We start from the raw sequence: 989,856 nt of genomic DNA, 5'->3' as shown, positions 1-989,856 counted from the left end.
TATATGTGTTAGCATACGGTATCTGTCTTTCTCTTTCTGACTTACTTCACTCTGTAGGACAGACTCTAGGTCCATCCACCTCATTACAAATAGCTCAATTAGGGGTTAGACAGGAATAAAGACACAGACCTACTAGAGAATGGACTTGAGGATATGGGGAGGGGGAAGGGTAAGCTGTGACAAAGCGAGAGAGTGGCATGGACATATATACACTACCAAACGTAAAATAGATAGCTAGTGGGAAGCAGTCACATAGCACAGGGAGATCAGCTCAGTGCTTTGTGACCACCTAGAGGGGTGGGATAGGGAGGGTGGGAGGGAGGGAGACGCAAGAGGGAAGAGATATGGGAACATATGTATATATATAACTGATTCACTTTGTTATAAAGCAGAAACTAACACACCATTGTAAAGCAATTATACTCCAATAAAGATGTAAAAAAAAAATAATAAGAGCTGCTTCGAGAAGGAAAAGAATGATTACACTCACAAGGTGATTTCACTGGGGCCTCACTGCCTGCTGTGGGGTAGCTTCTGCTGTATTTCAGAGCCCAGGAAACAGAACTGGGGAGGGTAAACGATCTTCAGAGGCCATTCAGCTCCTGTCGGCAGACTTGAATGTGTTCTCTGTTCATCATCTCACCCTAGTCTCGGACTAAGTGGGTACAGCTTTCTGAATAATTAAGGCAAAACTAGGTATTGCTAATGAATTTTGTGTCATATAGGATCATTGCCAGGTTTCCCTCAATGCCATGTGTAGGCTGCCCCATACCCTGATGCTAAAAATGTACTTTAGGGAGGAGGGAAGGGAGACAGAAAAGAAGGAGGGGAGGATAGAGCAGTGGAGGGAGGCGGGGCAGCCAGCTGTGAGGCCGACCTGCATTGATGAGCATCAGTGCAGCTCTTTGAGGAAACACTTTCAGATTTTCACCACTGAGTATGATGTCAACTGTGGGTTTGTCATATGTGGCTTTTATTATGTTGAGGTATGTTTCCTTTCATGTCCACCTTCTGGGGAGTTTTTATCATAAATGAATGTTGAATTTTATCAAAAGCTTTTTCTGTATCTATTGAGATGATCATATGGCTTTTATTCTTTAGTTTGTTAATGTGGTGTATCACATTGATTGATGTGCGAATATTGAAAAATCATTGCATCCCTAGGATAAATGCCACTTGATCGTGGTGTCTGATCCTTTTAATGTATTGGGTTTGTTTGCTGGGATTTTGTTGAGGATTTTGGCATCTATGTTCATCAGCGATATTGGCCTGTAGCTCCCAGCAAACAGAAGTCCAGGACCAGATGGCTTCACAGGTGAATTCTACTACACATTTAGAGAAGAGCTAACACCTATCCTTCTGAAACTATTCCCAAAAATTGCAGAGGAAGGAACACTTCCGAACTCATTCTCTGAGGCCAGCATCACCCTGATACCAAGACCAGACAAAGATATCACAAAAAAAGAAAATTACAGCGCAGTACTTTGAAACAAACGTCTACTCGACTCCGTTCAGGATGCCTTTCTCGTACGTATTGGTAACTACCCCCCAGCTCAATGCTGCCCTTGAGTTCTATTCCAGTTAAATACCCGGCACCCACCCAGCTGCAAGTGAAACCAGGGAGCTCCCTGCTGGCCTCCCTCTGCCCACTGCCCGCCCAACACGCGTGCGTTTCCATCAGTTGCCAAGTCCTCGTGCTGCATTCCAAGTATCTCCAGACTTTGTCCGCTTCCCCTTGCCCCCGCCTGCCACGACTCCAGACTGCACCCACCAATTCAGTCACAAAAACTGAGTCAGGCGTGGATGCCCTGCAATCCACCCTGGACAGCAGATCAGGTTCACCCGAAACTGGCACCAGCTCTGCTGAATCCTCTTCAGCAGCTCCCTGTGCCCAGCGGGCATCATTCAACCTGCCCAGCACGTCCCAAGAGGACCTGCACACCAAGGCCCTGCTGATCCTAAGGGCCCTTCGCCTCTAGCTCCCCAGCCCCCGCACATGCCCCAGGCTTCCAGCCTCGAGCCTCCGTCTGAGTCCTGCTCTTCCTTTGCATGTGCCCCCCGCCCCCCGCCCTCCCCAGCAAGATGGCTCCTCTGCAAGGCCCTCACCTCTCTCTGACCTGCAGCTGTCAGGGCTCCTGATGCAGCCGCAGAGGCCAGGCTGGCACAGCGACCCTGGCCGTGGATGAGGCCGCATCTCGGTGATTTCCCCCGTGCCCACTCCCTCCCCTCCCTTCCCCTCCGCAGTGTGAGCCCCCTCCTCAGTAAATGTCCTGCATGCAGCCGGGTCTATCAGGGAATCCTACCTGGCCAGAGGCTGAGGTCAGCAGCGGGTGTGAACCAGAAGCGAGGCGTAGTCCAGTCACCCTGGGATGCCAGTGTGCAGGGTTCTCTGCCCTCCCCCGCCAGGCCGCAAGCCTTCCTCGGAGGCTGTAGGCGGAGCAACAGGAGGGAAATTAGAATGTGCACCTGTCTTCCTGCCATTATGCAGCTCCTGCCCACAGGACTCCCTATCCTCACCTGTGCTCGTTCACCTTCAGGTGTATTCACTTATCTTGTATTTTCTTTTCTTTTAATTTTTAAAAATTTTTATTTATTTATTATTTTTGGCTGTGTTGGGTCTTCGTTTCTGTGCGAGGGCTTTCTCCAGTTGTGGTGGGCGGGGGTCACCCTTCATCACGGTGCGCGGGCCTCTCACTGTCGCGGCCTCTCTTGTTGCGGAGCACAGGCTCCAGACGCGCAGGCTCAGTAGTTGTGGCTCACGGGCCTAGTTGCTTCGCGGCATGTGGGATCCTCCCAGACCAGGGTTCGAACCCGTGTCCCCTGCATTGGCAGGCAGACTCTCAACCATTGCGCCACCAGGGAAGCCCCTATCTTGTATTTTCTGTGTTTGGATGTTTTCACATCCGGGGTTTGGCTGACCCAGCTGGGACTGCCCCTCCCAGGGCAGCCGGGTCCTAGAGATAGTAAATAACTCACCCGTGAGCGCACCCTTCCAACGCAAACGATCCAACCCAGAGCCCAGCCCCCGCCGGCTCCTCCATGGGGCTCCCTCACTCCGGGCCACTGTCCCCCTGCTCTCGTCACCCAGGGCAGGAACCAGACAACCAGGGACGGGCCCTGTGCCCCAGAGCCCGCTGGAATGATCCAAACCGGCCGATCTTAAGCCTGCCCGCCCTGCTCATCCTTGAGGGGTGAGCAGATGTCTGACTGTGCCCGTTAGACCAGCAAGCCAATGACCCACATGGGGCAGCTGTCCCAGAGAGGAACGTGGCCTTAGGAGACACAGTTCCTGAAGGGCTCACAGCTAAAGGCTATCTGCCCGCAGCACTGCTGGCAGCTGGAGAGACAAGTTCCTCCCTGAAGGGGCATCTGGGTGGCCCACAGCACTCATCACGGCCCCATTCCCCCTCCTCTCAGATGACTCTTCCATCAGTAATCCTCCATTATTAAAACGTCCCCTTGTTCATTTTATTTTGCTAAATCTTATCTGCATTCACTGCATACCTTTAACATATCAGTTTGCCATTTGCTGATATCACAGGGTACGTTAATTGCAATAAAGGAGAACAGTACGGTTGAGTGCACAAAGAGTTAAATAATTAGGCTACTGATGGGTTGTTTTTCCGTGTTCACCTTTTATTTATTTAACATCTTTATTGGAGTATAATTGCTTTACAATGGTGTGTTACTTTCTGCTGTATAACAAAGTGAATCAGCTGTATGTATACATATATCCCCATATCCCTCCCTCTTCCGTCTCCCACCCTCCCTCCCTCCCTATCCCACCCCTCTAGGTGGTCACAAAGCACTGAGCTGATCTCCCCATGAGATGCGGCTGCTTCCCACTAGCTATCTATTTTACATTTGGTAGTGTATGTATGTCAATGCCACTCTCTCACTTCGTCCCAGTTTACCCTTCCTCCTCCCCGTGTCCTCAAGTGCATTCTCTACATCTGTGTCTTTATTCCTGTCCTGCGCCTAGGTTCATCAGAACCATTTTTTTTTCTTTTTTAGATTCCATATATATGTGTCAGCATGTGGTATTTGTTTTTCTCTCTCTGACTTACTTCTCTCTGTACGACAAACTGTAGGTCCATCCACCTCACTACAAATAACTCAGTTGTGTTTCTTTTTATGGCTGAGTAATATTCCATTGTGTATATGTGCTACGTCTTCCTTATATTGACGGTTTAAATGCCTGATATTATAAATACTCAGTGGATTATTTCATGATTGTTGGAGAGAGTTTTAGTAATTTGGGGGACCTTGGGCTTTTCGAATGGGCTGGGAATGCATTATGATATTACACCACTTAAAATAATGGAGTATAGTTTCCTATTAGCTAAAATGTTGCTCTCTGACCCATTTTAAGGAGCAGCTTAGGTTGGTTTCTCACTCAGCAATCCAGCATGTAGAGCTGTAATTTGTTCTTCAAACTGTTGCACGATATTCTGTAACATGGATTATAAAATTTATTCAGCTCCTCTCTATTGATGAAAATTGTTTGTTTCCATTTCCCCCCGTTAAAAACAATCCTTTAACATCCTTGAATTGTTTCCCTTTTTTCTCCATTACAATGTTGTCGGAATCCTTCATTTTCCCTGCCTTGAACCATGCTGCCACAAACAGCCTTGGACACAACTTTCACGCACTGCTGATCTGACTTGTGTAGGATAGATTCCCCAAAGTGAGGTTGCTTGTTCAAAGGACAAGCATTTTAAATTTTAATAGCTATTGTAAGGTTAATTCCTGTAAAGTTTGCAGCAATTGAACTGTTTCACACGGTATGTAAACACCTGCTTTCCCACATTCCGCCAGCATTGGAGGTTATTGCCCTCTTAATCATCTGTTAATCTAATTGATGAAGAACAGTATCTCATGATCAATTTAATTTGCCTTTCTTTGGCGGCTTGTGAGTCTGAGCAGCTTTTCCTAAGCTCGATCGGCAATTTTGATTTCCTCCTCTGTGAATTGTCTGTTTCTGTGTTTTTGGATTACTTTTCCCTAGAGTCTCGGTTTCCTCATCCATAAAATGGGGGAATGATAGTACCTACCTCTTGGGAGTCATGGAGATTTACTGAGTCAATGCACATGAGGAGCTTGGTGAGGTACCTTGCAACAGAGGAAGTGCTCTTATTATCACTGCATGGTGGGCACCAAGCCTGGGTGGCTGTTTCATCGCTGTTCTGCTCTCCACCTGGTGGGTGGGGCCAGGTTAGGATGAAAGTACATTCGTGGACCAGTGGAAGACAGGAGCCCGCAGCACTGGGACCTAGAATAGCAGCCCAGGCTGGAGAATTGAAATGGGGAGCAACATTGGTGGGAAGTTTTGGGGTCAAGAAAAATGGGGCTGATCCTGAGCAGTAGCCATGGGGAAGAGTGTGCGTGGAGCACCCACCACAGTCCGAGGACTTTGCCTCAACAGCATCCCCGCGAGATGGGACCAACTGTTTATCCCCATCCTGAGGCTCAGAGGCGCTAAGTGATTTGCCCAAGGTCACACAGCATATGAACAGCAGGGCAGCAACCTAAACTCAAGATTGTCTGGCCCCTGACCCCTGAACTCTCCGTTGTCCTGGCTTAAGAGATTGAACTGACTGGTTTCCAAGCAACCCTGCTCTTAGGTGAGGGACGCCGACCACCTGGGTCTGGCCATAACACCCCTATGGTTGCCTTCTCTTGCTTTCTTGGCTAGAATTTTAGGAAGAAAATCGAAAGCTCCCAAAATCGTTGTGCAACTTCTGCATTTCTATATCAAGCAGGCGATGCCTTTGTTACCACACTAATTGGAGCAGAAATTAACCGAAATGCTGAGTTTTAGTGGAGTGATTCTGCTGCAGGTGTCAGTGATTAGAGAAGAATGAGTCATTTGATGTTTGTAGACACAGCCTTCTCAACTTTCTGTTCAAAAATAAACTTTGTGGGCATATTGTTCTGAACGGCTCCTGTTAATGCGTGTGTCTATCTGATGCTGTAATTCAGTATAAATATTTAAAATAAATCAATAATGTTGTCCTCCAGTGGCAGTACACAAATGAAATTTTCAGAAATGAAGGGAGAATGAAATATTTTTCAGTGAGGAAGGCAACACCTGCAAGACAGCAGTACAGAAATTACCGTCTTCTTACTCTTTCTTATTTTCTTTCTCTCTTTCTTTTGGTTTCTTGGGGGTATAAATAATTCATCTCCAATATCCTGTCCTGAGCAGGGGCTGAGCAAATAAAATAAAGAGAATGCCAGTGGGGGTCTGCAGACTTTGGAAATGGCAGAAGAAATTCCAGTTAGACTAGACGTTCACTGGTAAGTCCAGGATGTCACGGATTGGCACAGCCCGGGTTCTGAGATGGGAGGAGAAGAAAAGGAAACTGACATAGACATTGAGGTGCCCTAAAAAGAGAAATCTGCCCCTTTATCAAACCAAGTTAGTTGGCCGGCAACTCTGAGATATGAGAGCATCTGTGTTTTCAGCAGGTGGAAACGGAGCCTGGAAAGGATTTTCCCTCATGAGCAGTAGTCCTGTGCATTTGCTAGGGTGATGTGTGTGCATGTGTATGTGCAGGTGGGGTGTGTGCATTTGCAGGCTTAGAATCAGTGTCTTCATCAAACATAACCCAACAAGGCACACCCCTCACCATGGGCATCTGGGTCCAGGTTTCTCACTCTTGACCATGAATGGTGCCTGGCCCTTCCTACCACCTGGCTGGGTTCTAGAACATTCTTTGCTTATAGCTGCTCTGTGAACCATGCCTCTGCACATGGGCAGACCGTGAATTGACCAGGTGGGATGCTACAGCCTGCGGCAAGATGAGGGGATCCCATCCTTCCCCAACCCTGTCAACCCTGATGGCTCTTGTGCTAGAAGCTGCCAGAAGCATAGGGGGAGTTGGTCCAACGGATCCCCTTCAACAATTCAGCATCCTTAAGGATAACTAGCACAATGGATCAAAACACATGGAATATGTTTAAATCCATGAATCCATGATTCCTAAAGAAAAACATCCCCCACTAACCACCTTTGGAGGATGCTAGTGTACCAACTCATTATTTTTAAAATTGACCCATGAAGCAGGAAAAAAATCAAGCATTTATCCTGCCTCTCCTTAGCAACGATACCTCAGGCCAGGTGGCCAAATGGTGGATGAGAGGAGGGTCCTCACTACAGAAGTATTCCAGCAAATTAATGAAGAGGAAGGTAGAATTCAGATATGACCATTTTGCAGCCTCGAATGAATTAATGGATCTAAGCAATGACCATTAAAGTCCATGAACACTCCCCCACGCCCCCCAAAGAGACACAAACCAAGGATTCTGTGCCCCAATTGAAGAGCATGGCACTACATAATGAAATATTCTTGCCCCAAACCAAAACCCGAATCTAATCAACCCTCTAGACCCAGCTACCAATTTACATAAAAAAACAGAGGACAGAGGGGCTCCTTAAATGACACCATGGAGATGCAGTCATCAAAACCTAGACTATGGGGCTTCCCTGGGGGCGCAGTGGTTGAGAGTCCACCTGCCGATGCAGGGGACACGGGTTCGTGCCCCGGTCCAGGAGGATCCCACATGCCACGTGAGCGGCTGGGCCTGTGGGCCATGGCCGCTGAGCCTGCGCGTCCGGAGGCTGTGCTCCGCAACGAGAGAGGCCACAACAGTGAGAGGCCCGCGTACAGCAAAAAAAAAAAAAATCTAGACTATGGCAAAGTCTATAGGACAGATGACTCATTTGCATTAAATAAATTAAATAATTATTTAACTAAATAATTGCATGGAAAAGGAGAGGCATATATTGGAAGAGACATAGGAGAACGATCAACCAATCACAATGGATGGGCCTTATTTAGATACTAATTTACATTTTAAAACAATAAAAGAAAAAGTATCTCAAACAATTAGAGGACTGATTATTGGCCGGATTTTTGAGGATATTAAGGAATTATTGTGAGTATTTTTAGCTGTGATAATAGTATTGTGTGTACTTTTTTTTTCCCTTTTTTTTGCGGTACGCGGGCCTCTCATTGTTGTGGCCTTTCCCGTTGCGGAGCACAGGCTCCGGACGCGCAGGCTCAGCAGCCATGGCCCACGGGCCCAGCCGCTCCGCGGCATGTGGGATCTTCCCGGACCGGGGCACGAACCCGTGTCCCCTGCATTGGCAGGAGGACTCTCAACCACTGCGCCACCAGGGAAGCCCTTGTGTTTACATTTTTTAAAGATGCATACTGAAATATTTACCGATTAAATGACAGAATGCCTGGGACTGGCCTCAAAAAATTCAGGGCCCACCGGGAATGGGTTGAAGAGTGGGTGGAACAGGATCAGCCGTGAGCTGGAAATTGTTGAAACTGGGTGAGGGGTTCACAGGGCTTCAGCAAGTGTTCTCTGTACCTTTGTGGATGTTTCACATTTTCCATAATGAAAAGTCTGTCTCTTTGGAAGGTAGTCATTGCTGTCATCCAGGACTCCCCCAGGAGGCAGTTAAGCACAGTGGTTGGAACATAGGTCTTGGCTTCAGAAAGACTGAAGTGTACCCATCTATAAAATGGGTTGGTAACAGACCCTCTCTCACATAACTGTCGGGAAGATTCTGCAAGATAATGTCTGTCTGTGCTTGGTGTAGGGATCAATACATGATTGCTATATGATCTCTGGATTATTTCACTCCAAAGAGTCCTGTGAAGTTGATCTATTAGGACAGATGTGATGTCTTCCAGCAGCTGGAACAGGCGAGGTGGTGGGTGGAGACAGAGCAGGAAGAAAGCTGCTCAGACTGAACAGAAGGAAGAGAAAAACCGTCCTGTTAGTAGAAGAACTGTACTTCTTTTCTGGAAACACACACAGGCAGGTGTGTTCAACGGATCCCACTAACCGGGAGAAGAGAGAGGAGGGATTTCTGCGGTTTGAGATCATTCTGGTCCTCTGGATGATACTGAGCAGCGCTGAGTGGAACTAGAGCTTCAGTGTCTTCTAAAGCAGGGATAGGTCAAGGACCAGATGTTTAAGGATTCGTGACAACTACTCGGTGCTATGCTTGGGGCATGAAAGCAGCCCTAGGCCATGAATAAAGGAATGGGTGTGGCCGTGTTCTGATAAAACATTGTTCACCGAAAACAGTCAGGGACTGCATTTGATTTGAGGGCTGTGGTTTGACCAGCCCTGTTCTCCTGTCCAATTGCTGCCCAGCAGGCCTTTGTGACCATGAAGTGTTCTTTCTCTTCTGTCCAATATGGTAACCGCTCCTTGGAGATGGAGACCCGGACTCTGGTCCTAACCACACTTCCCAGGCTGTGGGACTTTGGGAAAGTCACTGGACCTTATTTGTGTCTTGTTTCTATTGGTACAATGGGGCCCTTCACCCTAAGCTCCTGTTACCGGCCTCTCCCATTCGCCCCTAGGGTTGCCCAGAAGTTCGCAGGAGACAAGGTAAGTAAAGGCCCTTTGAAAACTTCAAAGCGCCCAGGAATCTAAGGATGTTTTGCATCCATTTATCTCACCCAAGGTAGAAAAGGGAAACGTTGGATATGAAAGGCTGGAGAGGAGCTGGGTGATTCATCACCTCATTGAAACCCTCCCAGGTTAAATCTCTTTTTCAGAGAATTTCCTGGGGAGAATTCAGGGCTGTGTTCCAGCTAACAAATTCATTCTTTTGCTTTGACTCTGAACCAAATTCTGGGACAGCATCAAAGCCAGTCCCCCAGGAGCTGGCCTGGGAACCATCTGGGCCCCTTGCCCTCCAAGCCGTCCCCAACTTCAGCTCTGCAGATGGTGCTGTTTCCCCCCTCTCCCTGGCAGACACCCCTGTACCCCGCCGTGCTCCCCGCAGCTGAGCCTGGCTCGGCTAGCGTGGAAGCCTTGCTCATTAAATCAGGGAAGGGAAGCAAGTCCCTTGCCTCATTCTTTAGCCTGGAGGAGGGTGGAGGGGATGGGGGGTGGAGGGGCCCAGAGCAGAGAGGCTGTACCTCCTGTCCTGAACTGGGTCCCTTTAGAAAGAAGAGAGTCAGAGGGAGGGGGAGATGAACTGGGAGTGGTGAAAACATCCCTAAACTAAACAGGACAGTAAAACCTCAGCAAGCCCCTCAGGCTGACTCTCCCAGTCAATGGTCAGGCCTGAGGAGTATTCTTAAGAAGCAGGCTTTTATTTCCATTTTTCTAAGAGGTGGGTCAAAAAGGATCTTGCTGTGATTGATGTCATAGAGTGTTCTGCCTATGTTTTCCTCTAAGAGTTTGATAGTGTCTGGCTTTACATTTAGGTCTTTAATCCATTTTGAGTTTATTTTTGTGTATGGTGTTAGGGAGTGTTCTCATTTCATTCTTTTACATGTAGCTGTCCAGTTTTCCCAGCACCACTTATTGAAGAGGCTGTCTTTTCTCCATTGTATATTCTTGCCTCCTTTATCAAAGATAAGGTGATCATATGTGCGTGGGTTTATCTCTGGGCTTTCTACCCTGTTCCATTGATCTATATTTCTGTTTTTGTGCCAGTACCATAGTGTCTTGATTACTGTAGCTTTGTAGTATAGTCTGAAGTCCAGGAGCCTGATTCCTCCAGCTCCGTTTTTCTTTCTCAAGATCTCTTTGGCTATTTGGGGTCTTTTGTGTTTCCATGGAAGCAACCTAAGTGTCCATTGACAGATGAATGGTTAAGGAAGATGCGGCACATATATACAATGTAATATTACTCAGCCATAAAAAGGAATGAAATTGAGTTATTTGTAGTGAGGTGGATGGACCTAGAGTCTGTCATACAGAGAGAAATAAGTCAGAAAGAGAAAAACAAATACTGTATGCTAACACATATATATGGAATCTAAAAAAAAAAAAAAAAAAGGTCATGAAGAACCTAAGGGCAAGATGGGAATAAAGACACAGACCTACTAGAGAATGGACTTGAGGACACGGGGAGGGGGAAGGGTAAGCTGGGACAAAGTGAGAGAGTGGTAGTGTATATATGGACATGTATACACTACCAAATGTAAAATAGATAGCTAGTGGGAAGCAGTCACATAGCACAGGGAGATCAGCTCAGTGCTTTGTGACCAGCTAGAAGGGTGGGATAGGGCGGGTGGGAGGGAGGGAGATGCAAGAGGCAAGAGATATGGGGATATATGTATATGTATAACTGATTCACTTTCTTATAAAGCAGAAACTAACACACCATTGTAAAGCAATTATACTCCAATAAAAACGTTAAAAAAAAAAAAGAAGCAGGCTGCTTCCCAACAGCTATCTATTTTACATTTACTAGTGGGAAGCTGCTGCATAGCACTGAGAGATCAGCTCAGTGCTTTGTGACCACCTAGAGGGGTAGGATAGGGAGGGAGACGAAAGAGGGAGGGGATATGGAAACATATGATTACATATAGCTGATTCACTTTGTTATACAGCAGAAACTAACACAACATTGTAAAGCAATTATACGCCAATAAAGATGTTAAAAAAAAAAAAAAAGCAGGCTGTGATTCTTCTTTCGAGATGAGGCTGGTTCTGAGGGGAAAGGGGACCTGTTAAATGGAAGTAGCTAACCCCATGGGGACCAACCTGTGCCGTTTATACTCGGTCAAGTTCAGTGATGGGGATATTTCATGTTTTAAAAGAAAGGAAGCTCTGCATTCCAGCAGGCTGCTCCGCCCCCCTGATGTCATTAAACGTGAAGGAATTGGGACACTTAAAGGGGCCGAATGAGGGACGTGGTCACAGATGCTGGTCTGGAAAGGCTTGGCTAGAAGCCAAGAACCTAATTCAGGTCTAGGCTAGCTTCTAGAGATGATGTGATTAACAAGAGGGGATTAAACTCACCCTGTGGGCAAAGGAATTCTGTCGGATGCCCTGCAGGGAGAGGACTTGGAAATAATGTTGGAGGGATGGGGGGAGCCCCCCGCAAGGGTTTGGGGCTTCTGCGCGAGGACCTTTCTGGATTTTTCCTTCCCTTCTTGCCAAGAGGAAGCCGGGATCACCCAGGGGACGGGTCCAGCTCTGACCTCCTTCTTGGGAGCTGCCAGTTCGGGGGGGTCGCTGGTGGGCATCTACGAGACTGGGCCCATCTCCATAGCCGGCTGCCCGGCTTCCTGCTTCAGAAGCCGAACCTGCCACCGTTGGCTCCAAGACATAGCTGTGGCCAGCGGGCTGTAACAACAGTTCAGACAGGAGAGCAGCTCGGCTTAGAAATGCACCGTGAGCAGGCCACCTGCCACCCGGAGAGGCAGTGGGTGGCCACGGGGTTTCCCGGGTCAGCTGCCAGAGGGAACGGCTCCACGTCCCACTTTCTAGAACTTTCCTGAAGCAGCTGGGGCGGCTGCTGTTATTGCCGCCAGCCTCTTTTTCATTTGAGGTCCATTTATTTCCAGAAGAGTAAGAATGTTTGTGGGTCACGTTTCTCATTTCACAAAGGTTTTTGTTTTTGTTTTTTTGTGGCCACACCGTGCAGCTTGCCGGATTAGTTCTCCAACCAGGGATGGAACCCGGACCCTTGGGAGTGAAAGGGCAGAGTCCTAACTACTGGACCGCCAGGGAATTCCCCACAAAGTTTATTTTTTAAAATTATTTTTAGATATCACAATAAACTGCATTTATACTTTGCCATGTCTATTTCCTTGAAGTAAAACACTAAAGGATTTTAGTTTATGTTTTTTAATTTAAAAAAAAAAATTTTTATTCAAGTGTAGTTGATTTACAATGCTGAGCCAGTCTGCTGTGCAGCAAAGTGACTCAGTTACACACCTAGAGATGTTTTTTTCAGATTCTTTTCCATTAGGGTTTATCCCAGGATATTGAATATAGTTCCCTGTGCTCTACAGTTAGTTTAATTTAAATTGGCTAATTACAAAAAGAAAAATACTTACCCCACTGCCTGATGTCCCTAGAGTAGTGAAAGTCATGGCCACAGAAAGTAGAATATACATCCCCAGGGGCTGGAGGAGGGGGTGGGGAGTTTGTGTTAAATGGGTGCAGAGTTTCGGTTTGGGAAGATGACAAAGCTCTGAAGATGATGTTGGTGATGGTTGTACAACAATGTGTATTAATACCGCTGAACTGTACCCTCAAAATGGTTAAAATGGTAAAGTCTATGCCACGTGTTTTGAGTTTTACTGCGAGGAAATAGGCACGGTGAAACACAAACGCACGTATTACAATCTTTAAGGGATAATAAAAGTCTCACGGGGGGTTGTGAGAATTAAATGGGTTAGTATATAAAGACCCTAGAATAGTGCCCAGGACTGAGCTGTCCTCAGGAAATGTTGGCTATTATTATCCTGTCTTTGTTATTGAAATAATTAAGGGGTCTGATGGTTGTCCTAATACAGCTCCCAGTTGTACTTCTCATAGAGCCCAGCAGAGGGCGATAACTCAAGCTCGTCACAGGCTGGGGCAGGGGGAGTGGTATCCGCACGTGATCAAGGGGCCATTTGGTTTCCTCTTGTGTTCTCAGTGCTCTTGGTTTCTCTTCTGGGGTCACCATCTCCTCCCAGAGCTGTGGGGTACACCCTGCAAGAAGCCCAGCTCAAAACGCAGCTCTTTCTTTTCCATGTGCAAGGGAGGCTGTCTTCGTCCGTTCAAGCTGCTGTAATAAAATACCTTGGACTGGGAGGCTTAGAAAGAACAGACGTTTACTTCTCATAGTTCTGGAGGCTGGGAAGCCTGAGATCAAGGGGCCAGCAGATTCAGTGTCTGGTGAGGGCCCTCGTCCTGGTTCATCTTCTCTCTGTGTCCTCACGTGGTGGCAGGGTCGAGGGAGCTCTCCAGAGTCCCTTTTATAAGGGCACCGATCCCATTATGGGGCTCCACCCTCCCGATCTAATCCCCTCCCCAAAGGCACCATAGCACATGAATTGCGGGGGAATACAGACTTATTTGATCCATACAGAGACCATGTCCATGTTCGGGTCCTTGCTTTCTGGACTGTTCCTTCATACTCCATAGACCTGGAGATTTCTTCCCTCCTGCCGTCCAGGTTGGAGCGCCTCAGAGAAGTGCTTCTCAAGCTGTGCCCACAGGGGGGCTGAAGACCTGGGTAAGATGACTGACTCAGTGGGCGTGGGTTTCTGCTGGTCCTTGGAACACCCCTCCAAGTAGCAAGTTCAAGACTCTGAGAACGCCATTGGCAACGGCCCCAGGGAATCGAGTGGCCTGGTGGAGAAAAGACTAAAGCGAGATCTCCCTCCAGACACTCTCCACAGGGCTGGTGGGGACATGTTCAGCCTTGCTACAGCTCTGGTCAGCGGAGAGACCTCACTGGCCATGGCAGCCGCATGGCTCTTTTTATGGAGAAAGTGGAGCTGGTAACCAAGGAGGATGGGGTTTAGCTGTCAGCAGTTGGGGAGCAATTAGGAGCTCGCCTCGGATCCCACTGGAATTCATTGCCTGGGGCATCAATAAAGCCCCAGGGAGCACCCGGGGCAGTAGAAAGTTCCAGATGCACCTCACAAAGACCCTTCTGCATCTCCTTCCGTGGAATGTTTTCCCTCCTAACAAGGAAGAAATAACGACTTGCCCTGTCTCTGCCCAGCCCAAGAATCTAACCAGAACTTTCTTAGGCACACTCCCAGGGCGAGTTCTTATTTTCTGTGGGGAGGGGGAGGCCTGTGTGCTCAAGCCAAGTTCTGCGTGGGCCACACCCCCAGTCCTGTCTCTCAGCCTGTCCCTCCCTGGCCAGAGCGAAATGGTGGATTTACTATGGCAGGTGATCACCACGGTGGAGGGTTTGTCTCCCTACCCTTCCTGCACCTCTCAGCATACTCTCCATTGGCTCTTCTAAGAAATCTCTGGAATTCACCGAGACCAGAGTCTGGTCACCGGCTCTGTCTGCCCCAGAGCAGAAATCCTGCTTCCCTAACATGCAGGGGAGCTGGCTGGAAAGCTGCCATGGTGCAGTCAGATATTCCACCCCTGCCCAGAGCGAAGGGTTAAACTCCCCAGGTAGTGAGCGAAATCAAAGACCTGCAGGCTCTCATTATCTCCTAAGGCAGAGAGCAGGGTCACAGCTGTCACCGCCGCTTTACATGCAGTCCTGTATCATTGTGTTTCCTGAACGCTGGCATGGGTGTGCTCTTCCTTCCCCGTATCTGTAACTTGACAGTATAATAGCCGTTTGGTACCAGAAGTTTCCTTAAATGTTTTGCATACTCTCTCCTATGTGCTGCCTCAAAGGAGTTTCATAATTACTGTGTTTAATGGGAAACGCTTCCCCTCTTTTAATCCCCTCCTGCAGAAAACGTGGTGGAGGCGCCAGCATGCCTGGGGCTTGTCTGCATCTTGGCAAGGCGGCCCCGTGACTTGTTTATTTATGACAGGAATGCGCGTGGAGCCACCCGAAGAGAGAATCCACGTGACCTGAGTGGGCAGGACACATGGGTGGGTTCCTGGCTCTCCGAGACCACCCCTCGCTCTGCCTCCTCCAGCCTCCTCTCTCTGGTTGGCACCCGGAGCTCCACCCTGCGCAGGATGGGCTGGGGTGACAGAGAAAGCCATGGGAGGGTGGGGACTGACCATGGGGACCCCAAGAAGGCACGTCAGGCCCCTCCCTTCTGGACAAACCCTGAGTGATACCAGGGCACCTGGGCTGGCGCTCCCGGGCTCAGGACACCAGGAGGGTCTGAGAAGCCCTCTGATCCCGACGTCCTCAGGCCACAGCCGGGGGAGTATCCCTTTGGCCTCACTTTGTTCTGCTGGCTGCCGCGAGGCCAGGGGTGAGCAGGGCAGCTGGGGGATCTGGAGGGAGGGGCTGGCCGTGCCAGGAAGAATTGCCCTGAAAACCTGCCCCTGGAGATTTGCTCAAACGTGCAGTGAGCCCTGAAATCCCACAAAACACCCGTGACACACGGAGACGGCAGCCTCCAGGAGAGAAGCCCTGAGGCTTGCTGTAGGCTCCGGCTATGCGTGGCCTGCCCCGCCTGCCCCGCCCCGGCTGGCCCCAGGACTGGGACACTCCTTGGGTCAGAAGCCCCTGCATTAAGACCTAGAATCTCCCCAAACAGCCCCGCAGTTAGCTGCCTAGCGCTGAGGTTGGGTCTGGGTTGTAAATCCAGTTGTCACACTAAGCAGCTGTGTGACCTTTGCATAAGCTTCGAAATCTCTCCCAGTCCTCATGTCCCCAACAAGAGATGCTGAGGTCCTCACCCCGATCCCTGTGACTGTGACCTTGTCGGCGGATGAGGTCCTTGCAGAGGCAGCCAAGTTGAGATGATGAGGTCATTGGGGCGGGCCCTGATCCAATAGGACGGGTGTCCTTATAAGAGGGGAAATTTGGACTCAGAGACACACAAAGAGGGAAGAGGATGTGAAGACGGATGTGGGGGACACAGTGTGAAGACTGGCCTGAGGCCACCACAAACCAAAGGACATCTGGGGCTTCCTGAAGCCGGAAAAGGCAAGGAAGGGGTTCTCTGCAGGTTTTGGGGCGAGCAGGGCCCTGCAGACCCCTGGACTTCGGCCTTCTGGTCTCCAGAGCTGTGAGGACATCAACGTTGTTCTAAGCCACCGAGACTGTGGTACCTTGTGACGGCGGCCAGAGGACTGGATCCGTTATGGCTAAGGAGGTGATAATACCGACTCCGGGGTTGTCGTGGGATCGTGTGAGACTCTGGAAGACACTTAGCAAGCTGCTGGCCGGCGGGGAGGGCTCAGAACTGGCAGCGTCTGTTCCCTGGGAGCCCAGGGGCCTTTCCCCCAACCTGCTGAATATGAACTTGACCTTGGAGTTGCACTCCTTCAGTTTTATTTCATGATATTTTATTTTGCTGGCTGGGAGTGAGAGAAGAGCAGGCAACTCAGAGACCCTGAACGTAAAAGTACGTCAACTTTGAAACGCAGTTTAGGTCGTTGACCCAGGAGCCCTGGACTCCTCGCTCCATCTTGCTCTCACTCCGTCTCTGCCCCTCTCTCTGCCTCCGTCTGTCTGTCTGTCTCTACATGTGCGCACACACACACACACACACACACACACACACAGAGGCATGCACACACACAGGGGTGTCTCTCTGGGCGAGAACCTGGCTACCCGCCAGAGCCCCTAAGAAAAGGCAGAGGGGCAGGACCGGGCGCGCGCGGATCTGGCTCCTTTTCTACCTCTTACCAGGGCAGGAGAGGCGTGCAGATGCCTTTGTAAATGAACAGTCCACTCTCTTTCTGTCGCTTTCCCTGCGTCTCTCTTCCTTCCCTCACCCCATCCACCTTCCCGTCCTAACGGTCCGGACTCCCATGTACCGCCTGCAGCCAACTAATTAAATGTTTCAAAGCGTTCTTATCCATAGTTAAGTGAAGATAAAATTTTAATGATTTAATTATCAAGCTCAAGGAAAACAAAATCATAATGAAGAAAGGCGTTTGCAACTGTCCTGGGCTTTGAGCGTTTCTTATGATGCTGCATTTGAGTTGCAGCAGGCTGCGGCCTGAAACGTTCCTGGCCACTCTGGCCTGACGCAGAGACCCCCGCTCGTCCCCCTGACAAGGAAGGCTGTTGAGAGCAGGGCTGGCTCTCATCTGTGTCAAAGGGGCCCCCAGGAGTGCTGGGGAGAGGGTGCCCTGGAGAGGAGAGACAAGCAGCCTTGCTGGGCCCATTAACGTTTTCCAAAGGACACTCTGGAAACCGGTGCATTTTCTCGTGCCCTTATGACTTTTTCCCATTTTCCTTTCGGTGTACTGCTTTGTTATTTTCACCGAGGGACTGATTGGCTTCCAGCCACGTTAATGTTCCAAGTTCGCTGAAAAACACCTCTCGTAGTTTGGGGATGGGGGTTGAACAGGAAAACGAATTGCCTTGTTTGAAAACGTTTGATGCTTCCTCTCTGGAGGCTCCCATATTTTAATGTGGAATATGTTTTTTAATGCCAAGAAGCCAGCAACGAGAGCCTGCCTCCTAGAAGGGTCTTCCTCCAGGAGGTGCTACCCTGTCCTGCCCACCCCGATGTCCCCCAGGGCACCCTTTATGCCCGCTTTCCCACCTCCCATGCAGACTCCACCGATTCCCCGAATGGCCTTGTAGTGGCCATTCAGCAGAAAACATCACATCCTGAAAAGCCAGTGGATGTGTCTCCCTGGCCTCCTCTGGCAGAGGGAATGGCGGTGTGTGTGCTCAGCTGCTTTGAGAATTGGCTCTGGAAGTGGATCCCTGGTGCCCACTCCCGGCACTGACTAGATATAGGACCACAGGCATCCTCCCCGCAGCGGACGATGCCTGCACGCACGGGGGCTCACGTTCCACCTGCTCTGAGCTGACGTCCCCGTGTCCACATCGTACGCATGATGGTGGCAGGCACCCAAGTGCTTCCTGGAATTCTGTGTTTAGCACAGGTCTTTATACACAGGAGGTTCTACTAAAAAGTCGCTGTCAGTACATCCTCCCCTTTTGAACCTCTATTCTTCTTCTCTGGTCTCACCATTTTTATTAATCATTTCCTTTATTTTCTGTTCTGATGCTTTGACATCTTGGGGTCTTGCTGACTCTGGAGGGACCGTTCCTCCAGGTCTGGCTGATTCCTAAAGATAACAAACAACACACCCGTGAGCACAACCTTCCAATGCAAACTAGCCAAACCAGAGCCCTCACCCCACCCCCTCCTCCATGGGGCTCCCACACTCTGGGCCACTGCCCACCTGCCCTCATCACGCAGGGCAGGTACCAGACAACCAGGGGTGGGCCCTGTGGCCCGGAGCCCGCTGGAATGATCCAAAGTAGCCAGTCCTCAGCCTGCCCACCCTGCCTTGTCCAGTCCTTCCGCAGAAACCACAGTGAGGTCTCCGGTCCACGCTGCCCCTCCCTCTGCCTCCTGGAAGAGCCTGGTGCTTCCCTGCGTGGCCCTGCCTGGCATAAGCCTCCTCTTTCTGGGGATACGTGAGTATAAAATCTTCCCCTTTCATGACGGTCATTTCCATGTCTGCGTGTTTCAAGTGCCTTTGAATCCTTCTTAGGTTCCTTTGTACATAAGTACAAAGGATTAAGGATCCCATTGTACATAAGTACTACAACTTCTTTATCCATTTTTCTCTTTCCTGGGATATTTAAGGTGTAACCAAGTCGAGGTTCTTGTAAACAGAGCAGCGCTAAACTTTGGGGTGCCTGTGTCCTGTCGATTTTTGGTTTTCCCAAGATATACGCCCATGAGTGAAAGTGCTGTGTGCTCTGTAGCTCTGTTTTTTAGATGTTTTAGGAAACACCATACACTTCTCCATACTTTGTGGAGAAATCCTTCTCATACTTTGTGGAGCCCAGCCCTGAAGAGCGGTCCTGGGATTTGCAGAAGAGCTACAAGTATCCAGATCCACTCTGCACTCTTCTTCCTGTCACCCTCAGCCTAGGAGGCTGATCCATGCAGATGATGTCAGTGGACTAACCTGTCTTTGGCTTCCCGTTGGGGATTCTGAGGGACAGAAGAGGGTAAGGCTGGTGCGTCAATCTCCCCAGCTGCCTGCTGTGTGGTTGCCTTGGGCCAGTTGAGCTCCTCAACTGAAGCTATAAGTCACCTGGCGGTGGCTCTGTACGTGACTCTCTCCACCTTGGTCCTTGTCGTCAGCTCCTCTCTGCCCCTTTCGGCCTGGACGTGGCGGCAACTCCAGTGTTACTAGCCCTGGGATACTTCATTTCCCCTGTGGTTTCCCAGGAGACTTCTCATCTCTTTCCTTAAGCCTGCCTTGAGTCTTCTTTTTTTTTTTTGCGGTACGCGGGCCTCCCACTGTTGTGGCCTCTCCCGTTGCGGAGCACAGGCTCCGGACGCGCAGGCTCAGTGGCCATGGCTCACGGGCCTAGCCGCCCCGCGGCATGTGGGATCTTCCCGGACCGGGGCACGAACCCGTGTCCCCTGCATCGGCAGGCGGACTCTCAGCCATTGCGCCACCAGGGAAGCCCCTTGAGTCTTCTTAACTGAGTGTGCCATCTTTGCTGTGAGGGTCCTGATGGAGACATTCCTTTTCCTTGAGTTACCCTGTGTGAGTCCCTGTTCCTTGCACCCAAACTGTGTGACTTTGGGGTTCAACAGACAGATGTGTGTCTGCCTCTGAGGCCTCACACTCTGAAACAACACTGGCGAAATCTGGGATCTTTCCAGGGGCCATTGGTTCTGTTGTGTCTGCTGCACCTCCCCACACGGCCCATTCCTTCCTTTCGGAGAGGAGGACCCAGGGATGAGTTATGTCTGCCAAAAGCCTTGTCCCGTCATTAATATGTTAACAAATGCTGTCAAATAACAGTTGCAGCCGACGGAATTTGCTGTTGGCAGAGATCGCCTGCTGCCAGACAAGGCTGCATCTGTTCCACTAGAGCCCGGCTTCTTCTGCCAGGAGATCTGGCACCGGAGGTCACCGAGCCCGCTGCGGGGCTCCCCTACCCCATCGGCGGCGACACTATCTCGTGGATGAATCATGCGCGCGCAGAGTGTTTCTAAACGCCTTCCTGCAAAGAAGGCAGCAGAGATTCCAGGGAGAAGGTGAGCACCTGCCCAGCGCTAGGAGGCCGGGAGAGATGGGGAGAGGAAACCAAGTGCAGGGAGAGGAGGGCCCGGGGCAGGACCAGCCGGCTGCGTGGGTGCCAAAGCTGCTGCAGACCTGAGCGAGATCCAAACGTGGAAACATCAATACACGGGAAACAGGCGGACTGGAGAATCCATGGTGGGGCCAAAGGGCCTTAGGGAGTCGATATTAGCAGACAAGATGCAGGACAGCAACTGGTGTGGGAGGCGTGGAGCTGCAGATGGGCTAAACTGTGCGGAATGGGGAGGACCGAGCAGTTCACGGCAGGGAGTGGGTCAATGAGCTGTTGTTATAAAATTATGGCATAACAAAAACACCCCCGAGCTCAGTGGCCTAAAACCATCATTATTCATGCTCATGGGGCCGAGGGTCAGCTGAGGATTGGATGACCCAGACTGGGCTTGGCGAGGCTGGCTCTGATCCACAGGTCTCTCATTTTCCTCTGGAGACAGCAGGCTGGCCAGGCCTGTCCTCTCATGACGCTGGCAGAGGGATAAAAGGACAAACGCAAACGTGCAAACACTCGAGGCCCAGGCTGGGAGCTGGCTGGGAAGGAAGCCTCATACACTCGTTCTATTGGGCAAAGCAGGTCCCACAGGTGGGCCCAGGGACAGGGTGTGGGGAAATATTCTCCCCCGCTTTGATGCAAGGAACTTCAGAGTCCCACAGTGAGGGGCAGGGATACAGTGAGGGGCCGGTGGTGGGTGAGTGGCAGAGGGGCAGGCATGAAATAGGACTTGGGGGCTCCCCACCAGAGCGTGGAGCTGCCTGGTCAGCTCCGGCCCTCGGCTCCCTTCCTTCCTCACCCTCTCTTTCTTTTTCCAGTCACCGGATTGCCAATCCTCTGAGAGTAGGACTCAGTGATTTCCTCCGTCCGACCGGGTCTGCACTGGGCCGCCACCAGCCAGCGGTTCAGATGGTCTGCAGGTATTTACTATGACCCTTCTAGTGTCAGGTCCTGTGGAATGAGAAGACAATTTCTCATTCCTTTATTCACTCAAACATTTGGAATTCCATACGTTTATAACTGGTCGAAGGAAGAGATGCCTGGAAGACAATTTTTTAATTATTTTAAAATTTGAACAGCAATTTTTAGCTAATCTGATGGTGAACTTTCCTCAGTGTCTGAAAAGGACTCTGATTTTAAAAACAAAACAAAACACTCTCAGTGTCTTTGGACATTAGGAGAAGGGGGATGTGAATCCAATTTCAAATTTAAACCTTCAGAGTTTTCCAGAAGAGGTTTTTAAAGCTTCTGCGATTTCAGCGAACTCACCCATTACTCTCAGGGTCTCCACGTGAAATATCTTGCCCCCAACGTGCATTTTCCCAGAAAGCGTGGTTTCCTTTTCAGGGTCCTCTCTGTCATGCCTCTCTGAATTTGCAGTTGTATTCCAAGAACCAGAATGGCTCGAATCAGATGGGCCTTTACTTCCAGACCTCACAAGTCCAGAAGCCAGGAGGTGAAAACAGTCTCTTTGCCCAGGTCCACACTGCGTTCAACACAGTTTTGCCAGAACCCCAATGTTACCCGCAAAATGTAACTCAAGCAACCCCCCATGCCCCACAAGGCTCTGTTCAGTATAGGGTCATGTTGGCAGAAACAAGCCATCAAATAACACTAATTACAAATAATTCCAATATTGGTTCATGTTTCTCTTGAAATATTAAAGGAAATAAAATTGTAAGCAGTAATAGCCTTCTTTAAAAAAAAAAAAAAAAACCTTAAGAAAATCAATAAACAACTTCCCTGATGGGAAACTCTGGCAGATTGAATTCCTCACCTTGGTACATTTATCAGGCACTGGTTGTGAGCCTTGATTGCGTTTGGTGTTTGAGAGGAACCTTGAACCCCCAGTGATACATTCTGCGGTAGGAGGACTTTTCTCTCTGGTCGTCTCTCTGGAGCCGGCAACGTGTTCAGGGCGTGACCCCCTGTTTTCTGAGCAGCGTTTGGAAGATTTTCACATGGCTTCCAGCCCCATGCCGTTCCGGGTGGGAGACTGCCTGGGAGAAGTAAGTCAATAAATCAAGAAATGTGCACAAGGTTTGCATTTGCTCCATGTAAGCTGACGTGTGCTGGGGAGCCCACCCCGCTGCTCCATCACAAAGGCGAGTCTTTAAACATCATTAATGGAGTCAAACACTTAGGATCCTCGTTAGGAGACAGGATAATTGGATGGAGTGGATGGCGGATTTTCCCAAATTCCCTCAGTCCATTACATATTTCTTCGATCGGACGCGGGGTTCTCTACATCTCTGTCAGAGCCCTGGGGAGGCTCTCATTTTTCCTGCTTTTATACTCCCCAAGTCACAGCCATCTTCCTGGATTAGCATTAGGATGGGGGAGGATTCCCACAACCCTGCCCCTCACTTTCCCTCGACGTGGAGGTGGTGGCAAGGCTGAGGGACACAGGCTCGTCACCAGGGCGCTGGTCCTAGAGAAAATCTTTGTCCCGTTGACAGAAAATGGAAAGAGGGCTAGCAGAACTGCCGAGAGGGCCAGAGGCACCCTCTGTGTCCCTGGGGGTCACCAGTCCGCTTCCGGAACATTCATCTTGCTGACAGACTGCAGGTGGGGATTACCTGTTGCCTGAGGCTGTGCTCCAGGCACTAAGCGCTTTCAGATTTTTTCCCTTCAAAGCTCAGCTGAAGGGAAGAGGGAGTCTGAACAGTGCACTTCCTCTCCGGAGGCAGAGTTCAAGGCTTTCCCTGGACGGGAGCATCCTTCCCTGAGTACAGAGAAGAAGCCTCCCTTCGCCCCGTCACACATAAGGGGGCCCCAGCTAGACCTTGGCCTCCGTGGACCATTTTGCATTGACAGATGCAAAGGCAAACAAAAGTTGGGTAGTGGCTTTTGAACATCTAAGGGGCCTTTCCAAGCATAACTTTGACTACATGTCATTTTTACTTTGCAGAACTCTAGAATTTAAGCTCCAATTAAATGTGACTCCACTGGACCAGGCATCAGTATTGGCGAACCTCCCCAGGCGGTCCCAGATTTGGGAGATGTGTGGGGACACCTCAGGACAGCACTCCCCATCCCCCCATTCCTCCCAATGCTCTACCCAACCCCGCCCATGAACGAGCTTCGGGAGGCCTCTGCTAGAGGCAGACAGAGGACTTCAGGTGTCAATGGCGCTGAAGAGGCAGCCAGTAGGGTTAGGTGGAGCGACTGACTTGTTGGGATTTCCACCACTGACTTGACTCTTTGCCATAAAAATTGCTGGGGGTCTCTCGCAGTGTCAAAGACGGAAACATTCCATCATACCTCTGTTGCAGGTTGTCCTCCCAAAAGGTACGTTGAAGTCTTAACCCCTGGTACCTGTGGATGAGACCTTATTTGGAAATAGGGTCTTTGCAGATGTAATCAGTTTATGACACGGTCACACTGGATTAGAGTGGGCTTTAATCCATCAACTGGTGTTTGTAGAAGACAAGGGAAATTTGGACACATGACCCATAGGAGAGAGAGGTCATGTGAAGACAGAAGCAGAGATTGGGGCGATGCATCTGCAAGCTACGGCCTGTTAGAAATGCCAGCAGCCATCAGAAACTAGGAAAGAGATATGGAACAATTCTCCCTGGGCTTCCAGAAGGAACCAATCCTGCAGACACTTTGAATCAGGACTTCTGACCCCCAGAAATGTGAAAGAATGCATTTCTACGGTTTTAAGCCCCAGCTTACAGTCATTTTTTTTCAGCAGCCCCAGGAAACTGATACAACTTCCATCTGGGGAATGATGGCTCTCATACCCTGGGGGTTGTGGCATAGATACAAGCTCTTGGGAAGGCGATTTGGGGAGACCTATCCAAATGCCTAAAGCCCTTACTTCCTGACCCAGCTTTTCCTCTCCTAGGAATTTATCCCACAGATGTATTCACACAGGTACCAGAGCATTTGTACAGCATATTCTTTCCAACATTGTAGAAATTAGCCAAAAATGGAAAACAACCCAAGTCAATAGGAGTCTGCTTGACTAAATTATGGTACTTTCACTCTATGAAAAAGAATGTGCAAAATGAAATGAAAAAGAATGAGGAAGTTCTTCTTTTTAAAAAATTTATTTATTTATTTATTCATTTTTGGCTGCACTGGGTCTTCGTTGCTGTGTGCAGGCTTTCTCTAGTTGCGGTGAGCGGGGGCTACTCTTCGTTGCGGTGCGTGGACTTCTCTTGTGGTGGCTTCTCTTGTTGTGGAGCATGGGCTCCAGCTGTTGCGGCTCGCGGGCTCTAGAGCACAGGCTCAGTAGTTGTGGTGCGTGGCCTTAGTTGCTCTGTGGCATGTGGGATCTTCCTGGACCAGGGCTTGAACCCGTGTCCCCTGCGTTGGCAGGCAGATTCTTAACCACTGCGCCATCAGGGAAGCCCATGAATGAGGAAGTTCTTTAAGTGCCAAATTGGAACAGTATCCAAGTCGTATTGTTAAGTGAAAAAAATCAAGGTGCCACAGGAAGTATAATTCACTGTCCATTTTGGAATTAAAGGGATTACATATATGCATGTGTGGATAAAAAGCATTTCAAGGCAGAGTTACAGGTATGGCTCTCTCTTCTGGAAGGACACGTGAGCACTGGTAACAATCTCTGCCTCTGGGGAGGTGGAATGGGTATCAGGAAGGGTGACGACTGACCTCTCCCTGAACCGCGCCCCCCCGCCTTGTACTGATGAAATCTTTCCTTTCTGTGAGTAGTACTTAATTTTTTTAAACTAACTTTTTTTTTTTTAAGTTCTTGTACTCTCTGGTTGGTAATATTATTCTTGGTTCGTGAGCTGATTTTCAATTTGCACAATTTGAAGATGAATTTGGTGATTGTTAAGTGAAAAAGAAAAAACTATTTCTTGCAAGTTGCTAGCCGCAGGGGTTGGGGGGAGGGTTTAGGGTGCTTTAGGGGGACAGTCCACAGAGAGAACACCACGCAAGTCATCCTACTTGTGAGACCTTCCCTGTTTAGCTTGACGACTCTCCGTGCAGCTCAACTGGTGTTCCAGACACAGCCTCGTGTGGGGTTACTTCAGATGCTCTGACACCACACCCTGTCTTGGCTCGAACAAGGAAACATAAGGGCAAGGAGTGTTGATTTCACTCCTGCCCCCCCCACCCCACCCCCACCAAGAGCTGAAGGGCATCTTTACTTTCAAAGCTTTGCATGTCTGCATTTCTGTAATCTCAGCTCATGCTGGTTACTACTGAGGAGGGGAGGGCTGCCAGACTGTCCCCATTTGACAGATGGGAAAACTGAGGCAGGGCAATTTAAGTGGTGTGTCCACATCACAGAGTGAGGGCATCTACCCGGGTCCCCTGACTATGACTTTGTGCTTTCTCTACGGGGTCCAAAGTGGAATTGGAAAATCAAAGACTGATTTTCCAGCAAGAACTCATTGAGTTCGAAATTTTTTTTTTAATGTTGCTTTACCCTGTTACAGAATATTCTCCACACGGCCGGCACTGAGGAGGTCAGGTCATGTTGCTGCTTTGCTCTGAACCCCCTCCCCCAAAGGTTCCTCGTCGCCAGGACTGAAAGCCAAGTCCTCCCATGCTCTGCAGGTACACACGACCTGTCCCCCATAAGTTGGTCTGACCTCATCTGTCTTCTCTGAACTTGACTTGCCCATGTGTCCACCTCTCCTGCCAACTGCCCTCCCTGCTGTTCCTTGACATGCACCTGTGCTCTGCACCTGCGCTCCTGGTCTCTGCAACGCTGAGTGGCTTGTTCCATTTAGGTGTCGCTTCATATGGAGGCCCATATGACCACTTTCATTAAATTTGCAAACCCACCCTGCCCTCCCCGCTCCCCTCCCCTGCTTCCTTTTACTTCAGGGCAGTTTCCTTCTAATATTCGATGTAATGAACTTACTCTTTTGTGTGTTTCTCTTCCTCTGTTATGGACTAGGTTGTGTCCCCCTTAAAATTTATGTTGAAGCCCCAACCCCCAATGTGACTGTATCTGGAGATGGGGCCTTTCAGGGGGTAATTAAGGTTGAATGAGGTCGTAAGGGTGGGGCCCTGATCCAATAGGACCGGTGGCCTTATAAGAAGAGGAAGAGACGCCAAATCTCTCTCTTTCCTTGCCCAGAGGAAAGGGCACCCAGAGGACACAGCAAGAAGGTAGCCACTGGGCACCCAGAGGACACAGCAAGAAGGTAGCCATCTGCAAGCCAGGAAGAGAGGCTACATCAGAAACCAACCCTGATGCCACCTTGATCTTGCACTCCCAGCCTTGAGAACTGTGAGAAATAAATGTTTGTCGTTTAAGCCGCCAGTCTGTGGTCTCTTGTTATGGCAGCCGGAGCCGACCAATATGTCACTAATAATGCCCATTACCCCGTAAGAATGTCAGCTCCGTGAAGACAGGAGTTTGGATCTCCTGTCTCTTTTGTATGAATAACTCCTACATGGGTGCTTAATAGATATTTCTCTTTGAGGACATAAGTGAGTTTGTTTCTGGCTCTTACAGGGAAAGTAGGGATAGGTCTTGGGGCTTCTGAGTGTGTCTGGTCACCATGGGTACAGTGAGTCCACACCTGGTTGGTGACAATCACTGCTTTTCCCAATTCCTTCCTGAACAGTGTTCAAGGTCTGGCTTGTGACCCCACATCTGTTGCCATGAATCTGTCTCCCTGCTTCCACCCGTGGGCAGTGGCTGAGTCTCTGGCTAATTCAGATTCTCTAGCTCTGTGTCACCAGATGTACCAGTTACTTTTTTAGCGTTTCGAAGGTGAAAACTGCCGAGGGCTGCCAGTTACAGAACTGGTGGGTGCCCGTTCCCCGGATTCCAGCAGCCCCACTGTGGGCTCCAGTATGTCCAGATGCAAACCCTGGGGATGCCCCCTCTGAGCTGGGAACCCGCCACATCACGTGAAGTTGAGACAGCAAAGATACGCAGGTCACCCCCTGCCTGACCCTGGACTGCACACACCTTTTATTTTCTCTGTCTGGCGCCAAACCCTGAGACACATGCCATATGTCCACTAATTTCCGAAGATTCTAGGATTCTAGACACCTGGGCATAGGGAGGTGTGATCATCGCCAACACATGGAGCCTGTGTGCCAGGAGGCTCCATGATCCTTCACGGCCACATCACACAGACACATATGGTGTTGGAGGTGTCATCATTCTAGACACATAGCATATGTCCTTGGAGCAGACAACGCGCTGAATTAATTCTAAACACTGGTCGTAAGTTTCTTGCTGAAACGCTCCCTCACTGTATAAATAGCTTTCGCCTTCCACATTTCCTACCGCGGGCTCTCTGGAAGCCCAGATATGCAATTCTGGCTTTATTTTTATAGCGCTGAGCGTTCTTCAAAATAGCCCCATCTCCATAAAGGGAAATTGGAAAAAAAGAGATTAAATGCTAAGCAAAGGGGCATTTGCTGGTTCTAACTTGGAGTCCTTGCCTCCTGCTTCAGCACCTCGGCCCCTGAAGGATGCTCTTCCAAACCTTCTAAGGAAGGACATCTATGTCCTGATTCTTTCCTTCTCGTCTCCAGGAGAGGCTGCATCCTCCCTGAAGCCTGGAGTCTGGCCCAAGTCCTGCCTCCTGCTTCTCTTCTTTTTTTTTTTTTTTTTTCTTTTTGCGGTATGCGGGCCTCTCACTGTTGTGGCCTCTCCCGTTGCGGAGCACAGGCTCCGGATGCGCAGGCCCAGCGGCCATGGCTCACGGGCCCAGCCGCTCCGCGGCATATGGGATCCTCCCAGACCGGGGCACGAACCCGTATCCCCTGCATCGGCAGGCGGACTCTCAACCACTGCGCCACCAGGGAGGCCCCCTGCTTCTCTTCTGAGTTGAAGGTTTGCTCCACGTTTATGTTGACCCATGGGTGACATCAGGACCTCCTCCCTCAACTTGAGGTGTACTGGATTTGGGACCAGAACAAAACTAGAGTCCTGACCAGAGGATGCCAAAGTAAGATGGAAAATGACTTTCTGGGTGTGTGTGTTTGGGGAAGGCTCGGGGGATGATGGCAGAGGAGCACGGCCCCTGGTCTCAGCCCGGGTCTCCCCTCCCCTCTCCTCACCTCCTGTTCCAGCCTCGCCTTCCCCAGGACCCTGGCCGGTCCGTATGGTTGTCTTATGGGTATTAAAAAAGTGTACCCCTCTGGGTGCACACAACTCTGTGGGTGCTCAGCTTAGCAAGTGGACAATGCCCTTGGAAAAGGAAAAGTCTGCCCTTCCCCTGAGCAGATGCAGCTTCGTGCATGAACACAGAGCTCACTGAATGGAGGACCGCGTGGATTTCAGCTCCCACTTGCCCTCTCATCTGGGCGACTTTGTACAGTGCACAGCCTGCACGACAGTGCCAGCTGACCCAGGAAACATGTTCCTGGAAACACATTCCCTTCCCCTTAGTCTAGAGGAGACACTTCCTGTTTGCTCTGGCCTTTGTGACAGATTCTATTCCGCCCCCCCAAAAAATGGCAGCAACAATATCTCCCATTTCACATGATCTTACAATGACAGTTCTTTCATCAAGAGGTGGAGTCTATGTTCCATCACCTTGAATCTGGGAGAGTGTATGACCACGGCAGAGGTGATGCTATGTGACTTCTGGGGCTAGGTTGACAAAGGTGATAAAGCTCCCTCTTGGTTCTCTTGGGAGGCTGTCTCTTGGGACCCAGTTGCCATGCTATGGGGAAGCCCAACTAGCCCATGTAGAGAGACCACAGAGAGGTCCTGGGTCAGTGTCCCAGCTGACAGGACAGCAAGGTCCCAGCCGACAACCAGCACTGACGGCGAGACATGTGAGTGAAGACACCCCCAGATGATCCCGAACCCAGCCATAGAGCCCAGCCTTCACGTATCCCCAGGTGAGGTCTCAGACACGGTGGAGCGGAGATGACCCATGGATCTGTGAACACAATGAAATGATTCTTTTCTGCCACTAAGTTGGGTGTTTTTTTTAATTACACAGCAGTGGTAGCTGGACAGCCTTCAAAACTCAACTCTCGGGCTTCCCTGGTGGCGCAGTGGTTGAGAGTCCGCCTGCCGATGCAGGGGACGCGGGTTCGTGCCCCTATCCCGGAAGATCCCACATGCCGCGGAGCGGCTGGGCCCGCGAGCCATGGCCGCGGAGCCTGTGTTTCCGGAGCCTGTGCTCCGCAACGGGAGAGGCCACAGCAGTGAGAGGCCCGCGTACAGCAAAAAAAAAAAAAAAAAAAAAAAAAACCTCAACTCTCTGCTCCCTCCCTCAAGAAGCCCTCCAGGATGCCTAGGCTGGGTCAAATCATCCTTCTTCTGTGCCCCCTCCCCCTTGGCCCAGGCTCCTTGATCACTGCCCTTACACTGTGCATTAATCCTCACAGCGACTCCTCACAGCCAGGTCTCACTAGCCCCATTTTACAGATGAGGAAGCTGAAGCTTGGAAGGTTAGGGGACATTGTCCAGGTCCATAGTTGCTAAACGTCACGGTCGGGTCTTACAGCTGGAGGGGCTGTGAAAAATGTGGAAATACATAAAATAAAACACAGGAGATTACCCGGTACCAGGCTCTGGACCTTCTGACTTGTACCTGTGGAACTCTTGGTTAAGGACCCCGGACAGAGGTGAATGAAGCCCACAGCACCCCCTGAATTCAACACCCTTCCCACAAGGTCAGATGTCCCCTAGAGCTGTCAGGGGCCTCCAAAAGCAAACCTGACAGTGAGAAGGTGGATTTCCAGCCACGAGGCAGCCAACCAGGAACGTGGCTCAGACACGTGGCCGCGGTGGCTGCAGCCTTTGGATCTGGGGCAGCTGGCTATAGGCTGAGGCCAGAGCTCCATGGGAGACACCAGGTAGGAAGAAATGGGGGGTGGGGGAGTGACTGACGTTTGCTCAGGTGGAGGCCTGGGGGCTGCAGACAACGACTCTGTTTTCAGGCTCCTTAGGGGCCCAGGCTGAGAAATTGGAGGCACTGGCCTTGCTTTGGTGGCCTCGGAGCTGCTGCAGTTTCCTCACTGGCAGGGAAACGCCCGCATCTGTGAAATGGGGTCAGGCGTTGGAGGAGTAGGGGGCAGGCAGAACCAGCCCTCTTACAATGAAACCCTTTCTTTCCATAACACAACCCTTTTATATATTGATTTTGAACATCATGAATGTCTTGCATTTTAAAGAAATCACACAATGCAGCAATACACTGTAAAAAATGTTTTTCAACCAGAACATAGAATGAGAAGTTAAAGTTTCTTCTCATTCCCAGCTCTCCACGTCCTCTCTACAGAGGAACCATTGTTAACCCTGTAGCCTATTCCTTTATAGCCTTTTCTCTATGAATTTGCGTATGTATACACACACATATGTATACATGTTCAGCTACAAGGTTTGACCTAAATGCAACTATATTATTTGCATTATTCTGTGACTTGATTTTCACTGGAATTTTAAAATTGATTGTCTCGGAGGTTTTTCCATGCTTGCACAATTTGGGGAGAAACTCATTCTTTCTACAGCTGCATAGTTTTCCACAGTGTGACTGCGTCATGATTTATTTAACCAAGGTCTTGGAAGCCATTGGACGGTTTCCTGTTTTTTTTCCTATTACCATTGCTCCAGACCATCTGCTTCTTTCTCCTTACTTCTTTGTGTATTTGTGCTAGTGTTCCTACAAAACAGGTTGGCTTGGCATCGTGAGATTAAAGCGTAGGTGCATTTAAATTTTTAGTGATACTGAGCAAAAGGAACTCTTCTCAATACTCTGTAATGGCTTATATGGGAAAATAATCTAAAACAAAGAGTGGATATATGTTTATGTATAACTGGTTGGCTTTGCTGTACACCTGAAACTAACACAACGTTGTAAATCAATTATACTCCAATAAAATATTTTTAACATCTTTATTGGAGTGTAATTGCTTTACAATGGTGTGTTAGTTTCTGCTGTATAACAAAGTGAATCAGCTATACATATACATATATCCCCATATCTCTTCCCTCTTGCGTCTCCCTCCCACCCTCCCTATCCCACCCCTCTAGGTGGACACAAAGCACCGAGCTGATCTCTCTGTGCTATGCGGCTGCTTCCCACTAGCTATCTATTCAATAAAATTAAAAAATATATATTTTAGTGACACTGAATTGCCCTCCCCAAACGCTGTTCTAGGGGCCACTTCCTCCAATTGTGTATAAGAGCTCCTACACTACAGCATCACCAATGTTACCAATTATCAATCTTTTTACTCTTTACCAATCTAAAGGGCACAAACTATTGATATATCAGTTATTGCAATTTGCATTTCCTGATGTAACTACTTAGGCCGAGCATATTTTCATATGTTTATTGGCCAATCATACCTCATCTATAAAAGTGCCTGTTTCTATCTGTAGTAATCAGGGTGTTTGGGGAGCAAGGAACAGAAAACCATGACTCAACTGGCTTGGATGATAAGGAATTTATCTTCTTATATTAAAAGAGCTAGAGATGAGAGAATGTAAAATGGCGCAGGTGCTTTGGAAAACAGTATGTCTGCTCCTCAAAAAAATAAACAGAGAATCACTATATGCCGCAGCAACTCCATTTCGGGGTTTATACCCAGAAGAACTGAAGCAAGGGTTTAAAGAGATCTTCGTTCACCCACGTTCATAGCAGCATTATTCCCCGCGGCAAAAATGTGGAAACAACTTGCGTGTCCATCGATGGATGAGTGGGTAAACACGATGGGGTCCATCCATGCAATGGGATGTTATTAAACCTTAAAAAGGAAGGGAGGGACTTCCCTGGTGGTGCAGTGGTAAAGAAGCCACCTTGTGGTGCAGGGGACATGGGTTCGATCCCTGGTCAGGGAACTAAGATCCTGCACGCTGTGGGACAACTAAGCCCGTGCACCACAACTGCAGAGCCCACGCGCCCTGGAGCCTGTGCACCACAACTAGAGAAGAGAAAACCCGCACGCCACAACTAGAGAGAAGCCGGCATGCCGCAACAAAAGATCCCACGTGCTGCAACTAAGACCTGAAGTAGCCAAATAAATAAATAAATGAGCACATAAAACAAATAATTAAAAAAAGAAACAGAAGAGAATTCTGACACGTGATACAACACGGATGAACCTGGAAGGCGTTAAGTGACGTATGCCAGTTGTAAAGGGACGAATACTGTATGATGTCACACGAGGTCCTTGGAGGGGTCAGATTCACAGAGACAGAAAGTTGGGGAGGGGGAGGGGTGGGGCGGGGGGATAGGGAGTTAGTGTGTGATGGGGGCACAGTTTCCGTTTGGGAAGATGAACAAGTGCTGGAGATGATGGTGAGTGTTGATTGCACATCAATGTGAGTGTGCTTACTGCCACTGAACTAAACACGTAAAAATGATACACGTCATTACTACAGTACATTTTATGTTACATGCATTTACCACAGTTAAAAATAATTTTTTAAGTAAAAAAAAGTGCAGACTAAAAGTAGCTCCCAGACTGGTGAACTCAGCAGTCCAGTGATATCAGGGCTCTTTCCATTTTTCTGCTCTGACATCCTCAGAGAAATCCTCATCTTTAGCCATTTCCTCTCCGAGTCCAGGATCTCCACAGCCTCTTCAGGATTTACATCTTCACGACAGTGACTGCAAGCAGGTTGAGGAAGACCTTTCCTGGAAGCCCCCTCCCGTCCTCCCCACGGTGCCCAGCAGATGGGGCAGGTGACATCAACTGCCCTTTGCTCCTGTCTGTGGGTCACAGGCAAGGAGCCTAACCCAATGCGACTGGCCATGATGAACCCCGATTCCAGGGCACTGGGGATGGGCCCCGCCCCAAGCACATGTCCACGTGCAGGTGGTGACCTGAGCACACCTGGGGTCCTGGGACAGGGACACAGGGGTGGCTGTCCCAGCAGGCAACCAGCACTCCTTGCAACAATGCTCATTGTCCATTTTTCTACTGGGTCATTTGTCTTTTTTGTTTTTGATTGGTAGGAGCTCTTTATATATTATCAAAAGTAATCCTTTTTGTGTGATGGGTGTTAGCAATATCTTTCCTAGTCTGTTGTTTTTCTTTGAGTGGATTGTATATATGTAAGGCCAGAACTCAGCTGGAAGTATTATATGTTTGTTTCTCCCCAAATCTTGACTTCATTAATGTTACAGATGCTTTTCTCTTGCTGAAAATCAAAGTTGGAGGTAGCTGAGGTCTTGAGGTCCTCATTATTGGCTTCCAGGCTTTAGATGTTTCCAACCAGAGCTGAGCTGAGTCATTTGGGGGCTGCAAGTAGCCTGGCACTCCTGTGTCACCTGCTGATGCAGGAGGACAGTACAGTGACAGAGCCATTGCAGCCACACGAGGGGGGCAACACTGGAGAAGAAACTGCCCTGTTGGCCACCGTCGTCATCCCAGGGGTTCTCCTAGAAGTGAGGGGCCCTTTCCTTCCATCCTGGGGGCACAGGTGGCTGAGCCCTGTCCTGCACCTGCCCCGGGGCAGTGTCTCCTGCCTGAGCCCAAACACAGGACCTGGTGGGGGAGTAAGCCCTTGGCCCCTCCTTGTGTTGCCGGCTTATTGGCCACAAACAAACCAATTAAATGGAGGCTATTAAAGAACTTTAACTGAAAAAGAGAAAAAGCAGGTGCAGCTGAGATTGTGTTTCTGTATGGGGTCCATGTGGAAGGTTCCACTGATGAGGTCACTAGAGGGCAAAGCCAACCCCCAGGGGGCTGGTCACAAATACACAGACATATCTCAGACCACAGGCGACCAGGAGCCACGCAGACCTGTGGCTGGCACGATGGCACGGAGAGCCGTGCCTGACCATGGCCGAGAGAACTGCCCTCCCCCATCCCGGCCTCCTGGCCTCCGCGTGCCCCGGGGAGGTGGAGGGACGGACTTTAAGTGCATGAAGAATGAAGGGGATGCTTTGCTGTCTCACTGGTCTCACTCGACTTGTTTAGAGCCCAGGGGAAGGAGGGGCTGTTATTTAACAGGTATTCCCTTGCAACCCCAGGACCCTGTCTCCTGGTCTCTGTGGACACAGGGACTGGAGTGACAACAACTCCTGCGTATGGTGTGAGCTCTGTGCTCCAGGTGCTGTTCTCCGTGCTTTGCAGGTTAATGACCCTCTGAGGTTAGAATTACCGTTGCCCCCATTTTACAGATGGGGAAACCGAGGCACGGGAGGCCAAGTAACCACAAACAACGCTGCTGCTTTCTCCCCAAGCCCCAGCTCTCTCCTCCTATTCGTGGAAGGCAGAAGGCCTTTTGCCGAAACCCAAGTGGGGTCTTCCACGTCCCGGCCCCCCTGCAGCTGGCGGCTCATCTTCCTTACCAGTTTTCTGGATCAAGGATGTCGACAGCCAAGCTGTAGAATGGAAGGTCATGAGAGAGGGTCTGTGGGAAGAAAAGAGAAGCGGTCGTGTGATACCGAGGAGGAAAGGTCCTCTCCCGAGGCTGGGGGGCGACACACAGCCTCCGCCCACAGGGGTTCACAGAGCAAAGGTGAGGCCAGGTCTAACGTGGGGTGGGGAGGGGGCACACCTGGAGGTGTGCAGTGTCAAAGACGGAAACATTCCATCATACCTCTGTTGCAGGTTGTCCTCCCAAAAGGTACGTTGAAGTCTTAACCCCTGGTACCTGTGGATGAGACCTTATTTGGAAATAGGGTCTTTGCAGATGTAATCAGTTTATGACACGGTCACACTGGATTAGAGTGGGCTTTAATTCATCAGCTGGTGTTCGTAGAAGACAAGGGAAATTTGGACACATGACCCATAGGAGAGAGAGGTCGTGTGAAGACAGAAGCAGAGATTGGGGCGATGCACCTACAAGCTACGGCCTGTTAGAAATGCCAGCAGCCACCAGAAACTAGGAAAGAGATATGGAACAATTCTCCCTGGGCTTCCAGAAGGAACCAATCCCGCAGACACCTTGAATCCGGACTTCTGACCCCCAGAAATGTGAGAGAATGCATTTCTATGGTCTTAAGCCACAGCTTAAGCACAAGCACATGAAACAAGCACGTGACTCTCCGATTCCTTGTCCGGGGTCCCCTGCTCTTTGCTCACACTGTTTCCTCTCACAGTGGTCTAGTGGCTCTCGAACCACAGGTGTGTCAACGTATTACCTTGAAGGTGTTTGCAGTACACCAGGCTGGGGACAAAGTGCTTCACCTGCAGCCCATCAGCTATACTTCCATCCGGGACACCCACAAACACCCTGAAATTGTGGGCGGAACCACAGTGCACGTGCCTGCCTGAGGGTATGTGCGTCTTTCTGCAGAAAGAATGTGCGGCTTTCACCAGCCTCCGGATCGCATCCTCCGTGAGGTTAAAGCCATTGCTCTCCGTTAATGGCCATCTCGAAAGGGGGCGATAGGTCTGCAGTGAGATGCCTTAGTCTCAAGATCCCAGAGCTGCAGGCTGGGCCTGTCTGTGTGGGACTGCGGCAGGAGAAGAGGCCCTGGCTCAAAATCACCCGCTCAAATCCTGTGTGAATCCAGGCTGGTTTCCTGCCCCTTCTGAATCTTGCACCCTCATGTGTAAACATGAGAACCTCCTTCCATTTCTGAAGACTAAATACAATCATGCACTTAGAGCCTCTGCCCGGGTCTGAACCGCATGTCCGGTTCCTCTCCTGCCTCCAGAAAGGCTCTCGCTTCTCGCCAGCCTCCTCCACCACCCGGTGTATCACCTCTGTGTCTCCCAGGGCAGGAGAAGGGAGGGGTGAAGCCTGCATCATTTTACAACCTCTGGGCAGCTGTAGTTAATATTTGGGAGAGAAGGAAGCTGGAATTATCATCTCATGCAGGTCTGTGCTTTCAAGTATTCCCAATGCCTCTCTTCTCTGCTGACCGCTCCCCAGTCATGAATGTTCCAGAGTCTGACCATGGTCAGGTTGCTTAATGCAACCACTTAAAGCAAACGTCTGGAGGAAACTAGCTTACGGGTCCCAGAGACACCACATCCGGAGGATATTAACAAGACAGGGTGGTGACAGACACACATTTCCTCTTTGCCACATCCCAGCCTAAGCCAGCCATCCCCAAATGGCCCCCATCTGCTTCTGGCCCATGGAGGTGAGAGCGGGTGAGCTCTCTGGGCCTCGGCCCGTTAATCTCACTCACGGCCCTAATGCCGGAGCACGTTTATGGCCCAATCAGTCCTTTGCCCTATCTCCTTGCAGTCTCTGCTTTTTTAACGTTCAGCTTCCATATTTTCTGGTGACAAACTAGGTCATATCCATGGCAAAGGGTACTCCACAATCACATCGTGTCATCGTCATTAAACGAAACACATACTGACCTCAGATTGCTGATTCATTCCTTAATTTGGAGGGGAAGATCAAGACCAGAAGTGCAGAGAGTAACAGCCCCCCACCCCCAGGTTTCCCAGCCACACCCCCTGCACCCAAGTGGCACCATGTGTGTGACTGGCTCTGGCCAATGGGTGGTGAGCAGAGGTGGCCTGTGCCACTTCCGGGCAGGAGTAGCTAAGAGCTGGCGTGCGATGTTCCTGCTCTCTTTTCCTTGCCACAGGATGTGGGGACCCTGTGACATGGTGAAGCGGTGGAGCTGTATTGGGAGCACCCCGGAAGGCTGAGTCACTGAATGGAAGACTGTTCTAAAATGTCCTGCACTGATAGAAAATTCGAGGTACGGGAAGGTCAGCAGATCAGGAGATGACGGCCTTGGAAAGATCGTTTGTCACTCACAGTTCTCAAGAGGAGGAAGCACGTGGTGCCGGGCAGGGCCTCACGGGGAAGCACCAGGGTGGGTCAGGTGTCAGAGGGAGGGGCAGTGTGGACCAGAGACCTCACTGCAGTTTCTGTGGAAGGAGTGGACAAGGCAGAGTGGTCAGGCTGAGGACTGGCTAGTCTGGATCATTCCAGCAGGCTGTGGGGCACAGGGTCCATCCCTGGTTGTCTGGTACCTGCCCTGGGTGATGAGGGCAGGTGGACAGGGGCCCGGAGTGTGGGAGCCTCATGGAGGAGCTGGGGTGGGGGGGGCTGGGCTCTGGGTTGGTTAGTTTGCATTGGAAAGGTGTGCTCACAGGTGAGTTGTTTACTATTTCTAGGAACTAGATAACCTTGGAAGGGACAGTCCCTCGAGAGTCAGCAAGGCCCCAGATATAACAGCATCAGAACAGAAAATAAAGGACACGGTTAATACAAAGACAACTCACATTGGGCTTTGTGGGAGGGAATTAACCTGCATTATGTTAAGCCATGGAGATCTGAGGTTGATTTACCACATCAGCGCACTGTTTTAGGAACAAAAGGAAAAGCACGGAGCGTGGTTGTGGAGCTGAGTCTCAGTGCCAGTGTGACATCTGTGAAGTTTGTTCATTCACTCACTGACTCATTCGTATATGTAGCCAATGGTCATTGCACACCAGCTGAGTGTCAGGCCCAGGGCTGGGTCTGGACTCACAGACGTCAAACTGTAGCCCTGCTCTCAGTGGAACTCTCAGCCTTATGAGAAAGTGAGACACACGGAAGGATAGGGTGATAGAGGGTGAAGACTGCCAGGCAGAGGCTGGGTCCACAGTGAGTAAACAGAGGAGGGAGTGATGACTCAGGTGGAGGAATCAGGGAGGGCTTCTCAGAGGAAGTGATGTTTGCGTCGGGTCTTGATGGAGTTACGTGAGAGCTCCCCTGCAGAGACAATGGGCAAGGATGTTCTAAGTGGTCTAGGAAAGGCATAGATAAAGGCACATCCAGGCTTTGCAAAGAGTTCAGTGGTGCAAAAAATAAAACCCCAGTTAAAAAATGGGCAAAGAACCTGAATAGATATTTTTCCAGAGAAGACCTACACATGGCCAAGAGGTATGTGAAAAGATGCTCAGCATCGCTAACCATTACGGAAATGCAAATCAAAACCACAATGAGATATCACTTCACACCTGTTAGGATGACTATTATCAAAAAGACAAGAAATAACAGGGTTGGCAAGGATGTGGCAAAAAGGGAATCCTTGTATTCTGTTGATAAGAATGTAAACTGGTACAGTCATTATGGAAAACACTATGGAGGTCCCTCAAAAAATTCAAAATAGGGCTTCCCTGGTGGCGCAGTGGTTGAGAGTCCGTCTGCTGATGCAGGGGACACGGGTTCATGCCCCAGGAAGATCCCACATACCGCGGGGCAGCTGGGCCCGTGAGCCATGGCCGCTGAGCCTGCACGTCTGGAGCCTGTGCTCCACAACGGGAGAGGCCACAGCAGTGAGAGGCCCGCATACTGCAAAAAAAAAAAAAAAAAAAAAAAAAAATTCAAAATAGAACTACCATATGATCCAGCAATCCCACTTCTGGGTATACACACCAAAAGGAAATGAAATTAGTATCTTGAAGAGATATCTGCACTCCCATGTTCGTTGCAGCATTATTCACACCTTGGCCAAGATATGGAAATACCCTAAGTGTCCACTGACAGATAAATGTATAAAGAAAGTGTGGACTGAGAGTTAGCCTTTAAAAAGAAGGAAATCTTGCCTTTTGCAACAACAGGAGGAACATGGAGGACACCGTGCTGAGTGAAATAAACCAGACAGAGAAAGACAATTACTGCAGGGTCTCACTTACTTATATGTAGAATCTGAAAAAGTCAAACTCAGAGAACCAGAGGGTAGAACAGTGGTTACCACGGGAAATGGGAGAAGTTGGTCGAAGGGTACAAACTTCCAGAAATAAGCTGAGTAGGTTCTGGGGCTCTAATGTACAGCATGGTCTGTATAGTTAAGAATACTTGAAAGTTGCTAAGAGAATAGATTTTAAGTGTTCTCACCACACCACACACAAAATGGTAACTGTGTAAGGTGACGGATGCATTAACTTGATTGTGGTAATCAGTTCACATTGTATATATATGTCAAATCATTGCATTATACACCTTTAACAATCACATTGTACAGCCTAAATATTTAACAGTTTTGGGTGTGTGTGTCATTATACATTGAAAAGCTCGGAAAAGAAGAGTTCCATGAGGTTGGAACAGAAAAGCACCAGGACTATGGTCAAACACATGGCTGGAAGTCTAGGTGGGTTGACATCTGAGATGGCTCTGAGAGCAGGGACAGGGCTTTGGGCTTCCAGCTGCAGGTTCTGAGAGCCTGGGGCCATGGACAGACCAGGAGGTGACATGATGAGATTAGCAGTCTCAGCCCTTTCTTCTTACATCCCTCCTCCAGGGGCCCCTGCCATCAGATTTTCAGTGTTTGTCCAGCCCCTCCTGTTACAGCAGGGGGAAAAAAAAATCCCTTAAACTCCTCTGCCCTAAGGCAGGGAAAGTAAATACTCTCTTCCCTTCTTACACCCATGGCAGACATAACTAATCAATCGACATTCTTTGCATGAGAGGCCAGATAGAGCCTCAGAGGCTTTCTCAACACAGTACTTGCTTCAGGCAAGTACTACCCATGGGTGGTAGATTGGCCTGACAGATTGGCATGCATGTCAAATTGTGTGTCATTTAAGAGATGAAGGGCATGGTATCCTCTTTCTACAAGTATTTTCATTTGGAAAAAAAGAACTGGCCTAGGGAGGGCAACGTTTAATCAGAGGAATAAATCTCTCATGGTAGAATTTTAGTCAGCAGAAGTTTGGGAAAGAGAAGGAATGTCTACATGATTCCATCACATCAGACTTGCCTCTCCCACTCAGAGCTGTGTCCTGTGTGGAAGCCGAGGATGTGCTTTTTGTTTTCTCACTTTCCTGCCTCCATTGTCACCAAAAACATTCCTTTTGTTTGTTTTCCTGGCCATGGTGAACACCACAGGGCAGCCAGCACACGTTTCCATGGTAAGCTCCTCCCACGTTGTCTCCCTTTGTGTCCCCACAATGCCCATGATCTGCAAAGCAAACAATAGACTCTCAACAAACATTTATTGATTGGGTCTAAACTGCAATTTTGTCTACCGCCCTCAGGGAAGCCGAGTGGAAACGAAATTCACCCCCATACCGTGCTGAGATGCATTGATTACCAAGAAACCAACGTATGACAGCCCAGCCTGCAAGATCGTGGTTTTCAAAAGCCACACGACTCAGGACTCAGGAGGCCCCTCGGTCACTCGGGGACTCACACACTGGTTCAGCTGCTCCCCAGCGGGAGCCCCGAGAACAGTAATGGGTCATTTTCCCTGCTCAGCGTCCGGTGACCTGACCCCATACAGAGAACGCTCTCAATCAACACTTGTGAATGAATGAGACTGTCCTTAGCACAGCGAGGAATGAGGTGGGGTTCCCACCTCCCACCCTCCTTCCCAGTCAGCAGGCGAGGCAGGGACAGTGCAGCGGGGGAGGGGGGGCACCTGGAAGGGCAGCGGGGAGGGGTGGTGGGGAGAAGGAGACATGATGAGTTCAGATGTGAGCTCCGTGAACTTGACTCGTGGGACCTACTTGGGGAGCTCAGGGTTTGTGGGAACAGACATCGCTATCCTGGGAGCAATAGGGGACCCGCAGGGGTGGAGGCTAGCCGGGGAAAGAGTGTAAGGAGAGAGAAGGGAGGAAGCCCCGTCTGTTTCTGCGGCAGAGGAGGAAGCAGAGCTGGGGGGAGAGTCGGGGAAGGGACCGCAGGAGGGGAGGAGAACAGGGAGAGGAAAGCAAGGCTTCCAAGGGTGCCTTCGTCATAGAGCAGCAAGGAGGGGAGATGCCCACGGGGTGTGGATGCCAAGTGTGGACGGTGTGGCCGGCCCCGTCCAGCTGGTCCTCCCAGGCCAGCCTTCGCAGGGCTGTGCTTTGCACAGTTAAAATTGCTGAATTTCCACAGAGAGCAAGCGCCCGGAGAACCGAAGACTTTCTTCCACTGACGACCTCTTTCTTGGGGTTGTCCAAGGACCACCCCCTTCCACGTCCCACCCCCCAGCCCTGGGTCAAACCCTCGTGGTGTAATTTTATCAGAGCCTCTGGCGCCATCACAAACCCGGGCCAGCATGTGTGATTTCGGCTCATGCCTTCTCTCCACCCTGCGAGACCAGGTCAGAGGCCCCGCATGTTTTCACCAACCCAGGGTGGGGAGGTGGATCCTGGACATGTTAACTCACAGGCACGGGCCCAGCTGTAGCTGATCCGACAGGCTGGCTGGCGGTGCCTCCGGGTGATGGGACTGGGGGCAGAGAAGGAGCCCAGGACTCTTCAGCATGCAGAGACGCGGCTGAGGGCATGGGAGCCTTGACACTGGGCATCTTGGACCAAAAGTTGCTGAATGTTTCCATCCTTTGTGCTGAGAGCGGGCAAGCAGCCTTCTGCTGGGGACCTGCTTCTCGTGCTGTCAACGTGGACGGGAACCCGCTCATGGGGGGTTCTGTCTTCCTAGCCCTGCAGGGAGATCTGGGAAATGACACACAGCACCTGCCTCGGATGGTCCTGGGCATGGAGTGAGCGGCTGGGGTACTTGTACCCCGATGTGGGTGTAAAAATATCCCTGGGGGGATATTGATTCCCAGGTAACCCTGGGAATTCGCTGCCATTTTCCAACAACTATCCAACAGCGATGAGGTTCTGGCCTTTGGAAATCAGGCTGCTGTGCTTGGGACAGATGAGGGAGGTCCAAGGGCTGCTGGAGGTCAGAGAGCGACCCCAAAGCATTGCAAGGGGTCCAGGACAGCTGGGGGTTGAGAGTGGGAAGATTCTGGTAGGAGGCGGGAGAGGCCAGCAAGGGCCAGACCGCGGTGTTTGTTGCAGGCTGGGTGCAGAGCTTTGTCCTGTCTGCCTTGGGAGCCGCGGAGGGTGCAAAGGTGGCCTGTTTGAAAGCTCATTTCAGGCCATGATGGGGAAGGTATGGAGGGAGTGTGGAGAGTTTGCAGTTCCCTGGGGGAACTCTGTAGCCCGTTCCCACCCACCCCACCCGCTGGACTCTGGGCTCCAGTTCTGAGCCTGGTGTTACCTTGTGTGACATCCACCTTCTGACCCCGGGGATGAGGGGGTTTTGATTGTTTGCAAAACTGTATGCACCTTTCTTTGCAATGTGACTTTCAGGCTCCTCCCATCGAAGGGGGAAATCCATTTCCCCACCCCCTGAATCCTCCGGGACTTGCGTTGACCAGTAGAATTTGGTGGACACGTGCTGACTCTAAACCTGGGCCCCTGAGGTCTTGCATGCTTCTGCTCTCAGGGCTCTGCAGCCTCCTGTGTGAACAGGCCAGGGCTAGCCCGCTGGATGATGAGAGACGTCACCACCTGTATTTGTTATCACGTGCTGCATGACAAATGGCCCCCAAACTAAGCAAGACAACACGCATTTATGATCTCGCAGTTTCTGTGGATGGGGAATCAAGGCTCGGCTGAGCTGGGTCCTTTGGCTTGGAGTCTTGTACAGCTGCACTCAAGGAGTCAGGGAAGCGAAAGTCACCACGAAGTTCACCTGGGGCAGAAGCCGCTGCCAGCTTGGCTAACACTTAATGGTAGATTCAGTTCCTCTTGGGCTGTTGGCCAGAGCCAGGCCCCAGATTCTGGCCACATAACTTTGCCATAGGGTGGTTTCACAGCATGGCAGCTGGCTTTGTCAGAAGGAGAAAGTGAGAGAAAGTGAGAAAAAGAGAGAGAGGTCAAGATGGCAGTCAGACTTTTATAACCTCATCTCAGAAGTGACATCCATCACTTTTTTTTGTTTTGTTTTTTTTGTGGTACGCGGGCCTCTCACTGTTGTGGCCTTTCCCGTTGCGGAGACGCGCAGGCTCAGTGGCCATGGTTCACAGGCCCAGCCGCTCCGCGGCACATGGGATCTTCCCGGACCGGGGCATGAACCCGTGTCCCCTGCATCGGCAGGCGGACTCCCAACCACTGCGCCACCAGGGAAGCCTGACATCCATCACTTTTGCTGTAATCTAGTCATTAGAAGTGAGTCAGTGGGTCAAGCCCATTCTTTTTTTTTTTTTTTTTAATTATTTATTTATTTATTTATTTATTTATTTATTTATTTAGGCTGTGTTGGGTCTTCTTTTCTGTGCGTGGGCTTTCTCTAGTTGCAGCGAGCGGGGGTCACTCTTCATCGCGGTGCACCGGCCTCTCACTGTCGCGGCCTCTCTTGCTGTGGAGCACAAGCTCCAGACATGCAGGCTCAGTAGTTGTGGCTCACGGGCCTAGTTACTCCGTGGCACGTGGGATCTTCCCAGACCAGGGCTCAAACCCGTGTCCCCTGCATTGGCAGGCAGATTCTCAACCACTGTGCCACCAGGGAAGCCCCAAGCCCATTCTTATACTTGTTGAGAACTGCCTCTTCCATGAAGCTTCCTTGGACCTCCTGCCTTGGGGACCTCCCTTTGTCTGACCCCATTGCATTTGGAGCCTGTGCTACCACTTGGCATTTCTCACATCCCTCCAGGAAGAGCTGATCTTGTGTTTGGCATGGCCCGGTCTCGGTGGCTCCCTCTGTTTCCCATGAGATCTTCCTTACCAACCAGTCCAGCTCCTCCTTCCCCGTGAAAGACGCTGGAACACAAGTTCTGGACGTTGTTCCAACTCTGTGTCCACTGGCTCACCCAGATTCATATCTTCCATTTAGCAAGAACATCAGGAATGAGGTAACTTTGGGTTCCTTCTGTGTATTACGCAGGTGTGACATTTTAAAAAAACTTTATTTTGAGGTCATAGTAAATATGCAGATCGTTGTAAGAAACAAGCAGAAGGATCCTGTATACCCTTCACTTACTTTCCCCTAATGATACCAACTTGCATGACTATATTACAATATCCCAACAGGAAATTGACATTGGTATGATCCACCAACACTGTTGTGCTTTGCCAGTTTCACAGGCTCTCATGTGGGTGTGTATATGTGTGTATTCAGCTCCATGTGATTTTATAACGTGTGGATTTTGTGACCACTACCAGCCACAGTAGACACAGTTCCATCAAAAGGATCTCTCATGGGACTTCCCTGGAGGTCCAGTGGTTAGGACTCTGCGTTCTCACTCCTGAGGGCCCAGGTTCAATCCCTGGTCAGGGAACGTAAGACGTCACAAGCCACACAGTGCAGCCAAAAAGAAAAAATCTCTTGTGCTGCCTTTTTACAGCCAGAGCTACCTCTCCTTCCCCCCTCCCCTGGAAGTCCCTGGCAACCACTAATCTGTTCTGCACCTCTAATTTTATCATTTCAAGAGGGTTATAAAAATGGAATCGTAAGCTATGTAATCTCTTGAGATTTGGCTTTTATCACTCAGCACAATTCTCTTGAGATCCATCCAAGTTATCGTATGTATCAGTAGATTGTTCTTTTTTTAAAATTGCTGAGTAGTATTTCATGGTATAGAGGTATTGCCATTTGTTTAATCATCCACCCTTTGAAGGGCACTGGGTTTTTTTTTTTCCAATTTGGAGCTATTATGAATAAGCCGCTATGACCATTCCTGGATAGATTTTAGTGTGAACATAAGTTTTAATTTCTCTGGGATAAATGCCCAGGAGTACAATATCTGGGTTGAATGATAAGCACGTGTTTAGTTTTATAAGAAACTGCCATACTCTTTTCCAGAATGATTGTACTGTTTTACATTCCCACTGGCATTGTGTGAGTGCTTCATCTTCTCCACATCCTCACCAGCACTTCATCTTATCACTACTTTTCATTCGAACCATCTGATAGGCATGTAGTGGTAGGTCATTGTGGCTTTAATTGCATTTCCCTACTGGCTAATGATGGTGAGCATTTTTTCTGTTCTTATCTGCCTTCTGTGTATCCTCTTCAGTGAAATGTTTGTCCATGCCTTTTGCCAATTTTCTGATTGGATTGTTCATTTCCTGTGAAGTTTGAGAGATGTTTTTATACTCTAGATATGAGTCCTTTGTCAGATACGTGATTTGTAAATATTCCTGCCCCCCGCCCCCATCCAGAGCTTGCCTTTTCACCCTCTTAACAGAGTCTTTCACAGAGCAAAGTTTTTAATTTTGATGAACTCCAATGAACCAATTTTTCCTTCTATTAAATGTGTTTCCGGGGCTTCCCTGGTGGTGCAGTGGTTAAGAATCTGCCTGCCAATGCAGGGGACACAGGTGCGATCCCTGGTCTGGGAAGATCCCACATGCCGTGGAGCAACTAAGCCTGCGTGCCACAACTACTGAGCCCACGTGCCACAACTGCTGAGCCCACGTGCCTAGAGCCCGTGCTCCACAACAAGAGAAGCCACCACAATGAGAAGCCCACGCACTGCAACAAAGAGTAGCCCCCGCTGGCCGCAACTAGAGAAAGCCTGAACACAGCAACAAAGACCCAATGCAGCCAAAAATAAATAAAAATTACACAAAAAAAGCTTTTAAAAAATGTGTTTCCAATAAACTCTTTATCTAGCCGTGCATCGCAAAGATTTTCTCCTATTTCTTTTCCTAAGAATTGTATACAGTTGACCCTTGGATAACACAGGTTGGAACTGCGTGGGTCCACTTACAAGCAGAGTTTTTCAATGGTAAAAACTACAGGACTACACGTCCTTAGCTGGTTGACTCCTCGGATGACAAAACCACAGATGGGGAGGAAACTCCTATACAAAGGGCTGTCTGTAAGTGGATATACTATACATGGATTTTTAAACACATGGAAGGCTGGTGCCCCTAACTCCCCGCATTGTTCAAGGGTCAACTGTAATTGTATTTTTACATTTAAGTCTGTGGCCCATTTTGAGTTAATTTTTGTATAAAGTGTGAGGTTTAGATAGAGGTTCATTTTGTTGTTGTTATTTATGGGTGTCCAGTTGCTCCTGTACTGTTTGCTGAATGAGCTGTCTTTTCTTCCATTGGATTGCTTTTCCTCTTTTTTCTAAAATCAGTTGGGCATTTGTGTGAGTCTATTTCTGGGTTCTCTATTCTGTTCCACTGACATATGAGTCTAATCCCTCTGGCATAACTACACTGTTTTGATTACTGTAACCATATAGTAAGCCTCAATATTAGAGAAATTTCTCCCAATTTAATCTTTTTCAAGAACATTTTTAGCTATTGATATTTGAAGTCCTGTGCTTTTCCATAGAGAGTTTAGATAAGCTTATCTATAAAAGAAAATCTTGCTGGGACATTAATAGTACTTGCATTAAACCTTTAGATCAGTTTGGGGAGAATTGGCATCTTTATTATGTGGAATCTTCCAATCCATGGATGTGGTATATTTCTCCATTTATTTAGGTCTTTTTCTATTTATTTTATTAGTATTTTGTAACGGTCAAGATACAGATCCCAGGGCCTCCCTGGTGGCGCAGTGGTTGGGAGTCCGCCTGCCGATGCAGGGGATACGGGTTCGTGCCCCGGTCTGGGGGGATCCCATATGCCGCGGAGCGGCTGGGCCCGTGAGCCGTGGCCGCTGGGCCTGCGCGTCCGGAGCCTGTGCTCCGCAACGGGAGAGGCCACAACAGTGAGAGGCCCGCATACCGCAAAAAGAAAAAAAAAAAAAAAAAAAAAAAAAAAAAAAAGATACAGATCCTGTACATGTTTTGTCAAGATACAGATCATGTACATGTTTTGTCAGTCAAGATACAGATCCTGTATCTTGTACAGGTAATGGTCAAGATACAGATCCTGTACATGTTTTGTCAGTTTATACCTCAATATTTCATTTTCTTTGAAGCAATTGTAAATGTTTTCAGTTTCACTTTTCGCAGGTTCATTGTTAGTACATTGAAATGTGATCAATTTTTGTGAGTTGATCTTTCATTGTGCAACATTGCTGAACTCCCTTATTAGTTCCATGAGTTTTTTGATAGACTCCTTAGAATTTTCTATAAGGGCAATCATGCCTTTTGTAAATGGTGACAGTTTTATTTCTTCTCTTCCAAGCTATATATCTATTTCCTTTTCTTGCCTTATTGTACTGGCTAGAACTTCCAGTACTAAGCTGAATAAGTGGTGAGAGAAGATATCCTTCTTTTGTTTCCAACCTCAGGGGGAAAGCATTGAGTATTTCAGCATTGAATATGATGTTAGTTGAAAGCTTTTGGTGGATGCTCTTTATCAAGTTGCAGAAGTTCCCTCTAGTCCTAGTTTTCCAAGAGCTTTTATAATGAATGAGTGTTGGATTTCGCCAAATGTGGTGGGTTTTTTTGCATAAATTGTTAAGATCATATGATTTTTCTTCCTTAGCTTGTCAGTATGGTAGATTACATTGATTTTTTAATATATTGAATGAAACTTGCATCCCTAGAATAAAATTCCATTTCATTATGGTGTAAAATTCTTTTTTCTATATTACTGAATTCAATTTGCTAAAATTTTTGTTGAGGATTTTTGAATCTAAATTCATGAGAGATACAGACTTGTGTTTTTCTTTCTTTTAACTCTCTTTATCTGGTTTTGGTGTCAGGGCAATATTAGCCTCATAAAATGAGCTGAAAGCGTTACTTTCTCTTCTATTTTCTGGGAGAGATTGTGTGAAATTATTGGTTGCTGTAGGGATTACACTATATATAAACAACTTTTTGCAGTCTAGTAGTATTGATGCTTTACCATTTGAGTAAAATGTAACCTTACTTCCACTTAGGTCCCTTTAACCTCCTCATTAAAAAAAATTATATATATATATATGTATAATATGTATATATATATATATATACTCATATATATATAATTGCCTTAAGTATATTCTCTGCATACATGAATATCACTTCAGATGTTATAATTATGCTTCAATTATCAAATATAATTTAAGATACTCATGAGAAGTATAGTCATTATATTTATCCCTATTTCTATACATTCCAAAGTTCTTTTTTTTATCCTTTCTGAAGTTCCAAGCTTTCTTGAAACAAATGAAAAAAATAGAAATTCTCAGTAAAGAAACAGAAGTTATATTTTAAAAAGCTTCTGTTTAGACCACTTCTTTTAATCTTTAAGGATATGTTTGCCAACAATAAATTCTCTTGGTTTGCCTTCATTTGAGAATGTCTCTCTTTCCCTTCATTTCTGAAAGATATTTTTATCAAATATAGAATTTGCAGTTGATAGTTCTTTTTCACAGCACTTGGAAAATGTTGAACCACTTCTTTTTGGCCTCCATAGTTTCAGATGAGAAATCTGCTATCATTCCCATATGATGTTTCCCAAATAAGTAATGTGTTGTTTCTGAATGCTTTCAATATTTTTTCTTTCTCTTAATTGGGACCCAGAAGATATAAACGTTAATTCTTTTCTTTCTGTCTCAAGGTCCCTGAAAGTATTTTCTTTTTTTTTTTTCCCAGCTTATTTTTCTGTCTGTTATTGAGATTGGGAAATTCTATTGCTCTACCCTCAAGTTTGCTAATTCTATCCTTTGTCATTGCCACTCTACTGAGCCCATCCTGTGAGGTTTTGGGTTTTTTTCCTGGTCATTGTATTTTTCAGTTTTTAAATTTCCATTTGGTTCTTTTTAATAACTTCTATTTCATTACTGAGAGTTTCTATTTTATTTGTTACAAAATAATTCATAATTGCTTGTGGAAGCATTTTTACCATGGCTGCTTTTAAATTCTTGACCATTCCAAGCTCTGATTCATCCATCTCTGTATGACGCCTGCTGACTGTCTTTTTTCACCCAAGTTGTGATTTTCCTGGTTCTTGATACGAGGGGTGATTTTTCCATCCTATCCTGGACATTGGGAGTGTTATATTACGAGACCCTGGATCCTATTCCAGTTTTCTTTTTGAGCAGGCGGTCTCCCTGTTGAGATGTATTGGGTTGGCCAAAAAGTTCATTCGGATTTTTCCATAAGATGTTATGGATGAGGGCTGGACGGGTTGCATGATCACTTCCCACTGAGCCCCTGACACCATCCTAGCAGAAGTGAATGCCGACTCTACCTCACTGCAGCTGCATAGGCAGCAGTTAGCTTTCCCCTCGGCTCAGCTGACACCTTTCCAGTGAAAGTGGAGAAACACCTTGCACCACCTTATTGTCTCTGAGCCCCCGGCTAAGCTCCCCTGACACAGGGAGAGGTGGAGCTCTAAATCCTACAACATCATTAATCATTAGAGAAATGCAAATCAAAACTACAATGAGATATCATCTCACACCAGTCAGAATGGCCATCATCAAGAAATTTAGAAACAATAAATGCTGGAGAGGGTGTGGAGAAAAGGGAACACTCTTGCACTGCTGGTGGGAATGTGAATTGGTACAGCCACTATGGAGAACAGTATGGAGGTTCCTTAAAAAACTAAAAATAGAACTACCATATGATCCAGCAATCCCACTACTAGGCATATACCCTGAGAAAACCATAATTCAAAAAGAGACATGTACCAAAATGTTCATTGCAGCTCTACTCACAATAGCCCGGAGCTGGAAACAACCTAAGTGTCCATCATCGGATGAATGGATAAAGAAGATGTGGCACATATATACAATGGAATATTGCTCAGCCATAAAAAGAAACGAAACTGAGCTATTTGTAATGAGGTGGATAGACCTAGAGTCTGTCATACAGAGTGAAGTAAGTCAGAAAGAGAAAGACAAATACCGTATGCTAACACATATATATGGAATTTAAAAAAAAATGTCATGAAGAACCTAGGGGTAAAACGGGAATAAAGACACAGACCTACTTGAGAATGGACCTGAGGATATGGGGAGGGGGAAGGGTAAGCTGTGACAAAGCGAAAGAGAGGCATGGACGTGTATACACTACCAAACGTAAGGTAGATAGATAGTGGGAAGCAGCCGCAGAGCACAGGGAGATCAGCTCGGTGCTTTGTGACTGCCTGGAGGGGTGGGATGGGGAGGGTGGGAGGGAGGGAGATGCATGAGGGAAGGGATGTGGGAACAGATGTCTATGTATGACTGATTCACTTTGTTATAAAGCAGAAACTAAAAAAAAAAAAATCCTACTGCTTTGTTGTTGCAGGGTAGGGGGCAGAAGCGCCCTGCTGACACCGGGGAAGGGGAAGGGGAACTCTGTCTTTTGCTTCTTTGTTCTTTCATGTCTAGGGATTTTCAGTTGTGAGGAGGAGGACCTGGGAGGAATGGGGATATGCCATCTCATCCAGAGCTGGACGTTCAGGTGTGACATGACCCTTCTATTCTGTTTCTTTATGTGTAAAATGGGTGTAATCATACCTACTCTGCCTGTACTGCGGAACTGTTTTGAGAATTAACGAAGATGTTCAAGTGTATGAAAGTACACTGGTGAATCTGATGCTAGCAGAGAATGTTATTATAATGATTGTTATTTCTGAATCTAGGTTCTGGTAAGATGTAGCTTGAGAAGAGACAGGTTACACAGTAGGGCTTCCTCCATCTCCATATTTCAGTTTAATGTTGGTGAGAGCAAACTTGACAGCCAGAAGTCAGCCTTCTCTTGCCTATTTCCCTGTTTCTTTTGAGTCTGCGTCGACCTTTGTCTTGACGATCAATAACCCTGGAAGAAGCTAGAGGAAAAGTGAAGATTAGGGGTGTGGCAAGGAGAGAGCAGCAAAGTAGCTTAAAGAGCCTAATAAACCAGGGTAGCCGCACGTAGTAAGGACCGTGGCTGGGACAAGGGCCGTGTCTGTAGCACTGTTACCAGGAAAACAGTCACAAAAAGGAAATAACGCCGGACCTGGGAGGGAAGAAACAAGTCATGAAGGGAACCCAGAGTGGGTAGGGATGGCCATTCAGGATGGCCAGGAATGGCCCTGCCCCACTTAGGGACATGGGACAGGGGTGGGAATGGCCGCAATATTATCAACCAGGATGGCCTGGGTCTCGTGTGTCCTTGGTCCCCATTCCAGGCAGGCGAAGAGTTGTGGACCTCCTGTGTGTGAGTCTCAGCTCTGCTACCTTGTGTCTGTGTGATTTGGGGTATGTTCCTTAACCTCTCTGAGCCTCAGTTTCTCCCTCCATCAGTTGAAGTTGGCAAAGGTGCCAACTCCACCAGGTTCTGTGAGGGTCAAATGTGAGGGAGAGTATGAGTCATCCAACCTGCCCGTAATAGGGAACCGACGTATGAGGTAGTTCCCTTCTTGGCTCCAGGCCCAGGAGTTTTGGCCTCAGTCTAGGCTGGGCTCTAGCTCTTGGAGGCAGCTCTTCAAGAGCTTACTTGCTCCGCCATTGTTTCTTCCATGGGTGGCCCAGATTTCAGAAGGGCAAGCCAAGGTCACCCTTCCCTAATCTCCTCTCCAAAATTCTCTTTGTTCCAGCCTCCTGGTTCCTCTTCCTCCCCTCTCCTGGTGGGTCTCCACTGACCTCACTCTGTGGGGGGCTCTGGAGGCCCTGTCCCTGGGGCTGCACCTGGGGAAGGGGCTTTCCTAGACCAGAGTGGGTGCCAGAGCAAACCAAGGGCCAATTTCATCTCCCACACTCTGCCTTTAGTCTAAGGGAAGCTGGGTTTAATGAAGCTCAAGATCCCTCACTAAACTGTAAGCTCAGAAGATGGGGGCCACGTGTGCCCTGTGCGTGGTTAATACCCCTACCTGGTGCTGCATTGGAGCCAGCTCCTACCAGCTTGGGAGAGCCAACTGTTACATTTTAAGGAATATTGTAAGCTGACATTATTAAAAATTAGATTACAAAAACAAATTATGCTGCAAAGATAATGAATACTCAAAACTCATCACTTTCTAATGATTGTACGATTACCTCTGCTCTTGAGGTCGTTCGCGTCTATTTATCTGTAGAGGGCACACACCGTGTGGTGGTGTGCTGTGTGACATCATGTTGGCATGGTGGCCACAGTGGGGGTATTTACACTGCAGGAATCAGCAAACACCACAAATCAGAGCTTGATTTACTGTTTGGTTGATTGTCTAGATTAAGACAGGTGGAGAAAAGGTTAATGTTGTAGATTAAATTATGAACGTATGTATGTCATGTTAAATTGTAAATAGCACAAAGAATTAAAGACATGTTCTTCCAATATTTGGTAACTGTTATTGGACTCAGCAAAGAAGTCGCTCAGGTCATTGGTGAAGAAGTAAAGTTCTAGTATGTGCCTTTGTTGTCTTACTTTCGTCTTAACACAAACGAAGATACTGACACCAATCATGATGGAAGTCCTCCCCTGGTGCCAGTTGTTAAACACTTACCAGCACACCACTGTGCCCCATGCCTACAACAGTACCTCGCTGAAAGGGCACACTCAATAAATACTTTTTGGGTGACTGGAATCAATGAACACCAGCAGCAAAGGACGTGGGGGGCCGTCTCACCCCTTCTGCAGTCGTGGCCCTGCATGTTTGGGATGCTGTGTCCCTCCCCATCCTTGCTCTCTGCCTCCTTTGCTCGCATTCAACTGTACCCTGTCCCGGGGTTTCTCCAGCTGTAATGTGCACACAAATCACCCGGGGGTCTTGTGAACATGCAGGTTCCGACCCAATGGGCCTTTGGCAGGGACCAAGCTCTGCGTTTCGGACAAGGTCACAGGTGATGCCAATGCTGGTCACGACCTCTGCACCTTAAAAACTTCCCCAGAAACACTGCATTTATTAAGTCATAATCCATCTGTTTTCCTATATTTTATTTATCAAAGACCTCCGTAACTGTCAAGCAGAACTTCTTATCAGCAGGAACTGACAAGTGGACAAGTGTTACCTCCCGGGCCGATTATAAATCGTGGGAAGCCGGGGAGCCCTGGCGTTTTAATTAGCTGGGACATTCTTACCAGCAGTCAGTCCTGAACATGGCATTTCCCATTGTTTGTGAACCCCTAATTGGGAATCTCTGATTTGGTCCCTGCAGGGCCACTCCTTCACACAGGCTCATCCGCGTTATTTCACTCTGGCGGCTGCCTTTATATTATTCAACAGACATACCGCTGCCACCATCAGAGTGAGCGGGACCTCCTCCACATCTGGGCACGGTGTAGCATCCTGAGCTGCTGAAACTAAAAAAAGAAAAAAGGGGCTTCTGTTTGCTGCTGCAGCACCAGAGAAAAAGAAAAACAGAATTTTTTTTTTTTTTTACATGAAACAAATAATTACTCCAGACCAAGAAAGCCAGTGGACAGATTTCCTCTTGTTTGAGCTCGAGGTGAAACTGCGGAATTTTGCAGGGGGAGGTCTGTTCCTTGCGAAGTCACTTTCAGTTACTCTTAATGCACCATGTAAAAGAGAAAAGGATGAAACAAGTGGTGTCCTGGGAAAGTGGAGAAACGAACAAATTAAGCAACTGGGGGTTGAGTTCATGCTGCTTCCAAAGAATAGTCGGTTTTCTGTTGATAAGAGGCCTGATGGCTTTCTTGAAGCCTCCTCCTGGAGGTGGAGTGGAAATACCCATCATCACTGGCCCGCCTGGGCCCCTTTGAAGAGAAACGCCTCCTGCTGCCTGGGGCATGGCTGTCTGAGCATCTGTGGTTTTCATCAGGTGACCTCACCTGGCTTAGCAGGTGGCACTAGAGGTGAGGACTTGACTGCAGGCAGCCAATCCAGAGGGTAACCAGCAATCTGCCAGGTCGTGTAAGTGGATGACAGACCAGAGGGATGCTGACAGCTGGCGGCTCCTCTGAGGAGACGGGGCGGGGGGTGGGGGGTGGGGGCGGGAGGGATCCTCTGTTTCTTAAAGATTGAGAAAGCCGTCAGGGGCAGAGAAAGACCTAAGCCTTCTAGAAAACCACGGCTCGCAAGGTCCCACGCAAAGGTTTTCCCCTCTGTCCAATAAGAAACAAATCCAGATTTTGTAAGGCGAGGCTTAATTTGGCAGGGTTATTGTGAGCAGGAAGGTGGGGTTCAGGGACCCTTGCTGTCTGGGGAACGCTCTGACCATAGATCTGTGAGTGTTGAAAGGTTAGGCACAGAGTTTTTCTTTTACAGAAAAGACTAAACAAGGCTAGGTAGAGTGGGTGTGGGGAAGTCGTCTGAATGGGAGTGGGAGGGAGAGGATGGAGCGGCAGATCAGAGAACGTCCTACCCCAAGGACAGCCTGTTCTCAGGAGGAGCTGTCGGGCCCGCTCACCTGCAGGTGGGCCAGGGTTCAGGGACCTGAGGAAGGAGAGACGCTTAACCCAGGTTCTGTTAACAGGGGTTTGTTCTGGTTGATCAGTGGGATGAGAAATCCAGCAAACCATTTATGAAGCAAAAGATGGGAATTTGTCGGGGGAGGGTCTGAGTCTGGCCTTGTGTTTGGCAAATAAGGCAGCAGGATCCTTGAGTCTTATCCAAGTCATATTGGGGGAGGGTGTTTCTTTTCAGTAAGCTGTTTCCGGAACACGAGAGGGCGGGGAATTTCTTAATCATGTTGTTTTCCCAGAGCACAGGCTCAGATAAAATTCAACATTTCCACCCGCAGGGGTTACCTCAAACACTTCATGGCTTATGGACACTTTAGAATACTGTCACCTTTGCCTAAAGCCACATGATGGTCCTCTGGGCCTACCCCTTCTAGAACCTTCCCTCCTACCCTGTCCCCCCAAACAAGCTGGTCCCTCAAACTGTGGAAGAGTTTGGCAGTAGGAAGCAAGGGCTGAGCAGAGAGGCTGCCCTGGAGTTTGCGGGAGGATCCTCCTGAAGCCCGTCCATCCCGAACCCCATCTCAGGCCCTGTCGTAAGGAGGGGACCCTCGGTCTCTGCCCCTCTCCTACCCTCCTTCATCCTAATCTCTCACCAGCTCTTTCCCCAACAGCAGACTCTGACCCTCCCTGCCAGGTTCTGTTGCAAACCTGAAAGTTTCTCGATTGTGCAGACCTGCCTGTAAAAATATTGCCAGGACCTGGGTTGCCACAGAATGGTGGAGAGTTCAATAAAACTAATATTCATTGTTATCATTATTATGATAAATAATATAACTCCTGGAAGTCCCATGGGCGTGACTATGTGCCAGGCGCTGCCGGAAGCACTTTACATGTGTGAATTGATTCATCAGATCCAAGCAACAGCCCTACAGAGGTAGGTAGTCTTGTTATTCCCATTTTACAGAGCAGGAGACTGAGGCACAGGGAGGTTGTTACTGAGCTAGGGTTTCAACCCAGGCAGCCTGACCCCACGGTGGGCCTTTCACCACCACCCTCCACCATGCTCAGGGCTCCAAGGCAGCACCATCTTGTTTTCCATAAATGATTATTTTCCTCTTGGCAGCTGGAGTGAAAGGATTACCTATTGTGAAGTTAGGGCTGTGTTTGCTGCTGAGGCAAGTGGGCGGGTCTGTTCCCTAAAGCTGGCTGATGACAGAAGTGTCTGGTTACCCAGTGCACTCTTTCTAGACCAGAGTTGGGAACTTGGGTGCTTCTCCTTTCAAGAGGCTCTCAGATAGAGTTAAATGAACTTGAGATTCCACTAAGATAGCTATTGTGTAAGGAAACTGGGCAGTCTGGCTGAACAGGTTTTGGTTTTGTTTTGTTTTGTTTAAAAGAAGTACCTATTTTATGTTTTTAAACATCTTTATTGGAGTATAATTGCTTTACAATGGTGTGTTAGTTTCTGCTGTATAGCAAAGTGAATCAGCTATACATATACATGTATCCCCATGTCCTCTCCCTCTTGCATCTCCCTCCCTCCCACCCTCCCTATCCCACCCCTCTAGGTAGTCACAAAGCACTGAGCTGATCTCCCTGTGCTATGCAGCTGCTTCCCACTAGCTATCTGGTTTACATTTGGTAGTGTATATATGTCCATGCTACTCTCCCACTTCGTCCCAGCTTACCCTTCCCCCTCCCCGTGTCCTCAAGTGCATTCTCTACGTCTGCGTCTTTATTCCTGTCCTGCCACTAGGTTCTTCAGAACGATTTTTTTTTTTAGATTCCATATATATATGTGTTAGCATACTATTTTAAAATAAGATGAGTATCAGTCTGGTGACCCTCTCTCTGCAGGCGATTCACCACTCTCCTAAACCTGCCTAGGAGGCGGTGTCACTGTGGCTGCTGCCTGCAGTGCCATGATTTGGGATTCACCCTGGAGATGAGCAGGGCCAGCGTGAGGACAGTAATCATAAAGGCAGTGTCTACATACTGATGATTGAGTCCTACTATGTGCTGGGCACTGGGTTAAACCCTCAACATACACTGTATCTAATTTTTACAATAACCCTGGCGATGTATTATGATTAAAAGCCTTGCATTGGAGTCGCCCCAAAATTGGTTTAAATCTCTGCTCTACCACTTAATAAGCTGTGGCCTTTGTAGGTTACGATCCCCACTGTGAATTTCAGTTTCCTCATCTAAAGGTGGGCATCCTGATAGAATCTGCCTAACAGGGCTCTTGTGAGAATTAATAAAATCATGCATATAAATAAATCATGCATATAAAGTAATGACTAAATAAATAAACATTATTTTTTAAGTGGGCATAGCTATCCTCACTGGGCACAAGAGGACACCAAAGTTCAGAGAAGGGACATGACATGTTCCCAAATCGCAAAGCTAGTCGGTGGTGGAGATGAAATGGGCAGATCTGGATCCGAATTCTGGCCGCAGTAAGCAATTCACAAGTGGGAGAGTACTGATGGTAATGGTGAGTCTTATTATTATGACAAGCTGGTGGCTTGGGGTCCCCGGAACCTGAGCTGACACCCCACTGTGACTAACCACCTGGGAGAGTGAGACTTATGGCTGATGGTAACAACCACCACTGATGAGCTGATGCGGATGGGGCTTGCAAGGTGATTATTAAAAACAATTTCCTCTCACGCCTTGTTTGTTCTCTTTGTGTGCCAGTGAACCAGAGGGTAGGCTAAAACTCACCTGACCCCTCAGAGATGATGATGCCCTCCCAGCCTGAAATTTAAAAACCCAGGACACGTACTCAGGGATACACGTCAGGAATCCATTAGGTCTTCCAGAGATGTTGTGGGACCACTTATAATGGATAATAACAATAATAATCACAACAATGACAGAGAGGCAGTGTGTGCACTGGTTACAAGTATAGACTGGGAGAGTCGGCTCCAGTCCTGGATTCAAAACCTGGCTCCATCATTGGCTAGCTGTGCAACTTTGAGCAAGTTCCCTAACCTCTCTGAGCCTCAGTTTCCCCATCCATAAATGGGGACAATAAAAAGTAACTACCACTCAGAGTTGGGGTGAGGATGGAATGACTTACTGCTTGTTAAGTGCCCAGTACATAACAAAGCCCACGATAAAGTTTAGCCATTATTTGGAAAGACAGGTTCTTCTCGGCTCCCAGGGAGGCTGAGGTCATATTTGTGTGTGGGGGGTGGGCTGATTCTGAGGCACTGTGTTCGTGTTGTCTTACCTTCGAGCACAGCATGGTGGCAACTTTGGCCTCACGCCCGATCTCTCAGGAGGAAGTAAATAAACGAAGACCTGGCAGGTCCCACAGACAACCAGCCAAATCCACCACCCCTGCCCCTGCTCTCCCCTGCTTACCTGCCCCCAACACACATTTGACCCTTCTCTTCAGTGTGTCTGAATTCTACTGCATCCTGGGGAGAAAGCCAAGTTCTTAGTTGTGACATTGGCCTCTTTTCCCTTTTGTTAAAAAAAAAATGGTGAGAAATCTTCCCTTCTTGCATTCCTGCACCGTCTCCTCTTTCTCGCCCTCAATTTCTTAGGAATGAAATCACCCAAGATATAAATAAAATGTTCTAAATAAATCTCTGCTCTACTGCAGCATAAGACATATCTGCGTATGTATGTGACTGTCAGCCAAGATAAATTAACCTCCAATGGAAGTCATTTTCACGTAATTAATTATTCCTATATCAGCTGAAAGAGACAGGTGCACCACTGGCCTGCTTTGCCTGGACTTCTCAATGAACTTTTAAAGAAAGTTACACTTAAACATGCTAAATGACTGGTATGCAGCTATGGCTTTTGTTCTGATACTGTTTCTTGACTTGGAAACTTCACTTCTCAATTACTGCAAATGAAAAACAGAAGAACTGACATCAGAGGCATTTTAAATTAATTAATTAATTAATTTTATTTATTTATTTTTGGTTGCGTTGGGTCTTCGTTGCCACGCACATGCTTTCTCTAGTTGCGGTGAGCGGGGACTACTCTTCGTTGTGGCACGCAGGCTTCTCATTGTGGTGGCTTCTCTTGTTGCAGAGCATGGGTTCTAGGCATGCGGGCTTCAGTAGTTGTGACGTGGGCTCAGTAGTTGTGGCTCGCAGGCTCTAGAGCACAGGCTCAGTAGTTGTGGCGCATGGGCTTAGTTGCTCCGTGGCATGTGGGATCTTCCCGGGCGAGGGCTTGAACCCGTGTCCCCTGCATTGGCAGGAGAATTCTCAACCACTGCGCCACCAGGGAAGCCCAGGAGGCATTTTTGACGTACAGGATGTGCTAAATTAAGCAGCAGGAATGCAGTATCTTCCATCAGCTGATGTTTTCCTTCTCCAGCTTAAGAAAGGGGTTTCAGTTGTTTGGGGTTTTACAGCAAAACAGCTTGTGATGTGGTTAAGTCTGTTATTAGCAGAAGTTCTCTTGGTGTCTTGGTGGTCAAAGCCCTGGCATATTAAGATATCTGGATAAGCCGGGAAAATAGCAGGATGAATGAGAAGATGATCAGGTGACTTTGCAACTTCTAGAATGAAAGTGTCCAAATAAGGACTATTAGGGAGTTGGTATCTCTAGTGGAGTGTCTTAGGGCTTTTTTCTTAGCCTTTTTCTGAAACCATTCAAGGCTGGTCAAAGAGGGACATGTTGGGCTTCCCTGGTGGCGCAGTGGTTGGGAGTCCGCCTGCCGATGCAGGGGACACGGGTTTGTGCCCTGGTCCGGGAAGATCCCACATGCCGTGGAGCGGCTGGGCCCGTGAGCCATGGCCGCTGAGCCTGCGCGTCCGGAGCCTGTGCTCCGCAACGGGAGAGGCCACAACAGTGAGAGGCCCGTGTACCGCAAAAAAAAAAAAAAAAAAAAAGAGGGACGTGTTATGAAGCAGGACAGAATCGGACCAATCAACCTCAACAGACTGGAATGATGGGCCTATTGAACAAAGTGTTGTTTTCCAGAATAAATAAAATTCTGTGCTGGGGGTAAGAAAAATAAAAGCAACTACGGGGTACAAAAAATTAACTTAACAGCCACCTTGTGATCTTAACCCTTCTGAGTCATTTGGTTTGAAGTGTGCCTCTTGTTTATAAGCAGCATATGACCCTATTTTAAATCCAATCTGATATTTAAAATGTGAGTGTAACCTGATCACATTTATCGTGATTGCTGATACATCAGGATTTAAGTCTCATCTTATTGTGTATTGTTTCTATTTACCTTGTTTCTGCCCCTCCCTTTCCTTTCTGCTCTGGATTGATAAGCTTTCTTTATGTTCTTTTGTTTCTTTCACTGTGATGGACATGATAGCTTATATTTCTGTTCTAAGTTACTCACAAAAATTTCTAACACAATTACTTTGTGTATTTGTCTCAAAAGCCTAAAGGTATACAGTGTCTCTGTTCTTCCCTCAAGCCAGAAAAGGGCTTTAGCAAATTCAGCCTCTTCCCTCCCATTTTCCATGTTACTGCTCTATAGAAGTTCATATCTATCTTTTGTAAACACAAAAATATATTTTCTTAGAGTCAATAGTTAACAAGACTTGTCAAATTACTTAATGATGTTTTTGTTTGCTCTTGTTTCCTGTGTCCAACTCCTTCATCAGAATGTAATTTTCTTTCTTCTGAAGTATATCCTTTAGTAGCTTTCTTATGGGAGGGTGGGGCCATCTGTGGAAATAAACTCTTTTAATCATTTTGGTTTGTGAAAATATCTTTATTTTGCCCTCAGGCTTGAATGATAGCTTATCCGGGTATATTCTAGATTGACATGTTTTTTTCTCAGCAGTTTTATGTTTCTTGGTATCTGATGTTGCTGATGAGATGTCTTCCTAACTGTGTTTGCTTTGTGGGCAATAAATATCCTCTCCCTGGCAGCTATGAATCTTTTTCTGTTTATCCTTAATACTCTGCAGTTTCACTAAAATTGTCTGTGTGAATTAGTTTGTATTTATCCTTCTCAGCATGAGATGTGAAATTTCTAATTAAAGATCCAATATCTTTCTGCAAAAATAAACTTGAGCAAATGGAAAGATATTTCTTATTCTTGTACAGGATGGCTCAAAATTATGATGTCAATTCTTCATAAAAATACCAAGTATTGTTTTGTTTTCTGCAGCTAGACAAGTTGATTTGAATGTTCAAATAGAAAGATAAACATGCAAAAAATAGGAAAACCACAAAAAGGGCAATAAAGGCTAACTACTCTTCCAGATATTAAAACATTATACAGCCTCTATAACTAAGAATGTAGTGTTGGTGCATAAACAGGAAGAAAGATCAGTAGGAAATCTGGAAATAGACCCAAGAACATATGAATATTTATTATGTGATAAATGTGGTATCTCAGATCACTGGGGATAGGAAAGACTTCTTTTTTTTTTTTTTTGAAGTATAGTTGCTGTACAATATTTTATAAGTTACAGGTGTACAATGTAGTGATTCATAATTTTTAAAGGTTATACTCCACTTATAGTTATTATAAAATATTGAATATATTCCCTGTGCTATACAATATATCCTTGCAGCTTATTTTATACTTAAGCTTTATAGTTTGTACTGTTTATTCCCCTACCTTAATATTGTCCCTTCTCCTTTCCCTCTTCCCACTGGTAACCACTAATTTATTCTCTAGATCTATGAGTCTGCTTGTTTTTTGTTATATTCACTAGTTTGTTGTATTTTTTAGATTTCACATATAAGTGATATCATACAGTATTTTTCTTTCTCAAGACAGACTTTTAAATAAATGGTTTTGTGTTAGGTATTTGGACATAAAATCAAAATTTAATCCATTCCTCATACCATAAACTAGAATACATTCAAAATGGATTAGAAATCTAATGTAAATAATGAAACCACACAAATGTTTTTTTTTAAATTATGGATGAATTCCTTTACAACCCAGCTGTGGAGAAACCCTTTCTAACTATGATGAAAAAATCTAGATGTAATAAATAAAAAGACTGGTACATTTGATTGCATGAAAAATAAACTTTTTATGGTTAAAAAATCAATGTAAGCCAAGTAAAAAACAAACAACAAAGAGAAACCAGGGAACAGGAGTATAACCTGTATAACAGATAAAGGGCTAATATTCCTAATATATAAAAAAAGCTTTTTTAAAGGGAGGGGTGAAAGACCACAAACTTGACTGAAAAATGAGCAAAAGACATAACCACATACTTCATAAAAATCAATACACAACTAGCCCTTTTAGACATATGAAAAGGTATTCAACTTTACCCTCAATAAGAGAAATAGAAATTAAAACTACACTGAGAAATGGTACTGAGGTACCATTTCTTACCTTTCATTTTAACAAATATTCAAGAACAACTGAACAACACTCTATGGGAAGATGCAGTGGGGTGCAAAATAACTAAACCCTCCAGAAAGGAATTGGACTATATTCAACCAAATACCAAGCATCTACTCTTTGACCCACCAATCCTACTTCTAGGAATTCACCCTGAAGACACATCTCCACAAATATGAAATGACATATGATTTAAAGCCAGTTATGGCAGCCTTGTTTCTAATATTGGGGACAACCTAATTACCCATCCATAGGAGACCGATTGAATAAATTAGGCTACATCCATGCGATAGATTATTAGGCAGCTGGAAAAAACAATGAGGAAAATCCCCAAGAACTGATAGAGTGATTTCCAGAATATGTTGTTATGTAAAAAAAGCAAAGTGCAAAAGAGTGTTACATACAATATGCTTAGCTTTGTATGTATGTATGTATTTGATTTTTTTTTCCTGTAAAACAACACAGGAAATATAAACCAGAAATTAATGAAAGCAGTTACTTAAAGGGTTTAGGGGACTGGGATAGGAACTGAGACTTCTCTGAGTATAACTTTTTACAGTTGGGTTATGTAGCTACCATATTTATAGTTGTCTTCTATTCACAACCCTTCTTCAGTACCTCTTTCTTTTTTTTGCTTTTTCTTTTCTTCTTCTTTTTTTTGGTCTTTGTTTCTTTTTCTGCCTTCGCTGGCTTGAATTAAGCATTTTATGTGATTCAATTTACTCTCCTCTATTTGTATGTCAATTATATTTCTTTTAAGAAATGTTTTAGGGCTTCCCTGGTGGCGCAGTGGTTGAGAGTCCGCCTGCCGATGCAGGGGACACGGGTTCATGCCTCAGTCTGGGAGGATCCCGCATGCCGTGGAGCGGCTGGGCCCGTGAGCCATGGCCACTGAGCCTGTGCGTCCGGAGCCTGTGCTCTGCAACGGGAGAGGCCACAGCAGTGAGAGGCCCGCATACCGCAAAAAAAAAAAAAAAGAAGAAGTGTTTCAGTGGTTTCAATATATATTTACAACTAGTCCAAGTCCACTTTCAAATAACAGTACATTGCTTCCTTATAACAAAGTATTCCCAATTTCTGTTATAACGTTGGTGACATGCATGTCACTTATCTATTAGATATAATCACCCAGTACATTGTTACTATTATTATCTTGAACAGTTACCTATCAGATCAATTAAGAATAAAAAAATAAAATATTTTAAAATTTTATCTTCATTTATTCCTTCTCTACTGTTCTTTCCTTCTTTATGCAGATCTGAGTTTCTGCTCTACATCATTTCCTTTCTCTCTGAAGAATTTCTTTTTAGCATTTTTTTACAAGGCAGGTCTACTGGCAATGAGTTCCTCAGTTTTTGTTTGTTTGAGAAAGTATTTCTTCTTAACCTTTGAAGGATAACTTTGCTAGATACAATTTCTAGGCTGGAAGTCTTTTTTTTTTTTTTTTTTCCTTTCAACACATTAAACATTCCACTACACTCTCTTTTTGCTTGCGTGGTTTGTGAAGAGAACTCTGATGTAAATTCTCATTCTTGCTCCTCTGTAGGTAAGGTGCTTTCTTCCTCTGTCATCTTTCAAGATTTTTCTCTTTGTCTTTGATTTTCTGCAATTTGAATGTGATTTGCTTAGGTGTAGACGTTATCCTCCTTGGTGTTTTCCTAATTGTAGTTTGGTGTATATCATTAATTTTGAAAAATTCTCAGTCATTATTACTTTAAATATTCCTTTTTTTTTTTTTCTATTTCTTTTTCTGTTATTCCCATTACACAAATGTTGTACCTTTTGTAATCATTCCACAGCTCTTGGGTATTCTGTTCCTCATTTCCCCTCATTCTTCTTTCTCTTTGCATTTCAGTTTGGGAAGTGTCTATTGACATTTTTCAAGCTCAATGGTTCTTTCCTCAACCATGTTCAGTCTACTGATTTGCCCATCAAAAGCGTCCTTCATTTCTGTTACAGTTTTTTTTTTATAGCATTTCCTTTTGATTCATTATTAGCATTTTCATCTCTCTGCTTACATTACGCATTTTTATTACATGTTATCCACTTTTCCCATTAGATCCCTTAGCATATTTATCATAGTTATTTTAAATCCCCAGCCTGATAATTTCAACATCTGTGTCATACCTGAGTTTGATTCTGGCTCTTGTTTTGTCTCTTCAGACTGTGTATTTTCCTTGCCTTTTTTCATGCCTATAATTTTTGTTGAAAGTCAGACATGGTGTATCAGGCCATAAGAACAGAAGTGAGTAGGCTTTTATTATGAGTTTTCTGTTTACTGGCTGGAGATTAGGCTGTGTTAATGCTTGCTGCAGCTTCAGTGTCAGAGGCTTCAATGTCCTCTAGTGTCATTGTTTTTTTCTCCCTGTTGTCTCTGGGTTCCCCTGGAAACTTCTTTTTAAATAAAGTCTGTGTCTTGCAGATTTCTCTGTTGTAATTCCCTATGATTATGCTGGAGCCCTATTGAGGTGGTGGTGAGGTATGGGGGAGGGGAGATATTCTATCATCTTATATTAAATCTCAGGGCTTTTTCAGTTTGTGTTTTGGTTGTTTTTGTTTTTTAGTGGACCTGAGTCCCTGAGCTATGACCTTCTCAGAGTTTCTCAGCCTTTTTTCCCTCAACTTCTGTGAGATAGGGAGGCTAGAATGGGATCCAGTTGTCTAACTGCCCTTCCCTTAGATCGGAGAAGGCTCTGGAAGTTTCCGTTGAGAGCAGGTCTGTGTTGCTGAGAACTGAATGTTCTCAGTGTATTTCAAAGTGGTTACTTTCTGCTTCCTCCTGAAGCATGGGGGCATTTTTCTCCTTTCTTCACTGGGAGAACCTGTTGAGTCTCTTGGAGATAAAACTGTGAAATTGGGGGCCTCCCAAAACTGGGCCTCCAGGAGTTTAAATTCTCCAGTGACTTCTGTTCTCCACAAGCTATGATTCTCTGTATTCACCCATCTCTCCAAATTTCAAGGCAAAGGTTTGCCCTATGACCTCAGTTCTATGAGGGATCTAAGAAGAGTTGTTGATTTTCAGTTTGTTCAGCTTTTTTTCTTCTTGGGAGGATGGGAGCTGAAGGTTGGAAATCAGATTCCTATTTTCTTTTTCTTGCTTTCTTTTCACCATTTTTTTCTAATGCCATTTCTATTTATTTCCAGTGCCTTTGATGAATACATCTCTTTTTATAGATTTGTTAGTTGTTGCTCTAGGTATTACATTAGGGTCTTTGCGAAACATTTAACAGTCTACTGGTGTCCATATTTTAGCAGATTGAGCAAAATGTAAAAATCTTACTTCTTTTTCATGTCCCTTTACCCTCCCCTATTTATTGTATAATTACCATTGAGAATCACATCAGATGGCGTTATAATTTGTGCTTTAACCATCAAACATAATTTACAGACTTCAAGAAGAAAAGTCTATTGTGTTCTTTCTTCTTTCCCTGTGTTCCAAGATTCCTTCTTTTATCATTTCCTTTCTGTTTATAAAGCTTCACTTAGCTATTCCTTTAGCATATTTCTACTGGTGACAAATTCTCTGAGCTTCTATTCATTCCAAAAAGTCTTGGTTTTTCCTCCATTCCTGAAGGAATTTTCACTGTATATAGAATTCTGGACCGGCAGTTCTTTTAGTTCGGCACTTGAAAAATGTTGTGCCACCTCCTTCTGGCCTCTGTGGTTTCTGATGGGAAATCCACTGTTGTATGAATTGTTTTTCCCCTTTAAATAAAGTCTCATTTCTCTCTGCTTTCAAGATTTTTTTCTTTTTCTGTTTTCTTTTTCAACCAAAGGGTTTTCATAAATTTGATTGTGATATGGGTTTCTTTTAGTGTATCCTGTTTAGGGTTTACTCAGCTTCTTGAATCTGTAAATTTGTCTTTTGCCAAACTTAGGAACTTTTTAGCCATTGTTTCTTTGAAGACTTTTTCAGTCCCACTCATTTCCTCCTCTTCTTCTGAACTCTGAGAACATGAATATTAGATATTTTGTTCTAGTGCTGCAGATTCCTGAGGCTCTGTTCTTGTTTTTTTTTTTTTTTTTTTGGTGTATTTTCTCTCTGTTGTTCAGACGGGGTCATTTTTATTATTCTTTCTTCACGTTCACTATTGTTGTTTCCTCTCCATTCTGCTGTTAAGCCCATCCATTGAGATTTTTATTTTGGTTGTTGTATTTTTCAGTCTTAAAATTTTTATTTTATTTAAAAAATATTTTCTATTTCTGTGCTGAGACTTTCTATACTTTCATTTGTTTCAGGTGTGTTCTAATTGTTCCCTGAAGCATTTTATGTTGAGTGCTTTAAAACCTTTGTCAGATAATTCTAACATCTGCATCATCTCTGTGTTGGCATCTGTCTTAGTTTTCTAGGACTGCCATAACAAATTACTTTAAACTGGGTGACTTAAAGCAACAATACTTATTCTCTCCCAGTTCTGATGGCTAGAAGTCTCAGATCAAGATGTCAGCAGGGTTGGTTCCTTCTGGAGGTTTGAGGGAGAGTCTGCTCCAGGCCTCCCTCCCAGCTCCTGGTGGCTGCCACCGTGCTTGTCATTCCCTGGCTTGTCAATGCACCATTCCAATCTCTGCCTCTGGCTTTCTTTTGGTCTATCTATCTGTGTCATTGTTCCTATAAGAATAGGAGAGGAATCACCTAAATCCATGGTGATTTCATCTTGACCTCCTTAATTGATGACACCTGCAAAGACCCTGTTTCCAGATAAGGTCACATTCTGAGGTTCCAGGTGGGCATGGACTTTAGGGGGATGCCCTTCAACACAATACAGCATCTGCTGATTCACTTTCCTCATTCAAGCTGAGTTTTGTTGGTTCTTCATATGGTTAGTAATATATGATTGAAGTGACGTTTTGAGTATTTGTTATGAGATTCTGGATTTTATTTGAACCTTCTATTTTAACATTTTTTTCTACACTTCCTCAGCTGAAGGGGATCCTCCCCTTGTTACTTCCAGGTGTTGGAGTTGGGGGAGGGGATGCAGGTTCCCCACTTGGTCTCCAGGGACATCAGAGAGAGCCATGCTGCTCGTTAGTGCTGAGTGGAGGGGTGGCTTCAGGCTCCCTACCAGCCACCACTGATACCACCCTGGCTGGTGGGCACATGGGTACTTCCTTACTCCTTTCTACATGGTGTCCACTGTCATCATGTGAAGGTTGCCTTGTTTCCACTGGACAATGCTGAGTGGTTTGATTCTCCACTTGGCTCTTCAGACACACTACAGCAAGGAGGTGGATGGGCATGTTATCCTACCAGGCATGGGTGGAAGTCTAGCCCACCCCCCAACCCTCGCCGTGGTGTCCACTGACACCGTTGGGTGGGGCCTCATACCCATTCAGTGGGGATGAAAAGTTCTGACTTTCACTCAGCCTTTGCTGGTGGGAGTGTAGGTGGGGTCACAGTATTTTCTGTGATGTTTGCCTGCAGTAGAGTAGCTATTGTCTAAAAGTTTCGTCTTTCTAGGCCGGTGCTTTCTTGGTTCATTAGCTAGAGAAAGCAGGCTTTCCTGGAGACTTTCTTTTTTGACTGTGCCTCTTGGTATTACCAAATTGCTAGCTTTTCTGATGGGATGTATGAGGGATAAATGAGGCAAAAGGAAACAAAAGAACTCAGTTCTGTCTCATTTCTTCTTTCCTAGGAACACTGACATCTTCTCTGCACCTCTCAACATCTTTTTGTGTTTGTTTTATGTATGATCTCCAGGGTTTTTAGGAAAAAGTACATGAATTCCATCTTTCTGTGAGTGGAAGTTCTTATTTCCAGGATTTTTAATTTTTAAAGTCTTGCTTTTTTGTCCATTCTTACCTGCTTTGTTTTTGTTTGTTATCTTGGTCTTGTTCAAGAGGTATTGTTCCTCCTTTCATCTTTGAGAATTGTAATCATACTTATTTCAAAACCATTTCGGATTACCCTAATGTTTTCATTTCCTTGGGATTGATGAATTTGTTGGTCATCTCATATAACAGCGGTCCCCAACTTTTTGGCACCAGGGACCTGTTGCGTGGAAGAAAATTTTTCCATGGGCTTGGGGTGGGGATGGTTTTGGGATGATTCAAGTGCATTACATTTATTGTGCACTTTATTTCTATTATTATTACATTGCAATATATAATGAAATAATTATACAATTCACAATACTGCCGACAGGAGGTAGAGCTCAGGTGGGAATGCGGGGAACGGGGAGCAGCTGTACATACAGATGAAGCTTCGTTCGCTCACCGCTCACACCCTGCTGTGCAGCCCGGTTCCTAACAGGCCACGGACTGGTACCTGTCCAGTGCCCAGGGTTGGGGAACCCTGTTGTAAAAGATGTGCTTTGGAATTTTAGTTTGAAAACTCATCTTGAATAGAAGTTCTGCGTGTAAATGGGTACATTTCCCCTCCCTGGGATCACCCCACTGTGACCAGCAGTTTTGCAGGGGCCTCCACCAAGCCCACTGGGTTTCTGAGTAACAAGGGGGCTTATATTGGGGGCTTGGGGTTTTTGTCCCACAGGGACATTGACAAGGTGTGATTTGACATAAGTTCTGCAGGTGCCTTTGCTGATTCCTGCCACCTCAGACAATCACCCTGGGCTACAGTTGCAATGTTTTAGCCTCTGTTCATGGGTGGAAGAGTCCTCCCCAGACTGGACCCCATCCTGGGATAGGTGGAAAAAATTTGCTGTTTTCTTTACCTTGCAGGATTTAGCTCCCAAAAAATCTATGTGTTTTTCAAAGGAAGTTAAGTCTTAAAACATATGTTTACACTTTATTCATTATTTCTGTGATTTTGGAGATGGAAGGGGGAAGCGTTGTGTGAACTCATGTTGCCATTTTTATGGGAGGTAACCTCCTCTCCCCACCTACAGCTTTGAAAAAGCAGCTCGGCTTCATGGAGCATGGATTGCCTTGATGTTTCAGTTGCTATCTTAATTAGCTTGTAGTCAGGCATTGGCTTAATAACTATATTAAGCCTGAATAATGATAACAATCCTTTTAAAAGATTATTGACTGATACTTTACCTTTTTCAATCAAAAACCTTAAATTGCAAAATGACATATTTCAGGCATGTATCAACTTGGGTAACAAAAGTAAAGAGGCTACATAGAACCTTTGAACATCACTGAAGTTCCTGCTCTGGTGCACAGTTATAGTATTTTTGTAAAATTACAAAGAAAGTAAGAGGATGTGATATTTCTCTCTGAAAGGCACCTTCTTTTTCCAGCACATCCTCAGGTCTGTAATCCCCAAAGCCGGGCAGGGTTTCTGCTTCCTGGTCTTCCTGTCTGCTCACCTTCAGTCCAGGTGATCAGCCGTAATGCGTTTGAACAAAAATAGGAATTTTGCCCACCCCCAATCCACTTTATTTTCTGTCCCCCATCACCACTCCAATTTGGCCATAATTGCACTGTTCCCATAACAACAGCCAAATAACTGGAGCTTTGTGGAGGGCTTATAACAGGGTTGTACACAAAGCTGCTGGCAATGCCGTGCAGACCCTGCATATCAGCAACTCACAAAAGAGACAGCTATTGGGGCGAAGGCTTCTTGGCAGCTCCAAAGCCAACTAGCAGCTGATACTGCTGCTGCATTTCTGAATGGAGGCCCAGCACCCCATCTTTCTCCTACATTCCTCACATGCACAAAGCCATTCCCTTGTGGCCTGGCCTGCCTGGGACAGTTAAAAATGCACACACAGAGAGAAACACACAACAAAAACTCCTCTGTATATATTTCACCAAACTGCAGCAAAGATCAAAGAATCACATTCTCCCTGAGGTCTCAGGGCTGTGCTTCAGATAATGTGGTAGCAGACACCAGTGCCCAGAATCAAAACACCTTTATGTGCCTCTCTCTACAGATAGATGGAGACACACACACCCACACCGACACCCACTCCCCCCCCACACACACAGCTTTCCTTTTTGCTGAGCCACTGTGTGATTTCAGGGAGCAAATTTGTCAATCAAGGTAGAAGAGCTGCCTGAATAGGAACTTTCTTGTCATGGCCTGCAGGTACATAAAGCTAGGTGAGCTGTGTCTCTACCATCAGCTATCTCGCTCTCTCAGTAATAAACGAGACGACCACTGCTGGTAAACTGGGAGCAGAATCCCACATTGTCTGAACTTAGGGCTGCGACTTTGTAAATTGACAGCTCCCGTACCCTTGCTGGCGTGCTGCTGACACGTGAATTGGCTTCATCAAGATCTGGGGTGCAGGGGAGCAGCAAGAAGTTGTGAGTCCTGTTCATTTCAACTGCAGACTCTCAGGGTTTGGTTATAATGACGATGACACACCAGGAGCTGCAGGGGTAAAAGCCATTGGAGGGAAATTAAACAGACCCCGGGGTCTCCCTCTTACAGAACAAGACTGTGACTGATGGCCTCTGGTGTCCCTGGGAGCTGGGGTGGGCAGGGCCGGGACAGAACCTGACACCTGGCAGCAAGGTGGGCTCTGAGAGCTTCAGGCCTCAGGTTGGAACCTTCAGGGGGGGGATTTCAAATGCAGCACTTTAGATGAAAATGAAGTCTGTAACCTGACCAGGGGCAATGCCAATCTTTTCCATTCGCAGGAACTATCTTACTTTTTAAGCAAGTTCTTGTGTTTTGCTAATGATCCAATCGATCCCATGTGCATCGAAATAGGCTCGGATGTTTGATCACAGATCAGCAGCGTTGGCATCACCTGGAGCTCGTGAGAAATGCAGACGCCCTGGTCCCACCCCAGCTGTCCTGACTCCGCACCTGCCTTTTGACAAGGTGCCCAGGTGGTTCACTGCACATCAGGGTTTGGGAAGCACTATTCTGGGTTCATCCTTGGCAAGTCCTTTCCGATGCTCTTGCATTTGCATTTCCTTGGGAGGCATACATTTGTTCATTGTCTTTTTTTTTTTTTTTTTTTTTTTTGCGGTACGCGGGCCTCTCACTGTTGTGGCCTCTCCCGTTGCGGAGCACAGGCTCCGGGTGCGCAGGCTCAGCGGCCACGGCTCACGGGCCCAGCCACTCCGTGGCATGTGGGATCTTCCTGGACCGGGGCACGAACCCGTGTCCCCTGCATCGGCAGGCGGACTCTCAACCACTGCACCACCAGGGAAGCCCTGTTCATTGTCTTTTATAAAATGTATTTTGGAATTGCAGTTGAAAGCTTATCTTGAATAAGTGTGTGCACACACACATGTGTGTATGTGCATGTGTGAGCATCCTATGTGCATGCATATGTGTGTGTTTCTTTTTCTCTTGAGGTCCTGGTGACCTCAGCTGAGAACACAAGGTTCACAATCCACTCTGCTTGAGTGTGACCCCTGAATGCAGAACTGAGAAGGTACGTGGCCCTGGACAAATGGCCTTATCTCTTTGAGCCTCAGTTTGCTTAGCTATTCAGTGGGGAGGATGGTACCAAACTCACCCATTTGTTGTGAGGATGAAAATAATGTCTGTGAGGTCCCTATCCTAGTGCCTTACATGTTGAGAGTTTTTTTTTTTTTTTTTTTTTTTTCTGCGGTATGTGGGCCTCTCACTGTTGTGGCCTCTCCCGTTGCGGAGCACAGGCTCCGGATGCGCAGGCTCAGCGGCCATGGCTCACGGGCCCAGCCGCTCCGCGGCATATGGGATCCTCCCGGACCGGGGCACGAACCCGTATCCCCTGCATCGGCAGGCGGACTCTCAACCACTGCGCCACCAGGGAGGCCCTACATGTTGAGAGTTTAATCAATGGTCATTCATTGTTACTGTCTTCAGTTTTTACTGAGGTGGAGTGTGAGATAGTGAAGTGGACAAAGCTTCAGAGTAGAGCCCTGTGAATGTTTACACATGTTCACACCTATGTAACCACCGCCCTGATCAAGTGTTGAATGTTGCCAGCCCACCAGAAAGCTCTCTTATGTCACTGTTATTTAAGAGAAATGAAAGATGCAGTCTTTGTCCTCAGGTAGCTTTAAAATTCCTCTGGGACAAGAAATCTGAAATACCTGAAATTGTTAGTGAGCAATCATTAGTTAATGTCTGCGAAATACTGTTTTGGGCTGGTGTCTTGGTCCATTCGGACTGCTAAAACAAAGTTACCGTGGACTGGGCAACTTAAATAACAAATGTTTATTTCTGTCATGGAGACTGCAAAGTCCAAGGTCAAGGTGCTGGCAGATTCGGTGTCTGGTGAGGACCCAATTCCTGGGTCACAGACGGCTGTCTTCTCCCTGTGTCCTCACATGGTGGAAGGGGTGAGGGAGCTCTGGGGTCTTTTTTATAAGGGCACTGATCCCATTCATGAGGGCTCCACCCCCATGACCTCATCACCTCCCAAATGCTCCACCTTTTCACACCATTGCCTTGGCAGGTGGTATTTCAACATATGAACTTTGGAGTGACATAAACATTCAGTTCATTGCAGCTGGGGGTTTTTAATGATGGAAATGGGGATTATGAGAAGCTAGAATTCAGGAAGCTTCGAGGAAGGCTATACGGGGTGAGAAGCTGAACTCTCTCCCTGTCAAGGTGAGGCAGGAATTCTTCCCCTTCTCAGATGAAGGCCCTGAGTGTTAAGTTAGGAAAAGAAGTGAGATTAGATTTTTTCATCTTCCAGTCCTTGGGCATCCTTCTTCTCTGATTTAGGTCTAGATAGTCATTAAGCATGGAGGATGGCTCAGAATTTCAGGCTTGCTTCTCAGGAGTCCTTTGTAGGATCATCATGAATTTGAGAGGTAGGTAGTTTCACAAATGAGTTCAGGGAAGGCTTCCTGGAGGGGGTGACACTGACTTGCTTCTTGAAGGATGAGGTAGCAAAAGGAGACATGGGAACAGAAACAGTCTTGGTTCCTACAGAGCAGATCCATCATGCCCAACCCTGGTGAAAACCTTGATTTTGATCTCTATGTGTTTACGAGCAATGGGATGCAATACATTTAAACAGTCTGAAACCCTGGATCGCCCTTAGATAGGTGTTGAGTATTGTGGGTTTGGTAAGCCCTCAGCGCTGTGTGCTGAGAAGACAACATGCCAGCCCGCTCTGCATTGCCAACTCCTGACAAAGAGATGATGGCTCTGCTGATGGAACAGTTAGTCCAACTCACTCATGCCTCTGGCAGTGTCACTGCTCCTAAGTTGGACCAGCCAGACCTACACACTAAGGACAGGGACATCTGTTTGAAGGCAAGAGAGGAACTGCCTCTTCCCTTAAGCTTCTCCGAGCCAACCAAGACTGCTGGTTTACTGACAGGGCACAGACTGAGGAAACGGAGGTCCATTATTTAATGAATGGAATGCCACCAATGCAGACTTGTTCGACTCCATTCCACACATACTTGGTGAGCATCTACCTTGTGGTGGGCGGTGTGTCAGGCGGGAATGTCAAAGAGAAGATCTCTGCCCTCACAGATTTTTCCAATATTCTTGCTGTAAGAGGCTACCTTGCCAGTGGTTCAGTCACCCTCTGGCTTGTAACACAAGTATTTATTGAGCACCAGCTGCGTTCCAGGCATTGCACTGGGGTGTACTGCCAAAGCAAAGAGAGGCTGAGTGACTTATTTAAAGGAGTGTGAGATGCAAAGCCCAAATCTCCCAGAACTTTTAAATAATTAATTAATTAATTTTTGGCTGCACTGTGTCTTCGTTGCTGTGCGCGGGCTCTCTCTAGTTGTGGTGAGTGGGGGGCTACTCTTCATTGTGGTGTGTGGGCTTCTCATTGCAGTGGCTTCTCTTGTTGTGGAGCATGGGATCTAGGCTCGTGGGCTTCAGTAGTTGTGGCACGTGGGCTCAGTATTTGTGGCACATGGGCTTCAGTAGTTGTGGCACGCGGGCTCAGTAATTGTGGTTCGTGGACTCTAGAATGCAGGCTCAGTAATTGTGGCACGTGGGCTTAGTTGCCCCGCGGCATGTGGAATCTTCCTGGACCAGGGCTCGAACCCGTGTCCCCTACATTGGCAGGTAGATTCTTAACCACTGCGCCACCAGGGAATTCTACCCCAGAACTTTTTTTAAGGGCAAAGATAGTAAATGTTGTGGATTTTGCGACTACTCAACTGGGTTGTTTTGGCATGAAAGCCACCACACACAGTATATAAATTAATGAGCATGGCTGTGTTCCAGTGAAACATTATTTACAAAAACAGGCATCAGCCTGCATTTTGCTTCTGGCTATAGTTTGCCAACACCTGATTCAAAAAGATCATACCTGCAATACCTAGAACATACAGAATCAGAAGGAACCAGATAAGTCTTCAACTCCCTATAGTAATTGTCTCTAAGTTGACATATGATCCAACGATCCCACTCCTGGGCATATATCTGGACAAAACTATATTTCAAAAAGATACATGCACCCCTATGTTCATAGCAGCACTGTTTACAATAGCCAAGACATGGAGACAATCTAAATGTCCATCAACAGATGAGTGGATAAAGAGGATGTGGTGTATATGTGTATGCAATGGAATACTACTCGGCCATAAAAAAGAATGAAATATGCCGTTTGCAGCAACATGGATGGACCTAGAGATTATCATACTATGTGAAGTATGTTAGAAAGAGAAAGATAAATATCATATGATGTCACTTATGCGTGGAATCTAAAATGTAACACAAATGAACTTATCTACGAAATAGAAACAGATTCATGGACATGGAGAACAGACTTATGGTTGCCAAGGAGGAAGGGGGTGGGGGAGGGAGGGCTTGGGAGTTTTGGATTAGTAGATGCAAACTATTATATATAGGATGGATAAACAACAAGGTCCTACTGTACAGCACAAGAAACTATATTCAATATCCTGTAATAAACCATAATGGATTCAGTTTTATATATATATACAGATATATATATATATATATATATATATATATATATATATATATAGCAGAAATTAGCACAACATGGCAAATCAACTATACTTCAAAAAAATAAATTTTAAAAAATTGTCTCTAAGACATCTCTAAGAAATAATTGGCCAGCTTCTGCTCAGGCATGGGGAGTGCAGAGTGTATTCCACGTGAAGCAGCCCATCTCATGTTTGGATAGTTCTAGTCGTTAGAAAGTCTCTACTGAGTATAATTTGTACCTGAATATAGAGAAACTCTAGTATCTCTGTTCCACGTCTATCCCAACAGAGTTTGCTTAATGAAAACTTGGAAGTAATCTAAATGACCATCAGTACAAGAATGGATAAATAAATTGTAGAATATGCATATAATGGAATATCATAAGCAGTTAATAAGTAGATCCATGCTTATCAGAATGAATAGATCTCATAAAACAAATATTTCAGAATGATGTGAAATATATGATGCCATTTGAACAAAACTGTAAGATACACAAAGCAATACCTACATTATTTATGATTGCACATATATGTAGAAAAATATGAAATCAAGAATCTAATGTATTTATACCAAATTTTTGATGGTGGCTGCCTCCAGAGTGGGGAGGGAAATAATGGACCAGTAAAGGAAGTAAAGCTAACTTTATTTTCACTTGTAATGCTTTCTTTCTTTATTAAAATTTTGAAGAAAATGATAAAAATACAGCTAAGAATGGATTGCTGCTTAATCTCTGTGATCAGCTAAGTACACAGGGATTATAAAAATATTCAGATTCTCCTATTTAGTTGATAAAAATATTCTTTCTTCAAGGGTTGTTTTTAGGAGTGCATCACAATTTAAAGTAATTTTTTACATGCTTAAAGTAGTTGAGTGTTAATATATATAACAAGTCTTTCAGTGGAGGTATGAATACAGCAAGGGGACTGAGATATGAGTCTATGACTGTTTCGAACCTAAAATGCAGTATATCACAGCCATTACTTTGTTCCAATTTTAAACCCTCAAACCAACTTCACAACCTGAAAGAGGTAAGTGGGACCGTTCCTGGTGAACATAAGGTTCATTCCTTCCTTCATTCAAGAAATGTTTATTGAGCAGCTCCTCTGGGCTGCCCCTCCCCAGGCTCGGGGCCCATGTTGGTGACATTCCTGTTACCAATATGGAGCTTCCCATTTAGGGTGGTGGATGCTTACTGACCAAACAGTCCCACCAGAAAATGTGAAAGTACACGCACAGCAAACAAAGTAAAGGAGCTGCTCTATGATTCTACAGTGGGAGCGTTGAGCTTACCCAGAGCAACATGAACTGAGAGTTACCTGTTCAAAGAGAGAAGGAAAGGGCATTTTGGTTGGAGGTCAGCATGTGGGTCGAGGAAAGATAGCAAGAACGAAAAACTGAAAAGATTGGTTTGGAGCAAAAGGAGAAGCTGATGAGAGATGAATCTAGAGAGGTAGGCTGGGCCTTGTGCGCTGTGATAAATAACTTGGTTCTCATCTTGAGAGTGCCAGGAAGTCACTGGAGAGTTATAAGTGGGCTCTGGAATATGATCAGATTTTGAAATGATCACTCTGCAGTGGAACAGCTGAACTGGAAGGAGTCAGGGTGGGTGTGGCTAGAACAGTCAGAGGCTACTGTGGGTAACATGAGGGTAGGTTGGACAAATGTGGTGGAGGTGATGGTGGTGATGGAGGTGATGGTGGTGATGGTGATGGTGGTGATGGTGGTGGTGGAGGTGATGGAGATGATGGTGGTAGAGGTGATGTGGTGGAACTGGTGGAGGTGATGGTGGAGGTGATGGTGGCGGTGGTAGAGGTGATGGTGATGGAGATGGTGGTGGTGGAGGTGGTGGAGGTGATGGTGGTGGTGGAGGTGGTGGAGGTGATGGTGGTGGTGGAGCTGGTGGAGGTGATGGTGGTGGAGGTGGTGGAGGTGATGGTGGTGGTGGTGGAGGTGATGGTGATCATGGTGATGGTGGTGGTGGTGGTGGTGGAGGTGGTGGAGGTGGTGGTTTTGATGGTGATGGTGGTGGTGGTGACAGTGTTTGTGCTGGTGGAGATGGAGAAAAATGGAAATGTGCACAATATTTAGAAGGTAAATTGAACAAGATTTAGTGATTCTTGGAAATCACTTAGAAATGGAGAATGAGAAACACGAACAAATCAAATGTATTTTGTAAAAAGTCTGGTAACGACCTTAAGTTGCTCTTAGTTTAGCTGAACATGCATCTTTGTTAACCTGCTTTTCATAGTGCAGTGTGACAATGTGCCTCAAACAGTAACATTCAGTCTCCAGAACAGCCACCACCTTGCACGTGTTCTTGATTGCCACGGGTGGTTAAAGATGGCTGCACATTCTTTGACAATCTTTTCATCGAGAGATGGGGTCTCTTTCCCTTCCCCTGAGATCCAGGCTGGCCTTTGACTGTTCTGACGAACAATTTATGGGAGAAGTGAAGTGCATAACTTCCTCCTGCAGCATCTCGCCCCTGAAAAGGAGTCAAGACTCCGGTGATTGATGCTCCATCCAATGGCCTGGTCCCTGAGGGTGCCATGATGCCTTGTCTAGTCACTGAGCGTATTTAAATTACTCAACGTGAGCAATCCTCCCCATGGAAGAGATTAAATCCCAACGAACAGAAAGATACATGAGAAGAAAGGGGCAAGCATCTGTCAACAGTGCTGTTCCTCATCAACCCTCAGCTCATTAGAACGATGCCTCTTAAGTGACTGTTCAGATTGTGAAAGCATGTGCAATTTTAGGACTGCACAAAGTGGGTAAAATAAGTTGATGATTTCATGTGGTAACTCTTAAAAAGTCTGAAGAGTTCAGTTATGTTATTTTTGTTAACATTTTCATTGTAAAATGGCATTTCTTCCCAGGATAAAAGCTCATTGAAATGATCCCTTCCTAGGAGCATATGTGCAAAGTTTACACTCTGCTAATTTTATATCTGATTAAAACTTAAATGCATGAAGACATCCTTTGGAATAATTAAAGACACTTCAGTAGAGGCATAGAAATGGGTCCGACTACATCCGAAGTCAGCAGAGATGGAGCCAGGGAAATCAGTATGGCATTATGTCATTTTACAGTAACTTAGAAGAAAGCAGAATTTGGCTTTCAAAGGATATACTTTTTCATTTGCGGTAAAATAAGGTGCACTCTCCATTCAGAATAAGTGCCCCATTTGTGTATAGTTAATGTATGAAGTACAATTCATCTTCAGGTTGTTGAGAGAAAGCAATCACTTAAGGGGCACTGCTGTTCCCTGGGAAGGGAGCCTCCAAGACAGTTTTGATCCACTGATGAGAGCTGTCTAATACGCTCCCCGAGGTACAGCCTCCCTAAATCTATTAGACTTTTACAGTCTTCCAGGATGTGCAGTCTGGAGATGTTCCATCACACTGTATTAACTTGACAATGTAATGTACTGCTCTCTTTCTATTTTCATAGGAAGTACTAGGTTTGACCTTGAAACTCTTAACCACACTTTATAATCCTCAGCCCATCCTGGCATAGAGGGCCCCCTAAGAAACCTGCCCTGGCAAGGTTTGAGTGTGTAAAACTTTGGATTTGAAGGACTGAAATAGGGGAGGTATTGGAAAGCAGGGGTCCTGGTAGCTTTGTCTGGATGGACAGGGGCAAGTGAAGTGGGGAATCGAGTCACAGGTAACCTAACAGCTACGGTTGACTGAGCTCTCACGGTGTGCCAGACCCTCACTTCACAGGATTATCCTATTTACTCCTCATGAAGTTGACATTATTTTTGTTATACGGATGAGGAAACTGAGGCTCAGTTAAGTAACTTACCCAAGGACACCCAGCTACTAACTGGCAGAGCCTGGATTCAAACTCAGGTCTTTTTTTTTTTTTTTTCTCATGGAAAGACATTTTATTTTAAATACAGCAGTGTGTACATGTCAATCCCAAACTCCCAATCTATTCCTCCCCCCAACTCTTTACCCCGGTTAAGCTCATTCTCTAAATCTGTGAAACTCAGGTCTTTTTGACTCAAAAGCTGGGGATCGTAAGCATGATGCTGTAAAGGCTCATGCTGGAATAGAATCTCTGCTTTTGAGGAAAGTAAGGTGGCTTGGGCTGTGCTTGTCCACCGAGCGCCTTTGTGTATCATCCCTTAACCTTTCCTTAGCTTGTCCAAAGCCAATGGCTGAGCATTTCCTTCCTGGTTCTTCCGTAGGAAGACAGAGTCCTTCCCTGGGGGCTGAGGACAGTGTGCCAGGTTTTATTTCCTGCGCTGCGGATACCTTTATGTCTCCAGAGCAAGAAATTAAAAGGGGTTGAAATGGTACCTCCATGCAAACCTCCAGGATGCTGAGCCCATTCAGGGCCATCGTTTTGCTTCCCAAGACCAATCGGTCCAACTCAAACCCCAGGGGACACCTGAAAGTGCCTGACTCTGCAGAGAACAGTGCCTTTGGATGGCTGAACTGAGATCCCAGAGACCACGTCAGAGGTGAACCGTCAGCAGCCCGTGGTGGATGTAGTCTTCGGCTGACAGGAGTATTGCCTAGGCTCATGGTTGGTGCTCCCAAGTTGCTTCCTTCTGCAAGCCATAAAGGCTTTTAATTATTGAAGAATGATTCCTTTGTCTGGCCAATTGATCAGCCTCTGGCAAGAAGAAAGGATCAACCAGCTATGAATACTACCTGATTACTAATAAGAACTACTTAAATGACCCCAGTGCTGAGGAATGTTCTTGGTTGAGCACCAGCCAATGCAGTGGTGGGTTGGATGACCCCAGGTGAAGACAGCTACTGCTTTCCCTGGTGACAGCCCTAAGTGAGTATGGAAGGCAGAGGCTCCCCAAAGGGCCATGCAGGGCTGGGAAGCAGACAAAGATGGCTTCCAGTGGGTCCCCAAGTGGCCCCTCCCCATCTCAGGAGCAAGCTCACTCCCTCCAGGCAACAAGGGTAACCCTGAAGCCCTTACTCACCCCAAGGACCAGGCCCTGGCATTCTACAGGCGTCCACGGCAGGGACTTGGAGCCAGGATGCCTGGGCTCAAATCACATGATAAACAGCCCAAATGCCCAGCAATGGATGAATGGACAAACTAATTGTGGTATATCCACACAACAGAAAAGTATTCATCACAAAAAGGAATGAAGTTCTGGTACATGCTACCGCGTGGGTGAACCTCAAAAACTTTATGCTAAGTGAAAGATGCCAGATGCAAAAAGTCATGTATTGTATATGTCCATTTATATGAAATGTGTAGACTAGGGAAATCCATAGAGACAGAAAGCAGACTGGTGTTACCAGGGGCAGGGGGTGGGGGCAATGAGGAATAACTGCTTGGTGGGTATGGGGTTTCCTTTTGGGGTGACGAAAATGTTCAGGCACTAGATAGAAGTGAGGGTTGCACAACGGCTGTAATGTCCTAAAGGCCACTGAGTTGCTCACTTTAAAGTGGTTATTTTGTGTTATATGACTTTTAGTCCAAAAAGGAAAAAAGCAAAACAAATCAGATCATAACAATCCATTAAACAGGCTGGGGAAATGTTTTGTCTCCCAGCAACAGCCAGTAAGACACCTTGGTTCAGGTTCAAAACAGGGCTGGGTTCTAGGGAGGCCATTGCATCCCCGGTCAAAGTTCAGACAGCTGACCTTACGTCTGCTCCGTATTATATGGACTATGTTTTTTCCTATACCTATGTACCTATGATAAAGTTTAATTTATAAATTAGGCACCGTAAGAGAATATCCAAATTGCCAGCATTGCTACTCTGGCGCTTTGGGACGATTATTAAGTAAAATGAGGGTGACTTGAACACAAGCACTGTGATGCCGTGACGGTAGATCTGATGACAGAGACGGCTACTAAGTGACTAACAGCAGGATACGCCGGACAAAGAGATGATTCACGTCCCAGGTGGAACTGAGCAGGACGGCGAGAGATTTCATCATGCCACAGAGAACAGGACGCAAATGAAAACTTAGGAATCGTTTATTTCTGGAATTTAACATTTGGTATTTTTGGATCGTAGTTGACCGTGCAGTTGAAGCCAAGGAAAGCGAAACCAAGGAGAAGAGAGGACAGCTGGGTGGCAGTATGGTGTGGTAACCACTGTACATAAGTTCCGGTCGGGGACGCTCAGGAGCCCAGAGAAGAGGCCCCTGAGCCTCTCGCCCAGGTGAAGGGGTGGGTCAGTCAGGGAAGGCCTCCTCCCTGGGCCTGAGCGGGCAGTAGGGCTTGAGGAGGAGAGTCATGGGAGAAGTCGGCTGCTTGGGGCAGAGAGGACTGTGTGAGAAAAGACCTTAAGTGGCGTGGCCTCTGCAGGGAAGTTATCAGCCGTTCGGTTTTGCTGGAAATGCAGTGTGAATGGGATAAAGAAAAAAACTGTCAGCATCGCTGTTTGCAATCTTCAGACCTCCCTCCCCACTGGGCTTTGCTGTGCTAACCTGGCAAGGAGTAGAGAGGACAGGGTAGGACTCCAGGCCTGGCCACGCTCTTCCCTGGAGAAAGGAGAGCAGGTGCATCGTAGGGGGAGGAGAATAAGGGGGTGACATTTGAGAATTAATGAGGGAGAAAAGGAAATGGGGTGAGCGGCTCCCATAAGGATGAGGGCTTGAGGTGAGAGGTAGGGAAAGTGGTTTTGTTTTGTTTTGTTGGGTTTTTTTTGCGGTACGCGGGCCTCTCACTGTTGTGGCCTCTCCCGTTGTGGAGCACAGGCTCTAGACACGCAGGCTCAGCGGCCATGGCTCACGGGCCCAGCCGCTCCGCGGCATGTGGGATCCTCCCGGACCGGGATCACGAACCCGTGTCCCCTGCATCGGCAGGCGGACTCTCAACCACTGCGCCACCAGGGAAGCCCGGAAAGTGGGTTTGTAGGCTATTCCTCCTTGTGTTAAGACCGTCCATAAGATATCGCCAGTACAGACTGTCATTAGAGTTCTGTGCTTTGGGGAAGTTGGACTTTCTGTTGGTTGTGCTGCTGGCTGTTGGAGCTTAGTCTCCCTTAAGGCAGGAAAAAGAAGGCTGGATTTGCCTTGGGTTACAGTGAGGTATAAGGTAGGGGATGGAGATGAGGTGGATGGATAGAGGGTCACACCATGACCCTCTTGGGTCATCTCTTGGGTCTTTATCCCGGTGGCAGAGAGGGACTTTTGGGTCTTGGACCAATTATTTATTTCCCCTAAAGCCGTTACTTCTTCTATAAAATGGAGATCTTAGTGATACCTGTCCTAGAGTTTTGTTTTGGGTACTATACAAGACCACACGTAAGAATAGACCTAACAAATTTCCTGGTACAGAGTAGGCTCTCAATGAATGCTTATTGAATCTGGACCTTTATCTGCCCTATGTCCTATTCATCTAAGACCAACCCTCTCTCTAGAGCTGATCCAAATCTTTGATCACGGTATCCACAGGGTGTGAGTAACGTGGTAATATCGTGTTTCATAGCAGCCTTTGCTCCTTGATCCAAAGGAGGGAGCAAACTGGACATTTTCGTGGGCAGAGGAGAAATACACACATGGCCTATTTCATTCCAAGGCTCTGATCCTTGAGCTGGCTCTTTATGAGATCAAGGGCCTGAAACGAGGAACAAAAGGCCCAAGGGACAGAGATTAAATAAAAGAATAGCAAACATGTACTGCATGTTCACATGTCTCTGTGCAGTATCTCCCTTAATTTTTGCCATAGCCCTATGACGTAGATATTAGTTTCAGCTTCTCTTTACTGATAAAGAAGCAGCCCAGAGAGGTAAAGTAATTTGCCCAAGGCCACACAGCCAAGGAAGCAGCAGGTCCAAGACTTGCTGAGTCCAGACTGTTTGCCATCAGTCTGAGCTCTTGAATCATCTCTCTCAGGAAAGCCAGGAAGGCTCTTTGCAAATCCTGGTGGAGGAGCGAATATCCAAAAGTACATAAAGCACAGTCATAATCTGACCTTGAAGGGCCTGATGATGAGATTCTATAGCATTACCATTAAAAAAAAGAGGTATTTATATGTTCATCCTCACCCTCATAGGCCATTCTGTTCAGATGAATTAACTGTGCTCAGCAATGCAGAGAGGCAGGGAGCAGCCCCAAATCAGAGGCCATTTCTCTTGCAGTATCAGTCTTGGAGGGGTTTCCTGCAGCCAAATAACTTCGAGTGTGACCACTGCAAAGTGCAAACAGGATTAAAAGGAAAACATCTGTGTTTTGCAAGGCTGCTCTAACTCAGGACAAACAAGCTGTGTATATACCCAAATGCTCAGTGACTTTTGCTGAGGAGAGGGTTGATGACCGTCTGGGCTGGGCGTTGATTAGAAGAGATGCAGATAATGCACTGGCATCCTCATGCCTGAGTCCTTTGGGTGGCCCAGGGCATGTAGACATATGTTCAATTCCATAATGTCAGAGGAACTTGGAGACCATTTTTTTTTTTTTTTTTTTTGGTTAAAGTCAGTGAGTCCTTATTACATTTCCCTCCTAGGATGAAGTCTTTGGGGTTGTATAAATACTCCAAATATGTACTACTATTTTATTAATGAGCCTCGGATCCCACACAGGGCTCTGAACTTCAAACAAAACTAGCCAGGATTTGATCTTCAAAAGAGGAGAGAGGTCCTTATTAAGAGGCTTACATGCTTCAAGCTATGTGTTGGGTTCAAAAAAGTCTAATTTTTGTGGGGGAAAAGAAAACTTAATTACCAGTGAATGAAGCAACTCTCAGAACATATGGTTTTCCGTTTTGCCAAGATTCAAATCCAATTTGTCACTTTATTATTATCATTGTTGTTAATCTTTACTTGAAAGATGTGTTAAGCCACTCAGTAAATCCCTTTCTCGAGGACGCAGAAGCTGGAGAGTCTCTGGAAGGCAGGGCCTAATGGCGGGCTGCAGATCAAAACAACATTTTGGTCATATATCAACATTAAAGGGTGACTGTCAAGTATGTCCCAGGATGGCTTTTTTCCCTCCTAACAAAGAAACAGCCGCTCTCCTTTGTTTGGAAAACCTACTTTGATGCCTCAAAAACCAATTCGCTCTTCTGATTCTGATTTTGTTCTTTTCCTTTGGCAGCTGTGTCCTGCCTGCATCTGCACCACTATTTGGAAGGGGTGTTTTCCTCTGTTTATACTCCCATGTTTCAGAGAAGACGTCATGGCTGAAGGAGACGCAGTTTGAGAAAAGGCCTGTTTGGCGAGCCAAGGAACACGTGTTTTTAAAATCTCGCTAACACATTAGCTTTGGCGTCTTTAAAACTCATTTTTCTCCTCTTTTTGTCTTTCTCCAACATGGCTGTCCGTGAACTGTGTGGTCTTAAGAGTGACCGGGGCAGAGATGGGCACTGGAGCCTTGCCACCGGCTGGTAGAGGGTGTCTGTTACAAGATTACTGCCCTCCGATTTAAAGGGGGTGTTTTGAGTGGGACGGGGTGCCGCCTGTGCCTATAGAAACCTCCTGCAGTGGGGACTCTACATGTGTGAGACCGGATGTTTGAGAATTGTTTCGCCAGAGCGTGGCAAAACACAGCAGCCTACTTGGGTGTGGTGAGCAGGGTTTTAGGGCCGATGAACGGACTAAAGGCTTTATGAATGACCCTCTTACACTGTTGACACACAGGTGACCCCTGCCTCCTCAAATGGTGCAGACCAGGCGTCTTTTCCGAGTCCTAATAGTTCCTTCTATTTTATAAATGGCCAAATCGAAGTGCATTTAGTGCTCTTAGGGGGCTGTCTTTTTTTTTTTTTTTTTTTCTTTTTGCGGTATGCGGGCCTCTCACTGTTGTGGCCTCTCCCGTTGCGGAGCACAGGCTCCGGACGCGCAGGCCCAGCGGCCATGGCTCACGGGCCCAGCCGCTCCGCGGCATATGGGTTCCTCCCAGACCGGGGCACGAACCCGTATCCCCTGCATCGGCAGGCGGACTCTCAACTACTGCGCCACCAGGGAGGCCCAGGGGGCTGTCTTTAAATGCCTCCTGTACCATGGCCTCAAAGGCCCCTACCTCCTTCCTAAATGGGCCTTTCTGCAAAATCCTAGTGCACTTGGCTGCACTGTCCTCACTGACACCACAGCAGTAGTTGCTGAATATTTTATTAGTTGCTGTGCCAGTCCGTGCAGTCTGCATCTGGATGTCATCTTTCCTGGTGTGACACCCTTTTCCTTTAAAGGAGCCACCAGTGATGATGCATTGTAGTCCATTTAGAAAAGAGGACTCAGCTGGGCTCCCAGCTAAGCTGGAGAACATTCTCCTTTCTGTGAATAGATCTTTGAAAGTTTGTGCAGATTTGGTAAAAGGGAACACTCTCTTTCGAAGGAGGGTTTTGCTTTCATGAAAGCTCCTGTCTACCCCCAGTTCCCTTGCAGCTAACCCCAGAGAAGAAATTTCAAAAAGAAAATGTGAACCCAGGGGATTCCAAAGATTGCCTTTCAAAAGGCACTGATTTCTAAGACTACTGTCCTTAGGCTCTTGTTTTAGAACTAGGGTGAGTTCATTTATTCCTTAAACAAATGTTTATTTAGTTACTACTGTGTCAGGTGCTAAGCAAGGCACTGGGACTCAGCCCTGAAGACGAAGACACCCACGTTGCTGTCAGAGAACAGAGGGCCCAGTGAAGGATTCATTCATTCACTCATTCACTCATTGCACACTGTTTATTGAGTGCCTACTATGTGCCTGGCATTGCTCTAGAGACTAGGATACACAGTGGTGGACAAAATAAACAAAAATCATTCTGGTGTGAGATAGACATTTTTCAAATAATCACACAATGTGTATAATTATAAAATGTAATGAACACAATAAAGAAAATTTCTTTAAAATGCCTTCCCTGGGATTCTATACCCAGCTAAACTACTATCCAGCAGTCAAGGCTAAACAGAGACATTTTCAGACATACAACAAATAAGAGAGTTTATTATCAGCAGATTCTCAATACCAGAGGAAGCAAACAAAGAAGAAAGGCATGAAAAATGAGAAACAGTACAAAAATTCATGAAATACATTGGAAAATGCAATGAACTACTGCTTTTTTTAAAATGCTATTTTTTTTGTTTTAACAGAGAAAAATTAATAAATTTTTAATGAAAATAAGTGAAATAGAAAACTGGGATCAAGGAGAAAGTATTGTTTTTAAGCTGTCTTTTTAATCAAACAAAATTGACAAGCCTCTAGCAAGATTTAAAAGTGGATCAAAAAGGTATAAATAAACAATAGGTACAGAAAGGGGTAAACAAACACAGATACAGTTGAGATTTTTTTTTAATCAGGAGGATACAATGAATAACTTATGTCAACAAATTTGAAAACTGAAATGAACTGAATCATTTTCTAGAAAAATATAGTCTACCAAAATTGATTCAAGAAGGTTTAAATACACCAAAACTATTAAAGAAATGGAATCGACAATCAAGAATACTCCCACAAACCATACCCCAGACACCGTACACAGGCAAAAGGCCTGGATTCTGTTTTACAGGTGAGTTCTAACAAAACTTCAAAGAAGAGAGAGCCCTCATCTCATAAAAGCTATTACAGAGGCTAGGAAAAGAAGGTAAGCTACTGAAACAATTTTATAAACTTAGTGTAATCATGATAGGCAAACCAGATCCTCACGATGCCACAAACAAAGAAGGTTCAAGCACTTTTGTTCTACCAGCCAGTGCCCTGTGTTATCCTGTAAAGGGAGGTGTCAGTTACCTGGCGTGTACAAAGAGTCAGAAAAAAAAGGTGGGTTATCATTGGTTGTTGCTCACGCTAAACATGTGTTAGAGTGAGAATTGTGTTCACTGCAGAAAGACTGGGATTTCTCAGACGAGATGTAGGCAGGACCATTGCAGAAGCTGGAATTACAAAGATGAGGTCTACCATGTCCATTCTTGTTCATGTAAATGCAATTGCTAATAATATCACATTAAAAATGAGAGACCTGGGGCTTCCCTGGTGGTGCAGTGGTTGAGAGTCCGCCTGCCGATGCAGGGGACACGGGTTTGTGCCCCGGTCCGGGAAGATCCCACATGCCGCAGAGCGGCTGGGCCCGTGAGCCATGGCCACTGAGCCTGCGCGTCCGGAGCCTGTGTTCCGCAACGGGAGAGGCCACAACAGTGAGGCCCGCGTAATGCAAAAAAAAAAAAAAAAAAAAAAGTTAAATTGTGAATACACAGCATTTAAGCTATCGTTCCCCATACAATTCTGTATTTTGATGTTTTTCATTTTATAGGAACTAGAAGGAGAGAGAAATTATATAAAGGCATAACTAATGAGGTGTAACTAACATACAGTGAATTAACCCATCTCAAGTTTACAGCTTGATAAATCTTTACAAGGTAAATACATCCAGAGCACCGCATAGAGTCCAGCACTGCAGAAGGTCCTCCCAATGATAGACCACCTCAAAGAATAACCACTGTTGTCATTTCCATCACCATCAGTAAACTGTGTTTGATTTTTTACGTTTGTATCAAGGAATCATGCAGAATCCTACAGGATATTCTCTTTAATGGCTGACTTCATTTTCTCAGCGTTATCTGTGGGGTTCATCCCGAGGCGCTGTTCTCTAAAATTCCTCGGTGCTGATCCAATCAGAAGGCAGGGGCTCCGTGTTAACGTGAGGAAGAACCCCACTGTTCACTTCCTGGGCCCTGCAAAGCAGCAGGAGGTAGATCTAAGTTTGGGGTGGTTTTCAGAATCCTTCTGTACCTGTGGCTGTTGAGGGAGCTGGTGTCCTGCCAAAGGCTGTAGGTGGATTTGACCATGGCTCCCAAACCCCCTCCCGGCCCTCCGTTTCCTGTTCCCCTTGCCTGATGTCTGCTTTAAATAAGGTAACAACCAAGTGTCAGGGACTGAGGGAGAGGCTTGGGAGAGCTTCCCATCTCAGCCTTCAGACAGCTCACCAGGGATGTAAAAATAATTAAAGCTGCAAACGGAGATGTAGATGTTATTTTTAGACATATGTCCAAGGTTTGCCTCTCTTCAGTGCCCCAATCAGATCCCTCGCTCGCAGACAGAGTTGTTTTTTTTTTTTTTTTTTTTTTTGCGGTACGCGGGCCTCTCACTGCTGTGGCCTCTCCCGTTGCAGACCACAGGCTCCGGACGCGCAGGCTCAGCGGCCATGGCTCACAGGCCTAGCCACTCCACAGCATGTGGGATCTTCCCGGACCGGGGCACGAACCCGCGTCCCCTGCATCGGCAGGCGGACTCCCAACCACTGCGCCACCAGGGAAGCCCGCAGACAGAGTTTTTAAACGTTAACCCTTCATGTCATTTTTGTCAAAAATGTTAACTTACACAACAGAACTCGGAGGTATATTATTTTAAAAGGGAGAGGCTTCAGATGCATGCTGGTGGGGTCTCGCAGCTGGACTGGAAGGATGCAGCACTTTGAAGTTTCCTGACATGTGGTCTGTTTCCTGGTGTTGTATGTTGGCTGGCTGTGCTCCATCTACCTGCTTCCAGGTGTGCAAGGACCATCCAGATGCTCCCACTGACTGTTCAGTTCATTGGAATCTGTCATGGAAATTAATGGACTGATGGAAGTCTCTGCTTAAGACTAGAAAAATAATGGAGGTTGGTGTGAAACACACGTGTACACACATACACACACACGCATGCACACACTACACAAAGCCCAGCAGAATTCTACTTCTATTTTAAAGGAGTCATTTTTCACTTCCATATTATCACTTTGCTCTGTCTGCAGCAGTGAGGTTAATCAGAGTTATCTACACTCCGTGTGGTTTTCCTTGGAAGATGGATCGCCACGACGACAGTCTGAATTTGATCACCAGACCCGTCACCTACATGTTTAGACCCCATTCCTAACTTACCTAAAGAATCTATACCATAATGGTTTTGTTTTTGCACCAAACAAGAGCATGGCACTGATTATCTAGGTAAAACAGGGCATCTTAAAGCTCAGAAAACTCTCCCGGTGAGGACAAAATTAAGAGCCTCATCTGTGAGTGGGAAATGCAGAACTGTGATGTGGACCAGGAGAAAAAGGGCAACATTTGTTGCCTTGGTGAAGCCGATTTGCTACCTGTACAAGGGCGATATTGAGCTTATTTCAACAAAGCAAAAATGTGGTAGGGTTCATTCCCCATTCGGTTTAACCCAAACTGGATGGTGTCTATTTGCTTGTTATTCCTCTTCGACTCGAGGGACAGGAAGGAACCACGACTCTGGAGGAAGGAAAGATGGAGGATCAGCAAGGCGCTGCTGCGATGCCAGCTGAATTATGGAGAGTCTGTCCAGAAAAGCGGGGAGTTGGCGTACTTGAGGATTCAGCCAAGGAGAACAGTGGAAACCAATAAATTATTTTGGCTGCTGAGAATAAAAATCTGTTGGTGGAAAAGGCACAGCACAGAGTGACTGGGAAGGAAGGAAAAGAGTGTCGAGTTAGATTTCACTTTGGTGCCAGCACTTATAAAGTTGTAGGAGATAGCTGGCGCGGTGGCTGTGCACGAATCCTCGTCGGCAGTTCCCTGGGGCCGCCCGATGCAGTCCAGCTTTTGTCTTTGCCACCTGGAGTTCAGAGAGAAAAGCTCCTTGTTAAAACTTGAGCCACTTGTACATTTATCACATCTCGGATCTTCTGGTTTGTGCCCGCACCAGGGATTAACAAACAACAAAATGCCATTAAAAGCTAAAAAAAAAATTTCTTTTTAAACCGTCGGAGGGATGCAGGCACCTTTGCAGAGTTCCCTCTGAAGGAAGTCCATGGACTTCCAATCTTGTTAAAACCACTACTAATTAATACTGTCTCACTTCCAGCTGAAAGCAAAACAATTTACAATTAAGTCAGGCAGCCTAGGCATAATCACTCTAACACCTTCTGTGTATGTTTTGAAACGTGCTCTCACATTTCGTGATCCGTTTATTTTACAAGATGGGTAAACAGCAGACAATTATGGCGATAATATGGCTGAGGTGTTTGGTTTTTATCTCTTTGCAGTAAATTGTGGTTTTTCGAGCCTTCACAGTAATGGGTTCCAGACCTCTCTCAATTTCTTTCTATCATCTGACAATAAATATGCATTTGTTAAAAAAAAAAGAATGTTAGTTTATTATAATCACATCACCTATTCAAATAGCAATACAATTAAAATTTCTTGGTAGGCACGACTGAATTAAATTAATTATACTAACAAAGATATTCTATGGTATAGGCCTCTGAAAATAGAATATTAAGCATATTAACTCTGTTGTGTATCCTGTTGCTCTGCATAGATAGGAAGTGCTATCTGAACAACTGAGCAGGCAGTTTTTGTTTTTTTTTTTGCGGTACGCAGGCCTCTCACTGTTGTGGCCTCTCCAGTTGCGGAGCACGGGCTCCGGACGCGCAGGCTCAGCGGCCATGGCTCAGGGGCCCAGCCGCTCCGCAGCATGTGGGATATTCCCGGGCCGGGGCACGAACCCGTGTCCCCTGCATCGGCAGGCGGACTCTCAACCACTGCGCCACCAGGGAAGCCCTGAGCAGGCAGTTTTGTTTCTGAAAGATGCTATCAAAGGACACAAGGATTTAATTTCAGATATTTTATTAGAAGGCAGTGGTTCCACATGTGATTCTCGGCACAGGATCGGGGCTGACAGGCTTCAGAGATTCCCAAGCAGTTGGAATGAACATTAAAAATCAAAGCCAGGGCGATGGGAAGAATTGGACCACGGAGAGCTTCCTAGCATCTTAGACCTGTTGTCTTTATTGCTCCTTCCCTCTGAAATGTCCTTAGTCTACCTTTGCCAGAGGCATCCTCAGACTTTAGAAAAAGGAGCCTGGCAGGGCTGTTTGCAGAGGCCCAAAAGGAATTAAGATTGGAAGGTGAAAGCCCTATTACGATAACCTCCCTCACAGACCTCTAAACACTTGACAGTAATATCCTCATGCCTTTTGCCCGTTGGCTCTCTCCTGGGAGTGGTCTCAAAACGTTCTTGAAAAAACGTGTTTCAAGAAAATAGTCAATCTGTTAGTGTGATTTAGAGATTACTTCCCGAATTCTCCCCTCTGTACAGCGCATCGGGAAACTATGGTGATGTCACAGTGAGCCTTCCTCCACTGTGACACGAGTGGTCTCCCATTACTCAGGTTACAGAAATGCAGAACTAAACTGCCATTTGGGGAGAGTAAAACGAAATACTCCTCTATTTCCTACATCCTGTATTTTGAATGCACTGAACATGGCCACAGCCAAAGCCATCCTTTAAGACCCTCTGACATTTGAAAGTAAGAAATCTGGGGTTTAGCTTTATTCTAAAGCCTGTCTCCCCTGTCCACCAACAGGACTCTAAATTTTACAAAGTGTCTTTTTAAATATTAGCTCAATTGTTTGTGACCAAGATCCTTAGCAGTTGGCAGTGGTGGTGGAGGGTGGGTGGGAGGTATGCTGGGCTTGATTTATTTTTTTCCATTGTAACAGGAATTGAAGCAAAGGGAGATCTAATCAGTTCGCTTTGTAGAACTGTCTCTGCCCATCTCTCGCCCTCTACATGAACTTCAAATCTGTGTCCAGCTCCTCAGACTCTCATCATATTTTATTTGGGTGTTAGTCTTTATGGCTAATGAACTTTCCACAGCAGTTCTGAGGGCCCCCTCAGAATGCCAGGAGTTGACCCCTTCTGCGGCTCCGGGGATCGCCCGTTCTGAAATGTGATCTCCAATCGTTAGCACTGATAGGGGAGCAGATTCACGCTGCAAAGCTAGTACAGCTGTTTTGTGACTCATGGGAATATCATATTTAGCATGTTTTCCCCAGTGAAATGTATTTATTTAGATGACACATAATACTGTTGAAAAGCCCAGGCTGCTTTGCTCTTATACTCAGCCTTATGGAAGAGAATGGAGGAGTGAAAAAGGCAGAAGGAGCTCATTTGGGAGAGCCAGCTGGCTGGAGAGTCCTCTCGGGCCATTCATGCAATGAGCTCACACTGGAAATCTAAACAACAGGGAACTCGACACTGGGTACTGAACTCCAGGGCACAAGCTAGAGGAAGTAGTTTTGTAGCCAGCTCATCCTAAGCATTTGCGGCTCACAAATATTGCCACTGGGCCTGGGAGATCGCTGATCGCACACAAGCATTCTGGAGAGAAAAACACAGTCATCTACCACTTGAGTTGATAGGGCATTTTGAGGAGTGATAGCCGCATTATGGCCTTTTCCTCTCTGTAGGTCATCCTCTGGAAGGTAACACGGCTGTTAGCACTGGAACAAGCCAGATGGCCCACTCAGCAGATAGCAGGCTCCCCCCTTGACCCATTCCCCCAGTTCAGCTGTTCCCAGCCTTGGCATGACTGTGCTGGAGCTCAGAACGTCCCACAAACATAGGGAATGTGGGGGAAATGAGGAAATGAAATTAACGTGTAAGTGACGGGCAACCTTCCCATGCTGTTTTCAAGGTTCCTCTTGGTGATGTCTGAAGCATGGTGACTTTTCCAAAGCAGTCCAAGACCTCCCATTTTAGTAAGAGTATCTATCACCTTGAACGTGCTCACATTCCATCTCACCTCCTTCCTTCCTGCTCACCTGCAGAGAGTCTTGAGATCTTCCTGTTTTCCTGCCATCAATTTCCAGCCCTTGTCCTTTTATCTGCTAACCCTGAGCTTTCTCTGCCGTACACCCTACCCACTTCCTGCAGGCCTTGCAAAAGAATATTAAACACAACTGGGGCCGCACTGGTCTCCCGGAGTCTTGCTCTTTACACCTCCCTGTGGAGAAAAGCCTCTGTCCCTTTAATATTGGCATTTGTTCCCTACTCTCTATCACTCCCTGACTGTGTCAGTATAGCCCCCATCTCAACTGGTCAGTGACTCAATTATTTCAAAAGGTCTTTAGTGAATAAAATTCCTTGACGTCTTGAAAGTTTATGTAGGTGTTTTTCGAACCTTTGTAGCAGCACGATCCTTAATTACCCTACTGTTGTGCCACCACTGGACATCTAGAAGGGTGTGAGTGTATTGATCAAGACCAGAAAAGGCACTCAGTCAATGGGTAGCTGATTAACAAGCCCAGGGGGAACGGTGCAACACAGAAAACAGCCCTTTCCTGCCTGGGTCACCTTTCAGTCTTTGCAGAATTGGCCTCAGATATAGGCTATAGGGGAGCCTCTCTTTTTCATAGGTCACCCTCCATCTTCCCTTTTCAACTCACTCCCCAGTCCAGAGTCCTGATCTCCAGCTTCTGGCTCCTTGCACAGTCCAAGTCAGGGAATATCTGTTCTATCCTGTAGGGCAAAAAAAAGCATCACAGTTTTCTGTGGGTGTAGTGATGATGGTGGTTTTAATGAGGAAGATGATGATGATAATGAAGATCATGATGAATATGATGGTGATGGTGATGATGGTGGTGGTGACAGTGATGATGGAGATGATGATGCTTGTGATAATGAAGATAACGATGGTGACGATGATGATGACAATGATGGTGGTGGTGGTGGAGATGATGTTGATGCTGATGCTGATGTGATGATGGCATCAGTAGCTAAGAATGCAAGGCACTATTCTTAGCAGTTTACATTTATTAACTCGTTCAACCCTCAGGACAACCGTATGAGCCAAGTATTTTTTATGATCGATCCCATTTTACAGGTGAGGAAACTGAGGCACAGAGTTGTTAAGTAACTTACTTGAGGTGACAACAGCCAGTAACGGCAGAGCTAGGATTTAGACCTAGGCAGTCTGCTCCAGAGCTCCTGCTTTCAGCCACTGCACTAAAGGTACAGATGCTCCAGACTTTGGGGTGGTAAGTCTAGAAGCAAATGAACTTGTATTAGTATTATGTCAAGCTATCATTAATTATGTTAAATGACCCCACAAAGAGTGAGGATGGGACGTGAGGAGAGGGGACAGAGAATCCCGCTATGCCACACATTTTCTCAGAAAGAACCTTAGGTAGAAAATAAATACAAGCAGAGCTGTTTGGGAAGGACAGGTAAGGAGGCCTGGAGTCTTGTTAAAGACCTTCCCAAAGACCCTCCAAAGTGGCTCTGAAGGCTTTGCCCCCAGATATACTAGGCGCTGTAGAACTCAGATGAAAAATCCTTTGGTTCCAGGTGTAGTCAATATACTGGCCACTGCTTATTACCTACCTGCTACCTGCCAGGTACTTTTTAAAAAATGCAACATGTCTTGCAGCACAAATTCAATTCTACGGAAGTTGCAGTAAATTTTCTTTGGATGTTTAAGAAGTCAATTTAAATCCTCCACGCTGCTTTTGGAGTGAGGTGTGATTATCCCCATGTTATAGGTAAGGAAAGTGAGGCTCAGTGCAAGCAGCCCGAGTTCACCTTGTCTAAATTGGTGGCAGAGCTGGGGTTGGAGCCAGGACGGCGTGACTCAGAAAACGTACTCTTCCCCGGCTAAGTGGGCTGCTGGCTGTACGTCGCCCCATGGAAACGAGAGCCTTCGGCTCTCTTTGCGCATGCGCCAACTCACCCCCCGTGGCCTCGGAGGTCTGCAGCACAGCCCTCAGCTGTGATTTCTCTGGGCAACACCTGGGTGGCTGCTCTTGCTCCCATACCCCGTTCATTCCTTCCCCTGTGGGTTATTTCCGAGTCCACAGGCTTCTCTCCTTTATTCCAGTCGCCCCCAGCTTGGTCCAGATGGAGTCTGAGGGCTGACTCCTCTGTGCAGTAAGTCCCCGGGCCCTGCCGTGGCGCCCTTACGGCCGGGGTCACATCTGCGAGCTCACAGCCTCTCCAGCTCAGCGGACCCCCACTCCTGCCAACCAACCACCGCAGTTTCATCCATGAGCTGTTGCAGCTCTCTCAGGTGGATGCCATCTGCTTGCAGTAATTGATCTGCCCTTACTTCTCTCCCATCTGGCTTAGAACATCCTGGTATTGACCGCGGTTTGGTCTAGCACCTGTCTGCTGTAGAAGCCATTCCAATAGCCTCTGTAGACCAAGGCTGGAAGTCCATTCAACCTGTTAGCTATTTCCTTTTCATCCTTTCCCCTGTCGAGAACATCTATTAGTCATTCCATCATTTTCGGAAACGAAGCAAGCAACGGGGTTGGTGGTTTGCGCCGCCCTCCTAGCAGGGTGCTGACCTTGTCTGTGATCAGGAAGTTGTGTTGCCTAGTGACTGGGAGTATCAACTACGGAGTCATACTGACCGGGGCTGAAGCCCTGGTCCCATCATTTCCCATCTGGGGAGCTTGCCTGGCAAGTACCACTTCTCTCCCTTTAGGGAGCTACTCCTCCACACTCCATCACAGTGGCTGTGCTGGGGTCGCCAATCACAATACACAATCTCCTTGGCTGCAGTGAGTGGTCCAGGGTCAACCAGAATCCTTCCCTGAAGTTTTCTAAGTAGAGCCTGTTGAGGAGGCCATTTCTACACATATAATCCAGAGCTGCTAAGGTCCTTCTCTCATTTCTCCTGTAGGGGTCTGTTTGAAGCAGGTGAGTGTGCTGCCAACAAGCTCAGAGAATGAGAATCAAGAGATGGGGAGGAATTGGGAAACAGGGAGTGAGTAGGCGAGTCTGGCCCCCCAGAGCTCAGTTTCTGAGGCCTCCAGAGCCGGCAGCGTCACCTGCCTTCAGTTACATGAGTCAATGTGTCCTTCTTTCCCTCTTTTTTTTTTTTTTTTTTTTGCCATACGCGGGCCTCTCACTGTTGTGGCCTCTCCCGTTGCGGAGCACAGGCTCTGGACGTGCAGGCCCAGCAGCCATGGCTCACGGGCCCAGCCGCTCTGCGGCATGTGGGATCTTCCTGGACCGGGGCTCGAACCCACGTCCCCTGCATCGGCAGGTGGACTCTCAACCACTGCGCCACCAGGGAAGCCCCCTTCTTTCCCTCTTGAGCTGGTATGTGTTGGGGTCCTGCTGATTGCAACCAATGTGTCCAGATTAATCCAGCTCCCAAATTAGTTTCCTACTGAGTCTCTAGAAGTCTTTCCTCTTTAGTATCATTAAAAGGCCACTTTTCATGGGACTGGTATGAGAGTCTATTGCAAACGACACAACAAAATCCTGGAGGCCCAACTGTGTCTGGCTATGCCTCAGTGGATTCTCTACTTCCACTTGGGCAAGCTTTTCCTTCTCTTTCTTCTTTCTCTTTCAGTGATCCAAACTACTTACAAAGCACTTTCATACCTTATGCCTCCTTAAAGGCTGTCAGCCACTTTTTGAGATAGAAATCTACTCATTAGGTCCACAAACCTACTACGCCCAGTTGTTGTTCTTGGCACTGGGAATACACAGGTGGATAAGACAAAGCCCTCACCTTCATGAACTTCCATTCCAGTGGGAGAGACAAACAAGTGAATAAATACACAGTATGATTTCAGGTGGCAGTAAGTCCTATGAAGACAAAATAGATCAAGTCAGAGAGCGACTGGGGGCTTGGATGCCATTTTAGACAAGGTGTTCCTAGGTGATTGTAGAAGCCCTTTCTGAAGAGTTGACATTAAACCAAAGACACGAATGAACTCAGGGAGCAAGCCACTGGGAAGAGGATTCCAGGGCTGTGTACAGCATGTCCATCGACCCTGAAGCAGGAATGAGTTTCCTAATAATCTAAGAAAGCAAGGCCAATGGTGTGAAAGTGGGGGGCAAGTCTGGGCGTTTATTAGCCCATATAGTACCTTCATGTTAATTAGGAAAAGGCATCCTCTTTTGGGTAGCCTAGCGCCAGCCATCATTGTGTAGGACACAACCTGGACAACTGTACCTGGCAGTCATGAAGAAAGTCTTAGGAGATGAGGTCACAGAGAAACAGGAACCAGATCATGTAGGATATCTCGATACACTGAATTTTACTCCAAGTCCGCACTACTCGAGAAATAAAACATGAGCCACATATGTAATTCAAAACTTTCCCATAATCACATTAAAAAAACAAAAAAGAAACAGGTGAAGTCACTTTAATAACATTTTATTTAACCAATCATACAGAATATTAACCTTTCAACATGCAATCCATATTAAAAAATAATGAGATATTTGAAGTTCTTTTTTCATACTATTTTAAAAAATCCAGCATACGTTTTACACCTATATTTGCACGTCTCAACTTAGGTGCTGAATTTTTATCATAAATACTTGATCAGTGTTTAGATTTCATATGCTTACAGTGAGAAAGTAGATGCACATACCCAGGTTGTCCCAAACACGCTGAAAAGGTTTTCTAATAACTGAATTGGGCATCAGTTTTTAAGCTTAAATTAATTAGATTAAATTAAAAATTGACTTTCTCAGTTGCATGAACCACACTTCACGTGCTCAACAGCCGCCTGTGGCTAGTGGCTGCCATACTGAACAAGGCAGGTCTAAGTGCTCTGGGAACCACTGTAGGCTGGACAACAGGCAGGGACATGAACTTCCTGGCCTTTAAGAAGGATCTTTCTGGAAGCTATGTGAAGAACAGACTTGTAAAGGGCCTAGAATGGAAACTGGGAGACCAGCTGTAACCGTCCAGGTGGGGGATAAGGGAGCCTTGCTCGAAGGTGGTAAGGCGGTGGTGAGAGTGAGCAGGTTTGGAATACATTCCGAAGGTTGGGCTCATAGACATCACAGGGAGAGATGGAGAATGACTGCAGGGCAGACTTTCTGGGATATTGATGAAGCTCAGCCTTCAGGAGCCCTCACTTGTGTGGCCTTCTCTCCAAGGCTCGGGTTTTGTGCTGTGTGTGGTATTTGTCAACTTTTTCAAATGTGCTAATTTGTGATGATTTTTTTTCTCATTCTAAATAAATATTCACCTTTGTTCCTGATTTTATTAATAATCTTTTTTTTTCTTATTCCAGATTGAATAAGCTTCAAATCCATTAAGACCTGGATCAGCCTCCGCTCTAGGATGTACTAGCCCATTTTGAAAATGAGCAAACTACGCCTTGAAGAGGTAAAAGTGACTTGACTAAAGCAAATTGGTCAGCTCTGATTGCATGTTTTCCTGTAATGAGGCACTTTTCCTCCAGTAAGTTGACTTAAGACAATGCTCTGGATTTATAGAGTTATTCATTCTTTTTAATGCTCCCTTCATGTTTTCTGAAAGACCACTTTTGACCGTATGATCTGTATCATCTTTCTGAAAGGAGCAGGTAAGTAGGCAAGCTAATTCTTGGGTATGTGCTCCCCCCACTTTCCCTCAGACGATGAATTTGGTCTATGAGTAGGAAGTGGTCTAACCTGGTGGCTAAAATGGGATTTGCACTCAGATGCCAGGTGTTTGAACCCTGACTCCACTGCTACCTCACTGTGTGACCCTGGGCAAATCACTGTCCCTCTCTGAGCCTCATGATGGTAAAACACGGATGGTGGCGCCTACTGTACAGGGCAGTTATGAGGGTTAAATGATATGCTCCATGTAAAACAGTAGCCATTTGCCTTACAGGCAGCGTACTCAGTAGTTAATTGCTGCTCTTATTATTACTGGTTTTATTAGTCTATTTTTTGGTGCCTTTCCTCCATGGCTTCCTGGTCCAGTCACTGTAATCAAGGCCAGGGTCCTAACCCACCTGTGCCAGAAAAGAGCCAGTCAGCCGGTCATCCCTTATAAAAACTTGATCTTTGCCCCACCTCAACCAAGTGGTCAAACTTTGCGTCACCAGCGGTGGGACAGCTTGATGTTGTGTGCCCTGATGAGATGCACTGAGACACCCCCTATATCATCTATGTTCTCTCAGAGCGTTGAACCTGAATGTCATCATGAGGAAACAATCAGCAAATCCAGAAAGTTCTAAAGGACAACCGGCTCGAACTTTTCCAAACAGTTTATGTCATGAGAAACAAACAAAAAGAGGTGGGGGACTATTCTAAATTGAAAGAGTCTGGAGACACAGAAGAACCACATACCATAGGCTAACCCTGATTGGTCCAGGTTCAGGTGAAACAAAACGAAACAAAACAGCTACAAGAAAACATTCAGGGAACAAACGGGGAAATGCACTAGGTAACTGAATTAATGTTAGTTCTTATAGGTGTGAATTGGGATCAGGGCTATTACCAGTAAAACATGGACAGGAATACCTCCTGTACAGGGTGGTGGAGAGGATTAAATGAGATACTCCATGTAAAAAAAATAGGAGAATGTCTTTATTTTTAAGAGACGCATGCTGAAGTAATTGGTGGGGGGCTGGGTGATAGAAATGGTTGCTCAAGGAGAGAGACAGAGATGAGATGGGGAGGGAGAGAGAGAGAGAGAGAGAGAGAGAGAGAGAAGGAGGGAGGACAAGGGAGAGAGAGTGAACACAGATAAATCTAGCAGAAAGCTACATGGGTGTTCATCGTACTAGTTTTTCAACTTTGCTGTAAATTTGAATTTTTTTCCAAAACAGTAAAGCCGCTGACCTTCAAAGCCATTGACCTTTACTTTCTGTTCAATAAGATACTTGGCCTGCCTATGCAGGGCAATGGAAGGTTTCCATCAATACCAGGTCTAAACTGGCTTCTTTGCTAATACTGTTAATGTTGGTCTCTAATCTTGGTCGTCCCCATCCAGGGCATGGCTGTGTGTGGGTGGTGAGTGTCCCAAAGCGTTATCACGTGAGATGGAGTTTCCACTCACTGGGATTCCCTAGCACACCCTTTTCCAGGTGAGTCCAGGGGCCCCGCTGCTATCTGCGTCATCCTTCTCCAAGCAGCTTTTCTACTCCCATCTGCTGTCTCTCTCCTTCTTGTATCATTTTTGGCCTGGAAGCCCATCTCATCAATTGTTTCCCTGCCACCGCGTCTCCGAGATGCCAGCTACATTAAGATCTCCATTTTCTGCCAAGGATCCATATGAGCTGTCTTGTTATTTAGGCTCCTGGCATTGGGATATATAATCTGGCTTTGTTTATTTGGCTGCTCTCTGCCTATATAACGTCTCATTCGATGGGTCAGCTTCTGTCTATTCCATTTATTCTTTTTAAGAAGGTTACAAGGCTTTCCTCCTGGCCTCTATAACAGAAGCCTCATCAATCTTTATCACTTTCTGGCTTCCTCCCATTTTATTTTAAGTTTGGAAAATCCAGTAAAGGAAATGGTGGACATTTTAAAACTCCTGTAATAGAACCTGTATTAGTTGGCTGTGATACCAGGAGAATCATTTGTATTATAATTAATTGTTTCTCTGTACGTATCCTACTCTAAGCTCTAAGTTCCTTGAGGCCAGGGGCTGTGTCTTATTCCCTAACCCCAACCCTCAAATTGTGTCTGGTACATAGTAGGAACTCAACAAATGTCTGTTGAATAAAAGAAACATTCCTATAGCTATAATCATAACCCCTTCTTAATTGGACAGTCATTCAGAAGGAACAAGCCATTTTCCCTTAGACATCAAAAGGCTAACAATTCAGAAAGACCTCTCTGCCTTTTAAGTCTTCAACGCCATCGTTAAGCAAAGGGAGTGTTTGCAGGGGATTTTTCTGGGCTCAGGGCCTGGGAAAGAAGAGTGAAGGATTCAATACAACGTATATTTATTGACCTGCTACTGCCCAAGGCCTCTGCTTTCATTCAATAAACGCTATTGGGAGCCAGTGTTCCAGGAACGCATGAGGACCAATGAAAAAAAGATGAAGAGCCATTGACTGCCCTTAAGGAGCTCCCAGTATCTTAGGGAAGGAGGACTGAAGTACACAAGTGCTAATCAGACAAGACAAAGAGAAATAAGTGCCACGAGAAGAAAGATGAAAACATGACCCAGAGTCCTGCTTCTGAAATGATCTCAAAATCTCTCAGGATAAGAAATCGGCAAAACAGTAAGAACAACAATATTGGTGGTGGTTGTAATTACAGAGCATTGTGACAAGATGTAGATTCTCATCTACCATGAAGCGTGAAACAATTCCTCATTTCGTAGAGGAGGAAACCAAGGCTCACGGAGGGGCAGTGACCTGGCCCAGATCTCCCAACCAGGGGGTGGCCAAGCTTGGACCTCTGCCACTGCTTTTCCTCATTTATCTCTGAGGAATTGGTGTGAGGTGCTGGTTCACAGTAGACTCACCTCTTTCTCCCAAAGTCTGACTCAGTTGGCCTGGGGTCACTGTGTTTCAAAAGCTCCCTGGGTGATACTAATGAGAACCATTGTGTATTAATCATATATTTTATTCTGTCTTTTTGATGCTTTGCTATCTTGGGAACTTGCAGACCCTGGAGGGACTGCTCTCCCAAGGTTAACCAATTCCTGGCGATGGTAAACAACTCCCCATGTGAGCGTGCCCTTCATGTGCAAACCAGCCAACCCAGAGCCCACCCCCCACCCCCTCCTCCATGGGGCTTCCCCCCTCTGGGCCACTGTCCCCCTGCCCTCATCACCCAGGGCAGGTACCAGACAACCAGGGATTGGCCCTGTGCCCCTGAGCCCGCTGGAATGACCCAAACCAGCCAATCCTAAGCCTGCCCACCCTGCCACACCTGTTTCTTTCCTAGACAATAACGATAAAGGCCTTTGCTACGTTTTCCCCTTCTCCCTCTGCCTCCTGAGCGGCTCTGGTGCTTCCCTGTGCTCCCCCACCCCCCCCTTGGCGTTGGCGTGCCCCTTCTCTTGGGAACTGTGAGTATAAAAAACTGTCTCTCCAATAGCAGTTGTCTCTGGATCTGTTAGCCTTGCCATACCTAAATAGTAGAAACATCTTCTATATTTTAAGAACGGTGATATAAGGAATGGAACCACTAAGGGCTTTGCAGATCCCCAGGAGTTGGGGATCACCCCATTGAGAGGTCTCTTCTTCCTCTTTCCCCCAAACAGAGTGGCTTCCCTATTATCTAGTTTACAGAGTAATCTTTTCAAACATCATTCAGGTCATGGCTCTCTCTGGGTCAAAACACTGCCACGACTCCCCAGAGCCGCAGTTGTTATGGCCCCCTTGCCCTGTGGACCAGCTGACCTGGCCTTGGCACACTCTCTTCCACCAAACTGGCCTCTTTGCTGCTCCTGGAACCCTCCAGGCAGGCTCCCTCTTTAGAGCAGTTCCTTCTGCCTGGAACACTTTTCCCCAGATAATCCCCACAGCTAAGCCCTCCCTCCCTGCGGTCTTTGCTGAAATGCCATCTTCAGGGGGGGATACCCTGTCTTCTCTGTTCTACCTTTTTTCCCCCATCACACGTATTACCCTTGAATATACGATGTAATTGATTATGCTTCCTGCTTTGCCTCTCATCTCCTCCCCTCCCTATACCCTTCTGCGTGTCAGCCCCGCAGACCAGAACTTTGCTGGCTTCCTTGATATATTCCAAGGACTCAGGAAAGGGCATGGCACAGAGAAGGCACTAAAGTGATTATTTGTTGAATGAACACATTTCCACCTAAGATTTTGTTGCACAAACTTCCTTAGTTAAAAGAGTTGGCAAATGACTTGCTTAGATCTCTTTGACCATCTTCAGACTGAGAACCCCCTGGATCTGCAGGGCAGGGGTAAAGGGTAGTTGTTAAAATGTCAAGGTAGGGGGCGGTCTTCTAGCCAGGACTTTGAGGACGGCCAAGAGAATGTCTCTTCTGCTCTGGGCAAGATGGTGTCTCAGTTATAAATAATAATAATCTTCGAACACCAACCAGAGGAAATGAAAGATCCTGGGGGAAAAACGTCATTATTTTGATGTAGGAAATCGAGCTGATGACATCTCGATTAGGGAGTAAATGAGTAGAAGAGGGTACACATGGAAATAATATTTTAGATTTTCAAAGAGCCCTTGACAAGGTTCTGCACCAACATCTATTTTTAAACCTTTAGTTAGTGTAGGATGGGGTGGGCAGTGCAGGATGAGAAAGTGACTTAGAGACAGGGAGGAAAGAACAGTAATGAAGAGGCAGCTCTGGCAGGAGCAGTGTCAACTGCTGGGACCCCGGTGAGGAGCCCTGGAAAGGGTCCCTTGTGAAGTTTTTGCAAACGACCTGGAAGAAGACGTGCCCAGTGAAGTCAGCTCTCGGCACGTGACCTTGGACCTTCCTGGGTGGTAGAAAGTCAGGCCAATGGAGTTGAACGGCGGGAGGTCTTCAGGGCTGAGTGCGTGGGCAGGGAAGTGGCAAATGAGCTTCAGTGGGGCAAACCCTGGTCATGCATCCAGGGAAAAGTAACGTGGAGCTGTCAGCCAGGGCCCAGGGAAAGGTCCGGGCAGATATGTGCACTATTTCTGGAACACATCAGACAAGACACAAACAGAACACTGGATCTTCCCAGGAAGGGCGTCAGGTCGTTCAAGGACATAGTTCGTTATCCCACTGCTTCATGAAAGCTCTCATTTCCCGCCACCTTTGCTGGAGGTTCCTTTTTCTTTTTCTTTTTTTTTGCGGTACGCGGGCCTCTCACTGTTGTGGCCTCTCTCATTGCAGAGCACAGGCTCCGGACACGCAGGTTCAGCGGCCATGGCTCACGGGCCCAGCCGCTCCGCGGCATGTGGGATCTTCCTGGACCGGGGCACGAACCCGCGTCCCCTGCATCGGCAGGCGGACTCTCAACCACTGTGCCACCAGGGAAGCCCTGGGGGTTCCTTTTAACTTTCCTTGTCCCTCTTCCATAACTCCGTGCTTTGGAACATTGTGTTGCCCTCCGCACAGAGTATAACACCATCTTGTGAGTTCCTGGTACCCCTGTAATCCTGACGCAGATGCCTTGAGACCTCCCCCGACTATGGGTCCCCCTGTCACTGCTTAGAGTTAATCCTGCCTTCTCTGTGTTCATTCCATTCTCTGCTCAGACCCCTGTTGAAAGTGTGTAAAGATGATCTGCTGAACGCTGGCCTCTTGCAAGGTGAGCTCCTTAAAAGTGAGAAATGTTTTATATAGTAGGTGCTCAGTGACTATGGGGTGCACAAAAGGACCTATGCTGTGTATCTCAAGACAGACACGTGGAATGGGAGACGTCCCAAGTCAGCCGCTCTGACCCTTGGGTGGGAGGGGCCACAGTAGGGAGGCAGGTCTCTTCAGCCTGGAAAGATGACGGCAAAAGTGGACACCAGTAACACGTCAAAATCCTTGAAAAGTATAGAGAAGATGAACAGGGCCCTGCTCACCACATCACAGAATACTGGAAAGGGGAGGCAACCCTTGATGTTTAAGAAAATCTTAAAAAATTTTTTTCACATAAAAGAAAGCTGCCTTAAATCTTTCTGGCTAACGAAGCATCCTATTTTTAAAAAATCAACTTTGTTTTGGTAAAATTTGCACACAATTAAATACACCCATTGTGATGACACAGTTCAGTGAGTTTTGACAAATGTATACAACCATGTAACCTATCTGCTTTCTATCACTGTAGACTAGCTTGCCTGTTCTAGAACCTCATATGTATATTTTAGTGTCTAGCTTCTTTCCCCCAGCTGTGTGTTTTTGGGATTCATCCCTGCTGTTGCCTGTATCAGTAGCTGCACCTTTTCCATCGCTGTATAGTATTTCATTGTGGGGCTATGGTACAGTTTGTTTATCCATTTAGGGATTGAGGACATTTGAATTGCTTCTAGTTTGGGTCTATTTTGCACAAAACTGCCGTAAACATTTGTGTCCAAGTCTTTTTGTGGATAAGACACAGCGTTCATAAGTAAAATAAAAGAGACAGAATCCCACAGTTGGGAGGGAAAGTTGTTAGGAATCAACTCTTGCTGGATCCAACCCTCTGCCTGCCGCTTTTCCTTCTCTCTCACATTCCTGAAATCCAGCTGCTTGGTCTTCACTTGCTCCACTGACAGGGAGCTCACTACCTCTCAAGGCAGCTTATTCAGTGTGGGAAGAGCTCGAATTGCTAGAAAGTCCTCCTTTAACTGAATTTCGACTCACCATTGGATAGCGCCCCCCCCCCCAACGGGTGCTGACATTAAGTCCAATAACTTGTCCACACAGTCAGATATTTAAAAACAGCCACCAGATCCACGTCAAGTCCTCCCCATTTTAGTCTACATGTCCCTCGTTTCTGCCAACATTTTCAATGGAGATTTATGGCTCTAGCTTGCGGCCATCCCTCTTCAGCTGCATCACCAAGAAATGAACACATTGCGGCAGCCGTGGCCAGGCTGACCCAGCTCTGGCCAGCTTGTCCTGCTCTCTGCACACCACACTGACCCCACATTAGCCCAGGACCACCACCACATGTTGCACACCTCCCCCATAGTGCTCACAGGCACCCAGAGAACAGCCTGCGGCCACGTGTTGCTGTTAAACCATGTCCCCCCCGTCCTCTCCAGTGGGGAGCAGATTTATGGAAACGATACACTTGAAACTACAAATAGCTTTGAAAATGATTCGGAAAACTTCATGGCTGAGAGACTCATAATGGCTTATTATGGCAAACTGGGATGTTCTGTTGCACATTTCATGCTTTTCCAGCTGACAACAGGATAAATAACTGCTGGACTAGATGGTTTCTGAGGCCCCTTCCAGCTCTCAAATTCTGTGATTCTTGGTCCTCCCAGCAAACGTTCTTCGGTGCCACTGTTGGCCCCAGAATGAAGCCGACTGGGCCAGGAAGCTGACTCAGTTGTAATAGTTTTTGAAAGGAAAAGAAGGGAGAGGAAAGAGAAAAGATACAGAGGTAGGAAAAAGCAGCATTACTAAAAATTCCAAACATCTCCCAGTGTGAGCTGGACAAGTGCTGTCCGCCCCTCATGTGGGAGGAGAGAGCTGCGGGTACCATCTCCACATTAAAACACAACTTGTTTTCGTTTACTTATTACTTATTATAAAGAGAAATGTATTCAGTCTAGAATTCCTAGAATTTTTTTTTTTTTTTTTTTTGCGGTATGCGGGCCTCTCACTGTTGTGGCCTCTCCCGTTGCGGAGCACAGGCTCCGGACGCGCAGGCTCAGCAGCCATGGCTCACGGGCCCAGCCGCTCCACGGCATGTGGGATCTTCCTGGGCCGGGGCACGAACCCGTGTCCCCTGCATCGGCAGGCAGACTCTCAACCACCGCGCCACCAGGGAAGCCCAATTCCTAGAATTTTTAATGAAAAAGTCACCTATAATCCTATACAGGAATGACCACCATTAATATTTGGGGGCATTTTCTTCCAATCATTTTTTAGTATTTATCTGTCTTTACAGCCAGCCAGCCAGCCATCCAAAGTATACCTGTGTTTCCCACATTTAAAAAAAAAAAAAAAGAAAGAAAAATGACATAATCAATTTCCCCCACTTATCCTGACCATTTTCCCATGTCATTAAATATTCTTTGAAAATATAGATCTAACAATTTCACAGTATCCCACGAAGTAGATAAGCCATAATGTATAATAATTTCTACTTTCAGACATTTAGGGTGCTTCTGATTTTTTTTTCCTATTACAAACAATGCCAAGATAAGCATTCTTTGTGCATGAATCTCAGCATTTTCAATTATTTTAAAGACACATTTACTGGAATGTAATCTTGGGCCAAAGAATATGAACTCTCTCAAGGATTTTCATATACATGTATCACCAAAGTACTTTCCATAATCTCTATGCAACCCTGCAATCATGCACCTCCTTCATTTAATCACTTTTCAGAATTATGGAGTTGATCAGCTCTGAGCTTCACTTCCTAACTGAATAGAACACAGGAGAGTGAAAGGTAAAAACACATAATAAATGTCCCATTTGGGGCTGAGATGTCGAGGAGCACAGGTGGGCAATGATGTCCCTGAAGCAAGACTGTGCCCGTAACCATGATACCTAGTCATTCACTGTATCAGTTTGCTAGCACTGCCATAACAAAACACCAGGTTGGGTGGCTTAGACAACAGAATTTAATCTTCTCACAGTTCTGGAGGCCAGAAGTCCAAGATCATGGTGTTGGCAGGCTCCTTCCGAAGCCTCTCTCCTTGGCTTGCAAACGGCTGCCCACTTGCTACCTCTTCACATGGTCTTCCTTCTGTGTGTGCATGCCAGGTTTCTCTTTGTGTGTCCAAATTTCCATCTTATAAGGACACCAGTCAGACTGGAATAGGGCCTGCCCTAATGACCTCATTTTAACTTAATTACCTCTTTAAGAGCCTTATTCTCAAGTATGGTCACATTCTAAGGTACTGGATGTTAGGGCTTCATGTATGAATTTTGGGGGGACACATAATGCCTAGTAGTAGAAGGAATGGTTGATGTGGAGGGTTGTGTATTTCTAATCTGAAGCACGGCTTTCTAAGGCAGGACTTCTGGCCCTGCAAGGTACCTGTTTTCCAAGTATCTCCCAGAGTCCTCAGGGATTATCTCTGGCAGACTGTATTGTCCAAAATGGCTGCAACAGTATTTCCCATCTTGCCTGCTCTTCTGCAATGTGACTTTCCCCCCCGCCACCGCCATCAAGAGGGAGCGTCAGAGGGAAGAGATATGGGAACAGATGTATATGTATAACTGATTAACTTTGTTATAAAGCAGAAACTAACACACCATTGTAAAGAAATTATACTCCAATAAAGATGTTAAAAAAAAAAAAAAGAAGAGGGAGCATCTAATTCCCCCTCCTCTTGAATCTGGACTGGGCTTAGTGAATCTCAACCAATAGACTGCAAGGAAAGTGATGCTGCATGCCTTCCAAGGCTAGGTCATAAGAGGTCATGCAGCTTCCAGATACGTGCTCTCAGATGCTCCCTCTTGGAACCCAGCTGCCATGCTGTGAGGAAGCCCAAGTCCTATGGAGGAGCCACATGTATGCAGTTTGGTTAACAGTCCCAACCGAGCACAGCCTGCACGTAATCCCGACTCAGGTACCGGACATTGAGTGAAGAAGCTCCAGATGATTCCAGTCCCCAGCCATTTCCCGGCTGTACCCTGATTAACTTCCTCACCCTCAGAACCTGTGAGCAAAGTGATTTTTTTATACCACGTTTTGGGACAATGACACTGAAGCCAAAAGAGGGACTGTGACATATTCGAAGTTATTCCACTGGTAAATGATGGAACTCGACTAAAATCCAGCCTTCACAATTTTTAGTCCAGAGCTCCTTCCACTATTTACACTTTAACAAATGTTTATTGTTTACGTGAACCACACACATCTTGGGGCACCAGGGAGAGAAAACAGTGACACTTGCATATAGCTCCCGAGTGCAGAACAAGACCAGCAGATGGACATCACAGAAAGGCTGATTACAATTCAGTGCAAGTGAGACTAGTAACCAGAGCTTTCTCCAAATGGAATGATCCTGTGGGTTGACAGAGAGGCACTGAGTCCCTTGGGCAGACGACTGGACTTAATATGTGTTAAGGTCAGTTCCAACTCTCCCATTCAGCTCTGAGATTCCATCACTTCCATGCCTTGTTCCCAGAGGGATTTAAGAGCTTTCTTTTATTTGACTTAAAACTTCCTCTTTTAAACAAGACACCCTTTAAGGTCCCCTCTAATCAGTTTTCATGATGCTGTCTGTACAGTATTTGTCCTGCCTGCCCCCAAAGCAGGAGACAGTATCAGGACATAGGTTCAAACCCCAGATCTACCACTCATGGCTGGGTACCCCAGGCAAATGATTTAAGTTTACTTGGCCTCAGTAAAGTGCAGAAACACATTTCCTATCACACAGGGATTGTTGTGAGGATTAAATATAGTGCTTATGTGAAAACCAGGTGGAAAGATGTCTATTGAATCTGTTGCTAAAGTCTCTCCCTTTCTCCAAAGTAAATATCTCAAAATTCCTACACTCTATACTCTCAAAGTCAGCCAATTCCCCTCCTCTTTCCATCCCTAAAATAACTAGGTCCCCTGTTTAAGAGAGTGGTGAGAGAGAGAAGATAACAACTGTATCTTCCTTAACTTTCTCCAACTGCTCACCAAGTAGGCTGTGCCCACTGCCCCCGTCCCCAGCCTCCCTTTACAGTGGACTGGATGGCCCTTCCCTGTATAAGATCAAGCCTTCACTTGCCAGGACATTCCCAGGGGCCTTCAGGACCCTGGGCTATTGATTACCACTCCCTCCTCCTGGGTCTCCCTTTCTACAGAAAAGAAACTTCCCGCAAGCCCAAACCTTCTTGCCGCCTTCTGCCCGCACCTTCGCACTAAACCCGCTGAAAATGTCACGTCCCTCCCCCACTCACTCCTCTACCACCTGGGGCTGGCACGGGCTCCCAATGAAACTGCTGTCACCGGTCTGGGCGAACATCCTTGTCACTAAATCCAGGGATCACTGTTCAGTCCTGAGCTTCTGGACACTCGGTCGTCTTTGCCATTGTTGATTCCATGAAGTCACCCGTCTCCCCGTCACTCGGACACCACCATCTTCTCCTGCCTTTCCCCCTACCTCTGTTCCCTCCTTCTCAGTTTTGCCCCCCAAATCCACGTGTCTAGTGATCATATCTGTGTGAAGATGTCCCACAGACATCTCATATCTAACAGATTCAAAATTGAATCAGGTGCTCCTCCCACCTTCATCCCTGCAATTCTGTTCCTCCACCTGTGTTTGTCACTCTCTTAAGAAGCAAAAGGCTGTTTTTCTAGCTGCCCAAGCCAGAAAACAGGTGTCATCCTTGACACCTCCCTTTCTCACGTACGGATCCTACCTTCTAAATAGTTCCTTGATCTGCCTCTTCTCTCCCATTCCACCTGTCACTGTCACTTCCTATTTCAATTGCTCCAACTGTCTCCTGGCAGGTCTCCTGGCTTCCAATCTTGCCCCACTCCAATCCAACCCACCGCCTGAATGATATTTCTAAAAATGTATCTGATTATGTAGTTGCCTGTTACAAACCTTCAGTAGATGCTCGTTGTTCTCATGCTGAAGTTCACGCTCTGGGCTTCTGCACGTGGCGCTCCCTCTGCCTGGAACGCCCTTCCTTCTTCTCCTCGCTGTTGATTCAATTCCCACTTATCCTTCAGGTCTACATTTAGACTTGACTTCCCTTGGAAAACTTTCCCTGATTCTCCAAGGTGGTGAGATCTTCTTTTCTCAGCTGTTCCCTTAAGTGCTTTCGCTTATCATACAATTACTGTAATTGTTTGTTTCTCTCTTGCCTAGCACTGGGGCTGGCACAAATCAGGAATTTAATAAATACTCGTTGAGAAGTAAGAATGGATGGAATTACTTTCCAATGGGTCTCCAACTTGAGCATGCACCAGAATCACCTGGAGAGCTTGTGAAAACACAGCCTGCTGGGCTCACCCCCAGAGATTCTGACTGGAGTTTGATCCTGTAGGCTGGGTGGGATGATGCCCCAGAATTTGCATTTCCAACCAGCTGATGATAATGATGCTGGTTTGGGACCACACATTAAGAACTTCTGCTTCATACAATTTAAAGCAGTCTGAAAGGTGAAGGACAATTACTCTTAAAGAAGGCTGGTAGAAGTTTTTGGAGCCTTGGTAAATTTCTGGTACCTCTCTTCTTTGCTGCTTTCTTAATAGGAGCATTTCATGAGAGAGTTTAGTCTCTGAACAGATTCTCAGGAAACTGGGTAGGTTCTAAGGTAACCAAAGCACACTCCCTGTAGGGATCAAAGGCAGCACCTGGTGGTTTGTTAATGGGTTGCTAGGCAACGGAACAAAGGTGAGGGTGAGGGTAGGATAAGCAGGTGGTGGAGATTTTCCAGTGATACTAAGACATTCAGAGAGTGTCCATCAGAAGACCACGGAAACCAGAAGTAAGGAATCCCCTTGATCTTTGCCTGGATTTGCACGTGGATGGGCACGGTATCCCCGTGTGGAGAAGTTCGTGCTGTATGTTACAGCCTCTAATAGGATCGGGGAATATTTTTCTCAGAAGAGCCACTGAGAACCCATGAGGGACATTTCTTAATGAATGATAGGAAAGAAATGACCTGGGCTCATCACCATCTGCTTTTAAAAAATAAGCTCTTTATTTATTATGAAGTATATATTCACATTTGAAAAATGTTAAAGTAGAGAAAATCATATAATTCCATAACCCCTAAAGGAAACTTATTAAAGTTTGGCATTCATCCTTTCAGAAAAAAATTAAATGAACATAAAAGGGATTATTCTATTTATACTTGTTCTATAACTTTATAAGAGAACACTTAACTGAATATTGTGGACATTTCTATACTGATATTTTTCTTCGTTTTTTTTAACAGTCACGTGGGATTTTATTGTGTGGATGAACCGTATTGTACTTAACCTTCCTGGATGGGGATTAGGTTGCTTCCCAGTTTTGCTATTACTAGCAATGCTGCAATGGACAACCTTAAACACACATTTGTGCATTTGTGCGGTGGAATGTCTAGACCAAAGACAATTCTTATTTAAAGTTTAGCCTCAGATTGCAGGTTTCTCACCAGAAAGGCTGTTTAATTTATATTTCCACCCATAACACGAGTACCCATTTTCACATACCTTCACCAACACTTGCTGTTATCAGTCCTTTAACATTTTTATAAGCCCGATTACTTTAATTTTTCATTTCTTTGGGCACTCTTCAAACATTGATTTTCACTTTGTATTTCTCCCAGACTTGCCTGTTCATGTGCTTTGCCCGTCTTTATATTACGAATTGTTCATCAATTTTTCATACTGACTTACAAAAGCCATTTGTATAGAGTTTGTTGCTTGTTTCCCTTGACTTTTTTTTTTCACGGTGCCATGAGTGTTTTTTCGTTTTTAATTTGTATACAGTTGAGGCTATTAATGTTCTAGGAAGATGCATATTTTCCTTTTAAAATAAAAAGTAAAATTATAATTCCATCTTTAAAAAAAGCTTCCCTTGTATTTCATGGCCCATTATGGGCAAAAGAAGAAGGAAGAGAAAGGACAGAGGAAGCAAAGAAGGAATATAGGGAGGAAGATAAAGAGAGCTGTATTCACCATGTTTATTAAATTCCCAAGAGACAGGGGGTGATTCTCAAACTTTAATTTACATATGAATCACTTGGAGATCTTGTTAAACTGTAGATTCTGATGCAGTAGGTCCAGGAAGGGACTGAGATTTTTGCATTTCTCACCAGCTCCCAGGTGAGGCTGATGGACCATGGACCACACCTGGAGGAGCTTTTATTTATGAAGAGTGGAAAACATCAGTCGTCTCAGTGAATAGTCCTAACTCCACTTAAATTATCATTTGTTTTGAAAACCCCTTCTCTAAGCAAGCAGGGAAAACCCTAACTTCTTGTTCTGGAAAATAGTAAACCACCATAGCTCATTTTTGAAAGAAAAATAACTCTGCTTTCATGGAGTAACATGCCTCCACTTCATGGTCCTTTAAAATACTTATACGGCTAAAGATTTTTAAACACGTATAAAATGTTCACTTCTTGAGACCTTCTCGTTGGGCTGGATAGAATTAAACTGAGAAATTAATTGGCCCTTTTGGGCAGAAATATTCCAGCTCTGTGCTGGCTACCTCCTCTCCCCAGCATTATAAAGGGGTTTCTCTGTATTATTTTTCTGAGAAAGAATACCTACAGTCTACACATACTCCTTAAGACAGTAACCTAATGGGTCATGTAAGAGGCAACACCATCTGGTGTGGAAGAAGTCTTAGAATTGGACTCAGGAGAGCTGGATTCCTGCTCTGGCTTTATCACAGCTACTTTGCATCTATTAAACTTGCCTGGCTTGGTTCCTTCAACTGTAAAATGAGACACCATTAGAGCCTCACTTACCCAGGATGATATTGGAGTAAAAAATTTCCCAGAGGTTTCTCCAGACCTTTTGGAGTAACGGTGATGTCAATGCTTCTGTGACAACCTACAGCATACTGGCTTGGCTTTCCAATTTCCAAGCAAGTTTCCATAAAGTTTTCTCTGAACTGCAAAATCAATCCCAGCAAAAGAGGCTCTGGGCATTTTTTGAGTGTCCCGATGTCAAGAAGTTGCCTGAGCCATATTAATACCTATGCTGTGAGGGTATATGGGCATGGGTTGCCATTTGCAAGGAAAGTAATGGGTTTATGTTTCTAGATGAAAAGAAAAGGTTAAATGTGGACTGGACTCAACTGGTGGGCATAGCAAGGGTGGTTTGCTTCATAACAGGTGGTATGAGGAAAGGGAAACTAGCATTTATTGAGCGTGAATTACCTCACTCCTTTGCAACTACCCTGTGAAATGGGAATTATTCCTAACTTTTTACAGGAACATAGAGCCAGCAATTTGTCCAGATTTCACAACTAGAAAGAGTGGAGCTAAGATGTCAAAACCCTCATCCGCTCCACTGGTGCCTCACCCCCATCTCTGACCAAAGCAGAGGTGCTCAGCAGTGAAGCCACTTCACCTCTTTTGTCCTGTTTCCCCTACTGCACATGGGACAGCCCCTTTCACACAGCAGGGGTGGGGTGGGGATGAGTGTGATGCCACCGCACAGGGCTGGCCCACAGGAGGGTTCAACACACGGTAGGCGTGGCTCATTTCCCCCTCTAGACTCTCATATAACCCTGCGAGTTAGAAGAGGCCAAGGGCTGCTGCCGTGGAAACTGCAAGAAGACCCCTCCCCCCACCCCCCTCGTCCACGTGTCCTTAGGACACCCCTGGCCCACAGGGCTCTGCTGTGCTGTTGGAGTTGGTGCAATACGGTCCCAGAAAACACGCTGGCTTTGGGTTGCATGTCACTTCCGGCCCTCCTGGCATGGTGTGGGAAGCAGGCAGAGGGCAGGCCCTGGGGTCAGATCCAGTTCAGAATCCACCTCCTCCAACTGGCTGCTGTCCTCCGTCCTCAGTTTCCCCATCTTTCCTTTATAGGGTCATTGTTCAGACTTAGCAGAGGTTGGGTAGCGCACAGTAGGTGCTTGGAAGCAGGAGCTAGCTTCCACTCAGGAACTTCGGGCCACAGTGACCCGCTGTCCGCTCTCCCGCCTGGGGCAATAAACGAAGTAACAGCGGACCGGCACCCAGTGCTTCCTGGGGAGGCAGCGCCGAGCTAGGCGCACGCCCTAACCCGCTGCCATCACCACTTAGTGATCTCACTCAGTTATCACACGCCCCAGGGTCAGACTGTGTGTCACCTTCCAGGCCCTCCTCCCACAAAAATGCTGGCTTCCCAGCCTCCAGAGCTCTTAGTTCACCCCATAAACTCCGCTAATGCTTACCACATGCTGCTGAGCTCCGGCGACCGCGCCCACTGCCCTTCGCGGGGGCCCCAGGCCCTGCGCCAGGAGACTCCTCCCACCGGGAGATCCTCCCCCTAGGAGACACTCCCCCTTAGGGGACCCTTCTTCTAGAAGACCCTCCCCCTAGGGGACTCTTCCCCTAGGAGACCCTTCCCCTAGGGGACCCCCCCAGGAGACCCTCCCTCTATGAGACCTTCCCCCTAGGGGACCGACCCACCCCACGGTATGAAGCGGCCGGAGCTGTGCTCCCCGCAGGCCACCCATGACCTTGGACGCCCCTACAAAGCCTGCGTCCCCTCCTCTCAACAGGCTGCGGATCTGCACCCACAGGTGCCTTTTGTTGTTGGGAATTGAAAACCCGATCAGGCGTGTTTCTCGTTTGCAATCCCCGCAACTTGGCGCATAACCACGCGAACACGGAGCCTGCCGGTGGGAGGGGCGGCCCCCGCGGGCGGCGGGGAGGGTGGGCCAGGGCGCCGGGAGGGGCGCGCCCAGTGGTCCCCGCCCGCAGCATGCCGTCCGCCGGGCCCTCGGCCGCACGTGCGAGCCCACCAGCGCGCCGGCACTGCTGGGCGGGGCGAGGCCGGAGCCGCCCCAGCGGGAGCCGCTAGGGGATCGCGTGCCGAGCCGGCGCCGGCCTGCAGTGCCCACCGCGCGTCCCTAGGGGGCGCAACCGGCGCGGGAAGCCGCCCGAGTCGAGGCCGGGGCCCGGCGCTAAATTCCAGGCGGGCGGGCGCGGCGAGTTTGAAAACAGTCGAGGGCGTGGGGGCGGGACGTGGGGGGGGCCCGCTAGCCACCTCCCCTCGGCCAATCAGCGGCGGCGGCGGGCGCGGGCGGGCGGCGCGTGCGGCCGGGCTGTGAATGGGGCGCGGCGGCGGCGGGCGAGCGGCGGCGCGCGGGCGGGAGGGTGCACTTTCTCCTCCGCGCGCGGCGGGGGCGGCGGCGTCTCCTCAGCGCCCGCCCGACCCTTCTTGAGACGCGGCACGGCCAGGGCGCTCCGGCCGCGGGGGCGGCGTGACAGGTTGTCATCTCCCCGCTGACAACTTCTCTCCCGTCGCTCCCCTCAGCGCCCGGCGCCCCTCGTATTTGGCCGCCCGGCCGGGAGGCCACCGCCCGCCGTCCCGCTCACGGGGCCCGAGGCCGGGGCCGGGGGCGGCGGCTCCTCGGCATGGCCGGGGGTGTACGGCTGGCGGCCGGCGGCGGCGCGGCGGGCTCCGGGCGGCTGCGGGGGTCCCTGCCTAGCCCCGAGCGGCGGCGGCTGCGGTCCCGGGGAGCCCGCGCGGCGCCCGGGAGCCCCGGCGAGGACGAGGGGGAGCGCGCCGGGAGGCCAGCGACAAAGTTGAGCGCGGGCCGGCGGCGCGGGTGGTGGGCGCTCGCGGCGCTGCAGCTGCACTTGCTCCGGGCTCTGGCTCAAGGTAGGCGCGGGCCGGGGAGCGGGGCGGACGGGGGCCGGGAGCTGGGCGGACGCGGGCCGGGGAGCGGGGCGGACGGGGGCCGGGAGCTGGGCGGACGCGGGCCGGGGAGCGGGGCGGACGGGGACCGGGAGCGGGGCGGACGCGGGCCGGGGAGCGGGGCGGACGCGGGGAGGCGCGCCCGCGTGCCGCTCGCGCCGCTCGCTGGACCTGAGCGGAGCCGGGCGCCGAGCCTCCGAGTTGGGAGCCCGCCGTTCCTCTGCGGGCTCAGTGGCTGACTCTCGTCGGGTTCCAGGTGCCGGGCACCTGGAGCCGCTGTCCCAGACCTCGCATCTCTCCGGTCCGGTGCCTGACCCCAGGGGGAGCCCGGCAGTTGCTAGAGCAGAACTTTGGGTGCCCGCGGCCTCTCCCCTAGGCTTTGCCCCCCGCCCCCCTGTGGTTTCTGTTGCGTCGGTGCTGGTTTCTGAGTGGGTGCTGCCCCTCTGCCGGTGCCAAATGGCCGTTTGAAAAGGGAGGTGGCATCTCTCCCGAGCCTAGCTGTCCCCCAAATCTGGGTTCTTTTAACGACCCGGCACGTACCCCCTGCCTCTGAGCATACCTCCTCGCTGAAGTTTGCTTGTCTGGAAAGAAAAAAGGTGAAAGCAAGGGGCGAAAAGGTGGAAGTAGCTAGCTCCACGCGTCCTTTTGGTGCGGTCTTTTAAGATGCGTGTACCTGCGTGGGCAGCTTCAGGGGAATTGGCTTTGGTGGTCCTTAGTGTTGTGGGACATGGAATGAGACAGGTGGACGGCAGATGGGAGCCCTAAACTGAAATTAGCCGTGTTCAGTGTCCAGGGAAGGTGATGTGTGTGTAGCGACGGATAATGATTTAAATGGAATCACATCTTAAAGGTCTGAGCTCAAAACTGTCATCGATAGTTTAACAGATAACTCATCCTTCTTTTGTTAGTGTTAACCTAATCGATGTGCACTGAGGTCCTTCCCGCCCTCTCCCTAAGCGCCCGCTTTCATGTTTTGATACATGGAAACAAATTGCCATATTTCTGGTTAATTTAACTTTCCTCCATTACTTGGAAAATTTTCGTTTCGCTTATTTGTGCTTTTTTGCTTAATGACAGACTTTGGTAGAAAAGCATTAAGTCGTTTTGTAAAATGGGATCTGTAGATTGCCAGAGAAGCCAGGTTCAAATGAAGAAATCTAAATCACTTAGGGATGACCTTTAAGATAGAAAAGGGTGTTTATTAAGTTTTCCTGTTTTGTTTTTTTCTAAAACAGTGACTTGCACTTTGCAGTAAGCCCTGTACATTTATACATCTAAAGATTAGTGCACAAATTCAAATGGTGGGGAAAAAATCTGGCTTTGTTTTGAAGTATATTATGCAGATTTCAACTTTTTATCAGTTTGAAGGCTGTCTGGCTTGTTGCTTTCTACAATTGTAGTGTTAATGAAAATTAATTTTAAAAAAGTACTAAGGCAACAAACTTTGTTAGGCAGGAGTATTTTATTCTTTGTTACCAGTATAAAACATGGGTACCTATTTTACATTTACATGGTTTAAAGAGTGAACAGATCTTTTAGTGTAAAATTTCAAATAGGTTGTAACATTCTAAATTCATTGACAGGTTTCTGTTCTCTGTGAAATGTGTCATATATCCATCATTTTTTATATTATATTGAAAATTCATATTACAGGGGAGATGTCACCATTTGACAAAAGCTCATGTATCTTGAAAACTCCGGTGCTGCTATAGAGATTTCTGATGGGACGATGAGTTGGTCATATGCATGGGGAAGTATTCTCTTGAATCTTATTAGATAAAATGTAACATTCTAAATGGAATACCTACCACTTGGTTGGAACTGGTCATAAGTATTATATTACTATGTAGCTAGGTGAAGCAATTCCTAATTTCTCTTTAAGTGTTTCCTTCTAATGGCGTTTCATGTGGCTAGGCTTGGTCATGATATCTTGAGAGAAAATAAGTGCAATATTAACCAGTAAAAGCTACGTAGAGTTACATAGCCCAAGTTATAAGCAGAGTGCGTGATTGACCATTAGTGAAACAGGTTCACGTCTTCCCAATGTAACTTTAATAGTCCTGGGTTTCTTTTTACAAGGTAATAGGAATTTGAATTATATACTCTGCTTATTAGTGTGTTTGTAACTTTTCTAGATTGCTTTCTAATTGTGAAAGGCAGGTGGCAACGCATGCTTTCGGTATGTTGTCCACTAGGATCCAGACGTGAGTGTTGTAGAAGGTGCCTTTTGAGGCGAAGGATGGCAGCGTTGCAAGTGTCGTGTGTGAGACCTGTGGTGCCTTAGCTTTACTGCTGGACCTTTACAGGTGTATTGATTCTGGTCATGTTCAGTACAGCCTCGTGTTAAGGTTGTATTCATCAGGTGCAGAGGGGTGGGAACGCTCTCAGTTACTGCTTGGGGTGGTTCATAGTTCTTAGTTTCTCCTTTGGAGTTATTTCTAGCCACTTGGAACCATGGTTCTGCAACTTTGGTGTGTATCAGAATTACCTGGGGAATTGGGGGAACCTGTAGAGGGCCAGGTCCTTTTGTTCTTCAGTGAGCCACATGGAAGAAATGAGCTTGCTTCCAGGTGATTCTGATACACACCAGAGTTTGAGAACCACTGACTTGGATTGCCTGGATTTTCCTCATTCCCTTCACCTGCTGATTTCCTGGACCCTCTCTTTCCCAGTGTTTCTCAAACGTATTTGCACATTCGAATCACCTGGGAGCTCTAAACAATACCGAAGCTTGGATCTCATTCCCAGAATTGGTTTTAATTGACCTGCGGTTTGACCTGGGCATCAGGAGATTTAAAAACTCCTCAGGTGGTTCCAGTGTTCAGCCAAGTTTGAGAACCATTGCTGTAATCCGTTTTACGTAAGATCACATGACTTGGTTTTTCTTTTAACCTTGTTTCTGGCTGGTCTTGTGGTTCTATAGTGTGTGTACCTCCCCCCCCTGCCCCCAATTCCAGTGAGCTTTCTGCACTTCAAGCTGATTTTCACTTGTTCCATGTTCATGATCTCAAACTTTGAAATTTCTTCCAGACTTAATTAGCTTTTCAGTCGCTCATTCTATTTATTCCTACTGACATTGTTGAGCTCCTGCTTTGTGCTAGTCTGGGGTTTGCATCAGCATCACCAGGGCAATTTAAAAATACACTCATCTGGGCTCTGCTTCCAACCTGGAGGTCTTTGGAGGGAGAATTTGTGCATTTAAAAACTCCACATGTGATTCTTGTATCTTGGTGTTACACTTTTATCCTTGTTGGCCAATCCCATAATCTCACCCAATTCTCTGTCATCTTTAGCCTGACTTGCTGTGACCTGGACTCCTACCTGGATCCCTCTTCTTGGGCCGATCTCAGCCTTGAGTAAGGTCTACTAATTAGGCTTCTCTGCCACTGGTTTGCTGGAGAAATCTCAAAACAGTGCTAATTGGGTTCAGTACAAATCTAGCTTCCTTTTGGGCCCTCGTTGCTTCCCATTCTCCCTGAAGTGGTTTGTTTCCCCTGTTCCTCTTACCCCTAGACCCCCTTCTCCTCACATCTTTGTAATTTGAGTTTCAAGTGGAACTTGAGTTCCAGGCTGGCAGCTTCACTAGAGAGTCTTCATAGAGAGTACTACACTTAGTAAGTGTTCAGGTACTTACTGATTAAAGTTTATTAGATCACTGCCTGTTTAACAGATGGCAGCTGGCTGCTTGGTTGGTAACCGTCTTGTAAATCTGACAATAAGCGATTATCACCCTCTCTGCAGTCTTATGTATGGCCACCTGTACCTCACCTTTACTGAGCCCTTATTACGTGCCACACACTAAGTGCGTTACAGGTAGGCTCATTTACTCGTCACAACAACCCCTGAGAGGCAAGTAGCATTTTTTACTCATTTTACCTGTGAGGAAACTGAGGTACTGAACTGTTAACTAATTCGCTTGAGGCCTCAGGACTAGTGGTGGAAGCAGACTGGAAAGCAGGCTGACTAATCCACAGTTTATGCTCATAACCAGTGGGCTGCAGTGTCTCCCATGCAGCCTGTGGCTTTATATGGGGAGGGAGAGCAATCTGATCAATACCAGGGGGAAGATGGCAGCTGATGTTTTCCAACTGCTGTATTGAGTTACATGACCTCAAGGTTTGGGTCACCTAATTTACTGTTACCGTAAAACAATAAAAATTACGTTAAACAATTTGGAAAATACAGAAGAATATGCACAGCCCCCTGCATATAACTATCCCTCTCCCATTAGAAAATCACTTGTCCTTTTGGTTTTTCTTTTTGAAGAATTTTTTTTTTCTCATAATGTAAATGTCAAATTGCAACTGAGAATGTGGTTGTGGCAGTCAGTTGGCAGATTTGAAGTCCCCAGAATTGACCACTAGGAGCATACTAACCACTTCTTTGAAGAGCACTTGGAAAGTTCTTTTATCCTCACTCAAGTACATGCATAAGTCCTCTAAATGGAAATAGAGAGGTGGGGTTTGTAAGGTACTGATCTTTTGTTAACATGCATTTTATCTAACGAGAGTTAAGTTTAGCTCTATATTGGGATTATATCTAGCTAGGAAGTTTCCTTTGTCGTCAAATATTGGAGTAAAACAAAGTCACTCTGAAAAGTTAAGCCAGGTGATGGAGTGGAATCAAACAAGATATTGTAGTTAAATTCTACCTCCCAGTTGCCTTTATATTCTATCCTTTCTTAAGAGTCCTTGTATTGTTTTTGTTGGGAGACTCAGGCCCTTCCTCCAGGTGTCCCTGAGGTCAGAGACCATAATGTCTGTTGACTGAATCTAGAGGATGGAGCAGACGCAGAGTGAAAACTCAGAAGCTGGATTTTGCCTAGGTCATGACTTAAATTTCTCTAAGAAGTAAAAACAGCAGTTTTAAGAGTACACCGTTTAAGTCCAAATCAATGAAAGTTGAGTAAAACTGAGGGTGGGGAATGAAAATCAGGTTGAAGGTTATAGTATAAAGAGGAGTTAAAGTAGAATTATCTTTAAAAAAAAAAAAAAAGTAAAGGTGTCGATATAAGTTTTATGATCTGGTTAATACAGTAAGCGATGGTACATTTTTACCTAATGTAACTGAGCATTTTAATACGTGTAGTCTCTTTCATTCTAATTAGTAATTTGACTTCATCAGTTCTTTAAGGCATTTTCTTAAAATTTCTCAGTTTGTAAATCTCTTAATAAAACATTATAAATATTTGTACCTATGATCCCAAGAGAGAACATATTTTGTCATCTGGGACTACAGTGATAGCACCTCGTGCCATCCTTTTGGAGTAACGCATAGAAATTAGTCTTATGTTTTTTAATGATTCCCTGAACTACCAAAGTCTGTCATAGTTTGATAGATACCTACCTGCCAGTTATTGATCCCATACCTGAGACCTGTTCTGGAGAAATACATTATTATTAGTCTTACAGCTTCATTATGTTAACACTATTCTTACCATATCCAAATACAAAAATTAAAAATGTAGGGGAGCACTGCTTCAGGAACTCTTGTTTCTCTGTTTGCTCTTCTAGTATTTAGGTGGTATGGCTTCTGGCAGGCAGCTTCTAAAGCCAGAGACTCACTGCCTTAGCCTGGCTCCAGGCGTCCCGTCCCCAGGGTCTCCTGTAGGTGTTCTGGGAATGAGAATGTTTACAAAGCTTTTCTAGAAACAGGGATGAGGTGAATGAAAGAGGCATTGGGATAAGTGTTACTAGACCTGGTTTCGATTTTATTCTGTAACTAACTTGCAATATAAGCAGGTCTGTTAGCTTCTGAGTTGATTTTTCTCAACTGTAAAAGTTGGGGGTTAGACTAGATCTTCAAAATCATTCTGCTCTGATTCTTTGATCTGTATTTTGTCATATCCTTTCTGCCCTTCACCAAACTCTCTGTGTCTTCTGTCTGGTGATTCTATAACTCCATATGTCTCGGCTCTTAGAACCTGATTCTCTTCATTTTACTTTTACCGTGATATTTACAATGTTGAAAACAACGAAGATGCAGTATAACATTTCTCCTTAGGGGCTGCCATCTTACACATGATATATTTACTCTAGCCTGAAAGTGGTTCATGCTCAAAATGTTAGGTTCTGTAAAATGAATTAGTGCCGTAATTTATCAGTGTAAGCCTGAAGTTTGGGGAATAAATTTCTTTAAAATGCAAGATGCTTATTTATTTAAACGGCTGGAAGGGAAAGGGCAAGGCTAATTGAAATCTAGGAGGTACTTAATGCAATAAGAAATTTTAGAAGATATGAAATCGTGATATGAGAATGTTTATGTTTACTGGACAGTGACCAGTAATCGAAGAGATTAGTAGGTGGTGTTCTCTTGATGTTTCTGGACGCAACCTAATGTTATGTTGGTTAATTGTCTTCATTAGGGACTTTCAGTAAATCAGAAGGTCCTCAAAATTAACAGAGTAATTACTTTTCACTTTTACAGGCTTAGCTGCCACTCTGTTGATACACAGACAATGTCTAGTGAAGGTAACAGCTATCAATTAAATGATCCAATTTCTTGATAACAAATATGTCAGCCAGGTAAATCTATTAATTTACTGATTTTTGGAGATGAGCTTGTTGAACATGAGCTAAGACTGTAGTTTCTGCAGTGTTTTGGGGTTTGGTGTTTGTGTGTGCATGTGTGTGTTTAACTTTGGAGATGTGGAGTTTAGAGAATTGGACTCCTGGGCCCATATTATTACATAGATAAATTTAGCCTTTGGTGCAATGTTTTGTTGCCTTTTCTCCCTTTCAGAACTCTACTCTGTATTCTAGACGTGATTCTTTATTGTGAGAGTTTTGGAAGCTCTCAAATATGTAAGCTTGATTTTTATGAAGATGAATGATCTCTCCAAGAAAAAGAATACAGGGAGGTAACTAGAGAATGACTGTGGCAACTGGAAGAGGAGTATGGCTGCTCAGAGTGCTGTTAGTTGCCTTTATTAAGAATTTTACCAGGGCTTCCCTGGTGGCGCAGTGGTTGAGAGTCCGCCTGACGATGCAGGGGACACGGGTTCGTGCCCCGGTCCGGGAAGATCCCACATGCCACGGAGCAGCTGGGCCCGTGAGCCATGGCCGCTGAGCCTGTGCGTCCGGAGCCTGTGCTCCGCAACGGGAGAGGCCACAACAGTGAGAGGCCCGCATACCGCAAAAAAAAAAAATAATAAATAAAATAAAATAAAAAGAATTTTACCAAACCAAGCAGGCTAGTACGGAAGAAGTTAGATTTGGGGTAAGGAGGGATATCATAGCTTATATCACATAGGTATAACCTATTCATATGTAGATAAGGATGATTATATCCACAGGTGTCTGTGGGTTTTTCTCTTAAGTGTGATCCTTAATTTTGTGTGTGTATTTATGGTTTCGTGAAAGAGGGACTATTTTCAAAGCGAAGGTCAGTTCTTTCTTGCCTTCCCCGTAGGTGTTAAATGTGATGTAAAAAGAATAGGAGGTTTTAATTTTGTGGACTGAGCCCTTCTGTACAATGAGTGTCAGTGTTGATTTAATACATGAACCACCAGATGGCAACAGAAAAAGTATTTATATAGGATGTAATCCCTAGTTTCCATAGCTATTTTTTTCCCCTGTCCATGGTACACTGCTTTTCAGCACTTCATGCAATGTATAAAATTCTTGTCTATGAGCAAGGTGAGTTTGTAATACCTTACAATGGAAATCACAACCAGGAAATAGAGTAGTGGTAAAGTATTACTAGAAAAAGACATTTTATTTACATGAGTGCATGTATAAACTGTTCCCAGAGGGAGTGGGTTTCCAAGGATGCAACTTTATGATTTATGTTATCGTACAGTCATGCTTTTACTACTAATTTTTAATTCAGCATTTAGCTCTACAGTAAGCTGTGATGATTTGCAGAACATAAAACATGGCTCTTACCCTCCAGCATTTTATGTAACACCTTTAAAAGGAGGAGATACATGAGTTTACAAACATTGAACATATTTATATATTTTCTGGCCAAAGGTATTTTTACTTTATGTGGAATTTGTTTTACTTTTGCCGTGTAGGTATGTCCCTTTTTTCTAAGTGTGTCTTCTTGGCTCTTCTAAGGTGTTTCCCCCCCCTCCCTTTGCTAAGACTCTCTTGGTTGCAAACTAGAAATTTAGTCTGAATGACGTTTTTTAAAAAAAAGATTTTATTAGAGGCATCTTGGGGTATCAGTGTAACAAGAAGAATACTTTGAAACTTGGCAGGTGTAGGATTCAGCTCCATCTCAGGGATAACTAGAGCCAAGTATTTGAAACCTCTCAGGTGCTGTCCTCTTTGTCATCATCTCTGCTTCTGTTCCTGTGTTGGGGTCCTTCTTGACTCTCACTGAAATTGCCTTTCTCTTTGTGACTAAAATGGGGCTATTGCCAGTCTTTACATTTCTATTGCTTCAAATCCTGAAATAAAGATTGACTTAAAGCTTTGGTTGTGAAATTTGTGAAATGGTCAGGTTTGCATTTTAAAAGCATTATCTTGAGAAGAAAAGAACACTTTGGTTGCAAAATTGAGAAGGGGTTGGTAGAAACCAGAATAACTGTAGACAAGTTAAACTGTGATATCTGTTGAGAGAAAGTAGTAGCTTGAGCCAGGGTGGTAGGGTTGGAGGTGGAGAGAGGAGGGCGGATGGGTAGGGAGAGAGACGGGAAAAGATGGACAGGACTTGGCAGTAGGTTGGATGTGGAGGGTGAGTGAGAATATGTCACGGGTGGTATCCAGGCTTCTGACTTGCATGACTGGTTGATTAGGGGAGTCATCCACTGAGGTTAGACCACCTCAGTTTGGGCAGCAAGATCATGATTTTGGTTTTGAATGTATTAATGTGAGGTACCTTTGAGGCATCCAGGGAGACCTGTCAAGAAGATGTTTGGCTATATGAGGTTTGCAACCTGGGCTTTTGGTATAAATACTTGTGGAGATAGTGTAGCATGTTTAAGAGGATGAGCTTGGCATAAAATAAAACTGAGTCATAAAAGCTAGCTGTGCTTCCTTGGGTGGGCTACTTAATCTTCTTTAGGCATTATTTCTCATCCCTGAAGTATAATTGTACAATTTTACCTTCTTAATAATTGTACCTACTTCATATAGCTATTCTGAGGATCAGTTGATACGATCACAGATAAGGTATGTAGCACCTTACCAAGTACATAGTATGTATCTTAGTAAGTGTTAGGTGGTGGTATCGTTGTTTACACTTTTGTGAACAGGAATCATGCCTCATTCATTTTGTCTTTTCTCATAGTACTAGGTACTAATAAGCCACTAGGACAGAATGGGGAGTGTGAACAGTTGATGTGTAGTCATGTTAATGTGGCATTGACTTACTGGATAAATTGAAGGAGGAAGAGATTGGATTGATGAGAGTGAATTTGATATGAGGACCAAGGAAAGGCCCTTGGATTTGTTGATAAGGTGGTAAATGTTGATCCTTTTTAGTATAATTTCACTAGAGTTGTAGGACTATAAAGCAGATTGAAGTTGATTAGAGAATTAATGGTTAGTGAGAAAATGGAGTCACCAGGCATTTTTCTCATGCTGTTAAAATTCTCAAGAAAAGAACGATGAAGGCATTTGAAGTGTGTAGTGACAAAATGATCTTGAAATATCTCGGGAATATTTTAAAAACAATTTAAAAACTGTTCTCGAGACTGAAAAAAATATGGGCTGTTGTCATCTGGCAAAATTGTGAGTAATCATCACGATTCTCTGAAGTGATCATTTCACAATTTCCTATTCTGCAACTCCTGGAGCCTTCTAGTGACACTGCTGCCAGAACTGTTAGAGAGGCCTTCCACTCCCACCCTGCTGCAGACGCATTGAAACTGCGGACAAAATAGAACAAGGAAAAGCAAAAGCATTCCTGAGCCTGATAAACCAGGAAAGCCCAGGTACCACAGGTGAAAAGAGAATTCAAAGCGAGGCTGTAATTGGGAACTCAAGGCCTGTGGTGGTTTCAGATCTGGGTATAGGCCCCAAGGACATGGACCTGAGGGTCTCATGAAGAAACAGGAGACGTGGTCTTAGGTCTGTGTAAAGAAGGAAGGTGGAGTTGCTGTCCTCCTGTACAAAATCTTGAAGCTGTCCCGTCTGTGAAAAGAAGACTAGAAAAGCCTTGCCCACTGGTCTGAGGGAGTGCAGAGAAACGTGCTATCCTCCTGGGGCTGTGCATAATTAGGAATAAGAAAAGAGAAAAGGTGTACCTCACACTGGCGGTAGGTTAAAATTTAACACTTCTTACAGTGCAACTAACCCTCAAGCTAAGAAATTAGCACAAAATCTGGTCCAGAGCTATGGGAGCCAGTGGAGCCCTCAGACGTAAGTGTACACCTGTCCTGCAGAGCAGATGAGTCTGGGGACTCTAATAGAAGAAACAGCTCATGCTAAGGGTGAACTTGCAATAAAACATTGCAGCCACATGAGGAAATGAATCACTATGGAGGAGCTTTGGCAGATGTTGTAAATAGGAGAAAGGTGCTCCTGGGACATAGGACAGAAGTCACTTGGTTAAAATTACTAGAGATAAAAGGGGTAAGACTGCAATGAAAAAACATCACAGGTTGTAAAAAGAACACATGGATTTGGAAAGGAACCAAATAGAATTTCTAGAAACCTCAAGTAACCTCAATGGACAGGTTAAACAGCTGAGTGGATATAAATGAAGAGAAAACTATTGATCTTTGAGGAGTTCTGAGGAAATTGCTTATGATTCAGTACTGAGAGATAGAGGTGGAAAATGAGTGGATAAGACCCATGAACTTTAGTGTGAGAAAGTTCACCGTTACCGATTTCTGTGAGCTTCCTGAAAGAGGAAATAGAGTGGGAGAGATACTCTCCAAATGGTTGACAGTTTTCCATAATAAACGCAAGGCTTGAGTTCTTAGGTCCAAGAAGCACAGTGAACCCAAGCAGGATAAATAAAAACAAATCCACACCCAGACACATTGTACATGAAACATTGGAAACAAGACAGAAGCAACCTGCAGAAAGTCATTGTCTAAATATCTGGAAGACATTTTGTTGGTAGCAGAAGATGATAGAATAATATCTACAAAATGCTTTGGGGGAGAAACAAACATCAGCCTGGCATTCTGTATCCATATGAAGTAATATTCAAGAGTAAAAGTGAAATGAAAGCTTTGTCGATAAAGACAAAGTTGATCACTTGTAGACTTTTGCTGAAGGAACTACTAAAAGATTTCAGGACGAAAGAAATTGAAAGTCGAAGGAAGGAGTGAAATACAAATAGTGAAGTGCTGACAGAGGGTTCAGAACCTAGGAGATCAGCTTAAACAGAATCCTAGTAGGGCTACAAGTAGGCAGGCCACGTTAGAGTCTGGGGATTCGGCTTAGCACTTGGGAACGCAAAGATGAAGGATTCAGGTAAAAGAAACTGAGCAATAGGAGTGAGGAATTCATTGTCTAGATAATAACAAGATTCCTGCAGGTAGAACCAAATATCAAGACCTTCATGTTTAGCCAGCACATTCCAAAGTGACCTCCTTTACATTCCGAATTGGGCTCTTAGCTGTGGAAAAAATAGGACTTGGATCTTAGCTATCAGAGATTCAGTGCACAAGGGTAAAATAAGCTACGTTTAACAACATTTGAGGGAAAGCATACATATTGAGGGAGGACAGTGGTTAAGATACGAAAAAGCTCAACGGATGAGGATAAATGGCAGATGAGAATGTAGACGTTTGCCGTTTTGTGTCAACTTGATATGATTGGCTAGTTGTTTTTGACCAACTCCTGGACTTTGGAAATTACTTAAATCTAGTATCACAGTAGTATAGTTAGACAACGGTCATCTGCATCTCTAAGTTTGCTGTTCTCTGTAGGATCAAAGGTGTGAAATATAAGTTGTGGTATGCTTCTATTTAGATGGATACTTTGTAGCGATTTAAAATCTACAGTTTAGCATTTTATTACCTGAAAATACAGCTTAAGAGGGTTTTTTAAAACTACAGTTCTTTGCATTAAAACTTGCTCTTTCTTGGGTAAATAAACTGAATTTCATCATAGATACTATTGACAATAAAAAACATTAAAAAAAACCCCACAAACAGCCAAACCCCATTTGCCCTGTGACTTCTCCCAAATCAACTATTGAGGAAACACTGGGAGTCTTAACCTGCTCTGACTCCCATTCCCCCCTTTTAGGGGACAAGTTGGTTTGGTTGGAGTCCTCTGCCCTGCGTGTAAGAGTTAGCAGCAGGTGACACTGACCAAAGTGGTGAGGATCTGAATTTTTCTGACATCTTTTCTAGTGGCTGATGTAGCACATGAGAAAACTACTGTACTATGCTGGTATTAAAAAGATGTTGTAGAAGTGGATCTAATTGACATGGAAGGCTGTTCAGAATATATTAGATGAAAAATGAGGTTATAGCATGGTTTGTACAGTATAATAGTCTCTTTATTGAGTGCTTCTCATGCATCAGGCACTGGGCTAGGGTCTTTGTATGCAGTATCTTATGATCTTGTGACAACCCTATTTTATAGATGAGGAAATTGTGGTACAGAGAGTTGAAGGTCACCTACTTAGTAAGTGGTGCAGCTGGGCTTTCAGTGCAGTGCTGGCTGACTCTAGAGCCCCTGCTCTTGGTCCATACACTGTGCTGCCCATTGTGTGTGACATGAGCACATGTGGTGGGAAGTTTCTGACATAGGGTCATCCGTATATAGGTCAATAGAAAAGGGTCTGGGAGGCGATGCGCCAGGATATTGATAGCAGCTGTTTCTTGGTGACTTTTTTTCCTTTTCTCTAATTTCTGATTTTCTGTAATGGGCTTAGATTGCTTTTGAAAAGTGTAATAGATTAAAAAAGTAATGGGGATATAATTTTAAGTCAGAAATGGATAAGAGATTACTGTTTTATAATATATGCAGCAAGTATGGTTGAAGGAATAGACCAGCCTGCTTAAAGCGCTTATCTCTGTGTTACGGGAAATTTTTTTTTTCTGAAAGTTCTAGGTTTCAAACAACAAGCATTTATAACTTTTAAAAAATTGTGAAAGCAATTGTTATTTACCATAATGTGATATTAGTGGATTTTAGGAGGAATATGGTATTTAAGTAGTTTAGTGGTTCAGGCTGAGATTGCAGTAATGGGGACTTGAGATTTCGGTGTTTTTTTTTCTGTTTGAGGAAACTTAAATTACTGTTTTGGGCCTTATTTTGTTCATCTACTTGAAAAAGGCATGTAGTATCTAAAATACAGGCTCATTGTAAGAACAGAAACTCCTTTGAAAGATGGGTTGATAAACACATTCGTACCATCGATTTTTAGTTAGTGCTGTTTAATCTTTGTTTTATGATTCTGGTGTCACATTCTCCCAATAACAACTCTGATATCAAATAAATTTGATAACTTCAAGTTTTAATGATAATATGTACAAAAATTTTGAAGCATGTAGTTTATAAATGAAAATTAGTGATTTTAAATTTGTGTTTTACATAAATTATGAATTATTAATAAATTTATATTAAATATGATGTAAATGCAAATTAGGAGAGTATTATGTATGAATGAATGCAATAGTGTACAAAAGATGCCATCTTCTAAGAATGACCCTGGCACACAGCAGGGTGCCATTTCTCTGCTGTGTCATCTCTTGGCTTGTTTTCGTGGAATTCTACAAATCCTGCAGCCTCAGAGCTTCTCTGGTTCTTGCCGATCCCGAAGTGTGGATGGTCAGCTTTTCCTCAAGTCTGTTTCCCAGTATGTCTCCCTTTTGCTTAAGCTAGCCAGACTCGCTTTTTCTTCGAGCAAACAATATCCAAACCTTTTAAAATGGGAGGGCTTAATAAGCACTGCCAATAATTTTGAATTGTATTATAAATAAAAAAAATTGTAGAAGTTCCAAAAGTAAATATTTCAAGACAAGCAAAGAAACATATATTGATTCTGAATGGGAGTATTATTCTTTGAATTACAACAAAGGGGATTGGTCTCTGCATGTTTTGATCTTGTTTTCATCTTACCACTTTCCAGGCTGATTGGGAAGTGAGCATGCCTTTCCCTTACCTTGCTGAAGGTGCTTATGTGCCTTTATCTTGGCTTCATTCTCTGGCTGTGCTTCCCTGGGCCCGTCAGGAGTGGGCTTGCCTCTGCCTAGTCCCGTCTCTCTTGACTTACTGTTTCTGAGTGGCCGTTGTTCTTCCCTTCCTCACCACGGTTTCCTACCAACAGTCTCTCCTCCCATGTTCACCAGCATTTCTTTCTATGGGTGGCAACATGTGTGGTCCACATTTAGGATGTGAGCAGTGTTAATAGGTACCCTTTCCTTGTGGAAACATCTAGAAAAGATGCTTTATTAAAATAGATGTGCCTTTGTAGTTCTTAAGCCTCTTTATTTTATTTAGCTTTGGTAAGCAGGGAGGCTTAAGGTATCCTTTCATGACAGGATTTTCGTCTACAGTTATATTTTATTATGTAGCGCTTACTCTCTATGAAAAAATACATGAGTGGGTTGAAAAGTTGTATCATACCACAGTATATGTATGAAAGGGATCTACTTTCCTGATCCTCATTCCCCTGGTCCTTTCTACTTGAGGTCATCCCTGTTCGCTGTTTTGAGTATTCTTTCAGTGATATGTGTAATGCAACCATATACATATATCCTTTAGCTTTATACAGATGGTAGCATACTGTTACATACTTGGGAGACTGCCCTCAGCATAGTTCTTTTTTCACTTCACAATGTATCTTAGATATCATTTTGTATTGGCAAATACAGATATATCTCATTTTTAAATACGTACATAGAAAATGTGCTTTTAAGCCATTGGCTGTGGTGTATTGGCATTATAACATGATGGTGTCTTGAGTCTTAGAGCTGGGTTCAAATCGTGGCTCTGCCATTTATAAGCTGTGTGACCTTGGGCAAGTTACAGAACCTGTCTGTTTCAGTTGCTCATTTATAAAATGAATAGTTAATATCTCTTCACAAGGTTTTTGTAAGGATTAGAAGAGATAATGTATGTAAAACATTTAGCCCAGTGTCTTGCTTAATAAATCATAGCTGCTATTAGGTTCATGAATTTATCAGATCAAATGAACCCCTGATGTGTTTCTCCTTCCTTAGCTAAAATAAAATACACAGAAGGCATTACATGTTTCTTGACCTCATAACTTACCTTGGTTGTCCTTTTCTTCCAGTCTATTGTTTATAGTCTCTCCTTCTTCCCTCCTCACCCTCTCCCCAATAAATAATATTCTTTTACTTTTGAGGTTTCTTGGCTCATTGATGACTTTACTGACCGATCATATCCTCCTGCCGTTGCATTGGGTACCATCAGTTATGGTTTAGTATCAACCTCAACAGAGAAGAAATATTTCTGTTGATGATACTCTGGAATGAATTGAATATTGGCAATCAAATTTAGTCAAGTCACTAGACAGGATGATTCTTTTTGTGGTTGGGATTTCAGCTGGGGTAGAAATGAGATTTGGATACAGATGGCATTTGGCAGAGAGTATTAAGTGTGGGCCCAAGATGCCACAGGAGCACTTCAACTGTGGGCCTGTCTGGAAGCGGCCCTAGGAGGCTGGTCCACGGGGCTAATTATGAGGGGGCGTGTGTGTGCATGGGTGGGGGGGTGCAGTGACACATTGTTCATTAAAAACTGTCAGGATAAGTCAGAGGTGGTGGGTCCTCATGGGGAATAGTACGCAGGGTGTGGTGTGTTTAAAAAAAATAAAAAAATTTGGTGTGCAGAAACTAGGTGAGCTATCTTACTGAGCTGTTTTAATGTTCTGCTTCAGGGTATAAGCAGTCTAGCTGTGGGAAGCCCCACCGTTTCCCACAGGGTAGGTGTGAGTCTCACTTGATGCGGTCTGCCAAGCTGTGATGCTTGGAGGACTCAGGATTGGTGCACCCGGGAATTCTGGAACCCCTGGAAAGGGGGTTGAGCATCTGGAAGAGCATCTGGGGCCTTAGCTGGCTAGTTAAAGGTATTAGTTCATGTCGGTGTGATTTCATCTATACCTACTGGCTGGTGTGGCCTAAGCAAGCTGGCTTATTACATTTGAGAGGTTTCTTTTATCCTCTCTTCAAGTTTGTGTTTTCTGGCTTCTTGGCCTTGATAGGTTTTCACTACTTGGATGATACATATGTGTGCTGTTTGATCACCTTAATGTTTTCGTCCCTACTGAGTTTCTATCATATGCTGTGGTGACGAGTAAGGATCTGTTACCTACTCCCAAGGTATCTGGTGATGGTCTGCATGTCCTTGGTCTGTGTATTGCCAACTCAGCCTTTCTGCCGTAGAACTGTAATCACTGAAGGAAATATATAGAAATGTGGCACATGAGAATACGTTTGAGATGTTCCGTTCAAGGAGTTCGTTTTTGTTACTGTTTCTTTGTATTGAAAATCTGATTTCCTCCATTTGTCTAGATATGTCCCGTTCTTAGAAGTCCTTTTTTCTTTTCATTTACTTTTCTGAAAATTTGAACGTTTAAAGAGATGACGGCTCAACTCTGCACCAGCGTTTCCTGAGAAAGTGAGGAAATGAATCCCACCTCAGACTCGCTCAGAAGTGGTGGAGGGTGTGCTGTGGCAGAGCCACAACTCTTCTGCTTTTTGAGGCAGTTCCTCCGGGTTCATTTTCCCTGCTGCCCCATTCTGTTCTGAGGTGTGGGCTTAAGAAGTGCCAGAAGGTTCTGCTTCATACAGTTTCCCCTCTCTCCCTCCTCACCCCTCATAGTTGCACGTGTACACTGGAAGAGTTAGTGTTCTAGCTCCAGACATCTTTGCCTTCCTTTGCAGTTGGAAGTTTTCTTCTATCCCACCTTCTTACTTTACAGGCAGTACCTTGGACTCTATAGAGAAAGCTACAAGTAAAATCGAAGATAGGTATTTTTGGTACACAGAATAAGAACTCATGTTCCTGTAGGTTGCTGCTTAGCACTCAGTGTCAGAATTCCTTCTTTAGAAAAACTGGCCTTGTTTTTCTGTTTTTTTTTTGGCCACGCGGTGCAGCATGAGGGATCTTAGCTCCCCGACTGGGGATCGACATTATGCCCCCTGCTTGGGAGCATGGAGTCTTAACCACTGGACCACCAGGGAAGTCCCAAACTGGCCTTGTGTAATATTGATTTTTTTTTGGGGGGGGGTCTCGGTTGGTGTATGAACACCCTAAAGATAGAGGAAGCCTTTTGACTAATTTTTGTTCTTTACAAATAAGTCATCAGAAATCTAACTGAATCTGTGGTGCCAGTCTATGGTCTTTGTAAATTTTTATCAAATGTTTTACATATTTTAAGCAATTTCTGTTTAAATAATAATTACAGCCATCCCAGAATAAGTCCTTCTTGAGGTACAGAATTTCTTCAACTACTTATCTTTGTTAAGAGAGGAAATAAGACCTTTCATGTATCTTTTGATGCTTATAGAATAAGACCAAACTTTATATATAGTACTGAACTTGACAGAATATGTTTAAAATAATTTTGATCTCAGAAGTTAGAAAAATCAGTTAGTACCTTGGTACTGAAGGAATAGTGTGGCTTAAAAATATCAGCTAAGGCTAAGCAGTCTTACTTTTTTTTTTTTTTTTTTTTTTTTTTGCGGTACGCGGGCCTCTCACTGTTGTGGCCTCTCCCGTTGCGGAGCACAGGCTCCGGACGTGCAGGCTCAGCGGCCATGGCTCACGGGCCCAGCCGCTCCGTGGCATGTGGGATGTTCCTGGACGGGGGCACGAACCCGTGTTCCCTTCATCGGCAGGCGGGCTCTCAACCACTGCGCCACCAGGGAAGCCCTAAGCAGTCTTCCTTTAAACCTTGTACTTGATAAAAATTGAACGTAGCCTATAGACTTTGACAGAGAAGATCACAAAGTTCTTGAAGTTTCTCTGTTTTTCTTCTGAAATGTAACTTTTGCTAACGTAACATAGGGTATAGGGATATCTTGCTGTGCTAAAATGTTCAGATATATCAGAGCATGTCTACTGAAGGCTCTTGAAAACTATTAAGTATTTATTGTACATAAAAAATCTTTTATGAAATTCAAAAATCTTAAAAAACAATCTGGAAGAAAGATGATACTACAGAATTTTTTGACAGATTGCTTAGAAGCCTCAAAATCAAAGTCAAAATGAATTAGAAAATCATCTTTGATTTTCCTGGGTCATTTAATTTGTGTTGATTTCTTTGTCACATGTAAGCTTTCTTACAGTGCAGTTCTAATGATGGGGTCCTGGGTGGTTAGGCTGCAGGCAGTGAGCTTTGGCCTGTTCTGCTACCCCTGGCTCTGGAGGCTCAGCGCAGGAATGTGAATCGATCGGGTGAGGATATCATGAACCTGTTGTTAAGAAGAACTCAAAAAAGCCATTTTTTAAAAAGTATTATAAAGATCTATGGTATCTGAAGAAGTTTATGCAAAAAAATACTCTTCATGTTGTGACAAAAGTTATTTTTTAAACCTTAGATTTAATAAAACGAACATGGAGTTGTTTTTGAGTACTTTGTGAGCAGGATTCAAAGGTCAAACCGTGTAGGAGTGTATATAGAGAGGTCTTGCTTATACTCTTGCTCTCCAGCCTGTTTGCCACCTCCCCCTGTCACAGGAAACCATATTAGCTTCTTTCTTTTAAAGATAATTTTTAAAATTGAGGTAAAATTTACATAACATAAAATTAGCTATTTAAAAGTGAACAATTCAGTGGCATTTAGTACATTCACAGTGTTGGGCAGTCACCACCTCTACCTAGTTCTGAAACATTTTCATCACCCCTAAAGGAAACCCATACCCATTAGCAGTAGCAAACCCCTGGGCCCCCCAGCTGTCCCCTCCCCATTAATCTGCATTCTATCTATATGCATTTACCTATTCTGGGTGTTTCATGTAAATGGAGTCATACAATATGATAACTTTTACATATGGCTTATTTCTCTTAACAGTGTTTTCAGGGTACTTCATTTCTTTTTATGGCTAAATAGTAATCTGTTGTATGTATGTGCCATAATTTGTTTATCCATTCTTCCATTGATGGACATTTGCATCGTTTCCACCTTTTGGCCATTGTGAATAATGTAGCTATGAAAATGTATGTACATGTGTTTGAGTACTTTCATTTCTTTTGGGTATATTCCTAGGAGTGGAATTGTTGGATCATGTGATAATCCTATGTTTAACTTCTTGAATATTTGCCAAATTGTTTTCCAGAGTGGCTGAACCATTTTACATTCTCACCAGCAATGTGTGAGTTTTCCCACATCCTTGCCAATCCTTATTCTTTCTTTTCTTTGTTCCTTTCCCTCTTTGAAGGGTCAACTAAGATGCATTCTCCTTGATGAAATCTTCCCTAATTTACCTAATTTAGAATAGTACCCCAACTTTCATAGCATTTTTGGCAACTTCCTATAGTACCCATAAGTTCCATCCATCTAGTATTGTAGTTATTGTACACATAAATTCATATTGTATTATGTAGACTCCTTGAGATTGGAGAGTGTATCTTTCAGAACTTTGAACTTACATCATGCTGAATCAGTTGTAGCTGAGCATTTTGAGTGAATTAATATGTAAGGTTTTATGCTGTTTCCTCTCCTTCCTTCTTAACTGCATAAGTGTAGATGTTCCCCAGGGTTTCATCTTTGGCTTTTTCTTCCTTTTCGCCTTATCTACTCTTTGTCAGCTGTCATTCCTAAACAAATGACTTCACCTGTATCTTCCCATTCCAGCCTCTGATCTGAGCTTTGAGTTTGATTCATCCCACCAGAACCTCAAATACAGTAATCCTTCAAGCCAGAGTTGACATCACATTATCTAGCACCATATCTGACCTGTATATAGTAAGCATTTGTAGTTTTGGAATAAATGCATAACTGAACACATTTTTTTTTCATCTTTTCCTGACTTCCTTTTAAAAAGTGTTACTCAGACCTTGCTTTGCCTATCTATAAACAAAATAAAAGTGAAAGAGAAATAACAACTGATACCACAGAGATACAAAAAATCATAAGAGGATACTATGAGCAGTTATATGGCAACAAATTGGACGACCTAGAAGAAATGGACAAATTTCCAGACACAACCTTACAAGACTGAATCAGAAAGAAACAGACAGTCTGAACAGACTGATTACTAGCAGTATTAATGAATTTGTAGTTAAAAAAACTCCCAGCAAACAGAAGTCCAGGATTGGATAGCTTCACAAGGGAATTCTACCAGACATAAGAAGAAGAGCTAATATCTGTCCTTCTCAAACTGTTCCAAAAAATTGAAGAGGCTGGAACATTCGCAGGTTAATCCTATGAGGCCACCATACCATGATACCAAAACCAGGCAAAGACACTATGAAAAAGAAAATTATAGGCCAATATCTCTGAATATAGATGCAAAAATCCTCAAAATGTTAGGAAACAATTCAACAATATAGAAAAAGGATCATACACCATGATCAAGTGGGATTTATTCCACAGTTGGAAGGATGGTTCAGTATTCACAAATCAATCAATGTTATACACCACATTAACAAAATAAAGGATAAAAATCACATGATCATCTTGATAGATGCAGAAAAGCATTTGACAAAATTCAACATCCATTTAAGATTAAAAACTCTCATTGAATTTGGTATTGAGGGAGCATAATCAACATAGTAAAGGCCACTTATGACAAAACCACAGCCAACGTCATTCACATTTTCAGTGCTGAAAAGCTGAAAATTTTTCCTCTAAAATGGGGAATAAGGCAAGGATGCCTACTCTTGCCACTTCTGTTTAACATAATATTGGAATTCACAGCCACAACAATCAGACAAGAAAAAGAAATAAAAGGCATCCAAATTGGAAGGGAAGAGTGAAAATTGTCGCTCTTTGCAGGTGACATACTCTATGTGAAAAAACCATAAAGTTTCCACCAAAAAGCTATTAGAACTAATAAATTAGGTAAAGTTGCAGGATATAAAACTAATATACAGAAATCTGTTGCTTTTTATATGCACTAATAATGAACTATCAGAGGAAACAAAATGATCCCATTTAAGATTGCATTAAAAAAGAATAAAATACCCAGGGATAAACTTAACCAAGGAGGTGAAAGACCTATATTCTGAAAACTATAAAACATTGAAGGAAATTAAAGATGATACAAAGAAATGGAAAGATATTCTTGGATTGGAAGAATTAATATCTACACTACCCAAAGCAATCTGCGGATTTAATGCAATCCCTATAAAATATGACATTTTTCACAGAACTAGAACAAATAATCCTAAAAATCATGTGGACCCATAGAAGACCCCAAATAGCCAAAGCAGTCTTGAGAAAAACAACAAAGCTGGAGGTATTGGTATCATGCTTCCTGACGCCAAACTATACTGCAAAGCTACAGTAATCAAAACAGCATGGTACTGGCACAAAAACATGTAGATCAATGGAACAGAATAGAGAACCCAGAAATAAATCCACGCACTTATGGTCAATTAATCTATGACAGAGGAGGCAAGATGATACAATGGAGAAAAGACAGTCCCTTCAGTAAGTGGTGCTGGGAAAACTGTACAACTACATGTGAAAGAATGAGATCGGAATGTTTCCTCACGCCATATACAAAAATAACACCACTGTTTCTACATGGAAATATGTCATATACATCCCCTGTTTTTCTACTGCCTCAGCCTGAATGTGGACTCCACCTACTGTCTGGGCTATTATAATGACTAAGAACTTTTTTAGTAAATACCTTGGGGATTACTTTTTAGTCTTCGAAACTTTATTCGGCTCTCCAAAGCTGACCAAGTTGAGCCTAGCGTTAAAAGCTCTTCACCTGCCTCTAGATGTCACTAAACACCTTTCCAGCCTGTTCTCTTATTCTTCTGTAACCTAGTCTGTGTTTCAGCCAGTATTTTCTGTGTTTTGGTGTCATCGTCATCTGCTGAGTCACCTCAGCTAGAAACCTGAGACTCATCTTCAATCTACCTCTTCCTTCCTGACCCTTCCCCTGCCATATCCAGTTAGTTTTGAAATCCTGAGGGTTATACTTCTCTAAATATTTCTAAAATCTTTTATCATTCTTACTGAATTTTCTGCACAATTCTTGGTCAAATCCATCCTCTACATAGCTTCCAAAACATGAATCTCACCATGAGTTTCTGCTTACAGTGGCTCTTACTGAGGCATTTGGAGATCATAATCTGAGCCTTGTTTTCCTCTGCTGTGTAATCTCTTCCTGGGTTTCGTTTGGCACTCTCAGAGTACTAAATTGCCAGTAGTTCCACTCCTTTGGTCCCTTCTCCCCAACACACTGTGTTGTTTTTACCTCCTTGCCTTTATTTTGCAAGTCCCTTTAGCCCTGAATGCTGTCCCCTAAGCCCCCTCTCTCACCCCACCTTTGGCCAGGCAAACTTCAGCTTATTCCTTGAGTCTCAGCTCAGGTATCACGGCCTCCTTGTAGCCTTTTGGATTTCTGTGTCCTCCACACAAAGAATCGTCTTGATTTCCACAGTATCCTGTGCATCTCCCTATCTTTGTACCTTCCTCATTATAGTTTATTATGTCAGTCTCTTTCACTAGTCTGAGAACCTCAAAAGATATGATTGTTTTATTTTATTCATTGTTATATTCCTTGCACCTGGCACAGTGCCCAGTGTATAATAGGAACTTGATAGATACCTGTTGAATGAATGAATACGTTGTGTAATTTTTCCTTTATCACCATTTATGCCTGCGCTTATTGAATTTCCAGAGCTTGCTATAAAAGATAAGAAAAAATATGGTTAACATGGGCCAGCATTTGGGTGGCTCATCTTATAGTTGGAGATTCTAGAGGAAAACCCACTTCCAAGTTCATTCATCTGTTGATCAGGTTCAGGTCCTTGCATTTGTAGGACTGAGGTCCCTTTTCCATGTTGGCTGGGGCCACTGTGCTTCTAGAGGCCTGCCTTCTCACAGAGCCCCTCCATCTTCAAACCAGTAACAGCACCGCACATCCTTCTAATGCTCTGAAAATCTTTGACTACTGTTTTTAGCCAGAGAAGCTCTCTGCTTTTAAGGGCTCATGTGCCCAGATCACTGCCTCCTTGCAGGGATAGTCTCCCTGTCTGAAGGTTTAAATGTGCCATATGTCACAATATTCACAGGTTCCAGAGATGGGGGTGGGAGATTTTTGCAATTCTGCCTCCTGCAATGCTCAAAGTTTTGTGATGTTTTGACAGGTTGGATAAAAGTTCTGCTTTAGCCAGTAAAATACATCTTTTCCTGCCTTTTAACTTGAGGGTTTATATGACCTGTTTCCATTTCTTCAAGCCCTTGGTCTCATATTGCTGCATAAGGATTTTAATCATGTGATGTATCTCATAATGTGGAAATAAGCTGGAGAGAAGTGAGTTTAAATGAACTGTTGGTCCCCATAATGAAATTTAGTATGTATTGTTCTGGGGAAGTGTGATTCATGTTTCTCTCCTTTCTCCAATTGCAATTTTAGGTTCAGATTGTTTTTGTTGCCTGTCTTCTCTTTTATCTTAGCATTTGAAATCATTGAGGAGATTGTTTTGATTATAAGCATAATATTGATTATAAGCATAACATGGTTTTTCTAAAGTAAGCTTCTTATTGAAATAGACATACAGAAAGGTACACAGATAATAAATATATCACTTGATAAATTTTCACGGATGGAACACATGTAATTAATACCCAAATCAAAGCATTAGAACATGTATCAGTATTCCAATAAGCCTGACTATCCTATGGCCCCTTGGAAAGCAGTGTTTTATTTGCCTGTTAATTTGATGAGCTTTTTGTCTATTTAATCCTTTAAAAAAACTTATTAAAGAAACAGGTATAAAAGATAATCCTTAAACTGTTTGGAGCGTGGAATATGAGTAGTTAGGAGGTAGCTCTTGTAAGTTTGTTTGCTACGGAGGATGGGACTTAGTGACCAAAGGTGATGTGGGGCTAGGTTCCTTATCTTCTCAGTAATAGGAAATAAACTCTCATTGTATAACTAACTTTTAGTTATAAAAATGGGCTTTGCACTCAAAGCAGTAGTAGGTTCTTTTGCTGCTAAAATAGAAACTGGAAAACTGTTCTTTAGGAAAGTCAACATAATGGGGTCAATTTGAAGTGGTGGTTGGTTTTATATTTTATTTTTAAGACCAGAGATTTTAGTTTTTCTCTTCTATAATTTTGTTAAACCTGTGCCCAGAAAATAGTAAAGGGTAAGATTACAGAATTTATACGTTTGAAAGTTCTTAGGGGCCAGCGTTCAAAAGGAAGTCCTTTTTCCATTCTTAATTTTTCTATTTTAATATACGGCAAGTTTTCCATGTTGAACTTTTCTTTTTTAAGAGAACAAGCTTTAGGAAGCTGTATTCAAGGCCCCATATGATGTGGTAGACTTTGCTAATGGGATACCTATTCATTTGTGTCCTTAGACACCATTACCAAAAGAATGATCACCATTACCAGAAGAATCCTGGACCCTTTGGGAAGGACATCTTCTTAAACTTCTCTACATATCCACAGTTGGGTGATGCTTGAGTCTTACGGGTACATCTTAAAACACAGATTCTGATGTAGTATTCTTACATAGAAATTTGATAACTTAAAGCAGTAGACCATATCATACATACTGATACTTGAGGGTTCATGATCTGAGCATCAATAGCCTATTTTTCTAATTACATATATTATAGCATTCCCAGTCTTATGTATAATATCGTAACCTTTGTATGTATCATCTTAACCTATTACTCTGTATTTCTCTAACCTCATGAATTATTGCATATATCTATACATAAGTAACTTTACTTATTTTCATTAATATTCAAAGAATACTAACTTTAAAAGGAGAAGAATATGGATACATTTTAAAATGTGAATTTCAACATTACATTTAAAACTCTTTATTAAAATCATACGAAGAAGCTCGTTTTATGTAATCCTGGTTCCCAGGGACCAAAATGATTTTTATTGTAGATGATAGAATGTGAAAGTAATTATTTCTATCACAAAACCGTCTTAAGATATTAAAGTGCATATCAACAAAATAAACCAGCTTCTCGTAAAGTTATTAATATTGCTAAATAATATAGTTTTATATATCTTTGAAAGTGTACTAGAACCATTGCTGAGTAAAGTCTTACACATTTTTTTAAACAACTACATGAATATTCTTCAGACTGCTTGAATTTCTGATGTTTTGTTCAACTAATTTTTCATGAGCAGGAAGATCTTAGAGATGGTGGTTATAATAAAAGTGGCAGGCTTTTAGAAATCATGATTAGATTGCATGAGTCAAGTATATCCTCTTTGAGAGACCTAGGGAAGGCCACCTCACTTGATTGTATCCGTACACATTCTCATTGTGAGAGAGAGCCAACCAAAGAAAAAGTTACATACTTAGGCATTTATATATGTTGTTAAACGTCTCTTAATATAATTCCAATATGGTGATTAGTTTTTCCCTCCCAGTGGCTTAGGATTTGAGAAAATATTACTCGTTCATTGAAAAATGTAGAGTGTAGAAAACTATAAAGAAAGTAAAAACTAAACTGGGAAAGAAATGGGTGGTGATTGGTTCAGGATGGTGGAGAAGAAGGACATGTACTCACTCCCTCTTGCAAGAGCACCGGAATCACAACTAAGTGCTGAACAATCAACAGTCATCGACAGAAAGACACTGGAACTCACCAAAAAAGATACCCCACATCCAAAGACAAAGGAGAAGCCACAATGACACTGTAGGAGGGGCACAATCGCAATAAAATCAATTCCCAAAACTGCTGGGTGGGTGACTCACAAACTGGAGGACACTTAGACCACAGAAATCCACCCACTGGAGTGAAGGTTCTGAGTCCCACATCAGGCTTCCCAGCCTGGGGGTCTGGCAATGGGAGGAGGAATTCCTAGAGAATCAGACTTTGAAGGCTAGTGGGGTTTGATTGCAGGACTTCGACAGGACTGAGGGAAACAGAGACTCCACTCGTAGAGGGCACACACAAAGTAGTGTGCACATCGGGACCTAAGGGAAGGAGCAGTGACCCCATAAGGGTCTGAACCAGACCTACCTGCTAGTGTTGGAGGGTCTCCTGCAGAGGCGGGGGATGGCTGTGGCTCACCGTGAGGACAAGGACATTGGCAGCAGAAGTTCTGGGAAGTACTCCTTGGCATGAGCCCTCCTAGAGTCTGCCATTAGCCCCACCAAAGAGCTGGGTAGGCTCCAGTGCTGGGTTGCCTCAGGCCAAACAACCAACAGGGAGGGAACCCAGCCCCACCCATCAGCAGTCAAGTGGATTAAAGTTTTACTGAGCTCTGCCCACCAGAGCAACAGCCAGCTTTACCCACCATCAGTCCCTCCCATCAGGAAACTTGCACAAGCCTCTTAGATGGCCTTATCCACCAGAGGGCAGACAGCAGAAGCAAGAAGAACAACCATCCTGCAGCCTGTGGAACAAAAACCACATTTACAGAAAGAGAGACAAGACGAAAAGGCAGAGGGCTGTGTACCAGATGAAGGAACAAGATAAAACCCCAGAAAAACAACTAAATGAAGTGGAGATAGGAAACCTTTCAGAAAAAGAATTCAGAATAATGATAGTGAAGATGATCCAGGACCTCAGAAAGAGAATGGACGCAAAGATTGAGAAGATGCAAGAAATGTTTAACAAAGACCTAGAAGAATTAAAGAACAAACAGAGATGAACAATACAATAACTGAAATGAAAACTACACTAGAAGGAATCAATAGCAGAATAACTGAGGTAGAAGAAGAGATAAGTGACTTGGAAGACAGAATGGTGGAATTCACTGCTGTGGAACAGAATAAAGAAAAAAAAATGAAAAGAAATGAAGACAGCCTAAGAGACCTCTGGGACAACATGAAATGCACATTCGCATTATAGGGGTCCCAGAAGGAGAAGAGAGAGAGAAAGGACCCAAGAAAATATTTGAAGAGATTATAGTCAAAAACTTCCCTAACATGGGAAAGGAAATAGCCACCCAAGTCCAGGAAGTGCAGAGAGTCCCAGGCAGGAGAAACCCAAGGAGAAACACACCGAGACACATAGTAATCAAATTGGCAAAAATTAAAGACAAAGAAAAATTATTGAAAGCAGCAAGGGAGAAACGACAAATAACATATAAGGGAACTCCCATAAGGTTAACAGCTGATTTCTCAGCAGAAACTCTACAAGCCAGAAGGGAGGGAATGACATATTTAAAGTGATGAAAGGGAAGAACCTACAACCAAGATTACTGTACCCAGCAGGGATATCATTCAGATTCGACAGAGAAATCAAAAGCTTTACAGACAAGCAAAAGCTAAGAGAATTTAGCACCACCAAACCAGCTCTACAACAAATGCTAAAGGAACTTCTCTAAGTGGGAAACACGAGAAGAAAAGGAACTACAAAAACAAACACATAACAATTAAGAAAATGGTAATAGGAACATACATATTGATAATTACCTTAAACATGAATGGATTAAATGCTCCAACCAAAAGACACAGGCTCACTGAATGGATACAAAAATAAGACCCATATATATGCTCTCTACAAGAGACCCACTTCAGACCTAGGGACACATACAGACTGAAAGTGAGGGGACGGAAAAAGATATTCCATGCAAATGGAAGTCAAAAGAAAGCTGGAGTAGCAATACTCATATCAGATAAACTAGACTTTAAAATAAAGAATGTTACAAGAGACAAGGTAGGACACTACATAATGATCAAGGGATCAATCCAAGAAGAAGATATAACAATTATAAATATATATGTACCCAACATAGGGGCACCTTAATACATAAGGCAACTGCTAACAGCTATAAAAGAGGAAATTGACAGTAACACAATAATAGTGGGGAACTTTAACACCTCACTTACGCTGATGGACAGATCATCCAGACAGAAAATAAGGAAACACAATCTTTAAATGACAGAATAGACCAGATAGATTTAATTGATATTTATAGGCCATTCCATCCCAAAACAGCAGATTATACTTTCTTCTCAAGTGTGCATGGAACATTCTCCAGGATAGATCACATCCTGGGTCAGAAATCATGCCTCAGTAAATTTAAGAAAATTGAAATCATATCAAGCATCTTTTCTGACCACAATGCTATGAGATTAGAAATGAATTACAGGGGAAAAAAACGTAAAAAACACAAACACATGGAGGCTAAACAATACGTTACTAAATAACCAAGAGATAACTGAAGAAATCAAAGAGGAAATAAAAAAATACCTAGAGACAAATTACAATGAAAGCACAATGATCCAAAACCTATGGGATGCAGCAAAAGCAGTTCTAAGAGGGAAGTTTATAGCAATACAAGCCTACCTCAAGAAAGAAGAAAAATCTCAAACAATCTAACCTTACACCTAAAGGCACTAGAGAAAGAAGAACAAACAAAACCCAAAGTTAGCAGAAGGAAAGAAATCATAAAGATCAGAGCAGAAATAAATGAAATAGAAACAAACAAAACAGTAGCAAAGATGAATAAAACTAAAAGCTGGTTCTTTGAGAAGATAAACAAAATTGATAAACCATTAGCCAGACTCATCAAGAAAAAGAGGGAGAGGACTCAATAAAATTAGAAATGAAAAAGAAAAAGTTACAGCAGAAATGCAAAGCATCCTACTACAAGAAACTCTATGCCAATAAAATGGACAACCTAGAAGAAATGGTCAAATTCTTAGGTATAACCTTCCAAGACTGAACCAGGAAGAAATAGAAAACATGAACAGACCAATCACAAGTAATGAAATTGAAAGTATGATTAAAAATCTTCCAACAAACAAAAGTCCAGGACCAGATGGCTTCACAGGAGAGTTGTATCATACATTTAGAGAAGAGCTAACACCCATCCTTCTCAAAGTCTTCCAGAAAATTGCAGAGGAAGGAACACTCCCAAACTCATTCTGAGGCCACCATCACCCTGATACCAAAACCAGACAAAAACACTACAAAAAAAGAAAATTACAGACCAATATCACTGATGAATATAGATGTAAAAATCCTCAACAAAATACTAGCAAACAGAATCCAACAGCACATGAAAAAGATCATACACCAGGATGAAGTGGGATTTATCCCAGGGATGCAAGGATTCTTCAGGATATGCAAATCAATCAGTGTGATACACCATATTAACAAATGGAAGAAGAAAAACCATGTGATCATCTCAATAGATGCAGAAAAAGCTTTTGAGAAAGTTCAACACCCATTTATGATAAAAGCTCTCCAGAAAGTGGGCATAGAGAGAACCTACTTCAACATAATAAAGGCCATAAGGGACAAACCCACAGCAAACATCATTCTCAATGGTAAAAAACTGAAAGCATTTCCTCTAAGATCAGGAACAAGACAAGGATGTCCATTCTCGCCACTACTATTCAACATAGTTTTGGAAGTCCTAGCCACAGCAATCAGAGAAGGAAAAAAAGGAATACAAATTGGAAAAGAAAAAATAAAGCTCACTGTTTGCAGATGACGTGATATACATAGAGAATCCTAAAGATACCACCAGAAAACCACTAGAGCTAATCAATGAATTTGGTAAAGTTGCAGGATACAAAATTAATGCACAGAAATCTCTTGCATTCCTATACACTAATGATGAAAAATCTGAAAGAGAAATTAAGGAAACACTTCCATTTACCTTTGCAACAACAAGAATAAAATACCTAGGAATAAACCTACCTAGGGAGACAAAAGACCTGTATGCAAGAAACTATAAGACACTGATGAAAGAAATTAAAGGTGATACAAACAGATGGAGAGATATAGCATGTTCTTGGATTGGAAGAATCAATATTGTGAAAATGACTCTACTACCCAAAGCAATCTACAGATTCAGTGCAATCCCTATCGAATTACCAATGGCATTTTTTTACAGAACTGGAACCAAAAGTCTTAAAATTTGTATGGAAACACAAAAGACCCCAAATAGCCAAAGCGGTCTTGAGGGAAAACAACAGAGCTGGTAGAATCAGACTCCCTGACTTCAGACTATACTACAAAGCTACAGTAATCAAGACAATATGGTACTGGGACAAAAACAGAAATATAGATCAATGGAACAGGATAGAAAGCCCAGAGATAAACCCACACACCTGTGGTCAACTAATTTATGACAAAGGAGGCAAGGAAATATAATGGAGAAAAGACAGTCTCTTCAATAAGTGGTGCTGGGAAAACTGGACAGCTACATGTAAAAGAATGAAATTAGAACACTCCCTAACTCGAAACACAGAAATAAACTCAAAATGGATTTGAGACCTAAATGTAAGACTGGACACTATAAAACTCTTAGAGGAAAACGTAGGAAGAACACTCTTTGACATAAATCACAGCAGGATCTTTTTTGATCCACCTCCTAGAGTAATGGAAATAAAAACAAGAACAAATGGGACCTAATGAAACTTAAAAGCTTTTGCACAGCAAAGGAAACCATAAGCGAGATGAAAAGACAACTCTCAGAATGGGAGAAAATATTTGCAAATGAATCAACGGACAAAGGATTAATCTCCAAAATATATAAAGAGCTCATGCAGCTCAAGATTAAAAAAACAAACAACCCAGTCAAAAAATGGGCAGAAGACCTGAATAGACATTTCTCCAAAGAAGACATACAGATGGCCAAGAAGCATATGAAAAGCTGCTTAACATCACTAATTATTAGAGAAATGCAAATCAAAACTACAGTGAGGTATCATCTCATACCAGTTAGAATGGGCATCATCAGAAAATCTACAAACAACAAATGCTGCAGAGGGTGTGGAGAAAAGGGAACCCTCTTGTACTGTTGGTGGGAATGTAAATTGATACAGCCACTATGGAGAGCTGTATTGAGGTTCCTTAAAAAACTAAAAATAGAATTACCATATGACCCAGCAATCCCACTACTGGGCATATACCCAGAGAAAACCTTAATTCAAAAAGACACATGCACCCCGATGTTCATTGCAGCACTATTTACAATAGCCAGGTCATGGAAGCAACCTAAATGCCCATTGACAGACGAATGGGTAACGAAGATGTAGTACATATATGCAATGGAATATTACTCAGCCATAGAAAGGAACGTAATTGGGTCATTTGTAGAGATGTGGATGGATCTAGAGACTGTCATACAGAGTGAAGTAAATCAGAAAGAGAAAAACGAGTATCATATATGACCACATATATGTGGAACCTAGAAAATGGTACAGATGAACTGGTTTGCAGGGCAGAAATAGAGACACAGATGTAGAGAACAAACGTATGGACACCAAGGGGGGAAGTGGCAAGGGGGGGGATGAACTGGGAGATTGGGAGTGACATGTATACACTATTATGTATAAAATGGATAACTAATAAGAACCTGCTTATAAAAAAATAAAATTATAACATTAAAAAAAATAAACTGGGAAAGAAATGAATGTAAACATCAACAGAAATCTTCCTCTGCACAGATAACCGTTGTTAGCATTTTGATGATCTGGTTTCTAGAAATCTCTCTGTACTTCCATTCATATGTAAAAGTATACATATCCCCAATGAAGTGGGTTCAAGTTGTGTCCTTTTTTGTTACCTTTCACCCATCAATCTATTTTCAAATCTGTAAATATAGACATGCAACCGTTATTTTCAGTGGATGGGTGCATACTCTTCCAGTGTGAGTCAGATTTTCCTTAACTCTCCGAGTGATAGACATTGAAGTTGTTACAGTTCTTCATTTTAAATCATGATGTGATGAATATGGTTAGGTATTCATCTCTTCCTACTTGTCTGATAATCACCTTACTTAGGGTAAATACCTTGGAGTAGGTTTGCTGTGTCCCAGAGTATTTCCATTTTGTTCCCTATCACCTGGTTGCTCTTGAAAAAGGTAGTGTTAATTTATACGTCACTAAGTGAAGTCCTCATTTCCACATCTTCTCACCAACACTGCTTTGTGGTCTTTTTTAATTATTACAAATCAGAAAGAGGCAAACTGACGGCTTCTTCTTTTACACTTTTTCTTTCTTTTTTTATTGCTTTAACTTTTTATCATGAAAATTGTAAGCATGTGCAACATTAGAATATGCACCCATCATCCAGTTTTTTCACCTAGTGATTTCAGCTCATGGCTAATCTTGTTTTGTCTGCATCTCACCTGTTTCCCTTCTGTCCATTTGAAGCAAGTTCCAGACATTATCATTTAATCTGTATCAAATTATTATATAGCACCTCATTTTTATTTACATTTCTCTATTACTGAGAATAAGTATCCTTTTATATACATATTGGGTACAAAGTGTTTATACATTTTAATTTAGTAGTGAATTAGTTGATCATCTCTCTGATTTTATACCAATTGCATTAGTGTGATTTAGCACTTAGGTTTAATAATCTTAAGATGTTAGATGTAATGATAATACTCAGTTCCAGGAAAGTAATAGATTTTGTGCTGGTCAGATAACACCAGCATTTGGTCCTGGGCATGACATTTTCAGAAGGATATTGACAAATGTGTATATCTACAAGAGAGTGATCAGTGTGGGAAAATTAGGGAATAGTGTCACACAGAGGATGGTTGAAGGAGCCTGGTGGGGATCTTTAGTTTGGAGAAGGCAAAACTGAAGAAAGAGGGCGATGAATGGGGGCAAGATGTGTCACGTGGAGGATTTCAGGGAGATAAAGAGGAAGAAGCTGCTAATTAAGTAGCAATAAATTATATCTCCTCTCTGGGTCTCATACTTGGATTTTACTGATTTTGTTTATATACAGCTGATGAAAGCAAGTGATTAGTTATGTGATGCAAATGATGCTTTTGTGTTTCCAGGAAAACCTGAGATGATCTTTGTCAGGTTTTACTCCACACACCCATCTCTCCAAAAAAGGATTTAACTTTGAGATTTAAAGTGATTTTTGCCATACAAGAAAATACACTTGAGTAGAAAAAAGTAATTTTCCAGCTAGAAAACTGCCCAGTATAGGCCCAGAATCTAATATCTATCACTTCAGAATAAAAGTTCTAAAATAATTTTTATAACTCATTGGAGGCAAAACTTTACCTGCACAGATGTGTCTTTCTTTACCCCACTTGGTGTGAACATTCATACATTTCTTTGCAGAAATAGTAATGTGTTAGAGTATATTGTGCTTTGCCATACCCTAGTAGGTGTTATGTAGTGCTGTATTATTACTGTTCTAAAACCCAAAGAAGTCTGAATTCTCAAACACTTTTGGCCCAAAGAGTTTTTGTACGTAATATATAATGGTTGTTTTTCTCATATATTGAATGATATACTGTGTATTTTGATACCTGATCACTATGCATATATAAAAAGAGGATAATAGTTTCCCCCATTTATCCCTTTGGAGGCTGTGAAAATAAGGTTAAGATGTAGAGAAAACATTCAGAATAGGATTACCTAAAAATAACATGTTATAAATATAGTATTGTTCTGTACATGTTTAACATTCCTTCTGAAAATGGGAAGAATAAATTTGAAATGTGTAGTTGAAATATTACAGGTGTTGAGCAAAGAGATATCTTCTAGAGGCAAATGACATATTTCAAAATTTTCACTTCATCTTCTTTGATTAGTGCATTATAATGTTATTTTGAATTGTTTGAAATGAAGTAATGTATCATAAAACAGAAACAGGCCTATTTTAAGGTCTACATTTATGAGCTCTTTGAATTTGCTTTTAGGCATATATATTGAAGTTACTTGTAAATGATGATGATGATTTCATTTTAGATCATGCTAACATCCTAGTTCAAGTAATCTAGCTTGCTTGTATTGTAAGCCACACCCCAAATGTCACACAGAAAGGCAGTATGGTTTAAAAATTTATTTATAAAAACAACAGCTCACTTGTTTGAAAAACAATCAAACAGCCAAAAAACGTATTACGTAAAAAAATATCTCCTTACCCTAATCTTTCTACCCAAAGGTAACTGCTACTAAAATATTTTGTGTATTTTTAGCCTCGAAAATCTTTCTACCCAAAGGTAACTGCTACTAAAATATTTTGTGTATTTTTAGCCTCGAAAATCTTTATTCATGTTAGTATATATGTGTATTTTTAAAAAAATGATACAAATAGGATTATATATTCTCTATACTGACCATCGCTTTTTCACATGTCTTTTAAGATCTTTCTATAAGTGCACACACTGACCTTGTAGTCACTGTGTAGTATCCCTGTATATCATAACTTCTATGACCAGTCCTTGAGGGACCTTTAGGTTGTTTCTTTTTTGTTATTAGACATGATCATGCACTGGCTATATGTGTAGTTCAACATATTTTTTTTGCAAGAAAATCCAAAAAGTTGACTCCTACCATGGAAATGCTAGATATGTACATTTAAACATACTGATAGTGTTGAATTACCCAAACAAAAGGTCTCACCGATGTATCTTCTTATTGTGTTCATGAATGCTATTTATCCCCTCTAGCTGCTGCTAGGTATTATTTATGTAGGTATGTTTTACTTTTTTCATTTAAATTAATTCATATTTTGTTAATGCCAATTTGAAAAAATTTACGTTATGAGCCATGTTGCAGACAGTGGTTTGTACTCATGTAGGTTCTCAGCTCCCATGCCTTTGGACTACCTTCTTGAGGCACTCTTACGACATTGGGGAGAAACAGATTCTTTGTCCTCTCTTCGTTTTGAGCTCCTTGTTCATATACTTCTAAAATTAAATAGCTTTTTTGAGATATAATTCACATACCACATAATCCACTCATTCATAGTGTAAAATTCAGCAGCTTTTAGTATATTCAGAGTTGTGCAACCAATCAACAATCTTAGAACATTTTCATCACCCTTAAAAGAAACCTCACACTTCTTAGCTATAATCCCTTCATCCTTTGAGTCCTGGGGTGGGGGTGGGGTTAATTATTTTAACCCCAATCTCATCTAATTAGCAGTTAGATTAGCCACTAATCTACTTTCTGTCTCTAGATTTGCCTATTCTGGATATTTAATATAAAAGGAGTCATGCAGTATGTGTTTGGCCTTTTGTGTTTGGCTTCTTTCATTTAGCATCATATTTTCAAGGTTCATGTACCTTGTAACATGTTATCAGTACTTTATTCTTTTTTATAGCTGAATAGTATTCCATTGTATGGATATGCCACATTTTATTTATCCATTCATCAGTTGGTGGACAAATACTTGGATTGTTTTTAGCTTTTGGTGGTTATGAATAATGCTGCCATACTTTTGTATGGCTGTGTTTTTGTTTCTGTTGGGTATATACCTAGAAGTAGAATTGCTGGGTCATATGACTCTGAGGAACTGCCAGACTGTTTCCAAAGAGGCTGCATCATTTTATATTCCCACCAACAGTGTATGAGGGTACTACTCCAAATCTTTGCTAATACTTGTTATTCTCCATTAAGAAAAATTAAATTATAGCCATCCTAGTAAGTGGGAAGTGGTATCTCATTGTGGTTTTGACTTGTGTTTCCTTGATTGCTAATAAGGTTGAGCATCTTTTCATGTGCTTATTGGCCATTTACATATCTTTAGAGGAATGTGTTTTCAGATTCTTTGCACATTTTAAAATTATTTAGTTTTGAATTGTAATGTTTCTTTTTTTTTTCTGTTTTTTTTTTTTTCTTTTGTGTGTGTGGTACGCGGGCCTCTCACTGTTGTGGCCTCTCCCGTTGCAGAGCACAGGCTCCGGACACGCAGGCTCAGCGGCCATGGCTCACGGGCCCAGCCGCTCCGCGGCATGCGGGATCCTCCCAGACCAGGGCACGAACCCGTGTCCCCTGCATCGGCAGGCGGACTCCCAACCACTGCGCCACCAGGGAAGCCCAATGTTTCTTAACTAGTATATGATTTCAAAATATTTTTTCCCATTCTTTGGGTTTGTTTTCACTTTCTTTTTTTAAACATAAATTTATTTATTTTTGGCTGTGTTGGGTCTTTGTTGCTGTGCACGGGCTTTCTTTAGTTGCAGAGAGTGGGGACTACTCTTTGTTGTGGTGCGCGGGCTTCTCTTGTTGCGGAGCACAGGCTCTAGGCGTGCAGGCTTCAGTAGTTGTGTCACGTGGGCTCAGTAGCTGTGGTTTGTGGGCTCTAGAGTACAGGCTCAGTAGCTGTGGCACATGGGCTTATTTGCTCCGCGCCATGTGGGATCTTCCCGGACCAGAGCTTGAACCCGAGTCCCCTGCATTGGCAGGTGGATTTTTAACCACTGCACCACCAGGGAAGTCCTCTTTTCACTTTCTTGATGGTGTTCTTTGAAGCACAAAAGTTTTACATTTTGCTGTACAATTTCTTTTTCTTTTGTTGCATATGCTTTTGGTGTCATATGTCAACATACATTTTTAGATGATGAATTTGATTGATGAAACACCTTTCCTTTGGATACTGGTGCAACATGTTATCTCAAACATTCCTTGAACATCTCAGGTGCAGGCTATTTTAAGGCGGCATCAACTAAGTTGACTAAAATATTTTACTTGGCAGTATTTTAAAGGCATTTTCATAAGAAAATTAATCTAGGTTTTATAATATATGACCTTGCAATGTAGTTCCGTATATTTATGGTAAAACACTTGTTGTTACTTACTTTATAGGTACTAAAAAATAATCTATTTTCAGCTTAAGAATGTGGCTTTCTCGTGCCTTATTTTGATTAGCAGTAAGCCTCTTTTTTAAGCTAAGAATATGGTGGTTAATGTATTGCAGATTAAAAACCACTTTATCCAAACTATTATGTTTAAAGTTAATATCTCTAACTTTTTTGAGTAACACTAATTGATACTGAAATCGTTTGAGATTTTAAGCTGTTATTTTTGGTCATCCACAGAAAGTTAAATTTTTTTTTCTCTATTGTAGCTTTAAATCTCTTTTCTTCTGGATAATTAAGGGCATGGCTTACTGATAAGTATGACTAAAGTTGTACAAATTAATGCTAGCAGGGTTCCATCCTTTAATGTCAGTGCTGTAAATTGTTCTCACATTCTTCCTGTTATTCTGGCGTATATAAATTATTATTTTGTGGGTGTAAAGGGATATGGGTCAGTAGGATTCAAGAAGTTGAAAATTGCCCTCCTTCACACTTCTAATAAGTAATAACTCTTTTAGAGTGAAGTTAGAGTAATTATAAAGGAATGATAATGGCATCGTTACCTATTTGGAAAAACAAATGTTATAATAAATGTAAATGGCTTACCATTTATTTTAGAAATAATATATTTCTAGGCCCTAGAAAGACTCTGCATTTCATAATTAAAGTTAGTAGAAGCTGGAACAGATTCTGGGAATGTCATAATATGCTGTAGAGACAGTAATACTTTTAAAGATTCTGACATTTAGCCAATAAGTTTTTTGTATTTCCAAATAACTCCCCCTCCTCTAAATAGGTAAGAAGTATTTTCGGTAAATCTGTGAAGCTTTTTTGTGGTACTCATTATATCATTGAAGGTGCCTAGATAATAATAACATTTTAAGTTAAACAGATAATTTAGCTTACCACTTTGACATTACCACTGATTAGAACTGAAGGCTAAATTGAGGCTGGGGCTGGTTTTCATTGTCCAGAAAAGGCTCTTATATTTCTCCTTGTCAGTATGTCATAATCTTTTACAAGAAGAAAAGAAGAGGCTGCTACTTCAGGCAGTGTATTTGACTGTGTCATTCTCAGGGGTGGGCTGTCTGTGAATGAGTTCAGATCTCTTGCTTAAGAAATTGGGAGCCTTGGTTCTGTTGCTCTGAGGGTGGCTGATTCCTAATGAAGGTCAAAATGCACTGAGCCGATGGGGCCAGTTACTGGCAGAATCATGATGCTCAGAAACTACTTGTGGGACGTCTGGAATTTCTTACTTTTTAAATCTCTCCTGTTATGCAAATCCCTAACCCAACATAAACTCATGTTATCCGCTCTTGTGGCCACATTGCTCAGCACTTTGGGGTGAATTAGTACAACTTTGAAGACTGTGTTGGTCAGGGTTCAGTTGTAGAAAATAGAATCTAATTCTTTCTACTTTAAACAGAAAGGGATTTATTACAGGGAATTAAATGTCTTTCTGAATTGTTAGTAAGAAGACTGGAGTAGCTTTGAGTGAGTCGATCTACAGTATTCTCCGTAGGTGTGTGGTTTCTAACCATAGCTGGCTCTTCAAAATTGCTGTACTGTCCTTTCACTTGTCCTTGATTGGGTGATTCTTCTGTTCCTTAAAGTGGCAATCCCTACTCTACTTCAGTCTGGTCCCTTTTAATCTTAGCAGATACTACAGCCCAGGCATGAAAGAAAAAGAAGCTGTGGTGTGAACTCGACTTAATCATTCTTATACCTTCTTTCCTGTCCCTTTCAAGTTACTGTGAGTAGCTTGCAGTACTTAAGGAACGTAGGAAAAAGGAAGCAAGAGTCAGCAAAGTTCTAGTGACACAGAGACTCTTGGAATTGGGGTCCAGGAAGTGAGAAGAGTAAGTATGAGGAGGAAAATAAAAACATTCTAGAGACTCCAAAAACAGCCTCTCAGGAGCATTTGATACCATCAGATTACTCTTTGCTTCTTGAAAACCTGTCTTCAGAGTCTAGGACATTCCACTCTCCTGTCTCACTGACTGAAACCATTTCTCTTCCCTTTGTTGAATCCTCTCCTTGCCTCAGGGCTCCGTCCTTTCTTTCTTTTCTTCTCTCTTTGTGGGTAATCACCTGCCTAATTTGTCTGTAGCCTCAATCTTCCCCAGAGCTCTAGATTTATATTTTCAGTGGCCTACACCGATCTCCTCTTAGACATTTAATAGGCTTCTCAAATCAGTCTAAAACCAAACTTTTTTTCCTCCTCCAGCTCTGCCCTTTTACCCAGTGTCCTCTGTCTTAGTAAATGACATTATAATTTACCCAGTAACTCAGGCCCAGAACCTTGGCATTATCCTTCGTCTTCTCTTTCACATTCAGTCCATTAACAAATTCGGTTGGCTCTACCTTCAAACTGAATCCTGAAACTGACCACTTGTTTTTTTTTTAAAATTAATTCATTAATTAAGTTTTGGTTGCGTTGGGTCTTTGTTGCTGTGCACAGGCTTTCTCTAGTTGTGGCAAGCGGGGGCTACTCTTCGTTGCGGTGCGCAGGCTTCTCATTGTGGTGGCTTCTCTTGTTGTAGAGCACGGGCTCTAGGTGCATGGGCTTCAGTAGTTGTGACACGCAGGCTCAGTAGTTGTGGCTCATGGGCTCTAGAACACAGGCTCAGTACTTGTGGCACATGGGCTTAGTTGCTCTGCAGCATGTGGGATCTTCCCAGACCAGGGATCGAACCTGTGTCCCGTGCATTGGCAGGCGGATTCTTAACCACTGCACCACCAGGGAAGTCCCTGGCCACTTGTAATTGACCCTACTATTGAAACTTTCAAATATACAATACAGTATTATTAAATATAGTCACCATGCCGTACATTACAACTCCAGGACTTTTGACTGGCATTTTGTATCTTTTGACCACCCTCATGCCTTTCATCTACTCCTTATTCTCATAGATGTGTTTTTTTTGTGTGTGTGTGAGATTCCATATACAGTATTTGTCCTTCTCTGACTTATTTCACTTGGGCATAATGCCCTCAAGGTCCATCCATGCTGTCGCGAACGGCAGGATTTCCTTTTTTTAATGGCTGAGTAGTATTGTATATATACCACATTTTCTTTATCCATTCATCCATTGATGAACACTTAGGTTGTTTCCATGTCTTGGCTATTGTAAATAATGCTGCAGTGAACATGGGTGTGCAGATATCTTTTTGAGTTATTGTTTTCATTTCCTTCAGGTAAATATCCAGAAGTGGAATTTGTGGATCATATGATGGTTCTATTTTTAATTTATTGAGGAACCTCCATACTCCTTTCCATAGTGGCTGCACCAATTTACATTCTTGCCAGTAGTGCACAGGGATTCCCCTTTTTCCACATCCTACCAACATTTATTTCTTATCTTTTTGATAATAGCCATTCTAATAGGTGTGAGGTTATATCACATTGTGGTTTTATTTGCATTTCCCTAATGATAAGTGATGTTGAGCACCTTTTTCACGTACCTGTTGGCTGTCTGGTCGTCTTCTTTGGATATGTCTATTCAAGACTTTTGCCTGTTTTTCAATCTAATTGTTTGGTGTTTTTGTTGTTGAGTTAAATGAGTTCTTTATATATTTTGGATATTAACCCCTTGTCAGATACATGGTTTGCAGATATTTTCTACCATTCCATAGGTTGCCTTTTCATTTTGTTGATGGTTTCCTTTTCTGTGCAAAAGCTTTTTGGTTTGATGATATCCCACTTATTCATTTTTGCTTCTGTTGCCTTTGCTTTTGGTGTCAAATTTAAAAAGCCATCATTAAGACCAATGTCAAGGAGCTTACCACCTATGTTTTCTAGGAGATTTACAATTTTAGGTCTTATGTTTAAGTCTTTAATCCATTTTGAGTTGATTTTTGTGTATGATGTAAGATAGTGGTCCAGTTTTATTCTTTTGCATATGGCTGTCTAGTTTTCCCAATATCATTTGTTGAAGAGACTGTCTTTTCCCCATTGTGTATTCTTGGCTCCTTTGTCGTAAACTAATTGTCCATATATGTGCAGGTTTACATCTGGGCTTTCTATTGTGTTCCATAGATCTATGTGTCTGTTTTGCCAGTACCATACTGTTGTGATTACTGTAGCTTTGGAATATAGTTTGAAATCAGGATTCATGATGCCTCCAGCTTTGTTGTTCTTTCTCAAGATTGCTTTGGTTATTTGGGTTCTTTTGTAGTTCTGTACAACATTTAGGATTATTCTATTTCAGTGAAAAATGCCACTGGAATTTGGGTAGGGGTTTTGTTGAATCTGTAGATTGCTTGGGTATTATGGACAGTTTAACAATATCCTTCCAGTCCATAAGCATGGAATACCTTTCTGTTTATTGGTGTCTTCAGTTTCTTTCATTGATATCTTAGAATTTTCAGCATACATGGCTTTTACTTCCTTGGTTAAATGTATTCGTAGGTATTTTATTTTTTTGATGCAATTGTAGATGGGATTGCTTTTTTTTTTTTTTTTTTTGCGGTATGCGGGCCTCTCACTGTTGCGGCCTCTCTCGTTGCGGAGCACAGGCTCGGGACGCGCAGGCTCAGCGGCCATGGCTCACGGGCCCAGCCTCTCCGCAGCATGTGGGATCTTCCCGGACCGGGGCACGAACCCGTGTCCCCTGCATCGGCAGGTGGACTCTCAACCACTGTGCCACCAGGGAAGCCCGATGGGATTGCTTTTTAATTTCTCTTTGTGATACTGTAGTTGATTAGTATATAGAAATGGGACAGAATTTTAATATTTTTGTACCCTGTGACTTTACTGAATTTATTAGTTCTAACAGTTTTTGGTGGAATCTTTAGGATTTTCTATATATAATGTCATCTGCAAATAGAGAGTTTTATTTCTCCCTTTCTGATTTGGATGCTTTTTATTTTCCTTGCCTCATTGCTCCAGCTGGGACTTCCAATACTATAGTGAATGAAGGAGGTGAGAGTAGGCACTTGTCTCATTCTCCATCTCAGAGGAAAAAACTTTCAGCTTTTCACTGTTGAGTATACTGTTAGCTGTGGGCAAGTAATATATGGCTTTTATTATGTTTCCTATATACCCAGCTTGAGAGTTTTTATAAGTGGATGCTAAATTTTGTCACATGCTTTTTCTGCATCTATTAGGTGATCATGTGGTTTTTATCCTTGATTTTGTTAATGTGATGAATCACATTGATTTGCAGATGTTGAACCGTCTTTGCATCCCTGGAATAAACTCCACTTGATCGTGCTTTTAATGTATTGTCGAATTTGGTTTGGTAATATTTTGTTTAGTATTTTTACATCTATGCTCATTAGGGATATTGTATAATTTTTTTGTAGTGTCCTTGTCTGATTTTCGAACTGTATTAGGGTAATGCTGGCCTCATAAAATGAATTTGGAAGTGTTCCCGCTTCTTCTGTTTTTTGGAAGAGTTTGAGAAGGATCGGTGCTCTCCTTCAAATAGTAGAAATCTCCAGTGAAGCCATCTGGTCCTGGACTTTTGTTTGTTGGGAGATTTTTGGATTACTGACCCAATTAGCTTTTGAAACCTCAATCAGAATTTAAAAATTAATAATATTAAAATTTGTGGAAGTTCTGCATTTCGAGAGATGGAGCCCGAGGTCACCTTTGAGGACAAAATGCTGCTTTGGGAAATTCACTTAAGTAGGTCTTCTGGTTACGTAGAAGAACCCAAGATCTTATACTGGAATGTGGAGCCAAACTGTTTCACATAGTAAAAGCTAAGGGCTTTCCTCCCAATTGCCCCACTGGAAGAAGTGTTGCCCTTCTAGATTGTTTTCTGTAGGTCTTTAGGGATGTCAGAGTACTGTATTTCTGGAAGATAAACATTCTTAGAGGTTTGGTAAGACTGGGCTTCCCATAACAAGTGGAATGTGGACTCTGAGCAATTGCGTGTCCATGGCAATATTCTGGTCTTTCAGTAGGAGTAGAAGAATTAAAAACATGCATCATATAAGAACAGCAATATTATTGACGTAAGAGACTGTCATAAAAGAAAGAAACCTAAGAATAGTGAGTACTGGTAAAGAACAACCAAGCCATACTAAGTAAGGCTAGTTATATCTTTGTTAGGGATCAGATATGGCAAAAATATTAAAGGAGAACATTGATAAGAACATCAGAATCAGTAAAAAGAAGAAAGCTGGTGAGACCATACATGGAAAGAATTAGGGGTGAAGCTGAGAGAAATCTTTGTTCTTCTTTACTGAAGAAGCTGGAGAAAGTTTCACTTTAGATACTGAAGTCTACAGTTAAATTTTTTACTTGCTACTCCCTGAAAGACTGTCTTCTCATTCTGTTCATTTGCTTGTGCCATTGCTTCTGCTCTCTTTTTGTTATCTCCATCATCTAGATGTTAGCCTGTTTTTTTTTTTAAGTTTTACTTGTCCTTATAGCCCCACTCACTCCAAGAATTCCTCTCCAGTTGCACAAAACAAAACTGCTTTTTTATGTTCTTGCTTTTCTTATAGCTGTTTTGTAGTACTCTGATGACATTTGAAGTAAGTCGTCTGATATTCTGTAGTTTATGGAGCAATCACTTTTTAGGTTAAAGAGTGTATTTAATGTGACATTAGTCGTGTTTATTTTGTCTTGAGTATATAGTATATACAGTGAGATTTAAATTGCTGGAGACTTAATGCTGATGTGCTGTTACCATGAGACAGTGACAAGGAGGAATATTGCTGGAAGACAGACTGTGATAGGTTAGAACCCCCAAATGAGGAAGCTGTGAGAGAGAATGGGAAGATAATGGTGCCACCTGGAGACCTGGCGATTCTTCCTAAAGCCAGTGTTCTCACTTTGTCTCTCCCAAAAGTACCTGATGAAACAGGAGCAAGATAACTTTTTCTTTTATCTGCTCTCTGGTGACTATAGTTAAGTCTAGCCATTGGGCCCAGATACTGTGTCCAAGGCGATTTTCTATCCAAAAGACATAGATATTTCCAACCTCCCTTTAGTTTCATTTCTGCCAAATTTTTGAGGGCCAGGGGCCAATTCACTAGAACAGTATTTCCCTGTAGCTTGTTTTTTTAATTGTATTCTGAATTTAGCTTATATTCCTAAATGGCTTTTCAGGGTTTTTTCTCCCCATACTCTCAGAGGAAGTGATGTTTTTCTGAACCTCCTGGGTACCATTTTAGTAAGTTAAGAATTCAGTTCACTGAATGATACGACCTGAAAGAGTTAATACAAGTTTCTTAAGTACCATAGTAATTCCCAGGGAACAATTTATGCATTAGAGTGTAGCTTAGTATCTAGCCAGTTACACACACACTATGGAATTTTTTCCCCATTTTGGAAAGTAGATTTAAGTCCTTGAAAACAAGTGGAGATTGAGCTTAAATCTAGGAATCCTGCTTCATAAATAGCTAAACGTGTAATGTTTCAGTGAGAGAAGGGGTATATTATAATAATAAAGATGAAGCAAGTTCATATTCTAGCTCAGCACTGTACTTCTGTGAGACTTTGGTAGATTAACCTGTCTACTTTTTTCTCACCTTTAAAGTGAGGGTTGATGCTGTGTCAGGGAGAGCATAGGGCAGTTGTTAAGCACTTAGGTTTTAGTATATAACCCAGGTGCACTGAGTTCAGTTCCTGGCTTTACTACTTGATAACTGTGTGACCTTAGGCAAATTAATCTCCAGCTCAGCCTTTTTCACTCATGAACTGGAATAATACTAGTATCTAACTCATAGAGTTGGTATGAAGATTAACAACTCGGTAAATGTGAGCTGTTGTTTTTATGATTCATCATCATGACTTGGTAAGTGATAAAAAGTGCCCAGTACTGTGCCTGGGACATGGTGGCAAACACTGAATAGAGGGTAGCTTTTGCTGTTAGTGTTATTGGTTGCAGAAGGTTCATCTGCAGAGTTCCAGTCTTAAGGTACAGATGGAGTGAGCCACTCACGGAACAGAACGTTCTGATGCTCTCTCATGTTGTTAGCCTCTGTCCTATCTCTGGAATGCACTTCTCACAGTTTTGTGCACGTCACTGTCGAGTTTGTGGCTGGCTTGCTCTTCCACCTCCTTTTGGCCCCCTAGGCAGAAGTAACTTGAACGTGAACTTTAGTTTTGGCATTTTCTTCATTTCCCTTCTGTATCCTTGTGCCTCCACTACTTCTGCTACCTCTTTCCTCAGTCTTCAGCTGCCCTGTGGTTGCAGTTAAAAAAAAAAAAAAGATCCCGTATGTACGTGTATGACTGACTTCATGGGGGCTGTGGTTCTGGGATAAGGGTGTGGGCTCACCCTTATTAGACTGTGGCTCATTATCACTTAAGGGGAAAATCATTCTTGGAGTTGCTCATCTGAAAAAGAGGCTAGCTTCCCAGACGGGAGGGTGGCACAGGGGCTGGAGAGCAGGGCGGTAGGAAGAACTCTGGGTTTCTATAGGTTGAAACTCTGCTTGACTCTTGCACCTGAGTGTGACTGACCAAGGTGTCCAGGAGGGAGCTGTCCTGGTGTGTGTCTGGGAGGGACCAGCTATGTGGAGGCAGATAGAGGACTAAGAAGTGAGGAATATGGGCACATAGCCTATGAAGGCTTACCTGCCCTCTGGGGTCTTAGAGAGCACCCTGCTGGTAGAGCGAAGGAATTTACTTCTTGAGCATTGCCGGGCTGCTGATAAAGTAGCAGGAGGAGGATGAAGTTGGGCTTTTTGTCCTTAAAGTCTCATGTTTATGCCATCGTTTTATGTAGCACAGCAATGTAAGTTCATGATGTTGGTGCTGTCTGGGTGAGTTGCCCCAATAACAGTAAGTTTGGTTTGCGAGGAGTAAACTATTTTGAGTCAACCAGTATATAACGGATCAAAGGGGAGAGTGAGAGACCCCCCAGCCTGACAAATAACGTGATCTAAAAGTAGTAACAGGATGAGTACGCCGTAAAGGGGAAAATGGGCATTCAGTGGTGAACACTAAGCCTAGAAACTAAAAGTTGTCAGCATGTGTGTAGTTTTCTTAATGTCCAAATTTTTGATAATTCTGTATTCCAGAGATCTCCAGTATTTTTGAAAATTTTCCTTTCCCTAGAGGCTAGTGATCATCTAAATGGGATTAGGAAGTAAGTCTCTGAGCTAAAAGGGGAAAAGATCATTCCTGCTGGTGGCAGGAGAGTGTACCTTGACCAAGAAATCTGTGGATTTACCAGAAACAGGGTATTTACATGAAGGTTTTAGTTCACAGGCCGTGGTCCCTGTTTTCATTTACTTAGAGCTCTGGAGACCAGCTGAGCCTATAGTGTGACTGTGGGCTGGACATTGAAGGAAATTTGAGGCTCAGACAGGTGGAAGTAGATTATTTCTAGTTCCATATTTAAACGATGGTAGCAGAGGCACCTGTAGGCCTTCAGAGATGCACGAGTTTGGGATTTAACCATCCCTTCCCATGTCCATTTCTGAGGATAAGAGAGAAGAGGCATTTCAGATTATTGCTGATTGTTGGTGATCTGGAGAAACTCCCCCATCCCCCCTTTTCTTTTTAGAAAGAAAAAGAGTAGCATGAAAAGATTCAGGCATTCACTACTTCTTAAAAGGAAATGAGTTCTGGCCTATGTTTTGAAAGAGTAAGGATCTGAAGTAGGACAGACACCAGGTTGGAGAACTAATTTGTCATGTCATGGATGCAGGAACACACTATACATGGAAATAGCTTGTTGAAATAGGATTTGCCTTGAAGAACAAGGCATAGAAGGGTAGGTTAAATGTCAGGTGGATACATGTGTTTTTCCGGTGATTATATCCCATTGGCTCATTAGTTTTTTGTTTTTTAAAAAATTTCCACATTATCCCAATTTACAGTTTCTTTTCCAGAGGCAGTTTCTCTAATTTGGATCCTGTTATTGTTACCTTTTTTGAGTAGAGGCTGGATATCTAAGTGATGCAGATGATGGCATGGAAGAACTCAAGACCATGAAGTAGATTACAGTTGACCCTTGAACAACCCTGGTTTGAACAGTGTGGGTCCACTTATATGCAGATATTTTTCACTAAATACATACTACAGTACAACACAACCTGTGGTTGGTTGAATCACAGATGCAGAACCACATAGAGGGCCAACTGGACTGTAAAGTTAAATGCACATTTTCAGTGGTTTGGGGTTGGTGCCCCTAATCCCTGCATTGTTTAGGGGTCAGCTGTATGTCCTCTTTTACTCTTCTTAAGGTGCCTGGCTTAATCTTGGATTGGGGCTTACACATTTTAGTGAATATCTTTCATTTGGGGGTCGTTTTGAACATTGCTGGCATTTAGAATAAAAGCTGATATAAACTTAGACCACATTTGTATTTATAAAATGTACTGAACATGACTCCCAATTTTTGAAATAACCATAATTAAAAAAAATTAAAGCACAAATTGAGAGAAGTTAAATTTTACTACTACTTGGAATTAACAGCTTAACCCATATTCTGTTTCTACTCCATAAAATTCAAAACGTATGCAGCTCTAACTAGTTGTGCCCTTTGTGTAGTTTCCTTAATGGTTCACCCAAGAATTGGCTATAGTCCATTTCTGAATGCCCAGTGGGGCTGCCCACCACTCCCAGACCTATTGCAAATATTATCACTCTGTCATGAATAGAAACCACAATAACTAGGTTAGCATACACAGACCATGTGATTCGTAGTTACAGGGGCCATGTTTGTCATTGTTGGGTGAAGGACCATTCACAGTGGACTCCATACAAATGATGAATGGAAGCATCAGTCTAATGTGCTTGAGCAGATCCTGTGTCAGCCTCTGTGCAGAGTGCTTTTCATAGGGTGGAAAGGGCATCGGGTGCCTTGTGTAGTCCTCACAGTGGTCCCATGAGGCTGAAGATAGGGAACCAGCCCACAGCGAGGTTGACCAGTTGCCCAAGTAACACATTTTGTGGTAGAATTGGGTTCTGAATCAACATTTTAGACCACCGTCCATTTCACCAAGGTTCAGATTTTTTTTTAAGACAAAAAACCAGAGCTGTGAACAAATCGGGACAGTATGACTTCATATTATGTCTTATGTTTATGCCTGCATAAATGAATATAAGGAAGAGGTCTTTTAAAACAATGTTTTTCACTGGTAATTATCATTTTAGAAATTAATTTTCTGGGGAAAATGTTGGTAAAAGCAGCATCATAAAAGTTAAATTTAACAGTCCTCACATTTCATTTGCAGGAACATTTTTTGTATCATTTAATGCGTTAAAAGCTCCTGAAAAGAATTAACTCAAATGATCAATCTCTATTTTTTCATGCATATCAAAACCACACATTTATTAAATCACATACAGTTAATTACATTTCATTGGCTTTCACATTGGCTTTGGAAGTCTGGCTAGACTGTTGAGCTCTGCTAGCTAAGGCATTAACCCTTGCCCTTATGAAAAACATATCCTGAAGGATAAGGGCAAAATATTATTGACTATATTGTGCTTAAATATCTCAAAATGAAATAGAATGAAGCAAAGTTAAATGAAGAAACTGTTGGACTTAACTATATTTAGTTGACTGCATTAAGGAATTCTCTCTGCTGTGTAACTGCAGATGCTTAAAATAATTAACCAAGCAGCACTTAATGTATGTGATAGTGGTTTACTTTCTTGTATCTATTGGGAAGTTCTCATTATATGATTATAACTAAGTTTCAGTTAGTTTATTTCCTCATTTTCTCTGATTTAAATTGGAAGGGACCTATCTGGCCAAATCTAGTCCTTTATCAGTCATGTTATATGATAAATCCATTGATGTATTTTATTAAGATAAAAGGTTTTTAAAAATACTAAGGTAACTGAAGATTTCAGAATATCTCATATCTAAAATTTGATTTTGAATCTTCTCTGAAGTTAGGGCTAAAAACCTTTGTTAAAATATAAATGAGTCATTCATGTCAATAATGGAGTTATTTTTTAATTTAATTTTATTCTTAATTTTCATTGAGGTATAATTGGTTTACAATGTTTTGTTAGTTTCAGGTGTACAGTAAAGTGAATCTGTTATACATATACATTACTATATATAAAATAGATAACTAAGAAAGACCTACTGTATAGCACGGGAAACTCCACCCAATACTCTGTCCTATATGGGAAAAGAATCTCAAAAAAGAGTGGATATATGGATATGGAGTTATTTTTAAAATATAGACATCCGTTGGTGAAAATGTACTCTGCCATTTGCAAATTTAAATCTTAAAATTTCCACTGTGTTTCCAGTCAGCTTTCTCTTCCATTCTCTACATCAACTTTACCCCATCCTTCTCAGTCCCCTGGTGTCTCCCTCCTCACAGGTGTCCTTCATAGAAGATATAGAAGCCATTAGTGGAAACACCCTTGACTTCCTACCCATCTGTCCACATGTTTATAGTTTTAGGCATGCATCCTTACCATCTGTATCTTAAGGGCTTCTGGTCCTAATTTCAGAAACTATCCCCTGAATTCATCTATCATGCCCAAATTCGTTATCCGTGAAATCTGCTGTTGTATGCCTTCCATATTCTTACCTACAGGTCTTGAGAGGACAGGACATAGACCTTTGCAGCACATCCCAGAGTCCTCCCTCTAGAGTGAAGTTGATCCAGTAATTAATTCCCTTTATGTCTGGTTCTTCAAAGTTAGGAAATCACACAACAGTTCCAACATTCAGGGCACTTCTCCATCTTACCTTCCCCCACTCCCTTACCATGAGGGCTGCAGTGTATGAGTAGGACACCTCATAGCTCTTACAAGCTATAGTTGCTGACAAGTAACACTGTTGTAAAAGGGGGGTTTCATGGCCTTGTAGTGTATGAACTCCCATGACATCTTCATTAGCTTTTACAAACTATTCTCTTAGTTTGTGAGACTCTCGGTAGGGATTCATATTAAATATATCTATAGCCATAGTTCTTGAAGGCATCTGCCCTTCCCCAGCCATCTGGTACCGCTTAAATTTTTTAACCTTTATTTTGTGTGAAATACAGCACATAAAATAGTGCATAAAGCTGATGTGTACAGTTCATCCAACTGTAAAATAAACACCTGTGTAGTCACCACTGAGATCAAGAAGTAGGACATTGCCAGCTCCTGGAAACACTCACATTTGTTACCTCTCTTGAACGATTAAGGCAGGTATCCCATGAGTTCCATCCATAAGTTCCTACATTGTAATTCATGCAAGTTAGGAGGCTGCAGTTTACTTAGAGTATCTAAGATTCACTAATTCACTGTCTTCACCAATCTTTGGATTTTAGTTTTCCTTTTTCCAATGTTTAGTTTTCTGTATGTATTTTGAAGATTATTTTCTTTGACCAAGAAAGTATTTGTAGAGTTATGTTTTCTGTAATTGTTAACAGTGTAGTATAACTAAATGGAACTTCATTTTCTACAAACCTCATCTTATTCTGAGATTGTTTCCTGATGATAATTCTAGAGATTCATGCTATTCTTTTATACATGATATGTCTTTGTCTTTTGAACATTTCTGAGCTTATCAGAAAAATACCTGCTTGATCATGTTAATCTCTTTAAGTATCTCTTCCATTTCTTTGTCCTTGAAATCATGTGTTTGTAGTCAGAATGTAGTCTCTCTTTGAGAGACTCGGGACACTCTTGTAGTTGATGTACATGTGGATACTCATGGTCTTAGAAAATGTGATGTTTTTAAGTTTTTTTCTCTTGCTTCACCTCTTTATCGGGCTCTTTCCTCTTTCTGTTTTTTCCCTGCCTCCACCTCTGTCCACTTTTCTCTCCTACCTCTTTCTTCCTCTTACTTGAACATGATACAGAAACCAGAAAACACAGAACCAAGTTTTAAAATATAATGGCACAGGTGCTAAGGTGACATAGGTGTCACATAGCTATGACCTGAGGGTCTGAAGAGAAAGCAAACAGATACTAATGAGTTAAGTGTTAGCATGTTGAGGATGGTCTGAGAGGTGCACATATTATTATCTGACGACTGGGCAGATCTTCTGTGATGACAGTACCTTCTTAAAAACAAAAAAGATGAGCTGAACTTTCTCTGCTGCTGTATTTATGATTTGTAATTAAGTGTATTTTTTTCCTCTTTCACACTGTTGTAGTTATGGACAGATGTACTTCTCAATTATATTTGCTTTAAAAAAAACTATAGTAACACAGAATGTAGCTTAATAAAACTTTAAATCATTAGTGATGTTCATAGATTGATGTGTAAGCTGTACCTATTCATTTCTGGTGCTAGAAATGGTGATCTTTGACAGTGTGTTTCATTAGTAAGTTGTTTTAATGAGGGAGGACATTTGGAGCAGTTAGCTAATCTATCATTAAAATGTTCTTTCAGGCTTACGGCATAAGCTAAGGTATGACTCATAAAAAATTTTTCTATAAAAGCAATCTCAAAATGTTGTCTGGAAATACTGTGCAGCTAGAATTTTCTGTAGGTTTGAAGGTTTTAGTAGCTCTGAGCACTGATATTGATTTTGAAAATTAAACCAATTGGCAGTCCTCCCTGGAGGACTTGATTTCTGAGACCTTTATATATGCTTGCACTACAGTAAATAAGAATGCATCCTAGATGGAGCCAAAATGTGGTGGGTTTTAAGCATTTAATAAAATCATTAAACATTTTAACTATTTAATTTCTCTTTGCAATTGCAAGTAAGGATTAAATAGTGATCGTTATAGATAGGAATCTGGTACAACATTTCTAAGGCATGGTTTGGGACATTAGTGTAGCTTTTCCCCCAAAACATCTAAATTAGAGCCCTGGTTTTCAGACTGCTCCTCAGAACTCCGGGAGTTATGGGAGTTCCCTCAGGCATCAATTTGGGGGTAAGGGACGTATGTAGCGGTGAGGCGAAGACGCTGTTCCTCCCCACTTTCCATCCAGCTCTGCTTTTCTCTCTGTTTGCCCTTTGGACAAAAATAAAATGTAAGATTTAACTTAAAGAAAGGCTTACTTTTGTAAAGATGAAAAGTTGAAAAATTTGGGACAGTGGGCTATGGCAACTATAGTTTTCTATCTGTAATGGTTTTCCTTCTGTCTTGTTTTTTTGCACCCCCCCTTTTTTCCACACTGTGTGCAAATGCCTAAACATAGTTCTTTGGTGGAAGGTGTTAGTTACTGTCCCCCTCGCCTCGGCCCCCTCTTCCTCCCATAGAGCTCTACAGCATCATCTTGGAGACACAGCGTTAGTTCAGGGATGGGCACGTGATCACCTAGGTCGACTGGCATATCCTGTTGGGTACTTTTCTGCAGGACCAGCAAGGCAAGACTGCCTTTTCTTTCTGGATTGCTGCTTGTGTGTGGGCTGCCTAGAGGCTGCCTCCTTGGCTCTGTGGGAGAGCTGCTCTGAGGAGTGCAGCGCTTGGAGGGAGCCAAGCCCAGGGACTCAAGCCCTGATGACACTCTAGGGATCTGGGTCCCTTACAGGTAAAAGCCTTCCACTCCAGGGCTACTTACTTGCATTATGGGTACATTCCCTTTTTTGTTCAAGCTATGCGATTTTTTTCCACTTAGAATTGAGAACTATGAACAATACTACCTTAAGGAAGATGGAGAACTAGGAATGGTACTGTCAGGTTGTTGTTGTTTTATTGAAGTGTGGTTGATTTACAAGGTTGTGTTAGTTTTAGGTGTACAGCAAAGTGATTCAGTTATACATATATCTATTTTTCATATTCTTTTCCCTTATAGATTATTACAAAATACTGAGTATAGTTTCCTGTGCTATACAGTAGGTCCTTGTTGGTTATCTACTTTATATTTAGTAGTGTGTATATGTTAATCCCAAACTCCTAATTTATCCCACTTCCCCCTTCCCCTTTGGTAACCAGAAGTTTGTTTGCTATATCTGTGGGTCTACTTCTGTTTTGTATATAAGTTCGTTTGTATCTTTTTTTTAGATTCCACATATAAGTGATATCATATGACATTTGTCTTTCTCTGTAGGGCTTACTTCACTTAGTATGATAATCTCTAGATCCATCCGTGTTGCTGCAGATGGCATTATTTCATTGTTTTTTTTTAACAGGCCATTGTTATTAAAAGAATCATAGTCTAGGCTTTTAGGTTTTAATTTTTAAGTTTATCATTATATATATATTTTTAAATTTTATTTATTTATTTATTTATTTATTTATTTATTTATTTATTTATTTATTTATTTATTTATTTATTTATGGCTGGGTTGGGTCTTTGTTTCTGTGCGAGGGCTTTCTCTAGTTGCGGTGAGCGGGGGCTACTCTTCGTCGCAGTGCGCGGGCCTCTCACTGAGCTCCAGACGTGCAGGCTCAGTCATTGTGGCTCATGGGCCTAGTTGCTCCACAGCATGTGGGATCTTCCCAGATCAGGGCTCGAACCCGTGTCCCCTGCATTGGCAGGCAGATTCTCAACCACTGCGCCACCAGGGAAGCCCTATCACTATATTTTTTTTGCTCGTAATGAGTGACTTTACCTCTGGCTAGGAATGCATTTAAATAAAACAGTTTGGATACCTTCTCAGCACAAGATTACTGTGTGGTCCCTTAGTGCTGACATTCTACTCCAGAGGGTCTGGGGGCTCCCTGTTTGGAATACCGTGAGAACCCTAGAGAAGAGGCACCAGTTCCACAGCAGTTCCTGCTGTCACTCTTCAGTTTATGAACCTCACTTTCAGGAGTTGAGCAATTTCAAGACAGTATCTTTAGGCTTCATGGAACCCTTTGGGGGATACTGTTCTTCAGGGCATTCTGGAGGTTACTGTACAAAGGAATAATACTCAGTAATTAAGCCCTGGAGATAGGAATTTATACTGCAGCCATGATTCTTTGGGTCTTAGGGCAAATTGAGGAAGGCTCTTTGGCTGAATGAATCTTGAGGCTTCCGCTTTGCCTCTGGAGTTACTGTCCTCATTTAGAGCAATAGATACTTTCATAAAGATATTTTATAAGCAAGATGTTACCACACTTTCTCCATTTTACTTCTTGCTCTGCCATTCTGCTGTCATCTTTGCAGGCCACATAACATCAGGGGCTGGAGGAGAGGTGTTCCTTCCTCTTTCATGGCCTTCTTAGAATGAAGCACCCTTTAACAGTCCCACCACTTCTGTTAGTTTGTTTCTTCGGTTTTAGAATGTAAACTTCAAGAGGACAGGGGACCAGTTAGTTTTGTTCACGATAACGTTCTTCACTAGACCCAGTGGAGTGCCCGGCACAGCAGGTGCTCATTATACAATCTGTTGAATAAATGAATGAAGCTCCTCCATTACCTAAATTTCAGTGGCTGGTGGGGCTGATTCTCATCAGACCAGTGCAGAAAACATCAGGTATTTTAAAGCAGTTAGACCTTAGAGGAACAGTGTCATGCAAATGTGTAGCTCCGGGTAACCTACTCAGATGCCAGGCCCATAATGTTAGTGAATGAAGGGGGAGTGTGTTCCGGGGGCAAAACAGATTTTACTCTCAATTCTTTATCAATATTAGGTCTCCTTAGGGTTACTGACATTCTTCAATGGGAATAACTGCTGAAGATTCCTGTTGAAACATAAACTTTTCTTTGCTATGTGTTTTAGAACATGTCAAGAGTATGTGACAAGTTAGTGTTGGGTTGATTGTCCCAAGTTTTGTAACCCTGGCCCAGTGCTCCCTCCGCGCCCCCAGTCACCTAGGCTGCTCGTTCCTGGAGCAGTGGGAGGAGAAGCTGCCAGGTTAGCTACATGAGAAGCCCCCGAGGAAGGGAAGTCTGTCCTCTGCTGTGAAGTTGTGAGCCCACTGGGAGGAGTTTTACTTTGGGGGATTTCCATACTGGAAATGGTTCTGCCTGTGTGTTACTCCATGTACTTACACGGAGTAGCAATTCAGCACATTCGAATAGTAAGGCCTGCGGTGGTTGCCACTTATAGCATATATACTGAAGAAACAAAATGATGAGTTGGCAATCATATCTGCCATCTTCTCGCTTTGGTTGAATTTTAAAGTGACAAACGTTAAGAAATTTAATAGGATCAAAAGGTAATCTTAAACATATAACAAAGTCTTAGAAAAAATGTGTGGCCAGGTATCTCTGATACTGTCATTATTTCCATAATTACTTAATTAAAAAACCTTTATTGAAACTAGTGCTAATTTTCTGGATGTTTGTGGTAAGAATATTGGTATTTCTCTTGTTGTACCTCTGTGTTACTTATTCTTTGAGTCCATTTTATGTCCCACCTACTAGTAGGTTCTCTTCTCATTTTTTCTACTTCAATGTCCAGGTCTGGTCTTTTCTGCATTTCCATGTATCTCTTCCTTCCTCAGGTTACTTCTCTCACATCTTCATTTCCTCATCTTCTCTGTTTATCTTTTGCTTTTGATTCACTCCATTTAAATCTACAGTTTGACTATCTCTCATTTATTTATTTTTTAAATTATTCATGAGTGTCAGTAGGAGGTTTCAAATAGGCTAAGAGCCAGCTATGCTTCCTGACCACCTACGCTGTGGTTGCTTCCTTCTTAGAATTAACTGTTGGCTAGAATTCTCCTTTGGTCATGCAAAGTATATAGGCCTTTACTTAATATTTATTAGAGGAAAGATATGTAGCTGGGCAGGTTTCTAATCTCAATCAATTAAAAATAACTAGTGAATTTTTCAGGGTGATTATTTAAAGTGCTATACTGATAATAGATACTGAAACTAAGCCATATGCACAACCTGGCATTAGATCTATACCTTGGAGCAGATTAATTTTTCAATGACAGGCCTCATTTTCTGTACATTGAGTTATGACTTGGTACCACGCTTTATTGCAAAACTCTCAGACCTAAAGGATTTAAAGTTTATTATTGCAATTCTAGAGCAGGATAGAAAGGAAAGAAAAATAATTTTCCTGAGTGAAAGGACCTAGTTCTCACAATAGCATTTTGATCTGAGGACTATACTGTGATAAATAACTCTCATTGTAGAACCTGGATGAAATTAACCTTGAGAGAACTTATATACCCCTGAGGCATTAGGTGTCTGATTATGACTTTGTATAATCTGTTTTCACACAGTGTAGTACATAAATATGTGTGTGAGCTGAGTGTAAATGCAACCTTCCTTTACCTTTTTTATTTTTTTTGACTCTATGGTGACTCCTTTTAGAGAGGATTTATCTAACACCGCTTGAATCTTCTCTTTTTGTCATTGTGGTAATCTTATTTAAGTAGGATTTTAATGACTGTGTTTGAACATAAATATACAGCAGTAGAAAATTTATACACCACCAAATTCATAATCGTTCTTGGATTTATTTTATCTAAAGAAATGCCATTTTTAATATTTTCTGGTATCTTCACAAACGCCATTAGAATACTAAGGTTTAAAAAATTAAGTATAATTACTTTTTTCTTTTCAGACTATTGAAGGAATACACAAGATTTAAAATTCATTAATTTTTAGAAAATAAAAAATTTGCATTTATTTTTTAAACTAACACTCTGCAGTGTAAATTATAGTGTTGAAATATATAATTAAGAAAAACGGTACTTATTAACAATTACATGCATATACAACTGGTTTTTCTCCCTGGGAGACTTTTTTTTTTTTTAACTTTGCATTTTATATTGGAGTACAGTTGATTAACAATGTTGTGTTAGTTTCAGGTGTACAGCACAGTGATTCAGTTATACATATAAATGTATCTATTCTTTTTCAAATTCTTTTCCCATTTAGGTTGTTACAGAATATTGAGCAGAGTTCGCTGTGCTATACTGTAGGTCCTTGTTGGTTATCCATTTTAAATATAGCAGTATGTACATGTCAATCCCAGACTCCCTAACTATCCCTCCCCCAACCTCCCACCCTTTCCCGCTGGTAAGCATAAGTTCATTCTCTAAGTCTGTGAGTCTTTTTCTGTTTTGTAAATAAGTTCATTTGTATCATTTTTTTTAGATTCCGCATAAAAGCAATATCATATGATATTTGTCTTTGTCTGACTTACTTCACTCAGTATGGCAGTCTCTAGGTCCATCCATGTTGCTGCAAATGACATTATTTTATTCTTTTTTATGGCTGAATAATATTCCATTGTATATATATACCACATCTTCTTTATCCATTCCTCTGTCAACAGACATTTAGTTTGCTTCCGTGTCTTGGCTATTGTAAGCAGTGCTGCAGTGAACATTAGGGTACATGTATCCTTTCAGACCATGTTTTTCTCCAGACATATGCCCAGGAGTGGGATTGCTGGGTCATATGGTAGCTCCATTTTTAGTTTTTTGAGGAACCTCCGTACTGTTCTCCGTAGTGGCTGTACCAATTTACATTCCCACCAACAGTGTAGGAGGGGTCCCTTCCCTCCATACCTCTCCAGCATGGAAGACATTTTCATGTACTGTCTAAAAGGTACTTTAGGGGATTGTTTATAGTTTATACGTTTCTTTTACAGTTTTCTATGCTTGTTTTACTAGACTTCTAAGAAAAACTTGGGTAATTTTAGGAAATTTTAGGAAATAAACATTTGTGTCTCATTTATTTACTTTTTTATTTTGAGGTAATTATAGATTTGTGTGTTGTTCTAAGATACTGTATAAGGGAGATCCTCTGCCCCTTTTACCAGGTTTCCCTCAATTGTAGCATCTTGACAACTATAGAACAATATCATATCCAAAATATTGACATTGATACAGAACATTTTCATCACAAGGATCCCTCTTGTTACCCTTTTATAGCCACACCCATTTTCCTCCTGCTGACCTCAGTACTACCCCTGGCAACCACTAATTTGTTCATTTCCATAATTTTATTTCAAGAACTATAGAAATGGAATAATACACTATGTAACTTTCGGGATTGCCTTTTTTCACTCAGCATAATTCTCTGGATATTCATCCAGATATCACCAATTCATTTCTTTTTAGAAATGAGTAGATTGTTTTCTAGACAATGGTGGTAGTAGAAATGTCTCTTGATTTTAAGGACCTTTGAAGACTTTAAATATTTCATTTATTTTCAGTTTGGATATATTCTGTTTTCATCTTGTTCTTTTCCAAGACCTAGACCCAGCCTTCTCTCCAAGAAGCCCTGGTTTCTTTTAGGGGAGAATGATATTTAGAAACCAAGATCTGGGCTCTATTGTGACAGGTGGCCATTGCTTCAAAATAGCTAGAAAAACAGTGGTCAGAGCTAGGAAATGAAAATAATTATGAGTTCACATTGATATTTCAAAGTCAAATTTAACAGCAGATGGTTTTTAACTTCTTAGCTCCTTTCACTTTATATTTCTGTCCTTTTTCTCTTACATTGAAGATGATTGTTCCTTAATAATAAGTTATTTGCTTTCTCCTACAATATACATAAAACATTTTAAAATTACAGTACCAATATTATTAAGAATAAAACTACTGAATAAAGTTCAAGATTTTTTGCAGGTGTTTTTTTAAGGTTGGAGTCCTTTCAATGTATACTACCAAGGATGTACAGAGAGAGTACTGAGTTGAAAATTTTCTTCAAACAATTCTGTGTGTAGATATTTTACCAATTTGATATAAATGTTGGTTTATTTAATTCCATTTCTTTACATATTGTGTTTTGAGTTAATTCTGTATATATATATCTATATGTATACATATATACACAAGTACGTAGATGTATATGTATTTGTATATATGTATGTATAGATATATACACACGTATATATCATTACATTAAGTTCAAAAGTCAAAATTAAATAAAAAGCTATCTTTAGAGATGGCTCACTTCCATCTCTAACCCCTGCACTCATTCCCAGTGTCTCCTCCATTTTTATTAATTTTTGTTATAAAAATAAGGAAGTACATATTTTCTTATACAAAAGGTAGTATTGTATACTCTCTGTTCTCCATCTTTTTTAAAATTTCACAATATATCCTGCAGATTACTCCATAATAGTACATAAAGATATTCCTTACTCCTTTTTATGGCAGCATAAGTACTGGATAATTTTGCATGTGTAATTTTATTAGATATTGTAGGATTCCCCTTTATGGGGATTTTATTTTGTACTTTTATCAACAGTGTTTACCATTTTCAGTTACTTCTCAACCTTGCCAGGAGAGAAGGTTTTTGCCAGGTAGGTGAGAAGTAGTGTTTCAGTGTAGTTTTACTTTACATTTCTCTTATGAGTATAATTGAGCATTTAAAAAATATTTAAGAGCTTTCTTTTCTGTAAACTGTTGGTTCATCTGTTTTGCCTATTTGTCTATCAGATTTTTGATACCTATTGCTTCTGTTTTTGAAGAAAAAGAAAGATTCTCTTTTTGGGAGATGAATTGTGACTCTTGTATTCTGGTTTTCCATTTGTTTTAGGATGGTTTTTTTTAAGGTTTATTATTTATTTATTTTATTTATTTCGGCTGCGTCGGGTCTTAGTTGCGGCATGTGGGGTCTTTGAGGCATGTGGGATCTTTCGTTGCAGTGTGCGGCATTGCGGTGCATGGGCTTTTCTCTAGTTATGGCGTGCGGGATTTCTCTTCTCTAGTTGTGGCACGTAGGCTCCAGGGCACGTGGGCTTTGTAGTTGTGGCGCGTGGGTTCCAGAGCACGTGGGCTCTGTAGTTTGCGGCACGCAGCCTCTCTGGTTGAGGCCCGCAAGCTCAGTAGTTGTGGCATGTGGACTTAGTTGCCCCACGGCACGTGGGATCTTAGTTCCCTGACCAGGGATCGAACCCGTGTCCCCTGCATTGCAAGGCGGATTCTTTACCACTGGACCACCAGGGAAGTCCCATGTGTAAGTTTTGAAAAATATCTTTTTTAAAGTTGTAATTTCATGTGCTCTAGATCTTTATGTGTATATTCTACATAGATGGGATAGAGAAGTTACAAATTTCATGTCTGCATTCTCTAGCTGCTCACCTTTTGGGGGTATATTTCAAACCACCTTGTCAATAACAGTGCATTATTCCAGCTCCTTTGTTGATTAATCTCACCATATACCAGAAAACCACAGAAAGCCTCTACTGGCTTTTTTGTATCATAAACTTGTCATTTGTGAAACAGTTGCCTAGTGATGTTAATTCTTTTTGTGGAATGACATTCATGCCCTTTTCCCCCTCTATATTTGTTATACATTTCCATAGTCTTGTTCCTTGCATCTCTTGCCTAAAACAGGGGTTTACAATACCTTTCTGCAAAGGGCCAGAAGTAAGTATTTTAGGCTTTGCAGACTATATAGTCTTGGTCACAATTACTCAAATTACTCAAATTTGTTTTTGTTATGTAAAGGTAACCTTAGACAATATGTAAATGAATGTCATGGCTGTGTCCTAGCAAATTTTTATTTGCAAAAACAGGTGACGGTGGAGGGAGAGGGAGAAGAGTGGGCAGATTTGGCCCATGGATTACGTTCTGCTGACCCCTGCTCTAGGCCATTATAATTAAACTCCCCTTCAACGTGTTTAACTGCTCACTTCCTTGCCATCATTTTGAGTACGTGAAAAAGCTATTAAAAAACTTAACTATAAAATCAGATAGTAGAGTCATCAACCTCCAGGGAATTTGGTGTAGTGTTTGGATGATGATGGTGATAAGATTTTATTTATTTTTGATACACTATTATTATAGCACAAATATGCAGAAAAAATTTTAAAGAAAATCAGAATAACTAGAATATGCTTTAATTCCTATTTATTGGACGCTAATGTTGCTGACAATGCTCCCTTTGAGGATGAACTTTGTAGAAAGACAAACAGTGATACCATCACACTGTCAGACCTCTCTGTAGAAGTGATAATTCTAAGAGGAAATGATCTGCATCAGGAAGGAGTCCTGTCACATTACTGCCAGTGTTATTGTCCTCAACTAAAAGTAAACTTAATAGTAATGGCTTCTATGAGTAAAAAAAAAACCTGAAACAGATAAAATACATAAAACTTAGTTAACTATTGAGTCAGTTGTGTAAGTCCTGATCATTTCTAGGTATTACAAAGAAGAAAGTGTTCCCAAGCCTCTCCTTTCCTGAAAGAGTGTCTTGTGTACCTGCTATTGACAAAGATATTTGTCCTTTTGTTAGGCTAGTGTTTAAATGAACATTTAAAACCACCTATTTCCCAACTCACTTCTGTGGGAAACATTTATTCAGTTCCAAATCTTATCAGAGGGATTGCAAATCCAGTGTCTCTTACTACCAAGTTTCCATCCAGTTTTCATGGTGTTGCAGAAGGGCGGTCAGTAATAGGGTATTAGGGGATTGAGCGAAATTGACAATTTGAGAATTAAAAGCAGTATGTCAGGGTTTGGATCATGGATGGGATGGTAGAGTTGAAGGGATAAAGCAGTAAGGACAGTAGGAGAGAAGACCCACTGGAAACTCTCTAGGACTTTGACAGCCTGTTATTTGAACCCAAAGCATGTGGCATTTGGACCTTGCCATCCCAATCTTCCCTTCTATTCATTTCCACTCCTAGAAGTGAAAAGGAGCCTGGTATGACCTGGCATCTCCTCTATATCATAACACCCTGATTTAAACTTCTTCGTGTTTTTATGAGAACCAAATGAGACAGTTAATGCAAAGCACTTAGAACAGTACTTGACATGTAGTAAGAGCTGAATAAAAGTTAGCTATTACATGTAAAATTTGAATAAATAATAAATAATATAAATAATATAAATGTTGCCCCTTGTTTTCTCTATTTTATATATAAAAGTCAAGAAGTCTGTAATTCTATGAAATCGTGTTGTCCCACATTTTTATACGTCATTGCCCTACCTCCTGCCTCCTTTAATAATGTAAATAGTTTGATTGAAGCACACTGATGCTCATTTATTTATGTATTGTCTACATCTGCTTTCACTCTACAGTGGCAGAGTTGAACAGATGAGACAGAGGTTATGTGGTTTGCAAAACAAAAATTATTTACTATCTGTGCGTTATAGGAAAAGCTTGCCAACGCCTGATACACAGGGTATTCTGATCCAAAGTAAAAGTAAATAGAAAGAACTCAATTATAGAACAGCTTTCTGAAACCAGCGTTTAGTCTTCGTTTCTCTTAATCCCATATTGAAACAAATGGTGTTGTATAAAAGAGGATAGCCCAAAGTAAGATGTTTATTCAGGTTTTCATTTATGTTGCTATCAAAGAGCTGGTCTTGAGTCACTGTACATTATTGAAACATTACCAACTGCAGTGAACTATGTGAATTAATTTAAATGCTTGCAGTTCCTTTTCTTTCATAATAGATGAAAACCTGAACCTATGAAATTTGTGGTACATCTCTTTCCACTTACTAAGAATAAAGACTTACGTTTCTGCTGTGCAATGGTTTGCTTTCATAAGAATTAGTATTTCAAGGCAGCTCTGAGCCTCATCAGCTCCCAGTACCAACTCAGACAATTAAACATGGTGGGGAGTCAGTGGTATCACCTTCATCCACAGGAGGCAGCATGTTGCTACCCATTGAGAAGGACTTTTAAAACCAAACTGTGTTTCAAAATGTGTCATTACTATTACCTGAATCACTTAGATTCAAGCCATAATAAAGAGTACAAACATAGGCCTAAGATAATATTTGAATTTAGATGACTTTTTTTTTTTTTTTTTTTTTTTTTTTTGCGGTATGCGGGCCTCTCACTGTTGTGACCTCTCCCGTTGCAGAGCACAGGCTCCGGACGCGCAGGCTCAGCGGCCATGGCTCACGGGCCCAGCCGCTCTGCGGCATGTGGGATCTTCCCGGACCAGGGCACGAACCCGTGTCCCCTGCATCGGCAGGCGGACCCTCAACCACTGCGCCACCAGGGAAGCCCTAGATCCGACTTTAAATTGAAATGTGTATATGGCTTTAGAGAGTATGGTTTTGATAGTGTGATCGTTAATTTCTCAAAAGTGAATCTGCTTCTTGAATATGTGGGTTTTCAGAGCAGTCTCCTTACTGGCAGGGGAGTATCAGACAAGTGGTGTTTTTCAGACAGCAAGGCAGATGGCTCTTTTTCTTCAGTACAGGGTGTGCCAACCAAAGGAGACAGCTACACGAATGTTAACCCCCGAGGGAGTGAGAAAACAGTTGCTGTCAGTTGTTCTTTATAAGTCTGTAGCTTGACTTCAGAATGATGTGGGAAAAGAAATCTTTTAAGAAAAGTATGCATTAGATGCACAAGTCCAGCCTGTAATCTCAGTTCTCACTAAAACAGTGGAAGATGATGTAATGTAAAAAGGAAACAACTCTTAGGTCTGACGTTTCTGAGATAATGTGGTGGCACACTACTTGAGCCTGATAGGTCGCTTCCCAACTCCTGTTAAAACATACATGCAGGTGACAAATACGGGCAATTGCACTATAAAGCAAATGCCATATACTAAGATCTGGGTAGAAGCTTCCTAAATATGGTTGGTGGGATGGATTGAGACTAGTTAAGGATTATATAGCACTTGTTCTGCTTCTGAACTAGAATAGGGCATATGGCCCCACCCAACATAGGACACAGTTTAAAGGTTGATTTGCACAGCATGCCTAACTTCAGGAAGCATGTGGGTTACGCTGAGTGGCAAAAGTTTGCCATTGGTAGACTTCTGTTTTTTTTTTTTTTTTTTTGCTTAAAAAAGAGAAATTTATTTTCTCACAGTTCTAGAGCCTAGAAGTTTAAGATCAAGGTGTTGGCAGGGCAGGTGGCTGTTTCCTCCCTGTGCCTTCACACGATCTTCCCTCCGTATGTCTGTGTCCTCATTTCCTTTGCTTACAGGGACACCAACCATACTGGATTGAGGCCCATCTGAGTGACCTTATTTAACCTTAGTCACCTCTTTTTTTTTTTTTAACATCTTTATTGGAGTATAATTGCTTTACAATGGTGTGTTAGTTTCTGCTTTATAACAAAGTGAATCAGCTATACATATACATATGTCCCCATATCTCTTCATTCTTGTGTCTCCCGCCCTCCCACCCTCCTTATCCCACCCCACTAGGTGGTCACAAAGCATGGAGCTGATCTCCCTGTGCTATGCGGCTGCTTCCCACTAGCTATCTATTTTACGTTTGGTAGTGTATATATGTCCATGCCACTCTCTCACTTTGTCCCAGCTTACCCTTCCGCCTTCCCGTGTCCTCAAATCCATTCTCTAGTAGGTCTGTGTCTTTATTCCCGTCTTGCCCCTAGGTTCTTCATGACCATTTTTTTTTTTAGATTCCATATATGTGTGTTAGCATATGGTATTTGTTTTTCTCTTTCTGACTTACTTCACTCTGTATGACACACTCTAGGTCCATCCACCTCACTACAAATAACTCAGTTTTCTTTCTTTTTTATGGCTGAGTAATATTCCATTTTATATATGGGCCACATCTTCTTTATCCATTCATCTGTCGATGGACACTTAGGTTGCTTCCATGTCCTGGCTATTGTAAATAGAGTTGCAATGAACATTTTGGTACATGACTCTTTTTGAATTATGGTTTTCTCTGGGTATATGCCCAGTAGTGGGTTTGCTGGGTCATATGGTAGTTCTATTTTTAGTTTTTTAAGGAACCTTCATACTGTTCTCCATAGTGGCTATATCAATTCACATTCCCACCAACAGTGCAAGAGGGTTCCCTTTTCTCCACACCCTCTCCAGCATTTATTGTTTCTAGATTTTTTGATGATGGCCATTCTGACCAGTGTGAGATGATATCTCATTGTAGTTTTGATTTGCATTTCTCTAATGATTAATGATGTTGAGCATTCTTTCATGTGTCTGTTGACAATCTGTATATCTTCTTTGGAGAAATGTCTATTTAGGTCTTCTGCCCATTTATGGATTGGATTGTTTGTTTTTTTGATATTGAGCTGCATGAGCTGCTTGTAAACTTTGGAGATTAATCCTTTGTCAGTTGCTTCATTTGCAAATATTTTCTCCCATTCTGAGGGTTGTCTTTTTGTCTTGTTTATGGTTTCCTTTGCTGTGCAAAAGCTTTAAGTTTCATTAGGTTCCATTTGTTTATTTTTGTTTTTATTTCTATTTCTCTAGGATGTGGGTCAAGAAGGATCTTGCTGTGATTTATGTCATAAATAAATCTAAGGGTTTAGATTTTTTCTAAACTGTTTTCCTCAAAGAGTTTGATAGTGTCTCGCCTCTGTTTTCCTCTAAGAGTTTGATAGTGTCTCGCCTTACATTTAGGTCTCTAATCCATTTTGAGTTTATTTTTGTGTATGGTGTTAAGGAGTGTTCTAATTTCATTCTTTTACATGTAGCTGTCCAGTTTTCCCAGCACCACTTATTGAAGAGGCTGTCTTTTCTCCATTGTGTATTCTTGCTTCCTTTATCAAAGATGAGGTGACTATATGTGAGTGGGTTTATCTCTGGGCTTTCTATCCTGTTCCATTGACCTATATTTCTGTTTTTGTGCCAGTACCATACTGTCTTGATTACTGTAGCTTTGTAGTATAGTCTGAAGTCCAGGAGCCTGATTCCTCCAGCTCCGTTTTTCTTTCTCAAGATTGCTTTGGCTATTCGGGGTCTTTTGTGTTTCCATACAAATTGTGAAATTTTTTGTTCTAGTTCTGTGAAAAATGCCATTGGTAGTTTGATAGGGATTGCATTGAATCTGTAGATTGCTTTGGGTAGTAGAGTCATTTTCACAATGTTGATTCTTCCAATCCAAGAACATGGTATATCTCTCCATCTATTTGTATCATCTTTAATTTCTTTCATCAGTGTCTTATAATTTTCTGCATACAGGTCTTTTGTCTCCTTCGGTAAGTTTATTCCTAGGTATTTTATTCTTTTTGTTGCAATGGTAAATGGGAGTGTTTTCTTAATTTCACTTTCAGATTTTTCATCATTGGTGTATAGGAATGCAAGAGATTTCTGTGCATTAATTTTGTATCCTGCTACTTCATTGGTAGACTTTTGAGCCAGTCAATCAGTGTCCTTAACCTGCCCCCTTTCCCCATCTCCACTGGTTCATTTCCGTTCGTTTTCCTCTGAAAGGTAACTCCCAATGTGAAACCCAGTAGTGGGAGCTAGAGGGAGATGGCTAAGGGTGCCCTACACCATTGAATGCATGTCACTTAAAGAAAAGCTTTTTAAGTAGAAAAAGCCGTGGGTGCCCATGTGTTTCATGTATTATGTACAGTGCATGTGACAGCTGACAGGAGTACCTGTCAGAGCAGGAAGAGTTTCTCTCTCCACATGCTCACATTAGAAGGAATGTCTGTCACACATCAGCAGTTGAGCTGAGAGTAGAACGCATCTCATTTCAATCTGAGTTTCATTCTGAGAGGGAGAACCTGCCAACATTTAGTGGACACTGAGGAGACTGAAGACAAGTTACCTTGTCTGCAAAAACGTTAAATTTAAATAGCCCTCTCCTCTACAAAACTACATATAAGGAAGATGTCTATCATGGAGATTTGAAAAGATTTTCGAAAATAAGGGAAATGAAATAATGACTTTGAAGACACAGTGTGTCTCTCCAAAAATGATTGCATGTAAGAAACATATTTAGTATAAATTTACAACAAATTTAGTGTAAGTCTCCTGGGATCTTAAAATCATGGCCTCGGGCAAAAAGGAAACCAGAGAGCCCTAAGGAGGAACAGGATGAGTTGAAAGCAGAAGTGTCAAAGCTGGTTGAAATAAAAGAATGCACGAAAACCAGAATTGCAATAAAATTTAAAATTAAGGCAATCAAAAGAATACTTGATATGCCAAAACAAGGAAGTGTATCATGGATGACAAGCTTGAGAACAGAATGCAGAGAAGAAAAGGATAAAGGTATGTAAATATGAAAAGTAGATATGAAGGACAGATAACACCTCTTCAACCGAAGAGGTGTTCCATAGCAGGAAACTAAAGCAGTAGGCAGGGAATTCATGAGTGAACTTTCCCATGCCCGAGAGAGTGTGAGTAGAGATCAAAAGGGTGTCCTGAGAACCAGCCAACAGTAATGACTAAAGGTTCTTACTTAGGCCTATTCTGCCAAACTATTTGAACTTTAAGGATAAAGCAAACCCAGGAAGAAAGCAGGTTACCTACAAAGGAATATACTAAGTCTGTGGCTCAGTAATTGTGTTCAGCTGAGTTTATATATATATATAAAATCTTGTTTGTAAATGACTGTTTTCAGATGTAAAACAACAGCATTCATGTTGCATCCCTTAAAGAGCTGCTTAGATACATATTTCATCCGTGGGGGAGACGACTGTTGGGTTTTAGCTTATTTCTCTGACTTTGAAAGGAGAGCATGGAGTTGTATAGCTTCCTGACCTTTTGGGAAGTTGGAATATATTTATGTGTTGTGTCCTTTGATTGGAGGTTAGCAGTACAGGCTGTCAGACTATTCTAGCTCAACTGGAAACCCACCAACCAAACACAAAACCAAAAACAATCCAACTATATTTCCTTTATAAAAGCTATGTGTCAAAGGCTTTGAGTCATAGCCTATGTGTCAAAGGCTATGGCTAAAAGGCTTTAAGGAAAGAAATTAGTAAATGTGAACAAAGAGAATAGAAGTTCTCTTACCCTAAGACAAAGCATTAAAATGGGACAAAAGTAATCATGAAGATGAAAAGTACAAGCCAGAATAAAGTAATGACATTAATTTTTATGGGATAAATTACATCACAATAAACATTTATCACTGGCAATGCAAAGGAAAGCAAAGAGTGATGAGACACTAATGTTTCTTTTTGACAGATCATTAGACAAGAAGTCAGGACGATAGAAGGCATGAATATTGTAAGGGTGATCTAAGATACATGTTGAGAGCTTTACCCTGAAAATAGAGATGATTCCTTCTTTTCCCAGGGCCCCAGGGAATTCTTTTTCTAGATCATAAAACCTAAACTTCCAACAAACTGAGTATAATAGAAAATGCATTCTCTAACCACAGTGAAATTTCAAAAATGTTGTACATGAAAATTTAAAACAAAAAGTGCCGATTTCCCCTCCCCCCCCAGTTCAAGCCATCTCTTAAATAACTCTTGATTGGGTCAAAGAGAATAGCAAAATTAAGATAAAAAAAAATCTAGAAAAAAGTATAATGGAAAGTGCATATTAACACTGAGATTTAGTCAAAGCAGTACATAGAGGAAAATTAATGTCCTTAAATAGTGACATTTCGTAGCAAGAGGGAATAAAAAGCATTTCAGCACAGACATAAAAGAAAAAGAAGTTATTAAAAAATATGCACTAGAAAACAGACAATTGATAAATTTATGTTAGTTCTTTGGGAAAAATGCTCCAGTATATAGGCAAGACTTTAGGTAACCTAATTGAGACAGAACAAAATATGGAAAAGGGCAAAAATACATATATCATGACTGTGTTCATAAATTTGAAGCCCAAATGAAATGGATGCTTTTCTAGTAAAGTGTAAATTACCCAAATTGACTGAAGTAGAGGAGAAGAGCCATAAGGATAACAATATTAATAGCAGTAAGTGAGGGCTGTTGGAGAGCTAGCCCCACGCACTCCCAACACAGAAATCTATACCCAAATAGTTCCACTGGTGAATTCTTCCAAACAGATCATACCTACGGTACATAAATTGTTCCTAAACATAAAAAGATGGGAAACTTCTTTTTAAACCTCTTTACTGCCCTATTGGTTGCCTTTTCAACGTCTGTTTGTCCTTGCCACCCCTCTAAAAAGTTTTCTGATTTTTGTCAGGGATCCATTCCATCTTCAGCTCCATGGGGTGGTCTGTGATTAGTCTAAGAACCAATTGATGGGAAAGTAATTGTCCCAGTGCCATTTGTTATAAAGATTGTTCAGTGGGAAAGAAATAGGCTTTTCAACAAGAGGGACGATTGGATATCCACATGCAAAAAGATGAATCCAGAGCTGTGCCTTACACCATACACAAAAGTTAACTCAAAATGTATCACAGACCTAAATGTAAGAGCTCAAATGACAAAACTCTTAGAAGAATACGTAGCTAAGAAAGCATTTGCCTAATCCTATGTCATGAAAAGCACAAGAGATTAAAAAAAAATGGATAAATTGAACTCCATTGAAATTGAAAACTTTTGTGCTTTAAAACACACCCAGTTACATCTTACTACCATTTTGCAACTGAGGTTTTTTTATTTTTCTGCTGGAAATTTTTTAAAATTTAAAAATTTTATATAATTTTTAAAGATTACTTTCCATTTACAGTTATTAAAAAATATTGGCTATATTTCCTGTGTTATACAATACATTCTTGAGCCTCTTACACCCTATGGTTTGTACCTCCCACCCCCCACCCCTGTATTGCCCCTCCCCCTTCTAACTGGTAACCACTAGTTTGTTTTCTGTATCTGTGAGTGAGTCTGTTTTGTTATATTCACTAGTTTTATTTTTTTTAGATTCCACATATAGGGGGCTTCCCTGGTGGCGCAGTGGTTGAGAGTCCGTCTGCCGATGCAGGGGACACGGGTTCGTGCCCCGATCCGGGAGGATCCCACATGCCGCGGAGCGGCTGGACCTGTGAGCCATGGCCACTGAGCCTGCGCGTCTGGAGCCTGGGCTCCGCAACGGGAGAGGCCACAGGAGTGAGAGGCCCGCGTACCTTAAAAAAAAAAAAAAAAAAAATAGATTCCACATATACGTGATATACTGTATTTGTCTTTCTCTGTCTGCCTTACTTTACTTAGCATAATGCCCTCCAAGTCTGTCCATGTTTCTGCAAATGGCAAAATTTCATTTTTTTAAATGGCTGAGTAGTATTCCATTGTGTGTGTGTGTGTGTATAATCACATCTTTATCCATTCATATATTGATGCAAACTTAGGTTGCTTCCATATCTTGGCAGTTGTAAATAATGCTGCTGTGAACATTGGGGTGCATGTATCTTTTTGAATTATACACCCATACACCCAGGAGTGGAATTGCTGGGTCATATGGTAGTTCTATTTTTAGTTTTTGGAGACATCTCCATACTGTTCTCCAAGAATCTGAGTTCTTGAGAACATCATTTGGCTCCTGAACAAAAGAACCCTAAAACTAGCTCTGCCTCTGCAGTGATCATTATAGGAGATGGTCAGCTTACTTTTTGTGAAAGTTTGAGTTGGAGTTTTTGTTACTTGCAGCTGAATACATCCTAAGTGATAAACAGTGAAATGAAATAAACTAACCTCCAAAGATAGCAAATGATGTAGGATAGTATACGTTGTAGGCTGTATTGGCAGAACTGCAAATGTATTAAAGTGATGGATTTTATTTCAAAATACAGAATTACCTAAATTCTAACATTCTGGAAGTATCCTTTTATGTTTTGGTTACATTCCCAATTTAAAAATTCTATAATAAGAAAACACACGAAAAATAAAATTGCAGGATTTTGATGATGAAAATTAAATTTTAGAAAGTAGAATTCAACAGTTAATTTAAAAAATATAAGTGGAATTTATTATTTGGTATTAAGAATATAATTGAAGTTATGAATAAATCAATGGAGGAAAACCATATGGTCTAAATAGATATTGTGAAGTTATTTGATAATTTCACATTTATTCCTTATTTTAAAAAGGAAAATCTTTAGTAATAGGAAAAGAAGGATTGAAGGGTGCTTTCTGATCTTAACATTGTTAAAGATGTCTCAAAGTAATAGTTTAACATCACTTATTATAGTGGAAATTCTAGAAACACTTATTTAAAAAACCCAAATAAGGGTGTTATCAATTCCAGTAAAAAATGTTTCCTTTTGGAAGTGTGACATAATGTTATTTGACACTGAAAAATAAGTGGTAAATGACAGGAGGAAGCAAAATTATTGTAATTTTGAAGATATGATTAGGAAAAAAGAAAACTGACAAACTATTAGAAGCACTTTACTAAGATGCTTATTTACAAATTAAGTGTGTAAATTTCAGTAACTTTCTTTTACACCAACAATAACCATTTAGAATAAATAACAGAGAAAACCCCATTCACAATCACAAACCCCCAAACTTGAAATACACTTGATAAGAATTGTATATGAGTTATGTGAAGGAAACCATAAAACTTTTTAAAGGGACAAAAAGACTTGAAAAAAAAGTCACACCTTGTTTTCACATGAGAATAGCCAACTTCGTAAAATGTCAGTTTTACCTTGGTCTGTAAATTCAGTGTAATCCCAATTCAAATTGTAGTAGAATTTTCTTTTTTAAACTTGATGTTATGATACCCATGGAAATTGGAATGATGGAAGTCTTTAGATTCATGGTCACTTATTGATAGCTAGAGGCTGGATGATTGGGGGAGGTTATCTGAGTCTGGTATCAAGAATCCACTATTGCTTTAAGTGGTTCACTCTTTAGGAGCAAGGCCACCTCTTAACTGGTCTTAAATTCTCTACTTGGGACTTGTTAACTCTCTGGAAGGTGTATGACCTTTTCCCCCCTAGTTGTGTACAGGACAGATTGTCATCAGCTACTGTGGCTACCCAAAAGATTTTTTTCCACAATTGACTTTCTACCTTCATCCTACTCTCTTTGGGGAGTTTAGCTGCCTTACTTTAATGTCTTAGCCAATCATAGCCCTGGCACCACTACAGTCTAACTCTTTCTCTGAAAGTTGAGGCAGTTTGCTTCAAAATATTACCTGAGGCAATATATGATCTTCCTCTTGCCTACTTCCTTGGCCACTATACTTCTCAGGTCACCCCATTCTCTCTACACTATAGCTTTACTGGCCTTTTTTTTCAGTGCTTGGAACAAGTCAAGTTCTCTCCTCATCCCAGGCCCTTTACTTATGGTGTTCCCTCTCTCTGGACCAATTCCTGACCATTCTCCTCTCCCTGTCTCCCCACTCCCCACCCACACATTTGGTCAACTCTAATTCACCCTTCAGGTCTCTGATTAGTTAACTCTTCAGAGAGACTTCTCCTGACCTTTTAAAATTGATTAGGTCCTGTTGTTATGCTCACTCTTTCGGTCCCTGAGCTTTTCTTTCATAGCACTTAACAGTTAATCATGTGTTTATTTTGTTTATAGTCTGTCACGCTCATCAGAGGACAGAGACTACGTCTGCTTAGTTCACCATTGTAGGTCCAGCACCTAGATGGTACCTGCCACGTAGTAGACATTCAGTACATATTTGGTGAATGAATAAGTGTACAATAACTTAAAACATGTTTCATGAGTAGCATAACATGTTTAATGATGCTATATAGGCATTTTACTTACACAGCTTCTACAACCACTCAACACTATTTATCACAGAGACCAATCTGTCTCTCATGTCTAATAAAGTAAATTGGAAGTTCATTTTCAAGAATAGATATTTGTGAGTTGTTGAAAAAAATTTTAGAAAATGAACAGTAATGAGGGCAGACTTGCCTTTACATGTAATAAAATTATGATAAGGCTGTGATTATTAAATCACTGCAATATTGGCCCAGGAAGAGACAGAAAAATGAAATAAAGTCTAGAAGTAAACCCAAGTATATATGGAGTTTTAGTATAGGTCCAACATATTTCATTTTAAATTAGTGGAAAACTGAAAGGTGGTAACCAGCTTGTAAGATGGCCCCCAGTGATCCTTGTCGCCTAGTATTGTCATCCTTCTTAGACCCTCTGACATTGGATAGGGCTGACCTACGTAACCTAAAGAACATTATGAAAGTGACAGTGTGTGACTTCCAAGGTTAGGTCATAAAAGACATTGCAACTTCTGTCTTGTGTTCCCTTGGATCATTTGCTCTGGGGGAAGCCAACTACCATGTCATGAGAACACTCAAGCAATGCTATGGAGAGGATCATGTGGAGAGGAGCTGAGACCTTGGTCAACAGCCACCATCAGCTTGCCAGCCATATGCGTGGGCTCTCTTGGAAGTGCATCCCACTGCCCCAGTCAAGCCTTTAGATGACTGCAGATCTGGGTGACATCTTGCCCGCAACGTCATGAGGATCACCAAACCAGAACCACAGAGCTAAGCTGCTCCTGAATGCCTGATCTAAAGAAGCTGTGTGAGATAATGTTTATTGTTGTTTTAAGCCAGTAAGTACTGGGGTAATTTGTTATACAGCAATAGGTAACTGATCAGATGGATTCTTAAATAAATGGTGTTGGAATAACAAGTCAGCCAGCCAGTATTTGGGGAAAAAGATGAGTTGGATTCTTACTATATTTTTTTTATCAAGAAAATTCCAAGTGAATCAAAGATTTCATTGTAAAAAAATGGAACTATTAATGTATTTAGGAGAAAATAAAGCTGAATATTTTTATACTCCTGGGGCAGAAAAACATTTCCTAATTATGAATATGAAGTTTCCAAACCATAAGGTAAAATTCAGAACTTTTTTTTTTTATGACAAAGAAACCTTATAAGCAAGGGTTAAAGGTAAACTATGAATTAGGGAAACATGTTAGCAACCTGTGTTACGAAAGTTTTTATCTCTTAAATATTGACAGCTCTTGAAAATCAGCAATAAGAAGATTCTCTCTGTAGATGGGTTGGCCAATAACATGCATGAGCAATTCACAAAGTAGGAATACTAATTCATGCATGAGTAGTAGTTATCTGAGAAATATAATTAAGAACAATGAACAATCACATTTTACCTATCAGATTGGTAGAGATTAAAAAGATTGAGATTGAAAAGATTCCTTTATCTGCAGGAAGGTTAGAAAATGTGGGTGGGAATATAGATTTGTCTGACTTTCTTGGAGGGCAGCCTGACGTGTCTCAAAATGGAAATACAAAACTTTTCTACTTGCATGAGTTTATCCTCAGATACAGAAGGATGTATATATTATGAAATCCCCAAGCCTGATTTTTGGCCTCGTCACATTTCCTTCTGCCTTTGTCTCTGTCTTCCACCTCTATGAATTCTGTTTCCCGTTCAGAAATTCCTGTTGAGCCCTCCTGTATCTCCTATCTGCTTCTCAACATTATGCTCTTATTTCTCAAATGTTTCTTCTCTATATTAGTAATTTCCTTAACTTTTAACTTCCATGTTGCCAACTCCTTCTTCTTCCATGTCTATTGTAACATTCAACCCTGCTTTGAAAATTTTATTTTGGCAATTAGTTTTAACTTCCAAAAATACTTTATCGTCCTTGATAAATTCTTTTCTCTAGGAGTCTGTTCTATGATGGGTCCAATAGTTCTTGAATGTCTCTGAGGATGCCACTTAGAAACTTTTTAAAGTTCTCTTCAGATTTCTTGATGATGGCTGTTTGTTCCAGAGTTAGTTGTGTGTGTTCATCTTGCCCCTTTCTTCCCATGCTATTAGACTATCTCCAAGGCCTGGTGCTTCTTGGCTAACTACTTGTACTTGTGAGTGAAGGACTAGGTGAACTGGTGCTGGAGCTGCTCCAGGTTTCCTCTTCAGGTGAACAGGTCTGTTTTCCTTTGAGTGGGAGGGTTACTGCATCCTGGTCCACATGGAGTGGGGACTGTGCTGCTTGGCATGCTTCCCTGTTGGGTGCCGTGTGGGTGGGGAACCAGGCAGCAAGCTGGGTCCCCTCCAGGTTGTCACTGTAGGAAGGGCTTCACTGTGTCATGGGGTGTGTCGGTGTTTATGTTATGAGGCAGTGCTGCTGCTCTCCCTCCCCACTTTTCCTCACCGCCAGTCCCTGTCTTTTCCAGAGGTTCAGAGTTTTCTTTCTCTGTTCTTCTCTCTTACATTGTAACATCCACGCTTGGAGCTCTCCGCAGGTAAACCATCTACTTTGAGTTTCTTTTTCACTGCCACACGGAGGGCAGGGGGTTATGGGTGGGGTGCTTACGAGTCCAGCTATTCTCAAGTCTCCTTTTTAATCAACTTATTTGTCGAGCTACGCTTGCTTTTCTGTACGTGTTGACTCTGAGCTGGAAACTTCTCTTGGATACTTGGGGAATCCTCTAGTCTTCTGTTTGGGGCCACAATGAACACTGCTCTGTCTTCCGGGAGTCCCTCATATTTTTGGTCCTGCAATTTTTCTGATTTCCAGGCATCCTATAAAATATTTAATCTGATGGCACCATTTTTTGTGTCCAGGATTCTTTCATTTTAAAAACAAAAGTCTTTTCTGTCAGTGCATGAGGCCTTGGGTGGGAGGGGAAGTAGACACTTTTGCTCAGATGCCCTGGTTTTTGGTTTTTTTATGGGTGTGTTATCTCCTTGAAGTTGTCTAAATGTGATTATTTAAAACCTTTTTCTGCTTACTGTATTAACGGTTTAGTGAGGGGTTAGGAGTGTGCACGTATGCCTCTTACACATGAGGAGACACTGAAGTCACGGTTAGGATTCAGACCAGGCTGGCTGACTTCAAGGCCCATCCTTGTAACTGCTTCACTGTCTCTTCTGGGTGTTCGTTAGGTGCCTCTTTTTCTTGCTATTTGATTACCTCAAACATCCGGTGTTGCTTGTATTTCTGTTCACATCTCTAGGTAAGGATCTATTACGGAGTGTATTTCTTCACCTCAAGTGAGAATTCCCCCTCCCACTGGCCAGCGTAGGTTCGGTGTCGGAGCTTGACTTCAGATGGCTTTTCCGGGGCAGGTAGGGGCCTGTTCGGGGGCAGGGGTTCACTTCACTGTCCTGCTGGGCGAGGCCGCTCTGCTCCATTGGGTCCGGCCCTGTGTGCGCCTGGCTGTCTTCCCTGTTAGAAAGCTGTGCTCGTGCCCACCCCCCCTTCCCTGGAGCACACGTCAGAGCTCAGCAGTCGGAGTAGGGGCACTAACTCAGCACTCCCACCCTCTCGTTAATTACTTGGCCACTTGTCTGTGGCCAGCTCCCTCTCCTAGCCTGTGCTGTACTGATAATGGGATTATTCTGAGCTTCTCCTGGGGAAACTTGTCAGCTGTCACAGGTTCCTTGTATTCCCTTGGATTTGCCATTGTGCTACCATCAATCTTAGTTTTTCCAGAAGTTCACTCATCTATTCCACAAATGTTTATCGTGGAGGGCAGTGTGCTGAGCATTAGAAAATAAAGGTGAACAAAGAGAGAAACAGCGCATCATGATGGAGTTTCTACATAGTCATGCGGGGAACATAGGCATTAAACAACCACCTCACAGAAAAGGTCATGTTCTGTGATGAAAAGTTGCATTGTGCTTTGGGGACATATGGAAGGGCTACTTAGTGGAAGAGGGGTTGTCATGGAATTCTACCTGGAGTAAGTGACCGTTGACCTGAGCAATGGGAGGAGGAAGAAGGACTAGGAGATGAAGAGTGAGGCCATGTGGAGGGGACAGGAGGGGAAGGAGACCTTACAGATGAAGGGGAGCATGGGCTGCTGGGTACTTACTGTTGCTGCGGGTTCGTTTTCATTATATATTTATTCTCCCGTTTCATGGAGTTTGGGAGGGAGAAAAAGCTAGATCAACTGTCTTGATCGAACCAAGAAGCCTCAAAGAATAATAACCTGGGAAAAATGTATGATATAAGCAATAAATGAAAAAGCATAAAAAACTTACATATCATATGTGTTATGCCATATATATATATATATAAGTATGAAGGCACTATACCAGTACCAAAAATGTTATCCTTGGGAGGTGGGATGGCATGATTTGATGACCTTTTTTATACTTCTATTTGATTTTCAAATTTTCTATGAGTGTGGATTGCTTTTATAATCAGAAAAAAATTTTCTTAAAAGAAACTAATGTTTAACTTACGGTTTGGCTTATAATGATATGTAAAAAAATAATGCAGTTTGTGAATAGGTCAAGGGAACATCAACTGCAGTGTCATGAAGATGTTAAGAAGGGATGACTGAGAGTGGTAGGAGGGTGATCACCTGGTGGGTGTGGTGTTCTCTAAGCCTGAGGAGAGGCAGGAAGACAGTTTATATTGCCCTGTGTGCTGGTGAGTCCAGTATGCCAGGAACTGAGGCAGGGACTTGAGGTTTGGCAAAAGGAAGCCGTCGGTGGCCTTGGAGAAAGCAGTTTCAGTGGTGGCGGTGGGCTATGGAGTGAAGAGGGGTTAAGTAGTGACAGTGAAAGTAAATGACACTCAAAGGGTTGTAAGTGAAATGGAGGGGCAGGGAAGGGAGAGGAGTGATTGGAGGGAGACGTGCGTTCGAGAAGTGATGTGATCCTAGAGCATGGTTAAAGGTCAAAGATATTTAGAAATATTTTCCATGGAAGAATTATATTTCTCAAGGGACATGGAAGGTGTTGAGATCCAGAGCCCAGGGGGAAGGGTAAGCTTTGAAGGAAGGAAAGGTATATGGACACAGAGGGACTTTCATAGTTTGGTGGCAGGGATATGCGAGAGAACCTTCTGATGGCTTCTGTCTTCTCTAGGAAATGAGAAAAGACGTTATCCTCCGTGTTAGGAGAGAGACGGCAGACGTGGAGACTGAGGAGGATGGACAAGACCATTGATAAATGCTGTAGAGAATTTGGGAGAGTGAACTGTGGGTAGGTGGGTTGCATGAAGAGCCCAGTCATGGTTAGGGAACGTGAATGAAATTGAGTTCAGCAGCACCAAGCTGTGGAGTGCCGTTATCTTACAGGGAAAGGATTTTTAGAAATTTAGCTGACGTTTCTGACTGATACCTACAAGCACTTTAGAGGTATAGAACCATAAATTTGTACAAAAAGCTGTTAGAACATGTTTAATAGTTTTCTTTGTCTCTAAGACAAGTAATTTTTTTTTTTTTTTTTTTTTTTTGCTGTATGCGGGCCTCTCACTGTTGTGGCCTCTCCCGTTGCGGAGCACAGGCTCCGGACGCGCAGGCCCAACGGCCATGGCTCACGGGCCCAACCGCTCCGCGGCATGTGGGATCTTCCCAGACCGGGGCACGAACCCGTGTCCCCTGCATCTGCAGGCGGACTCTCAACCACTGCGCCACCAGGGAAGCCCACAAGTAATTTTTAATAATAATAACTAACATTTATTGAGGGCTCTACTCTGTCCCACATGAAAAGGTAAGCACGTTACCTGCATGATTCATGCAAACTTCGCAAGAAAAACCTAGGAAGCTGGTATATTATTGTCGCCATTTAAAAGATGACAAAACCTAGGCTCAGGTAATTAAATAACATGTCCTAGATCACAAGGCTAGTTAGTAACAACAGGGTTTGACCTGCGTCTCATTGACTCCAGAGTGGTGTTATTAACTAGTATTGTGTGGATTGAACCACATTGCCTGTTTTGTAGGTTAAAAAATGACAGAAGATTGGCAATTTTATGGTTCAACCCAGTACTCAGTACTTACTCAAATAATTGCCAAGGTCACTGGACTGCTTTGTTCCAGGCGTTGCCCTAAGTATTTTAATTGTCATAGTCTGTAACATTCTGAATTATTTATAATCTTAATTATCCTGATTTTTAAAATTATCATATTAGTGCTAATTTTTGAATAACATCCTTAGTTTTACTTTTGTTTTTTTGGTCACGCCACACGGCTTGTGGGATCTCAGTTACCAGACCAGGGATTGAAGCTGGGCCGCAGCAGTGAAAACACCAAATCCTGACCATTGGACTACCAGGGAACTCCCCAGTTTGTTTTACTTTAAATGAGTACATTTTGATAGTGATGTTACGTAAATGGTATTTTGTGGTGTTGGGGATCTGCTGGGAATATTGGCAAAAATATAGAAGAAAACAAACATTACAAGTTTAATTTCTCACAACATAAAAACTGACTAAATTGGAATAGGTGTAAGCCTGCTTATTTAGTGTTCATTTCTATTGTTTATTATCTATATCCATAATTTATCTATTGTATATGAATGCATATAAAATCATTATAAGCCAAACCACAGAATAAATGTCAGTTTAAGACTTTTTTTATTATAAAAGCAATCCATACTCATATAAAAGTTAAAAATCAAATATAAAAATTATATATAATAAAATACATATAAATTATATATAATCAGATATTATATATATATAAAAGTCAAATAATTATATATTTGTATTCTCCACAACATCTGATTCAGTGAGTGGCAGTCACTCAAATGTGGATTAGTTTTTAATTCAGTAGGTTTCCGACTTACTACGTATTTGTTGACTGATCAACCTGATTCTTTATGAAGCTTGTTTTGGGTAAAGGGAAGAAATTCCTTCCCAACTTCTCACTTCGTCTCCAATTTGCAAACACCAACAGGTACCAAAGATACTAATTAAAAGTAAATCACCCACTCTCTCATACTAATAAAATATTAGTTCTTAAATTGTATTGTTATACTTCAGTTAAAAATTCCAATTTAAAATTATGAGCTTAGAAATTGGATGAGTACTTTTTTCAAATTAAAGTCTTAGTTAAAAGGATAAAAAGTTATGCTTGTGGCAGTGTTTGGTTTACCAAGCTAGTGGAGGATATTCGACCTCTTTTATCTGCTTCCATACATAATCAGTTAGATTGCATGCATATCGAAGCACTTTAGGATACTAATTTTCCTCCATGTTGGGGACCTGATCTTAAACTGTATAGTCTTAGTATTTTCATATAACTTTTAGTTCAGGTACAAGAATTTTTAAAAGATGGCATGGGAATTAATTATGTGACTGAGAAAAATAATTTCTCCCAAGTTAATTGCACAAATTACTGTAGCCATAAAAGGTTAATGATTGTCAAATATCTTTGATGCATGGAACCTATTAAGTGCCATATCATTTGAATAAGTAGCTAGACTAGTCCTTCTTGGGCAAATGGTCTTAGTCAAAGGACAACAGTACATAGTGCTTTTTTTTATGTTTTAGAGAAACATTTTTTAAACTCTTCAGGTAGAGAACTTAAGTCAACCTTATGAGCCACAATAGATTCTTATATTTCAAATTAAGACAGTTTACATTTCAAAAGGTAATTATGATCATTTATTATCCACACTGTACTTCATAGAACTGCTAAGTTATTACTTGATGTTTATAAATAAATTTATTTTATGCAGACTCAGCATAGGCCTTAAAGAATTAGATAGAATAAATACACAATTATTACGGTGGATATCTGAAGTGAAACTTCTTTTACAGCTATTTATAGAAGAAAACTTTAATATTATATGGTTAATATTTTAATTTTATTTTAAAATGCCAAACTTCATTATGTGTTCCTTAATCTTTGCCTTTTAATCTTTCCTTTTAATGTATACGTTTTAGTGTTTTGCAGTCATTAGCCAGTTCCAAAGGAGTTAACTGGAATGTATTTTTATTTTCAATAGCAATATATCCTAAAGGACAGTCTGAAGAATACTAATTCCTTTAAGAGATGCTTTTCTGGAAATGATTCCATGCTTCAGTAACTTTGGGAAAGACTGCATACTATATCCTCTCCTTAGAAAGGTCACAAAGTACATTAACATATTGAAATATCTGAGAAAATCTAGAGTAAATAAATAAATAAAATTAGCACTGTCGAATTCAGTGTTTCCTAAACTTGATGACAGAACCTTCTTTTGTAAAAAAAAAAAAAAAAAAAAATTGAAGTATAGTTGATTTACAATGTTGTTAGTTTCAGGTATACAGTAAAGTGATTCAGTTATACATATATATATATATATTCTTTTTCAGATTCTTTTCCCTTATAAGTTTGTTTTCTATGTCTGCGGGTCTATTTCTGTTTTGTATATAAGTTCATTTGTATCTTTTTTTTAGATTCCACATATAAGTGATATCATGTGATATTTGTCTTACTACACTTAGTATAATAATCTCTAAGTCCATCCATGTTGCTGCAAATGGCATTATTTCATTTTTTATGGCTGAGTATTATTCCATTGTATATATGTACCACGTCTTTATCCATCATCTCTTGATGGATACTTAGGTTTATAAATAAAGATAGAATTTTTAGTAGTATGCATGATACTCATATATTTGTATATCATATAAATATAATGTAATATTTATGGAATATAAATATATAATTAAAGGAAATTTATCATATTCAACAAATATTATTGAATACATACTATGTGTCAGGCACCATGCTGGAGTAGAGAATGATAAAGAGAAGGTAACTTGCCCAAGTGGAGTTTACGTTCCAGTGGAGAAAGCAGATAATCAACAAGTAAACCAATGAGTAAATAAAATCAGTAGAAGGTGTGATACCTCCTGGGAGAGCAATAGCAGCATGCTGTGATAGAGAATCACTGCTGTGGTCGAGATGGGTCAACTTTTAGATAGAGCAGTGTGGAAAGGCCTCTCAGAGGAAGTAGCATGTCAACTAAAAGCTAACAGAGGGACAGGAAGGAGCCAACTCTAGGAGAAATGAGGGCAGAGGTAGAGGATCAGGGGAGAAGAGCTAGGTGAGTGTGGAAGGTTGAATAATGGCTCCCAAAGGTATCCAGGTCCTCACCCCTGGAACTTGTGAATATGTGATTAAGTTGAGGATCTTGAAATGGGGAGATCATCCTGGATTATCTGGGTGGGCCCCAAGTATAGTGTCCTTATAAGAGGCAGATTTGACTTCAAAATAGAAAAAGGCCACGTGACAGAAGCAGAGGGAAGTAGAATCAGAGAGAGAAGATGGTACACCTCTAGCTTTGAAGATGAGTAAAGGGGCGGGAAGCCAAAGAATACAGATCTAGAAGCTGGAAAAGGCAGGGAAATGGATCCTCCCCAAGAGGCTCCAGAGAGAGTGAGGCTCTGGCTGACTTTTGCCCTTTTAAAAAAAATTTATTTATTTAATTATTTTATTTTTTATTTTTTGGCTGTGTTGGGTCTTCGTTGCGGTGTGCAGGCTTCTCATTGCAGTGGCTTCTCGTTGCGGAGCACAGGCTCTAGGCGCGAGGGCTTCAGTAGTTGTGGCACGCAGGCTCAGTATTTGTGGCGCATGGGCTTAGTTGCTCCGTGGCGTGTGGGATCTTCCTGGACCAGGGCTCGAACCTGTGTCCCCTGCATTGGCAGGCAGATTCTTAACCACTGTGCCACCACGGAAGCCCGAGTTTTGCCCTTTTGTCCTCATATTTTGGACTTCTGGCTTCCAGGACTGTTAAGAGAGTAAATTGCTGTTGTTTTAAGCCATCAGTTTGTGATAGTTTTCCACTACTGCTATAACAAATTAATACAGATTTGGGTACCTGGAGGAGGGGTGCTGCTGTAACATATACTTAAAAATGTAAAAGTGACTTTGGAAATGGTCAGTGGCTAGAGGATTGAATTTTAATGTGCATGAATGAAGAAACCTAGGTTTCCTTGAACAGGCTGTTGGTAGAAATATGGATGTTCAAGGCTCTGCTGCTGAGTGCACAGAAGGAAGTGAGAAGCTTGTTCTTGGAAACTGGGGGAGGCAGATTCTGGTTATACAGTGGCAGAAAGCTTAGCTGAATTATGTCCTGCAGTTTTATGGAAAGCAGAACTTGTGATGAACTTGAATACCTAGCTAAGGACATTTCCAAGCAAAGTGTTGAAAGTGCTGTTTGGTTTTTTCTTGCTGCTTATGGTAAAAATACGAGAAGAAATTCTGCCTGTGGACTGCAGCTTCAATGCATGCCTTAGAGTTCCAGCCTGCCCTTTCTGACAGCCTGCCCTAACGACCACACTTTGAATAGCAAGGTTGTGGAGAGCCATGTTTGTTTATTTAGAGTGTCAAACGTGTTAGAGTGTCAACACGAGTTTGAATTTGCTCATCTGTTTTCAAAATGTTTACCACTGACAATAACTTAACTGATCTAATTACAGTGATCTAAGCCAGTATATAAAAACTATGCCTTCTCGTATTTTGAAAAGCTTTTTGGCGTCTCTCCTGTACTAGCTTGAATAGCGCTCCTCCCCCCACCCCCCAATTCATGTTTACCCTGGAACCTGTGAATGTGACCTTATTTGGAAATAGGGTCTTTGCAGATATAATGAGGTTGAGATGAGGTCATGCAGGATTAGGTGGGCCCCAGTCTAGTGACACTCCCTTACACAGTGAGGGGAATTTGGACCCCAGGGACACACAGGGAGAATACCACATGAAGACAGAAGCAGAGATAGAAGTTACGCTGTCACAAGCCAGGGGACACCAAGGATTGTTGACAGCCACCAGGATCTAGGAGAGAGGCATGGAGCAGATTCTTCTTCTGAGCCCCCAAGAAGGAACTGACCCTGCCAACAGTCTTAATCTTGGACTTCTGGTGTCCGGAACTGTGAGAGAATAAATTTCTGTTGTTTTAAGCCATCCAGTTTGTGGTATTTTGTTATGGCAGCTCTAGGGAACAAATTCATCTTCTAACAAGTAAAAATTAGATAAGAGACTCTAGCAAATTAATTAAAAAACGCAATAGAAAATGCTACTCTTCCACAGAGCCAGTGCCTACGATGGCTGTTTTCCAAATTTGGAATTCTGGAGGTTTAAGTTAGCTATGATAGCTCCTTGGGTACTTCTTAAACCTTTTGTGCCAGGTGAGATTTAGAATGGAGTGGAAAGACCTTGAACACAAAATCAAACTTAATATCAAACTGAGAAGGGACAAGAAAGAGCTAGAAGGAAGGTTGCATAAAGTGGCACCATGTCTTTTGCAATTTGTTTCTTGCAATTTTTGCCCTGGGCTGGCCAGGGAAATAACAGACTCTACGGAAGTCAGCTCTTAAAAATGTCTTTCCTGTCATTCTTTTCCTCTGTCCTGTCAACCCCCGCATGACCTTTATTCCTTGTGCAGGACTTAGAAATGCACTTTGAATATAAGCAGTTTGCTTATAGCAATGTTGGAACTAAAAGGATGCCTCATTTTGTGGAATAGAGTTGTCCCTTGAAATTCTGCTTTAAAGTACATTCTATGAAGTGAAGCTATGTTTTCTTCTTTTTAGTTTTTCTATTGTAGAGTAAAAGATTTCTTCCCACAAGGAAATAATTGTACCCAATATGTATTAAAAAATATTTAAAAGTAGATATGTATCCAATAAACAAACAATAGAAATATTTTGTAAAGAATATTCTATATTCAAGATAGCATAATATATATATTACCTAAGGCTAAATTAAAAAGAAAACATGCAAAGCCTTCACAAAGACATAAAAGGAGACATCAGTAAATGCACTGATGTACCATATTCACCATGGAAAGTATCAATATTACAGAGATGGCAGTTGTCCCCACATTAACCCATAAATTCAGTTCTAATCGATAACTGAGCAGTTACAACATTTTTCATAGCAGACATTTTCAAACTTCACAGAAGAGAACAGTATAGTGAACCCCCGTGTACCTATCATCTAGCTTTGATAGTTACCAGCATTTTGGCAATATTGTTATAATTGCAGGAATTTGAGGGTAAGAGTGTGTTTTGTTTTCCTGGAGAATTTTAAAGCAGGACTAGAAATCATCATGCCATTTTGCCTGTAATTACTTCAGTTTTCTTTTTTTTTTTTTTTTTTTTTTTTTTGCGGTATGTGGGCCTCTCATTGTTGTGGTCTCTCCCGTTGCGAAGCACAGGCTCCGGACGCGCAGGCTCAGCAGCCATGGCTCACGGGCCCAGCCGCTCCGCAGCATGTGGGATCTTCCCGGACTGGGGCACGAACCCGTGTCCCCTGCATCGGCAGGCGGACTCTCAACCACTGCGCCACCAGGGAAGCCCTACTTCAGTTTTCATCACGAAGTACTTATTTTTTTAAAAACATACTACTATTCCATTATCATACCAAAAGAAATGAATAGTAACTCCTTAATATTAATTTTCCATCCACATTCAGACATCTCAGGTTGTATCCAAAGATGGCTTTTTCCACTTGGCTTATTTGAATTAGCATGTAAACAAAAGTCCTTACATTGTATTCGATTATGTCCTTTAAGCCTCTTTGGTTGTATAATGGCTTCCCACCTTTTATTTCCTGCAGTTTATCTGTTGTGTGTGCCTTTGTGTGTGGGGTCGTGGGGATGTGTTTGGCGGGTGTGCGTGTTCCAGTGGTATGTGCCTAATCCTTCTCTTAAAAACCTTCCACCTGAGGTTTTATAGTCCGCTGATGATTACTGCCTAGAACCATGATTTCCTCAGGGGTTGAAAAACAGTGCATTTCTAATGATATCATTCTTTATGCTTTTATTAGCTAGAATTCTTCCCTCATCAGCTATATAGTTACCCTGAAATAGTTATACTAGAAGGGCAGGTAAATGCTTGATTTTTTTCCTTTATCAATTTTCAGAGTAATAAGCTGATGCCTGCTTGGTTATCTGCTGCTGCGTAACAAATTACCCCAAAACTCAAGGGGCATAAAACAACAACTGTTTTATTAAACATTGTTATTTGATAGGTCAGGTATTTTGGAGGGCTTGGCTGGCAGTACTGTTATATGTGGAAGAAGGTGGATGGGCTGATCTGGAGGGTCCAAGACTGATTCACTCACGTGTCTGGCACCTTGGAGGAGGGGATAGTTAGAGGGGTAGGCTCACCTGGGACTACTTATCAGAGAGCCTAAACATGTCCCCTTAGGCATGATGGTCCCAGGGTAGTGTTGGGCTTTTTCCATGGTAGCTCAGCGTTCCCAGAGGGAATGTTCCAAGAGTCCCCTGTGTAAGCTGCAAAGCTTCTTATGTTTTAGCCTTGAAGTCTCAGAATTTTACTTCTATTGCATTCTCTCAGTCAAGTAAGTCACTGAGGCCGGTCTGGATTTAAGGGGAGGAGCAGGAAAGAATTTGCAGCCATCTTAATCTACCATAATACTCTAGCAAATTCTTCTGGTGACCAGTGATTTTAAAAAATCTAATAAGATTATTGATTCATGAATTTTTATGTACTTGGTGTTTATTCCATGTCACTCATTAGTTTTTACTGACACTCAAATTGTCACATTTTTGGCTAGTTGGGCCCCTTTAAGTTGGATCTTGTGATCCAACTTTTTGCAAGACTCAATTAGTTTTTTAAAAAATTATCTTATGGTTTAAAAAACATATAAAATATAAAATTTGACATCTTAACCATTTTTAAGTGTGTAATTCAGTGGCATTAATTTATATTCACAATGTTGTGCAACCATCACCACTATCTATTTCCAAACCTTTCTCATCACTCCAAACAAAAACTCTATAGCCAGTAAGCACTAACTCACCATTCCCTCCTCCTTCTACTTCTGGCAATCTCTTATCTATTTCCCGTCTCTGTGAATTTGCCTATTCTAGATATTTCACGTAAGTGGAATCATACAGTATTTGTCCTTTTGCGATTGGACATAGCATAATGTTTTCAAGGTTCATCCATATCGTAGCATATGTCAAAATTTTGTTCCTTCTTTGGCTGAATAATATTCCATTGAATGGATATACCACATTCTGTGTATTCATTCATCTGTTGGTGGATAATTGGGTTGTTATCGCCTTTTGACTATTGTGAATAATTCTGTGAATGAATATTGGTGTACAAATATGAGTTTGTTTCCAGTTCTTTTGAGTATACACCTAGAAGTGAAATTGCTCAGTCATATTGTAATTTTATGTTTAGTTTTATGAAGAACTGCCAAAACTGTTCTCCACAGTGGCTGCACCATGGTAGTACACTCCTACTAGCAATTTCTCCACATCCTCTCCGCTTGTTAATTTTCTTCGTTTTGTTTTAAACTATAGCCATTCTAATAGGTGAAGTGATATCTCATTGTGATTTTTGACTTGCAGTTCCCTAATGACTAATGATATTGAGTATCATTTCATGTGCTTATCAGCCATTTGCATATCTTCTTTGGAGAAAAGTCTATTCAAGTCCTTTGCCCATTTTTAAATTAGGTTGTTTGTTATCTTGTTTAGGAGTTGTTTAGATATTGTGGATATTAAACCCTAATCAGATAGTGTATTTGCAAATATTTTCTTCCATTCTGTAGGCGTTTTTTTCGGTTTCTTGATAATATCTTTTGAAGCACAAATTTAAAAAATTTTGATCAAGTCCAGTTTTTTCTTTTGTTGTTTGCGCTTTTGGTGTCATTTCTAAGAATCCATTGTCAAATCTAAGGTCATGAGGATTTACCCTTATGTTTTCTTCTAAGAGTTTTATGGTTTTAGCTCCTATACAGTATTTAGGTTGTTGATCCATTTGAGTTAATTTTTGTACGTTATGTGAGAGAGAGGTCTAACTTCATTCTTCTGCATGTGGACATCCATTTGTGCCAGCACCATTCGTTGGAGAGAGAGTTCTTTTCCCATTGAATAGGATGTGGAAACCTTGTCAAAACTAACTTGGCTGTGGAGATATGGATTTATTTCTGGACTCTCAATTCTATCCCATTGGTCTATATGTCTGTTCTCATGCCAGTACCACACTGTTTTAATTGTTGTGATGTAGTAAGTTTTTTTTTTTTTTTTTTTTTTGCGGTACGTGGGCCTCTCACTGTTGTGGCCTCTCCCGTTGCAGAGCACAGGCTCTGGACGCGCAGGCTCAGCGGCCATGGCTCACAGGCCCAGCCGCTCTGCGGCATGTGGGATCTTCCCGGACCAGGGCACGAACCCGTGTCCCCTGCATCGGCAGGCGGACTCTCAACCACTGTGCCACCAGGGAAGCCCTGTAGTAAGTTTTAAAATTAGGAGTGTGAGTCCTCCAATTTAGTTCTTCTTTTTCAAGATTGTTTTGCTATTTTGGGCCCCTTGCAATTCCTTATGAATTTGAGGATTGACTTTTCCATTTCTATAAAAGACTCCTGGCATTTAATAGAGATTGCATTGACTCTGCAGATCACTTCAGGTAGTCTTGATATCTTAACAATATTAAGCTTTTTGATCCATGAATATGAAATGTCTTTCCTGTTATTTAAGTCTTCTTTAATTTATTTCAGCAATATTTTATAGTTTTTAGTGTACAGTTCTTGCACTTTCTTGATGAAACTTTTTCCTAGGTATTTTATTCTTTTAGATGTTAATGTAAATGGAATTGGTTTCTTTCTTTCTTTTCTTTTTTTTTTTTTTTTTTTTTTGCAGTACACGGGCCTCTCACTGTTGTGGCCTCTCCCGTTGCGGAGCACAGGCTCCGGACACGCAGGCTCATCGGCCATGGCTCAGGGGCCTAGCCGCTCCGCGGCATGTGGGATCTTCCCGGACCGGGGCATGAACCCATGTCCCCTGCATCAGCAGGCGGACTCTCAACCACTGCGCCACCAGGGAAGCCCCTGGAATTGGTTTCTTAATTTCCTTTTCAGATAGGTTATTGCAGATGTATAGGAATGTAACTGATTTTTTCATGTTGATTTTGTACTCTACAACTTCCCCGAATTAATTTATTAAGTTCCAGTAACTTTCTTATGGATTCTTTGGGATTTTCTGTATACAGGATCATGTCATCTTTGAGTAGAGATAGTTTACTTCTTCCTTTCCAATTTGGATCCCTTTTTTCTTGTCTAAGTGCCCTGGCTAGAACTTCCAGTACCATGTTGAATAACTGTGGTGAGAGTGGGTATCCTTTTCTTATTCCTGATCTTATGTGGAAAGCCTTCAGTCTTTCACCATTGGGAATGATGTTAGCTGTGGGTTTTTTATAAATGCCCTTCATTATTTTGAGGAGGTTTCCTTCTATTCCTACCTTTTAAAGTATTTTTATCATAAAAAGATATTGAATTTTGTCAAATGCCTTTTCTTGTCAATTGTGATGATCATGTGGTTTTATTCCCTTGTTCTGTTAACATGGTGTTACATTGATTTTCCTACATTGAAGCACCCTTGCATTCCTGGATAAATCCAATTTGATCATGGTGTGTAATCTTAATATGCTGTTGGGTTCGGTTTGCTAGTGTTCATTTTGAGACCCCCATTAGTTTTTGGTAGTTTTGTGGGTTGCTGGAATAATAAGTGTCTTAGTCTCATGTACATTTCATCACCTCACTGTGGAATCAAGCATTTTGGAAAGTAGCCCTTGTTCTCTTTAGTGGAAACAATATTTAGAAACCACAGTTTGGATTATTGCTTTTTGGTGTTTACAGTGGTTAGAGCTAGGAAATACAAATACACACATACCTATCTCTGAGGTCATATATACACAGATACGTATTTGTAGTAATATGATAAGCATATATTTATTTTAAGGTGAAAAACTTATGCTTCTAAGTCAAATGCAAGAGTACTAGCTCTTCTTTGACTTTATATTGGAAAGTCTGAAACTACTCATTTGATTTATCCTATGATATAACTATGATAGTTAAAAACTGATGATACCACAGTATTTCTATTTACAAAAAGACTATAGAATGCTATTTGATATTTCTTTGCAGTTCTCTTCCTCCCCACACCTGCTCCTTCTCCTCCATCCCCTCCCATCCCCCCCTCCCCCCGCCCCACCACTGCCTTAGGCTGTATCCCTCTGGAGAAATGTGTGGTCAACATTCAGCATTTTTTTTGGCCGCATCACACTGCTTGCAATCGCGCTGCTTGCAGGATCTCAGTTCCTTGACCAGGGATTGAACCTGGGCCACGGAACTAAAAGTGCCGCATCCTAGGCGCTAGACCACCAGGGAACTCCCCAAATTCAGCATTTTAAAGTAACTTGAAGGAATTATTTTCTCTGTGTGGGTATGCCACCAACCTGATGTGCAGTTTAGTTCATTTTCTATTTGGTGACTGCCTTTTGCTTGTTTTTGTTTAATTTTGTTTTTAAGTTACATAATAGGATTACATGGTTTCAGTGTCAACGTTGTAAAACAAGACATATCCAAAGAGATCAGCCCATGTTCCCTTCCTGTTTGTATTATTTTTACTTTCTCATCTAAGTTGTTGCATTTGTTGGCCTAAAGTTGTTCATGGTATTTCTTCATAATTCTTTTAGTTTCTGAAGAGTCAGAGGTAATCTTTCATTCCTGATTTTTGTGGTCTGTATTTTCTCTCATTTTTCTTGCTAAGGGTTTGTATACTTAAGGGTTTGTCAATTTTATTGATATTTTTAAAGAATTTACCCTTGGTTCTTTAAATTTATCTAGAACATTTATTTTTCTGTTTTATAGTTCTTTAATTTCCACTCTCATCTTTATTATTTCCTTCTTTATGATTGCCTTCAATGTGTTTTCCTTTTTTTTCCTCTACATTTTGAAGGGAAGTGCTTAGATTATTGATTTGAGGTCATCTTGTTTACTAATAGAGGCATTTAACACTATAAAGTTTCCCTTAAGTCTTGCATTAGCTGTGTCCCATGCATTTTGACCTGATATGTTTTTATTTCTGCTGATATCAAAATCCTTGCTAATTACCATTGTAATTTTTTCTTTGACCTATTGTTATTTAGAAATGTGTTGTTTAATTTCCAAATATTTTTGGATTTTTCTAAATTTTCTTTTATTGTTTATATCTAATTTAACTCCATTATGGTTGGTGAATATACTTTGTATAATTTCAATCCTTTTAAATTTATAAATGCTCTTTTTTAATTGGCCTAGCATATGGCTTATCTTGGAGAATGTACTATGTGTACTTGAGAAGAATGTCTCCTTTTTTTGTTGTCGAGTGGAGTGTGCTGTAGATGTTTGTTAAAGTAAGTTGGTTGATAGTGTTTTTCAAGTCTTCCATTTCCTTGTTGATCTTTCTGCTTGTTTCTATCCATTGTTGAAAGTGGAGTATTGACATGTTCCACTATTATTGTTGAATTGTCTATTTCTCTCTTTAGTTTTGTCAGTTTTAGTTTTGTGTATTTGGGGGCTCTGTTATTAGGTTCATAAACATTTATAATTGTTACCTTTCCTTCTGAATTGACCCTTTTATTACAAAATTTCCCTTTTTTTTTCTAGTAGCATTTTTGTCTTGAAGTCTGTTTTGTCTGATATTAGTATAGCTCTACTTTGCTTACTGTTAGTGTGATTCATCGTTATCCTTTTGTTTTTGACTTACTTGTGTCGTTCAATCTGAGTCTCTTTTGATAGCATATAGTTGAGTCATTTTTTCAAAAAATCCATAGTTAATCTGTTTTTTGATTTTAGTGTTTAATTCATTTACATTTATTATAATTACTGATAAGATAAATGTCTACCATTTTATTTGTTTTCTACATGTCATCTTTTTGGTTCATCCATTACTCTCTCATGCCTTTTGTGTTAGGTAGATTTTTTTTCTCCCATATATATGTTATTTTCTTAGTTGTTATCTTGGGGATTACAATAAACATCTTAATTTAAAACAATCCAGTTCATATTAATCCTCACATAATTTCAGTAGTATAGAATCTTGCTCTAATATAGCTCTAACCCTTTTCCCCACCTTTATGCTATTTTTATTTTACAAATTACATCTTTATACATTGTAAGCCCATTAAAGTCTTTATAATTGTTGTTTATACAGTTGCCTTTCAAATCAAATAGAAGAAAGTCGTTACACCTTCTATCCCCCCAAAATATAATGATTGTCTTTTATATTTACCTTTGTAGTTTCCTTTACTGGTGTTCTTTACTTGGATTTGAGATTTCATTTAGTTTCATCAACGAAACTGCCATTCCTCCCCTCCTGCCGTATGGGTGAATTTTAATAGCAAGTGAAGCAATAAGTCCATGAATATTACATATATCATGTACCCATTTTATAAACTTAGAAACAACTAAAAGAACATAAATGCACATAATATACATAATATACACACACACATATATATATATGTATATAAAATATTTTCGTCACCCAGAAATACATGAGTAGTTCCAGATAGTGGTCTCCTAAGGTGGAGGCAGGCCTAGGAATGGGATGGGGGTACATAGGAATATGTATGTTATAAATAAGGGCCAGTTTTATTTTGGAGTAATGGGTTCATGGGGTTTTATTACATTATTAAAAACATGTACACAGACAAAAAATTTTATGGTTGTGGTTACTTTCACACTAACATATGAGATGGGGAATCTATCAATATTATGTAATGGAGTTTTATGAAACAGTTTGACCTCAGCTTTCAAAGCCATTTTTATGACCAGAGGAATTACTTAGGGAGGATATCTCTGCCCAGTCCCACATGGGGCTGCCTCAGCTTGCCCAGACTCCATTATCAGGACAAGATGGGGTAACGATGAAAGAAGTGATGGCCATACTGCTGCTTTGAGACAAATGGTTGTCTCACACTGCCCCTCCCTAGGTCCCTGCCACCATCTGCAATCTCACAGCCCTCATCTCCATAATGTGCTCTGAGGGGTTTAATAAATATACAGGAGCTGTCAGCAAGAGTCCAATAAATATACAGGAAATTCTGCCCTCATTAAATCCATATTTAAAGCATGATGTTCTCCAGTTGCTCAAGCATTCAAGAGATTTTTTAGAATAATCAAGTGGAGATTTTGGGAGAATACCCAGAACTGCCATCAAGATGACTTGAGCATAATATCATGCAGACAGGATCAGAAGGGAAAGGAAACTAAGAAAATGAAAATTTAAACAGTTGTAGTTTTTCTATTTTAAAGAATGACTTTTTAAAATAGAAGTGTCAACACAGAGTGTTGATAATGGGAGTACCACCGCTGGGTAATTGATATGACTGGAAACCTTTTTAGAGAGGCAGTATTGGTAGAGTCAGATGGTACTCCCAGACCTTTTTATGTGGGATGCATAGAAAATGGCAATTTTTATGGTTTGTTGGGAAAAATAGCAAGGCTGCTCATGGCCACAGTACCTTGAGCCAGCCACAGTTCACTGGTTGTGAAGACCCAACTTTGATTTCTGGATTTACTTCTTATACTTTGGACAGTTACATTACTCCTCTGAGCCTTAGTTTACCTATCTGAACTATGGGAATAGTTCTGCCAATTTGTAATGATTTTGTATCTACTAGTTTTAGAATATAAAAATTACCCCTTAGTTTCTCAAATACTTAAAATATAAAATAACGTTTGAATATTGACCAAAATCAGAGCAAATGGCATTTGTACAAATGCATAGCCATTCAATTTTTATTTATCTGGATTTGAAAACCAGTACATGACATTTGCTAGGAATTGATATTGATGCCCTCATATATTTGCGTGGCTGTCTTTACCGCTTTTGTCAATTAGGAGGTATGAACACCTGCTGTACATGTACCTTGTACCAGCTATTGTGGGAGATATAAAGAAGCAGAAAACTGGGTCCTACCCTCATGGACCTCAGTCTGACTCATGATCTGTTGCTTTTAGGTGAATCATAAATGACAAAGTTGTATCATTTACAGAAAATAATATTCAGAAAATAAATGTAAAAAGACCTTAAAGAAGGGAAAGCTCCATGTGGCTTAGTGTCTTGCACTCAGTAGGATATGCAGGGGATATGTGTAAGGTCTAACGGAGATTCTTCGGAAGGGGTTTAATGAGGACTGAAGAACTGAGTGATCAGATACGAAGGATGGCGAAGTCTGCCTCTTCAGAGAGTTTTTATTGTGTCTTCTCAAGACATTTACTTGGAAGCACAATATTCATTTCTGAAGAGACAAAGACTAAGTTTTAGGAAAGAAATTTCTCCTAGATACTATTATAAAGTTTGAGTATTTCTGTTACGATTTTATTACTTCCCATCTGTGGTAGATGTTTTATTGAAATCATTTGGATGTTATCAAGCTGTGACAATGATGCTTTAAAGGTCATACGTGAAACACAATTAAATTTTCCAAGTGAAATAATATGCATTGTGAAAGGCAAATAATTTGAAGTAGTTTTTTTCTTTTTTTATATGGGCCATTTTATGATGACATTTTGAGGTGTTTAAATAGATCACTATGTTGTTTTCTTCTTGATTGCAGTTTTCCCTTCACTGTTTGTGTAGCTTAAAAATAGAAACCAGTGTGTTTAAGTTTCAACATTATTGAGTCTTATAGTTAATATGAACTATTCTAAATTCAACACTAGATTCTATCATAACTCTGGAAACTTACTAAAATTATTTTGTTCTTATGTAAATGTGATGGCTTCTGATTGATAGAGATTTAATTATGTACACTTTGGTTTATTATAAATTAGGTAAACCAACATTTCTGTATCTCTGTCATTAGCTTCCTCATTAGGAGATCCCTAAGATTCCCTCTGTGTAAAATTTTGTGATTTTATTTTACCTTACTTTTTTCCCCATAATAGTAATGAATGATTGTTTCTTTGAAATGTTTGGAAATTAATACTGGAAAATTTTTAGTTATTATTGCCTACTGTAGGTTATTTTAATATTATGACTATTTGACAGTGTTTTCTGTTTGATTTGTGGTGCTGACTCCTACATGCCACTGGAAAAAAGGTATTTTGGTTCTAATATAAAGAGCAATTATTTAGGTAGCAGCAAAATGACTTAGGTAAACAAAAATTTCTTTGTACTTATGAGCAAAATGACAGATGACACCTGTCTGAGTAAAGTGTGAAAAGAGCACAGGTATATTAAAACAGGGAGACTCAATATTATATCAGTGTTTTGATGTACAATAGCCCAGTGGTTATTATCTGTTACAATAGTCTGATCCTGTTGTGTGTTTCCTTGTGGAATGCTCACTGGTGTGCTCTTTCTGAGAGGGAGGAGTCCTGCACATCTGTGTGGGTGCTGGAGTCGTATATTTCAAGTTGAATTAGGGCGGGGGGTGTGTGTGTGTGTGTGTGTGTGTGTGTCTGTATCCACCTGTTTATCTCAGGTCATACAGAATTGATAGTATTGCTGTTAACAGGGTCTGTTGACGTTCCTTTGTTTATCTAAACAACTGATCAGGTGTGGCATCATGTTAGGGATCCAGTAATATGCAGTGGAAAAGGAGTCTGACGTGCCTTTGTTTATCTAAACAACTGATCAGGCTCCTCTTAGGTGTGGCATTCGTTTAGGGATCCAGTAATATGCAGTGGAAAAGGAGTTTGGAATCATTACAATTATTAAATACTTCTGAACTGGTTTTGAAAGCTGCTCTGGGCTGAAAGCCAGTTCATTCTTGTCAGTGTTTTTACATGACTGAGTTCAGTTACTTCAGAGCTAGAACAGTTGCAGCCTTGGTAAATGGTTTAATTCTGCCTGGTGGTACAGTGTAGGATCCTTTTAAATGCTGCTGTAATTGGTGTTGAAATGATGTGTTTTGACTGGGCAAGAATGGAAGAGCTATTTTGGAGTATTTTCAAAGGTAGAAATTTAAAATAAAGTAACTTGTTAATTTAGTGTTCTGTAACGTATATAATAAGATTGAGGTTTCACTGTTTATCTTAAGTAAATGAAAATATTCAAATGAGCCTTTTATATAAGAGGAATTGCCTATATGTGAAAGACTGAGCAAAAACAGTTGGATTTAAAAAGTTGAGCTAGTTGATAAAAGGCTTGGGTTCTGATCGTGGCCTACCTATAAGCAACCTTTATGACTTTGGGGAGTTTTAATATCCTTGTTGTTAAAGAGGATCTGTTCCAACTCTCTCATTTGTAAAACTTTCCTTAGTCCTGGAATTTCTTTTTGAAAGAAATAAGTGGGGTATTAGTGGCTGTATGAGTATATTCTGCTATCATGGGAGCTTGAAGTTTGAGGGAGAGTGTACAGTAAATGGGAGTAAAACTTGGACATGCCACATCCAGAGGACCCAGAGCCTTATTGCTAGACCAGGCTATACAGACTTTACACCATAAGTGCACAAATTAGAAACAAGTAGCCAGTGGGCTGACCACTGGTTTTAATGCTTCTCCTGAACATTGTGTATCAAAACAGCCTTACAGGTGTATACCCTCTCCATTCCCCACGCTTTTTACCTTTTCTTAGTCTCATACTAGACTGTTGTACCTGCCTTTTGCCTTTGAAATTTCTTGAGTTTATCCCATGTTGGGGTAATATGTAGACATAGAAGGGTTTTGAGAGGAGAGTGACATCATCAGATATGCTTATAAGAAAGCTTACTTTAGCGAAACAGTGCAAGGTTGATAGAGTAGACTCAAGGGTAGTGGCTGGGTAGCTAACCCTGTAAGAAAGTTAATAGCAGTATTTTTTATTTTGTTTCATTACTGTTTTCCTCAGAATAGTTTTGAATGTTACAATTTTTAAACAAAATTTAGAACAACTTAATCCAAAATTTTTTTGCTCTCATTTAAAAGCTGATGCATTGAAATATGAACTCAGTCAATTACCATCTCACTGTGCTTATCTTGGCATAGAACTTGGATGTGTGTATTACACTGGACTCTTGTCTTAAATCTCTATTAGATATAGATATATGTATAGATATATCTATATAGATATATCTGTGGGAAAGCTTTTTTGATAGCCCAGACAATATAAATAACCCTAGATTTGTACTTAAGTACCAAACGTGTTTCTCTCTCTCTGTGCTGCTTGTGTCTGAGGAGAACTTGCTAGGTTATTTTTTCCTCTCCTACTGCACTCACTGCCTTGGTGTATTATTGTCAAGTCAAGATCAGATACTCTGGAGTCAGACAGACCTTGTTCAAATCTTACCTCTCTTTCTTCCTTGGGCCAGTTCATTAATGTGCCTAAGTTTTGGTTTCTTACTTGATTTGGTTTCTTACTTGATAGATCGTTTTGTGGACATCGTAATAACATTCAGCTTTACCATCCGGCCTAGGGTACTAAACAAAGATATAAGCCAATCTCCTAGTGTTTGGATGTGTTTCATAAGGAGGGATATTTAAGGGAAAGTCATCAAAGACTTTTTGAATGATTGAGAAACCACACACAACATCCACATATAAACACACACACAGAAACATAAGGAGATTTATGTGTGCATGAATACAAACATTGATATAAACACAAAAAGAATTTAGAAAGTTAATGAATGGAGGAGTTTCCATTTTGTAGAATAAGAGCAAACAGTACATTTGTAATGTAATACTAACACAGAAAAGCAGAAAATACCCTCTTCTAATTTTACCTCTTTGTGGGCAAGATTGAGTAAACTGCAGAGCTGGTGAGGCACAGAGAACTGGTTGCCAACAGGATCAAGAATCCTAGAGAAAAGGGCAGAGATTATCCTTTCACCTGAAATTGCTCTCTCTCTCTCCATATGGGTAGAGAAAAACAAAAACAAAACACACAATGAACAGAGACAGGGCATACTGTCTGCACGAATGACGCTCAGGGTGAAAGAAGTCCTCACAAGCTGGCTTTTGTTTCTCCCTTAGTTTATGACCTACTCAAAATTCACTGGGCTTCCTGGAACTTCATATTAAAATTTTCGTAGATCACAGAAGGAATTTTCAAACAGCATAATCTTTGCTGATAGCCATTACCAAACACTTGTTCTTTCAATGACTGATTGAAAACAAAGCTTCTTTGAGCCCTCTTGCATGGTGCCAGTCTTCACAGATTTTTGCATCCTGCTAAGTGGTATTTTTTTGTGACCAGTGCCATGGTTGATTGGCCTCAGCAACCTGCTTAAATATCTGTGATTAAAAGATGCGAATGAAAGAACGGATAAATGGAGGAAAAAATAAACATAGCGACAGTATGTTTACATACAGAAATAAGTTTATCCCAGTGTGTGTCAGTCTCCTTTAATAAAGGAGATTTATTTTCAGGAAACCAGCTTTATGTGAGTGACATATATCATAATAATTTGTTTACCTATATTATAGAATTTCAAGCTGGATATAAACTGAAAATGAAGATTCTTCATTTAGCAAACATTTCTCGGGTGTTTATATGTCAGGCACTGTTCTAGCATTGGGTATACAGGGATCTGTAAGAATTGGTCCTTCCCTTCAAGGAGCTCCTACTTTTGTGGCATAATTGTAACAAATCCTACAACTAGTCCTTATTGAGTGACTACCATGGGCCAGACATGGTACCAGGCTCTGGAGAAAGAGGCAGACATAGTTGTGTTCTCAGCCAACACTATCAATGTTCTGAGAAAGGTAGAGGCAAGGGGATGGGAAGCTCATCAGAACCTACAAAGAATCAGCTGAAGGCCAGTGTGCTGTGATGACTTGGAGAATGCTGTAGTTCATGTTTTGGCTCAAATAAATTCACTTTATGACCAGAATGTTACTTTTCTTCTATTTAATGATTACTTATCAATCCTCAGTCTTTAATTATGAGCATTGGCTTTATTGATTTTTTAAAAATATTTACACTCTGGTTATTATTTCTAAAGGAATTTATGAACAGATTCCATACAGCATGCCATTTGACAAATTACTGAAAAAATAATATTTAAATAATATATTTGAGTATCTCATTAATCTTGTTATTCAAGGAGGTGTTAGCTAATTACTCTTTGTTTCCTATATGCTGAATTGATCATTCTTTTTAATTACCTGTTTATATAAGCTTATTGATTTGACCTGTACTTGAATTAACTGCTTACATTTAACATGTTGGACAGACAGTACTATGGATTGCTCTATTTATGAATTGTAAGTTGTTTTATTTTAATATGCATTTCTAAATTCTGCTTTTAGAACTTTATTTGCTTTTGCATACTCAACTATACTTACTAACATTTGATAATAGTAATGCATTATAGAACAGCAGTGCCACTTATTTACCAAGGCTTTACAATATTTATTTTGCAGTTTCGAGTTTTGAAATAATTAAGCAGTGCTGATGTACAGTTCCCATTGCATTTCCAAGACCTAGCTAGTTAATTAGCTTAAGTGATTCTGTCAGCCCTAGTGGCAGTTGGAGGCACATAGTGCTGGCTTGTCAGGCTGCTAAAATGGAACTTGTAAGAATGGAATTACCGTGGTTAGCTCCATTCCCTCCCTACCCTTGAGAGATGAGTTGGCTTTCCTTTTCACGATATAAAAACAGAACCAGATAATGTAAACGGACACCTTTGCTCATGATTAACATAACGTGGGCCTTTTCATTCAATGGGGGTTGGTAGTTTTCCAGTTCTTTGCCTGTGGCTGAGGTTTCACCAAACCTCATGTCCTTCATCCCACCTTTCCCGTATGATGGTCTCTTTTAAGATTTTATTTTGTGTTTGTTTTGGATGCGTTCAAGGCCCTTTGGATAATACTTATGGTTACTCTGAGAGCATGAGTGTTATAATAATATTCAAGGTTATAATCTGATCACATATTTGCCCTGTGTGTGCCGTCGGGTTGCCTGTACAGTCGGGTAGGTGGTCTTGTTCTGCTGCTTCTCCTGCCGCGTTGCCTTTCAGACATCCTTTGTGGGTGGGGTTTGAGGTGTTGCCGCTTCCTGTTTTCATCAAACTTTATATAAATTATGGAATTCCACAGCATACATTTAGTACAGTTTGATCGGCTTCAGAATCTAGCACTTTGGCAGGACAGAGGTGAAGGAAGTAGAAATGGAGGGAAGAGGAGGGGTGCAAGTAGGGAGGAGCCCAGACTGGCGCTGGACCGAGACAGAGCGGGACAGCAGAGCGTCAGGGCGACTGTGACTTGAGCCCGGCAGCTGCCGACTGAGAGGCATGGACAGGAGAAGCAGGCTTTATGTGGGGCTGGGCAGCGAGGAGGGGAATGGAATGTGGAGTTTGATTCTTGATATTCTTAGGTTTATGTTGGTGAGACACTGTGTGGAAGTCCCCTAGCAGAGTTTAAGTGAAGGAAGGTATATGTTTGCTGGGATGTGTGTTTGAGAGTCACAGCCTGAAGGTAATCATAATAGCAGCCCCCGTTTATTGAATGTTTGTTAGCTACTGTGATAAGGGCTATATGAACACGCTCTCTGAGCCTAAATTTTCTCATCTGTAAAAGGGGTACAATAGCATTCTTGTGAGATTTAAATGAGTTAATATGTGTAAAGTGCTTAACATATCTAGCACATAATAACTAATATTTAAATGCTAGTTATCAAAAAATATGCTAGTTATCATCATCATCACAATTTAATCCATCATTTGTTTGGAAAGGTATTTTTATATAGTTGACCCTTGAACAATGCGGGGGTTAGGGGAGCTGAACCCCTGCTCAGTCAAAAATCTGCGTATAACTTTTGACACCTCCCCCAAATTAACTACTGACAGCCCACTACTGACGGGAAGGCTTACCAATAACATAAACAGTCAATTAACATATTTTGTGTACGTATTAACATTGTATTCTTACAATAAAGTAAGCTAGAGAAAAGAAAATGTTTTAAGAAAATCATAAGAGGAAATATATTTACAGTACATATATGTACTTACCAAAAAAAAAAATCTGTGTATAAGTGTACCCATGCAGCTCAAACCCATGTTTAAGGGTCAGCTGTACAAATTGTATAGAAGAGGGATCTGTGGCTCAATCAACTTAACTACTTAATTGCTCTGCTAGAGGTCACATAATTAGTAAGTGGTAGAAGAATTTGAACCCAGGTCAAACCGTATTCCTAACTTCGCTTGTCTCTCTCCTTCCTTTGTGAAAATAAACTCTTCAACAGAGGCTGTATGGTGTAGAGAAAAGATAGAGGACAAAATCCCTAATGCACAGAAAGTTGTTTTAAGTATTTAACGGGCAGTGCCCTTCCAAAACACTATAAGGAGAGCTTTTTAATAACAGTTATTGTAAGAGAGAAAATCTTACAGAAAGATGCAAATGAAGCTTGGCATTTGAGAACTGCTGGGGAAGAATGGAAGGGGAAAAGGGAGACGATCATGTAGGAAGGACAAAGCAAAGTCAGAGAGAACGAGAGAGTAGAGAAAGGTCATGTCGTTTCTGCATTTAGGGACAAGAGAGCTTAAAAAGTACCTGTTGGTTGACATTGTCAAGTGCTGCATGGAGGTCAAGGAGAATGAGACCTGAGAAAAGGCAGTCTGAATCACTCTTTGGTGTTAACAGGTTAAATTTATTTCCCTTTGAGCTATAAACAATTGACTAAAAATACAGTGATAAGAAACAAATATAGGATCCAATGATGTAGATGAGTCAGCTAAAATTTGGAGTTAGATTTATTCTTTTGACCGCCCCTTTCCAGTTCATAAGTTTTATCAATAGAATATTCTAGTAGCACGCATTGTCTGACATGTGTCAGCTTAATTAGAGATCTAGTTGGAAAACTCAGCTATCTCCTGCATCTCTGATGCTTCTCCACAAATCTGAAATGCAGTAGATACACTGCTGTGAAATGATGAACGTTGTGCTAATGGTAACCTGGAGAAGCTCCCTTTTAATGCAGTGATTTCTCTTATTCATACTAATTCTTCCCATTTTTTCTTAATTCTTTGTGTCTGCTTTCTCCACAATCAAAAAATTGTGAGATGACTTGACCATGTTTTGAGAGCAACAGGCTATGAACTGTGCAGTCTGACTTGTCTAACATCTATGAGGGATTGATGGGGCTGGAGCTTTGCTCACCATGTATGAACCCATTGCCTAGAATAGTGCCCAGAACATAGTAGGTCCTTAATCAATGTAATTTAAATAAGGCATGAATGAACTCTCCTTGGAGCTTCATAGTCACAAAATTTACAAAAAAATTTATGACACAATATAATGATGTACATAATTGGTGTGCTTCAAAATTAACCAAAAATAGAAAACAGACTATGTAATTTGCCAGTAAGTGTAATTTCTTTTAATATAATAAAATCAGGCTTTTCTGCAGTTGAGATTGTGCCTGTGTGTGGGTGGTATGTGGGAGGGTTATGGAGCCAAGCTCAGGACCCTGGGCAGGGCAGGGATTGTAGACCCCCAGCCTGACGGAGCTCCCATTTATGCCAACATCACCGCTGTCTAATTCCATAAGATTTGCATTACCTCAGAAAGAAATCCCATACTGATTAGAAATTACTCTCCATTTTCCCTCCACCTCCCTCATCCAGTCCCTGGGAACTACAAGTGTTCTTCCTGTCTTTATGAATTTGCCTATTCTGGATATTTCATATAAATGGAATCATACAATGTGTGGCATTTTGTGACTGGCTTTTTTCACTTAACGTAATATTTTCAAGTTTCATCAATGTTGCAACATCTTTCACTACTTTCTCTCATTTTCATTGCTGAATAATATTCCATTGTATGGCTATACCATTCCACATTTTATTTATTCATCAGTTGATGGACATTTGGGTTGTTCCTACTTTTTGGACATTATAAATAATACTGCTGTAAATATTCGTGTACCTGTTTTTGTGTGAACGTATGTTTTCACTTCTCTTGGTTATGTATCTAGGAGTGGAATTGCTGGGTCATATGGTAACCTGTGTTTAACTTTTTGAGGTTATGTAGAACTTTACAAAGTGCTTTGTATCCTTTATTTATCACAGTGACTGAGAAGGGAAACTGAAGATCTGAAAGATCAGGTGGGCTAGAGAAAAGCTTGCATGTGTCACAAAAATATATTTAAAATGAGGTTCATTGATGTATTGGTTACTTTAGGGTGGAACTGAAACCTAAATATTGGTCAAGAAGGGTAAATAAAATGTGTGCTATTCACAAAGTAGAAGACTGTTGCAGATAGGTTTGTGTGTATAGCGTTTATCTACATAGCAGAAAAAGAATATATACACACATACAGCTCAACAGGAATAGATTTAAAACCATAGAAGAACATAATGCCCAGTGAAAAAATGAGTTGCAGAATGATAGAGACAGTATAACATCATTTACGCAAGGTAAGAAGACCATAAAGAAATACTATACATTGTTACCCACATGCAAAAGTATAAAAATAGGTGTGGAGGACATTCATCAGTCTATGTAGCGGTTGCTTTGTGTCCCTACTTCTGAGCTTTAAAGTTCCTGCCATTACTCCTTCCTGTGTATTTAACAAATTATTTCCATTACAAGACTGTCAGTTTCTTTAGAAGAGCGGTCATATTTTCTTCACTGTTTTATTTCCATGGTCTAGCACAGTGTGCCTAGCACATGGGCATAAAAACATAGTTTTGAATGGCTAAGCAAATGAACGTGAGGCCACTTAAATTATTTTGGGAAGAAGGTGGGGCAAGACATTAAATTCGCCATTCTCCCTTTCTGCTTATTGTCTCTTCTTTACCTTCACATTCCCCTAGTGTTATAAAATGAGGCCTGCAATTACAAGAGTGGTTCTTTGTGACATGACATGCTAATAAAGCAGATGGTGTGTGCAAATAAGCAGGATTAAAGATATCTTTGCTGCAAAAGTCATTGCTGTCTCCTTTAAAGTATGGAGTATTTTATGATATCTCAGTAGATTTTATCTTCCTTGTCAAGGTAATGATTATGTATCCTATAAATCTTGATGGCTTTGTTGTATCAAGTGTCAGATTACACAGCTTAGTCAGGTAGTTGTAGAAAGAAAGATGTCTGTGATCAGACTTGGATGTAGTATTACTAATATTTTTGCCTTTCAGGAATATGTTGGTTTCACTTCTTTGTGTTTATATGGAGGAAGACAACTCTGCTTCCACTTAGGGTCTGTGCCTCCTTCCTCTCTATTATCTTCTCCCCACGGGAAAAAGAAGGACACGTTGTAAAGTTGGGAGCTTGACAACAATATGGGTGAAGGTGCTGGTCTCCATGTCTCTGTTCTGACTCTGTTTCTCCGAGTGCTTCATGGTGGTAAAGATGTTCACTTCTCCCTGCCTGCTTCACGGTCCTGAAAGCAGAGCAAGGGGGACGGCCCCTGTGAGGCCTAGCCTGACCTGCACATGTCTGGTCCTGTCTCAGCCTTCCCTGGGTGAGTAAACCAGTTAAGGCTCTCTCTGTGAATAGGGGGCCTCATTTTGACCTTAGGCTCAAGCTACATTCTCCAGCACGGTTTACCAGAAGCTCTGAGGGTATTGCAGGTAGCTGACGCTCATGCTTTGATCCCCATCTGTCTATTTGTGGTTATGCTCAGTTGTTTAGAACCAGGAAAGGTGGTAGAAGTGAGCCACATGTTTCCTATGTATAACCCCCCCCCCGCCCCCGTAATGATGATAGTCTTGATTTTCTCCATCCTTTACAATCGTTGAAACTTTTTTCTTTATGTCTCACAGAACCTTCAGCCAGCATCTTGGCATTATAGGAATTTACTCAGCTTTTTAGAAGCGGTTTGGCCATCTGAACCCATAAAAGCACTTAAAATCCTAAGGGAGCCTGACAGAGCCCATTGTTGATGGTTGCTTTTATAGGTGGTGAGACCTTTTATTTTTACTTGTGAAAATACCAAAACAGTCTGTCTTCGTTCAGACAAATACCTACTTAGCACAGGAATATTTTACTTAAAAAATGTAGCTTTTGTATTTAATTAAATCTAAGATGCCACTGATTAAAAAAATGTGCACTGTTTTATGTCTCACTAAAAAAGATGCTGCCAGCTAACGGTATGATGCCGCTTGGTATAAGATGCTCCCCCCACTCCACAGTTACTACAGTACGAAAGAAAAGAGGGGTATGGGATAAATGATTTAAAAATGAGTGACTCTTCATTTGCAGAATAGTAGGGGCAGGTTGGTGTGAAGAAACATTGAATGGTGAACTGAATGTCTGGAGACTGAGATTCTAGTTTTGGCTACAGGAGAAAATGTATATAATTTTACTTTTAAAAGGATAGAGCTCATAGAGTTTGCAACAAGTCTGGCCTCTCCCTACCTCCCCACCATCTTCTCGTGACACTTAGTTTGACCTTCTTTTAGTTTTTCAGGCTCACCAACCTTCTTCAGCCTGTGTCCTTTGCATATGCTGTTTTCTCTGCCTAAACCCTTTCTTGCTCCTTCCTCTGGTCAAGTCCTACTAACTCTTGAAGCTTGCCCTTAAATATTACCTTTTCTGACCCTCCAGGCTAGGTTTTCCTGCTTTCATATACTAAGGCAAATATACTGAGTATATGTACTAACTGCCCCTGGTATTTCTTGTTTAGTCACATTTGTCACAATTGTAATAAAATATCTATGCAGTTATTTTCTTGTTGCCTTTCTGCCTTTCATGATAGTCTTGCTCATGCTGTATCCCCCATGTGTTTTCAGTGCCTGGCACACATTCCTGTGCCTAACAGAGATACCTGGAGTGAATAAAATGGCAGTGTCCAACAGTGAGATATACTGCTGAGGATGGCAAGTCAAAGTCTGAAAGGTGTCCATTGGGTTTGGCAAGTAGAGGTCACTAGATATTTTAGAAGACATAGTCTTAGTAGAATGGGGGGGGCGGTGGACAGAAGCAAGATTGCAGAATGTTAAAAAGAAAAGCAAGACTATTCACTATAAAACACTGGAACACTTGCAAATAATTTCTCTACTGATAGCACCTTTTCTAATTCAGTAAACACTGTCAGAATCCTCCAAATTATAATAAGATAAAAAATAAATCCCAAGACATCCTACTATGATTTCTCTTCTCAATGGATAATGGATAGAATGGAATATTCACTTCAGTACAGATGATCACAGGCAGGCAGTTCAGAGCTCCCTGCTCCAGAAGAGCAAAGAGTAACCCATATGTTTCTCATCCCCTCTGCTTCTCACAGAGGCAAAAGTACAGTCATTTTTTTTTTCAGTACCACTGGCATTAAACAATATGTACTCTTTCATTGCTGTGCTCAGTAGAACTTGAAACCGAACCTTAGAAGACCAACTCTTCACATAAGCATGAAGTAATCTGAAAATCCTTATATGATGGACGTGGCCTTGTGAAGACATTTATTGTGAAGATCTTCCAGACTGTATTGTGGAGGGTGCTGTGGACAGATCCCTGGGCAATGCTGTGCATAGTCTTGGTGTGTTCTACTTCTGAAAAGTAATAAGAGTAACAAATACATGCAACACTTTGGGCGAGTCACCTGTTCTAAGCACTTGACATGTATTTACTCATTTAATCTTCACAACAAATCCTATGAGGAAGCTGCCCTTATTCCTTTTTTTTTCTTTTATCCGTCAGCTCAGAGAGCTTCAGTAGCTTGCCCAAGAGGGCAGAATTGGCATTTGAACCCAGGCATTCTGGCTTCCGAATCCACGTTCTCCCCTATTGTAACGTGCCTCTGAGGGCACTGATTATGAAGTCAGGACCTAGGGTTGACGGCCCTTCCCTTTTCTGCCTCCGTCCTGCCCTCTTGCTGAGCACACGTTCCTTCTTCACTTCTAGTCTGAGTGTCTAGAGAAACAGCAACGCAAAGGCTTCCACGCTTTCCCACCAGGGCAGTCGCTGTTTTGGAACGTATCAGGCTCCCCGGACACCGTCACTGACTCTGTATGATTCTTTTGCAGTAGGAGCTTCATTGTGGATTCCGTCGATTTTTGAATGCTGGTCACGAATCCTAGTCAACCTTCACACTGCTGATCATATGGGAAAATATGTTCCTAGTTCTGTTCCTAGTTTTACATGTACACTTTCGGAACATAATCTGTTTTGAAGTTGATAACTACCTGGGTATGCATTAAGTACAGAAGTTCCCAGTGTTCAAGAAATGTACTACGCTATTAAAAAAGAATTAACAGCTTTCTCTAAAGAACAGAACTAAGCTCAGTGCGGTCTGGTATTAATCCCTGCCTAGAAGTTCCACAATGAAAAGGGCAAAATGTGGAAAAGCAAAGATAAATAAATAAAATTGGAAAATATGCAAAGCTGTTAGAGATGTGCCAGTGACTCAGAAGTAGATAATACAAAGAAATGCATCCAACCCCTGGGCTGTGAACGTGCCACCAAAGCATTGGGTGTTTGAAGTATTTCAGACCTCTTTGTCAGTGGCAAACTGTAGAGCCTTCCACAGTTATTGCAAAGAAAAACAATGCCCTAGAGTGAAAACAAAACAGAATGCTATTTAATATTCAATTTGGTATTCTTTACATTTAAAAGTGTTAGTGGTAATATTTTAGCTGGATTAACAGTATTGTCAGATTAGTGTTAAAATTTTCTCATTATTTTTTTGGCTTGGTGAATTTGAAAGTATTGTTTAACCTAAGAGATTTTTAAAGGTTAGATGAAATAGCATTTATTTTGCACAGTTTGATGGATTGCCAGCAGCAGGGAAGGCTTTACAGCTCAGATGTTTTCAACACCCTTCTGATCCTCTTTTTGCGTTTTTCCTTTCTCATTAATTTTTCTTTCAGAGCAGTGACCATATTTTACTTTGTGTAGAAGAGATGCTTAAGTAGTTAGGTGTTAATGAACTTCTGTGCACTTTATGTCTGTGTGTCTGCTTTATCATAGCTCTTAATAGCCTTGCTAATGTTTTGGGGAGGGATGGGAGAGGTTTTGCTTAATTTTGTGATACACTTTGTCTTTTACAGAGTTTGGTATATGGCTCAACAATAAGTAGGATTATAATAAATTACTGTTTTAGGGAATCTGAATGTTATCTCATTGTATTTGTTTTAATATAAAGAGAATCTTTATGGAAGAATTTACCACATCTCAGGAACAATTATTTTTTAAGCATAATACTTGGATTGCTTTACTGCATTGTTGCTTAAGTGGTAGTCCAAAGGAGAAAGAATAAAACCTTTTACCAATGATTTTTTTTTTATAAGAAATTTCCTTCTCTGTACTCCCACCTTTAGTTGTTACAATGTTAAATTTACTGTTTGTCACTAAGTAATTGTGATGTTCACAATTACTAAAGCTATTAAAATTGCATTTTCATATTTGCTACTTTATGATAGAAAACATTTTGACCTAAATATTTTACGAATACTTAAAAATTTCATATTATGATTTTAGTTTAGAAGTGTAAAGTTTTAATTTTTAGTACTGAGCTACCATATGTAAATTGATTATATTGTGAAATGAAATCAATGGAGAATTGACATCTTCTACTCTACATGAATGTCCAAAACTAAAGAACACCTCTAGGCAATGAGGTGTAGCTTTCCATGTCTACACCTCATTTAAATGTCACCTTTAAGTTAGGGGAAGGGAGTTGTCTTTTGGTATAACATCCATTGTCAAGTTGTGAGAACCTGCTCTCAACCTTAAATAATAGAACTGCTCCAGGAGCTGCATCTTTCCTTTCTGATTTCTGGGTACTTGAGACTATTTTGGAAAGTAGGCAAAGTTTTTCTTAAGATAAGTTGACTGAATTGATAAGTTAAGATCCCTAGGGTAGTGGAGCTTCTCCTGTAGAATCTAAGTACTACTTCCTTGCCTCCCTAGAGCTTCCCTAGTTTTTTTATGACTAGCCTGAAATAAAAACTAGATAGCTTAGGTCTTAGTATACAATGTAGATCTAAACTTCAGGAATAACATTTAAGCTGAAACCTGATAACTAAGTTTTTAATGAAATTTTCAATGTGCTAAATCTACAAGAGACTGATATGAAAAATAATCTGAGCATGGAAGAGAACTCTTGGAGATGTAAAGCATGGTTGCTGATTAGAGGAATTAAATAGACTGCATGGTGCTCAAAATCAAATAGTAAATCAGAAGACATAATGCCTGATTAACAATGGTAGCAGAAATATAATGGGATATATGTATATATCTATATTAAGATTTCTGAATTTCAAAACAGAAAATTCTACAAGTATCTAATCAGTATAAAACATGTTAACGTCAAGGGGAAGGACAGTCAGACAGACCCAAGGATTCTATACCCAGGCAAACTACTATTATTTAAGTGGTTAAAGGATCAATATTGGCAGACATGCTGTCGTTTTAACTATGAATCCTTTCAGAAAAAATTAAGAAAATATTGAAGGCAGTGGCAAAATCAAGGGTGAAAAATGCACACACCATTGTAGAAAAGAAACAGTGGCTTGTATGCAAAGAATTGAACTTGATTTGAATCTAAATAATTATTAATAGGTTGTGAAGCTAAGTGGATTCATTGCATGGAAAACTGTAGAACATAGCCAGTTTTATTTTCTTAATAACACTGGAGTTCTTTTACAAAAGTCAAATTATTCCTTTCTATAGCTCTGAGTTCACATGCATTTCTAATTAATTGACTGAAAAATCTACTCTGGCAAAACCTGGGACCAAGGGGTTGAAAGATGGGGGTAAAATGGGGATATTTCGAATGTGGGAAAGGAAATGATACAAATACGATAGACTGTGAGTTCCAGGGAAAAATACCAGAAACGATCTGATTTTCAAAAGTAATCATAAAAATAGATAGCATTTATTAAGTGTTGCAGGGTCTTGTTTTAAGTCTTCATTTTGTTATCTCATTTTACCCTGCATATTATCAGGGATATTAATGGACAGGCCAATCTTATATACCTGCTAAAGTGTGAAAAGCATTCATTAATATTATAGACACCTTAATTTTATAGTCTTTTTTTTTTTTTTTTTTTACTATTTCCCCTTTAATTTTTTTCAATTAATTAATTCTATTGGAAAAAATACACCATCTTAGTCATTTTTAAGTACACAGTTCAGCAGTGTTAGCTGTATTTACATTGTTGTGAAACAGATCTCCAGAATTTTTTCATCTTGGCGGAACTAAAATTCTGTACCCATCAAACAACAGTTCTTCTGCTCCCTCCCCCCAGCCCCTGGTAAGCACATTTTACTTTTATTTCTATGAATTTGACTACTTTAGATACCACATATAAGTGTAATCATGGAATCATACAGTATTTGTCCTTTTGTGACTCAATTCTTTCTCTTTTTTCAAACTGTCAAGAGCTAATCATAATCAATAAGGAATTGAAGGAAACTATTGTAGATGCAGCATGTAAAGAGAAAATAAATTGGTTGGTGAGAGCTGTCATCCTTTCCATGAGAAAATTTAAGCACAGACGATGCCAATAATTTACATTTTTTATTATGGCACTATGGTTGGCTTGGTTTACATCAGATGGAGTAAACTTTTTATTGAGGAACCAGGAGACCCGAGTTTTCTGCCTTAGGTTAAAAAGACTTTTTTGGGGGGCAATGAGAACATAAAAACAGTAAATTCCGGAATGAGAAGTCAATCGATAAAGACCCTGAATTGTGTTTTAATCATGGAGTCAATTGCTTTCTATACTTTTTTGCTTTTATTTTCCATACAGAGAACCCCCAATACAAGGGAAATGTATTTCTAGGTGGTATTGTATTATAGAACTCAGTAATTTGAATTGAATTTACTTTTGCTTTTGTTATCTGAATGGATTAGGAAAATTCCTTTCGAGCAACCAGGGACCAGATGATCAGACACCATGTCATCTTCTTTGCTATGAAAATTATAATTCAACCTTGTGAAATTTTTCTAATGTTATATTTTCTGTAAATAATATAGAGAGTAAAAGTAAGTAAAACCATTACTCTGTTTTTCTCCCTACACATTCTGAACAATAAGCAACTGGTTCTTGGCAAATACATATTAATTTAATTTTAAGGATGTTATTTTATAGTTCATTTTGATCAAAGGTGTAAAAAGATTCATTATTTTACACTCAAATGTGCTAACCGAGGTAACTTGCTGTAGATATTTGGTATCTTTTCATAAATACCTATGTTTAGATAAGTCTTCTCTCTCTCTGGAATCATGTCCTTAAACATTTAAACCTAGACCACCCTCAAGTATAAGGGATTTATGAACCATGTGGGATATTTCAGGAAATCTTTTCACACTGATGAAAACAGGAGACTAGTATTATTGTGGAAAGGAAAAAAATGGGAGATTTATGAGTATATGTTTCATTTATGCATCAAAATTAAATTTTTATTTTTGCTGATAGTCTGATAAGCAGTTTAGTTAACCTAAGAATTTCCCTTCAAAATTAATCAAACCTAAAATATTTAAGATGAACAGCAAAATATTTTTCATTGTTTGAAATGGCCATGGCTGATTAAAACTATTTCTAGCTAAATCAACTGTATATTAATTATTTAATATAGTTATTACATCCTCTATATGGAAAAAGTATCAAAACCTTGAGGTCTTTGATTTTCCATTCTTGTCAGTTGTAAAATTGTCAGCTTTTTGCAAGTGGTAGAAGAGTTGTAGGAACTACAGAACTAAGAATTACCTTTTCTTTTTACACATAAGCTGCTGCTCGACAGCTGGGTGACCTCGGGGAGGCTGGCCTGTGTTATCTTCGTGTGGCAATGATGTACACTTTTATAGAGAGCAAATTTATGGCCCTTATCTGTGGAAGACATTTATGAATGACTGGTGTAAATCAAGAATTGAATGACTATTTTTCTCTTTGAGCATAAATCTATGGTTTGGAGATTGATTTCTGAGTAACTTTTTTGTAACCCATTTGAATTACCATTTTCAACCAATTTTCTATATTTTGGCATAAACTGAATAACTAAAATATAACTTAATACCAGTGACAGATCTGTGTGTGTTTTTTTTTTCTGTTAGGTATGTTTTCTCATATAACTCAATAAATAATCTCAGTTAATAGTGTAGAAAACAAATTTATAATATGTAGCGGGAATCCCATGCATGGGATTGACCAAAGCAACCATATCCACCGTTTAGGTGGGAGAGGGAAAATGAAATATATGTTTAATTTTAAAGGTACTTAGGATAAGATGTGCCATTAATTAGGGAAAATAAGTAGAAAGAGAAAGTCATTTCTGGGACATTTGCAGAGTAAATAACTTCTATTGAAAGTCCTAGAAAAGTGTAAAAAAATGTTAGCCCACGATCTTTTGAACACACTTTCCCAAGAGGCTTTCCTTCAGGAAGATGAGTCTTTCTAAAAACAAGATGGGAGACGCAGGAGCTCAGATGGAAGGGAAGGCTAGAAATCAGGTGGGTTAAAAAACAGTTTCATGAACACTATTGTCCTCACAAAAAATTTTGATCTGTAGATGGTAACCTGCAGATGGAGGGATTACAAACTTTGTGAAATTATATTACTTTCTTCTCAGATAAATGCCCCTTCCTTTATCTTCCTCTTGTTCGATGCAGTTGTATGACTTAAACAGTTAACAGCATGGAAGAAATGGTTGGTCAGGAGATAAGCAGTTGATCTTGGCTGTTTTAAAGGGAACTTTCACTACAGTAAGAAGAGAGGGACAGTGCTAGTCACACAGTGGGTGCTTAATAAGTATTTGATGAAGGACAGAAGGAAGAGAAGCAGCCTGGTGGGAGGGATGACACCAAGAGAGGGCTGTAAGTGCAGTGACGGGGCCCTGGATGAAAAGAGGGTGACCCACGGGATGAGTAGGTTGAGGATATGTTCGGATTGGCTCTGGAGTTGGACAGCCTGACCCCAGTTGCAGCAACATCACTTATTACCTGTGTGACCCTAGGGAAGTTACCTTCTCCATGCCTCATTTTCCTTTCTCTAAATAATGGTAATAAGAGAACTTACCTCCTAAATTTGTTAGGAGGATTGACTGAGTTAATATGTAGTTGTAAAGCCCCTAGGATAGTACCTGGCACATGGCATTCAACAAAGGGCAGCAAGTATTACCTTGGTTAGACATATGCAGCCATCCTCAACTCCTGTCTCTAGTCAGTCATCACCTTTGGTCAGTTCTACATTTAAATATATCCTAAAGATGGGTTCTCCATCCAAGGGCCATAGTCTTAGAGACTCTCAATCTCTCATATTAATTCAGTTACTTTTTTTCGTGAAAATTTCCTAAAATCCATCCTGCTCAATACGACCAGTTAAATGCAGATCTTGCCCTAACAATCCCCTCAGCCCTTTCAGTGGTCCCTTGTCATACTTAAGGAATTTATAATTAATCTTTAGCATGCAGGATTCTTCAGAATCTGCTTTGTTTGCCTTTCCAACCTCATCTCCCAGCAGATACTTTATGAACGTCGTATGATTTAACTTTTCTACAACCTTCCAAAGGCTGTGCAGGCACCCTCACTCTGCAGGGCAGTGCAGGACTGTAACAGCAGCAGTGCAAGCTGGACCCATGCAGAGCAACCGTAATAACCAATGGGAGTGTATATATGTCCATTATACACTACCAAACGTAAAACAGATAGCTAGTGGGAAGCAGCCGCATAGCACAGGGAGGTCAGCTCCGTGCTTTGTGTCCACCTAGAGGGGTGGGGGGGGTGGGAGGGAGACGCAAGAGGGAGGGGATATGGGGATATATGTATAGCTGATTCACTTTGTTATACAGCAGAAACTAACACAACACTGTAAAGCAATTATACTCCAATAAAGACGTTAAAAAAAAATAACCAATGGGAAAACTTACAGTGGTTTCAGGACCTTTAAAACTTTTTGTTAAAGCACTGAAAACTCTTACTCTCTGTTATAAATGTGTAGGGAAGTGAAAAATATAGTAAAACGAACATTGATTTGGTACAATGTAATGTAAAACATTAGAAACATTGAGAAATAAAAACTTATCAAGAGCAGTGTGAACAGTTTCTCCCTGCTTCATGTTGTTGTGTGACCTATGGAGTACCTTTTCTGTGCCTTGGTGAATTGTCAATACTCCTTTCTAAGTTTGGATCAGCTTCCAATATTTTATCCTTTGTGCTTTCGTGGTTGTGAAGTATCTCCTGGAGTTCCTCCAACCTGAAGTTTTTCACTGGTATTACTTCCTCCTGGGCATCTTCATCCTTTTGCTTGTTTACCTTGATAAGTTGCCTCCCCAACTCCCTGTGGCTGCACATCCAGAATCTTTCAAACAGCAGTGGTGCCAATACTTCCATGGTCAACAGCCTCTCTATAACCCCCATTTACGCTAGATTTAAATTTCACTTCCAGCTTTACCACTGTGTGTTTCTTTGCTGCATTTTCATCTTTGTTTTGGCCAATACCCTCGTTGGGTTACCAGTTTATGTAAGATGTCCTGTGCGTTTATCATTGGGAGACAAGGAGGCCAAACAGCGACGCGCTTTGCTATCTGTGCGTGAACGAACAGATGCACGGTGACCAATCACTGACAGGCTTTGAAAGAAGTGACCTAATTGGTCGTGGATCATGATACACGTCTGTTACTTGCTTAGCGATTTGTGGACTGAAGAGCTAGTGCAGAAGTTTGTGCTTTGTGTAATTATTCATGGTTAACATGGTATGGTAACTGACATTTGAACCCTGTTATTAAGGAAATGGTGTTATTTGACTAAAATGTGGTAACTGAAATGTATGCATCTTAGAACCGTGCAAAGCAAGGGCTGTCTGTATGTTATCATCATTCTGCAAGCAAAGAAACTGAGTTTTGGAAAGACTAGGTAACTGCCTAAGGTCACATAGCTAAGAAGTGTCAGAAACCCATTAACAAAACTTTTTAATGTCTCTGGATTTTAATGCTATAAGGATGCACAACCTGTCTATTGATGTTTCTGTCGACATACTGATGGAGCTTGAATTACTAATGGATTGTCTTCAAAATCTCATCTGCACATCTAATCAGGCCTGCAGCCCTCTAGGAACTCTGTCCCTGCTTAGCTGGGCTGACCATGTAATGTTTCCAGGGCTTGCCTGAAAAATGAAGTATTGTACAGTGATTGTGCAAAGCTTCTGCAAAGCTAGTGACACACTTGACCTTGCATGAGATTGTTTCTTGGAATGAATCAAGAGTCCTTAGTCTTAGAATGAAGGAGAGACCAGCCTAGAACAAGTGAAACATCCCTGAGAAGGAAAGGAGCATCCCGTAATTGAGTGGAGAAAAGTAGGCTAAATGGTTAGCAGTTGAGATCCCTGGTTAGGTTGGGAGATAAGCAGAGTGGGTAGGGATGTTAAGTGACTGACCTCACCTTCAGCTTCTGGGATTCAGGGATGGCTTCAGCATAGTCTCTTCTTCATTCATTGGCCAGCTGGTAGTAGGAGTCCACACTGAGTAGTTAAATCTGCGTGAGTCCGATTCTGAGATACAGTCCAGCTTCTAAAACTGAGGAGGTCCCGTTTGGAGCATTTAAAATTATTCAGGGTAGAAGAGAACTATGGTACAGAGATGGACTAAAAGGATTAATACTAGGCCTGGAAAGATGAAGGCTGAGAAAAAATTTGATTAAAGAAAAAAAGTGACATTATTTAGTGCCTCTAAAATGCCAGGTCTTGTGCATGGCTTTTACTTATTAATTACATAATTATAAAAATCTTGTCAGCAGGCATTGCAGAGATAAGGAAGCTGAGACTCAAAAAAGTTAAGTAACTTAAGCACTAGGGCTAGTAAGTGGTAAAGCTGAGGTTTTCTTTTTAAACCCAGACCCATTTTAATATATCACATAGTTCTTAAGTAAAAGATACCAGACTAAAACATTATTAAAAGTAAGTAAGACATTTAGGGAGTATATGTCTCATCTTTGATCTTTTAATTTTTTTAAACATCTTTATTAGAGTATAATTGCTTTACATTGTTGTGTTTCTGCTGTATAACAAAGTGAGTCATTTATATATGTACATATATCCCCATGTCCCCTTCCTCTTGCAGCTCCCTCCCACCCTCCCTATCCCACCCTTCTAGGTGGTCACAAAGCACTGAGCTGATCTCCCCATGAGATGCAGCTGCTTCCCACTAGCTAGCTATTTTGCATTTGGTAGTGTATTTATGTCAATGCCACTCTCTCACTTCGTCCCAGCTTACCCTTTCCCCTCACCGTGTCCTCAAGTCCCTTCTCTATGTCTGCATCTTTATTCCTGTCCTGCCCCTAGGTTCATCAGAACCATTTTTTTTTAAGATTCCATATATATGTGTTTCATCTTTGATCTTGAACGAAGCCTGTTGTAGGGACCTCAGAATTCATGTTTCTGTAGAAATAATTTTTTTAAATTGTGATTTGTTACATGGGCCATACTGCAAAAACCTACTTTATATGCATATCTCTATGTTTCTATGTCTCACTATATGTATTTCTTTAAATAAAGCTTTCTGTACTACTTAAAATACATATAATTATTATATAAAACAATATGTTTTTGAGGTACAACTTAGGAACCCTGGGAACTCCGCTGCTCACCCGGAGGGCAGCCCTTCCTGTCAGCAGCACTGTTGAGGAATAGGGGCACTGGTAAGTTGTCAGATGTTTACATCTTGCAGGAGTGGCAGCTGTCTTCATCTCTGTGTTCATAAGAGAAGCAGCATTTCCAGTGAATCCCTTCTCAGGTATTCTGAATTTGAGAATAAACGGCACTTAATTGATACATTCTATGTTCCCTTTTTCTTATCATGGGTGTATTCTTAATAAATTGTTTTTGTGTATTGGGACTTGTCTTAATTAGTAATTAAAGTTCTTTCGATAGCAAGTGACAAAAACAGACTCTAGCCTACTAAAGAAGGCACTAATTCTAAGGCTTCAGTGGGTATGTTGACATTTGGAATCACAAGGTCCCCAAGGACCAGGGACTGGAACTCAGGCACAGAGGAGCTTCTCTCTTCGTCTGGCCCTGCTCTGTCTCTCCCTTTGCCTCTCTGGCTTTAAGGTCACTTGAAGCAGCCTTTCCTTTGCTTGTTGACTTCCTTCTCTCTCCATTCACTGGCTTGCTAAAGGCCTCTGAGCACACGGTCCTACATGATTGCCTCCCTGCTCATGGATTCATATCTCCTCAGTTTCAGTGATGAGTAGATTCTAACCAGTCTCTGAGACCTGATTCCAGAATCCCAAAGACAGAGTGACTTTGATTGGCCCACCCTAAGTTAGGTATCCATCGCTAGATAGGTATCCATGTGATGCCCGTGGTCTGGGGGGCCGGAGTCCTGCCCTCCCCAGGTGCTGCTGTGGCTCGGTCCTCTACTGGAATACGAGCAGAGGGCGACTGGGGGGTGCCTGATATGGTGTGTTACTCATTAGTTGTGTTTGGCTTTTTTGCTTCTGGCTTTCTGTATTTTACTACTTCTAAACTAAGGAAACAATTATCACCACACATTCTGCATTTTCAAATTAAAATTCACATCCAAAGTATGCCCAGTCATAAAGGGCTCCCAAAGAACTGTGATAGAGGAAGGACCAGGAGCAGACTTATTCCGAAAACTAGGGGAGATACTTTAAAGCAAACTTGTCTATTTTACTTAATCAGAAGCCTACTAGCCTGCTGATTGTTTAGATGAGTAATCTGAAGACACATACAGTGGTTTGGTCTGTGAGTAGGACTATGCCTTTTAGTCACATTCTTTACTGCTTCATTACAATGAAAAATACCAAAGGTGAATGCCAAATCACCTTTTCAGTATTGTACTTGCAAAGGCAGTCCATGAAGTGGTTGATGGAAAAATCAAACTTTTATGGTAATCTTTTATTGTAATCTATTTTCAGTTCAGTCAGAGAAGCACCATGGCCCAGTGGACTAAGGGGAGGATGGGGAATTTGGAACTCTGAGATATAATCTGTTTTGCAACTGACTAGCTTTGTGACCTTGAAAAAAAAGCACATTAACCTCTGTCTATTTCCTCATATGTAAAATGGGATCTACCTGATAGAATAGATCAGAATATAGGTACATTCTGATTTGAGCAAACTGAATAATAAGAAAGATTTTATAAAAATCAGAAGTGACTTTTTTTCATATCAGAAGACTGTGGTTTATAAAAAGATTCTCCTTAGAATTCATTTAAGATCCAGCCTTTTCTCAGTCTTTTAAATTATGATTAACTGACAGAAGTTAAGTTTATATATATGAGTTTAAAAAAAAACACCCATTGGATAGAGTGAGAAAAAAAATTCTGGTAGGGTTATGATAAAAACTCAGTAAATCCATGTGAAATGCTTCAAAAAAATGTTTTGCAGGCAGCAGTAAACAAAGAATATTCTCATAGCTTAGATTTCAGGGTGAATTTTTTTCAGTATGAGAATGACATTAGTGCCAGTTCTGCCATGTTTTTGCTAACTGGTTGACATGGGCATCATCGTATTGGTCTTGGCATTATGATGCTGGTGCTGAGTCGACATTCACACTGGCACCATGCCATCTTGCTCTAGTCAGGAATGGCTGTAGGCAGTTTCAGTTTATCTGCTGCTACGAGAATTTTGATGTAGCAGGGCTGGAGGTTTGATTTGTACTGTGGCAGTCTTATGCCTGCTTGTGAATTTATTCTCCAGAGGGCAAAGTATCCTAAAAGGTAACATGTAAAACAAGCTCAAAGGATTAAAGAAGTAGGAAGAAATAAATAATAGATTGTTATATATTTATGTTGAATTTACATAACAGTCTTAGTTATTTAGAAGTATATTTTGTAAAAACTTAGTTTGTAGTATCACAAAAGCTTGTATATACTTATTTAAAAGTATATTTTGCCGGGTTTCACACAGAGAAACTCCTGAAGTTGAGAGATTCAGTGGCTAGAGACACAGTGTCTGAATCTTATTAAGAACCCAGGTTTGTTACCTTCCCAGTCCAGACTGCACCCTGAACTGCCTGTCATAGAAGGGTGTTGGAGGATTGGTTTGTGAAGCAGAATGATGTTTGCGTTTGAGTTGCTTTGGAAGGAGTCCCCTCCCCATAGGGTAACAAAATTTGCTTATAACTCCCAAATAAAATTGTTTCCTCCAGCTAAAAGAGACTCTCCCAAACCAGTCTGAAGGTGAATACTGTGCTGCCGCCTTTTCCAGAAAGAATTTCATGGCTGAGCCTCACTGTTGTATGGATTCATAGCATGTTATTGCTAATGTGTAAATATTCATTTACAGGAAATAGTGACTAGAATCTTGGAGTTCTTTTATACTGTTGTTGAGATTTCTGAGTTAAAACTAGTTTTCCATTAATTTTAGAGGAAGGTTTTCCGCAAAGTTTCATCTTGGTTGCAAAACATACCCCCAGAGGTTCCAGTCGACATAACTCACGCTGACGAGTTGATTCCAAGCGTGACAGTACAGTGTTCAGCACGTCCAAGTGAAACCAGGTGGAGGCCAGAGAACACGTCTGCTTTTGCCGAAATTATCTGGTTAACTGCTTCGATTCTCAGTTTCAGCTGGCATCAGATGAATGTTAAACCAGAGATAAATTTTGTAGCCTTTTGAGATACTACAGATGTTTTACCATTGCAGTTATTGGTTCATAGTCACACTTCAAAAGGTGCGTGCCAGTTGATGTTTGGTTTAGTCATTTTAATACTTGGGAGGAAGGGTTAGTTGGATTAGAGTTCTGTTATTTCTTTTCTCTTGAGAAAGGTGAGGTAGGTTCTCAGATTATTGTATTTGATTAATAAACTCCCCTCTCCCAAGAATCCCATCACCATCTCTGTCTCTGTTTCTATTTCTGCCTTCATTTTTATTTTTTTAATTTATTTTTATTTTATTTAATGTTTAAAATTTTTGGCTGCATTGGGTCTTCAATGTTGCATGTGGCCTTTCTCTAGTTGTGGCAAGCGGGGGCTATTCTTTGTTGTGGTGCGTGGACTTCTCATTGCAGTGGCTTCTCTTGTTGCAGAGCATGGGCTCTAGGTGCGTGGGCTTCAGTAGTTGCGGCATGTGAGCTCAGTAATTGTGGTTCATGGGCTCTAGAGCGCAGGCTCAGTAGTTGTGGCACACGGACTTAGTTGCTCTGCGGCATGTGAGATCTTCTTGGACCAGGGCTCGAACCCGTGTCCCCTGCATTAGCAGGCGGATTCTTAACCACTGCACCAGCACGGAAGTCCCAAATATGGAAAGACTTTGAATTGCATCCAAAAAATAAGACAGATAGATGGAAGGATAGAAGAACATGTAGATGAATAGAGACGTGTTAAAGCCAATATAGTAAAATATCAATTGTGGAATTTAGGTAGGGATGCCCTCTGTCTTCATTTTTATCTTCATCACTTTTTATCTCTTTTTCCCTATTTCTTTTCCCTTTTCTTTAGGTGTATATTAAACAGAAAAAAAAAATTTCTGGCACAATGGCTGAGCGAATTGCAACATTAAAGATTGCTTGGCCAAGAAACTATTACTTTTTGTATGAAAGCCTTTAGGGACCAACCAGCCTTTAGAAATCTTTTTGCCGTTCCAGCTCAACTGACCCAGAAAAATTTTAAGAGCAATAGTCAGTGCTTAGCAGAAAAAAAGAGATACTATTGTAAATTTGAAGAACTCTCATCTTTAACACGGCTTTTAGGTATCACAAGTTGACAACCTTATAGATTACATGCATGCTCCAGTTGACTTCAAAAATTTGTTTTATGGCTTCCCTGGTGGCGCAGTGGTTGAGAGTCTGCCTGCTGATGCAGGGGATGCGGGTTCGTGCCCCGGTCCGCGAAGATCCCACATGCCGCGGAGAGGCTGGGCCCGTGAGCCATGGCTGCTGAGCCTGCGTGTCCGGAGCCTGTGCTCCGCAACGGGAGAGACCACAACAGTGAGAGGCTCATGTACCGCAAAAAAAAAAAAAAAAAAAAAAAATTATGTTTTAAACACAGTTTTACATCAAAGTTTTCTGTGTACTTAGTGATTTATTAATAAGTTTAACTTTTGTTAAATAGGTTACTTTACATATAAATACTACAGCGCATTAAGGAAGAGTTAAGAATTGTTACTCCACATATCTGACAATTTAAAGTGGTGTTTCTTTTAAGCAGTCAATTGAAGGAAGTTCAATAAAGGAGTAATAACAGAAAAGAAGCAAAAACCATAGATGTGGTTCCATCTTATAATTTGTTTTTGCTGGTAATTTTGGCCTATTTTGTGATGGACTTTTTTTTTTCTCTTTGGAGACCTAGAGTTAGAAACTATGCATGCTGTGCTACTCACCTTACTGGGAGAGAACCAGCATGATGGAGAGAAGATTAGGAAATCACGTTTTCAAAGACTCATTTAATGAAGATTAGTATGTTAATTTGATTTTTCTTTTATCAAGGATCTGTAAGAGAATTTGCACTTTGTTCCCCTTGATTTTGGTGTATGAGGTGGAATTTTTACTCAACTCCTCTTTTTGTTAATTTTGTTGAGGGATGAGTGGCCTGGCTGTGCCACCTTGCACTTACCTTGAGGAAGTTTGCTTAGCCATGAGTGCCACCCAGTTCTCTTGGAGAGGATGGTGTGCCGTAAATAGAGCTACCATTTATTGAAGATCACGTGTTTCCCCATTTTAATTCTTACAACAACAAAAGTATTTCCATTTCATAGATGTCGAGTAGCTTATCCAAGGTCATTTTCCCAGTCAAGTGACCAAGCTGGGATTCCATCCTAAGTCAGCTGACCCAACACAGATGGTCCTCCCCATGAGGTGTGACTTGTTACCATCACCAACCCAAACTGACTGCTTTGGGGTTCTGAATTGCAACACCTTCTGGGCGGTAGTGCTGGCAGCAGAGTAGATGGGAATCAAGCACATCCTGGTGGAGCCTCCCGTTGCTTCCATGTTGACCCTCAGCAGACTCAGTTACAGGTTAGAATTGACCCATTTCATAGCACTGATTATTTTATGTTCTCTTGTTTCATAGCTGATTTTTCTGGAGTAAAGATGATGGGCTAAAATTATAGATCAATTTTTGAAGACTTTTCCTAAATATTAAGTCTCCACTTGGATCCCACTAATAAGATATGAAGTTGTATCCCAAAGAATAAAATACCAAATTATATAATTCTTACTCTGATCAGTTAATTGCAATCTATTTGGCTTCATGTGAATTAAAGATTTCTAACTTATAATCAGTTTATTTTTGTGATTCTTAATATTTTTACAAAAGTCTCTGTATTATTATCGACATAAATATTTTGTTTTTCTCACTATTTTATGGAAGACAATGACTGGGAGAAAACCAAAACAGATTACATTAAGAATCTTTTCCAGTTTGAGTTCCAATTCCACGTATTTGACACTTAGTAAGGGGGATACTATTCAAAGAGGGACTAAAGGGTAACTGATCTCTGTGCTATTCTACATGCTCCCAACCCTCACCCTTGTCTGTCTTCTGTAGGTGTTTTCTGACTAGTTCTCTGTTTCTCTGTTTGTTCCCTCCCCTCCTTAACCTCCCCTCTCTCTGTATTCGTTCTCTACGGACCTCATCCTTTCTCATGGATTTATGGTGATTACTCCCAAACTTAGATTTCTAGGCTGTCTCCCCTATATTTACAAGTTAACCACAACATTGTATAGAGAAACTGACAGAGTTTTTTCTCCACTAGAAATATGGAAAAAGGACTGTTGCTCTTGGCTAAATGTTAGCTTTGGAAATTAGGTCTGAATTTTGTTTCAGGTCGTAAATGAGCTTAGCACCATGTGGCTTGCACACTAAGTTATTTTAAAGAGTTAGTCCGGAAGGAATTATAGATGGCGGAGTAGAAGGACGTGTTCTCATTCCCTCTTATGAGAGCACTGGAATCACAACGAACTGCTGAAGAGTCATCGACAGGAAGACACTGGAACTCACCAAAAAAGACACCCCACATCCAAAGACAAAGGAGAAGCCACAATGAAATGGTAGGAGGGGTGCCATCACAATAAAATCAAATCCCATAACTGCTGGGTGGGTGACTCACAGACTGGAGACAACTTATACCACAGAAGTCCACCCACTGGAGTGAAGGTTCTGAGCCCCACGTCAGGCTTCCCAACTTGGGGGTCCGGCAACGGGAGGAGGAATTCCTAGAGAATCAGACTTCGAAGGCTAGCGGGGTTTGATTACAGGACTTCGACAGGACTGAGGGAAACAGAGACTCCACTCTTGGAGGGCACACACAAAGTAGTGTGTGCATCGGGACCCAGGGGAAGGAGCAGTGACCCCAGGGGAGACTGAACCAGACCTACCTACTAGTGTTGGAGGGTCTCCTGCAGAGGCGGGGGGTGGCTGTGTCTCACTGTGAGGACAAGGACACTGGCAACAGAAGTTCTGGGAAGTACTCCTTGGCGTGAGCCCTCCCAGACTCTGCCATTAGCACCACCAAAGAGCCCGGGTAGGCTCCAGTGTTGGGTTGCCTCAGGCCAAACAACCAACAGGGAGGAAACCCAGCCCCACCCATCAGCAGACAAGCAAGTTAAAGTTTAACTGAGCTCTGCCCACCAGAGCAACAGCCAGCTCAGCCCACCACCAGTCCCTCCCATCAGGAAACTTCCACAAACCTCTTGGATGGCCTCATCCACCAGAGGGCAGACAGCAGAAACAAGAAGAACAACAATCCTGCAGCCTGTGAAACAAAAAGCAAATTCACAGAAAGAGAGACAAGATGAAAAGGCAGAGGGCTATGTACCCGATGAAGGAACAAGATAAAACCCCAGAAAAACAACTAAATGAAGTGGAGATAGGAAACCTTTCAGAAAAAGAATTCAGAATAATGATAGTGAAGATAATCTAGGACCTCAGAAAAAGAATGGAGGCAAAGATAGAGAAGATGCAAGAAATGTTTAACAAAGACCTAGAAGAATTAAAGAACAAACAAACAGATGAACAATACAATAACTGAAGTGAAAACTACACTAGAAGGAATCAATAGAATAACTGAGGTAGAAGAGTGGATAAGTGACCTGGAAGACTGAATGGTGGAATTCACTGCTGCAGAACAGAATAAAGAAAAAAGAATGAAAAGAAATGAAGACAGCCTAAGAGACCTCTGGGACAACATTAAATGCAACAACATTCGCATTATAGGGAGAAGAGAGAAGAGAAGAGAAGGGGAAGAGAGATAGAGAAAGGACCTGAGAAAATATTTGAAGAGATTATAGTTGAAAACTTCCCTAACATGGGAGAGGAAATAGCCACCCAAGTCCAGGAAGTGCAGAGAGTCCTAGACAGGAGAAACACAAGGAGAAACACACCGAGACACATAGTAATCAAATTGGCAAAAATTAAAGACAAAGAAAAATTATTGAAAGCAGCAAGGGAAGAATGACAAATATCATATAAGGGAACTCCCATAAGGTTAAGAGCTGATTTCTCAGCAGAAACTCTACAAGCCAGAAAAGAGGGCATGACATATTTAAAGTGATGAAAGGGAAGAACCTACAACCAAGATTACTCTAAGATTACCCAGCAAGGATCTCATTCAGCTTTGATGGAGAAATCAAAAGCTTTACAGACAAGCAAAAGCTAAGAGAATTCACCACCAAACCAGCTCTACAACAAATGCTAAAGGAACCTCTCCAAGTGGGAAAGACAAGAGAAGAAAAGGACCTACAAAAACAAATACATAACAATTAAGAAAATGGTCATAAGAACATACATATCAATAATTACCTTAAATGTGAATGGATTAAATACTCCAACCAAAAGACACAGGCTCGCTGAATGGATACAAAAACAAGACCCATATATATGCTGTCTACAAGAGACCCACTTTAGACTAGGGACACATTCAGACTGAAAGTGAGGGGATGGAAAATATTCCATGCAAATGGAAATCAAAAGAAAGCTGGAGTAGCAATACTCATATCAGATAAAATAGACTGTAAAATAAAGAATGTTACAAGAGACAAGGAAGGACACTACATAATGATCAAGGGATCAATCCAAGAAGAAGATATAACAATTATAAATATATATGCACCCAACATAGGAGCACCACAATGCATAAGGCAACTGCTAACAGCTATAAAAGGGGAAATTGACAGTAACACAATAATAATGGGGGACTTTAACACCTCACTTACACCGATGGACAGATCATCCAGACAGAAAATTACTAAGGAAACTCAAGCTTTAAATGACACAATAGACCAGATAGATTTAATTGATATTTATAGGACATTCCATCCCAAAACAGCAAATTACACTTTCTTCTCAAGTGCGCATGGAATATTCTCATGGATAGATCACGTCCTGGGTCAGAAATCATGCCTCAGTAAATTTAAGAAAATTGAAATCATATCAAGAATCTTTTCTGACCACAATGCTGTGAGAGTAGAAATCAATTACAGCGCAAACAACGTAAAAAACACAAATACATGGAGGCTAAACGATACGTTACTAAATAACCAAGAGGTCACTGAAGAAATCAAAGAGGAAGTCACAGAATACCTAGAGACAAATGACAACGAAAACACAATGATCCAAAACCTGTGGGATGCAGCAGAAGCAGTTCTAAGAGGGAAGTTTATAGCAATACAAGCCTACCTCAAGAAAGAAGAAAAATCTCAAACAATCTAACCTTACACCTAAAGGCACTAGAGAAAGAAGAACAAACAAAACCCAAAGTTAGCAGAAGGAAAGAAATCATAAAGATCAGAGCAGAAATAAATGAAATAGAAACAAAGAAAACAGTAGCAAAGATGAATAAAACTAAAAGCTGGTTGTTTGAGAAGATAAACAAAATTGATAAAGCATTAGCTAAACTCACCAGGAAAAACAGGGAGAGGACTCAAATCAATAAAATTAGAAATGGAAAAGGAGAAGTTATAACAGGGCAGAAATACAAAGCATCGTAAGAGACTACTACAAGCAACTCTATGCCAATAAAATGGACAACCTGGAAGAAATGGACAAATTCTTAGAAAGGTATAACCTTCCAAGACTGGACCGGGAGAAATAGAAAATATGAACAGACCAATCACAAGTAATGAAATTGAAACTGTGATTAACAATCTTCCAACAAACAAAAGTCCAGGACCAGACGGCCTCACAGGTGAATTCTATCAAACATTTAGAGAAGAGCTAACACCCATCCTTCTCAAAGTCTTCCAAAAAATTGCAGAGGAAGGAACACTCCCAAACTCATTCTATGAGGCCACCATCACCCTGATACCAAAACCAGACAAAGATACTACAAAAAAAGAAAATTACAGACCAATATCACTGATGAATATAGATGTAAAAATCCTCAACAAAATACTAGCAAACAGAATCCAACAACACATTAAAAGGATCATACACCATGATCAAGTGAGATTTATTCCAGGGATGCAAGGATTCTTCAGTATATGCAAATCAAGCAATGTGATACACCATATTAACAAACTGAAGAAGAAAAACCATAGGATCATCTCAGTAGATGCAGAAAAAGCCTTTGACAAAATTCAACACCGATTTATGATAAAAACTCTCCAGAAAGTGGGCATAGAGGGAACCTACCTCAACATAATAAAGGCCATAAGGGACAAACCCACAGCAAACATCATTCTCAATGGTGAAAAACTGAAAACATTTCCTCTAAGATCAGGAACAAGACAAGGATGTCCACTCTCACCACTATTGTTCAGCATAGTTTTGGAAGTCCTAGCCACGGCAATCAGAGAAGAAAAAGAAATAAAAGGTATAGAAATTGGAAAAGAAAAAATAAAACTGTCCCTGCAGATGACATGATAGTGTACATAGAGACTCCTCAGGATGCCACCTGAAAACCACTAGCGCTCATCAATGAATTCGGTAAAGTACCAGGATAGAAAATTAATGCACCGAAATCTCTTGCATTCCTATACACGAATGTTGAAAAATCTGAAAGAGAAATTAAGGAAACACTCCCATTTACCATTGCAACAACAAGAATAAAATACCTAGGAATAAACCTACCTAGGGAGACAAAAGACCTGTATGCAGAAAACTGTAAGACACTGATGAAAGAAATTAAAGATGATACCGACAGATGGAGACATATACCATGTTCTTGGATTGGAAGAATCAACGTTGTGAAAATGACTGTACTACCCATAGCAATCTACAGATTCAGTGCAATCCCTATCAAATTACTCATGTCATTTTTTACAGAACTAGAACAAAAATTCTTAAAATTTGTATGGAGGCACAGAAGACCCCAAATAGCCAAAGCAGTCTTAGGGGAAAACAACGGAGCTGGAGGATTCAGACTCCCTGACTTCAGACTATACTACAAAGCTACAGTAATCAAGACAATATGGTACTGGCACAAAAACAGAAATGTAGATCAGTGGAACAGGAGAGAAAGCCCAGAGATCAACCCACGCACCTATGGTCACGTAATCTATGATAGAGGATGCAAGGATATACAATGGAGAAAAGACAGTCTCTTCAATAAGTCCTGCTGGGAAAACTGGACAGCTACATGTAAAAGAATGAAATTAGGGCTTCCCTGGTGGCGACTGGTTGAGAATCTGCCTGCTAATGCAGAGGACACGGGTTTGAGCCCTGGTCTGGGAAGGTCCCACATGCCACGGAGCAACTAGACCCGTGAGCCACAACTACTGAGCCTGTGGGTCTGAAGCCTGTGCTCCACAACAGGAGAGGCCACAACAGTGAGAGGCCCGTGCACTGTGATGAAGAGTGGCCCCAGGTTGCCACACCTAGAGAAAGCCCTCATACAGAAATGAAGACCCAACACAGCCAAAAATAAATAAATAAATAAATAAATAAATAAATAAAAGTACCCTTAATTAAAAAAAAAAAAGAATGAAATTAGAAAACTCCCTACGTCCAAACACAAAAATAAACTGAAAATGGATTAGAGACCTAAATTTAAGACAGGACACTATAAAACTCTTAGAGGAAAACACAGGAAGAACACTCCTTGACGTAAATCACAGCAATATCTTTTTTGATCCACCTCCTAGAGTAATGGAAATAAAAAAATAAACAAGTGGGACCTAATGAACCTTCAGAGCTTTTGCAAAGCAAACTACAAACAAGACGAGAAGACAAACTCTCAGAATGGGAGAAAATATTTGCAAACAAATCAAGGGACAATGTATTAATCTCCAAAATATATAAACAGCTCATGCAGCTCAATATTAAAATAACAAACAACCCAATCCAAAAATGAGCAGAAGACCTGAATAGACATTTCTCCAAAGAAGACATACAGATGGCCAAGAAGCACATGAAAATCTGATCAACATCACTAATTATTAGAGAAATGCAAATCAAAACTACAGTGAGGTATCACCTCACACCAGTTAGAATGGGGATCATCAGAAAATCTACAAACAACAAATGCTGGAGAGGGTGTGGAGAAAAGAGAACCCTCTTGTACTGTTGGTTGGAATGTAAATTAATACAGCCACTATGGAGAACATTATGGAGGTTCCTTAAAAAACTAAAAATAGAATTACCATGTGATCCAGCAATCCCACTACTGGGCATATGCCCAGAGAAAACCATAATTCAAAAAGACACATGTACCCCAGTGTTCACTGCAGCACTATTTACAACAGCCAGGTCATGGAAGCAACCTAAATGCCCATTGACAGATGAATGGGTAATGATGTGGTACATGTATACAATGGAATTTTACTCAGCCATAAAAAGGAATGAAATTGGGTCATTTGTAGAGGCATGGATGAATCTAAAGTCTGTCATATAGAGTGAAGTAAGTCAGAAAGAGAAAAATATCATATATTAACGCATATATGTGGAACCTAGAAAAATGGTAGAGATGAACCAGTTTGCAGGGCAGAAATTGAGACACAGATGTAGAGAACAAACGTATGGACACCAAGGGGGGGAAGCGGCAGGGGGCGTGGTGGTGTGATGAATTGGGAGATTGGGATTGACATATATACACTAATATGTATAAAATGGATAACTAATAAGAACCTGCTGTATAAAAAAATAAAATTCAGAAAAGAAAAATAAAGTAAAAATAGAGTTAGTCCCATAATGGTTCCAAGTGATTACATCATTTTATTTTCTGTATAATATGGATTTTAATTGTAACACTGTTGAGCACTGAGGACACTTTGCATTCACTCACGTAAAGTGGTTTGATGAGTTGAAGTGAGGTGACATTTGATGGATTCAGTGGAAGTTTAGATCAATTTGCATGTCAGTTGTATTTTATGGCTGACTTTAGAAAACTTTTTTAGACAGGATTTCTTGGTAAGTTAAAGGATTTAGGGGGATGATTATGAAATAATTGATTTAAAAGTATGCAATATTAGCTTTCACTGAACTTAAGCTTGTATGAGTTCAATTTAAAACCTAATTCAGTACTTTTAAGGTTTTATATTTCCCTGAACTTCTTTTGAAGTATTAATTTTGTCATGCTTGTCATTCTAATCTAATGATGATTTAATGTTTGCAAACCTGAATAAATTTGTATGCAAGGAGTTCTGTGGTTTTAATCAATGAAGATTAAAATTTGGCAACTGAGATGATAAAAAATGGAAAATTTTAAATAGAAAATGAAAATAATGATTATACCTTAGAAATTATTTTATTAATATTCTTGTCTGTGACCCACATAATACCTTTCTCTTCTTTTTATTGAGTAACATTTAGAAGGTGATTGAACCTTAAAAGAAGTAATTACTTCTAAATTGTGAAGAATATTTAAATTAGAACAGAATCTTTGTGCTCACATTCTTCCCCCTTTCCCTGAAAACTATAATCTAGAGTTGCAAATAATAACCAGGAAAATGCTAGACTACTTTTAAAAAGTTATCTAACCGCCCCCCCCAACCCAGGAACCTGCACAGACAATAAAATGTTCTCTAAGGAAAGTATATCTTTACTTCATTATTACTTATTGATAAAAAAATGTAGAGCTTAGAATGTCTATTAGATCAGTTACATGAAAAAGTCCTGGGTTAGATATCCAAGGGGCAGCAGCCCCTCTTCCAGGAGAATCCAGGAAGAGAATCCCCTCTTCCCCAGTAATCCAGGAGAGCCCAGTCTGGTTTAACATTGCTTTTCTTTCTCAAAGATCTCATCACGCTAAAAGACAATTAATACAATCCTTAAAAATGCATACAAGACATTTTATTGTAGTCCTTCACCTTTATTGCTCAGTGCCCTTCATGGGTGAAAGGAGATATTCCAATGCAAAAAACAGATCTAAAAGCCTAACTGAATAATAAGTAATAAATGATTCTTTTAAAAAAAACTTCTAACATTGTTATTTCTCAGAATTGAGAGGTGGCTTTTGAGGTGGAATAAAAGATGAATGTGATATTTTCAAGGCTAAAATTTGACTTTTTATAAAGGATGATTTAGCATAAAAACACAAATGTTTAATAGCATATGAAAAGTAAAACTTAAAAAAATATGGAAATTTATGAAACCTGAAGTTCCCTATCAGATGTCAGCAGTTAAAATTAGATATGATTAAGTCAAAAAGAGACATGTACCACAGTGTTCATTGCAGCACTGTTTACAATAGCCAGGACATGGAAGCAACCTAAATGCCCATCGATAGAAGAAGATGGAATATTACCCAGATGGACTATTACAGTGGAATATTACTCAGCCATAAAAAGAAATGAAATTGAGTTATTTGTAGAGAGGTGGATGGAGCTAGAATCTGTCATACGGAGTGAAGTAAGTCAGAAAGAGAAAAACAAATGTCATACGCTAACACGTATATATGGAATCTAAAAAAAAAAAAATGGTACTGATGAACCTAGCGGCAGGGCAGGAATAAAGACTTGAGGACCCAGGTGGGGAGGGGGAAGCTGGGGTAAAGTAAGAGTAGCATCAACATATATACACTATCGAATGTAAAATAGACAGCTAGTGGGAAGCAGCAACATAGCACAGGGAGATCAGCTCCGTGCTTTGCGATGACCTAGAGACGTGGGATAGGGAGAGTGGGAGGGAGGCTCAAGAGGGAGGGGGGATATGGGGATATATATATATGCATATAGCTGATTCACTTTGTTGTACAGCAGAAACTAACACAGTATTGTGAAGCAATTATGCTCCAATAAAGGTCTGTTCTTTTAAAAATGTAAGAATTGGCTATGGTTAAGCAGAACCAAAAATTATTCATGTAGGTTTGAGAAGCTGAATAGAAGCTTCATCTTTGTAGTGCGGGAAGTTAGTAGTGAAGAAACCACATAGCTGACACCCCTGGAAGAGGTAATGTGTTGACAGTTGAGAACGCCCCCTACAAGGGTGCAAGAGACTTGACAGATTTCTTTATTGTCTCATATGATCTTCCCAATCCTGACATATGGTTAGGGCAGGTGGGATTATTCTACATTTTACAGATGAAGAAATAGACTTAGAATAACTTTTATCCAAGGCTACATGGTCAACATTTGCAACGAACCTTCCTTCCCTCCAGATCTTTTGAAACCCTCCTCTTCCCCACAGTGCTTTTAAGGTGCTGCATTGTATGGTCTTTTGATTCCTTTGATTTTATGCATCATTAACACTAAGCCACAAATTTGCTACTGAGATCTATATGGCATTGTTATTTCATTTTCTCAATGAATAATCACTTCTGCCTAAAACATGTAACGAGGGTTATCATTTTATAGTTATCTGTCTTCCAGCTAAATTGGATGCCTTCATTTAAAGACAGAAGATAGAATGTGCCACGTATTCTGAATAGTTTCTCTTTCTTTAGTCTTAGCATATTCCAGACCCTCAGGTTTCTATATGAAAGAAGCCTCGTAAATGTGTGTGTTTCCTGTTGTTGTTGAGTGTGTCCTTGCTGCCTGTGCCATCTGTACAATGTGGTCAGCTACAGAGACAGCGCCAGCCTCATGAAACGTCTGCTGGGAAGGCTGCTAGCCCATATGTTGGTTTAGTGTCGTGATCAAGAGTCTGGCTCTGGAGCAGGCTGTGTCTGGGTTCCACTCCTAGCCTGTCATTTGGTTGGTGTGGGTCCTCTCATCTTCACTGCCAACACTCATCTTGGATTCTTTATTTCTCCCTCAAATTCTTAATCTTCCTCTCCAAAGAATCTTCTCCTCTCCCCTCAGACAGCCATCATATCCCCGTTCTGAAAAGTTTATTCTTCACTAATTCCCTCATTGGCAGCAGTCCTATTTCCCCTTTGCAGTAATTGTTGAGCCTTTTGAATGTGTAGTTCATGGTAGTTTTCAGTTGAGCCTCAACTGGTTACATACAATATACTGAACCCATTTTTTCAAAAGGTAAATAACGTTATTTAAATTTACCCTGAGTAAACATTCCATCCAAAACATATGTCACTTTCTTGCTTAAAAAACGATACAACTAATGTTTCTGCAGCGATGATTATACGTGAGGAACGTGCAAGCTCCGGATCCAGCTTTCCACTGGAGACCACTGTTACCCTCCTTACAAACCTGTGGAGAAAGTCATGAATAATATCAGATTGTTTGGGGGTGTAGTCAGTCTTCCCCAGGACTGACTCAGTGGACAGAAATCAGTTATGTGCCAAGATACGTAAGTGAAATCCAAAATTCCACATGCCAATACTCATACTGAATCTGTACAGGAATGCTACTGTGAGTCAATGTGGCCAGGAATGTCCTGTGTTGGCTTAGTTAATACTTTCCAGTGGGGTAAAAAAAATGTTTATCCTACTTTTTAATTTGTTTCTTAATGATCTGATACACTTTTGTATCAGAATGGCCAGCGCAGCTCTAACTACACACGTGAAGACCTCCTTCCCTACCAGAAGACTCTTTTCTTGTGCCAGAAGCATCTGAGGTGGATCAGAATGGGCCATTGATTAAAATAACTCCCAAACCTATAGTGTACATTTTTTAAAGTTACAGCTCTATTGAGGTGTAATTGACATACAGCAATCAAAATATTTAAAGTATACAATTTGGTAAGTTTTGATGTGTATACATCATGAAATCATCACCACAATCAAGGTGGTGAACATATATATCCCTCCCCTCAAGTTTCATGGAGCTGAGTTGTAATCCCTTGAGCAGGTTCTTCGCACATTCCCCCATCATCAATCACTGATCTGCTTTTAGTCACTGTAGTTCGCATTTTGTAGACTTTTATTTAAAATGAAAGCATGTGGTATGTCTTCTTTTTGTCTAGCCTGATTATTTTGAGATTCATCTCTCTTGTGTGTATCCGCTGTTCATTGTTCATTTTTATTGCTGTGTAAATATTACGTTGTGTGGGTATACCACAATTTGTTTATCGGTTCATCTGTTGATGGATATTTGGACTATTTCCAGGTCTGAGGTATTACAAATAAAGCTGGTATGAACATTTTTGTATAAGTGTTTATTTGGACTTAGGTTTACATTTTTCTTGGGCAAAACATAGGAATGGGTGGTGGGATCATATGATAAGTATACTTTTTAAGGACACAGTTTCCAAAGTCTAGATTCTTCACATCCATGCCAACACTTTATATGAGCAGTCTTTTTAATTTTAGCAATTACAATAAATGTGTAGAGGTATCTCGTTATGGTCAGAGTTTGAATTTCCCTTAATGACTAGTGATTTTGAGCATCTTTTCATGTGCTTGTTTGCCATACATATATCTTCTTTGGTGAAGTATCTTTTCAGATCCTTTGTCCAGCTGAAATTGGGTTGTTTTCTTTGTTGAATTTTGGAAGTTCTTTATTTATTTTGAAAGCAAGTATATCAGGTATGTACTTTGCAGAAATTCTTTTCCAGCCTGCACCTTTTCATGTTCTTAATGTCTTTTGAGGAGTAGAAGTTTTTAATTTTGATGTGGTCCAGTTTTCCAGTTTGTCCTTTATAGATTGTGCTTTTGGTATCATATCTAAGAAACCTTTGTCTAACCCAAGATCACAGATATTTTCTCCTAAATTTTATTTTAGGATTTTTTTAGTTTTCGGCTTATGATCCATTTTGAATTAATTTTTGTATACAGTGTTAGGGATCGATCTCCCTCCCTCCCTCCCTTCTTTCCGTCCTTCCATGGCTATCTTCTCGTTCCAGCACCATTTGTTGAAAAGGCTCTCTTTTTCTCCACTGAATTGCCTTTGTACTTTCTGAAAACCATTTGTCCATGTGTGTATGGGTTTATTTTGGGACTCCCTATTTTGTTCCATTGATCTATTTGTCTCTCTGTATACCAGTACTACAGTGTTTTGTTTACAGTAGTTTTATAATAATTCTTGAAGTTAGGTAGCGTTAGCGTTCTGGCTTTGTTCCTTTGTACTCCTTTTCCAGAGTTGTGTTTGGCTATTCCATATGAATTTTAGAGCCAGCTTGTCATTTTCTACCTAAAGTTCTGCTAGGATTTTGATTGAGATTACATTGAATTTATAAATCAGTTTGGGGAGGATTGACATCTTAACAAACATTGAGTCTTTCAAACAATGAACAGGGTCTCTGGATCTCTGAAATTTAAAACAGGCATAAGTTTAAAATGTAAAAGACTCAGGATCACTGATCAGGAGACAAAGCAAAGGGATAACTCGGGTGCCTCATAGTTAGATTAAACAGGACATTGGGAAGTGGTCTTTTTTCACCTTAGTTTTGTTCAGATATAATTGACATATAGCATTGTATAAGTTTAAGGTGCATAGTATAATGACTTGACTTACATCATGAAATGATTACCACAATAAATTTAGTGAACATCTATCATTGTGTATAGATACAAAATTTAAATAATAGAAAAATATATTTTTTTCCTTTTGATGAGAACTCTTAGGATTTACTCTTAACAACTTTCATATGTAACATACAGTAGTGTTAATTATATTTATCATATTGTACATTATATCCTTGATACTTATTTATCTTATAACTGGAAGTTCATACCTTTTGACCACCTTCATCCAATTCCTCCTCCCCACCGGCTTCTGGTAACCACAGATCTGATCTCTTTTTCTGTGAATTTGTTTGTTTGTTTTTTGAAGTATAATTGACCTACCTCACTATGTTATTTCCTGGTACATAACACAGTGATTTGACATTTCTGTACATTTCAAAATGATCACCATGATTAGTTACCACCTATCACTATACAGAGATATTACATAATTGACTGTGTTCCCCACACTGTGCATTTCATACCCATGACTCTTTATTTTATAACTGGAAGTTTGTACTTTTTAATCTCCCTCTCCTCTGGCAGCCACCTGTTTGTTCTCTGTAACTGTGACTCTTTCTGTTTTGTTATGTTTGTTCATTTGTTTTATTTTTTTAGATTTCACATGTAAAGTGAAATCATATAGTATTAGTCTTTCTCTGTTTTATTTCACTTAGCATAATGACCTCTAGATCCATCCGTGTTGTCGCAAATGACAAAATTTTGTTCTTTTTTTATGGCTGAGTAATATTCCATTCTTTGTCCTTTCATCTATTGATGGGCACTTAGGTTGCTTCCATATAATGCTGCAGTGAACACGAGGGTGCAGATATCTTTTCAAATTAGTGTTTTCATTTTCTTTGGATAAATGCCAGGAATGGAATTGCTGGATCACATGGTAGTTCTGATTTTAATTTTTTGAGGAATCGACATGCTGTTGTCCGTAGTGGCTGCACCAATTTACGTTCATTTATATTTACGTTCCCATCAGCAGTGCATGAGGGTGTCCTTTTTCCACGTCCTCACCAACACTTGCTATTTGTTGTCTTTCTGATAATAGCTGCTCTGACAGGTGTGATGTGATACCTCATTGTGGTTTTGATTTATATGGGAATTGGTCTTTTTGCTTGATTTGCTTGACCAATTCTCCACAGAATTTTCATTTAATATGAAAATGTCTAAATATTTGATGTCTTACTCAGTAGAAACCTCAAGCCCTCCACAAGCATCCTTGTCCCACACATGCCAGTCAACCATAAACAGGTACACTCAACTAGCCTGCTGATACCACACCAGATGGTGAGCATTTTGGGTGAGATCAAGAGGGATTTAAGCCAGAGATCCAAGAACATTCACATCCTCAAATCCTTGATCAGCTACCTCTCTTGGGAATTTCCTGCAGGAAAGGCAAAGGAATACATGCAACAAAGATTAAGCCATTATTAATAAGAGCAACATAATTCTGGTTATGGGAGAAGGAGGTCAGATACCACAAGTACTTAGATAACCGTGCCTTTTATAGAATATAGCTTTTCATATTGGGGCTTCACATTTTTCTGAAGGAGTGTTGATTATAGTGTGAGGCTAAGCTGTGCCTCAGGTAGTGGGATTGTTTATCACCACCATAACGGGTACCCACAGTCCTGCTTAGTCAGTTATATAAAGATAAATGGAATGGTGACTGGTCATTGCACATTAACCACAAGCTCTTCAAGGACAAGCCAGAACCTGTTTGTCGTTGAATATGTGCCTCTGCTGTCCTCTTGCATGTAGAATACATCTTTTCGAACTAGGGTGGTGTTGTGGTTGAGGGCATGAAGCTAGCTTGCCTGGGTTCAAATCACCATTCTGCCTTTGCGCACTGGGGAGGCAGTTTCTCTGTGCCTCTTTTCTTTAAAGGATACAGAAAATTGTGAACATAGAATGGAGAGTTTAAAAGTGAATATTTGGGTTTAGTGTGCTCGGTACATTTTGTGTTTTTAGCAGAATCTATTTTTTCAACTTTTAATCTTTCATTTTGTACGTTCTTGTTGCCACCGACTCCCTGTGAAAATGTGAACTGCGTGTTCTGTGAACGGCTTTTGCTTTACTTTCTGTAAATTACTTGTTCTGCTCACCCTGTCTCACCTGTCATGTTCCCTCTTACTTTCTTGATCTTTTCACCTCCGTCAGCCTTCTCTTTCACTTCAAAACTAATTTCTTCCAGGAACCCTGCCCTCCCGCACCACAAATGACTTATAGATTAGAGTCTATGCTATTACTTACATAGCCACACAAACAACTGATCCATATCCAACCTGTAAAGATAAAAAGCCAAATGCTTTTTTCTACTCCAAAGCAAAGAGAAAAGTTTTAGGGTTCTATCCTTAACATGTAACATAGAGTTCAAAATATTTTTTTGTCCTATATAGTAATGCTGAGAGTACTTAATAAACATTGACAAAAAATTAACCATGTGGTAGATAGTTTTCTGCCGATTAATAATTTATTTAGCTGCAGAATGAACTGTCAGTTTAAGAGCTAACAGTATTATTTCTGACAGTTTTAATATAGGAATAAGACAAAATACTAAACAGAGATAAGAGTAGCTTGAAAACCCTTGATGTCAAGTATGTTAAATTTGAAATAGTTGAAGGCTAAAATCCAAATTCAGAAGTAATTAACCAAAATAGTCGACAGATAATCAGCCATGCTAATAAAATTTGTATACCCTGAAAATTTTCCAGCTTGTAATTAACTGCACAGATGATGTGATCTGATTTTGTCACTAACTGCTTATTAATGAAGGAGATAGCGACTAGTTACAAAATCCGTAGTGGTAGATGAATACCAAGTTTAAATATTTCCCATACAGCTGGCATAAATAAGAGCCTTGATACTAGTTTGATTTGTGCTTACTTTCTTCCTCTGTGATTGTCAAGGGGAAAACTGAATTTGTTAAATTCAGCTTTGAGTGACCTTGAAGATAGTAAATCTGTTTCTGTTTTTTGCTCAGCAAGCGTAATGACCTTTATTTTTAGATTCTTTGTTATAAATTTAGTGTCGTCAGGCTAGGGATATCACCATTGGAAGTTTAAAAGAAAGTGCAAACAGATAAAGTCAAGTTCAGTTAAAGCTAAGCAGAACATGATCTGCCAATATGACTTGAAGACCTGAATGCAGAATGCTATTAACATAAATAGTTTAATAACAAAAGAGCATTATTCATTATCTTCATATAATGTGGCATTTACTTTTAACACAGAAGAGAAATACTATTCGGATGGTGAGTGAAATTCTAAGCATGAACAAAAGGCTGTATTAGGTGTTTCACTTCAGGGCACGTACTCGCTAGCCATCATGAGCCCTTGCTTTGGGTGTCATTCATCTCTTCTATCAACCAGTGCTTATTGAGAGCTCACTGTATGCCAGGCACTAAACTAAGTGCTGGGGATACAGTAGTGAGCCAGAGGGTTCCGTATCTCTAAGCAGCTAATACTCTAGAGGGAGGTAGGCAAATAGTCACTCCAAAGATGCTAACTGTGGTGGGTGTTGTGAAGGGCTGGGACATTTTATTGTCATTGCTGCTGGAGGTCAAGAAAGGGTTTCTTGAGGATGGGCTGCTTAAATTGCAATCTGAAGTGGACCAGGTGAAAGTGTGCAGGAGAGGGAACAGCTCACGTGGAGTCCTGTGGCGGGAGAGAACAGCCAATGCACTTAGTATCTGAGGCACTTATTTGAGGCACTTAGAGAAGACCGGTGAAGCTCGGAGCAGAGAGCAGGTCAGGTACAGATGGTTCTGGGGAGTTAGCTAAGACCCTCAGCTTGCAGGGCCCAGAAAGCCAATTTCAGGAGATGTGTCTTTATGCTATAAGAAGAACAAAGGGAATCCATTGGAAGGGTTAAGGAAAGGAGGGAACATGATCAAATTTCAGTTTTGATAAAAATCTCTATGGCTGCAATTGGAAAACGGATTGAAATGCGCTGAAGTAGATGTGGACTAGAGCAGTTAGGAAGCAATTACAGTTGTTTGGGCAGTAAGCATGGAAGCCTGACAAGAAGCAAAAAGATTCAGGAGACACCGTTGTGCAGCCTTCCCATCCGTGTCCTCTGTCTCTCTAATAGGCTGCTGTAGCGCTCTCCCCTCTGCAGACATCTTTACCCGGCAGTGCTATTCTCCTACGAAGTTTTCCCCTGGAAAGGACAACTTAGTCTAGTTCTGTCCTGATTTATACGATGGAGATGATTGCTATCTCCTGGGCCCAGGCCCCAGCTCTTTGCTTTTCTCCTTGGGTGGGCTCTCTCTGTCTCTGCAGTAGAGGAGTCCTCCAGTATTTATGCTTGTCTGCCAGCGAGTTTTGCCTGTTTGACAATCTCCACGTGGATGTCTCCCTGACCTCTCCAGCTTCACATGTGCTTAGTGCCCCTTTGGTTTTCCTTTTCCCAAACTGGTTTCTCTACCTCCTCCTCACCTTTTCTCTCTTACCCATTTTTGTATCCCTGTGTTTAGGGTAATACATATTCGTTGAATGAGTCGCTGAATTCAACATATAATTCCAGCAGTAGGTAGTTCTAAGAAGAGGGAAGGCTCTTTCCTTACTCCATCCAAGAATAAGAAAACCCCATTCATTTTACAAGAAAACTGTACTTTTTCGAAGTTCTTTTAAAAGTGCGCCACTCAGAACTGGGCACACTCTTACTGTCCCCTGCTAGTTCTCCTTGGATGATCCCACTTCCACGCTCCCCTCCCTAGCTGTGTATATTTCTATTCTGCAGTCAGTTGTTAGATTGCTATTCTTGATTGATATTCCATTTTTGATAGGCCAATATCGAGCTTGATTGGGGGGAGGTGCCTTATGTAAAGCAATGATCCCCACTTGCACAGATGACTCATTGAGGGGAGGCTGGAACTTGTTACTGCTGAATGGTGATGAAAGTCTTTGTCTTCTCTGAGACCACCCCAGAGGGATGGGAGGAACGGTACCATGGTACAGGGCAAGAGTGGCAATCTAGGCAGCCCACTTGGCTTCTGCTTACAGGAATGTGGTTTGTGGGTTTTTTTTTCCTGAGGTATTTTGCTGGAGTAGACTGGTTATTGTCTAAAGGTTTTCTGTCTTGTTAGGTTGTGTCCTTCCTTGTGCTTTGGTTATTAGAGCTAAGATTTTCTTGGAGACTTTTTTGTCTACTCCCATTGGTTTTTCTAGGTTACCATCTTCAGCGTCTGATCTGGGATGAGGAGAAAAGAAGACCAAAAGAATATACTGCTGTGTCATTCTTTGGGTCCTGGGGTCCCTAGCCAGTCTTACTTGTTCTTTCCACCTTTCTGAGGCTTTTATGATTGTTTTCTATATTAGGTTCAGAGTTTTTAGCTGCACTTAGCAGGAGGAATAGGGAAAAGTATGTGTACTCCATCTTGGTTTGGAGCTGGAAGTCAGAAAGCTTTCCCTAATGATTATATTTCTTTTAAATAAAGTTTGCACATTAAATCAGAATATACTCTTAGGGTAAAGGAATGTTCAGCCAGTTTAACTTATACATGTGTTATGCATATTTGTGTGTATTTTGTTTTGTTTTTGGAATTTTTAATAGCCTTGGTATAAATCTGAAATTTTGCTAACAATCACAGTATCAGTTACTATAATTCATGGTGCACCTGCTATGTGCTTGGCATGCTGTGTGCTATCTCTAATCTTCTCTAGACCTCCATGCATTAGATTGTATTATCTCTGTTTTGTGCATGAAGAGCTGAGGCTCATGGAAGTAGATTAACTTAGCCGAGGTCACAAAATGAAGAAATGGTTGCATTAGGTACGGACCAAAGTTTGTCTAATTCTAAAATATTTGCCCATTGCCTTTATCATACAGTTGCAGAAAACCGGATTAAAATCTTAGAGTCAGCAAAATTTCCACTAGCCTTCCTACCCCTCGAAATTAAAATTACTTTCTCAGTGCTTTGTTTGGCTTACAATTAAAGTAGGATTTTAAAAGGAGTAAAAAAGAGAGTATGAGTCAGAACAACCAACTTTCAGAAACTTTATCAAGTTAAATACTTTGGATCCATTCAACTCTATCAAGTCTCTGCTTTTAATTTTCTCTAGTAGATTCTTGACATTGTATTGTAAAACAGCATTTGTAGAACAAGTTAACGATAACTTTAAGCAATACCTGTTTTCAAACAAGATTAAACTGTATTTGAAGTCAATCCTTGAGGAATAAATAATATTAAATCAGTGGCACTGTGTAGGATTAGGTTAATATCCCAGGGTATTGTTTTAGCTACAAGTACAATATTTTTGGATGTTAAACTCTACCGTCAACTGCATTTGCTTATGAGATTATTGCTTTACCATGAATTTATTCTCTTCAAATTCTTTTTCAGACTTTCAAAAAGTCTTTATGTGGCTCATCTTTTTCGAGACCATGTAATCAATAGAACAGCTTTCAAGAAAAAAGTTGAGAAAAAGATGAATTTCTTGAAGGGACAGTTAATGAAGTGATGTGAAATATGAATAAATCTGGTGTGCTGGGTTTTAGGTCCCTTCTTTGTGCAAGTGACAGGTTACAGAGCTCTGAACTTGAAATCTTATTTAAATCTCAGAGGATGGAGATAGACTCAATCTCATTTTAAAAGTGTTCTCAGCAGGTTTGTAATTCACTATTAGTTATATCTGTTTTAATATATTAAATATTATACATTAAACTACATTAGAGGAAACAATTTTTATATTTAATATTTTCTTTAATTACAAGAGTAAAATAATTGTAACACTTGAAGCGATTAACATATAATGAAGGAAAAGTTACTTTTCCCCAGCAGCCTCCTCTTCATCCTCTCTCCCTCTCCCCAACTAATGTTAACATTGGAGGGTTTATCTTTCCATATCTTTCTCCACATTCAAGTACACACACACACATACTTACTTTCATATACCCATATACATTTCAAATGTATTAGACTTCATTAATAGTAATATGTGATCCATAAATGGGATCATTCTCTATACATGAGTCTTCAAATTGCCTTTTTCCTCTCCTTCTTCCAGGACAATAGATATACATCAAAGTTATTTAAAATTAACTACAGTATATAGTGTCTGTAGTATGGATGGTCAGTTTATGCAGTCATTCCCTATTGTTGGACATTTCAGTAGTTTCCTGTGAGATTTTCATTTTTGCTTTAAGGGACATATTCTGACTGTTGGTCACGTTGAACATCTTCATTTTTTATTGGCCACTTTAGTTTGGTCTTCTGTGAATTTCCTCTTTATGTTATTTGCCTATTTTTACATTGAGTTGTCTTTTTCTTTTCAGTTTGTGGAAGTGCTTTCTGTATCAGGTATTAACTCTTTGATCATTTATTTTGGAAGTATTTTTTACCAGTCTATAAATTTTTGAAGTGGTTTGTTATTATTTTGCTATAGAATAAATACAAAAAATATGTCATCACAGTTATCTATCTGTATTGTGGAGAGTTTCCTGTCTTCCCTAGTTCTACAGATATGCTCCTAAATTCTCCTAGTCTGAACGTTACTGACTTATTTTTTTGGTATGGAAATCTTTAAGTCATCTGGAATGTACTTTTCTAAAAAAAATAATTAATTTATTTTTGGCTGCGTTGGGTCTTTGTTGCTGCGTGCAGGCTTTCTCTAGTTGTGGTGAGTGGGGGCTACTCTTGTTGCGGTGCATGGGCTTCTCATTGCAGTGGCTTCTCTTGTTGTGGAGCACAGGCTCTAGGCACACAAGCTTCAGTAGTTGTGGCTTGTGGGCTCTAGAGCACAGGCTCAGTAGCTGTGGCGCAGGGGCTTAGTTGCTCTGCGGCACGTGGGGTCTTCCCGGGCCAGGGCTCGAACCCATGTGCCCTGCATTGGCAGGCGGATTCTTAACCACTGTGCCACCAGGGAAGTCCTGGAATTTACTTTTATGTATGGTGAGATACAAGGGCCAACCTTTGCCTTTTTCTTGATAGCTTTAGCCATTTATTATGCTGATGGCTTTTACTAAATAAACCATCCTTTCCGCCTCTAAATTTAAATGCCATCAGTATTCTTTTAAAACACTTAAATGATTACATTTCTTCTCCAGCTTAACCCATTTTCAGAAAGGTAATGACTTTTTAAAAGCAGGATTTAGTAAATTGGAAAGGTTATTTCTCTGTGCTCAAATGTCAAATGCTACCTGATAACTCTTTATTGTTGCTGACTAAAATTGCAAGCACAAGAAGGATTACTGTTGTGAACAAATCCACTAATCAGGATGTAACTTAACAATTTTAAGACCCTGGGTAACAAAGGGAAAATTTGAGATATTCATTCAGTGCCTCTACAAAAGCAGTAACATATAAGCACTGTAAAGAAAATAATTTATTAAATAATTTATGTTTTCTTTTCACACATACACAGAGAAGTTAGGTTCACAGAAGCCGTTCTCTTCCTTCATGGCGTAAGCTACGTAGGGATGGCTCTCCAAGAAAGACGGTTGCGGTTTGGGCTCGGGGCACCTCAAAGCTGCTCCTCCAGAGGGTTCTGAAGGCAAACCCTCTACCCCCAGTTCTATTTGGGCTCATCTTTTAAGTGTGCCCTGCACAGAGAGGTCAAATCCGGGCATCTGTTACTTTCATTCACGGTGGAAGTAAGTCCTTGGGCTTGGTGCTACAGCATCATGCTTTCTAAACTCTTCCTGCTGAGGAATGCTGATTGGATTTATCCACCATCCTACAAGGAATGAAAGGGAGGCAAAGGTGGCTTCAGTATCTCTAACCAGGAGGCAGAAGCACGAATCATATCAATTACAGATTTGGGAAGATTTGGTTACATAGTACATTATTGTGATGAGAGATCATCTGTAACTAGAAAGAGGCTACTGAAGTCTGTGCAGAACACGTTACTGAACAGCTGAGCTCTCTGACAGTAAGGACCTCAGTAAATAGAATACACCATATTCCTAGGATGGAACAGTACGTAAGTATTAAATATTATATTTTTGATGAATATTTATAGTTGATAAATTTCTCACAATATTATGTTCCATGATAAATTAGTATCTACAGTAGATATCCAGCATTTAAGCTCAAAAGATACCAAGTAGCAAAGAGACTTGTGGGACTAATTTGTTCATTTTCATTTACTAAATAAAACTGACTGAAATGGAATAGTCAGAAAGGTAAGAAAATACGAAGAGAGCAGTTCTGTGGAAGCCAAAGGAGGAGAAAGTTTTCCAAGGGAAGCAGTAGTTAGTGTGGTCGGCTGGCGCAGAGAGTTCACGCCCGCTCCGTCCTGAAAGGCGTCTGTTGGATTTGGCAACAAAGAGGTTATCCGTGGTGCAGGCCAGACCGGGCTCCTGAAGTGGCACTGAAAGATGGTGGCTTAAAGGGACGGAATAGAAGATGGGAGATGAAGTGGAGACAAATATACTAGTGTTTTATTTCAGTAGGTTGGCTATAAGAAAAGTAGACAATGCAATAGCTAGAAGGAGATGATGTAGGGCTGAGGGAGGGGTGTGTGTGTGTGAGAGAGAGAGAGAGAGTGAGAGAGAGAGAGAGAAAGAAGAACAAGACTTGAGCAATGTCCTAAGTTTCGGGAATAGAGAGTGAAAATAAAGGAGATGACGGAGGTGACTCACCCAAGGTCCCTAAAGAGATGAGGGAGCCTGGAGCTCTATTAAAAAGTAGGGGCCCCTTTCCCACTGTGTCTGGAGAGACGGATGAGAAGATGAGCATGTGAGGTGCAGGCAAGTTTGAGTCAGAGGCGAAGTAGGCAGGAGGAAGAGTGAGGACAGCTGCGTTTTCCTTTGTGAATTGAGAGAGGCCATCTGAGGACAGAGAGAGCAGAGATGGAGGGCTTGGGGACTCCGGGTCGGGGAGGGGAGCTGCCCAGCAAACGTGCCTCAGCACAAGATCCGGCTCCTCAGTCCTGCTGACGTATTGACGTGGAATCGGAATTAAGTAGATTTAATTTAATTTCCTTTATCTTTCACTGCATAAGATGTTTGATACTGAGAATTTATGTTTAATGTAGGACTGAGTAATTTACTGAAATTTAAGCTAAAGTAAATATTTGATGAACAAAACACATAAAATTAAATAGTTCCATCAGAGTTCAGGAACTCTGCTCTACCTGATTACTTTCCATTTTCCAATATTAGCAGTTTTTCTCTCTAACTATTAACCAACTGTATATGGCCAGTCAAACCAGTGCGGTAGGGAAGAAACTTGGGGCAGTATATGAAGACATTGCTTTGGGCAGTTGCCAAGAAAATGGGCCCCAAGTAGGGGTGTTAACACAGTGTATAGGTGTCTCTGCTTATGAGCTGTGAATAATATTGATTTTTTGTATATAGTAAAAATAATTTGTTCAAAACTCATTAACGTTAGTAAACTGGTGTCTTAGAACCAGGAACAGAGGACTAAACTTTTTATTGAGTTAAATTGTGTAAATTTGTCAAGGGTCATTGAAATGGACTCACATGATTAAAATTAAGTTACAGACATTTCTGTATCTTATCTGTTTAACATATTTGGGGCCTTTGTCAGGTCAGCTTTCTTTAGAACAGGTAGAATGTCATCTAAGCTCTTCAGAATAAGTAGTTACTTTCCTAAGGATTCTAGAATGATGTTGCCATCTCAGATTCTTAGATGCTGGCTGTACATTGCTTTTGCTAGGCATCTGGTTTCTTTCTGCCACTCTCTAGAAGCAGGTGATTGATACTAGAAACTGGCAGGTTGGGAGTTATCTACCTACGTATCAATAACATGGATTTATTAATTCATTTTGAATCATAGGGAAATTCATACAGTAAACATCCCTGGAATAAAGTTAACCTTGTGATTGTTGTATCAAAAGTAAAAAGCAAGAAAGTTACTTGGAAAATGCATTAATAACAAAATAAAACATTTACTACTAAAATGTCACATTAAGAAAACTTAATTTTGTGTATATTTGCTTCAATACTTAGAGCTCATAATGCTGTCTTGCAAATATTAAAATAATGAAAATATTTGCCAACCTGCTGTGTTATGTTAGAGAAACACTTCCTACAGTATTGTCCTATTTATGGTGACATTTAGAATTCAAAGGAATACATGTAGTTATGTGAATTATCCTTCTTGTGGGAATTTCCCTTTCTTCATCCATCACCCTGTTAGAACTTCCCATTGTTTACTTTTTCCAAAAGTCTTGTAAGGTTTTTGATGAATCAGATTTCTGTTGCTATTCCTGCTGAGATATCCCTTTCTTCTCTCCCTGTTTTTGTTTTCTGGCTCTTTCTGTTTTTGTTTTTTCCCAACACAGAGCACGTTCCATTGTGAAGCCCTTATTGATGACAGTTGCCCCATTCCACCTCATTCAACCATGAGAAAACTACATTCGACTGTTACTTTTAATACCACCACTCCCTTTGTCCCAACATTGCTTCCTCAGCTCCATCCTGACCCCATGATGGACCTGACCCTGCGTCACTGCCCCTCTGTCCACATCCTACTACTGGTGTCTGGAACTGTGGCAGAGCTTAGACCCAGTGTACTCTGCCCACTTCTTCCAAACTTGCTGAAGCCCCTATATCAGTGCCTGAGTAGGGTGAGTGCCTTGGCGCTGTGGGAGTCCTCTTTCCTAGTACTTAGGACAGTGGCTCTGAAACTTGACTGTGCATGAGATTTGCTGGCATGTAAAGAATGCAGACCCCTGTTCCCCACAGCCAGAGATCCTGATTCAGTAGCTGTGATAGGCTGAAAAATGTCCCTCCCCCAAGATATCCCACCTCAAATCCCCAGAATCTGTGAATTTTACCTTATTTGGAAAATGGGTTTTTGCCAATGTGAATAAATTCAGGATCTAGAGATGAGGAGATCACTCTGGATTATGTAGGTGGGCCCTAAATGCCATCACAGGTACTAACTAATAAGAGAGAAATACAGAGAAGACAGAAGAGGGGGGCAGTGTGACCAGGCGGAGGTTAGAATGATGCTATATCACGTGTAAAGGGCTGAGAGCCACCAGAAGCTGGAAAGGGCAAGGAGCAAAATTTCCCTTAGCGCCTGCAGAAGGAGGGCAGCCCAGCCAACACTGTGATTTCAGACTTCTGGCCTCCAGAAATCTAAAAGGGTGCATTTCTGTTGTCTTAAGTGCCCAGTTTGCGGTATTTGTTATGGCAGCCACAGGAACTGATACGATAGCTTTGGGTAGAGCCCAGGAATATGCATTTTCAATCAAAGATCTGGGTAATTTCAATGCAGGTGTTCATCTCACTACACTTGACACATGTTGGCTTAGGAAGGGCCATCGGCTTGCGTTCTTTGACCTTCAGCCAGTGTAAGATGATGCCTTGCATCTCAGGTGGACATTGGGACTCTGGTATTTCTTAATAGAGCTGAGAGACAGTGGTGTACTCTACAGTTCTAGAACTGTAACTCAGGTATTTTGGATTAACTTATTTTGGATTAGTCTAGATCTATAAAGTAAGTTCATTCATTATTCAATTTTGCTACAAAGCATGGCTGTGAGATAGAGGAAGAAAGGGAAAATTTAAGAATTTTAGGTTATATGGCTTTTTTATGTTGAGAACTTTGTCATTTTCATTAAAATGCTAACTTTTTCATTATAATTTACTTCTATTTGTAGTAATTAACAACTGCTTTCTTATTTCTTTTTTTTTTTTTTTGCGGTATGTGGGCCTCTCACTGCTGTGGCCTCTCCCGTTGCGGAGCACAGGCTCCGGACGCGCAGGCCCAGCGGCCATGGCTCACGGACCCAGCCGCTCCGCGGCATATGGGATCCTCCCGGACCGGGGCACGAACCCGTATCCCCTGCATCGGCAGGCGGACTCTCAACCACTGCGCCACCAGGGAGGCCCTTATTTCTTATATAAACCTGGAGCCAAGGTTGGTTGGTTGTCAATTTATTTAGACATGTTTTTCTGCAAAACTTTTAAAGCAGTGTGCAATAAAAATATGTGAATACGATATGCATAAGAGAAAACCAAGTCCCAAGATAAAATTGATATAGCCAGATCATAAAAATCAACTCACTTTCTAGAGTTTCATCTTTATCATGCTTTTTAATGTGACATTTTATTGTTTTTTCTTTTAATTTTCCCTTTAAAAATGAACTTTTATTGGTATTAATAAATGTATTTAGATTTTTTCAAGTTTCCCCAGATTTACTTGTCATTTGTGGTGTGTGTGTGTGCGTGCACGCACATGCGCACATTCTATGCAGTTTTATCACAGATGTAGTTTTGTGTTTCTGTAGTCAAGATACAGAGTCATTCTGTTACTACAAGGGTCCCTTGTGCTTTCATAACCATCCCCTCCCCAATCCCTAATCCACGGCAATGATGAATTTGTTTTCCATTTCTATAAGTTGTCATTTCAAAAATGTTATAGTATGTAACCTTTTAGGATTTTCTTTTTCAGTCAACATAATTTTCTTGGAAGTCATCTAAGTTGTTGTGTTTATCAATAGTTCATTCCTTTTTATTGCTGAGGAGTATCCCATGATATTGATCTGCTATGGTATTTTTAACCATTTGCCTGTTGGAGGACATCTGGGTTATTTCTAGTTTTGGGCTATTGCCAGTAAAGCTACTGTGAACATTTATGTGCAGGTTTTTGTGTGAACATAATTTTTCATTTCTCTGGGGCAATGCCCAAATGTGCGGTTGCTGTGTTGTATAGTAATTGCATTTTTAGTTTTATAAGACACTATCAAACTATTTTCCAGAGTGGCTGTGCCATTTTAGTATTCCACCAGCAATGTATGAATGGCAGTTTCTCTGCACTCTTGCCAGTACTTAGTATAATCATTTTTTAAATTTAGACATTCTGGTAAGTATGTAGTAATATCTTATTGTGATTTCCCAGTGCTCTAGTGGTTATTGATGTTGAACATCTTTTGATGTCTGTTCATGTTGTTTGCCCATTTTATGATCGGGTTGGCTTTTTTTCTTGTTGAGGTTTTTTTTTTTTGTTTTTTTGGCCCCACCGTTCAGCTTGCAGGACCTTAGTTCCCTGACCAGGGATTGAACCTGCGCCCTCAGCAGTGAAAGCACAGAGCCCTAATCACTGTGCTGCTAGGGAATTCCCTACTGTTGAGTTTTGATAGTTCTTTATATATTCAGACACTTGTTCTTTATTGGATATGTGGGTTTGCAAATATTTTCTCCCAGTCTGTAGTTTTTTTCATCCTCTTAACAGGGTCTTTACAGAGCAAAAGATTTAGATTGTGATGAAGTCCAATTTACCAGTTTTTCCTGTATGGATTTATGTGTTTTTAGAGTCAAGTCTAAGAACTATTTTGTTACCATTAGTTCTGGAAGATTTTTCCCTTATGTTTTCTAAAACTTACAGAGTTTTAAGCTTTATACTTACATCTGTGATCCATTTTGAGTTAATTTTAGCATAAGATGTGACATTTTAGGTTGAGGTTCTTCTTCTTCTTCTTTTTTTTTTAAACCCATGGTTGCCCAGTTGTTCCGGCTCTATGTATTGAAAAGACTGTTCATTCTTTCATGAGTTGTTTTTGCATCTTTGTCAAAAGTAAGTTGGGCATAGTTATGTGTATATATTTCTGGGTTCTCTGTTTTGTTCCATGGATCTGTGTATCTGTCCTGCTGCCAATATCACACAGTTTTGATTAATGTAGTATTATAGTAGGGCTTCATATTGGGTAATGTGATTCCTTTCCGTTTGTTCTTCTCTGTCAAGATTGTTGTAGTTCTTCGCCTTTTCATGTAACTTTTTGAATAATCTTGTCTATGTCTGCAGTGTCTGTCTGTGCTGGGATTGTGATAGAAGTCGTGTTAGACCAGTAGATCAGTTTGGGGGACATGACTGACCTTCTTCAAGAAAAGGTGTATTGGTCATGACTTCGTTCCGTCTTCCGTTGTCTCAGGACGGTTTTATTTTTCTTCATCCCTCAAGGCTACTGTTGTTGGTGTAGAAGGTGTGGTTGGCAGGTGTTTTCTAAGTGCATTCACTTCCTTCTGGCCTTCATGGTTTCTGCCGAGAAGTCTGTCATTCGAGTTGTTATCCCTCTGTAGGTAAGGAGTTATTTCTCTGTCACTGATTTCAGTAATTTTTAAGTTTTCATTAATTTGCCTTGATACGGATTTTCTGGCATTTATCCTTTTTGGGATTCATTCAGCTTCTTGAATCTGTAGGTTTTAGGTTTTTTTGGCTAAATTTGGGAAATAGTCATTATTTCTTCATATACTCTTTCTGCCCCACTAGCTTTCACCTCTCCTTCTGGGATTCCAGTGATACAAAGTTTGTATCTTTTGTTATTTCACTACAGGTCCTGCGTCTCTGTCATATTTTTCCCCTGGTGTATTTTTTTCTCTCTTATTCTGATTGTTAAATTGAACTGTTTTATTTTCAAGTTCACCAGTTCTATCCTGTGATCTACACTGTCCTATTAAGCACTTGCAGCAAGTTTCTTTTTTCATTTCTATTATTGTATTTTTCAATTCTGTAAATTTTGTTTGGTTTCTTTTTTATAACTTCTATTTTATTTATTTATTTATTTTTTGTGGTACGCGGGCCTCTCATTGTTGTGGCCTCTCCCGTTGCGGAGCACAGACTCCGGACGCGCAGGCCCATCGGCCATGGCTCACGGGCCCAGCCGCTCCGTGGCATGTGGGATCTTCCCGGACCGGGGCACGAACCCATGTCCCCTGCATTGGCAGGTGGACTCTCAACCACTGTGCCACCAGGAAAGCCCTATTTTATTTTTTGCTGAGATTATCTTTTCTTTTTTAAAAAATTTGTTCCAGGAGAATTTGTAATTGCTTATTGATGCATCTTTATGACAGCTACTTAAAAGCTCTTGTTAGGTAATTCTAACAAGTGCATCTTGGTGTTGGCATCAGTCAATAGTCTTTTCTCATTCAAGTTGTGATTTTTCTGGCGTTTGGTGTGATGTATGATTTTTAATTGTGTCTTAAACATCTTGGCTATCATGTTGGGAGACTCTTGGTCTTGCTTAAACCTTTTATTTTAGCCAACAGTCACCTTGTTTAGGTTCAGCATTCAGATTCTAATTTATTTTTTTTAGTGGTTCCAGTGACACCTTAATTTTTAGAGCCTTGGTCTTGCTGTTTTGATCTGTTTTGTTCTTCTGGTGCCTGTAGGACTTGCACTGGTTCCTGCTGGTGCCTACTGAGGGTACAGAAGGTGTTTCCCCAGTCTGGGCTGTATGGTTGCTTTGGGGACAGAGAAACTGTTTTCCTATGTTAAAGCAAGATATAAAAGTTAAAACTTGCAATGTCTTTTCCTTCTGTCAATTACTTTTTTTAAGAAAAGTTATGTTTTTTAAGACAACATTTAAAATATGATAATAAGTATTTGCTTAATACCTGCTTCATAGTACATTTTTAACGTTCATTGTATGTGTACATATGCGTATATTTATATACACATATAAAGTATTCTGGCTGAAATATATTTCAATTTTATGACATTTCTCAGTTCAAGTTTTTAATAGCAGATTTTTACAAGATAAGTCTTGACTTTATATTGTACATTAAATTAGTCCTTCTCTGGAGGAAATATACATTTATATGATTTTCCTTTAGTATTTGACCCTGAACTATAGTATCTGTTGAGTATTTTAAAAACAATATACTTTGTGTGGCCAAGGCTAACATATTACTAACTGAAGGCACACTTAGAGGAAGACTTCGGAAAGGAAGCACACAGACTCCTGCAGAAACTGAGTCAGAAAATTTGAGTGTGGTGGAGACAACTCTGTAAGCGAGGCTGCAAGTAGGGAGCTCCCCACAGCAAACTGGAATTGGGCCTCCAGTTCACTGTGGTTAGTGCAGTTCTAAGGATGGACTCTGTAGAGGACTTTTTGATTTGTGATATGGTTCGGCTTCTGAGATGAAGCAGAGGCCCTCATGTCCAGTTTGTCACTTGTGACAATGGGTGGCATTCTCTAGAGATTATCATAATTTTTTCCAACATTTTTGTAACACACATGCAAATTCATCTATGAATAAAACTATTTAAACCAAAAATGAAAATTAGGAGACATAGATACATAAAACATAATGAGTAACCTCAGCATAATTTGAGATCTCAGCAATTGAAGACTAAGTTTGAGAGGAGATATTTCTAGTAGAGATACTCTGGTGTCCCTGACCATTGTTTTTCCTGTCATAGGGATTACTATGAACACTTTCCTTTCTTCTTTGAATGGCTTTTCATCGCTCTACTTGCTGAAGTTTGTATAATGTTAGGTTATTGGTGGAATCAAGCCCCCCCCCATATACTGAGAACACACTCTTCCTGTTTAACCATTTAATGGAGGATGGGAAAGACCCACAAAGGGAGGTGGACCCATTTTTTCTTATCATTCACTTATCTGACCATTCAGGCACAGGACTTGGAAGGTCTGGAAGGAGTGCCTGGTGAGCTAGCTTAGAGCACTGTGTTGGTGGTTACTGAAGCATTTTATATCCTACGACGGAGCATTTCAGGGAGTCAACACTGAGTTAACCACAGGTCTAAATACCCAACAAACCATAGGGACATGTTGAGGAGAATTTTGTGTTAACCACACCTGAGACATGTGTTCACATGGACCAAGTCCTTCCTGAATAAAAGTTGTTGCAGTAATTTTCCATCACTCTTTTTTTCTTGGACTGATAGTAAAGCATAGACATGGATCCCTTTGAATGAATTCCATCTTCAGGAGGTGTGGTGGCTTTTCTCTCCCCAAAAGGACAACTATGTTAGAAGGTGAGGTTTTGCTACTGGCTATGCCTTGACTCCTGCCTCATAGAACGGGACTGTTGGACAAATTGGCAGTCATGATTTAACACATGAAAACTCATGGGAAACTAACTTTTGTTTAGTTCTTGGGATACGGAGAGAGCCTGAGGGTCCTCAGGCGGATTCTTAGCTTTATATGCCAGTTCTGAGAGCTGTGTTCTGCAGGGTATGAAACAGACAATGAGATGTTCCATCATGAATGCTGCTTCCCAGAAGAGGGAATAATAGGAAGCACGGCAATATCACGTTACACTTTCTCTCTGATAGTGGATAAATTCTGGGTGCTCACCCGGAGAACAAAGTAAATGTTTTTCTTTCACAGACAGTATTCTTATCTAGCTAGTGTCCTAACCTCAAGAATTCAGTTGGGTTGTGTCTTGTCAGTTGGATTCTTTAGCCTGGGCCATGAGCTCAGCCTTGCACTGTTTCTGGCAGGTTTACCCATCTTCATCCACGCTTATCTCAGAATGAGTATATCTGTTTTTTGAGCCATGTTCCATATACACAGTTCATAAGAAATTGCTTGTCATTCTTGCTTATTACATAAAATAATAACTGGCTCCTTTTCTATTGTAGCATTTGTAGTAATGGCAGAACTATCCAAATGATTATGATAATCTGTCAAGAGGATTACACAAAGTATTCCCCCACCCCCATTCTCCATAGCAGAGTTGAATTGAACAACATAAAGGGAATTTTCATAGCTTAGGATTTTGACTAATGGTTTACTGTGTGTTTAAATTGATGTGAAATGACTGGAGGCGTTGAGTTTTTTAAGTTAGAAATACTTACGAATCATCCATGGTAAACATTATGTACCATTAGTGTCTTTAATTCCTTTGACAAATATGCTGGTAAAAATCTGTCTCTTTCTCTCTCTCTCTCCATATATATGTCTGTGTGTGTGTGTGTATATATATATAGTCAACTATGTGAAAACAACAATACATGTAGTTAGTAAGGAAAGGCACAAAATGTTGATAAATGTGTTTATACCTGGATGGTAGAATTTAGGCTACTTTTCACTTCTTTATACTTTGATCTATGCTTCATGGAGACCATGTGTTATTTTTAGTGAAATCAGTAAAAAAAAAATTTTCAATAAGCACGTATTACTTTGACGGTAGAAAAATACTTTAAAAAATTGCCAATAATTGAAAACAGTAAAATTTGAATATTGAGCAACATTTGAATTGCATTCCCTTTAAAAGGAGATTTTTTTTTTTTTTTGCGGTACGAGGGCCTCTCACTGCTGTGGCCTCTCCCGTTGCGGAGCACAGGCTCTGGACACGCAGGCTCAGCGGCCATGGCTCACGGACCCAGCTGCTCCTTGGCATATGGGATCTTCCCGGACTGGGGCACGAACCCGTGCCCCCTGCATCGGCAGGTGGACTCTCAACCACTGCGCCATCAGGGAAGCCCCAAAGGAGAATATTTTTACTCATGAATTTAAGCACCATATTCACAGGCATTTAAGAATTGTTGCCCACTGTACTTTTGGTATACATAAAAACTATACCTGGTAAAACAACAATCTTATTGGTGTTTGGAGAGATGGGCTAGATGTTCCTTTCCTTGAGTGAGTTTATTTGCTTTTAGGTAATTCTTTATTATAGTAAGTTTTTAAAAAATTGTTATCTTTACTAAAATACAATGGAAATCATAGTGCATGTTTTGTAGCTATCGAAGAACAAAGATCAAAGTTTGCTGAAACCTTTAAGAATTTGTCTTATAACCAGTTTCCTTATTAGTGATTTTTTCTACGTTTTTTGGATTTGTAAATAGAGGTAGGATTAAAGATACACCTAATTTTATAGTAAAATTAATTGGACAGTATTTAATTAAAACTTATTCTCCAAATGAAAACTTAGTTACTTTTCCTTAGTATTAGATTTTGTTTATTAGCTTATGCACTGGAACAGTGCTTGGAAAAATCTGAAAATACATCACAGGTTTATTAGAGATCTTGCTTTTGCATAATTTTTAGGCTTCCTGGCTTTCTAACTGTTATACATAGATGACATTATCATTACTGTTACTGTACTTGTTGAGGATTTTAAGCAGTTCTTTGCCTCAGACGTTTATAATGATGTATATCCAAGAAATGAATAATTATCTTAATATTTTAGAATGGAAAAAATAAAGCATAGAGAATCAGTTGTTCAAGTTGTGAAAAAGTTCAGATAAATGTTCAACATTTCTTTATTCTTACCTCATGTGACATTCATGTTGTCCAAGAGAAGAATGTTTTCCTTTCCTACTAGTGAAGTATGATTTTCTCATGCCCAGTGATGTGTTTTCTGGAAGGATATAAACAGAAATTAGATTATGGAATTTTGGGGGCTGTTTACACAATTTGGGCTTCTCTCTAATTAGGTGAAGTTATGAAATAGTGAGTAACAATATGTTGTCAGGTTTAAAGACTGATTTTTCTGATTATGTGATTATGTATAGGCTGATTTTAAATTTGGAATTTTGTGTCAATTAAGTGATTCCATGAGAAATTCTTTAGAAATTAAGACTTTCAGTAAATAGCATCAGGTTGTGCATACTGCTTTAGTATTTTTAAATATTTATGAAGACCTTGTCTACTTAATTGTGACTAGTTTTCCAGGTATTTCTAGGTTGGTTTTCCAAGGGAAGTTCTGTGTGTGTGTGTGTGTGTGTGTGTGTGAATGCCATGCTTTTCCTTATCCATTGACATTTCTGAATAGCTTGTATTCTCTATTTAATGCCTAATTGTTTAAGGATTCTCTGAGCAGTTTGCTTAAAGTCTGTTTTTCCCCCATAGCCATTGACAGCAAAACACATCTGCCTGTGTGAGGCCCCTTTGATCTTCAGAGAGCTTTATCTAAAGGAATATTAAAAAGAAGTCTGTCAGGCATTTTCCCAAGGAAATTGAAAGTGCTTCCTAAGATTTCAGATCAGGTGAAGCTTCATCTTCTGAATTAAGACCTAGGAAAATAACTGTGCTGATCAATGGTTTAATCATTGGTTAGAAATTTCAGAGATTTGTTTGACTTGGTATGAGAATATTTTAAATTTCACCTCAGGCACAAAATTCATGCAATAATATTGACGGCCAGAAGCAACTTCTTTTCATTAATTTTACCATATTTAACACTACTCATGTCCATGGGGAAGAGACTAGCAAGGTTGCGTTTGTTTTCAGCTTTGTCGGGGCCTGGTGTCTTTGGAAGAATTTGCAACTGGGCTTTTCTGAATCTCGTTGATAATTTTCAAAAATGTGTATGCCAGCCCCGCTCCCTCCCTTTAAACAAATATATGTAGAGTGCTTATTTTGTGCCAGACTCTGGGTTTGTACTATTTACCAGGAGCAAACCCAACAGCTATAGGATCTAATAGGCAATGGGCTTCAGAGAGAGTCGAAGTACTGTCCTCAAAACACTGTGTACGACTGTTTAAAGATCTCTTGATGGTCCTCAGTTTTAATAAAGAAATATAAAGTCTGTAATCAAACTAAATTTAATTTCTGACTTACTGTTAATTTAGCCTTTTAAAAAGTTAGAGCTAGGGACAGCTAATGAGCTGTTAATTTATAATATAAAACATGTCCGTAAAAAGAAGTCTGCTTTGAGGCTCTCATTCAGTCAGTAATAAAACCTTGGGGAGGAAGCTATAACTGTGTATAATGGAAACTTTTTATCGAGTTTAGGATTGTGGAAGGAGAGGAAACAATATGAAAGTCTAACGAACGGTTACAGTCTGATTTCTGAAATGAATGGCTGAAAGGACATGGAAAATAAGGGACTGACAGGAGAAACAAGCTTTCCAAATTTCTTTTCAGAAATTCCAGGCTTTTTATGAACTTTTGAGAAAATGGCTTAGCCTTATGTTCTTCCATTTTGAGCTGCTTGGAAGAAAGTGTCATATAAATGCAAATTTCCACTATAATAATTTGTTCACCTTGTATTATGTGCCTAAAGAGTTAGGAGAGTCCAGAAGCTGTTTAATATACAAAGCATTGCCTATAAAATATTCCTTTATCACATAAATAGTTTGCTGTATTTGATAAGCAACTACCTCTGCTTCCTTCTCCTCATTTACACCCCAGGTTAGTCTCTGAGTTGACCAAAAAGAACCTGTCAACATCTGGCAACTATTATATCTGTTTGAGGACTATTGGTATATGGGACTTTAGTTGCTATTAGTTGATAACATTTTGATGTCCTTCATTTCATTAATTAGTTTAGGAAAACAATATGGATTTCATATTCAAGTGAATGCTAATTACTTGAGTCATGAGAAGACTGAGAGAGGTCCAAGTGTCCTATTAGTTCCTTTGAGTCCAAAAACTTCTCATAATTGGTTTGGCAAGAAGAGTGAGATTAGTTGCTAATGAGGAGACAAGTATGTAATTTTAGCATGATATAAAGCTGTGATTGTAAGTGGTATTAGGAATCTAGATTATTTTTATTAGACCTTGTTTCTCTCTACAAATCATTATCATCTCCTGATATTGTAAATTGGGTTATTTCACACTGTTATTTTTATTTTTTATTTTTTTTCCCGGTACGCGGGCCTCTCACTGTTGTGGCCTCTCCCGTTGCGGAGCACAGGCTCCGGATGCACAGGCTCAGCAGCCATGGCCCACGGGCCCAGCCGCTCCGTGGCATGTGGGATCTTCCCAGACCGGGGCATGAACCCGCATCCCCTGCATCGGCAGGCGGACTCTCAACCACTGCGCCACCAGGGAAGCCCCACTGTTATTTTTAATATGTGTTAATCCTCAAACTATAGGCACTTAAAACCTTGCTAATTAAGGAGTCATTATTAAAGTTAGCAATATGAGCAGTCAATTTAGATTCTCCAACTAATTCAGATGAAATTCAATTTTACATATTTACACTTTGTTTTCAATTTGCCTGAAATGTTTGAAGTAAGTCAAGAATAAGAAATGTTGTCAACTTACTTACATAGACCAATTTAGTTTGTGTTCAAGTGAAGGACTGGTAACATTGCTAAGAATCAGATAAAATACTACTTTTACTAACCAAGAACAAAATGAGTGTTGTGTGGTTTTACTTTTTATAGTCCCTTTGGCTTTCTGTTTTTTAATATAAAACTTCCTGATTATATTATACTAGTTTGAAACACTCTGGGACTTTAAACTTCAATTATAACATAAAATGTCTCTGAAACAAACATGAAGTGTTTTGCATTTGATTTGTGAAAAGGGCTTTTTTTCCTCTTCAAAAATATCAAGTTCTTCAAATTATTCATAACCACAATCACTTTTACTTGAAGCATGTGTTGTAGTCTTGAGCATTTTTTCAGTTTTTCACTTTTGTAATCTTTCTATCCTTCTTTTGTATTTCGGCTTGTGTAAAAGTAGTTACAGTGAACGTGAGTGCTTGCTTATCCTTTATCCATGTCTCCTTCTCTACTGTGTTTTGAGTTAGTAAATTCATACTTCCCTCCACTACTTTTTGTTGGCTAAAAGGATTGTAAAAATATTTGCATCTCTTGTTTTTTAGATATACACAGAATTCCATTTTTTTAGCTATTATGTTTTCACAATTTTGAGACACCTTTTGCTGAGGGAGAAGGATTGTAAAGAACAGTTGAGTTTCTACATGTTACACATTTTGCATAAATTTTGCTGAGTGTCTGGCATATGCCCAGAGTGTTACTAGGTACTGTGAAGGACGTGAGAGGAATTAATCATCTTTCTTGCCTGAAGAGCTTCTTATTATGTAGTTAGAGGGACAAGGCTAATAAGTTAGAAAACAATACGAGCTAAAGATAATATATAAGTATGTTTTGCATGAACAAATAAATAAGATTATTTTTATATCTTAGCAGGATAATTGTAATTGATAATGACTAGTTCTTTATTTAGTTAAAATTGGCTACTTTACCATCACAGGGCCTTGAAATGAACAGGATACTACCATTTGAAGTTTAAAGAAAATGAATCACTATCTTATTGAAGTGAAGTTTCTGGAGAACCAGAAAGCTTTGAAAACTTAGAACTTTAGCTTAAATTACTCAATTTACATTTGAAGAAATTAAGACCAGTGACTTACCTAAGTTGCACAGCTACCTACTAGTAGTGTCAGCACTAGAACATGGGGTAACATATGAGTTTGAGTTGTTGGCCATACTTAGGGAAGAAACTCTCATAAGCATTACTGATGTAGTAAATGAAAGGTCATTATATTTGACCCTTTCCCTCCCTCCTCCTTTTCTTCTCCTTCTTCCTCTTACTACTGTTCTTTCTCCATCATTATCAACATCAGTGTCATTATGCCTTCTATTTGAATGGCTCCTTAGGGTTTAAAAAATATTGTTTTTTGCGGTACGCGGGCCTCTCACTGCCGTGGCCCCTCCCGCCGCGGAACACAGGCTCCAGACGCGCAGGCTCAGCGGCCATGGCTCACAGGCCCAGCCGCTCCGCGCCATGTGGGATCTTCCCGGACCGGGGCACGAACCCATGTCTCCTGCATCGACAGGCGGACTCTCAACCACTGCGCCACAAGGGAAGCCCCTAAAAAATATTTTTATATATACCAGTTTACCTGAGCATAACAGAAACCTGTGAGGTACGTCAAGATTGACTGATCGAAGGTGAGAAAACACACCTGCAAATCAGTGAAATAATTTGCTGAAGCAAGTGAAACAAGACCTCAAACTCAAATGTCCTTCTGCAAGCCTTTCCCACTGCTTCTCAGAAAGCTGGTTCCATCCCAAATCCTTTCCCAAACCAGGGAATCATTTAGAACATGTGGAAAATGAGAAGTGAAATTGTGATTAAATGCTTATTGTAATTACTTGGCTTGTGCCTTTTAAATATGCTTTATAAATTTACTTCTTTAATAATCCTTGTAGATTTGCGTGTATGTACTATTAGTAGTTAGATAGTATAAACAAAAGTCTAGGCTGGTTTGAAGAATAGCTTTTTGGAGTTTTTAAACCTGAGGGACCATGTATCTCTAGATGGGACTCTTGCATGAAGTGGGATGTTTGCAGTCCTAAATGACTAGAAAAGCCTTTTGAATTCAACTGTGTGCTTCCATGTACTTATTGATTACTACATTTTCCCTCTAGGTTCAGCTGCTAATATATCTTCAATTATTGCTTTTTTTTTTTCATTTTATCTTTCTAGTTACCTTCATTCTACTTCCAGCTTCTTCTTCCTAAACCCTAGCTCCTAAAATAAGGTGCTAACTTATAAATGTTTAGGAGTGTGATAGAAACTAGGTGATCATATTTGACCATTGTATTGTCTTCATTTATTTTTCTTAGGCTATTTTTCCAAATTCATTTATGTTCTTATCTAGGACAGCCATGAAGGGTATTGGAAGGATCTGGTCTTTCAAGTCAGACTGGTTTGGGTTGAAAGATTCTCTCCACCACTTGCTAGCCATGTCATGTAGTCACAGGGTCCCTTGAATGTGGGGTAGGGAGGCAAGAGGAGAGGTCAGAGTGGTGTGGCGTGGGAAACACTCCATCAGCTTTGCTGGCTTTGAAGATGGAAGCAGACATGAGTCAAAGGAGGCAGGCAGCCTCTAGAAACTTGAAAAGGCAAGGAAATGTCTTCTTCCTACAGCCTCCAGGAAGGATGCAGCTCTCCTGATTGTAGCCCAGTGAGACTTGCATCAGGCTTCTGGTTAGTATTTCCCCGGTGTATCTTTTTTCTTTATCTTTCTACATTTCACTTGTAGAAATGCTTGTGCTTGTGTTTTGTGTCTCTTGTAGGCATTATGTATGTGGATTTTGAATTTTTTACCTAGTTAGACAATATTTGTTTTTAGTTGGAGAACTCAACAATTATACTTACTATGATTACTGATACATTTGGAACCATTTTTACCACTGTATTTCTATCATTTTATTTTGTCCCCATTTTGATTTAAAAACCTTCTCCTTTGCATATTTTTCTCCATGACTTAAGATTTAATAAATTATATTTATTAAACATGTATTAAACATATTATTACGTGTATAAACATATAAAGGTTTAACATGCGTATTTAAAGTCTAAAAACTTTGCCCTAACAATCCAAGGACCTCTAAATGACCTCTTAATAATGGTCATTTCTTTTCCACATTCTTATTTTCCAGTATATTTAGTTCTGTCTCTTCTTTCTTGATCCCAAATGCAGTAGCCTTATTGTTATTTTATATGGTAATATGTGTTTGGGATTAACCCCATGTTTACTCTTGCCTGTGGCCAGCTTTTCATCTTGCGTTCTCAGACCATCCTTCTGGGTTTGCTTTCTTTTTCAAGTATATATCATTCAGAAGTTCCTTTTCACATTGTTTGGTTTTGTTTGCCTGAAAAAATATTTTTATTTTTGCATTGCATTTGAAAGATAGTTTTATTTGCTATAGAATTCTAGGTTAACAGTTATTTTCTTTCTGCTTCAAAAGTTCTCTTTTCAGCTATATCTAATTGGCTGTTAATTCTATTTATTTTTAGAAGGTGTATTTTTTACTTTGTAAAATACACTTGTTCATATTTTCATTGTCTCTTGGTGCTTTCCTGTGACTTTAATTGCCTATTATTTTTCAAAACATATTGACTTTGTTTTCTATATCTCAATGTTATGTGTATCTTAAGTTTTTTAATGAGTCTCATCACGTTTGCTCTTTCTATTGACCCTCACTATGATGCTTTCTTTTCTTATATGTTATCATTTTTATTATGAGCTCATGTGTATGGAGATTTTAATTGTAAAAATTCTGTGAGGGTTGTGTCACAGGGAGACTTTCTCTAGAGGCAGTTATGTTTTCTCTTTCTTTGGAACAGCTACCAAGATGGGACTACTTCACATTAATTTCTCTATTTGGAGTGCTTTGGACTGTACAGATAGGGTAAAATTAAATTTCAGTCATTCATTAAGGTCAATTTGTGATTAGAATTCAGACTTTTTTCCCCTCCTTTATCCAGAATTAAGACCAAAAAATGATAAGCTTTTTTTAATCTTTTCACAGTAAATGTAGGGACCTTTAATGGCTCTGTCTTTATTTTAGTTTCCCACCTTATATAGGCCCGAGGTCTTGTCCTTGTTTTTTGTGCAGTAATTGAAAACAGAAGCTCTAGTTTCTGGGACCACCAATTTAAGCTCCTTGGGGTCTGTGCTCCATCTTTATGTTTCATATTTATTTGTTCTATCCTTTGAAAAGGAGTTCCCTCTCTTCTTTGCAAGCTAAGCTATGCACATAAAAGGAGTTCTAAATATTCATCTTTCTTTGTGTATTTTATTGCAACAAAAACCTTTTGAGGGGTCTAGATTAGTTTATTTTCTATTTTTTATAATATACACATTTTTAGAATGTGAACATTTATGAACAGTGTTTGCTACTTTTTGAATGTGTTATTTAAAAAAATATATAAACAATATACTATGTTCTTAAATGCTATTTTACTAATCATATTAGATTTATCCATGTAAATACATATAGTATATACCTTTTTTTTTTTTTTTTTTTTTTTTTTTTTTTTGCGGTACGCGGGCCTCTCACTGTTGTGGCCTCTCCTGTTGCGGAGCACAGGCTCCGGACGCGCAGGCTTAGCGGCCATGGCTCACGGGCCCAGCCACTCCGTGGCATGTGGGATCCTTCCGGACCGGGGCACGAACCTGTGTCCCCTGCATCGGCAGGCGGAATCTCAAGCACTGCGCCACCAGGGAAGCCCTATACCTTTTAACTGCTACATGAAATTCTGTCTTATGGATAAACAGTGATGTGTTAGTGTTAGTTGTCCATTCCCTATTAATAAGCATTTGGGTTGTTTTCACTTTTTTGCTGTTATAAACAAAAATATTCTCATGCATTTATTTCTTTGTGCATATTTGGGAGAGTTTCTCTAAGGTATGTAATTAAAAGTGGAAATGAAATCAGTTTAGTTGGTAAGGTGAGCCATTCCATATTTCACCTGATTTGGTCTCTTCATCAAGTCTGTCATGAAAAAATATGTTGGTGACTACTTGAGATTAAAATGAGATTAGCTCACATGTAAGAGTGAGCTAATGACTGAATGCATTCTGTTGCCTTTGAGTGGATCCTGATTTGAACTAATCAGCTGTAAAAGTAATTTTTTTTAAGCCTCTGTAGAAATTTGAATATGGACAGAGGGTAAGATGAAATTAAGGGATTATTGTTAATTTTGTTAGCTGTGACAATAGTGTGATTATGTAGGAAAATATTTTTTAAAATGCGTGCTGGAGTATGCATGAGGCTATGTTATGATTTCTAGTATTTACTCGAAAATAATTCAACAAGATATTGATAAGACAAGTATACCAAAATGTTCATATTAAACCTGGGTGGTGGGTATATAGATATTCATTAGACTGTTTTTTTAAATACTTTATATTTGAAACTTTCACAATAGGTAAACAATCGAACAAACAAAAGCAAATTATTTTTCGTTCTGTATTAGGGGTTGACAAACATAGCCATACTCATTTATGTGTGGTTGTGGCGGCTTTTGTGCTACATGGGTTGAGTTGAGTTCAGCACACCTCAGAGATACGGCAGGTTCAGTTCCAGACCACGGCAATGAAGCGAATATTGCATTAAAGCGAGTCACATGAAATTTTTTGGGTTCCCAGTGCTTGGAATAGTTGTTTACACTATCATCTATTAAGTGTGCAGTGATACTGTGTCTAAAAAATGTACATACCTTGATTAAAAATATTTTTTAACAAATGCTAATCATCTGAGCCTTCGGAGAGTCGTTATCTTTTTGCTGGTTGAAGGTCTTGCCTCAGTGTTGTTGGCTGCTGATTAATAAGGGTGGTGGTTGCTAAAGTTTGGGGCGGCTGTGGCAATTTCTTAAAATAAGACCATAATGAAATTTGCTGCATCAATTGACTCTTCCTTTCACAAACGATTTCTCTGTAGTGTACAATGCTGTTTGATAGCATTTTATCCACAGAACTTCTTCCAAAATTTGAGTCAATCCTCAAGTCCTGCCACTCCTTTGTCAGCTAAATTTATGTACTATTCTAAATCCTTTGCTGTCATTTCAACAATCTTCACAGCATCTTCACTAGGAGTAGATTCCATCTCAGGAAACCACTTTCTTTGCTCATCCATAAGAAGCAACTTCTCATCCTTCAAGTTTTATCATGAGATCACAGCAATTCAGTCACATCTTCAGATTCCACTTCTAAATCTAATTCTCTTGCTGTTTCTGCCAGATCTGCAGTTACTTCCTCCAATGAAGTCTTGAACCTCTCAAAGTTATTCATGAGGATCGGAATCGACTTCTTCTGAACTCCTGTTAATATTGATTATTTGACCTCTTCCCGTGAATCACAGATGTTCTTAGTGATATCTAGAATGGTGAATCCTTTCCAGAAGGTTTTTTTTTTTCCTTCCGGTATGCGGGCCTCACTGTTGTGGCCTCTCCCGTTGCAGAGCACAGGCTCTGGACGCGCAGGCTCAGCGGCCATGGCTCATGGGCCCAGCCGCTCCGCGGCACATGGGATCCTCCCAGACCGGGGCACGAACCCATGTCCCCTGCATCGGCAGGCGGACTCTCAACCATTGCGCCACCAGGGAAGCCCTCCAGAAGGTTTTTGATTGACTTTGCCCAGATCCATGAAAGAATCACTATCTGTGGCAGCTATAGCTTATGAAATATATTTCTTAAATAGTAAAATTAGTTGAAATTACTCCTTGATCTGTGGGCTGCAGAATACATGTTGTGTTAGCAGGCATGAAACCACATTAATCTCATTGTCCATCTTCATCAGAGCTCTTGGGTGATCAGGAGCATTGTCAGTGAGCTGTAATGTTTTGAAGGGAATCCTTTTTTTCCAAGCAGTAGAGCTCAACAATGGACTTAAAATATTTAGTAAACCATGTTGTAAACAGATGCGCTGTCATCTAGGCTTTGTTGTTGCATTAACAGAGCACAAGCAGAATAGATTTAGCATAATTCTGAAAAGCCCTAGGATTTTTGGAATGGTAAATGAGCACTGGCTTCCACTTAAAGTCACCAGCTGCTAACAAGAGGGTCTGCCTGTCCTTTGAAGCTTTGAAGCCAGATATTGACTTCTCCTTTCTTGCCAAGAAAGTCCTGGATGGCATCTTCTTCAAATGTAAGGCTGTTTCATCTGCATTGAAAATCTGTTGTTTAGTGCGGCCACCTTCATGCATTATCTTTTCTGGATCTTCTGGATTACCTGCCGCAGCTTCTACGTCAGCACCTGCTGCTTCACCTTGCACTTGAATGTTATGGAGACGGCTTCTTTCCTTAAACCTCATGAACGAACGTCTGTTAGCTTCAGTCTTTTCTTCTGCATCTGCCTCATCTCTCTCAGCCTTTATAGAATTGAACAGAGTTGAGGCCTCATTCACTGGAGTAGCACTTTTAATTTTCTTCAAGAACTTATAGTTTGAGCTCACAACTTGGCTAACTGAGGCCTAGCTTTTGGCTTATCTCAGTGTTTGACATGCCTTCCTCACTAAGCTTAATCACTTCTAGGTTTTAATTTAAGATGAGAGAGGTGCCACTCTTCCTTTCACTTGAACTCTTAGAGGCCATTGTAGTGTTATTAATTGGCCTAATTTCAATATTGTTGTGTCTCAAAATAGGGAGGCTCGAAGAGAGGGAGAGGGACGGGGAAATGGCTGGTCACTGGAGCAGTCGGAACACAATGGGCATTTATAGATGAAGTTTACTGTCTTATATGGGCATGGTTTGTGGCACCCCAGAAGAATTACAGTAGTAACATCAAAGATCACTAATCACAGATCACCCTAACAAATATAATAATGATGAAAATGTTTGAAATATTGTGAGAATTACCAAAATGTGACACAGAGACACAAAGTGGGCAAATGCTGTTGGAAAATGGTGTAGATAGACCTGCTTGACTCAGGGTTGCCATGGAGATTCAATTGTAAAAAATACAGTATCTGTGAAGCGCAATAAAGTGAAGAGCAATAACATGAGAAATGCCAGTAGTTTCAACTGAGGCCATTTGTCCTGTACATCCTAAAATGTTTACTATCTGACCTTTTACAGAAGAAATTTGCAGACCTCTGCTCTATATATTTACCCTAATATATTTTTCTTTGTAGCCCTTAACTCTCTGCCCTTCCCGCTCCCCTTAACATTTAATTCTTTATTACTTGGCTCTGGTCACTGTAATATAAGCTTCAAAACAGACTTTATGTTTTCACCAAAATAATACCAGGTGTATATAGGAGCTCAATAAATATTTTGTTGAATAATGAATGAATTAGCAACGTGTGAGGGTTCAGTGTTCCCACATCCTTGTTAGCACCTAATATTAGGAGACATAAATTTTGCCAATCAGGTGGGTGCGGTGGTATCGTGTTGTTGTTTTTATTTGCATATCTCTTGCACCTGGTGAGATGATGCATCTTGTTCTGTGTTCTCTGTTTATTGACGATGTACACTTTATCTTGTGTGAATTGCTTGCTAATCCTTTACCTGTTTTTCTATTTGCTGCCTTCAGTAATGCTTTGAATCCTGGGTTGAAGCTGCTTGCCTCCAGAGAGGATTTGTACTTGCTTTTTCCTGGGGGCACAGCTACCTGAAGGGTACATTTAAAAATTGTTAGCTTAAGGTTGCTTTGGACTTCCTGGTAGTGTAGTGGGAATTTGGACCTCAGACCTGCATGAGGCCCCCTGGTGGTTAGAAATTCTCGGGGAAGAGCTTTCCCTTCTAAACCAGTAAGTCAGACCTGTCCTTGCCTTTTTCTTCTATACAGGGGTTTATTCCTCATTCACCTTTACACTGTGGGTGAAGGACTTTGTGATTCCAGCTTTATTCAAAGGTCTCTTTTGAGCTTCCCACCTTGTAGAGCCCATAGGCTTTATTGCTTACCTCTGATGCCCCATGCAGTCCTCAAATCAGAGGCTTCCGGCCACCAGAGTTCAGAGACATGGTGAAATCTCACTGCCGTCCTAGAGTACAGCTTTCACTTTTTTCCCCCTGACAATTTCTTACCCTCTTGCCTGATCAGAGATACATTTTGCAATACCTTTTAAAAAATATTTCATCTGACATTTTTAAATTGCTGTCAGTAGGTACATAGTTTAGGGCATCTGATCTGTCATAACACTGTAAAATAAAACCTGTCTCTTTTTTACATTTTATTGCTGTAGTTTTACAATATGTCTGGTAGAATATGTTCTTTCACTTTACTATTGTGTGGCTCATCATTTTTATGGGTGTTTTGACATCCTTTTTATGCCTTAATTATTAATCCTTTCAAGTTCTGACTGCCAAATCTGTTGCTTTTTTTTGTCACACAAAAATTTTAATTTTGATGTCATTAATAAGTTTTTCTCTTATGTGTTTTGAGATTTTGTCTTTTTAAAGAGGGAATTCTTACCCTGGGTTATAAAATATTTATTTTCCTGTACCTTCTATTAATATTTATATAGTTTATTTTGAATATATTGATCTTCAGTTTGTCTATAATTTTTCTGTGTGACTGATATGAGGTAGGCTTTAACCATTATTCCCCCCAAAGATTAGCTGATTTGATTAACTGATCCTTTCTCAGTGTATCAGTCAGGGTCCTGGCAGAAAACAGATTGGTCAAGTAAACAGGGATAGTTTTTGAAGAGTTTAATAAAAAGACTTTCACAAACGTGTGGCAGTTGAGGGAAACCGAAAGGAATTCTGCCGTACTCTGGGGCAAGTAACAACTGCTTTTTCCACCTTAGGCCTTTAGGGATGAGGTCAGTGGAAGTGGAAAATAGATGTTGAGAGGGTGAGTGGAGAGGGCCACCTGATAGGAGCTGTGACATTTTGCCGAGGGATGTAGTGAGCTTTGTGGCAACCCTGTGGAAAGGGAGCTGATGTGTATGTGTGTGTGGCGGGGCGGGGGGGCGCAGTTGGGGCTCAGGGGCCAGAATAAATATCTTGACCTAATTATTTACCCTTATTCCCCATTGGGTGAAACCAACTGGAAGTCATAGGAGCCCACTAATGTAGTCCAAACAGGCCAGCATCTTGCACACAGAGGAGGTTGCAGAAGGGCGCATCTACAGAGGTATGTGGAAGACGTTAGCGTGTCCGATGATTGGAAATTTTACCTTTTAAAATTCTCAACCTCCATAAACTATGTGGCACTGTACCAGGATAATATGGTGGTTACTGTAGTCGGACATGCTGGATTTGAATCCCAGTCTGCCAAGCATTAGTTGTGGGACCTTAGACAACTTACTTAACCTCTCTGAGTCTTAGTTTCCTCAGCTATAAAGTGGGAATAATAAAAATATACCTACTTACAAGGATTGTTGTAGGAATTAAATGAGCTAATCTATGCAATAAATTTAGAACCATGTCTGGCACTTAATAAGTGCCAAGTAAATGTTAGCTATGATGATGATGACGACGATGGCAACAATGATGACATTCATGATTTCAAGGCTTTTTAATTCTCTTAATTGCTTTCTCTCTTCCTGTATTACTGTCACACTCTTTAATTAAATACAGTGCTATTTTGTTTATTTCATATAGCTCAAATGCTTTCACTGTTCTTTCTAAAAATTTTCTTCCATATTTTTAAATTTAATGTAAGTTTTAGGATTAACTTGTCAAGTTCCTGAAAAATCATGTTTGAATTTTGAGAGATAGGGATTACATTTATCAATGAATTTGTTAAAAAGTGACATTTTTATAATATTGAGTCTCACCATTTCTTGAACAGAGTGTGTCTTTTCATTTATTCAGGCTTCGTTTATGTCCTTTAGTAAAGTTTTACAGTTGTCTTCATAAAGATCTTGCACATTTCTTTTAGTTTTCTACCTACTTTAGTGTTTATGTTGCTTTTTTCTATTAAGATTCTTTTTTTTTTTTTTTTTTTTTTTTTTTTGCGGTATGCGGGCCTCTCACTGTTGTGGCCTCTCCTGTTGCGGAGCACAGGCTCCGGATGCGCAGGCCCAGCGGCCATGGCTCACGAGCCCAGCCGCTCCGCGGCATATGGGATCCTCCCAGACCGGGGCACGAACCCGTATCCCCTGCATCGGCAGGCGGACTCTCAACCACTGCGCCACCAGGGAGGCCCCTCTATTAGATTCTTAAACTGGCTGTTTCAGAGGTGGAAGAAAGCTGTTGATTTCTGTGTTGACCTTGTATGTGGTACACTTGCCAAAATTTCTTATTTTTCTATTGCGTCTGATTTTCTAGGTGAATAATCATACTGTTTATGAATTATGATAATCTTATCTTTCCTTTTCCAATATTTATAGTTCTAAATTTTTGTTTCTTATTACAATACCCCAATCAGGTATTGAGATGTGGAATATTAGCAGGTAGAACCCAGCTCCTTGGTTTACTTTTCCTTTAATGGATGCTTCTAATATTTTACCATTACATATAAAATTTTCTCTAAATTTCTGGTATATACCCTTTTTCTGATTTGCTAAGCATTTTTGTTAGGAATTAGAGTTGAATATCATCAAATGATATTGCAGCGTCTATTTGATAATTATATGATTTTTCCCCCTTTAATACATTACTAGAGTAAATTCATTGGGGCTCTTTATTTCTTTTCCTTTTTTTAATATTATCAAAACATATTTATATACCTTGGAGAAATGCCACATGGTCACAACACTTGTCTAACTTTTATACTTTAAGATAATAATACTTTATTTTAAAAATGTTACAAATATGTTAGGTAGCTCTTTAAAAAAATCTTTTTCTTTGTCCTAAGACATTTTATATAACATGGGAACTATCTGTTCCTTGAAGATTTGGAAAACTCTTCCAAAAACCATCTGAGCTTGGTGCCTTCAAGGAACTCTTGGTTTAGTTTTCCAATTCAACTCTTTCCCATATTCATCTATTTTTATCTTTCGTCTTTATTTTGCTTGTTTCTCTTTGCTTTCCAATATCCCTAATTGAATGATTACTTTGTTTTCTACTTCCCCTCCCCCTAGTTTTATGCTATGTCTTTTTTACTGATATCAATCGGGTTATATTTCTTTTTTTCCCCATCTTTTCTTTCTCTTTGTGGTATGCAGTATTCTTGAATTATTTTCTAAAGTTTTTATAATTGCATCTTTAGCTTCTCGTTTGTTTGAGAAATGATTTAGTATTTGAGGAGAATTAAAAATTTTTCTTTTCCTTATTTAGCTATTTTTGTTTTACATTTTTGTCATGAATTTCAGTTTTTATTACATTGTCTTCAGAGAATGTGATCTCTGTAATTTATGTGCTTTTGAACTGAGGCTTAGTTTGTGACATAATAATCAAGTTTTATAAGTGTTCTATGATCACAAAATGATTTTTGAAGTCTATCACGATGATCATCAGTTAGGGTGCTTTCAGCTACAGGTAATGGAAAACCAGCTGAAAATGGCTTAAGCAGAAAGGAAATTTATTATCTACGTTGGGGTCCCTAACCCCTGGGCCACAGACTGGTACCAGTCCGTGGCCTGATAGGAACTGGCTGCACAGCAGGAGGTGAGCAGCGGGCGAGTGAGAGAAGCTTCATCTGTATTTACAGCCGCTCCCCATCACTTGCATTACTGCCTGAGCTCCGCCTCCTGTCAGAGCAGTGGCGGCATTATATTCTTATAGTAGCACGAACCCTATTGTGAACTGCACATGGAGGGATCTAGGTTCGTGCTCCTTGTGAGAATCTAATGCCTGATGACCTGAGGTGGAGCTGAGGCGGTGATGGTGATGCTGGCGCTGGGGAGGGGCCTCAAGTACAGATGATCATTAGCAGAGAGGTCTGACTGCCCAGAGACTATATAAATCAGTTGCTTGCAAACTCATATCAAAACCCTATCAGTGAGTGGCAAGTGACAGTTAAGCTGCATCTGCAGGCTTTATAGTGGCAAATGAGTTGATGTACTCCAGTTGTATAGCTGCATCGGGTGCAGGCTTTTAGTCAGAATCCGAAACTTATTTTAGTCCACGAGTGGCCCACCCATTATTTTAATTACTACCTCCATCCGTGTGCCCCTTTCCCACACTGCACACTTGTCTCAGTCACAGTTTTGGTAAGCCCACAAGCTAACCCTAGACAAAATGAGTAAAAAGCAAACATCGCTGGAGAGCTTCTTTGAAAAGGGGGAAAGACCCAGTGATGAGGCAGCAGAAGACTCTACGATGCCAACGAGGAGAAAGCTGCATTTAGAAGAAGACACCAAGCGTCCTACTTAAACCACGGGTTCACCGCAACAGGTGATTCACATTCTCCAAGCCCGCTTTGTGTAACATGTGGCGACCAGCTATCCAACAAAGCCAGGAGACCTTCAAAACAGCTTCGCCACATGGAGACCAAGCACTCTGCATCAAAAGACAAGCCCTTGGAGTGTTTCAAAAGAAGGAAACATGAACATGAAGAACAGAAGCAGTTATTGAGGGCCACCACTTCATCAAGTGCGTCTACGCTGAGAGCATCGTTCTCAGTGGCTAACCGCATTGCTAAAGCTAAGAAGCCCTTTACTGTTGGTGAAGCATTGATCCTGCCTGCTGCTAAGGACATTGGTCGTGAACTTTTAGGAGAGGCTGCAGTTCAAAAGGTGGCACGTGTTCCTCTTTCGGCAGCACCATAACTAGACGGTTTGACGAAATAGCAGAGGATATTGAGGCACAATTGTTAGGATTAATGAGTCACCATGGTACGCAATCCAGGTTGGTGAGTCTGCAGATGTTGACAACAAAGCAGCAATGCTTGTTTTTGTGTGATATATTTTTCAGGAGGATGTGCATGAGGATATGTTATGTGCACTTTTGTTGCCAACCAACACCACAGTGGCAGAACTACTCAAGCCTTTGAATGATACATATCAGAAGAAATGAATTGGTCATTCGTGTTGGTGTATGCATGACGCAGCGGCTGCCACGTCTGGACGGCTTTCTGGTTTCACTACTCGGGTCAAAGAGGTGGCTTCTGAATGTGAATCTACGCACTGTGTCATCCATAGAGAAATGCTGGCTAGCCGAAAAATGTCACCTGAACTTAATATTTTGCAGGATGTGATTAAAATTATCAACTGCATTAAAGTACATGCCCTTAACTCACGTCTGCTCACGCAGCTCTGTGAGGAGATGGACGCAGGGCACACACGTCTTCTCTTATACACAGAAGTGAGATGGCTTTCCAAAGGGAGATCACTGGCCAGAGGTTTTGAGTTACGACAGCCACTCCAGAGATTTCTTTTAGGAAAACAGTCACAGCACATTTCAGTGACACAGAATGGGTCACAAAAAACGTGCTTCCTTGTGTGACACATTCCACCGGCTCAACGAACTCAGTCTGTCTCCTCAGGGGAGAACGACAACTGTGTTCAAGTCGGCAGATAAAGTGGCTGCGTTCAAAGCCAAACTGGAAACTGGGATTATGGCGACAACGAGTGACCACTGGGATTTTTGACATGTTTCAAACATTAGCAGAGATTTTGAAAGAGACTGAACCAGGGCTTTCTTTCTCCCAGCTGGCGCATGATCACTTATCTCAGCTTTCAAAAGAGTTTGAGCATTGCTTCCCAACCACAAAAGACCCCCGATCTGGGAAGGAATGGATCTGCGACCCATTTGTGAATAAGCCACGTAAATCAACTTTGTCCGTGCTACAAGAGGATCAACTGCTTGAGATCGCAAATGATGGTGGCCTTAAAAGTATGTCTGAGACAACTTCAAACCTCCATACATTCTGATTAAAGTGAAGGCAGAATATCCTGAGATTGCCACAAAAAGCACTGAAAACCCTGCTTCCATTTCTGCAGTGACAGCAACCAAAACGAGATCACGGAGTAGACTGGACATAGCAACACACTTCCGGTGTCACTGTCTCCCATCACCCCCAGATAGGACCAGCTAGTTGCAGGAAAATAAGCTCAGGGCTCTCACTGATTCTGCATGATGGTGAGTCGTATAAGTATTTCATTATATATCACCATGTAATAATAATAGAAATAAAGTGCACAATAAATGTAATGTGCTTGAATCATCATCCTGAAACCATCCCCCCCTGCGCCCAGTCCGTGGAAAAATTGTCTTCCACAAAACCGGTCCCTGGTGCTGAAAAGGTTGGGGACCGCTGATCTATATAATAAGAAGCCCTGAAGTAGGGTAATGCTAGGGCTTGTTAACTGCGGGCTTCAATAGCATCATCAAAAACCCAAGTTCTTTCCATTTTTCCATTCTCCCCTTCTCAGCTTAGGTTTATCCTCTTAGGCTGGTTCTCCCCATGGTTTCAGGATGGCTCTCACAGATAACGACCAGATAAAGAATAAATGTTCTCATTTCAGTGCCAGTGGTGTGTGGGTGGGTGGGGGGAAGGCCTTCCCAGAAGCTTCCTATAGCTCCAGCAAGCTCTTTGAACGACCGGAATTGTGTTACAGGCCCATTCCTAAAGCAGTCATCGGGAAAAAGACCACCATGGGTAGTAAGTGCAATAATAATTTGCTGCTTGAGGGTAAGTCCGGGTTGGGGGCACAAAAGGACAGCTGCCTTTTCCAAAGAACCTGAGCCAGAGTGAACAAAATCAGGGTTCCACAAATAAGTTTAAAGGCTGGTGTGGCAGGGAGTGCAGGGATGGTGATTGGGTGGGAAACCAGTATTATTGTCTACACAGTACAATACTTTTTATCAGCCATAAGATTGCACAAACAATCCATACACTTCATTTGGAATATTTTTTTCAGGTGTAACTTAAGCATCTTTTTGGCTATAAATAATTGAGTTTATCCTGGAAAGTTCGGTGTGATTTTTTTCTTTCTTTCTTTTTTTTTTCTGTAAGTGGGCCTCTCACTTTTGTGGCCTCTCCTGTTGTGGAGCACAGGCTCCGGACGCGCAGGCTCAGCGGCCATGGCTCACGGGCCCAGCTGCTCCGCGGCACGTGGGATCCTCCCGGACCGGGGCATGAACCCACGTCCCCTGCATCAGCAGGCGGACTCTCAACCACTGCGCCACCAGGGAAGCCCGATTTTTTTCTTTAATAAGTAATTGCTGCCCCCCAAAAATGATTACTATAAAATTCTCTTTCTATTACTATGAGTATGTCAGATATATATATATATATATATATATATATTTTTTTTTTTTTTTGCTATTTTGTTTATAATTCAGAATCTTAGGATTTTGAGCAGACATTGTATATCTTCTTTATTGTTCATCCAGCAGTGAGCACTGGATTTCCAGAAACTCATTATTAGTTATAGATAATAATAAAAGGTACATATCTGGAGATGGATTGAAATGTAACTCAAGATGTGATTAGCTACCTAGTTTGTTATTATTAAAATGTTATTTTTTCCTGCATATTTGTAATCCAGGGAAAGCTTCTAATATGAAAAATAAAGTAGATTTATTTTAAGGCAACATAAAAAATAATTGGTTTAACAACATTGTGTGAATACAGATGAGATAGTCCTATTAAAATTTGGTCACAAAGTGTATATGGTAATGCAGCAAGATTCATGCCAAATAATTACTAGTTCAACTTTGTTGTAAAATGCTGAATTGATGTGAAGTTGTAGTGTCACTAAATGAGGCCTGTCATAAAGAAGTGATGTTGCCAATTACACAAAGTAGTCAAAGGCTAATATATTTGAATAACTAATTGTCCGGATGAGCTTTTTTACCCCCCTTGTGCTTACTGTTCGTTTGTGTATTTTCAGTTTTGTTGAGAGAATACAAAAAGTGATATATTGTCACTTGCCTTCAAGCTGGAATTATTTCTCTTGATGTTTAGATGTAGGTACCAATTAAGTAAAAAGAAATCCGTCTTTAGTAAAAATTATTACAGCTAGTATAGGTATCCTGTAACTGTTTAATCTTGTAACTGCTAGGTTCTTTGCTTTACTTTGCATCCAGGTAATTTAATATGAATGATGGATTATTATATTCTTTTTATTGGAAATAGGCATACTTTAAGTTAATAGTCCTTATCACTGATACCGATTAGGGAAAGAGAAATGAATTCCCAGGATTTATATTTCATAATAGCTCTTTCAGGATTGCTTTGTTACTCTTGGGGAAGGTGTATGAAATTTGGCCTAGGAATCATATCTGGCATAGAATAAATTTATGTATTATTTCAATTGAGTATCTGTGATTGCCAGTCATGCATGTGTTCTGTACATCATTTTATAGGTTGCTATTCCTTTTCTTCTTATATTTCTTTAGAGATCTTATTTTGTGTTAAGAATTTACCATGTAGAAAGCTAGGACTTCCCGTCACCTCCATTTAACTCTCTGTCAGGAATACAGTTCAGTGTGAACACATGCATGAAGCCCTACCTGCTCAGACACTCAACTCCGTGGAATGGCTGGTGAGGGGAGAACACTGCCTGAGCCCACATCCCTGACTCGGGGGTTCTGTGAGCACTCCTTCTTCAAACAGCTTCAGGATATTGCAGGAACCCTCGTTCCCTACAATTTGGGGGCAGTCTCCCAGATTTTTGCAAGGCACGGGGCTTGCTTTAGGCTTTGATGAAGTGCATTCTCCCTCACTTCTTGGGGCATTCTTGGAACTTCAGGAGAAGACTAGGTGCCTAGTGGATTCCCCCTGTCCCTCACTCCCACAGGCAAATTTTCTTCTCTTTGGCATTTACTCCTGTATAGCATTCATCCTGGGGCCACAAATTGCAAATGTGAGAATAGCCACCATCACCAGGTTGATCAGCTTCTCCACACCTTGTGCTCTATGCACTCTTGCTCTCAGCCTCACATTACCGCACTTTATAGATTGCAGGACAGAAAGGACGAGGGTCTTGTTTGGATTGCCTCATAGAAGTTCAAGCATGTGCTCATGGAACTTCATTTTACAGGCATATGTAGCCTTAAGTGAGCAGGACGTCTGCCCAGTTGCTAAGGGGCCCACATTGGCTTCTGTTCATGTTGACACCGTACGATGCGACTGTGTCATGGTGGGTCAGTATATCTTCACATCCTAATAGCACAATATGGAGTGCTGTATGTAGATCCCTGTCAGAGCCTCTGGGGTGGAACCCAGGCCATCAGTATTTTGAAAGTGTCCGGATGATTTCAGTATGCAGCCACATATGAAAACTACTGGTTTAGAGCTTTGAATAATGCAGTTGTTGCAGTTTTAGGGTAGATGTTACTGAAAAATATTGAGTTGTCTATAAAATGAATTAAAGGTTAAAGCATTTATTTTTTTCCCCCATTCATAAACCATTGTGATAGCAGTCTTCTGCAGAATTACCTAATTTTGCCTGATGAGATTTACTGAGAAAAAGAAATAAGCATATAGCTGTATCTCTCCTGAAGTCTTTTTGCAGCAGCTAATTAAGGCAATAATTAGTAATAGTTAGGCATTCTTAGCTGAGGTAGAACTTTAGATATTGTCTCATTGTTCTACTGAAAGTTACCTGAGTGTTATGGCTTTTTAAATGAATCAGAGCAATAAATCCAACATTGTTTGCAAGCCAACTACTATATGCCAACAATTACGTAATCAAAGTATAAAGTAGCCATTTGAAGAGTTCTTACTCTTGAACAGAATTTAAATTTAAGAATTAGAAATAGTAATTAGCATAGATAAAAGTATCTTATTGACCACCACTTAGTTGATGCAGTGAATACAGGTCCTCTTATGAAACATATAGGCATTTAAAGTCCTCTATCCATATGGAACACATTACCTTTTGTTCCATTTTACATTGACTCCCTGTTGGTTTCTGGATACAACTCAAGGTGTTGATTTCATTTTGAAATGAATTGAAAATGATTTCATTTTCAAATGAAAATGATTTCATTTTCAAATGAATTGTGATTTGGACATTTGGCGGAATAAAACTTAAATTTTCTCTAATAGACTTAAATTTTCTAATAGACTTAAATTTTCTCTAATAGATGCTTTTTAGGAACTTAAGACATGAGGAAACTATAATAGCTGCTTATTTAAATCCTGAGCATTTCCAAAAGTCTTTTCTGTTCATCTCAGACTTTCTTCCCTGCGAAAATTTATTATATGTGAGGGCAGATTTATGAGTTAAAGGGTAATGTCTCTGATTAGAAAGCTTGTGTCTGACAGGTGTCTGTGAAGTTGGGTGATCTTACCAAAGGAATGGGTGGCCAGCAGGCGTGCCTTGGGCAGTTCTTCATCAGTGTTCCTCTCCCTCCTCCTCAACACAGCAAACTTCATCCTGTATCTCAACAGTTCACATTTAACAAGCGCCCTGTTGCTCTCTGGTTGACTGATGTTCTGTTTGTTATGTAACATCCTGACATCCTATTAAGACTGTAATTATAAAACAAAGTCCCAACTCATTGACAGAAAGATGCAGCTGTTTAGCCTGCTCTTCTTGATTGAACATAGAACTTAATTCAGCCTTTAGTTGCCTAATGACTAAAATTTTTATATTTTAGATGAGCCAGGAAAACACTGGGAATTTAATGGGATTCAAATATGCATGTACTGTGTTCCAAGAGAAGATTTAAATATGTGTCTACCTACCTACCTAATATCTATTTATCCATCCTTGACATCACTTGAGAGCTAAAACTGAGTTTTTAGTCTTCAAGTCTAGAGCTCTATTCATTCAGTTATTGTAATAATCGTACTTTAATGATGCTTATGGATTTTGTTCTCAAAAAAAATTAAAAATATTTCTTGGGTAGTGTGCTGTTCTCACTACAGAATATTGTTTCCTTTATTTCTGATTTATACATATTTACAAGGAAGTGCCCACAGAGATAAAATAGTCATAATTAATCAAGAAATTTGATTTTCTTGGGATAATGCTTTTATTTAACTAAAGACAAGAAGGGATTATAGGAAGAATTTTATGAATCTCATCTTCATGAGTCAGGGCTTTTGCATTGTTAGGGCTTTTCAGTTTGTTTCTCTCTTGCAAGATTAAGAGAATTATTCTTGTGTTAGCTCACAAATCCTGCATTTGATCATCCTTTCTCACTTGTGACATAGCCTCTGACTTATGGAACATTGGATTTCCTATAGTAGATCAGTCTGAATCTGTCTGTACACGGAATGACCAGATTGAATTGGCACCAAAGTTCCATTACAAATCCTTCATCCAGCCTTCTAGTTTGCATTGGAAGTATCAATTCAAGCTTCTGTATTATCCTTAGTTGAGTTTTGAAAAGTTAGATTTTTTACTAAATTTTAATCCCATTATTTAGAATTCAGATATATTTCAAGGACCTAGGAGAAAGCAAATAAACACCTCCTTCTCACTTCAACATTCAAAATAGCTATTATAAAATCTTTCTGTCGGGCTTCCCTGTTGGCTCAATGGTTGAGAGTCCGCCTGCCGATGCAGGGGACGGGGGTTCGTGCCCCGGTCCGGGAAGGGCCCGTGAGCCATGGCCACTGGGCCTGTGCGTCCGGAGCCTGTGCTCCGCAACAGGGGAGGCCACAGCGGTGAGAGGCCCGCGTATTGCAAAAAAAAAACAAAAAACTTTTTTCCTTATTGCATAAGGAAGACTTTTATGCTTTTTTATCTTGAATCAGTATACTTACCTTATATACGATTTTAACGAGCTTTGCTATATCTTATTCTATTATAGTCCAGATTAAAGATAGGAATTTGGAGGGAGGTTATAAGTAGTGCAAGATGGAGCAGTGAGAAAGGATGGGGGAATCATGTCTGGAAGAGAGGGAAGGAGTTATAATAGTCCGCGGATATTGAGGGTGGTGCTAAATAACTCCGAGCCAATAATAACTTATAGGGATATCATAACATTATGTTATAGTAAGAATATTAGTGTTAGAAATTATAAATTTATGGAAAAGGGTTAAGTTTTCTGTACTTTATTAAAGAAGACAATATATTGGGAAGGCCACCAAAGTCATCAAAATTTTAACCAATGTTTAAAATGATAAGAGCAAATGTTTGTACAGTTCACCTGTTTGGATTACCTCATTCACTGATTATGCTGCATAATTCAGAGGTTACTCCATATACTTTATTTGGGAAACATTTATCATATGCAGGAAGTGATGTGGGGATTTCTCCTCTCACCAGGTGCCCACTCCTTGGTCCTGTGGTTTCATGTGTGTGTCTCTCTCTCCATCTGCAACCCAACCTCTTGCTTGAGTTCCAGACCATTGTTTCTTACAGGTTAATGTTTAGCGATGTTTCTCTCTGGTGAGAACCTGAAACCTTAATGTCACTCGAACACATTTGTGTAAAAAGAGATAGAGAATAATAGTCGTATGTATGGGGAGAATACCAAGGGCCAGTGGGATAGAAGAACTCAGCATCACCTCGGGTGGAAAACTTGGGGACTGATCCAGGCGTATCTTTTGGAAATAGTTTTTTCCTGTTGAACCATATGAATTTTATCCTTCCTTGTTAAGTGTAGGAATTAACCCATAAATTCTGGATGGTGAGGCAGGCTTACTAGCTTTGGTACTGTGCACTACCTAGTAGAAGTTGGACTGATGGCTGTGAGTGTCAGCTTTCACCTATTCATAAATGATGTTTTAAAATACAGAACTTGCTCTGCTGTCTCTATTTATGAACTCTTTGGGCGGGAAAAAGGACTTCCCCAGATTTGAAATTTGTAATAAAGGCACTTAAAACAAAGAACAGAAACTTCTTCTCTCTGTCTTCCTGGAGCGCTACTACTCAGGGGTGTTTCCTGATTGGTTAATGGGGACACCACCATCGGGCTCTCAAATTTGAAGCTTTAGGGCCTCTCAATGCTTTTCTTACTATCCACAGCCTGTTGATCACAACATTATGTTTTCCTCAGAACCATCATCTTAGTGAGACCCCTTTCCCCCTTTCTCTTGCCTTAGTTCAGGCCAACAGCTGGAACATGTAACAGTTGTAAATGTTTTCCCTTTGTTTCGGCTTTCCACAGTGTTGACGTAACTATTCCCTTTAAAATGATAGTGATGATGTCACGCTTCCCACAGAGACCCCCCCCTAACCACTCTGTCCTCTGGCTCCTGCATCCCTTTCACTCTGGCTCCCTCCACTGCCTTCTCCCGCCGTGCAGCACCAGCACCTTGGTCTCCCCGGTGGGCTGTGTCCTACCACAAACCTGTGCCTTGGCACGTTCTGTTCTCAGGGCCTGGAGGCTCTCTTACAATACTGAAGCCAAGGAAATAACAGACCACTGTCTCTTGAGTTAACATCTTCTTCTAGTGTGGATCTATTAAGCTATACTTCTCAAAATTTCAATTCATACATTCCAAGAAAGTTTTCTACACAATTAGAACATATTTATCATATTTTCTCAGTGGACCGTTGCTGTGGAGATCAAATAGGATCTCAACTGTAAAATAAAGTTATTGATAAACTTTTTCCAAGGAATAGAGACAGTGTAACATAGTGGTTAAGAGCTTGGACTCTGGAGTCGCACGGCTTGGTTTTGAATTCCTGCTCTAGCACAGAGTAAGTAGCTGCATGACTTCAACCTGTGTTAGACCTGCTTCCTCATCACTAAAGTGGGGGTGATATGGTACATATCTCACAGGGCTGCTGCAGGAACAAACAAGTTAGCATTTCTGGAGCTTCAAGGATAATGTCTGGTATGCAGTCATGTGCTGTATATTTTAGCTGCTGTTGTTACTGTTTTCATGGTTGTAGCTGTGTTCGTAATTCCCACAGTTTATTTATGGGAATTCCAAATAAAGCTGTTCTTTTTTCAGAACGACGCTTATACATACATACTTTTTAAAAGTTTCTATAACTTGTCAGACTATCAAGTCCTATTTTTTTTAAGCAATGATTAAGATTTTTTTTAAGTCCTATTTTTAACATTATATTTTCAGCATTATAGAAGGAAGCTGTCTTACCTACTTTATCTTGTTTTGCTTCCTAATTATAATATATACGGAAAATAATACTGTTTTACATTAATGAATGAGTTAATTGGATATAGGTTGCATGGTGAAGGTGAAAATTTAAAATAGTGAGGATTCAGGTCAAGTATAATACATTGGTTTATGCTCAATAAATTTCAAAACAGTGAATTTTCACATGTTGAATTTCTGTTTTGTGAAGAATATCTGTGCTTCAAATATTTTGCTTTTCAATTCCGTTTCATCTGTTACATTCTGAGAGCATAAAGAGTGGACCGCTGGTTAATTCATTTAGTGTAGTGAAGGTATACAAATCCAAGCTCTACAGGCTGGAAGATAAAAATCCTTTTACCTCTCACAGTTAGGTTAGTAGTGCTTGACCAGATTCCTCTTCAGAGGTCACCTGATCTAATTGTGGGTGTGAAGCAGCCAAGCAATCTGAGTCCCCGTATTCGTATTTCTGTCCCTTTATGTTCTCAGCATGGAATAATTAAATAATTATTGGTGTTGGTCATGACATTTTTCCAGTGAAAAATGTCCACAACAAATATGTGAGAGTTGAAATCATTCTAGATAAGAATGTTTATTAACAGACAAGACAGTGCTTATTCTTAAGGCTTTATTTTAATCTATGACTTAAAAGAGGGATCCTGAGTAACGCTCCTGTTGTAAGCACGTTACCTCTACATGAGTGCAGTGGTTACTCTTTTATTTTTTAGATTGTTTTGCCCCGAAGACAGACATCCCCAGGGTGGAAATTGTGAAATAGAAACAAACACAAGGGGACTGGGGCTATAGATCTGTGTGAAAAAATATAATATTTGTGGGAAATGTCAAGCTACCTACTCTTCTTTGCATTTTATTTTTTGATAGATGATGTTTAACACTCTTTTTGTAACTCTCTGCTATAGACATCATTGCACCTTTATTATGAAAGTGCAGTAGCTTTCCGGTCATTGCTATTCCAGAGTGAGTTTCTGAAGCAGCAGGAGTAAGATGATTTTGCAAATTGCAATATAATAATACTATATATGATCTTGTCTCAACCTGTAACACACATCCTCACAGAAATAATGTTTAATTATGGTAATATCCTTCCTGATATCAGACATGGTGTGGCGCCTGTTAAGATTATATTGTTTGTAGTAAGATGGAGTAGAAAGTGGCTTAAAAATGAAGGAATAAAATCACATCCCTTGATAAACCCCGTAGATACTATTTAGGCTGTGGGGAGCTTTTGATTTTGTTTCCGTTCTTTGCTCCCAAAATAAAAATGCAAACAATAATTTGACAGACAAACACTGTCACACGCTGTAACCTCATCTCATCCCCTCACTGCACATCTTAATCCCTGATGGACTTTTTGCAGATATATGGGCTGTGAGGTTTTCGAGTTTCTGGATGTGACACTTTTTCCAAAGTCTCCCAGTGACAGATGCAGTGACCTTATCATGCAGACAGCTCTATCCAGTTTGACAGTCCAGCCATCTGGTTTATATCGATCATAATTGATTTAAAGGAACCAGCTCTCTGAAAGTTGGTCATTTGAAACCCTGAGGCTAAACTGGCCTACATTTAATTTGAAGTTTTGAGTCATTATTCTTGAAACTTGTTTTGAACTGATTTGTAAAATTAAGCCTTGTTTCTTGTCTGTGTGAGGTTTGGGGGTGAAAATACTTGTGGCCGGCCTTGAAAAACATCAGCTTTTGTGAATAATAGTTTATACTCTGCAGACTGTATATGAATGTGCACTTATAGTTTGAATTTATGTCTCTTTTTAGATTTTGCAAGAGCTGATGAAAACATACGTGGAGTTTGGTGTTAGGATCGGCTTCCTTATTTACCAGCTTTCTAGATTTAAGCTCATTACTTAACCTCCCTGAGTCTCTTTAGTCTAGAACGTGGGGTGATGATAGTACCTATTTCATTGCATCGTTGGGAGAATTAAGTGAAGTAATATGTCGTGTGCTTAACGTACTGCATAGCTCAGTGTGAGGAAAACATTTACTTTCCTGCTGATTACCACTACTGATTACTCCTTCCTTTCTTGAACTTCTCTCCTGTGTTGCTTCCGAAATCTTCCTCTTACCTTGTTTTCCTCAAGTATCACTGACACAGTGGCTCAGTCTTTTACCTGCCTCTTCATCTGTCTGCCTGTTCCGTACTGGAATTTCTCCTGTACGCATTATCTTGTTTACACGCTCTTGATAACCTGAGCCACAGCCAAGACCTCAGCGGTCACTTGTTTGTGCGCTGACAGCTTCCACATGGTTATCTCCAACCCAGACCTTTCTTTTGGGCTCCTCTGAAGGGCACTTCTTATCCTGCTTCCAGGGCATATCAGGGGACCCAGTGGCCATAAGGGCAGGTAGAGATCAATTTGGGAATGAATACCATTGATCTGGAGCCAACTCTTATTGGTTAATTAAGAATATGTGGAAATCCAAAGTTTAATTAAAATGCAGATGTTTTGTACTTTGTTTTTTAAAATCTGATGTTGCGTGTCACACCATAAAATAAGTAAATTTTAGTGAAGTGTTCCATTTCTACAGTTCCTGGTTACGATGATGCCTCTGCAATTATTTTGGAAAACTTGGTTTTCTGAATTGCTGAAATTGTACCCAGTGCAGCACTAAATTGGTTCTTTAAGATGGACATCTTTTCAAATTTATCTTAGGTCTTGATTTAATTCAACAGTCATATATACAACATTAACTTGGATAAATGCCTTGTCAAGCTACCTACTCTTTTTTACATTTTGGTTTTTATTTTTTTGATAGATATTTATCACTCTTTTTGTAACTCTCTGCTACAGACATCATTGCACCTTTATATGAAAGTGCTATAGCCTTCCAGTCATTGTAGCTTTTCAGTCATTTTAATAAAGCACTAACTTGCTTTGTTAAAATGGGGTTTATTAACCAATTATTCTTTAATGTCTTAGCCTTTTTTTCCATTTTTACTTTCTTTTTTTTAAAATTGTGAGACATATACTATATGGGGAAGCATATGTAAAATGTGTATTATAGTTTAAAGAGTAATAGTAAAATGAACACCTAAGTAATCAACTTCCAAGTTAAGCAAATAACATTATCAGTGTCTTAGAAGCCCCCTGTGGACTCATTCCCTGTTTTTTCCCTTTCCCTCACACCCAAAAGTAAACCCAAGGTGTTTCCTTGCTCTTCTTTACAGGTTAACCACCATATTGTTATTTTGCATAAAACAATTTATTGTTGTTTTGAAAAATTGAGTAACTTTTGTACATCCAGCTGCGTAAGGGAAAGGCAATGTTGCCATTGTGGTCTCCATAATTAGAGAAACTGAACTGAGTCTCTGGGTCATAGCTGCGCTTCACTTTTCCTGGGAGTTTACAGAGCCCCTTCTGGGGAAGTTAATGCTCAAAGTCATGAACAAGTTCTGGGAAACATAAGGTTTACCATAATCAGAAAAATTGGCAGGGCTGATGTGCGAGTCATGTGTCAGATGCCTGGCAGAAATATGGTAAGAGGGGATGCGTGCTTCTCTATTTTCTGTTTCTAAGTTCACTGTGGCCACCACAGCTCTCCAGAGTAGATGAAAGTAGCCATCATAGGGTGAAAAGAAAGTCCTCAGTGGATAAAGGCTTCAAGGTGGAATTGGGAGTTGGTGGGAAATTGAGTAGGAACTTCATTAACATGTGGTTAGGATGAGCCAAAGTACAGATAAGAGTCTGGGTCTGGCTCACCTGGGCATTTTGTATTAAGGTTGAAAAGGTGGTTAAAAAAAGGGGGGGTGGGGAGGGAGTGGGGTTTGTGGTGATAGCCCTCAGCATGTCTATTGCATTAGTCACATTGCTGAAATTGCATTAGGTCTCTGTATTTGTCTCACAGTTCTGATCCAGTGATCATTCTTCACTGTGTTTTGATGATTCCATTTACTTCTTCTCTATGCTAGATCTTGTGCTTCCTGAATCCCACATTTTCCTCTTCTTTAGATTACTTTCTTTTGGTGGAACATATCCTCCAGTATTTTTTGAGATAAACCTGCATGGGAGATGACTTTTTTGAGATCTTATATATCTAAAAACATCACACTTCTACCCTCATTCTTAGATCGAAGGATAGAGAATTCTCAGTTGGAAATAATTTTTGTCAGTAACATGAAAGTGTTGCTCCATTGTCTTCCCGCTTCCAGTGTTACTGTTGAGAAGTTAAAAGCCATTCGGTTTCTTAATTCTTTTCATGTGATCCTGTGGTTTTTCTTAGGCTATTTGTAAGAACTTCTCTTTTCCCCCAGTGAATTGAGATTTCACAATGATATACCTAGGTGGAATCAGTTCTGAGTTTTCTTGAAAATTTTCATTAATGATTTTCTCTCCATTTTTTTTCTTTCCTGTTATTTCTTTCTGGGATTCCTGTTATTTGGATGCTGCACCTCCTGGACTGGCCCTCTATTTCTTTTCTTTTCTTTAATTTTGCATTTCTTTGACTTTTTGCTCTACTTTCTGGGAGATTTCTTTAACTTCATTCTCCAACTCTTCCTTTTTTCCTGCTATCATGCTGTTAATTTTTTTTTTTTTTTTTTTTGCGCTACGCGGGCCTCTCACTGTTGTGGCCTCTCCCGTTGCGGAACACAGGCTCTGGACACGCAGGCTCAGCAGCCATGGCTCACGGGCCCAGCCACTCCGCGGCAAGCGGGGCCTTCCCGGACCGGGGCACGAACCCCTATCCTCTGCATTGGCAGGCGGACTCTCAACCACTGAGTCACCAGGGAAGCCCCATGCTGTTACCCCATGCTGTTAATTTTTAAGAGTTCTTTTTTTGTTCTTTTCCTTTTTATAGCATCCTGTTCTTATTGGCTAGATGTAATTTTTTTTCATATCTCTGAGAACTTTAATAATAGGTTTTTTTTTTTTTTTTTTTTTTTGCGGTATGCGGGCCTCTCACTGTTGTGGCCTCTTCCGTTGCGGAGCACAGGCTCCGGAAGTGCAGGCTCAGCGGCCATGGCTCACGGGCCCAGCCACTCCGCGGCATGTGGGATATTCCCGGACCAGGGCACGAACCCGTGTCCCCTGCATCGGCAGGAAGACTCTCAACCACTGCGCCACCAGGGAAGCCCCTTAATGATAGATTTTTAAAGACGTTTTCTTCTTTCTCCATAGCCTTTACTTTCCAAAAGTTGCTTTTCTTTTTTAATGATTGTTTTGATTTCTAACTTCTCTGTTGAAGTCTTTCCTTAGATGACTATTAATCCTATATGTGTGTTTATAATGCCAAATAGCAGGCTAAAAAAGTTGATTGAAAGTGCTAAGCATGTGGGTGGGACATTTTAACTTGAAGTTTCATTGCAGGGTGATCTACTTGAGCTCTTTTTGGGTCACCTTTGACATTAGTATCTTTAGAGAATTCCTGTTGGACTGATTAGATTCCCTAGAGAAGATTACTTCAATCACTTGCTTGGATTTTAGCTGTTGTCATTTTTTCTTCCTTTCCCTTTCTCTAATTTGCTGTTTGCAATTTTCTGTAAGCTAGGGAGTCAGGGGGAAGAACCTGATTAGGATTGTTTGAAATTATAACAATTAAATCTTGAGTGACAGCCTAAGGGACTGGCCTGTGCATAAAATGCTTTAAATGTGTGGATTTTTTGGCATCTATTTTGGTGACCTAGAAACATGTTTTTGTTTATTTTGTGTTCTTGGATGTATTCTGGAAACATGATGTATTCATGTAACAGAATTCTAAGTAGATGAAGTATTAATGCAAATTGTTCTGGAGTAATTTGTTTTTTCTTAACCATTTCAATTGATCCAGTATGTGTACTTTTCTAGCTGATTATAAAATGATTTATTTATTAATTTGTTCTCTAATCTTCCTAGTTACTGAAGTAAATTCTACTGATCCATAATTATCATAATCTTCCTTTTATTTTTGTTGAAGTAGAACAGTCATTTGACTTTTTGCAATTATAAACTGTCTACAAGTTCTCAAAAGTAATGGGAGACTGTGTTTGAGAAGGACTTCTTACTTTTGATGTTCTCCAAGGTTCATATTATGATTTCCTTTTGATTTACAGACATTTGGAAATTTCAGTTATTCTGTAACCGTTTTAACTTATCCTTATTCTTGCTTGTTGTTTTGCCCTCCCAGGCCAGAGATGTTTTTTCTTTATAACTTCATATGTTTTTATATAGTTGGATTTATAGTGATAGAAAAACCTTTAGTAAAAATTCCATTTATGCATAAGCTCATTGTCATTTGGTTACTATGAATTAACCAATTAATGTTAAAATTATGGTTTAGTCACTGCCATTAAAACAAAACTATGAAATGAAAATTCAGGTGTACAGAAGGATCATTAATTGGAGATTCCTGCTTCAGAATTTTAACATTCATTGTTTTAATAAATTTTTTAAACAAAATGTTTCATAAGATGATTTATTTTAATAGTATCTTTAATACATTTAAATCCTGATTATATATACAAAATTTGGATTCACATGCATTTTCAGGACAGCATATGTTGCATGAGCATACACCTATATTTTTTGACAAATGAAAGGGCTTTTTAATAGAAATCAGCTCCAGCTTCTGATTTTCTGAGAGGCCTTGAACAAATTGTTTATTTGTTCTATAACACACTTTTCTAGGCTATAAAGCTAAGATGAAGATGTTAATCCTGATTCTACCAAATCATTGTAGTATTGTAGGGATTAATGAACTAATGTCTGTGAAATATTTTGTTCTTCTTAGAATTGGAATTACCTACATAGATGATACTATCATTAATATTATGTATTATGTTCAGTACAGTGGACTAGATAATTGTATCATCCAATGTTTTGGATTCCTTTTCATTAAAATTACATGGAGATAGTGGCATGGTTGCTGCAATCTTGTCCTCTGCAAATGGCAAGTGAATATTAACATAAAATATTTAAATTATACATAATTACAAGTTTCTGAAGAATTTATCAGCTCTAGGGAAAAACAGGGAGTAAGAAAATGTTAATTAAGATTCAGGAATTACAGCAATTGTATTTGGAAAAATTGGATTATTTGGCCTATGGTATTCATAATATTTGAGTACATTCATTTTCAGCCAGTGATGATTGAATCTTGTCAAACAGAGTATACAGCAGTGAATAATCCACAAATGAAGTTAAGAAAACAATTACATTTATGATAGCAATAAAGAGTGAAGTACTTAAGAATAAATATAAAGAAGCGCAAGACTAGTACACTGAAAATTATAAAGCATTGTTAAAAAGCAATTAAAGAACATCTAAATAAATGGAAAGGCATGATATGTTTATAGATCAGAAGACTTAATATTATTAAAGTGACATTATTTCCCAAATTGATCTACAGATTAAACACATTCATATCAAAATTCCAGCTGAATCTTTCTGTCAGTGTTGCAGAATTCACAGGCTGATCCTAAAACCACATAGAAATACAGGGGATCCAGAATAACCAAATAATATTGAAAAAAAACATTTGGAGGATTTGCACTTCCCAGTTTCAAACACTGCAAAGCTACAGTGATCAAGACAGTGTGGGATTGGCATAAAGAAAGACATGTAGATCAATGGAATAGAATTGAAAGTCCAGAAATAAACCTTTACACTTATAGTCAATTGACTTAAAAAATAAATTTAATTATTTGTTTGTTTATTTATTTTATTTTTGGCTGCGTTGGATCTTCGTTGCTGTGTGTGAGCTTTCTCTAGTTGCGGCGAGCAGGGGCTACTCTTCATTGCAATGTGCAGGCATCTCATTGTGGTGGCTTCTCTTGTTGCAGAGCATGGGCTCTAGGCACACAGGCTTCAGTAGCTGTGGCTAAAAGACTCTAGAGCACAGGCTCACTAGTTGCGGCGCACGGGCTTAGTTGCTCCGCGGCATGTGGGATCTTCCCAGGTCAGGGCTTGAACCTGTGTCTCCTGCATTGGCAGGCGGATTCTTAACCACTGCGCCACCAGGGAAGCCCTAGTCAATTGATTTTTAGCCAAAGTTCTAAGACAATTAAATGGAGGAAAAAATAGTCTTTTCAGGAAATTGTGCTGAGACAGCTGTATACACATGGGTAAAGAATGTTCAGATCCCTACCTCACACCTGTACAAAAAATAATTCAAAGTTTTTCTTATAGTTATAAAACTCTTAGAAGAAAACATAGGAGTAAATCTTGAGACCTTGGGTTAGGCAGTAGTTTCTGAAAGCACAGGAAACAAAAGAAAAACAATCTCTCATGCGTTGCTTGTGGGAATGTCACTTTGGAAAACAGCTCGGCAGTGTTTCAAAATGTCAAAGATACAACTACCGTATAACCCAGCAATTGTACTCCTAGATGTGTACCCAAGAAAAATGAAAGTATACATCCTTTCAAAAATCTGTGCACAGATGTTCCTAGCAGCATTATTCATAATGGCTCGAAAGTGGAATCAATCCTAATGTCCATCAACTGATGAATTGGTAAATAAAATGTGGTATATCCATACCCTTGAATATTACCCAGCAGTAAAAAGGAATGAAATACTGGTACATTCTATAACATGGAAGAACCTTGAAAACATTATACTAAGTGTAGAAGATAGACACAAAGACCACATATTGTTTGATTCCGTCTATATAAAAGGTCCAGAACAGGCAAATCTATATATAGAGAAAGATACTAGTTGCCTGGGGGTGGGAGTGAGGTGGGGAATGGGAATTAATTGTTAATAGAATTGAAGTTTCTTTTGAGGTGATGAAATATCCTAAAATTGCATTGTGATAGTGATACAACTCAGAGAATTTACTAAAATCCATTAAACTGTATCCTTTAAACAGCTAAAATTTATGGTATATGACATATCTCAATAGTCCTTTCTTAAAACCCAGCTATTTCGTAGTTGTCAGTAAAATGATGTAAAACAGAAGTTTTGGGGCTGTGCTTCATGGGCCATTTTTGTTTCACAGAGATGTATTTGGGGTTGCCATGGGTGATAGGGAAGATAAGTGACAGTGACCTCAGGTGCCCCCAGGCCTTCTTCCAACTTCTAACAAAGTCCCTCTTTTATTCATTACATAGGTTGTAGTTCCACATATGATTTTGTTTGGAAAATGTATTGTACTGCTTTAAAAAATAAATTAATGGGGAGTAGATATTTACGGCATGAACCACCATTTATAAGAATTTGATTTATTTGTTCAACTAGTATTAAATTGAGCACCTCTTTTATGCCTCACTTAATAAGTAAATAACTAAACAAGTAAAATATATAACATTTCAAGGGGTGATACACCTTTAGATGTTTAATTTGGCTCTTTTTCTATATGGTAAGACCTTTGACCATTAGAATAATTTTCTTTAAAAAGCACAGGTTATATGTAGTTGAAAAAAATAAAGTAGAAATTTTCCTTTTTGCTTACCTTCCTTTGGTTTCAGAATTTGAAAGTATTGCCTGTTCTCTTTTGCCTTATTAACTAACACTCTTTCATTTTTACTGGTTAATCTAGGGTTTACAGTACACATATTTAATTTATTGTCTATCTTTAAATATCATATCCCTTCATGTAAAAGATAATAAACCAAAGCAGTATACTTTTATTCCCCCTTCCTGCCCTTTATGCTATTACCATCACATATTTTTTACATATGTATAAGCTCTGCAATTATTTTTGATTTTTGATTTTAACTCTGTTTAAAGAAATTAAAAGAATAAGAAAAATTCAATTTAAATTTATCCATATTTACCATTTACAGTGCTTTTTATTCCTTTTTGTAGTTCTAAGCTTTTATTTTATAACATTTTTCTTTTATCTGAAGAACTTCTTTTAGCTTTTCTTGCAGTTCTTTTGAAATCAAATTATCTCAACATTTTTTTGGTTCTATTTTTTTTTTTTTTTTTTTTTTTCCCGGTACACAGGCCTCTCACTGTTGTGGCCTCTCCCGTTGTGGAGCGCAGGCTCAGCGGCCATGGCTCATGGGCCCAGCCGCTCCACGGCATGTGGGATCTTCCCGGACCGGGACACGAACCCGTGTCCCCTGAATCGGCAGGCGGACTCTCAACCACTGAGCCACCAGGGAAGCCCTTTGGTTCCATTTTTGAATGACATTTTCATTGGATTTAGAATCCCAAGGTCATGGTTTTATTTATTTATTTATTTTTCTGAAAGAGAAGGATTTTCTTCCGTTGTCTCTGACTTGTGTTGTCTCTTATGAAAAGTCAGTAATATCTCTTATCTGTTTTCTCTTTTTTTCTTCTGGCTGCTTTGTAAGAGTTCGTCTGTCACTAGTTTTCAGAAATATAATTATTAATGCCTTGGTGTGTTTTCTTGGTTTTTATTCTGTTCAGGGTTTATAGGCATTTTGGATATGTGGATTTATGTTTTTAATTTCCCAAATTTAAATACTTCACCTTCCTCCAGGACTCCAATGACAGGTAGAGCATACTGATTGATTACTGTGACTATGTCTTTCATTCAGGCTCTTTTTCTCCCCATGCTTCAGTCTGTACAGTTTTTAATGCCCTGTCTTCAAATCTACTGTTCTTTTCTTCTCCTAGGTTTATGTGCTTTTAAGCACATTCAGTCACTTTTTCATTTTAGGTGTTGTATTTTTCTACTCTTTTCCCCTATATTTTCATATAAATTAATTATGTTTGTTTTCCTTTAAATCCTCATTTGAAGTCCTTGCCTATTAATTTCATCATCTCTGTCATTGCTGCATCTGTTTATACTGTTTGATTTTTCTTCTGGTTAACTACATTTTCATTTAAAAGCATTTATTTATTTCTGGTGGCAAGCTAAATTACACGTGTGTCAACTTGACCTCTTCAAGTCTGGCTTCCCAGTTTTGATTGGTGGGTGAACAGTGGTCTGTACTATAGCAGTGTTTTAGCCCTAATTCTAATTCATGGTCTTCAGAGGTCTCTACTTAATGCCTCTGGTGTTTAGGGAGGTTCCAGTGGGACTCCGATGTCGTCCGACCCTGTGTACGCTCCAGTGGTGTCCAGCTTACTCCTCCCCAGTTTTTGTTTTTTGCCTTGTCTCTTCTAACCTCGCCCTACACATGCACAGTTGAGTATTCAGACATGGAGTCAAGGGGATTGTATGCAGATTTCTGGACTTCTTTCTCTGTAAATCTCCTCTTTTTAGCGTTCTGCTCCACAGACTCCTCTGATTTCTGTCTCCTCAGCTGACAAGACCAGATTCTTTGGCTCCCATCCCCCATAACATAGTCCAATAAATGTCTCCAGGCAGAAACCTAAGGTGCCTGACTATAGGGCTCACTTCATTTGTTTCCTTTTTCTGGGGCATCATAGTCTGTGACAGAAAACAGTAATTTCTCATATTTTTTTCGTTTTCTAGTTTTTTTTTACTCCAGGAAGATTGGTCCAATGCTAGTTATTGTGAAATGTTTAGCAGTCCCTTTATTATTATTATTTAACTTGCTAATATCTTGTCACCTTGATTAATGCAGAGACTTTCTCCTGTCTTTCTTGTATCATTGAGTCTGGAACAAAGCCTAATACATAGTAAGTGCTTAATAAATATTTGCTGAATGTTCTATTGAATAGATGATCTCTCCCTTTCTCCTGTATGTTCTATTTCTCCTACAGAGCTGATGTCCTCCAGTTAGCATTTAGATATGCTTTAATCTCTCCTTGTCTTAAACAGCCATATCTGGACCTGCTGTCACGTAATTCTCAACCTATTTCATTCTTGTATTCACCTAGTGGTTCTCCTGCAGTAGCATTTCGCAGGGTTACTCATGGCTCCCCTATTGCTTAAATGAGCAGACTGTCTCAATACTAATCTCACTTAATTTCTGGTGGCATTTGACACTTCTTGAAATTCTTTCTTCCCTTTTTTTTGATATCATAACTTCCTACTTTTCTTCTTCCCTTTAAGGCTATCCCTATCTTGTCTGATTTACTTTTTTTTTTTTTTTTTTTTTGGCGGTATGTGGGCCTCTCACTGTTGAGGCCTCTCCCGTTGCAGAGCACAGGCTCCAGACGCACAGGCTCAGCGGCCATGGCTCACGGGCCCAGCCGCTCCGCGGCATGTGGGATCTTCCCGGACCGGGGCACGAACCCACGTCCCCTGCATCGGCAGGCGGACTCTCAACCACTGCGCCACCAGGGAAGCCCTGATTTACTTTTATCAGGCATAAAATTCTGGTGATTACTGGAATATTGTCCATGGTCTTTGTCTTTTCTAATTCTGCACACTCCTCCTTAGCAATGTCACATAGTTCCGTAACTTGAATTATCATCCATAAGCTGGTGTTCTCCAAATATTTTTTTTCTGGCCATACTTTTTTCTGAGCTTAACTGGCTGTTGCCTTCCCTGTCCATCAGACTTTCAAACTTAGTATACCCCAAATTGAACTAAACATTGCTCTTGCCCCTCTGACATTATCATTCTTGAGATTGCAACTTCGATATCTAATTCCAAGAATCCTTTCTTGATTCTCCGAAGCATTCTATACTTTTTCTGTCTTAACACATAGAGCTTTTGTATGGGAATTGCCTTGTATTGCATTGGCCTTTCCCCAGACTTGTTTGTTTCCCAAATTATGTTGTAAGTAAGAACTGATTCTATAAGTAGGTACTTAGTATATATCCGGTGAACAAAGGAAGAAATAAGATTTATAGGAAGTGATTATTTCTTTTATTGAATGTGGCATGTGGTTTATTCTTTTGCTCTTAAAGAGTAAACACATCTAAAATGTTTTAGTAAATCGAATGTTCTAGTAATAACTGTAGCAGTGATGGCAGTCATAGCAGGCCAGGAGCAGTGATGAACTCAAAATTTTATGGTAGCCTAAGGAATGAGGTCTGTGTGTATGTGTGTACATTGTGTTTGTGTGCATGCTTGTGAGATAATGTGCACACATACATACACAATCCACCCTAAAGGAGCAGTCAGTATGTTAAGTAAGATTAAGTCATATTAAGTAATGGAATTGTGCCCAATGACTTAACCCCCAAGGTATCAGCACTGGCACATACGCTTGGGGTTGGATTCTCAGGCTTTCCTAATTGTGCTGTATTTCTAATATTAGTGATGGGAGCTTCTCAGGCTGACCCTGGAGCCAGAGCTACTTGGGTTTGAATCCCAGCTCAGCCAAGATGTGACCTGAGGCATTTCTTCACCTTTTTGTGGTTAGTTTCCTCACATGTAAAAATGGGAGTGATGATTTGTAAAGTGCTTAAGGGTGTCTGGCACATAATCATTGCTGTTTAAGGGTTTATTAAATAAATGCTTAAAACCACAGTGTTAGGGGTTCTTCTGTCATCTCTGTCTTAGAGACCCAAAGCTCTGGGCCAGTCAGCCGAGTGTTCCACGGGTTCCTCCAGGAGCAGAGGTGATCTGCCTCCAGTCCTTTTCCCCACATCATGCCTGCTTCTTCACTCACCACGCGGCCCTCCATCGAACAGTGCGGGCAGCCTCCCATAGCAGCCGTCACACAGGGCATGTGTCCTCTACCGTTGGCCCTGGGAAAAGGAACAGGATGGGTAGAGAGAGCCCCCAGTACAACTGGGGAGCGAGCTTGTGGAGTCTAAATCGTAGAGAGTAGAATGAGTTAGATCGACGCAGGCTGCGTGTGAGCATCAGGACCTCCAGCACTGGTCAGAGCTCCCAGGTGGCCCCAGGTGCAGGCATGGTTGAGAAGAGCCACTGATGTAGGCTGCGGGGGGCTCAGTTACAGCTTGTGCCTCCAGGGTTTTCAGGAGACAGCCTTATCAGAAGTAGATCTCACAGTGTTTTTGCAGTGTTTGGACCTGGGGATTTTTTTTTTTTTAAACTGCAGCTTGAATTCAACTTTGCAGACCACTAGGTGCTGTTAGTCACGAGGTGAGAGAAGCGCAGTGTGTGAGGTGGAGAGGAAGCCAGTGTATCAAGGAGTGTAACATTTCACAAGGAAGCAGGGCCTGAATGCTCAAAGTGTAATCGATTTGCACAGAAGACTCTGTTACACCATAGGTGTCACGGGTCATGTCTTGGCTGCTTGAAGTTTTCACTTCACCTGTGTTTGCTGACAATGCAGTGCTTGGATTTTTATGTCCTGTGACAGTATGGAAACTGGGTACTGATATTCTGATGTTTTGCTTAAAAAGAATTAACATGGTAGATGGAGGATTAAGTGAAAAACGGAATGATTTCCACGCTCATTTGTATGAGTAATTGAGATTTGGGGTAAACATAATTTTGTGACTATTTTTTTCCCCAGTTAGCATCACAATAAAAGCTTCTTTTCCTGTGTTGTTGAAAATGCATCATGTCATTGTAAGAGCTGTGTGATTGTAATGAGATTTAATATTCACCTCTTCTTAGAAATCTTGGTTATCTTCACCTTTTAAAAATTATAAATAGCATTGCCATTAAAATCGTTGTGCATAAAAAACTTTCCTGTATTTTGGATTATTTTCTTAGAGTACATTCCCAGAAATTAAGTAACTGGTTTGAAGAATAGAAACATTATTGAGGGTCTACATACACATTATGAGGTTGCTTTTCAATAATTATACTAATAAAAATGATAGCAGTTAACATTGAGCCCTTTTATTCCTAGTCTTTCTGATGTTTTATCTCATTAAATCCTCTTAAACACCCTGTGGGGGGGTGCCTGTGATAACCCTGTTTTATCCCTGGGGAAACTGGAGCTCAAAAAGATGGCAGAAGCAGAGCCAGGATTCACACCCAGGTGGTCTTTCTCCTCCAGAGCCCTTGCTTTTGCATCCTCTTAGCTGTACTGCTTTGCATGGCAAGAAAACACTGCACTGGTTTTCAACCCTAGATTGCTAATATTATAAAGTTTCTGTTTTTAAAATCTCAGTAATTTTATAGCTGAGACATGGCTTCTTGTTTTGGTGTACTTTGAAAAGTTAATGGAAAATTATTCAAATATGTATTATCCATTTGTATTTCTTGTTTCGTTCCTTGTCTTTTCATGTCCTTAAATTGTTATTAACTTGCTATGAAATTAACCGATCTATATTGTGTCATATTTGTTACAAATATTTTGTCTAGGTTTGTGATTTGCTTTTGGATTTTAAATTGACTTTTCAAATTTTCAGTTTTAAAAAATATGGTCTGAGTAGATAAACTTGTTTCTTTTATGGTTTCTTCTATTTCTTTGAAACATCATCCAGAAAGCTAATAAATATTTACATCTAAATTTTCCCTTAATTCTGGGAGTTTGTTTGGAATTGTGTTAATCTTATAAATCAATTTGGGACTGACATTTAAAAAATAGTCTCCCTATACATAGCAAATCTCTTTATTTAAATCTTTGTCATGTTTAATGTCTCTTAATGAGGGCTTAAGACTCATGTGACTGAAACATGAAATTATGGTGTACAATATAAAGAAAATAGTATTTTAGAAATAAGGAAAGAGCAGAAGGACAAGATAGGTTTCAGAGCAAATGTTTATAGACTTACTGTCTGGAGTTTTTTGCCAAGTGTAATTTTTTTTTTCTGCAAGAGATTTACAATTGACATTTCTGCATTTTATAAATTGAATATGGTGTGTAATCTTCTGTTGTTTCTTGGACATGTTTTTACGTGTTAGTGTGTATTTTCTGCTAATGCAACAAGGAAACGAATACGTGGTTAAAACTCACAAATATATTTGTAGAAAATTTACATTTCAGGTAGATTACCTTTGGTTGCTTTCAATAGACAATCCATGTGGCTTAAACAAGAGAGAGGTTAATTTTCTCTTACACTGTGAGAGGTAGGTAGTCCAGGGCTGGTGTGGTGGGTCCGCAGTCGTTAGCACTCAGGCTCCATGTGACTCACCACTCTGCCACGAATAGCATGTCGTTGTCATAGATGGATGCTCTCATCCAGCTCTCATGCATTTCTGCTTGCAGGAAGGAAAAGAGCCAAGGAAAACAGAGCAAATGGTATCGGCTCAGCTTTCTGTGAAGGAGGTGTCTGGAAATTGCTGTACAGTACTTGCACTCTTTCTCACTGGCTACATGTTAGGCCTGTGGAACAAGATACGGTGTTTTGTGCCCAGCTGAAATTCAGGAGCCTGTTGTTACTAAAGAGGAATGGAAGAATGGATATTGGGCTAGATAAGTAGCCATCTCTGTTCCACCTGATTTACATTTCTCTTCTTACATACATACAAAGAAGCATTTATTTCATGTGTAATAAGAGCAAAGGAAACATTTCTAATCCTAATAAGAAAAATAATCCCTTAGGCCATTTTCACCAGTAAATGTAAAGATTCAGGATGAGACATTATCAGGCTTGGAAGGTACCTTTAACACTGTTGTGCCCTTGACATCTCTGTATATGTGGGGGTTCACGGGGGCAAGTGAGAGAAGGGGCACACTGGACTGGCCAGGAGGAGACTGGAACTAGAGGTGTAGCACCTTCTCGTTCTGCTGTGTTATTGAATGATCTTGGGAGGTTGAGCACCTCTTGGACTAGAGCTGACTCTTAACTCTTGGGACTATCCTGAGAAATAGTCCCATAGGAGGAAAGACTTATATATTTTAGGAAAAGAAGGAAATTTACTATTTTTTTGTTGTGTCTAAATTTAATTCAGAAGGAGAGGTACCCCTAATCAGCAAAATTCTGGAGGGCAAAAATTGCATCCTTATGAATTACTTAGCACAGGTCCATGTGCATAAGGCCCAAATTACCAATTACTTTAAATTACAAATGCATTATTAAGAAATCCCAATAGTACAGTCTCAAAGCTATAAATCACAGTATTCTGATCAATTTTTAAAGATTGAAACAAAACTAATGAAAAATAGTCTTCACTAAGTATAAGAGACTTAGCTGAAAATTTTCATTTTTGACCTTTGGAAATATTCATGTAGTGTAATTAGAAGGGCTTTCTGCACATGTAATTATTTCATTACTCATTGTTATTTTATACCTGTAATTCATTAGATGAGAACTAAAGTATTAAGTCTTCAGTGATAAAAGTTGGAAAAATGTAAGAAAATCTTAGAACTCTCCTTTGTTCTTACCCTTTTCTTTAAAAAAATATTTATTTATTATTTATTTTTGGCTGCGTCAGGTCTTAGTTGTGGCACACAGGATCTTTCATTGCAGCACACAGGCTTCTCTCTAGTTGTGGTGTGTGGGCCCCAGAGCGTGCGGGCTCAGTAGTTGTGGCGCAAGGGCCTACTTGCCCTGCGTCATGTGGGATCTTAGTTCCCTGACCAGGGATCAAACCCGTGTCCCCTGCCCTGGAAGGTGGATTCCCAACCGCTGGACCACCAGAGAAGTCCCTGTTCTTACCCTTTAACTCAAAAAGATATATTCTTGTTTTTTGGTCCACTTTCAAAATAGGTATGTGTGTGTATAATGCTTAAGATATATATACAAACTCTCTAACACCTATATGATATATTTATGCACCTATATACTAAAGTTATATAGCTTATACATATTATATATGTACATATTATGTATACTGTAAATTATTTATATATATAATGTTTATACATACATGAACCTATAAATAATCTCTCTGTCTCTCTCTCTCACACACACACACACACACACACACACACACACACACAATCTACCTATGTCAAACCATCCTACTGGATGATTCCATATTCTTTTAACCAAAAACTGACTTTTATATGTTGGAATTATTTGCCACAGGCTAATAATTGAAAGTACATTAAGAAATTTTAAAGTATTTTACTTATAAAAGCTATTTTATATTTTAAGAAATACTTGAAGACATCTTTGTCAAACCTTTAATGAAAACATCCTCCTGATTTCTGAATGAAGTATTTTTTAGAGCTTCCCTGACCTCTTAAGGAATTCATTTTTTAGTGTACCAGTAACAATACTTTTGCAAAGTGTTCTAAACATATATTAATTAGGGTGTAATGGCCTTTCAAGTGAATTATTGTGGGTTTGTATAAAGGATAATTTGGGAAAGTTCATGGAAGACTTTTGTGAAAAAACTCTGGTTATCTTCTGACAGTTAACAATTTGAAATATATCCAGTATTATATATTTTTACTTTAAAAGAAATGGATACAAAAATCATTCAAAGAAAAGTGCTTACTTTCTTAAGAATTCATTAGTTGTAACGGACTTCATTACCCATAATTTGGGGACATGAAGAAGTAGTCACCTAAGGAGCTGTGAAATGCTGTGTTGGGTCAGATCAGCCTGCTAGTAGCTCTCTCTGATGTTGAGAACCAGACGCTGTTTTTTGGTATGTTTGCCAAAAACACACATGGGTTATGTCATCTCAGAGGATTAGGGTTATAAGCAAACAGCCCTGATATTTCTCTGTGACTTCTATTGTATACATCATTCATAAATGTATGAAAACTCTTATTGAGCCTACTTACATTTTTAGTCTGAACCATTTCTGGAAGAAACTTATTCCTAAGCAATTGCTTCTGAAAGAATATCAGCAGTTGCTCTGGTGGTCAGGAAATTACGACTTTTAGGTTTATGAGAGTGCCCTGTAATTCAAGCATCTTTACATAAAAACTTCAATTATGCCCAATTTACTCTTCCGTTTTGTAGAGCAGTAACGTGTTTAGTCTATCTTTATGTGGGTCTCTTCCGCCCCCTTTATTATTTGAGCTTACTTTTGTTTTATTTCCTACGTCTCCTCTTGAATTGTACCCATGCAAATTCAGTACAGTGTCAGAGACAGAAATGCATCATGGTTCCACAGAAGAGGAAGTCAAGTAATGTTCTGTGTCTCAGATACTCTTCCTGATGATACTCGTCACTTGTACATGCTTCCTGCGGGAACTTACTGAGCCCTTTTCATTATAGGAAGTGCCCAGGACAACTTAGGCAGCCACGAATATGTCACCCTCCATGATTCCTAGCTCAGAGCCTGTCATCTCTGGAGTAGATTGTTATTATCTGGACTGTTTTACCTGCAAGTTGTCCATGTTGATACCCACCACTCTTCTGATAAAGCTGTCAGCTTTTTTATGTTGCATGATCTATTCGCCTGGAACTTTACTACCACCCAGTGCTTTCTCGTCCTAGCTCATCTAGAGAATTTCTTGTGCATTTCTTCTCCTAGGTCATCATTAAATAAGACCACTTTTCTAGCACCTGACACTACAGTTGAGATTGCTCTTTCCAGAAAACAAATTTCTTGTTATTGCGCTACCTCTACCCAGTGACTAAATATTTTTTCTTAATCTAGTGGGTAATTCATTTTGTATTTTGTTAGTCTGTTTTAGTGCCCTCACTCTTTTTGGTGCAGAAGCCTACCAGGGTATTTAAAGAGCCAAATTAAAGTTATAGTTTTAGGGCTTCGCTTTGTCAAAGCATAATTAATCTTTCAAAGTGTTTTAGTGAGGTATTTAGAGTATTGTTTTTGCCTAGAAGATGGGCTGAGATTATATAGTTTACCCAATGTTGATATGAGACAAGAGAATATATTTCTTTAGGTGAATAATTTATTTCATACCATCCTTTCTGGGAAAAAATTAGTAATGCATATTAAGAATTCTTAAAGTGTGAGCCTGTCTACCCAATAATTATACTTCTTGGAATTTATTGTAGGAAATAATAACAATGAGAGCTAACATCTCTCTACCACTTGCCGTGTTTTAGATGCTGTTTTAGAGCATTTTACATATATTAACTTATCTAACTCACCATAACCCTAGGAGGTAGGAACTGTAGTCATATCCATTGTTTAGATTAAAAAATTGAGGTACAGGGCTTCCCTGGTGGCGCAGTGGTTGAGAGTCCGCCTGCCGATGCAGGGGACACGGGTTCGTGCCCCGGTCTGGGAAGATCCCACATGCCGCGGAGCAGCTGGGCCCGTGAGCCATGTCCGCTGAGCCTGCGCGTCCGGAGCCTGTGCTCCGCCACGGGAGAGGCCACAACAGTGAGAGGCCCACGTACCGCAAAAAAAAAAAAAAAAAAGAAAAAAAAAATTGAGGTACAGAAAGTTAAGTAACTTGTCCGGTATCACTTAGCTAGTGAATGGTGAAGCCACTGTTTTATTTTGCCTCTATTACTCTCAGAGGTGTGCATTAAAGTATGTGTAGAAGATGAAAAAATTTGAATCCACTTGTATTTCCACAAATAGAGGTTATTATTGAATAAAAGAATCATACAATAGATTTCTATGAGGAGATTAAAAATTCAAGTTGTGGAAAATGCCTTCCGTAATGGTAAACCTTAAAGTATGATACTAGTTTTATAAAAAGGGTATTAATACACATAAATCTGAATAAAGATATTGTATAAATAAACTGGGAAATCATCTAACAGAATATTAATAATACTGACTACCTCTAGATATTGGGATTATTGATGATTTTATTTGTGCATGTAGTTTTTCTGTTTCCTAAGTTTTTTCCATTGAGCACGTTATTCTGCATTTGGAGAAAAAAAGGTTAATTAAAATTAAAAAGGTTTTTATTAGATTAAAAGTTACTACCTTTGATTATATTTTTGCTATTGTGCCAGTTAACTTGATACTTAGCATTTTTATTTAGTTACCAGACTCCTCTCTAGAGCCCTCCTGTGGGGGCTATGTTCACACTCTACCTGCATTTGACACAGTGACCTTGTAAGTTACGTGGTCAGGATTTGACCACCAAGTTCATAGTTTCACTGTCTGTTCCTCTAGGGCTTCTAGATAAATGCTTTGTGGTTCCATTGATTTATCTATATCTATATCCAGTTTGCGTGTTAAGAACATCAGGTGCAGTTATCTGTTTACTCCATTGAGCCTTTGGATGGTTAGTATAGCATTTATAATAACAAAGCTGTGTGAACAATCTCTCTGCAGGCTATTTAACTTTGCTGTGTTTTGTGTTACAGACTGTACTCCTCATCCTGTCAGAGAAAAGGGTTTTGCCTTTTCTTTGAAACATTTTGCCTCAATGTTTAGAAATTTTGTATAAACTTCTCACTTTATTTCAAAAGCAATTGCAGCAAATAGCCTTATCATATACTATAGTTCTAATATATTTGACCAGATTATTTTAAAACCCAGTTTGACTATGGGGATCTCTCCAAGTTTTCCTTAATAAAAGCTGAAATGTTGTCTGCTCTTTACTTTTATCTCTGTTCACCTGGGCATGTTTATCTTTAACCAACTTACCAGCATTTAGCTTCTGTTTGGATAGCTTGTCTGAATTTGCATTTTGGCCTGTGTTTGACCTTGCGCTGCCATATTTGTTTGACCTTGTGCTGCCATATTTGTGAGCAGATTAGTTTCTTATTGCTACCATAATAAATTACCACACATTTAACAACTTGAAGCAATGCTCATTTATTATTTCACAGTTGTGTAGATCAGAAGTCTGAGTACATCATGGTTCGACTTATTCTTCTGCTTAGAGTCTCACAAGGTCAAAATCAAGGTGTCAGCAGAGCTATGTTTTTTTCTGGATGCTCTGAGGATGAATCTGCTTCCAAGCTCATTCAGGTGTTCCCTGAAATCAATTCCTTGCAGTTGTAGGACCGAAGACCCCGTTTCCTTGCTGGCTGTCAGCCAGGGGCTGATCTCTGCTCCGAGAGAGGCCACCCACATTCCTTCTCTTGTTTTCCATGTGCCTCTCTCCAGGGACAGCAGCTTGAATCTCCTTCAAGGGAATGTTCTACTTCCCTTCTGCTACACCTCTCTGCTTTAGGAGCTCATGTGATTAGATTGGGCCCATCCTGATTATAATCCAGGATAATCTTCCCATTAGACCTGTAGAGTCCCTTTCGCCTTGTATAGTAACATAAAGGTTCTAGGGATTTAGGGCGTGAACGTGCTTTGCGGGCTGATCTGTTTTCCACAGTGAGCCTGTTTGTTTTCATGGCTGTAAACACGTTCCTTCTGTGTGTTAACCACAGTAGTGAGCACCCAGAAGATAAGAGATGGAGTCCTAACACCCGAGTTGGTAAAAACTAGTTGAGGATTGTGATCAACACTTATACTGGTGTTTTAGGATTTTAAAGGAAAGTAAATTCAGTGAAGATGGAAATAAGAAGGCTTTGTAGAGGAGGAAGCCTCTGAGTGAGCCTTTAAGACTGTTTGAATGTTCACACCCTAAGGACTGTGGAGTTGTAGAAGACAGGAAGAACTTGATCAACTTCAACAGATATGATGTCGGATTGGACATGGTATATTTATGCGACAGCAAAGAGGCTCCATTGACTACATTAGAAATAGTAGTAAATAATATGTACAAATTGTATAAAGTTTGGAGAGTCATGCAGTGGAATTTAGGTATGATTTCTTGAAATGGGAAGCCACTTTGCTTTGAGCGAGAGAGTAGTATAAGGAAATGAGTTTCCAAAAGATTATTCCGGCAGCAAAATATGCAGGATGGACTTGATGGTGGAGGAGGTGGAGTTCAGACAAGTAGGGCACAGGGTCTGGACCATCGTCATCAAGCACCTCGCTTACTGAGCACAGGCTTGAATACTGACATCGTAAGACTTGTTATGATTTTAAAGCTTTAAGAGGCAACTTCATTAACTCCTTCACTAACGATGCTATCTTTTGGTTTCACTGTATACAGTAAATCTCCCTATGGCGGCTTTGATGTCAGTCAGTTAGAGTGATAAACTTTTCTCCTGTGTCAGACTTTTAGTGCTTCACATACTTTTCTGAAAATAGTCTTCAGAACGCATTTGGGATAGGAAGAATTGCTTTTTCTCTTTGAATATGAAGAGGTGAAATTCAGAAATCTGAGGTTACTTTATCAAGATCATTCAGCATGTCAGTGTCATAAGTAGAAGTAGAATTCTGGGCTTTAATTCTGATCCAGTGCCCTATCCTGGCAGCTGTTCTTGGAGATAAGTTGAGAGAATCTTCAGATACGCAGTTTGAACTAAACTGAATAATTTTCCTGCTAAATAAATATATGTATTTTGTTACTGGTTTTTAAGCAGATATCTTAGATGAGGCATATGATAAATACTTAGGAGCTGGTTGGATGCAGAGACTTATCATCTTGTTGCTTCAGGGCTTATTATGGGGCCTGGCTCATAGAAGGAGCCCTGAGATGCTTATTAAATTAATGATTGATAATTGGGGTCACCTCGGCTCACCTTTGAAAAGCTTCTTATTTCTTTTCTTCCACATTTCCAGAGGCCTGAAGGCCACTTGACACCCTGGCCAGATCCAAACCCTGAGTACTCGATGCATGGGCTCCAGCTTTGAGGCTCACAGCACCCTTTGAAAAACATAATCTTGTTTTAAAATAATTTCCATGTTGATCCTTTTGGTGGGAAGGGAATTCACAAGTATTCACATCAGAGAGTATGACTAGCCTTTTCTAAGGCGATCTCATTAGTTTGTTAAATTCAAACTAGCATTTTAGACATGACTTCAGTAAAGGTTACAGGCACTCTTTGGGTCTAAAATTTCATTTCAGAGTAAGAGGTCCCTAAGGGCTAGTTTGACTTATTTAATTATACCGTATAGGACTTGGGTAATAGTTTTATAAAAACCCTCTTCAAGGCAAATTTGTAATTTAATACAGTGTGGTAAATTGGTATGCCTTTAACATTTGTATCGTGAGACAGGTGACGTAGGTCGGGATTAAATAAAGGGGAAAAATTTAGGTATCACATTTGAATTAGAAATGACAATATTTGTATATTCTTGAGAAAACTTGGAGTGAAATCTCCTGAAAAACACTAAATGCAATTGACCTGAATGCTGTAATTGTTAAAGAGCCACCAAAATTTGCAAAAGTGTTTGTAAATCATAAATGAAACAGCTTATTTTCTTCTCTGTTAACAAACAGTTACTACTGTGCTTGGCCCTGGGTCCTAGAGATGTAGTCTGTGGTGTCCCAAGGCTTCCAGTCTAGTGGGGAATGAGACACAGACTCAGGCATACGTTTCCAAGGGAGTTCACTGTGGGTGCAGAGCGAGCATGCAGTAAGTACTCAGTACGTAGTAGGGTATCACGAAGTATTGGATTAGTGAATGAAGGTGCCCCTTCTTCTAAACGTGTCTGCCTGGTGAATGGCTACTAAGCTTTTGAGGTTTAGCTAAGACCCATAAGTGTCCTGTAGAGGGTCTTTTTTGACTCTTTACCACCTTTATGCAGTGTGCGCTTCTGTCACAGAGTTTATGATACCCCAACAGGTATAGCCACCAGAATGAGTGCAGCATGGGGAGCCCTGAGGGGCCCAGCCTCCCAGAGCAGGAGGAAAACTTCTGTCAGAAAATCAGAATCATCAAATATTAAATAAGCTGTGACCGTTGTTAACAACCAGTCAGACTTCTGATTTGCAGCAATGTGAAAACGTTTTCTTTCCATCAAGCCAGAAAAAACAAACGAAAATTAGAATCCTTGAGCTCACACAGGAGTCCCTCTGCTCCAGGGACAGCACATCCGCCTCCCCACCCTTCTCCCTCACCCCGCCATGTGCTGTGCTTTAGCAAGTGCTCAGTAAATGTTCAGGAATATTGTGGGGGGAAGGCATTCCAGCTCGAAGGAAACTTTTTATTGTGCTTATTGTTTTTATCAAAAATGATTGGATTTCTTAGTTTTCATTTCCTTTCTTGTATTCTGTTGCAGAAGTCTACTTCCGTTTCACTAGCTTTGTCTGATGGTAGGCATGTGAATTTCTGGAACAAAGCTCATTTACATGCACCACTCGGAGTCATACCATTGTGTTGTGTCCTCTTGCTTAGGAAACATGTACTTCTTTCTCCTTTTTTCCGGTTTATGGCCTCCAGATTTTCTGTCACCTATAGTTCACTTACCTATATAAAGTGAATTCATTCATTTATTCAGTAGATATTTATCGGAAAACTGCTGTGAGCCAGGAACTACTGTAGGTACTGGGGATAAAGCTATTCTAGAATTCAGATGTAGTGCCTGCCCTTACAGATGTTACAGTCCAATAGAGAAAACAGATAATTAAACTAGTAATTAAAGTGTAATGAGATGGGAACTGTCTTAGGGGAGTACTGAGGGGTCTGGGAAAAGAGATTATAATGTTATAATAGAAACTCTTTGATACCGGAAATCTCTCTGAAAAATGGTTAGTAGAATCTATATGCCAAAGACAGGATTGTTGATCTCTTAAGAAAAATCTTTAGAAAGCAGTCACTAGGAAGTAGTAAACCTATCAATATCAGTTAAAAGAAAAATTTAAAATTTCCAAATCGCGGTATATTATGGGTATATGCTGTCAAGAGAAAATTGAATAATTTGATGTAAGGGGAAAAAAAAGATGGACTGCAAGTATTAATATTTCTGTGTATATTTAAAGGAAGAAATATTATCTGGTAGGTAATCAGGCGTATGTTGTAAAGGCGCCCCGTATAGTGGTGCTTCTCAAACTATCTGTGGTGAAAGAGCAGTTTTTTCTTTTTTAAGAAGTTCTCATCCACTGCAGACTAGTGAATGGCCTTTCTGCACATGAGTAGGATGTAGCTCACACCACATGGAGCCCAAACGATGTGTACCTTGATCACATTCATCGACAAATCACAGCAAAGTCAAGTTGCCTCAAAGTTTAAGCGCTTGCTCTTTCTGTCCTGACAGTGTGCAGACTGGCAGTGCTGGATCACGTTTGAGCAGCAATTCTACAGTGTGACTGGGTGATTAATTTTGCCTGTATTCTGCTAGATAATTCAAGTCTCTTTGTTGTAATGTTATCATCACCAAGCAGTCTTGTGGTTGTATGTTTGGTTTTCTGCTTAACTTAGTGGCAAAATATTACTGTGATTGTGGGTCCAGACCCTGCTGTTGGCTAACGACTTGGTGTCTATGCAAACCTGTCTCCTTTGGGTCTGGACTCTCACCCCTGGCCTGCGAGTCCATCACTGGGATTAGAATCCTGTAGTTCGTGGCCTGAGTCAGCACATCAGCTTTGTGAACAGTATTGATTGATTCATTCATTCAGTAAATATTGCCTGAGAAGATGACATTTGAGCAAAGGCCTGCAGGAAGGAAGGGAGTGAACTAACTGGCTATGTGAGGGAGAGGCTTTCCAGAAGGAAGGAACAGCAAAAGTAATTGCTACGAGATACGAGAGATGAGGTCAGGGGCACCGGCTTGTGCACGATCCTACAGGGCTTTCTGGAGTATTTTAAAGACTTTGGCTTTTATTTGCAGTGAGTTGGCAAACCATTGGAGAACTCTGAGTAAAGGTAGAAATGACAAGATTCTACTTACATTTTAACGAAGTTACTCTGGTTGCTGTGTTGAGAACAGTTGAAGGGGGCAAGAATGGAAGCAGGGGGATCAATTGGGAGGTGATTTAAATGATCAAACAAAGGTAATGAGATAAGTGCACGAAGTGGTAGCAGGAGAGACGGTGGGGAGTGTAGGATTTTTGTATATATTTTAAAGGTTGTGCCAGCAGGGTTTGCTGACAGACTGGATATGGAGAGTGTGTGAGTGTGTGTGCGTGTGTGTGTGTGTGTGTGTCTATGCCCACACATGCATGCGTATATGTGCCCATAAAAGAAAGGAAAAACAGAAAATAGAGCCAAGGATGACCTCAAAGTCTTTGACCTGAGAAATTATGTTTCTGTCCACTGAGATGGGGTCACTGAGATCAGCAGGTTGGAGGATGAATTTCAGGAGCTTAGTTTTAGGCATGTTCACTTTGAGACCCCAACTAGATGTCCACGTGGAGCTGTCGGATGGGCAGCTGGATGTACAGACCTGGAGTTGTGCTCCGGAGAGGTCCAGGTTAGAAATAAAACTGGAGGTCATCAGTGTCACTAAAGGCCTGAAAGTCACGGGGTTGGATGAGGTCACTGAGGGGGAAAGTGTAAATGGAAAAGAGAAGAGGTTGTTTGAACTAAACACTGAGTTCTCCAACATTTAGAGATCTAGGCAATAAAGAGGAAACAAGCAGAGCAGCAGGAGGAGACCAGGGACCATGGCGTCCTGGAAGCTGAGGGAAGAAAGGAGGTCGGCCGTGCCAGCTGCTGCTGCTGAGTCCAGCAAGAGGACACTGACACTTGAACACTGGGTTCAGCCACTTGGATGTTATTGGAGACCCTTAGAAGAACAGTTTTGATGAAGTGACACTGATGAAAACCTAACTGGATATTGAGGAGAACCTAACTCTCTCTCCAGAGAGTCACTGGGAGAAAAGAAATGGGAGAAAGTGAAGATGGAGTTTGTTGTAAAGGAGAGGAGAGAAAAGAGGAGAGAAAAGTTAGTGACAGGGAGAGACAGCGCAGGACGGCTGGAATTAGGTCCTTATTGGTCTTAGATGGGAGGAGTATGGCCAATAGTAATAGGTGACAGGGCAGAATACACAGGTACAGAGACAGGTGGGAGAGTAGATGAGGTGGTGATGGTGATGTAGAGCTCTTCTGATCGGAGAAGCAGGAGCAAACTGAAAATGAGGAAGGAGGAGGTGACATGGGAGGCTTGGGGGAAGGCGTATGAAATTGTCATGTAGGGGATTGGGAGAGGGAACGGACCAGGCAGTGGGACTGCCAGACTGCAAGAAGGGCCCCGCTTGAGGTTTGCAATCTTGAGTTTAAAGGGAGCCCAGTCAATATGATTGTGTGTCTTTGTCCAAACACAGTCAATTAATTGCCTGGGAGTAGAAGTGGAGTTCACACGTGCAGGAGAGTGGACTGCTTCTGTAGCGATGGTGGGCCTCTCGCCATGGATTCAGGCCATGAGGAGGGGGTTCTGGGTACAGCGGGTCACTTTCTGCCTCCTGCCCTTTCTTTATCTAGTGAGTTTATATCAGGCAGTTTGTTCACTTGTACTTGGGGAAATGCCTTTTCGCTCCTAATTTTGTTTAGACCCCACGTCTCCCTTTTCTTATCTTCTAGAAGGTTGATGGCACAGTACATTCACTGTGAGTGTGGCTGGTTAGTAAGAGAGCAGAACCACCTCAGTAGTGTCCCCCGCGCCCCAACCTGGAAAATGCTTTTGTAGCTGTTATGTGTACAATATACTTCTGATTGCAAAAGCCTCTATCCTTGTACTGGGTCAGGGTTAATTCCTGTCACCTCTGTTTCTCTTAGAGGAACGTTTCTGATGAAGGGATGGCTTGTGGACAGGTGATATCAACATGGAAGCCATATTTACAGTTGGTCTTCCAAATGGCTTTCCCCACATGCCCTGTTATTTTCTGTCTCAGTTGCTTTGTAGATTTCTTCTGCCTGAAATTCCCTAACTCCCTATTCCCTGACCAATAAAAAACTATCACATTTAAAGTAATAACTTGTCGTATGTAATTTTGTTCACTTAAATAAAATTCAGATTTTACCCAGGACTTAAGTTGGGGTTGGGATAGAGATTAATGAGATAATATATCCCTGCTATCAAAGAATTCACATTTTGGCCTTTATAGGACTTGTTATTTTTACCATCCAATTTTCCATTGTAGGATTTACCATGGATTTTTATTATGGTACCTATTTCACTGTAAATTGGCAGTATTTTTCATACATTGGAGAAAATTTTTAAAGTCAGTGTTTTCCCCTATGATTTTGGTATAACTTTTATTTAATAATCATTGTTTTTAGATTAAAATTTCTCAGCCACCTTTTTATATTATATATTTTCCTTATATGTTGTCATGTGAGTGTATGTATTCCATATATATGTATATATATATGGAATTATTTTCATTGTCTGCAGATCGTTCTTAGGTTGAATTTTTCTTTTTAGCTGTTACACTTTCCTCTATCACTTTGCTTGGGAATGCTGGATGAAATGGTTACTTTCCTTTCTCTTTTTCACTATCATGATTGGTTCCCGCAGTCCCACTTATTTTCGTCAAGTTCTCCTTCATGCCATCAATCTGCCTCACTTCTGCACTGGTTCAGTTTCTTTTCCTTTTTTCACTGCCACGCAGAGCTATGGATGGTCTTTATTTGCTTGATTTTCATTCTTGATGCATATACAAACCACTGGAGTGTGCAGTTTTGAATCCTATGTATGTCTTCCAGATCTAACTTTATATTATTATGGAGATATTTGTCATTTGGGCAGCTCTGAAAGGCTTTTTCCTTGAGACTCTCTCTACTTACCTTTACTAGTGTTCACATGGCAGGTTGTCAGTTAAATTGCTGTAAACCTGTCTTCAGTTTCAGTATTCTATAATTACGTCAATTCTAGTATGAATGGCACATCTCTGGTTTGGTGGTCTGGTCCTGATGTTGCTAGTGGTTAGTGTCACTAACCCTGTTATTTTCCCATTTATAGTGAATCCACATCTTCAGATGATTCTATTTCTCTTTTGTAAACGTTTGTTATACGTACATTTCTGTTAATGTGTCAGTTTAGCAAATATTTATTAAACGCCCACCACGTATTAGGCACGTAAGTAATGGGGATACCAGGATGCGTAGGATGCCCTTGTAAGAATTACACCCTCACGTAGGAGGCAGACAATAAGCAAGTGAATACAAACCTTATGGAGCAACAGGTAGTGTTAAGTGCTTCAAAGAAAACAGAGCAGGGTGCAGGGGTGGAGCTGAAGACATTTGGTGTGGTCAGGGAAGGCCTCTTGAGAAAGGTGACGTTCCAGCCGAGTCCTGACCAATATGATGGAATGAGGGCAGCTTAGAGAAGGGAGCAGCACATGGAAAGGCCCTGAGCAGAACTAGCTGAGTGTCCTAGGGAAGTGGGTGGTAGTAGCTGGGGTGAACGGTTGGAGCTGAGGTTGGAGATGCAGCGGGGGGTGATCCAGAGGCTTTAAGAGGCATAGTAGAGAGTTTGGACTCTAAGTGGAGGCTCTGTCCTCCTGAGCAATGGAGGATGTTTTTGTAGGGAAGGGTGGTGAGCTTGCATTTGTTAAAAACAGCAACAACAACAACAAAACGCCTGAAACAAAAAACAAGAACCCTCACCTACATAAGCACAGTATAACCATGTGAATCAGGAAGTCAGTGTTAATATAACACTGTCAGTCCTGTCCACAGAACCTATTCACATTTCACCAGCCATCCTGCCATCTCTTTCTGCTTCCTGCTCCAGTATCCATGTTACCTTTAGTTGCTGTGTCTCCTGTCTTTCAGTCTTTATTGGTTTTTAAGTCTTTTCCCATCTTCGTGATGTTGACATTTCTAAAGAGTTTAGGTTTATCATTCTCCAGGATGTCCCTCAAGCTGAGTCTGTCCGGTGTTTCCTCATATCCAGCCCAGGGCTGGAATTTTGGCGGAAATATCACCTAATTGATACTCTTCTCTTTTCAGTACTGCTCATCAGGAGGCACGTGATGTCACCATATCCCACGACTGCCAATGTTTGCCTCCATCACTGGGTCACCAGTTTTCCCTTTGTAATTTAAGTATTTTGTCGGGAGATAAGCCAAGACTACACCAATATTCTGTTTCTCATCAAACCTCCCCCACCAACGTTAGCATCCATTGATGACTCCCACCTCAATCAGTCACCACTACAGTGGTTGCCAAATGGTGATTTTTTTTTTTTACTTCATTATTCCTTCCTCATTTATTAACAGGCATTCTGCTGTAAGGAAGAACTTTCCTTCTCTCCCATTTATTTATATGTTTATTTGTATCTATTACCATCATTATTTATTTTGATGCTCAAATTGCCCAAGATTTGGACAGTGAGAACCCCTTCAGGCTGGGTCCTATAGCTTTTGGACATGCCCCAATCATTCTGAGTACTTTCTTGCTTTCTGACACAAATACATTTTCCAGGATCATCTTATGTTTATGCTGGAATCAAGTATTCCTTCAAGGAGCCGTGGTTTTCTTTTAGTGGAAGATGGAATTTAGAAAATAAAACCTAAGCACTTGGTGTACTCATTGCATTTAGGAATCTAGACTTCTAGAAATTATGGCTGGAAATAATTTCAGGATTTATCATTGCAAAGATGGCATTTAAAGTGAGATTGAGCCAGCTTGGTTTTGTGTTTTTCACGAACCATGTTCAGCTGTTTGTGTGCAGGTGAGGTGGGGGTAGAGCATTTGGTTTAATTGATATTGGGGGTTTCCAGCTGTCTGGGATACAGGGCGAGAGGACAGGGAAGTTAGGGGTGCTTATAAGGGCATGATTATAGTGACGGACAGTGGGATCTAAACTGTGTAGGGCTGAGGTAGGAAATGAACAGAGGAATGACCAGTAAAGATGTTCTAGAGGTCAATGGCTTGAAGGTCTTGATGGAGGTCAGTAGTTTGGCAGTGTGTGAGCAGGACTGCCTAATTGCACAGCCCCAGTTGTACTGCAGGAAAGAGCTCTCAGGGGCCCTGATAATGAGAAAGTGAGCCTGGGACATAGCAGGATACTTGAGGTTGAGATTTTGTCAAGGTCTCTAGAGTATACTCATGCAAGGAGGCGATCAGGTCGGGATGGAGGAAAAGTTCTTCAGATATGATGACAGCAAAGAAATGGGCGGTGAGTGTGAAGGATGGATCATCTGTGTGCACGTTGAATGATGACAGAGACTGTGACAGTAGGAAGAAGACAGCTCCTCAGTGCTAACGTTTCATCATCGAGAGGAAGGGGTGGCCAGGAGGTAAGGTCAGAGAAGGAGATGTGATGACAGGAGCAGAGTTGGGGAGGTTGAAGATGCCGTGTCGCTTGCTGGCTTTGAAGATGAAGGAAGGGGCCCCCAGCCAGGAGCACAAGAGGCCTCTAGGAGCTGGAAAGGCAAGGAAATAGATGGACTGCAGCCCTGCCGACAATGTGATCTTAGCCCAATGAAACCCTTTTTGAACTTCTAACATCCATAATGGTGAGATAATAAATTTGTGTTGTTTTAAGCCACTGATTTTTGTGGCAATTTGTTAAAACAGGAATGGGAAAATAATACAAAGGATTTAAGGCTAATTCTTTAAATTTGCTGAAAGTTTGAGTGAGGAAAAAATTCTGTAACCAGCCATGGCATATTGTCTTCAGGGCAATGGCATATGGGGTGTGGAGAAAAAAAACGGCTGCCACCTCCAAGGGGCTTCTGGGGGCAGCCTGGTTTCAGTTAAAGGAAGAGGTGATGGGGCTATTCCGAGAAGAAATTGAGGGTGTCGAGGCATGGCAGAGGGCATAGTGGTAGAGGGTATGGAGGGCAGGGCAGGTAGAATTCGAATACGTTTACTGCATGGAGAGGGCTACGTGGGGTTAAGAACTTGCATAATGTCAGATAACTAGAGTGCTTGAAGTTCTTTTGTGGGCGGAAGTTGACAGCGAAATAAGCAAACCACCCAAACTAGTAATTTAGGGCATCATGGGATTGCTCCACAGAAATGTAGGTAATCAGTGCTTAATCTGACCCCTGTGCTGGGATTGGTCTGTCGGGCAGTGCATGGTGGTGTGAGCACCTCCTCAAGGCCTAGGGCAGCAGCAAGCCCTCCTCCAGCAGTGCCAGTGCTTCATTTGCTCTGACCTGGGGTCTTCACCTTACAGACCTGGCAGGCATTTCAGCCGTTAGAGATGCACGAAGGTACGTTTCCTACTCACAGCCATTCAGCTACTCTGTTACACCACCAAAATAGAAAATAAAAGTTACTAATTCTATAGCAATTATCTTTATTTTTTCCCCTAAGTTTAAAAGAAACCTTATAGAGATTATAGTAATGTATGAAGAAGAAAAGAGTGATTCACTCAAATAATCAGCATTCCATTTTGGTATACTTCCTTACTTTTTATTTGTAGTTTTACATAGTTGAAATCATGCTATATATATAACTGTATGTCCTGCTTTTTAAACATAATTCACCTCATAGCTATTTTACCTTCTTTTAAACGTTATTTATACGCAGCTGTTTAATGTCAAGACATAGTATTCCATCATATAAATGTCATAATTCAACATTATATAGTTTGAGTTTTAACTTTTCACTATGTGATGAACACTTTTATGGGTAGAATTCTATACCTAAGAGTATTCCTTGGCATAGAGTTCTGAGAATGTAATAACTAGAAGAAAGAGTAAGAACTTTTAAAGACTTAAAAAGTATTATTAAATTATATTCCCAAACCTAGCATCAGTTTATGCTCTCACTAGTGATTTGTATGTAAGTACCAATTATATCAGCTCAAAATGGCAATGAGTTTATTTGCATGCATTTGAAAATAATAGTACAATAAACCATAGTCTTTTTTTTAAGATTTATTTTTTTAAATTTATTTATTTTGGCTGCACCGGGTCTTAGTTGCGGCATGTGGACTCTTAGTTGCAGCATGCATGTGAGATCTAGTTCCCTGACCAGGGATCGAACCTGGGCCCCCTGCATTGGGAACGTGGAGTCCTACCTGCTGGACCACCAGGGAAGTCCCTAAAAATAATAACACAATAAACCATAGTCTTAGAATGACCATTTTGACTTGCCTAAGAGCAAGGATCAGATCTTTCTGTTTAAAAACATTTTCTATAGTATCCCTTACAGATAGATGTTCATCACCCTCCTGCTTAAACACTTCCAATGAAATTTCATGGATTTTGTTTCTTTTAAGGCTAAATGCTTATTAAAATTTTAGGCCTTTTCAAGTTACTAAGAGGAAATTTGTCTTTTACCATATTATTAACCTATATTGTAGCTTATAGAAGATATCTACTAATGACTAGTTCTTAGAATGACTGTGAACCATGAGAGAAATAAGAAAACCAAGTCAGAAAGAATAAAGAAGGGATAGATAAAACATGAGTGAATCTTTAAGTTCTACAAAGGAAAATAAATGGATAGAATGAACAGTAGAGGGAAATAGTATTTCTGTTGTTTATTTGTGATATCATTGACAGTGTGTTACCTGTTTTCAAATAGACAGGTATATAAGGTCAATCATCTATTTCAAAATTACCTTGAATATGAAGTTAGCATATGTGCATGAATGAGAAATAAAAATGTAAACTATGGTAGCTAAATTCATACATGGAATATTAGGATTCATTTACTTCATGAGGAGTACTAGTGAGTCTGTGAAATTACATCTATGAACAAATTTGTGTGATAACTTAATTTCTGAAAGAATTATTTAGCTTGCCTTATTATTTCTCTATGTATAAAAACATAGACAACTATCCAGAAGGTCGAATCTAAATATTATTAAAATTTGTTTCTCAATGAAACACTTTATTGTACAGTTGATCATCTCTGCTGGAAATATATGGCTGGTATTTGGAATTATGCCGTTAGAGTGTTTTACCAAGATAGCTCTGCTTCATGTACCAGTGAATGAATGATGCATTTACGAGTCTAACAAGATTGGACTAATGTGAACTCTACTCTGAATATTGGATCCACTCCTGATTGTCAGACCAAAGTGCTTACCCTCAAACTACATGGTTTTCAGTTGATATTAAATGTGGATCGTTTGATAAGCCCACGTTTTTACTTGAATAATTCAAGGGCACATTTTGGAGTGATCTTAATCCATTCCCTATTTTAGTGCTTTGTGTAAGACCTTTATTTACCTTTAATTTTGTATTCAAATGTTCATGATTATTTTGACTTCAGTTACTTAACGGTAGTGAGAAATGTGATGGAGATTTAGTCTTTATTTGAATAATGGGTATTTGGGAAGGCTAAATTGAGGATAAATTTAACTTTTATTTTCTTAAAATTAAAAAGAAGTGAATTTACCAGCTATTTGAGCATTAATCTGTCTTTTGAATTTTTTTCATAGAGACTCAAATTTTCCTAGCCATGTTCTGAGTCTAGCCAAAAGGGAATGTAGGTTAGTTAAAACATACTTACTGTGTAAGTAATTAAATTTGTCATTATCTGAGTATGTCTCAGTCAAATATAAGTGATTTTAATATATTTAAAATTATTTGGATCTTCCATACTGTTTTATCCCTGTTAGTGTAGATAATTAAATTAATTGCATTCTTTTGATTCTTCCATTTGTACTGGGTATTGACATTTGTTAGAAGTGATACATGGCAGAGTTTACTCTTGAAAAAGGAATGATTTTGGCTTACTACTTACAATGCTTATCTGAACAATGCAAAGTGTTACACATTAATATTTTAAACATATAAGGAATTCACAGGAAATACTCTGCAGTTCAGGTAATATAAGCTGTCTAGAAATTAAGTAGGCTTTTGTTTTAACTTGATTCATTTATTTGTACTAAAGTAGCACATTCAGTAGCACCCCATTTATCTGGTCATTTTCCAGAATAAGGTGGAATTTTCCAGGTAGCTGATCATAAATTAGTTTTCCAGGTAACTGAATCTTACACCTTCAAGGACTAAAATCTTTTAAATTTAACCATTTTTGATGGAAATCATCATAAAATTTATTATACACTTTCTACCTTCTTCCTTTCTTATGTTTTCTTAGTCAGAGAATACTCAGTGTAATTCAATCTTTTTTCTAATGACTCAGGACCAGTATTTTATTTAATTTACTTATTTATTATTATCTTAAAAATCTTTATTGTAGTATACTTGCTTTACAATGGTGTATAAGTTTTTGCTTTATAACAAAGTGAATCAGCTATACATATACATATGTCCTCATATCTCTTCCCTCTTGTGTCTCCCTCCCTCCCGCCCTCCCTATCCCACCCCTCTAGGTGGTCACAAAGCACCGAGCTGATCTCCCTGTGCTATGTGGCTGCTTCCCACTAGCTATCAGTTTTACACTTGGTACTGTATATATGTCCATGCCACTCTCTCACTTTGTCCCAGCTTACCCTTCCCCCTCCCCGTGTCCTCAAATCCATTTTCTAGTAGGTCTGTGTCTTTATTCCTGTCTTGCCCCTAGGTTCTTCACAACCTTTTTTTTTTTGGATTCCATATATATATGTGTGTGTTAGCATATGGTATTTGTTTTTCTCTTTCTGACTTACTTCACTCTGTATGACAGACTCTAGGTCCATCCACCTCACTATAAATAACTCAATTTCGTTTCTTTTCTATGGCTGAGTAATATTCCATTGTATATATGTGCCACATCTTCTTTATCCATTGATCTGTCGATGGACACTTAGGTTGCTTCCATGTCCTGACTGTTGTAAATAGTGCTGCAATGAACATTGTGGTACATGACTCTTTTTGAATTATGGTTTTCTCAGGGTATATGCCCAGTAGTGGGATTGCTGGGTCTTATGGTAGTTCTATTTTCAGTTTTTTTTTTTTTTTTTTTGCCGTACGAGGGCCTCTCACTGTTGTGGCCTCTCCCGTTGTGGAGCACAGGCTCCGGATGCGCAGGCTCAGTGGCCATGGCTCATGGGCCCAGCTGCTCAGCGGCATGTGGGATCTTCCCGGACCGGGGCACGAACCCGTGTTCCCTGCATCGGCAGGCGGACTCTCAACCACTGCGCCACCAGGGAATCCCCTATTTTTAGTTTTTTAAGGAACCTCCATACTGTTCTCCATAGTGGCTGTATCAATTCACATTCCCACCAACAGTGCTAGAGGGTTCTCTTTTCTCCACACCATCTCCAGCATTTATCGTTTGTAGATTTTTTGAGGATGGCCATTCTGACTGGTGTGAGATGAGATATCATTGTAGTTTTAATTTGCATTTCTCTAATGATTAATGATGTTGAGCATTCTTTCATGTGTCTGTTGGCAATCTGTATATCTTCTTTGGAGAAATGTCTATTTAGGTCTTCTGCCCATTTAGGATTGGGTTGTTTGTTTTTTTGATATTGAGCTGCATGAGCTGCTTGTAAATTTTGGAGATTAATCCTTTGTCAGTTGCTTCATTTGCAAATATTTTCTTGCATTCTGAGGGCTGTCTTTTCATCTTGTTTATGGTTTCCTTTGCTGTGCAAAAGCTTTTAAGTTTCATAAGGTCTCATTTGTTTATTTTTGTTTTTATTTCCATTTCTCTAGGAGGTGGGTCAAAAAGGATCTTGCTGTGATTTATGTCATAGAGTGTTCTGCCTATGTTTTACTCTAAGAGTTTTATAGTGCCTGGCCTTACATTTCAGTCTTTAATCCATTTTGAGTTTATTTTTGTATAAAATAAAAATAAAGTGTTCTAAGTTCATTCTTTTCCATGTAGCTGTCCAGTTTTCCCAGCACCACTTATTGAAGAGGCTGTCTTTTCTCCATTGTATATTCTTGCCTCCTTTATCAAAAATAAGGTGACCATATGTGTGTGGGTTTACCTCTGGGCTTTCTATCCTGTTCCATTGATCTATATTTCTGTTTTTGTGCCAGTACCATACTGTCTTGATTACTGTAGCTTTGTCGTATAGTGTGAAGTCAGGGAGCTTGATTCCTGCAGCTCCGTTCTTCTTTCTCAAGATTGCTTTGGCTATTCGGGGTCTTTTGTGTTTCCATACAAATTGTGAAATTTTTTGTTCTAGTTCTGTGGAAAATGCCATTGGTAGTTTGATAGGGATTGCATTGAATCTGTAGATTGCTTTGGGTAGTATAGTCATTTTCACAATGTTGATTCTTCCAATCCAAGAACATAGTATATCTCTCCATCTATTTGTATCATCTTTAATTTCTTTCCTTAGTGTCTTACAGTTTTCTGCATACAGGTCTTTTGTCTCCTTAGGTAGGTTTATTCCTACCTAAGTAGGTATTTTATTCTTTTTGTTGCAATGGTAAATGGGAATGTTTCCTGAATTTCACTTTCAGATTTTTCATCATTGGTGTATAGGAATGCAAGAGATTTCTGTGCATTAATTTTGTATCCTTCTACTTTACCAAATTCATTGATTAGCTCTAGTAGTTTTCTGGTGGCATCTTTAGGATTCTCTATGTATAGTATCATGTCATCTGCAGACAGTTTCAGCTTTACTTCTTCTTTTCCAATTTGGATTCCTTTTATTTCTTTTTCTTCTCTGATTGCTGTGGCTAAAACTTCCAAAACTACGTTGAATAATAGTGGTGAGAGTGGGCAACCTTGTCTTGTTCCTGATCTTAGTGGAAATGGTTTCAGTTTTTCACCATTGAGGACGATGTTGGCGGTGAGTTTGTCATATATGGACATTATTATGTTGAGGTAAGTTCCCTCTGTGCCTACTTTCTGGAGGGTTTTTATCATAAATAGGTGTTGAATTTTGTCAAAAGATTTTCCTGCATCTATTGAGATGATCATATGTTTTTTCTCCTTCAATTTGTTAATATGGTTTATCACATTGATTGATTTGCATATATTGAAGGATCTTTGCATTCCTAGGATAAACCCCACTTGATCATGGTGTATGATCCTTTTAATATGCTGTTCGATTCTGTTTGCTAGTATTTTGTTGAGGATTTTTGCATCTGTGTTCATCAGTGATATTGGCCTGTAGCTTTCTTTCTTTGAGGACCACTATTTTAAAGAAATGAGGTTGTCGAGTGTTACGCCTACTTTTAAGTGTTTTCTTCTTGGTTAGATTATTAACAAGCTGCCATTTCCTCTGCTCTTGTATCACATCTAATAACTTTTCTTTTTCTCTTCGTGGTTTTGCTTTTTGTTCTCCACAGCTTGTGAAACCAAAGTTTTTAGGCATTACTGTTGATGGTAAATCAGAATCCAGGAGGATCAGGGTGGGGACCTCAGCTGGTTGGGCATTCACACTTCCGCAGCGCTTCTGGACATTGAGCTCTGTCCTGAAAGATTGATTACTGAGAGGTCACTGACTCATGGTATGTTAGGTCCTACCTGGTACCTTCACCTTCCCTTAGAGGTGAGTAAACTGTGCCCTAAGTGAGTATCCTGGGAATCACCCCAGCTTACATACACTAAATAGTAACAGAAACCTGGGTTTAAGTCTCAGACTCTTGTCTCCAAACTCAGTGCTTATCTGCTGTAACTACGACCTTAACTCTAGGTAATTAAGAGCATTGTCATCAGTCTTGATAAATAAAAAAGCCTGTGTTCTTTCTTGAAGGGACTCATATTACTTACCCTCTTATATACACTAGAAACCAGAGGATCATCCTAGACTTTTCTGCACTCTGCATTCCAAGAGTTACTGAAACCTTGTGTGGTTTAAATCTCACTGGAGTCTTCCTACCTCTCCATCTCTGTTACATAGGCCCGGTCCATGCATTGTCATCTTTTGTCTTTTTTCTCTCTTTGTTCTGCACCCTGCTTCTGGAGCCATTGTCCTCAAAAGCACCATCCATTCAGCCAGTATAAACAATCAATAAACAGAGAAAATGTGGGAGAAGGAGGGAGATGGAGAGACTATGAACAGACATAGGCTGAGGGTACCTGGAGGGCAGAGAATGAGTTCCAACGGGTAGAAAAATAGAAATACACCAATACAGGTAGAAAGTAATTGAAATGTGTATGTAGAGGTGTGAGAGGTAGTGATTCGTGTGTCCCAGCCAACCGGAACTTTGTGGTAAATATGGGGTAGGACACCATGAAAACCCCGGATGCATAGTGGCACGTAACATTGACCTCTTGCTTATCAAATACAGTACTTAGAGATTAAAGTTACTGCTGCTCAGGCTCTGATTGGAATCCCATTTCCAGTACAGGGTAATGTTAAATAAAAAGTGTAGACAGGGCTGAAGAATGTGAGCTCTAGTAACTATATTGAAAAGTAGAATAAGAACACCCATTCATAAAAACTTAAGGAAACAGAATTACTGTGACTTGAAAAGGAAATGTTAAGGGGTGACTTATAGGTGACTTAAATATATAAACTTTATTATTCTGAAGGTGATGCCAAAATAAATTCTATATATTCCCCAGACAGTAAGGGATTATGGTATAAGCAGTGTTTTGAATTTAAATATTTTTATTTTTATTGGCCTAACATGTACTATATAAAACCAATTAGTGCTGTAAGTCTGTAATGAAAACTAATGGTATCAGGTACTCTGTTTATCCTGAAAATGTGGAAGTTCATGTTCTGGGAATTTTTTTTACTTTTGGTATTATTTCTTGGATAGTTTCTCTCTTTGTCTTTTATTTCTTTTTGTAAGTCTTGGTAGTTTCCTGTTGGACTTGCTGGGATAACTATCCTATTTTCATCTGTTTTTTTTTTTCCTATTGTAAAGCTCTTCGGTTCCACACCCCCACTCTGCCCCATTTCATAGTAGTTTTTTCTTAGCTATCTGAGGATACTCATTGTTTCCTTTTGCTTTCTTCATTGCTTCTGCTGCTACTTGCGTCCTTTTTTACATTTGTTTCTCTTGGTCTCTGTCCTTCGTGTTGGAGGCTTTCCTCAGATGCCTGTTGGTCATAAATTCCTTGCACATGGATGGGACCCAAATGCTTTTTTATAAGGTGATCTGTCTTACCTCAGTGGAGTTCTCCAGGTGTCAGTGTACAGAGTTCTCTTAAATAAAGTTCTCCACATTTAACTAGCAAACCTAGAAAGCTATTTGAATTAAGAATAAGAAGAACTGGGCTTCCCTGGTGGCACAGTGGTTGAGAGTCTGCCTGCCGATGCAGGGGACATGGGTTCGTGCCCTGGTCCGGGAAGATCCCACATGCCACGGAGCAGCTGGGCCCGTGAGCCATGGCCGCTGAGCCTGCGCGTGCGGAGCCTGTGCTCCACAACGGGCTAGGCCACAGCAGTGAGAGGCCCGCGTACCGGGAAAAAAAAAAAGAAAGAAAAACTTAAATTCTAGGTATATTAGATATTGCACTGAATTATTATGGAAGGCTTTATAACTTCTGAAAGCTTATTGTTTTGGTTTTTAAATATTAATGTTATCTGTTTGCAGTGTGTTTAGTGTGGGAGATTTTGTTGGGGGAATCAGGAGCAGGGTCCTTGTCTTTTTGTGGGTGAGGAGGGTGTTGTTTGCAGGAACATTACAATTCTACTTCCCCAAAGTTCACTGTAATTCAGTAGTAAATTGGGTTTACACTAACAAATTACAACACACACTTCTTCTGGTAGAATTGCTAGCCACTTACGTGGTTCAGAACTCCTCCTAAGTGATACTTTATTACTATGATCCTTAATTAGGATAAGATAATGTTTTTTTTCATTCTTAAATACTTAGTTGTTGAGAAATTATTTCATGTAAAAATAATTTAAATATTTTAAACCACTGTAAAAAAAATAGGCAGATATCAGTGTTTTCATAGAAAGAGCAGTGATAGATATTTTCTCAAAATCATTTTACTAATAGTTTCTAAGGGTCTTGCAAAGTGAGAAAAAAATGCATTTAGCCTTACAGTTTAAATTAATAAAATGCACCAGTTTATTTCAGAACTATCAAAGCTAATAAAATATAAAAGCTTGCACATTAATTTTCATTAGTATGAGTGGGTTTAAGTATGGGTAGTTCTTTTATTACGTTAAAACAAACTATGGTAGGCTATAAAGAGTCCCTTTGCTTATCTCTTGGTTTAATTTAAAAGTAAAACATATATTATTCTAATTATATGCATTAGTGTTGAATGTTACATTCATAAATTCATGACTCTCATTCTTAATTTTAAGAACATTTGATTACTTTATACCCTATGGCTACAGTATGGAAAGAAACCTGGTCTGGGAACCAAGAGAACTGTTCTCCAAGTTCAGTTTGACTACTTATTTAGCTGTGTGACCTTATGCAAGTTACTTAACTTCTCTGCTTTAAAGTTTTCTCAGTTGTGAAATGAGAGCCCTTGGGTTTCCTCTATTTGTAATACTCCCTTATTATATGACAAATTATGTCATTATAGGTCTTCCTAATTAAATTAATGTATAATCAACTAATGCAAACAACATATTTTTATATACATACGCACACACGTACATATATATGTATGTATGTGTATTGTGGTGAAAAATTCGGACATTATCAAAGTCTGTAAAACAAAAGTGAAAGTGTGCTCCCACCCCCACTCAAAACAAAACAGATTAAAAGTCTACAGTGGGGCTTCCCTGGTGGCGCAGTGGTTGAGAGCCCGCCTGCCGATGCAGGGGACACGGATTCGTGCCCCGGTCCGGGAAGATCCCACATGCCGCGGAGTGGCTGGGCCCGTGAGCCATGGCTGCTGAGCCTGCACGTCTGGAGCCTGTGCTCTGCAATGGGAGAGGCCACAACAGTGAGAGGCCCACGTACCGCAAAAAAAAAAAAAAAAAAAGCCTACAGTGACAGAGCTAATAATTGCTAACACGCTCTGTACATTACTGCAGAAATGTTTCATGTGTTTGTCAGTGTATATACATATAAATCATAATACAGGTACTATTTAGTACCTTACTTTTTTCCCCATTGTATCTTGGGAATGATCTTATGTAAACATATTCCTGTACATATTTATTTTTTATCACTATCTGGTAGCTATAATTTATAATTTAATAAGAAATTTAATTTTTAATTCTTTACCTTTTTTCTTAAATCTTAATTTTCCCCCTGCAAGTTTGAATTGTAATAATAGAATAATTTTTAAAAACCTGTATATAGAAAAATGTCTGGAGATAGGAACCAAGATGGTGGAGTACAAGGACATGCTCTCACTACCTCTTGCGAGAACACCAGAATCACAACTAGCTGGTGGACAATCATCGACAGGAAGACACTGGAACTCACCAAAAAATGTACCCCACATCCAAAGACAAAGGAGAAGCCACAGTGAGATGGTAGGACGGGCGCAATCACAGTAACATCAAATCCCGTAACTGCTGGGTGGGTGACTCACAGACTGGAGACAACTTATACCACAGAAGTCCACCCACTGGAGTGAAGGTTCTGAGCCCCACGTCAGGCTTCCCAACTTGGGGGTCCGGCAACGGGAGGAGGAATTCCTAGAGAATCAGACTTCGAAGGCTAGCGGGGTTTGATTACAGGACTTCGACAGGACTGAGGGAAACAGAGACTCCACTCTTGGAGGGCACACACAAAGTAGTGTGTGCATCGGGACCCAGGGGAAGGAGCAGTGACCCCAGGGGAGACTGAACCAGACCTACCTGCTAGTGTTGGAGGGTCTCCTGCAGAGGCGGGACGTGGCTGTGGCTCACTGTGGGGACAGGGACACTGGCAGCAGAAGTTATGGGAAGTACTCCTTGGCCTGAGCCCTCCCAGAGTCCGCCATTAGCCCAACCAAGGAGCCCAGGTAGGCACCAGTGTTGGGTTGCCTCAGGCCAAACAACCGACAGGGAGGAAACCCAGCCCCACCCATCAGCAGACAAGTGGATTAAAGTTTTACTGAGCTTTGCCCACCAGAGCAACAGCCAGCTCTATGCACCACCAGTCCCTCCCATCAGGAAACTTGCATAAGCCTCTTAGATACCCTCATCCACCAGAGGGCAGACAGCAGAAGCAAGAAGAACTACAGTCCTGCAGCCTGTGGGGGGGGCGGGGGGTGGAAACCCCACACATTCACAGAAACAGAGACAAGATGAAAAGGCAGAGGGCTATGTACCAGATGAAGGAACAAGAGAAAACCCGAGAAAAACAACTGAATGAAGTGGAGATAGGAAACCTTCCAGAAAAAGAATTCAGAATAACGATAGGGAAGATGATCCAGGACCTCGGAAAAAGAATGGAGGCAAAGATTGAGAAGATGCAAGAAATGTTTAACAAAGACCTAGAAGAATTAAAGAACAAACAAACAGAGATGAACAATACAATAACTGAAATGAAAACTACACTAGAAGGAATCAATAGCAGAATAACTGAGGTAGAAGAGTGGATAAGTGACCTGGAAGACTGAATGGTGGAATTCACTGCTGCAGAACAGAATAAAGAAAAAAGAATGAAAAGAAATGAAGACAGCCTAAGAGACCTCTGGGACAACATTAAATGCAACAACATTTGCATTATAGGGGCCCTAGAAGGAGAAGAGAGAGAGAAAGGAGCAGAGAAAATATTTGAAGAAATTATTGTGGAAAAGTTCCCTAACATGGGAAAGGAAATAACCACCCAAGTCCAGGAAGTGCAGAGAGTCCCATACTGGATAAACCCAAGGAGAAACACGCTGAGACACATAATAATCAAATTGGCCAAAATTAAAGAAAAATTATTGAAAGCAGTAAGGGAAAAATGACAAATAACATGAAAAATGACAAATAACATACAAGGGAACACCCATAAGGTTAACAGCTGATTTCTCAGCAGAAACTCTACAAGCCAGAAGGGAGTAGCATGGTATACTTAAAGTGATGAAAGCGAAGAACCTACAACCAAGATTACTGTACCCGGCAAGGATCTCATTCAGATTTGATGGAGAAAACAAAAGCTTTATAGACAAGCAAAAGCTAAGAGAATTCACCACCAAACCAGCTCTACAAAAAATGCTAAAGGAACTTCTCTAAGTGGGAAACACAAGAGAAGAAAAAGACCTACAAAAACAAACCCAAAACAATTAAGAAAATGGTCATAGGAACATACCTGTCGATAATTACCTTAAATGTGAATGTATTAAATGCTCCAACCAAAAGATACAGGCTCGCTGAATGATTACAAAAACAATACCCATATATATGCTGTGTACAAGAGGCCCACTTCAGACCTAGGGACACATTCAGACTGAAAGTGAGGGGTTGGAAAAACATATTCCATGCAAATGGAAATCAAAAGAAAGCTGGAGTAGCAGTACTCATATCGGATAAAATAGACTTTAAAATAAAGAATGATACAAGAGACAAGGAAAGACACTACATAATGATCAAGGGATCAATCCAAGAAGAAGATATAATAATTATAAATATATATGCACCCAACATAGGAGCACCTCAATACACAAGGCAACTGCTAACAGCTATAAAAGGGGAAATCGACAGTAACACAATAATAGTGGGGGACTTTTGACACCTCACTTACACCAATGGACAGATCATCCAAAATGAAAATAAAAAAGGAAACAGAAGCTTTAAATGACACAATAGACCAGATAGATTTAATTGATATTTATAAAACATTCCATCCCAAAACAGCAGATTACACTTTCTTCTCAAGTGCGCATGGAACATTCTCCAGGATAGATCACATCTTGGGTCACAAATCAAGCCTCATTAAATTTAAGAAAATTGAAATCATATCAAGGATCTTTTCTGACCACAACGCTATGAGATTAGAAATGAATTACAGGGGAAAAAAAACATAAAAAACACAAATACATGGAAGCTAAACAATACATTACTAAATAACCAAGAAATCACTGAAGAAATCAAAGAGGAAATCAAAAAATACCTAGAGACAAATGACAATCAAACCACGATGATCCAAAACCTGTGGAATGCAGCAAAAGCAGTTCTAAGAGGGAAGTTTATAGCCATACAAGCCTAGCTCAAGAAACAAGAAAAATCTCAATCTAACTTTACACCTAAGGGAACTAGAGAAAGAAGAAACAAAACCCAAAGTTAGCAGAAGGAAAGAAGTCATAAAGATCAGAGCAGAAATAAATGAAATAGAAACAAAAGAAAGCAGTAGCGAAGATGAATAAAACTAAAAGCTGGTTCTTAGAGAAGATAAACAAAATTGATAAACCGTTAGCTAGACTCATCAAGAAAAAGAGGGAGAGGACTCAAATCAATAAAATGAGAAATGAAAAAGGAGAAGTTACAACAGACGCCACAGAAATACAAAGCATCCTAAGAGACTACTAGAAGCAACTCTATGCCAATAAAATGGACAACCTGGAAGAAATGGACAAATTCTTAGAAAGGTATAACCTTCCAAGACTGAACCAGGAAGAAATAGAAAATATGAACAGACCAATCACAAGTAATGAAATTGAAACTGTAATTAAAATCGTCCAACAGCGGCTTCCCTGGTGGCGCAGTGGTTGAGGGTCTGCCTGCCACTGTGGGGGACACGGGTTCGTGCCCCGGTCCGGAGGATCCCGCATGCCATGGAGCGGCTGGGCCCATGGGACATGGTCGCTGGGCCTGCGCGTCTGGAGCCTGTGCTCCGCGGCGGGAGAGGCCACAGTGGTGATTGGCCCGCATACCACACACACACACACAAAATCTTCCAACAAACAAAAGTCCAGGAGCAGATGGCTTCACAGGTGAATTCTATCAAACATTTAGAGATGAGCTAACACCCATCCTTCTCAAAGTCTTCCAAAAAATTGCAGAGGAAGAAACACTCCCAAAATCATTCTGAGGCCACCATCACCCTGATACCAAAACCAGACAGATACTACAAAAAAAGAAAATTACAGACCAATATCACTGATGAATATAGATGCAAAAATCCTCATCAAAATACTAGCCAACAGAATGCAGCAACACATTAAAAGGATCATACACCATGATCAAGTGGGATTTATCCTAGGAATGCAAGGATTCTTCAATATATGCAAATCAATCAATGTGATACACCATATTAATAAATTGAAGAGTAAAAACCATATGATCATCTCAATAGATGCAGAAAAAGCTTTTGACAAAATTCAACACCCTTTTATGATAAAAACTCTCCAGAAAGTGGGCATAGAGGGAACCTACCTCAACATAATAAAAGCCATATAGGACAAAACCACAGCAAACATCATTCTCAATGGTGAAAAACTGAAAGCATTTCCTCTAAGATCAGGAACAAGACAAGGATGTCCACTCTCACCACTCTTATTCAACTTAGTTTTTGAAGTCCTAGCCATGGCAATCAGAGAAGAGAAAGAAAGAAAATGAATACAAATTGGGAAAGAAGAAGTAAAACTGTCACTGTCTGCAGATGACATGACACTATACATAGAGAATCCTAAAGATGCCACCAGAAGACTACTAGAGCTAATCAATGAATTTAGTAAAGTACCAGGATACAAAATTAATGCACAGAATCTCTTGCATTCCTATACACTAATGATGAAAAATCTGAAAGAGAAATTCAGGAAACACTCCCATTTACCATTGCAACAAAAAGAATAAAAAAGCTGAGAATAAACCTATCTAGGGAGACAGAAAACCTGTATGCAGAAAACTATAAGACACTGATGAAAGAAATTAAAGATGATACAAACAGGTGGAGAGATATACCATTTTCTTGGATTGGAAGAATCAACATTGTGAAAAAGACTATACTACCCAAAGCAACCTACAGATTCAATGCAATCCCTATCAAATTACCAATGGCATTTTTTTTTACAGAAGTAGAATAAAAAGTATTAAAATTTGTATGGATTCACAAAAGACTCCGAATAGCCAAAGCAGTCTTGAGGGAAAAAGACGGAGAGGGAGGGATCAGACTCCCTGACTTCAGACTATACTACAAAGCTACAGTAATCAAGACAATATGGTACTGGCACAAAAACAGAAACATAGATCAATGGAACAAGATAGAAAGCCCAGAGATAAACCCACGCACCTATGGTTAACTAATGTATGACAAAGGAGGCAAGGATATACAGTGGAGAAAAGACAGTCTCTTCAATAAGTGGTCCTGGGAAAACTGGATAGCTATGTGTGAAAGAATGATATTAGATCACTCCCTAACGCCATACACAAAAATAAACTCAAAATGGATTAGAGACCTAAATGTAAGACCAGACACTATAAAACTCTTAGAGGAAAACATAGGCAGGACACTCTTTGACATAAATCACAGCAAGATCTTTTTTGATCCACCTCCTAGAGTAATCGAAATAAAAACAAAAATAAACAAATGGGACCTAATGAAACTTAAAAGCTTTTTCACAGCAAAGGAAACCACAAACAAGACGAAAAGAGAACCCTCACAAAGGGAGAAAATATTTCCAAATGAATCAACAGACAAAGGAGTATTCTCCAAAATATATAAACAGCTCATACAGCTCAATATTAAAAAAACAACCGAATCCAAAAATGGGCATAATACCTAAATAGACATTTCTCCAAAAAAGACATATCGATGACCAAGAAGCACATCAAAAGCTGCTCAACATGACTAATTATTAGAGAAATGCAAATCAAAAGTACAATGAGATATCACCTCACACCAGTTAGAATGGGCATCAACAGAAAATCTACAAACAAAAATGCTGGAGAGGGTGTGGAGAAAAGGGAACTCTCTTGCCCTTTTGTTGGGAATGTAAATTGATACAGCCACTGTGGAAAACAGTATGGCGGTTCCTTAAAAAACTAAAAGTAGAGCCACCATATGACCCAGCAATCCCACTACTGGTCATATGCGCACAGAAAACCATATTTCAAAAAGACACATGCACCCCAATGTTCATTGCAGCACTATTTACAATAGCCAGGTCATGGAAGCAACCTAAATGCCCATTGACAGACAAATGGATAGAGAAGTTGTGGTACATATATACAATGGAATATTAGCCACAAAAAGGAACGAAATTGGGTCATTTGTTGAGACGTGGATGGATCTAGAGACTGTCATACAGAGTGAAGTAAGTCAGAAAGAGAAAAACAAATATCATATATTAACGCATACATGTGGAACCTAGAAAAATGGTACAGATGAACCGGTTTGCAGGGCAGAAATTGAGGCACAGATGTAGAGAATAAACGTATGGACACCAAGTGGGGAAAGCAGCGGGTGGGGGTGGAGGTGGTGGTGTGATGAATTGGGTGATTGGGATTGATATGTGTACACTGATGTATATAGAAGTGATGACTAATAAAAAAGAAAAGGAAAGTAAATAAAGCAGATGTTAACAATGCTTATGTTGGGTGCTAAATTTGAAGTAATTTTTTCCTTTATGCTTTTCTGTATATTTCATATTTGTAACAATTGACATTTTATTGGGGGAAAAATCTATTTTAATAAAAAGTACCATGCTATTATGAAGTATTTATCAATCATTAGTTGTTTAATTGAATTGTAAAACCATATTCTCTATTGACTATCAAATAGCACCTCATTAGAATATTTTATTGTCATTCTTCCTATTCTTTTTATTTTTTAATTGAAGTATAACTTACATGTAATAAAATGCAGAGATTTTAACTGTACATTTTGATGAGTTTTTTACCCACTACACTTAAAATATAAATCATTCCAACAATCCCATAAAACTCCCTTGAATCCCATTAAAATCAACCCCTCTCCTCCATCCAGGCAATCACCAGTCTGGCATCTATTACTATGGATTAGGTTTTTTCTGTTTTGAGCATCATTTGAATGAAATCCCACTCTCTGTACTTTTTTGTGTCTGACTATTCTGTTATACATCATATCTTTATGTGTCTTCATCACTATTTTAAAACACCTATTCTTTTTCTCAGTGTTCAAGTAACTAGGCTAAACTTGCAGAGCTAGGAAGTGCTGGAACCAGGGCTTGGTCTCAGGTTTGTGTGACCCCAGAGCTCTTTTCTCTGACCCTATGCTTGTGACTTTCCTAGGCTTGTGATAGGAAATAAAGTTGGAGAGGAGGATGGTGTCAAATTGTAAAGTACCTTGAATGTCATGCTAAGGAATGTGCATTTTATTCCTTCTAATGAGCTGTCCACTACAATACCATGATGCTTTGAGGTTGTGAAGTACAACAAACTACCTTCATTTTATATATATAAATATTTATATATTATATATATGTATTTATATATATATTTTATATATATATATATATATATATATATATATATATATATATATATATATATATATATATATATAAATTCCAGTCTTCCTTCAGTAAGGATTCATCAAGTCACTACTGTTCTAAGTAGCTTGCTGACCCCAAGCCCTGGCTTTGGGGTGATCTGGTGACCTGTTGAGTCAGGGAACTTGATTTTAGATGTTGGCATTTTTGTTTCCCCGTTGAGCAGATTAGTTTCTCCAGGGAAGATTCTATTTGTCGCCTGCCTAGAGGGTGATAGCCTGGCTGCAGCATTCAGGAAGGTGAGTTGGGGCATATATGCATAAAATCAGATTATCTCCCTGATTTCAGGAAGGTACTCGGCTATGTCTGTTCCAGAGTCTGAGTCCATGTACCCTTGTGTTACCCTCTCCAGAGAATAAACCTCCAGTGCTTGCCCAGAATGGCAGAGGGTGGCACCTGATTATGCATAGTGGGAAGGAGCATCGAGATACTGGTTGTTTTTAACTACATTTCATGTAATCTTCCTTGCCTAGCTCCTTTTCACTCCTTTATGGGGTAGCTCAGGCTACCCAAAATCCTTTGGGGATTTTGCATTATAGATCATCATCTCTGCTGTTAGTTTCCCTTTTGCCAGTTTTGGATTCAGGCTTCTTGCATCATCTGTAGCATTTCCCACTGCTGTAACATTTTCCAGCTGTCCAAATTTTGTGTTCTCTCCTGTGTTCCCTTTACTTTTAGAAGAAAATCCTTTTACTGTCATTTCATGAAGTTTTAGAAGAGAGTTAACTATGTACTTTCAATCGGCCATCTTTACCTTGGAAGTCCCTTTAAAAAAAATCAGTCTAGGAACAGATCTTTTTTCATTAATTTTTTTTTTTTTTTTTTGGTGGTACGCTGGCCTCTCACTGTTGTGGCCTCTCCCATTGTGGAGCACAGGCTCTGGATGCACAGGCTCAGCGGCCATGGCTCACGGGCCCAGCCGCTCCACGGCATGTGGGATCTTCCCGGACCAGGGCACGAACCCGCGTCCCCTGCATCGGCAGGCGGACTCTCAACCACTGCGCCACCAGGGAAGCCGATTTCATTAATTTTTAAATTAATGTTTCCTTCTGTTAATTCTGAGGCAGGTTCAGAAATATTGAATTTTTGTTTTTTCCAAAAATCAATGTAATTTGGACTCCAAGCACCTTCCTGTTGCCCTGTCAGCAAGTTATCTTTCTTCATTCTTAAGGTACATGCCCCCTTACCTGGAAAGGAAGATGGTGTTGGACTGTGAAATACTTTGGATGGCGTGCTAAAGAATTTCTGCTTTATTCCTTTTACGTGGGAATCAGCTAAGTCCCCATGGTCCCCTCATATCTGCCAGCCCAGCTACTTCTGTGCTAGGCTGAGGACACAGGAATTTAAGACACTTCTCACCCCAGAATGTGATGAACTTGGAGGAGGGCAAAAAGGCTCATTTGAGCCTGATCGAGAGGAAGTTACTGTGGTGGCTGGATAATGTTTTAAGGAACAGAAGAGGGGGGAACAAAGAGAGGCCCAGAGTGCATTATCCTGCTGGCATGATTTTATCGTTGTAGGAACCAAGAGACGGAAGGGATTCCTCTAGAGGTGTTTTTTGCTGGATTCTTTTTCCTGTTTCTGTCCTGTCTCCCAAATTGGTATCATCTCCCTCTGCCTTTTCAGCCTGGTCGCTAACTGGTGTGTCTCAGCTTGTAAGAAATGGCTCTGGGTTTGTTGTTTGTGAGTTGAATACTCCCCACCACCATTAGGGGGACAAGAAGACCCAAGGGAGAGGTTTTTCAGTAGGTCCTTTCTCTTTGTTCAAGCCACCTACTTCCCAGGTTGGTAAGCATCTTTCCACAAGTTAGGGCCTGTGTGGGAAGGGGCCGCTAGGGCATCCTGTTACTTATACTTACCAAGAAGTTGGAGCTTGGCTATGAAGACCTTATCCAGTTGGTGTTTCATCTTTAGAAATTGCTTCCAAGACTTGATATATACATGATTTAAAACATTATTTGAGTGTTTGTATGGAATTTTAATGGGAAAGTGAAAGGAATTTTGGGCCTTTGCCCTTGCCACCTGTAATGCTCAGAAGAGGGCTTCTTGGGGGAGCTTTAGGCTGGACAAGCTGAGTTTGTGCTGGCTTTGGAGCATCCACGTGAGAGGTCCCTGGGGTCTAGAGACTGTGGGCTGGAGCTCAGCAGAGACTGATTTACTTGCCTGGCTCCCTACCTTGGACTGCAGGCTCATTTAGAGCAGGACCACATCTCATTTGTTGTTGAACTCCTGACAACTGGCATAGTTCATGGCATGTAATAGGTGCTCAATAAATTATTGTAGACTGATTAAATGAGGAAGTTACCATCACGGTGATCATCCACACCAAGATGAATCCTAGGAACGCACTCAGTTACAAAGAATTATTGCAGACGTCTCCATCACAGGACTCATCAGCTCTGTGCACACAGTGTCCAGACGAATGAGTGCAGAGCGGCCACTCTAGGATGATCAGCTGCAGCTACAGCTCAGCTCAGTGTCTGTCGGTAGGCAGTGGCCGGCTGGAGAGCACACACTTTATCTGATGGGGGCAGTTGCTGCTCAGCTGTAGCCAGTAGATATGATGACAAACCTCCCAATTTTTCAGAAGGCAACATGAACTATTCTGATTTTTAAATTTAAATTTGTAGTATTTTGAGGAACAAATAAAACACACATATAGGTCAGATTTGGTCTGTAGGCTCTCACACTGCGCTCTCCAGAAAGCCAAACAAGAGGGCAAGGTGCCAGGAACCCGGAAGGGGCAAGTGGAAGGAAAGGAATTCCCAGCAAGCTTGAGAAAGGGCAATTAAAGAGCTGGAGGAGAGCAGTGAACTTGAATCTTAAGAGGGGAAGAGTCTCAAGAAATCTGGGCAAGGCTGATGGATATCTGCAATGATATATGCTATGGAGAAGTCAAGTAATTAGAGAACACAGTGAATCATTCATGAATGCAGGGAGAATGCATATTAATATTATGCAGCTACTTTTGGTCTGCATAAATATGGTCCAGACTGTGACTTAAGTATCAGTTTGACCAAAGTTGTTTTTAAAGTGATTTCCTTAAAGCTTTAACAAAAAATGAGTCCAAGTTCGTATAAATTGACATTTTGAAAACCATTATTCATGTATCCATAATATAATACTTTAATGGAGTATTTAAAATACTTCAAGCAATTTACATGAAACTGTCAAAGGAATCATTCTTTTTATATCTTCACCATGATAGTATGGGCCTTTGTCTTGTCTGTCTGGGTAAAGTTATGACAGTAGATCCTATTCCAGGAGGTTTTATTTTATTGGAGGGAAAAGCCCAGTTAAAATCTCAGTGTTAATTTTCTGTCATGTTATCTACCAAAGAACAGATTTCCAGTGTCTCTCAAATATTTGACACAGTCATTTCCATTTGTTGAACTTCATCAATGTTCTTCAAGTGATATATGCATTTTAAATCAAAATTGAACAAGGTACATCCTTGAATATAACAAGGTGTATCCTGTCTAAGGTATTGGACTAATAGAAGATGTTTTCATTTTTATTTGTTGAAATAGAAAGTTTATAATTAATTATAAATTACTCTAATGAGTGCTTTGTGCAAGTTGGAAATTGTCTCACGGAACAAACAAAACCCGTTTACTGAGTTCCCTCCGTGTACTCCCATATGCTCAAAGCCATGCAGGTTGATTTGTTATCATAATGCTAAAGAGGGTGTAGTCTAAGCCACACACTGATCATTCTCTGTACTTCCTTACCTCCATGTCTTTTTCTGATGTGTTGCCCTCTGCCTGGAATGTTCCATCCATTTCCAGTCTCCTGTCCTAATCTTTTTTGTGAATTCCTACTTATGCAGCAGGGACAGTTTAAAATGTCAGTTACTCTAGAGCTATCCTTAATGCCTCCTTATCATTATTCCCATAACACTTTGTGTAAACTATTTCTGCATCTAGGCATGTATCTGACATGGGGGTGCTTTTCAACAAATGATTGCTGACTTGGATTGAATCCATTTATTAAGACAGGTATCACTCCAGTGCATGACTCAGGCAAATAAACCATTAACCCAATGTGTTATTAAATATTTAGCTTAACAGTGTGATGAACTAAATGATCTCACGTATTATTATTATGTAATTCAAACAAAGGAACAAAAATAAGACTTTTCAAGGGAAGAAGGGCTAGGTATGTGTTTAAGCTTTCATAAACTAATTAACTCAAAAATCCGGCACTATTTTATTTTAAGATGGTTCACATTGATTTAAACATTTAATTGTTGGTTAAGAAGTCAGTGACAAAGCAAACTCTAGAATTTTCATTCAGAATGATAGAGATTTCTCTAATAATCTGCAGTATATTTCTTTTATGTCATCCCTTGAAATTACATAGTTTAGATATGCCACAAGTAAACTCATCATTCAGAGATCTAATGATTGTGAAGGTCTCACATAAGACAACTTGGAACATTATTTTTCTCCCAATACCAGTGTTGGAAAGGTGATCTAATATAGCTAAATGATCCTTTTTAACCTCTGCTTTATGTAAAGATCATGAACACAACTCGTTTCATAGAGACCTGTATAGCCAGCATGGCCCTAGCTCCCATGCTCCAGGGCAGAGCACTGGGTCTATAAGAGAGAAGGATCCGTGTATAGGGGCTGTGCTGGGAAACATCTTGGTTTACCCAGCCTGGCGTATATATAGTAGGTTAGCATTTAATAAGTGTTTATGCAGTGTTGCTTGATTAAAATGGCATTGATATGGTAGTCAGTAAAAATATTTGAAATAGTTAAGGTTTTAAAGTAAAAGATATTTTAATTTATGAAGACACCTTGCAGTAGCTATTGGCAATGTGAAATTGTTCCTCTTTAAACCTCTCTTAGAAATGACATGGTAGGCTTAGTTTTATTCTTTGTTTACGAGGAGTACCTTCAGAGAAGGCAGAGAGCTCTGAAAGGGGCCTTTTTTAAGAGTAAATGGAGAAATGAGAAAAAACATCAAGGACAAAGGAAAATTTCTAAGAAGGAGAGTAAAAATGGATTTACCCTGGCTTCAGAAGCTTCCCCAAAGGGAGGAGCAAGGAAAAAGGGGGGCAGACCGTGCTGAGGGCATCCTTCATTCCCTCTGTTGCTTGTTTTGTCCCCTGATGCTGAGAGCCTCTCTGGGGGAGATTAACCTTCATGATAAGTTTGCTGCTGTTGCTCTCATCCCCCCATGCTGGGCAAGCTTAGACGTAGTTCCTACCTGTGTTTCAAAGTTCTCTGCCAAAGCATGTATGTCTCCAAGCTAACTGAGCTTATGCTTCATTTTTATTTTATTTTTTTTAAATTGACAGACTGTTTCTACCACTAGCAAGAAAAAAGTTGAGATATCACCATAGAGGAATTGTCATTGAGATGGCATTTGTGATAAGATTTGACCTTTTGAAGAAATAGATCCCATTTCCCTTGGCCTCCTGTTCTACCCTGAGTGTTTAATTTGATCATTATCTGTTGTGATTGTGAGGGTAAAGCCACAAGGCCAGACTCCAACCCTGTAGGCGCAGCCATTTTACTGACGAGATGAGCTCTCCAGTCTGAAAGAAGTCTGGGCAGAATGGGCCCCAGGCGGGTCAGGTGAGAGGCTACTGCACTTGACTAATGCGCTTTCCAGGGGCCACTTCTAATAGTAATAAAGATGACACATAGTCACATAAAGGCAGGTCTGGAAACATATAAGATGGTCATTTGCTTCTCAGAAAAAGGTTTGGAATGGCATTCAGTATGTTTCTGTGTTATGCATGTTTATAGACACGGGCAGGAATTATAGACTTCATTGTTATAATGTGTTTTAAGTTCTATTGATATTTATTTATATGGTTTGAATTTCATTTTTGGCTCATTCTGTATAAGAGGATGATTTTTTTCAGAACATTTAATAAATATTAGCATCTGTATTTCCTCAAAATATTCAATTATTAGTTACCTGATAATAAAAACACCAATAGCAATCTGAGTTTTATAAACTTTTAGTTTTTATCATTAAGATGGGCTTGATTTTATTTTTGAAAAATGATCATTTTTGAATGAAATAATGCCATTTGCAGCAACATGGATGGACCTAGACATACTGAGTGAAGTTAAGTCAGACAGAGAAAGAGAAGTATCGTATGATATCATTTATATTCGGAATCTAAAAAAAATGGATACAGATGAACTTATTTACAAAACAGAAACAGACTCACAGGCTTAGAGAATGAACTTATGGTTACAGGGCGGGTCGGGGGGGAGCATGTGTGTGGGTGGGAGGGATAGTTAAGGAGTTGGGGATTGACATGTACACGCTGCTATATTTAAAATGGATAACCAACAAGGACCTACTGTATATAGCACAGGAAACTCTGCTCAATATTCTGTAACAACCTAAATGGAAAAGAATTGGAAAAACAATAGATACATGTATATGTATAACTGAACCACTTTGCTGTACACCTGAAACTAACACAACATTGTTAATCAACTATACTCCAGTATAAAATAAAAAGTTAAAATCGTTGTTTGCTCATAGATTGTTACTACTAGCCATGTGTGCTGCTGTTCAACTTGTTTAATTCCTTCCTCAACCATAACAATTGTATGGTTTTTATATTTGAATTATTTTCCTCATAAATTGTGTTATCCTTGGCTAAAGGCTTTTCTCTTTAGTAAATGCTTTTGACTATCTGGCCTTTATAGCATCAGTTTCATTTTTAAATGCCTACGGAGATATGCTTGACTGCTTATAAATTTTCTAGTGTAGTTCTGTAAGAATTCTTCACTTTCCAAGGACCATATGTATCCATCTTGGTTCCCAACAGTTTGACTGCCAGAATAATTTAAAAGACATTTTTCCTTTGCAACTTAATTTAGAGTGGAGTGCATTTTGTCAGCAAAGGCAGTGCAGGAGGTGGCGTGGATCAAGCAGCACTGGACCTCGAGCCGCCTCAAAGGCAGGGTGGGGTGTCCAGAGAATGTTGCACTGGGAGTCTGGCTTTTTAAATTTCAGTTTATTTCATGCTTAGGCTACCCATCCAGTGTGGGTAGGCTGGGGAACTACTGCTCAGCACAGTCCTAGGCTGGTGGAGGAGCCACCCTCTCAAATGCCGATACCTGCCGGAATGGCAAGGCGGTGTGGCCCGTGTATGTGTATACAGCTTACTGGGTCCTAAGCATCTGCCGGGAAGTGAGCCTCCTGACTTCTGCTTGCATTTCATTGGCTGAAGCAAAGTGCCATACCCAATTCAGGGGGCAGGGAAGTGCAGACCCACCAGGGCCTGGGAGAATGGGGAATGTTTGCTGGGCAGCAGGATTAAAACCCCACTTTACAGAGGCGAACTTCCAACCAAAGCCAACTTTAGGAGAAAATTTTGATAGGCAACAGATCTTTGCTCAAGACATTTCCACATCGTACAGAATGAGGATGATGGCTGGTGAAAATGGCATTAGACAGGAAGCAGAGACGTGTCATGGGATTGATGAAGGGTTAGAAAAATAGTTGTGGTGCACCAAGTAAACAGAATGCCGAAAGGGGCTAGTGTTAACAATCAACTTTAGGCCAACGTGACATTGCACATTTGGGGGAAAAAAGATGAATATGGAGTTGTTTCCAGAAAGATAGGGTTGTAGGCTTCTTCATAGCTGTTTGCTTCAAGAACTCTCATCATCCTTTACTCCTCATCCTACATGGCTTAATTCAAATATCAGTTATTTATTTGCATGTATTTTTCCCCACTGAAATATGAATTCCTCAGGGACAAGGGGCCATTTTTGTATACTGTGTTCCTAGCACATGGTTTACAGGCACTGCGAAATTATTGAATGAATGAATTAGAACCATCTGGCAACCGTCTCCCACGGTGCCAGGTACCTGCAATCCCTTTTGGCTGGCTCAGCATTTCACACACCTACACTGGGGTTGCCGCTGGTGGGAGCGGCTAGGGCAGGGTGGCATTTCTGAGCATTCTGGCCTCTGCTCTCTTCATCTTGGTGGGGCCAGTGCAAGTAGGAGGGGTAATAAAGTAGTAGTTGGAGAGCTGAAAAGTGAAAGGGAAAAAGTAAATTTGTACCTAATACATAATTTTTGTTTTGTTTTTGTTTCCTACTTTTGAGTGTATCAAAATATATTAAAAGGAGGAAAACCTAAATTAATATGATCTAGTCATTTAAAGACTATAACTTGCAGTATTCTTGCTTCACATTCTTTTATTATTACAAAATTACTAAACATAATTAGACATGTAATTTAACTGTTAATCCTTGTGATATAGAACAGCATTTCTCCAACTTGAGTGCATCAGGGTCACCTGAAGGGCTTGCTAGTACCCAGATTGCAGAGCGCCAACTCCCAGAGTTTCTGGTCCAGTTAGTCTGGGCAGTGGCCTGAGAATATGTAGTTCCCAGGAGGTGCTGAGACTGCTGCTCTGGGGACCACAAGTTGATAAGCAATGATGTTGAGGAAAATGGAGTAAAAAAATGTATGCACTTGAGTCTCTGTGATGCTACTTAACAAATGTTTGGCTTTGTGTAAGTTACTCAGCCCCTCTATTTCTGTTTCCTTCTTGTGGAAAATGAAGGTCATAATTGACCTCACAGAGGGTCAGATAAGATTGTATAACAGAACCTTTTTTTTTTTTTTTTTAAAGTAAGGCTCTGTGAAAATACCACCTTAGAATGTCCTATATATTATGAACCATAGACATTTAATTTGCAGTCAAATGTATACAGGGCACACTGTGCAAGGCAGTAGAGTGTAGGACATAGAAAAAGAGAACAGCAAAAGTGTGAGCTATCCCAAATGCTCAGTAAGTGCAGTGGCTGTTAAGAATTCAGAGAAAGAGAGGTTGCAGTGGGCTGTTGCGGGTGACCTTTGCCCATAGTTTGCTGTGCAAAGACCATCATTTCACAGGAAAACACTGGGTGTTCTTTGCTGTAGAACTGTCTTATCGCAGAGGTAATGCCCTGAAACCTAGAAATCTGTAATGTTGGCACATTTTCAGTGAAGTTTATCCTTTCCAAGGACTCAATCTCAGGTTACCTACTTCTTAGAGTTTGGTGAAATTAAGAGTATAAAATTATTTGTTTTGCCAGCATTTAAAACTCATCTCAGTAAGATAGTTGTAAATATAAATATCAGAAAGATATATAATGTCATTTTCTTAGCCCGTTCAGGCTGCTGTAACAAAATACTGTGGACTGGGTGGCTTATAAACAACAGACATTTATTTCTCACAGTTCTGAGGCTGACAAGTCCAAGATCAAGGCAGTGGCAGATTCGGTGTCTGGTGAGGGACCCAGTTCTGGTTCATGGGTAGCCACCCTTTTGCCGCCGTGACTGCACATGATGGAGGGTACAAGGGAGTTCTCTGATGTCTCTTTTATAAGGGCACTAAACCTCCACCCTTGTGACCTGTAACCTCCTAAAGCCCCCACCTCCTAATACTGTCACACTGAGGCTTAGATTGCAACGGGTGAATTTTGGGGGGATGCACACATTTAGTCTATAGCAGTCTACCGAAACTTTAGATTTAGCCAAATGGGGTGGGTGAGGAAAACCCCTGAAAATCTCAGTTTAAAAAATGTAGCTCATAATAGTTGATCAGCACTAGCATTTTTCTTTTATGATGTGTGACCTTGTCCATTCTTAGAGTTTTAGATATTTTTATTATGGTTTAACTCTAATTTTAAAAATTATACTTAATAGTAGGTTTAGAAATTAATATTGAATGCAGAATATTAACGTATTTACTTTAAGTGGTTTAATAGCCTGATATTTAAGTTTAAAGTGATAATTTATCATTAATTATATTGATTTGAATAGAAAATATGGACTAATTTTATAGGTCAGAGCAATTTATCTGGTAAATGAAAATTATTTTTGACAATAAAATTGAGATTTTAAAACTTATTTTGGGCAAAGACAGTATCTGAGCAGTAGATTGAGCTCTAGACAGTGAAGCGTAACTATATATGCTGGCTACCATTATGATTAATATGATTATATAAAAGCTTGACTGCAATTGTAATAGATTTTATTATGTATTTTTCAAACAGTGGATACCAAAAGGCCAGTTACTACCATATGGGTTCTGTTTAGATTCTTGGCATTAAAAGGGGGATCCTCATACCTGAAAAAGATTGGGAATCCCTGACCCAGTCCATGATACTATTCTGGCCCTTCATCTTGACTTGCTGTTTGGATCACCTTGTAACATATGTTTCTTACATATTTCTTAGCCTTTTGACTAGAACTATATCTTCTCTAAAGGAAGCAATGATGGAAAACCAAGAATATTAACTTAGGATGTGAGGATACTTCAATACTTTCTTAAGACTCAGATACACCTCAGCCTCAGATGATGGCTTTTTGCTTCCCTCCTTTCCCTCTGCCTGGCTGTCTCCCCTCAGAACCTTTTCTGATCATGTCAACCCACATATTCTTGTTGAAGAACGTATTAGATAGTGTGACCAATTTTTGCCGCTGTCCTCTTTCCTTTTATTCTTTTAAAGACAACTTTTACTTCTAAAGTACCAATAGAATAGATCCAAGAATTTGCCCCCCACATTCTTAAAACATTTCACTGTGGGGCAACTATAAACCATGTACTATGTACTATGAATTTCTCACAATTAAATCAGTATGAGTTAACATTGAAATAGATCTGTAGAATAGATTAGAGGTCCAAGTATATATAAAGATCTGATATATGATAAAGCTGTAAAAATCAGTTCAGAAAATATGGTTTATTTAATAAATGTAATTGACACAACTGACCATACTTCCAGAAGAAAATAATTTTAGACATCCTTCTCTACTATGTGCAAAAATAAATTTCAGTTACATTATTATTCTAAACATTCCAGATATAGAAGTTGTAGAGGCAGGATTTGAACCCAGGTCTGTCTCATGCTTGTGTGCTACATCTTTAATATTGACAGATGTTGTCCTGTTATATTCCCTGAAGGAGAGACAGGGGAGAGAAATGTTTTCTGTTGCTCATCATTTGTTTTTATAAATAATGCTTATAAATTGTCTAAATTGATAAGTGGATCCATGATTATTTTCTTAAAACCATTTCCTAGGTGTGAAATAGTTCAGTCAAAGGATACTCAGATTTTTGAAGGCTTTTGAAATGAATTTCCAAATTGCTCTTCAGAAAGGCCATGCCAATTTAATGATTTGACTCTTGTGTTGTATTCAATATCTTACTATTTTTCTATTCCTAGACCATCATTTGTTATAGAGATGTACTTTTCCCCCATCTTCTTTTTATATTGGCAAGTTTTTAATTAACTTAGGGCTTCCTGTGAAATCCGGAGTTAATATTCTTTTATCCTTTTTATCATCTATTGCAGAGTGACATATCAATAAGGTCAGGAAGAAAATATCACTTCTTTGACCCCAAATATCTTCTCTAGCATTAATCAGAGACCTCTGTTATGATTCAGTCACATAGAACAGCAGTAGTAGGTTTACTTTGCATAGTATCAATATATAAACGGTGTGGTGGCCAGAAGTCCCTCCTCCTCACACTATCTGTGAATTACATCCCTGGTAGAGCTTGCTGCTACACTATTTCTGTCACTCTCCATTATCTATTCAGTGGAAGTGCAGTATATTTCCGAACTGTATAAAAACATGTGCTGTATTAAGACTTACTCCTATGTTTAGTTATCTTTCATGCATACACTTCTTTTTCATGGAATCTAGAACTTACAGAGTTAATTCTGAAGGCCATGAAGTGTGATTGCTATGAGTTCTGGTCTTCCTGTGTGGATGCATTCTCTTTGTGGAAGCCACCACAGGGTTGATACAGTATTATTTATTTTTCTTCCATATACTTTTTGTACAAAGTAAGGACATCTCACCAATTATTTGATGACATAAGAATTCCTTGTGTGTTGCCATTTTACTTAAAAATTTTAAATAATATATTGTGCTAAATATTATCCCTTGTGCTGAAGGAAAATAAAGTTCTTTTCAGAGCAGGGAGTTTTATGTCTTACAGTATTCAGTGTGAAATAGGATGGAGATGTGTCATGAATCACAGTGCATACCAGGCTGAATTTAGAGCGTTTGTGTCCTGTGATCAGAGTTACCGGGTCTCCATGCAGGTAGGAGGGGGTTTTGGTTTTGGTTTTACTTTTTAGCACAGACTTAGACGGTTATACTATAAATAAGGTGAAAATTATAGGAATTGTTTAAATTGACCCTACAGAGTAACACTGACATCTTTCTGTAAATGGCTTTACTAATGCACATAAAGGCACTTCTCTTTACTCTTGCCCTTCTTTTTACTGCAAATCATTTAATATGTAAGCGGAGATCTGAATCATGGCTCATTTTTCTTTGCATAGTCCAGTTCTTTCCTCAAGCCAAATTTAGCCAGAAAGGAAAAAAATCCTATTTTGGTGCATGCAACACTGAAATAAAACAATGCAGCTTCATTTACAGTCTCCTTAAATCTGCATCTAAAAACATATATTTAGATATATGAAGTATATATGTTTATTAAACATCAGCACAATGATATTGATATTTTTAAAGTCAAGGTGAATTTTTAGCATACATTCATATGTATATATCAATATATTTATGTATTTTATATATCTCAACATATATGTATATCTTAGTATATCTGCATATATATTGAGATAACACAAATAACATGATTTATCAAGGGGGTTACAAATTTTAGGTATCTTGTGATGTTTAAATAAACTCACAGTATTTCAGTGCCTGGAATTTTTTTAACCTTTACATTTTAGTGATTTGCACTTTCTTCCCTTTTCTCAAGTACTCTTCAGATGAATTAATACACTCAAAATCAAAGTATTATGGCAAAGTGAAAATGATGGGTATTGCACACATTACCAGGGATTAGATCAGAGTAGTCCTGACGACCACTTAAAGCGTCTCATCTCCCCTCTACCTTTAAGACCTCCCCTTAGTTATTATCATTATTCCTTCTCTGGTTTTATTGGAATAGTATAAATTGGAATATGTCTTTGCCTATCATATATTAGTTCGGTTTTTCTCCATCCTTAACACTTGATGCATGACTCCTAAAAGTGGACTTTTAGGACATGTAGAAAACAAGTCAGGAATTTTCTTGCGCTGATTATATCCACTTGACAGATGTACTCTGAAACTTTCTTGTAGTCATTAAAATATGAAGTAAAATTTGAAACGCTTTGTGTGATATATTAGTGCTGTGACAAAAATATAGTTTAAGAAGGAAAATATTTCTCATAAGAACTCTCATCATATTCCTTCTATCTTCATGTTTTGGTATTTCTAGGAAATGTTTTCCTCTATTAAAGATAAGTACTTATAATTTTTTTGCAGTACTGCTCTGGAGCCTAGTTGAAATGCACATATTAGCTTATTTTAAACCTTCCTTTATCATTTGTGATTGTTAAAAGAAGGAAAGGTTAAAATGTGTAAGTGTTGGGTAAACTCAACCAACTTTTGATACTATTTTTTAGCAGGATAGCAGGATAGAACAACCTATTTAAGGGCTTCACCTACTTTTAAATCATGCACACTAAATTTTCTTTTTTTTATTTGTTTACAAATCTTTTTCCTTTTTATTCTTTTGCGTTTTATTAATGTTTATTGTAATGGTAGTTTGCCAGGAGTAGATGTTTTTAGGGGGTACAACCCAGTCAAAAAAAAACCCACATCTGTGTTTATAATGCAATATTTATGAACATAGGTCATATTACTTTAATATATCAGTACCTGATGGGTATGTGAATTATTTAAAATGAGCATCTGTGTACTATTTTATGGTATTTGAAATAAAATGAATTTTTAATGTTCCTATGTAATAAGATCTGCCAAGATTATTCCGGTAAAAGTTTTCAAATACATATGGGGAGTCAGCTGCAGTGCTTCTCCCTCACTTTGTAGCAAGTGTAAAGTTGGACTCAACCTTCAGTGATGTTTTCCTGCTTTAAAATGGGCTAATTACGTATATATTGATACACTATTATGTTAATAATTTTTGAGTCAGTTAAACTTCAAGCTTGCTTTGCCTGCCTTTTCAGTTTTTTTTTTTTCCTGGAATTAAAGCTATCCAAAAATAAAAACAGAAATATCAGTTTAGCTGATCTCACTTTGCCCCTGAATTTAGTAGTTTTATATAACAGACAACCTTAAAGGTTTTCTTAAAGAAAATTTTTCTCAAGGGAATTATTTAGACCTAGAAATGCTGATTTATGTTATCAATCTTTAAAAAACTCTTACTGTGATTGAGAGCATTAAGTGCTGGTTTCACCGAGGTTTCAGTTTGGCACAGCTCCTAAATGGACCCTCTGTTTACTGAAGTCATGGTCCCAAGCCCTCAGCTGATGTCTCTTGAAGGAACGCTCACTGAGCAACTCCATCCTCCAGAGCCTGCTAGCTTTTTACCTACCTATGCTCCCCATACATCAAGGCTGACGTAGTCCGAAAGGAAGGCAGAATTTGCACCTATGTTAGTTTGTGGTACCTATTTTTACTTTGGAAGAAATGATTTTCATTTGGGTGGATCACACTGTAGAGAGCTCCTTGCAGTGAAGTGGATGCCGAGCAATGTTTCTGAGCTGGACTAGCCGCAGAGAAGGATCTTACCTTACTCATGGCTGTGAATCATGTTAAGCCATTTATCTTAGCTGTCATGCAGTTTGCTAATTAAGTCATTCTAGGGGTTAAGGGAAGTGAAAGACTTTGAAATAATCATCACATTCTCAGAACAAAGCAGCAGCGGTTAGTGCTCTTGCCCAATCATTTTATTCTGATGTCTCATAAACCCAGAAATGAAAGATAAGTTTGGATCTTATTGTTGTATTCATCATCTTCCTCACTTTATCTGAAGAATGTGCAGAAGATATTTAAATAAGAAGTGATAAAGTATAGATTTAGGTTAGTTATTTTAAAATTTTTATCATCAAATGAAAACCTATTAATTGTGGAACACTTAGAAAATACAGAGAAATATAAAAGAAGGAAATTTAAAAATACCCATGATCCTACCATCTAGAGGTATAATTATTTAATGGATTTCATTCTGGCCCTTTCTATTCATATCTTTTCACAAAGTTTAATTATTGCTTTATATTTTGTGACATTTTCTGAATGCTTATTTCATAGAAGGCGGTGAGCTGAGAGCTTTATGTGTGTTATTAATGTTCACCACAGACTATGAGACAGTTAGTTTTTAGGAATGAATCTGAGACTTAGAGAGATTTTACTCAATATCAAAAAATTAGAAATTTGAGATTCCCTGTCTGTACAAGATGGCGTAGATCTGTTTCTCCCTCCTCCTCCCCACTAAGTACAACTATAAACCTTAGAACTAGTGTACGAGGCCAAAAAGGAGAGCTCTGAAAGGTGGTAAGAAGCAGGCCAGCTGGTTTGGGACCTCTGGAACAGAGGAACCGTGTACTGGTAGGACCTATTATTCATACATTCCCCAGCCAACACAAGAGCCGGCGAGGCCTGGCGTCTTCTGACTCCCCACACTAGCAGCATAAGCAGCTCCAGTAGGCCCTTTCCTTCCCTGGATCAAACAGGAGCAAGCCTGGCATCAACAGCAAGCGGGATCAGTAGAAGCCCCTCCAACAATTATTGGCCAGGGTATGCACTCTCCTTCCCTGACGGGGCTGAGAGGTACCTGGGCATTTAGTAGTTCCTGCTACAGGGGTCCTGCCACAACAAATGGCCCAGCCAAGTAGCTCCTTTGTCACTATGGGTCTGATACTACCCTCCCCTGTCCAGAGACACAAGGTAGCCAGGACACAGGTAAGGGGGATTCTGCCACAGTAAGTGCTAGGCCTGGGAAGCCTCTTCCAGCCTGTAGGCATTCTCCCTCTTCCACTGAGAAACAGCAGGCAGCCATACTTGGGGAAACCCCTTCCATCCTCTCAGCACCACTGGGAGCCTCACTGGCACCAGATAAATGAAGCAGACCAAAAGAACACTGCAAAGCCTCTGAAAATTAGACTGTCATTGAAGCCACAGCCCATAAAGATAGACCATGACCTGTATGCTGAACCTAGACAGGGTGACTGCCTAGAGAGAAGATCAGTAAGGGTATAGAAAGGCTGGACAACACAATCAGCCAATGACCTGATTGGCATTTCTAGAACATGCCACCCAACAGTGACAGAATGCAGACTTCTCAAGAGTTCACAGGACATTTGCCAGGATGGGAGACATCCCATGTCTTAGAGCAGACCTCAGCACCTTTAAAACAATTGAACTCATGCAGAGTGTGCTCTCTGACCACAGTGGAGTAAAACAAGGACTCAGTAGCAGAAAGACAACAGGAAGACCTCCAGGCAGGTGAAAATGAGACAGCACACTTCTAAGCAATATGTGGATCAAAGACATCTTAGAGGAAATGATAATATGTAGAATTGAATGGAAATGAAAACAAACATATCAAACTACGTAGGATGCAGCTAATGCAGTTCTGAGAGGGAAATGTATAGCACTAAATTTTACATCAAAAATGAAGAAGGGTCTCAAATCAGTAACCTAAGTTCCTACCTCAAGATATTAGAAAAAGAAGAGGAAAAAAACCCCCAAAGCCAGCAGAAAGAAGGAACATTAAAGAGCAGAAGTCAATGAAATTGAAAATAGGAAAATAATAGAGAAAATCAGTAAAGCAAGAAGGTGGTTCTTTGTTAAAAAAAAATAAAATTGATAAACCATTAGCAGGACTGAGAAAGAAAAAACGACACAAATCACTGGTATCAGAAATGAAATGGGATAACACTACAGATCCTGAAGCCATTAAAAGATGTAAAGGACAACTTTATGCTCATACATTTGCCAACTGAGAAGAAATGGACCAATTTGTCAAAAACTACAAACTACCAAAACTCAATCAAGATGAAGTAGATAATTTGAAGAGTTTTATAACCATTAAGGAAATGTGATGCAGGGTAGTGGTTGTGGTTACAAAAGGGCAACACCAGGGATCTGTGTGGTGATGGAAATATTCAGTATATTGGCTGTAGTGATGGACACACGAACCTACACATGTGCTGAAATTGTAGAATTACACACACACACAAACACACACACACACACAAGAACAGGTTAAATGGGAAATCTGAGAAAGAGCAGTGCATTATATCCATGTCAAATCCTGGTCCCAATATTCTATAGTTTTGGAAAATATTACTGTTGCAGAAAACTGAATGAAAGGTACTAAAAATCTCTATAATTTCTTACAAATGTGTGTGAATGTATAATTATCTCAATATAATTTTCAATTGAAAGAAAAGCTAAGAACTTGTTACTTTGAGTTGACCCCTGGCAGTGTAATTCCAGAACGTGTGTTCCCAGTGACACATTTACACTGCCATGTGATTTGAGACATTGCATTACTAGAAGTTTTATGCAATCACATGGATTCATACTATGTGTCAATTTAAAAACGTGTGTGTATATGTATAGATGTATATATGTATTTGCATATATATCTTTACTAGCAATGGTTAACACTAGATAATGTAGTTGTTTTTTTTTTTTCTATCACATAGTTTGAAAATTCCATTCAGTATTGGCAGCTGTGATCACCAAAGACTCTTTAAGTTCTAAGTGGCATAAATTTGACATGACCTGTTAGGCAGAACCAATTGAAATTGCCAATATGGTTGTCAAATTAGACAATTTTGATTTACAGAAATGGCAGTTTCATATGGTTCAAAGAAATTGCCGGAGCACAGGGGATTTCTTGGAAGGATCTTGTAGTAGGTAATAGGATCACAAGAACTGTGGAGGGGATGAGAGAGCTCTGGGGGTCTCTGAGACTGGAACCTGGGACACAATCTCTTTCCCCATTTCTTATCTTTTCTTCTTAGATATTGGGTTCTACTGCAGATGAGCCTTCTCTGTACTGCCTGCAGTGGGATCCTTGGTAGCCTCTAGGGTCTTATCCTAGCAGTCCTTCAGTCAGAAGGAAAGGGAACCTCCCTCTTCGAGGATTTCTTTGAAAAGATCCCAGGGAAGATTGAGATTAGCCTTGTTTGGGGCACATTCCCAACCTTCTCCAATCACTGGGGAAGGGGCAGTGATTGGCAAAGCAGCATGGGCAGCGTGGACCAGGAGATAGAGATTGTTGCTGTATGAAGGGGGTGGGAGAGGGGAGGGCACTTGAGGGGCAGCCCAGACATGACCACTGGGAACCAGGAGCTGCTGCGGTCCATGGCGGTAGTTATCAGGGCAAGATATCTAAATGATAGTAAAATCGTGACTGTAAAAATAATTTTAAAAATATGCTTAATTGTAATAGCTTTTGGGTTCAGTAGACACTTCCCCTTCTGTTAATGACAAACCAATCTATATTAGGGATTATCAAATATATATATATATATTTTTTTCTTTTATTTTGCGGTACGCGGGCCTCTCACTGTTGTGGCCTCTCCCGTTGCGGAGCACAGGCTCCGGACGCGCAGGCTCAGCGGCCATGGCTCACGGGCCCAGCCGCTCCGCGGCACGTGGGATCCTCCCGGACCGGGGCACGAACCCGCGTCCCCTGCATCGGCAGGCGGACCCTTCCCTGGTGGCGCAGTGGTTGAGAGTCCGCCTGCCGATGCAGGGGACACGGGGTTCGTGCCCCGGTCCGGGAAGATCCCACGTGCCGCGGAGCGGCTGGGCCCGTGAGCCATGGCCGCTGAGCCTGCGCGTCCGGAGCCTGTGCTCCGCAACGGGAGAGGCCACAACAGTGAGAGGCCCGCGTACCGCAAAATAAAAGAAAAAATATATATATATATATTTTAAAGTAGCATTTAAACAAGGAATATTGGTATGTTTTTAATGTGCATTTTTATTAGGCAAATGTATATTCCACTCTAAATTCATATAATCACTTCTTCCTACTGTACTTGAAGTCACATATCTAAGGTTGTTTGAAAGCAGGCTTTTGCCTAATGGGTATGAGAAGCAACAGCTGAATGTTTTAAATTTTCCTGTTACATACAGGATGTATGTTTTTGAAAACTTAAGAATGAAAATAGAAAGCATGCCCTCTCCAACTGAAGGTGTTTTCTTTGAAGCTTTCAGTCTGTAATTGAGATGCTGAACCTAACTATGATATATAAATAGTTATTTTTAGTAATATTACAAAAGTCAAATGTGTACTTGGAAACAAAACCCCAAACAGTACAGAATACTGACTCTTGCACGGATACGTTACTATTATGAAGTCTGACTTCATAACTCATCAGCACAGGAAGCATCAGTTTGAACAAATGCTGTTGTCTCCTTTGTAAAATGGTAGTGGACAGTCTTCTTGTCCACTCTGTTACCCAGTATGGCTTACATGAAGACCCATGTGAACCCCGCTTCAGTCCATTTCCAGGAAAAATATTTTCTCTGCCAGTGAATTTTTGTGTGTCTTTTGCCAGAAAACGAAAAGATACATGCTTTAAGTTTTTCTTTAGTGCCAGGACACTTAGGGGGCCAATTTAGTGCCCAGATGTAGTAATCGGCATCCTCAGATGTAAGCCATTCATTTGTACTCCATTCTGATTCATTCCTAGGTGTCTTGCAATAGCTTTTACTTTATCTGTCTGAAGCTCTGTTTTAAAAGAAGTGTCGATTCAATTTACCTGCATATCTGTTTACAATTTCTAAAGTATTTTCACAATCATAAATATTTGAACCTCCAAAATAACCCTGCATAGTTTAAATAGAGATGACACTGTGTTTTCCTTTAAAAACTCACCAGAACAAAAACAAGCACAGATGAACTTAGTATCAACGTAGACTATAGACTTCACAAGGGCAGGGACTCTCGCCTTCGCTGCTGTATCCCTAGTTCCCAGTATAGAGCTTGACACTCAATAAATGTTTCAAGATGATTGATGTTGAATAAACTTAAAAACGACTGGGCTCCTCAGAACTTGAAAGAACACAGAAAAACCTGTATTGGCAGAAGAGAGAAATGCACAGCCCCAGGAGACCAGAACATAGCTCAAAACAACCTGTCACAAGTACATTTCTTTGAAGTCTGGTGTTTTATCTTAAAAACTCATACACATTTAAAATTCTACTTCATATTTGGAATGTTTGCTCTATTGCAAAAATTATTTTAAATGTTATCTATCATAAAATAATATCATGCTTCTGGAAAATGCACTGTGTGTGTCCGAATACCCCTAACTAATACATCTCTGTTGCTTTTGAGAAATACAGATGTCCAATTAATTACATTCTGTTTGAGCACTATCTGTATGCAGATGACATTCAAATGCATGTCTTTTGTCTTTACCCTCAGTTCATCTTAGTTAATGGCAACTGTCTTTCCAGTTCATTGGACAAAAAAATTGTTGAGTCATCCATGACTTGCTTCTGTCTCTCACCGTCTACATCCAGTCTATTTGGAATTACTTTTATCTCTGCCTTGAGACTATATTCTGAATTAGATCACTTGTAACCACCCCTACTACTACCGTCATCTGACACCATTATCTCTTAAATTAATTGAACAAGGAATCCATTAGACTGAAGTGACTCTAATGCTGGTGGCCTTTGTAAGCAAACCAAAAGCTAAGCTTGTAAATGCCTCAAGGTTACAAAATCAAAACACTAAGGACAGCTGATCACAAACAACCAGCTTGGCTTTACTGTAGCCAATCAAATGATTTCCTTTGTTTCCGCACTTTCTCTATATAAGTTTTTACCCTGGCTCCTTTGGGGTGGCGTGCTTCTAACCACTTCCTGTTTGGGCTGCCTGATTCAAATTGATTTTTGCTCAGATAAACTCTTAACATTTTAAATATTGTCTCAGTTTGTCTTAGCATCTCTCACCTGGGTTTGTGCAGGAGCCTTGTAACTGGTCTTGCCATGTCTACCCCCCAGCGCCCCGCCCGCCTTTCTGCCCAGTGTCCATATGGGAACCACGTGACCCTATAAACACACAGGTCAGGTCATGGCCACACTTGACACAGCACTCTCCGGTGGCCGCCCCCTGTCTGGAGTGACCCTGCACACCCCTCTGTAACCTACATCCTACAGCCTCCCATCCTCCTGGCTCTCTGCCTAAGCCAGTCTGGCCTCCTTGCTGTTCCTCCAGCATGCCTGAGTTGGTGCTTCTTCAAGGCTTTGCAGTTGCTTTCCCTCTGCCGGACCAGCTCTCCCCCAGATATCCAGATGGCTGGCTCCTACTCTTCAGTTAGCTCTATACTCAAAAGTCACATTTGCAGTGAGGTCATCCCATCCATCCTATCTAAAATTTCACACCTACCACCAAGCATATCCCCCTTTCCCACTTTATTTTTTTATACTTATCATATCAGCATACTATATATATTTTACACGTTGAAGGTACTTATTATCTCCTCTTCCCTCTGCTTCCCTCCCCTGCAAAATACAGTCCTGGACTGTGAACTTGGTGAGGGTAGGATAAGATGGTACCTGCTACATAGAACAGGCATGCCAGGAAATCTTCATTTAATCCTGATCTGTCTCCAGAGTTAGCAGAATGCCCCCTTTTAACTCTCTGTCACTCATTTCTTGAGTCAGATCCCTAACACTCACCCTCAAAGTCTAAAGCCTACATCATGTCTTTAGGATATTAGGCCAGCTTTGTGTCAGAAATACTTCCGAGCCAGCTGTCTAATTGTGCTTGCTGCTTTCTAAAGGCGTCAGGGACAGAGCTTCTAGTGGAGGAAAGGAAGATGCTGTCTCCTTTCTGGTCGCTTCTTTAGTCCCACATGCACATCCCAGTGCGGTTCTATATGTTAGAAACAGTAAGCGCGGTTGTGGAAGTTGGAAGTCCCCGAGAGGATAAACGTTCTCCTGATGACTTGTTTCCTAAAGAGACTTGCTCATCAGGATGTGTATGTGTTTTCCTAAATGGTAGTTATTGGTCAGACATAATGTCCAGCACATAGTAAGTGCTCAGTAAATCATTTATCAATCAAGATAGGGCCCCTAAATGTGAATTTGATGATTTTAGTTTGTCCCTATACAGCTTACATGTGGTCTTCACGTATTTACATTCTGAAGCTCCAGGAGATATTATCAGAGGCCAGGCTACAAAGAGCATGTTTCCTTCCAGAATGCACTGTTTCTAACAAGCAAACTAAATAGGTTTTTCTGAATATGGATATAAATAAGATTCATTGTAGGGCTGGCCTTGCACTGGGAACTTATTTTTATAAGGAACCTGTAAGTTATGAATATTTCTCTTTTCAAAGTTTTCTTCTTAAATTCACATTTGCTTTCATTTTCTTGTTAAAATGGATTGAGAAAGATTAATTTTAACAAAAAATGCTAGTGGGGGGAAATACAGAGAAAATATGCAGTCATAATAAATATTTTAGGTCTCTGTCTTTTACCAACCGACGGCTACATTTACGTAGTTGATCTAGGACAGAATGCAATGCCATATCTCTACAATATGCCGCCTCAGAGCCAGCGTTCACCTGGGGAATATAATTTTATGTTTGGGAAACTGCATAGTGCCCGAGTGAAAAATGATTCCAAGTGCGAGGCAGATCCTATCGCCCAGGATTTCAGACCATCATGTAAAGTTTCCAAAAATAACTTGCCATTATCAGCTTTGACCGTTACCTTTAAAATAACATTTTTTCTTTGTTCAAGTAAAATACGCTTATCGTAGAAAATACTTTGGCATAATCTTCTTTAGGTTTGACATCCAAGAAGCGGTGTATGGGCTTTTAGTGCCAGCCAAAGGGTAAAGTAGCATAGACTACCGACTTCCTCTTCCCACGGTAGCTTCTGAGAAAGCACAGAAACTCGGGGAAATCCCGGTGCTGAGAACTAACAACAGAACATGAGGACCCCCTCGCGGAGACTGAAGGCTGCTTGAACTTTTGTGTAGCTGGGTAGCCTGTGACTGCAGCCTGTGCGGGAGGCAGCCGGAGGTGTCATGGAGGAAAGCTTTCTTAGCTATTCTTTCTAACTGTGGTAAAATATACATAACATAACATTTTAACTGTTTTTCAGTGTATGGTTCAGTGGCATTAAGTACATTCACGGTAAGTTTTGCTTTCACCTTTCCCACTGCCTTGAATTATATTTTCAGCCAAATTGTCATGCAAATATGAGGGCATAATAAGTACCTTCAGCTGTACAAGGCCTTATAAAACTTTCCATATGAAGGCCCACATTGAAATATTTTGGGAGAAGTATCTAAATATGTGGGGTAAGAAACACATGAGCAGCTCCAAGAGATAAGGGAAGTGAGGAGGAATCAGATGCCCTGGGAGAGTTTATTGAAGCTGTAAATGACAAAAAATAATATAATTTAATAGTGAGTTGGATATGCTTTGTTGAAGGAAGGACAGTCCTCGGACTCAGGGAGTACAGTGCCTCACAAGCAGGGGAGCATCGTTCCTGAGGGGTACAGGGTAAGAACGAGGTTTTTTGGAGTGTTAGAAGCAGCAAAACAGAAACAGGACAGTGGCTAGGGAGCTGGAGAGTTCCTGGTAAGGCTAGCAGGCCCTGTTTTCTAGGGTCAGGTGAGCTATAGCCAAACTGAGTTGGAGGATTGTGCTTGATGTGTTAGGTTCATTGACAGGTGTTTCCTGTAAGTGCAGGCTGATTTACGTTTTGATTTGTGATGTGGGCTGGACCAAAGTGAAGGACCAAACTAAACAGAGAGAGAAACAGGCACAGTAACCCAGGACTAAACTTCTAGACATTATCTGCATTATTTGGTTGAGAGGAAACCAAAGGGACTTGACGGTAGGGTGAATATGGATCTTGAGAGCAGCCACGTGCACATACAGAAAAGAGAAGGTGCAGCTTGTGAACCAGCAGCAGGAGACTTGACTTCCCTAATCAGAGATGGGAAAGGGGGCTGGGCTGGGGGAAGAAGACAGAAAGAAAGTACAGTAAGTGGGAAACGTGAAAAAGTGACCAGAGTCTAACGTGACATTAATCACAGTATATGTTACTGGCTTATTCATTATAAAGAGAAATCCTTAGGCTGAATAGAAAAACAAGATGCAAAAATGAGTTATCTACAAGAAATATACTTCAAAAAAAAGGCAGAGAAAGGTTGAAAATGAAAGGATAGAAAAGAGGTATACTGCACAAATACGATCCAAGAGAAAGTAGCGGTAACTTAAAATAAATATAAGGGAGAAAGGAATGTTATATACTGGTAAAAGGAGCATGGGAACGTCAAGACTACAAGAAGGTATAATCATCAAAAACATAGGTATCTAACAATACAGTCTGAAAATATACCAAGCAGAAATTGACAACTGCTGAGAGAGAGAGAGAAAATCAACAATTGTATTTGAAGATTTTTAACACACTGCTGTCAGAAACTTAAATCCTGAAGTTAAAAAATAAGCAGACGTGGAGAAGTCCTGAACAACACAATTAATAGGCTTGAGCTATTAGAAGTATGCCTAAGACTGTATACCTAACAGAGAAATGTGATTGTTTTGGGGGGGGGGCTCATGTGGAATGGGTATATATTATGCTATAAAGGAAGCTCAATAATTTCCAAGAATGGAAGTGATACAAATTAGGTTCCCTGAATATGTGCAATGTAATAAGAAATTACTCACAAAATGATAGCCCTCCCCCCAATAAAAAACCCCTTATGATTACAAATTAAATAGCATATTTCTAAATAACCCTTGGGTTAAAAAAGAAATAAAAATGAAATTACGGTATATTAGAATTGAAAGGTAGTGAAAACATTAAATGTCAGAATTGTGGGCTATAGTTCAAGCCGTGCTTAAAGGGATTTTATAGTCTGAAATACCTTTATCAGTAAACAAGAATGGTTAAAAAATAAGTGAGCCAAGCATTCAACTCAAAAGTTGGTATATATAAAAAAAAAAAAAAACAAAGTTCAGGGAAACTAGAAGGAAGGAAATAAAGTACCGAAGGCAATAAAATACAGAACAATGATAATAATAAATGATAGAGAAGGTTAAGAAAATCCAAAAATGGATCTTTGAACGATGGACCTCTAAGAGACTAAACATGAAGAAAATAAAATGCAAACAGGAGATAGGCTATAGACCAAAGACATTTTCAGATGAAAAAAGTATTGGAACAAATATATGCTAATAAATTTGGAGGGGGGAAATTAAATTAAATTAATAAAATTTCAGAAAAAATATAAAAGGTCAAAGTTGTCATGAGAAGAAATAGAGAACATGGTTTGACCAAGGTATGATTAAACCAGGCAAGGAAATAGTCGTCAAAGGCCTCTTCTCCCAAAATCTCTAGGGGAAATTTTATAGGTGATTTCTGTTCAACTTTTAAGAAACAGTCCATTTTTCTCAGTTGTCCCAGAAGTTAGAAGGTAAAGAAAAAAATGCTCAGCTCATTTTATGAAGCTACTGTAATCATTATCAGAAAATCTATGAATGTAATACTGCACATTTAAAAGAATGGAGGAAAATAATATTAGTGCATCAAAAACATTTGATAAATTTCAACACCTATTTATGATTTTAAAAACACACATGCACGTAACAAATTAGTAACGAAAGGGAACTTCTTTAAGGTTACATACCAAAAACTGTACCAAAGATTGCACTTAATGGAGAAATACTAGATACGTTCCCTCTGATACTGGGAACAGGACAAGTATACTGCTGTAAGTTACAGTTTAGTGTAGGAAATAATGTGTCCTTCCAGGTTGTCAAGTGGAAGGAGAGGTAGTATTCTGGGTCAGATACTTAAAAAGTTGCTGGAAGCACTCGGAGGAGCAGGTTTGGGGGAAGGAGTTCAAGATCACATCACTGCATTTACACTCAAAGGACAGAGGACAGGAAGGTGCTGCTGCTACCACTGCTGCCATTGTCATTACATTTGCTCTTGTGCGAGTGTGGGGAATGGGTTGAGGAGGGAATCTGTACATAAATCAGCCCATACATAGAAACGGTGGTTACATGATACTCCCTTCATGAATGTGGTACAATTTGTGAAAGCTGCCCCTTACTGTTAGGTATTTAGATTGTCTTAGGGTTTTAAAAAAGCACTGTAATGAACATCGCTGCAAATATTTATTTGGTCACATTTGAGGTTATCTACTTAGAAGGAACAGTGCTCTGGCATTTACTAACTGTAACCTCAGCCAAGATATTTCTCCCCTTTGCCTTACTTTCTTCATGGGTTATTGTGAGACCTGTAACAGGATTAGAAGAGTGTCTGACACAGAATAAATGCTTGGTAGCTTATTACCATGGCGTTATTCCTAGAAGCAGAAGCACTGGGTTAATTGGTGTTAACTTTTTTTTTTTAAGACTCATCATTCATTTGTTCATTCAATAAATATTTATTAAGTGCCCACAATATGTCTTGGTACTTAGACAAAAGTGGAACTAAATTACCACAGTAACAACAAAAATAAATAAATAAAACATAGCCTATATTACATGGTAATAAGTGTCACAGATGACGATAAAGCTGTGGTTAGTTTTCATGGTACTCTGATTCAAGTGTGCGCCGCACTTGGGTCATCTACTCATCACTTCGTCCTTCATTTTGTCATTCCACAAGTGCCAGCAAGAGATGGTAACCCCCTGAGGTTTTCCTCTTATTCATCATTGTTTCCTAGTCAAGGTGGGGGTTAAAATGCTTGGCCACCTGCCAGCTGTATCACATCCTCCATGGTTCTCAAGAGGGTAAGAGATTTGCTGTTTGAACCCGTGTCATAAGTGGCAGCATATGGGCCATTTATTTACTATGTTAATCCTTGTTAGTCAGTGACTTTAGACAGCTCTGATAGAGCATTCCTAATTTCTGGCTTCTTTCCAGAAGGAAGTGCATTCCTTCGTGGTGCTTCCATAACTCTTTGTACCTCTGTTAAAGCGATAATCACCATCCTTCTTTGTATGTAGTGCACGTATTTTTTTCCCTCCCTAGATTTCAGATTCTCCTGGTCGGGGACTATGGTGGCTCGTCACTGAATCCCTCAAGTGGTTAACATTCAAGGAGTTTTTGTTGAATTGAATCTTTTTTGTTTGTTTGTTTTTTAAAGGACTCTTTATTTTTATTTATTTTTTATTTTTTAGTAATTTATTTATTTATTTTTGCTGTGTTGGGTCTTCGTTTCTGTGCGAGGGCTTTCTCTAGTTGTGGCAAGCGGGGGCCACTCTTCATCGCGGTGCGCGGGCCTTTCACTATCGCGGCCTCTCTTGTTGCGGAGCACAGGCTCCAGACGCGCAGGCTCAGTAATTGTGGCTCACGGGCCCAGCTGCTCCGTGGCATGTGGGATCCTCCCAGACCAGGGCTCGAACCCGTGTCCCCTGCATTAGCAGGCAGACTCTCAACCACTGCGCCACCAGGGAAGCCCTGTTGAATTGAATCTTGACCTTCCTCCTTGGTATCCTTTGGACTTCTTTCTGGTAAATATTCAGCCTGTCCCCCAAGGTTATTCATTGCCACATTCAGAAATGATTTGCACCGACAATTTATAATAAAGAGCAGACCCTTGGCATGATTTATGACTCCACTTCTGGTGACATATAGATGTGGCCTTTGGCAGGCTCCCTGATATGAAATGATTTTTTCCTAAATTAACCTCGTCTTGCAGTATCTTTGATGCGTACTGTTGGTCACCAGGTCCCTTCAAACACCATATTCCAACAGGTTTTGCTCCTACATAGGAGCATATATCCATTTTATGCTGTTAATAAAATAGAAAATATTTTCCCAAAGAAATTATAGACAGGGCTTCCCTGGTGGCGCAGTGGTTAAAAATCGGCCTGCCAATGCAGGGGACATGGGTTAGAGCCCTGGTGCGGGAAGAACCCACATGCTGCGGAGCAACTAAGCCCGTGTGCCACAACTACTGAGCCTGCACTCTAGAGCCTGCGAGCCACAACTACTGAGCCCACGTGCCGCAGCTACTGAAACTCATGCGCCTAGAGCCTGTGCTCCGCAGCAAGAGAGGCCGCAACAGTTAGAGGCCGGTGCACTGCTATGAAGAGTGGCTCCCGCTCGCCGCAACTGTAGAGAGCTCTCGCACAGAAACAACCCAACACAGCCAAAACTAATAAATAAATAAATTTATAAAAAAAAGAAAGAGACATTATAGACAAATTGATTTCTTATCTTTTTTCACTAGACCGACATTTAGTTAACTTCTCTACTTTATCACTGAATATTTTAGATGGCGTAGTGTTTTCCAGTACACATTACTGTTGGCAGTTCTGTAGACCTTAATTTTCTTACTGGAAAAATTAATGTTGTTGTTGTTTTTGTTTTTTTGTGTTTTTTTGTGTGGTACACGGGCCTCTCACTGTTGTGGCCTCTCCCGTTGCGGAGCACAGGCTCCGGACGCGCAGGCTCAGCGGCCATGACTCACGGGCCCGGCCGCTCCGCAGCACGTGGGATCTTCCCAGACCGGCGCACAAACCCGTGTCCCCTGCATCGGCAGGCGGACTCTCAACCACTGCGCCACCAGGGAAGCCCTAATGTTTGTATTTTTTATACTTATTTACTCATTTAAAATTTATATCTTGCTTAGTTCTAAAATGCATTTAAAGTTGGTGAAAAGGATACAGAGAGTACAAAAACAAATGTATCAGAAGTGAAGAAAAACAAGGAAAAAGAAAAGTTAGACCCTCAAACTAGAGCCAGATGTGAGGCTGATAGAAGCACGCAGAGCCTGGGTTGTTCGCCATGACTGTGCCTGATTTTAGTGATATGCTGTGTTGCAGCCAACAGGCAAAGGGAATCCTAGCCAGTTGCCTGGTTCCCAAGGCTCATCACATAAAGCAAGCTCTTTGTTTCAAAGAAGCACAGATATTCAGGATGCTAGGACCAGAGGCTATGTTTCTTGAGAAGTTGGAAGTGGAGGACAGTGGGGCTTAATGAGCAGCGTCTCAGTGGCATCCTTATAAAGCCCTGTGAAGAGTCCCAAGGGCATCCAGTGCAGCCTCTTTCCACGTGGGCAGTGAGGTCCCCCTGACACGGGAGCCAGGATGAGGAGTGAAGGCTCTTCACTGGATGGTCTCTCAGGCCCGGCAGTTCTCAGAGATCCTCTGCTAGAGAGGCCAGGGTGCCTGTGCAGCCAGGAATCATTGGCTTCTTTTGCACTTAGGCAAGGAACTTTTCACTCTGTCAGCATGCGTTACAAAGCTGTTCTTTTCGGAGGAACAGTTTTCCCTTAGACCTGTTAGGGTCTGTTCTGTTCTTTGTGCCATACAGTTGGCTCTTGGTTTACTGTTGTAGTGGGAACTGTGTCCCCTTGTGCGTCTTACGTGCGATATACCCCCATCTTCCTTTGAGGCTGCCTCCTTGGGGCTCAGAGCCCTCCTCTGCCTTTGGCCTTAGGACTGTTATGTTCTTATCACTGTTTTCTTCACAATTCTAAATCGTGGACAACAGCTCCATCATTTGAGAGAGGTGGGGGCAGAAACCACTGGCTCTTCATCTTCTGTGTAGCACTAGCATCCAGTTGGTTTGGGAGAAGCCTTAGGCTGCTTCATCCCTGTTTTGTTTTGGTTTTCCCCCAGTATCACTTAATTAATGGTTCCGTTTCCCCAGACTACTCTCTGCCTCTCACTGGATGGCGAGGATTCCCATTTAACCCATCGCTCCTGTGAGGATCTGTCCAATTCTCTCTTATGTGGGGATAGTTCTTGTTTTCTAATGATGGTTTTATTTATAAAGACACGGTCATTAACTTATGTCACAGATGGCAGTGGCCTGGCCGTATCCTGCAGCATGGCATGCCGTGGCATGTGAGAGCAGTGTGATTTACTGCATCAGTGGGTCCCTAAAGGCATTTAAAGCTTTGCTCCACAAAATGCTGTATTTTAACTCAAACTAATGTTCTTTATTTTGTCCAGTGATTTTTGTTAATACATAAATGCTTAGAATTCATTATAATCATAGTTTGCTTGCTTTTCTTTCATGCTTCTTTAATCTATGGTGATTTATGTGTTTACCATCTGTAGTATGAATTTCTCTGTCAGAATATGTACTGAGATATTTGTACTTACAGTACACTCATTTGTTTTACATTCCCCAGGGAGCTAATATATTTTTCTCAAATATATTTATTTAATGAAATTAGGATCTTCCCATTGAAATGCTTATTTTTAAAATTCCAGTTAAGTATTTGATGTTATGCAACTTAATTTAGAGTTGGATTATTGAAGTTGATTATTTACTTAAAAGTAATTTCTGGAGTATCTATATCTCTCTGTCTCTCTCTATATATAGATATATAAACTTATTTTAGATATTTTATATTACTGGTCTACAAAATATTGGTTTTGATGGTATTGTTCTTATTCTAGGCTATCTTTGTTGTTAATGAGGTAGCTTTTTTTTTTTTTTTTTTTTTTTTTTTTTTTTGCGGTAGGCGGGCCTCTCACTGTTGTGGCCTCCCCCCTTGCGGAGCACAGGCTCCGGACACGCAGGCTCAGCAGCCATGGCTCACGGGCCTAGCCGCTCTGCGGCATGTGGGATCTTCCCAGACCGGGGCACGAACCCGTGTCCCCTGCATCGGCAGGCGGACTCTCAACCACTGCGCCACCAGGGAAGCCCCCTGAGGTAGCTTTTTGTTTTAGAGTTTGTTATAAGGGAATTCCCAAATTCACATCTTTTAAAAAGTATTAGCTCATTAAGACCCCTTTTTAAAATCAGCTTTGAGGAGTGTACGGAGCTCACTGAATACAGCATTCTTGGTAGTTAGAGAAGAGGGCCAAATTTTTAGCTTGGACAAGCAATTCCAGCATGAGTTATGAGGAAGTGTAAATTGACCTATTAATGTTGAGTTAAATCCGCTGTCTGTGTTTTTTAAAGCTAATCGGGGGCCTCCCTGGTGGCGCAGTGGTTGAGAGTCCGCCTGCCGATGCAGGGGATACGGGTTCGTGCCCCGGTCCGGGAGGATCCCATATGCCGCGGAGCGGCTGGGCCCGTGAGCCATGGCCGCTGAGCCTGCGCATCCGGAGCCTGTGCTCCGCAAGGGGAGAGGCCACAACAGTGAGAGGCCCGCGTACCGCAAAATAAAATAAAAAAAAAAAAAAAAAAAAAAAAAGCTAATCGGTAAACCTCTACCTACCCCTTAAAAAGTCATCATTCTCTCTTCTCATCCTATTATTCCCTCCTCTTACCCAAGTTACTCCCTTGCTATTCTATTAGGAAAATTTTCAAAATCTACTTGTTGAACATCTAAGTACATAGGATTTACTGGCTAACTACCAATGCCTAACCATCAAAGAAAGGGCACTTGACCCATTAAATTAAACCTTTAGATCAGCAAGAAGTGACTAATTTTTTTTAATTCAATTCAACAACCATTTACTAGGTACTTACTATGTTCAAAATACTGTGGATAATAAGAGGACTAATAAGTCAGTAGTTTCTAGTTTCAAGTAACCTTCATTCTTGCTTTTTTCTATTCCTTTGCTGGAACTTGTTGACCTAAAATAATAAAACAGCCACTTATTTTTACCAGCAAAATGGGTTCATTCAGGAACAGCAAAGAATTGCAATCAAGGACATGTGATCTCTGGGGAAGCACAGGCAATTCCAGAGACAAAGGAGAGGAACAGTCTTTTGTAGAGGAGAAGGGGGAGTCGGGAGGGGCTGTTACAAACAAAAAGGCCATTGGAGGAAACTGGGAATTTTCATTGGCTGAGTTGTGACAGTCTCTCATTGGCTGGGCTGTTGCTGAGCAGGGAGAAATGCTTCCTTCCTCTTGCTGAGTGGTAAAGTAATAACCTTCTTCCTGTTGGAGATGCAAATGTATGTCTCTTCCTGTTGTTTCTACAATTGATGTCGAGTAGTAGGGTGTGGCAGCTCTCCCTTACGGTCTCCTGACTCCAATTTAAATGGAGTTTCTGTTAATTAAGTTGTTTAATGGTATTTCATGTATTTTTGTTTTGTTTTGTTTTTTGCGGTACGCGGGCCTCTCACTGTTGTGGCCTCTCCCGTTGCGGAGCACAGGCTCCGGGCGCTCAGGCTCAGTGGCCATGGCTCACGGACCCAGGGCATGTGGGATCCTCCCGGACCGGGGCACGAACCCGTGTCCCCTGCATAGGCAGGCGGACTTTCAACCACTGCGCCACCAAGGAAGCCCTCATGTATTTTTGTAAAGAAGTTTTTTTAATGACAATCCTCGGCAAAAATGCCTCATTGGAGAGGATGTGGAGCTTATTTGGGATTAGGATCCCCTAGATCCTCAGAGGGCAAGACTATGGGCATAGTGGGTGGGCATCAAGACCTGGGCTTGGTGTAGACATCAGGTCTGACCGGACTGGAGTAATGTCTCCATATGCTGTATAAGGTGCATGGACCACTGAATGAGCATAGGAGAGACAGCTGGAATGTGCCAGAAAGAGCACAGATTAAATGAGACACACATATAAAACGGCCTAGCACATTGCCTCACAGCTCAATAAATGGTGGCTTCTATTATTATTCTGTTATTTTTTTTTATTCTGATGAATATGCTTCAGTGAAGATAGACAGCCATTCATTAATGGCTGCTTATGGAGTGCCTGTTATGTGATAGGCACGGTACCAGGTAAAGAGCATTTCACTGCGAACTACACAGACCAGCTCATTGCCCCCATGGAACTTGTAGTTCTGTGGGGGATTCAGACGAGTGCACGGGCTAAACAGCATGTGTGATGGTGGCAAAATACACAGTGCCATTTGGAATGTGTTCTCCTGAAGAGGGGGTACAGGAAGCATTCCCATTGGAAGGGGTGTTTCAGCTGGAAGGTGGGTAGCAGTTGGTGAGAGGAGGAGGTGAGGGGAGCGCCGTTCCAGCAGAGGCAGCATCCGGCGTGACCACCCCGAAGTGAGGGAGAGTGCAGGGCACCCCCGGAACTCGTGTGCAGCCCAGGCCAGGGGCCAGGTGGGCCCTGCGCGGGCAGTGCCTCTAGCTTGCTCTGAAGGAGTCTGCACTTTATCCCAGAGCAGTGGGGGAGCTGTAGATTAAATATTGCTGCGATCTGACAAAATACTTAGAAAAACTTCTCTGGCCTCAAGGTGGAGAACGGTTTGGGCTGATGGAGGAGCTGCTGCAGAACCAGAGGCAGCGGCAGAACTGGGGCTGGCACTGGGCCCGGGGCTGACACTGAGCAGCTGTGACCAGGAGGGGCAGAAGAATGCAGAGTGCCCCACAGAGGTGTGGGCAGCGGGCAGAGTCAAGGCTCAGAGGAGGCTGACCAGAGGGCCCTTCTCGGGGGGCCGGTCTTGGGCTTCTGTAGACTCCTCAGCAGTGAGAAATGGGGTGGATCTGTTAGCTCGAGGGCCCAGGGAAGAACTGGCATTAGGGAGCCAATGTCACTGGGCAACAGTAGATCAGCTGTCCCCTGAGGAACGGGAGCGGTTGCCGTGCCCAGCCCGGAAGAGGTGCAGTCACGGTGCGTCTCTCAGTCCCACCCTGCACCTGGCGAATGAGCGCTTCCTCCAGAGCCAGCCTTTGAATGGGAAGGACAATAATCAAATGCTCCTCTCCCCGGGGCATGGTGCGTTATCACGATTAGCTTAGGGCCAAAGCTAAACCCAAAGACCAAAGGCTTTCTGGGAACGCAGCTGCCTGTGGTGGCTGCGGCCACGAGCACTGTGAACTCTGCTCTTCCTTTTCTCTAAGGCAGCCGGGCACCCTTCAGGCCCCTACAGTTCTTCCCATTTGCCACTCCTGTTCCAGTGCTCATTAAGAAGAAAAAGAGAGACAGAAGAAGAAAGAAAGGACAGGAGAAGAAACCTGAATGTGGGACCAGGTCAAACCTAGACGCTGTGTTTTTTTATCTTTTTTTTTTTTTTTTCCTGACGGCTTCATCAAGTCTACATGCATTTATTGACTATTTACTAAAGACAGGCTGTATTTTAGGTGCCATTCTTTGCGGAGTCCGTGTTCTGAAGATAGGGTGTGTTGCAGGATTCCTAATAGTTTACTTTGAAGAGTGGACAGACTTGGCTTCACAGTGAGGGCTCAGCTGTCCTTCCAAAGCAGACTCTGTAGTCCCTGAATTGACCTGGTTTGTGAATTTCTGCCGTGAACTGTTGCCAGAACCTGGGTTTAAGGAACCGGTGGGGCTAGTGTGCTGTTGCTGAGAGTAGATGAACCTGGGAAGGTTCCCGGCCTCCTCCCCACGGCCTTGACCCTCACCAGCGCTGGCTTCAGGGTCCTACCATTTGCAAAGCGCGACCTCCATTCCCCTCCATACCATCTCCCTCCACGCACACATTCCAGGCAGCTAAAGCAGCTTATAAAGTAGTTAGTGCAACACAGCACTGCCTGGTTTCATGAAAATCAGAAGGAAGACATTTCACTTAAAGTTACGAAGCAAACCAATTACTCAACCAAATAAAGGAATAAAGAAGGAACATGTGACAAAAGGTGAAAGAAAGCTGGAAAGAAAGTCTTCTGAGATGAATAAGTTAGAGTTCTAGGACTGAGAAAAGAAGCAGTTATCAGGCTCACAGATTAATAATGTGAAAGGCACTTTCTCTGGATTAGAGAAAACGTCTGAGTGTGAGCTGTCCTGTTGGAGCCACTTTATCTCCAAGTGCAGGAGAGTCATTTTCTGAGTTGCTCCTTCCAGCCCCCTCCAGGTTGTTTGAATTATCACTGCTTTACACTCATGAGGAGCCCAAAGAACGCCCCCTTTGCCTCTCAGAAGACAAATCCTTAAGTTTGAGTTGACATTTGTCTTAGCTCTAGCTCCATGACACAATACCATAGATTGGGAGGCTTAAACAACAAATTTCTCACAGTCTTGGAGGCTCGAAATCCAAGATCAATTTTCTGGCCAGTATGGTTCCCAGGGAGAGTTCTCTTCCTGGCTTGCAGACGGTCACCTTCTTGCTGTGTCCTCACATGGTGGGGAAATAGAGAGAGTGGAGAAAGCACAGGCGCTCAGCTGTCTCCCATGAGGACTCCACTCTCACGACTTACCCTAATCGTAATTACCTCCCAGAGGCCTCATCTCCAAACGCCATTGCATTGGGGGTTAGGGCTTCAACATACGAATTTTGGGGGGACAGAAACATTTAGTCCATAGCAGCGTCTCATTTAATATGTTTATTTAAGCTGAAAGAATACATTTATACATTTTCTGGAGAAAAAAACCCCACATAGGCTATAAACAGTGGTTTCAGCTGGCTTTTGATATTTCAAGATCAAGAAAAATCTAGAGATAAACAATAAAATTCCATTAAGTAGGAGCTTCAAAGGGACCGTCTTAGTAAAGGCAGTAACTGTTTAGAGAAAATTTGGGGGATCAGCTTATTAATAGCATTCAAACCCATCAAGCTTTCTTTGTTCTTTAAAGTTAAGGGAATGAATTAAAAACAAACTTCCCAGTCTATCATGTATCATTGAAACCCAAAACACAATAGCATTGTCTTGTTACAAACCAGGAGGCTGTAAATCTATTATTTATTTTTTATTAAAGGTGCAAGCTCCAGAGGTAGGCCTGTGAATAGCCAAGAGAAATAGGAGATGAAGCCTTTCATCTCTGCTCAGTTGTACCCCATGTGACCCAGGTCAGCAGTGATTCAGTGTTCCTGCTTCTCTTATGAATGTGTTTGTTTACCTGGACTATGTTCAAAGGTACAGAAAAAAGAAAGGGAAAAATGAGGAAAATCACAAATCTGACTTTACATTTCAGAAGAGAGTTAAAATTGTAATTAGAGACAGGTACCCTACCATTTCCAACTCTCAACAAAATTTTTTATCAAACCAGTTGTGCTTTGGATCGCTCACGGATCATTATGAACAATGTAGAATGGTAATGCTGTGCTATTCAGACTTCTCTTTTATGTCTATCACCCCCAAGTAGGTAGGTCTCTTGGGGTCACCACTGTTTACAGAGTAGGTAGTGTCCTGCCCCAGGTGAAGGCTTCTGAAATTACACCAGACACCTGGGGTCTGACTCTGAACTAGCTGGGGGCATCTGGAGCAGGTAGGCAGCATGTTGCCTGGTTAGAGAAAGCCTGCATCTTCCTTGGGGGACCAGTGAGCAAGCACAGAAAACATCGAGCAGAGAATCCCAACTGGGCAGCCGGGTGGCAGTGGTGACAACGGGAGATCCCTGGTGTCTTAATATGGTGGCCTTTGAGGGAACTGATCCAGTTAATGGATTCCATGCCCTCAGCTATCCAGCAAATAACTTCTTTACTTGGATACTAGTGTTGCACTATAGTAAAGCAGTCAGTATCTTTTAACTTGCTAGAAAAGAGCAAGCCATAATCAATTCTACCAGTTTTCTCCAGTGTAGGAGACATTACTTACACCTTTGTGAATTAGGCACGGTCATGTATGTGGCTGTGTTTTGTCTGCTTTAAGCCCATGTGAACAAACTAAAAACAGTGTTTCTTTATTGCCCTGGAAACTAGAGCTTCTACATTTTGTTCCTGATGCTTCCTTGATTCAGGTGGAAGGTGTGTGCTTAAATTATATACATAGTATCTGCAAAGCTGAAGTCAGCTGCTGTTTGTTGGGACTGTCTAAACCTGCCTCTGGGGAAGGGCACATTAATTTCCCAGCTAGCTGGTGGGCATCTGAGCAGACAGTAGACTTGCTGTGCATCTGTTTGCACGTACCCGCTGCGGACAGACGTCCTCGTCTTTCCTTGGTGCCTTTGTACCACCTCCTGACTTGAGTCCTCGTGTCCAGTCCACCTCAGAGACGGGGCCGCATGTCAGTGCCCCTGGAGACTGGCCTTGTGGGACGGTTTCACCCGCCCCTGAGCCCGTTCCACACCGAGTCCAGAGGCTCCTGCGTCTGGAATCCTAGATCCCCTGCAACGCCCACAGACCGGCTTGGCACTTCCTTTCCTTACGCTTCTCTACAAATCATCGTCTAGTCCTAGTAACAATCACGGCAGTAATAACAGAGCTCCAAGGCTGGTGCTGTTACTTGCACATTTTACAGACAAGGAGGAGGAGGCTGGGAGAGAAGGGTGCCCAGCCCAGGGTCCCCAACCAGCAGGTCCTGGTGTCAACCTGAGCCAGGCCGTCTGACTGCAGAGCTCTTCGCTGAGGCACGGCGCAGTCCCTCGGGCCCCTGGGAGTTGGTGTGCGGGGTCGGGTCCTTCACGCTCTCCCAGCTCTAACGCTGCAGCCACGCCCGCCTCACGTGTAACCTTCTGTGCACCAGGTCCTCTTGAAGGTTTCCGTCCCTCTGCGTAACCCCCATGGAAGTCTTTCATTTTCCTGCTATTTACTGATCTCTCTCTGTGTCAGACCCCGTGCTAAGAGCTTTCCATGTCTGTTGAGTTAAATTGAAGTAAACTGAGCATTTCATTCCGCAGCAGCAAGGAAAGCATTCCTATTTTACTAATGAGGGACCGGGCCCACATTAAATTTTCATTTGGTTGTATCGTCCCACAACCATGTTACAAGCTTCTTGAGGGCAGAGTCGATAATTTCCTCATTTTCCGTGTTCCCAGGCGACCCCTAATATGTCCATACAACAAAGAGGCTTGCAGTGAGTGCCTTGATTAATTCAGTTTAAAGGAAATCTCAGGCTATAGAGAAATGATCAGGGTAAGAAAGAACAGGAGAAGTGGTCAGATGGATCCTTTCGATTCACCTTATACCGACGAGGGAGGTGGTGAGGTTCCTTTCTTTTCCTTCCCCTCCCTTTTTCTTGATTTCATCTTTTTTTTTTTTTTCCCCTGTAGTTTGCATTATTTTCCCCTAAAAGGGAGGCTTTATGAAAGTAACATCAAGGCTAGTCCTTCCGTTCTGGTCCTTGTTCTGATCGTGCAGTAAAGGAAGCAGTGTTCCTTCCGTCTCTGGTAGGCCTTTGGCCGTGCCCAGCCCAGCCCTCCCTCCCATTTTTCCAGCGTCCTCTTTCTCATTTAGCTCTGTGGCCTGAGCATGGCAAGGACTTTATTATCCAGGACCTCCGCCGCGCTGGGGAGGAAGACACACGTGGCAGGTCGTGGCAGGTAATAAGGGACTTACACAGGTAGTGGGTGTGCATTCAGGAATCCAGGAGCCTGAGGGAGACTGTACTCTCGAGGTCCCGCTTCTGTTACTCAGGCCTGAGGAGGGCGAGGGGGTGGGAGTGGGGGATCAAAAGCATTTTGATAAAGAAACTCAAATTGGAGACTCTGGACAAATGGGTGTAAACGGTCTCCAAGCCTCTGGTTGTTTCTTCCATTTAGTCCCTGACCATAGCCATGTGGGCCGTACATCAGCATGACTTTGTTTATAGCTCTCAGTCTAATGAGGATTATCACTTATGCCTGCGGGTATGTAAATCTGGCAGTTCTTGCTCTAAAATAACATTCTCTGTCTTTTGGGGAGTAAACTGCTTTCTCAGTAAACAAGTTTTCAGTTTATTATGTTACCATTTAGAAACTTTCCTCTTCTTGCTCCAAATTGCTCTTAAAGGTGACTGATTCATAAAGGATATTTTATTTACCTTGAAATAAGATTCTGTTTAGAGCAGTTTTAAAACACAAGGAGAGTCAGCAGTCCCTTGCTAGAAGGATGCGAGGAGCTTAAAACACTGGAATCCACATCTGTATTTGTCTTTGAGAGGTTGTTTCTATCCAGTTTATGACACTTATTTCTGACTCATTCACTGAGTCGCTCGCTATTATGTGCAAGACTCTCCACTTGGGGGTCTCCTTAAGATACAGAAATGAATAACATACAACCATTCTCTGGCCCTTGAACCTCTACACTTTGAAAGGGGAAATAAAACAAGTACTAAAATGAGAGGCAGAGAGTCCTAAGTGCCCTCTGAGAGGTCTGGTGTGCAGAGGAAGGCACAGGTGGGAAGACCACATATACCTGTAAGATCAGAGGAAATGGCACAGAGAAGGTGGCATCTGGACAGCAGATTTATTCAGTAGTAGATAGAAGGTGGGGCAGGCATTGCCGGTGGAGGGGCTGTTAAGGACAGAGGAAAGCACGGGGCCCGTGGAGCCCTGGGAAGTCTAGTCTGGTTGGAGTGAAGGTTAGATGCCAGCAGTCTAGTAAGGAATAGGCTGGAACCCTGGTTTGGGGTCAGGTACCAGCCATCCTTCACCATCCCGGGAGGAACCAAATGGCGGTCTGAAGTGGTTGATGGTGGAGAAGTTTCTAAATTTTATAGAGCAAGAAAAGTAAACTGAGTTGAATAATTTTTCCAAAGGATGTTTTTTGAATGTAGTTTGGAGTGTTCTGAGGAAAAAAAGGTCTGTGCTTTAATTAAGTTTGGGAAATAAGCAGGTCTTTATTACAAGATTGCTTAGTGCCTTCAATATGCTTTGTGACTTTCTGGATGGAGGATGTATTTTGTGCCATTTCCAGTGTCTTGGACCATAAACCTGTGTGGGACACAAGCCAGGAGCACCTTGTTGGTTTCCCTTGGCTGCCTCCTTCTGTCTTCTGCCAGGAACTCCCTGCCCCAGCCCCGCCTGGCCCTCTGTCTGGGCTGCATTCTGATTCAGTTGCCCCTCCACTCCTGGCCTTGGGTAAGATGTTTCATGACAGTGTTCCTGATGGGGCAACCAAGGGGTGGGGGTGATGCAACCTGGACTTTCTGGGGGAGTTAGCTTCCCAAGAGGTTAATCTTGATCAATAGGCGTTGGGAGGGGGCTGGGCTGGTGGAGTTCCTGTCCTTTGTCTCTTCACAATCTGTTCCATGGTATGCTTCTCCTGAGAACTTTTCAGAGAAGCCACACATGCCTGGACATGTCTGCCAAGTGAGCTGATGTGTCTTTGAGTCTGTGCCATCACAGCCTCTGGGGCGACCCAGTACTTACATCTCTCCTTGCCTCAGATCTCTGTTTCTCTACGTCCTCTGACCTAGCTTGCACTTTGCAAATAAAATGTCAGCACTTAATCCTTGCCTCAGGCTCTGCTTTCTGGAGGACCTGGGCAAAGGCAGAATCCTGTTTGTGTTGCGCATTCGAGACCGGTGTTTCACAGGGCTCACTTTGGGAAACAGTGTGATGGCTGCTTGGGCTGGGCTGGGGCACTAAGCACCAAGGATGACCAGCCTCACAGTAGTCTAGACCAACAGAGCACAAGAAGGAGAGTGGAGGAGAGGATATGCCCAGCAGGTAGTTGATGAGGTAACTCAGAACTGGGACTAGAGGAGCCAGAGGAAAGGACTTGGGGGAGGTCTCTCAGAGACGATTAATAAAAAGATGGTGGTATAGACTGCATATGGGGGTGGGGTAAGCAGAAAAAGGTGAGAGGTGGGACTGTCTTGGCATGGAAAGGGAGAGGATGAGACGCTCTTGAGAGAGGGAGGATGACCGCAGAAGCAGGAGTGGGGTGTGGAGCCCCTGAGAACACTGAAGAGCACGTGTCCTGACGACGGAGGGGACCAGGACCTTGGACTCCGGGTGTCACACAGTGGTGGAATCATGGTTCCCGGCGGGTGCAGTGGGTGCTGCCAGGGGTGGCATTAAGACTGGAATTTGGGTAGTGGAGGGGAGGAGGATGGCAGCTAGAAGGTACATCTGGGTTGAGGAAAGGGAAGATAGATGAAACGGGGGAAAAAGCAAACTAAAAGCAAAACAGATTATAGCCACTTTTGCCTCTAAAGATGTGGTATAATTTTCATCATTGGAGAAATCTATTTTTCTGTACCCTTAGAGACTGTTGGCTCAGGGATTAGAGGGAAAACTGACATTGCAGGGCCTCTGCCATTTCCTTGTTGCTAAAGGAAACAGAGTTTGTGGCTCTTTGTTTTAGAAGAAACAAGAATGAACTTTTGGATATGCACATTGGGCTCCACAACTGATTGGGTGGAAGAGAGCTATATTGCTGTGCTAAAGAAAGTGGGGGGAATTGACTTTGGGGGCGGGACTGGCCTGGAAGAGAGGCCTGAGTGAAATGGAAGCAGAGTCAGTGGGGGGGGGGGTGAAGAGGCACTGCTCTGTTGCCCTAACCTTCAGGGACGTGTGCCGTGCGCAGAACACCTCGGGCCAGTGTCTCGGGCAGGATGGAGCAGGGAGAGGAAGAATTTAAGTCAGACGGAGAAAAAAGGGCTACTTTCTACTGGTCAGCGTGGATCAGCAGAAGAGCCCAGATGGGGGCCAGCAGCTGTGCGCGGGAGCAAGTGTGCCCAGCTGACGTGGCCTTGAGAGCCTGTCTCTTAGAGATTATAAGCAAAATTGAGGAGGGATTTGGACTTCCCACAGTACGTGGGAGAGGACAGCAGAGGCACTTTGATTACAGTGTCCGAGGACAGAGTGACCTTAGCTGTCATGTGGATGTCATGGGGGATTCTTACCATTTGTGTAGGCAGCGGGGAAGCACTCAGTGGAGGTGGCAGAGAGGGGACATGGGCTGGACAAGCTGCTGGACAGTCAGTGTGATAAGGGTTCCACAGGAGATTTGTTTTCTTAAAGCAGTGAGGGTCCAAGTAGGGTTAGCTGGCCTTGTGGCGAAGCAGTGGCATAACTGCTGGGTGTAGTAGAAGAAAGTAGAGGAGGAGGAGAGGGTGGGGGGCCCAGTGCAGAGGTTTGGGGATTGGCGTGCTGGGCATGGGCTGACGTTCCAACAGGGGGGGATTCTTGGGTGTGTGAACTCATGTTGAAAGGGCTGGTTATGGGTCCAGATACAATGGCTAATCCCTAACACACGCCCTGCTCGTGGACCTAGGTAAGAGGAATGATTGAGAATTTAGCAGTCAGACTGATGCCAAACTTAGAGAAGAAGGGAGGGAGCAGAGGAAGGAGGTGACAAGGAATGGGTGTCGGAGGGGCTTTAGAGGGCTTGAGACTTTCAGCAGTTGCTGCTCGTATTAGAGCTCTTCAGAGAAACAGAAACAATGGGATATAACAAGAGGAGAGAGAGAGAGAGACGTGAATACGCAGGCTGAGAAGTCCCACAGTGCGCCATCTGCAGGCTGGAGCCCCAGGAAAGCTGGTGGTAGTTTGAAAGCCTGAGGGCCGATGGTGTCGATTCCAGTGAGTCTTAAGGCCTGAGAACTAGGAGTGCCGAGGACAGACGATCAGTGTCCTGGCTCAGCAGTCTGGCAGAGGGAGGGTGAATCCAACCTTCCTCTTCCTTTTTGTTCTATTCAGGCCCTCCATGGATTGGATGATCTCCACCCACAGCAAGAAAGGCCATCTTTACTCAGTCTACCGTTTCAAATGCTCATCTCTTCCCAAAAGACCCTCACAGACACACCCAGAAATAATGTTTAACCACTTATCTGGGCATCCTTTGGCCCAGTCAAGTTGACACATGAAATTAACCGTCACATTCCTCCATGACCTTCCTTGGATAGTGACCTAGCTTTCCATGTGTGCACGTCAGATCTCCACAGTCCAGTTATGAGTGAGCTCCTCCAGAGCAGGGTCCCTGTCTTCTCCTCTATGTTCTCTGTAGCTGACACAGTGCTTTCCATGTACTAAATATTCAATAAAAATGTGTTGGGTGGTTCATTGATCCAATAAACTTATGTCTATGCCAATGTAGAATTGCTCTTAAAAAGCTGTGGGTAAATCAATTCTTTGTAAATTGAATCTTATTTCAAATGTACAAGGGATCTTCAGCATTTAAAGGAAGCTTAAGTCAATTTTTAGGAATCCAGGCGTCCTTTACTCTGTTATTCTCATTTTACAGATAAGGAAGCTGATTTGCAGAGAAATTAAGTGACTTGTCTCAATCTGATTTGCTGGCCAAATATAAGGTTCCTTCAAGCAAAGTATACCTGTTATTTAGGTAAAGAGAGACTTGGTGAAAAGTCCAACTATGGGATTTATAGCATTAGATTAATAACATCATATTTCCAGCAGTATTTATCTTTAGTCTGCAGATACTTAGTAGATTTGTTTAAGGTGAAACATTATTTCAGTAATACACTAATGAGTGAAATCTACATCGAACAGTTTTGTATTTTATGGCAGGTTAATTAGAAAAAAAAAAAAACCCACTGGAAAAGCTTCTAGCCAAGAAACTTCACTTATAAAAGGCCCCTGACTCAAAGCACTGAGTTTTTCTTTGGTGACTTGTGTGAGGAGGTGGACGTGCTGGGCAGGTGCATGGCCTGGGTCATGAGCGTGTGTTCCTGGGTTCTCTGTTGAGGTGATGAAAGTCCTTGCAGCCATTACTTCATGCTAAGTGTGAGAAAGATGTTGAAAAAGGTTTAGTGAAACCTTTTGGACACCTCACTGATTGAATTATTCACTTAAAATTGATCAGGTTTTATCAACATCTGTGTTGCGTTGATTTAGTTTCTTCTTGCTGTGTTCTAGAATAAAGCAATTTATTGGATGAGAGAAACTTGAGAAGAAAGCAAAGCTACTTTGGATCGCTCTTTTGGATGATCCAAACCAAAGAAATGAAGGAATCAAAGCCTGCATTTGATTTGCTCTCCTTTCTCTTCATGGTCATTTTCCCATGGCTTCTGCTTGTCAAAAATGATTTTGAAATTGTCACTTAACTACAAAAGAAGCTTCCTCTTCATTTGGGGTTTTAGTTTCCTGACATGGAACAGTGAATCAGATGTGAAGGACAGGAGTTACTTTGTACTGATATTCGATAACAGTTGTTGTGCAGATATCAGCTCACTTAATTCTCACAGGTCTGCGGCGTGGACGTTGTTAGCCCCGTTTTGCAGATCCCGAGACTCAGGGATGAACAGACTTGCTCACCCAGTTAGCGTGGCCCTTGGACATCAGTGCCTGGACTCTTCTTGGTCATTAACACTGTCTCCACAGCCAGAATGTCTTCTTCCAGTTTTTACATATATTATTAGTGTCAGCTGCTTTGACCACTGTTTTTGGAAGACAATGCAATATTATTTGCATCAAAATCTCTTGAATAATTGTACTATTTGAGCAATACAAAAAGTATGGATAAATGGAATCTTTTGATTCTCCACACTCAGTCTTTGCGCTCATCACAGTCTCCACTTAACCAGAATTGTATGCTTCTGGAGCTAGTTATATGGTGCTATGCCAGGATATACACAAAAGTGATAGGGAGTAGAAATTTTGTTTTCATGTTGGCATAAATATGTTATGGGATGGAGGGTAAATAAACTATGCATGGGTTTATGAAGTTGAAGACGAAAGATGACATGTAGAGCTCGTAGCAGGTAGCTTCAGGCTCTGCTCCCAGAACTTGGAGGGAACTTGTTCAGCTTCTTCACCTGTTATGGGTACTCCGGAGTAAAACTTGAACTTCAGTGGATTTGAAGTAGAAACAAATCCTGTTTCTTGAATTCTGAATTCTGGTTGGTTTGAAGTAAAAAAAAAAAAAAAGGATCGATTTAGACTTTTTTACCTCCTTCCCTGTTTCTGTTTCCTTGGCCTTTCTTTTGAATAAAGATTTATTATTTTTAAATTATATAACAAATTTAATGAAATTTAATGAAACAGATTTAATGAAAGTGAATTGATAATTGAAAATATTTTGTTTAGCTTCTAAAAAATGAATATTAATAAGTTTGAAATCACTGAATCACAGTGATTTCTTGCTTTGAGCAACAGAGTTCTATTAATTAAAATTGAAAGTCTAAACATATTTTGGGGAAGACTGCTCGTGTCAAATAATGGTGTATGATATCCTTCACTTCCTTTAAACTGTTCTCAGCCTCAGCTGCACGATGAAATCACAAGGGAAGCTTTGAAAATGCTGATGCCTGGGCCCCACTCCCAGGCATTCAGATTTAATTGGTCTGGGGTGTGGCCTGGGTATCAGCATTCTTTAAAACTCCCCGGGAGATTCTAATGTACTTCCAAAGTTGAGAACCATGGTTGTATTATAATCATTCTTTAATCACATTTGGGTTTTTTTTTTTTTTTTTTTTTTTTGCGGTATGCAGGCCTCTCACTGTTGTGGCCTCTCCCATTGCAGAGCACAGACTCCGGACACGCAGGCTCAGCGGCCATGGCTCACGGGCCCAGCCGCTCTGCGGCATGTGGGATCTTCCCGGACCGGGGCACGAACCTGTGTCCCCTGCATCGGCAGGCTGACTCTCAACCACTGCGCCACCAGGGAAGCCCTGGTTATTTTTTTAAAGTTAGAGCTCTGTATTTTAACATTTTGACTTTAGAGTACAGTTCTGAGGAAGGCAGCTCAGACCAACTTACAGGCAATTAAAAGTCTTGACCTTTATCCTTAAGGTTTTTATATTTTAGATGGCAATTACCATAAAGATTACCCATTTCCTTTTGCAGCGTCATAATACTGAGTGCCAGGACCTAAGTTTTGGAAACCTCCCAATAGACCCTTTTTAAACTGTTCTGAACCTGCCGGGTATGGCAGAACCTGGCTGTTAATTCAGTGCTTTCATCTGATTGACATGGGGGATCACTGACCACCTAGGGGAAGCCTTACCATTATTAATTCCTTTCTGGACATCCTTTATGTGTTTGCCCAGAGGCCTTGGCATTGGGCACATTGTGAAAGTCATAAAATTAAAGAAGTATTGTGCACTGGCTGCTTGTACTGACATTCAGAAAAACAAGTCACAGTAATGGCTGGGGCTTCCTCCGTTGAAAGAACATGCACTAAATGCCTTTGGGTGTATATTTCTTGGTAGAATTTGCAGTGGGCCTACTGTGCGCTGATGGATAAAAAAGGGTGCATGTTCATTATGAGGCCACAGCACTGGAAGCTATTTGTAATCTGTGCACCCATTTGTGTGTGTGTGTGTGTGTGTGTGTCCGCGCGCAGGAGCACATGGGCAGGCTGGGATGTACATATATTGCTGTTTTTTTTTTAATTTGAAACATGAAGCTCAGTTTTTATTTTTATTTTATTTTATTTATTTATTTATTTTATTTGTTTCTGCTCAGTTTTTAAATGTTTGCAAAATTTGTGGAAAGGGAGAGAAACCTTTAAATGAGTGATTCTCAAACTTTTGTAGGCATATCAGGATCAGATTTAGTATCAGATTTGGGGTTCCTAAGTTTGAGAGGCAATGATTTAAATGAATTTCCCCCCAAAGCTATTTTTCTTAGATGCCCTGGCACAGATTACAAGCAAGTCTATTGATGGTTTCATACAGAAACAAATGAGTGTATTTTTACCATTTGCGGAAATTATAGTTTTGAAACCGGGGAGACCTGTGTATCACTATCTGCTCTATTTTTGGAAGTAAGGGAGGAAGTATTTCAACCTGATTACTGCCTGTGGAGTGAGGAACTTAGTATTTGACTGACCACCTGCTGATACTTTATTTCCTTAGAGCTCCTCAAGTCATTATAAGAATCACCCAACAGTTTGAAATCAAAATGATGTCTCACTATAAAATGTCAGCTACCTGTTGTAGAAAGATTACATGCCATTTTAAAGATAACTGCCATCCCCCCTCCCCTCCCCCTTACATGCAAACGTTTGAGAAAAACAGAATCCTTGCAAAATGAGGAGGAGCATCAAGGTTCAAGCGTTGCAAATCTGAGAAACTGCCTTCTATTTTAAGGCTTTTAATAGTCCATATAATTATAACTCCACTTACTGTCCTTTTCTTTCTCTCTACCTCTTGGTCATTCTTGCACCATTTTCATGATGCTGTTTGTATGTTGCTGCTGATGAATTCTGCCCAGGGAAGGTTATTTATTTTTTCCTAAGCTGGATTTTTTTCCCTCTGTTTACTTATCTTGGTATTCTGTTTCCTTTCTGAACTGCTACCAGACATTCCTTTCCATGCCGTTGTGTAATGCACAGCAGGCTTGTGGAGCTTGGGGACTCCTGCTGTGGAAGCCCTGTTTAGGTAAATGTCACTGCTTTAGACAAAGAAGAACTTGGCTAAATCGCACCTCTAGAAACAGCTTAGATTGCCACCATTTAGCTGTTTTATCTGGCAGTTTGAAAGCATCTGCTTACTGTGTACTTTGAAACACTAGCTGGTTTGGCACGGGGTTTTTAACTCCTTGCTTATCAATATCCTTGGGGTGAAGGTGAAAAGTAGCCAGTGGGGGGTGAGCAATCTAGAGTCTGTTCCCTCCTGCCCACCTTCCGTCCACAGGCAGTTGGGGAGTTGAGACAGGCACCTAGGGAGAGAGAACTCACCTGTAAAACATTGTTGGAAAGCAGTGTTGCAGCTGGAACTTTGTGAGGCTGCGGTAGAGAGTCCTACCTCGGTCTTACTGTTGGGGAGGGTAGTTTAGTTGATTCAGCATCTGGGACAGCAGGCTAGGGTCTAGGTACTATTTTGAGAAGTCTTACTCATCTTAAGGCTTATTTCTTGACGTTAAGAACATGCTTGTGTAGTAATGCTTTTTTCTCAGCACCTCAGGGCTTTTGAAATGGGCATTTGCCTTCAGTTATTTCTACCTGACAGCCGTTGCCCCTGGGCCTCCCTGTTGAGTGTAGAGGACCCGGGGACAGGGTAGACGTCTCCACCAGGCCATGCCTCCCTTCTTTTGCCCTTCAGGTCTGGGAATGGCATGTGCTCCCCGTGGGCAGTGGCCATGGGTCTGCTGCCCCTTTCCTTGAATCTTGCTTTGTTTACTCAGGGACCTTGGAGGCTCTGAAAGTACTCAGCTCATTTTTTCATAATTCTACTTGTTTAGAACATGATTATTTTGAAGAAAACTTTGAAGACACCTTCTCATAATGGTTTTCCTTCTTATTCTCAGATTGAATCCATCAGCCTTGCCCAAGATCTTTTTGCAAAGAAGTCCCCCTGTCTACAGGGGAGATCCTTCTGGTTTTCAAGAATGTATGTCCAAACTTAAGCCAACTGTCCTTCCGTCCTTCTCTTGTTGTCCTCTCCTGTGTCCCCTCCAGTTTCCCTCCCCTTCCTTCTGTGCACTGACCACTGCTGACACCCACAGACAGAAACTGGCTCTTTTTAGGAGACTGTAAGGCAGAGTGGGTGAGAGCACACACTTTGCATGAAGTTCCCTGGGCACAAGCCCTGCCTCTGCCACTTCCCAGCTGTGTACCTTGGGCACATCCTTGCCCCTTCTGTGCCTCAGTTTCCTCATCTGTAAAGCAGTGAAAATAATAGTACTTAACATGCTTAGCACAAATAGCTATTATTATTATTTCCTAAACATGCTACTTTAACAGCTTCGTTGAGATAATTTAAGGCCATAAAATCCACCTGTTTGAAGTGTAAATTCAAAGTTTTTAATGTTTACAGAGTTGTCCAACCATCACCGTACACTAATTTTTGAACCTCCGAAATAAACCTTGTACCTATGAGTGCACTCTTGTCATCCTCTTCCCTCTCCCTGCTCTGCTTATCTGTCCCCAGGTAACCACTAATCTACTTTGTCTGTAAAGATTTGCCTTATTCTGGACATTCATATTAATGCAGTCGTAGACCATACGATTCTTTGTGACCAGTCACTCTCACTTAGCTCATGTTTCTAAGGTTCACCCATTGTTGCAGCGTGTATCATATATTTTTCTTTCTACTGCTGAATAATATTACATTGTTTATCCATCCACATATTGTTTGTCCATCCATTGCTTGGTAGACATTTGTGTTGTTTCCACCTTTTGGCTGTTATGACTAACACTGCTATGAATGTTCACGTGCAAGTTTTCGTGTGGACATGTGTTTTTATTTCTCTTGGACGTGTACCTAGGAGTGGAATTACTGGGTCACATGATAATTCTGTGTTTATTGCTTTGAGGAGTTGATAGACTGTTTCCACTTTATATTCCCACCAGCAGTGTATGAGTTCCAGTTTCTCTATATCCTTACCAACACTTATTATTATTTGTCTTTTTGATAATAGCCATTATAGGGGGTGGTTTGGGATAGGTTATCTCATTATGATTTTGATTTTCATTTTCCTAATGACTGATGATGTTGAGATTTTTATGTGCCTGTTAGCTTAAACACATTGACTGTAACAAAACTGTGCTTACTGCTTTAGAGATAATACAGATATAAGAAATACCAGTTCCTGCTTTAATAAAGTTTGCAACCGTGGCGAGAGAGGATAGTTTTTAAGACACGCGTACTTAAAGAATCATACCTGGATCTCATTAACATTAAGAAAATGTCAGCTCTAGATAATACAAAGTCGTCATTAATGTTTAGAGTTTAATCATTTCCTAATACGTTTATGTATAGAGAGATCATTTTGTTTGGTTTCATCTGTACTTGCATTTGTGTTTTAATTTTAAAAATTGGTGTTTAGTAACTTGGAAAATGCCTTTTTTGCTACCACAGTGAGTTCCAATTTGTTCTCAGCAACTCTTAGAAGATTGGAGTCAGATGCAGCCAGTTTTCTCCCAATTTTTTTTTTCATCTTGCCTGAATGATGTAAGTTTTCAATCAACTACATAATAGTGGTTTTTCTGTAGTATAGGTGTGTTAATGTAATTTGGCTTGTAGGAAATTATAAATATATGTTTTTCTATATCTCAATTTACCCTATCCATTGAATGCTCCCTGCAGGGAATATTTAGCTATGGCACTGATTATCTTTTACTGCTTTTGTATAAATCTTACCTTTACATAGCTTCATCTTGGGTAAGGGGGATATTTGTCTGTATATTGTAGGGATTTTGAAACAGGAACATGAACCACTCCCCTTGATATAAAACTTGCCAACACTAATGTTGATATTTAATTATGCAATTGTATTTCCATTCACTTGTAGTTTACGTTCTGAAACAGGGGCAGTAGGCCAGCAGTGTGGTGGTGGAATTAATTAGGGACAGAGGCGTTTGCCCTTGACTCTACCACTTAACTATCAATGTGATCTTGAATGAGTTACTGAATCACTTTCTGTCTCAGTTCCTCACCTGTCTAACGGGCATAAAAAATATGACCTATCTGTTGGGGTTGTCGTGGGAATACCTGAGATATTATTTATTAAAACATGTCTTCCTTGGTATGCAGTAAATACTCAGTAATTGGTAGGTAGTAGTCCTAGTAGTACAAATAGAACTATAATCTTGTTGACTCATCCATCTGACTGGGAGACAAGATACACCTGAAGAGTTAAATGGCAATAGAATCAGAAGTTCAGTAACACATTGGCAATCTCATTAGCATAATAGTAGAGGAGAGTGTGTCTTAAAGTGCCAGTGACCATGCAGGTAGACGCCAGTCATTGATCTAAAGCAGCTGGAGACCGTGACTGACAAAGGAGTGTCTCTGTTTCTGAGACAATGGGCACATGTATGCCTTAAGGACTTTTGGTTGAGGTAAAATTTGTAAACTGTGAAATTCACAGATATTAAATGTACAATTCAGTGAGTTTTGACAAATGTGTAAACGCATGCACCTACCACCTCGGTCTGGACATGGAACATTTCTCTCACTCCATCAAATTTCTTCATGTCCATTCCAGTCAATCTCTATCCCTGCAGGCAACCATTTTTCTGCTTTCTTTTCACATAGATTAGGTTTGCCTGTGTTAAATTTCGTATAAAGGGAATCACATAATATGGGCAGAGTTTCTTTCACCCAGCATAATGTCTGCGAAACTCCTCCACGGCGTTGAGTTTATCAGTTTGTTCATTTTTATTGATGTCATCTCTGTTGTTTTCAGTTTAGGGTATTAGAATTAATGCCATTGTGACTATTCATGTGAAGTTATTTGCGTGGACATTTGCTTTCTTTTCTCTCAAAAAAATACCTAGGCCTGGAATTTCTGGGTCATTGAGTAGGAGTTTAGTTTTATAAGAAATTGCCAGATGTTATTCTCAGGTGGCTGTACTATTTTTACACCCTTACCAGTGATGGAGGAGGAGGGTTGCAGTTGCAATACATATTTGAGCACATTCAGTGTCGTCTGTCTTTTTCAGTTTAGCCATTATAGTCCCTACTGTCAGATGATATTAGCACTTTCCTGTGTGCTTGTTAGCTATTGGCATTTCTTCCTTTGTGAAGTGCATGTTCAAGTCTTTTGCTCATTTTATTTGTTTTCTTTGTCTTATCATTGAGTAGTAGGCATTCTTTCTATAATCTGACTTCAAATCTTTTCAAGATACATGTAACCAGAATATTTTCTCCCACTTTGTGGCTTTCATATTCATTATCTTAACAGTGCATTTGTTTTAATGAAACTTTTTGAGATAATTTCATTATTTTGTTGATTAGGAAACTCAGGCGTAGGAGGTTGAGTTACCCAAGCTCACAGAGCTGGTCAGGGTAGAGCCGGGGTTTGAGCCTGGGCAGTCTGGCTCCTGAGCCCTTGCTCTAAGCTGCTATGATGTACGAGTACTTCTCTTTGAGAAACCTTTATGGTTTGTAACTTTGCTGAAGTCAGTAGGCCTTAACTATTTGAATTTAGATATTCTTAAGAAGTTCTTTTCCCATGTAATTTTCCTGGTCTAGAATTAAACCTTCACCATTTAGGTATCTTCTGAGTTCCAGGTTTTTTTTTTTCACAACTCACACACACACACTGTATTTTATTTTTACAAGAGATAAATAAACTGACACCAAGCATTATAAATGGATGACCACAACAAAAGCAACAATGATTGTAATTACCAAACACGAAACACACTCATACTATACACGAAACACACTCATACTATACACGAAACACACTCACACTATGTCATAATATTGACATTCAGTCCAGGAATCCTCCACTGTAACAGCTCCTTTACTTTGCAGTGAAAATTGATTTGTATATTTTTTGCCTCTGAGTCCTTGTGGGTTTTTTTTTTTTTATTCAAACGGTCGCAAAAATTATAATCATCCTCATCAGTTCACTCAGTCCCATGTAATTACTTTTTTTTTTCATCTTGATCTTTTGTTAGCACTTTTATGAATTCATCAGTTTTCCATTAGAGTTCTGAAAATGCTTATTCATTCAGTTCAGCAGTATAGTCAGTTACCAGAAGCCTGTACTTGTCAGATGAGTCCCAGTTTTTATGTCAGTACACATGTGACAGAAACTCAGCAGTCTGCATTAATCAGGGAAAGATAAATCTCATCTGAGTTTCTTTGCTTTTACCTTTTGGCCTTTTATTTAACCTGAGTTGGAGTTTCAGGATTATTTGAAAGAATATTTGAGAGAAATATTGTACCATATTCAAGAAAAATGTTGGTTACTTCTGATAACTCTTCTCCTTATTTTGGTTGGTCATACTTTTTAACGGCAAACCATAGAAATGACGATTCATTGTGATTGTACTTTGAAATAAAATATTGGAGAGCTGCAAGCTTATTGCAGTTTAGAGAAATAGGGGAATTGGTTTTATTCCACTGCCTCTTATTATTAATTTATATGCTGAAATAGATTAGCACAGTGCAGGATCAGACCAGTACATAAATACAACCATTTATGTTTCTACCATCAGCATCAGTGTAGATTAATCTCACTGAAAGCTTGAATGATTTCTTAGGGGAAAATATTGGAAGGGTAGTTTTACCCCATGAGTTCCCTTAAATATGCTGTTAATTCACATTGATTTTAGAGAAAACAGAGATAATCAGTTTGACTTCCCCCTGACTAAATGCATTGGCAAGCTGTTCCCAGTACTGCTGAGTGGAAATCTTAGGGACCCCTCCTGCTTTCCTCTTTTCACACACACAGATCCAAGTACCAAGAGAGCACTGCAGACCAGCTACTTTCCCACACTCTCTAGATGAACTTTTGAATAGAAAATGATGGCTTTACCATGAGATCTAGGAATATGCGGTGCATGGTTTGATCTTTATTCTGCCTCTGCTTACGGTGCCCCCCAGAGGGCAGTGGGACAGACACTTGAAGAGGGATGAACAGTAAGTCTTTTCCTTCCTCTTACAGGGTACTCAGGTGTCCTGTCCCCTGGCTTCCCAAACTCTGTCTCTAAGCAAGCTTAGCAGTCGCTGCCACTCCACCAGGCCATTCCTCATCCTCAGAGGCCTCTCCAGGCACGCGAGGACGGTCCTGCAGCCCTGCTCACCTTTCACAGCTGGGCCCAGGCACAAACAAACAAATGACTCATAAAAGTTTCCTTCTTAGTTGGGATGGAGGAGTGCATTTATCTAAAACAATTCTCATCTGTCATGAGGGATGCGACCGTTCCTTACCGAGCCTTCGGAAACCTTTGGAAGCCACGGTGTAGCTGCAGCAGCACGGAGATGCACCTGAGCCCTCGTGGTTCCGAACGGCCTTGGGGCCTCAGCCCCTGTGAAGCCCGAGGCCGTCAGGTTCCCTTCTGTCCTGGCTGATATGCGGACGCCCAGCCGGGGAGGTCCGCGGCCCTGAACCTCGTCAAGGGCAACGGCTTCCCGCCTCTGTGCTCTCACCTCCAGTATTGCCCTTGCCCCGCTGACTAGCCTCTTGCTTCCTGGGCTGTGACCCCTCAGGACAGGGACGAGCTGTATCCCCAGAGCAGCCAGGAGACGCTCAGCAAGTGCCTGAGGGATGATGATGAGCCTGGGTGACGTGGGGCAGGAGCCACGGTGGGCCTCAGCCTTGTGTCTCCTCTTCCGTGCGAAGCTCCGCCAGCTGGGAAGGGGCGGGGGCCTGGCTGTTTGTTGGTCAGAGACGCTGCAGCGCAGAGTGGAAACCTGGCTCACAGCCCCGCCCCCAGTCCTGCCCCATCGGAAGTGCTTAAGAGACAGTGAGAACTGGAGAGCACCCTGTCCCTGTGCCTCGTGGTCGTCATGGTAGGTTGTGATGTTTGAAATCAGATCCGTATATATTTGTTTAATTGTAGCTACCTTTGGCCCTGAAATTTCCGATTCTCATTCATTTTACAAGGCAGTAGTAGAAATATATAAAGTGACATACGGAGAAGTTGGCTAACTTTTTTAGCCCTAGAATGTGATGGTACATCCTACTATATTTGAAAGCCTATCACTGGAAAATATTTACAGATATTTCTGATAAACTAGAAGAATGAAGCTTGAGAAGTAGCTGGGATGATAGAGCCACCGTCTCTGCCTCTTCCTCCTTTGTCTCCTCCTTTCCTTCATTTCAGCTTAACCACCGAAGGGTTTACATTAGGTGCTCACAGGAAGTGCAGGTTGAAACAGCTTGTCCTAAAGCACGTAGAGGACTTTGTCCTGAGACTGTTACCTTCTAGAATCATCCTTCTGCACTGTAGTGAGACCTTTCCATATTTGCATATTTAACTATAAGAGAACATATCTAATCATACATTTGAATTTTACCTCAGAAATACATTTACAATGCACAACCGTTGTTTTAAAAAGATTAATACTACTACTATGAAAAAAGCACAACATACTGTGAGATTAAATTCCTGGCTTTGATGGGTGTACATTATGACCTGCCGGCAGCTGAAATTTGAATGACTGTATTTACCCGAAAGGAACTTCTACCCATATTTTTCAGAATAGCTGTTCACAAATGATGCATTATGCCCTGTGCTTTTGTTTTTCACTGGGGTTTGAAAAATAAAACTTTCTGCTAGTGGTAAATTCATAAGCTTGGGGCATGAAAATGTTTGAATTTGATATAAAAGAAGCTTTGAAGGGAAGATGAGTGGTTCAAACCAAAAGATTAGTTGCCCTGAGAAATTCAGCCGTCAAGAAAGCAGAGTTCAGTAGTGCAGGGCCTTCCTCCAGCCGATTGCAGCCCACACGCTGTGACTCCTAACCCTTCCCGCTGGGCTCTCACCTGGCTGACGGCGCTGATGATGATTGCTTAATAAAGTTTATTGTCACCAGAACATGTGGGGCTGCTCTGCTTTAGACACCCCCTTGTTTGTGGTAGGTTGATTCCTCTACTACGTGGAAGTGATTGTTATTATTTCTTTACTCGTTATCCCTTTAAAATGGAGGAGAAGAGGGAAGTTGCGGAACAGATTACAGTTACTGACTGTCGTGGCTGAAGGTCTCTCATTGGCAGCATCGCAAGAATCGCTTGAAGTTTGACTTTCCTGGCACCTACTAGTTGATTCCTGTCCATATACTGCCATGAAGGAGTATCTGGTAATAAATCCTCCATATTCCACGGGGAGCAGATAGTTAAAACCCATGGCAAGGCCACTCTTCCTCCTGGTAGGAAAGCCTGGAACCCCAGGACGTGGCTCTGCTTCAGAGCATCTCATCCTCTGGCTTCCCCATGGAAATGACTTCTAGTGTGGCACATGGGTCATGGTTCCTTTCTGGTTGAGCAGAAGACTATCTTCCTATTGGACCGGTAAAGTTAAATACATTTACACTATATCTGAAAACCTTAAAAATCCATTTAGGGAAGTGACTTATACATCATTAAATTATGATGCTGTCTTGAGAGAACATTAAGTCCATTCCTCTCCTTTGGATGGACCTTAAATCTGTATTATCCAGACAGACGAGACTCTTCCTTTCATAAATGATTTATGTTCTGTTTAATTGTATGTGAAAATGGAAATTTCACAGTTTTTCTTAGTAATTCATTCAGGGTTCCATGAATGTTCATTGTAAGAATACAGAAGCATACCTAATCTCTGCTCATTTTTCCTATTAGTTATTATTTGGGAAAAACACACACACACACACACCTCAAAGAGCATCAGGTGGACCACTGACTTGTCCCCAGGTCAGAGTCTCATCATCTTATCTCAGAGGTACCTCAATCATTTTTGTCTTTATGGATCTTTTCAAACTCTTTTCTGTTCCATTTAACATATATAAAGATCACATGCTTTTGTAGGGGTCTGTGCAGACCTGAATGCTATTCCTTCTGTTTCTCTTTCTCTCCCCAGAGCTTTTATGTTTTGTTACCTTTAAGCGCTCTTAATTTCATGATCTACTCTGTATATTTCAGTGGTAAGTACTTCTGGGGTCAGAGAGCTAACTGTGTTATTCTGCACGTCGGCTAATCTATGCTAAAATACTTGTGGCGGTAATTTTAACTTAGACCCTTAGCATTCCAGAACATTGACATATAATTAACATCAGAGTCAGTGCCAACCGTAATTCTACACTATCGCAATGTATTTGCTTGCCAGCCCTATGAAACTACTCTTTTTTTTTTTTTTTTTTTTTCTTTTTGCGGTACACGGGCCTCTCACTGCTGTGGCCTATCCCATTGCGGAGCACAGGCTCCGGACGTGCAGGCTCAGCGGCCATGGCTCACGGGCCCAGCTGCTCTGCAGTGTGTGGGATCCTCCCGGACCGGGGCACGAACCTGCGTCCCCTGCATCGGCAGGCGGACTCTCAACCACTGCGCCACCAGGGAAGCCCGAAACTACTCTTTTTTGAAAGTATTTTTTCCTACTAGATCACAATACCCAGCATAATTTGTACATGGTGTAGGCATGTTTAGTAAACTATGAATTCTAGGAAAAATTGAATTCTTATGGTATTATTTACATTCAGAACCATCATGTATTAAATCGGTGATGCTCTGTCAACTGTAAAACCAAATTCAAATTCTTAAGCATCTATCTTGAAGCCTTTTTCTTTCAAAAAGATCTGTTTTTTTAATGACTCCCTCTTGTAGCACACTGGAACCATATGAAGGCATTTCTTTTTCTGTTGTTGAATACAGTGCAAATGGCAGGGCATTAATAAAGCCAGTAGCTCAGTCAATCCCAAGGTATCAAAGCCATATACATCACAGTTCAGCTTTATTAGACTGCTTGGGTCATGAGAGTGTATGATTTTAGCACATAGCAAAAAGGGAAATTGGACACACAGTTGACAATCAAAACCTAAGAATTCACTTGAATTGTAACTTAGAGTAGGTGATGTGTGACAGAAGCAGGTGGGACTTTTGGGGTAGGACGGGGGTGACTACTTCCTGCCTTTGCGTTAGGGTTAGGGTCACAGCACCTGACACTTTACCGTTTCTATTCCTGTGCCAGACTTAGACTATAACCTCTAAAGGGACAGAAACTGTGTCTCATTCTTGTTGTATTCCCCATGCTGATTACAGAATCAAGGTGTGTTTCTTGAATGGAAAGTTGTGCATGTCAGAGATCTAAGAATCCTTCTTCAACCTCTCAGTCCTTTACCCCCATATTCAGTCCATCGTTAAGTCTTTTTTGCCCCCTAGATCTTGTCTTAGAGCCATCCGTTTCTCTCTGTCTCCACCACCACAGTCACTACTCTTACCTTGACCCAACCCACTGTCACCTATCAGAGCATTTTCTTGGGTGACTGCAGTGACCTCCTAACTGGTCTATTCCCACTACTCTGGCCCCTCTTAATTCCTTCTCCATGTTGCAGCCAAAATGAGCGTTTAACTACATAGCCCCTTCAAAGCCTTTCTGCCGTCCTTTTATAATAATAGCTAATCATCATCATAATTATACTGACAGTACTTTTGACCAAGGCCTAGAAATAGGGTGGTCATATAATTTATCATTCACATGAGAAGAACGCTTTTGAATGTGAAGTGGGCACCATTGAAAATCACACAGCGATGATGTAGAAAGAAGACTTGTGCTTGCCTTGCCTGCGAGGCCCTGCTTCCAGTCATTCTCTCTGAACCTACAGAACTGCTTGTGTTTCAGTCTTTTGTGCTTTCCAAGGTTATTCGCCATGTTTGCTACCACCACAGGGCCTTTGCACATGGTATTGTTGGAGTATTGACAACTACTGATCTTTTAGCTCTCAGCTCCTGCCCGGCATCTCACTGAGGTGGTTAAATCTCCTTATTATAGGCTCTTACTACACTCACAGGTACAAGTTAACATTTATTTATTTGGATAAATACTAGTAAGAGACTGGTAACATTGTATTACCAATATACCAATTATGGAATACAGTGATCAGCACAATGGCAAAATAAACTCTATATTTAAATTCTATATATTCAGTACAGAAGAAACCAGCTATACGTACAATTTAATGTAAAAACAGTCTCAATTTTGGCACTGTTAATATGCTATTTGATGATTAATTTGAAAAATACAGTAAAAATAAATCCAGTTTAGTAATTCTACAAATTTATCAAAAATTTGAAGTTAAGATAAGGATTCTCTTATTTATTCATTCTTTCATTCATTCATTCTGTGCTGGGTCTTAGTTGAGACACACGGGATCTTCGTTGCCTCATGCGGGATCTAGTTCCCTGACTAGGGATCAAACCCGGGCCCCCCCTGCATTGGGAGCGCGAAGTCTTAACAACTGGACCACCAGGGAAGTCCCATTAAGATAGGGATTCTTGAGAAGAAAATTTCTCTATTGAGAAACCTGTGACATTTAGAGTCATAATATATAGGATATCTGGATTCTGGAACAGGTTATCTGGGGTTTAAATCATGATTGTACCACATACTGTCTGGGTGGCCTTGAACAAGTTAGTTTCCCTATGCCTCTACCCATTTGTAAAATGGGTATAATAATGGCATCTATTTTGTAGGGCTTTCATGAAAATTAAATCAAGTAATACATATAAAGCACTTGGAACAGTTTCCGGCATAGTAGATACTCAGTGAACACTAGCTATTACTGTTAATTTTGTTATTATTATATTTATTCATTGAACGAATATTTATTCAGTATCTACTTTGTTCCTGGCATTGGTTTAGAAATTCAGAAGTGATTGAGATCGTGCATGGGAATCCGCTGGATATAAGTCACGGTTTGTTAGGGCGTGTTGGTGGGAGGAACTTGGTGAACCTGAAGGGTGGGAATGCATCAGCTTTTTGCAGGGAGCTGGGGAGCAGCGCCCGGGGTTGGGGAGGAGCACAGGCAAGGCCCCGCCCCCCGCCCCCCACCCCAACCAAGGAGAAAGGGCTTAGCCTGGCTTAAAGTGAAAAGCAGAGTGTGCTGGAGTGTTCATTCCTGAGTCGAGAGGGTAGGAGGCCTGAAGGATAGACACGCCGGATTATGTGGGTGTGCCCTGGGGACTTTATTAGAAAAATGATAGAGCTAGAACTGGAAATAAGTCTCCTATGTTCATATACTTTTTAAAACTTAAGGAAGCATCACACAAAAATTGCACAAGTCAGATACAGAATGATTTTCTATGAATTTTCACAAAGTGAATTGCCCCATTTAACCATAGTGAGAAATGGATCTTGATGTGCTCTCCCCGAGCTGCCCTGTTACACACCCGCCACCATCCCCATCCCCCAGAGGTAACAACGCTCACCCTGACTGACCTCTAACACCACAGACTAGTTTTGCCTGGTTTTGAACCTTTCTGAACTTTTGCATGGAAGCATATGCTGTAATTTTTTCCTGTCTGGCTTCTCTCACTACACATACGTCTCCATCCATGGTGTTGTGTGTTGTGTGTAGCAATAGTTGGTTCGTTCCTGTTGCTGCAAGCTGTTCCACTGTATGAATACACACGTGTTTCCAGTGTGATAGCCCCCTGGATGTCACCGAAAGAGCCAGTGTGTGTGTGTGAGATGAAAGCTGGTTTGTGATTCCTGTCATTTATGTATATGTGTTAATCTTGCTTATCCTAGTTACCTTTTTTTTTATTAATAACTAAGTGAAGGTTATATTTTTCTTTTAGAGCCAAGGTATATACCCTTGATTGTTACTTTGAGAATATAATGCCTAGTTAAAACCAAGGCTTGCATCAGCAGAGATTGCCCAGTATGCGATAAGTAAGTGTTAATCACAAATGGAAATAACTTGGATGAACTTGTCAGGTGCTTTCACATGGTGCTGTCATAGAGCATTCAGCCTTTTGAAATATTGTCTAGGGTATTGCAGGTTTCTAGGAGGTCAAGGATAATTTGCTACTTAATTGGGCCAAATAGCCATGATTTCTACTTTTTAAAATTACGTCTGTTTAAATAAGTGATTGATAAATTGGATGAATGACATTTTCACGTGTACTTCATTCAGTTTTTTTCCTTTCTTTCTCTTTTTCCTTTAATATTTCAGATGACGTTGTGCCATATTTTAAAACAGAGCCGGGCCTTCCGCAGATTCACCTGGAAGGGAACCGTCTCGTTCTCACTTGCCTTGCTGAAGGGAGCTGGCCCTTGGAATTCAAGTGGATGCACAATGACAGTGAGCTCACCACCTACACCAGCGAATATAAGTAATTGATTGCTTGAAAATAAGATTCTATTTCAGATTGATGTGTCTAGAATATTTGCCTATTGGCCATAATAGCGCAAGCAGGGGGAAATATTGGATTTAATTTGTAATACATTAAGGATTATAGGCATAGATTTGAACGTATAATCAGAATGTGATTTACTATTCTGATACAGGTTGTATTCACACTTAGGAAGTCTGTCCTTATATTTGTGAAAGTAAGCCCGGTAGTGAGATCACCAGACCAAAGGAGCTATAGTTACAGAGGAATGCAAGTAACAGCTTTAGCCTGATAGGTTTGACTTCTTGTGGCAGCTGTCCCACCCACCACTATTGTTCCTGTCTGAGGAGCGTAAATGCTTAAACAGATACCTTTAGGTCATAGCTTCTGGAGCTCTGATTAGTCAACAAATACCTTCCTGGCTAACTTTCAGAGTTGGGGTGGGCAAAAATGGAACTATGGGAGGATGGGCATGAGTACAGCATCTACACTGAGCAGCAAAAACGAATATTTATTGAACACCTGCCATGTGCTAGGTATTGGGGGCTGAGTACAGAGGACGGAGACGGGGGAAACTGGAGATCAGGTTACGTCTCAGGTGCAGCTGCACCCAGGAAGCGTCTGGATCGGCTTCCCAGCCTTACCTCGCATGCTTGATGGTTTTCTAGTTTTGTGTCTTTTTACCTCCTGTTCTACATGAGGATTATGCTGGATGCTCCAGTTCTGAGTGTGATGGAGAATTAGCAACTGCCTAAACCAGTCCCAGAGGCCCACAGATCAGCAGAAATCAGCAGTACCATGCTCTTACTTAAATGAAATAAGAAAGAGAATTGGCTGTCTAGAGATATTTTATTTTTATTTATTTATTTAAACATAATCTTCACTCGATTTATTTTTGGCTGCATGGCATGTGGGATCTTAGTTCCCCAACCAGGGATCGAACCCATGCCCCCTGCAGTGGAAGGGCAAAGTCTTAACCACTGGACCTCCAGGGAAGTCTCTAGAGGTATTTTATATAGAGTAATGATCTTCTCAGCATGGGGCATAGCCCACCATGCACTCTTTACCTCAGAAGTTATAATATGGTGGTCCATGAACCACATTCAGCCTGCCTGGAACATGCTGTGGGTATTTTAAAAATCAGTTTAAAAATATATGTGGATATATGCACAGTAGATATTTCTTAATTGATTGTCAGAATTTAACATCTGGAAGATTTCACATAAAAATCTGCTTTTCAGTCCCTCTTGAACAGTCAGCAGGTATGGCTTCCTGGGTTTGCAACCCCACACAGAAGCTGGCCCTGGCAGTGCTGCCCTGGGATACAGGCATGGATACCCAGTTCTCAGCACTCTTTGGTCCCCACCTTGTGCCCTACTTGCTTTGCCCAGTCCCATTATCCACCTGCCCTGTTTAGACAGAGGAGTTTGTATCCTCCTCTTTCATCATTAGGCCTGTACTGTCAGAGGATCTGCTGTTGTGAGAACAATTTATAATAATAGTTAAGAGCTTGTTGAAATCAAACAGACCTAGGTTTGAATCTCAGCTCACCACCAATTAGTGTTAGCAGTATGACGTCGGACAAGAAGCCTGTTAGCCCCACTTTCAGTATCTGCAAAATGGGGGTGATCAAACCTCATTTGTGGTGGTGTGAGCATTAAAAGGCTCTAATGTATGTAGAACAACATATTTTCTGGCCCACCAGCAATCAGTTAATAAATTCTGTTAAATTATATTTTATCATAATATGACATGGGGCTTGGTTTGTTAGAAGGGGTATTAGAAAGCAAAAAAAAAAAGTGGGCTTAGAAATAAGAACCATTACGAGCAATGGGCTTTGATGGCAGATGACTTGAGTTCAAATACTTCTATTCAACTTATTATCTGTTTGACTTTGGACAAGTTATCTAACCAGTTTGATCTTACTTTTCCCATCTGTAAAATGGGTATAATAAAACCCACCGTAGAGGGTTCTCATAAAAATTAAATGATACCATGTTTCGTATGCCCCAGGAAGAAGGAAGTGAGGTTTCAAAAGAATCCATATTGTTTTTCCTCATAAAAAGAAGTAGTGATGTGGGTGATCTATAACAGTGGTCTTAAAACTGGGGTAGGGCCTCCCTGGTGGCGCAGTGGTTGAGAGTCCGCCTGCCGATGCAGGGGATACGGGTTCGTGCCCCGGTCTGGGAGGATCCCATATGCAGCGGAGCGGCTGGGCCCGTGAGCCATGGCCGCTGGGCCTGCGCGTCCGGAGCCTGTGCTCCGCAACGGGAGAGGCCACAACAGTGAGAGGCCCGCATACCGCAAAAAGAAAAAAAAAACAAAAAACAACTGGGGTATATGCCATGGATAGTGGCAAAGGAATAGTTTTCTAGATCTTCAGTTTCCACATGCATGTTTTCTGAAATTGAGCTACCTGAGAACATGCCTCTGTGTTGGCACCTGCCAGTTCTCTTTTCACACCTGCTTTGCGTTATTTCTTCCACTTCACAAAAGAAGGACACACCTTTCCCAGTGAGTCTCCTGTGAAACCACACCTTCAGGGTGCAAGACAAGCACAGTTTAAAATATTGGGCTTGAAGAAGCCTCTTTTAAACATCCCATAGAACAGCTCCTTGCCTTCACTCTATATGTACTACTTTTAAGGCCAGAGTATGACACTAGAAATGGGATCTTTTGACCAATCTTGGGGTTTTCTTAATTCAGATGTATAGGTGGTCAGCAAGAGCTGTACCATTTTTTTGTGAACAACCTTCCCTTTTCCCTTCTCCAGCCATCATCAAAGTATATATTGTGCCTCAAGGAACGTTTATGAGAACAAAGCAGAGAAACATCTGCAAGAAATACCGCAGGCAAGGCACCTTGTTTTATCCAGGCTGCAAACTTAGTGTAACGCTCTGTGGTGTACACACTTACACATAATAGAATTAGAATTTTCAAGATGTGTTAGAAATAAAAAGCCCTTTGAGAAATACTCTTCTCTGAAACACACTTGTCTTCGTTTCACCTACCCAGAAGTGAAAAGAGCTCGGGGAGGCTTCAGTGATAGATCTCAGCGAGGAGGGGGTGAAAAGTTCTGTTTATTTTCATCAGATCAATGTGCCCTCCTGATGTAGAAGGACCATGCACTACAGGAAAGTTTGTGCTTTATATTTTCTCATTCATTTGGAAGACACTTTCATTAACTTTTGCAAAAAGATATCATTTGATATTCTAAATCCATATTCATTTTTATTACTTCATTGTGTTTTGCTTGCTGGTACACATCAGCCTCTTCTCTACTTGTTTATGTCTTCGTGTACTCATTAGATTTAAATTAACTGTATGCAAATATGTGGTCAATACCTTCTTTTCTTTTTGTAGTAAATTTCTATCCAGTTCTGTTCATTCTACTAGTAAATAACTTTCCATTCAATAAAATGTGAAGTAATTGAATGAACAGCCACTTTCAAGAGACCTATCTCCTTTCTAAGTTTTTAATGTTTAATAATTATTTTTCAAAATTTGTAATACATTGATGTTGCTTTCATTAGCTCTGTGGTAATAATCATTACAATCCACAAGTAATCCAGATGAAATTCTTTTTGTGCTTAGACTATTTTGACAAAAGGAAATTCTTTTTAAATTACCATTTATTTGTATATTTTTATTTCAGAGAAGTATGTTGGGTAATAAATAATAAGTATCTTTCAGGCATAGAAAAATGTTACATTAGAATAAAATTCTGTGGGATAAATGGATTTAATACTCAAGTTCAAAGAGTAAAAAGAAACAGTATGAAAGCTCTGTCAGTTAATTTTTAAGAAATAGCAAGTGTGGATATCAAAATCATTATATTAACTTCCATTGGATACATTTAAAACAGTGTGTGACCGTTTTATTTTAAAATGCCAAAACATATACTATGCCATTATTGTATATGCAACTATTTAAACTTCTATATGATAGAACAGTTTTGGTGTCAACTTAAAAATATGCGGGGAGGGCTTCCCTGATGGCGGAGTAAAAAAAAAAAAAAATTGAGGCCATTGAGCTCTTTTTTGCATTGCTTTTTTTTTTTTTTTTTTTTGTGGTACACAGGCCTCTTACTGCTGTGGTCTCTCCCGTTGCGGAGCACAGGCTCTGGACGCACAGGCTCAGCAGCCATGGCTCACGGGCCCAGCCGCTCCGTGGCATGTGTGATCTTCCCGGACCGGGGCGTGAACCCATGTCCCCTGCATTGGGAGGCAGACTCTCAACCACTGCGCCACCAGGGAAGCCCTGCATTGCTCTTTGCACCAGCTAATTTACCTGTTAACCTGACACACCCTGGATAATCCTCAAGAAGAGAAAGCATTGTTGCTTGATTGAAGCAGGATTGAGAAGGTGGTTCATTATATATTGAAGCAGGATTGAGAAGGTGGTTCATTATATATTGAAGCAGGATTGAGAAGGTGGTTCATTATATATGCACCATTAAAACAGGGTAGATGCTTCACTACCATTTCACCAGAAACTCGTTAAGAAGATATTGGTTATTCTGAAGCAAAAACGGTTTAGGTTAGACGTGATAAATTATATTCTGTTCACTGAGGGCTTCAGACACTGAGATGGGTTATTAAGGATCCATTGTATTTTGTCATCATTTTTTTCAAGATATAAAACCTGTCTAAAAATCTTCTGCTATTTTTTCAAATTACTCTTTCATCTGCTTCCTTCCGGTAATCACCTTCAGCTGTCATATGTTAACCTTCACGAGGCTGCTGTAAGTCTCAAATTGGAAAACATACTCTATAAAAACAGTAGCTGTTTTCTAACTCCACCCTTTGGTGTCAGTTATGAAAGTGCTAACCCTAAAAAAAACAAATATTTAATATAAATTCAGCTTTTCCATCTTTGACTAAAAGTAACATTTTCTTTGCTGCTTGTGTTATAAACTACACAATGAATTTTAGTAAGTTTCAAATGTTATATAGTTCATATTGATGCTTATATCCATGTTTAGACACAGGTGGCTACACTGGGAAAATGAGAGTAGTTCAGTAATTAAACAAAGTTGCTTAAGTGTCACAGGCAGATTTGTATCCATTTTTTCCCCCCCAGAAAATAGTTACTGCAAATTATTTTTTCTACTTTGGGATAAAAAATATTTTGTAACTATATTCAAAATATATATATATATGCCCAAAATTTCTAGTGCTAGGCACAATACTCATTCCAGCAGGAGGAATAATTGGATGCTCTAAACTGCAGAAAATCTTATAGTCTCCTTACATGATCTGCCTCTGGTTCAATTTCTGTTACAGTATAAACAGTTGAAATTTGATGGATATTTATCTTTTTATTTCAGTAAAAAAATAGGAATGGTTAAGGGAAAATTTACTTTTTCTTATGTCCTATAAAAGGATGAAAATTCTACAATATCAGGAAAGTTTATTAAATACCTGAGAATAACCTTTATAAGAAATGAGTAGAACATGAAGAAAAGTAGAAAACCCCACTGAGAGAGTTGAAGGAGAATTCTAGATAGGTAATCTAAACAACCATAACACTGGAGAAAGTATATGGAATAATTGTTTTCAAGGTACTGGACATCAGGCAACCGAAGGTGTAATGGCTGAGAGATGGAAAACCACCAAGGTGAGCCCTGTGATTGCTCGGCTTACTGCCCTGAGAGAATTTCCAGGCTGTGGCACAGAGAGGGAGAACACGGGTGAAACCTGGAGGGATCCCTGCGGTGAAGGGAGCTGAGGGTTCAGAGAGATCAAGGCAGAGTACTGGAGGGGAGAGAGCTGTGTAGAGTGAACTCTGGAGATCCTCAGAGGTTCTTTGTCTAGTATTTAGCAGATTATTCACCAGCACATTCAAGTAAGGAGACTGCCCAAGACCAGGGGCCAGGGACCCAAAAAGTGGAGGCAGTAGTTCCCCAGGTTCACCCAGCGTGGGGTTCAGCGCCTCTTCTCAGCAGCCAGACTGAAAAACCTTGTAATCCACGGGGTTATTGGATACGGTACACAGAAGTGTCCTGGGTCTCTAGTGGGGGTTACTAACCCCGGACTGAATACAGCTCTGGTCCTGCCTAAGAAATCTTAAAAGCAAGACCAGAAAGGATCAGACCATTTCCAGGTATCTTTGCGGCACTGGAAAAGAAAGCTCAGGAATATTTATAGGAATACAAAAATGTCCAGCACCAAAATTTACAATGTCTAGAATCCAATCAGAGATTATCAGGCATGTAAAGAAGGAAAGCGTGACCCAAAATGAGAAAAAGCAATCAATTGAAAGCAAACCAAAGCTGACACAGATGTTAGAATGAGCAGAGGAGTGCGTAGAAACGTCATAACTGTACTCCATGTGATCAGGTGAAACCTATAATGTCTGAGATGAAAAACACATTGGATGGGACTAGCAGCAAATTAGACATTGCAGAAGAAAATATTAGTAAACTTTAAAATATAGCAATATAACTCTTCAAAATGAAAGGTGGATAGGAAAAAAAAGAAATCAAACACAATGAAAAGACCATTAGTGAATTACAGGACAACGTCAAATGGCCTAATATATGTATAACTGGAATCCCAAAGGAGGCAGGGGTGGAAAAGTATTTGAATAAATAATACTGAAAAATTTGTACATTTGATGAGAACTACAAACTCATCAATGCAAGAAGTTCAACAACAGATCCCAATAATGGAGTTACTAGCCAGTGCAATAAGAAAAAGAAATAAAAAGCATGTAGATTGTAAGAGAAGATGTAAAAATGTATTTTATTGAGGGTTACATGATTGCAGAAAATGTGATATTATCTTTAAAAAGCTGCTAAAATTTATGTGTTTAGCAGTGTTACAGGATACAAGATGAGCATACAAAAATCCATTATATTTCTATATACTAGGAAAGAATCTGCAATTTATTAAAATTTATAATTTGTATTAAAAATATCTTATAAATATATTTTTTAAATATCTTCAAAAATCTTAGAGATAAATCTGACATGGAATTTGCAACATTTTTACACTAAAAACTATAAAGCGTTGCCTAAGGAAATAAAAGAAGACCTAAATAAATGGACAGATATTCCATGTTCATTTGTCTGAAAATTCAGTATTAACTGCCATGTCAAACTTTCCCAGATTGATCCCTTGGCCATATCCTTTAGGCTTGAGACCCTGAGACATAACTTCATCACTAAGCCATGAGTTAGACTCCTATACCTGTTTTTTTATTTTGTTTTGTTTTGAATCTGCTGAGTCCCCTACTCATCAGGAAAGGTCCGTTTAATTGAGAACCCTTTTCTTAAGTGAAACGTAACCAGTTGGTTTCTTCATGAACCAGCCAAACTGAGTGCGACTCCCACCTACAGCTTCCCACAAAGGGCTGAGTTCCCCAGATTGTTGAGCTTCAGTTTTCCTAACCTTGTTCACAGTCATTCTTTTCTCCTGGTTCACTCTTCATTGGTCCTGTCCTCTGGGAGCTGCCCAGCTCACAACAACAACAACAGATTGTATTTTGGTTCAAATGAACTAGTCTTGCCCATTTTGACTAAGTATTGGGTTGGCCAAAAAGTGCCTTCAGTTTTTAAGTAAAAATAAAAGACACATTTTTCATTTTCACCAAGAACTTTATTGAACAACGTATTCACACATTTGTTCCACTACCTTCTGTCATTTTTCAGGAAACTTCATAATTCCATCTTCCCAAAACTTTCTATCTTTTTGAGCAAAGAACTGTTCCAGGTGCTTTTATGGTCTTCCAGGGAATTGAAATTTTTTCCATTAAGATAATTTTGTAATAGACCTAAATAAATGGAAATCCAAAGGTGCAACGTCTGCTGAATATGGCAGATGAATCAGAACTTCCCAGCCAAGCTTTGACAGTTTTTGCCTGGTCATCAAAGAAACAAGCAGTCTTGCATTACCCTGACAGAAGATTATGCGTTTTCTGTTGACTGATTCTGGACGCTTTTCGTCAAGCGCAGCTTTCAGTTGGTCTAATTGGGATCAGTACTTGTTGGAATTAATCGTTTGGTTTTCCGGAAGGAGCTCGTAATAGAGGACTCCCTTCCAATGCCACCATACATACAACATCACCTTCTTCGAATGAAGACCGGCCTTTGGTGTGGTTGGTGGTGGTTCATTTTGCTTGCCCCACGATCTCTTCCATTCTACAGTATCGTACGGTATCTACTTTTCATCGCTCGTCACAATTTGTTTTAAAAATGGAATGTTTTCATTACATTTAAGTAGAGAATCGCATGTGGAAATACAGTCAAGAAGGGTTTTTTTCACTTAACTTATGTGGAACCCAAACGTCAAAGCGATTAACATAACCAAACTGGTGCAAATGATTTTCAATGCTTGATTTGGATATTTTGAGTATGTCGGCTGTCTCCTACATGGTATAGCGTTGATTGTTCTCAATTAATGTCTCAATTTGATTGCTATCAACTTCATCTGGTCTACCCGACCGTGGAGCATCTTCCAGCGAGAAATCTCCAGCACAAAACTTCGCAAACCACTTTTGACATGTTCAATCAGTCACAGCACTTTCTGCATACACTGCACAAATCTTTTTTTTTGCATTTCAGTTGCACTTTTACCTTTCTTGAAGTAATAAAGCATAATATGACAAAAATGTTGCTTTTTTCTTCTATCTTCAATATTAAAATGGCTACACAAAAATTCACCAATTTTGATGTCTTTTTTTTAAGTGCACGCTGATAAGACAGCTGTCACATACAATCTAACAAAATTGTTTCAAATGAAGTTAAAGACAACTAAGTGCTACTAGAGCCATCTTACAGAAAAAACCAAGTGAACCTTTTCGCCAACCCAACCCAGTAGAACCCCTTCTAGTCCCAAGCTGCTTAAGGCTTGGGGTAACTTTCTTATTTCTTAGTGCCCAAGATGTGAATGGTTGGGCACTTGGTGTAAAGTTTTCAACCTAATTTTGGCCTTTCTCCTATATCACATGGTTATATTTAGGAGCCCTGGAATTAACAAATGAATTTTTCATTCCTAAGGCATCAAGTCCTTTTGTCTATTTGTTTATAAGGAAGGGGAAGATAAACTTTGGCAGGTAGAAGTGGGTGGACTATTCTCATCTCATTCCTAGTCAAAGTATCTGACATTGATTTCCAAGGCTTAAAGTGGTATGAGTCTGTGCTATCTTTTTTGATTTTGATCTCTCATATTAAGATGGTGTGTCCCAATGCTTATCTCTCTTCCACAAAGTTGTGTATCATTCGTATTTGTTTCTGATTTTAATTGACCATCTTTTCAACTCCATGTGGTCATAGCAGGTATGATTGTTTCCGGAGAATTTCTGAAGCAGAGTAGCATTGAACTTTTAAAAGTTCTTATTGGCGATGACTTGGATTTGAAGAAGTGATTCCATTTGGCTTATTCATGTCAGGATCATCGTGGGTTCTAAGTGGAGAACTTTAGCCAGAGTGACCAAACAAGTCTGTAACATGATGGTTGACAAGTACTTCCGTGAGAGAAGTGAAAGCTTTTTCATTTACGTTTCTAATTCACTTGCGCTAATATTGCAACACTTAATAGCTTAGGTCTTCTTTCCATTGTGTTTTGGTGTGGATCATTTTGACTGTGTAGAAACTAACATTTCCCCTCGTATTTTAGCCCTTCGTATAACGGTTCTAGATTTTTTTTTTTTAATATCTCTAGAGAACCTGGCAATATAAAGAATTAAAGTAAACAGAGATGAATAAAGGACTTTTAGCTCTAAAAAAAGCTCTGTCTTTCACGAGTTTCTGAAACTCCATTCTTACTGACTTGAGAGACCATTTTCTCCTAATGACAGACTAGTTCTGGTCATGTGTCCATGTCTCTACCAAACTGTGAATTTCTCCTTTACTGTCCCTGGTTTGATAATAGAAGGTAGGAATGGAGGAAGAGTGAGTGATCCCAAAACATTGTTACTGTTAGAGAAAATCACATAAACCACAATCCCAGAAGGTTCTTAGTAACTTTTCAATGTTAACTCTAGAAATTTTGAATTGGTGTTTATAAGTGAATATAAAATTTAAATGTAGTTATTCCTGGTATGTGAATACTCATCATCCACTTGATCCCTGGAGGGCTTACAGTCCCCAGATTTATCTTCCCAGACAGATTCCATACATGCTTACTTAGCCCATCCCCAGCAGGGACCTGATTATTGCCTCTTTCAACTTAATGCAGAATTTTAAGTAAATGAAATAGAGATTAAAGAACTTTTGCGAGTATAATGTTCCCATCGGCTAACTTCCATCTTTATTATGCTGTTTACTTTAACTTCATACTGATTACTGTAACTCTTTGGAAAGGATTCAAAACATAGCCCTCAATTTGCTTAACGTCTAAGACCTATTAGTGAGCTGGACACACCTTTCAAAATTTTGTGTCCATCTCTTTGTTAACAAGTTTCAGTCTGGATTTTTCATTTCACTCTTTGCTTGTAGCAAAAGCCAGATATGGACTCATTCCACTTTTGACTGTTGCTCTATTTTAAATGTTCATATAGGAAATTTATAAAAATAAAATTGAAAATACAATTATTTGTAATCTTGTTGCCAAAAATAGAATGGAATTAGTTCCAAGAAGGATATAAATGGCTTAGTTTTGTATATTTTTTTTCTTAAACCTTTTTTCACTTTAAAGATAATGGGCTTTGGGCCAAGATATGAAAGTTCATTATAGAACTTGGTTGTTTATTTTCATGCAGAATAGATACTTTCATACCAGATACTTTCATACCAGAATAGATATTTTCATACTTCAATTTAAAAAAAAATTAAAGCTGTGGGGAATAGTCTTGTCTGGAGTGGCATAAAATGAATATAGAACCCCCCCAGAAAGAAAAAAACCTTATATCTAATTTTAATGGGTATGAAAATTCTTTCTCATGGATTGAGTTATGTCCACTGACCTTAGAGGGAGAAGTATGAGTTTTCTCTTCTGTATCAAAGACGTTGTTTCGTTATTCTGAACTGTGATAGGTCTCTGTAGACCTGTGTGCTTAGAGCATTTAACTCTTGTTGGGAAGAACTGCTCAACAGTAACTGTTCCAAAGCAGATAGTATTTTGTCAGACATTTTCTAAAATTTTAGTGGCTCATGGCAGGAATACTCCTTATAAAAGATTAATTAGTCTCAGTTTTGGAGGGACTATTTACCACTTAATGATTCTTAGTGGTTAGCTGGGAAGCCATGATTTTTTTAAAAGAGATGATTCAGTGAGGCATTATTTAGGTTTTTCTGTGACCATGGTGAGTACCTAGTAACTTCAGAAGCCTTTTCAACCAAAATTATTTTGGCTACATTCTGGGGAGTTCTAGGACAAGCCAAACAAACCCTCTCTCGTTGAAACAAAAAAGGAAGTTGTCACCTGGCTATTGCGTTGCTCTTACCGTCACTGGGCTGACTGGACATTGGGCAGGAACAGAGGGGGGCGGGCCCTTCAGAGCCGAGCTGCCCCAAGAGCCAGTCCCACAGGGTCCTGCTGCTGGTACTGCTGGACGCTGGTTGCCACTGCTTGAGCCGCTGCCCCTATGGGCACTGGACACTTGCACCGTTCCCCTGATCCGGGGCTCCATTGCGCCCCACCGCCGCTGCTGCTGCTGGACAGATTCTCCTTTAGCCCTGCTCCCATGTGTCGCCAGCCCCAGATCTGAAAGCCCAGAGCATGTGTGTGCAGTGGTCCTGTGGTATCTCATTCTTGTGCCCTGCTGATGTAGGGGTCCGCCTCCACCAGGACTCAGGGTGGAGAATCCTCCAAATATAAGAACATGGTGCAGACCCTAGGCACACAAAAAATGTCAGATATCTTCTCTAGGCGGGGCTAGTCAAGCAATTGTGCACGGACGGAAATGGACCTAAAACTGCTTCTTAGAGATATTCTAGAGCTGCTCTTGTTGCCCCTTCCGAGTGGCAGTTTGGAATTGTGGTATTCTCCTGCGTAGCAGAAATGAGCGTTTAGACCCTTGGGTTTGTTGTGATCTTGTGTTTGATTTTCTTTAATTTGCTCTTCCTGATAATGAACTAGCTCCGGAAAAGGCTCTGTTAGTCTAGTAGATTCTGCCTTGAAACAGTGAATACAAACATTCCCAGCTGTGCTTATTTGAAGTAGGAGCAGGCATTTTCTATATTTTAGTGGCATATGGTGCTAGGATTTTATCATACTTTCGTATAAGGAGCCAGGAAACTTTCTCTGCTTAAAAATGCATGTTTATAAACAATAGGCTTACACTGAATATTCCCATCTGTTGGGTAAACATAATTTGTGTAGGAATTCCTGTAATAGGTGGAGTACTTCGCCACTTTTTTGTATATTTTTTCCCTGGTGAGACATTAGACTAAAGAGACAGTACAAAACAGCATATGCCTAATATTCAGTTTTGTATCTGTTTCTCCCAGTTGTTTGAAAGCAGTGCTGTTTTTGTGCATTAGTACACAGGATTGCTATAGAAATTTATAAGAACATAAAATCTATTCAGGATACTGCAAAAAAGGAAAAATGAAATGAATGACAATCATATAAATGTGGTTAGCTTGCAATGATGAAACTGCTCTTGTAGTTTTTCAAATATGTACTCCAATAACTTGTGGAATTTCTTTTCCAAAAACTTTTATTGACTTTGTTTTAACCTAATCTCAAAACTCCTCCTAATTATAATCATAGTGTATAATCAACGCTGCTCATCCTTCTAGTCTTGATTTGTAATTTAAATAAACGGCATTGACTCTTTGTGTTCAGTTTGGTGTTGTTCTGATTGTCTTCACTAATTAATTTTTTGTTTGAGATAAACCATTCCTCAGAATAGAATAAAAATTTGAAGACTGAGATTCAGCAGTATTTTTTCATAAAATATTTTATTAATCTTGCTTGTAAGATCTCAAGATGGTTATTAGAGGGTAAACACACTCTGATTAATATTTGCTTAATACTGAATTACCTGTATTGTCCAAATGTTTCATTCACTTAAAAAGTATGCCTATCAGTTCCTTTTTCCAGTTGACTAGTTGGACATACTTGAATAAAAAGATGAGCAATTAGTTGAATATAAGTGACTTTAAGGTATGTGTAAGAGCTGAGCAAATAAAGCATACCATACTTGGTGCCTTTTACCTGATTTTTTTTTTTTTTTTTAGGTTTCTCTGATTATACTTTGAAAGAGGAAATATTTTTAAATTGAAGATAACTATTATCAGAACATGTTTTTAGAAAGGATAGCATCACTGTGTTTTCTCTTTTTTTGGAAAGTAGGCTCCTATTTGATTGGGTTTTAGCTCTCTTATTCTTTCTTAGGATAGGCACCCTCCCATGTGTGAAAATCAAGCCTTATTCTTGATTTTTGGTGAATATGGCTTAGAAACCAATTAAATGAACTCTTCTAGGTAGCATGAAAGGTTTGAGCTCCGGAGCTGCAGAGCTCACATGAAGTGGTCCTGGGTTGTACCTCCTGCTTGGTCGTGGATTTAAAAATATCCTGAATTATAAAACTAACCATAAACCTAAACCAGGGCTTTTATGGAAACTGTATCTTCTAGCTACTTTGTCCCCCCTATAAAATTTACTGACGTTTTTAGAAAGGCATTGATTTGAGGGATGGTTACTTATAGTCGCAGGAATGGAAAATACCAATGAAATAACCTCCCAGTCAATCAAAAAAGTTTTAAAAGTTACTGTCAAGCCATATGTGAAGTAAGGAAAGTGTGTAAATGGTGTTGGGAGATGTCTGCTCGCTGTGGGGACTGGAGAGGGGAGTTGTGTCCTGATGTCACTGCTTGCTTTGCCTGAATGACACCTGTGTCTCATCCTGCATTGTTTGAACTTTGATGCAGAATGACACAACACATTATGTTAAGACCATTGCCAGTTCTAGAAATAATTTTTAGAAATTCTGAGAGATAGAATTATAAAAAAAATTGAAAGGTCTGGTTTACTTGTAATGATTTTTAGCTATTTAACAGTTCTTATTAATTCAAGCAGTTTTGAGTGATATCTATTGATACTATGTGATGGCACAGGGGTACAGTGGTGAACAAGACAGTTCCAGAACCTAGCTTCATATGATATTTATAGCCTAGCTGGAGAGACAAATAGCAATTAAATAATCTCACAAATAAATTGCAGTTGCAGTAAGTGTGTAGGTCAGGGAAGGCTTGCATAGATATTAGTTTATCAAAAATTAAATATTTTTGGTACTAGATTCCAAAATATACTAGATGAGATGCCAAGGCTGGCTGCCTAGGTACAGAACCATTAACACTGCTTTTTGGTGTTTGGCAGGTATGTTATTCCATCTTTACAGAGGCTGGATGCTGGGTTTTACCGCTGTGTGGTTCGAAACAGAATGGGAGCCCTCTTGCAAAGAAGATCAGAAGTTCAAGTCGCATGTATGTGAACACTGAAAAGATCTACAAATGTTAAATAACAAAACACTAATCAAAATCACTTTAACCGTGGTGGGAGTCGAGTTTCTATCTTGGGTTCTATTTGGAATAGTATAATTTCTAAAATCGGTTGAGAGAAGTAAATAGCTAATGCAGCTGGTCTGACGATGATCTGGGGCTAATGAGGTAAATGCCACTGTTTTCAATTCAATAGATGAGGCTCTGCTGAGGATTTAAAAAATGAGCAAGATGCCTTCTGTTTTATGAGTTAGCTGCTCTTAGCTTTTATCATATCCAGGTTCAGCTATTTTTTAAATAAAAGATTAAACCCAATTAGTTAAAATTTTATCAATTCATATTCAGTTCTTTCCAGTGATTTGTTTAGAAATCCTTCAGCTGCACAACAAAAAGTATGTGGATAGCATGTATTAATGCTGTAGTGAATTAATTAATTCTCTACTGGGCAGGCCATTTTGGAGAATGAAACCTTTAAAAGTAACTGGAGGGGATATCAGAATGCAGGGGCCTTGAATTTTGGTGTAGTCTTTAGGAGACTGTGGAGAGGGAAGTTGGCTGATGCAAAACATTTAATACTTTCCTAGTCCAAAATCTGTGATGGGTAGGGTCCATCTAAAATGGCCTGTAGGCTTTATAATGTTTTGAATTTACTACCAAAATGTCTCTTCATTTAAAAGAAAGCAAGAAGTGTTAAGACATTTTAAATTACATATAAATATGTTATAATAGATTTAGGGAACTCTAAAAAGCCCCTAAATTGGGATGTGTGAACCAATGATGACAATATTTTCTCATATGTCATTTTGACCCCAGTTAAGGCTTGTGGTTTTCAGTGTTACTGTATAACTTAAAATAATTTCTAGTTTTTCTACTTTTCTACAGTAATTACTAGTGACTGGGTGAGGTGCTGTTGCTATACATGTTTACTTATAGTTTTAATTACTAGGGAGGCTTACATTTTTCTGGTGAAGTCACTCACCTAAACCTGTCTGCATAATAATTCAGAACTTTTATTCAGTTAAATAATTGAAAACATAATTCATAAATAAAAAATTAAGGTTAATACCCAAAACATATTTGAATAAGCTTAGAATTTATTATATTTAATAAATTGTTTAATATAATATCCTTGTTTCTATCCTTTACCTCTAGCGCTAGATTTTGTCTCTTTTCTCCTTGTCTTTGATAACAAATTTCACTTTACTTTAAAATAACTGTGCATATTTTCCTAATCTGTTTCATTTGTTTCATCTTCTCCTAGACTATTAAACACTGCTTGTAACATAGTCAATAATTTCTTCTGAATCACAAATCTGTTGATAATAGAGATCTTTTATGGACTGTTCCAAATTTATATGCGTTCAGACAAAAATATAGTATATGTGCCGTATCAGTGTGTGTATACATATATCTGTAGCTAATCATAATATGGAAATTTTAAAAAACTTTCAAATGGTACTGATTTAAAAATTGGCCACATATACCCACATTCTAAAGGCTGGGTTTTTTTTCCTGTGATCTCATTTTTTAAATGTTGTAAACCAGTAGCACAAAGACTGGAACAAAACCTACCTGCCCCCAATTAAGTCAGTAGTATGGGGTTTGGAGAACCCTCTAAAACTGAATCAGGGGTTAAATATTTCTCCCAAAAGATCTTTTAGGGAGCATTCACCCCAGAAACAAAGAAAAGGAGAAACTGAGCAGGACAGCAGCAGGTGCCTGGGTAGAACCAGCTGGAGAGATCTGGGAGCCGGGGGATGTCTGAAATCATTTTATTATCATTTCTGGGAAAATGCTTCATGTGGCATGAGGATGCTTTTCCACAATTTATTTCAATATTAAAATTGGTTGCAAACATTTCATTGTATTGTTGCAGCGACACAAAGACCATGAAGTTCTGCTGATTCACGCACTTCATGGGTACTTTGGAGGCACGTGGCTTTGCCTTATGCTCCACTTTACCACCTAGTCTGCACTCATCAGCATTACTGCTCGCCTCTGGTCTTCCTGCTTAATTATAGCAACACTGGTGACTTTGCAATAAAATATAGTTATTTCCATCTTTGACCTCCTGCTCCCTCAAAAAAGAATTTTCTGAAACTTAAAAGGTCTGATTTTTCTTTGCAGATATGGGAAATTTCATGGATACAGATCAGAGAAAAATGGTCTCTCAAGGACATGCAGCCATACTCAACTTACTGCCCATCACCAGCTGCCCCAGCCCTCAAGTGACCTGGTTCAGAGAAGGGCACAAGATTATTCCAAGCAACAGAATGTAAGTCGTTCCAAACTTTAAAGTTTAAAATACATCTCATGACACTTGTTGGTACCATTTACATATTAAGTGTACCAATTAAACTTTGAAAAGACTAACCTGGTCTAGTAGACCTACCTCAGTCCTTAATAAACAGCTATTTTAAGGCTGGCTTGGAAATTTTTAAGCAGTTTAAGAAAATTGTCATGTAATATTAGTCTTTAATATGCCGCATAGCCTAACTAAAGCACCTTTACATACTCTTTATGGTATTTTTTTTTTCCTTTTGGAATGCACTTTTTGAGATGTCATTTTCATCCTGAGCTGTGTTTAGCTCCAAGTACTAATTTAATGAGCGCTCGTATTTACCGATAGAGCTGTGGGGTTTTCTCCCTCTTTTACTGAGCCATGTTTGATGCTACTTTCTCTGATGATAAAATAGTAATTGCTGCTTATTTCTCTTTGTCCTTTTATCCTACTATGACAGTTTTATTTCCTTTTGTCTAATTAGTGGTTCACCCATCTATTGCAGAGTAGTTGCTTTGTGATTAGTTAAGCATTATTTCAAGGTGTTCTTGCCTATTTCACATTTAAGATATTTATCTAATGCCAAACAGTTTCTGCATTTGGAGCTTTAAGTGATTAAAAAGAACATTTGGTATATATTTTATAAGTGGGCATTTTGCAATGTAATTTAAAGATAACATACTGAATATAAAGGCTTTGAGGATGGACATTTCTGAAAGAACTGTGAAATGCTATAAGCTTGGGCTAAACGTCAAATATTTATGCCATCAGTTGGTTGCACTCAGACAAAAAAAAAATTGTGAGAAGAAAATGCGCTCTTTTTCCCCCAGAAGGGATATGTGAAGGCAATTTGCTGAACAGTTTTCAAATGTGCTTTCTCCCCATCTGAGCATCCATGCAGTCCCTTCTCTAAGTCCAGTATCCCTGCTCGTCCACTTGGGCATCAGAACTCTGCTTGAGCCTACACAATTCTTAAGCTTATTTAGCAAATGTTTCTATTTTGGTTATTGGAAACAGGAAAAATATTGAAATACGTAAAATCTATATTTTAAGATTCTAGTAAAAATATAAATTACCTTGGAAAGATGGGATAACTTCTATCCTTTTTCTTTATTTTATTAAAAGTTGCTTATGTATCCACCTTTATATTCATTCCAACTATAACAAATGCCTCTGGAGATGGGGTGAAGCAAAGACAAGGATCAATTTCTCATTCTCTTAGAAGACTGTTAGGCTGGAAAAAAAAAGGCCGCTGAGAGAGATTCTTGTGAAATATTCTGGAAGGTCCTAGTGTTGAACACAGTGTGGCTGGGCAAAGGTGGGATGAGTGCTGGGGAAGAGCTGGTACAGGGAGGGGTGCGTAGGTTGGATTAGGCTTCCTCTCAAACACTGGAGCTTCTAACTAATGTCAACGGTGGAAGGATTATTTTAACTCCGTAGCAAACAACTACAGAGGAATTCATTTGTTAACCTATGGTCTAGCTATGTTCGTGAGACAACATTTACTCAAGAAGTATAAAAGGATACAGAATGAAATAACTCTTAATTTTATAAGCTTGTTTTTTTTTAACTTGCAAGTTCTTGCTAAAGACTGTTTAATTCCTGGTGAGCTAATAAGGCAAAGACGCTAGTAGGGCTTTAACTTAGTGTCATAGCAAACAAATGGTCTGCTTACAACCATGAAGCTATTGATGAATCTCCAATCTCAGTGGAATAATATGCCTGTATAGCTTTTTTTAAGAGATGAGATGAGGCTGATTATGGATATTTACACTTCTCAAGGCCCTTTAGTTTCATATTTTCCACCTTATCACCACCCCTGTATTTATTTAAGTACCCGCTGTGCAAGATACCATAAATCAGCAGTTGCACGGTTTTCTCCACAAGTTTATGCATCATTCAAAGATGTATTACTTTACACATCTAATAACATTCAGCTTGGACATCAGATGGAAGGGCACATATACATTGCCTCTGCCCAGACGGTTGGCAGACAGAACTCAGATGGCATTAGATCTGTTCTGTGCCACCAGGTATCATTTCAAAATGGAACGTCTGGCTCAAAGTGTTTCACACCTGTCGAAACAGGTCAAGCCTCTCCTCCTGCTTTTAGCCTGGTTATCTGAGGTCAGCTCCCTAACACAGGGGAGAGATGTACCTTTGTCATGGGGAGGGAGAACCTCATCTTGCCACCCCACCCCTGTATTTTTTAATATTATCTCATGACCTTAAAACTGTGAGCTTTAGGCTTTTTTTTTTTCATTTTCAAGGGAAACAGTAAGTTTAATGTTCCTCAACTTGAAAAATTAGTTGAATAGTCTATTAAATTTTAACAGCAGCTATTATTTATTGAGTACTACTTTAAACATATCTTCTGTAATCCTCACATTTGCCTTCTGAGGCAGGTATAATTAGCTATCAGAACCGAAGATTGGAGATGTTAAATGACCCACCCAAGGGCACACAGCTGACAAATGGCAGAGCTGGGACTCAAACCCAGGTCTGTCTGGCTCTAAATCTCATGTTCTCTTCTGCATCAGGCTAATTCTTCTTTTCACTTTATTTTGCTGAACCTTCTTCGTGCTTTTGATTTATTTTCTTCTTACACTGATCTCAACTTTTTTTCTCTTTTTTTAGAACACCAGGTTTCGATTTGAAATGCTGTAGGTTAACCTAGGTTTGCCGTGAGCCACAGACTCGCACAAATGCACACACCCTCCTCAACAGTGAGCATCCCTGCCTGTGCATTGTTTATCCTTTCTGTGTTAGGTCTGTTGGTCCCTATCTTCAGAAATTTTTGACAAAGAGAAGGCAAATGTGGCCTTCCAATTAAGGCATAGACTTTATTAAATTCGGAGGTCTAGTGGGAGATGGAGACAGAAATTATCTCCATATAGGGATCATCGGGTACCTTAGCGCGGGGTGGACGGCAACAGGAGACATAGGGGTGGTGACCAGGTGCAGAATCCGGCACCGTGTCAGGGGCAGAGCCTCCTTGTCCTTCGGCTACATATTGTTGAATGAAGAATAGACTGTGTAGGAAAAATAGCGGAAATTCATCATCATTTCCAGAAGAGTAGTGGGACCTGGTGGTGGTACCTGAGCTGCTTCACATTCATATGAGAAAGGCTGAATGAAAAACTAACAAAGTTCTGACTGCAATTTGGGCATTGTTTTTCGTTCATTCCCCAAGTCCTTGTGCAGGGCATACTCTGAATAGATAGCAGTAAACAAAAGGAAGATCCTGTCCTCAGGGAGCCTGCACCCAACTGGAAGGAGACAGATGCCAACCGGATGAGTGTATGATATGCCAGCTGATGATACGTAGTGAGGAGGAAACAGAGCAGGATGACAGAGCAGGGGTGCAGGATGGGTGGTGGACATTGTAGACATGAAATCAGAGAACGCCTCTCGGGTACTAAACTGTGAGCAGAGCCCTGAGTGAATCCAGGGAGTGAGGCATGGGGGTGTATTGGTGAGAAGAGCACGTGTGAAAGCTCTGAGGGAGGACCGTGCCGGGGTGTTTGAGCAGCAGCAGGGAGGCCAGTGGGGCTGGTGTGGGGCCAGGGAGAGGGCTGGAGATGAGGTGATCAGGGCCCTGGGGCCAGATTCCAGGACCAGATTACTTAGCCATAGTGAGGAGTTGGGCGTTTGCTCTGAGGATCTGAGCAGAGGAGTGATGCAGTCTCTCTTAGGGTTCTTCTATTAAGATTTATGTTGAGAACAGGGACTTCCCTGGTGGCGCAGTGGTTGAGAGTCCGCCTGCCAATGCAAGGGACACAGGTCCGATCCCTGGTCTGGGAAGATCCCACATGCCACGGAGCAGCTGAGCCCGTGCGCCACAACTACTGAGCCCACGAGCCACAACTACTGGAACCCACATACCTAGATCCCACGCTCCGCCACAAGAGAAGCCACCACAATGAGAAGCCCACACACCACAACAAAGAGTAGCCCCCGCTCGCTGCAACTAGAGAAAGCCCGCATGCAGCAACAGACGCAACACAGCCAGAAATAAATAAATAAATTTATTTTTTTAAAAAAAGAGAGAATTGTGTTAAGAACAGGCTGTAGGGTGACAGAATCAGAAGCCAGGAGGCCTGTGAGGGGTTTCTGCAGTAATTCAGGTGGCTCGGATCAGGGTGGTGAGAAGTGTCAGATGCTGATACAGTTTGAAAGTAGAAACAATGGGATTTCCCATTGGACTGGATGTGGGGTATGAGAGGAGAGAAGCCACGGGTAACTCTTAAGAATTTTGGCCTCAGCAACTGGTAGGAAGGAATTACCATTTTCTGAAATGGGGAGATGATTTGGGGTGAAACAGTGCTGTGTCTGTGTGTGGGGGTTGGTGGTGGTGTCTGAAATTCGTGTCGGACATGTTAAGTGTCCTGTGCTAGTAGGTGGCCGGGGGGTCCAGTCGTTAGATAGTTGTATATATCAGACTCAAGGTGAGCAAAGAGATCTTGGTTAAACTTGGGGGTTGTTGCTGTGTTGAGATTTATAGGTCTTTAAAGCTGTGTATGGACTACATGAGCCAGTTAGTGAAGCCCAAAGAGTTCCATCGTTTCACTTAAGATGCCCTTAGCTGCAAGTTACAGAGGATGGCTCTGGCTAAGCAAAAAGAAAATATGTTGGAGTATTTAGAGAACTACAGAACCAAAACACCAGAAGGAGAGGACAGGGTGGTAACCAGGGCTGCTCCCGAGGCCCAAGGAGCAGGGAGCAAGGCGGCACTTTCATGGCCTCCCAAGGATATCCAGGTCCTAATGCCTGGAACAGTTGAATTTGTTAGGTAACATGGCAAAGCAGGTGAAGGTAGCAGACTCCATAGGGAACTAATAAGTTGGGGAGGTGGGACAAAGGCCAGGTGGGACAGTCTCAGGCCAGGAGCAGTTAAGCTGAGGGTCTATACCCATGACCTGCACATGCCAGGCTCGGCAGCTCTTTCTCTCAACATCTCACCTTGAGTCTTTAGCTAGTGAGAGTCATGAACCTCGTACTGTAAGTGTAGGTCCTGTCTCCGCAAGTGGTTTTCACCTTCCCTGGGTATTGACCATCTAAAACGTCTTTGTTTTTATAACTCTGTCTGGCCTGCTGTTATGCAGAGCAGAAATGCAATATTGGAAAGTCTGAATCAATGAATGAAGAAATGTGAAGAAAAATCATGTAAACATCCTCACCAAAAAAGGGAAAAAAATGGCACAACAAACCTCAGGAGAAAATGGTGCTGATGAAGGAGAAATGTATCTTGGGAAAGCAAACAGTATTTTGAAAGAATTGGGAATAAGTTATACTCAGAATTATGAATTGGTAATTATAGGGTTTTTTTATCTGAGAAGATGAAAAAAGTGCATGTTTATTTTTCTGATTTACTGAATCCGAACAGTTAGTTTGCTGTCTTTGGGTATCAAAGATGATTATAGCCTTGTCTTACAAATACAGTCTAATTTGATAATAAAATTGTTCTGTGTTATTTCAGTTTAGATATATGTTCTTTGTTTCCTTATATTTCTCAAAATATGAAATGTGAATGTTGATGTCATGCGGTATTTCTCTGACCCTCCGGGAGGTAATTTATGTCGGCAGTTATCAGATTAGGACGCAGAAACTTGTCCTGTGCAATTCCATTCTTTTGCTTAATTGCAGGTTCTTGTGCTCAAACTGCATCCTGTAGCCTACCTGACAGGAATGTTTAAGCACAAGTGTACTGGCATGTGTTTTCCTAGGAATGCGTGGTTTATAGATTAAATATTTCAAACCTCCAGTCAGCTTTGTGAGACGACTTGCCAGGAATGATCTGAATTGTGAAGTATGGGCAGCAAACAGCATCCCAGGTGACTTAGAAACGGTCTGACTCATGATTGTCCATGCTTAAATACTTGAACATCCATTAACCTATTACCATTTCAATTGCTGCAAGAAAGATTTGTTTAAATTAGCACTTGTATTGGAAGTCACACAACTTAATGCTTGAATGAAGTAGATCTGGTTGTAATAACATTTTTACAGTTAACTGGGTTTTCAAAATAATATGCTTTTAAAATTTTTATATTATGTTTTGTAGGCATTTTGTGAATGTTTATAGAGTATGTCTATACATGTGAATTGAGCCATATTTGGTATAAGTAAAAAAGACTAGGAGATAACGGGCTCCAGACCTGCTTCCACCATTAATTCTGACCTTGGGAAACTTACTTACTCTCCTTTGCCTCCATTTTCTCATGTCAAAAATGAGGAAGGTGACATGAAAGACCTCGGAGGTCCTTTCTGGTGTTCACACCAGCGGTGCTCATGGGAGGAGGGTGCTCAGGGCCAGGCCTGCCTCTCCCTCCCCCTCTTTCCTCCTCCCTGCACTCAGTAGATACTTACTGAGCACTTGTTTTGTGCCAGGCACTGTTGTAGCTGCTCGGGACAGGAAGGGGCATGAGGACATTGAAGCGTCAGCCTTCACTGAGTTATGGTCCATTGTGGAAACAGGTTAATAACCAGGGTTCTTTGGGGGATGATGAAATCTATGAGGGAAATGGAGGGCGGGAGAGGAGAGAACTGAACGGGAGGGGAGGGAGGTGTCAAGGATGCCTCTCTATGCAGGTGACATTTTAAGGTGACACTTTATTGAGTTGTCATTTACATACAACACAGTGTACAGATTTTAAACACACAGTTTGATGAATTTTAACAAATGTGCACACAGGTGTAATCACCATCCTAAGCAAGTTCCCGAGGGCAGTTCTTACCCCTGGTCCCTGCCCCCGCCCCACCTGCTCATCTCATTCTATTACCATAGGTTAGTTTGCTTATGCTAGAATTGCTTATAAATAGAATCATGGCATATGAACTCTTTTGTTTCTGCCTTCTTTCATTCGACATAATTTCTGTGATATTCTCGAGGTGGTATTAATAATGATTATTACTAAATATTTTTTGAGTACCAGGCACTGTTTTAAGTGTTTTCTCTATAATGATTCATTGACTCCTCACAGCAGCCCATGGCTTGTACTGTTATTATCGTCACTTTGCTGAAAGGAGCAACAACAGAGGGAGGCCAGCAGCTGGTTAGTGTTAGAGCCTTTGATTCTTGACCCCACACTTTCTTTGCCTCTGTGCTGCACTGCTCTCTCGGGCTCACGTCTGAAAGATCTAGCCATGCACACATCTAGAGGACGAATATTCTGAACACTGGGGCCACATACATGCAAATGCAAATACAAAGCCTGTTGTATTTGCTAAACTGTTGTCTGGCGCTTAGGGCCTCGTGAACAGCGGGCAAAGAGAGTGGAAAGAGATCCTGGAGGTGCCAGAATCTGGAAAGAAATCTGAGTTTTATTCCATATACAGTGGGACGTCTTTGGAAGAGTTGTGGTTTTATTTTTTGGAACATTTTTTGAAATTGTGCTAAAATATGTGTAACATGAAATTTACCATCTTCACTATTTTTCACTGTAAATTCAGTGGCATTAAATATGTTCACGTTGTTGCACAGCCGTCACCACCACCAGTCTTTGGAGCTCTTTCATCTTGAGAAACTGCAGCTCTGTCCCCATTAAAGGATAACTCTCCACTCCCCACTCCCCCCGCTCTTGGCACTCACCCTTCTACTTTCTGTCTCTCTGAATTTGACTCCAGTGGGTCCCTCATGTAAGTGAAATCATACAGTATTTGTTGTTTCCTCATTTTTAATTAAACTTATTTTGAGCTAATTGTAGATTCACATACAGTTGTTAAGAAGTAATACAGGGAGGGCTTCCCTGGTGGCGCAGTGGTTGAGAGTCCGCTTGCCGATGCAGGGGATGCGGGTTCGTGCCCCGGTCCGGGAAGATCCCACATGCCGCAGAGCAGCTGGGCCCGTGAGCCATGGCCGCTGAGCCTGCGCGTCCGGAGGCTGTACTCCTCGACGGGAGAGGCCACAACAGTGAGAGGCTGGTGTACCACAAAAAAAAAAAAAAAAGAATACAGGGAGATCCCATATGCCCTTTAAACAGTTCCCCTACCTGGTGAGGTCTTGTAGAGCTGTAGTATAGCATCACAGTCAGGTGAGAACTCGTAGAGCTGTGGTGCAGCATCGCAGCCAGGTGAGACCTCGTAGAGCTGTGGTAGAGCGTCACAGCCAGGTGAGACCTCGTAGAGCTGTGGTACAGCATCACAGCCAGGTGAGACGTTACAGAGCTGTGGTGCAGCACCATAGCCAGGATATTGATGTTGATACACTCAAAACACAGAACAGTCCCATCACCACAGGACCCTTCACGTTGCCTGTTTATACCAGCAGCTACTTTCCCCCAGCCTTTGTCCCCACCCTAAATCCTAGCAATCATGAATCTGTTCTCCATTTCTATAATTTTATCATTTAGAGAATGTTTTATAAATGGAATTGTGCAGTCTGTAACCTTTTAGGATTGGCGTTTTTCATTCAGCATAATTCTCTGTTTAGTTCAGGTTACTGCATGTGTGAGTGCTGGGTTCCTTTTTATTGTGTAGTTTTCCATGGTGTGGACATACCACAGCTTGTGTAACCCTTCACCAGGTGAAGGACATTTGGGCTGTGTACAGTTTTTCACCCTTAGGAATAAAGCTGCTGTAAATATTCTTGTACATGTTTTGTGTGAACATGTCTTCATTTCTCTGGGATAAATGCCCAGAAGTGCAGTGACTGGTTATATGGTATTTGCATGTTTAGTTTTTTTAAGAAAATGCCAAACTATTTCCAGAGTTACTGTACCATTTTATAATCCCACCAATGATGTACAAATGATCCAGTTTCTTTGCTTCCTCACTAGCATTCAATGTTGTCACTATTTTTTTTATTTTAGCCATCTCGATGGATATTTAATTACAACTCATTGTGTTTTTAATTTGCATTTCCCTAATGGCTAATGATGTCAAACATCTTTTAATGTGCTGATTTTAAAAAGAACCAAGGGCTTCCCTGATGGCACAGTGGTTGAGAATCTGCCTGCTAATGCAGGGGACACGGGTTCAGACTGAGAATTTACATTTCTGAGAACTTGCTGGAAGATCTACTAAGAATGGGCTTGAGGAAAAGGAATATTGAACCTAGGAGGAAATAGAATGTTAGAAATGTTGGTCTTCATTTTATTATTTTTTTCTAGTTAGGAAATGTTTGGTGATTGCAATTTTAATACATTTAAATAACAGAGAAGAAAGTAAAGACAGCAAGATGAGAACTCTGGGAATTTTTATCGAGAACGGCTGCAGAGAAATGGTGCGGATCCGTGAGGTCAGGGGGTTGGGTTTTTTCCTTAACGTGGGAAATAACAGAGAATACTCATATGCTAATGGAAATTCTCTCCTACAGAAGGAGAGTGTGAGGATGCAGTAGAGTGTGAGTGAGGGGCAGAGCCCTGGAGAAGGTAGAGGCTGGGTGGCACGGGCACCCGCGTCACCAGCACGTGCACGAGGGCCCCAGTGTGGTGTGGTGCACAGGATTCACCACTCTGTATGACAGCCCATCAAGGGACAGCCTTTGATAGAGTCAAGGGCAGCTTCCACTACAGGACAGGGCCTGATATGGGTTTGGACGTGTGTTGTCTGGCAGACATGCTTGTGGAAAACTGAGGGTTTTCTTGTGGATTTTTATTTCCTCTGTGAATATTGGGATGAGGTTATAAGTTTAGAGTGAAGTGTGACACAAGAAGAGAGGTGAAGGTATTCAGTAATTATCTGGAGAGTCAAAAGCAAATTGAGCAACACGCTAGACTTAGGGGACCATTTGAGTACAGTGGCACCTTTGCGGTCTGTGATCATGGATTGTCGCAGTAAAGTTGTAGAGAAGGCAGCTCTACAAAGAAGGATGAAGTGCAGCCTGTCATGTGGGACCAAGAAACAAGCACGTGGAGGGTTTGCAAATGGGAGGTGGCTCTTGGTTGTCTGGGAGTCGTGTAAGGGAGGAGGTGATGGGTGGTCCAATTCAGCAGAGTCAGGAGACTGCAGCCTGTGAAGTGGAAGGATACCTGAGTGGGGGACTGAGCGGAAGTGGGTGCTCTGGGCACCTCAGAGCCTCCTATCCTCACCGTGACCTCTCCAGCCAGTCCCTTCCATTGGAAGGGATCAGGTGATGCAGTCCAGGAGGGTGGTCAAGTTAAATTCTCAGGGGGTAGACTTTGGCCCTTGGTGAGTCAGGATGGGTGTATGCAGGTGAGGGGTGCGGACCAGCAGATAGACTTCTCCCAGTTGGACTCCTGAGGGACACAGCTTCATGCAGCTTCTTGGAAGTCCTCCTGAGGGTCAAGCACAGCTACACAGCTGGAGTCAGTGGGATCAAGCCCTCCTTGGTCTGTGCTCTCTCCTCCTGTCCCTCCTTCCTGCTTACCTGTGATGACGCACACATCAGGAAGGGCTCTGTTCCCCAGAAGAACTGGGCTTAGACATGGGGCATTTGAGGGCTAGACTTCAGAATGGAATTTCTGTAGGGGCTGGCAAGGTTTAGGGGGTGACCGTGAGCACGGGGCTGAGACGATGTGGAGGAAATGTGAGAGTGGACGGAGACGTGGATGCTGAGCCGTGCAGGGTGACGGCAGGAGAAGGAGCTGGGGGCAATGGAAAGCCAGGAGCCTCCTTCCTCAGTCAGTGGGCGGAGGAAGGGGACACCTCGGGAATAAACAGTGCTGTAGCTGGGTCACCTGGGCTTCAGAGGAGCTGGGGTTTGCAAGGAGGAAGAGAAGACATGGTTAGCGCCTGCTGGTGGCACGGAGGGGGCTTGCTCTGGGTAGACCAGCACAACGAAGACCTCCCTGGACTGCTCCTCTGGGTGTTTGGCTCCAACATCTGCAGCTTGGAATCCTACCACTGTAGACTTGAGTGTCTGTGTCCCCTCAAATTCCTGTGTTGAAACCTGATCCTCACTGTGGTGGTGTTAGGATGTGGGTCCTTTGGGAGGTGCTTAGGTCGTGACGGTGGAGCCCCACACTGGGATGAGAGACCCCAGAGAGCTCGCCCCGTCCACCACGCGAGGACACAGCAAGAAGGCGGCCGTCTGTGAACCGGGAAGTGGGTTCTCACCAGCCCCTTGATCTTGGACTTCCCAGCCTCTAGAACTGTGAGAAATAATGTTTTTGCTTATGAATGACTTAATCTGTGGTATTTTGTTATAGTGGCCTGAATGGACTAAGACGCCCACCCAGGGGCATCTCTCTGTCCTGGGGGCAGGTCACGTAACCTCACAGCGCCTCTGCTTCCTTTAGGAGCGGGAGAATGGTCTCTTCCTCCTGGAGTTGTCAGGAGATTTAACCAGAGATAATGGAGTGCGAAGTAATTTACCACCTCATGTTCAAGGATGCGAAGACAGTACATGCTACATGTCACCCGCATGACACTGCCTGTAGTGATCATGTCCTGATGCTCGCTTCAGAAAGTCCTGTATAGACGTGGCTGAGCGCATGGCTGTACCTGGAGGTGTCTTCCGGGAGTTAGAGCCAGCTGGGAAGGAGGGACCCAGGGGAAGAGAACGTGCTGGAGCCCTGGGGCACAGCACCTCTGCCTTAGCTCCTGTACATGCTCCATGGGCTCTCCCAAGTGCTGATTTCTAAAGCCTAGAAAGTTCTTTTTGTTGTGGTCGTTCTAACCACACCAGGAGGAGTCCCATCCTCTGAGCTGATATTATCCTGGAGACTAGTATTAATGTCCACAGAAGCAGGTGAAAGGTTGGAGGCACTGCGTCTCTTTGTTGAATGGCATACAGAGTGCTGACCCAGGCTCCAGCTCATTGTGCTTTATCCTGGAGCCTCACCCTGCATAGTGAGAGGAGGGCTAAGGTCGTTGTGAGAATTTCACATTTTCTTTCAGGTTGTTAGTCATTGTGACACTGTTGTATGAAGGGTTACCTTATAAACAGTAGGAGACCAGGTTATAGGCTACACCTGGCAGCAGCCGGGTATTTAAGTGTGAGGCCTGCATCATGATGCAATGCAGATGGACGTAATGAAGGTCACTGGGCATGTGCAGGCAGCTGACCCTGCACCTGCTGCTTTGGGAGTCAGGGTCCGTCACAACCAGAGGACCATTCCCGTGCACAGGGAATAGCCTGAGGGATGGGCGAGGGCATCTTACAATTACTTGGTTCCGTTTGAGTTGGCAATGTGGTGTTTAACTCTAATGACAAGAGTTTAATATTCTACGTACCGATTTTTCATTTGAAAATAAAATACCACTTCATTTTACATGAGCAGATCTAGTGACAATAATGAATTTCTTTACAAATATTAGCCTATTATACATCTTAGGTCAGTTGCACATAATTGCATCTCACCAACTCTACATAATACTTTATTTAAAACTAGGATAATGAAAATAGTTTCTTTTTAATAAACTTATTTATTTTATTTATTTATTTTTGGCTGCGTTGGGTCCCTGCTGCTGTGCGCGGGCTTTCTCTAGTTGTGGTGAGTGGGGGCCACTCTTGGCTGCAGCGCGCAGGCTTCCCACTGCGGTGGCCTCTCGTTGTGGAGCACAGGCTCCACGTGTGCGGGCTTCAGTAGTTGTGACTAGCAGGCTCCAGAGCGCAGGCTTAGTAGCTGCGGCACATGGGCCCAGCTGCTCCGTGGCACGTGGGATCCTCCCCGACCAGGGCTGGAACCCGCACTGGCAGGCGGACTCTCAACCACTGTGCCACCAGGGAAGCCTGAAAATACAGTTTTAATGAACAGTAAATGCTGAAGTTGCCAAGCCTAGAATGTGTTAGTTCGAATCATACCTCACTCTTTTTTAGCTCTTACATCTGTATCTACATTATGTTTTGAAATGGCAACAATCATGAGCAAGAGGCATTTTTTTTTGAATTTTATTTTTTTTATACAGCAGGTTCTTATTAGTTATCTATTTTATACATATCAGTGTATATATGTCAACCCCAATCTCCCAGTTCATCCCACCCCCCCACCCCACCACTTTCCCCCCTTGGTGTCCAAACATTTGTTCTCTCCATCTGTGTCTCTATTTCTGCCTTGCAAACTGGTTCGTCTGTACCATTTTTCTAGATTCCACATATATGCGTTAATATATGATATGTGTTTTTCTCTTTCTGACTTACTTCACTCTGTATGACAGTCTCTAGATCCATCCACGTCTCTACAAATGACCCAATTTCATTCACTTTTATGGCTGAGTAATATTCCATTGTATATATGTACCGCATCTTCTTTATCCATTTGTCTGTCGATGGGCATTAAGGTTGCTTCCATGACCTGGCTACTGTAAATAGTGCTGCAATGAACATTGGGGTGCATGTGTCTTTTTGAATTAAGGTTTCCTCTGGGTATATGCCCAGTAGTGGGATTGCTGGGTCATTTGGTAATTCTATTTTTAGTTTTTTAAGGAACCTCCATAATGTTCTCCATAGTGGCTGAATCAGTTTACATTCGCACCAACACTGCAAGAGGGTTCCCTTTTCTCCACACCCTCTCCAGCATTTGTTGTTTGTAGATTTTCTGAGGATGCCCATTCTAACTGGTGTGAGGTGATACTTCACTGTAGGTTTTTTTTTTTTTTATCAATTATTTATTTATTTTTGACTGTATTGGGTCTTCGTCGCTGTGCGTGGGCTTTTCTCTAGTTGTGGAGAGTGGGGTCTACTCTTTGTTGTGGTGAGCGGTCTTCTCATTGCAGTGGCTTCTCTTGTGAAGCACGGGCTTTAGGCACGTGGGCTCCAGTAGTTGTGGCTCGCAGGCTCTAGAGAGCAGGCTCAGTTAGTTGTGGCACATGTGCTTAGTTGCTCCGCGGCATGTGGAATCTTCCCAGACCAGGGCTTGGACCGGTGTCCCCTGCATTGGCAGGCGGATTCTTAACCACTGTACCACCAGGGAAGTCCCTCACTGTAGTTTTGATTTGCATTTCTCAATAATTAGTGATGTTGAGCAGCTTTTCATGTGCTTCTTGGCCATCTGTATGTCTTCTTTGGAGAAATGTCTATTTAGGTCTTCTGCCCAGTTTTTGATTGGATTTTTTTTTTAATATTGAGCTGCATGAGCTGTTTATATATTTTGGAGATTAATCTTTTGTCCGTTGATTCATTTGCAAATATTTTCTCCCATTCTGAGGGTTATCTTTTCATCTTGTTTGTAGTTTCCTTTGCTGTGCAAAAGCTTTGAAGTTTCATTAGGTCCCATTTGTTTATTTTTGTTTTTATTTCTGTTACTCTAAGAGGTAGGTCTAAAAAGATCTTGCTGTGATTTATGTCAAAGAGTGTTCTTCCTATGTTTTCCTCTAAGAGTTTTATAGTGTGCAGGAGGCATTTTAAAATATGTTTATTAGTGTGTACTACTAAATAATATGCTTCCTTATGGCTGTCATATATCTGTCTATCCCCCTTGCATATATAGTTGGTTGTTTACTACTAATTATAATCTGTAGAAGCAGATTGAGGTTTTCTTTGTCTTTTTTTCTCCCAGTTTTATTGAGATATAATTGACATATAACACTATCATTTTAAGATGCGCAACATCATGATTTGATATATATACATATATATATACTACAAGAAGTTTAGCGAATATTCCTCACAACACAGTTAAAGTGTTTTTCTTGTGATGAGAACTTTTAGGATCTGTCTTAACAACTTTCAAATATACAATATAGTACTGTTGACTGTAGTCCCCATGCTGTACATCACACGCTTGGGACTTATTTGTCTTATAACTGGAAGTTCATACCTTTGGACCACCTTCACCCCTTGCCTGCCACCGCCCCACTCTGGTAACCAACGGAATGCTAGCAAACAGAATCTAACCATACCTTTGCCCATTTTGTATTGGATTATTTCTTTGTTTTTGAAGGCCCAGAAACTTAGCACAGTGCTTGGCCATACTTACTTAATGTTTATTGGATGAATGGATAAGTATTTCTTGGATGAATAAATAAATAGTAGTACTTGGCTAATTCTGGGGAGATGGTGTGGGACTGAAGGTCTCAGTCCCAGCTTTGTCCCTTAGTAGCTGTGTGACCCTGGGCAAGTCTTTTTTGACTATTGCCAACAAAGATGATGTAATGGGATATCTCAAACGGAAATAAGGGTACCTACCCCACCACACTCTTGGAATTATTATGGGGAGCATTTATTTGATGGATAGAATTACAGATGTGAAGACACTTTCTAACCTGTAAAGTACATGTAATGTAGTGGTGTTATTATCATCCCCTCTTCTGCTCGTTATCCTAAGTATATAAATGAACATGCATTAGTATTCAAAGGCAACTAACTAATCACCTCATTGGAACTATGGATTTTTTAGTTTTTTTTTTAAATATAAATTTATTTATTTATTTATGTATTTTTGGCTGCGTTGGGTCTTCCTTGCTATGTGCAGGCTTTCTCTAGTTGTGGTGAGCGGGGGCTACTCTTCATTGTGGTGCGCGGGCTTCTCATTGCAGTGGCTTCTCTTGTTGTGGAGCATGGGCTCTAGGCGCACAGTCTTCAGTAGCTGTGGCACGCCGGCTTCAGTAGTTGTGGCTCGCGGGCTCTAGAGCACAGGCTCAGTAGTTGTGGCACACGGGCTTAATTGCTCCACGGCATGTGGGATCTTCCTGGACCAGGGCTCGAACCCGTGTCCCCTGCATTGGCAGGAGGATTCTTAACCACTGCGCTACCAGCAGTGACTTTTCAGTCCTTGGTTAGCGGTACCTGCAGTACTAGAATACAAGGAGATGTGCCCCTCCCGTCTCCCCTTCCGTCCTTCCTCAGTTAAAATGTCCTTGGGAAATTGAAGCCAGTCTTAATGTTGGCTGGGTAATTAGGGAGGCATTTCTACCTGTGCATCTAATGTATAGTTTATTACACAGTCAAATATAAGTGACTTTTATTAGCTTCTCTTTTAGATTAGGAATATCAGTGTTACTCTTCCTAAATACAGGTCATTTATTCATTCACTTATCTGTCCACTGAACAAGTACCGAATTGCACTGGTGTCATCCATGGAAGCTACTCCTGAAGCACCAAATTCCCTGTGAAGGAAATATGCTCTGGGCTCTGGCCAAGGGGTACCGCCGGAGTGAGTCAAGAAGACTTTGTAACACTGTCCCATTCGTAACCTAGAAGCAGGGCCTGGCCTGTAAGGGCAGCTTGTGGTGATGCTCCAGGATGTGCGTCGCCTGCACACCCATGGAGAGCCAGCCATCACGGTGTGACTCACCTTTCACTTGCACCTGGGGACTCTGTGTCCCGGCAAGCCTGCTCCCATCTGGTTTTATCCCTGGGTCTTCAGGCAGAAATATTGCATACCACTGTGAAGTTCTCCCGCACAAAGAAGGAGGGGAAAGGAACCCCAGGAAGGAAGGGATGTTCTTAGAGCTCAGAGGAAGTCGCAGGACGTGTGTCCCACTCCAGGGCCTTCGTGCACCTCAGGCCTGGGGCCGTAAGGAGCTGAGAACTGGAGAGATCAAGGCAGTGGGGGCAAGGAGAGGGTCAGAGGTCACATAGATGGGCAGTAGCCCACTGGTACCGTTGGCAGCCTGTGTCCACTGGGTGCCCTCTTTGTGGGAGGAGAGGCAGCATTGCCGGAGATCCTGTGTATGGAAGTGGTCGAGGAGCATAAGTAGAAGCAGGGGCGGTCCTGTGGGGGTGTGAGGTGTGTGAGGGGCAGGATGGGCTTTGGAAAGCACTCTGGGTTTAAGCAAGAAGAGCTGACTTTGAGAACCAGCTGTACTCTTTGATCATTTTCTGATCCTGGGCAGGCCTAACTTAACGTTTGGGGGACTCAGCTTTTTCACACATAGAATGGGGTAAAGCCAATCCTGTGAATGTCTGACGTGAAAACGTTTTGCACCCCCATTTGTTGGCTGGGGTTCTGCCGGGAAGTGGAGGGAGCTGGCTGTCCTTGGGGATGCAGGTCTGCGGGGCAGGGTAGGTGAAGTACAGCCAGTGCGGATGCTGCAGAGGGTCCTGCGTAGCTCTTTTCTTTCTGCAAGACTGCTCTAAATCTTCATGGCATCCAGTAAAGAAAGCAGAGGAAGTCTTATCACACCAATTTTGTGGATGACTGCATGGGGGAAGAAAGTGGCTACGTGATTTAAGGTCAAATCTACTTTAGTGATGGAGCCAAGGATAGAGTTGAGCACCTGACTGATGCCTTTCTGGTTATTTTCGTGAATGTTGATAGCAGAGTTGATCTCAGCTTGTCCAGAAGGGCAGGGGTTTGCAAAGGGGCCCGCAGTTGGCATTTGCCACCCGTTCTTTGACTCCACGATGCCACATGTAGCCAGGTGTCCTAGGGCAAGTCTCTGACTTCTTTGAGGCTCCCTTTGTTCTTCTGGAAAATACAAGTGATGATATAGCAGCCTGCCCACCTCACAGGACTTTTATTTTTGTGTGTGATATTCAAATATGGTAACAGATATGATAGCCTTTTGTGAATTACAAAGTGTCATGTCTGTGTAATGTGGAATCATTTTCTTATGAGGGCTCATTCTTCGCTGTCATCAGATCTGACCAAAGCCTAGTTAGATCTAATTGCTGGAGTATTTGCATCCAGATGACAGTCCCTAAAGTCAAGGTCATCATTCATCCATTCAGTCTGTCCACCAGTCAGCACTGTGCTAGGATCTGGGGATAAAAAGATCAGTACGATGATTCTGGCTCAAAAGGGCTCACACTCTAGTGAATGGATTGTAGCATTTGATTGTAGTTCATCCTGTATAGTCTTTAAAAAAAAAAAAAGCTGTATTGAGATGTAATTCACTTATCATTAATTCTTTTTAAAGAATATCTTTCGAGACTTCCCTGGCGGTCCAGTGGTTAAAACTCCACGCCTCCCTTTCAGGGGGTGTGGGTTCGATCCCTGGTCAGGGAACTAAGATTCTGTGTGCTGCGCAGCGCGGCCAAAAGGTAAAAATTAGAAAAAAGTTGTTTTAAAAGAAAGAATATATCTTCTGAACTGTATAATCAGTGGTCTTTAGGGTATAGTCGACCCTCCGGACACCTGCTTCCTCTGTATCCATAGTCAACTGACCACGGACTCCGTGTAGTACTGTAGTGTTTACTATTGAATAATATCCACGTATAGGTGGACCTGCACAATTCAGACCTGTGTTGTTCAAGGGTCAACTGTATTCACAGAGTTGGGCAATCATCACCACTGACAGAATATTTCTATCACCCTGAAAGAAAGCCCCATACCCAGTAGCTGTCGCACACCGTCCCCCGTCCCCCCAGACCCTGGCAGCCACTCATCTACTTTCTGTCTCTATGCATTTGTCTGTTCTGGACGTTTCATATAAAAGGAATCATATACTCTGTGGCTTGTTGACACCTGACACCATGTATAGTCTTTACTCAGTTGTTTCTTTTCTTTTTTTTCCCCTTTTTTCTTTTTTGATGTTTCACTGATAATCATTAAATATTTCATTGAATCTTCTTTTTTACTTTCACTGATCATCATTAAATGTTTCTTTTTTTTTTACAATTTTATTGGAATATAATTGCTTCACAATGGTGTGTTAGTTTCTGCTTTATAACAAAGTGAATCAGTTATACATATACATATGTTCCCATATCCTTTCCCTCTTGCATCTCCCTCCCTCCCACCCCTCCAGGCGGTCACAAAGCACCGATCTGATCTCCCTGTGCTATGCGGCTGCTTCCCACTAGCTATCTATTTTACGTTTGGTAGTGTATGTATGTCCACGCATTGGATCTTTTTTTTTTCCGTAGCTTTCTTGAGCTAAGTTCTATGTGGGTAAAGAAAAGACATTTCTTCATTTCTTTAAGAAATATTTACCAGATGCTTCCTTTGTGTCAGACACTCTAGCAGGTTATGATGCCACCTGGGTCCCTATTTTCACAGAATTTACAGTCTGATAAGGGTAAACAGATGCAAAATGGGCAAACGAACAAACACATCAAGAGAATCAACCCTATCCAAGGATATAACATTGAGACGAAAATTTGAAGAGAGAGAAGGAGCCAGTGACATGAAGAAATGGGGCTGGATGTTCTGGGTGCAGCATTGGCAAAGAAGCTGAAGTGAGAAAGAGCGTGGTGGTCTAAGATCTGAAAGGAATCCATCCGCGTGGTGACAGTGGGTGGAATACCCCAGATGACATCAGGGCCCCAGTCATGTGGCTATGGAAAAGGGTTTGGGTTTTATTCTAAGTGCAGTGGAGGGACATGGAGGGTGTCATGATCTGATTTGCTTTAAGAAAAATCTGTCTGCTTTGTGAAGACTTGATGGTAACAGTGGAAATGGAATCCTTAGGAAGTTTTTGCAAACATCTTATTTTGCAAATGAGGTACTGGTAGCTTGGATTAAGACAGGGCAGAGGAAATGGAGAAAGTGGACAAATTAGAGCTATCAGTCAAAAGTATAATCAACAGTTATATTCAACAGTGTGAATAAGTCATAACAGAATAAGGATTAAAAAAGTAGAATCAATAGGGCTTACAGATGAATTGGGTATGCAGTGGAGTCAGGCTTTTTGTTTCTGATTTGAGCCTTGGGTATATATTTACTGAAATAATGACAACTGGATAAGAATGCTTTTGGGTCATGATAAGTTTGAGAGAGATGCTTATGAAGAATCAGCATAGAAAGATCAACTTTTAGATCAACAATTGGATGTACACAAGTGTGGAGCTCAAAGGAAAGATCTAAGCTTGAGATACAAAATTGGGCATCGTCAGCATACAGGTGGTATTTAAAACCATGAAAAGGGTGAGCTCTTCTGGGGAGAGAGACACTAGACGGGAAAGAAGAGAAGCCAGCTCTGAGAACATTATTTCTCAACATTTAGAGAAATGAAATGCCTACAGAAAGAGAGCAGGAGGGGAAGAGGCAACCAGCAGTGTCTGATGTCATGGAATCACCAAGAAAAGAACAGTTTACCTGAATCCAGCCCACACATAGTCTGAGTCAAGAGAACTTGAATTCCAGGACAAACAAAATAAGGAGTGGGAGAGGAGGAGGGGAAGAGGAGATCACAGGAGAAGTTCTAGCAAAGCAGAGGAGGAGAAAAGGCAGTGTGCGGCAGAAAAGGGAATAGCAGAGAAAGAGGGAAAAGCCTATCATTTTATAGCTTTCATCACCTTTCGGGTAAAACCCGCACACAATGGACTCAGTTCTGCAGCCTGGTTGGGAAGAGGTCCAGTTTTCCTCTCTGCCGTAGCCATAAATTAGAAGGCCCTCTGGAAAAAATGTGTTGTGGACAGATTAGAAAGTTTGGGATCAAAACAACCATAACAGCCTAGTTGATGCTTCACCCAGGATGATTTTTCTTGGTGTTTTAGTGCTCGGTCTTATCATCGCTGACGGAATTGTACTGTTTTGCCTTGGAAGGTTGTAAATGGGGAGTAATCCTTAGAACTGATTTATCTTTGAAAGCATGAATCTCCTTCAGTCTAGACGTGCCCGTTCATTATTAGGCAAGATAAAGTATTATATCCAGGAGATAAATTATGTCCTTTGGTTATATGTACAATGTGTATACTTTATTTTCGTAGTCAGAGTCTATAGTTTAATGCATGAAACAATTTTGTGTATTACCTATGCTGCGTACTCTTGGGTATTTAGAAATTGCCTATGTGAAGTCTACCCATTTTAACACATGCCTTTCATTCAGTAAAGTCATTGGGAAATCATTATTGCCTACTCTGAGGGTCTAGATCACTATTTACCAGTGCTCCGTGGAGCTTAGTATTCTTTCTGAAACCTGTGTCACGCCAAGTACTTTACACAACTAAGTTACTATCAGTAGTCTTATTAACTTTTTCTTATTTTAAAACTAGATATATATGGAGAAATCATAGTCTGTTTTGAAGCTGTTGTGTATGGGTTAATATTATTGAATTAAATTTTAGTTAAATTTAAGAATTTGGTCTGTGGAAATGGATGTAAAACAGTACTTGTGTTAATTAAAGTTGTAGAGGAAGGAGGAATTGGCAACCTGCCGATGGCTTATCTCTGGTCTTTAGTTGTGAGTGGAGCGTCTAGCTGTTTAGTGCCTGGCTTTCATCTCACACACTCTATATGAATTTAAATAAATTGTAAATGCCCCAGATAAGTTTTAGTCATTTCTTTGATCTAATGATGAAGTAAGGAATTGTGGCAATGATGGAAAATTTGAAAAGCATCTAATGATTAAAAATTTTAAAAAATACTGCTTCTAAATATTTAGTGGAAAATGTCCTTAGCATTTTCTGTTATCTTCCTATTCTTCTTACCATGGTTAGGAAGGATAATAGCTACAGCTTGAAAAGAAGCAACACAAAATGGTGGCTAAGAATATGAACTCTGAAATCACATGGCCTGAGTTCAAACCCTGCTTCTGCCATTTAATGGTATGTGACCTTGGGCGCATACTCAGCTTCTCTGTGACTCAGTTTCCTCTTCTGTGTGGCTGGAATAACAACAACCCCTGCCTCACAGGACTGTGCAGGCACCTGTCCATTTAGAGGGCTTGGACCAGCTCCTGGATCATGTAAGAGCATCATAACTGTTAGTGGTTCTTATTTCTCTCATTATTATTACTTAGTTGAGGGTTTCAAATAGAGGAGGAGGCAATGGTTGTGTTATTCTCTTGGTGTTAATTCCCTTCAAGTAAATCCTGCAAAGCAAAATTGCATTTTGTATTTCTGATTACTTTCATCCCATCTAGAGGTGTGAAAATCATTTCCTTAATCCTTCATGTGAACAAATGTCCAAGTTCTCAATAGCAATAGGTAAGATGGAACTGATGAAGCAGTAGTGAGGTAGATCCTGTGGGGTTAGCTGTAACGAAGTAGTGCAGGTTTTAGGGGTGTGATCCGATGTATCACAGTATCTCCACGAAGATATCCTCTTCGGTTACAGGAAATAGCCCCGGAACGTTTCGCAGGGTGAGACTTGGAGCAAGGGACACATCTCTTCCTAGTCCCCTTGCCATGCCTTGCAGCTTAGACCTGAAAGGAGCAAAGCCGTCACTGCAGACAGCTCTCTAAGACTCCATTTGTCCTTAGAAAGACCCTATTTTAGCATGGCAGTGGTGCTGCCAGGAGGTACACATCTCCCGGGCCCTGAGAACAGGGGTGCTGATGTGGACGCTTGAGGTCAGGAGCCTGCAGGCTCAGGGTCGGGGCTGGCACATTCGTGGAGAGACAGCAGAGAGGCAGCCAATGTTTAGGGTCTTGTGTCTTCCAGGTGTGTCTCACAGGTGTAAAGGAATACATGCCTGCGTCCACACACACATGCATTCTCACACACGCATATCTAGAGAGACATGCATGTCTAAAATAAATATATAACATGTATAAACATATCTGTGCATGGTGGTCGAGATATACATATGTGTATAACATACACCTTATATATAACAGACAGCTAGTACTATGCATATTTGATTTCATTTTGGACTTTGAAGGAATGCATAATTAGATTATTTTAAGTTAGTATTAATTAATATACTCAGACTAAATGTAGTTGAGTCAAATGTTTCCATATTTTTAAATCTATTACAGTGGTAAAAAGATTTGACTTGTCCATATTTGAACTGAGTAAGACTGTGATACTGACATTTAGAGTAAGATTTGTAATGATAGAAAAACATCCTAGAGCAGAGAAATGAACATCCATGTTTCTGTCCTCGAATGGGGTGATTTTAGGGGGATTATACGTGCATTATAACTTTCATTATACAAAATGAAAGTTTATTTCCTGCATAGTATTTTTTTCTCTTTTGAGTGTTTAAATAAAACATTTAGGGAAGTTGAATTTACGCTTGTAACATCTCTACTTGATTTGGGGCTTGTTCTCATGGTTTCGTTTGTTTATTTTCTGTGATGTTCTCTTCTTAGAGGTTTATGCTGGAATTGAGGGATTTATACAACAAAACACTGGGTAAGTTGAGAAAATAAACATATTCTTGAGACCACATGTCTGGCGGAAGGGTGTGTGTGTGACATGTAGGGTAACCAGCTCATGCTGGTTTGCCCAGGTCTGTTCTGGTTTTAGCACCGAGAGTCCACAGGTCCCCGGGCAAACTAAGATGGTTGGCCACCCGACCTGTTGTTTGTGGCTACTGTGGTTATAAAATTTGCCATATTATAATTATGTGCTTTCCCTACTAGTGCCAAAGGCTCCACATCTATAAAGAAGCATGGACAGTAGAAAAAGAAATCTAACGCTAGCTAACTATCCTGTAAATGCTAAGCAAGGCTTATTTTCCTGAACGGAACTTGCTTTGAAATATGCTTTGAAAATAAATTAAAGATCATTGTCACCATGGGAAGAAGTTGATATGCTTCCACAGTATGCTAGGCATTGTCAATTTGAGAAAAATGAACCATAATATACTCCCTGACCCCAGCATCTCATTTTGGTCTCACAGAATGACTAAATGACTACTCATACCTTTCTGCAAGCATTTTGGTTTACTTCCCCCTTTAACAACATCAGTGCTTACAGAAGCGTACCTGTCAAAATTAGCTTAGTGAGCATTTCCCAGTTTCCACAGGGAGACATTTTTCCTTCTTCTTGGTGGAATGCTTGTCAAAAACACACGTGCCTTGAAGGGGATGTAAACTGCAAGGCGAGTAGGAGGGGTGCCAGCCAACTGCGTCACTGGGATGCCCTGAGTCATGGCAGTTGTTATAATGAGAAATGCCAGGCTGTTAACTGCTCCCACAACTCAGGGCAACTCCAGCTAAAATGCAGTCGTGTTGTGAGAAAGTGTAATGAGAAAATCTAATATGTGTACTCTTTTCTCCTAGGCACATTTCATTCTGGTCATCTTAACGCCTTTGCTGTTGTGCTCATAAATTTGAAAATTAGAAATAGTATAATCTAACTTCTGGTGTGCTTAAATCTCTTTCTAGGGAAACTTCCTTTTTTTTTTTTTTTTTTTTTTGCTCTCTTGAGGAAGTAGATGAAGTCTGCAAGAGTTCTAACAACTTGGCATCTTGCTCATGGCTCTCAGACAAAGGAACACTGCCTCCAAGAAATACAAAGTGTTACCTTCGTATCTTCATGTTTGAAAAATAGCAGTGATTTTCAAGGGCAGTTTATCATTTTCAGGAACAATAGATATGAGCCATATCAACAGTGGAATGATTAAGACCTTTGTAACTTTGAGTAGATTCTTCTGACTAACTTGGAGATCTTTGAATTTACATGAAAATAGAGAAGTAAATTAATGATATACATCTCTGAGAAAGAATGGACTTTTCTCTCTGATGGCTGTTGTTCTTCTCAAGCCTGTGAGAGCTTGTGGTTGGGCCCTTCCTCTGTGCACTAGATTCCAGGTATGAGTTCTCTATAGTTTCCCAACACGAGCCTGTGTGCATGGACACCCTTTCCGTGCATCCACAACAGGCTCCAGCGTCTCTTCCTCCTTATAATGATACCTCGACCCCCTTTTCACCACACTTTATGACTGATGGATGGCCTGACCTTTGGGAATGCTTGAGCAATTTCTGCAAAGCTCTCTTTACCATGAGGGATAACTCACCTGAATTTGAACGTCAACTAAAACAGTGAATAATTCTGCTTTTATTTCTGTTCCAATCCCTGCTACCTTAAATCAAGCTAGGCTGAAATTCTTTGAGGACAGGGACTGATTTTTCTTCACCTTTGCACCTCTTGCATGCAGCACAGTTCACCACACATACTCGAGAAATATTTGTTGGTTGAATGAATGAATGGAGCTTGTCTTGTGGTTGGAATCCCAGAGTTAACAAATTGTCCTTCTCCCTCCCTTGACATAATGCAGCAGCAAAAGGCAGCAGGAAGTAGTGTTTGAGGTTGTCCCAGGATGTGCAGTGTGGCCCATGGAGAAGTGGCCCTTCCCTGACGCTCACACCTCAGCAGTCTGCAGTCTGTTTAGTGCACCCCAGAGTCAGAGAGAAAAGTGGTAAACGGTTTATTAACATTTGAAATATTGAGTATTATTTGTGTTGTTTTTATCCTCCCTCTATTAACAGGCTTGGGATTGATTTTTAGTGATAAAGGCAGTTTCTCAGTTGGTTTCATTAATGAAAGGGCAGAGGAAGTTAGAACACTCTGTGCCGTCTCCCGGGATTCCTCACTCACCTCTCCCTTCGAATCCAAGGTGTCAAAAAGTTCTCCTCCTCCATGGCCCCTGCCTTCCTTCAGGCCATCGGACTGTGCTGCTTAGGTCCCTGCACCAACTCTGACCCATGTCCAGGTCTCCAGCTTTGTCCTCCCCAGCTCAGTCTCTACCCTGGAGGGTGGACACCCTCTGCAGGTCACACACTGCCCCTGCCCCCCACTCCCCGCTTGAGTGGTTTCCCACAGTCTTCAGGATGACGTCTGAGCCGGGGTCCTCCTGGCAGGCGCTGCCTGCCTCGACCTCCTCCTGCCTCTCCCTTTCCCTCAACAAGATGCCACCTGGAAAGCTTGCCCCACCTGCGCTGGGCCCTCTTCGTCACAGGACCCTTGCACATGCTATCCCACTGCTTAGAATGCCCTTCCCCTGACTGGCTTTTGCTTTGGGCTTTAGATTTCATCTTTCTCTGAGAACACCTCCCCAGCCACTTTCCTCAGCCCAGCTGCCCACTGAGACCAGGTGCAGTGAGGTCTGTGTGGTCCCGTGTCTCCTATGTTTACTTCGTGGTCGGTCCTGTCAGCTCTAAGCTGTGATGGCCTGTTTGTTGGTTTCTCTCTGCACTGTGAGTGCCTTGAGGATGGACACCATGTATCAGTCACTTGTGTATCCCTGGCCCTAAAGCAGCACCTGGTGCATAGCAAGCAGTTGGATTTGTTTGAGTGAATTGGTTGATTTATGACTAATATTAATTTTCTTTTCATACTTATCTGTCTGTTAAAGTATATTTGTGGAGATAAAAAGATCAAAGAGTGACAGTGTAGTTTAACAATGTCAGTGGGAAGGAAAGTTGGCTTATTCTTTCCTGTCTCAGGTCTTGTAGGATGAAATGACGGATAGATGCTCACATTTACTTTTATCTGGTGGTACTGGCCGACGTAATCACATCACTCTCTTTTTGAACTTGGAATTGAACTTTTCTCTTTAAGGACTTGTGCTTTGTTACTTTGGGTGCTCTTATAGTTTGGGAAATTGTGTGGTAAGGATTTGTTCTTTCCATTAAGTGCTCTTAGAAGAAAAATAAATGATAGGAGAGACCTTCAAGATGGTGGAGGAGTAAGACGTGGGGATCACCTTCCTCCCCACAAATACATCAGAAATACATCTACATGTGGAACAACCCCTAGAGAACACCTACTGAATGCTGGCAGAAGACCTTAGACTTCCCAAAAGGCAAGAAACTCCCCACGTACCTGGATAGGGCAAAAGAAAAAAGGAAAAACAGTGACAAAAGAATAGGGACGGGACCTGCACCTCTGGGAGGGAGCTGTGACGGAGGAAAGGTTTCCACACACTAGGAAGCTCCTACACTGGCCGAGACGGGGGTGACGGGGGAAGCTTCGGAGCCACGGAGGAGAGCACAGCAACGGGTGCGGAGGGCAAAGCGGAGAGATTCCCTCACAGAGGATCGGTGCCAACCCGCACTCACCAGCCCAAGAGGCTTGTCTGCTCACCGGCCGGGGCGGGTGGGGTCTGGGAGCTGAGGCTCGGGCTTCGGAGGTCAGATCCCAGGGAGAGGACTGGGGTTGGCTGAATGAACACGGCCTGAAGGGGGCTAGTGTGCCACAGTTAGCCAGTAGGGAGTCCGGGGAAAAGTCTGGAACTGCCTAAGAGGCAAGAGACCATTGTTTCGGGGTGCACGAGGAGAAGGGGGTTCAGAGCACCACCTAAACGAGCTCCAGAGACAGGCGTGAGCCACAGCTATCAGCGCGGACCCCAGAGACGGGCATGAGACGCTAAGGCTGCTGCTGCCGCCACCAAGAAGCCTGTGTGCGAGCGCAGGTCACTCTCCACACCTCCCCTCCCGGGAGCCTGTGCAGCCCGCCACTGCCAGGGTCCTGTGATCCAGGGACAACTTCCCCGGGAGAATACATGGCACACCTCAGGCTGGTGCAACGTCATGCTGGCCTCTGCCGCTGCAGGCTCGCCCCACATCCGTGCCCCTCCCTCCCCCCGGCCCGTGTGAGCCAGAGCCGCCTAATCAGCTGCTGATTTAACCCCCTCCTGTCTGGGTTGGGGAACAGATGCCCTCTGGTGACCTACACGCAGAGGCGGGGCCAAACCCAAAGCTGAACCCCAGGAGCTGTGCAAACAAAGAGGAGAAAGGGAAATCTCTCCCAGCAGCCTCAGGAACAGTGGATTAAATCTCCACAATCAACTTGACATACCCTGCATCTGTAGAATACCTGAACAGACAGTGAATCATCCCAAATTGAGGCAGTGGACTTTGGGAGCAACTGTAGACGTGGGGTTTGCTTTCTGCATCTAATTTGTTTCTGGTTTTATGTTTCTCTTAGTTTAGTGTTTAGAGCTTATTATCATTGGTAGATTTCTTTATTGATTTGGTTGCTCTCTTCTTTATATATATATATATATATATATTCCTTTTTCTCTTTTTGTGAGTGTGTATGTATATGCTTCTTTGTGTGATTTTGTCTGTATAGCTTTGCTTTTGCCATTTGTCCTAGAGTTCTGTCTGCCCGTTTTGTTTTTATTAGTATAGTTTTTAGTGCTTATTATCATTGGTGGATTTTTTTGGTTTCGTTAGTTTCTTCTTTCTTACTTTTTTTTCTTTTTTTAAAATTACTTTTAGATTTTTTAAATTTTTAATAATTTTTTTAATTTAATTTTTTCTTTTTTTTTTTCGTTCTTTCTTTTTTTCTCCCTTTTCTTCTGAGCTGTGTGGCTGACAGGGTCTTCATGCTCTGGCCAGGTGTCAGGCCTGTGCCTCTGCGGTGGGAAAGCCAAGTTCAGGACATTGGTCCACGAGAGACCTCCTGGCTCCACGTAATATCAAACAGCGAAAGCTCTCCCAGAGATCTCCATCTCAATGCTAAGACCCAGCTCCACTCAATGACCAGCAAGCTACAGTGCTGGACACCCTATGCCAAACAACTAGCAAGACAGGAACACAACCCCACCCATTAGCAGAGAGGCTGCCTAAAATCATAATAAGGTCACAGACACTCCAGAACACCACCGGATGCGGTCCTGCCCACCAGAAAGACAAGACCCAGCCTCATCCACCAGAACACAGGCACCCGTCCCCTTCACCAGGGAGCCTACACAACCCACTGAACCAACCTTAGCCCCTGGGGGCAGACAGCAAAAACAACGGGAACTACGAACCTGCAGCCTGTGAAAAGGAGACCCCAAACACAGTAAGTTAAGCAAAATGAGAAGACAGGTAAACACAGAGCAGATGAAAGAGCAAGGTAAAAACCCACCAGACCAAACAAATGAAGAGGAAATAGGCAGTCTACCTGAAAAAGAATTCAGAGTAACAATAGTAAAGATGATCCAAAATCTTGGAAATAGAGTGGAGAAAGTACAAGAAACGTTTAAAAAGGCCCTAGAAGAACTAAAGAGCAAACAAACAATGATGAACAACACAATAGATGGAATTAAAAATTCTCTAGAAGGAATCAATAGCAGAATAACTGAGGCAGAAGAATGGGTATGTGACCTGGAAGATAAAATAGTGGAAATAACTACTGCAGAGCAGAATAAAGAAAAAAGAATGAAAAGAATTGAGGACAGTCTCAGAGACCTCCGGGACAACATGAAACACACCAATATTTGAATTATAGGGGTACCAGAAAAAGAAGAGAAAAAGAAAGGAACTGAGAAAATATGTGAAGAGATTATAGTTGAAAACGTCCCTAATATGGGAAAGGAAATAGTCAATCAAGTCCAGGAAGCACAGAGAGTCCCATACAGGATAAATCCAAGGAGAAACGTGCCCAGACACATATTAATCAAACTATCAAAAATTAAATACAAAGAAAAAATATTAGAAACAGCAAGGGAAAAACAACAAACAACATACAAGTGTATCCCCATAAGGTTAACAGCTGATCTTTCAGCAGAAACTCTGCAAGCCAGAATGGAGTCACAGGACATACTTAAAGTGATTAAAGGGAAAACCTACAACCAAGATTACCCAGCAAGGATCTCACTCAGGTTCGACAATGCAGAAAAAGCTTTTAACAAAGTTCAGCACCCATTTATGATAAAAAAAAAAAAACCCTCCAGAAAGTAGGCACAGAGGGAACTTACCTCAACATAATAAAGGCCAATATGACAAAACCACAGCCAACATCGTTCTCAGTGGTAAAAAACTGAAACCATTTCCTCTAACATCAAGAGCAAGACAAGGTTGCCCACTCTCACCACTGTTATTCAACATAGTTTTGGGAGATTTAGCCACAGCAGTCGAGAAGAAAAAGAAATAAAAGGAATACAAATTGGAAAAGAAGAAGTAAAACTGCCACTGTTTGCAGATGACATGATACTATACATAGAGAATCCTAAAGATGCCACCAGAAAACTACTAGAGCTAATCAATGAATTAGGTAAAGTACCAGGATACAAAATTAATGCATAGAAATCTCTTGCATTCCTATACACTAATCATGAAAAAATCTGTAAGAGAAATTAAGGAAACACTCCCATTTATCACTGCAACAAAAAGAATAAAATACCTAGGAATAAACCTACCTAAGGAGACAAAAGACCTGTATGCAGAATACTGTAAGACACTGATGAAAGAAATTAAAGATGATTCAAACAGATGGAGAGATATACCATGTTCTTGGATTGGAAGAATCAACATTGTGAAAATGACTATACTACCCAAAGCAATCTACAGATTCAGTGCAATCCCTATCAAACTACCAATGGCATTTTTCACAGAATTAGAACAAAACACTTCACAATTTTTATGGAAACACAAAACACCCCGAACAGCCAAAGCAATCATGAGAAAGAAAAACGGAGCTGGGGGCATCAGGCTCCGTAACTTCAGACTATACTACAAAGCTACAGTAATCAAGGCAATATGGTACTAGCACAAAAACAGAAATATAGATCAATGGAACAGCATAAAAAGCCCAGAGATAACCCCACTCACATATGGTCACCTTATCTTTGGTAAAGGAGGCAAGAATATACAATGGAGACAGCCTCTTCAGTAAGTGGTGCTGGGAAAACTGGACAGCTACATGTAAAACAATGAAATTAGAACACTCCCTAACACCATACACAAAAATAAATTCACAATTGATTAAAGACCTAAATGTAAGGCCAGACACTGTAAAACTCTTAGAGGAAAACATAGGAAGAACACTCTATGATGTAACTCACTGCAAGATCCTTTTTGACCCACCTCCTAGAGAAATGGAAATAAAAACAAAAATAAACAAATGGGACCTAGTGAAAATTAAAAACTTTTGCACACATAGGAAAAACACAAGATGAAAAGACAACCCTCAGAATGGGAGAAAATATTTGCAAATGAAGCAACTGACAAAGGATTAATCTCCAAAATTTACAAGCAGCTCATGCAGCTCAATATCAAAGAAAACAAACAACCCAATCCAAAAATGGGCAGAAGACCTAAATAGACATTTCTCCAAAGAAGACATACAGATGGCCAAGAAGCACATGAAAAGCTGCTCAACATCACTAATCATTAGAGAAATGCAAATCAAAACTACAATGAGGTATCACCTCACACCAGTCAGAATGGCCATCATCAAAAAATCTACAAATAATAAATACTGGAGAGGGTGTGGAGAAAAGGGAACCCTCCTGCACTGTTGGTGGGAGTGTAAATTGATACAGCCACTATGGAGAACAGTATGGAGGTTCCTTAAAAAACTAAAAATAGAACTACCATACCACCCAGCCATCCCACTACTTGGCATAGACCCCGAGAAAGCCATAATTCAAAAAGAGTGATGTACCACAGTGTTCATTGCAGCTCTGTTTACAACAGCCAGCACATGGAAGCAACCTAAGTGTCCATCGACAGATGAATGGATAAAGAAGATGTAGCACATATATACAATGGAATATAACTCAGCCATAAAAAGAAACGAAATTGAACTATTTGTAGTGAGGTGGATGGACCTAGAGTCTGTCATACAGAGTGAAGTAAGTCAGAAAGAGAAAAGCAAATACCGTATGCTAACACATATATATGGAATCCAAAAAAAAAAAAGGTTCTAATGAACCTAGGGGCTGGACAGGCATAAAGATGCAGATGTAGAGAACGGACTTGAGGACACAGGGAGGGGGAAGGGTAAGCTGTGACAAAGTGAGAGAGTGGCATACACTACCAAATGTAAAATAGATAGATAGTGGGAAGCAGCAACATAGCACAGGGAGATCAGGTTGGTGCTTTGTGACCACCTAGAGGGGTGGGATAGGGAAGGTGGGAGGGAGACACAAGAGGGAGGAGATATGGGGGTATATGTATACATACAGCTGATATGACTTTGTTATACAGCAGAAACTAACACACCATTGTAAAGCAATTACGCTCCAATAAAGATGTTTAAAAGAATGATAAAAGAAAACAAATCTCAATGAATTATGACACATGCAATTTCTTGTGCTTATCTGTATACCCTGCCAACTTATTCTGACCTCACCATGGGTAAATTCTCATTTGAGAAATGTATACCCATGAAGTTTATATAGTTGTTCAAATGTAATTTTATTATAACTATATTATTATTAAAAATGCATCCTTGGGACTCTGCAGCTTCTATTTGTTCCATTATTAAAATGATAACATTTATTTCTTTTTCATGTAAGTAATATGTAGAACAACATTTTGACCTATAATCTTTTAAAGTTAGTTTTTGAAAAATTGGGCCTAAATGAAAATCTATCAATAGCTGACTCACAAGAATTGGTAATTCTGGTTACACAGAGAGAGGCAAATGGAAATGTCACTGACAGTGTAGCAGTCACATACCCTGCATTATCTTTGGGGGGTTCCATGTAAGTAAAAGAAGTTTAAGGTTTAATGTTCCAACAAGCTTTAATGCATTACTCTCATTATTGCTTTTTCAGTTTAGATATAAAGGCACATTGCACTGAGATGTTAACAATCAACATATGTAAAGTGTCACTTATCTGCTTAATTTTATATAAACTAATTTATTTTGGAAAACCATCCCTGTGGAATTATGATAAACACAATACAGCAATATTAAGAGAAAAAATTAAACATGCTTACTTTCTAGTGGAACTCCCATATCTACATCTTTGTTTTTCCTTCAACGTTTCTAAATATCAACAAGTATTTTACAAAATAAATCACTGTCATCTTGAACTTGTTACTTTGAAATCTACCTTCTTCCACAGCCCAGCTATACTATTAATGTCCCTCTTCAACTGATGCCACCATATTTAATTATGAAATATACAGAAATGTGAAGTACATAAATCGTAAATGTACAGAATAAAACATTATAAAGCAAACACCCTTGTGCCCACCTCTCATTCCAACATTTAACACAACCTGAACCCTCCCGGAGTGGGCCCCCTTCCAATTCATTTCCCCTCCATTCCTCCCCCGGAAGACTTGACCTTTATGGTAATACTTTCTTGTTGTTCTTAGTTGTACTGCTTATATCTTTTCCTGCTTTGGGAGTTTTTTATACAAGTGGAATCAAACAGAATATATTATTTTGTGTCTTGCTTCTTGAATTCAACGTTATGTATTTTTTAATTCAGAATTGATTTAATGGTTATTGCAAGGTCTTCCTTAAAACATTATCAGCATTATCGCCATTGCTTGCTTTTTTCTCTTTTTTTTCTTATTAGTCATCTATTTTATCCACATCAGTGTATGCATGTCAATCCCAATCTCCCAATTCATCACACCACCACCCCCACCCACCCCGCCACTTTCCCCCCTTGGTGTCCATACGTTTGTTCTCTACATCTGTGTCTCTATTTCTCCCCTGCACACTGGTTCATCTGTACCATTTTCTAGGTTCCACATCTATGCGTTAATATATGATACTTGTTTTTCTCTTTCTGACTTACTTCACTCTGTATGACAGTCTCTTAGATGCATCCACGTCTCTACAAATGACCCAATTTCATTCCTTTTTATGGCTGATTAATATTCCATTGTATATATGTACCACATCTTCTTTATCCATTTGTCTGTCGATAGGCATTTAGGTTCCTTCCATGTCCTGGCTATTGTAAATAGTGCTGCAGTGAACATTGGGGTACATGTGTCTTTTTGAATTAAGGTTTTCTCTGGGTATATGTCCAGTAGTGGGATTGCTGGGTCATATGGTAATTCTATTTTTAGTTTTTTAATGAACTTCCATACTGTTCCCCATAGTGGCTGTATCAGTTTACATTCGCACCAACACTGCAAGAGGGTTCCCTTTTCTCCACACCCTCTCCAGCATTTGTTGTTTGTAGATTTTCTGAGATGCCCATTCTAACTGGTGTGAGGTGATACCTCATTGTAGTTTTGATTTGCATTTCTCTAATAATTAGTGATGTTGAGCAGTTTTTAATGTGCTTCTTGGCCATCTGTATGTCTTCTTTGGAGAAATGTCTATTTAGGTCTTCTGCCCATTTTTGGATTGGGTTGTTTGGTTTTTTGATACTGAGCTGCATGAGCTGTTTATATATTTTGGAGATTAATCGTTTGTCCGTTGATTCGTTGGCAAATATTTTCTCCCATTCTGAGGGTTGTCTTTTCGTCTTGTTTGTAGTTTCCTTTGCTTTGCAAAAGCTTTTAAGTTTCATTAGGTCCCATTCATTTATTTTCGTTTTTATTTCCATTACTCTAGGAGGTGGAACAAAAAAGATCTTGATGTGATTTATGTCAAAGAGTGTTCTTCCTGTGTTTTCCTCTAAGAGTTTTATAGTGTCCAGTCTTACATTTAGGTCTCTATTCCATTTTGAGTTTATTTTTGTGTATGGTGTTAGGGAGTGTTCTAATTTCATTGTTTTACATTTAGCTGTCCAGTTTTCCCAGCACCCCTTAGTGAAGAGACTGTCTTTTCTCCATTGTATATCCTTGCCTCCTTTGTCATAGATTAGTTGACCATAGGTGTGTGGATTTATCTCTGGGCTTTCTATCCTGTTCCATTTCTATATCTCTGTTTTTGTGCCAGTACCATATTCTCTTGATTACTGTAGCTTTGTAGTATAGTCTGAAGTCAGGGAGTCTGATTCCTCCTGCTCTGTTTTTTTCCCTCAAGACTGCTTTGGCTATTCGAGGTCTTTTGTGTCTCCATACAAATTTTAAGATGTTTTGTTCTAGTTCTGTAAAAAATGCCATTGGTAATTTGATAGGGATTGCACTGAATCTGTAGATTGCTTTGGGTAGTATAGTCATTTTCACAATGTTGATTCTTCCAATCCAAGAACATGGTATATCTCTCCATCTGTCTGTATCATCTTTAATTTCTTTCATCAGTGTCTTACAGTTTTCTGCATACAGGTCTTTTGTCTCCTTCGGTAGGTTTATTCCTAGTTTTTTTATTCTTTTTGTTGCAGTGGTAAGTGGGAGTGTTTCCTTAATTTCTCTTACAGATTTTTCATCATTAGTGTATAGGAATGCAAGAGATTTCTGTGCATTAATATTGTATCCTGCAACTTTACCAAATTCATTGATTAGCCCTAGTAGGTTTCTGGTGGCATCTTTAGGATTCTCTATGTATAGTATCATGTCATCTGCAAACAGTGACAGTTTTACTTCTTCTTTTCCAATTTGTATTCCTTTTATTTCTTTTTCTTCTCTGATTTCTGTGGCTAGGATTTCCAAAACTATGTTGAATAATAGTGGTGAGTGTGGACATCCTTGTCTTGTTCCTGATCTTAGAGGAAATGCTTTCAGTTTTTCACCTTTGAGAATGATGTTTGCTGTCTTTTTGTTGTATACGGTCTTTATTATGTTGAGGTAGGTTCCCTCTCTGCCCACTTTCTGGAGAGTTTTTATCATAAATGGGTGTTGAAATTTGTTGAAAGCTTTTTCTGCATCTATTGAGATGATCCTATGGTTTTTATTCTTCTATTTGTTACTATGGTGTATCACATTGATTGATTTGCGTATATTGAAGAACCCTTGCATTCCTAGGATAAATCCCACGTGATCATGGTGTATGATCCTTTTAATGTGTTGTTGGATTCTGTTTGCTAGTATTTTGTTGAGGATTTTTGCATCTATATTCATCAGTGATATTGGTCTGTAATTTTCTTTTTTTGTAGTATCTTTGTCTGGTTTTTGTATCAGGGTGATGGTGGCCTCATAGAATGAGTTTGGGAGTATTCCTTTCTCTGCAATTTTTTGGACGAGTTTGAGAAGGATGGATGTTAGCTCTTCTCTAAGTGTTTGATAGAATTCACCTGTGAAGCCATCTGGTCCTGAACTTTTGTTTGTTGGAAGATTTTTAATCACAGTTTCAATTTCATTACTTGTGATTGGTCTGTTCATATTTTCCATTTCTTCGTGGTTCAGTCTTGGAATGTTATACCTTTCTAAGAATTTGTCCATTTTTTCCAGGTTGTCCATTTTACTGGCATAAGAGTTGCTTCTAGTAGTCTCTAAGGTTGCTTTGTATTTCTGGGGTGTCTGTTGTAATTTCCCCTTTTTCATTTCTAATTTTATTGACTTAAGTCATCTCCCTCTTTTTCTTGATGAGTCTGGCTAATGGTTTATCAATTTTGTTTATCTTCTCAAAGAACCAGCTTTTAGTTTTATTGATCTTTGCTATTGTTTTCTTTGTTTCTATTTCATTTATTTCTGCTCTGATCTTTATGATTTCTTTCCTTTTACTAACTTTGGGTTTTGCTTGTTATTCTTTCTCTAGTTCCTTTAGGTGTAAGGTTAGATTGTTTATTTGAGATTTTTCCTGTTTCTTGAGGTTGGCTTATATAGCTATAAACTTCCCTCTTAGAACTGCTTTTGCTGCATTCCACAGGTTTTGGATCATCATGTTTTCATTGTCATTTGTCTCTAGGTATTTTTTGATATCCTCTTTGATTTCTTCAGTGATCTCTTGGTTATTTAGTAACGTATTGTTTAGCCTCCATGTGTTTGTGTTTTTTATGTTTTTTCCCTGTAATTAATTTCTAGTCTCACAATGTTGTGGTCAGAAAAGTTGCTTGATATGATTTCAATTTTCTTAAATTTACTGAGTCTTGTTTTGTGACCCAAGATGTGATCTATCCTGGAGAATGTGCCGTGCGCACTTGAGAGGAAAGTGTAATCTGCTGTTTTTGGATGGAATGTCCTATAAATATCAATTAAATCTATCTGGTCCATTGTGTCATTTAAAGCTTCCATTTCCTTAGTAATTTTGTTTGATCTGTCCATTGGTGTAAGTGAGGTGTTAAACTCCCCCACTATTATTGTGTTTCTGTCGATTTCCCCTTTTATAGCTGTTAGCAGTTGCCATATGTATTGAAATGCTCCTATATTGGGAGCATATCTATTTATAATTGTTATATCTTCTTCTTGGATTGATCCCTTCATCATTATGTAGTGTCCTTCCTTGTCTCCTGTAACATTCTTTATTTTAAAGTCTTTTTTTTTTTTTTTTTTTTTTTGCGGTACGTGGGCCTCTCACTGCTGTGGCCTCTCCCGTTGCAGAGCACAGGCTCTGGACGCGCAGGCTCAGCAGCCGGGGCTCAAGGGCCCAGCGCTCTGTGGCATGTGGGTTCCTCCCAGACTGGGGCAGGAACCCGTGTCCCCTGCATCGGCAGGCGGACTCTCAACCACTGAGCCACCAGGGAAGACCCTTAAAGTCTATTTTATCTGATATGTGTATTGCTACTCCAGCGTTCTTTTGATTTCCATTTGCATGGAATATCTTTTTCCATCCCCTCACTTTCATTCTGAATGTGTCCCTAGGTCTGAAGTGGGTCTCTTGTGGACAGCATATATATGGGTCTTGTTTCTGTATCCATTCAGCGAACCTGTGTCTTTTGGTTGGAGCATTTAATCTATTGACGTTTAAGGTAATTATCGATATGTATGTTCCTATGACCATTTTCTTAATTGTTTTGGGTTTGCTTTTGTAGGTCCTTTTCTTCTCTTGTGTTTCCCACTTAGACACCTTCCTTTAGCATTTGTTGTAGAGCTGGTTTGGTGGTGCTGAATTCTCTTAGCTTTTGCTTGTCTGTAAAGCTTTTGATTTCTCCATCAAATCTGAATGAGATCCTTGCCCGGTATAGTAATCTTGGTTTTAGGTTCTTCCCTTTCATCACTTTAAATATGTCATGCCACTCCCTTATGGCTTGTAGAGTTACTGCTGAGAAATCAGCTGTTAACCTTATGGGAGTTCCCTTATATGTTATTTGTCATTTTTCCCTTGCTGCTTTCAATAATTTTTCTTTGTCTTTAATTTTTACCAATTTGATTAATATGTGTCTCGGCATGTTTCTCCTTGGGTTTATCCTATATGGGACTCTCTGTGCTTCCTGGACTTGGGTGGCTATTTCCTTTCCCATGTTAGGGAAGTTTTCGACTATAATCTCTTCAAATATTTTCTCGGGTCCTTTCTGTCTCTCTTCTCCTTCTGGGTCCCCTATAATTTGAATGTTGTTGTGTCTAATGTTGTCCCAGAGGTCTCTTAGTCTGTCTTCATTTGTTTTCATTCTTTTTTCTTTATTCTGCTCCGCAGTAGTGAATTCCACCATTCAGTCTTCCAGGTCACTTATCCATTCTTCTGCCTCAGTTATTCTGCTATTGATTTCTAGTGTATTTTTCATTTCAATTATTGTATTGTTCATCTCTGTTTGTTTTTTAATTCTTCTAAGTCTTTGTTAAACATTCTTGCATCTTCTCAGTCTTTGCCTCCATTCTTTTTTGCAAGGTCCTGGATCATCTTCACTATCATTATTCTGAATTCTTTTTTGGAAGGTTGCCTATCTCCACTTCGTTTGGTTGTTTTCCTGGGGTTTTCTTTTGTTCCTTCAACTGGTACATAGCCCTCTGGCTTTTTATCTTGTCTGTCTTTCTGGGAATGTGGTTTTTGTTCCACAGGCTTGCAGGACTGTAGTTCTTCTTGCTTCTGCTGTCTGCTCTCTGGTGGATGAGACTATCTAAAGCCCCAGTTGTTATCCTTTTCCTTATTGTGGACTCCTAATGTGTAAAATATGATGTTCTCCCTTTTTTCTCAATATATATGAGAAAAATATGTAGTCTATATGAATGTGATTATAGCTAATAGAAAAAAAGTTACTTTTATTTAAAATAAACTTGTCCTTCTCCAGGTGTTTAGCCAATCAAAAACCCTTTTTTGTTGCTGTTGTCCTTCAGAAAAAAAATATTCCTTGAGGAAACAGTGTTATGGAAAATCTAAAGCATTTTCACTGATATTTCTAATGAAATTAAGTAGAAATTATGAACAGAAAATAAAATCCATAGTGGAAAATCTTGAAACTATTTTATAAGGTTTTTTCTTTTAAGTTAATTAGGTCTCACAGTATGTCTGTGAGGTTGTTAAACTTTTTGTTTGCTTGACTTCTTGCTTGTTATTTGTATTTAATAATATGAGGAAATCAGCTGATCATAACTGCTCCCTTTCCAACTCATAAAGGCATACATAGCAATTGCTTAGAGCTAAAACCTGGAAGACCCTGAAAACTGAGAAATAGCTACCCTGAAGTCACTTTGGCTTCTGGGAGGATTTAACAATGCTTTAGGCCCTACGGTCACCTGAGAGCTTCAAGGGTTTTCTTGGTAACTCTGAGGAATGGTGGGTCATGGTTCAGTGACTTTTTTTCTGACCTGTAGGATTGAGGGGCAGGGAGAATTATAAAGAGGGGGTCTGTCTGTGAATGCTGGCCAGAATGGAAGCATCCCCCAAGTGGTTTCCACACCAGTCCTGTTTCCGTAGTGCTGGGCTATCATGAACACGTACCCTGCATTATTCTGTCATAACAAAGTAGTTCGTCTTCTCCACCCAACCCTCAAAACCTCGAAATATCCTTCTATTTCTTGGCCTTATTGGAGATAGGCCAACATGAAAAACTACATCTAAACTTATCCTTCTACAGAGAACTCTTGAGGAGAAAAACTGAGGTATCATCAAAAGAGATAGGATATACAGATGAAGAAGAGAGATGAACTGGAAACCAGTGCCTAGATAAGTCCAGAAGTAATCCCATTTATAGGCTCTAGAGCTGCCTCAAAGGAGGAGATGATGTGGAGAAGAGAGAAAGATTGAGAAAGCTCTAAGTGTGTAGAGAGTGTACTTGTGTCCAAACAGGCCCCATCCTGAGGCCCTGCCTTTGAGTGTGTGCAGTGGGTGGGGGTAAGAGCTCTATTCCACCTCTTGAAACAGTTGAACGTATTTTCTAGGGGCATCTTTCAACATCCCTTTGAAGGATTCCAAATAATTTCCTCTTATTCCTCTTATTTGCTTTTTTTCCTATCATTTTTAAAGGCTAAATATGTTTTTTTTTTCCCTTCTTTTGGCCCTGGGACTGCTTTTACTGATAGTAATAAATGCTTAATGTACTAAGATAGTTTTTTCTAGCATTTGACCACTTTGAAAGGTACTTGTTTCTACATTTTAATGATACACCAAGCTTTTCAGAAAATGAGTTCCAAAGGGAATCGTTATCTGAGAGTTATCTGCAAAACTCTCATCCTATGGACAGAATATTGACTACACTTGATAGAATGGATGTGTGATACTAGAATGAAGCATTGCAGTAACAGATCTTGCGGGAGCAGTTCATGATCAACAGGATCACTCATTAGATGGACGTAGCTGAGAGCTAGACAGTATCGGTAGAGAAAGAAAGATGAAATGAAAGCATTCATTTTCTGAAGGAAGCCTTAGCCTTCTCCCTGGTGTCATGTGCTGTGTCATGTGGCTCTTCTATTCAGGATGCTCTCTTTGCCTAGTTGTTCATCAGCTTATAGGAAAGTGTGAAACTCCTAATAATTTATAACCAAATATTTAAACATGTCAAAACAAAAATACTGGCATACCACTGTCCTGCCGGCATGTTACCACACCTGAGTTGATTCACATCATTTGTGAGATGCCTTGGGATAGTCTTACTCTTTTATCTCTGTCTCATGTGATTTTGAATATTATGTTTTCCTAATGCATTAAGGTAGTTTTGTCTTACTGTGAGAAGACAAGGAATCTGTCGTCAACACGGAGCTTCTCTTCAGGCCCACATTCTCTACTGCCGGCGTAGTCACTGCTTTACATCATGGACGCTAGTTTTCACTCCAAGGAGGAAAACATAAATGTTGGTTTCATTTGGAAATATCCTAAAACTGGGGTCTAAGTACCTCTTCTCAAATATTGATATCATTAACAATAAAATGATTATAAATTATTGTTAGAAACAAGAACAAAGCAAGTTTTATCTCATTAAAACTCACAGTAGAAATGTTATAAAGAATAAGGGATTATTTCAAGGAGGTTTTTTAATAGGTAACAATTCGGAGATTTGTTTGGTCGTGGAATTTTTAAGTACTGTTGAAGGTTTGAAATCCATTAAGGCACAGAAGAGAGAATGAGAAAATATCTCTGGATAGCACAGACTGATCATATGTTGATTGGAACACTGTCAGTGTACATATGGGATTTGTGAATCAAGAGATATATCATCAAAAGTAAGGGATAGACAGCATCAGAAGTTCACTACAATGATGAAGGGATAGTGGGAAATAAAGTTGGATAACATGAGATTCAAAATCAGGGATGGAGGCAGTTGGAGAAGAAGGAGGTGGAGTGGACTGGATGTGGCAGTGAGAAGCTAGGAGGACACCTGCTCCAGCTCCAAGCCCAGTGGTGGGAGAGGTCTGCGGGGTCTAGAGAGAGCTGCAAGGGTCAGAGTGCCAACAGGGGAGAACCAGGTTTCCAGTGGAGCAAGATGAAGAAAGAAATATTCAGGGAAGAGGTTGACAATACAGGGACTTTCGCTGAGGCTGGGCTGTGATTCTCAAAGGCACAGTAGGAGTGGTTAAGGAGTTTGGGATTCCTGAGGGATGCAGTGAAGCAGGAGATGTTCAGAGATGTCTGGGGATTTGAGTACAAGAGATGAGAGATGAATTGAGATTCTGGGACTTTACCTGTGAACAGGAATAAAGACAGTGATGTGCTGTTAAATGTTTAGTTAAGTGGCTCTTTCAGGAAAAGTCTTCGTTTGTGGCATTTGAATTTCCATGTTGTAAATACGCCCATCAAAGCAGGTTTCAGCTACCAACACTGGCATCATTTTATAAGAATTTGGACAGAAAAGCACAAAATTGGTTCCTGTGAGTCAACAGGCACCAACTTTGGCCCACACTGGGTAAAGGGCATGCTAGAATTAATCCTGGTGGACAAGGCAGGTAATCGGGCAAGACTGTGAAAGTACAGGGAGCATTTGGTATTCCCTCTTGACTACTGTGGGTAGATGCACAGTGACCTCAGTGTTCTTAGTTCGTGGGCCATAGAAAAACAGGCTTGGGCTGGATTTGACCCACAGGCTATAATTTGCCAGTCACTGCTATAGACTTTATCATGCCTATGAAACAACTCCAGTTGGAAATCTAATACATAACTCACATTCAATTGAATTGGATAAGTGATTAATATCCAGAATATATATTTTAAAAAATTCCTACAACTCAGAAGTGGGTAAAGGATTTGAATAGATATTTCCCCCAAGAAGATATACAGATGGCCAATAAGCACACAAAAAGATGCTCAACGTCATTAGGCATTAGGGAAGTACAAATCAAAACCACAGTGACATACCACTTCACACCCATTGGGATGGCTATCATTTAAAAACAAAAATTGATGAGGATGTGGAGAAATCGGAGCCCTGTGTATTGCTGGTGAGAATGTAAAATGGTGCAGCTGCTGTAGAAAACAGTTTGGTGGTTCCTCAAAATGTTAAACATAGAATTACCATGTTATCCAGCAGTTCTCCTCCTGGGTATATACCCAAAAGAATTGAAAATAGATACCTTATTTACACACACACGTTCATGGCAGCATTATTCACAGTAGCCAAAAGGTGGAAACAACCCAAGTGTTTATCAGCAGATAAATAAGCAACAAACTGTGATGTATCCATACACTGGAGTACTATTCAACCATAAAAGGAATAAGATTTTGAAAAATGCTACTACATCAGTGAACTTTGAAAACATGCTAAGTAAAAAAAGCTGAACACGAATATTGTATGATTCCACTTATATCAGGTATTCAGAATAGGCACATTCATGGAGACAGAAAGTAAAGTAGAATTTATCAGGGGTTAGAGGGAGGAGGGAATCGAGAGTTATTGTTTAATGAGTTCAGAGTTGCTGTTTGGGATGATAAAAAATAGCGGTGATGGTTGTATAACTTTGTGAATGTATTTAATGCTGTTAAACTGTAAACTTAAAAATGGTTCAAATGATAAATTTTAAGTTATATATATATATAATGTAAATATATGTATATATAACCACAATTTTAAAGAAAATTTAGTGGAGGAAGAATAATCTTTTCAACAAATGGTGCTTTTGACCAATTGGACATCTATAGGCAAAAAAAAAAAATTTAACCTGAACCTCACACCAAAACAACAACAAAACCCCAAAACCAGAAACACAAAGCTAAAAGCATACCATAGACTTAACTGTCAAGTAGGAGAAAATCTTCAGGGCCTAGGGAGTAGTGAAGAATTCTTAGACGTGGCACCAAAAGCATGAGTCATAGATGAAAAAAAAATCAATAAATTGGGTTTCATGAAAACTGAAAACTTTGCAGTGTGAATGATGCTGTGAAGAGGATGAAAAGATAATCTACAGACGGGGAGAAAATATTGTAAATCACATCTTCTGAAGGATTTGTATCTGGAATATATAAAGAATTTTCAAAACAACAGTTAAAAAATCCCATTACAAAATGAACAAAGGAAATGAATACACATTTCACCAGAGGATATACAGATGTCAAATAAGCATATAAAAATATTTTCAACATCATTAGCCATCAGGAAAATGCTAATTCAAACCACAGTGAGATTTCATTATACACCTATCAGAACAGCTAAAATTAAAAGTAGTGACAATGGGAAATGCTGTCAAGATGTGAAGTTGAATTGCTTATACATTGCTGGGAGGTGTGCAGACTGGCACAGGCACTCGGCAAACATAAACTTATCAGAGGACCCAGTGATCATTGGTACTTCTTGGCACTTACTCCAGAGAAATGAAGTCCTATGTTCAAGCAAAAATGTGTACACAAACATTAATTGCAGCTTGATTTGTAATAGCCAAATTTTAGACATTTCTTTGAAATCAGCCAAAAATTAGAAACAAAACCTGTTGTTCTTCAGGGGGTGAATGATTAAACCAACTGTGGTACATCCATAACCGTGGAATATAACTCAGCAATGAAAAGAAATGAGCTATTTATACAGGCAGCAACTTGAGTGGATCTCAAGGACATTTATGCTGATAGAAAAGTATCCAGAGTCTCAGAAGGTTCTATACTGTATGACTTCATTTATATAACATTCTCCAAATGGCACAGTTATGGAGATGGGGAAAAGGCTAGTGGTTCTGGAGTTAGACATCCAGGAGAGTTTGGGAGGGCAGAGGACAGGAGAGAGAGGGATGTGCATACAGAGGGTTAGCCCAGGGACCTTTGTGGTGACAGAACAGTTCTGTGTCTTGACTGTGGTGGTTACACAAATGATGTACACGTGCTAAACTTGCATGAGACCCGGGAAATCTAAATAAGTTCTGGAAATTGTACCAATGGCTATTTTGGTTTTGAAATTGTGCTATAGTTATATAAGATTTTTTTGCATCTTCCTATGAATCTATTATTACTTAAAATCTATGACTGGCTTTAAAACATAGTTGTGAAGCTTAATAAATTATTACAAAGTAAATGTTTGCAGAAACAATGTTAATAAATAAAATATTGCAGCGCCTGAGAAGCCTAGGCTTTTGCCCTTTCCCAGTCCTACCCCTTCTCTTCCCTTAAAGGTAACAGCTGTCCTGCCTCATAAGTATATTAACCAGTTCGTAATGCTTTATAATTTATAGTAATTAATATAGTTACTAATAAGTGTGCCCCCTAAGTGCTATAATTTAGGTTTTAGACTTTATATAAATGAAATCTTATTGTATATATCCTTATTGTGTCTGACCTCTTTCACTCAACACTTTATGATATTCATGCTTGTTCTAAAAAGTAAACATTCATTTTCATTACCTTTTAATTTTCCATTGTGTGCACAGGCAGTGTGTTTATCCGTTCTAGTGTTAATAGACTTTTGAGTTTTTTCCTGATTAGACTGTTACAAACCATCCTTATACATGTTCCCTGCTATACTTGAACACGTTTCTGTTAGTCTTTGCCTAGGGATGGAATTGCTGAGTCACGTTCATGTAGGCATGTTCTCAAATTCACGAAGAAATGCCTGTTTTTCAAAATGTTTCTATCTAGTCCAGTTTTTCCTTTAATGACTTTTAACATAGTTTACTTATTTATAACGTCTAGGTATGACTTTCATCATTAGAATATAAGCTCTCAAGATACTGCTTTATGGGACTTCCCTGGCAGTCCAGTGCTTAAGACTCTGCGCTTTCAATGTAGGGGATGCAGGTTCAATTCCTGGTCAGGGAATTAAGATCCCACATGGCACACAGCCCCCCAAAAAATAGATACTGTTTTGTTTTGCTTTTTTTAGTTTGTATCCCCAGTATCTGTATCGGAGCCGGAGACATGGCAGGCACAGCAAACATAGCAGATTGTTGAATGAATAAATGGAATTCATGGGCGTTACATCCCAAAGACAGCTTTTCTTCTCTGATTAACCCTCCCTTCACTTGAAAAAGATTAAAGTAGAGGTCCACAGTGTTTTTCTGAACCCCTTGAGACCAGATGTATTTTGGAATTCAGAGTTTAAATTTTTTCCTTTTGTAAAAATGTAATACAGTTTATACGCTGTATATTACCTAATACCCCAAGTAGGCGCTGGGAGCATTGCATAAGCAAACGTGCTAATGTCTCTGCAGTGAAACTGGGACAGACTAAATGGAATAAGAACAGACTCTAAATAGACTTACAGCGGTTAAAGTAATCGTTTGATTAGTCGTAGAATCTTAAAGGACCTGTCAGAGCACTTGAAGATTACGATGTTAAAAATTATACAACAAAATGTATGAAACTGTTTTACCTTTCACTACAACTCTGTGAGATGATAGGCCACATAGATAAGATTATACTCACCTCCCAGATGAGGTAATTGAGTCACTAGAAAAGAAGGATCTTACCCCAGGGTCTGCTAAGCAGCACAGCTGAAACACAAACTTGTCTTCTGAGTCTAATACTGTTTCAACAATGCCACAGCTGCTTCTCATGAAAGTGGCAGCTTTTGTGATTTGTAAATTAACATTTCCAGAGGGGAAAAAGCTTCTTCATCATGAAGCTGTCATAAATCGTGCACAGTTGTACTGAGATTTGGAACAGAACTAATGGCAGTGCTCCCACCGAGGCCCAAGTGCGCACTGGACGGTCAGGGCCGGCATTCGTTTGTCTGCTGCAGTGAGCGCACTGACCCTGTGCTCCCCAGGATGCTTGCCTGCCTGTGCTCCCTCTTCCCTCTGTAGAGGATTATTTTCCCGCATCAGCTCCACAGTGCCGCCCAGTACACTCCAGCCTACTCTCCCCTCTCAGAATAGAGGAGGATCTGAAATCAGCCATCCAGAATTTATAAATTTAATGGCAAATTTTGCTGGGAGTGATTTTCAGGCAAGGCATTGCCTGGTAAGGCATTGACACTGAGTGAGCTGAGTGACTGAATGAGTGGAGATTTCAGTCTTCTCGTGGATTGTGTGGATTGTGTTTGTCTACTCCAGTAGCAGGGAAGCTGCGTCATTGCGAGGCTTTTCGTGATTTTGTTTTCTGATGCTTTTCTAATACCTGTAACAGGACCCAGAACATGCTCTGCACTTGCTAAATATCTACTTATAAGTAAATGATTATTGACCCCTTTCATTTTTAATAGCTATATGCCTTTGAGCTCTGTTAAAAAACAATTTCAGGCCAGAAGCAGATAGGAGGATTTTTGTGGAGAGTCAGTAGATTTGGGCACGCCCTGTGGGAGCACTTGTCATAAATTATCATGATTTTTGTGTAATCTGTCCATTAAGATTTAGGTAGCTTCATGAGGACAGAAAACTCATCTGTGCCTGGCCCATAGTAGCAATTCAGAAAGTATTCATTGACTTCAGGTTCTGCCAAGATGGAGTAGCTCCACTGCTCCCAGGGCCTTCCCTTACAACTGAAATTCCCTGGACATGACACAACAAAAAAGCATAGGATGTCTCTGAAATGTGGAAAGAAGAGGTAGCCTTCTTGGGGACTTGGCACTCAAGGGTCAAGGTGTTGGTAAGTTCCCTGAGTTTCCTCACTGCCCCCCATGTATCCTGGACAAGGAGCTGCAGAAAAAAGATGGTTCCTTCTAGCCAGAGCACTGGGAAAAGTCTCCACAAGGGTTATCCTTGTAACTCTCTCCTACTCTAGCCACACAGGCATATGAACAATGTCCCCCTCCCCCACCGGCCCCCACTCGTGAGAACGTTGACCTTTCACCCCAACCCCTGCTCCACCCAAATAGGCAGGTGCTCTTTTCCACCCACTGGGTGGTGGTGGCAGGACTGAGCAGAGAGTTGATCCTCCATCCTCTGCCCAGAAGAAAGAGGGGGTGCTCTGATTTCCCCCACCAAGGTGCTGTTAGTGGGCTGGAACAGAGCGGAGCATCCCCTTAACTCAGCAGCCAGGAGACCCTAGGGAGCTGGTGAAGGGGGGGACCAGTCATACGCAACACTCGTTTCATCTGGGCCCAGTGGGAGGGGAGCTTCAGGCCACCCTGCAGAAACAAAGCAGTCAGCCTCGCCTCCCCCTTCCTGGTGGCTGTGGGGCCCACCATGGAGCTGATCTTCACTCTCACTCAGGAAATGAGGTAGTGGGAGCTGGTGCCCCACCTTTGCCAGAGTAGTGTTGGAGGGGCCAGTACAAAGCTGAACATACACAAGTGGTCCTTATGCTACATACCAACCATGGAACTGCCTGCTAAAAAGATTACATATGCTGCAAAGTCTTATGTACTATCCAAAATGTCTAGGACATAATTTAAGAGGGCTTATACTAAGAACCAGGAAAATCACAACTTGAGTGAGAACAGCCAGTCAAGAGACACTAATCCAGAGATAAATCAGATGCTAGTATTATCTGAAAAAGATTTTAAAGGAGCCAATCATAAAAGTAATTTAACAAGTAGCTACTAACTCTCCTCAGATAAATGGAAAAAATAGAAAAGTAGAAAAGTTCAGCAAATAAGTTGAAGTAACAGAAAAGAAAATGGAAATTAAAGAACTGAGAAACATGATAACCAAAATACATAACTCACTGGATGGACTCAGTGGCAGAGATGACAGAATTGAATCAGTGAACTTGAGAACGTCAAGAATTTGCCCAATCTGAGCAACAGAGAAAAAATAGAATGGAATAAAAAAGAACAGACCCGGGGCTTCCCTGGTGGCGCAGTGGTTGAGAGCCCGCCTGCCGATGCAGGGGACACGGGTTCGTGCCCCAGTCCGGGAAGATCCCACATGCCGCGGAGCGGCTGGGCCCGTGAGCCATGGCCGTTGAGCCTGCGCGTCCAGAGCCTGTGCTCCGCAACGGGCGAGGCCACAACAGTGTGAGGCCCACATACTGCAAAAAAAAAAAAAAAAAAAAAAAAAAGAACAGACCCATAGGGACCTGTAAACAATGATAAGAGCTAGTATTTGTATCATCAAGGCTCAGAAGGAGAGGAGAATGAAAGTGGGGCTGAAAAGTATTTGAAGGTGTAATGTCTGAAAACATCCCAAATTGGGCAAAAAAACATAAACCTATGAATTCAAGAAGCTGAGGAAACTCCAAATCACATAAATGTAAAAACAATCACACCCAGCCACATCATAATTAAACTTCTGAACACTAAAGAAAAAGGAAAAGTCTTGAAAGAATCAAAAATGACCCATTACTTATAGGGGAACATAAATTCTAATGACAGCAGTCGTCTGAAACCATGGGGCATAGAAGGAATTGGCATAACATTTTTAAGTACTGAAAGAAAAGCACTGTCAAAAGCAAATTTTATATCTGGTGAAAACATCCGTCAGGAAGAAAGGGAAATCAAGACATACTCAAGTGAAGGAAAACTAAGATAATTTGTTGCTAGCAAAAGAACAGCTAAAGGAAATTCTCTAAACAGAATATGATAACAGAAAGAAAGCTTAGAACTCCAGAAAGGAAAGAAGAACGTTGGAATGCATACGAAGAGAGGTGAATGTTACAGACTAGTCTACCTCTCTTAAATTTCTTAAATCATATTTGATGGTTGAAGCAAACACTATAACACCATCTAAAATAGTGTTCAGTATATATAGGGGAAATAATTAAAACAATTCCTTTTTAAATGTGGAGAAGGTAAAGGGATCTAAATGGAAGTAAGGTTTCTAAACTTCACTCAGAGTGGTAAGTCTTCTATATACACATAGTACCTACATCGACCTCTATGAAAACTACACAAGATACTGAAAAACACTAGAAATAAATCATTTAAGAAATGTTTAAATAACCCATAGAGAGATAAGAAAAGTGAAAACAGCGTGAAAATCAGAGGAACCAAACAGAAAAATAAAATGGCAAATTTAAGCCGTAACATCAATAATTAAATGTAAATGCTCTAAGAGGTAGATCTGTAGAGGGAATAATAAAAGCATGATCCAACTATTTGCTGTCTACAAGAAACTCACTTCAAATGCAATGACATGGGTGGGCTGAAAGTAAAAGAATAGAAAACCATATATGATGGAACCATTAATTAAAAAAAAATTAGGAGTGTCTGTATTAATACCAAACAAAACAGTTATGTTAGGTTACAAGGACTACTGCAAGAAAGTACCACAAACTGGGTGGCTTGAAACAACAGAAGGTTATTTTCTTATAATACGGAGACTAAAAGCCTGAAATGAAAGTGTTGGCATGTCCATGCTTTCTCTGAAAATTGTAGGGGAATCTTTCCTTGCTTCTTCCTAACTTCGAGAGGTTTTTCTGGTATTCCTTGGCATTCCTTGCCTTGCAGCCACATAACTTGAATTTGCCTTTGTCCTCACATAACATTCTTCCATTTGTCAGTGTATTCATATGGTTATCTTCTTATAAGAACACCAGTCATATTGGAATCATACCCTACTCCGGTGTGACCTCATCTCAACTAATTACATCTTCAGTGACCCTATTTCCAGATAAGGTTGCATTCTGAGGCACTGGGAGTTAGGACTTCATTATATGTGTGGGGAGGGGTTGGTGGTGGGAGGCAGTTAACCCATAAGAGTAGTCTTCAGAGTAAAGAAAATTACTAGAGAAAGAAAGGGACATTACATAATGACGAAAGATAAATCCACCAGGAATGAATAATTTTTAATGTGTATGCACCAAACAACAGAGCCTCAACATACATGAGGCAAAAACTGATAGAGTTGAGAGGAGAAATAGACAATCCACCATTATAGTTGTGAATTTAATCCAATCTCAGTAATTGATAGAACAAACTAGACAGAAAATCAGCAATGATACAGAATAACTAAACAACACAACCCACAGAACTTAGTTAAGACAGAAACAGAATAAACATTCTTCTCAAGCACACATGGAACATTCACAAAGATAGACATTATCTTGGACCGTTAAAACAAACCTCACCAAATTAAAAAAATTGAAATCATACAGAAATCTTCTTTGACCATAATGGAATCAAAGTAAAAATCAGTTAACAGAAAGATAACAGGAAAACCCCCAAACACTTGGAAATTAAACAACACACTTCTAAATAATCTTTGGGTCAAAAAAGGAAAACTCAGAGGAAGTTAAAATATACAGAAGTGAATGAAAATAAAATACAGCATATCAGAATTTGGGGGATGCAGCTAAATCAGGGCTGAGAGGAAAATTTGTAGCATAAAATGCTTACATTAGAAAAAAAAGTCTCAATCAAGCCAAACTCCCACCTCAAGAAAGTAAAAACAAGAAACTAGAAAAAAAAGCAAAATAAATCCAAAGGAAACAGAAGGAAGGGAATAATAAAGAGCAAAAAACAGTGAAATTGAAAACAGAAATATGAGGAAAAAGTCGATATTAAAGATGTTTTTCAATAGATTGTACTCCATTTAAAGTTATTATAAAATATTGGCTGTATTCTCTGTTTTGTACATTCCATGCTGTATCTTACTTATTTCATATACAGTAAGAAAAAAGCCAACTTTTAGAATCTTGATACCATTCAGGAGTCTTTGATTAAAGAAAAATAGCTTAGCCACTATGCAGCACAAAACACGCCAAAATGTAAGCCTACTAATATAGGGTCTAAATGCCAATTTCAAGTTACTATAAATTCTAACAGAAAATAAATTCACAGCTTTTACTCCTGAAAAAAAGAAAACACTTAAAGAAGATTAATAAAATTGACAAACCTGTAGGAAGACTGACAACAAAGAAAGAAAAGGTACAAATCACCAACGTCAGAAATGAAAAATCTGGAAAAATCATAATGATAATAAGGAATAATAAGTTTGCACATATACATTTGATTACTGAAACGAAATGCACCTATTCCTCAAAAGGAAAAAAACCATCAAAACTGAATCAAGATGAAATAGATAACCTGAATAGCCCAATAACCATTAAGGAAATTAAATTTGCAATTAAAAAGTATCTGAATGCAAACTATTATTTATAGAATGGAGAAACAACAAGGTCCTACTGTATAGCCCAAAGAACTATGTTTAATATCCTGTGATAAACCATAATGGAAACGAATTTAAAGAGAATGTATCTATATATATCAATATGTATAACTGAATCACTTTGCTGTACAGCAGAAATTAACACAACATTGTAAATCAACTATACTTCAATTTAAAAAGTTTCTGAAAAAGAAATTCCCATGCAATCTCTAATGTCGTTGCATTTTAGGTGAGTTTTATTAGAGAATTTAACCAAACTTAAAGAATTAACACCAGTTTTACATAGTCTCTTCCAAAGAAATGAAGAGGACACTTCCCAATTCATTTTATGAGGATAGTATTACTTTGATACCCAAACCAAATAAAGACAACATTAAAAAAAACACTGTACACCAATATCTCTCATAAACTTAGTCATAAAAATTCTTCACTAAAATATTAGCAAATTAATTCCAGCAGTGTATAGAAAATTATCATGACTAGGATTTATTCCAAGTATCAACATTTGAAAATCAATCTATGTAATCCATCTTATCAATAGGCTAAAGAAGAAAAATGTATCAATATATGCAGAAAGAACGTTTGACAGAATTCAACACCTATCTATTCTTGGTAAAAACTCTCAGCAAACTAGGAATAGAGGGTGTTGGCCTGCATTTGCCCAGCTTTGAAACCGAGGAAAGAGCCCAGGGTCAGTAACAGATGCATCAATGGTTTAATAGATGGGGAAGCTTACAGGCCTGAAGCACGGTCCTGGAACAACATCCCACCATGTGAGGCGGACTGTGGGCAGGACAGTTATAGGGGAATTGAAATCAGGTGGGCTCATTAGTTACCAGGGAAACCAGCAGAGGGGCACACCCCCTCACCGCCCCTTTAAGAACAGTCACCCGCTGAGCCTGGGGCAAGTACTAGGAAGGTCAGTCAGGTGAGCAGGCGCAGGTGAAGCAGGCCCTGGTCCGTCAGGGGATGTACAGAGAGCGAGAGAACAGCCATCTTGAGTGGCCTGACCATATGCTCCACCCCTACACACCCTGCAGGACCCTTACAATTTTGGTCCACCCATCTTCCATGATATCCCTGGGGTCAGGTATGTAGGGGGCACTGCAACCAGATACTACAAATACAATAGAGACAGGCCAAAAACCCAGAGCAAACCAAGAACCACTCCCATGGGGAGGGGTGGCCCCTGCCTCTAAAAGGAACATTCTGTTGGCCTAGCCAGGGGTCAGCAGTCACGGTACAGGCCTGCCACCCCATGTTATGTTGAGTGCCATTAGGGGTGAACCCATTAGGTCTTTCCAAACAAAACACAGTTCATCCCAGTAGTTGGACTTGTGTGTCCAGAAGCCAGCCTATTCTACTCCACACAGCATAGCCCAGCGGGGCTCAGGGGCAGTCAGTGGTATAGTTAACGTTTCCTGATGGGGTCCTTCTGACCTGTTGGCTTATGGGACAGGAAGATGGTGAGTCTTTTTCCCCTATGGTCAGTAGTCCCCACATAGTCACTGTAGCCCAGCCAATTTTTCATGAAAGTCCAGAGGAAGACAACAATGGCATCTCGCTGGGGACCCAGCAATTAGACTCATTTCACAGAGAGGCCAGTGTTGCTGCTCAGTCCTCACATAGGTTTCCTCCCTCAGGCTAGGGATGGAATGTAAGACACCTAACAGGCACAACACAGGGGGGATCATGACAGCCAAGCAAAATACAAGCAGAGACTGCAATCAGAGATAATACCACACCGACCTGTGGCTTTTATCCTGATCTGCAATACAGTTCAGAAAACTCAAGTTTTCAGTAATACAAGAACATATCCAAAATCACGTCTACAGTGGCCACCTAGTTGTACCTTGGATGTCTGAACCACAGCTACACCATTTTGACTTTCAAATGCATTCCCTTCCTCAGTGGACAAAGCAGATGTGCAATGCACGTCTGAAAGACCATAAAACAGGCTGCTCTGGTCAGTAAAATTTAAGGTAAACCATAGATAAGCCAGAATGACTTCCCCATAGCTCAATCCATGCAGATGGTTCCATCATTTCCCCTTCTGATGGCAAATATTTCAGTAGAAAGCACTGATGATCAAAATGTCCATCCCTCAGTGCTGGGGTGCTGGCTCCTCCTGAAATGACACAGCCTTACAACCCAGATTGGGACTTGAACCCAAGGTCTTTTAATTGAGATCACACACCTGGTCTCAGGACTTAAGACCAGGACTTAATGAAGCTCAGGTTCTTTATGTCCCGTAGCAGAAAGAATTCAGTGAGAGAAAAGGTGATATGTAAGAAGTGGGTTTATTTAGAGAGAAACACACTGCACAAACAGAGTGTGGGTCATCTGAGAAGGCGAGAGGCTCTGAAATATGGGGTGGTTAGTTTTTATGGGCTGGGTAATTTCATAGGCTAATGAGTGGGAGGATTATTCCAACTATTTTAGGGAAGGCGTGGGGATTTCCAGGAATTGGGCCACGCCCACTTTTTCACCTTTTATGGTTGGCCTGGGAACTGCCATGGTGCTGGTGGGTGTACTATTTATTTATTTATTTAAACATCTTTATTGGAGTATAATTGCTTTACAATGGTGTGTTAGTTTCTGCTTTATAACAAAGTGAATCAGATATACATATATATATATCCCCATATCTCCTCCCCCTCTTGTGTCTCCCTCACACCCTCCCTATCCCACCCCTCTAGGTGGTCACAAAGCACAGAGCTGATCTCCCTGTGCTATGCGGCTGCTTCCCACTAGCTATCTATTTTGGTAGTATATATAAATCCATGCTACATCTGCATCTTTATTCCTGTCCTGCCCCAGGTTCTTCATAACCTTTTTTTTCACTTTAGATTCCATATATATGTGTTAGCATATGGTATTTGTTTTTCCCTTTCTCATTTACTTTACTCTGTATGACAGACTCTAGGTCCATCCACCTCACTACAAATAACTCAATTTCATTTCTTTTTATGGCGGAGTAATATTGTTGTATGTGTGTGCCACATCTTCTTTATCCATTCATCTGTTGATGGACACTTAGATTGCTTCCATGTTCTGGCTGTTGTAAATAGAGCTGCAATGAACATTGTGGTACATGACTCTTTTTTTCTTTTTTTTTTTTTTTTGCGGTACACGGGCCTCTCACTGTTATGGCCTCTCCAGTTGCAGAGCACAGGCTCCAGACACGCAGGCTCAGTGGCCATGGCTCACGGGCCCAGCCGCTCCGCGGCATGTTGGATCTTCCCGGACCGGGGCACGAACCCGTGTCCCCTGCATCAGCAGGCGCACTCTCAACCACTGCGCCACCAGGGAAGCCCTACATGACTCTGAATTATGGTTTTCTCAGGGTATATGCCCAGTAGTGGGATTGCTGGGTCATATGATAGTTCTATTTTTAGTTTTTTAAGGAACCTCCATACTGTTCTCCATAGTGGCTGTATCAATTCACATTCCCATCAACAGTGCAGGAGGGTTCCCTTTTCTCCACACCCTCTCCAGCATTTATTATTTGTAGATTTTTTGATGGTGGCCATTCTGACTGGTATGAGGTGATACCTCATTGTAGTTTTGATTTGCATTTATCTAATGATTAGTGATGCTGAGCATTCTTTCATGTGTTTGTTAGCAGTCTGTATATCTTCTTTGGAGAAATGTATATTTAGGTCTTCTGCCCATTTTTGGATTGGGTTGTTTGTTTTTTTGATATTGAGCTGCATGAGCTGCTTGTAAATTTTGAAGATGAGTCCTTTGTCAGTTGCTTCATTTGCAAATATTTTCTCCCATTCTGAGGGTTTCTTTTCGTCTTGTTTATGGTTTCCTTTGCTGTGCAAAAGCTTTTAAGTTTCATTAGGTCCCATTTGTTTATTTTTATTTTTATTTCCATTTCTCTAGGAGGTGGGTCAAAAAGGATCTTGCTGTGATTTATGTCATAGAGTGTTCTTCCTATGTTTTCCTCTAAGAGTTTTATAGTGTCTCGCCTTACATTTAGGTCTTTAATCCATTCTGAATTTACTTTTGTTTATGGTGTTAAGGAGTGTTCTAATTTCATTCTTTTACATGTAGCTGTCCAGTTTTCCCAGCACCACTTACTGAAGAGGCTATCTTTTCTCCATTGTATATTCTTGCCTCCTTTATCAAAAATAAGTTGCCCATGTGTGCATGGGTTTATCTCTGGGCTTTCTATCCTGTTCCATTGATCTGTGTTTCTCTTTTTGTGCCAGTACCATACTGTCTTGATTACTGTAGCTTTGTAGTATAGTCTGAAGTCCAGGAGCCTGATGCCTCCAGCTGCATTTTTCTTTCTCAAGATTGCTTTGGCTATTTGGGATCTTTTGTGTTTCCATACAATTGTGAAATTTTTTGTTCTACTTCTGTGTAAAATGCCATTGGTAGTTTGATAGAGATTGCACTGAATCTGTAGATTGCTTTGGGTAGTATAGTCATTTTCACAATGTTGATTCTTCCAATCCAAGAACATGGTATATCCCTCCATCTGTTTGTATCATCTTTAATTTCTTTCATCAGTGTCTTACAGTTTTCTGCATACAGGTCTTTTGTCTCCCTAGGTAGGTTTATTCCTAGTTTTTTTATTCTTTTTGTTGCAGTGGTAAGTGGGAGTGTTTCCTTAATTTCTCATTCAAATTTTTCATCATCAGTGTATAGGAATGCCAGAGATTTCTGTGCATTAATTTTGTATCCTGCTACTTTACCAAATTCATTGATTAGCTGTAGTAGTTTTCTGGTAGCATCTTTAGGATTCTCAATGTATAGTATCATGTCATCTGCAAATAGTGACAGCTTTACTTCTTCTTTTCCAATTTAGATTCCTTTTATTTCTTTTTGTTCTCTGATTGCTGTGGCTAAAACTTCCAAAACTATGTTGAATAAGAGTGGTGAGAGTGGGCAACCTTGTCTTGTTCTTGATCTTAGTGGAAATGGTTTCAGTTGTTCACCATTGAGATCGATGTTGGCTGTGGCTTTGTCATGTATGGCCTTTATTATGTTGAGGTAAGTTCCCTCTGTCCCTACTTCCTGGAGGGTTTTCATCATAAATGGATGTTGAATTTTGTCAAAAGCTTTTTCTGCATCTATTGAGATGATCGTGTGGTTTTTCTCCTTCAATATGTTAATATATTGTATCACATTGATTGATTTGCATATATTGAAGAATCCTTGCATTCCTGGGATAAATCCTACTTAATCATGGTGTATGATCCTTTTAATGTGTTGTTGGATTCTGTTTCCTAGTGTTTTGTTGAGGATTCTGGCATCTATGTTCAGCAGTGATATTGGCCTGTAGTTTTATTTTTTGGGGACATCTTCGTCTGGTTTTGGTATCATGGTGATGGTGGCCTCTTAGAATGAGTTTGGGAGTGTTCCTTCCTCTGCTATAATTTGGAAGAGTTTGAGAAGGTTAGGTGTTAGCTCTTCTCTAAATGTTTGATAGAATTCGCCTCGGAAGCCATCTGGTCCTAGGCTTTTGTTTGTTGGAAGATTCTTAATCACAGTTTCAGTTTCAGTGCTTGTGATTGGTCTGTTTATATTTTCTGTTTCTTCCTGGTTCAGTCTCAGAAGGTTGTGCTTTCCTAAGAATTTGTCCAGTTTTTCCAGGTTGTCCATTTTATTGGCATATAGTTGCTTGTAGTAATCTCTCATGATCCTTTGTATTTCTGCAGTGTCAGTTGTTACTTCTCTTTTTTCATTTCCAATTCTATTGATTTGAGTCTTCTCCCTTCTTTTCTTGATGAGTCGAGCTAATGGTTTATCAATTTTATCTTCTCAGAGAACCAGCTTTTAGTTTTATTGATATTTGCTATTGTTTCCTTCATTTCTTTTTCCTTTATTTCTGATCTGATCTTTGTGATTTCTTTCCTTCTGCTAACTTTGGGGTTTTTTTGTTCTTCTTTCTCTAATTGCTTTATGTGTAAGGTTAAGTTGTTTATTTGAGATGTTTCCTGTTTCTTGAGGTAGGCTTGTATTGCTATAAACTTCCCTCTTAGAATTGCTTTTGCTGCATCCCACAGGTTTTGCTTCGTCGTGATTTCATCGTCATTTTTTTCTAGGTTTTTTTGATTTCCTCTTTGATTTCTTCAGTGATCTCTTGGTTATTAAGTAGTGTGTTGTTTAGCTTCCATGTGTTTGTATTTTTTACAGATTTTTTCCTGTAATTGGTATCTAGTCTCATAGTGTTGGGGTCGGATAGATACTTGATACGATTTCAATTTTCTTAAATTTACCAAGGCTTGATTTGTGACCTAAGATATGATCTGTCCTGGAGAATGTTCCATGAGCACTTGAGAAATATGTGTATTCTGTTGTTTTTGAATGGAATGTCCTATAAATTTCAATTAAGTCTATCTTGTTTAATGTATCATTTAAAGCTTGTGTTTACTTATTTATTTTCATTTTGGATGATCTTTCCATTGGTGAAAGTGGGGTGTTAAAGTCCCCTACTATGATTGTGTTACTTGTTATTTCCCCTTTTATGCCTGTTAACATTGCCTTCTGTATTGAGGTGTTCCTATGTTGGGTGCATAAATATTTACAATTGTTATATCTTCTTGGATTCATCCCTTGATCATTATGTAGTGTCCTTCTTTGTCTCTTGTAATAGTCTTTATTTTAAAGTCTCTTTTGTCTGATATAAGAATTGCTACTCCAGCTTTCTTTTGATTTCCATTTGCATGGAATATCTTTTTCCATCCCCTCACTTTTAGTCTGTATGTGTCCCTAGGTCTGAAGTGTGTCTCTTATAGACAGCATATATATGGGTCTTGTTTTTGTATCCATTCAGCCAGTCTGTGTCTTTTGGTGGGAGCATTTAATCCATTTACATTTAAGGTAATTATCGATATGTATGTCCCTATTACCATTTTCTTATTTGTGTTGGGTTTGTTATTGTAGGTCTTTTCCTTCTCTTGTGTTTCCTGCCTAGAGTAGTTCCTTTAGCATTTGTTATAAAGCTGCTTTGATGGTGCCAAATTCTCTTAGCTTTTGCTTGTCTGTAAAGGTTTTAATTTCTCTGTTGAATCTGAATGAGATCCTTGCTGGGTAGGGTAATCTTGCTTGTAGGTTTTTCCCTTTCATCACTGTAAATATGTCCTGCCACTCCCTTCTGGCTTGCAGAGTTTCTGCTGAAAGATCAGCTGTTAACCTTATGGGGATTCTCTTGTATGTTATTTGTTGTTTTTCCTTTGCTGCTTTTAATATTTTTTCTTTCTATTTAATTTTTGATAGTTTGATTAGTATGTGTCTAGGCATGTTTCTCCTTGGATTTATCCTGTATGGGACTCTCTGTGCTTCCTGGACTTGATTGTCTATTTCCTTTCCCATATTAGGGAAGTTTTCAACTATAATCTCTTCAAATATTTTCTCAGTCCCTTTCTTTTTCTCTTCTTCTTCTGGGACCCCTATAATTCGAATGTTCATGCATTTAAGGTTGTCCCAGAGGTCTCTGAGACTGTCCTCAATTCTTTTCATTCTTTTTTCTTTATTCTGCTCTGTAGCAGTTATTTCCACTATTTTATTTTCCAGGTCACTTATCTGTTCTTCTGCCTCAGTTATTCTGCTATTGGTTCCTTCTAGAGAATTTTTAATTTCATTTATTGTGTTGTTCATCGTTTGTTTGCTCTTTAGTTCTTCTATGTCCTTGTTAAACGTTTCTTGTATTTTCTCCATTCTATTTCCAAGATTTTGGATCAGCTTTACTATCATGACTCTGAATTCTTTTCCAGGAAGACTGCCTATTTCCTCTTCATTTGTTTGGTCTGGTGGGTTTTTATCTTGCTCCTTCATCTGCTGTATGTTTCTCTGTCTTCTCATTTTGGTTACCTTACTGTGTTTGGGGTCTCCTTTTCAGAAGCTGCAGGTTCGTAGTTCTCGTTGTTTTTGGTGTCTGCCCCCAGAGGCTAAGGTTGGTTCAGTGGGCTGTGTTGGCTTCCTGGTGGAGGGGACTGGTGCCTGTGTTCTGGTGGATGAGGCTGGATCTTGTCTTTCTGGTGGGCAGGACCACGTCCGGTGGTGTGTTTTGGGGTGTCTGTGACCTTATTATGATTTTAGGTAGCCTCTCTGCTAATGGGTGGGGTTGTGTTCCTGTCTTGCTAGTTGTTTGGCATGGGGCATCCAGCACTGCAGCTTGCTGGTCGTTGAGTGGAGCTGGGTCTTAGTGTTGAGATGGAGATATCTGGGAGAGCTTTTGCTGTTTGATATTACGTGGAATCAGGAGGTCTCTGGTGGACCAACGTCCTAAACTCTGCTCTCCCACCTCAGAGGCACAGGCCTGACACCCGGCTGGAGCACCAAGACCCTGCCAGCCACACAGCCAGTGAACAGTTTCTTCTGGCCTCACTCTTTCATCACACTCTCCTCTGTGCTCTTGAACTTGGGTGTGTCATTTAGATGCTAATGCATTACAGTGAGCATATAATGAGGCTCAAGGTCTGCTGGAAGTGGAATCTTCCGCTATCCTGGACCTAGTTGGTTCTAGGCAGTTTATGTCTGTCCTCAAGGGCTGTGTCATTCTTTTAGAGGTTGTGCCCTGCCCCCTTCCCTCCTGTTTTACTACCACAGGTTCAGACCTTGTCCCTCGGTTGCTAGGCCTTCTTTACATTCACCTCGTCATTCACGTTGGGAGAAAACTAATCAGACCTCATGAACAGGCTCAGGGTATGTTAATGGGGAAACACTTTATAGGCTATACATTTTATCACTTATACCCAATTGTCACACAAGCATTGTACATGTACTTTTAGCAGCAGACTTAAAGCAAGCAGTGTCACCCTTCATGAGTAGTTATACTCTGTGACAATTTCACTAGATGATTTTCTTTCCATCCAGAGCATCAGGGCCGAAGTATGGCTAACATAATAACTTCCATAAATACAGACCTGAAGAACTACAATTTAACATCCACTGAAACATAATATTGTTCTCTCTAAAATTACCTGCGTCTCCACCAAATCACCAAATCAAGACTAATTTGTTTGCAAAACAAGTCTGGTAATTGACCATATAGGCTCCTCCAAACTGGCTGTGGTGGAACTCCTCCGAAGGGGTGTCACACTGAATTCCCAGTAGGCCTCTCAAGGCCAGGAACGCCATGCAAAAGGCCTGCTATCAGGCTCCACCTCAGTGGACTTCCCTCTTCTAGAGGTCCCCAAAGTATCGAGATTCCTGCACAAGACAGGAGACAGTTTTTCCCATTCACCTGCTAAGGCTGCTCAGAACCCAAGTCTCTAATTTCTGGAGGGACCAGTCAGCGAGAGAAGAAAAATGCTTCAGTTCTACCCACAGGTGTAGTTTACCAAATTGCTGTAAGTCATAACTAACTTGAAGGGAAGGGCTTCCCTGTGTCTGGAAAACACAGATCAAAACCAGTAACTGGGCTTCCCTGGTGGCGCAGTGGTTGAGCGTCCGCCTGCCGATGCAGGGGACACGGGTTCGTGCCCCGGTCTGGGAGGATCCCACAGGCCGCGGAGCGGCTGGACCCGTGAGCCATGGCCGCTGAGCCTGCGCGTCCGGAGCCTGTGCTCCGCAACGGGAGAGACCACAACAGTGAGAGGCCCGCGTACCGCAAAAAAAACCAAAAAAAACAGTAACATTCCAGACAAAACCCATAAACATTATAACCATATTCATCAGTTCACTCAGTAGCCAATCCTTTTGTTAACTTTTTGTGAAGCCATCAGGTTTTCCATTAGGATTCTTTCATTGTTTTTACCCATTTGGGCAGTATGATCTGAAATTTATCAGAGGCCTGTACTTGTCACAAAGTGCGTCCTACGAATCATCTTGAAGATGAAGCACTTTTGCAAAAGCATCAGAGTAAAACAAAAACTGTCTATAAATGACAAAAGCCTTAAAAAGTCACAGTTAAACACCTGATCACAATGTAATTGATAAAGAAACTTGGCTACAAGAATAATGACTGATTATAATCTTAACCCTTGAAAACAATCTCTGGCAAAAACCAGGAAGCAAGTAACTGTGCATTTCCTGATTGAAAACTTAATGCTTTAGTCTTCCTCTCTTAAGCAGGAAAAGGTAGATTAATTTAGACCCACCCAGCAATTAATGTTCCAATATTTTATCCTGTTTGAAATGGCCCATGAATTCTCTTCTTTTGTTACCGAGTCTAAGCTCGTACTGCTCGCCACACGATAGGCCAATAATTGAGAGACGAGTTGTTGGGACAAGGAAAAATGACTTTATTCAGAAGCCGGCAAACCAAGAAGACAGTGGGCTTCTGCCCCAAAGACCCATCTTGCCTGAGTTAGAATTCAGGCTCCTTTTATACTAAAAGGGGAGGGAGTAAAGTCAAACACTTCCTGGTTCCCATCAGCCTCGGAGGGGATGTGTTAATTTCTTCCTCCCTGCAGTTATTCACAGGTGGTCCTCATCAGGATGTTTCCTGTGAGCTAAACAAAGGTATTTTAGCTTAATGCTCATTATGTGGGAAGCAGGGTTCCTAGAGAGGGGCCATTAAGTATCATTTAAGCGTACAGGCAACATCCCTTTAGTGATTAACTTGTAGTAGAACACAAAATGTTCTTCCCTATCACACTTTCAACTTTAGTTTCAAGTTACCAAAATCTGGAGAGACTATTTTAGATAGAGATTCCCAAAACATAATTATTTCTATAGAGTTTACCTAAAAGCTCTTTTTTCTCCTTTATTCTTAGAGATCACATAAGCTTAAAGTTCCAGACAGACCAGGTAGATCGTTTATATCTCAGAGGCACAAGAGAAATACCATTCCTTCTAGAAAGCTAGCTTAACCAATTACAAAGGCTCCTTTGATACAGTAGCAGAGCCATTAGGGACCACTGTTCTCCAGACCTCTTGGCAGCCCCCATTCATCAAGGACAGTCACCACAGGGCCCCACATACTAGTGGACGGCCACCCTGGGATTACCCCTGCAGCTAGTGGACGGGCCCCTGAAACTTTCCATTCCCCATCCTGTGTTTCCTGACATCTCTGTGCTCATGGGATTTTCCTCAGTCTCCTGGCTGCTCCACCAATTGTTGGGCTGCACCCCACAGGCCTACAAGGCTTGCGCTTGCCCAGCTTTAAAACCAAAGAAAGAGCCTGGAGTCAGTATCAGATACATCAGTGGTTTAATGGATGGGAGAGCTTTCCTGTCTGAAGCAAGGTCCTCGAGTGACACCTCACTGTGTGCCGCGGACAGCACAGAGCGGCAGTCTTCGCTCCACGGGGGAGGGGAAGGGGCAATTACCGGTTATAGGGGAATTGATGTCAGGTGGGCTCGTTAGTTACCAGGGAAACCAGCAGAGGGGCACGGCCCCTCACCGCCCCTTTAAGAACAGTCACCAGCTGGGCCTGGGGCAAGTACTAGGAAGGTCAGTCAGGTGAGCAGGTGCAGGTGAAGCAGGCCCTGGTCGGGCAGGGGATGGACCAAGAGTGAGAGAACAGCCATCTTGAGTGGCCTGACCATACAGAGGGGAACTTGTAATTTCCTCAAACTGAAAAAAAAACTCAGACCTTCTCCTATCACTATTCCATGCATTGCTGGTGGGAATGTAAAATGGTATGACCACTATGGGAATAGTCTGGTAGTTTTTAAAACATCTAAATATGCAATTACATACAACCCATCCAACGTACTCTTGGGCTGTTTTATAAGATTCAAAGATTCAATTCATGGCAGGACACAACACACTGACCCTGGGATAGGTGAAAAGCAGAACTCTTTGTTACTTCCAGGTCCAAAGGAGAAGGCCACACAGGGTGTTGTAGCCTAGGACAGGGTTAGCAGCAAGGGGGAGCTTGAATACGGCAGCTAGGTTTCTTGCCCTCCTTGTGGATTGGTTAATTTGAACAATTTCAGTGAGCTCTAGGGTCTAGGGACCATCCCTGATGGCTGGTCTTGGGGCAGTTAGGGCTAGTGCAGGGTGGTCTGGCTTGTGAGAGCCCCACTAGAGAGGTGATGGGATGTGGACTTACCACTGCTCAAGGAATGGGAACTGACTGGCCTTTAGCCAGGGCCTCAAAACTAGGTCAAGACAGCATATTTTTAAAAAGAAAACTCTTTCATATGGACGTTTTTTTCCATAGAAATGAAAAATTATTTTCACATAAAAATCAGTACATGAATGTTCATAAACAACAAAAATTGAAAAAAGTCCCAGGACTGGTTGATGAATAATGAAGCTGTTGGTACATCCACAACGTGGAATAGTATGCATCAGTAAAAAGAAAGAAACTATTGATATGTGCAGCAACGTGAATGAATCTTCAGGGAATGAAGGTGAGAAAAAGAGTCACTCCTAGGAGGTCACATTTATATGAACGTTATGGAAACGACAAAATTACAGGAATGGAGAAGAGATTAGAGGTTGCGAGGGGTCAGAGAAGTAGGGAAGGGAAAGAGGTGGCTGTGATTATAAAAGGCCAACACAAGGGATGATGGGGCGATGGAAATGCTCTGTACCTGGATGGTGAGGTTGGACTGTAGCTTTGCAAGCTGTCGCCACTGGGGGAAGTTGGGTAAGAGATGCCCGGGTTTTCTCTGTATTATTTCTTACAATTGCATGGGTATCTACTATTATCTCAATATGAAGAGGTTGATTTAGGACACTATTTATTGGATGAATAAAGGAAGGAATGCTCATGGAACATACCTCAAGGTATGTGTTGAATTTAATTTGTATGAAGTGTCTTGCTTCGAGGCATCAGAAATCCACAGGAAGGAATTCTGCCTTCTAGATGACTCTCCCCTTAGCGACAAAAAGGGGCTTTCTACAGCTTCTCGAGGTGTATGGAAAAAAGGAAAAAATAGTAATTAAGGTTTCTAGTTTCAAATGCTCTACAGAGACCACCTCTTCTTTCCGTGAACTGGGTCAGCACATTCGTAAGCAGATTAAAAGCTCCTAAGAGCTTAGAGTAAGGGAATGAGAGGAGAGCTGTGGCACCTTCAGAGATTGTTAGAAAAGATCTTACTTCCAAAGGTTAGAAGATTGCCAAAAGGAAACTGCTCTGAAAACTGTTCTTTTGTTTTGTTTTGTTTTTTTCTGTACGCGGGCCTCTCACTGCTGTGGCCTCTCCCGTTGCGTAGCACAGGCTCAGTGGCCATGGGTCACGGGCCCAGCCGCTCCACGGCATGTGGGATCTTCCCGGACCGGGGCACGAACCCGCGTCCCCTGCATCGGCAGGCGGACTCTCAACCAGTGCGCCACCAGGGAAGCCCTGGAAACTGTTTTGTAACTGCCTTCAGGGCAGCCCGTGTATTAAGAGCTTTAAGACAATCGATGCTTAGTGACGCCATGATGCGGCCACTTTCTAACTCCTTCCTCAGTGCTGTATGCACAAAACTAGTCGTATTATTTCTGCTTCAAAACAGCTGAGGCTTTCTAAATGTTTCTTCGGAGCGTTACAAACCTTTCTAAAACCCTGGAGAGCCGTGCAGCTCACAGGAGGCCGCAGTCAGTTCAGCCTGGTGGTTTGAGGATCAGACCTGGATTCTCATTCTGGCCCCAGTTTCTGGCTGCGTGACCTTTGGCAAATTGGTTGATCTTTGGGCTTCAGTTCTTACATGCAGAATGAGAACTGAGCAGTGAGAGTTGTACCCTTATTGAAGGGGCCTTTGAAGGATAATTGAGGTACTTAAAGCAGTTCTCACTGCTCTGCAGATGTGAGCTTTGCTGCTGCTATTGTTAGTTATTAGAAGCAGGAGCAGCAGTGATGGTGCAAAGGAATGCAGAGACAGCTTTCTTCTGTGCTTCTAACTAGTAGTGTGACTTCTAGAAAGTCACTTAACTTCGCAGACCTTGGCTTCCTCTTCATTTATAGAACCTTTGCACAGCAGAGTAGATAATATGCAAAGTATCTTCCAGTTTTCACCTTCTTGGATTCTAAGGTGAACTTGTTGGAGATAAAATGATAAAAACAACATAGTGGTTTAAAAAACCCACAACATAGTGGTTGAAAGCACCGACTGTGGAATCTTCTAGGCCTTAGATTTGAGACTTCTCTGTGTTCTGTATGTGCACTGCTCATGGCCAGACATCGGCTTTCCTAACGGGACTGTGATCTTGTTCGAGACAGTGGTGCTGTGTGCTTCCCACCCCGACCTGAATCATGATTGCTCTATGACAGGTCAGCGGACTGCAGCCAACCAGGGGCAAATCTCTGTCCCTCCCCCCACCCCACCCCAGCCTGTTTTGTGTTTCTGTAAATATGGTTTCATTGGAATATAGTCACCTATTCATTTGTGTATTGTCTGTGGTCGTTTTCCAGCTGTATGGGCAGGCTTGGGTAGTCATGACAGAGACCACATGGCCTGCAAGCCCTCAGCTGTTTACTCTCTGGTGCTTTGCAGAAAATGTTTGCCAGCCTCTCCTCTAAGAAAGCGATGGTACTTGCAGCCCTCGGTTTCCTAGCTTCGCTTGCAACTATAGAAGGATGGAAGGGCAGAATGCCTTACAGACTTCGCTGAGCTGCTGGCCGAGTCCCGGACCCTCTTCCCTTTAAAACGTTTTTACAGTTGTTGTTCCTGCTTGTGACTCACTGCTATCCAATATCATGGGCTTTTACTATTTGTGAAACTTCGGACAAATTACGTAACTTCTCCAGGCCTCAAATTTCTTATATGTTTCTCACACTTAATAACAACAAAGATTAAACTAGATAATAAGTATAAAGCTCTTGCTCAGTTCTTTCCATCAAATAAGCAAATAATTGGAAGTTATTATTTTTATTTCTGATAATTTTAAAGACTTTGAGTCTGTGTCTACACAGGCACATATTTGCCAAATTAAATACCTTTTGTAAAAACCATGTTTTATCTAGAAATGTTTTGACAGCCAGAACATGTGTTTCTATTGCAAACAAAAATATTTCCAGTTTAAAAAAACTTGTTTTGATCATCTGTGTGGAAATGAATGTTTTGTAATATTTGAGTTAAGCTACAAAATATTTTTGCCAAATGCTTTTGCAAATATATTTGCCCATTTCTTAGAATATTGCCTTGGAGAAGCAGCCAGTGGCAATTACGCTCTTAGATGAGATTTACAGTTTATAACCTACAGCAGATCTAACCTTTTGAAAAAAGTAGGGAATGGCAGCTGGACAGCTTGGTTACTGTCAATGCAGTGGTTGGCGTTCTCGCCACGGCTCCAGCATTATCCCCAGTGCTACCTGGATGGACTTCCAGTGATGAGTGCCGCGAATCCAGAATTAAATGATGTGTTATACTTATGTCTCAAGCATCATACAATATAGATCTGTTTATTGTAACTATAATTTTTTGAGGGCTGTGAGTAAATAACTTTTTTTTTTTTTGGCCACAATTATAGTAATTCACTTGAGGCTTACTGTTCCTGTTCAATGATAGTGGCAAACGTTTATTCTTTTATAATTCTCACATTGTGTCTCTTCCAGATTTTGCATGTAGTAAATGAAAAAGTAAGCCCACTGGATAGCCTATGCTTTTTGCTGGCATTTAGGATAAAGAGAAATCCAAAAAATCGTGCATCGAGCAGTTCTGCCAGTATTGGATTATGAGATCATTGTGTGACTTCTACAGATAAATCACCAAGCAAACGTCACACAGTCAACCTTGTTTAGAAAGTAGGAAAGCACTTCTTCGTTCTAAGATTCCACGTTAGTTTTAACCCCATAGAACGTTGTACCAACATTTTATCAAGTTGATTATGCTTTCCACCGCAAGGTCAAGATAAACTTTACATTAATACAAGCCACATGACTTGTCTTTGAGTTCCAAGAAAATTTAATTTAAAAGTAATACTTTGCATTTATATAACACCTTTCCTAATGTGTAGTCTCGAAACACTTCAGGAAAAAAAACACACTAATATTTTAGCCTGGATTTACAGGCAATTCCCTGGGCTAATGTTTCCTTACAAGACTCTGTGTGACCCACCAGAAATACTCAAATACAGTGGTTTGTCTTTGTCAGATGATTTTGTTCTTCAAGGAAGATTATTTGGAAGAAAATTTCTTCAACTTCTGTTAGAAAAATACTTCTCTCATTTTCTTATCATTTAGCAGGAAGCTGACCAGTTTCTCTCAGACAATTACACCAATGTTTCATACCTTAGAATTACCTTTCAGCACGAATAACTTCAAATGTATTTGAAAACCAATTAGAAATTTCTGAATTTCAGACTTGCGAGGGACAAAAAAAACGGCTTGAATTTTCTTAAGGTTTATGATTATCACAAAGCAGAGTAGAAATGCCATGGAAGCAGAATGTCTTCGGACGTGAAGAGGTCAGGCTACTCCTTGGAATGGAAATGAATCGCAGGCTTAGTTTCGCACTGGAATGGACAGCTTACCCCACTTGGCCGTGGGAACCCACAAATAGCAGCTTCGTAGAACTGCCACATGTTGGAGATGGCTCAGGAAATAGCCTACCCTCTTCTCTTTTCAGGAACCTATGTAAGAAGGCAGTAGTATTCACAATAAAAAGTAGAAGATAGATGTTCTCTGATGGTATGATATTTTAAGAAGAAGTAAAAAGATTATTATCTGACATGATCCATGGGAACTGATCTTATTGATTTTCCTATTTTGACCTTGGTCATCCAACACTGACCTAGATGCATATCTATTACTGTCAGGTGTGCTTTCAGTGGTGTTCAGAACGTGTCAGGGAAGAAAAAAAATAGGGGCTTGTAGTATTTGTTCTTGCCCTAACTAAGCAGTAAATCTTGTTTGTATGCTTACTCATTTCCTCAACATGTGTTCGGCATATGTTATAAGGCAGGTAACATGCTGTGCGGCGGCGACGTCCTTGAGAAGTTGATGGTTAGAGGGGCGCCTTGTCTGCCAGATTCACCGTGACCTGGCTTTCCCTTCCTCCCTTTTCTTCCTTTCGTTCATTCATCAATATTTTTTTCAGTTCCTTCAATGTGCCAGGCCTTCAGACTACAGCTGTTGAGCACCACGGCTGTGGGTCCTACTCTAACTTAACTGCTAATTCAGTGGGGAGACAGACGTTAAATGAATAATTGTATAAAGAACTTTCGTTGCAATTGTAATTCCTGTTCAGAGACCCCAAATAATTTCTGATTTCCTTTTTTTTCTTAAAAAATTATTTCTGATTCTAAAACTTTATAGACAACTTAGAAAATATAAGACTCTATCAAGAAAAAATAACCTAAAATAACCCACCAACCCTAACAAAAGAACAAAATAACTGTTCTTAACATTTTGATGTATTTCCTTCCCCTTATTTCTTCTCTTTGTGTGTGTGTGTTCGCATGCATATGTGCCCACATGTGTGTGCATTTGGGATCACACTATATGCTCAGTTTTGCTATTTGCTTTAAATGATCATTAAGTAGTGAGAATTTCTCATATTATTAAATACTCTTAAAAATATATTTTAGTTTTGCTGAATAATTTTTTATTTTATTTGTGTACCCTAATTATTTAACTATTTTTCTTTGGATACATTTTGATGATGTCCACTCGATTTTTGTGTTATTTTAACTGATGTGATGATGAAAGTGTAAATCCTTGTCTCATTTCTTGTTGCTATAGCCTAGAATAGAATCTAGAATTGGAATTACTGGGTCAAAGGGTATATTTTTGTAATGCAACATATACATATCACATCATCTGTGAAGCATTATAAAAATATTATGCCTTTGGACACAATTTATATAATATATAATGTGAAGCACACTCCTATTTTCTAGAATTGTATCAATTTACACACCCCATCAAGGAGTAAGTATCTAGTTTACATGTCCTTGGCATTGAGTATTTTGCAGATTTTAATTATATGTCAATTTGATGGACAGAAGTAGTATCCTAATATTTTACTTTAGCATTTCCAGTTATTTGTCATCCTGTTGTATTTCATGTGTTTATGTGTGATTTCCCAATTTTCTATTATTTTAGTCTTTTTTATTAAATACATGAACATATTCTAGATAAATAAAATTATTATAGATGGCATTATATATTACATTAATATGACAATATATTTCCTACATAGTATATTAATATATATTGTTTCTTAAGGATATTGGCCATTTATTATTTTCTGCTAATAACAAAATACCCCACACTGATTTGTAATGCTACTTATAGATCATGCATTTATGCATGCATCAGAATCTGTTTCTTCATCTGTGTTCTTTTATGACCCTGTCTCCCTTTTACTAATTTCCTTTTTCTGCATAAGAAAATGTCTTAATATTTATTATTGCAAGTTACTTCAATTACTCAATTTTTTTGTATCATAGCGTTGCCTCTTAATTCTTCTGATCAGTTTCAGAATCACAATGGAATGTTCGAAAACTTTTCTGAAAGATTTTGGTTAGAATTACATCAAAAATATAAGTTAAATTTGGGAAGAACTGACATCTTTACAGCATTACATCTTCTCCTCCAGAAATATTGTCTATCTCTCAACTAATTTCTATTGTCCTTTATATCTTCCAGTGATGTTTGGTAAAATTTTTTTTTCCCGGGTGCCACACTTTTTAATTTTGCAGGCAATTTTGTATATATTTTTATTGTTAACTGTTTGTTTTTATTTCTTTCCTGACTATAATTGTTATGTTTCTCTCTTAGAGACCATCTTTTTTTTTTTTTAACATCTTTATTGGAGTATATTTGCTTTACAGTGTTGTGTTAGTTTCTGCTGTATAACAAAGTGAATCAGCTGTATGTATACATATATCCCCATGTCCCCTCCCTCTTGTGTCTCCCTCCCACCCTCCCTATCCCACCCCTCTAGGTGGTCACAAAGCACCGAGCTGATCTCCCTGTGCTGTGCGGCTGCTTCCCACTAGCTATCTATTTTACATTTGGTAGTGTATATATGTTCATGCCACTCTCTCACTTTGTCCCCGCTTACCCTTCCCCCTCCCCGTATCCTCAAGTCCATTCTCTAGACCATCTTGAAGTAAGTTGTTCAAGAACGGAACATCCTCTAGATTCTGGCACTGGCCTGTACTTTTCACCAGCCTGATCTTCACTCCCCCCTCCCCATAGACCCCAGCTGGGCAGCTGAACTGGACAAACGCCTGGTTTCTGTGAACATCGCTCTTCCCTTCCCTTCCCTTCCCTGTCTGTACCTCCTCCTGGTTCCTTCAGTGACCTGCCCGCCCCCATGTGTGCCTGTCAACACTCTGTTCATCCCCCACTGCTGGGCTCCCAGGCCGGCCCTCTTGCTTGTCCCGCCTGCACACGATTACTGCTTCCTCTAGGCCTTCATAGCATTTTGTTCATACCTCTTTGGAGAGTATCTTTCGTATCTGTGTTTGATGATTTATGTGTATACCTATCCTTTCCCAACAGTGTGACAGCGTGGAAGGCTCTGTGACAGTGCACACATCATTTAAATACCCCTTTGCTTCCGTTTCCCGACTTACATGGGAAGAGTAAATTATGTCCTGCCGACCTCACAGGATTGTGTGGAAGCACTTTGCTGTCTGGAAAATGCAAACTCAGGAGTTGATAACCATGCCAGTCATTTCCCCTCCTAGATTGGGAGGTTCCTGAGGCAAAGCCTGTCTTTCACACCAGTATTCCTGGGCAAGTGTAGTTTAGCATGACGCTGTCCTCCTGTAGACACTCTCAGTTAGACTGACTCAGCGGGTGGCCAACCTTGGCAAATGGGGGATAGCACCTAGGTTCTAGCGGACTTCGGAGTGTGCATAGAAGCTGCCTGGTAAGCAAATTTGAAATTGCAACTAAAGACCTGGGGATTTCTGGTTATCACTGGCTGTTACATTGGTCCAGAAAGGATGTGTGTATATTGATGAGAGTAGTTGCAAAGGGAAAATATGAATTTGGAAAAGTACGCGATTCTTTAGATGCTCTAAAGCACTCTCAGGAAAATAATACTTAGTTCTCAGTGTGTTTGGCGTCCTGGGAAAGTTTTTTAAAATACAGATTTCTAATCCACATCTCTTGAGATTCTGCTTCTATACGTCGGGCCCAGGAGCCTACATTTTTACAAACATCCTTGTAAGTCACATCATCAGGCAAACTTGTGAAACCGTGTGCTAGGAAGAACAAGAGGATTCTTGGTAGTGATACTCAGACCTTGCGGAAAATCGTTTCTTCTATGAAACAAAAAGTTAAACACATGTACAAACGCAAGCACATACCCTAGAAAAATAGGCATGTCAGTGCTCTGGTGTATCTCCATGGGTTTTCTTATTGATCCACCACATTCTGAAATACTTTTAGTATATAAATGCCTTGTTCAAGAAAGCAGATACAGAGGTGGCTCACTGGGAACTGTCCATATTAGAGACAAAGGGTTGTTATGTTAACGCAACTTTTCTGTATAACTCACACTTTATTGATTGCTAAAATATTTATCAGCACATGGTCTTAGAGTTCTTATAAGGCAGCTCTCTTAGAAGGCAGTATGGTCTATATTAGCTTCTTCACACAGCAAATTAAACAGGTATTTCCCTCCAAGAACTTGAATACTAAACATAATTGCGGGAGGATAGGAAGTTGATTGTCTTTATAACAGGATTTAATTATTGCTTTTCATGATTTTTAAAATTATACAAAACACACACTCGTTGTAACAGATAAGTACAGAAGAGATTGAGCAAACAGAAAAAATCACCCATAACTTTATTTTATAGAAAATTACAAGCATTTGTCATGTTTCTACTTTCTTTTATGTATGTTTTTCATTATCGAGATCCTACTTGGTAAGTTGTTTTATAAACTTAGATTATATCATAGATGTTTTCCTTTATCAAAAACCTTGTAAAAATCATTTTAATGGTGGTATAATAGTTTGTCCTACTTGGATGTGAGGCACCATACTTGGATGTGAATATTCCTAGAAAATCAAAAACACAAAACATGGAGAAATGCATTGCCAATGCATTAAGTGTTTCAAATAAATAATTTAGTTAATGAGATTTATATCATGTATACATTTTCCTTGTAAAATGTATTTATTAATCTGTGTAGTATAAAGCCCTGAAAGAGAAGCAAATATGAGGTAGTAGCCGGTCTGTGCTGTGGGGAGCCCTGAAGAGGACGGGATTAGCCCCCAGGAGACACCAGGGAATTGCTTTCTCTTGGTTCGCAGTGACAGCCCAGTTATCAAAGCTGATGGACAATTTCCTCCATTTACATTATTTTGCTTTTTGCAGCCTTTGGGGCTGTTATGACTTTCAGCTTCCTGACATGCCTCTTTTGCCTTCCTCAACGCTATTCTTTCCTATTTCTTCCTTTGACCGTTCCTCTTAGCTACTTTTTCACCTTGTTGCTAAAACGCTGGTGTTCCTGTGCATTCTCTATTTGACCCTCTGTTTTTCCATTCTAAACAATCTCCCTGGGTGGTTTCTTCTCACTCCTGTGTTGGTAACTGCCTCTGAAGAATGATGGCCCTCCATCCTGCATCCCATCCTCCTCTCTCTGCCTTGAGACTCACTTAACACCTGCCATTCGCTGTGGTCCTGGCTCAAGTCCACACTCTCCTGTATGACTTTGTCCCTTCTCTTCTCAGGTCTGTGTGACCATCTATTGGTGATGAAAATCTCTTTTCTATTTCTACATGCTTCTCCTTTTCTTTACCCAAGACTTGATGATGGCGTTCTCTCTTCCTTTGAATCATCTTCCATATTTAGGGTTATTCAAAAAGCAAAGATGATTACATTTAATGTAATCATTGTCTAAATTTCTAATCCTTTGTAGGTGCTAACTTCTAAAATAACATTAAGAAAATTAATTAAAGAATGAAAGAAATAATATATTTGAATATTTTCTAATTTATTGATTCTCTAATTATTGTATTAAATAGTATATTGAATTTAGAGACTAAAATATAATTATAGGAAAGTGATTAATTGTAAAGGGAGAGCATTTCATTGCTTCTTATTCCCTAGGGTTTCCAGCACTAGTAGCTAGGAGACCTCTAATATTTACCATTGTAATTTCTTAAAGTAAACGGAAGTAATGTGGTATGTGTGATAAATTCATTTCATATAGAATAGCAGTGCTGCGTGAACCTTCAGTTTGAAAATCAAAGACCTTGAAAGGGATATACACTCTCAGGTTCTTGTGAGGGAACCTTTTGTTTTCTAGATTTTCCTTCTCTAGCTGTTTTGACCAGTTCTTATAATAAAACTAGATGGAGTGAATGAAGGGAATTTAAACCTTTTCTTGCTAGGTTTTTTCTTTTACCTTTGGTAAATAACAATAATGATTCTGTGCAGGGCTCTGGTTTTTAAACTGCTTGTCTGCTAATTATAAGGAAAGCCAAGATACTGAAATTTGTGTAGTGCTAATTACTCATTCCTTTCTCTTCCGCTGTAATTTACAGTGTGTCTTTAGGATGTCAGTTGCTGATTTGGAGCTTCCACCTCTGCTTTTTTTCTCAGCAATTAGGTTTCATCTTCAACTAATGGAATTGAGTGATGTTTGGCTGACATGGAGACTCTCTCTTCAGCTCTGCTTCATTAAAAGTTGACATGAGACATTTAAAAAGGTTTTCTGTTTTTTGTTCCTAAGGCCATGTGTATTAACATAACTTTAATGCTCCCTTTTTTTCTTAAATTATTATTTTCTTCCTACTCTTTGCCCCGTACAGTTTTTGACTGTCCACATCTCCAAGTCATTATCTTTTGCCATAAAGCAAAACAGACGAGGGCCTTGTTTCCACTTCTGAGGTTGGTGTACAGTTCATAATTTATCCGTTTCTTCTTCCCACTTCACCCCTGTGGTAGGTTTTTCTGTTGTTGTTCTTTCGGCATTTCTATGTGCTCATGATCCTTGAATCTTATTTTGCTGATCATCAGTCTGTGGAAGGGAAAGAAAGACTGTTAAAAGAGTCTTCTCAACTCATGCTTCTGGAAGGAGGGAATAGATGTACTTTTCCCTATTTTTCCTGCTAAGTACAGCTAAAAATCTGAACTTTTTATATGAAAAACATAAGAAGAGCCTGAAAGGTGGAAAGCAGAAGGCAGATTGCCTAGGAACCTTGGGACCCAATGAATGGCAGTGCTGGGTCCCTGAGCTTTCTACTTGCTTCATAAATGTTGGACTGGATGCTGGAGAAGGTGGAAACCCAGATTCCAGTGGGCACAGAGAAAAGAGTCCTCAAGAAACCCTACCCTTTCTAGGCAAAGGACCACAAGAGGGATAGCCTCACAGGACAGAACACCTTTAACCAGTCTCCATCCAAATGCCACGGGAAACACTGTGGCCATCCTCACAAACTCCACCAGCAAAGCCAGTGGGGAGCCTGGACTTCCAGCCTCGCCAGACTGTCACAGGTGGCTCCACTCCCCTACCCCTGACCAGAGTGGTGAGAAAGAAGGCTGAGTGTGTAGCCAAGGCTTACATGCCCTCTAAGCAGTCATGAGCTCCCTGCTTGGTTTCAGGGGAGACCTCCTGGAGATCCTGGGCTTGTATTTGCACCTGGGGCTGTTGAGGTGCCCTTCTGTCTCCTCACTAGGGCCTAGTGGAGAGTCAGGACTGTTCACTCCCACCAGTGGTAACAGGGCCCCCTCCCCGACAGAGTCAGTGCAGGCTCTGTAAGGCGCAGCAAGAGACTCACTCCACCTCTCAGCCAGGGAGGTGTCAGCAGAGGCCCATGGGGAGCCTGAACTCCCACCCCAACCTAGCAGCAGCGAGCAGCCCTCCACTCCAACTCCGGGCATCCCTAGAGGCCGAGTGGGAATCCTGGACTTCTCTCCACAGCTGGCGCCAATGGAGGGCAGTGCTGCCCTTCTTCTGCGGGAGCAGGGTTGGAAGAGGCCTCCTTAAATAGAGCTGCTTAACATCCAGAGTCTCCTAGCATGACACTCAATGTCCAGGTTTCAACTGCAAGTCATTTGTCATAACAGGAGCCAAGAATACCTCAACTTGAACGAGAAGAGACAACACACGCTAACAACAACATAACACGGACGTTAGAAACTGACTAACGTTTTAAAGCAACAGTCACAAAAATGCTTCAGTGAACAATTATGAACACACTGGAAACAAATAGGGGAAAAAGAACATAAATCTCAGCAAAGAAATGGAAGAGATAAAGCAATACCAAATTGAGATTTTTAGAACTGAAAAATATAATAGCTGAAATAAAAAGTCTCAATGGATGGGCTTAACAGCATAATGAAGACAGAGAAAAGAATCCATGAACCTGAAGACAGAACAACAGACATTACTTCGTCTGAACAATAGAGGAAATAGATGGAAACAAAACCAAAACCAGAGCCTCAGAGACTTCTGGGACTACATCAAAGTATCTCACAACTGTGTCGTCAGAATCCCAGAAGTGGAAAAGGAAGAAGGCTGGGGTTGGGAAAAATCTCAGATTTGGCAAAACCCGCAAACCCACAGTTCCAGAGGCTGAGTGCATCCCAAGCAGCGTGAATCTGAAGACATGCCTACTAAGAAACGCAACTGCCCAGCTGTTGGAACTAAAGACAAAGGAAAAATCTTAAAAGCAGCCAGGCAGAATACACCTTACTTACAAGGGGAAAGCAATTCTCGTCCAGCACCGTGAAGACCACAAGAAGGTTTCTGAACATTTTTCATGTGCTGAAAGAAAAGAACTGTCAACCACTAATTCTATATCTGGCGAAACTGTCTTTCAGGGATGAAGGGGAAGTTAAGACATTCTTAGCTGAAGGAAAACCATGAGCCTGTGTTGTTATAATACCTACTCTTAAAGAATGGCTATAGGGAGCAGTTCAAAACCCAGAAGTGATAAAGAAAAAAGAAAGAAAGAAAAAAAAGACGAGAGGACTCTTGGAACATCAGGAAGAAAGAACAACAGGAAGAACAAAAATATGGATAAATAACATAGATTTTTCTTCTCCTTATGAGTTTTCTCAATTTTGTTTGATGGTTGAAGTAGAAAGTATAACACTGTAAAATGTTATTCACAGTGAATGTGGAGGAAATATTTAAGATGACTGTATCGTACACGGGGAAGGGATTTAAAGGAGGTGAGATTTCTATACTTCACTCAGACCGTAAAATGTTGGCACTAGCACACCATGATAAATTTATATAGATAAAATGTAATGACTAAAAAGCTATGCAGAGGGGTACACTCAAAACACTAGATACAGCAGAGTAGAATTGCAAAAAAAAAGAAAAATTCAAATGACAATCAGGAAGGAAGGCAGAAAAAGAAATCACAGAAATTAAAGAAACAAACAGAGAAAACAAATAGCAAATAAAAAATAAATAGTAGACTTAAGCCCTCAAATCGTATTTACAGGTAAATGGCTTAAATACACCGGGAATGGCTTAAATACACCAGGAAAAAGACAGAGATTGGTAGAGTAGATAAAAAATCATGACCCAACTATATGCTGTTTATAAAAAATTAACTTCAAAATAATGATATAGGTACACTGAAAGTAAATGTAAAGTAAAAGAGTAAAAGATATGCCATGCAAACATAAATCAAAAGAATTCAGAACTTGCTATATTAATATCAGATAAAATAGACTTCAGAGCAAAGAAAATTACTAGAGACACAGAGGAACATAATGAAGAAGGGTCTGTCTACCAGGAAGACATGGCAATCCTAAAGGATTGAGGTTTTTTCTCTGGGACGAATGCTCAGGAGTGCAATTGCTAAGTCTTCTCATCAGTGTATGTTTAATTTTTTTAAGAATCTGCCAAACTATTTTCCAGGGTGGCTGGACCCTTTAACCTTGCCACCTGCAATATATGAGCAACCCAGCTTCTCCAGATCCTTGCCAGCATTTGGTTAGGGGCACTACTTTTTATTTTAGCAGTTCTCTTAGCTCCTTAGTGATATTTCAGCATGGTTTTAATTTGCATTGCTCTCAAGGCTAGTGGTGCCGGATACCTTTTCATGTGCTTATTTTCCATCTGCACACCCTCTTTCATAAAACATCTCCTCTTGTTTTTTGCCCATTTTATAATTCAATTTTTTATTGTGGAGACTTAGGAGAATTCTCTATGTATTCTAGAGAATATTGGCTTTCAAGTATTTTATTACAGTCCATAGCTTGTCTTTTCATTCCCTGAACAGGCTCTTTGGCAGAGCAAAAGTTTTAAAAATTTAAGAATTCCAATTTATTGATTTTTATGGACTGTGCCTTTGGTGTCATGCCTAGGAACTCTTCAGCAAATCCTAAACCCCGGAGATTTCCTTGTATGTTCTCTTCCGAAAGTTTAATAGTTTTAACATTTAATCCAGCACATTTTGAGTGAATTTTTGTAAAAGGAGTAGGGTTTAGGTCAAGGCTTATTTTTTTTCCTCTGGATGTTTAATCCCTTCAGCACCATTTGTTGAAAAGACTATTCTTCCTCCACTGAATTGCTTTTGTGCCTATGTCAAAAATCAGTTGGCTGTACCTGTGTCGGTCTCTGTTCCACTGATCTATGTGTCTTTCCCTGTGCCAATACCACAGAGTTTTTATTACTTTAGCTATGTAATAAGAATTCAGATTGGGTGGAGTGATTCCTCCGATTTTATCCTTCTTTTTTCAAACTTGTTTCAGCTTCTTTGCTTTTCCACATAAGTCTTAGAATAATCTTTTCTAAACTTAAAAAAATTTTTTTCTTAGGATTTTGATAGGAATTGCATTAAACTTATACATCAATTTGAAGAAAATTGACTTCTTTCAATCCATGGAACATATATTTAAATCTTTGATTTCCCTATTATATTTTGTAGCTTTCTGCATCAGGCCCTGAACGTGTTTTGAATATTTCTTTTTTTAAAGTAATTATAAAAAGTATTGTATTTTTAAATTTTAATTTCTATATGTTCATCACAAATGCAGTTGATATCCACATGTTGATCTTCTATCCTGTGACCTTGCTAAATTTACTTATTCTATGAGCTTTTTCAAAAATAGATTCCTTGAGGTTTTCCAGGTAGATCACCATGCCACCTACAAACAGGAATGGTTACTTTCTTCCTTTCCTATCTGTATTCCTATTATTCCTCTTCTGCATTATTGAGCTTGCTAGAAACTCAACTACCATGTTGAAGCAGAGTGGTGAGAGTGGACATCCCCGCCTTGTTGCCAAGCCTACAGGAGAGCATTTGGTACATCACCAGGAAGTATGATGTCAGCTGTAGGGTTTCTGTATGCGCTATTTACCAAGTTGAGGAAGTTCCGTTCATAGTTTAGTAATAGTTTTGGTCAGGAATGGCTATAGAGTTTTGCCAGTTAATTTTCCTGCATTTGTTATTGGCTTCCCAAGTGGTTTGCTTTAGTTGTTGTCTCATGTTATAGTTTTGTTCTTTTTGTTTATTCATTTGCATCAACAAATGGTTTCCTGTTCTTTAGAGTAAATTCTTTGTCATGAAATTGGTCTTTTGCAAAACTTAGCTGCTTTGCAGGGTGAACTAAACTTCTAATATCAAAGGAGAATTTACAAAGGATAGAAACTCCAGGCTCTCTCCTCTTGATGTTTGCCATCAAGGACCTTAGTGATGAGCTCCATCTCAAGCTCAAGGGAGCAAAGCATGTGCCAGATGCCCCAAGACTTAAACATTCTCCTTAGCTTTGTATTTTCTTTATCTTTTGATACATTGTTTTAAAATCTTTTGATATATTGAGTATAGAGAAAGAGATTTTATTAAAACTCTTTAAACATTTCTTATTAAACTTTTGATATTGCCTATAATGCCTTTTACATTTTAAATTCTTTCAGGACAGGTAGAGAAGTGATATTTCTCTAATTTTTCAGTGGCAGATTCTGTGATACTTATAGCCAGTAATATGCTGCAATTAGTTGTTCCAGTGTTCCACGTGTATACATTTTGCTTTCCCACCTGGCTTTCTTATAGAGGGGTCATATGAAGTACCTCTGCATCCTTCAGAATGACTAGCTTGATGCGAGGTTGTCACATACTGGACACACAGTTAATAACTTGTTTATTCACTGGTTATTCAATTATGCCATGCTGTTTTAATGAGGCAGGAACAAATCTATTGCCCAAATCTGATTGTTTTTTATTAAAGTTCTCATGTTAGAATTATTAAGGGCAGAGATCTGATTGGAGTTGTTTCTAATTTTCATATATGAACAAGCTGTTAGGGAAAGTCGTTCTCTTCTGTCTTAGTGCTTCACAGTGTACTTTTTCTTAAACAGAGTCTTTATATACTTACTGTTTTTTCTCACCTCTTAAAACAGAGCAGTAGCATCTAAGGCAAATATTGTGAGAGTGCTTACACACCCCAATTTAACTACAGCTGTGTCACTGCTTGAACTAAAGGGGCTCCCAGGTGATTAGGAAAGCAACAGAGAGGCTAATGTTTCCACAGTCTTAGCAGCCAACCCCCATCTACCTTTTAGAAAATGTCCCAGTAATGTTTGCACACTTGATTATTTCTATTTTCAAATTACCGTATACTGTTACATAACACAGTGAATACTGCATCATTAATAAGTACCTGGTTGAAATCTTTATTACTGTGGCTTCATGTAGTAATACAGACGTTTTCCTCTAAAATATAAAGTGCATTTGAAAGCTATGCTTTTGCATTTATGTCAGTTTCAAACTTTAAATTTTATTTCCAGGGAACTCTCAGGAAGTGCTTTCGTGAATTCATGACCTATAATTTGATAGCAATTAATATTATTGTTCAGAAGGTAGAATAGCTTTATGTTGAGAAGTCTGAATTATGTAATTTAAGAAAGTTGATATACCTTCTTTTTTATCACAAGAAACAGTATGATTTGAATTTTTAAAACAACACAGAGATATTTCTATATATCTTTGCAGATTTACTTTTTTTCTTTGAAGTGAGAATAGTCTCCATTAATTTAGGAGACCGTGCTATCCATCATCTTTGCTATTAAGGACTCACTTATTCTGTCATTAAATATTTATTGAGTACTGGACTTACACTCCAGGGATACATCAGAGAGGAGACAAATAAGGTCCCTGACCTTGTAAAGTTTACATGGGAGAGACAGGGAGTTAACAAGTAAGCAAATGAATAAACAAGATAATTCTAGATAGCTATAAATTATATGAAGGGAATTGAGTGATTTATGTACTAGGGGTGGTGGGTAACTTTGGTGGGTGGTCAGGGAAGTCTGCTGTAAGAAGTTGACATTTGCACTGATTCCTAAAGTATAAGAATGAGCCAGCAAATACCTGTGGTTAGAGCGTTTCTGGCTGTGGAGATGGCGGGCTCAGAGAGCCCGAAACGGAAAAGCTGGGTGCATTGAAGAAGCAGGAGGAAAATGCGCATGGTGGGAAGAGTCTCAGGATGAGGATGGAGGGTTCAGCAGGGACCAGATCCTGCAGGGCTCTTTAGACCATTTCCGTCCTTGGGAATTTTATTCTGAGCACAGAGGGACACCTTTGAACTCCTCTGAGCAGGGTGCGACCTGGTCTTCTGTACATTTGTATGGAAGCCAAGACCAGGGAGAGGAGACCTGCCATGGCTGGTCCTCTAGGAAAGTTCTCCTGGGCTGTTGTCTTGTGTGAGTCTGTCTAAAGTTCAGTTCCCTCATTTGTAAATGAGAGTAAAGGTAGTATCTGTGTAATAAGGTTATCGTAAGCGTTCTGTCAGAAAATGTATGTGAAAATCTTACAGTTAAACAATGTCAGTGCTCAGTAATATGGTAACAATTGTTATAACGCATCATTATAAAGATGAGTAAGACATTTCACTGCCTTTGTGAAGCACACGGCAGTGGGCACACAAACAGACATGTAGAGTACAGTAGTTCCATTGTTGGAAATACATATCCAGGGCATGCCTGGACACAAAGGACAGACGTTTATCCTGGGGGAAAATTCAGAAAAGACTACATAAAATTGTTGTCTAAACATGACTAACTATATGGTGACTGGCTCTGTGATTTGGCCCAGCTGCCTTACGACTTCTCCCCCATGGACCTTCCCTGGTGCCATTGGATTCCCTCCTTTGGGTTGGAGCACTCTTTCCCAAAAGCTCCTGTGAAGGTGCAAACGCACACCCTTGACTACCCGTTAGTCCTGAGCCTGTCTTAAGGGGATGGAACCAACCAAGTGGACACCATGTAGCTGGGGTGAAAGGACGCCACAGCACAGGCTGTGTTCCCTGGGACGGTGGCAGGGGTCCGAGTCTAGAGGAGGAGGAGCTCTTGGACTGCCAGAGGGTGCAGGGAACCCTCCAGCAGTCTTGGGAGAGGTGAGTGCCTCACCGAGATAAACACCTACTTTCAAAGCCGAGTCTGGCTGGGCGACAGACTGATGGTGAAGACGTTGTCTTCCTCTGTTAGGTTAAGAAAGATCGTGATCTTCTTACTTCAGAATCCTCTGGGAACTGAGGTTCTGTGTAAAGTACAATTGGGGGTGTTTATCTCTCCACGCCTAGAGAAATCCAGTTCCTCAATAACAAGGGTTTCCAAAGAGTTTGAAGTAAGAAAGGACCTGGGTGGGGGATAGATGGACTGTCACACATCTTCTCATTGCTTCCCCTCAGGAGTTGCTTCATTCATTGCTCTCGTCATCTTAGATATCTCCTATTGGTTTCTTCCCAACGCAGTCTCCTACTATTGAATTGGGCCTCGTCTAGACTTTGGTATTTGTAACAAAAAGGGCAAAAAAGCATCTTTTCAAACATATGTCAACTCCATTAGAATAAGATCCCATGAGTCATCAGAATCTTTCAGCAGCTTTCTGTCCCACTATTTGGTCATTGATCATGGAATCTGAACTAGAGCTTTCATCTGGAGAACATACTAGCTTTGAAAGCAAAGCCAATCAACAATTTAATTATTGTGTAATTTGTTAATGCTAAGGTATTATAGTCACAACCTGTCACTTGTCGACGAGTCATATATCTAGTAACCTTTGTGATTAAGAACTAAACTGAGACCTAGGAATCAGCAAAGCAGGCTTTACACAGCCAAAATAGACATAATGTTAATTCATGGCTGGATTTAAAGGAGAGAGCTCCTCAGAGCCTAATTCAAAGGCTGCTTCATTCATCTCAGTCCACAAACATGTTTGAAATAGATTAGAAACTGTGAGAGGCAGGCGTACAGGCAGCAGCAAAGAGAGAGCCAGCAGCCTAGCAGCCATGGAGGAGGCAGAGGAATGCAAACTGTGGAACCAGAATCACAGCGCCAGCCATGTGAAGCCAGGTCATGAAGGTGTAAAGAGCCCTGCCAACCCGGTGCGTCAGGGATAGCTCTGGACTCGGATTCAGGAGGGCTTTAAAAACCCACGAGCTACAGATAGCACAGGACCCAGAGGCAGAGGCCTTGACTGTGCCATCTGTGAACAGACAGTTGCTTAAAGTCTCTGAGCTGCAGTTTCCTCACTGTGAAATATGAAGGATAATAGTTATCGTTCTTAGGATTAAATGAAATAATATGTGTGAAAAGGGCTTTGGCACTACAAAAGTACAATGTGAAGTTTAGCTTTTTCAAGTCCTTTTTCTTTTGATTAGCTATTTAATTATTGACTAGTCATTCAACCTCCCTGAGACTCAGTTTCCTCTTAAATTGAGAAAATAATTATACTTTACTTGCCCATTTCATACGAGTAAAATAATGTCCGTAAAGTGCTTTGCGTTCTGTAAGCCTTATAGAATTACAGAATTTTGCAATGCTTTGCAGTCTTATGTAAGTGGCTGATATTGTCATTACTACATTACAGAACAATATACAAATTGTGAAAATGGTCCTGAGGCCTCAAGAAAAGGTTAAATGTCATTCAGTATGCTTTATTTAAGAAGGAAAAGAACTACTGTATAATTAATTCCAGAAAATTTTCTCTAAAATGTGACTCTAAAACAAGTTACTATGCTTGAAGCATTGAGCATCAAATGTCTGGGAAATTTGCTTTTGTAGGATATCTCATTTCCCAGTTATGCTAGAATGAGTTGTTTTGTGTATGTCTCAAATACGGAGAGGTTCTAATTAAGTGCAAATTACAATGAAATTAATAAATGACACCAAATTTTTAGACTTTAAATGGGCTTTGAGAGAATGCAGTGCAGGCTTAGATTGATTATAATTCTAATCTTTTAAGTTTTGAATCAATATTATGTAGCATTAAAAGTCAATTAAATAAAAAATAAAGGAAGAATCAAGTAGAGAACACTCATCTCTCAGTTAGTTCAGCCTCTCAAATGATGACTTAAAAATCTGTTAAATGCTAAGATCGTAATTGCCCTTATTGTTCACTGTATACCAAAATAATTGCATGTATAATTAGCATCCATTAAAGAGAGATATTAAACTACCCTAATCACAAATATACTAGATTGTCATAAATTGTTCAAATAAATTGTAAACTTAAGGTTTTATTTCACTTTTTGCAGATGAACTGCAGACTATAAGTGAATTAATGACATAACTACTTATCAGAAATTTTGTTAAAAACTATTTTATCCAGCATTTTCTTTCTTTTTTTTAATTAAAAAATACTTAATTGCTGAAAAATGCTACCCATCCTCTGAGCCTTCAGCGAGTCATAGTAGTAACATCAAAGATCACTGATCGGGCTTCCCTGGTGGTGCAGTGCTTGAGAGTCCACCGGCCGATGCAGGGGACACGGGTTCGTGCCCCGGTCTGGGAAAATCCCACATGCCGCGGAGTGGCTGGGCCCATGAGCCATGGCCGCTGAGCCTGCGTGTCTGGACCGTGAGCCATGGCCGCTGAGCCTGCGCGTCCAGAGCTTGTGCTCCGCAACGGGAGAGGCCACAACAGTGAGAGGCCCGCGTACCGCAAAAAAAAAAAAAGAGATCACAGATCACCATGACAAATATGATAATGAAAAAGTTTAAAATATTGCAGAAATTACCAAAACGTGACATAGAGACTCAAAGTGGGCAAGTGCTGTTGGAAAAATGGCACCGATAGACTTGGTCAACACAGGGTTTCCACAGACCTGCAATATGTAAAAAAAACACAGTATCTGCAAAGTGCAATAAAAAGAGGTCTGCCTCTTATTCATTGTACCACTATTGACACCCCCAAATCAGCTGAATAGTCATTCATCCTGATTCCTCAGAAAGTCCGCTGTGGAGTATAAGTACATTGAGGGCAGAGACTAATTCCTGAGGTTTGAAACTCACAGAGAAATTGCTCCATAATCGTTTGCTAATTTATTTAAAGATATTATGTCCCACCCATGGCTTTGCTACTGAGTTCTCACAGGTGTCCTGATTAAAGTCAGCCTTGAGGCACTGAAGTCACACGCTTGAGGCCCTCCAGTTTCATTTGTTTGTTTATGGTGTCATGGTCAAGTGCTTGGTCTCAAGCTGTCTGGAGCCTGTTGCTACAAGAAGGAGGAGGGGACTCAGGCTGACTCCACTGTCCAGCCTACTTGTACTAAGGGAAATATTTAAAGAGCTACCCCTCTACTATTTATGTTATCTTGGTTTGGATCATTCAAACTGTAGCAAGCAAGCCCAGAATGTAACACTTGGAAGTTTGTAAATGGAAAAAGTGGTGACCCAGCATTTTCTGATCCATTCCCAGCATTCTGATTTTCTGGTCCTGCAAGATAGACCAGGTAGGTGCTTCCCTCCCTGCATGGCACCAGCCAAGATTGAGCAAGAACCTCACCAGTACCTGACGGCCCAGAGAAACTCTCTCAGTCCAGAGGGCCAGGCATCCCTCACCTCATACCCAGTGACACAGGGAGGCCTACCTAGGGAAGTGCCTTCTGTCCCCACAGGGTTATAGAGCAAGAGCCCCAGCATACCCTACAGAACAAAGGAGACCAGAATAGTTATGAAAAATAAATTGTCATTAGAACCACAGCGCACAAAATAGGCTACATCCTATACATGAAATTTATCAGACAACTGCCTGCTAAAATGAAGGATTTAAATAGGGTTAGGAGCCTCAACATAATATCCAAAATGTCCAGGATACAACTGAAAATCACTTGCCATACCTAGAACCAGGAAAATCACAACCTGAATGAGAAAATCAACTGGGACAACATTACAATGAATCAGGTGTTGGAATTACCTGACAAGGACTTTACAGCAGCCAGTATAAAAGTGTTTCAACAGAACATTCTTATTTCTGTTTAAATGAATGAAGAAATAGAAAATCTCAGCAAAGAAGAAGAAATTTAAAAAAATATATCAAGTGGAAATTAGCCAATTGAAACACACAATAACTGAAACAAGAAGCTAGGTGGACGAGCTCAGTAGTAGAGTGGAGGTGATGAGGTTGGAACCACTGAATGTGAGAACAAATCAACAGAATTTACTCACTTTGAACAATAAAGAAAAAATGTACTTAAAGGAAAAAAAGAGAACAGAGCCTCAGGGACCTGTGAGACTATAACCAAAGATCTAACATTCATGTCATTGGAATGCCCAGGAGGAGAGGGGAAAGAGAAGAGGGCTGAAAAGGCATTCAAAGAAATAATGGCTGAAAAATTCCCAGATTAGGAAACAAACAAACAGCAACAGCAACAACAACAAAAAAAACCAAACCTGGAGATTCAAGAAGCTGAGTGAATCCCAAATAAGATAAAGAAACCTATTCAAAGATACATCATACTTAAACTTATAAAAAGTAAAGAAAAGTGAAAACTCTTCAAACTAAAAAAAAAGAAAAAAAAAGAACTGTCAGCTGCTAATTCTGTATCTATATCTGGCAAAAATATCATTCAGGAATGAAGGGGAAAACTTAGAGTAAGGGGAACTGAGAGAATGTGTTGCTACAACACCTACACTTGGAGAATAACCAAAGGAGCCCCTCCGAACAGAAAGAAAGTGATCAGAGAAGAAGGTTCAGAACTACAGAAAGGAAAGAAGAACAAAGAACTGGAAAATGAAAGTAACTAAAATAGACTATCCTTCTCAATGAATTTCTTAAATAATATTTGAAATTTGAAGGAAAAAAAACCTGTAAAACCATCTGAAGTGGTGCTAGATATGTGTAGAGGGAATACTTAAGACAATTATATTTAAAACATGGGGAAGGGAAAGGGGAATCTCAGGACATCACTTGCAGGAGTAGAATATTGATATTGTGGTAAGTTATAAATGTATATTGTAACATTAGAGCAACCACTAAGAAAACTATACAAAACGAGTCTCTAAAAAGCACCATAACTAAATCAACGTGGAATCCTGAAAACCTTCAAGTAACCCACAAGAAGGCAATAAAAGAGAACAGAAGAACAAGAAACAGAATCAATTAAAAGAGTCTAAATACACCCATTAAAAGAGAGAGAGATTGGTGGAGTGGATTTAAAAAACCTACAAAACTCGCTTCAAACATAATGACATATATAGGTTGAAAGTAGAAGGACAAAAAGTTACATCATACAAGCATTAATTTTTTAAAAAGCAGGACTGACTACATTAATATCAGATAAAGTAGACTTCAGAGCTAAGATAACTACAAGGGGGAAAAATGGCCATTACTTAATGATAAAAGGATTATTCCATTGAGAAGACATAGAAATCCTAAATGTATATGCTCCAAAAAACAGAACTTCAAAATACATGACACAAAAACCTATTGACCTGAGACAAATTCACCGTTATATCTGGGGGCTCTCACCAACTGACAGTACCAATTGATAGCAAGGATTTAGAAGAACTGAACAATACCATCAACCAGTAAGAGCTAATTGACATTTATAGAACAACTTTACCCAACACACATTGTTTTAAAGCATCCATGGGACAGTATCCAAAATAGAATATGTTCTGGGTCATAAACCAAACCTTATTACAAATTTGAAAGAATTGAAATCATACGAAGTATATTCTGTGAACATAATGGAATCAAATTAGAAATTAATGAGAAAGAAAACAGGAAAATCTCTAAATATGTGAATTTACAACCTCTACATAATCCATGTATCAAAGAAAAGATCTTAAAGGAAATAAAAGAAATGCATAGGACTGAATGAAAATGAAAATAAATAAACACCACAATTTGTAGTATGCTAAGGCTGTGCTGAGAGGAAAATTTATAGCATTATGTTTCTACTAGAAAAGAGGAAAGATCTCAAATCAATAATTAAGAACCTTAGGGACCTAGAGAAAGAAGAAAAAAGACACAAAACTCTAATATTAGGAGTGAAACAGGAGATATTGCTACAGAACCTGCAGCTCGTAAAAGAATGTTAAGGAAATACTACAGGCAACTTTGTGCTCACAAATTTGAGAACTTAGATTAACTGGACCGAATTCTCAAAAACTACAAAGTACCAAAACTCAACCTTTGTGAAATAAATAAATGTAGCTGTTCTATAGCTATTAGAGAAATGTAATTTAAAATTAAACCCTCCCCCTCAATCTCCTAGCCTAGATGATCTTATTAAAGAAATTTACCAAATATTTAAAGAAGAATTAAAACCAATTTTACACAATCTCATCCAGTAAACAGATGAGTAGGAAACACTTCTCAGTTTGTTTTATGAGGCCAGTAAAAGAGCACAAAACAGACACTATTGACCAATATATCTAATGAATATAGATGTAAAAATCCTGAACACAACACTGGCAAATTGAATCTTGCAAAGTATGAAAAGAATTATACACCATCACCAAGTGGATTTTATTACAGTTATGCAAGGCTTGTTCAGTATTTGAAAATCAATCCATGTAACCCACCATATCAACAAGCTGAAGAAAAAATCTTTGGAGCATAACCATTGACACAGAGAAAGCATTTGAAAAAAATCCAACACTCGTCCATGATAAAAATCCTCAGCAACCTTGTTATAGGGAGTAACTTCTTCAGTTTCATTAACAGCATGTACAAAAACCTACAGTTAACACTGAACTTAATGGTGAAAGACTCACTGCTCTCCCCTTAAAGTAGGGAGCACAGCTAGCATGTCTGCTCTCCCACTTGTATTTAACATTGTATCTAGTAGTATGATAAGGCAAGAAAAAGGGTATAACAGCTGGAAAGGAAAAATAAAACTGTTCTTATTTTCAGGCATCATTGTCTTCATAGGAAATCTAAAGAAATTCACCAAAAAGTCCTAGATTAGTGATTCCAGTAAGATTGCAGGATACAAAATCAACACACGAGTCAATCACTTTTCTACATAGTAACAAGCATGTGGAAACCAGAATTAAAAACACAATGTTACTTACAATTGCTCCAAAGAAAATGAAATACTTAGGTATAAATCAAACATGAGGTATATGCTGGAAATTAGAAAAGGCTGAGAAATGAAATAAATCAAAAAAATACCTCTCCTCCAATTGAGAGACTTACTTGTTCATGGATTAGAAAATTCAGTGTAGTAAAGATGTTAGTTCTCGGGCTTCCCTGGTGGCACAGTGGTTGAGAGTCCGCCTGCCGATGCAGGGGACACGGGTTCGTGCCCCGGTCCGCGAAGATCCCACATGCCACGGAGCGGCTGGGTCCGTGAGCCATGGCCGCTGAGCCTGCACGTCCAGAGCCTGTGCTCCGCAACGGGAGAGGCCACAGCAGTGAGAGGCCTGCGTACCGCCAAAAAAAAAAAAAAAAAAAAAAAAAAAAAAAAATGTTCTCTTCAAATTAATCTATTGGGTTAACACAATTCCCATTAAAAAACTAACAATTTTTTGTAGACATAGACAATCTCATTATAAAATTTGTATGGGGCTTCCCTGGTGGCGCAGTGGTTGAGAGTCCGCCTGCCGATGCAGGGGACACGGGTTCGTGCCCCTATCCCGGAAGATCCCACATGCCGCGCAGCGGCTGGGCCCGCGAGCCATGGCCGCGGAGCCTGTGTGTCTGGAGCCTGTGCTCCGCAACGGGAGAGGCCACAGCAGTGAGAGGCCCGCGTACAGCAAAAAAAAAAAAAAAAAAAAAAAAAAAAAAAAAAAATTTGTATGGCATGGCAAAGGACCTAGAATAACTAAAACAATTGTGGGGGGAAAAAAAGGATAAAGTGGAAGGAATCACTCTATGCAGTGTGGTCTTACTATATAGTGACAGTGATCATGATGGGGTGGCATTGGTGGAGGGACAGACACATAGATCAGTGGGAAGAAACAGAGAACCCAGAAATAGACCCACACCAATATGTCCACCTGATTTTTGACAAAGGACCAAAGTGATTCAATGAAGGAAATATGGACTTTACAGTAACTGTAGTGAGAATAATTAAACATCCATAAGCAAAAAAACCCACCACCAACAACAACCTTGACCTAAATCTTTTACTTTATTTTAGAAAGTCAATTTGGAATGTATCACAGATTTAAATGTAAAATGTAAAACTTTAAAACTGTTAGAAAAAAGTCATCAGAGAATACCTTTGGAACCTAATACTAGGAGAAGAGTTCTTTTTTTTTTTTTTTTTTTGCCGTGCCACATGCCATGTGGGATTTTAGTTCCCTGACCAGGGATCAAACCTGTGCCCCCTGCATTGGAGGTGTGAAGTCTTAATCACTGGACCACCAGGGAAGTCCCAGGAGAAGAGTTCTTAAACTTGATGATACCAAAAGTGTGATCCACAAAAGAAAAAAAGAAAGATGAATTAGACCTCATCACAATTAAAAACTTTTACAAATAACCATGTTAAGAGTATGAAAAGACAGATTACAGAGATGGAGAAAATATTTGCAAACCACATATCTGACAAATGACTAGAATATATCTAGAATATACTAGGATATATAGAATAAATAAACTACTCTCGGAACTTGACATTTTAAAAAAATGCTATTAGAAAATGTGCAAGAGACATGCATGGACATTTTACCAAAGAGGACGTCAGATGGCAAACAAGCACATGCAAAGATATTCAGTACCACTAGCCATAAGGGAAATGCAAGTTAACTCCACAATGAGATATTCCTACAAACCTGTCAGAATGGCTAAAATAAAAAATGGTGATAACATCCAATGCTGGTGAAGATGCAGAGAAACTGGATCACTCATTCATTTTGCTGGTGGGAATGTGAACTCGTCTAGTCACTCTGGAAAATAGGTTGGGAGTTTCTTCTAAAACTGAAAATACACTTACTATGTGACGTACCAATTGCACTCTCGGGCATATCCCAGAGAAATGACAGCTATGTTCACACAAAAGCCTATATATGGGTGCTCATAGTTGCTTTATTTGTAATAGCCCCAAACTAGAAACAACCCAAATGTCCTGCAATATGTGAATGGTTAAAAAAAAAACTGTGCTACCATAGAATACTGCTCAGTAATAAAAAGCGATGGACCATTGATACATACCACTTGGACGGACTTCTAGAGGATTATGACTAGTGAAAAGAGCCAGTCTCTAATGGACACGTACTGTAGAATTCCCATTTAGAGAACATTCTTTTTTTTTTTTTTTTTTTTGCCACACCATGCAGCATGTGGGATCTTGGTTCCCCGACCAGGGACTGAACTTGCGCCCCCTGCAGTGGAAGTGCAAAATCTTAACTACTGGACTGCCAGGGAGGTCCCTAGATAACAGTCTTGAAAGGACACAGTTGTAGAATTGGAGATGAGATTATTGCTTACCAGGAGTTAGGGAGTGGGGCAGGGAGCAAAGGGATGGGTTTGGGTGCACAGAAGTGGCTGGAGGGAGTTAGGTGATGGTGGAACAGTTTCACATCTTGGCTGTGATGGTAGTTACACAAAGCTGCTCATGTGATAAAATTGCAAAGTGTGTTTACACACACAAACAAATGAGTGCATACCATACTGGTAAAATCTGAATAAGCTCTGTGGATTGTACCGTGTCAGTTTCCTGATTTTGATGTTGTGCTGTGGTTATGCTGAAGATGCCAGCATTGGGAGAGGCTGGGTGAAGGATGCACAACTTCTGTGAATCTATAATTATTTCAGAATCAAAGTTTTTAAAAATTTAATTAAAAATACAATTAGAATGTGCAAAAACCAAATAATGATCAAGCTTTCAAAGCATAAGCTTCTAAATTTTGGAAAGAGGGTCTTACAGTGATTTGGTAACACTTCTAGTGGTATTCCCTTAAGATGCAAACGATTCTCAGTTGTCTGTTCTGCTCTAACATCTGCCACAAAGGGTGTCTGGTATTTCCAGAGGAAGATGGGACATGGTTTGGGGTGCATTGTGTTCTACCTGAGGGGAAGAATGGGAGGAGAAATAGACCATAAGGAGAGAGAATCCAGAGCTGGAAGCTACTAGAAACGTATTCTGCTTCGTTTTACTAGGACTTAAGGACAGGTAGCACAGTAACATCATGAACTGTCTGCCGTCCTTTAAACTCTCCCTTCTGTGTCAATTATCTGTGGATTTTCTCATCATTCTTAGCAATAAATCTTGCTAAGAGGATTTACACAAAAAGAACCTCTGGCTGGTAGACTTCCTGGAAGAAGAGGAGGCCTGGGGACCACATCCTATGCCATCACCACCCTTAGAGTGACAGGGACCCCAAGAACAGAGAAGGTAGCTGAGCTGAAGAAACAAAGCAGTCTCTGTCCCCTGCAAGTCAGCCACAGGAAAGGGGCTCCCTGGGGAGTCAGCCCAGAGCAGAGAAGCACATACAAAGCTTTTAATACAAGGGCCACCTGGCTGTCCAGCTCACTGCAGGGGACAGCACCCGGGGTGGGCACACAGGAGCAGTCGGCCTGTGCATTCCTCCAGTCCTTTATCTCCGTCCACGTGCTCTGTCAGAATCGGGAACTCCTTATGGGCACACTGTGTACACTCCACAGCACACCACACCCTTCTGGACACACAGGAGGTGCTTATAAATAAAGGGCCGAAGTGTGTTCAAGAACACCCCACCCCAAGAGGCCCAGACACATACATTGTGATAGCAAGTACCCCTCACCCCTGGTTCAGGATCCTCGGAGACGGGGACTGAGCTATGGTAGGTCAGCACACACCCCTGCCTGTTCTTTGGGCCATGCCCGGCGCTGGAGCAGAGTGGGCTTCTGACCTACAGGGCCACACACACGTCCCCTCCTGGACTTTTCCCTTCCACTCTCAGGAGATACTTCCCAAGGTAGAGTGGAAAATCAGCCTAAGTACTTAGTATGGGTAAACTCCTTTCACCTTGAAATTGCATTACAAATTTTAAACTTCACATGACTCTGTGGGAAAAGAAAGAAGTAACATGTAATATTCAATTTCACACTTGGGAAACAAACAGTGAGGTTAAGTAACTTTTGCAAGGCCAGGTAGCATATCTGTGTTAGGAAGGAATTTGTGACTATATAATTCCGTTCTTAGACCTTTCTCAAGTAAAAAGCTTCCATACTCAAGATTTAGCTTTGTCCCTCTTGAGTAATAAATTAAGAATTCAAAATGAGAGTAAATAAGACCAAATAAATATGTTGCCTCTGTGTACCAAGATGTAGACGTAAATTCAGATGATTACTATAGAACTCAGAGAGCGCTTTCCTAAAATATTAGAATAACGGTTTTTACATCTTAAAGACAAGCTTTTGAAAAATGTATTTGTTGAAAAAAGGAAACTTCTAGGTGCTGCTACATGTCTTCATGATTTAACAAATAGGGAAGTTGAAAGAGGTTACGTCTTCAGTTTTCTTTATTCACACGTTAGTAACAAAGTTAGGAAAATCAGTGAGAGAATTTTTTTCTGGTTTTTGACCTAATGATAAAACGTTTCACTGTAAAACCTGAATTTCAAACATAGACGCTTTTCATGAATGAAATTTGAAGAATTGGAAGAAGACAATTCATGCATTTAGAAAGAAAAACGTGGCAAACTAAGTAATTGTCATCCTACTGCGCCATCTGCTTATTATGTCTGAGCAATATTTAGTTGTTGTGTGTTGAGGGGTGAGATTAAGAGAAAACTTTTTTTTTTTTTTGCTGTACATGGGCCTCTCACTGTTGTGGCCTCTCCTGTTGCAGAGCACAGGCTCCGGATGCGCAGGCTCAGCGACCATGGCTCACGGGCCCAGCCGTTCCGCGGCATGTGGGATCTTCCCGGACCGGGGCACGAACCCGTGTCCCCTGCATTGGCAGGCGGACTCTCAACCACTGCGCCACCAGGGAAGCCCAAGAGAAAACTTTTTTATTGAAGTATAGTTGATTTACAATATTGCATTAGTTTCCAGTGTAAAGCAAAGTGAATGTTATATATATATATATAAATATATATTAAATGTTTTCAGATGATTTTCCATTATAGGTTATTACAAGATATTGAATATTGTTCCCTCTGTTACATAGTAAATCCTTGTTGTTTATCTATTTTATATATAGTAGTGTATAGCTGTTAATCCCATACTCCTAACCAACCGTAAGTTTGTTTGCTATGTCTGTGAGTCTGTTTCTGTTTTGTAAATCAATTCATTGGTATTATTTTTTAGGTTCCACATATAAGAGATGTCCTACAATAGTTATCTTTTCTTTCTGACTTACTTCACTTGGTATGATAATCTCTAGGTCCATCCATGTTGCTGCAAATGGCATTATTTCATTCTTTTTTATGGCTGAATAATATTCCACTGTGTATTACATCTTCTTTATTCATCTGTCGATGGACACTTAGGTTGCTGCCATGTCTCGGCTATTATAAATCGTGCTGCTGTGAATGTTGGGGTACATGGATCTTTTTGAATTAGAGTTTTCATCCTTTCTGGATATATGCCCAGGAGTGGGAAGCCTGGATCATACGGTAGCTCTATTTTTAGCTTTTTAAGGAACCTCCGTACTGTTTTCCGTAGTGGCTGCACCAATTTACATTCCTACCAGCAGTGCAGGAGGGTTCCCTTTTCTCCACACCCTCTCCAGCATTTTTATCTGTAGGCTTTTCTATGATGGCCATTTGGTTTTGATTTGCATTAAGGGAAAACTCTTTATGTGGTTGTGTTTATACCTTCTGAAGGTCCTAATAGTGCACTGTGTAAGACGAAGCTAGGGTAACAGACTCAAACACAACAGAAGTGGTTTTCATTCCCAGAAGAGCCCAGGACGGGTGCTCCTGAGCTCCTGATCCTGGAATTGCTGTCTTCCTTTGGGAATTCAGAGACACAGGCTTTCGCTTTCCTGTCATCCTGCCGTCCACCACTGCTCTGCGTCTGGTTGGAAGGAAGAAACAGCAAGGAGGATACACACCTCGCCAGCCAGAGCCTGGCCTGGAAGTAGCACACGTCACTCCTAACGGTGTTCCCCTGAGGGAGCTTGGGGCCAGGCCACACCTGCAGAGGGGGGGGAGTATAGTTCTGGCTGGGGGCTGCTTCCCAGGCATAGCTGTGCATTTTAGAGACAGAAAGTGCATTTTGGTGGACAGTCCACCCAACTGCTGGAAGCTTTCTTTCTTCAGCTGTATTGGCTTAGACGTCCCTCCTTAGCCACATTCCGTTTCCAGATATTTGGGCCTCCACAGGTACTTTTAAGAGAAGGATAGTTCTAGAGAGTTGAATCCGTTTTCACTTGATACAGGAATTAATTTTTCTGACTAGGATTTAGTCAAGCAAGAAAAATTTCTGAGCATTCTGAAAACTACAAGAAAGTCTACCCTCAGTCTGACTAGAGAGGTGAACGAATGCAGGGTTTAAGGAAGAGAGTCTTTCGGGCATTACTTCTAGGAATTTCGCAAACTGAGATTCAAGGTGTGTATGCCTGGGCCTTGAACAAGAAGGAACTGGCTATCTCAAGTCTCAAGGCCTTATTATATGAGGGAGGGCTGGGGAAGGTCCATAAATGTACTTTCTGTTAAGTAACTCTCTGTTCTTTTCTCCTTGAAATCCAAAGATGACTTAGGTTTTGACAAATTCTGTGTTTAAAAAAAAAAAAAAAGTTTCCTAATCACAATTACAGAAGGTGTAATAAAAGATCCCCTTAAGAGAATATTCGTACTGTCATTAAAATTACTGTTATTTCAGAAACTTTAGCTCATCCTTGCTATTCTTTTGCTATCTACTTTATAATATAAACCATACGTAGAGAGACAGGAGCCCCAAGAAAGGAGAGGATAGCCACACCAAAGAAATAATCCAAAGCAGTCTCTGTCCCCGGGGACTCAGCCATCTGCAGTCAAACTTCACACTTGCCCAAAGCCAAGACCATTAGAGAGAAGAAAATTGCCCGTGCCACTGTGAGAGCATACTGTCTTCTCCTCCTCTGCAAGCATGGTCATGAATGACATCTGATTTTTTTTTTTTTTTTTTGCGGTACGTGGTCTCTCACCGTTGTGGCCTCTCCCTCTCCCGTTGCGGAGCACAGGCTCCGGACGCGCAGGCTCAGCGGACATGGCTCACGGGCCCAGCCACTCCGCGGCATGTGGGATCTTCCCGGACCGGGGCACGAACCCGTGTCCCCTGCATCGGCAGGCAGACTCTCAGCCACTGCGCCACCAGGGAAGCCCGACATCTGATTTGAAACCACAATTTACTACTGTAATAAAGTTTCTAAGATTACTGCAGCTGGAATTCAATTGTATTGAGCAGTCAATTGATTCTGGGCTAAAACATGCTTACATTACAAAATAATGGCTGGTTTGAGAAAAATAAGGTTGTATGCAGGCACCGGTATCTCAGAGCAAGAGGGACACTATTAAAATTCTTTAGGGGAAAATAAATTGCAGATTTGCTAAGTATACTTGAAGTCACATCACCCTCCGTTTGCCTGATGCTCGGTCCTCCCAGAATCCCAATGAGATGAGGGGAGCAGGAATTCCCACTTCATAGAGAAAGAGTCTCCAGATCGGAGAAGTCTTTGCCAAAGAGCGTTTTAGCCTAGTGCTAGAACCCAGTTTGTAAGCATCTTCACACTACTCCCGGCAGAATATGATAGCCGCTGTGTTGACAGATACTTCCTTTTTACAGAGTGGATTTAGAGGCGTGCTTACTAAAAGCCATCACCTCTGAGCAGACTGAAGAGCAAAGTTAGTGCTTTTGGATATTAAGATAGATGATACCTGCAAACAGTGAAATCGGGAGCAGTAACTCAACTGTAGATATTTCTCACTTATAGGAAATTAATTTTTTGTAGCCTTAATGGCGAGTTTTGAGGCCCAACTGTCATCCCTTTTACGTGTTTTCCTTTAAGGGAGTAAATGAATTCTTTGTCTTAGTAGGAGCTTTCTAAAATATTTGATTTGCGATTTGGTTTTATCCATTGCAATGCACTTGTTTCTGAATTTACTCTTTGTCATTGAATCTGCTCCAAGATTACAAATCAATTTTTTTTAACTCTAAACCTTTAATGCTTCAGAAACTTTAAAATGTGGATAGTGGGGCACGTCAAACTCTGGGTTCTCTCACATAGTCAGGAGCTGGGGGAAATCACAGCTCACGACGGCAGATTTCAGCAATGACCGCAGAGCCAGCTGACCTTCTGGTTTCCACTTTTCTAGTAAATTTTCGACTACCAGCTCAATTCTTCCCTTTACTCAGTCCACTGTGTAGTCTGTAGGGGTGTAAATCCCACCAGAAGGTTTTTGCTCACCCACTTTGCTAGATATATTGGAAAGAAACAGCATTTATACATGCTAACCAAACTATAATTGCCTGTCTCCATGATAAACAGATCATGTATAACGTAGGTCTCTGAGCAATGCTCTGGAGAATGTACCTTTCAGTCTTTACAGGCATGACATGCTTGTGACAAGAAAGCAAGCTTGCGTTAGAGAGACAACAATGCTTCCCTCTATTAAAGGGAATTAATTTTTAAAATTTCACTTGCATCATAAGTAGGCATTGGAGAGTTTCCCTCGCTGACTGTTTACATGGCAAACAGAGGAGCAAGTTACTTTTAGTTTTAAAAGCAACCTTGTTGCCGTATTGATTTGATCAGAGTTCTGTTTGTTTGTGTCTGCTGATCTCATGTGTAATCAGAATCCCTAAGTAGGAAATGGTTTCATTCCATTGCTCTCTATTCTGGAAAGAAAGTGTGGTGTTGGATTTACCACTGATGTTTGCCAGGCCCCATCCTCACCAGGCCTCACCCTCGCCAGGCACCGCCCTCACCAGGCCCCATCCTCACCAGGCACCATATCTAGGGTACACGCTATCAACATGATCTGTCACTGTTGATATTGACCTGTTCACCTGGCTGAGGTGTGTTTTCCGGTTTCTCCACTGGAAAGTTAGTCTTTTCTCCCCTTTCCATACTACTTCTATTTTAACTCTGCCTGTATCTCAAAGACTGCCTCAGGATTCACCTCCTTCTAGATATCTTCCCTTGAATCTGACCAGTCTTGTGGATTATTAGACCACAGGCTTACTATTTGAGACAAGACTTACTTGTCGAGAACTGCAGTAGGAAGGCAGGTGAGAAGTGCTCACCACCTCTTAGCCGAGCGACCCAACTACAATTCCATAATATATCAGAATTAGAGTTTGTCTTTTATACATGGGTAAAACCTCAGAACTCCTCTGAGAATGGCTTTGTGGTCAGCAGTGGAGAAGGGTCTGGTGACCCTGAGGTGAGGGGCGAGGAAACCACATAGTCACGAGTTAACAAACTCCAATGGGTGTTTCTAAGAGTGAAAATACATACTTGAGAGGAAGACAGTGTTTCCAGAAAAATATCCTGGATCTGTCACTTTGCTGGGATTTTAGCCTGCCTTTGCCAGCTGGCAGGATACATGAAAGTAGCTCTGTCTGCCATAAAGTTTGACTTGCCTGGAATCCCTCTCCTCACAGCTCTGAGCTTTTAATTATTCTTAACCTCTGGTGTCCACTCTTATTTTATCTGAAAAATTTCCCCTCTATTCACTTTCAGTCAGAGACCATGTAGTTTATGTCTTCTGTAACCTCCAAGCTTTAGCACAGAGCTGAGCCCTCACGTATATGTTCCGAAAGCTCTCTCTTCTCTTTCCACCACGTGTCATGTTATATTATCCTTAGTTCTGCCTGTGCATGAAGGACTGAGTATTCTTGATCCCTTGAACCAGCAAAACAGGCATTCTAAACAGAAACAAACATCCTTATAGCTCGTAGAAGAAATTCAGTATAAAACAACCACAAGTTCCCATTGAAATGAATACATTCAGTAATTAGTGTCAGAAAGATACAAAGAAAATTTTGATTTAAAAATGATGAAGGAAAATGACTTGAGGGAGAATATAGGGTGCCACTGGACCTCTTGACCTCAGCCTTTGGGGTTAGCTGCTGACAGCATGGATCCCACTTGACAACTCAGTTTAGCCTCTGTTGGCATCACTCTCCTTGCCTGGGTGATGTTTGTACTTATTTTAACATGACATCACACTACTTTGGGTATTAATGAAAGTTTGGTTGTAAGGTCCAATGAAATTAAGTGTTTTTTATCTTAGTAAATCATTTACTATTTTGTTTTCAATTTTGAAGCAAAATTAACGTTTATATATTCAGGTATAAAATTGTTCATTGACCCAAATGAAAATAGACTTTCACAAAGGAATGGTTTAATGGGTTGACATTGGAAGTGTTCACTCTAGCACTGCCTTCAGATGCTCACAATAGCCTTGATTAGTGGCTCCAGGGTTGGGGGAGGAGTGTGTCCCTTGGGAGACACTTGACAATGTCTGGGGACATTTATTTATGGTTGTCACAACTGGGTGGAAGGGTGCTGCTGATATGTTGTGGGTGAAGCCAGGGATGATGCTAAACACCTGGCAATGCACAGGTGCCCCCACTCCCCCAGCAAAGAGCTGTCTTACCCACAGCGTCATCAGTGCCAGGGTGAGAAACTCACATGACTGACTGTGCCGTCTCCAGTTCTTGTCTGGGGCACGCCTCCCTAGGCCCTGAGACATACTGTGTGTTTTGGTTTGGTCCGAAAGGTGTTAAATAACCCCAGAGAACATCGGTGACCCTAGGTCCACCTAAGAATGTGCCTTCTAGAATGTTCTAGAATGACTTCTAGAACAGTGGTTTCCACTCAGCCTGTTTAAATATGAAGACCTTTTTTAATGACCAGAGCTTTCAAGGAGTCTCACATAATTGTCAACCCATTATTATTTAGTAATGGAGAAAATGTATCATAATGCTAGCACACACATCCACTCACAAAGTGGCTCTAGGTTAGTGAGATATTTACAGTAACTTCTGTCTTGGCAACACGACATTTGAAAAACAATTGTACCTGTGTGTCTGTGTGAGACCCATTATTTGTTCAGTCTCCAGCTAGTGCTTGGGTGCATATGGATTTGATGGCCCCTGGAAGGAAACCTTTGTCCTCATAGGGGGAAAATGGCCCACAACCTGGGCCATTAATGAGTATTCCTTTGAGACAGAGACGACTTGGAGCATCCTTACATTTGGAGCTGAACAAATGGTTAGTCTAGGACAGAGGAGGAGTGCCTTAGCCCCACATACAGTGACCGCTCATCATGTCTGGTAATGATGGGGGGCGCTCTGCCGTACTTTTCATGCCTTATCACCTATCATTAAAGGACTCTGACAGCTGAGGCACCAGGCTGCTTTCTCTAGCCCCAGTGAGGGTAGGAGCCCTGGGATGAAGCCAATGGATAGAAGAGACTGTTGCCAAGACATTGAATCTTCTGGGACTGTCTGTGTCCACTTTTTCAAAGAGCAGATTGTGAAATGACGGGAGGGTAGAACCTGGAGTTAACAGAGCTGTGAAGGAGACGATTCTAAGAAGGCAGTGAGAGGACTGGTGCCAGTGGGAAGAGCTCCTCCAAGGAGTAGGTGTGCTGGCAGCAGGCCTGAGGGGATGAAGTGACAAGTGTCCTTTTGCTCTGGGAAGGAAGCCAAAGACATGCAAGAGTTGTAGCTTGGGTTCCAGATCTTAGATCACCTTTTCTTACTCACACAATTAAGGTCCACATTCGTTCCAGGAGACTAGCTAAAGCAAACAGATCAAGAGGCGGCCAGTTGGAAGAGCCTCAGATGTAGTAAGAGGGTGGAGGGGAGGAAGAGGACGTATAATTGGCTGTTTTGGCAGCTGTACCGTACCAAACTCTGGCCTTGAAGATTTTGCTTTGTCTCCCAAACTAGAGGTCTTTTCATGGCTGCCATCGGTCTTTGAAATACAGCATCAGGCTTAAGGTCTTAGATGAACCTCAGGACAGGTTTTATTTTGATGATTTTGGTTCTCAGTTCATATTCTCTACATTACCATCATGTAGTGTGTCAGTTAGCTATTGCTGTGTAACAAACCACCTCCAGACTTAGCGGTTTCAAAGAGTAACTTTTTATTATTTCTCACAAGTCTGTGGATTGGCTAGGTGGTTCTGCCGATCTGGGCTCCCTTATGCATCCATGGTCGCGGATGGGGGATGACTGAGAGCGGCTGGTCAGGGGTGGCCTCAGACGGGGGCCTCATTTCTCTCCCACATGTCACCAGCATCCTTCTGTAAAGCTCAAGGGGCACATTTTCCTAGCAGTGTGTCCAGGAGAGAAAGAAATTCACAAGTGCTTTTTCAAGCTGCTGCTTGTATTATGTTTCCTATGGAACCACTGTCAAGCAGGTCACACAGCCAAGCTCAGAGTCAATGTGGGAGGACGTTACTCCAGAAAGTGGTTACAGGCAGGTGGATATGGGACTAGTGATGCCATCCGTCTACCCGAACTGGTGACATACAAGTAAGTCAGTTGATAGGTACCAGGTGTCAGAATGACTTTTCTCCTGCATATTCTTTTATGTTTGGTATTGCTGCTTTGGAGCTAAACATGTCATGTATTTTAATCTATTTTGTGGTTGAGATCCACCTCGGCAGGCATCTTGACTAGGCGGTTTAAGTAGATAATTTTTCTATCTCTGAGTCATTCTGTCAGCTACACGATGATGATAGAAACCCCGAGAATACAAATACCACTCTAACAGGGCATGTTCAGAGGAACTAAATAAAAGAAGTGTGTAGATTTAAGAAGAAACAGAATGGAATCCCCATAGAGAAGAACTTCCTGGTAATTTTATTTTTAAGATGAAATGATGAAGGAAGAAGTGTTTGTTAGCTGTGACTACATAAAGCTCCAGCTGGCCTTCTCTTTTTTTTTGGAGTAGGTGGTGCAGTATAGTGACGTACGGCACTCCAGCCATGTGTGAGTTTTGTCAGTAGGGCATGTAGCTGCTGGATTTCGAATTGTTATGATCAAATGAATATAGGAATATTTATAAACATATATGAATAATAAGAGTACATTTTTGCACTTTGTCAGGAGAGAGCTGCCATATTATTTGGAGCTTATTTAGATTGAGTAAAGTGGAACTTTCTAAACTTCCAAGAAAAGATAGGGAAGATTTTTCTAAAACTTTGTACACTAAGTTTTGACTTTATACAGTTTGTATTTACAGCACTGCCATCAGTCTTGTCTCAAGCTTAACTATTTCTATTCATATATTTCCTTTTGTTCAGTGCTCATAATTATACTTTTGTTTTCTTTTTGGCAACACATTTCTCTGCTTGCTCCATGTGACACATTCAGAGAGTCTAAGTGGCGAACACTAATTAATCTTTGCAATGTGTCTTGTTATTTGATTAATTGAGGCACAGAGTGTCTAGGAACACCCTCAGTGACATGGAATCTAGTGGCAGACGGGATGGGAAACCTTCAATTCAGGCTCCATAGCTGCTGCAATAAGCATAAGGCAGTGCTCATGAGGCAGTTCAAAGTTTACATTTTACTGGAACGTAGATGTGGGAATTAGTGTATCTCCACGTGATATTCACCTTTTCTTAAAATGTCCTTCCTTACTTGCATGGGGAATGAGTTTATCTCCATTGGAAGTTTTCCTAGAGTCTAGGGAGGCAACCAGTTTCTAGCAAGTAATCTCAGGGGCTCCAGGCTTGCATTTTGGCCATTTGTCTGCACATTGGCAAGTGAATCCATCCCTTGAGCTCTGTGTTTTTTCCCCAATTAATAAAACAGACATTAGGCAGTTCAGTGATAAGCATAAAAGAGTTTGACAGATATCTTGAAAAGGGGGCTTATATGACTAGGAACAGCTCTCTATGTAATGTGTTGGGTCTTTAAGGGATATGCTAATTTATCACCTTGTGTCTTTCAGTAGGCCACTTGAATCAAATTCAGTTTCCAAGAAGATACTTCCCTTGAAGAACTTTAACAGGTTGAAAATAGTTACTACCTTGGGAAGACATCTAACTGTGTGCAGTTAGACAGCCATTGTAAATTATAGTATTTCATTCAGGAGAGGCTATCTTATGAGTTATTTTTCATGATTGATACATAGAAACTACAAGTAATAGAAGCACCCTCTTTGCTTTGATTCAATTCACTGGGTCTTCCCTCCAGAGCTGGAGGGTCTCAGTTTCCCTGCTCTGGTGGTCAGGGCGCTGAGCGGTGAGTGACTGCGATGGCAGGCCTTCCTGGGTGCCTTCTCTAGCTCCTCCCCCTTTAATTTGCTTAAGACCTGTGCTCACCTCTACCTGAGTTCCGAAAGCTGCGTCTGTCTCCTGTGCCTCTCAGCCCCTAGTACAGCGACTGGCAGTGAGGTGACCCGTCCATACGGTACTTGGACGGGAAGGAACAAAGGAAGACACAGTGGGGACTGGAGGTGACTTCGCTCTGAGGCATTTCAGAGGCCTGTCATGTCCCTAGCCTTCCCTGTGAGAGGTTTGTTCCATCCCGATTCTCACAACCTGTAGTGACTGTTCTCAGGACAGACGTCTCTCAAATCTGAATGCACATGGGAATCACCCAGGGCACTTGTTCTGGAGCCCCAGCCCTGAGCTGCTGACTCAGGATCTCCAAGGAGTAGCCCCCCAAATTTTCTTTTCTAAAGGTTCCAAGACGTTTCCAATAAAACTGCCCTGAGAATCCATGCCGGGAACTGTTGGTCCAGACCTGCTACCAGCCTTGGGTGTGCCCTTACTGAAAGCTCCTTCCTCTTGCCCAGGTTCCCAGTAAGATGAAGGTTCCTACAACCCATTTCATCTTCTTCGTGGAAAGTAACTGGAATTAAGGGGCAGTAGCTCCCTTCATTACCTATAGTATCGTGCTGATATTTAGCTATAGTTGTTTTTAAATTCAGTTGTATCATTGGACAATCTACTGCTCCTAGAGCAGAGGCCTTAATGCTTAACTGGTGCCCTGTAATCAACAGAGGGAGGATACCCACGTTCTGTGACCTGTGCAAGAATGACATAAACCTTGGCGTAACTGGATCAAAGGAATGTGAAGGTTCTCTCCACACAAATCAGCATAAGGAAATGCATCTATCCACATTAACCACAGGTCATGAAATCTGTATTCAGACTTTGACTCACCTATAGATGACGTTAAAGATGATAACTCGAATAGACATACATTTTAGAATTTGTCTATAAGCAAGCTTCTCCTTAAGTATTAAGTCAGTAATTCGGTAAGAGGGCTAAATATTTCACCTAAAGATATTATCTGAGATTAGTTACCATTTGCAGCTTAAATAATGTTTCCCTTCCAAAACTTGATCAAATGAAATAGCCATTAATTAAACACTACTTCGTTTCCAGTTGGAGGAAGTGAATGTAAATAGCAAAGGCTGGAGGCCAAAGTGTTTTTGAGTTGTATGGGGTATTTGTTATGAGTGAGGCTGAGGTATATAGAAGCCACTTATCTCCTACTGCATAGTTTTTTAGTTGAACAGCCTCTCTCTTAAAAACAAATTATAATATCTTTGGGATCAGCCTTATTTGGGGGGACAGTATTTCCCATGCCCCGTATTCTTTGTTTTCTGAGTTCAGCACGTAGCAAGCTCTTGCCAGAATTATGAAGTAAGCCGTGTGTCTTTAGTGACTGTGTCCCTCATTCTCCTTTTTGTGTGCATGCTGGCTAGGGCTCTGGTAGTTGCATGACACACTCTCAAGCTGGTTTAAGCCCAATGGAGACTTTATAATTAGACTCTTGAGTTATCTTTGGAGTCATAGGGCAGGAGTCCAGCCGGGACTCAGGAGGGCTTGGGATCAGAAACCTCTAGATTTTTCTCTCTTTTCTCTTTGCATCTCTTTATAAATTTGCTTCATTCATTGCTTTCAGTTAGTATCGGCTTTTGTTTCTTTTTCATTTATTTTTAAAATTGTGGTAAAAACCACATAACATAAAATTTACCATCTTAACCATTTTCAAGTGTATAGTTCACATTGTTGTGTATCCAGTCCCCACAACTGTTTTGTCTTGCAAAACTGGAACTCAGTACCTGTTAAACAACTACCTGTTTCCCCGTCCCGTCAGCCCCTGGCACCCACCATTGTACTTTCTGTCTCTAAGAATGTGATGCACTAGGTGCCTCATGTAAGTGGAATCCTACAGTATTTGTCTTTCTGTGACTGGCTTATTTCACTTGGCATATGATATTCTAAAGTTTCATCCATGTAATAGCATGTGTCGTAGTTTCCTTCCTTTTTAAGGATGAATAATATCCCGTTGTTTGCATATACTACTTTTTGTTTATCTATTCGTCAGTCAGTGGATACTTGGGTTGCTTCCACCTTTGGGCTACTGTGAATAATGCTGCTATGGACATGAATGTACAAATATTTCTTCAAGACCTTGCTTTCAGTTTTGGGGGGATATATACCCATATGTTTGGGTCATATGATAATTCAATTTTTAATTTTTGAGGAATTGCCATACTGTTTTCCATAATGGCCACACCATTTTACATTCCCATCAACAGTGTATGTACAGGGTTCCAATTTCTTCACATCACCACAACACTTGATATTTTCTCTTTTTTTGATAGCAGCCATTCTCCTGGGTGTGAAGTGATCTCATTGTGGTTTTGATTTGCATTTCCCTAATGATTAGTGATGCTGAGCATCTTTTCATATGTTGTTGGCCATTTGTGTATCTTCTTTGGAGAAATGTCTGTTCAAATCCTTTGCCCATTTTTAAATTGGGTTATTTGATTTTTTGTTGTTGTTGAGTTCTTTATATATTTTAAATATTAACCCCTTATCAAATATAGATTTGAAAATATTTTTCCCATTCTGTGGGTTGCCTTTTAACCCTATTCGTTGTGTCCTTTGTGCACAGAAATTTTTAATTTTGATGTAGGCCAATTTATCTATTTTCACTATTTTTGCCTGTGCTTCTTGTGTCATATACAAGAAATAATTACTAAATCCAATTTCATGAAGCATTTCTTTTAAGAGTTTTACAGTTTTAGGTCTTACAATTAGGTCTTAGATCCATTTTGAGTTAATTTTTTTATGTGATACAAGGTAAGGGTCCAACTTCATTCTTTTGCATGTGGATATCTGGTTTTCCCAACATGATTTGTTGAAAAGACTGTTCTTTCCCTATTGAATGGTCTTGGCACCCTTATCAAAAATCATTTGATTACAAATGCAAGGATTTATTTCTGGGCCCTCTCTTATATTCCATTGGTATATATATGTCTGTCTTTATGCCAGTACCAAACTGTTTTGATTATTACAGTTTTGTAATAGATTTTGAAATCAGGAAGTGTGAGACCTCCAACTTTGTTCTTTCTTTTCAAGATTGTTTTTACTATTTGGGGGTGCAGTGAGATTCCATCTGCATTTTAGGATGGATTTTTCTATTTCTGCAGAAACAACATGGGGAATTTTATAGTGATTGCAGTAAATCTGTAGATCACTTTGGGTAGTATTGACATTGTAATAATAAGTCCTCCAATCCATGAACATGGAATATCTTTCCATTTATTTGTGTATTCTTTAATTTCTTTTAGCAGTATTTTGTAGTTTTCAGTGAAGAAGTCTTTCACCTCCTTGGTTAAGTTTACTCCTAAGTATTTTATTCTTTTTTGATTCTATTTTAAATGGAATTGTTTTCTTAATTTCCTTTTCAGATTGTTCATTGTTAGTATATAGAAATGCAACAGATTTTTGTGTGTTGATTTTCTTTGCAGCCTTGCTGGATTTGTTTATTAGTCCTAACAGTTTTATTTTTGGAATCTTTCAGGTTTTCTACTTATAAGATTATGTTTGCAAATAGAGATCATTTTACTTCTTCTTTTTCTATTTGGATGCCTTCTCTTTCTTTTTCTTACCTGATTGCTCTGGCTAGGACTTCCAATACTGTGTTGACTAGAAGTGGCTAATGTGGGCATCCTTGTTCTGTTGCTGATCATAGAGGAGAAGCTTTCAGCCTATCACCGTTAAGCATGATGTTAGCTGTAGGCTTTTCATATATGGTCTTTATTATGTTAGGACAGCTTCCTTCCATTCCTACTTTGTTGAGTGTTTTCATCATGACTTTTAACACAGAGTGAGCTCTGAGTCAGGTCAAATAAAGGCAAATACTAAGAATGAAGCTTTTCAAGGGAGCTCCTTGACAGACCAAATAATAACAATCCTGTTTTATCCCACTTAGTGGCTTCAAGGCGACTTGGTTTTCATGGCTACTGTAGTTGCAAGGTTGTTCAAGAATCCTGTGGAATCGAGCAGAGAGATATGGGAATAGGCCAAGTTAAAACACCCAAAGTTTTCTGTTCTTAACAAGAGTCATCTGTTTTTCTTTAATAAACTTAACTCCTTGGATTGTTGCAAGCCTCTGACTAATTCCCAGAGTTCTGAAAAAGTTGACATTGCAGTTTTTGCCAATGTTCTCAATTGATTTTATGGAGGAGTTGAATTTCTGAGGTTTCTACTCTGCCATTCCAGAGGTGCTTCTCTCCTCAGGCAATATCCTGTGGTTCAGTTAGATGTGGACACGGGGAGAGGCCCCTTTGTGTAGAAAAGCTGTCAGGGACCGACCTTGTGGTTCGTGTGCCTGTGCTGCTCCGCAGACCTCCCAGAGTGGAACGAGGCTTATGGAAGAACACTGGCTGCTTCGGCCACATCTCCGTGAGCACCCACCCTAACCTGCCACCTCCTACATGTCACGTGGGTGTCCTAGGTACTTGCTGAGCTGCTGACAGAGTTTCTGGGACAGTCCTCCCCCACCAGCCATGGGACTGTCTGCAGGGTTTTAAGTTTATCCAGTCAGAGTCTTAGAGCAACCAGAACTCTAGGAAGACCCTGTCAGCCCACCTGCATCACTGGAGCTCTGAAAGGCGCGACAGAAGTGTGCAGCTCCTGGGAGGCTCTCCCTCTTCCCCTGCTTTCCTGCAGTGGTATGTGTGGGCGTAGTACACCCCACTGGCAGTGCCTTATGTGTGTGGAGCTTATTTTAGCTGTCCTAATCAGGAAATGATTCAAACAACTGTTTTTTTTTTTTAACTACTCTCTATTTCATCTGTGTTATTCTTGAATATTGGATTTATATTAAATAGTAGTTTGCCCTTATTAACTTTAATATTACAGATTTGTGCCTTTTGAACTCAGCATGCAGATTCATGCAAATTACATGAAGCTTTTAAGCTAGGAGTCCTAACATTTACATTTATAATCCCATTTATCCAGGACTTCCCTGGTGGTCCAGTGGCAAAGACTCTGCACTCCCAATGCAGGGGCCCTGGCTTCCATCCCTGGTCAGGGAACTAGATCACACATACCTCAACTAAGAGTTCGCATGCCACAACTATGCCACAATGAAGATCCCATGGGCTGCAACAGACCCGGCACAGCCAAAAAACTATCCCATTTACACCATGTCACTATATTACTAACTCACCAAAGAAAGAGATGAACTATGGGGACTGACATGCTTGATTATTTTAATTTTACTACTGTGTAAACCAGAAAACATACAGTAAATGACTTTCCAAAGGCATATGTATATAGAGCTCTTGACTTGGAGAACCAACCAATATCCAGGCCCAGTACCCCATCCATTTTCTTGAGCTGTAGTTTGTATACCTATACTTGAGTGTATATGCACGTGTGCTGTATTTATAGTGATTTAAGGATTTGTGCTTTAAATAGAAGGGACAGAACACGAATGTGGGGGCAGTTTTTTTTTTTTTTTTTTTTTTGCTGTACGCGGGCCTCTCACTGGTGTGGCCTCTCCCGTTGCAGAGCACAGGCTCCAGACGCGCAGGCTCAGCAGCCATGGCTCACGGGCCCAGCCACTCGCGGCATTTGGGATCTTCCCGGACCGGGGCACGAACCCGTGTCCCCTGCATCGGCAGGCAGACTCTCAACCACTGCGCCACCAGGGAAGCCCTTGGGGGCAGTTTTCATTATGTTTTCATGTATCTGGTTCCATTAAGTCTCTGGCCCTGCCTTCTTTCCCTTTCCTTCCTCTTCTTTCCTTCTCAATCTCTTCTGTATTTGTCAAAGTTCATGACATAAAAGATCAATGCCCTTTTGATCAGAGTTCACAGGGATTGGTTAATGGGAAGAGATCCCTGGAGAAATAGTCCAGAAAAAAATTTGTTGCAAACAAACAAAAAAATACCAGCACACTGTATGTATTAAACTGAGATTGGTTTTCTACAGGATGATTTGTCTTCATCAACATTAGTAATTTGTATTGAGCTTTGGTATGACATGACTTTTACTTATTGGAAGGCATAGATTTGATTGTACAGGATCAGACTGATCCCACATCAGTGCACATGGCTTGTTGTCAGGAAAGGCTCTATTCAAGAATAAGAAAAGTCCTGGGTGCCTTGAATAGGAGAGGAGTACTTAGACACACAGATGGGGAAAATCTCAATATAAGGGTGAGGGGGGAGCTCCTGTGAGGGATAGTTTCAAAGCGGTCCTTTGTTAAGTCTATGCCTGGAGGTGACAGCGGGTACATTTGGAGCTGCAGGCTGTCTGGCCTTCTGGGTGAGCTTTGACTCAGCCTCCGTGGCCGGGCACACCTGACTGATGGGGACCCCGCCCGGGGCTCTCTGAACTCTGAACACACAGCCTGCCCTCCCTGCCACAGTCCCTCCCCCTTTTCCCTTTTGTCGCCTTCTGTTTACAGAGCTGGAATTATCAGAGCAATTAGAGTTGACCTTTTAATTTATTTAATTAACGGAGAGGGGCCAGGCAGCCCCAGAGAAGGCAGAAGCCTTTTTAAAACACCCACAACCCCCAGTCTTGCTTTATTTTACTAGGACGGATGTGCTGGGATACAAAATACCCTAATAACCTCAAAATAACCTCAACTATAAACAGCTAAAATAGTTAACATTTAAGAAACAATTACCATGCACCAGGAATGTGCTTAGTGCTTGATATGTACTAGCCATTGTAATTAGATGGAGGAGGAGAAGGAAGAGCAGATACCTCACCGTCGTGTGTCATACAAAGAGATGAAGACAATGGCACGATAAGGAAACCGTCCTGCTTGGATATTATTGTATGCGGTGCAATGCCTGGAACTATAGTAGCCATAACTTAGGCACCATCTGTAGCCATGAGTGGATGATAGATGCGTCTCCCAAGCGGTTACGTTGTTCAGCAACAGCACCAACCCTGGAATCAGTTCCTCCATATTTATTCTTCTGTGTGATTAGTAAAACAATGACAATAAAACTATTCATTAAGCACCTTTCTTCAAATATTCTGTAACTTGCATCCAAAAATCATCCTACTGGATGTCTTGAATCATTGCCGTCTCTTACCTTGTTTATTGCAACAGCCTCCTAATTGGTTGCTGCCTCAGGGTCCTTCCTACTGTTTGTCTGCTTTGAGTGCTGTTCCAAGATTTTTCCATAGCTCAGTCCCTCACGTAATTCAGTTGTTTTCTCAAATGTCATCTCCTCAGAAAGTTCCTCCTTATCCAGAATAGGTCCCTCTCATTTCTCTAATTGCTGCTAAACCCCTTACCTTACCCTGCTTTGATTTTCTTTGTACACTTGTCACTGCGTGTCCTTATGTTTGTCTCCAGTGTCTGCTCTATTAGAATGTAAGTCTCATTTGGGCATGAGCTTCACCTGCCAAACATTTAATAGGCATTCAGTACATCTGCTAAATGAACTAGTAGTGTAAATACAATGAAGAGTCAGTTTGTTTTTGGTGGTTGTATTTTCTCTTCATGAAGGCTAAATCCTCTTGTGTGCTTCCATAGCAATCAGTGACAAGGAAGTAGTATCAGGTGTCACGTTAAGTAATAAGCCTTCTTATGATTGTTAGCTTTACTGTTGTCTTAAAAGCAAAAATGTTTATAAATCATTGATTCTCCTCTTTGCTCTGAAGTTTCCTGCCATTGCTAAATATAACCTTGGGAATTTTTTTTATCCAGTGTATAAATTATATCAGATTAACTTAGATGAAGATCCTGTGGTATCTTGACGTCTCTCAGTTCTGTGTCTCTGTTTTGTTGGAATATTACTCTTTAGGTACATAAATAATATGTATCTTAAACCAAAGTTATGCTATCAGTAAAATCCTAAAGCATTACTGTTAATGTCCAGAATATGATGAAGATATCTGCTTTTGCCACTACTCTTTACTTTAAAATAGTCATAGACTCACAAGAAATTGCAAAAATAATAGAGTCCAGCTTCTCCCATGGTGACACCTTGTATAACTGTAGTAAAATATCAAGACCAAGAAACTGACGTTCATGCAATACTGTAAACTAGGCTACAAACTTTATTCAGTTTTCACCAGTTTTAACATGCCCTCTTTGTTTTCAAATTTCTAGCCAATGTAATTAGACCTGATAAATAGTAATAACACTATTGGAAAAGAAAAAAACATATCATTGTTTGGAAATGATATATTTTTCTTTTCAGAAAAATCCAAAGTAAATGGTTGAAAACTATTAATTTGGAAGCTGTTAGGCTGTGGTGATTAAGAACATATACTCTGCAGCCCCGCTGTGTTTGGATCTCAGCTCCACTGCAAACTAGCTGTCACCCTTTTAGCAAACTACTTAACCTTTCTGTAAAGGTTCTCTTCATCCGTAGAATAGGAATATTCTAGTAGCTACCTCACTGAATTGTTGTGAGGATTAAAGAAAATAATATATGTAAAGCATTTAGAACTATACTCAACATATAATAGGTTAAATTATATGAAATAGCTGTTTCTGTAGATCAGAATGGCTAGGTATTGGCAACGTCACATAGTTTGACCTAAAAGTAATGTATAAATGTTTTCTCTTATTAGTGTTATTACCACCATTAAGAGAAGTCAGTAAGGGCAACTAGTCAAAAATTAGATATTAAAAAAATCAGGGGCTTCCCTGGTGGCGCAGTGGTTGAGAGTCCGCCTGCCAATGCAGGGGACACAGGTTCGTGCCCCAGCCCGGGAGGATCCCATATGCCATGGAGCGGCTGGGCCCGTGAGCCATGGCCGCTGGGCCTGCGCGTCCAGAACCTGTGCTCCGCAATGGGAGAGGCCACAGCAGTGAGAGGCCTGCGTACCGCAAAAAAAAAAGAAAAAAAAAATCACAGGATATCAACTTCTAACATCACAGTGTGAAGAGCTCCACTGACCCTCTCCCCAGTGAAACTGATAAAATTATTATTATTTTTTAAATGTAGTTTCTAGAAATGGTCATAAGGGCAAGGGACAAATGTAGAAACATCTATTCAAGAAAATCTACAAAAACTCTGTAAGAAAGGTGAGAGTCTGTGGAATTTGAATCAAGATTGCTCCTTCCTCCTCCCTCCCAGCTTAACAAGGTAGAGACTCCGTTTGAGACCCCTCAGCCTAGAACAGGGCTCCTTATGTCTCTACCTCCCCGGTGAAGGGCTTTCTTCCTGTGAGAGAGCATCAGCGTTTCTCATCCTGCCTCAACTACCTGTTGCTGAGTCTCAGCTCCAGCAACTACAGTAGAGAGGTGGAGGCTCCCTTCTTCCACCATCCTCCACTTGTGGATGGGACGCTCTACCTTGGATTCAGCACATGAAGAATACTGGGGTCCTGACCACCTTTGCTTCAACTCATGAGGCAGTGGTTCCAGGCCAAGAGAGGCAAGCTGAGAGGACCTCAGGCTTCTGCCCTGCCCCCCACCCCACAGCACAGAGCTCAGCTCCTAGAGGAGCAGGTGGGGTGTGACACTCAGAGAAACTTGCCTTTGTCCCCACCCACAGCTCCAGAGCCCTGGCTCAAAGATTTTTGCCTGGGCGGGGGAGGGGGGGGTCCTCCTGAGGTTAGAACAAGTATCAGACACTGGCCTCAAAAACCATTCCTTCAAAGGAGGCAGATTTGATTGCACTCACTTGTAGAACAACTTATGCCTCAGAACATTATTGAAAACAATAGAGCAGTTAGTTGGCAGTCCGTGGAGTTTAACAGCTGGACGTGTTCAGGGAAAGAAAGGAAGAGAGCTCTACCAAAACCACTGTCACCCCTGGTGACTGTGAACATATCCAAAGAGCAACACTGGAGGCTTAACATTCTGGAGGAGAAATACACTTCACTAAAATAATCCAGCCAGTCAATAAACAAATAAACAAGCAAATAACAGCTAGAAGCTCCATAGTTGGGGGAACCAATACCCAGAGTTGTTACAATATATGTCCAGTTTCCAGAAGAAAATTATGAGGCATGAAAAGAAACAGGAAAGTATGAGCCAAACACTGGAGGTGGGTGTGTGTGTGTGGGGGGGGGAAGCAGGCAACAGAAACGGCTTCTGAGAGTGACCAGATGTCAGATGTATCAGGAAGAGTCTCAAAGTAGCTATAAGGAATATATTCACAGAACTAATGGAAACCGTGATTAAATGAGTAAAGGAAAGCATGATGAAAATGTTGCGTAGAGAATGTCAACAAACAGACGTTATAGACAGAACCAAATGGAAACTCTGAAGTTAAAGAGTGTAATAATTTACATTTAAAAACTTACTAGAGAAACTCAACAGTAGATCTGAACTGGCAGGAGAAGGAATAAGCAAACTTGAAAATCTATTGATAGGGTTGTACAAGCTGAAGAACAGAGAGAATAAAGAAAGAAAATGAAGAGAGCTGAGAAATGTCGGACACAATGAAACACACCAACATATGCATGATGGTAATACCAGAGAGAAGGAGAGAGGGAGATAGGGGCAGAAAAAGTATTTGAGGAAACAGTGGCTGAGAACACCCCAAATTTATTGAGAAACAGTAACCTATCCAGCCAGCATGCTCAGTGAACTCAAAGTAGGATAATTGCAAAGAAACCCATTATATCTTTATAAACAGATACATCATAGTAAAAATGCTGAAAGACAAAGACCGGGAGAAAATCTTGAAAGCAGCCAGAAAGAAAAATGGCTCATTACTTGCCAGGAAACCCAGATAAGATGAGCAATTGACTTCTCAACAGAAACAGTAGAGGCCAGAAAGCAGTGAGATCACATGTTCACACTGCTCAGAGGAAAACACAAAAACCAACCCTGCCAACCAAGAATCCTGTGTCCCACGAAACTGGCTCTCAAACATGCAGGCGAGGTAAAGACTTTCCCAGGTAAGAACTGAGAGAATGTGTCACTAGTGGATCCTCACGAGAAACACCGAAGGAGATTCCTCCAGCCCAAAGCAAAGCAAATGACTAGGTGAGTTGAATCCACATGAAAAAGCAAAGAACACTGGTAAAGATCCATCAGAGAAGTAAGGTCACAGGGCAAACCTCAATCCCAGAAGTTGGAGAGACAGGTGAATACAGAGAATCATAGCTGAGATCAGCCTCCTAAAACAGAAGCCACTGACCCACTAATTCACAGGAACATTTAAATCGTAATTCTGATGAATTGCCGGAGGCTAAGTGTAGACTACCTGAGACTTAAAACTCCTGGATGCCCAGTCTTGGGAGGACTCCCACAATTTTGTGAGTTTTATCTCCTGGAACCCCACAAGATTCTTACTGTAAAAAGGCGGGGGGGTGGGGGTGGGATCCTTCTTGTCCTAGGCAGGGAAAAGGAAAGTAACCATTTTGAAAAATATACCCAGAGCATTCTTCATACAAAGGCCAGCCCTCCCTGGGAAACTAACTCACCAGAGGCTTATCTGACCTGAGAGCAGGGCAGCTGGCCAGCTTTAGCCCCATCTAGCCTTCCTGTCTCATCTAAGGGAAGGAAAATTGGCCAAGATGTGCTTCTGAAGGTCTCTTCATAATCAAATTTAACTGATTAAATCTGTTTTTTAGGCCCACTAAAAAACTGAGATTTAATCATAAGATTATAGAATGTTTTCCCTCCCAAACACCTTACCACCAGGTCAATAGGGCTCCAGTATAATAATAGTGGATGGCAACTGATAGGGCTTCAGGACACAGACTCTATTTAAGGAGGAGTTCTTAGGGAAACCCAGAGAAAACAGGGGAGGAAGATAAACCAACAACAAGGGAACTGAAGTTTCTGGCACCTGCAGCTACAGCAAACATTAAACACAGCCCAGCTTTTGGCCAAACTAACATAAAACCTCACACTAAATGCCTACTTACATCAGTTTCTATTACCCCATACATCATGCCTGGTTCTCAAAAAAAAAAAAAAAAAATTACAAGGCACAGCAACAGACCAGAAAAATCAGGGTCAGAATGTGAATCAGGAATGACACAGATTCTGGAATTATCAGATAGGGAATTTAAAGTAACTATGATTGATATATTAAGGGCTCTAATGAAAAAAAAGACAACTTGCAACAGCAGATGGATAATATAAGCAGAGAGATAGAAACTCCAAGAAAGAATCAAAGGGAATAACAGGAAAAAAAAATTCTTAAAAAAAAAAAAAGTGTCTTTGATGGGCTCATTAGTAGTCTGGACATGGACAAAGAATAAATCAGTGAGCTTGAAAATACGTCAATAGAAACTTTCCAGACTGAAACGTCAGGAGAAAAAACAATGAAAAAGGTGGAACAGAATATTCAAGAACTATGGGACAATTACAAAAGATGTAAATATGCATAATAAGTATATGAGAAGGAGAAGAAAGAAAAGAAGAAATATTTGAAGTAATAACAGCTGAGAATTCTCCAAAATTAACTACAAACACCACACTAATCATCCAGGAAACTCTTAGAACACCAGTGAGGATAAATTATAGAAATCTGTTAGTAGGCAAATCATATTCAAACTGCAGAAAACCCAAAGACAGGGAGAAAATCTTGGAAAAAAGAAAGAGTAGGGAAAACACCATGCTTAGCAGGAAACTAGAATAAGAAATACATCAGATTTCTTGCTGAAAATCATGCAAGCAAGGAGAGAGTGGAGTGAAATATTTAAAGCATTAAATAAAAAACCCCACCAACCTAGAATTTTGTATCCAGTAAAAATTACCCTTGAAACCTGAAGGAGAACAAGTGAAGGAGAAAGACTTTCTCAGCCAAAAACTGAAGAATTTGTTGCCAGTAGACCTGCCTGGCAAGAAGTGTTAAAGGAAGCTCTTCAAAGAGAAGGAAAATGATACAGGTCAGAAACTCTGACCCACATAAGGAAAGGAAGAGCATTATAGATGCTCTGACCCACATAAGGGAAGGAAGAGCATTATAGAGGGGACAAAGTAACATGAAATACTTTACTTTTTGTACTCATAATGTAAAAAATCAGTATCTTAGAATAGTTACTGTGTAATTCCATTTTTACAAAGTTCAAAATATAGGCAACCTAAATTATGGTGTGTGGAGATGAACACATAGGTGGTAAATGTTCACTGTGGTGTGAAGACAGGTGATGACCCCAGGGGCCACCAGGCAGGAAAGTTTCCAAGGCCTCTGTATTTTGATCTGGGTGATAGTTTATATGAGTGTTTGTTTTTGTTCCATATATATGTGTATTAGTTCACAATATAAAAACTCTTTTAGATTGTTTTCTACATTTTCCTATATAATCAGCAGTAACCATATAGAAAACATCATGAAAAGAAATTCTCAAAACAACCTAATATTTGGAACAAATATAACAAGAAGTGTAGAAGACCTTGATGAGACAAACTAAAACTTTACAAACAAATATAAATAATACCTTGACCATGTGATCAGTCATACCTTCCTCCTGAATGGGAAAACTTGACATTGTGAGAACATCATTTCTCTCTAACTTGATTCACAGGTTAACTTAATGCAATTTCAGTCACATTCCTGGAAGATACATGTGGAATGTTGACAAAATAATACTCAAGTCCTAAAGATGATAAATAAACTAGAAACAGTAAGAAAGAAGTTGGAAGTAAAGTAATCACTGGTGTTCAGAGAGGGCGATGTAGGGGGACAAGCGCCTTCACTGGAGGGTTTCACCTGGACCCGGTGTGGGCGCCTGTGTGTGTGTGGGGGGGGGGGACCGTGAATGGGAAGCTTTCCCTGGGGAAGTGGTGGAGCCTAAACGAGTCCACAGTAAGCGTCCGGGAGAAGAGGAGGGGGAGTGGCGTGTGTGAAGGCCAGCAGAACTGGCGCCAGGGAACATGAGGATGAAACAGAGACACAGGAGAGGAGCTTGTGGTGACGCTGGTAAGGTAGGAAGGGAAACAGCCTGCCACACCTGTCAGGCAGTTTGAGGTTTGAACCAGGAAAGTGATACGAAAATAATGTTTCCAAAGAAGACAGTGATACAATATTAAATTATATAATTTATGATACAATATTAGTATGTCATAATTATGTTGTATATCATGACTATATGATTATACTGTGTATCATTATTACTTATGCAATCATTAATATTAAATAATATAATTTTAATGACATAATGATACAATATTTAATGATATGAAATTATAAAAACGGGGGCACAAAACAGCATGTACACAGTTTAACCTTAATTTTGAAAAAGAAAAACTGTATGTTTTTCTGTATGTATACATGCAGAAGCTGAGAAATTACTCCAAATTGTTACTCCAGTGGTTTTCTGGGTGGTAGGATGAAGGGTGCTTTTCATATTCTCCTTTATTTTCTAAATTCTCTAAAATGAATAGGTGTTACCATTTACTTAGGAAAAATATGTATTATTTCAGAAAAATAGATTCAGTTTTATCTTGGAACACTTAAATGAATATCTATATATATTAAAATGGGCTTATGACATGACATGGGAAATACCCATTAAATGGGATGGAGTCAGGCTAATGCTGGCTTTGTCCCTTGGAGATCTTCAGTGTACACTTTTCCTCTAAGGACCCTTAAGCTTCAGTGTTTTTTATTAAAACATAGTATTCAAACATAGGGATTTGGGGGAGAAACTGAAACCAGCTAGCCTTGGGCAATTGCTTCCAAAATTCTAATACATGTTCAGTTTCTTCATGCTTCATGTATTGAGCTGTAAAAATTCTGGTTTTCTTACCATAGGGTATCGTAGGGTGAATTAAATCTCATCCCTGTTTTATTTGACTGGGAGCAAAAACAAATCTTAAAAATTCAAAAGTACTTGATGCAACCATATAATGACTTTATATAAACTTAGAATCTCAGCTACTATATGCTTTTATTTTCAGTATTATCCACAGTACCGCAATTGTTTGGGTATATATGATTTGTCATATCTAGACATTTTTTTCTGTTCTATAGAAATTCATTAATAATAATAATATTCTGGTTTAAAATAAGTTTCAGTATAGCAGGGAACAAAAAAATCAAGCCACAGATAGATGGAAACATACCAGTAATGAGAATATTTTAGCAGATCCTATTTTCACTGTTTCTGAGAATCTAATCAGATGGTCTGATAGATGAATGCATTAAAGAAGGTTAAGGGGAACACCACCTCTTAAACTGAAATAGGAAAAGAAATAAAACTCCTTTCCCCTTTCCATGCTTGCTCATAGCTAAACCCTGGTTCCGGCAGAGAAAAAGTACCTTGTATCCTGCTTTCCTCCTTGCTGGACCAGGAGCTGGGGATAAGGTTCCTGTTTGGCTTATGCAATGGGCGGAGTTCCAGTCTCCCATTTCCCTCCCATTTCCCTCCCGGTGGTGGTAACGTACCCTACTGCTCCCAAGGCTGTGAAATAACAACAGTACAGATTACTTTGGAACAAGTCAGTACTACAAAGGAGAAACAAAACTGAAAACAAAACCCCACCTCTCCCAATTGTACACCAGTGTACAATGGTTTGACTTTCATTCATGTTAGCATCCAGGCATTTTTCACACTTTTTAGTTCAAAGCTCACGCAGGTTTACAGACCATGGTAATGTGTGTTTAGGGACCAAGACGTGATTTATTTGCCTACCACAAAATTGACTAAGTTATTGAACAAAATTGGCAAAAATGTCTTACTCTCAAAATACATGGTGATTTTTTTTTTTTGGTGGTACGCGGGCCTCTCACTGCTGTGGCCTCTGCCGCCGCGGAGCACAGGCTCCGGACGCGCAGGCTCAGCGGCCACGGCCCACGGGCCCAGCCGCTCTGCGGCATGCGGGACCCTCCCGGACCAGGGCACGAACCCGCGTCCCCTGCAACGGCAGGCGGACTCCCAACCACTGCGCCACCAGGGAAGCCCTACATGGTGATTTTGACTGCTTCAAGTAAACATCACTTAAGAGTATCAGTTTATCATTGCCAAGGGGGACCAGAGATTTAATAAGATCTTACAGCCATCTCTAAAAGGAGGTGCTTGATTCCAGTGATTAGATAGACAACAATGAATGAGAAAGAGGTGTGAATTGTGTCGCAGAACAGCGAAAAGTAAGACGAACCTCTTAACTTTGACATCTACCATCATGTCAAATGGACACGTCTAAAAATATTTGAATCTATAATTTATATGCAAAATGCTGTCTACAAATAAACACTAGTGAAATAAAAGATACTCCATAGAGTCATGTCATGTGGGACACAGGATTTCCGTTTTTCCCGTCTATTCACACCTTTCTCTTCTGTACTTGTTTCTGCTTCAATTGCGGGAAGACGCCTGACTGTGGTGCTGACGGCACAGCAGAGGAGGCGCATGTCAAGGCCGCCCTGCTTTGTGTCGTAATCTCATGTACCTGCATGTGCAGAGCCTTTCGCTTCTGAGAAGTTGCTTTTTCCTTCCAGAGCAGGCCTGCCACCCACGGCACTACCTGAGGATCCACCTTGCAGCTGTGGTTCCAGAGGAAGGCTGGGGGACCCTCGCTGTCTTGGTCCATAGCCCTCCCTCTGGCCCCCGTGTGGCTACCAGCCTGAGGGCTTGGCTTCTGATATTATGGGACATTTAGGCTCTCACTAACGTGGAACTTAAATTTCAGCAAGTGGTTTTCATGCGCACTTCAGTCTTCTGAAGGTCTGATAGTTCTCAAGCTATCGAATAAGAGGGCTATAAAACTAGGATGATGCCCCTTTTTACTTCCTGTCCCATAAACCTTGAAGTCAGCACCTGCATTCGTAATTCATCACTACTGCACATTCACTCAGCCCAAGACGCTGCATGTAGCAAACAAAGCGTGAGAGTAGGGCCAGAGATGCCAGCTACAAGAAGGGGGCCATGGGGGAGGGGGTTGTGGTCAAGTCCCTGAAAGCCTGGGTGCTGTTCAGTCATTAATTGTCCAGGTGGACTATTTCCAAAGGACTGAGCCTCAGTCAGTGATGGTTCTCTGACAGCCATACAGACTTCCTCTTGAAAAGTCCTTTTTCTCCCAAGAAATTGCTCAGCATTTCCTTGCTGGCAGTGCTAAGCTCTGATCAGACGCAGCTGACAGGAGCTGGGAAGGGGCCGAGACAGGACGTTGACCGTGGCCCCTGAAGCGGCCTTTCCCAGTGCTGGGCTTGGGTTCTGGACAGCTCTCCTCCTAAGTTTCCTCTGAGGACCGCTGTCTCCTGAAAGCCCTGGGAAAATTGTTTTCTGCTTCCATTTCCTTTCCTGGTTCAGCTGCTAAATCTGTGTGGTTATGTCTAATTTTTAAAAACATCACTAACGATGGTCTAGAGACTAAAGATGGTGTTTCATGTGAGGCATATTTCCAATGAGCAGAGAACGAAATGAGCTCTCTACCAGTGGAAACAGTATTTCTTTTGCCTTCTATGATTTACATTTCAAAACAACATTTGGGAGAAAGTTAACTCATAAACACTTTCTAAGTCTCTGCCTACATGATATATCACAATTTTTGTTTTCATCTTGCCCAATCTGATGGTTGAGGCTGAAATGGACTCTGTTAACTTGTCTTCCATATGCTCTTATTCACTGTTATTAAGGACTGTAATCTATGTGCTGAATTTTTTAGATCAATTATTTTAATCTTAATGCATGTTTAGGACTTCAAAGACCCTTTTCTTTTGATTTTCATTCATTTAAATAGTTTCCTGAACATCACAGCTTCCGTGCCTTCACTTTGATATATAATTACTATTCTGCAAGACCTCCCAGTACTTTTAATGTCATTTGACCTCAGGATTTTAATAGAATTAAATGCAAACAAGATGAGAAAACAAGGGTCATGGAGAAACTTTGTTACTGAGCATTCAAAGAAGTTTTAAATTCTTGGTCAAAGTGTGAGTCTGTGTTTAAGAAATCAAAAACATGCTGGGAGATGCCTTCAGGAACACCTATAGAAATTGTTTTGATTTTAGAATTCTAGCATGCATTTATATCATCTGGGACTGTAGTCATCCCTCAGTGTCCACAGTGGATGGGTTCCAGAACCCCTTCCCCAACCTACCCCTGACTGCACAGATACCAAAATCCAAGGATGCTCAAGCCCCTTATATAAAATGGTGTAATATATGCACATAACTTACACTAATCCTCGCTTATGCTTTAAATCATCTCTAGATCACTTATAATACTTAATACAATGTAAATGCTATGTAAATAGTTGCCAGTGTGTGGCAAATTCAAGTTTTGCTTTTTAGAACTTTATGAAATGTTTTTCTTCTGAATATTTTTGGTCCACAGTTGGTTGAATCTGTGGGTGCGGAATCAGCAGATATGAAGGGCTGACTGTATGGTATACTCTTTTCCTCTCATCCCCAATTCTTAAAACTCTGTGAAGCCATTTCTTTCCTTGCATCTTTATTATTATGAATCATGAGACCCATCTCCCAAGGTCAGAACCTTATTGAGAAACAATGTACGAAAAATTCAGATTTGTAACTTGTACATAAGTCGTGAGTCTGTTATCTTTGTTGGAAGTCCCAACAATTTTTTTCTATCTAGTTCTTGTTATTATCGCAGCTTTAAATTCTGGCTTTCCCTAATTGCTCTCTCCCCCAGTCTAAAAGGGTAGTGGTTCTGTAACCAAATAAAAGGAGAGGCACTGAACTCCCAAGGAGTCTTTGAATTCTGTGACTTTCCGATCAATAAGATGTCAGGGGTGATGATCAAAAATGGAAAAAATTAGGGCTTCCCTGGTGGCGCAGCGATTGAGAGTCCGCCTGCCGATGCAGGGGATACGGGTTCATGCCCCGGTCCGCGAAGATCCCACATGCCGTGGAGCGGCTGGGCCCGTGAGCCATGGCCGCTGAGCCTGTGCGTCCGGAGCCTGTGCTCCGCAGCGGGAGAGGCCACAACAGTGAGAGGCCCGCGTACCGCAAAAAAAAAAAAAAAAAAAGAATGGAAAAAATTAGAGGGTGTGGGGCAGTATGTCCAGATATGGTAATTTATAAACTAGTTATGATATCAAGCTTATGAATTACTGTATCTAGAAATATTAGAATTTCAATATTAATTTCATAGTAATTTCTTTACTATTTTTATAATCTGAATTTATGAAAATGAAAAAATCCAAACTCTCTGTCATCTTGTGAACTTGGTCTCTGAATTCTCCTTAGAAACTTTGACTGTTCAAATCATGTTTCATTATAGTAAATCATCATCATCAATAAAAAGGGAAAAAAAATCACCATCAGTATTAGAGAAACAAGGAATGCAGAGTCAGAGTTGGTGGCACTTAAATAAGTATCTTTATTGCAAGAGAGAAAGCAGGAATGAACCTGGCCAGGTTGCAGTGACCCAAGGCAGGAATGTTCTTGCAGGTTATTGCAGTTGACTCTGGAAAGCCGGGGCATTAAGCATGAGCAGCCATCCTGTAGACCTGTTTATCACAGGGAAAGTCTGAGAAGCCTGACTGCACGCAGTTTTCTCATTAATGAGATGCATGAGGTGACACTCATAAGTTGGTGAAGTGGCATTTGGGGGCTGAACAGGCTGTGATCTGCAAATAAAACATTTAAAAAGGCATGTTTTGAAGTAGCTAGAACTGGGCCCTTTGGTACTTATTATCCGTTTTGTTTTTCTTTTTACTATATTTAATAAAATATGTTGATGAGAATTCAGTATCACCTATAAAATAAAATGTTGAAGGAAAGTAAAATGCAAAACAATGAATGATTTGATGAGGAAGATCTTTCTAAAAGAGACTTGATATTTCTAGGCACTGCTCTTGGCTTTCCTCTTCAGACTTCTGTCCAAACCATAAGCATAAATGACTAGGCCACATGGAAATGGTTGTAAAAGTTGTTTTAAGTTAGCCGGTCACTCCAAGAGTCTTGGATGTTATGCTGGCTAATGAAGTTGGCCCTTGGAGAGTTTTTATTCAACCAACCTGAAGTTCTTTTTCTGAGAAATTCATATTACTTTTTAATACAATTGTCTTGGTTCGTACCCCAGGATTTATTTAAGTTATAATGGAATATTGCATTTTTAAGAAAGTTTCTTAGTTTATTAATTCCTTCATCAAATTTTGCTTGGTGTTGTTCTGTCAGAATAATTTAATTTTACACCATCTAATTTAGCCTATATAACATTTCTCCTGAAATTCAAATAGCTTGGCAAGCTGTTACAGGTAGTAAGAAAGAAAACCCTTTTATAGGAAGCATTAAAATGTTAAATTGTGGAGTGCAATCATTTTATCAGTCCTTGGAAGCATTCCATTACTAATTCTACTGTATCCTTAAAAGAAAAGTTATCTTTTACTAAAAGAGCCAGTCTTTTCTTAGTTTGCCCTCTTCCCCTGCATTCCCTAACACCCCTCCTTCCTTCCTGTCTCCTCCTATCCCAGGAAGTTCTTCCAGGATTGCTGACTGGAGTAACAGCAGGACCTGGTTTCTGAATAACCAAGAAAAAAGAAAAGAAAAAAAAAATCCCTTGTCAGTGGTAACAATACTCAGTGAATAATTCAGACATGATGAAAGAAAGTCTCATTCGACAAGATTGTACCTGTTTCACTGAACAGCTAGTGTGCAGTAAGGATGGCGTTCGCTAGGGGAATACAAGGAGTTCCGAAGTGGTTTGGTGACTCTGAAAGAGCCTCGAAGCCCAGGGAGCCTTCAGCAGCTTCCCTTCTGCTGTTCATTTGTTCCGCACAGAGCTTCTTACCCTACTGATTACATAGCACTTGGGCAATGTTTTATCTAGTGTCTGATAAGGCTTTGTTTTATAAAGTAGGTTTGCTTCTGTGGAAATAAACGAAAAGCAAAGGAGAGCAAACAGAGGCTATGGATTCGGAGCTCGCTCTAGAGAGGGAGCCTTGCTTTTGGCAGAGACTCAAAGGCAGGCCCAGGAGTGGGAGAACTTCACAGGGAAAGAAGAGAGGGCTTCCGGTGGGCCCTGATTGAGGCCATTGCCCAAGCAAGCTGAAGCAGTTCACGAGCCTGGTCCTGCGCTGGGAAGGGTGTGGGAGCCGTCGGTGACCAAGTCTCAGCCTCTCCAGGCCGATGGCGCAGAGGATGAGCGTGGCTTGTCTCCCCAGGCTTCTCATGTGGGTGGGAGCTCTGTTGTCGTCCATGGTCTCTCTGTGTATTCAGTCTCTCATTTTGTACTGAGGGATTTATCTAGCCATGTGTGAACTGAATATAGTTAAGTGGGAAATTTTAAATTGAGAAGGCTATTGGGATATTTTTTAAATTTACTTTTTAATTTGTATATAGTAAAATTCACTCTTTTTGAAGGACATAGAATCTGATCACCAACACCACAATCAAGATACAGAACGTCACCTCCCAGCGTCCTTGTGCCTTCGCTTTGCGGCCAGCCCCTTCCCTCACCCCTTGACCCCAAGCAACCACTCATCTATCTTCTGACCCTATGGTTTTGCCTTTTCCAAAATGTCATATGAATGGATATACACAGTATGGAGCTTTTTGATCTGGCTTTTTTCACATATCGTAAAGTGTATGACACATTCATATTGTTTTATGTGTATCAGTTGTTTATTCTCTTTAAAAAAAAATCTAAACTTTAGGCTTTATCCGCATTCCACCAGCTTTTGCTGATATCCTTTTCCCCACTCCAAATCCCATCCAGGGTCCCACATTGCATTTAGTCGTCATGTCTTCTCAGTCTCCTCCAATCTGTGATAACTTCTTGGTCTTTCCTTATTTTCTTGACCTTGGCACTTTTGAAGAGTACTGGTCCAAAGTTTTGTGGAATGTTCCTCCACGTTATGTTTGTTTCCTTGTGATTAGCCTGGGGTTGTGGATTTGGAGGAAAACCACAAGAGATGAAGTGCCCCTTCTGTGACATCATATCTGGGGCTACATGATATCAACATGCCTTATTCCTGATGATGGGGACCTTGATCACTTGGTGCAGGTGGTGCTTGACAAGTTTCTCCAAGGTACAGTTCCTAGCTTTTTTTCCTTCACTCTACTCCTGAAAGGTTTTTTCACATACTAACCAAATACGTGATGTTTTTCCACACCAGTCCTCCAATTCTCTGACACCAAAACGGTGTCCAGCAGTTCAGTTCGGGGAGCCGAGCTTCCGTGTCCTCTCTGGGTGCACCGCCTCCCAGCACTTGCACGTGTTCACCAACCTGGAAGATCTACAAAACCCTCAGTTTAGGGTTTTATGCATGTTTCATAACACAAGCACGATTGAGTAAATCCTTGGTCATCAGTGATTAACTCAATCCCCAAACCCCTTCCCTCCCCAGAGACTGGGGGAATGGAACTGAACGTTGCAAGTTTCGGATCAAGGCTTGGTCTCTTTGCAACCAGCCCCCATCTCTGAAGCTCTATAGGAGGCCACCAACAATCCCATCTTTAGAACAAAAGACACTCCTACCATCCTTATCACTCAGGAAATCCCAAGTGTTTCAGGAACTCTTTTGCCAGGACCCCAGACAGAGACCAGATGTGTATTTGCTATTGGATTCCGGTTCCTTAGAAGTAAGCCAGTCACTCTGTACAGCCCACACTCGGGAGGGGAATTAAACTCCACCTCCTGAGCGAAGAGTATCAAATAATGTGTGGGCTTGTGTTAAAACCACCACAGTAATCCGTTGATATTCTGGGGGAGATACTTTGAAGCCACACAAATACCTGTTTCTCCTTAAATTTTTTCACCAGGGTATCTTGCTTGTAGCAGTTATTGTGCTGAAGTTCTGTTTCCTTCATTCCTTCTACATTTATTATTTGGAATTCTTCTGTAACAAAGATTTGTCCCTTCTCCCCATGTTTGTTTGTTTGTTTTTTTCTGGTTATATGCCATCTTTTTTTTAAAATATCTTTATTGGAGTATAATTGCTTTACAATGTTGTGTTAGTTTCTGCTGTACAACAAAGTGAATCAGCTATACGTATACATATATCCCCATATCCCCTCCCTCTTGAGCCTCCCTCCCACCCTCCCTGTCCCACCCCTCTAGGTGGTCACAAAGCACCGAGCTGATCTCCCTGTGCTATGCGGCTGCTTCCCACTAGCTATCTATTTTACATTTGGTAGTGTGTATATGTCGGTACTATTATCCAGTCATTTATTATATCATTATGGACATGGGTGTTTATGTCATTTCTTGGGTTATAATCTATTTTTAATTTGTAGCTTAGGTTGTTCCAACTTTGGCCTTGGGAGCTTTTTCAGGTTGGCTTCTGTGTATTGCTTTAATTTTTTTGCTTAGCACTTCCTTCCTCCCTGGCACCATGAGATACTCCAGGCTCATTTTGTATACTACCTGCACTGGCCCCAGAATCAGCCATTTCTTAAAAGATCCCTGGTTTCTTTTATTGGAAATGGGATTAGAAAGATCTGGGTACTGGGTATGCTTGTTGCTGCTAGATTGTCACACTTCTAGGCCTCTCAGTGGACAGAGCTAGGAAATCAACACAAATATTCTAACCCATATATACACCAAGTCTATATTCCTGTATCTGTCTGTCTGTATACATTCTAAAACAAGCATGGGGCTTCCCTGGTGGCACAGTGGTTAAGAATCCGCCTGCTAATGCAGGGGACATGGGTTCGAGCCCTGGTCCGGGAAGATCCCACATGCCATGGAGCAACTAGAGTGCCTGCGCTCTAGAGCCTGTGTGCCACAACTACTGAACCCGTGCACCTAGAGCCCGTGCTCCGCAACAAGAGAAGCCACCGCAATGAGAAGCCCGTGCACCACAACAAAGAGTAGCCCCTGCTCACCACAACTAGAGAAAGCCCACTTGCAGCAAAGAAAACCTAATGCTGCCAAAAATTAATTAATTAATTAATTAATTTTTTTTTAAAAACCCAGTAATTCTAAAAAAATAATAATAATAAAATAAGTATGAGTTCACGCAGGCATCTCTGACCGTAATCCAGGACTGTGGGTTCATGCAATTTTCTTCCATTCCTTATTTGTAATCTCTCTCTTTCTCTAACAGTGAGAAACCTAACTTCCATTACCTACAGTTTACTTACTTATTTAACCCCAGTGTATACGTATGCTAGTTTCAGAATTAACTCATGTCCCTGTGAGAAACAAATTCACCAACTGAGCACCGTTGATGTATGGCTCCCTTACCTTTAGCCTTGAAATAACAGTCAAAACACTGTTTTCCGGGCCTCCCTGGTGGCGCAGTGGTTAAGAGCCCGCCTGCCAATGCAGGGGACACGGGTTCGTGCCCCAGTCCAGGAAGATCCCACATGTCACGGAGTGGCTGGGTCCGTGAGCCATGGCTGCTGAGCCTGCGCATCCGGAGCCTGTGCTCCGCAACAGGAGAGGCCACAACAGTGAGAGGCCCGCGTACCACAAAAAAAAAAAAAAAAAAACACTGTTTTCCAAGGCTAGTTAGGGTGCCTTCTTTTTCCTCACGCCCTTCAGTGAGGTTACGTCACACATTTGTACTTCATTCATCAGTCATTCATTTATCACAGTCTGAACCCTGTGCTGGGATCTTCCAGTATCCTGGCTGATTTTTTTTTTTTTTTTTTTTTTTTTTTTTGGCTGCGTTGGGTCTTTGTTGCTGTGCACGGGCTTTCTCTAGTCACAGAGAGCAGGGGCTACTCTTTGTTGCAGTGCACGGGCTTCTCATTGCAGTGGCTTCTCTTTGTTGCAGGCTCTAGACACGCAGGCTTCAGTAGTTGTGGCACGTGGGCTCAGTGGTTGTGGCTTGCGGGCTCTAGAGCACAGGCTCAGTAGTTGTGGCACATGGGCTTAGTTGCTCCACAGCATGTGGGATCTTCCTGGACCAGGGCTCGAACCCGTGTCCCCTGCATTGGCAGGTAGGTGGATTCTCAACCACTTCCCCACCAGGGAAGTCCCCAGATTTTTGTTTGTTTCTTTTTGGTTTGCAAACGGTGAGCCTTTCTGTGGGAGCCACAGAAGCACAGAGCAGTGTATCCACCACCGTAGTACCTACAGCACAGGTCCCCGTGTGATCCCTTTGTGCTCAACCCTTCCCTCCAACCCCTGGCAACCACTAGAGCTCTTTCTGACCCCACAGTTTTGCCATTTTCAGTATGTCATGTAAATGGGATCTTTAGGTCTTGCCTAGCAAAATGCATTTAAAATTTATTCATGCTGTTACGTGAATCAACAGTTCATTCCTTTTAATGCTGAGGCATCTTCCATTGTCTGAATGTATCACAATTTGTTTATCCATTCAACTGTTGAAGGACGTTTTGGTTGTTGGGGTGATTATGAATAAAGCTGATATATACATTGTCTATATACATATATATATATATACCTAATCTTTTGTAAATATACATTTTCAGTTCCCTTGGGTAGATACCTAGGAGTAGGTCAGCTATTACATGTTTAATTTTTATGTAAGTGTTTGCAAAATGTTTGTTTACCTAGAACATAGAGTGAACAGCACCTTTCCTTTGTGAGCATTTTGATTGCCCAATTATATATGGCTTTTTAAAGTTGACTGATTTTTCCCCCCTTAATTTCTTAGAAAAATTCAGTATCTATTCTATTGATCAAGTACATTTTTCTTTCGGTCCATACTTAGTGATCTATTTAATTATGTGGTGGCACCTCTTCTAAACAAACAAATTCACGTGTCATTTCATCTTTTCTTGCTTAAAAAAAATAGGCCTAGTCTTTGTACAGGGTTGATGGGGAAGAACAAAAAAAAGACAAAGAGAGACAGGAGGCGGCAAAGGCCGAAGGGCATCTAGGATGCTGGGGAGAGTGGGGGGAACTCAGGAAGCCTCGGGAGTGTTGGCGACACCAGCCTGATCGCGGTACAAACACACAGTACTGCAGGGGCCAGGTGACACTTGGAAGTGGAGACAAAAAAGTCATGAAGTTACACGCCACTGGAACACCGAGGTTGGATAACCTGAAAATTGATTAAAAAATCACAAGAGTAATATTTAAGAACAAATATGAAGTTTTTGTATTTGCTTTGATTTTTAAATAGCAGAATGTGGAGCTTTTCACTTCTGGCTCAGTGGTTTAAATCCAGCCCTAGGCAGGAATAAGCAAATATTGTTTCCATATGACAAGTCTTTAGCTACTATTTGAAATGCTTTCTTTGTAGTGAAACTATAGTCACAAAACATCAGCACAGGACTGTGTATCTGAATATATCTTTGTGGGGTTGTGTTATTTTTAACCACAACTTGGCCATGAATTGTTTAAAGAAATTGAAAATATTTTTGCATTGAATAGTTTAGGAATGAACACATAATAGTCTGCTAATTCTGTTTCGGGGAATATGTTTCTGCTGTTAAAATATAAAATGTTCCTCAAACAATCCTTTAATCACCTTAGATATGTGGCTTCTAGTGGATGTGGGACTGCCTTCTACGGGATGTTTGTGGGGCATTTCTGGTCCCAAGGATGGCAGCCAGTCCCAGAGAGGGAAGGGGCCAGGCAAGACTGCCTGCGGTGCTCGGGGTGGCCCAGCATGAGGAAGAATGGCTCTGTGCCCGCACGTGTCTTTCCCACGCCTCCCTGGATGTTTACATGGGTTTAAAAAAAAAAAAAAAAGGGCTTCTCTGGTGGCGCAGTGGCTGAGAGTCCGCCTGCCGATGCAGGGGACACGGGTTCATGCCCCGGTCCGGGAAGATCCCACATGCCGCAGAGCAGCTAGGCCCGTGAGCCATGGCCGCTGAGCCTGCGCATCCGGAGCCTGTGCTCTGCAACGGGAGAGGCCACAACGGTGAGAGGCCCGCGTACCACAAAAAAAAAAAAAAAAAAAAAAAAAAAAAAAAGAACATTATGATCTGAGCCTAGTACTCCATTTTTTAAATAAACACGTAGTATTTTTGCAGGGTTTTAACGTACACTGAAATTTTCCACAAATGCAATTACTGAGTAAATTGAGAGGAAATAGTACTTTGTTTTGTTGGGAACTTTACCAAGAGCTGTTCACCATTTCGGCAATGCCCTCATGGTATCTGAGCTGCTCGTAGGGCACGCCTGTATCAGTCTTCACTTGTAGCCACGGCATGCGAATATATAACAGAGGGAATTGGGGATTCATTGCAAGAGACTTAGAACCAAATGTTTTTTAATTAGTAGAGGAACATTAAATGTGAAGCTATCACACTTTAATAATACAAGTTTTTTTAAATGTCATTTATTGTCATCCTCTCTATATTCTTTATTTTTGTAATGTGACCCTATGAAATATAATATAAAATTACATATTTAATTATTGATTTGGAGGGTTGCCTGCTGCCTTTTAGTCTTATTCTGATCCTAGCCCCAGTGTTCTACAACCTGTGTTACAGCCTCTTGGTTCTTTCCCTCTTAAGTTTCAGAGACCGGGTCTATCACTTGGCATGTGATGGCGATCTGAGATACAAGGTGTATTTCCGGGATCCTTTGTCAGTACCCTGTCCCCTGTCGAGGTAGCACGTTATTTTGATACAACATTTAAAAATAACCCTCAGGGCTTCCCTGGTGGCGCAGTGGTTGAGAGTCCGCCTGCCGATGCAGGAGACACAGGTTCGTGCCCGGGTCTGGGAAGATCCCACATGCCGCGGAGCAGCTGGGCCCGTGAGCCATGGCCGCTGAGCCTGCACGTCTGGAGCCTGTGCTCCGCAATGGGAGAGGCCACAACAGTGAGAGGCCGGTGTACCGCAAAAAAAAAAAACCCAAATAAAAATAACCCTCATTATTCCTAAGAATATCATATATTTTTTTCTTCACTTTAATCATGTATAATTTGCCTTGAAACTTTCTTTCAATAAATATTATTTCCTCTTTCTCTTATCATTTACCAGTAAGCCATCTGTTACTATTTAGCCTAAGTTGTGTAATAGTTTAAATTTTTTATTGAGGTATAACTTATATATAGTAAAGTACCCAGTTCTTAAATATACAACTCAATGAATTTTTCCAACATTTTATTATGAACATTTTCAAACGTAGAAAATATAAAAAGTGAACAAACACCCTGTTACCCACCGCTAGTTTCTACAGTTAATGTCTTGCTGTATTTGCTTCATCGTGTGTCTCTCCATTGACCCATCCCTCTCTTTTCCCACCAGTCCATCTTATTGCTTGATGCTTTACAAAGTAAGTTGCACACATCAGTGCACTTACCCCTAAACACTTCACCGTGTATATCATTAAGTAGACTTCAATATTCCTTTACTTTCTTTATGTAAAACTTGCATACAATGAACTACATAAATTGTAAGTGTACCACGTGATTCCTTTTTACAAATGCATATGTCTTTGTGCAAGCCCGGACACGACGGAAAATCACCATCACCCTGAACAGTTCCCTGGTGACCCTCCCCAGTCAAACCTGACCTCCACCCTTAGAGGAAACCACTCTTCTGGGTTTTTTTTTGTGACATAGATTAGTTTAACCCTGGTCTAGGATTCATGGGTGACCTTGGAAACCTTCAAGGGGGACCATGGGGCCAAAACTATTTTTGTAAAACTACATAGGTCTTATTTGCCCTTTTCCATTTCATTCTCTTAGGAGTCTGCTGGGATTTTTCCAGTTATACATTAACTTTTTGCATTGTAGTGTTACTGCTGCTCGGTTTCATATTTCAGTGAGGATGATGAGCTAGGAAGGAAAGAATAAATACTTTAAAACATGTTTTAAGGCAGTGTTATTCTCAATCCTACTGGACAAAATCACCCTCCCCCTTTTTTTTTCTTTTAAACATCTTTACTAGAGTATAATTGCTTTACAATTGTGTGTTAGTTTCTGCTTTATAACAAAGTGAATCAGTTATACATATACATATGTCCCCATATCTCTTCCCTCTTGCATCTCCCTCCCTCCCACCCTCCCTATCGCGCCCCTCTAGGTGGTCACAAAGCACCGAGCTGATCTCCCTGTGCTATGCGACTGCTTCCCACTAGCTATCTATTTTATGTTTCGTAGTGTGTATATGTCCATGCCACTCTCTCACTTCGTCCCAGCTTACCCTTGCCCCTCCCCGTATCCTCAAGTCCATTCTCTAGTAGGTCTGTGTCTTTATTCCCGTCTCGCCCCTAGGTTCTTCATGACCTTTTTTTTTTTTTTTTTTAGATTCCATATATATGTGTTAGCATACGGAATTTTTTTTCTCTTTCTGACTTACTTCACTCTGTATGACCGACTCTAGTTCCATCCATCTCACTACAAATAACTCAGTTTCATTTCTTTTTATGGCTGAATAATATTCCACTGTATATATGTGCCACATCTTCTTTATCCATTCATCAGTTGATGGCCACTTAGGTTGCTTCCATGTCCTGGCTATTGTAAATAGAGCTGCAACGAACATTTTGGTACATGACTCTTTTTGAATTATGGTTTTCTCAGGGTATATGCCTAGTAGTGGGATTGCTGGGTCATATGGTAGTTCTATTTTTAGTTTTTGAAGGAACCTCCATACTGTTCTCTATAGTGGCTGTATCAATTTACATTCTACCCTCCCCTTTTATTACAACAAATATTTAATCATGCCCCCTTACTCTTCTGCAATGAAATTCATAGATTAAAAAACCAGCCTACACATATAATTTCAGAAAATCAATATAATGCCCTAGTGCTGCTATAAAGGAGAAATAAAAGAAAGTAATTCATAATGAATATGTATTTTAATATGAAAATTGAATGTAGAAGTGGCTATTTAGAGTCCAGCTGTCTTCTATTAAGTCAGATATTAAAGAGATTTTCAAAGATATGAAAACTGCCATTCTTTTGACTTTTTTTTGTTTTTGGAAAATACTATTTTTCATAAAATATGTTATATATGTTAATATGTAAGGCTTGCTATTATCATTTTTAATGAATTAATGAATATTTTAAGTGTCTTGGTTTAAAATTTAATATGAGAAATAGAACTTGCTATAATCAACATAAATCAAGAGCTTTTGGGGCTTCTCAATAATTATAGTTTTAAGATTGTATGAGGTTACTGAGACTAAAATCCTTGAGAGCCACAGGTTTAGCCTGTACTAGAACTTCATATAAGTGGAATCATACAGAAGGTGTATTTTTTTGTCTAAGGTTTATTTTACTCAAAATAATGGTTTTGAGATTCATCCATGTTGTTTGGTTTAGCGGTAGTTTGTTCCTTTTTATTGATAAATAATAGTCCATCATATGAGTATACCACAGTCAGTGAGTTTTTTAATATATATGTACCCGTCTGGATGGGGATACAAAATATTTCCATCATTACTGCCCCGCTAAAGGTAACTGTGATTCCGACATCTACAAATCTTATGTAAACAGTCCGTTAAGAGTACCCACTTTTATGCCCAGCTGCTTTCACACAACATTATGCCTGTGAGAGTCTACTGTGTCGTGTGATAGCAATTTGTTCTTTTTCTTCACTTCTAGCACCAGTTCTTGTTCTGGTGTCCACTTACACCTCTACTCTTCCATTTTCCTATATCGTCTGTGGAATGGCTTTTAAGCCTGTATTTCCACATCCAGACGTGTTGATTAATAAGAAGGTACAGGCATCTAACAACTTGATTATGCCTCCAGTGTAGTCAGGCTTAAGCATCTACGTATTGAAATGCATGTCTTTATAAACTGTTTTCTTTATTTCTCCTCTATATCGTGGATTTTTTGAAATTGTAAAGTGTGGTTATTTTATCTATGAATTTCACTTCAGAAGAGTGAAGTGGGCATTATCAAATATTTGTTGTTTAAAAGGGGCTTAGATCCCAAGGGGTTGAGAATACTTCTTGGCTCATGTTTTAAAGTCTTTATTTTCTTCTTAGCTCATCATTCTTGCTAAAATATAGAACCTAGTAGCAATAATGTTACAATGCAAAGAATTAATCATTTGTTTCATAAGAACATGTTTTTATTAAGTGTATCATTTACTAAAAAATGACATTTTTCCAAGAGATGACATTTCTGGCCAGTTGGCCAAGATTTGCAGTGATGGATAGAAACATCATGTTTAAGGATTGCGATCCTGAATTCTATGCAAGATTCTAATATTGATTTATAGAGGGCATTATTCCTGTTGTATATAATTATATTTATCTCCTTGGTATCTGATTTGCATTGGTTAATGTAAAATAAGCAAACTAGCTATTCATTTTTTTCTCAGTCTGAACATTTTCTAAATTCATGCCTCAGGAAGATCTTTTATTCCAAGAAAATAACCCAGCCACCATGAATTGCAGAGTGTATTATCTTATTTTTCACCTTGGGAAGTAGGTAGAATGGTAGCTACAGGTGAAGTCTCTGCTGAAGTCAGACTACCTTGATTTTAATCCTGGCTCTACTAGACAAGTCATTTCTCTGTCTGCCTCAGTTTTCTTATCCATTAAATGGGATAAATTATACCTACTTCGTAGCAATTTTACCTACTTAATAGGGTTATTGTAATTATTAAATGGAATAATAGAATGTGAAACATTTAGAATACTGTTTGACTTTTAGCAGTGATCAATAAAAAATAACTTTTGGTTATTATTAGTTTTTATTATGAATACTAATAAATGGTGAAATTAGGAATTGTGCTCCTCTAATGAATATTTTGGAGTTAGTTTTCTCAGTAGACAACAAATATAGATTAACCGGTTATGTGTAGACACTTGGGAATTAAAGATATGAATGAGGGATGATTGCTCCTCAGAGCAAGCTCATGCCACTGCCTTCACAATAACATACCCAAAGGTGGTTGTATCTAACGCTGCAGAAGACCACTAGCCATATGAGGGGGCACCTTGGGTTCCAGTTGCTGTTTGGATTTGGATTCCAGGATCCTATTACTAGTCTAAGTAGGAAAACCCAGAGCAGTGCAGGGATAGAAAGGAAGTAGAAACAGTGTGTATCCTTTTTGGGAAAGTCTGGATAGGATGGAATAAAGAGGTCCTTTCTTAAGGATGGGAGAAGAGGGGCCTGGACTGCACAGGCTGGCGGGATGGCTTGGGGAGACGATGTGGAGAGGAGGTTGGGGGGCTTGCCGGTGGACTCAGGGGACCAGTCGTAGCTGCAGATGGACACCTGGGTTTTCCGAGCCTGGCTTCGAGAAGCTGACCTGGGGTCTGGGTGGCAAAGGTTTAAGATTATTGCTGAGAATGAGAACAGCCCGGAAAGTTGTTTGAAAGAAAGTGCCGGGTGGTGCTGAGAGTCCTGGGATGGGAGACTGACGAGGGTGAGAATGAAGGCTTTTTCTCTTTTTTATTTTTCATGATTTTATTGCAATTACTTGTTTTAACACAAAATGAAATCCATACTTGCTAGCAGGTACTTAGTGCTTACTGTATGCAGACTCAGTTCTGGTCTACATACTTTACACGTACCAACTCATCTCAACGCCTGGCCAGCCAGAGAGGCAGGTAACGTCCGTCACTTGACTGAGATACGAGGTGACAGACCCAAGGCAACATGGGCACGAGGAGGAGCTAGGATCTGACCCGGGCACACTGAGCGCCGGCTTTCTGTTCTTAACTGTGCTGTGTTGCCTCATAAAATGAAACAAAACAAGGAAACAGACTTCAGAATTGTCTAGAGGCAACAAAACATAGAGCAAAAGGCAAAGTTATAGTTTTCCTCCTTTCAGGTCATTGATTGTCATGAATGACTTCTTACCAAACAAAGGAGAGGTGGTTTTTTTTTTTATTTTTTTTTGCTGTACGTGGGCCTCTCACTGTTGTGGCCTCTCCCGTGGCGGAGCACAGGCTCCGGACGCGCAGGCTCAGCGGCCATGGCTCACGGGCCCAGCCACTCTGCGGCATGTGGGATCTTCCCGGACCGGGGCACGAACCCGTGTCCCCTGCATGGGCAGGCGGACTCTCAACCACTGCGCCACCAGGGAAGCCCAGGAGAGGTGATTTTATTGAACACTTATTTTGAGCCAGTTACTAGTTTAAGTCGTTTGTGTTGCTTGCCCCCTTTTAATCCTCACAACCCTAAAAGGTGGGTATTCTGTGCCTAACTTGCCTGAGGTCACACAGCAAGGAAGAGCAGAAGGCCTGGAGCCATCTCAAGCTCTGGATGGCCATTCGGACTGTCACTGATGTCCCATTTATTCTTCGGGTTGGTTGTCAGTTTAACAACCGGCTTTTTAACTGCATTTACTGTTCTCTTTAAAACAGCTGTGAATGTAGTAGAAGCAAAAATTCCTCTCCTCTATCAGCTGTGTTTCAACTGGAAAACTGTAGCTTTGAAGGATTTGTAGCAGTACAGATTTACTCTACAGAAAGCAGAGGGTAGAGGCCCCTGAATTCAGGAGGACATTGTACTGGGCAAAGACAGTCGATTTAGCATGCTGATGATGTATTTCACTGTCACTCCTGAACCTTAAATTTCAAGGAAATAAATAAAAATCAATAACTTCGAAGACAGCATTTCATCAACTAGCAAGTCTTTATTATTAGACTCTCAGCACTTCTTGGCCCAGCAGCAGTTTTTGCGGCTGAGTCTAATAATTTGATTAGATCATGCAGGCATGTGCCATACATTTGGAATGTCTAGAGTTGCTTCTTGAAAGATCCAGTGCTACTGGAATTCTGGAGTGAATTATACACCTATTCTCACATGCTGACAGAGGTTTTCACACGATGCATTGCCTAGAGCCTAAAGCCCTAGCACACAGCTGTAGGAGTACCGAGAAATCGACTAGAAACAGTCACCAGTGCCTGCTCATCCCTTGCAGTCTGTTCTTCCCTCTTCTCTTCTACCGGCTCCATGACCCAAATTGTCCTTGTCTGCTTTTTCCACTCAGTTTTCCCTTCCCCCTCCCTTGGATCCTGTTTAGCTGGCAGAACTGCTGTGGGAATACAGGACAGAAGGAAGCCCTTTGTCAGGGGCCATACGTTCCTCATGGGTTTGTTATGTCATGACCACAACTTGTGTGTATGCTGAGTAACACCTGCAAAATGGTTACAGTAATATCGCTTTCTCTTGGTGCCCTAATGTGGTTTCCATTGAATTTTGAACAGTCCAGCTTTTTAAATGAAACTTTTTATTTTGAAATAATGGTAGTTTCACATGCACTTGTAAGAAATAATACAGGGAAATGCCATGTACCATTGACTCAGCTCCCACAGTGGTGAGATCTTGCAGAAGTGCACTGCAGTATCGCATCTAGGTTACTGACACTGATTAAAACAACACAACATCTCCCCCGTCTTGTTCAGATTTCCCGGTTTACTTGTTGTACTCATCCTGTGCGTGTGTCTGTGTCTTTAGACCCATGTAATTTTATCACGTGTAGGTTCATGTATCTCTACCACAGTCAGGATACAGAGTAGTCCCATCACCACGAGGGACCGTCCTGTTGCCCTTCTGTAGCTGCACTCACCTGCAGTGACTCTTACCGCATCACCCCGACCTCCACCCCCTTGACAACCACTAACCTGTTCTCCGTTTCTATGATTACGCCATTTCAAAAGGTTATATAAATAGAATCATACAGTATATAACCTTCAGATACTAGTTTTGAGATTGGACCTCAGCATAATTCCCTTGAACTCCATCCTAGCTGTTGTGTGTATCCATGGTTCACTCATTTTTATGGCTAAGTAATGTTCCATGGTATGGATGTACCGCAGTAAGTTTAATCATTCACCCACTGAAGGACATCTGGGTTATCTACAGCTATTGGCTATTACGAATAAAGCTGCTGTGAACATTTGTGTACAGGTTTTTGTGTGAATGCAAGCTTTCATTTCTCAGAGATAAATATCTGAGTACAATTGCTGCATTGTATGATAGCTTATGTTTAGTTTTACAAGAAATTGCCAAACTGCTTTACAGAATGGTTGTACTATTTCACTTTCCAACCAGCAGTGTATGAGTGATCCATTTCTCTGCATCCTCATCAGCATTTGGTGGTGTCACTATTTTTTATTTTAGCCATCCTAGGTCTGTAGTGATATCTCATTGTGGTTTTAACTTGCATTTCCCTGGTGGCTAATGATGTTGAACATATTTTCACCTGCTTATTTGCCATCTATATATTCCCTTCAAATATCTCTTCACAGCATTTGCCCATCTCCTAACTGAATTTTTGTTGTTGAGTTTTGAGACCTTTTATATATTCTAGGTACTAGTCCTTTGTTGGATATGTGGGTTGCAAATATTTTCTCCCAGTCTGTGTCTTGTCTTTTCAACCTCCTAACAAGCTTTTTTGCAGACAAAGGTTTTAAATTCTGATGAGTTCTCGTTTATCAGTTTTTCCTTTTATGAATCTTGCTATCAGAATCAAGTCTAAAAATGCTTTTTTGTTTTAATTCTAGTTTTTTTTTTTTCTTTTTCTTTGTGGTACGCGGGCCTCTCACTGTTGTAGCCTCTCCCGTTGCGGAGCACAGGCTCCGGACGCGCAGGCTCAGAGGCCATGGCTTACGGGCCCAGCCACTCTGCGGCACGTGGGATCCTCCTGGACCGGGGCACGAACATGTGTCCCCTGCATCGGCAGGCGGAGTCTCAACCACTGAGCCACCAGGGAAGCCCTAATTCTAGTTTTGAGGTGGGTTTTATTTTTTTGGCTGCACCTCAGCTTGCGGGATCTTGGTTCCCCAACTAGGGATTGAACCCAGGGCTCTGGCAGTGAAAGTACTGAGTCCTAACCACTGGACTGCCAGGGAATTCCCAAGTCTAAAAACTCTTCAACAAGCCCTAGGTCCCAAAGAATTTTTCCTGTATCTTTTTCTAATAGTTTTGTAGTTTTACATTTTATATTTAAGTCCATGATCATTTGAGTTAATTGCATCTAGATGTGAGGATTAGGTCAAGGTTGATTTTCTTTTTCCCTATGAATGTCCAGTTCTTAAAAACACTGTCCTTCCTCTATTCAGCTTTTGTGCCTTTGTCAAAAATCAGTTGTTCATATTTCTATATTTCTGGGTTCTCTTTTCTGTTTCATTCATCTGTGTGTCTGTCCATCTGCCAGTACCATATTGTCTTGATTACTGTAGCTTTATGGTAAGTCTTAACATACGGTAAATGATTTCTCTTATTTCAATGTTCTTTTTCAAAATTGGTTTAGCTATCCTAGTGCCATTGCCTTTCCATATAAATTTTATAATAATCTTGTCTGTGTATAGAAAGAATTTTGCTGGGATTTTGATAGGAGTTGCACTAACCCTATAGACCTGTTTGAGAGAACTGACATCTTTACTATGTTGAATCTTGCAGTCCTTGAACAGTATGTCTCTCCATCTCTTTAGGTCGTGTCTGATTTCTTTCATCAACATTTTGTAATTTCAGCATACAGAGTCTATATATGCTAAGTTTTTAGTTACTTATTTCATTTTGTTTGGAGTAAGTGTAAATGGTATTATGCTTTTTAATTGTCATTCCCGCATGTTTGTTAGTACGTGGAAATAAATTTTATTTATTTATGTTTTTGCATGTGTTTATCTTGTTTTTTTTAATTTTATTTTTGGATGCTTTGGGTCTTCATTGCGTGCAGGCTTTCTCTAGTTGTGGTGAGCAGGGGCTACTCTTCCTTGCGGTGCACGGGCTTCTCATTGTGGTGGCTTCTCGTTGTGGAGCACGGGCTCTAGACGTGCGGGCTTCAATAGTTGCAGCACGTGGGCTCAGTAGTTGTGGCGCATGGGCTTAGTTGCTCTGAGGCGTGTGGAATCTTCCCGGACCAGGGATCAAACCTGTGTCCCCTGCATTGGCAGGCGGACACTGCCCCACCAGGGAAGTCCCTGCATGTGTTTATCTTGTATTCTGTGACTTTACTCAACTCATTTATTGGTTCCAGGAGGTTTTTCTTTGTAGATTCCTTATGATTGTCTACATAGTCAATCATATCACCTGAAAATAGGACCGATTTTACTTCTTCCTTTCCAGTTTTTCCTTATTCTTTCCTTATGTGGTGGTTGGAATAGCCAGTACTATCTTGAATAAGAGTGGTGAGAGCAGATATCCTTGCCTTGTTCTGAACTTAGGGATAAAACGTTGGCTTCCATGCTTAACTCTGATGTTAGATGTAGGTTTGTTGTAAATATTCCTTATGAAGTTGAGCTAATTGCACTCTATGCTAACTCAGAGTTTTTGTCATGAACATTAGACTTTGTCAAATGCTTCTTCTGTATCAGTTGATATGATTGTATGATTTTTCTTCTTCAGCCTGTTTATATGATGGATTACATGGAATGATTTTCAAATGTTGAACCAGCTTTGCATACCTGGTATAAATCCTACTTGGTCATAGTGTATATAATTCTTTTTATCCATTGTTGGGCTCAATTTGCTAATATTTTATTGAGGATTTGTACATCTAAGTTTATGAGAGATATTTATCTGTAGTTTACGTGTTTGTGCCATCTTTGGTTTGGTATCAGGGTAATCTGACCTCATAAATTTAGTTTGGAAGTGTTCCCTTCTCTTCTCTCTTGATGAGATTACATAAAATTGGTGTTAATTACTCTTTAAGTGTTTGGTAAAATTCTCCAGCGAAATCACCTCATCTGGGAGCTTTCTATTTGGGAGCATTTTTTTTTATTTTTCAAATTTGATTTCTTTAATGATAGGACTATTCAGGTTATCTGTTTCATCTTGGTTGCATTTTGGCTGTTTGTAATTCAAAGAATTGGGCCATTTCATTTGCATTGTCAAATTTATGACACTGACAATTTTCAGAGGCTCTTTAATGCCATTTAGGCGTGCTCTGTTTATCTGGTGCCGTTGGGTTTCCCTCCAGTCCTCTGTTGCTCTTGAAGGGGGCAGAAGTTCCCACAGGCAGAAGTGCCTGGTGCCTCCAGGGAGGGAGGGCATCCTCAGGCTTGAGGGGAAGGACAGAGCTTCTGGTACTGGGCTCTTATTTTGGCTGGATCCCCCTGCCTGTGGGGAAGTAGAAAGCACGTCCCAGGTTAGTGACACCTGGCTGCCTAGTGACGTCTCAGGCCTGCAGAAACAGGCTTCCCGGCCCGGGCACTTGTAGAGAGATCCCCTTTGCCATGGCTGCGTGGCATCTCTTGGTGAGGAGAGGAGTCTCAGGCCAGTGGGGAAAGAAAACCCTTCTTCTGGCTGCTTATGTGTAGCGGACCCTGGATCGATGAGCCCCCTTGTCTGTGCTGCCAGGCTCACGTCTTGTTCAGTTCAGGTGAGGAAGGAGCCTGCCTTGACTCTCCTGCTGCTGTGCTGGGCCTGAGTCCTTCCTTCTGTCGGTTGGGGGTGGTCATGAATACCCGGTGCCATCTTCCTCCAGTTCTGGGGTCCCTGACCCATTTGCCTGTTCACAGTAATCAGTTATTATTGCTCATGGGTCTCTGGGTCAGCTGGGTGCTTTTCCTGGTCTTGGGTGGGCTCAGCCATGTGTTTGTGATCAGCTAAGTGTCTGTTGAGCCAAACGGGGCTCTCACATTTGTGGATCAGCTTTCTCTGGGCTGACCAAGGACGGCCTCAGCTTGGACCACCGTGCTCTCCTCCATGTGGTCTCTGACCCATCAGCAGGCCAGCCGGGGCTTGTCTGTGTGTCACTTGCAATGTACCAGGAGAATGGGGAAGGGCACAGGGCCCCTGGGACCTCGGCTTGGAGCTGGTATGCCATCCCTTCCGTCAAAGCAAGACATCTGTGGCATTTCTCTTTGCTTCATAGGATGGATTTGGTTTTTGAGCAAACCCAGCTTAAGCCAGCCCCCTTGGAAAGCAATATGCTTTAACTTCTCAGAAATGTGTATCTTTGCCAGATTATTTCTTGACATTTTTCTGCATTTTCCAAGTTTCCTAAGAAAAGTGTGTATTGTTTTTATAATCTAAAAACAATTATAAAATTTGGAGGGTTTTTTCAGGATGTATGATCTTCTTCTGAACTCTACCCTTTGTCTACATTTTCTAAATTAGTTTGTGGTATTAGTCTTCAGGTGACTCTGATTCTCAGAGTCTGGCAAACCATGATGGGACTCCTAGATGAGATTGTTAATTACCAAACTCATGCTTTCTTCTCTGAGGGACGCCTTTACCTCCGTGGTCCATCCTCTCTGGAGGGTCCCCTGGTTGAGGACTCGCGGAGGCTGGGTGCCCAGGTGCTGGTGGGCAGCAGGGTCAGCCCCTCCAGGAGCCCTGTGCATTCTCTTCCACTGCCATTCCCGGAGAAAATCACCTTCACCAATCTTCAGTTGCAGTTGTTTTGGAATCACCTGGGGTTTTGCTCTGCATGTGCTGGTTTTCAGTAAATACAGGTCAAATAAGAGGTTTGGAAATAGTTCAAGGCGTTTGTTTTCATGAGCTTCCCGTGGTCTCTCTTCACTGCTTTTGCCTTTTTCAGGCCGTCCTGATTTCTGTCAGCTTGAACCTTGTGCCGTTGCCATCTGGTAGGTCAGAGCGGTTCAGCCCTGGCGACGGCGCTCGGCTCAGCACCCTGCGTCGCTGTGGTCTGCTCAGCGGCCAGGTGGGCTGCCTTCCTGTCTGCAGAGCAGGCGGCCTGAGGGTCTTCCATCCGAGACATGCACACGTTTGTCCTGCTCGTTCAGGCCGATGTTTTTAAAGTAATTTTCAGCCTTCCGTAACATTTTTACTCTCTTCATGTTTTTCCTGTTTAATTCTCGTGCTCAGCCATTACCACCTGTTTAAATGTTATAATCTTTTCGTTAATGCCTCTGACTCTTCCTCTCCTACAACTTAATTGCTCGTGACCAGTATGTGCACCAGTTCACTAAGGGAGTCCCTGTTTGATGTCCTACTCAAGTGTGATCTACTTCCCACCCTGTGTCCTCCACAGCGCCCTTCATTCAGCACCTGCCGTGCCCTGGGCTGAGTGCCAGGCCCTCGGGTCATGGGTATGATGGTGGATCCCATAGAATGTGTGTTCAGTAAATGTTTGCTGGGTGAATACATAGGAGAGAGAGACTGAGGGAGTGAATGGTATTAGCTTTGCTGGAGCTTCCCGTCTTCAGGAGACAGAGCTTCAGTGTGCGGAGGACGGTCGTGGATGTATGTGTTGAGGGGCTTTGGGAAAACCAGGGACACTTTTGTTTTTCATACGTGCTGTGTCCACATTCTGCTTCCCAACTGCATCCTGAAAAGATATTCTGTCAGGTTTGTGAGCAGGCAGTTCAGGGCCTGTATCACTACCACCGGAGCAAACGGTGCCGGTTTCTACACTTCATCCGACGTGTCTCGCTCCGTGTAATGAACCTGGCCAGGCCCATCGCTGTGTAACATGTCTCTGCTGGGTGCTCTGATCACCCATCTCGCAGAGGTGTTGCAAGGCTTAAATGGGAATAATATGTGACTGTATATAAACCACTATGCAAGCAGCATGGATCTTTTTTTTTAAGATGTTGGGGGGGCTTCCCTGGTGGCGCAGTGGTTGAGAGTCCGCCTGCCAATGCGGGAGACACGGGTTCGTGCCCCGGTCCGGGGGGATCCCACATGCCGCGGAGCGGCTGGGCCCGTGAGCCATGGCCGCTGAGCCTGCGCGTCTGGAGCCTGTGCTCCGCAACGGGAGAGGCCACAACAGTGAGAGGCCTGCGTACCGCAAAAAAAAAAAAAAAAAAAAAAGATGTTGGGGGTAGGAGTTTATTAATTAATTTATTTATTTTTGCTGTGTTGGGTCTTTGTTTCTGTGCGAGGCCTTTCTCTAGTTGTGGCAAGCCGGGGCCACTCTTCATCGCGGCGCGCGGGCCTCTCACTATCACGGCCTCTCTTGTTGCGGAGCACAGGCTCCAGATGCACAGGCTCAGTAGTTGTGGCTCACGGGCCTAGTTGCTCCGCGGTATGTGGGATCCTCCCAGACCAGGGCTCGAACCCGTGTCCCCTGCATTAGCAGGCAGATTCTCAACCACTGCGCCACCAGGGAAGCCCCAGCAGCATGGATTTTAAACATGCAGTCACCATGTACCATAGTTAATAATCATTGCAAAATATGTGAACGGCCCACAGTAAATTACCTGAGAAACAATCACTAGAAAAGGAGATATTTTGCTAAGATTTTTTTCTAGAAGAATTAAAGCAGAGACCTAAATAATGTACCAGTAAGATGGTTTCCTGGACAAGGATGAATCTGGAAAGGACATATGACAGAAATTGACCTTGATCTTGTTACAGAGACTTAAGGATGTCACGCAGTAACCTTTCCTAATCTGCTATATAGTGAAACTTCTCGAAGTCTCCATGGTAACATGCAGAGAACTGTAGCACATAGAGCAGTGTATACCTGCAGGAACTCTGATCCAGCAAGAGGTCTGCATCCTTCCCCACATCCCACTGGCTGTTTCACCTCTGTGCTTTCCCAGTGCCTCAGCCACCTGCTTCTTCATCGCTAATCATGATGATCTTTTCCTCCAAAATCTACTTCATAACTCACCCTTTCTGCTTTTACTCTCTACCCGCCTCAGCACTTACATGGGAGGAGATGAAGCTGTCTCTGTAAGGGGGCAAACTCTGCGTTATGATAAAGACACTCGAGACATAAAGTGAATGTTTTAACTGCAGACCTGAACGAAACACGAGTTTGATCTTCAAGTGACTTTCGTCCCACCCTTTATATTCAGATGGCCGTGCACTAATTTGCCCTCATTCGTATGCTGCTTAATAGATATCCCTAAGCCTTTTTACAAATAGTCTAATGTTTGAATAAGACGTTATGGCTGTCAAAGTGTTTACTCATATAATCCGACTCGTTCCTCACCTTGTGAGGTAGTCAAGGCAGGTAGCAAGATTGTCATTTTACAGGCGAGGAAACATCCTCTGATGTGATATTTAGCCTGAGCTCAGAGTGGACTTTCTGAGATTTTTGATTGACCACCAGCTTGCAGCTCTTCATGCCATATTACAAAGTACATTTACATGTTATTTTGCACTAATTATCTTAATCTTAGGGACTTTGCAGAAAGTTGTTCTAAAAGCATTGTGGCAATTATGAAAGGAGCTGTGGTCTCCTGCCCAGTTCCCACCCCAGTTCTAAGCATTAATCCTATAGCACCAGCTTCCTGTAGAGAAAGAAACAGCAGGGGATGGCAGACATTGTTATTTGGTAGCTGACATTTCCTAACATGATTTGACTTTACAATAAGTAGCTTGAAGTCTTTCTTGATTATTCTCTCATCTACCTTTAGGCAAAAGAGATGTTTTTGATCTGTGCATATAGAAATCAACTGGTGCCATGCATTTTCCGTGCCATTATGACTGCCATCTTGGTAACAACCAGTGGTGTATAATATAAAAGTCTTTCTACTTTTAAGCAAATTTTGTTTTCCCTATTAAGAACAAAGGTTAATAAGAAGCTGGAATTTCCTGTACTAACATTAGTCCATATTTTTATAGAATTTGCCTAAAGAAAATCATGAAAAAACAAGGTGATAATATATTTTAGAACAAGCCCTCATGACTTAGATTTTTTAAATAATGCCTTGTTAAGTGTTTTGGACTTTGGACAAAAAGTCTCCTTGAGAAACTCCATTTCCCATTGCATCATGGTTCTTTACATGGCTGGGCTGCAGTTCACATTTTTATATATGAAAAATATGGTCAGAGAATGTTTTTGTTTCATCTAACAGTTATTTCTACACATGAGCAGATGACCCGCCTGCGTCTGTATTTATGCTCTGACGCTGTGAGTGTGTGTTTTGTATTTCATCATAGTCAAGTACATCACGTGTTTTTAGCTGGTTGAAGTGTATTTAGTGCAACCATGAATCTAGCATGATCCATAAACTAAAATACATTTCATCTTAACAGAATAGACTTGGCAGAATGGCTGACTTTAAACGTAAGCTTAAGCAAAATGATGAGTTCATAATCATTTAATGTGAACTGAATAAGGTTGAAGGGCCCTGTGGGGTCCATTACTTCAAAGTGCTTCTATGATTACACATTACAGACTGCCTTCCTGGTAAAGCACTGTTCAGGTGGGAGGCAAGCTGCTTTCAAACTAAAGAATCTGTTAGTTTTCTAGGTTTAACATCCTTGACACTTGATAGGATTTGGAATTCCAGTGTAGCTGCAGCTTTTATTGCAGACACTTAATTGAGTGCCTCAGAGCAAAATGAAATTAACAAAGACAGTATTAAATTATGGATGTTCCTTTTTTATCTTTTGGCCAACAGTTGTGCCCAGTTTCTTTTCTAATTATATTATTTCAAATTGCTTGATATAAAAAATAAACACACTATCTTTAAGACTACATATATACCATCTGGTCCAAGAAACTCTGAATAGGATGAGTATGGAGTTGAAGTTGCCCAGGCTGCCTCTCCCAAGCCTCAGAAAGGAGTCCCCTTAGGGCTGGTGTAGTTTAATAATGGCCTGCAGTAAATCCCCATTCCTGAGTGGGCAAGGACAGGCAGATCCATCTTCTGTGTCTGTGTCTCAGCTACCAGAGCTACAAATGATCCTAAAGACAGATGGGAAGCACTGAGCAGTAGTTGGTGTTTGTTGGTGAAGTCATGCTCTTTTTTGTGTGGCAAAAACAAGCATCCTGTACATTTTAGAGTCATGGACAGAGTTAGCCGAATCAGACCTGATTTTTTTTTAAACGTCTGTGAGTGAAAAATAGTTTTTGAATTTGGTCTTGATACTGCATCTCTTTCTTTGAAATGCCATTTAAGATGAAAGGAATCTTCTAGCTGAAACAGAATCTGGGCGAACAGTATATAGTTAAGAAGCTGAGGCCAGTCTGCTTAGAAACCAGAAAACAAAATGCGGGAAAACATTGCAAATGAGATTATTTTTTTAACAGACTGTTGATGTAAATTCTTCATAAAGTAGTGTCTCCTGGAGGGAAAAGGGAGAAGAAAACAGAACACATATGGGAAATCACCCAGTAAGTACAGGCATTTAATTTGAAAAATACAATTGCCCATGGTTGTAAATGCCCTTCCAAGCTCTAAGTCTGAAGAGTGTAAGGAGAGAGGAGACGGTCTGTTAAACATTTCCCAGAGCGTTGCAAATTCAGTCGCTGCTGTCCACAGTTGTTGTGTCTTCACCGTGTTAGTCACATCACAACCCTGTTCAGAGTGCCCTTATCTTATTTCCCCGCGCAAAATTGTGAGATAAATACGTATTGAGTAACTAAGGTGTATGTTTCAGATACACACAGTTTTAGAGAATTGCTTACTTGTAATAGGTCATGGGTCTTGTCATCTGTGTCAGAGGGTACAGTCGTGGTCATGTATGTTATACGCGAATGTGATCTCTTTCAGAACAGGACAAGCTGGCACCACAGTGGAGCAGAGAAGGCAGATTGCTCTCCTTAAGCACCTCTCGTTTTTGTCTTGTTTCTCTTCCTTTGAGTTCTGTCTGTCTGTTGGCTTCTGTCTCTCTCCTTCCTTCCTTCCCGCCTCCTAGTAAACAGCATTCATGCGCTGGACGGAGCATCTCCAGCTGACTTAAGCACGGTCCTCTTTTACAACTGCCATCATTATGCATAATCAATAATTGTTGCTGTCGACTTGCTGCAGGTTAGACAGGCTTTTCCCGTGAGTGCTCTAGTGCTCAGATAGAGGAAGAGACCACTGAAATAGGCCACCTCTTCCACAGCCACCACTTTGGAGTCTTTCTCCTCTTTCCCACCTAAAAACATACCAGATAATTTTGGATTCAGGGTCTTAAATTCTGGCCTAGTGACAGTCATGTATGTGAAACACAAAAGAAGGAGAAAGGGTTCTATAAGCCTGTCCATATGAAAGAATGCAAATAGAAATGCAAAGGATACCATCAGATGTCTTCCAAGGGGCAAAGCTATTTCCATGTCACGTTTTGGGGTCCATGACCACCTATTTGCCCTGATAACAATGAATTTTATACAATAAATACTTATACCGGTCTTTATCTCTCTTACGTAGTGAATGTCTGCTTGCATTAGGGGTGGAAGGACAGAAGAGGGAAGTTTAATGGTGCCTGAGTGCTTCACAGTTTGCTTTTCCTTAAAAACAAATTTTGTTTTGAACACACGCGAGTCCTGCTGCCCTACGACTAGTACCCTGCAACTCCTGTGGCTCTTTTTTCTCTCCTCCACCCCAACAAACATGCTAGTTCATTACAGGTAACATCGCTGGAACTTCACGTCAACTTATTTAAAAAATAACAAAGAAGGTAGAAGAAACGGCACAAACCTGGTTCTCTTCCGTTGCTCAAACCGAATTGGTTGATGCTGTTTCCCTTACACTTTAGTGGTGCTTGACATAAACATTGCTTTTGTTTGCAGTTTGCAAATAAGAAATGCGACTTCTCTTGACAATATATTCATTATCATTAAAATTCTTTCATCCCAGGAAAGACTTATTATCGAAATCATTTTTTTTAAAATCCCATAAGGAGGGCTTCCCTGGTGGCGCAGCGGTTGGGAATCCGCCTGCCATTGCAGGGGACACGGGTTCGAGCCCTGGTGCAGGAAGATCCCTCATGCTGCGGAGCACCAAAGCCCGTGTGCCACAGCTACTGAGACTAGCGCTAGAGCCTGTGAGCCACAACTACTGAGCCTGAGTGCCGCAACTACTGAAGCCCGTGCACCTAGAGCCTGTGCTCTGCAACAAGAGAAGCCACTGCAATGAGAAGCCCGTGCACCGCAATGAAGAGTAGCCCCCACTCGCTGCAACTGGAGAAAAGCCCGTGTGCAGCAACAAAGACCCAAGGCAGCCAAAAATAAAAATAAATAAAATAAATAAATTTTTAAAAAATCCCATAAGGAAAACTTTTCTGCCATAGAGTATAGTCCTTAATCTTTGTTTTTCTTTTGCCCACTTAATTTTTTCTAAATATATTCATCTAAATTCTCATTAACTAGGGAAAACACAAAGATAATAGTTATTTCAGTTGCAGAAGTGAAATATTTATTTCATTTGTAGAAAGCAAAGGTGACAAAGCATGGGGCTTCCCTGGTGGCGCAGTGGTTGAGAGTCCGCCTGCCGATGCAGGGGACACGGGTTCGTGCCCTGGTCCGGGAAGATCCCACATGACGCGGAGCAACTAGGCCCATGAGCCATGGCCGCTGAGCCTGCGCGTCCAGAGCCTGTGCTCCGCAACGGGAGAGGCCACAACAGTGAGAGGCCTGCGTACCGCAAAAAAAAAAAGTGACAAAGCACAACAAAAAAGTAAAAATTATCACATTGAAGACGGACCTTGTGCTCCTCCTGCTCTTTCACTGGTTTGAAGAGCATCTTCTAACGCTAGAGATGAACTGTGTAAGAAGAAAGAAATACCTGTAGAAACTAGTTTTAAAACATTTGTTTTTATAAGGCATTGTTGCAAAATCTCTTCTAGTTCCCTCAATTTCTGTATCTCAGGGATTCCCAAAGTACCTTTGTAGAAATAGTAAGAATCATTCCTCTAGATGATGACTCCTTTTTTTTTTTTTAAGCTGGCCCAATCCACAGGTGTTCTTTTTTTAAATGTAACATTGCAGCTCACCATAATACAGTTCACTCAGAGGTGCACTCTTAAAACCCCTGTGTATTTGACCCACTGGCAGAAATGTAACATATCTGCTCTCTCTGCTGTCCCTTGTACATTTAGTAGCTTTGTGAACCACTGCATCAAAGCATTCCTAAACAGAAGAGGTCATTTCATGGGGGCCTGCCTACACCTCGGGAGCACTGGAGTTCTTTCTGCCATCAGTGTCAGAGGCAGATGGCACAGGGCCTGCTCTCAGCAAGTCTGCAGACGCAGGAGCGGAACGTGTGCTGTTGCTCACAGAGCCATCGGGAGAAATGCAGGGCGGCTCTGTGCCGAGCTGGGGGATGACTCCCCGAGTAATGCTGAGGAATTGGCCCACTCTTAGGAGCAGGGTCCCTGGTACAAGCAGGAGGGCGGGAGGTGAGCAGTCTCAAAGCTCCACCACCAGTGCTGGCCCCATGACCACACTCCCTCTGCGGGGAGCAGAAGCAGGAAGCCACCTGTGTGACTGTTGGCTTCCGGATAGAGCATCACTCGTGCTATCACAGGCAGCGACGTACCCTGCCACTTGGCACTTGGGAAGTAGAGGACGTGGTCACCGGGACCCCTGTGATCACTGCTGCCCACACACCAGACACCCCCGTGTCTGTGCTTGACAGGAGAAATGGCAGACACGTGGACCCTCAGCTCTCCCTCCCCTGCCTCAACAGTGCGTGCAGTCAATGTGTGAAACCCCACGTGGGGTCTGCAGACATGGCCTTGAGCTTTCTAGCTTCTGCCGTCCGGGATGTCCTACCACGAGGGGGATGGGTGGAGGTGAGCAAGCCATGCTGTGGTGCCAGCCACCGTATCTGCATTTGCATGCAGTTTGCTGCTGCAGGCAAATGTGTCATATTTTGTAATGTTTTCTTTTTTAAATTAATTATTTATTATTTTTTTGGCTGCATTGGGTCTTCGTTGCTGCACGCGGGCTTTCTCTAGTTGCGGTGAGCGGGGGCTACTCTTCGTTGTGGTGCGTCGGCTTCTCAATGCGGTGGCCTCTCTCGTTGCAGAGCACAGGCTCTAGACGCGCGGGCCTCAGTAGTTGTGGCACGCGGGCTCCGTAGTTGTGGCTCACAGGCTGTAGAGCGCAGGCTCAGTAGTTGTGGAGCACGGGCTCTAGGTGTGCGGGCCTCAGTAGTTGTGGCACGAGGGCTCAGTAGTTGTGGCGCACGGGCTTAGTTGCTCCGCGGCATGTGGGATCTTCCCAGACCAGGGCTTGAACCCATGTCCCCTGCATTGGCAGGCGGATTCTTAACCACTGCACCACCAGGGAAGTCCCTGTAATGTTTTCTATTAGAATTCTGCATGCTGCACTGTTCTAATGTCATTATTTCTATACCTTTAGATCAATTATATGGCGTATCAAACAGTCCTCCCCAAGGGCCCCTCAGGAAGCATCGCTTTATAAGGACATGGCATCTCCCAGTGTGAGGTGAGGAGTTGGAACTCAGGCCTGAATCCTTAGGCTGCTTGGGTCTCCTGGTCTATCCTTGGCACAGGCCTGGGCTCCGGCGGGCTTTGGAGGTAGAGTGGAGCTATTGCCAGGGCTTCCTCTCTGCGCTCTGAACATGGCTTGTCACCGGTTGCCTGCGTACCACAAGGTCTTCTCTGAGGGGGACAGAGCCTGGCCATTCACTAGACGTGATAATACTGTTCTGTAGGGGCAGATCCTGAAGGAATGACAGTGATCGACCCTTGAGAAGTCTATTGACTGCGGAGGCTAAGTCTGCTTCTGGCTGCTTTTACTAGTTTACATACGTGCGAATAAGTGTTATTAGGAAATCCCTTTCAAAACTAATCATTTTAATAGTACTTTTTGTGTTGGGTATTTTAGAAGTGTTGATGAAGCCATTTGTATGTACTTTCTGAATTAAAAAGGAAAGTGATGATGGATTGAAAAAATGTACCATCTAGTTTCTGGTTTTACATGGAACACTAACTTTACACCTTTATCTCTCCTCTTCCTCTTGAAAGCCCAAGAAAATGTCAGTGAGAGAATAAGACAGTATAAACTACAAAGGAAGGAGTGGGAGAGACGGCAGTGTTCTGTAGATGTGGGGGCTGCAAAGACCTTTGCAGGATAGAAAGCGTTTGGAGGAGCTGGAGCTGGATTAGCAGAACTGACGCAGTTACGACAGACTGAGACCATTTTGTCCACACACGCTGTAAAGACTACAGGACAGGTCTTGTGGATGCCAGGAGGTGCAGGACAGAAGTGGCAGAATTGGTGGAAAGTTCACAAGTAGGCTTTTTGCTTATTTTCCCATCACTGCCCACCCCCACTCCGCAGGACCAGTTGTTTTTTCAGGGGGAGGTTGACCTAGAGAGAGACCCGCACATGGGGATACTAGGTGTAGCAGAGGGTGGGTGAGAGGGGACGGAGTGACAGTCTGCATGCTGAATGCTGGACCCACTGCCCATTTTCTGCCCTGTGCCCCCAAATACCAGCAACCAGTCATTTACATCACAGTCTAGAAGCTGGGGGTGGGAGGGTGGTTGTCTCTGAAGAAGCTAAATGAACTCAGGGGAAAGACTTTCAGATATTGATATTTGTCAGTCAGGAAAATAGAAGTCATGCCAGGTATTTCAGCAGAGGGGATTTAACATGTGGTATTGATTGTTACATAGGTGTTGCAAGGCTGAAAGCAGAAAGGTGGTAAGCCAGAGCTGGCAACTGTAGGAGCAGCTGCCACTGCTAGGGCTGGGGGGACACAAAGGACAAGGCTGAGACCATGGAACCCAGGAGCCGCAAAGACCACCCCTCAGAGCCGGCTTGGAGGGCTGAGGGGGAGGTGCCACCTGGCGGCTGCTGGGGGCTTGGACCTGCCCTGAGCGTGCGAAGAAGCTGGAGGCTGGAGCAAAGTCTGCTGCTCGGCACACGGCCACAACCAACAGCCCGGTATCCTGGCACAGGGTAGGACAGTGGCTTTGGAGCTCGGTGCATGGCCCATGCAGAAGCAAAGGTCAGGTGACGAGCCTCAAAGACTTGAAAGTGATTGCGTCTGGGAGTGGGGCTGGGGAGATAGGCAAGGGTGGCACAGGGACTGCTGGTGCCTTTGTAGAGAAATTTAAGCACAGTAGACGCCCCTCAGCAGTGGCTTCACTTTGCTCAGTTTCAGTTAACCTGTGGTCAGTTGTGGTCTGAAAATATTAAGTGGAAAATTCTGGAAATAAATAATTCATAAGTTTTAACTTGAGTGTTCTTGTGAGTAGTGTGCTGAGATCTTGTGCTGTCCTCCTCTGTCCCACCTGAGACACGAATCGTTCTTTTGTCCAGCAATATCCCAACCAATAGTCAGTCACTTAGTAGCCGTCTTCATTATCAGATCAACTGTCATGGTGTCGCAGTGCTTGTGTTCAAGTCACCCTTAGTTTATTTAATAATCGCCCCAAAGTGCAAGAGTAGTGATGCTGGCAATTTGGATTTCTCCTGCTGTGCCTAATTTATAAATTAAACTTTATCATAGGTACATATGTATAGGAAAAAACATAGTATATGTAGGGCTTTGTACTGTCCACAGTTTCAGGCATCACTGGGGGTCTTGGAACATATCTCCCACGGATAAGGGAGGACCACTGTGTGGGTGTGTTAGCTTGAGCTTTCACAGTCATCAAAAGAGCTTTGATTCTGGAGTCCCCCTGCTTAGGTTTCAATCACAGTTCCACTCTCACCAGCTGTGTGACCTTGGACAAGTTACTTAACCTTTCTGTGCCTCAGTCTCTAATAACAGTGCCTAGGTCCCAGGGTGTTAGAAGGATTATTTAGTAGTTGTAAATGGTAAAGTTGAACAGTGTCTGGCCTACAGTAAACATTAGATAAGTGCTTGTTAAACAAAACCACCTGGACTGCGGCTTATACCATTCATGGCTGAGCTGGTGAGCAAAACCAGAGTTTAGTTGAGTAGGAACATAGTGCTGTGAGATCAAGCCAGCTGGTGGCACTACAGCTGGTGAAACAGGAGCCCAGAAGCAGATTCAACCCCTGGGCACTGGCTGGAATGATTTAGATGCCAGAGCTTCAGATATTATAAGGAAACTGTTGCAGAAACCATGTCACGTGGACCAAGTCATGGTATAGACATGAGGAAAGTCTGACGTGGTGGCAACTGGTTGTTCTAAAGCTTCCCCAAGCCCATTGGTCATGAGTCCAAAGCAGTGCAATGTTCCAGATCCTACTAGCTAGTGGGAAAAGGCTGCTGGTACGATTCCTGCCTGGTCTTCATTCCTTCAGGACCCAATCCGAGGCTGAGTGGGATGATGCCAGGAGCTCTCCTGGGTGGGAAGGGAGCCTGGGGAAGGGGTGGCTGACACCAAGTGCCCTCTCCGATGCAGGAAGCCTCCAATTCTCTATCTCTGAAAGGGGGATCGATTTTGAAATAGACCTTAATCAAGGGTGATCAGCCCGGGATGTGCTCTAGGGATGCAATTCAATCTGGGATCCTTTGGCCAAATATGGAACAAAGCTTCCAGATACCTGGCATTGCTTGGAAACTTGCATGGACCCTAAAACAGGGTCCAGACCATCCTGGACACCCACTTCCACATCCCTAGTGGCCAGATCCTGACGGGCAGCAGCCTGTGAGTGTGGGAGTCCTGCTCCTCTTAGCCACAGAGCACCTGAGTACGGGCCTGTGTATGTGTTTATTCCTCCCCTTTTTGCTTTCTTTTTTCCTTTCTTCTTCAGTCATTTCTAGTGAACACTGAAGAATTAACTTTTAAATTTTCCTAAGATGTATGTTCTTGAATGTATGCAGTGTATCTTATATATCTTTATATTCACTGTTCCCCTGCCAAGCAGGCCCCGCAAAGAGCTGACCCTTGTAAGCTGACAAATAAATGAATCACACACACCAGGCCTTTTATGCTCTCTCTTTCCCGCTGCTTCACTGAACGTGTTTCATCAGGGACCTGAATATCTCTTCTCTCTCTCCCACCCATCCACCATTCATTCATCCACCCACTTAGCCATTCATGCATCAGCTTATTCATCCATCCATCCATCCATCCATCCATCCATCCACCCATCCATCCATCCTCTGTGGGTCGCTATACATCTCACTCCAAGCTCGTTTACTTAACATCAGGGCCACCGCTGGCTCCTGCTTAGGATCTGATTCTCTGTAACTTCTAGTACACATACCAGCCTAGCTTTTAACATAGAAAGCTTAATAAATGCATTTATTGTAGCTTTGACACAATGAAATGTTAACATTGTAATAACTCAAGGCTTTTATACATGGGAGGGAAAAAGATTCATTTCACAGGGATACATAGAATTGGGAGGGTGATAATGGGAAGAAAAAAAAAAAAGGTCAAAGGATTCCAGAATCCTCCAAATGGGACGATGATAAAATTAGCACCATTAAGAAGAGTGATGTGCTGTTATGAAAAGTTATCTACCCCAGTGTCCCTTTTAAACAAATTATAGTAACATGTAAGGGTTATAAATTCAAAGTTTTGGTCTGTTTCTATAAAAGACAAATAATACATTTCTAAATTTGAAGGCAACCCCTCCACTATTATAAAATCCTATAAATGATTCATTTACTTAGCTTTAAACCATGTCTTCTTGTATTCCTCTGAAAAGACATGATGATTATTAATAATGAAGCTACACATAGGATGTATCTTCTAATCGACAGAAAAGCTGTGTATTTGAAGATCTTCATGCCCCACAAAGAAAAGCCTGCCCAGTGATTGACGTGACTAACCCTGAATATTCCGCACAGTGGTGGTCACGTCAGATCGGGGAAGGCTCCTGGGCCTCGGGTAGTCTTCCGGTCTCTTTCTCCGTGCAGACTTTCAGCAGAGCCTCCAGCCTCCGTCTGCCCTTTCCAGCTTTTGCATCCTTGTCAGTCAATTCTATGGCTACTGTCAGCAGCTAAGCAATCTTGTTCTTTCTTTAAGTTTGGGAAGCCATAAATTGCACCTTTTCTAACCTTCCACTCCTCTGCCACTTAGCTATTGGAAGTGAGATTTAAAGACTAAATGGGGTGTCAGCATTCAGAATACTGATTCTTTAATGGCTGTGCAGTGGGGTTATTCTGGAATCACAGGAAGGGAATGTGCTGAGCCTGGGCGGGGCTTGGGGAGTAGGGAGCAGCATTTTTGCACAATTGCAGTCACCTTGGAAAAGGTAGCTGGATCTGCCTGAGCCTGATGAGGGTCCATCCCCGTCTCTTTAAAGGGGGATCTGGGAACAGAGTCCTCCTTGCCTTCTCTCTGGAGAGTCCTAAAATCCTCTATTTCCGAAGCCCTCTTGCTCTGAGGGTGTTCCCCCAATCCCATTGTTTGGGAGTGGCGTCCCCCGACTTAGCACAAGCCAAATTTGTCTTATTTTTAATAAACACGCTATCTTTATAAAATTACTCTAATATGTTCTTTGAGTTCATTTGACATCTCATAATTTTTACCTCCTTTTTAAAAAAAAGTATAGGGACTTCCCTTGTGGTGCAGTGGTTAAGAATCCGCCTGCCAATGCAAGGGACACGTGTTTGAGCCCTTGTCCAGGAAGATCTCACATGCCGCAGAGCAACTAAGCCCGTGTGCCACAACTGCTGAGCCTGCGCTCTAGAGCCCGCGAGCCACAACTACCGAGCCCGCGTGCTGCAGCTACTGAAGTAATTGTCGTTACTAGTACACCATTAAGAGTGAACTCTGCCGGGGAGCCTGCTAGAAACTTTCCGCCTGTTCCCTCTTTCACTCGCTGCGCCTGTCCTGTAAGGAAGGCATCTTTCTTCCTCTTCTCCCATGGGGGATGGAGCCGCCGTTAGGTCAGGGAGCTTGTCCAAGGTTAGCGGCATAGCTGACTGACCCCAGAATCCGTCAACCATGCCGTACCGTCCTGGCACACGAGATGGGATTTATTAGCCGGGACTTGGCTAGCTCAGTCCTGCGTCGTCCTTCAATGGGACGATGTCCTCTGGCTGTGATTTCTTTTTTTTTTTTCTGGACAGGAGTGCTGGATATGGTCATCTTGTAAATTGATGCCACCTCGCATGCCAAGCCAAGCAAGACTTGGCTCTCAGCGTACTGCTGGTACCTCCTGTGGTGCTGCCGGAAGGGGTCAATTCTTATAGATTATTTTGTGAGTTTATGACAGAGAGGGGAATAGAAACAAATATAAAGTGCACAGAACTCCTTCAGAAATGGGACCTGAGAGGAGTGCTGGGGTCTGTAAAGCGCAAACGGAGGAGGGTTGACTGCACTCGGGACATTTTTCTTTTGTGCCTCACCATATTTGGTTGTTAAATGTCTGTCTCTCAGCTGGTATTCTCTCCCTTCATGAAAAGTTAAATTACATTAAATTGAAAAGTGACACTGATGTGTTACAACCCATCCTGTTAGATTGAGAGCTGAGATCTAACCTCACATGTGCCCTTTCTGAAGCATCCACTCTAGAAAGTAGTCGGTGTTCTCCCCATATTATATAGGATAAAGTCATAAGAATGGGTATGTACGCATTTGTATTCTTCCTTGAGTCAGGTAGTAAAATCGGTGAAATTGGCTGATTATACTCAGAATCACATCAGTGAGAACAATAAATCTAACTTTAGCTCTCATAAAATGTGTTTCTGGGAAGGTGATGATTTATGATCAGCTGTACACAGACATCACGAGAGCTAAGAAATAGAAGTCATAACCTTTGGCTTTAAAAATCATGGACTGTTCTGTGAGCTCAACCAGCCTGCTCTGGAAACCAGCAAGATGGAGCCCTACAGTTGTGTGCAGCCTTTTTCTTTGCCTCTCTCGATTTTCTTAGAGGTGTAAGTTCTGCTTCTAGTGTTTTGGAGAGGAAATTTAAAAAAGAAAAAAAGAAAAGATAAAAGGGATAGAACATAGTTCTGTAAGATGAAAGGGAGACTTGAGTTTGTCCAGGCTACTAGAGGGAAGACTAATGCGGTCTTGACTGGTGAGTGGACAGGATGCCTGAAGAGTTTCTACCAGCGCCCACAGGTGGCCGGGTAAAAACGGAAGAGGCTTAAGTAGAGAGGGAGAGGCTTCCTTGACTGTGAAAAGGGATTTCTTAAACAAGAAGGTAACAGAACGTAGAAGTGGGTCTCAGAGGGAGGCTTGGAGGCTATTTTCCTTTTGCATGTTGTTGTCCTTCCCTGGAAGCAGAGCTCCCTTTTAAAGACCGCTGCACCTTTATGCCTCCTGTCCTGTGTAGTGCAGGTTCCCTTCATCCTTGACACCCAGCACAGAGGTCTCCTGTCAACCCTGCCTGCTGTAAGTATCCAGGGTGCAACCACTTCTCACTGCCTCCCCGTGACCACTGTGGTCCAAGTGCTTGGGTTACTCTCTGCACCTCTGGCTTTGATAAAAACAGCATTCATTGCTTTTGTTTGTTTTCCTTTGGCTATTGATAATGCTGAGCTTTTTTCAAATGTGCATTATTCAGTTTTAATTCTTAAATGAATTTTATGGGTTTTTTTTTACATTTTTGCCAGTTTGCCTTTCAGTTTTCTTGTTTTTTAGGTAAACTAAAATTATAAACATTATGTAGTCGTTTATTAATCTTTGTTTATTAACCTTTGTTATTTATTACATAGTTTTCACATTTAGGAAAGCACATTTACATTTAGCAATTAGATGTATACTGACCTAAATTTTATTTTTGTTTTATAATGTTTACTTCTTAAGATTTCTTTAAACATATATTCACATTTACTGTCATTTTAAATATGTGTAAATGTGATCATATACATCTTTTTTTTTTTTTTTTTTGTGGTACGCGGGCCTCTCACTGTTGTGGCCTCTCCCTCTCCCGTTGCAGAGCACAGGCTCCGGACACGCAGGCTCAGCGGCCATGCCGCGGACCCAGCCGCTTCGCGGCATGTGGGATCTTCCCGGACTGGGGCACGAACCCATGTCCCCTGCATCAGCAGGCAAACTCTCAACCACTGCGCCACCAGGGAAGCCCATATACATCTTTTTTTAAAGTTCCTCTTTTCAACTTTTTCCTTTTTGCTTCCTTCTTCTCTTCTCCTTTTTAACTTTTCATCCAACCCATGTTAATAGCCTAATATGTATCTTTCTTATTCTTTTTTGTATAGTCATGTGGCTCCATGTAGACAGGTACAGACAAACACACACACACAGTTTTTATTGCCACCATTTGTAAAAACTGGATCACACTTTATATGCTTTTCTATATCACTTTTCATATTCAACGATACCTACACAAAACCATTGAACTCAACTTCTTGGCTCTAATTCATTCTTTTAAGCAGTTGTGTGATATCCTATGTGTGTTTGTCATAATTTATAGTCTTTTCCATTGGAGAATCTCATTGGAATTTTATATTGCTGTGTGGCATGCAGTACCGATCTGATTTTTTTTTTTTCTGACAGGCTAGCCAATATTTCCCTGATGTTCTGTTGAATTATCCCTTCCTGTCCTATGATTTATAGCTCTCCTTTTATTTCATATTAATCATATATATTCCATGGTCTGTCTTGAGGCTCTCTGTTCCGTACAGATGTCAAGTTCTTGTTGTGGTTTTTGTTCAATTTCTTTTTAAAACACTTTGTATTTAGGAATAACTTTAGAGTTATGTAAGAGTGTGCCAGGGTTCCCGTCACTCAGCTTCCCCAAATGTTAACATCTCGTATGACCACAGTACATTTATCAAAACTGAGAAATTAATATTGCTTCAGTGCTATTTACTAAGCTAGAGGCTTTATTCACATTTTCCCAGCTTTTCTCCTAATGCCCTTCCTCTGCTCCAGGATCCCACGTTTCATGTACCTGTCACATCTCCTTAGTCTCCTGTGACCTCTGACAATTTCTCAGTCTTTCCTTGTGTTTCATGAGCTCTACACTCTTGAGGAGCACTGGTTACTTGTTTTGTAAAGTGCCCCGAAATTTGGGCTTGTCTGATGTTTTCTCATGATTAGGTTGGGGTTATAGACTGGGGGGAAATATCCCAGGGAGGTGAACTGCTCCTCATCCTATCAGGGCCTTGTAATGTCAGCATCAGTCACGAGGTGGCATTAGTCTTGGTCAGGTGGTTAAGGTGGTGTCAGCGGGTTTGTCCACTGGGAAGTGAGGATTTTTCCTTTTCCTTGTTCTGTTCTTAGAGGCCAATTACAGCCTAGCCCACACCCAGGGGAAGAGTAAGCTTCACCTACTGAAGAGAAGAGAATCAAAGGATTTGTGGACATAAGTTAAAGCCACCACAAAAAAATTGATAAGTACTTTGGGTAGACACTTTGAGGTTTTACACACACCCTGTTTCTTCTTAAGGTTTTGCTCACTAATTTTAGCTCTTTTCCATTTTCAGAAGGTTCAATTGGGGTGTTCTTTAGACTTTTGTTAAACTTTACAACTAAACCTGGAAAGAAATGTTATCTTTAGGACCCAGTAATTCTCATACGTGGAAATGTGGCATTCCTTTCTGTTTTCCTAATCACTGTATTCTCTTGAGACTTTTTCTGGCTTCTCCATGCTAAAGGCATATGAATATGTTAGATACCATTTATTCTGAAATTGACAGATATGGACCCTAAACTTCTCTCTACCCTTGCCTGAGTTTACATGTTCTTCAAAATGGAAAATTTGGAATTCTTTGCTTTTGGTATTTGTTTTAAAATTTACTAAGTTACTATAACCTGGATGCTTGGTTCATTTTTTTTTTTTTCCCCCAGTTAATTCTACACTTTCTTCCTTTTCTAGGTTAGGTTTGGTTTCTTGTCTGGATGTGATGGAACAATATACCTTTCCAGAACTATGTAACTATTTAGGTCCCTGCACAGGATTCATTGTAACCTTCAAATATATACAATAAAACCCAGATGTTTCTTGTTGAGCACCCCGTCCCCAACCTTTCAGTTGATCAGGCCTTCTACTTTATAGCCTAGTGGACTCTATTAGAAAGCTTCTAGCCTGTGTGTCTAATCTTAGAAGGGAATGAAGCAATTCTATTTTCTTATTACTTTAAATCTCTTCGTATTTGGATAATGACGTGTGTGTGTGTGTGTGTGTGTGTGTGTGTGTGTGTGTATAAAATTCATCGAGGACAATTTCTAGCTGTATCGAAGTGCTGTTCACTATACTTGTAGTTTTCTTCACATCCCAAATGACCTAAAAAGTACAACAGCATTCAATTTTTCATGTGTATCTTTCCTACATACACGATCACCCTATTCCTGCATCAAAACAGAAGAGCCCTTTGCACCATTTGAGTTATCTTACAGACCTGCACAGGTGTGTCAGAAGCCTGGCTATACCAGCAGGCCAGCCTGGTTCGCTCTTGGTTCGGCACAGTTGTTACTGTCAGAATTCTTGGTCCTCGTTGAGCTAACGCCCTTTAACTTTCTTTTTGTATCAACTGACCGCTTTGTTTGTAACTAACTGAAATGTCCCGAAGTCAGATATTTTGCACAATGAAGTCTAGTTTTTAGCAAATTCCTTTTATTTTACTACTGCATCCCAAAGCACAGTGAAACTGGCCATACCAAGCTGACCGTTTTTGAGCAAAGGAAGACAGAGATGCAGAAGATAATATAAGACACATTACTATTTCACTTATGAGGCATTATTATGTAATTAGCTATTTCATCTAACAGGTTATTTTTTATAGCTTGAAGTAATATTTTATCACCATAACCTTTTTTGTTTGTTTTTTGCTTTTTACATTGTGGTAGCTTTAATGAAGACTTTTCTAAAACGTCTCTACTTTTATTTTAGAGAATAGGGTGTATAATTTATTCTCTTCTCAGTATCACTGCAAACTTATAATTAAAAGCATAAACTCCTGTTCCCTGATCCTTAGCGTCCACTGAGTTGTTTCATCCTTCTTTGTAAAATTCCCTGACTGGCCTCAGCTCTGCATTTGAGTTCTTGGAGCTACATTTATATAGCTTATTTATTCCCACTGTGCATTGTCAGTGTGTCCTCCGTATCCCCGTCTCCTTCCTCCTCAACCCTGAGGCTCTGGTCACCAAGCTTGACCAAAGGAGGAAGAAGGAGCTCTGAGCAATAAACTGCAGCCCCTCCCATTGATAAGCTTTGCTGAGTGAGGAAGGTCTGCAAAGTTCCAGACGACATGGCTTCTCCCATCGCGTCTCCTTCCCTGTCTCCTTGCTGTGTCTGCTCCCGCCTTCATGGCTTCCTTTGCCGGTGGTAACACAACACACCTGTCCCCTCCCAGGGCCTTTGCACGCGGTGCCCCTGTCTGTATCCTCTTGATCTATGTCTTTTCATCTGTCAGTACCACACTGTTCCGATAACTGTGTTATATGGTAAATCTTAACATCAGGTAGAGTGATCCTTCATACTTTTTCGAAATTGTTTTAACCATTCTAATTTCTTTACCTTCCATATTAATTTTTAAAATATCTTTCCTACATCCACGAAAAATATTTCTGGGATTTTGATAGCAATCATGTTAAATCTATAGACCTGTTTGGAGAACACTAAAATCTTTACTTTGTTGAGTTTTCCAGTCTATGAACTCAGTATGTCTTTTCATTTATTTAGAGTTTTGTTTTCTTTCTTCAGTGTTTTTGTAGTTTTTCACATAGGAATCCTGTTTTCTATTTTCACCTGAGTATTTCTGGTGAGCCATTATAAATGGTATTGTATTTTTAATTTTGATTTTTGCATGCTTGTTGCTGCTATATAGAAATACAGTTGGTTTTTGTATACCTATCTTGTATCCTGAAACCTTTGCAGAACTCATTAGCTCCATGAGTTGTTTGGGGGTTTGTTTTTGGTAGATTTCTGGGTATTTTCTATGGAGACTATGCTATCTGGAGGTTGAGACAGTTTATTTCTTTTTTTCTGATTTGTATGACGTCTTATTGATGCCAAATTGTACCCTTTCAGGGCAGTGGGAGCTTCTTCAGGTTGATTCCTGAGTCCTTTTGATATGACCTTGTCTTTGATTGTTTCCTCCCTATGTGATACCAGATGTTCAAGGCTCATCTTGTACATTTCCTGCCCCAGATCCATAATTAATCATTTCTTCAAAAGGCCCTGGTTCCTTTTTGTGGAAACAGCATTTAGAGACCACAGTCTGGTGTTAGGGTTGGAGCCAGCACTTTAAGCCATTGTGGTAGACGCCTGACCTCACAGCCCCTACTGGAGTGTGGAGACCGATGAACCCCCCTGATACGCTCTGACCTGTCAGAACACTTTCCAGTAAGGACTCAATAGTTGTTTGTCACATGATTAAATGAATGAATGAGTGAATGAATGAACATGTGAATGAGACCGATCTTGTGCTATCCCTGCTTGATGGCAGAGCAAACACATGTAACACAGCCCATCCAACACAGAACTATTATCAGAGCAATTGAAATCGCTACCAGCCTCTCCAAGAATTACAAAATTCAGACGAACCGCAGTCGTCACGTCACATCCTCTCCTCGTAGCCAGCCTGGCCTCTGCGCCCCTCCCCTTCCTCTCTGGGTCGGTTCTGGATTTCAGTTTCTCTTCTCAGTGTGAGTCCCCGAGGCCCTCCTCCTTCCTAGATCTCTGGTGTTACCCCAGACTCCTCACTAGGGCCCTAAAGTAAAGGAACAGGAAGATTATAAATGCTTTTGATTAAAAATCTTCTCTTTTATACTTATCACAAATAAATGAATAAATGCCGCCAAGAGTCTGTCAGAGGAAGCTCTGAATCAGTTTTGCCATAAATTTGAATTTGTGTCATATGGGGAAGTACATTGTTGAATATTTATAGTGTCAGGCCCTATGCTTAGCACATATACATACCTTCCACTGATTTTTTTCAGGACACACAACTCTGTGAGCTAGGTAGGGAATCTCTCATTTCAGAGGTGAAGAAACTGGAGCCCAGAAAACTGAAGTTTTTCAGGAGTATTAGTTTTCCATTATTGCTATAATATATTACCACAAACATAGTGACTTAACACAGATTTGCTATCTTACCGTTCTGGCTGGGTGTCAGAAGTCCGAAATTGGTCTCACTAGGCTAAAATCAAGGTGTCAGTAGGGCTGTGTTTTCTGGAAGGTGCGGGGAGAACCTGTTTCCTGGCCTTTTGCAGCCTCCTGGGGCACCTGCACCCCTTGGCTCGGGCCCCTCCTCCACGCCCGGCCAGCACCTTCAGACGTCTCCCTGGTTCTGACTCCTTCCACTTTTAAGAGCCCTTGTGATTCCTTGGACCCAGCCAGCTAGTCCACGATCATCTCTCCATATCAAGACCCTTAACTTCATTGCATCTGCAAAGCCCCTTTGCCGTGCGAGGTAATGTGTTCACAGGTTCTGGGGGTTAGGACGTGGCCATCTTTGGGGGCCACTGTTCTGCCGACCCAAAGAACGTTCATCCACCAAATACGTGGTAAGGGTTAGGCTGCGTGTTCGCCCCTTCTTAACTCTCCTCCCAGCAAAGGTGGCCTCTCCTTCAGGAAATCTCAAAGGTCTTTACCTTTGTGTCACTCGGGTAAGGGATGGCCCGGGTCTTTTATTCTGTTCAAAACCTGGTGCCTGGTTCACTTGAATCGCTCTGAGCTGGGGTGCTTGTGACACACCTGGGAGGCCTGTTGAGCAGCGTGGCCGGGGCCGAGAGCAAATGCACTGCCACCTACGGAACACAGTGCGGCGCTCTGCAGAGACAGAGGATGCAATTACGCTTCATGCTACTGTGTTACGTTGGTCATGGAAATGAACTGCATGGTCAGGAACAGCAGCAAGAAGTGGGGGCCGCTGGGGAAAGCGGCTGTTGCCTTTTTTCTATTTTTATCCAGTTTCCTCGTTTTATTTCCGTTGGGGTGTCTAGGCGCTGTGAGTGATAACTATCTAGAGAGGCACACTGCCTGTGTCTCACAGGTGAATGTCACGTCGTGGTTAGTAATGCTTCCAGTACCCTTAGACTTTCCCAAAATGGCCCTCTTAAATTAGTTATGGCTTTATTTTGGGCATATCGTCATTTACCCAGGCAAGTCTGAAGTCACCTGCTCATTTTCTCATTGTAGACACATCCTAATGCCCCCAAACACAGGGTAATATAAGCTTTTCAAGGGAAAGTCCAAAGTTGGTAGTTCCTGAGAAAAAAAATATTCCCTCTCTCCAAGGGAGAAACCATTTTCACTCACTGTCATGAGCCAGCCCCAGTCTCCTCTGCCTGACCCTCGTTCCCAGGACCAACAGCCAGGACCTGGTGGAGACAGGAACCTCTGCAGCGGTAACCAAGAGGGCTTGGCTTTGGGGTTCTGCCAGTGGGGGAGAGGGGGCCCGGACCTTTGGCTCGCACACCTCAGAGGCGCGGGGCTCCCCACGGGGGTCTGGCGCGTCGTGGAGCCGCTGTCCTCCTGACAGATGTGGGCACGTGGATCTCCTGACACCCAGGCCCACGGCGCCACTCCTTCACCGCGTCTCGGCTCCCACCACCACCGCCACGTGCCAGGCGCCCTCTTAGCCACCCTGGGGCCAGACGTGAGTCCTAGAGGAGTGGCGGGGAGACAGAGAGAGAAAGGGGCCCGGATGCAGTGCTGAGCAGCCCATGGCGCAGTTTGTCCTGAGGACGGTTCCCGCCTCCTGGTGTGGGCGGGGGAGGGCGTAGACTAGGTGGTGTAGACTGGCCCGCAGAGAACACACCAGGTCTGGGCAGGGTGGAGGGGACTGGATGGGAGTCTTGATCCATCCCTTCCTTTGGGAAAGTTCTTTCACCTCTAAGAGCCTCAGTTTCCGTCCGTATAATGGGAATAATAACCATTTTGGAGTTTGAGGTGTGTGCCAGGTGTGGTTCTCGTCGCTTTTTATACGTTATGTCACTTGTTTCTCACACCAACACTAGGAAGTGGGTCCCTTTGTTCTGCCCGTCAGCAGAGGGGGCATGAGAACTATGCCACCCGCAGGCGGGCAGCTTGCTCGGTGCCCCCAGGGAATGTCGGAGGAAGCCCCGCCCTGCACCCACACCCTGTCTCTTCACCCCTGGCTGCTGGGAGGACCCAGGCAGACAGTCCTGCAGGGGCTCAGCACCACACCGGGCGCCCAGAAGCTGGCTCTTATCATCCCAGAGGAGGAGATTCAAAGGGAACTTCCGGCTCCTTCCAGGAGCTGCAGGCACCCACGGAGAGGGATGAATGGGGGAGCGGCTCGAGGGTCAGTCCTCGGGGAGATTGTCCCGGACTAACAGGCTCACCCCTGGACGCGGAGAAAACTGGCAGAACCCTGAAAATACCAACGTCCGTCTCCCAGCTGCGGCTAGTGGCGCAGCTGGTTCTCTGTCCAGCGCCTTTGGACTCACTCTGGCCCCAGGGCCCCAGCTGGCCTGCGAAGGGGGTGGCGCTTCTCCCTGGAAGGGGTGTCTGTCTCATATTGACAAGGGATGTGGTGACCCTTCCGGAGAGTTCGGTTTAGGGGCCCAGGGTTTTAATTTCCAACCTTGCTTATAAATTAGTTTCCCATTTCCCTGTGTGTGTCAGAGCCTGTGCATAACCACAGGTGGCTCGTGGGCCCCTGAGAAGGCAGAGAACCAACAGACATTCTGCTTACACACAAGGGCCATGCCCATAGTCGTTTCCAGAAGGAAAAGAAGTTACAAGAAAATTGTGTTGCTTCTAGATTAACTTTCCCCTTCACTGTCCGGGGAGTCATGTCCTTGAGCGTGAAGATCTCTCCCTGGAGTCTGGGGAGCAGCACCTCTGGGATCCCTGTCGCTGAAGATCCACTTCAGCCCCTGAGGCCCTGCCCTGGTCAGCTCCGTGCTCCCAGCTCTGCGGGCACAGCTCTGTCCCTTAATAATCAAAATGAGATGAACAAAGAGGAGAGCCCCTTTGTAATAAGTTGTTTTCTTTAAAAAGGAGCTAGTACTGTGACCGACTTGAAAGGTGGGTGGAGGCCTTTAGAAAAGCCTGTGCCCCACTAGTGACTGTCCGGGATCCCTCGGCCATTGTGGGCTCTTGAAGGAGGGCCCCTCTTTCATGGCAGCTACTCCGTGCGCTTGCTCCTGCCGTGCAGACGTGGTCCTGCACAGAGGACGCCACGCTGAGACGGGGTCAATTGCTCCGCCCACTGAGTGCCTTACTCTGAAGAAAGTGGGATACAGAGAGGAACTGACTTGTCTGGAAGCTTAAATCGCCAGCCTCAGGCTCTCCCGGACCCCACCCTACACAGGAACGGCTGGCTCCACCCCCCTCTCCCCACCCTGCCTTGGGAATGACCCAACTCACCAAGGCGCAGGAAGGTCACTACACACCCTGCAGAACCCTTCGCTGGACCCTTGTACCACTGGGTTGGCCGCCACCCTGGTCTTGGTGCTCTTTTACTTTGGGGGAAAGTCTTACTTGGCCGTGGAAATACTCATTAATTTTTGGATGAATTCAGTATTGTTTTTATTTGATCACTATATAATGTGAACTTACTTCAGCTTTGCCCTCTGTTTTCAGAGGATCTCGGGTGGAGGGACTCGTGGAGAGCCCACCTCCAGAGAGGCTCTCACTGGCACCCATGTATTTTTAGATGCCTTTCTGCCATCTCTTTAAATGGCTTTTAGTTTGAGTGGATGTTACATTCTGTTCAGAGTGTAAAAATGGGGTTTAGGTCACTCTTTGGACCTAAAGACCTGAAAACACACGTTCCACCCATTTTATTAATTTAAGTCTCGTTTCTTGTTCTTTTTTAAAATTTTTGTTTGTTTGTTTTAGCAGAGGAAAAAAGCTTGGCTGGAAATTTTTATGCCTCAACCTCAGCGCTGTTGAAACCGTCCTGTTTCACTTCATCCTTTGGTATATGACCACACCAGAAGTTTGGCATGGCCGTTTCCTTGTGCCGTATGCTGACAATTAGTTAAATAGCAAAAGGCCCCTGAGTATAAATTGACTAAAGAATAAATTGACTAAAATGCTTTCAAAAACTAGCTAGAAATTTTAGAAACTGCTATAAATAAATACATTTCTGCTGGGCACGAGTCCCTGATGAAATAAACCCTTCACCAGTTATATTGAGCTGCCCTGTGATTTCTGCATTTCTTTTCCATCCCTCACATTGTTCGGTATCTTTTCTAAAGGAAAGAGGTCGATTCTATTTGTGACACATCAATATGTGTTGAGAAGATGCCAGGGATTTTCCAGCATTAAAGTCTTGTAAAGTGGATTTTGCCATTTGTGTGTTAGATGGGGGGACGTATCTGAAAATGAGTTTTTCCTGGGCTTCTTTGCTAAATCATTACACTTTGGCTCCCTGAGCAGATGACTTGTAGGTAGTAGCAGCATCAGATCATTTATGACTTTAATCTGATAATTCAGTCACCTGGCTGTGTGTGTGTGTGTGCAGAGGTCTGTCAACTAAAACTCTGGAATATATTTGCTGTTTAGCCCCCAAAGAGGACAGTTGTCTACATTCCTTATTTTATTGCTTGTTTGTATGCACCACACCTGGGAGCCAGATTCAGATCCAGCACACACGGAATGAATGGCTGTGTGTTGGCCTCAAGTATTTCATGGCCTGATTTGTGCTTTCTTCCTGGTGTAAGTACTGTTATCCTTCTTTCACAGATGAAAAAACCAAGTAAGGAGCCTCAGAGAACAGACTCAGGGCCAGATCTGGTTCCAGGCCCTGCTCCATCCAGGTCGCGTTTGTCTGAACATTTTAAGGGCCTCTCTGTTTAAACACCGAGCACCAGGATAACTCCATCCCCAGCTTGTCTGTGGTGTTACTTCCTATCAGCTGTAATCACCTTGTTCTGGTAGAAAAAGGAGGTGTATTCTCTGTGGATCACGTTAGATCCTACCTTGAAGGCAGGCCCTGCTCTGCGCCAGGCTCCAGGAGCTGGGTGTGGAGAAGATGAATGAACTCTGAGCTCTGGCTCCTGCCTGCTTTTATTCAGAGACAGACAATGTCACTCAGGTGGGGCGTCCCTCTTTGCTTCTTTGTGGCCCACTGTGGTTTCCTCTCTGCCGCTGTCGGCCGTGCTGACTGGGACACACTTCCAGGCCCGGGCCCTTAGAGAGCAGTTGGGGAAGCCCCAGACCAGGCCCACAGGTTGGGAGAGAGTTGGATGTGCTGCCTTCAGGGGAAGTGCTGCCTCAAAGGAGCCCTTGGCCAGAGCCTCAGGTGGGAGCGGGCGCGTGCGGGTAGAAGGGACCACAGAAGGGTACGTGTATCTCCTCCCGAGTCGCCTCTTGAGCAGCCCTCCGTTCCTGAACAATCACACCTGCTCTTGGTTAGAGATCCGGCTCTGGGCTAGAGATCCGGCTCTGTCTTTCTGATTTCACATTTTACTTTCAGGAGGCTGTCACTGGCACGTCAGTGTGGTCAGGCCTGCACATTTCGTGACCTGTTTGGCTTCTCCCCTCCTCCCCTAAAATTCTGTAAAACACATAGACTAGTTGCACACGTTCGGGACCTCACGCAGCTGTCACTTGTCTTCTCATGCCTTCGGGGATCTTCCTCCTGTGGAGCGAGCCCCTTGGTCCAGTGACCATATCTCCCCGCTGCCTTCCCTGGACGGTGTTATACACGTAGCGGGCGCTCCGTGCACGTTTATTAAAAGGTTCTGTTAGTCCTCTCCTTGCCTGGGTTCTGGCACCAAAATGTAGTTGCAAGCTCAGAAAGAGAGCAAATATGTGAATATGAATACCTGGATGTTTTCACCTTTTCATTCCTTCAACACCTATTTATTGATTACATACTATTTGTCAGGCTCTGTGCTGAAATACTGGGGTCAGTTGTGTATAAGGCAGAACACGTGTGCATCTGAATACTTTTGAAATCCAGATGATTTTAAGGGAGTTACCATTTTAGAAACTCCACCCTACAACTTACCCCCATTTGTATCTGTTATTGGGAGTTAACCATCAATATAGAAGAGTTAGACTGAAGGTTAATTTACGTAAATTTAATTGTATGTTTCCATATACTTGCCATTATGAAATTAACTGTACCTGCCATAGCACAGGATCCCTGAAGGGACTGAAAGGAGGGAAGTGTTTCACAATCATGGACAGTGGCAGTTGCAGAGCTGGTGAGGGTTTGAACGGCCTCTTCCTATCTCTAGCATCTTCCCTCTCTGGTCACCATTGGTTTCTCTCCTACCACACGAGGGCCTTACTGCACAACCATAGCTCTCAAATTTAACAGCGCCTTTCTCCGCAAGCCTGCAGTGCTGGGTGCACTAGCGCTAAGTTGAAATCCCATTTACTTCTTCTCATCTATCCAGGGTGTTCCTGTGTTCTACGAATGAACACAGCTCAACTCATCACTTCTCTTGGTTTGAAATTTTGAGAAATAGGTTTCCCAAATTCTTCTTCACTTGCTTTTAAAATGTTCTTCTTGGACTTCCCTGGTGGCGCAGTGGTTCAATCCACCTGCCAAAGCAGGGCACATGGGTTCGAGCCCTGGTCCAGGAAGATCTCACATGCCACGGAGCAGCTAAGCCCGTGCGCCACAACTACTGAGCCTGCGCTCTAGAGCCCACATGCCACAACTACTTAAGCCTGCGTGCCTAGAGCCCGTGCTCCACAACAAGAGAAGCCACTGCAATGAGAAGCCTGCGCACTGCGACAAAGAGTAGCCCCTGCTCGCCACAACTAGAGAAAGCCCACGTGCAGCAATGAAGACCCAATGCAGCCAAAAATAAATAAATAAATAGCTAGATAAATAAAATGTTCTTCTTGCACCCAGAACAAATGGTCAGCCACAAGTGTTTACTTCTTGACTAAGTAAACATGTCATTCCAGTTCCTTAACATTTATTGAGTATCCAGAGACTCATTATGGCCAAAACTACTGGGAAGCAATTTTAGATCTTGTAATTACACAAGTAAGGGAAGTTCATCAATTTTGAGGTTGTCTGCTTTGATCTTGCTATTCAGCTGTGAGACCTGAGATCCTGATTATCCTCAGAACACTAAACCTTAGAAACAACCCATTAAAAAGTTGTTTAATTAAAATGGGGAATATTTTAAATGTTTTGTTTTTATTTTTAAGGGCTTAAAAACTAATGTTCTGCCTTTTTCTGCACTCTGATTTTTTTAAAGATGTAATCGAATGACAATTCAAACTAATCAAATGCTGCTTTAACATTAGTAATAGTAAAACCACGGACCCAAATTACACTTTTTTATTTTATGGGCAAAATTCTTCTTTTACTGAACCCTTTAGTGAATTTTCATCATAATGTATGTATCAATGTTTGTATTACCGTCCTGCTGTGTGTTAAAAGTGTCACAGATCAGGACTTCCCTGGTGGCGCAGTGGTTGAGAATCCGCCTGCCAATGGTGGGCACACGAGCTCGAGCCCTGGTCTGGGAAGATCCCACATGCCGCGGAGCAACTAAGCTCATGCGCCACAACTACTGAGCCTGCACTCTAGAGCCCGCGAGCCACAACTAGTGAGCCTGTGAGCCACAGCTACTGAAGCCCGTGCTCCTAGAGCCCGTGCTCTGCAACAAGAGAAACCACCGCAATGAGAAGCCCATGCACCGAAACGAAGAGTAGCCCCCACTCGCGGCAACTAGAGAAAGCCCGCGCAGCAGCTAAGACCCAACACAGCCAAAAATAAATAAATAAATAAAAACTTTTTTTTTAAGTGTCAAAGATTAAATACCAAAGACACTTTAATTTTTTATGAAAGCAAAAGGACGGGTTACATTGAAAGTTTTGATGTACATCATGGAAAGTTTGGGTGGTGCCCCCTGGAACTCTTCCCTTTGGGCCCAAAACTGCTCTTAAGGGAAAGTTATTGTTTCCTGTTACTTCTCATGGTTTGTAAATATATCACATCTAAGCGCCATGGAACATGGGCAGTGTGTACCTGGTTTCAGGTTGTATTCCCTGCACTCAAGTCAGGTCTGGGGATGCAGATAGTTGCTAAATAGTGAATACAGTTGTTTGGTCCTGTCCCCGTGGCAATCCAAGGGAACATATACCCTGACTTTCCCTTCGTCATCTTGAGCAGGCACACCCTGGGCTGTTTTCATCAACCGTAAATCTGGTGCTTCAAGAATTAATATGTCAGTGTCACAGCTCTGAAAGCAGATGCTCTGTATGGCACGGGGAATGCCTCGTCTCCTCAGTGTTGGCTAGTGTTGGGGGAAGCACGCTTGACTATATCCCAGCTGGGTGCCCACTCCCCTCCCCCCAGCCCCGTACACCAAATGCATAAGCTTTGGGGGTGGAAGCCCAGCTCCTAGGGGTCTTTTCCCCCAGAGGTGTTTTTGATTAATGTTGATGGTCAAAGACCCCCAGTAGCTCCTAGGAGGTTTCATCTTTTCTGAAACGGAGAGTTCTTATTTTGACCACTGCCTCAAGAAAGTGCTGGGAGAATCAAGTGTTAACCCAAAGCACTTAGAGAATGTCGATTCAAACAAGTCTTCTTCTTTGGAACTGCAGTGTTTCCTTGGTCAGGAATCCCCACTATTAAGGGCCACACAAAACCCCCCCTGTGCTCACATTCCGTAGCTGGTATCCCTCTAACTTCCTCTTTATGGATCCAGCATTCTGATTTCCTGAGCTGCAGCACATTTCACCCATACTGGACTAAGTGCTTTCGTTTTTTTTTCTTATTTTCTTTATTATTATTCCATGGAATTAGAAGTTAGAATTATAAGATTTCATTTTGAAATGTAGAATTAAGATGGGAAATACTAAGGAAATAATTTTACATAAAACCATACATACAGTTATTTTAATAAAGTTAAAAGAAAATCTCTGACTTAATACTGTAATTTTCCTATAAAATCAGTGTAAGTTTTAAATTAGTACTTTGGAATTACATTATAGCAAAAGCCACGTAGTTCATAAATACAGACAAATTATTGAACTTTGCTACCATAATTACTTAGCATACCCTTGCATTCAATTTGAAAATTTTTCGTTGGATAACTAAAGTGATATTTCTTATGGAAAAATTGGAAAAATATTTTAAAAAACAGAAATTGAAAGAATATAACTTGGAATCTTTCTACTCAGAGCTGGCCACTGTAAACATTTCATGTATACATATAGATAGACTGATATATGGGATTTTTTTTCTATGCACAGAGCATACACGTTTTAGGTTTTCTTGGGTTTTTTTTTTTACCCTAAATTGTTGCTGTTGTGTATGCTGTTTTGAATCTGTATCAGGATGTATTTCACTTCTAGTAACAGAAGCCCTAACTTAACAAGTTTAAGCACTAGTAAAGACCATTACCTCGTGAAATGAGAAGTCCAGAGACAAGAAGGCCTGCAGGACAGTTTACTGATCCCACCAGGTTCTTTCTTTTTTCTTTTGCGTTACACGGGCCTCTCACTGCTGTGGTCTCTCCCGTTGCGGAGCACAGGCTCCAGACGCGCAGACTCAGCAGCCATGGCTCATGGGCCCAGCTGCTCCATGGCATGTGGGATCCTCCCGGACCGGGGAACGAACCCGTGTCCCCTGCATCGGCAGGTGGACTCTCAACCACTGTGCCACCAGGGAAGCCCCCACCAGGTTCTCAAGGTCAAGGACCTGGGTGCTTTCCATTCTCTTTGTCCTGCCACTAACATTGTCAGCTTCATGTTAAGGTTGTTCCCCTCACAGCCATAAAATTGTCACCTTGAACATCTGGGGCAATGTGCTTCCTCATTCACATCTAGTGGAGGGAGAAGAAGCCTGAGCCCCAGCCGTGGGATGGAGATTCTGGCCATTGATCTGATGAACTAACTTAGGTGTGGCCACCCCACACCAATGACAGTCCCCAGGTGTATGCTGTAGGCTGACTGGCTTAAGCCTTGTTTCCTCTCTTAGTCACTAGCAGGAGGGATTGGATAACCTTGACCCCCAGGTGGGGTCAGTTCTCACACCGCAGTGCTGCTGTCAAAGGTTGGGATGTGGAGTGGACGTTGGAAGTCAGCCCCAACGTAGTAACCTAAAGTTATCACTGAATGTTTTATGAACAAATAGAAGGGTCGTCTTAAAGGATCTCTTAGCTTACTTCTCATCATTACATGCAGGCTGTGGTCTAATTTGTCCTGATTCTCAAAATTCTGTCCTTCCTCCTCCTTTTGTTTACACACTGCCTTCCCTCAGGGTTGTAAAGGTGGCCACCAGCAGCCCACAGGGCAGCATGTGTCCTGACTGGCCCCAAGCACAGTCCTTCCTGTTGGTCTGACTGGGCAACTTGGGTCCCATGGCAGTTCCTCACTGTCTTGAACATGCTGGGGTAGCAAACTTCCTGGGGTGCTGACTTCCTCACATCACGTGGCTGCCTGGGGAAGGCATGAGCACCACAGCAAAGTCAGGGTCTCTTGGGAAAGAAGACTAAGAGCACGGGTGCTTGGTACCTACTTCATTGTCTTTAAAAATTGTTCTTCTTCTTAAGCATTATAACAATCACCAGAATTTTGAATTTGATGGATGTTTTTAGATATTTTAGTTTTCATTAAGAAAATCTGTTTCTTTTGTAGAAATGCCCTGCTCAGAAAGAGATGGATAGGAAAGAAGAATAAAGTCTTCTGGGGAATTGATCCTCATTAATCTAATGTCCCCTAAAGTTTGGGCATTTTTGTGGTGTTCTTTTTGGCAATAGATAGGTTTTTCTTCATGACTTTTGAATTTATGACTGAAATTTAAAAGAAAAAATGAGCTTAAATCTATAAATTATAACAGATGTAAACTTTAATATTTCTATTCTTTATGTACTTTTTAATTTTCAATACCCTTGAAACAACGTCATAAATAATACAGAGAATTAATGGACTTTTTGGAGAATAATTCTGAGGAATAATAGGCATATTTGAAATTAGTATGGCAAAAATCAGATGTTAAAGAAAAAAGTTATGATATATTCAGTTTTTAAATTGTACTATTAAATGTGTAACTTCATGTGTAATAAACATTCATATTTAATTTTATGTGCCAACGTAACATATACTAAAATAAAATGGAACAATTTCTATGGTTCTATAAAGGAATCTATAAAGGAATCATAAATAATTATAGTAAAGCTTTTTTGAAATATTTTTATGGGACTAAAAATTGAATACTTCTTAATAGGGAAATTTCCTTAAATGAGAAATGAGGTAAATTAGTCGTAGAGACCTCAAAATGTAATATATCCTGAGGGAACCCTGAATAAGCAGTAACTTCTTAAGATAATCTTACACAGGAAGAAAAAGTTTTATTATGCTAAAATTTCTCATGAGAATTTATTTATTTTGCATGTTTTTTTAACATCTTTATTGGAGTATAAATGCTTTACAATGTTGTGTTATTTTCTGCTGTATAACAAAGTTAATCAGCTATATGCATACGCATGTCCCCATATCCCCTCCCTCTTCCATCTCCCTCCCACCCTCCTTATCCCACACCTCCAGGTGGTCACAAGCACTGAGCTAATCTCCCTGTGCTATACAGGTGCTTCCCACTAGCTATCTATTTTACATTTGGTAGTGTATATATGTCAATGCCACTCTCTCACTTCATCCCAGTTAACCCTTCCCCCTCTCCATGTCCTCAAGTTCATTCTCTATGTCTGTGTCTTTATTCCTGTCCTGCCCTTAGGTTCATCGGAACCATTTTTTTCTTTTTTTTAGATTCCATATATATGTGTTAGTATACAGTATTTGTTTTTCTCTTTGTGACTTACTTCACTCAGTATGACAGACTCTGGGTCCATCCACCTCACTACAAATAACTCAATTTCGTTTCTTTTTAGGGGCTGAGTAATATTCCATTGTATATATGTGCCACATCTTCTTTATCCATTTCATCTGTCGATGGACACTTAGGTTGCTTCCATGTCCTGGCTATTGTAAATAGTGTTGCAGTGAACATTGTGGTACATGACTCTTTTTGAATTATGGTTTTCTCACGGTATATGCCCAGTAGTGGGATTGCTGCGTCATATGGTAGTTCTATTTGTGTTTTAAGGAACCTCCATACTGTTCTCCATAGTGGCTGTATCAATTTACATTCCCACCAACAGGGCAAGAGGGTTCCCTTTTCTCCATATCCTCTCCAGCATTTATCATCTGTAGATTTTTTGATGATGGTCATTCTGACTGGTGTGCGGTGATACCTCATTGTAGTTTTGATTTGCATTTCTGTAATGATTTGTGATATTGAGCATCTTTTCATGTGTTTGTTGGCCATCTGTATATCTTCTTTGGAGAAATGTCAGTTTAGGTCTTCCACCCATTTTTGGATTGGGTTGTCTGTTTTTTTGATATTGAGTTGTATGGGCTGCTTCTATATTTTGGAGATTAATCCTTTGTCACTTGCTTCGTTTGCAAATATTTTCTCCCATTCTGAGGGTTGTCCTTTCGTCTTTTTTATGGTTTCCTTTGTTGTGCAAAAGCTTTTAAGTTTCATTAGGTCCCATTTGTTTATTTTTGTTTTTATTTCCATTTCTCTAGGAGGTGAGTCAAGAGGATCTTGCTGTGATTTATGTCATAGAGTGTTCTGCCTATGATTTCCTCTAGGAGTTTTATAGTCTCTGGCCTTACATTTCGGTCCTTCATCCATTTTGAGTGTATTTTTGTGTATGATGGTAGGAAGTGATCTAATATCATTCTTTTACATGTAGCTGTCCAGTTTTCCCAACACCACTTATTGAAGAAGGTGTCTTTTCTCCATTGTATACTCTTGACTCCTTTATCAAAAATAAGGTGACAATATGTGCATGGGTTTATCTCTGGGCTTTCTATCCAGTTCCATTGATCTACATTTCAGTTTTTGTGCCAGTACCATACTGTCTTGATTACTGTAGCTTTGTAGTATAGTCTGAAGTCAGGGAGCCTGATTCCTCCAGCTCTGTTTTTCTTTCTCAAGATTACTTTGGCTATTCAGGGTCTTTTGTGTTTCCATACAAATTGTGATTTTTTTGTTCTAGTTCTGTGAAAAATGCCATTGGTAATTTGATAGGGATTGCATTGAATCTGTAGGTTGCTTTGGGTAGCATAGTCATTTTCACAGTGTTGATTCTTCCAATCCAAGAACATGGTATATCTCTCCATCTGTCTGTATCATCTTTAATTCCTTTCATCAGTGTCTTATAGTTTTCTGCATACAGGTCTTTTGTCTCCTTCGGTAGGTTCATCCCTAGGTATTTTATTCTTTTTGTTGCAATGGTAAATGGGAGTGTTTCCTTAATTTCTCTTTCAAATTTATCATCATTAGCTTATAGGAATGCAAGAGATTTCTGTGCATTAATTTTGTATCCTGCTACTCTACCAAATTCATTGATTAGCTCTAGTAGTTTTCTGGTGGCATCTTTAGGATTCTCTATGTATAGTATCATGTCATCTGCAAACAGTGACAGTTTTACTTCTTCTTTTCTGATTTGGATTCCTTTTATTTCTTTTTCATCTCTGATTGCTGTGGCTAAAACTTCCAAAATTATGTTGAATAATAGGGGAGAGAGTGGGCAAGCTTGCCTTGTTCCTGATCTTTGAGGAAATGCTTTCAGTTTTTCACCATTGAGAATGATGTTGGCTGTGGGTTTGTCATATATGGCCTTTATTATGTTGAGGTAGGTTCCCTCCATGCCTACTTTCTGGAGAGTTTTTATCATAAATGGGTGTTGAATTTTTTCAAAAGCTTTTTCTCCATCTATTGAGATGATCATATGGTTTTTATCCTTCGATTTGTTAATATGGTGTATCACATTGATTGATTTGCGTATATTGAAGAATCCTTGCATTTCTGGGATAAATCCCACTTGATCCTTTTAATGTGCTGTTGGATTCTGTTTGCTAGTATTTTGTTGAGGATTTTTGCATCTATGTTCATCAGAGATATTGGCCTATAATTTCTTTTTTTATGACATCTTTGTCTGGTTTTGGTATCAGGGTGATGGCCTCGTAGAATGAGTTTGGCAGTGTTCCTCCCTCTGCTATATTTTGGAAGAGTTTGACAAGGATAAGTGTTAGCTCTTCTCTAAATGTTTGGTAGAATTCACCTGTGAAGCCATCTGGTCCTGGACTTTTGTTTGTTGGAAGATTTTTAATTACAGTTTCAACTTCAGCGCTTGTGATTGGTCTGTTTATATTTTCTATTTCTTCCTGGTTCAGTCTCAGAAGGTTGTGCTTTTCTAAGAATTTGTCTATTCTACTGGTATATAGTTGCTTGTAGTATTCTCTCCTTTGTATTTCTTCAGTGTCAGTTGTTACTTCTCCTTTTTCATTTCTAATTCTGTTGCTTTGAGCCTTCTCCCTTTTTTTTTTCTGGAATAATTGAGGGTTTTTTTTTAATTTTTTTTAATTTTTTTAATTTTTTATTTTTTTGCTTTATAACAAATTTAATCAGTTATACATATACATATGTTCCCATATCCCCTCCCTTTTGCGTCTCCCTCCCACCCTCCCTATCCCACCCCTCCAGGCTGTCACAAAGCACCGAGCTGATCTCCCTGTGCTATGTGGCTGCTTCCCGCTAGCTATCTACCTTACGTTTGGTAGTGTATATATGTCCATGCCACTCTTTCACTTTGTCACAGCTTACCCTCCCCCCTCCCCATATCCTCAAGTCCATTCTCTAGTAGGTCTGTGTCTTTATTCCTGTCTTACCCCTAGGTTCTTCATGACATTTTCTTTTCTTAAATTCCATATATATGTGTCAGCATACAGTATTTGTCTTTCTCTTTCTGACTTACTTCACTCTGTATGACAGGCTCTAGGTCCATCCACCTCATTAAAAATAGCTCAATTTCGTTTCTTTTTATGGCTGAGTAATATTCCATTGTATATATGTGCCACATCTTCTTTACCCATTCATCCGATGATGGACACTTAGGTTGTTTCCATCTCCGGGCTATTGTAAATAGGGCTGCTATGAACATTTTGGTACATGTCTCTTTTTGAATTATGGTTTTCTCAGGGTATATGTCCAGTAGTGGGATTGCTGGGTCATATGGTAGTTCTATTTGTAGTTTTTTAAGGAACCTCTATACCGTTCTCCATAGTGGCTGTACCAATTCACATTCCCACCAGCAGTGCAAGAGTGTTCCCTTTTTTCCACACCCTCTCCAGCATTTATTGTTTCTAGATTTTTTGATGATGGCCATTCTGACTGGTGTGAGATGATATCTCATTGTAGTTTTGATTTGCATTTCTCTAATGAGTAAAGATGTTGAGCATCCTTTCATGTGTTTGTTGGCAGTCTGTATATCTTCTGTGGAGAAATGTCTATTTAGGTCTTCTGCCCATTTTTGGATTGGGTTGTTTGTTTTTTTGTTATTGAGCTGCATGAGCTGCTTATAAATTTTGGAGATTAATCCTTTGTCAGTTGCTTCATTTGCAAATATTTTCTCCCATTCTGAGGGTTGTCTTTTGGTCTTGTTTATGGTCTCCTTTGCTGTGCAAAAGCTTTTAAGTTTCATTAGGTGCCATGTGTTTATTTTTGTCTTTATTTCCATTTCTCTAGGAGGTGGGTCAAAAAGGATCTTGCTGTGATTTATGTCATAGAGTGTTCTGCCTATGTTTTACTCTAAGAGTTTTATAGTGCCTGGCCTTACATTTCAGTCTTTAATCCATTTTGAGTTTATTTTTGTATAAAATAAAAATAAAGTGTTCTAATTTCATTGTTTTACATGTAGCTGTCCAGTTTTCCCAGCACCACTTATTGAAGAGACTGTCCTTTCTCCACTGTACATTCCTGCCTCCTTTATCAAAGATAAGGTGACCATATGTCCGTGGGTTTATCTCTGGGCTTTCTATCCTGTTCCATTGATCTATCTTTCTGTTTTTGTGCCAGTACCATATTGTCTTGATTACTGTAGCTTTGTAGTATAGTCTGAAGTCAGGGAGCCTGATTCCTCCAGCTCCATTTTTCGTTCTCAAGATTGCTTTGGCTATTCGGGGTCTTTTGTGTTTCCATACAAATTGTGTAATTTTTTGTTCTAGTTCTGTGAAAAATGCCACTGGTAGTTTGATAGGGATTGCATTGAATCTGTAGATTGCTTTGGGTAGTAGAGTCATTTTCACAATGTTGGTTCTTCCAATCCAAGAACATGGTACATCTCTCCATCTATTTGTATCATCTTTAATTCCTTTCATCAGTGTCTTATAATTTTCTGCATACAGGTCTTTTGTCTCCTTAGGTAGGTTTATTCCTAGATATTTTATTCTTTTTGTTGCAGTGGTAAATGGGAGTGTTTCCTTGATTTCACTTTCAGATTTTTCATCATTAGTATATAGGAATGCCAGAGATTTCTGTGCATTAATTTTGTATCCTGCAACTTTACCAAATTCATTGATTAGCTCTAGTAGTTTTCTGATAGCATCTTTAGGATTCTCTGTGTATAGTATCATGTCATCTGCAAACAGTGACAGCTTTACTTCTTCTTTTCTGAATTGGATTCCTTTTATTTCCTTTTCTTCTCTGATTGCTGTGGCTAAAACTTCCAAAACTAGGTTGAATAAGAGTGGTGAGAGTGGGCAACCTTGTCTTGTTCCTGATCTTAGTGGAAATGCTTTCAGTTTTTCACCATTGAGGACGATGCTGGCTGTGGGTTTGTCATATATGGCCTTTATTATGTTGAGGAAAGTTCCCTCTATGCCTACTTTCTGCAGGGTTTTTATCATAAATGGGTGTTGAATTTTGTCGAAAGCTTTCTCTGCATCTATTGAGATGATCATATGGTTTTTCTCCTTCAATTTGTCAATATGATGTATCACGTTGATTGATTTGCGTATATTGAAGAATCCTTGCATTCCTGGAATAAACCCCACTTGATCATGGTGTATGATCCTTTTAATGTGCTGTTGGATTCTGTTTGCTAGTATTTTGTTGAGGATTTTTGCATCTATGTTCATCAGTGATATTGGCCTGTAGTTTTCTTTCTTTGTGACATCCTTGTCTGGTTTTGGTATCAAGGTGATGGTGGCCTCGTAGAATGAGTTTGGGAGTTTTCCTCCCTCTGCTATATTTTGGAAGAGTTTGAGAAGGATAGGTGTTAGCTCTTCTCTAAATGCTTGATAGAATTCGCCTTTGAAGCCATCTGGTCCTGGGCTTTTGTTTGTTGGAAGATTTTTTATCACAGTTTCAATTTCAGTGCTTGTGATTGGTCTGTTCATATTTTCTATTTCTCCCTGATTCAGTCTTGGCAGGTTGTGTATTTCTAAGAATTTGTCCGTTTCTTCCAGGTTGTCCATTTTATGGGCATAGAGTTGCTTGTAGTAATCTCTCATGATCTTTTGTATTTCTGCAGTGTCAGTTGTCACTTCTCCTTTTTCATTTCTAATTCTATTGATTTGAGACTTCTCCCTTTTTTTCTTGATGAGTCTGGCTAATGGTTTATCAATTTTGTTTATCTTCTCAAAGAACCAGCTTTTAGTTTTATTGATCTTTGCTATCATTTCCCTCATTTGTTTTTCATTTATTTCTGATCTGATCTTTATGATTTCTTTCCTTCTGCTAACTTTGGGGGCTTTTCGTTCTTCTTTCTCTAATTGCTTTAGGTGCAAGGTCAGGTTGTTTATTCGAGATGTTTCCTGTTTCTTAAGGTGGGATTGTATTGCTATAAACTTCCCTCTTAGAACTGCTTTTGCTGCATCCCATAGGTTTTGGGTCATCGTGTCTCCATTGTCATTTGTTTCTAGGTATTTTTTAATTTCCTCTTTGATTTCTTCAGTGATCACTTCATTATTGAGTAGTGTATTGTTTAGCCTCCATGTGTTTGTATTTTTTACAGATCTTTTCCTGTAATTGATGTCTAGTCTCATAGCATTGTGGTCGGAAAAGATACTTGATACAATTTCAATTTTCTTAAATTTACCAAGGCTTGATTTGTGACCCAAGATATGATGTATCCTGGAGAATGTTCCATGAGCTCATGAGAAGAAAGTGTATTCTGTTGTTTTTGGATGGAATGTCCTATAAATAGCAATTAAGTCCATCTTGTTTAATGTATCATTTAAAGCTTGTGTTTCCTTATTTATTTTCATTTTGGATGATCTGTCCGTTGGTGAAAGTGGGGTGTTAAAGTCCCCTACTATGATTGTGTTACTGTCGATTTCTCCTTTTATGGCTGTTAGTATCTACCTTATGTATTGAGGTGCTCCTATGTTGGGTGCATAAATATTTACAATTGTTATATCTTCTTCTTGGATTGATCCCTTGATCATTATGTAGTGTCCTTCTTTGTCTCTTCTAGTAGTCTTTATTTTAAAGTCTATTTTGTCTGATATGAGAATTGCTACTCCAGCTTTCTTTTGGTTTCCATTTGCATGGAATATCTTTTTCCATCCCCTTACTTTCAGTCTGTATGTGTCTCTAGGTCTGAAGTGGGTCTCTTGTAGACAGCATATATATGGGTCTTGTTTTTGTATCCATTCAGCCAATCTGTGTCGTTTGGTGGGAGCATTTAGTCCATTTACATTTAAGGTAATTATTGATATGTATGTTCCTATTCCCATTTTCTTAATTGCTTTGGGTTCGTTATTGTAGGTCTTTTCCTTCTGTTGTGTTGCTTGCCTAGAGAAGTTTCTTTAGCATTTGTTGTAAAGCTGGTTTGGTGGTGCTGAACTCTCTCAGCTTTTGCTTGTCTGTAAACATTTTAATTTCTTCATCAAATCTGAATGAGATCCTTGCTGGGTAGAGTAATCTTGGTTGCAGGTTTTTCTCCTTCATCACTTTAATTATGTCCTGCCACTCCCTTCTGGCTTGTAGAGTTTCTGCTGAGAGATCAGCTGTTATCCTGATGGGGATTCCCTTGTGTGTTATTTGTTGTTTTTGCCTTGCTGCTTTTAATATGATTTCTTTGTGTTTAATTTTTGACAGTTTGATTAATACGTGTCTTGGCGTATTTATCCTTGGATTTATTCTGTATGGGACTCTCTCTGCCTCCTGGACTTGATTAACTATTTCCTTTCCCATATTAGGGAAGTTTTCAACTATAATCTCTTCAAATATTTTCTCAGTCCCTTTCTTTTTCTCTTCTTCTTCTGGAACCCCTATAATTCGAATGTTGGTGCGTTTAATGTTGTCCCAGAGGTCTCTGAGACTGTCCTCAGTTCTTTTCATTCTTTTTTCTTTCTTCTGCTCTGCGGTAGTTATTTCCACTATTTTATCTTCCACGTCACTTATCCATTCTTCTGCCTCAGTTATTCTGCTATTGATCCCATCTAGAGTATTTTTCATTTCACTTATTGTGTTTTTAATCATTGCTTGATTCATCTTTAGTTCTTCTAGGTCCTTGTTAACTGTTTCTTGCATTTTGTCTATTCTATTTCCAAGATTTTGGATCATCTTTACTATCATTATTCTGAATTCTTTTTCAGGTAGACTGCCTATTTCCTCTTCATTTGTTAGGTCTGGTGGGTTTTTATCTTGCTCCTTCTCCTGCTGTGTGTTTTTCTGTCTTCTCATTTTGCTTATCTTACTGTGTTTGGGGTCTCCTTTTTGCAGGCTGCAGGTTCATAGTTCCCGTTGTTTTTGGTGTCTGTCCCCAGTAGCTAAGGTTGGTTCAGTGGGTTGTGTAGGCTTCCTGGTGGAAGGGACTAGTGCCTGTGTTCTGGTGGATGAGGCCGGATCTTGTCTTTCTGGTGGGCAGGTCCACGTCTGGTGGTGTGTTTTGGGGTGTCTGTGGACTTTTTATGATTTTAGGCAGCCTCTCTGCTAATGGGTGGCGTTGTGTTCCTGTCTTGCTAGTTGTTTGGCATAGGGTGTCCAGCACTGTAGCTTGCTGGTCGTTGAGTGAAGCTGGGTGCTGGTGTTGAGATGGAGATCTCTGGAAGATTTTCACCGTTTGATATTATGTGGAGCTGGGAGGTCTCTTGTGGACCAGTGTCCTGAAGTTGGTTCTCCCACCTCAGAGGCACAGCACCGACTCCTGGCTCCTCAATTTGAGATGATTTGCTGTCTATTCATGTATTCCACATATGCAGGGTACATCAAGTTGATTGTGGAGCTTTAATCCGCTGCTTCTGAGGCTGCTGGGAGAGATTTCCCTTTCTCTTCTTTGTTCCCACAGCTCCTGGGTCTCATCTTTGGATTTGGCCCCGCCTCTCCGTGTAGGTCGCCGGAGGGCGTCTGTTCTTCACTCAGACAGGACAGGGTTAAAGGAGCAGCCGCTTCGGGGACTCTGGCTCACTCAGGCCGTGGGGGAGGGAGAGGCACGGAGTGCGGGGCGAGCCTGCAGCGGCAGAGGCCGGCGTGACGTTGCACCAGCCCGAGGCGCGCCGTGCGTTCTCCCAGGGAAGCCGCCCCTGGATCCCGGGACCCCGGCAGTGGCGGGCTGCACAGGCTCCCGGAAGGGCGGTGTGGACAGTGACCTGCGCTCGCACACAGGCTTCTTGGCGGCGGCAGCAGCAGCCCCAGCGTCCCACGCCCGTCACTGGGCTCCACGCTTTCAGTCGTGACTCGCGCCCGTCTGTGGAGCCCCTTTAAGCAGCGCTCTTAATCCCCTCTCCTCGCGCACCAGGAAACCAAGAGGGAAGAAAAAGTCTCTTGCCTCTTCGGCAGCTCCAGAGTTTTCCCGGACTCTCTCCCGGCTAGCTGTGGCACATTAGCCCCCTTCAGGCTGAGTTCTCGCCGCCAGCCCCAGTCCCCTCCCTGCGCTCTGACCGAAGCCCGAGCCTCAGCTTCCAGCGCCGCCCGCCCCGGCGGGTGAGCAGACAAGCCTCTGGGGCTGGTGAGTGCCGCTCAGCACCGATCCTCTGTGCGGGAATCTCTCCACTTTGCCCTACCCAGGTATGTGGGGAGTTTCTTGCCTTTTGGGAGGTCTGGGGTCTTCTGCCAGCGTTCAGTAGGTGTTCTGTAGGAGTTGTTCCACGTGTAGCTGTATTTCTGGTGTATCCGTGGGGAGGAAGGTGATCTCCGCGTCTTACTCTTCCGCCATCTTCCCTTTTTTTCTTGATGAGTCTTGCTAAAGGTTTATCAATTTTCTTTACCTTCTCAAAGAACAAGCTTTTAGTTTTATTGATCTTTGCTATCATTTCCTTCATTTCTTTTTCGTTTCTTTCTGATCTGATCTTTATGATTTCTTTCCTTTTGCTAACTTCGGGTTTTTTTTTGTTGTTCTCTCTCTAATTGCTTTAGGTGTTAGGTTAGGTTGTTTATTTGAGATTTTTCTTGTTTCTTGAGGTAGGATTATATTGCTATAAACTTCCCTCTTAGAACTGCTTTTGCTGCATCCCATAGGTTTTGGATCGTTGTGTTTTCATTGTCATTTGTTTCTAGGTAGTTTTTGATTTCCTCTTTGATTTCTTCAGTGATCTCTTGGTTATTTAGTAGTGTATTGTTTAGCCTCCATGTGTTTGTATTTTTTACAGATTTTTTCCTGTAATTGATATCTAGTCTCATAGCATTGTGGTCGGAAAAGATACTTGATACGATTTCAATTTTCTTAAATTTACCATGGCTTGATTTGTGACCCAGGATATGGTCTATCCTGGACAGTGTTCCATGAGCATTTGAGAAGAAAGTGTATTCTATTGTTTTTGGATGGAATGTCCTAAAAATATCAATTAAGTCCATCTTCTTTAATGTGTCATTTAAAGCTTGTGTTTCCTTATTTATTTTCATTTTGGATGATCTGTCCACTGGTGGATGTGGGCTATTAAATTCCCTGACTATCATTGTGTTACTGTTGATTTCCCCTTTTATGGCTGTTAGCATTTGCCTTATGTATTGAGGTGCTCCTATGTTGGGTGCATAAATATTTACAATTGTTATATCTTTTTCTTGGACAGTTGTTATATCTTCTTCTTGGATTGATCCCTTGATCATTATGTAGTGTCCTTCTTTGTCTCTTGTAATAGTCTTTATTTTAAAGTCTATTTTGCCTGATATGAGAATTGCTTCTCCAGCTCTTTTGATTTCCATTTGCATGGAATATCTTTTTCCCTCCCCTCACTTTCAGTCTGTATGTGTCCCTAGGTCTGAAGTGGGTCTCTTGTAGACAGCATATGTACAGGTCTTGTTTTTGTATCCATTCAGCCAGTCTATGTCTTTTGGTTGGAGTATTTAATCCATTTACTTTTAAGGTAATTATCAGTATGTCGGTTCCTGTTACCATTTTCTTATTTGTATTGGGTTTGTTATTGTAGGTTTTTTCCTTCTCTTGTGTTTCCTTCCTTTAGCATTTGTTGTAAAGCTGGTTTGGTGGTGCTGAATTCTCTTAATTTTTGCTTATCTATAAAGGTTTTAATTTGTCGATCAATGTGAATGACATCCTTGCTGGGTCGAGTAAAATCTTGCTTGTAGGTTTTTCCCTTTCCTCACTTTAAATATGCCCTGCCACTCCCTTCTGGCTTGCAGAGTTTCTGCTGAAAAATCAGCTGTTAACCTTATGTTATTTGTTGTCTTTCCCTTGCTGCTTTTAATATTTTTTCTTTGTATTTAATTTTTGATAGTTTGATTAATATGTGTCTGGGCACGTTTCTCCTTGGATTTATCCTGTATGGTACTCTCTGTGCTTCCTGGACTTGATTGACTGTTTCCTTTCCCGTGTTAGGGAAGTTTTTGACTCTAATCTCTTCAAATATTTTCTCAGACCCTTTCTTTTTATCTTCTTCTTCTGGGACTCCTATAATTTGAATGTTGGTGTGTTTAATGTCCCAGAGGGTCTGAGGCTGTCCTCAGTTCTCTTCATTCTTTTTTCTTTATACTGCTCCCTGGCAGTTATTTCCTCCATTTTTATCTTCCAGCTCACTTATCCATTTTTCTGCCTCAGTTATTCTATTACTGATTCCTTCTAGAGTATTTTTAATTTCAGTAATTGTATTGTTCATCACTGTTTGTTTGCTCTTTAGTTCTTCTAGATCCTTGCTAAATGTTTCTTGTATTTTCTCCATTCTGTTTCCAAGATTTTGGATCATCTTTACTATCATTACTCTGAATTCTTTTTCAGTTAGGTTGCCTATTTCATCTTCATTTATTTGGTCTTGTAGGTTTTTACCTTGCCCCTTCATCTGTAACATATTTTTTTTGTTGTTTCATTTTTTGTGTGTGTGATGGATGGTGCTATATTCCTGTCTTACTGGTTGTTTGGCCTGAGACGTCCAGCAGTGGAGTTTGCAGGCAGTTGGATAGAGCTGGATCTTGGTGCTGAGAGGAGGACCTCTGGGCAGCCTCACTCTGATTGATATTCCCTCGGGTCTGAGGTTCTCTTTTAGTCCAGCAGTTTGGACTTGGAGCTCCCACTACTGGAGCTCAGGCCCGACCTCTGACCTGGGAACCAAGATCTCACAAGCATGTGGCAGGCAAAGTAATGGTCCCCCAAAGACACGGACATCCAGATCCCTGGAACCACCTGGCTGGTGCGTGGCGATGGGGACCCAGTGCTGCCGGAGGGGCAGAGTGGCGGACTGGTGTCCTCAGGGTCAGAGCTGAGCCATCTCTGCCGCCCGCACCGCCCAGTGCTCCAGGGACTCCACCTGGGCTTGACAGGCGTCTGCGCCCTGGATTCACGTCCGAGGTCACGGATTTACATCAGTGACCCCAGTTTTACGTCTGAGGCCCTGAATTTACATCTGAGGCCCCGGTTTTACATCCTGCATGTTTTTTTGTTGTTGTTGTTACTAGAATAGAGATCTTAGTTTAGCTGACTCTAGAAGGGCTATGACTATCTAGCATTAAAAATGAACAAACAAAACTATTCATCTGTAGAGTGACGCAGTTGTGCGAGTCCAGGGTCCCAGGAGTTTCCTAGTGTTTTGAGCATGAGAGTGTAGGCTAAATGACATTTTGGTGCTCAGAATGTCTTTGACCCTCAAAGTGCACTTCACCAGCCAAGGAAAAGATCACTTACCTTTGTTGTTTTTGTTTTTGTTTTTTAGCAGGTTCTACCCCACAACCTCCTTAACTAGTAAAAAGTATATAGAACTATAACATGAGCAAAGGATACTGGGGCACCCATTTACTGAAAGATTATTTGGATTTATGGAATTTGTGTCTTTGTTGTTTTTCTTCTTCTTCTTCTTCTTTTTTTTTTTTTTTTGTGTGTGTGGTATGTGGGCCTCTCACTGTTGTGGCCTCTCCCGTTGCGGAGCACAGGCTCCGGACGCACAGGCCCAGCGGCCATGGCTCACGGGCCCAGCCGCTCCGCGGCATGTGGGATCTTCCCAGACCGGGGCACGAACCCGTCTCCCCTGCATCGGCAGGCGGACTCCCAACCACTGCGCCACCAGGGAAGCCCCTTCTTCTTCTTTTAAATAAGTAAGGGTGAGAGTCTGTGTATGGTATCGTTGGCAGAGCACCAGTCTACATGTGAGAAGACCTAGTCCTCCCTCTGGTATTGTTACCTTGCTGTTTTACCTTGGAAAAACAACTTAACCTCTCTGATCCTCTGTTTTCTCATTTCTTAAGAGAAGGAGGGTGGACCAAATGTGTCTCAGAGATTCCTTTTCACAGTAGAATTGGAATATATGGGAAGGGTTCAGGGATGATCTCCTAGACTGTTGGTCTGCACCTGAGGGTGTGGGGAGATAGCAGAGGTGGAGAATATGCAGCCCTGGGTTTAGTAATTATGGGGAAATTGAGTTGAAGGGGTCAGTACTATGCCCACTAACAACTTTTCTTCTACCCGTTAGTCTATAAATAGATGTACAAAGTCTCTAATGAGGCTCCCTGGGAGTGGAGAAATCACAATAAATTTTGTCACCCCGGGTCCAGAGTTTGGTGGTCCAGTGTGATCACAGAGCCCTGCCGCAAAGAAAAAGGCCAGCTCTTCCAGAGTTTGTTCTAACCTGTCTTGTTACGAATTCCCAGAGGAACCTTTGAGTTGCAACAAACTCTGGATGTGTGTGTTCCAAAAGGCCGTCTTCTGCACAACCAGGGTAGGTACAGACACGGCGCCTGGGGCTCCCAGGCCCCTGGCAGAAGCCAGCGCAGCATTGGACCTCAGCTGGCTCAGCCACCACATCATCCCTCAGGTTGGCCTGGGGATTTGTTTTTGTCCTTCCAGATCTTTTTTTAACCTTTAAAACAACAACAACAACAACAGTAACAACTCTGGACATTCCCTTATGGTCGGCCTGGTAAATTAATCTGTCTTACAAATACGAAGCTCCATGGACCGGCCTTGACACTGTCTCTTCTCTTCCCTGACGCAGAGCCATCACGCTGGAGAACCAGCTGGTGATCCTGGCAGCGACGGCCAGCGACGCAGGGGCTTACTACGTGCAGGCCGTCAACGAGAGGAACGGGGAGAACAAGACCAGCCCGCTCATTCACCTGAGCATAGCAAGTGAGTGCCAAAATCCCACATGGTCATTGTGAAAGCAGTAAATTCTGGATTTAATTAATAACCACTGTCTCATGGGGCATTTTGCAATAAATCTTACCTCTCTGGGTTAGTGGTTATGGTTCAGTATTGATCCAATGTCTATAGTTGCTTTCTTTGAACTGATAGGCAGAAAATGTGAATCAGACCGGTAATTCTAAATACAGGATCTTATTTGTTTGGGGGAATTTAAAATAACATTTTTGCTTTTGTACTCTGTTAATGTGTATGGTTTTTAACAACAACAAAACAACTTTTGGCTTATAAGGAGTTGTATCCATGAAACTTGAGACTAGATTAGGCCACAGGTTATGTTCTTTTACTTTAATTTAAAAACTTTGAGAAAATATATATACAAAGTTGTGTTAAAATTAGGAGTATATCTTAAGAGTAACTAAAAGCCCGGATCATGAAGAAAATACACACACATCACAGTTAAATGTTCAGTTAATTTAAGGATGTTTTGCTTTGAGGCAACTTAGTTTAAATATTTGGCCTTTGAAAGAAGGCTCCAGAAATTCTTCTAGGAAAAGTTGATTGCCGGAGAAGGGGGAAATGACCAGGAGCAAGAACTCAGAGCTAAAAGAGAGCAAAAGGTGCATCTCAGAGATGCCACCAGATGTCTGCAGCGTGAAGCTTCATGGTATGAAGTGCGGTGATTATGCTGTTGAGAAAATACAGTTGGGAAATGGTCATGGTAGATTTCAAAATATTATGATCATGGCATACAAGAGTGAGTTAAGTGGATTTGTCTGTATAGTGGTAGATGTCATGTTTTTAAAAACCACCTTGAAAGAATGGCTTTCCCCTTCGGGTAGTTTGAAAAGTTTTGTTTCATATGCAGGACAGACCATAGTGTTTGCTTCCCCTGGTCCTTGAGGGATACAGTTGCTTTAGGCCTAACAGAGTTTACCGGGTGAACAGCACCACAGTCAGCAGACGGTGGGCATTAATTGCGTCTGCTCCCACATGCCCTGCACCTGCCCGGCAAGCCCTCCTAGGTGGCCACCACCCTGCCACCAGCTCCTAATTTCTAGGAATTGAGCCCTCAGCTCCAGACCACAGGCGGTGCAGATCTGGCCATCACCGGGGCCTTTGCAGTGCTTTGGAGAGTTGTGTCCATTGATTAGGGCTCACAAAGTCCAGTGCGTGTTGTACTACTATTTAAAGGACCCTATGAATCAAGAATCATAGTAGAAAAAGAATGTGATTTATGGAGATTTTTCAGTATTAATAATAAAATATGGAAATTCTGTTATTAAATATATTGTGATAATTTTAATGACTTCCAACTTTTATAATTAGAGCCGTTTATTCTGTTTAGCAAATCTGATTCAGCACTCAATTGTAATATACATGCCAGGATAATAATAGGTCAAATTGGTGGAATTCTGAGTCAGAAACACAAAAATTGACCTTAGTCTATTAGAAGAGGGGGAAAAAAATTCCACAAATATTCTGGTTAACTTGATGCTAACATCACGAAGGTATGAAATAGTCTGCACCTAGTAGTTTCCTACATGCCTACTCTACAAAGCCAGTAGAAAATAAAACGAATACAGTGAATTTGTAAGTTGCCGTACTAACGCCATACCATGCGTTAGATAATTGGAATATGTAAATTTTTAAATAATTTGAGTGTCTAACCAAGAAGTATATTGGAAGCAGCTCATAAATATTATAATTAACTGCCTTGCATTTCGTTCCCTTGTGTAGTTTTATCTTTTCATTGGCACTGGGTAAAATGTGTAGAAGGTGAGACATAAAGGAGCTGATGGTATGGATGGACTTATTTTAAATCTTAGGAGAAAACCTGCATTCTGTCTCCGTCTGTGTTCTTTGCTTTTTATGGGGACCAGGTAAAATGTGACAAGTAAGGAGGTTGAGGAAACGGCCTTATTTTAATTCTTGGATGAACCTCACTGTTGATGTGTTAGATTTACCTAAAATTTAAAGGGCACCCGATCATGCATTTTCTCACTAAAATTCTATTTTGAAAACCTCTAAAGATCAGAAATCTTGATAAATCTGCAGAAAACCCCAGAATTGATTGTTTATTTATTTTAAATAGTCTCTTTTTTTAAATTTTATTTATTTATTTTTGGCTGCATCGTGTCTTCGTTGCTGTACGTGGGCTTTCTCTAGTTGCGGCGAGCGGGGGCTGCTCTTTGTTGCGGTGCGCGGGCTTCTCATTGCGGTGGCTTCTCTTGTTGTGGAGCATGGGCTCTAGGCATGTGGGCTCAGTAGTTGTGGTGCATGGGCTTAGTTGCTCCGCGACATGTGGGACCTTCCCGGACCAGGGATCAAACCCTGGCAGGCGGTTTCTTAACCACTGCGCCACCAGGGAAGTCCCTGTTTATTTATTTTCATTTTTATTTACTTATGTTTTAATCTTTTCGGCCATGCTACTCGGTTTGTGGGATGTTAGTTCCTCCACCAGGGATTGTTTAAATTTGCTCCTTTCTGGACTACAACAAATGCTGTAAGGGGGGAAACTGCAGTTCAGGACTTCCCTGCCAGCACCGTGTGTGAGGCTGTGAAATACGGAGGGTGCACGACCCCACCAGATTTATTATGAAATTAGATACTCTCAAGACCTATTCATGCAGGTAGTAAGATGCAGTGTGTTCTGCAGACTTAGACGTTTTTTTTTCCTAATGTAGGCTTTGTAAAAACACCAAACAAGATTGATGAAAAATTTTAAAAACTTGCCAGCCAGCAATTCTGAAGAATCTAAAGATATTACAGCCAATTATCATTTAACGATGATAAATTTTCCCTTGGCATCAGGAGAATAAAGTAGGGAACATTTCTGTAGTGAATACGATCAAGGTGGTAGGGTACTGGAAATTAAATTCCTGGTGGATTTAACTGTAATTAATTTAAAAGTGCAAAGTGCTGTGCGGCCCACCTCTTGTTTGCAGTGGTCATAATAAACTGTTCCTCCTGCAGGGACAGCCTAGTGTCGAGGTGGAGTAGCACCCAGGGCCAGCCTTGCCTCGAAACATCAAAATGCGTGATGCGCTATCCCCCAGCTGGCAGGAGGAGATGACACATATTTCCCCAAACAACTGTGTATTTGAGAGTTCAAAACCTCACCACCTTTTCAGTTGCTGAATATTCTGGCTGCACTTGAAGCTTATGGGAAGCAAAAGATAAAGACAGTTGAGATAAAAATAAATAATTTTTTTAAAAGCATGACAATTAGAAGTGAAATGCAGCCCCATCACGGTACCGCCTGATGTTTTGTGCATTATTATCCCTTAACCACCCCCCCCTGCCCTTTTATATGGTTAAGAGGGTAAGTTACAGCATGTCCTGCACAGGTATTTCCTGTCGGGAAGGAGAGGACTTCTCTGAACTATCCATTCTCCTGCTACCAGTGAAAGCTTGCCACCATCTCAGGGGTGGATTCACTTTGAAGTTTTAATGTGACGTGAAGCCAGCAGATGTTAAGGCCACAGGTGGGACTGCTGAAGCACCCTGCATGAATTTTTCATCGCTGGCTCCCGTGGCTCAGCTGCACACCAGAAAAAGAATGGGCTGAACTCACCTGAGAGTACACATTTCCCTTCTGAGGTCAAACTCGGGCAAGCTTTATACACCTGTCAACCTGTTTTTGGTTTTCACTTTCAAGATTTTACATTGAGTTAACTTGTGTGGATCAGGTCTTCCGAACTGAATTGATACGTAAATGAGAGTTTCTTTTTGAAGATGAGAAGAATTCTGTACAGTGATTAACTAATTATTGTTTAAATGCCATTGTACATACCTTAGACACATCATCAGCTCTGACCCAGTCTTCGGAATGTCCAGCGTGATGAGATTCTCTGCTGGAGATGAAGCTTAAATTAGAAAAGAAATGACTGCCTCTCTCCTTCCTGCATTTTTCGCCTCTCTCATTTTAATGTCTGCTCCTCAGACAACATTTGCAGATGCGGTATCATTTCAACTGATCCTCCTTCAGGCTGGCAGACCCTTGCTTTCAATTCTGACGACCACTTAACATTCTTTTGTCCTCTATAATTCTAATTTAACTGCAGACCTCATGTAGGGTTTGTAGTTGAAAGTGAATTCCTGAGAATAATGTCTAGGATCAGTCATCCAAGAGGACTGCCCTGTAAAACATGGCTTTTGTGTGCCCGGATAAAATTCTGTCTTATTTTCTTCATGCTTCTAACATTATAGGGAGAGAAGGGCCAGGCATCAGCCTTTCAGTTGTTCTTTGACATGAAGTGGATGACCAAAGCTGTAGGAACGGTTTACAATGATATTAAAGAACAGTCCTGAGGCAGTGTCTGTATTCTAAAGGGTCGATTTCAGATCCAGCTATGGCTTTATAGGGTAAATGGTACTTTACTGCCAGAATTTTCAGAAACATAAACAGGAAGTGTACTTTACAGTAGAATGATGAGTTTAATCGTTTAGCATGTATTGACCTGCTAAGTAGGGTATGTAATGAAGCATAAGACATGCTCTGCCCAGACCTCCCTGAGCTGGTTATGGAAGGAGCTAAGTCTAGGCTGTGGTCTCTGAAGCCTTTTTATAGGCACACCACCAGTAAGGAAGCCTTGACATTCACCCCTGGTCTGTGCATACTAAGCTGTTTATAAAGTTTGAGCGTTTAGCTATCATACAAAAAGGTGAAACACTGAAAGGTGAAATGAACGGTATCTTGTTAATCATGAAAGTTTCATTCCATCTTTAGTTCATGTCTCACAGCACAATATACAGTTTGTGGTCTTCCTGATAGTTAGTTCTCTGGACAAGTTCTTCCAACATCTGATTACAGAGGACCGTTTGTCCTGGAACGTGGCTGATGAAGAGCACTGGTGTCCATGTTGCCATTTGTGTCTGTGTCGCTCATTTGTGCTAGACTTGTGAGTAACTCACATCTGTGATTTCTTCCCAGGTGTACTTTTGTATCCAGTTATCTACCCTGTGAGAGTTAGTTTAGTTAAAACTAAGTACACAAATACGTAAATCCACCTACCGGGCAAACAGATGTAGGAAGGCATCCTATGCACCTTGAAAATGAGAATTTTTAGATGTCGCTTGGGGCAGCTTGCATGCACAGTGTGACGGAGCCATCCCACTGAGAGACCCCATCTGCACGCTAGCATTAGGGATTTGTTTTCTTCTTATGGTTTCAGTTCAAAGACAGAAATGAAAATGCCAGTCCTAATAGTTTGTTTCCGAGCCCAGTGTATGTGTAAGTGGTGGTGAATGAGGTTTAGAAGAAGAGTACAGCTGGGAATTCTCAACCAGACTTGAGAAAAAAAGGACAAAGTGATTAAAAAATAACGAGGCCCTAACTCTCTTCCCACCTCCACAAGACAAAACTGGGTTATTTTTGTTATCTACTCACGTTCTTTCCATGGAATTCCCATCTCTCCTCATCGCAGTCTGTCTTTCTTTTCCCCTCTGTGACTTATTTCAGCCTGATTTCACCCTTGGTAAATCTTAGGGCATTGGGTTAAACCATGAATTGTAATTTGCCCTCAACTTTTTTTTTTTTTTTTTTTTTTGCTGTACGCGGGCCTCTCACTGTTGTGGCCTCTCCCGTTGCGGAGCACAGGCTCCGGACGCGCAGGCTCAGCGGCCATGGCTCACGGGCCCAGCCGCTCCGCGGCATGTGGGATCCTCCCGAACCAGGGCACGAACCCATGTCCCCTGCATCAGCAGGCAGACCCTCAACCACTGTGCCACCAGGGAAGCCCTGCCCTCAACTTCTGAACACATTTGAGATGCCCAACATCCTCACTCTCCCAAAGCAACACTCTTCAGATCGGGCTATGAGTACCTCTCAGGGTGCACACAGGTCTCCAAGAGGGTGAGCAGGCATGTATAATTCTCAGGACATCTGTTTCCAGGTGATTTCTTATACACTTTCTAAACTCAGATCATCCTGGGAATTCCCTGGCGGTCCAGCGGTTAGGACTTGACACTGTCACTGCCAAGGTCCAGGTTCAATCCCTGGTTGGGGAACTAAGATCCTGCAAGCTGCAGCGAGGCCAAAAATAATAATAATAAATTAAACATTAAAAAATTTTTTAAATTAAAATCAGATCATCCTGAGGATGCCTTATGTCAGGGGGCTCTTCACTTATGGGCACGTGTCACATCCATTCCGAATCTTTGCTACGAACTTCCAGGTGCCAAACAAAGGGATAATTCTAAATATCAGTGTCAGAACTGGGAAGGTGAAGTGCTCTAGTAACTGGGAAATAAATCATTTTATAAATCGGGAGTTTTCAATTCCCTGCTGTCTACAAACTGAGACAACACCCAAATGCATTGTCAGCTGACATTTTATTACAAATAATTTCTGGTGATTGATTGCTACGTGATAGAAAGTCCCCTTGCTCTTAGGAGAAGAAGACATTTCCAGCCCACCTGCAGTTTGGAGCCACTGACTAACTCCACTCAGTGTGGAGTAGAAGGGAGTGTGTCACTTCCAGGCCATGTGTTTAAGAGCCAGCAAGTCACCTTCATGCTCTGCCTTCCCCCTGGGGCCCACAATGGCCGGGCCACACATGGAGATGGTAGAGCCGCCAGGTAGAAGCTGCCCAGAGGCTGAATTAGTGCATGGAAAGAACAGCCCTGGAGAATCACCCCGGCTGAAGGGGACTCGATATAAGTGGGAAATAAAACTTGGTGTGCTAAGCACTGAGATTTCAGGGTTTATTTGTTATTGGAACAAAAGGTAGTCTATCCTAACTAATAAATTACCCTGTGACTTTTGGTATACTCAGAGGTGTTTAAACAATTGGGAGATATTTCTATAACAAAATTCCCTCCATTCTCATCTACTTTTTTCTATGGGCAAAATTTCCCAGCAGTTATTTCTACAAAAAAGAAAAGTAGGATTAGAATTAGGGTAAACTTTGCATCCATCTCATGGAGAGATGCATTTCCAGTGATTTTTTTTCTTTTATATATAATATTCATCAAAATTTGTTATACATGTATTTATCTTTTACAGACTGCAAATAATAATTGTAGCAATAACTCAATCCAAGAGGGTTTATTTTTTTTTAACCCCAGAGTCATATGCTTGCTGGGAATTTTAATTTATATACATATTTTTTTCAGAGGCTATGATAGGGTGATCAATAAAATACTTTGAATCCTTAAATATAGTAAATTAAGATAAAATTCTGTGGAAGGAGTAGAATGGAAATACCAGTTCAGGAAGAAAAATAGAAATGATGTAAACTTTCTGATATTAAAAATTAGTGCTTGTTCATGTATTGTTTAAATGGGTGATGCTGTGTATGACATCCTTAGACCTACTCTATCAAATATTTAGGTTCCTTTGGATACATATAAAGGTGTGCTGCAATAGTTCATATTACTAAAATATACTAGAATATTAAAATATTAAAATACACTGGAAATTATATTCTTTGCAGTTCTTCAAATCTGTGCTGAAAACCTTTAGAGGTCAACTTGAACTGTGGTAGTGACAGTTTTAGGTGATACAAGACCAAAGCTGTTCTAAGCTATATCAGATTTGATGAGAATTTACAAATAAGCTGTTAAGTGATTCCCCAAGGGTATAGGTAGAGGAAGGGCACTGGTGCTCCGTGAGCTGCTGACAGGCGTTCATGTGCACCTTCCTTCCATATTAGCCCTGTGTCTTAATGACCAACCTGTTTCAAAGCTGAGGGCACCAAGGCCCTAAGTTAGGTTAGTGATGGAAATCACAAGAATAGTAAATGGGGAGTTGAGAATTCAAGTCAAGGTTTATTTGACTCCCAATGCCCCTCGTTTCTCCTGGAAGGAGGCTGGGCATGCCCTTGGTGCCAACATGTGTACAGATGAGAGAAGCCCAAGGAAAAGACCAAACTCGGGAAAAGTAGCCATCCTCCGAGTCAGCCCTCCTTTTGCACTGGAGATTCTCCATCAAGAGCTCTTACACACCCGACCTCAGAGGAGCTTGGCTGTGTTATAAAAAGCGAGAACTTCTGTTTTGATGCCAGAACTCAACTTTAATAATTTCTCCAAACCACCTCTCCTCCTGCCCCTTTGTTAACTATACCAATTTAAATGATTATATTTCAGATATTTAAACACAGGACTCTTTTAATTGTGGCAGTTTTAGAACTGTAAATAGAAGTAACCCTAATGACTTTTACCCTTGGCTCTGGATCCAGTCTTCAGCCACATCCTGAATTTAGGTGACTGAGAATTTAAGATCATTTCACTCTAGGCTCATAATATGGAAGCATAACATTTCAAAACTTATATGGAGAGTGACTCAGCATCTTAACTTACTCATGCAGTCAGTATCTTCCTAGCTCTGATCACTTTGGATATTACATTCACTGAAGTACTTTGTCTGATTTCTCTGACACTATAATTGATATGGAAAGATAAGAAACTTTTAGAGGGCACAGACAAAGGGGACAGAAAACTGAATTTTCCTTACAATCATTTTATGAACTTTAACATCTATTTGTTATACATCTTATTTGGGGAAACCTCAAGCAAAGTAATGGTTATCGGCTGAGATGAGACCACAGAACTAGTTGTTAGTTGTAAGTACAATCTTCTCAGTCATTGAACACAAACGAGGCACACTTCCCAGTACTCCTTCCTTTTATGAATGAGTTCAATATTTTGACTCTGTTAATTCAGAAACATCTGGTTAGCTTCTCTTCCTTAAGAGTTTTTGAGGTTTTCAAACTCCAGCTTGTAGATTATTTATATTGCAGAATTGTTTTCAATTTTTCAAATCATGTTGAAAGTCCTTAATCTGGTTGCTGCTTTGTGTATGCAGCCTAACATTTGATCACCTTCTGATAACAGCTCAGATCTACCTTTACCACTTAGTCATAATGTTTTATTACTGATCACAATAAACGATGTTCTTTTGGCTCTTATAGAAGGCAATTACAGCAAGTAAGTAAAATTGTAGATCTTTGCACGGTTGCTGAGAATATTAAATCAAGCCTTAAGAAAATTGGGTAAAGTATTGTTAGAGTGAAAGGCCACTTAGCTCCTGTGAAGACCGTTACCAGATCCACAGTGCTGGATTCCCCACTTTTCCAAGAACACTTTGATTCTGAGATGTAGAGGGGTGGGATAGGGAGGGTGGGAAGGAGACACAAGAGGGAAGAGATATGGTGATATATGTATATGTATAGCCGATTCACTTTGTTATAAAGCAGAAACTAACACACCATTGTAAAGCAATTATACTCCAATAAAGATGTTTAAAAAAAGATGGAATTTATATCAGATATAATAGAAGCCAGGAATTTATCTTAAGATGTAGACTCTTTCTGTGTTCCGATTACTGAGTTCTTAGCAATGGTCTCTGCCTGTGAGTCTCTGTTATTTCAGGTAATTATTCTGCTTATACCCTCTTACCTTTTATGATCTTCAGAAATATCCTCCTTGGCACAAAATCAGTTCCCACACTCAGAGCCTAGTGTAGCTCTATATGTGGCAAAGCAGGTCATCAGAGAGTGTAAGAAATGTGACTTCTGATTGTCAGTGTAACTTGCTGTTGGCCCAGGAATATCTGGCAAGTGTAGCTTCTTAAGGTGGATTCTGAGGACTATTATTTTGCATAGTTTTATAAAATCATAAAAAAAAGTGAGCTGGGGATTTTCTGGTTCACCTTAGTTATAGACATGAATGACCCTCTGGCGAGTCTGAAGGCTGCACTGTGTGATTTTCCGAGGGAACAAGATATAAGCAAAAACCCAGAAGTACAAAAACTCTAGTGAAAGACTTGAAACAATGACTGTTTTTTCATTTTGGTCCCCAACTTGGACTTCGGAGTAGGAGTTAGAACTTGAAAGGAAATGTCAGTGGTGGCAACGCATTCAGCTGACCCCGTGGAGTGGGTTGTTTGTTTGCCTGTTTTACTGATAATGGAGTTTGTTGAGCTGCATCCCATCTGGCATTAAGTGTCCCACTCTATGCTTCTGCTTTCACTTTCCTTGAAAGACTGTTGCACACGCTAGTATATCTCCCTGTCAGTGTGTCAGTCCATGGCTATATTAATTCCGACAGGGCTGCATCACACAAAGATTTGGTCTCATTTGGGAAGGTTTCCAGCCCAAACGTGCTCCAGAATTCAGCCTTCTGCCTTTCCATTCCTTAAGACTCGTCAGAATGATTTATGTATAAAAACCATCCAAAGAGGGTGACCTTTGGTTATTAGCTCATTCAGGAGAGTTTCCGGGGTTTCACATGTCTCTGGTCTACTCAGGAAGACCAAACCGAATAGAGAAAATGGCCTCAGAAAAAAATTATGCAAAAATATTACTATCATAAAGAAATATAAAATGAATAGGAAATATTCAGAACCTTTCGTTTCTTTGTTCATTTGAGTTACAACAGTTAAAAAAATGAGGACAGAAAGCATGTTCTTGATGAAAATCAAGGCAACAGTTCTGCTTCCTTGAACTCTGTACTGGCCTTGAGATTAGCTGGATTGTATCCACCTCTGAAGTCTGCACCTGAAGGACTGGATATGAAACCATTGTGCCTCCACTGGCTTCTGTGTTAATTGGTTGGTACCATTACCATGTGGGCATGGTGGTCATTAAGTATTTTGAATATCACCCTAGCCTGGAAGAACACTCAAGGATGCATAGAAAAGTAGCCTTATCATCATTATGGGAACAGCTTGCATACTTTGCTGTTCTGGAGTCACCCCTACACCATTTCTGTGTTCATCCCTGTACATCTGGGGAAAAGCAGTCAGAAGTGCTGCAGGGTCGTTTCCTTTGACTTTTAGGGTCTTCCTGTCTCATTTTTGTTCCAAAATGTATAACCCCCCCCATTTAAAAAAATTCAGATATCCTTTCTGGTATTTTGTTCAGAAACACTGAGCACCTCATATCTACCAGGCATTATGCTTGACACTGAGGAAACTAAATGAATAAGACACATGGTGCTTGCCTTTCCTGAGCTTGCTTTTTCTTGAGGAGAGGCAGATCCATGAACAAATGACAAGAATACAGTGTGTTAAATGCCAGATGAAACGGACTTCGGTAGAAAATCTGGAAGCACAGGCAAGGGAGCAATTAATTTTGCTTCCGAGGTCAGAGGAGCATTGTTAGCAGAATTTTCACCTTCCCTTTCATGTATGGAGAGATACAGCACCAGTGAGATAATTAAGAAGAGGAGACTTGGGGTAGGACGGTGCTCGGTGTGACCGAGGACCACTGTAACTTCTGTCCTGTTGTCTGGTCCCCTGGTCTCCACTTTGAGTGTCGCCCAGCAAGTCGGCGTCTCCTACAACCTCATCGCTTTATGTGTACTGTCTTATCTCCACCAGAACGGAAGTTCCATGAGGCCAGGGATTTTTGTCTGTTTTCTTTCCCACGCAGCTAGAAGAATACATGAAAAGTACTAGGGACTCCGTAAAGACTCATTCAGTGAATGAGTGAAGCCATTAGGAACCAAATGCATTGCTTTTTTCCCTGTCTTCATTCTTTAGTCTGTGCAATGGACCACTATTTGCACTCTCCTTTTCTTGATCTCTCCCCGTCTTAGGCTTCTCAGGTACCTTCTCACTGACTGTGTTCTTGTTCCCCCTCCAGCTCCTTTTCTTTGGGTGTTTCTAGCTCTTTTTCGTTCTCCTTACCCCCACGTGAGAGGACCTCCATTGTCTAGTCCTTGGGTGCAGTGTTGTATTTGTTTTTCTGCTGTTTACTTCTCCTTGGAGGACTCATTGATTCTGTGACTTTAAGTATCACCTTTGGTCAAATGTCCTCTCCAGACATTTCTCAGTGTTCAGTCCTTGCTCAGTGGAAAGTTGGATGAATCATTTTAAGTCCACTATGGCTCTGAAATCCTGATTATCTTCTAATTTTTTAACTTCTTTGCCTGATTTAGTAAAGATGCCCTAAAATGGAAGCCTTGCCCCTGTGCATCTCTTCAATTATTGACTTTTTTCTGTTTAGTGACTTTGTTTGGTTCACTGGTCTCCGGCTTCCCTCTGTGTCTGTCTCTCCCTCATCCAAGAGATTATGCAGCTCCTGGTGACAGGGAACAGGGCTTGCCCGTCTGACCCAGTGATCGGGACATCAGGCCCTGAGAACAGAATCTGTGGTGTTGCTGGGCATTTTCACTTGGAAATTAAATTAGCCTGTGTCCTTGTACTCCCTACCCCAAGGCAGGTTCTTCTTCTCAATTCCATACAAAGTTATGCCACTGCCTTTCTGTGTTCCCAGCTCTCACCTATCCCAAAACATGTACTAAGTCCCGGATTCTTCCAGAATGTTCATCCATCCATCATCCATTATTTCCTTCACTCAACATATACTTATTGAGTACTTGGTAAGTGCCAGCACTATGCTGGGCATTGAGAATATACTGATGGTCAAGGCAGACTGGTTTCTGCCATCAGAGCCTACTTCGGTGGGAGGAGAAGACAAGCAACCACTTTTAATATGGGGAAGTTGGGGAATGGATGTTTTCCCACACATCCTGAGTTTCTGCCACTTCCATTTCTAATCCTTTGCCTGCTATAAAAATAGGGTTGGTAAAGATAAAGTTAATATATGCAAAATGTGTGTTGAAACAACACTTTTTTAAAAAAATAACTATTTATTTATTTATTTTTGGCTGCATTGGGTCTTCGTTGCTGCATGCAGGCTTTTTCTAGTTGCAGTGAGTGGGGGGGTTACTCTTCGTTGGGGTGCACGGGCTTCTCATTGTGGTGGCTTCTCTTGTTGCAGAGCACAGGCTCCAGTAGTTGCAGGATGCGGGCTCAGTAGTTGTGGCTCGCGGGCTCTAGAGTGCAGGCTCAGTAGTTGTGGCGCTCGGGCTTAGCTGCTCCGCGGCATGTGGGATCCTCCCATGGGCTCGAACCTGTGTCCCCTGCATTGGCAGGCAGATTCTTAACTACTGCACCACCAGGGAAGTCCCTGAAGCAACACTTTCTTGAGAAGTGTTCACAATGGTTCTTATTTATATGACTATTAGTGTGGGCTTTTATAGAGAAAATATGCAACATTTTCAAGAGATGGATTATGTCAGAAATAAATACAACAAGTCAGTGGAATTATAGCCTTCAAGCCATAGGCGTCATTATTCTCATGAGTGGGGCCCTTCTGTGGGCAAAACTGACTGAGCCGTGTGAAATAATGCAGCGCTCGTGTTCTGCAAGCCCCGTATGTCAGACGGTAATTTAAAAAACGAGTTGCTTTACAAATGGACTATTAAAATAAGTTCTTCATCTCTAAGCCATTCAATATGTGGTTTGTAGAAATTGATTTCCTCACAACTTATGTATAAGTTATATACATAACTTATATATGTATACATAAAGTAACTTAGATATATAAGTTAAGACTCTTGTATTAGCTCGGGCTGCCATAGCAAGATACCACAGACAAGGCAGCTTAAATAACTTTTATTTTCTCATAGTTCTGGAGACTGGAACTCCAAGAGCCAGGTGCCAGAGGGTTGCTTTCTGGTGAGACCGCTCTCCCTGCTTGCAGAGGGCCATGTTCTCTGTGTCCTCTGGGCACCCATGGGGAGGGGGGAAAGGGAGGAGGGTAGAGAGAGCGAGGGATGGAGAGATGGCTGGCGTCTTTTCCTTCTCTAATAAGGAGACCAGTCCTATCAATTGGGACCCAACCTTATTACCTCATTGTACCTTAATTACCTCCTTAGAGGCTCTGTCTACAAATCCAGTCACAAGGGGGTTAGGGCTTCCACATATGGATTTTAGGGGGACACAGTTCAGTCCATAACAACTCCCCATTCCTTCTTCCTCCTGTGGCTTTTTTCCTAGGGTATTACTCTAGATCAGAAGTCCAAACTAGCCATTTGTGGGATATGTTCACTCCTTGACTGTGTTGCCTTTAGCCTGCACAATACCTTAAAAATACATGAGCTGGTATTTAAAAGTGGAGAGAAACTTTTCTGGCTTCAAAAACTATTTGACGAATTGGCCACCTCCCCAGTTTGGACAGTTTGTTTAGTTGAGCTCATCCTCCTGAGGCAGAGGCTGTAGTCTGCCTGTGGAGCACACTGATCTTTGTTTTGGGAAAACGTTCATTGTGGAATGTTAAATTATTGCAGATTTAGAGCTATGTGAGGGGCAGGTGTTTTAGAGGAGAGATTAAGGTTCTTTGTTCTTGAGGTAACTTGGGTGTTTGTGTTGACAGCCCTCTTCTTTGGAGAGGAATGTTTCTGAATCTTATGTTGGTTCTTTCACATTAGCTACTGAGCTGGGAGCATTTGCACTGTGACCTATGAGCCAGTAGGAGTTTCTGTGATGATGGGGATCTTCTCTGTTTGAACTGTACAGTGTGGTGGCCAGTACCTGCATGGGGCTGTTGAGAACTTGAAATGTGACTAGTGCGATCGAGAAAGTGGATTTTTAATTTTATTAATTTCAATTTATTTTAATTTTAGTACCCCTGTGTCCAGAGGCTACCATATTAAACAGGACAGTTCTGTACGAATGCCTGACACTCTGCGTACAAAAAGAACTCCCGTTGAAACTACCCACATGACCCATCTTTGATCTCTGCGTGCTCCTGGACTTGTCTAGAAGTGGTGAGGGCTGGTCATGACCAGTAAGACTTTGACTCCAGGCCCCCTTGTTCGTATGAGCGGGATACATACCTAAGGTTCAGTTACCGAAAGTCTGTGGCTGTGCAGCAGTTCGTAGGGGGAGAATTTCCTTTAGCAAATGTAATTGGTCAGTCATTCCTTTGGGGCAGCTGCACTGCACATCTCCAGGGTCTATAATAATCTATAGTAATTGGTGCCCGAAAGACGTGGTCAGTGCGAGGCCTGCGTGGTTTACACGGCAAATGCTAATGACCATTCCACAGTGATTTATAGAATATCTCTTATGCACCAAGCCTTGTGCTAGGCAATGGACAGTTAGGGAAGCCAAGGATGAGAGGGTCATCTCATTAAATAAATGATTAAAACAAGCATGTGAGCCATGATAGAGAGAAGCACAGGTCACTATGGAAACCCCAGGGTGGGGCACCCAGCCACGTCTGGGGGAACTGGGAAGGTTTTTCCTGAGGGTCTGATGCTGAACTGAGACCTACATGTTGAATAAGACTTAGATGGCTGAAGAGTTAGGGAGGAGGCCGCCCTGAGGTGGGGAACAGCAGTGCCTAGAGTCAACAGACGCTGCTCTATCCACGGACTGAATATACCAACTTCCAAGACAAGAACAAGGCTCTGCCCTAGCAGAGGCCCAGATAGGACTGTTCAGGAAACATGAACAACCTTTTAGAAACCAGGAGATTCCATGTAAACACTGAAGAGCTGGTGGCACAGGACGCACGTCCCCCTCAGGACAACGGTGAGCTGAAGCTAAGTAGCTGTTGCTCACGCCCTGTGTGCCTTACTCATCTGGCCAGTGTCCCAACTGTCCTGGACTGTGGCCCCAACAAGGACACCAGCAGGCGCCATTTATTGTAGTGTTTGCCCTGTTCTCTTTCTTATAGCAGAGAAACCTTTCGCTATGCCCAGTCTCTACCAAAAAGAAGTGAATGAAAGGTAGACAGAGAAGTTGAAGAGCATCTCCCACTGCTCGGTGAAGTCGTTTTTGCTGCCTGGCTGCCTGGTCCCTGCAGGCATTCGTCTGGGCAAAGCCATGTCCCCTCTGCTCACCACTAGCAGATGGGGTTAATCTAGATCCGGGATCTTCAGATCAGGGTTCAGTTACTTCAGTTACCCTCAGAGATGGATGCTTTTCCGGGAATCAGTTTCTACCCCCAAACTCACACATGTGCTGTCTCCTAGACGGATCTGCCTGAGAGCGTCAGCAGTAGAGGGGCAGACCCTTCACCTTCCTTTCTCAATTGCTTTCCTCCCACGGAGCAAAAGGAAAGCACCCCTCCCCCCAAATGCTAATAGCCTTTGTTGGGTGCATTGCTGTGGACTATCAAGCCCTCCGCCCGCCAGACAAAGGATCCTTTCAAACACTGGGGTCAGTGCTGAGAAAGTGGATGACTTTAATAACTGGGTAAGAAATCCTCTTGCAAGTCAGGCGGCTTACAATTCGTAACTTTCAACAAAATGGAAGGAGGACCTAATCAAGTTGTCAGCCAGTAGATCATTAAAAATAATGTTTGATGATAAATTACTATGTGACTTTGGGCATAGCCATAGGAATAATGTCAAAGAAGTGACTGACATTGTTACGAAAAAAACTTCCATTCCCATCTACTTATTTATGAAAATAAGTTTTCTCCGTGCATACATTTATAAAAACAAAAAATAGAAATAAAATTGATGCTGAACAGTTTCTCATTTTAGCTAGAAGTAATATTCATCCATGAATACATGAACTAATTAAAAAGAGAACAGTCTCATTCATCTCACTGAGATGCATTTCAGTAGAATTTTACTTTTTATATTCAATATTTTTCAAAATTTGTAATGATGTATATTGGCCTGATTATTAAGTATTAATAATAATTAGAATGGATAACCAACTCAGAAATTTTTTTAACACTTAGAGTTTTAGGATAACAGGAATTTGAAAAAAATGAAATAGCTATCCTTTCTTATGTAGAGAAGTGTGGTACAGTGATAAAAGACTTTCAAACATAATACATATTACAGTGAAAAACAATTCTGCCATGGATTGAAGGATGTAAAATTTCTAGGTATTAAAAGGAGATTTTTAAATGAATGACGGTAGGTATCATTTCACAGTAGAATCTAGGTCTCTTTAGATTCATTGAAAATAGTGATCTGAAGTTTTGTTTGAAATACACTAGGGGCTTCCCTGGTGGCGCAGTGGTTGAGAGGCCGCCTGCCGATGCAGGGGACACGGGTTCGTGCCCTGGTCTGGGAAGATCCCACGTGCCGCGGAGCAGCTGGGCCTGTGGGCCATGGCTGCTGAGCCTGCGCGTACGGAGCCTGTGCTCTGCAACAGGAGCGGCCACAACAGTGAGCGGCCACAACAGTGAGAGGCCCGTGTACCGCAAAAATAAAATAAAATAAAATACACTAGAGGGCTTCCCTGCTGGCGCAGTGGTTAAGAATCCACCTGCCAATGCAGGGGACACAGGTTCGAGCCCTGGTCTAGGAAGATCCCACATGCCGCAGAGCAACTAAGCCCGTGAGCCACAACTACTGAGCCTGCGCTCTAGAGCCGTGAGCCACAACTACTGAACCCACACACCTAGAGCCCCTGCTGTGCAACAAGAGAAGCCACCGCAATAAGAAGCCCACGCACCACAACGAAGAGTAGCCCCTGCTCGCTGCAATTAGAGAAAAGCCAGTGCACAGCAACGCAGCCAGAAATAAATAAATAAATTTATAAAATACACTAGAAATTAGATTTACCTATTTAAAAATGTAAACTTAAAATATGTGAAGGGGATATGGTTTTTCAAAATTCTTTTATGGTTGATATGGGCAAAAATATATAAAACCCATGTTTAGCGAAAGTGGTAATGAGAGGTCTTTGCTTAGTTTGGAAATGAAAGTTGAAACAGGGAAGGGGGTGGCAGAGGGGTGGAGATGAGGACCCCTGGCTGCCCTACTAAGGGTGCCTGGACAGTGGGAAAACGGGAGATACACTGGCAGAGGGCAAGTAGCATGGAACTCGGAAAAGTGCTGGGCCAATATACTTACCATAATCATAGGAAAAGTAACAACGTAGAATGAAAATATTTTAAGTATATTTTAAGTCTGTGACACTGTTTCTTAACCCTAGATGCCTAGGAAAATAACAACGTAGAATGAAAATATTTTAAGTATATTTTAAGTCTGTGACACTGTTTCTTAACCCTAGATGCCCATGAAAATCACCCAGGCTGGTTCAGGACTCTTTTTTAAAGCACCAGATGATGTTACCATGTAGCCACGGCTGCAGATGATTGGGCCAGACTTGAAGTGTGGTCCTTGGTCCAGTAATGGTCACATCATCTTGGGAGCTTGTTAGAAATGCAAAATTTTGAGCTCCATCTCATTGCTACTTTATCAAATTCTGCATCTTAACAAGATACTTAGGTGATTCAGATGCACAGTACAGTTTGAGAAAACCAAGATTTCTAACAAGTTCCCAGTTGCTGCTGCTGGTTGAACAGCAGAGTTAGAGAATAGCGCTCTTCAGAGGCTCTAGAGCAAAGCCGCTCAAAGTATGGTCTGCAGTCCAGCAGCTTCGGCATCACCTGGGCACCCGTTAGACGTTCAGAGCCTCAGAGTCTTAATGCTGACCTACTGAGCGGAGTCTCGGAATATGGAGTCCATGAGCCTGTGGTTCGGCCAGCTCCCCAGGTGATTCTGATACTAAATTGGCGAAGGACTTCCCTAGAGAGAACCCACATGGACCTTGGTGGCTGTGAGCCTCCAGTTTACTCAGGGGGCCAGCTGGGAGTTTGTGCAGCTTAATGAGAGACCTGCTGCTGAAACTGGGATCACAAGCTTCACCTGTGATCACAAGCCCATGGGCACCTGTGCTGCCATGGGCCCTGAGTGTATGTGTTATATATAACAAGCAGGGAAAGTCACCTAAACACTTTGAGGAAGGTCTCGGTTACCCCACCAGACCAGCAACCCAGTCCAGCTGACGTGCTGGCCAAGGGAGAGGAATGCACCCCTGTCTTCCTCACTCTGTGTCATTGGAATCGACCCCCCGACAGCCCCTAACCCTGGCTCAGACGGGGTGTCTGAGTCTACGTGGCAAAGAGAACGTGGTGTCACCACAGGTACAGCCAAGAGATTACTGCGGAATTTGTGGAGACCCAGCTCAGAAGAGCGTGTGTCAGCAAGGGGAGGAAGGTGGCCCAGCTCGCATGCCTATGGGGTGAAGATGCGCTGAGCACATGCATGAACTCCTCATCAGTAACTGGGGACTTCGGAAAGCAGGGGTCCAACCGGGAGCAGCCTGTGGGACTTGACAGGGGAGGAACTGTCAGCCAGTGCAGCCGGGCCGTCCCGGATCTTGACTTCTGGGACGCTGGGCTTAGCGTGGGGCCTGGTGCCAACCCAAGAGGGAGAACTGGACCACTTTCCTGCGCTTTTCTGTTGACTTACATTTACTTCAGAATTCTGCACAGCGTGGGCTCACCTTGCTTTTTGTTCTGGACCAAGTTGAATTCTCTGGCTTCCAATTGTCTTCTTTATGACTACAGATGGGATGTGATTTATTCACGTTGCCTCTAGCTATTTTTTTAAAAAAGGAGCTTTTATTGTGGAGAAGAAATTGTTGAAATTCTGCAAAATAGAACTTGGCTCTTTCTTCTCCAAATTAACTAAAATCAACCTGTTTTCAATTGGTGATATTCCTTCATTAGTTTTAATTCATTTCTCAGCACATCTGATTTTTTTATTCATAATGCTTTTGATGAAAATTAATTAGTTTCTTTTAGAACTGAAACAATATTATCACAGGCACTCAGACACTGTTATACCAAAAAGGCCTTATTATAAAGCTGGCCTCCGGCCTGAGGACGTGAGTCTGTTTCATGGAGGACGCACCTCGCGATGAAGCTGTGCGGGCTTTTTGGCTTTTTGGCTGCTGAGCATCTGGGCCTCAGTTTTTCCATCTGTAAAATGAGGAGGAGTTTCAACCAGGTGAACTCTAAACTTTTGTTTTATGAGCCCAACAAAACTCAGTGAACTTCATTATAGAATAGATATGGGAGGAATATATATACAAAGGTTTATGTAAGTATTATGCTGATTAAACATTTTCTTAGTTCTATGTTTCTTAGTTCTTAGTTTCTATGTAGAATACCAATCAAAATTCTAACTAGTACCGCCCTAGGGAAAGGGGGAACTCCTCAAACAGCGGGGGAGGAGATGGGGGGGAGGAGGGGACCCCGTCAGGTGTCAGGTCCTGGACCTGGGGAGCCTCGCACGTGCTGACCCGGCTCTCGGGACACTGAAGCTTGGCTTGTCTTTTGCAACAGAATACCGTGAAACCAAATTTCACCAAACCAAAGAAAAATCCACTTCTTTAACTATAATTCCAACAGTGAAGAATATGGAGGGAACCACTCTTGAAAGACCACTTAATGCCAACAGCAGCTCCACAGCATGAGTCCCACACATAGGACATTGCTGTCCGTCTAAAGCCTTAGAGACAAAAGCCAAACCTACTTACCTACCATATTTCTGATTTGGTCTGATTAAACAAGAGCCTTACTTTGTGTAAAATATACAATTGTGTATTCAAAGTCTATTAAGAGTAAAACCTCCTGAATGAATCCAGTTATTACTCAACACATCAGTGTGCTTCTTTCCTCTCAAGAAAAGGGCTTTGAACATAACACTTTCTGAGCCAGAAGATGTGTTTCAGCAGAACATCCGCTGTCACACAAGATGCAGAGAGTGAATACCTGGGCTTAGCGGCCTGGCTCAGGGATGCAGAGCAGCTGCCCGTGCAGCGTCAGAGGAGGGAAGTCCGAGAGCCGGGGGATGGCAAGAGAGATAAGATAGCCCATCAAGTTCTCGTGGATGTGCCCAGCTGGGGACAGTGCAGGGGGAGCTGGGGGGCAAAGCTACTTCAGGCTGGAGGGTGCACGAGAGTGAAGACATCACCTGAGACTGTAAGTTGTTGGCCAGACCCTTCAAAGGAACGGAGGGAAGCTCGAGCTCTGGAGCTGGTCAGATGGCCTGAAATTTGGTTGTGCGGAAAACAGGTCACAGACTTGCCCGACAGGAAACTAGTTCTTGACTCAGTGTCCCCTAGGCAACGGGCCTCCCTTCAGCACTCAGAGGCCATGCCCTCCATGCACAATTTTTTCTTTTTAAATTTTTTTACAAGTGCAGACTAGTCAATTAAAAAATTCCATTTGCAGTGAATATTTATTTAACACTGAACAGGCTGCTTGCTGTACGAGTCCCAAAATAATAAAAGTAAAATAACATATTTGAGTGAATAGGTAAAATTACTGGCTAGGTTTAGAAGGTGACCAGATCATCAGTATGAACAAACGGAAATTGTGGTTTCTGGAATAAGTTCAGTGGAAATGATATTTTATTTGACGTGCTCCCCTATATACAACTTTACAAAAATCCAATTTAATAATTTTAGACCATATTCCCAATTACTTGAAGAAGGTTGTGTTTGCATTTCTTGATAACACGTATGTATTTCTGTTTGAAGTAAATGACAGTAACTTGCACATAGCAGGAGGGAAGCAAGCCCCAAAAATTTTAACAGTAGGTTTAGATTGCTGATAAATGACACTTCTTATTTCCATGAACTGAATAATAAAAGGGCTCATGGGGAACACACACCCAGCCACATGTGTGTGCGTGCGTGCACACACACAGAGGAAACGAAACATGCACTGGCACAGCCCTTAGGGTGTGCAGTTAATATACTGTTTAAAGGGACCTCAATAAAGATTTCCTATCAATTATGTTTATTGCATAAAGTAAGTAGAGTATAAGGTGTGAATTCTAAATGTGCTCAGGGAATTCTGCCCTCTGATTTTAAAAAGAGAAGGACATTTGTTTAAGGAATTTGATTACCTACTGATAGGTCATTTCGGAAGGTTACATAACATATTCATCTCGGATCACGGCTGATGTTGTCAGCGAACCGCTCTCCCCAAGCGCCAGCTCCCTGCGTGCCTCACTCTCTGCACACTCCTGACTCTTTGAGGGAAAGGAAGCCAGCTACCACTCTATAAATTCCCTCCAGATCGGTGTATGTAGACTTGCTCTTAGCTTGCCTCCCTCCTGTTCAGAAGGGTCTGCCTGCTTCTGTTCAAGCCTGAAATTCCCCCGCTTCCCGGGGCCCCCAAGCCACGGAGGCTTGGCCCTATTTTCTCCTTTTTCCCCCTCGGGGGCCTCTCATGTCTACTGCTGCTATCACGCCCCGATCAGCTCTCCTGGATGGGACTCTGCAGAGGCTTTTGCTACTCTTCCTATGGAAAGAAGTTTAGAAAGCTGGGTACCTCCTTGCATACTTTTTTTTAAAGGCAATAAAACTTTCATAAGTGTAAACAGTTTCAAGAAATATCTATTATAAATACTGACATTTAAAGATAGAATTGTTACATCATTCTTCTGAATGGATCCACTTGATTATATAAATACCATAGTGATTTAATATTGTCATCTGTTTCAAAAGTATGTGAAAAATACTTTCTTTGCTATTTGGAGGTAGTGCTGGTACGTTTTGGAATTCTGCTCCCCTGCCCCTCCCTGCCACCACACACACACAGAATTTTATCCTAACGTAATGTTCTTTTATGCTTCAAGAGTTTTCATGATTACCCTGTCATACTTCCCTGAAACATAGATACATATGGTCATCCATACATGTGCACATGTGTGTACACACATGCACACAAACACGCATGCACACATCTATAAATCGCACTTGAAACTTTTATTTCCAGTGACTGTAAACTTTGTTAAAAAACTAATTCTGTATTGAATTATTATTGTGGTTGGATTATTGGATTATGACTATTATGATTATTTAATTGGAAACACATCTCTTAATGAGATGGATTCAGGGGCATTTATGTTTTGGTGCCCTGATGAAATGAACTTAAACTGTGTTTTCCTTTTGACACCAAAAGGGTTTTATCCAGCGTGGAAGGTCCTTAAGATTCAGCGTGGTGAGAGGTATGCTGTTCTTGTTTAAAGAAGGAGAAGGAGGATTGTGAAAGGGAAGGCGGGGCAGGGAGACCTGGAGCTTGGGAGACGTGTCAGGAAGACAGTGCTAGGGAAGAGTGTACGTGGAAATTGAGGGTCTGGAAATTGATCCCTTACACTGTGCGTGCTCAGAGCAGCCCTCCTTTGGTACCCCTTCCCCAGCACACAGGTAGCCCCCTCAGGTCTGCTGCAGGGGTCTCCTCTGCAGTCGCTGGCAGGTACCTGAGCCACCGTGTCCCCCCCAGGGGACTTTCAGTAATGACAGTAGAGTCCTCCTGCTAAAACGTGCCACTCCCCTTCAGAACTTAAAATCCTCACTGCTTGGCCTCCTATTTCAGACATGTCACACCTGCCCCAGCCTATGTGCAGAGCTTCAGTTTTCCACCCCGACTTCTCCCCCCCCGCCCCCCCCCCGCTGTCCTAATCCGAACAAGCCCCCTGGCCAGGGGGGCCCCACTCCCCTTACTTCTGCCTCTCCGTCTGCAGGGTGGTTTTCGGAAGCCGTATCGGGTCCCCGGGGCTTTGGGTGCCTCTGCCCTGGTGCCTGGCTCACGCTGTCGGTGCTTCCGCCTCACCGGAAGAGGTTTAGAGCCCCTTCCAGGTAGCACCTCCCTCTGACCCTGTATCCTCAGGTTGAGCGCAATGCCCGGTACGGAGCTGGGAGTGGAACCCAGACTTTCAGATGCTGAGAAATTAAACTTCTTGGATATTTGTAGGAAATTGGCTTATTAGTCTTTAGAAAGATCATTTTTGAGGAAAATTTGTTTTGTTTAGTTTGATATTCATTTATTGAGAGTAAATTTTGACTTCAGAAAATATCACAAGAAAATATGAATTTGGAAGATCTTTTGAGTCTTAGGCTGACTGGTGAATTTCAGTTTAAAGCAGGATGCAGAATTCATTTTGAAGGACGATTCTGACAGGGCGGCACATTTTGATAATAGATAGGAATGTTCTGATAGCGGCCATTACCTATATTACAACTCACAGCCCTTTGGGTAGCGGGATCATTTGTTTCTTTCCTTTTCTTGTTATTGTACCGATCTACGTAACTTTCAAATATCATAAATAAATCTTTTTTTAAAAGATTTATTTTAAAAATAGGGAGTATATAATAGAAAAGCCGACAGACTTTAGCTATGAATGCAGCACTTGGCACCATGGTGACATATTAGCTTTAGTAGAGGGAGAATTCAGACATGTGGAACGATAATGTGTATTTAATTCACCAGTTGACAAGGGCCTGGAGGCAGAGTAGAATTTCTGGGATGTTGTCTAGCAGGTCAAAATATGGAGGCATGTCTTTCCACATATGTATGTTGCTGTCCTGTGACAAAAGCCAGTTAGGAGAGGTGGCACTCGCACAGTGAGGAGTGCCAGCCTGGGCACGGGCCGCCCGCCTTGGACTCTGGCTGCACCGAGGGCTGGGGCGGCCCCAAGCCAGCCCCTGAGTCTCCCCCTGCTCTAAAGGAAGCAGCAATGACACCTACCTCGCAGGAACCTTTTAAGTCTTAAATAAATACATGTGAAGTATGTATAAGAGAGTGCCTGGCATGTTGTAAGGTGATACTTATTTTAATTGTTATGGTTATTTAATTATTATTGCCTTATTTTTTAATTTTTTATAAATTTATTTATTTATTTTTGGCTGCGTTGGGTCTTTGTTGCTGCGCGCGGGCTTTCTCTAGTTGCGGTGAGCGGGGGTTACTCTTCGTTGCGGTACGCAGGCTTCTCATTGCGGTGGCTTCTCTTGTTGCGGAGCACGGGCTCTAGGCACGCGGGCTTCAGTAGTTGTGGCGCGCGGGCTCAGTAGCTGTGGCTCACGGGCTCTAGAGCGCAGGCTCAGTAGTTGTGGCACACGGCCTTTGTTGCTCCACAACATGTGGGATCATCCCGGACCAGGGTTCGAACCCGTGTGCCCTGCGTTGACAGGCAGATTCTTAACCACTGTGCCACCAGAGAAGTCCCTATTGACTTATTTAATAATTAAGTAAAGTGACACTTATTATATTATTGTCTCAATTGATTATCACATATTTTTATTATTAATAAGAACAAGACATCTTTTTTAATTTCTAAAAAGTGTCTGAGTTCTTGACCAAATCTGATGGACTAACTGAAAAAAATCCCACATGTGCATGATTATAATTCAAAATTATACATCTTAGAAATTTCACTTGTTAGAGTGAAAATTATCATTTTGTTAAAATGCATTTAAAGCTTGTTAAAAGCAGACAAAGATACTATCTACCACAAATAATAAGCTTTTAGGAGACAATGTCTCTCTTGAAGACATGGTATCGTCTTTTTTTTTAATTGAATTATTTGGTGATATTAACATTTTAATGAAGGAATTATCCTATTTTCATATTTCTTAAGAAATTGATATTTAATTTCTGCTTCATGTTAATAATAAGTATTTAACATATTTTAAATCTCAGTTAAAACTAACTTATACTTCATATTTCCATAAAGATAGAAGCATAATATGCTTCATTGTGTTATGTGTTTATATTCTTTCTTTGTCACCAGCATTCCCTTTAATGGACTGTAGTTTGAAAATACTAATCCCTAGAGCATAATAATTTAGATAAGTAATATCTTTGATGTAAGAACTTGCTAATCATACAGGTGTCATGAGGATGTGTGTTTTAAAAAATGAGCCTCATTTACTAGGTAAGCTTTGCTGGCATTAGGCACTTGGTACAGGTGATTTATGGGAAAGTCTCAGAGTGATTGCCCACAGCCCAGCAGTAAACCCTCCTCACAAGGAGCCACTGTGAACACAGAGGATGTGCCCTTTGGAGAAAGACTGGACATTGAAGCAAAATGGCTAAATGGCTTTGGACACCCCCTGGAGGAAGAAAAATAGATTTAAAGTATGATTGTTAAAGAATGAGACCTATAAATGAGGTAGCACATTCTCATATCCCTGACAGATTTTGACAAATAAGAGAAATATGTGTTTCTCATAGGAAGTATGTGTTTGAAGTGTGTTTTAAACCATTTAATGCTGCCAGTGTGTTGAGAGGTTGCTTGTGGGGTTGAAGGTGAGTTAATCTGAGTGAACGAAATGAGAAGGAAGGGTTGGATCAGAGTCTGCCTTTTTATAGACAAAGTAGAGGACAGGCCCCACTGCTGGTCCCCAGGCCTCATGTTCATGATGAACTGTGTGCAAGGGTGTGGGTCTACTCTTGTTTGTTCTGGGGATCGTTAAGTCATTTTGAACTTTTGATTACGAAGATGGTTCTAGCTAGTGTCCTGTGGAAGCTTAGAAAGCTGACCAGCCCCGAGGGCTGGATGGTATCAAGTCTTTGAAGGCCAGTGCGTGTGTTTGGAAGATGTGGTTGTCGTGCTGTCATCAGCCATCCCATTTGGAAACACATCCATTTTATGAGTCTGGCAAAATGTGAGAGAGGTGCTCTTTGTTTAAAAAATACATCTCTTGAAATTTACTTTAAAACATGCTATTTAAGGAAAGAAAAACATTCATTTTCTTAGTCTTTAAATACCATGTGCCTTTGTCATAGAAGTCACCCACCCCCAGAGGGTCAGCCCTTGTGAAGGCAGAATGTTCACTTATGGTTGTACTGATTGGCTCTATATCCCTACATAGCAGCCTGGATGAGGGCGTGTTTCCATTTGGATAGTGCCCAATGTGTATGTTGATTTTGCTGATTGGAAAGATGGAAGGCAATCTCTTCTTCAGACTAATCTTGGAAACAGTTTGCAGTTCTGAGTGTAGATTCTGGAGTTTGCTCATTTATTTAACAATTCTGGATGGCATTTATGAAGTGTCAGCTGTTGAGGATATAGCAATAAATATGACTGTCCTTCAGGACCTCACCATGTAGTCTGTCTTATGTTTTACAATCCTTAGATTTTTTTTAATCAACTGAATTTAAATATTGAAAACTATGCTATAAAATTTTTGTAATTAGATTTTGAATATGTGCATGTGTATGTATGCATTCCTTTTTTAAAAAAATAGAGCTTAACAGTTTCTTAATTTGAGAATATGGAATAGGGATTATAACTCTGAGGAGTAAAGTACTTGAGGATGATATAGTAAATCTCACTTTCTTAGAAAACTTGCTGGAGCCAAATATGATACGTGATACAGGATATGCTGGGAGCAGGGGTTCAAATCTCAACTCTGTTCCTTCCTCATCTTGTGACTGTGGGAAGATTACCTTCAGACTCCTGCTAAGCTAGGAGGAAAGGCAAGAATTCTCTCCAAAGGTTATCTAGATAAGCATCCCGGTCAGCAGCAGACTCATTCCGTTCTCTCACTGCAGTGAACAGATACAGCCTATATTCTAGCATGAATTCTCAAATACTAGGATGAGCACACCACCAAGAGATGCCTCATCTGTAAAATGTGAATAAACACAACAGTGTATACCTTACAGAGGGTTTGTGCAACTTAAATCAGATAATATAAAAAGAGCTCCTAGAACATGGCAGACACTCAATAAATGTTAATTATTTCTCCTTCTTCTCTCCTTACCCACATCCTCAGTATGTACTTATTACCCGTATCTGTTATTAGCTGCTAGAGATGATCTGATTATTATAGGGAACATAGCGACCATATTCCATAATGCTGACAAGAGGATCTTTCCATGAGAATGGAATGCAAATTCAAGAAATATTTTGCTCATGAAATTTTATAAAGAGTGACACAACTGTATGTGAGGGCCTGTATTTATTAGAATACATAAAAGTGACAATTTGGATTTATTCTACAATATTTTCTTCTGAAAATATAAGAAGAATATTTGAGGGGTTTCAGGTCAAATGGAAGACTAAGATTCTGCTATAGCCTCTTCCTCTCACTGTAAGTAATAGAAACAAGAAAAGAGATGGATAGATGATAGACAGATGGATGATAGATAGATAAATGCATGATAAATAGATAGGTAATAGATAAATAAATAGGTAGACAACACAGAAAAGAGGAGAAGGGATATATTATGAGGAATTCCTAAAGAGGAAGAGCAACCAAGAGTGGGTTGACAGGAAACTTAAAGAAGGTGGGAGCAGCGCTAAAGGTGGGTGAGGCTGAGAGCAAGGCACCCAGGTGCAAACGGAGGGTGACGAATTGATCTCTAACAGCTCCATCTATGGTATTCATGTGGTACTTCCTCACCCCTCCTCTGCTGTGGCTGCAGACATAGTTGCCTACAGGTGAGAGCTATGAGTAATGGGATTCGAATGAAAGAGAGAGGTCAGTCCTCTAGAAAGCCAGGAGGAAAGGCAAGAACTCACTCCCAGAAGATTATCTAGACAAGCATCCTGGTTAGCAGCACTTGCCTCCCTCCTCTCACTGCAGTAAGTAGGTGCTACTGTGGAATCTCAAATACAAAGATGAGCACAACACCAAGAGTCACTAGACAGCCAGGAAACACCATGAAAGACGCCAGACTTAACAAAGGATATTTATGCAAGGAAACATTGAAGAGAACAAGTGAAAAAGAAGATAAATGTATTACTTTAGGAAAGATACAAGAAAACTTTCATCAGTAAAACACTAGAGATCCTGGAAAGTAAAGATAGACTGCTGAAATAAAAATTCAGTAGACTGAAGAAAAAAGTGAACACAACTGGAAAACAAGTTTAAGGACCTTCCTAGAATATATCAAAAACAAACTATAAGATATTGGGCAGGGTGTGGGAGTTACTGGTTATAGAAGATAGAGCCAGCATTTATTCAATAAAAGGAGTCTTATAATAAGATAATTTGGTGTAGTTATGTGTAAAGAAATCTTAGGGAACTTTCATAACTGTAGAAAGACAAAGGAGTCATTGGGTGCCAATAAAAACAGAAACAAACAGACAAACCTCCCAACACAATGCCTAAAGTATCCCATAAAGAAAAATAGAATACTTCTAGTCAAGGTTCTGAGGGAAAATAACTTTGACTGTAGAACTCTATACTGTCTTTTAACTGTCAAAATAAAAAGACATTGCAAACATTCAAGGTCTCAGAAATTCCCCACCTACACAGACTATGAAAGAATTAATAAAGGATATACTCCAGCAGGAAGAAAACTATATATAAATGAAGTAATAAAGAATAAAGAATTTCCCAAATCTTAAGTCTAAATAATGTTTATTGTTGATACTATCAACATAGAACTAAGATTCTAAGAGTTATCAACACTGAGAGGTATTGGGAATTTGGGCCCCAGAAGTGAGATGGAGTAGGGGAGAAATAAAGAAAAAGTATAATAATTCTTTAATCTTGTTCATGAGAAGGAGATTCTTACTGATTTAGTCTAGATATAAGGAAAAAGTAAGTTTAAGTAAATGTTAAAATTTTAAGGACAGTCACTAGAAGAATAGAAATTGAATGCATAGCTTTTCCAGGAGAAAAAAATACTGGAATCAGTTGGATCAATCCAAGAAAGGACAGAAAAGAGAATTTTTTTTAAAAAAACAAGCAACTAAGAATCATGGCAAAATAAATATGTAAAATATCAAGATTAGTCCAAAGATTAGTAATCTCAGTCAATGTGACTAATTTAAACCCACCTGTTATAAAAGACAGAGCCTTTCAGATTGGGTTTTGAAAAAACAGTTAAATTATATGCTACTTACAGGAACTATTTTCTCAAAGAATCTTAAGAAGCGTAAGATAAAAAATATAAAAACATATCAGACAAATGTTAACCATAGTTAGGTTTAGCAATATTAATTAGAATATATGAGATATTAGATAAATTAGAATTCAAGGCAAATTGTATTATAAAGGACAAAGGGGAATATTTCATGTTGAAAAGGGAAGCATCTACCCAGACATTATGACAATCACAGTTAATATACCATCACCAAGTAGTGATGTAAGAATATAAAAATGTAAAGAAGGTTTAGAATTATACTATGAAAAAAATTTGGCTCCCATTTACTGTAAAAAGTATTCTTAGCCAACTGGGAATAGAAAAAGAAAATATTTTTAAATGATTGATATGCAGATTTAAACTTTCTTAATGATCAAAATTACTAAAACCAGAGTTCTTTCTTTAATCAGAAAAATAAAATAAAATGTGTCTAACAAAAATCTACTAGAAACAACCTACTGGTATATTATGAGAAACTTTGGGTTTAAAGTCTGGATCTGGACAAGGATGCCCACTGTTACATTATATCAATACTAAGGGCACAGTAAATGAAATAAGACCAGAGAGAGAGAGAGAGAGAGAGAGAGAGAGAGAGAGAGAGAGAGAGAGAAATGAATGGAGGGAGAAAAGAGTTATAGATATTGGAAAGAGGTCAAAGTATCATTTCAGGCAATGTAATTGCTTACACAGAAAATCTGAGGTAATCAATTGACTATTAGGATTTATAGGAGAGTTCTGAAAGATGGCTGGATACAAGATCAACATAGAAAAAATTGTTTTTCCTCTTCATTGGGAGTAACTACGTAGAAAAATATCATAGAAATGTAATAAAAATTAACATATACCATTCGCTATAGCAAGCTAAACTTTTAAATATTTTGAATAAACCCAATAAAAGATACACAAGAATCTGTAGAACTTTACTGAAGATTCTAAAAATAGGAACAAATGGAGTTATGTACCATGTTCATGGATGGAAAGACTCAATTATGTGACGATATCAACTGTCCTCAAATTTATAAATTCAGTACAATCATGAAACATATCAAGTTGATTTTAGGATTAATATGTAAGCCTTCAATGAGGAAATGACTTAATAAATCTTAGTATATTCATACTGTGGAATGCAATGGATCAGTTAAGGATAATGAGGTAGATTTGTGCATATGAGTATAGCCAGACCCCCAAAACATATTTCTGTGTGGGGAAAAAGAAAGTTTCAGAACAATACATATAGTATGATACCACTTCATTAGAAAACACAAAACAATACTTTATACATTTTATTAGTACACGAATATATAGCTAATTCCATTGAAAAACATACAAAAAAGAATCACATTGAGCTGTTTATTAACCATGGCTTTCTCAGGAGAGGGAGGATCGGGACAGAACGTAGAAAAATGTCCTAAGGTTCGTTTCACCCACTTTCAGAGTCTGATGTTTGCTTTATATATAAAACCCAGAGGGGTTAGTTGTGCTTAATTGGAGGAACAAGGAAAATTGTGTCTATGCCATCTTCTGGAAATGGAAGTTCAAAACACAAGTTTTTTGAGGACTAAAAAGGAAAATTTTCCCCTGGAGTCTCGAAGCATATCATAAAGATAAAGTAATAAATTTTCAATATTGGAGCAGGAATGAACAAATGTACTATTTTTAGTTATCTAGTGTAACAACTACCCCCAAATTTACTTGCTAAATACAACCATTTTCTCCCTCTCCCTCTCCCTCTCCCTCTCCCTCTCCCTCTCTCTCTCTCTCTCTCTCTCTTGCTCATGATTTTGTGGGTCATGAACTGGGGGAGGACTCAGCTAGAGGATTTATCTCTGGCCCACCCATGGTCAGCTAGGTCCTGGGCTAGAAGTCTCCTTCCAAGGTGGCTTTTCCTCGTGATGACTCATTCTCCACGACCTTTTCCTATGGTATCTTCAGGGTAGTGGCACTCTTATGTGGTGAAATCCACTAATCAGTTAGGTTACTTTGGACTTCAGGGAGCAGAAAAATCTCAACTCAAACTGGCTTTTAACAGTTAGGTGATTTATTATCACATGTGAAGTCCAAAGGCAGAGCAGTGCCGGGTGTGGCCCATGATGTCATCAGGGCCCCAGATTCCTCCTGCCTTTCTCAGCATCCTCAGCATCACCTTCATCCCACATCTGGTTTTCCTTGAAGTTGCAAGGTGACTGCTGGTGGCAGTTTGGGCTTTGTGCTTCCTTGTTACATTATCAGGAGAGAAAGAGAGTCACACCATGAAAATTCCTTCCCTTTCGTCTCATTCAGTCAACTGCAATTACAGCCGCCAGGGGAGAGCTCATTGGCTTGGACCGATTTCCAGGGGTCGAATCAGCATTGATGAGTCAACCACAGTGTCCATGACACGTCTTACACTGTACTTACCAAAATTCCAAATTGACCAAACACATAAAGGTAAAATATAAAACTGTTAAAGCCTTAGGAAATGTTGGCGTAGGGAAGGCCTTTATAAGAGCCAAAAACTTAAAGCAATAAGAGAACAGATAAAATATTTTATTGCATCAAAATTTAAAATCTCTGTGTAACAAAGGGCCCTATAAACAAAGTTAAGAGACAGACTGGAAGAAAATGTTTGCAACATAGTTAATTTTCAGAGGCCTAATATTCTAGAGGTAAAATCAATATTAAAAAAAAAGGCAACTCAGTGGAAAGAATGGACGAAGCACATGACAAGGCAGCTGGGAGAAAATGAATACACATTGCCAGTAAACTTAGGAAAACAGGGGCAAGCTCACTTTTAATTCAGGAAATCCAAATGAAAACAGAATATAAATTTTCACTCATCAAATTGCCGAACGTTTGAAAAATTTGATAGGATCCAGTGCTGAGCAGGGTGTAGTGTAATGGAATTTTACAAATGCTGTTAACTAATGTATAAGTTAATATAGCCATTTTGGAGAGGAGGTCGCTGATATCTGTTAAAATGACTAAGCCCCTGCTCTGTAACCCTTCTTTTCACTGCTCTGAGAGATAACTTGCTCGTGATCACGAGGAAGTACACAGGAGGGTGTTTGTACTGGTGTAAACTGGAAACAGTCCTGACGGGCTGGTTAAGCACCCTCTCTGTGTCCAGTGAATAAAGGTCAAGGCAGCGCCCTGCATAAGGATCAAGAAAGAATACTGGTTAAATGCCTTTCCACCAGCTACTTAAGTCATTTTTTTGTTTGTTTGTTTAAATGGGATCCACTCATTGTTTTCTCTGATGTCTTTGTAAAATCGGAGCGTCTCCTCCTGTACGTCGCGTTGCGCCGGTGCTTACAGGGCGGTAGTAATACCACACGGGCATTTTGGGGTTTGGGGAGTGCTTGTGTGCTTCAAACTGAAGAGTTTTAGTTGGTGCCCTGCTGCTTGGGTGCCACCAAAAGAAATGGAATGAGTGATTTGAACACCAATGGGAGAAAGCAAGACTCACTTCCATCCCATGGAGAGCTTGAATGTCTTCACCAGAAGGGCTGTCTCTGTTAACTTGGTGCTCGGTCAAAACCTTATTTGGGGCTAACGCTTTTTTATAAGATGCCTTCATGTGCCTGAAGTAATTCACAGAGATTGATTTGTAAAACATTCTGAATCAATTAAGGCTTTAATCAGCAAAGAAGCAAGCTTCACGTGGCTTGTGGACTAATTTTACCCTCTCCCATCAAAGTGAACCTAAGCTGGAAAAAGAAAACAATTATGAGGGTGCAATTATCTGTCCTGATTACTGAAATTAGAAGAGTTTGTGTTTATCCGTCCCAGTGTAAAGGTGGGTATCTTCTGTGGAAAACAATCCCAGCAGCTGCTGGGGTACAGGAGCCTCACTGTGGTTACAGACGCTCCTTTATGCAGACCTACTGGGAGTGAGGATTGACTTGGCATCCAGGAGACTCAAACTCTCAGCTTTATTTAGTCACTCAGCACAACACAAAGGCTCCTGGGTATTGCTTTGTATAAACATGTTTGAGAGCAAGTTTCCAAAAACTCCTTGCCAATGGCGGTGGCAGTTTCCTACACAGACATCTCATTTGAATGACTACATCTGCAGATCTATCTGCTTATGCAATGATTAGGAAATTGGTTTCCTTTATTTAGACAAGCGCTCAGCTGTCGTCTGTGTATTAGAATCACATGGGGAGCTTTGGAAAGTCCCAGAACCCACCCAGACCTACTCCATCAGAATGTGAGGGGAGGACGCCAGGCATAGGCACTTCTTGAAGCTCCCCAGGTAATTCCAGTCTGCAGCCAAGATAGAGAACCCCTGACTGAGACAGCGTTCGCAGAGGGTAGTGCAGTCTCAGTCTGTGTCGCTATGATATAGCGGCCGTGTCTTTTTAGAATAGAATAATTTTTGACAATTCTTTTCAGTAAAGGATATGTGTTAAATATATAACTAAAGGGAACTTCTGTGACTTTATCAGACTTCTTTCCCCCATATTTACGAATGAGAGATTCCTTTCTCAGATACTTCCTAATTCTCGATTTGGAAAATGTGGTCACCTGAATTATTTGTTAGGTAAAGCTTGGATAATCAGTGACTTTCATTTAGTCTCTTCCTTGTATTTACCAGAAATGTCATCCTTCTTCTGACAAAACTAGGGTTTGAGATACTGGTGGCTCCTTTGGGGCATCTGCTCTTGGCTCCGTACTCCAGAGCTCCTTGGGAGTGGGGCAGGGGAGTGCTGGTGAGAACACCCAGCCAGTTCGTTGTCATTCTCAACCATTCACCTCTGTCTCAAACTGGAATGTTCCCCTTGGCAGTGTGACCCAGACACCTTAGGAGGAGTGCAGGGAGTAGACACTATGGCTCCTGCTCGTGTGCACGGTGCCTTGTCTCTCACATCAGTGCACTTATCAGACAACTTCCTCTGAGAGAAGTTCTCGTGGAAACTTTTCCCAACATTTCCATCGATGTCTTAGTGCCCCTTTCGGCACCCCATGGCCAGCAGGTCCTTTTGTTAAAAATTGTGATAAAGTATGCATAACAAAGTTTACCATTTTAACCAGTTTTCAGTGTGCAGTTAGTGGCATTGGGTATATTCATATTGTTGTGCAACCATCACCACTATCCATTTCCAGAGCTTTCCCATCTTCCCAAACTGAAACTTTGTACCCATTACACACTAACTCCTGTTATTCCCTCCACCCATAACTTCTATTCCACTTTCTGTCTCTATGAATTGGGTTACTTCAGGTACCTCATCTATGTGGAATTATACCACATTTGTCCTTTTGTGCTAGACTTCCTTCGCTTAGCATAATGTTTTCAAGCTTCATCCATGTTGTAGCAGGTGTCAGAATTTCCTTCCTTTTCAAGGCTGATTAATATTCCAGTGTATGGATGGACCACATTTTGTTTATCCATTCATCCGTCAATGGACGCTCGGATTGTTTTCATCTTTTGGTTACTGTGAATAATGCTGCTATTAACATGGATGTGCAAATATCTGCTCAAGTCTCTGCTTTCAGTCCTTTTGGTCATATACCAAGGAATGGAATTTCTGAATCATATGATACTTCTATGTTTAACTTTTCGAGGAATGCCACCTTGTCCTCCACAGTGGCTGCACCATATCACATTCCCAACAGCAATGCCCAAAGGATCCAGTTTCTCCACATCCTTGCCAACACTTATTTTCTGTTTTGTTTTTGATCCCAGTAGACATTCTGATGGGTGTGAAGCAGTTGGCTGGCCCATTTTTAGTACAACTGTGTCTGGAATGGGCTTACTTCTAATATTTTCACACACAAAAATGATATTCTTTTTAGGTAAAATTTGGGGAGGGGCTCCAATAGCTCTGTATAGAGATAGGCAACAATTCTCCATTTGCACCCTTAAACTCAACCGAACTTTCTGTGATACCTGCAGCCTCCAGGGCCTACCCCTTTTTCTGGGTTCTACAGTATTCACTTTTTAAAGGTATCTGTTTAAACAGGCACTCGAGTTGTAACTTGCCATCAATTCCTTTCTTCTAAGAATTTGTTGTATCGCCTCTTCTGTTTGCCTTGTACTTAGAGAGCAATAATTTTTTTTTTTTTTTTCTGTACGCGGGCCTCTCACTGTTGTGGCCTCTCCCGTTGAGGAGCACAGGCTCCAGACGCGCAGGCCCAGCATACAAGGCTCGCGGGCCCAGCCGCTCTGCGGCATGTGGGATCTTCCCGGACCGGGGCACGAACCCGTGTCCCCTGCATCGGCAGGCGGACTCTCAACCACTGCGCCACCAGGGAAGCCCAGAGGGAGCAATCATTTTTAAAAAATCTTTTACTGTCATTTTAGAAGCATTTGGGGAGGGAGAGAGAGTAAATATACACTAACGTCTGTTACGGTTTGAGGAGCCCAATAAACAATAACCCCCTTTCCTGCCTGAGTTCTCAACCTATGGAGTCAGACAAAAGTGGAAGGCAGACAGGAGGTGAAAGTCGTATCTTTATGACAAGTAAAGCAGATTTTGGAGGTGTGGCTGGGATCTGCAGGAGAGTGGGTTTGCTAACACCAAGACCAGAGTGGAATTTAGCCACTCAGTCCTGGGCGGCCCTGGGCAGCACACGTGCAGCTCCAGGAGGAGCAGGGAGGAGCGGGGCAGGCACACCTCTGTGGGCTGGGCAGCCTGCCTAGGAGAGAGGAAGCGGGGGGCTGAGCCGAGCACACCCCGTCTATGTGTTTTCCCCAAATCCACTAATTAGTAAGTCACGCGTCTCCCCGGCGAGGGAAAGTATGACAGGGCAGAAAGAGACAGAGGAAGAGATGAGGAGTGGACGTCTCTCTACACACAAGGAAGCGGAAGTGAGCAAGAAGCCTTTTCCCCAGAAGGAACCCTCCAAATTTAGCAGTCTCCTTTGCTCCTACTTGAACTTCATCTCCTGCTGCTGGGGTTGCTAGCGTTTTCCAGACATTTATTCAGCTTTCCATCATTCTAACCCCTTCCCCTAGACATCAGACAGGAATAGAAAGAATATACCCTGGCCGCTGGTCTTGGGGAGTGAAGTATGTCCAAGGAGATGAGATTTACAGGAAGCCATGTTGGAGCCACTGTGAAGCGGGCAGAGAGAGAGGAGGGGAGGAAAAAGAGGGGTGAAAGTGGGGTTTGGGTAGACAGAGCCTCCTACAAAGGGAGTCTGGAATTAGCCTTAAGAGAGTGAGTTTGACAGAGAGAGAGAATGGGGAAGGGCAGTTCATCCTTCTCCCTGTGAAGGGAGGCTGGAAGGTGGTAGTCGTGTGACCACAGGCTCCGAAATGTTTCTTACATGTGATGTGCCATTTACCAGACTTCTGTCTGCATGAAGAAATGATGGAACAGCCCCCAGCTGGAAGCCAGGTGACCAGTCACCTCAGTTCTCAACACGTCGGTTTTATGGGTTTTCTCCTGTGTAGCCCACATACAACCCAAGATCTCGACCAGTAATGTCTTTCCAGAAAGTATTTTGAGGTTCACAGAGAGAGGAAGCCTTTGCAGTCATAAGTCAGCAGGCTTTAAATATGCATTTGGAAAAACAGAGAAGAGCTGAAAACACGGCACTATATACGCCTGAAAGGAGATTTGTTACCTGCCTGAAAGGAAAGGGGACCACAGTAACAGAGCAGAAGGCAAAGGGAAAAGAACATCGTGATTACACTTTGTTAGTTGAGTCAGATGGTTTACAGTGGATGACGCAGAGCCCTTTTGATTATTGGGAAGCTGACTGCCCTCATCTAGTGAAGCCACATCAGAGCCTCTGCTGGGTCTCAAACCACTTCGAAAGGCTGATTCACTCATATATTCATTAATTCAGCAAATATCGACTGGGCCTCTCTCTCTCTCTCTCTCTCTCTCTCTCTCTCTCTCTCTCTCTCTTTCTCTCTCTCTCTCTGCCTAGACCTGTTCCAGGCTCTGGGAGTTCAGTGGTCACCCTGCTCTGATGAGCCCCATTCCGAGGGGAAGACAGACAGCAAACAGGTGCCTCTCTGCAGCCCTTCCAGAGGCGGATGTGTGCTTTGAATGACGAAAGGGGCACAGAACAGGCACAAAAGGTTTAGGAAGGAAGCGATTCGTTAGGTTTAGGAGAAGGAGGCCAGAGTAGCTGGAGCGTCCCCATCAAGGGGGCGTGTAGTGTGAGACGGTGAACGCTGCGGACCAGCTCTCCGAAACAGTGCACACGCTCACACAACGGTTCACACGATCCCAGGGAGGTTATGGACGCCCCACACCTCCCACCCAGAATCCATGGACCACAGATTAGTGCAGGAGAGAGACTGGGGGTGTGCAGAAACCAGGCTGGTTAGAGTGAAGAAGCTACCGTCCCCTGCATGGGAACCACATGATGCGCTTTAAGGGCAGTGACGATGGAGAAACAGTGTGAGAGAAAGGATCAGGACCCACCGTGAAGGACTCAGTTTCCCAGCTGAAGAGTTGGGATTTGACCCCATTGGTCATGGGAGCTGGGTTGCCAAGAGAGTGAACGACCTTGAGTCCACAGCACTCAGCTCAGTGGCCAGTGTGGTGGTGAGCCTGTGGGTTCCTCTGCCCTCCTGGCGAATTAACAAGGAGCAGTGGGAGATGGTAGACCTGGCTGTTGTTAGTGGGTTTTCATCCCTGGCACTGATGGAAATGTCCTGCTTCTCCAAGTGATGACATGAGAACTAAGGGAAATTAAGGTTCAACCAAACACAGAAAAAGCATGTTTGGTGATTTTATTGTGTTGGATTAAGATGAAATAAGAATTGGGCTTCCCTGGTGGCGTATTGGTTGAGAGTCCGCCTGCCGATGCAGGGGACACGGGTTCGTGTCCCGATCCGGAAAGATCCCACATGCCGTGGAGCGGCTGGGCCCGTGAGCCATGGCTGCTGAGCCTGCGCGTCCGGAGCCTGTGCTCCGCAACGGGAGAGGCCACAACAGTGAGAGGCCCGTGTACCGCAAAAAAAAAAAAAAAAAGATGAAATAAGAATTGGTCTTGGTCGATCAGTCTGAGGAGATGAGCTCAAACTGGCTGAAGGAAAAAAAAAGGGCCTTTAACACAGGAGAGAAAAAAAATGAACTCTTTATTGAAAGCATATTTTCCCCAATCACGTTAAGAAATTAGACTTTGATTTTTTTGGTGTGAAGATATATGAAAACGTAGGTCCTTTTGATTAAAACATGTTAAAGAAAACCCTTCAAATACACTTTTGGATCTCTAGGTTATTTTCCAGCTTTGAGATAGTGGGGTCTTTATAATCAGAATTTTCTTCGGAAATAACGGTGTGTTTTATTTCTAGCTATCATCCGTTGGCTGTTCATGGTTTTCCACTGCACTGTGTGTCCTCTTTTGTGTTTGTTTTTCTTTCATGGAAGAGATAAATGCTTTCTGGCAGACCATTACTTATCCTTTGTATCTTCCTAGAGATGATTGGAGTTCACAGATTATATAAAATGTTTCATAAAAACCCTATTTCATAACTCGAGAGTCATTTTGGTTTGAATGTTTAGCAGAATGTTAATTCTGGCATATCTAGCTTCCATGATGAAGGATTGCAACTCTGTGGTGTGTGAAGTTTAGAAGAAATGCCCAAACTGATAAGTCATAGGTCAGCCTTATAAATCGGAAGGAAATATAATCAAGTAACCTGGCAATTACCCACTAGGAATGTTATCGTTTATTGTTTATTAATGAACAATAAACAAACCCGTCACCAATCATTGATTCTGAAAAAAATACACTGCTTGGTTTATTTCAGTGACTGGTCTCATCTGAGCAAGGGGATTTGTCTCAGGGAAGCGCTGTGGTTATTAAATACCATCAAGAAGGCCCTTGATATAATGAGATTAAAATTGTACAGGGGAACTAGACTTTATTAATAAAGAAATAGGAAAAGAAAGCCACCTTATCAAAGTTGGCTTTACAGACTGGGTGACATCTGGTTAATAAATGTGCTCCTTTTGTGGAAAACACAGTTTGCATTACTATTAGAGGAAATAAAACATGTGGAGGTCTTCACAACCAGGTGACGTAATATATGCTCTGCTACGCAGGTCAAACCCTGTTCTCTCCTCTATACTTTCCTTCCACAAAAATTCACCAGTATTTTAATACTGCATTCTACCATGATAAACCGCCTAGACTTCCATTCTAATTTTAGAATTAGCATGAAAATAAATCTATACTCTTGTTTATTCTGTTTCTTTAGAAACTAAGGGCACCTCTAAGGGTACGTAAGTTACATGTAGTATAGCATATACCTTTTTCTCCATAACAGAAGTTAAATTGCAAACATTTCTGTTAATGTATGTTCAAGGGCTACTATTTATAAAAAAAGGTATCCTTTTAGCCTTCAGAGTGAGAAACATCTACATTGCTTGCTTTTGTTGCCTAACATCCTGAGATGAATAAATGATGTGTACAGTATCATTGCTCTGTTCAAGAAAATGTAAATTACTGTATTAACGTTGTCGAAAGCCAGTCATACAGAAGGGAAATATGAGGTTGATTGACGTTTCTCGTTGGGGAAAGACAAAGCTAACTCTGGTGGTTCTTATAGGGGATTCTGATTGGCTGCAGAGCGTTGTCAGTTGAAGATTTCTTTAAAAAACATAAGTGGGAACTCACACGGTGTGCCTTTTGGCACAGCTGTGTTTTTCATTTGTCTAAGATTTCCACCGGTAGCAGAGCCCAGAGGGAAGTGGGGCGGCGGGAAGCCAGCGTCGGCTCTGAGCTTTTCAAAGCCCCACCTCCTCTCCTGGAGAACTCCTTCGTGCACGCTCCGCGCTCCACAGGCCAGGTGCGTTTTCCTTGCCGATGAGAATATGTAGGCGCGTTGCTTTTGACTCTTTGAAATTGAAGATTCTGAGACCTCACCAGGAGGAGGACATGGGCTGTCTCGGGCAGCCACCTGGGCCTGGGAGTGCCATGCTGCCCAGCAGAAAGGAGAAGGGCTCCCATGGACAGTTCAGATCAGAAGCTAACATAGTGCATCGCATGCAACCTTTAACCAATCATACGTGGATTCCTTTGGTCCCACAGGGTAGAAGAAGAAAATGCTGCTGAAGTAATTTTATTTGAAAGAAATGCCGTCTGATATTTATCATTCCCTGAGTATTACAACTTAAGTGTCTCATGGATTTATTCTGGATCATCCATCTGAGTGTAATGTGAAAGGTTCAGTGTAAATGGAGTACATACTGTCGTTGTGTCATTAGAAGTAAAAATGATCAAAATAATAGAGGGCATTTAAAAATGCATTATTCTTTAATACAGAGCCTTTGTCGGCACTCAGAAAAGTTTATGTAAAGCTGTATAATGCTTTGCTTTGAAGATTCCATAAAGATATTACAATCTAGAGGCCAGAGTTTCTATGAGTTTTTGATATGTTAAACTTAACTCTCTTATTCTATAAATTTATTCTAATATATCAATTAATTGCCACTTCTCATTTTTACAGCTCTTTGCCCCGTTTAAGCTAAGGCAGCTGACCTTATGTGCCAGTCTTTGGGGGAAGTTGACAGCTATCAGGAATAAAATAAGTGCTCAGTGAGGGTGTAACTGTTACACTGAACAAGTTGGACATAGAAGGATGCAATAGCTTTTAAATAAATGTCTTTAATTCTTGTCTCTCACTGTCATTTCAAGACATTCTCCTTAGACCAGTCTTTCCCTGATGCCTTGGGGGAAATCTCCAGCAGGTGCTGTTACCTTTTTTTAAAAGAAAGTAAACTTCTAATTTTAAATAATGTTAGATTTATAGAAGAATTACATAGTACAGAAAGTTTTGTATACATTTCATCTAGCTTCCCATAACATTAACATTTTTTGTGACCATAATACATTTATCAAGACTAAGAAATTAACATTAGTACAGTACCATTAACTAACCTACAGAGTTTATTCAGGTTTCACCTGTTTTCCCACTTAGGTCCTTTTTCTGCTGCAGTATCCACTCCAGGCTGTCATGTTGCATTTAGTTGTTATGTCTCCTTATTCTCCAATCTGTAAAAGTTTCTCATTCTTTCCTTGTTTTTCACGACCTTGACATTTTGGAAGGGTCACGTATTTTGAAGAGATTATTTGGTATTGAATTGAATCTATAGGTCAAACTTGAGAGAATTTGACATCTTCACCACATTGATCTTCCATGAATATGGTGTACTTCTCCATTTATCTAGGTCTTCTTTGATTTCCTTCATCAGTGTTTTATAGCTTTTAGCATACAGATCCTGCACAAATTTTGTTAGATTTATACCTGTGTATTTCTTTTCTTTTTTGTTTGTTTTTGGTACTAGGATAAATGGTTCTTTTTTTCCCACAAATTCCCATTGTTTATTGTTGATATACAGGCATACAATCGACTTTCATAAATTGATCTGGTACCTTGTCATCTTGTGAAACTCACTTATTCTAGGAGCTTTTTCATAAATTCTTTTAAGAGTTTCCGCATAGACAAGTCATCTCATTTGTAAATAGAGACAGTTTTTTCTCCTTCTCTTCAATCTGTATTATGTCCTTTTCTTGCCTTCTTGTATAGGCTAGGATTGAATAGGCTGTTGAATAGGAGTGGTGGAGAAGACATCCCTTCCTTATTCCTGACCTTAAATGTCCTCAGTCTTTCTCTGTTAAGTATGATGCTAGCTGTAGGTTTTTTGTGGATATCCTATGTTTGGTTAATGAAACTTTCCGTTTTTTTTTTTTTTTAACATTTGTTGAGAGTTTTATCATGAATGAATGTTGAATTTTATTAAATTCTTTTTTTCTGCATCTATTGAGATGTTCATATGGTTTTTCTTATCTAATCTGTTAATAAGATGAATTACATTGATTGTTTTTTTCCAACATTGAACCCACCTTCCAATCCTGGGATACACTCCACTTGGTAATGATGTATGTTTCTTTTGTACACTTTTTATATTCTGGTATTCTAGTTTTTAATATTTTGTTGAGAATATATACATCTATATTCATGAAGGGTATTCATCTGTAGTTTTCTTTGCTTGTAATGTGTTTATCTAGCTTTGGTACTGGGGTAATGCTGGCCTCATAAAATGAGTTGAGAAGTATTCCCTTCTCTTCTGTTTTCTGTAGAGTTGGTGTGTTTGGAAGATTTCACCACTGATACTATACTACTTTCATTTTATTTTTATTTTAGTTTATTTTTTATTTTTTTTGCGGTACGCGGGCCTCTCACTGTTGTGGCCTCTCCCGTAGTGGAGCACAGGTTCCGGATGCGCAGGCTCAGCAGCCATGGCTCACGGGCCTGGCCGCTCCACGGCATGTGGGATCTTCCCAGACCGGGGCACGAACCCGTGTCCCCTGCATCGGCAGGCGGACTCTCAACCACTGCACCACCAGGGAAGCCCTCATTTTATTTTTAAATGTTTCCACTACAAATATAATTTTGTTAATACATATATGACTTTTTTGATGAATTAATACTTTTGTCATCATAAAATGTCCACCTTTATTTGTGATAATATGCCGTGCCATGTTTTTGAAGTACACTTTGTTTTAAGTTTTAAGTGAAATTAATATGATAAGCATTAAAAAAAATAGATATATGACTATTCAGGTTATGTTTTTCTTCTTGAGTGAGCTTTGGTAACTTGTTTCTTTCAAGGAGTTAGTCCTTGTCATCTGAGTTATCAAATTTATTGGTGTAGAATTGTTTGTGGTATTTCTTTATTATCTTTTTAGTATATATGGTATCAGTAGTAATGTTCCCTCTCTCTTTTCAGTATTTGTAATTTGTGTCTTCTCTCTTTTCTCAATCATCCTGCCTAGATGTTTATTACTTTTTTAATATATTTTTTTAAAAAAACAACTTTTGGTTTCATTGACTCTGTACATCTTTTCTGAAAACTCTTATCATGACTGCTATAGAGTTTATAATATACATTTTAAAATAATTTGAATCTACCTTCCAATAGTGTTATACTGTTTCATGTATAGTATAAAGGTCTTTTGACAGTATATTTCCAATTCTTCTCTCTCATCTCTTTTACTATTATCATCATAATATTACTTTTAAATATGCTACAAAACACAATACATTCTTGCCATTACAGCTTTAAACAGTCAGTAGTCTTTTACATAATTTAAAAATAAGAAAAGTATTTTAGGACTTCCCTGGTGACTCAGTGGTTAAGAATCCACCTGCCAATTCAGCGGACACAGGTTCGAGCCCTGGTCCAGGAAGATCCCACATGCCGCAGAGCAGCTAAGCCCATGAGCCACAACTACTGAGCCTGCGCTCTAGAGCCCTCAGGTCACAACTACTGAGCCTGTGAGCCACAACTACTAAAGCCCGCACGCCTAGAGCCAGTGTTCCACAACGAGAGAAGCCACCGCAATGAGAAGCCCATGCACCGCAACGAAGAGTAGCCCCCGCTCGCTGCAACTAGAGAAAGCCCACGGGCAGCAATGAAGACCCAACACAGCCAAAAATATTTAATTAATTAATTTTAAAGAAAGAAAAGTATTTTAATTTACCTTCATTTGTTTCTTTGTATGTATTCAAGTTCCAGAGAACTGAAGCTGCAGGGCAAACAACTAACTCCAAATCTAGACAGAGACAGGCATCTCCAGGGAGAAACAGTACCTGAGCATTGCATTGCTTACCTGGGACAGATGCCACTGGACAGGACTGAAGCCCACAGGAAGATTCAGCTGCAAGTTGTAATAAATTGTCTAAGGTCAAGTGTGGCCTGGTGTGACTGTGCAGCCCTAAGGGCCACAGGCGTGCAGGCGCTCATAGCCTAGTGCAGAGTTTCCTCCAGAGCCCTACAGGGTGCTCACAGGGAAGGTGGACGGGAGTCTTAAGGAAGCCCCCCGGCGGGGGGAGAAGAACAGCAGCCGCTGCTGAAGCTCTGCCCAGACCCATCTGTCCTATTCCCTCAAGAACAAAACCCCTCACCTGCAGGGGGAAGGACAGCATAACCACAGCCCTTAGGTACTGGTGGAAACCTGCAGCAGCCGGAAGAGGCAAAGGGCGGTCACCATCAATGCTGCCCGTACCCATCTCCTCTGATCCCCCTAAAAAACAAAAGCCTTACTATTCATGTGACAGAGGAACAAAACTGTAGCAGGAGAACACTGTGGAACCTAGTCGGGTGGGGGGTTCTGCCTGTGGGGGAGAGACAGAAACACATGCCGGGCCAGCATGGCACATGGGGAGGAACAGGACCACCTGTTAGGGCCACAACCCTGAGCCCCAGGTTCACGGGGCCCTGCAGCTTCAGTTCTCTGGCAGTTTCAAGAAAAGTCATTAGTTTGCACTTTGTCCAGCATTTTTCTTGTTCTAATCGTGGAGGTGACGCTCTTTACGTGTAGCAGCTGACACCAGAGTTGTACTCTATCCACTTTCTACCATTTACCTTCCAAGTCACTCTCAGAAAAATAAACACTCCTTCACTCCCTTTAATACCCCAGATAATCCCAGATCAGAAATTACACTGACAGAACACACAGGAAATGCTCTGGAAGCTCTTCGTTCACCCTGCTCTTTTCAGAGCTTGTGTGGAACAGGCAGCCTGCAGTGGGAAAGGGGTTCGTGGCTGGCTTCTCCTGTTTCCCCACTTCTGTTTCTCCTCTCTCTGTCTCCCAGCTAGCTCAACCCTCCCCGTCTGCGGACTTGCGGACAGAGGAAGGAAAGATTGACTAGAGGTTGGGTTGGGGAAGGGATATAAAGAGGATGCAGGAAAGTTCTTATTTGACTAGTACTTTCTTGAACGTGCATAGGTGTTTAAAAGCGAAGTTCTCCCGTGAGAGCCCTTGTGAATCCTGAGACCAATTCATGTTGGGAATCTTCAGCTACAGATCCCTTAATATGGAAGAATGCACCTCCTCCAGCCTGCAGGTCCTTGTGTTCCCTTCCTTAGCCCCTAGGTACTAGGTGCTACCTTCTTTCACTTTCCAGGCAGTTCTCCTGGGCAAGGTCCAAGGCGATGCCAAACTGGCTCATACACGATCCATGGGAAACTTCCACACTGCCGTGAGTGGGAGGGTAGTTACATTCCCAGGGGCAGCTCTTATACTGTAGGCACTTTCTCCAGTCCTTTTGCCTGGTCTGGTGTGAGTTGGACACCAGCTTGTTGTTTACCCTCAAATTGCCAGGGACACATAACCAAACTCTGCCAGGGGTCTGCTGCAGCCCCAGTCTCTTGACTTGAGGTGAACTGGGATAAAGGTTAGATTCCCAGCATTCTGATAACTTTCTCCAAAAATTTTTTCTAATCTCCAGCTTTTTTGGTGCTACTTTCCCCAGTCTCCTTTAGGTTGCAAATTTGCAGAACAGGTTTCTGCAGCTGAAAGTTTCAGAACAGATTTTTTACATCCAATGTTGCAGGTCTGGTTTTGAGATATTACACTGTGGGATATGGAAGGAATCATTACTTAAATTTCTTGGTGCCTCAATAGAACTAAGACAGGAAGAATCCAATATTATCATCCTCTTATCATCACTTATTCTATTTAAGAGAATGGATGCTTTTAGTAACTGGTTGCAGGACATTACTTTTTCTCTGGATGTTATTTTTACAATTTTAAAATGTGAAATAGATGACTCATAACATCCTAAGATACTTCAAGTTTAAGATACTAAAGATTACATTTCGGATTTCAGAACTCAAAATACAATGCTATAGTAGATCTTCAGTGGCCAAAGGAAAGATTTTTTTTAAAGGGACACGGATACTTACTTTCTTTTGACATGGTGGCACTTCTAATCAAGATAAGTGACCATGCTTCCACGTGAAGTAGCTAAGGTGGGATATAGATACTGAGCTGCATTCACCAAACCTTAGCATTTTAATACTTTACTCTGTGTCCCCAAAACAATTTTGGGAGTTGAAATATATCTTAATATTAACAGGGATTGGTAAAAATAAATTATACATTGTTCTTTCTGCAAAACAAAGACTTATTGGATAAGGTAAATAACCTCTCTGTCTTCCCATTGGTCTTATGTATAAATTTTAATTCTTAGATTGAGAGGTAGCATGTTCATAGATGAAACGGCACAGTTCAAAGATCCAGCTTCAGAATTAGAGAGAACTAGATTCAAATTCCAGCCAGGAACAGATCCTAACCAATCAGAATGAATTCTGACTAATCAGAATGGTCACCTGACCTATCAGAGAGCCCCTAACCCTTAGGCTATTGTGGCCTCAAGCCGCTGGGCATCATGCCTTCTCTACTGTCCCTGCACTCAGCCTCTCTGAGCCTTCCTTGGTTTCTTCCAGATGTGGGGACAATAATCTCTGTCTGGCAGAGCTGTTACGAGGATTACCTGAGGGGCAGTGGCTCCCTGCACACAGTAGGCCCTCAGCAGAAGGTAGCTATTATGACATTGTTAGATGTCAGATATCTCAAAGAGATAAAGAGCACATGCTCCTCAGCTGCCTCCTGCTTCTGTGTGCCTGCCCTGAGTCCATGTCATTGGGGGGGTGGTTAATCTATTAGAGATGGGAACTATATCTGATGAACACTTCTCTCTGTTTTCCAGTTAGGAATCTTTAGGTGATTTTCCCATTTTAATTATGACTATGAAAGTATGAAAAAATGAGAGAATACAGAAAAAGTAAGAAAAAGAAATGTAAAATGACCTGTATGCTATCGTAGAGAATTAACCACTGTCAACTTTGGAGGTATATCCTTCCAAATTTTTTTTGAAAATATACCAATAGGTACAGGAATGGTATTATATGAAATACAATGTTTTATAATCTCCTTTTCACTTAATGCTATATCATAGACATGTTTCCATGTCAGTATATAACATCATCATAGAATGTCATTATATGGATTTCCCAAATGTCCATCAGTGGACATTTAGCTTACTTCCAGTGAACTGCAGTGATCTCCCTTATATGTATGTCTTTTCATACATATATGGTTATTTTCTTAGAAAACAGTTTTAGAAGTGGATTTGCTGGACAGAAGGAAAGCATATTTTAAATGCGACATATTATCAAATTCACTTGGAAAGGCTGTTGTAAGTTACACTCCCATTAGAGCATATGTAGCATTCAGATCTCCACATTTGAGAGTTTTAGAATAAAATGAAATATTTCTATATTCTTTGATAAGTGAGAGCATTTTCTTCACATTTTCTCCCTAAAATCAAATAGTATATTTAAAAAAATTTTTTTCATATTAAAAATTTTTAAAAATTCACTTATCTAAAAAATAAAAGCTTTTAACTGCAAACCAAATCCTCTGGTCATAGTGACTATTAAACTGTACTCATCACAATCATAGTGGAGCCTTAAATTCCATCTTGGAGAAGCATCTCTCTTTAGAGATGAGCAAAGTGAGACCTGAAGTCAGGGGGTTGGAGAGTGGCCTAAATCCTCTTAGTCACTTCCTGTCACCTGCCTCCTCATCTTGGAAGAGTCATCATTTCTACTCCTAGATGAAATATTATTTTTCTCTTAACCTCAGGGCTGCCCTGTGACATTTAAGTTGTTTTAATAGAAGAGTATAACATGCATACAGAAAAGTATAAAAATCTCAGCTGAATGAATTATTACAGAGTAAACACATCTGTGTAATCACCACCCAGGTCAAGAACAAAAGAATTTTTTATTAACATTTTCTAATACAGGTGACCATAATGAAAAATGTGTAATTGTCCTGCATATTCCTTAAACTGTGACCTCTACATCAGACAGTCAATAATTTCTCTTCGAGAGAATGTACCCAATTGGTCTCCCCTCCTCTATGCTTCTCTGGGGGTGATTAATTCTCAATATTCTGTGTGTAGTAACTTGCCTGGTTTTTAGATTATTCACAGCACTGAAAAAGCTGTCAATATTCTTACTCTTTGACAGTGAAACCAGACCACGAAATTGTAAGGGCAAAACACAGCAGAATGCAAAAGCATGTAATTGAAGGTACATTTGCTGTACATGCTGGCCAGAAACCAGATATGAACCGTTTAGCACAAGTTATTATTTGGATAAAGGTGGAGGTACAATAAGGAATTGTGCACTTTGCATCAGGGAACGTGGCAGGGAATTAGAAGTGCCTGTGAGATTATATGGTGCAGCAGCCAGCAACACAGGCCTGGGAGCTCAGCCGTTTGCCTGCAGCCGCAGTGCTCGTTGGATGCAGAGGCCATAGCCTGCCTCCTGGACCAGGTGCCAGGCTGTGCCTCACAACTGGAGCGGAGAAGATTCGAAGTCGGCCTCACCTCCCAGCCCCTCCAGCCTCCCTTCACCCTTCCCTGCCTGTTCAGGATGGACACCCGCTTTAATCTTGTTGTTCAGTCTGTAGCTTTTGCATTATGTTTCTTTTTTGTGGTGAATGTACCCTTTTCTCTTTTTTCCTGCACGAACACCACCTTGCCTGCACTGCTTCCCCTGCCTGTAGAAAAGTTACAGCCTGGTCTGTAGCGGAACAGTGCTCTGATTCAAGTGATTAAAACTATGTACAGCCTGCATAATTAACCTTTGCGCGGCTGTCACCGAGAGCCGATGCACAGAGCTGATACTGTATCTGTCTGTGGCAGCCGGCGTATGCCACATGACCATTTTTTTTTTTTCCTGCAGAATTTTAATCACTTGAGATAAAGAGCCAGGAGAGAGAGATCGAGGCTGTATTAATCCTCTCAATGGCTTTATAATTTCCCTTCTATTCTGCTGCTGGTAATCAAGAAAAATAATGCCGCCTTAATCCTAGATGCCAAGGTCAATCATCTCCGTGCCCTTTGAGAGCAACGATGTCATTATGAAAAGATTTTAATAAACGTAATTCTCACCGTGCTTCGCAGAGAGAAGGGTGTGTTCTGCGACCCCAGGATGGTGAGGTGGGCCTTCATTTCTGGCAAAAGTAATTGCTAAATGTTAGCCCTATTAGAAATGAATGCCTAATAGCTGGTCAGGGCTGCAGCCCGGCCACACGCAGCAGCGGGCGAGTGAAGAACTCGGGGGTGAGTGGCACCGGCTGCTAGGCGAGGAGGGCCTGACCGGGTGATGCGCAGTCGGGCCGCGCTGGCCGCGGGCGCAGGGCAGCAGGGACACGGCCCTGCGTGCACTCTGCCACCTCCCCGGGCGGCTGCCAAGATCGAAATACAAGTGCAGCGACGCGCAGGTGTGTGGTGACATCTTAACACAATGCCCTGTTGTTCTTGTTAAGAACATGCAGACAGGTGAAAATCAAAAATCCTTTCAGCTCAAAAGCACCTGAGCTAAATTCGCAGACGGCTGCTTGCTGCTCCTTGCACCCAAGCCCCCTCTTATTTGGTTTTCCCCAAACCCCGACCCCTCGGTCGAGGCGACATGAAGGGAGCTGACACAGCCTTGACAGGAAGTCACACCGCAGGCAGCTGACCGCAAGGCCAGCGCGAGGGCTTCAGCTCCGGCCGCAGGGCCGGGTGGCCTTAGGAAGTCTCCGCAGGGGCGGGTCATTTATCCTGCTGAGAAAAGGCGGAGGGGAGGCCCGAGCGCAGACTTCAGACTCGCAGGAGGCTCCTGGGAGGGGATCGGAAAGACATGAGTAACTGGCTGCCACTCAGCCTCAAGAATAAAAGAGAGACGCCAGGATCCCAGTGTGGCTCGCGGAGGTTCTGAAGGGAGGCATCACCAGCGCGGTTAATCTACGCAGCTTTTCAACGTGTCTCTGCAAACGTTAGCTTCACCTTCTCCTGAGAGGTCGCTGTGCAGTTTCCCTCCACGTTAGGGGTGGGCCGTGGACCCAGGCGGCGCAGGGGGGCAGTAGAAGACCCTTCCCGGGGTGCCGCAGGCAGGTTGACCGGCCAGCGTTAACCAAGAAGCACCGTCTGTCAGCGCTCTCGTCTTCTCTCCTTCGTAATCTGACCCCAAACTCTGAGTCTGTCCTTCTGGAATTTGTGCTCGGACTCCGTAAGCCTCGCGTTTAGGGTTTATGGTCACCTGGCCTGGCCTGGGGTGATGCTTCCATTCGCCCCATCTGTGAGACAGAGAGCCAGCTTGGACTGTAAGTAGCGTTGCAGGGGCACCTCCTGCCTACTTACCCGAACAGACTCTTCTTAAGGGCTTCGGCGCCACTGATGTCACTATTACCGCTGAACTTTCTCTTTTTATTGAAGTGGCCTCGGCAGGGCCTCTTTTTGGAACCACTTTGTTAGCAATTCATTTGAGCCGTTAAAATGAATGAAACTAATTTAAAGGAAAATATTCTATAATTTAGACTTTCTCTGCATCCTCTGAGTTACTGTACTGTATTGATGCAGAGAACAATTTAGTCATGCATACCTAAGAGATGCTTCCGGCTTTTGTTCTCTTCAAGTGTAATTTCGGTAATGCAGCTTTTGCCCCATTTCCATAGGTCAGTGCAAGTGCTGCCTGGAGGAGCCACACAGATGTGACCCTCATCTGAGCTAGTGGTGTGACTGATGGAGCCCAGGGGCTTTTCTGCAGGGTGCTGCAGAGCCCAGGGGTCCTGGGAAGGCGCCAAGAGGCCCCCAGGCATAAAGCAGATTTCCTGGGTGGCATCGGGCAGGGCTTCGGGCATGTCCAGCACACACACTTCGTCCGGCATGGCCCCCGTGTTCCTCTGTTTTCTACGTTGAAGTTCCTCCTAAGATTTTGTTAGGAAGAAAAAAAAAATGTTTCTTAAAAGTTTAAGAGGGTTTCCCTGGTGGCGCAGTGGTTGAGAGTCCGCCTGCCATTGCAGGGGACGTGGATTCGAGCCCCGGTCCGGGAAGATCCCACATGCCGCGGAGCGGCTGGGCCCGTGAGCCCTGGCCGCTGAACCTGCGCGTCCGGAGCCTGTGCTCCGCAACGGGAGAGGCCACAGCAGTGAGAGGCCCGCGTACGGCAAAAAAAAAAAAAAAAGTTTCAGAGCATGCGCAGCCCTGTTTGTATAGTCCTTCGCTGTGTCTCAAAGGAGTTTATAAAGGACACGGTGGTCTCCTTCCTGAGAGCCGTGAGGAAGGGGCGTATCCAAAGGACACAGGTCTCTGGGCACGCTCCCATAGGTTGATCCGTGTGTGTGTGTCTGTGTGTGTCTGTGTGTGTCTGTGTGTGTCTGTGTGTGATGGGGCGGGGGGGGAGGGTGTGTGAAGCTCTGCTGTCCGAGGCTGTCTCATTGCAAAAGTGAGTTTCAGAAGTTCACCCTGAAGGCTAGCCAGGGCTCCTGGGGGCCAGTGGAGGACGTTGAGGACCCCAGGTTATGAAGGCCTTTCATCTCTCTGCTGGGAAATGTAGACCTTACCACGAAGACAGAGCCAGACGCCTGAGAGTTATTCCCCAGGCCCCATTCTCATTGTCAGCCCGCTAGTAGTCACTCTGCCTAGTGACTCAAGGCGCTGGGTCTAGAACGTGGCCCCTCCTCTCTGCTCCAGACGCCCTGAACCTAATCTCCTCAGGATGTGAGCTGCTCGTCCTTCTACTGTCCCGGCCCCTTCCCTCTCCTCAAGCTCCACGTGGCCTCAAGAATCCTACTTTTAAAATAGATGCAATCAAGTCACCACCCTTAAAAATAATATTGCCAGATACTGTCCAAGCCTCTTAACCAGGTGTGCAAAGCTCTTCCCAAGGTACACCGTCTTCTTCTGAGGGCTTCCTTTGTTGACAGCTTTTGCTGGCCGTGCGTCTTTTATATCCCACCAGGCTGAGGCTCCCTGAGGGCCTCTTGCATTTGAATCCCTTGTGCCACACGCATAAAAGGTGTTCAGTATGTTTGAAGGGGATTCACCGGTACTTTGTTGTTGCTGCTGTTTCCAGGCGTTCCTGCGTACTGGCCTCTGACTTAGGGACCTGGGCCCTTTTTAACTCTCACGAGAACCCTGAGCAGTGGAGCAGCTATAACTCCGTCTCTTAGGTGAGGAAACATCAGTGCCTGCCTGGCTTTATCGTTACCTAACATCCTTTCATCGAGCCATTTGGGAGCACCGTGTGCCAGGCCCCTGCTGGGGACACAGGAGGCTCACAGGCTGGCGGGGGACAGAAGGAGAAGCTCTGAGGCAGAGGAAGTACAGGGCACGTGGGGCAGGCGGGATGCTCCCCACTTCATGTGAAGCAAGATGCTTAGTCTCCAAAAGTAAGTGCACCTGTGCTGTGGCTCCTTCAGACTTGCAGGGGAAAAGGCGACCCCACCCCAAGTAGGTCAGTACAGATGGGGTGGAGGCTTCCGTACTCATGAGCAGGCTGGGGCTCGAGGCCTGGGTTTGGGTAGGTGAGAGCTTGTCCCCTCTCCTTGACATTGGCCCCTGTTACTCCAGGTGGGAAAATCAGAAAGGGCAGGAAGGAAGGTGCTCTCCTTGACCTCCTGCTCCCCCAGGCTTCTCTGACAGCAACCCCGGGGGGCCCTGGGGGTGGTGGGAGGGGCGGGTCAGGTATACCTGAACCTGACGTACCTGAGCCTGAACCTGCCCGCAGGTGAGACGGCTGCAGCTGGCCGGAGTGCAGTGCGTGTGCAGCACAGGGAGAACTGGAGATGCAAATGACCGGCAGGTCCTCAGGGCTGGCCGCTTCCTGAGTTAACACATGCAAACCGGCCGGTGCCCTCCGGGCTGGTCCCCCAGTGCAGTTAACTGGGGCCGACAACACCGGTGTGGGGTTGGAACTTATGACACGTCCTCGCATTTTGTAGAGAATGCAGTGCAGACCTCTGATGGTTGTCCCTTCACGCTGGGTGTTTCTTATTCATAAGCTTTCTGTGCATGTGTCACATACTGAGAACCTGCGACGGCTTTTATATCAAGTCAGTGCGTGCCTCGCACCCTGGCCATTCGTTTTGGCAACCACTCCCAGCCCTCCGTGGAGCTGGGGCATTTTTGTGTGCCTGTTTTCTCTCCTAAGTTGGTAAATCCTATAGCGTGTATTATCCTATCTTCCAATAAACAGGATGGATGCTGCTTAATTATTTAGTTGCTGCTGGCCTACTTCATTCCCCATCATTCCACAGTGCCGACCTTCATTGGTTGTACAGTTTCATTGGAGCCTTTCCTCTCTCTTATTTCCTCCCAGAGTTCATAGTAAATAACGATGACAGTGATAAATGCTAGCATCTAGTAAGCACTTTCTGGAGACAGGACACAGGACTGTGCGTTTTGTGTGTTGTTTTATTTTGAATTCTCCCTCTTATACCCTAAGCTGAGTTCTGAGTTTTGAATGTCCCAGAGGCATCCCCTGAGACAAGGATTTCAATGCAAGTGGTTTATCCAAGAGGCAGGCCTAGGACAGGGGTGACGTGTGACACAGCTAAGGGAAGGCAGCCCGGCAGAGGCTTATTATCAGGCACAGTAGCAGGTAGTGCCGTAGACGAGCAGAGCTTAATCCCTCTGGGGGACTCTGGAGTCAGTGCAAAACATGTACAGGGGAGAGGGAGGGGGCCGAGGTGTGTATACGACTGGTGATTGTCGGTTTGACAGCGGTGCACAGGGGGAGCGAATTCTCTGGCACGTCTGTCCACTGTGGGTGAAGGCAGAGCAGGCTCCAGGCCCCAGAGAAAGCTGTCAGGGAGGGATACAGACACTGGCCTTGGGAGGTTGCCAGTGGGCACTGCCGCGGGGGGCGGAGGGGATGGATGCAGACAGGGATCCACAGCATCTGCTGCAGGAGGCCGTCATGTCACTTTCATTTGACAGATACAGTGAGTCCCCTACACACAATCGTTCAAGTTGCGAACTTTCAAACGTGCGCACGTGCGTTCCATCAACGGCAGGCGTGAGTGACATTGCAGCTGGCCCTCCGTCTCCCGTTGCTGACGACCCTTCAGCTCTACCATCTCCCACCTCCTCTCCCCGCTCCAGTCAGTAACCCTTCTCTCCTGTTCCCTCGATGCCAGCCCCTGTGTGCCAGCTGTTGTGCTGCACTGCTGTACTTGTCAAGGTACTGTACTGTAAGATTAAAAATGTTTACTTTTTGTGTATGTTTTTTATGTATTATTTGTGTGAGAAATATTATAAGCCTATTACAGTACAGTACTGTGTAGCCGATTTTCTTAGTTGGGTACCTAGGCTAACTTTGTTGGACTTAGGAACAAACCGGACTTAACGAACGCGCTCTTGGAACGGAACTCGTTCGTACGTACGAGACTTACTGTAATAAAACTGAGTCTTAATGGCCTAAGTGACTTGCTTTAGGTGACACTTGTCGGTCGTTCATGTTCTTTTCTCTGTGGAAACTCCCCCTTCCTTCCTGCCAACCAAGGACTTAACTAGCAGTTCAGCTCGACAGTGGCTTCATGGGTTTGGTGCCTCCTCCATCTGGGTTGGGGGTCTTCTCCACCTGACTGTGACCCAAAAGTTGGCTCTTGAGATGCCGAGCCTGCTTGCTTCAGTGAAGGAGTATATCTCACCTACTCTGAAGAGAAACGGCTGAGGCTGGGGAAATACTTCTGTTGGAGTGATGTGTTTTTAATTTAAACTTCGAGTAGTAAGTAGGCTAGGTTCCACCGCTGTCACAAACAACCTCGTGGTCTCAGTGGTTTGACAACCACACTGGTTTGTTGCTCACCCACACAGAGTCCACTGAGGGTCCGTGTGGTGACTCGGGGAACTGGGCAGTGTTGATCCCGTGGCTCCCCTGCCCCAAGCTCATCGGGCCTTCGCAGGTCACAGAAATGAATGGATGCTCCCCCTGGGCCTCTCACTGATTCAGCCCTGAAATGAAGATGTCCCTTCTAGTTCCACTGTATTCACCACATCTTGTCACGTGGCCCAACTAATTACAAGAAGGCTGGGAAGTGCAGTCTTCCGAGTGCCCAGGAAGGGCAGGGGAGGGACTGCTGGGCCTTAGTGAACCCCAGAAACCCAGAAACGTCTTCCCCAGTAAGAGAAGTACCATTAATTAAGCAGTCGTGATCAAGGCCCGCCTAGGGCCTTTCCTGGGGATTTCTGGAAGGCTGGAAGAATTTTGCCTTGGGTTGTGTCAGTTGCTCATTAATTCCTCAGAAATGCCCAGAGACAAGGTTGCTATTGCTCGTAAGATATATTTGTTTGGTTATTTAACAAATCAAAAAAAGCATGTTGTTATTTAAAAATTCAAAAGAGCATGTTGTCATTTCCCTGGTCCTGATGGTTCTTTAAGCAAATGTGTGTTCTTCATTTTATACATTGTATTAGTTGTAACATCTTTTTCTCTCCTATCCCTCCAAGTTATGCTTGGAAATAAATCTTCTTGGCATGAAATTTCATCGTGGGGTAGTAATCAACAGTTGTTCTCACAGCTGTTTTGAAACCTAAACAACTACAAAATGCATTTTTTTAAAAAAATTTTATTGGAATATAGTTGATTTACGATGTTGTGTTAGTTTCAGGTATACAGCAAAGTGAATCCATTATACATATACATGTATCCACTCTTTTTTAGATTCTTTTCCCATATAGGCCATTACAGAGTACTGAGTAGAGTTCCCTGTGCTCTACAGTAGGTCCTTGCTGATTATCTGTTTTATATATAGTAGTGTGTATATGTCCGTTCCAATCTCCCAATTTATCCCCCTGCCCCCCCCCGCCCCTGGTAACCATAAGTTTGTTTTCTACATCTGTGACTCTACTTCTGTTTTCTGCGGACATGCACAGATTCTGTCTGCTGAGGGAGGAAACCGTATTTTTACAGCTGTTCCCAGGCTGTCCTCACTCAGGGATTTGTTGTGAAAACAGTGGAAATAATTCCTTGCTCTGAGTGAGAAGGACTCCTCACACGGTCCGATGCTGTTTCCATACGTGTGCCCCATCCTACGGCCTGGTCTCTGGCCCCTGAGAGCAGGACAGGACAGGAACCACACCCCACCCTGGAGGGCTTGTGCTATTACTTGCCCTGCTGTAGAGTGGATTTCCAAAGGCTTTTGAGAACCCAAAGAGAAAAAGTATCCAATAAATCAATGGTAATGCATTAACAGACTGCTACTGAATTCATTGTTCACAGAATGTAATTCCTTGATAATAGCATTTTGTACAGTATATCATCACAAAACAATGGTAATATCACCACAGTGGAAATGACTCTGATAAATTATACACAAATAGGATCTTAGAATTCTAGTGTAGATCTAATTTGGGGTCATCAGGATTTGTGGAGCAGTAGACTTCATTTTTGCATTGTACAGAGGCAAAAAAAATCTTGCGCATATTTTGAGAAGCCAGTATTTTCCAATAGGTATTGGTGCAGAATTGGCAAGGTTTTCATATCTTTTGAATCATTCTCTTCGTATTCTATATGATAAGCTATGTTCACTTTAGTTCTTTCATTTTATCTAAAAATGAATCTGTGAGCACTTCTGATAATTGCAAGCATTTTAAAAGGAACGATGAAATTTGATTTTTTTAAGTGGCGATATGGGAATAGCATAATCTTGTTGCTCTTAATTTTTTAATGAGATGCATCGATACTACTTCAAGGATCCTGACAAAATTGTCCATAGCACGTTGTCCTCTAGGACCTGGAAATTCAAAAACCCACTAAAGTGATGTCTAATCAATGCCTCCAGGATCCTTGAGGATAGAAAATATGTCATTGAATTTTTGCATACTTCCTAATACTAAGACAGGTGCCTTATGTCGAAAAGCACTTGCATTGTGAAGATGGCAGTGAGACCCTGTAGGGACGTGATGCTCCCATCCTGCCACCTGGCACCCAGGAACCCGACTCTCCCAGGACACGGGATAGCCTGGGTGACACAAAGACAGAGGGAGGGCTGGGTTCCTCTACATAAGGCGCTGTAGCTGCTTTAGAACTCACCGTGGCCGTGTCCAAAGGTGGCAGGTCCTACAGCAGTGCCAGTGACATCCTCACCAGACCATTCCCATTAGAAGGTGTTGACTGTATGCTGTCTTAGCGATACCTGAGCTCCTGTTTGTCTGTCTTCTAAGACTGCCTGGCCAGCCTCTTATTGGTTTTGTGAACTCCTGAGAACCTTCCTGGGAACCTCCCGCCCCTTGCTTTACATAAGTTAGCCTGAGTTAGTTTCTGTCGTTTATAACCAAGAACTCCCGAGTGACTGAGCAGTCAGTGTTGGTTTGACATTTCCTAAGTGCTCAAAGCAGAAAGAAAGTTGGGAAATGGTCTGATCTCTCATTTTAAGATGACTCCCAGACATAGTCCTTGCTCAGAGTTCTGTAGAGAGTTGGCAGCTGGAGCTGGCGCTGGCATCCTCTTCTTTTCACTCGTGGAAGTTCTAATTAGGAAGAAGACTCGTTCTGGAGACCTGTACTGTTTAGTATGGCAGCCACCAGCCACGTGTGGCTGTTGAGTACTTAAAATGTGGCTCATATAAGTTGTGACATGCTGTACCAAAATGCTGTCGGGTTTTGAAGGCTTAGTATCAAAAACAGGAGACTATCTCAAGTGTACATTTTTGTATTGATCACATTTTGAATGATTATATTTTAGACATACTGGATTAGATAAAATATATTTTTAAACTTCTTACCATTTAATTTTTCGCTGTGGCTGCCAGTAAAACTAAAGATCCATGCGTGAGTTGGAGTATATTTCTCTTGAACAAAGCTGCTGAATACAACCATGAGGGAAGATGACACGTGATTCTCTGGGGGTAGCCTTGGGTCTGTGGTTATTACGCTTGAATACTAGTCAGTTGTTGCTGTGGTAACTAATGTTGCACCAAGTTCAGGGGCTTACAGCAGCACACACTTGTTTCTCGCTGCGGTCTCCCAGTCCGCTGGGGCTTGGCCGGGCTGGGCCAGGCTCGGCACCTCTAACCCAGGCTACACGTGCTCCTGACTTGGGACCCAGGCTCTGGTGGAGCAGCCACTCGCTGGGGCACGTTCTCCACACTGTAGAAGCTCCAGCGCGGGAGCAGAAACACCCAGTGAAGCCTCTGCTCGGAACTGGTATATGCCGTCACTTCTCTCATGTTCCCTCGGTCAAAGCAGCTCGCGTGCCCGAGTCCGCAGTAAACGTGGCAGGGCTGTGTACCTGCCTGCTGGAAAAACACAGCCAGAGCGGGGAGATCACGAGCGGTTGTGAGCGTGTGATGTGCAGTGCCACATTCCGCCCTGTCGGTCACACGTGTTCACTCTCCCCCGACGTGAAAGACTACCACACGTTTAGGGCGTCAGGCTGTCAAGGTCCACACTGTGTCCAGTCAGCCCGTCCTGATGTGGAGTCTCGTGAACCAAACGGCAGGTCCACTGCTTCCCCAGTGGTGGAGCAGAGACCGCCACTTTGGAAAGAGGAAGGGCAGGAGACTCACAACAGCCCACGCCAGTCCTGACATCCTGCTGGGCAAATACTTCAGACCCGAGGCGAGGGTTCGGGGGTTCCTTGATTGGGAGAACGCCCCAGTCTGCCGTTTGCATGACTCTGGATCACCCTCTGGAAGTTACACTCTTCTCTCATCCTCCCCGGCTCCCTCTGAGGAAGGCACTAGAAGAAATGCCCTCCCCGATGGCAAGCAGATTTCTTAACTTGTCTCCTACCCATAGGAAAGATGGAAGCTGAGGATCATTTTAGATGGCAAATGGTCACAGTCTGTTTTCATTCAGGTTCAAAGTGTGTTTGGCGCTTCGTGAAACCATTGTTTGTTTTTCATCTTTGATCCCAGGTCCTCTCTCTACGCTCAGTCACAAGTACTTTGAGCTTTTGGTGCTTCCAAGAGACCAAATTCCGGGTCTTTCTCCCAGGGCCATTTTGTACAACTGAGAAGATTCCAGTGGGGGATTTCGATAAAGGGAGTTAACAGTCATACATTTGATTTAGTCTTTACCAGGAGGCTGGGCCTTAATGGCCAACCTTGATTTGGTGAGAAGTATAATAGTTCCATTTGCAAATCCTTCAAGTCCTGGAATTTTTGGATTTTCTATATTCCCTTTCAGTTGCAAAGCAGTGGGTTGTTTTCTTTTGTTTTTGTTTTGGGGTGGGGGGCTTCCTTCCCTGCATAGGTTGTAAAAGTATCCTGTAACAATCAATTCACACTGGTAACATTCTGAAAACAAGTTTAGTAGGTGCATTTTTTACCTTCTGAGTTATCACAGGTGATATTTGTTGCCAGATGTTTCAGTGCTGCATACCTTGGGTTGCCATTATTCCAACTTCCTGCAGCAGTTTTCTGGCACCCTATCACCTAGACCCAAAACCAATGCCACCTATTTCAGCTTTCTGTCATGGCAGCCCCTCCTTCTGTGCACCGGTTTCCGCATTAGTCAGCTTTTGCTGCAGTAACTAACAGCCCCCAAATCTCTGTGGCATCCAACAACCAACATTTATTTTTCACTTAAGAATCCTGCAAGTCAGCTGCAGCTCTGCTGAGCCTGGCCTAAGGTACGCTTATAAGTGGTGGTGTTGCAACTCCCCACAGGGTTCTCCCCACATGCTTCCCATGTCTTCTCATGCCAAGACCAGAGCGGAATGAGCAGCTGCCATCTGGGCTGAGCTCTTCTCCTGGTGGAGGGCAGGACCTCCAGGGGGAAGTGGAAACCCACACTACCTCGTAAAGCCTCTGCTGGGACCTGGCACACTGTCACCTTCTCCCGCAGGTGACGTGGGAAGTTCAAAGTTAATGGGGCGGGATGTACCCTTCCCCTTCTGGGAAGTCATGAGAAGGGCAGCGGGGAGGCAAAAAATGTGGAACAAGTACCACTGTGTCTCACAGGTACAGACTCCATACGGAAACCCAAGAGTGGATCAGCAAGGACAGCTGTGTTGCATTTTTATAGCGGGAGCAGCGTAGGCCTGAGATAAACCTCCGGGGCCTCCGACTCAGGTGGTCCTCCGGCCGTGCACCCGGCTCCAGGCCGCAGAGAGAACCCTGTGGGGAGTCGTGACACCACCACTTACAAGCGTACCTCAGGCCAGAGGCTTTTCCTCTGTGAATCTCAAGTTCCTCTTCACTGGGGACAAAGGTTATAGCTACCTTTGGATTAGATGACGCCTCGAGTTGCTTTCAAGGATGATGCTTTGGTTCTCTGCCGAACCACTCCATCTGGCAGCAGTTATTGCATTAGGAGGAGTCTGGGCTGCGGTGGGAAGAACACAGGCTTAGGAATCAGGCTGAGTTGAGTTTTAACCCCATTCTGCCATCGACCAGATGTGGAACACCGGCTATCTTAAACTCCCGGGGTTGATTTCCTTGTCTGTGTAATGAAGATAATAGCACCCAACTCATGGGGCGTTGTTAGGTTTATTTCAGGTAATTCCTATTGTGAGAAAATTCTTCGTTATATGGAGTCAAAGTCTGACGCCCTCACCTGTGAACTTTGGCCCCAGTTCTCCCTCTGTCAGGGGGCAGCGAGGCAGTTGGAAGCTCAGGTGCCGGGCTCCCTGGGTCTGAGTCCAGCTCTGCCAGCTCCTCGGCAGCGTGGCTTTGGGAAGGATGCTGAGCACCTCTGTGCCTCAGTACACTCATCTCTACGTGAGCCACTTGTCGCATCTGCTCACAGCCTAACCGTGAGAATAGACGAGCTAACGGGTGCAGTGCTAGCGGCTATTGTTGCTATTGCTGTTATTGCTTCTAAAGGCAGCTCTGCAGGTACCTGAACCCAGTTTTCATGCCTTCTGTGCCCTCCCGCATTTCTCCAGGCTAAACCACTCGGTCCCCTTGAGCACCCTGTAGGTGTCAAATTGTCTGCACGCCTCACCAGTCTAGCTCTCCTCTTGGGAATCAGCTTCAGCGGCCGTTGTTACGGGGTGAAGGGACGGCAAGTGCAGTCAGAGTTGGAGTCAGTGTCCACAGGGCCGGTGGCACCCCAGGTGTCTCTAGACATGTCCTCGGACACGCAGAGTCCGTCCCGTGGCGTCCTGGCCGCCTCACTCAGCTTGGGCCTTGCCCCGACCTCTCCCGAAGGTGGTGACTTAATGCTTATCTGACCCTGTCTCCAGGACCACCCACTTGCCGCTTGAAATTTTTTGCCTGACTTAGATTTTCCTAGGCCAGTACTAAGGATTTTACAGGTTTGCCTTTGACAGGCCTTCTAATCCTAGCATCATAACCATTTATTTATTCTTTGCTTTAGGGTTCATTTCTTATTCTCCAGCATTCTACTTTAATGGTCTGGAATAGTTACCTTGCTGAGTGGATCTCTGAAAGTGTTAATTTAATCAAACAGCGGGAAAAAGGGTAACAATTTCCTGAATTTCCTGGTCTTTTCAAGTAGAGAATAAGAGGGGAAATATATTATTTTTGTGAAATGTATGAAATGGTCACTTATTCTTCACTTATATTTAAAGTGGAGATTGATCCTCTAGCATTTATGCCGATACCATCAAGTCAACTAAGACTTCTTAAAAAATTCCTATCTTCAGATATCAAGCACACCATATTAGCATTTGGAGTGAAGATAGAATACCCACAGGATTTGAATAAAACTCAGTTGTCTTATAGGAAGCACAGTCTACCCTAGGAATAAAGGGTTTACCTGAGAGAGGGTCGTAAGGGCAAATATTCTCTGGGTCGCACCACTGAAGAGGTGAAATCATGGCACACACCCTGCGTTTCCTTTCCGCACCTCTCTTAGCTTGACTGCAGTGACAGCTGGTTTCTCAGTAGCCAGGCATTGTGGTGATGTTTAAGATTCGGGAATAAGGGACTTCCCTGGTGGCACAGTGGTTAAGAGTCCACCTGCCGATGCAGGGGACATGGGTTTGAGCCCTGGTCCAGGAAGATCCCACATGCCACGGAGCAACTGAGTCCGTGCGCCACAACTACTGAGCCTGCAAGCCACAACTACTGAAGCCCGCATGCCTAGTGCCTGTGCTCCGCAACAAGAGAGGCCACTGAGGTGAGAGGCCCACGCACCGCACCAAAGAGTGGCCCCCACTCGACACAACTAGAGAAGGTCCGCATGCAGCAACAAAGACCCAGTGCAACCAAAAATAAATAAATAAATAAAAAAAAATTAAAAAAAAAAAAAGATTCGGGAATAAATTCACTAGAAGACAGGGGAACTTTCTTAAGCAATGTCTCCTGAGATTCCTCTCTAGATAGGGCCAGGCATGTTTTAAGTACTTAAGCTGGGAACTTTCCACGCTTTCCACCATTGGAGTTGGACCAGTTTGGGAAAATATGCACCATAAATAATCTTCAGAACATTTTAATATACTGCCGATAGTATTAAAAGTCAAAGCTTTCATAAAACTTAGTTTACTTCTCCCTGTAACTTAAATCTGGAGCAGTTTAAAAACATTCATGGCTCCTGCTAAATTACGGAGTCCGCTTTAGCCTTCTGGGGCTGGGGGCTGCCCAGCCTGGGCCTGGAAGCTTGCTGGCTCCGGCCCCTGAAGCTCTGTGCTCCACACTGGACTCACACCTCCTCACAGCCCCGGCAGAGCCAGTGGCTCCCGGCCCCGCCCCTCACCACTTCCCGCTGCTGACCTTCGTGTTCTCTGTTTCTGAACTTGCAGGAAGTGGATTCTTAGGTCACTGATTTGAGACCTTTCTTCTTCTGTAGCGTAAACGCTTGATGCTGTGAATAGCTCTCTAAGCACTGATTTAGGTGCCTCCCAGATTTTTGATATGTTGGGTTTTCATTTTCATTCATGACAAAATATTTTCTAATAGCCTTTGTAATTTCTCCTTTGACCTGTGGGTTATTTATGTGTGTTGTTAAATTCCCACTGTTTGGAGATTGTCCAGATTATCTTTCTGTAACTGATTGCTGATTTAATTCTGTTGTGGTCAGAGAACGTACTTTGCATGATTTCAGTCCCTTTAAATTTATTGACATTTGTTTTATGGCCCACGATATTTTGGCAAATGTTCTGTGTGCACTTGAAAAGACTTTATGTTTTGCTGTTGTTGTGTGGAACGTTCTATAAATATCAATTAGGTCAAGTAGGTTATAATTTTGCTGAAGTCTTCTGTATCTTTACTGCTTCTCTAACTTTTCTTTCAAAGAAATTGTTTTAAATGAGAAACAAAGGTCTTTTATATCTACTCACATTCTTACTGTCTGGGGGGCTCTTTATTCTCTTGTGTACATCCAGCTTTCCGTCTGGCATCCTTTTCCTTCTCCCTCAGGCATTGCTTTAACCTTTCTGGTGGAGCTGGTCTCCTGGTGATAAAGTCTGTCCAATGCCGGCTGTCATGGAGCACAAACTCTTTCCGGCCTTGCTGGGCTCCTGGGGGTGTACTGCCTACTCCTCCCCCCGCCCCCGCCTGGCCTGGATGGTCCCCTTACCTGGACCACAGGTGCACAGGCCAGCACTCAGCAGAGCCGGGAGGGGGCTCCCCTTCAGGTCTCTGGCCCTTGTGTCTGTGCTCTTACCTCCTCTCTGGGGTTCGGGCCCGCAAACTCTAGCCTCCTTGCCTCCCCAAAGTCTGCAGTCTGTCTTGTCAACTCAGGAGACCCAAAGGGATGTGTTTGGGTCCTTCGCCCTCGGGTGGACACTCTGGAGGCGCTGAGCTGGGGCAGCCGCACACCGTCTCTCCCAGGGATCAGTGCTCTTTGCTGCCTGTGGGCCAACATCTGAAAATCACTGTTTCATACATTTCATTTGGTTTTCTAGCTGTCTAAGGTGAGGAAATAAATTTGATTCCTCTCAGTCCTTTACAGCTGAAAGCAAAAGTCCTTTCCATCTACTTTTTCAATAAAAGAATTTTAATTGTGGTAAAATACACATGACATAAAATTTATCATCTTAACCATTTTAAGTGTACAGTTCAGTAGTGTTAGCTACATTCACACTGCTGTGCAGCTATCACCAGCATCATCTCCAGAACTTTTCCATCTTCGAAAATTGAAACTCTGTTCCCATTAAACACTAACTCCCCGTCCCCCTTCCCCAGCCCCTGGCACCCACCCTTCTACTTTCTGTCTCTATGAATTCGATAACCTCTAGATCCCTCAGATAAGTAGACTCATATAATATGTGTCTGACTCATTTTGCTCAGCATAATGTCCTGAAGGTTCATCCCTGTTGTAGCAGGTGTTAGACTTACCTTCCTTTTAAAGGCTAAATTCCATTGTATGGATGGACCACATTTTGTTGATTTACTAATCTGTCAATAAACAATTGGGTTGCCTCCACCTGTTGGCCATTGTGGATAATGCTGCTATTCTCTAGGGACGTGTAATATGCCACAAGCTTGTTAAAACTCTTAGAGTATTGATAGCCATCTCACCAGATTGTCCAGTTTATTTTTACAGGTGCATGAGTGTGTATATTTTTTATATAAAATTCTCATGGGAAAAAGAAGAGATAAATGGATATGGTTCATTAGCCAACTTTGATCAAGTTCCCTTTCCTTGCCATTTTCAGTTTCTTTTTTCTTTCCTTGCCATTTTCTCTTTATCACCTTCTCCCCTTTCTCCCTCCTTTTTCTCTTTTTCTTTTTCCCTCGTTCTTGGTTTTTCCTTTCCTCTTCTGCTCTTCTTAGCCCATCTCTTTCCCCTCTCTTCCTTCGGTGGAGGTGTGGCTACATGAAGCCACTTTGTGTGCAGAGACTAGTCAACACAGTTGACAGGCCGACGTGCTAACAGGAAGCAGCTCACATTCCAGGAGGGAACAGGGGGCATGAGCATCAGTGACTGCAGCCTGAAATGAAAAGAAGTGCAGATGTAGCAGTTCAGTTATTCAGTGAGGGAGGTTATTTTTGGCTTTCGATGATCCAGGAAGGCTTCACTGAAGTACTGATAGTTGACTTGAGTCCTAAGAAGTGGGCGCAGTCGGGCTTACCGATGATGGCAAAGCTGTTCTAGGTTGAAGAAATGATGTGAGCGAAAGCTAAAAACCTTCTGCCTTCCCGTACAATGTTCTTGTCATTATGTCTTTCGGTTCTCTTATCCCAAGAATTCTTTTCAGCTAATAACTTTTTAAATTTCACAGCAATATATGGAAAATTATATATGTATGTGATAATTTAAAGTGGACAATGAAAATTAAGTTGTTTCTTCTTCATGCACTTTGCCCATTTTTTGAATGGTTTTAGATGTTGTGCATTGCAAATATTTGTTCAATTTTATCATTTGTCTTTTGCTTTTTACATCCTATTGTTCTTAAGAAAATAATTGCTCCTGAAACAAAAGAGCAGCCTCGCAGTGATTCTGACTAATGATAAGTCATCTGAATTAGTAAAAAGTTAGAATGACTAATTCAGAGTTCTGGTTTTATTATTTTGAAGGCATTTTGTCACCCTTGGTTGTCAAACTAAGTCTTAGCAATTAGAGCTCCTTGGGAACATGTTTTAATAAATAGATAGTAATTTTATCACAGCGAACATCTTTCGTTTGTAAGTGCAAAGAGGTTATTCCCCACGTCTTGTTTATATTGTTGATTTGCTGAGAAAAAGTTTTATCTTTAAACAAATATCGATTTTTTAACCCAATCCCTGCTAAATGAGTTAGCATCAATTCTGAATGAACGGTTTTCCAATAATATAGTGAGATAAAACAGCCCGTATGTACCTCATTTTATTATTATATCAGTATAGTTCTAGCTTTCTTTTTGATTTCAACTTTAATCATGAGAAATTTATTAAAATCTATTTCCTGCAATCCTCCCAGATTTACTGTCAATGTCAAGTGGGACAGTGTGTGAAAATTGTCTCGGAAAACAAAGACACTTACCTCCTTGGTCTGGTGTTGAGAGACCTCCAAACTAGCCTTGATTTTTTTTTTTTTTTTTTTTTGCGGTACGTGGGCCTCTCACTGCTGTGGCCTCTCCCGTTGCGGAGCACAGGCTCCGGACACGCAGGCTCAGCGGCCATGGCTCACGGTCCCAGCCGCTCAGCGCCATGTGGGATCTTCCCAGACTGGGGCACGAACCCGTGTCCCCTGCGTCGGCAGGCGGACTCTCAACCACTGCGCCACCAGGGAAGCCCTAGCCTTGATTTAACAGCTCACCTCAGTTCCCCTGCAGTGATGTTCTGCTTTAAAACTTTCACAGGGCTGTTCCCATGGCACATTTGTCCATGCCCTCCTCTGTTTAAGGTTCTCTCATATCTCCCCATCACCTACAGCTTAACATCTTTTTAAGAACAGAGCTCTGAAGTCAAAAAGACCTGTGTGCAAATCCTATGCCAACCCAAGTACTATGTGACTTACAGGAATGCTCATCTTCTCGAAGCATCAGTTTCCTTGTCTGTAAAATGGGAGTAACTGAGGTTCCCATAGAGGATCGTTGGGGAGACTGAATGAGAATGCAGGTGAAGCCCTCGGCTCATCTGGTCCAGATGTGGTGTCACTGCCTCCACACTCCCCGCCACCTCCCTCCCTCACAGGCCAATCAGCAACATCCTCCCCTCTGCACCAGCACTTCCGTCACGCTCAGCCGCGCCATGGTCCAAATGCCCGGCTCTGTTGCATCTTTGTGTTTTTGCCACCCTGTTTCTCTGTCCTGGACACCCTTGTCTTCAATGTCAGTGTTTTCAGGCGGCAGTGCAGGCTGACACTGCTGCAGGGGGAGCTCCCTGACCCCGAGCGCCCCTGCCCCCAGGCTTTGTGCACTTCTCAGCTGCAGGGGTTGTCGTAGCAAGGCGCAGTTCTTCCCTTGACTTTTGCTTCCCTCACTCACACGGTGCCTCACTATATAAATTGTTATGTATTCGCATGGATTCTTTTATTAAAAAATTAACTGTAAATGTCACTCTCCCCTGCACCCCTTCCTCTCTTTGCTGAGGGAACCATTAACTTGAACTTGGTGTTACTCGTTCTAATCCGTGTTTTCCTCTTTTCGTACACGTTTACTTGCCCCCAGATTCTGTAGCATATAGAATGTTTGTATTTGTAACTTTACGTGAAGATTTCCATTTTGTAGTGGTCACCCTCAAATATCTAACACGCATAGCTGACCTAACGGAGGTCAGACAGCATGTTCTGAACAGAACGGGACCGACCTCCGTACCGGCCAGCTTCTCCACGCCTCACGGCTGCGTGGCCTCCTGTAAGGGTGCTGTCTTATGCTTAATCCCCAGTTAGTTACAATAAGGACACAAAATCCCTTTTCCCCGTTAGTGCTTATTTAGGTTGCTCATCATTTCTTCTGCCACCCCCCTCCTCCTGGGTTTGGTAGCCTCCTTACACAGGTACTGTCTTCGGAAGTCATTTTCTACTGAAAGTCTGAAAATATCTTTATTTCACTTCACTCTTTGGTTCTCCCACTTTTATGTTGGAAAATTGTAACCTGCAGAAATGTTAGATGATAAAATGTGTATCTTACACCCTTCACCTAGATTTACAGATTCTTAGTGTTTTCCACGTATGCTTTCTCTCTCATACACACACACACACACACACACACACACTTACTTTAGACTAAAGCGTCTGAAAATTGGTCGCGCTATTCCCCTGACGTACTCCGACACCTATCAGCTGTAAGTAGGAGCATTCTCCTCCGTAATCACAGTAGAAATATCGCTCTTTAAATTTTAACATTGATTTAGCACTATTATCTAGTATATAGTTCATATCCAAATGCCCCTTATTATAACAATAAAGAACTTCATAGCTTTTTTCTGTGCTGGCATCCAATTAATGATCATTCATCGCATTAGTTCTCATGTCCTCCTCATCTCCTTATCCTTAATCTAAGAGTTCCTGGCCTTCTGTTCCACTTAACGTTGACATTTTTGAAAACTCCAGACTAGCTGTTTTGTAGAATGTTCTTCAGTCTTGAGTTTATCTGATTGTTTTATCTTTATTAGATTCAGGTTAAACATTTTGGTGCTATTATGCCCTTCTCAGTGCACCACATCAGAGGCCACTGGATGTCTGTTTGTCTCATTATTGATGATTTTTGATTAAGGGATTATTTGGTTAAATGGAGGCCAACAGATTTTTCCACATGTAAAGATGCGGTTTTTTTCCTTTGTAATTAGTTAAAACTCTGTTTGGCAATACGTTGAAACTATGTGACGATTCTGTTTCCCAATGGTTTTAACATTTATTGATGCCTCTTGCTTCAGTCAAATGCTAGTGATTTTTAAAACATCTACCATTCCATGTTTTTAAAGTTAGCATTCTTCTGTAAAGAACTGCTTTTCCTTCTCCATACCTCCGCCCTTTAAAAAATTTTTAGAACGGACTCATGTGCTCTCTGTATTAATTCAACTTGTTATCATATAATCCTTCAGTTATTCATTCTGATGCTCAAATTGTTTCACATTTGGCTGGCGAGGGTCCATTCAAAGTGTGTCCTATGTCCTTTCAACATGTTCTCATCTGATTTTGAGAATTTCTCACCTTCTGGCCCAACAAGGTGCTCACCTTGTATTTTCCCTGCCCACGGCCCTGGAATCAGCCAAGGTTCCAAGAGGCCATGGTTCCTTTAAGTAGAGTACGGTGTTTAGAAACCAAGATCTGGGAACTACGTGTGCTCATTACTACTGAGGTATTATTGCTTTTAAGTTCTTTTAGTGGACAGAGCAAGGAGATATATAAGATATATATAATAAGATAATATAAGATATATAATAATATGACATTATATAAGATATATATATATCTTCTTCCTCTATCCACTGAAAAAATATATTTATATTTTTATATATTATATATATGTTATATATAAAATCATGCACTTATACTGGCACTTCTGAATTTCAGTTTAGTACTGATTTCACAGGGTTCTTTCTCCCCTCCCTGCATTACATATTTGTATCTCCCTTATTCCACATCCACAGTGAGAACACTGATTTCCAACAAAATTAATATATTTATTTATTTTCTCAATTCCGTAATTCACACTAAATTGTTTGCAATTGCTATACTAATACCACTACCTACTTTAAAGTCATTAAGTACAATTCAGGATTTCTTTCTAGGTTTGTGTGTGTGTGTGTGTGTGTGCATAAAAGATATCCCACTGAGGAGGGAGGGATAAACTGGGAGATAGGGATCGACATATACACACTACTGTATATAAAATAGATAACTAATAAGAGCCTGCTGCACAGCACAGGGAACTCTAGTCAATACTCTGTAGTGGCCTACATGGGAAAAGAATCTAAAAAAAAATAGAGTGAATATATGTATATGTATAACTGATTCATTTTGCTCTACATCTGAAACTAGCACAACATTATAAATCAACCACACTCCAATAAAAATTTTAAAAAAATCCCATTGAGAGTTACAATCAGTTACTGGGTTCCAAACTTTCTTGGATTAATTCTTTTTTTTTCTTATGCATATGATAATTATCTGTTTGATGTAGAGTTAGGTTGATTAGTTTCTGTCTGAATCAACTGTAGGAAAATTTCTTATCTCTGTTGATTTAGTAATATATTTTTGGATATGTAAATCATTAGCATAGTTCAAAAGTTAAAACTCCATGAAAAAATACACTCCGAGAAGCCCAATCCTGTTTCCTATCTCTACATCATACTCCATTCTCAGCCATGCCCCATAAACAGCCATTTTTCTAAGTTTCTGTTATATCCTTTCTGTGTTTCTTTTTGCAATAACAAGCATGTACCACAGAATAGGAGAAACTATTTGCAAGTCATATATCTGGTAAAGTCTGTTGTCCAGAATAGGTAAAGAAGTCTTACAATTCAACAATAAAAATACAAATAACCTAATTTTAAAAGGGACAAAGTGTTTGTTTTTTTGTTTATATCAAACTATAATTGACCTGCAATGGTGTTAGCTCCAGGGGCACAACATAGTGATTCGATATTTCTATATGTTACCAAGTAATCACCACCATAAGCCTGGTTACTGTCCATCACCATCCAAAGTTCTTACAATGTTATTGACTAGATTCCCCACGCTGGACAGTTCATCCCCATGACACATTTATTTCGTAACTGGAAGTTTGTTCCTCTTAATCTCCCTCACCTATTTCACTCATGCCCCAAGCCCCTCCCTTCTGGCAACCACCTGTTTGTCCTCTGTACCTGTGAGTTTGTTTCTGTTTGGTTTGTTTTATTTTTGTACTTTCATGTCTGAGTGAAATCGTATGGTATTTGTCGTTCTCTGTCTGACTGATTTCACTCAACGTGATACCCTCTGAGTGTGTGGCGAATGGCAGGATTTCACCGCTTTTATGACTAATATTCCATTTTGCATGAATACCACGTCTTCTTTATCCGTTTGTCTGTTAGTGGACGCTTAGGTTGCTCTTACATCTTGGCTATTGTAAATAGTGTTGCAGTGGACATACGTGTACATATATAGTTTCAAATTCGTGGCTTTGTGTCTTCAGAAAAATACCCAGAAGTGGAACTGCAGGATCGTGGTAGTTGTATTTTTAATGTTTTGAGGAACCTCCACACCAGTTTCCACAGAGGCTGTACCACTTTCTGTTCCCACCAATAATGCACGACAGATCCCTTGTCTCCACACCCTCTACAACAATTATTATTTGTTGTCTTTTTGGTAATAGCTGTTCTGACACGTGTGAGGTGATACCTCATGGTGGGTTTTATTTTGCATTTCCCTGATGACTAGGGATGTTGAGCGTCTTTTCATGTGTCTGTTGGCCATCTGTATATCTTCTTTGGAGAAATGTCTATTCAGGCCCTCTGCCCATTTTTAAATTGGGTTATTTGTTATTTTGAAGTTGCATCCTCTGAGTCCTTTGCATATTTTGAATATTAACCCCTTATCAGATATATAGTTTGCGTACACCTTCTCCTATTCGGTAGGTGGCCTTTTCGTTTTATTGATAGTTTTCTTCGCTGTACAAAAGCTTTCTAGTAGTTTGATGTAGTCCCATTTGTTTATTTTTGCTTTTGTTTCCCTTGCCTGAGGAGATATATGCAAAATAATATTGCTAAGACCAATGCTGAAGAGCTTACTGCCTATGTCTTCTTCTAGGAGTTTTGCGGTTTCTGGGATTAGGTAGTATTCATTGTTGCAGAACCTTGTGATAATAAAAACCACTCAATTTTGCACTTTAAAACGGTGACTTTTATGGTATACGAATTATATCAATAAAAATCTAAACATGTTTTTATATATTAATGAGCACCTTGCTTTGTTTTCAGTTAATATCCTGGAAATCAATTCATAAAAACCTTCACCATTCCTTTTTTACAGCAGCTACAAATTCATTGTACCATAGTTTATTCTACAGTCTCCTGTATATTGACATTTAAATTATTTTCATTATTTTTCTATCATAAGTAATGCCACAATGAATATTTGTGCATATGTTTGGGTATCGTTGGGGGTGATTTTCCCTTCAGTCTTGAATGAAGTCTGGATGTGTCTAAAGTTCTAGGTTGATAGTTTATTTTCTTTCAACCCCTTGATGCTATTATTCCATTTTCTTTAGCCACCTTATTTTTCCGATAAGGAATCTCCTGCCAGTTCAATTATTCTTTTGTGGGTAATCTTTCTCTATGGTTGTTTTAAAGATTTTTCCCGTCGCCTTTGCTGTCTGCAGTTTCACTAGGTAGTTTATTTCCTCCTGCTTAAGATACACTACGTTTCATAAGTCTGAAGAATCACGTCTTTTATCAGTTCCAAAATTCTTAGGGTTTTTTTTCATGGACAATGTTTTTCTTTTTCTTATTGTAGTCTCTCTTTCTAGAACTCCTATTGAAACATATATTGAAACTTCTTCTTTTACCTTACTTCCTCTTAAGCCTCATTTTCATAGTTTCTATCTCTTATATCTTTGCTATATTCTGGGAAATTTTCTTGATCTCTCTTCCATTTGATTATTTTCACTTTAGCTCTGTCTTACTGATATTTATCCTCACCTCTGAATTTTTAATTTCAATGACAATATTTTTCATTTGGAGAAGTTCTATTTGCTACTTTTTAAATCTGCCTTTTCTTTTCATAATATTTTATTATTTTGTTAGAATTTCCATTTTTTCTTTTATGTTTAATAATTTGAAACTTTCTTATTTTATAGGCTCTCTCAAATTACTCTCTTGCCTCACATTCAGGGGTTTTAAAGCTTATTTTTGAATATACTGACTCTTCCTACTGGTGGCTATATTTTGTGTGTGTGAGCGCTCATCTTCATTAATACTTAATTCTCCTATTCATGAATTGTAGAAGTGTTATTATGGAATGTTTTTGCATTGTGTGTGTCATTGTCCCACTGGTTTCATTGTTCTGGAAATGGTTTAAATTAATTTTTCAGATTAAGGAGTCCTACAAAACACAAGTAACATTTCGTTGTCTTTTTGATATTTCTTATTTTCTGGCATATACTAATTGTCTTCCTTTTTTCTATCAGGCTTAGCTCTGCATTTTAAATTTCTTTCTTATATTTCACCTAGAACTTTATGTGCTTATAGCAGGAATGGGTCCATAATAGCTCATTCTGCCAGGTAGCTAAAATCAGAAATCTTTAAATAGGTATTTTTTAATTTTTATTTTATATTGGAGCATAGTCTATTAACAATGTTGTGTTAGTTTCAGGTGTACAGCACAGTGATTCAGTTATACGTATACATGTACTGTTCTTTTTCAAATTCTTTTCCCATTTAGATTATTACAAATACTGAGCAGAGTTCCCTGTGCTCTAGAGTAGGACCTTGTTTGTTATCTATTTTAAATACAGCAGCGTGTGCACGTCAATCCCCAACTCCCAAGGTATCCCTCTCCCCCACCCTTCCCCCCAGTAACCGTAACTTCAGTTCTCTAAGTCTGTGAGTCTGTTTCTGTTTTGTAAATAAGTTCATTTGTATCATTTTATTTTTAAGATTACGCATATAAGCGACATCATATGATATTTGTCTTTCTCTGTCTGACATACTTCACTTAGTATGATAATCTCCATGTCCATCCATGTTGCTGCAAATGGCATTATTTCATCCTTTTTTATGGCTGAGTTGTATTCCATCGCATATATGTACCACATCTTCCTTATCCATTCATCTGTTGATGGACATTTAGGTTGCTTCCATGACTTGGCTATTGTAAACAGTGCTGCAGTGCACATTGTGTGCATGTATCCTTTGAAACCATGTTTTTCTCTGGATGTATGCCCAGGAGTGGGATTGCTGGATCTTTAAAATAGATCTTTAAAAAAATAGATCTTTAAAGAAAACTTTAAATAGATTTTTTATTGTAGTAAAATATGTATAACATAAAACTTGCTATTTTAACCATTTTTAAGTGTACAATTCAGTGGCATTAATTATATTCACAATGTTGTCCAGCCATCACCAGTATCTATTTCCAAAATATTTTCATCACCCCAGACAGGCACTTTATACTTATTAAGCATTAACTCCCCATTCCCTCCTCCCCTACCACTCCTGGTAACCTCTAATCTACCTTCTATCTCAATGAATGTGCATATTTTAGATATTTCATCAAAGTGGAATCATACAACATTTGTCATTTTGTATCTGGCTTATTTCACTTAGCATAATGTTTTCAAGGTTCATCCACATTGTAGCATATATCAGAACTTCATTCCTTTTCTTGGCTGAATACTATTCTTGAATGAACGTCCCACACCTTGTTTATTCATCCACCTGTCAATGTGCTTTTGGGTTGTTTCCACCTTTCTGCTGTTGTGAATAGTGCTACAGTGAACACTCACTGTACGTTTTAGTCCCTGTTTTCGATCCTTTGGGGTATACACCTAGGAGTGGAAATGCTGCATCATATGGTAATTTTATGTTTTTTAAATATATTCTTAGCAAAATAAAATAAATCACAAAAGATGTAGCACTCAAACAGCAGAGATAGTGAGGGTCTTCTGTCAAGTTTCCTCTGTCTAGGTGAACATTTATGATATTCAGAGTTAAGACCAATACTTTTTAGCTCTGGAATTGCCCAGTTATTGTTACATATTACCACGTGCATCCAATGTGATTTTCTATGGAACTACAATAATTTGATTGAGCAAGTGCTTGTGTACATACTGCTCTTTTTTTATTCTTATTTCAGGAGGGGTGGTTTGTTTGTTTAGGGCTTGGGGTGATGCTGAATTAGTGCTATATTCATTCCTGCTTCACAGTTATCCCCTGGCCTTTCTCATCACTTCTCTGCTGCTTAGCTTTCCTTTACTTAAACACGTATTGAGTGTCTACAATACACTCGATTCTGTGATATCAGTGAGTTAAGACGTGGGTCCTAGTGAGTGAAACAGAGACAGAGAGAGAAGATGATAGTGCAGTGTGGTGAAGGCTGTGATAGAAGAAGCATGGAATGTCCGTAGAACTGGATTTCTAGCCCAGATGGTGCCTGCTGTGTGTCTAACACAGTCCACACATGGGACTGCAGAACACAAACACTCATTTGGGTTCCAGAGAGTGACAGAGAATTCACTGCCCAGGTCCATGTGGAAATAAGGAAGGCAGGGTTTGAGGGGAGTCACCCAATCCAGGTGAAGATCTTCTTGGTCTAGTTCCCCACCGTGACCTCGTGCCCAGGTGACAGTGGCAGATCCCTTCCTAGACTGCTGGCCAGATGCCCACCCACGGCCCGGTCAGCTGTGAGCAGAAAGGGTGGGTCACATGGAAACGACATCATGACTTTAGGGGAATGACCCCTAAAGTGTGTGGTGGATGTGTCAGGGTGTTCTGACCCTTAGTCCGTCTGCTACAACTGGCCATTAGCAATCCCTTCCTTCCTTTTTTTCTTTTCTTTTTTTTTGCGGTACGCGGGCCTCTCACTGTTGTGGCCTCTCCCGTTGCGGAGCACAGGCTCCGAACGCGCAGGCTGAGCGGCCATGGCTCACGGGCCCAGCCGCTCCGCGGCATGTGGGATCTTCCCGGACCGGGGCACGAACCCGTGTCCCCTGCATCAGCAGGCGGACTCTCAACCACTGCGCCACCAGGGAAGCCCCCTTCCTTCCTTCAAGTACCCTGGCGTCTGGCCATCTCAGCTGCTTATCACCCCTAAGCTTATAGTGATGGTTGTCTTCTTCCTCCAAATCACTTTTAATATATTTTTGATGTCAAAGAGGAAATCATGCTCTTTTGTAAGAGGATACATAGTTGTGTTTTACCCGTGTCTTCCCTGGTCTCTAGAGCAGGGGTAAGGAAAAGGCAGCATTCTTTGGAGGATTCAGGAGGAAAAGAAATCATTTTTTGGGTGCCTTTGAATAAAGAAGGAATAAGCCATATTTGAAAGGCACGGGTTGGAGTCCCCTGCATCTGTAGGTGCTCTCTCCACCAACATAGGTAATCTTGGGGTTCTAGGATGGTCCGTCAGGAGGTGAAAGTGAGGCCACATCTAGATGGTCTTTCTCTACTCAGGTGGACAGGGGGGCGGGAAGGAGATTAGGAAGGTGGCCCCTTTGATGGTGCCTCTTGGCCCATTTTCCTCCTGGTTCCCCTGAAGGTTGTTTATTCCTGGAACTGGCTTTACAACTGAATAGGGAATTTCTTTGCACAGGTAATGGACGGGTCCAGGGGCAGACTGTCCTCAGACACAGCTGTACCTGCGTGCTTGACTTCCTCGGACTGGGTTTCTTTCCACGTGTGCCTCTGCTGTCCTCCAGTTTGGCTGCATTCTCAAGCTCTCAGGTGGTGACCCGACGGCCACCAGAAACTCTAGTCCTAACTCCGGCCTTGGCCCTGGGCCAGCACCCCATCTACTCTGTGGGTGGTGCTGTGGACGGGTGTTCGGAGCAGCTGGCGGAGAGGGCATGGGCTTGGATCCTCCTGTGTGGCCCCTCCTGAGGGTGGCGTGGCCACTGACAGCACTGACTGACCCTTAATACTTTAGTGTGTCCCTAGCCCTCCCAGAGGTGATAAGCCTGGGCAACGCCTGGAGGGCGGGGACCATCTGCGTGGTCCCCACAGTGCCTGGTGCAGTGTCTTCCAGGCATCAAGTGTGTGCAGATGGATTTGTTCTATATGCGCTCTGCAGTATGAGCTTTCAAACAAATACACACTTTCTAAGTACAAATATTTTAAAATTTCCTACAGAGAAGCTCAGTGATTAAAGAATCCTCTCTTAATTCACATGATCTTTGGCTTTATCTTTTTGTTTACATCACTTGCTTGAAGTCAGGTCCCTCTTAATACATAAATCAGCCTCTTTTGGATAAACGTTAAATGCAACAGGCTTGAAACACAGCCTTGAACACATAAGTGAGCAGTAAGGATCATTCTGCATCGACCCCCCGGGGGAAGTGAATCTCTTATAGGAGAAGAAATAGAGGCCGAGGGTGAGGTTCATGTAAAATGTATAAAAATAATAAAAGCGCCCATGGATTGAAAGGCTGTCTGAAGGGACCGCTGACTCTTTGGTGACGCCGACGTGGAAGCATTGTGTTTCCTTGCAGGGAAAACAATGACACAGTGTACGACGCTTCCCCCCTTGCCGCATCAGCAGACAGCGCGTTATTTTACGGTGGAATGTGCAGAGCTGGTCCCTCTGTTCTCACCACAGCTCACAGAGCCTCAGCCAGAGACGATCGGAGCATTTCAAAGAGAGACGAGACAAAAGCAGATTATTCTGCTGTGCTGCCACGTTGCCGCAGCACAATCCTCTGTTCAAAATTGTCTCTTGTGAGGCACATTTTAAAAGCCGTACTCTGTCTATAAAGGCTCTCTGTGTTAGAGAATTCGTATGTGTAGGAAAAATAGCTGCATGTTGTGGAGTATTGCCTCAAGAGGCCAGATTCTTCTGGCCAGGGAATCTGTTACCTTAGCGTTCTCAAAGGTGCCTGAGCTTTCCCAGGTCACGAAAAAGTATTAACTGGCTGCACTGTTCTGTCACACTGGTGCTACCATCCTGGTCTGAAGCCTCCCTGGGCCACTATGAAGGTCTGCCCCAACGGTGTTTTCTGCACACACACACACACACACACACACACACACACACACCTCTTCCTGCATTCAGGGTATATGGTCACCATTGGAATATAAGAAGATTTAGGGCTCAGGAATTCTGAGCAAAGTCTCAATAAAGCAGAAACAGCTTCTTTTTTAATTCTAGTTTTCGGTTTCAGGGCTCAAGAAACTCAGTTTCATGGGCCTCCTAAGGAATCCATAGTTTTGTAGGAGTTCCCTTCTAGGTAGAGATCACAGCAATATTTTCCTTGACTGGGTCTCAGATCAGCTGCCCCAGGCACTGCCTTCCCAGCCCAAACTCGGGGGATGACTGGGAACCCCAGAAGTAGTGGGGGCCCCTGTGTCTCCCATCTCCACATCATGCTGTCTGGGAACACTCGGGAAGCATCTGTGGGTTACTCAAGTTAGTCTGTAGGAAAGGACATTGGATACCAGTTCTACCGAAAGCCTTCCTTTTGTAGCTGGCCCAATCTATCCTCTAATAATTTTCCACATACGTGGTTTCTCACACCATTTTTCTCATGAATACATCCGTACCACTTACAGTGTTATGTTCTACTTCTTTTCAGATTGATCTGTTGGCATAGAATTATTCTTCTATCCATTATTCTTACAACATCCAGTGCAATCATCATTAGCCCATTAGTTCATAACTATTACTATCAGTGCTAATATAATGACTGTTAACTAAATATGAATAATTCAAGCTATCACTAATATAATTACTGTTGTTAACTATATTCCATCTCACGTGATCTGTCTTTGGTGCCTCACCTCCCTCTACCCCCTTTTACCTTCTCCCTGCCTTGCCTGACAAACCAGACAACCTAGGGTTCCTAGCACATCCTGAGATTCAGCCTTCCCTCCCCGGGACATAATGATGTGTGTCAGTGACCAGTGGACAGTTAGTTCGTCCGCAGAGAGGCAAGACCTCGGGTGAACGGCTGGTTGTGCGGCCCGTAGGTGTGCACCGGTGCTGCCCTTGCCTTCACGTCGAATTTTGTCTTTGCTGAGGCCAGGGGGCCCACCTGGGTGCAGGTCAAGAAGCAGAGGCAGGTCACGTGCCCGGCCCTCCGCACCCATCCAGTGAGGACGGAACTGAGGGCAGCTGGAGGGGGCGGGCAGAGGCGCTTGGGTGGCTTTCTCCCTCTCGCTGGTGAACTGAGGCAGTTAGCGGAGGGCACTGATCACGTCAAGGCGTTGACCATCCCCGTGTGTTTCTCGCCCACGGAGTCAGCCTCTGAGCACAGCATCGGCTTTCAGAGCACTTAAAGTCCTGAGTGATCACCTGACGGCGGGCGTGCTGTCCCGTTGGGCCTTGTGGGGTGGCTGGGGGCTGCTGACTTGACGGAACCTACAGTCTAGTCGAGGACCTCCTGGGGTAATTCACTGGGACCCACTGCACGTCAGAGACTGCACGAGACCCGGGCTGCGCACACGCCTCACATCCCAGACGCAGACTGGAGCTCAGAGGGGCCTCAGTCCCCCCGGGAAGAGACCAAGCAGAACCACAGTTAGACAGGTGGTCAGCACTACTGACCCCTAGAGTAAGCCCCGGGGGCTCTGAGGTCACAGGGGGGCCCCTAGTTAGCCTGAGGGGGTGCCAGTTCTGAGGAAGCTTTACCGAGGAGAGGACAATTTGCTGAGCCTTTCAGGATGAAAAGGAAGCAGTGGGGAGGACCAGGTGAAAGGACAGTGCTGGCAGGGAGCCGCCTGCAGAGGAGGGAAGACACCCCGGGAATGGCAGTCACGCCGCCGAGGCTGGCGGCCAGTTTGTGTTCAGGGAGGCGATGGAATATGGGCCTGGGGCTCAATATGGGAAGACCGTGCTGTGCATACTGAGACTTTTGGACTTTACTCCGTGGGTCATGGTAACACATTCAGGGCTTCAGACCTGTGAGTGTCTTAGGACGACGCTGGCTGCAGCACTTGGGCAAACTGGAAGAAGGCTTTTGCAGTATGTCGGATGAGATAACACAAGGGCTTGAACTACGAGTGGCAAAGAGGGTAGAGGGAAGGGATCATACTTGTGAGTTTGGGGGAGAATGTAGAGTCAGCAGGATTTATCACACACTAATTTATGGGGCTAAAGAGAGGGAAGTGTCTTGTATGCCTTTCTAGCTTGACTTCTCATTATTATTGATGTGTTATGGTGATCTGTGATCAGTGATTCTTGATGGTACTATTGTAATTGCTTTGGGGGCACCACGAACCACACCCACACGAGACAACAAACTTAGCTGATAAACGCTGTGTGTGTTCTGACTGTTCCACTGACCGGCTGTTCCCCCATCTCTCTCCCTCTCCTCGGGTTTCCCTGTTCCCCGAGACACAACAGCATTGAAATTAGGCCACTTAGTAATGCTACAGACACTTCTAAGAGTTCAAGTGAAAGGAAGAGTGGCACCTCTGTCACTTTAAATCAAAAGCTAGAAGTGATTAAGCTCAGGGAGGAAGGCATGTCAAACACTGAGACAGGCCAAAAGCTAGGCCTCTTGCACCTCTTGCTTTAATTTTAAAGTCAATTCAAAGTGCTACTCCAGTGAACACACAAATGGTAAGGAAGCAGAACAGCCTTACTGCTGATATGGAGAAAGATTCAGTGGTCTGGACAGAAGATCAAACCAGCCACGACATTCCCTTAATGCCAAAGCCAAATCCAGAGGAAGGCCCTAACTCTTCAATTCTCTAAAGGCTGAGAGAGGTAAGGAAGCTGCAGAAGAAAAGTTTGAAGACAGTAGATATTGGTTTAACGGCGTTTAAGGAAAGAAGCCATGTCCATAACATTAAAGTACAAGGTGAAGCAGCAAGTGCTGACATAGAAGCTGCAGCAAGTTATCCAGAAGATCCAGGTAAGATAATTCATGAAGGTGGCCACAGTAAACAACAGATTTTCAATGTAGATGAAACAGCCTTACACTGGAAGTAGATGCCATCTAGGACTTTCAGAGCAAGAGAGGTAAAGTCATTGCCTGGCTTCAAAGCTTAAAAGGACAGGCTGACTCCCTTGTTAGGGGCTAAAGCAGCTGGTGACTTTAAGTTGAAGACAATTACCATCCAAAAGTCCTAGGGCCCTTAAGAATTATAATTAATCTACTCTGCACGTGCTCTATAAGTGGAAGAACAAAGCTTGGTTGATAGCACATCTGTTTACAGTGTGACGTGCTGAATATCTCAAGCCCACTGTTGAGACCTACTGCTCAGAAAAAAAGAATCCTTTCAAAATATTACTGCTCAGACAATGCACCTGGTCACCCAAGAGCTCTGATGGAGATGGGCCCCAAGATTAATGTTTTCATGCCAGTTTCATGCACAACATCCATTCTGCAGTCCATGGCTCAAGGAGTAATTTCAAATTTCAAGTCTTATTATTTAAGAAATACATTTCATAAGGCTGTAGCCACCGTAGATAGTGATTCCTCTGATGGATCTGGGCAGAGTCAATTGAACACCTTCTGGAAAGGAATCACCATTCTAGATTCCATTAAGAACATTCCTGATTCATGGGACGATGTCAAGATATCAACAGTAACAGGAGTTTAGAAGAAGTTGACACCAACCCTCACGGATGACGTTGAGAGGCTCGAGATTACAGTGGAGGAAATAACTGCAGATGTAGTGGAAACAGCAAGAGAACAGGAATTAGAAGTGGAGCCTGAAGATGGGACTGAATTGCTGTAATCTCATGACAAAACTTGCACGGATAAGGAGGTGTTCCTTATGGATGAGCAAAGAAAGTGGTTTCTTGAGCTGGAATCTACTCCTAGTGAAGATGCTGTGAAGATTGTTGCAGTGAAACAAAGGATTTAGAATAGTACACAATCTTAGTTGATAAAGGAGCAACAGGGTTTGAGAGGATGGACTCCAATTTTGAAAGAAGTTCTGCTCTGAGTAAAATGCTGTCAAACAGCACTGCAGGCTGCAGAGAAATCCTTCGTGAAAGGAAATCAATCAGTGCGGCAAACTTCTTAGCTGTCTCATTTTGAGATCGCCACCCACCTGCAGAGTCACCACCCTGATCAGTCAGCAGCCATCCACATCGAGGCAGGACCTTCCACCGGCAAAAAGATTGCAACTTGCTGATGCCTCAGATGATGATTAGCATTTTTAAGCAATAAAGTATTTTCTTATTAAGGTATTACATTGTTTTTAAGACATAATGCTATTGCACATGTAATAGACTGCAGCATAGCGTAAACATAACTATGTTTCATATGCTCTGGGAAACCAGAAGATTCATGTGACTTGCTTTATTGTGATATTCCCTTTATAGTGGTGGTCTGGAACCAAACCAGCAATATCTCCAAGGTCTGCCCGTATATGTTTCATACAAATAAAAAAATAGACATTTTTAGGGAATCTAGATCGTACTGTATGTACTATTTTGTACACTTGTTCACTTAATATCTTATTACTTATACAATATTAGCTATCTACCTTATCATTTTAAATAGCTGCCTAGTGTTCTTTTTTTAAGGAAGCATCATGATTCATCAACCTAATTCTCAATCGTTGGACATTTAGATTGTTTCCAGATTTTCACCATTATAGACAGAATGATGAATAGCCTTTTAGCTACATCGATGTGAATATCAAAATTACTTCTTCCCACTAAATTCCTAGAAGTGGAGCTGTTATTTTAAGGGTGTTCTAGTATAGTAGAGCTTTTTAATCGCAAGAAACGGATACCCATAAAAACCTGCTGGCTGCAGTGTCAAAATGGGGTTCCTATGAACAAAAGGAATGAGGGAATCTCATGGAGCTCAAGAGCAAGATACCTGCAGGCCTCTTAAGAGACTGGAAGTACAGGCTCCCTGGATCCAAAGCACTGTCCAGCCCCTCAGGAGCCGGCGGCCTCACGTGTGCTCCTCTCTGCCTCTTGGCTGCCCCCTCTGCTTCACCAGCCTGCTTTGCTTTACTTCTTCTGCCACCAGCCTCAGTGTTACATCACGACCACTCAGATTCAGTGGCTGACAGTCGTCTCTGTTTCTTTGCTAAAATTCCTGAGAAGGTAAGTCTGATCGCCAGATTCCTACCCGTTATAGTCCTGGCCTGTTAACTTTGGGCAGCCTTGGGTTGGGGGCTTGAGGGTGGGGTTTCAGTCAGTCTTGTGCTGGTGAGTGCTGACTGTAGACGTACATGTAGCCTGAGATATGCCAGGGTGGGAGTCATTGGCGAATACTGCAGACCGGGGCCGGCTGCTAAATGTTTATCCAAAAACCACTGGGTGTGACGTGGAATAAAACTGTCAGCTTCCTTGAGGAGGGTATGGCCCGTGATTGACACCTTTAGGATATTTGCGATACAATTTAACTCCATTAAAACTCTGTCGGTGTCACTTCATCCTCTTCTGCCATTTAATGTTGTGGAGAAGAAGTCTGGCGGATTTTGGGTTTCGTTTTTGTTTCCTTTGCGTTGATGCCTTGCTTTATCTATCTTGACTCTTGTAAGTTTTATTTCTCCATGAAGCTCCAGCATTCTACTGGGACATGATTGTAGTGGCTCTCTCTTTCCTGGTACTCCGGAAGCCCTTTTTTTTTTTTTTATGAAGATGCAGATCTTCTGTGTTCATGTCAGGGAATTTTTTCATATTGTTAATGTGAGTAACATTTTTCTTTCACTGACTCTAATTCTCCCATCTGGAATCCCTATTGTGCTTATGGTGGATCCCTTGGATCCGTCTTCCATTTTGCTTTTCTTCTCCTCATAGCTTGTTTAATCTATCTTCTCTGAATTCTAGGAAGAACTCTCAAACCCAGCCAAATTCACTGATTTGATTTTATGCACTATTTTGATCTGTTCTTCTGGGCTTCTATTGCATTTTTAATTGTGGCAATTGTATTCTCATCTAAAAACAATCTTTCCTGATCTCAGATTATTCCATTTTCAAATTTATAGTATATTATTGACTCTTCTTAATGAGTTTTTTGTTCGATTCAGATTTTCTGACTCATCTGAATCAGTGTGATTCAGAAATTTCCTGAAGTGTCCGTTTCATAAAGGAGATGCTCCTCCACATGCTTTAAATGAAGACTCTGCTCATTCTGACCTTGGCCACACTTACACGGTTCCCCAGGGGGTGAGGTGGGAGTCCCTTTGACTTTTCTTCTGCAGATGGGAATTCAGATCAGTAAGCCTTTGCCCCCTCAGGGCTCATTCATACCACCTTGCAAAAACTCTCCCGTGGATGGAAGCAATCCTGATTTTCAGTATTGATACAGTTATTTCCCTATTTTGTTCCTTTGGAAATTTCTATAGGGATTTAAGAAGCACAAAATGGGTGAGTTCAAATCACCTAGGGGCAGGAGTTGGATGTTTTTTAATGGCAGCATTCAGGGTGACCCAAGGGCGTGTAACCACAGAGACTCACAGGACCCGGGAAGCTGCCGTATCCGCCAGGTGGTCAGTGAGGCCGGCCTTTGCGGCAGTGAGCCATGCTGGTGGCGGGGAGAAGTTGAGCTCCCACGTGTTTCTGAGCAGCAGTGGCTCACCTTGATAGCAGTGGCCTGTGAGAAGTGTGAGAGAGGACGGAGCTGAGGACGGCCGCGTGTGCTGGAAAGTGCAGTTTGCCTCCTGGATGATTTCGTGGACGACATTCAGTTGTACTTGGCTTGGACAGAATGATGCTCTGCATATGGGAGCGGAAAAAGGAGGCCCTTCCTGACCAGGGCTGCCGTAGCTGGGACAGCAGGATAGGCATCCGCTGGGCGTGGTGACAGGGGTGCGGCCTCCCCGGCCAGTGGTGCATCCCGGGCCACCCTGGCCACGCGCACAGTCGCTGTCGGACAGCAAGCGGGACGCAAGCGGGACGCAGGCCGATGCCGGCGCATCCCTCTCAGTTCTATTACGTTCAGCCTCTTGCTGATGAGAACGGCGCTCGGAACATTTCTCCAGGGGCGCTGACAGATGACCGCGGAGGGGCGGCCCCTTTCCTCAGGCGCGTGGTCCCTCCACTCTGTGGGTCAGTTTGCAGTGTCCCACCAGCCGTCCCGCAGGGAGCTGCGGCGTGTTAATTTTCAGGTTTACCAAGCGGCACTAAAGATAATAATGAACTTCCTCACCCATCGCCCTCCTCCTGTCTGTCATAACTCTTCCCGCTCAAAGCGTTTGTTTTCTTGTTGCCGTGTTTGTGACAGTTTAGGGTGAAGGGGCCACAGCCTTCACCGTAAACAGCCCCCTCGTCTGGGACCTCAGGTCCTGGACCCTCAGTCCTCGTTACGGCTGTTGTCGTTTCCCCGCTGGTCTTGTGGGGACGGGAGCTGGAGTCTGTCACTCGCTCCACGACCTGCCAGATCCTGCCCTCCAGACTGACCCTCGAGGTCTGGTCTGTCAGCCGCCTTCCCCTTCTCCCTGTCCCGCTGTAGCTCGGAGGCCACCCGCTCTTCCTGAGCGTTTGATGGCGCAAAGCGGAGCAGCCCAGTGTCGCGGCGCAGGGCTGGGGCCTTCAGACCCAGGTGAGAACGGGAGGCGCCACCCCCTTGCCGTGGGGACGGTGACGTCACTGCAGCAGAGGACTGAGCCCTCGAGGTCGGGTCACCCTCTCTTAACGCGGCCGGCACTAGACGTGAGGAAGAGCACCGCGGGGACTCTGGGCTGGGAGCCCTGCCCCGCTCTGCTGGGCGGGAGGGCGGCCAGTGATGCTACAGCGCCCCAAGGCTCGGCGTGTCCCCTGCGCGGAAGCCACCGCAGTCCAACTCCGGTCGCCGAGGCGGCGGTGCTGGTCGGGGCGGAGCGGAGGGCGCCTCCCTGCGCCCGCGGGTCCCACCCCGCAGACCTCGGAAGGGCCGGCCCGCGCACCTTGCAGGGACTCTTCGGGCACGAGGACCTCACTTCTGTCTTCAGCCGAGGGAAGGTGTCCTGAGGGTCGCCGCTGTCTCGGAATAGAAGGTGACCGGGCGGAGCGCCTGCTGGGAAAGGCCGCGCGTGCCTCCCCGTCTGCTGAGGGGCCCCCGTGCGCGGACACGTCACCTGCACTCCCTGTCGTCCGGGCCGTCATCGCGCCACCTCTTCCCACTCATGATGTGGAAATTCTCCTTTAGGAGTTGTGTTTTCAGCAGTCCTTTGTGTTTCCGCGGTTTTAGAGGTCTGTGCGGTAGTAAGCGGTACAAACATTTTACTCCTTTCTGCGTCCTAAAGTACAGGGGCCCGAGACGAGCCCGTGACGAGTATTTGGAGCTTCTGCAGGGGGAGTGGATCAGCTCTACCCGTGCACAGTCACGGCGTCTTTTCTAATCCTCCAAACCCCGAATAAGCGCCTCTTTAAACACGCACGGATGGAGGTCACAGGAGCGTGAGTTACAGCAGGAAGAACACTGGCCGTGGTGCTGAGCAGACCCGTAGATGGTGCTCATTCCTCGCCACGAGAGGACCCTTAGCCTCTCGTAGGAGCCCTCGGAGGCAGGAGAACGAGGTTGATGTGAACAGCGACTGGGTGATGTATGAATAGACACGTAGCCTAAGGCCTGGTGAAGAGTAGGTGCTCCACAAATGGTGCTCTGGGGTTGGTTCCAGGGAAATGGCACTAAATTGTTTTGACTTCAGACTCACCCCTTAGAGCACAGGCTGTCACATACAAGCCATGTGTCTCAGGGGCAGTGAGGCGTGGTGGTCAGGGACACGGGCTGGGGAGTCACACAGATCTGGGTTCACCTTCCGTCCCAGCCACCTCCTAACTCGGTGACTAGGCCAACTTGCTTGACTTCTCCCCTTATGTCAAGCAGGAACAATAATCCTTTCAGGATTGATCCGTTTAGGGAGCAGTAGGCAGAAGCCACATTTCCCACAGGACATGTGGGGACCTGAACTTAAATAAAGGTCAGTCTCGATAGCCCGGTCATTCCTAGGACTTAAGCGGGGTCCTCAGTCCTGGGCTTCAGGCCTCAGACAGACTCCTGATCCGTCCTCCGATGGCTTTCCACCTGCGTGAGGGGCAGGTAGGGGCTGACCCCATTTTGTTCCTCAGATTTCATAGTTTGGATTTGGGAGGCTCAGAAATTGAGGTCTTAATGAACCAGGTCTGACTAAACATTATATGGAAAAGGTGATAAACATGTTGGTATTTGAGAATCTTTTAAAAAATGTATGATGTTCTAAAGCAATCACATGACTTAGCGGAAAAAACCTTTTTTTAATCCAGTAAATGTTGGGTTCTTTAGTTTTTCTCCTGCTTTGTAGTGAGGTATTTTGAGGCACTCGCTTTATTGAGCACCTACCGCGTGCTAGCCGCTGTTATAAGCACCTACATGTGTTCTTTCACTTAGTCCTCACAGCAGTGCAGCCCCATTTCTCCTGTAGTAAGAGGAAGCTGGAGGGGAACAAGCTTGCCAGGGTCAGAGAGTGGGCAGCAAAGCCGGAACAAACCACAAGGCCCTTGGAGGCCAAGTGTGAGCTCTTTCCGTGACACCGTCATTCAGCGGGCGTGTGGTGTACCAGGGCTCAGGATGGAGCTCAGCCACTGGCTGGCGCAGGAAGTGCCCCATCTGCGCCGTCTTCTGCTCTTCTGTCCAACGTGCCCCTCTGGACGTGCCTTAGGTCACTGTAGAGAGATCTGCTCGGCAGTAAAACAATACCCTCTGATTTCATAAGTAGATGGGATTTTGAGGTGTATTTCTTTGCAGGAATCTAGCTCCATTTAACGTCTTTAGATGGTGGAAGTTGTGGTTGGGACTGAGGCTCTTACCTGAGTTAACAAATGACTGTTCCTCCCCTCAGAACTCCAGCAATGACCCTTCTAAACGGACACGTGCTCTGTGTGTCCTCGATTGCTGACAGCAGCTGCTGTGAGTCCTGAGGAGAAGCGTATTTAGTGACAAGAGCCAGCCTAGTGTTGCAGCAGAGGGAAAAAATAGGAAATTGATGAATTATCTTTCTATTTGCACCTTCAGAAATAGGTTAATTGTTTCAGTGACTGGCTCTTCTTGATTAGGAAGCATAAATAGCCAATTAATGATGTAACTTCAAAAAAGGTAAAGGAAAATTAATAGAATTCTCAGCTAACATAAATTATAGTCATTATCTACTGTATCCAGAGCCATTAGGGCTGCTAGGCTAGTTGATTAAACTGCAAGTGGATGTTTTGGTTGAATTCTCTAGATAGTTGAATAGATCCTTTCTTTACTTTTTCAGTATAGAATTCCGTGTAGTGAGCTAATACTATTACTTAGTTTAAGATACCTCAGTTCTACGACTTAATTAAAAACCTTTCACAAGTTAATTTTATCAATATATGCACACTTTATCTACATGTGCAAATATTATTTGATTATGATGAGTAAACTTTTTTTTAGTAAAGAAAAGAAACTGCTCAAAAGTGGCAAAGAACAGTTCAGGTCCAAAAATATAAAGCTGCAAGACAGTTTTCTGTGCCTTTGGTTCTACCCAGCAGCAGAAGTAGACACACTTTCTTTGGAAAGACCAGTAATACGGAGAATGAGGGCAGCAGCAACCGCAGTGATAGAAACGCAGGAACTAACACTGAAAACACCCGCAGTCCGTACCTGGGACTGGATCCCATGCTTCACATGCCCTTTCATCTTCACATTTACAGCAACCTTTGAGGCAGGAGGTATTGTTCCACTTTACAGGTGAGGCAACTAGGACTTGGAGACGGCCGGGAATGTGTCCACGTTGGCACAGCTGAGTGGGAAGCTGAGAGTTAGACTCAGGTGGGCTGTCCCCACCTCCCCCCGCGTGCCCTCTCAGCCACTGGGCCAGACTGCCGTGTGGAGGATGACTTCTTTTTTTTAAGTAATAATAAGTTGCATTTATTTATTTGTTTGTTTGTTTGTTTATTTATTGATTGATTGCTGCGCTGGGTGTTCGTTGCTGTGCGCAGGCTTTAGTTTCGGCGAGCGGGGGCTACTCTTTGTTACAGTGCATGTGCTTCTCATTGCGGTGGCTTCTCTGTTGTGGAGCACGGGCTCTAGGCGCACAGACTTGAGTAGTTGTGGCATGTGGGCTCGGTAGTTGTGGTGCACTGGCTTAGTTGTTCCGCGGCATGTGGGATCTTCCCGGGCCAGAGCTCGAACCTGTGTCCCCTGCATTGGCAGATGGATCCTTAACCACTGCACCACCAGGGAAGCCCTGACTTCTTTTAAGAAGATAAAATTTGCCTTGCTGGACCCAATTCTCTGTCCCGTCTGATGCTCTTTCTCAGTGTCATCAGGAGACATTAGCTATAGCTGTCCTTTCCAGTGTCAGCTCTGGACATACAGGAGTCTTCCTCAAAAGAGTCTAAGCTGCCTTAAAAGTTTATTATGGGCGAGGAACCACTGTGTTTATCTTCACTCTTGGTCAAACTATGATCTGGGCAGAGTTGGCCTCTATTTGCCCTCTTATTTGTCCTTAAAGTCTAGACTTTCCACTGAATTCTGTCACTCGTTACTGAGACTTGATTTCGCCGTCCCTGTTGATATTGTACACAGGCTTCAGGGTTTTATGGCTGGTGACCATCTGCCCAGCCTGCCTCTGCCAGATTGAACGCAGTGCCCTTCACAGACCAGACAACCCCGCCTGTGCCATCGCCCTGGCTGTTTTGTGTGTCCTTCTCAAACCTTCCTACCCTTCTTTTCTGGAGACCAGCAACCAGAAGAGCATTCCAGATGTGTGCCTTAACCTATAAGGAACATACAAGCAGTGCCATGTTTCCCACACTCCCAGGGATGTTTTGAAGGTTAATCTCAGGATTCTGTTGGCATTTTTAGACAAGGCAGCAGAACTGGTCTTCTAAATTCCTTTGAACAAAATGTTTATTGAAGTGTCACCTTGTGTAATGTGTTCTGTAAGGGTCTTATGGATTTGGAAGAAGGGGTCAGAGTGATTAGGGAAAATTTCAGAGGTGGGGGGATTTGACCTGGCCCTTGAAGGATTCTGTGGAACTAGATGGCCTATGAGGTCATTCGTAGATCAGTTGGGAGGGGTGGAGGGGTGGATACGGGCCAGGAGCAAAGCAGCAGACATGGGCCAGGTGCGAGGAAACCAGCATGACCAGAGTTGAGGAGGGATGTTGGGGAGAAGTGGAGAATACAGTCGGATTATTTTGGGGGGATGGATTAGAGGGGTTCTTGGAAGCCAAGTGAATCCGTCAGGGTAGACAGAGGAACACTGCAATAAAGACAACCTGAAGGTCTCAGGGGCCTAAACAGCACAGTTTATTTCTCACTCACGTTGCATGTGCAGCAGAGGTTCTGTGTGGGAGGGGGGTCTGCTCACTGTACAGTGCTGAGACCTGGGCCGTCAGGTGTGTCACTGTTCTAAGACGTGGCGTGTCCACAGGTTCACTGCAGGGGCACAGGGGGTCACACAGAGGCACTTGAGTGCATCTACTTGGAAATGACGTAGATCCCTTCCACTCACATTTCATGGGCCAAAACCAGTCATCGATACATGGCTAACTGGTACCTACACCTAACTCATTGGGAAAAGAGAAGGATCCTCCCCTTATATCTAGAAGCAGCAGAGAGCTCAACATATTGTGAACCGTGATGATGTCTCCCACCCAAGGTAGGGGTGTGCAGACGCAAGGTGGCAGGTCCTGGAGCAGTTATCAGGGTCTGCGTGTGACGAGCCTGGGTTCTAGGAAGATTGGCCTGAGTTCAGCATTTGAAATGACCACTCTGGCTACAGGATTTCTCGGCCTTCTCTCTATGGACTTTTATCTCTGCTACTTGTGTGTGACCACACCTGGGACCTCCTCATTGGGGTTAGGATGGGGTAGGAGTTAAGAGCACAGATTCTAGTCATAAAGCCCTGGGTGTATATCCAGCTCTGTGCTGTGACATTGGGCAGGAAAGCTACCTTGTGAGTCTGTTTCCTTATCTGTCAAAATGTGAACAATAGAAATATACATGATATTGGACACAGTGAGTAGCACAGTGAGTCTGACCCACACTAAGCAGTTAATAAATGTGCTGTAATCCTTATAATCTCTGAAAATGTTCTGCCTTTGGGATCTTTAATTCTGTTCCTGGTCATCCTTCCCTTCCACTTTTCCTGCCCTTTGTCCTTGTTACTTCATCAATACCTAGCTCATCTCTCCTGCCCAATTTGTTAGCCCTCTCCTAGCATCTTTTCCTTCCTCCACACCACGGTGTCCACATTCTAATCATTCCCTTGTCCTATCAGTCCTCTCTTGACCTTCCAGCATACCCAGATTGCCGAGGCTCAGCCCACCTTCCACCTGCTTCCTCCTCTGCAGGACTGAAGTTCCACCAGACTGGTAGCTTCTAGAATCTCTGGAGATGCCAGTGCTGCACAGAAATCCTCGGACTCGCCCCAAGTTTCCTCCTGCCTCTTTTCCCCTGGTAGTTGTCCCAGACCTTGCATCCTTCCACCCCCAGCAGGACTACTTCCTGCTGAGTCAGGTTCATGAAGACAGAGTATTTTTATGTGTTTTCTTTTATGTAATTGATAAACATGTGAAAATAATCCTAACTGAAGAGTAAGATCACCTAGCACAGAGCGTCTCAAATTGAATGAGCTTACACATCACTCAGAGAGTTTAACATTTAGGTCCTGATTCAGTAGGCCCAGGGTATGGCCCAAGACTGCCCCTCTAACCAGCTCCCAGAAGAGGTCTGTACTGCAGGTCCCAGCTCCACTCTGAGGAGCAATGAGTTGGTTGATATGTATTGAAAACTCACCATGTGCTGAAAAGCATGATCTTTTCCTTCTAACTAGTGAGAGCTCTGCTGCCAGAGCATAGGCAGCAGGACAGGCTTCACCTGGGAGCTGAGTGATGTGGAATCTAGCTCTACCCAGACGTGCTGCTTATAGAATCTGCTTTTGAACAGGCTCCCCAGATGACTTGTGTGCATATGAAGGTTTGAGAAGCACCAATTTAGAAGATATAAATAAAAAGGTCTTAAGAATATTTGTAAAACTGTATGTGGTTTTTTGGTGTTTTGGAAACTGAAAATATTGATGTCAAATTAAGCGAATTAGTGAGTGGGTTGAGATGAACTAATCAGAAAAGACACTCTGAGGAAAATAAATTCTGTACCAGGTTTAGAAGAAGAAAAGTATGTTTATAAATATATTTGATTTGTATTTTTATCATCATTTAGAAGGTCTTATCTATAGCCAATTCTTAGAAAAGCCTAGTTGTGAAAGAAAAATGATTCCTGCATGTGTCTTACTGAATTATTTTTATTTTTATTCCATTATTTATCTTTATGTAAATAACAGCAAATATGCATGCATAGTCTTATTTCTTCCTTCTCTCCTACCCCAAAAGGAACATGTCATATTTGCTGTTCAGTACTTTGCTTTTTCATTTATCAGTACATCTTAGAGGTCTTTCCATATCAGTCTATAAAGAGCTTCCTCAGCATTTTTTACTGCTGGGTAGCATCCCACAGTGTGGATGTACCACATTAACATTTTGCTTTTCCAAACGATATTTAAAAGGCCTTTCAGAACAATAACCAACACTTATAAGTGGGAGCATAATTACTAACCCTATGTTAAATGTCTACATCTTTCTAAAAACGGATTCCTTCTAGGTAACCACCACATGTTTCAACTGGGGTTATTTTAGGCTAATGTGTCTTTCCCAAGCAGTACTTAATTTTCAAAACAAAGAAATAAAGGGAGCGTTTGTCATCGGAGAGACTTTTTTTTTTGCGGTACGCGGGCCTCTCACTGCTGTGGCCTCTCCCATTGTGGAGCACAGGCTCCGGACGCGCAGGCTCAACGGCCATGGCTCACGGGCCCAGCCGCTCCGCGGCATGTGGGATCTTCCCGGATCGGGGCACGAACCCGTGTCCCCTGCATCGGCAGGAGGACTCCCAACCACTGCGCCACCAGGGAAGCCCTGTCATCTGAGAGACTTTTAAAGGACTCAACCAAAGGCAGCTCCCACTTTGGGAGGGAGTCATTTGGGGGCAGATTCTTGCCTCTATCCAGGCGTGTGGGGTGGATTCTGAGTTCCTTAAGCCCCCCTCTGCCTTCCTCGGTGAGCTCCACCCCACGTCTGTGTGCTGATTGATCCCATGCTGGTTAAAGAGAGCACTGTCCTAGCTCCAGTTCCACTCTGTCTCCTCCTCTGTGCACGCTTGTGGGGGCATTTCACTGCCAGTAAATGAGTAGCTCCATGGACTGAACAGACACTAAGGTAGATTTTTAAAGAACTAGATGGATCCTCTCATTGGAAGCTTTGGGAGAGGTTTGGTGGAAGTGCCTGTTGTTCAAAGATTTGCCACAATCACTTTTGGATTTCCTACAAATTCTCTATAAATCTGTTATTCATGCTGTCACGCAGAAAGCTGAGTGCCCACACGCTGCTGTAAAACTACACCAGGTTTTGCTAAGTGTGTGAAACACGCTTCGTGCTCATTTGTTTGAGTTGATAGTTTGCACGGCCCGGATCTGCTGAGTAACATCAACCGTCCACGGTTAAATAGGCCCACAGTGACCACAGTGACCACAGTGACCACAGTGACCACAGTGACCACAGTGACCAGCTTCTTTCTTCATATATTTGAACAATCACATAGATGGGATTAGGAGCTTATTTTTTATTCACCTGCCTTCCAGGTTATGAGAACAGACGTCTTGTGTTTCTACCAGCAGCACACTCCCTTCTCACAACACCTGCAATAACTAATTTTAAGTATATATCTTAACGGGATCTTAGCTGTGTTTTGTAGGCTTAATTCTTTATATACACAGCTTCTGCTCTTTATATACTCTCCCTCTTTCTGTCATCAACCTTAGATTTATTGTTGGTGTTGATTTTAGACCAAAATATAAATGAGATTGTGTTGACATTTAAAAAAAAAAAAAAACTTGCTTCCTAGCAGATTGAGTAGGGGAGCAGTTGGTTTAAATAGATCCTTGGATCATATCAGAAAACGTCTTGTTCTCGCTGAGGACTCTATTCTTGCACTGTGGGACTGACTTTTTTTTTTTTTTTTGCGGTACGCGGGCCTCTCACTGCTGTGGCCTCTCCCGTTGTGGAGCACAGGCTCCGGACAGGCAGGCTCAGCGGCCATGGCTCACGGGCCCAGCCGCTCCGCGGCATGTGGGATCTTCCCGGACCGGGGCACAAACCCGCGTCCCCTGCATCAGCAGGCGGACTCTCAACCACTGCGCCACCACGGAAGCCCGGACTGACTTTATTCATTGAATAAATGACAGACAGGAAAAGAAATATTTTCTTCTCTTAAGATTTCCTGATTTGTTTGTACCTCTGTTGTGACACGCAAGGGTAATTCTGATACAGCAACGCTAACAAAAACAAAAGAGATAGGAAAACAGAAGGGGAAATTCCTCCACAGTTATGAGCTCTCATCCGTCACTATCAAAGCCTCCCTGTGCCCCGGCTCATTCTGTGGTCTTGTTTGCTGTGCTCCCCATCAAGGGCAATGACCCACCTAATTTCCAGAGATACGGGAGAGAGAGCGCACGCACGAGCAGGAGAGAGAGGGAGACAGAGTTAGACCAGGGAACAAGCCAAGACCCCGACTCCTGTCTCACCTGTGCGCTCAGATTGTGTGTGGCGCTGCACTCTAGCTGCACGTCCCTAGCCTGGTTATTTATTCTTCTTGGGGCCAGCGCTCTCCACTCAGAATGATGAATCTCCAAATAGGCCGAGCCCAGAACCTGCGCTGGTGCATTGGGAGCAGTCAGGCCCACCATGTTGGTAGAGATACAGCCCTGCCTGGCCCACCTAGAGATGAGCTGGGGTAAAGTCCTCACTCCATCCCCCAGAGAGAAATGCTCCGTGATCCTAATGTTAGGAAACAGAATACAGTTCTATTCCTAGAATTAGCTTGAAATGAATATGGCTGGTGAGCACGGTTATCCATCAGGTTGTTTACTTACCGTTTATTGGTTTGGAACACGTAGTGCTCTCAGTTGCTCTGTGCTGCTCAGGGTACCTGCAAGATTTCCTGCCTCAGAGTTTGCTCTCTTCTAAGAGGAAATAAATAAGAAATTGATTACCTAAAAACACAGCAGAGGAAGTGTTCATCAATATATTTGTATGAACATTTGCATTTAAGGTGGGAATACAGAAGAAAATACCACACGATCGATAAAATATTTCTTCAGTTCTGGGTATAACCACCTTTCGGCATTTCAGTTTTATGAAACACTAAATATGTAAGTGAGAGGTTTTATTGGTCTTGGATTTCTCATTTGAGAGGCTCTGGTTTTATTTAGGATATCAGTCTTACATGAAAAAATAAAAAGAAGGTCATCTGTCGGTCTGTGGGGTGCCCCTTCTGGGAAGGAGCTGAAACATTGAGAAACCTGTTTCTCAAAATATTGGCTCCTCAGCTCTTTGTGTTTTCACATGGCTGGGGGAGCTGTAAAATACAAAGCTTTCAATTTTATGTTGTTCCAGTCAAACAAAGTCTTCCAAAAGTAACAGCCGTGGGAGTGTTCACCTGCGGTATGGCTTCCCAAGCAGGCATCTTTATAACTAGACCATGAATTTACCTTGAGCTTCAATTGCCATAATTTCTAGTCTGTGAATTGAACAATGGTATCTGTAGCAAGGAAAATAACTTCAGTTTAGTCCGGTTTTCTAAAGATCTTTATTGTATTTTAAGGAGGGGGGCACAACTGTGGTTTTCCTGATATATTCTGCTTAACATACAGTGACCCCCTTTCTTATTTATCTCCTTTTTTTCTTTCTCTCATGTGCTCACAGCATTTGTTAAGATAATTTTCTGTTTTCTCCAGGGACTCGGGATTGCATTTCTTTGTTCTTGGTTTTCTCTATGAGACACTTTTCTAGGTACAGATTCTGCTTGTGATTAATGCTATGTAAAGGCAATCTGATTTTCAGCAGGATTTGAGCCTGACAGAGGGTCATAAACATGTCTCAGGAGCAGGGCTGTGCTACTCTCCAGAAACTTACATGCAAAACTCTTGTCTTGGGAAGAGATTTGATTATTTTAGGAACAGATACTGATGTCTACTTGGAAACTGTAAAATTAGATTTATTCGATTTGGCAAGCATCTGTTAGGCACTGACTGTTTTCCAGAGGCTCTGAAGACTAAGAATCACACACCCTAAGGAGATTACAGTGGATGGGGCAGATATGCGCTTGTACAGGTGCCCTCATCTGAAGGAGACCAGGGTTTGTCTCACTTTCCCCCAGAAGCAGAGCGTATGAGTTCAGTGAAAATGTGGGTGCAGGCGTTTATTTAGAGGTGATCCCAGGAAGTACGGGCAAAGGAGTGGGCAACGGAGACAGAGGAGGGAAAGACACCAGTGCACGTGCATCAGTGAGTCAGCCCAGCCCCTCAGTGAACATCTGGCCTGGGTCCCCCAGGAGCCTCAGGGAGACTGGATAGAAGCCACTGTAGTGTCGCTAACTGAGGGAAAAAGTGCAAGGATTTATTCATCAGCTCCCATGCTTTATTCCTTGAGAACGACTTCCAGGGACATTAACGTCCAGACATGCAGGCTTATGTCTCCACCTCACCCTTGTAGGCCAATCATACCCCTGGCCAGAGAATGACCTCAGATAGGAACTGGCAGGTGTTTTCAGAAAGTTGTGGGTTTGTAAGTAAGCGGCAAGTGACAGAGACTGTGAGCAGGGCATGGGCAACACCAGTTCTGGAGCGATACTAACCAGGAGTGAAAAGTGCACTGCGTGCCTTACACCGCATACCCCAGGTCCAGGGTCAGAGTGGGTCAAAGGACCTACAGCTAAGACCTAGAACTGTCAAACTCCTTGAAGAAGACGTAGGGGGGAAAGCTTGATGACATTGGATTTGTCAGTGATTTGTTAGATATGACACCAAAATCACAGGCAAAGAAAAAATAGATGAATTGGACTTCATCAAAATTAAACACTTTTGCGCATCAAAGGACACTATCAACAGAGTGAAAAGGCAACCCATGGAATAGGGGGAAGTACTTGTAAATCCTACACCTGATAAGGGATGAATGTTCAGAAAATATAAAGAACTCCTGCAACTCAACAACCAAGCAAACAACCTGATTTAAAAACTGAGCAAAGGACTGGAATAGATGTTTCTCCGAAGATGATATGCAAATGGCTAATTAAGCACCTGGGAAAATGCTGTACTTCACTAATCAGTAGGGAAATCAAATCAAATGATACACCACTCCCACCCATTAGCACAGCTAGTTGGGAGAAAATCTAAACAAAGAGAAAACAACAAGTGTTGGTGAGGATGTGGAGAAATTGGAACTCTTTTTTGCCTTGCTGGTGGGAATGTATAATTGCACAGCCGTTGTGGAAAATGGTATGATGTGTCCTTAAAAACTTAAACGCAGGGGCTTCCCTGGTGGCGCAGTGGTTGAGAGTCCGCCTGCCGATGCAGGGGACACGGGTTTGTACCCCAGTCCGGGAAGATCCCACATGCCGCGGAGAGGCTGGGCCCGTGAGCCATGGCTGCTGAGCCTGCGCGTCCAGAGCCTGTGCTCCGCAACGGGAGAGGCCACAACAGTGAGAGGCCCGCGTACCGCAAAAAAATAAAAAACTTAAACACAGAATTACCATATGATTCAGCAGTTCTACTTCTGGATATATACCCAAAAGAACTGAAAACAGAGACTTGAACAGATACTCACACACCCATGGTCATAACAGCATTATTCACAACAGCCAAAAGGCGGAAGCAACAACCTAAGTGTCTATCAGCAAATGAATGGATAAACGAAATGTGGTCTGTCCATACAATGGACCGTTATTCAGCCTTAAAAAAGAATGAAATTCTGATGCATGTTACCACATATGTGAACCTTGAAGGCATTATGCTCCATGAAATAAGCCAGTCATGAAAGAACAAGTACTGTATGGTTCCATTTACGTGAGGTACCTGGAGTCAAACTCACAGAGACAGAAAGCAGGAGAGGGGGAGGGGGTGGGGAGAAAGGAATGAGGAGCAGGTGTCTAATGGGGACAGTCTCAGTTTGGGGAGATGAATTCTGGAAAGGGATACTGGTGATGGTTGCACAACTGTGTAAATTGATGCCACAGTACTGTGCACTTAAAAATGGTTAAACTGGTAAATTTCATGTTATTAAAATGCATGCAGCAGGTACCGAGAGGGAAGGGCACTTTCACTGAGGGCCTGGGAAGCCTTCCTGGAGGAGGCGGCATGCTCCCTGGCCCCGATGGATGGGTGGACTTCAGCAGCCTGCAGTGCAGGCGGGGTGTAGGAATGGGGAAAGTTGTTGCAGGCGGAGGCGCTCAGGCCAGAGGAGGGCGGCTGGGATGTTTCAGAGAGCGCCTGCCACGCGGCAGGTGAAGCACAGGAACCCAGGCCCTTCTCTCCGTGTTCAATCAACAGATACTTACTGGATACCTGCTGTGCACGAGGCACTGTTTTAGGCCTCGAGAGAACGGCTAAAACAGAACAGACGGAAGTGCCTGTGCTCCTGGTCTTCTTCCTGTGGAGAGAGACAGACACAAACCAAACAAGCATAGTAAGTGGAGGGTCCAGTGGAGCTCGGAGCGAGGGGAAGGGCACGGCTGGGAGGGGTGGGCTCGCCATTGTCAGAGGGGCCCCCAGCCTGCGGAGGCAGAGGCCCCCGTCAGTGTGGCTCCGGTCCTCCAAATGACGGCTTTATGGTCACTAAAGAAACCAGATGTGGTTTTGATTTCTCTGCTCGAGGTTGCTCAAGGCAGTGGTGTTCTTCCTGCAGATCTACCAACCTCTAAATCCTTTGTGTCTCATGGGAACTTTGAGAAAACCATTTTCCTTGGACCTCCTCCAGCTGCGGATGGAAGGGACCAAGGCTTCAGAGGCCCCTGCCAAGGGGTCCTGCAGTGCCCCATTGTCCTTGCTAATAGCCTCAGAAGGGCATCAGTTGCCCCGGTGGGCTTGGGCTCCACGCCCAGGTTGGCATGTTTGGCAAAGTTATTTAAGGGCATTTCTCGCTGAAGCTAAAAGTGATCTGCTATTGTGCCTAGGTACCTTCTCAATGATTTCAGTAAGCTATTTGGAAAATTGACCTAATTTCCTGAAGAATACCCTCTTACTTCTCTATCCCACCCAAACTACATATGGTCCCAGTGTCTCTGTTGGTTTTGGTTCTTTTGCATTAAACGGTAGGTTATGCATTTATATGCTTAAATGGAAAGCTGTTGTCTCTGTATATTTGGATCACTCCAGGGTCCAACCATGCAGTTCCTAAATCCACACTCCTGTTCTGTGTTTTACCAATAAATAAATAAACGAATAAGCCTGCTGCAGAGTTGCCTTTTATCACCTTCATTTTTCTCTGCCGATGAAAATACCTTCTTTGTAACATTCCGTTGATTTCCAAATGTGCAAGTTTTCAAACATGTGATAAATGAGAAGAAAAGAAACTGCTGGATTGTTTGTCAAGCTGTCACATTATTTTATTTATCCTCTCTTGTCAATAGAAAAGTCCAGAAGTGTATTGAGATAAAAATGGAAGTACACGGAAAGATAAAATTGTAAATGGGGTACACGGCTGTATTCCCTCCCATTTTTCTTTCCCTCCCACTGTTGTACGGTAAACAAGAAGCGAGTCGGCCGGTGCAGACTCTCCTGGGAGGGCAGCGGGGCTTCTGTGACTGGGCTCTTCCAGTGGCACTGCCCGGCGCCTTCGCGGCTGTGAGCGGGTTCTCGCTAACGAGCGATTGAGGACACAGCCTTTAGAAGGACAGGAGAGTCTTCTTCGGCAGCTCCACACACAAGGGATTACTAACGCAGAAAAATTTACACGCCTGCTTCACCTGTTCAGGAGCTGGGTGGGCAGAAACCAAAAAGTGAGTTTGGGGAAAGTGAAAGGTGGGAGGAACTTTCTATTTAGTGAACAAGATTTTTCCAATCAGGAGAAATTTCATGCTGTTTATTTCAGTTTTCACAATAAAGTACGTCTTAAAATCGCCCAGGTTCTGCCTTGAGAAACTCACCGCTTGGAGTCTGAGGGAATGACCTGGTTTGCCTGTTGCCTATACACCCTTAACTGTAGCACATGTTAACAACAACAATAATAATAATAATTTCTATGAGTTCTTGGAGATTATATATATAATATATAAACACACACACACACACACACACACATATATCTCCTAGTCTCTAAAAACGTATGTGCCCTGGAGGGTTCAGCTCTACAGGATGTGAGCTATCAAGACGCCAGCTCCCATGGTGGCAAGCGACACACCTGTTGAGATGCTTTTGCAGGCAGGAGAGCACTTAATCCCTTTGCCAGGCCGTTTTAATAATGCCGAGAAAGATGACAGACTCCGAAGGGTTGCAAAAGCAACTGATGAGTGGAAAAGCCACTTGAGCCCGACCACCACCCCCCGCCCCGCCCCCCGCACGAAAGCCGGGCTCCCAGGTGCGCACTCGCCCTCCTTGCGCCACGTGCTCGGTGGAGAGCGGTGCCGCTGGGCCGAGCCGAAAGGATGTTCTTGCTGCCTCTTCCAGCTGCGGCGAGAGTCGCCCGTCCAACAGCTGAGCGGAAAGCGCTTCTGGGGACCCGGCCCAGCCGCCGCAGACGAGACGAAGGGCCTTGTTTTAGGAATCTGTGGCAAAGAAAAAGAAGATGATGTGCCCCAGTTTACAAGCACAGGAGAGAATTTTAATAAATGGGTGTCTGGAAAGCTGAGAGAAATCTTGAACATATCTGGACCACCCCTGAAGGAAGGCAAAACCCAAAGCTTTTATGGTCTGCATGAGGACTTCTCCCGCATGGTGGTGGTTGGCCTCGGCAAAAAGACGGCCAGAGTTGACGAACAGGAAAACTGGCACGAAGGCAAAGAAAACATCAGAGCCGCTGTTGCAGCGGGGTGCAGACAGGTTCAGGACCCAGAGATCCCGTCCGTGGAGGTGGACCCCTGCGGAGATGCCCATGCGCAAGGCGTGGTGCTTGGGCTCTATGAGTATGACGATCTGAAGCAGAAAAAGAAGGTGGCCGTGTCAGTGAAGCTCCATGGAAGTGGGTATCAGGAGGCCTGGCAAAGGGGAGTCCTCTTTGCTTCTGGGCAGGACCTGGCGTGCCACTTGATGGAGACGCCCACCAATGAGAGGACACCAACCAGATTTTCCGGAATTACTGAGAAGAATCTCAACAATGCTAGTAGTAAAACAGACGTCCACATCAGACCCAAGCCTTGGATTGAGGAGCAGGAAATGGGATCACTCCTCCGTGTGGCCAAAGGGTCCGAAGAGCCTCCAGTCTTCCTGGAAATTCACTACAAAGGCAGCCGCAATGCAAGTGAACCTCCCTTGGTGTTTGTTGGGAAGGAGATTATCACCTTTGACAGTGGTGGCATCTCCATCAAGTTTGCTGCAGACATGGGCCTCATGAGGGCCGACATGGGAGGAGCCGCCACTATCTGTTCAGCCATCGTGTCTGCTGCCGAGCTCGACCTGCCCCATCAGCATTGTAGGTTTGGCCTCTCTTTGTGAAAACATGCCCAGCGGGAAGGCCAGCAAGCCTGGGGATGTTGTTAGAGCCAAGAACGGGAAGGCCGTACCGGTGTATAACACTGATGCCGAGGGGAGACTCATCCTGGCCCATGTACTCCGCTCCGCGCACACTTTTAACCCAAAGGTCATCATCAGTGCCGCCACCCTGACAGGTGCCATGGATGCAGCTTTGGGGTCCGGTGCCACTGGGGTCTTTACCAATTCTTCCTGGCTGTGGAACAAACTATTTGAGGCCAGCATTGAAACGGGAGACCGTGTCTGGAGGATGCCTCTCTTTGAACGTTACACAACACAGATTGTAGGTTGCCAGCTTACTGATGTTAATAACATTGGAAAATACAGATCTGCAGGGGCATGCACGGCTGCAGCATTTCGGAAAGAAGCTGTGACTATCCTAAGTGGGTGCATTTAGACATAGCAGGCGTGATGACCAACAAAGATGAGGTTCCTTATCTGTGCAAAGGCATGGCTGGGAGGCCCACGAGGGCCCTGATTGAGTGCCTGCTTCGGTTCAGTCAAGACAGTGCTTAGTTCAGATGCTCTAAAACTTTCATTCTGTCTTAAACGGGCAGTAGAGCTTCAGAATACTTTTGAATGAATAGATAAAAACCTTTTAAGGGAAACAAAGGACGGTATTTAAAAACACAGAACAAAATGAAATTTGTATGCCTTCATTTGTTTTTCATTTTATGCAGAGATTTATAAAGGTAAAGCTAATATCTTGCTTGGCAAAGATTTTTAAGATATTCTATCTTAAATGAATAATGATGATTTTTTTTAAAAGCTACCTAATCGGGCCTCCCTGGTGGCGCAGTGGTTGAGAGTCCGCCTGCCGATGCAGGGGATACGGGTTCGTGCCCCGGTCTGGGAGGATCCCACATGCCGCGGAGCGGCTGGGCCCGTGAGCCATGGCCGCTGGGCCTGCGCGTCTAGAGCCTGTGCTCCGCAACGGGAGAGGCCACAGCAGTGAGAGGCCCACATACCGCAAAAAGAAAAAAAAAAAAAAAAAAAAAAAGCTACCTAATCACTTTTCAGAGTATTTGCTTGTAATTGAGGAGCAAAATTGTATTTCAGATTTGTGATGCCGGGAATAATGAACAAACTAAAAGTCGCTATGCGGTTGTCAGAAACGATGAATCTAACTTTTTGTGCTCCCTGGTGTGGCTCTGATATTTACTTATATATTATTATGAACCTGGTGATGCTATAATATAACTTGTCTCTTTTGGCTGTGTTATATGAACTAAGTAATTAAGTTGGGTCTCAATGTTAATAATCACTTTGGGGCACTCAGTGATGAGTTTGAGTAGGTGAGGCGGTGCCATTATCCCCACGTTACAGATGAGGAAAATGAGGCACATTTTGAGGTTAGTAACATGCCAACGATGTCACCACGCTAATAAGTGGGAGAGCAGAAAGCAGTAGAGCTTTCTTCTTCTTTTTTTTTTAAATTTATTTATTTTTAAAAAAAAGAAAGAAAAGAAAAGCCACTTGATTTTCTTTAAGTAAAATGTCTTGGAGCCGTTTTCACCCATCCCCCAAAAGGGCACGAATGTACCTTGCTGTGCATGGAACAAGGTCAAGAATCATCAGAGACTGACCAATTAAATTGTGTTTTTTATTGCCAGAAAGCGGTTGAGAATGGCCCTAGGCAGCCTGTTTGCAGAAGCTGAGCTACAGAACTGAACAAAAGAGTGGCTCGAGCTCTGCAGTGTCTATTAGTGTGCTCCGTGGCACAGTGAAACGCTTCTTGGGGAAGGTCAGGATTTTTACTTATATGTAGCTCCGCCTTCCTTAGTAATTGTCCTAGGAGGGAAGCTCAAAGATTCATCTTCAAAAACTGAGCAGAAGCAGCCTTGATTGTCCGCGTGAGAACTCCCGTTCATTTGGAAGGAACAGCCTCCCTTTCCTTACTGTCATCACGTCTTTCTCCTCCTTCTTCTACTGCCCCGACCGCCAGTTAACCCGTCCATGTGCACTTCCTGCGGCTGCCCTTTAAGACTCAGCCGCCTGGGGGCCCCTCCAAGTCCTGTCTTCCGTGCTCATCCCCGAGCTCCCGTGCCGCCGACCGGCCAGTGCCCCTGCCCACGTGGACACCCCCAGGCCTCCTTGTCCGCCAGCTTCACACGCCCACATCATCACCCCAACCCGTTCTTGCTCCTGAGCTTTCACTCTTACGAGCTGCTCCGCCATCCACCCAAACCACTCGAGCCAGAAGCCGGGAGAGCTTCCGTGCACACACCCAGCTGCCGTCGGCCCCTCTTCTTCCCCGACGCCCGCCACAGCCCCGCACGGTCTCCGTCACCACTTTCCTCCTCAAGGGCCTTCAGTGGCTCTCCATTCCCTACTGGATAAAGTCCAAACGTGATAGCGTGGCCCCCCTCCCCTGACAGCCTCCTCTGGGGTCACCCCCAGGCCCCAGTTTCCCCTCAGCCTTCAAGAACCACTTGACAGTTTTCCAAACAAGCCAACTCGGTTTCCACTTTCTTTTTTTTCCTGTTCCTGGAATGCCTTTCCTTCCCTTCTCTGCCTGGTGAATACTGTCCATCTTCCAAGGGCCGGGCTCAAGCCCTTCCTAGTTCCCCTGGAAGAATCAGTCTCGCAGCGCTCCCTACCCTGCACCCTGCCGCGTCCCTCCCCTCGGCCCTCCTGACCCCACCACCAGCTGCTTGTTCTTCTGACGTGACTCTCTTCCTCTGCTAAACCCAGACCTCCTTGACGTCGCTGACCTCTGACCCTGTGCCGTTAGCTCTTGTATTCCCCACGCTCGCGCGGTGCCTGGAAATAAGAGGTACTTTTGCTACGGTGGTTATCATCCTGCAGCGATAAAGAGCTGATGATAATAACCAGCCGTGCGCTGTTTGGACACGACTTAATTCTTCCTTCAACAAGCGCGCACAGAAGGGCTCTTACAGCCCAGGCACTTTGCTTCGTGCAAAGATGAATAACACACCCGCTCCTCCTTATTCCAGAAGGTGGACAGATCTCCCTGCAAATCGGGACACTGCAGTGAGGTGAGAGCTGGCCCCAAAGGTGCCAGAGGAGCCCGGCACCCGGGGCCCTGGCTCTAGACGGGTCACTTCTTGCTCCGCCCAGATAGCCAGTTGCCTGCATTTTAAAGCACGTCTGTAATTGTTATGTCATCTGGTCAACGCAACCAATAAATATTTTCATTATTGGATGTCAAAGAAAGCTTTCAAAAAACACCGAGGAACCTGTAGCTCAGCACTCAGAGCTTTCCTAAGGCCTTTTACTCCCGTGTGTGTTCTCAACCTTATTTTTCTCTTTTGTTCCTACAAGTTTTAGACCACTTGTTTTGGAGCAGTAAGATTTGGAGGTTTCGAAAGGTCCTGGAGGCCCCATTAGCTGCTGCTTCTGGACGGGACCCTCTTTTGACCTAGGTGAGAACCCTGTAGATCTGGACCCACCAGGAACTGGAGAGCCGAGGTTCTTTGGAGTCTTGGGGGCCGTAGCCTTTGTCGTCGCCCCATCTTTCCCGGAACGGGATCGCCTCTGGTTGAATACGTGTGCCCGTGTGGCTGGCTCGTCTTGCACGTTTGTGTGTCTCTGGGCAGATGTGCCTCAGCATCTGCCGGTGGAGGTGGCCTTTGAACTCGTTATTTTCTGGGTGGCCAGGGCGACACCCGGCTCCGCGCCGGTTTGGCCGCGAAGATCCCCTGAGGCGCGTGGCCGGTAGCGCTCGCCTAGGAAGCAGGACGGGCAAGATGACGGTTCTGACAGAGGAAGCCCAAGCAAGGGATTTACTTTCTCAGATGTTCTGGAAAATTCCACTTTCAGGGCATAGGCTCTTTTTTTGAAAGAAAGGGGCTGTGTTTTGAATGAGCTGGGGAGACCTTCCTGAGGAGGCGTGTGGGGACGTGTGGGCCCCAAGCCTGCAGGCGGGCTCGCTCCTCCCAGGCCGCGAGCAGGGCTGCGGGCCTTCCCTCGAGGTCCAGCTCCCCGCAGCCTCACATCCAGGGCGCACAGGCCTTCAGAGCGTCTGCGGGGAGGCCGTCCTGGCAGAGACGGGAAACCCTGGGGCAGGGCAGGGACCGAGGGCCTCGGTCTCCCCTTCACCGTGGTGCCACGGCCTCGAGTTCCGAAGCACGTCCTGTGTGCCACACGCTGTCGGATGTGCATCGTGTACACATACAAACACACGTCGAAAGTGAGAGTGTCAAATGTATACTCCTGTTTTGTTTTTTTTGTTTTTTTTGTTTTTTTTTTTTGCGGTATGCGGGCCTCTCACTGTTGTGGCCTCTCCCGTTGCGGAGCACAGGCTCCGGATGCGCAGGCTCAGCGGCCACGGCTCACGGGCCCAGCCGCTCCGCGGCATATGGGATCCTCCCAGACCAGGGCACGAACCCGTGTCCCCTGCATCGGCAGGCGGACTCTCAACCACTGCGCCACCAGGGAGGCCCTATACTCCTGTTTTTAATGGCCCCGTGAAACGGGCATCATTTTACAAATCAGGAAGGTAAGGCTCGGAGAAGCTGCGTAACTTGCTTCCCACTGGGAGCCCCAGGGTATCTCCACTGGATTCTAAATTCAGTTCTCTTCCTCCCAACCCCCAGGCTCCTGCCGTCACTTGGCTGAGCTCCTTTGCCCACCTCTGTCTCCAGAGTTTGACTCTCTGACTCTGCACCCAGATGTCCGCGGGGCTGGTTCCTTCCTTCCAGGTCTCGGTCACCACCTCCCGCCTCTCCCTGTGCTCCTGACCCTGGGTCCATGTGACTTGCCCTTTATACGCTTCTCGCCCACCACAGGCACTGTCTTGATTGCAGGGAAGCAGGCTGTGTGCCATTCATCCTGCTTTATCTGCAGTAATTCCACAGCTTAGCAGTTCTGGTAGACTTTGAACTTTTTTTTTTTTTTTTCTGTCTGAGAGATTTGATATTCTTTAAATGTACTTCTTAATTAAATGCAACCTGGACAGCTCCTCTCTACTCAGCCTCTCCAGTGATTAAGGGGTTCATGTGGGGGAAACTGACTAGGAGTAGACCCCATTTCCCTCTGCAGGGAGCCTTTCTTCCCATAACTACAAAGCATTCGCCTTTCTGCCTTTGAAGCTACCTAGCACCCACTGTTGCTGACCTCGGCAGAAATCCTCTTTTGCTTCGATGTCTGCACCTCCCAACCACCTAAACCAACCTGGGAAATGCTCAGTTGAAAACGCTACAGTAAAGTCTCAATTAAGGAAATGCTCGGGGGAAGGAGTGTTCTAGTTAATTTAATTTTTGGTTAACTGAGCACAACCAAAGTTTTCATTAGGAGGAAACATCATTATATAAAAGAAAGATTATGAACTTTGGATGAAGACATTCCTCTATTTAAAACCCATTCTCTACCATGTTTAGTCATGTGACTTTGGGGCTCAGTTTTCTCATCCATAAAAGGGGGATGCTAATAGCTATCTTAATAGCTTGTTGTTAGATTAAATTGGGCAACAGTTGTAAATGTAAACGCATAACAGAATGTTGAGCAGCTGTGTGGGAACTTGGTGAAGTACGGTTTCCCTCCAGCTTCCCATTTTGTTTTCGTTCTTAGAAATAATTCTTAATACATTGGCATATGGTATTTTAAAAATGTTTTTTAATGCGGAACCCTGAAGGAGAGGGTAATTTTCCTGGTGGTGGTAGTAGTGGCTCATTATTGTAGAATATTTATGAAAAATTAACCAATCATTGAGTATTTGTTGAGTGCTTATTATATCTTAGACACCGTGAGAGTACCAGAAATGAAGAGGTCGTTTTATTCTTTTAAAAATGCCCAGATAGTCTTCTTTGCATTTTTCTTCTAAAAATTGAACGTGGGGAAAAAATTGGTAGAAAAGTCAGCTTGGCAGGTTAAAAATGCACATCCTTGACCTCCTCTCACTTAAAAAAGAAGTAAAAACCCACTAAAATGCAGTACAGGAAGAAGAGACTGAGGTCCACAGGACAAGAGGCGCTGTTAGTGACTGAGATGAAACAAGGGTCTGGATGGAGGCATGATGACCATGGGGGTGGGCGGAGGAGGTCTCGTCTTGGGGAGCGGACTTGGCCACCGTGGGACTAGTTATGACCCAGGGCTAGAGCCGGGGTGGTTAATGGTTTGCGTCTGGGACAGTCTGCTTCCTACCTCCCACTGTAGAGTACTCGGCAGCTAAGGCGAGTAGACAGAGAGACAGACAGACAGGTAAGGACCCCCTCCCCCCACCCCGTCTGAGAATGAATGGCCCCAGAGGAAAGAGCTCTGCACTCTGGGGTTCAGGGTCCCTTCGGGACACCACTGAGCTTCCCGCCTGATTGAAGCAAAGTTGCCCACTGACAAGTTAAAAGTCACATTTGGGGGAGGGGGCGGGTTGTCAGATTTCATTTTAAGCCTCTCTTTGCTGTTCTTTTTAATCCACGTGCTCATACGAATTTGACTGAAATTTAAAAAAAAATTTTTTTTAATGAAGAAAGCGTGCCAGCATCGTGTGCTACAGCCAGCACTGTCCTTGCTACCGAGAGACGTGGATTCCGGGAGCTTACGTAAAAGTTCACTGAAATGTTAAGTGTCGGTAGAAAACGCACAGACTCCTCAACCACAAGACCTTGCTTTGATCTTCCTGTTGTCGTTTCCATAACTCAAGGTCACTTTGCCGGCATGTGTGTACCTTGCGTGTATGTTAGAAATGCACGTTTTAGGAACCGTCACATTTTATCTGCATCTCTCAGACCTACTTCTCCAAGTGTCACGTGTGACTCACGCATCACCAGAAAGAACAACGTAGTCGGGTTTGAGGGCAGGCTGACATTTACCAGCCCCGAGTCGAGCTGCGCGCTCCACTTGTCCTGTCGACCCGCCATGGGTGAGGGTCCTTGAAATCATGTAATTGGTCTGGGCCACGAGAGCAATACAGACAGAAGTTGCTGTTCCGTGTGAATCACAATTACAAACGACTTCCTCTTTCCTGGGGGCGGCTGGAATCACAGCGGAGCAGCACGTGCATCCTCCCGTTCGCTCGTCCCCGGGGCCGTGAACTCGGGCCTGGCGCTGACCTGTCTGTCGCGTGCGGGTCTCTCGGGGTCAGCGCGCAGGCGAGGCTGAGCCGCCCGCCTGGGGGTCTGGCCTCCGGGCGGCGACGAGTGCTGAGCTCGAGCTTCCTCTCCGGCGCCAGGCGGAGCGCTGATTCATGCCAAATTAGCACCTTGCTCGGCGACCTCTGCGCGCCCCGCTGCCTTCCTTCACTTCACATGACTGTTTGCAAATATTAGCAGCTCAGGTCATTTCTCCTCATCAGCGACTTTCACAGATGACAGGCAGGCCTTCAGCCTTTGTCACGAACGTGTCTGTGCTCCGGCATCCTCGGAGGTCTGATAACCAGCCTCACGATGCCCAGTCGCACAAGCCGAGGGTGTCGGGGGTTGGGAAGGTCCCCGGGAGGCCCTGCCGGGCGTGGGGAGGGGAAGGCTGCCCAGCGCTTACCAGGAGCCCCGAGGGCCTGAAACGGCCTCGCAGTAACTAGTCGATACATAGGGTTAAAAAATTGATTTGTTGACTCTGCCCGCCTCAAGCTTTTTTTTTTTTTTAATTCACATGAACCTTTAATTCCAGAATCTCATACTGCTTAGGCAGTGAAAGCCGGACTCAGAGCTGTGGGACATTGACTAGAGGCCAGTCCTCTTTTCTCCCTCTGTTCTCTCTCGATGCTCTGACCGCATTGCCAGCAGCTGGAACCTTCCACGGTTCTCCTCAGCTGCTCGCACTGGTGGCGGGTCTCTGCAGCATGAGGTCCTCCAGGAAGCATTGGGCATTTGCTGTGATGTCAATTTATTTTTATTTCCAGCCTCTTCCATCTCCACCCTTTATTGAAAGACCTGTTCTCGAAATGTGTGATCAGTCTTCATTTTCCCTAAATAAATAGTAGTAATGTGCATGTAGTTTAATTTTGATATTACTTGTATTTGAGAGAAAAGTGGCAAAACATCTCGTGTTTTTTTTTCTCCCTTGTCACCAGAGGTATGAGCTAAATTATTTATAGTTTGATACTCACACAACAGAGATGGAGTCGGAATATTTACTTTTCAGAGAGAAGGGATTAAACATGCACGCACAGAACCGAGCGCTTGGTTCATGGGATGTCTTTGCTCCAGGACAGTGTTCGGGCCCAAGTCAGAGAGCAGCCGCTTTCCAAACACACGTGTGCCCAGCAGAGGGCCTGATGCATGAAATATTTATAGAAGTGAACGGATTTGAAAATAGTGGGTAGACCAGGTAACTCAATCAGCAAAGTCTAAAATTGATAAATAAAGTCAGCAACCATTTTGGAAAATGCACGACAGTCTGAAGCCCTTTATGGGCACGACGTGTGGAGAGTCAGCAGGAGGTCTCTGACCCCGTGGTTCCTGGGCGAGACACGTGCTTACGGACCAGGACCACACCGCGGGCCCCTCGAGGGCTGGGGTCGGGTCCCGAGGTGCTGAGCGTCCTGTCGGAGCAGCTTGACAAGACTCTCGTGTCACGTTCCAATCCTCACCCCTTCTGTACTTGAGAAAGTTCCATGGGCTTCTGCTTTCTCTGCCACAGGAGACGTTGGCACGCCTGAAGCCGTGGCCCCCGTCATCGTGATCCCCCCGAGCAACAGAAGCGTGGTGGCCGGGTCCAGTGAGACTACCTTGGAATGCATAGCCAATGCCAGGTGAGTGCCAGTCCCCCACACGGGGAGTAACAACCCATGACAACACCTCCTGCGTGTGGCTGGCTCTCCCAGCAATGGTGGTCTTGTTCATCCAGCTGGGCTCTGGGCACAGTGCGTATGGGAAGATAGGACGTGGGTGTGCTGACCTTACCCGGGCCTTGTTCTGCAGTATTTACATGGAATGTAATATTTATATTGGAAAGCAGCGCTTTTCACTTTAGCTCTGGGTCGTGGTAGAGGGTCTCTTCTTAGATTCTGGCTGAGGAGCAGAGACAAGCTTTGCTCTCCTTCGGGTGCAAAGGGAAGAGTTAATTCTCTTCTCCTCTGTCGTCATAGGTGTTCTCAGCCCCATCAGTGGTCGCTCCAGAATGGGGTCCCCGTGATCACGCCTCCCATGCAGCGCGTCCCCTAGCAGTATTTGTTTTAAACATTCTTTTCCTGAGCAAATGGAATCATTAGCACTTACGGTCCATTGCTGCTGCAATTAGCTATCCTTGCTCAATAGCCCTTGAGCAGACTGTGTCGCTGACGTGTGCCTTAAGGGAGTAGGGTAATATCTGGATTGAGTTTTAAATGTCCACTGTTCAACCCACCATACCTCCTGGTAGAATGATTATTATTGCCATCTACATGATCCACACTTATTGTCACTAAAGCCCTTCATTCTCCCAGGCCCGTCGAGGAGCTGAGTGTGACCTGGAAGAGAAACGGGGTGAGGGTCACCCGTGGGCTCCACAGCTTCGGGAGACGCCTCACCATCAGCACGCCGACCTCCTCGGACATCGGGGAGTACGCCTGCGAGGCAGCGCTGCCAGGGAGCGCTTTCGAGCCCGCCAGAGCCAAAGCCTTCCTTTCTATCATAGGTAAGACTCAGACTGGGAAGCGGTGGCATCGGTATCCTCGCAGAGTGGTGGCACACCCCAGGCCACGGGAACAACGTAGCTAACACCTGTGTTCCACCGACTGTTTTTAACTCAGCACATGGAAGTGAAGTTGAGTTTATCTCCCAGATTCAGCCTATTCTTCTTTCCCAAGAATATCAATGCGTTAAGTCCAAAGAGCTCATGTTCTGAATACTCCCAAGAAACGTCCTTCTGAAAACTTCCAATCGTAAAGCTTGGGAAATGGAGTGTCGAAATCCTTGGCATGTTTATCACCTCCCTGTGCTGGCCTTGCTGCCATGAGGCTTTTCTATAACTCTTATTTGGCCATTATGATCAATGTTCAGAGATTAATCTATGACCATTATTTTTTATTTTTTGACCCAGAAGAAAGTCAGAAAGTCTTGGGTGTTACCTTTTGTTAAATTAGAAAGTGAGAACAGAGAGGCTTCCTAGAATCATGTGTTATTCGTAAACCAGGGAGAAGGGAGACAAAATTAGGCACATTTGAGCTGCTCTAAATGCTGGGAAACCCCGATGTTTAGGAAGGTGCATTGTACACAGACTAAGGGAATCCTCAGTCTATTTTCAGATTATGATAAGATTACATTAAATTGTGAGGCAAAGCCCTTTATTTCTCTCATCTCTTCAGCTCCTATAATATGTTTAGGCCTCTGCAGCGGCTGTGGTCACTGTCGCAGTGACCCGTCTAGTGGCCACTGCTGATAAGAGGTGCCTTCGGGGTCCACTCCAGGTGGGAGAATCTCTGCGTCTCTCCTCTCAATCTAAACAAGGCAGATGGAGAACAGGAAGGATCACGTAAGCAGAAAGCCCTTTGAGGGCAATCGCCCCTCACGTAACGTATTTTGCAGTTTGCCACTTTGCAAACTAAGGGAAAATAAAAGCTTGTGTTTTCATAAAAAATTAGCAAGAGTGTGAAGAAATGCTGCATAAAAGGCAGTTTGCCTTGAGTGTGTCACATTCCTTTAAATCATTAGGAAATGGCTCTGTGGCCTGAAAATGACTGCCAAACTCACGTGATGCAAACCTGTCAGCCCCTCTGAAAGATTTGCACGAATTTTAAAAGCGTCAGAGAAGGCAGGTTTTGAGTCACAAATCATTGCTGATTCTCCAGTAGGGATCTGAGCTGGTTCTCTGCTCCCTTCCTCATCCACGCTTTAAAGATGTCAACACCCCATCCCCACTCCCAGCGAGGACCTTTCTGTCGGGGGTGATCTACAGCTACATGAGCACAGTGCATTATAGATTGAACCCAAATTAAAATTGTAAACGTGTAAATCTCCAGCAGACAGGACTATATCGTGTTAAAACATTTCAAGGTAATTTAAGCAAGAGAAGAAATTTATCTCCCTGTAAACCAGAATGTTTGTTTCCATTATAATTCCCTTTTTAAAATATTTAAGGGCTTCCCTGGTAGCACAGTGGTTAAGAATACAGCTGCCAATGCAGGGGACACGGGTTCAAGCCCTGGGCTGGGAAGATCCCACGTGCCGCGGAGCAACTAAGCCCGTGTGCCACAGCTACTGAGCCTGTGCTCTAGAGCCCGTGAGCCACAACTACTGAGCCCGCGTGCCACAACTACTGAAGCCTGCACGCCTAGAGCCCATGCTCTGCAAGGCACCACAATGAGAAGGCCTGTGCACCACAACGAAGAGTAGACGCTGCTCGCCTCAACTAGAGAAAAGCCCACGTGCAGCAACGAAGACCCGACGCAGCCAAAAATAAATAAATAAATTTATTGAAAAAAATAATTTTTAAATCTGTCACGTGAACTTGGGTTTTGCACTTCCATCTGGATTCCAGAGCAGATTGTTGCTGTATTCTCCTGAGTTGCCATCTCTCCGTGTTCTGGCTTTTACAAGTATACGGACACACTCGTGTACCTTTAAGACGTTCATTTAAATCCGCTTTATTCATAAGGATTTGCTGTGACAGGTAGGATTTTGTGGTTGAATCATCCTGGGAAAGCCCTCAAGAGCCTCTGTCAGTTCAGAGTGATTTGGGAGATTATAGCCCCGCGCCCAGCGATCGCGGAGGGAGGGATCCCCAGGAAACCCTGGTCCCGGTTCCATGGCCCTGTCACTGCTGCAACGGCGAACTATCGAGATGAACGTGCAGATGAAAGAAAGCAGACCCAGACTGGGTTCCACTTACTCCTGTTTCTTACTGATGAGACAAGACAGGCTGTTCAGCCCACCTGTTAACTCCTCTGCTGCGTTGCTTAATTTCTGAGGTTTAAACGGGAACTCGGGTCTGACTGCAGACGGCGTTGCACACGCGACTCTCCACCCAGTGGGGCAAGCGGCCTCCTGGGCTTGGCGGTCCACGGTCCCCTCCACCTGCCCTGCGGGGAGTCTGTGGCTGTTGCTTCACCGCTCGTTTCCTTACCTGCCCACACACTGCACACCCCACGTGATGAGACAGACGCCTCAGGGCCCATCTCCTGACTGCGTTCTCTGGCCACTGGAGCCAGGGCTGCCCCTGGGTGAGGCCAGGGCACCCGCCATGGGGCAGGTTGGAAGTGCTGGCACCCACACCCCCCGGCGTGCGTTAGTCCAGCACCACAGGGACCGGAGGATCATCAGCCAAGCTTCCTCACCCCTGAGGTGGGGGTGTAATTTGGAGGCTGTGGTCTTCACTGGCCTCCAGAGTTTCCCAGCGGGGTAAGCTCAGTCACCTACAGGGGGCGCTGCCTTGGTAACGGGCTCGTTTTCAGCTGGCCTCCCGCCCGCCTGCTGGTGTTCCCATGACCTCCCAAATAAACCACTGGCAGGGAACCCTGTCTCAGGTCTGCTTCTTAGGGAGGCCCACCCAAGACTTGGACCGGCGCCCTTCAGACCCCTGAGCACCTGTGCTTAGGATGAATGGCCTTTCCCGCCCGGGTCCCACCTTACCTGCCTTGTGGATCTGCGTGTCCCTCAGGACTCCCTCAGTCGTCACCACTTGCCTCTGTGACCTCTCAGACTCTTCACCAGGCAGAGAGTGACGCTGTCCCAGCTGTTGTCCTACAGAGAGTGGACACTCTAGAGGGTCACTGATGCTCCATGCGTGATGGAACAGGCTCTGGAGACGGGACTGGGCCCAGGTTCTCACTGCACCACTGGCTGGCCTCTGTGGGCCTCAGCGTCCACGTCTGTGAAATGTGGACACTGCAGAAGATGATTCCGGCTCGTATTGTGAGGATCATATGAAGTAACGGGCACGGAAGGACTGAAATGGCCGCTTTGGGAGCTGTTGGTAGGACTCCGCAGTGACACACGTCACCCTTAGTGCTTTACCTACAGCGGTGACATGACACATCTTCCACGCTTGCAGCCTCTGAAGTCAGCATGTGTCTCACAACCCACGGAAGCATTTCTTCTTTCTTGGTGTAAACAAAAACGATGATGCCTCTTACCAACGCTGCAACGTCTCAACCTCAGTGAAACACGACGGGTCCATCTCCCGTCCAGACTGACGGATCTGGTCCCACACACAGCACGGCCATGCATACGCGTGTCCTGCCCGAGGCGCGATGCCTCCTTCGCCCCCCGCTCAGAAACTCGGGTGGGTGGGTATGACAGTTGTGCAGAGCTTTCTCTGTATACCTCAAGTCTATTCTGATTTTTTATACATATATCATGCAGAAACTCCAATATCTGAACTACTATTAAAATAACAAGTTACCTATAACACCTCTCTGCTGACAGCAGCGCCGCAACTGAGAAGTTGTTCTCCTAGAGCTGAGACTGAGCATCCTTCCTTCCTTCCTTGTTCTCTTCCTTCCTTCCCTCCACTCGACGCAGAGGTCTTTACCGAGTCAGCCCCCCCGATGCTGTGCTGGTCCCGGCGTCCAGGGTCTTATGCGGAAGGCAGTCCCTTCACGCGGCAGTTAAGGTTCCCCACAGTGAGTGCTTAGACCCGCAGCAAGGCGGGGGGGCGTCAGGGGGCTCCCCTGGGATTGGCAGGAGAGGGGCTTTCACAGCAGTTCGGGCCAGAAGAGAATGTTGCAGGGAGCACAGTCCTCTCCTCATGGAGATTTACAGGGCACCTGCCTGGTAACTCGCTCACATCGGTTTAAGAAAAGCCTAAGACGTCTGTTTTTATAGTTGTCACAGACGACCCATAGTAGAAGCACCCAAGTTCATTATCGGCATCCGATCACCAACTGTAGGACTTATCCGTATGGCATCTTATCACTGATTAAAGCTCAGAAAAGAGCTATTACAGAACTGTTCCTTAAAGAAAAGGAAAAGTCGTGTGAGACAAACCTCAAACGATGCTGGGGTGATGTGCTCCTGGATGCAGCATCGGCAGCTCCTGGTGCCCCGAGATGAGCAGGAATTCTGTCTGGGGAGCAGGGTGTGAGCTCTTCCATGCGCCGTCCAACTCCAGGCTCCCCCGCCGTCCTCTGCTTCTCCACTCACCCACCTGTCATTCACCAGTGCAGAGTGTGTGCCAGGCACCCAGCGGGAGCACCAGCCTGGGCGGCATGAAGACGAGTTGGATGCATCTCCGCCCCTGAAGGAGTCTCAGGGTCCTAAAGTCTGTGGGCGTCTCCTCTCTCTCTTCTCCAGTGGGCGGTTTCTAAGTGTCTTCTCAGAAATGATGGTAGGTGTTAAAACACAGAGATGACTAAGACACGCTCTTCCCTGAAGCAGCCTCCAGCGTGGTGGGCCCATCACACAGATGTGAGTCATCGGTCCCAAGGGGTACGTGGGTGGGGCAGACCCAGCCCAAGGAGGGCAGGGAGCCTCTGCAGGAGAAGGAACACGAGGACTGGCCTTGAAGATCGGTCTGAATTTGCCAACGAGGCAACTTGAGAAAGGCTAGTCCACGGGGAGGAGCCAGGACCAGTGACGGCCTTTGTGTTGCTCTTGTGAGAAAGGACCACAAGCTCGACAGCTTAAGATAATACAGATGTGTCACCTCACGCTTCCCGGCCTCCCAAGGCTGCAACCAAGGCTGTGGCTAGGCTGGGTTCTTCTCCCGAGGCCCTGGGAGGATCCACTTCCCGGCTCACCCAGGGGCTGCAGAACTCAGTTCATGCGGTTGTGGGGCTGGGCCTGTCTCCTTTCTGGCTGTTGGTGGGTCTTTCTCAGGTTCTGGAGGCAACCGGCGTCCCTGGCTATGGCCACCTTCGTCTCCAGAGCCAGCAGCAGGCCGGGTCCTCACACCACGGATCTCTGACCTCCCCTCCTGCCGTCGCTACCGCTGCCAGCTGGAGAAGATTCTCTGCTTTTAGGGGTCCCTGTGATGAGACTGGGCCCGCCCAGCTGCTCTGAAATCATCTCCCTGTTTTTAGATCGATGGCCTCAGTCACGTCAGCAGAGTCCCCCCTGCCGCGTAGCGTAGCATGTTCACAGGTACCGGCGATTGGGGGTGGACATGTCCTGGGGGCATTCTGCCCACCCCAGTGGACAAAGGCACGCAAGCGTGGCCGACGGTGGCGAGTCAAGGGCACACCACGGGCTCTGCCGCTTCCCGAGACGGTCGCTCTGGGAGAAGGGCAGACGGCAGAGAGGGCATCTCCGGGCTGTGCCGTGAGCCGGGGTCGGGGGTGGATGGTGCAGGAGCCAGAGCCCAGCATCAAGGGCAGGAGAGCCTGAGGGATCCTAATTTGGGGGCTGCCTGGGAGGTACCCCTGCCTCAAGCTCTGAGGTCGGGGGACTGGAGGCTTGCTGTGCTGACTGGAGGAGCTGCCCGTGGCCCCCGGGGGATGTGGAGGACAGCCTGCATGGCTGGCCTGTTCTTAACATGCCAGTGTCACACGGGATGAGAACGTTTTCCTGACGGCTTCATATTGTTTCAAAAGAGGTGAAAGTGTTCGTTTCAGTCCCCGGTTTTATTGGCTGCAGTTGCGATGAATCTTTAAAAGTCTAGTGTGCGCCTGCATTGGCAGGGTACCCTTTCCAGACAGAGGTGTTGCTGATTAGCTAAGATGTACACTTGCCCTTTGAAGATTAAGTGGTTGAAAAGTCCGCGGCGGGGCTGACTCGTTCAGAGCAGGTTTTCCCCACCAGTCACCTCAGTCTTCCTTGGCTGATCCGCCCGGTCCTTTCCCGCACTGTTCTCCTTATAGACAAGTATACGCGGAGGTAGCTGAGGGCGCAGCTGAGCTGGGCTGGGATGCGGGGTCAGCAGGGAGAGAGGTGGTAACGTGCGGACGTGGGAGAGATGACGTTACCGTCGGAAGCCGCGTGGGTCTGTGAGGGCTTCGGCAGCCCCACGGCTGTGCTGAGCGCTCAGCACCTGGAAAACTTTCCGGAAAAGGCAGGAGAATCAGTAAATGAGTGAGCAGACCTGGCCTCCCTGGCCGCTGAAACTTGCCTGGGTGTCGGCTGCGGAGGAGACGGCCAGCGCTCGTCCAGCTCTGGCAGGCCGCCCGGCGGGACGCGCCCAGGGAGCCCGGCGGCTCTGAGCTCAGGGCCACAGAGGCTACGGAGCCGTGAGCCTGTGCCGGGCGCCCCGGGGAACTGGCCGGGCGGGGACGACAGCGCTAGCAGAGGAGTCGTCCCGAGCAGGCCCGGGGGTCCCTAAGGCACCTGCAGCCCCAGAGCCAGGCCTTCAGTCAGCTCGGTCCAGCCTCAGGTCACCATGTGAGGAGGGCCCATTGTCTCTGACCCTGGGAGCTTCCCCCCCAACACTTGGGGAAGACCTGGGCGCTGCAGGGCGAGGGACAGCAGCACCGGGACGTCGGCCAGGGTTCCAGACAGCATCCGTAATCAGTGCCTCGGGAATTGTCTGGTCCTGTAGACGTTGAGCATCTATAGGTATGGATTCTTCCCGCCAAAGTGTGACTCCTCTTGGAAGAATCTCGAGGGAAGTATGCTGAGTGGAAAAAGCCAGTTGCAAAGGTTGCATACGGCATCATTCCATTTATATAACGTTCTTGAAAGGACAGAATTACAGAGATGGAGAGCAGATGCGTGGTTGCCAGAGGTTCAGGATGGGACCTTGGGGTGGGCATGGTTACAGAGGGCAGCGTGGAGGACCCTGGTGGTGGTGGGCCCGCTCTGCATCTTGACCGTGGTGTGGATGCACAGACCTGCACTGAGTCCTACACACGAGTACAACCAAGACTGGGGGGCGGGGAACGTTGAATACAATAGGCTACGTGTTTCACTGTCAGTATCTTGGTTGGACTATAGTTTCTGCAAGATGTCCCCGCTGAGGGGACACGAGGGATCTTTATTATTTATTACAAATACGTGGGACTCTCCAATGATCTCAAAATAAAATGTTTAAGAAAGGAAAACTGTAATCCGTCATAGCAGATGTTGCTGTTTTAACTTAGTTCTTTTCCTTTCCCCTCACACCCCTTTAACCAGACCACAGGGGTAGATATCAACTTCAGCATTTGCTGATGAAAATGGGGCGTGACCTGCACACCAGGGCCTTGGCAGGGTGCAGCTGCTGTGCAGTTAGAGCATAAGCAGCGCTGTTGTCGTTGCTATGGATGAAGGAGACACGGCTGAATGTGCATGCAGGAGTGTGCACGCGTGAGTGTGCACGCAGGAGTGTGCCGTGAAGACCAGCTTGAAAAAGAGACATGGGGTCTCTGCAGTATTTCTTGAGGCCTGGGCTCTACACACACACAACCAAGTGGAGAATCTGCCTCCGTCTAATGAATTTGCAGCCATGGCCTCAGCCAGATTGGTTCCTTCAGCAGATTGTTTCTGCTTGAGCGACGCAGGTAATTGCAGGATTGATACCTGACTGCTTCCAGGGAGGAACCTTCAGCCTCGTCTCCTTAATCATCTCCTTGAAATGCTAAGTTTTCATTTCTCTTTTTCGTCTTTTAGGTCCCACCCTGTTTTAAAGATATAGTCAATACAAGAGGCAGGCCAAGCTATAGTATCCACATTCAACACAATTACAGTGGAAATAAGCCACTCTGGAAGACAGCGCCCAGAAATTATCACACAGAAAGTGAATCCAATGGCCCTTTGTTATCATGATAATGAAATCACTACTACCTTAATAGTCCTCGAACTTGGCCGTGCCACCGTTGAATTCCTGATGAATAAACTGAGAAAAATATTGCAGTTTAGTCTCCAAGGAAATTCATTGTTTAATACAACCACTGCTTTTTTTGCTGTTGAACAGGCGGGTGAGCAGGGAGTCTGGAGATATGCAGGTGGCTGGGTTTCCTTTGCTACTGAAGATGAATGAGAGGCCCATTTTCTTTCTTCTCTCAGCTATTATTTTGCATTCCACTGAAGTATTAAATCTATATTTTGGAGAAGAAGAACTGCTAAGACTTTAAAAAATATGTTAATAGGCTGCCCTGTTCCCTGAAACAGGCCGGGTGCCTGTCTGTGGTGCTTTATTTGACGTGCTTCATGAGTTGTTGTTTAGTTTAGATACTGAAGCAAACTAGACTATAAAATACTGGGCTGTGAATATACACCTTTATGAACCTCACGGGATAGCCCTTCTAAAATGTGAATTAAGATATTCCATTATTCAAGCCCATAAACTGAAAAGTAGCCATTGTCCTGAGTAGTAATTTGCTTTCCAGAACCTTAGACTATAAATTGCCTTTGGCCTCTGCACACCGAATTCTGAGTCTGTGTGCACGATGGTAACTAATGAAGTTTTCAAAAATAGTTTTTAAAAGGAGCTCAAACTCTTGTAGGCTGTAAGGGTCTTCTGAAATATACCTGTTTGGCTTACGGGCTGTTTTGGTTTTTTCTTGTTTAAAGAGCCACCGTATTTTACTGCGGAACCTGAGAGTCGGATTTTAGTGGAAGTAGAAGAAACCGTGGACATCGTGTGTGGAGCCATGGGTGAGTGCGGGAGCCATGGGTGAGTGCGGGAGCCACAGGGCAAGCAGCGACGTGGTGGAGGAACAGAAACGGCGTCTCCAGGGCAGAGCCGTCCTCTGGACAGCGACAGGTGGACTGTGATGATTAGAAACGGGGCCGTTGGCGTAGAGTAGAACTCAGTTGCTGGGCATGTAACCTGCAAAGCAGGGACAATAATATTTACCCAAGGGAACAGCAAGGAAGCCTTAACCCTGTCCGTCCCAACAGAGAGAGATGAAGTCCTGTCCCCTTGACTCCCTTCAGAGGCTCTGATTCTGCAAGAACGTGACCACTAAGACTTGGGGCAGGAAGTTCATTCTCATCCGTGGGGTGAGCGGGACTGGTGACCACGCACACTCGAGAGAAGAGAGATTGTTTCAACTTCTTGGATAGGAAATCTTCTATTTTTCCACCCTTTCAGCTTTGAGTCGACTTTTCCTTTGTTACTCAGGGAATTCTACCTGTCGTCCCGAGCCTTGACCCCCCTCGTTGTCCCCTGTTCCCATGTCGTGTCCAACATGCAAGTAGTCACACTAAACGCACCGACAGAGACAGGCTCTCTGCGACAATTTCATAAACAAAACTTCACGAGTCCTCTGGAGATCGTCCAGTAAGGAAAAGGCCCCTTAATGTTAACACCTGTTCATCTTAAGGGTGGGGTTTTTCTTCTAAGAGCTTGGCGGGTGAGGATTCCTAACAATTCTGTGAATCTTCAGGACAGCTGCGTAAGAGGGAGATCCTTACGTCCCTCTATACATGGGAAAACACCCCTTAAGAAGCAAAGCTAAGTAACGCACTCAAGGTGCAGTCAGGACAATGAAGGAGACATCTTCAGCTCCGCCCGCGGTCCGGCGCCGGGGCCTTTCTCACTGAGCCCTGGACAGGCAGCCTGCCTCGGGCCACGTGTTGATGGAGACGGGATCCAAACCCACAGGCACCAGCTCCAAAGCCAGTGCTTAGGCCTGGACCCTGAGAGCCAAGGCCCTGGGACTCGGAACAGATACCACCGATCTGCAGGTCACTTTCCATTTCTGGGAAGGAGTGGGAGTGCCGCTCAGGACAGTGCAGAGGGTCAGCGTAGAGAGGGGCGCCCGGCCAAGAGGCCTGTCCCCTCCCCCCATCCACTGAGCCTCTGCCACAGCTGCCCCCACCCAGAAGAGTCATTTCCTCAGTGGTTCTGGTTCCCAGTCCCGCCAGCCCCCAGGGTGCAGCCTCCATCCCTGCCCTGCTTCTCTTCGCTGCTGGGGCTCAGGGCGGGAGGAGACGGGAATGAGAAGAGTCCTGTGAATTCCAAGTGAAAATCTTTGCCCTATTGTGGCTGCATTGTTCTCTCGTCTCTGTGAACACCAGCTTTTTAAGGCCAACAACTCTGTGAACGTGAAGCTACAAAATATTTAGAGTGCTTATATTTTAGAAACGAGAATCTACAATACTGTGGGGATAAGATTTCTGTTTATGACATTAAATTGCCCCAAAATAGAAATACTCCTAGTTCCCCTATATACTAACAATTATTTTTCAATAAATGACAGCGTTAGGCTCTCCTCTTGACAAGAGGTTGCTTTTCTGGCATGATATCTACAGAGTAAACTGCTTGTTAAGTACACGCTTATAAATATACACTGAACGGGTCTTTCAGCCTTGCATTGCCATCATATAATTGACTTCTTTCTTTTGATAATGCAACTGTAGCAGCATGCGAAGTGGTTATTCTTTATGAAAGCTACATCATGTAATTGCTATTATGAGATTTTACATAGATTGCTATGCTTTTACCTTGTTATGGTTTTTTTTTAATTTCCTGATTTAATGAAAAGTGACAGGCAACATAATTTAGGCAAAGAACAGAATCTGAGAATACATTCTCTTGAAATATTCCACGACATTAACTTTACTTATTAAAGAAGACATACCTACATAGCATCTTAAGTCAAGGGATTTGGGTGTGCCTTTCAGCATGAATCACATCAAGATATTTTATTTAAATTCATTTTCTATTTAGGGAAACTGAGGCACAGCGCCATCTGAGATCTAGAAATAAGCCCAGGCGTTCTGCACTTCCCACAGGGCCACAGCAAACACACTGTGCCCCCCAGAGCCCAGAGCCCAGAGCTCTTGTCTTGAGTGCCATGGTCTTGTTCCCTGGATGGGCCCTCTTGTCTACCCTCCCTGGGTAACCTGACCCTGCTCAGGTTTAGGAGGAAGGAGAACGGAAGCAGTCTTCCCTCAGCTGGCTCCCCAAGGCTCCCAGAAAAGCCACCAAGAGGAGGAGCCCAGTGTGTCCCATGCAGCGAGGCCACCAGGACATAGTGCATCATCGCCTGGTTACCTGCACTGACCACACCCATTTGGGGGACGAGCAACAGAGGTCCTCGTGCTCCTGGGCTGAGGACAGTCCCTTCATTGGCAACCTGGGTTCGGCCCCAGTGACCTTGTCCGCCGCATACGCCCCATCCGACCCCAGCCTCAGCCTCCTTCCAGGTGGCGAGACCGTGAGCAACTCCAGTCTCACGGCCTGGAGGCCTAGGTCTGCCCTGTAACATCATCAGGATGAGGAGGGGCACCCAGGAGGGGCAGCTGGGCACTGAGCCTCAGCGTGACCCTAGCCCTCTTGGTCGAAGCCTTGGCCGTGATCTCGGCTCACTCCGCTCTTGGGTACGGGGTCGGGGGCACCCTGCACCCTCCTCCCCATCTGCTGCACCCGCGCTGGTCTCGGGGGCCAAGGTGACTTTTCCTGCAGCCACAGCTTGGACCTCTCGTGTCTCCCCAGCCTGAACCAGCTGCATCTCCTGTGCTTATTCCTTTACCTAACCAGTCGCTGCCCCAGCACCGCGCGCTAGCGGGTGGTCAGCGATATCCCACTCCTTAGACGGAGCTGTTGCCAAGGCGGTGCGCATTAGCACTGCCCTTAGTTGTGATGATGAGCGGCGCTATCCGCTGAGCGCGCACCATGGGCCGGGCCCCAGGAGCCGCCTTTGAGGTCGCTGTGACCCTTGTTCCCTGCAGGGACAAGGTGGGGTTCAGTGCCCTGCTGAATGGCACAGTCTCCGCCCTGGTGACCCTTCCCTGAGCCCGAGCGGCAGAGGCAGAGACCTTCCTCCCAACCCTGCCTGAGGTCAGTCACAGCCAGAACCGTCTGGACAAGAGCACAGGCCGTGGGAAGAGCCGGAAGGGTCTGCAGCTGCCCCACACCGCTCCCGTCGGGCCTCTCCCTCCCCGTCTTCACCTACGATGAGAAAAATGACGCCTCACAGGGTGCTTGGAGCGACGACTAGATGAGAAAACGCCCGTTGAAATACTGCCGTTTAGTCCTCACGTAAGGAATTCTCGAAGCTTAATGATTTTTGTTGCACTTCTGCGCAGGGGCCCCTCTCCCCACCCTCCGGTGGTTCAAGGACGCGGTCTCCATCAACGAGCTCCAGAACCCTCGATACCAAGTGCTGTCAGGTGGAGGCCTGCGTGTCCAGAAGCTGCGTCCGGAGGACTCAGGAATCTTCCAGTGCTTCGCCAGTAACGAGGGCGGGGAGGTCCAGACCTACACCTACCTGGACGTCACCAGTGAGTACTACCCCCCGCAGAGCCGGCCTTCCCAGTCCTTGCCCCATGGACATGTCAGGAAACGCTAGTGTCTGTTCAGCCCGAGCACCCCTGTCCCGGGCGCTCTCCCTGGCCCTCTGGAGCCTTGATCTTCCCAGCACTTTAACACACTGCTTTGTTGAGACATAGGAACAAACTCCCCATTTTTCTGGACAAAACTGGAAAGACTGTTAAGTGAACAGCTCATCCCTAGTCTTTTTCTTTGGATCTTTTTTCCATTTTTTATATTCATTCTCTATTTTAGTTTTATTGAACAATTGTAGTTCTTGTGTGACTTTTTTTTATTGTCCCAGTAACAGAAATACTTTGGCACTCTGAAAAACAAAGTAAAGGTAAAGGTTTTTATTATATTTGTGGGTTTTCTCTTGAATTGCCCATAGTCGTAATGTTGTTCTTCTAAAACGAAGTAGAATTTAGTGACTAGGGAACTCTACCTTTCACGTCTGCCCTTTTGGAAGCAAAATGCTGAGAGCCATTGGAGAAAGCAAACTGGTCAGCGTGGGCATGGCCCGTGGCTCTCGTCAGCCAGAAGTAGGAAGGGACCGACGCAATCCTGAAATATTCACGCGTATGTTTTGGTAAACTAGGGGTCATTTCCTCCAGTCTTGGCCGGGGGTCAAATTTCCCCTCCGTTGTGGAGCATAGGAAACCAGTATCACTTCAAGCAGCAGAAATAATACAGGGGACTTAAGCCAGAAACTGAGTTTTGATCAATTAGAATTATTTAAGTCTGTTAGGAATAGTGGGCCAGGATGTTGTAGGGCACAGATGGGCAAGCTTTTTCTGTAAAAAACCAGATGGTGCCTGTTTTCGCCTTTGAAGGACTTGGTTTCTGTTGCTACCCCTCACCTTGCTGTCGTAGCCTGCAGGCAGCACAGACGATCCTGAGCAAACGTGGCTATTCCACAGAACTCCATTTACGAAAGCAGGGACAGGCTGGATTTGGCCCAGGCTGGTGGTTTGCAGACCCTGCTCTCGGGGGAGACCCAGGGCAGATCACCTGATTTCTCTCAGCCTCAGTTTTCTTTTCAAAATGGAACCAACCCAGCCCAGTTCACAGGGTTCTTAGGAGGATCGGTTTGGAAATTTAAATGAAAGTGCTACTTAACCTGGTTACCATGACAACTGGAGAGTGAACAAATAAATGCGTGTAATGATAATGCTGCCTATCTGTTCTGTAAGTACAGGGTTTGGCAAAATGGATTTTTTTTTAATTAAAGTACTTTTAATGAAAGAAAAATAGTGTGTAAAACAATCAATATTTATTCGTTCACTTAACAGACGTTTCTTGAGCCTCTGTGTCAGTTACTCGGGCCCGTGAGGCTCGGGGACAGAGCTAGGAGGATGCTGTGAAGAAGAGGCTCTCGTGCTTCCAGGACGGAGGGTCCTGGGGGAGGGGAGAGGTGGCAGAGGGCGGTGGGGGCCCACAGGGGACGACCAGGTGAGGCCCACAGCGGCCAGAGAGGCTCCGCGCAAGGGCGGGCGCAGCGGGGCGGCTTCTCTGCGATGAGAGGGCTCTTACTGCAGCTGAGGCCTGCGGGTGGGGAGGAGGCTGCCCTGCAGAGCCTTGGAGAGCTGCGTGCCACGGTGGAGGTGCCCGAAAGATGCGTGGAGGGACAGGCCGGCCCAGGTGTGTGCGGGCACACAGGGGTCGAGCGGGGCCTTCACGGCTCTGAGGTGGGCACTGGCCGGGCGTCGTCTGAAGCTTTCAGAGGGCCTCTGCACCTGGTGGGGGGGGGCAATGAGGGGACGAGCAGAAGAGACCAGTCGGGGGGCCCCCACATCGTCCAGGGGTTCGCAGCAGAGGTGGACGCCCAGCGGGGAGGCAGGGCAGAGGCGGGCGGCTGCCCTGGGGTCCACTGGGCCTGCCCGCTTCTGCCCCGGGGGCATTGGCCCAGGCACCCCAGGGACCCCTACACAGGATTTGGGCGATGCAGGTCACGGCTGGGACTCGGGGGTTCTGGCTTAACCTTTCGCAAAGTAGTTCGGAGTCAGCAGAGTCCTGCCTGAAGCCGGCCCGAGCTGCCGCTGTCTTCCTGGGTCTGACTCAGGGCCGCTGGAAGCCGGAGGCCCGGGCGGTCCCCCGTGAACAGGAAGACCCAATGCTCCCCCCAGGAATTCTTCTCTGAAGCCCTTGGAATCTGGTTATTTTAACTTTCAGAACGGATCCTAGGAAGTGTCGAAGTGTCATCTTCAGGACGATGTAGGATATTCAGACACTAGCTTTTTCCTTTTTCTTTACATAATGAAAGCAGCTTGTTTGATTTATCTAAATAAACATCTCTCTTCTCTTTAACGTTGGTCGAAAACAGTTCTTCCTGCTTTTCCCCACTTGTGTGTCCATCACGTCAGGAGACCGTATTTCTCTTTAGGCTGTAAACAAAGATAGGTGATTCCTGGGAGACGGGTAGTGGAGGGTAGTAGTCTTCCTGAAAGGTCTTCATTTTTTAGCGCTCAGTTATCTCTGTGATTAGTTCTGTAAAAGCCCAGGTGGATGACTCCACCCGGCTGGCTTGAGCGTTTCCGAGGGACGACGCGCTGAGTATTTCACTGTTCACCTCCTCTTCCTAGATGTCGCCCCAGCCTTCACCCAGCTTCCGGCAGACACCACGGTTACTGACGGGACGACAGCCGTCCTGAGCTGCGAGGTGTCCGGGGCTCCCAGGCCGGCCATCGCGTGGAGGAGAGGTAGGCGCTCGCACATGCTGCAGGGCGTGGCCGACGCAGGAACTGAGCCCGGCGGCCCCGCGTCGTGTTGGCCATTCTCGCTCATTCGTTCGGTAAAGAGTAAAAAACCATTGACTGAGCACCCACCAGGGGCCGATGCTAGGGGCACGGGGAGGGTCAGACGAGCAAGACCCCGTAAGCTCTGTGCAGCTCACAGCCTAGAAGGGGAAGCACGTTTCTGTACACCGTGCGAAGGCCGCTTTCCTCCGTCAAGCCCTTCACCGGGTGCCCCGGGCCTGACGGGCTCTGGATTTCAGCTGCAGCTTCCCCTTTGTGACTGAAGGAGCGCTTCCTTGGTAATATTCACAGTTAAGACTACATCCGCCTTCATTTCTGAGAAACTGCTCCAGCACAGGGTCGCTCGCATCCTCCGCAGTTTGACGTGTGGCTCTTAATCCGCAGTTTCAGTTCCTGTGGAGAGTGGTGTCACATCTTGGGCCCTCTGCAGCTGCCCTGCAGCCCTGTCTACACATTCAGCACACCTGCCACTAAACAAACAGCACACATAGTCTGTCCTTAAGAAACCGCGGCTGAGTTGGGTTCATCCTCACAGGTTAACGGGTCATGCTTAGTGGACTGTATCTGGGCAAAACTTCAAAACTTACATCTTTGTTCACTCCCAGAAAACCACTCGGTGGCTTCCCAACTCTCAAAGGTATGACTCGTGCACGGGGGCCATGGCTTAGGAAGATCCGGGAAGCTACAGATTAATCAGAAAAAAGGGTTCTTTCATTTTCTATATTTTCTTTTTGTCTTTCCTGATTTAGAATGTAATAATGGCTTTAGAGAGAAATTTTTCAAATGCATACACATATAAAGGAAACTCAGAATCAGTCACCCAAAGGAAACAATCACATACATGGATCATAATTTGTCTAACCACATCTCTCAATATTGGACGATTAGATGTTCTTGGTTTCTGTTATTCTAATTAACGCTAAAGCAAACTGCTTTGGTTACTTTTGTGCATAAAGTTTCCACTTTCTTCTGATTATTTCCTCACATTATTTTCCTGGGTGCGGCCAGAGCATTACCTTCTGTCGAACGTGGCAGTTCTCACGTTGCTATTTCGTCTGTCGTCCTCAGGAAACCACATTCTGGCCAGCGGCTCTGTGCGGACTCCCAGGTTCATGCTCCTTGAGTCTGGGGGTCTGCAGATCACCCCTGTCTTAATCCAGGATGCTGGCAACTACACCTGCTGTGCCGCCAACTCCGAGGGCTCCCTGAACGCGTCTGCCACGCTCACCGTGTGGAGTAAGGACCACAGCCCCTGTGGAGCTTTCTGTTAACAATGGTTTAATCAGTGAGTCATCTGCGCCCGGGGATGTCAATATATGCCCTTGGACTCGCTAATCCAGTCAAAGGAGAATCATTATTTTTACAACTAATTTGGAGAACTCTGTTGAGTAATTAATTTTTCAGCTTCTAAAAGAATAATTAGAAAATGTATTCAAAGATTTAATGGGGACGTTTCAGGAGAGATAAGAGATTAACTTTTTAACCTCAGTACAGTAGGGATATTACCCCCCAAAACTAGCTCAAATAAAAAAAAAACTGATGGGTTGGCTAATCTTATAAGCATCACATAAGAAAAGTGGACCAAGAATGAAAATCCCAGAGAAAGCATTTTTTCTGTACTATCATTATAGCCAACTAAAACATTCCTCATATATTAAATATGGATGTTTCCTGTATGTTAGGAGTGAACTGAAGGATCTTTGTGGTTCCTCCAGCTTTTGTTTCTCTTTATTTTATCTATAACACGGGTTTCTGAAATGCAGAGTAAATTGTCTTCCAGAACATAAGGATTGGGTTACCAAGTATTTAGCTTCACTGGCTGATAAACTTTTCTCTCTCTGCTTCATCCATATCTATATTACTAAAAAATTATTGTTCAAAAAAGCAAGAGACAGTCAGTGCTCACTAACACATTTTTGTAAAGCCATCTATATGAGGAGAGAAATTTTTAACTTGCCTGAGTGAATATTTTGTTAAAATACCATCCTTGAGGAAAAACTAAATTGTTGTGCTTTATTTCACATCTGCTTAGCGTTTCCTATGATATAGTTGGTGTCCGCTTTGATACATGACCCTTTCTCGTTTATTAGGTGTTCTAAAAATATCACAAGTTTTAAAGGAATGAATCCAAATCCTCCCAATATTGTTAGCACTGAAAAAGAGGTTTTGTTCCATTTGGTGGTCTATTCTATCAACCACATCTGATTCATCCAGTGTCCCCAAAAATTAACCATAAATTTAAAAGCTTGTGGAAAACTGATGTCTGCATCTCTGTAGGTCATTCACCGGAAAATTTTGTGGATCTGCTGAGATTCAAAATTATAATAGCACTAGGCTGGTTGGTGCAGTGCTGTGTGGCCTGCAGGGGTCTTCCCAGGCATCAGCTACTCTGTTCTGTCCCAGCGTGAGTGGTAGCAGCACCCCCTTTCATAGACAAGAAAACTAATAAGCTCAGAGGCGTTTCTCTGGATGCCCCCCTGGTAAGCCGTCAGGCTGGGCCCTGAACCCAGTCTCATGGCTCCAAGTTCCGTCTCCTTTCCTGCTGCCAGAGCAGCGCCCTCCCGAGAGGTGTGCAGCATGGGGACACACACCACAGGGCCGTCTCCAGGGCCTTGGCTCTGGTAGCTGTGGAGTGTCGGGCGGCCGCAGGGCTGGACGACCTTGCAGGCCTGCACGTGGCACCAGGCCCCGCTGCTTACTGGCCCCGTGGCATCAGGCAAGACTCTCTACTTCCTGATCACTGGGAAGAGCATTATCACAACTCTCACAAGACTGTTGTGAGGATCAAGTAAAACAGCATAAATGAAAGCACTTTGCAAAGTCATGACGTGCTGTGTAGACAGTAGAAATTACCAGAATGTTGATAATCTTGGGAAAGAATCCAGGGTGTAGAACCTGGTAACCGTCTGCATACGATCTTCCTTCTTGTTTCCTTCCGGAGTGTCTGAGGTCCGGGGGTGACCTGAGACGGGCTGGGGGAGGCCTGTCTCCCTTAGCTTGGAGGCAGACAGGCTTGCTTTCAATTCCCTGAATGTTTCTGGGTGCTTCCATGTGCACTGGTTTTGCCGGGCTAAGAGAAAACTAGGAGGTTTTGATGTCAGATGACCAATCCGTCACCCCCGAGGGAGGAAACGCTCAGGCACGTAATCTTGTCTGAGTCGCAACTTGTGTCTTTCCAGATCGAACGTCCATCGTGAACCCTCCGGAGGACCGCGTGGTGATTAAGGGGACCACGGCCACACTGCACTGTGGGACCACCCACGACCCCCGCACTTCTCTCCGGTCAGCTCGGTCAATTACAACGTTTGGGGCTCATTAGTATTCTGGGAGCTGGGGAACTGAAGTAGAGATGAAAAGGGAGAATTTCAGGAACTTTGATTCCAGCCACAGATCCCTGATTATAGCATCTTACAGTTCTGGGCTCCATCATTAATCACACAAATCCCATTTTCCACTCCAGCCTTATGTATTATTTACAGTGAGCTATGTTCCACTTCATGACTTCAATACAGCTTTTCATGATTTTTCTGCCAAGGTTAATACACTATCTGTAAAACGTACTTGTCAGAGGCTGATACTTAATGAGAGAAAAATCCAGAGGGATCGAATGGGATTTCAGCAGTGTTTGTGCTGGGGCTGTGCTGGCCTCGAGGGGTTTTCTCTACTCCAAGGATGGCTCCACTGTGTAATGGGGAGAGGGAATTCCGCATGGAAGAAAGGCATCCGTGGTTGTCTAACACACTTAGAGGAAACTGCGGGGAACCAGGCGACCCAGAGAACGTGAAGGTCCACGAAGTGGGTGGTGACACCTGTCTTTGTTTGACTCAGACAGGGACGGTCATGATGAAGAACGTGACAGCCCAGGTAGACACGGCGGCAGCAGACACAGCTGGCTGTCGGTGGCGAGCTTCTTCCCAAAGGGCTGCCACTTTCAGAATAGTTTTTAATTTTCAGAACCAGCCTTGAAAATGAATCTAGAAAGAAAGATGCAGTCATCCCAGTATTTTCACTCTGGCCTTAGCCCCAAAGGCATGCAGTTAGCCAAATGTAGAATCAAGATGCCCTCCTTCTTTCTGGAACATTTCACGCTGAGCAGAGGGAGGTGGCCGGATTCGGAGACTAAGCTGTTTCCTCACTCTTCTTGGGCAGGTGTTTGACAAATCGTGAATTTCCACATCTCTACCTGTCTCTCTGGAGTTTCCCCAGAGCTCAGAAACCAAGTTTGCTTTCGTTACAAGAATGTTGAATGCAAAACAAAGAAACGAAAGCCAACAAGTTAGAGATTACCTGGAGAATTCTAGGATTCTAGGAAAGAATTCATTGGTTTCTAAAGGACTTGGGAGTGTCACCGAACAAAGGACAAATGAGCCAGTTTTCTGCTACCCTAAGGGCACACCAGAAACCCCCCTCAGATCTTTGTGGTTTTTTTGTAGCTTCTTTAGTGTGATTAGACAGACAGAATCGGAGCTTCCTTCCTGAGAAGGAATTAGGCTGCTCACTCTGGGGCACCCCTTGTCCTGGGTTCCTTTACCCCAAGGAGCACCTGGCCCTAAGGGACACTGGCCGCCGAATGCTGCTCCCCAAGTGAGCGGCTGATTCACTTCCTTCTGGTGGAGACAATCCTGCTCTGTCTGGGGGTCATGGCAGAGGAGCAGTCTGTGCTCTGTGTGCATTGAGCCTTTAAAGAACTGGGTGCGTTCTGGACATCCAATCCAGTACTTTGGAAAGGAAAGCCAGCACTTTGATCTCATCCAGCCATGACTAGTGAGGGGCTGGACAGGCTCTTAGTGGAGTCTACATTTGAAAAGAAAAATGTGCTAAAATGTCATAAAGAATTAAAAGAGAAAGAAGTGTAGTTTTAAGGACAGTCTGCCAGAATGGTTGGATTTTCTAAAAAACATTTTTATTTATATTATATTAAATTATATTATTTATTTATGGTTGCACCAGGTCTTAGTTGCAGCACGTGTGCTCCTTAGTTGCGGCCGGCAGGCTCCTTAGTTGTGGCATGCGAACTCTTAGTTGCGGCATGTGGGATCTAGTTCCCTGATCAGGGATCGAACTCACATCCCCTGCATTGGAAGACGGATTCTTAACCACTCTGTGACCAGGGAAGTCCCCAGCATGGTTGGATTTTAAGAAAACGTGTACGGGGACACCCTGGGGACCTTGCCCCCTGCCCAGGCTACACTCTTGTACCCCAGGGACCTTCCTGCAGGAGCAGGAGGTACAGTTGCAGTGGTGACACGGGTGGTCAGGAGCCCTCAGACTCCCCGTCCTGAACCCAAAAACAGACGAATGTCTGCACTTGTCTTTTGTTTGTTTGTTTGTTTTTGTGGTACGTGGGCCTCTCACTGTTGTGGCCTCTCACGTTGTGGAGCACAGGCTCTGGACGTGCAGGCTCAGTGGACATGGCTCACGGGCCCAGCCGCTCCGCGGCATGTGGGATCCTCCCGGACCAGGGCACGAACCCGTGTCCCCTGCATCGGCAGGCAGACTCTCAACCTCTGCACCACCAGGGAAGCCCCTGCACTTGTCTTTTTGTCCTGTTTTAACTTCAGCATCTATCTTTGTATTGTGACCAAGACATCTGGTCACTTTCCTTTTTTTTTTTAAGATATAATTCACATAGTGTTAAATATCACCCTTTTAAGAGCACAGTTCGGCGGTTTTTACTGTACTCACAAGGTCATCGGTTGCTTGCTTTTTTTTTTTTAATAAATTTATTTATTTATGGCTGTGTTGGGTCTTCGTTGCTGTGCGTGGGCTTTCTCTAGTTGTGGCGAGCAGGGGCTACTCTTCCTTGCGGTGCGCGGGCTTCTCATTGCGGTGGCTTCTCTTGTTGCAGAGCACGGGCTCTACGTGCACAGGCTTCAGTAGTTGTGGCACACGGGCTCAGTAGTCATGGCGCACGGGCTTAGTAGTTGCTCCGCGGCATGTGGGATCTTCCCGGAATAGGGCTCGAACCCGTGTTGCCTGCATTGGCAGGCGGATTCTTAACCACTGCACCACCAGGGAAGCCCCAGTTGCTTGCTTTTTAACAGACAGGGAAGGATCAGCAACCGGGGTCCTAACTCAGGACTCTCTGCTTGACCCACAGCTACGTGTGGAAGAAGGACAACGTGACCATCACCCCATCTGGCAGCTCCAGGATTGTGGTGGAGAAGGACGGGTCCCTCCTCATTAGCCAGACGTGGTCGGGCGACATTGGAGACTACACCTGTGGCGTCATCTCTGAGGGCGGGAACGACTCCAGGACAGCCCGCCTGGAGGTGATGTGAGTATCGAGGCTGCTCCGTGTTCACAGGGTCAACCCTCCCCCACGTGACCGTTGCGTAACACGCATGATGGGTCGCGAGCCAGCAGTCAGAGGCCACCGCCTTGGGCCTCAGGCGCGTACACTTACAGGGTTGGGTTGTTTGGTGACCTTAAAATGAGAATGTGTTCAGCCTCGGTTTAGATGGTTTAATTATTAGGTTTCCTCCTCATTGATCCCTTTTATCACCTTCTCCACGTTGAGCCCATATCGTTGTAGACTGTTTCCCACACCATGTGTAAGTAACAGCAGGTCCACTTTTCCAAGTGATGCCCGTCAGAACTTCCGATCAGTGTCGGGTTGGCCCAGTTCCCAGGAAAGCCAGCGGCCTCTCTGTGGGCAAACACGCACTTCCTGTTATGTCCGCTGAACTCCTGGGAGTAGCGAGCAGCCGCTGAACTCCTGGGAGTAGCAAGCAGCCGCCCGTTCCCTCTCCCTGGGCCTTCCTTGGGGTGGGGGCCATGGGAGCCCTGGTTGCATCTGTGCTCCGAGCTCATCCTCCCACAGCTCCCTCTCCTCACGGGCAGGAAGCTGAAAAGCCTGCTGACCCAGTGTGTTTTTCCGACATGTATTTATCTGCTTTTTAAAAATGTTGCCCCCCCCAAAATGTTCCCCCAGCCCATATGCACAGGAGTAAAACTCGAAACTAGAGAAGCAGGGCAGGGCTGGCCGGGCAGCAGCCCGCTCTGGTCGACAGGGGCACGCTGGCCATCAGGAAAGGCCTTTGAGAGGATGGAGAGGTCTTTCTCACTGGGCTCTGCCCACTGCGATCCAGGAAGGCTTCTAGAGGCAAAAATCATTCCCTGAAATAGGCTGCGGACATTCTGAGTACAGGGGCGTGTCTCATTTGCCTTTGAATCCCCAGGCCCTGGCCGAGGGAATTAAAAAGGAAAAAGAAAAACGCTTGCTCGGTGCTGCACCCAGGGCCCCCATGTTTGTTGCACACATACCTGAACAAGCAGCTCTCCGCCAGCCCGTGCATGGGATTTGAAGGGTTAATGACGGGCAGCTGCTAGTCCAGAAAGGCCGGCAGTTGGATCTGCGGAACCTGGGAGAGCGCCGTTCTACCTCCAGGATGGCCTCTCCCCAGGATGACCTTGTTCTCCGCAGAGGTTAGTCACCTGTCGTGATCTAAGGTCACCCAGTTGCCTTTCAGCCCTAGAGGACCAGTGGGGGTCTCCCCAGCCTGCCTCTCGCCACTGGACCCGCTGACCCTGGGCTCTTCCTGCCCTCCTGGGCCCCCGGGCCCCCATCCAGGGCACCTCAGCCTCTGCCGCTTCCACGGCTTGGCCTGGCTCTTCTCTCACCTCGCCCTGAAGGGTGCGCCCCTCCTCTGGGAATCAGCGCGGGATCCCCTCCTGCCCCCGGGATGCAGGCTGTGTCTCCCGGGCTTCCCAGCACCCGCTCCGCCCTCGTCAGCACCGGTCACGCGGGCGACTTCTTCCCTCTTGAAGTAGAAGGGTGGCACAGCTCTGCATTTTGAGTGCCTGGCAGTGTCTGGCATACCTTAGGCGTTCAATAAATACACGTTGGTGGGTTGAATGAATGTGTGTTTGTTGCAGGCCCCCGGCGACCCTCCCGGACATCCCACTCACACCCCTCACCTTCCCTTAGATGCTCACGTGCCCTGGGCTCCCCCCACCGTTGAGAGCTGGATGGCCAACCCTTGCTCAGCTCTGATCGGCCGCCTTTTCTCCTCCATCCATAGCTCACGTGGGGATCTTTTTAAAAATTGCTGATGATGTTGGCATCCATGACCAGTGAATTCACATAATGCTCTGTGCTATTCACAATTTCTAACTACCTTTGAGAACTCTTAGATCATCCATCATTGGTGCCACATAAATAAGTGTTAGCATTTCATAAAGACTCTGTCAGCAAAAGCCAAATTGTGTGCTTCCAATATAGTGAACCCTTTCTCTTCTGCACAATGTTTATGTTCTACTGATTTGCACATCTCCCCTACTATTTGCTTATTTGATTTCCTCTAAGTAAAATACATTTTTCAGCAAATGTTGCTGCATCTATAAAGTAATAGGCTTTGTGTCATGGTAAAACACCTCATCTCTAAATATAGAAATACTTGCAGATTCGTGATTCAAACCACTTTAGGTACAACTGGTTACAGAGCTGATTTGGAAGACAGCGGTTCCTTGTGAATTGTTGGTGTAATAAACAGTCCACTCTTCCGAATTGGAATGAATGGGGAAGGTTGTAGGTTAGAGCACAGTGTATCTTTACATCCGATGAGGTCTTAACTCTGAGACATCAGTGTTGACGAGAGCAATAGCGACCATCACAGCTCAGGATTGTAGGGTCTTCTGCGCTTCTCGGAGAACTTACACACCCAGCCCAGTGACATTTCCCTGACTCACTCAGATGACAACAACAAAAAATCTCCCATTGCAAGAGTGACTGAGAGGTACTTATGGCTAAAAGAGTCCTTCCGAAGAGCCTGAAAGCCTGCTTCCCCAGCCTCCCCACTTGAGTTAAAAGCTACTTTGTTAAATGTAGAAATTAGGAGCGTTGCAGGTGGGCTTTTCAGAAACAGGCCGCTTGCTGGCAGCTCTCCTGTTGGTTTGCTCGGTAGTTGGTGCTGTGCCAGCCAGGGGCGGGGGGGGCACCATGCGGGCGAAAGCCACAGTCCCCGCAGGGTCACCGGCTCTCCGGAGTGATGCTGGCCTGGAGACCCCTCCCCAGTTCTCACTGACTCTGTGACTTTGGGCAGGTCACCTCACACCTCAGTCTCAGTTTTCTCACCTGTAAACTGGGCACGTTGCCATTTACCTTAAAGGGTGGCGGTGAGGTTTGGGTGGACCGCTGTTTGTAAATCCTGGCTGGGAGCCTAGCTTAGGGCAGACACTCCATCAGTCACAGCTCTTACCGTTCCTCACCATCTTATAAAAAATGTTCCTCTTTTCATCCGCGGCACCCTCTCCCCATCACCCAGGGCCAGGAAGTTTCTCTCTTTCATCCTCTGACACACTAGGTGTGTCTGTCTGCTGCGGAGCCAGCCCTCTGTGCATGGAACGGCGCCAGGTGCATAGCAGGTGCCCCATCAGTGTCTGAGGAAGCCCTGCTCCACTTACCAGGTTGAAATGGGTTTGGGATTTGGTACCGCCGAGGAGGACTAATTTCTGAGGGGTCTGCCTCATCCCCTCCCTGAGAGGAGAGGCGTCTGCAATTCCAGAGGGTCTCCTTATGCGTCTGGTAAATTAACAACACACGGTCATCATTAACGCCGGTCACCAGTTGTGTTAGCTGTGTCTCTCCTGCTAGTTTGCTAGGGCCTTACAGGAAGGAACTGGTTCTGAGGTGACTCCGGACCCCCAAAGCTTCTTGCTGTGAGGGACCAGGCGCGAAGGCTTTTTGGATTGATTGTTAATCATTTAAAGACTCAATCAGCATTGCATCTTTCCTTCTGAGATCAGAGACTAATTCTTCTGAGCCTGGAGTACAGAGAAAACCCTGATTTACTGAGCGACTGGAAGACTTGGACCCAGAGGCAGTGGGAGGGGTTTCTTTCAATAAAACCACTTCCAACAAAGCCATAATAAGGAGCAAACAATTTAATACCATCTCTTGAGAGTTATCAGGGCCCCGTCGCCTTCATCCTCAGAGTGAAGTCAGAGAAGAAAAGGTGTCATTTGTGCGTTAGAGGGACAGCGCTTTTACGTAGGAAATATTTACCCAATCCTCTCCCACCAGAGCAGCTCCCCACGGCCACCACTGTCCCAACTGCCTTCTCTCGAGCCTCTCCCCAAGCCGTTCCTCTCAAACACACCTCGCTTCATCGCCGTCCCCTACAGCCCAGGTTTTGTTGTTGTTAATTTCTGATATTATGGTGGTGTCATTTTCCTGATGGTGATTTCTCTTTAAATCACCAAGTGACAGCACTGGCCTCGTCGCCCTTGTCCCTGTTGTTCTCAGAGCCTTTCAGCTGTCGCCCTGTCTGAAAATCACTGTCTGTGAGTCACTGGCTGATCATTTATCTCCTTTCAGACTTGGCGGAGACGGTGCCAGGACACAGTCTCCCGCTATTAGATGAGCTTCTCTGAGATGGATTCAGAATATATTAAAGCCTCATTTATCGGCTATTGATGGGTTAGTCAAGTATCTCACAAAGCTTAATTTTCCAGATAACCGAAACATCATTTAAAGAAATAGTGTACGTTTCCAATGCATATTAAAAAGTTCTTTGCATTGTGAAACAGGTAATATTGGACACGAGGTACGCTAGAGGGAATTTCCATGGAGGAGAGAGGCTGGAACTAGGGGGAAAAAAAATCTAAATTTCCTTCCAACTCTGAGTCCTGTGATGTCTGTAAAGAACACACTCTGCGTGGGCCATCCTCCAGGGGCGACCGTGGACTCTTTTGGGGCAGCAGTGGACGAGGGCTCGTTATTTCTAGCTGCATCACGGACAGCAATGTCCTTGGGCACCACTGGGCTTTAGATCTCGGTTCCTGTTCTAAACGTCTCAAGGCCACTTTGCCTTTTACGTTCCTAAGTCTCGGCAATCTTTTTAACAGTCTTTCCTCACCCTCCACACCGAGCTCAGGGCTGCCATTGTTGCTGTTCAGTGTGCCTACTTCTGGCGTGCCCTGTGGCATTCTCCTTGGTGGCTTTTCAGTGCTAGGAGGGGGGACATCAGAAACCACTCTTCCCAGACTCACACCCTGGGTGAGCATCAGGCTCTGAGGGCTGGACAGAGGGACTTGCCTAAGCTGGCTCCAGGGACTCCTGAGCTCAGGCCTGGACGGGAGGCTGCTGTGGAGTCACCTGTAGATGTGGAGCAGTGAGCAGCCCACCGTCTGCAACGCTCTCCAGCCCCAAGGAAAGAGCCGTCCGCTCACCTGTCGGGTCGGCCGTTGCTAAGTGAGTGTGCCCTCAGGTAGGCCGAGAAGCGTGATCTGAAATCGAGGGTGGACCCTGGGTTTTCCTGGCTGTGGAAATTTGACCACTGGATCTCGCGGAGCCCCAGGACAGAGATGTGGGCAGAGGTGCAGAGATGCGCTGGTTGCTCCGGGCCGCAGGGTGACGCTCTTCCTGCCCAGGAGGAGGCGGTCCCTCCCGCCCGCCTCCCGTCCAGCCCATCCATCCTCAAGGACAGGAAGGCCGCTCTGCAAGGCCTGTCCCGAGCCAGCTACCCGCCCCACCTGTGGCTGCCGTGTGTCCCGCGGACCCCAGCTGCGCCAGCCATGGCCACCTGTCTCCTCTACCCTCTCACCAGCTCCTGTTCGTGGTCTGTCCTCCTGACTGTTGCAGAGCCCATGATCTGACATTTCGTCTCCAGGACACTTCCTGAGGAGCCGCCCTTGGCGTCCCAGCTCCAGGCCCAGAAAGTCAGTGTCACACAGATAAGCCGGAAGTTTCTAACCCAGGCATCGCCTACCTGCCTTCCTCCATGACCCAGTGCAGGCCCTGCGCTCCCAGCGGTGGCCCCAGAACTCCCCCTGGTCTTACCTGGGCTCTAACCTCCTCCGCGAGGTGGTCCCACTGCAGGCCGGCTCTGCGTGCAGCCCGGCTGGTCCCAAGCCGCCCTGTGGCACTCACTCTCGGCTGCCCCGTGCTGTCCCGCCGGGCACGGGCCTTGCACTCCTGGCTGTGAGCTCCAGGAGGCCAGGGCTGTGGCCCCCACCCCGAGTCCCCGCCCCGCAGCGGGCTGGGGGAGGGCTGTTTGCTCCACCGTCCTCCCCCGTGTGGGTCAGTGTGTCCACTCTCCCCACGCTGCACAGCGTGAGGCTCCGGGCCTGGCGTCGCTGATGCAGGAGTGCGGAGAGGAAAAGAGGCCGCATAGAGGAGGGAGCAGGTCCTCCATCGAACACGCGCCGTGGGCCCCGCGCCTGTCAGGCTTCACCATATTTCTTCAACTGAAAAAGCTACGGACTGCAGAGGGAGTCAAGGGGTAGACGTGATTCGTTCTGCTCAAAAGTTAGTCGAGGGCAAGAGGGAGGCCCAGGAAGTCTTCACAAAGGAGAGACTGAGCGTCGGAGCTCTGGAGGCTGAGCTGGATTTTCCGGCACAGGTGGGAACGGCCTGGCTCAGGGAGCTGCGAGTCGTTGGTGATGGCCTTGGTCACGGCTGGGCAGTTCCACGCACCCGGTGTGGGGACGGAGCTCATGAGCGTGGAGGGGGAGCTGCAGAGGGTGCAGGGGTGTGGTGTGACCCCAACAGTGCCGAGGGTTCCAAGCGGCCCGAGTACGACGGCTCTGGGAAGGCTGGTGGGTGGGCAGAGCAGAGGGTCTGGCGCATGGGCCTTTCTGAGGTCCAGCAGGTAGGACTCAGTGACTCATGAGATGCCTGTGTGCCGGGTGGACAGTGGATGGAGTAGAGATCCTGGAGCGTAACCACCGACGGGAAGGAGGGACGGGCAGAGAAGATCACTGGTTCTGGCAGGAGGAAAGATTCGTGACTGACTGCTAACCCGGAGGCAGCCCTCTGGAGTGTTTTAGTGGAATCTCTTCCTGGAGGCTGTAAGGGGCCACTCAGGACCCCCCAGCGTCTCGTCCGCATCACGCAGGTCTTTTCAGGCTCGTGGGTTCTGCATCTGCTTCCAAGGCCTCAGCTCACCTGCACGTCTCTCCTCCTGACTTAGAAGTGAGACTGTGGTGGCCCTCAGGGGGCCTCTTTGAGCACGGCCAGTGACCACACGTAGAAAACGGCCCGGACCCCAACCACCCTTGTCAGCCTGCTAAGTTAACCTTCCTCATGTCAGAAAATCTTCCATTTCAGGGCAAGTCCTTACAGCGCAGTTCTGGCACTGAGTGCCTGGAGTTAGCAGAGACCCTACAGGTGAAGGGCACTGTCCCCAGCAAGACTGCCCTCGCTCCAGCGCCAGCCGCTCGCTCCAGGGCTCACAGGCCCCCGTGCTCCTGACAGACTCACTCCCCTGTCAGCGCAGTAACTCCCTAGAGCAACCACCAGAGCTCAGCTAAATGCTTATTTAGTATCTCAGTTTTATCATAAAGAGTAAAAATCAGAACCAGACAAATGAGGAGATGCACAGGGCATGGAATGGGAGGGTCCCAAGCACAAAGCTCGTGTCCTCAGGACACATCACCCTCCCGGTACATACATGTCTGATCACCGACCAGGACACTCAGCTGAGCTTGGTGTCCAGTTCTTATGGGGTTTTATTACGTGGTCATGACTGAATCCTTGACCACGTGATTGAACTCCTTCTCCAGCGCCCACCCCTCCACTTCCCGGGGAATCAGAAGGTCAGGCTGATGTCACTGTCTCAGAGCCCCAGCCCTCTGATACATGGTTGGTCTCTCCAGCGCGTATACCCCCTTCCTGGAACTATGCACGGGCCCCCCAACGAGCGACCTTTAGCACAAACTCAGGTGTGGCCTGAGGGGCCCACCATGATTAGCAAAGACACTCCTGTCACTCAGGAAATTCCAACGGTTTACTTCCATCCCGGGACAAAGAACAAACTTGTCTTATTTGGAAATATTTATCCAAGTTTATTCTTAGTTTGTTTTCAGGTGGGACTGCTTCAACAACTTTGGTTTGGTTTGTTTCAGAACAAACCAATTCCAACAGGAAATGGGGAGAAGTAGAAAAGATGTTTTCATCCTGGCATTTTCTTCATATTGGCCTTTATTGGAAATCCAAGGGAGGTTCCATTATTGGAGAACTCAGACAGAAATAACAGCTCAGGACTTCCCTGGTGGCACAGTGGTTAAGAATCTGCCTGCCAATGCAGGGGTCACAGGTTCGAGCCCTGGTCCGGGATGATCCCACATGCTGCAGAGCAATAAGCCCGTGTGCCACAACTACTGAGCCTGCATGCTACAGCTACTGAAGCCTGTGCCTAGAAGCCCATGTTCCGCAACAAGAGAAGCCACCACAATGAGAAGCTGGCACACCACAATGAAGAGTAGCCCCCGCTCGCCGCAATTAGAGGAAGCCTGCACACAGCAATGAAGACCCAACACAGCCAAATAAATAAATAAATAAATAAATAAATAAATAAATAAATATTTTTAAAAAGTAAATACAGTAAACTGATTTTTTTTAAAAAGCCACTAAAAAAAAAGTTCCTTTTCTGATTTAAAGCTTAATTCACAAAGAGAAAACAAGACAGCATTTCAAGCTCAAGTTTATTCTTTATTGTACTGATATATGATTTAAAGTTGCAGTTTGGCTGAATGGATACAAAAACAAGACCCATATATATGCTGCGTACAAGAGACCCACTTCAGACCTAGGGACACATACAGACTGAAAGTGGGGATGGAAAAATATATTCCATGCAAATGGAAATCAAAAGAAAGCTGGAGTAGTAATTCTCATATCAGGGCAAAATAGACTTTAAAATAAGGACTATTACAAGAGACAAAGGACACTGCACAATAATCAAGTGATCAAGAAGAAGATATAACAATTGTAAATATTTATGTACCAAAATAGGAGCACCTCAATACATGAGGCAAATGCTAACAGCCATAAAAGGGGAAATCGACAGTAACACAATAATAGTAGGGGACTTTAACACCCTACTTTCACCAATGGACAGATCAACCAAAATGAAAATAAATAAGGAAACACAAGCTTTAAATGACACGTTAAACAAGATGGAGTTAATTGATATTTATAGGACATTCCATCCAAAAACAACAGAATACACTTTCTTCTCAAGAGCTCATGGAACATTCTCCAGGATACATCATATCTTGGGTCACAAATCAAGCCATGGTAAATTTAAGAAAACTGAAATTGTATCAAGTATCTTTTCCAACCATGACGCTATGAGACTAGATATCAATTACAGGAAAAAAACTGTAAAAAATACAAACACATGGAGGCTAAACAATACGCTACTAAATAATCAAAAGATCACTGAAGAAATCAAAGAGGAAACCAAAAAATACCTAGAAACAAATGACAATGAAAACACGATGGCCCAAAACCTATGGGATGCAGCAAAAGCAGTTCTAAGGGGGAAGTTTATAGCAATACAATCCTACCTCAAGAAACAAGAAAAATCTCAAACAAACAACCTAACCTTACACCTAAAGCCGTTAGAGAAAGAACAACAAAAAAACCCCAAAGTTAGCAGAAGGAAAGAAATCATAAAGATCAGATAAGAAATAAACGAAAAAGAAATGAAGGAAACGATAGCAAAGAACAATAAAACTAAAAGCTTGTTCTTTGAGAAGATAAACAAAATTGATAAACCTTTAGGCAGATCATCAAGAAAAACGGAGAAGACTCAAATCAACAGAATTAGAAATGAAAAAGGAGAAGTAAAAACTGACACTGAAGAAATACAAAGGAGAGAATACTACAAGCAACTATATGCCAATAAAATGGACAACCTGGAAGAAATGGACAAATTCTTAGAAAAGCACAACCTTCCGAGACTGAACCAGGAAGAAATAGAAAATATAAACAGACCAATCACAAGTGCTGAAATTGAAACTGTAATTAAAAATCTTCCAACAAACCAAAGCCCAGGACCAGATGGCTTCACAGGCAAATTCTATCAAACATTTAGAGAAGAGCTAACACCTATCCTTCTCAAACTCTTCCAAAATATAGCAGAGGGAGGAATACTGCCAAACTCATACTACAAGGCCACCATCACCCTGATTCCAAAACCAGACAAAGATGTCACAAAAAAAACAAAACTGCAGGCCAATATCACTGATGAACATAGAAGCAAAAATCCTCAACAAAATACTAGCAAACAGAATCCAGCAACACATTAAAAGGATCATACACCATGATCAAGTGGGGTTTATTCCAGGAATGCAAGGATTCTTCAATATACGCAAATCAATCAATGTGATGCACCATATTAACAAATCGAAGGATAAAAACCATGTGATCATCTCAATAGATGCAGAAAAAGCTTTCAACAAAATTCAACACCCATTTATGATAAAAACTCTCCAGAAAGTAGGCATAGAGGGAACTTACTTCAACATAATAAAGGCCATATATGACAAAACCACAGCCAACATTGTTCTCAATTGTGAAAAACTGAAAGCACTTCCACTAAGATCAGGAACAAGACAAGGTTGCCCACTCTCACCACTATTATTCAACATAGTTTTGGAAGTGTTAGCCACAACAATCAGAGATGAAAAAGAAATAAAAGGAATCCAAATTGGGAAAGAAGAAGTAAAGCTGTCACTGTCTGCAGATGACAAGATACTATACATAGAGAATCCTAAAGATGCCACCAGAAAACTACTAGAGCTAATCAATGAATTTGGTAAAGTAGCAGGATACAAAACTAATGCACAGAAATCTCTTGCATTCCTACACACTAATGACGAAAAATCTGAAAGAGAATTTAAGGAAACACTCCCATATACCATTGCAACTAAAAGAATAAAATACCTAGCAATAAACCTACCTAAGGAGACAATAGACCGGTATGCAGAAAACTTTATGACACTGATGAAAGAAATTAAAGATGATACAAACAGATGGAGAGATATATCAATGTCTTGGATTGAAAGAATCAACACTATGAAAATGACTATACTACCCAAAGCAATCTACAGATTCATTTCAGTCCCTATCAAACTACCAATGGCATTTTACACAGAACTAGAACAAACAATTTCACAATTTGTATGGAGACACAAAAGGCCCTGAATAGCCAAAGCAATCTTGAGAAAGAAAAATGGAGCTGGAGGAAATCAGGCTCCCAGACTTCAGACTCTACTACAAAGCTACAGTAATCAAGACAGTATATTACTGGCACAAAAACAGACATATAGATCAATGGAAGGGGATAGAAAGCCCAGAGATAAACCCATGCACATATGGTCACCTTATCTTTGATAAAGGAGGCAAGAATATACAATTGAGAAAAGACACCCTCTTCAATAAGTGGTGCTGGGAAAACTGGACAACTACATTTAAAAGAATGAAATTAGAACACTCCCTAACATGATACTGAAAAATAAAACTCAAAATGGATTAAAGACCTAAATGTAAGGCCAGACACTATAAAACTCTTAGAGGAAAACATAGGCAGGACACTCTATGACATAAATCACAGCAAGATCCTTTTTAACCCACCTCCTAGAGAAATGGAAATAAAAGCAAAAATAAACAAATGGGACCTAATGAAACTTAAAAGCTTTTGCACAGCAAAGGAAACCATAAACAAGACGAAAGGACAACCCTCAGAATGGGAGAAAATATTTGCAAACGAAGCAAGTGACAAAGGATTAATCTCCAAATTTTACAAGCAGCTCATGCAGCTCAATATCAAAAAAACAACCAACCCAATCCAAAAATGGGCAGAAGACCTAAATTGACATTTCTCCAAAGAAGATACACAGGTGGCCAACAAACACATGAAAGGATACTCAACATCACTAATCATTAGAGAAATGCAAATCAAAACTACAGTGAGGTATCACCGCACTCCAGTCAGAATGGCCATTATCAAAAAATGTACAGATGATAAATGCTGGAGAGGATGTGGAGAAAAGGGAACCCTCTTGCACTGTTGGTGAGAATGTAAATTGACACAGCCACTATGGAGAACAGTATGGAGGTTCCTTAAAACACTAAAAATAGAGCTACCATATGACCCAGCAATCCCACTATTGGGCATATACCCAGAGAAAACCATAATTCAGAAAGAGTCATGTACCACAATGTTCATTGCAGCACTATTTACAATAGCCAGGACATGGAAGCAACCTAAGTGTCCATCGACAGATGAATGGATAAAGAAGATGTGGCACATATATACAATGGAATATTACTCAGCCATAAAAAGGAACGAAATTGAGTTGTTTATAGTGAGGTGGATGGACCTAGAGTCTGTCCTACAGAGTGAAGTAAGTCAGAAAGAGAAAAACAAATACCGTATGCTAACACATATATATGGAATCTTAAAAAAAATGGTTCTGAAGAACCTAGGGACAGGACAGGAATAAAGATGTAGAGAATGCACTTGAGGATATGGGGAGGGGGAAGGGTAAGCTGGGACAAAGCTAGAGAGTGGCGTGGACATATATACACTACCAAATGTAAAACAGATAGCTAGTGGGAAGCAGCCACATGGCACAGGGAGATCAACTTGGTGCTTTGTGACCACCTAGAGGGGTGGGATAGGGAGGGTGGGAGGGAGACGCAAGAGGGAGGGGATATGGGGATACATGTATACATATAGCTGATTCACTTTGTTATACAACAGACACTAACACAACACTGTAAAGCAATTATATTCCAATAAAGATGTTAAATAAATAAAGTCGCAGTCTATGTTAGAAATATTAGTTTGTTTATAAATGGTGTGGTGGGTTAGAGCTGTGTTTCTTAGGTAGCTGCAGGCATATAACATCTTAATAAATTTCAAAGTGTAAAGAGTACATTTTTTTTTTTTTTTTTTTTTTTTTTTTGTTACGCGGGCCTCTCACTGTTGTGGCCTCTCCCCTTGCGGAGCACAGGCTCCGGACGCACAGGCTCAGCGGCCATGGCTCACGGGCCCAGCCGCTCCGCGGCATGTGGGATCTTCCCGGACCGGGGCACGAACCCGTGTCCCCTGCATCGGCAGGCGGACTCTCAACCACTGCGCCACCAGGGAAGCCCAAGAGTACATTTTTTAAATTAAAAAATCAAGGATAATTATGGCTTTTTGTGCTGACCTATGTGGGTTAGCAATAATTGATGTCTAAGAGAGACCAGAAGCTAGTTAGTGGGTGAAGCGGGTGATATCCGGCCTCCCCTTTCCCAGCACTCCTTGTAGGAGAAGAAGCCATTCTTAATGGCTACAGAACAGGGTCCTGCTCCCGGAGCATGAGATGTAAAGGTTAAATATGGGCCGGGCAGCTCATGATTGCAAGGTGGCTGACCGGTCGGTGGTGGAAACCATGCAGTTGGATTTTGACGCTTGGTCACCAGTAAATCCCAGTGAAGACCCTTTCTGTTAGTCACTTCTTTCCAGAATTTATTTGCTTTGTGTTTCCATTTTATAGCCTTGCTGATGCCTTGTTTACTATTTCCATGGGGTTCCAGTTAGTGTTTTTACCACGTTTCCCTTCCAGCGCTTTTCCCAAACCTCCATTATCCAACAGAAGACAGAACAACAATATAACCTCGCAAGCTCAGTAATGAGGCTGCTCCGTTATCCAAGAATACATATGGGCATTTTGGCTGGTAACTCCAAGTGGCTGGTGTCGGAAACTTCCACAGTAAATTATATTTCCCAGGCCTTTTCCTGTTCTATGGCTTGCTGCCTTCCCACTAACAGCCTCTAGCCGTAAAAACAAACTGTTGACCAAGTTTTCTCAATTAAATAGTCTACTGTATAAAATCGGCGCTCCCCACTGGATTTAAGTGAGAGTCATTAGTTGTTTAATCCCTACCAGAGGGATTAAATCAAATTATGTTTGGAAAATAAAACACATTGTGAATGCTGAAGGGTTTTCTGGGGGCGGGGAGTAGTTAGTATTTGTGCTCGGTGCGTGTTTGATGTTCTCCATTTTCAAAACATTGCACACAAGGACCAGGCAACGTAAGAACCATGAGGCTGACCCACAATTCTGACGTGCGTTTTCTTTTCTTTTCTTTTTTTCATTCTTTTGTATCCAAGTGAACTGCCTCATTCACCCCAGAACCTCCTGGCCAGCCTGAATTCTTCCCACAGCCATTCGGTGATGCTGTCCTGGGTCCGACCCTTTGATGGAAACAGCCCTGTTCTTTATTACATCGTGGAGCTGTCTGAAAACAGTAAGTAACAAAGCAACATTGTCGCCGTGGACAATAATCGGATTTCTCCCTGTGCTCTCAGTGTCCTTAACCTTTACTTCTGGCTCAGACCCAGAACAGCTAGTAGTAAAACGTTACGATGCTTTACGGAGTTTCCAGTGAAAACCACAGCTCGGGCTTTGGGAAAATTAAAGGGCGGCGTGGGAACCCAGGCGGGCAGCGGGCGGAGTGGCTCGAGGGCCTCCTGTGGGAGCCTGGGTTTGGGCCGAGGCCCCAGATGGCTGTGCCCACGGGGCCGCCCTGAGCAAGGGTACCCGGTTCAGCATGGGACGAACTTGCAAATGCATGAACAGTGCCTCCGCCTGGGGCTGGTCTGAGGGTCAGCAGCAGCGATAGTTCACCTGTGTTGGCGGTTTGGGCGCAGACGCCACGCTAAGGGCTCAGTGGGTCCTCTCCCTCCTCACCTTCCTCGGCCTCTCGGCAGCGGTCAGCACCGTCCTTCAGCAGACAGTCTCCTCCTCCATTGGACTCCCCTCCAGCCCCACTGGCCACCTCTCCTCCTCCCTTCTGCTGGCCTCTCGTCTCCGCTGTCCCAGAACCTCTTCCTAGGACATCTTGGGCATCCCTGTGATTTCCAGTGGCGTCTTTTCCTGATCTTTGACCTCCAGGACCACAGATGGAGCCCCCATAAGCAGTTGGCATCTCTGATCTTGTTGTCTCACAGATGCCTCCAACTTAGGTTCTTCAAACTATGTCTTTCTTTTGACATTTTAACCCTAACTGTTCCCGCCTCATCACTGCAGTCATTCTAATCTCAGTGTCGGCCCCCTTGGTGCCTCCTGTATCACTCAAGCCAGAAGCCCAGAAATAGCCCTGGGTTTCTTTTTCCTCTCTCCCGACCCCACGCCCACCCCAGTGCATCAGCAGCCCTGCCCGTCTGTGTTCTAGAACGTAGCAGGGAACTGCTCTCCTCTCTCTGTCTCTCCAGGGCATGGTTCCCTCTCACCAGGACAAGCGCCACAGCCTCTAACTGGTCCCCTCCTTCCACGTTCGTTCTCTTGCAAACCGTTCTCACACAGGCCGAAGCATCGACCTTCCAAAATATGACTGGACTATATCCTCCCTCCCCTGTACGAACTCAGCAGGGCCTGGAGCAGAACCCACCCCTCCTCAGCCCCCGGGCAGCCTCCCAGGCCACTGCTTTTTGCTCTGTTCCACCCACCATGTTTCACGATGTCTCCCTAAGGGCCAGGCTTCCCCTGTCCTGGCCCCTTTCCTGGGTGCTCCACACACGAGCTCCGTGGAACTGCTTACTGCCGAAGCTGGCTTCCTGCCTTTGTCACCCCACTGTTACTCCATCCAGGCTCCTTCCTGGGGCCTCCCCCAGGGAGGAGCTGGCCGGACCATAGGTCGCTGGGCTCTTGTGATGGTCAGCTTCCCTGGGCTGGCAGCTGGTCTCGTCGTGACGTTATTATAAGCAGGTCTCTGTTTCAGGACAGCTGGGAGTGGTGTTCTCCCAGTGTCCCCCCAGCCCAAGCGGGCTGTCCTGCTGAGACCCCACAGGCACTTGGCCCTGCTCACTCCCTCAGGCAGGACAGCCTACGCTTCTGCCACAGCTCTTCCCAGGCTCACTCGACCTGTGCACTCTCCCACTGGTTACTGACTGACCTCACGTGTTTCTCCTAATTATCTTCTGTTCTTCCGCCTCCTCTCACGTGATGGAGCCCCCTTCTGATCATCACATGCTCGGACCACAGCAGGCTCTGTCATTCAGTGACGTGCGGAGTGTAAACCCCTGGCCCAAGGGCGCAGGTAGCAGTAGGTGAGGAGGGGACTCAGCCCAGCCGTCAGCCTCTGCAGCCTGTGCTCTTCCTGATGGCCAGGCCACTGCAGAGAAGTTTTGGGGGACAGAACCCTCCCTCTTGTGCTTTAGCAGCGCCTTTGTGGTGAAAGTGGACCCAGGATGGCACTTTGGTGTCAGTCTCTGCAGGGATTAAAGGAAGCCGCTCTGTGGTCCTGCCTTTATTTGAATTGGGCTCCCCCAACCCCTTCAGTATTCTACTTCCATGTCCTGCCTTTCTAAATGTTCACCCTTGACTACAATAGCTTCGGTTCCAAGCATATCCTAGACTGAGGTGCCCGGGGCCCAGGCCCTTGCTCCCTCTCCATGGTCCTCTGCGTGGCCCGATCTGGTCTCTTTCCTCAAGGAGAGGGTAGGGTGTGAATGGAAATCAGCCAACACCCATCTTAGTTTTAGTTCAACAGCTCTGATCAAAGAGGGGAGGGTCAGGCAGTATTTATTGGTGTAACTTTTCTGGGCGGTTAAGGTTTTCCCGAGGGTGTCAGGGCCACGTGGCCTGTAAGCAGAACGGGACCTGACAGTGATCTGTACGGAGAGAACTGTCAGAAGCAGGCTGTCCATCAGGGCCCTGGCAGAGGTGACCCCCGCTGGGTGTCACCTCCTTGAGATCAGGAACGTGTTTTACTTATCTGTCTTTGTGCCCTTCAGAGGCGCTCACCAGATGAACTGGGTCAGTCCCTGGCAGAGTCCCCAGTGATGGGCCCAAGTTATAGTCACAGACCATCTGCCAAAAGGGAAGTGCTCTATGGCACTCGGCATTGTTTCAAAATGCCACACCAACTATTTTCTTAACAACTTGCATGATCGGCTGGTTCTTTGTCAGACATCCTGCCTAAATAAGAAGCAGGTCTTACGTGCAATCATTTATTCCATCCATCCATCCGTCCATCCATCCATCCATCCATCCGTCCATCCATCCGTCCATTCAGCACCCAGTCCTGATTGGGCGTCTGCTCTGCACCAGGCACTCTGCTGGGTGCTGGGGCACAGAGCTGAAATGGTCAGTCTCAACCCACCAACAACAGGGACCTGGTCAGACAGGTCAACACATCCTGCCACGTACGGCGCTCCCACTGAGGTACGTCCCGAGTTCAGTAGGGGGCGGCATGTGGAGGCCCCAGCTGGGAGGTGGACAGCGCCCTCAGAGGGGCAGGCGTGCCAGGAGACCGGGGCCAGCAGGCGACAAGGGGCAGCGTCAGCAAAGGCCCCAGGGCATAAGCCTCGAGGCGTTTAGAAACAGCTGGCTTTCAAGGTGACGCCAATGTGGGGAACCAGGCCAGGATGCTGAGAAAGTGACCGAGGGTGTCATTAGTCCCTCCTCAGCCTCTGGCTCTCCCACTGGACCCTCCTGGAGCGGGCTGACGCCCAGATGCTTCTCCTTCAGAGGAAAAGTAGTGTAGAAGAATCCGGAGTACTCTGCACTATTGTTATGGTCGCACCAAGTAGGATTATTACACAAAGACTCTAAAGTGGATAAGATGCTTATCTCCTGGCTGAGGCTGATTTCAGTTGTATAACACATGTCTGCGGCCTTGGCTGAATCACTTCGTGTTGTCATCAGTGGATTAGCCGCAGGTCTTCCTGATGTGCGGACAGCAAGACCATCACTGTCTTCTGGGCCAATGATCTGGTTTTTGTTTTTATTAGGAACCAGTGCCCTTGAAGCAGCTGAACATGCTGGCTGATTATGGTCAGAAAAAACAGCTTAGCTGCAAGTACACTAAAATGGAGATGGTATTTGGGCTACACTCAGTGGTGTGCAAGCAAGTGGACAGTTCTAAATAGCTCCATCCGACAGCCCACTCATCCAGCTACTCAGGGTGTTCGCTGCGGCCAGCGCCTCCTGGCGGGCTGAGTAGGATGCCCTTCTCCTGGAAACCGTGGCTCCTGCAGGGACCAAACTGGAGGGGTTTGGTGGCGGAGGCAGGCGCTTTGTAACACCTGCCCTCACAACATGCCAGCCGTTACGAAAGGGCTTCTTTAGAGCTTTTATGGAGCAGGACTCTGGAGCTTGTGCCGAGTGCTTGTCCGTGCGCTGGACTGGAGCTGAAGCCCTTCATGGAGAGTACGGGCCCCCTGCAGGCGTCCTGTAGTTCCTCTCTGTGGAGCCGGTAGTTCTCTGGTCCCAGGCGTCTCTGTGGGAGGCCAGGGGCTGGAGAGGGCAGCATTGTCCCAAGGCCTGGCCCGAGGTACAAGCCTGCTGGGCTGAGAGCAGGGGTCAGGCCCAGTGGTGGCCAGAGGAGCCTTGGGGCATCCCTGTGTTAAGAGAGTGCAGGGATTCTTGATGTCTCCATAGCAGGGAGCCTGTAAACAGGCTGAAAACTCTGTTGCATAGCAAAAGGATTTGGCCCATTCTCTAAAATATTTGTTGAGTCTAATTAAGAATAATCTTTCTTTAAGATTATTATGATCACAAGGGGGAGATGGCCAGAAAAAACTTGTGATGGACTCTGAAGTGGACCCAAAAGCAGGTCACTGGGTGTCTCATCCAGCAGCCTTCAGGGTTACCTGATGCTTTGGGGGCCTGCACTTTTCATTGTTTTTGAGCTATTTTTACAACTCTAGATTATAGAAAACTTGTAGTGCTACAAATAATTCTTGTCCATAGAAATGCAAATGAATTGTGTCCTGGTTATAAGTGGTTACTGCAGTACTTAGTTATTGCTCTGTAGCTATTGGTCAGTTTTGCATCTATTTGTAAATTCATTTTAGCATTCCTCATTGTCGGTATTTCGGTATATGTGTGTGTGTTGTCCAAATTCTCTTTTGATACATTGTAACATCTTACTGGTTCCCTCATTAATTAACGACAACTAAAATCTTTGACACATGCTCCTTTTATATTTGGATGAGAACCATGATTTTCCCTTTTTAAAAATGTATCCTTTAACACGAGTGCATTGGCATCCTATAGTGTTAGAAACGCACAGACTCATCTAAGGCAGCATGTGCCACAAGCTTCCATGATAACTTCCATGACGTTTGGGGAAGGCCATCTCTGTATCTCAGACTAATTCTCAAACCGAGCCCTTCCCTGTTTTCATGAGTTTAACTAAGGCATTTTACTGCTAAAATAGAATAAGCTTGGTCTTTGACCACTTAGAAAATGTAAGTCTTTTCCCCATTAATTTATTTAAATCTTAGCACGTGACTCCTGTTAAGTCACTGCAGGTAACAAGCATACTTACATGAAAATTTCAGAATATTTCATCTTGTTTAGTTCTACTGTTTTTAACAGGTATGAGTGTTCATAGCTTTATACCTTATAATATTTAAATTTGATTAAAATATTAAAAATACCTTTGTAATTTGTTATTAAAATTATATATGCTCATTAATAAAAAATTTAGAAATTACTTACAGCACAAAGAAGAAACATAATCCCTATGATCCCATGTGTGTGGAAAGCACCCCGCCCGCCGTGCGCTTGGTCCCTCTGCGGCCACATCCTCCAGGACTTGGCTCCACCACTGAACCCCTCGGCCCTCCGTCTTCAAGCTCCCCCTGTCTCCTGGCTCCTTCTGCCTCAGAGGAGAATCGTCTCCACCCCTCATGCCATCTGCTCCCCTCTGCCCAAGCCGTAGCATCATTTCCACGGGACAGACCCAGCGAGCACTTTTCGGCCCCTCCTCCCCGACCTCTCTGCATCCCGTGCTCTCTTCACCTCCACTTACAGCTCAGCTCCCTGGGCTTGACTTCCATCTCCCTCCTCATTCTTACGTCTCAGTCTTTTGTCTCTTGGACCATTTTCTCTGACTCATCCGACTTCATTTCCAGTCCTGCCCTTACAGTGTTGGTGTCCCTTGGTTTTCCTTGCTCAGGACACTGGTCTTCTCTCCCCACGTTTCCCCCAGTGATCCCTTCCCCGAGGGTCACCTCCCACCACGGGCTGCAGCTCCCCATCATGTGCTTCCAGCCCAGACCTCAGATTCATGTAGACGTCCCCACCTAGACGTCCCCAGGTTCACCAAACTCAGACTGTCAAAGGAGACCTCATCACCCTCCCCCAAAGTTTTCCAGGTTAGAAACAGAGACGTCATTCCTGTCTCCTCCCCACTCCCCGCCCCCCTCAAGGACATCACTATGTCCCTTTGGGTTGGTTTTACCTCGTAAGTGTCTTGTCTCATCCACTGCCCCTCCGCATTTCAGCAGCCCTGTCCCTGACTGGCTCTGCCCCGCCGTACAATCCCCCCAATCTGGCCTCCTCAGACCCTCCGCCCAGGAGTCCCCACGTTCCCTGCGTGTCTGCGGAGCGCACACCCCGCTTGAAGCCCTGCAGAGGCCCCCAGAGCAGGCGTCGCATCCGGGCTGGGCAGGGAGCCTCGGGTTCCCCCAAGCGTGCTTGTGCTTCTAGCAGCCCTGAGACTAGTCCCAGGCCACCTTCTAACCAGATTGCCAGCCCTAATTCCTTCTTGTATAGAAACGCTTATTGCTTAGAGAGTAGATTCCAGGCTTATTTGCACATAAATAGCGCCATTGATCACCTGACCCCCGCCTGCCTCTCCAGATTTATCTCCAGCCACTCACTGCTGTGCTTTTCATGCTTCAGCATCAGGGCTCTGCTCGAAGCTCCCTGAGCGCACCCAACGGCGCCACTGCACCTTTGCTCAGCTCCCCAGTCCTGCCCTTCCGTCTTCCGCCAGCTCCTTTGTAGCACCTCCTCTGGGAACTGTCCTCTCCGGGAAGTGCTGTCCCCAGACTCCTGCCCCCACATGCAGGGCAGCCGTGCTGATTTGCCCAGCAGGCAAAGTCGGCCCTTAGAGAATCAGCACAGGCAGGAAACCAAAACTAAGCAAAATATCTGGAAGGAAACTCTTTAATAATTTTTTCCTACTCCAAGTTTGCAAAGATATTTCCCTGTGTTTTCATTGAGAAGATTCACGGCTCTGAGCCTTGAGTTCAGGTCTTACAGTTATTTCACTTTCATTCTTTGATTTCTGGTCGTGCTGAACACATTTTCCAAGTTGGTTGCTTTTCGTGCTTCCCCTGCTATCATCTGTCAGTTTCCTTTTCCCTATTTTTCTACCAAGGCCTTAGGGATTTTCCTGTCATTTGTGGCAAGAATTTTTTCAATTTGTTTTTTTACCCTTAATTTTTGTGTATTACTTTTTGACATACAGAAGGGTTTATTATGTAGTAAATCTACTGATGTTTTCCTTTATGATTTCTTTCATCACTTTTATGTTTGGATATTTCAACACTATCAAGCATAACATATATTTTTATAAGTTTTCATCTTGTTTGTAAAGCTTTAAGGTTTAATACATTTAACTCTTTAATTCATCTGGAATTTAGATGTAAGTAATCTGACATGTGACCTTTTATTTCTTCCAAATGACCCCATTATTTTCGGCATGACTTATCAAATAATCCATTTATTTATGAAGTGCCTTTTTCGTATATTAAGGGGACCTGTTTATGTAAAAGTCTGTGGAGTTTGTTTGGACCCATTGATTCATCACCTGATTATCTGCCAGTTCTATAATATTTTGATTGCTTTAGTCCCAAAATATGTTTAATAACTGATAAAGCATTCCCCTCATCTTTGCAGAATTTTTGTTAGTTCTCGTCACCTGTTTAGTCTTCCAGAAAAAAATTGGAATTATTTTGTCAAATTTTGAAAATCATCACATTGACTTTTTAATCATGTTAAACCTATGATAAGTTTTATGAGAACTGACTTCTTGGTGATTCTGTCTTCCCATCCAGAAAAATAATATGCTTCTCCATTTCTTCAGCTATTTTTTTATATTGCTTAGTGAAGTTTGCAGGTTTATACCCATAGGTTCTATACTTTATTTGTTACAGTTGCCCTAAGATTTTGTCTTATTTCTACTGTAAATAGGACTTTCTTTCCATTTCATCTTCTAAAGAGTTATTCATTGTTGAAACATAGGAAAGCTATTGATGTTTAGGTATTTGTTTATTATTATTATAAATATTTTTCAGTTGATCCTTTTAGTTTTCAAGGTAGACAATCATATCTTCTCCAAATAGTAAAAATGTTTTGTTTCCTTTTGCTTTTGTTTTTTAAAAATTATTTATGTTAATCCTCTTATTTATGTACTTTTTTGGGCTGTGTTGGGTCTTCGTTGCTGTGCGTGGGCTTTCTCTAGTTGCAGCAAGGGGGGGCTACTTTTCATTGCAGTGTGAGGGCTTCTCATTGCGGTGGCTTCTCTTGTTGCGGAGCACGGGCTCTAGTCGTGAGGGCTTCAGTAGTTGTGGTGTGTGGGCTCAGTAGTTGTGGCTCGTGGGTTCTAGAGCACAGGCTCAGTAGTTGTGGCGCACAGGCTTTGTTGCTTCATGGCATGTGGGATCTTCCTGGACCAGGGCTTGAACCCGTGTCCCCTACATTGGCAGGCAGATTCTTAACCACTGCCCCACGAGGGAAGCCCTCCTTTTGCTTTTATATCTTACTGGGTCAATTAGAATAATTTTAAAAAGTAAAGGTAATTGGCATAGTCGTTGTTTATCTGATCTCAGTGGGATGTCTATGAGGATTTTACTGTTATGTATGATATTGATATTTTTGTTGTTTATTGAGTTTTGACAAATACATATACAGCACACAGCTCATACCTTAAACAAGATACAAAACATTTTCAACATTTCAGAAAGTTCCCTGTGTCCCTTTCCAGTCTTCCTCCTTCAAAGGCAAGCACTCTTCCGACTTCCATTTGAACTTCATATAAATGAACGCGATACTGATTTGAAACAGCCGTTTCTCATCCTATAATACGTTCCTCCCATTCCTGGTTCTTAGGGTTTTTTAAAATGTATGTAGGGATGTTTCTTCTTTCTAAGCAAGTTTGTTTTTTTTTTTAAATTCCATTTAGCAATACCCTACAATTTATGCAGGAGAATTCGCTATATGAATCCCCTGTAGGCTCGCAGCTCTGCCATGAACTCCCAAGGTCCTGCCTCTGGACAGGTTTCGAGCTGACTCTGAGGGACCTGGTCATCAATATGAGGTTCCCGAGCCTCAGACTTGAAATCAATGTCTTTTTCCTTAACTTGGAAAGAAACACTGTCTTCCATAAGTTAATACCTTTCTTCGTCTTTTCCAAAGCTGTGCGAGAACTGTCAGGTTGGAAGGACGTTCCTACATCCTCTGAACCTTCGCTGCCTCTGACACGTGGAGAAGTCCACACAGCAGGCAGCACTGCTGTCAAGAGGCTGCTGGTTCTCCCGGGCGACTTAGCGGCTTCCTTTTTTTTTATTTTATTTTTTATTAGTTTCTGCTTTATAACAAAGTGAATCAGTTATACATATACCTCTGTTCCCATATCCCTTCCCTCTTGCGTCTCCCTCCCTTTTGAAACCCCACATCCAGAGTGTTGCTTTGTTCCCTTAGTCAACAGGGAACCCAAAGCTAAACCGAGTGCTTAGCTGAGCTTCCTAAGTCCCCCAGGTGTTAGAACATCTCTCTGGCTTCTTCTCCTTAGTGATTTTGGATTTGTTTAATTTTCATTTCATCATCCAGTTTCATGCATATTTCACTTTAGAAGGTCTTTAACAGCAGGAGGTCTCTCTTTCTGTCTCTACACACACACACACACACACACTCACGCAGGACAGAATGATGCCAGGCTGAGGGGCGAGCCGCAGAGGGCCGTGCAGCGCCACTGAGCAGCCCCACGTGGAAGCAGAGCCTGGCAGCTTGCCCCGCGGAGCTGGGCCGGCGGTGCTGTGCCGGCAGCTCTCGTCCTGGCGGCAGAGGGCAGGGGCCCAGGGCCCGGGGCGGGAAGGGCCCTTATTCTGAACTGGTGAGTGAATTTCCGGGAAGAGGGGGCCGAGGATGGCCGGGAAGCCGGGCGCGGGAACGGGAAGCGCCCTGCAAGGTCGTGGTCCGGGCGCTTGCTGAGTCTGAGATGGTGTTTGGGGGTTCAGGTAGCGACGGGCCAGGGCAGTTTGTCTTTCCTGGAGCGTGGAACATTCTGGTGCCGATACCTTTCTCGAGCAGGGCTTCTTGTGTCACCTGCTGGCCCATGACTGGCTTTTGGAGAAGGTTCTCGGAGACCCCGACGGCTGCGCCCCCGGGCGTCCTCGGGGAGGTGAGGAGACGCCCCTTCATGGCGAGACCGTGTGGCTCTGCTTGCTGTCCTGCCGCCTGCCCGCCAGCCCCTTCCCGTGAGCATGGGACACCCTCTCCCGCCTCGCTGTTAGCGGCTCCAGAGCTGACGCTGGGCTCTGCGCTGCTTTGCTTGCCTGAGTGGCACAGAGACTTTGTTCTGTACGCTTCAGATCGTTTTCATCCGTCTGTGACACACATCTCACACGGGTACTTGCTAAAAGCCTTGGAGTGTGAGAAGTGGTTTCGGTCTTCGCGCACTTTTCTGTGGGTTTTTGCATGTTGAGCCTCACGTTAAAAGCACTTGCTCCCATTTTAAAATCCATCCAGGAAGACAGCGCGTGTCACAGTCGTTCCCTGTCGCGTTGCTGTGTCGTAGGCCCAGAGAGGGGCTGAGGCGGGGTGGGGGTTGGGGTCCTGCCCCCTTGGCTCCCTGCCCTCGGGCAAGATGAGGAGGTGGGCAGGGCAGCCGAGGGGCCGCACGGCCCCTGTGGGTCCTTGCCTTCCCAAGCCCGTCCCCCAGAGGGACGCGGCTTCCTGCGCGGGGACGCCCGGTGCAGAGCAGGGTGGCCCGGCCGCGTGTCTTCCCCGAGGCCGGCTCAGCTGCTTCCACGAGGTCGCCGGCCAGCCGAGGTCGGACCTGTCCCCAGCCCACCGTGTGGGGCTCCCTGCCACCAAGACTTGTCTCCTGCCCCAGTTGCCCTCCGCTTCTGCATTTGTCCACTGCCCATGTCCAACCTCTGTGGCCAGTGTCTCCTCTGATGCAAACGGCTTCTCCAGTTCAGAGACCACACTCTTCCCAGTACTGTGTCGCCCCGTGAGCCCACGCCTGGGGCACATTTGGTGTCTTAACAACAGCTCAGGAGGCCCAGTCCCTTGGATGTGAACAGCCGAAGGTCTCAAAGCCTATTCTTGGCATCACTCTGGCCATAGTTCTTAGCAGAGAATTTCATTTAGTTCCTTAAATGCTCAACTGTTTTGTTCTTAACTCCTAAGGCAAAACTTGGTACATTGTAACTCTGACCCCACAGACTTTTATTGCTTCTCTAAAGACAGATGCAGCAGAGAAAGCCTTCCCCAAGTGAAAGATGTGCAACTATTTTAGCCTGTGCTCTTTGGGCTTTTGTCTTAGGCAGAAAGTACCCATCCACTTCTCCCGCTCTTTCTCCTGGTCCAGTGACGACGTCTGACTAGTCTGAGTCTCTCACCCCATCCATCCTTAGGGGAGTGGCCTGGCCCTCCTGTGACCTCATACTTATCCCCCGTGATTCCATGAGTAGCTCTGGGTCACAACATCCTTTCAAAATTGTGTTTCGATTCGCTCGTTTTAGGTATGTTTAATGCCTCGACAGAATCATGGAAGACCTCATGGTCTTCTCTCAAGATTACGGTCCATTCTAAAAATGTTATTTCTGCCAGCTCAAGCTTGCAATTCTCAAGTGTCCCTACAAATTATATTCCTTTCATTCTTTTAATAACTTTTTATCCAGAATCCTGCAGAAGGATCTCATTTAACCTTTCAGAGCTTGCTATTATCTGGGCTTCTCTTTCAACGTCGAGATGAGCTGTGAAGAAACCAAGAGAGGCTGCTCCGTAGCCCTGGGTGTGCTTGCCTCTGGCTTTTCCCATCCGCCCGGATCAGATGAGCCGCTTGGAGTGGGGTCCATTCCACAGCCTCCGCCCGAGCGGCCTCGCTCTGTGGAGGTTGAGATTATTTGTGTGTCTGGGCTTTGACACTGTGTCTCTGTTGACACGATGACGATAATCTGAGGGTGCTTTAATATAGACAAGCGAACGTGATTCATCCCGCCACACTAATGTCAATAACTCGTTCAGCTGAACACTGAAGTATAGGTCAGAGTCTCTGAAAAACTTGAAAATAATTACACAAAGCACTTGAAAAATCATGAGAATGGTTTAGACAACAACTGTAATATTGACCTGTACTTGTTTTTGGGGGGTTTTTTTGTTTTGTGTTTTGCAGTACGTGGGCCTCTCACTGCTGTGGCCTCTCCCGTTGTGGGGCACAGGCTCCGGACGCACAGGCTCAGCACCCATGGCTCACGGGCCCAGCCGCTCTGCGGCATGTGGGATCCTCCTGGACCAGGGCACGAACCCGTGTCCCCTGCATCGGCAGGCAGACTCTCAACCACTGCACCACCAGGAAAGCCCCCTGTACTTGTTTTGTTTCATGTTTTTCTCCTACTCTTTATTTTCCAAAGAAAATTTTTGTTAATGAACTTATATTACTTTTTTCATGAGATACATACATATATATGTGTGTATATGTATAAAAATAAAATTTACCTTTTTGTATTACTCTATGGATGTACAGTTCTCAGGATAGACCCAGGTTTTATAGCTTATGTAATTTTGGAGCTTTGGTTAAGAAAAACCATTCAAAGCTGAAAGTACCCCTGCTGGGACCTTGGGCAGGGCCAGTGCAGATGGGGGCCAAGAGCTCAAGGTCCCTCTGGAGGGGCCACGGGGTCCACCATGAGGGCATTGGGTGACCACTGTTTGCAGCCCGTGGAGGGCCCGGCCCCTTGTTTTCACTCCACCCAAAGGCAGCAGGTCCCCAAACACGAGAGGTTCCTGTGAGCCACGTCTAGGACAGCCCACCCTCCAGAGCTCCGACCCCAGAAGAATCCCAGTGGCTTAAATCCGGGCTTTCCGCGTGCAGCTGGTGAGCGCCGTGCCTGCTGGTGTCCTCATACACCAGCCCTGACCTCTCCTCGCGCCGGACACCCGGGCTCTGCAGTGCAGGCCCCACACCTGCCCCCCTCCTCCTGGCCCTGCCGAGCCATTAACTGACTGGCTTTTCCCCCCTCGGTAAACATTTTATTTAGAACACTTTTTGGTTTACAGGATAATTGTGGAGATAGAGGGCTCCCTGGACCCCATGCTCAGTTGCCCCTCTTATTAACATCTTGCCTTTGTGAGGGACATTTGTCACAATCAGTGAACTAATATTGGCATATGGTTATTCCCTGAAGGCCATGCTTTACTCGGGTTTCCTCAACGTTTTGCAGATGCCTTTTTCTGTCCCAGGATCCCATCCAACACCACGTCACATTGAGGGGCCGTGTCTCCTTGGGCTGCTCTTGGCCGGGCAGTTTCTCAGACTTACCCTGGTTTTGATGACGGTGACAGCTCGAGAAGGCAGGTCAGGCATTCTGCCACTCCATTGGGGTTTGTCAGAGCGTTCTCTCGTGGTTAGACTGGAGTTTGGGCTTTGGGGGAGGGAGCCCACTGAGGCGAAGCGCCCTCTCCTCACGTCCCATCCCACCAGGTGCCTGTTCTCAGCTTGCTGCTGTTGATGTGGGTCAGGCAGGCTTTGTAAACGTCGGGGACTGTAACTGAGTTTGTGCCTAGGGTCGCATTCTCTGTGGCCCCTGTCCTGAGTGTGCACTCTCAGCCTCAGAAACCCAGAGCACTTGCATTCAGCGTCTACACAGCCAGGCCGGGGCGGGAAAGGAGAGTGATGAGTGTGACCTTGCTGGACCCTCGAAGGCGACGGTCCAAGAGAATAGCTCCTCTTCTGAATCATCTCTGTGACCGAGCCCTCGGCTTCCTTGCTTTAATGCTAAGCAGCTACAAGAAGTCAAAAGAACAACATTGGGCTTATCCGGGAGTTTCCACAAGGTGGAAAGATCAGGCCATAGTCTGTGCCTCCGTTTCTCGGGTGTGAATGGGGAAGCTCGTACCTGCCGCGGGTAACTGTGGAGGTTGGATGCGCCCCGATGGAGGCATCGCCAGTGCCTGGGGAACAGCAGGTGCTTCCCTAGAACAGGGAGGAATCCAGTTCCTACGGTGGGTCACGCAGTCTTCTAGGTGCTGAGGATCCAACAGTGAATTAAATGCATTCGAATGGAGCTTATCTCGTGGGTGGCTATTTAAATGGGGAGCCATTATTATTACAATACTTATGATGTTTATATTTCAGGAGACACAATATGCAGACAGTTGTAGCCAAATCAGCAGTAGAATTACAATTAGAAAAATTAATTTGCATCTTAATTTTCCACTTAACTCACTCTGTAACCTGGGGGAAGTTATTTTAATGAAAGAATGTTCATTCTCATCCACGTAAAAAAATACAAGGTACAGCAGCAGTGAAATCATATATTTTCATCTATCAAATGTCCAATTTAAGACAGTTATAATGTGCACTGCTGGCAATGTAGCGACAAAATAGTCACTTTCTAAAAACTTTTTGTTAGGAAAAGTACTAAATACGCACAAAGGTACAGAGTATTCTTGTATTTGGTTTCAAAAACCATTAATATTTTACCACATTTGTTTCATCAGTTCCCTACCTTTTTTGCTAAAGTATTTTAAAAGAAATCCCAGAGATTTTGTCATTTCATCCTTAAGTAATTCAGTAAATAGCTCAAAAGAGGACATTGTACCTAACAAAATTAATGGAATCTTTAATATCACCTTATACTCAGTCCACATTTAAGTGTCCCTCATCGTTTTTTTTAAAAGTCCTTTCACAGTTGATTTGCTTGAATCAGGGTCCAAACAAGGTCCATCTGCTGTGTTGGTGGTTTTGTCTCTCTCGTCTCTTAACCGACTTTCCCTGCTTTTAGCCCCCGCCTGCCTTCCTCCCGGCTCTCGCCTGGGGTACAGGCCAGGACACTTGCTTGTTGAATGTCCCAAGTCCAGGATTTGGCTCTCCGCTTCCTCCTGGTGTCACTTAATTGGTTTCTGCATCTTCTTTATTGCCCAGACACATTCAGCTCTTGGTTTTGTGTGCTTTCTTGGGGTGTGCGTGGGTGTCAGCACTTCCCGGGTGCTTCTGGATATCCTGTACCCCGTCTCACAGGGCAACACTGGAGGCCCGGCTGCTCTTTTCTCAGTGATGCTGGACCATCCAGGAGCCTAGGCAGTGACAGCCCGTAAGGCTTGGGAGAAGTTACTTAAACTTCCTGAGTCCTGATTTCTCCGTCTGTTAAGCGGAGAGATAATACCTCCTTCCCGAGAGGACTCGTGTGGTTACAGATGTGAAAGCGCTTCCAGACTTCAAACAGCCGCACAAATGTGAGGTATTATTATTAATAATAATAATGGTTCCTTTGGCAATTAAGAAAGTTTTCTTTGGAAAGCATTTTCCTTCCTCAAGTACCTTTAATTGAGAAAATGGTGATGCTCTTTTTTTTTTTAATCGAAAAAAGCTGCCAGTACATTTGGGAAGATTGAAAGCCACCAGCTTTTTAACCAACAGACAGAGTGGAGGGGTGATTAACGCCTCGTGGTTTCTGGGCGCCTGAACCAAGAGAAAGATTAGTGACGCCCGTCTGTGGAGCAGAGGTTTGTTTAATAGCCTGGCCGGGGAAGACTAAAATTCCTTTAGACTTCTAGATTAGAGGAGCAAGGGGCATCCCCGAAGGGGTGCAAAACAGCTATTGAAACTTTTATGGGATGGGTTCCTTTATCAAAAGATCCTTCTACAGTCCAGCCCTAAGACAAGCATCTTGTAATACTCTTTTGTGAGGACTGGGAGAAGAATCTTTTAAAGGGATTTTGCCTGTTGACTGTCAGGAACAGACTCGCTATTTAAATTTTAACACTTCTCAGCAAGTCTGCAATTCCAAAGCCTGTTAGTGAGCAAAACCTTCCTAAACCCCTTTTTTTTTTTTTTTTAGTACAAATCAGAGTGCCCATGACATGGATTGGGTTCATTTGTATTAGTTTTCAGTTTAATCTCTCTTCCTGCCAGATCTTTTATCTTCTAGTAGGAGAGGAAAAAGAATAAGTAAAAAATCCTATAGATACAACCAGAGAACTGAGCAGAGCCCCAGGGTCTAGAGCAGATTAATAGGCCCTGTTGTCGAATCGAACTGGGCAGCAGCTCCTACTACTCAGGCTACACTTTCAGGAGCTGTTTACACTCTGCGTGAACAAATGGCTGAGAGTCAGGGAATCGCGTGGGGCTGAGTTTGGGTGGGAAGGAGGCGTCCGGGGCGCTCCTCTGCCCCTTTCCTGTGCGATTAAACATTTCAGTCCACGGGCTCGACCACTGTCCTCCTGACTTTGCCTCTGTCTGAAATTGCCACGGTTCACTCTGTACCTGACTGAGCAGGTGAGCAGTGTGCGCTTACAGACCCTGTAATCTGCAGGAAGAGAGGGAGGGATGGAAGACGTGTTCTCTTCAGTGCGTGTGGCAGGGCCCCCGCAGGAGCAGGCAGCACCCCTGACTTAGAATGATCGAGGGGGAGTTCACGAGGGGGAGCGGCAGAGCCGGGATCACCCGTGGTCACGGGGGCGAGGGGAGCCCAGAGCCGGGGGGAGAGATTGTGCAGGGCTGCGCTGTGAGAAGAGCAGGGACCTTGGGGAGAAGAATGCAGACAGTCTGGGGCAACCTCCAGTGAGTAGGGGAGAGCCCTCCCTGCCAGGCAGGCCCTCCAGGGCACAGGCAGGGTGGGCAGGGCGGAGAGGGGGCCTGGGGTGAAAACAGGAACGCCCGGCATAGTCTCTGCCGGAGCCGGGCCTACGCCAGATGCGTCGGCGCCCTTCCCTTGTTTCATACTCATCGGTCTCAGGAGTCATGTGTTATCCCCCTTGTGTTATGTGCAATTCCCAGCATTTAAACTTTTTAATTGTGGTAAAATACACATAGCATGAAATTTTCCATCTCACCCACTTTGGCGCGTACAGTTCGGTAGTGTTAAGTACAATCACGCCGTTGTGCAGCCATCACCACCGTCATCTCCAAAAGTCTTTTCGTCTCGCAAAACTGAAACTCTGCCCCCGTTCAACACTAACTCCAGTCCCCCCCAACCAGCCCCCGGTGTACTCCAGGTGTCTCATTTTTTTTTTTTAGTATATGATTGTGGTTTTTTTGTTTTTTTGGGTTTTTTTTTTATTAGTTTCTGCTTTATAACAAAGTGAACCAGTTATACATATACATCTGTTCCCTAGGTGTCTCATTTAAGTGGAATTATATTACATTATGTGTCCTTCGAGGACTGGCTTATTTCACTCAGCATCATGTCCTCAGGGTTCATCCATGTTGGAGCAGGTGTCAGAATTTCTTTTCTTTTCAAGGCTGAATAATATTTTGTTGTATGGATGGACCACATTCTGTTTGTCCATTCACCTATCGATGGACACTTGGGTTGCATCGCCTTTTGGCTGTTATATGTTCAAATGCTTAGCACCACTTGCAAGAAATAAGACAGGCAGCTTGATTTCCTACGGGTCAGTCCCCAGCACCTACGTTTCGCTTCACTGATAACTTGAAAATGTAGTCCAGGGTCACAGCAATTCTGAGTGGAACTGACAGAGGGCACTTGTTCGTCCCAGGGCATCCCTGCACGGAATGACTGGGCCAAAAAGCCGGTTTAAACTCTATAGAGAAAGTCCCACTAAAGTGTCGGAGCCGACAGAACCTTCTGAAGCCTTGCAGGCAAGAGCCCGCTTGGCTGACAGAGTCACTCTTCCACGCCTGCCGCAAAGCTGGGAGCAGAGATATTCTAAACCCACTGTGAATTTCATTCCCTGTCTCTCCAGCCAGAGCCGCTCAGGGGTGTGGCAGTGTAATGAGTTGCCACGCAGATGGGTTGCAGAATGCACAGCCCATCTGTCTTTATCATGCTCATTTCCTCTTTTATTAAAATGTTAATGACTATAGGTTTTATTTATCATTTGGTGACATGTGCAGCATCCTTTTCTGGGAGACAAATCTGCAATCTGCCATGTGAGCTCACAGAGACCTTCTTCCCGTTACATATCGAACACAGGAATGAGGGATATTGGGCTCCATGTGAACGGCCACACGCAGGTTGAACCAGAAAACCCCTTTCCTTGCTGACAGCAGCATGGGGTTAGCAGGAGGCCCGCTGGACCCGGTGTGGGGACCCCGAGTTCCAAGCCGGGCTCGCCGGTTGCTCCCCACGGGACCACGAGCCTCGGTTTGCCCACCTGTTCAGTGGAGCCGTCCACTCCACCTGCCTGGTCAGCAAATGAGCTGATCTATGGGAACGCACCTTGCACTCACTTACCGTCACTCAGACATGTGCTTGGAGAGGCTTGACCTTGTTTTGCTCGCTCTTTCAGACTCTCCATGGAAAGTGCATCTGACACACGTTGGCCCCGAGATGACAGGCGTCACCGTGCGTGGCCTGACCCCGGCTCGTACCTATCAATTCAGGGTGTGCGCCGTGAACCAAGTGGGCAAGGGCCAGTACAGCGCAGAGACGAGCAGGTGTGTGACACGCACCCCTTGGAGAGGCACGGGGAGCCATGGAAGCATCGAGTTAGGCCATCCGCCACCACCCCTTAGTCACATTGGGGGAAGCAGAGAGGAAGCACAGTGGCTCGCCGGCCTAGCCAGGGGGTCCTTAATTGCCAGGGGGAGTTTCTTAGGCTTCTGTGGTGCTCTGGCTGTGCCAACGTAAATCATTCCCAACCGCACCGCCCTCTGTATGCATGAGATTAAGAGCTTGCGGTGTTTCCATGCCCTTTGTGTACCTGGCCGCCAGCAAGGTGGGAGCTGGTGCCACTGTCTTGACAGGTAAACACTGAGCAGGCATTGGCAGGAAGCCAAGTGAGCTCTGGCGTTTCCCTGGTGGTCCTGGTGCTGTCCCCCGCACCAACCCCACCTCCCCAGGCCAGGCGGCTGCTTTCAAGCCTGTTCAGATGTGACGTGGGGAAAGGGCTTCATCCTGTTTCAATGTGCCCTCCCAAGCCAACCTGAGCTCTTAATGGGCTTGTGCTGTAGAAGAGTTGAGAGATCTAAATGACCTTTTTCAAAATGTGGGAGTTTGATATGAGACATATTGAAAGAGCCGAAGGAAACAATGGGGAAGGAGCCTCGGACTGCGGCCTGTGAGCTGCCCCACTCACACCTGTGATCCTTCAAAGAGCAGAGGTACCACGGGCCGTTCAAACAGAATAAGGTCACCTCCCACGTCAATAAGGTCACCTCCCACGTCTTTCTTGTTGCTTGCTGAACTGATTTTCTATTATGTTGATTTTTTGTAACTATTTCATGCACATCCTTTCAGTTTGATCAGCTGTGCGTTTTGCTTTATTCATTGCTCGATTTGAGTAAATACTTAGGCTCAAGATTCAGCAAGATAGAGAATACAAACGAGGACCCTTCGCTCCTGGGGCTGACCTCTCTTCCCCTCCCTGACTTCTTTTCTTTAGGTTGATGCTCCCTGAAGAGCCACCCAGTGCTCCCCCGAAAAATATAGTGGCCAGTGGGCGCACCAATCAGTCCATCATGGTCCAGTGGCAGCCGCCCCCGGAAACAGAGCACAACGGGGTGCTGCGTGGGTACATCCTCAGGCAAGTAGCCAGTGGTTGGCCATTTTTAGACTGTCCTTATAGAGAGTCAAGTGTCTGTTTTGCTCAGGTCGCAAACTCAAATGTCTGTAGGAGCCCAACAGTAATCGAGAGACTCAGGCCAGCAGCGAGACTCTAGGGACTGGTGGAGACGGCGGCCGACCAGTGAGAACAGGCGCCTGTGGGCAGCCTCAGCGGACAGGCTCTGCAGTCCAGCCGTGACGCGCACATGCAAGAAACCGCTATCAGGGGTCGCATTTTGGCAGAAGAATGGAGGGGAATATTATGGGTTGAGGGCAAGGTGTGCTTATTCATTGTAAATCCTTTCACTCTTAAGTTTTCACCAGGGGCATGCATTATTAAGTATAACAATTTTTAATTAGTAATAATGCGGTTGATATAATTATAAGCCAGTTTTTACCATGCTAGTATGTTGTTTAGAATTGCCAGGTTTTCCCGTTTCAAAGAAATTTTAAAATCCAGCTTTTTACACACATTCTCACAATTTTTAAAAATTGGGAATGAAATCAACATATTTTGAAACACAGGGCAGGCCAGACCCTCACAGCCACAGAACAGATGTGGCCCAAGAGTGGCCGGTTTGCTGTCTCTGCCCCCGTGGGGAGGGGCGTTAGGCTTCTGAGCACATTGAGTGAACTGTACCAGCACTGGCTGTGTTGACAGAAGGAACCTGCTTTGCCAAAACTACTGCTAGTTTTAAGATTGCAGCAAAAGTGATCATTTGAGTGGTTTGTTGACACAAGTAGAAAGAAAAAAGTAAAGAAGTATTAAAAGGATAACCATTAAACCTCTTCTAATGGACCGTGCAGCTGTGGCCGTATCTGTTACCAGCCTTACGGGGCAGGGACCATGGGTGTCCGTCATTACCGTCCTCCAGATGCCCAGCCCGTGCCCTTTGTAAAAGTGTGATCAGAAAATACCAGGTTAACAGAGGTCTTAAGTGGAGAATTATAGTCTCTTAGATCAATGTAAGAAATTATGAAAGAGTTGCTTCTTTAACTCCGTGTCTTTGCATATGGGAGGTAGCTCATTCCCTATGTATTTATGTAATCACCCACTCATGGTTTCATACATGTTTATCTTTATGCGTGTAATATTTACCTGTCACAACCATTCCACCGCTCTTTTGGAGTTTTTCCTCGAGCATATGAATCATCCTCTGAACACAAGCCAGATCATTATCTGCCTGAAGAGGTTCAAGTGCGGCCATCCCCAGGGGTGCACGGGGGCTGGAGGACTGACCAGCACTCAGGGCCCCCTTGGTCTCTGCGCCCCTGGCCGTCCTTCCCCGTTTCAAAGGGGACACCGTGGATCTGTCCCCTGCGGGCAGGGGGCGCCTGTGGACTCTGGTCCTGTGGATGCTTCCAGACAATCCCATTTCCCTGGGGAAAGCAGCCTGGCGCTTCCCCCTGCTAGAGGCTGGGGTTTTCTGTCACGTTCCTGCCCCTCCCTGCTCACCCCAGCTGTCACCCTTGTTCCGTGCTTATCAACTAACGAAAATAATTGGCCTCCCCTCCTGGACCAGCCCTTCCTTCCCAGGCTTGTCATCCAGGCTGCCTGTCTCTTTTTGAGCACATGGAGGAAAAGTTTCCTTGGGCTCCGGCTGCCAAGTAAGGACTTTAAAAGTCAGCCCACAGAACCAGGCCCGGGGCACAGAGTTTAATAACGAAATCTCTCTGATGTCGCGAGGCCCCATCAGGGACTGCACATTTCTCTATTTTGCGGGATTACGAGTGTTAAAAGGATTTTCTGTGATGGTGTCAGTAGAGCCGAGCTCTGGAAAAGAGGGCATCTGTGTTTGCAGGGGCTGAAATCAAGAAAGCCCTAAGAGGAGGGCGCGCTACCCAAGGCCTGTGAACATCCAAGTTTTCAGCAATTGAAGACCCGGGCCAAAGCGACTTTGCTTGGACACATTTCCGAATAATCCTCCCATCTGCAAATCAGCTCCGTTTACAAGTGTGTACCCTCTGGGGCACAAGTCTCCATGTCAGATAAACAGAGCGATCCACGGAAGAACAAAATGGAAATAAATCACTGCTGTGGCTCTGGCCATAAGAATTAGAGTGTGTGCTCAGTAATAAAATATTTATAATAATGGGCAGGGTGTTGCTTTGAGAGCAGCATGGGGGTTACGTCCTTTAAAAACATTCTCCTGTTTATTTCCATGTAAAAAATCATCTCGTTCTCTCTGAGACGGTCTCCCGGGCAACGTATCCGGCCAGTCAGAGGACAACGCCCTGCACTTCTGTTATTAATTATGACCTTCCCAGACATCCCATGAATGTTACAAAAGCACCCTGAGCCGGTGGTCAGAGTGGACCAAGCTGCCTGCCTCCAAGGGAGAGCTGCCGTCTCCAAGATGTGGATTCTGCAGCATGTCACACACAACCCCATACAGACGGGCCTGGGAGAAGGTGTGCAGCAGGCTTGGCTTCTCAGAACTCGGTGTCCTCTCTTAGGATTCTTCCTACAAGAGCAGTGTTTCCAAAAGAGAAGTGTTTAGGGGGTGCTTTACACCGTCACACCTCCTGTGCACCCACTGTTTCATTTTATTCTTACAACAAGCCTGTGAGATGCCGTCATGATTCTGTCAGTTTAGGGAGGAGGGAAGCAAGGCTCAGGGACCTTAAGAATTTTCTTGAGGCCACCCAGCACGTTGTCTTCTTCCCAACCTATGTCTTCTGAGCTGATTGCTTTGCTTTTCCCTGGAATGTGTACCAGATAGTGGAGTGAGCTCTTCAGCAGCCGTGCCCAGCTTGTGCCATGTTGGTTACCCATGCTCCTGGGCACCAGTCACGTGCCAGGTTACTCTGGGGTCTGGTGTGGGTGTGAAGCCAAATGTACCTGTTTCAAAATGGCCGTCTAATTGTCTCAGTGCCATTTATTTTAAAAGTGTATGTTTCGTAGATGGGAAATATCTGGTACGCGGGTTATTCCACACCAAGCCTTCCCCCTGTTGTCCCCTGCTTGGAAGACAGACCGTCCTGTCATATGGATGAACTTAACATGCTGTGCATGGCACCTACACTTGGTGCAGGTAGTTCAGAAAAGGAGCGCCGGTTGAGTAGGATCGGAAGCTGATGGACGGTGAAGCACAAATGGGGTTTTGATACGTTAACTTCCACGTTGGCCCGTCGCAGAGCACCGCTGACCGTCGCCAGGGCCACCGCGGGGCCCACGTCCTGCGGCTCCTTTCAGGTGGGAGTCGGGGAGGCCTTGGGCCTTCATGCTCTTCACGGCTGGCCGGCTCTCCAGCGTTTCTGCTTCCTCTCCGCAGTCCTCACCGCGTACACGTGGCCTGTAGCAGGAAGGGACAAAAGACTAGTCTCAGGAAATCCTGATTTTCACGGGTTGCCTGTCCAGCCATTGTTCTTGTGGGAGGGCTGTTTCCATCCCAGGCCTGAACTTCGGGGCTCCTTCTCTCCTCCGAGGGTGGCAGCCTTGCTGGTGTGCTGGGCCGCCTGCATCCAGATGCTGCGCCCCTGGGGACGGCGCAGATGACTGAGTGGGACCCCGCAGGCTTGCTCAGCGTCCAGGAGGGGCCTGGAGACCCCAGCCCGCTGTGGAGAGTGGATGGTCTCCTCCTGCCGCTGCTCTGGGTTCGTATTCTCCTCCATCTCTTCCCTCCCCCACGGAGCATCAAAGCCACGTCTTCCTGAGGCAAGAACCAGCTCGTGGATAGAAATCCGTGCTTTTGGAAGCTGCCCGATGACCGAGGAAGTTACGCCCACTGCGCATGCCCCTCGGTTCACCCAGGGCAACTGATTCACTTCTACACATGCAATTGTGGAAAACATTCACTACTCAAAACAACACTACAGCAGTCCTTTCATTGTACAAATAGCAATGTCCTAGCTAATACGTTTTCTGTGTCCAGAGCCGTGTATGTCGCTGTTTTAAATAAATACAACTTCAAACCTCTGCCTTTAGTCCACTAAAGAGCCTACACACCACACTCTTACAGGTCCCCTAAAAAGCCATTTGTCATACTTAGCGCTGGCCTAGCATTTTAGGAGGGTGAATGCCTTTGGAAAGCACTCATTCCGACTGCGGGACTTCGTGAGCAAGCCCAGAGGGGAGCTCAGCCCAGGGACACCGAGAGGCCGCGTACTGCTCACCTCCTTCCCTCCCTCATCTCAATCACAGGAGGAGGGGGTCGCTCAGACAGATGTATAGCCACACCCCGCTAGAAATCACGTCTGGAATTTGGGGCCTTAAGTCACTGAACTCCCTGGACAACTGGCACTCCAAAAGCGAGCATCTTCCCTGAACCCTAGCATAGTTGAAATGTCAGTTCTGTTGGCCCAGAGCTTATAATCACTGTGAGATTAGGTTACACCTTTTTAGCGGTTGAAGTAGAAGCGGTGTCGTCTGGGGCTGACCTCTTGGCTTTACTCTTGTTTTTATTTCCGCTTTCCTCTAACCGTGTGGAGTGACCTCAGGTAAACCCAGTTCCTTGCTCAAGTCATCTCCCCTGGGTCCACCGCAGGTACCGCCTGGCTGGCCTGCCCGGAGAGTACCAGCAGAGGAACATCACCAGCCCCGAGGTCAGCTACTGCCTGGTGACGGAGCTCATCATCTGGACACAATATGAGATACAGGTGGCCGCCTACAATGGGGCCGGCCTGGGCGTCTTCAGCAGGGCCGTGACCGAGTACACCTTACAAGGAGGTAAGCTTGCTTTCCCCCGAGGCTGCAGAATCTTCACTGGGGAGCAGGATTTGCAAAGTTCAACTGGAGCATGTTCGGAATAAAAATAGCGTCCAGTCCTCTAGGGAGTAGTTAGAAGGAGAGTGATCACATATTTAATTTAATCTCTCTGTCTATTCCGAAACTATAACAAAACCACAGAAGGGAAACAGATAGGATTCTAACGGCTTTTTTCTGGTTACTAAGGACAGGATGTATCTACACACATCCTTTAACTAGTCCACTTATTCTGTACAAGGTCTGTGGGATTGGCTTTTCCTAAATGGAATAACAGTATATTTTGCAGTGAAGCTGGCTGTGGCGTCCTGTGTGAAACTGTGAATGTTTTTCAAAGAGGATGAGTATTTAGTATTTTGCTTTTATTGATGTCATACAATTATTAGTGATGGAATTTGCAACTTGGTGCTCTCCATCCCACCCCCCCCACTCCCCCACCCCACCCCACCCCCGCTTTGGTTTACTCTTTCAGTTACACAAGCAAACAATTTACTAAATCAATAAAAACTCTTCCCCACACTCACCCCCCAAAAATGACCAGGCAGAATGTCATAAAGCCAGTGGGTCTTACGTTTATGTGCTAAGACCCAACCCTGTTATTTTCAGTTATTTCCACTGGTTTTCTGGAGGATCCGCGTCTCGGCGCCAGGAAGGGCTGGGCACTCAGAAACCTCCTCCATGTCTGCATTTCGCTTTCAAAGCTCTTAGCAGTAACAAATAGACCCTCTCTCAACACAACCAGGTGGGCCCCAGGGCAGCCCAGAGCCTTGCCCAGGGAAGCAGTTTTCCCACAAAATCTGAAACCCTTTTTCGTTCAGCAACTTTACCCTCTCCTGACTCACAGGTGTGATTTTATTTGCTTAGGCGTTTTTATCGCTACCAGGCCTTGACCTTTTTCAAACGATAAGGTTTCTAACTGCCCACTTCTCTCCCCAAATCATGCCTGGGACCTAATGTTCCTTGATATTACATGCTGTTACTACCGTCCCTTATTGATCGGCTGTCTGTTGTCATCCGTATGTCCATATATCCCCCTTTATAAATTAAGCGCCGTCACCTCTGCATTCACAGTGACTAGGAGAAATATTTAACATGCAGGACGACCGGGAAGGGGCTGTTTATCTGCGGGTGATTCTTGATCACTCATTGAAAAATGAAAATAGCTGAAACCCTGCACAGTTCATGCTTGCTTTAATTAGTCTATTTCATAAAATAACAATAAATTTGGAAACACTTAAAATGACAGATATTGCTGTTAGTAATCCCCATGGCTATTCACTGTGACTGCTTCCTCGGGTTACCGGTGCGTTTGCATTCTGTGCTGCCGCAGGCTCCGCTGGATGGAGAAGGGCTGGGAGGCTGTAGAGTCTGCCCTGGGGACCCGTGGAAGGTTTAGGGCTGTGGGTGACGTGATCAAAGCGCCGTATTAGAAGAGGGGCCTGTCGGTGGGTGCGGGCGAGGCGGAGGGGAGCTGAGGATGAGGCGGCAGCTCCAGAGACAAAAGAGCGATAGTGTGGCTGTGAAGTGATGAATTCCCCCATCTCTGGCGCTGGCCCTGAGGGGGGCGAGGGGTGTGTTCGGGTGCTGCTTCATGGTTTTCAGAGCAGCTCCACACGCCTTCCCTCTGCAGTGCCCCCAGAACCCCACCCAGACTGCAGGGGGCCCCGCGAGCCCTCCCCCAAGCGACCTGCCTGGTAGGACCGGGGCCAGCCCCTCCCTCAGCTTGCTTGCAGTTTATGGCATAGGACAGGACACGTTTTGCTCGAATTGAGCTGGTCTGAGGTCGCTCAGCTAACACAAGGCAGAGAGCAGCGCTAACGCTGGGTCTTCTGAGTCAAGAGGTCTGTTTTCTGGGCGCCGTCAACAGCCTCTGCTGTCAGCGGGACCCACGCTCGCGCGGGGCTCCCACGGGACACGGGCGCGCTCGCGCGGGGCTCCCACGGGACACGGGCACGCTCGTGCGGGGCTCCCATGGGACATGGGTGTGCTCGCGTGGGGCTTATCGTCCATGCTCCTTGTGAGCCTTCCAGGCACCCACAGCTCAACAACAGGGAGCAAAAGCACGTTAACTCTGTCCTTGAATCCGCGCTGCTGCCCAGGACAGGACAGTCAGAGGAGAGCTTTAGACACAAGATCGGCAAGAATAGGGGCAAGCGCGGGGGGACGTGCGGCTGGCCTGGCTCTGGAGCAAATGACTTGGTAAAGCCGGGTGAGGAGCCCTCTGACTAGAAGGTGGTATGTTGGGAAGAAAACGGCACCAGCAAGGGGCCTTGAGGAACTTAGGGAGACGGAGATGAGGCTGGGGCGCTTGTGAGATGTCTGCACACGCACACACACACAGGCGCACACATAGGCACATGCACGCATACTCGCATGCACACACGCATAGGCACGCGCACACACAGGCACACGCACTGCACACACGCGCGCACACACATGCAAACACATGCACGCAAGCTCGCGCACACACCCCTTGCTGTACACGTGGCCCCAGAAACGGCCCTTTCCTGGAGTCTGTAAGGCCTGATTCTTACTATTTACTCCTTATCTGCCTTCAAGAAACACAATAACTTTTCTGAGCCTCTGCTGTTTTCATTTGTAAAGTTGTGACGCGTCTACCTGGCCTGACTGCTTTAAGGGCAGTTGTGAAGCGAAAACAAGGCAATGCATGTGAAAAGGCTTTGAAAACGCTGAGCTATGATACAAACACCCGTGTTGTTGTCTGTATTCCTCCTTCCACCGTGACAATGACCAGTATCTACTGCGGTATTTGAATGTTTCTGTACTCGTAGTTGTACAGAAAGAAATTTGGGGTTATTCTCTGCTAGTCGTAAAATCGAGAACACTCATTCCGGAATTGATGTGAGCACCTACTGTGTGCTCAGGGTTGTGCGATGGGCCAGGGCAAGGAGAGTGGAGGGGATACCTGTCTCATTGTCAAACCTGCGGGCTTGCAGCCCCGCCCGGGAGCAAAGACTGACATTTGTGAGACAAGATCAAGAGCTAGAACAGAATCCGGCCTCATTCACAGGCAGTCACTCCCCGTTTGCCCACAAGATAGACATTACTAACGTGCTGTAAAGGCTTTCCAGCCGAGATGCCCCGAGGAGTATGCCATTGGTGGGAAGGCACCCCTGAGAAGGGGCTTTACTGGGACGGCACCAGGGAAGTAAGTGTAGCCGTCTGATTTGGTTAGGAATGGAGTCCAGCTGCTAGAAACAGACCCAAGAGAACAGTAGCTTAACTGAGGTGGAGGTGTGTTGTTCTCTCTCTCATACCAAAAGAGTGGGCAGTGGGCCCTACAGGGTCATATGGTCACCAGAGAGCCAGGTTCCTTCTTTTTGCTTTGCCATCATTAGCATTTGCCTCCTGGTTACAAGCTGACTGCTGCGATGCCAGCTATCACATCCACCTCCCAGTAGGAGGAAGGCATGGGGTGGGCCTTGTGGCCCAGCAATCAAGTGTGCCCACCTCGGAAGAGCTTTCTTAGAAGTCCCATCTGCCGCAGACGTATGCTTACAGTTCATGGACTGTCTCTGTGCCAGAGGGCCTGGAAGGGGTCTTTCAGCTGTGGGTACATTTCTGTCCATTAGGAAGGAAGCAAGGGGGAGGGGAAAGTGGAGGGCAGCTGGCAGTTTCTGCCCCACTTTGTATGGTGACTCCTGCTGGGGAGTCAAACCCAGAGGATGTGTTTACACTTTCTAGATACAAAATTGTGGGACAACCTGTCTCATGGCTGCTGCATGAAGAGCCTCTCATGATCCTTCATAATCGCCCACGTTGGAATTAGCAGAAACTGCAAACCCACAGCCCCTCCGGACCCCTCAGCCTCAGCCCTAAGCTCGGCGGGTCTGCTCGGCCAACAGCCGAACACGTGGATTTGCCACCGGGGACCCTTCCCAGCACCTTGCGTGTCCCAGTGCTGTTAGCAGCCATTGCTGAGAAAGCCTGGGGGCTGAGTTGGCCCTTGGAGCTGAGAAGGGAATCATTAAAATGCTTGTACATTAAGGAGAAAAAAATAACTCATAAGATGAATTGTCAGCCTAATTTGGGAGATTATTGGAATGTATATAGACGTAATTCTGGAGTCAATCAGGAGACCGTGGAGGAGCAGGAAGTACTGGGCCTTGGGAAGAGCGAGACTGCAGTCGGGCCAGCCTCATCGTCCCTCTCCCGTTAGCCGCGTGGCAAGCTCGATCCATCAGGCGACATGAGATGTAACTTAGCTTGACTTTCATAAGGCTCCTCTCGAGAAGGTGTGGGAAGGCCAGGAGAGCGGGTGCAGCCCCCCTGCCATTAGGGGGGCGTCACTCGCAAAGAGAACTTATAAATAATGCAGGGTCGGCCCGGGTGCAGGCACACAGCGGCAGGAACGCGGGGACGGGAAGGCTGCTGCCCAGGAGACGCAGTGGCCTCGTGCTCCTGGACCACATGGGCTTGGTCTCAGAGGCATCTTCTTCCAGGAAGCTCCTAAAGGAAGATAAGTGAGTTATTCCTCCCTTGAGTTCAGCCGAGCGTGACCTTGATCCCTGAAGTGATTTGAACCCACTGTTCCACCTGTCACACACCCCGGGTTTCTCTTCAGTCCCATCCATTATTAAGATACAATAAAAACGTCTGGTTTGTCTGCTTTCGTCCTTTAAGGTTCGGACACGCAGGGATTACCTAACACAAACTTCCTCACCTCCCGACTTCTCGTATCCCCCCTCATCCCCCACCTGCCATGAGCTTGCCTGCCAATCCCGTTTGATAGATTTTATCAGCAGGGCCTCGTGACCTTCTCTGCTCTAGAGAAGAATTTTAAAATGCGAGAGATTAATTTACACATGGAGCAGCAAAACTCTAATACAGCTCCAGCCACACGAAGTTTCCGGGCGGGGTCGGGGGATGACGGGGCGTGGTTCGTTCGTCACAGTGGCGTGGCCTAAAGTTCCACAATACGGGGAACCCACTTGTCAAATTTCCATTGTGATTACCCAAAATGAATGGAAAACAACTTAAGTTTACTCGAGAATTTCCTTCAGAACCCTTCCAGAAATCAATATGCTTTTAGTTTCGAGTAGAAAAAGCCATAGAGTCTCAGTTCCGCATGAGTAAACGCGCAGTGTAATTACAAGCATTTTTCTTATTGCCAGTGTCTACTTCAGCAACTTTCTAATCATCTCGTATGGGAGGAAAAGCACTGTAGTCATCTGAAGCAATCAGTGGTTCAGATTTGATGCTGATGCAGTGTTTGGTTCCAGTGAGTTTCTGTTAAAAATTGTTCGACTAATGGTGAAAGACACATGAAGAAGTAAGGTGACCACAGAGGTCTGAGGTGAGCCTCAGTGTGGAATCCTACATACTGTTAGGATATGGATGTAATAGGTGATGGTTCCATCCTAAAATAAGCCAGTGAGGTTAGCAAACTCCTATCCCTTCCTTAAATGTATCCATTAAGATGCAGATACTGGTTTTTCTAGAAAGGGTCCAAAGACAAATTATACTATAAATCATCATTTTTGAGCATGCCAAGGTTTTAATTTTTTCTGGTTTTATTTCTTTATCATTTTTCTTCTCATAACAGGTATTTTTGTGCTGTAATGATTTATTCTGGTTTCAGAACATTACCTTCTAATGAAAGAGAAATATTTCATATTTAAAGAGAAATGGAAAAAAACACTTGGTTATCCATATTTCTAAAACATTAGTAAAAGCCCTTAAATGTTCACTTGGGCTTTGCAAGGTTTTCTAAAGTAAGGATTATAAATGAACACTCCGTTTGCAAGCTCCGTTCTTACCTCCTCTTGGGAAATTCTCAGTGTGGCATAAATGACATTGCACAAAAGATTTGTGCAACCCTTAAGAATTTCTAGACCTCAAGCTGCGCCTACAGAACAGGATAACGTTGAGAATCTCCCAGCATCACCTAAAACACTAAGTAGGAACTGAACAGAGTGATATGGGACGTTCCATTAGGTATGGGTTTCATCTGGCCTGTTAGAACTTTCAGGAAAGGAAAGGATAGGAAACGAGCATTTAGGGGACGCCACTCTCTGCCAGTTTCGCTGTGCTGCGCTCTCCACTTATACTCATTATCATTTCATCGGTCATCCCCCAGCCATCACATGAGAAGGGCACCACTGTCCCTATTTCACAGAGAAAAAACGGAAGCTCAGAGAGGTAACTAACTTTCCAAAGGTCACATAGCTCGAAAAGGCTGGAAAATGCTAGAATGTATGCTTTTGCTTTTCATTCTGCATATACCAAACGTGGACATAAATTACTTCCAGATTTTTGGTGCTTGTGTTCACATGGCAAGTGGGTTTGCAGTAGCTCGTGGACATATTTTAATGCCATCCACAATAAGAAGTCTGTTTTACATGGACACCCAGGACACACACACACACACACACACACACACACCCCTGAAACAAAAGGCTCGTAGAACAATAGGCGCCCTGACGGTGTGTGATGTTCTGTAATACTTTCTAGTCTATTCCATTCTGTTTCACGCTCTCCTCCTTTAACAGATGCAGGCTGTGATCACTTAATTGACTTCCTGGGCTACTGCTAATGCATTTCTAACCTGCAGTTTTGAAAAATGCTGAATTTAAGCCATACAGGATGTTTGGTCCAGCTGATCTTGAATCCCTTTCAGAACAGGCTTCTACTGGCCTGTAGGACACATCAGGGTCAGGGCTGAAGAAGGCTTCCCAAGGGAGATACTGCTAAAACCAACACTGAAAGACCAAACAGGGGCCTGAGTGGGGCTTTGGGCAGGGGTGACAGGCCTGGGCACAGAGCTGAGATTCGGAGGCTGGAGGAGGCTGAGTCCAGCACCTGTATCTGTGCAGACAACCTCATGGGAGAGAAGGGGTTTCTGGGGTAAGACTTGCCCTTCAGCTGCTGCTGGAAGATACAAGGAACGATCAAACCCATCTTAAATTACTGTGACCAGCACATTACGGCCTGGGCTTCCCTCCAAGCCTGTGAACGCTTCAAGGGCAAGGGCTGCATCTGATTTGTCTTATTTGTATCTGTATCCCTAAATCCAAGCACAATGCCTGATGCATAAATAAACAGAATGTAAATAGCTGTCTGATTACAGACAGACCCTTGCTGTTCCTATTTCAGTTTCCAACACTGCACCCATTGAATCTCCGCGTGCAGCACGATGCCTGGCCTTCCCCCCCGAGTCTTCTGCCTGTCTTAGAAGGAGAGCTGGGTCCCTGCTTGCCTTGCCCCACACATTATACCTCCCCAGCCTAAAAGCTGGTCTCCAATGCTTTCTCCTTAATGCCTAGCACATGAAGAATTGGGAAAAATAAGTTCAGAAAAGGACACACAAAACCTTTTAAGTGTTAAGATATTTTCTTATGCCGGCCATTAAAAAAAGATTCTTGAGCTTCTTTGTCCAAGATTTGTTATCCTAATAATGTGTTAGGAATGTTTAATGCAGTTAGGACATTTACGTGTATCAAAACTGCAAGAACCATCACAATACAAGAACTCAGACGTAACCTACAACGAACGATCTGGAATTAACAATAACGCCCAACACGCAAATTGTAATATATTCGTCCCCACAGCAAAGTGTAGCCCGTGATTTTTCCACGTAATGATCTGCTTCTCCCCTCTCTGAAAGGCATTTAATTCTGTGGGGTCACCTGGAGAGGGAGATGCCTGTGAATTCTGGGTAGATACGTCAGTCCCTGACACTAGCAATCATATGCTTTTAGGATAAGGAAAATCAGGGTGTGTGGTTGTGGTGGAGACCTGAGGACCACGCTCCCTTCTGTGGCGTGGACGTTGCTGGGAGCAGCTGTGTTGCCAGCGGCTCCGTTCCCAGTGAATGGAATATGAGCAGAAGTGAGGAGATGCTCTTCTAGGCAAGGGGGGTGCCCTGAATGCTCACATGCCAGGCTACTCACAACCAGGAAAACTGACCTTGCCCTGTAGGGCGATGAGAGATGAACTGCTATTGTGTAGGACACTGAGATTCCACAATTTTTCTGTAACAGATAAGGTAGATAAGGTATCTCAGGGAGATACAGCTGAGCATGTTAGCATATAGAAATTTTGTCAAGCAATGCACCGTAATTTCGTTCTGTGCTAAATTCAGCTAACTTTACAGCATTATCAGCGGGCCGTCAGCATCTTTAGGTTGGGTTTGCACCCGTTGGTACGGGGAACAAGCAGGAAGCAGAAGTCAATCACTTTCCTACTGCAGAGGCCATGCCCACCTGTCCCATGAGACGTTGTGAATTCCCTGCTGGCGCGTCACAGCCTCAGCTTATTAATTTTATTTGGCTTGTTGTGACTCTCTCAAACACCAGGTAGCTCCGTGGTCAGTGTAGTTTTCTTTCAATTAACTGTTACTTTGAACTGTTTCTGCCGTTTACGTAGATTACAGAGAAGATGAATTTTAATGATCAACTAGAACTTACTGGGGGATCCTGCAAATAAGCTTTACATACGTAATCTGCATGATATTGTTTGAGTACTTGAATGAAAGAACAAACATGAAAACCACTGGTGTCTCTCTTTTCAGCTGCAGAGACTGGTTCAGGAAAAGTGCTGGCCTGGCAGAGTCTCAAATTCTGTGCACTGTAAATAACAGTAGACGTTCCTGGAAGAAAAAGTGGAAAAGAGCCACTAGGAGTGACCTTCGGTCACTCAGAAGGGGCCACATGCTACCAACCTCATTTCCTTTTGGGGGAGGGTTACCGAGTCGATGGATCCAAATAGTATATTCATTCTGTGGCTTGATTTCCACTCGTTCATTCATTCATTTATTGACTCAGTCAGCACCCCGTGGCCAAGATGGGGAATGTGGATTGGATGATAAAGTAATTAGATGGACTCCAAGGGCTCAGCTTTGCCCGAAGAGTGTCATTCACTTGATGGAGCACCGCTGTGAGGGTGACTCCAGTGGCAAAACCCCTCACTCTTCTGGGCTTTTCTTGGTCAGCACTTCTGTCAGTGACTTGGAGGGAATGGAGAGGACATGCCCATCAAACATGCAGGTGTCACAGCTGAGACGGGCCATTCAGATATTCTGTCCCCGAATCAGAAATAAAAATAAACTGCTGTGTTAGATTGATGGCTGAAATCAGGCTGAAACATAAAAGGAATAAGCCAGACGCTGCATTTACATACACACAACCAGCCATGTGACAGAGGGAGGGAAGATGGGACTTGCCAACAGTTATCATAAAAAGAGTCAGGGAGGTGAGTTGAGCACAGATCCAGGGAGAGCGTTGACCGTCATCTTGTAGGTGACACACTTCCAAATCAAGGCAGATCATAATGCCACAGAATCCTGTTTGGGCTGGATGCCACCCTGAGGGATGGTGAGAAATCGGGGCCTCTGCAGAGGGGGATGACCAGCATGGGCACTGCTCTGTCAATCATGTCATGTGGGAAACGGGAGAGAAGCGGGGTGTTTACTTGGCCCATGGGAGCAAAGCCCAGCTGGATATTTTTTGTGATTTTCATTTAGTCTAACAGCTCTGTGGGCAAGGAGACAGACAGGCATCAATAGGCAGCAATTGTGGAAGGAAGTGTTTCAGTTCCGCGTAAGGAAAGTCCCTTTACGGCGTACGGCCAGGGCTCAAGTTGACTAAACAGCAGGGAAGGTGTCTAAGAAGCTGTGCGGGCAGCAGCTGAGTGGCTGCCTGTCGGAGGAGTGGCAGGTGGGCTCCCGCAAGGACAGGTTGGTGAACCCCAGGACCTCAGGGTGCTGGAAGTACACCTACAGGAGAAGGAAGGTACAGAAATAGAAATTAGGCTTCTCATTGACTTTGAAACCATGTAAACATTGGGCTGGCCAAAAAGTTCATTCAGATTTTTCCATAAGATGTTACTAAATTATTTTAAAACATTTATAAAAGAAATTCTAAAACACTGAAGGCACGATGAAACAAATGATCAGAGCAGTATTTTGAATTGGTGACTTAGCCAAACGGAAAGTAACTATTTCCAGTAACTTTAAAACATGACAGTTTGATTGACAATCCCTAGCACAAAACCAAAATCAAAAGCTGGAGGAAAAAGAAAACGGTCAAAAGCTGTTTTCAGCAGTCATGTTGGTAAGGGTAGTGCTGGGTTTGGTTTTTTAAGGTGCAATTGTATGAGTGTTGTGACATAAAGCGAATAAGGATTATGTGGATGTTAGGAACTGAGATTTTGGGCAAAGCTGAAGCCCTAAATTGGAATTGGCAGGATGATGATTTTATCTTCAAAGAAAAAAAGAATTTCTCGTCAAAAGGCCTGGAAATAAGAACCAACCTAGTAGCACTGAGCTTCTCAGTAACCCCCCCAAAATAAACAGGCTTTCTTGGGTAAATGGATGATTCCAAGTCAGGGACAGGCAATAAATAATATATAATATAAAATATAATTCCAAAAAGTAAAGAAGCTTATCAAACACTAGTGAGGGCTTGTCAGGAAGACTCCGGTGCCACCTTGAAGAGGCTCCCCCTCGTTAAAGGTGGGATGATGTGAAAATCAATAATAATAACTGCAATGAATTGAAGTGTTCCAAATACATTTCAGTCCATGGATTCATAACAGTATATATGTTAAAAGCCTCATTAGTCATCTTAGGAGAATGCTAGGGAAGCTATGACATACTGGATTTGTATAAAACTTTCCAATCAAAATCTCAAAATTTTTAGTGAGAAACTTGACCTTGATGGGTGAACATAACTTACTCACTGTCTGGTTTTATTCTTGAGATGGTCCCATTCAGATACCATCAAGACTTTTCATGATAACCTCTTCAAATATTTGAAAGTAACCATTGACAAGAAAGTATTTGCACGGGTGGTCACAAATGCCTGAAGATTATTTATTGCGTTTTCCACAGTTGAGAGAAACTTCTTTCTTGCCATTAACCTGAATGTAGATAATTCAGCCTCTTTACATTATACTTTAAGGGTGGTGTTTCTTTAAGTTAACAGTTCTTCCTTTTATTCCTTTGACCAATGTAATGTCAGACGGTTTTTGTGATAATGTGAATAGATTTGGAATCTGATCAAATGTTTTTCATATCAAGTATTTAAAAATAATATGCATTTCTGTATATCTACACAGATAACTGCTGCCAGTCTTAATAATTTTTCTTTAGAGTTCAAACACTGATTCCTTTAGAATTATAAAACTGATTATATGTCACTAGTGAACAATTTTTAACCCTGTAAGGAAGTTGAAGTTTTGCTTTGAATTCATCCATTTTACACATACATGTTCGTATACAGTCACAAGGTCTGGGGAGTTCTCTGTTGTGTCCATTCAGGTGCTGAAAATGTCACTTAATGGCCATTTTTGGTACCAGTAACTTTTCCTTCAACAAACCTTCAAAGTGACACCCATTCACTAAAAACACTAACAACAATGATAATAGTAATGCTTTGTTCAGTTCACAGACTCTTGCAAAAACTCTTGTAGACTTCAATTTGAAACTGAAATCGGAAATAGGAAAGTTCCATTTATGAATAATACTGTTAGAAGATAAATGGTTGGCCTGGCCTGGCAGATGATCCAGAGACAGACCCAGGTCAGATCATTAAATCAACACTTCCATTGCAGGCCAGTGAGTACTGACTGATGTACAGCAGTAGCTGGAACCCCTCAAAAGAAATTCTTTTGTCAGAGTGGTGTTCTGATTCCATTTCTTTCACAAAGCGAAAAACAGGTGGAACTACAGTGTCTTGGACTCTGTTAGATTGACCTCCTGATAACATCATTTAATGAGGAGCTCAGGTGTACGGGCTACCCCTTACAGATGAGAACTTCTCTGTGAATAAAACAATGGATTTCTTCAATCTCAGGCTTTCAGATTGAATTTTGCCATAAAGTCTTTTTTTTTATCCTTTGCATTTTTTAATGTAACTATAATTGATTTACAGTGTTGTGTTAGCTTCAGGTGTACAGCTTCAGATTCTTTTCTATTATAGGTTATTGCAGGATACCTGTATTGAATATAGTTCCCTGCGCTATACAATAAATACTTGCTGTTTATCAATTTTATGTATAGTGGGGTGTTTCTGTTAATCCCAAACTCCTAATTTATCCCTCCTCCCCGTCTTTCCCCTTTGGTAACCATAAGTTTGTTTTCTATGTCTGTGAGTCTGTTTCTGTTTTATAAATAAGTTGACTTGTATTATTTTTTAGATTCCACATGTGAGTAATATCATATGATATTTGTCTTTCTCTGTCTGATTTACTTCATATGATAATTTCTAGGTGCATCCATGTTGCTACAAGTGGTGTTATTTCATTCTTTTTTATGGCTGAGTAATATTCCGTTGTGTATATGTACCACAACTTCTTTGTCCATCGATGGACACTTAGGTTGCTTCTGTCTTGGCTATTGTGAATACTGCTGCAGTGAACATTGGGGTGCCTGTATCTTTTTGAATTAGTGTTTTCTTCTTTTCGGGATATATGCCCAGGAATGAGATTGCTAGATCATATGGTAATTCTATTTTTAGGTTTTTAAGGAATCTCCAGACTGTTTTCCACAGTGGCTGCACCAATATACATTCTCACCAACAGTGTAGAGGGTCCCCTTTTCTCCACACCCTCTCCAGCATTGATTTATTTGTAGACTTTCATGATGGCCATTCTGACTGGTTTGAGGTGATATCTCATTGTAGTTTGATTTGCATTTCTCTAACAATTAGTGATGTTGAGCATCTTTTCATGTGCCTGTTGGCCATCTACATGACTTCTTTGGAGAAATGCCTATTTAGATCTTCTGCCCATTTTTTGATTGGATTGTTTGTGGTTTTTTGATATTGAGTTGCATGAGCTGTTTATATATTTTGGAAATTAAACCTTTGTTGGCTGCATCATTTGTGAATATTTTCTCTCCATAGGTTGTCTTTTCATTCTGTTTATGGTTTCCTTTGCTGTGCTAAAGCTTATGGGTTTGGAGTTCGGGGTTTTTTGGAGTATGAGCCACCCATCTCGTTGCGTGACCCTGCACCTTGCGTGGCCCTGCAATAAACCTTCCTCTGCTCCAAAAAAAAAAAAAAGCTTATGGGTTTATTAGGTCCCATTTGTTTATTTCTGCTTTTATTTCTTTTGACTTGGGAGACTAATCGAAGAAAATATTACTACAATTTATGTGCACAAATGTTTCACCTATGTTCTCTTCTAGGAGTTTTATGGTGTCATGTCTTATGTTTAGGTCTCTAAGCCATTTTGAGTTTAATTTTGTGTATGGTGTTAGGGAGTGTTCTAATTTCATTGATCTACATGAGACTGTCCAGCTTTTCTCCATTGTATATTCTTGCCTCCTTTGTTGGAAATTAATTGACCATAGGTGTGTGGGTATATTTCTAGGCTGTCTATTCGGTTCCATTGATCCATATGTCTGGTTTTATGCCAGTACCATGCTATTTTGATTACTGTAGCTTTGTAGTACTGTCTGAAGTCTGGGAGGATTACGCCTCCTGCTTTGTTCTTTTTCCTCAGGATTGCTTTGGCACTTCTGGGTCTTTTGTGGCTCCATATAAATTTCAGGATTATTTGTTCTAGCTCTGTGAAAAATGTCATGGGTAATTTGATAAGGATCACATTAAATTGGTAAATTGCTTTGGGTAGTATGACCACTTCAGCAATATTAATTCTTCCAACCCAAGTCTTTATACCTTTCTGTCAGCATTGGTATACAAAACTTATCAATTTGTTATCTAGTATCTTGTTTATTCCCAGTGTCCATTTAGCTTTGACGATTTCATCCTTAGCAGCCTGTCTGGTATGGGGTACGCTGTGGTGCCCCCGTCCAGAACAGTTCCTCTAGGTGACACACCCATCCCCAATGCCAACACCTGGTCTGTTGAGGCTCAGAGCTGTGGCCCTCCTGGGCACTGCTACTGCTAAGGGGACGTGTCCCTCCCAAGGGGACCCCCTCCCATGGGTCAGTCTGTGACCAATGGCTGGTTGCTGTGGGCACAGAAAAGTCCAGTCCCTTGGCCTCAGTTTAGGACAACTCGAAGGGGCATCCCTGCTCTGGAACTCCCTGTGGGATCAATGAGACATCACTGGAAGCCTCTCCTTCTGCCCAGCCCTGGCCTCTTCTCTTCCTTGGCAGTGTGTCTACGGAGCACCCATAAAGCTTATACAGAAAACTCTTCATGGCCAGAGTCTGTTTCCAGGGCACTCAGTCTAATGCACATACGTTTTTGAAACATAATGTTGTATGCATTTCTTTTGAGGCAGTCAAACTACTACTACATATCAAGTGCAGTTACTAACATCAGTACCCATCAGTCGGCAATGGAAGCTTTTCTGATCTCATAGTCTTCCAGAATGAGTGTGTCTCCGGGTCATCTGACATGTCATCCATGCAGCTTCTAACTGTGTTCTTCAGAAATGGTACCTTGCCTGTTTCCTGTGCTCCATTGGTCTCAGACTCATTGCTGACAGTTTCTACACAGCCTGGCAATGTGAGTGATTCTGCAATTGCAGGAGGAGTTTGGCTTTAGCTATTAAATGCAGCACTTTGTAACTAGCTTCTTGTATTCAGACTGGTACAGTTGTAACCAGACTCATAAATACTTGTCATTCTTACTTTGTACCTACAGACAATTTTCCCAGTTCTAATATTTTTGTGTAAGAGTGATGTTTTGGGGAAAGGTGCTGGCATAATTTTCCTGGTATCTTTGCTTCCATCAAATACTGCATTTAGGCTGAAGAAGGAGATTATTGGAACACACAAGTCTGAATTCTAGATCAGCCTCGTTATAGTCCCTGATTAGAAAATGTTTCTACTATTCTGACTTGGTATACCTGATGATGTTCCTTTAATCAAAAAATTGTTCATTAAGGTGAGAAAATATGTCTTTATAAATATAAAATAGTATTAATAATATTGACCTAAATAACTTTAATAAATATTTACATATTTAAATATCAAGTACAATAAAGTGGACTATATGTATGTATGTAGTAACTTCAGAAATGAACTTTTCAAAAAGTTTTGGTTGAACAAATTCTTAAGAAAGTTTTCAAATAAATCGGGTTGGAAAATCAAAAAAAAAATGCATACAGTAAGCAATATTGATACATTCCTTTTTTATTTAATTAAAGGATTAAAATTCTGAAATACACATGACATATATAAGTTGTGGAATCTCTTATCCAAAATATTTCAAAAAGTAAATTATTTGAAGCTGTAAAGCCCTGTAGTCCTAATGAGTTGATTTAATTAAGTAGGTTATTTTTTTTTCCTTTTTTTTAATTTGAAGTATAGCTGATTTACAATGCTGTGTTAGTTTCAGATGTATAGCAAAGTGATTCAGTTATGCGTATATATACACATATATATACACATATACAGATAATCTTTTTCAGACTCTTCTCCATTATGGGTTATTACCCATATATAGAATATAGTTCCCTGTGCTATATAGTAGGTCCTTGTTGTTTATCTGTTTTATATACAGTAGTGTGTATCTGACACCAAGTTCTTAAAGGATAATCTTAAAGGTGAGAAAAAGTGGATTGACAAGGTATACCATACAGAAATTTTCCTAGAATCCTCTTTAGACTCTCTCTTTATCAGATTTTTTTCACTATCTGCAGCTGCCAAAAACCATTCTCTTTCCCTCTCTCTCCTCACACACACACATGTACACACACACACACACACGCACACATGCACACACACAGTTCCCTACCTCCCTGCCACACGACTTTCTCTGCCCTTCCTCCTTCATCACTGGCTGTCACCTCTGTGGCCAGTGACCCTCACGGCCTTCCAAAGCCCCCTGGGAAGCATACCCTTGCATCCTTCTCTGATTCCTCTTCTTCCGTGGGAAGCAGCCGCTTGGAATTCGGATGGACCCATTCATTCTCCGCTTCGTTACTTACTAAGCCATGATGGCCACCCTTGCCAAGACCAGTACCATGTACTTTCACGTATTTGCTTTCTTTTCTTCAGATTCTACAGTCGAGCACCAAGGAATCTTTTTTTTTCTTTTAAGATATCTTTATTGGAGTATAATTGCTTCACAATACTGTGTTAGTTTCTGTTGTGCAGCAAACCGAATCAGCCATATGCATACACATGTCCCCAGATCCCCTCCCTCTCGAGCCTCCCTCCCGCCCTCCCTGTCCCACCCCTCTAGGTGGTCACAAAGCACCGAGCCGATCTCCCTGTGCTGTGCGGCTGCTCCCCACCAGCTATGTTACGTTCGGTCGTGTGTACATGTCGATGCGACTCTCACTCTGCCCCAGCTTCCCCCTCCCACCCCGTGTCCTCAAGTCCATTTTCTATGTCTTCTGTAGGTTATTATTTTTAAACATGTTTTAAAATTTCTAAAAAATGATTCATTTTGAAATTTCATCCAGAATCAGATCTTGCTGAGTTTACATCACTATCAAAGATGAAAGGAAGGGAATGAGGGAGAACAGATTTTAAATCATTCATGTTTTATCGGGGAGCACTTAATACCAGAAAATAATCGTAAGCATAATCACACACGCCTTGTATATAGGACTAGGTGAAAATACTAACCAAATTCATTGAAAAAAATACCCACACACACTGAACAACAACAACAACGACTCACTGATGAGAAGCAACTTGCAGCTAAAGGAAAGCTCAGCTTGACAAGCTGGACCAGTGGGCATCAGGGAAGGCGTGGCTTAGCCACTCCCAGCACCCCCTGGCTGCAGATACTATATATTGTAGAAAGTGCAAAATAGTGATGGATTCAGGAGGTTTACAGAACAAGTCTGTGTATAGTTTCACTTTTTAAATAGACTTTAGAGGAATTTTAGGTTCACAGCAAACTTGAACAGCGGGTACAGAGATTTCCCGTCTCCCGCTGGCCTTCCCACAGTGTCCCTCGCCGTCAGCATCGCCTCCAGATGGTAATTCTGTTACCGTTGATGAACCTATTCTGACGCCTGTTTATCACCCAGAATCCATAGTTTGCTTCAGGATTTACTCTTGGTGTTGGACATTCTATGGGCTTGGACAAATGTAAAATGACATGTGTCCGCCATTACAGTATCACACAGAATCGTTTCCTTGCCCTAGAAATCCCCTGTGTTCCATCTATTCATCCCTCCCTCCCCACCCCTGACAACCACGGATCTTTTTCTGTCTTCAGTTTTGCCTTTCTCAGAATGTCATATAGTTGGACTCCTAAAGTATGTAGCCTTTTCGGATTGCCTTTTTTCGCTTAGCAATGTATGTAATGCACACGTATAGTTTTCAAACCTCATTTCAACAGTTGTAAATTTTTGAGTGGCTGTAAACAGTGGTTTACTACTGTGAAAAGTTGACAGACATCAGTCTCTCCCAGCCCAGGTGCACCCCGTGGGCAGCACCCTGATGGGACCACTCTACCCTGCAGTGCCCCCTGCTCGCCACTCTCCAAGAAATCCATTCTCAGCTCCCAGAAATGGCCCTTGTTTTAGATTGCAAACAGTTTTCCATAAGGAAAAAGACTCCTGTATCTGAAACCACTCCTGTGGTTTTCCTTTCACATAACCTGGTTGTTGGGTGCCCTCGAGTGCTGCGTGCTTCACCACAGAGCTCCTTGTCCTTGGCTGTGAGAATTGAGCCAGTATCCAGTGAGCTAACGCCGTATCCAACTTAAGACCGAGGACACACTGGGATCGGTGCTGGGGGAATTATCTGGTGAAAATGGATGGTTTTTTGAGCAACGAAAATCACAAAAAAGCATAACACCGGTCACTTCACCAGGCCTCTTCAAGGCCTGCAGTTAGAGGCTTGGAAAGAACAACACTTCAATTGCTAATTATCTGGGGAGAAAGCGTCCCTGGAGGCCTTACTCCCAGGAGCAGGAGGCCACAGCTTCCAGCCAGGATCCTGGTGAAGACTGAACCTGGCTCTGGACACATGGGCCTCCACCTTTCTGCAGACCGGTGGCAGCTCAGAGCCTAAGCCAGGCCTCTCCCAGAAGGGCAGGGTTACGTAACCGTCGCTAATTAAGACCTTTCAGCCGCAGTGACTCGGTTGTTTGAAGCGCTGTCAAGAAGGATTTATGGGCTCTAGGTCTTCTCACTTGAAGGAATTTTTACTACCGTTGTTCGCAAATCTGTGAGTCCCTTTTGATGACAATAATTAGGAAAAAGAGAAGCTGAAGGATCTGAGAGAGAAGAGGGCTGATAAAAATTGGCGATTTTTGGAGTAAAACCCAGGATGGGTAAGAGAAAGGAATCTGAGGCTTCAGAACCTCTATCCTGTGACTTTGGGGTGGAGAGTGTGTGCAAAAGGGCCGGACCCTGTGAGCTTTGATGTGCGGATGGCACAGACAGGGTGGTTCTCGAGTCTCATGGTTGTGTGCCATCTTGGGTCATGAGAAGGGAGGGGGAATTGCCTTCTTAACCGGGTCAGCCAGGGCTGGAGGCCTGGGTCCTGGGGTGGGGTGAGGGGCCAGAACCAGGCAAATGAGCGCCTCTCAGCATGGCTGTTACGTGACGCCAAAGCAAAGCAAAGCAAAGAACAGCAGGAGATTACTGCTCATTTAGTTTATGCAAAATGCCATTTTATTAAAGTGTTTGATCCGTATGGTCTTAGTTTAGAGAAATATAACAACACTTGACTGGAAAGTTGTCTGGAATTTCAGAGTCAGTGATTGGAAATGAAATCCCAGAGCTAAGCCTGCAAAGAATGAGACGTGGGTTCTAGGAGAGAAAGCCACAGCTCTTCTCAGTCCCTTCCCAGCAGCCCTTGCTGTTTTCCCTTCCCCTCCCCTTTCCCTCTTTTCCTCCTTCCTCCCCTTTCCCTCCTCTTTTCCTTCTTTCTTCTGGGGGAGACTGTCCCGGTGACCCATTGCTGTAGAATAAACTTAGAGGCTGGAGGCAGCACTGTTGCATCATATCTCATGGTTGGGCAGGCTGGGAATTTGAGCCCAGTGGGGCAGTGCCTTGTGCCCTGTCAGTTGGCAGATGGGCTGGGCTGGCGGTTGGGTGTCGGGGGAGGGGAGACGGGTTCACTCACGTGTTGGTGCCTTAGCAGGGAAGGCCGTGAGGCCGGGCACCCTGGGACTGTCCACCTGGGCCCCTGCACACAGCCTCTCCAGCATGGTGGCTGCAGGGTCGCCAGACTCCTGCCATGGCCCCTCGGGGCTCCCAGAAAGGACAGTTCCAGCGATCAGGAGTAGAAGCTTCTAGTCCATTAAGGCCTGGATTGTATTCTCTTGGTCAGCATAGTCACAGAGCCTGCATTCGGGGGGTCCACACACAGACACCACCTCTAGATGAGAAAAAGCATCAAAGGATCTGCAGCATTTTCAAAATCGGATTTATTGCGACATAACTGACTTACAGTAAAACTCTACCTCGAGGGTAGAGCTCTGCCCTACCCTCAGCCCTTGGCAGCCATCCGTGTTTTCTCTCCTTTAGCCTTTCCTTTTACAGAATATCATAAACGTGGGAAAACCCGGCAGGTAGCCTTCTGAGTCAGGCCCCTTTCCCTAGTGTGATGCATTCGAGGCCCACCTGTGTTGTTGCTGAGGGTGAGACGTCCCTTGCCGCTCCCTGCTGAGCAGCGTTCCATCCCGCGGACGGACCACCGTTCGTTCTCCTCTCCGCCAGTTGGAGGGCTTTGGGATGTTTCCAGTTTAGGGTGGTTATTACTAAAACTGCTGTGAACATAGCATATGGATTTTTATGTGAGCTGAAGTTTTCACTTCTGTTGCATACATAACTTAGGAGCAGGACTGCTGGATTGTGCGGCTAGAGCATGTTCAACTCCGCAAGAAACTACCAAACTGTCTTCCGAGTAACTATTACCGTTCTGCATTCCCATTAAACGTACGAGAGTCTCAGTTGCTTTGCTCTTCACTGAACTCTGGTCATTGTTTTATTTTAACTCTTCTAGTAGGTAAGTGGTATCACGTCACGAGTTAATTTCCCTGGTGGCCAGTGATGCCGACTGAGGGCCTTTTCATGGGCTTATTTCTATCATATTTTCTTCGTTGAAGTAACTATTTAATTAGTTTTGACAATTTTTTGAGGTTTTGGTTTTCTTATTATTGAGTTTTGAAAGTTTTTTATATATATTCTGAATAAAAGTCCTTTATTGGATATGTGCCTTACAAGTATTTTCTCCCAATCTGAGGCCTCTCCTTTCATTTTCTGAACAGGTGTCTTGCATAGAGCAGAAGTTTACTATTTTGATGAAGTCAGATTTATCAGTTTTCTGCTTTCGTGGGTTGTACCCTTGCTGTCATATCCAGAAATCTTTGCCTAACCCAACATCGAAACGATTTTTTCCTAGAAGTTTTATAATTATAGATTTACATTTAAGCATGTGATCCATATCCATTTTGAGTTAGTTCTCATATACGGTGTGAGGTATGGATCCAGATTGGTTTTTGTGGGGGTTTTTGGCATATGGATGTCCAGTTTATTCTAGCACCATTTGTTGAAAAGACTATCTTTTTCCACAGGTGGCCTTTGTGCTTTTGTTAGAAACCACCTGATACGTATGTGAATAATTTCTAAACTCTGTTTTATTGATCGGTGTGTTCCTCCTTTCTCCAGTACCACTTTGTTTTAATTACTATAGATTTATAGTCAGTTTTGATATCATGTACTAAAGGTTGTCCAATTTTGTTCTTCTTTTTTGAAATTGATTTTGCTATTCTAATCTCTTTGTTTTTCCATATAAATTTTAAAGTCAACTTTTCAATTTCTAAAAAATGCTAGCTGCAATTTTGATTGGGATTGCATTCAACCTATAGATCAATTGGGGGAGAATTGACATCTTTGTTATGTTGTCTTCCAATCCATTAATATATGACTCTTCATTTACTTGGGGCTTTGATTTCTTTCATCAGTTTTCAGCATACAGATCTTGCATACGGTTTGTTAAATTTATATCTATTTCATGATTTAACTGCCATGTAAATGGTACTGACTTTATTTTATTTTATTTTATTTATTTTTGGCTGCGTGGGGTCTTCGATGCCATGCGCGGGCTTTCTCTAGTTGCGGTGAGCGGGAGCTTCTCTTCGTTGCGGTGCACGGGCTTCTCATTGAGGGGGCTTCACTTGTTGCAGAGCACAGGCTCTAGGGGCGCGGGCTTCAGTAGTTGCAGCACGTGGGCTCAGTAGTTGTGGCTCGCGGGCTGTAGAGCGCAGGCTCAGTAGTTGTGGCGCACGGGCTTAGTTGCTCCGCGGCATGTGGGATCTTCCCAGACCAGGGCTTGAACCCATGTCCCCTGCATTGGCACGTGGATTCTTAACCACTGTGCCACCAGGGAAGCCCCAGTACTAAATTTTTAATTTCAATTTCCAGTTGTCCATTGCTCATGTTTCAAAATATAATTGACTTCTGTGTTCTGATCTTGTATCCTATGATCTTGCTAATTTCAGTTCTAGGAGTATATAGTCGGTAGACTGAGGAATTTTCTACATGGATGATCATATTGTCTGTGAATAGAGAGAGGGTTTTTTTGTTTTGTTTTGTTTTGTTTTCCTTTTCTATCTGTGTGCCTTTTATTTCTTTTTCTTGGATTACTGCATAAGCTTGCCCTCTCAGAATAGGAATGGCAAGAAAGACACCTTTGCTTTGTTGCTGATCTTAAGGGAAAGCATTCAGTTTTTCATTTTAAATAAGTTGTTGGTTGTAGGTGTTTTACAGATGCTCCTTAGCAAGTTTAGTACGTTCCTTTTAATTCCTACTTTGAGGGTTTTTCTTTTAATCACTATTGGAGGTTGAATTTTGTCAAATTCTTTTTCTGAATCTATTAAAATGATTATATTTTAAAAATTCTATTGATAATGTTGAATTACCCTGATTGATATTCAAATATTGAGCTAGCCTTATGTTTATAAGATAAACCCCACTTGATTAGGATAAATTGTGATTTTTACATATTGCTGAATTTGACTTTCTAATATTTTATTAAGGATTTTTGCACCTGTGTTCTCAAGGATATTTGGCCTGTAGTTTTCTTTTCTTTTTTCAACATCTGTTTCTTATTTTGGTGTCAGGATAATGCTTTAGAATGTCTTTTATTTCATTCTTCTTCAAATGCTTGGTAGAATTAACCAGTGAACTTTATATGCTTAGAGTTTTTTTTGTTGGGAGGGTTTAATTTTGTATTCAAATATTTGATAGCTCTGACTACTCAGATCATCTATTTCTTCTTGAGTAGATTGGAAGTGTGTTTCTTTTAAAGAATTTGTTTCATTTCATCTAAGTTGTTGAATTACTGAGCATAAAGATACTCAAAATGTTCTTTTATTCTTTTAATCTCAGTAGGGTTTATAGAGGTGTCTCCTGATATTGGTGATGTTGGTAATTTGTGATTTCTGTCTATTATTGATCAGTCTGGCTAGGAGTTTATTGATATTTAAAAGAACCAGCTTTTGGATTCATTGATTTTCTCAATTATTGTTTATTATTATTTCATTGATTTCTGCTCTTTTTCTTTACTGTTTCTTTCCATAGGTTTAATTTACTCCTTAGTTCTTAAGGTAGAAGTTTAGATTCTAATATAAACATCTAAATGCTATAAATTCCCCTCTAACACTCTACATCCCCAAATTTTGATATGTTGTGTTTTTCACTTTCATTAAACTGAAAATGCTTTCTAACTTTCCATGTGATTTCCTTTTTAACTCATGGGTTATTTTGAAATGTGCTCCTTAATTTTGAAGTTTTTAGGGATTTTCCACATATCTTTCTGTCGCTAATTTCTAGTTTAATTCTGTTGGGTCATAAAACATACTTTTTGTGATTTCAGTTATTTTTAACTTGTTTAGGTTTGCTTTATATGACATGTATATTTCAAATATGTCCATCTCAGTTAAGTTCCATATGTGCTTGAAAAGAATGTGTAGTATGTTGTTATTGGGTAGATTTCAAAAGAAATATTATGTAGGTCAAGTTACTTGATGATGTGGTTCTGGTTTTGTAGATCCTTACTGATATTTTTTGTCTACCTTTTTTTTAAAAAATAAAGGAGTGTTGAAGTCACCAACTGTCCTAATAGATTTGTCTAGTTTTTACTTTCAGTTTTTTCAGTTTTGCCTTTTGTACTTTGAAGCTCTGTTGCATCCGCATTTAGGATTGCTGAGTCTTCTTGGTGAATAGATCATGTCATCATTATATAATATCCCTCTTTATCATTGGTTTTATTCCTTGGTAGGGTACTTACTTTGACTGATATTAATATAACCACTCCAGTTTCATTTTAATTCGTGTTTCATGTATTTTCTTCCATTCTCTTACTTTTAAGCTATTTGTGTCCTCATATTCAAAGTGGGGTTGTTTTATTTTATTTTATTTTACTTTTAATTTTATTTATTTATTTATGGCTGTGTTGGGTCTTCCTTTCTGTGCGAGGGCTTTCTCTAGTTGCGGCAAGTGGGGGCCACTCCTCATCGCAGTGCACGGGCCTATGACTATCACGGCCTCTCTTGTTGCAGAGCACAGGCTCCAGACACGCAGGCTCAGTAATTGTGGCTCACGGGGCCAGCCGCCCCGCGGCATGTGGGATCCTCCCAGACCAGGGCTCGAACCTGTGTCCCCTGCATTAGCAGGCAGATTCTCAACCACTGCGCCACCAGGGAAGCCCCAGTGGGGTTGTTTTAAACACCGTGTAGTTGGGTCTTGCTCTTCATCCAACTGATAATCTCTCTTTTATTGGTATGTACAATAAAATATATTGATAATATATTACATTATATATTTAATGTAACTGTTGATATGATGGGATTAAAACCTGCCGTCTTGCTAATTGTTTTCTATTTGTTCTCTCTCTTACTTTTTTCCTTTTCTCTTCCTTTTGCCTGCCTGCTTTCTGATTCATTAGATATTTTTACAATTACATTATTTTTTCTACTCTTGCCTTATTTATATCTCTTTTTCAAATCTGTTTAGTGATTACTCTGGAGTTTAAAATACATATCATTCGTTAATTACAATATATCTTGAAATCCATTGTGTGTATAATGTAGGGACCTTGTAACAGTATACTTTCAATCCCTTCTTTCCACCCTTTGTGCTATTGTGGTCAGTCATTTTATTCTTACCTATGTTATAAGCCCACAATAAATTGCTACTATTTTTGAGAGTGAGCCAAAATAAGAAAAAAATACATTACATTTACTTCATTTTAACTGTTTCCAGAAGTCATCAATTCTTTGCATAGATCTAAAGTTTTGGTGTCTGATATCATATTCCTTTAACATTTGTCATAGTGCATGCAGGTCTGCCAGTAATGAATTCTCTCAGTTTTTGTCTTTCTGAAAATGTCTTTATTTTGCTTTCATATTTAGAAGATATTTTCACAGAATATAGAATTCCGGGTTGATAGATGTTTCTATTTTTCTATCAGTACTTTAAAGATATCACCCCATTACCCTCTGGCTCACATAGTTTCTGATGAGAAGGGCTGTTATTCTTGTTTTTGTGTCTTACATGCATTGTACCTTTTTGTGTATCTGCAGCACAGACTTTCTATATTCCCTTGCTAGCCCACATTCAGCCTTTAGCAATTCATTAAGAATTTCGCTGAATGTTCCCAGTTGTGTGGTGTCCATTGCTCTTTCTCTCGTGCTCTGTCACAGGCGAGCCCATGTTCACATTCCTACTCCTTGGGGAGGTCCATCTTTTCTTATATTTTAGACACTTGGTTGCCCTGTGACCTCAGCTTCCTTATGGGCTCAAGAAAAGTTTGGACTCTATCGTTTGTTCAGCTTTTTCTCACGCTTAATGGCTACGATGTTCTTTCCAACTTTCTACCGCCTGGGCAAAGCAATCCCTGTGGCCATTTTTAGTCCACAAATTTTGGATGGGTGCTGAGTGAGAAGTGGGACAGTCTTCTTGGTGACTTACTGAGGGAGGGACCCAGAGATAGCGCAGCCAGAGCAGATGGGAAAAGACAGGTGACTTGGAGCGTGACTGGAGGGGCTTGGATGAGTTCTATGTTTTTCACCTCTGCCTAATGAGATGAGCTTCTGAAGAAGAGCGTAATGAAAGGTGTAGTAATTTTTAACAGGACCGTGCTCTGTCCTCACATGTTTTGTGCCAAGAGGCTCTTGTCTTTGTTTCTGTACCTTAAGCCAAAGGATCCTTTGGGATTCCGTGTCTTTCTTTTGAAACAAGCTCCTAAAGAACCAGGACCTTCGTTTGCATCCTGCAAAAAGTTGCTATGGCACAGCCAGTGGACCAGTACCCTCTCCAGAGGCCACTGAGGTTATCGTCCTTAAAAAGCTGGCCATGTCACGTCACTGCTGTTTTCCAAGGCTTTTGATTCCCCATTGCCTACCATATACACTGTTGTCCACTGTGTTTGACATGTGAGGCAATCCCCACAGTGACCTGTCCACTTCCTCCGCCCCTCTTACCCCCTGAACCCCACGTCCAGCCATGCTCACTGTTTTCTCACCATTCACCAGGTTTTTCATAATACCACGCCTTTGCTCAGTCCATTTTCCCAGGTGCGAATGCCCTTCTCAAGGCCTTTCCCTCCTCAAAGTTCTATCTCAGACCTAGTGCAGGTGTCTTCTGATGTGAGGCCTTCCATGCTTTCCTAGGGCAGAGGCTCTGCCCTGTGTGTTTTCTAGAGTCGCTTGTCTATTTCAATTCTATGAGTGCCTCCCCTAGAGTATGACTTCCTTGAAGACAGGCCACTGGGTAGGTATATAATTGGGTTCAGTAGCTGTTCAATAAAAGAAGTGGAAAGTGGAAATTTTTTAAAAGGTAATTTCTATGGCAGACAAAGAGAAATTTAGCCTACAAATGAATAAATAACAATACCTATGAAAAAGGATTTTTTTTTTCATGTGAAGGATAATAGGGCTTGAAACACTGTGACATATAACAAGGAAGGCAGATTTCTGGATGAAACCTTGCCTTGATCTCGAGTATCGGGTAACTGAAAAAAACAATCGGAGAAAGCTTTTGTTTGCTCTTCATCCTGGGATCCCTAGGAAAGGCTCACCCATGGGGCTAAGGTGATCGAGTCCACTTTTCTGCGTGTGCCTTAAAGAATTCCCCAGCAGAAAATGAGAAGTCGCCCAGTTCTTCTTCTTTGTAACGTCACGATTAGCTTCCCAAAGCGTCCATCACCCTCCCCGTTCTCAGCGCTGCGATCGCCGGTGAATCGTGAGCAGCAGCTAAGCGTGTCTTCTCCTCCCCCTGCCCCGCGTCTCCCTGGCTGCCCTGGAGCAGTGCCGACCTCGCCCCCGCAGAACGTGCAGGTGGAAGCCGTGAACTCCACGACCATCCAGTTCCTGTGGAACCCTCCACCCCAGCAGTTCATCAATGGCATCAACCAGGGCTACAAGGTAGGCGCCTTGGGCCACAGCCTCCGGGCGGCCGTCGTGGGGTGTCATGGTCTTGTGATGGGTGAGGGGGCTGCCCGCCCCTCATTTCATCAGGAACCCACGGCATCCAGTTACAGAGTGTGTTGACCTGCTGGGGTCACCTTTTATCCAGGGTCTTCTCATCAGCTGTACTGGTTCAGAAACTCAAATTATTGGTTATCAAGAGTCTGGTGCACGGGAATTCCCTGGCGGTCCAGTGGTTAGGACTCGGTGCTTTCACTGCTGAGGGTGCAGTTTCAGTCCCTGGTGGGGGAACTAAGATCCCGCAAGCCGCGCAATGTGGCCAAAAAACAAAAAGAAAGAAAAAAAAGAGGGTGGTTCATATAGAACTGAACAATGTTATGAGAAGAGCCATCCCTTTTAAAATGACCAGTGGGAGACGTATCCCTGTTGATTGGAATCAGCACGTGTACAAACCACTTCTTCTGGTAAGGTCGTCCTCTCAAAGCCCACTGGGTGCAACTGAGTGATGTTTCTACCAAGCAAGGATAAGTAGGTCCCCCTCTCGCTACTTTAGGGAAAGTTCTGTTTGTAGAACTGGGACTAGCTGACTCGGGGCACCTATCCGGACTGAATTAGAGACAAGGACAGACTCCTATCTGCCCTTTGTCTGAGTACCAGAATATGTTACCTTCAGAGATGTACCTGGATGCAGTTTCCAAAAGTACAGGTTACCTTTCCTTTTGGATCAGCATCTCCTGGCTGGCCTGGGAGACCATCTGAATGTTACCTGCAGCGTGTTTGCAAATCTTCTGTGACAGCAGGTGGACTCAGGGAATATCTTTATAGACAGTTTGCTTGAAAACTTGGTCATTTCAGATTCAGAGAGTGTTATTTCCTCAGACACACAGTTAATTTTTTTTTCCCATTTGGATTCAACTTACTAAAACACTTGTTTTTCACTAGAAAGGCAGACGTAGCTAGAAGTTTGTCCTGCTTTTTTTTTCCCCCCCAGAGGTACCTACAGTCAGAAGCTTCTTAGAAAGGAAATCATATTGATCAACGAAGTTGATTCTGCCTTCTTGACTCTCCTGTCAGGTCTTATTGGCAAGACCGGGGTGTTCATTCAATGGCTTGGTTGTCGGCCTAGAATCTATACAAATATTCTCCTTGTCCTGCACAGTGTCAATTTTCAGACCTAATTAACCCTAGAAATGTTTGGTGTCAGAGGAACTGAAAGTCACACTCATACATAATGTTGCCAAAACATTAAAACAACTTCCCTTGGAATGTGTATATATACTGTATTTCTTTAAAATTATAATCAGTCTCCTAAAATCCTTTTTAGAAAACTGGTGTCATATAAATTATAAATAATTAACATTGTCCCCATTGGACCAGGGGCTTCTTTTTGAATCAGCATAGGTGCCTAAATGGAAAAATATTTGTATTGATGTTTGATTGTACTGATGCAGTTGAATAACTGCATAATGTCATCATTATTTCTAAATGTTAAAAAATAAATATGTTCTGTAACATGTTTAAGTAAACAGAAGGTGAAGGTTTGAGGAGTGTCCATTTTCCCATTATGAGTTAGAGTAGATATTTCATTTATGTACACATGTATAAAATATATATATAAATATACATATTTGTACTCAATAATCTATGAGATATCTTTTAAACTCAATATTTTTCAGTGAGATTATAAAATGTAGGATGTATGGGGTTTCTTAATTACAACTTTGCTTTCTTTGAAGACATTTTAATTGTGAAATAAAATTCTGATGCAGACTTGAGGGTGAAGACATGCAATTAAAAGGATCTCTTTTTCACCCTTTTCCATCCCAGCTTCTGGCGTGGCCAGCCGATGTCCCTGAGGCCGTCACTGTCGTCACCATTGCTCCAGATTTCCATGGAGTCCACCATGGGTACATAACGAACTTGAAGAAGTTTACTGCTTACTTCACATCAGTTCTGTGTTTCACCACTCCGGGGGACGGGCCTCCAAGCACGCCTCAGCTCATACGGACACATGAAGACAGTGAGTACGCCTTTCCAAGTGTCTTATCAATAGCCTTTAGTCAATTGTCAAAGAGGTTTGGGCCACTGTCGTATCCGGCACAGAGCAAGAGCAAAGGTGGGTCACTAGGAAGCTCCATGTTCTCAGTGTGTTCACAGACTGCTCACCCTGAAGAGATAAGTCATTGAAAGTAGTAATAATGTTTGGCAGAGATGCTCTGTGGAGTATGGAAGGAAGCCCGGCTAGAGGAAGGAGCTGTGAGGACAAGAGGGACAGTCCAGTCCCAGCTGTACAGTCAGCCTTTGGTCTTGTCTTGCTAGACTTCTCTTCACTCAGATTTCAACTTACAATCCCCTTACCTTCTTCTTGAGTCTCCCCTTAAAGCCTCCCAGCCCATATCTTCCCTGACCTTCCCCAGGGGAATCTCACCTGCGCCTCTCTAAGACCCTGGACATTCCATTGTCTCCAGCTGGTCAATTCAGATCAGCTGTTTCTCTGCCCCTAGGCCAACTGATGCTTCTGGAAAACATTTTCTGAGAAAATGATCACAGATGTGCACAAAGATTTATATACAATGAGGTTAATTACAATTATTAGTAATTGAAAAAAATGAAAAACATTCAAATGTTCCAAAGGGGGATAATTGAGAAACTATGAATGACAATATACTAAATATTTTTTAGTTATTAAAAAAAGTTTTGTGAGGAAACGGTCTTGATCTAATGTTACATGGCAAAAAAAAACAGTATACAAAACTATATGAGTTACAAATTTTATACAAATACACTTGTATAAGACCATATTAGCTGAGAAAAGACCTTCCGACAGTTGTTATCTCCATGTGACATGATTATGGGTATCTTTTACTATTTTCTTCTTATTTCTCTGCATATTCTCTTTGCTACAATGAGTATGTACTCTTTTATAAGGAGAATTAAAACTTAAATAAGTTTAAAAGGGCTGCCACTTTTCTCTCCTCCAGCTTCCTCCTCTCCCACCTCAACTGGGCTCTGGGTGTGGTCTGACTTTCTGTACTTATCTCTGCTCAGTACTGTCATCCACTGCTCTGCTCTGCCCTGCCCCCTGAGACCCAGCTTCACTGTCCTCCCAGCAATGACATTTACAGAGGTCAAGGCCGTGCAAGATGAGCTTCCTTGCTTTCCCCCTTCCATCTGAGTTTCCCTATGTTCTCACTCTTGGTCCTCTTCCCTCCTCTCTCAGAGGATGAAGAGTCTGACCTTTCCTCAGCCCACAAATATGCTCAGTTCTCCCTCACCCAGAAGTGCCAACTCCCTGACCGTGCTGCCCACTGAGTCACCCAGCTCTCAGTGTAAATGATTACTCTGACTCCTAACCTCTCCCGCTCCCCATAACCCATAGCCACCTGGCTTTCACTCCACTACTCTGCTGTAACCACCTTGAATTGACTCAAGGTCTATGTCAAATTAGTGACACAGGAAGAATAGAAATGGATTTCTTGACCCTCTGAGACCACTGATATTCCTTCCATTAAAAAGATAAAAAGTAACTCTGCGTCTATTAACTGATCCCTGATGTTCTTCCCATACTCTGACTTTGATCTGCTGTCTGCTTTTTGTTTCACTGAAATTTTACTGAGATAGTTATAGATTCACATGAACTTGTAAGAAATAATACTAAGATCCCATGTACACTTTGCCCAGTTTCCCTCAATGGTAACACTTGCAGAAGTATAGTACATCACAACCAGGATATCTACATTGATGCAACCCATCAATCCAATTTAGATCTCTGCAGTTTTATTTGTTCTTGTGTGTGTGTGCGCGTGCGCATGCGCACACATGCATGCATGTATGTGTGTTTAGTTCTGTGCAACTTATCACATGTATAGATTTGTGTATCTATCATCACAGTCAAGATACTGTATGGTTCCAGTGCCTCAAAGATTCTTCTTTTATAGGCATATCCATGTCCTTCTATTTCTTCCTTTCTAATCTATATGTCCTTTATTTCTTTTTCTTGCCATATTGCAATGGCTAGAATTTCTAGTACTGTGTTGAATAAGAGTGGTGAGAGCAGACATTCTTGCCTTGTTCTTGATCTTAGAGAGAAAACATTTGGTCTTCCACTGTTAAGTATGATATTTCTCATAGCTGTTCTTTATCAAGTTGAGGTAATTTCCCTCTGATATTAACTTGCTGAGAGTTTTTGTCATGAATAAATGTTGAATTTTTTCAATTGCTTTTACAGCATCAATTGATATGACCATATGATTTTTCTTTTTAGTTTGTTAATTGATAAGGTGGATTGATTTTCAAATGTTGAACCAACCTTGCATGATTGGAATAAATCCCACTTGGTCATGGTGTATAATTATTGTTCATGTTGTGGGATTCAATTTGCTAATACCTTATGGTAGATGTTTTACATCTAAGTTCATGAGAGATATTGGTCTGAAATTTTATTTTACTGTATTTATTGTTTTTGTCTGGTTTGGGTATCAGCATAATACTGGCCTCATAAAATAAGTTCATACTCTTCTGTTTTCTGGAAGAGATTGTGTAAAATTGGTATTAATTCTTCTTTAAATGTTTGGTAGAATTTTTCAGTGAAATCCTCTGTTCCTGGAGAGTTCTTTTTTGGGAGTTTTTAAATTATAAATTCAGTTTCTTTAATGGTTATAGTACTGTTCAGTCATCTATTTCATTTTGGTAGTTTGTGATTTTCAAGGAATCAATCCACTAAGTTGTTGAATTTCTGAGTGTAAAGTTGTTGGTAGTACTTCCTTATTGTTTTTCTAGTGGCTGCAAAATATGTAGTCATATTCCCTATTTCATTCTTCTGTTTTTTGTGGAGGTTTTTGGTCATTCTTCCTAGAAATTTATCAATTTTATTGATTTTTTTGAAGAACCGCTATCTTGTTTCATTAATTTTTCTCTATCGTTTTCTTATTTTCAATTTCATGGATTTCTGCTCTTATTATTTCCTTCCTTCTGCTTGATTTGGGTTTATTTTGCTTTTCTGTTTTTAATTTTTTGGGGTAAGCACTTAGGGCATTGATTTGAGGTCTGTCCTCATTTCTGATGTAAGCACTTAGTGTTATAAATTTTCCTCTTCACACTGCTCTAGCTGCATCCCACATATTTTGATATGTTCTGTTTCATCTTCACTGAGCTCTATATATTTTTATTTCCTTTGAGACTTCCTCTTTGACCCATGGATTATTTAGAAGTGTGCCATTTAATTTCCATGTGTTGGAGATTTTCTTGTTGTCTTTCTGCCATGGACTTCTAGCTTGGCTCCATTACAGTCAAAGAACACACTTTGCATAATTTCACTTCTTTTAAATTTATTGAGGTTTGTTTTATGGCCCAGAATATGATCAATCTCAGTTAAGGTTTCATGAGTTCTTGAAAATATAATGTGTATTCTGCTTTGGAATCTGCCTTATAATTATAAACTTTATATAGTCCTCATCAGGTTTTAGGATTAAAGGAGACAGTTGGTCAGATGTAGCCTTCTCTTTTTTAAAAAAAGTATTAAGTCTACCTCATCAAGTTCTGTGTGTACTGGGTCTGTCACAATTACAGGGGGTTCATTCATCCATCTATCCAACATACAAACATGTATACGTACTTCCATTCCGAGGTTTGTAGAATACCTGTTATGTGAGAGGTAGCCAGCTGCATGTTGAAGGGGGAGCAGAGATAAGTAAGCACAGCCTCTGCCTTTAGAGCTCCCAGCCTAATCAGATCTGAGGTGGACAGGACTGAGGTCAGTGCCACTGAGAAAGGAGGTCGTTAGCAGTGGCTGTGGCAGCCCAGTGAAGAGTGACAGAAGATACCAGGGGGAGTCAGGTCAGTCTTGTGGAGGAGCTGAGAACTGAGGTCAGCCCTGATGGATGAGCTTTTGATGCCGAGAATGGCTGAGAAGAAACAGAACCCGTAAAGGCAAAGAGAGTAGAAGAGAGTGTGAGAGGGGATGAGGCATTTAGCTCAGCTTCAGTGTAGTCTGTGGGGTGGGGGTGACCCTAGAGAACAAGTTGGGAGCCGACCCAGGAGAGTCTCAACTGCTAAGTTAAGACGCTTGGACAGAGATTGTCTAGGCATTGGGGAACCACAGAGGGATTTCCCTTAGGGCTGTGACTTGAGTGTTTCAACAGCTCTGTCTGGAGGTTTTGTGATGATGGGCTAGAGATCAAGGTGATGCAATCTGGGAAGAAGGCAAATAATTACGTGCACCTCTACACCCGCGGTGGAGCCAGCAGTGGGGGAGACGCTAGAGGCATGTCACAGAGAACTGGGGGCTGGTTAGACGTAGGGGGCGGGAAGAAGGGCTTCTCCAGATCACTCCACAGACTTCGGCGTGGGTGACGGGGCAGACGGTGACGCCCGTGACCGAAGGGTGGAAACAGGTCCAGGGCTAGGACGCTGGGTTTAGTCGGATCCCATTCACACAGAGGCAGGTGTGGCCAGTGGGCAGCAGAGAGTCCAAAGCCGTAGATTTGGGAGTCCTAGCAATTAGCGATCGTGACCTTATTTCCCCAGGAAAATAATTGAGGGAATGTAATTGAGCCTGTGGTCTAACCACAGATGGAAATATCTGAAATCAGTGCCATCCACCTAAGTGGATGCAGTCGCTTTGGGAATCAGGTGAGCGTCAGAGAAACAGGCGGCTCCCTGGGCTCTGGCACCATCACGGTGTGAGGGGAGGCTGGTCTGGGGACAGTGCAGGGGGTGGCGAGCGGAGGGACCTCTGGAAGACGAAGGGAAGTTCTGCTTGCTCGGAGGGTCCGTGCTGCACTCCTCTGTAGGGAAACACAGCCTAACACAGCGTTTACATTTGCAAGCGGGGTGGGAGGGGAGAGTCCCCGTAACTAAGGAAGGTGGGAGTGAACTCTAGCAGCGGCTATCAAGCACCCCTCACGGCTCTTCATCATTTGGACGTTTTCCTCTATTTCATTATTGAAAGAAGAGGCCAGGGCCGCATCTCAGCTCCAACCACAGCCAGGTCCAACTGGATATCAGGTTTTACTTTCCAGAGGACATTTGTTAAAAATAAAACGTGGCAAAAGCAGAGAACTTCTTCAGATAAATGAGAGAAGACTCCTGGCTGAATTCTTTACTAGAAAAGCCCTATTGTTGCCAGTTAAACAGACAGACACTAACTATGGGGAAGCATCCCATAATGCTGTGCAGCCAGGAAACAGAGCCTTAAAGGCAGCCAGGCCCACCATTCGTAAGGAAAAGAGAAATTAGGAATGTCTTGGGAATTGAGAAAAATGGCAGTGATGTCATCTTTTTAGAATTTTCTAACTGAGCCACCATTTTTTTGATAGGCAGGGAGCCTGTTCATCCTACTTAGAAAGATAGAGCATCCTTGTAAATAGGGACGATCTCACTGAAACGGGGGAGGTAGGGCTGCTTGTCAGCTCTTGGGCGGGGGCGGCCTTTAAAAGAGGACTTGGGACTCTGGGTGCTGGAGAAATGGCCCCCATAGCTCTGTAGTGACAGCATGGACGGCGCCATGGTTAGCCCCACATCCAGCTGGCCTCCTTCTCCAAAGCTCTGATGAACTAAGAACTTGGGGCCAGGGTGTGGGGAGCAGGAAGCTCAGTAGAGAGGAAACAGAATATAAACTTAAGCCTAAACCTTGCCAGCTGGTTCCAGCAGAGCTAGAGGACAGGAATATTTGGGCAGGAATCCAGGAAGCAGAAACACTGAGAATAGAAAAGGAACAAAAAGCTTTCTTTGCTGCTCTATCGATTGAAAAAAGAAAAAGTCAGTTCAAAAATCTGCCGCAAAAAAAAAAAAAAAAAAAAAAATCCGTCAGACTGTCTTTCTGGAAACTCACAGTTGGGGGAGGATGAGATGGTCCTGACAGCCCTTCTGCTTTACCACGTTCCACACTCAGAGAGTGAAATGTGGGCTTCCCCGGTGGCGTGGTGGTCAGGAATCTGCCTGCCGATGCAGGGGACATGGGTTCGAGCCCTGGCCCGGGAAGATCCCACATGCCGCGGAGCAACTAAGCCCGTGCGCCACGAGTACTGAGCCCCCGGACAGCCCTGTGGTCCCTCCGGAGCAAGCAGGAGGCCCCTGTGGCAGGCCCAGCTCTGGGCTTGGTGGCTGTGCATCCTCGGGCAGTTGCTTCACTGCCCTGGGCCTGGCGTTGAATTTTACGGCCACAAAGTCGGGGAGGGATCCCAGCAGATTCGTAATGTCCCTCCGGCTCTGAGAATCTGCCATCTTGGATCTGTTGAACTCCTGTTTTGGCCTCTCAGGCCTTTTCTCTCCGGTGCTCTTCAAAGTGACAGCAAGCTCATCTTAGAAATGACTTTATATTCTGATGGTACGATAACTGACACCTAGTAACAGTAGCAGCCAACATTGATCAGCATTTGGGCGGTGTCAGGACACGCTAAGCGCTTCCGTGTTTTGTTCCATTTCTTCTCACGATTACCTTGCAGAGTGAGTTATTTTTATTTTCCCCATTTCACAGATGAGCAAACTAAGGCTTAGAGAGCTTACGTAATGCACAGCCAGCAAGCAGAGGGGCCAGGCTTGAACCCTGCTGAGCCCAGCATTAAATCACAGCTCTGCCCTTCTGCACTAGAAGGGGCTAGGGTCAGGGAAACTCCAGGGAAACATGCCGTTTTGCTGGAAATTTCTCGCGCCCGCCCTGCCCCTGGGGCCCCTGGGGAGAGTGAGTAAGGGTTGCGGCCTGGAATTCTGGGTCAGGTCGGCAGGCATCGCCCTGCAGCCAGGTGTGGCCGGGACTGCCTCCGGGCCAGGGCTCCGGGCTCTGTCCCCACACAAGCCAGACACATGACACGGCAGCAAAGCCCTCTAGCACGCGGTTGCTTTCCAGATCCAGCCACCTGGTTGTTCCAATTAGATCAGATCAGGAGAAAGACAGAGAAGGGATTGTGTCTGCCTCTCCTGCTGCCGGTGTCTGCCGTTCTCTGCGAGGCCAGGATGAGGCCGAGTGAAATCATTTATGTGACCGTAGCCGGCTCACCTTCAACACCTCGGACTCCCTGTCCCTTCTGGGTTTTCTCTGACACTTCCTGCGGGCTCTGGCCCAGCTCCCTGCCCCCTTCCACAGTGAGAACGTTCCCCACAAATCTGACCAGAGAGTATTGGGCTAGCTTGCTGACAGACGTCTTTGTGTTTAATTGCTAGAACCGGGAGCTGTGGGACACCTGAGTTTCACGGAGATCCTGGACACGTCTCTCAAGGTCAGCTGGCAGGAGCCCCTGGAGAAAAACGGCATCGTTACAGGTAAGGGTCTCAGCCTTCAGGTAGAGGAGGAACGCGTTTGCCCCAACATAGAGCGATGGACCCAGAGCCCCAAACACCGCGGCTGGCGGCGCACAGGTGCCCGCGGCCCCTGCAGGGTGACCGGCCACAGGGCCGAGGGCTCGCTCGCCACCCCCCAGGCGGTGCCACCGAGAGCCCCTCCCCCTCCTGGGCTGCGGCCTCAGGGTTTGGAGATCGGGCCTCCTCGGCTTAGCGCCTCCGGTCAGCAGTGTTCTGGTGCGTCCTCTCGTGGGCCTTTCTCTCCCTTAGTTCTCACGGCAACTCAGTGAGGCGACTGCTGAGATTACGACCGTTTTACAGCTGAGGAGACTGAGGCTCAGGCGGGTGGGGTGACCTTTCCTCGGCAGCTGTGCCCTGGGCGCCCACCGCCGCGCGGTGGCCCCGGTGCCCCGGCCTGCGAGTGGCCAGGCCACGCCTGTCTCCTGCCCCCGATGCCAGTGCCAGGCCGCCGGCCCCCTCGGGACCCTTGGGGCACCTCAGGGTGAGCAATGCCCTGGGACCCAGGGGCGCGGGACAGGGCGCCGGCTGCCTCTCCTCTCCTGCGGCGGGGTCTCTGGGGAACAGCTCACCTTTGTAGGGCTTTTAATGATCTTATGTTGTAGAAGAGGTTTCTGAAAAACCTTTCAGGTTAAAGCTGAATTTAAATCTTAGTTTGGGGGAAAAAAATTGCAGACTTGATAAAATCCACATGGGCTTCAGCCTCAGGGGAAGCTGGGGAGGACCGTGTTCCAGCAGGTTCAGGGCTCCCCTCGCACACCCCTTCCCCCCTCCCCACACACGGGCATCGAAACACCCACACGGGGCTGCGGGCGACCCCCGGGGGCTGCCTGGCGTGGTCTGCCCCGGGCGGCCCTGTGCATTCAGTAGACAGCACTTGAAACGTCCCGCCAGCCGCGCGGCGTTCTCACAGCGCAGGCCCCACTGCTCTGGCAGCCCTTTCTGGGGACTTCACGTCCGTCCGCTGGTGACCCCTCGGGAGCCGGGGCTGTGCCCACCCCTCAGTGACTGGCCAGGTGGTCCAGCCGACCGCCGAAGCCCCTGGGGTCCCTCGTGAGCCCCGTGGCCCAGGAAGCGTGCTCACGCCGGCTGCGCGGTCAAGAAAACCGTCCGGGCGTGAGCTGCGTGGACCAGGAGTGATCGGCTGTCCCCGGCCTGGCCACAGGGTCAGAGTCCCCTTCCTCCCGCCCTGTGTCCTGGGTGGCAGCACCTCCCGCGTGCAGGGCCCCCTGAGCGTTTCGGCTCTTGTCTGGTTTCCGAACGACCAGGCAACGCGCGTCTCCTAACCCCGTCTGAGACCTTGGGCAATAACGTCCCAGGGTCACGCGGCCAGCAGGTGGCCAAGCCAGGACGGGGATGCCGCATCACCTCCTCCACGTCATCAATCCCTGGACGCAGGTTCGACCCGCGCTGCTCACCCCAGCCCAGCGCGTCCCCGTCTCGGGTCCTTGCTCTCGGTGACTCGCTGGGTCCCTTGCCACACCGCAGGCCAGAGAAACGCCCAGCAGTTCTGCTCGCCAGGTGGTCAGGTGCACACAACTTAGTATTTCTATCCTAGCACCTTAATAGCCGTTTGAAAAGAGAAGACACATTAATTGAAAGAAAAGAATATTTGCATTTCCTTCCCAAATAACCAGTTAGTTCCTGATGGGCCATGTGCGCCCCCAGGTACAGCCCAGCTTCTCCAGCTTTGGAATCAGAGTGGACCTGCCTCCTGAATCTCCTGTTCCATGTCGGTTTTCACATTGTTCCTGTGTAATTGTCACAGCAACCACCAAAAATTCAGCTTTGCAAACACAGGGTGCATCCAGAGGAGCGCGGTGCGCTCTGATCCTGAACTGTGACTCGCTCAAGCTAGAGGGCTGCGGAGTCCCACAGACACAGCCGGGGGGCCGGCACCACTCTCCCTGCAGTGCCCCGGGGGACCATGTTCCTGCATGAAACTCCCCCTTTCTCTCCCGTTACTCAGAAAACCTCCCAGCATCAGCCCCGCCCACTACTTACCTGCTGGGTGCCTTCTACTCACCTGGACTCGACCAGACCCCCTCACAGAGTGGAGTCCTCGGGTCCAGATGGGACCTGAGAACTGATGCCGCCTCTAACCCTCACTGTTAAATAAAGTAAATTGACAAATCTAGTTCTGCCCTCAGGAAGCTGATGTTTTGAAATACCCACTTTAAATAATGTTAAGTCCAGGAAGGGGGAAAAGTCACTATTGAAACTGGACCTCAAAACCCCAATCTGTTGCACGTTCTGAGGTCTTCTTAGTAGAGGACTGCAGTGCTGAGTATGTAATGAAGAAGCCCTCCTGTGGCCAGGAACGGAAGGAATTAAACCAGGTGGGTGCAGGAGCGCAGGCTGGAGGTTGCACACAGCAGGATGTCACTTTAAGGTACACAAAGGGAGGAAAAACAGACTAGTGAGAGGGAAAGCAAGTCCAGAAGCAAATGCTTAGCAGGAGGTTACCACTTGGAAGAAAAAGGCTTTCTAGCTCAGGCCCCTTGGGGACCATCTGTGGCTGAATTAGAGTGGTACCTACTGCTGATTTCAGAGGGGGCTGAGGTGGGGAGAGGCAGACCATTTACCTCCGTCAGCTCAGCCTTTAGGCTTCACCTAAGTGTGCTGCGTTTCAGAAATCTGGCCAGGACGGCTTGGTGGACACACTCCCCAGGCAGGCAGGCAGGCAGGCAGGCCTTGCCCCCTTACAGACACACCCTCAGCCCCACCCTGCCCTTTGGGAGCACCGAGGTCTCGCCTCCAGTTTCCAGTCTTGAAGGAGACCCGCGAGCGTCATCACCCGAGTGGAGCCGACATCCCCAGGCTGAGCGGCGGGCTCCAGTCCTCCCGATGGACGGTCACCCGTCACACCGGCTGACAGAGCTTAATGAACCCAATTTCGTGTTTTATTAAACAAATACCTGTAGTTACAGGCAGCAGCTATTGTTTATTGTGGAACTCGGCCTTCGCAGCTCGGGCTGTTCAGAGCTGGGTCCCCCTGCCCCTGGGCTGGGAGCGCGTACGCGGTGGCAGCTCCGAGGGTCTGGGTCGGAGCTGCAGGCAGACGCTCCGCTCTCTTCTCTCGGGGCCGCGTTGTCCCACCACCTCTGGCCTGTGCTGTCGCCTTTCCCGCCCACCCTGTAGGATGGGCTGCGGGGGAAGAGGGCCTCCCCAGAGGCGGGAGCCCGGCGGTGGTCACCTGCCAGGGACCTCTGCCCTCCGTGGGGCTCTCCCTGCCCTGGACGCTCTGCCCGGACACGCAGGGCGGCGCTCCCCAGGTTGACTGGGTTTCCCGTGGGGCACGCCGGCAGCACCCCAGAGGCCTTTTCCAGGCTGGAGGGAGAGAATTTTACCAAGTGTAGCAAAAGAAAAACCGTGTTTGTGGGCACACCTGGCCTCCAAAAGCCCCTTTCAGGAAACGCCCGCAGGGCACCAGCGACCGTCCCTCTGGAGCTGCTCCATCAGCGCCCGAGGCTGTTAGAGCAGCTGCCGGGCAGCGTGACGTTGGTCCCACGAGCGGGCTACTCTGTGATGCGGACGGCCCGCGGGAAACTGGGTGCTGGGAGCTTCCCTGTGCTGCCAGAAGGAGAGGCGAGCGGCAGGGCCGCCGGGCGCCCGCACGAACTGCCCACGAGTGCTCCCTGTGAATTCCAGCCTCCTCCTCTCTCCCTACGTGAGCTCTGGGCTGTGAGGGCCCGGATGCAGGCAGACAGCCTGGGATTGGCTGCACTGAACTCCCACAGAGAGTTCACGTCGGATCCACGCAGAATTAGCTCGGAAGCTCCTCCGGTCGCTAGTCTCAGTTGGGCAGCTGTTTGGAGCAGGTTGGGCGCCAGCTGGAGGCCCGGCCCCTGGGTGGGGGCCCCCCGTTCCTGCACCGGAGCCAGAGGGACACTCACGGCCAGGACGGCCCGCTCGGGGCCTTGCCTGCCACACGCCCGCGCTTGGTCCCTCTGTGCGCGGCCTCCAGGCCAGCTCCGTCTCTCTGCTGGTGTTTGTCACACCCTTTCCTGAGCACACGAGCGTCTTCAGTTGTCCGTTTGGTGGTGTGTGTATCCACGATGGTAGCACACTGGATTGTCAGTTTTGATGCCAGGAGATCCTAGTAATTCTCTTCCGCTAAAGGTGCTGTAATTGCTGTGCTTGGGCTCCAGGTTGCCATGCAGAACAAAAGACTATATTTTAGTAAATTTTGATGAAGAACAGCTTTTAAGCAAATAAAATTGTCCGACAGACAAGGTTGTAACATTCACAACATACATAACAGCAAGCGTGTGTAACAGCATAGCGACCCCCTTCTCCTCCTGTGCGTTCAGGGAAGAGCCCGAGCGTCATCACTCCGTGTACAGATTTATCAGGCCAACCCAGCAAGGCCAGGGCTGGTTTCCGGGTTTACCTGTGCACTTCAGGACTTCCGAGGGCGGGTCGTGTGGAAGGAGGCTCCGTGGAGGGTGAAGAGCCTGGGCCATTTCCAGCCAGTTCAGGCACCTCTGGTGGCCCTGGCTTCCTCCTCTGTAAGGTAGGGGTCATGATGGCTCCAGCCTCAGGGCTCTGGCACGAGGTTGAGTGAATTAATGTAGGTGAAGTGCTCAGAGCACCACAGGAACCTCATAAATACTCTGTGGATTTGAAGTTATTAATCCTCACTGCCCTGAAGGTTTCTCTTTTTTTAATTGTACAATCAGTTCCAAACATCTGAACTGGCCAAAAAGACAGAACGGGTTGATTTTAGGGCATCGTGGTGTTCGTGCCGGCCCACTGAGAATGCGGGAAGCCAGAGGTCAGGACAGTCCCCGGGAGGAGGGAGGCTCTAAGATCCGGAGTCGGGAGATGGTGAGTGGTTGGCCCCCCGAGAGGCAGCTGGAACTGCGGGCCTAGTGGGCTTTAGCGGTCCCCGCGGGCCAGGAGCGCAGCTAGGGACTTGTGACGTGTGGCAGGACCCCCTGCTTCCTCCACTGCCGGGTGCCCCGTCCGCCCCACCCTAGCACGGGAGCCCCCGAGCACACAGAGGTCGCCAGACTGTGGGGCAGCAGACGGGCAGTGGCTTCTGACATTAAAATTTTATTGTTTTCAAAACACTGAGGTCCCGGGACGTCTCCTCTAAATTCTTGTTTACCTGCGAGTATGAGTTTCTCACTCTGTTTATTGCTGTCATCAGAGGGAGAGGAACGAGAAGACACCTCCCAGTACTTCTGTCTCCCCGGTTTATCGGCCGGGAAGACGGAAGAACAAGCGCTTTCAGCACTCTGCCTTTGGCCCCTCGGGAGCGCCCTCCATCTCCACCTCCCTCTTTAGGAGACACTCTTAAATGTTCTCTAATCACAGACGCCCCCTCCCAGGGGGCTGACCCAGGGGCTGGCAGGGTCTTTTTTCTCTAAGCCCCAAACTGCACTGGCTGAATAAATTGTGATGATGAGGCCCCGCCGGACAATCCGAGTACAGAGGAGATCAGATGTCGCTCGGAAAACAGGCTCGAAGGGGAAGGCAGAGCTGGAAGTGACACTCGTGCCCTGGGGGAGAGAAACTTTAAGGCAAAAAGTGTTTTATCAATCATTTTGTACAGGGAAAAGTGGCAGTGTTTCCACAAATTAGTTGCAAGCCAGGAGCAAGCTGCTGATTTAGGGTACCGTGTAATGAAAATATCAGCTTCTAAAAATGGAAATATGGATGAAGCACGTCTATCATTTGACAAGAGGCTGCACCGAGCACCGCAGGCTGCCAGTCATCCCTCAGGCCCCTCCGTCCATGCTCCGGGGACCGAGCTTGCCAAGATGCCAGCCCCGACCTCCTGCCGCCCCTGTGGGTCCAGCGGCCCGATGGAGGGGCCCAGCCCAGGGTCTTATTTCCTGGGGCTGTGGACTCGCAGTGGACTTCAGGGGGCCCGGCTGAGCTCCATGCTGTTGCTCAGATCCTCCGAGATAAACGGGTGGCCCAGCCTCTGTCCCCGGGACCCCGGGCCTAACCCTGTGCCCTCGCTTGCTTTCCAGGCTACCAGATCTCCTGGGAGGTGTACGGGAAGAGCGACTCGCGGCTGGAGCTCACTCTCAACAGCTCGACGCACGAGTATAAGATCCAAGGGCTGTCCTCTCTCACCACCTACACCATCGACGTGGCGGCCCTCACCGCCGTGGGCGCTGGCCTGGCCACCTCGTCCACTATCTCTTCTGGGGTGCCCCCAGGTCAGTGCGCCCGGGCCCTGGCGTCCCCGCTGCCGCGTTTCCCTGGGCCGTTTCTCACGCTCGGAGTTGACAGGCATCTTTTGTGCAGAAGTCCCTGGGGGCCTTTAAAAGAGGGGTGTCAGCTCCTGGCTCGGGTGGTCGGGGGTCAATGAACATTACAGTTAAGACCAGGAAGCACAAAACTGCATTCACTCAACAAAACAGTGAAAATGTGGGCTTGAGTGAAGGAGCGAGGAGAAGGTAGGCGGGGAGAAAAGGTACAGAGGGGGAGGGGAGCAAGGAAGGGGCGTGAAGGGTGAGGCGCGTGTCCGCGCACAGCAGGGCGGAGGTGACCCTGCTCTCCGGGCTTGCTGGAAGTCAGGGTGCCCTCCGAAACGTTCGCCCTCATCCCGCTTTGGAAATTGCACTCAACTTTTTCTCTCCAAAGTTTATGTTTAAAATGAGAGTGTTTTTCCAAGGAATTCACAAAATACGTGTGGGTGTTAGAGGATGTCATGGGGCCATCCCTTCAGTTCTGTAATTAAAGCCAGAGGTCTCTTGCTCTTTAAAAAATGTCAGTTGGCCTCGTTTTGGTCTTTGAGAAAAAAGCACAACAGGCTTTGCTCATCAGGCCCGGAAAGGCTGAAGCCAGCATTTACCCCCACGCCCAGTTAGGGTTTTGTAACCTAATTATTTTCTTGGAAGCGTGGCACACCACAGGGGACCTGAAGAGAATACAAAACAAATAAAATGTATACAGTTTTTAAAACTCCCCAGAGGAATAACCGCCTCTCCGCACAGGGACTGTGTTTCGTGAGAAGCCGCTGGGTGGTAGAGAAGGAGGGAGTGTTTCCTGTCCTCTGAGCGCTGTGACCCCACGGGGCACTTTCTACCTTCCTGGGCGTCAGGGGAGCCTTGAGCCCCCAGGGTCCCGAAGCAAGGCTTCCTGTCTACTGATAAGCAGTCACCACTGCCTTCCCTCTCAGGCAGTGACGCTTCTAACGCTGTCGTGAGCATCAGAATCACGAGGGCTTCCCCCCAGATCAGTGCTGGGCCCAGTCCTGCATGGCCGACTCCTGGGTCTGGGGTGAGGCTGGAGAGCTTGCAGTGGAACAGGCCCCAGGTGGCACCCACACTGCTGGTCGGGGACCACGCTTGAGGCAATCCGATGTTTTTTTAAAGATATTTTCAAAATAGATGTATCCTTTCTTAAGAAAGAAGTCTTTGGCTTCCAGAGAGATTCAGTTATTCTACGTAAACAGCCAGCTCCCAAAGCACACATTTAAAATGTCGTTAGTACTTTAATAACTAGTGATGATGACGGCACATGATTTAATCTGTTAGACACACGGCTGACGTGCAGTGACCGGGGTAACACGGGGGACGCATCCCTGTGTGTGACCAGCTTGTTCCCCGGACGGCTTGGACACCATCCAGCCGGGGCTGGGAAGTGGGCGAGCTGACCTCACCTCCGCCCCCAGCGTGACTGTGACCAGCTCTGTCCTGGACGCAGAGAAGCGCTGGAGGGGACACGGGCCCAGCTGTGCCGAGTGACCCTGATAACCCAGGCTCGGAGGAGGCCGCGGGGCTGCTGTTCCTTCCCTGACGGTTCGGGTCACCTGTAGCTGGGGGTCCATCCTAGGGCAGGCCGAGCAAAATCATGTGATGACGATCCCGTTGGGGGCTGTGTTCCGTTTGCCGTGCTTAAAGTTTACATCCATCAACGGCTGAAGAACCAGCTGAAGAATCCAGAGAGCTGAGAAATATGCAAAACAGAGTCACTTGTCCTTCGATTTAAATATTTTCCTCTTCAAATTCATTAGACGTGATGTGGAAAGGACCCTTGAGGGTCTAGCGACACTGCCTGTGCAAATACTGAACTGATCACCAAAGAGGTCTTATTGTCCCTGTGCGAGACCTGGTCTTAAATACCCCAAACACGGGCGAGTTCAGAAGCTCTTCCTCGGATACGGCGCGGCCTGAGAGCCTTTCTGCTGCTCCCAATGCATCTTTTTCGCCTTCATTTCATCCTGCTGTCTTTCTCTAGAGTGTTTGCATCGCCCAATAACGTAAGAGCTCTCATTTTGAAGTCACAGTATCTCACTTCTGAGTGGGACAGGCTCCTTGGGGGGAGTGGGCAACCCGCCCCAGGGCCTGTGTTCAGCTAGGAGGCTTAGCCGCAGGCAGCCTGAGAGGGGGGAGCCTCGTGCAGGACCCCCTGCCCCTCGTTTAGCTGCCAGAGCGACCGAGCACCGGCAGAGCAGGAAGTGTCCTGCACTCTCACCTGGATCCAGTTGTCTTGGAAACCAGAGCCAGGAAGCCTACGGCTCAGGACCTGCACACCTCCCCACGTCAGGCTGCCTGGAGACGCACGGGGTGCACGCTCCCCCCGCCTCTTTCGAAGGCCCTCAAGGTCATTGTCAGAGGGAGGAGGGACGGTCGGTCCTTTGGGTTCTTTGAGGATCCTGGAAGAACTGCCTTCGTCCATCCTTTCTTCACTCAACAAGTGTCTACTGATCACCTGCTGTTCAGGGAGATGATGAGTGAGACATGACCCGACCTTCATGGTTTGTCATCTGGGAGCCACATTCACAAGTCTCTAGTGACACGGCACGTGGCCTGGAGCCTAAGGGGCCACCCCGCTGGAGGGGCAGTCATGCTGTGAGCACATTCCTGGAAAGCTGTGCTTCTCACCTTCGTGGTTGTGAAAACAAACCGTGTTCTGATATAAAGGCGTTTTGGAACTGTTTACTTGCTGACATGTTGACACCTTTCCTAAGCTGTGACAGAATTTACATCTCCACCTTTCCCCTCTCATTTATCTCCAGAACTCCCTGGCGCCCCATCCAATCTGGTCATTTCCAACATCAGCCCTCGCTCAGCCACCCTGCAGTTCCGACCCGGCTACGACGGGAAGACGTCCATCTCCAGGTGGATCGTGGAGGGACAGGTATGGTCTCCTTGAAGCCGAGAGTTGCAGTTTCCACAGGGAAACACTGGGGCCTAAAGTTGAGAGACGGTTGACTGATGCCTTTGCAGAGTGATGAATCCATAGCTGGAGCTGCCTCTGGGTAGTTTGGGAGGTGGTGATGTTTGGAGGAGGAGAACCAGAGACTGGAGGCGGCTGGGATGCCGGGGTCAGGGTGTGGGAAGATGGGGGAAAATGGGATGTTAGGCTGGGCTGTTACTGGAGGGGGTGGGAGAAGTGATCATGGGGTGAACATTCAAGTTGTGGTTCAACATATAGTAAGTTCCCCCAATTTGATGGCGTCGTTGGTTGAGATTCTTCTTTTAATTCTATATCACAATTAGCTACCGAACAGACTAAGAGGATTGTCTACAACTTTTCTCTCAGATGAATGAATGAACATGCATTTACTCAGCAATGTTTGTAGAGCGCGTTTATTTCCAGGCACTATTCTAGGCTCGAGGGGCACAGTGGTAAACAAAAACAGACAAAGTCTGTGCCCTAAAGGAGGAAAGTTCTCTCTCAGGAGAAGGACCCTCAGGTTGCTGGGAGAGGAACATGCACTTTACCTGTGAGGACAGCAGGGGTGCTGGATGGCTGGAGTGAGGGCGTGTAGGGAAGAGCCGGGGGCAGGTCACGGGGATCCTGAGGGTCGACCTTAGGGAGAACTTTGCCTCTGACTCAAAGCACGATAGCAAGATAGCAAGCCCCACAGGGCTCGTGCGTCAGAGGGAGGGTCACAGGGGCCTCCGTGAATCCCACCCACCCAGAAGCGCCTTGTTCTAAGAGCCGAGAAAACAGACGAAGAGCCGCATGACGGGGGTGGTAAAGTTTCCAAATAGTTACTGTCCGTAGTAAAACCCTAGTGATGTTCGTGACTGTGCTTGTGCTCTACCGCAAGACAATTCGCTCTTGGAAACTGGCCGTGAATCAGGGCACGAAATCCATCTACATCTTCAAAACTTTCATTAAGCAACTGTTTCCAGAAACCTCTGCAGGATTCTGACAGTGGGAACCAGCTATTTGGAACTGATCAATCAATGGGGCTGGAACAATTATTTATGTAGAAAAAAAATCACCGTATGCCCCTACCTCCCATCAAACTGAAAAAATAAATCCCCTGGAAATGAAAACCAAAAGAATAAAAGCGAACTTGAAAACGCATCAAAGAAAATCAAGGAGAAAAATTGTGGTATCTCCTGGAAACCAATCCTGGCATCTCAGAGTCTGCCAGATGGAGCCGGGCGAACGCTCGGAGGGACACAGAAGCCGAGAGTCTGTCCTTGGTGTCACTGGACAGCAGTACAGCTGGGCACGGTGAACGCCAAGGACACAAACTCCCAGGGCTTCCGAGTGGGAGTCAGGCCAGGCGGGGCCGCAGGAGTGGAGATGCCCACCCCTCCGTGGCTCAACTCAAGATCTGCGTCTTGTGCTTCCAGAGCCAGACCTGGGAGCGTCCACACTCCTTCTGCCTGGGTTCTGTTCGCCAGGACAGCCATGGGCTCCAGGCAGCCGCAGGGGGTCTGGGAAGGGTCCTTCCTTCTGTCTGTCCGAGGAGAGGAAGTGATGGGGGAACACGTAGCGCTTCTCTCCACACTACGTTTGCTTCGTGCTTCTGTTCCACAGCTGATCTATTTGTCTTTTTAATCTAAAACATTTTAAACATACCCAAAAGGAAGCAGCGTGATCTCATGAGCTCCCACACACACCCATCACCCAGGCTCGTCTCTTCTCTTATCTAGATCCATCTAGTCCTACTTTTTATTGTTGCTGGAGTGTTTTGAGGTTTTTTTTTTTTCAATTAAAAAAATTTTTACTGAAGTATCGTCTATTCATACTATTACATTATTTTCAATTGTACAACATAGCGATTCAATATTTTTATAGATTATACTCCATTTAAAGTTATTACAAAATATTGGTTATATTCACTGTGCTATACATTAAATCCTTATATCTTATTTATTTCACACCTATCAGTTTGCACCTTTTCTTTTTAAATTGAAGTATAGTTGCTGTACAATGTTATATAAGTTACAGGTGTACAGTGTAGCCATTCACAATCTTTAAAGGTTGTCCTCCATTTATAGTTATTATAAAATATTGGCTCTATTCCCCGTGGGGTACAACACATCCTGTAGCTTAGTTTGTGCCTCGTACTCCCCCGCCCCATATGCCCCCCCCCTTCCATCTCTCCACTGGTGGCCACTGCGTATCTCAGACCACACGTCATTTTATTCCCACGTATTCAGCACTGAATAGGCACAAATTTCACAAGCACAGTGTTGAGCAAGAGAAGCCAGACTCGTGATCTGAGTCCACAGGACAAAGTCCCAGAGAAGAAAACATCATCTTTGGTATCAGAGCGCTGGTACCCTCTGGGGTCTCATATGAGGAAGGCTCTGGAACGTTTGTTAGGAATGTTGTCTCTCTGTCTGCATCTGGGTTGCACACCTGTTCTCATCTTGTGCACTCGTCTTCCTTCGATAACTTTACGTTGAACTATGGATGCTTTTTCTCATAATGAGAATGCCATCATCACACCTGACATAATTAATAAACAGTCCTTAATATCATCTAATAATCAGTACACGTTCAAATGTCCCCAGATTTTCCAAAAACGTCTTTTTACTGTGGCTTTGATGAGAACAGGATCCACACAGAGTTCACATTGTGCCTCTGGTTGTCGTGTCTCTTAAATCATTTTTTTAAAAATTTTAACAGCTTTTTCAAGGTATAGTTGGCATATAATAAACTTGACATTTCTAGAGTATACAGTCTGTTAAGTTTTGACCCAGACGTGCATGTCTGTATACCTGTAAGGCCCTTGCCACAGTCTAGATAATGAGCAAGCCCACCGCCCCCAGAAGCTCCCTTGCGCCCTTTGCAATCCTCCCGAGCACCCCCTCAAGCCCACCCTGTCCCCGCCCACCACTCAGCTGCCTTCTGCCACTAGAGATGTTGCCCTTTTCACCCAGAGCCCCTTCTGTTCCCCTGCCACTGCCTTGTTACAAACCCCAGTCCCCTGTCCCGTGGAATGCCCTCCATCGGAGAAGCATTTCCCATCTGCATCCTTGTAGTGTCACTTCACGTGTCCCCCTGCCCCCGTGTTTCCTGTAAACAGGAAGTTCGTTCTAAAACCTCCATTGGATCATTCCAACGTTGTCGTGGTCACTGTGGTGGAGAGTAATTCCTGGGCGGGGCTGGGGGCTTCATACGGCGGCACATCAGGACACATGGGGTCTTGGGCTCCCACTCTAGGGAACGCAGGGACACCGCACGATCGGCAGCCTGGTCCCTGCCTTGTCCTCCCGTCAGCTTTGTATCCAGTGGTCTCACCCATTGGTGACCTTTGCCTGAATTCAGTATCATCTGCAGATACTCAAAATGGCAACTTTCTATCAGTCTTTCCGCCTTTAGTAGCTGGAGCGCCGAGAAGCAGCGCTTCCCTCCTCCCTCAGGTCAGGTCGTTACCCTGAATACAGGAAGGCAGGGCATTGCAGAGCAAGGAACCGGTTCCCAGTCGCTCCCAGCGTCAACAGGTTTTTCTTTCTTCCTTTTTTGCCCAGCTCTCTGTTTTGCTGAGTGTCAATAGGACAGGACGGGTTCTCTGTGTTTTCAGTCTGTTTCAGTCACCTACAGTCTTCATTCTTTTTGAACCTGACACTGACCCATCTTGGCCAGCGGGCAGCCCTTCATGTTCTAGGTGTTTTGACTTCACGATAACTGATCTTGGATGATTTCCTTGGCTCCTGATGCAGGGGGATTTCCCGGGAGCATCTTGTGCCTTCGAGCGCCAAGCTGAAGCTCAAACTGAGCCGCTGCTACCTGGTTTTGTTTAGTGTCAAATCGTATTTAAAGGCCATAATCTGGGCACTAAGGGAAGGGGAGGGTGCTCATTGCTGCTGACTGGTCATTGTTTCTAGACTTTTCCGGCCGATAGAGAGAGGAAACGCATATTTTTGGAAACATCGTGAGTTCGTACTGATATTTCCAATTCAAAGTTAAGATTACTTAACTTTGAATTTTACGTTTTCAGTAACTTTTATACTAAAAGTGTGCTTTCTAGAAATATTAACAAAATTACTTATTTTCTTTATCCTATTATTCTATAAAGAGTTTCAAAATTGCAATGCCCATGATACTGCTAAGGAGCCTGCTGAATGCAACTTATTTGTCCTTAGACCGTATTACACTGTGGATGTACAGCCAAAATACTGAGTCTAGATTCTTCTCTATGTGTGTCTATCACCAACCTAATACAGATTTTAGCTTCATTCATTTCAGTGTCTTTGTTTTGTTCTTTCGCTTCAATTTTTAGAAGTTGCTTTCTTTAAATATCATTTTTACTTTTTTTTTTTTTTTTTTTTTGCGGTATGCGGGCCTCTCACTGCTGTGGCCTCTCCCGTTGCGGAGCACAGGCTCCGGACACGCAGGCTCAGTGGCCATAGCTCACGGGCCCAGCCGCTCCGCGGCATGTGGGATCTTCCCGGACCGGGGCACGAACCCGTGTCCCCTGCATCGGCAGGCGGACTCTCAACCACTGTGCCACCAGGGAAGCCCTCGTTTTTACTTTTTAAAAACTGTTCAAACATTTAAAATTTAATTTATTTTTGAGCATGTAACTCATTTGCATGATCTCAGAGTCACAACTGCTGGTCATATTCAGGGAAGTTTGTGTTCGTCTTTCCCCCTTTACTCTGTTGCCTCCCTCCCCAGAAGCCCCACAGTAGGTTTCTGGCTGGTCCTCTTTTGTCTTTTGCAGCGTTAGCAATGTACGTACCCGTGTCCCCCTTCCGTATGCAGAAGGTGCTGTGCTTTCTTCGTTTGAGGACATGTGAACATCACGTGCGTGGCGGGTGGTCTTCCCTTGTGTGGACGTGCAAGCCTGTGTGTGCAGCTGGTCCTCTGGACACCTGGGCTGTGCGTTCCCTCCTGCTGCTGCCACAACAAACAGCCAAAACCCAGCGGCTGGAACAACACAAGTGTGTTATCTCACAGCTTTGGGCTCCCTGGGCTGAAGTCCAGCTGTGGGCAGGTTGCGTTCCTGTCCGGAGGCTCTGGAAGACCACCGTCTCCTGCTCATTCAGGCTGTTGCCGGTGGTCCTAGGACGGAGCTGGCTGTCACCATCCCCAGCTTCTACGGCCACCACGTCCCTCCCTCCACCTTCAGGGCCAGCCATGGTGGGTAGGTCCTTCCCAGGCGTCAGCTGTCTCCATCTGTCTCATCCCTCTGACCCACTCGGCTGCCCCAGTCTCGCACTTTTCAGGACCCGCCCATATAATCCAGGATCATCTCCCTACTTCAAGGCTCTTAACCTTAATCACGTCTGCAAAATCCCTTCTGTGTGGAGTAACTACCCACAGGTCCCAGGGATTAGGGTGTGGACACCTGGGGGAGTGGTTGGGAGGATGCCTGCAGGGGGCATTATTCTACGTAAAGGTGTTTTCAGCCTTTTGCATACTCATTTTGTACCTTTGCCACTGAGTCTTTGGGATAGATTCCTAGGAACGGCATTTCGAGATCAAGCAATGAAAGTATATGTAAATTTCCTAGACATTACCAAATGCCTCTGCTATATAGGTTGTACATTTTGCATTTCCATCAGCAATATATATAATTTGTTGCCATGCCAAAAAAAATTGAAGTCTAATTTATCAATCTTTTCTTGCAAGGTTTTGCACTTCAGGTCTTAAATAGAAAGGTTTTCCTCCTTCTCAGGTTAAAAAGGAATTCACCCATTTTTTTTACTACCAGTTCTATGGTTTCATGTTTGCATTTAGGTCTCCATCCATTTGGAATTTGTTCTTTTATACGGAGTGAGGTATGAGTCCATTTTTTATCACTTTGCAAATAGCTATGCAATTGTCCCCAGAACATCTATTAAAAAGTCTGTTTTTTCCTCCTCCTGATTTGTAGTATTAAATTCCCATATGCACTTGGGTCTGTTTCTGAACTGTTTATTCTGTTCTATTAGTCGGGCTGTTCATGCACTAACTCTACACTGTTTAATTACAGAGGCTTTAAAATTTGTTTTAATGTCTGCTAAGGTCTTCCCAATCCCCACGAACATACACGCATGCACACACACGCACGCACACACGCATGCAGGCGCACTGCTTTGCTCTCCTTGCTGTGGTCTGATGACGCCGTCTTTCTATCCAAGAACATGATACGTCTTTCCATTTGGTTAAATCTACTTCCGTCGGCTCTCTTCTTCCCGGCAAAAGCACTGGGCGACCTATTCCTACCTTCACTCTGCTCCCAATAAGGCAGGCAAACTGAGGGGCCATCAGCATGCCTCAAAAACTGTGATTGGAAAAGTATGGACTGTGCACCAGCGGCCCCGGCCCCCCTTTTTCTTGCCCCCCTTTCCTAGCTCTGTGGTCCTGGACATAATTTAACTTCTGCGCAAGCCTCAGCGTCCTTGTCTATAAAACAGGGTCAGTAGTGCTGTTGCAAGATGGTCCGGAGGATTAATCAATGTATGTACATTTTGTTACATTTTCTGACTCTGTTGCTGGCATATAAGATCACAGTTGGTTTTTGAAATTTTTTTTAATTTAATGAACTCTCCTGTGTTCTAAGTGCTTTTACAAACATTAACTCATTTAAACCTCGTATTGACCGAGAGGAGGCTGCTGTGACCCACTCCTGCAGACAAGACCCGAGGGACTCAGTTACGCCCCCGGACCACACGCTCAGCCCAGGAGGGGATCCGGCTTGAGTGGCCTGGCCCCTGGCCCACACCTGAGGCTGCAGCTGTGCCACCACCCAGCCTGGTGTGAGGGCCTCACGGCCAGAAGCTTGGAGAATCTCTTGTTAGTCTGTTAATTCTTCTGTAGTTTTCTGTAAAGAAGTCACATCACCTGTTGCTAGTGACGGTTTTATTTCTTCCTTTGAAACCTTTCTTCCTCTTTTCTGTTTCTTGTTATTTATTGTTCTTAATGGGAGGGCTAGATCGTCCTGTATCATATTGAATTGGAGCAGCGTTAGAACAACCTTTGTTTTATTACTAACTTTAAAGAAACTATTTTAAGACTTTGTTATCAAGTGTGACATTTACAACACTTATGGGAGGTTTTGTGTGGGATTCTTGAGGCTTGTTTTTGCAGCTAGTTTGTACTGGGTTCAGACGATGCTTTTCTAATCCTGGTTTGCTAGGAGGGGTTTTTTTTGCGTTTTTTTAGGATTAAAAAAATCATAAAGAAGTTTAATTTTGTCAACCTGTTTTTTGCATCTACTGAGTTGTTCATGTTTTTTCTTCCTTCATCTGTTGGTGAGATGATTTATGTTGATATTCTAATGTTCGCCCGTCCCAGTGTTCCTGAGATAAACACAATTTGATGTTTATTTTGTTTGGGTTAGTTTGGGTTTAAGATTTTTGTATTCATGTTCATAAGTGAACTTGGCTTTTCTGGTTGTTGGTTTGGCTTTTAAGACCAAGAGTTCACTTTCTCACCAATTTTCATAAATAAAGTTGTGATTGCTCTGAGGGGAGCTGAGAGGGAGGGGTGCTGATGCCCTGGCCTTGCTGGCACAGACAGGAGCCTCGTGACCATCTTCCTAAGGTAGCCAGCATTCTTCATCCCAGCCGCGGGTCAGTGCAGATTCCAGGACACACCAGCGCTCAGACCCCACCTCAAATCAATTCGTCAGCATTTCCGGGCGTGGGGTCCGTCCTGTTTGTATGTAACTTCCCAGGTGACACAGGGGGTTGAAAAGGTACCATGTCTGCTGCTCTGGTCCTGCCTTGGGGGCCCCATGCATGGGGCCTGCAGTAGGACGTGTCAGTGATCCGGCCTCTGCCCACGTCTCTTTCCAGAGGTTCCGAGGCTTCATTCCCCAGGGAGGATGATCTGGGCAGGCTCCGTGCCTTTCCCCAGAGGTGGCCGTGCCCCTTCCCCAGGCCTGCACCTGGTGTCTCAGAGTGGCCAGGGCGGTGCAGGTCCATGGCACGGGGCCCGTGGGCGATGGCACAGACTCCCCCGGGTGTGCAGCTCCTGGGCTGCCGTGCTCACAGCTAGCTCACCGCCAGCCTGTAGCCATTTCTTAAAAGTTTGAGATTGCCCTGAAGTTCATTTTTACCTTTCACCTTGAAAGTATTTCAAAACCACAGAAAAGTTGCAAGAATACTACAAAGAATGACCCTTCACCCAGACACTCTATCCAAGTTTTGTCAGTTGTCCCCAAATGTCCTCGGTAGCAAAAGGATCCAGTCCAGGACCACACATTGCACCTGGCTGTCCTGTCTCTCCATCCCCCTCACCTGGATTAGTTCCTCGGCCATTCCGGTCATTTCATGACCTTGACAATTTCAGAGATGACAGGCCATTCATTTCCTAGGATATCCCTCAATTTAGATGTGTATATTTCTTCATGATTGGACCCAGATTATGCATTTTTGGTCAGAATGTCACAGAAGTGATGCTGAGTTCTTCACACTGTGTCTTGTTGGGTTTAACATGATACCGAAATGCCCCATCTTTGGTGGAGTTAATTTTTTTTTTTTTTGCGGTACGCAGGCCTCTCACTGTTGTGGCCTCTCCCGTTGCAGAGCACAGGCTCCAGATGTGCAGGCTCAGCGGCCATGGCTCACGGGCCCAGCTGCTCCGCGGCATGTGGGATCTTCCTGGACCGGGGCATGAACCCGTGTCCCCTGCATTGGCAGGCGGACTCTCAACCACTGCGCCACCAGGGAAGCCCTGGTGGGGTTAATTTTGCTCACTCGATTGAAATGGAGTCCACCAGCTTTTGTCCTCTGTGAAATTACTTTCCTCCCTTTCACAATGAACAAGTACTTTGTGGGGAGACACTTCAAGATTATGTGAAAATCTCATTCCCTTTCCACTCACATCCCTAGTTTGTCATTCACCGATTATGTTTTGCCAGAATTAATTAGTATAATGAGACACGTACTTGTGACCTTTCTAATTCAATCATTTCTTCTACATTTATTGATGGGACTTTTATTGTGAAAAAACAAAAGAGCTTTCTCTTCTCATTTATTTATTTGTTTATTTGTTTATATCAGTGTGGACTCATGGATTTCTATTTTATGTAACAGATTGTAATCCATTGCTGTCATTATTTATGTTGATGCTCAAACTTTCCTACATTTGACCAATGGGAGGCCCTCCAGCCAGCATCTGTGTTCTTTTCACAGGTTCCAGTTCCTGGGAGTACCTCCTTACTTTCTGGCACAAGATGTTCTTGGATTATCTTATTCTTTTACCTTCCTTCCCAGCCATTCTCCAAGGAAACTTGGATCCTTTCAGTGGAGAGTGGCATTTAGAAACCAAGATCTGGGCACTAGATGTGCTCCTTGCTCCTAGGGTGTCATTGCCCCCAGGCCCTCTGAGCGCACAGATCTAGGAGACACACGTGCTCACGTGCGTGCAGGGCTACATCCAGGTCTGTCTCTGTATCTGTCTGCATGCACTGAGAAGCATTAGTTGAGAGCAGCACCTGCAAATACAATTCAGTACCGTCCATTTAGTCAGGCTACCCCCCTTTCCACACTTACACCAGCCCTGCTTGGCTCCCAGTATCCTCATTCTGTTTACTTACTTGCTGAATCCCCCATATGTGGCCAGTCCTTTGAGCTGAGTGGACACCTTCTTTGCACAGGTCCGGACTAAGCTCCTTTGCCTTGAGCTGCTGGAAGGAAGGATGAAGGCTGCCCTAAAACTTTTAAATTACAAACTTACGTTATCAAAGTCTAAAGTTAGTCATTATCTTTGTCTTCCTCCCAGTGGTACAGGATTCTGAAATGCCTTAATTCCAAGTCATACTTGTTATTGTGTCCAGTATTCACTTCTTCCTTGTCTCCTATAAACACAAAGGCTACGATGACGATTACTATCTTTTCTTATAGTCAGTGCTTGCTTAGATTTCACGGCGAGTTTGGCTGTAGCTTCACCTCCCACTCTGTTGGCCTCCAGGCATGGACCTTGCTTCCCCATGCGCCCAGCCATGCATCTGTTATGCATCTGTTACACACTGTCCAGCTCTGCTCTGGCTTTGGGGTCGGAGACTTTTCGGGTTAGCTAGTCTGCCATATCTCCAGAACTGGAAGTCCCTTGGAAATAGTCTTTCTAAAATATTTTAACGTTAACTCAGCAAGTCTAAAAATTCTGGTAGTGGTGCAGACAGTTGGAACTTCAAAACCAGAAAGGTAATTTTTTCTCCTGAAATTCGTTACTTGAACCATTTGTGTTTCAATATTCCTAGAGAGTAAATGTTCATCTATAAAAAGCAGCTTAGTTCCAAACCCCAGGGGTGAGGGTTACAGACGTTTCCTGGCCAAGAGGAGACAAGAGGATTTGTCGAGCATTTCGTCACCCGGTGGGTAGGGGCCTGAGCCGACCCCATCCCAGAGCTGACACGCACGCGGCCCCTGTAACGACTCCTCCTGCCACGTGGATGAGGTGCCCCTTTCCTCCATCCTCTGCCCTGACTCCACCAACAGACTGCTACCTGGTTTATGTTGTACTAATCCATTCTCTTGGTCAAATTCGTTGGAGCTGGTTTTCAATCATATACTAAGTTATCCCAAGAAAATATCACAATGATGTGGCAAAGGTTAGCATGAATATCCATTCTGGGGCAAACGAATCCTGCTTTTATCTGTGAAAGGTTCCTACTAACCTCGAAGGCATATTACAGCAGGGTGTCCATTCAAAAATCAATGAATGGGGGCTTCCCTGGGGGCGCAGTGGTTGAGAGTCTGCCTGCCGATGCAGGGGACGCGGGTTCGTGCCCCAGTCCGGGAAGATCCCACATGCCGCGGAGTGGCTGGGCCCGTGAGCCATGGCCGCTGAGCCTGCGCGTCCGGAGCCTGTGCTCTGCAACGGGAGAGGCCACAACAGTGAGAGGCCCGCGTACCGCAAAAAAAAAAAAAAAAAAAATCAATGAATGGGCATCTCTTTAAAGGCCTTGAAAGACACTTCATTGCTAGGCCAATGCTCAGTTATCTGCAGACTCAAGGCAGAACATACTTCGACCCACCCCCATCATCTCCTAAAACACACATGGCCCCGTCCAGGTAGAGAACAGACCTGAAGCCTCTGAGGGAGATCTTTCCTTGTGCCACCCTCCTGGCCTTCATCACATTCCATGCATCGGCCTCTGACACCCCCAGGAGGGGCCACAGACAAGGTCCCTGAGGACATATGGTATGAAGAACGACACTGTCAGTGACACAAGGACAGTGCAGGCATTGGGGCCAGAAAGACCGGACCTTGAACCCCAGCTCTGCCCCTCCCATTCAGGTCCTTCAGCTGTAGAACAGCAGTGATGGCACCTGTCTTGCAGGCTGCTGGAGCACTAGAACATTCGGTTATATTTATGTATCTAAGATGTGCATGGCTCTGCATTCTATAGGCATGAGGCACTTTACAAGTAAAATCTCCTCTGAGAAGCCCGTTGGCGCCTCAGGGCAGTGGGAGGCCAAGTCCATGTCATGTTGTCCCCCAGGAAGCCTCAGTGCACCACCACTACTTCTCTGAGGGTGTCTTGGCACATTGCTGGTCCAGGCAGGCTCCAACTTTCCTAGACTCAACATGATGGGGCCCTAGAGACCGTGACTGGCATAGGTGACGTCTTCTGGAATATTCCACACCTGATTCCCTTCAAATGGATGCAAGCCACACCCAGGCAGGCGCTCTGTGCTGCAGTGCAGTCCCAGCATTCGCTCACCCAGTGTCTCACCCAAGAAGGGGTTGTCGCCTCCTGCCCTGTGCCTGGCCGCGGGCTGGGATCCTCGGAGGAGTGGGGCTCGGGGGCACCCAGGCCAGCAAGGAGTCAGCCACTGAGCGATTAATCACGTAGAAAGTGGGGAGGTGATTATAGAGATTTGCTCAGGGTGCTGGCGGATGGTGAGGAAGGAGGGACAGAGTCCTTCAAGTGGCTGTAGAGGCCCACGAAGGGGGTGACATCTGAGCCCCATCCCCAGGGACCTCGACAGTTAGCCAGGGCAGAGGACAGCTGAGCGGCCCCCCAGAGCAAGGCCTGGGCTCCTGCCAAAACGTTCTGTGGCAGGACGGCGTTCGCTTTCCTCCGTCTGATCCACGTCTTTGCAGCAAAGTTTCCTTTGAATTCTGACCACTTGTTGAAGTGCGCCGAGCAGGCTGCGTTCTCGGAGTTGTCATCAGTGAATTATGGAACCAAAGATCCTCATCATCGGAGGAGCTGCTTGAAAGGCCCTGTAATTAGCTGATGCTCAGACGTGGGTTAAAATTTTAAATAGCAGGGCTTCCCTGGTGGCGCAGTGGCTGAGAGTCTGCCTGCCGATGCAGGGGACACGGGTTCGTGCCCCGGTCTGGGAAGATCCCACGTGCCGCGGAGCGGCTGGGCCCGTGAGCCATGGCCGCTAAGCCTGCGCGTCCGGAGCCTGTGCTCCGCAACGGGAGAGACCACAACAGTGGGAGGCCCGTGTACCACAAAAAAAAAAAAAAAGATTTTAAATAGCAGCTTTTACGGGTATTTCTGGTTCCGTAATGCTTTGCTTAATTAGTAACCTTTGACTGTAGAGTGAGCAAAACATCTCCTCCCACACTTTCATGGCGTGCGGTAAAAGGGGAGATTGCAAATGGGACGTGTTTTCCTTTGATCCTGCTTGCCGGCCCGGTGCGTCTGGGAGCCCCGCCATTCGCCGTTCGCAGCTGTTGGCTGTGTCTAATAGCCAAGATAACACCCGGGCTTCTCCAGAGGCTGCTCTGAGCAAGGTTTTCTGTAATGAAGATGCTGGTGGTACCACTTGGGTGCAGATAAAACTGGTTCCATCCGAAAATGGAAAGAAAAAGGAAAAAGCCCATTTAGCGCTTATTTGTGCATAATGGTAGCCATTTTCTCAACAGGCACTGTTTCAGGGAGTGTTATGGGCTAATAAAACGCAGCGCGGGCTGCTGAGTGCTGGTCTCTAGATAACTACAGAGCAGCGGAGGTGGCGGGCCAGTGCCCAGGAGCCGTGGGCGAGGCGCTCACAGATGCCCACGGTGGCCCAGCAGTGTCTGCGGCGGTGGCATTTGGAGACACTTTCCGCGGAGAACTTGGGGTGTGGGGTGCAGTGACACTCTGTCTCCAAGTACACGTCCCCCCAAGGGCCCGGCTCAGGGGCTGAAGAGTGGAAGGCCAGGCTTTGTTTCCTTTTCTTTTTGCTGACGTGCTCCCCCGAGAGAAAGCTTTCGGGGTGTATGGGGCCCCGTGTTTCCCCATCTTACCTGGTCCAGGCCTCTCCCAGTAAATCTCTCCTGGCATTGAGTTCTCGGGAAAACACGGTCCTGGCAGGTGTGTGTCCACTTTGCCTTGTCACGGGTGAGGCCCAGGCTGCTGGGCTTGCAGCCAGCGCACCACCCGGGAGCTCCAGGCTGGGGGTCCTGCCTACTCCACCCACGCCTGCCCCCACTCCCCACGTGCCGAGGGCTGGTGGGCTCCAGTCCCGAGCTGACCTCTGGGTGCCCCCATCTCCAGCGCGGAGGGAAGAGGGACTCACGGAAGAAACAGGGCGCCGGAAACTCACGGCAAGTGAGGGGGAAGCGGACGGCCGCGGGCCTCCGGGGAGGCTCCGTTCACGACCCTCCTTTAGAGCGAGGACAGGAGGTGTGCCCGCATCCGGGGAGCAGCTCTCTGAAATGTTGCCCTCAATGGTCCACTTTGCGGTGTGTGCATTCCCAGTGATGTTTTCTCTTTAACAGTCCGTAAAAGTGTTAAATAGCAAGTTGGGAAACATCGAGGCTTAGGAAGATCGGAGGTTCCCTGGAACAAGATACACAGATGCCCGGCTCTGCCCAGGATCATCCAGTGTTCCATCCTCAGCTGGGCCTGGCTGTTCACAGGATGGGACCAGCTGGGACCTGCCGGGAAGTACGTGGCCCCAGGAAGGCCAGGGAGGGACAGGCTGACCAGCGAAGACGGTGCCAGAGCGGGAACCGGGCACATCAGAGAGGATCCGTCCTCAGCACGAGGCTGCTGGGGGCGTAGGAGACCCATCGCGCTGCCAAGGGCACAGGGACGGGGACGTGGCACAGCCTTGCTCCCTCGGGAAAACGTTGGGAGAGTAACAGCGCCTTGAGAGCCTCAGCACCGGACTCACACTGATTAAGCACTTAATAAACACAGCACATAATAAAAATATTAAAGTCAAGGCAAATATTTGGACTCAAAGAGAGCTGCTTGAGTAGCTGTGGCTCCGAGGAAGGACTGTCCTTGCACCGGGAGTGTTCCTGGGACAGGCCTGTGGAGACAGCACAGGGTTCAGCCCCGGGAAATGCTGCAGCGTCAAGCCGACCGCCAGGCCAGTCCCAGGCTGGGCCCACCAAGGTCAGCGACCTGCTGGTGCTCCGGACAGGAGGTGCTGGAGTTCCGTGCGGGTCTCCAGTCAAAGGAGCAAGCTGGGCCGCGTCCCCGGTGGGGGCAGTGTGGGGGCAGCTGGGATGGAGCAGCTCGTGCAGCCAGAAGCCAGCTGGGCATCCAGCTGCTGGTGGGGGAGCTTAGTCACAGGGAGCCAAAACCATCCCGCATCCAGCCGTCCCTGGTCCCCTTTCCCAGTAGAGACTTTCCATCCTTTGTTTATGTATCTCCTACCTCTGAAGGTGTGTTCTGTCTCTGGCAGGGTCACAGGCCAGATGCTTTTTATCTCATCACTTCGAGGTCTGGAGTTGGGGATTTCTGATTGCTAAGTATCTCTCCTCCTTCCCTCGATATGGGTGGGAATTAGGGCTGTTGGTGGCCCTTTTGATAAGTATCTGTCAGCATTTCAATTGTAATAAGCCTTGACTGTGGTTGAATTTCTTTTTCATAATAGGAAGAAACAGTGACATTTTTTCTGAACAGTCTGTCACAAATGCATAAGACGGTTGTCACTTCTGTGATGGCTCCTTCAACAATGGCCCAGCCCTCTGGGTAAATTTGCTGAGACCGGCTTCAGCTCTGTTCTGGCGTAATGCCTCTGCCTGAGCGCTTAGGTACTGAGGGGATAGGTGACAGTGACATATACACTCGGATATTTCAGAATGTTTATTGTTTGCTTGAATGTCCATAATAACACCCTTATGACGACTTTTCTCTTTTATTTCTCAACTTGCGTAGGAAATCTGTACCAGATGAACGGTTTGAAGTGGCTTTTTTCTTCATTAGTCCGTCAGATCCTTTTAGGTCCTATTATGGGACTTTTAAAAATAAGACAGGAGAAGAAAATACTGCAGTGTAAGTGACAGCTCAAGTACAACCGAGGGACACGTTTTACTACAAATGTCATTTTCAAGAAATAGAGGTCAATGCACATAAAAATCATAACTGTCAAACTAAATTAAATTTTACGAGAGTAATATTTTCCTGTCCTTTTTGAGGACCGCTCAAAATTCTTCCATCCTAATTCTCTGACTGGAATTTTAGATTTGCCTGTATGTTTCATTTTTCCGGTCATTAGGTTTTATACTTGTTTCATTTAGTCATACATTGATCCAGCAAACATTTATTAAGCATCTACTGTCATATAGGTTTCAGGATTCATGCTACATACTAGATTACAAAGATGGAAAACTTTTAGTCCACACCTCCAGAAACTCACAATCTGGGGGGAAATGGGGGAGGGATGATGGAGATGTAATGTAATAATCAATAAAAATGAGGCTTGTGAGAATTGTTGTAAAAAATGTTGCCAAGACAGTATCAGAAAGAAAACGGGTAACAGAATAGGGTAATCAAGGAGGGCTCCATGTAGGAGGTGAACTTTAAGTTGGGCCTTGAAGGTTGCACAGTATTTTGATGGGGCGCAGGACATTCCAAGCAGAGAGAATAGCAGAGTGAAAGGCATGGGACCCGCTGTTTTAAAATGTGAATTCCATTTCTCTTCAGGTAGAGTGAGGCCAGTGGATCAGGAGACACAACTCCCTGGAAGGATCATCTGTTACTCACAGATCCCGAGAGGAGGGGCACATGATGCCGGGCAGGGCCACACGAGGAAGCACCAGGGTCTTCCAGGAGGCAGAGGGGGGCAGTGTGGACCACAGACTTCACTGCAGTTTCCGTGGAAGGAGTGGACAAGGCAGGGTGGGCAGGCTGAGGACTGGCTAGTCTGGATCATTCCAGCGGGCTGTGGGGCACAGGGCCCTTCCCTGGTTGTCTGGTACCTGCCCTGGGCGACGAGGGCAGGGGGACAGTGGTCCAGAGTGTGGGAGCCCCGTGGAGGAGGGGGTGGGGTGAGGGCTCTGGCTTGGTTGGTTTGCATTGGAAAGGTGTGCTCACAGGTGAGTTGTTTGTTATCTCTAGGACCCGGCTGCCCTGGGAGGGGCAGTCCCAGCTGGGTTAGCCAGGCCCCGGATGTCAGAGCATGAAATACAGAAACTAGAACTGTGGCTGATACATGCGTGGTGAGGGCTGAGCAGCTGCGTGGTCGGGCCCCGTGTGAGCAGGTGGTGAGGGGAGCCGAGACCGGAGGGGAGGCAGGAGCTGGTGTGAGCAGCCTGCAGCACCTTTACTAAGGGTGGAGATTGTTTGTGTCTGAAAACGCCGGCGAGAGCCCACATCTCCTCGTCTCTGAGCACGAGCCAGGGTGTCTGGGCACTCCGCACGCTTCACCCCAGCAGAGTCTCCTGACGGACCTTCACTTCGGATCCCCAAGGCCAGGTCCCTGCATCACACGAGCATGTGTTGGGCCGGTTCTGGTGTTCCAGTCCCTTTCCCGACCCTCCACACACACCCCACTCCATGAGTGATGGGGCCCAATCCTTGCCGGCACTGCACGATCTTAGAAAGTGGCACGAAATCCCGACACGGGGTGCAGGACGGCGTGGGCAGTCCTGTTTGTCCTTGAGAGGCTTTGTGTCTGACGGGAGAGAAGGGACAGACACAGATGCCGTCCCCCCAACACTCGTGACGGACACGGAGGAGGCCAGCCTCGCTGTCGAGGCGAGCAGGAGAGGAGCCGGGGGTCCGGGGTCCCACGGCAGGATGGAGACTGCAGCTGGAGGGCGGGCGGGGTGCCGAGACCAGTCCCGAGCCACCCGGCGTCGTGGAGCCGCTCTTGGGTGTGGGGCTTAGGCCAGGCACAGGGGGCCCACAGACTCATGGGAGGCAGGCCCCCAGGGGCCCCCAGTGCAGGGACAGTCGTGCGTGCACAGGTGGCTTCCAGGAGAAGCCTCTTCTTGGGTGCAGGAGGACTTTATGGAAAAACTGGTTCCTAGAAGGATATTTCAGGGGGGATGTGAATAAGGTGGCAAAAACCCAGGCGCACGTTGGGGGAGGTAAGACTGGGGGGGTCGGCCTCGAGTCTGCGGACAGTGAGGGCGGTTCAGTGGAGCCTGGGCCGGCGGGTGAAGCCGTGTGCCATCTGAACTGGATGATGACCCGGTCTCTCACTTTATGGCCGCAACAGGTGAGGCCCAGAAATTTCTGAGGCCTGAGCGTTGTGGGCATTGTAGGCTGGGCTGTGTAGGGTGACCGATGGGGAAGGGAGTCCTTCCTGAGATCAACAGCCGGGGGCTCCACTTGACCTGTGACTTTCTAGCAGACTCACTAGGCCATTGGCCACGACTGGACCCGAGGGCAGGCTAGCCGGCAGCCCTGAACCTTTGGTCTGTTTTAAGGAAGAGAGGCTTTTCTAAGAGATGTCATTCTTTTCTTTTAAGTCACTGAGCTTGACTATCCAAATAGGTCAGGAGCTTCTAAACTGGGGTCCTGTCAGTGAAATCAAGTGAAGGTAAGAGAGGCCGGGGGGCCTCCCAGCATCGGGCAGAGGGAGGGGGCGGGCAGCAGGCGTCGGGAGGGAGGCCCTGGCTCAGAGGCTGGAAGCAGGAACGTCCTCCTGGCGGTCAGGAGGCACGAAGGCTGCGCCGGGGTCTGAGATGTCCTCATGGAGGGACGCCAAATGCCAGGAGGAAGGAGGACACTGCCGAGGGGAGAAAGGAGGGGCCGGGACAGACCCGGGAGAGACGTCGTTTAGGGGCCACTGCGGGCAAAGGAGGAAGCAGAGGACAGGTGGCTGGAAAGCCAGAGGGGACCAGGAGTGCCCAGGGTCACAGACCCAGGAGAGCAGCATTTGAGATGGAGGAACGTTTAAGGCCGAGGACCAAATGGTCACTTCACAACCCTCCTGCTTCTGAAGATAAGAAGAGTGTTAGATAGTTACAAAGTAAATGAATAAGCAACGAGCAAGGTAGTGGGGAGGAGGGGGGAGGGCGGGGACCCTGCTTCTGGCTGCTTCGGAGCAGGAAAGCTCAGTCAGTGCCAGGGGCACCCCGCCCCGCCCCCGCCAGCTCACGAGGGCTGCAGGCTGTCCAGACGTTTTGGGAACTGGCCTCGAGCCCTGTCCACCCTGAGTCCCCTCCTGGCTGTCCCTCGATCTGCCAACAGTGCCACGCAGAGGGGCCCCAGCTGTCCGGGGCTCCCTGGGAGGCTCCACTGGCTCAGGCATGGGGACACAGCCCAGAGCCCGAGGGGATGCGGGAGCTGTGCAGGTTGCTGGGCAGGCAGGTTTTCCTGCCGACACCGGGGTTTGGCAGGTGTCCGTAGCGTGGAGCCTCGGAGCATCTTTCCCCCTCTCCTTAGCTCTGGACGAACCGGGAGCTGCTGCCCCCCGCCCTCCCCGTCCGGCTCGTCCTCTCCCTGCACGGCTGCAGGTCCACGGGCCTCCTCTCCGCGTGCAGTTACCTTGTGGACCAGGTTAATGCCTGTCCTCTGAGTGGCCACTGATCCCTGGCCTCCGAGTGCTGAGCTCATCATGACAACAGCGGCCATAGCAACTTGGGCTCTGATGGAAAAACCACTTGGCAAGGCTGGCGGGGTCTAGGACCCCAGGAACTAAAAGATCAGGCGTGTCTGAAGGCGCCAAGTGCAGGCCGGCCATGGGAGCGGCCGCCCAGAGCCCTCCCGTGGAGGTGGGCAGTGGGGCAGCCTCCCCTGGGGCTTTAGCAGAGGACAGCGGGCTCCCCGGTGGGTCCTAATGACCACCCCCGCTGAGTGACATTTGAAATGCGTGGCATTTCTGCTCTTGTAATAAGTATCGTAAAGTGCTGTTTGCTAGCTTTAAAAGAAAAAGAAGGAAAAAAATTTGTTAAAATCCCAGCCTCCCCACGGAGCTCTGGTTTGTTTTATCTTTAAAGAATCCTGCCACACTCGCATCATAGGGAGTGGCCCCTTGCTTCTAGGAAGTCCGTCATCGTGATGGTCTTGAAATCCACCCAGAGAGCCCGAGGAGCCCAGCAGGGATCACAGGACTCCCCTTCCTACTGAGAAGGCTCCTGTCTCTTTAGATCCAAATGTAAACCTCTTATTGTAGAAATTTAACCCCCGCCGCCGCCGAGGTCTAGAACCACAACCATGTTTTCGGTAATAATTTGTTTCTGGAGCTCAGTGCCAGGCAGCCCGTTTTCAGTACTGCCTTGGAAGTCACGCACATGTTTGTCTGTGTATTCATTCGTGTGTTAAACCAACGGGTCAGGCCCCGAGTTTGGGCTGGACCCTGGGGGAGGTGCTGGGGCTCCAGTGGCGAGTCAGACCCTGTACCCACCTCGGGGGCTCGTGGGACAAGTGACAGCAAGCGTGGAAGACGCCTCGGCAGGAGGCGGAAGACACACCGTGTGCCCTGTGGCGGGACGCGGGCAGCGTAGGTCACGTGGTAAGCACGTAGGATTGGGGGCCGGGGGGGGCTCTGCTGCAGCTTCGCGGCTCCACTGTGCGAGCATGAACGTGGGGCCGGCCGTACACGAACCGGTGAGCGAGGCCGTGTGCCAGTGAGACTTTATTTACAAAGCAGGAGGTAGGCCAGGTTCGGCCGGCGGGCCAGAGGTTGCGGGCGCCAGCCAGAACGAGAGCCTTAAGTCTGCCTAAGGCTCCTCTGCCTTAAGGACCCTGACTGTGTTTGACTTACTATTTAGGATTTGGCCCAGACCCTGTAAAGCGAGGTGCAAACCTGTAGAAGCCGCAAACCCAGAGGTTGCCGCTGTGCTGCTCTTCTAACCGGTTTCCCGTCTCCCGTTGCCGTCTCCTTGCGGCCTCCTTCCCTGCACTGACCAGACTCCGCCTCGGGTGCCCTCCTCTGAACCACCTTCGCACCTGCTGGCTCCCTCATCCGTGAGCAGCGTAAATCTTCGACACGCGCTGTGTGTTTGAGTGAGAACTGGGCGTGATCAGCCCTGCACTGGGGCACGTGGAAGGTGCCAGCACAGCACAGAATTAGAACATCGCCTTCTGGCAGCTTGTGGGGGGGTTGGGGGATAGTGGGGGGAGAGGGGGTCCCGTTCATGGAGGCTTCCCAAAGGCCTGGTGCTGCCCAGACCCGAAGGAGCTTGCCGGCCGCGTGAAGGGGCAGGGGACTGGGTGCGTTTTGCGGACGTGCGGGCGTTTGGGACTATATGGTGCCATTAGGTCATGACGGCTGGGCCCGCAGGGAGAGCGGCAGGCGGGGCCTGCGGAGACGTGCGGCACCCACCTGAGCCCCCAGAATGCGGCCTCCATTCAAATCCAGGTCTTTTAAAAAGGAGCCAGAGTGCTGCTGGGGGCGGGGGGTGGTGACCTCAGGTGTCCCCACCCTACACTTGTAGGTTACACTCACCAGAGCGAAAGCCCCACAGCCAACCCGCGGCCCTTTCTGAGGGGTCCCGCGCTGAGGATGCGGAGGGCGGGCCCCCTCGGCGCAGGGCCCTGGGCTCCGGCCGCGTCCCCCCACTGTCCCTTCAGCGGCTCGCGGCTTTGCTGACTCCCGGGCTCATGGCCCGCTCTGACCTCCTGCTCTTTCCCCGCCACATGTTTCTGGCTGGTCATCCATATTTTGTTTTGAAGCTTTCTAACCGAGGTGAAATCATGATAAACGTAAAGTGAGCCATGTCAGCCTGTACGGTTCACGAGTTGGCGCCTCTGCAGCATGCCCCCACCACCTCCGTCTAGTTCCGCAACCTTTCCCGGGCTCCACCCACCCCCCTGTGCCCGTCAGGCTGCCACTCCCCTTCCCCACCTCCCCCAGCCCCTGGCGCCCACCAGTCTGCATTCTGTGTCTATGGATTTACCTGTTCTGCATATTTTATGCAATGGAATCATACAGTACGTGGCCTTTGGGGTCTGGCCTCTCCGCATCACGCGTTCGAGGCCCGCCTGCGCCGTAGCGGGGGTCAGGACCCCCCCTCCTTCCCTCAGCCGAGTGGTGTCCGTCCTGCGGCCGCACCGCGGTTTGCTTCTCCATCACCCCTTGATGGGCACTCGTGCTGCTTCTTCCCTTGGCTGCTGTGAGCAGAGCGGCCGTGAACGTGTGTGTACAAGGACCTGTGAGAGAACCAGTTTGCACTTCTTCTGGGTGTAGCCCCAGCAGTGAAACTGCTGAGCCACGTGGTGATCCTAGGTTTTTGAGGAGCTGCCAAGCCTTTTCACATGCTTAGTCAAGGGTATTTGGAGTTTTGCGTTCAGTTTCTTGGGGACTCGTGCCACCCAGCCCCGTGTTTGCTATCCCCCTCTCGCCCTCCGTGTCCGTTTCTCCAGTTTACCAAGGTCGTTTGAATTCTCGCGCCACCCTCCCATGACCACCTGCCAGCCTGCCTGGGACAGGGATGCAGGGACCTGAAGAGAACTCAGAGGCTTCCCTGGCTGGTGGTGACTCGTGTCCCCCCGTTGTTCTCTCGCTGGGACAGGCCCCGGGGCTCTGCAAGGTGGCGCGAGTGGGGCAGAGAGACTGGAGCAGGCAGAAGTAGAAGCTGCCTCAGAAGGTGGGGAGAATCACGAGAGGTGTGGCTCGGGGGCAGGCTGGGTGGTCCTGGAAGGGTCAGAGCCATGTGAAAATACCTCCAGGGCAGCCAACTGGACGGGAAGTTCACGGACGGGGAACAAAATCAGCAGGAGGTGGATCACTGGGCAGGACCAGAGGGCAGGCAGGGCGCCCCACTTGGAAAGGGGTCAGCTGTGCCCCGAGGCAGGTCTTTACCACCTCAGCTGGTTCCCAGGGCAGCAGCGAGTCCCCTGTGGAAGGATCTCCAGTGTCCCGGCCAGCGGCGGTGTCTTTGGTGTGTGTTTGGGCAGAAGGGGTCAGGGTGGGAGCGGGAAAGACTGAGCCCCCTGCTCAGCTGCAGTGGAAACGGCTCTGAACCCTCCGTGAGGACACCCGGCCACCCAGGTCCCGTGGGGTCCTGGGCAGGTCTTCTCTGACGAGTTATCCCCTCAGCAGGAATGAAGGACCCGACGGCCAGGTCCTCTCCTGCACCCGCAGTCTCAGAGCGCTCGGGCAGTTGTGCCCAGGTCCTAATTGTGAGCTGGTGACTGAAAACCCCCAGACCCAGTGGCAGGGACAGAGAAGCCCACGTCTCAGAGGCCCAAGCTGGGGGTGTGCACACACAGGACTCAACTCGCCCCACTCGTGAGGGACACGGGGCGGCCGCACGTACATGAATGGCAGCCTCCGCCCTGTGTCGTCCAGCCGGTCCCAAGACCTCCCTTCCCCAGGTTGGAGCCATCGGCGACGAGGAGGAGTGGGTCACCCTCTACGAGGAGGAGAACGAGCCTGACGCCCAGACGCTGGAGATCCCGAACCTCACGCCCTACACTCATTACAGGTGAGAGCGGCAGGCCATGAGCCCCACACGAAGAGGGGGTGCCCCCCACAGGTGGCCCCTGTCTGCAGCAGTGAAACCTAGCTGCATGAGTGCAAGCGAGACACTTCCAGGTGGCCATAACAGTAAATTGAACCTTCTGGGGCACGAGACACGGTGCAGTGTTATTCCAGGGAGATGGTACCCGATGCTAGGTCAGCCACGTCCCTACCACCAACGTCGCTGGCCAGGCAGCCAGCAGCATGGCTGGTATATTAGGCTTAGTAGCCAAGACCCACATGGCTGGAGATGTGGTGCTTTTCTTTACAAAAGTCCACGACCTCTGGGGACCATTACCGTGCTGTGTGTACACGAAGCAGACATCCTCAGAATACCCTTCTGTTCCCCCTCCCCGCCCAGGACTAGCACTAATCAAGCACTTAATGTGCCATTTAACCTTTGCTCCTTGACCCTGAAACGTATCCAGGCAATACATCCTTGGCCTTAACAAAGGGTGGGGTGATCATGGGCTGTTAGAGACATGGTGACTCCCCATAAGGTCACTGAAGGAGGTGGAATTTCCAGTTATCACCAGATGCTGAGTTTGATAAAGTCACTGTTCTGCCAGGATGGATACATTTCATAAGATCGGGGAACAAAAGACTAAGAATGACAAATTCAGGGAGTAAAAGGTGAAATTACATCTTTGCGAAGAACGCTTTTTCAGTACGATCCCAAACTTAGGGTTTTTTTTAAAAAAAACTAATGAGAGATGCTGTTTAACTTACATTCATTTTAACATCCTTCCTAAGATTAGAGCAGATGAATCAAGATACACTTGTTTTTAGAGAAAAACATTCAGCATAAAATGACCTGTTGGGATGCAAGACTTGCCATGTGAAATTATATAAGCTATGTAGTTATTTCAGAGGTCAGAAAGTGTGATTAGAATCAGTGTCCCTGTCTTAAAATCACGTAAATTTAGGAAGCCCCTATAATTAATATGTGTGTCTACTTGGGATATTCTTCTGGTATATAAGTTCAATTTGAATAGTTGTACATATTAATAAAGAAGAGATAGGGCTTCCCTGGTGGCGCAGTGGTTGAGAGTCCGCCTGCCGATGCAGGGGACACGGGTTCGTGCCCCGGTCAGGGAGGATCCCACATGCCGTGGACTGGCTGGGCCCGTGAGCCATGGCCGCTGAGCCTGCGCGTCCGGAGCCTGTGCCCCACAACGGGAGAGGCCACAACAGTGAGAGGCCCGCGTATCGCAAAAAAAAAAAAAAAAAAAAAAAGAAGAGATAAAAACTGAGAACATTAGCATCGACTTTAAAGGACATCTAATTCCACCCTCGTTCTATAGATAAGGAAAAAGGCAAGTCAGCGATGGGGTGAGAGTCGCAGGGTGTGGATTCTGGGGCCGTTGCTTCTCTCCTGAACCAACAGAGAATGGGTTGCAGGGCACCCTTGGTCATTAAGAGACGCTGGAATTTCAAAGCTGTCATCTGGTAGCGACATTGTGACATTCCACTTCCGTTAAAGAGCTACCTGAGCTCTAATCCCCTGGTCTCGCCCTAAACTTGAACCAGCCAAGGGCATCTGATGGCACAGATTCTGGCCACATAACCCATCCAGTCATGCTTCCCTTGGAACGGGAAATTGCTGAGTTGCGGTGCGTTTACCATTCTGTGGAGGCTTTTAGGGAAAGAGGCCATCTATGTAATTCACAGTTGTAATGAAACCAGGTGGAAAGAGCGCGGCCTTGAGCAATGGCCTCTGTGACGCAGGCAGACACATATGCGCCCCCGCCCACCCCGTACCCCTGGAAGTTGTGGGCGGGTTTCCCTCCTTGCACATTACCTCTTGTGCAGAGTAACTCCAGTCGTCGGCTTTGCTTCCAGGTTCCGAATGAAGCAGGTGAATGTCGTCGGCGCCAGCCCCTTCAGTCAGTCCTCCCGGGTCATCCAGACCCTGCAGGCCCCCCCGGACGTGGCCCCCACCAGCATCACCGTCCGAACCGCAAGCGAGACCAGCCTGCGGCTCCGCTGGGTGGTGAGTTGGGAGGTGGGGGGCCTGCGTGGGAGCCCAGAGCTTAGTCATTTACTAGTCTTGCCTTGTCCCGGTCAAAAGTAATCTCATCATTAAACCAGAAAGTATTGCATTTTACAGTCGGTGTTGGATCTCAGACCAGCCCCAGCTGTCTTATTAATTAGTAGCATGACTCACTGGCTTCTTGGAACCGAGGAATATTCTTTGGGGAGGAAAGCCGATGGCCCTACAGGCTGAATCTGTTAAGTCCTTAAGCCAGGTTGATACAGAACCAATGCTCAGTATTTGTAAGAGAGCCGGGTTGATATTGAATCAGAACATTTCCCCACAAAATTAAGCTGAAATGTATTAAAAGAAATTATGTCCAGCCAAAGTTACTGACAGGACTTCATTTAATTAGCAGAAGAAAAGTTCCAGGGGAAAGTAGAATAAAGGTCATAAGAATATTCACCCCAGAATATCTTTTCCGTGGACTTGGCCCCCTAAGACAGGCCCGTGCGTGGAGACCCGCACGGGGGGCGGCTCCAAGACCTTGGCTCACCGCGGACTGTTGTCCACTTTCAGCCGCTGCCTGACTCACAGTACAATGGGAACCCCGAGTCCGTGGGCTACAGAGTTACGTGCTGGCGCCCCGACCTCCCGTCCACTGTGCTGGCCCAAGTCATCAGCGACCGGCTGGAGAGGGAGCTCACGGTCGAGGGGCTGGAGGAATGGACGGAGTACGAGCTGCAGATGCAGGCCTTCAACGCCATCGGGGCCGGGCCCTGGAGCGCGGCCGTGCGGGGCCGGACACGGGAGTCAGGTGAGACAAGGGCCGGCCGGGCCCTGGAGCGCGTCCGTGCAGGGCCGGACACGGGAGTCAGGTGAGACGAGGGCCGGCCGGGCCCTGGAGCGAGTCCGTGCGGGGCCAGACACGGGAGTCAGGTGAGACGTGTCTCCCTGGAGCCCGAGCAGAGCGTCCGCAGTGTCGCTGGCATCTCGCTGGCTCGTCCCCCACTCCCCTGCCATGTCTGTGTTGACACTTTCCTGAGTAATTTGGTCCAACTGCATTAGAGCCCATGACGCTGCTTTGAAGTTGATGATGAATTCTACCAGGGGCTAGACTCGCATTATTATCTTTTTAATTAGGCGTAATTCTCACCACCAATGATGAAAAGTAGGAGTGTACAGAGACTCTAAGGAGATCTTTATAATGCAAGGTGTTCGGGACCTCCTCCTGATAAAGTCACGTGTGTGATGTGTTGAGTCTCCCCTGTGCTAGAACATAGACCCTCAAAAGTTCAATTGCTGTAGCACAATGGTAGTTTATTTCTCTCTCATTACAGCCTAAGATGGGTGTTCTTGTTGTTGGGTGGCTCTCATCCATGAGGTGATTCAAGCACCCAGGCTCTGCTGTCCTGTAAATTAACCGCCATCTGCACGCAGCTGCCAGAGGGGAGGCATGAGCAAAGGGTGGGCACCCCTGTGTCTTAGCACCTGCCCCGAAATGGCACACACCCCTCTGCTCACGGCCGCGGGGCTCGGGGTACCGCTCACGGTCAGGAAGGAAAGGAAAACTTGCAGTGGTCTCTCTGCAGGATGCTCTTCTTCTAGGCTTTGTGGTCAACAGTGGTTTGCAGGACCCTTACTGGCCTGGTTCGAGTTTGTAGAAACACAGAAAAGAGTGTTGCTAACACTCTTTAAGGATGCACAGCACAGCTCTTTCCACTAGTCTGAGATAGGGAGGTTTTCTCCTGAAAACGAAGAACATCTCTGCTCCTCTCACCATCCCCTTACCCCGTGACGCTCCCCCAGTGCTTGATGTATCCGGTGGGGGGGAGGGGCGGGGGGGGCGCTGTTCAGTACCTTCCTGACCTCCACCCAACGAGGGGTGAGAAGAAGGTAGAAAGTCTGAGATGGTGAACTAGCTCCATTGTGACTTAGCTGTTTCCTCGGAGGCTTCCTGAGCCCAGGGTGTGTCCTGTCTTCTCAAGGCTCCACAGGTACAAAAAGAGAGAGGTCACCCTGGAAGCCCGTGTGGGACGGGAGGGCAGCCAGGGGAAGCCAGCACCTCCCAGCAGCTGTTTCCACGCTGGACACCTCAAAATGTAATAAGTACATTTAAATTAATTAAAGACTTTTAGTAGGAAGATGAATAAGTTCTGAGTAACCTTATGTACAGCATAGTGATTAAAGAAAGTTGTTACGAACTGAATCACTGTGTTGTACAACTGGAACCAGTATAATACTGTATGTCAGTTATAATTCAAAAAAAGAGAGAGAGAGTCACTAAGAGAGTAGATCTTAAACATTGTCACCACAAAAAAGAAAAATAAACAGTAATTATGTGACCTGATGGAGGCGTTAGCAAATGCTATGGTGGTAATCATCTTGCAGTATATGAGATTAAAATGTGCAACATGTTGTATGTTGTACACCTCAGTCTTACACAGTGTTATATTCAAATCATATCTCAGTAAAACTGGAAATAAATATTAAAGTTTTTAATTATTAAAGGAAAGCATGAAAACTTTAAGTAGAGATTAAAATACCATTTTAAACAGTTTTGGGGTTTTTTTTAGGAAAAACAAATAAAACACAGTCATTGAATAAACCACTCTGACTGAGGTAAAAAGTAGGTTAGACACTGATAAAGAGGGAATTACCAAACTGGAAGCTGGAAATGAGTAAAAAAAACCTCAAAATACAGTGCAAAGACATCAAGATTGAAAGTATGATAGAGAGGTTAAAAGACATAAAGAATAGAATGAGAAGGTCCAACATACATTTAATAAGACTCAGAAGAGAAAGGGGGAGGAAATGAGAGGGAGGAAATATGTGGAGATTATGGCCGAGAAATTCCAGAACTGATATAAGACATTACGTATCAGACTGAAGACATGAATCCTGAACAGAATAAATAAAAATAAATCTGCACCAAAATGCACTGTGCTACAACTGAAAATACAAAAGCCAAAGAGCAATCTTAAAAACATCTGGAGCAAAGGCATCTTACCTACAGAGACCATTTGAAGCCAACTTCTCAAGAACGAGAGAGGCCAGAAGACAATGGAATAAGGATCTTGAAGGCACTGAAAGAAAATAACTGTCAACCTCAAATTGTACACCTAGCTACACTTTTCAAGGATATTGTTCAGAAAACAACAAACTAAATGTTATGTAAAGATGAAGAAAGTGTCATTAAAAGCAGAAAATAGGGCTTCCCTGGTGGCGCAGTGGTTGAAAGTCCGCCTGCCGATGCAGGGGAAACGGGTTCGTGCCCCGGTCCGGCTGGGCCCGTGAGCCATGGCCACTGAGCCTGTGCGTCCGGAGCCTGTGCTCCGCAATGGGAGAGGCCACAGTAGTGAGAGGCCCGCGTACCGCAAACAAACAAGCAAACAAACAAAAAAAACAGAAAATAATCCTTTGGGGTAGTTTTCAAAGAACAAAGTAAACCCGTGGCAGAACTGCTGCACTGAGACTATATTTTGTAAAACTCCTTCCAGCTGCTGAACAGCTGTCTTTACAGTGGTCAGAGGCCGTCACTCTATGTGTGAACTCACTCCAGTGTTTCTTTCTACCTCTGCTCTCCTCGGACAATCTTGGATCGTCTCTTACGTGGACTCTGAAAAGACTTTGCTGAGCAGGGTCGTTGTCTGAGGTATAAATTTTGTATCCAGAAAAGCACTGTGGGCTTGCTTTTGTCTCGGTTGACAAATGTGTGTACGTGTGGCCAGGAGGGGACCGTGTGCAGGCCGGCGGAGCTGACTGTGGCCGTGCTCGTAGTTCACTTGCTGAGAAAGCTTCTGATCTCGAGGGAGAATTGTTCCTACAGCTTACACTTTGCTTTGCCAGCTATCCCGTTCTTTCTACTTTTGAGGGTTATGGCTTACAGAAAATTATCTTTTGTTTTTAACTGAATGGTTATTCAGTGAGAAATTTTGGTTCAACACATATCTCTTGGAGAAGAAGAGAACAGTTTTGGTTCAGCAGGTGTTTCCATTACAACTTGATAACAGGGTTATTGATCCTCATTTCACGATATGGGGGGGTTCAGATTTCAGATACTTTTAATACCAGAAGAGTGGGCTCCTGGAGACCCCTTATGGGCTGTTCTCTCCTCTAGGGAAACTGGTGCTGTCATGCTGGCCCCTCCATCTGGGGCTGGTCCTGGAGGGGTTCAGTACCCCCACGTCCAAATGGAGCTTCCAGAACCTTCTGCTGCAGGAAGCTTCTCACCCTGGCCCACAAGCCTCTCCCAGCTGTGGCAGCTTTGATGTCTTGCCTTCCCTGGTGCTGCCGAGGTTGGACAGGTAGCCTCCCCAGCAGAGAAATCAGCCCCTTCAGAGGACTGGTCCTGCCAATCACTGCTCAGCATTTGGCGAAGAGTGTGAAGGGGCTACACGGGCCCACTGGCCAAGTGCTCCCACCACCACTGATGGGGACAGGGAGGGGTCGGAGAGAGCCGGGGAGGAGAGGAGAGCTGCACGCCCACCTCTGGAGCCCAGCGTCACCTCAGTGAAGATAGCCGTCCATCAGTGCTTAGAAACAGCACGGTGCGCAGACGCGCTGAAAGCCAGCCATGGAGGCACCGAGCAGAACATCTTGAACCACATTTAAATGAGGTTTCCAGTTTTGAAGTGCGATCGAGCTGGTCTCATGACACCTTATGATATATTATGGTATATTATAAGGGTAAATGAGGCCCTAAAAATCAGAGAGACTACGTGAGGAGTAGCTGTGAGCTGCGGGGTGAGAAACCCTGTAGAGGAGAGAGAACTGAAGGAAAAACGCATTTTAAATGGTATTGGTTTTAATGAAAGGGGAGATTCTAGGATGGTCTCAAAACTCAAGATATCAGGTTGGGAAAGAAGTTGAATCTCCTTCAAGTTAGGTAATGAGTAAGATTTTTTTTTTCAAATCTTAAAAACATGAATACTTTGTAATTAGATGGCAGAGTTTATCCTGGTGGGACTCGAATCAGCTGAAATGTTCATCCTGAACACTGCGATTTTCTCTGCCTGTCTTCTCGTTAGGAAACCAGCTGTGTTCTAGGCGCCGGGGCTGAGTTGCTGTGATCACAGGGTTGCCCTCATTCTCTGGAGATGTGGATGGCCCGCCAGTAAATGGATTCACATGTCACTGCATCTTAGAAAATCAGCTATTATTTTTAGATCTACAGTGAGAATTGGGCACTTACGGTTTCAAAGATTAACCCAAAGGAAACAGTTAAGGATTGAGAGGTTGACCGTTTGTGTTGCTATGACAATGGCTTCTCTCTTCACAGACAGGGATGGGAGTTTAGAACATAGCACTAGTATCTTGGGCATAGAGTATATTTTCTGCTCTCACCTGATTCTAAATAAACTCAGAAAACTAAGTTAGATAAATGGGAGGCTTACCTTCTCTTTGAATGATAATTAGTCCTTTAATTCACAGTTGGTTCTGGGTGCCAGCTTATCACTCAGTTTTTTATAAAATAAGCACGGGTGTAAACAATGTCCTGGTAACTGCCTCGGAAGTTACGACACCCGGTGGGAGCCCCCAAGGCACAGAGAGCACAGGTGACGCCATGGGAGCCACCGCCAGAGGCAGGGGGACACAGGGCGGCATGTGTGACAAGCATGCTCCCCTTCAGGGGGCTGAGCTGACCGGAAACCACGAAGATTCTTTTCCTGTGACACTTATCTGCTCAAATAAATTAATATTATTTTGTTGAATGACTGAATAACGGAATGAATGACTCTCAACTGACATAATTGGGAAGAAAAAATTGTTATCGACCCAGTGGGCTGACTTGCATCTTCTCTCTCCAGAAATGTCAGGAGGGCCCCTGTGCTTGGGACTAACAGGCACCAGCAGTGGCATCTCTGTTTTGTGGGCACTGGCAGCCGGTCTGGTGCCTGAGTTCTGAGGACAGTCAGTCAGTGTAGCAAGTGGACAAAGGGAGGGGGGCCACTGCCTCCTGGGCATCGAGCCAGGGAAGTCGCCCTTTCCTGGGGCTTGCAGCCCTCCCAGGACACAGGTGGTTGAGCTCAGGTTCAGTGTCCCCCAGAAGCTCGCCCTGTGAGGTGGCAGCCTGTTGCTGGACCTCCTCTTCTCTCCATCTCAGACCTGCCAGTTGTGGGAATGACCAGGTCAAGCTTGCAGACAGCGGAGCAGCACCTCTTCCAGGCCCAGCATGAATCCTGGCGTTTTTTCTTAAAGCCTGTGTTCATTTCCTGGGGCTGCGGTAACAAAGGACCCAAACTGTTGGCTTCAAACAGCAGATATATATTCTCTCGTAGTCCTGGAGGCCAGAAGATGGAGACTGAGGTGTCAGCAGAGCCGTACTCCCCCTCTGGAGGGGCCGGGAGGGTCTGTCACAGCCAGCCCCCAGCTTCCAGAAGCTCCTAGTCCTGCCAGGGGGTTCTCCCCACGTGCACATCTGTTTCTTCTCATATGGACACCAGTTCTATTGGATTAGGACCTACGTTACCCCCATGTGACCTCATGTTATTAATTACGTCTGCAACGACCCTACCTCCAAATAAGGTCACATTCTGGGTAGTGGGGTCAGGATTCCAGCATAGGAACTTGAGGGGACACAATTCAACCCATGACAAAGACCGAATCACTTCAGTGTAGGAACTCTAGGAGTCACAGGTTGGGAACACTGTCGTCGTGCAAACACACATTACTTTCCGGATTCAGACTAACTGGCTAACAGAGTCACCTTCACAGTGGCTGTGCCATGAGGAGGAAGTACTTATGCGTGAGTGAGCGAATGGATGAGTGAGCGAATGGATGGATGAGCGAATGGATGAGTGAGCGAATGGATGGGTGAGTGAATGGATGAGTGAGCGAATGGATGGATGAGTGAGCAAGTGAATGAACAGTGAGTGAATGAATGAAAGAGTGAACCAGCCCACAGGGCGGTCCTGGGGGGTGACTGAGAAGATGCCAAAGCCCCATCACGTGTTATGTACCCATGAGATTCGTGAACTTGACGTGTTCTCCTTTTCGACCGTGGAGGCCCTGGGGGGGGTTGCTGAGAGCTGCCCCTTTTCTTGGTGCCTGTTACCCCCACACAGGGATGTGCACTTGGTAAACCTCCCCTCCCCTCCCCTCCCCTCCTCTCCCCTCCCCTCCCCTCCCCTCCCCTCCCCTCCCCTTGGTGCAGATCAGAGCCTCACCTCCTCCCCTCTCCACCCACCTGCCCCCCACAAAGTGCCCCGTTTAGAGATGTCAGTAAACTGGTGTCTGAAAGTGAGGATTTCCATCTAAGATGAAAGTCACAGTTCTCACACGTTAATATAAGAATCAGACGAAGCTTATTTTCTTGCTGGGTGGACTCAGGTAAAATTGAGCTCCTAAATACCCAGGATTTATGGAATTTGTTGCTAATATTAAAGAGATTTACATTTCTGTGCAGGTTTAATCTGATCACTGCAAAATGTTCAGAATACATTGCTGTTTCAAGGACAACTTGATTATGTGGGTAAAACTTAGACCTTTATTTGTAGAAGCCTTTAGACTTGGCTGCCAATCTATTTAACTCATTCTCCGCAGTTCCTTCAGCGGCCCCTGAAAATGTGTCAGCCGAGGCCGTCAGCTCCACCCAGATTTTACTGACGTGGGCTTCGGTGCCCGAACAGGACCAGAATGGGCTCATATTGGGCTACAAGGTATGTGCTCAGGTGACCTTCCTCTGCTCACGCTGTGAACGTGCTGTCACCTGTCTGCCCAAACCCGTGAGCTCACGTTCTCCTGCTGATCTCCAGCTCTGGCCTATTTCCTGATTCCACATCACTTGTCTCATCTACCTTCATCACAGTCTGGAGATGAGGCATTGGTGGACCCTCTTCACGTGGGCCAAGACAAGGCACTAAGAGTTCTGAGCCTGTTTCCTCACTTGTAAAGTGGGAGGAACGGCGGTAGCTCCCTCCCAGGGTTGGTGTGAGAAGTGGCTTATCCTGTAAAATGCTGAGGACGGATCATTAGATCCCTGCACATGTGTCTGCACGTGTGTCATCAGCGGTGAGGGTTGGACACCTTCCAGCTTCTCTGGAAGACGTTTCTGGGTTTAGTCTTGTGTGTGTTGACCCAGACCCTTCAAACCCTACTCTGTTTTTGTTCCATCCCCTCCCCCAAGAAGCAGGGCAGATCTTCCTGGATTTGGCCACAAGGCCACGCTTGTCCCATGCACCGCTGCCTTCTCCTCCCCCCTTTCCATCACTTAGATCCTAGTCTCTGTTTCCCCCACCTGTTCTCATGCCCTCCCCCAACCCGGGCATTCTGATGGCTCCCTTCTGGCCCCTTTAGACATGGCGATCCCACTGAGTGGGCCCAGTGACCAGCACTCCACACCCCCTACCTGGACCCCAGAGAAAAGCGCTCGCCAAGCCCTTTTCAGAGTCCTCCCCGATGACCCCCTCTTTTACGGCCTTCTGGTCACTGATCTGAGGGACCAGTTCCGAGAGGGTGAGCTTAGGGAATAAGGGGGAGCAGGCGGACCGTGGAGGGGGCATCTCAGCGTGCTGTGTCTGCAGCATGGGCAGTAAATAGCCCAGGGGCGGGGCCTTGGGTTCAGGGGGAGAGCACAGGTCTCCTGAGGCAGGAGCTTAATCTCCCAATAAGCCAGGCAAGCGAGTGGCTGCTGGCCCCTTGTACAGGAAGCAGAATGTCTCTGTGTTCCTAGCGAGCCCTGGTTTTAGTGGCTGCCGCTGGGCACCTGAAACCCTGTGAATTACAGCGGGGCGTTTGGCTCTCCCAGTCCGGCCGTGGCTGGGACACAGCTCCAGCTGCCTTCCGGTCTGGAGTCCAGTTGCTTCATCTCCATCTTTCCCCCAAAATGCCAGTGAATAGGAATTAGATCCCTAAGCCCTCAACACAGCTGCCCTGGGGGAGGACCCTCAGTTGCCTGGTCCTTGACATGTGGTCCTGAGACCCAGGCCCGCCGAGGCCCCTCCTTGCACACCGTCCTCCTGACCGCCCCGCCTGGTGTGTCATGCTCAGATCCTGTTCCGCGCCAGAGATCTGGATCCTGAGCCCAGGAGCCACGTGGTCCGAGGGAACCACACGCAGTCCGCGCTCCTGGCGGGTCTGGGCAAGTTCGTGCTGTACGAGCTCCAGGTGCTGGCCTTCACCCGCATCGGGAACGGGGTCCCCAGCTCGCCCGCCATCCTGGAGCGGACCAAAGATGACGGTATGTCAACAGCTGTGCCTTTGCCCGTCTCCCAGGTTTGCTGTCGCCATCCAAACCCTCTGGATGGTTGTCATTTTTAACTTAATTTTCAAAACACTCTTTTTTCTTCATTTCAGCACAGGAAAACAAAACAAAGTTGTTTTCTGGTCACTGAGCGCTTCTGTGGCCAGTTTCAGCAGGAGTGAATGTTCACAGCCTAATTAACAGCCTGAGCACAATTTCATCGCAGCTCTGCTGTAGGCAGTGCAGTAAAGGCCGGGCAGGCTGGGCCAGAAAAACCTAAGGCCTGGTGGTGTTGGCAGAAACCTGGCTGAAAAACCCCACTGCAGACCCCGTGCCTCGATTCTAGATTCTCTGGGCTTCCCGCTCTCGTTTGCATAGTAAGGGATCCTTAGAGGCCCCACAGAGTGCGGTGTGTAATGGGCTCCCAGAATACCCGGGGTTCGCAGCCTCAGTAACAAGTACATCTTGACGGCGTTGTCTAAATCATCACTCCACTTTGCAGATGTCAAACACTTAAAGGTTAGCTGCTTTACATGATCTTTGTTAAATAGACTGTGATGAATATTCTGGGGGAAAATGCCAGTCTCCCCCCAAAAAACCCAGGCTCAGAAGCAGCTGACAGAGGTGAAACATCCATAGATTTTCTTAAGCATCTTTACTGAAGTAATTAAATCAACCCCCCAACGCACTCTGACTGCTGGGTTGACAACATTCTCTCCGTGTTCCTGGCAGACACCCGTAGCTGGGCCTCCCCTGGGTCAGAAGAGGGGCCGCCTTGAACCTGGTCCTTCCCTGGGAGCTGGTCTCAGGGCGGCTGGGGTCTGAGAGGGACCGTGTGACCTCAGGGTCATGTCTTTGCAAAACGATTTGCTCTGTCGAGGGCCACACACATAAAAAGTGACAGGGGCTTTTAGTAACTCTTCCTCAGACTCGGGCAGTTATCATTGTTTCTTCCCAAAGTATAGGCTGGGGAGTCATGGACTGATTTCTCTTTCTCTCTCACAATCCTGATATAAACGTGTTTCTCCTTCCCCTCATTGTGATGCAAATGATCAGCCTTGGGGACAGGGAGGGGGCAGACACCACAGAGGACAGACAGCGGCAGAGTTTCCTGTCCGTGAATTGGTCCTGGTGTGTGAGCCCGTGGCCTCCGTCTTTCATTTATTTTATCTGAACCCAGGGGTCATAACACATGTTTATAATTTAAAATACCGTTCTCAACTTAATAGCTCGAGGCAGAATTCAACAGCCCTGGAATGACTGTAAGGCCCCTCATTTTATTTTTGTATTGATTGCTGCATGCTCATTGCCTCTTTGAATTACTGGTGCACCAGACCACCCAGAAGCACTATTACATGTGTTTGCGGACATCAACTCTTAATTTTCTGGGATAATGCAGGAGAGGGGTCGTGTGCCTAAGAGAAAAATCATTGGTTTTAGCCATGTTACTTGGTCAATAATTGTAACCTCCATTTAGAGGTGGGAGGGACCTTCGGCCACCTTATTTATCTGACACCTGCTTGGTGGATGTCCAGCCCAGGAGAGGAATCAGCACAGATGGGTGAAATCTCTCCTGTGACTTGACGTACCCTCTACGATGCTGTTTAGCGACTGGGCAGCTAGCTTTAGGTAACACGCTCGCAGGACTCGCAGCGTAGCTCATGAGCACTGCTTACGCTGCTTGGAGAGCAGACGCGCTGGATTCAAAAGGAGGCGTTTTCTCAAAATCGTTAGGGAGACACACAGAGATTCCAAAAGTCACTTGCCCAGAACTTAGAGTAACTCACCCCTGAACCGTGTCATCGGCAGTCATGACTGTCCTCGGCCAGCCCACAGAATCCTCCCCCACGAGGCCCCGTCGTGCACCCACATGACGTCCCAGCAGTGCCTGGATCACCGGTCTTTTTTTCCCTTCAGCCCCAGGCCCACCCGTGAGGCTTGTGTTCCCAGAGGTGAGACTCACGTCTGTGCGGATCGTGTGGCAGCCACCGGAGGAGCCCAACGGCATTATTCTGGGTAAGGGAGCAGCGGTGACTAAAGAGGTCACGGCTTAGAGAGAGAACAAATCGGTCGATCTCATCTATTTTTATTAGATGTCTAAGAGGTTAAAAAAAAATCCTGTCTACAGCAGCCTGGCATCCTCTGAACTGAGAGACTGCAGCCCTCTAACCGTGTCCTGCACTAAGATTTCTTTGCAGAATGAAATTTACATTTCGTTAGCCCAGAATTTCGCGTTCGTTCGTGGTTCGTGGCAGTGTACCATCTGCAGTTGACCTTCCATCCACTCTGAAATACCCCAGCTATTTTGATGTGTGTTTGGAAAACCACGGGCTTGTTTTTCATGGAAGATTCACTCCCTGGCTTTGCTCCGAAGTCCCGGAAACGTCTGTCTTCTGCTGCAGGGCCCGCACCTAACCCTTTGAGGAAGCTTCCCGAGTGAACTGCATGCTTAGGTCTCAGGGAGATGGTTTACTCTGAACTTTGCATTCAGAACGCCAGCTCTGATAACTTTGATGAAAAGCCTTAATTTGTCCTAGTTTCCCAAAGGCAGCAAATTTTATTTAAAAAAATCATCAGCCCCTTTATTGGTTCACCCTTTCACTAGGACAAATTAAGGGCCTCGGATATGCCAGGCCTCGCACCCAGAGTGGTAGGTAAGGAGTGAATAAGATGTAGGTGGGCCGTCCTCGCGGGGTAGACACCAGCGACACTACCACGTGGTCACGAGGCAGTAGGGGTTCCAGGAAACGCCCTGCAAGCTGCGCCTTGTGGGCCCGGGGGCTCAGTGGGCGGAAGGCATTGTCGGGCTTTATCTTGAGAATGAGTGGTAGCAAACCACAACCTGGGTCCGCTAGCCCACGCCCGGTAAAGCCAATCTACTGACACTGGGTTGTGGTGAAGGAGAGCATGGCCTTCGTTGCAGGGCAACAAGCAAGGCGTCCGGGGCAGCTGGTGCTCAAAACACCCCAACTCCCCGAAGCGTTTCAGCAAAGCATTTTTAAAGGCCAGGCGAGGGAGGGGGGTCACAGGGCGTGTGATCAGCTCACGCTCAGCTGTCTGGGTGGTTGATGGTGAGGTCACAGGGCAGTGTCACGGGGGTTCACGTGATCAATCCTCGGGCTCTAGTAGGTCTGGGGACTATGTTTCGTGCTCAAGGTCATCGAGTAGATAACGTCTTCCACGTGGTGGAGGTTTTAGCATCTGTAACACAACTCAGGGTAAGGACATCAGATACTGTTATCTGGGTACCTCAGAGAGAAGCTATAGCAGAGGATACGGGGAGGGTCCGTGCTGGGAAGGCCCCATAGGGTCTCGCTCGGTTGCATAACTGGTTTCCAAATCCTTGAATGGAGCACTGCCTTTTGCCTGTGGGAGCACAGACCTCCCAGAGGGAGATGTGGGATGGGCCGGGCTGTGAACCACTGGGAAGGCCATGCTTCGTGTGCAGGAGGGGCCAGAGGCCCAGACCTTTCAAAGTGAGCCTTTAAAGGCCAGGCACGAGGCCCGGTGTGTGCTCCAGACGCAGGCAGCACTGAGATGCGGTGGTAACCTCCTCCTCACCCACAGCGGACCCCATATACGCCTGCTTGGGTTATCGGGGGTTGACGGTAGGACCATAAACACGGCTTACAAACAGCAGTAAAATGCACCACTTAGACCTGCTTTTGAGCTGAGGATTATAAGATTTAGAAAAGTGTTTCACTTCATTTTTTTTTTAATTTGAAAATCTGTGCTGAGGACCTTGAGAAGCGAAGTGACGTGATCGGATATGTCTTTTGGATAATACCTGGCAGCCGTGAAGAGGGTGAACAGAAAGGCAGCTAATTATTGGGTTCTGGCTTCAAGATGGAGCCTGGGGCTCCCACGTCATCTGCGCAGCCGGCCGGGGCCCCTCGGCTCCACCCTTTCCTTCTGCACTTCCTGCAGCCACTTCGCTGTGACGACAGTGTTTCTGAGCTAGGTGACCTCTGGAACTGCAGGTTCTCGCTATTAAAATCACGATAAACAGCCGGAGAAGGCTCTATTGCAGTGTGCGTTTCGGATCCCGTCCGGCTGAGGGACCGTTGCAGGCCGGTCTCAGGCCCTGGGGCGGCCACGGTCTGCGGAGCTGGCTGCCACTCGCCAGGCTTCCTGGAGCCCGCATGCCGGCAGGGCCTGCCCCCGACTCAGTGCCCAGCCTACAGCCTTTCCTGCAACAAGCAAGACGAACCGTCTGTTGACCCAGGGGATGCCCCAGCACGCTGTGGAACAGGAAACATTTTCAGAGCACAAGATGTGACATTCCACCCGTCACTTCCGGCCCTAGGAGCCGTCCAGAGCGGCGTTCTCTGTGGGGATCGGGGGCCCCGGCTGCTGGGGAAGGAGGCCCTGCCGCCCCAGGCCCCCGCCACCACCTCTGCTGATACCCTGGCTCGTCCCGATGCTGGGATCATCTCTGAGCTCTCCGCAGCTTTCCTGGGCCGATAAGAATTAGTTCTGACAGCAGGACTCCAGGGGGATGTGCAGAAGGCAAGTGTGCCCTTCATGTGGGATTCCCTCTTCGCGTAGACAGCCGTGTGCTCTGGTTTTGTTGCCCTGACTTTGAACTGCTCATCCGGGGGCTTCCCTGCCCACACGCTGAGGTTCCGGCCCCAACCAGCTCTGAGCTGTGGTACTTGCCTGGTTCTTTGCCAGGAGAGACCCCCTACCCCGGGCCGCTGCTGTTCCTTTGACAGTCACGTCAGGTGGCATCTCTGCTTGCGGCTTTACCCCCTCGCCCATCCCGACCTGCGCTGGGCTCTTCTCTTTACTCCCAAAGCACCTGCACTCACAGTCACAGCATGAATCCTCCGTCCACAGGAGACCGGCGGCTCACTTTAGAATCGTGTCACCTGCTTTTAAGGGTGTCTTCAACATCAGCTTTTCTGATCGTAAAAGCACGTGTACAATGCAGATACTTTGGGTAGCGTTTCACATTCATCCAGTTTAGAACCACAGAAAGTCTGACGATCCCCAGCCGAGGGGAGGACTTGGGGTGCAGCGTCACGCGCTCCTGTTGGGAGCGTGACCTGGCGCAGCTGCGGCGGGGCGATCCGGGCGTGGGCGCACCCCGTGCCCCAGCCGCTCTACCTCCGGGTCTTGACCCTGGAGAGATCCGCACGCCTGTTCCCAGGAAGAAACGCACCAGGAGGTCCACTGCAGAGCTGCGTTAAAGAACAGAGAAGTTTAAAAAAGAAAGAACTGGAAGCAATCCAAATGTCCATCAAGAAGGCAATGAAAAGGTAAATTGCGGGCTGTTCGTTACAGCAGAAATCACGGTAGCAATTAAAGTAACGAACAAGACCTAGCTGTGTCAACGTGAATAAGTCTCACAAACATCTGTTGAGTGAAGAAAAGCAAGTTGCAGAAGAATATATCCAGCTTAAGAATGTCTCTGTACATTTAAGCACTCCACAGACATTACCATGTATCACTTATGGCTACATGTATATAGTAAAAGTGCAAAAACTTGGCAGGAATTTGCAATAAGTTGGGAATAGGGGTTACCTTTGAGGAAAAGGATCCAATAAGACCACCAGAATAGCTTCAACTTTTTTCTATCATATTTTCTCTCTTAAAATGAAAACAAAACCCATAAAAATTTGGCAAAATCTCAAGATTTGTTCAGTGTGTGATGAATACATGGGTGTGTGATCTATATTATTCCAAGTATTTTTCTGCATGTTTGAAATACTTTATAATTTAAAAAGGACAACTATAGGGGCTTCCCTGGTGGCGCAGTGGTTGGGAGTCCGCCTGCCGATGCAGGGGACGCGGGCTCGTGCCCCGGTCTGGGAGGATCCCACGTACCGCGGAGCGGCTGGGCCCGTGAGCCATGGCCACTGGGCCTGCGCGTCCGGAGCCTGTGCTCTGCAACGGGAGAGGCCACAACAGTGAGAGGCCCGCGTACCACCAAAAAAAAAAAAAAAAAAGGACAACTATAAAATAAAAATAGCATATTCACTATAAAATTCTTAAATAAAATTCACAAAAGTAACAAGAAGAAAATGGAAATCACCCACAATTCCACCACCTAAAAATAATGTCAACTTTTTTCTCCCAGTCATTTTTAGTATTTGAACTATAAAATAGTTCATATTTACAAAGGAATCTCTTCATGCTAGTGTATTTATGTTATAGTGAATAATAAAAAGACACAGATGTCCCTGCGCCCAGTTTAAGACGTAGAACGCCACCAGTACTGTTGAAACCCCAGCAGGAGGTAGACACGCCCCTGAATTTTGTGTTTGTCATTGCTTTCTTTTCCTTTATGATTGTACTAGTGTTATATTGAAGCCCAAACAACTTAACATTAGCGTTGCACGCTATGCACTTTGTATAAGTTCCTGTTATATATTTTTCTGTGACTTGCTTTTTCTTTCAACCTTGTGAAGCTTGCTTGTCTCTATGGCGGCATCAGCATGCTCCCCGGTGGTTCAGTGGTCCAGTCCTGCGTACAGCAGCTCATGTTCTCTGACATGGACACTTGGAGGCTCCCCTCCTGGGGCACCTGTGCACACCTAGGCACAGCCTCCTTGGGTCATAGCATTTGCACATTTTCAACTTTACGCAGTGACGCCAGACTGTTTTCCTAAGTGGTAACGCCAGTTTACACTCCCATCAGCAGGCACGTGGGTCCCCGTCACTTGATACACCTTTGCCAACCCTTGGTAGACTCAGACTTTAATTTTTTGTGCCATCCTGGAAGGCTCAGTGGTGTCTCCTTGGGGTTTTATGCTGGATTTCCCCGACAGCAGGTGAGCTGGCCCGTCCTTGTTCGTTTATCCCTGGGCTGCCCTGGGCATCTTGAAGTCTCTGAAATGCTGTTCCCATTTCCTTTCTAGTCCCTATCATTTCTCCTTGTCTCTTGCCAGTTCAATGGTGCATTTAGAAGGTTTCCTTTACTTAATATCGTGTTTATTTTTTTTCCTTTCTATTATGGTTTATTACAGGATATTGAATATAGTTTCCTGTGCTGTACCATAGGACCTTGTGTTTTAAACCCTGCGTGGCGGACAGGCTGGGTGGAGGGGGCAACCCCGCAGCCACGTGGCCAGGCGCCGACCTCGGCAAGTGAATTCCCACCAGTCACTTAGTCCCTGTGTGCCTGGGCTTCCCCACCCTCCAGGGGGGCGGCGTGTACCTCCCTGGTAGGGCCAGTACGCGGTGCACAGAGAACCCAGAACAGGGCCAGCCTCCCAGCAAGTGCCTGGTCAGCGCCAGCTGGAACGCTGTGGCCATTCGGTATCTCACCCCTTCTCTTGGACCGGGGAGTGTTCTGCGTCACTGTGTATTTACACTCAGTATTTCTCCGTACCCACCAAAGGCGTGTTGCACAGCTTTGCTCTCCGCCACCCTGGCGGCTGGAACGGAGGGTTTATGCTGGAAGGCAGCATGGGGCCAGGTTACAGGACGCCCCCGAGGCACTGAGAAGTTTGGGTGTGGATCTGTAGTCCCTGGAGGTCACTGAAAAACCACAAAACTCCAGGTAAGGAGGGAGTCATACTGTAATCCTTTGACGGTTCCAACCGTGGCCAGAGGCTAAGTGAAACAGTGCTCCGTGTCCCTCCAAGGTGGGAGACATCACACTTGAGCCTCTGTGGCTGTACTGGCGTTGAGTGGTCATTGTAACGAACGCTGTCTTGGGTAACCTGTCACCTGGATATCATTACAGCCAGCGCACTAAATGGTAGATGCTGTAGGAAAGACGGGCAAACAATTTCTAAAGATTCAGACTGGTGTCCACAGGGGACAAAGGAAAACATCTTTCTTCCAGACTCACTTTGCATCCAGGGGCCTTGAATCAGTGTTCCCACTCCGGCGGCGTGGCCTTCTGAGTATATAACCACCTCTGAAGCGAGTGCTTTTGTAACCTATACCAAAACGTGTTCTTGCATTTCCAAAAGAGATTAACAGCGTGAAACACTGGAGGGGCCTAGAAGGAAAAACACTTGTTTATTTGTGTAAATATTTTATCAGGCAGAGCTGGCAGCATTCAGGGCCTTCCTTTGGGGGGCGTGGTGGGAGCCACCGGAGAGTGGCCACCCCTCCCCCACTCGCCAACTGCTCCACAGTCCCTTAAATGCTGTCACAGTCAAGTGACGCATGTGGTCTTCAAACCCACGCGGGTCTGCCCTGCCAGACACGCCAGATCCCCCCCCACACCCAGTTAGAAGTCAGCTTGCCCACGAGGGCTGAACCTTGACCTTTAGCTTGTCACACAAGGGTGTGCGAGAACTCTGCTGGGAATTAGGGGCTCGACTGAGTATGATCCGAGTTCGCAAATGCATCGTTTCCTCCACTGTTGCACTTGTCAGCCCCCAGCCCTCAAACGGATAAGCCATAGAACCAGCAAGCCAGGTGGCATCTAGACTAGGCTGGCGCTGGCTCGCAGGGAGACTCAGCTGCTGTGGGTTCCGAGAACCAGGAATGGGCGTTGGTGGGGCTGTCACCAGCCACACCCCCCGACAGTGCCTGCAGAGGGGTCGGCAGCATCGGACCCCTCTCGTGGCCTTGGCCTCGAGGCCCCAGGGATGGTCACCACACAGGCGACTCTCAGGTCGACGCCTTTTGTTTGCCCAGGAAGCATCCAGTCTTTATAAAAGCCTGCCACCACCTAAAATGTCTACACGATTCTCTCAGAATAATTCTGGGACCCTTCGACAGCCAGATCATTGAACCGAGGCAGCCGAGACCCCCCGCCGGCCCCCCGCGAAGGCCTCCTGTCCTCAGCGGCATCCCTCAGACTCTCCTGTTTGCGCCTCCCCCGCGGGTGGCCCGGAACCTGCCTCCTGCTTGGAGCCCCGACCTCTTTGGGTCCTGATTTTCTAGATGAGCCACATCTCCTCATCTCCCGGGCACTTCGGAGCTGCTCAGGCTTCTCTCACCCACGGTTTCCATCTTCGCCGTGGGGCCCCGCGGCTCGTACGTGGCCTGGCTTCTCCAAATGCCCGTGTCACCGCGATGCACCATGACCTTCAAGGGCGGCTGCTCTGGGCACCTGTCCTCCCGCCGTGGATCCCGCCCCGTTCCTTCCTTGCGTGCCTGCAGCCTCTGACCTCACGTCGCTGAGATTCAGCTCGTGTTTCTGAGCTTCCTGGACCCAGAGTCACATAACGAGCCTTGTCCCGCAAGCGCCATCCTTGTTCCTGACGTGCGAGCCCGCGCTCGGCTGTTTCTCTCGGCCGTTTCTGTAGAGAAGCCTCTCTTCTGCTGTTCATCACGTCCGTGTCAAGGTGAGATGCGGGTATTCATCTTTATCAACACACCACAGGATGGGGACAGTAGGGATATTGTCTCTCTTTTAGGGCAAATAACGGGAAGATACAGATATATCCCTCGGGCCGAGGAATTTTCTCCCAGTGGCTCCATGTGGGACCTGGATTACATAGAACAGCCCAGATTTCATGCAGTTCTCTGGGTAGACGGGAGCCCTCGGGGCTCAGGCAGAAATACCCATCGAATGGGAAGCATCTCGTGTGGGGCGGAGCCCCAGCCTCTCACACCTGCCCACCCTGCTTGCGAGCTCAGTGCTCACCTCCTGGCAGCTTGGCCTCGGTGACCCACAGCGGGCCTGTGGACTGGGACGTTCAGGGCATCCATCCTTTGTGTCACTTTGCTGTCCCGCTGCACACCTTACTGTCCTCGTGTCCTGCCATTACAGCCGGCACAGTGCCCTGGCTGCGGCCGGGCCGAAGACTGGTCTCCACAGCCGCGGGTGAGCTCGCCTGCTCCTTGCTGCCTGTCTGTCCCCCCCTCAGACGGGGCGGCTTTGGCTCCAGGCCCTGCCACAGGGGACCTGACCCGGCCCTCACCTGAGCCCCTCCCTGCACAGGCACCCCGAGGCTCTTCCAGGCACCCCATCTCTTCGGCTGCTTTCTGAAACAATGCGTCCCCTCCAGATGGAACGTCGCCCATGGAGGTTCGTGCTTGAGTCCAGCCTCTGGCCGGGCAGCAAGCCTCTCGCTGCGTCTAGATGCTTCTCCACAGCCACCCTGAAAATATCCTGCTGAGTGGCCAAGTTGTTTTCTATTTTGTGCCCCTTTCCTTGACATCATCAGGATCCTGTCATTTTACAGCAGGAGGGAGCTCTGTCCTGTTTACTGGGTGCCCCGCGCCCCCCTCCTCGGGTGTGACACGGAGACGCTGTCATGTGCCCCGTGGACCCTGGACCATAGACCACTGCGAGGTCTGCACGTGGTAGGAGTGACGCGCCTGGGGCCCTGATGAGTGGGGGCTGATGTTTTTCTTTATTCATAGCTAGAAACAAAAAGTCGAGAGTTGAAACTTGCCCGAGGTGAGAAAAGCTAGGCTGGGTTAGGACCCGGGTCTCCTGACGACATCCTGCTGCGCGGTCAGGGGCTTCTGAGAGACAGACGAGACCATCTAGAAGCATACAACACGCCATCCAGTGCCAGGATGGCGAGGAGGCAGGCAAGAGACAGGACAGGGAGTGAGCGAGGGACCATGTGAAGGAACCGCCCACGGGGAGGCGAGGTCAAGGGTCACCCTAGCGCCGTGCTCTGGGGGTGGGGGAGGGCAGAGGTGGTGCCTTTGATGGAGAGCAGACCTGAGCCAGCCCAGGAAGGGGAAGGGAGGGGAGGACCTTCGGGGAGACCGGTTCCCATTTCGTCCCCAAATCCCAGCTCACAAAGATACATGTGCCTTTGAACAAAATCTGAGTTTCATCCCAGGATTTTTTTTTTTTTTGCGGTACACGGGCCTCTCACTGTTGTGGCCTCTCCCGTTGTGGAGCACAGGCTCCGGACGCTCAGGCTCAGCGGCCATGGCTCATGGGCCCAGCCGCTCCGCGGCATGTGGGATCTTCCCGGACCGGGGCACGAACCCGTGTCCCCTGCATCGGCAGGTGGACTCTCAACCACTGCGCCACCAGGGAAGCCCCATCCCAGGATTTTTAATTCCAGTGGCAGATAATCTGAGAAGAGATGAAACATCATAAAGAATAAAGGATAAAGAAAGCACATCTGTAATCATGTCCTGTTCCTAAAAGTGTATAAATCCTCATTAATTCAGGCTTACTAGGTGAAAGGTGATTTGAATTAATGAGGAGTCTTAATCACTCACACACATGACTCTCCGAAATACAAAGGGACACGTTAAGGGACCGAACGCTGGCTGGTGGGGGTCGTGAGGGGAGCTCCCTGACGGGTGTCGGGGGCCCCCGGGACGCCGAGTGTTAACCACACGCCAGCGGCCGCCCGGTGTTCCAGGTGCCTGGGCGTGCTGGTCAGGTGGTTTCTGCGCCTCCCGCCATCTCAGCTGTAGGCACGCTGTCTCACACTCTGAAAAAGAACCCTGGTCAGCTCAGTCCTACACAGAAATTCAGTGTGTACGCAGACAGGGCCCGGGTCTCAGACATACATACGTTCATCTGTTTTTAACGCAAAGTTACTTCCTTGTTCTTTGGGGAGGGTTGGCATCTCTTCATCACTAGGAGTGGTATTCGAATGGCCGTACACACTTACCCTGGGCCACACCTCCCTCTTGAGGGTTTTAAAGTATTGTGTTTGATCATGTTCTTGTTGGTGGTCTGTGTCTGCCTGTGTAGTCTTTGTGCTGGATTGTGAAGTTCGGTTTGTCTGTGCAAGATACCTTCCCTTAGTTCCTTGCTTTGGTTTGGGAATGTGCGTGTGATAATGACGTTGGTCAGTTGCTTCGTACGGGGCACAGGCAGACTTTCCTCCAGTGGCCAGGGGGACGTAGAGGTCCCCAGTCCCCCGTGAGGCTTGCTGTAGCCTCTGTGGATGAACCACGTGCCCACGTGGACCGCGCCGCCCTCGGACAGAGGCTGCCTCTAGGCCGTCTGATCTCCCCCTGTGCCCCTCGAAATCTGCCAAACATGGGTGTCTCTTTTCACCTGCAAATCCTGACAACATAAAAATAATAATACGACACCTAAAAGCCGGCGTAGATGTACTGAGGTTAGAGCTGGTGTAAAAACGTGGATTTACATCACTCTCGTAGCAGTGGGTGAGTTTCAGAAGAGAGATGGGGCTTAATACATCAAATAACAGAGAGAGAAATGGATGTAAAGTGTGAAGGCCCAGGCCAGGGAATCAGGACGGATGGTGTGGCAGCCAAGGGGGGAGGCGAGCAGCACGGGAGTCTCGTGCGTCCACCACGGTCACGGTGCGGAGCCAGCGGGTGCTGTCGCACGTCGGGGGACCGAGTTCACCGCATCGCCTGGGACCAGCGGGGGTGAGGACCAGAAGGACCGGGGACCGGAAGGGAAACCGACTCTGACAAAGCAGATGCCCACCGCAGAGGTGTTAGCGGTGACGCAGAAATGAGCAGCGGGGCCGACGGCGGGCTACAGCGGGTGGCATGTTCTCCTGGAGCCTGGCGCGGAGCCCGGACACAAGCCCCCGCACCCTGTGGCTGCGGGGGCACTGTTGTCCCTGGAGACATGCTCTTCTCGTGGGGCAGGACGCCAGGGGCCCCTCTACCCCCTCTGCTGGGAGCCTGGGGTGGACGCTTTCGCTTCTCGGGACGCTGTGGCTCCGTGGAGGGTGAAGGCTTTGGAGCTGGACAGACGCAGGGCTCAGGCCAGCTCTGCTGGTGACTTTCTGTGTGACCTCAGGCAGACTGCTGACCTCTCTGAGCTCTGCTGCTCTCTGGCAGGACCTCAGGAGGCTCAGGAGGAGAGCACCGTCAGGTGGGCAGCAGGAGGGCTCTGCTGCGGTGGCCACACTGACCACATGGCCCTCGTTTTCAGAGTGCTAGGTGTCCGGGAGTCTCAGAGCTTGGGCTTGGGCTCCCAATGCACCCGAGCTCCAGGTGCCCCCTCCCCGAGGACCAGGCAGGGGCGAGGGAGGTGCTAGGGGAGGTCCAGGAGAAGAGCCCCCGGTCGTCGGTCAGTGGATGGGAAAGGACAGGTGTCCAGCAGGACACCCCGGGACAGCTGGCCGCCACGGTGGGGAGGATGACCGTCGGAGGCAGAACACAGCTGTCAGAGCCTGTCCAGGGTCCTGCAAACACGCTGTGACGGTGGTCACTGTGGACAGGGCTGGGCTGCCCGCCCCCGTCTGCATGGCCATGGTAGTGACCCGCAGTGGTTAGGGGCTGAGTGCTAGGGCACACTCTGCGTCTGACCCCGTGGGATCGTCCTCCTGGCCCCCCACATAGCGGGCAGGCTGAGGCTCCTTATGCAGGCGGGCAGGTGCCAGGAAGCTTGGCCACTGATGGGGCCAAAGGCTGTGCGAGTGGGAGGACCAAAGGAGCCCAAGGAGATGCCTGAAGGAGCAGAGATGCCCACCCGGGGCAGGGAGGCCACGGAGACGCAAGCTGCTTGAGGCCCAGAGGGCCTGTCCCGAGGGCCAGCAGCCCATCTCCACAGGGGCCGTCACACCCACGGGACGCCCTGCGAAGGCAGAGCTGGGTTTGGCGCTGCTGGCCTCGTCCCCTGAGGGTCCCTGTTGAACTGAGTGGCTTGGCTGTCATTAGCGGTGTGGAGGTCACGGCACTGCCACTTCTGGTCTTAGCGCAGGACTCAGCGGCTGGACCGCAGTTGTCTGGGAGCCCAGGAGGCTCGGGCCGGGTCTGCAAGTCCGCTGTGCCTCTTCAGATATGGGCAGAGGGGCCCCAGCAGGGCCTGGTGGGGGAGGCCTGGTCCTTAATGAAGCCCGATCAACCATGAACCCTTGATGATCAGGGGACTTTGAGAGACGGTCAGAGGCGGGGCCCTGCCCCGAGCTGATGTACTCCCTTCTGCTTCCTCGACACTGGGGCGAGCTGTTTCAGGGGAGCCCCCGGCTCAGAGCCGCAGGGGTGGGGCTTCTGGGAGGGGCGGGAGCGCTGGGCTGGCGGGAGGAAGCGGGGTGTGCAGACAGACAGACAGACGTGGTCTGAGCACAGGTGTGAGAGCCTCCAGGGCAGCCCGCTCCAGGGAGAAGCGCTCCAGGAAAAAAGACCCTTGGGGGTTGAGGGCAGGGCCACTGGAAGGCGGGCGGGGGGGCAGGGACAGAGAAAGCGGCTGCCATTCGCGCTGCTCCCTGGGTCCTCCGGGCTCCGAGGACCACAGGGAAGAGGAAGCTGTTTTCACATCTAGTTCCGTGAAGGAAGAAGAGGGGACTTGGCGCCCCGAGGCCCTCCCTTCATCACGGAGCCTGGCTTCGCTCCCAAGAGCCCCAGCCTGCTGCTCAGATGCTGGCCTGGGAGAGGGAAACAGCGCAGAAACACGTGGCTCTGTAGGGTTTCCCGGGTGGCAGGACTGGAGGCTGCCCCGTGAGTGAGGGCACAGCTGACCAGCAGCCCTTGTGCCCCCCCACAGGGTACCAGATCGCCTACCGCCTGGCCAGCAGCAGCCCGAACACGTTCACCACCGTGGAGGTCGGCGCCACCGTGAGGCAGTTCACGGCCACTGAGCTGGCCCCGGAGTCCGCGTACGTCTTCCGGCTGTCGGCCAAGACCAGGCAGGGCTGGGGGGAGCCGCTGGAGGCCACCGTCATCACCACCGAGAAGAGAGGTAAGACGGGGAGGCCCAATTCCCTGCCGGGCCAGAGGAGGGGAGGTCCCGCGTGCCTGGGGAGGGTGGCCGCGCGAACTGCGCGTTCCTTAGGCACCGCTGAGCCTACCTGGAGCTGGACGCACAGCGGGTCTCACAGCCCAACACTCGCCCCAGGCTGGGCTCTCAGGCCTCATCCTCCCAGGTCCAAAGATAGAGAGCTCTCCTCCTCCCCAGGGATACCAGAGCTTCCTGCAGGCTCCCCCCCACCGGGACTCCGTCAGGCCAGCACTTTCAGGGTGTGGGGAGCAGCCAGGACTGAGTTTCTCCCCCAGGCAGCTCAGAGCCACAGGCCTCGTTTCTTGCCCTCCTCCTTAGACTCCATGCAGCCCCTCGGAAGGAGGGGGAAAGAGGTTTGCTCACGGTCTGATGTGACTTGAACCAAACCCGAGTGCCAGTACTGACACGAGCTCCCCTAAGGAGGCAGCCCTGTCCCCTACCCACCACGTGCCCCTGCCTGCACCGTCCCACAGCTGGAACAGCCGCCCCACCAGCGCCTGCAGGGCGTCGGTCCGCGTGGCTCAGGGAGAGGGGGCCCGGGAGAGCTTTGTCCCTTCCGGTGGGTCCGGGAGGGGCCTGAGAAGCAGGGGCAGGACTGAGGCTTCTGGGGGCGAGAAGAAGTGTGCAGTGTGCTTCAGCGAAGGGTGCTGATTACGTTAGATGCAAGGGCCCCCGGCCGCCCATCACCTGGGGCCGGCAGTCAATTGCTGCTTTATTTCACGCCACACCTTCTAATCAGAATCGATACTCTTCATGATAAACAGTGAAAGAATGATTCCTCCCTCTGTGGAGCTTCTCTATTGAAATCAATGGGGTGAGGAGACAGGGCGACGGGCAGACGAGCCCCACTCAGAAGCCAGGTCCCGGGCTTCCCTGGTGGCACAGTGGTTGAGAGTCCGCCTGCCAATGCAGGGGACACGGGTTCGTGCCCCAGTCTGGGAAGATCCCACATGCCGCGGAGCGGCTAGGCCCGTGAGCCATGGCCACTGAGCCTGAGCGTCCGGAGCCTGTGCTCCGCAACGGAAGAGGCCACAACAGTGAGAGGCCCACGTACCGCAAAAAAAAAAAAAAAAAAAAGAAGCCAGGTCCCGGCCCCGCTGCCCGCATCCCAGTCCCCATCCCTGCAGGCACGGAGTGGCCAGTGACAGCCCCCAGGCACCCCTGCTCCACATGCCTTTACAGTTTCAGGCCCAGGTCAACTTCCAGGGGGAGGAGATTAGTGTTAAAGATGCACTCATCCCAAGATCAGAAAGCGGGAGAGAGTCCAAAGGAACCTGGAGATGCTCGGGGCGCCCAGGTGTCATTCAAGATGCCTTACACGGCGGTGCCGTCGGGGAGCATGGGTGGGTTCACCTCCAGTCTGTCTGTCTGTCTGCCTGTCTTTCTCTGCTCTGAGGATGGACCATTCCAAGAGCCAGCAGGGGTCTCCAGTCAGATCCAAGCTGGGCCCCGGCCGAAGTCAGAGACCCTCATGTCCCTGCGGAACCAGGGACAGTCAGTCTGCAGATCGTCTAATCCGTGCAACCGGCTCTCTGGGCAGCCACAGTGCCTCCCCTGCTTAATTTCACTGCGAGCCTCTCACGTGTCCCTGATCTGTCCTCTTTTGGTTGCAGAGCGGCCGGCGCCCCCTAGGGAGCTCCTGGTGCCCCAAGCGGAAGTGACCGCGCGCAGCCTGTGGCTCCAGTGGGTCCCGGGCAGCGACGGGGCCTCCCCCATCCGGTACTTCACGGTGCAGCTGCGCGAGCTGCCCCGGGGACAGTGGCAGACCTATTCCTCGTCCATCAGCCACGAGGCCACAGCCTGTGCCGTTGAAAGGTACGCAGAGGGCCAGGGGGACCCTCCCCCGGGGTACGGGGGCCCTGCCCTCCCCAGCCAGCTCCTGCCCATTGAGTAGGGAGCCTGTGCAGGACGCAGAGACGCGCCACCGAAAGCCTATGTCTCCTCTTGTAGTCAGCGGTGCTGTGCCGGGACCCAGTAGTCCTTGCATCCCGCGTCCGGGTGCAGACGCCCACTCGGGCCACTTCCCCACCAGAGTCCTTCCGAGCGGCCCGGCACAGATGGTCCGCCCGCCCCAGGCCCCGGGGACTGACGAGGCACAGATGAGCAGGCAGTGGGGCCCTGAGCCCGGGAGGGGGACTGAGGCTCCCCAGTGCCCGAGTGGCACGGAGTTGGGGGCGGCGGGGAGGGCAGCCCAGCCTGCCACTGTCACCGTGTCACAGGCCGGAGAGAGGCCCTTCTCTGTGCCGTCTCTGCGTCAGCAAGGTGGACAGATTCCGCCTGGGGGCCGCCGTTCCTTAGTGACAGCGGATGGGGCAGGATCAGAGCCCCGCCCCCCAAGCCAGCTGTCTGGTGAACTGCTGGGCAGGAGGGAGGGGCTGCACCGCCGGCCGCAGCTGGACCCGCTGCGTCGTGATCCCACCTGGGCCCCTTCTCTCGGCCGCCCCACTCCTTACGGTGAAGGAGACTAGGGCTGGGCGGGGTTACGTCGCCCGCCAGAATCCTACAGATGGAACAGTCTAGACGGGCAGGTCTAGGAAGTGGCCTCGGGCCCTGCGTCCTCACGTCCGCCCGCGTGGAAGACCCCGCCTGGGAGGGTGATGGCGGCAGCCCGGGGAGACGCCTTGGCATCTTCACTGTACTTCCCGCCCGGCCCTGGCCTTGTCACTTTCTGCCAGGCTCATGCTCCGGGGCTGGGGAGGGGCTACTAAGTAGTGGGTCCCACTGTCCCCCGTGGGTGCTAGAACCCCTGCCAGGACCTCCCAGGAGGACGGAGGAGGCCAGGACCATGGTTTCCTAGGCGGACCGAGGTCCTCTCGTCGTTCAGAACGAGCCCCGTGCCGGGTACCGTGCCGCACTCACGTCCACCTGCCCGTGGAATCCCCACGACCGCTCCAGGAACTGCCGTCCCAGTTCCACGGGTGAGGAACAGGGTCAGAGGTCGCTTTGGTACCTTGCCTGCAGCCCTGCCCAGCCAGCAGGGAGCACATGTGGGCCTCCCTGGGCACGCCACCCTCCCCCTCGCAAGGCCGCCAGTCTGCTGTCCGCTGAGCAGAGGCCATGAGCCGTGCCATCCTCAGAGACCCCCGGAGGCGCAGCTCAGGGCTGGGGTTGGAGCGTGGCACTGTCACTCCCTCCTACGTGTGCCAGCAGCGGGGCTGAAGGAGAAGGGGACCACGGCCCTGGTCCAAGGAGCCGGCACCGACGGGGGTGAAGCTGGCGCCCACAGCGGGTGTTGTCGGCTCCAGGCGGCGGTGGCCACTGTCACTGCCCACCCGGGAGGCTGTGCGGCCGGCCTGCACCCTGACGGGATGAGCAGGAGTAGCGCGGGAGGCTCGCAGGGACCTCCCGGCAGCTCTGCTTTGGCGCACGGAGCGCGCGCCCCCTTTGGAGGTGACCTTCAGAGGCAGCCACGGGCCCAGAAGGAAGGCAGCTCACCACTTAGAGCTGCGGCCTCCTGGGACCCCAAGTGATATACCTGGTCTGAGTGACTCCCTCATCCCATGACCCAAAAAGCTCTCAGCTCTGTCTGAAGATGAGGGATGGACGGTCCCCATGCACACGTTCTGCCTCCGGAAGGGCCGAGGTCACTGCCTGCCACTTAGAGGCGACATTTGTTCAGGTCCGTCTGCTGGCGAGTAGGGGTTTAGAGCACTAGTGACAGTCACGGCAGCTGTAACCGCCCTCCTCGTGGTGGGAAGATGAGGCTGGAATGGCATCAGTGTGGACGCGCCCCTCCGAGACGCTCCCCACGGCGACCTGGTGGTGAAGCCTCCCGCGCCATCTCCCCTGCTGTCATTGTCATCGCCACCATCACCGTCTCAGCATCACCCAGCCCTCCATCAGTTCCAGAACAATTCCCACGTGTTGTCCCCCAGGTCATCCACGTGGAGAGAAAGGCCTGTGGGGTACAGACCAGACTTTTTATTATTTCCGTCGTGCAGACGAGGACAGGGGGCAGCAGACGTGTCTTAAGCAGCGAAAGGGCCTCAGCTTCTCTGAATGGGGGAGGGGATCCCTTTGTGTTTCGGACATTCCCTGGGCCTGTAGCCCCAAGCTTCACAGATGCAAACCAGCACCCAGCTAATTTACGTGGGTCCAGATGTAGCAAACAGTGTTTATCATCTACACCCCAAGCTCTCAGCAGTCCGTCTACCCCTGAGTGGCCATGGGACCTTGGAGGAGCGAAACACGGGCTGGAGGAACCATCCTGTGGTTCCTCTCAGCTCTGGGTCGAAGATTTGCCTCAGTGACCAACAGCAGTGAATGGACGGCCAAGTAACAAGGCCCCCAGAATAGTCAAAGCCTGTCCCCGCGGAGCCCGCCAGCCTTATGACAGCCGTGGGACCCGCAAGACACAGCTCCCCCTGCAGTGGAAGGCACTCTGCTGCAGACACACACCCCGGGCCAGGATTCTCCTGTGCCGCCTGGGGGTTGGGGGTTGGGGGTTGGGCGAGCGTGGCCAGGATGCCCAGCTTACTTTGTACAGCACACTCCAGTGCGCTGGGCGCCTGGCTTCGTTAGAATGTGCCCTCGGTCATAAATAACCCCACCTCCTCGTGTAAACATGTGAAAGAAGAGCGATAAAATCCAACTGCCTCTCCTGTCACGGAGCCTCCAACAGACCAGTGGTGTGCTTGGGACTTTGCGTTGGAAAGGAGAGGTCCATGTTTCAGGACAGACAGTTTAATTTAGTGCAGGAGACACTGTTGTCAGTTTCCTAGTGGGCCAGAACCAGGACACATGGTTCCCCCCCCTCAGTAGAAAACATGTCGCGGGCAGAATCCCGGGAAAGCGACGTCTTGTTCACTGCCACCGGGTCATCTCCCTGCCTGCTTCATCGTCCTGACAGCTACATTCTCCTTCTTTTTTCTTTTTGTTTTTGCGTTACGGGGGCCTCTCACTGTTGTGGCCTCTCCCGTTGTGGAGCACAGGCTCCGGACGCACAGGCTCAGCAGTCATGGCTCACGGGCCCAGCCGCTCTGCGGCATGTGGGATCTTCCCAGACCGGGGCACGAACCTGCGTCCCCTGCATTGGCAGGCGGACTTTCAACCACTGCGCCACCAGGGAAGCCCCACTCCTTTTTTTTTAAACATTCTTTTTACATTTGACTTTTGCCAGTTGCACGAAGTCTGCTAGTGGCCAAAAAAACATAAAACATTTAAACAAAAGTTTAAAACAAAAAGTTTAACAATCCACATCTCGTACCTATACCTACCTCTGGTGACTGTGGGTCCAGAGCACTGGGAGGGGTTGGGTCTGAGGGACCTATTTCAGTATCACCAGTTTCTGGTTGATGGTTGCATCCCATAGAAATGCAGTGTAGCTGAAGAGAAGAGCTCTGAGCACAGAGCCACGTGGACGTTCTGGATGTCCCTTTAGGACAGAGCAGGGATGGCGTGGGCTCCGGTGACGGCTGTGTGTCCAGTAACCGTGGGCCCTGCTGTTCCCCTGGACCTGCCCTCTCCGGCAGCCTCTGGGAAGACAGGAAAGAGAAAGTAAAATGTATTGAGCGCCTACTGTGTGACCGATTGCCAGACTTCATGGGGTGGGTTATGTCATTTAACTTCCCCTGGAAGCGTGGGTATCATTACCTCTGTTTTCATAGATGAACTGAGTGAGACTCAGAGACATTAAATGGCGTGCCCCAGTTAGGAGTGGCAGGGCCAGAATTTAACTTCCTGCTTGGGGCCGACTCCAAAGCAGAGGCTCAAGGAGGCCTGGAAGAGTGAACAGAGGGCAGAACTGGGGGACATCGGAGGGCTTGTTCCTTATTCATTTATCAGGCAGTCGTGAAGTCCTGTTGTGCCCAGGGGCGAGCCCGGAGGGAGCGAGGGGCTGGGATGGACGGGGCGATGAGGGTGTGCTCAGGGTAGAAGGTAGACCAGTAATCCAAAGGAGCAACTCCGCAGACATGAGGCGCCTGTGGAGGACGGAGACCAGGAGGCGGACACGGTGACCGTGGTCACCTCTCCGGGGCGATGGCCGCTCCCTTCACGGCCTCCGAGTCGATCCTCGCCTGTTTTCAGGCGCCTGGCAGGGCTTCCTACTGAGAGGGTAAGTCCTGCAGCTCAGATGCCTTCCTGTCCCCTGCGACTCCCAGGGACAGTCATGGGTCCCGTGAAGCGGGAGAGCCTGCACAGCGCAGGTCTGATGCCGGGAGCTCCGCTTCCCAGGCTCCTCGTCCCAGCCCGTCTGTCACACGCCTGTCATCAGATGTCATCCAGCCATCAGACATCCTTTACTGCTCCGCTGCTGTGCCCCCGCCTCCTGGAGACCCCGGAGGTCAGGAAAGAAAGGGTGGTCTTCAAGAGCTTGACCTTTGGCCTCAGCTTCCGGAACCATTAGATAACAGTGACATACTGAATATAATGTAATAAATCAGATGCACTGCTATGTTCTAAATGGCAGCGCACTAGATAATAAAAGTGCTCCATATAAACACAAGGGTCATTTCCAGGGCACCTACCGTGTGCCGGACCTGTGCTAATATTCACGTGTCCTCTTATTCAACCCTCCCAAGAAACTTCAGAGACAGATAATGTCACCCCGGCCATTCATTCCTTATGCGGGGATTCACTGAGCACCTCCTGGGTGCCAGGCACTGCCATTGGTGCTGGGGACAAGGCAATAAATGAGGCCTTGGTCCCTGTCCCCAAGGAGTCCTGAGTCTTGTAAAGAAGACAGTCGTCAAGGAAACAGTTACTTACAAATTGTGATGGAGGAGACGAGGACATGCACGGGGCGTCGGGGACAGTGGGCAGGGGCCAGGCATCGCCTGGAGCTGGTGAAGCTGGCACCTGCCGGGCAAGAGCACTACGACCACTTCTCGGTTCTGAGCGCCGGCTGTGGGCCACACTCCCCTCCGCCCGTCTCCTGAACTCATCCCAGCAACAGCCTCACGGCGCGGGCACTGCTGTCAGTCCAGACGGGGAGACGGGGTGACCTGGAGGCCGGGGGAGGAAACACGTGGTGACCTCCACCATTCGTGACATCCCTCCTGGGAAGCTGGGGACAGATGGGAGCTTACGTGTCTGCTTTAACTGAATAAAGGGTGTCGCCCCAAAACCAGATCGTCCTTCAGGGTGGGACTTCAGAAGCGTCTCCACTAAAGCCAGGGCCGAGGCAGCGTTGGCCGTCAGCGCTGTTCCTGGCTGTGGAATCGGGGCGCCGGTGGACTAGCGAGCAGCAGGGTGCAGTCGGCTCTGGGGGGCTGGGAAGCAAGAGCGCCCCCCGAGGTGTCAGCTCACAGAGGACCGCTGTCATCGGTCTTACGCAGGAGGCGACTTGAAAACAGAGGCAGAGAAAACTTTTCTGATCCTGGTTTCCAAAAATGGTTGTCAGTGTTTCAAAAAGCAGAATCCTTTCTCTAAACGAAGTGTCACCCAGAACCAGTTACAGACCAGATGGAAGTGGAGCCGCTGTTGGTTGATGCAGGGGGAATGGAGGCCCCGGACGCCCAGAGGGTCCCTCGGAGTCTCAGGGGTTCCTCGGTGCTCAGTTTGAAAACCACTGGTCTACAGGCTGGGTCAGAGCCAGGGGAAGGGCTGGTCTGAGGCAGGGAGGGCTGTGCTTAGACCAAGTTGAGGAAACTTGGGGATGGTTTGGACTCGAGGGACGGGGAGGGAGCGTCTAGAATCACTTCGGATCTTCGGGTCCGGGAAACGGGGAGGACAGCGGGGCCACTGCCTGAGACACAGCCGCTGCTGGGAGGGAAGGGGGGACGCAGGGCCCTCGTCTGCTGCTCTGGAAGTAAAACCCGAAGGGCGGTGACAGCGGCCGGCCAGCCAGCCGGGTGCTGAACGGGGCTGAGCTAGGGAGGCGCCGCCGGGGCACTGGGTGAAGGTCTGTGTGTCGTCCACACGGCGGAGTTTGTCTGAAGCCTCAGTCGTCAGTGTGGCTCTGCGCTGGGCACACGGACCGTCTGGGTGGGTGGGAGGATGGATGGATGGATGAGACGGAGGAAGGATGGAAGGGAGAGGGGAAGCCTGCAGTGGTGGCACCAAGGAGTGCGTTCATGTCCCGAAAGTCTCATCCGTGGGCCGAGGGGGACATCTTTTCACAAGGACAGCCAACACTGTCTTGGCCTTACTTAAGGTGGGAGGCAGTGTCACTTCAGGGCGAGACCCCTCTTCCGGCCTCCGACCCCCAGCCACTGACCAGTCCTCAGGCGGAGGGCGGGGGCCTCTATCTCCTCGCCGTGAAACAGGAATCGTGACGGCTCTACCCTGCAGAGCCGCCCTGCGGCCTAGATGGGGCGGCGCTGCTCGAGCGCGGCTCCGTTGGCGGGAGGGGGCGGGGCAGGGGCAGCCCCTGGAGCCGGGCCCCGGCGGGGCTGGCACGGAGCTCCGCGGAGGAGCGCTGGGCTGCGGGAGGAGGTGCGCGCCTGCTCCCCGTGCTCCGATGCTCCGAGCCTGCGCCGGTGTGATCAGCTCCTCCTGGGAAGTCCCCCGCGCTGCTTGCTGTGCACAGGTGTCTCTGAGTGCAGGAAGTGGTAGTCCCTCCCCAGGAGCCCTAGGCAAGCACTCCAATCCCCCTGCTGGGAAGTTCTGGGCTCCCCCCACCCCGGGAATCTCCTGTCTCCCTAGACTGGCCAGTGAGCCAGCTCTGGGTGCTGGGAGCTGCTCCCCAGACAGTCCTGGGCGCCCGGCTCGCTGCTGCCGGGAGGGATTCGACCGCAGCCCCAGAATGCCTGCTCCTCGTGGCCGCCTGGGCCCGTGGACAGGCGGAGGTCTCTGCGGTCACGGGTCCCTTCCGTGTTTCAGGCTGAGGCCCTTCACCTCCTACAAGCTGCGCCTGAAGGCCACCAATGACATTGGGGACAGCGACTTCAGCGCGGAGACAGAGGCGGTAACCACGCTGCAGGACGGTGAGCAAGGGGGCCCGCTTCCCGCTGCCGCCTTTGCGCCCCGGAACCCTGGCTCCTAGAGAGACCCACTCTTGTCTTGGGCCAGGAAGGGGTCACCCCGGGGAGTGGGGGCAGTGGCCGTGGGCAGCGGAATTCAATTAGCAGCAGAAGCTGGGCGCTCCTGTACGGCCCAGGGCCGTAAATCAAGACTTCAAGGGCTTCCAAATGGAGGAGGTTTCTTTGATTGGCTTCCAAACCCCGACCATCCATTAGCATCCCTGAGACTGAATAATTGATAGGGTCATTAAAGATAGATGTCGTGGGGTAGTTGCGTTTTAAGAGGTTTTCCCCATTTTTCTCATTCACGAGCCACCCGGTTTTGTCACTTGACAAAAGCACAGTTAAGTGATGGAAGTGAGACCCCCTAACAGCTCCAGGTGGCTTTGCACCCGCCCTGTCCTGCTCAGAGGAATTGGGCCTGAAGATCCGTTGTGAGTTTGTTTGGCAATCGATAATGAAACCAGGCTCAAGGGAGCTGGGAGACGGTCTCCTCAAGTCCGCCCAGCAGACAGGCGGGTGCTTGGGTTGGAAAGGAATGCTGCTGCGTAACAGTGCTGGGCTCTGATCCCGGACTGCAGACCCCAACCCTTAGCTCTCCCAGCGGTGCTTTATGATAATCCCCAGACCTGGGCTTCCCTGGTGGCGCAGTGGTTGAGAGTCTGCCTGCCGATGCAGGGGACACGGGTTTGTGCCCCGGTCTGGGAAGATTCCACATGCCGTGGAGCAGCTAGGCCCGTGAGCCATGGCCGCTGGGCCTGTGCATCCGGAGCCTGTGTTCCACAACGGGAGAGGCCACAGCAGTGAGAGGCCTGCATACGACAAAAAAAATAATAATAATCCCCAGACCTGCCCCAAGCACCCTCTCCTCCAGTTAACGAACGCAGCAGGGGAACGAGGCTCAAACCAGCCCGTGTCTGCCCGCTCGCCCCGGGACCCCCCCACCTTCAACTCTGCTCTTTCTGTAACCTGGGAGGGCGGCTTCTCCAACACCAGGCCGCCAGTGACTTGAAGGACCAGCTAAGGGGTTCCGGGGACCCTTCTAGCTCTTCAGGGGCACGCAGAGACTACTTACAACAGAGCAGAAGCCACCAGGGCCCGCTGGTGACCCTGACCGGGACGTGCCCGCCGAGCTCACGGGAGCCCGCAGCCCCACCTGCGGGGAGGAGGGGCGGGACCGGGCCCTGGAGACACCGAGGTTGTCTTTTGTGGCTCCCGCTTTAACCCCACGTTTCACACAACCAAGGTTCCACTTCAGCTGAGCACTGATGGTTAGAAGAAAGAAAATGCAGCATGCTGGTTTGGGGGGGGTCTCGAGAAGGACTGTGGAAGCAGGACGCCCCCTCCAGCCCCCCTCCGCCCCTCACGGGCTCAGTCAGAAGACGGCCTCTCTCACCCCTTTCATATTCAGATCACTCCTTTGGATGCCTTTATCGTGTCATCTTCCTTTTCGGAGATTTGCGATTTCTCTTTGCCGTGGAACGGCCTTGTGTTTTCATTGCATCCTCTCAAAGTCCAGCTCTAGGCAGAGACTGACTCCAGGGGTGGGCAGCCTTGTGCTGGGGAAGGGGCTTGGGAGCCTGGGGATGGTTTGCTAATAAACGTTTCCTTATAACAGTGTTTAGGGTACTGAGACCGCCCCGTAATTGTAATCCTGTGTGATCAGGAAAGCTGGATCAGGGTCTTAAGATAGAACAGCAGGAGGTCGGAGGGCGCAGGGTAGAGAGCTGTCCCTGGGCGGGACAGGGAGGCCTGGCAGGTGCAGGGGAGACTCACAGAGCAGGGACCCGGGGCCACGTCGGGATGGTGTGCCAGGCACACCCTGGGGGCGGGGCGGGGAGAACTCCTCAATCATTCTGCTCAAAGCCTGCTTCTGAACCTTAACGTGTGTCGGGTGTCAGGATGTCACCGTGGGGCAGCCGTAAGGAGGCCAGTCCGACTGCTGAGACAGGGCCGCACAGGCCCAGCGGGGGCGGAGGTGGGGAAGGGGTGTCAGGAAGGCCTGCTGGGCATGGCAGACGCTCCAGAGAGCAGGGCAGGGCTGTGGGCAGGGGTCACCTTGTCCCCCAGGGAGCAGGGCAGAGCTGCCACCGAGACCCAGCCCGAGGCCGACGTCCCTCCAGCCCCCGGAGGTCAGCCTCCGTCCCTGACAGTCACGTCTGTGTTTAAAGCCAAGGGCACTGTGGCCTGGCTTGATCACTTGTCCTGTTCGGAAGTCGCTCTGACCTGAGTACCTCAAAAAAATCATGCTCCTCCTCTGGGGGGAGGGGTGGCCCCCGGGGAGATCTGGGAAGCGCAGGGGCTCCCCGGGCACCTCCTCTGGTGTGAGCAGCTCCCCGTGGAGAGACCCAGACTCGCGTGTCTGTCTTGGGGGTCCGCCTGGGGGGAAGGTCAGGGACGTGAGCTGTGATCGCCCGACCGGGATTAGGTTCCTTCTCTCCTGGACACAGGCTGGCGGGTGGGGGCAGGGCATCCCCAGGGAAGAGGGAGGCTGGATGCTGGCTGGCCAGCTTTCCCCGGCTCTCGGGGGGCTGGGCCTGGCCCTGCCTCCTGACGGGGACCGGGAGAGCGCTGGCCCAAGCAGCCGCCGAGCACAGGCAGAACCGCCTCATCCTTGCCTTCTTCTTTCTCGTATTTCAGTTCCAGGGGAGCCTCCGAGCTCTGTCTCTGTGACGCCACACACCACCTCGTCTGTTCTGATCCAGTGGCAGGTAAGGGCCCCAGAATCCCATGGTAAAACCGTTCATGCGACCGCGTGGTCAGCTGGCACCTGCTGGGCCCCGGATTGGGGTGGAGTGGGACAAAGGGGACACGCCAGTCGGGCTTGCACACCGTGCGGGGAAATGGTGAGTGTAACTTCCAAGACGGGAAGTGCGGGACTGTCGTGGCATGCATAACGGACTCGTGCCCAGCGCACTGAGGGGACCAGCAGGGCGGCAAGGGGGGTGCCCAGAGCACAGACGGGCTGAGCTTTGGAGAAGGATGCAGACAGAGCAAGGCTCCTGTGGCAAGACTGGTTCACGTCCTACCGGGTTATCGTTTGTACAGAAATTAATTCCAGCCAGACAAAACATCAACAGGGTGACATGTATCTTTGTTAGTTCCAAGTGTTTAGTCAAACCAAGGAACCTTCTCGTAAATAATCAAATGATCCTCGGTGAGCTGTTAACAACGCTCTAACACAACACTGAAAGCACCTGCCGCCCTCTCTTTGCCTTACTTCCACTTCTGGATCATTTTCGCTAACACTGAGGTGCCTTGAGGGCAGAAATAACGAGGGGCAGAACCGCCAAGGAAGGCTGCCTGCCCAAGGCGAGCCCAGCGGAGGGCGAGGGATCCAGCCAGGGCGCGGGGGGCTAATTCAGGAGCAGGGCTGGAGCTGGACCGGGCAGGCGCACAGACCGACGGGCAGGGGCCAAGGGCGGTGATGAGCGTGGGCACAGCATCTGGCCAACAAGGGAAGCTCCTGCGTCCAGAATGGGGGCCGCCGTCCTGGGCGGGGGCAGTGCCTACAGCCAGCAGGCCGTGGGGAGGGCAGACAGAGGGCAGGGCTGTGGTCTGGGTTCGAGCCACGGGCAGCTGAGGTCTGCCTAGGAGTGGCCTCTGTGGTCTGTGTGGGCAGGAGAGTCTTCCTCTGGGTTGATGATAATCGTCTAGATAATGCCGGAATCACATCCAGAATCAGCGGGAACCAAGCACAAATAACGGTCTGGATGTGGCCTTGGAGAGTGGAGGGGGCTTATCTCGGCCGGGTGCACTGCACTGGCACAGGAAGAAAGGGCGGGACGGAAAGGGGCAGGGAGCCCCAGGAGAGGACCAGGGCCCGGGCTCAGTCTGCAGGCCCCAGTTTGCCATTGCGTGACTCTGATCCCCAGAGGCCTCTCTGGCTCCAGCTTCCTGCTCCATAAAAACAGGAGGTCAAAGGTGACCTCTGACGTCACTGCAAGGTCTCTGATCCAAGGCCCGTTAGACCTCGACAGCCCTGACTTCCATCTGGGTCTCTGATGGGAGGTAGGAAACATTCAAAATGGAAATTCAAGGTCCCGAGCGCTTCTGTTTCCCACCCTCCACTAACATGATCAACCAAAAGCAGATGGGTCCTTCGGGCTGTGCTGAATGCTGCCAGGTTTGTGCTTTGTGTGTCAGCTTGGGGTCTGGCTGCCCAGTAACTAGGTGAGCTCCTTTTCTGTGAAGGCAGCGGCTCAGGGCTATGTCACCTCACTGCCTCCGCATACATGGCCGTGGACGAGGTGCTGGCTGTCAGCCCGGCCATCCCGCCTCTGGCCGCTGGGCTGCAAGCCCTCAGCTGCGGCTAGAACACTCTGTGAAGTGGCGAGAACCGCACCAAAGGCGCTTGGCATGTGTGTCTGTCAGCTGTCCGCCTTCAGACCCCAGCAGAACAAACTAATTCCAGGAAGCCTGAACAGGAGGTGGTCAGGATGATGCATTGTGGAAATAAATGCCTGTCAACTGCCAGGCAATTGAAGTATAATTAAAATTATGAGTAATTTACTAAATCAGAGTGAGCAGAACAAAGGAACTACATTTAAATATAGATTTGCATTCCAAATGAAATGTTTCACCTGTAAACTTTTTTTTTTTTTGTAATTTGTTTAAAAATGAAAACACTGCCTGTAATTTCAAGGCCGTTGACCCATTTGAACGGGCTGCCTGTCAGATCTGATTCCTCTTAGTAGGATGATCAATCTGTGCCTTTCACGGGTCCAGTGCTGTTTGGAATCTAAGGATTTGCATGTATATTCTAGACAGCGGTGGCTTTGTGTGCACACTGAGTGCAGCTCATACTGGGCATTCACATCTCTGAATTGATCACAACATTTAAGCTGGCTGTTCTGAAACCTCCAGCGGGTCACACAGTCTGTCACTCAAATGCATTTCCCCTCGTGTGACTGCAGTGGATTTTGAGGCTGTTTTCTAGCAGAGAAAACGTCCTAAGGGACAGATCACATCATGCACGATGGACTCGGGGGAGGGGGGACTCAGTGCTGTCCAGGACGCCTTCCCAAGAGGAGTGTTGCGGCTGCCTGGGCAGAGGGGGCAGGACGGCGGGGCCTCTTCAGGACAGCTCTTGGCCTTTGTCCCTTTCCTCACCACTTGCTCTGTTGTCTGCAGAGGACCAGCTCCGGCTTGGGGTGCTGAGCACCTTGAGGTGAACAGGACAGATTCCAGACCTTGAAGAGCTTCCATTTAGTTCATTGAGCTCTATGCGCATTAGTGCGAAGCCAGCGGAGGGGAACAGCTGAGTCTGGCCAGAGGGAGGTGGGAGGTGACAGGATGAATGGTCCTCCTGATCTCAGGTGGCCTCGGCCTGCGGCGGCCTGAAGCAGCATTTCAGTTCCCCGGCCAGAGACTGAAGTCAGGTTGCCACGGTGAGAGTCCTGACCACTAGACCAGTGGCCAGGGACAAGGCCCTGGCCCATCGGCTTTATAGAAATGAATTCCCACAAAGAGATGGAAAGTTGTGAAACGAGTAAAGTGTTTATTAGGAGGAAAAAAGATGTGTGTGAATGGACTCACACGGGTGGACTCAGAGAAGGAGCTGTGCCCTCATGGTAGTTTGAATCACTTATATGGGGCATTTCTTCCGGGTTTCCTTCAGCCAGTCATCTTGCTCTGCCTGGTTCTGAGTCCGTATTTGGTTTATCTCGGAGTCCTCCCATGTGTGCGCACGCATCTCTTAGCCAAGATGGATTCTGGTGAAGAGGCCTATGGGTAGGTTGACATCACCTGCTGTGGGGTTGCACCCCGTCCCTTTTGACCTCCGAGGGGCCTTTCTGCACATGTGTAGTCGGGGCAGGTCTCCTTGACCTCAAGAATGAGAAATACGTGGTCTCTTTATCTTTTATCTGGGCAGGGCTCAGCTTCTCTCTGCCCTCGTCCCCCCACAGGGGACAAACTCCAGCTGCTCAGCCTGGGGCCCATCTATCGCCTGCCTCACTCCCCCAGTAAAAGGCAGGGAGACGACTATGCAAACATCACGTACAGCCAGAGCAAACGCTCGGAGGTGTGACGGCTACCGGGCTTTGGTGCTGTGTTTCAAGGGAAGGCACGATGGAGCCGGGTTCTCCAGGGCCTCCTGTGCTCCGCTGAACCATCGGGACTTAACCCCACAGGCGTCAGAGGGAATCCCTGTTCTGTGCTCCAGGAAACGGAAGTCATGGGAAGTCATGGGCTCAGGCCTCAGGACGGCAGCAGCTGAGTTCCAGTTCTGTCTCATACTCGCCGTGAGGCCTCACGCTCCATGTGGACCCTCCCCAAGCCCAGGTCCCCCCAGACCTGCCTGGTCTGGGAAAGCCCGCTGCACCGGCTCCAGCCCATCCCCGAGTGCTCGGCCAGGACTGAGGCTCGTGGTGGGAGTCCTGCCCCCTCCCCACCCGGGCCCTTCCCTCCGCTCAACCCTGCCGCCTACAAGACGCCCGCCCTCATCCTCCCGGCCGTCCCCAGCTCTCGGTTCCCTTCCGGCCCACTGGAGTGGGCCATCAAGGCCAGTGCACTCTGACCAGCTCATCTGCATTTTAACGGGGGCTTTGAAAACTGAAAAACTGCTCTGGACCCCCAAAAACCTGCTGGTAGAACTTCTGACGTGCAAAAGGCAGAGTGAAGATGATTTTAGAGGGGACCCCAGCCCCTTCAAGTGTCTGCCCGTACAGATGGCTGATCCAGGATGAAGTCAGCCAGAGGTGGTGTCGCCTTGACATGAGCACACCCAGCGCACCTCCACAGGCGCTGACTAAGCGCCTGCTGTGTCCCAGGCCTGGCAGAGGGGCTGTGGGAAGATAGAAACGAACGCGACACAGGCAAGGCCCGGCCTCCACGGCACGTGCTAAATCAGAAACCACAGGAGCGGGGTCGTCAGGGCCAAGGGCTGGGAGAAAGGTCAGCAGTGTGAAGGGAGACTTCCGTTCAGAAACCCCCTAGAGACCACCTAGGCCGGCTTCCACACGTAGCAGGTACAGGGTTGAGCCCCGGAGGTTGTGCACCAGCCTGAGCCTTCCCTGCAAGGCCATCGCAGAGCCAGGACTTGAACTGGGCCCACTGCTTCTGGAACTCTCTGTGGGTCACATGGAGCTGCCCTACTGGGACCTCCCAGGACACCCAGAGTCATAGAGGCCTCTCACAAATGACATGGTTTATTCCAAGCTCGAGGAACAGAAAGTGTGGTTAAACCCTGTTCAGGATCCCGCGCAGGCAGGCGGGCCTTGTGCATCGCCGTGGGTCATGAGAGCCTCACTGAGTGAGGCCTTCAGAGAGGCCGCCCTCCAGGCTGTGTGACCACCTGCCCCTCCTCCCTGGGCTGGTACGGCTCCTGCTGGGAGGGCATCACGGGGGGTGTGGTTTCTGCTGTGGCCAGATGTGGACCTGCCCGCAGCTGCAGCAGGTGTGCCTCGGGACTTGGGGCTCGGCCTCTCCTCACACCCCTGCAGCATCCTCTCCTCCTCGGCTGGAAGGGTTTGAGCCTGGGATCGGCAGCCTCCGCCCCTTCCCCCGTCCCCCACACCCCAACCCCGTAGGTGTGGACACAGGCTGGGGACTGGGTGTTTGCCGCTGGTTCCAGAGCCACATTTGGTCCCCAGGGAGGACGTTGTTATTTTCACAAACTCCCTGCATCCTGCCTGTTGGATATTCTGGGTGAGTTGAATCCGGTCCTTCCCATTCCTCTCAAGCTCCCCACTCCCTGAAAGTCAGTTTCTCTCACTGTCACCCCATCTCAGGCCTGTGTGTCTGTAGGGTCAGGCTTGGACCTTTGCAGGCTCCCTGCGGGGGTCTGGGTGCCTGCAGCTGCCATGACCATAATCTGGGCCTGTGTAGAGGCCTGGAAGGTGACCAGGGTGACATTGCTGGGCTGGGACTTGAGACGGCTCTGCCCACCTGCCTGTCTTCAGCTCAGACCCCAGAGAAGGAAGCCTGGGATTTCTCATTGTCACCGCCTCTCCCTTCCCACCTTCTCCGCAGCAACGATGCCCCGGGACTCTCAGGCAGGACACTGGCGTCATCTGGGTGGACCGGGGCTCCCTGGGTGCGCAGCCGGTGCCTCGTGTGAGCCTGGATGCGGGGCACAGCCTCCCAGGAGAGGGGAAGCAAAAGCCCCCCCGACTCCGGGTCTTGTCTCTCGTACCCGGGCATCTTCCCGATTAACGGGCTCCTGTGGACTTGAGGACTCTCCGTTCAGGCCCATCTCCTGGAGTTCAGCTCCAGATGGGCCTGGGAGGGCCGCCGACGCGGGGAACGGCGCAGGACCCAGCCTGTCCCGGCTCAGTGCCGATCGATTGATGCCCTGGCTGGTTGCTCCTAGTGACGCCCCCCCACCACTGCCGCCTGAGCCCCGCCCATCCCTGCACCTCCACTAGGTGGGGCTGCCTTTTCTCCCCCATAAAAGCCCCTCCTCCCACGAGGGCCAGCTCCGCGGTTGCGTGCCCTGTATGTTTCTCTCTGATGCTCCAGTCTGCGGCGAGCCCTCCCTTTCTGGCACTTCGTGTGTCATAACTCAGGACGTGTCATCGACCTGCTGAGTGGGTCAGCGTTAGAAGACAGGGCTGGGGCGAGCGCTGTGCTCCCCGGCAGTGGCGCAGGGCTCGGCGGTGCAGGCAGGTCCCCCCTGCGGCAGAGGAGCTCTGCTGACCACCTGGTGGGCCTCAGCCTAGTGTCTCCACTGCGGGGGGACTTGTGGAGTCCAGGCCTCCCCCCTCCCTCAGGGGCCGCATCTGTGAGCAACCTGGGGTCCCCAGGGTCAGAGGCCCTGGAATTGCTTGGCCTTAGTCGGCAAAGGGCCACGGAGAATGCATCACCGTGTCCTGGACCTTCTCTGTACAGCTTAGGTGTTGGGTGGAGAAATGCCTCTCCTTTTATTCTCACACGTAGACTTTTCCAACTTTTCCATCCGTTGCATTTTTTAAAGAAGGGGGTGAAATAAATGTTCTGTCACATGTTATAAGAGTTGTGTTTGAAGGGAGACCTACAGAATAAGGATTGTAATTTGTCTCCACTGTAGCCAATAAGAAAACAGGACTAGAGTTAACGGGGCACATTGCCGCCTTCCATCCTTATGCATAGATGTGCGTGTGTTGTGCGTGCGCACAAACACACACACACGATTTGCGTCTCAGTCTCTGTTGTGATGCATTAGCACCGACCCTGTCTCTGGCATCAGTTAGCGTTAAACGCTGAATGGTGTCTGCCTTTACCACACGGAACCAATTTTTAAATAGGGGAGGGTGGTACAACATAAAAACCCTAAAAGCGATTCTGAAAACAACTCTGTGAACTCTAAAGAGAGAAATCTGGGAAAAAAAGAAACAAACAACACGTCAGCAACGCCCCGTATTAAGGGAAGGATCTGAAACGCTGCAGTCCTCAGAGTGGGAGAGCAACCAGGACAGGAGCCCAAAGGCTGGGCCGGCTGGAGAGAAAGCAGAGGGACATCCCAGGACGCCCGGTGATGGGCCCTCTCACAGGGATGCTTCCGCATCTCCAACACCGAGGTTTTGTCCATCAAAATTGGTAAGAAAGAAAAGGACAAAATTTAGTAAAATAAAATAAAATAAAAACCATAACAAGAAACCGAGCCTCTCTCCCGCTCCCCAGTCAGACCCCCGGGCTTCACCCCTGTCCTCACCTCCCTTTCTGAGAGCACTCAGCTTCCCGCGTTCCTCGCTGTCTGTCGGTTTGGGCTTCGTTTTGGGAACGGCTGAGGGAGAGACCAGACGGCCCAATGCTGTAGAAAGTGGTCAAGGTCGTGGTTCAGCCACTGGGGCCGGACAGACAGGCGTGTGTCCCAGGGACCCTGTGTGCCCTGCTGGTCGCCTGTCCACACACGCCATCCAGGAGACACCAGGTCTGTGCTGGTCCACCTTGCCTTTCATGTCATTAACTCTGTGACTGTGAGTGGATTTTAAAGACATTTCCACCTGTGGGTGTCAGTGGCCAGCACTCAGGCAAAGGGGCGGCAGCGGTCACACCTTGGAAACATCGGGGGTCTGGTTCCAGACCACCACAATGAAGAGATTCTGGCAGTGAAGCGAATCACACGCCTTTTTTGGTTTCTCAGTGCATGTAAAAGTGATGTTTACACTATACTGTAGTCTGTTAAGTGTGCAATAGCAGTATGTCAAGACAAGACAATGTACTTGATTGAATGAAAAATACTTTATTGCTAGAAAATGCTAACCGTCATCTGAGCCTGCAGTGAGTCATAGCAGTGACACCAAAGATCACACTAGCAAATACAGCAATAATGAAAGAGCTTTAGCTGTTGTGAGAATTACCACAATGTGCCACAGAGACATGAAGTGAGCAGACACTGCTGGAAAAGGGCGCTGATAGACTTGCTTGACTCAGGGCTGCCACGGACCTTCAGTCTGTAAAAACACAGTATCTGTGAAGGGCAGTAAAGCGAGGTGTGCCTGTAGCTAGCCCGCCCGTGTCCCGTTAACGTAAACTTCACATCGATGACGGTTCTGAGATTCAAATTCAACTGGGTGCCCAGTGTTTGCATTGGCCACATCTGGCAACCCTGTGAGGGAAAAGCAAAGCAGGGGAGACTCACCTGACCTGGCAGTCCCTGGGCTCTGGTTTCGCGGTTCTGGCCTGACAGTCCGCAGTGTTCAGAGGGGGCCCCAGGGTCCTGCTAAGGCAGCCAGAACCAGAAGGGAAGGGGCTGGAGGTGAGCCAGCCCCCAGGTCCTCTGTGCTGGGTGTGGTGGCTGAGAAAGGTTGGGAGGGAAACGGAAACAGCCCCTCCCAGAGAACAGTCCTGCCCCCAAGACACAGCTCCCTCTGCACCCGCGGAGGGTCTGGAGCCAAGGCCCACACGTGCCCAGCAGCCCGGCCCTGCCAGCCCCCGGTGGGCAGAGCCTGGACAGGCTCCACAAGGAGACATGCTCGGGGCCATTGGCGGCTCCGACGCGGCCCTCCTGGTGGCTCTCTGCCCCTGAGCTCACGCTGGGGTCTGTCGCCCCTCAGCCAGGAGGAGTGTCGTTTGATTGGATTTGCTGGGCTCCTCCAACAAGATGGACACGCAGGGATTGTCCACGTGGCGAGTCCGCTCAAGTTTCCAAGGCACGCGTGTCTGCGTCTGATGGGGAAAGTGACCTGCCGAGGTGCTTGTCGTGAGGTGAGGGCGTCACCGAGGACCCGGGAAGCACCGTGAGGACGTCAGGGCCGCAGCAGAGCCGCAGTGCAGCGCCCGGGCTCGAGGGAGCACGCGGCAGCTCTCGCTGGCGACAACGTGGTGACTCTGGCACGTGCGCCAGTGTGTGCAGGGCCCCCCCGTGTCTCGGGAACCACACTTGCTGTCTGCGCTGCCCCGCTGGAGAGTCTGGGGAGCTGAGGATCCCACACTGTCCACGTCCGCTTGGTTCCTGGGTTTGGGACGGAGTAGCAAGAAGTCACAGAGAACGGACTCGTGTGAACATCAGATCCTGGGGGCGCCTGGGTTCAGGGACTAGGACTGAAGGGTGAGAGTTTGGACAGCAAAGCACACGGGTGTCCCGGGGCTGCCGTAACAGGTCACTGCAAACTGGGCGCCTGAGCACAACAGGGCTCTACTCTCCCACAGCTCTGAAGGCCAGAGTCCAAGATCAAGGTGTCGGTTAGCTCTGAAGACACAGGGGGCACCCTCCCTGCCTCTCCCCAGCTTCTGGTGGCCGCGGCAGTCCTCGGTGCTCCTTGGCTTCTAGACGCATCCCTCCAGCTTCCGCCTCTGCCTTCACGTGACGTCCTCCTTATGTCCAAACGTCCTCATCTTTGGGTCTGTTTATAGTCTCAGCATTTGTCAGATAATGGCTAGATTGTATATTGCCTCTTAAAATGTGCTTTGTCTTCATGGATCCATCACGTTGAACATTTAGGTGCCTGTGCGAATTAACTATTATAATACCTGACGGTGTTCACGAGTCCAAAGTCTGCGATTATGTTTGCAAGCAATTTTGCTGTCAGTGCCCTTCCAGCTGGAAGGTCGTCCTGTTGTCTTCGTGTCATTGGAAAGACCCAGAGAGGATTGGTTTAGGCGTTGTTTTTTTTTTCGGGGGGGGGGGCGGGGGTTAGTCCCGAGCTTGTATTTGTAGGACTCAGGACAGCACACCTGCAAATGTTTGTGTAGCATCGATTTCCAGACGTGTAACTGCTGAATTAAAAGGCAAGTGCTTTAAAGACTTAGACCAATAACATGGAATTGCCCTCCCAGAAGAAGCCAGTCATTTCCTTAGGGCCCTCCCTACCACTGTGTGGCCTCTTCCTAACTTGATTACATCTGCAGAGACCCTATTTCCAGACAAGGTCTCACGTTCACAGGTACCGGGGATTAGGACGTCAGCGTATCTCTTGGCACACAGTTCAACCAACAACAGAGGGGCTTTCCTACCAAAGCTGTGGCCTCCATTCAGGCACCAGGACGCTGTGTACCAAGGCGCAGTGGCATCACTTAGGCAGTGGCCTTGTAGAGTCACAGGAATCCAGGGAGCGTCCCTGTCCCCGGGCAAGGCCTCGTGACCCCTCCAGCCAGGGGTCACGGGCATGCCCTTGGTCCGTCTGTCTGGTCACAGTTTGGGAGGTTTGATCCTTTACTCGCTGAGGATCCCAGAGGGGAAACTGGAGCCCGAAGCCCCTAAGACCGGGGTCGGTGCCGTGGCCTCACTGGGATTCCGTGTGGAATGAGACGACCTTTCTTCTACTGACAGATCTGTCAGCCACAGGGAAAGGGACAGTCGGCGGGCCCCGCCTGACCAGACCCTGCGCCCAGAGTGGGTTTGCACGGGTCCTGGGCTCACGTTCTCCCTCGAGCTGAGCCTCATCACCGAGCTACCCGTCACCTGGCTTCCACCGGGTTCTTAAGAGTCAGACGAGCCCCGCCGTCACGCGCTGACATGAAAGAGGGAGGTGTGGGTTCCAGCCTGCGCCTGAGTCGGGCAGAGTGGGGGTGACCGGGCACGCGGAGGGGTCAGTGAGGTTCCCAGTGAGACGGCCACGGCCTGGGTGGACAGAAGGGACAGGGACTGAGGGGACGGGGTGAGGCCAGCGGCGGACGATGCAGAGCCAGGCCACATCCCCGGTTCCCTTCAGGTCCTGGGTTGGCCCGCTACGGCCAGCTTCCTCGCCCGTCTGTGACCTGGGCCACGGTCTCTGGCCTCAGCCCTGGGGCTCGGGGGTTTGGACTGGACGTGGATGAGATGCCCATGCTGCACTCACCAGCACCAGAAGCCCCAGGCTCCAGGGAAACAGCCGCACGGCAGGCCCTGTCCCCCCCGAGTTCCCTCATCAGTGTGACACCTGCCTGTTTTCTTGCAAACAGCTGAGGGCCCTCCGTGTGGACTGGTGCACCCCTCCTAGCCAGGCGGCCACACGTGAATCCAGGTGCCCTGACTGTGGTGTCTTTGCAGCCCCCGAGGGATGAGAGCCTGAACGGCCTCCTGCAGGGATACAGGATCTACTACCGGGAGCTAGAGTATGAGGCGGCCTCGGCCACTGAGTCCAAGACGCTCAAGGCGCTGTCCTCTCTGCGGGCCGAGCTCACAGGTGAGCCCTCTCGTCCCCCTGCCCGGGCCCGGCAGCAGGGAGGTTCCTGTGACCGCGGTGCATCCGCCCCCCAGGCCTGGGCCTCGGGGGCTGGAGGAGGTGCGGCCCTGCCCCCTCCCACCGACGGCGCGCACGGCCCAGAGGTGCCGTGAGCAGAGGCCCCCGGCCGGTGGGGGACCGGGGAGGCTGCCCGGAGGAGGAGCCATCTGAGGTGACTGTCAGGGTAAAAAGATGTCACTGAGGATGTGACGGGAAGCGGGGGACGCAGGGCCCAGCACAGCTCAGTGCGGGTAGGCAAGCAGAGCGGCAGGGGCTCGGGTGGGGCAGGGGTCAGCCGGCCAGCGCAAGGCGTGTGCTGCGTGGGGCTGCCCCAAGTGGAACAGGTTTGGGGTGCACTGGGGCGGCTGCCGGGAGCCCCGGCTTCTGTCCCGGCTCATCTGTCTCCTCGCCTGCACCCCGCCAGGCCCCTCCACGGACTCTGACGGTCCTTCCAGCAGCCGTTGAGGAAGCTCTGGAGCTTCTGGGCGGGCCGCCGCGCTCCCCCCTCCTCTCTCTTCCTGGCGTCCCACACACTGTCAGAGGAGATACTTGAGCCTTAACCCCTGCACGCCGGGGTCGGGGCAGGCTGGCCGGGGAGCCGGGGCCTGCTCTGCCAGGGCCTGCTCGGGCCCCACGTCTCGGCGAGGGTCCCACGTGCTATGGGCAGCTCCCATGCTCCCTCCCCAGCCCGCCTTTTGGGGCCTCGGGGCTGCAGCTCGGCCCTGGCCCTGCCAGGAGGAAGACTGGCTCAGTCGTGACCCCCAGTCTCAACGTCATCCCGGGTGTCCCTTGCTGACGTCCAGACCGCAGCAAGCGTCTCCCCGGGCTGTGTCACAAAATCTGATCCGTGGAATAAGAGGGTGCAGTGGGGTCTGTGCTCCCGGCCCCTGTTTGTCATCTGCTCGTCCCCTTCAGCCCGGGGCTCTACCTGAGCACAGGTAGCCCGACGAGGCGTTGCCCGGGAGATGCCGATCTCCATCTCCCCCTGTGCTGCTTACGCTACCTCATGCCAGAGGCGAACTTGACCCGTTTAATCTGAGGGGTGAGCACACGCCACCCCCTCGTGGGCCGGGGGGCCTGGCAGGTTCTCCAGGCAGCGCGGGGGCCCCGGCGAGCGGACCCCGCCACGCGGGGGGTGGAGAGGCTTCCTGGCCAGGCCCCGGCCCCACGCCCGCAGCCCGTCACGCGACAGCTGCTCCCTGCGTGCTGACCGCCTTTTTGCTCTGCTTGCCCCTAACAGCCCAGAGCAGCTTCCAGACCGTGAACAGCAGCTCCACGTTAACGACATACGAGCTAACACGTAAGTGGCACCGCCCTCAGCAGGAGCCGTGTGGCCGCGTGGCCATGTGGCCGTGTGGCTGGGAGCAGCCAGGCAGCGCCGCGTGGCCTCTCGGGGGGCCCAGTGGAAGCAGCTTGTACTTGTGGCTCTCGTTTCTGGGATTCCCCCTCAAACGCTGCTTCGCAATATGCCGGAACCACCAGGGAGACAGGAAAGGAGACTTCTAGAAGCAGAGGCTGGGAGTGCGGGGTCCCGGCAGCTGGTCTTCGAGTTTGGGACAAGAGGAAAGGCAGAGTGGGCGGATCTCCTCTCTGGCTCCTTCGACATATTTTTTAAGCCCCTTTCTTATTGTGGTAAAATACACGTAACACACAATTTGCCATCTTCACCATTTTTAAGGGTCCAGTTCAGGGGCATTAAGCACATTCACACTGTTGGGCAACTGTCCCCACCGTCCGTCTCCAGTCTCCAGAACTTTCTCATCTTCCCAGACTGAGACTCCGCCCCCATGAAACACAGACGCCCCGGCCCCTCCCCCAGCCCCTGGTCCCCACCCCCTACTTTCCATCTCTGTGACCCTGGCTCCTCCAGGGGGCACCTCACAGAAGTGGGATCGCACAGTGTTGGTCCCTCTGTGTCTGCTGGGTTCACTTCCGGTTTCACCCGTGCTGTAGCGTCAGGGTCTCCTTCCTTCTCAAGGCTGAGGGACAGTCCCCCGCGTGCACACACCCCAGTTATTTATCCATCCGTCCTCCATTCCTCTCTAACCAAACTGCTTCCCCTTGGACTCCTGGCTGGGGATGGGTTTCAGCAACCGAGTGCAAGGCTGAGGGGCCCCGATGCGATTAACTTCAGCACAGAGAAGTGGCTGGATTAGAAAGAGGATAAATGGGGGAGGGGGAGCCGGCCCTCCCCCGGCCCCAGGTGTGCAGGCACCGGCTGCCAGCCCGTGCCCTTTCATCCCGCCACCACCTGGGCCAGCTGACCGGCCTGGCAGCCGGGGCGGGGCTCACAGAGCTGTCCCACCTCCCCAAGCGTCACCTCGTCCATCCGTCGTATGCTTGCTCACCCCCACCCGCCCCCATCGCTCCCTGGTTGTTTCCTTGTCTCTCTGCCAAGTCCCTCCTGGGCCGGGCGCTCTCCCAGACGTGACCTCCCCGAGGAGCCAGGTGAAGAGTCCAGTGCAGGCCCGGCCCCAGTGAGGAGGGCTCCCTCCTGGGGTCTCGTCCAGGCCCTCCAGTCATGGTTATGAAGTGCAGGAGGGGCGGCCTCGACCACGCAGCAGCGTCCACCCTGGTGTGTCTCCGTGGATTCCCGGGCCACACGAGTCCCAGGGTTGAGACGAAGCCTGGTGGTTTGTCTGGCAGCACGGCTGGACCACGTGGACAGAACCTTGACCATGAAATGTACACATATCGGCAAACCGAGGCCTTTGAGGTTTTAATGGCCGTGTCCTGGGAAGAAAATGACATGTGAATCCAGACACCTCGCCCAGGCCCCATAGCCAGGCACGAGCTCTGTACTAGCCGACATGGTGAGAGCAGCTGACCTCTAAGCCAAAACATTCTGGAAAGTTCTCCCCGTTGCATGGCTTTCCCGAGGCCCCAGGTGCGTGCCGGACAACCTGGGTACATGGTTCCTGCAAATCGTGCCTCCCAGCGAGCGGCTAGCTCAGCAGAGGTGCGGCAGATCCAACCCCCCAGGCCCTCCCTAGAAGGTGGTCAAGGTTCTCCCTGCCCTACTGGGCCAGGGTCTCACTCCGTCTGTTCCTACACTTACGGAGAGATTCTGGACCAAAAGGCAAGCCCAGGTCAGGCCCTGTATCCTAGCTTCTTTCCCACAGAAGAGGAGCCCGCTGCCGCCTTCCCCTGAATGCAGGATGGGCTGCGTCTTTGCCTCACGAGTGTCACTAATGCCGGAACAGAGAGTGGCAGGCCCCTCACAGACCTCTCTGCAAGAAAGAGCTCTTCCCCCGCGTCTCCTCAAGGGGCACTGGTCCCTCAGCGTGGCTCATGGAGGGAGTTTTCTAAGAAAGGGAGGGGGTCCCGCCAGCTGACCGCTGTCCCCTGGCCCTTGCAGATCTGAAGAAATACCGGCGCTATGAAGTGGTCATGACAGCCTACAACGTCATCGGCGAGAGCCCGGCCAGCGCACCCGTGGAGGTCTTCGTCGGCGAGGCCGGTAGGTCCCGCGTGCCCACCCCAAGCCCGGAGCTCAGGTGCCAGCAGCGTCCCCCTCGATGAAGGTCATTTTGCTGGCAGGGCCGGAGGCTTCCGGTCATGGCTGGAAAGAGGCCGAGGGCTGGGTGTCCCGACGGGGGCAGCGGCCAAGCCTTGCTCTTGAGATTCAGGGGTGTTCAGCGTCTGGATCTATCAGGACCTGCTCTAGGGGAGCAATGTCGCCTCCGTGGGAGCCCAGGTGTGTGGGAACCTCCGCGTGTGGAGGGGGCATGTTGGTCAGCTGCCATCTCTGGCTGGGCCCGGGCAGTGGCCCTGGCACTGAGTCAGCCTGACCATCTGTAACAGGCCCTTCCCAGGTCTTGAAAAGCCACGCGGATCCATGTTTGTACCCCTTTTAGGTTAGACGTGGCCCCTGAGTTTGTCTCAAGGACCATCCCTTCTGTGGGGCTAACCCACAGGGAGACGTCGTGTCCTCTGGAAGCCAGGGTGCGCCTGCCCCCAACCGCCCTGCAGCGAGCTGTGCCCCCTGCCCTCTGGCCCACAGGGCGACCCCTCCCCCTGACGCCCATCGCTCGCCGACAGCCGTCTCCTCTGAGCTTGGCAGATGGCCTGAGGGTTCTGCTCAGATCTGCTGGTGCGGAGTTGGGAGGGTGAAGGATGGTTGGAATCCCTCTGAGCACAGAGACCCAGGCCTGCCGGAGGACAGAGGGGTTCTGGTCACTCGGCCGGTGCACAGAACACAGGTGACCTTTTGCAGTTTGGAGAGGTTATCGTCGTAAACCAATCAGCACTGAGGGCCTAGCTTAGCAGGGTTTTTCTGGAACAGTCCCACAGTATTTTCGTGTAAGCGCGGATAAAGCAAGTGAGCCACCAGGAGGTCGCATTGGCCTCTACACAAAAGTCTGTCTTGGGGGGAGGTGGAGGTTCCTTGGAGCAGGTGGGTCAGGGGCCAGGCATTCCAGGAGGACGTGGGCCTGGCCACAGAAGAGCCTACGCGGGCAGATGGGGGACGCGGCAGGGAGGGGACACTTCAGGGAGGGGACGTGGCGCGTGCCATCCATCAGAGCAGGAGCTCTGGGACCTCACTGGGCATCAGTGCGGGACTTCGTACCGCTGGGTTGAGGGGCGCACGGCCGGCCAGCTGCGACCTGCAGAGCTGACCTGCCTGCCACCAGCCTGCAATCCAGGGAAAGGGCCCAGCCTGTGGGGGCCCGGGCACTCCGGACAGGGCCTCAGGCCCAGGACCAGGGCAGATGTCCAGAGAACACAGCTGGAGCCTGGGCGGGAGACCCGGCTGGCACTGGGGCCGCAGCCAGCCAGTGGGCGACCGTTGGTGTGCCCAGTTCATGGGTCTCGTTCTGCGTTTGCTTGTTTGTTGTTTGTTTGTTTTGTGGTAAAGCACTGTTAACGTGAAACGTGCCGACCTCATCACTGGCAAGCGTCCAGCTCAGGGGCATGAAGCACATTCACCTGTTGTGCGGCCACTGTCCCCCCCCCGTCTCCTCTAGGGTCCTGCATCTTCCCAAACAGGAGCCCCTCGCCTGTCAGCAGACCCTTCCCTCTACCCTCCCCCCCGCCCCGGACGGCCTCTAATTTACCTTCTGTCTGTGAATTTGCCTAGTCTGGGTACTTCCTAGGCGGGGACTCACCACATTTGTCCTTTGCACCCGCCTTCTCTCAGCGTGTTTTCTTGGTTCATTCATGTTGTAGCAGGTGTCGGACTCTGTTCCTTCTCATGCAGTAGGCGTGTCCACGCTGGGCAGACACCACATTCTCTTTACCTGTGGGCCCATCAGTGGACACCTGGGTTGTTTCCACCTCTCGGGTTTGTGCTGGAGCTGCTGTGAACTCGGGTGGACCAGGTGTTTTTCCCAAGTGCTGAGCTGAGGCTGAGCCCGTGTGGCCTGGCCCTGATGCAGGGCGCTGGCTGCTCCCGCCCCCTCCACGGGGGCCCCTCTCCCAACACACACCTGCCCCCATGCTGACTCTCCCCGGGGTGGGGAGGTCGCGGAGAGGGATGGAAGGAGGTTGTCCATTGGCTCTGCCGCCGTGGCGTGGGCGGCAGCCTCCGTGTTCCTCCATCAGGAACACGGAAAGCAGGGGCCGGGACACAGAGGCGGATGCTCAGCCCTCAGCGTGTTGCTCTGCCGTCTGTGTTTACGCTGCCAGAGAACGTTCTGAAAGGAGGATGCCAGTGCTCCCGGCATGGCTGCCAGTTACCCTTTGCCTCCCAGTCTCCACCTCTCACAGCCCAAGGGCCCTTACAGTGGTTTCGTTCCGATGCTGAGCCGTGCCGCTAATCAGGCCTGCAGAAAATAAAGTTCACTGGGGCCAATTTCCACTCACCTGGCCAGACGCTTCATCATGTCACAAACTGGTCGGCATGAAACACTCAGACTTGTGTGAAAACAGCCTGGAAACAACACGGTTTCCCCAAGTTAGACCGCCCTGAGCATCTGAGTGTCGGCTCGGCCGGTTTCCGGCTGTGTGATGCGGGGCCAGTTACTTCACCTCTCTGAGCCCTGGCCCTGAGGACCATGGTGCAGAGGGGAGAGCTGCGGGCTAGGAGTGAGGAGACTGGGGTCCTTGTCCCAACTCTGCCCCCAACATGCCTGTTGCAACTGCAGGATAAATGTCCAGGACACGCCTGGACTGGTCAGTCAGTAAGAGACCCTGTGTGGTTACTGGATCGGTCTGGCCCATCTACAGAGCAATGAGAGGTTGAGAGTTAATGATCTTCAGGTCCCCTTCAGTCCAAATATGTAATATTTAAATCCTTTTAACCTCAGAGAGAAAGCGTAATCTTTAGGAGATTTCTCATTGAAATTGATTTCTGAGTCCAGGCATTTCAAATTGGTAAAAATAATACATTAGTAAGGACTCCAGTTTGCAAGAGATAGAAACCCAAACAGGCTTCAGCTGAAAGAATCAATTATCAATTCACATAACAGAAAAGTTGAAGAGCCTGGGTTCAGCTTCAGGCATGGCTGGATCCAGCACCCTAGCAGGCTGGTCCCATGTCCCCACTTGGTTCCACTCTCCTCTCAGCTCACTCCTGTCTGGGGCAGGCTCCTCATCAAGGTGGCCCTGTAGCTTCAGGCAGTAGAAAGAGAGTTTCCTTTTTCTACAGTGCCTACAGTGGCAGTCCACTGGCCCCCGTTAGCCTGCCTTACATGCCCATCTGCTGCAGCCAATGGCCTGAGGTCCCAAAGCCAGGGGATTATGTCATCTCTACCTGGACCACATGGACCGAATGGGAGGAAGGGTCCCCAGATCCCCAGGGGAGATCTGGATGCTGCTGCCAGAAGGGGACTGGGTGTTTGCTCTAGCTGTCAGCACGGCACTCACGGCAGAGTTTTCCAAGGGGCCAAAGCTGCTTCTGGGAGATGTGTCTGTGGGTTCCTCAGCAGGACTGCTGTGCCAGTCACCCCCACCCCCGCCCCTGTGAAATCTCCAGGCCCAGCTCTGTGTTCTCGGGGTTCTACAGCTGAAAGGAGCCCATATCCTGGCCTTCAGGACACTTACTACTGGAGGACAGGCCCCACCTTCAGGATAAGGCTGCCCTCCTGCCTGGGGCACATCTGTGTTTCCAGACCTCCCAGGCTGCTCCCCCGGGACATACGCCATCCCACCCACACCGTGCTGCATCTGCCTGGGACCCCTGCTCTTCCCCCCAGTCCCTGGGAGACCCCGCAGTCTTCCGCTCAGCCCACCTTCCAGGCCAGCCCCTCAAGGCCTGGCCGCCCTGTCCCCGGCCTGGGCAGAACCCGGGACCCCTCTGCTCCGGACACGCCCCCCGCTCTGCTCTCGGCACCTGCTGTCCGTGATGCAGAGACCCTCTGACTCACCCCAGTGTCCAGGGCGCTCGGGGCTTCATGGTTGCCTGGAGCGCAGCAAACACTGAAACGTTGGGGGGGTGAAGGCGGGGGAGAGCAGATTCAGACGGAAAGGAAGGAGGGGGCCACGCAGCCTGCTTGACCCCCGGGGCCCGGGGAGGGGAGGGGAGACCCTCTGGGGCCTGGGGAGGGGAGGGGAGACCCCCGAGGGAGGGCTCCTGCCCGAGGCGCCTACAGCCCCAGCTCCCGCCTGCCCTGCAGGCTCTGCGCTTTCAGGGGGCGTGCTGGCTGAGAATCCCCAGGGGCTCTGACACCACGAGGGGCCCCGACAGCAGCAGAGCAGACCCAGCCCCTCCTAACAAAGCCTGAGGCTTCCATCTGGGCTCTTGTTCCAATTGGGTCAAAAACGGATCCTTCCCTGAGCACCTTGTAGGGAACCATGAGGGCAGAGCATGTGCTGCAAGCTCTGGGGGTGGGGACCCCTCCCGGACCCCGTCAGCGGCTGCCCTGACCCGTACACCCCGGCAGCCCCAGACTGCACTCTGAGCTCATCCGTCTACTGCACGCAGCCCCTGCCCCGGCCAAGTGCTCGGTCCCTGGAGGTGCCTCTGCAGCCCCCATGAGTCGGGGTTGATTCCCTGAGGCGCAGGGCCCGGGGTCCCCTGTCACAGGTCACGGTGAAGATTGTTAGTGGCTTCCCTTCCCGGCCACCTGACCTAGGAGGGCCGGAGTGGAGGCCAAGGTGAGCAGCCCCTGGCCCCGTTCATCCTGCTTCCCCCTGAACCTCAGCCCAGTTTTAAAGCCAGAGCGGATGGACTCTGTCCACATTCAAACCACGCCATCTGCAGAGCTGAGACGCTCACGATCCAGGCAGAGGAGAAGAAACCCAGTGCGATCCCCAGGCGGGTCTGGCTAGACAGGTTGCTGTCAGGCAGAGGCAGTTCCGGGCCAGAGAGTGACTGAGTCAGCCAAGTGCTGAGCCTGGGCCGGACCTGACGCCCAGACGCACCTGATGTTCGCAGACTGTCGTGGGACCAGGACTGCCGGTCTGGGGTGTAGGGAGGGGGAACTCCGCACAGCCCAGCAAAGCGCACGTGGGCTCTGCGGCCTGGTGTGCGGCCATGGGGCTGTGTCGGGTGGAAGAGGGGGCCGGGCGCCACGGGGTCTGCTAGTGGGGGTGCCTGTGTGCGAGCCTCGCTCCAGAGGGGGAGACCGAGGCCAGTCTTGGCCATCACCTTCCTGCCGTGGGAAGTCGCCATCACAAAGGTCCCCATGCAGGGACTTCGGCGTGGCACTGGCCTGTCTCTCCCTTTTCATCTCTTGCTGGAGTCGGTGGGTCCCTTGGTGTAGGTCTGAGCCACAGCCCGCAGTTTCCTCGTGTTGTTCTGTGATCCCAGATGTCCCAGCAGCTCACCCCTGATCAGACCCAGGGCTGAGGTCTGCCCTGTCCCTGAGACCCAGCAGGAGGAAGAGCGTTGTCGGTTCTGCAGTGAAGGAGCCAGGGCTCACTCTGCGTCCAGTGGGCCGTGCCCGTGAACGCTCGGGTCGGCGGTGGAACGTCCGGACTGTGTTACTGGTTCCACGATTTTCGGGGAAACAGGCGGACATGCAAACTCAGTATTTACGACCCCTCAGTCATTTCAGAGTGGCATCCGGGTTTCCTTTGGTGTACACGTTGCTTCGGAAGACAGGAGAGTATCTTGAAACTCTTGGTCTGGTTGTCGTTAAAGACTCAGAAAACTGCTCGAGGACTGCGGGTTCCGCCTGTCTTGTACGGGCTCCAGGCGTGTGATTACCGTCGGTTGGGACGAGAGGAAAATCCCACGTGTGTCTGCTCCCCTTTGCGGCAAGCGAAGGCAGCCCTCGAGCCTCGGGGGACAGTGAAGGGTTTTGGAGGCGCGCTGGCCTGAGCCCGCGTGTGATGCACCGTGAGCGGCGCTCGTCTGAGAGGCGTTAGCGCGGCTTCCCTTCCCACAGTGCACAGGGCCCTGTCCCCGGGGGTCCCCAGGGCAGTGCTCGTGGAACACAGGCCACGAAGGTATGAAAAGCACAGGCAGGTGCTCACCGTTTCAGTGGCCAGCCTCACCTGCTGGCGCAGCCGGCAGTGCTGGTGCAGGTAGAGGCGTGGACTCACACCTGGGCCATCACCGGGTGGACCGGCCAGTGGACAGCCTGCCGTGTCCCAGGCGTGTGTCGGCACCGTCGCTGTCCCCATCTCCCAGAGGAACGGGACGCTCCGAGGTCGTCACCCAGTCTCCCAGGGGCTCTGCCCGCTCTGCGCTCACACCCACGAGCCACTGCCTGGAGTGCAGCCGGGGGCTCCCGCGGAAGGGGCGTCTGCAGCCCCCGACCCAGGGCCGCGGGGCCCGGAGGTGGAGTGGGTGCACAGTTGGCCCGTCCCCTCGCCGTGCCGGGCCTTTGCCGCTGGGCCTTTGCCGCCTCTCCGGGCTCTCTCCCCTGCACCCCTGACCCCAGGACGCCTGCTCTGAGGCCCGCGTGGGGAAGGAGACAACAAGTCCAGCATCCGCGTTGGTTTTCAAGTGCCCTGCAGGCGCAGTGGGGGCAGGGTGACAGGAGCAGATGCGCCGAGAACTCGGGGTGTTCCCGGGACTAGGCCAGTAGAGCAGTCAGCCGCGGCCCGGGGGGCGGGCAAGAAGGAAAGGGACCGGCCCTGGGAGGGCCTCGTTAATGCTGGGACAGAGGGCGGGGCAGGGCCCGCCCCGGGGGTGAGCTGGCCCCCCGGCCCCTCCCGCGGGAGCCCTAGGAGCCTCTGGAGCCACCCTCCACCCGTACTCCATGCCCCGCTGGACTGACCCTTCCTGGGCCCAAACCCCATCCCGTTGCTTTTCAGGTTCCTTCCTTCAGTTCATCCCCGTGTCTATAAGGAAGCACGATGCATTCCTGAGAGGGGCCCATGGGAGCCTCCGGCCCCACCCAAGGCTGCCCCCCAGCAGCACCTCGGCTGCACCAGGCCCACCCTACGTTCTTCCCGCCATGGTGGGATCAGCCGCTCCCCCAAACCCGGGCATCCCTCTCATGCCCCCCGGGCTCCCCACGCCGCCCTGCCTGGGTTCCGGCCTTTCCTAGCAGACACGGGAGCCCAGGAAGCACTGGTAGAGAAATGACATTATTCATAACTTTATTTCCATCAATGTAGGAAGGTTATAGAGAATATTCTAATGCATAGCTCTTTATTTGGAAAGGGTCGCAAATGCCACACAATTCAGAGTCCATGTCCTCGGCCAGAGTCTCCAGAGAACCCTGCGGTTTACCCGACCGGTGGCTCGCAGCGCACCCCCCACTAGGCCCTTGAAGGCGGGGAGACCCCAGTCCTGCCCTGGACGAGGGTGCCCTCTGGGCAGAAGGGAAATGGCCTCCCGTGGGTCCTGGAAGGGGCTGAGGCCATCCAGGATCAAGCCCCACGGGGCGGGCCTCTGAGTGTCACAGAGCTGGGGGTGGACAGCAGCGGGGCTGCAGCTGAGCTTTGCAGGCAGAGTGGACGCTGGATCGTCCACACCAAGGAGGCACCATCTCCACGTGGGCAGCTGGGGAGACGGCCACCCAGGGTCGGGTATTCACACGGCCCACTGGGCTCCCAGCAGCACGGACGGAGCCGGGGATCCAGACGGGCCGTGACCCCGTGTCCCACCCGAGCCCAGGTCTCACCCCAAACGCTGGCCCAGCTCTCGCCTCTCCTTCCCAGTCAAGCTCTTCGTGAAAGAACCTGCTTGCTTTCGTTTGCCTTATGTTGTTTAACTTGGGGAAATGAGGGAAGTTTGAAGTAGACTGGGACACAGAAGGCTGTGTGCTCAACCACCAGGCACCGTGACCGTCTTCCCCCCTCTCGCCACCCACCTGCATCTCTGCTCGCCTGTTCTCAGACACATGTCCTTTTTTGTAAACATTGTGTCGTTCTAGTCAAAAATACCTGAATGTCTCTAAAAGAACTCTTTCAAAAATATGTGTATATAACCACAAAGCCATTATCACACCCAGAAAAATTAATAACAGTTTCTCAATATCATCAGTATCCAGTCAGCACTCAGACCCCCAGGGAACTGCCTACTCTTCCCAACCCCAGTTCTCTCCTCCACGGCCACCCTGCCAGCTCCCGCCCCTCTGCCCTGGGAGCTTTTTATCACCAAGTCGAGTGGGTGCTTCTCAGCCCTGGTCTCGGCCTGACCTCTGACCCTGGCCGACTCCAGCTTGGTCTCCATGGCACCCGGACGTGGGAACTGGAGGGAGACCCCTCCACCCCTGCTTGTGTCCTTTGCCTTGGCTCACAGACGCACCACACCTGAGGTGTGGGGCTTAAAGTTTACCTTTGTTTTACAGATGAGAAAAACAAGCACCAAAGTTTCCAGAGGGTTCTCCAGGAATGCTTAGCTGGTCAGGGGTCCTGGGATGCACCGGTGTGGCCACTGCATCCAAGGCCACTGTTTTTCTCTTAGAGAGCAGGGCCCCTCTGGAATCAGCATCAGAGCGGAGAGACACGGGGTTCAAAAATGTGGAAAATCAGTGGGTTAACCAGACTGTGCCATAGTAGAGCAGGGTTCTGGACCAGGCTCTCAGGCCAAACCCAGCCAGTGCCTGTTTTTGTAAATAAAGTTTTATTGAGACGCCCACTCCCTTACATACAAAGGCAGAGTTGAGTCCTTGCAACAGAAACCTTCTGTCTCTTGAAGCTTAAAATGCTGTCTGGCCCTTTATGGGAAAGCTTCCCAACTCTGCCCTGGGGAAGTAGCTTGGGCCCTAGAGTCGGCAGACCCAAGTTCAAATCCAGTCCGTCCTGGGACAAGTGACTTAACTCCTCTAAGCCTGAGTTTTCTAAGGGGGGAAATGAGAATAAGATCCTTTCCCTACAGCTTGAATTCTGTGAATACAAACTACATGGGATGCAACTGGTTAATTAGGGACCGTGAATTGTGTTATGCGGACCAGGTCGGCTACAATACAGTCGCGGTCTGTCAGGACCTGGATCTTGCCATGATGGGAAACTCACTCTACAGGCAAAGAGGGAAAAAAAGAAAACCCACAACAGTCGCGAGCAATGTAGCCGGTTTGCTTGAGTGGCTTCTAACTTTGCGTCTCGTAACGGTGGTAGCAGTGATTAAGCTGATAAGATGGTGTGAGCCGTGGTGATGATGGGAAAACAAAGGTCACTGCTGGATGAAACCAATGCTGGGTTTGTTCGGCGCTAACCTTTATCACGGAAATATCTGTGAGAAAAATATGCTTGTTCTTATGAGTCTGGAACTCTCTGGCCTCACCTCCTTTCATACTGAAACCACTGTTTTTAAAATACTCTTTGGGCGCTCGGCGTCCGAGGGCTGCCGCTGCCTGGTCCGCAGCTGGAGCACCCCTAATTCTGTGCACACGTGTGAACGCGCTCTGTCAGAGCTAAGAGCCCTCGTTAACTCACCCCGTCCTTGGTCCGAGGCACCTGTAATCAGAACCGCTCAAACGCCTGCACCGCTCCAGAATTCTGCACTTCTGCCAGGACATCCACCAATGAAAAGGCCAGGAGCTTATCCTAGATTTCCTGTGCAAACTCATGGGGCCAAGGCCACGGCTGGGTCTGGGCTGGTTAAGAGGACATGTTGACCTTAACAGAGGGTGTTTCGCTGGAACACCATGAAATCCTGCATTTACAACAGGGGCCGCACCAAATTCCAGCCAGCCTCTGGCAGCCCAGAGTGTGCAGTCTGGCCTTGGGCTGGGTGCTTTCCCTGAGGAGCTCGCACTGGTCAGGGTGTATTAGTTATCTGCTGCTGGGTAACAAATTGTCCCAACGTAGCTGCTCAGACAGCACACACCTGCTACCTCGCAGAGTCTGTGGGTCAGGAATCCAGGCTTAACTTAGCTGGGTCCTCTACCTTGGGTCTCTCACAAGGTGTCGCCAGGCCTGCAGCACTGTCCAAGGGCTTGGCCAGGGAGGGCCCCTCTCTGAGCTCACGAGTGGTTGTGCACGGGACCCCGTTTCCTGGGCTGATGGGCAGAGGCCTCCCCGAGGTCCTCGCCTGGCCACCTCTCCGTGGAGCATCACCATAACGGGCTGGCTTCCTTAGAGGGAGCTGGTGGGGGGCGAGAGGAGCCAGGAGGGGGCACCAGCAGGAGGGGCAGCTCAGGCTTCCTGACCTGCCTGCAGGAGGCTGCCCACCCCACCGCGTCTGCCATATCCTACGTGTCAGAAGGATCGCGTGCGGCTGTGAGCACCAGGAGTGGGGTCCCTGGAGCTGTGACCGGGATCCATGGTGACACACCTGGCTGCCCTCGGTTCACACGGGAACCACCAGGGAGACGGGCATCTAGACGCGTCAGCGCGTGGTGACTCGATTACCTACCGTCCCTACGGGGACAGAGCCCACACAGAGCAGTGCCCTATGTGCCCAGTGCCCAGACAAACCCTCGGGCGATTATCTGGACGGAGAGGTCACCTCGGGGACGAGCTTGGCGGCACCACGCGCCCCTGGCCAGGCCTTGCTTTGCCCTCACACCACCCATTTCATTTCAGCTCGAAAACCCTTTACGTCTGATATTTTCTCCAATCTTACAAACAATGGAACTGCAGCTCAGAGACTGAACAGAGTCCCAAGTCCCACCAGCTGAGCCCAGACCTTAAACTCGCCAGCCAGGGCTTCTTCCAGAGCCTCCCAGCTATGTTTTCTACAGCCTGGAGTACATGGCATTGAGTTTTTAGAAAATAGCCCTTGTGACCAGTTTCCTGATTCTTCTTGCTAAGCTTCCTTGGAGTTGTTTTGGTCCTGGCTCAGCACTGAGGAGACAGAGGACAGGCTGGGGGCCGGAGCTCGGAGGGGAGGACGTCCCCTGCTGCCCACCCACCCCACCCACTACCCCTGCCGCGGCCCCAGGAATTCCCCTGGGAGGGAGGGACGGAGGCTCAGAGCCAGGCTGCCTGGGTCTGTACGAGGCCAAGTCCCCACGCTTGCTGAGTGTGTGACCTCGGGCAGGTTACCGGAGCTCTCTGGGCCTTAGTCTTCCCGTCTGTGTAATGGGCAGTGACTTGTACCCACCTCCCTAGGTTAGGAGGATGAAGTGAGCCCAGATGAAGGGTTTGGAGGAGATACTTGATCCCCTGGTATGAGGGGAGCACCATCGGTATCGGCATCAGCGCTGTTCACATCCCACTGACGGATCCCTACATTAACCAGAAGTTAAAGCGGACGTTAGCACCACCGTATTTGTCTTCACAAGTCCTGGGGGTTCTGGAGAGATGGGGGCTGTCAGTTGAGAGAAGGGTGGTGCGTGTCCCTCATGTTCGTTACAGATTTATCAGATATGATCTCACTTTGTCTGTTGTAAGCTCTGTGAAAAATTACTTACTTTGTAATGTCAATGGAAATGCTCATTGACGGACCTGAGTTCCTGCGGGCGGGGCTCACAGCTGCCTAGCGTCCTGGGTGACCGGGCGTTGGACGTCCCGTTTGGTGGCAGCAGTGACTCACAGCCTTCTTCTGGAGGAGGAGGGGGCTGCACGCCTGCCCGGACGTGGCTCCTTCCTGGATCCTTGCGATCCGCCCACTCCTTCCTTCCTGGGCCGAGTCGCTGCTTGTTCCTCGGGGCTGAAGCCCCGCCACCCATGTAAACCTCCTTTATGGACTGAGGGGGCCCAGAGGCCACACGGTTACCCAGACCTGGAGTCCCTCCCCTCCGGTTAGCCCTGCTTAGGGGAACAGATGTGGTGGCAAAGTTTGCTGAGAAGGTGAAATTACATTCGAGAATTCTGTTTCCTACTCACTTTTTTTTTTTTTTTTGGCGGTACGCGGGCCTCTCACTGTTGTGGCCTCTCCGGTTGCGGAGCACAGGCTCCGGACGCGCAGGCTCAGCGGCCATGGCTCACGGGCCCAGCCGCTCCGCGGCATGTGGGATCTTCCCGGACCGGGGCACGAACCCGCGTCCCCTGCATCGGCAGGCGGACTCTCAACCACTGCGCCACCAGGGAAGCCCTCCTACACACTCTGACAGGAAATCAGAAACAGTGTTTGACCAGAGAAATGTTGGTGTAATTAACGTGAACTGATGAATGTACAATTTTTTAAAGATCACATAACGAAATACTTATTTCACTATATTAAAACACTAACAGGGATCCTCAGATTATCAGTTAAAAACTTGCTCTACCCAAGTAATAAATCACTGGCTTACGAAGAGTGAAAGTCAAAACCGAGCATGGTCCGGCCTGGTCCAGCAACAGCAGTTCCAGCCCCCAGACACCCGTCTGTCGTGACGCTGGCAGACGCCCTGCCCCGCAGCTCTCCACTGCTCCATCCCCGCCTCCCCGGCCCACGGTCCCGCGTTAAGTGCCCCCCATTCCTGAAGAGCCAGCTGGATGTTCTGTTTCCAGGAAAGACCCCACGTCCCCCGGCCAGAGGTGACCCCTCGTGGCCCTTTGACCCTGTCCTCACATTGCACCTGGTACTACGACTACTGTGAATTATGTCTCCTGTTGCACCTGTCTTGTCCATCCTTGTGTCCACCCGCCCCACCGAGCTAAGCCGAGGGCCTGGTTGATATTCAGGAAAACGTCAGAAAAGTCGCTCCGTGGCGACAGATCACCCCCGAGTCTCAGCGCCTGAAACACCACCCGTGTGTTTTCTCTCGCGCGTCCCTGTCCTTCACGGTCAGCTGCGTCTCTCGTGCTCCCAGACACAGATGGGGATCAGCCCCTCTGGGGGCCCCGCTGGTCTGGGGGTGGGGAGAGGTCGGCGCCGTGGAATGCTCTGGAAGCTCCTGCTGGGAAGTGCCCTGCATGTAACTGCTGCTCCCCTGTCGTCAGCCAGGCCAGTGTCGGAGGCATGCAGCTCCCTCGGGGGGGACTGTCGGCAGGGTGGGTGGACGCCCACCGCCACGCCACGGGGGCAGAGTGAGCGGGCGAGTGGGGGCCGGATGGTGAACGGTCCCACCCGAGCAGCTGACGAGCCCCTGCCATCCCAGCCTCGGCTGTTTACCAAATGCCTCTGAGGCGTTGTTTCCTCTCCTTGCCGTGGTTTCAGCACACGGCTGCCTGTCCAGCTGCCTCCCTGGAGCAGAGGTTCTGAAAGGTTGACGTGGGGGGCCCCCGATGAGCCCAGGGCCGCCCAGGGTCTGCGGGACGCCGAGGCAGGAGCCCGTGAGCCAGCGCCCCCTGTCAGCAGCAAGCCTACACCGGGCCAGGGCAGCCGCCGTGCGTCCCTGACGCCTGATGGCCACGTCGGGGCCGAGCAAGCTGGACAAAGTGCTGCCCTCCCTGCTCCGTGGGACCCGCCTGCCGAGTCCAGCCCACAGCACCCAGCTGTGCAGGGCCTCTCCCAGCGCTCAGCCAGAATCCCAGAAGATTCTAGAAATCGCTGGGATTCCACTACTGCTGTCAGATGCAAGGAGCCCCCAGAAGTCCAGGAAGCTTCTCTATCACCACCCTGCCCGGACCTCTCTCCAGGGGGCTGGGGTGGCGGGAGTGACCCCTCAAGACCGGTGGGTGACAGCTGTGGGAAAGTGTCGTCTGCCTGGGCCAAGACGCTGGATGGAGAGAATCTCCGCTCTGTGCCCTAACCCTGCACCCGCCTTCCAGCGCTGTCCGTGGGCAATCTGCGTATCAGCAAACACCAGGGACTGCCAGGCCGGGCCAGCGTGCTTTTAAAAACTAATTTCATGCATTTTAACACAGCATTCTAAGCTGATGTTCGTGTGCGCTGTACTCCACAAATGCTAAGGTTGGAGAACAAGAGGATCACGATCCATCGGACGCTCCATCGGTTTCCAAACTGAGCACCTTCATGACAGAAGAAGATTGCACTGGGGATGTAGACAGACGGCTTTCCTGAGAGTCAGGGTCTCCCATTAGGGTGGAGACCCTGAGGATCTCCGGAGCCAAAAACATAAGTCTTGAAACCGGCGTGCTTTGCTCTGTGTTCACCTGGGTTTCTCCCTCCCCTGCTGTGTTAGCATCACAAAAGTCCTTGTCACCTGCAGCATTTTTGTGGCCGGAAGGGGCTGTGCTGTAGGACAGCTGGGGGGTGTGGAGACAGCTCAGCCTGGGGACAGCAGCACCTGGGGCTGCTTTGTCCAGCCCGTGTCGACCCCAGAGCCGTCGTGGTGGGCCCTGGGTTTGGCTGTGCTTCGAGAGGGAAACTTGGGGGACTGGGGCGACCACGCCCAGATGGTCCTAACCCACCACCAGGGTAATGGCTGTGCTCAATTTTGCCTTTCACATTTTAATCGTACAACAGTAATTTTGTGATAGAGTCGCCCATGGCAAACATGCAGAAGACATTAACTTTATTTATGTTTTGGATTATTAATGTGGCTGTTAAAATTCCTCCAGTTAGTTTTGATTGAATTGTTTTTTTGTGGGATTCTGTTGTTTAATGGAGCGGTAAATAAGAATTTCTGTTAATGAGGCTGAGCATCTGTCACAACAACCTGGTGTGGGTTATTAACATTTCCATTAACGGCAGGGTGGGCAGCGATCATACAGGAGCCACACAGTTAGAACAAAATAAATAGTCGGTGTCAGGCTGAGTGGGTGTTAATTACCATTTTATTCTGCACTGGTGGTGGGGAAGCAGAGAGGGGAAGATTCGGGGGAGAGGTGCCTCAAGGAGGTCATCCTCTCCCCAGGAGGCCTCTCCAGAGAGACTGTGAGCTGGGCTGCCTCCCTCCGACGCTGATGTGTGGTCCTTTCCATTCATGGCCCTAAATAGACTTGAGTCAAGAGGCAGCGCCCGGGCCGCAGGCAGGGCCGCGGAATGTGAGGGTGCTGGGTTGGCGCCCTGCCCCTGCAGCCATGTCCCCAACAGCTCCGTGGAGCTCCCCAGGGTCCAGCCCAGCGTGGAGTTCACTGGGGGAGGGGTCACCCAGGTGGGAGGAAGGAGTAGCTCCTTGGAGGCAGAGGACAGACGGGCCAGAGGGGTGAAATGTCCCCAAATGTACACGTGCGTCGTTCCCAACTTACCCGCGGCTGCCTGCAAGGCCACGAGGCCACGGCCATGGTGCCCTGTCAGTCACCTTTCACCTTTGACCTGCACAGTGTGGCCCTGCTGACACCAGCACAGCACCCGGGGGCGCTAGGGGTTGGGAGGGAAGGAGTGGGACCGGGTCCTCCTGGGGGGCGCGGAGCAGTGGCCTCTGTGCTCCGTCCCCGAGGAGGGGCAGCCCCGGGTCTGCAGACGTCAGCTCCACCTGGAGCAGGGCTTCGTACCCCAGGATCCGGGACTCGTGGTGGGAACACAGATGCCTTTCTTTCTTTATTTTTGGCCGCGAGGCCTGTGGGATCATAGTTCCCTGACCAGGGATCGAACCCAGGCCCTCGGCAGTGAAAGCGCAGAGTCCTAACCACTGGGCCGCCAGGGAGCTCCCACAAATGCCTTTATTTTCTCCGAGTTCCACCTGGAACTGAGCATCTCCCTCGGTTATGAATGTGACGACGTACCAGTGCCACATCACTGGGGCCTGGGACTCTCTCAGCAGCAGGGCCCCCAGGTGTGCCCCCGTCGCGGCGAGGTTGGCTGTTGCTGTGCCATCTCTGCTCATCCCACCTGACCTCAGAGCCGTCGCTAGAGCAGCTCTTAAGCCTGACTTCAGAGCTCAGTCACAAGCACAAGCACGTGGGTTACTATGTCACACCTTCGTTTTCCAAAGCTCTGCTGTGTCTCGATATAATCGGTTTTCTTTGGGATTCTCCAGATTTCATTTCATGCATTTAAAGGCGTGGTTCTGAGAAGGGTTTGTGGTCATGCTGGCATACAAGCGGGGTGGTCCAGGGCAGGGTCTCGGGACTTCTCAGCGGACCCCGCTGTTCTCTCCGCAGCCCCGGCCATGGCTCCACAGCGCGTGCAGGTGAACCCCCTCACAGCCAGCCAGCTGGAGGTCACGTGGGACCCACCGCCGCCCGAGAGCCAGAACGGAAACATCCAGGGCTACAAGGCAAGGCGCTCTCTCGCTTGGTTTGGCCCTTCCTTCCAGGTCACTTGTGGGCCAGGGTCAGTGGCCTGAATCCCCAGATCTCCCGAGGGCTCCGCTGGGACCGTGGCCGCCCTCGGCTCACCCTGCCCTTCTGCTTCCCGTCCTGACTCAGGCCGACGGACCCTTGGCCCCCAGAGCCCGGGCATCGCCAAGCGGCTGGAACGGGCTCAGCCTGCCCTTGCCTCTGGCCTGGGAGAGTGGGGCTCAGTTCCCCGCTCAGCCAGCAGCGCCTCCCTCCCCTTGCACCCCATCTGGGAGTCTCCACGCCTTTGCTGACAGTAAAAGGGAAGTACTCAAGAGAACAGGTTCCCCCGCTCCCCAAGCCCTGCCCTGGGTCCGAGTCTCTTGTTTGGTAGGTCCAGGGTGGGGTCCAAGGGTTTGCGTGCTCCTGGGAGCCTCACTTTGAGAACCCTTACACTGAACTGTCATGATTCCACATTAAATATCCCAGAGGTGGGATCCAAGAAAGGCAGCAGCCCGTTGCAGTCCGAGCATCAGGTGATGAACGATGACACAGTGTTGGTGGGGGCAGGGAGCCCCCCGCAGTGTTCCACCTCCAACATCACCCCTGCGTACGGGGCTCGGACCCCGTGAGATCAGCTAAAACCGTCCTGAAGTGCCTGCCGTCCCTTGAAAACTCCCCACCTTCCTCCAGAGTGAATTTCCTTGTCTGGTCTGTTGAGCCCAAGTTGATCAGTCATCAGACTCCATGGGCTGGCCTACCCTGCAGACTATTGGACCAATTAGATGTCCCTTTAAAAATGACATTTGTAGGTGTTTTGTGAAAATAAATACCATCCTCCACGGCAGGGCACCTGCAGTGGTTAATGAGGTCATGGCAAGTGCCCTGAGCCCGGAGGCAAGGTGCTGTTTATGTATGTCCAAAACATGTTTCCTAATTTCCTAATGATAGAGACATCGAACCTGGATATTGATTTCAAGTTAGTGAGGCCTGTTCAAGCAGAGCATCTCATCTGGTCAGTTCAGAGAGCAGAAGCTGAACTGCGTCTTGCAGGTGGATACAGAGAGGCTCCCCCGCCAGCTCCGCTCCGGCCTGGCCGGGCGTGCGGGCACGGGAAAGCAGGCCCCGGGCCCCGCGCTGCCTGGCAGCCTCGGCTGCCCTGTGCGTGGGCCAGCGGCTCTCACGGCCTGGCCTGTTGTAGGCCCACAGAGCCGAGGTGGATCCGTGGATTGGGGTTGTCTTTGGGTGGCCTGGCTGGCACTGGCTTGGGCAGTGGTTCTCGGCCAGCTGTCTAGGGAAGCAGTTCTGATGACCTTAGCAAACCTTTGTATGCGGGCATCATGTTCGCCCACGAGTGCGTTAAAAACTAGACGAGAAGAAACGGAACCCAGGAGAAACAAGGGCTGCTCCAACAGGGCTGAGCCCTACGTGGTTCATCTCCACGTTATTTTTGGCTGTTTTCATAACCAGAGTATTGGGTCACATTGATCCAAGGCTTCGATCTCAGCCTTAAAGAAAACGTGGGAGCGTAGGGTAGAGGTTGGGGGCTTGTTCTCCCCACAGGCTGGAGCAGGGGGTAGACTGGTCTCCCTTCTGTCCAGAAGCTTGGGGGAAGGGGCACGGCCCCCACAGCCAGCCCTGTGAGAGAAAAGGCACTTTCCTGGCAGCCAAAGGAGATGCCACCTCCATCCTCAGGCCCTGTCCACCCTGGCCTGGCCTCAGCCACCCCCGGCTCTGCAGAACACAGCTCGGCCCCCAGGAGCACTCAGGTCCCCTCTGGCTCCGTGGCCACCTGTCCCCAGGCTGAGAAACAGAGGGGGCGCCACCCCTTCCCTCCCATGCTGGCCTCCAGCCTCTGGCTCTTTCTGGCAGATCTACTACTGGGAGGCGGACAGCCAGAACGAAACGGAGAAGATGAGGGTACTGTTCCTGCCCGAGACGACGGCGAAGCTGAAGAACCTCACCAGCCACACCAAGTACCTGGTCAGCATCTCGGCCTTCAACGCTGCTGGAGACGGGCCCAGGAGTGACCCCCAGCAGGGCCGCACCCACCAGGCTGGTAGGAGGACAGTGTGTTTCCTTTCCACAGCCTGGGTCACCTCCCTGCCCTGGAGCTGTTCCCCGACCCTCCCTCTCCATTCCCTCCGCTCTCCGCTCTGCCTGTCCTGTAAGCCAGAGCCCGCGTAGCTGGGAATTTCTGGGTCCGATTCATGTGGTGTCCCCAGCGCCCAGCCCAGGCCTGCTGCGTGGAGCTGCCCCGTAAGCATCCACCAGTGTGAGCAGCGTGGGCCGTGGGGGGCCGGGTTCCATCTGCACAAGGCCTCATCTGTCACCAGCAGGACTTGCTCCAGGCCCCCGGGGGAGTCTCTCAGGGTCCAGATCCCAGGGCAGGGGAGCTCCTTGTATGTTGATGTGCTGAGCCCAGGCCGCAGTGTTGGCCTCCCCGGGCCTCTGGGCCACAGAGTCTCCTGGAAGCAGCTGGCAGGCCGTCTCTCAGACACAAGCCCCGTGCAGGTCCTAGGGCATGGCCGGGCTGCCCAGCCGGGGTTCACACTGCCTGTGACTTCCTCTCCTCATCTGGGGTACGTTCTGAGCCACTCACTCACTCTCCTGGCGACTCGCAGAGTCCCTAGTGGTTTGGGGCGCTTCCTGAGGCTGACCAGGCTTCCCGAGGGAATGGCGGCTGGGCCCTGGGTCCCGGGAGCTCTGGGGCCTTCTTGAGATGCAGGGAGTGGAAGGCTGGCAGTGTAAGGTAGGGAGCCCGTGGGGCACAGACCCACCGGCTCTGGGCTCCCCAAACCTCTGTGGGTTCAGCCTTCCCGGGAACAGGGGCTCCTGAACGTCAGGCCCCCTGGGAGATGACCATGACTGCATTGCAGGGACTGTGTCCTCGGGGCCCGTCCAGCAGCCCGGGAGGGGCTGTCTGTGGACTGTGGGCTCTGAACAGGAAGGGTATGGGCGGACCTGTGGGGCTGAGGGTAGGAGGTGGAGGCCCTCAGACACTGCAGGCCTGGCGGGTCACAGGGCCAAAGGGCCCCCAGGGATGGGGGAGGACCGAAAGGGGGCAAGTAGGGGCCGATTCAGTGGGCATTTCTGAGCACGGAGGGGAACCCAGCTAGGGGGGCATCCGTGCCCACTGGGGTAGGGGCAGCTCTGGGTGCCAGCACCCACCCGGCCCTCCCACGGGGCCCAGGCAGACGGGAGCTGTGGGTGGGGTCGGCGTCCTCCCTGGCCACACAGCCTGCCTCTGCATCTGCCAGGAGCTTCTTCCAGCTCAGGGTGGCGCGTGAGCTCCCCCATCTCCAGACCAAGGGGGACAGTGAGATGGCCGGGCGCCCATGGGATTTCAGATGAGGACCAGTGTGCGGGGGGTGTCCTCGGAGGCCTCTGGGCCCCCCAGGAGGGGAGGGGAGGGGAGAGCCCCCCCCCCAGAGGAGCAGGACTGGAGCCCGTGGAATCCTCCAGCAGGTGCTAGAAGATGGCACTGTCTGCACTTCATTTTCTGTTTCCATCCATTATTCGTTTTCATGCCTTTGTCATTGCATCTCTCGGGCTCCTTTGTGTTTAAACGCCGCCGTTTTCTCTGCTCTTCTCGGGAGGGTCTGAGTTTCTGATTGACCCTGGGAAGTTCGGAGATGATCAATAAATCTCCTTTTCATCCACGGCATTGAGACTTCACTAAATTGGAGATACCATCTAATAAGATCTCTGTTCCATGCGGAGGCGTGGACACTTATGTAGATGACGTAAAGGGGCTTTGGTGAACGTACTCTCTGTCCTGTCCTCCAGCTCCCGGGACCCCCAGCTTTCTGGCATTCTCGGAAGTAACCTCCACCACGCTGAACGTTTCATGGGGGGAGCCCACGGCAGCCAATGGCGTCCTGCAGGGCTACCGAGTGGTGTACGAGCCCTTAGCGCCTGTCCAAGGTAAGCCTCCCGGCTGCGTGGCAGCCACCGTCTACACGGCTCGGCGCCGGGAGGGGCGGGTGAACCGCCTGAGTGCGTCCGGGGCTCCACACGGCCCTCTCCGCAGGGCCCCTGACCCGGCCTCTGTATCCCCCAAGACCCGCCTCTCCTGCTGCGCCTGAGCTCTCAGTGCTCGTCCCAGCCTGGGTGCCGCAAGCTGGAGCCACGAGGGCAGCTGGGCCCGGACGCTTCCCTCGGGGGCTCCTCGGGGGCTGCCTTCATTCTTCCGTTTACTCAGTGAGGCTTTTGTTTGTTTTTTGTGTCGGGGGTGGGGGTTTTTTGGCCCGCATCTTGCGGGATGTTTCCCCACCAGGGATTGAACCCCTGGCCACTGCAGTGAAAGTGCCGCGTCCTAACCACTAGACTGCCAGGGAACTCTGGTTAGCAAGTCTTTTTTAAGCGCTTGCTGTGTGCCAGGTGCCGTTCTAGTTGCTGGAGTCTGTGGATCCAGGGAAGCTGGGATCTGAGCTGACCTGTTCATCGAGATCCTTGCTTTCCTGAGTGCAGTGAGCTGTGCTCCAGGGAGGAGAGAGCCACACATGAACAGACACACACAGAGTCTGATAGTGATCAGCGCCGTGAAGGAGGGAGTGGGGGCCTTCCCTGGTGGCGCAGTGGTTGAGAGTCTGCCTGCCGATGCAGGGGACACGGGTTCGTGCCCCGGTCCGGGAAGATCCCAAATGCCGTGGAGCGGCTGGGCCCGTGAGCCATGGCCGCTGAGCCTGCGCGTCCGGAGCCTGTGCTGTGCAACGGGAGAGGCCACAACAGTGAGAGGCCCGCGCACCACACACACAAAAAAAAGAAGAGAGTGGGACCGCGTGAGAGCGTTGGGCGTGGAGCGGAGACAGGCGCCGAGAGACAGGAAGGGCCCAGGAGCCCAGCGTCCGAGGCGAGACTGGCCCACAGAGGCTCGGTCACGCGGGGCCTGCAGGGAGGGGGCAATGCTAGTCGTCCGGGCGGCCGCAGGGCCAGTGACGTGGGGCCGAGGTGGAGCCAGAGGCACTGGGTCTGAGTTATAGGAGACCGGGATCCCCAGCTGAATCAACCCTGGCGCCACCAGGGGGGCTGGCTGGGGGCTCTGGGAGGGGATGATGGACGGGAGAGGAGAGGACAGGTGCAGGGGTGGACAGGGTGGGCGGGAGGGAGCCGGGCCGTGATGGCATAGCTCTGTCCCTACACCCCTGCTGTAGTTGGTGCCGCCAGCTCTGTGTTGATTTGATTTCTTATCCACTCATCTCTGCCCACTGCCCAACTCCCGGAGCGCACACTGAGGGCTGAGTGGGCATTTCTTTCTCTCCCCACTGTGTGCCCGGCACTGTGGTGCAGAGAAGGGAGGTGAAGCCCTGGTCATAGACACAGACAGACTGTAGAAGTTGTGGATTATTTAATGTCTGGGAGGAAAAGACATCGCCCACCCATCAACTGATATTGGCTCTCCATTTAAAGCCGTGATAAAAGCTTCCTTTTAAAACAAGCACATTCAAGTAAAACAGGGAGTTGACTTGAAGAAGAAAAGTCAAGCCCTAGATTTTATTTCATCGAATCTACACTGCCATGGCCTGTGAGATTCATTGTTATTTTATGAAGTGCTGAGAAAGAAAAAATGCTTCCACTAAACCACGGCCCAGTCCTCTTGAAGCATCAGTTCCGAGCTGCATCCCAAATCAGAGATGTAAAAATGCGAGGGGGATAAAGTGCGTCTCAGAAAATCGATGAACTTAGGTAAATAACAGTAGAGGTGACGTGTGGAAACGGTTTGTAAAACAGCCAAGAGGCTGGGGACCCGCACTGATTTAGCACACTCTGCTGTGTCTTTTCAGCACCCAGCACCTATCTGGGGACAGGTGGCCTGGGTGTGGCTTGGGTCAAGGTCCAGAAGGAGACGGGCCACGTTCCTGCTCGTTCAGTAGGGAGGGAGGGCCGAGAATTAATGGAGACTTTCATTGTGCTCACCAGCGTTCCCTGCACACGCATGCACGCACGCACACGCATGCACACAGATTCCAAGAGCCCAGGTCCCACACACCTTTTCAAGGATATTAACCCACTAGTGCCGTTCAGATGGGAAAGGGTTGCCAAGAACGGTGCCTGACTGGCCTCTGCCTCCTTCCTCACCCCAGACCGTGAGTGAGGTTTCCCACGCTTCCCCTGGCAGGTGACTGACTGCTGAGCAGAGCATCTGTGTGGGGAGGTTTGCACCGTCTTTCCAGAAACCCCACGGCCCACACCTGTCTCCTTGGCCTCCCGGCAAGGCCACGGCCCAGCCGGATTCTGCCGCGGGGCCTGGCTGTGCCCCCTGTTACCCTCCTCTGCGCGGTCAGGCGCTAGAATTGCTGCCGGGTTGCTGCAGAGCTTCCCCACGCCTGCCCCCCGCCCCCGCCTCATCCCCAGGGGCACATCAGCAGCTCGGATTCCCAGTGTCCTCGGGGCTGCTTGTTTGTTTCACGTCGTTTGGACACTCGGGTCCACCACAAGCAGATCACAGGGTTCTCCCGGTGCCCCCGTCAACGCGACCCCACCAAGCACGCCGACCGGTAGGTGCCGTCCCTCCAGCACTGACTACACGGCAGGCCGCACCCACCGCTCTCGAGTGTTCTCTCCTCATCCTCACCACAGCCCTGCGGGGCGCGCTGCATCTATCCTCATGCCACAGACAGAGCAGTCGGGCTGGGCTTCCCTGGTGGCGCAGTGGTTGAGAGTCCGCCTGCCGATGCAGGGGACATGGGTTCGTGCCCCGGTCCGGGAAGATCCCACATGCCGTGGAGCGGCTGGGCCCGTGAGCCATGGCTGCTGAGCCTGCGCGTCCGGAGCCTGTGCTCCGCAACGGGAGAGGCCACGACAGTGAGAGGCCCGTGTACTGCAAAAAAAAAAAAAAAAGCAGTCAGGCTTCGGGCCCTTAAGACATTGTCCGCGGCCTACAGTTGGGGAACGGCGGGGGGAGAAGAGGGACTCGAACGCAGGCGGGCGAGTTCAAGAGCCGAGGTCTTATCTGTCACGTGATGGGGACCGTCCGGAGCACTTGTGTCTCTGATGGCAAGCGGCAGAGATGGAGCCCGAGGGCAGTCAGGAAAGCATCTTGCTTTCCCGCCGCGGGTGGGGCTTGCCGTTCCCTGGAGTGACAACAGGTGGAGTCACTTCGGTCACAGCCGTCTTCCCCTCGTTTCACAAGTAGCGAGATATCCGCCGTCCACAGCAGCATCCCTTGTCTGTGGGGAGGGCCGCTGCTCTCAGCCTGGGTCTCCGGCCAGTGTGCCAGCCCTGCCATCGGAGCAGGGACGGGGGCTCAGCCCTGCGCTCACTCAGCCGCTGCCCCGGCTCCTGCACCCTCAGTGGCAAACTGTCCAGATGCCAGGCTCTGGCTGTGCACGTCCCAGACCCACTGACGCCTGCTTGCCTGTCAAGTGGCCGGTCCAGGGCTGGGGCTACCCCACGTGACAATGACGGTGACAGGAAGTGTCCAGTCCCGCCTGAGGCGTCGCAGGGCTGCCTCTAGCACCAGGCCGGCGCTAAGCCTGGCCGCCAACCGCAGGCCACCCCGCCCCCCGATAGCTCGGGCCCTGCTCCCGCTGGGGTGAGGCTGGCCACAGGCCTCGAGCCTCCCCCGGCCTCCCTGGCAACCAGCAAACACCCCTTCCCCAGGAGCAGAGCTCACCGACCCACTGCCCTGGTGCCGCCCTGGTGACCCTGTGACCTTCCCGAAGTGCCCTGCTCACCGCCAACCCACCATCACGTCCCAGGATCCCACCATGAGCCCGCCTGGACCACGGCCTCTGCCAGAACCCCTGACTTAGCCAGATGTACACTAGTCCTGGGCCCTTCCAGCGGCCACAGCTGGCAGCCAGAGAGGAGCACGGCCCGGCCGAAGTGGGGCCATAAGGAGGCCATCACACGGGGCGTGGGCAGTGGCTGCCGGTGGCAGTCCTCCTGCTGGTGGGTGTCATGGGTCGAGCACAGGACAGCCCCAGATCGAGCCCCATTGCGTTCCTCCGGACTTGGCTGTGAGACTCACAGTGACCACTGGAGCAGTAACCGCCGTGGGGCGGGCGGAGGTGTGGAAAGCGTTTGCACGCGGGAGGCACCCTGTCCTCTCGTGGACACGCCTGAGCCGGCCCTCGGGGAGATGCCGGGGACGTGACCTCTCCGTCCTCTTGCCTTGGTGGACAGCCGACCACCTGCCGGGCACGTGAGGACCAGCCATAGCTGCACGCAGGAGCCCGGCCACGATCGGCCACGCCAGCCACCTCCCAAGGCCTGACCAGCAGGGTCGTGAGCTGAGCTCCATGGTGGCCGCCATAAGCCCTGGGTGCTGGGGCAGCATGGCTGCCGCGGAGTGTGAGAGCTGCAGCTGGGGACCCAGGTGGATCGCAGCGCCTGGAGTTTAACGTGCTTTCGAACAGTCACTGCAGGGTCTGGATCCGGCCCTCCTGCCACTGCTGTGAGGTGGGCACTGCCCACTCAGGACTGACGGGAAACGGAGGCCTGCAGAGGTCAAGTGCATCGCCCAGCGTCACACGGGGAAGAAGTAACAGGCCTGGGACAGGCTCCAAATCCCGGGGCGTCTGCACTCCCCTTCCCACTGGCCAACCCTGCGAGTTTCAGAGGGAACCCGCCCTCAGCCGATCATGGAGCAGTGGCGCTCGCCCTGGGCGCCTCTCTGCCAGGGCTCTTTGGGGCATTCTGACCTAAGACCGCGCCGTTGCCTAGCTGAGCAGGCCCGACACCGTGGACAGAGTCGTGGGTGGGAACCGAGAGGCTGAACGCCAGGCCGTGGCTGTGAAAGCACCACACAGCTTCCCGGAGCCGCTGAGGGCAGGCTGCCCTGCGTCCCCACACCTGGGTCCATCCCTCCCCAGCGGCCCCCAGTTCCCCGACTCTATATCTCCTCCCCTTAGGGCGGCTGGCTGATCTGATGGGTGTGCAGGCCTCTTGGAGGGCGTCTCCTGGGGAAGCCTGGCCCGCAGCCCCCTCGCTGTTGGATCTGGGATTCAGGCAGGGAACCATGAAAGTAGCAAGCGGGGCTCCGAACCATTTCTGTTCTCTCATATGCCTCAGAGGACCCGCGCATCTCCCAGAGATATGGCTGCAAACGCAGGGAGAACCTCGAGCATCTTTATTTTATATTAACTCTCTGTGATAACGCCGGTTCCCTTGTGAAGATCACCAAGGATATGATATTTATGTTGATAAACACGTACACAACTTTGTGGTAAAGACAGTAAAAAAGCAGTTGTAAAGCAGTGACCTCATCCTGGGGTGACCCTTCTCCATGCCCCCTCCCCCAGGCTCAGGCAGCGTCTGGAGGGACACCTGTAGACCCTGGTCGGGCAGCCTGCAGCCCAGGCCCCAGGAACAGGGGCGTCGATGTGGTACTGCAGTGCTGTGGACCCCGGGTCCCTCCACCAGGAAAATAGGCCTGGCTGCGTGGGGAGCCCCCAGGCCCTCGGAACACTGAGCCGTGTCCTTGGGAATCTGATTCCATAGAAGATCTATTTTTATGTTTTCTTACATGTTTGAAATGGAAGTATTTCAGGCGACTGCACCCTGAGGTTTGGAGTGCAGGGCATGGTTTTAAAGTTGACTGAATAAATAAAACGCTGACGTGTTTGGGATGGGGGAGGGGGAGGGGAGCAGACCAGCTCCACCTCTTGGCCTCTTGGCAGGACAGAATTCACAAAATCTGTGCACAGGGTTGGTTTTGCTCTGAGGAGAAGGAGGGCATTTTTTAACAAAAGAAGGGGCTGCTCTCCAGGAAAACTTTATATCCGGCAGGATCCCGTGTGTGTTCACTGGTGACAGTCAACCGTGGGTGCAGATTGTCATCCCTGAAACCCCGTTCTGGAGCGATGCAGCTGAGGGGTGGCCTCTCTTTGCAGAAATGGCCCTGCTTCTCTACCGAAAAGCCCTAGTCACGCAAGAGAACAGCCCAAATTGCTCCGAAATAACTTGGAAGAGAATCATGTAGCTGAACAAATGTTTCATAAAAGGCGCAACATGAAGACAGTAAACCAACTAGAAGGGCTTCTGGAGACCTGTAGGGTCAGAGGAATTTGCTTGGATGACTTTGAAAGCTGGACCCACTTTGTAGCGAGGACGCACGTTGCTGGGCTCTTCTGAGGTCAAGGCCGCCCTAGGATTCAAGGTGCAGATAACACCGGCCAGTCGCAGCGAGGGCAGGTGGCGCCTTGGTCTTGGGAAGCCCGGCCGTTCTCTGTGTGTGGGACACGGTGGCGCAGACGCTGGGCCCAGGACAGCAGGCACCTGGCGCGTCTCTTCCACACGACCTCTGCTGACTAACGAGTCCTGGAACTGCCCCAACCTGACATCCTCCTCCAAGAGGTCCTGACAGACATCGGTGTGTTGAAGGCTCTGAGAAGTCCCACAGTCTAGAGCTTACGTAGCTTTTTTTGTTTGAATGCTTCATTTTCAGACTTGTTTTACCAAAGAACCCTATTTTCCCTTCTGGAAAATGCTGTGTTTGTGTACTTTTCAGTTTGTATCCCCAAAGTATCCAACCTCTATTTTCTAATTAAACCTAGTACACCCAGCATCACATCTGCTCGGTGTCTGTGTTGGTGAGGGAAGCGTCTCTGTGCTGGCACAGGTCTGTGGAGCTGCGTCACCACCGCTCTCTGTGGTGACAGGTTCGTCATGTTTCAGGGTCTGTGGATGAAGTTGTCATGCATTGCCAAAGCCCTTAGGCCGCAGGGTGGGCCCCGCAGTGGGGGTGGTGCCTTCAGCCCATGCAGAGTCTTCCTCCATCTTCTTCCTCCACGTTCTCTCCCCCGGCTAAGCTGGGAAGCCCGAGGTTGCCTCCGACGTCACACAGGGCTTTGTGCAGCTCCAAGCCAAGCGGGGAGGGACCCTCCAGATGTCGGGGGCCTGCCCCCACCGTGGTGCCAGTTGCCGGGGCTCCCTCCCCACCGACGTGGCCAGTGAGCCGGGGCCTCCTCCCGCGTGCCATGAGGGTAGTTCTTCCCCATGTCAGCACCCGCTTACCAAGCTTAGACTCTAACGGCACTTACGTGTGCTAAAAATCGGCCATTACTGGCACTTACAGTCCCAGTGGTGAGAAACGCTTCCTCAGCAAACCTCGCGGCCTCCTGGTGGTCAGAGCCGAAGAGGCGGTGCTCAGGGCCCCTCTCGCCCTTCCCGGCGGCTCTAGGGGTCAGCAAGGTGGTGACGGTGGACGTGAAGGGGAACTGGCAGCGCTGGCTGAAGGTGCGCGACCTCACCAAGGGGGTGACCTACTTCTTCCGAGTGCAAGCGCGGACCATCGCCTACGGGCCCGAGCTGCGGGCCAGCGTCACGGCCGGGCCGGCCGAGGGTGAGTATCAGGCCTCCTTCGTCTGGCCGGGGCTTGGTCTGCACTCCCGTCGAGCCGTGCTGGACGCTCAGAGCCAGCGTCAGCTCAGGACTCCTTTGGCCCCGCCTTCCAAGGCGTGTGTTAACTGAACGTCTGCACGCGGATGCATTCAGTGTGGGCGAGCAAGTTGTTAGGTGTTGAGCGTGTCCAGTGTGTATTTGTTTTCTGGAAAAAAGCGAAAAGAAGTGCATTCCATTTTTGAAATAAGATACATAGGAAACATTTGAAGTTTTCCTGGCATGAAGAGGGGCCACGTGGTTCCCGCTGCGCAAATGCCCTCGGCCTCTGTGTAAGTGCTTTTGGAGGAGAGGGCAGTGGGTCGAGCGGGCACCTCCATGCCTCAGCTCTCTTGATGCTCTGATGGACCCTGTGAGGCCAGTGTCAGCCACACCCCGACTTCCAAGATGAGGGACCGAGACTGACCCAGGGGGAGCCCCACCTGGAGACCTAGCAGCAGAGCTGGCCCCTCTGCGGGCCCAGGAGTCCTGGGCCAAAGCCCACCCACTCTTTTCTCCTCTGTCCACAGGTTCCCCGGGCTCCCCTCGAGACGTCTCGGTCACCAGATCCGCCTCTGAGCTCACCCTGCAGTGGACGGAGGGCCGTGCGGGCAGGACGCCCACCACGGGCTACGTCATCGAGGCCAGGCCCTCAGGTAGGTCGGGCGAAACCCCGAAATGGTGTGTCTGTATCTGTAAAAGAGGGGACGTGTCAGAGCTTGGAGCCTCCCCGGCCCAGCATTTCCCTGATGACATGGAGACGGAGGGCACTGACTTGAAATGAGAGGCTCCCTCTCACTCCCCCACCCCCCGCTGTTGATTTTTTAATATTTATTATTTACTTATTTATTTTGGCCGCGCCGGGTCTCAGATGTGGCACACGGGATATTCGTTGCGGCCTGCGGACTTTTAGTTGCGGCCTCCGGGATCTAGTTCCCTGACCAGGGATGGAACCCTGTTGCGAGCGCGGAGCCCTACCCACTGGACCACCAGGGAAGCCCCCACTCCCCCATTTTCATAACCACGGCCGCGCTAGCAACCTCATGGGCCTCAGACCCATGGTGTTCTGGCCACGTTACCCAGGCTTAGGGAGAGGATGATTGTCACTTGGATACATGTGCGTGAGAACTTAGGGTCACTTAAGGCCGTCCTCGGCTCGGCGGTGAGACCCACAAGCATTGTCAGAGGCTCCTCTCGAGATCTCGGTGGAGAGCGTGCTGCTCATTTCGGATCGTCATGAACCTTCCTGTTAGCAGTGAAACCCACACGTCACCCACGGAGAGCGAGGCTGAGATCCACCCCGACCCCATCCGCCCCAAGAGGGCTTCCACCTTCTCTCTGTTCAAGTAATGCCTGAGGGCGGACGTCGCTGGAAAGTGAACGATGGTTTGAGTCAGATGTTACAGCTGGAGCTGGGGGGGCGTCACCCTCGAGGAGCCCCGGGCACATTCCCCGCGACCTTCAGACGGCCGTACGGCTCAGCATGAACATACACGGCGTGCCAGGGACGCACTCGGAAAGCGAATCGCCAGGCCCCGCCGCCAGATGGACTACAGCACTGCGAGCACTGCAGTGCACTGTTTAAAGAAGCTATTAGACCGAGAGGGAAGGTCCCCGGAGTTGCAGACGTCACAGGCGTCCCTCCTCCCCGCCAAATGGCTGTTGAAAGATTACTGGTTAGAAGTGCCTTCTAGAAACTTCTAAGGAGAAACCTAGTATATAAAACCAAAACAGTGTCTACGTAAAGGCGATGTGAATCCTTCTTTGGCTCAAGAATGCCCATGTTCAGCCCCCGGGCCTGGGGGACCCCGACAGTTTCTGATAAGCAGGGCATGTGTCCTTTTCTGGAATTGGAGGGTCCCAAATCCGTGACGGGGCTGGACTCGCCAGAGGCCTCTGTGGTCACTTGGTCCCCCCGTACCTCTGAAAGCAGTGAACCCAGAAGAGCCAGCCAGCTCTCTGCTGGCGACATCTGACCCGGGGCACTTTCGGAGATCAACAAGTGCCGTGGCTGAGAGGCCCTGTGAGGTCTGTGCCCAGACTGAGGCAGTGGAGGCTGCACTGACCCCAGAAGGCAAAGCCGCTTGCTCCCCAAATCCAGGGAGAGCGTTTGTTGCAAAGGTTGCCTGGCTCAGGCCCACCAAGGGGCTCCATCAGCTTCGACGGGAAAAAATACGTTTTTATCTTCACGAGCCCTCTAGCTGAAACTTAGCTTTCCCTTCACTTATAAACACGTGTTAGTTTGCTTGGCTACTGTAACCGAGTAGCAAACACTGGGTGGCATAGATAATAGAAACGTGTTCTGTCTCAGGTCTGGAGGCTGGAACCCCAGATCGAGGTGTCGGCAGGGTTGGTTCCCTCTGGGGGCCATCGGGGAGGATCTGGTCCAGGCCTCTCCCCTGGCTTCTGGCGTGTCGCTAACAACCTTTGCAGGTCCTTGGCTTGTAGCAGAAGCATCAGTCAGACCCCTACCTTCCTCTTCACGTGGCCTCCCCACTGTGTTCCTGTGTCCAAACTTCCCCCTTTTAGAAGAACCCAGTCATACTGGATTAGGGCCCACCCTCATGACCTCATCTTAACTAATTACGTCTGCAAAGACCCTATTTCCAAATAAGGTCGCATTCTGAGATACTGAGGATTAGGCCTTGAAGGTATGAATGATGAGGGGACCCAGTTCAACACATAACCGTAGGTGAGAAACCACGTAAGTAATTGCAGTACCTGTGAAACCGCCAGCAGTAGAAATCACAGCTATGTTCACATCATGTGCCAGCTGTGCAGAGGTTTCCCAGGATCGTTCGTACTCATCACGGCGTTGAAATTATGGTCGTCTGCAGACCCTGCTTGACCTTCTTATCAAAAGCGTTCATGAAGAAGCGAAAACGTCTTGAGTTCCCTGGGACAAGGGTGTCACCTCAGTGCACGTCTCTCCACCACATCTTCCAAGGACCACGTAGCTTAACAAGGGTGCAAAGAAAACCCACGTGATCCAGACCTTCTGAGTACCCAGGAGACGGACGTGACTGTGAACTTGCGGTTACTGCTAGGCATTTATGAGCATCACCGATATAACTGGTTTCCTTTTCAGTTTTATTTTATGCATGAAAACCATTCTGAGATGGGGTCCTTCAGAGTCAGCAGGTTGCCAGAGGGTCCACGGCACCAAGAAAAGATTAGGAAGCCTTGCTCTAGAGGACACGCACCCAAGACTCCCGGCTTGTCGTTTCCTTCTACCTGAAGGCTTGTCTCCCTGACAAGAGTTAAAGATCCCAGTGGACACGTGGCTATAAAAGGGCCACACGAGGCACCCTTGAGGCGATGGAAATGCTGTGGATGTGTTACCGACCAGGGTTCTTGGCTTCCTTCCTCAGTAGAAATCGATCAGAGGCCAGACAGGAAATTCAGGCAAGGCTTTATTGGGCTTTATTGGCTTTATTGCTGCAGCAGGGGGGTGCGAGAACGAGCAACAGCTTCCCTTGCTTGCTCACTCCCTGACGGGGGCGGGGCAGGGGGTGGAGTGAGCTTGTTCCTTACATGGGGTGAGGGTAGGGGTGTATCCAGGAGTCGGGCCAGAGGGGAGGCTTAGGTGTTTTGCCCACCTCTTAGGTGGTGTTGTTTGCAGGGGGCATGCTCAGTACCCTGCTTTTGCTCCCAACCCCCTGCTTTTGCTCCAGTCTCTTCAGAAGTGGCCGTTGGGTTTTCGGGTCTCTGTATCTTTTGGGTCCAGAATTTGTCCCAACTGGGCATGCACGTAGTGATTTTTAGTCTCGTACAGTTTCTTTGGTTTTTGTTTCTCGAGGAGAGACGTGTCCAGGTGCAAGCATCGCAGCAAAGGGTCCCGTCAGGACTGTGTCAACATCAGTTTCCCGGCTGAGCTGTACTGTAGTTTCCCAGCATGACCCCCTTGCGGGGGAACGGGGGGTTGGAACACTGGATAAAGGACACGTGGGATGCCTGTGCTATTTCCCATAGCTGCATGGGAACCTACAATTATCTCAAAATAAAAAGCTTAGCTTAAATTTTTTTTTAAAATCTCCACGGATGGTCGCCTCCCCCTGGTCAGTCAGGTGCACCGTCTCTCTGAAACGAGCACCTTCGTGTCAGTGATCGGCCTGCGGGGAACGGAACTCCCCACCAGCCAGACGCAGGCACGCGGGCCTGGGATCTTAGCCCTAGTGAGCACCCGAGGCCGCCCCAGGGTGGGGAGGGTGGGTTCTCAGGCTCCCTGGGGAGCTGGTTCATTTCCCCTTGCGCTGTGACTGCTCATCCATCTGCTGTGATGCAGGAAACGGGGTGCTTGGTGGTTACAAGTGCAGCTTCAGGGAGTCTGGAAGGGACGTCACCCCACACCCGAGGGCCTCACCCAGACACGAGTCCTCTGCCGGCAGCTGGCGGTCTGGCTCCCCGGGTCACTACCAGAAGCTGGAAGCTGACCCACGGGGACCAAGACACGCCAGGAAACTGACCTGGAGGACGCTGTCGTTTTCAGCGAGCCCCGAAGATTCTGCTTCACTTTCTCAACATTGCAAAGCAGGTTGCCAGCGATTTCGACTGGGCCAGAGCAGGCTGCCGGCCTCACCGTCCAGCCACTGAAAGTTGAGGGAGACGCCCTCTCCCCGCCGCCCTCCCCCCTTAACGGAGGCCTGCAGCTGCTTGGAGTCAGATGAAAAGCATTTACGGATTGTCCGTATTTAAACACCTTGCCAGTACCCTGGGCTTTGGATCTCAGCTGTCATCTAGTACAGGCCTCATGACACAGAACAGTAAATGCTGCAGCATCTCACTCTCGCCCCGAAGCTCCTTGGCGACACCCTCTCCAGGCAGGGCAGTGGTGTCTGAAGGGAGCCTGGTAGTGGTGCTGGGCCCTGGAGGGGTAGTTTTTTTTTTTTTTTTTTTTTTTTTTTTTTTTTTTTTTTTTTTTTTTTTTTTTTTTGCTGTACGCGGGCCTCTCACTGCTGTGGCCTCTCCCGTTGCGGAGCACAGGCTCCGGACACACAGGCTCCGCGGCCATGGCTCGCGGGCCCAGCCGCTGCGCGGCATGTGGGATCTTCCGGGATAGGGGCACGAACCCGTGTCCCCTGCATCGGCAGGCGGACTCTCAACCACTGCGCCACCAGGGAAGCCCAAGGAGGGGTAGTTTTTAATAGGGGGCCACCCGGCTTCCCGTCACCACGGGCGTCTGGAAAGACTGAGCCACTTTGTTGGGTGGCCCTGGGGGCCGCAGGCTGCCTGCCATCTCCCCACCAGGCCTCATCTCCATCTTGCCCTTGGAAGGCATGGAGCTTGTCCGCTTGGCTGGCGCGGGGAGGGTGGCCAGCAGGCTCCAGCGGCCCGGGCAGGTGGCCCTGCAGCCTTGTGCATCTTCACTTGAACCCCTGCAAATTCTGCTGATGCCCTAACATGAAAACACCGAACTGAACAGCAGCTGGTGACATTCACGTGGGACTAGGACACACACCCCCCCTCACTCCTGGAGAAGGGCGGTCAGCGAGTGTGGACGCGGCCCCAGACGCCACAGGACAGCCTTGCCGAAGGTGCGTGTCTCTGGTTGGGCGAAGGTTTCTTCCCAGTTGGTGTTGCTAAGCTCCCAGGAAGGCGATGGAAACTATGCAGGGGCATATGCAGATGATTTATTTACACAAATTGTCCCGAGGCATTTTACTGTATAGATCAGGAAACCTAATTTACATATTTACACAATAGACCAGAATGGCACTAAAGGAACTATAAATATATTTTCCTCTCCACAGCAGCCGTGAAATACATATTTAGGATGTACCCAACGCAAGGCAGACATTGTGTTGCTCTTTTCACGAGTAATGTATTTAGCCCAGAGAGGAGAGGGGGTCAGATGGAGCAGGGCCCCTGTCCCCATGGGCCCCTGTCCCCATGGGCCCCTCCCTGCCCACTTGCGGTCCTCCTGGGGCCCCCCAGGCCCCTCCCCACTCTTTTTGTCCACTTCTGATCTTTGCCCGCGGGACTTTTCAACGGAACAAAGGAAAACAATCAGTGCTTTTCAGAAGGTTTAAAATCCATGGAAGTTGCCAAGTCAGCGTCCTCAGCCCGAGGGCTGCGGCTGCAGTTCTGACTCTGTCCCTGGCCTGCGTTCACTTCTTCTCTCCTTCACGACCCCAAGTTGACAGCCTGTCGGGCTCTGCAGCCGTTTCTCTCTGGGCTGGGTCCTGGTCCTGGGCCATCCTTTGCATTTCGACGTTCATCTCACTGGTGTCCTACCTTCAACGAGGATCGGATAACATACAATTATTTTATCATCAGATGTATTTAGCCTCAGGTGTAAGCCCCACCTGTTTCAGCTCAATTTCCGACCCAGCCCAGTTACACCAAGAGAAATGGCAGCGTTTAGGACATAAGCAGCTACCAGGCTCAGAGCTGCAAAGCCGACGTCATGGCGCTGGTTACGTGAGTTAGTGGAACCAGAACCTTTGGGCCGTGAATGACAGTTTCATTCAGCGTGGAGACCCTGCTGGGTTGTCCACGAGCTCAAACGTCTTTCTTGGCGTCTGCCTTGAAACCTGCCACAGACATACGCTTCTGGGCGTCGGCAGGGTAAGTGGAGCGCAGACCCTGGGATTCGGGAGGACAGTGTCCCTGCTTCCCTGTTACAAGGGCACGGCCGGGAGCAGATGTGCCTGGGCGGCAAGGTGCTGGCCCCGCAGGAGAGAAGCTGCCTCGCGCCAAGCGCCAGAAACAAGTGCGGTCGGGGCAGCGACCCGTGTGGACTGGAGGCGCTTGCTATCCTGGAGGATATTCAGTATTAGCCGTTCTCCTTTTTTAGTAAACAAATGCTGCCATAGGGCAGCTAGGACCGAGAGCTTATATCTTTAAAGGAAAACCAGCCAGTGGGGCGCACGTGCGTGTGTGGACCCTCACGCAGCTTTCCTTCCGAGCCCGGCAGGGATGGAGGTGTGTGACCGGAGTTCGGCTTATCGAGCCGCATTCTGCCACGTGTATTTCTCCACGGCTCCCCCGCCTTCATACCTCGAGGTGGCGTCTTCCCAGCAGTGTCACAGTAAGGGGAGGCCAGGAAGGTGCTGGGCGTCCAAGAAGGGGACCCAAGCCTGGCAAGATGCCACGGACACCCCGCCACAGACATCAGGAGGCCCCGGCCTGAAGGTCGACGTGTCTCCCAGGAAGGTCGAAGTCCTGGCACCGCCCGCAGGGCTGGTCCTCAGGCCTCTGGCATTGGCCATCCAGAGATGTGGCTTTGGGAAACGAGTGACTGCCCTCCTCGGGCCAATCACGAGTTCCCCACACGAGGGTGATGTAGGGGTAGGAGCGCCCCCAGTGGGGAGGGAAAGCAGGCTGGGGTCTGCTGAGCACCCGGCGGGGTGGCCTCGCCTGGGGTCTGACAGCCGGCTGAATGCATCCCCAGAAAAACACAAGGGCCCGCACTCCCCTCAAGTATTGATTGAGAATGTAAATCCAGGCCCGGGGATTATCCTGGCGTGTGGAAAATCAGTTGCACAAATCTCATTATGTTTAATAGTTCTCTAATGTTATTTTTCCCCCTAATTTGTAGACATACTTTTCTCCATCAATGATTTATTGAGATATTTAACAACATAATACAAGCGAGGAAAGCAATCCACAGAGGAGAGACAGAGTGGAGGCCTCGGCAGCCGCCAGGGTTTTCTGCCCACCGTGATCGCGGTGTGAATATGCGTGTGGATAAATAGCCCAGGGAATCACAAGTGGAGCCTAACATGCTGAGTGTGCTAATTTTGGAAAGGCGGAATTAAGCAGAATGAAAGTGCGAACTTCCTTCAGAAGGAAATTCTCTTGGTATGACTCCTCCCCTCGCAGCGTTTTTCAATGTAAAGTCAATCGTGTGTTGAGATTCTGTATCAGTATTTTTAAATGTTTTTATGGAAACCTCACATAATTCCTGGAGCTATGACAGATTGCTTAAAATAAACTGTGGAGTTTAGGTGACAGGAGAGGCAGGGGAAGTAATTCTTTTTCTTCAGTAGCAGGAAAGCATTACAGAAACATTAGTGTAAAAGACATCCAGAGAACCCACTGCAGCAGTGTTCAAGCCTGCTGCAGATGGTCTGGGAATGCCTTTCACACTCTTAGGTCCCTTAATTTCAATGGTTTTAAGCAGTATCCAGTTTACAAGAGTCTGTATTTTTTCCTTCAGTCTCTTTCACAGCATAAAATTATCTGTCTTTTTAGAGGGAAAACATTGCACAATTTATTCAATGCTTAAAGCCCTTGGCACAGTGACTTGCTCATAGTAAGTGCTAAATAAAATGGTGGTGGTTATTATTTCTGAAAGCTCCCTGTGCCAGGCCCTGTGAAAGGCTGTGGGGGCACAAAGATGCATGGATGGATGGATGATGGATGGATGGGTAGATGGAGGGATGGATGGAAGGAGGAAAGGGAAGGGAAGGGAAGGAGTAAGGAAGGGGTGATGAATCATGTCAACTGATATTTATTGAACTCCTGAAAAATTCAAGAGCCCAGTGGTGCACACAGACAGGTAAATGTAAAGAAGTGTTCTGGAGGCCCCTGGGCAGAAGCTGCCGTCTCTTCCTGGAGTGTAGGAGTGGGTCAAGGCTGGCCTCAAAAAGATGAATCTGAAAGGGTGCGACGACCTTATTGATTTTCCTCCATCACCCCCCTGCCCCAGAGACTTATAAACAGCTCACTGAGAACAGGAATCTCACCTGATCCCCTGCTGGCTGGAACAGGGCCTGACCAAAGAGGGAGCACTTCAGTATTTGTGGATCGAATGCGTGGGTGAGTGAGAGGGGGTGGAGGGGGAGGATGCCTGCCGCCACACGGGGACAGGGACGCCAGGCAGAGGGAGTGGCTCGTGCAGAGGAAACGCCCCCTCCGTGCCTGTTATTCCCCGAGCATTCTTGCCAAACCAGAAATAAATCACATATGACAATCATGAGTGTAAACCTTAATATGTTTAGAAGGAAAAGAAAGGCTTAAGCTATGACTTGCCATTTGGACATTATTAGTGGTAATGGGTCACTTGGTGAGAAACTACTATAAATGTGAATATTTAGAAATAAATCATCATCTTACTCCCTTTTTGCCTGTACAGAGATTTATGCCTTGAAAGTCTCATTCACATCCATTCCTTCATTAACCTGTGACTACAAGGACTTAATCGGTGCAAACTCGAAACCCTACACAAATACAACTTACACACTAGCGATCTCTTTCTGGTTACTGTGGGGTTGACCCTCTCAAACATATCTGGTGTTCCAAGGTGTGTGATAAGGTTGGTTTCCAGATAACCCCCCGCCCCCCGTAAAGCTGTCTGCACATATGCATGCATATTCAAATGTGCATGGAGATTCCTCTCCAGATCTCCTGCTGTTTTTAAAAGATCACAAACCTGTGCCTATAAAAGAATTTATAATTCATGAAGGAGCACTATTTCAAATGAACATTTTGGGCCCTGAGCCCACTTTTTACTGAAAGACCTCCTTAGAGATTGGATTTATATTTTATTTTGCAAACACTCACGGAGTGTACTGCTTACTAAGCACTTTATCAGTATTAACTTGTTTAACCCTTGCAACACACCTGTGATGTAGATGCCCTTTGTTGTCACCGTTTCACAGATGAGGCACAGAGAGGTTAAGTACTCTCCCTAAGGTCACACAGCTAATGTGCGGTGAGGCAGTCTTCACACCAAGGCTGTCTAGCTTCTTCCTTTCTCTCTGCACCTGATTTTCTGGCTTTAATTTCAATTTTATTAATGTTTTCCTACATGTCAGGACTTAAAGAAATTCAATATGTATTTTCATTGTGGTAAAATACATAACATACAATTTACCATTTTAACCATTTTTAGGTGTACAGTTCAGTAGCATTAAGTATATCCACGTCGTTGCACAACCATCACCACCACCCACCTCCAGAACTTGTCCATCTTCCCAAACTGAAACTCTGTCGCCGTCAAACCCTAACCCCTATCCCCCTCCCCCTCCCCCTGGCGCCCACCCTGCTACTTTCTGTCTCTATGAATTTGCTCTAGGGACCTCCTATAAGTGGAATCATACGGTATTTATCCTTTTTGTTTCTGACTTACCTCACTGAGCACCCTGTCCTTGGGTTCACCCATGTTGTAGCAGGTGTCAGAGTTTCCTTCCTTTTTAAGGCTGAAACATATTTCATTGTATGGATGGACCCCCTTTTCTTTATCCATTCTTGTGTTGGACATTTGCGTTGCCTCCACCTTCTGGCTACTGTGAATAATGCTCTATGAACATAGATGTGTCGGTGTCTGTTCAAAATTCAGTCTATTTTTTAAAATGTGTACCTGTATTCGGTAGCACCTGGGCATAGATTAAATAGCTACTGGTCTTAGGGCAGGTTTGATGCTGCAGCGCCTCCAAAGGATGCTCAGACTCGAGGGCGGCACTTGGGGAGTTCGGTTCGGCAGGTTAAGGCAGGGTCCCCAGGTGAGGGAACCAGGCCCCGGCAGGGTTGTCCCAGAGCACGTGCACCCCCATGCCAGTTGCCACTCGGCGCCTTCACCCCACGAGAGCACGCGACCCGTTACCGATTATGGAAACTTGCGCCGGGCACACTGCAGCGACCGCCCCAGGCGGTGGGGACAGCGTGACAGCATGACTGCAAGGCTGGCAGCCGGCTGGCAAGAGAGGCTTCGTTCATGGACGTACACACACGACCACACGGGAAACAGAGGGCTAGTGGGAAGCAGCCGCAGAGCACGGGGAGATCGGCTCGGTGCTCTGTGTACACCTGGAGGGGTGGGACAGGGAGGGTGGGAGGGAGACGCAAGAGGGAGGAGATGTGGGGATGTATGTATATGTATAACTGATTCACTTTGTTATAAAGCAGAAACTAACACACCACTGTAAAGCAACTATACTCCAATAAAGATGTAAAAAAAAAAAAGAGGCGTTCAAAGTTTTTTCTTTGACCCGCCGGCTGGATTGTCGTTTCCAGTTAGAAAGCAGTGGGACTGAGAACTCAGGTCAGCAGCTGGTGCACGCAGGCGCCACTGGGCCAGCGGGTGTCCTCGGTGAGCCTGAAAGGTGGGCTTAGGGGCACGCAGCAGGAGGTGGTCGGTGGGCAGCCGGAACCCTCCACTGAAGGTGAGATCCAGTCAGAAACCAGAGGCCGGAGAGCACTGGGGAAAATGCTTCCGCCCAGCTTGCAGCCTTAGCGGAGTCCAGTCACCAGGGGGAGGCCCCTCTCCCGCCTGTGCCCCCGGCCCCACAGCTCCCCCAGCCTCAGGCTCACATCCGTACCCCGGGGAGGGAGCTGAGGGCAGGGTGGGCATCCATGCGCAGGCGCCCTGACCTCTGCTCTCTCTGCCCCGCAGATGAAGGCCTGTGGGACATGTTTGTGAAGGACATTCCACGGGGCGCCACATCCTACACCGCCAGCCTGGACAAGCTCAGGCAAGGAGTGACCTACGAGTTCCGGGTGGTGGCCGTGAACCAGGTGGGCTACGGGGAGCCCAGCAGCCCCCCCGCTGCCGTGTCAGGTAGGAGCCCTGCCCAGGAATCCCGGGGCGATGCCCCTCCTTCGGGGGCAGGGAGGGTGACCTGGAGCCACGGTGACGGAAGGAGGACCGGCGCGCGCCTCCCGAGGAGCTGGGAGGACGGCACGGGCCCCGCGCGCTCCGCACTCCCGACCACGCTGTGCTCCAGCCGTTCTGAATTCTCATCTCTCCCTGAGCGCTGGAGCCACCAGCTCCAGCCGGGCGGGGTCCCCCCGGGGAGGAGGCTTCCCAGGCAAAGTGGAGCCCAAGACCCTCCACGAGGGGACGCGTCCTCATCATGGAGCCATGGGCCGGTCTTGAAAAGCAAAGATCGCCCCCAGCAGCCACCGGGGAGTGTGTTAGCCCTTGACACGTGGTCGTGTCCGACGGGGACCCCGGCGAGCCCTGCGCCTGAAGTGGGAGGTGCCAGCCCCCCGCCCTGCTCTGGGTGGAGCAGCAGACACGGGGGAGGCCAGGCTCCCTTTCCCAGAGCTCGAGTGTCAGTGGAGACAAACACTGTGCTCACCAGTGACGTGGCAAGGGGTGTAACAGCTGGGGGTCAAAGTGACTGCCTGAAAATCAGGAAGGGCTTCCCAGAGGAGGGAGCCTGGGTCTGGGTCTTGAAGGGTGCAGGGGGACGGCTGCAGGGAAGGGAGAGCCTGGGACGAGGCAGAGGAAGTAGCAGGTGAGGAGCCCGGTGAGGACCAGCTGGTGGGGAGGGGAGGGCAGGTGAGGCTGGTCCCAGGCGCGCGTGAGAAGCGGGTCTCCACCCCGCCTGCACCTTAGGGTCACCCCTCGGGAATGCCTAGAAAACAGCCACGCAGGGCCCCACCCTGGACAGCAACTGCATCTCTGGGGGCACAGGTCTGGGCTTGATGATTGTTTAGCTCCGCAGCGGTCCTTACATGCAGCCAAGATTGTGAGCCGGGCTGTAGAGGGGTTGAGTGAGGGCTGGCCACTGGAGGTGATCTGGAGAAGGGAGCAGGCCAAGTCCGGGCCAGAAGCCACGAGAGCCTTCCTTCCCATCAAGACAAATATGTTTCCCTTGCCTGCAGTCACATTTGTCCAAGCTGCTGACTGCACTTGTTTAAATTGAAAGCATCCTTCATCCTTTCCCTGTCGTGAGTCTGGAGGAAGGGTAGCGTCTTGGGCGCTCAGGCCCCTGGTCTCGGAGCAACGTGAATCCCAGGGGCGCTCAGTGAGAGGGGCTGCAGGATGGACCCGGGCACCACTCGCTTGTTTAACGAACAGTACGTAGAAAAGTCAAATTTTCCTCGCTTCCTTCATCTTTATTAAGAAAACTGTAAACACACCCCAAAGTAGAGAGAATAGAATAAGGAACCCCCAGCACCCATCACCCCAGTTCAGCAATTCAAGATATGCCTCCCTTGGTCCATGAACAAGAAATCATTAGAAAGCAATTCCAAATGCTCAGAGCTTTTAATTCCGCACACGCGGAGCCAGTGGCAAAGGCTAGTTCCTACGTAAGCACGCGGATCCCGGCCCTTGAGGTCATGGGGCACCGTGGCTGGACCGTTCCTCTGAAATCCGTTGCATCCCCACGCTGGCCTTGGCTGCCAGCTGGTCAGCAGTCCACTCATCTCATGGTTTCGAGAAGCCAGCAGGCCGTCACCTGCCGGCACCCCTCAGGCCCCGCTGTGCAGACCGGGGGTGGGGAGCCCGACTCGGGGCCGGAGTCCCGTAGCCCAGCCCAGGCCTTTCTGCCCAGGCCCGCTCTGCGCCATGGCCCAGCGGTTGGGTTGGACATGTTGGCCTTATTCGATGGGAGGCCTAATGTACAGCCTGAAATCCAGCTCATGTATTTTGGATTTAAAGTGGTGTCATCTGTCAGGCCTCCCTGTGCTGTTACATGATCCAGAGCAGACGCCCCCCTCGTTCCCAGGGTGCACACGCTTCGCATCCATCCAGTGAGGTATTTACAATAAGGGAGAGGTCTTTTCTGGGGGTTTCTGCTCCTGGGAGCCAGACCTTGGGCTCCACCTGTAACGGGCTTCCTGTTCCATCCCTCACGTCCGACGCCCCGAAACAGGGAAGCTCGTGGAAGGCACGAGTGGGACCCCGGGCCGTCCGACACCTACCGAGAAGCAATTCCCATTTTTCTCGTCTTAGTAAACAGAATAAAACATGAGGAAGACGATCCTTCTTCAAAGCAACTTTCAAGTGAAACCTTTTTTGTTCGTTCTGGGAAAACGTTATCTAAGGGGGGCCCGTTGTTCGGCTCAGTTTTGCTGGAGGATCGAAATAAATAAAACACAGCCCAGCCTCCGGGGCTGGGGGCCCTGATGCAGCGGAGGAGGCCGACAGGTAGTCAGGCAGGCCCACCCAGCCGGAGGTTGCGAGCAGAGGTTTCTGGGCAGGTGTGGAAGGGTCCGGCGCTCGGCACGGGCAGGGCTCGGGTCGCGGGGTTCCCAGGCTTAGACCGACCACACCCCGAGGCCAGTAGGGGCATCACTGAGGCCTTTTAGGAGGGGCCGACTTCCCACCTGAGAACGCTCTCTGTGATGTCAAGGGTTTGAGCACAACGGGAAGAGGCGACACAGTTGAGCAGTGGTTCCGGTGGCCTGGGCGGCAGTGGTGGCCCAGGGGGGTGGCAGCGGGGATGGAGGTGGCCAGGGGACTTGGGGGCTGTCTGGGAGGGAAGCCCTGGCACTGCGAGAGACGAGCAAACCCGGGCGCTTTTGTTCCTCCCTCCCTTTAACCCAGACGACATTTGTAAGCAGATGAAATTGAGAGAATATAAGCACGATGGCCAGGGTCCAGGACAGTGAAGTCTCTGGGGTGGGAGCGGGGGGTAGGGGGGGTGACAGGACCCTGGGCCCAAAAGAGACGGTGGAACCAGAGCCTTGTCTCTGGGTCGGTCTGCCGGTGACAACCCAGACCAGGCAGGGGTTTCGCCCTCCCCGTGCCCGGGGCTGCCCCTCGAGTCCTCCCCTCCCCCGCGCTCGGCAGGGACTGAGCTTCTGTCCCACGTGACCGAGTCCGTGTGCCGTGTCGCCCTTCAGCTCAGGTGGAGAGCCCGTTCTACGAGCAGTGGTGGTTCCTCCTGGTGATGGCGCTGTCCAGCCTGCTTGTCATCCTGCTGGTGGTGTTCACCCTGGTCCTGCACGGCCAGAACAAGAAGTACGGGAGCTGCGGCCCAGGTGGGACGGCGCCTGCCTTTCCCCGTCTCCCCACGGGGGAGCTCTGTGGAGCTGAAACGTGTGGGGCTTCCCTCCTGGATCCGGGGTGCCCACATCCACATTCCATTTCATTCGATAAAACAGGCACCGCAGACACCCCTTCGGAGGCAGCGGGTGCAGGGAAACAGGCGCTCTGGACCTCGGCCACCAGAGTCTGTCCGAGCTCTGCCCTCAAGCGGGCCGTGTGTCCTTTGGGTCATTTGGCCTCTGTGAGTCTGTTTCCTCATCTGCACGGTTGCTCAAATGCAGGAGTATTTTGTTAAGTGATGACTAGAAAGTGGAAAGCGTTAAACAGATGGAAAATCGCACTTTTCAGTGTCATGAGAACAGTGAGTGGGGCACGTCTCAGGCATCCGGTGTGGCTCGGGGATGGTACAGAATCGTGTCTGTGGCCCAGCCCTCCTCACTAACACAGGGGGAGTACCTGCCTTAGGTCCCGCGTCGCAGCTCTGAGCCCTCTGTGGGCCGGGTCCCCGGTGTTCCCAGCACAGCCTGGCGTGGCGTATGGTAGGTGCTTAGTAAGCGTCCGTTGCTAAAGGAATCACCATCATTAGAGAAATGGACAAACTTGGGCAAAGCCGACCACAAAAGGGCACATACAGTGTGACTCCGTTTACAGGAAGGTCAGGAGCAACCTAATGAATGGATGTTTCTAGAAGGCAGGATGGTGGGTGTTCTTAGTGGAGAAGTATAAGGAGCGAAGGTCCGTGAGGGAACCTCACGGGGTGCCGGGAACACTCTGATACCTCTGTGCAGCGGGGGCCCGCAGATCCCCCGACCCCAGCCCCCCGCACCATTGTCACGGCACCAAAAGGGTTCATAAAACCGGGCACCTAAAGTGCCTGCCATTTGCTTTTGTAATATTAAGCCATTCATCCCTCCAAGAAAGGATTTATTTTTTTCTGTATAAATTCACTTCTAACAAGTGTTCGTAAATCAGATTTTTATTCCTACGGGTTTACAGTGTAGGAGTGGCATGTCATTTTACTGAGTTAATGCTATTACAGAATCCTAGGTCTGGCGCAGAGAAAATCTCCCCGCTTTCACTTTTCTTCTCCATCTGGGAAACAGACCTGAAAAGTCCGATCTGACCTGCAGCTTCTGATACTCAGCCTCCCCCTGGAGCATTAATTTAACGTCATCATTGAAGCCCAGGGGGGAGAAAAAAAGAAAAGAAACACTTGTCTACCAGAACGTTTCCCTGCATGCCCAGGAGACACACAGGACCTAAACCTTTGCTGCTGCAGCCTTGTTCTAACCCTGCTGCTCATGCTGCCTTGTACGACGTCAGTCCCCTTCTGATAACAGTCTCCAACTGCTCTCCTCCCATCAACCCAAATCCCTACTCGCAAGCAGCTTCATCTTTCATTCACCACTCTCTGTGTTCTGCTGGCTTTTCCCCGTTGCACACGAGGAAAACATTAAGGTGAGGTGAGGGCTGTGGGATCCCCAGCAGAGAGGACCCTTGTGGTTTAGAAAGGCTGATGAATTTTACAGACACACATGGAGCCCCTGGTGTGTGCTCGGGCAGCATCCCAGGGGCTGGGATGTAACTAAGAGCGTAATTGTGTGAGCATAACTGGGTCTGTGCTCCAAGAGTTTATAGTCTGTTAAGGAAGACAGACAGACGACCGCAGGGAACAAGCCAGCGCAGGAAAAATGCAGACGTGGTGACGGCACCATGGAGAGAAAAAACACAGGGCGAAGACTTCAGGGTCCGAATGTTCTCTCTGGTCTCACGACCCTTGAGCTGTGATCTGAAGGAGGGGGTGAGTGATAAGTCACGAAGATGGCTGGGGGAGGGGCTCCCAAGGTGGGGGAGGGAAAAGGGGGGTAGACCAACCTGAGCAGAGGGACAGCTGTGAGGACACCAACTCTCATGCCAAACGAGGTCAGAGCCACCAGGACCTCTTCGTGTCCTCGGGTTACTTGTAACTTTGGCCGGCTAATGTATTTTAGAATATGTTTTGATATGTATTTATAGACTTGTTTTAAGTGGTTTTCAGTTACATTCACAGACACGTGTGACCATCATCACCACAGTCAGGTTTGGAGCATTTTCATGACCACAGAAAGAAGCCCTGCACCCTTTAGTTATCACCCCTTATACAGTTACTCTCCACTTACTGTTTTGTTCTGTGACTGTGAGCCTTTTATTTTGAAATCTATTGAATATTTAATTTCCTCAATGGTTTAAAAAGTTCACGTATTCTGAGTACTCTTTAATAAAATACTGATCAAAGTACTTGTATTTTGGTGTCAAGCAGAATAAACACCCAAATACTAACGTCATTTTGCTGCAGGGTTGACATGCAGCCTTCCTCCGCAGCCTGACTCTGCCTGCCTGGCTGGCTGACGCAGGCCGGCCCGGCCCTGGGCTCCGTCCAGCAGGCCATCGGGCAGCAACTTACTGAAGCATCTGTGCTCGTTTCCCCACCCGGCTTTAGGTAAGAGCATCTCCAACATGGAGGAGTCCGTGACCCTGGACAACGGGGGATTTGCCACCTTGGAGCTCAGCAGCCGCCACCTCAACGTGAAGAACACCTTCTCGAAGAAGAACGGGACCAGGTAGGGCTGCAACAGCTCCAGCCCCCCGTGCTGCCTGCACCTGAGGACCCGCTCGGCCGGGCCCATGCCCACGGGCCCCCCAGTGGGGTAGCGCCGAGCCGGGGGTGGGGAGTTAGGGATGTTTTAAAGACATTTCCAGAGTTGGAAAAAGAGGGCAGGTCTCAGGTGCAGCGACGTGGTCTCGTGAGATCTCCTGGCCCCAGATGGGGCAGGCGTCATGCGAAGCTGCAGGGGGACTGCGAATTGTTTGCATTGGGGGCCAAAATGGTGCCGGAGGCGGCGGATTTCTCCCACTCAGCTTCGAAGCAGGCCAGAGGGTGGGTCGGGAGGCCTCAGTGGGGGGGTAACTGGTGTCCCCGTCCCGCCCAGGTCCCCGCCTCGGCCCAGCCCCGGCGGGCTACACTACTCAGATGAGGACATCTGCAACAAGTACAACGGTTCCGCGCTGACTGAGGGCGGGACCCTCAAGGAGAAGTCGGGGGACGCGACGGAGTCTGAGGTGGGTGCCTGTTACGCGGGGCCCCCGCCAGGGGCCCTGCGACCGCACGGGGCAGGCAGAGCCGGGGACAAGCGGCTCCCCTGCCCGGACGAGGAGGGTCCTCGCTCGTCTCTGGCCCCCAGGTCCCTGGCTCGAGGCTGGCTCCTAGGTCAGTCGCTCCCCCAAAGTGGACGCCGATCCGCAAACCATCCTCGTTCCATTTTGTTTTCAGAAAGAGACCCGGAGTTTTCTGGAGGTCACCGTGGAACTTGGTGGCCTCTAGACCCCGGCTGGGTAAGGGGGGCCCCAAGCCTGCCCAACTGGTACCACTGGGGACCCCCGCCCCGGGTGGTGGCTTCCCCTCCCGCCTGCCTCCCTGCTTGCTTCCCTGTGCTGAAGAGGGGACTTTGGTTACAGCGTCGCTGGGTCAGTTAACAGGGTCAGGTGAGCAGGACGGGAGCCCTGGGGCCAGGGAGACCAGGGAGACCCTGCCCCGAGGGGCTGTCCGCCTCCAGCTGAGACCCCCGGGACTCTGCCCTGCCCGTCCCAGGCCTCCTTCGCGCCTGGGCACTCTCCGTGGAGCTGAGTGAGCCCTGGGTGAGGCCTCCGTCGGGGGTGGGCGGGAGGCGTTCCCTGGAGGCAGCCGTGGCGGCGTCCCCGGGAGGGGCTCCGCTTCCCCCACAAGCGCCCCAGTCAGTCTCTCACGTTCATGAACAAAACCGGTTGAAGCAGCCGGTAGAGAGCTGGGGCCCGGTCAGTCCCAGACTGCTTGGTTTCAGAGGTGCTGAGCCTTGACAGGGATGAAATACACCAAGCTCTTTGATGGACACGCAGGCCCGCTCCACCCCTTGGCATTCATACTCTAAATCAATATTTAATCTAAAATAATTCTCACCTTCATTCTGATCTGAATTTAGGCCTTATTGAGCCCTGAGGCTCAAAAAAATGGCTTCTTTTAAATTGTGGCTTATGTATGAGGTCACAGTGGGACCGGGACAGCAGGGGGATGGCAGGGTGGCACCAGCTCGCTCTGTCGGCCTCACGTGCTCTGTTGACAAGGACGCCGGGCCCCCCTCCCCGTCTGTACCGCAGCCATGGGCGCGGGGAAAACAGCAAGCAGCACTGCACATGTTCAGAAGGAACATTTGTCTACAGTTGAGGCGCTTTAGATTTTCAGGTGAAAAGCTGCAGACACTGACCTGCCTCCTCCTGATAAGGACGCCGCAGCTTGTACCAAAAGCAGCACGTTGGGAAGGGGCAGGTCCGCCGTCCAGCACGTTCTGGGTCAGCAATTAGAGACAGTCACCAGCGCCTGCCTTGATGTGTCCTGGATTCCTGGGCCTGCTGCGCTTAGACCGTCAGGCCTCGTGGATGGTGTTCACAGTGACCGGGCATCAGCTCTGCGGGCTGCGTGCTTCACGGCTCCGCGCGTGCTGAGCACTGACTGAGCGCCTGCTCTGGGCCGGGCACGCTCGTTCTACGCTCACACCAGCCCTGTGAGGTAGAGCGGTTCTCGTCCTTGTTCACACCACAAGCCTGAGGCCAAGGTCGTTCCACATGCAGGTGCTGAGGCTGGACACACAGCCCCACCCCACGAATGTGTCCAGAGCTTACTGACCCCCACCCTCACCCTCTCCCACAGCCCAACTCCCAGGCACCTGTGGCCATTCCCAGTGCTGCCAGGACTGGATTCATCAATTCTGGACTCTGTTCATGAAAGCATTCTCAGAATGGGTTGATAGGAGGCATTCAGTCTGTTTCTCCTCTCACACATGCGGGTGTTTTGAGATTCAGATTTCAGCTGATTTGCATGGAGGATTATTAAATGCGTACAGCCACTGAGCTAGGCATATACACACATGCATATGTGCAGACGTACATGCATTCCTAAGTACATACACGTGTACACATGTGGAGGAAGAAGGCAGGGAGGGAGGAGGGGAGAGGGACGTGGAATCCACAGTACGTCCTGCAAGGAGGTTGTTCAGATCCTCACGTAATAGATCAGAGAGCCAAGGCTTGACGAGGCTTTTTGTGTGTGTGTGTGTGTGTGTGTGTGGTGCGCGGGCCTCTCACTGGTGTGGCCTCTCCCGTTGCGGAGCATAGGCTCCGGATGCGCAGGCTCAGCGGCCATGGCTCACGGGCCCAGCCGCTCCGCGGCATGTGGGATCCTCCCGGACCGGGGCACGAACCCGTGTCCCCTGCATCGGCAGGCGGACTCTCCACCACTGCGCCACCAGGGAAGCCCTTGACGAGGCTTTTGAACGTCTTCCCCAGACGCACACTGATGGGCCTCGGGCTCGCAGCTCCATCTCTCCTGCCAGACCTGCTGTGCAGAGCTGAGCTGACGTAGCCCTGGGATGTGTGGCTGAGCGAAGGAGGGGCCTTGGCAAGCCCTGTGCCTGGAGGAAGGGGTTCCTTCTATGATTCCCACAGATGCTTTTTGGGTCCTAATGCTTTTTGGTTCAAGAAAGTTGATCAAAGGTGTGGATGCTCTCTCCACCCAGGATTTTCACCTTGAATCTGGGGCTCCAGCCCCCGCCCCGAAGCCTGTGGTAGTCGCCTCCAGCGAAGGCCCCATGGAGTCCGGGCTAAGAACTCGCATGTCTGGGCTCTCTGTCTGCTCCTGGGTTCTCAGGTAGATAGGGTGAGGCCCATCTTTCTTCCAGAATTATGTGCTCTATAATCTTGCTGGGTCCCGACTTTGACCCTTATGATTTGGGAGAATTGTAGGCAGATGCATGGGATCCCAACAGAGGGATCTTGGAAGTGCCAGCTCCAATGGGAACATTTCCTTTGAACCACATCTTTTAAACAACCAGATTGAGATGTAATTCACATACCACACAAGTCACCCATTCACCATATTGGTTATTTAGGTGTGTGTGTTTTAGTTTCCTCAGATTTATGAGCTTCTCAAATCTTCTTCTGTTACTGATTTTTAATTTTATTCCATTGTGGTCAAAGAACACACTTTGTATATTTTCAATCCTTTCAAATTTATTGATTCTTGTTTTATGGCATAGCATCTGGTCTGTGCTGCAAGAATTCACTTGAAAAGGGTGTGTTGCTCTGCTGTTGCTGTGTGGTGAGTTTTGTGTGTGTCTATTATGCCTGGTTGATTTACAGTGCTGTTCAAGTCTTCCACACTCTTGATCTCCTGCCATCTGCTGCATTGAAGTCTCCAACTATTATTGTTAACATTGTCTATTTCTCACTTCATTTCTGTCTGTTTTAATCTCATGTATTTGCAGGCTCTGTTTTTAGGTGCATATATGTTTATAACTGTTGTATCTTCGTGATGGATAGACCCTTTTTATTAGTACAGAGTGTCCCTCTTTTTCTCTAGTAACAATTTTGTCTTAAAGTCTATTTGGTCTGATATTAGTACAGCCAACTCCAATTCTCTTTTGGTTCCTATTCACATAGTGTATCATTTCCATCCTTTCACTTTCAACCTATTTGAATCTTTGGATCTAAAATGTGTCTCTTGCACGCAGCATATAGTTGGATCATGTTATTTTATTCATTCTGCCAATCTCTACCTGTTCACCAGGTTGTTTAATCCATTCACATTTAATGTAATTACTGCTAAGGCAGAATTTACCTCTGCCATTTTGGTGTTTGCCTTCTATAAGTCTCATATCTCTATTTCTCTATTTTTCCTTCGCTGTCATCTTCTCTTTTGAGTGGATATTTTCTAGTGTACCATTTTAACTCCCTTGTTTTGCTTTTACTATATATTTTTTCAGTTATTGTTTATAGTGATTGCCCTAGTATCAGTATTTGCTTCAGATTTATACTAAATCTCTATATTTCTAGATAGATCTATTCCCTCCTCCCCTCTTTGTGTTATTATTATACATATTACATCCATATATGTGGCAAACCCAAGAATGCATTTTTATAGGTATCATTTGATAGAATTTTGTGTCTTTTCAAGAAGTTGAGAGAAGAAAGGTGAGCAAGTATCTATTTAGAGTTTATCATTTTAACCTTTTTATTTACTATTTCTGGTTCTCTTCATTTCTTTATGCCTCTTTGCACAGCTATTGTTAAGTATGTTACATTTCTATATATTATAGGCCCAACAATACAATTATATACATATTATTTTATGAAATTGCTATTTAAATCAGATAAGAGAAGAAAGGAGAACAAATAGGTAATTATACTGCCTTTTGTAATTCCCTATGTGATTACCTTTGTCGGTACTTTTTGTTTTTTCATGTGGATTTGAATTACTCTGTGGTGTCACTTGCTTTCAACCTGACAATCTTCCTTTAGTGTTTCCTGTGAGGCAGGTCAGCTAGCAATGAATTTTTCGGGTTTTGTTTATCTCAGTATATCTTTATTTCACCTTCATTTTGAAAATAGTTTGTTGACTATAAGATTCTTGGTTGACAGTTTTCTTTCAGCACTTTGAATGTGTGACCCCATCGTCTTCTGTCCTCCATTTTTTCTGATTAGAAGTCAGCTGTTCATATTATTTGAGTTCTGTCATTCTGGGTAAGTCATGTTTCTCTTGCTGACTTCAAGAGTTTCTTTTTGTCTTTGTCTTTCAGAATGTTAACTATGATGTGTCTGGGTGTGAATCTTGTTCCATTTATCTTACTTGTGGTTTATTGAGCTTGTCAGGTGTGTTGACTTTTTTTTTTTTTACCAAATTTGGGATGTTTTCAGTCATTATTGCGTCCAGTGTTTTCTCTGCTTCCTTCTTGCTCTTCTCACCCTGGTTCTCTCACTATGCTTCTGTTGGTTCACTCCGTGCGTTCTCACAGTTGTCAGGTGCTCTGTTCGTTTTCTTTTCTTATTCTTTTTTCTGTTTGTTTTTTAGATTGCATAATCTCTACCATTCTGTCTTCAAGTGCACTGAGGCTTTCCTCTGTCAGCTCAAATCTACCACTGAGTCCCCCTGGTGAATTTTTAAATTTTGGTGATGGTATTTTTCAACTCCAGAACTTCTCATTAGGTTCTTTTTAAGTCATTTCTGTCTCTTTATTGATATTCTCTACTTGGTGTGGTAGTGTCAGCATACTTTAATTCTTTACACATGGTCTCCTTCAGTTCTTTGTTAAAGTCCCCTACCATGATGGTGTTACTGTCAATTTCCCCTTTTATGGCTGTTAGCATTTGCCTTATGTATTGAGGTGCTCCTAGGTTGGGTGCATAAATATTTACAATTGTTATATCTTCTTCTTGGATCGATCCCTTGATCATTATGTAGTGTCCTTCTTTGTCTCTTGTAATGGTCTTTATTTTAAAGTCTATTTTGTCTGATATGAGAATTGCTACTCCAGCTTTCTTTTGATTTCCATTTGCATGGAATATCTTTTTCCATCCCCTCACCTTCAGTCTGTATGCATCCCTAGGTCTGAAGTGGGTCTCTTGTAGACAGCATATATACAAGTCTTGTTTTTGTATCCATTCAGCCATTCTGTGTCTTTTGGTGGGAGCATTTAATCCATTTACATTTAACGTAATTATTGATATGTATGTTCCTATTCCCATTTACTTAATTGTTTTGGGTTTGTTATTGTAGGTCTTTTCCTTCTGTTGTGTTTCTTGCCTAGAGAAGTTCCTTTAGCATTTGCTGTAAAGCTGGTTTGGTGGTGCTGAACTCTCTCAGCTTTTGCTTGTCTGTAAAGGTTTTAATTTCTCCATCAAATCTGAATGAGATCCTTGCTGGGTAGAGTAATCTTGGTTGTAGGTTGTTCTCCTTCATCACTTTAAATATGTCCTGCCACTCCCTTCTGGCTTGCAGAGTTTCTGCTGAAAGATCAGCTGTTAACCTTATGGGGATTCCCTTGTGTGTTATTTGTTGTTTTTCCCTTGCTGCTTTTAATATTTTTTCTTTGTATTTAATTTTTGATAGTTTGATTAATATGTGTCTTGGAGTGTTTCTCCTTGGATTTATCCTGTATGGGATTCTCTGTGCTTCCTGGACTTGATTAACTATTTCCTTTCCCATATTAGGGAAGTTTTCAACTATAATCTCTTCAAATATTTTCTCAGTCCCTTTCTTTTTCTCTTCTTCTTCTGGGACCCCTATAATTCGAATGTTGGTGTGTTTAATGTTGTCCCAGAGGTCTCTGAGACTGTCCTCAGTTCTTTTCATTCTTTTTTCTTTCTTCTGCTCTGAAGTAGTTATTTCCACTATTTTATCTTCGAGATCACTTATCCGTTCTTCTGCCTCAGTTATTCTGCTATTGATCCCTTCTAGAGTATTTTTAATTTCATTTATTGTGTTGTTCATCACTGCTTGTTTCCTCTTTAGCTCTTCTAGGTCCTTGTTAAATGTTTCTTGCATTTTCTCTATTCTATTTCCAAGATTTTGGATCATCTTTACTATCATTATTCTGAATTCTTTTTCAGGTAGACTGCCTATTTCCTCTTCATTTGTTAGGTCTGGTGGGTTTTTACCTTGCTCCTTCACCTGCTGTGTGTTTTTCTGTCTTCTCATTTTGCTTAACTTACTGTGTTTGGGTCTCCTTTTTGTAGGGTGCAGGTTCGTAGTTCCCATTGTTTTTGGTGTCTGTCCCCAGTGGCTAAGGTTGGTTCAGTGGGTTGTGTAGGCTTCCTGGTGGAGGGGACTAGTGCCTGTGTTCTGGTGGATGAGGCTGGATCTTGTCTTTCTGGTGGGCAGGTCCATGTCTGGTGGTGTGTTTTGGGGCGTCTGTAGCCTTATTATGATTTTAGGCAGCCACTCTGCTAATGCGTGGGCTTGTGTTCCTGTCTTGCTAGTTGTTTGGCATAGGGTATCCAGCACTGTAGCTTGCTGGTCATTGAGTGAAGCTGGGTCTTGGCGTTGAGATGGAGATCTCTGGGAGATTTTCGCCATTTGATATTACGTGGAGCTGGAAGGTCTCTTGTGGACCAGTGTCCTAAAGTTGGCTCTCCCACCTCAGAGGCACAGCACTGACTCCTGGCTTGACCACCAAGAGCCTTTCATCCACAAGGCTCAGAATAAAAGGGAGAAAAAATAAGAAAGAAGGAAAGAAAGAAAGAAAGAAAGGGAGGGAGGGAGGAAGGAAGAAAGAAGTAGGATAAAATAAAATAAAGTTATTAAAAAATAAAAAATAATTATTAAGAAAAAAAAGCTTTTTAAGTAAAAAAAAAAAAAAAAAACCCAGACGGTCAGAACCCTAGGACAAATGGTGAAAGCAAAGCTATACAGACAAAATCTCACACAGAAGCATACACATTCATACTCACAAAAAGAGGAAAAGGGGAAGAAGTAATATATCTTGCTCCCAAAGTCCACCTCCTCAATTTGGGATGATTCGTTGTCTATTCAGGTATTCCACAGATGCAGGGTACATAAGTTGATTGTGGAGCTTTAATCCGCTGCTCCTGAGGCTGCTGGTAGAGATTTCCCTTTCTCTTCTTTGTTCGCACAGCTCCCGGGGTTCAGCTTCGGATTTGGCCCCGCCTCTGCGTGTAGGTCGCCGGAGGGCGTCTGTTCTTCGCTCAGACAGGACGGGGTTAAAGGAGCCGCTGATGCGGGGACTCTGGCTCACTCTGGCCGGAGGGAGGGAGGGGCACGGAGGCGGGGCGAGCCTGCGGCGTCAGACGCCGGCGTGACGTTGCACCAGCCCGAGGCGCAACGTGCGTTCTCCCGGGGAAGTTGTCCCTGATCCCGGGACCTTGGCAGTGGCGGGCTGCACAGGCTCCCCGGAAGGGGGGAGTGGACAGTGACCTGCGCTCGCACACAGGCTTCTTGGTGGCGGCAGCAGCAGCCTTAGCGTCTCACGCCCGTCTCTGAGGTCCGCGCTGTTAGCCGCAGCTCGCGTCCATCTCTGGAGCTCCTTTAAGCAGCGCTCTGAATCCCCTCTCCTCACTCACCAGGAAACAAAGAGGTAAGAAGAAGTCTCTTGCCTCTTCGGCAGCTCCATACTTTCCCCCGGACTCCCTCCCGGCCAGCCATGGTGCACTAACCCCTTCAGGCTGTGTTCACGCCGCCAACCCCAGTCCTCTCCCTGCGCTCCGACCGAAGCCCGAGCCTCAGCTCCCAGCCCCGCCCGCCCCGGCGCGTGAGCAGACGAGCCTCGGGCTGGTGAGTGCGGGTCGGCTCCGGTCCTCTGTGCGGGAATCTGTCCGCTTTGCCCTCCGCTCCCCTGTTGCTACGCTCTCCTCCGTGTCCCCGAAGCTTCCTCCCCTCCTCCACCCGCAGTCTCCGCCCCTGAAGGGCCTCCTAGTGTGTGGAAACCTTTCCTCCACGGCTCCCTCCCACTGGTGCAGGTCCCGGCCCTATTCTTTTGTCTGTGTTTATTCTTTTTTCTTTTGTCCTACCCAGGTACGTGGGGAGTTTCTTGCCTTTTGGGAGGTCTGAGGTCTTCTGCCAGCATTTAGTAGGTGTTCTGTAGGAGTTGTTCCACGTGCAGCTGTATTTCTGATGCATTTGTGGGGAGGAAGGTGATCTCCGCGTCTTACTCTTCCGCCATCTTCTCTCGAAAACCTCCTTCAGTTCTTTGAACATATTATAATAGCTACTTTCAAAGTCTTTGTCTGCCAATATTTGGGGCTCCCCAGAGGCTGCCTGCTTTTTTTCCTCTGTATGGATCACACTTTCCTGTTTTTGGAAAACAGCTCATTTTCGATAATATATTGTATCAGCTTAGAATACTGATATTCAACCCCCCTGGTTGTTGTCATTGTTGTTTGCTTATCTGCTTATTTGTTTAGTGACTTGCTGGACTAGTTCAGGGAAGTCCGTTTCTTCAGCAGTGTATACCCTCCTATGTCACCCCTCCGAGGTGCAGCCTTGGGCACACGTGCAGTTTCCCTGACAACCAGGGATGACAGGTCTTAGCCAGGGTCCCCTTGTCTCTTGTTCTTGCCTCCCCATTGAGATTCTGGATTGTTTACCACCACGGGTATCACACCCAGCTGTTAACCTCCACTACCTGCTAGCTCTATTATTTTTGACAATGCTCCAGGGTATAAATTACTCCATAGTTTGATCCAATTACAGCCCAGACCTTTTGCAGTGGCAGGATGTTGTTAACCTTTGAATTTTTCTCTGACCCCCAGAGGGCTCTCCTTAGCTGTCTCTTTGCCTGGTTCTCGCTGCTAAACTTCTGGCCGGTTTATTATTACTTCACTTGTCGCTATCATGGAGCTGCCAGCTTCCTCTCAATTTCTCACCCCTGTGGTCGCCATTGTTTCCAGCAATGCCCTTAGGCCTGCTCTGGCCCAAATACAGCCATTCCCCTCGGGCAGAGCAGGGGAGCTCTCCATTCGTAAGGACTGACTCTCCTCCTAGCAGGACCTCTGTGTCACAGCACCAAAGCTGGACTGGGGCCGACAGCCCTCTTCTCCATAGTGACCCACTTGCTGAACCAGTGGGGCGCTGGGTGGAGACGGTAGCCCCTGCTCTTCTGGGCAGTGTGGAACTTCTTCCGTACTAGCCAGCTGGGGTGGGGGCGGTCAGGGCTTAGTATTCGCGACCTGCTGTGCCGGGTGCACATCATCCAACCTCCCAGCGAAGACGGGGTGAGGAAAGGAAACCCAGTTCTCTTGGCCATACCTGCCTGGAATAGAGTCCTGCACTGTGGAGCTGGGGGTGGGCAGTTGGATGAGAGATGCCTGCAGCTTCCTGCTCCAGGTGAAACCAAATTGCTGGTCTAGGAGCTGGGTCTTCTTGGCCACATGTGCTCAGAGTGGAGCTTCTGTCACCCTGGGCTGAGGGGGAGGGGGAGCAGGTCATAGGTCAAGTGGCTCAGACTCTTGCTATTTTTAGTGATTTTAGATTTTCTGGAATAAGTCTTCCCCCCTTTGCTATTATGCCCTTGGCAGCAATTCCAGGGACTCTAAACGTTTATAATTTTCCCCAGTTAAGTCATTGTCCCACTAGGGAGAGGACCTGCTGGCTCCTCCGGCCATTCTGGAAGGATCTTTGTATTGATGATTGGTCGGCTGGGGCGGGGTCTCCTGACCTCCCTTCCTGCCCACCCGCTCCTCCAGAGCCAGAAACCCTATGAGGTCTTGGCCGGAAGAGCTCTTTTGCGAAGCTAACATTTCACTAAAAAAAAATAGTGATGCCATCCTTTTCTCCCAATTTTCAGAAATATTGCTCAAGTGAAAATTCTAAGAATCCGTTCACAGGTGCGCAACAACCTGACTGATCAGAGTTGCTCTGAATTAGCCCATCAGCGTCACATGACACGTGCTGTGGCTCTTTATGTCCCTCTGTTTAGAAATAGGAGGCTCTGTCTCCGTTTTATCGCACAGATGCTTATGAATTACATCAGGGCTACTGTTCAAATCGCATCTTAAAAATTGTTTTCGAAATCCAAAGAAACAGTTTTCAAGATCTCTCCTCCAACCAACTTAGAGCAACCCCCTCATGCTTAACTAATTCTCTAATAATATTTGAGTCTTTCATCTTGCCAATGCAGTACCCAAAGTGCTGAGATGATCTCTGTTAGCTGCTTGCCAGGCATCCAGGCACCTTTAGAAACTCTCACAGTCCGTCTGCCAGCACATCCAGTCACAGGCTGGCCTTCTGCGGTTTCCTGGGAAACCAACACACAACGCTATTTCATTATCACACAGGAAACTTAAAAAAAGACCCTGCAGTGTTTCCTTTTTGTCAATAAGTCTAAATCACTAAAATACATCCTCATTAAAAAATAATAATGTCATATAAACAATAAGCCGGGCAGGCAGCAGAAGGACGAATGGCATTTTAATTCAGTGCCTTCTTGTGAAGGCAAAGGCAAGACCTGAGCAGGAGCCAGGAGGCCCTCGCCCCGGGCCCCACCCTCGCCCCGCCCTCACCCCCACCCTCGTGTGTCATGAGACCTGGGTACGCTCTCACTCTCCCTAAACGAACAGCAAGAAGCTAAAGGAGCAGCTCTTTGTCTCTCCTCTCCTTTCTGCACGATGGTTTTGTTCTCTCACAGTGGCTTTTGGGACCACTTGGCTGGACCCGCAGCCCTGCCACTCAAGGCTGACAGCTGCCTAGCTTGGTCCCCACACGAAGCACTCTGCTCTTCCAGATGCAGTGGGGAAAATCCCAGGGCAGGTTCTGACTGGCTCAGCTTAAGCCACATGCCCACCCATTAGCCAGTCACTGCTTTCTGAGGGTCAAGCCCTTCAGCCCATGTCACAGGGAAAGGTGGGACAAGGGTCACTTGCTTCAAAGGGTCACAGTTCAGACACAAACCCTGGGACATCACTGTGAGCTGGACAGCCAATCCCGACTGTCTCCTGCCAGGCCCTCTTCTTAGTGCCCACATTTGTCACAGGCCTAGAGGACACTGAGATCTGTGGTTGAGAAAATGCATAATGACACATAGCTACTAAGAGGTCTCCAGTGAAACTACGTTTTGTTAATCACGTGAACATACACGTGAGTGTGGGACACGGGATGTGTTCATTCCCGAAGCAGCGCTGGACGTACTCTGAGAAGTGCTGGCTCCTGCAAGAGCTCAGAGCCCCCTTCCAGGCCGCCCCTCGGTGCCATCTGGTGACTGCGCACCCGGCTTCCCCACATCCTGAACAGCTGCAGGAGGGGGCACAAGGGTAGAAAGAGGGGAGAGAAGTGCTCCGCCCACACCCTGGGTGTGGGACGTGTTTATAAAACGAGGGACCGCCGCATATGATGGCCTCTCCATCACCAGAGAGACCTGGTGTGAGACCCACCCATCGAAGTGTCTCTAATCTTTTGTACAGCTGGGGTCGAACGCGGCCCCGAAGGGTCACTGAGAAGCCTCTGTCTCTGCCACCTGGGCTGCGACGCCAGAGCTGGGTCTGCCCCCACTCTGTCCCCAACCAGGATGACCCTGAGATGGTCACTCACTTCTGTGGGCCTCCATTCTCTCCAACACAAAGTGAGATGGAACCCAATCGCGACTTCTCACATTCGTCCTCATGTGGTTGGGACGGTGGGTGGGGAAGACCCCCAAACACTGAAGGGTGAAATCTTGAATCTTAACGTTCAGTCTTCAGATCATCATAAACCCTGACCCCGTCTGAGAAACCAGGAACCATATTGCTGTCGTGCAATCCTGAACGTTCCGTGAATTTTGTAAGGTCGGATCTTAACAAACGGCACCGCGAAACAGGAAAGCTTCAAGTGAGCTTTATTAGGGGGCGCTCCCGGGCGAGGTTCACTGGTCCGAGAGAAGGGGGCCAGAGAAGTCGCCCCCGGGCGAGGGTTGGGCAGGATTTTATAGGGCAAGAAGGGAAAGGGGTGTGGTGAATCTGGGAGGGCGCAGGGTATTCCTTATCTGGTGGTCTCTTGGGGCGTCGTGGCACTGTCTGGTGCCGGTTGCATCAGTCTTGGGACCGCTAGTTCCGCCCCTCGAAAGGCGGGAAGGCTGGGCCGGGTGGAAAGCCCCCAGGTCAGTTCCTGGAACTGGGTGGTCCGGAATGTCTCCAGGTCAGCTTCTGGAACTGGGTGGTCCGGGGAGTTTCGGTCTGATGCAACCTGTGAATCTGATTGCGTCCCCCTGCCTCGGGCCAGCGGGCCTTACAAATTTCTCATGAGGAAAGAGGGCTTCGGTGTCTTCCTTCCCCTGAGCTTCAGGAAATGTAGAACCGAAGTCAGGTCTGAAGACGTGAGAGACCCAACTCCGGGACTGACAACAGCTTCCTCGGCTTCCCGCTGGCCTTTGTCCTCCTCCCTCTGCCTTTACCCAGAGCTTGGCCTCGTAAGCCCCTCAAGGCCTCCAGAAAACAGAGGAAGGATGAATCTTAACCACCAGCCACAGAGGCAGGTGCCTGATCTCTTATCTGAAAAAGGTCCACTTTCAAGAACTGGGTGTTCCTCAGGTTGGGGCTGAGTCCTGTGTCGGGTCACATCCCCAGCAGGGCCAGGGGGGCGCTCTCGTGGACCGCACTGTGTTCCTGCAGCAGCCCCTGAGGACACCCGCACCGGCTGGCCTCCCAGCAGTTCAGCTCGGGGTCCGCGGCACTTGAGCTCGACGCAGGTCAGGCTGTGCCTCCACACGAGTTGCAAAAACAGCCTTTGGTTTTCAGAGCATCACGGGCTTGGGGACTGACCACTAGGGGCTGGTGAGCCTGTTAAGCCGCGTGCAGGAGGGGCTTGGAGCCGGGAAGCCCGAGGCCTGGGTGACCGGGCTCAGGGGCCCGGGGCCCACACGGCCCTTTTTCATCCATAAACCGGAATCCGAACTCCCAGCTCGCAGGGTCACGGTGCAGCGACAGAGGTGGCACGAGGCTGCTCTGTCGGGAGCAGTGTCCACAGGGAAGAAGCCTGCGCTGCCTCTCGGCATCGCTGTCCAGTGATGGAGGAGCTGTCCTGCGCCTCTGGGATGTGTTGGGAGGGCACGTTTGTCAGCCCCCGTCTCCAGGAGCTCCGCCTCAGCCGTGTACGATGTCACAACACGAATGGTTTACATTTAACGTGCTGGGAATTCCCAGATCTGTGACTCACCGTCGTGACTTTATGTAAATATTCCATTTAGAGCAAGGGTTTCAGTCTGTGTCCGAAAAATCCCAGAAGTCTCTGGCTCCGCCGTATGTACACGAGGGGTGTCTGCACAGCCAAGAGGCCGCCCGCTCTCACAGCACAGAATGCTGCTCCCCGGGTGCGGGACAGCGTGAGCCCTCGGGTCCGAGCTGCCTTCGGGGGCGGCCGTCACCCCCAGACCGCCAGGTGAAGGCCGGAAGGCGACTGTCCCCTCCTCCCCTGCCCCCACCCCAGCCTGGCCACTGCTCAGAATCCTCCCAGAGCCTCCAGGGAATACACGTTCCCAGGCCCCATCCCAGACCCACTGAGTCCGGAGAGCAGAGTGGGAGCCGCCGCCCAGGAAGCTGTGATCTTCCAAGACTTCCCCGGAGATTCTGAGCCAGCATTAGGGGGACACTCGCTCCTTTATACCGCCCAGGCCTCCGTCACCGTCCGGGGAGAGGAAAAAGGGCACGTGTGGCTGAACCTTTGACGGCTCGGCCCTGGAGCCCAGCGGGGAGGCGCCCTGCCCGTGGGCGGCTGGAGTGTGAGGGACCAGCCAGTCCCCCGCCCACTGCCCACGGTGACCTTCACCTGGCAGGGTGCCCCGCGAGGGGAGGGGCTTTACTCAGCCACGATTCCGGTCCCCTCCCTGAACTTGAAAGGCCGGAAGCCACTGTACCTGCAGACCCATTTTTGGCACATGGACGGTGGCCTCTGTGAGGTCCAGGGTAGCGGGCGCGGGGCAGAACCCCTGTGCTTTCAGGGTCTGGGGAGCGTCTTGGGTGCAGGTCCTCACAGCAGAGCCCGGCCAGCCTGGGTGCCATCCCCACCCACCAGGCGGCAGGAAACTCCCAGGATTCAGGGGAGGGGCCCCGGGACCACCTGGCAGGTCTGGGACAGGGGAACCGGGAGCCCTCCCCAGTCTGGGAAAATACTTCGGCCTCCACTGTCTGGATCAGCCCACCCTCCAGCACTGAAAATCCACTCCCAAGACCACACAATACACGGCATAGAGTTTTACTTCAAGAAAATGAACATAGAAACTGTGCGGGCTAAATGCTCTTACTAGAAACTGCTGCTTTGTTTTGTAGAAAGAAAGGGGGGAAAGACCTCCAGAGGGACTGATCTTGAACCATCAATGGGTGGCCCACTTCCTCCACCAGCTGCTCTGGGGCCGCATGGTGAGGGGTCAGGTCCCTTAGTGCCTGGAGAGGGAGGGGCCCGAGCACTTTAGACACCACGACACCGCGTTCATTTGCGGTGTCCTTTCTTGGCAAGCTCCCCTCGGAGATCGGCATGGATGTGACATTCCCTGGAAATGTGTGTCCCATGAAGGACAAGCCTCCTCCTCACCCCCTCTCAAGCTCAGGATCGGGTCCCATTGGTCTGTGAGAGCCTGCGTCATGGTATGGTCTTGGGCCGGCTTGGCCCCCAGGCCTTGTACATTACCATGCTCTTCTGTATTCTCCACTGCCAGGATACACACCATCCCCTTGAGGCTGCGTAGACCCTCCTGGGTGGGAGATGGGGCGTAGACCTCTCCTGGGTGGGAGACGGGGTATAGACCTCTCCTGGGGTGGGAGTGCTGTGTAGACCTCTCCTGGGTGGGAAATGGAGTGTAGACCTCTCCTGAAGCGGGAGTGCTGTGTAGACCTCTCCTGGAGCACGAGTGCAGTGTAGACCCTCCTGGCACAGGCTCAGGCACAGTGATGGGCTGGGCAGCAGAGACTCAAGGGCAGGGAGACAGCACGTTGCCTGGCTTGGCGCAAGCTCAGCCCGGGTCTCTTGGGGCGAGGTCTGGGGGGTGGTCTGGGGGGTCCGTGCGCGGCTTGTGTGGAGTGTAGGAGGTCTGGGGCCGGGGAAGCGGGAGGAAACAGTTGACCTGCACCATCCCACCGCGGGCGGCCAGTGCTGGTTCCCTTCCTGGCCCTGCCTGTTCCCCGCTCAGCCCTGCTGCCCACAGCTGCCCTCCCGCGTAGCTCCCCCCGTCCGTGACCGCCCCCCGTGTCCACGGCCCCCCTGAGCTCCCCCCAGCCCCCCAGCCACCTGGCTGATGCCTCGCTGTCCATCCGTCTGTCCGCAGGGCACCGAGTCCGAGTCCGAGGACGCGCTCCCCCAGCACTCCTTCGTCAACCACTACCTGAGCGACCCCACCTACTACAACTCGTGGAAGCGGCGGGCGGGCGCGGCCCCGCACAGGTACGAGGCGGTGGCGGGGGCCGAGGCCGGGCCGGCCCCACGCGCGGTGGTCACCACGCAGAGCGCCGTGTTCGCGCCCGCCGCCCACGGCACCCGGACTCCGCTCACCGGCTTCTCGTCCTTCGTGTGAGCGGCGCCGACCCCGCGGCGACCCTTGTTAAGACAATCAGCTCCGGGAACTGGGCTCCAGCTTGGGTTTAAGAGGATCTGACGCCTGATGATTGATTTTACCCACTTGTGAACGCGAGATTTCAATTAGGAAAGTTTTTTTTTACTGGCTTTTTGTAACATCGCTGCAGGAAGCGGGTTTCTTTGTTTTTCTTTTCTTTTTACGAGAAGGTGTGTTTCACTGGTGCAAGGGCTTGTCACCCCGACCTGGGAAGACCTGAGCCCTTGGGTCCCGGGCTTCTCCATCCTGCGCCGACTAGGAAGGCTGGTGGGGAGGGAGGGGGGTCCAGGGAGGCCGCGCCTCTTGCAGGCCGCTCCCTTCTCTTCTCTAACCCCTGCCCGAGAACCAGCGGCCCGCCTGGGGCTCCATCCCACCGTCTCCGTCTCCGGCGTGCGAAGAGCATGTGTGTGACCCAGGCTCAGGGCCTCCGGACCCAAGGGTGGCCATCTCTGAAATGTCCTCACTCGGCAGTTTGTAGGCGAAGAATCGGCTTTAAGGTTCCCGGCCGCAGGGCCACAGATTCCAAGGTTCCGTTCGGCGTCCTTCCAGGGTGAAATATTCGGGGCTCCCCGTTCCTTTCTTCCTTTCGACCTCGCAGCGCAGGAGCGGGAAGCACCCCTGCTGGGAGCCACCGCCGTGGCCCTCGGCAAGCCCGCTCCTCCCCTGACCGCACAGCACACGGCCAGCCCGCCAAGCCGAGCGAACGAGGCAGCGGCTGCAGAATCGCTCGCTGTGTAAGAGGTGTGCATTGTTAACCAGAGTATTTTTTAAATCTTTTTATCTTTTTTTAAAATACGTCACATGAAATGAATGAGTCTCAGCTGTCTCCAGGTGCCTTTTTATTAATTGTTTAGCTTTGTACATGGGAAAGACGAAGAGCGACAGTGTCTCCAAGTATAGCAAAACGGCTCTGAGAAGACGGGGTCCCCAGCCCCTCTGCCCGCCCCCGTGCCTGCCAGGCCCTGCCATGCGCGTGGCCCGCGGCTTTCCTTGCAGCGCACGCGGCCTGGGGCCTCCGGGTTCCCGCCGCTGCCATGACTGGTGTGGCTGTCCCTTTCCCGACCCCAGGCCAGCTCTTAGCCTTAATGGGTTTTCTGGAAACCATTTTTTACTTTAATTGTTACTGTTTTGTTTTCGTTTTTTAGCGACATGGAAATAGCGCGAACTATTTTGAAACTCCAAACCGTACCTCTGCCTCTAGCCCATCACATCATTTTTTGCAAAAGGTGTGTGAGGTACAGGGGGTCAAGCCGTGGTCCCAGGGCCAGATGTTCCCGGAATGCTGCTGCTGTCAGTGGGGTGTGCCCCGCCCCCCCGGGGGGGGCACTGCAGAAGGACCCCGCCGGCTGCCCGGTCAGCCGGAGCCTGTCCGCACCCCCCAGGGCACAGGACGGGCCTGCAGGTCCCCAAGGGGGAAGGGCTGGGCCAGCCACCCACGCCAAGGGGAGCCAGTCTCGTGGCCACCTGCATGTCACGTGGTCTGCGGGGTCCCTTCCTCCCACGCCTCCTCCGGGCAGAGGGCTGTCTTAACCCTCTGATTTCAGAGTTGCTGGGTGCGGTCTCCCCAGGAGACCAAGGAGAGTTTTGTGTTGCTGAAAAAAGGCCTCTTCTGTTTGAGAGTTTTGTGTTGGGTAAAAGAAAACCTTTCAGTTTCTCTAAAAGTAGAGGTAGGAGGTGTGGAAAGGTTCCTTTCTCTCTCTCCTCCTCCTTCCTTCTCTCTTTCCTTCCTCCCTCCCTCCCTCCCTCCATTCCTCCCTTCCTTCCTTCCTTTTCTGTGTAGAGGGGAAACGTTCTAAACCAAAAATCCTAGACGCTCTGCCCAAAGCCTCTCCTGCATGAGCATCGCTCCCTGGACAGGACCCACCCAGGGCACAGGGCCAGCCACCTCGGTCCTCTCGGTCCCAGACGGGGAAGTGGACAGGAAGCCCCAAGGCTGCAGCTCGAGTTTCTCGGAAGACAAGCGATCGACGGAGAACGCCGACAAACACTGCTTTCCGCGCTCTGGTCTCTAAGCCATACGTCCGTTGCTTTATATACGGGAAAGTGCTGGTACGTCCTAGCGTGGGGACGGCTTGGTTTGAGGCGTGTTTCTGGCTTTTGGGCTTTTGTGACAACAGGACGCCTTTTTCCCCAGGCTCATTATACTTTATGTGTTTTCTCTGCTCTGAGCGAACTTCTTTGGGACGGAACAGGCGGTCCGAGGCGGCGATGGGCGTTGGCGTCCGCGCTCCGCCCAGTGGCACTGGCGCTGTGGGCCGTGGGAGCTACTGGACCAGAGGAAGAGTGGGGTGTCTCGGGTTAGATTTCAGCCTCCAGGTAGTGTGGGCGTTGAGAAGCGTCGATTCCTAACCTCTCGTCTTTGGGGAGGAACAAAGAAAATCACAGGATAGGAAAATGGATACTGGATTTTAATCTCGGCTCTGAAAAAAAGGACGAGCACCGTTTCTCTAACCGAGGCCAGGAGGAGTGTCCTATCCCGCCGCCTTCTGATCCACGATGCCCTTCCGGTGTCTCGCGCTCAGCTGTGGCGGAGTCCCCCGTCAAAGGCCCCGTGATGGGCAGGCGAGCTGCCCCTTCCGTGTGAGGACCCGCAGCGAAGCAGCTGCAGGGATGGGTTTGCGCAGGTTCCCGTCCCCACTGGGGCCTCCGGGCACAGGTTTCCAGGCCAGTGAGCGGCCGGGCGGGGCTGTGGGCAGTCCCTGTGGTTAGCGGGCCGCGTGGGGCACATCTCCTTGACTGCACCTCCTCCTCCGAATAAATCGGTTCAAACCAAGGCCTCCCCTTCCCGGCCATGCTTTCAAGGAGCGCTCGGTGTGGGACAGCTCCGGCGGAGACCGCGGAGGGTGGCGTGCGCTCCGTAAACCCCTGCGACGCTGTGCCTGCCCTGGACCGCGACGGGACTGAAGCATGGTGTTTGCGTAATGTTTCTAAGGCTTTGTAGCATGGTTTTCAGTTTTACGAATTCCTGGCACACTAGTCCTTGTCCCAGTGAGCGGTCATATCCACGTATCCAGATGCGGCTCTTTGATTCAGCATCCCTGTAGCGGGGACCCTCTGAAAGGTGGGAGCGCGTAGAAATCCAGGAACTGAGCTGGTCTGCTGTGCGTGCCTCATTTCCTGTCAGCCTCGCCTGCTGGTTTATCGGGGGCTTAGGTCAGTCCTGAAGTCTTCCCGGCAATTTTCTGGAATTGTGCAGAAAACTAGATCTCCTTTAAAAAAAAAAATTGTAGGAAGACAGGGAGGTGCTATGGGTACGATTTTTAATAAAAGCATCATTTTGTTCCTTATGCGCCTGTGATTTTCTTCAGCAAGTGTTGATGAAGTGACTCATGAATTCTAGGGCTGTAGGATCGAAGACTGAAACGTCAGCCCAGTGCTGTGCTGGCCCCTCCTGGAAATGCAGGTGTGGACGCACAGCGGAGGTGAGGTCAGAGGGGTTCAGTTGTAGATCTCCCGGGGAGAGGCACGCCGGGGGAGCAGCCCGGCCGGGTGGCCGGGGTCCTGAGGCGAGCAGCCTGGGGCCCGCACACCTGGGCGTGGCCAGCAGCCATCCTCAGTACAGCCCCCCACCGCCCGGAGTACCCCACAAAGACTCCACAGGTGCCTGGAGGGGAGACTGCTCTTTGCCAAACTTAGCCTTGACTGGGGGGAGACTGCCCCCTCCGATGGACCCTCCCCTCCCCTCTCCATGAAGACCCAGAAGGTTCCGGGAGCCTGAGGCCCTTCCCGCCCCTTCCAGCTGGGCCCGTGTGCCCTGAGGCCAAGTTGCCATGGGTGCCAGGGTCCACCAGGAGGCGCTCGGCTTTGCCCTCAGCCTCAGCTCCTCCCAGCCTCAGAGCGCGGCTCTCCACGTGGTGCTCAAAAATCCCAGTGCCCGGCCACACCCAGGCCCAGGAAGACAGAACCTCTGGCGCTTGGGCCCAGGCATCCAATTCTCGGGGGAAAAGCTGCCCGAGTGATTCCAGGTGCCACCAATGCGCTGCGAGGACAGGGCCCGGGGGCTGGGTCGAAGGAGGGAGAAGGGGGCCTGTGCTTCCGACTTGGCCCTTTTGCTCCAGAAGCAAACACTGACAAGCCAGAGGTGAGAACATTTCATTTTCTCTCTTTTCCCCACATTGTCTGCCTACATTCCGCCCCCATAAATATGCACTTAAGGTCAGCCCACGTTCCAGTATTTTGGACACCACAGCTGCCGTGTGAAGGGTACCATTTCCGGGTGGCGCAGCGTGCTCTGCTTTCGTCCATCCGCAGGGTCCACCATGCCCCGTGGGTCTATCAGGGTCCCATTTTGCAGGCGAGGAAACATGCCCAGGGTGAAGCCATTTGCCCCAGGTGGACACGGGGCAGAGGCAGGGTCCAGACCAAGCAGTCGGGCTGCAGAGCAGGCAGAACCACTGCACGGCCTGCCTTCCCAGAGGCCATCTGCCTTCCCTAAGCTTTCCTCCTGTCAGGGACAGCTGGCCTCAGGAAGGCAGGGGCCCCTGCACACAGCGCAGGGTCCAGCGTGGCGACCACACCTGCGCAAAAAGGCACCTGGGGCTCAGAATTTATTCTCCCCCCCATGGTTCTCTCCTTTGTTAGTAAAGAGAAAATGCAGGAGTCCACTTGCACAATCTGGCTTGTTCCAGGCAAAGCGTGGCCGTTGTTACTGTTACCGTTGTTATTACTGAAAAGTTAATGTAAAAACTTTAGAAATGCAGCCAGTGATCACAGAGAAAAGAAATCTCCATCACCTTGTGGATGACAGTTAGATGGACCTCCCCAAGAAGGAAAAATGACTCGGTGGGGGGGGGCCCTCACTGCACCCAGCCGGCTGGGGAGCAGTGGCGCCCCAGCTGTGGTCTCCAGAGCTCAGTGTGACCTCTCCATGCCCTGCAGGAGGGGAGGGAGCCATCACCTTGATGCCTGCACCTTCCTGGGAGAAGCACGTTGTTCCCGGGCTTTGAGTCCCGCGGAGCCCGGCCCAGACTGTGGAAGGTGGGCGTCATGGGCTGGTGGGCCCTGCGTCTCCACGAGGTCAGATTTCTTCTGGAAGGAGCTGGGAGTCTGGGTCCTCTCCTCCACAGAGAGCCCAGTCCACGAGCAGGTGAAGACCCAGGCATTGCCCTCAGCAGGGCACCTCTGAGACGAGCTGGGCCCCCAGGGCACGCTCGGGGGTGAGGGGGCCCTAGAATGTGTCTCTCCTGCCCCAAGCACCCTCGCTGCTCCTGGGGCGTTGCCTATCCCCTGAGTGATACTGTTGGGGCAGGACGACCTCCCAGGAGACAGGTGAGCCAAGCGAGGCTGAGGGGGCAGGTGCCCCTCCTGGGAATGAGGCCCCCAAGCGGGGGAGGAAGCAGAGGCGCCTCTGAGGGTCCTCCCGGCTACAAGCGCAGCCTTGCTTCCTGCCAATTCCAGGGCTCCCAACAGCCTCTCAGTAAGTTCCCCTGTTTAACTGAGCTGGAGACCACGCCCCTGCTGGCAGCTGGAGGGGTCCTGGTCCCCAGGCCGAGCTCTGGGCATCTGTAAGGCCACCCCGGGGGCTCCGGCAGCAACGCCTGGGGGCCCTCAGCCCCAGGAGAGCAGTCATATCCTCGGCTGCCTGGGCTCAGGAGCAAATCCAGAACGACCTGGGTTCCAGCTGGGACAAAGGGACGGTCCACATTATAGACAGGATGCACCAAGCGGGCAAGGGCTAGAGCACAGCTAGCTGTGGATGTCGCCTTACGTGTGTTTTCCACAAAACAAGGCATTTCTGGGGGGGAGAAAACACTCTGTGAAAATCATGAACTATATTTTATCTTTTTTTTTTTTGATTGATTGATGTTCTTTACTTTTTTTTTTTTCTTTTTCTTTTTCTTTTTTTGCGGTACGTGGGCCTCTCACTGTTGTGGCCTCTCCCATTGCAGAGCACAGGCTCCGGACACGCAGGCTCAGCGGCCATGGCTCACGGGCCCAGCCGCTCCGCGGCATGTGGGATCCTCCCGGACTGGGGCACGAACCCGCGTCCCCTGCATCGGTAGGCAGACTCGCAACCACTGCGCCACCAGGGAAGCCCTTTACTTTTTTTTTTTTGACATTCCTTTTTTTATAATATTCTTTTCCATTATGGTGTATCAAATACTGAATACTGATACTGAATATAGTTTTCTGGGCTATATAGTAGGACCTTGTCGGTTATCCATTCGATATATAAAAGCTTACATCTGCTCATCCCAACCTCCCACTCCATCCCTCCCCCAACCCTCTCCCCCTTGGCAACCACCAGGCTGTTCTCTATGTCCGTGATTCTGTTTCTGTTTCATAGATAGGTTCATTTGTGTCGTATTGTAGATTCCACATATAAGTGATATTATATGGTGTTTGTCTTTCTCTGTCTGACTTACTTCACTTAGTATGATCATCTCTAGTTGCATCCATGTTGCTGTGAATGGCATTATTTCATTCCTTTTTATGGCTGAGTAGTATTCCATCGCATATATGTACCACATCTTCCTTATCCGTTCCTCTGTCGATGGACATTTAGGTTGCTTCCATGTCTTGGCTATTGTGAATAGGGCTGCTGTGAACATAGAGGTGCATGTCTCTTTTGAATTAGAGTTTTGTCTGGATATATGCCCAGGAGTGGGATTGCTGGATCATACGGTAGCTCTGTTTTTAGTTTTCATGAACTATTTTTAAATGGCCCCACCCGAAGTGTCCTCTAAGTCAGCATCACTGTGCCCACCCACCCAGAACATCAGGTAAATGTTGCCCCCTGTGTACACGCACCCCTTCCTCCACCAGAGCCGAACCCTTCTCCCAGGACAGAGGCAGTGATTCTCTCTGCCTCCACCAGTGATGATCTCCCAGAGCACCCGCCTGTGGGCACCGGAGACCCCCCAGCACCAAGAACAGGCAGAGCGACGGGGGGCTCTGAGGTTGGTGACGAGGCCTCCCCGGAGGTCCCGGGAGAAAACTGAAGTTTGACACGGTTGTTGCCAATTTCTGTGACATTGGCACATAAGTTTTAGAGGTTTAGTTTTGTCATGAAGTGAAACCATTTTCAGATACTTTATTTGGGAGCCGCAGCAGCTTTTGCAAACCTTCTGATCAACTGGCCTGTTTTCCGAACACGATCGGTTCGCCAGACGCCTATTTTAAAGTGATTTGAACATGTCCATGGCTTTGCTTGGACAAGAAGGACCTTAGGGTTTGCCAAAATCTCTTTCCCTTTAATAGCTGGAGTCAGTTAACAGCCAGCATGGGCGAAAATTCCAAGCTGTTCATTTTGGGCTCTGCAGTCTTAAAAATGTCCTGCTTCTCCTCAGATAAGACAATATTCCACAGTCATTAAGCAAATAACGACATTATGGGGTTGAATCTAATCCAGACTCAAATAGTTTAATTAAAAAATGCATATTTCTAAGGCATCCTGAAAATGTTTCTGTGGGATTCTCCAACCAGCAAACAGCATAATTGGCCTGCTGACTTGGGGGTCCAGACAGCCCCATGGGGCCCCCAAAGGGAGCCCAAGAAGAAACCCGATGGAGCCCCGGAGTCTGTGGGGGACATTCCTGTGCCCCTCTTGGTCTTCAGAGACATTTTTTCGAGAATGTCGAGGGCAGGAAGACTGGGGACTTGCAGCTCCAGAGATGAGGGGTGACAGAAACCAGACAGAAACCCAGCAAGCCCTCCAGGGGCATCTGTGATGGAGAAAGGGGCCCACACAGCCTCCTGGGGACCCCAGCGAGGGGGGCCTCATCTGCATCTCAGGGAGCCCCCCTTTCGTCATCCACCTTGGTGGCGCCCACTCACCCAAGCAGGAAATGAATCCTGCTGCGTCCACACACTGGAGCCTACGCAGCTGTTTCAACAAGATGAAATTACACACACAGGTGCAAAGCAATCTCGAAGTTATACCATGCCGTGCAAAAATAAATATGCTCCCACTTGTGTGTGTGTGTGTTTGCACACGTGCAGACGTGCACATACGCCGGTGCAGAATGTGGAGAGACTGTCTCCGGAAAGATGGACAGGAACTTGGTAACAGTTACCTCTAGAGAGGGGACGAAAACGGGGGGAACCAGGGTGGAGTGCGACTAACCTTGGCACCCTCCGTATTTTTCACCAGGTACATATATTATCTTTTCATGTAAAAAAGAGAACAATGGACGGGCTTCCCTGGTGACGCAGTGGTTGAGAGTCCGCCTGCTGATGCAGGGGACACGGGTTCGTTCCCCGGTCCGGGAAGATCCCACATGCCGCGGAGCGGCTGGGCCCGTGAGCCATGGCCGCTGAGCCTGCGCGTCCGTAGCCTGTGCTCCGCAACGGGAGAGGCCACAACAGTGAGAGGCCCGCGTACCGCAAAATAAATAAGTAAATAAATAAAAGTGAAGTGCGTAGGCTGCTCGGTGGTGATAAGCAGAGAAATAGAAGTAGAGTGGGAGAGGGGAGATGGGGGCAGGCAGGGGCAGTTGTCACTTTAACTAAGGTGGTGAGTGTAGGCCTCAGTGAAAGAGTGGTTTCCCACCAACAATTTGAAGGAGCTAAGCCTGCTATTATTTGAGGAAAAGTAAATGAATCTGCTACATAGATACAGCCTTCCAAAATACAGAGTTCAGGAGTGGGGAAAAGATAAATAAGGCTCTTTAGAGAAATCCTTTGCAAATCCAGGGCATAGTTCATTGTGCTATTTGGTTCGTACAACAAACCCTCCCTGAGAATTTAAGAGACAGAGGTTTCTTCCAGGAAGAATGGAACACAGGCTGGACCACTGCCCAGTGGGGTCAGGGTGGTCCCAGGAGTGTGCAGACAAGATAGCAGCCACAGGCCACATGCTGCCCACTGCCACTTAATGTTTTTCTAAGGGCTTTATTGAGAAATAATTTACGTGGGTTTAAAGTGTGGAAGTCAGCGATTCTGACTCGTCCCTTTACAGAGCCACAACTATCACCTTATTCAAATTTTAGAACATGTGCCTCATCCCCAAAGGAAATCTCATGCCATTAGCAGTCAGCCGCCATTTTCCCTGAGCCTGCCCCCCTCCCAGCCTGGGCCACCACAAATCTATTTTCTATCTCAAATTTGCCTACTCTGGACATTTCATATAAATGAAATCATACCATACGTGGAATTTTGTGACCAATTTCTTTTGCTGAGCGTAATGTTTTCAGGATCCCATGCTATAGCACGTATTAGTACTTCATTCCCTTTCTTTGGCCAAATAATATTCCACTGTAGGGATATCCACATTTTGTTTATCCACTCAGCAGTTAAGGGACAATTGGATTGTTTCGGGTTTTGTCCATTATGAATAATGCTGCTCTGACCATTTGTTTGCGAGGCTTTGTGTGGACATAGGTTTTCACTTCTTTTGAGTATATACCTAGAGATAGAATTGCTAGGTGATATGGTACCTCTACATTTAACATTTTGAGGAAATGCCAGACTGTTTTCCAATGTGGCTGCACCATTTTACATTCCCATCACCAAAATATGAGGGTTCCAATTTCTCCACATCTTTGTCAACACTTATGATTGTATGTCTTTTTTATTCTGGCCATCTTAATGGGTATAACGTGGTATCTTGTGGTTTTAATTTACATTTCTCTAAAGACTGGTGGTTGAACACCTTTTCGTGTGCTTGTTAGACATTCATACATCTTCTTTTGAGAAATGGTTATTGAAATACTTTGCCCAACTTTAAATTCAGCAATTTCTCCTTTTATCACTGAGTTTTAAGGGTTCTTCATGTTTTCTGGATACAAGTCCCTTATTAGATATAGGATTTGTAAATATTTTCTCCCAGTCTGGGGTTGTATTTTCACTTTCTTGATGGTGTCCTTTGAAGCACAAACATTTTTAGTTTTGATAAAGTCCAATTACCTGTCTTCCCTTTATCATTTGTGGTTTTGGTGTCATATATAAGAACTCGTTGCCCAGGGACTTCCCTGGTGGCGCAGGGGTTAAGAACCTGCCTGCCAACGCAAGGGACACGGGTTCGAGCCCTGGTCCGGGAATATCCCACATGCCACGGAGCAGCTAAGCCCGTGTGCCACAATTACTGAGCCTGTGCTCTAGAGCCTGCGAGTCACAACTGCTGAGCCCGCACGCCACAGGTACTGAAGCCCATGCGCCTAGAGCCCGTGCTCCACAACAAGAGAAGCCACCGCAATGAGAAACCCATGCACCGCAACGAAGAGTAGCCCCCGCTACCGCAACTAGAGAAAGCCCACACACAGCAACGAAGACCCGATGCAGCCAAAAATAAATAAATGAATTACAAAATTAAAAAAAAAAAACTCCTTGCCCAGCCCCAGATCACAAAGTTTCTGAGAAAGAGTAAACAGGAAGAGCCAGTTTAGGTGTCTTCGAGACATTATATAGCTGCAGTAATCAAGATGGCATGCTACCCTGGTGGTCCAGTGGTCAGGACTCTGCACTCTCACTGCTGAGGACCCAGATTCAATCCCTGGTTAGGGAACTAAGATCCTGCAAGCTACACAGGCATGGCCAAAAAAAGACAGTGTACTATTGACCGAGGTTTAGATACATAGATTCGTGGCACCAAATAAAGAACCCATAAATAGCTCCACATTTGTGTGGCCAACTGATTTTTGACAAAGTGCAAAAGCAATTCAATGGAAAAAGGAAATTCTTTTCAAGAAATGGTGCTGGAGCCATTAAACATCCACACGCCAAAATGAACTTCAACCTCCCTCATCCCCACTCTCGCCTTCCTTCCCTCCCTGGGGGTGTCCCCTTGGCATCAGCATGGGTCTTAAAAAGTTAAACATACACCTACAGTGTAATTTAGCTCTTACACTCGAGGTATTTACCCCAGAGAAATGGAAGGTGGTGTCTATATAAAGACTTACATATAAATGTTAATCATGGCTTTATTTGCAATTGCCAAAGTAGGAAACAACCTGAATGTCCATCGCCGGTGAATTGATAAAGCAAATTATGGTCCATTCATACAGTGGAAGACTACACAGCAACAACCAAAACAACAAAATGGACTGCTGATACAGGTGACCTCACAAACGAATCTCAAGAACACCGTGCTAAACGAAGAAGCCAGACAAAGCAAGGAACATACCATATGATTTCATTTTATATAAAATTCTAGGAAATGCAAGCGAGTGGCGGAGGCAGGTCCCCGGTTGTGGAGGGCAGGTATGAGACACTTCGTGGCGGGCAGAAGGGAGTGAGCAGAGAAGAGTTTGGGGGCAACAGATAGGTTCCTTATTGTGCTTGTGGTGATGGTTTCATGTGTATGTATATATATCTCTCACGTTGTCCTCTTTAAATACATGCAGTTTATTGTATGTCAATTATACCTCAATAAAGCTGCTAAATATTGAAAAAATATATATATTTATGGATTATCTGTGTAACAGTAAAAAGTGGGGGAAGAAGATATGTTTTAGGGAGAATGGATGCTAGATCAGAGTTCAGGGTGGCATCCACCTGCCCCCCTGCTCCCACCCAGGCTGCCCCCCACAATTCTGTGGCCCGAGGCATGGCCCTGAGGTCACTGTCAAATTGTAAATCGGGTAGAGGTTTGAACTTCACAGCGGCAGCTGCAAAGGACGGGAGCCACAATGAAACTTGATTCTGTGTAACTGAATGGAACCCTCAGCACCATTCCTCCTATTGGTGCGGTGGGTGGCCGCCCCTGTGTGATCTCCGCCTGTTACGGGCCACTTCCACGGCTCTCAGGGCCTTGGTGCATCTCCCTCCCCTGTTTTCCGGGAGCCAGTCCCACGTGGCCAGAGCCCCGATCCCTCTTCAAACCACCCCGCCTCTGAGAGCCACTCTCGCCACGGACACTCTGCCCACCCAGCTCTTGTGTCACGACTGGCAGCCGCTGTGAAAACGGGAGAAGGTGGAAGGTGAGGAGGGCGCATTTACGTGTAAAAACGTCATTCTTAACCGCACAGACCCATGCTGATGCCCCGGGGACACCCCCAGGGAGGGAAGGAAGGTGAGAGGGGGAACAAGGGAGGTGGGTACCACGCTGCCCACGAGATGCTGTATGTGGTCCTGTTAGCGGGGAACCAGCAACAGCGGGTCTGTGCAAAGCCTGGTCTTCAGGGCCCTGTGACCTGCGGGCCCGCAGGAGGCGTGTGGTCCTCACAGGACTCGGGGTTGTCCCTGGGGTGGGCTGTTGGCATCGAGCGCTTCCTGGCTCGGGGTCAAGCCCAGCATATTGAAACCAGAGCACACATCCTGCCTGTGAGAGGGTGCAAACCCTCCCCCTCGTCTTGTGCAGCAGGGAGATGGTGCAAGAGATGCCTCTTTTCATGGTTTTTTTCTTTTGTCGTCCCAACATTCACATTTTTAAGTGATGCGGCTGAAGTTCATCTCGCTACCCAGCCCTAGATCACGTCAAGAAGTTGGGAACTTCCAGCCCGTCGGGAAATTTTCATTCCTACCATGTTCTTAATCCACAGTCCAGGCCTCGGCAGACCCCAGCGCTTCCTTCCGGCTCCCGGCCCCGGAGGGACCACAGCAATCACGGGGTCCTGATTTTCAGAGCCCGTGACCCACCCACCTCCAGAGAAGTGGACCGAATCGCTCCCTGGGAATGGTTACCTGCCCGGGAAGACGGAGGATGGCCGAGCCCAGGACACCTCGAGGGACGCACCTCTCTTTCAACACACAAGTAATCTCCCAGTTTCTCATCGATGGGGCCGAAAACACAGATGAAGGCGGAACACCTCTTTCTTCAAAGGACGTCTGAGAGGCAGCTTCAGTTGAAAGACGGGACACATTCTGTCTTTGAAATAGAAAAGCTGACCAAACTTTGAATGTGGCTTTAGATGTGCGAGAGACCACCGTTCTCAGGGGACAACACACCTGAGAACACTCACCTGCCTCTGCGTCCCGTGCCTCCCGGGCACCATCTCTACAGCGGCACGTCTTCACCTCCACATTCATCTTTCTAATGTGACATCTTAGGGGTTTTTCTCTGTCAGGTGAACGTGGGCTTCACTGAGGGCTGAGAAGACCTGATCCTCGTGGGCAGGCTGATAAGTTCTGAGAGCTGACCATACCCCTCCCTACTTTTGGTTTCATGCCCCCTCCCCACGCACCCACCCCCTAGACAGAACTGGCTTTCCTTCCTCAAATCCCACTCTCACTCTGCATCCATATGACACTACCATGTCCACAAATCCCCCTGATGCCTCACTGCTGAGGAAGAAAGGGGGAAGAGGGACAGAGGGGGTGTCTTGACTCATTTCACTATTTCACTAGCCCTGAAATGCATTCAGTCTGGAGCTGTGCTCTCCGTACAGAAGCCACCAGTCACATGTGGCTACTTAACTTTATATTAATTAAAATTTAAAATGTACTTCCTCAGTCACACTCATCACTGTTCGAGGGTTCAGTATCACATGTGGGTAAAGGCCACCGTATTAGCACAGATGGTGGCACATTTCCACCACTGGGGAAATTCTGTTGGACGGAACACCTTTTTTACAGCCTCTCTCTCCATCACAGGTGTGGGATATGGGCGAATAATTTTTTTAAGAAACTGGGCATTCCTGGACCCAGGCCTCTATCATTCACTGGGACATTTTTGGAACATTGAAAGGTGAGTGTGTTTCAGAGTCATTTTCCCCCAGCGGTTGGGACCCTTTGGCCCGTCCACCTGATTCTAATGGGGAGGTGGGGTTAGGAAGGCAAAGAGGAAAGGAGGCCGTAACTGGGACCCGAGGCAGTTGTTGGGTCTCCACAGGGGAAGAAGGTTTGACCAGCTGGAGATGGAAACATGGTGCCTTTCCAAGCCCTTGGCCCAGGTGGATTCACACCCTGGAATTCCAGGGTTTGTCTTTTCTAATTTTCTGAAAGCAATGTCTGTCCTCTGTGCTCTGGGGACACAGCATTTTGCTTCCATCCAAAGCTGTCTCAGCACCAAGAATGCAGAGGCACAGCCAGGAGCGTGGAGATTGTTTCTAAGATAAATCCATCCACTGCAGCTCAGTTCCACTTCTTGGACTAGTTTGCAAATGCAGATGCCAACTGGTGCTAATTTTTCAGGTTGAAAAGTGGCCAAACCTCACAGACAACTGTTGGAGAACACTTCCTTTCTAGTCCCTGGGTGGGAATCTGATGATTTCCACGAATGCCTGAGCTCCTTCTGGGCATGATAGGGGATTTGGATAGTCCAGTGGTTTTCCAAATTTTTGACATTCACCTACTATCATCACTATTTTTGCCCATCTCCAAATACTATCTGTACTATAATTCACTACATGATTTTCTTTAAGTCAACCTTTAATTTTTTAAACCTAAATCAATGTAGCTTTATCTTACGAAATAATAGCTTAGAAATTCTGGACTACATGTACTAGCTGTATGTTTTTCTAACTTACCTTAAAATAGTTACTATTAACCTAATGCATGTTAGTCCATGTACCACCCAAATCATCTTGCGGCCACTTTGGGAAACAGTGGATTGGGAGATGGAGAAGGGTCCCTGAGTGTCTGAGCCATGTGGACTCAGTAGAGGATCACCTGTCTAACAGGTCTTTCTTCTTCTGTGGGGGATTTTGGAATCTGAACTGTTTTAAGAAATACGGCAAAATATGGGGTAAGCCTCTCACCGTGACTCCTCTCCCTCCATTGCAGCAAGATAAGGTGGGTGGGGCCTTGTCCAACTTGCAGTGCAAGCACAGTGACCACTGTCGTCTCTGCTATGTAACACCCTGGTCTCACTCATACAGGGGATGCAGAGGCATTGCCGTGTCCTCCTCAGTTTGAAAATTAATCCGCCGGTATTTGGACCACAACTGCATGCAGAGCCCTGAATCAGGTACAGGGCAAGGGCTCATATTTCCAGAATCTTCTTGGAGTGGGTGATATCTGAGTAAGGTCTTGAGAAATTCGTAGGAGTGAGTAGAAGCTGGTTACATAGAAAATCTTGGAGTCCATTGGGGAAGATGGCCCGATGCAAATACAACACTTGGAGGCGGGCTACAGAGGGTGCTGAGTGAGCCAGGAACCCAGCTGGCCCCGGGTGACCTCAAGGATGAGCAGAAGGCACCACTCCTTGCAGCCAAGAGGACCCCCCTTCTCCAGTGTGCATGCCCAGGTCCCGGCAGAAATGTCCTTATGCAGGTTGATTTCTTCTTTAAAATCCTTCCCTGTGAGAGCCACAACCGAGGCAGCATTTTGTATGCTGTGGCTGGTCCTGCCCCAGTTTCACTTTCTCCCTCTATCCTCTCAGGATTCAAGCAAAACAAATTTCAGTGCCCGATGTTTTCTGCTAAGAAATTTGAGGGCAGGGGATATGATATAGGACACCATCCGTCAGTGTCTTGAAAACACTTTTATGCAGTTTGACCTCGATGTCTTTTGCAATTCCCATTTTAACAGAATCAGAAATGCCAAGATTTCAAAACCAGAAATCAGCGTCGAACCCCTTCTCTGCTTCTCATTCATTCATCAGACTCTTTGGGGGCTTTTGCTGTGGGTCAGACACAGTGTTAGGCACTAGAGGGGCAGAGACATAGGACGCACAACTTCTGTCTTTAGGGATCTCGTGGTTCTGTGAAGGAAAGATGATTCAAAGTCAACACGAAGCCCATTCTAGTTCTACAGGGAACACAGGCAAAGCCAGAAAGCCACATAGAAAAGGTGGTGTCTGAGCACTTGAAGGACAAGTAGGAGTTGGTTAAACAGAAAAGGAGAGAACTCATTAGAGTGGCTAAAGTAGAAAGGATTGGCATCATCAAATGTTGGTGAGGATGTGGAGCAACTGGAATGCTCACATGATTGGTGAGAGTGTAAAATGGCTCCACCACTTTGAAGAACAGCATGTTATAAAGTTAATCATACATTTACTCTGTAACCTGGCAGTTCTTCACCTAGGTATTCACCCAAGAGAAATGAAAACGTGTCAGAAACAAACAACTTGCTCAAGAATGTTCACAGCAGGCTCCTTCACAATCCAAATGTTCATCAATGCAAAATGGATAAACAAATGATGGATTAGTTTGGAAAATGGACACAGTCCATACAATGGAATCCTACTCAACAATGAGAAGAAATAAACTATTGATACACTCACCAACGTGCGTGAATCCCACAAACATCATGTTGTGCAGAGGAGTCCAGACACAGTAGAATACGTATAATATGATGTCAGCCTTGTGAAGTCCAAGAAGAGACAAAAAAAATGAATCTATGGTGGTCAAAATCAGAAGGTGGTTTTGAGGTAGGAAGCTGAGTGGAAAATGGACCGTAACTTTCTAGATGGTGGACACGTCCATGTCTTATTTTGGGTGGTGGTGATCACAACTGCCAAAAGTCTCAAAACTGAACTCTCCAGCTTACATGTCCCAAAACGGAATGGGGGGAAAAATCCCAGGAATATTCTGGATACAGTAAAGACTAAAGATTTCAACATGACTGGAGACATGATGCCTGATAAAGCACTGGGGAGGTGAGTGGAGGTAAGATCATGGAAGAAATCCTATCAGGCTGTGCCCTTAAAATTCATACGCAGGTTTTTTATACTTTAAGGGGGAAAAGAAATGGGGGACTTGCATAATAATAAAGTTCTCAGAGAGGAAGTGCCAGGCTCGCTAACCAGGACATCTCGGCTTCTTAAATAGCCATTGCCCGTTTTGTTTTGTTTTGGTCTTGCATCTGCAGCAGCATCTGTGAAGGCACAGCCCGTCCTGGTCGTCCGGGGTCCTGTCCTCATCAAGTGAGTTCTCATGCAGGTGTTTTGCACCCTTTGTACCAACCGAAGGGTAGTTTCCAATGTGTGGTTGCTCCTTCTCTTTGTGTTCTTGACCAGAAGTGAGTTCAACACGGGCTTTGTGAGCTGGCAACTTCCTTTCCCTCCCTCTAGACCCGAGACAGGAATTAATCATCAGCTAATAGGCTTAAAGCCCTTTTTCATATTCATCGTTCATGTCATACTCAGATGGCTTTGAAAAATACGGTTTGGCTTGTTGCGATCACGCCAGCATCTGAGATGTGGAAAATCTGCCTGTGAATCGGCGATCATCTTTGGAAGGTAAAGGCAAGTAACTGTGGAAATGACTTCATCCAATGGTGGCACCCAAAGTAACACGATTTATCTCTTTGCTGAAGTTAAAATAGTCATATGTCAAGGCAGCTAGGATCTGAGTGGGTTCCATGTGTAAGATTACAGGCCTTCACCAGCTGGCAGCCTCCTATATAGGGGATGGGAGAGGTCCCAGGCAGACCTCTCCCCAAACTCTCTCTCCTGTCCACTGGTCAGGAAAACTACATTTCTACCTTTGGCTATTAATTTGTCCCATTCCCCCCACCCAGCAGGGACATGGGGAAGTGGCGTCTTGGGAACCCTGCCGGCGGGTCCCAGTGACACGGAGCCTGGCAGTGGGAGGCCCCACGTGGGACCTTCTCATCTGTCAGTTTTTCACCTGCACTTGCCTTTTAGGCAAAAGGGGCCAGAAGATAGCAGAGTAAACACATAGCTGAAATTTTTTTTAAGTAAAACTAAAAAGTCTCCTGGGAGTGTAACCGCTGGCTTGTACCCCCTGTCAGAGCCAATCGTGCCAAACTCACCCCCATGTCACATTCAGGGATGTCACACTGCAGCCTGAGGTCATCCCCGAAGGAGGACTCACACCATGGAAACTGATGAACACCCCAAACCAGAGCCTGTTCCCTGGAGAGTTAGTACCTGCCCAGCAACAATATCCCTCCACCTAGAATTCAAGCCAGTCTCCTCTCCTGCACAGTGATGACTTCAGCTAGCATGATCTTTAAGTCCTAAAAAGATTTCTATTCAGAGTCCGGACCAGCAGAAACAGGAAAGTCAATTCAAGCTTCAGAAACATGTTTAGAACCATCGTGAAATGAAAGCCCTTTTCTTGCTCAATTTAAGTGATCAGAGTATCTGTTGCCTCTTTCGGTTCACCCGAACCCCAGTCTCCGCCCCCCATGCTTCAGCAATTCTGGTCGACAGAGGTTTTGTACTAGATGCACCCAAATGTCTTTGGGGCACTGGTTGCACCAATGGCTAAACACTGAATGGCTGTGACTGTGCTTCAGACGTTTCCCCTTGTCCAATGCCAGGGAGACTTTCTGGTGCAAAACATTGGGAAGAAAGGGGCTTGGAAAGACTTGGAGAGGGTGGAGGGTCGTGTGACCGCTGGGGAGGAGGGAGGCAGCCTCTGGGTCTTTCCAGCGTCCTGGAGCTGGAGCACGTGGATGGAAGGGGCTCTGGTCCAGGAGCCCGGGCATCAATGGTCACGATCTTCTCTTCCTCTTTTTATAGACTATCATGGGAAGCCAGATGAGCCCCATTTGTTTCTTCCCAGGCCTGCACATTATTAGGATGGCCTAAGAGGCCCAGAGCCCACGTGAATTGAGAACCGGTATGAAAATATGGAGCTGGAAGTTACGACCCGGGGCCTCGGTCATCTGCGGCTCCATGCACCTGCAGGCCAGGCCGCGAAGCGTGGCGACACGTCCAGCTGTGCAGATGGGCATCGTGGGCGACTGCAGGAAAGCTGGGGGGGTCAGGGCTGGGAGACCCCGGGGGACTGACTGAACATTTAGGGATCATGTCACAGGGCTGGATCCTGCTCCAGCTGCCACACTGTGCTAGGGGTCTCCCGATCATGTCCTTTTTCCATTCCTTCTAGGGTGTTCCCTTGCCTTGTGCCGCCACTGGTCCAACGGTGGACAAGCAGGGCGAGAGCTGTAGCCTCAGGATGCTTGCCTTCCAGGTGTGATGGGCGGAGACGGGCTGGCTTCCAGGTGGGGGGCCTGAGCAGGCACACGGGGCCACATGCTTGATTTGCTGTTTTGCTTAAAATTCTTATTAATTCCTGAACAAGGGGACCTGCGTTTCCATTTTGCCCTGAGCCCTGCAAATTGTGTAAATGCTCCTGGGTGGGGAGGTGGCAGAATGGCAGCAAACAAGTCGACCGACAGAGAAGCAAGATAAACGCAAACAGTGAGCCATTCGGTGACGGCAGCACGGAGGACCGCAGGTTAGGGACTGGGGGCTGGGGAGGGGGTGGGGACGGGCTTGGCTGGAGGTTACACCTGGGGTCACCTGTTCTGGGAGGCATCTCCGAGGAGGCAGCCTTAGGATAGAGCGTCCCGGGTGGAGGGGCAGGCGGTGCAGAGGCCTTGGGGCAGCAATGGGCTCCGGGAATCCAGGGTGAAGGCCAGGGTGGCTGGAGTGTAGAAAATTCAGGGGAGGCCAGGGAGGAGGGCAGGGTCCAGATCCTATAGGGCTTTGTAGATGAGATAGAGCTGGGCTTTTGATCTCTCTGCAGTGGGAAACCACCGAGCAGTGGGGGGGGGTGGGATGGGATACATGCACGGGGCAAAAATGGAGGCAGGGAGGCCAGTGAGGATGTTGAGGTCCAGGTGGAAAGAGGACAGCAGTGGACACTGAGAAGCTGATTGGATTTGAGAGATTTGGGAGGTGACATGGATGAGATTTGCTGTTGGACTGGACAGGGTGTGTTTAAAAATAAAGAACCAAGGGCATGTTTAGGGTTTGTGTCTGAGCAAGTGGGTGGAGGGCAGGACCATGGACAGAAAGACAGGAGGGAAGTCAGGAGGAACCGTCTGGTGGGGAAAGAGAATTTTGTTTGACCATGTTGAGTTAGTCATCCCAGGGAGACACTGAGTAGACTTCGGATATCCATACACATATAGGCACAGTCTATTCTGAGAAAGGAAAGGTTATACCAATGCTAAAAGAAGCCTAAAAGTAACCACCCCTAACCCAGTGCAAGAGACACGATGGTAAATACATGATGACAGCCAATGACGTACGGGACGGTCCAGCCCGATGTCACTGCAGCTCACAGCATCTTCTCTTGTGACAGTCATTCCATTGGCTCTGAGCAAGCAGAGGTGCCTAGTAGAATTCTGAAAGACACAGTTATTTTTCTTAGCATCCAGCGTTGGACACACTCCATAACCACTTAATAAGCACCTTTCTTTCCAGCAGGTGGACCCCTGGGGGTGAATGAGCCCCTCAGGCTCTAATCCTCAGCGGACGTCTCAAGAGCGTCTGTAAGAAAACTCCAGAGGTCCATGGGGTGACCCTCCCCAAGGGAACACTTGTGATGATCCCCATCTGCATTCTGCACCCCAGTCCCAAGCACTGGCCAGAGCCTGAGGAGTTCCATTCTGAAAGGTAAGCGGGCTGGACACTCAAATTTCTGGTAATTCTCGGGGGTGTATCATCTTGGAACTTTGTTTGATTATGAGATAACACTTACATACAGTGAAATGCCCAGGCCATAAGCGCAAACATGGACGCACTTTGATAAACATATATCCCAATGGGACTACCGCACCACTCAAGATATGGAATATTTTCATCACCCTGGAAAGTTCCCTTGTGCTACTTCCAAGCCAGGCTGCACACCCCTATGAGGAACCACTGTTCTGATTTCTGTGACTATAGATTAGTCTTGCTGGCCATTGAATGTCAAAAAATGGAATCATCCAGTATGTACTTTTTGTGTCGTTTGTTCCCTTTTACTATTGAACAAGAGTTCCTTGTATGGACGTACCACCGTGTGCTTATCCAGTCTCCTGTGGGCAGACACTCGAGTTGTCTCCTGTTTGGGACTAAAACCAATGATGCTGCTCTCATCATTCTTGAAAAAGCCTTTTGTGGACCTATGTCTCCATTTCTCTTGCATTGGTCTCCAAAAGTGGACACATTGTAGAACTTCTTAAAGGAATGTACAGGCACCACTTTCCACCCAACCCCAGATGGCCTCTGCCCACTCTATGTTGACACCATTGTAAAAAGATAATTCGAATGTTCGCCCAGATGCATCCAGCCCACTCTCTCCAGCCAAGGAGTTTTATCATCTCCATTTGCATGCTGTGCTCGCAATTAACCATGTTGAGGAAAGTGACACCAGGACTGACTTAGAGCAGCTGCAACACTGAGGGGTTTATCGCCACATATTAAAACCAAAGCCATGGGGAGATTGGCTCGGAGCCAGGTACATCAGCAGCAAGAAGGGTAAAGGTGTGTCGAAAATAAAATTTAAATTTCCAGCTGTGGTCATGAGCAAGCCATTTTCCAGACTCGCTATGGGGTCACGGCCTAACGAATGAGGCCAGCCTGGAGGATGCGTCAGAGCAGAGAGGACGCAGCGGCCCCCGCGTGGCTGGATCTGTGCGGAGCGCAGCCCCCAAGAAGTCTGTGTCCTTTGCATAAATTCTCACGGGCACAATCAAGGGAATCGGAATCATCTGGAACCTATTTAACTAGCCGGCTTTTTACCACAGCTCGGGCACAGCAGGAATTAATCCTGTGTCCACCTGGAGTAAGGACGGGCCAGAGCCTGTCCCTGGTCAGAGCAGCCATGCAGTCGAGCACGTGGCCCCTGCAGGACGCAGCCTGACCCCGCTCCAGCCTGTTCCTGGATGTGTACCCCCTTCTGTCAGCTCTGTGGCCCAGGCAGGTCTACACATGAGTTCTCCCTCATTTGTAGTTGAGGCCAAGACTCATGGTAAAGGCAGAATTGCTAAGTGTGGTCTTTGGCAAACATGGCTCTCCTCCCTCTGTGCTCCTGGGCAATAACGGGTCATGACAGGTAGGGAGACATTCCTCCTCTCTACCTTGAACCCCAGGATAAGGAGACTTCTCTTTACAGCTCTAGTGAAAAGAGGACAGGCCCAGGAATTCCCTGGCGGTCCAGTGATTAGGACTCTGGGCTTTCACTGCCAAGGACCCGGGTTCAATCCCCGGTTGGGGAACTAACATCCCACAGGCCACACGGCGTCCCCAAAAAGAACAGAATAAAAAAAATAAAAAGCACATTTAAATAAAAAGAAAAGAGGACAAGTATATACCTAGGAGTGGAATGGCTGGGTCATATGGTAACTCTATGTTTAATTGTCTGACAAACTGCCAGACTGTTTTCCACAGCATCTGCACCATTCCCACCAGCAGTGTATGAGGGTTCTGATTTCTCCACATCTTTGCCAACTCTTGTTTTTTAGGATCTGACTTTCTGATCCTAGCCATCCTACCTGGTGTGAAGTGGTATCTCATTGTGGTTTTGACTTGCATTTCCCTGATGGCTAATAATGTTGGTTTCTAAAGTTCTTCCCAAATTCCAAAGTCCTACGATTAGGGGCGTGATGTATCCAGATTCTAGACCGTATTTTGTAACAGGTTTACCTTGCAATGTGGGGTATGAGACAGGAGTCTTCCAGGTTAATTTCTGGGAAATCTGTATGGGTCCCTCACTGTGTCATAAAAACTTTAACCTTGCCCCCAAAGAAGTCTGGCCCTTGCCCTCAGCATTGGGAAGTGATCTCAAAGCCCTTGTAATGTCATGGCTGATAGAAGTGTTTGTTTTGCCGGGGGTCTTGGGTCACAGCAAGTAGTCAAAACGTGAATTAGACGTTAGTCCAAGCTCCAGAGGGGCTGGAGGCTAAGCTCGGCCACACAGGGAGTCAGAAACCCACGTGCTGGCGCCCAGTGAAAACCCTGGCTCAGAGGAGCCTCCCGGGCTGGCAGTGCTCTGTGTGTGTTGTCACAAGGAAGTAATGCTGGCGTTCCTCGAAGGGCCATGTAGGAACTTTCCTGGCCTCCGCCCTGGGCACCTCTTCCCTTGGCTGATTTCAGTCTGCATCCTGTAACTGCTACACCATGACCATAACCAGAGCTCAGCTTTCATCGAGTCCTGTGAGCCCTAGAGAATCATGGAACCCAAAGGTGGTCTTAGAGACTCCTGAGCTTGCAACTGATGTCAAAAGTGAGGGTGTCTTAGGGACTCTTCCCTAACCTGCATCTCCAAAGTGGCTGGCTTCTTGCAGACACAACCCAAAGACCATGGTTCTTTTGAATCAAACTGGGTTGAAAGTGGAGAGAATGCTTCTCCCCAGAGCATTCAAAACATATGCCCACACAAAAATTGTCAGGAATGTTCACAGCAGCATAATTTATAAGAGCCAAAAAGTAGGAACAACTCAAAGGTCCATCAGCTGGTGAATAGATAAATGAAATGTGGTCTGTCCATGAAATGAAATGTTACTCAGCCGTGAAAAGGAATGAAATACTGATATATGCTAGAACCTGCATGAACCTTGAAAACAAGCTTAGTAAAGAAACTAATCAAAAAGACCACCTCTTGTGTGCTTCCATCTATATGAACTCTCCACAGTAGGCAATGCTATAGAGACAGAAAGTAGGTCAGTGGTTGCCTAGGGGGTGTAGGGTTTCTTTTTGGGGTGATAAAAATGTTCATGGCGCTGGATGCACAGCAATGTGAATATACTAAAAAACCATTGAATGGTATGCTTTAAATCAGTGAATTATAGGTATGTGAATTACATCTGAAAGTAGAACTGTTTAAAAATAATAATTTAATGCTTAAAACAAGTTTACTATTCTCTGCATTTGAGAGGTTGGGAGACCAAAGCACAGAGAAGTTTCAGGAGATGAAGCCCAGAGTCTGTTTCATAATTTCTGTTTCTCCAGGAGCATTTCACACCACCCACTCCTCATTGAGGAATGAAGCAGGATTATTAACTAATTGAATAAAAAGAGTTTCCTTCCTTGCTTTTTATATATTAAAAGAAACCACATGCTTTAAAGAGTTAAATCTAAAAACCAAGCCAACAACTAGAAAGAAATACAAGGAGTCTCAAGGTAGAAAGGACTTTCTAGGCATAAAAACATGAAATAGCAACAGAGATGAATGAAATTATACTAATGTACTGAAAATAGAAAAAAAAAACCTCACAAGCAAAATTAAAAGTGGAAAGGCAGAGGAGGAAAAATATTTGCAATGTGTACGAAAAACTGGCTTTGAAAGCAAGTTCTGACACTAGAAAAATAAATAGCTATCAAACATACACAATATCTGACTTATTCAAAAATTTAAAACATTGCAAAATAAGGTATTAAAAATCCAATATTTGAGCCCCCCTCCCTGCACATAGCATACAGTGTTGGTATAAGAACTATGAACTAGACATTTCCATTCAACTTTTCATAGAAGAGAAAATCTCCCAGTGTTTCTGGAGCACCATTTAGAAATAAGCATCCAAAACTTATATAATATTTATACCTTTGAGTACAAATCTTACTTAGCAATTCATTCTCAAAGAACAATTAAATAAACACACAAAGAATTATATACAGATATTAATTTACAACAGCCAGAAACCTCCTAAATATGTACAAATAAGTAAACAGTTAAATAAACCATGATAAATTTGTATAACAAATTATACGTGCCAGTTAAAGAGCTACTGAATGGCGTGGGGAAATGCAAGAATGAAAACATCAGGTAACAAAAGCAAGATACAAAATTAAAAGTGCCGTACGTCTTAATTCTGAAATAAGTACATACAAAGACATAGAATCACAGAAAAAAATACTGAAAGGAACAGTACTTGACTTATAGTCAGCCTCAGTCATACAGTGGAATGTTTGAAAATTCTAATGAAACAAATACATCGAGATACGATGCCTGGCTTTTGGGAGGTGCGATTGGGGGTAGTGTTTGTTTTGTCCGTGATTTTTGTGCATTTCCCAAAGTTACTACAATCCACATGAATCAACCTTATAATCAGAAAATAACAGCAATTCAAGTACAGAAGCCTGTAGAGATGTCAAGTGAAATATTTAACAGCGAGTTTAACAAGGAGGTGAAAATAATCAAAAATCCAAACGAAACAAAAGCAGAACAGAGAGAGGCCGGGGCGGAGGAAGGAAACTCGCTCTTTGTACCTGTATCCTTTAGATTTATCATAAACTAGTTTCGAGGTAATTTTCAGTCCATTGTCCCTGTGTGGAATAAAAGCCAAAACTGTTACCCACAACAAAAACGTTTCAGTGGGTTTTCTTTACTGTTTGAGGCCCAGTCCGTAATTGCCTGTCCCTTTCGTCAGAACAGGTTGTCACTAGTGGCTCATACGAGGTGGGAAGTTGCAGTTGCTTTGTCAGAAATCACAGGAGTGTTTCAGAGGCAGGTGTGCCCCTGTGTAAAACACGGCGCAGGTGCTGGCCCTCCAAGGCCAATTGCCTTCGACAGAGACCTCTTCCTCCACCTGTGAATTTGGCTGGATTCCTTTGACCACCAGCATAATCACAGCAAATGAACACGGACAGTGAAAGTCCTTAGTAATGCACAAAATGACCCAAATTTCCAGGGAGTAGAGATATAAAAATGTAACAGTGAAACCCTAAAACCCTCTTAGGTAGGAGAGCCAGGCTCTCATAATCTGTCTATAAGGGCAGCTAAAATGTTTCTGGAAAGCAGCTGAGGCACAGATAATAAAGAAGATCTGGGATCATTTTTGAGCCAAACAAAATAAGGTGATTCATTTAACTAGCTGCTTGATGAACCCAGAGTCATTCTGTCTCGTTTATCCCGATACCTACTCCAGAAGAGTATTTTTTCCACTCAGATTTACATTCACGGTCCTAAAACTATGGTTTCAAAGTCTAGATATTTGGGGAAATGTAAAACAGCATAGCAACGGCAGCCTTCTTCCTAAGGGGTGACAAATCAGGGTCATTCGCTAGACCCACCCTGGGGGAGGGCTGTGTCAGAATTAAACTTCAAAGAGATGGTTGATAGGCCACTGGCATCTCACCTCTTTGTAGCTCCCAGTGAGACTTGCTGGTGGGTTACAGTCTCTTTGCAAGGTGCATTTTTCCTTCTGCTCCGGGTGTTTGTTGGTGCCCCTGAAGATCAGGACCCTGAACCAGATTTGACACAAATACTGGTGCTGAAGTAGGGGTTCCCTACGTCCCTTTGCGCATGTCCCCCCGGGAGGAGCCCCATATGACATCCGGAACAGGGCGTTGCAAACTGGCCACCCAAATGTGGCTGTGGACCCTTCACCTGCAGTTCCCCTGGGTCTTGGTCTTCCATCTGCCTGCTTCCCACATTCACACACTTGGTCCAGCCCCGAAGGCATCGGTGAGATACCTGGTGGGGACTGGAGCTCCCCCAGAGGGAGACGCACTCGGTACATTTCATGCTGCCCATTCTTCGTGCAGATGAGGACCTTTCACGGAGGAGCCCCCGGCACTGCGGGGGGACGGCAGTCTGAGGAATCGTCCGTTCGGAGAGGTCCCATGAGCATTCATATAGTCTCCTGTCTTCCTTTTTTCAGTGTGGAATGGCCACCAGAGTATCAGGAATAAGTAAGTGTCACCCATTGTTGGCTGCGAGAATTCATGGAGAGGGTGTAAGAGCACGGCTCGTGAGCTTCTATGCCTTGCACCACTCCAGGGGGAATTATTCACACGAGAGGGCACCCTCTGCATAGGTCACACTGTGAACACTGCCCCCTGGAGCTGGGCATCAGGACAGCCCGAAGATGTGACTCCTGTATTTCAGCTGGCGTCTGTTCTCATGTCCATCTCCAGGGGTGGCACGTCAAACCAGGGGAGGGTTTGGGGTTGTTTGGGGCTTGACTCTGGCTCTCAAATTGATTGAGGCTTCCACTCTGATGAGTACATTGGGCCAAAGCCAACATCACACACACCAAAATACGAGCTGACCGAGAAGAACTTACCCCAGAATATCACAATCTTTCAACACTCACAAACAACAATGTCAAAGGTGACCGCAGTAGAGTGATCATGTGAATCAGCCAGAATCACATGCTGAGTCTTTTTTTTTTTTAGGAGCCTTATTGAGATATAATTTATGTGCTATATAATTCACCATTTAAAGTGCACAATTCAATGGTGGTTTTTTTTAACATTTTTATTGAAATATTGTTGACTCACTATGTTGTGTTAGTTTCAGGTGTACAGCAAAGTGATTCAGTTATACATATATATATTCTTTTTTTTACATTCTCTTCCATTATAGGTTATTACAAGATATTGAGTAGAGTTCCCTGTGCTCTACAGTAGGTCCTTGTTGGTTATATATTTTATATATGGTAGTATGTACACTTTAATCCCAAACTCCTAATTTATCCCTCTCCTCTCCGCTTTCAATGGTTTTGAATATAGGCACAGTTTTGCAACCACCAACAGATCTAACTGTAGAATGGTCGCATCACCCCCAAAAGGAACACTGTGCCTGTCGGCAACCACCCCCATTTCCCTTCCAATCCCACCCCTAGGCAAACACTAATCTACTTTCCGATTCCATAGATTTGCCTGTTTTGGGCCTTTCATATAAATGGAATCACAATATGTGGTATTTTGTGACTGAATTCTTTCACTTATTATAATGTTTTCAAGGTTCATCCATACTGTAGCATGCTTCAGTAATTCATTCCATTTTATTGCTGAAAAAGATTCCACTGCATGACTATAGCACACATTGTTTAATACATCATCCGTTGGTGTACATTTGGGTTGTGTTCACTTATTAGCTATTACAAATGATTCTCCTATTAGCATTTGTGTACTAGTTTTTGTGTTTTCATTTCTATTGGGACTGTATCTAGGAGTAGAACGTCTGAGCTATATGATAGTCATACGTTTAGCATTTTGAGGATATGCCAGGGTGTTTTCCAAAGTGATGGGACTATTTTATGTTCCCACCAGCAACGCAAGAGGGTTCCAGTTTCTCCGCATCTTCACCAACACTTGTTATTGTAGGTCTCTTTGATCATTGCCATCGTAGAGGGTGAGAACTGGTATCTTGTGGTTATGAATTGCATTTCCCTGATGGTAAGCATCATCATGTCATGTGTTTTTTGACCATTTATATATCTTCTTTGGAGAGATGTCTATTCAGATTCTTTGTGCATTTTTTCAAATTGTGTTATTTTTTTAAAGCATTATTACTGAGTTGTAAGAGGTTTGCATATTTGGGATACAATTTCTTTTTCAGATGTAGATTTACAAAGATTTTCTCTCAGCCTATGGGTTGTCTTTGCACTTTCTTGATGGTTTCATTTAAAGCACAAAGGTTTCTAATTTTGATGAAGTCAAAGTTTTCTCTTTTTCCTGTTATTGCTTGTGCTTTTGGTGTCATGTCTAAGAAATCATTGCCTTACCAAAGGTCATGAAGATTTACTCCTGTGCCTTCCTCCAAGAGTTTTATAATTTTAGCTCTTACATTTAGGTTTATAATCCATTTGGTTTAATATTTATGTATGATGGTGAGCAAGGATCCACTTCATTCTTCTGCTTGTGGCCATTTAGTTCTCCCAGCATAGTTCATTGAAAAGACTGTTATTTCGCATTGAAATAATGGGGCACCCTTTTCAAACGTCAAGTGATCATAAATGTAAGGATTTGTTTCTATACTCTCAATTCTATTTCACTGAGTTATGTCTATCCTTATGCCAATACATTATCTTGATTACTGTAACTCTGTAGTAAGCTTTGAGATGAAAAAGTGTTACTACTCATTTTTATTCTTTTATTTCAAGAGTGTTTTGACTATTTGGCGTCCCTTGAATTTCCATATGAATTTTAGGATTAGTGTGTTTATTTCTGCAAAACAAAGTAACTGGGATTTCAATAGGGATTGCACTGAATGTGTAAATCAGTTGGGGGAGTACTGCCATCATAACAACATGTCTTCCGGTCCATGAATATGGGATGTCTTCCTATTTATTTAGATCTTTAAAATTTTTTCAACAATATTTTATAGTTTAAAGTGTACACATTTTGCACTTCTTTTACTAAATTTATTCATAAGTGTTTTATTCTTTTTGTGCTATTGTAAACGGAAATGTTTTCTTAATTTTATTTTAGAATTGTTCATTGCTAGTATATAGAAGTACAAGTGAGAAAGTGGAATAGGGCCGAAAACTCATTCAGGTGATTATTGCAGTAATTGGAGGAAAGTGGTAAGAATATAAATTAAGGCTGAAGTAACACTAATAAAAAACAATAGACTTTGACATATTTAGAAATTGGCCAGTTCTATGATGGAAATTTTTTTAAATGAAATGATTCAGAGGTTTGTTTGGGCAACTGAAGGAATAGTCACAACATAGAAGTAACAAGTGATTTTTTGTGTGTTGATTTTTATCCTGAATCCTTGCTAACCTCATCATTCATTCTAATAGGTCTCTTTTTTTTTTAAGTGCGTTCTTTGAGATTTTGTAAATACAAGATTATATCTCTGCAAATAGAGATACTTTAACTTCTTACTTTCCAACATGAATGCTTTTGGTATCTTTTTGTTGCTTAACTGCCCTGCCTAAAACTTCCAGTACAAAATGGTACAAAAGTGGTGAAAGCAGGCATCCATGTCTTTTTACTGATCTTAGTGGGAAATCATTAAATTTTCACCATTAATTATGATGTTACTTGTAGGTTTTTCATAGATGTTCTGCATCAGATTGAGGAAGTTCCCTTCTATTCCTAGTTTGTTGAGTTTTTTCATCATGAAAGGGTGTTGGATTTTGTCAAATGCTTTTTCTGTGTCTATTGAGATAATCATATGGTTTATGTCCTTGAGTCTATTAATATTTTTATTATGTTGATTTATTTTTACTTATTAAACTACCTTGCATTCCTGGGGATAAATCCCAGTTGGTGAAGGTATATAATCTTCTTCATATGCTATTAGACTTTATTTACTAATATTTTGTTAAGGACTTTTGCATCCCTACCCATAAAGAATATTGGTCTGTAGTGTTGGTCTCCTTTTGTGATGTCTTTGTCTGGTTTTGGTATCAGGGTAATACTGGCCTCACAGAATTAGTAAGTGTCCTTCCTCTTCTGTTTTCTGGAAGAGCTTGTTAAGCATTAGTGTAAATTCTTCTTTAAGTGTTTGATAGAGTTAATCAGTGAAGCTATTTGGTTAGGAGCTTTTCTTCATGTTTTTATTGCTAATTCAATCTCTTTACTTGTTATAGGTCTATTCAGATTCTCTACTTCTTCCTGAGGCAGTTTTGGTAGTTTGTGTCTTTCTAGGAATTTTCTTTCACCTGTTATCTAGGTTATTTATATAATTATTCATAGAATTCCCTGTAATCCTTTTTATTTCTGTGAGGAACTAATTATATCCCCTGCTTCATTCCTGATTTTAGGAATTTGACTTCTTTTTTTCTTGGTCAGCCTAGCTAAAGTTTTGTCAATTTTGTTGACCTTTTCAAAGAACCCACTTTTGTTCCATTGATAATCTGTATTGATGCCTAGTCTTTATTTTATCATATTTCAACTCTAATTTTATAGTTTCCTTATTTCTATTCGCCTTGGGTTTTGTTTGCTTTTCTTTGTCTTATTTCTTAAGGTTGAAAAGTTAGTGATTGATTTGAATCTTTCTTCTCCCCCCAACCCGCCCACTACTGTAAATTTCCTTAAACACTGCTTTAGCTGCATTTCATACATTTTGGCTGGTTGTATTTTTTTCTCATTCATGTTAAAGTATTTTCTAATTTTGCTTTTAATTTCTTCTTTCACCCATTGGTTATTTAGGAATATGTTTTTAATTTCTAAGTCTTTGTGAGTTTCCCAAATTTTCTTCTGCTATTGATTTCTAGTTTGATTCTATTGTTGTTGGAAAGTGTACTCTGTATGAGTTCAACTTTTAAATGTATTGGGGTTTGTTTTATGCCTAGAACAGGGTCTATCCTGGATACTGCTCCATGTGTACTTGGGAAGAATGTCTATTCTGCTGCTATTGGGTGCAGTGTTCTATAGATATCTGTCAAGTCTTGTTGATTTATGGTGTTTTTCAAGTCTTACAGATCCTTGATCTTCTGTCTAGTTTTCTATCCATTTTTGAAAGCAGAGTATTGAAATCTCCAACTATTATTGTTGAATTATCTATTTCTCCCTTCTTTTTTTTTTTTTTTGGCTGTGTTGGATCTTCTTTGCTGCACACAGGGGCTCCTCTTCGTTGTGGTGCATGAGCTTCTCACTTGCAGTGGCTTCTCTTGTGGTGGACCACGGGCTCTAAGTGTGCGGGCTTCAGTAGTTGTGGCACACGGTCTCTAGAGCGCAGGCTCAGTAGTTGTGGTGCATGGGCTTAGTTGCTCCACGGCATGTGGGATCTTACCAGACCAGGGTTCGAACCCATGTCCCCTGCATTGGCAGGCGGATTCTTAACCACTGTACCACCAGGGAAATCCCTCTCCCTTCAATTCTATCATTTTTTGCTTCATATATTTTAGGACTCTGTCTTGTTAGAAGCATATATGTTTATAATTTTATATATCTTTCTAGTGGATTGATCATTTTATCATTATAATATGTCCCTATTTATCTTTAGTAACATTTTTGGTTTTAAAGTCTGTCTTATCTATTAGGATAGCCACTCCAGGTCTCATGCTTGCTGTTTGCATGGTATTACTATTTCTATCCTTTTATTCTCATTCTACTCACATCTTTGGATTTGGAATATGTCTCCTGTAGAGAACACAGATTGTTGTTTGTTTGTTTGTATATTAGTCTGACAAGCTCTGCCTTTTGACTGGCTTGCTTCATCCATTAACAGTCAACATTATCATTGATATGATTGGGATACATCTGCCATTTTGATTTTTGTTTTCTATATATCTGTATTTTTGTTCCACTAAACTCCTTTACTCCTCCCCCTTTTTTGTGTTAAGTGAATATTTTCAAAAATAATATTTTAATTCCTTTGAGAAATTTTTACCCAATTTTTAAAGTTATTTTCATATTGGTTTCTCATGGGCTTACATCTTAACCTATCAGAATCTACTTCAGATTTATACTAACAATTCCACTGAGATACATTTCTGAGTAACAGAAATGTTACTCTTACGCAGTTCTAATCTCTCTCCCCTCTTTTTGCGCTATTATTATATACACCATGTCTATATGTGTTATAAACTCCACAAAACATTGTCATAATTTTTACTTTCTGTGGTTGTATGTCTTTTAAAGAAACTTTAGAGAATCAATAATATATTTATGGAGTTTGTGATAGTAACCTCCTTATTTACCACTTATGAGTCTTCATTTCTTCTGCAGTCTCATGGTGTTACCTGGTGTCATTTCCTTACCCCAGAACAGCATGGTTCCCACTGCTTCCCCTGTGCTGCTATTGTTAAATACACCATATTCATATACATTGTAGGCTCAGCAATACGCCTTAAAGGTGTTGGACCTTTCTTCTGGCCTCCATGTTTTCTTATGAGAAATCTGTAATCATTCAAATCCTTCTTCCTCTATAGATATTGCATTGTTTTATTGTTGGCTTTCCTGGCTACTTTCAACATGTCTTCTTGTTTTTAGTTTTCAGGGGTTTTAAAATTATTATGTGTCTGAATTCCTTCAGGTTACTCCTGTTTGGGGCTCACATAGCCTTTGAATCTGTAGGTGTTTGTCTTTCTCCAAAGTTAGGAAATTTTCAACCATTAGTTCTTTAAATATTTTTTCAGCACCAACCACCCTCTTTCTCCTTTCCTTCTGAGACTCTGATGACATGAATGTTAAACATGTTACTATCCCAGAGGTCCCTGAGGCTGTATTCATTTTTTTTCAACCCTTTATTTTGTCCATTGTTGGGATTGGATTATTTCTGTTGATCTATCTTCAGTTCATTAAGCCCTCTGTCATCTCCATTCTGCCACTGAGTTCACCCAGTTAAATTATTTCAATGATTGTAACTTTTTCATTTCTAAAATTTCCATTTTTAAAAATATCTTCTATGTCTTTACTGAGACTTCCTATTTCAATATATATTCCAAGAATACTTGCGATTGCTCATTTGATCATCATGAGAGTTGAACTTTCTGTGGTTCTTCATACTCTAAATAACTCTGGATTATATCCCAGACATTTTTAACCGTAAGCTGTGAGACTCTGGGTTCATTCAAATCCTATGGAGAATGTTGATATTTTCGCTCAGTGAACAACCAACCTCATGAGGTTCAAGCTGCAAGTTCCGGGGCCACAGCTCCAGTGTCGTTCAGCTTTCAAAGCCTTCACCGTGCTCTTCACTCGTCTGTCTGTCCTGGGTGTGTTCCCCCCGGGTGGTCAGTCTGGGGCCTGAAAGGTGGCTTATCCACTAGTTCACGTCTCAGGTTTTGGGGTATGCTAATTACGACCAGGCATCCCCCCACAGACCCCGAGGGGATCCTGGGGCTCACAATGGACTGGAGACACTTCCCGGCTCCTCCATCTGCCTGCTGCTGCCTTTGTAGGTCCTCTGTCCAGAGCTTAAGGCTCCAGGCACAACCATCTGCTGGGCACTTCTATGACCAGGTCTGCATCTGGGCCCAAGTGGTGGGAGGACAGAGAGAGAAACACAGAATCCTGGTTGGTTCCTCCTCTCAGGATCACACCTCCATGAATGCAGAGGAAAGTGAAGCCAAAGCCGAATCATTAGCCAAATCCATCGCACCCGCCTCCACCAATCAAGGTCTTCACGATGCACGGCCTCCAAGCAGCACGGAGCCTAAACGATAAGGCATTTCCCCGAGTTGTGGTCCAGGAGCTTGGAGTCAGCTGTATCTGGTTCCAGCTGAGCCAGTTAAGACCCTCCAACTGGGCATGCGCGAGTGTCCGCTCCGTGACTTTTTTTTTTTTTTTTTTTTAATAATTAATTAATTTTATTTATTTATTTTTGGCTGTGTTGGGTCTTTGAATCTGTGAGGGCTTTCTCAAGTTGCAGCAAGCGGGGGCCACTCTTCATCGCGATGCGCGGGCCTCTCACTATCGCGGCCTCTCTTGTTGCGGAGCACAGGCTCCAGACGCACAGGCTCAGTAGTTGTGGCTCACGGGCCCAGTTGCTCCGCGGCATGTGGGATCTTCCCAGACCAGGGCTCGAACCCGTGTCCCCTGCATTAGCAGGCAGATTCTCAACCACTGCGCCACCAGGGAAGCTCCCCGCTCCGTGACTTTTTGACGTCAGAGGACCGAAAACTCCACCCTCAGGTCGTGCTGAGGGCGGTGACTTAGTTACGCCTGCGCAGAACGACCTCGACCACACCTTTTCCCATCCCCTCTCCCCAGGCTCCCTACGCCTCCACTGCCCCGCTGCTTCATTCTTCATCCCACAAACGCCTCAGCCCCTCACCTTCGGGGCGCTGATCTGAGACCTATTCTGTCTCCTTGCTTGGCTGCTTTGCCAAGAACCCGCCTCTTTGCTGCAAACCTGGGCAAACCTGCGCATCTTGGCATTGGGCAAAACGAAGCTGATTCTGTAACAGAAGCTCCCCTCTCTGGGAGTCTTGGCTCCCGCTGGGGCTGTCTGAGAGCTGGGGTGTGAGAGGATGGAGAAAACAAGGGAGAAGGAAGGAAAGGAAACCTTGGGGATTTATGTTCTCTCTCTGAGGATAGGAGTTACTGTTTTGTCTTTGAGCTGGAATCAGCCACTTTCCCTGGGTTCGCGCTCGCTCTCTCTCTCTCCCTCTACCTCTCCCTCTCCCTCTCTTTCTCCCTCCCTCCCTCCGTCTCCCTCCCTCCCTCTCTCCCCTCCCCCAATCCCCCTCTCCCCACAGCTCACTTCTGGCTTTACAGCTGCATTAAATTCAGGCTGGGGACACTGGAGGGGGAAAATGGTAAATCCACCATCCCTTTGGTGGTACTTTAAATTCTGGTCTTCTTCCCCAATCTGACGGCTACTGCTTTCTCTTCAAAGTCCTCCAGTAGCTGCTCTGCATTCTGTACAGGTTTTATAATTACATACAGTGGAAAATAGGGGTGAGATACTATTCCATCTTATCCAGAACTGGAATCCGAATTGGATTTTAGAAACCAAAACTAAAAAAACACAGATTAGCACAAATCCACTATTTTTACTAGAAAGATAATTAAGTGCATTGTTTCCTGGTGGTAGGTTAACAACATCATCTTCACCTGCAAAGGACAGCTTCGATAACCACCTAAATCTTATGCTCCAAGCATATCTTCATCTATTTTTGCTTTATTTGAAAGAATATTCAAATTCATTGAAATTTCCAGCTGCTCCTAGGCTAGGTTGAATAGATGACTAAATGACTCTTGGAGACTTCCTTTTAAAAGATATTTCATAGCCCGCATACTCTAGGATTCTTCTAATTTCTACGGCTGGGGTTTTTCGGGGATTATCTCAACCCACTGTCTTAAATATTGAGCTCCATGATTGATAAAGTTGATGGCAAGGCTAACTCCAAACACGTGAATTTAAAACACTAAATCACATTGATTAGAGGCATATGGGTGATACTCCCTACTGATTCTTTAAGAGCTGGCCTAGCAAGACACAAGGAGAGCGCGCTCACCTCACCCAGCCCCCACCTCGCCGAAATGCAGAATTCACGTGGCGGAGACCATAGTGCCCCCAGTCAAACATCAGAGAATATTGTTTAAAATACTGATTTGCTCCCCTCATTGGTGCTATCAGCATCGGAAGATTTGGGGCAGGGAGGGAGACAGGAGGTATTTGCCAGATACTTTGTTTCTGTACCTGGTTTAGTTTCAAAAGCTTAAGCTCATTGATAGTATAGTTTGAAGAGAGAAGTGAGTTTCTGGGGGAAACACAGAAGCAGAGGGAGAGTTTCTCAGCTAAGAAAGCAGCATCTCCTGGGCATGTGCAGGAGTGGCTACAGTTCCCCTCAACAGCGGGGGCCTGTGTCAGACCTTTATACCCCAAATGGTGCCCAGACCCCAGAGGCATGGCCTCACGATGTCCCTGGGGTGTGGATCTCAGCCTGGACCCCCAGCTTCCCCAAACCTGGTTTGGAGGCAGCAAAGAGAGCTCCAGACTTGGAGGGCCCATAGGAGCTGGTACTTGGGGGTCTCTCTTCTCACCCATCTCTGACCCAAGCAACACCCCAGCTATCTTTGCCCCACCTGGAACTCCAAATCCTAGGCTCAATTTCCAGAAGAAGCCAGGGTGGGAGCGTGTCATCAAAGCTCCTCTTATTCCCACCCAGCCAAGCAGGACGGGGACTCGGAGACAAAATTAAGTTGATGTAAAGACCCTGAAGGCATAGACATTTCTGGCACACCCGAGTGGTGGACGGAGATTCCCCTCCACCAGACTCCCACGCCCAGCCCCACCTGCACAACAATAAATAGTAAACAGAGATGTAACCTTTGTGGAAAGAAGAATTTTTAGCAGATGTACGAAGCTGCCAAAGCCGGGGAGTCTTATTCAGCCAAATGATTACAGCCTGGGCTTTATTTCTAAGCATCTTTTTAGCATTATGCTGTAACCTATAATAAGTGGCTTTGCTTGTGCAAACAGTGGAGGATCCTAACTGGCCCCGGCGAAGGGAATGGCAATATACGCAGTTACACTAATGGTTTCATTTTTTAAGATACTGAGTATTGTCTATGTGTGGTGCAGATTTTTTAAGATACTGAGTATTGTTTATTGCGTGCGGATGAAACAATTGCTCTCCCAAGTGGAGGGCCGCGTACGAGGGGCTGGGAGGCTCC

The 989,856-nt window shown here is 44.6% G+C and overlaps 1 protein-coding gene and 1 pseudogene across 2 annotated transcripts; both read left to right on the top strand.

Moving 5' to 3' along the window:
• Positions 1-114,233: 114,233 nt before the first annotated feature.
• On the top strand, positions 114,234-954,409 carry SDK1 (sidekick cell adhesion molecule 1; the record flags this gene model as incomplete). The annotated part of the gene is made up of 45 exons (XM_081255449.1): positions 114,234-114,480; positions 401,434-401,593; positions 415,864-415,970; positions 418,113-418,260; positions 605,146-605,279; positions 713,966-714,077; positions 714,750-714,940; positions 723,667-723,750; positions 727,132-727,326; positions 729,937-730,053; positions 731,179-731,346; positions 733,290-733,392; positions 736,211-736,387; positions 750,006-750,142; positions 768,118-768,265; positions 769,213-769,353; positions 773,861-774,042; positions 800,242-800,357; positions 802,188-802,380; positions 809,520-809,618; positions 815,639-815,830; positions 818,638-818,759; positions 841,204-841,313; positions 843,191-843,341; positions 843,903-844,140; positions 850,869-850,984; positions 852,315-852,504; positions 854,425-854,523; positions 866,816-867,010; positions 868,663-868,864; positions 875,813-875,916; positions 878,593-878,663; positions 889,346-889,481; positions 890,761-890,820; positions 892,879-892,980; positions 908,622-908,737; positions 910,611-910,797; positions 912,528-912,665; positions 919,867-920,028; positions 920,594-920,719; positions 931,402-931,566; positions 934,587-934,724; positions 937,211-937,331; positions 937,701-937,830; positions 953,316-954,409. The coding sequence occupies 45 exons, from the start codon at positions 114,234-114,236 to the stop codon at positions 953,559-953,561; spliced, it is 6,576 nt and encodes a 2,191-aa protein (XP_081111575.1). The 3' UTR covers positions 953,562-954,409.
• Positions 704,386-705,943, top strand: LOC308628483 (cytosol aminopeptidase-like; annotated as a pseudogene). Its single transcript has one exon. The product of its transcript is annotated as a cytosol aminopeptidase-like (transcript).
• Positions 954,410-989,856: the final 35,447 nt, after the last annotated feature.

The sequence above is a fragment of the Mesoplodon bidens genome, assembly GCF_964165515.1.
Source record: "Mesoplodon bidens genome assembly, chromosome: 15".
Lineage (NCBI taxonomy): Eukaryota > Metazoa > Chordata > Mammalia > Artiodactyla > Ziphiidae > Mesoplodon > Mesoplodon bidens.
The sequence above is the reverse complement of the archived record's forward strand: the minus strand, read 5'-3'. Positions and strand labels throughout refer to the sequence as shown.